The sequence below is a fragment of the Ovis aries genome, chromosome 7 (genome assembly GCF_016772045.2).
Source record: "Ovis aries strain OAR_USU_Benz2616 breed Rambouillet chromosome 7, ARS-UI_Ramb_v3.0, whole genome shotgun sequence".
NCBI classification, from domain to species: domain Eukaryota; kingdom Metazoa; phylum Chordata; class Mammalia; order Artiodactyla; family Bovidae; genus Ovis; species Ovis aries.
In genome coordinates this window covers 44,377,450-45,428,789 of record NC_056060.1, presented here as the reverse complement: position 1 = coordinate 45,428,789, position 1,051,340 = coordinate 44,377,450, and the positions used below count along the sequence as shown (strand labels likewise).

The window sequence follows — 1,051,340 nt, the reverse complement described above, 5'->3', positions numbered from 1 at the left end:
TGTGTGCCCCATGAGAGGAACTGACAGAAACCTTGAACTGATCTGAAGGTCACAAAAAGGAACCTGAACTGGAGTTCAGAACTGCCAGGTGATTGGGGAGTTTGGGCTTTGCTTGGTTCTGCCTTTCAGAAAAAGTCTTTGAGTAAGAACGCTCAAGCCAATTCAGCTGAACAAACAGCTCTTGTTTAAGTTGCTGGCATCGGGCCAGGTGCAGGCCAGGTGATCAGTGCCAGCAGGAACCTGGGGTTGTAGGCACCTTTCAGTCAGGTGTTGTGAGCCCCCCAGGCCGCCGGCAGAGTACTTACATGGTTCAGTGATGAGCCCTGTGCTCTTTATCCCAGAAAGCCCCTTAGGGCTTCTCATCGGTTCTCCTTGCTTGCGTTCTAGGTGTGGTGTTAGTGAGTTTACAGACAACCAAAGTGTATTCCATATTTCTCAAAATGTTACGACCAAAATTCAGCCAGGAGAGTGAACCCTACCACACACGTGTTCCCAAAGCCACAACCTCACGCGGGAGCCAGGCAGCAGGGTGATGTGGTGAGCGAGCCTTCTTCCTCCATGGGTGTGAACCCCCATATCTCCCCCAGCGCTGAGATTCTGGACACTGGCTGGGCCCCCAGGGACACGGCTCTCTGCTCCCAGCACAGGCTATCCATATGTTTCAGCACTCAGACCCCTGGAAGAAGCAGCCCTCTGCTGACCAAGGTGATGGCCGTCTCTCAGAGCCTTGAGGGGAGCCCAAGGAACTGGGGGATATTCACTTCAGGCTCAGAGGCAGTAGAATTCAGAAACCCAGAGGTCCTGAGAGCTTGTCAGCAACTCGAGTCCCACCTCAGCACAGCCTCCTCCAAGTGCTGGCCTCAGGATGGCCTCTGGCGGAGAAGGCATCTTCCCCCACAGAGTCCCCAGGCGCCATGTTTAAATGTCCCTGAGATGACTGCTCCATCCTTCTGAGCGCCTGCTCAGACTGTTACGTTCATGGGCATTAGGAACAGGCATGTGACAGAACGTCTGTGCACTGAAGAAACAAACACTACAAAGAGAGAGAGTTCTCTATAAAGAGGTTTGGCTTTGCCTTCCTTAGATCCCCCGCTCCCACCCCCATAGGCGTCCCTGAGTCGTGTGAGCAGCTCCTGATTCCACAAAGCATGCAGCTGGGTCTCCCTTGGCTACCTTCTTTCCAAGCTGAAAAATCTGCAAGAAAGTGGGATAGCCGAGTTCTGCCCCAGGTTGTAATGTCTTTATTGATCTGGTCGCATAAATTTTTTTTTTTTAATTCACCAGAAATAAACTTGTAAAGGACTGAACGCGTGTGAAAGTCTCATGGGAATGGGAGGAACATGGAAGAGAGGAAGAGACTGTGTCTTTATCATGTGAGAGAGACTCCCCTTTGAGCACTAGCTCTGTAATCACCAACCTGTGTTAGAGGAGGGGAGAGAGAGACTGAGTGTGTGTGTGTGTGAGAGAGAGAGAGAGAGACCGAGGCAAAGCCACAGGGAACCACTGAATCCCACACAGCATTGTTGACTCTGGAGGAAATTCCAACAAGAACTAGACCCTAAGTAGAAGATGCTATTGTCTTCCTCTTAAAGAAGCAGGGTCCCAGACAAGGCGTTCAGGCCGCGGGACCACACACATCCCCTGATGCGAAGGTTGCGCAGCTAGATGTACCGTGCAGATGTTCTGTGAACCTGACTGGGAGCCTGACCCCGGAAGGACCATGTTACCTTCAGCAGCCGAGGCAGAAAGGCAGCCTCCAGAGACTGTGACCCCTCCTTCCTGTAGAGAGTGGGCACGCAGGTTGTTTGGCCAGAGTCCTCGTTTGGGGGAGCCAGACTTGGCGAAACCGTGCGGCATTTCTAGTCTCTGAAAGGGCGATGTCAAAGAATCACCATAGCGACAGAGAGAGTGTCACCACTATGTCTGACAACTAGGAGGCTTTTTCCTCTTAAAATGGTGATTTAGACTCACTAAGCCCATTAGTCATGTTTTTCTATCTTTGACTTAAAAATGGGGGTGGGACTGACTATCAGAGACAGGAAGGTGGGAAGTCTGAGATGTGTGGTTCAAGAGTGGGGGGGGAGGGCTGATGTTTGTGGGGTGTCCTGGATGGACCACACTGGACATGCAGCCCCCTCAGCCCTGACCAACAATGGGGAAGGTGCTGTGGCCGTTTTTCAGAGGGACAGACAACTCAGCAAAGCTGGGCAGTGGCAGGCATGAGACTGGAAGCTGTCTGTGGGAATTCAGACCCTCTGCAGCTAAATCAGGCTGATTACAATCGAAGATTATCGAAAATTACTCACTGCCCCATCACCTACTATGTGCAGCACACTGGGGCCCCTGTCTTATTCCTGGAGAAGGTCACAGTCCAGGGAGGACAAACCTGAGGCCAGGCCAGGGGACAAAGAGGGCAGAACCTTGAATAGGAACAGCCTTTGTGCAGAGGGCATTTGGCCTGACTCCTGATGAATCGGAGTTCCTCGGGCAGAGAAGCTGGGGGAGAAGGTGAAGGCAGCATTCTAGGCAATGGGAAGGGCACATGCAAAGACCTGGACTCATGAGGAGTTGGTTGCTTAGGGGGCAAGTAAGGGTTCAGTGTGGTCAGGGCTAGGGGCAAGCAGCACGGAGAGAGAGGCAGCCAGGAGCCCAAGGAGGGCCTTGCTCAGGCCAGAGCACTTGGGATGGTTAGCTGATGAATCGCTCTGCAGGCGCGTCAGAAGAGAGATTGTCTTCACAATCCCAAGTGTGGGGATGACCTGACCGTGGTCAGCAAGTCGGGAGTAAGTGAGTCCCAAGCTGCTGGGCCAGAGATGTTCAGAGCAAGGAAAGAGGATGGGAGCCGAGCCACCAAGCCTCTCAGGGAGCTCCCATAGCAGGAAGGACCAATGCCAGGAGTCGGGACAGGCTTTGCTTAGAGGCGAGAGGGAGTTTTGTCTCTAGATGGCCTGCACTGAACTACTGTACCAGGAGGTACTTGTGCCCAGGCATGGGCCTTTATTACCCCTTGAGTCCCCACCACAACACGTAAAGCATGACCCATGTTATTGTTTACTTCCCAGGCAGGAATACTGGAGTGGGTTACCATTTCCTTTCCCAGGGGATCCCAACCCAGGGATCGAACCTGTCTCCTACATTGCCAGATGGGTTCTGTAGCACTGGGGCACCTGGGAAACCCAAAGCATAGGAGTTGTTTCATCCTTATTGTATAGATAAGGGTGTTCTTGCCTGAAAAATCCCTTGGACAGAGAAGCCTGGCAGGCTACAGTCCATGGGGTCACAAAGAGTCAGACGCGACTGAGCACACACACAGACATAGATAAGACTGAGGCCCAGAGAGGTTAGGTAACTTGCCTAAGGCCACACAGCCAACAGAACTGGGATCTCCCAACTAGCTGTTAAGATCACACAGCTAGTCAGTGGCCAAGCAGAAGCTGAAACTCCAGTTTGTTTCCAAAGCTCATTTTTAGCTAAGAGTTGTTGGAGAAGCTATCTGAGCCTGGCAGATTGGATGGAAATTAGGCAGAGAGAAAGAGAAGGACCTTGGAGCAGAGAGAGCCACATGTCATGTGGTAGAGCCTAGGACATCCAAGAGGGGCTGCTGGGCAGGTAGGGTGGAGCTCGCAGGGACAGTAGGGACCACAGGAGTCTGTGGTGAGTCTGCGTCTGTATGAGGGTAACTGAATGGGCACCTGGCTAAGGAGCTTTTCTTTTTTAATGTACAGGTTACCACAAGCCTGGCTTGGCTCTACTCTTGCCTTGTGTCTCAAAAATCCTGTTTGAGGGTCTTTTTCTCTCAGATCACAATTCTCTCCTGAGTCTAAACCACCAGTGCTCAAGAGTAACCCTGTGGTTCAGAGCAATTCAACCATGTTTTTGTTTGAGCACTCTCCACCCTGAGCAGGGCAGGATTCTAGCAAGTTTGCTCCTTGAATATCCCAAAGCAAGAAGCCATCAGTGCCTGGAGGCAGAAGTGCCCAGTGGGTCTGACAACTTGTGTGTGGGGGGTGGCGTATGGGGTAGAGGATGGGTACAGGCCTCAACCACAGGCCTGGGTATAGGCCATCATTAGGAGCTTCCTGTCTGCTTGGGCCTCTCTCTCCAGAGACTCTAGAACTTACTTTTCAGAAAGAGAATCCTGGTCAGTAAAGGCCAGAACTGAATGTTGAAGTTCTTTCTGGGTTCTCTGAGAGGCGGGCCATGTTGTAATTGTGGCAGCCCAGGGTGAGAAGGCTCCTGAGCCAGGCCCCTAGTCCTGTGGTCCTAGCACCCCGATACTGTCGGGGCATTCAAGGAGAAGCAGGAAGGAAGAGGCAGACCGGACTCCATGGGCGTGAGGGAAGATGAAAATGGAAAGAGACTAAAAGGCACGGTTGTACCCTTCAAAGATCTTAAACCTTCCTGAAGAATGCAGCCTCCTGCAAGGGAAGTGAGAATAGTGCAAGTTGCCTTCTGTTGGGCTGAGGGCTGGGAGGGTGCGGGGCATCAGGGCACGAGCAGCAATGCGGGCTAGGGAGGAGGCCAGCAGAGGAGGCCCACAGTTGATGGAAAACAGGTGGGCTGGGGCTAGCTGCCAGGAGCAGGGAGGACATTGGGGGCCTAGGCCTGCAGGCAGGAAGGAGCAGGTGGAGAGAGAGTACCGCAGAGAGGCCGGGAGCTGGGGAGATGATTCGGGGCAGAGGTGTGCTCTGTGAAATCAGAGCTTCATCCGAAAGGAAGGAGAAGACAGAGAAGCAGAGGAGAGATGCAGCAAAGCCTTCAGGCTGGCTGCACTCTGCCTCAGGGCCACAATCTTCATGCTCGCCCTTTGTCTGCCAGCTCACCGTGAGCTCACCTGATGCGTGGGATGTTTGGGCACCATGGAGCCCATTCTCGGTTTGCATCCTAGAGGGCCCCCTGTCTGCAGATTAGATGGCTCCTCCCAAAGCCCTCCTGCCACTGGGGCTGTTCTGGCTTCGAGGGAGGAAAGCCCTCAGCACCCAAGATTGTGTCTTCTTTGTTAGGTGTCATGGCAGGTTGTGACCACTGGGGGCAGTGTGGTTCCATGGGACACTAATAGAGCATTCCTGTTTTCCTTAAGGAAAACAAGAGGACATTTTGTGGGCGAATAAATGTAAGAATCATTGTATTAAATTTATTTTTTTTTTCATTTTTTTTTAAATTTTTTTTTTTTTAGTTTTTTATTTTTTAAATTTTAAAATCTTTAATTCTTATGTATTAAATTTAGACAGATGAATGTCTTAATTCTCTCTTGGGGCCTGTAAGAAATGCATATATTGGGCTGGCCAAAAAGTTCGTTCAGAAAACCTCAAAAACTTTTTGACCAACCAGTACATGGGCTACCTCCAAAAGGACCATTTGACACATGATTTTGCCCCAGGTTGGCTTTTTTTTTTTTTGGCCTTGAAGCACTTTTTATTCTAGTATATTTTGAGAGACAGGTGCTCTAAGATCATGCCTTGGGAAACCCTGTCCTAAAATCCCAGTGGAATTACTGTTTTGTGCCCCTGCCCCCTTAGCACACGTGGCTGGTGCTCTGTCTAGTGTTACTAGGTAATATTTCGTCTGTGCAGCAGCCTCATCTAGGTCACAGGCAGGGATCATATCTTGTCACATGTAGCTTTTCCAGCACCTAAAACTGAGCTGTGGATACATGAGAAATTCAATGAAGATTGATTGCCCAGGTGATCATTAGACCGCAGTTTGCAACCAGTGTTTATGACCTGGGGATCAGCTGTCTTGGACTCCAGCTTGGATTTGAACTTGAATAGGAAAAAAAAAAAAAAAAAATCCAGTCACCATACACCACAGCTGTTCCTTCCCTTCCCACACCCTGATGGGGCCCCACCATGCCACAGGGCAACACTTTTGCTAAAATAATTCCTCAGAAAATTGCTTTCCGGGGATTCCCTTCCTAAGACAGCTGCAAGGAAGCACAACTTGATCCTATATATCCTGAAACCTCCTGGTAACACCATTGTTCAGAAAAATCCAGAAGATGGGCTCTAGTCAGTAGGGGGTTGTTAATAAAATATTGAAAACACCTCAGATGCTGTGAGCTGATGGCTGTAAAATGGTGCTCATGGCCCAAATCCCAGTGGAATGTGGAGGCCATCTGGAAAAAAGGGAAAGGCTGAGCTGGAGGTTTCTTTAATAAACCCAGAGTTTCCCCTTGCAGCTGATGGGCACCTGAAATTTGACTCTCCAACCCCTCTTCCTTCCTTTCTCCTGCCTCATAAGGCAGCGTGGTGAGGTGAAAAGAACGCACATGGGGATGCTTTGGACTTAAGAGAGACGTGACTTTCAGCAAGTCACTTCCTTCCAAGCCTGTGGGGATATGGACTGAACACTGCACTTCACCTCCCAACATCTGCTTATCCTGCGGAGCCGCAGCAGTAATTTGGGAGAGTTGACCGGCAAGTCTACAGCTGGCCTGATTAGTCCAAGCGTTGGGGAAAACACTGGCTGAAACTGCCCACCCTGGCCAGGCGTAATGAGTTATCTCATATGCATGAGTTATGTCACATCGGGAAGTCTTGGTGAGGAATGCATAACTACCAAGCTACCACCAACGGGAAGAATACAGGAAAGGTCAAAAGGAGAAAGAAGACTCCAGCCTATTTGTCCTGCCAACCTCCCAGAAGCCTTCTCATTGGAATCCATCTTGGCTGAGCGATGCGCCAGCCACTAGGAAGAACCCTGAGTCATAGTAACTGGCCAGAGACAAGCCGGAAACTAACCCCATTACCATAAAACTCAAGGGCCATGTGGCAGAGACGTTCTCCTGGGTTCCCTTACCCTGCTGCTCTCCACCCAGGCACCCCTTCCCAATAAAGCCTCTTACTTTGTCAGCACATGTGTCTCTTTGGACAGTTCATTTTTGAGTGTTAGATGAGAGCCCACTCTCAGACCCCGGAAGGGCTCTCCCTTCTTACAACACGACAGCACCATTCCTCCCAATGGTGATTGGTTCTCTGATGAACTAAAACCTGATTTGGCCAAGGAACTGGGAAGAAGTGTCTGCTGGGGCATCAGCCTCCCTACCCCGCATCAGTGTTGGATCAAGAAGCCTCTTCTGACCACAAGTAAAACCAGCCTCGGGATGGAGCCTTCACCAAGGATGGCAAAGATAATCAAAGAATCTGAGTATCTGGTGACATTGTTGATCAACATGTCTAACTAATTCTTTCATACATCCCAGTCCCTAACCACATACATTCCTGCCATATTTAAGCCAGCCTGAGTTGCCAACACAGTGTAATCGATCCCAGGCAGCAGTCACGTGGGGAAAGGCCAGCAAGCATCTGGTCACAGAGCAGGCATTCAATAAGTTTTCTTTTTGCCTCATGCCTACATAAATGCAATCTTGAGAATGTGTCCCAAGAAAATCCCATCTCTTCCATTTTCAAGCATTAAATCAGGTACTCTCCTGTGAGCCTAATATGGCGCTAGACTCATGGTAGGTCTTCAGTAAATATTTGAAAGACTCTTAACCTGGGACTCACCTCTAAACGGTGATGTTGGCCATGCCTGGACTCCAGCTTATGGCTGGCTCAGTGAGAATGGGAAGTAATAATGGATGTGCATGTGAAGAGCAGAGGTCTCAGTCCCATTTCTCGACTCTGGGATGAGCACCAGGAGCACAGGTCCTCCACTTCCTCCACCCCCAGTCTCCATGCCTGCTCTCAGACATCTGCCACTGGTAAGGTGGTGCCGTCTGTGGCCGATCACCTACAAAGCAAACCATCTGAGGAATGTCTGGTATGCAGGGTTATGTGGTATGGCGTGGGTTTGTTTTTTCTGTTCATCATTTGGCAAGGGAATCCTGAACTATTTTGTCTGGAAGCACAAGCATAGAGCTGAGGACCCCAGGGGAGTGGAAATTAGAGGGAGGGAGCGAGACAGTTCGGCCTCTATTCCTGCACCTGGGACTGCGTGGTGCCATCGTCTACCTGGTGGTGTTTGCTCAGGCTCTGGCTTTTTCCTCTGGTCCCCCAGTGGAAGTCAAGTTGAAATACAGAAGCAGGAGTAGCAGCAGGAGAAAGAAGCTTCCTTGGGAAGGAAAGTTATAGGGAGAATAAGACAGGCAGGAGGCTGAGCTGTTTATAACACAGATTCAGTGTCTGGCTCCTGGGCTTTGTGTAGGGGACAGAATATGGCCTGGGAGTCATGGGATTTGGGTTCTGGCTCTACCTGAATGCTCCTGGAAACATTGACTTCTTGGAACAGCTTTGTTTTCAAAACAAACCTTCCCCAAGGTTTTCTGCCTTCTCGGTAGGTGAATACACCCAGAGAGAAGACTCTTCCAACGCCCAGCGTGACCACTGCATCTTGGTAGATCTGATATTGGAGGTCTCTACTTGTATCCATGAATGAGGGTGTCAAAATACAATTGTAAAATAAAAGCTAAAAAGCATGAATCTTATATAAATATAGAGTCAACATACATCAAGGATTTATTGAACTCATTCATGAAGGAACCAGCAGAATGGCAAGTTTCATTCAAAAAGAAAATTATTAATCATTGCTGGAATAAAGTATGTGGGCTATTATTGTTAAATTAATTATTTTATAAGGCAGTGAAACTATAACCATTGGTTTGTAATCTATTCTTCTGGACAAAATCATGGCGCCTCTGTAAGACAAGAATTAGCTATCAGTGCTGTCAGTCTCCTACGATTTCACATCCGTTTGAAGTAATCCAGTGCTTCAGTCAACTGGTAAATAGAAGGTCAAAACAAAGGAATATATCCCTAGAAAACTCAATAAGCCTCTAGTGTGTCTCCATGCAGTTTTTGTTTTTCCTAACTCCCAAGTTTTGGATACTTGAGCTGATGACCACCGCCCCCCACCCCCAAGGCTGTTGTAACCTAGAAGAGCATGATAATTCACATTAGAAGACTACCAGGTTCAAACCGTGGCCCACCACTTGGTGTACATATTCACCTCTATACTCCCTGAGCCATAGTTCCATCATCTTTTTCAAGTTAGGGTAACAGTACCCTCTCTTCCATCTCACAGAATTTTTGCGAGGATCAAATGAGTGAATAAATTGCTCTGGCTTTTGATTTATGGTGGACCAGCCACTGGGCTCAGCCCCAGCACGTGAAGCCTTTGATAAAAAGCAGGCTACACTGCAAAGCCCTTAACTCTCTGGGATGCTCTGGCAAACTCTGGTGCATCCAAACGACTGGACACCACCTTCATGCCGAGCTAGGAGAACAAGGATTGCAAGAGCCTTTGAAGGCCTTAGTCATATAAGGGTCAGAACCGCTGTGAAGGCTGCTTGTGACAGTGAAGCTTTGGAGGGACACCTCATCGAGGGTCATCTCCTCAGCCATCCCAGCGTGAGCTCACAAGCAGGCGTCTGTCACTGTCTTAACCAGGGGCTGGCAAGCTTCTACCAGGGGGCCAGATGGTGGATATTTAGGCTTGGCAGGCCACACATAGTCTCTGTTGTTGCATCGCCTTTGTTTTTATTTTTGTCTTTTCAAAACGTAAAGGCCATTTTTGGGCTCCCCGACTGCATAAAAGTAAACAGCAAGCTGAATTTGGCCCACAGTCTACAATTTGCCAACCCAGGTGTGACTAGCTTCAGAGGCAAGCAAACTGCCCCCGAATCCTGTTTTCTTCATTTTGCAACCATGTGAGTTTAGGCAAGCTTCCCTATCTCCCTGAGCCTGAATGTCCTTGTTAAAATTTTTTTGCAAAATACTGGCTGCTCATCTACTATCTTGCCAGGCACAAGTGTTTATGAGGCTGAAATACAATGAAAAAGTCCCAGCATGTCCAAGGAATGTGGCAGGAGGCTTCTGCTACTGCCTAAACCTGGCAGTGGTTTGGACTCCCCTGAGCCAAGGAGGGTCACAAAAGGGGAATTTGGTTCCATGATGATGGCCTGGAATCAGCAGGGCTACGTGACAACACCCCGAGGACTCAGATTCAGTTTGTCCGAGGTGGGTTCTGAGCATCAGTATTTTTTTAAAGGCTTCCTTGTTGAGTCTGACCTGCAGCCAAGGATGAGAACTCTGCCCTGCAGGAGTCACCCACTCACCGGTACACAGACGTCTGCTCCAGGTGGGCTGAAAGCTGTTGTCCACGCAAACAGCATGGTGCCTCTGCTGGCCTCATTCCCATCCACATCCAGCTAAGCCTGGTGTCCTTCAAAGCAAAGCCTTGCCCCAGTCCACTGTGGGCCAACTCCAGCTCCGGGTATCAGCTCAGAAGACTGTTTCATGTCAAAATCGATAACAAGTGTTTTACTGAGAGCACAGAAATGGCAACAGTAGTGGTGGCCAGATCGCCTGCTGTGACCGCCTCAGGGAAGAAAGCTGGCCTTTCAGGGCAAAGCCTAATGCAGGCCTGTTGTCTGACATGTAGACTAGCCCCCCTCTCCAAGCCCTGATCACAGACTCAGAGACTGAGGCTCAGAGAGGTCACCTAGCTGGCTCAAGGCCACTGAGCTAAGCAACAGTTTTGATAAAGAGAAACGTGCAATGAACCTCCAATAAGAAGATTCCTCCTGTGAATTACACTCCTGTGGTCTTATTGAAACACTTCCCTTTATGGCATTTTCTTTGTGACCGTGAGATCAAAACATTTATGCTGAGAATATCCAAGGGGCATTTTTTTTTTTTTTTTTTAATCTCAAAGGCTTATGGTTAACTCTATTTAAGAAGCAAATTCCTCCTCCCTTTATGGGAATTCAGACCCTGGGCAGTTCTGAGCAGGAACCGCTGTCCAAGTTGTCATGAATTTGCTTTTATGTGATAAATACATTCCTGAAGACTGGATAAGTAAAATTACTACTTCATAATTTAAAGGGAATTCCTGTGCATGTTTTGGAGTTTTGTTCATTTTGTTTTAGAAATAGGAGAATCCTTCTGCAAGGAGAATCATTTACCTTTATTTGGTTTGCAAATCTGGATTTTAGCATATTGGGTTTTGTTCATTATTTCTGTAATTTTGACTGTTTCTTTACTGACAGTTCTTCAGTTCTCACAGATGGAGTCTGTGCTTTTTGAATACCAACTCTTTAGTTCCTAAATGGAAGCAGTAAATGTTTCTTCAGAACCCTTGTGCCAGCCGTTGCTGGGCCAGATCACATCCACTGCCTCATTACCACTCAATAATTCTGCAGCATGAGTTGTATTGGCTCCGTTTGATAGATAAAGATGCTGAGGTGCAATATCTTTATCTGCTAAAGGGTAGAAATGGCATTCCGACCCAGTTCCGTCTGATTCCAGGGCAAGTGGCCTTTTCAAATCAAGAAGCCCACGGTTTTTCTCATCATTGAAAAACCAAAACAAAGAAACTCCATCCTCCGTGCCTGCATCCCCTCTGTGTGAACACACTGAACTCTGGCTGTGTAGCTAGGAAACTGGAGTGCTGGGAAGTGGAATGGGGTCAGGGGACCTGTCTTCGTATCCTGGCTCTTGGGTCCATGTGTAACTCACCTCCCCTCAGTAAATCTCAGCCTTCCAAGTGATCAGAGGTGGGAAAGGGGGTGCAGTTGGGCTAGATTGGCAGTTTTCTTTTAAAAAATTTTTTTTTAATTTGGCTGTGCCAGGTCTTAGCTGTAGATCTTCATTTTTCTTTGTGGGCATGTGGGATCTTTAACTGGCATGTGGGATCTGACTCCCTGACCAAGGATCGAACCCAAGCCCCCTCCGTTGGAACACAGAGTTTTAGTCACTGAACCACCAGGGAAATCCCTAGATTAGTGGTTTTCACACTAAATTTTCTTGGAGCCCAGGGTTTTCAGAAGGTTCCCAGGAGCCTCTCCTGCAGGAATGTGGGAAGGGGACACTGAAAATCAGGACCCTGTACCTGCTTCGATGGAGCTGCTTTTATCTGCTTTTGTGTTGGGTTTCCATGTGTATTTCCACTTGGAAAAGGGGTCTGGTGCTTTAAGAACTCACACACGAAGGCTATCTCCAGGTCCCTTCTAGCCCCATCCCCCCATTAATGTGTGAATATTAACACCAGGCACTGTGTCCTCTGCTAGGGAGCAGAGGACCCTGCCCTCTGAGAGCAGGTGGGGCAGGGGAGAGGCTCCCTGGCCACGTGAGCACTCCTCTGTCCAGGGGAGAAGCCCTCTGTGCCCACACTCTCCTGCGGAGGCTGCGGGGCCCAGTGAAAGAGCAGCTGTGGGCCAGGAGTCAGGAGACCTGACTCGTGACAGCTCTATGCCCTCCTCTGTGTCATCTTGGGCAGGTTGTGAAAACCCCTCTGAGCTTTCGTTCTCTCGAGTCACAGGCTTCTTTTGAGAGTAAAATAAGAGGGTGGACATGGATCTTGACACAAACGATGTTAGTATCATTGTATTAATGAAAGGAAAATCAAGGCAGGAGGATCCACGTGAAGCCAGCAGACCCCAAGCTCCAGCTGTGCGTCTGTGGGTAAAGCATCCTTGCATATGGTAGGAGCCACGCTGGCAGGTCCTGGTATTGAAATACTGCCTTTTAAGTGTTTAGTGTCCCTTCCTCCTAAATAGCTTACGTGGCGTGAATTGTAATGCCTGGGACAGACTTCCGTCACCTTAGGCCTCCTATAGCCCATTATAGCAAGCATTTGGGGAGTGGCAACAAAGTGCTTAAAAACCAGGCTGTCTGTTCAGGTCCTGCTCTGTGGCTTAATATTCCTTGTGCTTTGGTTTTCCCACTTAGAAGAGAGAACTAGAAATGGGAACTGCATCAGAGAATTATGGTGAGAATTAAATGCTCTACGACATAAAGGCCTAGAAAGGCTTTAGTTTGTATTAACCATCATGATACTATCTGTATACTTGTCTGTCTTTGGCACCTAGTGTAGTACAAGCAAGAGCTCAAAAATAGTGCAATGAATAACAGCTTATGTTTTTGTCATTTCTGTTGAAAGAACCTTATGCATATTAACTTATGGAATCTTCATATAGCTCTATTATGTATTACTTACTGTTCCCATTTTCTGGATGAGGACACAAAGGCACATAGAACTTAGTTATCTGACCCAAGGATACACAGCCACAAAGTGACAGAGCCAGTATCTGGGCGCAGGCAGTCGTAACTTGGCAGTTTTTACTCTTCTCTCCTCCCCCACTAATGTTTATTTGTCAGAGTATTCACCCAGTTATACATGAATATATTTTCAAGTTAAAAAATGTGGAACTATGAAGAGGCATGATAATCAAAAATCAACTTAAGTGTGATCACCCAGAAATGAACACCTGGTTGACTTCATGTGCTGTGTCTGAGTTTATGTCTGTGCAGAGTACTTTCATATTGAGATCATGACACCATCACACTTTATCATGAGCCTGTTATGAGTGGAATTATGTTCCCCCAAATTCATATGTTGAAGTCTCAACACCCACCCCCGGTACTTCAGAATATGACCTTATTTGGAAATGGAGTCTTTATAGAATGAGTCAAGTTACAGTGAGGTCATGAGGGTGGTCCCTAATCCAACATGACTGGTGTTACTGTAAAAAGAGGGAATGTGGCCACAGGGACACATAGAGGGAAGACAGCCACCTACAAGCCAAGGAAGGAGACCCGGAACAGATGCTTCCCTCCCCGCCCTCAGTAGGGACCAACTCTACTGAACCTTGGTCTTGAAATTCTAGCCTCCAGAACTGTGAGACAGTATACTTCTGCTCGAAGCCCCTTAGTCTGCGCCGCTTTGTTCAGCAGCCCAAGCAGCCTACAGCAGCAGTCTTGTGATCTCTGCTCAGCCCTGTTTTTTATTGGAGTATAATTGCTTTACAATGTGGTAATTTCTGCTGCACAACAAAGTGAATCAGTTGCATGGATACATACATCCCCTCCCACTGGAGCCTCCCCCCACCCCTCCATCAGTCCCCTCTAGGTCATCACGGAGCACAGAGCTGAGCTCCATGTGCTGTGAAGCTGCTTCCCGCTAGTTACCCGTTTTACACGTGGTAGCGTGTATATGTGGAGAAGGAAATGGCAACCCACTCCAGTGTTCTTGCCTGGAGAATCACAGGGACGGCAGAGCCTGGTGGGCTGCCATCTATGGAATCACACAGAGTCGGACACGACTGAAGCGCCTTGGCAGCAGCAGCAGCAGCAGTGTGTGTATGTCAGTCCTGCTCTCCCGGTCTGTCTCACCCTCCTCTTCCCCTGCTGTGTCTACATGTCCATTCTCTACATTTGCAACCTGCCCTGCCTCTGAGCGTATGCCCTGAGAAAACTGTCATGCAGAAAAGATACATATACCCCAATGTTCACTGCAACGCTGTTTACAATAGCCAGGACATGGAAGCAACCCAGAACGCCAGTGACGGATGAATGAATAAAGAGGATGCGATACATATATACATGGAATACTACTCAGCCATGAAAGGAACGAAACGGAGTCATCTGTAGTGATGTGGATAGACCTAGATTCTGCCACACAAAGTGAAGTGAGTCCGCTTACCTCTTGCGACTTATCTCCAACCCCAGTTCCTTCCCCCTCACCTCCGATCCCATCCACAGGTCAACAGTGTCTTTCCCCCCTTCCCTGATGGAGTCCTCACTCTGGCCCAGCTCATGGATGAACAGCCAGAGCCACTCCTATTGCACAGCCTTTCCTACGGGGTGCAAATCAGTGCAGGTTCCCTTTAATCTTTTAAATGGATCCAAATCATCTTTAATTAGTGCCATGTTCTGCTCTGGGTAATGGGACCAGAAAGCCTTTTGAAACCCTAAGGGAGTGTCTCACTGTGGACTGTTTGGTCCCCACTAAGGCCTCAACTTTCCTGAGAAAAGGTCAAGATTGTGAAGAAGCAGATGGGGAAGTTGTCCCCAGCTGGGTATCATGAGGAAGAAGGGCTGTCCGCAAGCTATTGTCAGTGTTTAAAAAAAAAAAAAAAAAGCCTATCAGACACCAAAGTCTTTATTCTTAACAGAGCTGGATGGAGTACCAGGCCAGCTGTCCAGGTCACCAGTCCGTGAAGGTAGCAGAACACCAGCCAACCAACTCAGAAAGATGGTGCCACTTAATGCCTGTCTCCAAGTATAGCACCCTATTTAGCTGGTTAAAGGTAAGTGAAGGATGGGACTTCCTTGACTGTTCAGTGGCTGGGCCTCCGTGCTTCCAGTGCAGGGAACCTAGGTTCGATCCATGGTCAGGGAACTAGATCCCACATGTTGCAACGAAGATCCCACAATCCCCAACTAAGACCTGGGCAGTCAAATAAAGAAATACTTAGGGGGGAAAAAGAGACAAGTGGGAGTGACAGCATTTTCTAGAGGAAATGAGGGTGAAAAGTCCCTCTGTGGAGCCTCTAGGCTGCCTCCACAAGAGACCTTCACTGAGCACTCTTGGGAGGCAGGGGATGGGACCAGCAGCCCTAAGCCTGGACAGTAACAGGGCCCTGCAGGGCCAGGGTCAAGCAGCTGGACGCATGAAAACTAGTGATGCTTGCTCTGTGCTGATCACTGGAAAGTTGCTATCCAAGTTTGAAATCCTTTTAGATGCCTCCCAGGGGGTAATTAGCCTGGAACATTACAAAGACAAAAAAAGAAAATGATGAAATTCAATTGAGTGAAAAACGAAAGAAAACTTTTTAAACCCCACAAATAGATGTTGTGACTACAAGTATGTTAATACCTCTGTCCTGGCTGAGCGTGAGAGAGTCAAGATACCCAGTCACAAATGACCAAAAACTGGGTAAGGAAAGACGTTTTCTAATAAGTTAAAGTGTATTATATCTAGAGCAGATAGACATAAGAGAGAGGTATAATGTTTTATTAAAAAACATTGTATCTCTCTATTCATACTCGATATTGTTTTGGAGAAGGGTTAGCAAGAGGGCTTACCAGATGTCGCTAGTGGTAATGCAGGAGACACAAGAAACTCGGTTCAATCACTGGGTCAGGGAAGATCCCCTGGAGATGGAAATGGTGCCCCACTCCAGTATTCTTGCCTGGAAAATTCTATGGGCAGAGGAGTCTGACAGGCTACAGTCCATGGGGGCCGCAATGATTGGACATGACTGAGCACATGAGCAAGAGTACGCAAAATCTACATTTTAGTTGAAACTGAAAGGCTAAGTGTTAAACATTCAACATCAGTTGAATATCACGATTATAGAATAACTTTGAGAATACAAGAATAAGCCTGAAAATTTACTTTTAGATTTTAATTATTTTATAATTTTATTAAGGGAAATGTTATTTTAGTTATTAAAATTTCAAACCCTTAAACTTTGATCTGATGCTACAAGGGAAAAAAGAAAAAAACACAGCAATATCAGTTTTCAGATTGCTCCTGTGGTTACTGTGCTGCACATTCCTATTGCTAAGTAGGTGTCACACTTAGCTGGTACATATAATATCTCTATGCGTACCTCTCAGCTAGTATCTCTAGCTGGTACACATAATATACCTTTTGACACAAGACAGTATAATGTAGGAAAACATTTTTCAATAAACTATTTTTGTTTTTTTGGCTTTTGATTATATATTTTATAACAGAATCATTAAGAGTGATGAGAACTCAGCCGAAGGAGAGTTTTTTAATCAATCATTTTGTTAAAAAACTTGATTAATGTAAAAATGTTAGAAAGGCTTTCTAGAGAATTCACTTACACTGGACCTTGAATTAATCAATGTTACATGCTTTCTAAAACTTGACATAACTTGTTTTTAACACCAGTTAGGGCTCAATCCCCCATAAGTTTTGGTGCTTCTGATTTTATGATTTTTCTTAACTGTTGTGGGCAGAAAAATGACCCCTCAAAGATTTGTTGTTCTTTGGTCACTAAATTGTGTCTGACTCCGCAACCCCAGGGACTGTAGCATGCGGACCCTCCCTGTACCTCCCCACCTCCCAGAGTTTGCCCAAGTTCATGTCACTTGAGCTGGTAATGCCATCCAAACCATCTCAGCCACTGACCCCCAAAGATGCTTATATTCTAAGATTCAAAACCTGTCAGTATATTACATTACATGGCAAAAGACACTTTTAATGTGTGATTAGGTTAAAATCTTGAGATGGGGTGATTATCCTGGATTATCCTGGATTAAAGACCCCATAAGAGGGAAGCACAGGAGTCAGAGTTAGAGAAGGAGATGGGAGGACAAAAGCAGAAGTTGAAGTGATGTGATGACTGAGTTTAATGACGGGGAAGGGGCCTTGAGCCAAGGAATGTGGGCTGCCTCTGGAAGATGGACAAGGCAAAGATCAAATTCTCCCCAAAGCCTCTGTAAGAATATAGCCCTGCCAACACCTTGAAGTTAGCTCAGTAAAACCTACTTTTCAGTCTGACCTCCAGAATGGTATGATTATAGATTTATGTCATTTTAGGCAACTGAATTTGTGGTTGACTTTTTACAGCAGCAATAGGAAACTTTGGGAAATCTTTTTTTTTTTATTCCTTGTGCTTCCATTTGTAAAAATGGTTAGCAGTCTATAGCAACTGCTTTGACAATTAAAAACTTTAGCATTTATAATTCAAAACTATAACAAATGACCTTTTCAAGCTTTTTTTGGAAATCTGTTTTAAAGTGTGATGAGTGAGATAAAAATGTATTTTTGAAAACCTCATTTTTCTCAAACACTTCATTGTTTCATATTCTTTATATCAGTTCAGTTCAGTTGCTCAGTCATGTCCGACTCTTTGCAACCCCATGGACTCCAGCACGCCAGGCTTCCCTGTCCATCACCAACTCCCAGAGCTTACTCAAACTCATGTCCATTGAGTCAGTGATGCCATCCAACCATCTCATCCTTTGTCGTCTCCTTCTCCTCCCACCTTCAATCTTTCCCAGCATCAGGGTCTTTTCAAATGGGTCAGTTCTTCACATCAGGTGGCCAAAGTATTGGAGTTTCAGCTTCAGCATCAGTCCCTCCAATGAATGTTCAGGACTGATTTCCTTTAGGATGGACTGGTTGGATCTCCTTGCCATCCAAGGGACTCAAGAGTTTTCTCCAACACCACAGTTCAAAAGCATCAGTTCTTCAGAGCTCAGCTTTCTTTATAGTCCAACTCTCACATCCATACATGATTCCAGGAAAAACCATAGCTTTGCCTAGATGGACCTTTGTCAGCAAAATAATGTCCCTGCTTTTTAATATGCTGTCTAGGTTGTTCATAGCTTTTCTTCCAAGGAGCAAGTGTCTTTTAATTTCATGGCTAAGGTCACCATCTATAGTGATTTTAGAGCCCCAAAAAATAGTCTGTCGCTGTTTCCATTGTTTGCGCATCTATTTCCCGTGAAGTGATGGGACCAGATGCCACAATCTTAGTTTTCTGAATGTTGAGTTTTAAGCCAACTTTTTGACTATCCTCTTTCACTTTTATCAAGAGGCTCTTTAGTTCTTTGCTTTCTGCCAGAAGGGTGGTGTCATCTGCATATCTGAGTTTCTTGATATTTCTCCCGGCAATCTTGATTCCAGCTTGGGCTTCATCCAGCCTGGCATTTCGCATGATGTACTCTGCATAGAAGTTAAATAAACAGGGTGACAGTATACAGCCTTTACATACTCCTTTCCCTATTTGGAACCAGTCTGTTGTTCCTTGTGCAGTTCCAACTGTTGCTTCTTGACCTCCATACAGATTTCTCAGAAGGCAAGTCAGGTGGTCTGGTATTCCCACCTCTTTCAGAATTTTCCACAGTTTATTGTGATCCACATAGTCAAAGGCTTTGGCATAGTCAATAAAGCAGAAGTAGATGTTTTTCTGGACCTTTCTTACTGTTCTCGATGATCCAGAGTATGTTGCCAATTTGATTTCTAGTTCCTCTGCCTATTCTAAATCCAGCTTGAACATCTGGAAGTTCATGGTTCATGTACGTTGAAGCCTGGCTTGGAGAGTTTCTAGCATTATTTTGTTAGCGTGAGAGATGAGTGCAATTATGCGGTAATTTGAGCATTCTTGGCATTTCCTTTCTTTGGGATTGGAATGAAAACTGACCTTTTCCAGTCCTGTGGCCACTGCTGAGTTTTCCAAATTAGCTGGCATATTGAGTGCAGCACTCTCACAGCATCATCTTTTGGGATTTGAAATAGGTCAACTGGAATTTCATCACCTCCACTACCTTTGTTTGTAATGATGCTTCCTAAGGCCCACTTGACTTCACATTCCAGGATGTCTGGCTCTAAATAAGTGATCATACCATCGTGATTATCTGGGTCATAAAGATCTTTTTGTGTAATTCTTTTGTGTATTCTTGCCACCTCTTCTTAATATCTTCTGCTTCTGTTAGGTCCACACCATTTCTGTCCTTTATTGAGCCCATCTTTGCATGAAATGTTCCCTTGGTATCTCTAATTTTCTTGAAGAGATCTTTAGTCTTTCCCATTCTGTTGTTTTCTTCTATTTCTTTTCACTGACCACTGAGGAAGTCTTTCTTATCTCTCCTTTCTATTCTTTGGAACTCTACATTCAAATGGGTATATTTTTTCTTTTCTCCTTTGCCTTTAGCTTCTCTTCTTTTCTCAGATATTTGTAAGGTCTCCTCACACAACCATTTTGCCTTTTTGCATTTCTTTTTCTTGGGGATGGTCTTGATCACTGCCTCCTCTACAATGTCACAAACGTCTGTCCATAGTTCTTCAGGCCCTCTGTCTGTCAGATCTAATCCCTTGAATCTATTTGTCACTTCCACTGTATAATTGTAAGGGATTTGATTTAGGTCATTCCTGAATGGTCTAGTGATTTTCCCTACTTTCTTCAATTTAAGTCTGAACTTTGCAATAAGGAGTTCATGATCTGAGCCACAGTCAGCTCCTGGTCTTGTTTTTGCTGACTGTATAGAGCTTCTCCATCTTTGGCTGCAGAGAAAATAATCTGATTTCGGTGTTGACCGTCTGATGATGTCCATGTGTAGAATCTTCTCTATGTGTTTGCTATGACCAGTGCCTTCTCTTGGCAAAACTCTGTTAGCCTTTGACCTGCTTTGTTTTGTGCTCTGGAAGGAAGATATGGAAGCAAGGAGACCTGAGTTTGGCAGAGCAGAAGGACGTGTGCGCATGTCCTCCTGTGAGAACTCTGAAATTACAACTTGCTGCTGAACAGCCATCAACAGAAGAATGTTGGATCCCACCGAAAAGATACCCCATGTCCAAGGACAATGGAGAAGCCCCAGAAAGATGGTAGGAGGGCAAAATAGCATTTGGAATCAAACCCAATACCCTCCAGAGATGCTTGGAGGGCTCAAACATACCTTGTGCACACCAGGACCCAGAGACCCCACAGAGACTGAGCCCGAACTGTGTTTGAGTGTCTCCTGTGGAGGTACAGGTCAGCAGTGGCCTGCTGCAGGGGCAGGGGCTGGGGGGAACAGACCTGGGTATGGCATGAGCCCTCTTGGAGGAGGTCACCGTTAACCCCACCATAGAGCCACCAGAACTTACACAAGACTGGGGAGACAGACTCTTGGAGGGCACAAACAAAACTGCATACCAAGACCCAGGAGAAAGGAGCAGTGACCCCACACAAGACTGACCCAGACTTGCCCATGAGTGTCCAGGAGTCTCTGGCAGAGGCGTGGATTGGTGGTGGCCTGCTGCAGGGTCAAGAGTACTGAGTGTAGCAGTGCCTGCATGGGACCTTTTGAAGGAGGTCACCATTATCTTCATTACCTCCATCATAGTTTGGCCTCAGGTCAAACAACAGGGAGGAAACCCAGCCCCATCCATCAACAAAAATTGGATTAAAGATTTCCTGAACATAGCCCCGCCCATCAGAACAAGACCCAGTTTCCCCCTCAGTCAGTCTCACCCATCAGGAAGCTTCCATAAACCTCTCATCCTTATCCATCAAAGGGCAGACAGAATGAAAACCACAATCACAGAAAACTAACAAAACTGATTACATGGACCACAGCCTTGTCTAACTCAATGCCTTGTCTAACTCAATGAAACTATGAGCCATGCCATGTAGGGCCACCCAAGATGAACTGCTCATGGTGGAGAGTTCTGACAAAATGTGGCCCACTGGAGAAGGGAATGGCAAACCACTTCAGTATTCTTGCCTTGAGAGCCCCATGAACAGTATGAAAAGGCAAAGAGATACGACACTGAAAGATGAACGTCCCAGGTTGTTAGGTGCCCAATATGCTACTGGAGATCAGTGGAGAAATAACTCCAGAAAGAATGAAGAGACAGAGCCAAAGCGAAAACAACACCCAACTGTGGATATGACTGGTGTTAGAAGTAAAGTCCGATGCTGTAAAGAGCAATATTGCATAGAACCTGGATTGTTAGGTCCATGAATCAAGGCAAATTGGAAGTGATCAAACAGGAGATGGCAAGAGTGAACATCAACAGTTTAGGAATCAGTGAACTAAAATGGACTGGAATGGATGAATTTAACTCAAATGACCATTATATCTCCTACTGTGGGCAAGAATCCCTTAGAGGAAATGGAGTAGCCATCATAGTCAACAAAAGAGTCCAAAATGCAGTACTTGGATGCAATCTCAAAAGCGACAGAATGATCTCTGTTCGTTTCCAAGACAAACTGTTCAATATCACAGTAATCCAAGTCTATGCCTTGACGAGCAATGCTGAAGAAGCTGAAGTTGAACGGTTCTGTGAAGACCTACAAGACCTTCTAGAGCTAACACCCAAAGAAGATGTCCTTTTCTTTATAGGGGACTGGAATGCAAAAGTAGGAAGTCAAGAGACACTGGAGTAACAGGCAAATTTGGCCTTGGAGTACAAAATGAAGCAGGTCAAAGGCTAACAGAATTTTGCCAAGTGAACACACTGGTCATAGCAAACACTCTTTATATACTTTATTTAATTTCTGGATTAAGAATGATTCATCATGCATGCTTAGATGATTTCACATTTCATTTGCACCTCCTGAAATTTTAAGGTGGGTGGCAAAGCTGACACTCTGCTTCTAATTAATCTCAGAAGGCATGAAGAATTTCTAAACAGAATATTTTTTGGAAGAAAAAAAATCAAGTATACATCTAGAATACTTATCTGAGTTTGAGAGGAAATACTCACATGTACATCTTTCTGAATGGTTGTTCATACTACCAACATTGTTTTGCCAATTCACTACTGCCAATTGACTGCCAATTGACAGCCATTTGACAGTCAGGAGGGGCTTCCCTGATAGCTCAGTGGTAAAGAATCTGCTTGCCAGGGCAGGAGACTTGGGTTCGATTCCTGGGTAGAGAAGATCACCTGGAGAGAAGGAAATGGCAACCCACTCCAGTATTCTTGCCTGGAGAATTCCATGAACAGAGGAGCCTGACTGGCTGCAATTCATGGGGTCACAAAGATTCAGACACAACTCAGTAACTGAACACAAGCCATCATGAGGGATATTGTTTGCTGATTCCCTGACCTTCTAAGCAGTCACCCAAATCACAGGGACATGAAGCCTGGAAACAAGACTTCCCAGACTCCCTGGCTAGCTCTGTCCGAGACTGGCATCTGGAGGGGATACAGGAAATAAGGAGAGGCTGATGTCTCAGAGGCAGTGCAGACAGGCACATAAGCAGCTCCATCTGTGGGGTTTTGCATGTGATTGGGGGCAGCTCCTTGAGAATCACCCACTTAGGTGCTCCAGGATTCTGAAACCTCAGAATGGTCTGACCACTTCCTTATGGTCTTTGAACTTCCAGATTTGAAAGCGGCCCTTCTGACTTCTCCTCTCACTGCTGTCCCAAGGTTGTGAATGCCTCTAATTCCCTGCATTAACCTCCTCCTATTGAAAATACCTAGAACGGCTTATGTTATTTTGACTAAAACCCAACTGATACCATCACATACACAGTCACAAAATCACTGATCACACTCAAGTTCAGCGATGATGAAGAATCTTGAAGAAGACTTTGGACTATTTGAACTTCCAAAGTCTGAAGACCAAGCAAAGCAGATTTTGGCTGAATATCAAGGCCATGTCCACATCTCCAGGAGTCCCTGTTACTGTCCAGCCATAGGAAACCCACAGGTCTTAGCCTGACTTTCACCTTCAGTGACACCGCTTAGTCTTCTTAAACTTTCCAAACTGTTTTTACCAGGATGAAATCAACAGTGAGGTCATGCTGCAAGCCAGACGGGCATTTACATAAACCGCTTTAAGCAACAGGAGGAAATAAGCAATGACCAACACATCAGGCTGAATACTTAGAATCTTCCCACATGTGAAGGTACAAGTTGGGACTGGAACAGTAACAATAAAATGCATCCTTGATGGTGCAAACGATGGAACCAAATGAACGAAAGAGTGGAGACGTGGGTGAGGAGGACAGCCCAGAGACAAGAAAATCTCTGCACCCATTGTTGTACCAGGTCTGCAGTTCTCAAGGTGTTTGGTCTCTGGACCCCTTTACACTTTTAAAAATTATCAGTGACCTCAGAGAGTTTCTGTTGATGTGTATTATATCTATTGACATGTACTATTCTATAAATTAAAACTGAGAACAATTAAAAGCAAGAATACCCAGCACAGGGACTTCCCTGGAGACCCAGTGGTTAAGTCTGCACTTCTAATGCAGGGTGCACGGGTTTGATCCCTGGTAGAGGAACTAAGATCCCACATGCCACATGTAGAGACCAAAAAAAAAAAAAGAATACCCAGCGCACATTCCATTACCTGACAAAGTCAGTACTCTTTGGAAAACCCCACTGTACCCTCAAGGAAATGAGAGTGAAAAGGGCAAAAACCATCTTAATATTTTCAGAAAAATAGTTTTGACCCCACGTCCCTGAGAGGATCTTGGGAACTTTCTGAGGCCCCCACCTACATTTTGAGAACTTCTGAGCTAGGTTGTTATTTTTAGCCTAGCTCATTTAATTCTCCTGACACCTTGAAAGGGTTATAGTCCCTATTCCCATTTTACAGATAAGGAAAGTGAGGATGAGGAAGGTCTAATATCTTGCCCTGGGTAACACAGCTACTGAACAGCAGCCAGGTTTCTACCCTGCTCTCTCTGCCTCCAGGGCCTGCATCTGAAGAGAAGACCGCTGGCAAGTCCCAGCCCAGGAGGGACATGGCTGGAGAGGCTTCAGGCTGTAATGAGGAACCCCCACAGTGGGACAAAGGGGCCTTCCCATCAAGAAGCTGACTGGCCATGAAGAGGGGCCAGAGTGTCCAAGTTCAACTGGATTCCATGAACACACAAAATGTGCACCCACGTATGGTCTGGAAGAGGAGGCAGTGGAGTGGGGGAAGCAGTGGAGGGGAGACTTGGCTGCCGGTCCAGGCTCTGCCATTCGCCTACAGTGAGTGCTTGGGCAAGGCTCTCCCAGAGGGGCCAGGCTAGAGGAGGCTCAGGCAGCCCACCCTGGCACTCACTCCCCTGCTCTGAGCTCTTAGCCCTGCATCCAAATGGGAACCTCAGGGTGGCTCAGTGAGCTGGGGTGGAAGAAAAGTCTGCACAGCCTGAGAGGAAAACAGCTTGATTCTCACAACCTACATGGGTGCAAGATCAGCCCAGGAAATCTGGGGCTTTTTCCAGGACCATAATAGGTGATTTCGCTCTGAAGCCTGACAGTGGGAGTATTGGTTGAAATCCACCCAGAGTGAGTTTTCTATTAGAACAGCATTCCAGAGCTACCGCTGGCCTTCCGCTGGGGAGCTCTGGTTCCAATCTCAGAGATGTCAAACAATTTTAAAGTCACAGGGGCTCAGTTCTACCCAGCCGGGCAGCAACAGTGGAGGGCATGTGCTCAATGGCATTCCCACAGCAGGCGCTCAAGGCAGGTCCACCTCAGCCCCTCACCATCTCCCACCCCAAGCTCTGATCCGCCGCCTGCTCCTGCTCCTGCTTCTGCTTCCCAGCTCCAAGCTGAGCTAGAGGAAGAGCTGGTCCTGAAAGTGGGGTCGCCCATACTACCTACACTTTTGAGTGTGTGGGGTGTGTGTCCACAGCCTCAGGCACACTCCCTATTCACACACCTGGCTTCCAGGCACACTGTCCCTTATCACAGGCCCCAGCAAGTCCCCTGTGGCCCACGTCCCTTCCAGCTGGGCATTCTCTGCATGCCACCTCTCTGTCAGGCATGGCCACACTCAGCAGTCAGCAGTAACACTAAAAATAGCTCACATTGTGCAGCTCTGTGCACCTCACACTTCAGTGCACCTGCCCCGTCTCTCGGGAGCCTCACAAAACCCTTAGGAGGTTTCAGATTTCCCTCCCTGAGAGGTGAGGAAGCTGAGGGTTGGTGGGGTAAATGGGAGAGTCTGAGGAGTCCAGGGAGAGTGGCCCTCAGTCCTAGGTTTCTCTCTCTCTCTCTCTCTCTCTCTCTCTCTCTCTCTCAGCTGTGGGTTCTGTCTGCTGTGTGGAGGTTGGAGCAAAGTGGGGTGCAGGAGAGGCTCAGGGCAGCGGAGCCCATGGGTGAGGGTGGGGGTAGCTGATCTCTGATAGCCCATCAGCCATGAGTCCTCGTAGAATCATTCTTTGATGATAGAAGCATACAAGCTTCAGGACTTCCTTCCCTGGTGAGCCAGTAGTTAAGACTTTGCCTTCCAAAGCAGGGGTCGTGGGTTCCATCACTGGTTGGGGAGCTAAGATCCCTCATGCCGCCAGTCCAAAAGCCCAAAACATGAAAAAACAGAAGCAATGTTGTAGCAAATTTAGTAGACTTTAGAAATGATCCACAGTAAAAGTCTTCTTTAAAAAAGAAACATACAAGTTATCAGCCAAGGAACTTGTTAGACCTTAATTCTCTCTCCAAAGAACGCCGCTCCTCCCCCGACCCATCACCTTCTGCCTCCTGATTTCTGAGCATGAGGCGCCTTCCCTGGAATCTCTGGAGTGTCAGGGGACAAGTCTAGCCTTTGAAAACCCCTTGTGTTGTGATCATGGCTACTTAGTAATACGCCCTTTGAGAAGGGACCCCGTCTTATCTTGCAGCCATGACATGATAGCCCCTGTCTACCTTCCCTGAGGTCTGGTCACAATGAGAAAGACAGCTAACTCAGGGGACCCACAGGGAATGCTTTCCCAGGTAAAGCCACTTCTGGAAAACAGCTTTTTGCCCGGACCAGAGATGGGAGAACTTTGGGGTGGCCTTGCCAGGTGCAGGCAACCAATGACCTTTGGGGACCTGTTCAATTCTACAGCTATGGGGGACAGCCCAGGACCATCCTAAACTTTGCACTGAACGTCCCTTCAGCTGTTGCTGGGCAAACAAGGCCCAGAGCAGGCTGCAGCAACAGGCCAGGTAGTCACCTGTGGTCAGAGAGCCTCAGGAGTAGGGCCCCAGGGGTGATACAGCTACTGCCACCTCTGACCTTTCATTCAGAGGGATCCGCATGCAGGTAAAGGAGGTTTGCCTGAGGCCTGGCTCCGGACATTGGTCTCAAAGTTAAGTTTAAATTGTCGGAAAAGACCTGATACGTGAGTGTTATGGAATGGCTCAGAGGACCCTTGAACCAATAACACCATCAGTCCCAGAGGGCTTTCCCCAGCAGGTGTGGGATTCTGAGGCCAATGGTGGTATGGAAGTGTGCTCACCTGGCCACTCAAGGCTTTTCACCTCTAGTATACTGTTTCACTCCAGGCAGCTGCTTCCTGGGTCCAGAGGCTCCAGAGCTCCTGTGGTGAGTCTCCAGCTGGAGGTAGAGCTGGTGAGGGTTCCAACCTTCCAGGTGCAGGCCACGCCTTGCAGCTCACCTGCTAGGAAATGTCTCTGAGAATCTAAGCAAAGCTGTCTCCCAAGGAAAGCACACAACTGTGTTCTCTGAAAACTAACCTTCTCCTTCTAAATTGTGGCCTCTTTGTAGAACTGAGGTCCTCAGCCCTGGCTTGCTCATGGGAAGGTGAGAAGAAGAGCAGATTTGGCCCTTCAGTCTGGGTCATTTTGGTGCTGGGTCATCAGCTATAGTGTAAACTGCTTCCTGGATCGTCATCATCACACTGATGGCCCACAGCCCTGAGGGACACATAGGCAGGTGGGTAAACAAACAGCTGCAAAAGAATGTGATTTGTCCCTCACAGGAGGTGAAGACCAGGTGCTGGGAGAGTGGAGGCGGTCATGACTAATGCCCGTGGGAGCAAAGAGGCTCTGAGGGCCGTCACCTTGGTCTGCTGCCCGATCAGGAAGCTGACTGCGCGTCCAGGTGAGGCCTGGAGGGAGGGCTGAATGTGAACAGTGAATTCACTGTTCACCTGGAGCCAACAGACTCCACCATGCGGTGACCCCTACGAAGGCTCCCTGGGTGGCAGCCTGGCCTTGACCTCCTTCTGAGAGAGGATCCTTAGAACTGGCTTCCGATGAAGGGGTGGAGTGACCCAGGGTCACTGAGGGCAGGTGACAGAGATTCATGAGCTGACTCAGAGCACAGAAGTCTGTAGGGAGCCTGTATCAGCAGGAAATCCAGAGAATCCAGGCTTCAGTAGATGGGAACCAAGTGAGGCAGGGTGGCAGCCAGCAGGGCAAGGCCATGTCCAGCAAACAGCTACCATTTCCAAGAGTAATTTCTCACCATCTCTGCATCTTTCCTCCAGGGGTCTGAGTCCCAAATTGTACAGACTTGGATCCCATTTCCACCTTCTTACTGCTAGCAGGCTGAGAGCAGGACTCTCTGGTTCCTGGTATCAGAGGAAGGAGGCCTAGAGGCCCCAAGGGACAGGCATCAGACATTCTTTGGGTGTCCTTTTCTTGGCTGGAGAGGTACTTCCTGTTGGGGATGGGCAGCCCGTTCATGAAGTCTTTTATCCCTGCCCCCATGCTATGGAAAAGTTTAGGAATACCCTTGGGGACCAGGGTGAGGGGAGGGAAGAGGTGAATTTCCGTTTCTGCCTTTTCCAGTGTGACTAATTCATTTATCTTTATGGCTTCTTGAGAAAGTATCTTTTATTATCTGTAGGCGTGGAGATTCCACTACGTCCTGTGTGGGATGGGATAGGGGAATCAAACAGAGCAGAATGAGGACATCTCTGTAAGGGAATTTTACTAATCATAATGTATTAAATGTACTGTATGTTAGACATTGAATTAAGTACATATTTTATGCAGCAGGGAGAAAACTTTATTTAAAAAGCTTGCTATAAACTATTTGCAATAGCCTCAAACTGGAAACTACCCAAACGGCCACCAATATTGCGTGTGTGCTCAGTCGTGTCCAACTCTTTGTAACCCTGTGGACTGTAACCCACCAGGCTCCTCTGTCCGTGCAGTTTTCCAGGCAAGAATACTGGAGCCGGTTGCCATTTCTTACTTCAGGGGCTCTTCCCAACCCAGAGATCGAACCCATGTCTCTTGTGTCTCTTGCACTGACAGGCGGATTCTGTGCCACCTGGAAAGCCCAGCATTAGAATACATGAATTAATTTGGAGGCTCTTCATATACTGGAATGCCACGCAGCAGCGTCTCATGGTGTGGCCTGCCCCTGTGGGTCCCTGATGTCCTTTCAGGAAATCTACAAGGTCAGATTATTTTCACAATAATTCTAAGATATTATTTGCCTTCTCCTCTCTATTAACATTTGTATTGATGGTGCACAAGCAATGGCTATTAAAGTTTGAGTGACTGAACATAAATTTCACTGTACTTGTTGCTCTTCGTATTCTTCATTAAAAAAAAATTTTATTTGCCTGTGCTGGGTCTTAGTTGCAGCGCGTGGGGTCTTCTATCTTCACTGTAGCACGTAGGTTCTAGTTCCCTGACCAGGGATTGAACCCAGGCTCCCTTCATCAGAAGCATGGAGTCTTAACCACTGTACCACCTTTTATTCTTCATTGTCATACCACAAAAAAAGAATTGGCAGTTTCATTAAGATGATGTCTTAATAAAACAGTAAAACTTATTAATTTTATTAAACCTCAGTTCTTGGGCATGTCTGTAATATCTTGTGTGATAAAATAGGAAGCACACATAGGGAGGCACAGTGGACGCCGTGACACCAGCGTTTGTGTGGTTGAATCCTGGGCTGAACTAGCCACTTCCTCATACTGATTCTTGGTCCGCATGAACAGAAGACTCTTGGACCAGGCATGGAATTGCTGGACCGTAGAGGATACGTGTGTTCAACTTCATGTTGTTGTTGCTCGGTCTCACTAAGTCATGCTGGACTCTTCGTGACGCCATAGACTGCAGCTCCCCGAGCTTCCCTGTCCTTACCATCTCCCCAAATTTCCTCAAACTCATGTCCATTCCCTGGTGGCTCAGATGGTAAAGAACCTCCCTACAATGCAGGTGACCCAGGTTCAATCCCTGGGTAGAGAGGATCCTCTGGAAAGGGCACAGCAATCCACGCCAGTATTCTTGCATGGAGAACTCCATGGACAAAGGAGCCTTGCAGGCCGCCGTCCATGGAGTTGCAAAGAGTCAGAAATGACAAAGCAACTTTCACTCATGTTCACTGAGTCGGCGGTGCCATCTGATGATCTCATCCTCGGTTGTCCTCTTCTCCACCTGCTTTCAATCTTTCCCAGCATCACGGTCATTTCCAATGAGTTGGCTCTTCACATCAGATGGCCAAAGTATTGAGAAGACCAAACTGTCTTTCAAAGTAGTTATACTAAATTACAAGACTGCATAGAAGATCTTGTGAATTCACTTTCTCTCCAGCACTTGAATATTTTCAGACTTTTACACATTTTACCCCAAAAAATGATTATAAAATGGCATCTCATTGTAATCTCTATTTGTGTTTTCCTAATTATTAATGAGATTGGATGTGTTAGTTGGCAATATATTTTGCCTGCCACTGCTCCCTTTGAATCAGCCCAGTCAGCCAATGTCACAAAAAACATGACCATGTGTGGTTATCAGACTTAGTTATTAGCATGTTCAGTGTATTATAAGATGCCTTCAATTATAAAATGCATCATCAGTGTGATGTAGATTAAAAAAAAAGAAATGTCACATCATATTATAATTTAAAATTCATCTAAAATTTGTAATGAATAATGGTATACGTTTATTTATATATACAATTACATGCCATTTTCTACTTTAATGTAGCCATTAACAATCTACTCTAAATTTTCTCTGCATTTAAAGTCTGAGGACACTTCCCATTTGAGGCAAATACTGCCAAAGATATGTAGAGTTACAGAGCCTGCACCCGTGGACTTGACCTCCTGAGTGTACTTAGTAAAGACAGCTAACATGTCAGGTTTTCCACATATTTCCTGTTTGGTTAAACTCATGGTTTCATTTTCTCCATAACTGAATTGCCTATCACTGGAAATCTGAAAGTCAGCCAGGCACTTTTGACAAATGGATGTGTCGTGTCTAGTGATAATCTTCCACAAGGCACGGATTAGCCCCAGCAGCTTCTCACAGCTCTCACTTCCATGATCTGCTTGGAGAGACTGGCTGAGTTTGCACAGCTCTGTGATGACAACCATGTCATGAGCCACTCCTCTATTTGCTGCGAGCAAATTTTGGTTGACATCAATTAAAAGACTCAAGCCACTCTCAGAAATGTTCAAAAGTGGAAAAGTGTACATCTTATATTTCTTCTATTTATTAATTAAAATTTAAATATACACTTTCATGTGTATGGGCTTCCCAGGTGGCGCTAGTGGTAAGAACCCACCTGCCAATGCAGGAGACGTAAGAGATGCAGGTTCAATTCCTGGGTTGGGAAGATCCCCTGAAGGAGGGCATGGCAACCCACTCCAGTATTCTTTCCTGGAGAATCCCATGGACAGAGGAGCCTGGCGGGCTACATCCACAGGGTCACAAAGAGTCGGACATGATTGAAGAGACTTAGCACACATGCACGCTGTATGTGAATATAGGTTTTAGTACATATATGTATGTGTGTGTGTGTGTGTGTGTGTGTGTGTGTAGCCAACCTTTACTGAGCATCTCCTAGGCAATAAATTCCATTTCAGGGACTCTCCATTCATTATGTGAAGTAAATAATTTTATGAGGTAGGTAATATTTTCCTTGTTCTAAAGAAAACTGAGCTTCAAAGAGGCAAGATAACTTGACCATGACTCATAAGTGGCAGAATCGGTCTTCAAATCTGGCTCTACCTGGCTTCAAAGCCCTTAAACTTCCTATCATGCCGTTAAGGGCACAGATGTCAAAGATGATGAGTCTCTTTTTAAGGTAGTGCTGGGTAAGGTCTCAGACAAATCATTGTCTAGTCTTGCCTGCTATGTGTCTAAGGGTGAATGCCTCTGCTTACCAACAGGTTACTGGCAGGGACAATGAGAGATTTACTAGAGAGTTGAGCTATGTTAAAAATAACAACAAAGTATTTATTCCTAATCCCGTTAAGCTCCCTTGAGCTGTGTGCAAGCTGATCAGAGGAGGGCATGTTAACTGGCCGCTGTACAGGTGGGTCTAAGGTTGCTGTCATAATCTCTTGCATTTTCCCACCTCAGCCTGGGTTCGGTGTCACTTGTTCTAGTGCTGCTTGATGCCAAACCCCAACTTTTCTTGCTATGATGAACAGTCATAAAGCCAATGAACTAGTTGTCAACAAAGAGGCTCAGGCTGGGCCCTAGAAATGCACTTTTTTTTTTTTTAGATATCTGCTTATTTGACTGAGCCAGGTCTTAGTTGCAGCATACGGGATCTTTTTAGCTGTGGCGTGTGAACACTTAGTTGCAGCATGTGGGATCTAGTTCCCTGATCAGGGATTGAACCCAGGCCGTCTACGTTGGGAGTGGGAGTCTTAGCCCTTGGGCCACCGGGGAAGTCCCTAGAAATGCACTTCTTTTCATTTGGGATGTCCTAGTACTGAGCGAGGAGCTCTAGATGGGGGTTGACACGTGGTATCGGATCTCGAGGATTTGTTCGGTCTCTGATTTACACACAGGCTGGTTTGAAGCTCCTACAGGTCTGAAGAGATCTGAGGTGGGGGGTGGGAGGGGGGCTATTCCCTACCATTTCTCAGGATGAGCCTAATTTATCTCGGGCAAATAAAACCTTGTTTGGATTTTTTCCGACCTTCCGAGAGGAGTGTATGCCTTCACCTCCCTCATATGTCTGGTTTTATCTGGCCATTCACAACCTTTTCACTGCCAAAAACCCCTTTTATAATTTTCTCCCCATGAGCCTCATCTTCAGAAGGACTTTTGTCCACAAGCTACAGGTTGGGATTTTTAACTCTCTATGAATTACATATGACCAGCAGAAAAAGAAAATTCCAGCCAAAAGCAAAAGAATGTGAGATTTTACTCATATAAAACATAATTTTTCTTAGGACTTTTTTTTGAAATATGGAAATAACTCCATAGTCCTAATCACTACCTTTTTTAGATAAATCCCCAGGGCTCTAATGACTCAGATTTAAGATCACTGGTCTAGTTTACTTGATACAGTTCTTTTAATTTTGTGATTGACTTCGCAGAAGAATCACTTTCACCCATTGCTTGACCTTTGAGTCAAACCAATCCACATATCAATGAGATTCTGTATTTCTTTATTTCAGAGATGCCCCAACATTTTAAAAATTGAGGTATAATTTACATACAATGAAATTTGCACTTTTTATTATACCGTTCTATGAGTTTTGACAAATGCATATATTGATATAACCACCATCACAATCAAGACAGAACAATTATATTACCCCCCAAACTTCCCTCATATCACTATTTGTAGTCATCCTTTCTTTCTACTTTTAGCCTCTGGCAATCACTAATCTATTCTTTGTCCCTAAATGTCTCCCTTTCGCTGAATGTCATATAAATAGAATCACATAAATTGCTGACTTTTGTGTCTAGCTTCCCTGGTGGCTCAGATGGTAAAGAATATGCCTGTGATGCGGGAGACCTGGGTTTGATCCCTGGGTCGGGAAGATCCCCTGGAGAAGGGAATGGCAAGCCACTCTAGTATTCCTACCTGGAGAATACCATGGACAGAGGAGCCAGGTGGGCTACAGTCCATGGGGTCGCAAAGACTCAGATTCAACTTAGTGTCTAACACTTTCACTTTTCTTTCACTTAGTAAAATGTATCTGAGATTTATCTGCGTTATTGTATATATCTGTGCTTGGTTTTCCTTTTTTTATTGCTGAATAGTATTTCATTGCATGGATATACTGCATTTTGCTTATTCATTTACCCGTTGATGGACATTTGAGTTCCACATTTGGTGATTTTGAATAAAATCACTGTAAATATTTGTGTACAGACTGTCATGTGAAAATGTTTCTATTTCTCTTGGATACATACCTAGACATAGAGTTGCTAGGTCATTTGATAAGTGCTTATTAACTTTGTAAGCTAAGAGATTGCTTTTCAAAGTGGCTATACCATTTTGCATTTCCACCATTACAATATATGAGAATTGTAGTTGCTCTCCACCTCAACAGGACATGATATTATCAAATTTTTTTTTTTTTACTTTAGTTGGTCTAATAGGTATATAGTGGTTTTTATTTGAAGTTCTTTAGTATAATGCTCGGAGAAGGCAATGGCACCACACTCCAGTACTCTTGCCTGGAAAATCCCATGGACAGAGGAGCCTTGTAGGCTGCAGTCCATGGGGTTGCTAAGAGGCAGACGTGACTAAGCGACTTCACTTTCACTTTTCACTTTCATGCACTGGAGAAGGAAATGGCAACTCACTCCAGTGTTCTTGCTTGGAGAATCCCACGGATGGGGGAGCCTGGTGGGCTGCCATCTATGGGGTCGCACAGAGTCAGACAAGACTGAAGCGACTTAGCAGCAGCAGCAGCAGTAATAATGCTGGGAGAAGGCAATGGCAACCCACTCCAGTGCTCTTGCCTGGAGAATCCCATGGACGGAGGAGCCTGGTAGGCTGCAGTCTATGGAGTCGCTAGGAGTCGGACAGGACTGAGCGACTTCACTTTCACTTTCATGCATTGGAGAAGGAAATGGCAACCCACTCCAGTATTCTTGCCTGGAGAATCCCAAGGATGGCGGAGCCTGGTGGGCTGCCATCTATGGGGTCGCATAGAGTCGGACACGACTGAAGCGACTTAGCAGCAGCAGCAGTAATAATGCTGGTTATATTTACATATGCTCATTTGCCATCTATATGTTCTTTGGTAAGTTGCCTATTTAAATATTTTGCCCATTTTTTTAAGTTGGGTTGTTTGTTTTCTTGTTCAATTTTGAGAGTTCATTATGCACTATGAACATAATAAGCCCTTTGTCAGATGCATTTTGCAATAATATTTTCCTAGTCTGTGGCTTTTTTCATTTTCTTAGTGGTTTTTGCAGAGCAGATTTTTTTTATTGTGACAAAGTCTGATTTATTCATTTCTTTTATAGATTGTGCTTTGAGTGTCATATCTAAGAAATTTTTGTCTAACCCAGTGTCAGAAACATTTTTCTCCTATGTTTTCTTCTAGGAGTTTTGTAGTTTTAGGTTTTGCATTTATGTCTATGGTGCATTTTGAGTTAGTTTTTGAATAGGTTATGGGATGCGGATCAAGGGTCAAGGTTCTTTTTTTTTTTTTTTACTATGAATATCCAGTTGTTCCAATACAATTTGTTGGAAAAAAACCCGTTCTTTTTCCATTGAATTGTTTTTGTACTTTTGTAAAATATCAGCTGACCATGTAAATATGTGGACCTATCTCTGGGCCCCTTTCTTCGTTCACCAATACCCTAGGTCTTGATTATTCTAGTTCCATGGTATGTATTGAAATAAGATAATATAAACCTTCCAGCTCCTTTTTTTTTTCAGAGTTGTTTTGACTGTTCTAAGTCCCTTGTTTTTCCATATAAATCTTAGCATCAATTTGTTACAGAAAGTCTGCTGAGATTTTGATTTGGATTATACTCAGTCAATCTGGGGAAAATTGATATCTTAATATGTAGCCCTCTAATCTGCTTAACTTGTTTAGATTCCTTTGGTTTCTTTAATGGTGACTTTTAGATTTCAATATATAGGTCCTACACATATTTTGTAAAATTTAAACCCAAGTATTTCATGGCTTTTTTCTGCTGTAAATAATATTGCTTTAATTTTTTTTTTTAATTTATTCATTCATTCTTGGCTGTGTTGGGTCTTCTTTGCTGCACAGACTTCTCCGCAGTTGCGGCGAGCAGGGCCTGCTCTCTAGTTGCGGAGCTCGGGTTTCTCATTGTGGTGGCTTCTCTTTGTTGCAGAGCATGGGCTCTAAGGGGCGCAGGCTTCAGTAGAAGCAGTGCATGGGCTCAGTAGTTGTGGTTCCTGGACTCTAGAGCACAGGCTTAGTAATTGTGGTGCACAGGCTTAATTGCTCCATGGCATGTGGAATTCTCCTGGACCAGGGAATGAACCCATTTCTCCTGCACTGGCAGGTGGTTCTTTACCACTGAGCCACCAGGCAAGCCCTGGTATTGCTTTTTAAACTGAAATTTTCAGTTGCTCATTGCTAGGATTTAGAGATATAATTGGTTCTTGTCATTGACCTTGGGTTCTCCAATCTTGCTAAATTTATTAGTTTAAATAGCATTTGTTAAGAGTCCTTGGATTTTCTGTGTAGACACACCATCTGCCCATCAAGACAATTTTATATTTAACTTATATGCAGAGTACATCATGAGAAACACTGGGCTGGAGGAAGCACAAACTGGATCAAGACTGCCAGGAGAAATACCAAAAATCTCAGATATGCAGATGACACTACCCTTATGGCAGAAAGTGAAGAGGAACTAAAAAGCCTCTTTTTGAAAGTGAAAGAAGGGAGTGAAAAACTTGGCTTAAACCTCAACATTCAGAAAACTAAGATCATGGCATCTGGTTCCATCACTTCATGGCAAATAGATGGGGAAACAATGAAAACAATGTCAGACTTTATTTTTGGGGGCTCCAAAATCACTGCAGATGGTGATTGCAGCCATAAAATTATAAGATGCTTACTCCTTGGAAGGAAAGTTATGACCAGCCTAGACAGCATATTAAAAAGCAGAGACATTACTTTGCCAACAAAGGTCCATCTGGTCAAGGCTATGGTTTTTCCAGTGGTCATGTATGGATGTGAGAGTTGGACTAAACGCTGAGCACCAAAGAACTGATGCTTTTGAACTGTGCTATTGGACAAGACTCTTGAGAGTCCCCTGGACTGCAAGGAGATCCAACCAGTCCATCCTAAAGGAGATCAGTCCTGGGGGTGCATTGGAAGGACTGATGTTGGAGCTGAAACTCCAATACTTTGGCCACCTGATGCGAAGAGCTGATCCATTTGAAAAGACCCTGATGCTGGGAAAAATTGAGGGCAGGAGGAGAAGGGGACAACAGAGGATGAGATGGCTGGATGGCATCACCAACTCAATGGACATGAGTTTGGATAAACTCCAGGAGTTGGTGATGGAAAGGGAGGCCTGGCGTGCTGTGGTCCATGGGGTCGCAAGGAGTCAGACACAACTGAGCGACTGAACTAAACTGATATTTCCTTTTGCAGTCTATGTGTCTTATTTCTTCTTCCAGCTTTATAATGTTGACTAGAATCTCTAATACAGTATTGTATTGACCTTTATATGATAGGCACTTTGCTTTGAAGAGAGGTTTTGTCATCCCCACAAGATGATGGTAGAATTACTATATTCTCCTAAGGAACCAGTATTGTGGCCTGGAGAATTCCACGGACTGTATAGTCCATGGGGTCGCAAAGAGTCAGACACGACTGAGCAACTTTCACTTCACTTCACTTCATACTGCTTATGATCTAAATCACTTTCAGCAGATCCCAGTACTGTCTACGCACAAGAGGCCTTTGCGGAGTTGTTAAAAACTATGACTCCCTGAGTCCCCCTCTCCCATTCCCCGCACCCTTCACCTCCACCACACACACACCAAAGACCAATTAAATCAGAATCTCTGGGCCTGGGACCTGGGCCTGCGTGCTTCTTAAAAAACTACTCGGTTGACACTGAGCTACAGTCAGGACTGAAAACACTGGGCCGGCTACTCCTAAAGAGAGGGGTCCTCCTGCCCTTATAGGGACCGGAGGTGACTGGCCCTCAGATCTGGGAGCAGTGGGTGATGAATGCTTAGCAGGAAGCAACTGCTCTGTCTGCTTTGGGCCTCGGAGGCTCCGAGCTATAAAAGGCAAAGCTTTCTCCTTCATTTATTAAATGCTAGTAAATCCAACGAGTGTGTCATGGTATTCTAGCATCAACTTATCACATATGTTTGTGCTGGCTTACAGTTGAAACCTTGATGGAAAACAGGTGGGACTCCTCAAAGCTGCTGTTAAGGACTTAATGGGTTACAAAAGGATGCTAATGAAAATGTTTGATGAGAAGAATGTTGCCATTTCAGAGGAAATAAGGGGTTGGGGGAGGGGAACTCTCATTCCTCAGAGACATTCAGCCTGCTGGGTATCTTTCAAAGCAGAAAGCCAAGTTCCTTGCATCTCTGTGGGAGGCACCAGTATTCCTGAAATGTGCTCCCTGGAGTAGCCGTCATTACAAAGAAATGAATCCTTCTCTCTACCATGGCAGATTGAGTCTATGGTTACGTTATTGGCAGGATAAAATAATTGCACTTTTAGACCAATTATTACTAAAGCTTTAGGAAACACTTTAGAAGTTTTGCCACACTAGATATGATATCCAATCTGGGCAACCTTACCTTGTTTGAAATGACCTGGACCAGATTGTTGTTATTATAAGGTTACTTTTCCCCGCAATGAGGATACAAACATCATGGAAAGTTTAGAAAGTGCAGAATAGTAGACAACTTAAGGCTGAAGAGGTGTTGCTAGAACTCTCGTACGTGGGCTGTGTGCTCAGTTGCTCAGTCGTGTCTGACTCTCTCAGGCGAGAATGCTGGAGTGGATTGCCGTTTCCTACTCCAGGGCACCTTCCTGCCCCAGTCGAATCCACGTTTCCTGCCGCTCCTGCACTGGCAGGGGGATTCTTTACCACGGGGCCTTCCCTAGTGGCTCAGACGGTAAAGAATCTGCCTGAAATACAGGAGACCCAGGTTTGATTGTTGGGTCAGGAAGATCTCCTAGAGAAAGGAATGGCAACCCACTACAGCATTCTTGCCTGGAGAATCCCATGAACAGAGGAGCCTGGTGGGTCACTGTACCACCTGGGAAGCCCCCAGAGCTCTCACATACATCACTTTATTTAATCCTCACCAGAACCCTCAGGGAGGAGGAGCATTTTCAGATGAGAATACTGAGGCTCCTAGAATTCACTCAGAGCTGTCACCTGGAGGCAAGTAGCCTGGCCCCATAGCGCATTCTCATCCCACTCAACTATTCTCACAGCTATAGTGCATCTTGGAATCTTCTCTTTCAAACTTTCTTATTTTTAAGCAAGCATTTTTATTTTTAATCTAATGTTTGGGTTCCACACTTTTGAACACATGAAATTCCAGTTTTGCTTCCAGCTTTTCTTTTTCACATAACTTTATCATAAAAATGGTTTCTCAGCTTGTTTTTTAGCCTCTTCTCATTCATTTGGCACATGGCACACTATTCCAATAAGAGGCTTTGAGGGGAGCTCTTCCCGCATAGCGGGTTTGTCTTGGCAAACCTTCATGTGGGTGAAGCTTGGTTTAAAGAGCATGGCGCTCTCATGGAGAGGAATTGGGTGCTGTGGGGCGAACGATCCAAAAGGACGTCAAGAATTGGTTTTTCCCACCACTTAGGCCAATTATAGCTCAACTCTTTTTTAGCAAACCATTATCCTGATTGCCTGTAAGAAGGGAAAGTTCCCCCCCTGCCACTTTAATATTTATGTATTTGGCTGCTCTGGGTCTTCGTTGAAGCATGTGGGATCTAGTTCCCTGACCAGGGATTGAAGGCACTCTGCATTAGGAGTAAGGAGACTTAGCCACCAGGACTAAGGAGTGAAGACCACCAGGGGAGTCCCAAGAAGGAAAAGTTTTTAGAAATAAGGATTTTTTTAAGAGACAGCATGACATGAGAAATAGAAAAGTATGGTCTTCCCACAGTTGTATGTAAACACAGAAAGAGGGAGCGAGGGTCTGTGCTGGCTTCTTGGAGAGAGTGCCTTGCAGAATCTCCATCCTGGCTCTGCAGGTCGAGTAGGCTAGCGAAGACTGTGGAAAGCAGAGGAAATCAGCAAGACAGATTGTAACAGGCCTCAGAGAAACAAAGGCAGGTGGTGGAGAAGAGAGGCCTGGATTTCTGGCCCAAAAGATGAAAGAGGAGAACCCATTTGTCTTAGAATGCTATGCAGTTAGGAAGGTAAACCCCCAGTCCAAGATGGTAGAAGTTGGCAAATCTCTGTTTATAACCTCTGTTTCAGGTTAAGGAGACAAATCCTACTTCTACATTTTGCTGGCTAAGGTCTTGCCTTGGCTTTCTTTCTTCCACAATGGATTCATTGACCCACACTGAAGCCGGTGGGTGGGTGGGTGTGGACCATAAACATGGACATTCCCACGACTGAGTAAACATTTCTGTGTGCAGACTAGGATTCCTCTGCTTCCTTTCAACATACGGGTTTGGGTAATTAACTACCAGGGCTTCCGGTGGGTGATTAGCCCCAGGCCTCCACCAAATGTCCTGGGTTTTCTCCCTTTCATTTTTTGACCCTGTGCATTTTGGCTGGAGTATACAAGAAGGAGAAATCTGAACTGTTTTCTCCAGCTCACAAAGCCCCGATTACTACAAGGGAGAATTGAAAACAAACCACTCTTGGACTCTGAGCAGAAGTGGCAGCAATATCTCTGCTTAGAAACCTGCAGGTGAAGGATGGAGAGAGGGTCTGTTTCTCATTAGAGTTCTTGGCAAACGTTTTGAGGCGCATCTGGAAAAGAAGGGTGAGGGACTGTCGGTGAGGTTTGTTTAATGAGCCCCTTTCTCCCATCACTCGTCTGCTGGCTTTTCCCTCTCAAGGTCATCTGGGACCAGATTTCCCAATCCCTCTGCATCCCCCTCATGTGTCTGTACATTATCTGGGAATATTGCATTTAAAGTGGAGAATCCAAATAAGGAAAACCCATTCCACTCATATTTTTTCTAAATGTCAGTTGAAATTCTTCCACAGACAACCTCACTTTCACAGATGCAGTGAATTTCAAGGGCAATTGTCAATAATAAGAATCTCTTATATTTATTCATGTAGAATCCTTTTTCTGGGTGGTATCTTAGCCAGTGCTTTCATCTGAGCATCACAACATTTGCTTGAGGTAGCAGATCTTCATTTTACAGAAGGGATAAAAAACAAACCAACAAAACCCAAACAAAATGAAAAGCCCCTGAGGCCCAGAAAGGTTAGGTGATTCACACAAAGTTTCAGTCAGTGAAAGCTAGAGGTGGGATTATGAATCCCATGCCAACCCACCACAGTGTGTTGTGGGTCAGATCACACATTATCCCTCCTTGGAGCCACCTCTTCCAAACCCTCACCATGCTTCTTTCCTGAGTGTTTTAGGTCTAAGCTTAAATGCCACTTCCTCCAGGAAGCCCTCTCTGATCCCACCTCACCCTCAGGTTAAGATAGGTCTCCCTGTTAGCACCCTGTGTATTTTTTTCTTTATGACACTACAAATTTTAATCATAATGTGTGATTATTTGCTTAATATTTTTAGCACCAGCGAGACTATAAACCCCTTGTGGACAGGAACTGTGTCCAGTCTTATTCATCATTGTAGATGACCAAGACACCACTCAGCGCAGTGCCTAGGATATAATAGCCACCGCCACCACCTGCCACACACAGCTTGTGAAATACATGAACAAATGAATGAAAAACTCCCCACACAATGAAGAAGGCTGAACCCAGTCCACCCTCCTAACTTCCTTGATGAATCAGCCAGTAAGGAATTTTCCAAAGAAATTTCTGGAGATTTTCAGTGACACTGTGTGAAATATTGAGATTTAGAAAAGGAGGGAGATAACCCCTTCTAGCTCCAAATAGCTTCATTTTTATTAATAATATAATGCTATAATATACTATGATATAATATTAATTAATAATATAATATATACTATTTACTGTGTATTGACTTTTGCCTGACAGTTGTCACATGATTTTATTCTCATAGTAACCTTATGAGTGGAGTATTTTTATTATCTTTTGCAATTATATTTTGCTAAATATTGAGAAAATTCTGAAAAGGTTAGAGGCTGAAAGACTCTGAATAATGCAAGGGTTAGTTCTGTTTGTTATCAGCCTGGAGAGTGTAGAGGACAAATAGATCAAGGTGCCTGCAGAAGTTAGCACTTGCCCATGGGTTCTACCTGGCTCCCTGTGCCAGCTGCGTGCTCTAGGGGACCGTTTGCACTTCCCCAGGTGGGTGCCTGAGGACGTGATTCAGTCTAAGTAATGGATTCCATCTCCCTGGCCTTAACTTCAAGTCCTGCAGCCTGAGAGAGCTCCAGCGCTTAGCTGGCCAGCAGCAAAGAGAGGTGGGGGCACACATCAACACATCATCTGCTTCATGTGGGGAAACAGAGGCTAGAGAATGGGGAGGACTGGTCTGGAGGTGGCAGAGCTGGAACCAGAATCCAGGATGCCAGACTCTTGGTCTGCTCTCTCCACTGGCACTCAGTCCATCAGAGGTGTGCTCAGCACTGTGCAGTCCATAGTGGATTCCCAAAGAGAAACAAAACCTTCCCTCTTACGGTTCTTGTGAGAATTACATCACGTGACAGTTGTCAGGCATAAGTTAATACACAGTAAATAGTATATGAAAGTGAAAGTCACTCAGTTGTGTCTCACTCTTTGGAAACCCATGGACTATACAGTCCATGGAATTCTCCAGGAAGGAATACTGGAGTGGGTGGCCGATCCCTTCTCCAAGGGATCTTCCCAACCCAGGGATCGAACCCAGGTCTCCTGCATTGCAAGCAGAATGTTTACCAGCTAAGCCACAAGGGAAGCCCAAATAGTATATATTATTATTAATAAAAGTGAAGCTATTTGGAGCTAGAAGGAATTATCTCTGGGGGTAGTGAGTCTCCAGTCAGCAATGGTGTTCAAACACTTGCTCAAAAGTATAAAGGGGGGTAGATTATAGAACTAGGTGACAATTTTGGACTTTCTAAGACTGATGCCAAATTAATTTTCAAGACTTGAACTGGTCCTTTAAAAAAAAATTATTTCTTTATCTGGCTGCACTGAGTCTTAGTTGTAGCATGTGGGGTCTAGCTCCCTGACCAGGGATCAAACCAGGGCCCCCTGCATTAACAGTGTGGAGTGTTAACCACTGGACCACAGGAAAGTCTCTGAGATGGTCCTTGAGAAGGGCTAGGTGTTGCCAAAGTGGGAAGAGGGGAAGGATGGCCTTCATGAAGAAGGGAACAGCATGAGGTGAAGCTCCAAGATGTCCCAGAGCTGAAGGCTCTGTTCTGACCCCAAAACTCCATCCCACTGGAATTTTGAGGGCTTCTGGTGGAGGGCTTCTTTATCTAAGCTTTCCAAGGTGTGCCTAAGGTTTGCCATAACTCTAGGGTCTTCCATTTATGTGTATCCAAGTTTCATGAACTACTGAGGGAAGGGGAATTTGTGACACATTTTCTGCATTAATATCAATGGGTTTAAATCATGATGGTTCAATCCTGCTCATCATGGCCGTTTTCCAAAGGGCCTCACTGATTTTCTTATGATCTGCTTATGAATTCAACTAAAACGACCTTCCTCCCATTGAAATAAACTGAGGTCATTTAGCTCCTTGTCAAGCTTCTGCACAAACCTCCACATGGGGCAGTGCTACTGGAGACAGAGCTGATACAGGGAAGGCATCTCACCAGGAACAGTTTGCTCTTACCTTCTCGACTTTATAACTTTTAAAAAAAGTAAACATCATGAAAGGCTGCTGCCACATTGAGTCACCCAGGATCTAATGATCTACAACTTTTATCAGCAACGTTGACAGGAAGGATAAAAGCTCTGGATTTCCACAAAATGGGAACTTCTGGATTCCTGCCCAGGAGACCCAAGAGAAGGTACTCTGGACACTCTGCTCAGAGAGGCTGAACAGTGATGATTACCCAATGTGCAAAGTAGCACTTAAAAAAACCTGACCCCCTCTGTAGGACTGCTTGAAAAACTAATTGGAAACAACCTCAGATATTTTATACTCTGTCATTTCGGTTACAACTGGCTGCTTTGTCTATGGTTCAGACAGAGTTGGCAGCTGGGAGGGGGATGAGGGAGTGGGAAGTCAGCTCCTGGAGGCCCTGACAGAATCCTTTTCAGACGATCATCCCCCGAGTTTATCTCCTGGGCTGCAAAGGAGGGTGGAATTTGGGAACCCTCCCTCCCTGCCTTCCTTGATGCCTGAGGGACCCCCAGTAGGGAGAGAGAAAACATACGCTCCCTGTGGCATCATGAGCCTTTCCAATCAGTGGTTTTAGTGATGGTTCTCTGCTGTGCTGGGCTTGGACTTTTGAAGCCATGGATAGAAGAAGTCAGTTCTTCTGCTGTTCCACAGGGAAGCCAGACAGAAGTCCGTTACCTCTTTGCTGCCCATTTCTGGCCTGCAGATGGCTGCCTTCTCCCTGGATCCTCATGCAGCAGAGAGAAGCTCTGGTCCCTTCCTCTTCTTATAAGGGCACTAATCTCACCACGGGGACCCCACCCTCATCTTCTCATCAAGAACTAATTACCTTCCCAAAGTCCCATCTCCAAACACCATCTCACTGGGGGTTAGGACTTCAATATGTGAATTTGGGGAGTGGGGGACACCTTCAGTCCAGAGCATTTAGGAGTTCTTCTTGGGAAGAACCAGGCAATTATCTGCTCTTGGGTAAGTGAAGGCAGTAGTTCTAAGTTCCCTAAAGGAAATCAACCCTGAATATTCATTGGAAGGACTGATACTGAAGCTGAAGCTCCAATACTTTGACCACCTGATGCCAAGAGCTGACTCATTGCAAAAGGCCCTGGTGCTGGAAAAGACTGAAAGCAGGAGGAGAAGGGGACAACAGAGGATGAGGTGGCTAGATGGCATCACCGACTCAATGGACATGAATTTGAGCAAACTCTGGGAGATAGTGAAGGACAGGGAAGCCTGGCATGCTGCAGTCCATGGGGTCCCAAAGAGTAGGACACAGCTAGCAACTGAACAGCAACATGTCCTCAGTGTGCTCAGGTTCCCAGGGATTCAAACCTGGTCCTGCCAAAGAGGCACAGATAAAAGCAAGTCTAAGTGGAGTCTGTTACCTTCCGTACAGCTGGGCTTGCTTGGCAAGGAAGGTCAGGGACCTTCATCACCTTCTTTCCTGTTACAGCTTAAATTATATACCCAAGCAAAAGTCAACCCTGAATAATGACCATCTTTTGTTTTTTTCAAAATGAGAGATTAAACAAACAACAACAAAAAACTTTGGGAAGGGAACACAACTTGCATGTATTAAGTTTTAGGAATGTCAGCAGAAAAGTCAAATACAGCTAATGATATTTACTTTATTATTTACAACAAACTTACAAATCACATGATATAAAATCACAGAGAAAGATTACCTTTTTTCCCCCTCTTTTGCATTTCATGGAATGGATTTGTTCCAACTTCTCTTTACTATCTCTGTCTCTCTCACTGGAGCTGCTTCTTGAGTCCTCTCCCACAGTCTTCTTTAATTCCTAAAGCTTTGAAATCCAGCACTTTGTGAATCTGTGTTTCTTGTTGTTATCGGAAATTTATACCAAGCCACAAGTACCCACTGGCATATTTGTAAGACAAATTTTCTAAGTTTCTTTTGTGAGTATATGTATGATTTCTGTAACATAACTAGTTTTAGTATCGTTTTGATCAGTGATCTTTAAAAGGTTGTTTGCAGTGATATCCAGTGCTTCCCTGGTGGCTCAGCAGTAAAGGAATCTGCCTGCAGTGCAGGGGACACAGGAGACATGGATTCGATCCCTGGGTTGGGAAGATCCCCTGGAGAAGGAAAGGGCAACCCACTCCAGTATTCTTGCCTAGAGAATCCCATGGACAGAGGAGCCTGGCGGGGCACAGTCCAGGGGATTGCAAGAGTCAAACACGACCTAGTGACCAAACCATCACCACCAGTGCTCACATTTGTGAACGTCTTGCCCCAGCAATAATGAGTACATTTATATTCATTTCTTTGCTTCCTCCAAAATCTGTCGAGTGATCTCCTTACCAACCTAAAAATAACATCGATTGAGTTTCTTTGAGGATTTTGCACATTCTCCAAATAGTGTTCTTATTCAAAACTCCAGTTATTATGAGAACACCCTGTAATTAAGAGCTTGTCTAAGACCACTCCCTCTTTTCTGAAGGATAATTTTAGGGAGGAGATACATCAACAAGACTTTTTGGAAACACGGTACTCTCTAATTATTTAAGTCCTTGTTTCTTTCTGAGAGGAGGACTGATGCTGGAGCTCCCTGGGTGCTGTTAAGGTCCTTCAGAGGGCAGCTCCATCAGGCAGTCTGGCTTCTTGAGTGACACACATCCTCTCACGGTTGGATTCAGGCTGTGGGCCACTCGGTGGCTGAAGAACGTGTTTATATTTAATAAAGGCAGAGAAGTCCAACCCCGGCCAGAGAATTTCCCTTCCTGCAATATTATGGACTATGCAAAACTGTACAAAATTTAATTTCTGAAGCTCTGGGCACAGAGATATCTCTGTCTTGGTGTGCCATAGTTGTAAGATTCTGTCACCAATTCCAATGTGGTTTCTCCCCCCACACCAAGCTGTTCTCCAACACCAGCTGGGTGTCCTGCAACTCAAATCTCACACTGTCTGCCTGGAGATAACATCAGACTCCCCTTGTTAAGGTCTTAGTCCTACAAGACTATTCCCACCCCCCACCATCACTTCATGTGACAGTTGCAAGCCTAGGTTCTCTCCTGTGCTTCTAACCAACATATTAAACACTACGAATTCCAGTGACCCTATCCTTGGTCCAATTAATTTGCTAGAGCAGCTCACAGAACTCAAGAACTCAAGAGAAACATTTAGCTTTCTAGATCATGTCTGTGTGCTTAGTCACTCAGTTCAGTTCAGTTGCTCACTCATGTCCAACTCTGCGACCCCATGGACTGCAGCACACCAGGTCTCCCTGTTCATCACCAACTCCTTGAGTTTACTCAAACTCATATCCACTGAATTGGTGATGCCATCCAACCATCTCATCATGTGTTGTCCCCTTCTCCTTCTGCCTGCAATCTTTGCAAGCATCAGGGTCTCTTCAAATGAGTCAGTTCACATCAGATGGCCAAAGTACTGGAGTTTCAGTTTCAACATCAGTCCTTCCAATGAATATTCAGAACTGATTTCCTTTAGGATTGCCTGGTTGGATCTCCTTGCAGTCCAAGGGACTCTCAAGAATCTTCTCTAACACCTCGTCAACTCTAAACCCTATGGACTGTAGCCCACCAGGCTCCTCTGTCCATGGGATTACCCAGGCAAGAATGCTGCAGTGGGTTGCCATTTCCTCCTCCAAGAGATCTTCCTGACCCAAGGATTGAACCCACATCTCCTGCATTGGCAGGCAGAATCTTTACCACTGAGCCACCTGAGAACAGGTTACCAGTTTATTATAAGAGGATATACTTCAGGAACAACCAGGTGAAAGAGGAGCATAGGCTAGGGTATATGGGAAGGGGCTTAGAGTGTCCATGCCCTCCCCAAGCTTGCCACTCTTCCACTTTTGGATTTTTATAGACGCTTCTTTACATGGACACAATAGATTGAATTACTGGCCCTTAGTGACTGAACTCAGTCTTCAGCTGCTCTCCCCTCCCCAAAGAGGGCTGAAAGTTGTCTCTAATCACCCGTTGATTCCTCTGGTGACCAGTCCCCATCCTGGGGTGACCTATGTGCTTCCACAAAGTCACCTCATTCATACAACAAAAGACACTTGTATTGCTTTCATTACAGGAAATGCCAAGGGTCCTAGGAGCTCCATGCCAGGAAGAGGGATGTTGATAAATACATACTTATTAAAGAAGAACTAAAGAGCCTCTTGATAAAAGTGAAAGAGGAGAGTAAAAAAGCTGGCTTAAGACTCAACATTCAAAAAACTAAGATCATGGCATCTGGTCCCATCACTTCATGGCAAATAGATGGGGAGACAATGGAAATAGTGACACTTTATTTTCTTGGGCTCCAAAATCACTGCAGATGGTTATTGCAGCCATGAAATTAAAAGACACTTGCTCCTTGGAAGAAAAGTTATGAACAACTTAGCATATTAAAAAGCAGAGACATTACTTTGCCAACAAAGGTCCATCTAGTAAAGGCTATGGTTTTTCCAGTGGTCATGTATGGATGTGAGAGTTGGGCTGTAAAGAAAGCTGAGCACCGAAGAACTGATGCTTTTGAACTGTGGTGTTGGAGAAGACTCTTGAGAGACCCTTAGACTACAAGGAGATCCAACCCATCCATCCTAAAGGAGATCAGTCCTGAATATTCATTGGAAGGACTGATGCTGAAGCTGAACCTCCAATACTTTGGCCACCTGATGCAATGAAGAACTGACTCACTTGAAAAGACCCTGATGCTGGGAAAGTTTGAAGGCAAGAGAAGGGGATGACAGAGGATGCGATGGTTGGATGGCATCACTGACTCGATGGACATGAGTTTGAGTTGGTATTGGTGATGGACAGGGAAGCCTGGCGGGCTGCAGTCCATAGGGTTGCAAAGAGTCAGACACGACTAAGTGACTGAACTGAACTGAATACTTACTATAAATCATACGTTGCTTATGAAATTTTTACTTAATCCTTTAAAGAAAAGATCTTTTAATTGCAAGGTCATTGATAGACTAGAAATGGAAAAATTGAGGCTCAGAGAGGTGAAGTAACTTGTCTAAATTCACACAGCCAAAAAGTTATGGAGCCAGAACTCAAACTCTGATTGATTTGATTCCACAGCCATTTCTCTTCAACCATACGCTCGCCTGCCTTCTGTGGTGTTGGGTGTGAGTTGACGCTAACCCATGTTTAGCTGAATTTCAGTGTCATCCCTTATTTCAACCTCATGCATGCACACTAAGTCATTTCAGTTGTGTCTGACTCTGTGAAGCCCTATGGACTGCAGCCTATCAGGCTTCTCTGTCCAGGGATCCTCCAGGCAAGAATACTAGAGTGTTTTGCCATGTCCTCCTCCAGGAAATCTTCCCGACCTGGGGATCAAACCCGTGTCTCTTGTGTCTCCTGCTTTGGCAGGTAGATTCTTTACCACTAGTACCACCTAGGAAGCATCTCAACCTCATTTGTCCTCAAATGGAGTGTAGTTCTTCCACAAAGAAGGACAACCATGAGACCAAGCTACTGGACACCAAGCTACTAGATGGCATCTGTATGGCTTGATGTCATGTCCAAACAGGAGTATCCTAGAGAGACCCTGAAAATCACAGAAGCCAAAAGATTTCATAACCTTTATTAAGGAAGGAGTTTTGTTTTTGTTTTTTGTTTTGGTCCCAACAGTTTCTCTACCTACTCCCCAAAGAGTGTGCAATACTAAGTAAATCGAGTAATTACTGTCTGAGTCAGGGACTACTGTGATTGAGAAATTAACCATGTCTGTTTTTCTTCTACAGGCTCACTGGAAAAGAATGTGAGCTATTTTCCCCTTTTCCTCTCCAGAGGCCTCTGCGTTTTGGAGGGCTAGGTTTCTCTTGCCCCAGGGAAGAGTTAGAGGCCTTTCTTAGATTTTCTAAGGGTTTGGAGTCTTAACACTACTTGTTAGAGATGGAGAGGGTTGGGAGGGGGCCTAGGGCCCAGAATTCATTAAGGGCTGGCAGGACCCTTCAGTGCTGGGCCTCCACCAGGCACTCTGGAGTTGGCAGGGCCTTGGAGGGAGTGAACAAGAGGGGAAGGGATGCCCAGGACCTAACACTTGCGCTATGGCCTTGGATTTGGAGAGGATGCTGTGGGCAGCAGCAGCAGCAGCCTCCAAGTGGTCTGCTGGAGCTTGGACAAGAGGCCACTCAGTAGTGACCACCACAGACCAGTGCCCTTCTCCATGTTTCTGGAGTCCTGAAGGCCTCAGAGTTCTATGTGGAGGGAGAGTGAGGGGCCCTGGCAAGTAGCTGGGAATTTTCTGCTGTCCCAGTAGATGGAGGTCTAAGTATGATTCAATTTGATTTAGAAAATTCGTGAAATGTGTCATGGAACACATTCCTAAGTGTCGTGAAACAATTTATACCAGTTATGCTAATAATGACCAAATCCTGAAGGGAATTTTTATAACATATTTGGTAAAAACAGGTCTATTTTTTTTTTAATCCTTTGGAAATGGTTGATCAATAACTGACAGGATATAACTATTCCAAGCCTTTCTTCTGGTAAAAATATCCTCTCTCCTTGTAATTTAAATTCCAAATTACCTCCAGATGAGGCTTTAAAAATACCCTGTGATTAAATGCACACCAAATGGAGTTTCTGTGGGAACCTTTGCTGACTCAGAGGGATGACCTGTGAGTTTTTTTTTTAAAGGCTCAAGGTCTGGACTGGGCTAAAACTGAGACTTGGGGCTTGAGGAACCCATGACTCAGCCTTGGGGCCCCGGGCTCTGGACACTAGCCCAGAGCTGAACATTCAACTGAAAGGCTTTTGGAGGAGAGCACTGGGAATCTCTCTGGAATTGCATGACCCTTTCTCACCCACCCTTATTAGACCACAGAGTCAGAGCTGGAGAGGGGGGACCGCTGGGCCTGGGGGTTGGGAGAGAGCCAGTGTATCTGTGCGTCTTTGTGTCTGCCCGCAAGCGTGTGTGTGTGTGTGTGTGTGTGTGTGTGTGTGTGTGTGTGTGTGTGTGTGTGTGTGTGTGTGTGTGTGTGTGTGCATGTAGCTGCCAGGCTCCAGAACATCCCCTGGAGAAGGAAGGAACCAACTCCAGCCTTGGCAGAGAGCGGTGGTCAGGAATGCACTTGATTCTAGGTTTCCTAAGAGAAGGTGGCTCATAGCACAGGTGGCCAAACTTCTTGGACCAGAAGCCCACTGGGGTCTCGCCAACCACCTGCTGCCCAGCACACATGGCTGTGACCTGTGTTGTGGACAAGGAACAGAATCTTCTTTTTGGCTGGGAGCAGGGTGGAGGGTGTGTGGAGAGCCGGCCAGCACCCTGGGCAAGAGGATAGGGAAACTGAGGCAGAGAGGGAAAAAGCGCTCAGAACAGGATAGTGTCCACCCCCTTCCGTTCCACACACACACACACACACACACACACACTGCCCCTTTCTCTCCTATTCCAGATCCTGCTGTGGAACCACTGTCTCAGGCATACCTTTGTTTTCAAGCTCTACTTTAGTTAGACACTCAGCTGGGCACATCCTGCTTGGGATCTCCTTGAATGTGCTTGCTGACCGTAACCTATGTTTTGTTATCCCTGTTTTACAGATGAAGAAACTGATTCCCAGAGAGGGGGAATGGGTTGGGTCAAGAGAACAGGCTGGTGAGTGTCAGAGCTGAGGCAGGAGCCATGTGTACTGAAAGCAGTCTTATCTGACAGTCCTCTACTTGTGGAGGGCCCTCAAACATTTAAAGGTACACACACATGAACACACCCACCTCCTAGGATCCCTTTATGAAAGCCCATAGCCCAGGAAACAAGGGATTCCATTTCATGGTAATCTCTATGATATAGACAAAACAGCAACAAAACTGTAGGCCTAGTGAAAGCTAGCCATTCTTTTACATCCCTCTCCTATTTCTGAGGATGAAAAAGAGTCTTAATTAGCATAGCATCAAGAGCATGAGTTTTGGAAGGCTTCCCAGGTGGCTCAGTGGTAAAGATTCCGCCTGCCAACGCAGAGACACAAGTCGGATCCCTAGGTCAGAACATCCCCTGGAGAAGGAAGGAACCGACTCCAGTATTCTTGCCTAGAGAATCCCGTGGACAGAGGAGCCTGGCAGCTACAGTCCATGGGGTTGCAAAGAGTCCAACACAGCTGAGTGACTAAACAACAACAACAAATGAGCTTTGGAATCAGCCTGTGATTTCAATTTCCATTTATTAGCTCTGTGACCCTAGATGAGTCACTCAGCCTCTGTAAGCGTCAACATCTTCCTCTGAAAAATGGGAAGACAGTATTTACCTTATTGGCTGTTGTGTGGGTTAAATCAGACCATACCCATGGAGGAACAACATTTGATGCCCAGTAATCAATCAGTAATTGGAAGCTGTAATTATTCTCAATAATCACGTTGGTAGCAACAAAAACAGCCAACGCATCTGGATGATCACAAAAAGCAAGGTGAGCTTGGTCCTCTCAACAGAGGATATGACACTGTGTTGTCAAGAGTCTGGAGGAGTGCCAAAACCAGGGAGAAAGAGGTGAGCAACCTGCTGACTGTTCTGCTCCCCGGAAGCGGGAGGGGACAGACGTCAGGGCCGCTTAACCTCGAGGTGGAAAGTCCTGATTGATCCTGATGGGTGTCTCTAACCTCCGCCTCTTCTGTTCTCAGAGTTTTAGTGGTGTACACTAAGTGCTGGACATTGACAAAGATTAGACGAGTGTGACCCAAACTAAGGGCTGGAGGCCAGTACTGGGAAGCAAAAAAAGGAAGTCAGGCAGCCTGGCACCAGCTGCAGAGCGTGTCTGCTCTGTGTCCCCATCACCTGTCAGCTGGGAACTCTGCACGTCATCAGTACAGCTGAGTATGACCAGCCCAGAGTCAGAACCTGTTACAGACCAGCCATGGCTTCTGCCAACACCAGTGTGTCCCAGAGGAAGCCCTTTCTAATGGTTGCATTGTCTTGATTAATGAAATAAAAGATTCTTTAACATTGTAAAGAAGTATGTTAAAACAATGAAGAAAAAGTGTGAAAGTAGAGTGATGTGGATTTTTTAGGATATATATATTATATACGTGTGTGTGTGTGTGTGTGTGTGTGTGTGTGTGTGTGTGTGTTAGTGGCTCAGTCATGTCCAATTCTTTGCGACCCCATGGACTATAACCCATCAGTCTCCCCTGTCCATGGAATTCTCCAGGCAAGAATACTGAAATACTGGAATGGGTTGCCATTCCCTTCCCCAGAGGATCCTCCTGACCCGGGGATTGAACCTGGGTCTCCCACATTGCAGGCAGATTCTTTACCATCTGAGCCACCAGGGAAGCCCTGGATGTATTATATACATATATATGTATACAATTTTTATTATGGAAGTTTTCAAACAGACACAAAAGTAGTACACAATACCTAGTGGTGAACCCCTAGGTACTCATGAGCAGCCTTCAACAACTGGAGTAGTATGTGAGTGGGAATTTCAATGAAAGCCACGTGGCTTTTAACACTTAAAAGTGACCCCATGGTGCAAATATGTTAAATCTCCTGATATCCAAGTACCCAGAATTACTCCCCATTCCACAACTGCCTTGAACACCTATCGAATGAAGTAAGAAAGAGATCAGATAATTAATTTGCCCCAAGTCATACAGGAAGCTGGACTAGTGCCAGAAACAGAAGGTGCCCCATCCAAGCGAAGAAGATAATCATCATAGCAGAACAAAAGCGAATGTTTATTGAGCACTTACTATGTGCCAGCCTCTCTCCCGGCTGCTCTACCTGTATTAGTTCACTGAATTCTCATGCCAGGCCTGTAACAGGAATCTTATCTTCATCCCTGTTTTACAAATGAGGAAATTCAACACGAAGGATTTAAGCCACTTGCCCAAATTTACACAGTTATTTAGAAGCAGAGCAAGGGTTTAGACTGAAGCTTCCTGACTCCAGTGCCTACTTTCTTCTTCTTTTCAAATGTTTATTTATTTATTTGGCTGGGTCTTCATTACTCACATAGGATCTTTAGTTACAGCTCTCAAACTCTTGGGCTTCCCAGGTAGCGAAGTACCTGCCAATGCAGGAGACGCAAGAGATGTGGGTTCTATTCGTGAGTCAGGAAGATCCCCTGGAGTAGGAAATGACAATCCACTCCAGTATCCTTGCCTGCAAAATTCCATGGACAGGGGAGCCTTGCGGGCTACAGCCCATGGGGTTGCAAAAAGTAGGACTGAGCGTACACTTGAACTTTCAGTTGCGGCATGCAGCGTCTAGTTCCTTGACCAGGGATTGAGCTCAGACTCCCTTGCTTTGGGAGCTTGGAGTCTTTGCCGCTGGACCACTAGGACAGTCCCCAGAGCTGCCTTCTCAGCTACACAGACAAAACCTGACACTGGCAAAATGATTCTGCTGGGAAAGATGAGGATGGGGAGGAGAATCGCTTGTGTGAAACAGGCACTGGGCTGCATTTTCCTGTGACATTCTCAAAGCCCTGGCCACAAAGCCTGTGGCCCTCAGTGGGAAAGAAGGTCAGCATTCCTCCTAAATGAGGAGCCGTCATGGTTTCCTCAGTACCAGGCCTTGGGTGGAGTTCCTGTTTTGCAAAAAATAAATGTGTGTAAAAAATATTCATAGCAAAAAGTCAGGGAAAATATCCACCAAGTATTACCAAGTGCTGGTCCTCACCACAGTGGGATAGGATCAGGGGTTAGTAGGGATTTTTCTTTTCTTTTTTAAATTTAAAAAAAATTTTTTTTTTTTGGCTACACTTAACAAACTGTGACTTAGTTCCCTGACCAGGAATTGAACCCATGCCCTCTGCATTGGAAAGTTGGAGTCTTAACCACTGGACTGCCAGGGAAATCCCTTCTTTTCTTTTTGTTCATCTCAATATTCTATTTTTTCTAAATGAATATGAATTATTTGTGTTACAGAGAATAAAGGAAGAGAAGAGGAAAATATAAAAGAAGGAAAGAGGATACTCACCAGTGGACTTCTGCTCTGTGAGGCTGGGATAGGGCAGGGCAGCTGGTGGAGGAGTTGGGCACATCGGGCAATGAGAGATTGGGGGAGGGGCAGGGATGCCAGGCGCCGTCTCGGGTTAGGGCCCGACTGGATTTAAAGGTCATGGCTCATGGGGCTCCCACCCTGTCCTCACAGGACCTGCTGGCCCTCAGAGGCCACAGCAAGTCAGTGCGTGTAAAAATACGCCTGGCTGCGCAGCTCTAGTTTCTGGAGGGGCCTGGAGCGCTGGGAAGTGGCCATGTGCTGACCCCTCCACGGCCACACTCATTTGGCAGGAACTCCAGGGCCAAGGCTGTTTGTTCTCAAACGCTGCATCTTTGGGATTAAAAATAACCCTCCCCTTGGCTTGGCCTGGCTGTGCTCTCCCTGCCCTTGGGGGCAGAGATGGGTGAATAATCCCAGATTGGGCGTTTTCAGCCTAGACAGAACTTCTACCCACCGTGGTCCCTGCCCAGCAAGTTACCTTCCATCATGAGCCCTTGATTAAAAACAGGGGGAGGGCAGGGAAGGAATTTGCAGCATCTACCAGGTAGGCAATTTACAAAGCCTCACTGGTATAGCCATGCTGATGCCACTAAAATAGCAACAAAGTGCTTGTAAGAGAAAGTGCCAAACCCTTTATCAGCTGTTTATTTATCACCTGTTAGGCACCATGTACATGGGAGTTCTGTGGCAGCATGCGGTAGGTTTGAGGGTGCCACAAGGCATAGCTTGCCTCCAAATATCTATGCCAGTTAAAGATTCTACCATATAGGACTTCTCTGATGGGCCAGTGGCTAAGACGCTGAGCTTCCAATGCAGGAGGCCTGGGTTCAATCCCTGGTTAGGGAACTAGATCCCTCATGCTGCAACTGAAACCAAAGATAGTGCATTCCACAACAAAGACCCAATAAATAAATAAGTACCTTTTTTAAAATTCCACTATCAGAATCATTCCTTTCAAACTAAAAAGCTGTGCTCCCAAGTGAAAGTCGCTCAGTTGTATCTGTTTGTGACCCCATGGTCTGTAACCCACCAGGCTCCTCCATCCATGGGATTCTCCAGGCAAGGATAACGGAGTGGGTTGCCATTTCCTTCTCTAGGGGACCTTCCTGACCCAGGGATCAAACATATGTCTCCTGCATTGCAAGCAGATTCTTTACTGTCTGAGCCACCAGGGAAGCCCCGAGCCCTCAAAGCATCTGTTAAAATATGCAAAGTGTTGTTGCTGGGGATTAAATGTAAGATTTTCTTAGGTTGATAAGGATCATTTCAATTTAGAATCTTATACATACAGGGGCTCATTTCTGTTCTGAGCCTCAGTCCCGGGGCCAAGGATTCACAGGTGGGCGCCATTTGTCTCCTTTACAGAAGAGAAGAGCCTTAGCAAGAGGAAGGCAGTGAAGGGGGCGCGGCTGTGATGGGAACCCATTGTTCCTCCATCATGGCCAATCAATGACCCGGATAATCTGTTTAGTTCCTCAACACCCTGAGGAGACTGACCTTCAGGAGAGAACCCAGCTCTGGAAGTAAAGGGGAAGGGGGGCTGAGAGGCAAAGCCACACCTCACGCCTTCACAACTTGACCTTCAACCATCCCGCTTCACAAGAGGAAGGGTGTTGGAGCTACCCACCCGACAAACGGAATAAAATACCACCGCACTTGTTTTGTGCTGCTGCCTGGAGAACCGTGTTGAGAAACACTGTACGACAGATTATGGGTGTCTGCCGCAGACACCAGATTAAAGCACGGTGAGATGTGTGTTTCAAGCGTTTGCCATCCCTGCCCCAACACCCCCTGGAACCCCACAGTTAGGACAATGATGGGAGTGGTCCTGCATGGAAAGGATGGAGAGAGGTACAGACCACAGCATCAGACACTTCCTTGCCTTAATATCAAGACAACTGCTGGCAGCCAGATGCAGCTTCTAATGATGGAGAACCTGATACAGTCAACTCTCCCAGAAAATGAAGTCACGGTGTTCATCAGATGCCCACTTAGTGGCCAGTGAGATAACTGGGGAAGGCTTTATCCAAGAACACAGTCTGGAGGCTGCAGTCACGCCCCTCTTTGGGCACTGATGTCTTCCTGAGAGTCAGTGTGGAGAAGCCACAGGTAAAGGAAGTGGGTAGAGAGTATGCCAGATGTGTAAGCCCAAGGAGTCCTGTGGGGCCACTGAAAGGGCTCTATGTGCTCTTGAGTGGTGGCTTTCGTGGCTGAACAAGGAAAAAGAATAACTTATAGGTGAATAGGACAGCTCCCAGAGTGCCCAGAACTTGGGGTTCTCCAAGAACCCCAAGAACCAGGGGGCTGAGTAGCAGAGAGACTGAGCTAGCAGTCGCCTCCCCTACGTATAAATATCCGTCTTGCTGAGCACCCCTGATTTCCCGCCCTCCTTCCCCAGTTCCGCCTGCTGGGTCTCAAGATTTCTTTGCTTCTCTTGCTCTGCTAGAATACCTCACTCAGGCTTATTACAAACTTGCCTTTCTCAAGCCTCCAAACTCAGGACTTCATGCCCTTAATTTAAGGATCTCAGCTCCTTTTTTATTATAAAGACAAAACTGAATCTCCACTTTTTTTTTTGTAAAGGCAAAGCCTTCCTCTTCGCCTCTAGGTATATCTCTCCCTTCCTGTCCTCCATCCTGTTCCTACTCTGAAAGGCTTATCCCCACTTTGCCAAGGAAGTCCCCCCCACCATCTTTCATCCCATCTACCTGCTGTTCCCTCCTCCAGTATTTTCCAGCTCTTTCTCTGTGGGGACACCTGCTTTGAAGAGCTTCATGGACCGGCTGAGACACTGCCTTGCACCTGGGGTGTTTGGAGCCACCTGTCAGCCCCTCCCTTCCCTCCATTGCCAAATACAGCATGTCTCTGGCTGGGTGGGTTGGTTGACTAACTGATTGATTGCTACCAAAGCTGCCTCCGCCTCCCTGCCCCCAACTGCCCTTCCTCTGCCTTTGGGCCCCAACACAAAGGGTTTCTTATCACCGAGCCCTGGGCTTTGGCCAATCCTGGAGTGTTCCCTCCAGCCCACAGATCACTCACCAGCCTTTTCCTTGTGTTTCCCATGCCCCGCTTGACCTCGGGCACCCAGGTGTTCCCTGAATTCTGAACATGACTCACCTCAGAAACAACAGCTCCCTGCTAAGGGATCTCAACTTGTCACAAAGCCTGTTTCCTGCATCAGACAATGACAGTAATACCTGCCTCATGGTGTTATAGAAACAAATAGGATAAAAAGTGCACAGTACTTAGCATTAGTGCTGGAGGACATTAAGCGCCTAATAGATAATAGTTATGATTGATTACCTTAAAGAGCTAACACATCCTCTGTTACGGACAATTCAGTACCGTGTTACTTAGACTGTTTATTGTGTACTCCATTTTTTAGTAAGTTTCCCCCTTTTTTTTAAACATATACTAACACAGTGCAAAGGTACTCTCTTAAATACTTTACAATTTTTAATTATTTTAACCCTCATGGCAATACAATGAGGTAGCCCTTACTGTAGTTTTAACAGAAGAGAAATTTAGATCTGGAGGGATTAAGTAATTAATCGGAGATCACAGGGTTGGTAAGTGGCACAGCCAGGAATTGAACCCAGGCTGTCTGACTCCAGAACTCTGCTTAACAGTATACACAGCTGCCTGTTATGTTGAGCTTAATTTAAGACAACTGCTCATGCTAGAGCTCTGAAATAACACAAGACAGTCCCCATATTGATTTCATTAAGGTCCAAACACTGCATCTTGTTTTCTCATTTAAAAAGCACTTAGGGAATATTCAGTATGTGCTGGCAATATGACGTGCTGAGGCCCAACGGTGAGCAAGACAGGCATGGCCTGAGCTCTTATGCTGCTCCCAGACCTAACAACAGCTGATTGCACCTGGTACACAGTAGGCGCTCCGAGGACTGGAGTGGGCCGGGTCTCTGTGGAAAAGCCTGTCATCCCTTCCCCCAGAGGGGTTATAGCCAGAACACAGGGTTCCCTAGAGGGCACTGCTCAGTAGTGCTACCATGAGGACTCTTTTATGCAAGAAAGGGGATTTGAAAAGTAGTTTTGGGGGGTGGTGTTCAGGGAATTCTGGAGGGTTTTAGAGGTGAAAGTATCACTCATATTTTACTGGACAGGCCCTACAGCAGGACTACGACCAAGTCCCCTGAATCCAGTACACTGGTGACCCCAGCCAACTGCTGAGCCCTAGGGCAACTTCTTGGGATTCACTGGACCTCCCCCTTTTGGGTTCCTACCAGCCAGCCCAGGGCTGGCCCCTCTCTCTCCATGCCTTTCCACAGGGCATCCACTTCCCGAACCCAAACTCTCACAGCCAGGGATGAGACAATGTCTGGTGGAAGAAACAGCGGGCTTCAGGCTTGGAGTAGTTTGAGATGTTGTTGAGTATCTATCTTTTCACGTGCCTGTTGGCCATTCTGTCTCCTTTGAAAATATCTCCTTTCAGATCTTCTGTACAATTTTTATTTTTATTTTTTTGACGGGGGGAGTTGATATTGAATTGTGGGAGTTCTTGGTATATTTTATATATTAGCCCCTTATTCTACATATTATTTGCAAATTTCTTCTCTCATTCAATAGGCAGCCTCTTCATTTTGTTGATAGTTTCCTTTGCTGTGCAAAAGCTATTTAGCTCGATGTAGTCTTATTTGTTTATTTTTGCTTTTGTTTCCCTTGCCTAGGGATACAGAGCCAAGTATTATATATATATGTATATACATATATTGCTGAGACCAAGGTCAAAGAATGTACTGCCTATGTTTTCTTCTAGAAGTTTTATGGTTTCAGGTCTTACGTTTTAAGTCTTTAATCCATTTAAAATTTAATTTTGTATATGGAGTGAGAAAGTCCAGTTTGATTCTTCTACATGTAACTGTACAGTTTTCCCAGCACCACTTATTGAGGGTGTGTTAGTCACTAAGTTGTGTCCGACTCTTTGTGATTCCGTGGACTGTAGCCCACCAAGCTCCTCTGTTCATGAAATTCTCCAGGCAGGAATACTGGAGTGGATTGCCATTCCTGTCTCCAGGGGATCTTCCCGACCCAGGGATTGGACCCAGATCTCGAACCCAGATCTCCTGCATTTCAGGCAGACTTTTTACCATCTGAGTCATAAGGAAGCCACCACTTATTGAAGAGACTGTCTTTCCCCCATTGTATATTCTTGCCTCCTTTGTCATAGATTAATTGCACATATAAACATGGGTTCATTTCTGAGCTCTCTTATCCTATTAGGTTTCTAGTCAAAGTCAAAGTGAAGTCGATCAGTCGTGTCTGACTCTTTCGCAACCCCATGGACTGCAGGCTTCCAGGCTCCTCCATCCATGGGATTTTCCAGGCAAGAGTACTGGAGTGGGGTGCCATTTCCTTCTCCAGGGGATCTTCCCGACTCAGGGATTGAACCTGGGTCTCCCACATTGCAGGCAGACATTTTATCCTCTTTACTGTCCTACAGGATAATAAACCCATAATCTTGGGGATAATCTATTCCACTGGCAAGAAATCTACAAGTTAGCATGCAACTCCCAGTGTCTGCAATCTGATCAAATGGTAAATAGTTAAATCAAACACAGGTGTGTCCTCTGGAGCATTGAATGATCTTTGGGCAGTACTGTTAAAGAAAACCCATGTGTGGCTTTGAAAGGATGTACTGTACTCTCATTTGCCTATTTCCAAGTTCAAATTATTTTTCAACAGTAGCATGCATCTCTATCTGAGATTGTCTTTTGTATTTATTTGCTCATTTCCAGCCTCAACCTTTTGTATAGTTCTTCAAGAATGAAGATAGTGATTGCAGCCTTGAAATTAAAGGATTCTTGTTCCTTCAAAGAAAAGCTATGACCAAAATGCTGCTGCTACTGCTGCTAAGTCACTTCAGTCGTGTCCGACTCTGTGTGACCCCATAGACGGCAGCCCACCAGGCTCAAAAAGTTGAGACATTACTTTGCCAACAAAGGTCATCTAATCAAAGCTAAGGTTTTCCCAGTAGTCGTGTATGGATATGAGAGTTGGACTATAAAGAAAGCTGAGCACCAAAGAATTGATGCTTTTGAACTGTGGTGTTGGAGAAGACTCTTGAGAGTCCCTTGGACTGCAGGGAGATACAACCAGTCCATCCTAAAGGAAATCAGTCCTCAATATTCACTGGAAGGACTGATGCTGAAGCTGAAACTCCAATACTTTGGCCACCTGATGTGAAGAACTGACTCATTTGAAAAGACTGATGCTGGAAAAGATTGAAGGAAGGATGAGAAGGGGATGACAGAGGGTGAAATGGTTGGATGGCATCACCGACTCAATGGACATGAGTTTGGAGCTCCGGCAGTTGGTGATGGACAAGGAGGCCTGGTGTGCTGCAGTCCGTGGGGTTGCAAAGAGTCAGACACAACTGAATGACTGAACTGAACTGAGCGTCAACCTATTAGAGTAAAAGCTCCATGTAGGCATAGACTCTCATAAATCTTTTTGACCACTGTGTCCCCAAATTCTATTTCAGTTCCAGGTGCCAAGTAGGTATTTAATAACTATTTGTCAAATAAAGAAAATAAGACATTTATGTAAAAAGTTATGATTGGAGACAGAAAGTATAAGAGGTTATGAGGGGCTGGGGAGAAGGGGAAGTGCTGGGTTATTTAATGAACCAGTTTCAATCTGAGATGATGAAAAGATTCTAGAGATGGATAGTGGCAGTGGTTGCACAACAATGTAAATGCACTTAATGGCACTGAACGAAACACTTAAAAATGGTTAAAATCATAAATTTTATGTTATGCATGCTGCTGCTGTTGCTGCTTAGTTGCTTCAACCATGTCTGACTCTGTGTGATTCTATGGATCTCAGCCTGCCAGGTTCCCCTGTCCATGGGATTCTCTAGGCAAGGGTAACAAGAGTGGGCTGCCTTGCCCTCCTCCAGGGAATCTTCCTGATCCAGGGACTGAACCCTGGTCTCCTGCATTGCAGGCAGATTCTTTCCTGCTGAACCACCAGGGAAGCCCTGTGTTATGCATGCTGCTGCTGCTAAGTTGCTTCAGTTGTGTCCGACTCTGTGCGACCCCATAGACGGCAGCCCACCAGGCTCCGCCTTCCCTGGAATTCTCCAGACAAGAACACTGGAGTGGGTTGCCATTTCCTTCTCCAATGCATGAAAGTGAAAAGTGAAAGTGAAGTCGCTTAGTAAGTGTCCAGCTCTTCGTGACCCCATGGACTGCAGCCTACAGGCTCCTCCACCCGTGAGATTTTCCAGGCAAGAGTACTGGAGTGGGCTGCCATTGCTTTCTCTGTGTGTTACGCATACTTTACCACAAAAAAAATGATATGATTACAATAGCAGCCTCTTGTCTAAGGCTTGTTCTAAGCACTTTGTATATCTTAAGTAGTGTACTTGCCATGACTTTATGCAGTGGGCATTTTCAGTGTTCTCAGATTAAAACTAAAGGAATGAAGTAGAGAGAAAGTAACTCACCCAGAGTCACACATCTATCTAGTCAATGACAGAGCTGAGATTTGGGGCCAGGCAGACTGTGTTCCTATCTAGGGGTGCATTTATGGTACAGGTTGTCCATATTGTGTGAGTTTCCAAGAAGGAATAATCTACCTGCTCTGGAGAAGTCAAGGAAGGCTTCCTGGAAGAGTTGGAATGTTAAATAGACACCCAGTCCCTCTGGTGTGGTTTCTGTACTTGACTCACTTCGGACACCAACTCACTGATGCCCACCCCCCATTTTTGAGCCTAGTAAAAGAATTGTGTGTGCTGTTGGAGTGGGGATGGGGAGGAGGGAATGGAGCGAGAGTAGGGGGAGGGTGGGGTCAGCAGGGGCCAGGATGCAGGCATAGCCTGCTGCTCCTCCCCTTGGCCTCTGTTTTTGGGGTAACGAGCCAACCTCACTGATCTGGAATGGCCAGCATCTATAAAGAAAGAGAATTTTGGTGGCTGCTCCTGTGCCTAAAATGTAGCCATCACTTCCAACTCCTCCGTAGCCCTTTAATGAGAGTGCCCCATAGGCTGCTGGGCCCCTGTGGGCAGGGTTCAGGTGCAGGGCTTAAAGACTTCATTAGCAGACAGTGCCCCGCACCTGTCCAGCCCAGGAGCACCATTTAACGCTTCAAGGGCCTGAGCGAGAAACACCGACCTGAGCCCCTGAGAGTGGATTTTTCTTCTCCTTTCTGACCCAAGACAGAGGGGCGATTTCACAGCAGATGGCTCCACACTGGAGTGCTCAGCATCATACTCTGCTCCTGAAGCAGCTGGATGGCACAGATGCCCGGGAGTTTTGGTCAGACAGGCCCAGCCCACGGAGAAATTCTGGGCCCTGAGCACACATTTTAGAGCAAAGGAGAGGCGCATGGGAGGATGGCCTTCCTCGCAGGGTAGATGGTGTTTCTGTGCAGGCAGAGGGAGGGCTTTCTGAAGCGGCTCCAGTCCTAAGGTGTATGGGGTTCCTCCACAGCCTGCCCTACCTGCAGGGCTGCAACCCGTCCCTCACTGGGCCCCTTGACTCACAATGATTTACTGTGGGTCTAGAAAGGCGTCCTCCTGCCAAGCAGACAAAGCTTCTCCAGGGATGGAGGGAGACGATTTCAGAGCTCCCGCAGCAAGCTTTTAAGGGACGGTGTTGACCACAAGGTTTCCCCAAGGCAGTTGGTAAAATGAAACATTTGTGGGTCAAATCTTATTTCCTGTTCTCTGACACAGTGGCTCTTTCTTTCAAATATAAATACTGAAACTGGCGGAGACAAAAGTTACTGTCTGCTTAAAAGGAAGCAAATCTGCTTTGGGAGCTTCTGAAAATCGGACAACAGCAACAAGACAGCACCTCCACTCAGCACTGGCTGGGCATGTCCCAGCCTGTATGGCCCTAATCCTCACAGAGGCTGGGGGCACACCCGCCTGCCTTACAGATGCAGGCACAGGGGCTGGTGCAGGCTAGCACAGGTTGTGGAGGAGGTGGTGGGTGGCCGAGCCTGGGATGTCGAGAGGATTTACAACCATTACAGCTCAGTCTCCACATTTATTTCTCGCTTTCCCTCCTCTGAAAAATTTCCTCAGTTTAGCAGGTAAGAAACTGAGTCACAGTGTCAATATTCTTATTGGCTTCTTGTGTGTGTATTAGTTGCTCATGTCTGACTCTTTGCGACCCCATGGACCGTAGACTGTCAGGCTCCTCTGTCCATGGGATTCTCCAGGCAAGAATACTGGAGAGGGTTGCCATGTTCTCCTCCAGTGGATCTTCAGGACCCGAGGATCGAGCCTGCATCTCTTACGTCTCCTGTCTTGGCAGGAGGGGTTCTTTGTTGTTCCTGTTGTTTTACTATTAACGCCATCTGGGAAGCCCCTGTTGGCTTCTTGGGAACAGAAGACAAATCTAAGTCTTCTTTGTTCTCTTTTCTTTAAGAACAAAGGAGAAATGGCTCTTTGCTCTGCCTGCCCCAGCCTCCCACCCCCACCAAGGGGCCTGCTGGTCACTCCAGTGGCTGGATTGCCAATAAAATCCCCAGGAAGTACCTGTGCGTGGCTGAGCTTTGTGGGTGTGGGGTGATTCTCCTCTAACCACTGGAAATCCCAAAGAGGTGGGGGGCAGGGGAGGGAGAAGTTTCCAAAACTGGCCTCCAAGACCCTGGGAGGGATCCTGGCTGAGCCCCTTGGAGCTGACAGAGCCAGCATGGGTCCGATGCTTAAGAGAGGTGGCAGGTCAGCCCTCAGAGCTGGAGAGGTAATCCTGAGGAGAAGTCAGCAGGCAGGGCACCCAGCTCTGCTCTGGACGCAAGAGCAAGTCTTGTGGATGCTTCATGTTACCTGGGGAGCTCACCCTGGGAACTACCTGCAACCAAGAGGCCCAGGACACAGCTGCCTGTGGGGTACTGTGATTTCTAACCGCTCAGCTTCATGCTGGGTGAAGCTGGGCAGATCCATCGGAGTCTTACCCTCAGGGAATCAGGGTTCCGGTTGCAGACCTGTGTCTCTCCCTCACCACAGTCTGCTGGGTACGAACAATACAGTCCATGCTGGAGCTCACAGTCCCTGTGGCCCCATACTCTGTGCAAAGAGGTTCCTGGGCACACATTCCTCCTCCTCCTCGGTTCCCCCTTAGCTCCAGGGTTCCCTCAGCTCTTGGAGCCCTAGTGGCAGAACTCAGTTTCTGTCATAGAACAAAAAGCAAACCCAGAGGAGGAAGAGGCTGTGGACTCCTGGGGCCAGGGGCACGTATGTTCCGCAAGCCAAGGCTCTGAGGTCAGAGGCAAGCAGGACCAGTTCAGAAGGGCCTCACCTTAGGTTTAATGCTTTGTCATCACTGTCCTGAAATCCTTAGTAATTTTATCTTTCAATTTATGTTTTGCAAATGAAGTCTGAAGGATAGTGGGAAATGCATGTAAACTGAGATGTGTGAGCACAGGAGACCCCAGCAATACGTATCAGCCACTTGGAGCTGTTTCACATGCACAAGGCTCTCAAGGTGCTCCGTGAATGCAGAATTCCAGGGGACCCACGGTGCGTGGGAATCCAGTGAGACCCAACATCAGCACAAGGTAAGGGTTAGGCCTATGACACTGAAAACTGCAAGAGGCTCCACTTTCCAATCAAATCCAAACTTGCTTTCAAGGCAAAAAGAAGGCATTGCTATTGCAAGAAGCAGGAACATCTAAGGAAGTCAACTCTATCCTTTCTTACTCATGTTACTTCTCTGGATTCGCCAACCACTCGTGCAGATGACTTGATGACTCCACATACAAGTTAAATGCTCTTATGTGCATTTAAAACTGGCATTGCACAATTTAATGGCCAGCAAAATTAATAGTAATAATTAAAAATTTTAATTTAATGACATTAAGTAGAAATAAAAAAACACCAATACTCTAGAGAGTGACACTGGAAGGAAGGAAAAAGTTTTAAGTTCCTAGAACGGTATCTCCCCCCACCCCACCCTGCTTTTTGAATAAAGAGTTGCCTGTTTTTTGCCTTGCACAAGGCTTTGCAGTTTGTGTAGCTGCCTCTGCAGCCAGTGTTGGGGTCAGGATCCTGCTTGGCATTCGGGCAGCCTTGGGTAATTCTCTTTACCAGTTGGGAGTCACAGTTTCCCATCTGGAAAATGGCGGCAATATTTCACAGTTGTTGAGGATTAAGATACGTCATAAGGCAGCTAAGCCTTGGGGACTGCTTAGGAGTTGCTGTGCTAAGCACCTTACTGTGTGATCTCATTTGTTCCTCACAACAATGCCATCAGTGGGTGATACTGCCCATACTTTGGATTCCTCTGATATTTTGGCTCCAGCAGCCATTCATGCCATCTCCTGGTCCTGCAACCAGCTCTGACCTGAGAACACTTTCTGTCCCTCTCTGTCCTTTGGTTTTAACACTTTGCCATCACTGTCCTAAAATCCTTAGTAATTTTATCTTTCATGTTTTGCAAATGAAGTCTGAAGGGCAGCGGAAAATGCACGTAGACAGAGATGTGGGGGCACAGGAGACCCCAGCAATATATATCAGCCACTTGGAGCTATTTCACATGCACAAGGCAGTTTGGCCAGGTTGTCTCACCTCCTTTCTTAGCCATAGGTTGGCCAGGTGATCCTGAAAGGTCATTCGGGTTCTGTCCCCCAGAATTGGTCCTTTTCCTTTTTAAAAAATATTTATTTATTTGGCTGTGTCCGGTCTTGGTTGCAGCACTCGGGAACTTGGCTGCAGCACGTGGGCACAGTAGTTGCGGTGCTCAGGCTTAGCTGTCCCATGTCCCGCGGTATCCTAGTTTCCTGACCAGGGATCAAATCCATGTCCCCTGCATTGCAAGGCGAATTCCTAACCACTGGACCACAAGGGAAGTATCCCTCAGGATTGGGATGCTTGAGAGGGCTTGATTCATCCCCAATGGGGAGCACAACCTGGGCTGGTGTCTGGCTTCCAGGATCCCCGGAGTCACTCTGGGGCTGGATGTGTCCAAGCCCCCCTATCTGCAGCTGTCCCCCTCCTCTGTGAGTTACCTGCACCTTCAGTCCCCCTTTGTTTAAGTGAACCAGAGTCTGTTTCTGATGCCCATGACAGAAGTGCCCACTACCCCTCCTGTTTTCAGGTGAGGAAACCAGGCCCAGAGAGGTAAAGTAGTTTGCTCAATGCCCCGCAGCAAGTGAGTAGCAGAGCCAGCATTTGAACCCAGGTAATCTCAGGAGGCGTGACCCTTACCCTCTTTTGCCCCTAGTGTAAGTTACCTGGTGTAGTGCATGTGTGCTCAGACACTCAATCACGTGCAACTCTTTGAGACCCCATGGACTGTAGCCTGCCAGGCTCCTCTGTCCATGGGATTCTCCAGGCAAGAATACTGGAGTGGGTTCCCATACCCTCCTCCAGGGGATCTTCTTAACCCAGGGATCGAACCCACATCTCCAGCATTGGCAGGCGAATTCTTTATCACTGAGCTACCTAGGAAGCCAAAGCCATCTGGTACAGTACAACTCAATAAATGTTAGCCCCCTTCTTTTGGATTTCTGCCCGCCCACAGCATCCTTACTGCTGTTCGGGGCTGGCTGTGCTCAGCAGGCTCCACCTCTGGCACCCGCATATCACAGAGCCTCACCCTGTGTCACAGAAGAGGCAGAAAGTGAGTGAGCCAGGAGACTCCAGGCCTGCACTCAGTGTGGGAAGCTTACCCAGCCTACAGCCCAGAAGGCCTTGGCTGAACTGTTTCTAAGTTAAATGTTGGAGGCTCAGGCCTTTCTGTAGGACACCAGGCACCCTGGAAGGAGGCAGAGGCCCCCACCCTCACCCACCCCAGGCTGATCCTGTGGCTCTTAGGGCTCCAATAGGCAGTCAGACCCTGCGTGTCTCAGGAGAGTCAGTCCTGTGCCTACCTTGGATGGTAGATCCTGTCACCTGTTCTCCAGGCTTGCCTGGCTGAATGCAAGTATCCCTTTCCATCCCAGCCAGACTAGACTGACTTCTGGGCTGACTGGCCTCACCTTATTCCTGCAGAGGAAGCCTGATGGTTTGTCTATAACTTGGAGAAAACTCGCGCATCTGCCCTCTCCGCGGGCCCGCACGTTTTTTTGACTGCCTCCACTTTACAAGTGCAGGGCTACATTCTTTCCAGAGACACAGCTTTGTGGGTTCCATTTTCTCTACCAAGGAAAACTAATGGCTTGGGAAAAGTGAACCTAAGAAGGGCCATGTGATATCAACATATAGACAGTGAGATCGTCCTGAAATGATATGATTTTTCTTATTGTTAAATGTCATGTGTGTGCTTATTCAAGGAAGCCTTCTATTGCTTTATTTGGTCCTAATACATATCCCATGGCCAAAGGAGCCAGTGATAGTCTCAGTGGGAGATGAGGCCACTGAGATGCAGAGACAGGGGAGTTTGGAACCCAGCAAGATCTAAGGAAACCCCAGCTCTTTGCTGCACCTCCTGGGCCCTGCCTCAGGGTCTGCAGCTTGGCACCAGGCCCCTCCCACGTGGCTCAAAAAGAACCCGTGGGCCACGCACTTCCATAATTTGCATGTGCTGACGGCTGTGAATGAGACCCTTCTGTCTATAGGCCCCTCCCAGGCACTCTTTTGGGCCAACTTGAAAGCAGCCATAGCACTTGGAAAGCAAACCTTGGGAACAAATGAAGATCTAAATCATTGTTTAGATCTTGGTTTTCCCAGTTATCAGACCACAACTAAAATAAGGCTGTATTGAGACTTCCTATGGGCTTCCCAGGTGCCTGGTAAAGAATCTGCTGGCCAAGCAGAAGACATGGGTTCGATCCCTCATCTGGGACGAGCCCCTGGAGAAGGAAATGGCAACCCACTCCAGTATTCTTGCCTGGGAAATCCCATGGATAGAGGAGCCTGGTGGGCGATAGTCTGTGGGGTCACATAAGAGTCAGACACAACTTAACAACTAATCAACAACAACAATTGAGACTTCCCTAGTGCTCCAGTGGTTAAGATTCCATGCTTCCAATGAAGAGGGAGTGGGTTCAATCCCTGGTCAGGGAACTAAGATCCCCCATGCCTCATGGTGTGGCCAAAAAGGAAAAAAGGCTTGGGGTGGGGGGTGCATGGAAATAATGCAGCATTTGTTTAAAAAAAAAGCCCAACCAATTATTCCAGATCAGAATACAGGGGCTGAGTCCAGATGCTCGTTTGGGATTTCAAGGCCCTGGTGTCCTTGGGAAGAGCCCTGTGATGAAGAAGCTGGAGGATGGGCTCCAGGAGAGCAGGCCCCTGGCTGTCGCTTTCTTCCATAGTGAGAGCAGTGCCTGGCACGTGGGAGGTGCCCAGAGAGTGTTTACAGGGTGAGTGAGTGACCTCCACTAGTTCTCAGCATGGTTAAGAAGCTGTCCAGGCGGTAGAGAAGGGATCTGAACTGGGGGCTCCTCTGGTCCTTCTGGGAGAGCACGCTGAGCTGGGGTGCCTTACAGGCAGAGAAGCGAGGCTCAGCCTTGCTAAAGGGAATGCAAGTAACAGAGCTACTAATGAACAAAGCTGGAACTCAAACCCAGGTCTCAGTGACCTCAATTGAGTTCTCTTTCTCCCACTGAAACACCCATGACTGACTCTGTGAGGCCCTGAAAGCTTCATGTGTTGAGAGCACTGGGCCCTCTTTTACTGCAAGGTTGCACGTGGTGCTAACTGTGCCACCTGAAGTGGCCCCAGTGCCACACCCCAGCTACAAGCAGAGGAGCAGAAACCAGAGGTTCGCAGTTTTGGAAAGGAGTGAGGATAAGTGTGTGTGTGTTTATATATCACCTGGATTCCCAAGGCAGATGGAAGTGAAATGTCTGTTAGTTCATTAACTCATAAATATACAGCCCACAAGTGCATACAGAGGACTTAAAATTCAATCATTTTGAAAATAGAAATCATATAATATTCATCTTTATAGTCTCAGTGGCTAGCACATGAATCTCAGAATTCCTAGCACATGGTAGTTTCTTAGTATACATGAATTGGATGAATTGATTAGGCTTTTCACATGTCTCATGTTGATTAGAATTAGGGCTCATAAGAAAGAGTAGTCCAACATTGACTTACAGCAAAATAACAATAATTCTATTGCACTTTTAGCTTTCACAGTACCTTGGGGTGTTGTATATGATTTATTTTGACCTCAAGGGATAGGCAGATATCAAATGTGTGTTAATAGACCAAAAAATATATATATATATAATAAAGCTAAAGCAGATAGATGATCTGGCCAAGAAACTCAGAGCTTTTAGTAGTAAGAAGAAGATCCAAAACTAGACCCTGGCCTCATCACTCCTTTCAGCATTACCCCCCAACCCTGCCACAGCCTCCCAGAAAGATAGACTTCACATAGAGAAGCGTTAGACCCTAGGGGCATTTCTTTCTTCCTTTTTTTAATCCAGAAGTAGATTGGGAACTTCCCTGGTGATCCAGTGGTTGACACTTCATCTTTCGTTGCAGGGGATGCAGGTTCAATCCCTGGTCGGAAAGTTAGGATCCCACACGCCTGCCTGCCGAAAAACCAAAACATAAAAAACAGAAGCAATATGGCAACAAATTCAATCAAGACTTTTAAAATGGTCCATACAAAAAAAAAAAATCTTTTTTTTTTTAAAAAAAGAGCAGTTTGTCGCATGTGCACAGGCTGTTCTGCGGTGCTGAGAACCCCTGCTTCTTCTCAAAGGTGTTTCTAGCAGAAAGTGGCTCATAGACTTCAGGGGGCATGTGGCAAGGTAGGAAGACCTGCAGCTGTTAATCCGTTGCCCTGTGAGAATGTGAACTGGTGACTCTAGAGGATGGGGTAAGCACAGTCAGCTATCAGTTTACCCCCTGCCCCCGGTGGCTAATGTTACAGGGCAACTTCGATTTGCTCTCCGTCCTGTGATGGACTGGCCCCCACCACTTTCAGGTATGTGTGAGCCATGCACTCGGCATTTGGTGTTAAATATCTTTCTAAAATAAGCTTGCTCAGATTTTATGTGCAAAGCAGCTGGGATGGGCAGGCCAGCCCAGCCACGTTCTCAGCACAAAGGCTTCTGCTCAATGGTATGAAACCCATTCCCAGACATAAAAGCCCCCCATCCATCACACCTCCCTGAAGAGGAGAAATTCCCAGCTTGAACATTTCCGACTGACAAGGTTTTGTCCCAGGTTACTCCTCCCTCCCCCTCGTCCCTTGCCTCACTGCCTACCATAGAAAGCACAGGTTCCAATCATTATAAGGCTTCTATTAAATGACCTCATTTTCCTGTGAGTCTGCCAAGTCTTGTGCATGTCAAAGAATTATGGAGCCAAGAATCATTCCAGTCATTATGATACACTGTCAAAAAGTAGGGATTTTTGCCAAAGAAAAAGAGGAGGAGGGTGCAGAAAGAAGGTCTAGAGGAGGTATTGGTGGAATCAGTATTGACGTTTATCTCCCCATGCTGTACACACACACACACACACACACACACACACACACACACCCACACACACACACACACACACCCAGAAACCATGGCCCTCTCACTTATGTTTCTAGATCCCTTTGTGCGTATTTCAGTCACAGCACTTATCCAAGGGCTACTGCATGGTCCAGCCTTGGCACACACCATCCCCAGGTCTGGCAGTCTAGGAACTGGAAATGGGATTGTGCAGTCAACAACCTACACAGCTGTAACTACAGCCTGGCTCACCTTCTCTGTCCTGTCACCTGTTATTCTGTTCTGACCCAGCCCCTCAGACCCCTACCTTGGCCAGGCCTGGGCCACTGAGTACATAGGCTGTACAGTATGTCTTACATTTTGGAGGTCCACAGTGTGTCACGCAGCACTTCTATGCAGTAGGTGCTCCTCACATCTGCCTCTCTATCTTCTACAACCAAGGCTTTTGCCTGCATGTCCTCTGGGTTTTACTCTGATAATCCAGGGACTGACCTGGCAGACTTTGCAACCGAAGGCTGTCTCCTGCTTGAAAGAAGCTGAGTCCTTCTTTTAAGCCAGAATTTGAGCCAGACGTGTTTCTCCTCAACACACAAATCCTGGTTTCCTGTCTCCTCCATTGTCCATTTGTCTGGCCTTCTCCGTAAATAATGCTTAGATGCTGAAGTCCAGTGGAGGGAAATGGCTGGGGAGATGTAAGAACCCTCTGGGAGACCACGAGCATAATCGAGAGGCTGCCAGGTCTTATTCCAGATTCCGGTGCACGTGCTGATTTCCCTGGGGAAGACCCACAGAATAAGTGAAGAGGGTTGAGACAGCACGGAAAGAGGAAATCCACACACATGATGTTGCTTGTTTTTTAAAGGCAACATTGACCTTAATATTAAGTACTGAAATACATGCATGTATAATTTGGTGTTAAATTGCATGGTTCAAAGATAGGAAACTATCATCCCCAGTTTACGAATGAGAAGAACTGAGGCTCAGAACAATGCAGAGTCTTGCCCAAGAGCACAGAGCCACTAGGTAAGGAAGCAAGAGATTAACCCCAGATCTGCTTACTCAAGAGTCCAAAGCTCCTCCCATCCTGTAGTTCCCCACCTGTGCCCTCCCTCAGGACACCTGAGGAGGACCAGGGCCCATGGAGGACTGCCAGCTGCCTCAGCACTGGGTCTGGGGGGAGCAGGGTTGATGATCAGGGGCTCAGAGTAGGGGGCAAGAGACCAATGCATCTTTCCGAAAAGATAGCACCCACCCCCTGCCCCACCCCTCTTGCAGAGAATCTTTGCACCCATTGACTCTTTAGGCTAATGGATAGGAAACAGCTGATTGAACTGAAGGGAGAGGGAGGCAGGATTCTTCACAAAGAGAGAGAACAGGATGATGGAGGTTGAGAGGCAGAAACACATCTCCTGGACCCAAGATGAGAAGACCCATACCTGGGAGTCCTCCGGGGAGTTTGTCAGGGTCCCACCTTACCCGGAACCTGGCCCCTCCTTTCCCTCAGCCTGGCTCTGGCTGCCCAGGGGCTCAAATGCACTCTTTCACTCTCCAGGGTCTATCCCCAGCCTCCTGCCCCCTGTCCTCCAAGAGACATGGAGCAGGAGGGGCCATGATGGGATCCCGGGATTCCAGGGCCAGACCCCACTGCCCCCACCCCCAGAAGCTCCCTAGAGCCTCTGGTTTCCCATCACTCAAGAGATGTTCAGCATCCCACCCTCTTTCCCTACTACTACCCCTGGCCCCTGCCCTTTCCAGACATTGATGGCCAAAGCCTGCCCTTCATTGTCTGAAGTGATTTGTTCCTTTTGTTATCTTTACCATCATGGTCTTTATAGTGTTATTTACTGTTATCGCTAAGACCCAGTATAGTCAGAAAACAGGTTTTATTTCTCTTCAGATGCCCAGTGTCTTCAAGTTGAATGACTCCTTAGAGGTCATCAGGCCCTTCATTCTCAGCAGGGGAAACTGAGCCCAGAGGAGTGGGTGGCTTTCCAAGGGCAGCATGTTCATAACAGTTCAGGACCTGCCATGGGAAATCGTCAGGGATAATTTCTGTAAAATGAGAACATGTCCATAAATTACGTAGCAGCTCTGTTCCTGTGTCCGACTTCTCTGTGGGGTCAGGAGTCACGGGGCAGTTGGTTGAAAGCATTCACCCTTGACGTTGGACAGAGCTGGATTCAGCTCCCACCAGCTGTATCTCTTATAGGCTGTAGGCAGCCCCACCACTAACACTTGCAGGAGCCGTGCAAGAGCAGAAATGAAGGCTGCCATGCTGTATGGCTCAATATTAGAGAGTTATATATATATGTGTGTGTGTGTGATATATATATATTTATATTTATATTCATATATAAAACAAACAAATGTGTATAATAAATGTGTTTTACATGTATATATATATATAAAACACATGGTTAAATGTGAGTTCTATACCTTGATAAACATACCTTTGTAAGAATCTGGAAGGCCAGCTTTGATTCAAAATTCCCAGCCTCCTTGAACTTCAGCTCTGATGCTATGAGAATACCCAGGCTCCAGCCTCCTCCCCTATCAGTGTCTGTCCCATCCTTCTCTCCCCACTTTGTCCCCAACCCTGACTGTCCTACATCACAAGAAATCTCACATGGACGGGTGCAGACACCAGCTCACCCCTGCCAACAGTACCCCCTTGGTCCCCGCTGAGGCCTGGGAATACACATTAATATCTCAGCACCCCTTCAGGGTTGTGGGCTCAGGGAAGAAATCTCTGTGGGCCTTGAAAGAAGGCTTAGGGGTCCTCTGACAGAGGATTCCTGGGTTGCAGGTACTTGGAGCAGCATCTAGACGACGGGTGCACAGGCTCTGGGAAATCCCCTGCCCCTGGGTCTCTTGATCTCATGGAGAGCAATTTGGCCAAAGACCTCTACAGCCCACTTGCTCAGCGGGAAGGGGACTGGCTGTGCGATTTTAGACAAGTGTTAATTTTCTTGACTGCAAAAGTAGGAATAATACACCTTCATTGTCAGAGGTGCTTTGGGGATCAAATGAAATAGTTTACATAAAAATAAACTATTCATATGTGTTAGTATACTGTATTGGTGTTTTTCTTTCTGGCTTACTTCACTCTGTATAATAGGCTCCAGTTTCATCCACCTCATTAGAACTGATTCAAATCTATTCTTTTTAATGGCTGAGTAATACTCCATTGTGTATACTAACGCATATATATGGAATTTAGAAAGATGGTAACGATAACCCTGTATGTGAGACAGCAAAGAGACACAGATGTATAGAACAGTCTTTTGGACTCTGTGGGAGAGGGAGAGGGTGGGATGATTTGGGAGAATGGCATTGAAACATGTATAATATCATATGAGAAACAAATCGCCAGTCTGGGTTTGATGCAGGATACAGGATGCTTGGGGCTGGTACACTGGGATGACCCAGAGGGATGGTATGGGGAGGGAGGAGGGAGGAGGGTTCAGGATGGGGAACACGTGTACACCCGTGGCGGATTCATGTCAATGTATGGCAAAACCAATACAATATTGTAAAGTAATTAGCCTCCAATTAAAATAAATAAATTTAAATTAAAAAAATAAAAAATAGACTCTTTAGTTTATAAATAGGTGCTCAATAAGCTTTCATTTTCTTCTCTACCTCTAATGTTCCTAGTTTTCCCCTCGTCTCCTCTTCCTTTCTCTGCACTCCCCATCCCACATCCCCTTTCCTGTCTCTCTCAAGCCCAGGCGGGACGGGGCTGGGCTCACCTGCCGACAGTGGCCTGAGAAGGGGTCACTCCTCCCATCCTGACTGTAGGACAGCTGTGATTCCCCTTTTCGAGTTCTTTCCCCGTTTAGAAAAATGTTCTTGGGTTTTTCTGATTGGAATGAAGGGGACTCACCGTGGTTTACAGGGTGGGTGAGAACGCTCACACTATCCTCTGGCTTGCTAATGAGAAGTTTGAAAGACTCCTTTGGGTCCTGACCAAAAGCCCTTGGCTTTTCCTTGGCGGAACTGTGATTTCCCATGAGATGTCCAAACAGGCCATGAGCATAACTCAGAGAGGTCTCTTTGTCGTTCTCTCTGGCTTTGAACTGCACAAAAGACACCTCCTTCGTGTTGCCTCAGCAGAAATGCTCGTCTGGGTAACGTGCTCTACGTCTGCCGGGGCCTACGGTCTGTCGAGGGATTCAAGACACTGTCAAGTCAGATCTCTTTTCAAAGCTCTTCTTTCCTCTAAAAAACCCTTTCAAGAAACAGCTTACCATCTCATCTTAGTTTCTTAGGGCTTAAGCCTGTCTTTATGAATGTTGCTCTGCATAAACGGGGAAGCTGAACCTTAATTCCTAGTAACCAGAGTCTGTGCCAGTGGTCAGACCCTGTGTCAGCCACCACCCCAGGGCTCCCCTTGAGTCTTCAAGGTGAGGGTGTCTCAGAGAGATACAGGTGTCTTTGGTGTTACTGGAACTTTTCAAATGCTGCTTCTCCCACTGCACTGCCTCCAGGTCCTGAGGAATAAAGCTTAACGTCCAGCCCCTCAGACTTGTCTGTTCTTCAGTTTGACATTGTTTAGGATCAGGGCAAGAGATCCAGGGTTTCTCTGACTCTGGAGGGGGGGGCCAGAACATTAATAAAACACTTAGGTTTCTTTCCTATATGAAATGTTTTCTGTGAGTTGGATTAAAGCATGTTTTCCTCCAACTTTTACCCAATTCTATCCTTCATCTTGTTTTCCCATCTGGAAAGGCACTTGCCTTTGAGCTGTAGGTGATAAATGCAATTCACAGTCATCCCTATCTTGATTTCATTCATTTGGCAAATAGACATTGAGTACCTATTCTGTTTGAGACAGTATTAGATATTGCGAGGGAGGCAAAGATTTATGAACCATGAGTTCTGCTCTCAAGTTTTTAAACCAGTTTTGGTTTGGTTATTCTTTCTATTGAGGTGTTTTGTATTTTTTTGCATATATGTCTGAGTCAGTGACTCCGGGAGCAGAATCATGCCTATGCAGTTCTTTGTATATTTGGATAAGAAAATATATATATAACAGATACTGTACACCTGCCCCAAGTATCCAGCACCAAGGAGAAAAAGAAAAGTTCAAGTCATGAGCTGCTCCCCAATGATCCAAATAAGCAGAGAAGACAGTTATTCAGTAATATGAGACTGATGCCCAGATCTAAACAAATTCCGAATTTTATAATTAGGTGATTTTCAAACTATGATAACCAAAATTTAAATTTGACAATTATAGTGTTTACTAAATACATACCTGAAGACTCAGCAATTCCAGTCTTAAATATGTATCCACCAGCAATGTGTACATATAGTCATCAAAGCCACCTAAAAGGACTTTAATTTCAGCATTCTTTGTAATAGGTGTGTACTGACAACTACTTAAGTGCTTTTGGTATTTGATAAAAAGAATAAATTGTGGCATAATCAAATAGTGGGATGTGTGTGTTAGTTGCTCAGTCCTGTCCAACTCTTTGTGATCCCATGGACTATGTAGTCTGCCAGGCATCTCTGTCCATGAAATTCTCCAGGCAAGAATACTGGAGTGGGTTGCCATTTCCTTTTCCAGGGAATCTTTCCAACCAAGGGATATAAACTGGATCTCCCGCATTGCAGGCAGATTTCTTACCACCTGAGCCACCAGGGAAGACCTTAATGGGATACTGTACAGCAATGAGACTGAACAGTCTTATCAGTCAGTTCAGTTCAGTCGCTCAGTCATGTCCGACTCTTTGCGACCCCATGAACTGCAGCACGCCAGGCCTCCCTGTCCATCACCAACTCCCAGAGTTCACTCAGACTCGCATCCATCAACTCAGTGATGCCATCCAGCCATCTCATCCTCTGTCGTCCCCTTCTCCTCCTGCCCCCAATCCCTCCCAGCATCAGAGTCTTTTCCAATGAGTCAACCCTTTGCATCAGGTGGCCAAAGTACTGGAGTTTCAGCTTTAGCATCATTCCTTCCAAAGAAATCCCAGGGCTGATCTCCTTCAGAATGGACTGGTTGGATCTCCTTGCAGTCCAAGGGACTCTCAAGAGTCTTCTCCAACACCACAGTTCAAAAGCATCAATTCTTATATGAATATGCAGAAATATGGATGAAATGTTTGGCTAAAAAATGGTTAGCTAAAGCAAACAGAATCAAAAAAATATTTATCTTTCCATTTCTAGAAAATAAAAAAACAGGCAAAAGTATTCCATGTGCTTAAATATAAGAATAATAATCGATTCGTAGGGAAAGTGAGCGGAAAGGGGCGGGGGCAGTGACTTCTGGGGCTGAGTGCTCTCTTTCTTGGTCTGCGTGCTAGTTATGCTGGTGTGTTCGGTTTCTGATCCTTTATTTGTTCACTTTTCTGCCTACATATTATACTTCATTAAAATGTTTCAAAGATGCACCAGTTTAAAATTAGTTAGAAGTCTAAATCACAAGGCAAGAAGCCTGAGTCTTAAGACATGATTCTGATATTTGAGCATATCCTTGGGCAAATCTTTCCATGCGAGCTTCGCACTCTTCATCAGTGAAACGGAGGTAAGGCTTTCTTCATATCCTCCCCCACCTGGATGTTTTATTCTTGCTTTTTCTTAAAATGATTTGTTCTCTTTATATTTTAAAAAAATGTTAATTTATTTGGCTGCATTGAGTCTTAATTCTGGCACATGGGATCTTCATGGCATCTTATGGGACCTTTTGTTGAGGCACATGGACTCTCTGCTTGAAGCACCCAGGCTCAGTAGTTGTTGCACACAGGTTCTCTACCTCTGGTGGGCAGGCTCAATAGTTACAACATGTGGGCTTAGTTGCTCCATGGTATATGGGATCTTAGTTCCCCAGCCACGTTTCAAACCTGCATCTCCTGCATTGCAAGGCAGATTCTTAACCACTGGACCACCAGGGCAGTCCCTGGATGTTTTATTCCATGTGGAGAAACCTGACTTCTGTGTGTTACTTCACTGTATGTTTAGGAGCCTGCTCTTGGTTAAAATTCATTTCATGAAATCTGGCTTTTTCATTGTAGACCCTGAGTTGTCTTTGAATCATGCCTTCTTTTCACTGTGTTTATTCTTTTCAGCTCCTCAGTCTCACAGACCAGTTCCTTAATCTGAATGTCTTAATTTGTGATGCTATTGCATTTGGCCTCAAAAAAATGTGAAATGAACTATAGCACCCGACTGAGAATATGGAATCTTATTTGTTATGGTCTGGAACAATCCACCTGACTGCTAAATGCAGAGCCAGTGAGAGGAAATACTGCAAACACCCCTCTTGCCACTCAAGTTCAGTTCTGAGTCTAAGAAATTATGGCTTATTAGAGGCTGGCTCTGGCCTCCTCCCACTTGCCCTGGTCTTGCAGCATTGCCTGACCAGGGAGGGGCTGTCCAGCTCCTGTCCCAAGTCCATCCCCAGCATCAGCAGCCCTGATCCCGATGTTCCTGACCCGTACCTTTCCATGTCTATCTGTTCTTCCCCAACAGGCCCAACAGAAAGCACATGGTAACCTCCTTAACCTACGACGTCCACTTTCAAGGGGGCTTCTTAGGTGTATGAGAACTTTATAACAGAGTGGCTCCATTTCTTCATTCCTGGCCTTTCTGCCAGTGTCACATGCTTTACAAACTCTGCACCACCTTGTTTTACTTCTTATTGAGGTACAATTAGTACACGGCATTATGTAAGCCTCAGGTGTGCAACGTTATACTTTGATGTCTGTATATTCTATTAGGTGATCACCACCAAAGGTCTAGTTCTCATCCATCACCATGCAACTGACCCTCTTCACCCATTTCACCCACCTCAATCCCCTTCTCCCCTGGTGACCACCAGTCTATTCTCTGTATCTATGAGTTAGTTTTTGTTTTGTCTGTTTGTATTGTATTTTTTTTAGATTCCACAAATGAATGTAAGCATATATTGTTACTGTTTTTGCCCCAAACAGTCAAAAGTCATTTAAGTTGTCTCGGATTGTAAAGAATCTGCCTGCAATGCAGGAGACTGGGGTTCAGCCCCTGGGTCAGCAAGATGTCCTAGAGAAGGAAATGACAACCCACTCCAATATTCTTGCCTGGAAAATCCCATGGTGGATTGGAGGAGACCGGCAGGCTACAGTCCATGGGATTGCGAAGAGCTGGACATGACTGAGTGACTAACACACCTAATAATTTTTAAAATCTTACTATTTAGCCATGAAGTTAACATCTCTGGTGCTGTTCATTCCTTTACTGAGATCCCTGTTTCCATCTTGTGTCGTTTTCCTTCAGACCAGAGAAGTTCCTTTAGCATTGCTTATATTGCAGTTCTGCTGTTGATGGATTCTTTCAGCTTCGTATGTCTTAAAAGGTTTTTATTTCACATACGGTCTTGGAAAATATTTTTGCTAGATATAGAATTATAGATGACAAGTTGTATTTTTAAAAACTTCATTCCTTAAAAGATTCCTTTTCTCACATTATTTCCAAAGAAAAATAACTGCTGACCTTCTTATCTTTGTTCTTCTGTACATAATCCATCTTATTTTTCTGGTTGCTTTTAAGAGTTTCTCTTTATTGTTGGTTTTGAGCAATTTAACTGTGCAATGCCTTGATGTAGCTTTATTCATGTTTCTTGTGCTTGGAGTTTGTCACACTTCTCGGACATGTGAGTTTATAGTTTTCATCAAATTTGGAACATTTTTGGCCATTATTTCTTCAAGTAACTTTTTGTTTCCCAACTTTCTCCCATTCTCCCTCGGAGACTTCTTTTACATGTATGTTTGAAGTTCTCTCATGGTTCAATGGTGCTCTGTTCATTTATTTCCCACTCTTTTTTCTTTCTATTGGATAGTTTTGGATCATTTTTATTGCATTGAATCATTCACTAGTCTTCAGGCTCACTATTCTGTGTAATCTCCCGTTAATCTAATCTCAGACATGATTTTCATCTCTAGAAGTTTGATTTGAGTATTTTTTATATCTTCCATGTTACCTTCGAACATGTTCAGTCTTTTCATTTGTTTCTTGAATATATATAGAATAGAATTATAGTAACTGTTTTAATGTCCTTTTAAACTAACTTTATCATCTGTATCAGTTCTGGGTCATTTTTTTAAAGTGTTTTTGTCCTCCCTTTATTTTTCTATTGAAGTATAGTTGCTGGATGGTATTATTTAAGATACAAGTATACAATACAGTGACTCACAATTTTTAAAGGATGGGTCAGTTTGGGTTGATTGATTTATTGCCTCAGTGTGGATCTTATTTTCCCACTTCTTTGCATGCCTGACAATTTTTCATTTGATGCCAGACATTTTGGGGCACTGGATATTTTTGAATTCTTATAAATATTCTTGAGCTTTGTTCTGAGACATGGTTCAGTTAGTTGGAAACATCTTGATGCTTTTGGGTTTTGCTTTTATGACTTGTTAGGTGGATCTAGAGGACTCCACCTGAGGTTAATTATTCCCCACTGCTGAGGCAAAAGCTTCCTGTGTATTCTACCATTGCCCTCTGGAATTATGAGTTTTTCCATCTGGCTTGTGGGAACAAGCACTATTTTCAGTTCTGTGTGACCTCTGAGGATTGTTTCTCTTAATCCTTTAGGGTGGTTCTTTTTCCGGCTTTGGGCAATTTCTTCATGTGAATGTACTCTTCAGTACTCAGTTGGCTGCTCTGAGGCTCTCTGGAATTTTCTCTGTAGCTTTCACCTCTCTGGTACTTGGCCCTGTGAAACCTACTCACTTTGGCTTCTCCAAACTCCCAGTTCCATCTCCTCAATTCAGGGAGAGCACCAAGGATCCACCTGGGTCCCCTCTCTCCATGCTACAACCTGTAAATTCTACTGGGGGTAATTGTAGGCTTCCCTTAGTTGTTTCCCAGCTCTCCAAGATCCCTGGCCTTCATTGCTTGTTGTCCAATGTCTTAAAAACCATTTTATCCAGTTTTTAGCTATTTCAAGTAGGTAGGTATATTCAGTTCCTACTACTTTATATCAGCTAGGACAGAAAGCATAGGTACACCCAGTTTACTGGATGATGCGTATGACATCAAACACTCTTCTATCATGTTATAGTATTTACAAGCCTAGTATCTCCTAAGATTTTTTTTTGAAATAATTTAAAAATTATGCTGTTGCTGCTAAGTCACTTCAGTCACGTCTGATTCTGTGCGACCCTGTAGATGGCAGCCCACCAGGCTCCCCTGTCCCTGGGATTCTCCAGGCAAGAACACTGGAGTTGGTTATGAAAATGTTGCATATAGAGAGTTTTGATACATACTTTACCCAGCTTACCCTAATGGTACTATTTTTATTGGTATTTTTGTAATGAATTACTTTTAAAAAGTAATGAATGCTAATGGTAAAAAAAAATCTGTCTGTAAAGAAAAAATATTTAAAACATGTTATATTTTATATATGAGAATATAAATAACACAATAACCATATATCAGAGTATTCTTTTCATGTTTCTATATATTGGGGGAGGAGAACAGTGTTCTTTTTATATTTCTACCACAACAAATAGAGGAGGGAACCCATATCTCCCTTCCCTTGGAGAGGGTTGGAAGGAACTCATTCTTCTCTTTTCTCTCTCTACATTCAGTCACTCTTCTCAAGTGGGCAGAAGTAGCTCTTCTAGTGAGGCCCAGCATCAGGCTCTGTTTGGCTAGTGGGCAGAGTTAAAATGCTAAAGGCCAACTCCTGAGTGTGGGCTCGCTTGATCTCTCCTTAGCTTCCTTTCTCCCTGTGGTAAACTCATCCAGGGCGAGGCCCAGTGCCTCCCTCTTTTATTCTCTCTCTCTCTCTTTTTTTTTTCCTGCAGTAACCATGCAAGTGAGACAAGCCAGTAGTCCATGATGCCAGTAGGGGAACTGAACTCAGATAATTGGGTGGGCCTACTCATTCCTACAGACAAGTCCTTAAGTCTGTATCCAGGGGAAGAAGGAGGCTCTACTTTGGCATCAACTCCAAGTCCTGTTCTCCTGTACGCTGGTATTGGTTATTGGTGGTTCCCTTGTTAGTAATAACGCTATTATTTTGATACCATTTTGTCCAATGGTTTCCTTTTGGCCAGAATCTTAAAGAAAGAGGGGGACATGGTAAAATCTGTATACCCAACCTCACACCCAAAACCCCAGAAATTTACAGCATCATTTTTAACAGCAATAATGTAGAACTACTTTGTAGTTACATCCACAGTGAATTCCTTCAGTTCCCTACTGTTGTGCATTTTGCTTGTTTTTAATTTCTCACTATTATAAACAATGTTGTGATTATAATAATTGTATATACTGATGTTTTCATAGGCATCTATTTTTTTAATTTATTCTTTTCATGTAGATAAGCTTCTGCCAGCTGAATAATAGTGCCTACATCTAATCTTGAAATCTCACAGATAGATTCTCCTTAGTCCTGGATAAACAATCCAAAGAGTCTACTAAATTATGTTTTTGTAGAAAGATCATTTTAGATGTCAAAAGAGCAGAGAATAAGCAATGAATTGATTTTTACTCTATATAAAAATATACCATTTTAAATAAGACTTAAACATATAGAATTGATGGCAAATAAAAAGAAATACAGGTATCCCAGGTGGCTCAGTGGTAAAGAATCTGCCTGCCAAGTAGGAGACTCAAGTTTGATCCCTGGATGGGGAAGATCCCCTGGAGAAGGAAATGGCAACACACTCTAGTATTCTTGCCTGGGAAATCCAATGGACAGAGGAGCCTGACGGGCTATGGTCTTTGGGGTTGCAAAGGGTCGGACATGACTTAGAGACTAAACAACAACAGCAGAAAGAAATACAAACTCTTTAGCTCAGTGTGATGTTTTATGATAACTGTCGATTCTTCTCCTTTACCACAATATTTAATATAAGTTTTTCCTCAAGTCTAAGCAGAGATGAAGCTTCTAATTTACCTTTTATTAGCACACAAAAAAAACTTTTCTCAAGATAGTCTAATTTTTTCTTTGCTGCACTGACACGTGGGATCTTAGCTCCCTGACCAGGTATCAAGCCCGTGCCCTCTTCAAAAGAAGCACAGAGTCTTTTTTTTTTTTTTTTTTAATTTGATGTAGGCTTACACATGCCCCATTTTAAAATTTTTATTTTTTTCTTTTCTTTTTATTAATTTTTTATTGAAGGATAATTGCTTTACAGAATTTTGCTGTTTTCTGTCAAACCTCAGCATGAATCAGCATAAGTATACATATATCCCTTCCCTTTTGAAACTCCCTTCCATCTCCCTTCCCATCCCATCCCTCTAGGTTGATACAGAAACCACTTCCCCACTCCCCTGCCCCGTTTGAGTTTCCTGAGCTATACAGCAAATTCCCATTGGCTATCTGTTTTACATAAGGTAATGTAAGTTTCCATGTTACTCTTTCCGTACATCTCACCCTCTCCTCCCCCCGTGTCCGTAAGTCTATTCTCTATGTCTGTTTCTCCATTGTTGTCCTGTAAATAAATTCTTCAGTACCATTTTTCTAGATTCCATATGTATGTGTTAGAATACGGTATTTATCTTCCTTTCTGACTCACTTCACTCTGTATAATAGGCTCTAGGTTCATCCACCTCATTAGAACTGACTCAAATGCATTCCTTTTAATGGCTGAGTAATTCCATTGTGTATATGTACCACAACTTCTTTATCCATTCATTTGTCGATGGACATCTAGGTTGCTTCATGTTCTAGCTATTGTAAATAGTGCTGTAAAATTTTATTATTTTTTATTGAAATATATTTGACATATAACATTGTGTAAGTTTAAAGTGTACAACCCAATGATTTAATATATTCACATATTGCAATATGATTGCTACTATATCATTGGTTGGCCTACCCCTATTGCCAAATGCATGAAAACAAAAAATAACATGGTGGTTACCAGGGCCTAAAGGGTGCAGGAACAGATTTTTTTAAGAGTATTACAACCAATAGATAAAAACGTCCTAGAGGTCTAATGCACAGTGTAATGATTATAGACAACAATAATGGATACATGTATATGTATGGCTGAGTCACTTGACTATGTATCTCAAAGTATCAAAACATTGTTAACTGCTGTATTCTAAAATCAAGTAAAAAATAAATATAACCATCAAATTTACTAAGGGAATAAATCTGAATTATTCCTACCATGCCCATGTTCTAGATGTGTATAAAAACACCTGGCAGCTTCTAGCCAGCCAAAACTAGAGCAGTTTTCAAGCTTCTGTTGCTGATTTGTGTAATAAACACCATATCTTAAGTTTTCTCATTAGAATTTAGTTCAGCTTAAAAGTTTAGAACATTTAAGCCAGTTTAAAACCAGTAACTCCTTTTTAATATATTTTGTAGCTTCACTTCACTATCCTGAAAACAAATTCATAGATTATATATATTGTTGGTGTTGTTATTTGTCACTAAGTAGTGTCTGGCATTTTGCAACCCCATAGACAGTAGTAGCCCACCAGGCTCCTCTGTCCATGGGATCTCCCAGGCAAGAATACTGGAGTGGGTTGCTCTTACCTTCTCCAGGGGATCTTCCCAACCCAGGGATCAAACCCACATTTCCTGCTGGCAGGCAAATTCTTTTTTTTTTTAATTAATTAATTTGTTTATTTTAATTGGAGGCTAATTACTTTATTGTGTTTTTTGCTATACATTGACATGAATCAGCCATGGGTATACATATGTCCCCCATCCCAAACCCCCCTCCCACCTCCCCCGCACTCTGGGTTGTCCCAGTGCACCGGCTGTGAGCGCCCTGTTTCATACATCGAACTTGGGCGGCTGCTGCTCTATTTCACATATGGTGATATGCCCTGGATGTTCTTTGAAAGGAATGATGCTAAAGCTGAAACTCCAGTACTTTGGCCACCTCATGTGAAGAGTTGACTCATTGGAAAAGACTCTGATGCTGGGAGGGATTGGGGGCAGGAGGAGAAGGGGACAACAGAGGATGAGATGGCTGGATGGCATCACTGACTCGATGGACATGAGTTTGGGTGAACTCCGGGAGTTGGTGTTGGACAGGGAGGCCTGGCGTGCTGCGATTCATGGGGTCGCAAAGAGTCGGACACGACTGAGCGACTGAACTGAATATACATATTTCAATGCTGTTTTCTCAAATCATCCCACCCTTGCCTTCTCCCACAGAGTCCAAAAGTCTGTTACTTATATCTGTGTCTCTTTTGCTGTCTCCTATATAGGGTCATCATTACCATCATTCTAAATTCCATATATATGAGTTAGTACACCGTATAAGTGTTTTTCTTTCTGACTTACTTCACTCTGTATAACAGGCTCCAGTTTCATCCACCTCATTAGAACTGATTCAAATGTGTTCTTTTTAATAGCTGAGTAACATTCCATTGTGTATATGTACCACAACTTTCTTACCCATTCGTCTGCTGGAAGCAGAGTCTTAACAACTGGACCATCAGGGAAGTCCCCAAGATAATCTTATTTTTAATGTGTGAAAATTGAGGATGTTAGGGAAGGTTGCCAGCCTATTTCATTTCTCTGCAATGGCTTTGCCTCTGTATCTGTCTCCCTAGGACTTGTCTAAGATGGGCTATACTTATCTTTACAGACTCCAGGCCTCTGTCTTTCCTCTCCTTGAAGCAGTCAATAGTGAGGCCATGTCCCATCCCCCCGCCCCTGCCCCTCCCCACCGGGCCTGGCACTGAACCTGACACTGGGCAGGCTCTTGAAAATGATTATCCAGGCTCTTACGGTGAACACTGCTCCCAGCCGTGGGCTAACACCTGGAGACTGTGCTCTCCCAGCAAAGACTGTACTCCATTAACTAGATCCTGAGCATCATCTGGCTTTGTTCCCATGAGAAGCATGGGCTTGAGTTCAAAGGCCACTCTACAGGCACAGTGTGAGCACCGTGTCATTTTTGTTTGACTAAGAGAGAGCCTTGAGGCACTATTTCAGGGGAGGGCTGTTATGGGAAACAAACTCCCAAGTTGACTATTTTGAGGCAGTGTGTGATTAGTCTCTCAGTTGTGTCTGATTCTTTGTGACCCCATGGACTGTGGCCCACCAGGCTCCTCTGTCCATGGGATTCTCCAGGCAAGAAAACTGGAGTGGGTTGCTATGCCCTCCTCCAGGAGATATTTCTGACCCAGGGATTGAACCCAGGTCTCCTGCATTGCAGGATTCTTTACCATCTGAGCCACCAGGGAAGCCCATTTTGAGATACCTGAAACTATAGATTCCCATGACAGGGGCTATTTCTTTAGAGCTGAGTTGTTTAAAGAAATTGGGTAGGGTCCAAAAGGTCATTCCGGGGGTCCTTCCATTCTGTCCATGCCTGAGCCAAGGGTCGCTGCTGGTCTGGTCCGTGCAAGGGAAGTAGCCATAGAGCTAACCTCGCCACAAAGGCCAGAAGTCCACAATTCCACTACGGTGACATAGGAAAGGACACAGAAAGGTCAGTAATGCAGAGACAAGATAAAAAGAGGTCATAGAGGCTAAGGGCCTAGGATCCTGGGGGCACTCAAGAAAAGGAGCTGTTTTCTTTGTAAGATGATAGGAAAGAACAACCTTTCGGAGCCAACTAACCTCTCTCCACCTCCTCCACTGTCTTCTCTTCCTCTGCCCTCCCTTAAGTGTTCTTTCTGTCTCTAAGTTTCTTCCCTGGGTGATCCCTTTGACATTTCTGCAAAGACCTCAACATCCCCCATCTTGAATCCGCCTTAGGTCTGTCCCTCAGCCTGTAACCTCTATGCCCTGGACTTATCATCACCAGAGTCATGGTTTGGTCCAGCTCTCCTCCATAAGCCAAATGACTCCAAGATCTTTCCGTCTATTACCAACATGCTTCTCAGACCAGCTCCTCTCCTCACCCCATTGTCCCTCCTTCCCTTGTTGCAGCCTCCTCCTGCCTCCCTAGGCTGTTGAGGTCTCCTCCAGCCTGGTCTGAATTTAGTCTCGTTCTTCACTGAACTGGACACCACAGTGTCGTCATGATTACTCATAAAATCCCAGGTCTGACAATACCCTCCATGGCTTCCAAATCTGCTGTGGGTAAAGCCCAAATATTTATATATTCACATATAAAGATTTTTTTTAGATTCTTTTCTATTATATGTTATTACAATGTACTGAATATAATTCCCTGTGCTATACAGTAGATGCTTGTAGGTTATCTGTTTTATATATAGTAGTATGTATCTTTTAATCCCAAACTTCTAATTTATCCCTCCCCTACCCCTTTCCGCTTTGCTAACCATAAGTTTGTTTTCTATTATCAGTAAGTCTATTTATGTTTTGTAAATAAGTTTGTTTATATCATTTTTTAAGATTCTGCTATGAATGATTCATATGATATTTATCCTTCTCTGTCTGAATTACTTATTATGGTAATTTCTAGGTTCATCCATGTTACTGCAAATGTCATTAATTTTTATGACTGAATAATATTCTTATATATCACATCTTCCTCATCTATCCATCTGTCAACAAACGTTTAGTTTGTTGATTGTCTGGGCTTTTGTAAATAGCGCTACTGTGAACACTGGGGTACATGTATCTTTTTGAATTCAAGTTTTCACCTTTTCTTATATATATATATTGACCAGGAACCAGATCGCTGGATCTTATGGTAACTTAGTTTTTTAAGGAACCTCCATACTGTACTCTATAGTGGCTGCACCAATTTATATTCCCACCAACAGTGTAGGAAAGTTCTCTTTTCTCTATCGTCTCTAGCATTTATTATTTATAGGTTTTTTTGATGATGGCCATTCTGATATGAGGTGATACCTCATTGTAGTTTTGATTTGCATTTCTCTAATAATTGCAATGTTGAGCATCTTTTCATGTGCCTGTTGGGCCATCTGTATATCTTCTTTAGAGAAATGTTTATTTAGGTCTTATGCCCATTTTTGATTTTTTTTTATATTGAGTTGTATGAGCTGTTTGTGTAAATATATATATCAGTTCAGCTCAGTTCAGTTGCTCAGTTATGTCTGACTCTTTGCAACCCCATTGACTCGCAGCACGCCAGGCCTCCCTGTCTATCATCAACTCCCGGAGTTCACTCAGATTCACGTCCATCGAGTCAGTGATGCCATCCAGCCATCTCATCCTCTGTCGTCCCCTTCTCCTCCTGCCCCCAATCCCTCCTAGCATCAGAGTCTTTTCCAATGAGTCAACTCTTTGTATGAGGTGGCCAAAGTACTGGAGTTTCAGCTTTAGCATCATTCCTTCCAAAGAACACCCAGGGCTGATCTCCTTTAGAATAGACTGGTTGGATCTCCTTGCAGTCCAAGGGACTCTCAAGAGTCTTCTCCAACACCATAGTTCAAAAGCATCAATTCTCCGGTGCTCAGCTTTCTTCACAGTCCAATTCTCACATCCATACATGACCAATGGAAAACCATAGCCTTGACTAGATGGACCTTTGTTGGCAAAGTAATATCTCTGCTTTTGGATATGCTATCTAGGTTGGTCATAACTTTTCTTCCAAGGAGTAAGCATCTTTTAATTTCATGGCTGCAGTCACCATCTGCAATAATTTTGGATATTTATATGTGTGTGTGTGTATATATATATGTGTGTGTGTGTGTGTGTGTGTGTGTATGTATATATTAGAGTTTACAGGACAGGATATCTTTTATTAAATTTTCACATAAAAAGAAAAAAGTACACAGGGCATTAATTATAAGTTAGACCACAGTTGGGCTTCCCTGGTGGGTCAGATGGTGAAGAATCTGCCTGCAGTGCAGGAGACCCAGGTTCGATCCCTGGGTTGGGAAGATTCCCTGGAGAACGGAATGGCAACCCACTCCAGTATTCTTGCCTGGAGAATTCCATGGACAGAGGAGCCTGGCAAGCCCCAGTCCATGGCATTGCAAAGAGCTGGATATGACTGAGAATGCTAGTTCTTTCTCTATAGGATCTTCCCAACCTGGGGATTGAACCATGGTCTCCTATATTGCAGGCAGATTCTTTACTGACTGAGACACCAGTAGACTTTCAAATCAGTCTTGCAGTCTATCTGCTCTCTCCTTTGATGTTTAATTAATTTTTCTTCCATGGTTTCTCAAAGTTTCTACCATAGTTTAACTATTTTATGCTTCTTTAAATTTTCAAATCCATAATTAAACACATAAGAGTTCAGAATGCATAAAATTCTTTGATTAACTAAATATAGAGTTGAGAATACCCAAATTTCACACACTTTTATGTACTGTTCAAAAAAACATTACATGGAGTGGGAATTCTAAGTTTAGATTTGAGAAGGTTAATGATATAAATGATCAGAAATGTATATGATTCTCATACAGCTGCATACTTGCCTGTCACCTCTCAGTATCAATATTTATATAAGCTAACAAACCTGCTTCTTACAAGATTGCTGAATATTTTCCATATTTTGGCAAGAGTGCTCAATTAAGAAAGAATGTGCTGAGATGTGCTTAAGAAAAAGGACAAAGTGTTTCATGTAGCCCCATTACAGCATACGCCCATTGTGTTATAGTGGTGAGGGGCTCAGCGTGTATCCCACGACTCAAGGACTGCTTGGGCATTAGCCTGGGCGCCATAAATGCCACTGGGGCTATGGAGAGGTTTGGTGCTCACGCTTTTGTCAGCCTAGCATGCTGTCTCTAACATGCTAGCAAGGCACGTGTCTTTAAAAAGGACAGTTACTCTTCTTGATATAACTTCAAAAGTTGGGAGTCTTTCCCAAAACATCTGTGTCTCCCTTTATAGTGCAGTCAACCCAGAATTTGTATTGTAAGCATTGACATTCCCCAGCCTGTTCCAGGGCTTCCCATGAGAAATCTGGCAACGTGATACCTCCTTTCCTTGGTCCTAAAACTCCTGCCGTCTATGGGATTCTCCAGGCAAGAATACTGGAATGGGTTGCCATTTCCTTCTCCAGGGGATCTTCCCGACCCAGGGATCAAACCCACGTCTCCCGCATTGCAGGCAGACGCTTTAACCTCTGAGCCACCAGGGAAGCCCCAAAACTCTTGAGTTCCATCCTCAAGGAAACTCCTTTAGGACCAGAATCTTGAGACTGCTAGTCAATTCCACCATATCTGTGCCTTCCTGAACAACCTGCACCAGTCTAATCTGGAAAGATGGTCTGACTTTCTTCTCTGGACACTACCCCTGGGGCCCCCACAACACCTGCCCATGGTGGGCACTCAAGGCATGCTTGTTGAGTGAATGTGTGAGCACCAAGTGTGTACCCCTAGACCATTCCATACGTGAGCCCCAGCGTCCCTGACCTTTGTGACTCAAGCACTGTGGGTTAACTTGACTCAGGCTTTGCTAGCAATCACATTCCAAGCCTATGGCAGCAGGAAGGCAGAAATGCAGGTTTTCTGCTTGAATCACTAGACCACAGTTTTCCTGTGAAACAAAAGACTGTCTGATTCCCTGACCTCTTTCCTCCTATTCCTCCATCTGCTGGGACCCATGTCGGGGAGGCAAACTGCTATCATCTACCAGGCAGCTGGGTTCAGTGGCTTGATGTCAGGTCATAAGCAGAGAACCATACGTTGTAAACAAACCCAGGGCTGTTGGCATTGTTTTAAGTTTCTCCAGGGACCTCACTAGACAGGGGCTGGCTCCAGGCAGGCACATTTCCCTGACAGTCCTCACCACAGACCATCCACTGAGGATGTTGAAGGCCTTAAATCACGAGCCATCCAGCTGAGCTGTAATTTCTCTCCACAAGTTGTCTCACATTCTGTGATGTGTTGAGAGCTGGCAGCCAACTGGCTGTGTCCACTCTCTCTGGTTCACTGTGGTCACAGTGCCCATGTGGAGGGGAGGGTTGCTGCTTGAGTCTTTTTCTGTCATTCCTGGGCAGAAGGGTAAGTTAGGCTGTAAAATCAGATGCCATTTCACGAGCTCAGGCTTTGCTTCAAAGAGTGGCAGGTTACTGTTCACTCCCTGAACAATCATTGAGGGCTTCCTCCAGTGCTCAGCAAGGCTAGATGGACAACTGGACATGATTCCTGCTCTCCTGTGTCTTATATGGTAATGGGTCAACTGTGCAATGAGCAATTGTAATCTGGTGATAAAGGCTGTAATAGAAGAAATGTAGAGTAGAATGCGCTCTACTTTTCCCTCCTCTTTCATTGGGAGACGCACATATAGAAAAGTCTGTGTGTGTGTGTGTTTGTGCTAAGTTGTGTCTGACTAAGCGCTTCAGTTGCGTCCGACTCTTTGCGACCCCGTGGACCATAAGCCCCGCCCCCCAGGCGCCTCTGTCCATGGGGTTCTCCAGACAAGAATACTGGAGTGGGTTGCCATGCCCTCCTCCAGAGGATCTTCCAGGCCCAGGGATCGAACCTGCATCTCTTACATCTCCTGCACTGGCAAATGGGTTCCTTTTTTACCACTAGCGCCATCTATACCATATATACAAACTAAGAAATAATTACAGCCTACCAGAATCCTCCGTCCATGGGATTTTCCAAGCAAGAGTACTGGAGTGGGTTGCCATTTCCTTCTCCAGGGTATCTTCCAGACCCAGGGATCGAACCCAGGTCTCCCGCATCGTAGGCAGACGCTTTACCATCTGAGCCACCAGGGAAGTCCAAGAAATAATTGCAAATGGACACCAAAGAGACCATGACTCAGGTCTAGATTGAGACTATCTGTCTGCTCCTCGCTGATCAAAAGCAAATCCCACTCCCCTAATCCCCCTGAATAACCACTTTCCTGACTTTTGAAGTAATCTTTTTTTTTTTTTTGTCTTTTTTTGGCCTTTCATTTTGTTTTACCCTCTATGAGTGCCTCATTAAGGAATATAGTTTAATTTGGCCTGTTTTGGGAATGGAATCATCCTCTACATATTCCTTAGTGTCTGGCTTCTTTCACTCAAACTTGTGCTTGTGAGATTCATTCATTTTGTTTTGTAGAGTTATGTTCTGTTCATTTTAATTGCTGTATAGTATTCCATCATGTAAATAGACTACAATGTATCTGTTCAACTATTGATGGACATTTGTGTTACTTCCAGTTTTTGCCTATCACCAACACTCCTGGGTCATGTGATATGTATATGTTCAGTTTTAGTAGCTATTGCCAGATGTGCACAGTGGGTAATTCCATCCTTAGCATTTGCGAGTTCCTATTTCTCTGCATCCCCTTCTACACTTAACAATGTCTGAGTTTTTGCTCATCTGTTGGGTATAAAATGGTATTTCACTGAGATTTCATTTCACACATCCCTGACTACTAAGTAGATTGGAGAATTTTTTTTCACCTATATCTAGGCTACTTTTATTTTTTCTCTGAACATGTCTATGGTACATTTTGCCCATCTTTCTATTGGGTTGTTTTGGGCTTTATTTTTATTTATTTATCTGTTTTTGATTTTGGCTGCACTGGGTCTTTGTTGCTGTGTGCAGGCTTTCTATACTTGCAGTGCAAGGGCTTCTCATCGCAGAGGCTTTTCTTACTGCAGAACATGGTTCCAAGACACATGGGCTCAGTAGTTGCTGCTCAGATCTCAATATTTGCAGTGCATGGGCTTAGTTGCCTGGCAGCATGTGGAATCTTCTCAGGCCAGGGATTGAACCCACGTCCCCCACATTAGCAGGTGGACTCTTAACCACTGGACCACCAGGAAAGTTTTGTTTTTCTGTTTCTTGATGATGCATAGTTATTTTTATATTCTAGAGGCTAATTCTTTGGTGACTATATATGTTGCACGTCTTTTCTTGCATTCTTATCTTCTTTATAAAAGGTGTCATTTTATGAAGAAGTTTCTAACTTTAGTGTGACCATATTTATTCATCTTTTCCTTTATGGCTTCTGCATCTTCTTTCTTGGCTAAGAAAGTCTTTTCCACCTTGAGGTCATTAACACATTCTATATTGTCTTCTAAACATTTAATAGCTTTTCATTTTTTAACTTTTAATTTTGAAATAATTATAAACTCACAGGGAGTTGCAAAAATAATGAATAGATGTGACATCTTGTATACCTGTAGTACAATGTAAAAACCCAGAAACTTTGGCTAGATGACAGACCTTATTCCGTCTTCACCAGTTTTCACATATACTCTGTGTGTGTGTGTGTGTGTGTGTGTGTGTGTGTGTGTGTGTGTGTGTGTGTGTGTATGGTTTTTACATAATCTGGTCCCATGTATAGATTTGCATTTCATTGTTTAGTGTTTAACCCACTTGGAATTGCTTTTATGTGTGGTGTGATGTAGGTATTCAGTGTCCCTCCAGTTCCCAGGGATCATTTATCAAGAATGTTTTAGCATCACTTATTGAATAGTCCATCCTTTCCCCACTTATATGCAATACTGTTTTGTAATAATTCGGGTTTCTGTATGTTTATGTCTGTTTCTGATCTCTCTGTTCTACTCCAGTGATTTACTTATCCATTCCTGCTCTAGCACCACACAATCTTAATTATTTTATATTAAGCTAATTAATCCCCAAGACTTTGTTCTTCAAGAGTGTCTTAGCTAATCTTGGGTTTGTTCTTTTCAATATGAATTTTAGAAGTCTTTTCAAGTTTCACAAATGATCTTGTTAGGGCTTTTCTTGGAACTACATTAAACTATGTTGTGAATAATCAATATCTTTACAATGATGAATCTTTTTATCCAAGAACATGATTTAGTTCTTAATTCAGCTTAATTTTTTTAACGTCTTTCAGGAAAGTGTTGCAATTTTCTCCATAAAGAGCTTCCATATGTCTGGTTAATTTCATATACTTTGCATATTTTGTTTATATTATAAATCTATTTCAATTATATTTTCAAACATTGTTGGTGATGTGTTGAAGTATAACAGAATTTTGCATATTGACCTTCAATACATCAGCTTTGCTATAAAATCTCATTAATTCTAATAATTTATTTATAAATTCTTTTTTCAAGAATGTAATTATGCAATCTTCTATAGTGGCCTTGGATCAGGTTAATTCATTTTCTCCCCTTCCTAGTTTATTTGCTCATCATTTCTCCTTCCTCAATCTTCCTTCCCATATTATTTTTTCTTAAATTATCTCCTTTAAAGATTCCTGACCAAAATGTCTGTTTTTTCAAACTGTCTTTTTAAAATCTCTCGTGATTTGTGCTTATCTGAAAATTTTTTTGCTCTTGTTCTTAAAAGAAAAATGTAATGGTATAAAATTCTATATCTCAACTTTATTGAAGTATAATTTATATCTCATAAAATTTATCCATTCTAAGTGTACAATTCAATAGTTTTGTGACTTTATTGAGTTGTATAATGTAATATAACCACTACCATAATACAGTTTTAGAACTTTCATATCATCCCAATAAGATCTCTTATACTCACTCATAGTTAATTTCTTCTCTTTCTCCCAGACAACCGTTAGTCTACTTTCTGTCTCTAAAACTTTACCCTTTCTGGGCTTTCCATATCCATGGAATTATGCAACATGAGCCTTTTGTGTCTGGCTTCTTTCACTCAGCATTCCACTTTGTCTTTCACTGTATGAACATAGCTCATGTGGTTTATCCATTCACTAATTGCTTGTTTCCATTTTGTGATTAATGATGCTATGAACATTATGCAAGTCTTTATGTGGACATATGTTTTCATTCCTCTTGGGTATTATATCTAAGGGTGGAATTGTTGGGTCATATGGCAAATTTATGTTTAAGTTTTAAGAAACTGTGAAATATTTTTCCAAAGCAGCTTCCTACCAATAGTAATACTTGAGGATTTTGATTTCCCCACATTCTTGTCAATATTTTCTGCTGTCTGTTTCTGATTGTAGCCATTGTAATGGGTGTCAGACTACTTCATTGTAGTTTTAACTTGCATTTCCCTAATGACATTAATACTTAGCATCTTCTCATCACATATTAACCACTTGCTTATCTTCTTCAGTGAACTGTCCAATTAAATATTTTGCCCATTTTAATTGAGTGTTTATCTTCTTCTTATTGAGTTGTTAAGAGTTCTTTCTTTATTCTGAACACAAGTCTGTTATAAAATGAGTGTTTCTGTCCCCCCAGAATTCATATATTGAAATCTTAACCCCCAGTGTGATAGTATTAGAAGGTGGGCCTTTGGGAAGTCATGAGGGTGGGGTCCTCATGTATGGGATCAGTGGCCTTGTAAGGAGACCCCAGGTGCTTCCCAGGTGGCTCAGTGGTAAAGAATCCACCTTCCAAGCAGGGGACACAGGTTTGATCCCTGGGTCGGGAAGATCCCCTGGAAAGGAAATGGTAACCCACTCCAGTATTCCTGCCTGGGAAATCCCGTGGACAGAGGAGAAAGGTAGGCTACAGTCCAAGGGGTTGCCAAGAATCAGACACAACTAACTGGCTAAACAACAGAGAGACCCCAGAGAGCTCCTTAACTCCCCCTCTGCCTTGTGAGGATACAAGGAAGTAGCTGTCACTAGCACCTAACCACGCTGTCACCCAAAGCTTGGACTTCAGTCTCCAGAACTGCAAGAAATACCTCTCACTTGTTTATCAGTCACCCAGTCTGTGGTACTTTGTTATAGCAGCTTGAATGAACTAAGACAAAGTCTTTTCTCAGATATGTTATTTGCATATATTTTTTTTCTCAGTCTCTGTCTTGTGAACATTTATGCCTCGGTTCTTTATCTATGGAATTCTTTGTGGCCTAAATAGAAGTTGCATTGCTCCAGAGATGAACTGGGCTCCCCAGGTAGCTCAAACAGTAACGAATCTGCCTGCAATTCAGGAGACCTGGGTTTGACCCCTAGGTTGGGAAGATTTCATGGAGAAGGGCATGGCAACCCACTCCAGTATTCTTGCCTGGAAAATTCCATGGACAGAGGAGCCTGGTGGGCTATAGTCCATGGGTTACAAACAGTCAGACATGACTGAGCAACTAACACACAGAGAGATGAATTGGGTTTGCTTCTGCCAGTCACCTGGGGGATTTGCATGATCCAAGCAAACTCCCTCGACCCCCTGTTACTTTCCAGAAAATAGGAAAGTCAGGAGGGGGAAGGGTGGTACATGCTTCTTCACTTTCAGGGCAGGTGAGTAAGTTGCATATTCCCTCCCACTTGGGATCCCAGAACTTAGTCATACAATCATATCCAGCCATGAGGTAGGCTGGGAAATGCAGCTTTTAGCTCGGAGGCTAATGTGCCCAGCTAAAAATCCTATGCAAAATGGCAATGCACGCTCTAGTAAATAACAGAACTCACATTCATACTCAGGTCTGTGTCATTCCAAAGCCATGCCCTTGCACTTATGCTATGCTGCCTTCCTGGGAAGAGGCCAACAGGAAATCTTGCTTGAATAGTGTCCTGAGAAGCCTCATGCTGCCTCTCGCCCCCTACCCCAGCCAATGAGTGTCAGAGGCAGGGTTTGGACAAGGATCTACTCGAAGGGTCCCCTTCTTGCTCCGCCACTCTACCCTCCGGACCCTTCCTGAAAGAGGCATTTTCATGGTCGTCTGGATGGCCTTGTCCTCATTCTGTGTTTTTCTTGGGATCCAGTAGCTACCCTCCCAAATGCCGTTCCTCCTTCTCTTGCCAGAGAGCTAACTTTGCTCTGCGGCCCAGGATTCAGAGTTTTTTTAATCTGTTCTGTGGCCTGGAGTCTCCCTGCCAGGGACGATACTTGGAGGACAAAGCTCCTGATGGAATGCCCACTGCAGTGGCCAGTCAGGAAATGCCACTGGACTCAAGGCCGCACACAGAGGCATCTATTTCAGCTGGGAGGGCACCTGAATGTGAAAATTGTTGTTTTTCTTTCCTTTGAGGACTTTTATAGGAGCTTGAGAACCAACAAAGTGAGAGGAATGGGTGATAGTCTCAAAGGCAGATTTCTCCAATGGGCTGAGCTCTTATTGGGCATCTGTGAATGTCTGGGTCATGCCACTTCACTCACTGTCTTGGCTTCACTCTGTTGGCTCTGCTTTAGGGATGGTTCAGTTCAGTTTAGTCCAGTCGCTCAGTCGTGTCCGATTCTTTGCCACCCCGTGGATTGCAGCATGCCAGGCTTCCCTGTCCATCACCAACTCCTTCCTAGAGCTTGCTCAAACTCATATCTATTGAGTCGGTGATGCCATCCAACCATTTCATCCTCTGTCATCCCCTTCTCCTCCTGCCTTCAACCTTTCCCAGCATCAGGGTCTTTTCCAGTGAGTCAGTTCTTCAAATCAGGTGGCCAAAATATTGAAGTTTCAGCTTCAGTATCAATCCTTCCAACGAATATTCAGGACTGATTTCCTTTAGGATTGACTGGTTTGATCTCCTTGCAGTCCAAGGGATGATTACTGTCTCCCTAATCAGAGAGGGCCAACTGAGTGCTGAGCAAAAAGTTAGAGAGGTTTCCTTCCTTTGGGATAGAGGCCCTGGAGAAAATGAAATGCTTGGAGCTGCTTAAAATGATGAGGAAGGGACTTTGCCGGCAGTACAGTGATAAAGACTCTGCACTGTGAATGCAGGGGACACAGATCCAAACCCTGGTTTAAGAGCTAGGATCCCACATGCTGTGCAGTACAGCCAAAAATAAATTAATTAATTAAATTTAAAAACCTTCCCAGGGAGTTGGTGGTCCAGTGGCTAGGACTCCGACCTCCCAATGCAGAGGGCCCAGATTCAATCCCTGGTTGCAACCAAGAGTTCACATGCCACAATGAAGATCAAGGATACCATGTGCTGTGACTAAGACCTGGCACAGCTAAATAAACAAATAAAATATTTTTTCAATAAATAAAATGGTGAGGAAGTCACTCTGCATCTGTACAAAAGAAGCATTCACACTCTTACTTCCCACCTTCATTAGGTTATGTGCTTCTTCCTAAAGTCAGAGGTCATGATGCAGTTGCCTTATCTTAGAGCATCTCTAAAATGTAAGATTATTCATCATTTACCAGCACACTAAAATCCATCCTCTGAGCCAGAAGACAGCACTGGGGATGATGCTAATGGGATGGAGTGGCAGGAACACAGAAAAGTTAGAGGGCACTGTTTCTTTGGACAAATATTATTTGGGCACCTACCATGTGACAGGCGCTAGTCCAGGCATCATGACTAAAACAACTGCTTCCCTCCAGGGAAATAGAGAGTAATGCCAACACAGAACTACAGCAAAATGTGCTAACACTCTTCTAAAAGACCAAACCTCCTATGGTGGCTTCCCAGGTGGCCCACTGGTAAAGAGTCCACCTGCCAGTGAAGGAGATGCAGGAGACTCAGGTGAGATCCCTGGGTCAGGAAGATCCCCTGGAGAGGGAAATGGCAGCCCACTCCAGTATTCTTGCCTGGGAAATCCCATGGACAGAGGAGCCTGGTGGGCTAGAGTCCATGGGGTCGCAAAGAGTTGGACATAACTGAGTACACACACACACACACACACACACACACACACACACACACACACACACGCACGCACGCACACACACGCACAGAGGTCAGAACAGACCCCTCCCATTGGAGGTGTCTGAACAAGGGTTGAAGGCAAGAAGACAGAGCATCCCAGAATCAGGCACCAGTTTATAAAAGGCAAGAGGATGTTACAGTTCACAGCATGGGGAAGGCTTCCAAGTGCTGTAGCGGGATTAAGTGCACAGTGCTGGAGGATGTGGAGACAGGGAGACACGAATGGAAAACTGTGCTCTGGGGTCTCTGTGGCCCCTCTACACGCATACATGGCCTTTCTCTGCTCTCCTCTTGCCCTGAAGGCTGACCTCTAGGAGCTCCCAATCTGCTGCCTTCCTGCTGGGTTTAGCCAATAGGAGGTAGCAGATGAAGATGGAGGACAGGGAGCAAGGCTGGGATGTTAGTACCCACCGTCCACCAACTCCCTCTGTGCCAGCTCATCTGGCCCTACACTGCAGGTTCCAGCACCACTGCTCTTCCCCTCTGTCCTTTAGGCTTAAAGGTGTGACCAGATTCTGTCTGATGGGAGGCCTGGGATGATGCACCATTGGGTCCCTTCACTTAACCAGCCCCTCTCTAAACAGTGCTTCCATTAAACTCTCTTGAGTTGACCTCTCCAAGTGGGCATCTGTTTCTGCCAGGACCCTGGCTGTTATTGGAAGTTTGGATGAAAACGTAAAGGACAGCCATGCCAAGGAACAACCACTGCTTTTTGTTTTGTTTTTTGTTTAGTATGACAGAGGCATACTATTCCTTTGAACTCCCATGAATTATATACTGAAATAAACCAGACACAAAAGATCATGTGCTTGTGCTATGCTGTGTTCAGTCGCTTCAGACTCTGCGACCCCATGGACCGTGGCCTTCTGTTCATGGGATTTCCCAGGCAAGAATACTAGAATGGGTTGCCATATGCTCCTCCAGGGGACCTTCCCCACCTAGGGACCGAATGTGGGTCTCCTGTGTCTCCTGCATTGCAGGAAGATTTTTTACTGCTGAGCCACTGGGGAAGCCCACCAAAGACCATATTTGCTTAATTCCATCTCTACGAAATGTCCAAAAGAGGTGACTTTGTAGAGGCAAAAAAAAACAGATTAGCTGTCGCCTGGGGCTGAGGTGTAAACAAGAAGGGACTACAAACTTGCACAAGCAGTCTTTTCAGGGTGATAGGTTTTAGTGATGTCGTACAATTCTGTACTATATTAAAAAGCACTGAACTATATACATAAAACAGATAGATTTTATGCTATATAAATTGATCCTCAATAAAGCTGTTATGATTATAAACCAAATATATCAATAGTATGTGAAGTTTGGAAAATAGAAGAAAAAAATCACCAATAAGCCCACCACCCTAACACAACTATTGTATTTTTTATATTCCATTCCAGTTCTATATTATCTGTGTTTGACAATTATGGAAATAATGGCATTAACTGGCATTTATTGCATGCTTACCATAGCCTGGGTTCTAGGTTAAGCACATAGCATACATTATTTCATTCAATTCTTATAACACATTATAAGGAAGTTACTATTTTTTTCAGAATAGTTGATTTTCAATGTTGTGTTAGTTTCAAATGTGTAGCAAAGTGATTCATATATATGTGTGTGTGTATATTTATATGTATGTGTATATGCATCTGTTTCAGATTATTTTCTCCTACAAGTTATTACAAAATAATGAACAATAGTTCATTGTTGGTTGTCTATTTTATATATAGTAGTGGTATATGTTAATCTCAAACTCCTAATTGATCCCTCCCCCTACTTTCTCCTTTGTCACCATAAGTTTGTTTTCTATGTCTGTGGATTTACTTCTGTTTTGTAAGTAATTTCATTAGTATCATTTGTTTATATTCTACTTGTAAGTGATATCATATGTCTGTCTTTTTCTGTCTGGCTTACTTCTCTAGTATGATAATCTCTCAGTTCATCCATGTTTTTGCATATGGCATTATTTCATTCTTTTAATGGCTGGGTAATATTCCATTGTATATATGCACCACATCTTTGTCCATTCATCTGTCAATTAGATTGATTTCAGTCTTGGCTCTTGTAATGATAAACAGTGCTGCTATTGAACATATCTTTTCAAATTATAGTTTCTCAGGGAAATTACTATTACTACCCACATTTTGTTAATAAGAAAACTGAAGCGCAGAGAGGGTCACTGAGTTGCAACGTAAATGTCATTTTCCACCTTGCCATAGTGTTGATTCTTTCAATGTCTGCAAAATCATTCATTGGGTTGGTATTAATGCATAATGTTTAACTCATCCCTCTTCTGTAACATATATAGTGTTTCCTTTAAAAATGTTCTGATAAACAGCTTCATTAGAAATAGCCTTATCTATATTTAACATCATCTTCTTAGTATGTTTTCTAGAAGCGGGATCAAAGGGAACAAGGCCATCTTTAAACGTCTTGAAGTGAAATCAATTTCCAAATGGTTGGAGTTAACAGTCCTACCTGGCAACTTTGTCCTAGCCTTACCAGCACTAATAATCTAAGATTTTTATGTTCTGCTTAATTTAATGGTTTATTTGTTCTTATTTTAATTTTCATGCATGCATGTAACTACTGGAAAGTTGGAATTTTTACCATACCAGTTGAATGTCTTCTTTTACAAGAAGACATTTGTTGATAGGTGTCTTGCTGGCTTTCTTATCTGTTAACCCTTCATGTTTTATCTTAGCTGGAAATGTTTCCCATCACCTCTTTCTTTATTTCACAAACTGCTTTTACCTATTTTTACACGTGCTTAGTCCCTCAGTGCTGTCTGACTCTTTGCCACCCTATGGACTATAGCCAATGGGATTCTCCAGGCAAGAATTCTGGAGTGGGTAGCCATTCCCTTCTCCATGGGATCTTCCTCACCCAGGGATTGAACCCAGGTCTCTTACATAGAAGGTAGGCTCTTTACCTTCTGAGCCACCAGTGAAACCAATTATTCTTTCCCTTTGTGAGTTTATCCATGGCTTTTAGACTTTCAGAGACATTTCTCTCCAGGGCTTTGATAACATTCTGTTACATTTTCTCCTGATTTTTCTGTAGAAAAAAAATTTGTTTTACATTTAAGAAAAACTCTGTTTATTTTTGAGTATAGTTTGAGATGTGAGCCTAAATATTTTTTCCCAAACCATTACTTAGCTTTTCTAATGCCAAACATTAGTTCCCTTATCATATATTATGTTCTTCTAAGAGAGTCCTTTGTGCTCCAGAGACGTACCATCTTAGTAATTGTCGGTTGGCAATATGCTTTTGCATTCAGTTCGTCTGAAATGTCTCACCTGTTCATCCAAGTGAGGTCAGGTCATCCCACTTGCAGGGCAGCTGGATAAACAGCAGGAAACACGGGTCTGCTCAATGCAGAGCATGTGGGAGCAAAACGGTTGCTACAGGCTTAGGGAAGCCTGCTGTCACCTTCGGGGTGACTGAGACCCCAAGGATGAGGGTGAACAGGAAACCTGATCCTGAGATGCTCAAAACCAACAGGGCCAGGAGAGTCTTCCCAGACAATCTCACATAATCCCTTCGGTTTACAGAGAAGAAAACAGGTGAAGACATACAATGTCTTTTGCCCAAATCTACAATGGCAGTCGGCAGCAGAGCTGGTACTAGACCTAGGCCGCTTGCCGGTTGATCTGGGGCTCTTGAATGTTCCCCAGGAAAGAAAAGTCACAAGGGGCAGAGGTACCCTTGTGGGCTACAGCACCAGGGAAGACTCAGTAATCGTGGCGACGGCTTATGTATGAGTGCCACGTCACTAAATCCTTTCACTCCTGCTCCCTGCAGCTGTCCTCACCTCAGCCACTTCCAGCTAGCCCTAAGGAAAGTCTCTTAGTCAAGCTCTCCTCAAATGACTGGCCAGGTCATCCAGCCCCCACCCTCTGTCTTGAATATGCCAACTGATGCTCCCAACTAGGAGTTCCTCTCTTACACGTCTCCTTAATTCTGCTCCCACCGAATGTTTACCAAGAATCAATTATTTTTGTTCCCCAATCTATTTATGACACTTATACTTACCACTGTAATTATTTGATTTAATCAAAAGGAATATAAACCAAAAGAGAGGAGTGGAACAAAAGATAACTATTGCTATTTTATGACAAACACATTACTTTAGAAAAACTTGACAAAGGTGAACCACTAAAAAATCTTTCAAACAAAGTATGGATGAGATAACTAAAAAACAGAGGGAGCTTTCCCTGTAGCTCAGACAGTAAAGAATCCACCTGCAATGCAGGAGACCTGAGTTCAATCCCTGGGTCAGGAAGGTCCTCTGGAGAAGGGAATGGCACCCACTCTAGTATTCTTGCCTGGAGAATCCCACAGACAGGGGAGCCTGGTTGGCTACAGTCCATGGAGTCACAGAGAGTCATAAATGACTGAGCAGCTAACATTACTGCTACTTGTTAAATCTAGGATTCTGCATTTAAATTGTTTTGTGACTTAATTTCTCTCTATAAAAACAGAAATTATGAGTGTGGCTTGTACAAGACAAAGAGGATTATCATTAGGGGGCTTTTTTTTTTTAAAGAAAAGACCCTGGATTCACATCAAAATAAGATTATATATGTCCTATTTTACAGCTTGATTAATCAACCAACTACAAGTCCTAATCACAAGGAAAAGAGGACTTCCATTTGCTATTATTAATATAAAATCATCTGTATTTCTGAGTTGTCTGGGCTCTGAGCACCACACAGTCAGATTCTGAGAAAGAGGCATGTGGATGTGACCCTGGGTGCAATCCTCAGAAGGCACTGGGTCCAGATTCCAGCTACACCCTAACCACTGGTGCTTGCTGGTGCTCAGTCATTCAGTCACGTCTGACTCTTTGCCACCCCACGGACTGCAGCATGCCAGGCTTCCCTGTCCTTCACCATTTCCCAGAGTTTGCTCAAGTTATATCCGTTGAGTTGGTGATGCTATCTAACCATCTCATCCTCTTCTGCCCCTTTCTCCTTTTGCCTTCAGTCTCTCCCAACAACAGGGTCTTTCCCAATGAGTTGGTTCTTCACATCGGGTGGCCAAAGTATTGACACTTCAGCCTCAGGATCAGTCCTTGGGCAAATCATTGATGGTGTTTGGACTCAGTTTTCTCACCTACTTAACAGTATCTGTGTCTTGGAATTATTATCTAGATGAAAGGATGTTGATCAGCACCCAGCCTAGTGCTGTGGCATTGCATGCCTAGTTGATCAGTTGTATCCAACTCTTTGCAACCCTTTGGATTGTAGCCCACCAGGCTCCTCTGTCCATGGGATTTTTCAGGCAAGAATACTGGAGTGGGTTGCCATTTCCCTTCTCCAGGGGATCTTCCCAGCCTGTGTTTCCATGGGATTGAGCCCATGTCCCTGGAGTCTCCTGCATTGGCAGGTGGATTCTGTACCTGCTGAACCATCAGAGAAGCCCCAGCAAGGTGCCAGACCCACTTTTAAATGTGAGCTTCCTGTGCTGACTCTAAATGGAAGAAGTGGGGATGAATGAGCCTTGGTGTGTGAACTGGATGTGGATGAGCAGAAAGGTGGATTGGCACTCCTCTTCACTGGCAAATCCCAATTTACAGAATGAGATGGCCTTAGGAGAAGGGCACCTGTGAAGTGATTCTGTGAGGTACACACATTCATACCCTGCACCCCAGGGCCAAGACAAGGGGCTCCTGGGAACAGAATGTGCGGGACCATCCTGGAGCCAAGAGCAAGGGGAGTGTGAGAGCCTGGGCAAGTTGGGAGCAGATAGACTGACTGACTGGGAGGAGTCCATTTTGGGGTGGGGTGGGGGTCATACCACCTTGCAGGTGTGGCCAGCAGTGTCTCGGGGTAGGGGGGAGCATCCTGAGTTCTGAGACTCATAAGCTGTTTTCCCTGGTAGTCACCGCCCTGTGACTTCCCCAGCTGCCGAACCAAGAGCTGAGGAGCACCCGACCTTACTGCTAGAAGAAGCTCCACTCTGCATCTCTCTGTCTCTCTCTGAGTCTCTGCTTCTCTTCTCCCCTTCCATATCTGTGGCTGAGTCAGATGGAACAGTCCTCCCATCTCAATGGTTGGCAGTTTGGGCCTTCCCAGTTTGCCTGTCCCCAGCCCACAAGATGCAGAAAGAGCTGCTGCTAGCATGAGTTATTTTGGTCAGCTGAGTCACCACACCAGAAAACAAGATATGACCCTGCCTGTGTCCGATGTGAGAAGCTGGAGCTGGCAAGGACCTCCAGAGAACTGAAAGCCTTAACTGAGACATCATGCATTTGGCCCTAGGGCCCAGCGTCTAATGGGGAACCATCCCTCTGCCCTGGGGATGAGGACCCTGGAACCAGGGGTGCCCATCCATCGCAGCCCCTCTGCAGCCTCTGGACTTGACAATGGCCCTACTGCTCCCTGATGCCCCCTGACTTGTATTATGGTTAACGGTACCTGGGACTTGCCTCTCCACCCATTAGACCCTGTGCTCTCTCAGGTGAGGGACTGCACCTGTTTACAGCCTCTGGGACATACCCCAGTGACTGGGACATAGCAGTGTTCAGTAAGCGTTCACTACCTTCTCTTTACTGTTCCTCCACAGCACGACATCTGAGTGTCTGCTCCTCTACCTTGAATCATCTCTTCTTTGAAGGACTTCTCATTTCCTTTCTGTTGCCAAGTCTAAACCAGGATCCAGACTGCAGCTGCCCCTCCCTGTCCCTACCTGTTCTGCCTGACCCCCTTGGATTGCTGCTCCCTCGAGCCTCCTCCAGCACCTACTGCCTTATATCTGCCTCCCTTCACTCTCCTGCATCTCCTGGAATCACAGGCAGAAGTGGTCTGCACGTGGGCACAGGCATCATCTTCTGGGAAATCCCAAGAGTCTTCAATCCCCCCAGAAGTTATGGGGATGGAATAAGGAGGCTTAGAAGGATTTGGGATAAGCAGCCATTTAGCAAGACTGGCCTGGCTGTGTGCTCTCCTCTGTCTCTTTTGTAAGGTTCCCTTTAGGGGTGGAGAACCACGACAGAGGCCCCAGGGTGATGGCACATCAGTGTGTGCACACGTGGGTACCTTCCCTGTGAGAAGGTTCGAGCACCAGGAGTACTGGCCGCCATCAGACCAGCCACTTGTTCGACTTGTCAATTTTTTTACATTCTAAATCTTTTAAAGCAGAAATCACTTTAGCTTGGCTGGAATGGAAACTCAAGATAGAGTGAATCATCCTGGTCTCATCTAAAATAGATAACAAGGCTAAGTTTGGTGAGAGGTGTAGTAGCCACAGCTGCTTGAAATGATACCCGCTTGTAAATAAATCACCGGCTGGCAGCCTCACCTTGGAATATTTATAAGGAAATAGACCTGGGAAGGAAAAGCTGTAAGTCTAGGCTGCAAAGATGCTTGGAAGAGGGAGTTTATAGTGTGTCCAGAAAGTGTGATTCTTGGTTGCCTATGGGGAGACAGGGGAGAAAAGAAGGAAAACAACATGTGGGAAGGGAACAATGTGTGACCTTTTATTTCAGTTTCAACTGTGCCCTGTTCTCGTGTGTCTGTCTTTTTTAAAAATGGGAGTATATAGTTGATTTACAATGCTGTGTTAGATATCAGGTATATAGCAAAGTGATTCAGTTATATACATTGTATATAATTATATATACAAGAAATAACCTGAAATGAGTATATATATTTGTATGTAAAATATATGGGGCTTCCAAGGTGGCACAGGGTCAAGTCCACCTGCTAATGCAGGAGATGCAAGGCATACGGGTCTAATCCCTGGGTCGGGAAGATCGCCTGGAGAAGGAAACGGCAACCAGTTCCAGTATTCTTGCCTGAAAAACCCTATGGACAGAGGAGCCTGGTGGGTTACAGTCCAGGGGGTCATACAGAGTTGGACACCTCCAAGAGGCTGAGCACTATATAAAAAATATATATAATACATAATATATAAATATAATGATAATTATATATAATAAAATATATATTATTTTCAGATTATTTTCTGTTATAGGTTATTACAGAATGCTGAGTTGCCTGTGCTGTACAGGAGGCGCTTGTTGCTCATCTATTTTATGTATAATAGTGTGTATCTGTTAATCCCAAGCTCCTCATTTATCCCTCCCCTCCGTGTGTGTCTTTCTCACCACAGGAGAGGGGAGCTCACAGGGAAAGTCTGCACCCCTTCTTTCCTAAACTCTGAGCACTGGCCGGGCAGCCCAGGGCAGAATACTCTCGTGTCTCAGGGGAGTCCCTGAGTTTGCTCCCAAATTATGCCAAAGCCCTGTCTATGCCAGGGGCCACAGGGACACCAGCCTGTCCCCTCTGCTCTGGTTCTAATGTGATGAAGCACTTTAGGTGTAAGAAGATCTGCTGCTGAGAAGAGATACAGCAGGGCCTGGGGCGTATCATGTAGACTGATCACGGTGCAGAGCCAGACGCTGCAAGGGGACCCCCAAATCCAGTGAGCGTGGCATAACCTTAGGCAGCTGCCACCTCTAAGTCTCTTCCCTACCCCACCCCTCCCACCACTCAGCTTGTCCCATCCCATCCGTTAAATTCCTCCAGGGACATTGCAGAACTGCAACTCCTACCCCAGGAAAGCCTCAGAGAACCCCAGGAAAGGAACCTCAAGGAACCCTAGTGGAAGGACACCAGCAAGAAGCAGGGAGCGCTAAGCTGTGTGGCTTGGGCAATTGGTTTAGGCCTCGCTGAGTTCTCAGCAGCAACAGCTGATTCAACACCCATCCCTGTACTACTTCCTTGATCTACAGGCACCACTGCTGTACGTAATGGGATGAGAAGATGCAAGGGGCAAGGACCTGTGCCTCCCAGGAATCAGAGACGTGCGAGCAAGCTGACCACTGTAACACGAGTCACAGTACAATCGAGGAAGCTGCTAGACAGTAGACAGTCAGGGAAGGCTGGGGGCTGCGTAGCGGAGCACATCAGCCAGTCCAAGGGAGGGACTGAGACAGGAGGGAGCAGCTGAGCTGAGAGCGCATGAGGAGTGAGCCCAGCCAAAGGGGAGGGGTCTTCCAAGCAAAAGGAGCAGCAAAGCCCCAGGGTGGGAAACATCACAGTACCTGGAGGGAAATGAGAGCGTTTTGGCGTTGCTGATAGAAGTGGCCAGAAGTGAGTCCAGATCTGTAGTCAGGACCAAAACATAAAGGACCGTGAACCTCAAACTAATCCAATAGATGGCCTTTTTATTTATTTTTCTTAATATTCACTTATTTATTTGGCTGTACCGAGTCTTAGTTGAGGCACACGGGACAGATTTCTTAAGTCCTTTCAGAGGCATAAGCAGGGTCTTCATAACAAAGTGAACCACTCAAGTGGCCCACAAAGGCAGAGATGGAAAAGTGAGCATGAGGGCATGATCTCTTCTGTTCATCAATGGCCTTCAATCACTATTTAGCATTTATGTTAAGAACTGGGCTGCTTCGCCTGCAAATGTTCTTGAAACCCTTATCACCTGCGAAGCAAAATGCTCAGGTGCCAAGAGGGGCACAGGCTAGGCCCCTGCTCACCTGTACAGAATCTTTGTGTGAAATAAAAGTCATCTCCTCCTCTGGGCTGACACAGGCTGTTGCCAGGCAGCACAGCTTGGTGAGCAATGCTCAGCCCACATCCTCTCCCACAACCCTCTCCCTTCACCCATCCCCTCACTTCCAAGCTGGATGTTCTTGTGCAGAGTCCCACCTGCGCAAATGTATACAGCAGCGCTGGAGACAGAGATGAATATGGCAGAGTCTTCAACCCCCAGAAGCCCCAAAACTGGTTGGCGAGCACCCACATATAACCAGGCAACTAACAAAAGCAGCCTCTGAGAAATGGTAAAACAGAAACGCTAATGGTGGTGGGGTCCTACAGGCAGGAAAAGTTCACCCTGATGGGGAAATCCAGGAAGACTTCCTGAGAAGATAGAATTTGAGGCAAACTTTGAAATGTCGGCAGATAGGGGAGTGGAGAAAGGAGGCATAGGATGTCGAGGTGTCTTCTTGGGAGGAGTAGATTGTTATGGCTGGAGGAAAGGGGAGCCGGGGGATGGAGGGAGACACTGGGGAAGATATTGTCGGAGCTAAGAATGAAGGTCAAAATTGTGGAGAGCACTGAGTGACTTAGTGAGGAATGTACACTTGGAGAGAGCCCGAGAAGGCTGGGGAAGTGAGCACTGGAAGACCCCGCCCCAGCAAATGCTTTAGCCCCAAACTGACACTCACATCGCTAAGGCTCACATCCCATTGGTAAGAACTAGTCAAATAGCTTCATCTAATTTTTTTTTCCCTTTTTAAAAAATTGAAGTATAGTTAATTTATAGTTAATGTTGTGTTAATTTCTGATATATAGCAAAATGATCAGTTATCTATATGCATACATTCTTTTTAAATTTTCTTTTCCATTATGGTTTATCACAGGGTAGTGACTGGTTCTCTGTGCTACACGGTAGGGCCTTGGTGGTTGTCCATTCCATATGTAATAGCCTACATCTGCTATTCCAACCTTCCTCTCTCTCTCTCCCCTAACTCCCTCCCCCTTGGCAACCACGTGTCTCTTAGCCCCATCTAACTTCAGAGGACAGCAGTGGACGGTGACCCTGCTGGGCCATGGGCTAGAAGGAGAGAGCAGTTGGGTATAGGTGAGCGCTAGAAATCTCTACCAACCATTTCTTGCTCTGCTCCGTCTGCCCCTTAGCCCTTATCATCGTCTGACATACTGCGTGTTTGCTCACTGACATATTTTCGTCCTGCTCCCCCGCCCCCACCCCTGCCGCTGAAGAGTGTGAGCTCTCTGGTGGGAGACCATTTGCTGCCCTTGCTGTATTGTTCATGGCCGTATTCACTGTACCTAGACCAGAGGCCGGCAGACAGTAAGAACTTGATACATTTGATGAATGAGTCACTAATAAAATGAATAAATGAAGGCCTGGATGGTGACGGAAGGGCCGGCAGTGGGCGAGGGGAGTGGTGTGAGAGGCCTGTGAAAAGTAAGAAGTGGTAATACCACAAAAGGCATTATAAGACAGGTAAAGGAGCTTTTGCTTTATCCCATGGAGTGTAGAGAACCCCAGGCAGGGGTCTTACAAGGGGAGGGATGTTCTGGAAGATCACTGTGGACGCAGGTTGGAGGATGGCTTGGGATGGGGTCACATAGGAGGCAAGGAGACCAGCTGGGAGACAACGGGTGGTGGTTTAGACGGTGGGCTTCCTGAAGGAGGAGAAACAAGGCTTGATGAGGGAAAGCATGTGGGGTTTGAGAGGGGAGAGGATGGCTTTAAAGGGTTTGGCTGGAGTTACCAGAAGTAGAGTCCCTTTGTCATGCTTACCCAGGAGGATTGAGGGGTGGAACAGACCTGGGGGGAGGTGGTAACAAGGACTTTGCTTGAGAACTTTGACCCAGTCCATACACCGGGTCTTGTTAAATGACAGGCAACTCAACGCTTAGAGGATATATTTCCTCACCACTGAAATTTTGCCCACAGTTTCCTGTGGTTGACAGAAGAGAGAATGTCCCCTCACTCTCTGTCAACCACTCCTAGCTCTGACCTCACAGAAGAAATCAGAAAGAGAACCTGAGAATATGGGCCCTTCTTCTCGCATCTTGCTGAGAGCTCACTCCTGCCCTGAGGACACAGACCCACTCCTGAGCCCCCAGTTGGGTGTCAAGGTCTCGGGGCAGAGGGGAGCTGTCAGCTGGCGCCTAGTGGGTCAGGATGGGTGGGTCAACAGCCTCCAGGTGGGGCCGCCATTTAGTTAAAGGCGGGCAGGGCCGCCAGCTCTCGTTTGCAAGGTGACTTCCTGGTGACATGCCGTGCCATGGCAGCAGCCTCTCCCCACTCCCTGGGCTCTGATCCCCGGTCTTGGCCACAGTTCCCCTGTCAGTCGTGTTTTGGGCTTGGCCCAGTGCCTTGTGCTTGCTGACTTCCCTCCCACATGCCAGTCTTTTCCAAAGTTGTCCAGGATTGAAAATGATCCCCCAACCCCCCACCACCATGCCATCACTCAGGTCACAGGACAGAAGCCCCCAGGCCCTCTCTTTCAGCTTGAGGGAAAGAAGTAAGCTTATTTAATCCAGGCTGTAGGAAATCCTCCCTGGCCAGCTTTGGAAACAATGTACTGGGAACCGGCACAGAACCTGATTGTTGAGCTATAGCCTGACTCCAGTGGTGTCTAGGCTGGTCATTTGCTGTGTAGTTAGCTGCTCTCTTGCTCCCAACTGCTCTGCAGGGAGGTGATTGAATATCGTCTCATGCATTAACCATGCACAGGAGGGGGCTGCCAGAGCTCTGTTACCTGCCTGCCCACCTGCAGCCCCCATGCCTTTGTCACAGGCCATCTGGACTGACACCTTGATTGATTATGAGGGTTCCATCCTGGATGGAGCAGCCACAACCTTACCTGGTGGGAGGCGGAGGGCAGTGTTGTAGCCAGGCCATCTGTCTGTGCTGAGTATCCCCTCCTGCAGACCCGGGCACCTCTCACTGACATTTTCATCACAGCTCTTGTTTTGCAGGCGCCTCTCTCCTGCTAGGACAGCATCTGCCAACCCACCATCTGCTTCACATCCTACAGAAGGGGCTTTGGCAAAAAGAGTCCAAATTCAGCAGTTTCGATAAACCCCAGAGAAGATCATCCCTGTGCCATTTCCAAGAAGTACCCACACCAACTTGTGAATTATAGAACCCAGCCACAAAATAAAGGGTTGGTAGTTTGCAGAGAAATTTGCACAACCAGGAGAGAGAAAGCTGCCAATGACGAATGCCTCCTCTTTCCAAATACTGGTGGGTAAAGAAGTGGCCAGCCACTGCATTCAAAGCCTTTAGAGGAAGAAAAAAATAAAACGAGTTTGATTTGAGATTGCAGTGCAGAGCACTGTAGCCGTTAAGTTCTGCAGGAAGTGGGAGAAAAGGGAGGCAACTATTTGTTGATTCCTGGCACCTCTGGGTCAGATGTTGTGTGGGTGACTTCGTGGACTTACCTCACTGTGTCTCTGCCACAGCGTTCTGAGGCAGAGAGGTGACATAGTGTGCCTACCATCTCACAGCTCACAGGGCAAGGCGGTGATTCAAGCCAAGCTGCCTGGTGCTGAAGTTCACCCTCTCTCTGCTGGACCACGTGTTCTCCCCAGCACGTTCCAGGAAAGTGGGAAACCAAAACAGTCTTAACTCATAGTAAAGCAAGATCAAAATAAGAAACTTGAGAGCAAGTGTCACCGAATAAAATTAGTTTGAATAATCTACACTTAATTAAGGGTCCCATGAGGCACCCACCCAGAGGGAACAGTTGTTGTTCAGTTGATCAGTCATGTCCAACTCTTTTCAGCCCTTTGAACTGCAACACACCAAGCTTCCCTGTCCTTCACCATCTCCCAGAGCTTGCTCAAACTTAAGTCCATTGAGTCAGAGATGCCATCCAACCATCTCATCCTCTGTTGCCCCCTTCTCCTGCTGCCTTCTATCTTTCCCAGCATCAGGGTCTCTTCCAGTGAGGTGGCTCTTCATATCAGGTGGCCAAAGTATTGGAGTTTCAGTTTTAGCATCAGTCCTTCCAAAGAACACCCAGGACTGATCTCCTTTAGAATGGACTGGTTGGATCTCCTTGCAGTCCAAGGGACTCTCAAGAGTCTTCTCCAACACCACAGTTCAAAAGCATCAATTCTTCAGCGTTCAGCTTTCTTCACAGTCCAACTCTCACATCCATACATGACCACTGGAAAAACCATAGCCTTGACTAGACGGACCTTTGTTGGCAAGGTAATATCTCTGCTTTTCAATATGCTACCTAGGTTGGTCATAACTTTCCTTCCAAGAACAGTAACTGTGCCTAAATACACATTGTGTTGAATAAACACATTTACCTCAAGCACAACAGTTACTGTTATTGAACACTTCTACAGTGGGCTTCCCTAGTGGCTCAGCAGTAAAAATCTGCCTGCAATGCAGGAGACGTGGATTTGATCCCCGAGTCAGGAAGATCCCCTGGAGAAGGAAATGGAAACCCACTCCAGTATTCTTGCCTGGAGAATCCTATGGACAGAGAAGCCTGGTGTGCTACAGTCCATTGGGTCACAAAGAGTCCAACACAACTGAGCAACTAACTCACACACGCAATCCTACAACAGCCTTTGTTCCTGAGGGGAAATGGGCAGGCTCTAAGAGACATGCCACGATGATGCCTGAAAACACTCCTGAGCTTTATTCCCTTGGTGACAGGTCTGGGCTGTACATGAAGCACGCAGGAGTATTCAGAACGCCTTCCTTGTTCATCCACGTGTCTCCTCCTTTGGCAAGTCCAGATATCACTCTTAGCCTTCAGGTACCATCTGCTGTTCTCTGAATGTGTTGGCTCTGGGAATCCCTGTACTCCTCCCCTCCTGGCCCCTCACCAGCTGAGTTGCCTGCCTTCCGCCACTGTGTTGCATAAAATGCCCAGTGTGGCTTCAGAATTGCTTTCAGAGCAGCTGTATGTCTGCTAGTCTGCTTGGGCTGCTGTAACAAAGCATCACAGATTGGGTAGTTTAGGAACAATGGAAGTTTATTTCTCCCAGTTCTGGAGGCTGAAGCATAAGATCAGAGTACAGGCATGGCTGGATTCTGGTGAGGACCCTCTTTTCATAGTATCCTCACAGGGCAGAAAGAGGGCAAGAGAGTTCTCTGGGTCTCCTTATTTATTTGCTCTTGGCTGCGCTGGGTCTCGGTGCTTTTTCGCGGGCTTCCCCTAGTTCTGGTGCACAGGGCCTGCTCCCTGCTTGCGGTGCACGGGCTTCTCGCTGCAGTGGCGTCTCCGGCTGCGCAGCACAGGTTCTGGGCATGTGGGCCTCAGTGGTTGTGGCACACAGGCTCAGTAGCTGCAGCTCACAGGCTGTAGAACACAGGCTTAGTAGTAGTGGCCCAGGGGCTTCCTTGGTCCACAGCATGAGAAACCTTCCCAGACCAAGCATGGATTAAACCCCTATCCCCTACATTGGCAGGTAGATTCTCATCCACTGCACCACCAGGGAAGTCCTGTGGGTCTTGTATAAGGGCACTAATCCTATTCATAAGGGCTCCCTCATCACCTAATCACTTCCCAGAGGCCTCACTTCCTACTTATACTGAGGGTTAGGATTTCAAAGGGGCGTCCCTGGAGGCTCAGACAGTAAAACATCTGCCTGCAATGCAGGAGACCTGGGTTTGATCCTTGGGTTCAATCCCTGGCTTGGAAAGATCTCCTGGAGAAGGAAATGGCAACCTGCTCCAGTAGTCTTGCCTGGAGAATTTCATGGACAGAGAAGCCCAGTGGGCATAGTCCATGGAGTTATAAAGAGTCAGACACAACTGAGCAAAAATGAGAGAGAGAGAGAACAGAACTTCAAAAGAGGAATTTTGGAGGGACACAAACATTCAGTTCATTGCTGGTATTAACCATACTTGTAATTTCTCAAACCAGTAGAATTGAAAGTAAGGGTTTAAAACACTCTGGGCACAAGGTCCCCCAAACCATTTTCTGCTTGCCCTTCCTACATCCAAATTTTTGTAAGGAGGCCTGGGAGCCTTGGAGTTGAATGCTCAGGCCATGAGGGGTCAGCAACATTGTCAGCTAGAACGTGCTGTGACACTGAAAAGGTCCTTTATCTGCACTCTCCAGCATGATGGCCGCTAGCCACACGTAGCTACTGGGCACTGAAAATTGTCGCTAGTGTGACTGAGGAACCATATTTTTATTTAATTTTAATGAATTGAATTTTGAAAGGAATTTCCTGGTGATCCAGTGGTTGAGAACCTGCTTTGCAATGCAGAAGACGTGAGTTTGATCTCTGGTGAGGGAACTAAGATCCCACATGCCACAGGGCAACTGAGCCTGCCCACAACTAAAGAACCTAAGTGCCACAACTAAAAAAGCCCACACATCACAGCAAAGAAACTGTGTGCCACAATGAAGACCCAGCACAGCCAAAAAAAGGAAAAAAGAAAAGAAATTTGAAATGCAAAGAGCTACATGTGACTAGTGGCTCCCAAACTGAATCGTACAAGAGAGGAAACCTAGGAGTTTGGAAAATTGTCTACAGGGCATCAACCTTGATTAGGCACCATTTTCGGAGGTTGCTAAGAAACTCTGAGCATCTGAGGCACCAAAGGAAAATTCTAAAGGAAGGAGGATGGCTGAGGAGGGTATGAAGGTAGACTCATCGGTTCAAATTTGTCCAGAAACAGCCCTGTTCATTCAGCACCTGGATTGTGACCAGGTAGATGTGGCTCTAGGGTGTGTGACTGACCTCCAAGCTTTGCACAAGCTCTGGGAGGCACAGTGCTGTGTACTTCACACTGACTCTTCTTTGATATTAGGCCCATTCTGTCCAGGCTATGGATACCATAAGCCAGGAGAGCTGCTGCTCCAGCCATTATTCCCGTTGACCCCTGTATGTACTTCCTGGAGCGTACCCACTCTGTGATCTCAACCTTGTTTCTTTTTTCCCTGGCTTCCCTGGTGGCTTAGAGGGTAAAGTGTCTGCCTGCAATGTGGGAGACCTGGGTTTGATCCCTGGGTCAGGAAGATCCCCTGGAGAAGGAAATGGCAACCCACTCCAGTACTCTTGCCTGGAAAATCCCATGGACGGAGGAGCCTGGTTCGGCTACAGTCCATGGGGTTGAAAAGAGTCGGACACGACAGAGCGACTTCACTTTTCCTTTCCCTTCCTTCTGTAAAAAAGCTTTGAGGTCACAAAATGGAATTTATTTGCAGGCCCTAAGTTTTGCCCTGTGGGTTCTCTTATCCTAGCAACTGCCTCTCTCAATTAATGTATCTGTCACCTTTGCCTGAGGCTTACAGTTGCAATTCTAGAGGTCACTTTCTGTTTTCTTCTTAGCCCCATACAGGGTGTTATCTGCAGAGCATCTTAGAAATCAGTGTGTCCAGATCCCTTGTTGTATATGAAAGGACAGATGCTCAGAGAGTGGAGAGATTCATTCCAGTCCTTCCCATGAACTGATGGAAGAGGGGCGATTAGAAACTGTACATAACATACCCAGGGCCTCCCTAACTAGGGACCGCTCAGCCTTCCTGCCTAGGATTTGTTGTTCAGTCGCTCAGTCTCGTCCGACTCTTTGCAACCCGATGGATGGTAGCCCTCCAGGCTCTTCTGTCCATGGGACTTTTCAGCCAAGAATAGCAGTATGTAAAGGTCAATCCCAGACTTCTAATATATCCTCCCCTCCCTCACTTACTTTCGCATCAAAGATTTTATCTTTGAAAGCTGTGTATATGTACATAGAAAAGGAGAACTAGAAATATATACACAAAACTGTTCGCTACAGTGATCTCAAGTCAACTTTCTTATGTTTTTCTCCATCTCTCAAGCTTGCCACAATAAACATGCACTAATATAAAGTAACAATCAGAGTAAACCACTGATACCCCATCTCAGGATCTTAGAAAGCATTTTTACTCAATAGCTATTTATTGAGCGCCTGTTATTCCTACTTACACTGCTGTGTGATTCTGATCAATGTTTATATGATATAATGACAAGGCACAAGTCTGAAATGTAGTCTGTAGCAAAGAGAAATTATAGACTATTCGGTACAGTTTTAAGTTTGAATTTAATTTTTCCAATTCTCTGAAAATTGCTCATCTACATAAGAGATGCCCTATAACTGTCCATCAGCTCCTGGTTTAGCATTGCAAACTCCTGCTCCCCTCAGGTCTTGGCAAAAGGGTGGACAGAGCTAGGACCTCCTGGCTCCCACTGGTTCTCAAAGACCACAGCCTGTCTGCCTGCCATGAGTGATTTTTATTTCGACAGTCTTCCTCCCTTTTTTTGCACTGTTTTTTGCGCTTTTTTGCACTGTTTTTTGTGCTGTTTTTGCTGCTTTCTTTCCCTCAATTAACAGTCAAGTTAATTGAGATTAATGGCTGGCTATTTAATAAGGATTAGTAACTTGCCAAAACCCCCTTGGGTTTGGAACCCAGCTCAGAGCAGCAGAGATGGTTGGATGGCATCACCAACTCTGTGGACACGAGTTTGAGCAAGCTCCGGGAGTTGCTGATGGACAGGGAAGCCTGGCATGCTGCAGTCCATGGGGTCACAAAGAGGTGGACATGACCGAGTGACTGAACTGACTAACTCAGAGAAGCAGAAGTGGCCCTCAGGCAATCTGGAGACGTGGTAGCCAAGCCGAGTCTCAGCTCTCGGGCCGCCCTTCTCCCTCCTCCCTGCTCAGGCCTCTGGAGGCAGTAGGATGCTGAGGGGTAGGTGGGGAAGGAAAAGCTGCCGGATTAGCCTGAGCTTCAGTGCTGCTCTCTGAGCGCCGAAGCCCTACAGCTCCTGCCCACACCAGCTCCTGCCAGCACCTTCTGCTGAGCAAGATGCAACCCTGCCCCAGATCCAGCAGCTCCGTCCCCAGCTCAGGAGTGTGCCCCAGGGGCCTGGGCTCCTAATGAACACTAAGGAGCCTCCCAGTTCTGACTGTTTCTGGGTCTCATGATCTCAATTCTGGCTCTCTCTTAGAAACCCAAGGGGGAATTTTGTTTGTTTGTTTTATTGTTTGTTTTTATTTTATTTATAGTTGATTTACAGTGTTGTGTTAGTTTCTGGTGTAGAACAAAGTGATTCAGGTCTATATGTAATATACACGTATATACCTGTCTGCTCAGCCATGTCCAACTCTTTGTTAGACACCTTGGACTATTGCCTGCCATATTCCTCTGTCCATGAAATTTTCCAGGCAAGAATATTGAAGTGAGTTGCCATGCCTTCCTCCAGGGGATCAATCCAACCCAGGGATCGAACCCATGTCTCTTGTGTCTCCTACATGGGCAGGCAAGATTCTTTACCACTGCACCACCTGGGAAGCCATAGATAGATAGACAGAGGTATCTATATATGCATTCTTTTCCAGATTTTTTCCCATTATAGTTTATTACGGGATATTGACTATAGTTCCCTGTGCATAAATAGGACCTTGCTGTTTATCTATTTTATATATGGTAGCATATATCTGCTAATCCCAAACTCCTAATTTATCTCTCCACTGTCCCTTTCCCCTTTGGCAGTTTTGTTTTCTGTGTCTGTGAGTTTGTTTCTGTTTTGTAAATAAGTTCATCAGTATCATTTTTTAGACCACATATAAGTGATATCACAACATCTGTCTTTGTTACTTCACTTAGCATGTTAATCTCTAGGTCCATCCATGTTGCTGCAAATGGCATTATTTTATCCATTTTTATGACTACGCATTGGAAGAGGGTGTTTGCTATAATCAGTGCATTCTATTGGCAAAACTCTATTAGCTTTTGCCCTGCTTCATTCTGTACTCCAAGGCCAAATTTCCCTGTTACTCCAGGTGCTTCCTGACTTCCTGCTTTTGCATTCCAGTCCCCTATAATGAAAAGAACATCTTTTGGGGGTATTAATTCTAAAAGGTCTTGTAGGTCTTCATAGAACCGTTCAACTTCAGCTTCTTCAGCATTACTGGTCAGGGCATAGACTTGGATTACCGTGATATTGAATGGTTTGCCTTGGAAATGAACAGAGATCATTCTCTGGCTTTTGAGATTGCATCCAAGTACTGCATTTCAGACTCTTGTTGACCATGATGGCTACTCCATTTCTTCTACGGGGTTCCTGCCCACAGTAGTGGATAAAATGGTCATCTGAGTTAAAGTCACCAATTCCAGTTTATTTTAGTTCGCTGATTCCTAGAATGTCGACATTCACTCTTGCCATCTCCTGTTTGACCACTTCCAATTTGCCTTGATTCATGGACCTAACATTCCAGGTTCCTATGCAATATTGCTCTTTACGGCATTAGACCTTGCTTCTATCGCCTGTCACATCCACACCCGGGCGTTGTTTTTGCTTTGGCCCCATCCCTTCATTCTTTCTTATTTCTCCACTAATCTCCAGTAGCATATTGGGCACCTACTGACCTGGGGAGTTCATCTTTCACTGTCCTATCTTTTTGCCTTTTCATACTGTTCATGGACATCCCCAGATGGCCAACACCAAAATCAGATTGATTATATTCCTTGAAACCAAAGATAGAGATGCTTTATACAGTCAGCAAAAACAAGACCAGGAGCTGACTGTGGCTCAGATCATGAACTCCTTATTGCCAAATTCAGACTTGAAGAAAGTGGGGAAAACCACTAAACCATTCAGGTATGACCTAAAACAAATCCCTTATGATTATACAGTGGAAGTGACAAATAGATTTAAGGGACTAGATCTGATAGACAGAATGCTGATGAACTATGGGCAGAGGTTCTTGACATTGTACAGGAGACAGGGATCAAGACCATCCCCCAGGAAAAAGAAATGCAAAAAGGCAAAATGGCTGTCTGAGGAGGCCTTACAAATAGCTGTGAAAAGAGAAGCTAAAAGCAAAGGAGAAAAGGAAAGATATACCCATCTGAATGCAGAGTTCCAAAGAATAGCGAGGAGAGATAAGAAAGCCTTTCTCAGTGAACAGTGCAAAGAAATAGAGGAAAACAATAGAATAGGAAAGACTAGAGATCTCTTCAAGAAAATCAGAGATACGAAGGGAACATTTCAGGCAAAGATGGGCTCAATAAAGGACAGAAATGGTATGGACCTAACAGAAGCAGAAGATATTAAGAAGAGGTGGCAAGAATACACAGAAGAACTGTACAAAAAAGATCTTCATGAGCCAGTTAATCACGATGGTGTGATCACTCACCTAGAGCCAGACATCCTGGAATGTGAAGTCAAGTGGGCCTTAGAAAGCATCACTATGAACAAAGCTAGTGGAGGTGATGGAATTCCTATTGAGCTATTTCAAATCCTGAAAGATGATGCTGTGAAAGTGCTGCACTCAATATGCCAGCAAATTTGGAAAACTCAGCAGTGGCCACAGGACTGGAAAAGGTCAGTTTTCATTCCAATTCCAAAGAAAGGCAATGCCAAAGAATGCTCAAACTACCACACAATTGCACTCATCTCACACGCTAGTAAAGTAATGCTCAAAATTCTTCAAGCCAGGCTTCAGCAATACGTGAACCATGAACTTCCAGATGTTCAAGCTCGTTTTAGAAAAGGCAGAGGAACCAGAGATCAAACTGCCAACATCCACTGGATCACCAGAAAAGCAAGAGAGTTCCAGAAAAACATCTATTTCTGCTTTATTGACTATGCCAAAGCCTTTGACTGTGTGGATCACAATAAACTGTAGAAATTTTTGAAAGAGATGGGAATACCAGACCACCTGATGTGCCTCTTGAGAAACCTGTATGCAGGTCAGGAAGCAACAGTTATAACTGGCCATGGAACAACAGACTGGTTCCAAATAGGAAAAGAAGTACGTCAAGGTTGTATATTGTCACCCTGCTTATTTAACTTATATTCAGAGTACATCATGAGAAACATTGGGCTGGAGGAAGCACAAGCTGGAATCAAGATTGCTAGGAGAAATATCAATAACCTCAGATATGGAGATGACACCATCCTTATGGCAGAAAGTGAAGAGGAACTAAAGAGCCTCTTGATGAAAGTGAAAGAGGAGAGTGAAAAGTTGGCTTAAAACTCAACATTCAGAAAACAAAGATCATGGCATCTGGTCCCATCACTTCATGGGAAATAGATGGGGAAACAGTGGAAACAGTGTCAGACTTTATTTTGAGGGGCTCCAAAATCACTGCAGATGGTGATTGCAGCCATGAAATTAAAAGACGCTTACTCCTTGGAAGGAAAGTTATGACCAACCTAGATAGCATATTGAAAAGCAGAGACATTACTTTGCCAACAAATTTCCATCTAATCAAGGCTGGGGTTTTTCTAGTAGTCATGTATGGATGTGAGTGTTGGACTATAAAGAAAGCTGAGTGTCAAAGAATTGATGCTTTTGAACTGTGGTGTTGGAGAAGACTCTTGAGAGTCCCTTGGACTACAAGGAGATCCAACCAGTCCATCCTAAAGGAGATCAGTCCTGGGTGTTCATTGGGAGGACTGATGTTGAAGCTGAAACTCCAATACTTTGACCACCTGATGCAAAGAGCTGACTCATTTGAAAAGACCCTGATGCTGGGAAAGATTGAGGGCAGGAGGAGAAGGGGACGACAGAGGATCAGATGGTTGGATAGCATCAGCAACTCAATGGACATAAGTTTGTGTGGGCTCCAGGAGTTGGTGTTGTACAGGGAGGCTGGCGTGCTGCAGCTCATGGGGTCGCAAAGAGTTGAACACAACTGAGAGACTGAACTGAACTGAATATTCTGTGTGTGTGTGTATTTGTATAAAAATATATATACCACACAATCTTTATACATTCATCTGTTGCTAAACACTTACATGCTTCCATGTCTTGGCTATTGTAAATACTGCTGCTATGAACACTGAGGTGCATGTGTCTTTTCAAATTATAGTTTTCTCCAGATATATGCTCATTAGTGGGATTGCTAGTTCATATGGCAACTCTATTTTGTTTTTTGAGAAACCCCCATACTGTTCTTCATAGTGGCTACACCAGTTTACATTCCCACCAACAGCATAACTAGGTTCTCTTCTTCACACCCTCTCCAGCATTTGTTATTTATAGACTTGAGATGGCCATTCTGACTGACGTGAGGTGATATCTCATTGCGTTGGGTTGGCCAAAAAATTCATTTGGGTTTTTCTGTAAGATGTTATGGAAAAATTTGCAGGCAGTTTTGATTTGACTATCAACCAATAGTTTTGATTTGCATTTCTCTAATAATTAGCAATGTTGAATATCTTTTCATGTGCCTACTGGGCCATCTGTATGTCTTTGGAGGAATGTCTATTTAGGTCTTCTGCCCATCTTTTTGATTGGGTTGTTTGTTCATTTCATATTGAGCTATATGAGCTGTTTGTAGATTTTGGAAATCAATCCTTCGTCAGTCACATCATTTACAAAAATTTTCTCCCGTCCGCAGTTAGTCTTTTTGTTTTATTTATGGTTTCATTTGCTATGAAAAACCTTGTAAGTTTAATTTGCTCCCATTTGTTTATTTTTGCTTTTATTTCTTTTGCCTTGGGTGATGACCCAAGAAAACATTGCTATGGATTATGTCAGAGAATATTTTACCTATGTTTTCATCTAGAAGTTTTAAGGCGCCGTGTTGTATATTTAAGTCTCTAAGCCACTTTGAGTTTATTTTTGTGGATGGTGTGAGGGAATGTTCTAACTTCACTGATTTACATGCATCAGACCAGCTTTGGGGGAGAGTTTTTTCAAAATGCTGATGCCCCAGTCATACCCCAGGGGTTTGGATTTAATTGGTCTGGCAACTGGGGGACCATTTTGGTAAAAATTCCCCAAGTGAGTCTGCCAGGGAGATCAAGGAGTATTTGTAAGCAGAGTGGCATGAAAGAAACAAACTGAACCACAGCCACTGATAAACCAGTGACGCCGAGGGGTTTATCAGACTGAGGAGAAACAGGGTGATCAGAGCAGGAGAGGAGGTACACCAGAGGCAGCTGCCCCTCCCCGCTTTTGGCAGCTGCAGAAGGACTCTGGTTGTTTCTTCTCATCTTCAGCAGAAAAAGAATCAATGGCATGGATGTTTCTGTCTGTTACTGTCTGGACTGATCCCCTTGGCTCACTCAGCAGAGGCCTCACAGAGGTGGGGCCCTTGTCTCCTGTAAACTGCAGCTAGCCTGCATGCTTTGATGAAGGGAAGGCTGCTCCAGCCGCCACCTGCCTCCCCTCCCGAGATGGACCAGCTCTGTCCCCTCCCTTCCCACTATCACTCAGCCTGCAGGTCTGACCAGGACATAGGAGCCAGACTCCAGGGGGTACCTGGGCCTGCTGGCCAGCTGATAAATCTAGTGTTACAAGACCAGCCACTCCCCTCCCTCCTTCCAAACATCAAAGGCGTCACGAGAATTAATTGTGTGGCTCTGGGGCAGAGACCTTTGGAAAGAGGTGGGAGGCTGTGCCTGTCCGGTTGAGCGGGCATTGAGTGGACCAAGAAAGCTAGATTGATTGTTGGTGGGAGGCGCCAAGAACCATTCATCCTGAGGGGAAAAGAGGAGTGAAAAGAGAGGAAGGAGAGGCATGTTCCCTGAGAGGTTGGGGGTGTTTCGAGATGGGATGATGAGAGGTCTTGGAGCGTCCACTCTATTCTCATGAGGGGTGTGAGATGTGTGTGTCCACCGTTCTAAACAGTTGGTTATGCTTTTTGGATATACAGTCCCTTTAGATGCTTTTCAGAGCTTCCCTGGTGGCTCAGATGGTAAAGAACCTGCCTGCCCTGCAGGAGACTGGAGTTTGATCCCTGCGTCAGGAAGGTCCCCTGGAGAAGGAAATGGCTACCCCCTCCAGTATTCTTGCCTAGAAAATTCTATGGACAGAGGAGCCTGGCGGGCTACTGTCTGTGGGGTGGCAAAGAGTTGGACACTACTGAGCAACTAACACTTTCACTTAGATGTTTTTCAAGAGAAAACAGAAACAATTTAAATTGCTTTTCCTTTATGTTTGGATGTAGGACCAGGGTTACTTCTGAGCACAACACCTCATGAATGAAAGCCAAAGCTTAAATCAAGAGTCGCGAGTTTATCGTGGGACACCGGTGTCTACCAGGTGCAGACGAGGATTGAATTCACAATGCAGCCAATTCCCAGTAGTACAATGTCTGGCAGAAAATAGGCAGGTCCTCGCTAAATGCTGGATCCCACTACGTCCTCCCACCTCAATCCTTCCCTAAGCTGCTCTCCAAGAACCATGTGTTAGCCTAACTGCATGACAGAGGCTGTCTCTTTAAGGGGTGACTGGAGGTTTTGTGGGCTCCCAGGAAACGGCCTAAGGACGGTTGTGACCTGGTTGTGTCTGTGTGTTGGGGAGGGTGGGGAGGCAAATTGCAGGGTGAGGCTTACAAGCAGTTTACTCTGGGTACCAATACTCCCTGGCAAGGTCAGTCCTGGATGGCTTCTTCTGAGGTGTGGTCACCCAGGTGACCTCTGGAGCAGCCATCCGTCGGTCCACACCCTGGCCTGGCCCCAGTTCACTCTGGCTCTTCTTTCAGGCTGGGCTCTGGCTAGGCCTGCAGGGTTGGGGCTGTGGGAGGAAGTGGTGAGTTGCCATTGGACACTCCACGATCAGGGTCTGTAATTTGGCCTGGAGAGAGTGGCCGTCCAGATGCAGGCAATTTTGACTTTGATGTGAGCAGAATTACAAGGAATCATAAAGAGAGCCCATGATTTGGGCTGAAACCCTGCCAACGCAATCTGGTCCTGGCTTTGAGTCTTTCTGAAAAGAAATGCTTGAGAAGTCAAAATCCTTAATACCAACTGGCAGCAGCCAGTGGGACTGACCCCACTGAGCTCCCCAGGCCCATCCTTCACCCCCACCCCACCCAAGCCCTAGCACCCATATTAGCCACCCTCAGCTCCTCCCCCTGGCTAGGCTCCTCCCCCTGGCTAGGCTCCTCCCCCTCCTAGCTTTGTCACAGGATGCCTGTTCTGCCCGCAATCACTCCTCCCATCAGTCACCATTTACCTGGCCTGGTACTTCTCCAGGGAAGACCCCCTGACCTCCACCCTCCGGAAGAGTCTGCAGGCCCCACTGTCCTTGCTCACAGCCTTCCACCCCTTCATTACACTCGGCACCTGTTTGGTGACATCGCCATGGTTGATTACTAACCCCCTTCTCCCCTGTTAGACTGAATGTTCCATAAAGACAGAGACCACAGCTGTGTTCAGCCTTGTGTTTGAGAGATGGTCCTGGGCACCTTTGTTAAACAGATGAATAAAAATGAGCTGCTTTGTCAATGGGACGTTTTGTGTTACATAAAGGGTGTGCCACACAGTCCACAGACAGGGGAACCCCAAAGCTTGTATAATTTGAGAGCCCCTTTGAAGAAAAATAAAGTTGACAAAAACATAGCATGGGCAGGCTCACAAAAACATGTACAGAGGCCATACCCAGGACTTGTCCGTTAGGAGCCCTACAGCTTCAGTCTCACTAACTTCCTCGTAAATCCACCCCTACTCCTGACCCCCCCACACCCCACAAGTGGGAATGGCCAGAGTGAGTTCCAGAACAGTTTGGGGTGCAAAATGCAGGCCTCCCTCCTCAGTGAACCCTCTCCCCTCCCCTTGCCTCTTTCTCTCCTGAGCCTCAGCCCTGTTGGTTAATTTGGGTCCTGAAAGGTTAGAGATGCTGGGGTGAAGGACAAAGACACCAAGAGGGTCATTTTAGGGGACCCTCCATGCTCCTCACAACCTCATCTACGTGAAGTCACTGCTGTCTTGAATCCTTTTAATAGGAGCAGTGGTCTTCTGTCCAGGCCCTTGTGGGTATCTCAGTGTTAATCAAAGACTGAATAACAACCCTGTAGAGTGCTCTCTCCTCTCCTGTGCTTTGCACTCCACATCCTAGCCACCTGGGCCCCTCTGAACCTGCAGCTCTGTTTTCTCTATCTGGGGAGATGGCTGCTCTGTGCATGTCCTCCCCACAATGTGGCCTGGAAGCTCTTCTGACAGTGAGCTGGGACTCACTTCTCTCTGGGAATCGCTGTCCCAAGCTGATGTTACCTAACCAGACTTGGTAAAGTCAATCTGTTGTGGTGAAGTAGAGTGCAGCGTTTATTGCAGGCCCCAAGCAAGGAGTCCAGGGCAGCTAGTCTTAAAAGACCCAGACTCCCTGAAGGCTTTCAGAGAAAGGTTTATAGAGACAGGGGCCAGGGAGGGAGGTTGTGGGGTATGTGATCAGCTAGTGGACATTCTTCCGACTGGTTGGTGTTGAGGTAATCAAGGGTCAACAGCATCAACCTTCTGATTCCAACTAGTCTGGGGTTTCCGTGCTTGTGGTCAGCCTCTAGTTAACTTCTTCCATCTGGCGAGGGTTTCACTCTGCAAAATAGCTCAGGATATTATCTATAGTCCTTGAGGAAGAACTAAAGATCCTTGACTTTGTTTAATGGCTAAAGTATCATTATTTTGTCTTGCTTGACTGTTTTCCTTGTTTTCCTCATTTTCTCGCTTCTCTGATTAAATTTATTCTTTGACTAAAGTTTTCCTACAGACACAAGGCAAGTGAAGGACATGGCTGGGGGTCTATTCTGGGAAGGCATTATTATAGGGTCCTGCTCACTTACACTATCTGTTGTCTAGTATCTGAAGACCACTGTTTTCTATAGTTTCATCTGGCTGTTTTCATTTGTTTGTTTAGAGTGAGAGAATAAATTTAGTTCCTATTGCTCTTTTGGCCAGTGATGAAACTCCACTTCATCCAGCTCCAGGAATCTGTGTGCCAAATACAAGCATAAAGAACTGGAGTTTATATGTCAGTCATTCTGGGCAGTCAAAACAATGTTTCACAAAAAAAGTGACTAGTTCATCTTGCAACTCAAATAGTGGCACAGCTGTTTGTCCTGGAGACAATGACCAGTGGACTTGGGTACACAGCAGCATACATCCCATTTCATCACTTGGGATATTAAAAATTAAAAAAAAAAAACTGCTCAAGAGCTGAGATGTAATTAATAGTTTTACTGCTTCATCAAAGATGTTTCTAACTATAACTGGCATTTTCTCCCTTCGTTCCTTTCTCGTTAATCCCAAACTCCCCATTTATCGCCGCTCCTTTCCCTTTGGTGATCAGTAAGACTGATTTCTACGTCTGTATGGCATTTTCTTTCTGCTTTTCCTTTTCTTTCTGGTAAAGATGACGGCTGATTCACGCCCAGGGCCCACCTTCACACCCACCTCTGCCTTTGCACCAGCAGTGCAAGGGTCATGCAGCCATGGGATGGCCATGAGAATTGTCTGGGCCTCTCAAACCCTGTGGAGGAGTCTCCCAAGCACCCCTCCAGAGTGTGCACTTGTGGGCCTGGGACTCCCTGGAGACGCCACCTTGCTATGGATGTGTTACAGCTTTCCTAATCTCTTTCTCATTTTCAAAAATGAGCTTCCCCCCAGGGTGAGCTTGGGGGTATTTCTGTCTTTCCTGCTCTCTTTTCTGCCTCTGGAGCCAGGATTCGGGGCCCCAAGTCAGTTGTCAGCACCCCAGAGCAGAAAGACCCCAGCAACTGCTCACGATCTCAGCTCATTCCAGCTGAGTAGGTTGTTGGGATACCGATGTCACTGACACTTCTTCTTTCCCCTAAGATTTGTTTGTTTATATGCTTTATTTTTGACTGTGGTGGTGGTCATTGCTGCACATGGGCTTTCTCCAGTTGCGGAGAGTGGGGGCTACTCTGCTGCGGTGCTCGTACTTCTCATGGCGGTGGCTCTCTTATTGCAGAGCACAGCCTGGAGGACACGCAGACTTCAGTAGTTGGGCTCATGGGCTCAGTAGTTGTGACACATGAGTGTAGTTGCTCCAAAGCATGTGGGATCTTCCTGGGCCAGGGACAGAACCAGTGTCACCTGAATTGGCAGATCCTTTACCACTGAGCCACCAGGGAGATCCCCATCAACCCTTCTTGATTCCTTATTCTGTGCTAAGAAATTGCAAACATTACTTCACACACTCTGGAGTTTTCTTGACTAGTTGCAGGCTGAGCCCATCACTCTCTACTGAGGCTGGTTCCATTCCTGGGAAAACAACCCAGAAATCACCCCTTTCTTTTGTGCTGTGCTTGACAGATGTGATAGAGTGGGGGGTTTTTTCGTATTTTTTAAATTACAAATCAATTCATTCTAGAAAGTAGCAAATGCATTTATTTTCTTCTCTGCATTTTAATTTCCTTTCTGAATTTGTTTGATAGCAAGGAAAATAATAAAATAAAAATTTGTTAAGTGTGTTCTCAGAGCTCATAACTGTATGCGCCACTCTTCTTGAGGAAAGAATAATCATATGCTACCTTTTACATGAATCAGACCTTTGTTGGAATGGACCCATGTATATCAGTTCCGTTCAATTCAGTTGCTCAGTCATGTCCAACTCTTTGTGACCCCGTGAACTGCAGCACGCCAGGCCTCCCTGTCAATCACCAACTCCTGGAGCTTACTTAAACTCATGTCCATCGAGTCAGTGATGCCATCCAAAATCTCATGCTCTGTTGTCACCTTCTCCTCCTGCCTTCAATCTTTCCCAGGATCAGGGTCTTTTTCAGTGGGTCAGTTCTTCACATCAGGTGGCCAAAGTATTGGAGTTTCAGCTTCAGCATCAGTACTTCCAATGAATATTTAGGACAGATTTCCTTTAGGATGGACTGGTTGGATCTCCTTACAGTCCAAGGGACTCTCAAGAGTCTTCTCCAACACCACAGTTCAAAAGCATCAGTTCTTCAGTGCTCAGCTTTCTTTATAGTCCAACTTTCACATCCATACATGACTACTGGAAAAACCATACCCTTGACTAGATGGACCTTTGTTGGAAAGTAATGTCTCTGCTTTTTAATAAGCTGTCTAGGTTGTTCATAACTTTTCTCCAAGGAGCAAGTGTCTTTTAATTTCATGGCTGCAATCACCATCTGCAGTGATTTTGGAGCCCAAAAAAATAAAGTCTGTCACTGTTTCTACTGTTTCCCCATCTATTTGCCATGAAGTGATGGGACCAGACGCCATGATCTTAATTTTCTGAATGTTGAGTTTTAAGCCAACTTTTTCACTCTCCTCTTTCACTTTCATACAGAGGCTCTTTAGTTCTTTTTCACTTTCTACCAAAAGGGTGGTGTTACCTGCATATCTGAGGTTATTGATATTTCTCCTGGCAATCTTGATTCCAGCTTGGGCTTCATCCAGTCGAGCATTTCTCATGATGTACTCTGAATATAAGTTAAATAAGCAGGGTGATAATATACAGCCTTGACATACTCCTTTCCCAAACATACTCCTTTGTTTGGAACCAGTCTGTTCCATGTCCAGTTCTAACTGTTGCTTCTTGACCTACATAGAGGTTTCTCAGGAGGCAGGTCAGGTGATCTGGTATTCCCATCTCTTTCAGAATTTTCCAGTTTGTTGTGATCCACACAGTCAAAGGCTTTGGCATAGTCAATAAAGCAGAAGTAGATGTTTTTCTGGAACTCTCTTGCTTTTTCAATGATCCAGCAGATGTTGGCAATTTGATCTCTGGTTCCTCTGCCTTTTCTAAATCCAGCTTGAACATCTGGACGTTCACGGTTCACATATTGCTGAAGCCTGGCTTGGAGAATTTTGAGCATTACTTGCTAGCGTGTGAGATGAATGCAATTGTGCAATAGTTTGAGCATTCTTTGGCATTGCCTTTCTTTGGGATTGGAATGAAAACTGACCTTTTCCAGGCCTGTGGCCACTGCTAAGTTTGCTGACATATTGAGTGCAGCACTTTCACAGCATCATCTTTTAGGATTTGAAATAGCTCAACTGGAATTCTGTCATCTCCATTAGCTTTGTTTGTAGTGATGCTTTCTAAGGCCAACTTGACTTCACATTCCAGGATGTCTGGCTCTAAGTAAGTGATCACACCATCATGATTATCTGGCATCTTTTTTGTACAGTTCTTCTGTGTATTCTTGCCACCTCTTCTTAATATCGTCTGCTTCTGTTAGGTCCATACCATTTCTGTCCTTTATTGAGCCCATCTTTGCATGAAATGTTCCCTTGGTATCTCTAATTTTCTTGAAGAGATCTCTAGTCTTTCCCATTCTATTGTTTTCCTCTATTTCTTTGCATTGATCACTGAGGAAGGCTTTCTTATCTCTCCTTGCTATTCTTTAAAACTCTGCATTCAGATGCTTATACCTTTCCTTTTCTCGTTTGCCTTTTGCTTCTCTTTTTTCCATAGTTGTTTGTAAGGCCTCTTCAAATAACCATTTTGCCTTTTTGCATTTCTTTTTCTTGGGGATAGTCTTGATCACTGCCTCCTGTGCAATGTTACATACCTCCATCCATAGTTCTTCAGGCACTCTGTCTATCAGATCTAATCCCTTGAATTGATTTGTCACTTCCGCTGTATAATCGTAAGGAATTTGATTTAGGTCATACCTGAATGGTCTAGTGGTTTTCCCTACCTTAATTGCAAAATTATTTAATATTCACACTGTCCTAAAAAATATTTGTCAACAGTTTACAGATGAGGAAACTAAGGCTCAGATAATGCCTCTGGCCCATGTCATACAGCTTAGTAGAGGCAGAGGCAAGATTTGCACCCAAATCTCTCTGACTTCAAAGCTGGTTCTCAGATGTTCCCTAAGAACCCCACTGTGTACAAGACAACTTGTCAAGTGCTGCGGAGACCAGGAAAGGGACTGGTGTCAGGCCCTGCCCAGAAACAGCTTGCTGTTGTTTAGTTGCCAAGTCATCTCTGACTCCTTGCAACCCTGTGGACTGCAGCATGCCAGGCTTCCTTGTCTTTCTCTGTTTCCTGGAATTGGCTCAGACTCATGTCCATTGTGTTGATGATGCCATCCAACCATCTCCAGGGTCAGAAAACAAGATATACAGAAACCCAGAGTTTGGAGAAGCCTTGTCTCTAGGGGGCCTGGAAGGTTTCTTGGAGGAGATAAACTTGACCCTCTGCAGGCCAGTGGGTCCTGCTGGGGTCAGTCTGTGGATTGAGGGCTGGCAGGAATGCCCAGAGCAGGAAACCACGCAGCATCCTGAACCCACGCTGATTTTAGGCTGGCCAGAACTGGACGGGAGCCAGTAGTGAGCTCATTTCCCCAGGTCAACTCGGAGCTGTGGGGAGAGGACATGGCCAGGGCTTGGGATTTAGGCTCAGCTCCCTCGTCTGGTTTTGCAATAGCTGATTAATTCACCTGCTTCTCCAGCCCTCCCCAGAGGCTTCCTCCAGCTCTCCCATCACCCTAATCTCCTGCTGAAGAACGCACCCTTCCAGCATGGCTGCTGAGAACCTGGGTTGAGGACATGTGGCCCTGGCCCTGTGATCCCTTCCCGAGCCTGGGGACTGAGAAGTAAAGTAAAAAGGAACTCCACCAACATCCCCTGCAGGACAAGTCGGAAGTGTTTTATCTCCCAAGTCCTTGGGAAGCGCCTCACTAGTGGCCACCATCCCTTTATTATTATTGTCATTACTGTTGTCTGTCTTTAACAGTCTTCCAACCTTTCTTGAATGGCCTTCTTCCCCTTTCCTTGACTCCATTCCTATCCATATTTCTCTGTAGCATCTATCTCTCCCTCCTGGCTTCCCCACTATCCCAGACTTTTAAAATATACCTTCCCTTGTCTCATTCCACCAGTGCCTGGGAAATCCCTGGGAGTCAAAAGGGATCTTCTCTAACAGGCGGTTGGTCTTGGTGTGTGTGTTAATCCACTAAATGAGCCCATGCTGACATGTGAGTAAGGTGGGTGGTTCCACGCATGGCCTCTCACACACAATATAGGAAGACACAGACCTTACTCCAATCTGTGTTTATTGAGCAACTATTTAGTGCAAGGCACCATGATGAACTTTGTCAATATCTCCCAAAGCCAAGAGGGTTATTTCAGAAAGTACTGGAAACGGCATTTCCTGAACTTAGTTCTCATGTCTTTCTGTCTGTCTGTCCTTGCTGTGTGTGAAACAAGACAGGCATTGCTGAGCTGTGGCCTTGGGACTCTCCCTTCCAACATCAGTCACAGTGCAGAGGAGAAGGGTAAAGAATGTCCCCCACCCAAGCTAGAGCTGCTGGGGATTATAGAAAGCTCCACTAGAGGCCCAGCCAACAGGGATCCAAATGAGAGTCTGAACTGTGCTTTAGATAATAGACAACTGAAAGTAGGGTCATGAGCCCACTCTCTTCTCAATCCCATGGGTCTCCCTGGAAGGCCACATGTTTCAGAGCAGTCTGGGGTCTGGAGAGAGAGAGGTCTGAGTAATCATGCCGGTGTAGTGAGAGATCCTTCTTATCCACCAGTGTGACTTAGCCCTGCGCCATGGTGAACTTCCCTTTTTGTTTCCATGAACTCTGCAGCAGGGCTGGGTTTCCTGTCCTGGAGAGGGACCATCCACCAGCTTGCTCTGCTCCCTCTGCTCTTTCTCCTTCGAAATTCCTGGGAAGAGGCCTAGAGCAGAAGTGAAATTGATGCAGAGAGGCACCACGATGTGGTTGGAGCCCAGAAACTCACTGTTGTGGGCACAAGGCTCCTCGGGAGCTTAGCAGTCAGCACTCCTGCTTGTGTTTTCCAGAAGCTCTGGGATGGAGTCCCCTCCTAACATCAGCCAGAAGGGCCCTGAGGCAAGCTTTCTGCTAACTTGCAGAATCAAGAGGTTTCTTTTCTCCCTGCAACTCTTTTCCTTTTTTCAAAGGAAACCTTAACCACAGTGGAAAAGATTTCTAATTTTTTCCTAATTAGGTAAATAACATATATTCTATATTATAATTTTTTAATTGAAGACCACAAAAAAGTCAAAGAAAATAAAAACCACCTGAGTTCTCGCCACACTGAGCTGTCACCACTGACAATTTAGTAGCCATCATTTCATTCATCGTCATGTACAGACACACACATACCTTAACATGAAAGGGATGTCACACATGATGCTTAATCACAGACATTTTGACGATGTGTTTTTGCTTAGGTTTAGTTTAGTTTGGTCTGTTCTGGACTTGATGGACTTGGTTGGGTTTAGTTGAGTTTAGTCCAGTCTGTGTAGTTTGGTATGGTGTGGCTTGCTTTGGTTTCACTGGTTTGATTTGGTTTAGTTGGATTTTGTTTGGTCTGGTTTGGTGTGTTCTGTTTGATCAATTTTAGTTGGATTTAATTTGATTTGGTCTGATCTGGTCTGTCTTGATTTGGCCTGGTTTGGTCTACTCTCTTCTGATCACATCTGATCTGGTCTCATCTGGTTCAATTTGGTTTGGTCTGGTTGAGCTTACCTCCCCAGTTTTTCCTCCTTGACATGTATCCTCAAGTATCTTTCTTCATGTTCATTCAAACATGAGGGGGTTGGAAACATAGTTTATTTCACAGAAACTGAGACTTTGCTGTATACATGTCTCCACACCTTGCCTCTCTTTTCCCTGATGTATCCTGGAAATCCCTCTGAGTCAGTAAGTATCGATCCAGCGCATTCCCTTTAATGACTGCCCAGTATTCCATGGTATGTGTGGACCCTGGGCACTCAGGTTTTGTCCACCAAGAGACTGTAGCCCGATCTCCCGTGTTTGGCCACTACACATGTGTTTCTCTCGATGCCATCGTGTTACACCCACCTTCAAGGACTATTCACGTAACTGTGCCACCCTGCAATGTTGGCTGCCATTATTATTATCCTGTGACTAGTCTTCCATTCTGATACTTTTGTTCCTGTGGAAAGCACACCCAGCAGTGAGATTGCTGGATAAGAAGATCTGTGTATTTTTACTTGTAATCAGTTCAGTTCAGTCCAGTCACTCAGTCGTGTCCGACTCTTTGCGACCCCATGAATCGCAGCACGCCAGGCCTCCCCTGTTCATCACCAACTCCCAGAGTTCACTCAGACTCACGTCCATCGAGTCAGTGATGCCATCCAGCCATCTCATCCTCTGTCGTCCCCTTTTCCTGCTGCCCCCAATCCCTCCCAGCATCAGAGTCTTTTCCAGTGAGTCAACTCTTCGCATGAGGTGGCCAAAGTACTGGAGTTCCAGCTTTAGCATCATTCCTTCCAAAGAAATCCCAGGGCTGATCTCCTTCAGAATGGACTGGTTGGATCTCCTTGCAGTCCAAGGGACTCTCAGGAGTCTTCTCCAACACCACAGTTCACAAGCATCAATTCTTCAGTGCTCAGCCTTCTTCACAGTCCAACTCTCACGTCCATATGTGACCACAGGGAAAAACAGCCTTGACTAGATGGACCTTAGTCGGCAAAGTAATGTCTCTGCTTTTGACTATGCTATCTAGGTTGGTCATAACTTTTTTTCCAAGGAGTAAGCGTCTTTTAATTTCATGGCTGCAGTCACCATCTGTAGTGATTTTGGAGCCCCAAAAAATAAAGTCTGACACTGTTTCCCCTGTTTCCCCATCTATTTGCCATGAAGTGATGGGACCAGATGCCATGATCTCCATTTTCTGAATGTTGGAGCTTTAAGCCAACTTTTTCGCTCTCCTCTTTCACTTTCATCAAGAGGCTTTTTAGTTCCTCTTCACTTTCTGCCATAAGGGTGGTGTCATCTGCATATCTGAGGTTATTGATATTTCTCCCAGCAATCTTGATTCCAGCTTGTGTTTCTTCCAGTCCAGCATTTCTCATGATGTACTCTGCGTATAAGTCAAATAAGCAGGGTGACAATATACAGCCTTGACGTCCTGCCATATTGCTTCTCTCTCCTCCAAAAAAAAGTTGATGACTTACATTTCCATTTACATTGGCAGTATATGAGCAGAAATTCCCACTATCTCCCAGTTCTAGTCATCAGCAATATCTGATTGTTACTTTTTTCTGGTTGGGGGGATTGCTGTGTGGGGTCTTCCCTGTGGTGCACAGACTCTAGAGAGCATGAGCTCAGGAGTCCCCTGGTATGTGGGATCTTAGTTCCCCAACCAGGGATCGAACCCATGTCCCCTGCATTGGAATGGGGATTCTTAACCACTGGACCACCAGGGTAGTCCCTTTATTTTGCAGGGTAGTTACTTTATTTTGCATTTTCTACATTGGTAATGAGTCAGTGAGGCTGAGCATCTTTTCATTTGTTTATCAATCAATTTGGATTTGCCCTGTAATTTTTCTATTGAGCTACTCATCCTTTTTGTTTAATAAGAATTTTCTGTTATAAATTTTCATCCTTTATCTGTCATATAAGCTGTGCATCTGTTCCCTCACCCCAACTTTAACATTTTCTTTTTCATCTTGTGTATGGTATCATACATTTATTTCAAATTTAATATTGTGATTTCATGTAGTAATTCATCTATTTTTTCATTTATAGCTTTCAGGTTTATTGCCTTAGATTAAAAGGTATTGCTATTCCATAGACTATACATATATTTTCCTAGATTTCAATATTTTTGTTTTATTTTTACATTTAAGCTTTTAATTGATCTAGAATTTATTTGTAAATACAGTGTAAGAGAAGACTAGAATCCAACTTTATTTTCTTTCATATGGATGGCCAATGATGCTATCATCATTTATTAAAGAAATATTCAGGGACTTCCTTGGTGGTCCAGTGGTTAAGAATCCGCCTGCCAATGTAGGGGACACAGGTTCAATCCCTGGTCCAGGAAGATGCCACAAGCCATGGAACAACTAAGCTTGTGCGCCACAACTACTGAGCCCGTGCTCTAGCGCCTGCATCACAACTGCTGAAGCCCACGTGCCTAGCACCTGTGCTCTGCGAAAACAGAAGTCACCACAAGGAGAAATCCACGTACCACAACAAAGAATAGCCCCCGCTGGCTGCAGTCAACTAGAGAAAGCTGAGGCAGCAACGAAAACCCAGTGCAGCCATAAAAAAAAACCAAAACAAATAATTTTATATAAAGTATATAAATTATATAATTTGTATAATAAATAATAATTTATAAAATTTATAAAAATTTTATTATAATTTATTCTAATAATTTTATTATAAAATTTATATTCATTATTATTACTTTAAATAATTTATAATTTTAATAATTAAATTTATTATAATAAATTTATTTATAAATTTATAAAATTTATGATTAATAATTTATAAATATAGATTATAGTTATATAATTTCTATAAATTTATATAATTTATAATAAATAAATAATTTTCTCAAAAAACAAAAAAGAAATATTCACTTGCAACTGAAATAAAATCTCACCCTTGTCACATATTGGGTTGGCCAAAAGTTCATTTGGGTTTGCTCATAATATCCTGCAGAAAATCCGAACAAACTTTTTGGCCAACCCAATATTGCAGTCGCATGCATTGCGACCATTCTGGTGCTTTCTCTTCTGTTTCAGTGTTCTGTCCCTCTGTTTTTGTGCCAGGACTATTCTGACTCTGATTGCAGAGGCTTTGTGGTATGTTTTAATATCTTGTAAAGCCCTCTAGCCTTATTTTCCAGAAGACATGCAAGCCATTGAGATGCCGATTAAAACTGTACTGCCTTCTAATTATATTTTCTATCCAAGAATGTGGATGTGCTTCCATCTGTTCAGCTCTTTAAGACTTTAAATTTTCTCCCTATAATTCCTGTACCTGTTTTCTCAAATTGATTCCTAAGTTTATTATAACCGTGATGCTGTTATGAATGAGTTATTTTTTATTTCTTCCTACGGCTAGTCTACTATTAGTTTAGAAATAAAAACTCTATACTTTAACATATTTATCCCAGTACCAAGTGTCAAATTTCCTTATTAGTTCTGAGCAGGGGAGGAGTTAGTTTGGGGTTTGTTGTTTGTTTGTTTGTTTGTCTTTACCAACTCTAGAATACTGAGGTTTTCTAGATGTAACTATACCATCAACAAAATGGGCAATTTTATCTCTTTTTTCCCCAAAAATTTTCTACAAATTATTTCACTTTCCTGTCTTTCTGTACACATTAAAACTTCCAGAACAATATTTAACAATAATGGGGACAGTGTTCCTGATTTAAATGGAAATGTCTTAACAAATCACTATTTGTAGCATTTGTTGTCTTTTGATATTTAATTATATTAACTATAGTTAATGTATTAGTAGTTCCTTCTATTTTTCTTAGGATTTCTATTGGGAAAGGCTGCTGAATTTTACTGAATGCCTTGTCACCCTCCATTGATCTGATCACATTTTCTTCCTTTAATTTGTTGATGAATATAGAAGTCTAAATAAAACATTAGCATTAAATCAAAAGAATAATACATTTTGACCCAAGGATTTATCCCCAATATGTAAGGATATATTGGCATCTCTTTTCACAAATTAGATTACTTAGATTTTGGTTTGTACTTTTCAGGTTTCACATAGAAGCTGACAGTGTCGACCTATGCAAGTTTTTCATCTCATCGCATCTATTTATACGCTACCATTTCTTCTGGGTTTTCAAGTCTGTTGCTGTAGTCACACCTGCGTCTGCCTGCAGTTGTTCTGATCCCTTCTGCAGGCATGCTCACACTTCCCTTCCTCTGGGCTGGTCGTCTGTAATTCTGCTTTCATTTTCTTTACCCCTTCGTCATATTTTTTTTCTTCTGTTTTCATTGGGCTTTTTGAAAATAGAAGTAATGTTTACCACTAGAATCTGGCCATTTAAAATCTTGCACATGTGTTTTTACTAACTGAAGCCATGTGGCCGCTGTCCCATCTTGACCCACCTTGATTGACACAGTTCCTTGGGGGTCCTGACTCTTGCACCTGAAGAGGTGACACCCACACTGTGACAGAAGAGGCCTTATGAAACTGTGAGCCTTTTCGAGATGAGAACTCTGGCTCCTGACTCCTGGCAGAGGCCTGGGCACTGCTGGCTCTTCAGGAATGCTGAGAAGAAGGATGCAGGGAAAGTTGAATGAGTCCCTAGAGTGGTTCTAAAGAATGGGAAAAGAGATGTCTCAATCACACTTTTGCTTTTTCCTTATGACAAAGGCAATATATACTCACTGAAAAGAATTAAAAATATGGAAATCAAAAGGAACATTTAACTCACCCAACAGGGACTTCCCTGGCAGTCCAGTAGTTAAGACTCCACACTTCCAATGCAGGGGATGTGGGTTCGATCCCTGGTCTGGGAATTAAGATCCCACATGCCTCATGGCATCACCAAAAAAAAAAATTAAAAACAAACCAAAAACCACCCAATATCCCCTGACCCAGAGATTAAATGTTACTAATACTCCTACTGAGAGGGGGCTCATGGCAGCACAGCCTCAGCATCAGAAGAGAAGCTCCATTATCCATTCTGGTGGGATCTCAGGCAAGCAAGTCCACCTCTTGATCCTCGCTTTCCTCATCTAAAACAGAGACAACACTTCACCACATAGGTTTGTTATAGGATCAACTGAAATAATATTTATAAAGCACTTGACACATAGTAAGAACTCAAGGGACAGATATTATTTATAACATTCTTTATATGTCCGTTCAGTCTTTTCCTCTGTGCAAATCTATGACATTATATAGACACATACACATATGTAGTAAAAATGGAAGCTGGGCCCCAGGATGTTTCTAGAATAAGCAGTGAATGCTCTTGTTTCTCCCCAGCACATGGAAACAGAGCTGGCTCTCTTTTCTGCCCCTCACTCCGTGCACAGCAAGCATGCTTCTCCTTGGCAGTCAGACTGGAGCCTGCCTCCCACTTCAAGGTGTGAGCTCCTCCTAAACTCACCTGGGGTCTATTAGTGGACAGGATCAAAGGAAACCCAGTCTATGTTTTTTCATTCAATGTGCCCCATGTGTTCTACATCTTACTCTAGAGCAGTGATACTTGTCAGAATGAAGCAGCATTCACCATTTGCGAATCACAGGATATAAATAATTTAAATGCACTCCAAAGATATTGTTTTAAACTAGGCTGCCCAGACAGGCTGGACAAAGGGAAGTTGAGCAAGTTATCGCGTCCTATTTAATCCTGCAACAATCTGGGAAGGATTTCAGAGTGCCTCTCTAACCTAATATTTATAAAATTCTCTTTCCTAAATGTATAGTTATTTCAACATTTGGTATGTTTCTGTGTGTACAATAACCGTTCAGCTCTGCATCCAGTTTTCGTTACCTAGAGTTAGACATGGAGTGGATACTTTCAGTGCTCACTGAATGAATGAATGAATGGGTTAAGTGAACTCCTGCCCAAGCTGGGAAATAAAAGAGAACTAAATCCAGAACTAAAATCCAGATCTCATGACCTCTGATCCCAAATCTTATACCTTTCTATCTTTTCATCAGGATAATTTATATCTTACAGCAAACCCAAACAGCCATTTTCAGTCCTATTCATCCTCCATTCATTCATTTAGCAAATAGTCACTGGGCACCTACTGTGTGCCAGGTTCTTCCTCTAATAATTACACACATGGAAGTATGAGTGGTGACCTTGGCCATTGCTGTTATTGAAGAGTCTAAGTGGTCCAACCCATGCTATCCAGAGGAGGACCTAGTCCCCTTTACACCCTGCTCTAGCCCAGCCTGAAGGAGAGTCAGGATTGGGAGGTGGGGATAGGAGGGAGAAATAGTGTTCCAAGGGTGCCCTGATCCCTTCTTTGGGTGCAGCATCTCAGGTTCCCAAGTCCTTCCAGCCACACTCAGCTCCCCCTGGTCCCAGCTATTGCACTTCACCCACGATGCCATGCCTCAGGCTGTAGACCTCTTCTTCCCCCTTTCAGGATCTAAGTCCACCTGCACCCTGGTCATTGGTCACTGGTCACCCATGGCATGTGAGGCCTCTCTCCTCACATGCTTCAACTTTTTACACTTTCTACGTCATGTTCTGAATTATTCAGTGTGCATCTTATCTCCGCTACTAGATTATCAGTTCCTTGGGCTCAGGATCCATGTCAAATTTATCTTCACATCTTCAGCTGTACCTGGCATGATGCCTTACGGTGAATATTGCTTTGTTGAATAAATAAGTGGATGAATGTGTAATGGAAGGAGAAAATGTCATATGATGAGAGAGAGGTTAGAGAAAACAGGATTACTTGCTTAGTGTAAGTAATGAACTAGAATTTGGGGGGACAGAGGAGAGAAAAGAGGAAGGGAGGAAAGTCTATGTACATGGCAGAAACCCAAGTAAATAGAAATGGCCACAGGACTTTTCAAGAGCAGAAGAACTTGATATTTGAATCTGGGGTTTATAGGATATGATGGAGCCATCTCTCACCATATCCTCAATCTTCAGTGGCACGTGCTGCACTGATAGAAACCTTGAATGAGTCTATGGGAAATCAAAGAAGTGGAGCAGTGTTGCACATCTGGAATGAAGGCAGAGGGTGTGTGTGTGTGTGATAAGTCGCTTCAGTCGTGTCTGACTCTTTGCGACTCCATGGACTGTAGCCTGCCAGGCTCCTCTGTTCATGGGATTCTCCAGGCAAGAATACTGGAGTGGGTTGCCATTAACTTCTCCAGAGGATCTTCCTGACCCAGGGATCGAACTCACGTCTCTTGTGTCTCCTGCATTGGCAGGCAGGTTCTTTACCACTAGTGTGACCTGAGAAGGCAGAGAGGATAGATGTGAGAAATCCACAGAACTAATTCAGTAGAAGCTGACACTCAGAGCCCAAGGTAATGGTGAAAAGCCCAACCTCCTTCCCCGCCAGAGTCCACAGAAAATTTAGAAGGGAGAGGGAGGGTCCCATCACACATGGATTGAGGTTAAGGTTATTTCATTTGAATCTTAAAAGGCCAGGATACTTGATACCTGGCATATGAATGAATGAATGAAAAATTAATTATGGCTAAAATGTTAATGGGCTATATATAGAAGCTTAGTGCATGTTCCTTTCCTCCCAACCGCCCCCCCCCAAATCATTTCCAATGGCCATCATTGTCTTGTGGAGTGGCTTTCAGGGTCTATGTGAGAGATGCTTTTGAGCTGAGACAATTATTTGGGAGTTCTTTAAGTTTATGAACACTGATTCCAAGGACCCTTTTAACTCTATCTTGCCAGATAAGTCGCTGTCCCAGTGAAATCAAAGGTGAGTGGCTAGAAGTACCTGACCATTGTTATATGCTGCCAGCTGACCTGGTAGGCACAGAAGGAAGCTAGGCATTAAAATGTTGTTGCTCAGTCACTCAGTTGTGTCCAACTCCTTGCCATCCCATGGACTGCAGCACACCAGGCTTCCCTATCCTTCACCAACTCCCAGAGTTTGCTCAGACTCATGTCCATTGAGTCAGTGATGCCATCCATCTATCTCATCCTCTGTCATCCCCTTCTCCTGCCTTCAATCTTTCCCAGCATCAGGGTCTTTTCCAATAAGTTGGCTCTTTGCAACAGATGGCCAAAATATTGTAGCTTCAGCATCAGTCCTTCTAATGAATATTCAAGGTTGATTTCCTTTAGGATTGACTGGCTGGATCTCCTTACAGTCCAGGGGACTCTCAAGAGTCTTCTCCAACACCACAGTTCAAAAGCATCAATTCTTCAGCGCTCAGCCTTTTTTATTGTCCAGCTTTCACATCCATACATGACTTCTAGAAAAATCATAGCTTTGACTCTACAGACCTTTGTTGGCAAAGTAATATATCTGTTTCTTAATACGTTGTCTAGGTTTGTCATTGATTTTCTTCCAAGGAACAAGTGTCTTTTAATTTCATGGCTGTAGTCACCATCTGCAGTGATTTTGGAGCCCAAGAAAATACAGTCTGTTACTGTTTCCATTGTTTCCCCATCTATTTGCCATGAAGTGATGGGACCAGATGTCATGATATTCATTTTTTTGAATGTTGAGTTTTAAGCCAGCTTTTTCACTCTCCTCTTTCACCTCCATCAAGAGGCTCTTTAGTTCTTCTCCACTTTCTGCCATTAGAGTGGTGTTATCTGCAAATCTGAGGTTACTGACATTTCTCCTGACCATCTTGATTCTAGCTTGTGCTTCATCCAGCCTGGCATTTTGCATGATGTACTCTGCATATAAGTTAAATAGCAGGGTGACAATATACAGCCTTGATGTACTCCTTTCCCAGTTTGGAACTAGTCTGTTGTTCCATGTCTGGTTCTAATTGTTGCTCCTTGACATACATACAGGTTTCACCAGAGGCAGGTAAGGTGGTCTGGTATTCCCATCTCTTTAAGAATTTTCCACAGTTCATTGTGATCCGCAGTCAAATGTTTTAGTGTAGTTAATGAGACAGTAGATGTTTTTCTGAAATTCTCTCTTTTTCTATGATCCAACGGATATTGCCAGTTTGATCTCTGGTTCCTCTGCCTTTTCTAAATCTAATTTGTACATCTGGAAATCCTTGGTTCACATACTGTTGAAGCCTGGCTTGAAGGATTTTGAGTATAACCTCTTACTAGTTTGCCAAATGAGTGCAATTATCCAGTAGTTTGAACATTCTTTGACATTGCCCTTCTTTGGGATTGGAATGAAAACTAACATTTTCCAGTCCTGTGGCCACTGCTGAGTTTTCCAAATTTGCTGGAATATTGAATGCAGCACTTTAACAGCATCATCTTTTAGGATTTGAAATAGCTCAGCTGGAATTCCATCACCTCCACTAGCATTCAAATGACCTTGTTTCAAATTCCAGTTCATGAGTTAATGTGAATCCAAGCAAACCACATAATATCTTTGAGTTTCTGTTTTCAGACCTGTCAAACGGTGGAAATGTCACTGTCTCTGCCAAAAACACAGTGTTGTTGAGGTATAAACTAGGAAGATCTCTGGGAAGCCCAAAGGGCTGTTTCTGCTATGGGCACAAATCATATTTTACTTCATGTTAAACATAGTCCTTTAGTTTCCTTGAGCAGTCTTGATTCAGTTCTACCCTCACTTCCAGACAGAGTAGGGAAATGTGTGGAGGTTGTAGAAATGGATATCCAGGCAACTGGCTTCTAGAAGTGATGACAGAGAACAAAGAAGGTCACAAGGTGGAAATCTGAAAAAACAACAACTCTGAGAACAGAACACACTGAGCTATTTATAGGGCTATAAAGCTTCATCACCTCATAAAACTGAATAATCCCCTCAAAGTATCTATGGGGAGGTGGAAAACAACAGAGTAATTCTGGCCAAGTAGTGATGGCTCAAGTCAATGACTAGGCCCCTCCTTGGTGCTCAAGCACACACCAGACAATGGCTTGTGTTCAGGGGGCTGGCCTCACAGCAAGAAAAATAGGCTGGACTGTGTTGCTCCATGTTTACTAAGGAAGGTGCCATTGAAGCGTACTTTAGAAAGAGGTTCATTAAAATGGGACCAAGGGGGAGTGGGAAAGTCGTGTAGACATGGATTCAAACTGAGCTCCAGAACTTCCCTGTGGTTAAGAATCCTCCTGCCAATGCAGAGGACACAGGTTCGATCCCTGGTACAGGAAGATTCCACATGCCATAGGACAACTAAGCCCATGTACCTCCATTACTGAGCCTATTTGCTGCAATTACTGAAGCCCATACATCCTGGAGCCCATGCTCTGCAGTAAGAAAAGCCACCACAATGAGAAGTCTGAGCCCTCAACTTGCCACAACTAGAGAAAGCCCATGCACAGCAGCAAAGACCCAGTGTGGCCATAAAATAAATGAATAAATAATAACTTTTTAATATAACTATATAAAGAGCAACAAAATCCCCAGGTCCGTCCTAACCAGGCTACCGATGTGTACAAGTAACACCTCTGAGCCTCAGTTTGATCATAGACACAATGGGAATACTAACAGCCTTCTCACAGAATTGTTGAGGGCCTTAAATGACATAACAAACTGCAGCCAGCGCACAAGTTACCCTTAAAAGGGTAGGTTTCAGTGATCAAGGAGATTTATGGATCCGAAGCTTGGACCCCTGCCAAAAGACTGCGTAAATTACGCATTGCATCATTATTGTCAGTAGCATTGCTGCTCCTGCTCCCACTACTGCTAGTACTAAGCTCATTGTTACTCCATTCCCATGAAGAGACTAAGGAGCTGCTATCGATCATGTGACATCCGCTGGATCATTGAAAAAGCAAGAGAGTTCCAGAAAAACATAGATTTCTGCTGTATTGACTATGCCAAAGCCTTTGACTGTGTGGATCACAAGAAACTGTGGAAAATTCTTAAAGAGATGGGAATAGTAGACCACCTGACCTGCCTCTTGAGAAACCTAATGCAGGTCAGGAAGCAACAGTTAGAACTGGACATGGAACAACAGACTGGTTCCAAATAGGAAAAGGAGTATGTCAAGGCTGTATATCGTCACCCTGCTTATTTAACATATATGCAGAGTATATCATGAGAAACGCTGGGCTGGAGGAAGCACAAGCTGGAATCAAGATTCCCAGGAGAAATATCAATAACCTCAGATATGCAGAAGACACCACCCTTATGGTAGAAAGTGAAGAGGAACTAAAGAGCCTCTTGATGAAAGTGAAAGAGGAGAGTGAAAAGTTGGCTTAAAGCTCAACATTCAGAAAACGAAGATCATGGCATCCAGTCCCATCACTTCATGGGAAATAGATGGGGAGACAGTGGAAACAGTGTCAGACGTTATTTTGGGGGGCTCCCAAATCACTGCAGATGGTGATTGCAGCCATGAAATTAAAAGACGCTTACTCCTTGGAAGGAAAGTTATGACCAACCTAGATAGCATATTGAAAAGCAGAGATATTACTTTGTCAACAAAGGTCCGTCTAGTCAAGGCTATGGTTTTTCCAGTAGTCATGTATGGATGTGAGTGTTGGACTGTGAAGAAAGCTGAGTGCCAAAGAATTGATGCTTTTGAACTGTGCTATTGGAGAAGACTCTTGAGAGTCCCTTGGACTGCAAGGAGATCCAACCAGTCCATCCTAAAGGAGATCAGTCTTGGGTGTTCATTGGAAGGGCTGATGTTGAAGCTGAAACTCCAGTACTTTGGCCACCTCATGCGAAGAGTTGACTCATTGGAAAAGTCCCTGATGCTGGGAGGGATTGGGGGCAGGAGGGGAAGGGGACAACAGAGGATGAGATGGCTGGATGGCACCATCGACTTGATGGACATGAGTTTGGGTAGGCTCCTGGAGTTGGTGATGGACAGGGAGGCCTGGAGTGCTACAGCTCATGGGGTCACAAAGAGTCGGACACAACTGAGCAACTGAACTGAACTGATTGATCATATGGGCAGAAAAGCATTTATCTTCAAGGCTGAAATGAGCCCTCAGTTCACAGACCACTTCCTCAATGAAAGACTGCTTTCTCATCACTGGCCTCTCTCAAGCAGATGGACCCGCCCTGCTCTGTGCTCCCCAGGCACTGTCCATATGTCTATTAGGCAGGCTTTCCTATCTTCTTGGATATGGTTTCTAATAATAGGTAAGAGCAATCCATTGCATTTGGGTTGCCTGGGTTCAAACCTCTGTGTATATTTGGCCAAGATGTTTTACTTCTCTGCTGCTGCTGCTGCTGCTGCGTCGCTTCAGTCGTGTCCGACTCTGTGCGACCCCATAGATGGCAGCCCAGCAGGCTCCCCCGTCCCTGGGATTCTCCAGGCAATAACATTGGAGTGGGTTGCCATTTCCTTCTCTATGCCTCATTTTCCAAATCTGTAAATATGTGTGTCTGTGTGTGTGCATGTGCTCACACATGTGCTCACTAAGTGTTGTCCGACTCTTTACAACTCCATGGACTGTAGCCCACCAGGCTCCTCTGTCCATGGGATTTTCCAGGCAAGAATACTAGAGTGGGTTGCCATTCCCTTCACCAGGGGCTCTTCCCAACCCAGGGAGTGAACCCATGTCTCTTGTGTCTTCTGATTGACAGGTGGATTCCTTATCACTAGCTCCACCTGGGAAATCTATAGAGCATTGTAAATTACCTACCTCATAGAGGTAGTATGAGGATGAGATGAGTTCTTACATGTAAGTTTCTTGGAACAGTGCTTGGGGACAGAGTAAGTGTCACCAAATGTTAGCAGTTATGATTTGTATACAATATGTATATATTTGAATGTGTGAAATAAATAAACAGCACCTCGTACAATGGATACTGGGTGTTACAGGGTTGAAAGTAGACGGGCTGGGAGAAGCTCTATTTCAGTGAATTGCTGGGCAGTTTTGCTAGAAGGTCTGTGACCTTTCTTTCCTAGTCAATAGGTTTTTGGAGGTGGGGAGAGGGTTGTGAAGCAGAAGACACTGAAGTCCTTTCTTGATTTTACGAGACTCCCTGTCTTGTGACAGCACAGGATTGGAATTCAGAGGCTCTGAGACCCTCGCCTGAGGCATTTAGGAGAGGAATTCCATCTGCTGTCCTATCCTGTGTAAATAAGCAACGTGGCAGGGACTAGTCCCTTTTCTCTATAGGAAGCCACTTGTTCCTCTATTTTGTTTTTGCCCTCTTAAGCCTTTATAGGATAATAAATCACTAAAACGGTACATGACTTCAAAAAGCTAAAGTTGCATTTTTTTTCCCCATTCAGCTCAGATTTTTGGGCTTCCCTGGTGGCTCAGATGGTTAAGAACCTGCCTGCTAATGCAGGAGACATGAGACACAGTTTCCATACCTGGGTCGAGAAGATCTCCTGAAGAAGGACATGGCAACCCACTTTGCTATTCTTGCCTGGAGATTCCCATGGGCAGAGGAGCCGGGTGGGTTATAGTCCACGGGGTTGCAAAGAGCTGGACATGGCTGAGCAACTGAGCGCACATGCAGCAGATCCTCACATCCATAGGAACTTGCCGCTCCCCGGAGACTTGGAAATGTCCCCAGGAATCCTCCCCCATCAAAGCTGGAGGCCTCAGAGCTCCAGCCCCCTAGGTAATTCCCATCCCCCTCTACTTAGGCACATCTTCCCTGGTGGCTCAGAGGTTAAAGCATCTGCCCCCAATGCGGGAGACCCGTGTTCGATCCCTGGGTCAGGAAGATCCCCTGGAGAAGGAAATGGTAACCCACTCCAGTATTCTTGCCTGGCGAATCCCATGGACGGAGAAGCCTGGTAGGTCGCAAAGAGTCGGACACGACTGAGCGACTTCACTTAAAAGGGTGAGGCTCTAAATGGCCTTCTAAGAGTGGAAGAAACAGGAGTTAGAGATTTAGAGTGAGAAAATTCTGGCAGTAAGAAATAACTTATAATATCATATATGAAACGAATCGCCAGTCCAGGTTCGATGCAGGATATAGGATGCTTGGGGCTGGTGCACTGGGATGACCCAGAGGGATGGTACGAGGAGAGAGGTGGGAGGGAGGTTCAGGATGGGGAACACGTGTACACCCATGGCGGATTCATGTTGATGTATGGCAAAACCAATACAACATTGTAAAGTAATTAGCCTCTGATTAAAATACATAAATTTTTATTTAAAAGAAAAGAAATTGCTTAAATTCTCTGAGCACTCATGCCTACATCTGTGAAAGGGGGAACCAGCTCTTCTTGCCTTCTTGCTGCTTCCTAGGACTGTTGTGTGGATTAAGTGGTAGTTGGTCATAAAGCGTTTAGCACATGGAAGAGAGAACCAGTATGTGGAGCTGTCTTTGGCTACATAGGCATATATGGTCCCTGGAAAGACCCTTATCCTCAATTAGGAATCCTTTCATGCTGATCCCAGCCCATGAATGCATCCTGGAATTTGTGCACATCATTCAAGTTCTCCACCTCAGTTTCTTCTCTGCTAGCATGAAGAAAAAATAATTTTCCAGCTTACTTCCCAAATTTGCAAGAAGGTAAAAAATAAAGCTTACGCACTCTGAAAGTTCTCCAAAAACGTGAAAACTATTTAGCTTCTTTTTCCTGAAGTATCACAACCAGGGACCTCCATGGTGATCCAGTGGTTGAGAACCTGCCTTTGCATGCAGGGGACATGGGTTTGATCCCTGGTCGGGAAACTCAGCTTCCCACATGCAGAGAAGCAACTAAGCTCAGGTGTTGTAACTACTGAGTCTGTGTACTCTAGAGCCCTCGAGCCGCAACTAGAGAAAGTCTACTCACCACAACGACAACCCAACACAGCCAAAATAAAATAGATAAAGCATCAAGACCAGAATTTATTTGAATTAAGCCTGATTTGCACTGTGGCCTTTCGGAAACCAAAGTAGATCACCTCTCACAGAGGAGACTAACTTATCAGAGGCACATTCAGAGAAAAGCCTTGTGCGGCTTTAATTCTCCCTACAGTGTCCATGACTGATGTCAGAGCCTTTATGGAGAGAAGATTTTGACAGAGCAGAAGGAAGGAGTGAACACAGGAGCCTCTGTGGGGTCGAAATATGCTCCACAGAGGGGTACCTGAGACCACTACAAACACACTTTGCCAGACTCATCCGCAGCCTTTAGGCTGGTCTGGACACACAGTTGTTCTAATTCTTGCGTTATGTTGTCCTCTCTCAGGACCAGCTGCCTCCATCATTTCTAAATGGAGAGGCAAGAAGAGCTGGTTATAATAAAGTATCTCGTTTCGGAAACAAGTGTTCTTGTACAGATACTGCAGCAACAGGCTGCCTAGTGTCCCCAGTCTACCCAAAGCCAGGACAAGTGTTCCTGCCAATCTCCAGCCATCCATCTCTCCAGCAGACCCACAAATCATCACGGCAGTTAAAGGGCTGCTGGTGGCCTCAGTGGTATGAACTAGATCCTCACTGTCGCCCGTGAAAGCTCATGGCTCCCCGCATCCCACAGCAGCAACTCTTCCTCTTGTCATCAGACCCAGGTGATGAGCTCAAAGAATGCCCCAGAGCAAGCCAGGAATGTCTTTGTCTGGCTTGGCAAGTGGTTTCCCCGCCCTACACTGGCCAGGACGTGGGGGTAGAAAATTATTTTTGTTTCCTTCTGGAAATGACCACAGTGACAAGGGCCAGGCACAAATCCTTTAATTGCCCTGAGGGATATTTGCCTCCCTTCAAAGGACAGTAGCAGATTTGGTCAAGCTAATTTGGAAAACCAAAGTGTCTCCCAGCTGCCACATTCTACCCCTGGGCCACAGACTGAAACCAGGACGGTCTATTGGATAAGAGTGCATCTCACTTGAGTTTCTTCACTAGGTTTTCAGACATCTTCCAGCTTCTACTGTTACCAGACCAAACTTGAGTTCACTTGCCTACTGAGCAGTTTGTGGTGAAGGAAAGTACAGTGTTTATTGTAGGCACCAAGCAGGGAGTCCAGAATGGCTACTGCTTAAAGGGCTGGAGCTCCCTGAAGGCTTTCAGGGAAAGCTTTATAAAGACAGGGTGAGAGAGAGGGGTTGTGGAGTGTGCGATCAGCTCATGGACATTCTTCTGATTGGTTGGTGGTGAGGTAATCAGGAATCAGCATCATCAATCTTCTGGTTCCAACCCGTCTGGAGTCTACGTGCTTGTGGTCAGAGTCTAATTAATTTCTTCTACTGGGTAGGGGGTTTTAGCCTCTACAAAACAGCTCAAAGGACACAGCTCAGAATATTATCTCTAGTCTTTGAAGAAGAACTAAAGGTCCTTGACTTTGTTTAATGGCTAAACTATTTTTATTTCTGTCTTGCTTGACTGTTTTCCTTTCTTTCTGCATTTTTCAACTTCTCCAATTAAATGCACTCTTAGGAACCTGGGGAAGCCTAGGAGGCTGCGGTTTTTCTACAGATAAGAGGCAGGCAGAGGACTTGGGTGGGGAGGCTGTTCTGGGAAGGCTACATAGGGTCCTGCTTGGTTACACTGCCACCATGACTGCTGGTGACTGACTTTCCAGCCCGTGTTCCATTTACTCAACCAGGCGGTGATGTCCATCTGAGCTGCAGTGTGCCAGGTGCTGTGCTCCCAGAGAGGAGAGGACTCTATGGGGGGAACCCACTCTCAAACCCTCCAGTCTCACTTCCTGGGTCATGAGGAGGTGGGAGGGGGGAAAGGGAGAAGGCCTACGGTCATAGTGGCCCCAGAAGAATGCTTCAACTCCCATGTGAAATGCTTTCCCTCAGTGACCCTTTGCAGAAGCAGGACAGGTTGAAACCTCCTAAAGAGTGTCTACTAAATTCTAAGGGTACAGTGAGGGGTGGGGAGGAGGAATGGAACTATGATTTATTCAGCTGCTAGTTGCTAACAAATATTTCACGAGCCAGTATTATGTGCCAGGTGGTGTGTTGGCAATGGGGAAACAGGTGGGAGAGAGCTGTCCTCTGACTTCAGGAGATTTGATAAGCTCAGGCGCAGAATTCGTGGTCTGCTGGCTCCCAGGAGCAGCACTCCCACCCCCACCCCACCCCTTCCTTCCTTCCACCACCAGTCATTTTATTAAAAAATGAAAGTCTAATGTAATTTGTTCCCCCATGTCAGTTAGGAGGACCTAAACTCCCACAGGCTAAAAGTTCACACTAACAGACAGGATTAATTAGTAGTTGTCATGGAAATGGAATGCCATTAATTATACAATTTGAAACTGTTCAAGTCCACTTCCACCAAAATTACATCCTGAAACTATGGCATCAGAAAGCCTCCACACACCTTTGAGTCATATCTGAGTCATGTACAACACTTAGGCATTAACTATTATCTGCAAAACAGTCCATGTTGCCCACTTTTGTGGTGCAGCGGCATAGGAGAGGTGATGCTCCACACACACAAGAATGTCTGAGCATCTGGCCCATTATTCAAATCTAACACAATCAGTACATCCGTTGTGAAATGCTGTTGCCTCCACACTGTCTGGCGGATGAAACCTCCCATGAGCCCCATAAAATGTGCAAGGTGCCTGCTTTAGTCATTTATTGTTGCAAGACAAATCACCCGCAAAATGCAGCCGCTTGAAACAGCAATAATCATTCCACATTTCTCGCAGTTTCTGTGGGTCAGGAATTTTGGAACGGCTCAGCTGGAAGCTCGAGTTCAGAGTCTTTCCTGAAGTTGCAGCCCAGTGTCAGCTGGACTTCGGGGCTGCACCCAAAGGTTAACCGGGGCCAGAGAACCCTCATCCAAAGTGGCTCATTCCTGTGACTGGTGAGTTGATGCTGGCCCTGCAGCCTTTTTCCCTCCATGTGGGCCTTTCTGTGGGATATCCTGAGTGTCCTTGAGATACAGCACCTGACTTCATCCAGAGCAGGCAGGAGAAGAGAGCAGGGCTGAAGCGCCAGTGCTTTTTAGGGCCTGTTCTTGGCCCTAGTTGCCATTTTACAATATATATTAGTCACACAGGCATCCCTGACTCAGTGCGGGGAGGACTCATACAAAGGCTTGAATATCAGGAGGTGTAGATCACTGGGGGCCATGATGGAAGCTGGCTACCACCTGTGCTCATCATTGCAAATGCTTCCTCTGCTCTCTCACACAGTCAGGGCCAGGATATTCCCATCAAATCTCTGCATATTTGAGTGAAGCTATGTATAAACTGACACGTTTTAGAGAATTCTGTATGAACAAGATAGACAGTACCAAAACTCCATCTGTTTTTGGACATTCAGAGTCTCTTGATGCCACTATCTACAGACAATCACTGTTACCATTTCAGCATTTGTCCTTCCAACTCTTTTCCATGTCCTTTCCGCTGCTGCTTCTCCTGTGTACAGGTGTGCTAAGTCGTTTCAGTCATGCCCAACTCTTTGCGACCCTATGGACTGTAGCCCACCAGGCTCCTCAGTCCATGGGATTCTCCAGGCAAGAATAGTGGAGTAGGTTGCCATGTCCTCTTCCAGAGGATCTTCCCAACCCAGGGGTCAAACCCAGGTCTCCTGCAGCTCCTGCATTGGCAAGTGGGTTCTTTACTACTAACTCCACTGGAGTATTTAAAGTTACTTATGTCTGTCTCATCTTAACAAAACCTTTTCTTATCCTCTGAAGCTGCCCCTTCAGCTGTTAACCTTATCTCTTTTATCACCTTCACAGCCCAGCTTCTTAAACAGCTTGGCTAAACTTCTCACCTCCTGATTGCTCTTCACAGTACTTGATCAGTCCCCACTATTCCATGGGAATTGTCCCTTCCACAGTTACCCATGACCATCTTTTTGCTAAATCCAGTGGACCCTGGTAAGCCCCTTTCTTTTCTGACCTCTTAGCACCATGTGATGCTGTTAACCAAATATCTCCCTTCCTGGGTTTTACGTTTACTTCTCTGGCAGCTGCCTATCAGTCTCCATTCTGGGCTCCTATTCTTCTATCCATCTATTAAATGTTGGGGTTCCTCAAGCCTCTTAGACTACTCCTCACTCTACACGTATTGCCAAGGCAACCCCATCCATTTCCACACCTTCATTTACCAGGTATAGCCAGTGCTTTTTAAATCTATGTTTCTAGCTCAGATGTCTCTCCTCAGCTTCAGACCCATATATCCAACTGTGTGATGAATATCTTTGGTGAGGTCTCAAGCTCACCTGGAAGAAACCGGATTTATCATTTCCACCAGCTCCTCCAGTGTCCTCCCATCAGTAAATAGTACCTTTATCCACTCAGTTATCCAAGTCAAAAATGCAGTCCTTACTTATCCCTGACACCACCCTCTCTGTCTCTCAAATTCATCAGTCACCATGTCCTGGGGATTCTACCTCCAATATATCTCTGAAATCCATTCTATTTTCTCCAGCCCTTACTGTCAAGCTCTCAGCAGCTCTTAACTAGTCTCCCTGTCTCCAATCTTGCCCCATCATTGACTTTACCACTCTTCTATCATGGAATGTTTAGGTTTCTTGTACATGATTATACTTAAAAAAATTTTTTTTTTGGTTACCAGAGCTCTTTATTCGGAGAAGGCGATGGCACCCCACTCCAGTACTCTTGCCTAGAGAATCTCATGGACGAAGAAGCCTGGTAGGCTGCAGTCCATGGGGTCGCTAAGAGTCGGACACAACTGAGCGACTTCCCTTTCACTTTTCACTTTCATGCATTGGAGAAGGAAATGGCAACCCACTCCAGTGTTCTTGCCTGGAGAATCCCAGGGATGGGGGAGCCTGGTGGGCTGCCATCTATGGGGTCACACAGAGTTGGACACGACTGAAGTGACTTAGCAGCAGAGCTCTTTATTATAGATTGGGTTTTGATTTCATGATGTTAACCTATTTGACTTTAGTGTATGCTTTACAAATAAAGAATCAGGAATAAGCATCTGATCCCCTTCTATCCAGACCAAAATCTATCTCCAAAGTCCTGTGTGGTCTAGATTCCAGGGGAATGGATTTCAGTGTGTTCCCATGAGTGGACACACCATTCCTCCTGACAAAGCCCTCTGTAACTCAGGCTGACTGCATCCAGCCAGCCATGTTCCCAGTCACACTTTCTTTCATTCTCTTATGCTTCTGATTGTTCCTCCATCAAGTATTTGGGCTTCCCCAGTAGCTCAGTGGTAAAGAATCTTCTTGCAGAGCAGGAGCCGCAGAAGACTCAAGTTCAATCCTTGGGTCAGGAAGATGCCCTGGAGAAGGGCATGGAAACCCACTGCAGTATTCTTGCTTGGAGAATCCCATGGATGAGGAGCCTGGCGGGCTACAGTCCATAGGGTCGCAAAGAGTCGGACACAACTGAAATGACTTAGCAGGCAGGACACACACATAAGGCACTATGCTAATTAACATCTTCACTGTGAAAGAAAGTGAAAGTGAAGTCGCTCAGCCGTTGGTCTCTACCCTCAAGGCATGCTCTACTCCATCTCCAAACTGCATCTGATCTTTTGATTCTGGACCTTTGCCTACCACCACCCCACTGCCTGAAATGTCATCCTTCATCCCTTTCCCAATTGCCAAGTCTTTCCATCCTTTGATGTAAGCCTACATTTACTGACCATCCTAGTCCACAATGATCCCCATATCTTTCCATTTTAAAACATCGTGAAGTATTTACTTACCTGGCTGTGCTGGGTCTTCATTGCTGTACAGCCTTTCTCTGATCGTGGGGAGGGGGGACTGCTCTCTGGTTGTGGTGCCTGGGCTTCTCTAGTGGCAGAGCATGGGCTCTAGGTTCGTGAGGTTCAGTAGTTGCAGCAAGGAGGTGCAGTAGTTGCATTTCAGGGCTTAGTTGCTCCATGGCCTGTGGAATCTTCCTGGACCAGGGATCAAACCCTTGTCCCCCACATTGGCGAGCAGATTCTTAACCACTGGACTACCAAGGAAGTCTGCTGTGTCTTTCTTATCTCTTCTGTTTCAAAATGTAATCAGCCTATCTTATATTCTATTTTCTTATTTCTCATGCCTGTAGTTCTAACTGTAGCTCTATCAATACTGTCTCCCCATCTGGACTTAAACCCCTGGAGATTCAGGATCATATACATTTTTTTTTTCCATTCTAGGGAATTACTTATTAATAGCTGGTTAATTAACTAGTCCATGATTTTACTGCTCTGGTCCTCGAGGTCCTCATATCTAGGACTAGATAATAATTCCAACATTATAGGGCAGTTGTGAGAATTAAATGTGGTAACAGATGGAAAGGGGTATCATATTGTACCTGGTACATAGAAAGTGCCCAATAAATGGTAGTTCTCATCCCTCTAATGTCTAATCCTGGGCTGAAAACACAGTAACTCAAAGTACTTATTTTTAAACCAAATTAATGAATGAGGAAATGAATGGCAAAAGGCTGAAGGAATGAAACAGTGCATTCTGAACACACCAGAGTGGCCGGTTAGAGAATGAGAGGGACTTTTCTTGGCTGCCGTGGGAACTCGTTCTGCCAGAGGGGAAACTGTAGATAGATTTCCTGCTTGGCTCCAAGATCATGAAATGTTGATTAATGGGAAATCAAGTTTGATTTTTGCTGCAGCCAGCTAATTCTTGCAAGTTTGACTGAATTTGTGATCTGTCAGAATTCCCAGAAGAAAGAAGTAGGCACATGTTTCTTATAAGCTGAAAAATTCTTGTGTAAATTAATTTTCACTGGCATAGATCTGGCTCCAGGCACTTGTAAGAAATGAGAATATGTTGGTTTCGGAGCCCAGGCTATAAATATTTATCCCCTCACTGTCACTGGTGTTTGTAGAAACTCCTTTTTCACTAATGGTCATTCCATTTGTTTTGAGAAAGACATAAAACTGTCCAAAAAGTACTGAAGGTCAAGATGTAAGAGGCCTTTGGGGAGGGAGACACTAAGAGGATGGGGTGTCATCTCCAGATGCCAACCATTTGGTTTTTAGCTTCATACTTTGAGTGCATGGTACTCATTTTGTGTTCTTTGCGGAGGGAATGTGGTCAGCTGCAGTCATCAGTGGCAATTAATCCCTGTCTTCCTATCTTCACCCGGGGACTGACAGAGGTGACAAGGGTCTCTCCAGGTTTCCCCTGATCCCCCTTTTCTTTCCCCATTCACCTCTCCTTTCCATTTCTAACAGACTCACCATCACCCTACTCCACGTCATCCCGACTATACGAAATGTTCTCGAAGAAGGGAGATCACCATTAGGGACTGTAGCCTTGGAACACTGACCTTCCATAAACGCATGAACAAATTGGAGAAAGGCATTTTATGTGGGGACAAAATGGCAAATCTGAGAGACATCACAGATCCTCTCCTTCAGAGACTTCTCACCAGGGTCCATGGAAATTCTAAGGGATTTGTGGATAGAATTCAGTGAGTCCATGCATTTGGATGGAAAGTTTCAATCTTTATTTTCATTACTCACTGAAATTCAGCATTTTCCTAAATTATGAATAAAGATAACACCCCACAATAGTGCTGCCATCTGTTAATTTTTCACCAAAGAAATTGTACTCATTTTTTTATATCTCAATATAAATATTGTAAAAATCTCACAACAATCATTTCTTTCATTTTCTTTCTTTCTTTCTTTCTTTTAATTGCTTCAAAATTACAGTACAATGATAACATTATAAGTAAAACTTACCTGCCACCAGATCTTATTTGTTACATTAGTAAAGAACCATATCTATTATTATATCAAGTATTTATTCTTTTTTCAATTATATTGAAAGCTATATCAACATAACTTCTTTCTTTTGTAATTCTTGGTATTTTGTCTCGTGCATTTAAAAACATTCTTCTGAGAGGGGAATCCATAGGTTTCATTAGACTGCCAAAGGGGCTACAGCACGGAAGAGGTTAAGAACTCAGATCTAATCCCTGGAAGCACAGAATCTATCTCACACCATATTCAGGGATCTCTGAGAAAGATAGTGAAGACATATCAAGTTTCGGGGGAAAGACTACTGTGATTGATTAGGAATGTCTGTCAGGGGCACGCTATGAAAAAAGTGGTAGAATGGAATTGTATACTTTCTAATCTAGACCAGTGATGTGAATACGACTTTCTACAACGATGGAAATGTTCTATCTGCACTGTCCAATATGGTGGCCACTGGCCTCTCATGGCTTTTGAACACGTGAAATGTGGCTAGTATAACTGAAATTGTGAATTTTTAATTCTATTTAATTTTAAATTAACTTACATTTAAAGTGGCTAGTGCACTGGACAGCAGAGCTCTGAACTAATCCCACTGCCACCTCCCACCATGCCCTGCCCCCTCTCATGGAGGAGGACCTGGGCCCAGAAAGTGATTTCTTTGCCAAAGGTCATTGGATCCATTGGTGACAAACCCAGAGATCTCTCTACCTCTCAGTTTGGAGTTTTCTCACAAGCAGCATTTCTAAACTGTCATTTAACAGAATGCTTGTTCCCTTAACAACACCCAGGTGTGTTGAGAGAAGAGATTATTGAAAGAAGAAATTATTATTATTATTATATTAGAATTATTATTGAGAGAAGAAATTATTGAAAGTTATATGAATCTTCTTAGTAAAACCAGGTGAGGCACTACCTCTTCGTTGCAATGAAGTCTGATATAATGGTTTCGTTTTTATTTATGTCAGTTCGAAGGGCAAGAGGTGGCAATAGAAATTATTTGGTTTTTCAGTCTGCTGACTTGCTTTGAGAAAAGGTTCACAGATATTCTCGATAAAAGGAAATTGTCTGCTGTTTTGCAATCTCCAAACAGTTCAGAAACCTGATCTAAACCAGACCATTTCTGAAGGTGATTCACGCCCCAGAGCAGGTCCCCATCTTCATTCAGAGTTGAAGAACACTGACTGTTTGGTGCCCACTCTGTTTGCCAGAGGGGCCTGTGTTGATGAAGAATGGGTGGCAGAAAGTCCTGGCCTAAGGAGGAATGGACTCTGATGAGGTCGTGGGGAGGGAATGCCTTCCAAAGCAGAGGTGGGATCCTGGATCGGCCAGGAGTGTGGTCTGGGAAGCATAGCCCGAGGACACAGAAGCAGGAATCACACACATCAGAGACCTTGGGGGGTGTCAAAAAGATGCTTCTCAATTTCACCTCCTGCAAGCTCAAGCCTCAGGAAGAAATCAGAAAACCAACCAACCAAACAAAAAACAATGGCCTTTTCTCCTGTCCTGGCTAAGAGAGGACTTAACCTTGAGTTAACTTTGCCAATCTGACCACAGCTAAGGCCTGCCACAATTCAAAACATTCATAGACAGCAAAACTGGCCAAGACACTGACTACAGTGTCTTCTAAAGTTTCAGGGGTATATAAACAGTTTTCAGAGATTTCTTACTGTGAACCAGCAGGCCCTCCCTCAAGACATGCTGAATCAGAACTTTTTTTTTTTTAATCTGATTCGGAATTTTTGAGGCTGTGTCCTGGGTAGCTAGGTTTTAAAGAAAGCTCCCAGCTGATTTCAATGTACCACTAGGTTTTAGGACTGCTGGCCTAAGGGATGCCATCTATACCCTTAATCCTGGCATCCAAGGCCTCTTGGAGCTGGCTCGACTCTATACAGGTGGAGCATCATAATTAGAAACACACACATTGTATAGTAATTGTCAATTTAAAAAACACACAACCTAAAAGTTGAGAGTTTTATTTTATTCAGGGGACTATAGCCTGGGAATCAGCTTCTTGAATAGCACTGAAGAACTGTTCCAAAGAGATAAAGGAGGAGTCAAGATGTACAGGAGTTTTTGCTGGAAAAAAAAAAAAAAGTCAAGCATCAAAAGATTGCTTATGACAAAAACAGATATCTCAGGTTAATGATTTTAGTGCTTTTCTATGTATGGGAAGATACAAGAGTCTGGACTCCCTGAAATTATTCCTTTGATACACATCTTCACAATCTTGGACCAAGATCTTGATTTCTTTGTCCTGAATTCCCCTCAGGGTGCACCACTGGGGATGGTTGCAGTGGTTGATGGTGGACAACCTTCCTTGCTCACTGGAATGGCAAGCAACATTTTTGTCTAACAGCAGCTTTATTGGTTGCTTGCCAGGTGCCAGGTATCAGACTAAGAGGTTTAAATGAATCACCATTTAATTGCACATTGGCTGTGTTCTTACTGTTTTACAGATAATAAAATTGAGATTTAGAAGGGTTAAGTAATTTGCCCAGGAACATACAGTCAGGCAGTGTAGAAGTAGAATTCAAAACGAGGTCTGTCAAATTCTAAAGTCCATGCATTTGACCTTGGGTGACCAACGATCCCAGTTTGTTTGCCCGAGACTGAAAGTCTCCATAACATCTAGAACATAATGCAAGTTCTGTGCTAAAACCAGGATGATCCTGGGCACGTTGAGACAAGTTGGTCACCCTGTCTCCACTTGGAGATTTCTGCCTGAGATTGAAGTTCAGTTCCACCACTTGTGACTGTACAATATTAAGGAAGCCTGCCCACCTGCCAGTCTCCCAGTTTCCTCATCTGAAAACAGGAAATCTCACATCTGTCCCAGAAGGTGGCTGTGAGCACTATGAGATAGTGCCTGTAACAACATCCGCTGAAGGAAAGGTGAGGCTTCCCACAGGCCTACCTGGTGGAGTCCTGCTTTGTGTTTGTTTTCTTTTCCTTTTTAAAAATATATCTTATTTTCAGTTCAGTTCAGTCGCTCAGTCGTGTCCGACTCTGCAACACTGTGGGCTGCGGCACGCCAGGCCTCCCTGTCCATCACCAACTCCCGGAGCTTGCTCAAACTCGTGTCCAATGAGTCGGTGATGCCATCCAACCATCTCATCCTCTATTGTCCCCTTCTCCTCCCGCCTTCAATCTTTTCCCAGCATCAGGGTCTTTTCTAATGAGTCGGTTCTTCACATCACGTGGCCAAAGTACTGGAGTTTCAGCTTTAGCATCAGTCCTTCCAATGAATATTCAGGACTGATTTCCTTTAGGATTGGCTGGTTGAATCTTCTTGCAATCCAAGGGACTCTCAAGAGTCTTCTCTAACACCACAGTTCAAAAGCATCAATTCTTCAGAGCTCACCTTTCTTTATAGTCCAACTCTCACATACATACCTGACTACTGGAAAAACCATAGCTTTGACTAGGTGGACCTTTGTTGGCAAAGTAATGTCTCTGTTTCTTAATATGTTGTCTAGGTTGGTCATAGCTTTTCTTCCAAGAAGCAAGCATCTTTTAATTTCATGTCTGCAGTCACCATCTGCAGTGATTTTGGAGCCCAAGAAAATAAAGTCTGTCACTGTTTCCATTGTTTCCCCATCTGTTTGCCATGAAGTGATGGGACCAGATGCTGTGATCTTAGTTTTTTGAATGTTGAGTCTTAAGCCAGCTTTTTCACTCTCCTCTTTCACTTTCATCAAGAGGCTCTTTAGTTCTTCTTTGCTTTCTGCCATAAGGGTGGTGTCATCTGCATATCTGAAGTTATTGATATTTCTCCCAGCAATCTTGATTCCAGCTTGTGCTTCATCCAGCCCGGCATTTCACATGATATACTCTGCATATAAGTTAAATAAGCAGAGTGACAATATACAGTATTGACATAGTCCTTTCTCAATTTGAAACCAGTTTGTTGTTCCATGTCTAGTTCTAACTGCTGTTTCTTGACCTGCATACAGATTTCTCAGGAGGCAAGTAAGGTGGTCTGGTATTCCTATCACTTTCAGAATTTTCCACAGTTTGTTGTGAACCACACAGTCAAAGGCTTTGGCCTAGTCAATAAAGCTGAAGTAGATGTTTTTCTGGAACTCTCTTGCTTTTTCGATGATCCAGCAGATGTTGGCAGTTTGATCTCTGGTTCCTCTGCCTTTAATTACTTTACAGTATTGTGATTGTTTTTGCCATACAGCAACATGAATTGGTCGTAGATATACACACGTCTCCTCCCTCCTGTACCCTCCTCCCACTTCCCTCCCCTACCCATCCCTCTAGCTCATCAGAGAGCACCGACTTTGGGTTTCCTGCATCATCTCCTCAAATAATTCTTCTCCATTACCTCTCTTCTCATCTTCTGGAATTCCTATCCTATTGGATATATATTAGCGTCTCTTAGTTAAGCCTACATGTCTCAAACATTCTCTTTCCCTCTGGGGGAGTTCCTCGGTGCTCTCTTTTCTTTTTTTTTTTCATTTAATTTCTTTAAAAAACATTTTTTTGATGTATAGTTTACAGTGTTGTGTTATTTTCTGCTGTACAGCAAAGTGAATCTATATCCAACTAAACTTGACATTGATTATTGTGTTTATCAGTAACTATATTTTCAATAATAGAATTTGCAGTGTTTTTTCTTTATACCCATCTTTCTCTTGCCTCCTATCTGCCTGCTTTTTGTTTTACAAATGTCTTGGGTTTTCAAGTTTCTTTCCCTTTGTGTCCCTTTTGAAACACTTCTGCTTGGTGACCCTCTTTTCTAACATCCCTTTGCCTCCTAGTTTGGAATTGAGGTTTGCAAATGGCTCTGAACTGGAGTTAGCTGTGTTTCACTGTGCATTTTTCCTCCATCTCTGGTCACCCCCTCTCCCTCTCGCTGTCATGTTGCCTCCGCCCTGACCCAGGGGTCCCAGTTCACAGTCTAATATTGGTGTTTCTGGGTTTTCTCTGGGGGTGCTGGCATTGCCCAGGTCCTGGTTACCCGGCCAGGCCCTCTTCCTCTGCCTCCCTTGGCCCACAGCTTCGGGGAGGCAGTACCCTCACAGTGACGCTACTTCCCTTCAGCCTCCTTTCGCAGGTATGGGGGCCCTCCCTGGTCACACACAGGGGGCCTGGCTTTGTCCCTACCTGACGCAGGGTGCTTTTACTCCCTATTTGTCACAAGGAGCGGGAATGGCCTCTTTCCCCCTCCCGCTCCCAGCCCCAGAGTTCCGTGCCCCAGCTCATTTATCCCAACTCACAGGTTTGTGTCCTGTGCTTTTTTTTCCCTCTAATTGAAACATAGTTGATTTACAATGTTGTGCTGGTTTTAAGTGTACAGCAAAGTGATTCAGTTATATATAAAGTGTTAGTCACTCAGTCATGTCTGACTCTTGGTAACCCCATGGACTGTAGCCCACCAGGCTCCTCTGTACATGGAATTTTCCAGGCAAGAATACTGGAGTGGGTTGCCATTCCCTTCTCCAGGGGATCTTCCCAACCCAGAAATGCAACCCTGGACTCCTGCACTGTAGGCAGATTCTTTACCATCTGAGCCACCAGGGAAGCCACATATATTCTTTTCCAGATTCTTAAAGGTTATCACAAGAATATGGGATGTAGTTCCCTGTGGCTATACAGTAGGCCCTTGCTGTTTACCTGTTTTATACGTAGTTGTACATATATGTGTGTCCTGGGCTGTTCACTGAATAATGGGATGGTAAATGTTCCTGTGAATTGTGGGGTTTTCCCTTATATCTAGAGTCCCTTGGACTGCAAGGAGATCCAACCCATCCATCCTAAAGGAGATCAGTCCTGGGTATTCATGGTGAAGGACTGATATTGAAGCTGAAACTCCAATACTTTGGCCACCTGATGCGAAGAGCTGACTCATTTGAAAAGACCCTGATGCTGGGAAAGATTGAGGGCAGGGGGAGAAGGGGACAACAGAGGATGAGATGGTTGGATGGCATCACTGACTCGATGGGCATGGGTTTGGGTGGACCCAGGAAGTTGGTGATGGACAGGGAGGCCTGGCGTGCTGTGATTCATGGGGTTGCAAAGAGTCAGACACACACGACTGAGCGACTGGACTGAACTGAACTTATATCTAGGCTTTCTTTCCTCAGCATTTGAAAACAGAATTCTGAAAGGGTTGTCCTACAAAGCCATTTTGACTTAGACATTTTCCTGAAATTGTATTTCAAAAGAAAATTAAAACCAAGGAAGATACAAATCATGTTTCCTCCAGCGTTTTCTAGCCCAGAGCAACCGTGAGAAAGAAAGGGGAAGCCTCATACCGATGATAGCGCCTTTATCTGACTTTTCCCAGACCAAAGTCACACTGCCAAGAACCCTGTGCTGGGACCTCATCTTAGAATCTATGTTAACTCAGTGCTAATTATTGAGCTCCTCATCTCTCCCTGTTAGACTGAGTGCCCCCTCCTCCAGTTGTAAAAATTGTGATTCTCTAACCAAAGGACAGTCCCATGACCAGCGTTCCATGACCCTGAAGCTGTGTCCCGAGTGTTCCCTTCTTACCTACCCCCACCTCAAATGACTGCCTGGCCACCAAATGACTGCCCGGCCACCACCTCCAGGGCTGCTGTTTCAGAAATTACAGCCTTTAACCAAGTTTGTTTGGGGTCACAGAGGGAATTATTGCTCAAATACTACCCATGCTTTTCATTTTCCTCCTTCCTTTCCCTCTCAGCCAAATCTGAACTCCTAACTAGCGTTTCAGAAAGCTCCAGTTGGGGGTAGGTGGCGGGGGTAAGGAGAAATAAGGGTGACTAGACAGAAATAAGGGAGACATCACAGCCAGCAGAGGTTAAGGAACGTGATCGCCCACCCTGCCTTATCCAAGGCAGGACTTGAATGCAGACCCATCTGCTTCCACAGCCCTACTTCAGCACCACATACCACTCCCTAGGCAGATGGAGGGTGGTCCTCTGAGCAGTTGCCATAGTAACAAAGGTCTCTATAATCTCTCTCCATCCCTGTGCATGGCTTTTGGAGCAATTCTTCAGTCAGAGAGCCCAGATGCCCATGGGTACTTACAGCAACTCCAGAGCACCCACCCCAGGTTTAAGGACAACTTTTCCACAAACATCCCACTAAATCTTGCCAGTTGGAACCTTATTGAAATCCCAAGGTGCAATTTTTGCAGATCAAGTCAGGATCTCTTTCTCCACTCACCATCACTTATTACAACTCTCAAGGCAGTGTTATAACCTCAAAGCAAAGCACCTCTGCCAAGAAAAACATCTTTCTGTTGTTTTCTTGACTTTGTAATTCCTAGTTTAGGGCAAAACTGTGAAGCTGGCAGATTTCATCCCAACCACCCCTGCTCTGCTCTGCACCCTTCCCTCTCTCCAGAGGCCCTGGTCACCCTCACCCCAGCCCTCCTTCCCACTCCCTCCTCACTCAAAGCAGCTCACACCGGAGGGGCAGAGACTGGAATGGCAGCAAAAAGGACCTTTTCCCCAGGGGATTTCCATACTGAGGAGTGTGCAGTCTTTAAGCATACACCTATGTTCACACGTGTGCACACACACACACAGGTTTGTTGTTTTATGATTAGATCATGAACACATGTCCATCACAGCGAATTTGAAAGGTTAAAAAAAATATGAAGAAGAAAGTCAAAACCCATGATCCAACCACCCAGTCAAACCTCCATTAACTCTTTGATATATTTCCTTCCAGTTCTTTGTCTTAATATATATGTGTATATGCATGCATGGATGTATCATACATGTGTATGATACACATACATTCTAGGGTCTGGTTCAAGGTTATCTTGTTTCATTGCTGTGCCTGCCAATTCTTCCCTAATACCACAGTGCTTACATTATCATAAGGTTCTTCCCTGATAGCTCAGTTGGTAAAGAATCCACCTGCAATGCAGGAGACCCCAGTTCAATTTCTGGATCAGGAAGATCCACTGGAGAAGGGATAGGCTACCCACTCCAGTATTCTTTTGGAGAAGGCAACGGCACCCCACTCCAGTACTCTTGCCTGGAAAATCCCATGGATGGAGGAGCCTGATAGGCTACAGTCCATGGTGTCGCTAAGAGTCGGACACGACTGAGCGACTTCACTTTCACTTTTCACTTTCATGCATTGGAGGAGGAAATGGCAACCCACTCCAGTGTTCTTGCCTGGAGAATCCCAGGGATGGGGGATCCTGGTGGGATGCCGTCTATGGGGCTGCACAGAGTCAGACACGACTGAAGCGACTTAGCAGCAGCAGCAGCAGCCACTATTCTTGGACTTCTCTGGTAGCTCAGCTGGTAAAGAATCCACTGGAGACCTGGGTCCAATCCCTGGATTGGGAAGATCTCCTGGAGAAGAGAAAGGCTACCCACTCCAAATTCTGGCCTGGAGAATTCCATGGAATATTCCATGGGGTCACAAAGAGTCGGACACGACTGAGCAAATTACACTCACTAAATTATTGTTATTCTATAAGAGACTTTAATCCTTGATGGCTTGAATTCTCCATCATCACTTTTATTTCAACCTTTAAAAAATTATTCTCAGGACTTCCCTGGCAGTCCAGTGATTAAGACTCTGCTTCCAATGCAAAGGGTACAAGTTCAGTTCTTGGACAGGAAACTAATCCACATGCCACGCAGTGTAGCCAAAAGATGCTTTTTTAAAATAGATTTTAAAAATTATTCTCAACCCTTTTTCTTGATAAGTTTTAGATTCATTGTGATAAACAAATAAGCCATAATTTCTTGTATTGCAAGTTTATTGCACTTATAAATTGATTGGGTAAAATCGGCATTTTTACAATATTCAGATTTTCTATCCATAAATATTGTATTTAGTCAGATCTTTTTTAATATCTTTCAATAAAGTGAAAAGGTTTTCTTCAGATGGGTCCTACATGTTCTTTTTGAGGTTTATTTTTTTTAACATTTTAAATTTTTTATTGGAAATTGGCATCTTTTTTCTCTACATGCTCCTAATTTGTATTGATTTGGAAATTTTATCCTACATCTCTTACTCTCTGAATGATTCTAATGCTTTATCAGTTGATTCCCTCTTTTTCCTAGGAAGACAACTATACCATCTGCAAATAATGATAATTTTATCTTCTCCTTCATATGTATAATTTTGTTTTGTGAATCATTGTATAGCTTAAAGAACCTTGTTAAATAATATCAGGAAAATCAATAATCTTTCTTCATTTACTATGGATTATTTCTATCCCATTAAGGCACTATTTTTCTAATCTGGGTCTTTAGTCTTTTAAATAAAGATGGGATATAGAAATTTCTCAGATATATGTTCATTACCTATTGAGATTATCATATTTTAAAAATTTACCTCTTAATATTAGGAATTACCTTTAATTTCTAATATTGAATATCTTTATATATCTAGAATCATAGCACTACTTTTTCCTGGAGAAATTTTTGAATTGAATTTGATTCATTGATGTTCTGTCTAGAATTTTTATAGCTGCCTTTGTACAAGTGAGCTTAGCTTATAACAGCATGTCCCAAAATCTGTTCTGTGGAACACTATTGCTATGAATTGTGCTACAGAAAAGGGAAGAGACAAGAAGTTCTGTGCTAGAACTAATTTGGAAAATATTACATATGCCTCTTGGAGATTCACAAGGTAGAGTCCCAGTTTAGAGATTCTGAGACAAGCTGGAATTTAAAAAGAAAAAAGAGGGAAACTTGGGTTTAAACATGTATAACCCAGTATTTCCCAAACTGACTGACCATAAGAGTCCCTATTTGACATAATTCCTATTTTTAAAAAAATACTTCCTTATTTATTTATTTTTATTCATTTATTTGGCTGTGCTGGGTCTTAGTTGTGGCTTGCAGTATCTTCAGTTGCGGCCTGCAAAGTCTTAGTTGCAGCCTGTGGGATCTAGTTCCCTGACCAGGAATTGAACCTGGGTCCTCTGCATTGGGAGCACAGAGTCTTAGACACTGGACCACCAGGGAAGTCCCCATAATTCCTATTAACATCTTATAGAGCTCATGTCTGAGGAATGCACTTTGGAACTGTCTTTGTCAGTGTTGACACTGGTTTTGCTGGAAAGCCTATTGCATCAAAAGTTCTCATCAAAGGCTTATAATCAATTAAACTCTGTTGCTGCTACCCTACACAATAAGATACTTATTGTTTCTTCCAGTTAAAGCTGATGCCTTTCAGTTTCATGATTCTGAGATACTGATTTCACTGCATCCCTTTGGGATCTCAAGGATGCAGAAAACTGTGAACCTTCAGATGGATCCAGTTCAGGGTTGTCTTTTGTTAACTTTTCCACCATGCTTAACTGGCTCTTCTTCAATCTTCTCATAAGTTCTTGGAGATTCATAGCCTTGGCCCTCCACCAATGATGTCTTCCTTCCAAAGCAGCCAGACTGTTCAGGAGACCTTATGTGGAGAAGTCACCTTCTCCTCCATCCCTTGCCTGCATCCTAAAGCCATCTGCCCCCACTCACCATCCCCTTTGCTCTCTCTTCTCCCAACTCCAAAATCCCACTTTTTCTATAAATCCCAACAGTTACTCAAGCCTGAGAAACACATAATCTTAGTTGCTAAAAATTTCCCAGAAGCAAAACCCTTCTAGGAATTGTGCAAGATTGATTAATTCACCGTATGGCCTCTGCCCTTCAGGAGCTCCAATTTTCTTGCCGGAAATGAAAAATACATCATTGCAGTGAATCTTTTGCCCAGAGCCTGGCAGAGGAAGAGCTCAAGAGGCACTAACTAACATCAATGCTGAATACAGAGTGATATGTGCCTTATAGAGTTCTGTGTACAGTGTGTGGTTAATATTCTGAAGAATTCACAGAACAGTGATATTTGAAAAGGTTTGTAAAGGATGAATAGCTCATTTGTCAGAGCAAGGGGGCAGTGAAAGAATTTGCATTTGAATCAGGCTTTCCCAAGCTCTTTCCTATACCAACCCCACTCAATATTCACAACACAGTGAGGTTAACTTCACTGTTGCTAAACCCATTTTTCTATTGAGGAAGTTAAGGATCATTTGCAGCAATGAGCTTCCCCAACTCAAAAGATTTCAGGAAAACAGAGTTTGAGGAAAACTCTGATACCAAACAGCCATTCTTTTTTTTTTCCCAACATTTATTTGGCTTTGTCAGATATTGATACAGCGTGCATGATCTTTGTTGTGACGTGTGGAATCTTTCCTTGCATTGCCCGGGCTTTTCTAGTTGTGGCATGAGGGCTCTGGAGCATGAGGGCTCAGCAGTTGTGGCACTTGGGCTTAGTTGCCTCACAGTATGGAGGATCTTAGTTCCCAACCAGGGATCAAACCTGAATCCCCTGCATTGGAGGTCGGATTCTTAACGACTGGACCACCAGGAAAACCCCCTAAAAAGCTGTTCCTAAAGAGATGCTGAGGTCCCAAGAAAACAAGGCAGGTGTGGTCCCTACCTCACAGAGCTCATAGGCTAGATTCACAGAACTTTAGGGATGCAAATTCTCCCATGTAGAGGGATTTTTAAAAAACAAGCTGCTTTTTCCCACAGACTGAAGCTGGGCCCACATTTAGCCTAGGAGTAAATGATCCAGCAGCCTGCATGTGAGGCCTACAAACACCCTCAGGGTGGTGGGGCAGGGCCAGCCCTGGCTTACAGCTGAACCCCCTGGGGAACCATAAAGACTACTGATGCTAGGTCTGTCCCAGACCACTGAAGTCAGAGTCTTCCCAGGGCTTTGGTGGGAAGAGGCTGTCTAGGGTACATGTCCCACTTCATTCTGATGTGCAGCCAGAGTTGTAAGCCAGTGTTCTGCTGGAAAGATCGGGGCAGTATAGGGACACAGCTGTGAAGTTCTCACTCTGCTTCTTCACTTCTTCTTCCCCCGCTTCCTTCCTATATCCCTGCAGCTCTCTTCTCCAGGTCCCCTTCGGAGCGCCCACATCTGCTCCATCCCAGATGCCTAACACAGGGGCTGAGGTGTACTCCTGGCTTCACCACCACCAAGGGCTTCCCTCTCAGATCTAAAGATACATTTTGAAGGGGCCTCCTCAGGGAGGGCTGAATGGTCATAGTGGTGACTGATAAGGCACAGAGACAGCCGAGGTGCCATGAGGAGTCTATTCAATTTATTCTGTTTAGTCACATCCCAGAGGCAGCTGTCTGCTGCATTGAATTATAGGATGGGGCCTGGTGTACAACGGTAGGCCAGGTCTCACTGGTGAGACCATCTTCCCTCTCCCCACCCCTGCCCCAGAGATCTCAGGGGAGCTAGGAGAGACTTATATCCTGCTTCTTGCCCATGACCAGAGTAGCCCCAGGTACACGGCCCAAAAGAGGGAGCCAACCCTGCTGGGAGCTCATTCCTCCTCCACATCCTCTCCATCTCTCACCTCCACTCAGGCATTCTCTCAACAACCCAGAGAAGGAGCAGAGGGCCCGCAGTCTCTGCCCAGACAATGGAGTTGTGGGCTTTCATGGAGCTGACATTGCCCTGTCCCAATCTCAATATTTTCCTAAGTCGGATGTGATTCCCTCCAGCTAGCAGCAGCTGGAACACATTCTAGAATTCATCTGGATTCACCAGGGAACATGAGAGGAGGTGGGCAGGAATACTGTCCTAAGGTCCAGAGCAGTGAAGTCCAGTTAACCTGATGCCACCGACCAAGCCTGTGAGAGTGAGGTGTCATGGCAACAGAAGCCAGCTTTAGCCTGACATCCTATTGGTTATCTGATTTACATATTTTCATAAATGATTTATTGCACTAGTTCCCTGTGGCCTTAAATCAATGGTGTAATAGGAAAGGGACCCATAGCTGGGTCTGTGGCTGCAGAGCGTTAGATGGTAGACTCCCATACATCAGTTGGATGGAGGTCGGTCTCCATGCTAAAGTCTGCCTATTGAACCTCCTTGGCTTGGTTTCCTCAAATGCAGAACCGAAAGAGCACTGCTGGCTCCAGAGCTTCTCCCTGCGGATGCTGTAAAAGTGAACAAGTTATTGATGTTGGGACCTGGCAGTCTCTGAGTGAAAAGGCTAATAAATCAAACATTCCATTAGGTCTGCTTCCAATTTCTCTTTTCCATGAATGTTTGCTCACTGTCTGCAGCATGTAGCAGCATGCCTCTGCTCTAATAATGCTAATCTTCTGTGTGTCATAGGTTAAGAGTATAAACTCCGGGCACAGACTGCTTAGATTTTAATCCTGGCTCTCTGCTTTCCAGCTGAGTGACCCTGGGTAACTTACTTCACTTCTCTGTGCCTCAATTTCCTCATCTGTTAAGTGAAGGTAATAACAGTGCCTGCCTCACAGGGTTGTTAAAGAGAACAAATGAATTAATACATGTAAATGGCTTAAAAGTGTGCCAAGCCCCTAAGTGCTCAATAAGTGTTCACTATGTAGATGATTAATACATAGCACTTTCACATAATGAGCTCACAGAAGTTTATTTACCTGTTTGGCAGCTAAACTCTAACAAAGTGGTTTTTCTGACTTGTCTGACAGTTATTTTAAGAAAAAAAAAAAATGCCCAAGGTACTTGTGAAAAATAGAAAAACAGAGGTTCCTGGCCACTGCCCTGAGGATTCCAATTCAGTAGATCCAGAATGGCCCAGGAGATTCTAATGAAGGGTTTAGGGTGTCAGCTGCTCTAATGGGGCTAAGAGGCAAAACTTGGCCTTTTCTGGGCTTTCCCAAATTCACTCTGCCAGTTAATCTGAAATGCCAGGGAGGGGAAGGCTGTTTGACTTTGGGAAAGCTCACATTGTCTTCCCCATCCCATTTCAGCAAGACAGCCTTCCTAGAAGAGATGGAGCAGTTTCCAGAACTGGAACAAAGGGAGAGACCGGGGCTCACAGACAGACAGGAAGATGATGAGTTGAGGACTGGGGACCCAAGAGAGCAAGTGGCCATGGGCAGCCTAGAGGCACCCACATCTGGTACTTCTTTGAGAACTGCACACGTGGCATCTGGCCAGTCTCTTCAGGTGTCTGCCCTTCCCTATTCCCAGAATAAAGTCCAAAGGTCCCCATAAAATACAGCCCCATTTTTACAGAAATTTGGACCCCCTTCTTGAATCAGCTGTTCACTGATTGAACCACGTCTCCTGAGCATTCACCAGGCATTGGGATGACAAAATTTTGTCTCTGACCAAGCGCTTCTCTCTGAGTGTGATACAGACCTTTCTCTTTGGAGAAGCTTGGTGTTCATGGATAGGACACATGAAAAACTCTTAGCAATGCCAAAGGACAAGTGTGTGCTAGTGGTCTGCCACCGCTATGATGAGAGCTCTGAGGAGAGAGGAAATCTGGGGGAGTGTTGCAGTCTTGGAAGGCTTCTCAGGAGTTGAGACAGGTCTTGAAGGATAAAGCGCATTCAGACTGCTGGAGTAAGAAAAACTATGCTAATTTTTTTTAATTAGTCAGAGGAAAGATACCAAGGTGTAAAAGGGCATAGATGTGGCTGGAATGCAGAGGCTGAGCGTGGGGTTGGGAAAGTAGGTTGGTCTGACTCCCAAAGATCCCTGGATTCCATGCAAGGCATCCCTCCCTCCCCAGGGAGAGCTGCAAGGATGAGAAAGTCCCGGGATGGCGTCTGTCCCTGGTGAGGTCCTTCACTCCCATGGAAAATGCATCCCCTCACTCATCCAGCAGCAGGAAACGGTGCTCCCTGTAGCCAAGCTTCCTCAGGGACTTGCTTTACCCACGATCAAATTCTGGCTTAGTCTCTGCCTGCTGCTACATCAGGCGCCGGTGTTACCCGCTAGCCAAGTCCCTTCTGGTGAAGGAGGCGGGGCTTCATGGTCATTTTATAACTTCCTGATGTGTCTTTGGAACAAGCTGGGACCAATCTGTGCCCTCGGACCTCTGTGAAGAAAAGGGTGTAGTTGAAGCTGTTACCCCACAGTGTTCTGGGCAGGTGGTGGTGGGGAGAGGGTCTCTAGAATGGGCCTTGCTTCCCCCTTCACATCCCCCTCTCACCTGTCATGATGCTATAAATTCCCACCATCTGAGTCACATTTACAGTCCTGTAGAAGTGGTAAGGCTGTGTCCCCTTTGGTTGATTAGTCACAGATGTTTACTGATGCTCTTTCCATGCTTCTCTGGCTTTGCACCTGTCACCTCTGTTTAGACAACTGCCACGTTTGCCCGATGATCAGGCCTCTTAACTGTGTCCGGTATTTCTGATTGCCAGCAGGACACTCGTGGCTGAGAATGGTATAACTCTGTCGTTAAGGACAAGGGTTCTGGAGTCTGACTGTCTGAGTTTGGAACTCAGTTCTGCCTCCTCCATGTCTTTAATGTTTCTTTGCCTCAATTCCTTTATCTGTAAAATGGGAATAGGAACATACCTACCTCTTTGGGCTGTGGGGAAAAGAAAATGAGCTCATATACATCAGTCTCTCCAACAGTGCCTGCAACACAGTAAGCCCACAATAAAAGTTAGCCATAAGTATGGTCTCCTTTCAGAAGTCCTGCTCTCAGTTCTTCCCAGGTGGCTCAGTGGTAAGGAATCTGCCTGCCAGTGCAGGAGACTTGAGTTTGATCCCTGGGTCAGGAAGATCCCTTGGAGAAGGGACTGGCGATTGTTGCCTGGAGAATGCTATGGACAGAGGAGCCTGGCGGGCTACAGTCCATGGGTTCAGAAAGAGTTGGACACAACTCAGCAAGTAAATGATAGAAGTCCTGCCCTCGCTTCAAATTCCTATGTCAAAATGGAGACCCGAGTTCTTAGTTCTCACCTGGTCCCCCAATTTAAAAGCTCTGGAGGCTCTTATTTAACAGGCAAGGAATTGAAGCCCAGGGCGATGAAGTGAGTTGGTCAAGGACACACAGCAAACCAAAAGCAAAGTGGGGCTCAGGACTCTTGCCCACTTCCCACGAGCCTCCTCCTACCAGTTTGGCAACCCCACCAGAAGCTTTGGACACCTACAGAGAGCCCTTGAAGAACAATCTAGACTCAGTACCAAAATCACCTGGACCATTTATTGAAAATGCAGATTCCTGGGGTCCCCCGATGCAGAATCTAATAGGATTCTGACCCAGTAAGTCTTGGCTGGGGCCCCATATTAGCATTTTAAAAAGCACACTTGCTCTCCTTCCCCCACCTTGGCAATACTGATTCAGGTGGTTTGCACTTTGAAAATGCCTCTCAAAAGCCAATCTTCGTCATGTGCCTCCACTGGAGATGAAATCCCAGGCAGAGCCCAGTAAGGCCCCGTGGCCAGCCCTGGGCTGCCCTCTCGGGAACCACCCGCTCCAGTGCTGTTGCTGGACATGCCTGTTGTCCCTCAGTGGTATTACAGGAATTTGGTCACATTCTTTCACACTCTCATCTTGAAAAGGCACTGCCAGTCCTTCAGACAAAGATGCACCTGTACCCCTGCAAAATCAGTGGGACATTCAACACCAAGATTATCATTCCACTGGGCATTGTATACTGCAATGGGAAGGCTGGGAGCCGGGGGGATTGTGGGTAATCTGATTCATAGCTCCTACCTCCTCCATGGGTGACCTCATCGAAAGCTTACTGCATGCAGTACTGCCTCAGAAGCTTCTGTCCCAACGTTCCTACAACACTGACTTCATGGCCCTTCTTCCTAGAGAGAGGAAATAAGTATTTGAAGAAAGAACAAATACTCAAAGACCAGTGTTTACAGATAGTGGGAAGAAGGACAGTTCTTTGTGTCTGTTTATTATTAAGGGGCTCTGGCTGTGGACAGCTATCCACTAGGAAAAGAGAAAGTGTTAGACACCCAGTCATGTCTGACTCTTTGCAACCCTATGGACTATACCCTGCTGGGCTCCTCTGTCCATAGCATTCGCCAGGCGAGAATACTGAAGTTAGTTGCCATTCCCTTCTCCAGGGGATCTTCCCAACCCAGGCATTGAACCCAGGTCTCCCACATTGCAGATTCTTTACCATTTGAGCCACCAGGGAAGCCCTGGAAAAGAGAGAACTTTCCCAAACCGAGGAAGTGGTCAACTCTGAGATATTGTTTAAAAATATATATTGACAGGAGTAATTCAGCTTTTGGAAGATTTCATTTTGGAGGGTTTTAAGAGCTCTGCTCACATCTCAGCTTTTGACTTTCTCTTGCTTAGAACTTGTACCCAGGCCTGTGTTTATTTATTTCCATTTCTGAATTATCACTGGGACACCGATAACGAGGTCTGCTGATCAGAATACAACTGTGAGGACTGAGAAAGACCGTGATAATCGCCCTTCAGCAAGAGGTTAGCCTTTGCCAGCAGTGTTGCCTGCAGGGGGATGTGCATAGCCTTCAGGGTCACCCAGAATGGGTTCCAGTCCCGGATCTGCTGGTCTCTGGCTGTGGGGCCTTGGATGAGTGACTTAATTCTCTGAGTCTCCATTTTCCTGTGTGCAAAATGGGGATACTCATATTGAGCTTAGAGGAGTTCTGTGCTGATCAAAGTACATAGTAAATGTCTAACATGGTGCCCATCAGAAGACGGTTGATATATAGCTGTTCTCTGTTTTCTTCTTGGTAACACAAAGATGAAAAGTGATTGTGCCATTGTTCAGTTAAGGAGTGAAAGAATCACTTTGAAGCTAGGAAAAAAGGAAAATATATTTAATCTATCCAGTAGACAGCAACAAAGCAAAAAAGGAAAAAGACACAAGTAACTAGAAAACAAAAAGTGATAGAGGTTAGTTAACTATATCAGAAATAACAACAAATACAAACAGATTAAACTTATCTGCTAAAGGACACATTTTCAGTTTGGATTTGCTTTTTTTTTCATTCACTCATTCAAGAAATAATTATCATGTTTCAGGCACTGGAATCTAGCTAAAGCTATTCACAAAATATACATATGAAGAAAGTTGAAAGCAAAAGGTTAGGAAAAATATACCAAGTAAATATTAACTAAAAGAAAGTTGATTTAGCAATATTAATTTGAAACAAAATAGACCTGAAGACAGAAACTTGGCAATAAAGAAGGTCTTGATAAAGGGAACTGCTGCTGAGTCGCTTCAGTCGTGTCCGACTCTGTGCAACCCCATAGACGGCAGCCCACCAGGCTCCCCTGTCCCTGGGATTCTCCAGGCAAGAACACTGGAGTGGGTTGCCATTTCCTTCTCCAATGCATGAAAGTGAAAAGTGAAAGTGAAGTTGCTCAGACATGTCTGACTCTTAGCGACCCCATGGACTGCAGCCCACCAAGCTCCTCCATCCATGGGATTTTCCAGGCAAGAGTACTGGAGTGGGGTGCAATTGCCTTCTCTGATAAAGGGAACAGTTCACCCCAAAAGTATAACTATCCTGAACCTATACTCATCTTGTAACATAGACTCAAAATACATAAAGCAAAAACTGACATTATAAGGAAATATTGACAATCCACACCATAGTGATGGATGTTAATCGCCTATCTCAGAAAGGATCCAAACAAAAATATTAGAAAGGCTGTAGAAGATTTGAACTGTGGGTCAAATTTATGACCCTTGCATCTCATAAGTAAGGAATAAATAGCTTTTAAAATAAAACTTACAGAAATTAATCATGTACCCTAGGCCATAAAAGAAATATCAAACGGCACTGAAGAATTGATAATATATGGGCCACATACTCTGTGCAGTGCAATAAAGTTATGTCAGAAACCAAAACATTTCTACACAAAGCCCAGGTGTTAAGAAAACTTCTAAACAGATTTCTAAATAATTAATGAGTCAAATAAAGAATAATCATGGAAATTTTTAAATTATTTTATAACTGAATGACAAAAAGGTAATATATAGCAAAGAGCCACATAAATTACTACCCCACAAACATCTCTGTAGCACAGGGATATACCAAGAGAATGGGGCTCTGATGCAGTTGGAAGCCTTGAAAGCTCAAGTAGATAGAGTTACAGTAGTGCTGGATGAGATTATTCCTCAAATACCTCTTGTTTAAAAAATTGAACTACAATTGATTTACAATATCATGTTAGTTTCAAGTGTACAGGACAGGGATTCAGTTATACATACATATGTATCTCCCTTCTTTTTCAGATTCTTTTCCCTTATAGGTTATTACAAAATACTGAGTATAGTTCCCTGTGCTATACAGTAGGTACCTGTTGGTTATCTATTTTTTTCTTTTTATTTGTTTATTTTTGATTGAACAATAATTGCTTGACAGTATTGTGTTGTTTTCTACCAAACATTAACCTGAATCAGCCATAGGTTTAACCATGTCCCCTCTCATTTGAATATCCTTCCCACCTCTCTCCCCATCCAACCCCTCTAGGTTGTTTCCAAGCCCCAGGTTGAGTTCCTGAGTCATAGAGCAAATTCTCATTGGCTACCTATTTTACAAATGGTAATGTATTGGAAAAAGTCAGTTTTCATTCCAATCCCAAAGAAAGGCAATGCCAAAGAATACTCAAACTACCACACAATTGCACTCATCTCACACGCTAGGAAAGTAATACTTAAAATTCTCCAAGCCAGGCTTCAGCAATACGTGAACTATGAACTTCCAGATGTTCAAGCTGGTTTTAGAAAAGGCAGAGGAACCAAAAAGCAAATTGGCAACATCTGCCGGATCATAAAAAAAGCAAGAAAGTTTCAGAAAAACATCTATTTCTGCTTTATTGACTATGCCAAAGCCTTTGACTGTGTGGATCACAATAAACTGGAAAATTCTGAAAGAGATGGGAATACCAGACCACCTAACCTGCCTCTTGAGAAATCTGTATGCAGGTCAGGAAGCAACAGTTAGAACTGGACATGAACTACAGACTGGTTCAAATAGGAAAAGGAGTACGTCAAGGCTGTATATTGTCACCCTGCTTATTTAACTTATATGCAGAGTACATCATGGGAAACTCTGGGCTGGAGGAAGCACAAGCTGGAATCAAGATTGCCGGGAGAAATATCAATAACCTCAGAGATGCAGATGACCCCACCCTTATGGCAGAAAGTGAAGAAGAACTAAGGAGCCTCTTGATGAAAGTGAAAGAGAGTGAAAAAGTTGGCTTAAAGCTCAACATTCAGAAAACGAAGATCATAGCATCTGGTCCCAACACTTCATGGCAAATAGATGGGGAAACAGTGGAAACAGTGGCTGACTTGATATTTTTGGGCTCCAAAATCACTGCAGATGGTGATTGCAGCCATGAAATTAAAAGACACTTACTCCTTGGAAGGAAAGTTATGACCAACCTAGACAGCATATTAAAAAGCAGAGACATTACTTTGTCCACAAAGCTCTGTCTAGTCAAGGCTATGGTTTTTCCAGTAGTCCTGTATGGATGTAAGAGTTGGACCATAAAGAAAGCTGAGCACAGAAGAATTGATGCTTTTGGAGTGTGGTATTGGAGAAGACTCTTGAGAGTCCCTTGGACTGCAAGGAGATCCAACCGGTCCATCCTAAAGGAGATCAGTCCTGGGTATTCATTGGAAGGACTGATGTTGAAGCTGAAACTGCAATACTTTGGCCACCTGATGCGAAGAGCTGACTCATTTGAAAAGACCCTGATGCTGGGAAAGATTGAGGGCAGGAAGAGAAGGGGACAATAGAGGATGAGATGGTTGGATGGCATTACTGACTCAGTGGACATGGGTTTGGGTAGACTCCAACAGTTAGTGATGGACAGGGAGGCCTGGCATGCTGCGGTTCATGGGGTCTCAAAGAGTCGGACATGACTGAGCGAATGAACTGAACTGAATGTATGTTTCCATGTCACTCTCTCCATACCTCCCACCCTCTCCTGATTATCTATTTTATATACAGCTGTGTATCCATGTTACTCTCATATGCCTTTGATTTCTTCCTACTTTTATTTAACTCTGTTGCCTCTGTCTGAAATGCCTTCTTCCCCTGCATAGCCTACATCTGCCTCCCCACCCTGACCTTCATCTTGTTAACTTCTTTTCATATTTTAAGAACCAGTTCAATTGTCATTGATTCAGCTTACCCTTGGCTCCTTCAGCATCTCTTTTCTAGAGCACTTTTTGATCACAAGTAATTATTTGTGTACATGTTTCTCCTTTACAACAGCTATAAACTCTACAGAGTAGAGGCTACATCCTAGTCTTCTTCACTACCTAGAGCCACACACAGTCAGCACTCAGAAAGTTTTTGTTGAAGTACCACTGGGGTTTTCATCTCCACCCTTATGTCTTTAATTACCTGGAACATTCAGACTGTGGCCTACCTACCATGGCTGGAAGGAAGCCCCCCAACTCTGGTTTCCGGAGGTGTGCCACGGAAACTCAAACCATTTCCATGCCAGAGAGAGCCAGGGAGCCACATACTCACCAGGTCATGGCCCCCACTGAAACCACAGCTATGATGCAAGGAGGCCACTTTAAATCAGAGCCCAGGATTTCATTGCACAATCTACCCTCTGGTAATTGCAAATTTGGACTTTGAGCCCAAATCCTGCCTAGAAAATTGGCATTTACCTGCTTTTACAGAAAGAAGTAAGATTTCACTCTAGGCAAGAAAAACCTCATTACAGACTGCATTTACCTTCCTGGAGTCATTTGCCTGATATGAACTGAATCCTAAAATGCAAATTCTTTCCTGGGGCATGAGGATGGCAGCTTGATGTTGCAACATTGCTCCAAACAATTTGAAAGCAATTCTGTTATTATTATTATCATCATCATCATGATCATTATTTCAACCTAGCAATTAGGTTGATATGATTAAGTCAGCATTTTAAGCAAATTGTTATGGCATGAAGGAGAGACAGAAAGTGTGTGTGTGGTGGGGGGGAGGGTGGTGGTTGTAGCTGTCATGATCATTTCTATTCTGTTTTAGGGGTTAAATATTTAACCACAACTATGTGCTACAGGCTGAAACCTGATGCATGAGAGGGAGCCAGGGAGAAAGAGGGGCTCCTCACCATAGTTCTTATTAATATTAAGGTAATCAACATGACTACCTTCTTAATAAACTACATGTAAGCTGGTCTTTGAGGCCATAAGAGATCACGTACATACACGTCAGCATCTCAGCACCTCCCATGGATGCTGGCTCTCTCCAGGCTGAGCGTTTTGGCAGCCTGTAGAAGGCTAAGATGAACTTGACTTAATGAAGCAAGTGAAAGCAGCACTTGCGGTTTATATCCCCCAAAAGCCACTGCTTGACTCATTACCACCCCCAGTTACCCAACACTTCAAGAGACCTGTAAAACAGGGGAGAGGGTGAACTGCTTTAGATCCCTTCCATGAAGTCAGGGCAGCAGCTTTGAAAAAGTTGGAGTGAGTCAGACCTGCATATGAGTTCAAACTGTGTGACCTTGCACAGGTTACTTAACCTCTCTGAATCTGTCTTCTCATCACAAAATAGGGGCTATAATCCTCTCCCTTAGGGTGGTTATGAAGGTTAAAAGAGATAAAATTGGTATCACATTTACTGTATGCATTATAGGCACTCAGTAAAGAGGAGCTCCTCGGTTGTTATGGTCGTTCTGTTCTCATTAGTTCACACCTGTTCTCATCTCAACACCTGTTTTCTGCTCCCACTTGCCTAACTCAGTGCCTGCCTCGGGGCCCCCCTGGTACTTGTTGGCCTTTCAGAAACTTGACGGCCAAAGAGACTGTCTGAAGACATCCAGGAGGAGGCACCCCACCCCTGGGGAATCTCTCCACTCTCTCCCCTGGCCCTGGGAAGTAACTTGAGATGTCAGCTGGGCATTGCTCTTAGAGTTCAATGTGTTTACAAGTACTGCCAGGGCCATGGTGTGCAGGTTGCAATGGGACATATGGGGATTGGGTTCGGGGTCTCCCTTCCCTGGGGACTCCCTGTTGATCTGTAGTGGGAGGCATTCACACAACTTACCCCTGCACCCTCACACACACACACTCAAACATACACTCACACACATCCACACTCACACACACACATTCACATTCACATACTTACATACCATGTTATGCCTCATTTTCTCTTTGGAGACTTCAGTTTGGACTAAATGGCAATATCTCTGTTCACAGAGTGGAAATAGAAGATACATAAATATTTTATCAGTGGTTTAATCCCCCCTTCTTAAGCTTTCTTTTTAAAACTTGGAGATTATATTTTTTTTAAGTAGAAAATCAAGGGGAAAATATCTATAGTCCCACTCTCTAAACACCTTTGCTAACATTCAGCAACATCTCTTACAAGTCTTTTATGCATATTTTATTTTACATAGTAATGATTATCTTATGCATTTAATATCTAATTGTGTATGTCTTCGTTCTTTCACTCAATTTATAGAGTAAGCATCATTTTAATAGTTGCATACTGTTCCATAAAGGATACACCACAAATTATTTGTCCCAATCATTGGAACCTTAGATCAATGTCTAAATGGTTGCTATTATAAATGGAGTTATGAAATCAAATTTTTACTTCTTTGGGAATTGTTATATCTCAGGAATTATTTTTTAGAAATATAAAGTTAAATGTTATAAGGCTCATAATATATATCTCCAGACTGATTTCCAAAAGAGTAACATCAGTGTATGAACCCCCAAACTTTTACTCTTGATCTTTACTGATATGACCCTCCAGGAAAAAACCTGGCATCCTTGGAGGGTGCGTCAGTTGGGCAGCAGGACATGGTACCACCACTAAGTTCATCATCACTCACCAAACGGTGACTCCCATACCACTGAATACAGAAGAAGGCATTAGGGTGAAAAAAAAGCAAACTGTTTAAAGTATTAGAAAAACTATGAGGCACACAAAATCCCCGTTTCCATAAGTATTATTGTTTAGGAGTTGGCTATAGTATGTATTTAAGTTTTATAAAAAAATGTTGGCTCAAAGAACTGTGCTGTGCTCAGATGTGTCCAACTCTTTGCAACCCCATGGACCACAGCCCACCTTTCCTCCTACTCTGTCCATGGGATTCTCCAGAACATGGGTTGCCATTTCCTTCTCCAGGGGATCTTCCCAACCCAGGGATGGAACCCACGTCTGGATTCTTTACCACTGAGCCACCAGGGAAACCCCCAAAAAGAACTACTGTGTAATAAACGTTTAGACCACGCACTATTATGATAAAAGCTATAAACATGCAGCAGGAATGTCTATCCTGGTCAAATAGGCAGGGCCCGCTATGCCCTTAGAAGGAATTAGGGACAAGGTAGGAAAAGTGAGCGAAGAAAATGGCTTTCCACACACAGAGGCCCACATGCTAATGAAAACGTAGAGACCCTTGGAGGGTTGGGGGTGAGGTCCATCAGACATTGCTACCTGGGTAGGAGGGAGGGACCTAAGTAAGTGAAGGGGCCAGAGCAGACCCTGGGGTCCTAGACACCACCATGGGGCTTGGGAGCACAGGGAGAAAAGAAAAGATGAGAACGGCAACTCAGAGGGAAGTTCCATAAATTAATTTGCCAGTTTCATAATGTCACCTTGAACACAAGTGTCATCCAAGTAAAGCCAGAGCTGAGTCCTGTTTCCCTGCTGCTAAAGAGCATGAGATTCGGATCAGTCAGACCTGTGGGCAGATTCTGGGTCTGCCACGCCATAGCTGTGCACGTGCCCAGGTTTGTAACTTATGTGGGGATGGTAGTGCTCCAAGTTTCACTGCACCGCTGGGAGGAAGAGAAATGACGGATGTGCCTAGCTCGGTGCCTTGCACAAAGACAGACCCCAATAGGGGCCAGTAGGAAGAATGGGGAAGGGAATGGGAGGGAGAGGGGGGTAGAAGGGCCAAGTCGTGACAGTAGAGAAAAGAAGAGGGGAATGTGATCTGGTGTGGAGTGGTAGTCATGCTGCTTGTTGGTAATTCGTCCCACCAATAATTCTTGGTTCTTCTCCACAGAGCTCAGAGGACATCCTGCCTCACCCAGTCTTTTGCAGGGGAGTCTCAGCCAAGGAGAGGTGCCCGACTAGGGAATCCCACATACCCACCAACTTCCAAAGAGCTGAAACTGGTAAGAACTACTGAAACCCTATAATACAACTCTAGCAGGTTAAATAGCACCCCCCCAAAACTCATGCCCACGATGAACCTCAGAATGTCACCTTATTTGGAAATGAGGTCTTCGCAATGTAAGTGATTAAAACTCAAGATGAGATCGTACTGGATTTGGATGGACCCCAAATCCAATGGCTGGTGTCCTTAGAAGAAGGAGAGAGGACACACAGAGGCAAGAAGGCTAAGTGCAGACAGATGCAGTGATTGGAGTGATGCTCCCATGAGCCAAGAAACAGCAGGGGTCACCAGGAGTCAGAAGAACAAGGAAGGATCCTCCAGAGAAACTTAAGAGGGAGCATGACCCTACTGACAACTTTTTTCTTTTTAATCAGCATGCTGATTAACTGAAAGTCTATCTTGTTTTATTTAGATCTTTAAGTATTTCACAATTGACTTTAGCTGTGTCAGCAGTAATTCAGAAGTATAACTGATTAACTGTCCAAAATTGATGGGTAAGAGTCTAGTTTTAACAACATATTATGCATGGCAAATCTGACTGGTAAGGAACCAGCTCAGATGTTCTGCCGACAACTTGACTTGGGACTTCTGGCCTCTCAAACTGTGAGAGAATAAATTCCTATTGATAAGCCACTCCGTTTGTGGTCCTTTGTTGCTGCAGCCTCAGAAAACTAATCCACCAAGCATCTGTTTACAGAGGAAGAAACCAAGACCATCACTGTCCACCTGCAGAAAGGCAGTAGCTAAACAGCACTAGAACCCAGCCCTCCACCCCCATCCAGGGCTCTCCCTTAGGGAATTCCCTAAGTCTTTGTCATACAGCTTCACACCTAGGTTTGGGCCAGAAAAAGGCCCATTTTGACAGGGTCACCTACCCATGTGTGTGTGTCCTCCCCAGAGAACACACAGTGAGTGGAACCCACTTTTCCCGATAATGACTTACTGCTCAATCCTGGGTGAGAGCTCTGACTGCTGAGTTTGCCTGTAGGTGTCATGAGAGAGGAAATACCAGCAAGCCCCTTCCCTACTGAAACCAATAGGCAAGAGGTTAATCCCCAGAGACCTCAGTGACTGCCACGCAACAGGTGCTTCATAAAAAAAAAAGAAAAAATCAAATAACATGTGATAAGTACCAGAACTTCCCTGGAGGTCCAGTGACTCCTCTGTCAGTGCAGATAAGTACATGTTGCATCAGGGAGTGTTGTTGGATTAATATGCCCAGGTATCCCTTTAACAAGGAACAGAGTTTTCTGCTCCATTTGCGAGGCACCTACTAGGTGCCAGGTGCTGTGCTCAGTTTCTCCCTCAGGCCCTGCAGGAAGTAGGTTGGACACTCACGTCAGGTTAATTTGAGGAGAGTTGAAGAACGGGGCTGTTTACAAAGCAGGACTATTTATGGACACAAGGACTTCCCTGGTGGTCTGGTGGTTAAAACTTTGCCTTCCAATGCAGGGGGCACAGGTTCAATCCCTGGTAGGGGAACTAAGGTCCCGGTGTATGCCGTGGTGTATAACCATGCCTGCCATTGTGTATAACCAAAAAAATATTTTTCTGAAGTGTGGGCAGAATATGGTGGCGAATGCAGCACCCCAGGAGGGGTGATGTAGAGCGTTGCTACTGGAGACTGAAGGGCTAAGAGGTGGGAGCGGGGAGCTGTGAGGACAGGAGCTGTGACATAGGGTTGCGGGCCCTGCCTGCGGATGGCACAGCCTCCTTGTCCTGTACAGAATCCCGGTGGCGGGGAGGAGTGGAGGTGGGTAAAGGGAAGCACACCTGTCCTCTCGGGGTCAGCTGGCTTGTAATTATATCAGTTAATTTTCACAATAACCCTGTGACGGAGGTGCTATTGCTCACTAGCCTGTTTCAGAGACTGGAAAATAAAGTGGAAAAAAAGAAACCATTTCTGGTCATTAATGGGCCAGGATTTGAGCCCAAATCTCTCTGATTCCACAGACTACAAGAGTTCTTCTGTTCTCATGCATTAGGACATAATTTGCCATGAAGTTAACACCAGATAAATGCAGTACATGTGAGTAACTGCAAGAACACAGATGATAAAGGGCCATAAAACAATAAGGAAGTAGCAAAACTTTAGTATTTATTACATTTTGTTTTCAATAAAATGTGTTCATTATAAGTTTATATAATTTCCTCTTTAATCATGGCAATATTTAACTACTGACTTGCAAATTCCAGAAAACTTATCAGTCACCTTTCACAAGCTGGTATGGGCTGTCTCCAGCACCCGCTGTACAGCTAAATTTCTCTTCTGTGGCTTAAACAGTACTATCTCTCCAAAATTAATTACTGTTTAGGGGAGAAGAGTATATTCAGGATTTCATGGTGCTATTAGATCATAGTACCCACATGCATGCAGCTCACACTGTTGGGAATGTTAAGAAGAAATCCAAAGGGAAGACTCCATGTCCTCTGGTGACCATTCACGACAGTATGTGGAACTTTTCCCTCCTTGGTCCCTGCTGGGCCCCAGAATTTGAGGGAGAGCCCAGAGAGGAAAGGATAGAGAAAGCTGAGCAAACAGCTGAATGGGTAATCCTTTAGAATGAATGTCCCAAGGCCAGAGTGTCAGGAGGGGCTGGAAAGGATGAGCCAGAGAGTTAGAAACTTCTAGTGGCAAGGGGAAGAGGTTTCCAAAGGAGCCGGGTGGAGATGGAATGACCTGGACCCTTGCTGAAGTGTGGGAGAAGCTCAGGGTTCAGTGAACCAGGCTGAGTGTAAGAGAAGGTCATTGGGACCTCTGCTTTGGACTTTAAGTGCCTTTCCTTTAAAACTCAGGAGCAAATCCAAATGAATAAGAAATAGACTAAATCCTCAGAACCTGACTGGTCAAGCAGATGAAGGTCACCGAACTCATTTTCAAAACTGATGAGCCTTCATCATTGTGTACAGTATGGCACTACAGTCTTCAACGAGGCAGACGCTTTTCCAGGTGAGTATAATTTAAACATCCTCCCAACAGGATATTCCAAATCATGACCTTGAAGTCCTTCAGGACACTGCCCACATGCACCATGGTGACTTCAGCTTCTGCTTTTATTGATGCATAGTTGATTTACAATGTTAATTTCAGCTGGACAGCAAAGGGACTCCATTAGGCATATGCGTGCATTCTTCTTTATTTTCTTTTCCATTATGGTTTATTTGAGACTTTGACTTGAGAAAGATCAAGCCAGTTCTGTTGCCATTGTCACACTTTTGGACAAGTCCTTTAGCAATGGATTCTAAAACACACACACACATATATTTCCCTCCACCTTCTCAGAATTCCATTGTCAAATATCTTCATTTATAGCAAGGGCCCTGAAATCATCTCACCTCTCCTGAGGCTCACTCACTCTCATCTGCCTGTTAATGGTAACATATCCATTAAACATAAAATGTCCAAATCAAATAAGCACTCTTTTTCTTTATCCTTAAAATCTTTCTGCTTTATTGACTATGCCAAAGCCTTTGACTGTGTGGATCACAATAAACTGTGGAAAATTCTGAAAGAGATGGGAATACCAGACCACCTAACCTGCCTCTTGAGAAATCTGTATGCAAGTCAGGGAGCAACAGTTAGAACTGGACATGGAACAACAGACTGGTTCCAAATAAGAAAAGGAGTACGTCAGGGCTGTGTATTGTCACCCTGCTTCTTTAACTTATATGCAGAGTACATCATGAGAAATGCTGGACTGGAAGAAGCATCAGCTGGAATCAAGATTGCCGGGAGAAATATCAATAACCTCAGATATGCAGATGACAGCACCCTTATGGCAGAAAATGAACAGGAACTCAAAAGCCTCTTGATGAAAGTGAAAGAGGAGAGTGAAAAAGTTGGCTTAAAGCTCAACATTTAGAAAATGAAGATCATGGCATCCGGTCCCATCACTTCATGGGAAATAGATGGGAAACAGTGGAAACAGTCTCAGACTTTATTTTGGGGGGGCTCCAAAATCACTGCAGATGGTGATTGCAGCCATGAAATTAAAAGACGCTTACTCCTTGGAAGAAAAGTTATGACCAACCTAGATAGGATATTCAAAAGCAGAGACATTACTTTGCCAACTAAGGTCCATCTAGTCAAGGCTATGGTTTTTCCAGTGGTCATGTATGGATGTGAGAGTTGGACTGTGAAGAAGGCTGAGCGCCGAAGAATTGATGCTTTTGAACTGTGGTGTTGGAGAAGACTCTTGAGAGTCCCTTGGACTGCAAGGAGATCCAACCAGTCCATTCTGAAGGAGATCAGCCCTGGGATTTCTTTGGAAGGAATGATGCTAAAGCTGAAACTCCAGTACTTTGGCCACCTGATGCGAAGAGTTGACTCATTGGAAAAGACCCTGATGCTGGGAGGGATTGGGGGCAGGAGGAGAAGGGGACGACCGAGGATGAGATGGCTGGATGGCATCACGGACTCAATGGACGTGAGTCTGAGTGAACTCCGGGAGTTGGTGATGGACAGGGAGGCCTGGCGTGCTGTGATTCATGGGGTCACAAAGAGTCGGACACGACTGAGCGACTGAACTGAACTGAACTGAACAAGTAATACATGCTAAATAATGAAACGTTTAAAAATTGGAGGGACTTGAACAGAATAAAAATTATGTTATTGTGAAAAAAAAAAAGATTAAGGGAAGGAGTAGAAGGGAGCAACAATGGATAAAATGGTTGTATGGCATCACCGACTCAGTGGACATGAATCGGAGCCAACTCCGGGAGATAGTGAAGGATAGGGAAGCCTGGTGTGCTGCAGTCCAGGGGTTGCAAAGAGCCAGACACGACTTGGTGACTGAACAACAACAATGTATAATTGAGTCACCTTGCTGCACAGAAGAAATTAACACACACGGTAAATCACCTACACTTCAGTAAATTTAAATAAAGAAAGAAAGTACAGAGTCCATTGCATGTACAAGAATAGCCAGGGGAAAGAGACAAGTGTGATTTTATGAAACTTTTGTTTCAGTTACGTATGGATGGATCTGTAAGGTACTGTACAACATTGTAAAATAAATTTACAAATAGGAAATAGGACTTTTCTTCTCCTACGTTATAACTCCAAAGTGGCCACAACTTCTTCAATAGTTCAGTTCAGTCACTCAGTTGTGTCTGACTCTTTGTGGCCCCATGGACTGCAGCACGCCAGACTTCCCTGTCCATCACCAACTACTTCCCTATCCCTCACCAACTACAGGAGCCAACTCAAACTCATGTTCATTGAGTCAGTGATGCCATCCAACCATCTCATCCTCTGCCATCCCCTTCTCTCCCTGCCTTCAATCTTTCCCAGCACCCAGGGTCTTTGCTTCAGTAGAGAACTCAACTTATGCCTTGTTCAGTCTGACATGGCTATTTTAGGAAGCCCAATATAATGGGGTGACAAAAGAGTGCTCATCTACTTGCTGGCCTCAGAGGAGAGGGACCCATAGTCTCTCAAATACCCAGTAACTCAGGGTTCCAGGAGGCAGATATGCAGATACTAGAGGAGGCCCTGAGAGGACAAGGGGATAACCCAACCTTCTGATCACCCCTGTAGTTTCAATGATGCCACCTTCTGAAAGGAGGGTGGGGGGCCACAGCTGGCTGGAATCCCTGACTCCACCTAGTCCACAACAACAGCATGGTGATTTCACTTGCCTGCTTCCTCCCCTAGATCCTGTACTCTTTGAAGGGAAGAGAAGTTGCCGTCCGAGCACAGGATCTGGAGAGCAAAAGGTGATCAACAGATGTTTGGGGGTCTGAATGAGACCCCAGCAGGAGCTTCTTCAGTCTTCCCAGGAGAAGAAAGCTCTGAGCAGCAAATGAGCAAGTGAGAGACGCTGGCCCAGGAGCACCCAATAAGATGCATAGCCAATAGACAAGTGTTATGTTTGGCTTCAGATGAACTCAAAGCACTGGGAGAAGATGAAAGAGAGAATGGACCCTGGCCTTCAAGAAGTTTCCCCAGGTGAGGAGCTAGGCACACCTGAGATGATCAGACACGTCTGGACCTGAGGTGAGTTCACGGGTGAGTTCCGCTGTGAGCCTGGGTGACTCATCTGAGATCTTGGCAGCAGGATGGGGATCCCGTCCAGGTTTCTTGCTCCTCAGCCAATGCTGGCAGCACCCCTTCTCCCAGGGCCAGGCAGCAGTGATGGGGAGGGCTGGAAGGCTCCACTTCCAGTGGAGGAGACTTCAGACATGCGGGGCTGTCCGAGGTTTTCCAGGCACACTGGAGATGTCTGGTGGGAGAGAAAGGAGAAAAGAGGAGAGGGGGCAGCCCTGAAGGTGGGAAACACAAGTTAAGCCTGGAAAAATGCATCAAGGAATGGATGGTGCTGGGGGTTAGGTGGGAGGGGAGTGTGGGACCAAGTTGAAAAGGCTAGGTGGTCCAGAGCCTGAAGTACTAAGAATCTGGCACAAAAGAAACAAGTGAATTTCTTCATGCATGTTGGGGTGGAGATAGTTAACATTTATTTCTGTCATTATTTATTTAATGTATATGAATCAAAACCAAAATGTAAGCCTCATGGGGTGGGTTTGGGAGGACTGTGCCTGGTTTTGCTCACCAGAGTGCCCCTTCTACCTGGAGAAATGTCAGGCATGGAGCAAGCACTAAGCAAGTGTTCACAAATGAATGATCAGAAATGTTGGGTTTGTATAGTTGGTGTTAGATTCCAAGGGATTCCCAGGAAGCAGGGGGGTACAGCCAGGAGGCTCCAAGCCTTGTAGCTCGTCTTCTTTCAGTCTTCAGCATGCAGCAGGCCACCTAAAGCTGCAGTTCCCTAACAACAAAAAAAAGTAAGTTTGGGAACCAGTGGAGCAGGTGTCCTCCAAGGCCCTCAGGGCTCTGTCATTCTGGCACAGCCTCATGGTATCACCCAGGGGGCTGTGGGTGATGGGCCAGGCCCTAGTTCTCTAGATCAATTTGTCTCCACCACTGGTTGTACGCTTGCCCACTTTGGAGGGCACCTTTCTCTAAGCTGAGGGCCTGATCATGAAATGGGGCCTTTCCTTGCCCATTGCCTGAGGCCCCAGGAAAATGACACATCAGAAAGCCCACCCCAGTCTCCGTTCTGTCCCCGCAGGCCTGGTGTGCTCACCTCCCTCCAGCTGGCAGATGCCCTGAACGGACAGAGGATCATTCCAAGCCCTGCCAGCTCCCTCTAGCTCCCCAGATTTTCCAGACCTAGACTCAGAGCAGCCCAGTCAGTTGAAAAGAAAAAGAAAGAAAAAATATATATGTATGTATATATGTATCTCCTCCCTCCACACCCAGACTCCTCACAGTTGAGCTGGGTAAGTGCCAACAAAAATAGCATGATGTCATCCCCTGACTGATCCTGTTAATCCCTTTCCTGCTGAATATTGAGTCTTGGTTTTTATTTAAAAGCGATTTTATTGTCAGAGGCTGGTTAAAAGCTTCTGAGAGATGTGTGGGGGAAATGGGTGGTGTCTTTGATGTGCAGAGACGGGCAGGGCCCTCGGCCCCAGAGCCCTGACAAGGAAAGAAATGGGGTTTGCAGAAGGCCAGGAAGCTGGAGGAATTCTGTTTCAGACGGTATGCCTTACCAATGGCATCGGGTTTTGCATTCCATGGCCGGTGCACCTCTGCAAGACACCCTCTGAGAGAATTTCTCAGCCACTATGGGGCCTGTAAGGAACACCATGGGCCCACTCTCTCTAGACCTCCACCTTTCCTGCCCCCACCATCACTAGGGAACATTCTCCCCTCTGTTGGGGTGCTCTTCCTCCACTCACACACTTGTCACCAAGTGTCCAAATCCCAACCTATTCTAGAAGAGCTGGCTTTGAGAGGTGAGGTGGCATTGGGGCCAGGAAACTTGGGTTTGAGGCTCAGCTTTAGACAAATCTGGAAGAGGCACTTCACCTCTTTCAGCCTTAGTACATCATACATAAGACAGAATAGAAATTCCTGCCCTCCTACCTGCCCTACAGAGTAGTGACCACCCAGATCAGATGTCCAAAGGAAATTATATGTTTTCAGAAGCTCTACAAACACAAGAGCCCTGCACTGAAGCCAAATGTTATTGCAAGAAAGGTGTAGGGCAAAGGAGGCCAACAGGAGCAAGGGAGTTGGAGGTGTGTTCAAGGGAGTGAGTCCAGTGAAGGAACATGGAACCTGAGACAGAAAGGGAAGTGAAGCCACTGATGGGTAGTGGGGAAGAACTGGTCCCTGTAGGCCTGGGTGCATGATGAGGTCAAAGAATTGTTGCAGGGGACCTTAAGGAAGTAAGCTGGAAGGACAAACAATGACAACTAGAGTGAGATACTAGAATTTGGAATTTGGGGAGTTATGTCCTTTTGGTTCAGAGAAGGCAATGGCACCCCACTCCAGTACTCTTGCCTGGAAAATCCCATGGATGGAGGAGCCTGGTGGGCTGCAGTCCATGGGGTTGCAAAGAGTCGGACATGACTGAGCAACTTCCCTTTCACTTTTCACTTTCATGCGTTGGAGAAGGAAATGGCAACCCACTCCAGTGTTCTTGCCTGGAGAATTCCAGGGAGGGGGGAGCCTGGTGGGCTGCCTTCTATGGGGTCACACAGAGTCGGACATGACTGAAGTGACTTAGCAGCTGCAGCCCTTTTGGTTATGGGAAAGGAATGGGTAGCTGAGGTAAGAAAGTGTTCATGGCAATGAGGTTGAGATTGGGATCTTGGAAAAGTTACCCTCATGGAGGATGAAGGGCCTAGGAATCAGGAAGAAGCTGAGGTGGAAAGAACCACAGGAGCCAAGATGGTCAGGGAGCAAATGGTTGACCAGAAGCCCAGGGAAGCATCAGGCATGGGAAGTGGAGTGAATGGTGTGAGTGTGAAGGAGCCGAGGTTTTTATCAGATGAAAGGGAGTGTAAGTGTGGCTTAAGGGAGCCAGGAGGACTGCAGACTAATCCTCTGACCCTGAGAATGGTATGTGAGAAGAGCAACCCCCACCCAAGAAGAGGCAGGGAGTAAGGAGTGTCCAAAGAAAAGGCCAAAGTTACAGAGGAGCTTACTGTCAGGGAGAGGTGGAGATAAAGGGATAGGAAAGCAGGGCAAGCCAACAAGCAAATGAACGGAGCAGTGTGGGGATGGAGTCTGGGAGCCCAAGGATACCTGAAGAGACTGTGGTTCCTGGCTAAGCATGAGGAGAATGGGTTTGCTAGGATGGATGTCTTCCCCATGGTCTCCAGTAGAGGGGTGAGGCTTGCAGCTGAAGCCTTTGTACAATGGCTTGGCCACAGATTGGGTCTGGGCAGGCAGGGCTCAAGCCGGCAGTCATCTGAGGGCTGCTTCCAGGGACCTCAAGCTGTAGATGGTGGGTCTTCAGACAGCTGTTCCCACAGAGCTGGTGTGGAGGAAGGGTGGCCCCACAGGTGGGAGGGGTGGTCAGATCAGGGACCAGATGATGTCTGAGGCCCAATCCATCTCTGCACCCTGTGATCATATATTTCACAGTTGTCCCAAGGACTGGCCCCAGCTCTCAGCGTGAGACTGTTCTGGGTGCTTAGTTCCTGGTTTCAGCTGTCACAGGTTTGCAATTGCCTGGAACCAGATGCTGAGAAAGGAAACAGACACACATCCCCAGTCTACCCCAGAGACCTGAGTGCAACTGCCCAAAGCCAGTCCCAGAGGGAATCAAGAGTCTGAACCAGTGGGGGAGGAGGAGGGTACAGAAGCCCCTTTTTCTCAGGGCTCAGAGCAGATTGTAGAATCAAAGATCTTAAAGCCAGAGGTGATGTTGCTATCTCTGCTGCTAATTATGTAAGCAGACATTTACTGAGCACCTTCTATGTGGTGGGGTTAGTACATGGCACAGCTTTTATTCCCCACATCAATCTTAGGAGGGAGATAGTTCTTATCCTCACATTTACAGATGAGGAAATGGAAGTCCACAGAAATGAAGGAACTGGCCAAGTGGCAGGGATTGGGCCCCTATGCCACACTGACCCAAGCTCAAAACCCTTTCCTATCTGTGGTTAAGAAAGCTAGAGGTCCACCAGGGGATGTGACTTGTTCAAGGACACACAGGAGGCCAGGGCAGAGCCAACACTGATGCCCAGGTCCTAACTGCCAACACCCAGTCCTCTCCAGCCCACCACATGGAGACCAGTAAGAGCCTTCATCTCTTTCTTTATATACAGGACACTTTCTACCACCCGTGAGCACTCTTATTTGAAGTGAGATGTGTGGTATCCAGCCTCCAAAAGGGCCCACATGACTCTTGCCTCTAGGTATTCACCCAGTGTGTGGTCCCTCCTTGCCTACACAAGAGGATAGGATAGGTAGCTAAGAGGATGTTACAGAAATGATGGTGTGCTTTCTCTTGGGAAAGGCAGTACCACGATGTAGCAACTCAAGCAAACTTCGGAGAGACCCACATGGGGTGGGACTGAAACCACCTCTGAACAACCAGCGCTGGCTCAGCAGCCAGGATCAACAAGGGGAAACACCACAGACCAGCTTTCCCACTCAAAGAAGGGACTGGAGAAATCAGAGTTCCTACTGGAGCTGAGCATCTCAGAATGTGCCTTTCCATTGAGTCTCTCTCTAGTAGCCTCGAGGCTACATCAGGCTGGGGACTCAGGTCCTGAATGACCTGAGACCACAGTGCAAGGACCACAACAAGGCCTGAAGTAACAGGCCCACCTTGGGTGCTCTAGGCTCTCAGGGCAGCCCACAAAGAGTTCCATTTGCAAAGCACTGCTGATGAAACTGGGGGCACCTTTCAGTCATGCTGTGGACTAGTTCCTAGAAGACTTATAACAAGTCTTTATTGGAAGAGTCTATTCAATTCCACAGGTAGGATCAGCTTTGAGAAATCTAAAGAGCAGTTATTATTGAGAGACTGGGAAGTTCAAGTTCCAAAGACCTCTCATCAGATAGGAGGAAATTTGCATATTCCCTGAAAGGGATTTACTTAAGGAGGAAGCACAGCATGTGTCCATCGTTGCCACCATCATCATATAAGAGCAGCTTCGTTTGTTCCAGCAGAGTCCATATAGAGCACAAAAGCCAGAGATGAGTCTTGACGGCCTGTGGTGTGTTCCAGATGTGTCCACACAGGGAGGGGGCTGGGAAGTGCCCGGAGGCCAGAGTGAGAGAGATGCTTTCCTCGCTGCCTGCTGTGTAACAACTGTCACGTCTGCATGGTGGCGGTCGTAGTGTGTGAGTCAGACGTGTCCGACTATTTGTGACCCCGTGAACTGTAGTCCACCAGACTCCTCTGTCCATTGGATTTTCCAGGCAAGAATACTGGAGTGGATTGCCATTTCCTACTCCAGGGAATCTTCCCAACCCAGGTATCAGACCCACATCTCTGGTCTGGTGGATTCTTTACCATTGCACCACCTGGAAACCATTATCATTTACTATATAAGGGCAGTTATTAAGCATCTACTAAGTGTCAGGTACTATGCTATATGCTAACCCTCAGATCAATCTTGCAAGCTAAATGTTGCTTTCTTAATTTTATGGGTGAAGGAATGCACGTTCAGAGAAGTTAAATAACTTGTTGAAAGTTAACTTGTTGCATTAAAATGGCACAGTTGGGATTCAGATCTAGATTTGTCTGACTCTGGGGCCTATGTTCTACTCTGTCAACTGTTACTATAATAACATTAGAGATGCAGTGGCTTTGACACCAAATGAGCTTCCTCTGAGTGCAGCTCCTGGAGTTGTAGGGCCAGCCAGGATTCCTGGTTGTAAACCAGAAACTGAGGAGCTAACTTAAATATCAAAGGGTTTTGGGAGAGACATCGGGCAAATCAAAGACTGACAAACTGAAGAAGCAGGCAAGAACCCCCCCCTACCAAGACTCACGATATTCACCTGGGAAGGTATTCAGATGCTGGGAAGCCAAGACAGAATGAGAAACATTTACTGCAGCCTCTCAGGAATGGCAGAGCCTCAAGGATAGAATCCCAATAATAAAAACTTTTGGTCAAATATACCTAAAAACCATAGCCATTGGTTCAGTTCAGTTCAGTCACTCAGTCGTGTCCAACTCTTTGCGACCCCATGAATCACAGCACACCAGGCCTCCCTGTCCATCACCAACTCCCGGAGTTCACTCAACCTTATGTCCATCGAGTCGGTGATGCCATCCAGCCATCTCGTCCTCTGTCGTCCCCTTCTCCTCTTGCCCCCAATCCCTCCCAGCATCAGAGTCTTTTCCAATGAGTCAACTCTTCACATGAGGTGTCCAAAGTACTGGAGTTTCAGCTTTAGCATCATTCCTTCCAAAGAAATCCCAGGGCTGATCTCCTTCAGAATGGACTGGTTGGATCTCCTTGCAGTCCAAGGGACTCTCAAGAGTCTTCTCCAACACCACAGTTCAAAAGCATCAATTCTTCGGCGCTCAGCCTTCTTCACAGTCCAACTCTCACATCCATACATGACCACTGGAAAAACCATAACCTTGACTAGACGGACCTTAGTCGGCAAAGTAATGTCTCTGCTTTTGAATATGCTATCTAGGTTGGACATAACTCCTTCCAAGGAGTAAGCGTCTTTTAATTTCATGGCTGCAATCACCATCTGTAGTGATTTTGGAGCCCAGAAAATAAAGTCTGAGACGGTTTCCACTGTTTCCCCTTCTATTTCCCATGAAGTGATGGGACCAGATGCCATGATCTTCATTTTCTGAATGTTGAGCTTTAAGCCAACTTTTTCACTCTCCTCTTTCACTTTCATCAAGAGGCTTTTTAGCTCCTCTTCACTTTCTGCCATAGGGTGGTGTCATCTGCATATCTGAGGTTATTGATATTTCTCCCGGCAATCTTGATTCCAGCTTATGCTTCTTCCAGCCCAGCATTTCTTATGATGTACTCTGCATATAAGTTAAAGAAGCAGGGTGACAATATACAGCCCTGACGTACTCTTTTACCTATTTGGAACACCTAGCCTTATTGCCCTCAATATTGAGGGCCTGGAAAAACAAGTCACCCATACAGACTTGAAGTGATAAGAGTCTGTTCCATTACTCCTCCTCACAACCACCAAACTTAAGTGGGCAAGATTTTGTAGTTTCCTGATGGCTCAGCTGTAAAGAATTTGCCTGCAATGCAGGAGACCTAGGGTGAGTCCCCAGGTTGGAAAGATCCCCTGGAGGAGGAAATGACAACCCATCCAGTAGTCTTGCCTGAAAAATCCCACGGGCAGAGGAGCCTGGTGAGCTACAGTCCAAAAGGGTCACAAAGAGTCAGATGCAACTGGGCATGCACACACCCAACATGCTGTTGGTGTGACACTAATCTCAGGACTCACTCATTCTACCTAGCCTTCAAGATTGCCTCAGTGATCCTTATCTCCTGGTATTCTTGCTCTTTGTATGGTCCCTTTCACATTGAGTCAGGGCTGGCCTAGGTTAACAATAGAATGCAATGGATATGCCGATACGTGACATCCAGAGCCGGGTCATAGAAGCATTACCGCTCCTTCCTTAGTCTTCTTGATATGTAGTCTTCTTCTTGTAGGATGTAGCTGTGGAGAAAGCCAGTCGCCATATTGTGAGGACGCTCAAGCAGCCTCGTGGAGACAATGATGTGGAGGGGAACCAGCTTTCCACCCATGTGAGTGAGCCACTGAGTCTGGGATTAATTTGCTGTACAGCAATAACTGGAGCTAAGGAGCTAAGGGGAGGGAATATGTGTGAAAGCTAACCACTGGAGCAGTGTCTGGCACACAGTTCTTCCTGGGGCTGGAAGGGGCTTTCCAGCAGGTGTGGCCATTTCCCCAGTAACATACCCAACAGACGCTCAGACTGCCAGGACACCTGGAGGTCCCTTACGTAATCTTCACGTGTAGTTTTGTTTGCAAGAGAGGCTAAATATCTTGGCCTCCTGAAGGAAGGGTAAGACGATGGTGGAGCCCCGTGTAAGGCAGTTTGTGAACAGCCTCCCCTTTATGGGATGTGTCCTTCTGGCCCTCTGAGCCTGTCTGGCCACAGACCTTCCCGTAAGGTGTTTTTCCTTTATCAAAACCTAGGATTAGAACACTGCAGCCCATGAATAGCTCCCCTGTTTTTGTAAGTAAAGCTGTATGAGAACTCAGCCATGCTCGTTCATTTGTGTATTGTCTAATGCTGTTTATGTGCTGCAAGAGCAGAACTACAGAGATATCAGGGCTTGCATGGTGCCTCAGTGATTAAGAATCTTCCCACCAATGCAGGAGACGTGGGAGACGCAGGTTTTGTTTCCTGGGTTGGGAAGATCCCCTGGAAAAGGAAATGGCAATTCACTCCAGTATTCTTGCCTGGGAAATCTTATGGACAGAGGAGTCTGGTGGGATATAGTCCATGGGGTCACAAAGAGTCAGACTCTACTGAGCAACTAAACAAGAGATATTGTGTATGCCCTGCAAGGCCTAAAATACCATCAGGCCTTCTAAGGGAGAGTTTGCTGACTCCTGGTAAAATGGTCAAAGCATTGCTGGCTAGCATAGCTGAGAGCCAAAGAGGCAGCCTGAGTTGTCTGTTCCCTTGTTCCCAGCTCTGCAGAGGACAAATGGCTCTCCTCTCTCTCTCCCTCTCCTCTCTCTCTTTCATGATGAAGGACTTTCCAATAGGATGGACAATAGAAATGTCAAGTGGAATCCCACCAATCCTGACACATGAGCCCAAGAGATATCTACCCTCCTGCATTCATTATCTCTTCCTATGTAGCAGACTACCCCAAAACTTGGTGCCTTAAAACAATGAATAGTTCTTATCTCTCACGGTTTCTGTGGGTTGGGAATCTAAGGAGTTGCTTAGGTTGGTGGTTCAGGTTTGGGTCTTTGATGACGTCAAGATGTTGGCTGGGCAGGTGAATTCTTTACCACTGTGCCACCTGGGAAGCCCCACACCTATATTAGTGGTTCTCAATCCAGGGTCACTGTGACCTCCAGGGGACATCTGGTATTGTCTGCAGACTTGTTGGTTGTCACTGCTGGGTCGGGAGAGAAGTACCATTGGGAATACTAATGACCTTTGATGTACTGGGGCCAGAGATGTGTTAAACATCTGACAATGCACAGGACAGCCCCCTACAACAGAGAATTACCTGGCCCAAAATGTTAACATGGCTGAGGTTGGGAACCCCTGATCTATATGATCACACTTTATATTCAGTTTTGTAGTCACACTTAGTAATGGATCACGGACATTTTCTCATGTCAAAATGTATTTTACCTCATCTCTTTGTATTGTTCATTCAATGATAAATTTTTAAATGAGAAATGGAAAAAAAAAAAAAAAGATGTTGGCTGGGGCTGCAGTCACCTAAAGCCTTGACGGAAGCTGAAGATCTGATACCAAGGTGGCTCTATCACCTGGATGCCAAGTCTTTGTTGCGAGTTGACAGGTGGCTTCTCTCCCACCCCAGTAGGAATTCTCTTTCATCCCCTCTCTTCTTTAAGCTGAGCAAGTTGTTCCATGGTGTTTTTGCCTTTTCTAAAAGCTGCCCCAGAGCCTGGGGTATTCATGAGAAGTGATCTGCAAACCTCATCTCAGGTTGCTGGAAGAATTACACTCTCATACTAGTCTGGGCAAAAGGCAGCCCTTCCTCCACCTCCTCCCCCAAATCCTGGCAGCTGGGCGAGGGTGGCACCTAAGCTGGCTGTGCAAGGCCTGCAGAGAGATGGGCAACTGCAAGTCCAGGGAGTCATCCTACATGGAAAGCAAGCCCCCTTACTCTGAGACTCCCTCCTCGATCACCCCAGTCAACTGTCCGGGCCTCTCCCTTGCCCTCCAAAACAGTAATGTGACAATATTTATTACATTAACAGCTGGAGAACAGCCATATCTTTTCCCAACCAGAGTATAAGCTGTGGAATGAAGAGCCTTCTGACCCTCTTCCTGTCCTCTGCATGCCCGGCCCCGCGCCCGGAGATGAATCAGAGGTTACAAATGTTTGTCAAGTGACTGCTCCACTGACGGTATAACACACGGGCTGCAGACCCTGCCTCCCAAGGCCTAAAATAGCAGATATTGTGGTCAATAGGGCAGTGGAAAGCAGGGTGCCTCTCAGGGCCCATGCCAGTAATTGAGAGTCAGCTGACAGGTAGGAACACCCCAGCCCACTACAGCCCCATGTGTTTCTCCAGGCTGTAAGCAGGACCTGTCCTGGAGTCCACCCCAGAGACGGAGGCAAGCCTGGCAATCTGTTGGTCTGCAGGCTGGGGCTGCTTCCCCTGAGATTCCAGGCCTTCTGGAGCGAGGTTTCAAGTTACACCTCCCTCCCCAACTCCCCAGCCTTTGAAGGGAGCTGCTTCAGGACAGGGCCGTCACCACCACCCCATTAGTGCAGGAAATATTTGCCAGAGAGCGTCACCCTCCAGGAGGAGAATGACAACTGAAGCTCTACGCTTCATGTGTCCCAGGACTCTTTTAGCTTTGATGGGTTCCTTAATCCTTCCTCTCTCCCAGTCAGCTCAGACACCTGCAGGCCTTCCACACACTGCATCCTGTTTAAGTTTAGAAAGTGACCTAATAATTATGCCTCCCGGCAATAGCCTTGCAAGTCCCCTGGTGTACACAGCCTGGTGTGTCTACATGGCAACGCTGAGGCAACACAAGGAGACGGTTCCGCATAGGTAAATAATAGAATAACCGCAACGCTGAAAGCGAAAGTGAAAGTGAAGTCACTCAGTCGTGTCCAACTGTTTGTGACCCCGTGGACTGTAGCCTACCAAGCTCCTCTGTCCATGGGATTCTCCAGGCAAGAATACTGGAGTGGGTTGCCAGAACACTGTGCTAAATATTTCATACATACCACCATAAGTAAGCCTCAGGACAACCAGGAAAGGTGGGAATGTCACTATCCCCATTTTCAGATGCATACATGGAGGCTTAGGGGTGTTGAGACACTTCCAGAGTCACCCACCTGGGAAGTGGTGCCCCCAGGATTCACATTCAGGGGCATCTGGCTCCAAAGCACAAGCTCTCACTACTCACGGGCCTCTCCTGCCTGCCTGCCTGTGCTCCAGCTATCACTCTGCTACAGGCAGGGACACTTAAGACACCTACTTGACTCCCAAGTTTTCAACCCAGCCAGGATTAACATATTTTTAAAATTATAGGGAGTTCCCTGGTGATCCAGTGGTTAAGACTTCACCTCCCAATGCAGAGGGTACAGGTTCGATCACTGGTTGGGGAGCTCAGATCCCACATGCCTTGCAGTCAAAACACCAAAACATAAAATGGAAGCAAATACTGTAACAAATTCAATAAATACTTTTAAATGGTTCATATCAAAAAATCTTTTAAAATATTTCAATAAAATTATATAAGATGTTATTTGTAATAATTATAAATATGTATAGAGTCGTCAAACAATGGTGATTCATTTTGTATTTAAAGGAGGAAGAGAGTTTCAGGAAAAACTGCACAAAGGAACCTAAAAAAATAGAACCTTCTTTCCCTATGGTTCAGTTTCTTTTCTGTCTTGAACGTGTAATCTTTAGCCATCATCCATCCCCATTGGCATCTCTTGGCTAAGACATCCATCAACTTGGCAAGACCCAGGCAAAAGGGGCTCCCTCTCTGAGTCCTTGCTTTACCAGGTCTCATTTGCAAAGTTATTGGGTGTATTAAAGAACATGAATGTGCTTCTGTCACTAGGGATCCAGAGTTCAGCATTGGCACCACACAGCCATTAATCCTAAACATACATTCTCATGAGTAACACCACTCGGGCCCAGGAAAACACTTCACACCTCTTGTCCTGTGTTTGTCAATCAAAAAGAAACTGTGTCCACAAGTCAGGAAGCTTTGTGGCTGTGAGGCCACAAATCTTGGAGATGAACGCCCTTCGGAGCATAGGCGGGATGTGAGCAGCGGATACACTTAAGTAAGAGTCAAGGCTACTGCTGCTGCTAAGTCACTTCAGTCGTCTCCAACTCTGTGTGACCCCATAGACGGCAGCCCACCAGGCTCCCCCGTCCCTGGGATTCTCCAGGCAAGAACACTGGAGTGGGTTGTCATTTCCTTCTCCAATGCATGAAAGTGAAAAGTGAAAGTGAAGTCACTCAGTTGTGTCCGACTCCGTGCGACCCCATAGATGGCAGCCCACCAGGCTCCTCCATCCATGGGATTTTCCAGGCAAGAGTACTGGAATGGGGTGCCATTGCCTTCTCCTAGAGTCAAGGCTAAGACATTATATTCTTGCTCTTAGATGTGAATGTAACAGATTCATACAGAGTGAAGTTGCCCCTCCTTGTCTCGCTGATCGTCTGTTTCTTCTTTCTCTCCATGTTCCAGTGGGTGGTCCCAGAGGCACTCAAGAATTAACACATACACAAATTTTGAATCACTATGTTATACACTTGAAACTATTATAATATGTCAATTGTACCTCAGTTTTAAAAATCAATGCTGTATCCACAACAGTTACACAGGGGCTATTTTGTGATAATAAACAAGTAAATTATGATAATACTTTTGTTTATTGGCAGGCCCAGCCATAACATACCAGAGGCATCAGACTAATTCTTTATATTGACCACAGACAGACATTGAAAGCTAGAATCATGTTACCTACTTATGTTTCCACCTGTACATCTTATTTCAGGCATCATAGTTTTATTTTTATATTCATAAAAACATTTTTAAACATTCAATTGCATTTTCAAGAGATTAAGTAGCAACTCCACCTTAGTTTTAAGGTAAAATTTTACCTTAATGTTGATTTTCAAAGTTGATATGAATTGATTATCATTTATATTTTATATTTCATTTCAACAGATTATTTTGCCCATTTATTTGCATAAATATTCAGTCACATAAAACATTGGATGGGTTCACATCCCACTCCAGCCACAGTCACTTTTCTCCCCACGACTTGAGCTGGAAAACAGTGGGTTGTCCAAGTGTGGAGCCCTTACCATCAGCACCTGATTCAGCAGGAAGCATGTAAAAGGCTCTCTGAATGGGGCTGGAGGGGCCTCTCTTACAAACTGTTCCAGCTGCCACTATGTATGCTGTTCACTTCCTCAGTTTGTCTTGCTTTAACCTTGGCCTTCCGACTGTCCCTTGGTACCTAACTATTCATCCAGCTTGCAGATTGCCTTGATCGTCAGTGTGAGCACTGTCCTCCTGAACCAAGTCTTTGTCAGCTTGGCTTTGATCATCATCATCGCCCCCTCCTTCCCAGCAAGTATCCCTCACATCCATTGGCCTAGTGTGATACAGTTCACTAGTACAAATATTGGGTTGGCCAAAAAGTAAGATGTTATGCAAAAAGCTAAATGAACTTTTTGGCCAACTCAGTATATGCAGTAAAACTGCTCTTGTCCCCTCAAGAATGCATACAGAATGGTCTCCTTCATCACTCATTTCATATATAAACCATTTGGACAGACCACCCTGACCCTGGCCTCACTAGGCCCCCTCTCAAGTAACTCATGAATCATTAAGACTAGAAAGGAGATTGAGCAGTTCATCACACTTTTGACAATTGGGGAAACTAAGGCACATGGGGAGGAAATGACTTGCTTGTGATCACACAACAAGAACACTGGAACAAGAGCCAGCTCTCCAGACTCCCAGCCCAGCATCCCTTCCCTTGCTCCACACCACCTAGTTAAGTAATGGTGCATTCCTGCAGCACCCCACCCTGTCATCTCTCCATGACATCCTAAAGAACAGTTATTGTGAACTGTGGGCCAGAAATTTGACACTGAGTGTGCCAAGGCAAAGCAAGAGAGGCTATTTCATCAATGACAAAATGGCACTCTTCAAAATTGAGTTGCAGGGCTTCTGCTGCCCTGAGAGTCTGCATGCCTTTCTGGAGACTAAACATTTTCACAGTTCCTTTGGCCCAGGGGTTATTTTCTTGTTGGAAAAAATTGGAAAATCCTCCTTACAGATGGTGAGAAAAATAACTTCAGCTGGACTAGTCCAGAGACAAAGGTTCTTCTGAAACTGAAGGAGGATAGAGTAGCCAGGGGACGCAAATATTTACTTTATACAAATACTGAATGTTTCTTCTGGGTTTCTTTTTATCTGGTGATGTCTAAGAACTCCTAACTGGCTTATTAGAGAGACGCTGGGTCGCATGCGTCATGGGAGGAGCTGGACAGTCATGAGCCTGCAGAAGAAGGACAAGGTCACTGGGGTCCCCTGTCTGGCTATGGTTTTTAGGAACACAGCCCACAGACCCTGGATGGAGAATGGAATATTTCTTCGGGGGGGAACATCCACCCACCCAGATGAGCCCCTCCCTAGAGATGGAATTATCGAAAGTCTGAGGCCCTATTTTTATTACTTATCTTCAAAAATGTATTTCTTCCTAATGAATTAATACTTTGGACACTGAAATTTCTCTTGTTACAATTCATTTCTTGATATCAGGCTAATTTATGTGCATTTCATTGATTTCAGAGTGGATTCTTTTTTTTTTTTTTTTTTGGTTGCACTGGGTCTTTGTTACTACATGTAGGCTTTTCCTAGTTATGGCCAGTAGGGGCTTGTCTTGTTGCAGAGCACGGGCTTTAGGCACACAGACTTCAGTAGCTGTGAAGTACCGCATCCATCCCTGGGGTCGCACAGAGTTGGACACGACTGAAGCGACTTAGCAGTCGCAGCAGCAGCAGTTGTCCGTACCAGCTGTAGCACGTGAGCTTTGTTGTCCTGCGGCACGTGGAATCTTCCCAGACCAGGGACTGAACATGTGACTCCTGCATTGGCAGGCAGATTGGTATCCACTGTACCATCAGGGGAGTCCATAGTCGATTCATTTTTATCTGAATATTCTCAATTATTTAGCTAAAGAAAAATGAGTTTCTTTAAGGAAAAATCCTAAGTTAGTATCTGTGTTTAAAATATTCCACCCAGGAGACAAACCTGAAAAAAAAAAAGTAACTGTTGGAAACACGGAAACTGCCAGCAGCTTCAGGTGTCGCGGAAGAGAGATTTCTCCTGTGAGATTAAAGAAATCAGCTGGCCATAACATCTATCCTGAGAACCCACTGATGTTTTCACAGATGCTTACAGCTGCGTTATCATAAGTGACTGTAAATATTGCCTAACAGCAGGTTACCATCTTCTGGAATGGTTACAGTTTGTTACATGAAGTCGCAGATAAATGGTTCTTACTTGCCAAAGTGTTTGGAATTGCCCTGGAAAGGCCAGTACAAGTAACGAGCCTTAAGTGTCACTAGCTTCACAATGAATCTGCCCTGTAAACCATAAAAGGCAGTTGGCTCAGATTCCCAAGGGTCATTTCACCTATACTTCAAAAAACCTACCTTAGAGGCAATGAGATGGAAATAGCCTGGTGAACTGGGGTTACAGCGTGATCCTGGGGTATGACTAGACCAGAGGAGAAAGAGCATCAGATTCAAACTGTGTGACTCTGGGTGATGTCTTACATACCAGAAATAAAAGGGTATTAGTAACACTGCATATTAATATTGATACTTCTATAAACATGGTTAATAATGCTAGTCTGATTCACTGCACAGAGGTGATAATCAGATTGTAAAAGATTTAGAAAAGTACTCTATAAACCACAAAGTACTTTGTGAAAGATATATATATATATAAATACTTCACTCAATCATGCATTCCTTCAATGTTTATTGAGTACTTACTATGTGCTAGGCACTGTTCCAATATTAGAGATAAAACATTAAACAAATATTATCTTCATAATAGATAAAACTGATTTTCTTCCTGACCTCTAAGCTGAAGTGTTCTTTGGTGTGGTGGTCAGTCTCCAAGGTGGTCCCCATTGACCCTCAACTCTATTATCTGTGGCCTTATGTTGCCCCCACCACATTGAATCTGACCTATGTGACCAATTGAATATGGTAGAAGTGACATCTGCAGCTCCCAAGGTTAAGTCATAAAAGACATTGCTGCTCCATCCTTGGTCTCTTGGATTACTTGCTCTGGAGAAAGCCAGCCGCCATGTCATGGGAACACTTATGAAGCTACATAGAGGTCTATGGGGAGAAATATGGTGTTCTCAGCACTCAGCACCAAATTGTATGCATTATATTGGAAATAAACCCTTCAGCACCAGATGAACCTTTAGATAATTGCAATCCGTCCAACATCTTAACTACAACCTCATGAGAAGTCCTGAGTCATAGTTGCCAACTAAACCACTTCTTAATACTTGACCCACAGAACCTGTGAGAGACATTCAGTTCAGTTCAGTCACTCAGTTGTGTCTGACTCTTTGTGACCCCATGAATTGCAGCACACCAGGCCTCCCTGTCCATCACCAACTCCCGGAGTTTACCCAAACTCATGCTCATTGAGTCAGTGATGCCATCTAACCATCTCATCCTCTGTTGTCCCCTTCTCCTCCTGCCCTCAATCTTTCCCAGCATCAGGGTCTTTTCAAATGAGTCAGCTCTTCGCATCAGGTGGCCAAAGTATTGCAGTTTCAGCTTCAACATCAGTCCTTCCAATGAACACCCAGGACCCATCTCCTTTAGGATGGACTGGTTGGATCTCCTTGCAGTCCAAGGGACTCTCAAGAGTCTTCTCCAACACCACACTCCAAAAGCATCAATTCTTCTGCACTCAGCTTTCTTTATAGTCCAACTCTCTCATCCATACAGGACTACTAGAAAAACCATAGCCTTGACTAGACAGAGCTTTGTGGACAAAGTAATGTCTCTGCTTTTTAATATGCTGTCTAGGTTGGTCATAACTTTCCTTCCAATGAGTAAGCGTCCTTTAATTTCATGGCTGCAATCACCATCTGCAGTGATTTTGGAGCCCCAAAAATGAAGTCAGGCACTGTTTCCCCATCTATTTGCCATGAAGCAATGGGACCACATGCCATGATCTTAGTTTTCTGAATGTTGAGCTTTAAGCCAACTCTTTCACTCTCCTCTTTCACTTTCATCAAGAGGCTCTTCTTCACTTTCTGCCATAAGGGTGGTGTCATCTGCATATCTGAGGTTATTGCTATTTTTTCTGGCAATCTTGATTCCAGCTTGTGCTTCCTCCAGCCCAGCGTTTCTCATGATGTACTCTGCATATAAGTTAAATAAGCAGGGTGAAAATAGGTGAAACAGCCTTGACGTACTCCTTTTCCTATTTGAAACCAGTCTGGTATTCTCATCTCTTTCAGAATTTTCCACAGTTTATTGTGATCCACAAAGTCTAAGGCTTTGGCATAGTCAATAAAGCAGAAATAGATGTTATTCTGGAACTCTCTTGCTTTTTCAATGATCCAGCAGATGTTGGCAATTTGATCTCTGGTTCCTCTGCCTTTTCTAAAACCAGCTTGAACATCTGGAAGTTCACGGTTCACGTATTGCTGAAGCCTGGCTTAGAGAATTTTGAGCATTACTTTACTAGCATGTGAGATGAGTGCAGTTGTGTGGTAGATTGAGCATTCTTTGGCATTACCTTTCTTTAGGATTGGAATGAAAACTGACCTTTTCCAGTCCTGTGCCCTCTGATGAGTTTTCCAAATTTGCTGACATATTGAGTGCAGCACTTTCACAGCATCATCTTTTATGATTTGAAATAGCTCAACTAGAATTCCATCACCTCCGCTAGCTTTGTTCGTAGTGATGCTTGGTAAGGCCCACTTGACTTCACATTCCAGGATGTCTGGCTCTAGATTGGTGATCACACCATCGTGATTATCTGGGTCATGAAGATCCTTTTCGTATAGTTCTTCTGTGTATTCTTGCCGCCTCTTCTTAATATCTTCTGCTTCTGTTAGGTCCATACTATTTCTATCCTTTATTGAGCCCATCTTTGCGAGAAATGTTCCCTTGGTACATTTTTATACTAATGTACCATTTATGCTAATAATGAGAGACATTATTTTTCTCTTATTTTAAGCCACTAGATGTTGAGGTAATTTGTTATATAGCAACAGATAACCAACAGTCTTGGTCAAATAATTCTCCCATAAGGGTAAATGAACAAGGCCACATTTGGCTTCATATCACTACAAGCTGATGTTTATTGCCTCTCATTTGTCATTTGGCTGGGCGACATTGCTCCCATAGCACCAACCACATAAAACAGCTCAGTCAGTTCAGTTGCTCAGTCGTGTCCGACTCTTTGCGACCCCATGGACTGCAGCACGCCAGGCCTCCCTGTCCATCACCAGCTCTTGGAGTTGACTCAGACTCATGTTTATTGAATTGGTGATGCCATCCTTCCATCTCACCCTCTGTCATCCCCTTCTCCTCCTGCCTTCAATCTTTCCCAACATCAGGGTTTTACCATGTAGATGGTGCTTCATAAATAAGTGCTTGCTGGCTATTGGGTTAATGATTTTAAAATCACTGAGCACTACAGTGACTTAGAGGGCAGGAAACAAGTCACACAAGGTTGGCCAAGACACAAGAGACCCACCAAAGCAAGTCAGGTGGTGGAGAATGGTCTCAGCAATAGGTGATCTAGAAGTCCAGAGGGATGGGCTGGCCTACAGGAGGTTTGGAGATAACCAGTGAACATTCTCCTGGCTAGCCAGGCAGATCCAGGCTAGGTCTGTATGGGAGGGAGGGAAGTATTAGGTATAATATGGAGAGAAGGTAGGTACTGGGTCTCAAAGGCAAGACTTCAGACTAAGAGAAGGCTGTAATGTGAAGCATGAGGAGCAAGATAAAGAAACTCAGTCTCAGAAGCTTAGGGAATCAGTGGTGAATGAGTCAGAAGCCCAGATATCGAGCTCAAGCCAGCTTGAGCAAAGCTATAGACCAGCTGCCAGACTGATTCAGCACACGTCTATAGGGCTGCAGCTCTAGGTCCTGCCATTCCCCCATCTGAGATATTGCTTGACCCAGGAGCCCAAAACAGAGTACAGCGTGCAGCAGAGACAGTTAAAGAGGCTCCCTGTCTGGTGAAGTAGAAAGAGGAATGGGCAGAAATCAGATCCATCTGTGAGTTGGGAGAGGGATCCAGCTGGTATAAAGTGTTAAATCTCTTTCCTCAAAGTAGAGAGACATAAACCAAACCATGAGCTGAAATGTTTGCTGATTTCAAGTTGCGAGCCTCCATTGGAACTAGTTTTTCATTATTGTTGCTGGTCGGTGGCCAAGTAGACTCGTGGTTTCTTTGTGCTTCCTTCTCCCTGGCCACTTGGGGATCGAGGGTCAACTAGATAGATGGATTCAAGCAGTCTAGAGAATAGAGTCTAGGCAGCAGGATGGTTAAGAAAAGCAGAGAAGCATGCAGATGACTTCCACAGATTCTCAAGGGACTCAGGGGTGACTGTTTAAGATCAACACTCTCCTCTGGAGAGTGAACCAACCACCAGGTGTCAAGGGCACTCTACCACATGACTGCCTTCACAGAATGTCCTGACTCTTCAGCCCAGTCTCTCCTCCTAATCACACCCTCACCTATCTGCTCTCTCTCCTCTGTCACCTCAGCTACCTTTTGGATTTGGCACCCTTTACAGCCCCCTTCAGGAAGCAACAGTTAGAACTGGACATGGAACAACAGACTGGTTCCAAATAGGAAAAGGAGTACGTCAAGGCTGTATATTGTCACCCTGCTTATTTAACTTTTTTGCAGAGTACATCACGAGAAACGCTGGGCTGGAAGAAGCACAAGCTGGAATCAAGATTGCTGGGAGGAATACCAATAACCTCAGATATGCAGATGACACCACCCTATGGCAGAAAGCGAAGAGCAACTTAAAAGCCTCTTGATGAAAGTGAAAGAGGAGAGTGAAAAAGTTGGCTTAAAGCTCAACATTCAGAAAACGAAGATCATGGCATCTGGTCCCATCACTTCATGGGAAATAGATGGGGAAATAGTGGAAACAATGACAGACTTTGTTTTTTTGGGCTCCAAAATCACTACAGATGGTGATTGCAGCCATGAAATTAAAAGACGCTTACTCCTTGGAAGGAAAGTTATGACTAACCTAGACAGCATATTAAAAAGCAGAGATATTGCTTTTCCAACAAAGGTCCGTCTAGTCAAGGCTCTGGTTTTTCCAGTGGTCATGTATGGATATGAGAGTTGGATTGTGAGGAAAGCTGAGCACCGAAGAATTGATGCTTTTGAACTGTGGTATTGGAGAAGACTCTTGAGAGTCCCTTGGACTGCAAGGAGGTCCAACCAGTCCATCCTAAAGGAGATCAGTCCTGTGTGTTCATTGGAAGGACTGATGCTAAAGCTGAAACTCAGTACTTTGGCCACCTCATGCAAAGAGTTGACCCACTGGAAAAGACCCTGATGCTGGGAGGGATTGGGGGCAGGAGAAGGGGACAACAGAGGATGAGATGGCTGGATGGCATCACCAACTTGATGGATGTGAGTCTGAGTGAACTCTGGGAGTTGGCGATGCGACTGAGTGACTGAACTGAACTGAACTGAATGGCCCCCTTGATTTGTTTGTTTGTTTTAATTGGGGTATATTTGCTTTACAATGTTGTGTTAGTTTCTGCTGTATAGTGAGGTAAATCAGCTATGTGTACACATATATTCCCTCCCTCTTGGACACCCCTCCCCGCATCCCATCCATCTAGGTTCTCACAGAGCACTGAGCTAAGCCCCCCATGCTGTGCTGTAGGTTCCCACTAACTATTTTACATGTGACAGTGCACGTACATTAATCCCAATTCTCCCGATTCATCTCACTGCCTCTTGTTTTGTTTTGTTTTTTTAATCTTCCCGCCAACTATGATTCTTCATCCTCAACCTAGCAAAGCATCCTTGAGCTGCTGCCATAAGTAATGCCCTTCCCTGCTCACCCAGCAGTTGGACCTTCTTAGCCGGGCACCCATCCCACAGTTAGAGTGTTCACGATTCTAACCTCAACGTTTTCTAGTTCCTAAGTCTGAGTTTACCTAGATTTGCCATGAGGGGGGCCTTTTATACATCCTTCCATGCCAAAATCCAAGGGAAGCTGTTTCTGCTTAACCATACCATCACAGTTTTTTTTTCCCCCTCTTGTGGCCTGTCGACAATGGACAATGTCTCCCAAACAGATAACAATGAAACATCACACCATATTGTGAGTCTCCAATGAGGAGTCAAGAAACTTCACTGGCAAGAGGACTTAGCCCAACAGCTCTGAGGATAATCAAATAGAAACAAAATACAGAGTAACCAAAATAAAGTCCTCATTTCCCAAAACATCTTTGCCTTCTATAGCTTGATCCTCTAACCACAAAAAGGATAATACAATGTGAAATGACACACTCCCATCCAAATTCCTTTTTCCCCACTCTAGAGACTGCTCGTGGTTTTGTAACATCTCTTACTTTTTCAAATTTATAAAATTTTCCGGGTATTCTTTCCAAAACTAAATTCCTCCCCCCACCCAAATCACCCAGATGCTATGTAGATTTGTCCTGAGTTCTTCATGTAAACCTCTGCCCTTTCTACTCTTCCTGGGAGTTTTTCTACAGCAGTTTCTCTAACGACATTCACCAGTGTGAACTGAACCAGCACAAGTCATTGTGCCTTCCTTGAGCTGTAAGAATTGTTATTACTGGAAGTGTTTCTGAACTAAATCAAATTGAGCTCTGGTTCCTCACAATCCAAATTCAGTGTAAAATCCAATTTTAGTCATTTTTTGGTAGTTCCTCTGCTTTCTCCTTGGGGCTTTCATGACCCATAAGCAAATCCTTTAGTTGTGGTCCCTCATGGTCGCTGTTGAGGTCCCTGGTCCAAGCTTGTGGAGTCCCTTTAAAGGTGAGCTGCTCCACAAACATATCCATGACCTCCATGCCACACTCAGGCATGAGACAGAAACCAAAGTTGTGTAAGTATGGTGTTTGCACCTAGGTCCTTAAGTGTCCAAGCAGCCATCCCACCCTGGGTCCTGCCACCCTCAGGAATGAAGGTCTCCCATCATCCCTCCAATCCAAACCCTAAGCCCCTGACCTCTTCTCCTCTAGGACAACCAAGACTTCCTCTTAACCAGATCTTGTAAAACATCCCAGATTCTGGCTCCTGGAATCACACACACACACACAATGAAGCAGTTTGTTATCCACCCTCCACCCCATTCTCATCCTCCAGGGGAAGATGTGCAGGGCTCAACAAAAGGCAGCTCACTGGCTGCTCTATCCAGTGAGGCTCAAGAGAGAAGTAACTCTCTCTTCTGCTGAGGAGCCCACAGTATCACAAAGACGACTCTCATTTGTCATAACTTGATCATTCATTTGCAATCACCTTTCCATGTTCTTGATTCTAAAATAATCTACACCTTTAGAGCAGAAGGCCCATGGAATAGAACTCACAGGTCAAGGGCTCAGTGAAGCTTGGTTGGCGAGTATTGAAGAATGATGTGAAACTTGCCTTGCTTCTTGCAGCTTGGGCACAGTACAGTTTGAGGGAATAAGCTAAGACTTCCAAAACTATACTAAACATTTGTCTGTTTGGTTTGTTGAAATGATTTGTTGCATGTTTGTTTGGCATCGTCAAAGATGGACATGGGCTGGGGGAAGGAGAGGGTGTGAAGAATTGAGAGAGTAGCACTGAAACATTGTTATTGTTGTTCAGTTGAGTCTGATTCTTTGTAACCCCATGGACTGCAGCACGCCAGGCTTCCCTGTCCTTCACCATCTCCCGGAGTTTGTGCAAACTCATGTCCACTGAGTCGGTGATGCCATCCAACCATCTCATCCTCTGTCATCCTCTTTTCCTCCTGCCCTCAGTCTTTTCCAGCATCAGAGTCTTTTCCAATGAGTTGGCTCTTCACATCCAATGGCCAAAGTATTGGAGCTTCAGCTTCAGCATCAATCCTTCCAATGAATATTCAGGGTTAATTTTCTTTAGGATTGACTGGTTCAATCTCCTTGCTGTCCAAGGGACTCTCAAAAGTCTTCTCCAGCACCACAGTTTGAAAGCATCAAAACATATAGTATTGAAATATATACATTACCATATGTAAAATTAGATAGCCATTGGATATTTGCTGTGTGATGCAGGGAGCTCAAACTCAGTCCTCTGTGACAACCTAGAGGGGTGGGAGGTGGGAGGGAAGTTCATGAGGGAGGGGACATACATATACCTCTGGCTGATTCATGTTGATATAAGGTAGAAACCAACACAATATTGTAAAGCAATTATCCTCTAATTAAAATAAATTTAAATTGATAAAAAGAAATAGATGATGTGGCCCTGACTCCTGAAGACTTTTATTCTCTAGGTGAAAAGGTATTCACCCATGAGAAAAGGCCAGTAATAGTATACAATAACAGTGAAAGTAATATCCCAAGACACATTGGTACATCTCACTGGATTCCTGCAGCAATCCTGAGTGATAGGTATTCTGAGCTCCCATTTTGTAGATGAGGAAACTGAGGCTCAGAGAACAGCTGGTGTCCCCCCATAAGCTATGCGTCTGAAAGTGGAAACCTACACGGAACCAGAGGAGACCATGCTCAGCTGTAACCCCTCCCTAGCTTGGTCCCTACCCTCCCTGATCTGCAAATTTCCCAACCTACACCCACAATCTTTCCATGTCTTAAAGGGCAACTGACTCTGTAACAGTCTATAAAAGTTTTATTGTTTCTGCTTTTAGAAAGTCGCTGAATCTCCCCAGCACTTTGTAAATAACATGGCGTCCCGACCCTGTCCCTAACCATAGGCCCCCAGGGAAGCCAAGGAAGCTCAGTCAGGGGATTCTGAGGACACAGGCTCTACCTATGGGTTCTCGACCCACCACCCCGTCTGTCCCAGCTTGCCAAGGTGGCAGGTACCGTGGCCCAGGTGAGAGGCATCCTGGCTTTCCAATCTCATTCCACACTCTGCCCACCAGTCTCCCCAGTACATCAAAAGTTGTTCCTTGTCCAGTCGCTACTGTCCAATCCAGCTCTTGGCAACCCTGTGAACTGCAGCACTCCAGGCTTCCCTGTCCTTCACCATCTCCCGGAGTTTGCTCAGACTCGTAGCCATTGAGTCAGTGACGCCATCAAGAGACTTCCCACTGTTTCCTGGATACTCCTCTTCTCTGGGCTTTGGCTCATGTAGAGGCCTCCTGGAGTGTTCTTCCTCCAGTTATGCTTGTCCAGCACTGCCCGCCTACTTTTAAGCACTAGGTCTAAAAATCGCCTTCTCTTTCAATCCTTCCTCAATTTCTTCCATCTGTATATGAGCTCACCAGTCTCTGTAATGCCACAGAATTTCACCTGGATCATCAAAAGGCATTCTTCTCCATATGCTTCTTATTACTGTTGTTTGAGAATTTGCCCTGGGGGATAGGAGTGTTCTGAGTCTGTGTCCAGCCTCCACCACTTATGACTTGTGCAAAATTGGGAAACTGAGCCACAAGCAGCTCATCTACAAAATGAGGTTTCTTGAGGATGAAGTGAGATAATAAGGAGGAAAGCATTTACAAATGATAATGGTCTTTAGTTGTGTTACACTGTCTGCCTCAGTTTGCACATCGAAAAAAATGAGGAGTAATGGCATCTCCCTCTTGGATTTGCAGCAAGGATTAAATGAATTCATGTATGTAAAGGACACTTAGCACATCCCTGCCTCTGGCTCTGCCCCACACACGTGATATGAGCAGAGTTGGGACCATACGTCCAGCTTTATGCTCTTTACTCTGACCATGAATTAGGCAGGACTCAGGGTGCTGCTGTGAACCCTCCTGCATGTGGGTGACTTCTGACATCTGGGCAGGAATTCCAATGATCTGCAATAACAATTATCATCATAAACAGTTGGTGGCCCCTGCCTCCAGGAAATTAGTTTTGGGGGCCAGGTCTGTGCTGTGATGGGACACCCTCCTCAGGGGAGAGACTGCAGAGCACGTGTCTATAAAACCAGAGTTGATTCTCAGAGCCAGATGAAAGGACTGAAGCTGGATGCTGTGCCAGAGTCAGAAATGCCCCTCAAATGGCAGTTTGGGGAGCACTGGTTTACATTTATCAATTAACTCAATTGTCACAACAGCCTGATGAAATGGGTGCTATTATTTACTCTCATTTTTCAGGTGAAGAAACTGAGGCAGAGAGGTTCAGTGGCTTGCCTAATGTCACACAGCTAATAATCAGGTTGGGTTAATTCCAAAGTCTATGTTTTTCAAATAGTACTTTCCAACTCCCTGAAAAATATGCAAGTAGAAGTGTGTACCCTCGATTCTGATGTGTGAAATATAAGACAAGACATGTCCTCTTTTCATTCATCAATGGTTTATACTAATGACATAGCTGGTAGCAAGACAAGTACGCTTGTTTGTTTTGAGGAATAAATAGGATTCCCTGATCATTTTCCTATGTGTAACTGTTGTAGGGGGAGGAACAGACATGATGGTTCTGTTATGACACTTAATCCTCCTAAAATTTTATGAGGTGGATATTCTACAGTTTGCAGAAGGAGAAACTGAGGCTAAGAGAAATTAAAGGGCCATCATCCCTACTCAGATTGTTACCCTGGTTGATGCCAAACACCAGAAAGGCATTTTTATCCCCAAACAAGGCAGTCTGTCTCCTGGCATTGACGTCTAAGATGGGACCCATTCAGCTATTGGGTTCAACAAGAAGGCTCATATGTTGCCTGGCTTTGCCCTGGATCAGGTGTGCTCAGGGAGTGGGTTGTGACACTTGGGGCTTCTGTTTATCTCCAACAATTCCAGGGTTCCCAGGCCCACCAACTCAGCAAGTACCAAAAAGAGTCACGTTGAACCCACAGTGGGTTCCCTGTAATGGAGGAGCCCGGAGAGCAAGCACCAGCATTTGTGCCCTGGACGAAACAACAGATGTCTGGGAAGTTGGCCTCCCCAGAGGACAGAAGGAAGTGAGTTATGGCTCCTCCACTGAACATACACCTGGGAGAAACACATCCTTTGCAGCCAGATGGCTGCTTAGACAGTGAAGTGGATGGAGAGTGAGCAGAGATAAAAACAGGCTAGCTGTTTTCTCTTAGCTGGGACGATACTAGCTGACTTTCCTATTGCTATTAGTAACCTATAAATACAAGTTATTGTACCTGTACTTTTTCTTTCATTTCATTTATTTTTTAGCATTTATTTTGGTTCACTGGGTCTTTAGTCCCACTGCTGCATGTGGGTTTTCTCTGGTTGTGGTGAGCGGGGGCCACTCTCTAGTTGCAGTTCAAGGCCTTCTCATTGCAGCGCCCTCTCTTGTTGTGAAGCATGGGCTCTAAGGCACGTGGGCTCAGTAGTTGTGGCACGTGGGCTTAGCTACCCCGTGGCATATGGACTTTTCCCATACCAGAGAGTGAACCCATGTCCCCTGCATTAGCAGGTGGATTCCCAGCATGGACCACCAGGGAAACCCAGCAACTGTACTTTTTTTAAATACAACCGTGTAACATTTGTTCACTCAATAAATGTGTGTTGTGGGTCTACTGTCCTTAAGTATTGGGAAAGGTGATACAGCCTAGTGGTTAAGAAGGTGAACTCTGGTGTCTGTGAGAATTGGGTTCAAGTCCTAGCCTTGTTCAACCTAGTCTAGTGAGAGTCTGCTGCTATTATTACCTAGGACTCAGTGCAAGTCCTAAGCTGGGTACTGGGGAAGAAGGAGAGTAGTACTCAAGGAGTGTTCCTGCTGGGAGAGGCATTAAGACAAGTGCACAAATAGCCTGTGATTGTGAAATAAGAAACATGCAGAATATGGCAAGGAACCTAACAGATTATTCAGAGTTATAAGCCCTGTCCCTTTCAAAAGTGTTCATTTGGGAGGTCTCATATTCACATATAAAGCATTGTTGCTGGTGGTTGAAGGAGTCTCTGAACATTTATTGATTTCTAATTATTATAAAATTAAAACATGTTCATTTTTGAAACTTTGAAAAGTACAGAAAGTATTTCAGAAATGTCTCATAATTCCATCATCTAAGAAATATACAGCAAACATATCTTGCCATATACCCTTTTATTTGTAATTTTTCCACAAATATTTTTGAGCTCCATACTAGGAACTTCTATTCCCTTAGACTTGGTAGCACATTCTTCAGAATTTACCTCATGAGGCAAATCTTTATCCTTTGAAGGTAGGTTGGCATTCTGGAACAGCCTTAAGTTGCCAGGAAGCAGAAATTTGGTTAGTGATTGAACTGAAGCCATGCTGCTTTCGGTCCAAACACAGATGGTAAAGTTATGAAACTAATTTTATGAAGTGGCTTGTAAAATAGCACTAACGATCGTTCCAGTCAGTAGCTTGAAACTTGAGTTTGCCACAATAGTGGCTTAGCAATAAAAGATCTCATGGAAGGCCAGAATGCTGGGCTGGACCACTTTATTTTTTATTTTATTTTATTTTTTTTGGCCATGCTGTACAGCCTGCAGGATCTTAGTTCCCTGCCCAGGGATCAAAACCATGTTCCCAGCAGTGGAAGCTCAGAGTCCTATCCACTGGACCTCCAGGCAATTCTCCATCTTTTAACTGATTTTTAAATTTGCGTCTGGTTTTTGGCTGCTCTTGGTCTTCATTGCTGCGTGGGCTTTTCTCTGGAGTTGCAGCGTGTGGGGATGCTCTCCAGTTGCACTGCTCTGGCTCCTCATCTCAGTGGCCTCTCCTGTTGTGGAACATGGGCTCTAGGGTACAGCAGGCTTCCGCAGTTGCAGTTTCCCAGCCCTAGAGGAGGACTCAGTGGTTGTGGTACACAGGCTTAGTTGTTCTGCAGCATGTAAGTTCTTCCCAGACTAGGGATCAAACCTGTGTCTACTGCATTGGCCAGTAGAGTCTTTACCATTGAGCCACCAGAGAAGCCCCTTAACTGGTTTCTCATTGCTATGTGGCGTTAGCCTGTATACATGCCAAAGTGGATTTTCCGTCCTCTAAGAGACTTGGGCTATGATAAGACTTCTAGAATTTTTTGTGATACATTCAGGAATATATTTTAAAGCAACAGTAAGAAAAATGAGAAACTGTTAATACTTTAATTGTATAATTCATTAAAATATTCATTTATGCAAAATAAATCTTAAAGATATGGCTGCACTCCTTTTTAATCACCATATCCAATCCTAGACTCCCTCCCCAGAGGAAATGAATTCAATTATCAGATAGATGTGCAAATTTCCAAAACTGCTTATGTTTGTGTGTATACATTTGTATCATACATATATACTGTATATATCAAACATATTTTTTACTAAATTGTACATGGTATGTGTGATTCACTGCTTACATTTTTCACTCAACTAAATGAAAAATGATCACTTTAAAGAGGCAAACTCATTTAAATATTTAAGTTCCGGTTCACTTCTTTTTGAAATAAGTTCTTAACTTTATGACCAGGCATTTGGGAGAATTAAGAATAGCCAGAGAAATCAGCAGAGACACAGAACTTCCACTCTGGACTAGCCCTAGAATTGTTATTCAGTCGCTCAGTCATGTCTGACTCTTTGAGACCCCAAGGACTGCAGCACTCTAGGTCTCCCTGTCCTTCACTATCTCCCTGAGTTTGCTCAGATCCACGTCCATTGAGTCAGTGATGCCATCCAACCAGTTCATCCTCTGCCATCCCCTTCTCCTCCTACCCTCAACCTTTCCCACCATCAGGGTCTTTTCCAATGAGTCGGCGCTTCGCATCTGGTGGCCAAAGTATTGGAGCTTCAGCATCAGTCCTTCCAATGAATATTCAGGGTTCATTTCCTTTAGGATTGGCTGTTTCAATTTCCTTGCTGCCCTAGAATTGACCAACTCATTACTGTATGTCTGACAGTGGCACAAAGGCATGCGGTGCATAGCATGGGCTGAGATCAAACTCCAAGATTAGAGACATCCAAACCATTCCCATTGTCTTCTATGATCCATGCTGCACTATCCTCCATATATGAACCAGGCATCTGAAGAACCTATTTCTATTTCCAGTTTGTCTCATCTTTAGGAGATAATGAATCCAGTGAGTAATATCTGCTATGAGAAAAAAATGATACCCCTGTTATCAACCCTGTCAGGCTGATCTAGAACATTAGCTAGGGTTTGTCTCTCATCTCCACATATTTTCATAGATATCAAAAGAGGATTTTGCTTCAGGGAAATGTGTGCAGACATTCTCCTGTTGCTTCCATCTGGCATGAGCAGTAGAGAGAAAGATTGAAGTTGGGAGCCAAGAATAAACTCATCAAAACGACATCAGCTGGCATCGAGGTAGAAGGATCTAGTGGTTTTCTCCAACCTTCTCCCAAGGCAGATGTCACACATACCAACCAGAATCTGTAGAAGCCCCACAGTTTGGGGAGGAACAAGAAGAGGAAGAGAGCGGGTAATGCACTGTCTCCCACAAGAAAGGCCTCCCTTGGGTGGTATTTTAGGACATTAGCTCAGGCTGCCTTGTCCTCAGTCATCTCACTGGCATTTAAGCAGCCCCTTGGGTTACAGATCATGGCAGGTGCTGGGAAGTAAAGAAGGCCATGCTAAAAATACCCAGCTTCTTCTGGAACTCAGCCGGCAGCCAGAGCTCCGTCCTCCAGTGCCAGGACTTCAGAAAAAGAACAGAGAGTTTCCTTCGCCTCATGCAGTAAGAAAGGTCTGGCTCCTTCCTCCGCTGAAGTTACTGAGGTGGAAATGGTCCTCTGGAGAAAACATACTGAAAGAAGCACTTCTACTGAGAAAGAGCAATTTCTACTAAGTCATGACAACAGTCTCTCTTAAGGAGAAGCCAGGGTCCCGGTAGAAAGCACTTGGAGAGAAGGATTTTGTTAGTCAGGCAAGAAAGGGTATTTACAAAAACAAGGAAGTCTATTGCCTATTTTCAGAACCCTAGGCCACCAAACTAAATCATCTCAGCTGAAGATGAAGCTGTTGGCAGTAGTGGGCATAGGCCCACAGATAAAATTTTAGAAACCCCAATTTCAAACTAACCTAATGCAGCGACTCTCCTGGAACCCGGATGGTTGGGAGCCAGACCTCAGCTCGAGCAGGAGGCACCAGGGTTGTCCACATCCATGGCGTTTTTGCATCAGGTCTCACAGTCTGCAGAGTAAGCGTGGAGCTCTGCTCACCACTTGGGAGGCTGCAAAGGTCACTTTCACATATGTTCCTGTTAAGGACATCAGTAGAAACTTGAGAACCAAGTACAAAAATATAAAAATGAATAGGTGGCATCCAGTATGAAGGAATGTAGGAATTGCTGGGAAGCAATGATTAAAACCATGCCAAAGCCTCGATGTGGCCCCTGAAGCTGGCTCAGGTCTCTAGATGGTGAAGCCTGTAGATGCTTTCATTTCTGCCCGGGCTCTGGTTTGGGGAAGCACTCAGTGCTGTCCTGACCACATATTTTGTCTTCATTTTTCCTCAAACACACTGCCTGGATGGACTGGTAGCTCATCCTTTTGCTAACCCAAAGGTTTAAAAGAAGGAGGTATAGGTTTTTAACAGTTACCTCAAACTCTCCTTTAAAGCTACTGGGAACAAAATGATTGTACTTGTCCTGTCTTCATAAAGATGTTCTTCTTGTCCCATCTTGGGCCATAAACACAAGAGTAGGCAAGAAGGTTGGTTGCCTTGGCCCAACCATACTTGCTCACCAAGTTCTCCTATCACTGGGAAATGAGGGTGCCTTTAGAAGCCTAGGCTGCAGTCCTGAGCTGGGCCATGCAGGGTGAGCCTTCAGTCCCAGCCTTGTTACTATTACCTTTTAACCATGTTCATATGGTGGCACTAGTTGTAAAGAATCTGCCTACCAATACAGGAGATATAAGAGATACGGGTTGGATCCCTGGGTCAGGAAGATCCCCTGGAGGAGAAAATGGCAACCTACTCCAGTATTCTTGCCTGGAAAATCCCATGGACAGAGGAGCCTGGCCGGCTATAGTCCATGGGGTCACGAGAGAGTCGGTCATGACTGAGTGTCTGAGCACCACCATGATATGTAGACAAGACCTCTGGTGGCCCCTTCTCCTCTCCTCTTCACCTTATAATGTGTTGCTTTTAAATATAAAATCAAGTATTAATATAAAAACAGTTGGGAATGGTTAATGAAAAAAGTGCCATTTCTGGGAACTGGGGCATTCCCATTCTTATTCCTGCACAACTACCTCCCAGGTGGGTGATGTGGAGTCCTCACTGCCTTTGGTTTTCTAATCTATAGAGAGGAGAATAGCGCTCATCCTGATGCTGACATAAGAAGTTGTGAGGAAGAGACAACAAGCTTTTTAGGTGCCCTCTAAATCTCACATCCATAGGGAATCTTGTTGCTTTTTCTTTCCTTTCTCTTTTGACTGGGTCTTTACTGCAGTGTGCAGGGGCCTCTCTAAGTTGCAGCACAAAGGCTTTCATGCCCCGGCTTCTCTTGTTGCTCAGCATAGGCTCAGCAGTAGCAGCACATGAGCTTCTCTAGTTGGGCTCAGTTTCCCCAAGGCACGTGGGATCTTAGTTCCCCATCCAGGGATCAAACCTGCATCCCTGCATTGGAAAGCAAATTCTTAACCACTGGACCACCAGGGATGTTCCAATATTGACATTCTTGAGACAGCTCAATTTCACGAGTCAGCATAAATCTACACATAGTTGCTGCTATTGAAAGAGAATTAAGATATAAGACAGGAAAACTCATGGTCTTTTTTTTTTTTTTTTTTTGTACTGGGAGAACCATTTTGCCCATACAAACCCTCCAGATAGCAAGAGTATTCAGGGAGCTCGCCACAGAATCAGGACCAGCAGTGTGTCACTGAACAATGAAGGAGGATGTCCGCGATGTCCTAAAGACCTTTCTCAGAGCTCCAAACCCTCCTCCCTAGAAATAGGGCATATTTTCCTTGGGTTCTTGAGGATACTATCACAAACCTGCAAGAAAGAAAATGTTCTTGTGTATGAGAAGAACACGCTGTATCTTGTTCCGTGGGACATGACATGCTGGCATTCCAAAACCCAGTGCAAGAAGCCATTGTCTATCAGCTTAATTACAGATTCTTCACTTTCCCTTAATTGCGTGAGTCAGCACTGTGGACTCTGGGGGAGTCACAGCAACACAGGTAGAGAGGCATTGCTGTTAAATAGTGTGGGACTATTAGGTAATAAGGTTTTTGTTTTGTTTTTACAAAACAAACAGACCTTTTTAAACAAACAGACCTTGATGTACATATTCAAGTGAGTGTTCCTTTTAAAGGCGTCACATTAGTAAGCTACGCTAATGTTGACTCACTTTTCTAATCAAATATTGGGAAACATAGTCTGGTAGGTATGAGGGCTCTTATGGAGGGAAGGGACAGTGTACTTAAAATGAAAGATCTCCTAGAAAACCTGTGATATGGTGACTTTCCCAGTGGTGCATTGGAAGTCACACATCCACTGGAGGGGGCATGTGTTCAATCCCTGGTCAGGAAACTAAGATTCCACATGCCGCCTTGGGGGAGTGCCTCCCCTGTAAAAAAAGTATTTTAAAAATCTGCAATATGTTCCTCACAGCTATCGGCGGCGGGGGCCAGACAGCTTTTGGGACAACAGCAATATAGTTGAAAAACATATCAAGTGACCTCCCCCACACCTCATCCCATCCCCCCACCAAAAAAGGGTTTTACCCTGTAACATACACAGATGCTTTTCCTGGAGGAAAAGATCCATCTCTTACCCACCTCCCTTGATCCTATAAACTCTAGTTAAGTGCCATGCACACAAAAGGGGCTCAGTAAATATCTGTGGGACATTTGTCCTATCCTATCAAAACACTCATATCCATTCTTCAGGCAATATAACATAGAATCTCTATTTTGAATGGAATTAAGTCTTTTGAGCCTAGTTTTCTTGTGGTTCCTTCCCAGAAACTGTTTCTCCTATTTGTATGGTTAGTAGCCAAGAAAACAGTCATTCAACAAACATTTATGGAGAGATGACTGAATACCAAGCACTAGAGAAATCTTCTGGAAATTCCAAGGATGTTCTTGGTGTTCACACAGAACCTCTGGACCAAGGATCCTGTGCGGGGTTCCACACCACCATGATCTGGTCAGTTTTTTAACTTTCAAGGAACATTGACTCTCTCATGTAACCTCAGGAAGGAAAGGGTATAATTATAAGGACCCCCGGAACAGAGATTTGATCATTGTTTCCCCATCTTTTTTTCCTAATGGTGTTTCTGTTTACCATGATATGTCTACCTCATTCTCCTTCTCTACAACCAACTTCGCTGCTTCTTCATACCTTAAATGATACATGGCCTGTCATGATATGTTAGCCAGGAGAAGCTAGTAATGCTTCAGTAACAAACAGCCCCCAGTTCTCAATGGCCTAAAACAGCAGAGGTTTACATCTTGCTTATGCTACATGTCCACCAAGGGTTGGTTCTGGAGAGAGGGGAACTCTGCTTACCACAGCCACTTGCAAATCCAGACTACAAAACAGCAACAACTTTGAGAAAGAACACAGTGAGTCATACTAACTCATAGTATCTACCATAAGCTAGTTCTGTTCACATTTCCTTGGCCAAGGCAAGTCAAATGACCACACTTAATTGGGTGAGGATGTGCAATCCTACCAAGACCTGATTGGGAAGAAAGCCCAAATATCTGTAAACAGCCTTAATCACCCTCTTACAAGGGATCTCCAGCCCAAGATCATAACCCCTTTTTGTTTCAGCTGCTTCAGCTATGGATTCATATTTTCCATGCTCCTTAGTTCAAACTATAGTCAAAGAGAAGCCCAGAGGCACAGTCCATCTCTGCCTGACAGGCCACAACACTAGGTCCCTGGCTAGTCTATGGATCTGTCCTTAAGTCACAGCCACGCAGGTGGGGAATAGAAATATACTGTATATCCCATGGCTGTCTAGCTTGCCCCTCTTTTTCTCTTTTTGGCTGGGGATTGAACCCATCCCGCCTACAATGAGAGTATGGAGTCTTAACCACTGGACCACCAGGGAAGTCCCCAGCCCACACCTTGATGCTATCCAAAGACCAGGAGATCTGACCAATATAGAAGAAAGTCTTTGTTTAAGTGAAAATATTTTGCCTGGTCCTAACCCTTGAAGGGTAGTGGATGGAGCAGTCCCTGAAGTTGGGTTGAACCTGGTTGATTGTCAGGCTATTCATGGGGCAGAATCTCACCAGTGGTGAAATGGAAATGACTGAGGCCAGGGACCTGTTATGTTAACCCATCAGTCTAGGGATTAGTGATATGGTACCAAGGAATTTTTTAAATTGGCTTTGTGCAGCTCGCATACTGGACACCATAGTCTTTGACTTCTAGAGGCAGGGAGGGGAAGAAAAAATGAATGGTTTAAACTTAAAGAATCAGGCCTGAATATCTGAGTCCCTAAATTCAAGCCCCTTCGCCATACACCCCTCCTATCTACCTTTCCAGTCTCACCTCCCAGTTCATCCCCAAGTAAACCTACTGTCCAACCACCATCAAATATTCTCTTTCTACCCTTGGCTCATACAATACCCTCCTCTCTATCTAATTGCTATCCTTCCTCTAAAATCAGTTTAAAAACCACCACTTTTCAGAATAGTTTTTATCTGTCTGTCAGAATAGTTTTATCTGTCTGTCTCTGATCTGGTCATTTCTACTTCTTTCTCCACTGTTCATGCTGAACACCTGGAAGACATGGATGTATCTTACTTAATTGGGGATCCTGGAGCCTAGTGCCTGCCTTGTATACAACAGGTGCTCACCAGTGGTGTGTTTGAATAGATGGTCTATAACACTAGTTCACTTAAGGAAACTTTAGCATGTTTCTCTATGTTTGGCACAGCAGAGAAAATTCACAATACATGGTCCCTCCAGGAGTTTCTCTAGTTCAGTTGCCTCATTTTATAAATGAGAAAACTGAGGCCGAGAGACAAGAGATGACTTGCCCTCTGCCACCCGAGCAGCCACAATTTACTGAGTACTTTGCTATGTGCTAGACAAAACGCTTTTCATTCTTTATCTCATTTTCATTCTTGTAACAACCCTAAGAGGGAAGAATTTGTATACCTACCTTACAGAACAGAAAACTGAAGCTTAAAGAGATTATAATGTGGTTAAGGCCATCTTGCAAGGAGGTAGCCAGGCCAAGTTTGGATTCCAGGGTCTAACTCTGGGGTCCCTACGCATAAACCTTATGCTGAGCTCCAAGCTGGGAAGTCAGCTCCCTGGGGTCCACACATCTGTATATGACCCAGAGGCCTTGAACTCTGTCAGTGTTCCAGTGGCTGGGTTCACATGTGGCGATTAAAGGGTCCTGGTGAATTTCTATACCATGCAGTGCCTGTGCACACAAATCTAGTGTTCTCACCATTAGGTCAGGGTATATTTTTTCCCCCCTCCTGGGCAGTTGGGTCAGTGGAAGAAACCTGATAAAATCCTGGGAGGAACTTGATCATTCTCTGAAGGACTTACAAGATGTTTGACCTGCCTGATCTGCTCAGATACCGTCCAGGGAATATTCAGTATCCATGTAGGACAGGTTGTGAATTATTCTGTGGGGACTGTTAACAAGACCCAACAAGACCCTCACCAGCTCTGCCTCAGCCAGTATCAAGCAGGGTTTGGGAACAGCCCTTTCTTCCCTTCCCATCGAAAGTCTGAAAAGAGCAGGCTTTTCCCCATGGGGACTGGGAGGAGTAAGAGTTATAGGAGGAAACCCTCCTACCTCTGAGCAAAGCTTGCTGTACAGAGCAGGGCCTGTTCCCTCCTCAGAGTTATAGCTGTGGATACAATGACTTGGCTGGGATAACATTTATCCCTGTGTTTTAGTAACCTAGTACCTGAGTGCCTAACATGGAAAGAGGCCAACTCGCTAAACTCAGTGCAAGGAAAATGATTAAAAGTTAGATCTGGTGGCATCATAGGGATCATCTACCCCTCATCCTCAGGTTTAAAGATGTAGCACAGAGGCCAACTGGCTTGTCAAGTTGTTAGAGCTTGTCAACTCGCTTGTCAGAGCTGCTGGTGAGAGAGACCAAAAAACTAAGTTGCCTGACTCTAAACTCAATAGCCTTTCCCGTTAAACTCGCAAGCTCCCACCCACACACCAACAAACACACCCCACCCTTTGGGGAAGTACCACACACAGGCACACACAGAACCGAGTCCTATGTCCCTCCTAAGGTATACAACTGTCTTTCCCCTGGGGGACAGAGAACCGCATAAGACAGATTTGCAGACGTTCTGGCCCGCACCAGCAGACATATACAGCACCCCAGGTCTCCCTCCAACTTGTTCTTTCTCTGCTCCAGTTGAGTTTCCAGAACATGAAAGCCAGCCCGTGCTGACACCCTGTAGGCAGGGCGGGCGCCGGGAGCGCATGGGCCTGGACACCATCGCGGTGGCTGCGGGGACCCCAGGTCCTGATGCTTAGCGAGCCGCTGGGTCTGGCGGCCCAGAAAGCGACGCGCATCCTCTACCTGCCCGGCTCGCTCCTCAGGCCTCCTGTGACTTAGGACGGCTCGGCTGGGGACCCTAGAGCCGGAGCGTGAACCCCGGGAGGAGGGGGCGCAGAGGGCGGAGGGAAGTACCCGGGCCCCCGGTCCGGGAGAGGCCCCAGTGCCCTCTCCCTGGCGTGCAGGTTTGGAAAACTGGAGGCCTCGCCCGGCGGCTGCCTCGGCTGGCTGCTCGGGTCCCCATATATAGTCATATCCACCGTCAACTGGGAGGCCGGCAGGCGGCAGCGAATGGGCGAGCAGCCCCCGCGGGAGCAGCGGGGAGGGCGCGGGGGGCGGAGGGAGGAGAAGGGGGAAAGGGGGCAGGAGAAAAAAGCTCTTCCAAAAAAGTATTGGCTGTCTTGAGGAATGCGGTCGCCCCCTTGGGAAAGTACATATCTGGGAGCAGCAGGCGGCTCGGCGCTCGCACTCCGGCTCCGCCGCTTCACCGCGCGCTCGCCTCCCTGCTCCCGCCGCAGCCCCAGGGCCCCTCGCCGCCGCCACCATGGACGCCATCAAGAAGAAGATGCAGATGCTCAAGCTCGACAAGGAGAACGCCTTGGATCGAGCGGAGCAGGCGGAGGCCGATAAGAAGGCAGCGGAGGACAGGAGCAAGCAGGTCTGCGCCTCCCAACCGTGCGCCCGGGGGTCGCCCGCGCCCCGCCCGCCCTGGGGCCCGGAGCCCCGGGACCCGGCCTAGCACCCCTTCCTGGCCCCTCACCCCGAGGACTCCGGGAGCCACCCCCACTCCAGGGCGCCTGAGAAGCGGGAGGGGAAGAGCAGGACTGGCTTATTCTAACTTTTTCTCTTACCTGGGGACGCTTATTTCCCTTCTCCGGTTGCCGGAGACCGTCAAGTCCCATCAAGTGCTAGAGGCACTTGGTTCTGAGGATCAGAAAACAATTTTGGATCTGGGGGTGGGGGAGAGGAGGAGGGTTGAAGGGAATCAAGTCCAGAAAGTGTTCGAAGTTCTTCTGGACTTTTGACCGGGGGAGATAAAACCTTCAACTGGGGGAGGGAGGAAGTCAGGGAGGGGGGAACGACAGTCACGGAGGTTTTTTTTTTTTGGTTAAAACAAAGATGGGACAGAAGAGAGTGTATGGCGGGCGCGGAATCGGGGGCCATCCATTTATTCTGCAACGCCAAGTTGTGGCCTTGAGCCCGCTGAGACCTCGGTAGGAGTGTCGTCCCCGGGAGCGGTGGGGGGTATGAAGTAGCCTCGGGACAAGAGGAGGTTACCTAGGGACCCTTGAACCCCAACTCGGTGGCGCCCCAAAGCTGAAGGGCCCCAGCCAACCCGGTGCCCGTGTTGTGTGTGTGTGTCTAACACCCGGTCCGTGCCGGCCGCCCGCGCCCGCCCGCCGCCGCCCCCCAGCTCGAGGAGGACATAGCGGCCAAGGAGAAGCTGCTGCGGGTGTCGGAGGACGAGCGGGACCGGGTGCTGGAGGAGCTGCACAAGGCAGAGGACAGCCTCCTGGCCGCCGACGAAACCGCCGCCAAGGTACCCCGGGCGCGCGCGGCGCGGCGCACGAATGGCTAACTCTGTCTCTCTCTCTCTCCCTCCCTGTCTTTCCCTTTCTCTCTCCCGCTGTCCCTGTCCTTCTGGCTCTGTGCACCCACAACCCTCCCTTGCGGGATCACGCTGCCTGCCGCACCCCCCACCCCGTCCCGTCCCCGTCCCCCACGGCCAACTCCCAGCTGGAAGATGAGCTGGTGTCGCTGCAAAAGAAACTCAAGGCCACCGAAGATGAACTGGACAAATACTCCGAGGCTCTCAAAGATGCCCAGGAGAAGCTGGAGCTGGCGGAGAAAAAGGCCACCGACGTAAGTGCACGCACACACTGCCCCCCTCACCTCCTGCCCTTGGGGCCTGCTCTGGGGGTCATCACAGGGGCCGGAAAACCATGGAGGAGGGTCACCTCCTCTCAGCTGGACACGTGCGCACAGCCTGCCATGGCCCAGAGCACTGGACGCTGCCCTCAACTGCTACTGCACAGTTCATTTTTATTTCATCCATTCCTCTCTCTTTTTTCTCCTTCTTTCTTCACCCCTGGGGTTGGAGGGGGTGGGGGTGGTGAGAATCTGGGAGAACACGGCAACTGAAATTGGACTCTGGAAGTGAACCCTTCCCTGTGGTGGCAGAAAACCTCTGAGGTGTCATCACCAAGGTTTGTGCAAATAGAATGCCTAGTTTTCTCCGTTTTCTTTTTGCCATCTCTGGTGGGTGGGAAGGCCTGGTTTTCAGTGACCAATCTAGTCAGGATTCAGAGGACCTGGCCTCTGTATTGAAAGAATGACATAGCGCGTGCTACTTATTCTGAGAAGGTTAAGCTTGATGGTGGGCCTCAGAAACCCTTGAGGCCTCCTTACCAGGGAAGTCTTAATCCAGCCCTTCAGATCTGCCTGGGAAGATGATACTTGCTTGAGTCTGCACTCTGAGGGCACTAGATCCAGAAAGTAAGCTGGGAGTTATATATAGCTCAGTGCTTTATATGGTATAGTGTGCTAGCTGCCCCTGGTTCCCCTGCTCGCCCCGCCCCGACCTGCCAGCCTCCGACAGCCACCACATAGTCTCGAGGATGATGCATACACCACAAAAGCTCTGCCAGTATTTTGTCCACTGCCCTCTGAAATCTCTTCTAGCTGAAGAGCTTGCCTCTTCTGCTGCATAAGTCAAGACAGGCATTAGATTTCCAAAGGAATGACTTCTTTTTCACACCATTCTGGAAGCTAATTAAGCCTAGAGGCCCAATTAGGCAAAAATTCCTAGGGAAGTGAGCAACAATTTCAAGAATGTATGAGCACCAGGGAAAGCTATGCCCAGAAAGTTGAACGACGAAGTGCAACGGCAGAATTTTTTTGTATGGGAGTAAAGTGTACATTGATGGAGGGTCTGGGTTTTGAAATCAGTAAAGGCTTTCTGTGATGTGAAAGGTGTGAAATGTAATCTCCAAGGGTGCTTTGTAAATGAGAGATCCAGACACAGGACATTTAGAATCTGACAAAAATAAAAAGTTTCAGTGAAGAGGAAGGTCCCTGGAGAGGAGGTTCAAGGAAGCACTGATTTAGCTAAAATATTTAAGTCACAAACTACCTGGCTTTAGAAAAAGAGCCAAAAAACACATATAACTCTGCACCAGTTTTGTATAATGTAGATCAGATGTCTGCTCCGTATATGGTTAAGTGGAGGATGCCTGTCTCCCCCAGATTCTCCAGCAGGACGTTTATTTAGCTTTTTCAAAAGAGCCGCTGATAGATCAAGGAGAGATATTCCTTATAAGGAAAAGAATGCAGAGAATTTGAAAATAGCCCAGTAAGACTGAAAGCAAGAGGAGAAAAAAGCTACTACAATTCTTAAGGGGGAAAAAATCATAATTATTGTGTAACTATGTGGTGCTATCATGTCTTTATTGAAAAATCTTGTTTAAGGGAGCTTTGGAATGAGATGAGGCAGAAGTAGCAAAGAGGGTATTTAAAGCTAGTTGGAGGGGGGAGTGGGTGGAGCCAGGAGGAGGGGGAGGTTTCTGAAACTGTTTTCCCCCTCCCACTGGAAAACTGTCTCTAATATGGTACACTTTTTTTTGAGGGGGGGGGTAGCATATTGATTATCTTCCCCTTTTAGGGTTGTTTGCAACCTGTAGGGATGTAGAAGACATTCGTGAAGAAATGCTTTATTTAGAGTGATTCCTAACTAGTAAAAATAGTCAAGACCTGAGGAGGAAGAGACAGATGTCACAAAGGGAAGGAGGAGGTAGGAGAGAGGTCAACTTCCTGAGGTTGAATCATGTTACCTTTGGGACTAGGGCATTGGATTGTCATTACTCACCAGTGTAAAAGATTTTTACATTTTTCTACTGCTAAAAACACTTTTCTACCAAATTTTCCACTGATTTTTTACCAAGCAATTTACAAATCCTATTCCAGAAATGGGCTCTTCCCAGCTTGAAAGGTTGTAGTTTGCACCGTCAAACCTCTGATGGCTTTGTTTTCTACTTTCTTGTGGTCTCTCCACCTAAGTGAGGCTGGAGGGGATCAAGGGCTCCATTTTCTTTGGCCTCAAACCCATCCCCCAGTAACTGTGATGTCTATGACATCTGCAATATGTGAGTCTTTATTCCCTGTAGGTCTTTTCTTCCTAAATCAGTGATTCTCAACCTTAACTAAACATGGATGGTTTAAAAACTTAAAATCCAGGCTGCCCCATAGGCCAATTAGAATCACTGGGATTGAGGTGATTCCAATGTGCAGCCAAGGCTGAGAACAACTGTCCTAAACTCTTTTGTATAATGACATCAGCATGAAAGTGAACTCACCTGAAACTGACTTTCCCAGGTGTTTGAAAAGCAAGACATTAAGTCACTAGTTGGCTGCTTGGAGCATGTGCACGTGTCCAGCATTTTCCAGGGCTCCTGAAGGTTCCCAGATGCCCCCTCTCCCACCCTCAAAGTTGGAGACCTACCGTCTGTACCCTTAGGGAAGCAGTTGTGACCACCCTCCTGACTAGACAAACTGTGGAAACAAAGCAAGAGGCTCCACCTACAGGATGCGAGGGCCCATGCTGGGACTTGTGAGTCTCAACAGAGACTGTGATAATGTCCTTAGCAAATGAATCAAGAAAGCAAGTTCAGTTGTTAAGGGCTTTCAAGGAGAAGGGGATTGTCAACTGTGTTTTCTTTCTCTTCATTATTCCCACACTTAAACACATTGGAACTGATTTGAAGGGCCTTCTGTGAGAAAGGTGAGGAAAGAAAGCCGTGAGACTTAGAAGACATTTAAAAGCATAGCCCAAGGGGAGTATGGACCGAGACTCTTTTCCAGAGATTGTGTCCACTTTGGTTTTCATCCAGCTGCAGCCAGACGCTCTCCTAGGGTTCTGTTGGCTTCCTTGGTGTGCTTTTTTTTTTACTTCTCGAAGGCTACATACTGTATTGTTGCATTTATATAACATTCTACCAATTATAAAATTATAGAGAAGAAAAATAGGAGACACCAGGGCTTATATAAGGGATGAGGCAGGGGATAAGTGAACATGACATCAAAAAGGCAATTTGAGGGATCCTTGGGGTAAAGAAAATGTTCAGTATCTTGTCTGTATTTATTGTTGTTGTGTAGTCACTAGGTTAGTGTCTGACTCTTGGCAGCCTCATGGACTGTAGCCTGCCAGGCTCCTCCGTCCATGGGATTTCTCAGGCAAAAAATACTGGAAGACGGTGCCATTTCCTTCTCCAGAGGATCTTCCTGATCCAGGGGTCGAACCCACTTGCGTTGGCAGTCACATTCTTTACCTTGGTGTGCTTTTAAAAGGCTTCTCAGTCCAGCCCAGAATTGTTCAGATTCCAGATTACAACCTTCCTACAATCAGAGAAGGTTGTAACTAGAGGGGACCCTTGAGACAATTGTTTTTATGGAAAAGAAAGTAAGTTCCAGAGAGGCTGGCAGGTCTGAGGTCCCACAGATGGTTATGGGCCATAGCCTGACCCTTAAGAAAGTGCTTATGTTTTGTTTTGTTTTTTTAAACAAAACTTTTTTATATTGGAATATAGCTGATTGACAGTATTGTGTGATAGTTTCAGATGAACAGGGAAGGGACTCAGCCAAATATATATGTATCTATCCTCCCCCAAACTCCTCTCCCCTCCAGGCTGCCACATAAGATTGAGTGGAGCTTCCTGTGCTGTCTGGTTATTCTCTCCTTGTTGGTTATCCATTTTAAATAGAGCAGAGTGTACATGTCCATCCCAATCTCCATAGCCACCCCTTCCCCTCAACCATAAGTTGATTCTCTAAGTCTGTGAGTCTTTCTGTTTTATAAGTTCATTTAAAGAGTTTCATACCGTATTTCTCCTCTAAGACAATGCCTGTTATTAACTAAAGCTATCACTGAGTTACCTACTTACCTTGTATTGTAAAAGCGCTTTGTATTATTTCATAATCCTCATGTACTACTTGGAGGCGGCAAATGGCAACCCACTCCAGTACTATTGCCTGGAGAAGCCCATGGGCGGAGGACCCTGGTGGGCTGCAGTCCATGGGGTCGCGAAGAGTCGGACACAACTGAGCGACTTCACTTTCACTTTTCACTTTCATACATTGGAGAAGGAAATGGCAACCCACTCCAGTGTTCTTGCCTGGAGAATCCCAGGGACGGAGGAGCCTGGTGGGCTGCCGTCTATGGGGTCGCACAGAGTTGGACACGACTGAAGCGACTTAGCAGCAGCAGCACGTACTACTATTAACCGCGCTTTTACAGATGAAGTCACGTTGTTTTCCAAGTCACACAGCCAGGAGAGAACCAAAAGCCAGATTGTAACCTAGCAAGACAGCATTTAGGAGGTTTAACCTCTGCAGTATGTTAGTGGTTTTCACGTCATGAGTTTGGAGGGGAGGAGAGTTGTTGGGTTAGGATCTGGATTTACAGTCCCTTTGGGGACACATTCAAGCCCCAAACCCCTCGCTCGGCTTCGCTCCCTCTTGGGCAGGGGAAATCTGGCAGTCCGGAGCGGGGCGCTCCCGCCGCCAGTAGGCGGCACCGTCGCCCCTTGCAGCCAAATCCGTTACTCCGGGTTCTCCGCGGCGCCAGGGCGGGGCGCTGGGAGTCGAAGTAACATCCTAGGCGCCGTGGGGCCCCCTCTCCTGCCCACCTGGTGCCCCCGCAACGCGCGCCGCGCCCTTCAGCCAGGCAGCCGCGAGCATGCGCGGTACCTCCCGCGGGTGGCGAATTCCCGGGGTCCGCGGCGCGCGACCCGCCCCGCCCGCTGGGTCCGCCCCCGGCGCTCGCGCACCCGCTTGCGGTTCGCCTGAGCTTCCCGGGAGGCCGAGACTTCCGGGCTGAGCCCGGGCCGCAGAGGGCGCCGCCGTCGCGCGCTGCGGCCTGGGCGGGGCGGGCGGTCGGCCGGAGTGCGGCAGCGGCAGCGGCAGCAGGAGCGCAGCAGCCCGCCTCTCCCACCGCAGCCCGCCCGCTTGCCGGCCCGCCGCCGCCCGGCGCGATGGCGGGGAGCAGCTCGCTGGAGGCGGTGCGGAGGAAGATTCGGAGCCTGCAGGAGCAGGCGGACGCCGCGGAGGAGCGCGCGGGCAGCCTGCAGCGCGAACTGGACTACGAGAGGAAGCTGAGGGAGACCGTAAGGGACCCACCCATCACCCACCACCAGAGGCGCCTTCTCCCCGATCGGCCCCCCGGCGCCCCGCAGGGCCTCCCGGAGCCCACCTTCTCTACCCCTCCCCCCGCCTCAGGAGGCACCTGGCGCACCTGGGCCCGCAGGTGTCGTCTGGGGAGGGGTCTTGCCCCTTCACCTCGGCCCTTTTTTATCTCGCTGGTCTACAGTCAAAAGAACCGAGGGGAAAGCAGGAGTGGTGTTGAGAAGGTTCTGGAAGCACCACTTTCCCAGAAGGGGCTCTGTGTGGGGTGTTTGCGTTCGACCCGGCGTCTCGGGTCCCCCGAGGCAAAGGGATGTGCCCTTTGCCCTCCTGGCATTATTTACCCAGAAGGTGGGGACAAAAGAGGTCCCTCCTTTTGGAAATCTGTCCTTTTGGGAAGGACGCTAACAGATCACGTCCGAGGCATTGCCAGGTTTTGAGGCCCGGGGATGCTCAACTCACCCATCTCTGTCTAGCCTTGGTTTCTTGAAAGCCTATTTCTCTGGGGTGGATGAGACACTGACAGCGCGTGTTTTGACTTAGTATGCGGCCCTTTGCCCTTCCCTTTCTTAACCAGCCCTCCTCCCAAGTTCTCCTGTACAGATAGATGTTCCTTTGTTACCGAGTCTTGAAAAAGTTGGCTAAATGGCTACGACTATTGGGTGTTTTCTCCCGTCGGCTTCCCCCTCCCCCACTTTGAGTGTAATACCTGGCTTCCTTCCTTTTTCCTAAGGCAAACGTATCCAGCAAACAGGAACAGGATTTCAGAGGTAGTTTAGGCGTTTGCTGTTTGGTCTTTGAGTGTGTGTGTTTTATATCAGGATACTCAAACACCTTGAGAATTTTAGGACAAGCGCTCATACACTGTTGTGCTTGTGATTGTCTGGGTGGGTGGGCGGGCGGACGTGGGCACGCGCGTGCGCGCGGCCTGTGCGCGCTCAGTCATGTCCAACTCTTTGGGACCCCATGGACTGTAGCCGGCAGTACTTAATAGAGGCCTTTAGAGAAGAAGTGTATGTAATGAGATGAGAAGTGTATGTAATGCTGTTATGGTTGGCTGTAGAAGCTATGGGACCTGTGTTGCATAAAATGCCTAGAAGCAAATGGATCCTCTTAAGAGGAAAGCCTAACTAGATGCAGTTTCAGATAAAATGGGGAGGAACCAGGAAATCAATAGGCAAGAAATCATTTTCTGTAGAGGACAAGACAGCAAAGGTCCCATGGCTGTTTCTGCATTTGGCCAGGCAATGAATGAATTCCAACTTCTTCTCTGACTCGCTGTTGTCCTTGAACCATTAAAACCAATAGAACAGGATGATGGATACGAACTTTTGACCCTGGCTGCGAATCGTCGAACTTCTCAGCCCCTCAGTTCCCGGACTGTACAATGTTGATAATGGTAGTACCTGCCTGTTGTGAGGATGAAAAGAGTGTGTGTAAAGAAGTTGCCATGGTGCTTAGCACACTAGTGCCTTGTGTCAGTTAGTATTAGAATGGCTTTGCACTCTGCACCGCTCATTATTCCTTTGCTTTCAGTTCTCCAGCTATCAAAGGGCTTTAAAAATGGGATGCTCATTTCACTACATCTTAAAACACCCCGTTTCAATGCTTCTAATCAATCATTCTTATTTCAACTTGAACAGAGAGAGGACATAGGCAGGCTGGAAGGAATGTTTGATGGGTCAAAGCAGTATTAGTGGTGGAAGTTGGTACAGCTCCCCTCCCCCCGCTAAGAAAGGGTATATGTGGTCTTGTACAGGAGAGCCTCTTATGGACTCCTGTCCTGGTGATTGATGTTAAATACAGAAGATAAATTTTATGAAGGGCACCTTGTGACTGTTACACTCACCTTCTCTTTTGGGCTTAGTTTTTATAACAGTACTCTTCCTGGACCAGTTGGCTAAAGGTAGTGCTTTCATTCTTTTCAAAGCTTTATGTTAAAAAGTAGTTTAAATAACTTCAATTTTTTAAGTGATTTTTGAAAATAGTCTGTCCAGAAGATGGGACAGATGGACACAGAGCTTTTTATGACAACAGCTTAAGGACTGGGTCAGACCACAGAAGAGAGAATTTCAGATTGAGAGGTGTTCCTAACTTACAAAACTGAAACTTGAAGATAGCTAATTTAAGGTGGTTTCTTGGTAGTTGTCAGACATAGCTGTGAGTTAAGCTAGCAGTCACAGTTTTTCTTGGCAGCAGAGATAAAAGTTTAGTGACAAAGTCATGAGCCCACTGCAAAAAAATATTTGGAGAGTTAGCTCTACATTCTCAAAGGTTCAGACAGCCTGTAGTTAGTTAATTGGCCCAGCACTTACCTTGGAAAAAGCAGTCATCCCTCTTTTTCTACTAGTTTGTTTTTCCCAAGGTGTGTGGGCCCTTCAAAATGTTGGAATGCAACTACTTTGCTTGATGTAATGGTTGACTCTAGGTCTTGTGACCCACTGGGGTTTTGTTTGTCTTTTGTCCTTATCAAAGGAAAAGAGGGAGCAAGAAGAAGCCAGTCCTCCTTTCTCCTTTCTGGATGGTACCCAGCAAACAAAGGGACTTACAGTTGCAACCTGTAGGTTCTTAATTGGTAACTTTATTAAATCATAGAAAAAACCAACTTACAAAAATCCCAGCCCTTTCCCTCTTTAGAATTGGTAAATATTTCTGAGACCAGGATTCTAAAAGTGTATTTTGTGTTCACATTGGCACCCCCAGGGTGGCAATAACAGGAGTGTACTCTCTGGCTTTCTGCTTTCATATATAGATGAGGCTATGGCACTACAGTGCCCTGTTCACATCTCTTCTCGATCATTGTACAAATATGCCTCATGAATTATAGGCTTTGGTGCGGATAGAGAGGTTGTTTTTATCTCTTATCCATGGGAGTGCCCCTTAATGTCATCTGTGGTTTTTTTTCCCCTTTCCTTACCATATAAGGGCAGAAGTTTAGCTTGGCTGTAGTGGCTTGGTCTTACACAGTAAAGGGTGAAACCTTCTCTGGAAAACTACAGTTTGCATGAAATAAAAAGACCTGACCTGTGATCATCCCATACTGCACTCCAGTTCAGGAGGACTTGGAAAATATATTCCAGAGGATTTGTTCTTAGAATACACTATTATTCTCCTACCATTATTTCTTCTTAACAGTGTTAACGAGACTACTTGTTTTTAAAGTAAAAACCATTGCTATTTTTAAATTGTCTCTAGGTATATTGACTGTAACATCTGGATTTTGTGAAAATCTAGGCCCTGTAAAAGTGTTCTTTCAGATCTGACTCGGAGAAATATTGTTGCTGTATTGTGCGGGCATGCCTTTGATGGCTTTGTAGCATCTTGTAGAGGTGCATAGGAATGGTGCACACCTGCCCTTATTTTCAGTATAGGTAGCTGGTACCTTGTGGAAGAGGGCTTGCCAGGTAGCTCAGTGGTGAAGACCACACCTGCCAACACGGGAGACAGAAGAGGCTTGGGTTTGATCTCTGGATCAAGAAGATCCCCCGGAGCAGGAAATGGCAACCCACTCCAGTATTCTTTCTTGGAGAATCCCATGGACGGAGGAGCCTGGCATGCTATAACCCATGGGGTCGCAAAGAATCAGACATGACTGAGCAGCTGAGCACACACCTTGTGGAAGGGGATGGGGCAAGGCACATACAGTTCTAAGGCACCTCACAAGTGCAGAGCACCTGGTGGTTGCTTAACAATTCTCCAGGAAGACAGTTGGTAGCCTTTACTAATATAGCAGTCTCTTTTCTGAGTAGCTCATAGCATGTTGAGACACAATAGCATTTTTGAAATAAAAGAAACTAACATCCTAAACAAAGACTTTGCCAGCAGTGTCAACACATGGGCTGTTGCTAGAAGGTAACCTAGGACACTGAGGGTGATTTTCATGCCTGGAAATAATTTGCGTCTGGGGTTGTGACCCTTCCCAAATGCCTTGTTGTTTATATCTGCTTTTTAAATAACAGATGGTCCAGTGGCTGTGATGTTTGTACTGAGGCAACAGCTAATGAAGTCTTAAGTAGACTTCCCAGGTATTGTGATGAAAACAACCTTAGAAAATACCTGAAGAAGCCTCAGAACTCAGAGAATACATACCAGAAATAAAAGCTAGTGAAGCTGAGAGATGTGAGCCTTTTGAACACGGCATAATCCAAAAAAATAAAAAAGAGTGCCCTTAATTGATGAAATTGAATGTATCTTCAGTTCTAGGGAGCCAAACTTAATTGTGATCAGACCAGTATTGTAAGGCCTGAGAAGCCTGTAAGAGTCCAGGTTTTTCCGTGGGGAAGCTTTTGTGGGGATACATACTTCCCAGATACTGCTTTCAAATCCAGGCTGTAACCTACAAGCACCTTTGCCCATCTTGCTGTGAAACCTTCCAGGGCAGCAGCCGTTGGCTTCTGGAGTTGAGAGCGAATGCTCTGTGTCCTTGTGTGAGCTGTTCCCCCCTGGTATTACTTGATGATGTTTTTGATTTTATACCACGCCTTTTTTCAAAAAGCATTGAGAGGACTTGCTCAGCAGATGATAATGAGTACAGTTCTCCTAGTCCTGGTTAGGTTTTGTCCTGAAGGCCTTTCTTTAAGTCAGGGGCTTGAATTGGGGGTGACTGTAGCGAACCTGCGGTGCTGATGTCAGAAGGTGGAAAGACCCCATAGGTGAAAACCAACAATTCTAGGGCTTCCCTGAGGCTCCAGGAGGCCTTGAAAAGTGAGGCAGGCGAGCCTGTACAGGAGGAGCAGGGAACTGGGATACTCGTCCTGTCTCCCACTGATGGCTGTGTAACCCAAGCATGCTTCAGTCCTCAGGGTCAGAGGTCCCTCCTTCCTATTTTCTCGACAAAGAGCTCCGTGAGTGGTTCCTGTAGACTTTGCCGGCGTCTTTGGGTGGGGTGGTGGGTGGTTGGTTTTTATAGTGCAGATTCCCACCTTCCTCTCTCGGCCTCTTGGATCAGAATCTCTAGGGATGGGGCCTGGAAATGTGTGCTTTTAATGTGTGTCTTCAGGTGAACTCAGCCAGCTAGTTGTGGTAGTTAGGGACCCTTCGAGCTAAACATCTGAGACCCCGTTTTTGTGGACCACTCACAGGTCTGCTCTCTGCATTGACCCAGTCCTGGCTCCTGGAACTGGTCTCCATTCCTAGCCGTTGTTTGGGTACCCTCTATGGGGCATGTTGACTGGTTTTCCTATAGGACACAATCCCTAATGTAGATTCTACAAAATGCTCCAGGGGAAAAGAAGTTCCATTTATAAAACCGCATCCAGAGCTAAAGAAAGAGCAGAGTGGAGGCCAGAAAGGCAAAGACTTGGATCAATGGGGGTTCCTCTCAGGGAGGGAGATCTTTTGCACAGAGGCAGGAATGAACATGGGGCGCTGTCTCCGACGCCCCAGGTACATGGGAGCCTGGGGACCCAGAGTGGCCTGTCACCTGAAAGATCCTTTCCCCAGAGCATAAACAGTCTCCTTTTTGTGAGTACAAAGTCCTTGAGGTCAGGGCCCAGATTGAAAACAGAGCTGGAAACTTCTAGTGTGGTGGCTACAGAAATTGTTTTGAAAATCTTGTTGACGTTTCTCTGGCCACAGCACCTATAACAAGCATATTTAATAAAGAGGGAAAAAATACTTTTGAGTACATGACCTAGACACTCTACTGATTTTTTTTCTTGGTGGTATTTTAGGGGGAGGGTTTGTTTTACTCTTCATTTTAGTTTTCAGCTTTCAGAGTTGCTTGCTTGTCCTCCCACCCCAGTTCATAAAAGGAATAGAATTTTCCTTCTATCTCAGGTCAACATGGCAAGCAGGCCAGCCATTTCAGCATCAAGCAGGTGGAGCTGGAGGGTATTCGATGGTATGCAAGGCTACTGGGTTCAATAAACTGGGCTTAATGCCAGATGATACAATATATGAGAATGATGATGTAAAAGAAGCCATAAGAAGGCTTCCTAAGAACCTTTATAATGACAGAGGGTTTTGCATTAAGAGAGCGCTGGACCTGAGCATGAGGCAGCAGATCCTGCCTGAAGAGCAGTGGACAAAATATGAGGCAGATAAATTCTACCTTGAACCATATCTAAAAGAGGTTATTCAGGAAAGAAAAGAGAGAGTAAAATGGGCAAAGAAATAATTTAGTAGTCTAAATCTGTGGATACAGCTGTTCTCAAGCATTTTTATGAAGTTGGTTAAACCTGAAATGTACAATGTAGAACTATTTGGGCTGTAAATGTATTGCTTTAAATAAATATTATAATTATTGTGGGGGGGGAGGGGGAAAGGAATAGAATTTTCCTGGAACTGGAAAATACAGAAATCTGACCTGACCCAAAGATACGCCCTTAATGTATACCTTCTTCCAGTTTTTGTGTTTTTTTTTTTTTTAAATACAGGGCTAAAAACTTTTAAAAGTTCCCGTACTTAAGAAATGTGTTATCCATATTACCCTCATTCCTCCCCCGCCCCAGCCCCCCAAAAAACACCAACATTCACTGGCCATTGAGACCTGGTGGGGCCCATTACACTCTGTGCATCTATAATGACTGACTTTGTGGGTGGATACAGTTGTAAAATGACCTTGGATTCATTTCACATTTCCCCCTACTCCCTGCCTCCATCAGCCAGTCGTTACTAAGTAGTTAATTTTTGACAAAATAAAAGTGTATTTGAATGTTTTTATAGAGTCCTTCACCGTGGTTGGAGATGCCCTAATCACCTCTCTTTCCCAGAGAGAACTTGGCTTTTAAAATTTTGCAAATCTAGATGAGCAGAGAGCAGAGTGTTCTCATGTTCCTTTAGTTCAAGGCTGTGATCGAAGACTCTCACTACTTGTGCATTTCAAGCCCACGTACCATGGGTCCAGAACTCAGAAAGCTGCTTTTGTTTAAGTTGTTTTTGCTTATTTTATTCAGTAGCCATTTAGTGAGCCCATACTCCGTATAGAGAATCATGATTCCTTGCACATAAGAAGGAATGTGAATAAGGAAGACAGCACTGTAGGTAGAGAGCCAGCATCGTCCCTAAGTGCAGGTCGTAATTTTTAGAAAACTCCCAAGTGTCCTGAAAATCCTGTCATTCCAGGATAAGCACACATTCAAAGTAGATGAGGAAATGCTACCAGATTAGCAAATTCCATCTTTCACTTTCATGCGTAATATTTAAACAGCCACCAATACAAGTGTATGTAATGGACCCAGCCAGTCTTGCAAGTGTCCTGAGGCTCACAGTAACAAATGCTTATAACTGTAGGTAAACATCACATCCCCCAAAAAGGAGCATATTTCAGAGATAGATACCAAGTAAAAACAGTATCTGTACTGCTTTTCTTCTAAGGAGCTTGAAACTCTTCTTGTAGCAACCCTGACTTGTGAGAAATGCCTGTAGGCTTAGGTCACAGACGCTTGGGAAATTTGTCTTGGCGCTATTCCAGTGTGACCTGTTATCCTCAAGAGTTGCTGAAGGGCACAGGGGCTTACTGGGTTTTGTTGTGTCTCTGTATGGTTTTATATTTTAGAACCACTGAACTTAAAAATCTTTTAGTTCCTAAAATATTTAATAAAGCCCCTTTGAGAATGTGATCAGAAGAAAGGAGAATTGAGACTCCTGAGTCAGAGTTCTCGCCGAGCTCCTCTCATCTTGTGTGACGGAGCCTGGGTCAGTCCTGTCGCCTCTATCCACACCTCAGCCCCCACAGTGTGAGGTGGCTGGGATGAAGCTCCCCTCTGACAGTCAGGTAAGCCAGCATGTTGAAATCTGTGGTAGAAAGGAACCAAATGAGAAAGTGTTGCTGACGGTCCCTCTGTCCCACGAGGATGATGTATGTGGATTTGCATATACCCCAAGGTAGACACCCACTGGATAAATCAATGGATGAACATATCCAACAACTCCAGAGTTGACCACGGCTTGTAGCAGACTTTAGGGTAGCTCACCACAAAGCCAGGCTTCCTTGTTGAACCAATGTTTCAGTCCAGCCCCTCTTGAAGGCACTACCCTCACATCCTCTCCAACGCTAAAACACCTCTCATTCTCTCTGCCCAGGCTGAAGCCGACGTAGCTTCTCTAAACAGACGCATCCAGCTGGTTGAGGAAGAGTTGGATCGTGCCCAGGAGCGTCTGGCAACAGCTCTGCAGAAGCTGGAGGAGGCCGAGAAGGCAGCAGATGAAAGTGAGAGGTGAGGCCTCCTCATCCAGCCCACCTGTTAGCACAACCTTTCCTCCTGATGGAACCAGAGGGCTCTCTGATCTTGGGTGTCTGAGGATTTCACAGTACCTTGGTGCCATTTCCTCACTTGATCCAGGTGTAACTACTGGTTTTATTTGTTAACACTAGTGGAACACTTTTGTTTTAAATCTCAAGGTTGCAAAGAAGAAAAAGACTCTGTTCCTGCCCTCCTAGAGCCCACCACCCAGCAAGGGAGATGGATGTATAAACGGGAGGTTCTAGGGGTGTGATTTGGTTCTTTCATTCCTGCTGACCATGGAGCAATTCTGCATTTTGTTTAAAAGATAACTTTATGTTAAAATACACCAAGAAGGCTTAGGCTGAGGTAAATAAATTATGGGCTGTCAGTTGTCAAATAGCCCAACAAATGAGTGAAAGAGAAAGCACAGATGAAACAGAAATATAATCCACAAAAGTAAGTTGTGTTGGACTTAGCAAAGCTGGTAAGACATGTGTGCACGAGTAAATACAGTCAGATCTTCATGTCCTCTGAGCCCACTCCCCCTGTAACCTGGCTCTCCCTGACTTATGACCCCAAGATCCAGCCATGTGGTGGTAAAGAAAGACCAGGGCCGTATCAGCCATCATGTTATTCCAGCAGGCATTTCTCTCATGCTCAGCTGCTCAGGTTAATGTACTCCTGTTGCTTGGAAGCACTCCAAGAAAGACTCCATAAGACTGGAGAGAGTTCTGTCCTTAGATGAGAAAGCAGGGTAGTCTCAGACGCTGGCAGTGCGTATCTGTGCTATGACCTGTCAGGTACATGCAGTTGATCATTTTGTCCCTTTCTCCATTTTTGAGGTATATTTCTGCTCCCTGCCACCATGGGAAAAGGGTGATTTCAGACTTTAGGATTAAAAAAGCTCGTTAGCTGAAGTTTTTCAGCTCATTATTCACCGTTGTATGTTGTCTCTTTTCTAACTAAGAGTTTTGGAGTTTTTAAAGATGACTTACCATCTCTTACGGTATACACATAACCAGTGGTTTTGTGGCTGGCTTCTTCCTTAAATACACTTGTTAGTGAACCTGAAAGGCAATTTGGGAACGTTGAACTTTATAGTAAAAAAATATTTTGGAAATCACTACTCCAGTCCCCTGATTTTACAAATGAGAAAACTAGGGTTCAGAGACAGGTGTGGCCTGCCTGAACTCTTAAAAAGAATATATGGCCGAGCCAGGATTCCAGTCTCCTGAGATATATTGTAGTCTTTACTTTCTAAAAATAGATTTAATGGGTTTAATAAGTTTGCCCCTTCAGTTCCTATTTGCAGCACCCAATATTCTTTGAAATACCAGACCAACCCAGCAGTGGCCAGCAGTAAAGTTCAGACCTTCAGAGTTGAAAAATTCAGGTTCTCTGAGCATTCCATCTTGCAATGGCAATGTAGTCTTTATTTTTTAATTGATTATCTTACTTAGATTTTGATAAATGAATCCCATTTTCACATAACTTTATATAAATGCAGCATATCATACATCAGTTAACAGTTTCCATAACTTAGGCCAGGCTGAAGGATCCACACATCCACATCAACACAGAAGATGGTGTTGGTCTTGGCTCTCAACCCCTCCACTGTAAAAGCATCATTATAGGCAAAACTCAGTTTCTTCTCCAAACTCGTCCCACATGAAACTGCCATTTTTATGGGTCTTATCGGAGAAGGCAGTGGTACCCTACTCCAGTACTCTTGCCTGGAAAAACTCATGAGCCTGGTGGGCTGCAGTCCCTGGGGTCGCAAAGAGTCGGAGACAACTGAGCGACTTCACTTTCACTTTTCAATTTCATGCATTGGAGAAGGAAATGGCAACCCACTCCAGTGTTCTTGCCTGGAGTATCCCAGGGACAGAGGAGCCTGGTGGGCTGCCGTCTATGGGGTCGCACAGAGTCAGACACAACTGAAGCGACTCAGCAGCAGCGGCAGCAGCATGGTCAGATAACCAGCAGTTTCATTTGGTTCAATCTAATAGTTACATTTGTGGCTAAAGGGGTAAGAACAGCTACTTTCTTTGTGGGAAGAAAGTACACAAAGGTAAATTTGCTTTTGTTCCAACCTTGGTCCATTTCCAGGCTGAGGCTTCCCACTGGAAAAGGGAAGAAGTCCCATTATTTATACAGCAAGTAAAGCATGTTGGTTTTTCTGATTCCACCCCTTCCAGATTCAAAAAATAAAAAGGACCATGCCATGGTGCCTTTCATTTAACATGAGCTGCCTGGACAGCGTCAGCAGCACCAAAAGTGTAAGCTTTCCTTCACAATAAACAGAGAGAGGGAAGTGGATGTCTTTTCCTGCCTTCGGCTCTGGAAAGTCTCACTTCGTGGCTTGGAAGGTGAAAGTAGCTGTTTCAGTCTGTCAGTCACGCTGAACCTCACAAACCATGGCTGTGCAATGGGAGTTCATGGAAGGCACCTCTAAATCTTGGCTTTTCCTGCCAATCTTCCTTTTCAGAGGCATGAAAGTCATTGAGAGCCGAGCCCAAAAGGATGAGGAGAAAATGGAGATTCAGGAGATCCAGCTGAAAGAGGCCAAGCACATTGCTGAGGATGCCGACCGCAAGTATGAAGAGGTCAGATCCTGGAGCTCAAGGCTTCATGGGTCTCCAGCCATGGCCCAGAAGCAGGGACTGGGGGAGCAATGAAACCATCTGCTTCCTTAGCAGAAATGGGTGTTTTTGAGAAGGAGATTTCCTTTGTCCCCAGAAGATGGTTCTTAATTTTGATCCTACTAGGTAGTCATTCGCACTGGGAAAGACCAGGGCTTCTGTTGTCCCCCACCCTCAAAGGCTAGGACAAAAGATCTTTGGCCAGACAGCAGGGAAGGTTGGGTCTCTTATGTTTTGTGAAAGGAGCCTCTCATTCTGTTACCATAGAAGCAGTTATCCCTAGTGAGATCCACCTGGTGCAACCCAGTTTAGGCAGGGCAGAGACGCAGACCACACATTTGCTCCCTGGATTCATGGGGGCACCTCTCAGTCTGTCCTCTCTCCTCACGATTCATAGGTGAATCACCTCCTGGTCGTGTCCCCATGAAAGCACCCTTCTGTGTTAAGAGCCCACATGACTCTTTATGGTTTTAGTTTTCCCTTTAGCTCTCCTGAAACACCACTGACTTCATCATCATCATCCTCTCCAGGTTACGCTATGCTCACTAATTTTGAAATGCTTCATAGGATCCCTTCTTCCTGGTCCTTTCTTTCTTTGACCCCCTTAATCATCTTACCAACTTCTAATGTTAGCTTTTCTTGCTATTTCTGTTTGCATTTTTAACCTCCTCCACCAAAAGGAAGTGGAGGTACAGAGCTCTAAATTGATGAAGTTCTTTTAGGGTTATTTTCAGTCTTGCCTTGCAGCTCCCACCTTTTCAGCATAAAAGGCATCGTGTCTCATCATCCTGCTATTTCAGAGACGGTGAATTTCATCTCCCCCTCCTTCCACAGTTGGTCTGGCTGCTGTGTAATTATACAGGCTTCACTTGGGTCAGACTTCAAATGTGCCTGCCTACTCATAGCTGACCATTCTGGATCTTTGTGAGCAGATGGCCTCCTCTCCATGGGCATTCCTGGTGGAGAGTTGCTTCCCCTCCAGTCCACAAGAGAGAGGATCATCTTGTTTGTAGGCGAGAACTCCCAGGGGCTAAGTCTAGCCCCTGACACACACACAGCATACTCAGAGCTTGGAAGCCCCATGGTGTGTGTGTTCTGTGTTTGTCCTGCTGCAGGTGGCCCGTAAGCTGGTCATCATTGAGAGTGACCTGGAGCGTGCAGAGGAGCGGGCTGAGCTCTCAGAAGGGTAAGCGGGCCTGGCGCCAGGAGGCCCTGTGTGGGGTGCTGCGGAGCAGTGACTAAACAGCATGGCCTTCTGGCAGCTGCACATTTACCCGTTTCAGCTCCGGGCTCCTCCTGTGCTCATTCGACATGGATGAGCCGCGAGTTTGGAACGTGGAGGACTTGTGTGGGGTGTCTGTGTATGAATGCGGTATCACTGCATGCCTTACCTGCACACTGATTTTGAGAATGGCCTTGTGCATTTCCTGTGTCCACTAACAGCCAAGTTCGACAGCTGGAAGAACAATTAAGAATAATGGATCAGACCTTGAAAGCATTAATGGCTGCAGAGGATAAGGTACTGATGGCTCATGTATGGGTTTTAGGTTTAACTGCAACCCAGGCATCTTTCAGCTTCCAATGCCTACTGGTCCGTTTTTATAACGACTGCACCTTCACTACACCCTCTGCTACCTTATATCTTGCTTTAAGTGCTTTCTTTGGGTCCTTTATACTCTTTTGTTTTTCCTTCATAAATGCTCTTTGGTGCAGCCAAAAAAGAAGCCAAATCATCACACTTTGAAGTTGTCGAATTTTGTCTCCCCACCTCTCTGCGCTGGAAGGAACGTCTGGCGCAGTGTCCATGGTGAAATTGGACATCTCAGCCCCTGATGGTTTGGCTTCTTTAAGGCAGCCCTTTGTTCTCTAGGACTCGGTTTTCATTTTTTTCCCGTCCCTCTCCTTTTTCTCTTCCTCCTTCCTCTGGCCTGTCTCCCACCCTTTCTACCTCTGATCGAAAACATTAGCAAATGTGCCGAGCTTGAAGAAGAGTTGAAAACTGTGACGAACAACTTGAAATCACTGGAGGCTCAGGCTGAGAAGGTAGGCCAGGAGCACCGTGTGGGGGAGAGGCATCGTTTAAGAGCTACTCAAGAGACACCCCCTTTTCCCTTCTGAGGCCCTGCCAGGCAGAGGAATAGTCCATTGGACACTTTAGCCAGAGGCCTCATTTTGAGGCGATTTCCTGATGGTTATTGATACCAGATTCTTTTTTTTTTTTTTTCAATGGAAAATCCATTTTGTGTTGAGTATGTGAGTCATCCATAACAATTTACTTTAAACAAAGTGCCAAATGGATAAGTGATCTTGTTCTTATCCCATGTAAAACAATAGGCAGGAAAACAGAGACCGCATTGTGGCATGCCATTTGATCCCAGAGGCTCCATTACCTCCTGAGAGATGCTCAACATCTGTTGGCTGGGCTGGCACTTTCTTTGTATTAGAAGACGCGAGTATAGGGTGAGCTGTGGCCTGACATCTGGAACGTTCTTTCTGATTACAGTACTCGCAGAAGGAAGACAAATACGAGGAAGAGATCAAGGTCCTTTCTGACAAGCTGAAGGAGGTAATATTAGGGGTGATTTGAACAAAGCCAACTGGATTGAGTTTGTCTCTGTGGAGCTGAGTGATTTTTCATTTTAATGTTACAATGATCCAGAAATATTCCAGGGTGGGCTTGGAGAGCCAGCCACCTCTCACCGTGGTGATTCACTGGTGTGTGGTTTCAGACCACTTTGTGGGTGCCAGGCTTGACTTTCATTTTCTGGTTTCCCTATCTTTGTAGCTATTGGCCACCTAAAACTTCCCAATTTTGATTGAAATAAATTGAATTATTGCAGGCTGAGACTCGGGCTGAGTTTGCAGAGAGGTCAGTAACTAAATTGGAGAAAAGCATTGATGACTTGGAAGGTAAGATCTTAAGTCTTGTTTCTAACTTAGTCCTTATGGCTGAATACTGACGTGGCAAAGTGACTTTCCAGTCATGGCATCCTCCTTGACACACTCCTTTGCTCTTGCACATTTTTCTGGTCTGCCCTTCAGAGTTCTGTGGCTCTTAAGCTCTCTGCTCGCCAGATGACCGCTAGCCACCGGACGGGGCCTGTCTTCTTTTTGTAACAGCAGATGCCAAGTGGCTCTACTGCACACTCTTAGAAGTGTGGCTGGTTTATTTTTTACTGTGAGTGAGGCGGTTGTAGGTGAGAATGACTGGTGTGTTTTCTGTCTTCAGTGATAACTTCTTATTGTCAGAATGGTAAGGATTTGGTTTTTAGGCACAACTTAATCTTTCCCCAAGTGTGAATTCAATGTAAGGGCTTGAGTTTATTTTTCTAAGTTACTAATCATCTTGGCATATGCTCTGTGCCCTGAAGGGGGGCTTGGAGGGTAACAGGGCATTATTGCACTTGGACATTATATGTAAGCATTTCTTCACTAAGATATTTAGGTTTTATTTTGGTAACACCCTCTCTGTCTCTCAGAAATTCCAAATGTTGAGCTCCGAGGCTGTGAAAAAAGAAAGAAAAAATATGTAAAATATATACATCAAAGGTGGAGAGGGCTAGAGGAGGAATTGGGGGTTGGTTCAGATGATAACCAAGCTGGTGGGAAAGAGAAAATGACACGTGGTGGCAAAACAGTCTGCAAAGTGCAGCAAGGTGTGACACCCTCATCACAGGAAAACTGCAGTATAGACGGCATAGTGACACTGTAAGAAGCGTGGCTCTCCTCATTCTCCAAGCCTCCTGGACCAGTGAAGGAAGCTTGAGTGGGAAGGCCACAAGGGATATTATGGATAGCACCAAGAAATCCATTTCCCACTGGTCAGGAAGTCAGTGGTTTGAAGGTGGAGCCAGATAAGGATTACAGACTGTAGTCACAAATTGTTCCTCCAAAACAATGCCCGTGGCTATTTTTTCCACTGTTTATAGTTGCAGGTGGCTGACTACTCCAGTGTAGTTAAATTATAGCTCTATAAAAGAAAAGCTGTCCTATTGCTCCTCCCCCAACCAGGAGATAGCCTTCCGTGGTTTTGTTTAGGGTTTTAACATGGTTTACTGGTATACCTACCATATTTGTTACGATTTTCATATTGAGTTTCTTGTTTTATTTTCTAATGGGTTTTGTTCTTTCTGTTTTTGTTTCAATTTTATTAAAAAACAAAACAAAACAAAACGCACGTCTCCTGCATTGGCCACCTGCTGCGGCATCACTTCCTTCATGCATTGCCCTTTTCTTGCTGCTGTGTCGGGATGGTGTCCCTGCCACCCTCATTCACCTTCCATCTCTTGATCACTCTCCATGTCCTTGCACCTCTGCCTTCCACTTCCTGGTCATAGACGAGCTGTACGCTCAGAAACTGAAGTACAAAGCCATCAGCGAGGAGCTGGACCACGCTCTCAACGACATGACTTCCATGTAAATGTTCAGCCACCCTGCCTGCTCACATCCGTGCCCTCATGCTAATATGATCAGTTCGCCACCACTCCCTCTTGTATCTCCAGAATCTCCACCTTTACACCTTTCTGCTCACTCTCTTTGCACAATCTAGGATAGTCATTGTTTGTTTGGGTTTTTTTCACATTCTACTAGTATACAGCCCAAGTAGATTGTCTATGCAAACCGTCCTCCTTTCAGAATCCATTCATTTCACATTGTCTCAGCTAGATCGTTCCCACCATGCAGTGAACTGGCGTATAAGTGACTTGGGCACTATACTTGTAGGAACGTAAACTAGGCTTAAGTAAAATCAATAGGCCATGCAGTGTGCAAGAATTGCCCAAGAAATAGCAAAAGTCAGTTTCCTGTGATTCAATTAAATATAATGTGAACATTTTTTCTAAAAAAATACAAATTTAAGGAACCCTACAACCTCAGATGACTGAGGCTCTGAGAGGAGGGAAATTGATCCAGAACAGCATAAAGGATGTTGCTGTAAAACATTACATCTTTGTTTTAAGAATTTTAGACAAAAATGAACCTTCTGCTGAGTAGCCAAGCCCTTTAATTTTCTGTTTATGTAAAAAGAATTAACATGCAAACACTACAACCTGTGTCAAAGAAATGGGACAGAAAGCATAGATTGTGTGCTCTTAAGCACATCATGTATTCTTTAGGAGGGGTTTAAGTTTCTGTTTATATAAAAAGTAATATACAAATACCACAACCTGTGTGAAAGAAATGGGGCAGAAAGCACAGATTGTGTGATATGAGTTTGAGGGTTAATGGCCCAGCTTTTACTACTGCTGGGCAGTAAGGGTGGAGTAAATAGTCTTAATCTCACGAGAACCTGGAGCATACACAACTAACTTTCATATTGCTAACCAAGCCTGAACGTTGAACCGGTTCTGCCCCCACTAAATTCTAACTTGGAGTGTTTCACAGAGGCTTCCTTTTAATCTCACAAGATGGCACTGAATTCCACATAAGCTGGAAATTTCGCTTTCCAGGCCCACCTGTCATTCCTTTACCCATGCAGAAAAATGGTAGCCTGAAGAGTGTTGGCATGTGCCTGCTGCCTTACACACGATAGAATCATCATGCCACCCCCGGAGACGTGACTGTTACCATGGAGACTGGAGAAAATTGCATCCTCTCTCCGCTCATTTATAAATGAGGGGGTCAGCAGATCATCTGTCTCTGATTGCTAAAATGTGGTGATTCTATGAGGAAAGCTTGCAGCATCACGGTTGGTTATGTACTCTGAAAGGTGGGCTAAGCTTAAAATCTGTTTCTGAGTTCCATTCACTGGTCTTACAATGGCCCCTCCCGCAGAAGAGGCTGGGGCTGGCCGCGGGCCCAGGCCCTGGTAGGCAAGGGTTCACATCCTGCCGCAGGTGTGCCTGGCAGCAGGATTTGCATGTCTGCTCCTCACCTGTGTTTCGAGCGCTGCTCTCATCTGTTTGTTTAGCTTCCCTGTTTTCTGTTGTGCCACTTTTTTTTTTTCTGTTTCTCCCACCTTTTCTTTTCATGCAGATAAGTTTCTTTGCTTCACTTCTCCCAAGACCCCTTCATCGAGCTGGATGTCCCACCTCTCTGAGCTCTGCAGTCTATCTGTTCTCCAGCTGACCCTGATTCTTTCTTTTCACATCCTGCCTTAGGGCCAGGTACACACTGTGCTTCCTGTTGTACAGAAGCTCCTCATTTCAGTGTAAAATAAACACTGTGTAAGCTGTTTCTGTTTGCTATTCTTTTTACTTCTTATTTATTGATATTTTAGTTTAAACGCTGAATAAAACCACAAATCTGCTTCACACACAGGAGGGTTAATTTTTGGCTGCTGCTTTGCTCTTTTTTCCCCTATTCTGAACATCATTCATTAATATCAACAGTCTCTAAAGCGGTAGTTCCTTGTGGAACTTTTTCAAAATACACATGCCTGCGTCCTTCTCTGGGGTTTTGGTTTGCAAAGGTTAGGGTTAGGTCCAGGCAGCAGTGTTTTTTAGGGATTGGGATTGTACTGGTGTATGAAACAGGTTGAGAACCTCCACACAGGAGATGTTGCTTGTTTAAGCCAGAAGGTCTGCCTTGAGCGGGCCCTTCGTGTGCAGTTGTTGAGTTTGGTATGTGGTGAGCCTGCTGTGTTGGTATTTAGATGGTCCTGCTTGAGAGTGGGTAGCTAACTAAGGAAAGGCTGCCAACCCACACTGCTAGAATATCTGAAAAGATGAAAAGGATGTGGATACAAAAACAATGTAAGTTGAGATCATTATTGATCATCCTTTTACAGTGCAAAGAAAAGTATATTCATTCCTCAGCCACCTTCATTTTGATCATGAAATGACATTCTTAGATTTTAGGAACATATGAGTATGTTCAAGTCAAGATTTATTTTTTTGCTCTTAAGCACATCATGTATTCTTAGGAGGGGTTATACTTATATAATCTTTGTGATAACTTTTTTTAATTTGTGAATATTTTTAAAGCATAGCTATTAAAGTTGGGTTTTTTTTTACCCCCTAAAAATAGTAGAAATTGTTCAGTTATGGTCTATTTTATCAGTTATATTTATAAATTAAAGAATAGCATTTAAATGATTTTTTTAAAACATCACAAAATTAGAACTTTAAAATGATGTGGAGTTTTCTCTCTTAATGCCCAACACTTCTCATCCTCAACAATCTGGCTATATTTCTCCTGTGTTTTAAATGTGGGTGATTGTTATCTATGTATAGTTTTTCTGAGCCTAAGTACTTATATATCCCTATGTTCAAATAAATTTCAGGAAACTGAAAATGTCAGTCACTCTACAAAGACTTCAGAATAGAGTAAAAGTACTCCTTTTAAGAGGGGTGTGAATTTAGTAGTGGTATAATAGACTTTTAAAAATTTATAATCTAGACAGTCTCTCTCCCTTGAGAGTGTCAGGACTTCCGTAATTTCTTTTCTTTTCCTAAGGCTGCTTAGGCCTGCTTTTGACTGATTTCCGCTTTGTTCTTTTAAAATTCAGAGTAATAAAAGTGGGCCCTTCTCTGAGTGGGCCCTTCTCCTGCCATAGAAAGAAATGACAAGTCTGAAAGTTGTGCTGAGCAGATGTTTAGTTAATTCTGGAGGCACATCAGTTTTTTGGGAACCATTCCAGAGACTCTTACACTTTCTCTAGGTATATTCTACAGGGGAAAATGGGAAACCAATGGACTGCAAAGGCAAATCTGGAATAGCCCAAGGACTTCCCTGGCAGTCAGTGCAGGGCGTCCAGGTTCAGTCCTTGGTCGGGAAACTAATATCACACATGCCACAGGGTTTAGCCAAATTTAAAAAAAAAAACAATCTGAAACAGCCCAAGAAGGTATGGGCACACAAGAGGATGACTAGCTAGTTGATTTTATCAGGAAATTGTTGGGGCCCAGGCTTCTAGCTCAGAGGATCATGCCATCATAGAGGCAGCTGCTGCAATAGGCTTGGTTGGACCAAACCCCAAAAGCGTTGCTTGGCAGTTGATGTCCCAGATATTGGGGAGGCAGAACAGGAGGGAAAAATATTTTCAAACATATAATCCTCCCAGGCCCCGCAAGCATACCAGTTCTGTGGTAGCCAGAGTAGAGCAGGTCCAAATGAGGCCGTGAGGATACTGTCATTTAAACTGCACTCACATCGACCCTCTGGGTTCTCTGGGGTTTCTGCAGAGTTCTTTCATCCCAGCTTGACTGTACGTTGGTTCAGGAAGCTAAGACATCTACATGCCCATGTGATGTCTCCCACGTGAGAGTGTGAATGTGCTGCTGCTAGTGGGGTTAAAATTTTGCAGCCCCCAAACATGCAGGACATCATGAAAGGTAGGGAGGATGTGGTCAGGAGATCAACTGGAAATGTTCTTGTTCTCAGTGAGCTGGCCGTCTTGTAGGAAGATAGATGAGTGAAGCAGGTCTGACCTAACAGATGGTGTCCATTTAGAGTCCATGAGGAATAGGGACAGTAATTCTGATTGGGAGCTGCCTGGAGAAGATGACATTTGACTGGAGTTTTGCCTATTTAGAACATTTGGATCAGCAAAGAAGACAAGGCGGAGATATTCCAAGCTAAAAAATACAATGAATATAAGGTATTCCTCATCTCCTACCATATGTGAAAGTGAAAGTGTTCGCTGGCTAGTTGTGTCCGACTCTTTGTGACCACGGATTCTAGCCTTCCCGGCTCCTCTGTCCATGGAATTCTCCAGGCAAGAACACTGCAGTGGGTTGCTATTTCCTACTCCAGGGGATCTTCCTTACCCAGGGATCAAACCCAGTTCTGCACTGCAGGCAGATTCTTCATACATGAGAGAACATTAAAATGAGGACTAATTGATTTCCCAGCAAACCTGGGAACTAGAAACTGAACATTTTTATTCTCCCCAGGTGTAGGATTGTCAGCTCTTCAGGATCATTGAGTTAGAGTTTGTGGGTTTAAGTTGTCACTGGCATGCAAGACAGTTCTGTAACCTCCAGCTTTCCATGATAAGGGCCAGGTTCTTGTCCTTGTTTGGGCATCCCCTGGTATCCCCATCAGATAAAAGGCTGACTAGCAGCTGCCTTCCTTGCCAAGTGAGAAGATTACATGCCCTTGTGCAAGATGAACTTCACACCAGTCTCCATGTGGACGTTTGGGATTTTATACATGTCCATTTAGCACCAGGGAATGCCATCCTTTCTAGAAAGTCAGCAGTTAAATCAGTTTTGAGTGGAGTAAGTGCTTATTCTTTTGCTGTTTGTGTAGAGTAACACACCTTATATCTAAGCTGGATGAGAGTTTATACTGTGTAACACAGTGACTGGGGTAGAGACATGGAGCTTATTAGTTCTGCATTTCCAAAACTGTTAATGCAGTGGTAGTGGCCCCTCTAGGGGCCACCTGAAAGGAAAGCCAGGCCTAGGAGTGGAGATGAAAGGGTTCCAGGGAGGGATGAGCAGAAACGGTAGGTCAAGGTTTTGCAGGAAGCTCTCTCAGTCACTGAGCCTTACAAGGAATGGATGGTGTACTAGGCTTACCTCCAGCCCTACCCCAGTTCCTGAGGCTGTTGCCAGAAGCTTCATTGGGCCCAGTTCACATGGTGGTTTTAGTGAGATGCATAAGGAACATGCCCCCTCTCTCCTCGGATCCCGCTGAGGAAGAGGATCCTTTTCCCCATCTTGTTTCCCTTTCCTCCTGCCAAGAAAGGAGTCCTGGCTCTTCCTTGGTCAGCCAGGCCTTCCCTGGGCACAGGACAGCTTCTCATGGGGTGCGGGGAACCTGCTCAGCAAGTGACCAGCACCTGAGGTATCTCTGTGTTCTGTTCACTCCTTCTCACCAACTCCAGCTAACCTCTCTTCCTTCTGCCTCTTCTCTTCTGCTAACCTGCTTGCTGACCTGTACAGATCAACTCTACCAGCAACTTGAGCAAAACCGCCGCCTAACTAACCAACTAAAGCTGGCCCTGAATGAGGATTAAACTTAAGTGGGGAAGAACCTGGGCTGAATTCTAGGAATGCAGCCCGTGTCAGGAAGTATAAGACTGTCATACCTTCAGATAGTAGGGTTGAAAATGATTGCTTTCTTCAGAATTCTGCAGAATTGAACATGAATCAGTTGAAAGGTTGGCCTTGCCTGCATTTTCCTCTTATATCTGGAATAATTAAGTTCTCTTTAATCCCCAAACAGCTTTTATGGTAAAATTACATCTGTGTCTATGGATCAGTGTTTATAATCAGTTCTACACTCATCTTTGCAATAGCAGGTCCTCTTGTTTGGACTGATGCATAATGAGAACCAAAAAAATGTTTTCTATTTCCTACAGAGAACTGAGTCTTGCTTAAAATTAGAAAGTCAAAGCAGAGGGGTGTGTATCAACATATATATATATATATATATATATATATTATATATAGGATGTGATATATATATAATATATATTCCTATTACATATTCATATTTCTAACTTCTAAGTATCTGGAATAGTGTTTGAAATATGATTAAATGTACCTATGCTTGGGCAAAATAGCTTTTGAAAACAGGAGTTCATGTCAGAAGTCCCCGATTGTCTGAAAGGTATGCTTTTATTTAGTCTTAACAGTGTTGTTGGAATCTGGTGAGACTGTCATGCTAATAATAAATAGAACACTGTGAGAATAATAAGAGAATGTCCTACTGGAGTGTGCATGAAACATGTTGGTTATCTTTTTTTTTAACGAGCAACAGAAATAAATCCTTGAAACGTTGTCAGAAGGTCTAGTTATGTCATCTTTGTTTTCTCTGAGATTGTGTTACAACACAGCTCTCGGGCCTTAGCTGCCTGTAACTCAGAAATGTCTGCTGCTGTTATAACTTGAGTGCTGCAAGCACCTCTCCCAGTTCCCACAGCGCATGAGCAGTGAACATCCACCAGCCCCACCTGCATTTTGCTCCCCGTGGATTGCTGGTGGAGATTCACCTGGCCGCTCTGTGAGAGCCTGCTGTGCCTGCAGTTTCTTCAGGTCCAAGACAGCTTCCCCTTCGTAGGTCCCTGTCTGGAAATGAGCCATGTCTTATGAGCATGCCTGGTCCTAATCATCTCATCCTGTGTTTGTGATTGATGTTTGCCTGCCTAAGTGTACAAACCACCGCTGTGTCCAAAGCTCAGCTATTCATGACTTAATTTTCTAATCCCACCACAGAGAAAGTGGCTCATGCCAAAGAAGAAAACCTTAGTATGCACCAGATGCTGGATCAGACTTTACTGGAGTTAAACAACATGTGAAAACCTCCTTAGCTGCGACCACATCCTTTCATGTTGTTTTTATTTTTTCGTTTCGTTTTGTTTTCAAACACCATGCTTACCATGAAACCCCTTAATGCATTTTTTATTTACTTTTACCACTGTCACAGAAACATCCACAAGATTACCAGCTAGATTGGGGGTGGGGAAGACACACACACACACACACACAGAGGCAAGCCCGTGTTCAAGGGGACAGTGATTTAAATGTGCCATTTCCCGAGTTGACATTGCCACACCGTAGAGAGTTTAGCAACACAGTATGCTTAGTCAGTCCAGGAATCCTTGAGGAAGCAGAAAGATTTCCACTCAAACTGCCAATGACCAGGAAGGGTAACGTTGGAAACACAATCAGGTGTGGATTGGTGCTACTTTAAACAAAAGGTCCCACTGTGGTCTCTCCTTAAATATTGTATGATTTACAAGTCTGTCCAACACTAATTTATTTTGTCATGAGTTTTACAATGAGGTGAGACTGTGGATCCTGTCTGCCAGAATTCACTAAAGCCGAAGCTTTGTAAGCCACCGTGCTCTTCTAATTGGCACATTTGCAGCTTGTTACAACCTGTGGGATAGCATGCAATGTGGATTTCCAGCATGTTCAAGTCAAAGATGTGGGCACCACATACAATTGTGAAGAAAACACATTGTCTTAAGAGTTACAACTGTATGAAACCTTGTACAATGATACGGAATAAATGCACATTGTAGGACATTTTCTAAACAGGGTGGTCCTGTCGTTTGTTTTTACTTTGTTAACTTCAGATCGCGTGATTGAGCTACCTTCCCTCACACATGTTTCTTAAAGCTTAGTAATATCTCAGTGTCTGGGAGGGAATGGGTTTCTTGTGTCATCCTCCCAGAAGCACTCAAAACAGGATCCCTTTAGTCTGTTAAAGTTACAGCAAGCAGCAAAGGGGCTTCCCCAGTAGCTCAGTAGTAAAGAATCTACCTGCCAGTTCAGGAGACATGGTTTTGATCCTTGGGTCAGAAAGATTCCCTGGAGGAGGAAATGGCAGCCTGGAAAATTCCACTGACAGAGGAGCCTGGCAGGCTGCAGAGTCATGAAGAGTCAGACACAACTGAACGACTAAGCTAAAACAAGTAGCAGAGGACCCTTCCCAAGTCCCAGCCTTTCTCCAGATTATGGGTTATATCTGCACATACACACATGTAGGCCTTTTGCTGTGGTTCTACCAGTTTGGAGAGTTTTCCTCAACTCTTATCTAAGTCTTTAGCAGTGGCAATCATACACATCAAAAAATTGCAAGTTAATGCACCAAATGTGTTGTCCCCCAGCAGTGTGGTTCTATTTAAAAGTAGAAGTGATTCTATTTTTAAAAACTCCCCTGGTGGTTCAATGGCTAAGACTCTGCGCTTCCAATGCAGGGGCCCTGGGTTTGATCCCTGGTTGGAAAACTAAGATCTCACATGCCATAACTAAGACTTGGCACAGCCAAAAAAATGAATATAACTTTTTTTTTTAAGTAGAAGTAAAGGATCTTGGTGATTTTCTGCTTTCTAACTCATGTTTGAGTTCTGAATTCCAGTACATCTTTTTATCGGACTTGGAAATTGAAAACATCACTGGCCAGTCTTGAAGATGTTAAGCAAAGAAAAACAGATTACACTGTTAATTGGCTAAACTTATACTACAGGAGAAAAAAGAGGACATTCTCATATAAAGCAAACACAGTAAAATGAAAACATTCACTTGGATGCACAGATGTTTTCACCGAAAAGGATCCAGTATCTCTCGCTGTTCTTCCACACTCTTCTCGGATATTCTCTGCAAAGACCCAAAGAGAAGCCTGGCATCTGAGTTACAGTTCCCACCTCTAAAAAGTTGTCCTTTTAGTGGATAAAAAAGATGTGGTGTATATATACAATGGAAATTTACTCAGCCATTAAAAAGAACGAAATAAGGCCATTTGCAGCAACATGGACAGACCCAGAGAGTGTCACACTGAGTGAAGTCAGTCAGAGAAGGAGAAATATCATGTGACATCCCTTATATGTGGAATCTAAAAAGAAATGATGCAAATGAACTTGCTTATAAAACAAACACTCTCAGACTTAGAAAACTGAGCTCGTGCTTGCCAGGGAAAGGGATAGATAGGACTTTGGGAAGGTCATGTACACACTGTTATGTTTAAAATAATCACCAACAGAAACCTATCGCATAGCACATGGAACTCTGCTCCAACGTTATATGCCAGCCTGGATGGCAGGGGGTTTGGGGAGAATGGATACATGTATATGTATGGCTGAGTCCATTCCCTGCTCACCTGAAACTGTCACATTGTTAATCAGCTCTATACCTCAGTACAAAATGTTTTTGATATTTAAATAAAAAGCTGTCCTTTTGCTCAAAGCAAATATGAACTCTCTGTGTCTCAGCCTTCTCGCATCTTTACCAGCCCTGGGCACTCCCCTGCCCACCCCCAGCTAGACAGAGATACCCCTGCCTCCACTCAAAAGCTTTCCTATGCCGGCATCTTTTCACCTGGGGAGCCAGATCTGACTTCACGTTTCCTAGCTGCCTAGCCTGTCAGGTCCCTAAATTGGATTCTTCATCTATGTAATGGGTACCTAGCACACGGGTTACTATCGTGGGACTGGAATGTGTGAGCCAGGTGATGAGTATGCATCACAGTACCTCAGGCGGACTCAATGACCACTCCTGCTGCTGCCCCTTGTGCCCAGAGACCACCACAGAGGACTGGCGGGTGCTGATACAACACTGACTGCCCGACGTGGCGATGGTAGCTATGAGGACTCTTAGATACCCTGGGCCACAACCTGTCGTGAGCGCCTTACAGCTGTTCTTTCAGCTTCACCTCAGCCCCATTCATTTCACTTACACAACAGGCTCAGGGGGGCTGAGCGAACCTGCTCTCGGGTCCAGAGCTCACGAGTAGTGTGGTCAGAAGTCAAATTCAGGCCTGTGCAACTCCAAAGCCCTGTTTGGGCTCTTCTTCCACTTGTTTCAGACGTTTTGCAGCAGAAGAAAAGCAGCTCCCGGACATGGATAGAGCTAGATAAGGAGGCAGGTACAGTTGTGGGGGGATGAGGCCAGAGGCTGAGTCAGCCTGCAGCTGCCCTGACCCCTGTGGGTGGTTTAGGGCCCAACTTCCTCCCGGGTTCCAGGGACCAGATGAAATCAGTGGATTACTGTGGCCTCATGCCAGTTCATAGAATTGTTACTAACTGATGATTCTGATACATAGAAAAGGAAGAACGCCCTGTCCCCATGGGGCACACATCTTAGGTCAGACCCAGCGTGAACTTCTCTGAACATGCTGCTCTGTGAGGTCAGGGGAGAGCAGTGACAGGTCTTCCGAGTGCCAACACCAAGGCTGGACGCTGATACAGTCACCATTTAGAAAACCATGTAGTGCAGACAAAGAATTCAAGGTCCGTACTCTGAATTCCATTGTCAGGACTTAGCGGGCCCAGATTTCAGAATGCACAGCCAGACATGTTGCCTTTTTCAGTGTAAAACAATGTGGAACTTCAGAGAAAGGTTACAAGGTAAGCATATAAGCATCTTCCAAAAATTGTGATGGGAATTCTATGATGTCTTATTAAGGAAAAAAGAAAAGCACTTTGTGGGTATATTCGGAAACTTTTGAGGCTGGCATTGAAGAAAACAGTACTTACTGCTCTTAGAGATATCATTAGCAGAAACAAAATCTAACTTTTGTGTATGTTATGTATCCTCCAGAGTTTAAAACCTTGGGCCTGATTTTTTTTTTCTCCAAGAAAAATTCTTTTTCACTTCAAAAAACTTCTTGAATTTATCTTAACCATTTTTTTTTAACCTTTTCAACACTATTTGTAAATGTGATTAAAAAAGAAAATGCCCTTAGATGTACATACCAAAAAGAATCCTCTGAATTTTCCAATCAAAACAAAATGCTGAGGTGTTCAGCGAGCCTTCATTTCAAAAATTGGAGATGGGTTTGGAAAAGAAATTGCTAGGAATGGCAGGCAATGCAAGAAGTGTTCCTTCCATTTTATACACGTTTTGACATTGAGGGTTTTCAGGGCTACATTCCTCTGACAGATGTCATAAATTTTGTGTCAAATGATGTATAAAGATATGTTAAGGGTTCACTAATGTGATTGCAACTTTTGCCAAATTCTTGACGAATAGGCATCGACCTAAAAGATAAGACTGGTTCCTGCTGCCTTTGAGCTTGCCTTCTGTCTGTTACCAAGGCCATGGAGAACAAAGAGGGGAGTCAAGGCCTTATCAGGGCCTGCCAAGGCTAATGCCATAACTGAAATGCTGATGCGGAGCCGGAAGGAGGCTTATCATCCTCAAGGCTAGAGAGCTCGGTGGCTTGCTCAAGGTCACCATCTGCTTGAGTTCAGCCCCAGTTCCCCTCCAGGCTAGGCAGCACAGGGTGGGGCTTGGAAACCAGAGACCTGCTTCAGGTCCTCCACCACTTACTGAGCGCCCCCTGGTTAATCTTAACCATTTGTGCAGCAGTTTCTCCAGCCTTAAAGATGGTTTGCCTATGCACTTCCTCACAAAACCAAGAACTAAACGAGGTGATGTGTGTGGACTCCCCACCCCTGCCCTGCCTCTGTCTCCAGTTCTTCTGGTCCTTGACCTAAGCCTTTTCTTCCCCTTGCATTGGGTCCTTGGGGAAACTGAAATAACTTTTTCCTTTTGAAATGAAAATCCTGAGCACCAATCTCCAGTAGACTGTGCATGGTTTGCAGTGGTACTTCCACATAAAAGGCATTCACAATATGGTTGTTGATTGACCCAGACACAAATGCTCAGGTAACAATTTCAGCATAATCACCTGTGCATAGAAGTTGAAGAATGTTTCAGAGTAGCAAGAGTCATATCATTTTTAAGCAAAATACTGGCTCTTGAAAATTTATGTTACTCCATTTCTTGAACTGCATTTGGATGTGTTGCTGAGTGAAAGGGAACAGAACGTCAGATCCTGATGGTTGGCCTTGCAGCAAATGTAAGTGAAGACAGATCAGCCCTCGTTCATTCTTAAGGGACTGCAGTAGATCCCCTTCTCCAGAGGAAAGCTAGTGACGAGAAAGGTGAAAAGCCCTTCTGTATGTGGCCCAGGAACACGCAGAACACTGTTCTATCTCCCAAGGGGCCAACTGGACATGCTGGGCCAGAAGCACAAAGGAGTGGGCTCGCCTGGATGGATGCTGCATAGGGATGGAGGTAAGAGGAGTACAGTTGATGATAGTGAGTCCTGACCTGCTATCAACTCAGGGTTTGAAATGCTGCCTTTCCAGTGGAACTCATTGCTTGGACTCATAAATGGAAAATTAAATTCCCCAGTAGATGCAATGGGATCCGATAGCCCTCTCTGTGGCCTTCTGATGAACCAGGTTTTGATGGGCTGGCCATATCCTGCTTTAGGACTTCCACCCACCAACCCTGTCCCAAGCCCACTTCCTCTGAAAAGCACGTTTCACAGTAAAACAGTTTGCCAGTTAAGTCTTTGAGTGATGCTGTGGTCACAGACAACATTATCCAAAGTGAGCACCATTGCCATCCCAAAAGGGTTTGGCATTGTTGCTGAAAGTCCAGCAATCAGCATATTAGAAGTGTGAACCAGCACCCAGGCAATAAGAGTTTTTCATTTTCATTTTTAAGGTAAGTGCTAGCTTCGTGGAGATGGCTGCTTATCTGTATCTCAGGACCCAGCTGGAAAGTGATTCATCAGTGGCTTACTTGAGCTTAATGACCACCATTTCCATCATGTGATTCCCTGCTCTGTTCTCACGAAGTACTCTCTTTTTCCAGGATACTCCAGGTCTGTCTGCCTTAGCACCTTCCCAAGAAATTAAAAAGGAATGTGGCGGGTAATTTGTCTAGAAATAGAGATGTAATCAGTGTAAAGACAATGTGACTCAGTGAAGTGTCTCTGGTCTCAAATCCTGGCAGAACTGTTCACATCTCTTCCATCCCTGATCCTCTGCTTGAAAACTCCTATCTGGACCTTCTCCTGTTTCTGGCTTGTGTTCTTTTCCCCTCCAGCTGTAGTTTTTCATTATAATCTCATTCTGCTCACTCTCAAACATAGAAAGGGTTTCTATATCGTCTTCTAGTGACGAGAGAGTATGTGGAGATTAAAATTGTAAGTAGGGATTTTCCTGGTAGTCCAGTGGTTAAGACTTTGCCTACCAGTGCAGGGTGCGTGGGTTGGATCCCTAGTCAGGGAGCCAAGATCCCACATGCCTCGTGGCCAAAAAACCAAAACATTAAACAGAAGCAATGTTGTAACAAATTCATTAGAAACTTTTTTTTAATGGTCCAAATCAAAAAGAAACATCCAAAAATACATCAGTAATTTGGCTTACAGGACTAAGAATTTCCATTTCCACTTAAAAAGCACTCCTGTTATTTTAGGGACTGTAGGTTGGAGGGAAAAGTATAGAATTTTTGGCCGCCAAGTCTATAATCTACAGGAGGCAATGCAGACATGTTAAGAAATAATAATAATAGGATATGATTGGCAAAATGAGAGTAAATTACACAGAAGTGCATGGAAAACAGGCAGTGCTCCCCCTTCCTGGAAGATTTTTAAGTACCTAAAACCAATGGGAAAGGCTTTTCTGGGCTTGCTGTATAATTTTCTTGAGTATTTCAGCCACAGTCATGCGCGACTCACCCTTACCTCTCAAACCTTGAAACAAGAGCTCTGTTACTTTAGGTCTGCTTTGATCTTACTGTTTACTCTCACCGCCAAGTTTTTTGCTCATTATTGTAGGTTTCTTTCATCGAACTTAATTTACAACTTTTCCCCTCTTACCCTGCCCTCATTTCTTGTTTTATGACATTGACTTTCCAAAAAACAAAAAAATTGGGATCTTACTATACTTTTGCTTTTCTCTTAGGGCATCTCCCAATCTTCAGAGCAAAGAGAAGCATATACCTAAATAAACATAGGCTCTTCGAGATTACAAAATCAGCTTTCTACTCCACGAGGGAGGTCTGCAGGGAGCCAGCCTTTGCTTCCCAGGAAAGCAGATGGATGAGCATCACCACGAACTCACTTAGTCCGTGGGAAGACTTCCCCCATGCTTTTCCCGAGGCCCTTAGAGAAGAGTCACCTGACCTGCTGGGGTTGCCAGACTTCAACTTTCTTAATGGGATAGGAGCCCTGGGGATCTCTAGGTAATCTTTCTTCCAGCCTTCCATGAAAGACAGAAAGTAATGTACATAGGCTTTCACTACTATTTTTTTTTAATTTATTTTTTGGATACAGCATGTGGGATCTTATTTCCTGACCAGGGGTCACATCCTCATCCCATTCATTAGAAGCACAGAGTCTTAACCCCTAGGCCACCAGGGAAGTCCCTGTACTGCTGTATCCATAGGAATTGCTTGGTAGTGGCAGCTCCCTTTCACTTTACTAGTTTGGATTCTGACCCAAGAAAGATAAAGTATTACTGATTAACATGGAATAATGAAATTTGGATGAAAAAGACTAACCAGGAGAATTAACTCCAGCTTGTATAACAGCAATAAATAGGTGTTACATATTTAAAGGAATATGTAAATTTCATGTAGCAATTTAGAAATTCAAATGAAAACCTATTTGCCATATTTGGATATAGGACTACAAGGTAAATAAGCCAAATGTACATCTAAAGTACAAGGCACCATATAATTGCAAACATTTCTCAGTTTATTTGTCACAAAAGATTATAAAAATAGAAAATCTATTAAAAAAAGGTCACTAGAAGTCTCACCATCACTTTAAAAAATTATTTTCCATGTGTTTTGCCTGTGTGTATACAGAAGACTTTCTATTTAAAACTTTGCATAAGCACCTTCCTATTTTGCTAACCTAGTCTTCAGGGTATCATTATATGAAATGGTCAATATGCCACAGTTTGTTATTCTCCTATTTTTGAACATTTGGATTCTTTCTGATTTTTTTGTTCTTGTAACTAGAACTGATATGAAATTCTTTGTAATTTGTATATTTTCTGACTCATAGGAAATGAAAACATACACTTTGGGGTGAAAAAAACTATTTATTTTAAGTGCAGGCATTCCCTAAATATAGTGTTAAACTGTTTAACTATCAGTATAAAGTGATTCCTGCTCCAGCCTGGACTGAACAATCCATTTGATTTCCAGCCTTTGGGTTCTTAAAACAAGACAGTTTCTCCAAGCTGGTTGAAATAGAGGGCTCTAAGAAATCCAGTTCCATGTTATCTCTGTTTCTGCCCCACCTCCTCCCACCAACATAAACACACAAACTTGAACTTTAACAGGTGCTTTCATGGCAGCCACTCTCCCCTGTAACCCACGTTTAGACCCAAAGCTGATAAAAGTGAATAATGGGTGTTTGCCAACAAAGATGTCCATCTAGTCAAAGTTATGGGTTTTCCAGTGGTCATGTATGGATGTGAGAGTTGGACCATAAAGAAAGCTGAGCGCCGAGGAATTGATGCTTTTGAACTGTGATGTTGGAGAAGATTCGAGAGAGTCCCTTGGACTGCAAGGAGATCCAGCCAGTCCATCCTAAAGGAAATCAGTCCTGAGTATTCATTGGTAGGACTGATGCTGAAGCTGAAACTCCAATACTTTGACCACCTGATGCGAAGAACTGACTCAGTGGAAAAGACCTTGAAGCTGGGACAGATTGAAGGCGGGAGGAGAAGGGGCCGACAGAGGATGAGATGGTTGGATGGCATCACCGACTCAATGGACATGAGTTTGAGTAAGCTCTAGGAGTTGGTGATGGACAGGGAAGCCTGGCGTGCTGCAGTCCATGGGGTCGCAAAGAGACACAACTGAGCGACTGAACTGAACTGTTGTGTAGTCTCCAAGGCACTGCTCAGGGTCACTCTTGCCTCCGTTTTTGGTAAGATCCTTAACTACTGGTAGTGAATGGTGATAGAGGGATGAAGCAGCAATAGAAGAAACTTAAACTGCACTATGACGGACACGGTCTAGGATAAAGGACAAAATCCCAGGCTTTGCCTGTTCTTGTTTAAGGACATTTTCCAAACAGGTTTGTCTTACATTCTGTGTTGTATCCCCGTGTGGTGAACAGATGAGAGGTGTTTATTGTAAGTTTTTTGCCCTGAGATTAACAGCGTGGAGAGTTTCCTGAAACAAGGGCTGAAATTGCCATTTCAGAACAAACCCGAATGAATGTATGCCTCAGAACATACGCCTCAGAGTCTGTTCCAGGGATGTTGCTGGGCTCCGCCCCTTCGCCTCCTCTCTCCCTCTTTGTGTGACAAAAATAAAAACATAACAACTACAAAAACAAAAAAAGCCAGACTTTGAAGTAAGACCAGATTTTTGAAGTCACTTTGCCACTTACTGGTTGTGTGACTTTGAGAAAGCTGGTTAATGTCTCTGTTGGCACGATGAGGGCGATAGTAATAGTACCTGCATCCAGGGCATGATGGAGATGCTACATGTAAAGTTTCAGTACAGTGTCTGACACAGCAAGCTCTCAGAGAGGGGGAGCTTCATTTTTTTGTGTTGTTATTTAAACACACCTGAGTCTTGTGTCTGCCGTCAGCCATTACAGCCACCCTCCCTGGCTTCAAGGAAAAGGCTGCCTCTTGTCTCATCCATACTCACCTAGGAGGCTGCTGTATGGTGCCGCCCTTGTTCTTTCAAGACTGGTGTTCATCAGGATGGTTCAGAGCCAGATAGCCCACTTGGATTTTCCCCCTGAAATCACAAGGAGATAAGGTTTCATTGCCCTGCAGAACTAAAATCCAGGGAATTTCCCAGCGGTCCAGTGGTTAACACTGCACTTTCACTACTAATGATGGCAGTTCAATCCCTGTTTGGGGAACTAAGATCCTGCAAGCTGCACATTGCGGCCAAAAAGCCCCTAAAATCCAAAACTGATGAACAATAAGGATAGCCCCTCTCCAGTGGGAGAGGCAGGGCTTAAGTAGACCCTGCAAGATGGAAAGGCCAACCATCACCAGCCCTCTGGGAGCCACCTCCCCCTTGCCATCCAGAAGACAGCATGCAGGTCCTGTGTCTCCACCAGGGCACGATGGGGGCTTCTCAGTGACACTATGCAAACCCAGCTCACCCGGCTATTGATCCTCTTCCCACACACCAGAAGGTTACCTAGGGTAACTTTTTATTCAGACAGTAACAAAGTCCTCTCCCTCCTGGTGGAGTCCTTGGCATCTGAGGTCCTGCTTCATGGTTTCCTCTGTTGAGATACGGCTCCTGCCTCTGTATCTCTAGCCTGGAAACAAGGGGTCGGGAGGAGGAAGCAGGCTCTTCTCAGTCAGAGCTCGTCCTGGAGGTACAGAGGCAGGAGCTGTGGCTTTTATCACGGAGTGTGGGGCAGGGTGCAGGGACCCAGCCAGCACCAGGAGCAAAAGCCAAGCACCTGCTCTGTGTGGGTCTGGTTGGCCAGGGTATCTGACACCAGGGGACATCTTTCCTTTCACACTCTATTGTCCCCTGGCTTCAATTACATTCTTGACTCAGAGCCCAGGAATGGGGAAAACAGGCACTCCAGAAATTCTTAGAGCAGTAACTCATTCTAAAGCTCACAGCCTCCCCGCCTCCCTAACCACACCTTGCACTGCTGGTCTCCAGGTAGAAGCTGTCACCACCACTTCCACATAGCTGGGCCAGGTCCCCTCGACCTCAGAACTGGTATTAAGGTGGGTCTTACAGGGGTGTGTACTGAGTGTATCAGCAAAAGCAGGGGATCCAGAAGAATTAGAAAACATGATAGAATTTAGGTTGTCATAGTTCTCCAAAAGAGCACTGATTAAATCACCATTGAAAAAAATCTAAATATCCTTATTTCCACTTATATTTTTTATTTTCACTTGACGTATAGTTGTTACAATGTTGTGATAGTTTCAGGTGTACAGCAAAGTGATTCAGTTATACATGCATTTTTTTTCGAGATTCTTTTCCTTTATAGGTTATTATACTGAGTATAGGACTTTCCTGGCAGTCTAGTGGTTAAGACTTTGCACATCAAATACAGGGGGCCTCGGTTCAATACCTGATTGGGGAACTAAGATCCTACATGCCACGTGCCCCCCCCCCAAAATGTTTAATTTTAAAAAATATTGAATATAGTTCCCTGTGGTATACAGTAGGTCCTTGTTAGTCCTCTCATTTTAATTTACAAACATGTGGAATCTTAAGCTGACTGCATATCTCATGGATGCCATGGCCTGCCGCCACGAAGAGTTGGGCCTGTCGGCAAGCTTCTCACTGTACACTTGCCTTTGACTCTCCTGAGCACCCCAACCCACCACCCCCAAACGCACATTCACATACACGCACACCCAGAGCCGTCATCACCCCCACCACTACTCTCACATGGGGCAAAGGCTGGCCGCAGTGATGTGTTAAGTTTCATGTGTTCTTGTGAATCAGCAACACATAGAACCTGGGTTCACTGTCTGGTTCTTCCCAGGTAGACACTGGATGATTTGAGGCAAGTTCTTTTGGCCTCTCTGATTTTGTTTCATCCTCTGTCTAAGCCTGTCCTTTAAGATAGCATTAAAGAATAAAAAATATATGACCAGAGTCTGGTGTGTAGTAGGCTATCAGTAAGTATTAGAGTTGTTGACACCTCTTCTCTACTCTCCTGGCCCATTCTAAAAGGAAGAAAGACCAGAGGTCTGTCTCTAAAAAAGAACCACCACTATCTCGTATTAGCTCAAGAATACGCTGGGCTGGAAGAAGCACAAGCTGGAATCAAGATTGCCGGGAGAAATATCAATAACCTCAGATATGCAGATGACACCACCCTTATGGCAGAAAGTGAGGAGGAACTTAAAAGCCTCTTGATGAAAGTGAAAGTGGAGAGTGAAAAAGTTGGCTTAAAGCTCGACATTCAGAAAACGAAGATCATGGCATCTGGTCCCATCACTTCATGGCAAATAGATGGGGAAACGGTGGAAACAGTGTCAGACTTTATTTTGGGGGGCTCCAAAATCACTGCAGATGGTGATTGCATTCAAATCACCATTGAAAAAAATCTAAATATCCTTATTTCCACTTATATTTTTTATTTTCACTTGAAGTATAGTTGATTTACAATGTTGTCATAGTCTCAGGTGTACAGCAAAGTGATTCAGTTATACATGCATTTTTTTTTTTTTTAGATTCTTTTCCTTTATAGGTTATTATACTGAGTATAGGACTTTCCTGGCAGTCTAGTGGTTAAGACTTTGCACATCCAATACAGGGGGATGTATTGGATCAATTAAAAGACAATTAAAAGACGCTTACTCCTTGGAAGAAAAGTTATGATCAACCTAGACAGCATATTGAAAGCAGAGACATTACTTTGCCGACTAAGGTCCGTCTCGTCAAGGCTACGGTTTTTCCTGTGGTCATGTATGGATGTGAGAGTTGGACTGTGAAGAAGGCTGAGTGCCAAAGAATTGATGCTTTTGAACTGTGGTATTGGAGAAGACTCTTGAGAGTCCCTTGGACTGCAAGGAGATCCAACCAGTCCATTCTGAAGGAGATCAGCCCTGGGATTTCTTTGGAAGGAATGATGCTGAAGCTGAAACTCCAGTACTTTGGCCACCTCATGCGAAGAGTTGATTCATTGGAAAAGACTGATGCTGGGAGGGATTGGGGGCAGGAGGAGAAGGGGACGACAGAGGATGAGATGGCTGGATGGCATCACAGACTCGATGGACATGAGTCTGAGTGAACTCTGGGAGTTGGTGATGGACAGGGAGGCCTGGTGTGCTGTGATTCATGGGGTCACAGAGAGTCAGACACGACTGAGCAACTGAACTGAACTGAGGTGAACTGAGAGGGGTACCTTTACGCTTTGAAGTAGCCTCTTGATTTGCCCACCTCCACTTTAAAAAGGTGCACCTCTGGAAAGAGGCTTGTTCAAAGGGTGGTGCTGGCATCATTTTATGAAATTAATACCTTTTTTTAAATTTTATTTTAGAATCAGCGATTAACAAAACACCAGGTGAGTATGTCTGAGGACTCCTCAGGGAGGGAGGCCCAAATGGGAAGGGCAGGGCCAGCCCTGAGCCTCCTTGAGTTTCAGCAAGTGGTGCATTTTTTTTCTGTATTTATAACATTTTATATAACTCATAAAAGATTGCTTGTATAAAACTCCACAAAGAGTTGCTAGAGCATACAGTTACCAAAAATGTCCCTGGTTTTTGCTACATTTAGTTTTCTAAGGGTGCACTCAAGTCAATGGTGAAATGCAGACATTATACAATGTTTCATTGTCTTTGGTAAAACTATTCTCATTATTTTGTCTCCTCACAGTATTAACTGTGGTATCAGGGTCTGCTATCACTAGGATGTCCGAAAACAGTGAGGCTGGATCTGTAAGAGGCAAGTATCCCTGAACAACATTGAGAGCCCCTTGGCCCCCTGGCCCCCACTTCTTTTTTCCTTTTTTTGACCCTACAGCATGTGGGACCTTAGTTCCCTGACCAGGTATCAAACCCATGCCCCCTGCAGTGGAACAAGTGGTGCATTTTCAGCAAAGCTGCTTTGCGAGGCCCTCTGTTGTGAACCTCAAGGGCTGCAGCAAGGGCCATGCCATGGTGGGAGCAGTGAGGGACCTTGTCAAAATGCGGATTCTGACTGTGGTCTGGGACAGGCCTGAGGGTCTGCATTTCTCACCAGCACCAGGTGATGCTGGTCCACGGACCACACTTGGAGTAGCAGGCTGTGAGGTGTGACTTCGACTGGAATGTCAGCATTACTCAGGGAGACTGTAGACAGTGGAAAGAAACAGAAACTAACTCATTCAGCCCAGGAGTCACAGTCCAGAAGGGAGCATGTGACGCCCACACCAGCCTAGTCTCTGGGGAATTAAGGCCATGGGAGAGTTCCGCAGGACTGGATACAGTGAGAAAGATGTAATTCCTCACCAGGGAGTTGGGGTGTCTTAGGTAACCCAAACCCAAAAATGCCAACTCCAGCCCTCCCAGGCTCACAGCAGGCTCTGCCAGTACAGCCAGGTGGAGCGCTAGGGTGCAAAATTCAAGCAGGTGCCCACTCTCCGGGTCATGCAAGCACACACACATGAAGACTTCCTTGGCTTTTGCATCCTGGAGCTCTCGCTTACCTCGCCCTAGTCCAGCCCTGCTAAGGCAGAGACCAGTCACTCTGTGGTTTCCCTCTTTGGTGTTCCAGATGGGACTGCCAGCTTGACACTTTTGTGCATTAAGAAAAGCAGATAACCAAATGGAAACGAGGAAGACCCAACCCAGGACCTGGAATGTAGTAATTCTTCTTCAGTTCACTCGCTGAAAGAGAATGTCTGACTCTCTCTGACCCCATGGACTGCAGCACTGCAGGCTTCCCTGTCCATCACCAATTCCTGGAGCTTGCTCAAACTCATGAAGTCAGTGATGCCATTCATCCATCTCATCCTCTGTCATCCCCTTATCCTGCCTTCAATCTTTCCCAGCATCAGGGTCTTTTCTTTGAGTCAGTTCTTCGCATCAGGTGGCCAAAGTATTGGAGCTTCTGCTTCAGCATGTCTTTCCAATGAATATTCAGGACTGATTTCCTTTAGGATTTATGGGTTGGACCTTCTTGCTGTCCAAGGGACTCTCAAGAGTCTTCAACACCACAGTTCAAAAGCATCAATTCTTTGGTACTCAACTTTCTTTATGGTCCAATTCTCACATCCATACATGACTACTGGAAAAGCCATAGCTTTGACTAGATGGCAACATAATGTCTCTGCTTTTTAATACTGTCTAGGTTTGTCATAGCTTTTCTTCAAGGAGCAAGCATCTTTTAATTTTTGGCCTAAGTCGCCATCTGCAGTGATTTTGGAGTCCAAAAAAGTCTGTCACTGTTTCCATTGTTTTCCCATCTATTTCCCATGAAGTGATGGGACCAGATGCCATGATTTTCGTTTTTTTAATATTGAGTTTTAAGCCAACTGTTTGCTTTGTTCTTTCACCTCCATCAAGAGGCTCTTTAGTTCCCCTTCACTTTCTGCCATAAGGGTGGTGTCATCTGCATATCTGAGGTTATTGATATTTCTCCCGGCAATCTTGATTCCAGCCTGTGCTTCCTCTAGCCCAGTGTTTCTCATGATGCATATAAGTTAAATAAGCAGGGTGACAATATACAGCCTTGATGTACTCCTTTCCCAATTTGGAACCAGTCTGTTGTTCCATGTCTGGTTCTAACTGTTGCTTCTTGACCTGCATACAGATTTCTCAGGAGGCAGGTAAGGTTGTCTGGTATTCCTATCTATTTAAGGATTTTCCACAGTTTGTTGTGATCCACACAGTCAAGGGCTTTAGCATAGTCAATGAAGGAGAAATAGGTGTTTTTCTGGAATTCTCTTGCTTTTTCTATGATCTGATGGATGTTGGCAATTTGATCTCTGGTTCTTCTGCCTTTACTAAATCCAGCTTGAACATATGGAGTGTCTCAGTTCATGTACTGTTGAAGCCTAGCTTGGAGGATTTTGAGCATTACTTTGCTAGCATGTGGATTGAGTGTAATTGTGCAGCAGTTTGAACATTTTTGGCATTGCCTTTCTTTGGGATTGGAACTAACCTTTTCCAGTCCTGTGGCCACTGCTGAGTTTTCCAAATTTGCTGGCATATAGAGTGAAGCACTTTCACAGCATCATATTTTAGGGTTTGAAATAGCTCAGCTGGAATTCCACCTCTACTAGCTTTGTTCATAGTGATGCTTCCTAAGGCCCACTTGACTTCGGGGCCAGGATGTCTGGCTCTAGGTGAGTGATCACACCCTCATGGTTATCTGGGTCATTAATATCTTTTTTGTACAGTTCTTCTGTGTATTCTTGCCACCTCTTAATATCTTCTGCTTCTGTTAGGTCCATATGGTTTCTGTCCTATACTATGCTCATCTTTGCATGAAATGTTCCCTTAGAATCTCTAATTTTCTTGAAGAGATCTCTAGTCTTTCCCTTCTATTGTTTTCCTCTATTTCTTTGCATTGATTACTTGTGAAGTTGCTCAGTTGTGTCCGATTCTTTGCAACCCCGTGGACTGTAGCCTACCAGGCTCCTCTGTCCATGGGATTCTCCAGGCAAGAGTACTAGAGTGGGTTGCCATTTCCTTCTCCAAGGGATCTTCCCGACCCAGGAATTGAACCTGGGTCTCCTGCATTCCAGGCAGACACTTTAACCTCTGAGCTACCAGGGAAGCCCATTGGTTACTTAGGAAGACTCTTTTTTATTCTCCTTGCTTTTCTTTGAAACTCTGCATTCAGGGATATATCTTTCTTTTTCTCCTCTGCCTTTAGCTTCTCTTCTTTTCTCAGCTATTTGTAAGGCCTCCTCAGACAACCATTTTACCTTTTTGTGCTCAGTAAATGTTTTGTTCAATGAATCATTGACTCTTGTCACTCAATGGAAAGGCCCTTTTATTATATAATTGCAGTTCTCTTCTACCAGAGAGCAGGGGCTGTTTTGCCTCATCTTTGCACTCTGTGTGTTCCTGGAATATAAATTCCTGGGGGTCAATAGAAGGCTGTTGATTTTGCCAGAAGCGAAATTCATTCCCCTTGTAGGTAAAGTCGGTAGTTTACCGACAAAAGAGGTGACCTTCTTCAAAATATTTCCCTTGCTCTTTCTGAATTTCCTGTGTTGATAATGTGTTCCTTTGGTGACAAAAGAGGGACCTTCTTCAAAATATTTCCCTTGCTCTTTCTGAATTTCCTGTGTTGATAATGTGTTCCTTTGACTTACCTTTTCTCTACGCACCTATCTTACTTTATTTTTATTCTTATTGTGGCTATTAATTTAATATGTCAAATTCCAGAACTTATCCTCTGTTAAAGGCATTTCAGCTATCGAGGAGGCAGGAAGGTGTGAGGGTTTTTTGTTTTGTTTTAATATTTATTTATTTTTATTTATTTGGCTGTGCCAGGTCTTAGTTGCAGTGTCTTTAGTTCCCCCACCAGGGACTGAACCCAAGCCCCATGCATTGGGAGCACAGAGTCTTAGCCACTGAACCATCAAGGAAGTCTCAGGAAGGTCTGGTTTTGTTTAGGGTGGGGATGGGCTTTCCAGGTGGCACAGTGGTAAAGAATCCACCTGCCAATGCAAGAGACAAAAGAGACATAGTTTTGACCCCTGGGTCAGGAAGATCCCCTGGAGTAGGAAATGGCAACCCACTACAGTATTCTTGCCTGGAACATTCCATGGACAGAAAAGCCTGGTGAGCTATGTAGTCCAGGGGGCTGCAAAGAGTAGGACACAACTGAGCATGCATTGCACGCATGAAGGGTGGGGTTACAGGGGTACCTTTACCAGCACAGGCGGCCCTGAGTGGTTCTGTTTTCCCTGAATGGAATTTTTTTTTAATTGAGGTATAGTTATTTACAGTGTTGTATTCGATTCTGCTGTACAGCAAAGTGATTCATTATACATACATATATATTTTTTCATATTATTTTCCATTGTGGCTTATTATAAGCTATTGAATGTAGTTCCTTGTGCTATACAGTAGGGCCTTGTTGTTTAGCTTATTTTATATATGGTAGTTTGTATATGCTAATCCCAAACTCCTAAACTCCACCCCACCCCCACCCCCGCCATTGTCTTAGTTGTTTTTTTTTTTTTTCCATCTTACTTTGAAATAGTAGGGCCATCGGGAAGGGAAAGGATTAAATCAACCAAAACCAAAACTTTGCCTTCATTACATTTTTGCCTCGGGAATTTTGATAAATTGGGCAAACAATCTCCTGTGGGCACTCTTCAAATCACAGCCTGTTTTTATACAGCCTGAGAGCTAAGAATGGCTTTTAAATTTTTAAAGGATTGAAAAAAGCTTGAAAGAAGAATAAAAGTTCATGACATATGAAAATTACGTAAAATTCAAACGTCAGCAGTTTTAAGTAAAGGTTTACTGGGACACAACCACGTTCATTAAGTTCTGTGATGTCTGTGACTGTTTCGTGCTACAGTGATGGAGCTGAGTGGCTGTGACAGAGACTTACAGGTCCACAAACTCTGAACTATTTACTATTTAGAAGTTTGTTGACTCCGTACTCTCAAAGGAGGCTGTTTCTACTCCTACACTTAATCCTATCAGCTTGTTCCAGTATTATTTTTTTTACAAAATATATAAATGTACAAATATATCTATATCACTAGATATAATGTAATTTTAGTGAGGAACCAACACTCATTTTAGAAGCTACATAGATTACCAGAAAGTTATGTGTAAGTAGAAATCTTATAAATAGACTCATGGTTTAAACTTTTTTTTTTAATTTAAAAATTTTAAATAATAATAATAATTTTTATTTGTTTGTTTTTGGCTGTGCTGGGTCCTTTTGGCTGCTTGACTTTTCTGCAGTTGCGGTGAGCAAGGGCTACTCTATAATTGTGGCTTCTCATTGTTGTGGCTTCTCTTGTTGCAGAGCACAGGCTCTGGGGAGCGCAGGCTTCAGCAGCTGCGGCACATGGGCTCCGTACTTGCAGCTCGTGAGCTCTAGAGCACAGGCTCAGTAGTTGTGGTGCATGGGCTTGGTTGCTCCACCACATGTGGGATCTTCCAGGGTTGGGGATGGAACCCTTATCTCCTGCATTGGCAGGCAGATTCTTTACCACTGAACCACCAAGGAAGCCTGGTTTAAGTGGGTTTTATACTTCTACTTTTTTTTTTTTTTAGTTTTTTATTTTTTAAATTTTAAAATCTTTAATTCTTACATGTGTTCCCAAACATGAACACCCCTCCCACCTCCCTCCCCATAACATCTCTCTGGGTCATCCCCATGCACCAGCCCCAAGCATGTTGTATCCTGCGTCAGACATAGACTGGGGATTCAATTCTTACATGATAGTATACATGTTAGAATGCCATTCTCCCAAATCATCCCACCCTCTCCCTCTCCCTCTGAGTCCAAAAGTCCGTTATACACATCTGTGTCTTTTTTCCTGTCTTGCATACAGGGTCGTCATTGCCATCTTCCTAAATTCCATATATATGTGTTAGTATACTGTATTGGTATTTTTCTTTCTGGCTTACTTCACTCTGTATAATCGGCTCCAGTTTCATCCATCTCATCAGAACTGATTCAAATGAATTCTTTTTAACAGCTGAGTAATACTCCATTGTGTATATGTACCACAGCTTTCTTATCCATTCATCTGCTGATGGACATCTAGGTTGTTTCCATGTCCTGGCTATTATAAACAGTGCTGCGATGAACATTGGGGTACATATGTCTCTTTCCATTCTGGTTTCCTTGGTGTGTATGCCCAGCAGTGGGATTGCTGGGTCATAAGGTAGTTCTATTTGCAATTTTTTAAGGAATCTCCACACTGTTCTCCATAGTGGCTGTACTAGTTTGCATTCCCACCAACAGTGTAGGAGGGTTCCCTTTTCTCCACACCCTCTCCAGCATTTATTGCTTGCAGATTTTTGGATCGCAGCCATTCTGACTGGTGTGAAGTGGTACCTCATTGTGGTTTTGATTTGCATTTCTCTAATAATGAGTGATGTTGAGCATCTTTTCATGTGTTTGTTAGCCATCCGTATGTCTTCTTTGGAGAAATGTCTATTTAGTTCTTTGGCCCATTTTTTGATTGGGTCGTTTATTTTTCTGGAGTTGAGCTGCATAAGTTGCTTGTATATTTTTGAGATTAGTTGTTTGTCAGTTGCTTCATTTGCTATTATTTTCTCCCATTCAGAAGGCCGTCTTTTCACCTTGCTTATATTTTCCTTTGTTGTGCAGAAGCTTTTAATTTTAATTAGATCCCATTTGTTTATTTTTGCTTTTATTTCCAGAATTCTGGGAGGTGGATCATAGAGGATCCTGCTGTGATTTATGTCTGAGAGTGTTTTGCCTATGTTCTCCTTTAGGAGTTTTATAGTTTCTGATCTTACATTTAGATCTTTAATCCATTTTGAGTTTATTTTTGTGTGGGGTGTTAGAAAGTGATCTAGTTTCATTCTTTTACAAGTGGTTGACCAGTTTTCCCAGCACCACTTGTTAAAGAGGTTGTCTTTACTCCATTGTATATTCTTGCCTCCTTTGTCAAAGATAAGGTGTCCATATGTGTGTGGATTTATCTCTGGGCTTTCTATTACTATAAATGGTTATTTAGGTGTAGAGAGAAGAAAATGGCCTGTATCCGAGTTTCCGTGTCAGGTTGATCTGATGCAGGCACTGGCTTACCGCTGAGGCACCTCCTCTTCATCGTGTCTTTTCGCTGCTCGTAATTCTTGGAGCTCAGGCCATCGGCACTGGTTGCACTCCTCTCAGCTCCCTAGAGACAGACTGCTTGAATTATGCTCCTACAGGAGAGGGACAATTTTTCTCGGGGTGGAGGAGAAAGTAATTTATTCCATGTACTGCCAACAGCATGCCTGAGTAATCACCTGTCTGCAATGAAATGGTTTCCGTAACTGCAAAGGGCAGGGTGGGCAGAAACAGGCAAGGATAGGAATTCCAGAATTGGTGTCCCTTGTCCCCTACCCCCCACCCCACCCTCCAGGTTAGCAGTAAGTATGAGGTTGTCATACTGGTCCCACATCCTCACACGGACTCTCTCCACAGACTTACGGTTTTGCAGCTGGTTGCCTGAAGGAATGTGAACTTGGGCTGAGTTGGTAGCAATGGGATTTTCAAGTGTGACATCACCTCCCAGTCGGGAAAGTTAATAAAGCCTGATCCCAGCCTGAAACCTGTGATTCGCCCAGGCTCTCGGGAATCCTATGTGTTCCTGGATTTGCCTCGGGGGTTTTGTTGAGTGTTGAGTCTTAAAGCTCTGTTTTCCCTTCTCATCTCAGTGTCCTATGAGAATTTGCAGGCCACTAGCAGCACAGGAGGCTTCTAGCCAGGCTCTGGATTGTTGGTGAGCAACTTGAAACCCAGCTCCACTTTCAGGGTTTGAACTGAGGGAAGTTAATAGAAGGCTCCAGGCTTTCACTCTGCCTTTTCCGGTGAATTTTTCCAGCTCCCATTTTTGTAGTGTCATGCTTCCCTGATGGCTCAGAGGGTGAAGAATCTGCTGGACATGCAGGAGACACAGGTTCAATCTTTGGGTCAGGAAGATCCCCTGGAGAAAGAAATGGCAACTCACTGCAGTATTCTTGCCTGGGAAATCCCATGGACGGAGGAGCCTGGCAGGCTACAGTCCATGGGGTCACAAAGGGTTGGACACGACTGAGTGACTGAGCATGCACACACTTTTAAACAAAGAATCCCCCATCTTTTCTTTGTGTAAAGAAATTTTGCCAATGCCTTCATTAGGTCACCTCATTAGAATCATAAAACCCAAGCAGTTACCACACTCATAACACTTCTGACACCACATGTGTGGATTCTTCACTACAACAAGCTGTTTGGCACCAGCCAAGTGGCCTACAATTCAGTTCAGTTCTGACACAGTCCACTTGGAGTTAGCATCAGATCTCGAAGGTTAAGCGCTCAGTGTCCCCAAAGGGAGAGGGTTTATGTATACATACGGCAGATTTATTATGTTATGCAGTAGATGCTAATGCAACATTGTAAAGCAACTCTTCTGCAATAAAAATTAATTAGTAAAAAAATTAAAATGCAAAAATAATGTTTTTAAAGACTCAGCTCCACAAGACTGCTCCCACTTCATGTGGTAGTCCCAAGTCCCAGGCTGTCACCTGTACTTCTGATTCCCCACTGGCTATACATCAGATTTCCTTTGACCCCTCTTTGGGTTAAAATATTTGCTAGGATGGCTCACAGAACTCAGGAAAATACTTTCTTTTGTTTACAGGTTTATTGGACACGATAAAGATTAAATGATTTAAATGATTAATTAAATGATTAAAGCCAGATGAAGAGATACAGAGAGTGAGGTCCAGAAGAGTCCTGAGTACAGAGTTCTGTGCCCATGGAGTGGCAACATGCCACTATCCCAGCATGTCAATGCTCACCCCAGAGCTCCCCAAAGCTGGTCCTACTAGGATTTTTATGGAGGCTTCACCATATAGGTATGTATGTGCTTGGTTGTGCCTGCTCTTTGCCATCTCATGGACTGTAGCCTGCCAGGCCCCTCTGTCCATGGGATTTTCCAGGCAAGAATACTGGAGTAGATTGTCATTTCCTCCTCCAAGCGATCTGCTCGACCCAGGGATCAAACCTGCATCTCTTGTGTCTCCTGCATTGGCAGGCAGATTCTTTCCCACTACTACCTGGGAAGCCAGGTTGATTATTAACTCCATTTTCAGCCCCAGAGAATGAGGGGTTGGGGCTGAAAGTTCCAAGCTTCTGATCATGGCTTGGTCTTTCTGGTGATGAACCTCATCGAGAATTTGACCACAGGTCACCTCATTAGAACAAATGACACTCCTATCACTTAGGAAATTAAAAGGTCTTGGAAGCTCTATGTTAGGAACTAGAGTCAAAGACTTAATTAAGTATTAGAACAGATTCCCCTAGGACCTCTATTTTTCAAGAGTTTTAGGAATTCTTTGTCAGGAATCAGGTATAGACATATATATGTATTTATTATTTCGCAAAGGGATACCTAACATTACAGATATGGAACTGAAGACCAAATTGTTGGAGCAAGTTGCCCGAGATTCTGCGGCTCAGGGGTAGCAGGGGTCACATTATAATTGCGGGCCCCTGAGCTCTTACCCAGATGACTTCCCAGCACACCACACTATCTTCCCTTGGCTAGTAGAGGTGGGTGGCAGACAGAACCATGAAGACAGATTATTAATGGATAGGATTAGGTCATTAAAGAAGAGTGAGAGGAACTACCCTATGCCGAAGGAGGAACCATCTTTTCTGCAGCTATCAATATTTATTTATACTGCAGAAAGTGCGAAAACACAGCTTTACTCTATTATCATGCTTGCCAACCCTAGGCTCCCACTGGGTCCTCGGACTTTGCACAGGTTCTCTTATTCAATACTTGCAATAACTGTATAAACAGGTAATGTTATCCCCATTTTAATTGAAAACAAAATTGAGGCTTAGAAAGCACGCAAAGTTGGCAAGTCCTAGAGCTGGGGTTGGAATATGGGGCTGACTGTATTGGAGTCAAATATATGACTGTATATGGAGCAAAGTTCAAGTTGTTTTTTACCCTTTTCTGCCACTTCTCTGCAAGAATGCCAATAAGCTTCAGGGAGGAGAGGAGAGGCCCAGTGGGAGTGGCTGGTTTGAGGATGGGCCAGGCAAGGCTCCAAGGCCTTCTAATGGATGGCCTGCCTGACCTTCAGGGAACCCTGGGTTGAGCTGTAACTGGAATGATAGTCCAAGAGAGGAGATGAACTTCCCCCCCAGATGAAGAAAGCTGAGCCCCTGCCCCCAGAGCATGGTCCATGGCCTTACAAGAGGATTGGGCTGCTGGCTCCAGTCCATGCTGACCCAGAAAACAGAACCAGCCTTGTAATTAGTTCCTCTGGTTTACCTGACATAAGTGATGGTTACTCATAGTTCAGGAGGTGCCAACTTTCCATTCCCCAACCAGCAGCACAACTTTAAATGGACTTTCACATGTAAAGTTCAGTGAGCAGACACCTGCCCACCAGGGCCACATTATAAATGCCATGGACCCTGGATACTCTTGCGTTTATGGGCTCCTTCCTTCTTAAAAAAATGATTAAAATTTATTTTATGTCTGTATTGGTATGAAGACAAATATTATTATATATTGAAACATTTCCTTCAACCTAAAAATTGTATGTTTGTTTTTCTTCTGATTTTAAAAGAGATTAAAGGACTTCCCTGGTGATCCAGTGGCTAAAACTCTGCACTCCCAATTCAGGTTCAGGTTCTGTTCGTGGTCAGGAAACTAGATCCTACATGCTACTAAACTAAAGATCTCAACAACTGAGACTCAGCAAAGCCAAATAAATAACTTTTTTTTTTTTAAAGAAATTAAACGTTTTCATGGGCCTCCTAAGTCTTGTGGGCCCCAGACACTGCACCTCCTGTGGTTAATAGAGAAGATGGACCTGCTGCCCACCCTGCCCCCTCTGCTCCATCCCATTTCCGTGGCCCTGTTTGCTCAAACACGCCGAGCATCTGTGTTTACTGAAGGAGATTCACAGTGCAGTGCATTTCTTTCATGAAGAAAGCCAAGTAATAAAAGACAGTCAAAAGGAAAGAAACCCTGAAAAAGCCCAGGACTAGGAGTGGAGAAGACAGGGTCTCAGCTGGGACTTGTCACTTGATTCCTCCTTCATTATCCTGTGAAGACAGGAGTATGTTGTTTCAGGGAACGTTAAAGGTCAGAGGAGACCATGAAGGGGAAACGAAGTTTCATTGAAACCAGAACTTGGACTGATCTAATTAGTTTCTTTTTTTTAATTAATTAATTTATTTGGCTGCACTAGGTCTTAGTTTCAACATGCAGGATTTTTGATCTTCATTGCTGCACATGGAATCTTTTTAGTTGTAGCATGCTAACTCTTTAGTTGCACCATGTGGGGTCTAGTTCCCTGAGCAAGGGTAGAACTGGGGTTCCCTGTGCTGGGAGCATGGAGTCTAAGCCACTGGACCACCAGGGAAGTCCCATGATCTTGTTAGTTTCTAATGGTGGAAAAGGCAAGCAGAAGCTCTGACCTGAGAGATGAGAAGTCCTCATCCAGAAAGTGGCCAGCAGGGGCTCCTGCCCAGGTGCTCTCCAGATATGAAGGCACCAGATAAATGCATTCAAAATGAAAGGAGACAGGAAATTCAATGAGCCTGGAGAGTGCAGGCCTTCCTGGCAGGTCTTCTCTTTCAGAGAGAAGCAGCCAGACAAGGGAAGGGGAGGGTGTGACCCTGGAGAGCCGCCCTGGGCAGGGTGGCCACAGGCAGATTGGAGGATGTGGGGTGAGGGATGGTGGAGGACGGGGTGAGAGGATAGTGCTGACCAGAGGGCAGAAAGCTGCGAGGTACGTGAGTGACCGCTGTCCTCGGCCCTCAGAACTTATCACATCTCCCCCTTTGTGGAAGATTCAGTGTGGTTGGATATTTTGTAGGAGACAACGAAGGAGCTGAGTTTGTGACCAGTTTCAATACCAGCTGAAGTGGAAACATGAGCAGATATGCAGGAGCAAGGAATCAGAAGATGCCAGAAGTGAAGTGAGGGACAGGCCATCTTGAGAAGGTCTTTTAGCAACAGGACCATCTGGCCAGCAGGCCTTGGGAAAACAGGGCCCCTGGCAGACCAGCTTTTTCAAAAACTTATGAAAACATGTGAGATGAGAAATAAGTTAATGGACCTAAAACACAGGAATAAAAGTATAAAATTGAAAGTAATACATTTTAATGAAACATCTATAAGATGTAATTATGTTGACTTCATTCATTTTTCAGTTTAGTATTAGTAAGTTCTTTATGTTTGAAAAGAAACCTACTATTTGATTTTCTCACTGTACGGAATTTCCTGTGTATGTATGATAATAGCTCAAAAGTCATAGCCAATCATATAGTCAGTGAATGACTAGTACCTAAATAATTTCAAAAGCAAAATTAAGAAAACCCTTTTTTTTTTTTTCACAGCAAAAATGTTATATTTAATGTGAAATGTGGGTATATACTGATGCGTTTGGTCTGATGTGGAATGTAGACTCCATAATTAAAAGGCTCAGGGCCTGTTATGGTCTGAAACCAGCCCTGTTCACAGGCCCTGGAACTGGGGTCTAGGCCAGGTTGAACCAGATCTCTGAGGAGTGAAATGGGGGCCTTAGCTGATGTCAGATAATAATTACATTGGGTGAACTAGAACCTTCACATTCAGAGTCCATCTGCACACAAGTGCTTTCAACCCTGAAGAGCTAGTCAGATGTGTAAGCTTCTATTTTTATCTTTTATATATAATATGTTATACATTTTTAATCATTTAAAAATTTTTTATATTGTATACAATTTTGAAAGGTTACTCTCCATTTACAGAATATTGGCTGTATTCACCATGTTGTACAAAACATGCATCCTTGTAGCCTTACACCCTATAGTTTGTACCTCTCACTCCCCAGTCCCTATAATGCCCCTCGTGCCACACTGGTGATCACTGGCTTCTTTGTATCTGTGAGTGTGCTGCTTTTCTGTCCTATTCATTAGTTTGTTACAGCTTTTAGATCCCACATATAGGTGATAGCACACAGTATTTGTCTTTCACTGTCTCACCCTTAGCATAATGCCCTCCGAATCATGCTGCAGATGGCAACATGTCATTCTTTTCTACCTGTGTGTATGTGTGCGTGTGTGTGTGTGTGTATACCACCGCTTCTTTATGCAGATGTATAAACTTTTAGATTGCATATATAAAGCTCTCTGGAAGGAATAAGCACCTTACAAGTGAACTGAACTGTTATGTTAAGTCTCCACTGCTGCTGCTGCTGCTAAGTCGCTTCAGTCGTGTCTGACTCTGTGCAACCCCATAGACAGTAGCCACCAGGCTCCCCCGTCCCTGGGATTCTCCAGGCAAAAACACTGGAATGGGTTGCCATTTCCTTCTCCAATGCATGAAAGTGAAAAGTGAAAGTGAAGTCTCTCAGTCATGTCAGACTCTTAGCGATCCCATGGACTGCAGCCCACCAGGGTCCTCCGTCCATGGGATTTTCCAGGCAAGAGTACTGGAATGGGGTGCCACTGCCTTCTCCTAAATTATTCCTGCTGCTGCTGCTGCTGCTAAGTCGCTTCAGTCGGGTCCGACTCAGTGCGACCCCATAGACGGCAGCCCATCAGGCTCCACTGTCCCTGAGTCTCCACTAGGGCTAATGTAACTCATGAAGGAGAAAGTGAGCCAGAATGAGCAGGTGATAAGTTACTACTTGGTTGGCGGCAGGGATCCTGCCCAGGTCAGGAGGTCCGGTGTGTTGCGAGGAGTTGCTGGGGGCCTGTGGCCTGGACTGGCTGGACTTAGCAGTGGTAGGTATCCTGACGGTCGCTGGAATCGACCGTCACCCTCCCCAGCACTCTAATACAGCACTCCATGCCATTTCCCCTGTTTTTTCCCCTTAATGATTTCACTGTGACACTTGAGGAAAGGGAGGAGGGAAAAAACAGTGCTCCCCGGACTTCTTTCTCCCCCCTCAATTTTGTTTTTGATCCTCCTCTGGGCTCATTTTGTGCCAGGCCCTTTTCTCGTCACCAGCTGTGTTCTCTCCCTGTCCCCACCCTCTCCAGCCAGGTGTCTTTGCCTGCAAATTTCCTTCATTGAGGTCACAAAAGTGGTCGTTAGATACCCCCTCAAAAGCCTTGCAGGCTGGGTGCAGAGCTGTGAGTGGTAGAGAGGGGAGAGGCCAGTTTGAGGGGCCCCAGGGGTAACTATGGGAGAACCCAGGCCCTCCCTGTCACCCCAGCACCAGGGGCTCTGCGCAGAGAGTCGGGCTGGCAGTAGCTGTGAGGAAACACTGGCTGCAAAGCCACTGCTGTTTGCTCTTCGTGGCAGGTGACCTGAGGAAGGCAGCTTAATCGGTCTGTGTGTCTCTCTATCATGGGCACCAGTGACCAGAAAAGCAGCAACCAGAGCAAAGCGGAGCAGTGGCCCCCTTCCCAGGGCTCCCTCCACCACACCAGGGTCACTTCAGATCCTGAGGTCTAACCATTTTCACAATAACGAACTGGTATTCTCTAGTACTTCCCTGCACCTTGTGATGCTGGGAACAAGGTGGGGCAGGTGTCAGAACAATGCCCATTTTACCGGTGAGGAAACATTTCAGGGGTGCGCTGACTACCCAGTGCTCTGGGACTAGTAATGCATAAGCCTATCAAGGTTGGAACCTTGTTCTTCTGGCTCCAAGCTCACTCACCGTGTGTGGGGCTTGGACCAAGAACCCACAGGAAGTACTGTCTCTCACTAAGCAGCCAATCAGCTGTGAGTATGTATTTGAAATAGGAATATGCACACAGTGAATACTTGTGATCCAGAACCAGAATTTCTGTCTCAGGCAACTCTCAAGTTTCTTAAAATGCTGACAGCAAAATAAAGCCATTACACCATGTAAAGAATTTTAGAAAGATCGTTTCTATTATAGCAAAATTCAGTTTATTCATTCATCCATGTTATTTATTCACTCAGAGTGTGTGTGTGTGTATCTCCAGTTCCAATAAAGCAATACTCCACCTCCAATAAAAGCAGGACAATTTGCCAAAAATCAGTGCCCCCCCAAACCCGATCTATGACATAATCAGTTCACTTGATCTGTCAATTTAATCACTTTGTCAACTGACTCATTTACTCATTTTACCAAATTTACTCATTGTAAGAGCTTGAACAGTAATGTTTTAATAATTAAAATACTGGCTATGCAGAAATAGTAGAAATTAACATTTTTTCCACATGAAACACTGATACTTTTCCAGGCAAAATTCCAACTTTTAACTATATGATAGAATTATTTTGGCTACTTCTGGTTTCTTTATGTGCTTTTGAATGTAAGTGTGTATATTTCAAAATGTAAAACATTTAAATATTTTTTCATCAACTTCTCAAAATGGATATAAGCCTTAACTTTTTAGAGGCAGTACAGGGAAATGGCTACACAGGAAGGCCTGGACCCAGAGCCAGCCACCCTGGGATGTCAGCCCAGCCCTGCCACTTTCTTAGGGTCATCTCACTCGTACATATGTGATGTGACCTCAGCCATGTTATGTACAAACACTATGAGGAAAAAAACACATCATGATGATAACAGGGTTATTTCCGGGTGGTAGGATCATGAGTAACTTTACTTGTTTTCCTCACAAATTTGTCAAGGAAAAAAATTAATCAATCGTCAAAGAAAGAAATAGAAAGTTTTATTTGAGCCGACCTGAGAACCATAGCCCAGGAAAGACAGTGGATACTCTGGGGAACTGCTCTGAAGAGGTAAGGGGAAAGGTCAGTAACGTACTTTTGACAAAGAGGTACATGCAACCAAGCACACATCTCAGGAGGAGACTGTTGCTAGTCACGAGGAACAGATGTCTTAGATGATGTTCGCAGTGCCTTCCTAAGTATGGGAAGGTGTAAGAATCCAGGCTATAAGAAAATTTTCCTTAAAATATCTAACTATCTGAAGGCCTTCTGCCAGGTTTCCCAGAGCACAGAGTGCCTCATTCCAGGTCTTCACCCGGAATCCCCTTCTCGGATATACCAAACTGCAGCACCTGATGATTTGATTCTTGTAGAACCGGATGGTGGGCAACGTTCTTTATCTTACAGTCCCTTCCCTTTCGGTCTTAATTTCAACGGAAGTTTCGGAGGCATATAGTGACCAATTTGTCTCACGGTGCTAGACATCCCAGGTCAGGCGAGTATTTCATTAATAGACCACTCAGTGTGCTATTACTGGGCCAGGCCCTGTGAACAGCAGCCCAAAGCCTGTAGACCATCTGTCTGTTATTGTTCAGTAAATGGTTCCCTCTTGTTGCTTCTTCCCATACCTAGAGTTGCACTATCACAATCTTTGATCTATATATATATGTGTGTATACATATACATATACACACATATCTCTATATATATAGGTATAGGAAACTTTATTTACTTATGGCTGTGCTGGGGTTTTGTTGCTCTGTGGGGCTCTCTCCAGTCGTGGTGAGCAGGGGCTACTCCAGTTGTGGTGCATGAGCTGCTCACTGAGGTGGCTTCTCTTGCTGTAGACAGGCTTCAGGGAGTGCAGGCTTTAGCAGCCGCACCGCTTGGACTCCGGTTGTGGTTTCTGGGCTCTAGCACAGGCTCAGCAGTTGTGGCCCACGGGCGTAGTTGCTCTGTGACGTGTGGGATCTTGACAGATCAGGGATCAAATCTGTGTCTCGTGCATTGGCATGCAGGTTCTTTACCACTGAACCCCCAGGGAAGCCCAATCCTTGATCTTGTTGAACTATATATTTGGCCAATCATTTCAGGTCACCTAATCATTAATTTTACCTGAGGCTCAATCACATATTTGATAATACAAGAAATAATAATCTTGTAAAATAGGCAAAATACAAGTAGCATTGATAAGATCATAGGTAAGTATTTAAACTGAGAAATTCCATTAGCTGGGGCTCAGTATCCCCCCAGGTTGTCTGACCAGTCTGTTCTGCTTTAAGGGATGATGTATTGACATTGTACATTAAATTCACCAAAGACGCCTGCACGTACAAGGTGAGTGGTGAGTTATTGTGACCCCTTACAGGATTGAGAAAGGAATGTTATCTTCTAAGGAGTTACAGGGCACCAGGAGAAAAATTGGCTTTCATGGTTGAGCAGGTATTTCTGCCCTTGGGAAGATCTGGTTAACACATAAGCAGAGGCACAATGTACCCTAGAGGGGAGGGAAGAGGCCAAAGAGCAGAGAAAAAGCTTTATGTTTAAATTTCTCTTGTCTTAAAATGTGAATTTTATTTCAGCACTTTTCCGTATGTTTTAAGATACCTTGTTAATGATTTTAAGTGTTCTTACATAAGAGGAACTATACTAGAGGGCTTCATATGTGTTGTTTTATTTTGTGCTCACAACAAACACACAAGATAGGCAATATTGTCACCATTCTACAGACAAAGAAATGGAGCCTCCAAAGCATTATTAAGTAACTTGCATGTGGTCTCACACCCCAGAGGAATCTGACTTCCTCATCTGACTTCAAAGTTCATGCTTGTGTTACTTCCTCTGGCTTAACCTTAGAGTCCTTCTCTGTTCAGTCTGTAGTATCTACATCTCAAAATACGGAGGGAGGATGGAGTGAGATGCTGATGTATGAAAGAGCCCCCTACAGTGACACAGCTCTCTACAAAGAACAGTACTAATGAGGAGCATGTGTTGCATCCACTGTGCTGTTCTGCTGCTGCTGAGTCGCTTCAGTCTTGTCCAACTCTGTGTGACCCCATAGATGGCAGCCCACTGGGCTCCGCCGTCCCTGGGATTCTCCAGGCAAGAACAGTGGAGTGGGTTGCCATTTCCTTCTCCAGTGCATGAAAGTGAAAAGTGAAAGGGAAGTAGCTCAGTCACGTCTGACTCTTTGCGACCCCATGGACTGCAGCCCACCAGGCTCCTTCGTCCATGGGATTTTCCAGGCAAGAGTACTGGGGTGAGGTGCCATCGCCTTCTCCGATGCTGTTCTAAGACTACGTATGTATCATCTCAGTTCGTTCAGTCATCTCAGTGACTGCAAGGCAGGTGGCCATTGTTAGCCCATTGTACAGAAAAGCAGATCAAGGAACAGAGAGGGTAATGAAGCTCACAGCATTGCACATGACATTAATGATCTCAGTGAGAGCCTTTCCTCTGTAAATGACTTGCGGGTCATCTTTCCCAGTCTCCCCTATGAGTTCTTCAGGGAGACACTGCAGAGAAAGGGCGGCACCCTTTCTCTACTAGACATCAAGACAGTCCCCGTGGCTCAGCTGGAGGCAGATGAGGGGTGGGAGGCAGGTCAGATATCGCAGGGCAGGTATTAGGATCTGCACCTTCAGTGCTGCTTATTGACCTTGCTTTCTAAGAACTGCAGGGGACAAACCCAGACTCCAAGGACACTGCTGCCACCTGCTGTTCACACATTCTTCATCCAGGGGCTTGTCCTCTACCTTCCTGCACCAGTGTCTCAAGATCTTCACCCCTGTCTTCTCCAGACCCCTTCTACAGCCTGGGTAAGAGAATTTCCACCTTTGCTCAGTTTCAGATGCAGGAAGTGTATGCCCTTAGCAGAAGTAGAAGGGCTCCAATAAGAGGATGCAGAGATTTTTTTGAGGCGTGCAACCCGGGGACAAGACCTTGCTTCTTTGAGTCTATGTCTTCACCTGCAAAACAAAGATGAGTATAATATCTGCTTCATGTGACTGCTTTTAAAATGAAGTAAGTTTTTGCCCTCTAAAATCTACCTTCTTACCAGAAAAAAAAAGTTAGATATGTAAAGGACAAGCCAGGGTAGGGAACAATTAAACATCCTGGGATGCCTAAAATCAACCTCTGCTTATGTTAATATTTTTAAAAATCAATTATTTCTTTTACTTAATAAAGCACTTCCCTTTATATTTTACTACTGATTTTGAATTTATTGAAATTATGCTTCAAGTCATTTCCTGTGCGTTTTATTATATGCACCAAAATACAAAATACTGAAAAGGGTATGTGATTTTTTATTTTTTAAGAGAAAAAGTTTTCATTGTTGAAACTGTCTTTTCCATCTGAGACTGTCAGAGTCATTTCCAAGATTCTGGTTCACAAGATTCACATCACTTCTTTCAGGCAAGGCATCTAGCAAATGGGCAGCGAAAAACTGAGAAAACTGGAGGGGGCTTTTTCCACTCAAGTTCCCTTGGGAACCGACACAAACAGCAAAGCTAAGAGGCCTGGCTCCTTCTCAGCAGCTAAAAACATCACACCAGATTCTATTTGCCTGAACATTTCTTCCAACTGTGTCTAGATGCTAGCAGTTGGATACCAATTAATTTTCATGTTGCCAATCTAATATTTTTTCTCAGATTATCTGGAATTTGTATTGCTGGTTTAATAGTTCAGCAAAACTGAAATTCTTGATGGGTGATTTCCAGCAAATATCTGTCAACGATTTCAGGTCTGTCCACTCCACTACACACTACAGGCCTAGCTGTGATGTGGATTCCAGGGGCAGGGCTGGCTACTCTCATCTTCTGAAAGGAAGTTTGGGTACCAATTATTTCTCTCACCTTCTTGGTGTGGGCAGAATACTAGGTGAAGATATTAATACTGTCTGCTGCCTGGATTGCTCCTGTGAGACACAAGTGTTTTGAGTACCTGGGAGAAGCATGTAATGCTCTGTTGGAGAGCCTGATGGCAAGGTGGTTAAGACAGAGTGTGGGACAGCGGAAGGGAGGTGACCTAGAACCTGCGCACCCAGGGCAAGGAGGCATCTTTGGGAGTGAGAAGAAGCTTATGAAGATGCAGCCTGGTGGAGACTCTGGGAGGAAGAACAAAGGTGGACCTGGACTTTGATCTTTGACCCTCAGTGATGAAGGAGACTGAGAAGAGAATACTTCCAACTGAGACTCGCAGCATAGAAATAAGAATAACCCTTAAGATGGTATTTAGGTACAGCTCTTAAGAAGCTGCTCAGTAACCCATACAATAGGTGGTAAAAACAGCAGGATTCCCAGTGGCTCTGTGGTTCATTCCCATGGAGCTCTGGGCCCTGCTGACCCACCCTCTGGTCCCTGAGTGCTTTGTAAGGACTTCCACCTTCTGTCTTTTCACTTGATGCCTGTGTGAGATAAAATTAATGGTTGCTGATTCTGGGTTGTATGTCCAGCCTCTAAATACCCTAACACATTTTCAGTGTCTGTGTGGGTACTGTGTTTAAACAGGATTGGGGCCAAGTAATCCATTTGAATTTTCAGGACTAGAGGAACAAAGAATAGAGATAGGGAATTCCCTAGCAATCCAGTGGTTCAGTTCATTTCAGTCGCTCAGTCGTGTCCAACTTTGTGACCACCTGGACTGCAGCACGCCAGGCCTCCCTGTTTATCACCAACTCATGGAGTTTACCCAAATTCACGTACACTGAGTCGGTGATGCCATCCAACTATCTCATCCTCTGTTGTCCCCTTCTCCTCCTGCCCTCAATCTTTCCCAGCATCAGGGCCTTTTCAAATGAGTCAGCTCTTCACATCAGGTGGCCAAAGTATTGGAGTTTCAACTTCAACATCAGTCCTTCCAGTGAATACCCAGGACTGATCTTTAGGATGGACTGGTTGGATCTCCTTGCAGTCCAAGGGACTCTCAAGAGTCTTCTCCAACACAATTCAAAAGCATCAATTATTCAGCACTCAGCTTTCTTCACAGTCCAACTCTCACACACCCATACATGACTACTGGAAAAACCATAGTCTTGACTAGACGGACCTTTGCAGGCAAAGTAATGTCTCTGCTTTTTAACATGCTTTCTAGGTTGGTCATAACTTTCCTTCCAAGGAGTAAGCGTCTTTTAATTTCATGGCTGCAATCACCATCTGCAGCGATTTTGGAACCCCCCAAAATAAAGTCAGCCACTGTTTCCACTGTTTCCCCATCTATTTGCAATGAAGTGTTGGGACCAGATGCCATGATCTTAGTTTTCTGAATGTTGAGCTTTAAGCCAAATTTTTCACTCTCCTCTTTTACTTTCATCGAGGCTCTTTAGTTCTTCTTCACTTTCTGCCATAAGGGTGGTATTGTCTGCATATCTGAGGTTATTGATATTTCTCCCGGCAAACTTGATTCCAGCTTGCGCTTCCTCCAGCCCAGCGTTTCCCATGATGTACTCTGCATATAAGTTAAATAAGCAGGGTGACAATATACAGCCTTGGCATAGTCCTTTCCTGATTTGGAACCAGTCTATTCCATGTGCAGTTCTAACTGTTGCTTCCTGACCTGCATACAGATTTCTCAAGAGGCAAGTCAGGTGGTCTGGTATTCCCATCTCTTTCAAAATTTTCCACAGTTTGTTGTGATCCACACAGTCAAAGGCTTTGGCATATTCAATAAGATGGAAATAGATGTTTTTCTGGAACTCTCTTGCTTTTTTGATGATCCAGTGAATGTTGGCAATTTGATCTCTGGTTACTCTGCCTTTTCTAAATCCAGCTTGAACATCTGGAAGTTCACGGTTCATGTATTGCTGAAGCCTGGCTTGGAAAATTTTGAGCATTACTTTACTAGTGTGTGAGATGAGTGCAATTATGCAGTAGTTTGAACAACAGACTGGTTCCAAATAGGAAAAGGAGTACGTCAAGGCTGTATATTGTCACCCTGCTTATTTAACTTTTATGCAGAGTACATCATGAGAAACGCTGGGCTGGAAGAAGCACAAGCTGGAATCAAGATTGCTGGGAGAAATATCAATAACCTCAGATACGCAGATGACACCACCTTCATGGCAGAAAGTGAGGAGGAACTAAAAGCCTCTTGATGAAAGTGAGAGAGGAGAGTGAAAAATTTAGCTTAAAGCTCAACATTCAGAAAACTAAGATCATGGCATCTGGTCCCATCACTTCACGGCAAATAGAAAGGGAAACAGTGGAAACAGTGACAGACTTTATTTTGGGGGGCTCCAAAATCACTGCAGATGGTGATTGCAGCCATGAAATTAAAAGACGCTTACTCCTTGGAAGGAAAGTTATGACCAACCTAGATAGCATATTGAAAAGCAGAGACATTACTTTGCCAACAAAGTTCCATCTAGTCAAGGCTATGGTTTTCCAGTGGTCGTGTATGGATGTGAAAGTTGGACTGTGAAGAAAGCTGAGTGCCGAAGAATTGATGCTTTTGAATTGTGGTGTTGGAGAAGACTCTTGAGAGTCCCTTGGACTGCAAGGAGATCCAACCAGTCCAGTCAAAGAATATCAGTCCTGGATGTTCATTGGAAGGACTGATGCTGAAGCTGAAACTCTAGTACTTTGGCCACCTCATGTGAAGAGTTGACTCATTGGAAAAGACCCTGATGCTGGGAGGGATTGGGGGCAGGAGGGAAAGGGGATGACAGAGAATGAGATGGCTGGATGGCATCACTGACTCGATGGACAAGAGTCTGGGTGAACTCCGGGGGTTGGTGATGGACAGAGAGGCCTGGCGCGCTGCGATTCATGGGGTCACAAAGAGTTGGACATGACTGAGCAACTGAACTGAACTGAACTGAACTTGACCATTCTTTGGCATTGCCTTTCTTTGGGATTGGAATGAAAACTGACCTTTTCCAGTCCTGTGGCCATTGATGAGTTTTCCAAATTTGCTGCCATATTGAGTGCAGCACTTTCACAGCATCATCTTTCAGGATTTGAAATAGCTCAACTGGAATTCCATCACCTCCACTAACTTTGTTCATAGTGATGCTTCCTAAGGCCCACTTGACTTTGCATTCCAGGATGTCTGGCTCTAGGTGAGTGATCACACCATCGTGATTATCTGAGTCATGAAGATCTTTTTTTACAGTTCTTCTGTGTATTCTTGCTACCTCTTCTTAACATCTTCTGCTTCTGCTAGGTCCATACCATTTCTGTCCTTTATTGAGCCCATCTTTGCATGAAATGTTCCCTTGGTATCTCTACTTTCTTGAAGAGATCTCTAGTCTTTCCCATTCTATTGTTTTCCTCTATTTCTTTGCACTGATCACTGAGGAAGGCTTTCTTATCTCTCCTTGCTATTCTTTGGAACTCTGCATTCAAATGGGCATATCTTTCCTTTTCTCCTTTGCTTTTCACTTCTCTTCTTCTCTAAGCTATTTGTAAGGCCTCCTTAGACAACCATTTTGCCTTTTTGCATTTCTTTTTCTTGAGGATGGTCTTGATCCCTGTCTCCTGTACAGTGTTACGAACCTCCATCCATAGTTCATCAGGTACTCTGTCTATCAGATCTAGTCCCTTAAATCCATTTCTCACATCCACTGTGTAGTCATAAGGGATTTTATTTAGGTCATACCTGAATGGTCTAGTGGTTTTCCCTACTTTCTTCAATTTAAATCTGAATTTGGCAATAAGGAGTTCATGATCTGAGCCACAGTCAGCTCCTAGTCTTGTTTTTGCTGACTGCATAGGGCTTCTCCATCTTTGGCTGCAAAGAATATAATCAATCTGATTTCAATGTCAGCCATCTGGTGATGTCCACGTGTAGAGTCTTATCTTGTGTTGTTGGAAGAGGGTGTTTGCTATAACCAGTGCCTTCTCTTGTCAGAACTCTATTAGCCTTTGCCCTACTTCATTCTGTACTCCAAGGCCAAGTTTGTCTGTTACTCCAGGTGTTTCTTGGCTTCCTACTTTTGCATTCCAGTTCCCTATAATGAAAAGGACATCATTTTGGATGTTAGTTCCAAAAGGTCTTGTAGGTCTTCATAGAACCGTTCAACTTCAGCTTCTTCAGTGTTACTGGTTAGACTTGGCATAGACTTGGGCATAGACTTGGATTACTGTGGTATTGAATGATTTGCCTTGGAAACAAACAGAGATCATTCTCTCATTTCTGAGATTGCATCCAAGTACTGCACTTTGGACTCTTTTGTTGACTGTGATGGAGTAGCCAACTCCATTTCTTCTAAGGGATTCCTGCCCACAGTAGTAGATATAATGGTCATCTGAGTTAAATTCACCCAATCCAATCCATCTTAGCTCACTGATTCCTAGAATGTTGATGTTTACTCTTGCCATCTCCTGTTTGACCACTTCTAATTTGCCTTGATTCATGGACCTAACATTCCAGGTTCCTATGCAATATTGCTCTTTACAGCATCGGACCTTGCTTCTATTATCAGTCACTTCAGCAACTGGGTGTTGCTTTTGCTTTGGCTCCATCCCTTCATTCTTTCTGGAGTTATTTCTCCACTGATCTCCTGTAGCATATTGGGCACCAACCGACTTGAGGAATTCATCTTTCAGTATCCTATCATTTCGCCTTTTCATACTGTTCATGGGGTTCTCAAGGCAAGAATACTGAAGTGGTTTGCCATTCCCTTCTCCAGTGGATCACATTTTGTCAGAACTCTCCACCATGACCTGTCTGTCTTGGGTGGCCCTACACAGCATGGCTTAGTTTCACTGAGTTACACAAGGCTGTGGTCCATGTGATCAGATTGGCTAGTTTTCTGTGATGGTGGTTTCAGTCTGTCTGCCCTCTGATGCCCTCTCTCAGCGCCTGCTGTCTTTCTGGAGTTTCTCTTACCTTGGACATGAGGTATCTCTTCACAGCTGCTCCTTACCTTGGATGTGGGATATCTTCTCACGGCCTTTGCTCCTGAGCTTGGACGTGGTGTATCTCCTCTCCGCCACTGCTCCTGACCTTGGACGTGGGGTATCTCCTCTCCACCACTGCTCCTGACCTTGGATACGGGGTATCTTCTCTCAGCCGCTTGCCGCTCTAGCGCTGCGCAGCCACCTCCCAGCACTTAGGACTCCACATTTCCACACCAGGGGGCCCGGGTTCAATCCTCAGTCAGGGAACGAGATCCCCACATGCCACCACTAAGAGTTCGCACGCTGCAGCTAAAGATCTGTCATGCCACAGCTAAAACCTGAATGTGTTAGTCACACAGTCGTGTCCAACTCTTTGAGACCCCACAGACTGCAGCCAGCCAGACTCCTCTATGGGATTTTCCAGACAAGAATACTGAAGTAGGTTGCCATTGCCTTCTCCAGGGAATCTTCCCCACACAGGAATTGAACCCAGGTCTTCTGCATTGTAGGCAGATTCTTTACCATGTGAGCTACCAGGGAAGCCCAGCCTAATTAATTAATTAATTATTAAAACAAAAGAAATTGGGAATTCCTTGGCAGTCTAGTGGTTAGAACTCCACAGTTTCGCTGCCGAGGGCCTGGGTTCAATCCCTGGTCAGGGAACTCTCAAGCTCTGTGGATAAAATAATAAATAAAAGAATATGTCCACCAATTCCACAGGATAATACCGAGATTCACTTGGGAGGTAAAAGTATGCAACTGTTTTTGCCAAATGAGGTTAAGAATATTTTGCTCTTTCATTCTCTCTCCACTTTCAAGAACTATCTTTTTAAGTTTGTTCTTGGGCCTGACTCTGGGGCCAAAGTTCCACCCTTCACTAGCAACAGATCTTAAATTATTTAATCTCTCACTTTTCCAAAATAAAGCAAATTTTCCATTCCACCAACCTTGCCATTTAATTGGCTTTTGAGGGGTCAGCAGCTGGACTGCACTTTCAGCTACACTCCCTCTCAGGATTGTGCTGAGGAAAATGAGCTCAAATGGGATAGCTTGGTAACAGAGAGATAAGCAACAGAGGCGGGAATTAACCTCTGGTCTGCCGGCTGACCAGATGGCACTAGTGGTAAAGAATCTGCCCGCCAATGCAGGAGACTTCAGAGACTAGGGTTCGATCCCTGTGCTGAGAAGATCCCCTGGAGGAGGGCGTGGCATCCCATGGACAGAGGAGCCTGATGGGCTACAGTCCATATGGTTGCAAAGAGTCAGACACGACTGAAGTGAGTTAGCACACACTGCTGGCTGAAGCCAAAGTGGACACCTTGAAGAGGACAAACTACAGGGCTTCCTTATGAGTTCTCACCCCTTCACCCCGTTCTGATGGTACAGAGCTCTGAAAAACTGCCCAGCTCATTGTAGAAAGTGACTCGGGTCCCTGACCATCTAAAATGTCCTAACTTTCCTTTCACAGGAGAGCCCTGCTGACGTGGCTACACTTTGAGCTTAGTGAAAGTATTTTAGTAAGGGCCTCTTAAGATTTTCTCAGTGAGCCCAGCTTCTAGCAACTTCTAACAACTTAATAAGAAAAGCCTCTTAGGACAAAACTAGAAGTTCTGATCTCTCCTGAGGGAAGCTAACCCTCTGACCTCTCACCGTGGAGGTCGCTGCTGGAGCCCATGGCTGCCGCTGAGATGAGTTCTTCAGGCCTACACTTGGGGTTGTTTTCCAACATCCTCTTTACTTCCTGTGTAAAATGGCTCTCTGGTCTAGTCTGAAGTCATGTCTGACTTTGAGACTCCGTGTACTTTAGCCCAATCTGTCCATGGGAGTTCCAGGCAAGAATACTGGAGTGGGTTGTCATTTCCTTCCCCAGGGAATGAAAAGCAGCCCTGTACTTTAGTGTTTCCCTTAAGATGGGAAGATTGGCCCAGTGAACACAGCCTAAGTCTCAGAATTTGAAGCACTTTCTCTGGGAATCCTTGAGGCATTTGTGTGGATAACCAACCCAAGGGCAGGAGAAACCCTGGAACAATTAAAGTCTGTTTGGATCAAGTTCCCTGGAGCCTGAGGGGAGCGAGGTGCCCCTCCCTCCTCTGTTCCTCAGGAAAGGAGACTGCAGAGAAAGGAGCAGTTGGGAAGGAATGCGCATACAAATCTTTGGTTCAAGATTTAGTGATTTCTCTAGACACGTTATATACACTTACTTCAGTCGCTCAGCTGTGTCCGACTCTTTGCGACCCCATAGACTGTAGCATGCCAGGCTTCCCTGTCCATCATGAACTCCTGGAGCTTGCTCAAACTCATGTCCATCGAGTCAGTGACGCCATCCAACCATCTCATCCTCTGTCGTCCCCTTTTCCTCCTGCCTTCAATCTTTCACAGCATCAGGGTCTTTTCCAGTGAGTCAGCTCTTCGCATCAGGTGGCCAAAGTATTGGAGCTTCGGCATCAGTCCTTCCAATGAATATTCAGGACTGATTTCCTTTAGGATTGACTGGTTTGGTCTCCTTGCTGTCGAAGGGACTTTTAAGACTAATTTGTGTCCCCCCAAATTCCTAAAAGTGTGTTAGTTGCTCAGTCATGTCTGACTCTTTGCAACCTCATGACTGTAGCCAGCCAGGCTCCTCTGTCCCTGGGATTTCCCGGGCAAGAATAGAGGCGTGGGTTGCCATTCCCTTCTACAAAGGATCTTCCCAACCCAGGAATCAAACCCTGCATTGCAGGCAGATTCTTTACCTTCTGAGCCACCAGGGAAGTCCCAAATTCCTAAAGTGAAGCTCTAATCACTAATACTTGGAGGTAGAACCCATTAGGAGATAATTAAGGTTACCTCAGATCATAAATGGAGAAGGCAATGGCACCCCACTCCAGTACTCTTGCCTGGAATATCCCATGGATGGAGGAGCCTGGTAGGCTGCAAACCATGGGGTCGCTAAGAGTTGGACACAACTGAGAGACTTCACTTTCACTTTTCACTTTCATGCATTGGAGAAGGAAATGGCAACTCACTCCAGTGTCCTTGCCTAGAGAATCCCAGGGACTGCGGAGCCTGGTAGGCTGCCATCTATGGGGTCGCACAGAGTCGGACACAACTAAAGCGACTTAGCAGCAGCAGCAGCAGCAGATCATAAAATCCCATGGACGGAGGAGCCTGGTAGGCTGCAGTCCATGGGGTCGCTAAAAGTCGGGCACGACTGAGCGACTTCACTTTCACTTTTCACTTTCATGCATTGGAGAAGGAAATGGCAACCCACTCCAGTGTCCTTGCCTGGAGAATCTCAGGGACGAGGGAGCCTGGTGGGTTGCCGTCTGTGGGGTTGCACAGAGTTGGAACGACTGAAGCGACTTAGCAGCAGCAGCAGCAGATCATAAGGGTCCAGTGCCCTGACACCATAAGATTAGTATCCTTTTAAGAGACACATGAGGTCCACTGTGTGCTCTTACCAAAAAGAAAGTCTCACCTGAACCCGACCTTGCTGGCACCATGATCTCAGACTTGCAACCTCCAAAACTGTGAGTAGATAAATATCTATTGTTTAAGTCACTCAATCTACAATATTTTGTCATGACAACCAGAGTTGACTAGATACAAAACAACGCTTGGGAGTAATATGCCCACCAGTTAGTCAGTATCTCCCAGTGACCCAAGCCTTGTTTATGTTAGTCTCACTAAATTTGTATCTGTATCAATTTAATCCTCACTCTCCAAGTAAGTGGGTAATAATTTTTTATGTTTTAACAACTGAAATTAGAACAATGAATTCTTTGTATTATAGAATCAAAAAGCAGTAAAGTCCACAGCTGGGTGGTCTTATATGGAGCACTTACCATATCTGGGCATTAATTTCTCCAATTTCTCCTACTTCACAGATTGCTTACGAAGATCTTAGCAGCTGCCCACAGTCCCTAATGAGGGGTGTAGGCATTGACTAAGCAGGTCAGAGCCAAGTCATTTTCCTGGAAGCAGGAATTAGCAGAGACCAGAAAGGAGAGTGTCAGAGAGGTGAGTATCCATGTTCTTAAACTACAAAAGGTTCCAATGCTAAGACAGGGAATAGGAGCTGGACTCAAACAGGAAACACAGGTGAATGCCTTGTTTCAGGGGCAAATGTGCTGGACAGGTAGACAGATAACAGAACAGAACTGCAGTGGCCATAGCTTGCCTTATAGGATCAGGTAAGGTACAAATGGAGTGAGTTGGGTGACTCACCTATTGTGTGGAAATAACTGAGAGCATTACCAAAGGCATGTGTTTGTTTACTAAAATCCCCAACTCCCACACGTCCACCCCCATGATTCGGAGTACAGGTTGAGAATCACAGATATTAATAATGAAGTAGCAGTTTGATGAAGGTCAGGGCTCAGATGTGCATAGATCTCAACTGTGAGACTTCAGAGCCTTAGATGTGCTTTGGATTGGATGTGATAGTTTTTGTTTGTTTTGGTTGGGTTTTTAAAATTTATTTTTGGCTGTGCTGGGCTTTTCTTCCTCCGTGTGGACTTTATCTAGTTGTGGTGCGTGGGCTTATCGCAGGGCTTCTCTTGTTGTGGATTGTGGGCTCCAGAGTGTGGGCTCAGTAGTGGTACAAGGGTTTAGTTGCCTAAGGCATATGGAATCATCCTGGACCAGGAATTGAACCCACGTCCCCTGTATTGGCAGGCAGATTCTTAACCACTGGACCACCAGGGAAGTCTTGGATGCAATAATTATTAAGTGCAAATTTGTTTTCATTATCCCTTCCCCTTTCGTAATGTATAATTGAATGTAATGGCGAAGTTTGGAGCTCACTGACCCTACTTCCCGTTTGGGAGCCTTCAGTGTTCATCCCAGGATACCAACTTCTCTCCCCACTGCCCCTCTGCTGAGCTCAGAGGTCTCAGATCTGTGACCCTTGGGTGAACAGAATCTGCCAGGATGTTCCATAAGGGCCCACTCACTTTAACAAGTGATTTTAATGAGAAACATCCAGGTGATGCCAGCAAGATACTTAGGACCAGAGACTCAAGTTTAAAGTCTTAGCATTTCTCTCCCAGTGAAGCAACCAAATTCCATGTTATAGAAAAGCGCATAAGGAAAAATATATCCATGAAGATTCTCATTAGACCAGAGAATCTGTTGTAAGTGAAAAGGGCAAGGATTCAGAGACCTGCCCAATAAAGACATCTAATCTGAAACAATGAGCCAGAGATTGCTCTGGACTCTGCTGCTTTTGCACCCCAGAGTTATTTGGTTTGAATGACTGCCAAATCCTCAAGTTCAAAAGGCAGTCACAAGTGGGGAAAGAGGCCAGCATTCTTGGGGTTGGATTCCCAGAATTCTCCCATTAATTGTAAGCCTCTCCTTCTAAGGTCAGCCCGCTCTGCTAGTGGTTTGGTTTTGGAGACAGCCCCTCCCTCTACTATGAAGACTGTGAGAGAGATTCTGATGGTAAAATCAGCAACCATATTGTCCACGCAAGGACCTGATCTTGGGTATGTCATTTTCTTCCAGAAGCCACCACCGTGGTCATGTCTCAGGTTCATAAGAATGGGCAGCTCTCTTACACTGAATGCGTCTGTTCTCATTAGGCCTGTCAGAATATACACAAGAGCGAGCATTTCATTGAAGTGTTTGATTGCAATTGAATGTAAACACACATTCAGTTAATAGGAATTTATGTCAGCCATTAAACTTGTTTTGTCTTTGAAGCCTTTCATTCTTTTGCCCTGCACGTTAAACATGCCCTAATGGGTTTTACCTCCAAATTACCACAAGACACTAGCCATTTCTTTTTTTTTTATTTTATTATTTATTTGACTGCATGAGATCTCAGTTATGGCATGTGGGATCTTTTCTTTCTAGTTTTGGCATGTGAACTTTTAGCTGCAGTCTGTGGAACCTAGTTCCCTGACCAGGGATTGAACCCAGACCCCCTGCATTGGGAGCGCAGAGTCTTAGCCACTGGACCACCAGGAGAATCCCATGGACCAGCCAATTCTGTTCTCCATTGCCATCACGCTGACCAGTCCCCTTCATGTCTCCTGTTACTGTGAGAGCCTCCTTACCACCCTCTCTGCTCCAGTTCTGCACTCCCCTCCCCAACAAAATCTGTTGGCCATGCTCTAACCCAAATCTGAGTGTGACAACACCCTCCCCTTGCTAAAAACCTTTTGCTCTTAGGCTAAAACCCAGAACTCTTCCCTGGTCTCTACCTGCCTCTGCCACCTCATCTTGACCCTTTTTCCATCCATCCCTCTCTGCCTGCAGCCACATTAACCTCACGGCTCCCCCCACCTTTCTCCTCCACTCGCCCACTGATCACAGTTCAAATGGCACTTCATCAGGAGTTTCCCATGAGACCCCCTATTTAGGACCGGTCTCTTTAAGTTTTCACTAACCATGTTTCTTTTCTTAAGAGTAATTACCTCCATTTTTTAAAGGAGTAATTACCTCCATTTTTAATTACACATTCATGAGTGTGATTATTTAATAAAGATTCATCTCCCTACTGGTCTCTAGGCTTTGTGAGACCAGGAGCACAACTGCTCACTATCATATCCCTGGGCCTTTACCCCAGTGCCTGGCAAATAAACAGATCCCCATGGGACGTTCTTTGGGTGAATTTCAGAGGTAGACACTGAGTGGAAAACAGACAACTATGAGTCAGAGTTGTTGTTTTAAAAGGTCAGTACTTTTGAAGGTAAGGTAAATTATTCTCAAAACTTCAAGACAAGGTTACTCACAAAAATGGACACTTAATGAATGAGGGACTTCCAATGGCTAAGACTCCACACTGCCAATGCAGGGGGCCCAGGTTCAATCCCTGGTCAAGGACCTAGATCCCAGATGCCACAACTAAGTGTTCATATGCTACAATGAAGTTCAAAGATCCTGTGTTGCAGCAACTAAGACCTGGCGTAGCCAAATAAATAAATAAATAATTTTTTAAAAATACCTGAAACACATAATAGATGAGATTATCTGTGCACAGAATCCAGGAGAGAGAAAAGTCCTAATAGCTTGTCAACACCGCAGAGGACTGCCTGGAGTATATGATCAAAAGTCAGGTGGTGCTGGTGGTAAAGAACTCGCCTGCCAATGCAGGAGACATAAGAGACGTGGCTTCAGTCTCTGGGTTGGTAAGATCCCCTGGAGGAGGGCATGGCAACCTACTCCAGTAGTCTTGCCTGGAGAATCCCATGGACAGAGGAACCTGATGAGCTACAGTCCATGGGGTCAGAAAGAGTAGGATACGAATGAAGCAACTTAGCATGCACGCATACAGAAAGAGGGAGAGGGAGAGCAGGGAGCACTAAGGTCCTGGGCTGACCCGGGTTAAACACAGTCTCTGGAGACCAGTTTGTAACATGGTCTGTCAGACCACGTTAACAGGCACAATTAATGGGGACCAAGGGTGAGACAGGTCAGGTCCCATCAAACAACCAGAAGAAATGATTTGTTAACACGCCATGTTGGGGAGTTGGGGTCCACCCAGATCTATAAGCAGAGAGTAGTAACTGACCAAAGGCATGTGGTCTGCGTGATGAAAGTGCACGGCATCAACAAGGAGAAAGGCCTGAGTACCAGAGGTTCCCACTCCCTGTTTGTTGCGTGGAGGACTGTTGCTCAGCTGGCTCATGTTTGACTGATAACTCTGACCATGGAGATCATCCACACCACAAGGCTCTAGTCTCAGCTTCCCCAAGCAGTCCCTGATCATAGACTAGACCTATATGGAGCCTTCCTGCCACAGTGGAGAGAAAAACAGACCTACTGTGGTTAGTTGAGTAATGACCAAACGACTGGTGGATTGGTGGAATATCACTGGTTGACCCCAAAAGATATTCACATCTTAACCCCTGGAACCTGTCTCTGGGTTACCTTATGTGGTAAAAGGAATTTTGCAGATGTGATTAGTAAGGATTTTGAGGTGGGGACATTGTGCTTCATTATCTAGATAAACCAGACATAATCCCAAGGGGGAGGCAGGAGCACAGGGTCAGAGAGAGATGGGGAGATGGCAGTGCTGATGGCTTTGAAGATAGATGAAAGGGCCAAAGAATGAAGGAAGGGTGTCTCTAGAAGCTGGAGAACTCAAAGAAGTATTCTCTTCCAGAGCTTCCAGACGGAGAAGGCAATGGCACCCAACTCCAGTACTCTTGCCTGGAAAATCCCGTGGACGGAGGAGCCTGGTAGGCCGCAGTCCATGGGGTCGCAAAGAGTCGGACACGACTGAGTGACTTCACTTTCACTTTTCACTTTCATGCATTGGAGAAGGAAATGGCAACTCACTCCAGTGTTCTTGCCTGGAGAATCCCAGGGACAGGGGAGCCTGGTGGGCTGCCGTCTATGGGGTCGCACAGAGTCGGACACGACTGAAGTGATTTAGCAGCAGCAGCAGCAGCAGAGCTTCCAGAAGAAACGCAGGCATGCCCACACCTTGATTTTAGACCAGTGAAACAAATTTCAGATTTTTAATTCCAGAACTGCAAGATAATACATCTGTAGGGGGTTTTGTTGTTGTTATTATTTTATTGAAACATAGTTGATTTACAATGTTGTTAGTTTCAGGTATACAACAAAGTGAGTTAGCTCTATACATCTTTTTTTCATATTCTTTCCTCATAGGTTATCACAAAATATTGATTATAGTTCCTTATGCTATATAGTAGGTCCTTGTTGGTTACCTATTTTTAAATTTTTTTAATGTATTTATTTGTCTGTATTGGGTCTTAATTGTGGCACTGGGGTCTTCGTTGCATCATTAAGTTGTGGGTTCTTTTGTTGTGACACACGGACTCTCTAGTTATGGATGTGAGCTTAGTTGCTCTGAGGCATGTGGGATCTTAGTTCCCCAAACAGGGGATCGAACTCACGTCCCCAGCATTGCATGGCGGTTTCTTAACCACTGAACCACACGGAAGTCCCCTTGGTTATCTATTTGATATGTAATAGTGTGGTGTGTATTTGTTAATCTCAACCTTCTAATTTATCCCTCCTCCCAGCCTCTTTTCTCCTTTGGTTACCATAAGTTTGTTTTCTGTGTCTATGGCTCTATTTCTGTTTTGAATGTATGTTCATTTTTATCTTATTCTTTTTTAGATTCCACATATAAGCTATGTCATATTATAGTCTTCTTTCTTTTTCTGGCTTACTTCACTTAGTCTGATAATCTCTAGGTCCCAGTGTGTGTTGCTTGAAGCCACTAAGCTTGCGGCAATTTATTACAGCAGGAGTAGGAAAGTAATACATGGTAATATGAGTATCTGGCCAACAGATTAGTTCCTCAATCATGCATAAGTCTCTGGAGAGTTTAACTGTTTTCCTTAAGTTCTCCTGGGTCTATGCCCCTGCTAGAGGCATAGACCCAGTTTCTGAATCTGCTGAGAACCAGTATGGCTGACCTCAACTTCCCTAAAGGCCCTTCCTTCCACCCTGGGATGCCCTGCCTCACCTGGCCTGAGGCACCTCTGGCTCTTCTTTGTAAAGACCATGCTGCCACTGATAGTTACTCATTTGTGTGGGCTGTCAGGTGAGCTCTGGGAACAAAGCACAGCCTATGGCATCAGAAAGGCCCAAGTTCAAACCCCTCTTCCAGGCCTGAGATGACATCTTCCTGATTTATACTGTGGTTGTATGGACTGAGAGAGGTGATGTATGTCCAACACCAAACACAGGGTCAGTGCCAGAGTAGGCATCCATTCAAGGTTACCCTTCTCTTCCCACATGTGCCAGCTCTACCATGAGTCTTTGTTGTCCTCAGCTTTTGTAATGTAGGTCTCTCCAGCTACCTTCTCTGCAGCTTTGCAAACCCAGTGAGAACCCTGTCTATTGCTAGCATTCCAACTACAGATCAATGCCCTCAGTGCCACCCTCCCAGTGACTTGATGTCTAGTTGGAGTTTCTCCAGCACTGTTACCTGAGACAAGGATTCCAGCAGTGGTGGTTTGTCTGGGAGATGGTCCCAGAAAATACCAGTGGAGGAAATGTATACTTGTCTTTTGATTTGTGCTGGGAAGAAACACCATTTCCCCAGCAAACCAAAGGCTGCTTTGTCTGGCATAGGCTTTCTATTATACTTTCAAATATCCTACAAAACTGCCTCCTTTTGGCAAGTTTCAAAGCCAAAATCTGCATATATTAAAGGTTTCTTAAGCCCAAGAAAAACTTTTCATCACCTCTAAAACCTTTACTTCTTCCCCCCATTCCATCACCTAAAGGTTACAGCCTCCCAGGGTTACTGTTATTGTTACCTGAGAATATTTTCAAATATCCAGATAATTGAGAACCCTAATGTAATAAGTCCGGATAATAGGAGGGTCACCATATGAAATGCAGGCTGATCATTGCCTGAGTAAAGTACAGAGGAGGCATTTCAGATGTGCTCAGCCCTGAAAAGCCAACACTGACACCCTGATGCTGTTCATCATTAAGTGATATGTATCAAATGCCTGCAAGATGTAAGGCACTGCGCTGGGTGCTGGGAGGCACTCAGAGAGGCTTGAGAAGGTTTTGGGCAAAAAAGAAGAACTTTCCTTCCCTAAAACAATTCTGAGTCTGTTCCAGCTTCCACTGTTAGAGTCTTTTTTTTTCCTGGCCTTATTCAGCATCCCCTTATACAATGAACCTCTCACTAGGAGGGACTGAAACCTCATATATCGTGTGGCTGAGAGGGGCCCTGAGGTCCTGCTGGTGTTTGGACAGAGACTCAGAGGGGAAGTAATTATTAGCTGGGAGTGACCCAACCCACAGGGGGTGCAACTAATCCTGAAATCTTTCTCCCCATTGTCTGCTTTCTTCACATTTTAAGCTGTTGCCAGACCTTTGTACTTGGGGGTAGGGGGAATTAATTAAGGGTTGGCCTCTGAGATGGCTTTCTAAAAGCACGTACAGGCAAAGTGGATTCCCCCAGCTGTACTCTTTCCACTTGGTAGCTGGCAAGCCCTGCTCCAGTGAGCCCAGCAGACCCTCTGCTGCCTAACCTCCTCTGAACACCGTTCTGTCTCAGTACTGTTTCTTCTCTGACCACTATATGAAAGTGAAAGACGCTGAGTCCTGTCTGACTCTTTGCCACCCCATGGACTATACAGTCCATGGAATTCTCTAGGCCAGAATACTGGAGTGGGTAGCCTTTTTCTTCTCCAGGGAATCTTCCTAACCCAGGGATTGAACCCAGGTCTCCCACATTGCAGGCGGATTCTTTACCAGCTGACCGCTATACCCAGATCCTATAGGAAAATCATTTTCAATGTTCATTCTTGAGCCCTTCCCCAAACCTCCTGAGTCAAAACTCATCCTTGGGGCTCCAGCCAAAGAAACCACACTTGTAAACAGGCTTTCCATGTGTTTCAGACCACACCAGAATCTGAGAACCACTCGCCTGGGGGCAGCAGCCCAGTGCGCTCAGTGTGGCTTAGAAGGCCAGCACCATCTGGCTGTGGCTACCCTCTGACCTTACCTCCATCAGCCAGGTTGAACTGCTCCCTGTTCTAGAAACAGATCTTGTCATATCAAACCTCTGAATTTTTGCTCACTCTATTTCCCCTGCCTTGTTTGCTTTTCTTTCACTGAAAGAGCAAATTCCTGTTCCTCTTCCAAAGCGCTCTTGAAATGTCCCTCAATCTCTGTCACTCCGTTTAACTCCTTCCCCCAGAAGACTCTCCTGCTCCCTCCTCCCGCCTCACAGCTATTGATATCTGCCTCTAGGACAGCGCTTTTCTTATTTTACACATATTTTTAATATTTATGTATATATCTGGCTGTGTCGGGTCTTAGTTGGGTACCTTTTGTTGTGGTACATGGATTATCTAGTTGTAGCACATGAGCCCCGGAGCACAGGGGCTTAGTAGTTGCTGTGTGCAGGCTTAGCTGCTTCTCAGCCTGTGGAATCTTAGTTCCTCGACCAGGGATCAGACCTGCATCCTCTACACTGCAAGGCAGATTCCTAAGCAGTGGACCACCAGGGAAATCCCACTTTTCTTCTTTTATTAATGAGCTCTAAGGCTGTAGAGCTGCAGGAAACACACCTTGCTCATTTGTGCATATTAGAAAGAGTCACCCCTTCTTTCAGAGCCAGACACAGGAGCACAGGCTGCATCTCCACTCCCTCACCCCTCCACAGACTCCCTTGTGCAGGACAGAGCCTGTCAACTGTGTACAGAGACTCTCCACCTGTCCTCTCTGCTAACGAAGAACTCCCGAAGGCCCTGGCACTTGTTCATGCTTGTACGTCCCCAGCGTAGATGTCTGGCCCTGTAATGACTCTCTGTGAAAGGTTTTATAAGCTGCAGTGAACTGAATGCAGCCTGTGAGCACAGTCAAGCTGATTGCCCACATGTCATCAAATGCTGTGAATTGCAGAAGGCCCTTGGAGCAGCAGAGGCTGGATGAGCTATGTCGTCTGTTCTGTTCTCCGTGGATTCTGGATATTTTAACATCTGCAACTAGAAATTGTTTAGAGCTGTGAGACTAAAACAGATGCCTAAAGCAGTCTGTTAGCTCATTCTTTATTTTGTGGCCCTGAAAAAAAAAAAGCCATATATATTTTGAATGAAAAGTGGAAGTGAAAGTTGCTTATTTGTGTCTGACTCTTTGCAACCCCATGGACTATATAGTCCATGGAATTCTCCAGGTCAGAATACTGGGGTGGGTAGCTGTTCCCTTCTCCAGGAAATCTTCCCAACCTAGGGATTGAACCCATGTCTCCCACGTTGTAGGCAGATTCGATTCTGTTATATTTTGAATAGTAGTCCTTTATCAGATATGTCTTATACAAGTATTTTCTCCCAGTCTGTGGTTGGTCTCCTTGTTCTCTTGCTACTGTCTTTCACCACACAGCTTTTAATTTTTAGGAAGTCCAGCATATCAATAAACTCTTTCATATTTAATCACATCATTGGCGTTGTTCCTAAAAAGGCATTGCCATACCCAAGGTCATCTAGGTTTTCTCCTATGTTTTCTTCTATAGGTTTATAGTTTTGCATTTAGATAATTTTGAGTTAATATTTGTAAAGAGTATAAGGCCTAAGTATGTACATATGTACGTGAATGTTCAGTTGTTACAGCACCGTTTATTGAAAAGACTCTTTACTCCATTGTACTGCCTTTTCTTTGTCAAAGTGCAGTTGACTATAATTATGTGGGTCTATTTCTGCAATCTTTATTCATTTAAACATTTTTATTTTATATTGGAATATAATTGATTTACAATGTTGTGTTAGTTTCAGGTGTACAGAAAAGTGATTCAGTTAGACATATACATATACTCAGTATCCTTTTTCAAATCCTTTTCCCATATAGGTTATTACAGAGTATAGAGTTCTCTGTGCTATACACTAGGTCCTTATTGGTTATCCATTTTTATATAATAGTGTGTATATGTTAATCCCAATCTCCTAATTTATTTCTCCTTTCCCCACCTTTCCTCTTTGGTAATCATAAGTTTATTTTTAAGTCTGTGAGTCTGTTTCTGTTTTGTAAGTAAGTCCATTTTTTTAAAAAGTTAATTGAAGTTAATTTCAATCACTTTTTAAAATTCTACATATAAGTGATATGATATGGCACTTTCTGTTTCTGACTTATTGTACTTTACTTAGTATAATTTCTAGGTCCATCCCTGTCATTGAAAATGGCATTTTTTCATCCTTTGTCATGTCTGAGCATAATATTGTACACATATACATTTTCTTTATTCATTCATCTGTTGATGGATATTTAGGTTGCTTTCCATGTCTTGGCTATTGTGAATATGCCTATAGTGAACACTGAGGTGCAGGTATCTTTTCAAATTATGGTTTTCTCCAAATACATTCCCAGGAGTGGAGTGGCATTGTTGGATCATATGACAGCTCTATTTTTCGTTTTTTAAAGGACCTCCATCCTGTTCTTCATAGTGGCTGTACCAGTTTATATTCCCACCAACAGTGTAGGAGGGTTCCTTTTTCCCCACAACCCTCCCTAGCATTTATTGCCTGTAGACCTTTTGATGATCATTCTGACTGGTGTGAGGTAATACATCATTATAGTTTTGATTTATATTTCTCTAATAATTAGAGATATTGAGCATCTTTGCGTGTGCTTTTTGGCCATCTGTATGTCTTTTTGTTTTGTTTTTGATATTGAACTTCATGAGCCATTTGTATATTTTGGAGATTCATTCCTTGTTGGTCACATTACTTGTAAATATTTTCTCCCATTCTGTGGGTTGTGTTTTTTGTTTTGTGTATGATTTCCTTTGCTGTGCAAAAGTTAAGTTTAACTAGGTTCAATTTGCTTATTTTTGTTTTTATTTTCATTATTATAGGAAATGGATCCAAAAAGATATTGCTGCAATTCATATCAGAGTCTTGCGCCCACATTCTTTCTTTGTGGTTTTTTTTTTTCTAATATTTATTTATTTGGCCATACCAGGTGTTTTTATTTATTTATTTTTAATTGAAGGATAATTGCTTTACAGTATTGTGTTGGTTTCTGACATACAGCAACATGAATCAGCCATAAGTATACATATGTCCCCTCCCTCTTGAACCTCCCTCTCGCCTCCCACGCCATCCCACCCCTCTAGGTTGCCACAGAGCCCCGGTTTGAGTTCCCTGAGTCACACAGCAACTTCCCCTTGGCTGTCTGTTTCACATATGGCAGTGTGTATGTTTCGATGCTGCTCTCTCCATTCGTCCCACCATCTCCTTCCTCCCGCTGACCCATGTTCACAAGTCTGTTCTGTATGTCTGCATCTCCATTGCTGCCCTGCAGATAGGTTCATCAGTACCATCTTTCTAGATTCCGCATGTATACATTAATATATGATATTTGTTTTTCTCTTTCTGACTCACCTAACTCTGTATGATAGGCTCTAAGTTCATCTACCTCATTAGAACTGAGTCAAATGCATTCCTCTTTATGGCTGAGTAATATTCCATTATATATACATGCCATAGCTCTGTGCCAGGTGCATGTGGAATCTTCCGTCTTCACTCCAGCATGCAGACTCAGTTGCAGGACGTGGAATCTAGTTCCCTGACCAGGATCAGACCTGGGGCCCTTTCACTGGGAGCACAGAATCTCAGCCACCAGAGAAGTCTTCTTCCCTCCTCTAAGAATTTTATAGTGTCCAGTTATACATTTAGGTCTTTAATCCATTTTAAGTTTATTTTTCTATATGATGTTAGAGAATTTTCTAGTTTCATTCTTTTACATTAGCTGTCCAGTTTACCTAACACTATTTTTCTGTTGTGTTTTCTTGCCTCCTTCATCATAGATTAATTGACCATAGGCACATGGGTTTATTTCTGGGCTTTCAATTCTGTTCCACTGATCTATAATATAAGAAGTATAAGATATAGACAGAAAAGTACACAGTGAATAAGTATACAAATTTTCACAAAGTGAGAAAACACTTATGAGACCTTGTTTTGGAAAAACGATTCCTGTTTCTTGAGGGTGGTATTTTGGGCAGAACAATTTTTTTGTGAACTGTCATAGATAAACACAGCTGGATGTTAGTTAAATTTGTGAAAACAGATTTATTCAGAAACTGACAGTAGAGGGAAAGCTGAGCACCAGTTCTGTTTGTGCAGAGGGAATGGAGGAGAAGGAAGGAGGCAGTGAGCAGCGAGCAAGGAAAAACTACAAAAAGCTGGACAAAGGCGTCAGTCCACATGAAAGCCATCTAGGTTTGCTAACTGGCTTATTGACTGAAGCTTATTAATTATTAATTGAAAGTTAGGCCCCTACCTTCCCACGGAGACTAAGAGACAGGGGCCCTATCATCGGGTGTTGCTGAAGCAAACAGTAAATGGTTCTGGCAGCCTTGGGTTTTTATCAGGCAGACACTTTAAGTTGCCCTTGAACTGTTAGAAACTGTTAGTATTAGTTCAAGACTTTATAGTCAAAATTGAGGCCTTGCATCAAGAAAAGAACTCAAGGATTTCTCTGGTGGTCCAGTAGCTAAGACTCCACATTCCCTATGCAGGAGGCTGGGTTCAATCCCTGGTGTTGGAACCAGATCCCACATGCCGCAGCTAAGAAAGAGTTCATGTGCCACAACTAAAGATAGTTAGTTCAGTCGCTCAGTCGTATCTGACTTTGAATCCCCATGAACTGCAGCACTCCAGGCTTCCCTGTCCATCACCAACTCCTGGAGCTTACTCAAACTAATGTCCATCAAATCAGTGATACCATTCAACCATCTCATCCTCTGTCATCCCCTTCTCCTTCTGCCTTCAATCTTTCCCAGCATCAGGGTCTTTTCTAATGAGTCAGTTCACATCAGGTGGCCAAAGGAGCTTCAGCTTCAGTATCAGTCCTTCCAGTGAATATTCAGGACTGATTTCCTTTAAGATGGACTGGTTGGATCTCCTTGCAGTTCAGGGGACTCTCAAGAGTCTTCTCCAACACTGCAGTTCAAAAGCATCAGTTCTTCACCACTCAGCTTTCTTTATGGTCCAACTCTCACATCCATACATAACTACTGGAAAAACTATAGCTTTGGCTAGATGGACTTTTGTCTGCAAAGTAATGTCTCTGCTTTGTAATAGGCAGTCTAGGTTTGTCATAGCTTTTCTTTCAAGGAGCAAGTGTCTTTTAATTTCTTGACTGCAGTCACCATCTGCAGTGATTTTGGAGCCCCCCAAAATAAAGTCTGTCACTATTTCCGTTATTTCCCCATCTATTTGCCGTGAAGCAATGAGACCAGATGCCATAATCTTCATTTTTTGAATGTTGAGTTTTAAGACAGCTAAAGATCAACTAAAGATCCCATATGCCAAAACAAAATTCAAAGATCCCACGTGTTGCAACTGAGACCCAGGGTAGCCAAATAAATAAAAAAGAAGGCACACAGCTGCTTTTAAAAGTAGTAAATAAATAAAGAAGAGGGCTCAGAGGAGGCTGGCTAGAGTTTGATCAAAGAGAGAATCTTTGTCAGTACAACTGTCCCACAGATTGAGGACTTTAAAAATCATCCCCACCACCACATTATGCAAAAGTAATTAGGTGCATTTCCAAATGCCCTATCCCACAAAAACCACACTGCTGCTGTTAAGTCGCTTCAGTCGTGTCCGATTCTGTGCAACCCCATAGACGGCAGCCCACCAGGCTTCCCCGTCCCTGGGATTCTCCAGGCAAGAACACTGGAGTGGGTTGCCATTTCCTTCTCCAATGCACAGAGTGAAGTGAAGTCACTCAGTCGTGTCCGACTCTTTGCGACCTCATGGACTGTAGCCTATCAGGCTCCTCCGTCCGTGGGGTTTTCCAGGCAAGAGTGCTGGAGTGGATTGCCATTTCCTTCTCCAGGGGATCTTCCCAACCAATGCACACTAGGTAACATCTAATATGCCTACCAGCTTTGAAATCCTATAGTAATGACACTGGCTATTTTGTCTCCATTTGAAGATAGAGATAAAGAAACAGGCTGAAAAGACAGTACACAGAGTGCTGGACAGGGGGTTGGAAGCTGTAGGAGGTTATGACCTTCCTCTGCAAATTTTCATAAGAATGCACACTCCCTTGCCTGAATGACTTTGCACAGATTCCCAGGAAGACCAGGCAAGGAAGTGGGCAGACTATGGAGTTAACCCTAATTAAAATTTTGATTATGCCATTTAACTTTATTTCCATGAGCCCCTAAGCTAAGCTTCTCCTGGCCTTGGTGAGCTTTGCAAAGCCAGTCTTCGGTGGTTCCTGCCCGAGGTATACAAGCAGCCATACCCTCTAGAGCCAGTTCTCCAAGGCTCTGCCAGCTGCCTGGCCCAGCGACTGGGAACCTGTGCCAACCATCATTCTCCAGTCTGTTCCCTTTCCCCACACCTGCTCCTGGCAGTGGGTGTGGGCCTGAAGGACTAGAAGGAAAGGAACCAGGAGATGAAAGAAAGCAAGCAGACAACTTGGTTAGAAAACAACAAACTGCACAACTGCTATTCAAGCCCTGCCAGGGCCTCCGTGCAAGAGGCACCCTGTTCAACTCCAGGAGAGAGGCATTAAAATGGACTTGGCAGGGGAAAAAGTACCTAACGCAACTGAATATTCCCTAGGAAACACACTACTTTTATAGCTAGGTAAGGCTTAGAAGGTTTTGGACCAAGAAAAGATGTCATTAAAGTTCCCTTATACCCAGTAGGAAAGGGATTTGGCTGAGCAAATTAGATAGCTAGGAAAGACAAATCCTTCTCTGTTTATACTTCGTTGGTTTGAGACCTCTCAAAGGACCATTTATAGTTGTTAACTACCTCCTGGTGGTGTAAGGAAAGCCCAGACCTTCAGGACCCAGAGGTCTGGCTACCATCTTGGCTGGGGAGAAAATGTGGTTCACTCTTGTGGAATTTTTCCCCCCAAGAAAAAAAATAGTTTTTCTCAATAGTTATCCACATGCCTAACCACAGGAGTCTGGACTTTCTCCTGTTGGTAAAGGGAGGTTTAAAGCATTTCACATGGGGGATAGATATGATTGAGTTTCAAAATATTCATCCTGGTTCCTAACACACCTTTTACTGTTTTAGAAAAATGTTTGTATTTTTTTCTTTTACTTCTAAATAAGCTTTTTTAGTTTGAGATAACTGTAGATTCACATGCAATTCTAAAAAATAAGACAGAAAGGTCCTATGTACTTCTTTCTCAATTTCCTCTTGGTAACAGTCTTGCAAAACTGTACTACATTAATCACAACCAGGATACTGACAATGCAGTGAAAAAATAGAAAAGCTCCTTCACTGCAAGGATCTCTCATGTTGCCCTTTTAAAGCAATATCTACTTCCCTCTCACTTCTACCCCCGCCTTAACCCTTGGCAAACTCTAATCCGTTCTCCATTTCTTTACTTTTGTCATTTCAAGGATGTTATATAAATGGAATCATACAGACCTATGCCTTGGGAAATTGCTGTTATCACTCTGCAAAATTCTCTGGAGATCCATCCAGATTGTTGCGTGTATCAATAGTTTGTTTCTTTTTTGGCTGAGTAGTAATCCATGGTATGGATGTACCCAAGGTTTTTTTGTTTGTATATATATATATATATATATTTAACTATTCACCCGTTTGAAGGACATTTGGACTATTATGAATACAGGTGGTATAAATATTCATGTACAGGCTTTTGTCTGAATATAAGTCATATTTCTCTGAGCTAAATGCTCAAAATTACAAATACTAGGTCATATGATAGTTGCATGTTTAGTTTTTTAAAATAACCTTGAATCCTTGGAATAAATCTCATTTGGTCATCGAGTCTATTTCCTTTTACATATTGCTGAATTTTATTTGATATGTTCTATTAGAAGTTTTTGTATCCATTTTCCTAAGGGATATTGTGCTATGATTTTTGTAGTACTTTTGTCTAGTTTTGCTATCAAGGTTGTTCAGTTCAGTCACTCAGTTGTGTCTGACTCTTTGTGACCCCATGAATCGCAGCACACCAGGCCTCACTGTCCATCACCAACTCCCGGAGTTCACTCAGACTCACGTCCATCGAGTCAGTGATGCCATCCAGCCATCTCATCCTCTGTCGTCCCCTTCTCCTCTTGCCCCCAATCTGTCCCAGCATCAGAGTCTTTTCCAATGAGTCAACTCTTCGCATGAGGTGGCCAAAGTACTGGAGTTTCAGCTTCAGCATCATTCCCTCCAAAGAAATCCCAGGGCTGATCTCCTTCAGAATGGACTGGTTGGCTCTCCTTGCAGTCCAAGGGACTCTCAAGAGTCTTCTCCAACACCACAGTTCACAAGCATCAATTCTTCGGTGCTCAGCCTTCTTCACAGTCCAACTCTCACATCCATACATGACCACAGGAAAAACCATAGCCTTGACTAGACGGACCTTTGTTGGCAAAGTAATGTCTCTGCTTTGAATATGCTATCTAGGTTGGTCATAACTTTACTTCCAAGGAGTACGCGTCTTTTAATTTCATGGCTGCAGTCACCATCTGCAGTGATTTTTAAGGAGTAGTTCTATAAATTTCCTTGTCAGCACAACTTTATCTCTATTCCAAAAATTTTGATATATTGTATTTCACTTTCATTCACTTGAATGTATTTTTTAAATTTTTCTTGAGGTTCGTCTTTGGCCTATATATTACTTAGAAGTAGAAAAATGTCAAAACAGAGGAAGTTAATATGAAATTCTAAACTGTCAAAGCAATTCCCTTGTATAAGACTTTCTCCATACAGGGTGTTGTTCCAGACGTTCAGAAGAATGGTGTGTATCTTGATTCCAAAGATAGATTTGCAGCTCCTGGCATGAAGGAATAGGTTGCCACCTCATGTAAGAGACATGCTTTGTGATGGTTGGTGCTGTAGTAAAGGATTATTTGATTAAAAGTTAACAGAAACCCATCAGACTAATTTTGGGAAAAAAGGAAAATGAAAGAAAGAATTGGAGAGATTATTGGAAATTTTAAAGGAATTCCTGTAGACATCCCCTCAAACATTGAGAGTCATGGTAAGCTGGAAGCTGAACCATCAAAACTAAAGCAGCTCCTATTCTCAGTTGTCTAACTAACAAAGAAACTCCTCTTTGCAGACAAGTTTTCTCTATTTCTCAGTACATGAGGGGAAAGGTAGCTATCTGGTCCTCCTGAATCTGCCAGCCCAACTATTCAAGAAAGACTGACCAGAATTTCTGTACCACAGTTACACAGTTCTGGCACAAAAAATCTGATCTGGCCTACCTTGTAAGGATTTGCCTGTCTTCCCATCATTTGTAACAAATACACAGGCACATGGACTTCTGTCTTCTGCTCAGTAAAAGTTTCTGAAGCAAGCTCTCTGAGAACAGGTTTTGTGAGAGAGTATAGGGATGGGATGAACATGAATGACAATGCTGACACAGTATGTGGGCCCTGCATCCACCAGTTGGATCATGAGGAGGTCCACTGGGAGGTGTGCATATTACCAGATCCAAATTGGTTAAGTCCCACCAACCACTGCCCTTTTCTCTGATAAACAAGAAACTCCATGATGCAGTAAGAAAAAACAGCCTGGAATTTCTTGCTAGAGACTTTGAAGATATGGGTCAGAAACTGTAGGACTTAAAGACTAAAATGGTGGGAACTTGGTAAAGGGTTGAGCACTCTTAGCAACTAGGACAGTGCATAGAACACAGCTGCTGCTGCTGCTGCTGCTGCTGCTAAGTCACTTCAGTCGTGTCCGACTCTGTGCGACCCCATAGACGGCAGCCTCCCAGGCTCCCCTGTCCCTGGGATTCTCCAGGCAAGAACACTGGAGTGGGTTGCCATTTCCTTCTCCAGTACATGAAAGTGAAAAGTGAAAGTGAAGTTGCTTAGTCGTGTCTGACTCTTCACGACCCCATGGACTGCAGCCCACCAGGCTCCTCCGTCCATGGGATTTTCTAGAGCAGTCTTCACTAAATGTGATTGAGTGAATGACAGACTCTTCATAACAACCTGAAAGAACATTGTCAAGAAGAGACTCATTCAGAAATGAGCTTCTAGTGAAATTTAAGTTTTTTAATTTCACAGAGTACATATAAATGTATTTTTTAACATGAGAACCTAACAGATAAAACTAATATCCTCTGTGACTACCACTTTGAATTACTGCCTCCTTTTCCGCTCTCCAAGAATAGTCACTGGTATAAGTTAGATGTATATACCTTGCTAATATTTCCACAAACATATGTACCCACCAGAAATATGTAATATTGTACAGGTTTAAAAAATATATGAATGGTATTAGTCTTACAAATTGCTCTTCAGTTTCCTTTTTTCATTCAAAAAAATTTTTTTTTATTTTTTCTTGTTGACCTCGAAAGAGACCTAGCTCATTCCTTTCAGTGAATACATAGGATACTTTGGTGCCAAGGTCCAGCCTCAGCAGAGTCCAGGGATATCCTCAGGATGGACGACGTCAGCGAATGAAGAAAGATAGATAAAGAGAAAGAAAGAGACACGGGGTGACCAAGCTTCTTCGGTGAGCGAGGCCCCTTTACTTTATTATTCTCGGTGCTTTTATACCGTTATACATACAGCAATGTGAAAAATGCAGAGTCAACTCAACATTCCATCAGTAATAACTTTTATCGATATCAGGTTCCTTCCTGCAAAAGTCTTATTTTCTGTACATCATCTTCTATTCCGGAGGCCTGTTGATATTCCATGACCTCCTTTTGATAAAAGTTGGTCAGCCAGAACACCAGAACAATGATTTTTCCTTAAAGTGTTTCTTCTTAAATTCTTAGCCTGTGTCACCCTTAAAGTACAGAGTTACATTTTTATGGAGCAAAGATTCAGCTGGTTACAGCAAAGAAAGAACTTATTAACTCAAAGTCTAATGTTGCTAATGCTAAGGCTATTACTTGTTTCTTCTACATCCAGGCTATATGCACTCCCAGGAACACAATGGATAAGGGATGTGAGAACTTGGCAGTAAGCATAGGCTCAACAATGTTGCAAGAGTCTGGATAAAGCTGCCAAGTAAGCTGGAATGCTAACAGAGGGTTTGAAACACTCCTTTCATGCCCAGGAGATTTATCAACTAGAGCCCTAAGTTAACTCTTTTGGTCAGGGACAGACCCCTGCTAATGTCAGAAGAGCTGGTGAAAGACATAAAATAATCAGACAGACAGATTCTGGTTCGGGGGTAGATGCTCGAGCAAGTTCAGGGGGTCCCTTGAGTCCTGATCTCGCCTTGCCCGTCAGGCCTCTTCCTCATGACCTTTGCCATGGGTGGGATTCTCCATGCTGGCTCCCAGCACGTTGGTATGTATGTGCCACAATTTGCCCACCTCCTTACTGAAGGATACCTAAGTTGTCTTCATTGTTTTGTTATCATCAAAAATGCTGCAATAAACAGCCTTATGTTGTTTCTATATGCACACACGTAGAAGAAGGCAAAAGAAAAAGTCACAATCTCCACTCTCCTTGTATCCACACACTTCGCAATGTGGTTTTGCAGCTCTTCCCAACAGATAAAAGTCCTTTTCTCCCCAACTTGAGTCTAGGATTACCTTGGACTTACATCAGCCAGTGGAAGGCATGTCAGTGTGCCAATTGCAAGCCTAGACCTCAAGAGGTCTTGAATGCTTCTACTTTCTATCTCTTGGAGCTTTGTCCAAGCACCAGGTGAATGCACAAACCCAGGCCAGCCTGTTGGTGAAAAAGAGACCACACGGAACAGAGTTGAGCTGTGTCAGCCTAGAGCATCCTACACTAGCCAGCCCCCAGCTATCTCAGCACCGGACTGAGCCAGAGGAAATCAGAACCTTCCTAGCTGAGTCCAGCCCCCGTTGCCAACCTGGAGACCTGTGAGCTAAGTAAATATTGCTCTAACAGTGAAAGTTATCTCATACAATGTGTACAGATATTTCTTTAGAGTAGATTTTTTTCAAACTTTAGCTTGTATCAGTATCAGCTGGTGGGATTTTAAACTCACTGATTTGCTGGGTACCACTCACCACTCTGATTTAGTAGATCTGAGTGGGACTTGAGCATTTGCATTTCTAACAAGTTCTTCGGCAATGCTAATAATGCTAGGGCCATACTTGGGAAGTCACTGCTCTAGAATATATAACCTAAAAATGGTGTTGCTGGGTCATGAATTATAAGCATGATTAATAGCTAATAGATACTCCCAAGCTACCATCCAAAGTGGATATATGCTCAGGGGGTCCCTGGTGGCTTAGTAGTAAAGAAGCTGCCTGCCATTGCAGGGGACTCGGGTTCAATCCCTGGTCCGGGAAGATTCCCACATACTGAGGGACAACTAAGTCTGTGCGCCACAGCTACTGAGCCCATGTGGCTCAACTACTGAAGCCCACACACTTAGAGCCCACGCTCCGCAACAAGAAAAGCCACTGCCAGGAGAAACCTGCACACTGCGACTGGAGAGTAGCCCCGCTTGCCGCACCTGAAGAGGGCCCACGTACAGCAGCGAAGACCCAGCACAGCCACAGGTAAATAATTTTTTAAAAAACACTTAAAAGAACCCAAAGTGTATCCTTATAGAAAATTTAAGGGGTAAAAGAAAAAGCCACTGAAACAAAACTTTTAAACCAGATAGTATGAGGAACAAATGTGAAAAATAAAGTATCAGTGTGAAGGAGGAAGTCAGTCAGTAGTTCTTGGGGTTGGATGGTGAAACAGGAAGCCGATTAACAGTAATTCTTATGACCAAAGCACAGACTATGAATGATGAGGCAAACCTGAAATGTTAAGCCAAGAAAATAAATACTATTTCATAATACTACTTATTAGAGTATATGCTAGAGCAGGACTAGAAGCTGCTCTAGAACAGTATTCCTTTTTCTAAGGAAGTGACAGCGGGGAGAGAGATAAGATCCTGAGTGGTCATTCTGCAGCCTCATCCCTCACCTCACTTTCCTTAGTTCTCCATGCCAGTTTCCATGGTTATCTTTCACTTCCTTTCATGAAACCTCCTCTCTCCCACCACAGGGCCTTTGCACTTACTGATTCCTGTGCATGGAACACTTCCTCTTTCTTTGTGCCCATATTCAACCAAGTTAATTTCTATTTAACTTTAACGTTTTAGATCTAACTTCACTTAATCGGGAAAGCCTAATCTCCCAGACTAGATGAAATTTCACCATTATAAACTCTCAACACACTGCATTTTTCCTACACGACACTTAACATAGTTGGGCTTTTACCTTTATTTTTGTGTTTATATGACTGGTGACTGCCTTACCCTCCAGCCTGTGAGTTTCAGGAGGGCTGAAACTGTGTCTCTTCTCATCACCATTGTAATGTCAATATCAACTTTGGCAAAGAGCAGATATCCATAAATATGTGTTGCATGAGTAAAATAGGGCTTGCAAAAAGCTTTTAGTGAACCTGAGGTCAAGAGTACAATGAGAGGCATTCAGAAGAGGGAAAAAAAGAGAAGGAAACAGAAGTATTATCTTCAGGATACCACACAGTAGTGGGTCACAGAATAGCAATGATGAGCTCCCGTTTGTTTGAACAACCATATCAAAAGAGTACTGGCTAGTGGACCTCTGATCCCCTGGAGAGAAGTTTCCATTGGTGTACTAGTGGATTCTAAGGTCGAGCCTTTTTCAGTATTTTTGAATTAGGAAGTTTGCCTATACCATCTTTGCAGATAACATGAGAGCCAAAAGGTTTATTTTGCCATAATTTAGATGAAAAATAATACCTAGAACTACAAAGTCAAAACCAATAAAGTAAAGGTCAATAAAGATACATATTAAATCAATCTTGCAAGTACCTGATTATGGAAGAGAAGCTGGATTTGACTACCTGGTTTATATAAAGACTTGATTGCTGACAACAAATTCATAGTGAACAAGTGCTGTGAGACAACTGATAAGAATGGTAACTGTCCAGAGAATGGGAGCTGATGGTCTCACTTTACTGGTAGATTTTTGAGTACTATATCCAGTTCTTAGACTCAGTTTGAGGCCTGGAAACCTTGAGATAGGAAGAGTAGCATCTGGAGACAATTAGCCTGCAAAAATAAACACTAGAGGAAAAACCAAAACTGCCCTTGGATAGAGATAGCTCACCAAATGTGTACCTCCAGCTCAGGAAGAGATACTCTTTCTAAAGCTCTCATGATTTTTTATTTTTTATGATTTCTGATAAGTTCTTTTTCATCTTATGTTCTTGTTTCACTTCTTATTTCATAATTCCTTGTTTGTTTGTGAATATTATAATTCATTTCTCTGAGAATTCTTTGAAAAAAACTTTTGTTTTCTATTAATCCATGTTTAACCAGTGAATGGCTTCTTTTCTTTCTTTTAAGTATTTTTACTTGGCTGTGTCAGGTCTCATTGCAGGATGCAGGATCTTTCCTTGTAGCACTCGGGCTTCTCTCTAGTTGTGGCATGTGGGCTCAGTAGTTGCAGTCAGTGGGTTTAGTTGCCCCACAGCATGTGGGATCTTAGTTCCCTGCTGCTGCTGCTAAGTCATGTCAGTCGTGTCCGACTCTGTGCAACCCCATAGACGGCAGCCCACCAGGCTCCTGTCCCTGGGATTCTCCAGGCAAGAACACTTGAGTGGGTTGCCATTTCCTTCTCCAGTGCATGAAGGTGAAAAGGGAAAGTGAAGTCGTTCAGTCATGTCTGACTCTTCACAACCCCATGGACTGCAGCCTACCAGGCTCCTCCGTCCATGGGATTTTCCAGGCAAGAGTACTGGAGTGGGGTGCCATTGCCTTCTCCTTAGTTCCCTGACTAGGGATCAAACCTGTGTCTCCTGCATTGGAAGGCAGATTCTTATCCACTGGGCCACCACAGAGGTCTTCCCTTTTTTCTCTTTTCCTGTAGATTATTTTAATGCTTTCATTTGCCTGAGCTGATTTCACTCCTTGATCACTGATTTTGGTGCCAGTCTTTCTTAAAAATATTTTCCTTATGTGTTTCAGAAATTTGGTTTGCAGGTTTACTTTTAGTGGAAAAATTTCCTTCTTCTTTTGCCATTCTCTCCTTTTCCTGTCATCCCACTCCTTTTCCATCTCTTGGTTTACTTTTCTTCTATTTGGTTTCTGGGGCTCCCAGTCCAGAGACAGCTGAAATATTGCAGCTCTAGGCTCCTGCCTCACAGTGATAGTAAAAATCCTGCCACCATGTCTGCCAGCTGCTTGATTAAGTTGCCTCCTGCTGCTGCTGCTGCTGCTAAGTTAGTCATGTCCGACTCTGTGCGACCCCGTAGACGGCAGCCCAACAGGCTCCCCTGTCCCTGGGATTCTCCAGGCAAGAATACTAGAGTGGGTTGCCATTTCCTTCTCCAATGCATGAAAGTGAAAAGTGAAAATGAAGTCGCTCAGTCGTGTCCAACTCTTAGCGACCCCATGCCCTTGATTTTCATGGAGAACATCTATTCTTCATTACATTCACAGAAGCCATACTTTGAGTGTCCTCTCCCTACTTCTAAAACAGTAGAAGTCTGTGAGGATCTTGGCTTTTGCTCTCTATATGGCTCTCTGCTTCTGATTCAAGGAGAGGTGACATATATATAGTATAGTTTTTAAAAGAATGATAAAATGAGAATTTATTGTAACCACTATTGGCTGTCTTTTACATTCTTTATACTTTTCTCTCACTGAGATGTGCTTGGAGTAGTGGGGTCCCCTCTAACAGGAACCTCCAATACCATGGTGCCAGAGTACACCCTGTCCACTCTAACAGCAGGTGGTACTCCAGGGTCCTCAGTGAGTTTCACTGCAAAAACTTTTGGGTCCTAGGATAACCTGGTCTCTTCAGGGTTGTAGGCTTTATAAACAGCCCATCACTGTATAATTATTTAGCTCAAGGATCTTCTTACTAGATACGGTTACCATTATTGCCTTTTCCTTAAAATTAAATAATAGCTCTAGATGTTTGGGGTTCCCTGATGGCTCAGATGGTGAAGAATCTCCCTGCAATGCAGGAGACCCAGGTTTGATCCCTGGGTCAGGAAGCTCCATGGAGAAGGAAATGGCAACCCACTCCAGTATTCTTACCTGGAGAATTCCATGGACAGAGGAGCCTAGAGGGCTGCAGTTCATGGGGTCGCAGAGTCGGACATGACTGAGCAACTAACACTTTCATTTTTTTAAGATGTTCACAACTTTTTCTCTTGACAATAGCTTGTCAAGTCTGTGAATTCTCTCTACAAATTCCACGTATAAGGAAAGACAGGCTCATTTTATACATTGTATATGCTGCCCCAGTGCTAAGGTTTACAAGCTTTCAGAAATCCTTGGGAAATATATAAATATATTTATTATTTAAATAATTTGATTTAATACATATTAAATATTTTTATTTTTAAAAATACTATGATATTTTAAATATACCATATGTAATATATAAAAGATAATTATATATCCCGAAGTAATGAATGCTTATCTTCAAAATTAACATCTCATTAACTGTTCAGTTAGGATTATACTCCTTTTACATTTTATGGTAACCTGAGGTTAGGTTTCTTATTTCACAAGAACCTCTGATCATCTACAGCTGTCAGAGATCATACCTAACTACAAATTACATGATACTTTTGGATTAGAAGTTTTAAGTGCAAATTTTATTCACAGAATTTTTAACAGCATTTTTTTTTAATATGAGGCCTAGATACAACAATATTGTTATATGTTTGATGTGGTGTGAAGCTAGACTTTCAGAAGTAAGAGATTTTAAAGAGCCTCAGAGAAATGGAAGAAGCTGAAATGAGACATAAAGAATAGACATGACAAGAGAGGAAAAGGGTCCTGGGGAAAGGAGCTGCCTACTGAGCTGCTGCTGTGTGCCAAGCGCTGTTGCAGGAGCTGAAGATCTAAAGTAAGTCAGCCTGGTAAGAAATCAGATTAGTTGAGTGAAACAAAGCCTTAAGTGTTACTGAAAGTTATGACCAACCTAGATAGCATATTCAAAAGCAGAGACATTACTTTGCCAACAAAGGTCCATCTAGTCAAGGCTATGGTTTTTCCAGTGGTCATGTATGGATGTGAGAGTTGGACTATGAAGAAGGCTGAGCGCTGAAGAATTGATGCTTTTGAACTGTGGTGTTAGAGAAGACTCTTGAGAGTCCCTTGGACTGCAAGGAGATCCAACCAGTCCATTCTGAAGGAGATCAGTCCTGGGTGTTCTTTGGAAGAACTGATGCTGAAGCTGAAACTCCAATACTTTGGCCACCTCATGCAAAGAGTTGACTCATTGGAAAAGACTGATGCTGGGAGGGATTGGGGGCAGGAGGAGAAGGGGACGACAGAGGATGAGATGGCTGGATGGCATCACTGACTCGATGGACATGAGTTTGGGTGAACTCCGGGAGTTGGTGATGGACAGGGAGGCCTGGTGTGCTGCAATTCATGGGGTCGCAAAGAGTGGGACACTACTGAGCGACTGAACTGAACTGAACTGAAGATGTGCACATTGGGGCTCCAGGTGTGGAGAGAGCTCCTAGGGACGGGGCCTACGAACGCTTCTCTGAAGAGGCGACACCGGATCTAAGAGGAGGCAGAAGGGGGGAAACGAGGGGAGGGAGAAAGATGAAGAAATATCAAGAAAGAGACAGGACAAAGTTAAAAAAGGAAAAGAGGAAGGACTCGATGCTATCGGCGCTCCGCCCATCGTGCCTTGACTGCTAGGGCCCGAGCGCAGTCACCGCCCCCCTCCCTTCCCCGCCCTCCCATCCCTTCCTAGAGCCTCAGCCACCAGCCCGGCCTGTGGGAGCTCTGAAGCTGCCTGCTCGCCAGAGACACCATGTACCGGCTCCTGTCAGCCGTGACGGCCAGGGCCGCGACCACCGGGGGCTGCGCCTGGGGCTGTGGGCGGCGTGCGGTTCATCAGCGCGCTGGGCTGCCGCCACTCGGCCCCGGGTGGGTCGGGGGCCTCGGGCTGGGGCTGGGGCTGGCACTTGGGGTTAAGCTGGCCGGCGGGCTGAGGGGCGCATCCCCCGCGCCACCTGCCGCGGCCCCCGACCCCGAGGCCCCGCCTCAGGCCGAGCTGCTGCAGGCGCAGGAACAGCCCCTCGCCCCGTGGTCTCCGCAGACCCTGGCGCCGCCGCACGCCAGACACTTCGCCAGAGCCATCGACAGTAGCCGCGACCTCCTGCACAGGATCAAGGTGGAGCGACCGGGGGTGTAGGCAGCCGGGAACCCGGCGCCCCACCCCCGGCGTCACCCCGGAGTAATGAGGCCCCTTGGTGGTTATCCTTCGGGGCGAGAGGACCCCATCCCGGGCGGCGGGATGCCGGCTGGTGGCGAAAAAGACTTCCCGTTTCCCGTTCTCCCGGCCATGGTCAGAAGCTGTTGGGAGGTTGCCCCAGTCGGGGCGGAGGTCAAGGTCCGCCTCGGGGACCGCCCCTTCCCCCTCAGGGTGCCCAGCAGGCACACCCCTCACCGTTAGCGCCCGGCCGGCCGGAGCGGAGGTGGGCGGGGCCCGGGGAGAGGGGGCGTGGTGGGGCGGGGCCGAGGGAAGCCCTCGAGGAAGGCGCAGGCGGATTTCGGACTGTCTTTGAGCTGTGCTCTTGAACTATGCTCTCCCCTTGGCTCTTAGGATGAGGTGGGCGCACCTGGCATCGTAGTTGGAGTCTCTGTAGATGGAAAAGAAGTCTGGTCAGAAGGTAGGCTCAGAATAGCTTTATTTATTGGCTTATTTTCTGCCAGTCGGTGAATAAAATCTTCCATGAAGTGGAATACATACTTCAGAGAAAAGTGTCTAACAGAATAAAGAATTGGACTTTATTCTGTGTTGGAATAGAATAGCAAGGCTTAAAATATGACTGATGAATAAAATGGAGTCTTAAAGATGGGTTGTTTCTACCCCCACTTTCTTAAAAGACTGAATTTATTGCTTTCAAAGTTGTGTATAAAACAGTCTGTTAACTGCACGTTTGTAGATAACCCTTATGATTAAATAAAACATCAGAATGTAGTGGTTTTCCTTTTTAATTCAGTCGATTTATGAGTCCTCTGTTGTGTAAAATGCACAGTACTAAGAACTGGGGATATACATGATTCCTTTTTGTCAACGAGTTTACAATCTACTTTCTTTGTTTTTGACTATACGGGGATGTCAGCTATATTTTCAGAAAAAGCTAGCAACTTGGGAAGATAGATTTCTAGTCATTCTGTGATACTTTTATCAAAGAATTTTGTAATTTGGTTTACTTTTCCATTGTGCACAAACTGGTCCAACTCATCACAGAAGGTTTTTAGAAACCCAGCTTTTAGGAAATGTTGTCTCAGACATCATTTAAAGGAAGGAGTACTTTTAGAAGTTGATAGGAGCAGTAAGGTTTTGAATTTAAAGAAAAAATGATTCTTTATCCAAGTTTAAGCATAGCCCAATCAACATTTATGAAAGATATTATAATAAAAATTATATAAATGTCAGCTCTGTAGGTGAGGGCTCTGTTTTTATGCAAGTATTTTTCTGCATAATCTACATTTACAGGTGAAAATAATTATACCTTTTCATTCTTTTCAGATCTAAGTTCTTTATATATCTTAGATTGCCACACTTTTATCCTACAGAAGATGAAACCAAACTTAAAATATTTTCTGGGCTTCCCTGATGGCTCAGAGATTAGAAGGAGCTTTATTTAAACTCGTTGTTGTTGTCAGTCGTGTCTGACTCTTTGCGACCCCATGAGTACATTAGTCTTCTTCTGACCTGCAGCTGAATTTAATTGATGATTAGCTTGATTGGTTTTCTGGGGCATCTTTTCACATTTGTTTTATTAGTCATTTTAAGGGATTTTGTATAAACTCCCTAAAAAATCAAGAATAAATATAATCTGAAGAACAATGATGTTTTCCTTAAAGAATGTAATTTATTTAAAATATGGAATAACCAAATTTTTTAGATAAGCTAAGCATCAGTAACTGAATCATAACATTACTGTTTTGCACAGGGTACAGTTTCAGTCTTGTTATAAGGTTAAATTGTTAGGCCTACTGTTGTCAGTATTGCTAAGACTCATCCCTTATGTGTTCAGTTTTGATTAATTATGCAAGTAGAATAGCTTTTTCTTTTGATAAGCACATAGATTGTTTTAAGATAGTATTATTTCAGTTTTTGAAGACTCCTTTGACCATGAGACCTATTATGACTTTTTGCTTTTTTCTCCCAAAGGTTTAGGTTATGCTGATGTTGAGAACCGTGTACCATGCAAGCCAGAGACAGTTATGAGAATTGCCAGTATCAGCAAAAGCCTCACCATGGTTGCTATTGCCAAACTGTGGGAAGCAGGGAAACTGGATCTTGATATTCCAGTACAACATTATGTTCCTGAATTCCCAGAAAAAGAATATGAAGGTGAAAAGGTAATGAAGTTCATAATTCGTTTTTCTAATGATGTCTAAGTGGTTTTTAAAAGGTTTCATAAGATTATTTTATTTGTTTTTAAATTTAATTAATGGATTAAAGTTTTATTTTATCCTGATAATAACTGAGTGGATATTTTTCTAAAATTTGAGGCTAAAGATGTGTACATGATAGCAGCAGCTTAAAATGGAAAATATTGCTGAAACATTATTCCAAGGCTACTGACTTTTTATTATGCAGTTTAATACCATAGTTGAATTTTTATTTTTACTTTTAGGTGTCTGTCACAACAAGATTATTGATTTCCCATTTAAGTGGAATTCGTCATTATGAAAAGGACATGAAAAAGGTGAAAGAAGAGAAAGCTTATAAAGCCTTAAAGATGATGAAAGGGATGATGGAATCTGACCAAGAAAAAGAGTTAAAAGAAAAAGGAGGCAAAAGTAATGAAAAGAATGACTTTGCTAAAGCTAAGATAGAGCAAGATAATGAAACCAAAGGCCGAAATTCAAAGCCTTGCAAGAAAAAGAATGATTTTGAACAAGGTGAATTATATTTGAAAGAAAAATTTGAAAATTCAATTGAATCTCTAAGATTATTTAAAAATGACCCTTTGTTCTTCAAACCTGGTGAGTGTTAATTTCTTCTTTTTACAAAATCATCATTATTGAATGATTAATTTTCAGAAACTCCAAAATGATACCATCCTGAGTGCATTCAATGTGGTTGATGATGGTATGGTTTTGTTAGATGCTTGCCTTTGTTGTCTATAGTTCTTAACAAAGCCTAGTATTCAGGAAGTTAGCTGTTTGCTTTAACTTCACTGGAGGCTACCTAGACATTTAATGAGTTCTCAGTATCAGGATATTCATGGAAAAAATAAGGAGTTGGAATAGCCCTCCAAATAAAATTTGGACCAAAGTTTGCATGATGAAGCACTGCTGATTTTTTGTATTTTGTTAGTATTTAATTAAATTGTTCAATTTGTTGTATGTGTTCATTTCTTAAAGAAATTAGCATACACCAGCTTAATTTTATTTCCCAAAAAGCTGCTCTATAAAAATAATTTTTTTGTGTGTTTTTTGGTATGATGCCTGCCAAAACCACTTTAAATTTATTGCAGGTTTATGTCCTTGTATTCCATTTTCATTTTAAAAGTGGTTTGTGGAAATTCCCTAGAGGTCCAGTGGTTAGGAATCTACCCTTCCATTGCAAGGGGCAAGGGGTTCAATCCCTGGTCAGGGCATGGTGAAGAAAACAAAAAACAAACAAAAAAACTAATAAATATATCGATCATTTTATTAACATTCTTGTGTTTGAGACATGAAATAAGCAGGGCCATTGCAAAGCTTACTAAGTTCGTTAATATATCATCCATGATCTTCACCTAAATGGTTAAGTAAAATATTCTAGTTTTTAAAATATGCCAGTTTTCAGTAGAAAAATATTTTGCATGTTTTTGAATAATAATGAAGCATTCTTTTTTTCCCCCCTTTGCAATGATGTCTCAAGGTAGTCAGTTTTTGTATTCAACTTTTGGCTATACCCTACTGGCAGCCATAGTAGAAAGAGCTTCAGGATATAAATATTTGGACTATATGCAGAAAATATTCCATGACTTGGATATGCTGACAACTGTGCAGGAGGAAAATGAGCCAGTGATTTACAATAGAGCAAGGTAAATGATTACCTTCTGGTATGTCTAGCTATATTGCATCTTCACACTATGTTATCAATTTAAAGTCACGCTTTGCTTGTCTCCATTCCATAATCAACTTGCCACATTTTGGGAGCTTTTCTTCATGTCTCTTTTTCCACCTATAATGTAAGTAAAATAAAATGTATTTTATTTTTCATATATATATTTATATATATATATGAAGTAGTCCAAGGTCCTTAGATAAAAGTTAGCAATAATAATTTAAGCACATGAATAATTAAACTAAAATTGTACCCATCATGGGTATCTATAATTTGATCTTCCATCATCTCTTATATTTTAGTTAGTGTTTTATTTACCTTTTATTATTTTTAATTATTTTTAAAATTTTGAAATTATCCTACACGTATAGAAAAGTTACACAAACTGGTACAAAGAATTTTCATATACTCTTCAACCAGATTCCCCACATTACTTACTTTAACATTTGCTTTATCTGTCTCTGTTATTTTTTCTCAGCCATTTGGAAATCAGTTGGCAATATGCTACCCCTTATACTTAAGTGGTACCCATAAGTACTTAAATATGTATTTTCTAAAAACTAACGGCATTCAGGAAATTAACATCAACATAATACTTATATCAAATCTACAGACATTATTCAGATTTTATTAGTTGCCCCAATAATGTCCTTTATAACACAAGGAAAAACATTTTTCTTTCTGGTGCAGGATCTAATCTAGGATCGCACGTTACATTTAGTCGTCAGGTCTCTCAGAAGTCACATGAGTCATTGTATTCCTTTAGTGGTGATAATAATTTGAAGTGGTATATACCAGTTTTCTCCCCTGTAAAACTTTGAAAATCATTTTATTGAAATAAGCTAAAATTTTGTCATAATTTTTACTAGTAATGTATAAAAAAGGCAGTGAAAGAAAATCTTGTGACTAAAGACTAATTCGAGTTTTACAGTTATGGTGTTTTTCATTTTACTCTTATTATTTGGTTGGTTAGAAAGGTAACAACGCATTTAACTATCAACTGTTACTTTTACCTTTTAAGTGTCCATTAGAGAACACACTTTACAAATGACTTAATGATACTTGACTAGATGAAATGGTAGATGTTTTTAGGTTTATCTCCCCATACTAGCTTTGCTCAGTTTACTGTTGTATTTAGTTAAATTACCATTTTAAAATTATCAGCTTATTTAAAAGGATCAAATATGCATTGCAAATCGGCGTGAAAGAGATTTTTTGAACCTAAAAGAAATTAGGTTAGCAGCAAGCAATGAATTATAATTTTTAAATGACCTGTAGGTTTTTTTGGTTGTTTTGTTCTGTTTTTTTTTTTTAATTGAAGTTGATTTACAGTGTTGTGCTAATTTCTGCTGTATAGCAAAGAGGCTCAGTTATACACATATACACATTCTTTATTTAATATTCTTTTATATTATGTTGTATCCCAGGAAATTGGATATATTTCTCTGTGCTGTATTAGTAGGACCTTGTTGTTTATCCGTTCTAAATGTAACAGTTTGCATCAACTAACCCCAGGCTCCCAGTTCATCCCTCTGCCTCCTCACCTCCCCTTTGGCAACCACAGCCTGTTCTCTATGTCTGTGAGTCTGTTTCTGATTTGTAGATAGGTTCATGTACGCAGTATTTTAGATTCCATATATAAGTGATATCATGTGGTATTTGTCTTTCTCTTCCTGACTTACTTAGTATGATAATCTCTAGTTACATTCATGTTGCTACAAATGACATTTATTTCTTTTTTTATGGCTGAGTATACATCGTGTGTGTGTGTGTGTGTATACACACCACATCTTTATTTATTCATCGATGGACATTTAGATTGTTTCCATGTCTTGGCTATTTCAAATAGTGCTTCTATGAACATAGGGGTGCATGTATCTTCTTGAATTACGGTTTTGTCCGAGTATATGCCAAAGAGTGGGATTACTGGATCATATGGCAATTCTATTTTTAATTTTTTGAGGAACCTCCTTACTCTTCTCCATAGCGGCTACACTAACTTATATTCCCACCAACAGTGTAGGAGGGTTCCCTTTCTCCATACCCTCTCCAGCATTTGTTGTTTGTAGACACTTTAATGATGGAAATGACCTTAGTTTTCAGACAATGCTTATTATGTCTAGGTCCACATTATATTCTACTGGAAACATAAAAAATAACACCTGAAGTTGTCAGTTGAATCTAGAAAAGATTCTCTAGTAGTGTTGGCATAGATGCATAACCTTATTTTGAGTTAAATCTAGGCATTTGATAACAAATACCTACTCTATTATATAAGGAAGAATCACTGAGCCTCTTTTCTCAACTGAAAATTAAGTCTCACGAATGTGCAGACTGCAAGTCAGCTGTTGTTTGTTGTTTTCTTAGTAAATAATGCACAAATACCGAAACATGGCGTGTGACAGTGAGTTAATTTCATCTTATCGCCCATTCTTTGAGGAAAGGCAGTGGGTTTCTGTTTCTACCGTTAAAGGTTTCCATCAGCTCTGGGTTTTTCTTTACATTTTGCTTGTGCCCAGTGGTGCTGAAGTAGTGAGTGATTCTTTTTAGGTAGATTAAATGGGCTGCAGAAATAAAGTAGGACACTAAAAGAAGAAGGAAATGTTGTTATAGAGGGAAATGTCTGTCCATTTTCTTTGTTTTTAGTTTACTTGATAGAATTTTTATTTGGGCCTCTAAAAGCTCAACTCTGATTCTTTTTTATTTTTGTAATAGTTATTTCAAAAGGGCTTAGAGGCACCAGCTTCGAGTAGAAGTACATGAAATAAAACAAATCTTCTCAAAGATGTATGTTTAAAAAAAAAAAACCTTAAAGTAAAACTTAGTAATTGCTTATGTTTCTGTTTGTTTTATGGTACAATTTTACAAGAAATAAAATTTTGAGCAAAAGTTTGCAGCTTTGTTATCTAGTCTACTGACCCCTTGGTATAATCATAAATATGTTTATATTATCTTGACCTAGGCTTTTTAGAGTTACTGTGCCCCAGAAGTAAATATTTATCATCTTTATCACTTCTCTGTGTGAATGTGTGTGTGTCTTTAAACTAGTGTCTCAGAGTCACCTGTTTGAGGTATTTTCCCAGAATCCCACTCCGCAATACTACCTACATTTCTTTGGCCAGAATTTTAGTGTCAGGCCGCATTCAGCTGTAAGGAATGCAGAGAAATCCGTTTTAGCTGGGTGCATTGTTGTCCTGAATAAAACTGGGGTTTCTTGAAGAATAGGAACATTGATTCTGTATATGCAAATAGATATATTTATTCTGTATTTCAGGTATACTCTGTATAAGCAAGTAAACTAAATAACCCTTTAAGCAAAAACCCACAGGGGAATGGAGTGAATGTTCTTGCCACTGAAGGACACTGTTGATAGGGGAATCCTTAGTCAATGCATTAGCTTATTATTAGACACCATTCTTATTTTCTCTGTGTTTGGCATAATACTTGCAACAAAGATCTCTTTCCTAATTGGATAAGACCAAAATCAAATAAAATGTTTTCTGAAGTGTTTGCTGTATTTTTACAGTATAAGTATGGTCTTTTCCTTCTCTTATTGTCTTTATTATTAATTATTTTTATTTTTTCAAGTATCTTCTAAAATTAAGCGTTGTTCCTTGTGAAGCTTTCTTTTATGCCTTTAGCCTATCTGGTAATAGGAATGCTAAATGTTAGAGTGAGATTGGTTTGTATAATATGCATGTTAAATTCTCTAGGTTTTTTAACTTCTTAAAGCAATAAAATACAAAGTGATACATAATTATTTGTAAAGGCATTTAGAAAGGAATTTAAAATTATTTTGCATTTATAAGCTTCTAGATGTAGATTTCTATAGTACTATAATGTGGTGCAGAAACTATAGAGATTCTTCAGGATGACTGTTTGTCATCTGGCATCATTCCATCAATTATTCAGTTAAAAAGATATTCCAGTAATTTAAGAACTTGTGTCCATAATTCCATTCTTTTAGTGCAGAAATCCCTTAAGAATTTGAAATAGTAAAGTTATTCAGTTGATCAAGATTATTTTCATGAGAAGTCATTAATTTGTCCTCTGTAAAAAGGAATCAAAAGAATAAAGCTTAGAATTTATTTTGAAAGAGGAGTCATCCTAATTTCCAGCCTTGATGTAAGTGCTTTGAAACACTTCATTAAAAGTTGTATAATGCAAAGCTGATTATTAACCAAAATAGGTTTGTAGGTCTCTCCCAGTTTACAAACTTCAAGATCACTCTAACAAATATATTTTTCATTGAGAAACCTATTTTTATTATTCTATCATGTAAGTTTTTTTGAAATTTGATTGCCTGGAAATACAAGTATAATCAGTGTTCAGGCAAAAAGTAACGAGGACCTTAAATACAAGAGTGGCTATAGGAATGAAAGGAAGGGAGAAAGATTAGACAGAAAGCTAGGGTTGAATGATGAGATTTGTCATTACTGAATGTGAGAGAGTTGAGGGCAAGAGAGGCAAGAAAGGTCTTAATGGAAAGGAGAAATATGAGAAGGTTCAGAAGAGATCACTTCTGGACACGTCCATCTTGCAAAATGAGAAGACAGTGTATCAGATCATTGGCTCATGGGGGACCATATTTAGATCCTCTGTAGACTTTTTTAATCTTCAGAGTATATACCTGTGGTCACTCCTGCTTCACCCAATATTATGACTTGGACTTTTGGGAGACATGTAAGAATCATGACAGAAGATAGAGGAGTCATTTTTCAAATTATGTGCCCACTATCCTTCCGAGTTATGAATTTCGAAGGGAGGGATGAGGCCCACTACTCATTCTGATAAACAACATTGTGAAACAAGTTTGAGACTCATTAATGCTAATAGAAAAACCAGTGATAAATTTGGAACAGGGATTGTGGTACAGCTGTAGTTTTGTAGTTAATTCCTATAGAAAAGAAGACCTGGGACCCTGGGACCCCTGGTGATGGGAGGGATCTGGGGAGTCATGGGACTGAGAGCTAGAAGAGAGAGCGCAGAGCAAAGTGGCCTGTGGGGAGTGTCAGTGATGTGGTGGGTCACAGAGCTACAGGGGAAGCTAGAATGAGGGGAATTAGAGGATCCTTGATAACACGCAAGAGAGCTGTTTAGTAGAGATGAGGGAACAGAAGCTATATTCTAAGGAACTAAATGAATGGAGAGGGTGAGTGCATGAAAACAGCAGGTGTGGACTGTTTCATGTAGTTTGGCAATATATGAGAGTTCCAGACATCCTGGAATGTGAAGTCAAGGGGGCCTTAGACAGCATCACTACCAGCAAAGCTAGTGGAGGTGATGGAATTCCAGTTGAGCTATTTCAAATCCTGAAAGATGATGCTGTGAAGGTGCTGCACTCAATATGCCAGCAAATTTGGAAAACTCAGCAATGGCCACAGGACTGGAAAAGGTCAGTTTTCATTCCAATCCCAAATAAAGGCAATGCCAAAGAATGCTCAAACTACTGCACAATTGCACTCATGTCACACACTTGCAAAGTAATGCTCAAAATTCTCCAAGCCAGGTTGCAGCAATACGTGAACCATGAACTTCCAGATGTTCAAGCTGGTTTTAGAAAAAGCAGAGGAACCAGAGATCAAATTGCCAACATCTGTTGGATCATCGAAAAAGCAAGAGAGTTCCAGAAAAACATCAATTTCTGCTTTATTGACTATGCCAAAGCCTCTAACTGTGTGGATCACAATAAACTGTGGAAAATTCTGAAAGAGATGGGAATACAGACCACCTGACCTGCCTCTTGAGAAATCTGTATGCAGGTCAGGAAGCAACAGTTAGAACTGGACATGGAACAATGGACTGGTCCCAAACAGGAAAAGGAGTACTTCAAGGCCCTGCTTATTTAACTTAGATTCAGAGTACATCATGAGAAACGCTGGGCTGGAGGAAGCACAAGCTGGAATCAAGATTGCCGAGAGAAATATCAATAACTTCAGATATGCAGATGACACCACCCTTATGGCAGAAAGTGAAGGAGAACTAAAAAGCCTCTTGATGAAAGTGAAGGAGGAGAGTGAGAAAGTTGGCTTAAAGCTCAGCATTCAGAAAACTATGGCATCTGGTCCCATCACTTCATGGGAAATAGATGGGGAAACAGTCTCAGACTTTATTTTTTGGGGCTCTAAAATCACTGCAGATGGTGATTGCAGCCATGAAAGTAAAAGACGCTTACTCCTTGGAAGGAAAGTTATGACCAAGCTAGACAGCATATTCAAAAGCAGAGACATTACTTTGCCAACAAAGGTCCGTCTAGTCAAGGCTATGGTTTTCCAGTGGTCATGAATGGATGTGACAGTTGGACTGTGAAGAAGGCTGAGCGCTGAAGAATTGATGCTTTTGAACTGTGGTGTTGGAGAAGACTCTTGAGAGTCCCTTGGACTGTAAGGAGATCCAAGCAGTCCATCCTAATGGAGATCAGTCCTGGGTGTTCATTGGAAGGACTGATGTTGAAGCTGAAACTCCAGTACTTTGGCCACCTTATGCGAAGAGTTGACTCATTGGAAAAGACCCTGATGCTGGGAGGGATTGGGGGCAGGAGGAGAAGGAGACGACAGAGGATGAGATGGCTGGATGGCATCACCGACTCGATGGACATGAATTTGGGTAGGCTCCAAGAGTTGGTGATGGACAGGGAGGCCTGGCGTGCTGCAATTCATGGGGTCGCAAAGAGTCCAGCACGACCGAGTGACTGAACTGAACTGAGAGTGAAAAGACTGGAAACTGGAAGCTGTAATGGGGATAAGAAAAAAAAAAAATGAGTGTGTGTGTGTGTGTGTGTGTGTGTGTGTTTTCCCTTAGCATCTAAAAAACTAGAGCACTTTGTGAACTAAGGTAAAGGCGTCAAAATTCCTATCATGGCAAGGAAAGCCTTTATGACGTGTACCCTGTCCCATGTCTACTCCTCTGGCATCACCTTTTGAAGCACTCTCTGCTTCAATCAAACTGAACTCTTTGCTCCCCAGCGGAGTGAGGAGCCATTTCAACAAGTCTTGCTCTCACTAGTGCTCAGGATTCCTCACATCCATCTTTCTAGTTATCCCATAACCTGTTACTCAAAGCAATATTGGCATCACTTGGGAGCTTGTTAGAACTGTAGGATTTGGGGCCCTCTCCAGACCTACTGAAGTGGAATCTGCATTTTAACAAAATCTCCAGGCGATTCATATGATGCTCTAAAATTTAAGAACTATCCAACAAGACTGTTTGCCCTTGAGAGCAGCCACGGTGTATGGTTTTTCTTTTCTCTCCAATGCCTTACAAGTAGTCTCCGTTACATACTTGGCCAACAAGTGATGCTTTCGTGTATTCAACATATTTCCCAGTACTCAGTGGATGTCCAGTACTGTTCTAGATGGGGGAAATATCAGTGGACTAGGTAGATAAGATTCCTGCCCTTATGAGACTTACATTCTGTGGAAATGTAAACTGAGAATCTCCTATATTGACATGAAGAAAATAGAACAGAGCAGTGGGATATACACTAAGAGGCTGTTAAGGGGAGCTCTATTTAAAATATATTGGTTTTAGGCCATGTCAGTTGAATTGAAACATGAATAATAAGGAAAGCTATGAAGGAAGACAAGATGTCGTAAGTGATGAGGTCCCAGAGGTAAGCAAGGGCTAAATTATATTGGACAGTGAGTATCAGTGCCATTAGACCCACTGCTCCTTACTTTAACAATATGTTTTAACACTTCCCTTATTATCTGAAATGAAAATAGGAAATCATATAACCTATATTCAATACTCTTAACTAAAATGTAAAAAAAAGAAATAAAAGGAATATTATATAATAGATAAATATGGTATATAATAGATGTCTCAATATGATAACATTTACTTACCACAACATGCAAAGATGTAACAAAGTCAACTGCAACTTAATATGTAAAATTATTTTAAATGTGACAAGTAAATGCAGGCCAGTAGAGGTTTATTGCACTTGGTGCCTCAACCCATGTCCTTAGTGGCTAACTCTGGCTAAAGTTGTAAGCAAAATACAGAATGGTCTTCAATTTTCACAAAGGCTGCATTCAAGAATTCATCTTAGAGTAAAAATGTGCCAAAAGTAGTTTGTATTTACATATAAAATGGAGGAGGTTCTAGGCTCAACTAGTTATAAACAGATTTTATTTTTGTTTACATGAACATCTGGTAGAATGGTTGATCTCACAGGATATAGGTATAGGAGAATGCACCATGGTGTGAGACTTTCCCATATACCACAGGACATTTAGGACCCTTAGGCCCCTACCCCCTAAGTCTCAGTCATAGCCCTCCAATAATTGTGACAGCTAAAAAAAATGCCTCTCACAATTTCCCTTGGGGAGTTAGTCCTGCCTGTACTGAAGGCCATTGACTGTGTCAGAGACTGTTGTGAGAAATTTGAGTTTTATTCTCATTACATTCATAACCATTGGAGGGCTTTTTATGGCTGGGAAAAGGAGGAGGCACAATCTCTGGCTTCTGCCTGTGGGCAAACTGCAGGAGGTACTACAGTCTAGGAAGTATAACTGCTGAAACAAGGTTGTAGAGGTGATAGGAGGCGGTCAAAGATGCAGGTAGTAGAATCACTCTTGAAAACAATAGGAAAATTTTTTAATAGATTGCATGATGATGTAAATGCGTTTTAAGATGAAGATGGGAGTTTCTAGCTCACTTTGGATGGTCTCAATCTTCTCAGTAAAACAAAGAATATAGTTATCTGCTGACTAAGCCTGAAGTAGGATAGGGGACTGAGGGTGAGATTGGGAATCCCAGCTAGGAAGAGTACACGAGGGAGTGGGGCTTCCCTGTTGACTCAGTGATAAAGAATCTGCCTGCCAATGCAAGAGACATGGCATCGATTCCTGGGTTGGGAAGATACCCTGGAGAAGGAAATGGCAACCCACTCCAGTATTCTTGCCTGGGAAATTTCATGGACAGAGGTGCCTGGTAGGCTGTAGCCCATGGAGTTGCAAAAAGTTGGACACAACTTAGTGACTACAACAACAACATATCAGGGAATACCCAGGAAAAGAAGAAAGGATTTGAGAACAACAGCAAAGACCCTTAGCAAGAGTATGAATTTATAGCAGTCAGCTTTGTTATATGAATTCCTGCAGCCTTTCTTGGTAGATATGGGATACTTAGGTTTATTCAGGATTGATGGATTGGTATAGTATAAGTTCAGAACAGTGGAACCGAAAAATGTGGTCTCACTAAAGACCACAACCAAAATGGTTCAAACGACTGATGATATAGTTCAGCCCAGAAGAGAAAATCAGAGGAAACCACTAGAAACTAAAAGACCTGGGAAAATTGAGAAGACTCAATGAGCATGGATGAAGGTTCCATTGAGGACAGAGAGCAGGTTCATTTGGAGAGCTAGAAGGATTGGAAGTCATAGTCATAGGAAGAAATTTCTGAGCTTGAGACCCTAGTGATAAAACATAAAAAAATGATGGTAAGATTCAGGTCTAACTGTGCTTATGAATAGCCAAGGATAGATGAAGATGAGAGTCATTACAGATGAGACTGTCAGCAAACTGAAAACCCATTTTATTATGAATCTTGAAAGGCAGGAGCCTCAAAAGTTATGTCCTTTATTTATTTATTTTGTGATTTCATTTTATGTACCTAATGTTTATGGTACCGTTTCCTCATATTAGAATGGAAACCTCATCAGGTTAGTCTCTTTTTTTTCTTAACACTTTATCCCAGCATCCAAACAGTGCCTGGCACATAGTACGTGATCCATCAATAACCAATCCATCAATAACCTAATTACAAATTAGGACGGAAGCAGAGAGGCAACAGATTGCCTAGATTTTAATCCAATTCTGCCACTTATAAACTATGTGACTTTGGACAAGTTATGTATATTCTTTGTGCCTTAGGAATTTTAATAGTACCTATCTCCTAACATTGTTACAGGAATAAGTTAGTTCGTATGTATATAGTTCTTAGAACAATACCTGGAACATAGTAAGAAGTTTATACATGTTTATTAATCAAATAAAATAAACATAGCTATTAAGGGTGAGAGTTGGGATTCAGGCTGAGATTTGCTAACTCCTGCTGCTTCCACTACACCCAAGTACCCCATCCCATCATTATACATAGTATTTCTATGTTATTTTTAACCAGGAGATGTAGTCTTCTTATAAATATTAACCTTATTCCTGAACATCCCAATGGTATGTTTTTAGTTATAAAATTTACATGTAGCACATGGTTCACTGAACCCAGGAACTGAAAATATCTACCAAACATTAGGTGTTTCTGCATATGCACAGGGCAAATATATATCATGTGTACTAATCAGTACATCTTTTAACAGTATTAAAACTTTCATACACTCATCATGGGCAAGCCTTGCAATAGAAAAAACAATCTGCTTTCTATACTTTACTCAGTAACTTGTGTTTCATTTTATTTGAATCATACTGAAAACTAGTGGTTACTTTCTGAGAAAATATATTCACTACAATGAAATACAATCCGTCTCATGTATGCATTTTTCTATTTATCTTCATGTATGAAGTCAATACTAGACTATCACACTTTTAATGACTATTCTTATTTCATTTTAGATTTTATGTTTACAATAAAAAGAAACGCCTTGTCAACACACCTTATGTGGATAACTCCTATAAATGGGCTGGTGGTGGATTTCTGTCTACAGTGGGTGATCTTCTGAAATTTGGGAATGCGATGCTGTATGGTTACCAAGTCGGGCTGTTTAAGAACTCAAATGAAAATCTTTTACCTGGATATCTTAAACCGGAAACAATGCTTATGATTTGGACACCAGTCCCTAACACAGAGATGTCTTGGGATAAAGAGGGTAAATATGCAATGGCATGGGGAGTGGTGGAAAAGAAGCAAACATATGGTTCTTGCAGGAAGCAGCGGCATTATGCCTCACACACTGGAGGCGCAGTGGGTGCCAGTAGTGTCCTGCTGGTCCTTCCTGAAGAACTGGATGCAGAAGCTCTAAATAACAAGGTCCCCCCAAGAGGAATAGTTGTTTCTATCATTTGTAATATGCAGTCTGTTGGCCTCAACAGCACTGCTTTAAAGATTGCTCTGGAATTTGATAAAGACAGATCAGACGTACCTTAACATCACAGGTGCAAAACAAGCTGTTACGGTTTTGTTTTTGTTTGTTGGTTTTTGTTTTGTTTTGAAACATTGAAGTCCCAAAATACATGCAATTTTAAAGAATAAATTTGTAATAGAGTATAATTGAATGCAGAGAATTATGTACCTCTAATTGCTTACTTTTGTAATTGTCTTTTATTGGAGGATGAGTTCTTTATACTCAGGGAAGTAACTATATTTTTACTTTTTGAAAAAAGTGTTAACTCTTGAAATAAAATATTCTGATAAAAATATACTTTCTGAATGTGTAATACAGAAGAAATTTCATAAACAGCAGACTCAAAATATTGTTCTTGTAATATGACAGCAGATGGTACTTCCCTTGTGGTCCAGTGGCTAAGATTCCATGCTCCCAGTGCAGGAGATCCAGGTTCAATCCCTGGTCAGGGAAATAGATCCCACATGCTGCAACTAAAGATCCTGCATGCCACAACCAAGACCTGCCACAACCAAATAAATATACATGTTTTAAAAAGAAAAAAATGACAGCAGAAACAAGATTGTGAGAAATGGTATATTAGTTCTCTATTGCAGCTTAAAAGAACACACATTTATTATCCCATGGTTTCTGAAGCTCAAGAATTCAGGAGTAGCTTGACTGGATGGATCTGGCACCAGAGTCTCTAATGAGGGTGCAGACAATATGTTGTAGTTATCTAAAGGCTTTTCTGGTCCCAGAGGAAATGTTTCCCAAATGCTCATTCACTCACAGTTTAAGATTTGTGAACTAAAGATGTTATTTGCTCCCCAGCCAGACACAGGTTGGTAGCTGCTTGATTAGTGTTCAGGGCCTAAGAATAGTTCTTGGCTCTTGGCTGTGTTCTCTAAACTCTTGGCTCTGCCCTCTGAATTACTTTTTTCATGAAAGGCAACATGTGTTTGCATCCAAGTGGCTTTCTCAGCCTGCTTTCATTTTTGGCCACACCAAGTCACATGTGGAATCTTAGCTCCTGACCAGGGATCCAACCCATGCCCCCCTGCAGAGGAAGCAGAGATTCTTAACTACTGGACCACCAGGGAAGTCCTACAACCTGCTTTCCTACTTGTACAAGTTTGAGGGTCCAAAGGCCTCTTTTATATTCTCCTTTCCATCTAACTTAACAGTTTTCCTCCCTTACAAATCTCACTGGGATTCATGCTAATAAACATATGCCAAATCTCTTCAAACTAGACCCCTCTCTAACTTGGGATTCTGCTAAGACAATTGGAGGAAACACTGTTAAGCTTCTATTAAGACTTAGTGTTAAAATAGCTCTCAAGATACCATCTTGCTTCTTTCCACAGTCATAAAGGATTTTATATATCATACCCTCAATTTCATCTTTAGACTGTTTTTTGTTTTGTTTTCTGGAAGTCCCCTAAATTTTATCTTTGCCTTGAAGCTATTTCTTAATTTTAGCATCTTTTGTCATTTGGAGAGTCTGGGAAATTTCTAAACCATCAGTTATTGATGCATTTTTTTGTTTAGTAGCCTTTCCTTTAGCTTGTCTCTCTCCAGCTTTGTAGTATGAGCAACAAGAAGAAGCCAAGAGTCAGTACTGGGTCTGGAAATCTCAGCTAGATTACTTAGTTCATTAGGCACATTTTCTACTTTCTGTGGTCTTGCAGGCAATAATGTTGCTAAACTTCCTGCTACTTCACAACAGTAATCCTCTTTCTTCCAATTTCCAGTAACATTTTCTTACTCTCCTTTAAGTCCACACCTGCAGCCTCCTCAGAGGCCATCATACTTCTAAACAGTTTCTTCAAGGCTCCTCAGGCATTCACTGACACTCTTTTCAAAATCCTTCCAACTTCTAATCACTGTTCTAAATTTACTCCCCCATTTTGGGTTTTTGTTATAGCTGCACTCTGCTTCCAGGTATCAAAATCTACAGTGTAAAAAAATAAGTATTTCAGATATAATTCACAATTCATATACCTTAAAAGTCAACCTTTAAAGTGTACAATTTAGTGTTTTTAGTATACTCACAAGATTGTGTGCCCATTCAATTCCAGAATGTCTTCACCCAAAAAAGGAATCTTAAACCCATTAACATTTGCTGTGCATTCCTCTCTACTCCCAGGCCCTGACAACCACCGATCCAATCTCTGTCTCTTTGGATTTACCTATTATGGGTATTTCGTATAAGTGGAATTATAATATGTGGTCTTCTGCGTCTGGCTTCTTTAATTGTAATGTGCATTAATTATCTATTGCTGCATAACAAACTACTATATCTCAAAAATTCTCTGTTTTGTAAGTTTGGGAGCATTTTAGCTGAGCAGTTCTAGCTCAGGGTCTCTCCTGTGGCTTCAGACAAGATGTCAGCAGGACTTTCAGTCACCTGAAGGCTAGAGTGAGACTAGAGGATCTAATTCCAAGATAGTTCAGCCATGTGGCTATCAGCAAGAAGCTTCTGTCACTTGCTAGCTTTTGGGAAGAGGTCTCAGTGGCTCACTACGTGGACTTCTCCATAGGTCTGCTTGACTGTCCTATGGCTTCCCTCAGATTGGGTGATTGAAGAGAGAAGGTAAAAGCCACAATGTCTTCTATAATCTAGCCTTGAAGGCCATACAGTAACAGTACTACCTATGCCAATTTCTCCTGATCACACAGACCAACCCTGATTCAGTGTGGGAGAGAGCTACACAAAGGCTGAATAAATACCAGAAGGTGAGGCTCATTGGTAGCCATCTTGGGAGACTGGCTGCATGGATGGCTTATTATAGTGTTGACATACAGGGAAATTTTGTTGTAACAGGCATAGATGATCAGTATTGGAGACTACACTGAATTTGGGGAAATTCAAAAAGCAATGGAAGTTTTTTTATTCTCAAATAAAAGAGGCCTGTTCTATAGTTCTGAACTCTCAGCCGTTTCTTCACTCTACTTTGATCCATAGAGGTAAGTAGATGGATATTTCTGAGAGGTCAAAATACAGACAGCAACTCCCTACAACAGATCCATTTCATCTCCTTATTTCTTTCTGGCTTCTGACTTCTAGGTCTTCTATTCATATTTGTCAAATTTTTCAACCCATACTTCTTTGATAAATAGAAAATGCCTTCCTTTAATGTTATTCTTTAAATTTTAAACATTAATTATTGTGACAAAAGGGAAATCAAATTAACAGCAATTTAAAAAAATATTTCTGATAAAAATATCATGTTTTGGGACTTCCTTGGTAGTCCAGTAGTTAAGAATCCACTTTTCAATGCAGGGGGTGTGACTTCAATCCCTTGTCTGGGAACTAAGATCACATATGCTGCACACTACAGACAAAAATTTTTTTTAATAATCATGTTTTCAGATTGATCATGTGATACCAATGTGAGCTTTGAACCTTAACACAGACCACAGAGCGAAATGCTTGGACCTGCCAAGGAGGTGACATTTACACAGGGAGAGGAGGAAAGCACATTGTCTGAGTGTTGGGGAGAAGTGCGATGTGACTGACTGTCCAAGGGAGCACAGCCACAAAGTGTGAAGATATCTGTGAAGTTGGTTAATGTGTACTGTGAACAGGGTACTTGGCTTTAGACTAGTTTTTCACTTTTTAGGATTCTTGTTAAGCTATGAGAAAGAGCTGGGGATTTCCTCAAAGTGAATCAATGTACAAACGTCAGGGGTTCACTGACCCCACATTAAGAATTCCTATTGACCATAATAACTTATTTTCTTACCTAATGCTCTGATAAATGCTAGAGAGAAATGTTAGAAATGCTTTGATAAATTTCCGCATCTCCCAAAGTGGTAATTGTGGTGTGGCTGATCCTTTCGGGAAAAGAACTCAGGAGAATTTGACACAAGTTGCTTGCATTTTTTTTTTTTTTCCTGAAATTTACAACTTGTCAAGGTGGTTATTGGCTACAAACAATTTGCTTTACCTTCCTGTGGTAGAATAAAAAATTTCAAAATTCTGCTCCAGATTTGATAGTTGAGGTCCTGGAAATATGTCTTTGTAGTTTTTATAGAAAAAATGTAAATCTTCATTTAGATGGGTTAGAGTTTATTATTGTATTTTATTAAGAAAGAAGTTACTTTTATAGAATAATAACCTCTCCTTGTAACCTTTAGGATTTTACAGATACATTTTCACAACTATAGGCATAAAGAATTATATTGTTATTTGCTATTGATTCAGGTTCAAATAGTCTTGAGTTCTATCCTTCAGTTCAGTTCAGTTGCTCAGTCGTGTCCGACTCTTTGCAACCCCATGAATCGCTACTTGATATTTTGTTTTGCTTTGGCTGTGCCATGAGGCTTTTGGATCTCAGTTCCCCAACCAGGGATTGAACCTGGGCCCTTGGCAGTGAGAGCACAGAGTCCTAACCACTGGACCACCAGGGAGTTCCCCTGATCTTTTATTTTTCTGGGGAAAGAAAATACTAGAAAGCATAAAAGTTTCACATTGCAAATACCCATGTAATCCCAATAACCAGAATTTAAAATGCTATCATTTAGTCAACTTTTCTTCATTTAAAAATAATAATGAGTAGAACTTAATAGATAAAACTGAAGACCCCTAGAACCATCACCCAAAGCCCCACTACTTTTGCCCTGCAGGGACCTGCTGTCAGTTGATATATATTCATCCACTCCCTTGTTTAATACTTTCACAGCCAAGTATATACATATATACTATGTGTATACTATGTATCAGTTCAGTTCAGTTCCCAGCACTCAGGGCCTCCCTATCCATCACCAACTCTCGGAATTCACTCAAACTTACATCCATCAAGTTGGTGATGCCATCCAGCCATCTCATCCTCTGTTGTCCCCTTCTCCTCCTGCCCCCAATCCCTCCCAGCATCAGTCTTTTCCAGTGAGTCAACTCTTCGCATGAGGTGGCCAAAGTACTGGAGTTTCAGCTTTAGCATCATTCCTTCCAAAGAAATCCCAGGGCTAATCTTCAGAATGGACTGGTTGGATCTCCTTGCAGTCCAAGGGACTCTCAAGAGTCTTCTCCAACACTACAGTTCAAAAGCATCAATTCTTCGGCACTCAGCCTTCTTCACAGTACAACTCTCACATCCATACATGACCACAGGAAAAACCATGGCCTTGACTAGACAGACCTTAGTCGGCAAAGTGATGTCTCTGCTTTTGAATATGCTATCTAGGTTGGTCATAACTTTCCTTCCAAGGAGTAAGAGTCTTTTAATTTCATGGCTGCAGTCACCATCTGCAGTGATTTTTAAGCCCCCCAAAATAAAGTCTGACACTGTTTCCCCATCTATTTCCCATGAAGTGATGGGACCAGATGCCATGATCTTAGTTTTCTGAATGTTGAGCTTTAAGCCAACTTTTTCACTCTCCACTTTCATTTTCATCAAGAGGCTTTTTAGTTCCTCTTCACTTTCTGCCATAAAGGTGGTGTCATCTGCATATCTGAGGTTATTGATATTTCTCCCGGCAATCTTGATTCCAGCTTGTGTTTCTTCCAGTCCCTCGTTTCTCATGATGTACTCTGCATATAAGTTAAATAAGCAGGGTGACAGTATACAGCCTTGACGTACTCCTTTTCCTATTTGAAACCAGTCTGTTGTTCCACGTCCAGTTCGAATTGTTGCTTTCTGACCTGCATACAGATTTCTCAAGAGGCAGGTCAGGTGGTCTGGTATTCCCATCTCTTTCAGAATTTTCCACAGTTTGTTGTGATCCACACAGTCAAAGGCTTTGGCATAGTCAATAAGGCAGAAATAGATGTTTTTCTGGAACTCTCTTGCTTTTTCCATGATCCAGCATGTGTATACTATTGTGCTATTTGTATAAATGTAACTAAAACATTTTCTACATTCCCTTTTTAAATTTAACATTTTTTGTGATCTGCTCCAATTGATAAATATAAATCCAGTTTAACTGCTATAAAGTATGATATTGTATGACTATATCACATTATATGGGCTTCCCTGGTGGCTCAGCAGTAAAGAATCTGCCTGCCAATGCAGGAGATGTAAGAGACACAGGTTTAATCCATGGTTCAGGAATATCCCTTGGAGAAAGAAATGGCAACCCACTCTAGTATTCTTGCTTGGGAAATCCCATGGACAGAGGAGCCTGGTGGGCTATAATCCATTAGGGTCGCAGAGTTGGACACAACTTAGTGACTAACAACAACAACATAATCACATTATACTCTCCATTTTTTAACAGATTTTTTTCTTTTACTATTATATACAGAGCTGTAAGGAACATCCCTTTCTTCGAGTTGAACCATATGAAATTGTTATTTTTCCAGATCAGAAGATGCTTGAATGTAGACAATTTAATGTAGCTGAACCTAATTCTGTTGTATGTATGCCAACACTGACTTTATTTTTTGACTGAGCAATGGATAGGAAATGATACCTGATTATTTTTACTTGCATTTACCTACTGTTAGTGAAGTTAAACCTATTTTCACGCATTCATTGGCCACCTGGATTTCCTCTAAATTTCCTACCTATGTTTGTGCCCATCCAGAATAGGGGAAATGAATAAAGCATTTCTTTAAAAATTGATTGTGGACATGTTCATGGAGTTGGAGAATGAATAGGCTTGATAAGTACTGGAGTTCTCCCAAAATGTAGTAAAATTTTTAATAGCCACAAATTCCTCCCATTCCATTTTGCATGCTCCTTTGCAATGTGATTTTGCCTCTCTTCTCAGCCAAAGGTGGTGTCTGTTTCTCCACTTCCTTGAACCTGGGCTGGCCTTGTGACTCGCTTTGACCTGTGGAATATTGCATAAGTTCCAGAGCTTAGGCTTCAAGAGGTCTTCAAACCTTCCATCTTTACCCTCTGAGAACTCTGCCTCCAAGACTGTCATGTAAGAAAACCAGACTAGCTTACCACATACCTCAGCTGACAGCCAGCACCAGACATGTGACTGAAGTCGTCTTGGACCTTCCAGTCCAGTTGAGCCTCCAGATGAAGGCAGCCACATGATGAGCCAAGGTAAGATCAACCCACAGAATCATGAAAAAGAATGTCGTCATTATTTTAAGCCACTAAATTTTGGGGTGGCTTGGTTTGCAGCAGTAGTTAACACAGCTATGCTCAAGTGTGGTAATGAGGTGGGTAAATAATTTGAAAGAAAAAATAGAACTTGAAAGTTCTTGATTTTGAATAGACAGGATCCTTTTTTCTTTAAAAGAATACTATTAGCAGAGTGCTCATTATGTGTCAGGCATTGTGCTAAGAACTTTATATATGTTAACTCATTTTATCTTCAAACAACCCCATTAAGTAGAAAGTATTATAGATATTTTGCCCAAAGTCACATAACAATTAACCATTAGAACTCATATCAAATCCAGGCTTGTCTGACTCAAAAGGCTGTTCTAAAATTATCTTGTCTTCCCGTTAAAAAAAAACTCTAAAATTTACAGGCCCAATAAAAGGACATTCGGTAGCATGCAACTTTATAGGTGAAATATTTAGTTTTAAAAAATTGTCATATAAATTGAATAAAAATATATTGGGATTTTAAATAGTAAATCTGGCTTCAAATAAAGAACATACACAACTTATTATTATGCAAATTAAAGACAAAAATGGCACAGTAGAGTCATACTTTTAAACACCACCTCTATATAAAATGTGAAATGAGAAAATGAAAAAGATACTCATGGACTTAAGAATACAACAACAGAACAGTGAGCAGGGCTGAAACTGGTGTCTCCTGAGCTCTGGGTGCAGATGGCAGTGGCAGCTCCAATATGTTCCTGTAGAATAATCAAAACTAACCTGCTTCCCTAAGAGAAATTCAAATTGAGAATTTTTCCTATGTTGTTCTCTTATCAAGAGAGAGACTCTTAAGAGTCTTAACCACTGGGGCACAGGGGAATTCCTAGTCTTCAAGCCATTTTGAGTTTATTTTTGTGTGTTCCAGCTTCATTGATTCACACACAGTTGTCCAGCTTTCACACCACCACTTGCTGAAGAGACTGTCATTTCTCCATTATATATTTTTGCCTCTTTTATCAAAGATTAATTGGCCATTGGTGTGGGTTTATTTCTGAGTGCCTTATTCTGTTTCATCGATCTATGTCTGTTTTTGTCCCAATACCATGCTGCTTTGATTATTGTAGTTTTGTAGTATTATCTAAAGGATGGGAGCAGTATACCTTCAACTTTGTTCTTTTTCCTCAGGGATTGCTTTGGCAATTCTCTGTCTTTTATGGTTCCATATAAATTTTAGGATTATTTTTTCCAATTCTGTGGAAAATGTCATCAGTTATTTTATAGGGCTTGCATTAAATCTGTAGATTGCTTTGGGTAGTATAGCCATTTTAACAATATTAGTTCTTCCAATTCAAAAGTAGGGGGTTTCTTTCCATTTCTTTAAATCATTTTCAGTTTTCTTTATCAATTTGTTATATAGCTCTCAGCATATAAGTCTTTCACCTGCTTGGTCACGATTATTCCTACATTTTTTAAAAAGTGATTTTTTTAAACTTTCCCTAATATTTCACTGTTCATGTAAAGAAATGCAATAGATTTCTGTATATTAATCTTGTATCTTGGTATACCTTGATGGCCTCATTTATCAGTTCTAATGGTTTCTGTGTGGCGTCTCTAGGGTTTTCTATATATAGCATTATGTCATCTGCATATTTTATCTCTTCCAACTTGATACATTTTATTTTTTTGTCTGATTGCTATGGTTGGGACTTCCAATATTATGTTGAATAGAAGTGGTAAGAGTGGGCGTCCTTATCTTATTCCAGACTTTAGTGGGAGGACTTTCAGCATTTCACCATTGAGTATTATGTTGGCTGTGGGTTCATCATAAATAGCTTTTATTATGTTGAGATATGTTCCCTCTATACCCACTTTAGTAAGTTTTTAATCATAAGTAGATTTTGAATCTTATCAGATGCTTTTTCTGCATCTATTGAGATGATGTAGTTTTTGTCTTTTCTTTTGTTGATGTGGTTTATCACATTGGTTGTGTATGTTGAACCATCTCTGTGACCCTAGGATGAATCCAACTTGATCATGGTACATGATCTTTTTTATGTGTTGTTGGATTCGATTTACTAATATTTTGTTGAGAATTTTTGCATCTACATTAATCAACAGTATTGACCTATGATCTTTTTTCGTACTGTCTTTGTTCTGATTTTGGTATCAGCGCAGTAGTGGCTTCACAGAATGATTTTAGGAATGTTCCCTCCTCTTAAATCCTTTGGAAGAGTTTGAGAAGGATTGGTTTAAGTTCTTTTCATGTTTGGTAGAATTCCTCAGTGAAGCCATCTGGTCCTGGACTGTTTTTTTGCAGGGAATTTTTATTATTATTACTATAGACAGAATCTCAATTTTCAAATCTGGATAGAATTTTTCAACTTTGTATTCTATGACAGGTAGAATAATGGCCCCTAAAATGTCCACATCCTTATCTCCAGAATATGTGAATGTTACCTTACATAGCAAAAGAAATTTTGCAGGTGTAATTAAATCAAGGATCCTGAAATAGGTAGATTATCCTGGATTATCCAGGTGAATGCAGTGTAATCACAAAGGTCTTTATAAGAGGAAGGTGGGAGGTTAGAGTCAGAGATGTGATGACAGAAGTAAAGGATGGAGTAATCTGGGGCCGGTAACCAACAAATACAGGTAGCCTCTAGAAACTGGAAAAGACCAGGAAACAGATCCTCCCTCTAAAGCCTCCAGAAGAAACATACACCTTGATCTTAGGTTCAAGAGATCCATTTTGGACTTCTGATCTCCAAAACTGTAAGATAATAAATTCATGTGTTTGTTTTTTTTAAGCCACCAAGTTTGTTGTAGTTTGTTACAGCATCAGTAGGAAACTATATTCCTACTATTTTTAACCAAAGTTCTAATATGAAAAATTTGTTATTGTTGTTTTAAAAAAAAGAGAGAGAGAATGAACCCTAGGAAGATAGTATCTTATTCTGGCTTCTTTCCACTTCTAAACTCATCAGTAATCTAGATATACAAATTAGAGTGTGTTAGTCACTCAAGTTGTGTCTGACTTTTTGCAACCCATAGACTGTAGCCTTCCAGGCTCCTTTGTCCATGGAATTCTCCAAGCAAGAATACTGGAGTGGGTTGCCATTCCCTTCTCCAGGGAATCTTCTCAACCCAGAGACTGAACCCAGGTATCCTGCATTGCAAATATATTCTCTACCATCTCTGAGCTACCAGGGAAGCCCACAAATTAGAGTAGCAATGATAAATAACCTTACAATCACCAAAGTGGCAAAAAAAAAAAAAAAAAAAGAGGGTTCCATTTATTTATGGAAGATGGGGAAGGGGGAAAATACTCTCATATATTGCTGATAAAAAGCAGTCTGACATCACTTGATTAAAAATATATTTGTCTTTCTAACCAGCAGTCTTACTCCTATAAATCTAACCCACAGAAATCAGTGCTATTATTAAGGAATACTTAAATATATTTATGGCATTGATTATAGTGGGAAAAAACTAGAAACAAATTGCCCACCAATAGGATAATACTGAATAAATTATGGTACTTCCACACCATGGACTGTTGTGCAGTCATTAAAAAGAATTAGAGAATGAAGTTGGATCCCTGCTTCCCTTTCCCATATGCAGAATTCATTCAAAGCAGATCAAACCTAAATGTAAGAATGAAGACTATAAATCTCTTAAAAGAAAACAGGCATGAATCTCTGTGACCTAGGAATAGGGAATAATTCCTTAGATATGGCACCAAAAGCACAAGAAACAAACAAAAATTAGATTAATTAGACTTCATATAAATTAAAAATGTTTGTGTTTCTAAGGACAAAAGATGAAGAGACAAGCTACAGAATGGGAGAAAATATTTGCAAACCATATATATAAGGGATTTGTATCTAAAATATGTAAGAACTCTTACAACTCAAAAATAAAAAGGCAACCCAGTTAACAATGGATGAAGGATCTGAATAGACATTTCTCCAAAGATATACAAATAGCCAATAAGGACATTTAAATATAGTCAACATCATTAGTCATCAAGGAAAGTGAAGTCGCTCAGTCGTGTCCGACTCTTTGCGACCCGTGGATTGTAGCCCACCAAGCTCCTCCGTCCATGGGATTCTCCAGGCAAGAATACTGGAGTGGGTTGCTATTTCCTTCTCCAGATCTTCCCAACCCAGGGATCGAACCCAGGTCTCCCACATTGCAGGCAGACGCTTTAACCTCTGCACCACGAGGGAAGCTTCTAGTCATCAAGGAAATGCACATTAAAATCCTAATGAGGTAACTCTTCACAAACACTGAGATGGCTATAATTAAAAAACAAACAAAAACAGACAAGGATGTAGAGAAATTGGAACCTTTGTGCTTTGTTGCTAGTAGGAATAAAAGGGTGCAGGCACTTTGGAAAACAGGCAATTCCTCAAAAAGCTAAACAATTACCATCCGATTTAGCAATTCTACTTCTAGGTATATATATCTGAGAGAATTTAAAATATGTCTACACAAAAACTTGTATACATAAATTCATAGCAGCATTATTCATAGCCAAAAAGTGAATAAAACATAAATGTCCATTGACTGATTAATGGGTAAACATGTATATTCTTACAACATAATATTATTCAGTCAAAAAGGGAATGAAGTACTGATACATGGATGAATGGCCATGATATATATTTATGTTAATGAAAGCCTGACACAAAAGGCCATGTATTCTATAATTCCATTTATATAAAATGTCCAGACAGCAAATCCAAGGAGATAGAAAATATATTAGCGGTTGCCAGGTTCTGGGAGGAGGAAGCAATGAGGAGTGAATGCTAATGAGTATGGAGTTTCTTTTTCTCATAATGAAAACTGCCTGAAATTATTAGATATTAGCAGTGGTTGAACAACATTGTGAATAAAAACCACTGAAATTTATATTGTAAAGTGTTGAGTTTTACGGTATACATTATATCTGAAACAAAACAAAAATTAAACTTTATCAGATGACTTACAGAGGCAACCAGATAAGAAACCATTTATCTGATCAGATCAGAAGCCAAGAATTTAATTTTTAGTTATTTTTACGTATTTTAGGTTTTTTTTCTAATTTATGGGATAGGTTAACCTCTCCTTACATTAAAAAACAAAGACGATGGTTAAGACTCTGCACTTCCATTGCAGGTGGCATGGCATTCCATCCCTGGTCAGGGAAACCAAGGTTCCACATGCCCTGTGGCAAGGCCAAAAAAAAATGAGGACAGTATAAATGATAGTATTGAAGAAAAACAGTAAATAATGTTTGGAAAACGTATTATTTAAGTTTGGAAAAGTCTAAATGTTCTCCTCTGAGCATTTTTCAAATCAAGTAATACTGTTTAATAATGAAATAAAACTTAATATACCATTCAGTTCCCAGTGCCAAATATCTCTTTAAATTAACTCTTAGATAGGTTCTTTAAAGTACCATACTTTCTTTTGATGCTATTTCCAAGAAAATTTGCAAGAATTTGCTTTTTGGAGAAGGTAATGGCACCCCACTCCAGTACTCTTGCCTGGAAAATCCCATGGACGGAGGAGCCTGGTGGGCTGCAGTCCATGGGGTCGCTAAGAGTTGGACACGACTGAGCAACTTCATTTTCACTTTTCACTTTCATGCATTGGAGAAGGAAATGGCAACCCACTCCAGTGTTCTTGCCTGGAGAATCCCAGGGACGGGGGAGCCTGGTAGGCTGCCGTCTATGGGGTCGCACAGAGTTGGATACTACTGAAGTGACTTAGCAGCAGCAGCTCCCTGTTTATCACAGGTTTTGCCAAAATTCCTAAACTGTGCAAGCTGAGGTGCCTTGGAGCAAACATTGACACCTGCCCTCTTTTGGAGACCACACAAACGTCGAGTTCCAGGTAATTATGATACATTTAGATAGCACATTTCCTTTGGTGATACATCTTTGTGAAGCTGGGTTTTGGGTCATTGCTGTAATAAAAATCTAATACTATGCAAAAATCAATGTGGAAAAAATGAAGATGGCAGTGTCCAATGTGATCCAAATTTTGAAAAATATTGAATACCCAGAAGGCACACTCATTTTATTAGCAGGTCATTTAAGAACGAAGCAAAAATTATCACTTTGGTTCTAATTTACATGTAGTTTTTTTACTTTAGTACAAACTGCTATAATCTAACTACTTAATAAATTTAACCATTAGCTATTTCTTTTGGCCAGGGGACTCCATGAAAAAAATTACTGCAACTAAAGAGGCTATATACCAAGAAAGTTTGGGAAGCCCTGAGTTATCTGCTTCTCATACAATACACCCCAAACTTTCCACAGTTCTTCAGTTCTCACGCAACATTCCTCTGATATAACAATCAGTATTGTTAATGGATCAGTCTCTCGGATTAGGGGTGTATGTATAGGAACACCTCGTGGTAGAAAGTACCTGGCTTAAAGATAAAAGGTAAACAGAAGCAGTTATCTTCCCAGTCTAACGGGAAGTCATATAAGGGCTAGAAAGGGAGAGATATACTCTACTTCCTAAGTCCCAAGGGTCACTTTATAAACCATAAAAATGACAATGAAACTACAGAGCCACTTAACATATTTTGCAGTCACCAGTGCTCACCTGTCTGGACCAGAGAACGTAGTACCATCTACTGCCCCCTGCCAGGACATCCTGGAAAAATCACAATACTCTTGATTCCTCCTCTCAAATTTTCTACCCCTGAAGAGCTTTCTATTAAGTAACTCAGATGCCAGGTACAGTTACTATACTAAATTATGCAGTATGTTATGGGCACATAAATCCAAGGCATTACATTGTGATTGTTACTGCATTAAATATGTACTTCTATACATGTTTCCATAGTTACAAAACCAAACTACATTTAGAATTAATAAATAATGAGCTTTCCATTTGTAAGCTTCCCTCGTGGCTCAGATGGTAAACAATCTGCCTGCAATGCCAGACACCTGGGTTTCATCCCTGGATTGGGAAAATCCCCTGGAGGAGGGCATGGCAAACCACTCTAGTATTCCTGCCTGGAGAATTGCCATGGACAGAGGAGCCTGGTGGGCTACAGTCCATGCGGTCAAAAAGAGTTGGACAAGACTGAGCAACTAAGCACAGCACAGCACAACCCCTTCAGAGTAATTTGAAAAATGACCTAAAATAAATATTGAGTTTCTATTCCTGAAGTGAGACACAAACTAATCAGAATATGCTTTTAAAAATGTTTAAACCAAACTCACATACACAGTATATATAAATGTATAGCATATTAACACATACTTTAAAAAAAGCAAAGAAGTAATTTGCCCATAATCAAAACTTTATTGAAAAACTGACACCAAAATAGGAGAGTGCTGCTGTATACCTTACAAAATTAAATGTAATTACATTATCTTGGTAGATTAACTGGAATTACTGAACTGATAAGGCTTTCTGCGATAGAACACAAATTTAAGAAGTTGTGTGGATCATTAGTGTTGCTTCCTTCTAAATGAACAGCCTGCAAAAGAATCACAAGAGCATATTAAACACAAGTCTGTTCTATCTCTGGTATAGAGTTTTAAGGATAAAAAGTACTTTTTACATAAAAACTTAGCTTTTAGAAATTTTAGATTAAATACTCATTAAGTCCTCTCAAATGTTATAATGAAATTCATTTAAGACCACGAGTTAAAACTTTAATGCAAGCTGTCAGAAGATGCAAACTTAATTTTTAAGAACTATTCTGAATTCTTTTCTCCATAAAATAATTTTTGTTAGAGTTCATCTCAGATCTTTTAGGAAAACTCTGGTACATATGTACCCTTTTAATCATGTCAGCATGTGGGCACAAATTCTAAGATCATGGCACGGTATGCAGGTTTTGGCAATCTTGCAAGTACATTTTTAAGCAGAATACTGCACTTAAATATTGTGCTGACTTCAAAGTTAGACCTCACCAGGTCATACTAACTAGATCTTGGATTTGTTACCAATTCACTTATAACTCTTCCAGTGAGAATAACATGGAATTTACCATGTTACCAAAAATGTCACAGGCCAATTTTAAATATCATTATTGAATTGTAAATCTCTAAGTACTACTATGGAAAATTATATACATATGTATTATTTCTTCTCACTGCAGAAAAGTGAAAGAATTAAAAATGCGACTGTCTTAATCATGAGTTGCTCATAGAAATCAAACCTCTAACATATTAAATATAGTTATCTGTTGCTTAGCTAGCAATGATAAAAACTATCTTAAATCATATGTACCAAATACATAGGAGACAAAATATTTACATGTATTTATTCTTTTACTCTATTCTGATTTATGTCTAATATTCCAAGTTAAGCAAATTGACTAAATATAATACAACAAAATTAGATGTTCTAAACTAAGACAAATAACAGATTATGGAATTCTTTGCAAGGTCAAGAGTACAAACTTATCTAATTTAAAAGGGCACTCTTTACTAAAAAGAGCACACAATGAAAGATAAAAATTATTTTGGTAATTATGCATCTATGATTTCTTTTAAACTGATTTTTGTAAAAAGACTCTAAAATCATAAAATCTCATCACTGGGTTAGAAAATGCCAAATGATTTACCTTCTGTGAGTCTGGCCTTTCCTCCTGTTGGCTGGCACAGCACTGTTGAACAGCCTACACAAAGCACTACTGTCTGAGCATGGCTGAAAACCGTGGTAATCTTGTAGCAACCTAAAAAAGGGCAGTGTTAGAAGTGAAAAGCAGAAGAAAACACAGCACCTGTTGAATGTATTTCTAGTAGAGACCTTGTAAAAGATTAGGAACTTCAGTGCTGTGCAAACCACATCGGTAACAAACTTTTCTAGTAGCCACGTTAAAAACAAGTGGTTTTTTTAAAGATGAAATTAATAATATAATCTATGGAAGTCTGTATTTCCAAAATAATATCACTGCAACGTGTAATCAAAGCCTTTTTTTCCCTATATCTTCAAAATCTGGTGTGTATTTCACACTTTAATGATACAGCATGAAACAAGAAAAAAAGATTCAGCCTAGTGACTACAGTTAATAATACCATACTGAATATTTGAAAGTTACTACTAAAAGAGTATATCTGAAAAGTTATCACAAGAAAAAATACTATAACTATGTATGGTGATGGGTATTAATTAGACTTACTGTGATCATTTCCCAGTATATACAAATATGGAATCATGACATCATACACTTGAAACTATAATGTTTTATGTCAGTTATACCTCAAGAAAAAAAAGAATGAAAAAGAATTTTTCCATTCTGACTAGCCACATGTCAAGTGCTCGCTAGCTACATATGCCTAATGGCCACCATACTGGATCCCACAGCTTTACAATGAAGAATCAATATACTTTTCATTGAACCATGAAAAAGAAAACTTACCATCTGAGCAAGCTTAAAGACTTAATAAGTTCTATGCCATGTCCCTTGTGGAAGTCCCATCTTCACAAACCCCTACCCAAATGTTTCTGAAGTGGTTTATTATGAAAATAACCCTATGACATTCCAATTCTGTAATCCCACTTCTACTCCAACAGAGGTTCCTAATATCTAAATGTACACAACAGACTATGAGCAGTCCTTATAGAAATTCTATAAGTAGTCCTTTAGAGAAATTTTCCTTAGGAAAGGAATTAAAATTTGAAATTTCACCTGGACATTTTACATCCATGAAGTAAGAATTTGGACTTTGAACCAGCCGTTTCTTTTTATGTTTCTTCTTTTCCTCGTCCAAGGAAGGATGCAGTAAATCTCTAGCTAACTGAATAAAAAAGAAAAAAAAAACCAGTATGAGTACTAGAATGACACCACAACTCTGGCAGATTTAACCATATGTAAAATATACATGCAAAAATAGGAATAACAGTCATACTCAGCACAGACAACACTTTAGTTTTTGTTTTTTAAGCCTGTTAACTTTCATCAACACTTTTTATAATGCTTGCGTTCTCTTAAGTCCCAGTTAAGGGGCTTTACAATGATCCGGAAACAGATGGTAAGGTTAACTCCGTTCTTCGTAACTAATAACAGTCGCCAGAGAAAATAAAACTGTGGTGCTAATGATCCTGACCCTGGTGGACCCGCTGAGAAAAGAAATTGCTGAGGTAGACCCGGAGAATGTCAACAGCGAGGTGATTTCTGCCCCCTGGGTTCAACGTCTGATCTGACAAGAACTCAAGTGGCTGACGCTTGACTGTCCCTGATAGAGTTAATTTGTATGGCAACTTCGAAGACAGTTTTTAAAAAGGAAACAAGCATAAAAATCGCTTCCGAGAGGAGGCAGAGGGGGGCAAGAGCCACAAAAATAAAGGAAAGCAAGAAGACAGAAACGATCATAGCCTCGCGGGTGACCACCGAAACCCAGGGGGGCTGAGTAAGGTACGCAGGGAGCAGTCCCCTGCCAACCAGCAACTCCCGACTGCAGCCCAGGGCGGCGCCGGGCTTCCAGTTCCACGCCCTGGCAGGGCCCGGCTCGCCGCGCCGCCCGGGCAAGTCCCAACAAGTCCGCCACGCGCGAAAGAGCCTTGCCATCCGAGGCGCCGAGCGGCGTTCAGGGGAGTCCCGGGGCCCAGCGGAGCCATGGATCAAGCCTGTCCTCGGGGCCCCTCGGGCGACAGAGAAGGCCGACACAAACGCGAAGCTCGAAAGTAAACAACTCACAGGCATGTTGATCCTTTCGCAAGCCCAGCCCGTGCAGATCTCTAAGGCTACAACCCCAGCGAGCAGCACGCGACGAAGCGCGCGGCGTCAACTTCCGGGATAGAGGAGGCTAGGAGGAGCGAAGCGGCGGGCTCGTCCACTCTAGGCGCACCTCTCGGTGGTAGGGGGCTGGCTCAGGCCGGGATCCACGAGTGCTGGGAGAGGGGAGGTGCTGAAGCGCGCGCCCATCCCACACCGCAAAGCCCAGGATTCTAACGCGCTCCAGGGCTAGGGCCCCCGGCCTCAGGTCTCTGCTCTGGGCCCAGGAGTGCTTAGGGTCGAGCTCAGGCTGCTCACTCTCGTCTGGGAAGCCGCCTCGGGCTTCGGGAGCGGACCAGGGTGGGCATGCTGGGTCCTGTCAGCGGTCCCGCCGGCAAGACACACTCCGCTCTCCGCCACTCAGCTGGCAGGCACATGGGCGATGCCTATGTTCTTTTATGTATTAAAAAACAGTATTATTAATTAAAACCATTAACACGTGCCAGCGAGGTTATGAAAGAGGCTCCTTTACTTGTGCATCCGGCTCCAAATTACTGGTTATTAAGTTCTTTGTGGGGTGTGGCTGTGCTTTGGGTTTGCTTGGCCTTGAAAAAGTTCTGAAGAAGCACCTATTTGCTGCTTAGTTTACTGTGTGGCTCCTTCCTGTCCTCCGTGGGTCGCACTTTCCAGAGTGGACAGCTCGGACTTGAAAAAACAGCGAGTGTCACCGATGACCAGACTTGAAATATTTTTCATGAAGAGCACCATCCTGGAGATTGAGCGAGTGTTGTCAAAAGCTAAAAAATACTTGATCAGAAAATTGTCCTAGGTAGACGTTCTCGATCAGCTTTTATTTCTCTTTGAAAACATGATGCACGTGTAATGTCTATTTTGGAAAATGGAGAAAAGCAAAAGAAATTTAAAATCACCATCCAGAGATAAATATTGTTGATATTTTGACCTATATCCTCCCATTTACTTTTCACTTGCATGTAGGTTTATTTTGGGGTTTGGTTTTACATAATTGGTATCATCTTGTGCATGTTCTTTTATGAGAAGACGAATCCCCATACACACAACTTACTGTATAGTGAACGTCATTCCATGTTACTATATATTCTCCTACGTTATGACTTTCAATGGGCACATAGCATTCATCCTGTGAATATATAGCCTGTGTCATCCATACACTAAGATAGACATTAGGGTTGGTTTTTAAATGCTTAATATTTAAAATATTAATGTTAAATAGTTTCAGACAGATTCGTATATGGAATAATACAGTTGTGTATGCAGAATCACGACCCCAAAGACTTCTTAATCCCCAGGACCTGCGCTTATATGGCAGGTGGAATTAAGTTTGCTAATTATCTGGCTTTAAGCTAGGAAAATTATCCTGGATTGTCTGGGTAGACCTAGTGTCATAACAAGGGCCCTAAACATGGAAGAGAAAGAGAGAGAGGTGTGGTGATGAAAGAAGAGTCTGAGAGATGCCAAGTTGTTGGCTTTGAAGATGGAGTAAGAGGGTGGTGAGTGGAGGATTGTAGGTACCTCTAGGAGCTGGAAAAGGACTCTCCCCTAAGCCTTCCCTAGAATCAGCTAAATATTTGCCTAAGTTTTGTTTTAATTCTTTTGTTGTAGCCTTTATCTGTAAGTTTTTAATTAACCTGGGACTTTGTATGGGGGGTGGGGTAGGTGGCTGCATCACGCAGCTTGCAGAATCGCAGTTAACCCCTGGTCAGGAATTGAACATGGAGCCCAGCAGTGAAAGCCTGGAATCCTAACCGCTAGACCACCGGGGCACTCCCTAACCTGGAATTTCTTTTGGCACTTGGTGTGTAGTGAGTCTCAGAACAGCGTCTAACGAGCAGGCCTAGTTATTGTCTCAGCTTCTTAAGCAATGCCCAGCACAGTGTCAAAACCCTTTCACTTCTGAGACACTGTAACAGTGTGAGAACTAAAACTCAAGGTCAAGAAGATCTAGACTCTGTGTATGACTCTGCCTGCTCGTCCAAAGCTCAGTTTCTCCTAACATGTCTCCAGGCCTTTGCACTGATGACAGATAAAGAGACACGTAGGCAGGTGCAAGGGTGCAGGATCCCTTGGCCTTGGCAGCCTACTCAGGGATCCTGCACAAGGAATTCCTGCCTGGCTTTCCAAAGGACTCTGAAGTACCAGCTGAAATTCTGTATGCTGCTTGAGAACTTTCCAGCTGTTCTCTCTAGCAAGGTCTGAGAAGGTGCTGCTGAACCCTCCATTCAGCATCCAGCCCCCTTCACCTTAGAAGTGTGAGGCCATTTCTAGCCGCTTCCTCCTTTCCAAACTTCAAAGGCTGGGAGAACCCACAGGTGTTCACCTTAAACCAAATCAGAACCCACTGATGCTAAATTTCAAGCTGGGCAAAATCGGTTCTAGACAGATCGGTTCCCCACTTTCACCTGGGCTGGAGTTCCTCAGGCTTATACTCTTCTTTTCCCAAAAAGACGATAAGAGGTTTAGTTTAGTCTCAGCTTTAAGAAATTCAGGGTGTGAGGTGGGGCCCTAATGTTAACTGTTGTTACTGCCTACGTATTTTTCTGAGAAGCTCAGGGAAATCCATATTGTCATCAAACTTTAAGTAAGACAGCGTTATTTTCTCTTCCTTCTTTTGTCCACCTGTGGGCAGGTTGCAAAGCTCATGTGGCTCATTCTCAACACATTCTTGAACGCAGCAGCGACTTCTGAAACCCACCTCTTTTCTGCACATCAGTTCTCCAACAGGGACATAAACACTGTCCCCAAAGCTCTGCTGTTGGGGATGTTTGACACTTCACGTAAGCTCCCAGCTCTAAGGGGTAAGAGTCTCAGATGCAAGCTCTGACATCATTTTCTTTATTTTTCATACCGATTTAATTTCTGACTGAGGCAGTGCCCCCATAGGGCTAGTACTATAGTGTGAAAGTGAGTATTAGTTGCTCAGTCGTGTCTGACTCTGCTACCCCAGGGACAATAAATAGTCTGCCAGGTTCCTCTGTCCATGGAATTCTCCAGGCAAGAATACTGAAGTAGGGTGCCATTTCCCTCTCCAATGGATCCTCCCAACCCAGGGATCAAACCTAGCTCTCCTGCATTGCAGGCAGATTCTTTATCATCGGAGCCATCAGGTTTATGTCCCCCATAAAGTTCATATGTTGAATCCTAATCCCTAATGTGATGGTATTGGAGGGTGGGGCCTTTGGGAAGTGATTAAGTCATTAGGATGGACCCTTCATGTTGGAATTGTTGTCAAACCTAAGATCATGTGCCCAACACAGCGAGGCCAAACAAACTGAAACGCTGGAGTTGGGAACAGAGAAAGGCATAATGCGCAGCCTAGGAAGGAGAACAGGCGGCTCCTGCTCAAAAGACCTGAACTCCCCAATGGGTTTCAGGGAAGTATTTTTAAAGGTGAGAGCGGGGAGTGACAGGGTATGTGAATCAAAGGATTGTAGTTACTGGTGAGGTAACAGGGTGTTGTCAACAGAGGTCAACATTATCAGTCCTCAGGCTTGGGGGCTAAGTCCTCATGGTCATCAGGTAGTTAACTTCTTCCATTTTGTGGGGGGTTTTAGTATCTAAATGCAGGAAACGTGCATCAGACACTGTTATCCAGGTACTTCAGCAGGGAACTAAAAAGTCTGTGACTGCTGTATGGCTGATTTACTATTTAAATTTTTAGCAATTCTCCTGGCCCAACTGCTATTTTTGTCACTACATATTCACATCCTTTCAATAGTTAATTCTCGAGCCAGGCTTTTGTGACTCAGGGGAGGCCTGGAGACTACAGCTTTTCTACAAACAAGAGGCAGGCAGGCCGAGGATATGGGGGAAGACGATATGGGGGATGTTCCAGGAAGGCCCCATAGGGCCCTGGTCCATTACAGAATTAGTACCACTAAAAAAGACGCCCCAGAGAGCTCCCTTACCACTTCTACCATGCAAGGACGCAGTGAGAAGAATGCCATCTGTAAACTGAGAAGCAGGCTCTCGCTAGACACGAAATCTGTTGATGCCTTGATCTTGGACTTTCCAGCCTCCAAAACTAGAAGAAATAAATGTGTTTAAGCTAGCCAGTCTAGAGTATTCATATTTTGTTATAGCCACCGAAACAGACTAAGATAGCAGGCCTAGCAGAACATTTCACCTCATTCTTTTCTTTGTTTCTTTCTCTTTTTTGGCACCCAGTGGCATGTAGTATCTTAGTTTCCTGACTAGGGATCAAACCTGTGCCCCCTGGAGTGGAAGCATGGAGTCTTAACCACTGCACCACCAGGGAAGTCCCAGTATTTTGTTAACAGCAGTCACACAGACTGAGATAGCTGGCCTGGCAGAACATTTCACCACACTCTTGGGGATTGTGCCAGGTTATCTGTAACATAGATATGTTGTTATCTGGGTCTCCATCCCTCACCCTGCTCTGTGCCCAGGAGGCTGACTTTGGGCTGTATCAGCTGACTTCTCTTGCCCTCTGATTTCTAGACCCCTTTTGAGTGAGTCATCTGTGATCTGCCAGGATCCCCTGCCGGGATATGCTCCCCTTTTAGTGTAGAAAGCTTTGCAGATGGGGACCATCTGGTTCTCAGTCATAAGTCTAAACAGGTCACTGCACAGCTGTCCACTGTCCCTGTCTGTGGAACCCTTCAGGTCCGACAGATTGTGCCTCCTCCTGTTCCATGTTTGAGATGGATGTGGGAATCTTAAGGGAGATGGCCTGGAGTCATGGCCACGCAGACCTCTGCCACTTTGTGGACCAGCAGCACTGGGGTCACCTAGGAACTTTTGAAAATGCAGACTCTCAGGTCCCATTCAGACCTACTGAGTCAGAATCTACCTTTTAACAAGATCCCCTGGTGATCTGTGTGTGTATCACAGGGTGAGGGGAGTCTTTCTACCTTCCCTGTGGGGCTGAGGGGAAGCCAGATTCCTACTACTCCAGGATAGTGAATCAAGCTTATTTCTCTAGATTGGAGCAGGGAAGCTCCCCACCTACTCTGTTTCTCCAAGATACTTTTGTTCATTCTAGCAAGTCTCACTCTCTCTTATCATGTCTAGGAACCCTTTAAATACTCAAACTTAATTGCACATTAGAATCACCAAAGGAGCATCCTCCTGCTGCTACTGCTGCTGCTCCTAAGTCACTTCAGTCGTGTCTGAGTCTGTGCGATCCCATAGACGGCAGCCTACCAGGCTCCCCGGTCCCTGGGATTCTCCAGGCAAGAACACTGGAGTGGGTTGCCATTTCCTTCTCCAAAGCATGAAAGTGAAAAGTGAACGTGAAGTCACTCAGTCGTGTCCGACTCTGCAACCCCATGGACTGCCCTGGTAGATGGCAGCCTACCAGGCTCCTCTGCCCATGGGATTTTCCAGGCAAGCGTACTGGAGTGGGGTGCCATTGCCTTCTCCAAGGAGCATCCTAGGTCAATTCAATTACAGTATTGGGTGTGGGACCCAGGTGGCAGTCTTAAAAATTCCCCAGGTGATTCCAAGAGGAGCTGGGTTTGAGAACCACTGCTTTAAGTTCTCTAAAGGGCTTCAAAATGTCGAAAGCAAAGCCCCAAAAGGACTCCAGGCTACTCTTGCTTAAAGGTAGAAAGAGGGAAAAATACAGAGAGAGAAACATCATTAGCTAATAATTCATAATACCCAGGCTCAGTAGCAAGGGGAGTTGTCTCAGCACTGTTTTATGGGTCTTAATGATCAGGTCTCTGGTCTACTCAGGGAAGAAAGGGAGCTCCTTGGAAACCAGGTGCTCTCTCAAACTTCATTGTCTTCCTACAACTCATAATAAAGAGGTTTTGTGAAGGTACTGAGGTCAGCATAAATTTATGCAAATATAATCATTCCCTTTTCTGAACTCATTGCCTACATTAGCCATTTCTCAATAACCACTGCCATCCTGCATGCTTTTTCTTTTTGCATTCTCATACTGCGAATTCATTTTCCTTATGTCTATATGTCTTTGTCTTCTCTTCCCTAAAAGCTCATAGGTGTCTCAAAAGTATTTGGTGTCATCTCCCCGACGCCTAGTATAGTGCTTATTAAGCACAGAACTGTATCCATTGAGTGACATACTCAACAGAACTGACCTGTGGTCATTCTTTGAGGACAGTTTCCCTCCCAGTTTATCTTGAGCCCTTTTCTTCTAGTCATAACTTTACTAGGTTCTTCTTTTTAAAATTTATTTTAAGTTCAAGCTCATCTTAAAAAAGTTTATTTTATTGAAGTACACTTGATTTATGCTGTTTTTACTCTATGGCATAGTGATTCAATTATACATATCTATCCATTATTTTTTGTATTTTTTATATTATGGCTTATCACAGAATATTAAATATAGCTCCCTGTGGCTGTAGTGTAGGAGCTAGATTCTTCTTCTTTTTTGAAAAAGTATTTATTAGGCTGCACCTGGTCTTGGTTGCAACATGCAGAATCTTTAGTTGCAACATGTGAACTCTTAGTTGCTGCATGTAGGATCTAGTTCCCTGACCAGGGATTGAACCCGTGCCCCCTGCTTTGGGAGCTCAGAGTCCTAGCCACTGGACCACCAGGGAAATCCCAGAACTGCTGCTGCTGCTAAGTCACTTCAGTCGTGTCCAACTCTGTGCAACCCCAGAGACGGCAGCCCACCAGGCTCCCGGGTCCCTGGGATTCTCCAGGCAAGAACACTGGATTAGGTTCTTCTTAAAGCATGCCTTTGGTCTTTCCTCTGCCTTGACTTTGTGTGATAAAAGCATCAAATATGAATTCCAGCTAAGCCTTCATTAACTTGTTTCTAAAATTGGGAAAATAATTGTGTCATTGTAGGGCTAATGAGATATTAGAGTGAGATCTGCCCCTGGAATGTGTGTAGAAGCAAAATAAATGGAAATCATTCTGATTTTCCATTAGATAAAAGCTGCTTAAAATACTAATAGGTCAAAGGGCTCAAAGTATTAGGAAGAATGGTGCTCTATTTATTCACATTAAAAAACTGATTGAACTATTTATGGAATGTCTGCTATATACAAAGCAGTGTTTCCTAGGAGCACAGAAACTTTTTAACTCTAAGCTGCTTAAACACTCAAAGTTGTTTCCCCATCTGTAAAATGAAAATATTTATACCTATTCAATTCAGTTGCTCAGTTGTGTCCGACTCTTTGCAACCCCATGAATCACAGCATGCCAGGCCTCCCTGTCCATCACCAACTCTCGGAGTTCACTCATACTCACGTCCATCGAGTCAGTGATGCCATCCAGCCATCTCATCCTCTGTTGTCCCCTTCTCCTCCTGCCCCCAATCCCTCCCAGCATCAGGGTCTTTTCCAATGAGTCAACTCTTAGGATGAGGTGGCCAAAGTATTGGAGTTTAAGCTTTAGCATCACTCCTTCCAAAAAACACCCAGGGCTGATCTCTTTAGAATGGACTGGTTGGATCTCCTTGCAGTCCAAGGGACTCTCAAGAGTCTTCTCCAACACCACAGTTCAAAAGCCCCAATTCTTCGGCACTCAGCTTTCTTCACAGTTCAACTCTCACATCCATACATGACCACTGGAAAAACCATAGCCTTGACTAGATGGACCTTTGTTGGCAAAGTAATATCTCTGCTCTTTAATATGCTATCTAGGTTGGTCATAACTTTCCTTCCAAGGAGTAAGCGTCTTTTAATTTCATGGCTGCAATCACCATCTGCAGTGATTTTGGAGCCCCCAAAAATAGTCTGACACTGTTTCCACTGTTTCCCCATCTATTTCCCATGAAGTGATAGGACCAGATGCCATGATCTTTGTTTTCTGAATGTTGAGCTTTAAGCCAACGTTTTTACTCTCCTCTTTCACTTTCATCAAGAGGCTTTTTAGTTCCTCTTCACTTTCTGCCACAAGGGTGGTGTCATCTGCATATCTGAGGTTATTGATATTTCTCCCAGAAATCTTGATTTCAGCTTGTGCTTCTTCCAGTCCAGCGTTTCTCATGATGTACTCTGCATATGAGTTAAATAAGCAGGGTAACAATATACAGCCTTGACGTACTTCTTTTCCTATTTGGAACCAGTCTGGTGTTCCATGTCCAGTTCTAACTGTTGCTTCCTGACCTGCATACAGGTTTCTCAAGAGGCAGGTCAGGTGGTCTGGTATTCCCATCTCTTTCAGAATTTTCCACAGTTTATTGTGATCCACACAGTCAAAGGCTTTGGCATAGTCAATAAAGCAGAAATAGATGTTATTCTGGAACTCTCCTGCTTTTTCGATAATCCAGCAGATGTTGGCAATTTGATCTCTGGTTCCTCTGCCTTTTCTAAAACCAGCTTGAACATCTGGAAGTTCATGGTTCACGTATTGCTGAAGCCTGGCTTGAGAATTTTGAGCATTACTTTGCAAGTGTGTGACATAAGTGCAATTATGTGGTAGTTTGGGCATTCTTTGGCATTGCCTTTCTTTGGAATTGGAATGAAAACTGACCTTTTCCAGTCCTGTGGCCACTGCTGAGTTTTCCAAATTTGCTGGCATATTGAGTGCAGCACTTCACAGCATCATCTTTCAGGATTCGAAATAGCTCAACTGGAATTCCATCACCTCCACAAGCTTTGTTCATAGCGATGCTTTCTAAGGCCCACTTGACTTCACATTCCAGGATGTCTGGCTCTAGGTGAGTGATCTCACCATCATGATTATCTTGGTCGTGAAGATCTTTTTTGTACAGTTCTTCTGTGTATTCTTGCCACCTCTTCCTAATATCGTCTGCTTCTGTTAGGTCCATACCATTTCTGTCCTTTATCACCCCCATCTTTACATGAAATGTTCCCTTGGTATCTCTAATTTTCTTGAAGAGATCTCTAGTCTTTCCCATTCTGTTGTTTTCCTCTATTTCTTTGCATTGATCACTGAGGAAGGCTTTATCTCTTCTTGCTATTCTTTGGAACTCTGCATTCAGATGCTTATAGCTTTCCTTTTCTCCTTTGCTTTTCGCTTCTCTTTTTTTCACAGCTATTTGTAAGGCCTCCCCAGACAGCCATTTTGCTTTTTGGCATTTCTTTTCCATGGGGATGGTCTTGATCCCTGTCTCTTGTATAATGTCATGAACCTCTGTCCATAGTTCATCAGACAGAATGTGGTCCACTGGAGAAGGGAATGGCAAACCACTTCAGTATTCTTGCCTTGAGAACTCCATGAACAGTATGAAAAGGCAAAATGATAGGATACTGAAAGAGGAACTCCCCAGGTTGGTAGGTGCCCAATATGCTAGTGGAGATCACTGGAGAAATAACTCCAGAAAGAATGAAGGGATGGAGCCAAAGCAAAAACAATACCCAGCTGTGGATGTGACTGATGATAGAAGCAAGGTCCAATGCTGTAAAGAGCAATATTGCATAGGAACCTGGAATGTCAGGTCCATGAATGAAGGCAAATTGGAAGTGGTCAAACAGGAGATGGCAAGAGTGAACATCGACATTCTAGGAATCAGCGAACTAAAATGGACTGGAATGGGTGAATTTAACTCAGATGACCATTGTATCTACTACTGTGGGCAGGAATCCCTTAGAAGAAATGGAGCAGCCATCATGGTCAACAAAAGAGTCCAAAATGCAGTACTTGGATGCAATCTCAAAAACGACAGAATGATCTCTGTTTGTTTTCAAGGCAAACCATTCAATATCACAGTAATCCAAGTCTATGCCCCAACCAGTAACGCTGAAACTGAAGTTGAATGATTCTACGAAGACCTACAAGACCTTTTAGAACTAACACCCAAAAAGATGTCCTTTTCATTACAGGGGACTGGAATGCAAAAGTAGGAAGTCAAGAAACACCTGGAGTAACAGGCAAATTTGGCCTTGGAATACGGAATGAAGCAGGACAAAATCTAATAGAGTTTTGCCAAGAGAACGCACTGGTCATAGCAAACAGCCTCTTCCAACAACACACGAGAAGACTCTACACATGGACATCACCAGATAGTCAACACCAAAATCAGATTGATTATATTCTTTGCAGCCAAAGATGGAGAAGCTCTATACAGTCAGCAAAACCAAGACTAGGAGCTGACTGTGGCTCAGATCATGAACTCCTTATTGCCAAATTCAGACTTAAATTGAAGAAAGTAGGGAAATCCACTAGACCATTCAGGTATGACCTAAATCAAATCCCTCATGATTATACAGTGGAAGTGAGAAATAGATTTAAGGGCCTAGATCTGATAGATAGAGTGCCTGATGATGTATACATATTAGATAAGCTTAATTGAAGATAAAATGAGACAGTGCTTATGAAGTACATAGTTTACTACACATGCTCAATAAATGCCAGCTGTAATTCCTAGAGCTTGTTGGTGATAAAGAAATCAGTAGTCTAGTGGTTAAGACTTTGCTTCCACTGAAGGGGAACAGGTTTGATCCCTGGTCAGGGAGCTAAGATTCCACAACCCTCATGGCATGGCCAAAAAAAAAAAAAAATCAGTTGACTATAGGAATCTTCAACTGATGGTGGTTTTCCTCATGACAATGTGTATAGGGCAAAGTTTTTACAATAGTTCTGCTTTAAAGGAGATTATGAATATGTTCCACGTGCAGAAAACACTTGCTGGAGTCTCACCTTTGAATCAAGGCTGAGAGATTGTTCTTTCAAAATCCAATAGGGGGCACAAGGAGCCACTTGTGCAGGACAAGCACTGGCCAATAGAGTGCTTTATCATTCCACGTTCAGGGGGCCTTCATTTGCACACGTCTTCCTAGTCTGTTACATGGCCACTCCATAAGTAGCTGACCATGTACACCATATACAGACCATGGTGATTATGGGTTTTCCTTAAAGAAAAAGAGATGTGGCCTAGAAGGCTGTTAAGAATGAGCCCAGTCTCCCTCAGATATTTCCCCCTAAATATTCTACTCATCTGAAACTACAATAAATTACTTAAATTCCAGATTGCCCTTATATGGAAGTTAACTACCATTATCTGTAAATATATTTCTTATAGAGACACATGGTCAAGAAATCTAGTAGAGGGTCTATTGTCATTATTAACGGTGCCAGCTCTGTCATCATGGGGTAGCATGGATGCTAAAGCAGTGGGCACTGGTCGATGAGCTGGAGGAGTAGGGGAAGATGATTTGCTCTGTTTGCTAATTTCTATAGCTGTTTCCACCATGGCCAGTTTCAAGTACTAAGACGAAGTCCCTTAACACAGAGTGGGGAAGAGATGAGCACAATATTCTAATTAGGTAATGCCAAAGTCTTATTTTATAAATATTTCCATCATCATTGGAAGTGCTTTAAAAAAAAATCCATATTGACGATTTGGGGCTTCCTTTTCTCTTTTCCTCTAATTAAAAAACAGAGTCGGAATGAGAAGTGGGAGGAAGAATGGACATGTGTATCAGCTTAGCCCAATGTCACGTAGGATTTTTTGGCAACACAATGGCATCACACTCTTGATTTACAAAAAATCATAGCTGATTAAAATCTAAGCCTTTTTAGCTGTTAATAGTTCTCATAGCCTTTATGATATAATTCCATTTTAAGAAATATAAGTTCAGTGAATATACTAAAAACCATTGAATTGTACCCTTTAAATCACTAGGTTGAGTGATTTGTAGATTCTATCTCAATAAACCTGTTAGAAATACAAGTTCGAGAAAGAAAGACATGTGTTTTAGTAAGCGTTGAATTTGATGGGGACTTCCCTGGTGGTACAGTGGTTAAAACTCCATGCTTCCACTGCAGGGGAAATGGGTTCGACCCCTGCTCGGGGAACTAAGATCCCACATGTTGTGCTGTGCATCTGAAAAGAAAAAAAATTGGTATTTTATTAAATAAGTACTAAATTTTAACAGATATATTACCTCATATAATACTTTCAACACCTTTGAGTCCTACAGGCATTAGAGAACTGGGGCAAGTGGAGGAGCTAGGATGTAAACTCAGGTCTGCCCAGGATGCCCATGTTCATGTGGCGGTCTCCGCATGCCACACCATCTCCCTATCCCCTGCTATGTGTGAGGCGTTGTGACTGGTGCCCAGTTGAAATCAGTGGAGGAGTGTGCCAGGCAGGCAGGTGTGCAGGACCACATGGTTCCTGAGAGTAGTAACAGGTGACATCATAATTGAGAGAGATTAATTAGAATCAATTGAAATTAGAAAGATCTAGAAGGTAGCAAAATGTAGGTGTCCTATACACGGAACAAATGTGATTATGGGCAGTGGTGAAAGTAGGCATGGGGGAGGAATAGTGTGAGTGACCCAGACTGGCGGTGTCAGTCAGACAGGACAAGCGGCAGTTTAGTGAGTTCCCAGCTTGGTCCGCATTTCAGGTGTGACACCTGGAGAAAATAGACGTAAACAAGTTAAGAGTCCTGATTTTGAAAAGGCCAGGGTCCTGGTCAGATTATGGAAGAGGGGCTAAAACCTGGGGAGCCAAGGACTCAGACTCTACAACAGGGAATTAGAACAAGGACTCAATACCAGATTGAAGGCAAAAGCCGAGAGGCCAGAACCAGGGCATCTGATCAGGACAAGTTACAGGATATCCTAATTATATCCTGAACTACCGAAACAGGGCTGCTTAAGGCCTTCAGCTAGAGACAGGATTTGACGCTGAATCTGGGGAAGGGCCAAAGCTACAGATGAATGTCCAGTGGCCCAGTGACGGGGACTTAGAGCTCCTTAGAAGAGGCCAGTGCCTATCCAGCTGCGCCTGCGCCTTCGTCTCCTGCAACATGTATGACCAATGACAGCTGTAGGTACATGTACCCCTTTAAAAATATTCAGGGTTAGACACAATTCTGGGCGTGCCATCTACGATGCCAGCTGCTTCCTACTACACAAGAAAGCATTTAAGGAAGTGACTAAGAGAGAACATTGTTTTGGAATAACTATGAATCTGTTCTATTCAGTTTTATCATCAGGAAAAATCACTTGTATGCATGTCTGATTCTGGCAGACCAGTGTGATGGGACCACCCCACCCCCCACAGGGGCATCCCCGTGTGGACCCTGCCTGTGCAACCAGAATGCCTGGCTTGGCCTCTCTTTCTGTGCCAGCTCACTTGCTTAGCCAAGGCTCCTTGGGTTTCACGTAACAGATACAGCTCAAGCTTGCCTGAGCTAAAATGGAGAGTGGGCTGGACATGGGCCAGGGCCGGAAGGGCAGCTGGGCCTCATGGGGGTCAGAACAAAGCCCTGAGAGGCCCCTGGGAATGTACACAGCTATTCTCTCACCCCCTCCCCTTTTCTTCCAGTGGCAACCTGGTTTCTCATCTCTACTTTTTTCTCCCTGACGCTGTTTTAGTCATCTTTCTCTACAGTCCAGTTTTTTCTGCCTCCCAGAGCACACAGTGAAAATGACCATGCCAGCCCCTAATTGTATGCTGTCCTAGATCTGGGGCCAGTGGCGACTGACCAGAAGGCCTGTGTCCCCATTCCAGATGTCCTACGGAGAGAGTCTGGCTGTCTCAGTTTGGGTCGGGAGTGTCTCCTCCAATCAGCTGTGGGCCCTTGGGGTGGTAGTGACTCCTGGGGCCTACCCCTGAGGGAGCAGATGGCACAGAAGCTCTTAAAACAGGAGACCCAGACTGAACGACGACCCCCTAAGGTGCCTACTCCCTCCAAACTGTTAAGACAGCCAGTGGCTCTAAGACCCCCTCCACCCATTCCAGCTGCCTCGCTGTAACTCTGCCTTCTCCCTGAAACGCTGAACGATACCTAAACATAGTTTGTTAACTGAAAAGACCTTCATCACGAGCTTCACCAAACTGATGATGAAGGTTTGCAAGTAAAACATTGTTTTCCATGTAGAATAATCTAGGAACTATACATTAAGGGGAAAAACCAATTTAAACTAAAGACCTACCAAGTACAGTGGAACTGAGCCTGTTTTACAAGGATCTACGTTGCCTAACAGTATATTTTTTACAGGCAACAGAATCACTTAGGTATATGTACAAGCAATTCATTTGCAAAGTGCCTTTTAAAACAGCCCTCATATTATATCTGAATGAAAAGTATCATATTTATACTTCTTTAGGTATCCAAAGAATAAAACCTGAAATCAGAGATTAGAAGCAGAAAACCTGCAGGTTCTAACATAAATGAATTTGTGCCTCAGATTGATAAGGTAGCATTAAGGGAACTGGAGCAGGTTTTTAAATCTGAAGGATTTAAAAGAAACTTTATTTGTCTGTATAGGGAAGCTCTTAGTTGCGGCACACAGAATCTTTGGTATTTTTTGTGGAGGCATGTCAACTCTTAGTTGTGGCATGTAGGATATAGTTTCCCAACCAGGAATTTAACATGGAGTCTTGGGAGCATGGAGTCTTAGCATTGAACATCCAGGGTGGTCCCTGAAGGCAATACTTTAAGTCTCAGAAAGCAACCAAGACTCCTTCCTTACAGTCTCCAATGATGATGATGATGGTATTATCCGAGCACTGATTTTGTGCCTGGCACTGTGCTAAGCATTTTACATAGATTATCTCATTTAATGTTTATAACATCTTTATGAGATGGATAGTATTATTTTCCACATTTTACAGATGAAGAAACTAAGACACCATGCTAGTCAAGTTCCCACGAATGGTAATTTGCAGAACCAAGATAGAAGCCCAAGTCTGGCTGAAGCTGAAGAACTTAACCAATATAAAATGTTTAGATCTTCAAGCAAGAAATTTTTTTTTTTAATTGAAAATGAAGTTCCCTAATGGACAGAAGGAATTCCTATCATTTTTTATTTCAGGAGGAGTTTTCATTTTCAATGCATCTAAGCAAGTTTGTTTCTTTTGCTTTTGATCAGAGTATATCATGAGAAATGCTGGGTTGGATGAAGCACAGGCTGGAATCAAGATTGCTGGGAGAAATATCAACAACCTCAGATATGATTATGGCAGAAAGCAAAGAACTAAAGAGCCTCTTGATGAAAGTGAAAGAGGAGAGTGAAAAAGTTGGCTTAAAACTCAACATTCAGAAAACTAAGATCATGGCATCTGGTCCCATCACTTCATGGCAAATAGATGGGGAAACAATGGAAACAGTGAGAGACTTTATTTTTGGGGGCTCCAAAATCACTCCAGATGGTGACTGCAGCCATGAAATTAAAAGATGCTTACTCCTTGGAAGAAAAGTTATGACCAACCTAGACAGCATATTCGGAGAAGGCAATGGCACCCCACTCCAGTACTCTTGCCTGGAAAATCCTATGGACGGAGGAGCCTGGAAGGCTGCAGTCCATGGGGTTGCTAAGAGTCAGATATGACTGAGCGACTTCACTCACTTTTCACTTTCATGCATTGGAGAAGGAAATAGCAACCCACTCCAGTGTTCTTGCCTGGAGAATCCCAGGGACGGGGGATCCTGGTGGGCTGCCGTCGATGGGGTCGCACAGAGTCAGACACGACTGAAGTGACTTAGCAGCAGCAGACAGCATATTAAAAAGCAGAGACATTACTTTGCCAACAAAGTTCTGTCTAGTCAAAGCTATGGTTTTTTCAGTAGTCATGTATGGATGTGAGAGTTGGACTATAAAGAAAGCTGAGCGCTGAAGAATTGATGCTTTTGAACTGTGGTGTTGGAGAAGATTCTTGAGAGTCCCTTGGACTGTAAGGATATCCAACAAGTCCATCCTAAAGGAAATCAGTCCTGACTATTCATTGGAAGGACTGATGTTGGAGCTGAAACTCCAATACTTTGGCCACTTGATGGGAAGAACTGACTAATTTGAAAAGACCCTGATGCTGGAAAAGAGTGTAGGTGGGAGGAGAAGGGGATGATAGGATGAGATGGTTGGATGGCATCACCGACTCAATGGACATGAGTCTGAGTAAACTCTGGGAGTTGGTGATGGAAGGGAGGCCTGGTGTGCTGCAGTCCATGGGGTCCCAAAGAGTCGGACACGACTGAGCGACTGAACTGAACTGAAGAAAGGCACTGATGTCGAGGGGAATGTAAAAATGTTTAAGGGTAAAAATGTTAAAAATGTCTTAGGGTTTTTAAGGAGCTCAAGGTCATCTAATATTGAGCAAGAGGATATACAAATAGTTATAATAGAACACTGAATATGAGGTGCTATCCCAGTAACATCTTTGCTCCAGGAAATGAAGGAAAGGAACAATCATCTCTAAGTATATAAAAGTTATGATTTGCTGCATATGAATGTTGTTAGCTGAATCATGTGAGGGATAGAAATCCCTTGTTAGCCAAAGTAATCAACTATTCTCAGGTGTGATTCTCAGCAGGACCACTATGATTTCTGGTTGATCATGTACCTGTGTCTTTAAGTGAACTGTGAGTTGTGACCCTTTGTAATAAGATATAAGACTAAAAGAAGGAATGGATCTTAGGTTTGATCCTTGTTGCCTGTTCTCAGTAAACAAACACTATCCCTAAAGAAAGCACCTCTACCATGAGCTGCCAGCCAGCAAAATCTGGGACAACAGGGAGAAGTGCAAAAAAAAAAAAAAAAAGCTCTCCCCTCAACACGAAACTTTCAGTCTCAAGATCTTTCCAAAACAGCCCCAGGAATAAATGAGTACACCTGTTCTTTGTCCTTTGATTGCAGAAACCAGTCCACCATCTGCAGCCAGCTGGATCCAGTGGGTCTTGGTGCCGCCTGCCATCAGAAATCTGAACTGTGCACTGATCGCTTGCTCTGTGCTCCACTGCCAAGACCAAACCCGCTTTTTGCTCAGGTAAGGCGAGCCCAGCTGTGCTTTTCTTCACCCCTGAAGTCAGCAGTGGTCTGTGAACAGGACTTAGAGGCTTAACTGTGGCAGTAGAAAGCAAGATGAACTCCAGACTCTGGTTAAAATAGTTCTAATGCTCCTTTTCATTTGTATACAACTTTGCATGACAAAAGCCATCACAATCACCATTAATTAAACCTACCACTCAGCTCCCTCTGAGCCATAGTCTGCTCATTTTACAGCTGACAAAACAGATAGTAAGGGATAGTTAGGGATTTGCTGAGGTGAAGTGGTGCTCACCCAAGGAACCTTGCCCCGGTTCCCTTTTTAGTTCATTCTTTTTTTTTTTTTTTTGGCCTGGAAGAGGCCTTCAGAGTACCCAGTTCTTAACTCCAAGCACCTAAGGACATCATCAGCTGGCAAGAGCTGCTTGGCAGCAGAATGATAGCCATTATGATTGGAGCACAGTGTGCAGCTTAAATTATTTGAAAACAGCCAACTCTTATTTTTCTGGCTCTCAGTGGATGTTAAACACATATGCACATAAAGTTTCTCCCGTCAGGCCAGAGAGCAGGCCACAACATGTGGGCAGTTGTAGCAATGCTGCGTTTGACATTTGACCTGGTGGAAAGCAGCCTGCTCGCTACCCACTCTTACCAGATTCTTTACATTAAAATTTCAAATGAATTCAGAAGTGAACCTATTCCAAGAGCAGGCCTAGTCCCATATTGGTGGGATGTGGGGAAGAGGAAAACTGGAGGCCCACATACCATATGTCTGGGTAAAAATTGTAGCTGGAGCTAACAAGCTAGTTAGCCTTGATAGGCCAGTTAACTTTCCCTATCTTGACAGACTTGTCTTTATAATGACCTGTAATATTAGTTTGACTGATGCAGAACTTCTCAGAGCTCCACATCAGAATGGTCTGGTTCCAGGAGAACAGTTCTGACTTAATGTCCTTCCCCACCCACAGGCCTGGCCCATATCAGGAAGGGCCTCATATACATTCAGTGATGATCCCAGCCCACATCTGTGCAAGTTCCTGCCACATCAGCACCCCCTCATGACAACCACCTTGGGCCTGTGGTACCACAATCAATGGCACAATCTACCCTTGAAAGGATAGATCAGGAAAAGAGGTTCATACTAATTGAAGAAGCAGGGACTTGGGTAGGGAATTCTGGGCCTAAAAGCAGGGCAGGGCTCTGAGTGAATAAATCACTTGGCCTATGGATTCCTTGCCTAGTGAAGAGGAGGGGCCAGAAGAGAACAAGAGGGGGCTCTCTAAAGAGTGGCCCCAGGGAGGGGACTCTCTAAAGAGTGGGCCCAGGGAGGGGGCTCTCTAAAGAGTGGGCTCAGGGTGGGCCCAGGGAGGGGGCTCTCTAAAGAGTGGGCCCAGGGAGGGGCCTCTTGCCATGATCTAAGAGCAAATGATATCTGGCCAAAGAATAAGTCATCCAGAAGTATGAGTTAATATTGGAGTCTATACAAATCTGGTTACCATAAATAATTTCATTTCAGCTGTAAGACCCAGAGGCATGAGCTGTTTCAAATGTTATGTGTGCCGCCTTCCACAAATAACTTAACTTACTCGGGGCAATAGGCATGGTCTTCAGTAGGTATAAGGGCCAGAAACCAAATGAATCAGCTCTGTAATTAAATATTTTACTAGAGAGGGTGAGCTCGAATAAAAATAACCAGATGTCTGAACTCTAGGTGGTGACACTAAGTAAGGTACCCCTGCTATTGCCACCCCAAAATGGACGAATTAGGAAGAAAAAGAGAAGCATGACTCCCTGGTGCCCTGGAAATGTGCTGCCATGCTCTTTGTGGAGGGGTCCTTAGGTCAGTCAAGGTTGCTAGGACCCTGGGACAAAACAGATCCCTCTGTCCACATCATTTTCCATAGCATCAGAGTCATAATCCCAGTCCTGGGGCTTGAGATGAAAAGAGGTTTACATCACAAGCTTTCTTATTAACTCATATCTCTATTTTGTTTCAATTAATGATTCACAACATTTAATTTTAAGGAAACTATATCCACATATAAAAAGTATTTTTATCACCAAATTCTGAAGGCAAGACTTCCCTGGTGGCACAGTGGATAAGAATCCACCTGCCAGTGCAGGGGACACAGGTTTGATCCCTGGTCCAGGAAGATTCCACAACTAAGCCCGTGCACCACAGTACTGAGCCTGTGAGTCGCAACTACTGAGCTCACATGCTGCACCTACTGAAGCCTGTGCACTCTCGGGCCTGCTGGCTGCAACTGCTGAGCCTGTGTGCTGCAGCTACTGAGGCTCACGTGCCTAGAGCCCATGCTCTACAACAAGAGAAGCCACCGCACTGAGAAGCATTGTGCAGCACCACAGTGAAGAGGCCCTGCTCACGGCAACTAGAGAAAACCTGTGCAAAGCAATAAAGACCCGGTCAGCCAAAAATAAATGATTAAATAAAATCATTAAAAAATTCTTAAGGCAAAAGATATAAATAAGGAAATGTATAAGATGTATATTTTGATGCTAATTTGTGGCTGCTGTTTATGTCAGTGCCAACAGCATTGAATTCTGGATTCTTTTGTTTTTTAAAGAATGAGATGTAAAAAAAATATATATATATATTTATTTGGTTGCATTAGGTCTTAGTTGCAGCATGTGGGATCTTTAATCTGATATTTGAAATCTTAGGTGTGGCATGTGGGGTCTGGTTCCCTGACCAGGGATCGAACCCGGGCTCCCTAAATTGGGAGCATGGAGTGTTAGCCACTGGACCACCAGGGAAGCCCCTGAATTCTAAAGTCTTGATTCAAAGGCTTTAGTCCAACCTTCTACAGTTTTGTTCCTAATCTATGAAGGATATATTTCCTTAATGATCTTTAGATCGTGTTTATATAAATTAATTATTATTATTATTTTGCTTTTAAAATGGAGATAAAAATACAGTCCAAATCAGAATAAAACAGTCAATTCACACCATCAGATAGTGGTCACATCTGCAGTGTGGACAGATAGGTTCTCTTCCTGCCCCCATAGACTTCTCCACCAAAGATCCTCTATCTGTTCACAGAGCCTCTTTCTGTAGAGCCAGGGATAGTCTGTGTGCCTATACTGACCCCATTTCTGGTTGTCACTTGATAACATGACCCAGCTACTTTGGTGTTGCCACCCACAAAACTGGCCTACTTCCTGAAAGTATGCCCTCTGCCTCCCCACCATAGTTTAAATTTCCATGCTATCTGATTCATCTTCCTTGCCCTTCCAGTTCAGGTGAATTATAGGTCCAAAGAAGGGGACTTGGTGCTGTCAATAAGAGTTTGCTGGAATGCTATAGTTCTGTCATCGAATGACAAGTATGAATCTCAGATGATGTTGATAGCTGCTGATAGTATCTGATGTCACTGATACAAGGAATGTAACTTCTCATTTATCCAGAATAGTTAGGGAACAGGTAGTTCTAATAAACTGCAATCTGCTTAACTATAGACTACCAGTTTTGAAAGAAAAATAAACTAATTTGGAAGGAACTATAATTGGCAGATCATAATTTTACCTGGCCTTGTAATTATTTATGTGTGCACTCCACCTCCCCTGCAAGGCCATTGAGTTCTTAAAGGATGATTTGTATCGGTTTCATCTTTATTCCCCTTATTGTACTTAGAGAGTTGCTTTATATATTATAGACGCTAAAAAATGTTTTTATTAAATGAATGAAAATACAGTTGATCCTTGAACAATGTGGGGAAAGGGTGCCTACCCCACATAGTCAAAAATCTGCATATAACTTTTCATTTCTCAAAACTTAACTGCTAATAGCCTACTATTGAATGGAAGCATTACCAATGACATAACAGTCCATTAACATATATTTTGTATGTTATATGTAGTGTATATAGTATATTCTTATAATGAAATAAGCTACAGAAAATTTTATTAGGAAAATCATAAGGAAGAAAAAACTTTTACAGTACTATACTGTATTTATTGATACTGTTTATTTGTTTACAAGATGAATCTTCGGTCAGTACCTGCATCCATGTTGTCTCACATGATACAAAACACTGTGGATGTCACACTTTTACCCAAAACCTTGGTTTACCACATGGTGGGTGTTGAGCCAAAAGACACAACCAAGCCAAAGATTGGAAAGAAGTATTTATTACTTGCAGCAAGTAAGGACAATGCTGGACATCTTTCCCAAAGAAGTGTCTCCCCAAACAGCAAAACTAGAGGTGTTTTAAGCCAAAGGTACATGCATGTGTATGTAGGAGCTTGAGCAGAGAAGAATTCAGTGCAGAATTGAGGCAGATGTCAAGAGAGTCCAAACTTTAGTTGATTGAAGTCACATGGGTCAGAAAAGGTCAACATCATTCCTTAGATTCAGGTTGATCTGGTAATTTAAGTGCTTCAGGCTCTTCTTTACCATTGAAATACAACTGGGAGTCTTTACAGCTGATTTTTTATCTTTGCTATTGTTATTTCTCTTGCCTGATGACAGTCATTTATTCCTGCATTCTTTTGTTCCCTTAAGATTATTAATTAGACCTGTCCAAGGACAATCACTGTGGCCAGGCTTAGATTACAAAATGACTTAGGCCAAAAGTGGCTTCTCTTTGTCAAGAAAGTCATGCCTAGTTTTCTTTCTCTGGGGACCTCCTACCCAATCTGCTTACAAAATCCCCCTTTAAGAAATTTCAGTCTTCAGTCTTGAGGGGTATGGGACTGAAGGTAAGACTTCTGTAATTGCTTCCTGCTGAGAATGGATGTTTCAGTTTCCTGAATTAGAGGAGTGAAATTCTCTTGTTGCTGGAGCTAGGTCAGTTTTGGGGTCCACCAAAGTAGTGTCTGAACCTTGCTTCAGTAGCATTATTCTAGCAGGTGTAGAAGACGCACAGTGGGAGAGACAATTAACAGCAACACCCAACATCATTAGCAGAGACTTGAGCCAGGAGCCCCCAAACCAAACCATTTTTCTCATGTTTTCACTAAACTGGGAAGGGAACCTTCAGAGAGGAAGTTTGACTTTTTCATGTGGATCATAAGGTGAGTCACATTAGAAAATTCATCAGGAATTAAAAACAGTGTTTGGTATATATTATAGCATTTGGGAGGCTTTTAACATATCAAGGGCCATTTTTTCATCACAGAAACTTCTGAGTTGATTAGACTGACAGCCTGATTACTGTTGTTAAGGCTTGCTGGGTAAATTTTGCTAAAGCCTCTATGAGAGTGATGTCTTCTATGTTTGATTTCTTTCTTTCTTTCTTTTGACTATGCCATGCATTTTGTGAGATCTTAGTTCCAGAGATTGAACCCCAGACCCAGTGCAGTGAAAGTTGAAAGTGTCGAGTCCTAAACACTGGACCACCAGGGAGTTTCCTTTAATGTTTGATTTTCTAAAAGTAGTCCTCTTCTTAATGGCCAAAGCAGATGTACAATGCATGTTCTATAGGCCACAAAACAGGCCACTCTGGTCAGTAAAGTTTAAGTTAAATCATGTATAAGCCAGCATGACTTACTCCCATACCTCAGTGAGAAGATTTTTGTCATTTCCCCTCTTGATCTCAAGTCTTCTAATGCACAAAAATACTTGTCCCTTGATGCCAGGGTGGTTGCAGTCTGTCCTGGGTCCATCATGTCCCTTGGTGCTAGGCCTCCTTTTTGTTAATATAGAAATATTTGCCTAGGTATCCACACTGGGGGAGAATTTATCAGGTTATCTGTAGAGAGGCTCAGAGATATGTTACTTGGGAAGCATTTTATAGATTACACATTTATCAGTTGTATCAAATTATAACACAGATATTGTATATGTGCTTTTAGCCCTAGACTTAAAGCAAGCAGAGATACCTGTCATGAGTAGTTATACTCTGTGACAACTTCACTAGATAATTTTCTTTTCCTCCTGAACATCCAGGGCAAATGTATGGCTAACACAATAACTTTCGATTTTGATAGGGCCTTAACATGGGGTGTTGGATCTTCATCTAAAAACAGATTGTCGTGGTAAGCTTTAGAAACAAACTTAAGAGTGTCCCTTTAACAATTCATTTAAACTTTATAATTATGTAACTTAACAATAAGTAGCTATCTGGCAGTTGAGTCTCAGACAGTAACTACAGACTTCAATTAACAAAACTAGATTTTAATATCCACGGAAACATTTTTTTCCTCTAAAGTTAACCTCACTTTTACCAAATGTAGCCAAATTAAGACCAATTTGTTTGCAGAATAAGTCTGATTGATTAATTACTTAGCCTCTTTTAAATTGGTTGGTTTGGAGCTTTTCATAAGGGATCCCAGATTGAAATGTTGAAAGATTTCTCAAAACGAGAAAAGCCATTCTGTGGGCCTGTCACAGATTTCACCTGCAACATCTACAGATTTGAGTGAATTCCACCATTTTCAAGGTCTCCAGAATACCTTGAGTTTCCTATATCCGTTAGGAGGTGGCCTTCCTTATTTACCTGATAAAGCTGTTGAAAGCTTAAAGGTTTCTAATTTTTGGAGGAATCAGGTGGAGAGAAAAGATAAACATTTCCGTTTTACTTCCAAAGGTGTAATTTACCAAATTGCTGTTAGTCATAATTAGCTTGAGAGGGAGTGTATCATTACGTCTGGAAAACACAGATTAAAGCCAGTATTATTTTAGACAAAAACCCTAAAAATTATAACTATATTCATCAGTTCACTCAGTAACTGATCCTTTTTGTTAATAGTTTTATGAAGCCATCAGGTTTTCATTCAGTTTAGTTTAGTTCAGTCACTCAGTCGTGTCCGACTCTCTGCGATCCCATGGACTGCAGAATGCCAGGCCTCCATGTCCATTGCTAACTCCCGAAGTTTACTCAAATTCATGTCCATTGAATCGGTGATGCCATCCAACCATTTTGTCGTCTGTTGTCCCCTTCTCCTCCCACCTACAATCTTTTTCAGCATCAGGGTCTTTTCAAATGAGTCAGTTCTTCCCATCAGGTGGCCAAAGTATTAGAGTTTCAGCTTCAGCATCAGTCCTTCCAATGAACACCCAGCACTGATCTCCTTTAGGATGGACTGGTTGGATCTCCTTGCAGTCCAAGGGACTCTCAAGAGTCTTCTCCAACACCACAGTTCAAAACCATCAATTCTTCAGTGCTCAGCTTTCTTTACAGTCCAATTCTCACATCCATACATGACCACAACATAGCCTTGACTAGAGGGACCTTTGTTGGCAAAGTAATGTCTCTGCTTTTTAATATGCTGTCTAAAACTAGGTAAAAAATTAAAGAATCCTAATGAAAACCTGTCAACCCAAACCTAGACAGGTTTTCATTAGGATTCTTTAATTTCTTACCTAGTTCAATGGTATGATCTGAAATTTATCAGAGACCTATACTTTTCAAAAATTTCTTCCTAAGAATTTTCTTGAAGATGAAGCACTTTTGCAAAACATCAAAGTATAACAATAACTGTCTATAAATGGCAAAGGACTTAAAAAGACATGATTCACACCTGATTGTAACTGACAAAGAATCTTGGTTACTGTTTTGACATACAACATTTTAAGATAGCAACTAAAATTATAACATAATCATACCAGGACATATCCATAGTTCAGAAATATATAATTTCTAGAATGTCTGTGTTAATAATATATTGATAATATTTATTCCTATGATATGGTAAAGAATCCACCTGCCAATGCAGGAGACACGGGAGACTCAAGCTCGATCCCTGGGTTGAAAAGATCCCCTGGAGGAGGATATGGCAATCCTCTCCAGTATTCTTCCCTGGAGAATCCCATGGACAGAGAAGCCTAGTGGGCTACAGTCCATAGGATCACAAAGAGTCAGAAATGACTGAGCAACTAAGCACATTCCCATAGTATAACCTCAGATGGCTTATCACTTATTTGACAGTGCTTCCCACGTAATTTAACATATCAGATTATCCTATTTAATATCTCTCTCTAAGATGCTTCAGGATTCCTCTGAAACATCACAGTTAGCAGGAGGTCAAAAGAACTTCAGTTAGAATTTAATATTTGGAGGACTTTCCCTGGAAGTCCAGTGGTTAAGGCTCTGCATTTCCACCTCAGGGGACACAGGTTTGATCCCTGGTTGGGGAACCAAGATGCTGAAAGCCCTGCAGCATGGACAAAAAGAATATGATATTTGGTGATTTTATAAAAATATCAAAAAGGTTTTAAGACACTTGGTCAAATAGGATCACAGGTCACTGTGAAGGAGTACTTATTCACTTAACTAAAATGACAAAAGACTTCAAAAGCAAATACAGACCACTTAAAGGCCATAGGAAGCATCACTAAAAACAAAGCTAGTGGAAGTGATGGAATTCCAGTTGAGCTATTTCAAATCCTAAAAGATGATGCTGTGAAAGTGCTGCATTCAATATGCCAGCAAAGTTGGAAAACTCAGCAGTGGCCACCAGACTGGAAAAAGTCAGTTTTCATTCCAATCCCAAAGAAAGGCAATGCCAAAGAATGCTCAAACTACTGCACAATTGCACTCATCTCACACACTTGCAAAGTAATGCTCAAAATTCTCCAAGCCAGGCTTCAGCAATATGTGAACCGTGAACTTCCAGATGTTCAAGCTGGATTTAGAAAAGGCAGAGGAACCAGAAATCAAATTGCCAACATCCGCTGGATCACGGAAAAAGCAAGAGAGTTCCAGAAAAACATCTATTTCTGCTTTATTGACTATGCCAAAGCCTCTGACTGTGTGGATCACAATACACTGTGGAAAATTCTGAAAGAGATGGGACTACCAGACCACCTGACCTGCCTCTTGAGAAATCTGTATGCAGGTCAGGAAGCAACAGTTAGAACTGGACATGGAACAATGGGCTGGTTCCAAATAGGAAAAGGAGTACGTCAAGGCTGTATATTGTTACCCTGCTTATTTAACTTCTATGCAGAGTACATCATGAGAAACGCTGGGCTGGATGAAGCACAAGCTGGAATCAAGATTGCTGGGGGAAATATCAATAACGTCAGATATGCAGATGACACCACCCTTATGGCAGAAAGTGAAGAGGAACTAAAAAGCCTCTTGATGAAAGTGAAAGAGGAGAGTGAAAAAGTTGGCTTAAAGCTCAACATTCAGAAAACGAAGATCATGGCATCTGGTCCCATCACTTCATGGGAAATAGATGGGGAAACAGGGGAAACAGTGTCAGACTTTATTTTGGGGGGCTCCAAAATCACTGCAGATGGTGACTGCAGCCATGAAATGAAAAGACACTTACTTCTTGGAACGAAAGTTATGACCAACCTAGACAGCATATTAAAAAGCAGAGACCTTACTATGTCCACAAAGGTCCATCTAGTCAAGGCTATGGTTTTTCCAGTGGCCGTGTATGGATGTGAAAGTTGGACTGTAAAGAAAGCTGAGTGCCAAAGAATTGATGCTTTTGAACTGTGGTGTTGGAGAAGACTGAGAGTCCCTTGGACTGCAAAGAGATCCAACGAGTCCATCCTAAAGGAGATCAGTGCTGGGTGTTCATTGGAAGGACTGATGCTGAAGCTGAAACTCCAATACTTTGGCCACCTGATGTGAAGAGCTGACTCATTGGAAAAGACTCTGATGCTGGGAAGGATTGAAGGAAGGAGGAGAAGGTGATGACAGAGGATTAGATGGTTGGATGGCATCACTAACTCAATGGACATGAGTTTGAGTAAACTCTGGGAGTCGGTGATGGACAGGGAGGCCTGGCGTGCTGCAGTCCATGGGGTCACAAAGAGTCAGACATGACTGAGCAACTGAACTGAAAGGCAAAGAACCTCACATAATCTGTTATCATAAGCGGAATTTCAGGGAAACTCTGTTCTTTTAATAGAGGGCACAATACTCCAGTCCTATACCAGTCTATAGAATCTGTTTACCTAATTAAATTTAAACCAGTCGAACCCAGTCCTGACCATGTACAAAGTTCTTTTCTCAGTGTTCCTTTTCCATAAACCTACAATTTTCTGTATTCATATTTTGTCCCTTATTTTGTTTTCCATTAAAAAAGAAAAAGCTTTAGGGCAAAACCACCTTTTTACAAAACATATTTACTTATTTATTTGGCTGCACCATGTCTGAGCTGCAGCACACAGGATCTCTGTTGCTGCGTCTGGTTTCTTTTTGGTTGTGGCATTTGGGCTCTCAGTTGTGTCATGCAGGATCTAGTTCCCTCACCAGGAACCAGACCTGAGCCTCTGCACTGGGGCCACAGAATCTTAGCCCCTGAACCACCAGGGAAATCCCTCCCTTTTTTTTTCTTTTAACAAAATGCATTTCCATTCCTCACACTTCTTTGACTGAAAACACACATCCTACTGTCCTGGCATACTGAACTGTCTTATTATCTTAGTAGCTTTAATTACATATATTATAATATTGACCCTTAAAAACCTTAATCTCCAGTGAAAACCAAGAAGCAAGCAATTATAAATTATCATACTAGTATTTCCCACTTGGAAACTTCTAAACACAATCCATAATCTCTAGAAACACATTTTCTCATAAGAAAATTTCTTTCACCAATGTGGTACAGAGTAGGTGTTTAATAAACCCAAGCAAGTATTTTCAGTTTCTCTCTGCCAGCAATTACTGTTCCAGTATTTATCCTATTTGAAATGACCTAGGTAGTCAATGAATTCTCATCATTTAACTTATTTTAGTTTCAAATGAAACTAAGGTTCATTTAACTTAATTTAGTTTTAAAGTTAAGCCAAACTTAAATTGGCTTCAATACCCGATATTGATATTATAGAAACTATTTCCTAGATCATGTGAACCTGAAATTCATTCTGGCCAGTTTCCTTCACATCTGTGAGAGTTTTTCTAAGTGCTTAATTTCCTTTAAGCCAATCACACAGAGCTCATCCACAAATTACTTTTGATAATACTGTCTAGAGGTAGATATATCATATCTATAATGAACATATATATACATTCATATAGACACAAAGATGTCATAGTTTTCTTCTTACGTTTAAAAAGCTTCCTTTTTTTCTTTCAGTCCCAGGAATTAAAAATGCTCTAGATAAAAGTTCCTCAGAGCCTGGGTAAAATATTTACATCTCAAAGAAACAAGTTCCTTATAAAAAGTTGGTTTTTTACTAACTGCATATGTATAGCCCAGTTTTAGGATATCAAAAGAGCCCTACGTTGGACATTTTTAGGACAATATTTCCTGGTATCTTTCCTCTTTGATGTTGCATTCCCTATTGAGGTTGTCAACTTTGAAAATCTGGCTCCAGTATCTAACAAAAGTTCAATTTGCTCTCCTGCTACTTCTAAAGTAACCCTGGACTTCTCAGGGGAGATCAGGATGGTGTTTTGTGGAATCAGGTGAGGAGTCCTCACGCCCCATTTCTTTTTTGGTTACCAGGAGCTGAAATGAAGAGGGTTAAGCTTGGGCCTTCCTTCTCCTGAGATGGGGCATTCCTTCTTCTGATGTCCTTCCCCTTTGCACGTGGGATCTTTTTCAGTTGCGGCATGCAGACTCTTAACTACAGCAAGTGGGATCTACTTTTGTGACCAGGGATCAAACCCAGGCCCCTTGCATTGGGAATGTGTAGTCTCAGCCACCTACCAGGGAAGTCCCAATATTAAAACAAAACAACATTTACCTGTGGTGATAGGCTGATGTGCAATTTTTCTAGTAACAAGAGAGAGACAGAGAAAGAGGAAGGGAAAGAGAGGCATACTATACAGTCCTGTAATTCTTTGGAAGCAAAATTATCAAATAGTAAGAAGGGACTTCCCTGGTGGTCCAATGGCTAGGACTCCATGCTACCAATGTAGGGAATCTGGGTTTGAGCCCTGGTCAGGGAGCTAGATCCCACCTGCTGCTACTAAAGACCCCGCACGCCTCAGTTAAATATCATTCACCTCATGTTTATGTAAGGATAGGCTGTTCTCTTCCAGTCTTGCACAGGATGTTCTACATATATATTTTTGGATACTTATTGAAAAAAAATCCACATGTAAGTGGACCCATGCAGTTCAAGCCCATGTTGTTCAAGGGTCAACTGTATAGAACACAGACTATAATTTACCAACATGACTTAATCCTGCTTTGATGACTCAGAAGACCCTCTGGGATCACACATTTCTTCAGGCTTGTTATTATGTGTATTTCCTCTGGAGATGTTTAATATGGGCCAAGTAACCGAAAGCAGTTCAGTAATGACTGGAAGACAGAACTTGATATCTACTGACTCATTCCAGTTCTAAGTCTGTGTGTATGTGTCTCAAAGTCAAATACAGAGGAGATCACATTTATTACTGCCTAAAAGAAGCATCACATCACAATGCAACTGTTTATGAAAACAGAAGGTTACAAATAAGGAGTGTTAACTAGCTTCTGTTCATCAACCTTAACCAGGACAAGGAAATGTTTAAAAAGTAGGACATCATTAGTACCATTAATATATTATTACCATTATTTTATTAAAGCCTAATCATCAGATTATAATTTACTAATTAACACATATTTATCATTATGTGCCTAGTATATGCCAAGCCCTGTGTTAGTTATTAGGGACACAATGCGAATATAATTAATGCCCTAGAGAAGTGTAAATAATTCATCTTTAAAACCATTTTATTGTACAGATCATTTTACAGAACTTTAGATGTCACTGTAATAAATTAGCCTGGGAGTGATGTGACAGGCTAACACATCCTATAACTCACTCAAAATATACAATAACAGAAAAGAAAGAATGTGAGAATGTTAGCTTAATTACTTGATATTTGCCTTCCCCCCCCCCCCCCCCCCCCCCGTACAAAACAGCATCCAGAATGTTCCTTTAAGGATCTAGCTTTTTGCACTTTCAGAATCCTGGGTGAATTTGCTCCTGTACCTAAGATGATTTTTATTTCAGTTCCTACAGTATCTGCCAGTCCCCCCCAGGACTTGAGGGTAAAGCAACAGCCCAAAGCAGGGAGGGAACAGCCATTGCAGTACCCCCGCCCTTGGCTGACCTTTCTGTGGGTGTGATGGTGACAGAGGAGGCATGAGAGAGCCCTGCCCTTGAGTCAGGAGAAACCCAGGAGGCAGGGCAGTGTTCTCAGTCCAGTGTGTCGGGCAGTCTGGTAATGGACACTGCTTCCTTTCTCTACAGCTTCCTGTAAACATGCTGATTTTCATCACTAAAACTAAGGGTTTTGATTATATCGGAGTTTCCAATTATATTCTGCAAAACATACAGGTCTCATAAGTTGTTGCTTAGTTGCTCAGTTGTGTCCAACTCTTTGCAACCCTATGGACTGCAGCCTGCCAGGCTCCTCTGTCTGTGGGATTTCCCAGGCAAGAATACTGGAAAGGGTAGCCATTTCCTTCTCCAGGGGATCTTTCTGACACAGTAATCAAACCCATATCTCCTGCATTGCAGGCAGATTCTTTACTGCTGAGCCACCAGGGAAGCCCATGGGTCCCATAAGACACTTCTTCAAAAAGTGGCCTAGAGCAGCACAACAGGGCAAGCTGCCCACCGCACCCAGTCACAGGGCGCATCGGCCTAGGGAAGGGTTCCGACAAGCTGTACCTTCCAGACAGCTGATAGCATTTCTCAAACAAGTTTGACCATGAAACGCTCTCTTCTAGTTTCACCTACTAACATCTGTTGATTCACTTAGTATTCTGAGGTATAAACTTTGGAAACATTAAACGGTCTCTTAAACACACTGATTTTATAGCAATTTAAAGCAGAAAATAGCCTTAGAAATCAGAGGTCCTATGAATTTAGGATCTCATAGCAAGTCAGTGGCCAAACGAGGTCCCTTTCATTTGCCAGTTTTTCACATTCTATATGCTAAAAACCGCGGTGAATGAAATTTTACTGTGAGAAGGATCAGAAAAAGGATCAGTCATTGAAATCGACAAGTAACCTGGAAGCTCCAGGGTTTGCAGTTTGGTTAAACTCTGTTGTTTGAAGTTACTCTTGATTAAGCAAAACCAATGGTGTACATCCATAGGCCAGTGGAGATACTACTGAGCAGACAATTGTCACAACTCAAAAAGCTAATGAGAACGGGAGAGGGAGAAGCAAGTGGCACTGAGTCCAAAGTCAAGGTAATTAGCTCCTGGGTGACCAAGAGTAAAAATTACCTTTTTTTGATATTGAGTTCAAGATCCTTGAATTTTTTTTTTTTCAAGTATTGAGTCATATATTCCTTTGGTGTCAGGACTAAGAAAAGAGAACTGATGTCTGCTATACTGACCTCAGCGTCCAGTGCTCTGGATAGCGTCTCCTTAATGCCGACTTTAAAAAGCTTCACACATCACTTCACAATGGTCTTTGACTCTACTTAAAAGGACAAAGATAATTTTAGGCTTCAATTTCTTTTCATGCCATTTGCTTGAAAAAGAGTCCTTTGAGTTGGTGGCTAAGTAAACAACAGTATTCTTGAAGCAATGACTTGGCTGTCCCACAGTCCCAGCTATAGTATAGCCTAACTCCAAAGTAATTAAAGAACCAAGTGATTTGCATTCTTTTTTCTACAGAACTACTCTTGAGTAGCAGATGGCAAACACAAATGTTTTGCTCTAGAGACATATGGAAACCTCTCTGTTCTGTAAAACCCTCAATGAATATTAAACGCCGAGTGATGCCATTCATTGCAGAAATAAAATGTTGTGATAATCCCCCAAACAGGCCTAATTAGGCCATATAGCTACTTGAGTTCCAGAAAGTAATAGGGGGGAAATTACTATGTAATTGGGATTTCATTAGCAGTTCTTCTTAATCTGAATATTCATCCTGGCCCGAAAGAATCACCTACCTAGCCTTATTTCTCAGCATTCTATTAGATTGTCACCATAATTTATAATTGTAAATCTTAAAAATGAGCCATCAAAGAGATCTGCTTGATTCCATATTAATTCTTCAGTTCTTCCTGAACACAAAGAGCAATGAATTTCAAGAGAGACAGGGTGTTTTATCATAGGTTTGGGAGTATTCATAGCTCCCTAACTAATTCCACTTATAAGCCCTTGCTGCTGTTAAATTAGGGTGGCAGGGAAAAGTCTGTGTAAGGTAATTCAGGAAATGATTATCAATATTAAGTAGGAATTTGAGGCAAGAATCTTATTGAATATGGCTCAAAATACAAAACAGAATTTCATTCTCTTCATCCTGCAGGTTGACAACCCAATAAATTGTTGGCAACCCAGTAACTTGTTGCCATCACAGAAAGGACTGAGACTCTGTGCTCCTTGGAAAGAGAGAAGTACTGATAACTGAGTCATAGGGTAGACTGAGCGCTCTTTAGAATAAGGAACTAGGTGTCTTGGGCTCCTTTCCCAACGCCACACCCTGCCTGGCCTTCAAGGGACCTGCTAGGCCTGTCGATAAATCTCAAATTCACTACAGTGTTTGGTTGGCCTTGGAGACCAAAGTCTGTAAACCAGAACCCCTAGGGCAGATCTTAGGACATCTGTTAGGAGCTTGGGTTCACGAGTCAAAGGATTTTATGGACAGAAAGGGATTCTCTACTCCAGCCTTTTTCATTTTACAAAGAGTAAATTGAGGCACAGAAGGGTCGTTGTCCTTGTTTAAGGTCATAGAACTTGTTAGTGGCAGAACTAGGAAAAGAACCCCGGCCATCTGATGCTTTGTCCAATTCTCCCTCCATTACAAACTCAGGACAGGCTTGTCAGGGTCTGACAGAGAATTTAGATAGTTCAAGGCTCCCAAAGTGCTCAGCCTTAGCTGGTTGCTGAAGTGGGATAGAAAGGGTAGCAGGTGTCTAAATGCTTATTAATTCTGACTTTAGACACCCATCCCCTCCTCACAGAAACACTGGTTCTTTCTTGCCTCTTTTTCCCAGTTCAACATCAATCCATCTGTTTAAGAGAATGACAAGTCAGAATTTTCTTAGATGCAGCCCCCTGACCTCTCCAGAAATTCCAATATAACCAAACATGATATAAATACCTATATGCATTGGACACTGAAACAAGTATTAGTTTTCATTGGTTGCTTCTACAGCCTTGTTGCCTCCTGTCTTCTCTAACAGAACCTTGTGATCTAGGGTAAGTTTGACCCCATACTTAGCTTGAATCACTTAAGCCAGTTGGCATACGCTATTCTCTTGGACCCTAGGATCAGTTCATAAAAGAGTAGTCAGTGCCCAAGGAACTGAATTCCAGGTTATTTGAACTCCTGAGAAAGAAGATTCTTTACCTTCTGCTCTCTTTGAATCAAGGAGTCCCAGGAGTTTCAGGAAAACATTTTGCAACAACATGGGGTTGGCCTGTTGAAAAAAGTGTTACTTTGAGGAAGCATTGCTAAGAAACCAAGAGAGAGAAACCAGGTACCAGACATGTCATCTGATCTACTGGATTACTCACCTGTCACTCATTGTAAGTCTGATTATTTTAGTACGTGATTAAGTAAATTTTTCAGTTTTGTTTTGCTTTTTAGGGGTTGTTTTTGGCTGCATCATGCAGCACACCGAACTTCCCCTACCAGGGATTAAACCTGGGCCTCCAACAGTGGAAGGGTGGCGTCTTAACCACTGGACTTCTGGGGGAAGTCCAAGTAAATATTTTTATTATTTAAGTCATTCAGTATTCTATTATTTACTGCCATGTGTATCTCAATATCTGTTATGATGCTGATTATGAGTTTCAGCACATCTTGACCTCACCATTAGATCAAAGTCCAGTTTAGAGTTGGTTCCAAAAGGCATTATTGAATCATTCATTTGAACAAGAAACTCTACCCAAAACACAGAGTACTTACTGTGTATGTACCTTACTTGATACAAAATACTACATAGGAATGCCTGCTGCTGCTGCTGCTAAGTTGCTTCAGTCGTGTCTGACTCTGTGCGACCCCATAGACGGCAGCCCACCAGGCTCCCCCAAAACTTTACTATTAGAAAAGAAACAATATAAGCTGTATTAGAATAGATTTCTTCCAATCCACCTTGCTGCTGCTGCTGCTAAGTCACTTCAGTTGTGTCCGACTGTGTGCGACTCCATAGACCGCAGCCCACCAGGCTCCACCGTCCATGGGATTTTCCAGGCAAGAGTACTGGAGTGGGGTGCCATTGCCTTCTCCGCAATCCACCTTACAGCGGAGTAAATTTCATGTAGTCATTTTTCAGTATTATCATGTCATTTTTATTTAACTTTTACATTCAGTGGTGATATGTAAAATATTTAACAATGTTTGGCATGAGCACTTGACCAATCAGATTGAATGTCTAAACAATCAGAATTAAAGCCAACCAATCAGAATGGACACCTGATCCATCAGAATAAATGAAGTGTGTGTCAACCAGATATCTGCCTCCCATTCATCACTGAACTTTTAACTTGTGGGATCTCCCTTCAATTACCTGGGAAACAAACTAAGGGCAGGGACCACATGAGAGATACCCTTGAATCCTCCAGGTAGGCCTCGCTGAGCTGGTTTCATAGTGTGAGCTTAATGACTATTTCTTTAAGTAGACATTATTCAACCAGTGATTGCTCAGGAAACATCAGTGGGTGGAAAGAGTACAGTGTGTCCCTCTCTGATGAAGATAATTATAGAATTATCCCACTGGATTATCACTAAACAAACAGAATGTTCTGAGATGACACACAGTGGATAAGAGAAATTGATACTTTTGAGGAGTTATCATTCAATGTGATCTTGACAACCTAGAGAAATAATATATAATCACACCTATTTTTAAATACAACAATAAATATTATTCTTACAGAATGAACAACACACAAATACAAGGTAGAGGACAATCAGAAAGGTATTGGTGAAGCTAAAAATACCTAGGGCTTAGTATAAACTGAAGGTGTCCCAGATGTTTTTAAAAAATACCTAGACTGGGGACTTTCTTTCCCAGTGGTCCAGTAATTAAGACTCCACGCTTCTACTTCAGGGGGTGCAGTTTCTATCTCTGGTCAGGGAACTAAGATCCCATATGCCACATAGCATGGCCCCCGCCAACAAAAACCTAGACGGCTGGCATGATAGTCGGATGTTCATTCATTCATTCAACAACTTAACTGAGTACCTACTATGTGTAAGGCATCATTCTAGGCATGCTGGGGACAAATGAAAAATAAGCAATGTCCCTTTCCTCAAAAGGCTCAACTTTAAGGGAGAAGACAAAGAAGTTCACAAACTGTTAGATAACAGAGAGAGAACTTATTCAATGGCTGAGTCATCAGTCAGTGAAAATAATCACCATGAAGGACATCTTTGTAGCCCACCGGGACAGCTGTGCTCAACTGGCAGAGGACCAGAATCCATGGGGGGCTGGACAGAAGCATCAGCAGGCTAAGTGCAGGCAGAGAACCAGAGGTTTCTTTGTCCCGAATTTTTCAGGACCATATAAGTACTTGGATTCTTGTAGGATACAATTAAGAGGAGGAAGAGTCCCAGTAATATTTGGTACCAGTTTTGCCAGTCCTTGAGAAGTAGGGATCTCAGCCAGGTTTAATTTCACTTAAGCAGTTAAGAAAGGTGACATTTCTTGCATTTAGGTGTCATGGAACAATTTTAAACTAGTTAAAGGATGCTTGAATTAATTTGAAAATTTCCCTAGAGAACACACAGATCCTCAAGAATGTGTTTGTAGATTCTTTTAAAAAATATTTGTTTATTAATTATTATTATTGGCTATACTGGGTCTTCGTTGCTATGTGGGCTTTCTCTAGTTGCAGAGAGCAGGGGCCACTCTCTAGTTGCCGTGTAGGAGCTTCTGACTATGGTGGCTTCTCTTGTGGAGGATGGGCTTCAGTAGTTGCTACACTTGGGCTTCATAGTTGTGGCACCAGGCTTAGTTGCCCTGTGGCATGTGGAATGTTCCCGACCAGGGACTGAACCCATGTCCCCTGCATTGGCAGGCATATTCCTAACCACTGGACATCAGGGAAGCCCCTGTTCATGGATTCTTGAGGGTTAAAGACCCCCAAGATGAATAAGCTAGCGTAAGAAGTGAAGAATGGCTCTTGGAATTGTGCAACGTGACAGTCCTGCTTGCCAGGAAAGCCAGGAAAGCCAGACCGAGGACAAAGGAAACAGAGGAGAGCAGCAACAAGAGAACAGAGGAAGATGGATATAGCTCTGGTCAACTAGCCTGAAACTCACAAAGACCTCCTATTGGAGAGACCTCCTTTCAGCATCATCACCCCACCTCATTAGAAAATCCACGAGGAAGAACTCAGTTTGACCCAGCCTGGCCATATGCCCATCTCTGTGGCTGAAGGAGTAGAGTACCATGATTCACAGCCACCAGTGGGGGAGGAGCAGCTTCTCAAAAGCAAGAAGGAAAAGAGTGCTGGCCTGACAAAAACCACAGAGGGTAAACTCCTTGGACAGCCAGATTTCTGTAAGTCAAGCTGCTGTGTAATATCAACCTTATCAAAAGTTTCAATAAACATTTACAGAATCAATTTGAAAGTGCTGGTCTGCCTAGTGTTCTGCAGTGACGTAGCATTTTACATTACTGGGCAACTGGCAAAAAAAACGTATTGATGTGGTTTTCTTAGAACATAGCAACGTGCCACTTGGAGAAAGAAAAGAAAGTGGCAGCCAGCAACCTGTCACCTGTGGAACCTTCAGCTCTATAAATACACTTCTTGTCCAGGCTTTTGAGCAAAGTGCCTTGATTCAATAGTAGTTGCTACCATCCAAATCTGATCTCTAAGTAACATGTTACTTATACAAAATATGAAAATTCATAATTCACAAAAGGAAAAAAATTGGATACTTGTTGAAGTAGTGTCATATATCAGAATGCTTGCATGGTGCAACAGTGGTGCATAGACTTACCAGCTAGAAAGTCCCAACATTATACACACTTGCTGATAGAGAAAAACCGAGGAAGTGAAAACAAGACAAAAAAATTAACAAAATTCCCCTAAGGAAACTTAGGGACTTTAAAATTCCTAACCCTAGCTTCTCTTATGAATTTAAGTTCTTTGCCACATCAGTGTGCTCTTATTCATACAGAGAGAGAATGCCAACAGTTGCATGCAGGTAGTGGAACTGAAAGTTACTTTAATCTACACATTTTATAAAAGAGGATTCCAGTGGTCTTAAAGATTTCCCTGTTCTTTTCCAGAATGAAGAGGAAGGTATAGAACTAAACTGTCCATATTTGTTCAGCACTGTGCTGTGCTATGCTGTGCTGTTGCTTCAGTCCTGTCTGGCTCTTTGTGACCCCATGGACTGTAGCTTGCCAGGCTCCTCTGTCCATGGGATTCTCCAGGCAAGAATACTGGAGTGGGTTGCCATGCCCTCCTCCAGGGCATCTTCCCAACCCATTGGTCAAACCTGTGTCTCTTATGTCTCCGGCATTAGCAGGTGGGTTCTTTACTACTAGTGCCACCTGGGAAGTCCTGTTCAGCCCCGGCTGAGGCCCAGTTCACAGGACTTGCCCAAGCACTCTGACTGGGGCAAGGAGGCTCAGCCTGTGCCAGAGGGCAGAATCTGTCCTCATTAGGGGATATAAACTGTGACTTTGACCTTCTTAGATCTGCTCCCATCAAGTGGACTCTAGACATTAGACATTAGATTAGCAACAACCCTCTGGCTATTGTATGATCAATAAGTGTGTCAATGACACATTTCATTGTATTTGTTTTTTCCACATAGAAGGTGAAAGTAGTTACTAGAGGCAATTGAATTTGCTCCTCTTTCTTAACTCACAAGATTAAGAATGTAATATCGTTGGCATTGAATATGAAGTCACAGGGCACTCAACATGTGTTTTAGAAAAACCTGCTGTCTTCTTCAACCAACTGTCCAAGTTTTCTCCTTAGTCTACTAAAGGCTGAGTGCACTGGTTCTCTTAATAACCTTTAACCTCCCAGAAAGGTGTTTCTTTGGAGCGAAGAACCACAGACAGTGGTTCTCAAATATTTTGGCCTCAGGATCCTTTTATCCTCTTAAAAATTACTGAAGCCTCTAAAGAGCTTTTGTTCATATTTGACATATTAGAAATTAGAAGATAAAAGAGATGAGAGGCAGAGACACTCCTAGTGGACAGAGCTTTCGGTCCCAGACCTCCTTGGCTATTCACTTGCCCTTGTGATTTACCGGAGTCATTAAATCCCCTTCACTGGCTGGGTCTCTGCCCCTAGCTGCTGAAAGAGGCCTTAACAATACATCCTTGAAACAATTAAATAATAGTCTAAGACAATAAATGACAGGTTGGGTATAACAGAATGTCTCCTCTATTTGTTATCCATTAAAATGAGAGCCTACGGAGGGCTGAAGAAGGTAACCATCAACACTAACATTGCTACATTGCCTTAAGGATTTCAAAATAGGTTCACATTCAGTATCTCACTTAATTTTCCTACCATCCTATGAAACACCTGTTTTATACCCATTCTACAGATGAGAAAACTGAGGTGCAGAAAGCCTATGTGCTGTTAAGCAGCTGAGCCAAGACAAAATCCAAATCTTACCCTCCAGATTCCCACCGTCAGTTCCTGCCTCGAATGAATGCTTGCAGTTTTATCAGGCACATGCCTGACGCACAAGCCTCACAGATTCCAATTCCCAGATTCTTTTTGTCCATCCTCCTGCAGGAAGAGGGGAGCGGTCTGCACAGTAGATCCTTTAAAATACCCACTGTATTTAGCTCTGCTCTGGAGGTTTGAAGCAGAGAATAGGAGTGGATTCAAGTGAGAAAGGCAATCATTCTTTTTGAGCTCGGTAACTGAGAGGTTGAGGGAGGGGAGGGGGCTTAGATGTAGTGCTGGACAGGAACTGGAGGAGAAGCAAGCTAAGGCACTCTGCAGATAATCCACAGGCAGCGCCACGGCAGCATGAAGGAATGTAAGCATCTCAGCTCCGGGGCGCGGTGGAAGAGATGCGGGAACTGCGGACTCAGCCTCCAAGGTCCTGCATTTGAAAGGCGCCCGCACACAAAGAAACGGGGAAGTTAAGTTCCGGTAGCGCAACACGCAGAGTTGAAAGCCCGGCCTCCCTGCTAGCTCTAGAGGAAACGCCTAACGCCGGGTCACCCAGTTTAGAGAGTATCCTCTTTTATCCTCTGGGGCCGCGGGGACAGCCTGCCCAAGGCACGCCCGAAGCGCCTTACAAGAACTACAAGTCCCATAAAGCACTGGGGCGCCGGCGGTGATTACGAAACCCCCGCGGATTGGCCACGCGGGGCGGGGAGCGCAGGCCTTCTCCGGGGAACGGGGCGGGGGAAAGGGCGGGGCGAGCGGCGGCTCTGCGGGCACGCCCCCTCACCCGCGGCCCCCTCCCCGCCTCTCTCCGCGGCTCTTCTGGCTCCCCGGTCAGAGGGCCGGAGCGAGAAGATGGCGAAGACGTATGATTATCTGTTCAAGCTGCTGCTGATCGGCGACTCTGGGGTGGGCAAGACCTGCCTGCTATTCCGCTTTTCCGAAGACGCCTTCAACACCACCTTCATCTCCACCATCGGTGAGGGAGGGGTTGCGGCCGGGGACTGGGAGTGAGAAATGGGGGGCGGGTGCGAGGGCGCCGGGAGAGAGCGGTGGGAGGACTTGGGAGCCTCAGGGAGGGGACCCCGGGGACAGCTGGGCGGCGAGGGCAGTGGGAGAGGGTGAAGGCGTGAGAGAGAGAGAGGCAGTGAGGACGTGGGGCTGAGAGGGTTGAAAGGAGGAACTTGGGGCAAAGGAAGAGGAGGAGGAAACAGAAGAACAAGGACTGGGGGTATTGGGGAAAGTGAGAGGGTTGGGGGTGTGACAGGGAGGGGGTCTTAGAGGGACAGAGTGGGGGAACACAGGAAAGCTCATAGAGAAAGAGAAGGGGATAGTGGGTGTGAAATGGATTAAAAGAGGAAGGAAATGGAAGGGGGAAACGAAGGGTTGCGGGGAGTGGGAATGGGAGGTCCGGGGAGTAAAAGGACAGAGGACACAAGGGACAAGGTAGAGGAGAACCTAGGAATCCGAAAGGAATTTGGAGGAAAGAGTGATTGAGAGTTGAGAGATGAGAGGGACACTGGCTGCAAGAAGTCTGGTCAGAGACACCATGAGGAAACTGTAGGAAAAGGTAGATGAGTTAAGGGGACCCAAGAACGAAATGCGGATACTTGGAAAAAGTAAAGGAGAGCTGGGTGTGAAATAGAAAGGAAAAGCAAAATATACAGTAAAGAGGTGGGGCAGAGAAGAGAGAAGATGGGAAAGGGAGAGAAAATGGAAAGTAGAACTTTCTCCAGTTACTGGAAGTATTGGTTACCATTTCTCTTTCTTTACTCCCTCTGGATCAAGTGCAGGAGAAAGAGCAAAAAGTGACTAATAATGAGATATTGTCTATGGAGCATTAAATTGTTCTGGGAGTGTTAATGGGCGTTGGGAGGGTTGGTGACTTTTGGAATGGTATGATCAGGAAAATATGGTTTACTATCTCCTGCAAAGCAGCACTTCTTAATTTTTAACATTATTAGCCTTGAAGGTTTAGTAATTCTCAGCTGGGAAGTTGATCTTACATCCGGCCTGCCTTTCTATGTATTTTCCTTTTAGTTTTAATTATTACTTGCTAAACGAATCAGAACATGCAGTGTACCCCCCAATTACTTTCAATTGATTCGGATTTTTCTGGTCTTGGTTGGGAGCTGTCCTTCCTACTTTTGGAGGACTCTGTGTTCAAGTAACAAAATCTCAGACTTAACCTAAACTGAAGAAGAGCAAATCAGAGCTGGTTTTAAGCTGCCTGTACAAGTGATCTTAACATCATAGCTGCAGTTAATTAAGCACCTTAAGAATCTTAGCTCTTGGTTGTCTGGGTGATGTTGTGGCTTCTCATAGCAGCTCACTTAAGCATCTTCCAAATGGTTCGTATAGCATATTTCACCATGAATTGCTGGGATTTTTAGGGGGGCTAGTACTATGGAAATGAGTTATGTTTTAAGGATAATTTATCACTTATAAAAGAAGAGTATCGGGGTATAGAGCGCTGTTCAGTGAAGCACTGGGAAAAGCTATGGTTTGTTTGTTCTGGCATTTTTCATATGGATTGAGTGGTCTGAAACCTCCTGGGTGTTATGATGTCTGGGCTTAGGGAAGTTTGAGTTGCAAGTTCTTGGCAGTCATTTGTGAGTGGGACTTTTTCTTTTCTGAGGAAGCAGATTTTAAATGTCATGTCTCAAGTGTATTCTTAAGAGATTTGATGGGAGCTGTTGTAGCCACCAAAAGGCGTTAATTTTTGATGCTGGTAATCATGTCAAAACCCCAAATCACCGTTTTTCATTGTTGAGTGCACACTGAAGTCCAGAAGGTAAAGGACAGTCAAACGGGTCGCCTTTTATCCATTCTCTGTGTGAGCCTCCCAGAAGTATTCTCCTGCATCGAAAGTGACTAAATCTCACTGAGGCTGTTTCTGTTAGGCTCCTTAAATGACTTTTGCTTGTTTGTAACAGTTTTATTAGTTTCCTCTTTTTTAGTCTTAATTTTTGTCCCACTTTGTCTGTGAGAGTGTCTGCTTCCTTTTACAATTGTAGCTTTGAAAAATTACTTTTTATTCTGAAGGAGTAAAATCTTTCTTGCATGAATTTTTTTTTTTTTAAATGATTGAAATTCTGTTTTGTGGAGGATTGCAGGAAAGTGAGCATCCTGAAAAAGTTTAGACCTGGAGGGAGGCGTTAAAGGGGGGTGAATCTCATGTATGATGTTGGCCTTTGCATTTTCTATGGAGTAGATGTGGTAAAAAGAGGCTCTGAGCTGTGTCTTCAGTTGACATGGAGGAGGGGAAATCCCATGCCTCTTTTTTAGCCCCAAGAGCTCTGACAGGAAGTGGTAGCCCAGAGCCTTCAAACAGCACAAAAAAATGTTACCTGCAACCTAATGCTTTGGAGTTTAAGTTAAGTTAGGAAAACAAGGTGAATGTTAACTTCATTCTAGTGAAATGTTCCACACTCATTGACCACAAACATAGGCTTGAAGTGTCTGCATCTCTAGCAGAAATATCCATGCCCCCAACCTTCACCCCCGTTTCCAGGCGGTCTGAAGGAAGCATTGGTGGTCCACCTCCTCCCAGTCACAATTATTTCTTGAGGCATCTCAGCATGGAAGTTTCCAGGGCTTCTCTGACTGGGTTTGGAAAGATTTGCCACGATTGCTGACAAAACTTGATAAGGTCTACGTCACAGGAAAGATCTATTTCTTAATACCTGGGGTTTGTGTGTGTGTGTGTGTTGTGTGTTTCAGGAGTTATATATATAAATATCTGTTTCTTCCCATGGAGTTACATTTACTGTCTTAATTTTGCTTTATTAAAATTTAGGTAGTTTTAGAAAAGGACATCTGCCACCTCTCGACCCTGATTTGATAGGGATTCTGTCTTCATGAAAGGAAGGAGACAGTCATTTTCATTACAGATGCAGTTGTCTCACAGATGGTTTCTTCTTTCATGTATGGAAGGTTCTGGTGTCTTCTCTGATATCCTGGCTCCCCTCATTTCCTTTCTGCTCTTGGGGGTGGTGGAGGGTATACTTCTTTCAACTGACTTGCTGGGAGTCTTCATGTATCGGTCAGATAATAGTTAACTATTGAGTAGAGATGTTTTATCCATTTGAAGTTATAGATTCAGTGCCTAGAACCAGCAACCAACTCTCATTCAATTCAGATGTTTAAGAACTGAAAAAGAAATTTTGATTGGCTCCTCAAGCCCCTTGCATAATCATTGTTGTTGTTCAGTTTCTAAGTCATGTCGGACTCTTTGTGACTCCATGGATTGCGTAATCATTATTAATGGTTAATTAAATGTATGTAAAATGTGTCATGAAGACAACTAAGAAACAGTAATGCAATCTCTCTGAGTTATATTTCCTATGGGATGTGGGTACATTTTAATATTGATACGAAGGCAGAGGGACATCTTGGAATGGCCTGTACTGAACCTGGTGCCGGGAGAACAGAGAAAACCCGGCCCTGTCTTCTAACAGGACAGTCTCAGCTTCTTCCCTTTACTGTCTCTCCCCTGCCCAGCCCCCCTCTTCCTGTTAGGGTATTTCCTGAGTGGTTATATTATTTAGTATAGTCATAGTTGAACAGCATAAAGAGCCTTAGAAATTATCTACATGATGATTGTGCCCCAGTTTTATAAATAAGAAAACCAAGCTTAGGTTGATGCTGTCAAGATCATGCAGCTGATCAGATGCTTGTAGAAGCATCTCTAGTGAAACCTCAAACCCAAGTCTGGATTGCTTCTCATAGTTGAGCTGCTGCTGTTTCTTATCAGCATGATCACCGCTGTAAATTCAAATTACCATCTTTTCCAGGGAGGAATTCAGTTTTGCACATTTGCTTATATGTGAGGAAGGTTAAAGTGTTCCCATTTGGATCAGTTGTATCTCTTCAGGGAAACAGTAAATGCTAACAGGACAACTCAGAGTCCTGTAGAAGTTTATATGGGCTAACTCGGCATGTTTTAACTGTCCTTTGCCCTTTCTTTCTATGTCTGTTGTTTCAGGTTAGGGAATCAAAGTGCATCCTGCCATTAAAATTCCTTCCATGTGCAAAGTAACTAATGACATTGTATTAATAGTGTGCTGGTAATTGCAGCCTAGTCCCATCAGAGCACATTTAGACAATTTACTCCCTGGCATTTTTTTCTTGGATACGCTTTCTCTATGTCTAGGGGTTGGTCGCCTATAGCCCACAGGCCAAATGTAGCCTCCTGCCTGTTTTTGTGCAGTCCACAAGCAAAGAATGGTTTTCACATTTTTAAAAGGTTATTAAAAACTAACACAAAAGAAGGAATATGAAGCAGACACCATATGTGTCCCACAAAGCTTAAAAATATTTACTAACTATTCTTTCACAGAAAGAGTTTGCCGACCCCAGCTTACAATTAAATAATGTTTTTGGTTGGTAGCAATTCAAAACTTTTGTCAAGACTTATTGACCGAAAAACAAACTTTGTCATATTTACATTTTTATCCAAGATGATATCAGCATTTGGCTGAGCATAATCCAGATATGTAGTACAAGTTGATTTTGATTTTCATCATTGTTTTGCTTGATTTCAACCTCTCAAACAAAAATATGCAAGGGCCAGGCAACTTCAGGGCTTCCCTGGTGGCTCAGACAGTAAAGAATCTGCCTGTAGTGTAGGAGATGCAGGTTCGATCCCTGGGTTGGGAAGATCCCCTGGAGAAGGGAATGGCCTCAGTCCAGTATTCTTGCCTGGAGAATTCCATGGGCAGAGGAAGGAGCCTGGCAGGCTTACAGTCCATGGGGTTGCAAAGAGTCAGACACAACTGAGTGAGGAACACTTTCAGGCAACTTCGAGTTGAACATTTTGTCCGTAAAACCTTAGTTTAACGTCATTGTGTTCTTTCAGAGTGTCAGTAGACTTCCCACCTTAGTGATAGCTTTGAAAATAACACTGTTTCAAGAGTGTAATACCTGATCATGAAGGGTTAAACTCGTCTCCTCAGTTATTGTTCTACTGAATGCAAAAAGCCATTCAACAAATTAAGGTAGGAAACTGAGTCTTGGACACAGACCTGGACATGTCTTAAGAATATGTGTACTTTAACAAAGAGCTTCGCCAGCTGTTCTGCATGGCAGCAAACCAGGGAGGAGGTTCTCTTGGCAACAGCACCAAAACTGTTTGGATCCTCTGAGAAATGCTGGAGGGAAATAGGTTTGGATATTGCCTAAGTGGAAAATGTCTGGTCTTTGAAGACAGGGAAAAATTTAGCAGTTGATATTTTAATGGAAGCTCATAACTGAATCTGAGAAAAAAACATGGAACCAGAACTAGGAGACCAGGGAGCTGCCAACACGGCCTAAGGCTGACTGGCTCTAGGTCAGGTCTGCCTGCCTGTACACAGGACGGTTCTGGAGATGAACTCTTGTGTGTGTTAGATTTGCTACATGGGAAAGATGTGCAGGAAAGAGTTTTCACAGTGCCGTGAGAAGAGGGTGGGAGTAGGGAATGGGGAACTAGATGTTAGATGGTAGCTATATAATACAGTATGCTATGCTATGGTCCATAGCTTCATATGGAGCTACTGAGATGTAAGTAGCCAGTGAAGTGGCTTGGTCAGTGTTTGGTGTTAGGAAGATTGCACAGTGAATTAAGAGCAATAGGTCTGGAGTCAAATTGGGGTTCATGTCGTGACATCTGCTATTCCTACTTCTGTCTTTAGTGAGCTGGTGCTCCTTCTTGGGCCTTAGTTCCTTCATCTATACTAGAGTATATTACTACTATGCAAACTTCTCAGGGATGTTTTGTGTTCCCTAGGGCAAGAATCAAATCTTACTCACTTTTTAAGTCTCCAAGGCCTCTATTAAACGACTGATCAACTGGATGGATGAATTATAAAGCACTGTGAGCCATACAGCATTGCTTGAATTTTAGTCATTATCTTTCATAGTATTCTAGATAATTAGATGATGTCAGAGATGAGATTAAAAGTGCTTAATTTGAATTCCTAACACTATTTCTCCCTCTATCAAATGCTGTCTTTCTATAATCAGTTTTAAAGGGATATTTTAGACTCTGAAAGATATATCACTTGTCTTTCAGTCTCCATAATAAGCTGTTTAACACCCTGCTTCCAACCCCCCACTAACATAAATACCAAATAGAAAATGAGTGAAATCACTGGGTTTGCTTTAGAAGAGCCATTTCAGCCTTGTCTCTGCCCATTAGCTGCAAACAATGCAACAGATGCCTGTTAACAGTTTCATGCCCAGTTTTAATTAGCAGATGGAGCTGTGTTTGTGTTTGTGTTCTGCCCAGCACTGGTTTGAGTGACAGCATAGTGAGTGGATTGGAACTGGGCTGGGCCTTTGGGTTGAATAAAGCCAAATGCTATTTTGAAAAAGATGAATATAAACATTTATTACATAGAACTGCTTGTGTATCTCAGTGGAACAGCTTCATGTCTAGAGGAAGACTAATGTTTGCAGTTATGTTTTCTGCTCTTACTATCCTTTAGTAATTACATAATGTGGAAAAATACTGTTTTTTGGCTTAAATGAAGGGTTTTGGGGAGTCTTGAAACTGTCACCAAGTGGCTTTCTCTGAAGATTGGTTTCAGTATTTCGGTATAGTAGGTTGAGGACTGTGCAGAGCTGGGGTGAAATGGGCTTCAGCCTGAATGCCAGTGCTGAGTTGGTAGCTGCCTCCTGGCATGCTGTGTTGTATAGAGTCCTCAGGTCCTGTCTGAGCTCAGCAAGACCGAGGACTGTGACAAATTCCTGATGTGAGTCGTGGGCAGGGGATGGAGAGAGTGGGTGGCAACATCCTCCACATGTACTGTCTGTTTCTGCCCCCTGCCCCCCCACCATGTTATAAAAGAAGCATTTCATTTATAGTTTTGCTCTGCCATGTATATTGATAGAGGATGTCACTGGGCACAGCCTGGCAAACTGTATCCTTGGAACTGATGAGTGTTTTCGGTTTTATTTTGTTTTTTTTCTGAAGTGAATAGGTAGTATTTGCTTTGCAATGTGTTGTGGCTAAATTTCAGTATTAAAATATTATCCGTTAGTGATTGCTGGATTTATTGTGTCTGGAGGTATGTCCTTCTCCTTTGTTCACTTTTAAATTCTGGATTCTTCTTATTTTGCATTGAATTATAAAGAACCTTAAAGGAAATAGATGCCTGATTGTCTTCAGAGGAAGAAATGTCTGTGCTATTTTTTTTAAGTTACTTAGTTACTCAGGACTTCCTTAGCGAAGCACATAGTGATGCAGACAACTCAGAAACAGTTCTTACAGCAGCCCTGTTCCTTGACTGTGACAAAGTATTTTCTTGCTGTCTTAATCTGTAGCATTCAGCATCAGTTTAATTACACACTCTGGTGTTTACCTGTTGCTGAACCTTTGGACATTTTCCACAGAGCTCTCATCTTCCTGGACCCAGAATTTTAATTCTTGGCTCCCGGGAGGAAGTGTGAAAGCTCTGCATGTCCCCGCGTTAGTCAGATTAGGCTTACTGTCACCACGACAGGCTGGGTGACAGTGCTGCTTGCAGTCCCATGATGGCATTGCAGGACTTCAAAGCACTTAGCTCAGTAAGGTATGGAATTCTACCTCATCATGGTAAAAACCAACCACAAAGTCTTAAGCAATATGTAGTGTTTCACTGCTTTCTGCTGGCAAAGTTAGGACTGGCATGCTTTCCCCACTCCACATTGCAGTTTTGCATATTTGGGGGGAGAACTGGGCTAGTTATTTTAATAACTTATAGATACTTTCCTGATGTATAAAATAGGACAGTCTCTAACATACATGATCAAGTTTTGACATGAAATACAGGGTGATCTACTTAAAAGTTGAATTATAAGAGTTCATTTCTGGGGGACTTCCATGGTAGTCCAGTGGCTAAGACTCTGCTGTCCCAGTGCAGGGGGCCAGGGTTGAATCCCTGGTCAGGGAACTAGGTCTCACATGCCGCAACTACGGGGTCACATGCCCCAACTAAAGATCCTGCATGGGGCAACTAACAAAACAACCAGTGCAACGAAACAAATAAATAAATATTTTTTAAAAAACGTTCATTTCTGGGAATTCCTGGTTGTCCAGTGGTTAGGACTCCATACTTCCACTGCAGGGGGCACAGGTTTGATCCCTGATTGGGGAACTGTTAATAAGATCCCAGCATGGCGCCCCCAAAAGGTTCATTTCTTGTGACCCTATGCAATATTTTCTTAGCTGGAATAGGTATTGCAAAATATTCTAATCTCATACAAAAATCTATTACAAAAAAAAAGTGTGTACATTGTGAGATGTCAGTGACTGACCCTGCTGTAATTTGTTTGTTGCTTATGAATTTGGATGGGATAGCTGTTTATGGTTTTCAACAAGGAATTTTTTATCTTAAGGTCTCTGAATAAAATCTTGAGATGGCATGGAAAACAGTTCTTTATTGACAGTTAACTATTCCATTTTTGAGATGATTCAGACCGCTTTCTCATTTCACTCTCCATTAACACGTCAACCCTATCAGGATTTGGGGAGAGGGGTCTGCATAGGGGAGAGAAGGATGATAACAGCATTCTACCCTCCTCCTATATCAGTTTCTTTGGCTACTTGTTCAGCCTCTTTTGCTTTTGTAAATTGGAGTAAATTGTTGGCTGAGAAGTGAGAAACTTCTGCCTAAAATATGGTGACTTTTGACTGCATTGCTTTCTTATAGTGTTTAAAACTAAATAATTAAAAAAATCATGATTTCCCCACTTCACATTGCAATTTTGTATATTTGGGGGGAGAACTTGGAGGTAGTTATTTTAATAATTCATAGATACTTTCCTGATGTGTAAAGTAGTAGGACAGTTTCTAACATACATGAAATATAAGGTGTTCTACTTAAAAGCTGAATTATAAGAGTTCATTTCTGGAGGACTTCCCTGGTGGTCCAGTGGCTAAGACTCTGCTCTCCCAGTGCAGGGGGCCAGGGTTCAATCCCTGGCCAGGGAGCTAGGTGCTTGTCTCAGTCATAACCCGTGATGAACAGATTAGGACTTTGTCCACAAGCAAAATCATTTGAGTAAGTGCATTTCTTTTGTCTACTTACTATTGTTTTGAAAAGTTCCAGTCTTATAGAAGCATTAAAATGTATGAAACAAGTAAAATAATTTCTTTTACATCCACAAAATTCCATAACAATAAAATGTAAAAACATATGTATATATATAAATTCAGAGGTGTGTCTCTGTCTTAGCTCTTCAGCCTTCAATTTGGATAAACACCATTATATTTTATTTTATGTTGGGATCTCATTAATACGATTTACCACATATACAGTGCTCTGAAAAACAGTGTTGCATGTTTCCAGTCAGTGGCGGTGCAGGTCCTTCCTAAGGACATTAGCCTGGGTCTGTTTTCTCATTGAGAAAGGAAAGTTCAGGCTTCAGGGGTCTTGAGAATCTCTCTGGCTGCAGCGTTCTGTGAGTCTATGAAATCAGGTAGTATCTGTAAAGAAAAAAGAATTTGTCCTTAGTTAATGATTGTAGGGAAGTTGGGTCAGGAAGATCCCCTGGAGAAGGAAATGGCAACCCACTCCAGTATTCTTGCCTAGAAAATGCCATGGATGGAGGAGCCTGGTGGGCTATAGTCCATGGGGTTTCAAAGAGTCGGACAGGACTGAGCGACTTCACTTTCTTTTCTTTTTGCAGGTGGACACTAGTGAGGTTTTTGTTTGTTTGTTTGTTTTGTTTGTTTGTTTTTGCCTTTGTGTTTATCTGTGAAAAGAAGCTGGGGTTGGGAACTGTAGTGACTTATTAGTAGGCTGCTAATGTCAGATACCGAGTCATTTTCACTAATTTTACTCGTTCAGTGAGCAGCATTTTTCAGTCCACAAAATAGTGAGAAGAGAAAGAATAGCAAGTGTCCAGGCAATTTGAACACAGTGATGAAAAGGGCTTCAAAGGGGTTAATGTAGGATGTCAGGAAAGAGTAGAGGAGAGGGAGAGGAGGGCATCTAGGAGAGAATGATGTGGAGGTTAAGATCAGAACCTCAGGAGGCTTTAGTTGGGTCGAATTTGGAGTGTCAGGAGGAGGGACTCTCGCCTGCAGATGTTGGGGAGACAACCCCTGAAGGAGCTACTCCTGAATAGATGGGCATGTGGCATTGGTCAACTTGAAGGGTAACCAGAGGGCAGGTTGTGAAGGGACTTTACACCTGTTCAGGAGTCTGGACTTTATCCTAAGAGCAGTAGGGAGTCATTGGGGATTTTCTACAGGGAGACCAGCGAGGAGATAAGCAGATGTCCTTGGTTGCCCCATCCCTTCTTTGGCCCTTTACCATTTACAGAGCACTTTCACTAACATCCCTGTTTAAACTCCTCAGTAATCATGTCCATGGACAGAGATTGTCTTCATGTTCTAGATGAGGAAGGTAAGGTTCTGAGAGAGTGATAGACTCTTGATCCATCAGCTAAGTAGGTAGAGGAGCCAAGACTTGAGCCTTGAACTCAGTTCTGAACCACAGTCTGTCCATAACAACCTGATCCTCTCAGAATGGGTCCTGAAATTTTCCATGGGACTCAGTGCTCTGGCACTTAGCCCGTAGTAGCGGTCACTTCCAGTGGTCTGTAAGAACTGCATAAACTGACCAGCAAACCCTTGAGAAGTGTGTTGAGTAGAGGGATGAAATCAGCCTCTCCCTGGACAAGGCCCAGTAACAGCTAATGCAAACACGCATCGTGTTGCCTGCTGGCCGTGGAAGGTCAGCAGACTCTGGTTTCGGATTGTCTCCTGGCTTCCCCACCCAGTCCCATAGGAAGCAATCAAATATATACACAGCAGAACCAGGGCAGGAGGAGACAGAGTTTAATTATGAATCCAAGTCTTTTGTGGAAAGGAAGCTAATTATATCGGAAATCTCAGCATTGCTTCTCCACATGGGGCCAATGGTTTGCTATACTTGTATGTTTGCCGTTGGTCTCAGTTAGACTGTAGAGTGCGAGGAACTGCTGCTTTAATTGTGAGCTTCCTTCCTTTGACAAATTAAATTTAAACTTTACATTAGCCTCTCCTTTCCTTTTTTTCCAGAGTGAAATTGGCTGTGCTCTGGGTTTTGTTTGTAAAGCTGTGTTTGGCAGTTTTCCTCCGATTCACGGTGACATTGTAGACCAGTCTAACACCTGATTTGTTTGCTGACCCTGGGTCTCTAGAACGCTGTTGTTGAGCCAGAAAGCAGAAAGGTCCAAGCAGCGAAGCTAGTTATACAAAGTCCATTTGCTAAAATGCTGAACTTGCCTCATTGGGGAGGGAGCCCCTGGATCCAAACTTAGCACTTGCATTCTTGCTTTAAAGCAGGGCTGGGGGCCTCCTAGAGGTGGGCCACCAGAATCTGAGAGGAAGAAGTGGTGACATGGCACTGTGGCAGTGGCATTCTTCATGTGACTTGGGGCAAGTTAGCAGCCAGCCTCCCAGGCTTCCTTTTTTCTCCATAAGCAAACAGGGAATGCTGTGCTAGACTCACTCTATAGTCCCTTCCAAAACTCTGATCCTAAGTGGTGATGGTGGACTCACTCACCACTTTTACTCACAAAATGGTAAAAACAGATGTGAAAACTGAAGATAACATTGTATAGGTAAACAAGAACTTGGACTTTTGAAACAGAGACTCAATTCAAATCCTGATTCTGCTAATTTTTGTTGAGAGCTTTGAGTGAATTATTTAACCATTTTCCTTATTGATAAAGGAAGAGTACTGCAAGAATTTTGTTGTTTTATTTCAAGAATGAAATGCATTATTGTGTGCATAATACCTTTGGCACATGGGAGACATGGAAAGGTATGCGTGTGTGACTGTGTGGGTGAACTCAATGTGAGTTCATTGAAGGTAGGTCCACACAGCTCTGAGAACCTTGGTGATCCGTGGGGGTTTCAATGTTACAACACTTGCTTTTAATTAATAAGAGCTAATATTTACTTGGCCACCTCATGCGAAGAGTTGACTCATTGGAAAAGACCCTGATGCTGGGAGGGACTGGGGGCAGGAGGAGAAGGGGACGACAGAGGATGAGATGGCTGGATGGCATCACTGACTTGATGGATATGGGTTTGAGTGAACTCCGAGAGTTGGTGATGGACAGGGAGGCCTGGCGTGCTGTGATTCATGGGTCTCAAAGAGTTGGACACTACTGAGCGACTGAACTGAACTGAATATTTACTGAGTATTTACTATATATCAGGTACAGTTTTAGGCATTTTACATGAATTAACATTTTTCATGGGTTGACCCATTTAATTCTCATAACAGCCTCTTGGGTACATTGTTATTTCCATTTTTCCAAATGAGATAATTGAGGCACAGATTTTAAAGAACATCTCAGGGTCACAGAACTCATAAGTGGTAGAACCAACTTGGATTTGAATCCAGGCCGTTTGGCTCCAGAGTCTGTGGTTTTAAGCCCTAAGCCTTTCTGCTCCATCGGTGACTCAGAAATATTAAAAAAGAAAACGATTAGCTACCCCTGGTGGCTCAGATAGTAAAGAATCTGCCTGCAGTGTGGGAGACCCAGGTTCGATCCCTAGGTTGGGAAGATCTCCTGGAGAAGGAAATGGCAACCCACTCCAATATTCTTGCCTGGAAAATCCCCGTGGACAGAGGAGCCTGGCGGGCTACAGTCTGTAGGGTTGCAAGAGTTGGGCACAGCTGAATGAGTAACGCACACAAGGAGTTGATGTGATGCAAGACGCATTGTGGGGCAGCTCCTTACCAGCTGGGTGACATCATCACATCCTTGAAACCTCCTTGGTCCCCGTCTCCTCTTCTGCAGAGAACTATCATGGAATGGTTTAATGGAATGAACTGGAAGGATGCATTTAACAGGGCTACACATGCAGCCAGGCTCAGTAAATGGTGAGGGTTTGGTTGTTCCCAGGTAACTTAAAAAGCACCTATTAGAATAAGTTACATAAAAAATATGAATGGGAACATTTTGGTTACTTAATGGGATGTGCTTTGAAGTTTAGGACTGTATGCGTTTAACTAAGTTCAAATGGGAACCGTTTCTTTAAACTCATTCCCAAAGTGAAGGTCCTTATGTCTCAGCTGGCATAAGGAGGTGTCCAAGACAGCCCTTGGCCTTGGGTGCAGGATGTTAATGTGGTGATATAAGGAGTGAGTTCTTCAGAGCCTTCTAGCTGCTGCAAACTCTCAGGCATATTGAATTCTTCCTTCTGGTGAAAATATAAATAAAATCAGGGTTGAATGCCCTGTCTAGGAAGGACAAATGTTTCAATTTAAATATTTGAGCTCAGTGTTCTCTGTTAGGGCCCTGAATTTTAAATGCAGTGAGTTTCTGAGTGAGGTCCTGAATTTTAACGAGTTTGTTTGCATACATGAATTTGAACAATACATTAAATCTTGAAACGCCATAGCTGATTTTAATGGAGTAAATTACCCAACTTGAAAGTTAGTTACTAGGCTTTTCTTTACCTAATAATCAAAAGTCATTAATCATATTTTCACAGTATCAATACATGCTAGTAGTTTCTTTTTAATCATTAAACTATCTCTGCAAGAGGATTAGGGAAATAAATGTGCCAGGGTGAGCGTATAGCATGATCTTCCTGCCTTTTAACCCGTTTCCTCCCACGTACTAAATGATTACCTGTACATGGTAGGAATAAAGCCAAAATTGGGTTTGGCTTTGTACAGTGCTTACTTAGACCAAGAAGGTGAGGTGAGATGCTCTCCTCTAGTATAAAAGTATTTTTAAGCATTTATATGTATGTGTGTGTCTACACACATGCACACATATACAAAGATAGTACAGGAGGTGACAGAGACCAGGTCACAAAGAGCCTCAAGGGCTGAGGTAAGGAGGAGAGCATTTTTTCTGACTGTAGTTGAAAGTACATATGCAGGGCCATGTGCAGGGAAATGATACACATAATTTATAATTTTTAAAGCTGCAGTGGTTTTAAGATTGAGTTCCGTCTTGGGCTTTAATGGCACTGAAAAACCACGCTGTGTAGCTTTCTGGTCCAGTCCATGCCCTAAAATCATGTTGTGTCCAGAAAAGTGTCGTGTTAAAAACGTTCCGTTAGCCCGTCTTGCCTCCTAATGAAGCATAAAAATTGTGAGGGTCAGCTCAGCTAATGTTCTGAGCACTCAAATGTGCCAAAATTGTGAGCACGCAGAAGCTTTCAGGACATCCCACCTGATGGTGACCTTCTGGAAGACAGGAACCATAGCTTGCCTCTTCAGAGCTCATTTGTCTGATGTTCAGGCATGTGGTATCTGTGGGATAAATGAAGTAACACCATATATTTCCTTCTGAGGAATGGATTTGAGGCTCCTGTAATAGTGAGATCTCATCCATTAGCACATACATGATCTTCAAAGGATATATAATTATCACCTGTTATTGCTTATGGTCTTTTTCTAGATATGAGAGTGATGAAATCAATCTGTTTCTCTTTTGCCTAGAGTATTTGCCTATAGTAATAAATGCCTGCTGACTTCACTTATGCCCGCTTGTAAATGCACAGTTTCTGGTGCGTGGAAGGCCCTGCTTAAATGTTTGTAGCCTGAATGTACAGTTGGTGGCCATTAACACTCTCTGACTCTTCATGTCTCAGTCAGATCGCAGCAAATGTCTCCTCTTTCCCCGTATTTTTCCAGCAAAGACCCTATGACTAACAAGAACTTTGCCAACATTCTTTCTTGCCAGAAATTTCCAGATAGTTTCATCTTCCCTTGTTTCCTTTTCCCTTCTCTCCAAGGAGCCGATGTTGACCTGTTGGTTGACCCTGTTTCTTTGCTTTTTTTCCTTTTGGCCACACTGCACAGCATGCGGGATCTTAGTTTCCCAACCAGTAACTGAACTGGTGGCCTATGCACTGGAAACACAGTCTTAACCCTTAACCACCAGGAAAGTCCCTGAAAGTGAAAGTGAAGTCACTCAGTCGTGTCCGACTCTTTGCAACCCCATGGACTGTAGCCTATCAGGTACCTCTGTCCATGGGATTTTCCAGGCAAGAGTGCTGGAGTGGATTGCCCTTTCCTTCTCCAGGGGATCTTCCCGACCCAGGAATCGAACCTGGGTCTCGCGCATTGCAGACAGACCCTTTACCATCTGAGCCACCAGGGAAGCCCCCAGGGAAGTCCCTGGTTGATGTTTTTGATGGAATACCTTTCCACTCTCCTGGGGCCAGGCTCTGGCAGTCATCTTCCTCTCATGACTTCTCTCTCCTCATTCTCTGGCTCTGCTGGCTCTTTCTGCTCTGCCATTAATCCTGTTGAAATCACCTCCATTTTGATAAAAAGATCCCTTAAATTCACTTCCTCACATCACCTTTCTTGTTGTTTAACTTCTTGAAAGAGAAGTCTTATCACTTGCGCTTTCCTACCATCTCCTCACTCATTAACCCTTGGAAATCCTGTCCTGCCTGCTTCAACACTGCACTCAGGGGGTCCTGTTCTCACTGAACAGGTCAGTGGCCTTTGCCCAATCCTCATTCCCCCCCCTGGCCTCTTAACAGCCGTTGGCACTGTTTATTACTTGCTTCTTGAAACTCTTCCTGCACCAACTTCCAGGAATTGTCTGCTCCAGTTCATTTCCTACTGTTCTAACTGCCTTCTGGTTCCATGGGTAGTCTCATTTTGCCTTTTAATTGAAGTCATTTTCCAAATACCTGCTCTCTATTTTTTTTTTTTCCCCCTTTTTCGGAGATTAGACATTCTAATGCAGTTTGTAATCACCCACCTGTGTGATTACGTGAGTGCAGGTCCCAGGTCTGCTGGTCTTCAGTGTATCTCTAGCACCTAGTATAGTGCCTGGCATATAGTGAGGGCTGCCGTCTATGGGGTCGCACAGAGTCGGACGCTACTGAAGCGACTTAGCAGCAGCAGCAGCAACAGACATCCACAAGTGATGAAGCAGGTAAGCTTGCCGCCTTTCAAGCCTTCCATGTTTGATTCTCCAGTGTCCTGTCTTGTGTCCCCAGCCTTTCCCAAACTCCTGCCCTTCACCCAACATGAATTAATTTCCTCTTCCTATCTAGCACCCTTCATGAATTTTCATGTATCTGTTAACACTACTGTCATATTTTTTCCATTTACCTAGGTTCAGAAATCTGGAAATCTCTTTTTCTTTTCCTCACATCCTGTATATAATTCGTGGCTAAATCCTTTCCATTCTTCTAGTACCCTGCTTTAGGCCCTCAACGCCTCTCACCTGAACTTTGCATTCTCCTCCTGGGTGGCCTGAGCACTCAGTCTCACTTGGACAGCAGCCCCCTCTACCCACTCCATTCCATCTCATATACACTCTGATCAATTAACTGTGGAACATAGCTCTGATTATACATCATGTTAAACCCTTATCCCTCCCCTGAAAAGTCTTACCTTTCACTTTGTTTAATTGACTCTATCTTCTTCAGTCTGCCATTCCAAACCCCTACCTTGTGGCTTCACCTTTATTTCCTTCATCTCCTTTTTGGAGTCCTAGACTCTTAACCCATGAACTCCTATTAAACAGTGGGCAGTGACTGAGTTTCCACCTGACCAGTGAGGTTACCAGCTACCCTTCCATGAGAGGGCTTCCCTGGTGGCTCAGACAGTAAAGAAACTGCCTGCAGTGTGGGAGACCTGGGTTCAGTCCCTGGGTTGGGAAGATTCCCCTGGAGAAAGAATGGCTACCCAATCCAGTATTCTTATCTGGAGAATTCCATGGATGGAGGAGCCTAGTGGGCTACAGTACATGGGATAGCTGAGTTAAACATGACTGAGTGACTAGCACTTCACTTTCATGAGAAGGAACGGCATTTTTAAGTTTCTGAGGTGAAGTGGTTCCTGCATTTTTGGAATGAAAATGCTCCTTTACTTATAAAACGATGGTACTAATAGATAGTCATTATTTATCTCATTATCCTTTGCAAAATTAAAAAAGAAATGCAATCAGCCAAATTCTGGCTATTTTGTTTCTCCAGGGGGGAGAAAAACCTTTCTAGCCAGTGTTCTACCCAAGCAAATTTTATGGAATACAGAGTTCCTAGCTTAGTATATTCTGTCTTTTAACTTCTTTCATTCTCACCACCACTACTCTTTCATCCTTTCTCCCTGTGTCCCCTCCTGCCCCTGCCCCTGGTCCCCCGCCCCCTCCCCCACCCCTACCCTGCTGCCGGAGATTTCACTAATTCACAAAATTCAAGAGTCTCAGAATCACTGCTCTATGAGAACAGATGGTTCCGTGACACCCCTCATTCTTTCTGCCTGTTGACATCCTGCCTTTCCTTCTTGAGTCCCCTCAGATGTTGCTTTCGTTCTGTTGTCAGAGCTTTGTGCACTGGAAGGTGCTTTCTCTTTCCTCAGTGGCACTTTATCCCCTGTAGTACTCTGGACTCCGGCGTGGCATTTCCCATGTTCTCCTTGTGTTGAAGGTAGAGCCAGCTTCCTTCTCTGCTTTCCCAGCTCCCCACCCCCAGGAAAACTGTCTTTGAGACAGAAGCTTGTTTTATCTTTGTGTTCTTTGCATTTGCCAGACGTTGTATTTGGCACATATTTGGAGCTTGGAAAAATTGTCCTTGAGCTGAAATTTCAGGGTGATACTGATGAAACGATCAAGTAAAGCTCATCTTTGGAGGTAGGGGACCTCTAAAGGCACTAGTTTAGAAGTTTTCTTCTGACAGTTCTGAAATGAGAATTACAGTGGCTTACTGAAATATGTTAGGAATGATGATCTGTTTATCTTTTAAAGATAAAACAATCTTAGACTGCAACCCCAGATAGCTCCGGGCGGGGCGGGGGTGGGGGAGGGTAAGGTCAGCTGTGGTTGAGGTGGTCAAGAAATTAAACATTTCATTTGGCCTTTTTCTGTGGAACTTCTTGGAACATTGATTTTGATTTCATTTTGACAGGAGGAGGCCCTGAAAAGTCTTCTTTCCCCCAGGTGATAAGACTGTACTTTCTTTGTCTCTGGCTCGCCCGTGAACATTGGCCTGATCTGGATAAGGAGGCTTTCTCTATATCTACAAAAAAGCTATCTCTGAACTAGATACAGGCCGGTCACTTTTATTTTTCTTTAAACAAAACAAAACAAAAAAAATTTTTTTTTAATGAACTCAGTTTTTCTTCCCACTTTTCCTGTGCCTGCCCTGTCCCACCAGATCTTCTGTTACTGAATTTGGATTATGGAAAGCAAGCCTGGCTGGGAGATAGGACAGGTAGTTTCACAACTGGGCCTCCTAGTATACACACCCAAGGCAACCTTCTGTGCAAAGTTCCACCCCCCCAACCCCCGCCTTTTTGGTCATGACATGTGGCATATGGGATATTAGTTCCCTGACCAAGGATTGAACCCATGCCCTCTACCATGGAAGCTCAACGTCTTAATCACTGGACCACCAGGAAAGTTCCCTCACCTTTGGGTTCTTGACCTCTTGTGATGGAGCAGTGTTTCAGCTTTTTCCACGGAAGCACTGACATCGTTTTGGACTTGGGGACACTGGTGGGTTTCTAACATGGGAGACCCTGAAAGGAGAAGGGAAAGGAAGCCACTGCCTCTTCTGGCTTGTCTCTTCTACTGAGAAAGAGATGGAGAGGGCAGTGGCTAGTGATGGCAGTGGTGGTGCCTACCTCTGTGGCTAGTTCTTGGCCTTCTTTTTCTAAACTGAAGGCTACTTTTGTGTTTTGAGTGACTGGTGGGTAAATAGAAGACAAGATACTGAATTGTCTCTTGAAGAGAAGGAAAGCTTAACATCATAAGCAGTGTGCTAGACAGTGCTGCTTGATGTGGTTCTAATTAGCTTTGAAGAGCCAAGACTTAACTCGTCCCAAGGAGCTTCTTCGTTTTTTTGCTGAAAGATAACCATTGCACAGTGACCCTTTGGAGTTCTTGCAACATCAGAAGATCAAAGCAGGAATAGAGTTTGGGGAGGGTTCTGTACTTTGAGACGTGTGTCTTATCAGCAAAGGCCAGGATAAAAGTGAATGATCATTTCCACCCTCATTGGCTTAAGTGTTTTACGTTAAAATCTCTTTTGGCTTTTCTGGCCTAACTTTTCTGACAGGGGAACAAATGATAGAATATTGTTGGTAGATCACAAGTAGAAAAATCACTGGGATTAGGGGGAAATGCTTCACAGATGTTCCTGAAACTACAGCCAAGTTGAATGGATTCTTGCCCCTTTACATGCTGGGAGCTTGGGAGATTACTATCTATTCTAACTGCTCTGCTCCAGGTTGTACTCACTCCCTGTATCTCTCAGGGACAGGCTTATTTAACCCTGTCATACTTCAATGATGAGGGCCATTTGACAGGACAGAATGTGTAAGGCTTTGGAGAGATTCTTAGTTTGAAATTTTCTTTCTATAAAGGATCTTGATACTGTATTTAGCAAATACTTCCTATAAATATAGCTTGTTAAAAGTAAAAGTGAGTACGGCAGAGTTCAAAATTAACTTCCGGTTAAATCCACTTATAGCTTTGGTGGACTTTTTGCCAGGCACCCACATTTTCCTTAGTCTCGCCACATAGCGACTGAGATAGCATCTCTTATCTATCAGATCTGAAGATGAAATACCCTGGTTGATTGTTCCCCATCACTTGGAGTCCTGTCTTCCTTGGACGGTGCATTGTGGTCCTGCCTTCTGAGTTGGCGTGGAAGCATCCTTGGTGCAGGGCATGCTGAGCTAGTTCCTAGCAAAAAACAGACAGCGACATGAACTCGACACCAGGTTGTTGAATTGGCCACTGTGTTTGTTTATCATTTTTACAGATAGTTTTTAAGGGAGGGATTTCACCAGCACGTTTGCTGTTTCAGTTCATGTTCAGCTGTGACTCATTCTACTCTTAACTCTGTTTTGCTTGGAAATTTCTTTGTGCTAGAAAATGTCACTTTCAACCAGGGGAGGGGAAATTCTGATTGGGGATCAGAATAGCCAAGATACTGTAGTGATAATCTGGCATCACCTTTGACTTGAGGAAAAAATACAGAACCCCTTACAAAGGAAAGTGTTGAAAAGGACACAGTGATTCTTATAAACAGGTGGGGGAAAGGAAAGTTACCTCTGAGCTTTACTGTGGGAAGGAGGTGGGGTGTGGATCAGGGAAATTACTATAGAATTTCTATACATGGCAGGGTAAGGGCCTCTGGACTTCCCCATGTGTTGCCCTATCCACTGAGACAGCTCTAGTGAATTGCCTCACGATTGGTGTATGAATAGAGAGAAAGACACTGAAACTCTCACACTTGATCCTGAAAGGCCCATCTTCATGTATAATCAGCCACAGATGTCTGTATGTGATTATATATTCCCATAGTGAGCAAATGATAAATGTAAATGAGAACCGTGATAAAATTTTGCCTCGCTTGCTTGCACATTTTCAGAATATAATTAAAAGCACATGCCACTGTCAGTAGTTAACTGTGAGGTTCATGTTAGGTTTTTATAAGATTCTGGCAGAAACAAAACATGTTTTAGTGTCAAAGTCTTCCCTCTTCCCTCTTTCCCTCCCTTCCTTCCTCCCTCCCTCCCTCCCTCCCTTCCCTTTGGAAACGAAAGGAAACCCTCTAGGTTCTGACTAATCTCTTTTCAAAACTAGGGATAATTCCAACCTCAACACAGATTAAATTAATTTTCGTTTCTCTAGTACCTGAAATTATACCTGAGTTATACTAGATAATTGCTTTCTAACATCTTTCTTCAAATAAAATTCAAAGAATAAATGTCTACGAGGCACTATTTCACTACCCCAAACAGGTGGATATGTGTGGAGGTGGGGTATGGGAAGAGAGACAGAGGTCAAGTTAGGGAGCAATCATAGCATGACTTCGGTCAGTGGATCGGTACATGGTGAATCTTTGTTCTCCACATAGTGCCACATGTCCAGAAAAGCCACGGTACTGCCTAAAGAATTTCTTGGTCATTTAGCCACTTGTACTTATGCTTAAAACTAATGTGTTCCTCTTTTAAATTCATTAGGCTGTGCATTATGCCCACAGATAAAGCAGCTTTCATTTTTAAAATGATGACAAAAGCTTAAGTTATTATAAGGACGTTAAAAAAAATGAGGAAACCAAACAGTCTTCCTCTGATTAAGGGGAATTCTTAACACAAATTCTCTTTCCAACCACATTTGTTTATGAGTATTGAAACTTAAAATGAGTAAATTGTCTTCCAAATAACATTCTGCATTTTCCATCTATTCCTCTCATATCCGCTCTCAGGAACAAAACAAACGTAGCTTCATTCTGTCCATCAGTTTTGTATAATGTAGACATTTTCAGTACTTAAAAATTCAAATTGGTTATTCCTTTCAAAGCCTTAACAGTTTGGGAGGTAAAGGGTCTGTTTAATGTAGTTATCCAAGAGCTTAATTCCAGTTTGGAAAAAAATTCCATGATGGTGTTGAATTCCTTGGAAATGGGCGTGCCCGGGTTCTAACACGTTCCAAAGCTTGTGCATTTGACAATGGACATGACCAGGGCGGGGATCTCCTGCCTCCAATTTCAGCAGCAGTTCATTTCTCTTTTCTTACATAACCGTCAAGATTCGAGTTTCATGCTTTTGAGAGTTCATTATTTTTCCCCCTCCTAACTTAAACGCTGCATACTTTTTTCTAAAGAAAAACATTTTCTATGAAATATATATATAGTATTTATTTTTCTTGTTTACTAAGGTCTTTAGAATTGAAGGAGGGTCTCTAGAGCACCATGTCCTCATACCTTCTACCTCATCAGCATAGAATCAGGTGTCTGTAGTCTCTACAGGATCCTGAGTTGCTTCCCCATTCCACATGGGCCCCATACCTACCGTTCCTGTTTGGGATCAAATGCCGTGGTAGTCCCAGACCACCAGCAGGGGCCCAGGGAGTTTGGAAGTTGAAGACTAATGTCTGCATAATTGAGTCCCAAGATCCTTCCTCTCTCAGACTCATCCCTCCTCCACTCTCTGATTTTGACCTCTGTCTTCTCTATTTGGACTTAGGTTTCCTCTTGTGTAAAATAGGGATAGTAGCCCTCATGAAGGCTTATGTTGAGACTAGTGGTAAGGTATATTAAGTACACAGCACAGAGCCTGGCACGAAGTGGGCTCTTGAGGAATGTCAGCTATTTTTATTAATGATAGCCTATCCCATTATAACTGTCAGCATCATTATATGTTGAAGGGGAAGGAGTCTCAGGAGAATATCTTGAGGGGTATTATTTAATAATGATTCCATTATACAGGGTGATCTAATCTGATGCTCATTTTGTTTGGCTGCACTTTGTTCTCTGGTACAATTTGTACTGTAGCCATTCTGGACTGATTTAAAGTGAAGTTTAAATCCTTGATTTTGCAGGCAATTATTCCCTCGTTTAAAAGATACAGTTCTATTTTATTAATTTGTAATAAGGTAAATTATCAAACCCTGTTGAATTCTTGTACCTTTTTTTGAAGACACTTTTTCTCATTTGCTTCTTGGCCTTGGGCCAGTGAATCAAAGCATCTCAGGTAATGAGGAAGCAGAAGCTCTGGCCTTGTCTTGCTCAAAAAATTGGGCGTGTTACCCAGGAAGCATTTCTGTCATTGGAATTCTCCTTTGTCTCCTTTAAGTCTTCTTCACCCTACTCCTCTCTGTTAACTTTACCCACAACACAAAAACATACATGTACACTTTTTAATGGCTTCTTAAATTTAACAAATATTTTAGTGCTTACAGTATGCTGGGCCCTGAAGTTGTCATTTTTTCCCTTTCTCTCTCTCTTGTTAAGAAGTGAAGCTGGAGTGGCTTTTCCTTATCAGCAAGGGAATTTTAGAAAAGAAAGAAATAGCATGTGACCTTTGGTTGACTTCCAGAAAGTTCTTTAAGCCAGTGTGTTTCATTGTGGATTGCAGCCCATTATTGGGTCATGGAGTCAGTTTAGTGTGTCCAGACCAATCTCTCTTTGTTTTTTTTCTTTGGACGAAGGGGAAGAGACTAGACCAGAACATAAGAATAGAAAATAAAATATATTGTTTGAAAAATATGCAAACAGCTCATACAACTCAACAAAAAAAAAAAAAAAACCATCCAACTGAAAAATGGGTAGAAGACCTAAATAGACACTCCTCCAGAGCAAATATGCAGGTGGCCATTAGACACATGCAAAGATAGTTCAACAGCTCTTCTTAGAGAAATGCAAATCAAAACTGTAATGAGCTATTACCTCACACCAGTCAGAATGGCCATCATCAAAAGTCTACAAGTAACAAGTGCTGGAGAGGATGTGGAGAAAAGGAAGCCCTCCTACATTGTTGGTGGGAATGTAAACTGGCGAAGCCACTATGGAGGAGTGTCTGGAGGTTCCTTAAAACACTAGAAGTAAAGCTATCATATGATCCAGCAATCCTACTCCTGGGTATGTGTGCAGAGAAAAACATGGTTCCAAAGGATACCTGCAACCCGTGTTCACTTACGTAGAATCTAAAATAGGCAAATCAACATGCCTACTAAACAAAACAGACTCACAGATAATAGAGAACAGAGTTGTGGTGCGGGGTAGGGGAGGAAAGGAATGGGAGTTTGAGATTAGCAGAGGCAAACTATTCTATATAGGATGGGATGGGAAAATGACAAGTTCCAGCTGTATAGCACAGCAAAGTATATTCAATAACACGTGACAAACCATAATGGAAAAGAATATATATGTATATGTATAACTAAGATTATGGGATCCGGTCCCATCACTCCATGGCTAATAGATGGGGAAAAAGTAGAAACAGTGGCAGATTTTATTTTCTTGGGCTCCAAAATAACTATGGACGATGACTGAACCCATGAAATTAAAAGATGCTTGCTCCTTGGAAAAAAAGCTATGACAAACTTAGCGTATTAAAAAACAGAGACATCACTTTGCCAACAAAGGTCCGTATAATCAAAGCTATGGTTTTTCCAGTAGTCCTGTATGGATGTGAGAGCTGGACCATAAAGAAGACTCTCAGCACATAAAAATTGATGCTTTCAAATTGTGGTGTTGGAGAAGACCCTTGAGAGTCCCTTGGACAGCAAGGAGGTCAAACCAGTCAATCCTAAAGGAAATCAACCGTGATTACTCATTGGAAGGACTGATGCTGAAGCTGTAATCCTTTGGCCTCCTGATGTGAAGAGCCCACTCATTGGAAAAGACCCTGTTGCTGGGAAAGACTGAGGGCAAGAGGAGAAGGGGGCGACAGAGGATGAGATGGTTGGATGGCATCATCAAATCAATGGACATGAGTCTGAGCAAATGCAGAAGATAGTGAAGGACAGGGAAGCCTGGTGTGCCACCACTGATGGGGTTGCAAAGAGTTGGACATGACTGAGCCACTGAACAACAACAGCAGCAACATGGAGACTGTATTTAATTCAATAAATTATGTTTATGTGTGTGAAAAAAACTAGACTTTTTAACTCTCAGGCTTTTGTTGATGGAAGGCTTCCATTGCTGGTTTGACTTGCCGTGTTTCTGTAAGGTAATAAACCTATTTTGGGTAATAAACCTATAGTCTGTCTCCTTTTTTTTTGTTTTTCTGCTTTTTCTCAAAGAGGGAAGAACAACCATTCTAGTTGTTAGAGCAATGGCAAAAGGTCCCACACAGCAGAGATGTCTACAACATATGGTTTTGTGGTTGTTGCCAAAGTTTTAAGAAAATTATGGTTTCTGAAGGAAGTAAAACTTCCCTATATGAAATATTCAGTTTCCACTCCTCCTCCCAGCCTGGGGTGTTATATTGGTTCTCCTAATATACCTACAGAATTTTTATCTCATTTCATGTATGTTTTTAAAACTCATCTAGATTCCTAAGCCTATCAGGTAACAGAACCTTATATTATAGGTAACAGAACTTTTAATTCAATTCTGTTTCTCTAGAAGAGACTGTATTACTGTCTTGTCTTCATTCTAAAAAGAAAAGACATCTGTTTTATGTATGCTGAGTACTGTGTTTTTGATTTGTTCTTTTCTCAATAATTTATTTTAGTGTTTGTGTGCCTCCCTCCCTCTCTCTCTTTTTTTCCCCTTCTTCCTTCCTCCCTCCCTCCCTCCCTTCCTTCCTTCCTTCCCTCCCTAAAATTATCCAAATATGTAGCTTAATTTGTTAGGCATTAAGATGCATTCCAGTAGGATCGGTTTGGAAATATGTCAACCTGATTGTTTTCAGAAGTAGAAGTGATTAATCAGTGTCAATAAGTAAGTATTGAGTGCCTATGATGTTCTTGGCAAACAGGAGGGAAGGTTACAAAGAGAATAGCTTGTAAAAGATGAAGCTTCACTTCCCTTCATCCCTTTGAACATGTACTGAGCACCTAGTTAATCAGCTGCATACTGTGCCAGATGCTCTGCCTAAATTGAATCGGGAAGGCAAAACCTATCATATGAAGCAACAAGAATAATTAAATGGTATTCTAAATTTGGTAGAAATTTAGGATCGAGAGTGAGCAGAGTTGACCCAGATATCTGAAGGACAGAGGAAGTGGAGTTACTGGGCTACTTAAGTCACTGTCAGGATTCCAAGGGGAAGGATAGAGAATGTTCCAGATGGCAGGGGACTCCTGGAAAGACAGGGAATATCAGAGGGCAACATGAGGGAAGCATTTCTGAGGGTATGTACTGCGGCACTGTGAAAAGTAGGGTTAGATTGCTATGAAAAGTAGGGTTAGATATATTAGGTGAGGCCATGTATTTTAAGGTGGGTAATTGTAGAGACTCAGAAGCTAAAAAGGCACTCCACATCCTGAGGTGCTTACCATCTACTCTGGGAGAAGGGATTATAAATAACTAACCAGAAAGTCCTGTGAGTACCACGATGGAGGCTGGTACCATGGTGGAGGTAGTATAAGCAAAAACCTTGGAGTCACCGTGTCAGTGGCTACCCTTGAGCTATATTGGTACTGCTCCAGCTTAGAGCTTGGCAGCGTCGCTGACTCAGTGACAGACTTCCTTTTGGAAGCCTAGCTCCTGACTTGCTAGCATATTTCACCCTTAAGTTCACCAGGTCTTCCTTTCCCAAACTGCCCCCAGTTGATTCTGAAGCTGCAAGACAGTAATAGCAAGGTGTGTACTGAGGTGTGTTCATTACTGAGATATTCCTGCAAGATAGTAATAGCCAGGTCTGTACATCTCCAGCTGGAGATCCTGAATGTGCTTCTCCTTCAGGGCCAGGGTGTGGTTGGGGTTCTGTCCAGGGACTTGCCCTCTGCCCCAGGCTCCCACATTAATGGTGGAGATGTTTTCTTTAAAGCAACTGTTGAAAATATTCACATATTTTACGTTTGAGTCTCCATTTATCTGACTTTTCTGTCTGCTTATTTATTTACCTGCTTGATGTTGTTTATGGAGGTTTCAGTCAGCTTTTGCTGATACACAGCCCCCAAATCTTAGTGGTTTACAACAGTAACACACATTTAATTCTTGCAGCTAAAGGTTGATCATATCCTTGGTCAGTTTTCTGTCAAATCCATTTCTTCTGACTCTTTTCCTGCCCAGGCTCCTGGATCAGCTGGCTTTAAACTGAGTTCAACCAGTTAGAGACATTGGAGGGAGATTGGAGGAGAAGAGAAGGGGAGAAACAAGGTATTTCTCCTCCCTTTTGGCCCCAGGTGGCTTCTTCAGCAGACTGTGTCTCTGGGGCTCCAGCTCCCATTGGACAGGGGCGCAGTGGTTCCACGCTTTTATCAGGTCTAGGCCTTCAGCTCCAGTAACTGTCTCCTTTTGTCTCTCTGGCTTGGGAGTGGTAATGGTTCCCTGCTGTTGTAGCAGAAAGGTTGACTTTTATCATACACTCTTTGCTGTACTTCGTTGCTTAGTCGTGTCTGACTCTTTGCGACCGCATGGACTGAGGCCGCCAGGGTCCTCTGTCTATGGGGATTCTCCAGGCAAAAATACTGGTGTGGGTTGCCATGCCCTCCTCCAGGGGATCTTCCCAACCCAGGGGTCGAACCCAGGTCTCCCGCATTGCAGGTGGGTCCTTTACTGTCTGAGCCACCAGGGAAGCCCCTCTTTGGTGCTCAGCAATTTCATGGCTTGTATAACCAATTCCCTGTATTAAATTCCTCCAGTGTAAATAAGTGGTTTCTCTTTCCTGATTAGATCTTAACTGATGCATTGTTTCAAAAAAGGAGTATTTCTTTTGTCTTTATCTTGTTGTTTTTTTTCTATAGTGCAGCCCAGAATTAGATATCAACCCATTTTATTATCCCACAAAATATCTCCTAATAAAGCAATGTAATGTGAAAAGAACACTAGGTTTGGAACCTAACTGAAGTCCCAGAACAGTCTATCAGCTGGTCATATTTTAATTTTTTGTGATCATTTGTAGTTATTTCCAACATAGTTTCTTTCTCATTATAAACTTAGAATTGGAAGATGCACCTACAGTTATAAAGTTGTATAAAGCAGTCATCTCATGTTGGAAGAAATTTATGTGCATTTAAAGAGTATTCTCTCAATGGCCAGGAAATACACTTGACCACTGATGATACCCTAGGTATCCTAGATTTTTTGGTTCTTCCTAGCTTTCCTTTGGAACCAAAAGCATGTTCCCTGGGGCAGCATGAGTTATCACAATTCCTGTCTTGCAGGCTGACCCGAGATGGATTTCCATCGTAAGAGCAAAAGTTGCCTCTTGCCCCTTCTCCTTGAACACCCCTTATTTTGGGCCTTGCCTGAGGAGAGAGGTTTGCTTTGATTCAAAACAGACTTGGTGTGTTGGAGTCTTTCCAGTTTGAAAGATTCCAAGATGATCAGATCTGTTTCATAATTAGTCTAGAATAAGAATTCTTTATGGAATGGCTATACCAAACATACTGAGAGGGCTCACAGAACTAACAGTATTCAGGTAGACCCAGAGTGGACCCATCCTCCTTTTGTGATCTAGACCTAGAGCTAGGTTCAGCTTTCAGTGCTCTTTCAGAAAGTGCTTCTTCCCAGATCCTTTGTAATCTGAATTCTTAGTGGATAGCCAAGTGAAGCGAGCTAGGCAGGCACAGATAACATCCCTCCTTTGCTCTTCCTAGCCTGTTGTCTTGGACAAGTTACTCCTTTGAGCCTCAGGTTCTCTGAGAGTGAAATGGGGGATAATAATGGCTATTTCTTGTGGTTATACCTGCAACATAGTAGGTACACAGTAAATGGTAGCTCCTTAATATCATTTCATCAGTAGCAGACAAAAGAGTTGAGTAAGATTCTACAGATGAGCTCCAGAGGGTATCTGAGCCTTTTAGTCTTTGCTCATATAACTTAAAAATGATAGTTTTCATTTGAATTTTTAATTTTAAATTAATTTTTTAATTGGAGTATAACTGATTTACAATGTTTGTGTTAGTTTCTAGCAAATATTGTTTTTGATATTACCATTCTTTGTAAATGTGATGTTTGCTCATTTTGATTTTTAGCTGGTCATCACAGCTCTTGGTCATCACAGCTCTTAGAGTTCAGAGAAACTATCACACTTGACCAAGACTTTCGCTTATATATTGGAGTGCTGGAGGGTAGAATGAGTCCTTTTTTTTTTTAAGACTGTTTTAAATCTTAAGCCAAATCGGTTTCTAAACAACAGTGAAAAATTGCTATTACCATTTTTGCCGTTTGTGATAGACAAATGCCACTTGTTTTCTCTGAGCCTTTGGGGAGATAATTATACACTTGCTTATGGAAAAGATAGAATTAAAGCAGGCAGTTTCATATCATAGGAAGTCATGTTTTCTGTTGGTTCATCATCTGCTGTTAGTTCATGCTTCTGAAGAACAAACCTTAGAGTATTATCTTTAACAAAAGATGTAAGTATGACATGGGATTTTCACATTATGAGATTTGGGGGCCTATTAGCCTGAGAGCTCCCTGAAGCCTGTAACTTTTCATCTTTGTATTCCTTAGCACATAGCATCTTGTCAGGCTCAGGACTTCGTGTCAGATGAATACTGAAATTTGTCTTTTCATTAGTAAACTGGATTTTCATTCATGTGACTTACATCTGCCTAAGCTCAGCTTCCTTGTATCTGTCGCATGTGGTTGAGCACTGTTTTAGCAGTGTCTTTTATGTAGACAAAATGAAGCAGTCTCAGTCAGTTTTCTGTTTTATAATTTGAGTCATGGATTATGCTCACAGACAGGCTGAGGAGCCAGTTGCAAAGTCAGAAAGAGGGCCATGTCTGCCACTTTTCTGTGCTCAATATATCAAATTTTTCAAACATGGACTGCAGCATTGAGGCCTGCAGAGGCTTATTTGAAGTTGATTCGGTATCCATTTTTTCTGAGTGCACAACTTTTTTCTGTCACTTTCAAAAATTCATTCGAAGAACACCAGTCCAATGGGTGTGATCTCTTCTGTTCCCAGAATGGCCAGTGACATTTTTCTTCACCCTCCTTGTTCTGCTGATAGACTATTTGGGGTTAAAAATACACAGTCATTGTGTATCACGTTTCTTAACTTCTTTGCATCACTGTTGTATGCATTTCCTGACCTAATGACTGCGCTGTCCAAACCGGGTGCACTGATACCATGACCACCAGATGTGGAAATCCTGCTCCGGGCTTGCCCGAGAACATCACTGAAATGACAGTGTGTCTATAAAACGATCACATGCCTGGAGAGTTCTGCTTTTGTTTTTCACTTTAGTAACTGAGGGTTACAGTTAGGGTGTTGCCAGTGTACTTTTTGGATCAGTCAGAAACTGGGTAGATGAGTTTTAACATTTTAAAATGCCACCTTTTCAATTGCAGAGGTCAAATTTTCAACTTGATGATCAGGTTTGTTTTACACAGTTTTTTCTCAGCTGTTTATATGTGGCAACACTTGGGCTGGATCCACCCCTCCACACCCAAGAACCTGAAATTATCTATCCTCTGTACCCCCGAGTTTACTTTTAAAATAATCTGTATATACCTGCTGTTTGTTTTTTTCTAAACCACATTGTAATATGGAACCTTGAATAGAAAGATGAGTTAAAAATACACAAAGCAAATTACTCATCAGGGCCACTCGTGCCCTTTGTGCCATGTGGGGATATCGTGAGCCTCGGCTAAGCAACTTTTCAAGTTCAGCGAGCTCCCTTTATTAAAGCTTGCACTGTTGCCCTCTTCTGTTTTACAGCTGATTGGATTAATTGAATAAGATTAATAAATTATAGTATGGCAAACTCAGAATTATCCTGTTAATTAAGGACAGGGATAGCAAGGAAAAATGCCTTTCCTCCTGGGTGTGTCCTGCCGATGCCCCCAGGATGCATCATGTGAAAGCAAGCCCACATTTCTTTATCCCTTTTTTTTGGTCTTCCCACACATTTTCTTGCAGGTAACAGCAAATGAACTGAATCTGAGGAATTAGAAAAGGGACACATTTGTCTAGGCTGTTTTGTAGATAATGGTTGCAGTCTTCAGTTCAAGACTCTTTTCAGGAGTGTATGAAATTGGTTATTTGGTGTGCCTTTTTACACTTTTCCCAGCGTGGAAACAGTATTATATTCAAGGGTAAGATTTTGTAGGAGCAGTCCGCCAAAGCTTCTTTTTTTTTTTTTTTTAAAGTATGTATTATTTGGCTGCACTGGGTCTTCATTGAGGTATGCAGGCTCCTTAATACTGGCATCTGGGATCTATTTTCCTGACCAGGGATTGAACCCAGGCCCCCTGCATTGGGAGTTCAGGGTCTTAGCCACTGGACCATCAGGGACATCCCCCCAAAAAACTTCTTTAATCCAGAATTTGAAGTTTAGTTTTAGTGACTACTATTTCATCTCTAGGATTTGTAACATTTTCTTCAAAATTGCTTAATGTAAAGAAATGCGGGAATATGTGAACATTTTAAGTTCATAAATTTGAAAATCACCTCACAGTAATGTACTTACCCTAACATTACTGCTTTACTGTTTTACATGTTGCTTCCCATATGTACATATGTTTTCTACATATTTACAAACATGATACCTTTTATATTTTGCTGCTTTTTATCAAATTAGAACATAAATACTTTCTAAGTTTCTGTGTATTCTTGATAATGATCAAGGATTGCTTTTAATAGACTGAAAATGCTCTTTCACGGTGAGAAAGAAGCAAAACTTTCAGTGACTTCTCCAGCATTGGAAATAGGGGAGGAGCTGTCGGTGGGGAGGCAGGGCTGGGGGCGGCAAGCGGATGCCCTTTTCAAGGAAGTGTCTGTCTGTAGCTGCCTAAGAGAGAATGTAACTCTTGGTCACTCACTCCTGGTGTTCTTCTGTGGGAAATAGTGTTCTGCTCCATTCTCAAGAAGACTTGAAAATGAGCTGTTTGCATTTTATATACCTGTTGGTTGGGGCAACTGCCTGATTGTGTGGTCAGTTATGTGAGACTCTTTCTGACCCTATGGACTTTAGACCACCAGGCTCCTCTGTCCATAGAATTGTCCAGCAAGAGTACTGGAGTGGGTTGCCATTTCCTTCTCCAGGGGATCTTCCCGACCCAGCGGTCGAACCCATATCTCCTCTGTCTCCTGCATTGGCATGTGGATTCTTTTACCACTGAGTCACTGGGAAGCCCAAACGGCCTAATAATTACTTGTTTAAAGAACATATTTGTAACTTTGCAACACTTGCCTGAGAAGGACAGGTGTTAACAGACATTCTGTGATCCTTAACATACTTCACTAGGATTTGGAAAGAGCTGTCTATTTTTGAACAAAATGGGTAGAAAGAAATTTCAGGTAAGTAATTCTCCTATCCAAGGTGGAGGACCAGTTGGAGGAAACTGTGGAGGTAGTTTCTTGCTCTAATGCCTGAGGCCTTAGTTATTGGCCATGGGGGTAGGGGACCTTGAATGGGGTTTTCCACTTTGAAGTTGGTTTTATAAAAACACGCTGATTCCCAGAAAGCTGGAAATCTACTCCCAATCCACCTTACATAACTTTCTGCACACACAGCCTAAAATCTCACTACTGGGGAGTCAGATTTTAAGGCAAAGAAAGTGGGTTTCTTTTAAAATACAGATAAACCTGAAAAGATCTATCTGTTAAATAGATTTTTTTTATCAGTTTTCAAAAACTATTTTATGTGGTGCTGGATGAATCTCCCAACCATTAAAGTATAGGATGACTTTAAATATATATGTATTTGGCTGCACTGGATCTTAGCTGCAGCACACGGGATCTCTAGTTGCAGCATGTGGGATCTAGTTCCCCCACCAGGAATCTAACCTGGCCCCCCTGCATTGAGAGCATGGAGTCTTAGCCACCAGACCATCAGGGAAGCCTCTAGGATGGCTTAAAAATGATCTCTTGTCAGTACTGTGTAGGTCTCCTCCCCACTGAACCCCTCCAAAACACAGGGCTTTAGAAGTAGAAAGAATGATTGAATGTGAATTCGCTATAGCCTATTTTTGTAACCCACTCATTTTATGCTTTGAATCTAGGTATTACTCATTCTTTGTGTATTTGAAGTTTAAAGTGGCAATTAGCCAGGGGACAGGGGAGAAAATAAAATATGACATGCTGCATCATTGGTCCAGACCACATCCATAAGTTAGAGAAGAGCTTGGATTTACCAACCAGTTGTAACATTGTTTTCTGTTTTAAAAATCAAACCAAGGAAGTAGTAGGCAACATAATCCTTTATCACCTTATAAAGTTACAAAAATGTCTCAAGTATTTAGAGGTGGTTGGCTATATATATATATATATATATATATATATATATATGAGATGTGCATAATAGGCAGGTGGAAGTATTTACTATATACATGAAAGTTACAGGGTGTTGTCAACTTTGAACTTTTGTATCATAGGGAAGTATGTTTATAAATCAGGCCGATAAAATCATCTGAAAAAGGTTTTCATTTTTGATTAGGAGAACTATATTCTGTTTGTGCCATTTGTGTGGATTTTTGTCTCATCCTTTTGCTTGCATATACCCCATCTGTTTTTTAATCCTACTCATTAGCAATAGCTTATTATAATTATCCATCTGCCACCCTGACTGCAGAGAGCTGTTAGTGCTGCTTTATTTTACTCTTCTTTTGTGGCATCTATGTTGGTTTTGATCAAGAAAAGGCGTTTTGCTAACTAGATTCAGAGCAGTGTGAGTTTGCAGCTATGTTTGTTTATTTTGTAATTTCTGATCACTTTCCTTTATCTAGAGAAAAATCAGTGGGAAAAGAGGATGGGAGGGGTGAGGTGGGTACTGCAGGAGATAGTATAAGACTTGAGATGATTGTTCTCTTCAGCCTCCAGTAATCTGGTATAGACCCTTACCTGTTCCCCGTTAAAAGCTGATTTATGTTAACTGGATGAAGAAATTTTTACATTTTGTACCAATATAAGCTGAAACCTTAAGAGATTTGGAAATTTTCCTGAAAATACTCAATAATAAAATTGTAGCTGGACTTCCCTAGTAGCGCAGTGGGTAAGAATCCTCCTGCCAATCCAGGGGACACAGGTTCATTCCCTGGTCTGAGAAGATTCCACATGCCACAGAATAACTAAAGCCATGTGCCACAACTACTGAGCCTCCGCTCTGGAGCCCACAAACCACAACTCTTGAGCCTGTGTGCTGCAACCACTGGAGCCCGTGGGCCCAGAGCCTTAGAGCCTGTGCTCCACAATAAGAGAAGCCTCTATGATGAGAAACCCACACCCCCACGTGCTGCAACTATTCCAGGCAAGAGTACTGGAGTGGGTTGCTATTGCCTTCTCCAATAGAAAAGCCCAGGCAGCAACAAAACCCAGTGCAGTAAAAAAAAAAAAAAAAAAGATTGTAGCTAAGGTTTATTTCAGCCCTAGTTGCTGACTAGTATAGTACATTATAACAATCTTTTTTTTTTTTTTTTGGTTTTCCTCTTTTAAGAACTCATTCTTTTCTCAAAAGGAAAATATACATTTTGTTTTTAGTTAGTTACACCATGTAATGTTGTTACTTAGTTGTTTTTTTTTTTTTTATAGCTTTTATTTACCTCCAAATGAATGGAAAATGTGATACATGTCAAAGCTTGGAAAAATTTAAAGGATCAGTTTTGCTACATTTTTGGTGCAACATCATTGGAATGTAGTTGTAATTTTTTCCAGTGGTAATTCCAGTGATTTGGCAATGTGGTTTTCCCATAGCATTAATATGTAGAATCTGAGATTTTTTATCTTCATCTTTTGAATAACCACAGTATTCCCTTCACCCTTAAATGAAGCAGACCTGACCCTGAGTTGTCAAAGTACCAAGAAATTCCCGGGTTGGGACTCTAGTGGATGCCGTTAGAAAGGTACACCATCAGAAACAATGGATAGAGCAGAGGAGATGCAACTGTTTTCATTGGGGAGCAGTTTGGTTTGGTTTTGGGGGTGATCATTAGTTAATAATGGGAAAAAGGAACTCTTAGAGGCATTCTAAACTTTTCTAACTACAAGGAATTCTGATTCGTAGGTTTTTTGTGAAAAGAGATTTTATTGAAGGGAAAACATCTGTTCATTGAAAGCCTTTAAAATCCACATTTTGACAACTTCAAGCACATTGCTATTTCCAGATTGAGTAACACAAAACACATTTCCTTTCGAAAGTGCACAGTTTGCAAAAGAGACTTGTGCATTCTTTGGCCATTCTCAAATGGTGAGTTGAATGCTGGATGATCACTGCTGGCTCCTTAATCAGATTTAAACATGCTCAGTCCTTCCTAGGTGCTTCTGCATACTTCATATGAGTTGTTTTAGCTGTGTTATTACATCTTGTTTGCCAGTTGTTTTTCTTTCTTGACGTTTTGGCTGTTCTAGCATTAAAAAACTTAAATTTGTAATTCAGTTATATTAGAATCCCAAAGACGGCGGAGCCTGGCAGGCTGCTGTCTGTGGGGTCGCACAGAGTCGGACACGACTGAAGCGACTTAGCAGCAGCAGCAGCAGTTATCGTTTGGTATTGTGGTGATTTATTATTCTGACTTTTCATTGCCCAAAGATATTTTAAAGGTTAATTGTATCTTTATATTTTAATCTATAAAGCCCTTTGAGATTCTCAAATACAGAGATCCCTTAAAACTATTCTTAAATGTTCTGTTTTTGTATCTGTCATGCATATATTTATGGCTTAAAGAAAAATAAGTAAATTCTTCCTAATAGCTAGAATTAGTTTACGAATTTGTCATCTTTTGTTGGTGTGATTAGATTTTATGGGTTCAGCTGTCTTATGAAGATTGCCAAGAATTGGATTTAATTCAGTAACAAGTAGGAAATTCCAAAACAGTATAAAGATGTGCAGTTTTTTCAGCAGGAAATGGTGATAAGTGTCAGTGTTGATTTCCACCATAAATGAGGTTTCATTTGCCACTTCTTATTCACCAAGTAGAAGAACCAAAGAAATCTGAAAACGTCTAGTCCGCCTTCTTTTTTAGTATATCAGGTGTTCTTTCCTCTAAGGGCAAAGTATGTTCACAGACCTCTTGTTAGTCCACCTTAAAAGAAAAAAATCCCCCTTTTCCAGTGTTGGATTTAACAAAACTTACATCTTTTGCTGCCAGTGATCATTTCAAACTGTTGTCACACTGTCTTCTAAATTTACTTTTAGTGTGTTTTTCGTCTTGAACTTTAGATTTTCTAATTTTCAAATAAGAAAACAGATAGTAAATTTGAGTACAAATGAATAAGACAAAAAATAGTTCTAAATATATGCAACAAGGTTGGCACTTGGTGGAAATATGGCTTTTATGAACTTATAGAACGTGCTTCTTAAAAAGAACAATACCTTGATCTCCTCTCTTTCAATCTAAGTAACATTCTTAACTTTATTTCTACCTTTACCCATTTTTTTCCTAAGTCCTTCCTTTATTTTGGAAAAAAAATATTTTAAAGCTTCAATCTATGACTCATATTTTTTCCTATTTCATTAATCTGTTCTTCTAATTAGAGCGTTAGCTAATTATCCTGAAATTAGCTGCTCTAAAATTTAATTATTCTCCATTTTATTATTCTCCACAGAAAAAGCACAAGCAAAATATGGTTGTCAAGGTTTCAAAACTGGCAGGATCTATCTACACTGTATCTTTATCATTAATAATAAAGCTCTTGAGTGAGGAAATGAATGTAACATTTCTTTAAAGTGAATTTCAATATTTGAGAAAATTTTTTTTTCTATTTCTGGAATATCTCTCTGAAATGTAAATAGACAAACCACACAACTCATATTCAGATCCCCTGGAATCATAGATGTTTGTTGTTCCCAAATGTACTTTTGAAACAAAGTACATTTTTTCTCTTTAATTATAAAAGTGCAGTGTTAAACTTCTGCTTCTTAAAGTCGGTCAAAGGGGATAGACGGTCCGTGTTTTTTCTCCCTCGGTGTGCACAGCACTGGGATAAGCCCAGCATTGAAAGCATGCATTGCTCTCATTCACTGAAAGGCTAAACATCCCAGAAATCTGTCTGTTTGTTTTTCATGGCTCCCTCGACTGCAGCCAAATTGGACTTTTAGAGGAACCTCAGTGGGAACCACTTATCTAAAGCCTCAGCTGAAGGAAGGTCCCTTCTGTTTCTCAACTCCTTATTTTTCTCGGCCAGGCAACAGACTTGCCTAAGTGACCTGACATAGAAGAGTTATGTGTGTTGTAAACTCCAGCAGCCACAGAGCAAAAATGCATCCAGTCACAGCTTAGGCCGAAGGTCAAGACAGTGCCCTGGGCCCAGAGAGTGAGTTCTGAAGGCCAGGAAAAGTCCTTTTGTACCGTTTCCCACACTCCAGCAAGGGTATCCTTTCGCCCATTCACAAGCCCAGCAACCACCCTGTTCTCTTGAAACAGAGAAGGTAGCGTTATTATATCTGTTGGCTGACTAATTTGACTTCAGTGAAAGAGAATTTTGTCGATCTGTCTTCTCTCCACGTTAAGTCGTATCTAACTCGCAGAATGAAAGGAGGCCCAAGACTGCTCATTCTGAGCTTCCTTTCCCTCTGAGGCTGTTAACTGTGGACTTGAGCCAAGGTCAGAGCGTCCATCCCTTTCTTTTGCTGGTCACGCCCTCCCTCAGCTGCCTCCAAGTCCACCACTGGTTTCTGAGAACTGTCTGCTTCATAAGCAGTGCCTTAGGCAAGTCCTTGGTCCATATCCCTGAGTAAAGCCTCACTGTAGCTTCTGCCAGCTTTTGCCCCTGTGGGTCACCCTGAACAGTGAAAACATCTTAGGTGCACTCCACCTTCTCCTTAGAGGTGCAGGGCAGAACCCCACCCCCACCCCACTCACCTCCCCTCTCCCCGGCAAAGCCTCTTCCCGGTCCAGTTAGAGATGGCAAATCAGGGCTCCTTTGTTCCTCTCCCACAGTGCCTCTCCCAGCAGTGGCCACTCGTGTGCTCCTCCCCTGTCCTTGGCCCAAATGGAAGCTCCTTCCTCTCCAGGCAGGGAGGAAGTGCCCTGAGCCCCCACTGGAGTCTGCGTGGGCAGCACAGCTTTCTTTTGGCTACATTGGGGCTTTGCTGCGGCACCTGGGCTCTTTGTTGCACTGCGAGGACTTCTCTGGTTGTGGCTCTGGGGCTTAGTTGCTCCGAGGCTTGTGGTATCTTAGTTCCCTGACCAGGAATTGAACCTGGGTCACCTGCATTGGAAGGTTCTTAACCAGGGACCGCTAGGGAAGTCCCTCCCCGCTCACTTTCTGATCTTGATCCAGTCTTGCTGTCACTCCATAACTTGTCACCAAGGGCTTAGTCATCTGATGCGAAGAACTGACTCCTTAGACAAGATCCTGATGCTGGGAAAGATTGAAGGCTGGAGGAGAATGGGACAATAGAGGATGCGATGGTTGGATGGCATCGCTGACTTGATGGACATGAGTTTGTGCAAGTTCTGGGAATTGGTGATGGACAGGGAAGCCTGGTGTGCTGCAGTCCATGGGGTTGCAGAGAGTCGGACACGACTGAGTGACTGAACTGAAAGGCTTAGTCTGTTGAACTGAGCACCAAGTCCCTCTTTGTATAGAACACGTTGGGGAAGGGGTGGTGCCAGCTTTTCCCGGGATTAAATCTTCTCAGGTGCCTTTCATCTCTAAAATTTGGTTTGATTTTTCTCCTTCCATGAATGAACGTATGCCTCCCTATGTCATTACCCCAGTAACTAATCGTTGCTTATTTAGGCACACAAAAGTATACCTAATATAAAACAGCTCCCCATCCATGTACTGCCACTCATGTTTAGAAATTTTGAGTTGAAGTAGAGCTGAAGTCCCCAGGAACCCCTCCCTGGTCTTCTGCTTCTCTCCAGAGAGAGCAAACAGCCATCCGGATTCTGTTGATAATCCTTCTTGTGCATTTTTAAAATGCTTGAATTACACATGGATAGATGTATTGATATAAATGATACCTTCTGTTGTTTTGGATATTACTGAAATTTTACAGAAGTGGTTGGATTGTGTGTGCGTGTTTGTGGTTGCTCTGTTCACTTGACTTTGTTTTGAGCTTCACTCATGTGGCTCTTGTTCACTGTTCCCTAGTATTTCCTTGTGTTCCAGGTGTTCTTGGCCTTGTATACCAGGGCATTTCCACTGTTGCTAGTACTTTGCTATGATCCTTAGAGAGGAAGCCTCTTCAGGGAAACATGGAATTCTTGTACGCACCTCTTTAGGAAGTCGTGATCTTTATTTATTTGTTTAAGTCCTGATCTTTAAATGTCAGAATTCAATTTTAAGCCCGTTCTGAATTGGCTCTTGTGAACTGCCAGTAAGTTGCCGCATCGCCTGGGCTGCAGGCTTCCTCGGCACAGAGGGAGGACTGGACTAAACCACCACTAGCTACTGCCCAGGCCTTGAATTCTCTGATTCCTTTCCTTCTTCCCTCCAGGCCTGCTTGTGTTGCATCATATGTATCAGCGATGAGCAACTATTTATCATGAGAATCAGTTCAGAAGAGATGAAAACCTATTAGTGTGAGTGTGTATGCATGTATTTAAATTCAGAATCAAAAATGGTTTTGAGTCCCTTCTAATGTTTTCTTACAGTGTTTCTTACAATTTAGATTTCCTGTTTTATTGACTAGATGAATATTAATGAGAAAACTGGCGCTTCTTTAAAGTCATCAAAAAATTAATGTCAGGGCATGTTCAAGCAAGGATGGAGTCTTCTCTTGAGCATTGATGTTGGCTGTGCTGCCGGCCGGGTAGGCTGCGTGCAGGCTGGTGGCTCATGGATTGCTCATGAGGTGGGATGACTCAGGATTGTCATTTTGAACATGATTTATTATATGCTGCCAAAAAATGATGCTTTCTAAAAGGCTATTGAAATACAGAGGGCTTTTTGACCCTAAATGTCATCTCTCCAGAAGCTATGTTTTTTGAGATTATGTAGTTCCTTTAAAAGGAAAAAAAAAGTTGCTCTCTTACTGCCAAGATGAGTTTTGGTTCTTGCTGCTGGCAGTAATGACCACCTCCTCCTCTGCAGTCTCTGCTCCTCTGGGGCCAGAGCATAAGCCAGGTCTTTGGAGCTATGGACTCGGGGACTCTCCTAGCAGTGAAGATCATGGTTTAGCCCAGAGAGGTTGTGGCAGCTACTTGGGCTGCTTGTTGTCCTTATTTTCCTTCATGTTTTCTTTCTTGTTCGTGGCTGAACAGTAGGAGAAATTATCTTCAGAGGAGTACTGTAGTTATCATGAAATTTAATAGCATTCGCACCAGGGTAGTAGTGATAGCTGTTAGGATTTATCTGTTTCATGTAGCTATGAATATTAAATTTTATTAAATAAACTTGCATTATTCTAACAGATATTATGACTGATTCAACAGCTTTCCCTTCTCTCCTATTTTTAGCAGCCCTGGAGATCAGGGGCAGTGACCCAGCTCCAGGGATGGGCCTGGATTCATCTAAATTTAGGGCTGGGTTTAGATTAATCCAATCTTGGTTTGCCCATGATTGGATAATAACTGCCCATGGCAGTGATTAGTTCAGGAGCTTAGCCTTGAAGCTCAGGCCCCCAGAACAGGCCATCCCCATGGTTATAAATCCAGAAATGAGCCATGAAAGGAAGGTCGTTGGAGGCTGTGGGGAAACATTTCTCACTTTTAAAAGAGAGGCACAGGAAGATCACCGCTTTTCTTTCCAGTTTTGCTGTTGTAGTCAGGAACTACTGTCGGTCAAAGGATGAAATTGATTCTCCCAAGAGGACAGAGCCAGAGGAGGTGCAGAGAAATGAACTGGAACTACTGGACTGAGCCGTCCCTGAACCCCCACTCACCACTGGACTTATCATATGAGTCAACAAATTACCTGAAGCCAGTTTGACTTGGGGTTTCTGTTATTTGCAACAGAAAGCATCCTCACTGATATAATTATATTATTATTCTTATGACTGGCTGTTCTTTTAATCCTGGAGTAGCCTCAGGAAGTTGCCTTTCCTTTAAAGCCACTGTTAATACACTATATGTTCCACTGATACTGTCAAAGCTAATGGTAATGTAGAGATCTTCATTTTCTTAGTGTCATAATTTCTTAGCATCCTTATTATTGTCGCTAGAGTATGCTAACAAAACTTTAAACTTCTGAGGTTTTCTTAGCTCTCTCCACACTTAGAACCTTTACTTAGTTGTGTGTGTATGGGCGCTACGTCGCTTCAGTCACGTCTGACTCTTTGCAACCGTATAGACTGTAGCCCACCAGGCTCCTCTGTCCATGGGATTCTCCAGCCAGGAGTACCAGAGTGGGTTTCCATGCCCTCCTCCAGGGGATCTTCCTGACCCAGGGATCAAGCCTGTGTCTCTTAATGGCTCCTGCACTGACAGGCAGATTCTTCACCACTGATGCCCCCGGGAAGCCCTACCTAATTATGTAGAGGTGTTTAACTTCTCATTTAGTACCTATGGTCTACATGTTTCTGTAGAGGGTGGAGCCCGTACTTGATGTGAGAACAATTCAGAGTAGTTTATTAAACCCAGTAACACAGTGCTGAGCTGCTGTGTAAAGGCCAGGCCTGGCGGTAGGGATGGTCATGGGCTGAGTGGAGACCAGAGGCGGGAAGGAGGGGCAGGAACACAGGGTAGAGTGGCATCTTCAGAGAAGGCTGCCAAGCGCAGTGGCCATGCACGTGCCGAGGGGAGGAGGTGCGGGCCCAGTGAGAGGAATAGAAGTTGGAGTTGGAGAGAGGCTGCGAGTGTGGCGGTGCTTCCGGTGGGAAAGGCTGGATTGCCAGGCCGAGGAAGTTGGATCCCTGGCTTCTTGAATAGGGAGGTGACATTTCCACAGGGCTTGTTGAAAGCTCTTCTCACAGTGGCATGCAGGAAAATTAGACCAGGGAGAAATGTTGGCATGGTGCCCTGGGAAGCTATTACCACAATCCATGAAGAAGGTGACAAGAGCTGCCAGATAATAACATCTGAGTGTGGAATATCTTACATCTATGTGAAATTTCAGAGTTCCTACAGCATTATCAAACATATTATCTAGTTTCTCTAATGAGACCCTCTCTGCCGTTTTTTATGGATGGGAACCAGGAGGTTCAGAGCAGGTAAGCAGCCTCCTAGAAGTTGTTGATGCCAGAACCCAACCTGCAGTCTAGGTCTTTGGACTTCCTGGGCCGCTACTTTCCAATTGTAATACACATCGGTATTTCCCATTTCTATGAAGTTCAAGTTGTGATAATTTGACTGCTCTAAAGCAGAGGTCCCCAAGCTCCAAGATGTAATGCCTGATCTGAGGAATAAAGAGCATGATAAATGTAATGCACTTGAATCATCTCGAAACCATCCCCCACCCGCCTGCCCCCATTCTGTGGAAAAATTGTCTTTCGTGAAATTGGTCCCTGGTGCCAAAAAGATTGGGGACCACTACTCTCACACTGTTTGTCTGCCAACTGGCTCCTGACAGCAGCATCAGCCAAAGCTAAATACCAGCATCAGCCAAAGCTAAATACCAGTTCACAACTCTTATAAAACATGAAAAGTTCTGAAAAGTAAACAGTTGGCTAAGTGTCACAGACAATAGTAGAACCTCCTCAAATAACAGAAAGGTAATCCTTCTAACAAATACAGGAAACAAAAGGCTAGGTCAGTAGAAAGCTTTCTTAATGTTTCACATGAATGGAGAGTAACTGAGATTTAGGGGAGCCTCAGAATGGTTTTGTTAAATGAAGGTAGAAAAGTTGCCCATGACTTCCAACTACAGGTAACAACAGCCTTGAAAGTCAAGGAGTTATATCTTAATAAAACAGAATAAAGAAAAGTATTCACATTTTGATAGACATCATCCTTTATTTTTTAAAATGTGAACAAACTATTTAAGATGGAATGTTGGATGACTTTAGTCTTCCAGTTAAGTAGGTTGTTTTCCGGAGTTACAGTAGGTATTTTGAAAGTCAGGAATTTTTCTTCTTTTTTTTTTACTGTGATTAAAAAAAAAAAAAACACATAAAATATAGTTAACCAACTTAACCCTTTTTTTCAGTGAGGGGTTCAGCAGTATTGTCTATTCACATTGTTGTGAAACAGATCTTTTTCATCTTGCAAATCTGAAACTTGATGCCCATGAAACAACTCTCCTTTCCCCCCTGCTCCCTTCAGCCTTTTGTTGTTTCTATAAATTTGAGAAATTATGAATTTTTAAAAAATGTTAGAAACATTTGTTGATTGCCTACCAGGTGTTGGGCGTTGTTCTTGATGCAAGGACCAAAAAGAGATGAAGGCTGGAGAGAATCCCTAGAGGGTCTTTGTTACACTGGGTTTGGAGAGATATAAAAAGATAAATCACAAAAATCAGTGTGTGTTAAGTCTTAAATGAATGATAATCACAGTGAATTCTGTGTGATGCTAACAAGAACATGCTGTGTTGCTCAGTTTTACTTCAGCGACTGCAGACCCTGCAGTACTGAGGTAACTTAGAGGAGGAATGTGGGTCAGATAACCTGGGCATGTTGGGTATGAGAGTGTATTTGTTAATATTACCTGGTTATTAGTGAGGGGACAGAATGAGAAGCTGTTCTGCTAGATTAGCTTGGGTGTGATTGCCACCTATTTCAAGATTCGCAAGCATACCTAGAAAGGTTCCCTGGGGGAAAGCTGCCACATAGAGAAGAACGGGCAAATCCACTTGGTTTATGCCTTTGCCTTATGTGAAGCTGGAGCTGGCAAGCAGCCTTTTTGGGTGTTCTCAGTGCTAATATGCAGAAATAATGTAGTAATGTAGCCCTTGAAGACTTTTATACCTCTAAATAGCTGCATTTGATGTTTAAGTCGCTTTAGAGCAGCAGTCCCCAACCTTTTTGGTATCAGGGACCAATTCTCTGGGAGAATTTTTCTACAGACCAGGGGTTGGGGAGATGGTTTCTGGATGATTCACGTGCATTTACATTTATTGTGCACTTTATTTCTAATCTAATGCTGCCACTGATCTGACAGGAGGTACTGGTCTATGGCCTGGAGGTTGGGGACCCCTGCTTTCAGAAAATGCATAGTTGACATGTTTTCTTGAAATGTCTTGGAAACCACTTTAAGGGGTTCTGTAGAGAATGTCATGGCTTCCCTGGTAGCTCACCTGGGAAAGAATCTGCCTGTAATGCAGGAGACCTCGGTTCGATTCCTGGGTTGGGAAGATCGCCTGGAGAGGGGATAGGCTACCCACTCCAGTAGTCATGGGCTTCCCTGGGGGCTCAGTCGGTAAAGAAACCTCCTGCAATATGGGAGACCTGGGTTCGATCCTTGGGTTGGGAAGATGCCCTGGAGGAAGACATGGCAACCCACTCCAGTATTCTTGCCTGGAGAAGACCCATGGACAGAGGAGCCTGGCGGGCTGCAGTCCATGGGGTTGCAGAGTCAGATGGGACTGAGCAACTAAGCACAGCACAGCACAGAGAATGTGAAGGAGTAGAAACGTCTGAAACAAAAGCTGAGTGGCCAGATGACGGGGATTTAGTAAAATGCAGCTGAGCTGTGTTCACTCACTGGTCCCTTCAGAAAGAGCAGCAGCCTGTTTGTGATAAATCATAGGGGATGCTGATATTTGTCAGGGACTTTGTGGTTCTTTGTATTTGAAATTGCTGAGTAGATTTTGAGCTACTGTAGTGAAGGGATAGGGATTCCCTAATAGTTCAGTTGGTAACAATCTGCCTGCAATGCAGAAGACCCCAGTTCAATCCCTAGGTCAGGAAAATCTGCTGGAGAAGGAAGGGCTAGGCTACCCACTCCAGTATTCTTGGGCTTCCCTTGTGACTCAGCTGGTAAAGAATCCACCTGCAATGTGGGAGACCTGGGTTTGATCACTGGGTTGGGAAGATCCCCTGGAGAAGGGAAAGGCTACCCACTCTGGTATTCTGGCCTGGGGAATTCCATGGACTGTATAGTCCGTGGGGTCACAAAGAGTTGGACACAACTGAGCAACTTTCACTTTCAGTGGGGGGATAAATAGGTGAGGGAAGAGTAAAGTGTTTGAATGCTGGAACGGCAAATGACTGTCACAGTGCTACCTGTGAGGCCTGTTGATGCCTTATTAACCTTGGCTTCCAGGTTAAAATCACCTGGGGAACATTTAAAATTAGCAGTGTGGGGACTTCCCTAGTGGTCCAGTAGGTAAGACTGCTCTCCCAATGCAGGGGGTCCAGGTTCGATTCCTGGTCAGGGAACTAGATCCAACATTGCATACCACAACTAAGATCCAGCACAGCCAAAATAAATAAATATTAAAGTAAAAATAAACATGGGTGTACCTGTAGCTGATTCTTGCTGATGTATGACAGAAAACCACAAAATTCTGTAAAGCAATTGTCCTGCAGTTAAAAAATTAAAAATAAAATAAAAAATAAAATTACTAATGTGCAGATCCCACCCTTGAACAGTTAAGTCAGAATCTCAAAGTTTGGAGAAAAGAGCAGGTCTAACCATTATTTTTATTAAGTTCTTCAGGTAATTCTAAAGTGCGGCCAGGTCTAAAAGCCCCTTTAGCTATTTACATTTATTAACGTGTATGTAAAATGCTTGCTAACTGTATAAAATAAATCTACAGACTTTCCTATTTCTGCCTTCAAATAGATGGGTTTTGTTTTGTTCATTCTTCCTTAGCCAGTTGCAGATTCTAAAGGAATAAATGGAAGGAGGAGGAAGAAAACAGAAAGAGGTCTCATGGCTTTGAGAAGGGGCATGAGGGTTGGGTAGGCAGCTTTGTTTATTGCATTTCAGGAAGTAGAAAATACGGCATGGTCTCAATCTATCTTTACGTAACTTTGAGGGAAGTGATCCATTTGTGTCGAAATAAGGAGGCATATAATACTTTGCATTTAACATGTGTGGGAATTCTTTGCAGAGTAATTAGCATTCCTTTCTTTAGCCTGTATTCAGGGGACACATACCGTTCACACCCTCTCTCTGTTCACATTTTCCAGTGCGTTGGAGAGCTTTTTTTCAATAGAAATCTTTGTCCTTTTCCCAATAAGACTTGAATTATATTTGAAGACATTGAGCATGTCTTTCTTTCTTTTTCTGGCAGGCATTGATTTTAAAATCAGAACGATAGAACTAGATGGAAAGAAAATTAAGCTTCAGATATGGTAAGTAAAAAAAAATATATATATATATCATTTCTACTTTAGTCAGGTACTGAAGCAGGAATGAGAAGGTGAATTGTGGTAAATTAGAGGTATCCTTGGGTAGCTAAAACATCTTTTCTTTATCAGAACCAAGGGGAGATGGGTAAGTATTCAAAGATGTCTCCACCAAGAGTGGGATAGTAAGGATGGTATCACTAACTCTCACTGCCAGGAGAGATCTGAGAACTCATTCTTCCAAAATGCTAATTTTAGAGGGGAGGAAACTAAATTCTAAAGTATGTCAGTGACTTTTTCCCTGCGGTTGTTGTAGCTGTGAAATCAGATAAGGCAAAGGAGTCAAGTGGTAAGAACCCCAAACAAAGTGCCAGTCTGGAGTCAGCCTCTATACTAAGAACTGGGAGCTCTTTGCTTCTCTTCTCAGGGCCTTCTTGTCCTCATTTGTAAATGGGTTTGTCAGACTGATGACATCTGAGTTCCCTTCCGGCTCTGATATTTCCTCATTTATTTGCCTATTTCTTCTCCTTCAGTTTAAAATGGGGAACCCTGCACTGGAGAATAGGGAGGAAAAAGGCAGGCCTCTCATCTCTCATGTAATATGCAAGGCAAAGGTCTCCTTATGATCAGTCAACTCCAAATGGTTTAATTCCTGAAGAATCTGTCAAACTACAATGAATAAATATGGTTCCTCCAGATTGCCTGGTTGAATATTTCTGGCTTGAACTCACACTCTTAGATTTTTTTTTTTTTGAACCTCCTATAAGCTGATCTAAGTTCTTTTAGTGTGAGGCCTTCCATGGAGCCACATAGGTTTGCAGCCTTAAGGAAGGGTTTTGATGATGTTTACTGACCTGATGTGTGACGACGACAGCAGGAAACGAAGCTTAGACGTTTAGAACATCATAGACTCAGAAGGAAGCAGGTCAAAATAGTCAAGTAATACATATACATCAGCTTTTTCCCTGGGCTGTTTTTCTCCTTTGAATTTCAGAACCAGGATAGAACTAGAGCATTATATTGAAATCCACCACTTTTCTTTTACAGGAAACTGGGACGTAGAGTGGTTAAGTCCATCTGAGGGCGTGTGTCTGGGTTAGTGATAGAACTGGGACAACTACCCCAGTATCCCAGAACCTTACATCAGCTTCACGTATTAACCCCATATAGAGGTTCCCACTATATTTCATTGCAAGACATTTTGAAGGTTACCACATGCTGCTCTTTTCATCTGTCGCTATGTAATAAGAAGTCAAGTATTGTAAAGGTTAAAAAAATTATTTTAAGGGAAAAGCAAAGAGAATGTCTGACTCTGTGCAGTACAGCAGGGTTCCCCAACCCCCAGGCCAGGGACCACTACCATGCCTAGTTAGGAACCAGGCCACACAGCAGGTGGCAAGGGTCAGGCAAGACAGTGGAGCTTCATCTGTATTCACAGCTACTCCCCATCAGTCACATTACTGCCTGAGCTCTGCCTTCTGTCAGATCAGTGGCAGCATTAGATTCTCATAGGAATGCAAACTTACTCGAGGTGCAAACTTTGTGAACTGTACATGCAAGGATCTAGGTTGTGGCACTCCTAATGAGAATCTAATGCCTGATGGTCTGATTCAACATTATGGCGAGTCATCTAATTATTTTGTTATGTATCACAATGCAATAATAATAGAAATAAAATGCCCAAGAAATGCAATGTGCTTGAGTCATCCTGAAACTGGTCCCTGGTGCCAAAAAGGCTGGGGACCATTGCTGTATAGTCTTGATCAGAACAATAAGGAACATTTCTAGGAGCCTGTGGGTGATCAGCTAATTAGAGCTCCATGGCACTATTTATCAGCACTCTTGGCAGCGAAATAGTCTACCTTCAGTCTTCATGACCTGCATTCAGAATGGTACGGTTTCTTCTCCATCCTCACTGCAAAGCTGGTTCTAAATCAAGTAGCATATTAGAATCAAAATATATTTAGTCTGCTTAAAGGTGTTTTGCCTTTGTTTTCCCCATTTGTTTGCTGGGTACTAAATAAGTGCCTGTGTTATCTAATCCTGATCAATGAGAAGATGGCAGGATAAGATAATGGTGGTGTGAGACCCAGCCCTGCACTAAACAGCCAAGGCCTTGGATACTTGATTCTCAATCAAGTGTATGAGCTGTTTGGGGTTCCCAGGTGGTGCTAGAGGTAAAGAACCCACCTGCCAGTGCAAAAGACCTAAGAGACACAGGTTTGATCCCTGAGTTGGGAAGATCCCCTGGAGGAGGGCATGGCAATCCACTCCAGTATTCTTGCCTAGAGAATCCCATGGACAGAGGAGCCTGGCGGGCTACAGTCAATGGGGTTGCAAAGTGTTGGACAGGACTGAATCGACTCAGCACTCAGATGAGCTGTTTAGTGGCAGAGCTGGGCCCACAGCCCACCTGAGCCTGTCTTCTCTTCTGGAGAAGATGGATGATGGTAAAACTACCACATTGGGCTGTGGTGGGCATCATTTGCACACCATCTGAAAGTATTTTGTAAGGTATACATAAATGGTAAGGTATTTATTAACATTTTAAGTTACCATATTTTCCTTGGGCCTTCATCTCACTTAAATTTGGTATACACATATTAGAGTTTTAGTGTATTTCCACAAATGCGTCCTTTTTAGAAGCAATCAAATTAAACAATTTAGTTTTGTCTTAGTAACACAGGGAGTGAAATTAGTTCTGGCAGGAAGTGGAAAATTTAGGAATATTGATTTTTCCCAGATACTAAGGAAATTTGACTTCCTTAATAAGAATTGCTTTGGTAAATGTAATTTGAAATGTCAACGTTTTTCAGAATGTATTTTAATGGTATATCATTAGCCAAAAAAGTAAGAATAAATGCAAGTTTATATAACTTGGAGGTGTTGTTCATATTTTGAAGTCTTGGTCGACAATTGCATGTTGAACTCCAGGGTCTCATTTAATCACGGGCTCTAGAGCTGAAAAAGTTCTTGAGGAGATCCATTTTAGCATGCTCTACGGAGCAGAATTTGCACAGTAGTAAGTCCAGCCTGCCTGCTTGCTTTGTACAGAAATCAGACTTTCCATCAAAAGAGCAAAATGCCCTAATGATTAGGCATTTATAGAAAAGGATTGAACTGCCTCTAGGAGTCCAAGAATTTACAACTCTTCTCTATTCTCTTCCTCTTCTGGTTGATGAACACACTGTGCCGGTCCGGGCTGTGCATTTTCTTGTTGCTGCTTTTGTCATCAGAGTCCAAGTTTTTCACCCAAGTGATTGTGAGCTCCTGACAGGCGCCCGTGGCCACAGCCGCCTCCAGCTCACAGATGCACAACAGGCTCTCTTTGTGTCTTGTCCTCCTTCTCCCTGAAACCACTGCATTTGTGAGCAGACCGCAATTACATCTTCCTGCAGCTCAGAGCCTCTCGTCATTGTTGTTGATGATTTTTCTAACCACTCTTTCCTTTGTTTCAAATCTTAGGGACACAGCCGGTCAGGAAAGATTTCGAACCATCACAACAGCCTACTATAGAGGAGCCATGGTGAGTGTGTTTTAGGGTTTTGTGGAAGTAAAACATGCATATTCATTCGTCAGGTTTGTAGGATTCAAGCTGGAGTCTAGTACATTGGAGAAAATAGATTTTCTGATGTGAAAACAAGGCATTTAAAGGGTTTTTTTAAAACTGCGTTTAGTAGCTGTGTCCTCAACCACTGGTCTTCATAATATTACTCATGTATTTGGAGATGCGTTAGAACTCTGCACATTCTGAGTGATCATATATTTTTGTGCTTTGGCCTTTTATTAATGCCGTTGCCAAATCTTAACAAACCACAAGCTCTGTGACCAAGTCTTCAGTTCTTGCACCTTCTCCCCCATTCACCCTGCCACCACCATGCTTTCTCTCTCACCAGATCTACAGCATCCACTCCTATTGGCTCACCTTTCTGGAGTCTCCTCCACCGGTCTTCTGCCAGCTGGCCAGGAAGTAGCCGAAAGATCTGTGACTATCTGAGGCTTAGCATCTGGTGAATCTTTGACTACCAAGTCTTTCTTTGCTACATACTTGCCTTATCCTTGTTATCATAACTTCGTCACTTGGCTATTTTCCATCCTAAGATGCTTCATCTACACAACCCGTTCTATTGTTGGCTCATGGTGGATTCTGTGTGGTGCTGTGAGTACAATGGTGAATAAGGCAGTGTAGAAGCTGAGCTCTGCTGAACCAAGCCTAGAACGCCAGACCCAGAGCAGGGCTTTATCTCTGGCTTTTGCCTAAGTCACGTATAACTTGGAGCTTTAAATTATGATGAAATCCTGTATGCTCAGAGAGAAGACTGCACAGTCGAGATCAGGTAGACCAACCTGGTAGACTCTGGGGTGCCAGCTGCCATCATACCTAGCTTGTTGTGTAAAAGACTGTTGGTGCTGAGAGTGGCTGGAGGTGGTGGAGCTGGAGGGGTGATGGCTGTCCCTTTGCTGCAGGCAGCTGTGATCTGAACCCACAGATCCCTCTGTTGTCATGCTGCTCTCCCCGCCTCCTTCACTGCCACTGACCCTCCATTGTTTGAGTGCCAGTAATATCCCCCCAACAGAGGTTGGGAATTCCTTTTGGGAATTCCTTTTTAAAGCTCTCCTACCTGGGAACTATATACAACTAAGCATTGCATATATATGTGTTCTCCACCCTATAATACTTCAAAGTTTAAAAGTCATTATTTTAAGAAGGGCAGTTGTCAACTGCTCTTTATTTTGCTTAGATTAGAATCCAAGGGAAGGGACTTACCTTGTCTGAAGAAGTTTGTTTGTTGTTTATTTTCCCCTAGAAAGGATTTTTAAGGGTAAATAAGAACATCTTAACAGGGATGATTTAGAATAGTTCATAAGTAATTTTGATTAGAGGCATCTTTTAAACACAGTTTTTTATTTTTGGGGAATAATATATCGACACCACTTACAAGCATGTTTTCACTAGACAGTGGGCAAGAACACTTAGAGCGTGGAGCAAATGTTTGTCTTGGATGTGTAGCTCTAGCTTATGGTACAAGGCAAGAGGTCATTGAAATATGTTCTTTGAGATTTGAAGATGGTCTGTCTTTTTCATTTATCTACTGCCTAGCCATTTTCACATTATTGCAAGTAATTAGATATCGTTGCTATTCTAAAATATATCATCCTTTCTATTTTGATTTTTTAAAATCTAGGGATTTTTTTGTCCCTTTTGCTTTGCTATGATGCCAGGGCCTTACACATAGTAGATGTTCAATAAATACTTGCTGAAGGAGTGAATCAGTGAAAATTTTCAGACCCAGAAACAATCTTAGACACATCCTCAGGAAACCCTGCTCTGCTTGAGTCTTGGATCCTGCATATCATCCATTTCAGTGGGATGTGGGGTCGTCATGTTCTCATTTCCACAACTGGTGGTTCTGGCAGGTTTAGTTGGGTTGCTCAGGTGCGCAGCATAGTGGCAAGCACACTACTGGTCCTGCCCCCATGACAGAGTCCTTTGACCTGTTTCATACTATTCAGCAACGTGTGTAGGCATAGCAGTAACCCTGATGGACAGTCAGGCTCTGAGGAGAAGAGGGACCATATGCAACATTTCTCAGTACTGTCTGGCTGTTGTTGTTAAAGGTCTGTATACTAAATACATAAAATTTTTAACTGGTGTACCTGAATTTGTATTTCCAACTGATTCATAATATCAATTAGCCTAAAACAGAGGAAGTAGTCAAAGGGTTTTTGCTACTGAAACCAGATATAAATTAGTAATAGCTGCCAATCCCTGAGTCCAAGCTGTGTCCTAGGTTCTAGGTTAGTTAGTTCAGTTCAGTTGAGTCGCTCAGTCGTGTCTGACTCTTTATGACTCCATGGACTGCAGCACACCAGACTTCCCTGTCCATCACCAGCTCCTGGAGCTTACTCAAACTGATGTCCATTGAGTCAGTGATGCCATCCAACTGTCTCATCCTCTGTCATTACTTTCTCCCACCTTCAGCCTTTCCTAGCATCTGGGTCTTCTCCAGTGAGTCAGTTCTTTGCATCAGGTGGCCAAAGTATTGGAGTTTTAGCTTTAGCATTGGTCCTTCCAGTGAATATTCAGGACTGATTTCCTTTAGGATAGACTGCTTGGATCTCCTTGCAGTCCAAGGGACTCTCAAGAGTCTTCTCCAACACCACAGTTCAGAAGCATCAGTTCTTCAGTGCTCAGCTTTCTTTATAGTCCAACTCTCACACCCATACATGACTACTGAAAAAACCATAGTTTTGACTAGACAAAATAATGTCTCTGCTTCTTAATATGCTGTCTAGGTTGGTCATAGCTTTTCTTACAAGAAGCAGACATCTTTTAATTTCATGGCTGCAGTCACCATCTGCAGTGATTTATAAAGTCTGTCACTGTTTCCACTGTTTCCCCATCTATTTGCCATGAAGTGATGGGGCCAGATGCCTTGATCTTAGTTTCTGACTGTTGAGCTTTAAGCCAACTTGTCTGTTATTCCATGTCCAGTTCTAACTGTTGCTTCTTGACCTGCATACAGATTTCTCAGGTGGCAGGTCAGGTGGTCTCTTATTCCCATCTCTTTCAGAATTTTCCACAGTTTGTTGTGATCCACACAGTTAGAGGCTTTGGTGTAGTCAATAGAGTAGAAGTAGATGTTTTTCTGGAACTTCCTTGCTTTTTCCATGATGTAATGGATGTTGGCAATTTGATCTCTGGTTCCTCTGCCTTTTCTAAATCCAGCTTGAACATCTGGAAGTTCATGGATGTTCAGATCCCTTATGATTATACAGTAGAAGTGACAAATAGATTCAAGAGATTAGATCTGATAGACAGAGTTCCTGATGAACTATGGACAGAGGTTCGTGACATTGTACAGGAGGCAGTGATCAAGACCATCTCCAAGGAAAAGAAATGCAAAAAGTCAAAATGGTTGTCTGAGGAGGCCTTACAAATAGCTTAGAGAAGAAGAGAAGCTAAAAGCAAAGGAAAAAAGGAAAGATATATCCATTTGAATGCAGAGTTCCGAAGAATAGCAAGGAGAGATAAGAAAGCGATCAGTGCAAAGAAATAGAGGAGAACAATAGAGTGGGAAAGACCAGAGATCTCTTCAAGAAAATTAGAGCTACCAAGGGAACATTTCATGCAAAGATGGGCTCAATAAAGGATAGAAATGGTACAGACCTAATAGAAGCAGAAGATATTAAGAAGAGGGGCAAGAATACTCAGAAGAACTAAAGAAAAAAGATCTTCATGACCCAGATAACCACGATGGTGTGGTCACTCACCTAGAATCAGACATCCTGGAATGTGAAGTCAAGTGGACCTTAGGAAGCATCACTACGAGCAAAGCTAGTGGAAGTGATGGAATTCCAGTTGAGCTATTTCAAATCCTAAAAGATTTGCTATGAAAGTGCTGCACTCAATATGCCAGCAAATTTGAAAAATTCAGCAGTGGCCACAGGACTGGAAAAGGTCAGTTTTCATTTCAATCCCCCAAAAAGGCAATGCCAAAGAATGTTCAAACTACCATACAATTATATTCATTTCACATGCTAGCAAAGCAGTGCTCAAAATTCTCCAAGCCAGGCTTCAACAGTATGTGAACCATGAACTTCCAGGTTCTAGGTAAAGTACTTTACAAATAATATGTCAGTTGATCCTCAAAAATCCAATCTGGGGGACTTCCTGGTAGTCCAGTGGTTAAGAATCTGCCTTACAGTGCAAGGAACGTGGGTTCAATCCCTGCTTGGGGAACTAAGCTCCCACATACCACAGAGCAACTGAACCTATGTGCGGTAACGATTGTGCCTGTGTGTATGTTCCAGAGCCCAGATGCCACAACTGGAGAAGTGTGCATGTCACGACGAAAGGTCCTGCATGCCACAATTAAGACCTGATGCAGCCAAATGAATAAAAACAAATACTACATATTTTTAAAGTAAATAAATAAATATTGTTTGTTTGTTTTTTTTTAAAAAGGGCAGTGTGAAAAATATTCTGTCCTCATTTCCCAAATGAGTAAATGCAGACTGAGAGGGACAAATTAATCTCTCCAGCATCTCCCAGGTAGCATGTGGTGAAGCCCAGCCTGAGTGTCTCTGACTCCAGAATCTGTGCTCTTAACCACTACACTGTGTTTACTTCCTGTGCCAACTACTCCAGAACTACTTGACAAACAGAAAGCAGTGAAGATCCAGGTTGTCTGTATAGCCCAAGAGGTAGTAGAGCTCTGAAGTGTTTTGTTTAATTTTAATTGTAGGCAGCTAAGCTGTTTGAATCAGTAATTATTCAGGTTGCATTTTTTTTAGGCTTTTAAAAATTGTAAAATATATGTAAGATAAAATTTAGCATTTAAGTGTATAGTTCTAAACTTTGAATTTTTAAATTAAATTTGCTTATTGTAAAATCTTCTTTACAGTGTAGTCAAAGTTAAACATTTCCTTTTGAGGCTAGGAGGAGGGAGGGTAAAGAAAAATGTTGTTTGCCATTTAGATTTAAAGAATATTTATTTTTCTGCTTGTGAAAAGCTTACATGTAATGTTGTTGTTCAGTCGTTAAGTCATGCCCCACTCTGCATGGACTCCAGCATGCCAGGCTTCTCTGTCTTTCAGAATCTCCTGGAAAGGGAAAGTGAAGTCATGTAGCCCACCAGGCTCCTCCATCCATGGAATTTTCTAGGCAAGAGTACTGGAGTGGGTTGCCATTTCCTTCTCCAGGGGATCTTCCCAGCCCAGCGATCGAACCCAGGTCTCCCACATTGCAAGCAGACGTTTTACCATCTGAGCCACCAGGGAATCCCTAGTGTCTCCTGGAGTTTGCTCACATTCATGTCCATTGAGTTGGTGATGCTGTCTAACCATTTCATCCTCTCCCTCTGTCTTCTCTGTTTGCCTTCAGTCTTTCCCAGCATCAGGGAGTTTCCCACTGAGTTGGCTCTTAGCATCAGGTGGCCAACGTGTTGGAGCTTCAGCTTCAGCATCAGTCCTTCCAATGTATACTCAGGGTTGATTTCCTTTAGAATTGACTAATTTGATCTCCTTGCAGTCCAAGGGACTCTGAAGAGTCTTCTCCAACACCACAGTTTGAAAGCATCAATTCTTCGGTTCTCGGCTTTCTTTATGGTCCATCTTTCACATCCATACATGACTACTAGAAAAACCATAACTTTGACTATACAGGTGTTTGTTGGCAGTGATGTTTCTGCTTTTTAGTACACTGTCTAGGTTTGTCATAGCCTTCCTTCCAAGGAGAAAGAGTGCTTTAATTTCGTGGCTGCAGTCACTGTTCACACTGATTTTGGAGCCCAAGAAAATAACATCTGTCACTGCTTCCACTTCTTCCTCTTCTGTTTGCCATGAATTGATGGGACCAGATGCCATGATCTTAGTTTTTTGAATGTTGAGTTTTAAGCCACCTCTTTTACTTTGCTGTTTCATCCTCATCAAGAGGCTGTTTAGTTCCTCTTCACTTTCTGCCACTAGAGTGGTATCATCTGTGTATTTGGAGTTGGTGATCCTTTTCTTGATTCCGTCTTGTGATTCATCCAGCTCGGCATTTCACGTAATGTATTCTGTATATAAGTTAAATAAACAGGGTGACAATATACAGCCTTGTTTTAGTCCTTTCCCATTTTGAACCAGTATGTTGTTCCATGTAAGCCTCTAACTGTTGCTTCTTGACCCACTTACAGATTTCTCAGGAGACAGGTAAGGTGATCTCCCATATCATTAAGAACTTTTTATGGTTCATTGTGATCACACAGTCAAAGGCTTTAACATAGTGAAGCAGAAGTAGATGTTTTTTCTGGAATTCCCTTGGTTTCTCTATGATCCAACGAATGTTGGCAATTTAATCTTTGGTTCCTCTACCTTTTCTAAACCTAGCTTGTGCATCTGAAAGTTCTTGGTTCATGCACTTCTGACGCCTAGCTTGAAAGATTTTGAGCATAATCTTACTAGCATGTGAAATGAGCGCAATTGTGCGGTCGTTTGAACATTCTTTGGCATTGCCCTTCTTTGGGATTGGAATGAAAACTGATGTTTTCCAGTCTTGTGGCCACTGCTGAATTTGAAAGCTTTAAAAATCCCAAGAAACCATCTTAAAACCCCACATGAGACATAGCTTCTTTTAACATTTTGCTATGTTTCCTGAATTCTTTCATCTATGTGTACATATTTGTTGTCTATGATTTATGTTTATTTATATTTATATTTTATTTTTATTTATAAAGTTGGAAACCAGACCCTGAAAGATTTTGCCTACTATTTAAGGAATTTTAATATAATTAAGAGTACAATGGAGAGATGCTAAAGGATTTTAAACAATGAGGTGATAACTCTGGTGCCCTTACGAAGAGTGGATTAGAGGAGGTTAAGAACGAAAGCAGGGAGACCTAAGTCACCCGGGTAAAGGCTAATTGATGAAAATGTGAATAAGGCCATGCATGTGGGGAATCGGATTGTGGAAATATTGAGAGTGTTGAGTCCATCGGACTTAGTGACTGATTGGTGGTGGAGGAAATTACTCCCAGGGGTCTGCTTGTGCAGGCTGGCAGGGTTGAGTGAGTGAGTAAAAGTTGCTCAGTCATGTCCAACTCTTTGCGACCCCACGAACTATACAGTTGGAGAAGGCAGTGGCACCCCACTCTAGTACTCTTGCCTGGAAAATCCCATGGACGTAGGAGCCTGATAGGCTGCAGTCCATGGGGTCGCTAAGAGTTGGACACAACTGAGCAACTTCACTTTCACTTTTCACTTTCATGCATTGGAGAAGGAAATGGCAACCCACTCCAGTGTTCTTGCCTGGAGAATCCCAGGGACAGGGGAGCCTGGTGGGCTGCCATCTGTGGGGTCACACAGAGTCAGACACGACTGAAGCAACTTAGCAGCAGCAACAGGAGTATACAGTTCATGGAGCTTTCCAGATCAGAATACTGGAGTGGGTAGCCTTTCCCTTCTCCAGGGGATATCTCAATCCAGGGATTGAATCCAGATCTCCCGCATTGCAGATGGATTCTTTACCAGCTGAGCCACAAGGGAATCCCTACAGGGTTGTATTGCACTTCTTCAAAATGAGAGTAGAGGGAGAAAGAGAAGATTTGGAGGGGACAAAGACAACTTTCTGTTTTGCTTAGTTGAGTTTTTGGTGACCAAATGGGCCATGTAGGAGCTGATGTCCAATCAGTGTTCTCCAGGGCACCCTGACCCCTATCTTTGTCTTCAGCTTTATCTTGTGCCCTTCTCCCATTGGATCCAGGCACTCTTTTTTTGTCTTGCTTTATAATGTTTATTCATTTATTTGAGTGTTCTGGATCTTAGTTGCAGCACACGAGATCTTCAGTCTTCCTGGCAGTCTCTGGAATCTTCAGTTGGTACATGTGGGATGTAGTTCCCTGGCCAGTGATCAAACCCCAGCCTCTTGCATTGGGAGCTCATCGTCTTAGCCATTGGACCACCAGTAAAGTCCCTCAAACCAGGGCACTCTTGCCATGCTGACCGTCTTTACTCAATCTAATAGGTTCTGGGCCTTTCTGGAGAGCAAGATAATTTATCCCATTTCTGTGATATTCCAGACACTGAGGGCTTCCCCTCTTCACCCCTCTTCACCCCAGCCTCTATCCCTGTGCCCAGTTCAAATCTTCTCAGTCCTCAGGCCTTGGCTTTAATGTCATTTTCTCAGAGAAACCCTCCATGAATCACCCTAGTCCCTCAACCAGATTAGATTAGCATTTTCACTCAGAACTCCTCAGCCTTCTTCATAGCAATTGCCTAAATTATAATTAATTATATAACTAGTGGTTCATTGTTTTCTTTGCCAACCATCCATAAGAAGGGACCTTGCCTGTCTTATTTACTACTGGTAGCATTTGTTCCACTATCAGGCACATAGTAGGTACTCACTAAATATTTGTTGGAATGGATAGATGGAGTTGGATCTAGCACTTAACACACAAGTGCAGTCTTGCGATACAGATTTTGAAATGGGTAGCATACAAGTGTCAGCTGGAACATTTAGAAGATTAACTGTTTAAAATACCAGACATGGGGTCTTCCAAAATATGATCGTGCCTTCATTAAACTGTGTAACAAATGCATTATATTTTGAGTGTCTGTGATTTACTTTTTTTAGATTAGTAACATTTGATCAGTTCATATAAAAAGAAATAAATCTAAAGTTGTGTGGTTACAATCTTAGAATAAGTGTAAGAAGCAAAAGGACTTCCCTGGTGGTCCAGTGATTAAGACTCCATGCTTCCAATGCAGGGGACTCAGGTTTAATCCCTGTTTGAGGAATTAAGGTCCCACATACAGTATGATGTGGCCATTTTAAGAATAAGAGGCAAAATAATTTCTGCTTAGAACAAATAAGTGCACCATAGAAGTGATCCCCTCTTACCTTCAGTGTTATCTCTATTTTAACGTAAATATCCTGCTAGCTTTAATTGGTACCAGTTCTCATACTATGAGGTCAGGTAGAAAGGGTATACCATAATCACTAACTCATTAAAGGTTAACAGTGAAAAAAATGTTAACATGTTATTTACATGGTGAGACAATGGAAGATTTTATTTATTTATTTTGTTTCTCTGTATTTTAAACATTTATTATAAATTCCTTTTATAAAGACAGAAAAAGGACAAACCCAGAGTTCCTGGAAGAGAAGAGTACATTGATAATGATATTCTTTGCTTTAAAATGTAGAAAGCACTAAAGAAAGATCTTTTTTTTCCTCTTTAGGGAATTATGCTGGTCTATGACATCACAAATGAAAAGTCCTTTGACAATATTAAAAATTGGATAAGAAACATTGAAGAGGTAGGTATGGGAAAGACAGTGGACACTGGAGAAGAATCCCGCTGGGTGCTTACAGAGGGCTCGCTTTTTCTGTCTCCCTGTCACATAGCTGAGCTGCGGGAAGTAGGGTGTGGGCAGGTTAGACACTTCGCTCTGAGGAGTGCCAGGGAGGGTAACATCTCTGGTACTGCCAGTCTGACTGCTCCGTTGGCCTAGGGAGTGCAGACAGAGGGGCAGGTTCACAGAAGTTTAAACTTGTCCCCGATCTTGAAAATAATGTAATCTAAAAAACCCCTGTTCTACGCATGAGAAGACTCAGGTCGGAAAGAGGTAACCTGCATGTGCTCTTAGAGCCTTTAAAAAGGAGTTGTTGCCATTCAGTCTCTGTGTCGTGTCCGACTCTTTGCGACCCTATGGATTGTCTGGTTCTCGGGTTCTGTCTGTTCCCTCATACTGTTTGACTGGCAGAAATACATCTTTATTCTGGTAACTCATTTTGCCCTTCTAACATTCTGTTCATCTTAGATATTTAAATTTTGATTTAATTCCACTGTGATTGGTATTGAGACCTTTTTTTAATGTCTCTGACATTTCAGATTCTGAAATAATTTCATACACATTTATATTAAACCATGTGAATTTATTGTTTAAGTAGTTCAAAATCCAAAATACCTTCCACATCGGCTCTCTTGGTACTGAGATTCTCTCCTTTCTATGACCCAGACTAACATTTAGGAGTTTTATTGTTGGATAACTATAGGTTTTATTTTTGTTTGTTCATGTACCAAAGAAGACCTAAGAATGACTGCAAGGCCTTTGGGGAAAAAGTTATGCTGTAACTTTCCCCTCCTCTCATTTAAAAAATTTTCCTCTGAATCAGGTTTTGTGTTGAGTAAGAGATTATTTGTTTTGCAATTAAATTTATGGATCTGCTTCTGACAGGTTAAGATTTGCCTATTGGACAGCTGTGTTTTTCTCATGTTGTTTCCTGATATACTGTTTTATCCCTGCAGCATGCCTCTTCAGATGTTGAAAGAATGATCCTGGGTAACAAATGTGATATGAATGACAAAAGACAAGTATCAAAAGAAAGAGGAGAGAAGGTAAATTTGAACTGAATAAATGAAGATTGGAGTCTACTCATATTAAGCATTCATTTTCATACTATTGTTTATTGATTTAAGTTTTTTAAGTATGTATATTTTAATCCATTAAAAAGCCAGCAGACAGTTGTAATCCATACTTGAATGGTATGAATTAGTATTCAAGCTCCAACTGCATACACTATGTAGTCATGACTCATTCCTCAAGAATTTGCTCTTTTCTGGGAGATACAATTTGGTCCTTTTTCAGATTCGCGCAGCTGAGAGTTCAGGCTGTTTGTTCCATATCTATGTGCAAATGCCCAGTTCTGAAGTTAAACCAAGTCCTTCTCTTTGAAAAAAAGTCAGAGGATAGGTAAAGTTTCAACAGTAATCATTTTTCAATTCATTATTTTTTTTTTCCCAAGAATATTTTACTACATATTAGTTTAGGTCATTATGAATAAACTCTTTGCAAACTCATTGAGCTGTAGATATTTATATTTATAACCTTTTCTCTTGTGTCCTACAAAACAAGAGTCTATTATACATATATATTCATTTTTATGACATTTTCCAAACTGACTTAAAGGCTTCAATTTTTTAAGTCTTAGAATTTTGCTTTAGCTTTTTTTTTTTTTTTTCCTTAGGGGTACAGGGAAAATGCATTTTGTTTTTTAATCTGACTATACACTTTTTTCCCCTGAAAACATTCACTTAATCTTGGTGTTGCAAATGAACTGGGAATTCTTTGGAAATAGATGGGAATGTAGAAGAATTCACAATTTGCCGCAATGAATAGAAACCCAAGCAATGAGATTTTAAGTTTTAGTATTTTAAGCTTTAGTTCTTTTATGCAGTTTAAGAAAATTTATTTTATTTATTAAAATAATATGTATTATCTTAAATATCCAATTTATTAAGAAAATAATGAAAACTTACAATAGTAATTGTTGGAGATTTGTAATTTGAAGTCAAATGTATCCCAAATTTATGATACAGGTGAGTGTCTAATATGTTTTCTAGTGATTAGAAAACTAAAGGTATAATAGAAAAAAAGAGAAATACTCAAGTTATGTCTTGAGTAGAAGTGCCATTTTAGTTACTAGATGATGGAATTGGATCTCTAAATTACAAACACGATAGAAGAAAGCAAAAGAATTTGAGGACCACAGGAGTTCTGAACTAAGTACTCTCCCTTTGGGACTTTGGAAAACCTAAAAAAATATAAATGCTCTATATGTTCAAGAAGCTTGCCCTGAATTTCAGTGTTCCTCTTTTGTCTTCCAGTTAGCAATTGACTATGGGATTAAATTCTTGGAGACGAGTGCAAAATCCAGTATGAATGTAGAAGAGGTGAGAAGGAAATGTTTGGTGACTTGTTATGTAGTAGCGTTCGTGTCTTGGTGCCTGTGTTCAACTCTCCGAGCCTTGATATTTCCTGACTTAGTAAATGCTTCCACTTCCATTTCATAAACTTTTGTGCTTCTGACTGTTATGAGGACCTTGGTTGCTAGATTTGTAGTACCTGTCTTTCACATGGCATATATTAGATCACTTCATTGAGAGTCACTGGACAGAAGATGGGAGTTCAGGTTCAGTTCAGTTTTGCCCTTTGTTTAGGAAGCTGGAAATCCTGCTGCTGTGGTCTCTGCTCATTCATCATTGTTCATGTCATCCTATACTAACTTGTAGCACAGAGTCTTAATTCCTTTCATGTCTGCACTCTCAAGAGACAATTCACCTGTTAGCTTAGTGATCAGATTCCCTTTGAATACATGCTTGAAGTCAATTAAGCATGATCCCTTTTAATACAGTGGCATTAAGTAGGTATAAGAAACTATTTATCAGAGAGTAGTTTTAATAAGTTTTCAGTAACTGTTAAAACCAAATTATCTAAAGTCTTCTAAGAAATAGATTTTCTTTAGAAGGGCAGAACTTTGATATTTTCTTTTTTAAAAACATTTTTTAAATTGATCATAAAAATAATACATGTATTATGTGTTAATACATGTCATTTACTTAACAGTAATACTGAGGGTTTCGTAAACATTGACTTTATCAAGCTAAGTCACTGTTCACCGTGACATCATGACTGCAAATTGAGACTTTAATGACTTGACTCGTGGTCACTGATCGGAACTTTTTCTTTCTTTTAAATAACTAATGGTCATTTTTTCAGGTTGGCTAGTGGGTGTTAGGAAACAGGAAACCTCTTCTGATTTATTTACTGGAGAATAGAAAAGCAGAAAAATGCTTCCTTTTGCTTGCAACAGAAGGATTTCCTTTCATGCAAAAGAGAGGAGCCTCTTCAGTCAGCTTTAATGGTGGAGACAGGAGAGAAACCTGCTCTGAGATGTGGTAGGACTGTGCCACAGAACGTTTTCTGTACCCTGACTTCAGTCTGCACTAGTCCTGTGCCCTGATCTCACCTGTGACTTAAAAGAGAATACTGAACTGTGAATTCCCTGACAGACCAATTGTTAGGACTTTGCACTTTTACTGCTGAGGGCCCAAGTTCAGTCCCTGGTCAGGGAACTAAGATATCCCACAAGGCACATGGCATGGCCAAAGAAAAAAGAGAGAGCACACTGCGCTCTATCTATGGAAATATTGACCTGGAGATTGCTCAGGCTGCTTATTCTAGTCAGGTGTTCCGTGGAGATTAGCAGTTTTCCCAGAGCTTTAACTTAACCTCAAAAACTGGGGTAGGATTACTTAGAAACTTTGACTCACAGGTGACCAGTGTGACAGTGAGACACTGACGGAGTGATGATAGTAGGTATCGTATTGCTTCTTTCTGACTGGTTTGGGAATAATAACCCTGCTGGACATGTTTGGGGACATGAGAATTGTTGGGAACAGACTGACATAGCAGTGGGTTTAGCGTGGAGACAACTGAAGAAGCCTTAAGAATCCTGGCTCTGTAGAAACAAAGTCAGGATGATAAGTTTTAAAACCATTTGGCTTAGAGTTGGGTCAAGACACACTAGGCATAAAATGCCACTGAGATTTTGTTCTGCTACCACTGGAACTTATTTCCATAGTGGGGAATTGAGTTGAGCGTAGAAACGCTTGGGATTTGGGGAGGTTGAGACACGAGAGGTTCTGTGTTTTCTGGGATAAGAGTGAAAGTCATTTGAAAGAGGAAGTTGGGAATAAAGGGTAGAAATTTTTATGAAAATAGCTTTCAGAGCTGTGAAAGTGAAATGAAAGTGTTAGTCACTCAGTTCTGTCTGAGTCTGCGACTCCATACACTGTAGCCTGTCCATGGAATTCTCCAGGCAAGAATACTTGAGTGGGTTGCCATTTCCTTCTCCAGGGGATTTTTCTGACTCAGGGATCAAACCTGGATCTCCTGCATTGCAGGCAGATTCTTTACTGTCTGAGCCACCAGGGAGAATTATTCTTTCAGTTTTTAAGCAGGTATTCATCATCTCCTACACCAGGAACTATGCCCCGACTTTGGGAACACACAAGTGCTGTAGACCCTCTGCCTCGCAACTCAACAAGTGTCATATTAGGAATTTGTGCCAGATGTTTGTGGGTTGTTTCCTTTTTTTAATATATTACTTATTGGGCTGCAGTGAGTCTAAGTTGCAATGGGATCTTCATTGCGTCATGCAGGTCTTTTGTTGCAGTGCACAGACTCTCTCTAGTTGTGGCTCATGGGCTCTAAAGCATGCAGGCTTCAGCAGTTGCAGCGCTCAGGGTTAGTTGCTCCGTGGCATGTGGGATCTTAGTTCCCCATCCAGGGAGCGAACCTGTGTCCCCTGCATTGCAGGGCAGATCTTAACCACTGGACCACCAGGGAAGCCCCAGTGCCAGATGTTATGTGCAAAAAATATTTGATGAATGACAGTTTGATTATATTGGAAAACCTTTATGATAAAATTGAAAAATAAGTAGTCATGTGTCTACTGATTGCAATTATGTTCTTTTTCTCAATTAAAAACGCTAAAGTAATATATTTTTATTTTATAATGAAATGAAATCTACATTTCTAATTTAAAAGATAAACATATAATAATGAAATCTTTCGCTTTACCTTTTAGGCATTTTTCACACTTGCACGAGATATAATGACAAAACTCAACAGGAAAATGGTTTGTATATAATATATAATTTTATTTTCCTTATGCTGTGTTTAAATTTGTTTTCTTATTTATGTTGCTTATTTAATTAAAGAAAAGGCATATATTCACATTAAATCATTTTTTCCCTGTCTTACCTTTTCACCCAGTTAAACTTTGATTCATTTCTGTTTTCTCCAATTTTTTTATTTCTGAACTGCAGCTGTTTCAGTTCTTTCCTCTGGCTCCATAAGTGGTCTTTGATCGAATTTTGTTCAGAATAATTAAAGTAATAATGGCACAAATTAAATATTTTACTCTCTCCCTGTGTCTGTATATAACTATGATTTTGAAGTTGGTGAAGTTTGCTTCAATTTGAAACAACTTCAGTGATGACTCATTAGGACAACCTGAAAAGTTTGGTTTACCCTGAATCTTGCGTGTAATTGTATACCTTATGTTACCAGCTCTTCTTGCCTCTAACAGGATTGCCTGTACCAGTATCTTAATATCATTTCCATCATTACCCTTGATACTTTACACTCTTGTGGTTATAATTTCGTTGGACTGGAAATAGGAACTTCCTAGCTAAAATGTTGTTAATATATTAGGTGCTCACCTTAAAATATTTTTCCCATTTTAACCCACCGTTTCCAAAGAAATAAAAAACATAAGAGCTTAGCTAGTTCCCTTCCTAATTAGACTACTGAGTACAAATTTATGAGCATGGTTAGATGTTTTTATTTTTTAGATAATTGGGCTCAAACCGTTAAACTTTTATCTCCTTGGTAACTTCATCTTCTGTTTTTCAGAACGACAGCAATTCATCAGGGGCAGGTGGACCAGTGAAAATAACAGAAAACCGATCAAAGAAGACCAGTTTCTTCCGTTGTTTGCTACTTTGATGAACTCTTTCTGAGAGACTGCAGCACACCTTGAGGACCCTCTCCTGCTTCTCTGAAAGCACAGGTCACCCAGCCTCAGAACCATCCCACCTGGCTGCTACTGAGAGCACCGCTGAACCTATACCTAGATTCTGCACACTGAGTGTGCAGTGGATTCCAGCCTTATGGCCCATCAGGATAGCAGGCTTCACTCTTCAAACGTGGAAGCCATGAAGTGGAGACATGCCGGACTTGACTTGTTTTTCCTCTTTTTATTGCGTGTTGCAGAAGCTGCTATCTTTTTCTTTTTCACTTTGCACATCAGTGTTAGCCTTTCATTGTTACAGCACAATCTGAGATTCTTATCTGCACACTTCTGACATGACGTTCTAGACAGATTTGCTTTTGGGAATGTTTTTTTAAAAAGAGTGGAACATTTAAAGCAGAAGTTAATATACTAAAATTTTAGGACATTTGGTCTGGCTCATACGGCCAAATGTTATTGCATTGATAGCATTTATTTAAGGGCTCTGGTTTTCTTAAATAAGAGTCATTAAATTTTGATAAAAGTTTACCTTAGAAATTCCTAAAAATGCCCATCGAAGGCTGCAGTTTATTTCTTCAGATTATTTAGTTTTTCTTCATTCCTGACCTTTTTGCCGGAGAGTCTGAGTAGCTGAATAAATCATTTTTTTCAATTGATTACTTCTGCCTAATCTATTGAAGCTGCATTTGGAAACCATCTTAATGTCACTTTTCTTGAGATTTGTATTCCCTCTTTTTTCCTACATTTGACCTGTTGTAATCGCTCACCTAAGACATATTTGAACACTGCTGTCTGCTTCTACGTATAAACTTCTTGAGCTGGAATTTTGCATAGGCAGAGAGCTAGTTTAGGGCTCTATTTCAGCATCTGATTGATGTTCTGTCATATCAGCGTAGGTCATGTGTCTTTCCCTAGATTTGCTTGTAGCTCGCTGGTTGAGTAGTAATGTCCAGTTCTTACCATAATCCCTGTCTGAAGAGTTAGATTCAGACTCAGTTCACAGAAAGCTTACCCACAGGGAGAGAGGTTAACTTGTGGATGTAATTTTATAGAGAGAGTTGTTGGTAATGGTGGAAATGGTTTTTTTTTAATTGGACTTTTATTATTATTAAGAGTAATTAGTCCTAGTGCATCCTCTAGGAAAAGTCTCACCTTTTCATTAGAGAAAATAAGAGCATGGTTTCAGTTTTACAACAGCTGTTATTGAATGTGTAGAACCCAGATCCATCTATTCAGGTTCACTGTTATAGAGCTTGGTCCAGCCATTTGGGCCAAAGCCAACCAAAAGCTTAGCTGCCTTTCTCATCATAACACTGGTACTGGTAATGCCTTTTGTAGATGAGTCCGTCACATAAGGAAAAAAAGAAAGTATTTAGTATTAACTTACATGCCAAATTCATTCTATTATTCCAGCCTTCAGTGTCATAAGATAGAGGGAGTAATAACAACGAGGTGATTAGGGAATAATAATTATACTTCCTGTTAAGCCAGTTTTGTTTCACAAAGGTTGCCATCATGCTTGATGGGTAAGGCTGGAAGATGAAAGTGGAAATGGATTGCTTGTTACTGCAGAGAATTCTGCTTCAAATTAAGATGTATCACTGGAATACTTGGACCAGTCAGTCTTCACTACTTGTTTGAAAACTTAGGCACAATTTAGTGGCAGGAAGTATATACCAGAGCTAGTTTTGATGGGTTCTCTAAACTTAATATTCACAAATTTTGGTCTCCTTGACTTTTTCTTTTGTACTTACTTATAGGCTTAAAAGCACCTATTGGTGTACCAGTAAAATCAGTAGTTCCTTGATCACAAGTGGACTGTAAGTTTACCATCTTAAAATTAGATATTGATATATTTCTGAAATGAAGAAAATAATTTCTTAGAAACATCTTGTATTCACTAATTATCAGAAAAAGATCCCAGCAGTTAAGCTTTCTGGATGGTAACAAGGTAATTTCTAAAAGGCAAGTGCTATGACACCACATATGAATGTAACCCTCTTAGTAATTTACCTCGGACTCTTTGGTGTCTTAACACTTTGGTTTATATCTCAGGGGTTGTCTGCAAACCAAAACTGACATATTCTGTGGTTAGCATTTTTTTATTTTTAACAGAATGCTTTGCTTTTGTTTGTTTTGTTTTTTCCTCTTCTCTTCTGTTGTTGCTTATGGGTTAATAACTAGTCTCCATGAACTTCCCTTTGAAAGAGCCTATAAAAGTTAGATGAGTCTAAAAGTGTTCTTTGAAGTAGCAGCAAACTGGGGGTATATACTCTGTTATATAGAAATAAATTGTCCTTGCTATTTTCTTACATTTAGCTTTGCTAAATTGTATATAATTTGAGCTAAGACCATAGGAAATTCACTTTCTGCATGGTAACACTGCCCCAATAAATATTCCACTTTGCTTAATAATGTACGTATAGTGCATTATTTTTTCTATTTGTAGATGAATTTAGTGACAGATAATTGTCTTTTCCCTGCTGAAACGGAAGAAATCTAGTTTTGTGTGAACATTTTTGTGGTTTTATGGGTCAGGATACATGAAGATTTTTTGCAGCAGTGTTAGTGGTTCAGTGGCTGCATTTTATTATCAGTGTGCTGATTTTTGACAATGATTGGGCTCGACCTTTTCAAATAAGAGTCTGAGGGTTATCAGACAATGCAAATGTGCTGTAACTAAGTAGCATGTAGATCAGTTAATTGTAAAATGTTTCCCTGGGAACTTACTTCAGCTACATTTTTCGTCAGACAGATGATGGGAAAATAATCCACCTGTGCATCAGTTAGGCGGTGCTGCAAGGTTTCTTACTCTTCACATGAACATTTTGTGCAGTCTTTGTTACAAATTTTCAGAAGACTATACTCTTTACTTTGAAGGACTCTTTTTTAATTATACCTCATTTAGCTAACTAGTATTCTAATACCTAGTAGAAAAACAGTGAGCCAGTCTTTTAAGTATCCAGCACAATTTAGACTCAATGTTTTGTTTTGAACTAAAGCATCATTGGAAAAGGTAGGAGGTAGTTTAGGATAGAGCATACATGTCTTACCCAATAGCTCAGAAAAAAAGTATTATCTTCCTGTCTCCATTAATAAATTTAGCTGTGCAATATAGATAAATGTTTGCAGAAATTTCTGAATAAGAGATTATAACTGCATTTTACAGGTTCTGAATGCTGAGAATCTGTATTAAGGCTTACTGAGTTTTTCTTGTGAGCAGTAAGTGATCCATGTAAGCAGACTTTCTTTCCTTGCTCATAACTTTGATTTCTTGATAAATTTAGTTCTTAATCTTGAAAGATGAGTTTCTAAGCTGAAAATTTTAAAACAGCATTTTGTTATGTTGGTTTACTTATCTCAGATTTTAAGCACTTGTTTCTCATGTCAGATTTTTTAGATTTTTTTCTTTTAACAGAAAGGACATTCCTTCTGCCTTCTTGTTACATCCAAAAGTGGGTGGGGGAATGCCTAAAAAACTCCTTGTCCGGTAGAGATGTAGATGGACAGGATATGCTAATAAAATTTCAAGTACTAGCACAGTTTTACAGTAGAAATGGTCTTTTTTCAGACTAATAAAATTAATGTCATGATCACTATGAAAAAATGTAAATGAAATTTGCAAAAATAGAAATTAGCAAGCAATTGTTTTAGGTATATTTTCAAATTTTACTTCATTTTTTAAAATGCTTGTGCCATATGCCATTGCATTTCTTATTGCCAAGAACTAATAGAACTTCTTGTTTCATTTCTTACCTTTTTTTAAAATGTGAATTTAATTATAATTCATTCCTTTGGCCTTACAGATGGGTCTTATTTTGTTTATTTGCAGCTGACACTGTTCCTTTAAAGCAAAGTACCTTAAAGTTTTTGACTAAAATCATGTCCCAAGTGGGAAATACCTGTTTTTTCCATAGAGTTGTCCTCCTGTCTGTGTTTCAGCATACTTTACCTTTGCGCCAACGGCTTAATGTGAAAAACCTGCAGATAAAGTGGACCTGTCATGTTGTTAATCTTGTTTAAGCCAACTCATTAACTGTGTACTGATAATGATGCTGTGTTTTGGGTTTTGTTTTGTTTTGTTTTTTTAAGGAAAAAGGATTTTATTCCAGATGAACTTTTTTTTACAATGTTCGTCTAAAATAAAAACTACATAATGAAAATACTCATGTCTCTCTGAAATGCACATTTGAAAAAATGTTTCTTCTAATTTGCCAGGTGTGTGTCACAAACCATGGTAGACCTGAGATATTTTAGCAAACTTTACATCTGACTTAGAATTCTTTTTTGTTATTGTTTTTTGGGAGAGGGAAATTTTATTTATATTTTGCAGCAGTTTTGATGATTTATAGTTGATTTACAATGTCATGTATTTTCTCTTTGTTCAGGCCTCCTTATCTTTTGCCTAGGTTTCTGTAACCTCTCCTAACCAGTCTTCTAGTCTCTAATTTTATTTTCCTCCTCTCCAGTTTCCACAGTGCTGAATGGTTTTTAAATCTGTCACTGCCACATTTAAACCATTTAGACTGGCAAAGTCCTTTGCTGTCTCCACCTCTCTCTCTCTTCAGCCTTTGATTTTGTCACACTTGAACTCACACATATCTTTTGAGCCTCATCAGTACTTGCATCTCCAAATATAACATGCTTTGTCATTCCTTTCTTTAGGCTGCTCCTTCCGCTGACTCCCCACCCCTTGCCTGACTGACTTCTTATCTTTCAATATTCAGTAAGGGTTTGGTGGGAAGACTTCAGCAACAACCCCATCCATGGTTAGGAACCCTCTCGTATGTCTGCCCAAAGTGTCACGGCACTGGATTGGAATCATCTGTTTACTTTCCTTCCCCACTAGACTCAGCTCTTGTAGGCTGGGGACTGAGTGTTTGGTTTTTGTATTCACAGTATCAGACAAAGGACCTGGCATATAGTAGGTGTTTAAGAAATGTTGGGGGAAAAATGAGTGAATTTCAGCAGTCATCAAAATCAACAGTCACTGAAGAAAGTTAAGTATAAATTAGGAGTTGTTTGGTTCTTTATTTACTTTTTAATTTGAAGAATGATTAAAAGTAAAGGGGGACTTCCCTGGTGGTCCAGTGGTTAAGAATCTTCCTTCCAATGCAGGGGACTCGGGTTCGATGCCTGGTCAGGAAACCAAGATCCCACATGCTCGCACAAGGGCCTTAACTACTAAGCCTGCACATGCCCCATGGGTGGCCCACATGCCCTAGAGCCCGGGTGCCACAACAGAAACCAAATATATATAATAATTTTTTTTTAAGTTGGAAGTAAATTCATCAGAGCCTCAATAAGTTTGGCAATATAAAGAGAAGCTTCATTACCTGGCCCTCATCTTTATTTTAGTCTTTGTTAAATATTTTTCACCATTTTAACCTTTACTAAATACAGAAGGATCTTCTTTTGATATGACAAATCACCCAGAATGCTGTTTATATATCAGTAAATTGAGTAAATCCTCTCTTCCCCTCTCTTCAATGTTTCCTATTCACAAAATTTAAGTTTTTTAATATTAGTTACAGGAATACATGAGTATACAAGTATGTATGAAACACATCAGTGGCCATATAAGCAAACAAAGGTTATTGTGGCCATCAAGCCACGAGCCACTGCATCTACCACTCCCCATCCCACCCCACACACACACACCCCGCAAAACAGCACCTAGAGGGGATTCAGGATGAAGAAAAGCAGGATGCTGACCCTAGATCTAGATAGGTAAGGTGCATACCTAAGAAACGATTTCAGTGAGCCCAGACTCTTGCATCTTCCCACCCGTAGAAAAGTGCTAAATTCATTAACATGAACAGTAATCTTTTTGATGTTCTGACTACCAGGTTCTTGCTTTTTCAAAAATTCCTATATATCTGGCTCCTTCCTTGCCTCTTTGGATCAGTAACTCAGAAATATCTGAGAGGCTGTCTTATGGGCTTAATGAATGAAGTCAGCTGAATGAAACAAAATTCTCAACTTTTAGGTTGTGCCTTTTTTTTTTCCAGTCAACACAAGTAAAAATTAATTTGTATATATATATATATATATATGTATCTTTGCAGAAACCATCATCCTTGATTTTTCCTTCTCCCTCACTCCATGGAGCTCATCAGTAACTAACTTTTGTTTTGCACAATTCCTAAATCTCTTTTGAGTTTGTCTGCTTTTCTCCAGACTCCTGCTGTTTCCCTGATTCATACCTGCAGATGCCAAGAACTTCTTATCTGGAATCCCATTTCCCATTATCTGCAAAGGATATCAGAGCCTGCCACTCCCTTGGATAAGCCTGGAACTTGAGGTGAACTCTAACCTGCTGGCCTTTTTTGCCTCTTTTCTCCACACTCCAAGGACATCCTGACCTACTTTCTGTCCTCAGAAATGCTCTGCTTTCTTTCACTTTGAAGCCTTTTCTCTTGTCTTTCTATGTCTCTCCTACTTCCTAGCTTTACTAACTCCAAAGCTGAATCCTGAATGAGTGGGTGTCATCTTCTTTAGCAATACCTCACAAATTTGGATTGGCTGTCCTGGAACAGGAGAGAAGAGGGCAGAGTACAACGTTTGAAAGAATGACGTAGCCCGAGGACATGACATAAACTGATCAGAACTAAATAGGTCCAAGATGGATGAAGAAACAAATACGTCCAAGATGGCAGATGGGTTGACTTCCACTAGACCTTGAGCCACAGCATTATGCTCATCGTAACACATCAGCAAGCTAAATGACACATCCAGCAGCACGGTGATAGTTCTGAGACCAACCATCAAAGGCCAAAAGGTGGGCGGTGGCCCAGTTCCTGGAAATCTCCACCCCTTCCCCCAAAATAGTTGGAATACTCCTCCCACTCAGCCTATGAAATTACCCAGCCCATAAAAAATAACCTTGCCATATTTCAGGGCCACTTTCACCTTCTGAGATGGCCAACACACTGTGGAGTATGTTTCTCCCTAAATAAATCCACTTTTTACTTCTCACTTTGTCTTTCACTTAATTCTTTCCACAATGGAACATCCAAAACCTGAGTTTCATTAAGTCCTGAAAACAAGTGTGTGATCTCAGTTAAAAGACCATGGGTTTTGACTGGGTTTGAGTCCAATCTGAGTTACATGGATTCACTTTCCCCTTTCTTATATGCTCATAATCCTTGTCCTTGCCTGTCTTGATAAAGAATCCACCTGCAATGCAGAAGACCCTGGTTTGATTCCTGAGTCAGTAAAATCTGCTAGAGAAGGGATGGGCTACCCACTCCAGTATTTTGGGGGCTTCCCTTGTGGCTCAGCTAGTAAAGAATCCGCCTGCAGTGCAGGAGACCTGGGTTTGATCCCTGGGCTGGGAAGATCCCCTGGAGAAGGGAAAGGCTGCCCATTCCAGTATTCTGGCCTGGAGACTGTATAGTCCCTGGGGTTGCAAAGAGTTGGACACAACTGAGCGACTTTTACTTGCTTCTCTGGTGTCTTCACTAGGCCGTAAGCTCAGTGAAGACAGGATGCACAGCTGTTTCATTGGTGTAACTCCCGTGCCTAGCATTGTGCCTGATACGTCATAGTCATGCGCCATGCATTTTGAATGAATAATGGTTGAGTATAATCTATCAGCACTATCAGAAAATAAAGCTCAAGTGAATTCATTAGCATATTATGAATTACTAGTAGGTATGTCCAAGCATTACTGGATAAATTGCTAAAATGTGATACTACTTTTTTACACTCCCACTCCTCCAGGTGCACACCCAGCAGTTTGTATTCTTATCCATAGCACGTGTCAGCCTCCTTCCCCCAGGTATCTTTTCGAGACTTAACTCCCAATATCACTTAGTATGTTTTCGAGTTTCTGGAGAAAGCTCATAGTAAATTCATAAAAACTTGAGAAGTCAATAGCACTGCTACTTAGCTTCTCAGTCCTCACTTGTAAACAGAATTGCTAAAGTCAGTGTAAAGTGCTTTTTATACAGCAATGCATTACATAAATGTAATTCAGAGAAAGCTTGAAATAAGTGTTTTTAGTGAATAACCATGAATGCTGAAGATTATCTTACTGGTGATTTTGATGGTTTGTTCTAGTTAATTTCTATTCCAACAGACGTATCAGTTAAAGATGTCCTAATATTGGGGGTGGGGGTAGGAGGGAGGTGTAAGAGGGAGGAGATACACATACACACACACACACATATACATATGGCTGATTCACGTTGTTGTATGGCAGAAGCCAATACAACATTGTAAAGCAATTATCCACCAATTAAAAATAAATTTTTAAAAGATATCTTCATATATAGGGGGGCAGATTCATTACATTTTACATTGGTGGTGGTTGTTTAGTTGCTAAGTCGTGTCCAACTCTTGCAACCCCATGGACTGTAGCCCGCCAGGCTCCTCTGTCCATGGGATTCTCCAGGCAAGAATACTGGAGTGGGTTGCCATTTATTTCATAATTAGAGCTGCTAAATACAATTGTCTCATATTTCTTTGTAAGGTCTAGGTATGTTTTTCAAAGAGTGGATAACTGATTGTTAAAACATCATTTCCCCAATGATGAAAACCTAATCTTACAGATTTTACATTGCCTCCCCTTTTTTTTTAACTAGACTTGAAGACTAAAATTGAACTGAGATATAGTCAAGATATCATAAGTACAAATTCCCCCAACTTATACCTCTCAAGGGCTTCCCTGGTGGCTCAGAGGTTAAAGTGTCTGCCTGCAATGTGGGAGACCTGGGTTTGATCCCTGAGTCGGGAAGAGCCTCTGGAGAGGGAAATGGCAACTCACTCCAGTATTCTTGCCTGGAGAATCCCATGGACGGAAGAGCCTGGTGGGCTACAGTCCACGGGGTTGCAAAGAGTTGGACACAACTGAGCGACTTCTCTTCACTATAGCTCTCTGTGTTGAGTTGCCTACTTCCAAAGTATTTGAGGCAGCTTTAATGGAGACACAGATCTTGGTTAAAATGGAGGTAATCAAATCAAAATAGGGGTAAAACCCAATGCTCATTGCAGCACTGTTTATAATAGCCAGGACATGGAAACAACCTAGATGTCCATCAGCAGATGAATGGATAAGAAAGCTGTGGTACATATACACAATGGAGTATTACTCAGCCGTTAAAAAGAATTCATTTGAATCAGTTCTGATGAGATGGATGAAACTGGAGCCGATTACACAGAGTGAAGTAAGCCAGAAAGAAAAACACCAATACAGTATACTAACACATATATATGGAATTTAGAAAGATGGCAATGACGACCCTGTATGCAAGACAGCAAAAAGACACAGATGTGTATAACGGACTTTTGGACTCAGAGGGAGAGGGAGAGGGTGGGATGATTTGGGAGAATGGCATTCTAACATGTATACTATCATGTAAGAATCGAATCACCAGTCTATGTCTGACGCAAGATACAGCATGCTTGAGGCTGGTGCATGGGGATGACCCAGAGAGATGTTATGGGGAGGGAGGTAGGAGGGGGGTTCATGTTTGGGAACGCATGTAAGAATTAAAGATTTTAAAATTAAAAAAAATAATAATAATAATAAAAGTTTTAAAAAAACCAAAACAAAACAAAATAGGGGTAAAAGAATAAGCCATATTCTGAAGTCATGGCAGTAATTGTAATTAAAACGAAGAATAGTTGCTATAATCGACTATTAGATTTAGCTCCAAGCTTCCTGGGAATTAAGATAAAGCCTGAATATGATAAGTTAGCTCTCAGGCTGAATATATGCGTATGTCAGGCAAAACAAAACTTTTTTCCTAGCCCTGAACTTAAAAAGTAAATTAGAGATATTGAAGAATGATAATGAAATAGTTTTGTGAAATTTGCAAGAAAAAATGTAGATAGCCATTTTGCTACATGAAAAACTGGGTTCACCTCTTGGTGGACGTCAATGCAATAAAACACAAGGAAGCCAAAGATCAGGAGAAGGAAGGATTTATTACTCGCAGCAAGTATGGAGAACACTGGGGATCTTTCTCAAAGCAATGTACAGACAGCAAAGATGGGGAAATTTCAAGGTAACTTGAAATTCATGAAGGGGCTTGAGCAGAGGGGAATTCAGCATAGAATTGAGACAAAGGTTGACAATAGTCCAAGCTTTAGTTGATTGAAGTCATGAAGGTCAGGAAAGGTCAAATGCATCATCCCTCAGGTTCCTCAGTTGATCTGGTGGCTGAGGTTTCAGGCAAATCTTTACCATTGAAACAGAACTGGGAGTCTTTATTGCTGATGTATTATCTTTACTATTGTTGCTTCTCTTGCCTGATAACAGTCCTGCATTCTTTTATTTCCTTAAGATTATTAATTACTGGGACATCCCTGGTGGTCCAGTGGCTAAGAGTGTGAACCAGGGGGCCCAGGTTCAGTAGCTGGCAAGGGAACTAGAGTCAACATGCCACAACTAAGACCCAACACAGCCAAATAAATAAAAATCAATATTTTAAAAAAGAAGATTATTAATTACTAAGACCTGTTCAAGGACAAGGATTGTGTCCAGGCTTAGATGACAAAATAGCTTAGGCCAAAAACGGCTTTTCTTATGTCAATAAAGCCATGCCTGCTTCTCTTTCTCAGGGGATCCTCTATTGTATCTGCTTACAATTTCTTGTATTAAAAGAAGCTTAATTTCACACCAAGGACATGAGAATGATATGCTTCTATGAAGGCATTTCTGCATGAAGCTGAAGTAATGTAATTACATTTGACAAATCTGATTCAGGATAGAACCAAAGGAATATATCTAATGGTGAATCACTTTATCAATTTCAACTATTGTCTCAACCTGAGTTTTAATAGATACTGGAAAAGACATTTCAAAATGAAGAAAAATCTGTGGAGTAAAAAGAAACTATATATGTCTATTTTAAATGGACAAAGATGACATTTTACCATAAAGAAATCAGCCGCAATACATCTTCATTCAGGTCCCAATTTTTGTCTTTTCAGTGTTGATTCCCAATAGCTTTATTCATGATAGATAAAGAATAAGTAGAAATGGCTAACATTTATATTGCACTTACCAAGCAGGCACAATCCTCAAAATAATGCATAATATGTTAAATATTATTATCCCCATTAAATGTGGCTAAGACAGTAAAGAATCTGCCTGCAATGCAGGAGGCCTGGGTTCAATCATAGGGTTGGGAAGATCCCCTGGAGAAGGGAATGGTAACCCCGTTCCAATATTCTTACCTAAAGAATTCCAGGGACAGAAGAGTCTGGCAGGCTCCATCCAGTCCATGGAGTCACAGAGTCAGACAAGACTGAGCGACTTAAGACCAGACTGTTAGACATGGAGATAAATCTTATTAGATGTGAATGATCAGGGAAATAAACCTTCTGGTTTTAATTTGTAAAACTCTCAGAAACTGTTCAATTAATGTAAAGCAGCAAATGTTTGTGAATTCCACTTTTAAAATTATTTCATTCATTGAATAGGTATTTAGTGAGCACCCTCTTCTGGTCTGAAGGCAAGAGTACTGGAGTGGGTAGCCATTCGCTTCTCTAGGGGAACTTCCAAACCTTGGGATACAACACAGGCCTCCTGAATTGCAGGCAGATTCTTTACCATCTGAGCCACTGCTGTTGTGCAAACAACAAAGAACAAAACAAAAACCCTGCCCTACAAAATTTTATGTATTAATGGGAGAGACAAACGAGTAAAAACTGAGCAGGGAGATGTTCCTGTTACTATGAATGCCTTCAAAACAATTTTGTAAAGACTTGGCAGGAGTGGAGTACAAATAAAACTAGCTCACCAAAACAACCCCGAGACGGGGCTTTTACAGTCTGAGAGTTATCACCTGGGTCGTCACAGCCACTCCAGCTAGTTTTGTACAGTCAACAAATGGCATAATGTCCTTTAAAAAAAAAGACTCCTTTGTTTAGAAATGGAATCCTGCCTATGTCCTGTGTGTTCTTCTTCAGTTGATCTGGAATCTTCCCCTGTCCTGGATACAAAGGGGGTTGGGGACCTCCACTCCTCTTAGGCACCTCACAGCTGGTGTCCTTGGCCAGCTTGATGTATACAGTTAGTGGCAGCAGGGGACTGAGTGCTTTGCTCCAATTCTAAAATCTCCAGCGATCTCTGCCTCTGGATCAGAAGCTACTACACCTTGAGACATGTTAGAACTGGACATGGAACAACAGACTGGTTCCAAATTGGGAGAGGAGTATGTCAAGGCTGTATGTTGTCACCCTACTTATTTAACTTATATGCAGTGTATATCATGGGAAATGCTGGGCTGGATGAAGCATAAGCTGGAATCAAAATTGCCGGGAGAAATATCAATAACCTCAGATATGCAGAAAACACCATCCTTATGGCAGAAAGCGAAGAGGAACTAAAGAGCCTCTTGATGGAAGTGAAAGAGGAGAGTGAAAAAGCTGGCTTAAAACTCAACATTCAGAAAACTAAGATCATGGCATCCGGTGCCATCACTTCATGGCAAAGAGATGGGGAAACAATAGAAGCAGTAAAAGACTATTTTCTTGTGCTCCAAAATCACTGCAAATGACTGCAGCCATGAAATTAAAAGATGCTTGCTCCTTAGAAAAAAAAGCTGTGAGGAACCTAGACAGCGCATTAAAAAGCAGAGACATTACTTTCCTGACAAAGGCCCACATAGTCAAAGCTATGGTTTTACCAGTAGTCATGTACGTATGTGAGAGTTGGACCATAAAGAAGACTGAGCACCAAAGAATTGATGCTTTCAAACTGTGTTATTGGAGAAGACTCTCGAGAGTCCCTTGGACTGTAAGGAGATCAAACTAGTCAACCCTAAAGGAAATCAATCCTGAATATTCATTGGAAGGACTGATGCTGAAGCTCCAATACTTTGGCCACCTGATGCGAAGAGCCAGCTCATCCTGATGCTGGGAAAGATTGAAGGCAAGAGGAGAAGGGACGACAGAGGATGAGATAGTTGGATGGCATCACCAACTCAATGGACAAGAATTTGAGCAAACTCCGGGAGATGGTGAAGGACAGGGAAGCCTGGTGCTGCAGTCCACGGGCTCGTAGAGTGGAGAAGGACTGAGCAAGCAACCAACAACAACGACTCCAGAGCGGAAGCCCGGTGAGGCCCGCCCCGCCGCGCCCCGCCCCGCCCCGCCGCGCCCCGCCCCGCCGCGCCCCGCCGCGCCCCGCCCCGCCGCGCCCCGCCGCGCCCCGCCCCGCCGCGCCCCTCCCTCCAGCCCCGCCCCGCTGCGTCCCGCCCTTCGCCGCGCAGCGCCCCGTGCCTCCGCCGCGGTCCGCCCACCGCCGCGGCCCGCCCATTGGCGCACCTCGCCCCGCCTCCACCACGCCCTCGCCCTCCGCGGCGCCCCGCTCTCGCCCCGCCTCCAGTCCCTGGTCCTGCCCCGCCCTCGTCCCGGTGCTCAGCTGGTTCGGCGCTCTGCGCCCCAGTGTCCAGGCCAGGCCCCCACCTCGGCAGGCTTCTGCGGTCGCCATGACGGCGGCCGTGTTCTTCGGCTGCGCCTTCATTGCCTTCGGGCCTGCGCTCGCCCTCTACATCTTCACCATCGTCACCGAGCCGTTACGCATCATCTTTCTCATCATTGGGTAAGGCGGTTGCGCCGGGAAACCTGGACCCGGGGCTCCCCTCCCCCGCCGGGGGTACCCGCGATCCCTGGCGCCCCACCAAACATCTCGATCACGTTGGGCTTTAGAGCGGAGAATGGTTGGCAGTGGGAGAGCTGAGACCCCTTCCGCTGGGACTTCTTGCCCTCCTCCGAGGGTCGGCGACCTCAGAGAGCGAGCTCACGTCGTGAAGGAGCTCACGCCGTGGGTCTCAGAAAACCCTGGCGCTTGGCTCGGTAGTCTTTGCCTAGGGTCCGTGGGTGGGCGTTCGTCATACATTAAAACTGTGTAAAGAATTGTGGATAACTTCAAATATGCATCTTTGATTTATTTGAAGAGAGCGCCCGTCAGATTCAAACAGGCATCTCTAATCCCAAGCTAGTTAAGAGCCCTTAAGCATCTGGGGATCAGGTGCTTTAAAACACACTCCTGCCCAATCCCTACCCGTGATCAACTGATCAAATGTCTAGGGGATGGGATTCGGACTACGCAATCTAAGAGACCCAGGTGACCCAGGTATGCGGCCAAAGGGTAAGAAGCCTGTGAAAACTCCGCATCACCTGTAGTGCATCTCTTTCCAGGAGCTTGGTCAATACTGAACTCCTGTGGCGAATGTGATCGTAATGCCAGTTTTCACCTGTCTGGCAGCTCTTACTGGAGCTTCCCCATGACCCTCTGTGCTGTTAAGTCTCAATTGGCATCAGGAGAAACGGCGAGGCCAGGCCAGTGAGTCCCACCTTTTCTGAACTTCTTCACCACTCACACTGTATTGAAAGTGCTGCATCACAAGAGTCATTTAAAAACCAATATAGAGGGACTTCACTGGTGGTCCAGTGGTTAAGAATCTGCCATTAAGTTCAGGGGACTCTGGTTCGATCCTGGTTGGGGAACCAAGATCCGACATGCCTGCTGCGGGGTAACCACACCTGCTGGCCACAACTAAGACCCTATGTGGCCAAGTAAAACAAAACAAAATACAATAGAGATTTGGGCAGAAAGTCTGTAAAGCTTGTTATAATCATTAAACTCCACAGGAATGTTGTAAAAACCAGACCTGGGAAACTGATCTAGATCAGAGCACAGGCTTTCAACATCTGGATTTTAAACAACTGTTCTGTTAATAGAGACATAGACATTTTCCTGGAAAAAATATTTACACATGAGTGGACAAAGCTTTAATTAGGAAGCTTAATTAGCAAATAACGAAATTTCCAGCCAGACAGTCCTTGGCAAATAGTCTTCAGATGTACTTACAAAAAGAAGGGTCACTGAAAAAAGTGATTTTTTAACGAAAAATTTCAAATTCCTCTTGGACTGCATGTTTGTTTCACCAGGGAAACTGCACATTGATTGAGAACAGTTGAACGTTTTCTGTCAGGAAATCTCTCTCTTCTCAAGCAGGGTTTTGTTTTTATTTTTATTTACTTATTTTATATGTAATTCTTTCAGCTGTAAGCAGCATCTCTTGGCTCTATACATTTTATTTATTTTTAACTTTTCACTTTGTTTTGGGCTGTAGCCAGTTACAATGTTGTGATAGATTAAGGTGAAGAGCAAAGGACTCAGCCATATGGATACATGTATCCATTCTCCCCCAAACCACACTGCTATATTTAAAACGAATAACCAGAACCTGCTGTGTATAGCACATGGAATCCTGCTCAGTGTTATGTGGCAACCTGTACATTTTATTATTATTATTATTTTTGCCATGTGATATGTGGGATCTTGTTCCCCAACCAAGAATCGAACCTGCTCTCCCTGCATTGGAAGCTCAGAGCCCTAACCACTGGATGACCAAGGAAGTCCCTTTTTTCTTTCCTGCCTTTAAATTGTTTTTCATCCTGTTCACTTATAACTTTTTTCCCTTCCAATTTTCAGAGCTTTCTTCTGGTTGGTGTCTCTGCTGTTTTCTTCCCTCATTTGGTTCACGACAGCAACCCTTATTGGTAACAAAGATGAACCAAGAGAGAAATATTTGCTGATTTTTGGAGTGTTAATCTCAGTCCTTATCCAAGAAATGTTCCGGTTTGCATATTATAAACTTTTAAAGTAAGTTAAGTGTTTGGTTTACTTTTTTCCCCCAGTGTTTTTTGAATTATTATGTAGTAATTTGAAACATTAATATGTTGTTGTATTTGAAGGTCCATGTTTTCCTACATAGTTCCAAGCCAGGGGATCATACATTTCTAGCCTGAAAATATTGAGTATTTTGAGTTGTGGGCCCTCATTCCTTCCTTCACTCGTTCAAAAAATATGTCTTGAGAATTTGCTTAATGCTGTGCACTGCTCTGGGTACTGGGGATACATCATGATTAAAAGACAGTCTCATGGTGGTACCTTATAGTGGAAAGAGACAACAAATGAATAAATAAGAAAATACATTGTATATTACAAGATAAGTGCCGTAGAGAAAAATAAAGGTAGAGAAAGTCATTGAAACAATAAGTACAAAAACTGTTCCAAATCAGAATTTTTATGTGCTTCTCTTTGACATCACCTAAAATAGATAATTCCTACGACAGTTATGCTTGCCATAATTTTGACTGTATTGGGGGAAACAGGTGTTCATTTTGTGATAATGTCATTTGATTTCATGTCTGTCATAGAAAAATACATTTTAAAAAAGTGGGCATGAGTTCCCTTTCTAGGCCAGAAAGTAGGTCATCTGTAGGATCCACGAGGAGCTCACGTGAAACCACTGTTTGAAAGCACAGCGTGAACTTGGAATAATATTTTCCTTCCGGCAGTAATGAGTTTGGCTTTGATTACGTAGTAATGCTTAGTTAGTAGAATGATAAATGTGCTGCTTTTTCATTTCTGCAAATGAGTTCATTAAAGCACTTTATGAATTGCAAGGGTGCAACCAAGACAAAAAGGACCTCAATAGCATCTCTTGTAATAGGCTTCTGATCCTTTATTCCTGCCAAAATGCCAAGGCTTCTGTATTTTTTATTGGATGCTTTTAATAACAGATACTGAAATTTTAATAATGAAGCAATTTAAACCACCAGTAGAAAACCAGGAAGCCATTGCTTAGAAACAAAAGTAGTATCTTAGAAAAGGTTTAACAATGAAAGTTCCATTAGTTCCTAGAGATATTAAAGAGCAACAGATAAAAATTAAAGATAACATTTCAGGTTCCATGGGAATTACAGTATCCTTAAGAGATGGACATTCAGCTATGGTTGAATATTTCTGGCTTGCAGCAGTTAACTGCCATTCCAAAATTTAATTTTTACTGTAGACTATGTTAAGGTAATAAAAATCTCCCCTCTTTTTCACCTCTACCATGCACAGGCAAGCAGTTTCTCACATGGTTGTCATCTTCTCTCTTTAAAGACTGTGCATTCCCCGTTTTCTCACCCGGCCCTCAGAAGACACGGGTGTGGTTTCCAAATCTTTTCCTGTCTCTGTTCTTTTCTGTCAGTGGACACACCCCTTTCTGGCAGTGCCTGGGGTTTACCTGTGCCGAGGACCCAGCACAGTGCCCTGCTGTGGTCAGAACGGTTCAGAAAGCAGGGCACCTCCCACCGTTGACAGGGCACTTTTCTCTTAACCCAGCTTCCGATTGCACTGGACCTTCTTACTCTAACGTCATCGTCATTGGCTCACATTGGGTTTGCGTTTTCTAATTTCAGTAGATTTTCACAGATCAGGTCCTGGCTTTAGTAATAACCCTTTAGGACCTGAGATTCTACCTCAGTTACCTGAATTGGCTAACTGAGTATCTGCTCTTCTTTACTGTTGTCTGTCTTCATGATTTCCACCTGAAAAGCAAAGCTTTATTGGCTCTAATCCAACATGAGTTGCCTTTTTGCGGGGAGGCGGGGGAGGGGCGGTGGCTATTGCTGTGCTGCTTGTGAGATCTTAGTTCCCTGACCAAGGATTGAACCTGCGCCCTGGCGATGAAAGTGCGGAGTTCTAACCACTGGACTGCCAGGAAGTTCCCCATGGGTTACCCTTTTTAATGAGGGCAGTGAGGGCATAGGACCACATATGGAAGGAAGTATTGCTGTCAGTCTGCAGGCTCTCAGGCCAGGAAATTCAGAGAAGCCTCCTTGGCCTTCTGGGGAAACCATATTTGGTCCTCCAAAAGGACCTTTGGAGATTTGCAGATAAATAATAGGACAGGTATGTATCAACAGGTGCCTTTGTTTGCCTCTACAAAATGGATCTGCAACAAACCTTTGGAATATGACAGATATTTTCCTAGCACATTTTTAAAATGTTGGATGTTATATCAGTTCAGTTCAGTTGCTCAGTCATGTCCGACTCTTTGCAACCCCATGAATCGCAGCACGCCAGGCCTCCCTGTCCATCACCAACTCCTGGAGTTCACTCAGATTCACGTCCATCGAGTCAGTGATGCCATCCAGCCATCTCATCCTCTGTCATCCCCTTCTCATCCTGCCCCCAATCCCTCCCAGCATCAGGGTCTTTTCCAATGAGTCAGCTCTTCACATGAGGTAGCCAAAGTACTGGAGCTTCAGCTTTAGCATCATTCCTTCCAAAGAAATCCCAGGGCTGATCTCCTTCAGAATGGACTGGTTGGATCTCCCTGCAGTCCAAGGGACTCTCAAGAGTCTTCTCCAGCACCACAGTTCAAAAGCATCAATTCTTCGGCGCTCAGCCTTCTTCACAGTCCAACTCTCACATCCATGCATGACCACTGAAAAAACCATAGCCTTGACTAGACAGACCTCAGTCGGCAAAGTAATGTCTCTGCTTTTCAATATGCTATCTAGGTTGATCATAGCTTTCCTTCCAAGGAGTAAGCGTCTTTTAATTTCATGGCTGCAGTCACCATCTGCAGTGATTTTGGAGCCCCCAAAAATAAAGTCTGACACTGTTTCCACTGGTTCCCCATCTATTTCCCATGAAGTGATGGGACCGAATGCCATGTTCTTCATTTTCTGAATGTTGAGCTTTAAGCCAACATTTTCACTCTCCTTTTCACTTTCATCAAGAGGCTTTTAGTTCCTCTTCACTTTCTGCCATAAGGGTGGTGTCATCTGCATATCTGAGGTTATTGATATTTCTCCCGGCAATCTTGATTCCAGCATGTGCTTCTTCCAGCCCAGCGTTTCTCATGATGTACTCTGCATAGAAGGATGTTATATAGTTACATGTTAAAACAAGTTTGAGAATTATGTACTTTAATCATGACTAACATGCTTCGATTCGTGGAGTCGCAAAGAGTCGGACACAACTAAGCGACTGAACTAAACATTTATATAGATATATTTAAGTTGCTCTCTTAGGCTTCACCAAATTAAATATAGGAACTTCAGTTTAAGCAATATTTTAACTATCTCCACTGCCAAGGTAGGTTTTGAACTTTTAAGTTTAAAATATTGCCTCAGTAAAATTTTTGCTACTTGAATTTGGTGCCAAGATTAAAATGTGGAGAGCTTACACCAGTTTTTTATATATATATATAGAATTGAATCAAAGTATTTATTGTTGTTTGTTGTTTAGTCACTTCAGTAGTGTCCAGCTCTTTTGTAGCCCCATGGACTGTAGCCTTCAAGGCTTCTCTGTCCATGGAATTCTCAAGGGAAGAATACTGGAGTGTGTTGCCATTTCCTTTTCCAGGGTATCAACCCAGGAATCAAACATGCATCTCCTGCATTGGCAGGCAGACTCTTTACCACTGAGAGCCACCAGGGAAGCCCATTTATCATTGTGAAAGTGAAAGTGAAGTCACTCAGTCGTGTCCGACTCCTTGTGACCCCGTGGACTGTAGGCTACCAGGCTCCTCCCTCCATGGGATTCTCCAGGCAAGAGTACTGGAGTGGGTTGCCATTTCCTTCTCCAGGGGGTCTTCCCAACCCAGGGATCGAACCTGGGTCTCCTGCATTCCAGGCAGACGCTTTAACCTCTGAGCCACCAGGGAAGCACCAATGTATTTCATGACTCAGGCCTTAGGAACAGTACTTCATCTTGAATGAATGAATTGTAACTTTCAGCCTAGCAAAGCATTGCACTGTGACAAATTGACATGTGGCCACAAATGAGTTTTTTCTATCTTAATTAGAAGGAAAAAAAAATCCTAGTTATGGTCCTGCATATTGCCTAAAATATACACTAGAATTTTTTCGGCTCAAAGTGAAGCTTTTGTAGTTTCAGTTGTCTGGTAATGCTGATACCATTAAGATTTGGTAATTTAAAAAATCACTTATAGAAGTAGTAAGATAATCATTGCTCCAACTTTTTAAAAGGCCTAAGTCTATTTTAAAAAATTCTAAAATAGTGTATTTACATGCATATTCTGTGGTACTTTCCCTCTCCTACACATACATGTGGAGTGAATCAGAGCAAACAAGAAAGCTGGTATGATTTATCATATGTTTTTCAAAGTTTATATTTCAAAAAATTGACCTTTTTCTGTTTTGTTCTTAGAAACAATAATAAATGCAAACAAAAAATGTCCATTTCAGTAAAATGGTGAAATTAAAATCACTGTCCCTTATGTCATAATTTGTGGGTTGTGTCCATCAAGAACTTGGAAGCTGATCATGGTGCCTTTTCCTTTTTCACTTCCTGATATTGGCTCTGAGAACTGTTGGTGCCCTAGGCCTTAAGTTTAGAGCTTTAATATATTTGCGATAGCTGTACTTTGTTATACTAAATATCAAAAATCTTTTATTCATTACTGAGCAATTTATATAAAACAGAAGTCCTCCAAAATTTATTGATTCTATTATACCATTATATCTGTTTGTTGATGGAGATTATTGCTATTATGTAGGTCTGTAAGCATTCATTAGCCTTTCAAAGCACTCCTGTGATAGGTGAGTTTATATAGGCTACTTGAGCATTTCAGGTGGTTATGATTCCAGAGAAAGAAGATCACAGTCACGTAAATTCTGGCTCATGTCCCTGGTACTAAATGATGCTTCCAAATGGAAGATATTAAAAAGCAGAGACATTACTTTGCCAGCTTTGCCAAAGGTCCGTCTGGTCAGGGCTATGGTTTTTCCAGTAGTTATGTATGGATGTGAGAGTTGGACTGTAAAGAAAGCTGAGCGCTGAAGAATTGATGCTTTTGAACTGTGGTGTTGGAGAGGACTCTGGAGAGTCCCATGGACTGCAAGGAGATCCAACCAGCCTATCCTAAAGGAGATCAGTCCTGGGTGTTCATTGAAAGGACTGATGTTGAAGCTGAAACTCCAATACTTTGGCCACCTGATGCAAAGAACTGACTCATTTGAAAAGAGCCTGCTGCTGGGAAAGATTGAAGGTGGGAGGAGAAGGGGACAACAGAGGATGAGATGGTTGGACGGCATCACTGACTCAATGGACATGAGTTTGAGTAAACTCCTGAAGTTGGTGATGGACAGGAAAGCCTGGCGTCCTGCAGTCCATGGGGTTGCAAAAAGTTGGACACAAATGAGAGACTGAACTGATACTGAAGCTTAGTCATGGTGGTGCTAGTTGTAAAGAATCACCTGCCATTACAGGAGAATAAGAGATGAGATTTCAGTCCTTGGGTGGGGCAACCCACTCCAGTATTCTTGCCTGGAGAATCCTGGATAGAGGAGCCTGGCAGGCTACAGTACATAGGGTCACACAGAGTTGGATATGACTGAAGTCACTTAACACACAAGTTTAGTCATAAATATTGCTTTTTTCCCCCTTATTAAACCCAATCCTGATGGCTTGTTATATTATTTTTTCCTATTCTTTGTGAATGTCAGATAAAAGGCAAAAGTTGGTTGGAAATTTTGGTTGATTTTAGTTAATTGAAGCTTTGTTGTGTTCATGTAAATGGATTTTAGATTTAGTGTATAATCTGCTCAAAAACCTCATTAAGTATCTGAATTTTAAGATACCTTATGTGTTTTTCTGAGATACTACTTTAAAAAAATTATATGTGTGTTTTTATTTTAGGAAAGCCAGTGAGGGTTTGAAGATTATAAACCCATATGAGAAAGCACCCTCTATGAGATTGCTGGCTTATGGTAAGTTAGAGCTGCATAGTGTTGTGAAGATAAAAAAAAATCAAACTTGACCTAAAAGCCATTTTTATCTTTTATAGCTTTGTGGGTTTCTAGTAGTATTTCGGAGAAGGCAGTGGCACCCCACTCCAGTGTTCTTGCCTGGAAAATCACATGGATGGAGGAGTCTTGTAGGCTGCAGTCCATGGAGTCGCTAAGAATCGGACACGACTGAGCGACTTCCCTTTCACTTTTCACTTTCATGCATTGGAGAAGGAAATGGCAACCCACTCCAGTGTTCTTGCCTGGAGAATCCCAGGAACGGGGGAGCCTGGTGGGCTGCCATCTATGGGGTCGCACAGAGTCGGACATGACTGAAGTGACTTAGCAGCAGCAGCAGCAGCAGTGGTATTTTACTACTGCATTGGCCTATTGGTGTATTTTTTTTTTTTTAATTTTTATAGCTTTCTAAAGCCCTTTTATATGGAGAAGGCAATGGTACCCCACTCCAGTACTCTCGACTGGAAAATCCCATGGACAGAGGAGCCTGGTGGGCTGCAGTCCATGAGATCACGAAGAGTCAGACATGACTAAGCAACTTCACTTTCACTTTTCACTTTCACGCATTGGAGAAGGAAATGGCAACCCACTCCAGTGTTCTTGCCTAGAGAATCCCAGGGATGGAGGAGCCTGGTGGGCTGCCATCTGTGGGGTCGCACAGAGTCGGACATGACTGAAGCAGCTTAGCAGCAGTAGCAGAGCCCTTTTATAAAGGAAAGTGATTTCAATTGACTCTTATCTGTGTGTCCATTAACTATTAACCAAATTTGACAGTTAGGTTTTTTTAACATGTATACACTCCAGTTAACAATTTCCAAGTGATGTTACTGTTACCCTCTCTGGGTTGATTTCATGAATTTGTACTGGAAAGACTCTTCATATTAAAACAGTTAATATGTTTTCATATTTTTCTTTCAGAATTATGGTTTAAAGGTTGGATCTAGGTTCCTAAATTGAGTCACCCAGCTTGACCGAGGGATCCCTTTTTACAATGCAATCACCCCTCAAGCTCAATTCCATCACAATTAATTCCGTAGACTCTGTTATCATGAATTAAAGTCAGAGCTTTAATATCATATCCTTCTGTCTCGCCTGTCACTTCAGAGCCCTCCTGGATCTCTTTCTGTCGTTTCTCAATTCTCTGCTACATTTCACTATCCATTCCCCCACGCCCCGACCCCCACCCCGGTTCATCATTTTGCCAAGCACTTGCCTTTTCTGAGCCAACTTTCCACGCTTCTCCAACTGCCTGTGCACCCTTTTTCCTTCAGCAAAATAGTGTTCCCTAGTCCTTGGGGGTTTGATTTGAAGAGAAATCATAGTGTGAATAAGGTTTAACAGTGTTTTCCTTCCTCTTTAGTTTCTGGCCTTGGCTTTGGAATCATGAGTGGCGTATTTTCCTTTGTAAATACCCTGTCTGACTCCTTGGGACCAGGCACGGTGGGCATTCATGGGGACCCTCCCCAGTTCTTCCTAAATTCAGGTATGTGTCTGGTTTGAATGTTCAGACATCTGGTCTATGGTCATCCTTAGTGGAATTCCCTGGCTTAGGAATTCCAGTGAATAGAAATTTATGTTGTACCTTCTAAAGGCAAGGTACTGTTAGACACTGAGATGAAAGAGACCTAGGAAAGTAAGAATTACAGTTAGGGTATTATTGAATTTTAGAGTGGATTTAGCTTGTATAAAATTCATTTTTCTGTTACTATACTAACAATTTTGCTGTATAGTTGATATATTGTAAGTGAGTTTTTATAGGCGACATGCTTTTTTGTTCTAACAGCATTATTTTTAAAATTTTATTTTTAATTGGAGGATAATTACTTTACAATATTGTGATGGTTTCTGCCATACTTCAGCATGAAACAGCCACCGGCATGCACATGTCCCCTCCCTCTTAATCCTCCTTCCCACCTCCCTCCCCACCCCACCCCACCCCGCTGTGTGGTCGCAGAGGGGTTTCCTGCATCTGCAGCTTGTCCCCGCTGGCTATTGTATGTATGGTGATGTGTGTTTCAGTACTGCTCTCGAGTCCTCCTGCCTGCTCCCTCCCTGACTGGCACCAAAAGTCTTATCTTTATATGTGCACCTCTTTTGCTGCCCTGCAAATAGAATCATCAGTATCATCTTTCTAGATTCCACAGATACGTGTTAATATACAATATTAGTCTTTCTGACTGACTTCCCTCTATTTAAGAGGCTCTAGGTTCGTCATCCTTATTAGAACTGACTCAAATGTGTTCCTTTTTATAGCTGAGTAATATTCCATTGTGTATCTGTACCACAACTTCTTAATCCTTTCACCTGTTGATGGACATCTAGATTGCTTCCATGTCCTAGCTATTGTAAATAGTGCTGCAAGGAACATTGGGGTACATGTGTCTCTTTCAATTATGGTTTCCCAGTAGTGGGATTTCTGGGTCGTATGGTAGTTTTATTCCTAGTTTTTAAAGGAATCTCCACACTGTTTGGAAAATCCCATGGATGGAGGAGCCTGGTAGGCTGCAGTCCATTGGGTCGCTGAGGGTCGGACATGACTGAGCGACTTCACTTTCACTTTTCACTTCCATGCATTGGAGAAGGAAATGGCAGCCCACTCCAGTGTTCTTGCCTGGAGAATCCCAGGGACGGGGGAGCCTGGTAGACTGCCGTCTATGGGGTCGCACAGAGTCGGACACGACTGAAGTGACTTAGCAGCCACACTATTCTCCATAGTGGCCATATCAGTTTGCATTCCCACCAACAGTGCAAAAAGTTCCCTTTTTTCCACACCCTCTCCAGCATTGTTTATAGACTTTTTGATGATGACTGTTCTGACTGGTGTGAGATGATACCTTACTGTGGTTTTGATTTGCATTTCTGTAATAACGAGCGATGTTGAGCATCTTTTCATGTGTTGATTAGCCATCTGCGTGTCTTCTTTGGAGAAATGCCTGTTTAGGTCTTCTGCCCAACTTTTTGATTGTGTTGTTTTTCTGGTATGAGTTGCATGAGCTGCTTGTATATTTTGAAGATTAACCTTTTGTCAGTGTTTCATTTGCTGTTATTTTCTCCTATCCTGAGGGTTTTCTTTTCACTTTGCTTGTAGTTTCCTTCCTTGTGCAAAAGCTTTTAATCAGGTCCCATTTGTTTCTTTCTGGTTTTGTTTCCATTACTCTAGGAGGTCAGTCATCGAGGATCTTGCTGTGATTTAGGTCAGCGTGTTCTGCCTGTGTTGTTTTTGTTTTTATTTATTGTCAGTGTAAGGACTAATCTTTATAGTTTGTCATCTTGGCCGCTTTGGGGCATGGAAAGTATAATTTAATCTTGAAATTGAGCGGAAGGAAGACAGTTCTTATTTAATGTGAGGTAATGGCACTTATCTAAAAAAATGTGTGTAGCATACCTAAAATTGTAACTGTAACAACCCATCTTCCTTGTTTCTTAAGAACTGGGACATCAGCAGGAACGTAAGAGTCCCTTGCTCCCCCCACCCCTCCCCCACAGGAAACTGTTGCCTGATTTTGTGTCCTTCAGTCCCCGGGTTAGCCAGGTCTGAAACTTAGGTTTTAACATATGCAGATGTTTTACTCTGAAGCTAAAACCTGGAAGTTTTACCTTCATGTGTGTATCTGAAAAAATATATTTAGTTTTCTTGTTTTTGAACATTTAAAAATAAACTGTACTGTATTCTTTAAAAAAAAATAGTTGAGTTCATCTTTATCCAAGTTCAGTTCAGTTCAGTCGCTCAGTCGTGTCCAACTCTTTGCAACCCCATGAATCGCAGCACGCCAGGCCTCCCTGTCCATCACCAACTTCCAGAGTTCACTCAGACTCATGTCCATCGAGTCAGTGATGCCATCCAGCCATCTCATCCTCTGTCATCCCCTTCTCCTCCTGCCCCCAATCCCTCCCAGCATCAGAGTCTTTTCCAATGAGTCAACTCTTGGCATCAGGTGGCCAAAGTACTGGAGTTTCAGCTTTAGCATCATTCCTTCCAAAGAAATCCCAGGACTGATCTCCTTCAGAATGGACTGGTTGGATCTCCTTGCAGTCCAAGGGACTCTCAAGAGTCTTCTCCAACACCACAGTTCAAACGCATCAATTCTTCGGCTCTCAGCTTTCTTCACCATCCAACTCTCACATCCATACATGACCACTGAAAAAACTATAGCCTTGACTAGACGGACCTTAGTCGGCAAAGTAATGTCTCTGCTTTTGAATATGCTATCTAGATTGGTCATAACTTTCCTTCCAAGGAGTAAGTGTCTTTTAATTTCATGGCTGCAGTCACCATCTGCAGTGATTTTGGGGCCCCCCAAAATAGTCTGACACTGTTTCCACTGTTTCCCCATCTATTTCCCATGAAGTGATGGGGCCAGATGCCATGATCTTCGTTTTCTGAATGTTGAGCTTTAAGCCAACATTTTCACTCTCCTCTTTCACTTTCATCAAGAGGCTTTTTAGTTCTTCTTCACTTTATCTGCCATAAGGGTGGTGTCATCTCCATATCTGAGGTTATTGATATTTCTCCCGGCAGTCTTGATTCCAGCTTGTGCTTCTTCCAGCCCAGCGTTTTTCATGATGTACTCTGCATAGAAGTTAAATAAGCAGGGTGACAATATACAGCCTTGACGTACTCCTTTTCCTATTTGGAACCAGTCTGTTGTTCCATGTCCAGTTCTAACTGTTGCTTCCTGACTGCATATAGGTTTCTCAAGAGGCAGGTCAGGTGGTCTGGTATTCCCATCTCTTTCAGAATTTTCCACAGTTTGTTGTGATCCACACAGTCAAAGATGCCTATAAAAAAACCAACATATTTCAAACTGCTTTTCATCTACCAGATGAATATTGTCCCCGTGATACAATGATCACATGTTTGAGAGTTGGTAGCGTACATAATTAATATAAAATCTCTCCTAAATTAAACAAGAATCTATCAAAAAATAGCTTTCTAAAACACCACTGTATTTTTTTATCTTCATAAGCTATATCATTGAAATAAGTGACCCCATGCACAGATTCTTTTAATCAAATCATCTTTAACATCTTTACAAAAGTAATTTGTCTTCAAGGAGCTTATCATTTTGTAGGGGGAATAAGGCCCCCCAAAAAAGTGATTAATCTTGTCCAGGCAGTTTGAAGTTATAAAAGATATAAGGTGAAAGTGTTGGTCGCTCAGTGGCACTGGACTCTTTGCGACCCCATGGACTGAGCCTGCCAGGCTTCTTTGTCCACAGAATTTCCCAGGCAAGAATACTGGAGTGGGTTGCCATTTCCTTCTCCAGGATAAGACGAGGTATAACCGAATTTTAAAAATTGGTGCAGTAAAAAGTTGAGAGATATCCTGCGTGTTACAGTGATCCTCCAACCCAGTGGACTCTTCGTTCATCATTTCGGTTTAGGCCTTGTTATCTCCTGTCTAGATTGCTACCATTAACCCCCACCTGGTTAGTCTTTCCCCAACACACTTTCTGTAGGTATCCACCCTTTATACTGTCCCCAAAGAAATCTTCCCTGTGTAAAACTAGGGCTTTTCAAGGCCTACAGGATAAAGTCAAGGCCCTTCACATCTGGCTACAAGTTAGAGGAAGAGAAAGTATGTTAGTGGATTGGGTCATACTGATTCAGTCGTGCCTCCAACAGAGCAAATTATCTTCCTTTGAAACATCCCATAACTAGAGTATTTCTGACAATTTTAAAAACTGATCATAATAAAGGGTGTTAGTATTTTTTTAGAACTGTAATATAAGTAGCTAAAATCTGTTAGCATCCAATATAAATTAATAAAACATATCCAGGAGGGGGTGCTACAGTTTTCTGTATTTTCCTAAATCAGTGTATTATACTGCTACATAAGCAGTTTTCTTTTTTGCTTCTCAAGTAGCAGTCTCCTAATGAAATTTATTTTTCTACCAGCTTCTATCACTAGATGGCGCTAATTCCCTTTAGAGAGCTAGGCTGTTTTCGCAAGATTGACTTAAAATGATTCTTTTAGAAGAAAGTGAAAAATGTGCAGCAATTTGGTGATAGTATTTGTGACTTCTGTAAATTCAAGAAAAAAAGTGTTATAATATCTTTAGAGGTGGCAAGAATACATAGAAGAACTGTACAAAAAAGATCTTCATGACCCAGATAATCATGATGGTGTGATCACTCACCTAGAGTCAGACATACTGGAATGTGAAGTCAAGTGGGCCTTAGGAAGCATCACTACGAGCAAAGCTAGTGGAGGTGATGGCATTCCAGTTGAGCTTTTTCAAATCCTAAAAGATGATGCTGTGAAAGTGCTCCACTCAATATGCCAGCAAATTTGGAAAACTCAGCAGTGGCCACAGGACTGGAAAAGGTCAGTTTTCATTCCAATCCCAAAGAAAGGCAATGCCAAAGAATGCTCAAACTACCGCACAATTGCACTCATCTCACACGCCAGTAAAGTGATGATTAAAATTCTCCAAGCCAGGCTTCAGCAATACATGAACCGTGGACTTCCAGATGTTCAAGCTGAAATGGCAGAGGAACCAGAGATCAAATTGCCAACATCCGCTGGATCATGGAAAAAGCAACAGAGTTCCAGAAAAACATCTATTTCTGCTTTTTGACTATGCCAAAGCCTTTGACTGTGTGGATCACAATAAACTGTGGAAAATTCTGAAAGAGATGGGAATACCAGACCACCTGACCTGCCTCTTGAGAAATCTGTATGCAGGTCAGGAAGCAACAGTTAGAACTGGACATGGAACAACAGCCTGGTTCCAAATAGGAAAAGGAGTATGTCAGGCTGTATATTGTCACCCTGCTTATTTAACTTTTATGCAGAGTACATCATGAGAAACACTGGGCTGGAAGAAGCACAAGGTGGAATCAAGACTGCCGGGAGAAATATCAATAACGTCAGATATGCAGATGACACCACCCTTATGGGAGAAAGTGAAGAGGAACTAAAAAGCCTCTTGATGAAAGAAAGAGGAGAGTGAAAAAGCTGGCTTAAAGCTCAACATTCAGAAAATGAAGATCATGGTATCCAGTCCGATCACTTCATGGCAAATAGGTGGGTAAATAGTGGAAACAGTGGCTGACTTTATTTTTCTGGGCTCCAAAATCACTGAAGATGGTGATTGCAGCCATGAAATTAGAAGATGCTTACTCCTTGGAAGAAAAGTTATGATCAACTTAGCATATTAAAAAGCAGAGACATTGCTTTGCCAATGAAGGTCTGTCTAATCAAGGCTATGGTTTTTCCAGTGGTCATGTATGGATGTGAGAGTTGGGCTGTGAAGAAAGTTGAGTGCAGAAGAATTGATGCTTTCGAAGTGTGGTGTTGGAGAAGACTCTTGAGAGTCCCTTGGACTGCAAGGAGATCCAACCAGTCCATTCTAAAGGAGATCAGTCCTGGGTGTTCATTGAAAGGACTGATGTTGAAGCTGAAACTCAAATACTTTTGCCACCTGATGCAAAGGGCTGACTCATTGGAAAAGACTCTGATGCTGGGAGGAACTGGGGGCACGAGGAGAAGGGGACCACAGAGAATGAGATGGCTGGATGGCATCACTGACTCAATGGACATGGGTTTGGGTGGACTCCGGGAGTTGGTGATGGACAGGGAAGCCTGGTGTGCTGCGGTTCATGGGGTCACAAAGAGTCAGACACAACTTAGTAACTGAACTGAACTGAATATCTTTAGCTAAGTTAGGATGGCAGGCTGAACATGCTATGAATGTGTACCTATAGAGTCAGGAATACCTGTTACTTTATCATGTGCTAGAGTTTATTGGTTATAACATCGTTCTTTTAAACTTTTAATTATACATTTAAGAAATTGCTTACTGCATTTAAAAATATAATCTCAAATTTGCTTATATTTGTCTTTATTGTGTATATTATTTGCTGCTGTTACCATGTGTTTAAGCATGAGATCATTTAAAATTTTTCATTTAGTTTCAGTTCAGTCATGTCCAACTCTTTGATACCCCATGGACTGCAGCACACCAGCCCTCCCTGTCCATTACCAACTCCTGGAGTTTACTCAAACTCATGTCCATTGAGTCAGAGATGCCATCCAACCATCTAATCCTCTGTTGTCCCCTCCTACTCCCGCCTTCAGTCTTTCCCAGCATCAGGGTATTTTCCAGTGAGTCAGTTCTTTGCATCAGGTGGCCGAAGTAATGGAGTTTCAGCTTTAGCATCAGTCTTTCCAATGATTATTCAGGACTGATTTCCTTTAGAATGGACTGGTTGGATCTCCTTGCAGTCCAAGGGACTCTCAAGAGTCTTCTCCAACACCACACTTCAAAAGCATCAATTCTTTGGAGCTCAACTTTCTTTATGGTCCAACTCTCACATCCATACATGACCACTGGGAAAACCATAGCCTTGATTAGACCTACCTTCATTGGCAAAGTAATGTTTCTGCTTTTCAATATGCTGTCTAGGTTGGTCATAACTTTTCTTCCAAGGAGTAAGCGTCTTTTAATTTCATGGCTGCAATCACCATCTACAGTGATTTTGGAGCCCCCCAAAATAAAGTCTGTCACTGTTTCCACTGTTTCCCCATCTATTTGCCATGAAGTGATGGGACCAGATGCCATGATCTTAGTTTTCTGAATGTCGAGCTTTAAGCCAACTTTTTCACTCTCCTCTTTATCTTTCATCAAGAGGCTCTTTACCGTACTCCATTACAAATGGCCAATAACCAGAATAAAAAGGAATATGAGATCTAATTAGTATATCTGTTAGTACAAGTTATACACTATATGATTCCTTTATGTACATAGGTTTTCATGTAGCAAGTAAGCATAGTTTATAAATTAAATGTATTATAAGTTCTTTTTGTTTGTAGTTGTGTAGCAGGCTAACATTAACTTTTATTAGAATCATTATCATTTCTTAGAAATTCTGTACAGAGGCAAGGTATGGGAACTGAGTCTTAAGTTCAAGTCATATCCTGGCTCATTAATTTAGTGTTTTAGGCAAGTCCATTTGATCATTTAATCTTTCATTCAATAAATAATTAAGTATTTTTATTCAAGACCCAGTCAGTGTCTATACTTTCCACTCTCAGTGGGGAATAAAGACACAACTGGTTATAACAAAGTGTGATAAATACTGTGATGAGGAAGAGCCATGAGCACACAGAACAGCTCTCACCCACTCATTGTATCAGCACTTCTCCTTTGTGATACTCACCATATTTGTAATTGATTAGTCAGCTGTTCAGTCATTTGTGTCTTTCACCCCAACTGGGTGCTCAGCCATAAAAGGGCAAAGACTTTCTGTCTTGTTGCCTGCAGTATCCTTAGCACTTTGTGGAGTTCTTTGTTTCTAGATGAACTCATAAATATTTTTTGAAAAAAAAAAGGAAAGGTAGGCATTGCTTATGGAGGAAGTGCTATCCGAGTAGAAAGTTAACGGATGAATAGTAGGTAGGCTGGCAGAGCAAGGTGGTTGTTGGGAAGGAATGTTCCAGGCAGAGGGAAGCAGTCTTCCTAGTAGTCCTGGAGGTAAGAAAGACATTGTTCACGGGCACAGAAGAACTGGACTTCCGCCCAACCCTCAATGTCCTCATGTTTCATCAGAGGCAAAAATAATACCTAGCTCTGGGTTATAAAGAATTAAATTAGAGAGTGTATATTTAAGTGCTTTATAAACTATGAAATGGCCTAAGTGTAGAGAATTTGGTTCTTGAAGCATAGCATTTAGAGAAAGGATAATTTCTCTGATTTATGTGGTATCTGGGTTCATCACTCTGAATCAGCTCCCTTATGATTTAGAAGAAAAATGTATTTATTACTCAGTAAGAATATTTGATGTTTTATTTTTAAAACTTCCCTAAGCCATTTCATTTACATTATATTTTCTTGGCAGTGCTCTTGTCTAGGTGAGATTTTCAACTTTTTAGCCACTAAACCTTTTATTTGGAGAGGTCGGTATGGGTCAGATTGCATGTGAAGTATCGTGTTCAGCTCTTTTTAATTTCTTTAACTATATTTGCTTATTTCTGGCTGTGCTGGGTCTCGTTGCTGAACATGGGCTTTCTCTCGTAGTGGCGAGTGGCGGCTACTCTCTAGTTGTGGTGTGTGAGCTTCTCATTGCAGTGGCTTCTCTTGTGCAGAGCACCAGCTTCAGTAGTTAGGGCTCAGTAGTGGTGGCACATGGCCTTATTTGCCCCACTCTGTGTGTGTAATATTTCCAGACCAGGGGTTGAACCTGTGTTTCCTGCATTGGCAGGCAGATTCTCAACCACTGGACCACCAGGGAAGTCCTTGTGTTCAGTTCTGAGCATTGTGATTTAATAGGAATACTGAAGCACTAAAGTTGGTATAGAAGAGCATCATTCGTATGGTGAAAAACCAAGAAGCTATATGATTGAAGGGCAGAGGAATATTGAGCTAAAGAAAAATGAAAGTAAGGGGAGTGTGGGAGATTCCATTTTTGTCCAAATTTGTCATTCTGCTGTAGTAGCATTACACATCCGCAGCCTTCCATTGCCTTGCGATGACTAGAATGTGCTTGCCTACCCCTGACTTTGACCTCAGTCCTGGGACACAAATTGGCCAAATGGTGAATGTAAATCACTAACTGGGTGTAAGTCAGTGACTTAAAAAGCACTTGCATGGTTGGTTCTGCCCTCTTCGGATCTGGTCATGGACCAGAGAACATGCCCTGTAGTTAATGCCTCCTTAGCCTGGACCACAGAATGAGCGTGTATAGAGCAGACCTGGGCCCAGCCTGAGTGACAAGCCAACCCAGCTGTACCAGCAACAGAGCTGTCCAGCTGAGCCCAGGCTAACTTGATCAGCCAAAGCACAGTTATCCTCTAGACCAGTGAGCAGGAGAGTTACTCTTTCTTGTTGAAACCCACTGAGTTTTTTTTTTATTCATTTCACTTTTTTCCCCCACAGTATTTTAAGTATAATCTCTATAATGTGTTTGTTTGTTAAATGTTTAGACTTTTAACTGAAAGCACTTTGTGTGCAAAACTATCTCTAATAACTACCAATTCCAAAGTGGTAGAGGAACTATTACATTGTTAATGATACAGAGAAAGTAATTGACCATAAAGCTTAATCTGCAATTCTTATCCTTCTCTGAACTTGTTAGAGTCTTAATTCTTATAATAAGTGATGCCAACCATCTCTGCTGGTGACATAAGGATACTTCATATATTGTCATTGGCTTTGTCACCAAAGATGTATTCTTTGTATTTCATTCTATGCTTTCTTTACATCAGTAGTGTAATAGTCTTTCCTTCAAGTTGCTCAAATAACTGAAAATGTTAAGGTTATACTTTGTAAATTTCCTCTCCCTGAGCCGTGGCCTGCGGTACATTATCAAGTGTGCAGAGCCCGGGTGGCCGTCTCTAGGCAGGCAGCAGGCAGTTCAGTGAATTGCGTCAGAGAGTGGCTGAAAGAATGCCACGGGCTGGGGCTCTTCCACATGTGTTCCAGGTAACCTTCTGAGACACTGACGTCTCCTTGCTCCCGTGGCTGGGTGAAGAGGCCCTGCTGACCCTTTTGCAGCTTAGGCAGCCTGAGGCCTCATGCTTCTCTCTCTCCAGGCCTTATATCATCTTTTATTTATCTGTTTGGCTGTGTCTGGTCTTAGTCGTGGCGTGTAGGATCTTCAGTCTTCTGTGCAGCATGCCAGGATCTTTAGTGGGCAGCATGTGGGATCTAGTTCCCTGACCAGGGATTGAACCTTGGCCCTTCGCATTGGGAATCTTAGCCCCTGGGCCACCAGAGAAGTCCGAGGCCTGTGTCATCCTCACATGTGAATTGGTCCTTATTTTCTTTATCTACTGCTGCCTTTAACATTTGGTGGTGGTTTTTATTTATATGGTGTGTGTGTTTAGTGTCTTTTTTTTTCAATGAATCTTACAGAGTTTTTTTTCATAGCCATGATGATTTGCATTGGGAAAAAGTAGTCTTTTTTTAAAATATCATTCAGCATAGTATCTTCCTTCATTTAGTTCTATAGGAATATTAATTTACCCATGACACCCAGTATTAATAATTCGCAAGGAGAAAAAAAAATCCTGTCTTCAGCTTGGTGAGCCTGGCCTTCCTCAGGAACCTCGGCTGATCCTCTGCAGCTCCATGGCTGGGCCCCTGGCATTTACTGACCTGCGCTGTGCTCACGTCTCACCAAGGCGTCTCATCAGCACTGGGACCGCTTCTACCAGTTCATCTTCTCCCTCTCCCCTGCTCTGCTAGGGAGAACCACCGTGTTCCCCTCGGGCTGGCTGCATGGCTCAGTTTCTGAGGGAATCGTTCACGTTGCAACACGTCTCATTGGTGTTATCTGAGGTTTTCCAACACTATTCCTGGAACAGGTTTTAGCTCAGTTTCCCCAAACCACTTTGCTTACATGCATAGATGTTTGGAAATCTTCATGGTTCTTTTAAGGGATTAATCAAGCTTGAGGTTTTTTTTAAGAGACGGAGCTATCAGATTTTACCATCTTTTTCATTCTCAAGTTCTTGGCCAAACATTTACTTGAAAATTTTCATTTACAAAGATCTTCTTGAATGTTTCTGTCTTGAGATTGAAGTGCCTTGTTTCAAATCGTAGGTTGTTTTTCCATTTCTCAGGGGACTTTCTCCTTACATTCACCAAAACGATGATTTACAATATCCTAGACCTACCAGCATTTCTGGAGGACAGAAGATAGAGGGACAGCATCTTCAGAGTGGGGTACCTCTGTGGTCTCCCTCATCTCAGCTGAAGCACTTCCATCCTTCCTGTTGCTCAGGCCCAAAAGCTTGGAGTAATCCTGATTCTTCTGCTTTTTCGTTAAGTCACATCTAATCCAACTGCAAATGTTACCTCTAACTTCCATTTAAATCTCCATCCAGGTTCTTAACGGGCTTGGTTTTGCTTTGAGAGCTGGTTTGGAGCAAGCATTTTAAGAAAAGATGAACCTGATGGTGGGTAAGATAAACCTGCAGCCATTCCAGGGCAGTATCAGATGTGGGAAGGTTCTAGTTAATTTTATGAAGTCAGTGAAGCAGTCATACAGAGTATTTTTTAAATTAGTTCATTTTTAATCAAAGGATAATTGCTTTACAACATGCAAAGTATTAATAAGAGAAGCCTGAGAGCCCACACACACTGAATTAGAAACTTGTACCCCAGGTTCCTATAAGCACTACCTTACACCCTATGTGCCCAGTGGCAGCTCTGGCCAGTGAGTTTGGTGTGGTTTCTTATGCAGCATTTTTGTGACAATAGTTGAGCTATAACAGGGCATTTCAGGTATTTTTAATGTACCACATATGGAAAAAAAGAGTTGACTTTTGGTTCTTCAAAGAGCCTTCCTAGGCGTCTTAATAAGCAGGAGCTGGTAAAAGGTTTCTCAGCCTTGTTACTGTTGGCCTTTGGAGTTCTTTGTTGGAGCGGGAGGTGGGGGCTGTCTTGTGTATTGTAGGATGTTCAACAGCATCCCTGGCTTCTATTTACTAGAAGCCAGAAGTACCCCACCTACAGTGTGGCAACCAAAAATGTCTACAGGCATTGACAGGTGACCTCTGGGGGCAAAATCACCCCACTTGAGAATCACCAAATTAGAAGGCCAGATTTGGGTTTGGTTTGAGAAGGGACTTTCCCATAGTGACTGTTGTGATGAAATAAGCTCCTAAACTGGGAGTAATTGGAAGTGGACCCTGTGTGGGATCTGCTTTTTCATTGCACAGGGGACTGGACCAGACAGCATTTAAGGGGCTTCCCAACGCTGACTCTCCACACTGATTGGAGGAGAGAATTTCATCATTTGCCACCATCTGCTCTGGGGCTTGTCAGCATAACATTGTTTCCTTGGCAGTCTGTTCAGCTCATGAATGTCCTTCAGGAGCATTTTCATAAATCTGAAATGATATTTCATAGTGTTATATTTGTTTATATTCAGATTGCTTTCAGGACATTTTCTTTTTGATCTGGTTGGTATTAAGGGCTAGTACTATGCCTATCTTATGGCTATATGAGATGGCATTAAAAATGTCTTATTTTAATGTGGGAGAATGTTACTTGGTTAGTAATAAATGTACATCTATATTACAATAAACTAGGTGACAGAATTCTGTTACAGTTTTTAAAGCAAAAATGTAAAGTTAAATCCTTATTATAGGAAAAGCATCTTCAAAAGCACTAGTTGCGTATGGCAGCCCACTCCAGTACTCTTGCCTGGAAAATCCCATGGACGAAGGAGCCTGGTAGGCTGCAGTCCATGGGGTCACTAAGAGTCGGGCACGACTGAGTGACTTCACTTTCACTTTTCACTTTCATGCGTTGGAGAAGGAAATGGCAACCCACTCCAGTGTTCTTGCCTGGAGAATCCCAGGGACGGGGGAGCCTGATGGGCTGCCGTCTATGAGGTCGCACAGAGTCAGACACGACTGAAGCGACTTAGCAGCAGCAGCAGCAGCAGTTGCGTTCTGGGGCCTGACTTGGGCTAGGTCACTGGAGATCTCTCCAGGATCTGGTGAGTTTCTGCAACCAGGAGGGAAAGAGGAGAGGCTGTCACTTTGCAGGACCCTGATGCCCCAGACCCTTCTGTTACTGGGGAAGAGAAATTAGGAGCCCTTTGGTAATCACATCTTGGCTCTGGGCAGCTGAGTTTGAGCCTTGGCTTTGGGAAGTCCTCCTCTGCCTGTTGTTGCCACCACCCAGCAGCAGCAGCCTGTGGCGTTCTCTAGCCTGGTTATAGACATTCTCTGAAGTTGGCAGGGGAAGCCAGGTAGCTGTTTCCATGCTGGCTGGACTCAGTATTAGAATCAATAGCTATATTAGGCTGTTGTCTGTAAGGACAGGAAAGTAGATACTGGGAATGCGGGAGAGAGGGACAAGCGTGAAAATGAAGATAGTTATGAGTTTGTGTGCTGGAACACTTAGGCTGTATTCAGCAAGGATTGATGAACCAAATAGTAAATGTAGCCTCTTAGAGATAACACTGAAACATTTTCTTTAGAAATAGGTTGGATTGAAACATTCTCTACCAAGAGAATGTGTAAAAGATTAATAGAAAAGGAAGTCCATTATCAAACTAGAAAGCTAAAAAAAAAAATAATAAAACTAGAAAGCTATAGTTTCACAAACAGATATGCAATACTTCTTAGCACTCTTCAGCTTTCTGATTGATGTTCCCAAATATTAGAAATTATGGAAGCTCTTTTTATTAATATGGATTATAAAAGCAGATAATTTTGATATTCTTATAGTTAACTTAGAAAAGTATTTTTTCTCTTTTAAAAAAATATTTTATTTAATGTGGCTGTACCAGGTCTTATTTGCAGCACTCAAGAGCTTCAGTCTTCATTGTGGCATCAGAACCTTTAGCGGTGGCATGTGGGATCTAGTTCCCTGATCAGGGATTGAACCTGGGGCCCCCTGCATTGGGAGCACATAGTCTTAGCCACTGGACCACCAGGAAAGTCTTGAATTTTTTTTTTAACTTTTAAGAGTATTAGAACAAAGCAATGGGAATTCCCTGGTGGTCCAGTGGTTAGTACTCTGAGCTTCCAATGCAGGGTTCCTGGATTGAGTCCCTAGTTGGGGAACTAAGATCCTGCATGCCATGTGGTAAGGCAAAAAAAAAAAAAAGCTAAATTTTAGAATTAGATTCATTAATTCATTGAAGGACTTTTAGAATTTTGTATCTTTAGGAACATGACAAAGATAGTACCTTAGTGATACTATTAACAAATCTTCATTTCTAATTGTAGTTAATTCCATTTACCAGAGAGAAGTATCAAAATAGTGTGTATATAGCTCTAGCTACGTGTATATGACAGAATCATTTTAGATATTCAGGTCTCAGTTTCTGTTAGACCTCTAATCAATTAGGAAAAACAAATCCCATAATCTAAGCAGCACTTTGTAACAGTAAAAGCTTATGACCATAGAAGCCACCTAATAACAGAAATTCAGTTCAGTTCAGTCGCTCAGTCGTGTCCGACTCTTTGCGACCCCATGGACTGCAGCACACCAGGCCTCTTTGTCCATCACCAGCTCCCAGAGTTTACTCAAACTCATGTCCATTGAGTCAGTGATGCCATCCAACCATCTCATCCTCTGTCATCCCCTTCTCTTCCTGCCTTCAGTCTTTCCCAGCATCAGGGTCTTTTCCAATGAGTCAGTTCTTCGCATCAGGTGGCCAAAGTATTGGAGTTTCAGCTTCAGCATCAGTCCTTCCAATGAATATTCAGGACTGATTTCCTTTAGGATGGACTGGTTGGATCTCCTTGCAGTCCAAGGGACTCTCAAGAGTCTTCTCCAACACCACAGTTCAAAAGCATCAATTCTTCGGCGCTCATCTTTCTTTATGGTCCAATTCTCACATCCATACATGACTACTGGAAAAACTATAGCTTTGACTAGATGGACCTTTGTTGGCAAAGTAATGTCTCTGCTTTTGAATATGCTGTCTAGGTTGGTCATAACTTTCCTTCCAAGGAGCAAGGATCTTTTACTTTCATGGCTGCAGTCACCATCTGCAGTGATTTTGGAGCCCCCCAACATAAAGTCTGCCATTGTTTCCACTGTTTCCCTGTCTGGCTCCAAAAATAAAGTCTGTCACTGTTTCTCCATCTATTTACCATGAAGTGATGGGACCAGATGCCGTGATCTTAGTTTTCTGAATGTTGAGCTTTAAGCCAACTTTTTCACTCTCCTTTCACTCTCATCAAGAGGCTCTTCAGTTCTTCTTTGCTTTCTGCCGTAAGGGTGGTGTCATCTGCATATCTGAGCTTATTGATATTTCTCCCAGCAATCTTGATTCCAGCTTGTGCTTCATCCAGTCCAGCATTTTTCATGAGGTACCCTGCATATAAGTTAAATAAGCACGGTAACAATATAAAACCTTGATGTACTCCTTTTCTGATTTGGAACTAGTGCTAGCTAAATAAATAAGCAGTCAAATAGGAATACACAGCGTTTTAATAAATCTCTGAGAGATCCCGTTTAGGTATTATGTTAATCAAATATAGTAAACTGAAAAGATGGGCTTCTTTTCTGAGAAGGAAGTTCCTTGGGACTGTGTTTTGTTCTCTGGGATAGCCCTATTGCCCGGCTATGTGCTTAGTCTGACTCTCTGCGACCCCATGGACTGTAGCCCTCCAGGCTCTTCTGTTCATGGAATTCTCCAAGCAGGAATACTGGAGTGGGTTGCCATTCCTTCCTCCAGCGGGTCTTCCCAACCCAGGGATCGAACCCAGGTCTCCTGCATTGCAGGCAGATTCTTTACCATCTGAGTCACCAGGGAAGCCTGGCCCATAGTGGGTGCTAATAAATCTTTGTATGGATTAATAAAAGAGGAGGGAAGAAAGTAAATGTAAGCATAATACTCCAGTGTCAGATGAAGAAGAAATCTACAGGAGTGAAGGAGTGCGTATTTAAAGGGCTCTGTTTATTTATTTATTTTTGGCTGTGCTGGGTCTTTGTGGCTGTGCTCGGGCTTTCTCTAGTTGCAGCGAGATTGGGGGCTGCTCTTCCTGTGGTGCTCAGGCCTCTCGTTCTGGTGGCCACTCTTGTTCTGGAGCACAGGCTTTAGAGTGCACAGACTTCAGTAGCTGCAGCGCATGACTTAGTTGCTCCACAGCATGTGGAATCTTCCACATGGGATCAAACCCATGTCCCCTGAGTTGGCAGGCAGGATCTTTACCATTGGACCACCAAGACAGTCTGAGAATACATTTTAAAACATAGTCAGGTACCCAGGAATCTTGGATATGTGTGATAATTGCTTGCTGCTTTGCTTCACTTTCCAACCTGTTAGTGCAACTCACTAAATTGAAGGTCCTGGCTTATATTCATCTTTGAATCTAGACACCATAGCACATAGTAATTGTCATTTATTGAAAAACGACGATTTGCAAAGCACTGTTCTTCCCTACACAACAGCCAGGGGCATTATTTGCATTTTGGAAATAAAGGACACAAGCTCAGAGGAGCTGGATCACGCGCCCAAACACTGCGGGGCCGGGATCCCAGCTGAGGGCTGTGCGGCTCTAGAGCCATAGGCATCGTCCCCGGCCAGACTCTCTAGGCACTCAGTAACTGTGTGTGGAGTGCAAAAACAGAGGAGGCATCAGGACGAAGTCATTAAGGGGATGGCAGTGAGCTAGGTGTTAAATAGAAGTAAGATTTGGGTGGGTTGAAAAGGGCAGGGTGGTGGCGAGGGGTAGAGGATTCAGGCGAAAGCGACAGTCAATTAAAAAAATGAGAACAGAGAGGCATAGACAGAGTATATGTAGGACTTCTGGTTTCCTACCAAGTAGGATGTGTTTGAAGATGAGTAGGGGCTAGCAGTTTTGGGTCTAGGTTGCAGAGGGCCTTGGATAAGATGCTTGGACTTTACTTTAGAGACAGAGTCAGTCCATCAGAGAGAATTTTTATCTGGAAAGAGCCTTGCATACAGAAATACCCACCCAGAATTTGGAAGAATGTTCAAGGCTATTGATTCCTTGAGAATGCTTGTCTGAAACAGAGTAATGCTCTTTTGGATGAGAATGAACTAAAAAGTCCATAAGTAAGAGCGTTTTCCAAGTATCTGAACTCTCAGACTTGACCCTAGGAGGATGAGTGGCTGGTTTCAATATTCATGGTCATGCATAGAGGAAAGAGCAAGTAGAGCTGTCAAATAAGATAATGCAGGAGGCTGCAAATAAGAAGAGTGTTTTGGAGTCTTAAGAATTGCAAGTTGGAAGACCCAGATTTGTAGTCCTACAAGAATGGGTAGTCTTGAAAGAAAGTTCCACGGAAGAAATAGAGTCGGGGCCTTATGAAGACAAAGGCTATGAGGTTGTTAAAAGTTTCGTGGTAAGAATTGTGATCAACATAACTCAGAAAATATTTGGCCTTAAGGAATCACATATTTTAGGGTAGTGGTCCATTAAGTGGGTAGACTCTCATGAGTTATTTTTAGGGTAAGTGTTTTAGAAGTGTCTTGAGTTTCTGGCAGGTTTATGACTTCATCAGGTAAAAATATCAGATTCCATCTCAGCTAAGCTATGCCTAAGTCACACTTCCTTAATGGCCTCCTGGCTCTATTTAGAGAGTTCTATTAGCAATACTGACTCCATTTTGATCTTCCTTTCACATAGCTGAACAGATGACACATTAGTGGTATCATTGCTTTCTCTTGACACTTGATTGACATGTAGGCTTTAGAAAAGCCTTAGAGTGTGAACATCTGTGTCTGTGAATCACAGTTTCTAGTCTGGTCTTTCCTGACATAAAATGAACTACTGGGTGTTTCCAGTTGTCTCAGCTCTATGCACTGTCACACAACCAGGCATCTATCTTCAGGGAAACTGCCCTTTCAAGGATCATCAGTGGGATTAGAATAAATCACTTTAGTTTAGTCTGCTATTGTTCCAGAGTTGTTGTTTTTTTTAAATCCCCCTTCTCCTATAAAGTATTTATCATTGTTCGCTGAAACGCTGTCACTAGATGTAACAGATTGCTTTCCTCCAACCTCAACAGTTATGTCTCTGTAATAATTTGCTTTTTGACTTCGTATAACTGAAATATGGGCGTTTTCTCACAATATGCTTTTCTCCCACTCAACATTATTTTCTTGAGACCATTATAGAACATGTAAGTATTCCATGGTGTGAATACACCACAGTTTATTCATTCTGGTAATGATGGACATTTTTTGTTATTACAAATGCTCAAAGGCTAGTGGTCTGTTGATTCAAAAACAAACTGCTGGGACTTCCCTGGTGGTCCAGTGGCTAAGAATCACTGCTTCTAATTCAGGGGGCCCAGGTTTTATTCCTGATCAAGGAATTAGATCCTTGCCACACTAAGACTCATTGCAGCCAAATAAGTAAGTTAAATTAAAAAAAAAACAGACTGATTGTTTCAGAATATTGCTTCAGAGTCAGCCCTCCATATCTTTGGGTTTTGCATTCAGATTTAACCAATGACGGATTAAAAATGTTCAGGAAAGGGAAATTCCGGAAAATTCCCCAAAGCAAAACTTGTATTTGCCTGACTTGGCAACTATTTACATAGAATTTACACTATGTTTACAACTGTTTTCATAACATTTGCATTACATTAGGTATTATAGGTAATCGAGAGATAATTTAAGGTAAACAGTGGGGGTGGAGGGTATGTTGTGCATGGGTTGTATGTACGTTAGTCACTGAGTCGTATCCAATTCTTTGTGACCTTATGGTTGTGGTCCACCAGGCTATTCTGTCCATGGGATTCTCCAGGCAAGAATACTGGAGTGGGTTGTCATGCCCTTCTCTAAGGGATCTTCTTGACCTACAGATTGAGCCTGGGTCTCTCGCATTACACGAGGATTTTTTACCATTTGAGCCACCAGGGAGGCCAGTATATAGGTTAGGTGTAAATATTATGCCATTTTATATAAGGGACTTGAGCATCTGCCAAGCTTGGTATCTGTGGGGGTTCCTGGACCTTATCCTCCGCAGATGCCAAGGGAGAATTACCAATAGTGTGAAGGAGAACAGTCAGACTTGACTTTTTGCCAGGATAGCGGGTGTTAATGGTGGAAATGAGAAATCTGTGTGCCTTTTCTCTCCCCACGTTGAAGCTTTCAGAGTATGCGGAACTTGCTTTCTCTCTTTTTTTGGCCATGCCTCATGGCTTGTGGAATTTTAGTTCTCCAACAAGGGATCCAACCCCATCCCTCGGCAGTGAGAACAGAGAGTCCTCACCACTAGATGGCCAAGTCCTCACCACTAGATGTTCCTGAAACTTGCTCATTTTAGTAAAAAATCTCCAGGATGTAGGACACACACATACGTGCATGCACACACACAGTGTTCCATAGAAAAACCTGTGTGTACTGATCGGATTCAGTTTCCATTGCTTAAGAAGAATCTTGGATGATTATTGCAATTTCTAATATTTTTATTCTCCCACTGGCCTTAAAAAAAGATCCAAGGAGCAATTCCACTTTAATGAGAAGACTTGTTTAAATCAAAGACACTTGTTTTAATTTAGAAAAGTTTCTTGGGGACCTCACTGGCTGTCCAGTGGTAAAGACTCCTTCTGAGCTTCCAGTGCAGGGGGCATGGATTCAATCCCTGGTCAGGGAACTAAGATCCCACACACCTTGCTGTGTGTGTGGCCAAAAAAAAAAAAAGTTTCTTGATTAGTGTAGAAGGCCAACTTGGAAAAGCTGATTATATATCAGAGTAATTTTATTTTGTTCCTAAGAGAAACTCCTGGAAAGCCAGATCCAGGTTGACTTTTTGTTTCACTGGTTCACATTCTAGGTGAGAAGCTCCTGCAGAGCTGGCCCCTGGTTCAGAAATGCTGCTTTCAGAATTACCGTTCAAGCAAATGTTGTGTCAGGGTCCTCCATCAGTTGTGGGTGAACCCTCACAGTAGTGCGGTGCACCCCAAGAGCCGGCATCCAGGGACGTGTTCAGTGGACTTTGGGGTCTGCTGACCTGCGACTGGGCACTAACGGTTGCCTGTCTTCCAGCTTTCATGACGCTGGTGATCACACTGCTGCACGTGTTCTGGGGCATCGTGTTTTTCGATGGCTGTGAGAAAAAGAAGTGGTACACCCTTCTTGTAGTTCTTCTCTCCCATCTGCTAGTGTCAGCCCTGGTGAGTATTGCTACTCTGCTCAAACTGGGTTTTGGAGCTTTAAGTCCACACATCTGAAGTGATAGATTCCACTCTAAGTGAAATACACTCTTGCGGCATAATGAGGAAATTCAGAAAAAGTCATTTAAAAGAATGAATGAATGATAGATATATCATCCAAGTCTTACTATAGAAAGATAACTATTAATTTGTTGGCTGATCTCATAAACTATTTCTTTTTGGTAGGTGTCTTTCTTTTAATTAAGTTAATCAAACCTGAAATAGTCTTGCATTATGCTTATGGAACACATTTTAAGCAATTTTTACATTATTATGGATCCTTTTAATATTTACATTTTAATAGCTTTTTATATAATTACATAAAATTATAGTTTGCTTAACTGATCGATCATTTGTTTTTCTACTTTTGATTATTAGAAAGCTGTTTTGAATTGAACATCATTGTATATGAAACTTTTTCAATACGTTGTTCAGATTCTAAGGAATGGAGTTATGAAGTCAAATGGAATATTTTTAAATATTTTAAGATGTTAAAGCCCTTGATGCAGATTGCTAAAATTCTCTCCAAAAGGGTTGTACTATTGTTACTCATTCTGATTAATATCAAGAGTGCCTGGGACTTCCCTGGCCGTCCAGTGGTGAAGACTCCAAGTTTCCAATGCAGGAGGCTCAGGTTTGATTCCTGGTAGGGAACTAAGAGCCCACCAACATGCCATATGGCCAAAAAAAAAGTGAAACCCCTTCCCAAAGAGTACCCATCTTAATCCCTCCTCACTGGTATTAAAATGCCAGTTTTCAAAAGAAAGTTGAAAAGGATACTTGACTAGGTGTATTTTTAAAGCACTGTTTAATGCTTTGGTCTAACTTTAATCATAACTTGTCATATACTTATATCAGAATGATCCCAGCCATTGCCTCGTCTAGACCTTCATCATTTCTCACCTAAAGTATTGAAAAGTTCTTTCTGATGGTGTGCTGCTTCATGTTTCTCTCCTCTCCATCCATTTAGAGTTCATGTCAAGTTTTCTTATACTGGACTCTGCTCTCTCACCCATCTAAAGAATAATCTTCTTGCCTTCCCTACCTAAAACATTTCAGTCATACTAAAGTTACCCTTAATATGATACTAAAGTTACCCTTAATATGATGGCAGCTGCTGCTGCTAAGTCACTTCAGTTGTGTCTGACTCTATGTGACCCCACAGATGGCAGCCCACCAGGCCCCTCCATCCCTGGGATTCTCTAGGCAAGAATACTGGAGTGGGTTGCCATTTCCTTCTTCAATGCATGCATGCATGCTAAGTCACCTCAGTTGTATCCGACTCTGTGTGACCCCATAGACGGCAGCCCACCAGGCTCCTCTGTCCATGGGATTCTCTAGGCAAGAATACTGGAGTGGGTTGCCATGTCCTTCTCCAATGACGGCAGCTGCTGCTGCTAAGTCACTTCAGTCATGTCCGACTCTGTGCGACCCCATAGACAGCAGCCCACCAGGCTCCTATGTCCCTGGGATTCTCCAGGCAAGAACAGTGGAGTGGATTGCCATTTCCTTCTCCAATGCATGAAAGTGAAAAGTGAAAGTGAAGTCACTCAGTTGTGTCCGACTCTTCACGACCCCATGTGCTGGCAGCCCACCAGGCTACTCCATCCATGGGATTTTCCAGGCAAGAGTACTGGAGTGGGTTGCCATTTCCTTCTCCAATGATGGCAATTATGTAAAGTCAAATCTTCATGGAAAAATAATTGGAGAGAGAATGCATTAAAGTATTAACAGTTTTCATCTCTGGATGGGTTCTTTTATTCTTTATGGTTTTCAGCACGTTCCAAAGTTTCTACTGTATATACTTTAATAATCAGAAAGGAAATTGCAAGAAAAAGCCAATGTCCTTCTTATGGATCCAGTCCACCATTCATTCATTCAACAAATAGTGAGTGCCTTCTGTGTTTCAGGCACTGTTCCAGGTGAGCAAAACAATTTACAGAAAAAAACCAAGACTCTGCCTTTACCATCTAGTGGAGAGAAAGGGACAATAAGCAACAGACATAATAAAACAAAATATGTTAGAAATTGATTGGTGCTGTGGGAAAAAAGGGAAAGCAGAGTGGGTTCAAAGGGTTCAAGGGACTTCCCTGGTGGTCTTCCCTGGTGGGAAGACTCTATACTCCCATTGTAGGGTACTTGGATTCGATTCCTGGTCAGAGAACTAGATCTCACATGATGCAACTAAGACCCACTACAGCCAAAGTAAATAATTTTAAAAAAAGATTCTAGATTGTAGGGGCTGGGGATATTGAATTTTCAAACTAGGTAGTTAAAAGTAGGCTTCATTGTGAAGGTGACATTCAAGCGAAGAAGTGAAGTTGGTGATGTAGCTGTCTGGAGAAGGAACATGACAGACTAAACAGCTAGTGGCAAAGTCCTAAGACTAAAGAGCATGCTTGGCATGTTTATGGAAGCGAGAGTGGCCAGAACCATGAGCCAGGGGAAGTTAGTAGGAGATACTGTCACGGATTTTAAATTGGAAATGGAAGTAGCGGTTGGAGATGAGAACCATATCTAGCTAATGCAAGGCTTGGGCTTTTACCCCTAGTGAAATGGATTCATTGTGGGGTGTTGAGTACAGGGACTTGATTTGAATCACGTTTTAAAAGACTCACTTTGACTGCTGTTTTCAGAGTAGACTGTAACAGGGGAAGAAATTAAATCATCAAGAGAAGGATGGGGACACCCTGGGTGAGATAGCAATGGAGACGATGAGAAATGTTCAGACTCAGGACATGTTTCTGATAGTAGAGCTAACAGCTGTTTCCTGACAGACTGGCTAAGGCAAGGGAGAGGAAGAGGAGCCAAGGACATCTTCAAAATTTTGAGCCTGGGCAACCCAAAGGATGGAGTTGCCATCAGCTGGGATGGAGAAGCTTGTGAGGGGAAAGCAGTAGACCTCTTTGGGCCTGGTACCTTGGAGGTGCCTCTTGGACATCCAAGTGGAGATGTCAGTTGGGTATTTGGATGAAAAAGTCTGGAGTTTGGGAGAGAAATCCAAGCTTTAAAAGGTCATTACAGGGAATGAATCTAAGCAGATGAGAGAAGAGGCCAGAGGACTAAGCCCTGGGGCATTCCAACCTTGAGGTTGGGGCAGGAGCAGAAGCCAGCCACGGAGACTGAGAAGGAGCAAGTTAGTGACGCAGGAAGAGAGCCAGGAGTCAGGTGTCCTGAAGCTAAGTGTATTAAGGAAGAGAGAGTGATGAGTTGTGGCAGAGGCCAGTGGAATAAAACTCAGACTTCTTTGTTTGACATAAGCCTCTTACTGAATCTTACTGGTGCTAAACTTACCTCTTGCTGCTCCGCATAGTTCATATCATACGCTCTATCTAAACTGACCAGTGTGGCTCGCAGGTCATTCATGCTGTTATATCTGCAGTGATGGGTCTCCCCCGTAACCTAGGTCAGTTTGGAAAACTGTTCATTTCGTGTGAGGCCTTCCTGGAAAAGGGGCACATTTCTGAAAGCACTATCCTAGCCCTTTTTTACAGCTGTGTTGTAACCCTTCTCCCTGGCCAGCATTATTTTAGTTGATACAGCTTTTACATCTACTTCTCCAATTAGGGTTTGATCATCAAGGATGGGATCTTATCTTGTCAATCTTTGTATCCTGAATCCCTGGCACATAGGAGATGGCCAGTAACTATTGTTGAATATTGAAGAGTTTGTATTATTCTCTCTGATGATTGAAAAGAACCCAGGAAATTTGAAAGATTACATACCAAAATGTTAACAATAGTTGTCTCTGAATGACAGATTTCAGAAAATGTGTAAGTTTTATGAATATAGCACATGTACAGTAAAGTATATAAATCAGAAGTGTACACCTTTTTTTTTTTTCCTAATCTTTGGGCTTCACTGAGCAGCATGTGGGATCTTATTTCCCCAACCATGGATCAAACCCACGCCCCCTGCATTGGAAGCGCAGAGTCTTAACCACTAGACCACCAAGGTCCAGTGTGTACATCTTGATGAATTTTCCCAGTGTGAACACACCAGTGTCACTCGAACCCAAATGAAAGCTAAAACATCTGCTCCCGTGACCTTCCTGGTGCTACTTCTCTGCTTCCCTGCCGCCACCCCTCCAAGGATAACCACGGTCCTGACTTCTGACTCGATAGCTTGCCCTGCCTTAAACAGAACAGTACAGTGTTTGCTCTTGTGTCTGACTCCTTTCACTCAGTCTTTGTTTGGGAAATTAATTTGTTTATAGCTATTGATTGCTGTTTCTTTGCAGAATAGTGTTCTACGGTATGACAATACCATAATTTATCCATTCCACCGCAGAGAGGCATTTATGCTGTCTCCAGGTTTTAACCATTGTGAGCAGTACTGCTTTGAACATTCTAGTGTATATCTCTGGTAAAAATGTGTGCACATTTCTTCTGGATATATAGCTGGGGTAGAATTCCTTGTCATGGTGTGTACATGTCAATTGTTCATACTACCCACTTTTTCAGAGAGGTTGTATCAACTTACACTCCACCTTTAATTTATGAGTTGTATTTTCTCCACCTCCTCACCAACACTTAGTATTGCATTCTCTTTATTGTTACCCGTATCTAGCACTGGGTGTGTAGTGGTATCCCATTTTGGTTTTCATTTTCATTTTCCTGATAGTGAATGAAGTTGAGCGTGTCTTCCTATGTTTATCAGCCATTTGGATAATTCTCTTGTAATGTGCCTGTTCACATCTTTTACCCATCATTCTACTGGGTCGTCTGTCTTTTTTTTTTTTTTTTTTTTTTTTTAGGTTCTTTTTTGGTATTCTCTAAAAGAGGCTTTTATTAGATATGCCTGCCTAGTCACTTCAGTCTTGTCCAACTCTTTGTGACCCCATGGACTGTAGCCCGCCAGGCTCCTCTGTCCATGGGATTCTCCAGGCAAAAATAGTGGAGTGGGTTGCCATTTCCTTCTCCATTATTAGATATATGTATTATAAATAACTTTTCCTACAGTGTGGTTTGTCTTTACATTCTCTTAATGTTGAATGTTGTGTAAAAATTAGCCTATCTGAATTTCAAGTTTTAAAATTTATTTTACTCACTTGTACATTTTAATTTTCTATGATAATCATGTATTGTTTCTGTAATTGTTTAAAAGAGATAATTTTATTAAAGAAACAAGCTAAAAAAGAGATGGAAAGTAGCTTAGCACCCTACAAAGTATGTTAAAAATCAGCAGATTTGAGGAATAGAATTATCCTTAAGAATCTGAAGGAGAACCTGAGGGGCTCAGTGCCTGCCATGCCCCAGATGCTTCCTGAGAAAAGCAGTCATTCTGCACAAGGTGCTGTCTGCAGAATCAGCCTGTGACCCTGGCCAGAGTGGGTAGGAAGGGGTTGGGGCTTTTGTGCAAGGGAATGTGCAGGCAGGGCGAGGGTGAGGATGCTGAGGTGCTGGGGAGCACTCCCCCTGAAACCTTGACCCAGTCAGAGTCTCTTCTTTCTTAAAAAGAATCCATTTCTCCACCTTATCCTGGTCGAGCAGAGAAAGTATTCCTTCTCCTGTCAAAGGCCAGCCCCTCTGTTTGGGCTCCAAACCCAATTCTTTGCACCCTTACTCCTGTCCTCCATCACCAGCCTTGCCCTCTCTTCACTGGCACATAGACATATCTAGGTTTGGGGCTCACTTTTGTTTTATTTGGCTGCGCCAGGTCTTTGTCGTAGCATGTGGAATCTAGTTCCCTGACCAGGGATCGAAGCCAGGCCCCCTGCTTTGGGGGTGCAGAGTCTTAGCCACTGGGAACCACCAGTAAAGTCCCTAGACATATCTTAGATAAAACTCTTCATTATTGCCGGTTCTCTTTCTAGCCACAACTTGTTTTCCTAGTCTGCATCACAGCAAATTGGTCATGTTCCTAGTGCATTCTGGCTTCTGTCCAACCACTCTTCTAAGACTGCATGTTTGAAGATCAAGAAGGGCCTAATCACTCCATATCTAAAGGATGCTGGTTGGTTGTTTTTTTTTTTTTTTAATCTCAGCAGCCTTTAGAAGGAGTTGGCCGCCCCCTCTTTGTAACATTTCCTCTTTTGCTTCTGCATCACGCTGTCCTGGTTCCCTCTCACCCCACTCCTTGCTCTTCTCAGATGCCTTGCTAACTCTTTTTCAGTATGAGTCAAGCCAGTAGGGTGGTGTTGGCGCTTTTACTTTGCTCCTGCAGTACTAAACAGCACAAATACTTTATAACTGTTCTCAGGACTGGAGCTTGACTTCGCTTTTCCCTTCTCTCTAGCTCTGTGGGTAATCGCATTCATAGCCGCGGCTTTAAGACCATTTGTGAACTGTGCTTCTGTCTTTCTCTTTCTAGCCCAGGCCTTTCCTCAGAGCCTCATACTCATAAACCTAACTGCTTACCTGACACCTGTGTTTTTTTGACCATGCATCACAGCATTTGGGATCTTAGTTCCCCAACCAGGGATTGAACCTGTGTTTCTGCATTGAAAGTATGGACTCGTAACCAATGGACCACCAGGGAAGTCCCCTGACACCTGCTCTTTGAAATCTCAGAGCCAGCCCACTCTTAGTATGTCCTCTTTGGACTTGGTTCCCACCCATCACTCCTAGCTTAGTCTTTCCCCAAGTGTTTTAAGCTCGGTCTTCCTTAAGTCTTGCCTAGCTCATTACTATCGCTATTTCCTTAAAGCCAGAACCATGGAAGTCACTCCTGGGCTCTGTTTCTCTCACATGCCGTCCGCCAGCAAGTCAAGTCCTGTCGCTTCCTGTCATCCATTCTCTCCATCTCTACCACCACCACCCTGGACTAAGTCACCACCCTACACTCTACTCAGTGAGGAGTCTTCTTAACTATTCTCCCTGCTTTCACCATAGCCTCCTTGAATCCATTCTCTGCAGTTTAAAAATCTAAAATTGTTCAGCTCCTTGACCTAACACCCTTCTGCACCCCTTCATTGTTCTGAGGGTAAAATTCACACTTAGCACCTACATGCCTGTCTGGCCCCTGCCTTCCTCTCCTATCTCCGTGCTTGCCCTCCATCCTTACACATCATTTATAGCGATTCTCAGATCCTCAGCTGCACCAAACTCTTTGCCCTGCTTGGGTTCCCTCCCTTGGTCTAAACCAGGCTGGCTCACCCCTCCTCTTGTAAGTCTCAGATTAAAACGCCTTCCTTGTCCACCTTGAGTAGATCACTTTGTTCTTAACCTTTGCTAGCACCGTCTCAGCTGTAGTTATTCTGTCCTAGCATTTATCACAATGTGTAAGTATTTATTTTTTTATTATTTATTACTGTGGCTGCACTGGGTCTTCATTGCAGTGTGCGGGCTCTCTAGTTGTGGCATGTAGGCTTAGTTGTCCCCTGGCATGTGAGATCTTAGTTCCCTGATCAGTGATCGAACCCATGTCCTCTGCATTAGAAGGCAGATTTTTAACCACTGGACCACCAAGGATGTCCCTGTGATTAGATATTTGTTTCTTCATTCATTGCCTGTCTCCCTTACTGCTATAAGCTCTGTTAGGATAGGCACTGGGGTCTTCACTAATACCTTGTGCCACCTCATCAGTGGTTTTTAAATGAACTTTTGGAACCCTCAGCAGTTGTGCAGCTGAAAAAGAGATGCTGTTCCCTCTTGTTCCCTTGATTACAGAGGGTGGCTCAGATGGTAAAGAAACCACCTGTAATGCAGGAGACCCAGGTTTGATCCCTGGGTTGGGAAGATCCCTGGAGAAAGGATGACAGTCCACTCCAGTATTGTTGTCTGGAAAATTCCATGGACAGAGGAGCCTGGCAGGCTGCAGTCCATGGGGTCACAAAGAGTCGGACACAGCTGAGCGACTAACACTTTCACTTTCAACACAGACTTGTCTTAACTTTCTTAATTCTCAGAGCCAGTTAACACAAAAAGATTATAAACTGGACCCTGGTTGTATAACATCTATCTTCTATTGGGTATTTCATTAGGTCTGGCTTCTGATTACCTTCTAGGGTTGCCCTTTGAATTCGGCAAAGCACAGGTTTATGGGCTAGTGTCTGTTGAACAGGTTAATTCCTGTGTGTCTGTGGGCCCATGACATACATCAGATGTTTGGTGAAACACACCTCCACTATTGAAAGTATTTAATATTTTCCATTATCTTAGGTTATTCCACATATTTAATAAGGTTGCTTTTCTTTCCCTCTGCAGACCTTAATCAGTCCTCACTATGGATTAAATCTGGTGTTGGCATATGTCATCATGGTGCTCATGGGCGTCTGGGCCTTCTTTGTTTCTGGAGGCAGCTGCCGAAGCCTGAAACTCTGCCTGCTCTGCCAAGATAAGGACTTCCTCCTCTTCAACCAGCGTGCCAGATAACCTCCGAGAACTAGCACTTCTCAAACAGTAAGCTGCCTCATTAGAGGAAGCACAACTGTGCCTTTTTCTAAACATCCCTTTTCCTGGTGGAATTTAGAAGAAACCGAACTATTTAGACACGATTTGACATTCACGCGACAGCTTTCTGAAAGGGATACATCTGTGGTGTGCAGCCTGTGCATGGTAGAACTTCCTGGGGAAGCAAAGAATACTGATCTCTGGGCTCCATCTCCAGATTTAATTGGTCTGGGCACGTGGTAATTCTTTTAAAGCTTCCTAGATGACACCGATGTGCAGCCAGGTTGAGAACCATCGCTGCCCAAATAGGAACTTCCTGAGAACACTGTAGGTGAATAAAAATCAGATGTTTTGCTGTCTCTTAACTCAGCCTGCACTGGGCAAGTATCTGCATATAAATCCTGGTTAGCCTGTGTCTTTTGAGTTCTGAAGTCACAGAAGGCTAAAGGGCTATCATCTCTATGAACTGTTTTCATGTACTTCACTGGTACCCTGTTTCATGAGAACATGGGAGGCCATGCTTCAAACTACAATAATACATTGCACTGACGCTATAATCATTTAGCCAAAGTAAGCTATTGACGAACAGACTGTATTTTTCTCTACTCTTTCCAATCTCGGTTTTGCTTTTTTGAAGCATTACATTGTTTTTGAGCATAGGTTCCATTTCTTTAACTAAAACCCAATTGTTTTCCAACTTCCTGGGAAGATGATATAAAACCAAGAATTTTTGTGCAACTTCTGTAAGTCCTGGGCTTAAGGCTCTTCATGGTCTCTGCCCCGGGGGCAGTGTTTACCAGCTGAGTGCTCACTGCTGGACTAGTTGACCTGAAGTCGGTTGTTCTATCTCTGAGCAGCTCTGCAGGTTGCCGAGTGATGTACCCTGGGACAGGCTTCACTGGAGCGGGCAGAAGTTTACTAAAAACAGGAGGAGAACAAGCCAGTAGAGCGGTGTTGACACTCGTAATTTGCTCCTGTGATATTAAGTAGCACATTCCCGCAAATAGTGTAGTGGAAAATTAGGAATATGTCTTAAATTTGGCAAATTCATGCTTTTAACATAGTCCATGTAATCTTTAGATCTTGTAAATGTCTCTGGATTTTGTTGGCAGATAGAGCATTCCCTTTATAGGCATATCTAAGATATTTGTTCAGCTTCTAAACGACTCTTTTTTGGTTTCCTCTGTAAAGAGAAATTGTGCCTTTACTAAGCTAGAAATTGTTCCCTGTTGATGACTTTTAGGGAGCTATTGGTATGAAATGGAAATTCCGTACACATTAAAATGAGAACCTCAGCGAATCCCATATGTGCAGTAGACTAGCCGAAAGAAATAGAAGCCGCAAATGAAAGGGTTTACCAGTGAGGTGATAGATGGCAGAATTTGACAAGAATTTAACAGATATGTTTAAAATGGAAATGCAGCCAGTGTTTTGGGTTAGTCACACATCATTCTAAGAACCAGAATCTTACATGTGAACTAGACCTTTATCAGTGAAATCCCCTCTCATGTTTAAGTTATTTGAATTTTTCAATCTGGGGATTCAGGAGCAGTAGGGTTTTTTTGGCAAAACTAGTAAGCAATTATAGTTATTCCCCTAAAGTTTATTTCAGCACTGACACCAGTGTTTTTGCTGGGGTTTGCAATTTCCCACCTTTATACAAGATATTTTTTAGACTAGGTGAGTTATAGAAGAGTCAAGGGCATAGAGACTGAACAGTGAAATCTGCTGTGCAGAATCGAAGGGAATTATATACCCACTGACCTGGGCTTCATTCCTATTGGAACATGGTGTTCTTTGATGAACAGGATATAAGAAAAAGATACAGTTGGTTATAACAGTAGATTTACAAATCTCTTGAATGGATAATCTGGTAAAATATTTGCTGATCTTTAAAGTGTAGAAATATCTGAGAATATTGATGTTAGTCATACTTGAGCTCTGAGGATATCTTCTGTGCATTAATAGTTCAATATTAAGAATCTAGGATATTGTAAAATTTCATTTATAAACGCATCTCAGGCAGGAAGAAAATTTTCTGTGATGGTGAGACGTCATTTTAATTCAGGAAATTATTTAGTAATTATTTAGTAATCCATGATTACCTATGAATAAAGGAACTTTGTAGCTCCTTATTTCTCTTGTGAGTGTTGCCATAGTCAGCTTAGGCACTGTTACTGCAAATAACCTTGCTTTGCCTGATGCCAAGGAAGCCCAGAGGGAGAGCAGTCTTCCTCTGTTGTGTATATATACTGGGGTGTGCTTTCTTTTTATCTTTTCTCTTTTTTTGCATTTGTTACCTCTAAGGAACTTTCTGAGCCCTAATAGTGTTTGGAGAGGAGGTGATAGTGGAAATCTTGTATGTTCTCCACACGGGGCTTTCTCAGTTTGGAGGAAGTGAGGCTGTAGTTAAAGTTGACCGTGGAATGTGAATGTTGTTGCAGCGCTTGACTCTGTTGCCGTGTGAATCATTGAGATCGATTATGGTTCTCTAATAAATTTTTGTTATTATTTTTTTAACTCATTTGAGTTAGTGGTTGTAGCCTGAGACGTTTTGTTACCCTTGATCGTGGCCTGTGTGACTGGCAATAGAATAGTAGCAGCCTCTTTGGAAGCTTCGTGAAAACATGGTTGAAAGGAATGCATGGTATCTGCAGATTGTATGGCTTTTGTTCCCAACGTTAGTATTCTTCTCAAGCACATTTCATTTTTTGCTAGGAGTGGCAGTTACGGGTATTCTTACTGCATGGAGTTGGTGCAGGACAAGCAGTCAGGACAGGAGTGTCTTCTCACCTGATCCTCTTCCCGCTGGCCTCACACTAGCCCTGAGACAAGGATTAATGGTCAGAGTGGACCTGAGGGCTCCAGAGAAGCCAGGATGGCAGCCTGCCTCAGGTGTCAGCAGCCGGCTCCCTCGGAAGAACTCCTTGAGAGTTTCAGCTTTTTGTTGACTTAGTTTTCCTAAGGCTCAACTATTCCCAACTCCAGGTAGACAGATGTCACAACGAAACAGTTTCAGAGTTCTTCTCTTAGAGCACTTTGTATATGATTGCAGTGTTTACATTTCTCATTTAATAAAAGACTTTGCTTCATCCCATTAAATTTTAGTGTTTAGAGGGCTGGGCACTGTCCCTGTGTACGATGTGTATCATTTTATATAAGTTATACTGTTATTTTATGTATACTTGCAGTATCAGACCTTACATTCAGTACACGATGCCATAGACTCTTTCCAGACCTGTATTTTCCAGTAAACAATAAAAAGACTGTCAGGACTTGTTTCTCGTGTTTCCTCTTCTTTGGAATAGTGTGTCCTTCAGTATCTGTTACTACAATTTTTGCCTCTTACAAAATTTGATTGTATGTTGTTTGTAACTGGTCAACTCTGAGATTCTTTCCAAAGAGAAATCTTTGTTTTCTGATTTAAAATTCAAAAGGCTGATTTCATTTGTGCAGAAGCAGTTTGGTGCAGGCAAATTCCTTGAGGTGTCATAAACCTAGTGGAGGAGAGTTCTTGAAGGCCCTGAACACCCTTGAAAAAGTCTCCTAAGTAATTGTGAGATAGTAAATTTATAAACCATCATGGAATCCTGGCTAAAGATGGCAGTTGGTTGACCAGGATAGTATAATTTAGTTTCTACCAGTGACCCTGAGCGGCCTGTAGAGTCATTTTTGTTTTTCCTTCCCTTGGTGTGGAGTCAGTGTGGCTAAAGGGCCGAGCTTGGCCTCCACCATCAGACAGGTTACACGGAGAGTTGTTAGGGCCTGAAACTTGATACCGTGTGATGCATCCTGATACTGGTTTAAAATGAGGCTGCTCCACGTTTATGTTAACTGTGTTATTCAGGGAAGTATCCTCAGGAACCAAGGATTCTGGCCTAACTTCCCTGGTGGTCCAGGGGTTAAGAATCTGCCTTCCAATGCAGAAGATGCAGGTTTGATCCCTGGTCGGGGAACTAAGATCCCACATGCCGTGGAGCAACTGAGTCTGCCTGCTGCAACTACTGAGCCTGAGCACCGCAAGTAGAGAAGCCCGTGTGCCGCCTGGAAGTGCCTGTGCCTCGCAACAAAGATCCCGAGCCCCATAAGGAAAGCTCCCACGTGCTGCAGCGAAGATCTCAAGTGCCGTAACTAACACCCGACGCAGCCAAATAAGTACATACGTAATTGAAAAAATAGTAACAAAACATGACTTGTAAGAGAAAAGGTAGGCTTTCCTCAGATGACAGCCCAGATTCAGGTACAGTTTCTCTGTTCCTTCTGCACTGGAATTGTGGCTCTAGTTTAATTATTATTTGTTTGATATTTAGTTGGAACAGGGATTTCCCTGTGACCAGCCTCAACACATAAGAAACCTTCAATGGAAAGAACTACGTATTTTACCTTTGCCTCACTGAAAATGCTGAGTGAAGGAACCACTCCAGGCTTATGGTCTCAGCCTCCGTAGAAGAACTGGGGATTTGACACATTCTGAGGGGATGACAGTAGATTATAAGCCCTGGCTTTAATATTCAATAATTAGTAGGTGGTACTTGTTGCCTAAGTGTGGGTCACTGTAAATCCTGCTTCTACCTAATAGTAAATCTATACGTATTTTCTGTGCTTGAGCAAAATCAGAGATGGAATCTAGTGTTTAATCAAGGCTCACCATGCACAGAACATTGTATCAGATACTTTATTGTGTGGGTGTGTGTAAGAGAGAGAGAGACTTTAAAAGGGTAGAAAAGAACAAGATGGTGAGGATCATTGTTTTTCGAGAATATATAAGGCAGCTACAAAATGCACTACAAATTAGGAAATGATATCGAATAGCTTGAATACATAAGATGATAGTTAAAGTTTTAGACATGAATAAGGGTACCTGGGTCATGGATGTATATCAGAGGAAAAAGTGGGACTGTGGGCTGAACTCTGGGTGCACTCCAATTGACAGGTAGAGGTGGGATGATGACTGAGGAAAGAAGGAAAACCAGGAGGGCCTGGTGGCCTGGGAGCTAGGGGGATGTATGTCAAATGCTGCTGAGCAGTGACTAACACGAGAATTCTGAATTCTAACTAACAGTAAGAATTGATCTTTGCATATGGAGAGATGAAATTTTCTGGTGACTTTGATAAAAGTAGTTTCAGTGTAGGGGTGAATACCTAAATGGAGTGGATTATAGAGCTTGGGAGATAAGGAAGTAGCCACAGCATGTAGAATACAGATAACCATATAATTATAATAGGGGAATTGGATGATAGCCCGAGAAGGATGTGGGAGCAGGAGAGGGCATTCTTCTGTTTTTTTTTTTTTTTTCCCTCTATGATATTGTACTGTAACAGCATGTTTGTAAGAAGATGGGGATGATTCAGTGGAAAGCGAAAAACTGATGTAGCAGAGGGGATAATTGCCAAAGTAGAGTCCCTGAGGAGAGAATGCAGTGGGACATTTTCAGCATTAAATGTTAGATCAGTTAAAATGTTTAAAGCAAGAACTTACACTTTTGCTTTAGAAACAGAGGGGGGACTTCCCTGCAGTCCAGTGGTTAAGTCTCTGCACTTCGAATGCAGGGAGTGTGGGTTTGATCGTTGGTCAGGGAACTAAGATCCCACATGCGAGAGGCCAGAAAGAGGTTTTAGAGACAGGGGAGCAAACTAAAGCTAAAATAAGCAGAAGAAAGGAATTCAGAAGAGAAGAGCATACAAGAATAGCGTAAGTCAGAAAGCAGAAAAAAGTGGAGAAATCAATGAAATGAAAATCTTTGAGAAAATCAATACAGTTGGTAAAACTGTGTCCAGATTGATAAGGAGAAAAGAGGATACAAAATATGAATATCGGTAATAAGTGAAAATATCACCACAGCATCTACATTATTAAATAAAAAGGGAATATTATGAAGAACATAAAGGCAATAAATTAAAATTTTAAATGAAGCAGACAAGTTATATTTTAATAAAGCTCACTCAAAGGACTTCCCTGGTGGCCCAGTGGTTGGGAATCCACCTTCCAGTACAGGGGGCTTGGGTTTGATCCCTGGTTGGGGAGCTAAGATCCTATGTGCCTTGGGCCATCTAAGCCTGCCTCCCACAACTACTGAGCCTGCATATTCTCGAGGCCATGCTCTGCAACTAGAGAAAGTCCTCAAGCCTCAAGGAAGAGCTTGTGCAGCCACAATTTAAAGAAAACAAATTTTTAATTAAATAAAAACTTAGTCAAGAAGGACTAGAAAATCTGGATATCCCCATATCTCTATAGACTGTGTTTTTTCTTGCCTCTTAATGTGCCTTGTAATTATTGATTGAAAGCTGGACATATGTATTGGGTAATAGTAACTGAAGTAAATAGGCCTTTAATATAAGTTTTGTGTCAGTCTGAGCAAGAGTTGGACTGTGTTTAATGTTTGCTGCAGTTCTGAGTACCAGAGGCTTCCGGTCCTTCCAGTGCCCTTGCTTTTGTCTCCCCTCTTGACTTTGGGCTTTCCCATGTGCTCCTTCTCAAAGAAAGTCCATGTCTTGCAGATCTTTGAACTGCAATGCACTGTTTTTGTATTGGAGCCCTGTTGGTTGACAGTAAGGTTGGTGTGGAAGAGGAGATGTCCTATAATCTTGAGACTAAATCTGTTTTTTGGTTGAGCCTACATCCCTTAACCTTCTCTAATGAAGGTGAGAAAAATACTGATTTTCACTTTTGGAATTTTATTACTCTAAGTGTGGGAGTGACAGCTTTCAAGCTCTTTATATACTGGAGCTAACCAGAAATTCCCTATGTGTATTAAAGACTCTGAATTTGTAGTTTACATAAATTCCTAAAAGGCTTCACTGAAGAATTCTACCAAAAAAGATATGTTATAAAGCTGTAGTTATAAAAACATTATAGTATTGGCATAAAACACATAAAACCATAGAACTTCTAGAAGAAAACAAAGGCAGTACTCTGGTATCAGTTTTAGTAATATTTTTTTGAATATGTCTCAAGGAAAACAAGCAAAAATAAATGGGACTACATCAAACTGAAAAGCTTTTTGCACAGCAGAAGAAACTATCATCAAAATGAAAAGGCCACTTACTGAATGTGAGAAGATATTTGCAATTAATATATCTGATAAAGGGTTAATAAAACAAAATATATAAGGAACTCATAAAACTCAACATTAAAAAAAAAGAAAACCCACAAACCAATTAAACAACCAGTTAAAGACATTTTTCCAGAGAAGACATTTAGTTGGCCAACAGGCACATGAAAAGGTGCTCCATATCACTAATCATCAGGGAAATGCAAATCAAAACTACACTGAGATATCACCTCACACCTGTCAGGTGGTATCATCAGAAAGGCTGCAAATAACGAGTGATGGCAAGGATGTAGTGAAAAGGCAAGCCTCTGGACTGTTGATGAGAATGTAAGTTGATTTAGTCACTATGGAAAACAGTATGGAGGTTCTTCAGAAAGTTAAAAATAGAACTGCTGTATGATCCAGCAGTTCCACCCGTTGGTATTTATCCAGAGAAAACAAAAACACTAATTAAAAAACGATACCACGCACCCTGTGTTCATTGCAGCGTTTATAATAGCCAAGATATGGGAGCAAGCCAAGTGTGCCTATCGACAGGCAAATGGGTAAAGAAGATGTGCTGTATATATTCATATGAGGTGAGAGTCGCTCAGTCATGTCTGACCCTGCACCCCATGGACTATACATATAGTCCATGGAATTCTCCAGGCCAGAATGTTGGAGAGGGTAGCCTTTCCCTTTTCCAGGGGACCCTCCCAACTAGGAATTGAACCCAGGTCTCCAGCATTGCAGGCGGATTCTTTACGAGCTGAGCCACAAGGGAAGCCCAGTATATTTCTGTGTGTGTGTGTGTGTAATATAAAATACCATGGAATATTACTCAGCCATAAAAAGAATGAAATCTTGCCATTTTCAACATGAGGGTATTAAACTTTGTGAAATGTCAGTAAGGAAAGACAAATACTGTATGATTTCACTTATATGTGAAATTTTAACAACAAACATAACAGAAACAGAGTTATAGATACAGAGAACTAAACAGGTGGTGACTAGAGGAAGGGGTGAGGAGAGAAAAGAAATTGGTGAGGGAGATTTAAGAGGTACAAGCTTCCAGTTGCAAAATAAATGAGTCATGGGAATGAAACGTACAGTGTGAGGAATATAGTCAATCACTGTAGTATCTTTGTATGGTGACACTTTGTAACCAGATTTATTGTGGTGATAATTTTGAATTATATAGAAATACCAAATCACTACATTATGTAACATAAGAACTATCATAGTGTTATAGGTCAGTTATACTTGATAATAAACAATAATAAACAAAAAATGGAAAAAGATCAGATATATGGTTATCAGAGGTGGGGAGTAGGGGAAGGGGGAAATTGAATAAAGCAGTCATAAACTACTATGACTTGCAGTTATAAGTTAAATAACTACTAGGGATATAATGTACAACATGATAAATATAATTAACATTGGTGATGGTGGTCGTTTAGTTGCTAAGTCATGTGTGACTCTTGTGATGTCAGGGACTGTAGCCTTCCAGGTTCCTCTGTCTATGGAGTTTTCCAGGCAAGAATTCTGGAGTGGGTTGCCATTCCCTTCTCCAATAATTACCATTCCTGTACGTTGTATGTGAAGGTTAAGAGAGCAAATCCTAAGAGTTCTCATCACACACAAATTTTTTTCAGTTTCTTCAATTTTGTATCTGTATGAGATAATAGATGTTCATTAAACATATTGTGATAATCATTTTCATAATGTATGTAAGTCACATCATTATACCATATACCTTATGTTTATACAATGCTGTATGTCAATCTCAATAAAATAAAGAACTGTTGAGGATAAGGTTGGAATAGCTTGTTGTCAGCGAACAAACCAGTACAATCCTTTTGGGTGGTAATTTAGCAAAATTTATAAAATAGTGATAAGATTTTGAGATGTGTTTTTAAATTGTTTAGTTAAGTTTATTGTCTTTTAAAAAAATTGTATTGGAAAATAATTGCTTTACAATACTGTGCTGGTTTCTGCCACACATCAATAAGAGTTAGCCACAGGTACACATATGTACCCCCCTCCTCGCACCTCCCTCGCATCCCCATCCCACCCCTATAGGTTGTCACAGAGCACCGCGCCGAGCTCCCTGTGTCGCACAGCAAATCCCCACTGGCTGGCTGTTTCCCATATGGTGGTGAGTTTCCATGCTGCTGTCTTCATTCGTCCTCGCTCTCCGTTCGTCCCACCCTCTCCTTCCCCGACCATGTTCACAGATCTGTTCTCTATGTCTGCATCTCCATTGCTGCCCTGCAAATAGGTTAATCGGTATCATCTTTCTAGAGTCCATGAGGTGTGCATTTTTTGAGCCAGCAATTCCTTTTCTAGAAATTGATCCTCCAGAAATAGATCCAGGTACATAAGCATCTTGTAATAGTCTTGTAACTGTAAAGAATTTGTAATGTCTGTCTGTCAATAGAGCTTTGCCTCCAATTGCAGAACACCTTTTAGCCATTTAAAAAGAATGAAGTTATTTGGAATATGCTAGAAAACAAAAAGTAAGATATAAAGCATTTTTCCATTCAGTATTTTAATATGCCAGACATTGTGCTAGATACCAAGAATACAATAGCTAAAGCAGGTGAGATCTATTTATTAAATATTTGAAAATGAATGTTTAACACACAAACATAAATTAATTGTGGAAAGATAAAATTAAATTTTTAGTGGAAATTTCCTGGTGGTCCAGTGCTTAGAGCTCTGCGCTCTCGCTCCCAAGAACATGAGTTCCATACCTGGCTGGGGAACTAAAATCCCACAAACCACATGGAATGGCAAAAAAAAAAAATGTTAGCTATGACTATTTCAAGAGTTAAGAATATGGGGGACTTTTTGGCTTTATACGTAATTAGGGGATTTCCCTGGAGGTTCAGTGGTTAAGACTTTACCTTCCAATGCAGGAGGCACAAGTTTGATCCCTGATCAAACTTAAGATCTCACGTGTCTTGGTATGCAGCCAGTTTTTTTTACTACATAATTAAATACTTATATTTTTAAAGAATGAGTAGATATTATTTACAGAATCAACCAAAACATAATCTAAGCACTTCTGTGATTTTTTTGTTGTTGTCCTTATTAGAAAGTATATATGGGGACTTTCCTATCAGTCCAGTGGATTAAGACTCCACACTTCCAATGCAGGGACGTGAGTTTGATCTCTAGTCAGGGAATTAAGATCCCCATGCCTTATGGCATGGCCAAAAAGATTTTTTAAAAATCAAATAAATAAAATTGAAAAAAAAAGGTATCAAAAAAAGAAAGTATATGATATTTTATGTATCATAAAATATATGATACAAAGCCTTTCATACTCTGATCCCAACTACTGTCCTGCCTCCCACCATTCCCTATCCTCTCTTCCCAGGCATTCTCAAACACATCCCTGAAACCTCTGCTTACTATGTACCAGGGACTCTCAAATCTCCACATTTTTTTTCTTGTTTTTAGCTCCAACCAGAAAACATGGTATTCTTCCTTCAAGGTCCTGCTCAAGTGTCACTCTTTGTGAAGTGTTTTCTGATTAGACTCAGAAAAACAAGTGACTTTTTCCACTGTGATTTCTTAACATCCATGTATATATATTTTAAATCCAGGAATAATGTACATACAGAAAAATGCACAGATCTTAGAAGTGTACAATTGGATGAGTCTTGAAAATGTGTCTGCCTGTCTAACCACCACCCCAGTGAAACTGTAGAGTGTTTACTGTTCCCCAAGTGGTCCCCCCCTTCCTTCCTAGAGGCAGTGGCTTCCACAGAAGCAATGGCTGTTTCCAACCTCTGTCACCATACATTAGTTTTACTTTTGAACTTCATATAAATGGAATAACACAAAGTGTACTCTTTTGTATCTGACTTCTTTCCTCAAGATAATTTCTTGAGATTCATGTTTTGGGGTATATCAGTAAGTTGTAACTTTTTGCTGAATGGTATTCCATCTTAGGGATATACCATTAGGGATATCTTGGTTTAGTCCTTTTGTCGATAAGACATGTAGCATCTTTCCACACAACTCTTTAATATATTATGGTTAATGGTTTCTGTCTGTCTCCTCAAATTAAGATTGTGATGTCAATTATCATTGAATACTGGTACTGTATCTAAGGAGAAGGCAGTGGCACCCTACTCCGGGACTTCTGCCTGGAAAATCCCATGCACGGAGGAGCCTGGTAGGCTGCAGTCCATGGGGTAGCTGAGGGTCGGACACAACTGAGCGACTTCACTTTAACTTTTCACTTTCATGCATCGGAGAAGGAAATGGCAACCCACTCCAGTGTTCTTGCCTGGAGAATCTGTATCTAAACCATGGTTGAATCACCATTACTTAATCTGTGTTAAAGCAGACAGTGGTTCCTCGTTAAATCTTTGCTACTGAATAAGGAAATATGAGAAAGATAGTCAGCTGGAAGTTACTTTGAGTGATAGAAGAGAGATAAAGGAAAATACTGTTTCCTTTTAACACTTCTGACAAACCTGTAGGTTTCTCCACACCAAGCAATTCTCTAGTTCTTGGTGGACACCAGCTGTGTTCTGCAATTTATTAACAACTCAGTTCTGACATTAGCTGATGATATTGCAGATGCCAAAGGCTGCGAGCTCAGTCCCACAAGCCTGCCCCTGCTTTAGACATCAGTTGCAAGTCCTAGGTTGTCACCTGTGTCTCTGACTATAAATTGCAAGTTTCCATGACTCCTCAGGTCTGATATTTTGCTCAAACAGCTCACAAAACTCAGGTAAACATTTACTTACATTTGCCAGTTTGTCATAAAGAATATTACGAGGGATACAGATGAACAGCCAGATAAAGAGGTCCATAGGTCAAGGTATGGAGAAAGGACGCAGAGCTTCCATGTCCTCTGTGGGTGCACCCCTATCCTAGCACCGCCCTTGGCAGCACTCTGAACTTCATTGTTTAGAGTTTTTATGGTCCCACTATGCAGGTAAGATTGATTAAATCATCCCCATTGGTGACTGAGCTCAGTTCCCAGCCACTCTCCCCTTCCGAGGGGTTAGGGTTGGGGCTGAAAGTTCCAGCCCTCCAGCCACATGGTTGTTTCCTCTGGCAACCAGCCCCCATCCTCCAAGCTTCATCACCTCATTTTTTTTTTAATTATTATTTAATTTTGACTGCACTGGGTCTTCATTGCTGCACTTGCGCTTTCTCTGGTTGCAGCAAGCAGAGGCTACTCTCTAATTGTGGGGCTCAAGTTTCTCATTGCGGGGGCTTCTTTTGTTGCAAGCACAGTCTTTAGGTCCGTGGGCTTCAGTGTTCATGGTGCACAGACTCAGTAGTTGTAGCACATGGGTTTAGTTGCCCCACAGCATGTGGACTGTTTCCAGATCAGGGATCGGACCCATGTCCCCTGCCTTAACAGGCAGATTCTTAACCACTGGACCACAAGGCAAGTCCTTCATCACCTCTTTAGCATCAGCTGAGGTATGGCTTAAAGGGGCTTCTTATAAATAACATTTAGCATCTCTGTGCCAGGAATTGAAGACAAAGACCATGTACTTATTTCTTATTGTATCACATAAGATTAATCCAGACTTTACCCAGTCGCTCAGAGGGAGTGATGAGCTCCTGACCACGTTTGTTCTACATGAAAAGGACGTAGCGTATTCAGGAAAACTTTTCCAATGGGTATGTGTCGCATGGGTGGGAAGCAGTGAAAGTAAGATGCATGGGACCTGTCGTTGGATGTCTAGGTAGCTTGGGACACTAGTTTCAGCAGATGAACTAACTGGTTATGTTACCTGCCTCACCAGAAGAGTCTTTGGTTGTTTCAGAGAAGCTGGCCAACTCTGTCACCGTTGCTATAGAGGTCTCAGTGTGCCCTTGAACTCGTAGGCCCTGTGTCTGTTGTCTTCATTGCAGGTAATTATAAGTTAATATTTGAAATGAGTGAGCTCAGGCAGAAAGAATGACTTTGACTTACAGTGTGGAGAGGTCACAGTGGCCATGTGAGTAGAGATCACACTCTCTCCTGGGCTCCCGCCAGCAGGACGAGTCCCAGAGATGTGCTCCAGCCTGGCCAGGCATCTCCTTCTCGATGCACCAGGGGGATAAGCTCTGAATGGCAATGCCAAGTTGGGGCAGGATGTTATTTGGCTCTATGGGGGTTTTCTTCTTCTTTTTTATGGCTTTATTGAGGTATAATCTATGTAAGATAAATTACACCTAGTCAAGGTATAAAATTTGAGCAGCCTTGACATATGTAGAGAAACCATCACCACCATCAAGATAGCATACATTTCCGTCATCTCAACAGTTTTTCATATCCCTTGTAATCCCTTCATCTCCCACATCATCCCCAATCAACCACGGATCTGGGGTTTCTGTGACTATAGTTTGCACTTTTTAGAATTGTATACAAATGGAATTTATATCTGTGTGTGTTTATGTGTTTATATGTGTGTGTATTTATTCCTTATCTCCAGTTCAGCTTTAGGAAAGGAGAAAGTTCAGTGAATATGTCCTTGGGAATTTTGGTTCACTGGACTAGAGGTGAGGGGAACATCCCCAGAGTTAAGCTGATTCCTTTGTCTGCTAGCAGTAGTGGTCAAACTTCAAACTTTTTCTGAGAAGATGCTGGAGTTTAAGGTTCCAAAGCAGATTGGAGGCAGGGGTTGCGGTTGACTTTCCAGAAATTGTTGTCACAAAGGCCTTTAGTGTCTTTATCGTGTGGGGTTTTACGAGGCTGTGGCATGACTGTGATAAGCATGGTAAATTCTGTTACATGAAGGCGTTTCCGTGTCGCTAGAGCTGTGGAGGGTGGACCTTGCACTGTCATTGAAGATCCTCCACTTGGGGAGTTTTGTGGCCATGACTCAGCCCAGAGCACCAGCCCTTATTCCGTTTTCCTTATAAGATCGGGGCAGGGCTTTCTCTTTCCCTGGGTTGTTGGATAAGGGCGTGAAGGTGCGCTGACACAGTCAAGAGTGTACCGGCGGGAGGCATTTCTGAGTCCCTGCTTGACTGCAGTCTCGATGCTATGCTGCCCTGCGATAATTTTTTTATGGTGAATAATTCTGTACCATGAAGCACTCTGACCCTTGTTTCTGTCCAGTCATTCTGTAGTGAAAGGGCACGGGTAGGGTGTGGGGACTCTCCTCCGTGGCGCTGTCCCGGCCTCACACCTTCCCCTATACCTTGCGACTGTTGAATCTGAGCCAGAGGATTGTGTCCAGCGTGGACGTGCATGGTGACGCCACAGGGACCCCACTGCCCAGGTGGCACTTCTGCTGCCTGGCAGGCGGCCCTGGAGGTATTGCTTTCTCTTGTAAGTGGGTCTCAAGCTTTTCCCCACGCCTTGAAGGAAGGTGACTCCCTCTCACGTGAGGGATAGGGCACAGCTAACAAGTCAAGAGACATGGGTTTCAGGCCTTCGCCCTCTTCAGGATGGCAGGTTCTGGAAGAGAGGAGACACCTTGTCCCATGAGGGAATGTTAGGACTCCAAGGAAATGGGGAGAGAGGTCCTGCACCTGGCCAGTGTCCTTCAGCGAGGTCCCTGGAAGTTAACCAGATGCCCTCGTGCCCATGGCCCAACCTTCCTCAAAGGCGAGGGTGCCCTAGGCCATGTCACTGTTGAGCACCTGGACCCCAGGGTGTGGCTGAGGGGCGTGGCCAGGGCAAGGAGGGCTGGGGACCCCAGAAGCGGAAGAGGTGCAAGGAGAAGGAGAGCCATGCCCAGCGTCTGCTGGCTTGCTTGCCTCAGCCTGATTTCCTGCCTGCCCTCTTTTCTTCTGTCCTCCCAGTCCACCTCCCTGGATTTCCCCATCCTGTGTCTCCTGTCCCCCATCTTCACCTTCCAGGGTTTTCTTCCAGGTTTATTTTATGTGACAGTCATCCAGGGCTAACCCTTCCAAAGCGTCTGTCAGAGGCGGCTAGGGTTCCATATCTGCACAGTGGCTGAACTGGCCAGTGGCCAGATGTGGCTCTGAGTGCTTGGAACGTGGCTATTGAAACTGAGAAGCTCCATTTATTTTAATAAATTTAAATTTTAAAGCTGATAATTGATTCAGTTACTTGGAACATTTTATGTTGAAGCAACTTGAGTATATGTATATGCTTTTTTTTGAGTTTTTAAAAATGTGGACCGTTTTTGAAATTTTTGTTGAATTTTGTTTCCATATTGCTTCTGTTTCATGTTTTTGGTATTTTGGCCACGAGGCATGTGGGATCTTAGCTCCCAGACCAGGGATTGAACCCACACTCCCTGCGTTGAAAGGCAAAATCTCAACCACTGAACCGCCAGGGAAGTCCCTAAACACAATTTTTTCAACTGTAAACTTTTATGAAATCTAAATATAGATCAGAAATCTTCAGTGACAATTTAGCATGTGAATGGAGATGAGCTGTAAGTATAAAAGACACACCAAATTTAAAAGATGTTAGGGAGAAATGAATGAAAATCGCTCACATCAAAATACATGTTGAAATGATAGTATTTTGAATCCACTGGTTTACATAAAATATATTATGAAAGTGTCACTGGTTTTTGTGGGAGGTTTTTTTTTTTTTTGGCGTGGCTACTAGAACTTTAAATTTTCACATATCACACTATATTTTATTGTATTTCTGTTGGACTCTGGGCCCTGAATTGTCCATTTAGCTGAATTTAGATGAGGAGGTAATGGGCAAGCTGAAGGAGGACTGAACCTCCTTACCATCCATGGCTCTCATCAACACACCTCTTTGAGCATCAGCCCAGATGCACCTTTCGTTCAGGGAATGGAGAGAAAGGCAATGGAGAGAAGGGAGATAATTTCTGTTGCTCATTTCTCGCTCCAGGAAGTGCTTCCTCCAACCTCCCCCATCCCTGCCTCCATCCCTGCAGGATGGGAGCAAGCCTAAGGAATGGGTCTTATGCAGGAGCTCTGTGCCTTGCTCCCCTCTGGCCTCATCCCTGCACATGGCTGTGACACCAGGAAGGTGTCAAGGGGGAGGAACCAAAGAATTCTTGTGTTCCAACTGAAGAGACCATCAGGGAGAGGTCAGCAGTGTTTCTGTTCCAAAGCTGGACTCACTGCTCTATCTCCTACTGGAGCAGAGTTATCCTTGAACAGTTTTCCTGTCTTGGTCCTAGGGCAACTGAAGTGAAAATCCAAAGCTTTTTTAATAACTCAAACAGGGATGGTGCCCACTTGTAACTTTTATAGAACTGCTTCCTTTAGCAAACCAGAATGTGAAATCTGGATTTAGACAAAAGATTATATGGAGGGGGACAGAAAAAAGAGTCCAGAATAAGGTAACAGTCAGGCAACCAAGAGATGCTACCAACCTGCTAGGTACAATACCTACTAAAGTAAAAAGAGACATGAGACCCATTCCCTGTATTCAGGTCACTTTGGTTAGGAATGACTCCTTTTTTTTTTTCAGTACTTTAAAAAATTTATCTGTTTGGCTGTGCCGGGTCTTAGTTGTTGGCACGCAGGATCTTTCATCTTCATTACGGCATGTGGGGTCTTTAGTGGTGGCATGTGAACTCTTAGTAATGCGGGATCTAGTTCCCCGACCAGGGATTGAACCCAGGCCCCTGCATCGGAGTGTGGAATCTTAGCCACTGGACCACCAGGGAAGTCCCATGGCTCCTTCTTTTATATTCTTCTGTTCAAATATGACTTATTTTTTAAGACTCAGCTCAGATACTGCCTTCTCCCTGAGCAGTCAGTCCCTGACTACTCTAGGCGTACAAGACCCTCTTAAGTGTGCCTGTGTGACCAGGGCTGCACGCATCGGAGGCCTGCGTCCTTGGTAAAATGCTTTAGGGCATCCGTATGTCTTCCTCTGGAGCTGGGGTCTATGACCTGGCTGCAAATGACATCATTATTCATTTTAACTTGTTCCCTACCACCATAGACAGGGAACTGCAAACTACTATTGCTTTGCCAATAGTAATAGTTTTAGCCTCACTTCCAAAAACTAGCCTGATCTGAAAAAAATTTTATTTATAATTTCTCATATTTGTATGTCTTCATCACAGTCATTCTTACAATAAAGTCATTCTTACAGAATTCCTAAATGGACCATCATCATGGTGGCCACCTCTGGGGTTTCCAAGGGCCAGTAGGAGGCCTTCAGGGAGCTGAGTGAAGGGGAGGAGACTTTAAGGTAGAATCGACAATGGGATCAATAGTCAATGCAGCAAAACCCTAGAATGTCTGTTAAGGAAACAGGTACAGGTTTTTACTGTCGTCATCATTTGACACTAACGAAACAGAGCAGAGGCACTGAAGATCTCCCACTACAGAGAGGCCCCAGCCGGGGCCTGGCTTTTTCACCTCCACCTGCCGTGTGCCCAGCACAGCACCGGGCCCTCCCAGGGTGAGTGGGAGGCAGAGTATCATCAGCACGGCCGCACCACTCTCCTGTAGAGGCAGCTGGCGTCAGGGAGGGAGTGAGAACCTGAGGGAAGGTTTCCCCATTGCAGGGCTGGGTCTTCAGGAGTCCCACGCGGATTAGCAAGGAGGGCGACAGTGTTGATTCTTGGCACCCTCTCCCTGGCTTTGTTTTATCTGAGCCAAGAGGTCCCAGAGCCCGGGCTGTGCTGAGCAGGGAGAAGCAGGAGACGTGTGGCTGTTTCCACCACCCCCGTAACTCTCCGTTTTTATCAGCAGTCATTGTGCTAGGTACAGTGACTTCTCTGTTCTCTCACAGAATGTGTCCAAAAAAAGCTGTAGAAAGCTCTTTGAAATACAGCCCCACAGCTCTGGGGTGGTTTATGTCAGCCTCTGATTGGCGGTTATGGGCTGAGGCCAAGAAAGCATCACTAATTCCCATTACTCGGTCCCGAGGGTCGTCCCTGCTGTCATTCGATCAGCATCAGGCCGGCATGCTAATGGCAAAGCCGGATGCCATGCCAGGCTCCAGGGCAGTCAGGCATCTCATGCAGACAGCAAATGTCTGAGTCCCCATCGAGTCCCCCGTAACTCTGCCTAGCATCGCTACTACAAGTTCTGACAGTAGACGAGAGATTTCCAGAGGGAGAGGGAGAGGGGAAAAGACATGCTAAAGAAACCTGTCACCTAGGCAGGGAGCTGCAAACTCCTGTTGCTTTGCTAACAGTAATGCTTTTAACCTCACTTCCAAAACCTCACTTGAGACGCACTAAACAGAATACCCCATGCTGTCACAAGGAGAGTGAGAACTAAAGGTTCTCTGAACTGCAAGGTTCCAGCCCGGAGAGGTTGGTGGGGGTCTCCTTCTCAGTCATGGAACAGACTGATATCCACAGGGCTCTTAGGTCGACAGGAAGAGAATGAAGGAGTTAAGTTGTCTCAGAAACTGTCTGTCACTTGGCAGGGAAGACCATGAAGGATCTTTGTTAACATTCCATTATTTCTGGTCCGTGAATACCATGATGCCAGCCCCTGCACAAGTAACTTCCCATTTTCATAGTCTGAAAATATATTGTAATTCAGCCATGACTTGACATCCTTCAAGTCAGAGAAGTAGGTAGGTCCCAATTCAAGGTTGACAGGAGGCTCACCACAAAGGCAGCAGAAATGAAATTTGGGCAAAAGAGACAAAGATCTTCGACCATTTTGCTTCTGTCCATTTCCTCTGTATACAAAAGCAGTGGAGGTCATCTCAGAATTCGCGTCTCCTCTAGGAGAGAGAGGCAATAACACATTTTCAAGGAACAGCCTAATTATTTATAAAATCTGTAGAGTACAAAACAGAATTATGCCCCTGACAGGAGGTTGTGTTGGGCTTAATATTCTGTCCTCCTCACACTTCACAGCTTGACATGCAACTTCTGATTCCAATATGATTTCTTTTCTTCTTTTTGAAATATTTATTTTTTAATTTATTTGTCTGTGTCAGGTCCTAGTTGGAGCACATGAGATCTTCATTGCATCATGCAGGATCTTTCCTTGTGTGGCAAGAAGACTCAGTAGTTGCAGCATGAAGGCTTCACTGGCCCGAGGCATGTGGGATCCTAGTTCCCTGAGCAGGGCTCAAACCCACGTTGCCTGCATTTCAAGGAGGACCGTAACCACTGAACCACCAAGAAAAGCCCTCCAATCTGATTTCAAAGTGAGAGTTTTCCAGATCTAATGTGTCTTCTCTCTCGCTAAGGTCTGTTTAGTTAGTGCATCTGATCTGAAGGACAAGCCTTGGAAAGTGGCTTACTATACTGCAAATAATATTTCTTGTTTTCTTTTTGTCTCTGACACCTTGATCCTTCCTGTTCCCTGGCTCCCCCCCAACCCTCAATTGTAAGGTCAGACTAAAGGTTTTGTCATAGCAGAAGGAAATTGAACAAGCCCTTCTCCGAGGAAAGAAATGGAGCCTCAAAAACAAAGCTTCAGCAGAGACCACAAACGTTCTTGTCTGTAGGCGTGGACAAGAAGCAGATTCCCAGACCCTTGAAGCCACACTCGCGTGAACCCCTGGATGAAAGCGTTTTCCAGCCAGTAACAGCCCCAGCAGGCAGTACAGTTTGTGCCCCCAGAATCCAGACCACTGGAAGGCCACGCACATGAAGCAGACAGCTTCGAGTTCCTGCCTCCTTGGCGAGTTCTTCCCATCCACACTCCCGCTGGGGGTGGTGGCATGACAGAAGGATGGTAGGGTCCCCCCAAGGGTCGAAGGTGTTTGTGGGTTGATCTCCAGAAAACCCTCAGGTATGTCAAGTGTCCAGGGAGCCACAGCAGTTGGCGTCCAAAGCCAAGTCCTCCCTTGGATGTGCCTGGGCGTGCCAGGGCCTCAGGCATGGGCCTCAATCTCCTGCTTGATGGCTGGTTTGTAGATGACTCCTTTGTTCTCACCTTTTTTGCTACTGGAGCAACAAGAACATACGAATTTTGTTAGTCAAAGAGGAAAGAATGAATCAGCTATGGAATGAGGCAAGTCAAACTCTTCTCTTGGAAACCTTTTTCAAGTTCCACTGGTCTTGGGAGGAAATGCCCCCCAATAGCCACTAACCAAAATGGAAACTGTTCATTTTTCAACTGTTCTCTTTCAACACCTGATGATACTAGACCTGTATTTTGATGAAGGTCTCATTACCATGCTGCTTCAGATCTCTGATTCCAGTAGGGCTGACAACCTTTTATGTTTTTTCATACCAGGAAAAATAGGTTATTTTAGGCAATAAGAACATGAGCAAAGGGCATCAATGTGAATGAGAAATCAAAATTTTCCTCAATTTTCTTTTTGGGTTTAGAGAAGAAAAACTGGATGAAAAGATCTTAGAAAGAAGCAGCCTTGGTGCTTGTGTTTAGGCACATGGGGCCGCCCCTCCAAAATCAAGAGGCTTGTCCAAGGTCTTAGCAGTGGGAGCCAGGCTGGCAGACACACCTCCAGCCCTGAGCACCGTGATCTGCCAGCATCAGCCGCTCACGCCAAGGCGTCGATCGGTGGTGTTTTGGAGGTGGCACTCCAAGGATAAGCTGGTATAGGTGGCACAGCTCCTCATTATGCACCCTGCCTTCCCAGACAGATCAATCCTCATGGACACAGAGCCACCCACTCCCATTTCAAACCCAAACCAGCTCACCTCTTTCTCCTTCTGAAAAGCCAAAGGGATACCGCCAGGACAATACAGATGCCAAGACCACAGGCCAGGGCCACAGAGAGGACGATGCCTGGGAAGGGGTAATGCACACACGTTACAACCCCTCCTTCCCTTCATCTCGTCCCTGTGTGTGCTGTCAGGTGACAGCTGCAGGGTCATCCACAGAAAGGTGTCACTTCCCCACCTCTGTTCCCAAGTTCTGGTCTCTGGCTGAGCAGGACTGGCTGGAGTACTCACAGGGGCCATTTGCAAATTGTAGTGACTATCCAGCAGGGGTTCTCAAACTTGTACCAGCATCATCTGAAGAACTTGTTTCAAATGTATACTCTTTTTGAGCCCAAGCTTCAGAGTCTGATTCAGTCTGGAATTTGGCCCAGGAATCTGCATTTTTACCAAACACCTCTAGCTTATGCTGATGTATTGATAAGTGGTCCATGAACCACACTTTGAGAAACCCTGGGCTACATAATACGAAATTACTCTATTTTGCGTTGCTGGATTCAAGGCCCATTGAGATGCCTCTTCATCAGCTTTGACCTCAAGTTCTATTGCACAGTCCTAAGCAGTCCCAAACAGCCAGGGCCCATTGCCAAGGTCAACTGGCTGGTCACCCAACCTTCATATATTGGCTTTGGCCTAGTTTTTAGGCACTGCTTTCCCACCCTGGCCAACAGAAGGTCTTGGATAGGCTCTTTGAATGTACACATGCTATAAAGTGATTAGGTCTTTCATTAGAGGAGCATTTGATTGGCAGCTCATCTTTGAATCAGAGAGCGACTTGAGGGTAAGACACACAGTGAGGAGGGGCCTAGCAGTCAGAGTGACAGCACAGAGAAGCAGAGAGGATGAGCTGGAAGTCTCAGAGGCCCAGATCACACCGAGAATCACAGCGATCACCCAGCTGCAACATGCACGGCCGGCCGGCCACATACCCGGACTCAGTCCTGTGCAGGGAAGGTCTGGCACTTTGGAGGGGAGAGGAAAATATTGGAAGTTAACTGAGGCAAACCATGGCAGATTTGACCAGTGTGTTGATTAACGCACTCCCTTTGGTTGGTTGGAGGTACGGGGCTAATGCAGCCCTTCTGGGGATGCTCCCTCTTGGCTCAGGTGAAGGGAATTGCCCACCCAGGGAACTCACACCATGAACCCTCCCCCCATGCTCCTTTATCATTGCAGTCTCTGTACTCAGGTAAGACTTCAGCTTTTCATCCAATGTGGCCAACTTGAAAGGTGAGCAAGGGTAAGAATCAGAGTCTATCTGGGTAGGCTCTTATCTGCTTCCCTGGCACCCACCTCTTGTCCTCAGCAAATAACTTTCTAGGTGCTGGCTGGCTCGGGCTGGCAGAGCTTGGTTAGAACCTGTTACCAGACTTCCACATCCATCCCCATCCAGTGTTATTGTGGTTTTGTTTTGTTTTCACTTTGGTTCCACTGACAAACTGGAGAAACCCATCCACCATACCAGCTTCCCTTCTCTGGTATGTGGAACCAGAGGACTGTGTCCTCTTCCATGAGTTATTGTTGGGGATGAATGGGGTGAGTTAGAGGTCTTCAGTGGGGCTGAAATTGTGCCCAGCGATCTAAGGAGAAGGCTTATAGTCAGCCTGCTAAGGACCTCCCCAGGGAGGGCCATGGGTGAATCCATTCTCACGGGTAATACAGAGGAGCCCAGTCACAAAGCCCCCAGGTTACCCCAGCTGCTTGCAGGCTCTCAGAACTACTCCTCCTCCCAGTCATACCCTCCATCTACAGAAAGTCTGCTTACACAGACCTGCTTATCCACTGCTTTTCTGATCTCAGTAGAAACTTCTAGCTTACATGTGTGCTTGGTGTGGGGGTGGGTATTCCAGTTCACACTGGAGGCTGGAGTTGTGCAGACGGTAGCCACCCAGCCAGACACTCCGGAGAGCCTGTGCCCTCAGAGCCTCCTGAGGTGACAGAGACCTGACCAAGTATGAGATGCCAGCAGAGGGCCAGGGACCGCCTCCCCCTGGGGCATCTGACACCCGAGGAACCAGACCTAAGACTGGAGAGTGAGGTCTTGCTCACCCCTTCTCCTGCCATCTGGCCCCTTCAAGTCTGGCTGATTCTCCTGGAGCTATAAGCCCCATCTTTCCCTACTATCTTGTTCCACAATCTCATACTGAGTCTGTAACCTCATTGGTCCAAGCCTGGGCTCTAGGAGCCCTTGGTCTGGCTTCCTGGGTGGCCCCAGGCTGTTGTAAGGATGACTGGAGCAGATATGGTTAGGAGCCATCCACAAAGAACAGGGTGGCCTGTTCTCTTGGCCCTTGCCAGCCACCACTGGCAGCCCGCAGCCTCTTGGGTGGCAAAGAACGTGGCTCCCCTGGCCTGATCCCTGCCCTGAACACAAGGACCAGTCTGTGGCTTGGGGAGACCCTCAGGACATGAGTCTCCCCCTGGGGAGGGCGTCAAGTGTTTATACAGCATATGCTCTGTTCTCTACATGGCCTGTGGCTTCTGCACACTATAATTTGGTGTTTTGCTTTGTTTAAGGTACCTATAAGTACCTCTGTTCTCTACATGGCCTGTGGCCTCTGCACACTATAATTTGGTGTTTTGCTTTGTTTAAGGTACCTAAAGGTAACCTAAGGTACCTAAGGTAACCTAAAGGATTTTGAATCGTACTAAAACCTAAGAGTTTGGATAGCTGGTCATCATGAAACTCTATGAAATGCTGAGGTTGCATTGAAACATCCTGGTGATCTTGCATCAGAGAGTTGGTCAGTGGGCTGTTTCATCATGGGTGATTAGATTCTATTGCCCCCATTTTGGTTTTGGTTGTATGATAAGCTCTGATCACTGATCCTATTGGGAGAATGGGATATTCCAGTTAATAAGATTACTGGAGCCATCATTGAGCCTAAATATGGATTACCAATTTTTAAATAACTGTTATATAGGCTAACACCAAAACACTACCAGGCATGAAATGACCTTCCTTGATTTTGGAGCACCTACAGAACCTTGAAGGTGTTTAGAGCATCAGTTGGAGAATATTCAGAAGTTTAGGTGTACCAGATAATAGAAATATCTAGGAGTGCTGCTCAGAAGAGAGTCCACTGTAAAAAGCTCTGTCTTCAGTTGTGGTACAGGCATCTCAAATTCTTAACATTATTGAGATCTGGTTACCTCATTTTTGCATAGTATCCAGCCCTGGGCCACAAGCCCTGCCTGATATTTTATTGGGGATATTTGACCTTCACTATCTTCTCTTCTTGGCGAAAGAAATGGCAACCCACTCCAGTATTCTTGCCTAGAGAATCCTGTGGACAGAGGAGCCTGGGGCTGCTGTCCATAGGGTCGCACAGAGTCGGACATGACTGAAGCAACTTAGCACGCATAGCACGCATGCAAACGTAACCGAGGCCTCCGGGATCTTAAAAACAACCACCACCGAAAAGAACCCCAACTGGTCGTGGGTTTTTTGTTTTTTTTTTTCAATCCTTTCTGATGAAATGCACTTTTGTTCTTTGTTCCTAAAACTCCAGATGCTTGTGGTACCAAACTAGTTCTTGCCATGTAAGATGGTTACTAGTAAGCCTGATCACTTGGTTAAGCTGTCCAAACTGGATGTTTCTAAAATTGTCACTTTCGCAGTCACCTCGAAGATCCTGAGAGCCAGGCAGGTCCCCAGACAGCTGAGAGCCCATCTCCAGGGCTGGAGGAGGTGCCCCCAGGCCATGGTCTTAGGGAGCAGAGCAAAGCCTCCAGAAGCAAGGCTCCAGGCGTGAGGCTTTTCTCAAGAGCACGTGACCCAGCTGGGTGGCTGTTCTGGAAGGACAGTCTGATTTTCCTGCGTCACTGAGCAGTGTCCTTAGCTGTTTTAGGCCCTATAAACAATAGCTTAATTTAATCCAGGGCTCTAAGGTGTGTTCCTTGCTTCTGGATGACGACTGGTTAGGGCCTAAGTTGCCTCTCCTCGGAAACAGTGAAACAAGACCAAGCAGGTGGAAGATGAGGAAATCCCCAGATTCCGGGATAGAGGCTTCAAAGCCAAGTGTTTGATGCAGCAAAAACAAAGCAGTTTGACTGAGCAAGTGAAGCATGTAAGCCACTTGGGAAGAGAAGTGGTGGCGAGGGCAGCACCTGGTAGAAATTCTGCCTGCCAGGAAGCCCAGGAATCCCAGGACAGGACGGTGATGTTGGATGCTCTCCCCTGCAGGTAAGACAGCACCAAGCCTCAGGGAGCCGGGCTCCTCTGTGGAACTGGATGCAGCATAAGGCTTAGGTCCCAGCAGAGGCAGAAGTCAGAGCATCTGATAACTGCAGGGCAAGCATGCATGCATGCCAAGTCGCTTCAGTAGTGTCTGATTCTTTGCAACCCTGTAGACTGTAGCCCGCCACAAGGAGAAGTCACAAAAGGCGCCAGGAGAACTGATGGGAGACTGGAAAACTAGCACCCAGTGAGAGAAGCCAAACCTGCAGTAATTCCCAAGAATGGGCATCAAAGATGGTGCAGGGAGGGGCAGAGACTCATTTGCAGATTGATTAAACAAAGAAATGGTTTCTGAATGGCGAATGAGACAGGGAGTTCCCACAGAAGAGCAGACAGGAAGAACAAGGCACACTGGTTGATGGCAATGGCCCACGAGAGCCACAGGATGAGAATGCAGTAAAGGGGCTCCTGAGCTGGGAGAAGGGTTGCACATAGTACAGACATGGGAGAGCCGCCTGCTCTCCACACAGGGCTCTGGTATGAGTCACGGCAAGCAGAGGTGGGACAGTACTACACACAGAAGGAATCACACAGATATGGAAGAACCCCAGTGCCACATGCCTCACTGGGGAAGGTTCAGACCCCCGAGATCGACATGCTGCTTGCCACAGGGTACAACTACCTGTTCTGGCTGGCTCAGGAGCTGCGTCTTCCACTGGTATCTTGCTGGACCGAGAGAGGCTGGTTAACTGCATGTGAGGTCTTCTGGAGCCTCAAGTGCACACTCAGAAAAGGCCAGCAGGAGGAACAAACACCTCCTGTATACAGCTCAAAGTTTCTGGAACAAGTCTAGTAATTTCTAGGTGTATTTGCAATTCTGCTTATTCAAACAGAATTTTGAATAAAAAGGAATACAGTCCTTTTCAGAGTATTAAAGTATGGGCTGTTGTGGTAGGTGACATGTTCTATAGTGATTACATATGTACACATTACATATGTCTTTAGCAGGCTCCAGTCTTATAAAAGAGGCAGGGAGCATTTGGGTTTAGCAGGGATTTGAGAGTTTAAATATATAAAATCCAGTTTCAGCTGGTAAATCCTTATTATCATGCTTAATATAAGTCATAGACTCAAGCAACTGAAATGCTGGTCCTCTCTTTGGAGGATGTTCTGTTAAGAAAAGTAAAAGAAGATGCCCTCTATAACCACAGAGCATAACATCTTAAAAGGATATATTTTACTGGAGTTTTTTCTTAATACAATGGAACCTATTAAATAACTTCTACAAATAAGTCTGCCCAAAGGATACCACCAGATTACACGAGGGACCTGGCTTTCTATGACCCATGTTAGGGTCTGAGGGCTTTGCCTTCCAGATTGCAGGAATGCCGGCCCAGAAGAGAGGGCCATGTTGCTCTGAGGGGCCTAAACCCTGGCACAGTGGGCATGGGTTACAATGCAGCACCAGGCGCTTCGTGCTCTCTGCCCCCTGTGGTGGGTCAGGCTGTCTGGGCCGCGGGATTGACTAGTACTGGGACCTCTCATCCCTGTCCGGTCAGAGGAGGACAGAAGGCCAGACAGCATCTGTCAGCAACTCCCTCCCAGGCCTCTGACACTTGACAGCTACCTTCTGATCTTTACGTGTTCCTCAACAAGCAGATTGATTTCAATGCTGTTGGCAAATTGACAGCAAAGCAAAATAAGACTTCCTAAAACTAAAACTTGACAGCCAGTCAGGCTTCTGTTCAAATGGTTCTGCGGAGAAGACACTGGCAGGGGAGGAGAAGGGAGCTGAGTCGGCTCCATCCTTTCAAACTTGCAATGAGCACCAGGCATAAAAAGCATGTAAGACGCCCATCGTCCCTGCTCTAGGGGCTTGTGGTCTATGGATAATGTAGATTTTTTTTTTGGTACATGATAATAGATAATTACTCTGTGTTATGCCAAGAACTGTAACAGAGTTATAGAGAGCTATAACTGTGTTCTGGCCACACAGAAGCAGGAAACTGTAGGTCATCCTCAGGGGAATGGGGAAGGATGGCAGGATATGATTAGAGTTGGGTCCTGACAGAGTTTTCCAGGTGGGAGAGGTGCAGGGCATCCCAGACTGAGGGACCCATGTGTGAAAAAGTCTGTAGCGTGCACACGTGAAGCACCTGCCGTGTTGCAGAAGACCCCACAGGGCAGTATGGGGGAGGCAAGGGAGACAGCCTGGAAGGCTCAGCTGATGCTGGACCATGAATGGTGGTCCCAGGTTTCTGCCTGACCCCTTTTCCTCCTGTCTGGGCCAGAGGCTTGTTGGAAGTGAAGAGAACATCCCTGGCGAGGTGTTCTCTTCTCCACCGTGGAAGAGAAACGTGGGGCCGATGTGGGGCATACTCAGCAACACATGGCGTGATGAACTGCATGAGGTGTGACTAGGACTCCATTTCTCAGCACATTCGATGCTTATTCCTGACTGTTCAGACTCTGTATGTGTGGAGGGGGATTCGTAGGTGGGAATTCTTCTGGTCTTTCATTTGGTTACTGGGAAGAATTGATAGTTTCTCATCTAATAGAGTTTATTTATAAATAGGAACCTTTAGAGACACAAGGTCGATAACCACAAAGCATACATTCTGGTCTCAAAAAATTAGATAATTAGCCATCTTAGCTTTCTAAGATTTTTTTTTCACTTTCTCTCTTTAAAACAGTTTATGAAATTACCCAGGTCCCTGAGGATCAAGCAGATTCTAACCATGCTACTCTACAGCTTGGCTGAGCATGAAAGCCCTACCCCCTCGACCGCCCGGCTGTCTTGTCTAAGGTTCGCCTCAGCTGGGCTGTGAGGTATGGGACATGCACTAGCTCAGCTCAAACCCACTAAAGACATGATTATAGAAACTTTTTGGCTCCCTCTTGTCCTTCGAGTTTCCCTTGCCCTGACACGTTGAGAACAGAGCCTGATAACATCAGTATTTGGGTTTAATCGGTCTGGCTTTACTACCCTGTGGGCCCAGTGTTGGTGTCCTCAGCTGGGAAGTTTCTCAGAACCAAGACTTGGGCCCCTGGGCTGTATAACTCTGCCTCGGCCATCTTCCTTCCTCACACTGGGCATCTGACTCCTGTGAGATCTGGATGCTCTCAGGATGGGTTTTCTCCAAAACCCTACCTTGAGGACATGAGTCTTGTCGCCCGGCCTCAGCTCAAGACTTCATTTGTGCCACCTGGAAGAGGCACTTTTTTTTAAGAGCTGAAAAACAATGCCCTGGCACGACTTTCCCTTCTCTCCAAAAAAGTGAGCATTTTAACCAAAGACAGGAAGAAACAACAAACATGAGAGAAAAAAATACAGCGAGAAGGCACGGAGCAGAATGAGGAGGGGATTCAGGCTGCTGCCTCAGAGGCATCTGGACCCCTGCTGGAGAGATCTGTTTGCTTCCTTGAAGGTGAATCGTTCTATCTTATCTCCATCTCTTAGCCTTGGACCTACCCAATTATACTCAAATTTTAAAGGAAGATGGGAAACAGGGTTAGAATAGAATGAAGACCAGGGCATGTGATATAAAACCCTAGAATTCTGTGATCTGAGTGGGGAAAAGTCTTGGGCCTGGGAAAGTCATTGTACAAATGCCTGGGGCAGTGGTTCTCAATCGGGGCAACTTTGCCCCTCCTCCCCAGAGACACTTGACAATGTCGAGAGACATTTTGGCTGTCACAGGTGGACATGCTGCTGGTATCTGATGGGTAGAGGTCAAGGATGCTGCCCAACATCCTACAGTGCATAGGAGAGCCGCCACAACAAGATTATCCAGCTCCGAAAGTCAATATTGACATACCAAGACTAAGAAACCCTACCCTACGGCTGTCAGAGACTCTCTACCTCTTAAGGACAGAAACCAAGTTCTGTGTTCCTTTTCCAGCATGGTTAAGGAAAAAGCAGGGTCCAGTTAAGTGATTCAGTCCCAGTTGTTCCAGTTTGGTTAAACCCTAGATTCCCCCCTCTCAAAGTCCATGTACTTTGTTTCTTAAAGGATTTTCTTAACATTACTTTTCTCCTGGCAGAAAACTCCAGAGTTTTCATTGTCCAACTGCATAATTCCTGTTAACTTTCAGAGAAGACCCTGAATTAAACCAGCCCTAATTATAGACATGTCCCAGTGAAAGAGCGTGCAGACAATTTGAGTCCAAATTACTCAAGGTTCCTGCTGACAAACAAGCTCACTCCATCAACCCGAAGGGCACGTTACAGTCTTTGACCTGCTCCACACTGGTGTGAGGAGGCTCTTGTGAAGGGCAGGTGCCCCTGGGAGGATGAGGTTTGGTTCTTCATTCTTTGGGGCTGACTCAGCCTTGCTTCTTGGGGAAGCTGCCCGAGTCTTTGGGACTTGAGAGGGAGGGGAGAATTCTAACCAAGTTTCTATAATCAGCCTCCAAATGAACAGGTTTGCCTTGGACAGCCATGGATTCTCACTCCAAGGAGCGAGCCCAGCCCCGCTTCTGGGAGCAATAGCTCCAGGTGAGCTATGCAGGACAGGTGGTGCAAAGCTGCATTTGGGCTGTGATCTCCAGTGTCCTAAGCTGGAGCCCGTCTGCTTCAAGGCCCCTCAAGCTCCCCCAGCCTGCCTGGGAAGGTCTACTGAAGCGCTCTGCCACCAGCCTGATCGCACTTCCCGCTCTACAGGCACCAGCTTAGACCTGAGCGGGTCTAAGAAGATGGCTAATTATCCCCATGTTCATTGTACACGTGGGGGTTACTTTTGGATGTCAAGTTTCTGCACGGTTTCTTCTGATCCTCTGTAACTGCCCTCACACACTGTCCCTGCAACGTAAAGTCAGGATGGGCAGTTGTTAGTATCCACTTAAAACATGTTAGCACGGAAAGGATGTTAGCTCACCTAGTCCAGCCTGTCACTTTATAGCTGAGGGAACCAAAGCCAAAGAAGGGACATTATTTTCCCACATCATACAGCCAGGAGGAAACAAGGTGTGACCTTGAACCTGAGTCTCCCAACTGGAGGTGGGGGTGGGGAGGATGTTCCTGTCACCCTATCCTCTGAGACTTGTAGCGACTTAGTGCAAAAGAACAGAACTGACTGTTATCCTTGAATCACAAGCAAAATTCTGCCTGACCTATGTTGGCAGAGTCCCTTATCTCTAGGAAGAGTTTTATTTTATTTAAGAATTGAAGTATTTCCGTGTAACCCTTGCCTACTACCCACTTCATTTAGAAGAATAGGAAAGGAGAATGTTGTAAAGTGGAACTTCCGTGGAGCGACCCCTCTCCTGACCACTCAAGAGTCTACAGTGAGAAAGGGAACTTGGAGGTTTGAAGAGCGTGGGCCTCTTTCCCCCTTCCCGGGGCCTCCAGCCATCTTCATGCAGATACAGAGCAAGTCAAGATGTTAAATGTCCATCTGGGGAGTTACGGTTACAGATTTAGAGGGAAGAACTGAGCTTCTGCAGCTCAGGAAGAAACCAAACTATTACGTCTCATTCAGTATAGATTCTTGGTGCCTGTACAAGCTTCAGGGAGATGAGCCAAAAGGCGGTCCTGAAGATGCTTTCTTGTCTAACGGGCCCTGCGACATTAGACCATGAGCTGCTTGTGCTCAGAACTGGGTTATGTCCATTTTCTAAAAGAAACTCTGGACCTTGGTGGTGCTAGTGCCATGAATCACCTGGCAAGGCTAAAGATGGGCCTTGATGCCAAGAATGCCTGTAAGAAGTTCAGTGTTTGATCTCATGCAAAGGGTCCTACTTGGGTATCTCTCTCTCCTCCGTCTGTGGGAGACACCTGGACTTAATGAGGATTCTGGCCCATGTGCCTGGAGTCCCTGGCTTGTGCTTCTCTTCAAAGGCTCAAGGAAGTCAAGGTCAGTGACGGGAGACCTCAGTAAACCCACACTCAGTAGCTCCTCACACACCTGGCTCCCATGGCAGCCAGAGTGCTCTTAACCCACCTCCTAAGGGCATGAGTGACAATGCCCAAGGGCAGGGCACCTGACTTCATACGGAACAGACATCGTGGCACCACACTGCCCACACACCACATCTCCTTACCTTGTTGGAAGGAGACATACACCAGCCTCTCGTCAAACTTCTGGACCTGCCGAAAGTTGTTGACCATCTCTCTGGGGGACGGGTCATCCATGTGCGTGCAGTACAGGTCTGTCTCCAACTTCATCAGCTGTAGGGAAAGAGCAGAAACACCTCCTGAAGGCAGAGTGATGCCCCCTTGCCTGACCTCAAGGGAAAGGACAGCCAGATCTCACCTCTGAGGCCTGGCGGGAGACCCCTGAGAAGGTGGTGGGAGAGCTGAAAGCTGCCCCCGCCCTGCAGGTGTCTGAATAATGGCCCATGTGTCTTCCCACTTCCCAGGGCCACCGGGAGGGTGTGTACTGTCAGCTCCTGATTGCATGTGAAATCTGCCCTGCAGGGAGCGAAACCTGGGGTGTCAAAAGGCTCCCCCGCCTCCCAAAGAGACTGCTTTCCTCTCCTGAGCCTCATTCAGAGCCCAGTCTAATTAGAGGGGCCTGGGGCTTAGTCTGATGGTCCCATCAAAAGGAACAGAAAAAGGCAGGCAAGAACCTCACAGGTCATCTGACTACTAGTTTCATGGTATTTTCATGCACACACATAGATTACATAACTGTTTCCAAGGCAGTTTCTGGGTTAAAACATTACTGCCTCCTCAGTCATTTCCTCTCTTGATTCATCATGACTTTATTCCTGTCTGCCTATTTGCTGTCATTTATTGAGGTTACTCAGGTAGTCCATAGTAAAAAGGGAGGAGCAGCAATGAGAGCTGTGCTGGGCTCATGAAGGCGGTGGGGCTGTGAGCCAGCAGGCAGACCCGCCTCCTGGGCAACGATGCTTCCTCCTGACGAATTTGAGCTGTGGAGCAGAGACACGAGCAGTGACTTGGAACTCAGCTCCACCTTGGGCCTTTGCTGTGTCACTCACCAGCTGGTGACCCCAAAGTCGCCTTGATTCTCTAACCCTCACTTTCATCACCTAAGAAATGAGAGGGTTAGAGATGATTGCTATGGATTCCATTCCCGTTTTGCACTAGCCTAAGCTTCTTGAGGGTTTCCCAGGTGGCCAGTGGTATAGAACCTGCCTACCAATGAAGGAGACATAAGCGACGTGGGCTTGATCCCTGTGTCAGGGGATCCCCTAGAGGAGGAAATGGCAACCCACTCCAGTATTCTTGTCTGGCGAATCCCGTGGACAGAGGAGCCTGGTTGGGCTACAGTCCATGAGGTCACAAAGAGTCAGATGTGACTCACGAGGCACACACTCGCATGAGCTTCTTGAAGGCAGAGACCCTCACTTCCTTATCGCTGCACTCCCCACCCTCTGGGTTTGTTAAACCATCTAACCTGATCCTGTCTATTCCACCCCAGGTAAGGAACCATGCGCTTTCCTGCCTGGGAGGTGGACACTCTCCACTGGGGGGACAGGTTAGGGAATACAGCTTAACAACTCATATTTAAAGAACTGTGGAGATAGAGCCATTCTCCCCACTTGACAGCTCTGCTTTTGAAGCTCAGCCTGTGATTTCCAAAGCACTTCCAGGTCCCCGTGGTATCTGGAGAGGTTTTGAATAGCTACCAATGAAACTCTGAGTGAGGTAGTCAGATCGTCGATTATGATACAGGCGGTGCAGGGTCTGAGGTACCACGTGGTCTACGACAAGGAAGAGCACGACAGTTACCTGCTCCTGGGAAATTTGCACAGGGTTCCGGAACACCGTCCAGAGCACAGTGGGGTAGCAGGGAGGTGTAGTCAGGGACCCCCTGTAGCGGTAGTACTCTTCAGGCCTTTCTGGCAGCAGCTCTTCTATGCTGAAACCCGGAATGAACACTTCTTGGTCTGGAGAGACATGTTGGGGTACAAAGTCACCTTCCTCCCCAAGGCAGAGGTACAGCTAAGCCTATGACAGCCTAGGAATGTGAACTAGCCCCATTCTGAGCCACCTGTTTCCAGGACCTGGTCACAGACAGTACCTGTCCCCTGCTTGCATTCTTTTTCAGGTCACCCAAGAGCAAATACGCTGTTTTCCAGCAGAGGGTGAGTAAGTAATAAGGACCCCTCACCTTTGTACTTTACAGCTTTAAGGTGATCGAAGATCTTGTCATATGCTGGATTGGAGGAGCCCACCTGCAACAGAGATGGGGCAAGTTGAACAGGGACAGAATTCAGTAGGCTGAGCGTGGCCTGACAGTTGTGAATGGAAGAGCTCTGCTGGGGGTGTATGATCACCACTGCTGAGATCCTCCCTGAAGGATACACTTGACTAGGACAGCCATGATGCTTCACCAGGCCATTAGGGGGTTGGTGTGATGGTCCTGCCCTCTTACATCTCAGGACATCCTGTTTCCAGCTCAAGGCACTAAGGGTTGATTATCCCAGGGCAAGAGTTATAACTTGTGCTCCTGATCGTCTGTGACCTTGAAGGCCACAAATCACATGTTCTCTAATCAGGACTTAAGGGAGCTTGAGTGCATGCCAGCCAAGTCAGGCAAGTAAGCACGTGCAGAAACGACATATGCGCTGTCTCACTGGGGGAAACAGTGCAAACGAATCAGGAGGTAGTCCCATTTTCTGGGATTCAGAAAAGAACTTATTCCAGAGCCCAGATGAAAGATGGAGCTTGGATACTGGGAACTGTATCAGGGGTTCAGGCATCTGGATGGGGCAGCAGTGAATGAGTCCCCTACCCCCACAGGTCTGTGTAACCAGGCAATTCCATGTTTGTACAGTAGGACTGGGGATTAGGACTGAGTTTTCCAGCATCACCTACGACATGCCCCTTTCTGCTGTCCAGCCACAGAAAGTGCTGCCTCTAGGCCAAGAGAGAAGGAACCCTATGGGAGAATACCCCCTGCTCTAGAGTCAAGACACAGCTGAAATGGGACAGGTGTGCGTGGAACCCAATGCTGAGTCTGACATCCTCCTGACTTTAAAGCTCACATAAAGTCCTTCTCAACATCTCTTACCTCTATGAGAACAGCTACGACCGCGAGGCCTTCTGGCTTGTCCTTGGCGACGCTGTCATTGGGGTACCGGTCCGAGTTGTAATAGACAATATGCAGCTGCAGTGGGAGAGATGAGACGAGCTGCTGTCCATCGGGGATAGCGACTCGTGGGAGCCTTTCACTTTTACAGGAGACTGGGATCCAAAAGGAGGGACCTCCGCCTCCAGCTAGATTAGGCCTCAGACCCTCACCTCGTGGCCACTCCAGCTTTCTCTTTTCCCTCAGCTCTCTAGACTACACACTCCACCAGGTCAGTCTGTCCATCTTGTTCCTCATTGTATGCCAGTGTCTAACTTAGTGCCTGAAACATAACCAGGTGCACAGCAGATCCTGAAACAAATGGGCTTTTTTACCAGCTGCGAAAACACCTGGATACTTTGGAGCACTTCTCTCATGTCATTTTTCCTACTTTTTCTGGAACCTGGGGCAAAATGGTCCCACGTGATTCGCCCAACCTCAGCCTGGCCACACTGTACTTGGAACTGAAGGCTGAGACAGTAAACCTCCAACTGTAAGTTCATTGCATCTGTAGCTAGAGCAGGACATGCGTTGACCTCTCAGGTGGAGACAGTCAGAGCATGGCTTTTATAAAGGTTTTATCAGTCATATTTGAAGAGACCAAGCAACAGAAATGTTACTCTATGAATGTAGACTCCAAAATACCACTTTAAACTCATTTTTTTTTTCCAAAAGTAGCAATTACTTGTCATGATGAAAGTGAAGAAAAGAGATGTTTTTGAGAAATTTTGGGGTTAAAAAATCTAGGTAAACTGTGATGAGTGATGCTGATAATGGGGGAGGTTATGCATGTTGCTGGGGGCAAAGAGTATATGGGAAATCTCTGTACTTCCTCTCCATTTTTCTAAATGCTCTAGAACCTAAAATGCTCTTAAAAAAGTTTAAAAAAAAAAAAAACAGTCTAGGAATCATCAAGACATTATTATGACAAGCTCTGAAAAGGTTTTCTGGTTTTTGTTTTTCTTTGATGTGGACCAGTTTTTAAGTCTTGAATTTGCTCCAGTTTTGCTTCTGTTGTTTTATGTTCTGGTTTTCTGGTCACAAGGCATGTGGGATTTTAGCTTCCCATCCAGGATGGAACCAACACCTCCAGCATTGGAAAGCGAAATCTTAACCCCTGGACCGCCAGGGAAGTCTCTGACAATGTTTAACCTGATTTTTAATCCTCAAGGTGGCATCAGCTGTCCTCAAAAAAACTGTGTTAGTAGATGATCTCTCTGTATATGATCTCATGTATTTTTGTTGATTCTTTGCCTCTTGAGACCATAAAACACTGAGATTTTATCTCTTTTCTTTTCTTCATTAATCTCTTTTTCCATCTTCAGTTCAGTTCAGTCACTCAGTCGTGTCCGACTCTTTGCGACCCCATGAACCGCAGCACACCAGGCCTCCCTGTCCATCACCAACTCCCGGGGTCCACCCAAACCCATGTCCATTGAGTCGATGATGCCATCCAACCATCTCATCCTCTGTCATCCCCTTCTCCTGCTGCCCTCAATCTTTCCCAGCATCAGAGTCCTTTCCAATGAGTCAGCTCTTCATATCAGGTGGCCAAAGTATTGGAGCTTCAGCTTCAACATCAGTCCTTCCAATGAACACCCAGGACTGATCTCCTTTAGGATGGACTGGTTGGATCTTCTTGCAGTCCATGGGACTCTCAAGAGTCTTCTCCAACACCACAGTTCAAAAGCATCAATTCTTCGGCATTCAGCTTTCTTCACAGTCCAACTCTCACATCCATACTTGACCACTGGAAAACCATAGCCTTGACTAGGTGGACCTTTGTTGGCAAAGTAGTGTCTCTGCTTTTTAATATGCTATCTAGGTTGGTCATAACTTTCCTTCCAAGGAGTAAGCATCTTTTCATTTCATGGCTGCAGTCACCATCTGCAGTGATTTTGGAGCCCAGAAAAATAAAGTCAGCCACTGTTTCCACTGATTCCCCATCTATTTCCCATAAGTGATGGGACCAGATGCCATGATCTTAGTTTTCTGGATGTTGAGCTTTAAGGCAACTTTTTCACTCTCCTCTTTCACTTTCATCAAGAGGCTCTTTAGTTCTTCTTCACTTTCTGCCATAGCGTGGTGTCATCTGCATATCTGAGGTTATTGATATTTCTCCCAGCAATCTTGATTCCAGCTTGTGCTTCCTCCAGCCCAGTGTTTCTCATGATGTACTCTGCATATAAGTTAAATAAGCAGGGTGACAATATACAGCCTTGACGTACTCCTTTTCCTATTTGGAACCAGTCTCTAGTTCATGTCCAGTTCTAACTGTTGCTTCCTGACCTGCATACAGATTTCTCAAGAGACAGGTCAGATTGGTATTTCTGTCTCTTTCAGAATTTTCCACAGTTTATTGTGATCCACACAGTCAAAGGCTTTGGCATAGTCAATAAAGCAGAAATAGATGTTTTTCTGGAACTCTTTTGCTTTTTCGATGATCCATCTTATGTGATTATAAATAGAATTCAAGCATATTTTAATAAATACAGCTCAATGTTCCCCACTTTTCAAGTGGCATTTTCTAATGGAAAAAATTAATCCCATTAGTTCTTCTTTTCATTGGTCCCCTATGAAGGATTTCTTATGGGCTCCTGCTTCCTCATCTTTACTCCCAAAAGATGTAGCCTCTGCACTGCCCCACACCATCCTGTCCTGGCACTGCTTTACGAAATGGTGCAGAGCTCTATGTGGCTACAACCCCAAAGGTCCCATATCCCTGTTTCTTTTTACTGCTGACCATTGAGCTTGTGTTCAGTTTTAGCACTTTTCTCACTTGTTCAGATGAAATCAAGAGGAGGTGAAGACTAATACAAACAGAAAGCGTTCCCCGAGGAGAGGATTGAGAGAGGCTTATCTTTTTTAATGTTACTTTTATTTTATGTATTTATTTAGCCACACTGCCCAGCATGAGGGACCATATTTCCTCAACCAGGGATTGAACCCACACCCCCTGCATTGGAAGCTCAGACTCTTAAACCACCAGGGAAGTTCCCACCAGAGTCTTCATATATAAACTCAATCCAGAAAAACTGTTACACTTTCAAGGGCCCTCCATAAAGAATTTTTTTGAACCCGACCTGGTGGCTAAGAGGTTGAAGCATCTGCCTCTAATGCGGGAGACCTGGGTTTGATCCCTGGGTCGGGAAGATCCCCTGGAGAAGGAAATAACAACCCACTCCAGTATTCTTGCCTGAGAATCCCATGGATGGCGGAGCCTGGTGGGCTACAGTCCATGGGGTCGCAAAGAGTCAGACACAACTGAGCGACTTCACTTCCATAAAGAATCTGCCATTTTAGGGTCACCTTCCCTGGTGGCTCAGGTGGTAAAGAATCTGCCTGCAATGTAGCAGACCTGGCTTCAATCCCTAGGTCAGGAAGATCCCCTAGAGAAGGGAATGGCAACCCACTCCATATTCTTGCCTGGAGAATCACATGGATAGAGGAAGGAGCCTGGTGAGTCACAAAGAGTGGGACATGACTGAGTGACTAACACTTTCACTTTCACTGATTTTTTTTTTCTGTATTATTGACATTAATGGTCCATCTTCACCATGCTCTTGGTCTCATGATGTGGCTTAATAGCAGAAAATACAGTGACTATTTTTAAGTGCCTAAATCCTCTCACCCTATACCCTAGCTCCTTTACTCCCCTTGGGAAAATAGAGGCTTCCTCATTGCAATTAGGCTGAAAGAAACAAAGTCCTGGAGGTTCAGAGAGGGATCTGGTCTGAAATACACAGCTCCAGTAGGGCCATCCTATTAGGCCAGAGTTACAGCCCCTCCACCTCTTATAACTCTAATTAGACTAAATAGCAGTTCAGCATTTAAGAACAGAGAATGCTTGTGTCAATATTTATCATGGGCTCCATTGGCTGATCAGTAGAATTTATCTCCTTGTATTTCTTACCCTGTAAACATTCAGAATCACACCCCCAAGTGCAATCCCAGTTGAGCTCTGAAATGGAGCCACTCAACCACCCCCCACCCCCACCCTCCACTGCAAGCTTGTAGTGCAGGAGCAAAGCTCTCGCTCCTCTTCCTATTTTCTTTGGTATTTGGGGGCAGCACCTCCAGGCAACATAGCACAGCACTGCGGTGATGTCCCAAGCTATCCTCAGTGAGTCTCTGCTTGCCATGATGCCCTGTGTGTTACAATGCCAGTCATCCCTTGATTTGTGGCTAGGTAGAAAAGAGTGACCCTGAACCCAGGTCCCCAAGCTCCAAGCACAGCCCATGCCCAGGGAAAGGAAAGATGGGGTGTAAACAGGAAAGACCCACATAAACAGCATGATGTGTGACGAAAGCTAAGAAGTTGGGGGAGCGTTTAGCCCAGTATGACTCGGCATGGGATGGGTCAGCCAGACACTTGGTGGGGTCTTAATCTGTGTGCACAGAAGGGTGATGTCTAGAAAAGGGGCACGTGTGTCCCCCATGCCACCGTGGGAGCCCTGCCTCTGGAGAAGCATCACCCAGTAAAGGACTTGGAGGCTAAGTCAGCAAGTTCAGGAAAGGAAGGGAAGCGGGCCTCCACAGATGAGCTGCAGCGTGGCTGGAGCGGCTCTGCCTCCCTGTGCTGTCGGCAGAGCTGGGGTGGGTGTGCAGAGCATGAAGGCCACCCCCGACCCCCACCCGCCATGCTCTGGTCTTGTCTGCACACCAGCCAAGTGGGAGAGTGCCAGACCACCCACCGCCAGGAATCCCCTGCCAGTTGGGCCACCCCACTCACCTCGGCGGCAAAGTGCTTCCCGCCGACAGTGTGCTCGGAGCCATGAGGGTCGTTCTTGTCGCCCCAGTGCAGGTGCAGCTGTGAGGCATTGTAGCGGGCCCCGAGGCCCCGGACCTGCATGTCCTTGGGCAGTTTCACCTTCACTGCAGGGAGAGGAGGGGCAGTCTTCAGAGCCCTGGCCAGCTGGATGCTGCCTGAGAGCAGGCTGGCATCACCTGCCCAGGGCCCAGACAGGGGCAGGGGGATGCAGCGAGGTGGGGACCAGAGAGGTGCAGCTCAGAAACCTGGGCTCTTTCTCTGAGAATGTCCCCCTTCCACAAAGCAATTCCAGTGGCGGCAGGCAGCACCTTCTTGGTTCCCCTTGGGAAATGATGGCAGGAACTAATTTAGCCACCAGATGGATGTTTGTTTATATATCTATGTATTACGCACTTGGCCATGAAGATGGAACCTACAGTGAACTATCTGCCAAGCTGAGAATTATATAACAACAACAATAACTGCTATTTATGAAGCTTCTCTCTATTCTGGATCTTAATATACAGAATCTCTAGTCTTTACAGTACCTGTCAATATGCCCATTTTCCAGATGAAACCTCAAGATTTTAAAATTCTTATCCATAGTCTCGTGACTCATATGTAGTCAAGCCAGGATTCAAACTCAGATTGGTCTGACTCCTGGGTGAGCGCCCCAGTGAACTGTGTGACCCTTTGAGTCATTCATGAGGACCCAGAATTCACTCTCATACCATATCAATAGGTCAAGGGGCTCAAGCCTTTCCCCACCCCACCCCCATCCCACCCCAAGAGATGTGCTGCTTCTAAGAGGTATTTTCCCAGCAGAACCACCTGAGCCCAGGGCCTGCAGCATCTCCTGCAGAGAGTGGCCCAAGGATCCCTCAAGGGCTCCTCTCTGCTCTCCTTCCTGGGTGCCTCATCAGAATGCTCCCCCCCCCCCAATCCCCACCCAGCAGACTCAAGAGGCCAGGGAGCCAGGGGAAGCCCAGCCACCACTGCAGGCCTCTGCGTCGCTCCCTCACCTGAGTGGCCATTGTTGGTGAGGACAAATTGCGGACTGGCAGACTGGTTGTACCCTTGGAAGGCCAGGGGCCCGAGGCTGGCGTTGTACCGCAGGATGTCATTGTGCAGGTCTATCGGGGACTGCAGCAGGCCCCCACAGGAAGGGTAGGTCTTGGACCAGCTCTTCTCCCCGTCAGGACCTGGAAGGGGAGGTTCAAGCCCGTGACTTAATCAGTTTTCCACTAGAGCTGTTTCCTCACCTTCTAATTCTGTGTGCAGTACAGTTATTCCTTTTCTATTCTTAATCCCCAGAGGTATGCTCTTCAGGGTCCAGGGACCCCAGCCTACAGAGTCAGGGCATGCAAACGTCTCCAGATGGTTTGCTTTTGAAGTAATGTGGGGAGAGAGGGGCCAGAGCAGTCCCATGGCAGGGACTCCACTTTATTCTGTAATTGTTCATATTTCAACCCGGTGCACATCCATTCCGCAAGAAGACCTCATGACTCTCAGCAATTTAGCATCTGTATATTGAGCACCTACTATGAGCAGGAGTTACTCTGGGTCTTGGGGCCACCCATGCTTGCATTCTAGTAGAGAATAATTTTTTTTTAATTTTTTGTGTTTTAGAAGCAAAGGAAATTAGATTTTTCTTATTATTTTTTTAAGTTCAGTTTAAAATCTCTGGCTCTCTTCCCTTTGGTACTTTTAAAAATTGATGTATTTGTTGTTGTCATTGTTCAGTCACAGTCGTGTCCAACTCCTTGCGACCCCATGGACTGTAGCCTGGCTTCCCTGTCCTTCACTGTCTCCCAAGTTTGCTAAAACTCATGTCCACTGAGTTGATGATGCCATCCAACTATCTTATCTTCTGTCACCCCCTTCTCCTCCTGCCTTCAATCTTTCCCAGAATCAGGGTCTTTTCCATTGAGTTGTCTCTTTGCCAACTCAGGTGGCCAAAGTATTGGAGCTTTAGCATCAGTCCTTCCAGTGAATATTCAGGGTTGATTTCCTTTAGGATCCACTGGTTTGATGTATAGTAATTGTACAATATTATATGTTACAGGTGTACAATATAGTGATTCACAATTTTTAAAGGTTATACTCCATTTAAAATTATTATACAGACTACAGTCCCTTTGTTGTACAATATCTTTGTAACTTGTCTTATACCTAATAGTTTGTACCCCTTACTCCCTTACCCTTCTTGCCCTGGTCCCCTCCCCTCTTCTAGCAGGGAAGAATTTATTTAATCCACTAGAATGTTCCACGTTGGAAAAATTGGTGTCTGACTGACTACAACTCCAGGTAGGTCTTTGAGGCTGGTAATCTAGACTATGATCTTCCTGATAGGAAACCCTTGAGGACATTGATTCTGAATACCCAGGTCTAGAGTAAGTAAAAACCCTGCAACCTGATAGGGAAACTTGAAAGATAGCAAGTAATCACAGAACTAAATGCAGTGTTTACACTGGGGAAAATAATGACAATATTACAAGCTAATTATTACCATCTAATTGACAAACTAGCAGTGAGGAGGAACAGACTTAACAAATAAACCCTCCAGGGCTCAGGCTTCTCGCTAACTACCAGGTAATAGTCCTTCCCCTGGAAATGAAAATAAACAATCCAGTCCCATGCAGATGAAATTTCTGACTCCCACAGGGAAAAGTCTTTCAAGAATGTCAGGCTGTGTTTAAAAGATTATCTCCCATGGTAATTAAATGGATTTTCAAGCTGAGGTTTCTCCAGAAAAGCGGATAACCGGCAGGTCATGGCTCGTTGGAGTGGAACAGTTGTGCCCTGTGGGCTCTCTAGGAGTTGGGAATCAAGGTTTGCCACCTGGAGTCCATTCATCAGTATTTCAGCACAAGGAAAGATGTACTGAGATGGAGTTGGGGGAAGGAGCACCACTTCTTCTGGGCACTCTTCCACAGACCACAGCGTTGTTTCAAGAGAGAGAGGGAGAGTGTGTGTGTGTGTGCGGGCGCGCGCTCGCTTCACAGAATCCCCGTCCCTGACTACCTTGTTCTCTAACTGGAGAGTAGGGAGAGTCAGAAGCGACACTTGATGCCCACGTTCATTTAAAATGCTATGAGCAGGGACTTCCCTAATGGTCCAGTGGCTAAGACTCCACACTTCCAATGCGGGAGCCCCAGGTTCAATCCCTGGTCAGGGTACTAGATCCCACATGCTGCAAGTAAGAGTTTTCCGCATGCGCCAACTAAAACAATCCTACATGCTGCAGCTGAGAATTCCAGTGCTGCAAGTAAAGATCCTGCGTTCCACAACCAAGACCAGGTGCAGCCAAACAAATATTTTAAATAAAGCTGTCAACCCCAGAACTCTATAACCAGTGAAAATAAGTATTATCAGATAAAACTAGAGAATTTGTGACCAGCAGAAATACTCTAAGAAATGTGAATGAAAGCTCTTTAGGCTTTAAGGGAAATTATCCCAGAAGAAACTTGGAGCTTCAGGAGGCACGAGAGAGCACTGGAAATAGTAAATAAATAGAGAAAAAAAAAATTTTTTTTTAGATGCTATGAGGAGTTGGCCCTGTGTCTGGACACACACAGGAGAATCCTCTAATTTTTCAGGCTGTCAACCTTCAGGTATCAGTTCAGTTCAGTTCAGTCGCTCAGTCGTGTCCGACTCTTTGCGACCCCATGAATCACAGCACCCCAGGCCTCCCTGTCCATCACCATCTCCCGGAGTTCACTCAGACTCACATCCATCGAGTCCGTGATGCCATCCAGCTGTCTCATCCTCGGTCGTCCCCTTCTCCTCCTGCCCCCAATCCCTCCCAGCATCAGAGTCTTTTCCAATGAGTCAACTCTTCCCAGGAGGTGGCCAAAGTACTGGGGTTTCAGCTTTAGCATCATTCCTTCCAAAGAAATCCCAGGGCTGATCTCCTTCAGAATGGACTGGTTGGATCTCCCTGCAGTCCAAGGGACTCTCAAGAGTCTTCTCCAACACCACAGTTCACAAGCATCAATTCTTCGGCGCTCAGCCTTCTTCACAGTCCAGCTCTCACAACCATACATGACTACTGGAAAAACCATAGCCTTGACTAGACGGACCTAGGTATACCTTTTCAGAAATGTTGGAACTTGAAGGGATTCCAGACTCTCTAGTTCAGCCTCTCACTGGACACCAGTTTTCTCAGCTCTCACATATCATAGTTTCTCCTGGACTGTGTTGTTTTTGTTTCCACAGCCTCAAAGCCCTGGACTCAAGGCAACTAAACTACTGCAAGATGGCAACGAGGGGAGAGGGAGGCTGGAGGCAGTCACTCCAGGAGCAGACCGGAGCAGAGCGGTTACTCAGCTGAGGGCAAAACTAAATTCCTTAGAGACCGCAGGGAACAGAGGGGAAGCCGTCAAGAGGTATCATGCAAACCCTGAGGGTCAGGAGGAGGTGCAGCTGCCAGGTGGCAAGCCTTCCGGAGCGAGGCCGCCAGCCGTTGCTCTGCTCACATCTGGGCCCGCGGCCAGGGTGGCAGAAGCTGCCAGCCAGGCCTGAAGGGAAGAAACTCAGGAAGTGAAGATGTGGCGAAGCTGTGCGTCCTGTAGCTAAAGGGAACTGAGTAAGAAGAACTGTCTTTTCCCAGAGCAGGGGCTCACCTGAAGGCTTCCTGAAAGAGAGGCCCAGGCCCTCCCATTTCATGTCTGTGAACCCACATCGTGACTGGGGGCACGTGCGTGACAGGCACTGAGGAATCACAATCCCCGAAGAATGAAAGCCCCCAGGGAACAGAGAGCTCAGAAAGCATTACCAGGAGGAATGTTTCTTTGGTCCTAAGTAATTTTCCTTGGAAGTTGGCTAAATTAGGTGTTTGGGAGCAGAAAAGACTAAGGATAGAAAAGGAAATGGAGAGACTTCCCCGGTTGGTCCCTCGTGGTCCAGTGGTTAAGACTCTGCCCTCCCAGTGCAGGGGGCCCGGGTTCGATCCTTGGTCAGAGAATTGGATCCCACATGTCACAGCTAAGACCCAGCACAGCCACCGGAATTTTAAAAAAAAAAAAAATGGCAACAGAGTTCATGGTTGAGAAAGAGAAATTCCTAGGAAAGAGAAGCAACTGTATTGGACCCAGAGAGTCCAAAGAACCAGATCCAGCTGCCCCCGCAACTCGCCCCCCAACCGCCACCCCTCCATGAGTGATCCCAAGCAGGTCACATTCCCTGCCTGAGTCTCCTTCGCCCTTTGTACCAATGGGAGGGGTGGACACTATGTTCTGGAAGATCCCTTCTGGCTCCCAAGCTCTGAGATTTACTAAGATTACTGGGGCTAAGCACCTTCACCTCTGTATCAGGCCAGTTGGAACGGGTTGGAAAGAGCTGCTCACGCCAAGGCAGCTCCTGGGCATGTGACGGGGTGCCTAGTGGGAGCCAGCTGTGGAAATGAGGGCACAGGGCACTGCCGTTCCCCAGGCTGGTCCAGTGCTGCTGGTCTCAGCTGCCAACCATGGGGTGAGCGTGGGGGTCGCTCATCCTGAGTGCCCATCACAGGCCCTTAGGGCAGCAGAGTCTAGAAAGCCTTTTCTTCTTCCCCTCATTAAGGTTGATGGTGATAGTGATGATGATATTAGTAGTTTTGGTCCTTACACCTCTACAACTCTGTGGGGTCCACAAGGCAAGAACTGCCCCGTTTTGTAGATGAAAAATTGAGATTAAGTGATTTGCCCAAAGTCAGACTTTGGCTTAGTAACAGAGGTACCTTGCCTGGATCACAGAACTTCTGTGAACTTCTGTTTCAGGGTTTATCTGGAAGATTTTGTCCAGGCCCATTTCCTCCCCCTCCCGTAATCTCCTTGAAGGCAAGGACCATGTCTCATTCATCCCTGCTTTGGCCGCAGTGCCTGGCACAAAGCAGGCCCTCACATGTTTACTGAGCTGGATTCTCCTGCTAATTTTGTGCAGGGAAGTAAGTGCCTATATTAATCCCCCTAGCTTCTCTCTCTTCCCCCATGTAATTTTTTTTTTTCCTATCAAAAAAGAAATGAAAAATGATGTCACTTGCTCAGGTTCAGAATTTATGCTCCTAGCTTTCTCGTGTACCTGCATGAAGTTTTGCTGTTTGGAGCCACTCACTGAAAAATAAATCCTATTGCTGGCCCCTGGCTTGGCATTTTATTGGAGTTCATAGGACCCTCTTCCAGCATGTGATGGCTCTGTCCCCTTCTTACACAGCTAAGGACATTGTCAGAGCAGCCTCCCGTCTCTTTGGCTTGTAGGTAACAGAGGTGCCAGGGTGAGGGGGTGCACCAAGGCACCCAGTGTCAGGCATGTCGGCAGCGGCTCCTTTCTGCCCCCAGCTGCTGTGTGGGCAACATGTGACTTGTTGCTCTAACACTGCCTTTTCGTCGGCAGCTACAGCCCTGGCGTCATCTTTCAGCTTGTTCTCAGCTGTCACACTCATGCCAATGGCTGTGCTACCAGAAAACCTCTCCCAGGACTGACTCTTCCAAAAGAAGCATTTCCAGCTACCATCAAAATGTGACTTTTCTCTTGAGTTGTGACTTTCCCTCTTGCATGGATTAGATTCCTCCCAAGATCATGATAAAAAGGAGATCATACGGATCTCTCTGTTTGTTTTCCCAACTAAAATCAAGGCATTATTTCTTTCCAGTTCATGAATTTTTCTGTTTGAGGCAAAACAGAAGCAGGCCAAATTTCTGTTTTGAATTGTAACAGGAGATTAACGTGGCACAGCTCAAAGCGCCTCTCATGCTGCCCAGCAAGGTGTTATTGAGGCCCAGAGTAAAGACGTGTGGTACCCCCAAGGACCAGGATGGTTTCAGGGAGAACACCAAATGCGTGAAACTGTAGAGAGAGAAGCAAAGTGAGCCCCACATCGCCTGGCTTTGACAGCTAACAATCCTTAGCCAATCTGCCTCCATCTCTACCGTACCCACGCTCCCCAGCTCTGGATGATTTTTGAAACAAACCTGAATATACTTCATCTGTGCACATTTCAGTATGTCTTTAAAATACAAGGGCTCTTAGAACAAAAGCATAATACCATTCCCTTGGGTTGCAAAGAGTTGGACACGACTGAGCGACTGAACTGAACTGAACTGAACTGAATCTTACTAAAACCAGTCAGAATTTTAAAAATTTCCAAGTATCTTGTATCCTTTTATTTGAAGTAGATGATCTTTATTTTTAATAACTGTAATTAAAACTCCTCATTCCTCTTCTCCTATCTTTAAAAAAGTTTCTTTTATGGAAGTGTAGTTGATTTACACGGTTAACAGCAAAGTGATTCATTATACATATACCCATTCTTTATGTTCTTTTCCATGATGGTTTATCCCTTGTTCCCTGTGCTATGCAGCAGGACCTTGTTGCTTTCATATCTTTTTTAACGGTTGTTTGTAAAATTCAGGATTCAGATAACATCCAGAGAGTACCGTTGGTTGATGTGTATGGCCTAGATCTCAATTTGATGGTGCTAAGCCTTGTCAGAGGACAAATGACCCCACTCTTCCAAAGCTCAGATGCTCAAAATCTCAGAGCCAGGCCAGTCTGGTCCATCCTTTGCCCTCAGGGGATGGGTCATGGAGTCCCAAGTTTCCATGACCACCACCACACCTACCATCCCAGGTTAGGCCCTCTCCCTGAATATATCACACTGTAAAGGATCCCTGCAGGGTCCCCACCCCAGCCTTTCCTGTTGGCTGCCAGGCTCCTTTCTTGTTGCAACTGGGTTTAACCAAGTGTAGCCCTGCGCCCATCCATCCACTCCATTTCTCCACAGCATGCCCTGCCTTGCTCCTATCCCCCAAAAAACAAAGGAGAACCATAGCCGTCTTTCACAGTTTTAGCCTGTCAAGGCCTTCATTAATTTTTTTCTTCTTTTTCTTTTTGGCTGTGCCACAGGGCATGTGGGATCTTAGTTCTAGGACCAGGGATTGAACCCACATCCCCTGCATTAGAAGGCAAAATCTTAACCTTTGGACCACCAGGGAAGTCCCTGTCAAGGCCTTCAAAAGCCCTCATACCTTCCCAAGGTCGACTGCCATAGTCAGGCCAGCTGCCCCATCCTCAGAACAACCTTCATAAATGTTCTTATGCTAAAAATCTGCTTTAAATGCCTCCTTTTCTCTCCACCTTTGCAAATCTTGTCCATCTTCAAAAACAAGCTCAAGTCCTGGACAAGCTACTCCAGCACTTTCTTGAATTGTCGTTTAACCATCTCCCCTGTGACTGTTATAAACCTGTTCCAGACTAGAATCCTGCCTTCAAGTTCCAAAGACCTTTGGAAGCCTAGAGGCCAATGTCACATCCCTCCCCTGTGTCTGAGACACAGTGGCATTTACTAGACACTTAATGAATAGCTTCTTAAGCTCATTTCAGAAATCTAGCCATAAAGGGATAGGAGAAGGGCATGTGTGTGTGTGGTTATAGGAAGATGAGGGTGACGAGAAGCATTTTTTTTTTTTAGTGGAGAGACTTCAGCACACTTCTAAGCAGAAGGAAAAGGAAGCAGATAAGGAAGGATGGTTCCAGAAGAAAGTCATGGAGTGTAGGCCTGAAAAGAAAGCAAGGGAGGGGAGGGCCTGGAGGCGGAGGTAGAAATTACCTCTGGGCTGAAGGAGGCATGCAGTAAGTGTTTGCTGAATAGATCAGACCAGTACACTGAAGACTTCCTGGAAAGGAAGCCCATAGACGGACAAACAGAGCCAGAAATCCTACAACTCACAAGTCTGCAGAGGCCATCAGGGAGAAGACTGACTGTGGGATGACAGGCAGTCTCAGAGTCTCACATTCTGAGATGCTCGCAGCCCAAGTACATCCATGAGCCTGAAAGAGTCAGTGTGTTTTTTAAAGTGAACTTGTTTTAAAATTTAGACAACATTTTCAAGCAGGTACAAGAGTAAAGAGCACAGGAGAATGGCCCCATGTGCCCATCTGTCTGTGACAGATTACGTGTTACCCATACCCCTGACCCCATCCATCTCCCTCGACTGGATTACTTTGAAGAAAACCTGTGGATGCTTATATACAACTAAAGGCAAGAACTCTCTAAAAATAACCTCATATCATCTTCACATCTAAAAACTGTTAACAGTGATTTCTTAATGTCATCAAATACCCAGTGCATGTCCGGTTGCCCGTTGTCTCATAATTTTTTCCCTATTTTTAAGTATAGTTGATATACAGTGCTTCAGGTGTCCAGCAAAGTGATTCAGTTTTATATATATAAGAATATTCTTTTTCAGATTATTTTCCATGATAGGTTGTTATAAGATATTGAATGTGCTAAAGTCATATGTATTTATGAAAGAGTTTGTTTGAATCACAGTCGAAATAAGGTCTGTGTATCATGACTGGTTAATATGTCCCATAGGTTTCTTTTTATCTACAGGTCCTCCTCTTATTTCTCTCCAACATGGGTGTATTTACTCATACTTATGTAGATATAGACTCACTACTGCCTTGGGCAAATAACAATCTACACAAATAAATGAAGGATAATTTTAATATTTTATAATGTTTGCAGACATGGTATAGGGGTAAGTAAAACACTTAATGGGGTTGAGTAATTTCTACATTTACTAAATATACTACATATGTGACAGCATATATTATAATAAAAAAGCACATATCGCTCCGTAGAAGACCAGAACCATGTAATTACTGGTACAGTTTGATTGCTGTTTCTTACTGATTATTCTTTCTCACTGACTGCATCCTATGTGCTTAAGAATAACAGAAAATTTAATGAAGATAAATATTGCCTGTAATTTGAACTATATCTGACAAGTCTGGACCAAAAATAAAATGCTTTCACTATTATTTTATTTTGATATTTGTCCTTTGGGGCCTTTCTAAGTCTGTCCCTCAGACCTACCTGACACCCCTGACATTGGTATGGTAACAAGGGTGTGGTGGTAGCCACACCCTTGGGATAGACCCTTCAGTGTCTGTGTGAACGCCTGGGCAGCTGGTCCTGACCACTGTCTCCGGGGCCTGTCTCTTTGGACTGACTACCAAAACACAGCCAGATCAAAACTTGCCCCCACAGATTAAACTGTAGTGACCAGGTCTTACACATTCTAGATGTTGACACACCTTTTTTGTTTTTTAAACGAACAGTCAAAATTTTAGTACAATAAAAGCTTTTGATCAGCCCACAAGGTTTGTTTTTTAAGATCTGATTGGTAAAAATACCCCTAGTCTAGGCATGTATATTTATTGAAAATGGTCATAGATTGTGTATCAAATTTGAATGCACACTTAACTAAATAGATACTTTCAGTTTAAGAATGAGTATTCCAAAGTCGAATAAAGGAGAAAATCACTAAATACCCTCCTTGGAGTGCTATTTAATTTTGAAGTTAATTCATTCATTTCTTCAACAAACATTCCCACTGTGGGCCAGGCATTGTATTTAGTATGGAAGATACAGTGGAGAACACGGCAGATCTGGTCTCTGTCCTCAAGGAACTTACATAATAGGGACTTCGCTGGTGGTCCAGTGGTTACAGATCTGCCTTCCGATACAGGGGGTGTAGGTTCAATCCCTTGTCGGGCAACCAAGATCACATATGCCATTCAGCAACCATGCCAATGCGCCTCAGCTACTGAGCCCATGCTCTGGAGACCGTGAGCCACAACAGAGACCCAACCCAACCAAAAATAAATAAATGTTCAAGAAAGAAGAAAAGACTGATAGTAAATTACAAATAAGCAAACCAATGTACATGAGTAAAATAATTCCAGTCTGCAATCAATGCTATGAAGGAAATAAGCAAGGGCTGATGGAGAAAAATGGAGGGACTAGAGTGGACCAAGTGGTACAGAAGAGGTGCCATTAAAGCTGAGACTTAAAGGATGGGACTGAATCCACGGTGAGTGAGACCAGGGGAATGGCATTCCAGAGGGCAGGCACAGAGCATTCAGAGGCCCTGCTGCAGCAGAGAGCTTGTATATTTTTTGTGTATGTGATATAAAGACTCAGAAAGAACCTAGGGTTCATCTGGCTTCCTCTTGGCTAGTCTGGGTGTTGGCTAGGCTGTGGGCTGAGTGGGTGTCATTCGGCACCTGCTCAGGTACACTCCTTTCAGGGAGTTGGGACCCACCTTTCTCCAGGGGTCACCCATCCTCTGTGGTCCTGTGGCTAGAGCCACAGAGAACACAGCTAAGCCACAGGACCCCATTCAGAAGAGAAGGCAGCCTTTGTATCCTCTCTAAACCCATCTAATGTCACACATTTTGGGACTTCCCTGGTGGTCTAAGACTCCATGCTCCCAGTGCAGGGGACCCGGGTTCAATCCCTGGTCAGGGAACTAGACCCCATGTGCCACAACTAAAGAGTGTGCATGCTGCAAGTAAAGACCTGGTACAAATAATAAATAATTTCAAAAATACTACACATTCTCAGGATGTTGTTAGGATGTAGAAGCCACATTAAAATTTTTTTTATTTTTTATTATTTATTTTTGGCTGCATTGGGTCTTTGTTGCTGTGCAGACTTTCTCTAGTGGCAGCGAGCGGGGACTACTGTCTAGTTAGGGTGCTCAGGCTTCTCACTGCAGTGCCTTCTCTCATTGTGAAGCACAGGCTCTGGGGCACAGGCTTCAGTAGCTGTGGCACACGGACTTAGTTGCTCCGAGGCATGTGGGATCTTCCTGGACAAGGGATCAAACCCATGTCCCCTGCATTGACAGGTGGATTCTTAACCACTGGACCATCAGGGAAATCCTAAAAATATGTCTAATATATATTTTATAGCTCCTGCAGTTCACTTCTGGAGTTGATTAAAAGATATATGGCTTCTCATAAAAGTCCAGGGAGCTGAACTGTTCAGTAGTATGGGGTTCCCACAGTATCTTCCCTGGCTGGATTCTTATCCCCGCTGAACAGAAAGCCACACTGTGCTCACTCTCTCTGTTTTCCTGCCAGTCAAGTGGAGAGGCATGGCCATAAAGCCCTATATCCTGCCCCAAAGGAAAGAAGGCTACTAGAGGGCTGGGTTAATGATTAACCGGTGATGTCTTTTGATTTTATTATAAACAGAGGTCAAGGAGCCGAACTGGTTGAAGCTTTTTCTTTGTTAATGTTAGAAGTGAAGCAGAGCAAGGGCAGAGCAAGGGCTGGAGGATCAGGATTACTTATTATTTACAAAGCTTAAAGCTGGACAGCCATAGCAGGCCCATTCTGCTTCCTTGGTTTTTATTGTAAATCAATAAGAAAGATTATTCTTATTTCAATAGAAATAAAGTTTTCTAAGGGTGCTCTAATCCATACTTTATATCAAACTTTTCCTTTTATTATTTCAATTTGGGGGGGTCACTTTGAGAGGGAAGGGACTGGGACAGGGTAAAGTCCCCCCAAGCCACTCTTTGGCAGCCTTTCTGGTTTAGCCGTGGCAGTGGGGCCAGTAGTGCAGGCTGGAGGGTGAACAAAGGTGAGCTGCAAGACCGGGGCCATCAACTCAGCTCTCTGCTAGCCCCGGGGAAGTCCTTCCCCCACACCTTGCCATATTTAGAGGGCCCCTGCCTCTCCAGTAATCCCTTTCCAGTATTGCTGGGGAAGAGGGGAGGTACGGGTATAGCTAGGAGGAGACTTTGCAGTCATTTACCCTTTGGCTTCCAAGCATTTGTCAGGTTCTCTCTGGAGGGAAGGCTTTTATAGGGAGGAGGGTGGGGTTTCCTAGCTGTCAAAGATAGATGGTGCCAGCTACTTGCTTTTGCTCCTGTCTCCAGCACCCTTTTAGGTTCTGTTGCCTTAGAGAGTGTTCAATATGGTGAAGCTCTGCCTACTTGTCGAGACTCCTCTGAACCTGCTCTCCACCCCCTCTTTATTGCAGCAATGCTGAGACACACCCAGCTGCATCTCATCTCCCTGAAACGGCCTCTCCCTGCCCCTCTCACTCCCCAAAGGCAGGACCAAGTGTCTCCCTGTCCTGGTGCTCCCATGGAGCCTTTACATTTATCTTTCCTAGAGGCACCTACTCTTAAACCAATCCCACTAGACCAGTGGTTCTCAAAGTACAGTCCCTGAACAAGCATCACCACCATCATCACCTAGGAATCTGTTAGAAACCTTGGGCCCCACCCCAGATGCCCTGACCCAGACACTCTGGGGGTGGTGCCCAGCATCTGTCACTGAATGAACCCAGTGGGTGATTCTGGTTCTCACTGACAGTTGGGAACCACCGTGCTGGGTTCTCAGCTCATCCCATTCATTCCTGTATCCCTGACTCTTCCCTCTGAGCCCACACATCAAAGTGGTTCTTGAATAAAAACCGATAAGAAGTTAGCCAAGTTGCTGAGGTGGTAATAGCTTAACCCCAGCAGGGAAACCTAGCCAGGCCCATCACCTCTCCATGCTCAGTACTTGTCATTCTCTTTGATCTTCTTTGACTGGTTCACAAAGGAATTTTGGTCACTGTAAATGTGCTAAGTCCCCAGTAGAGCCAGACATCCTGCCCTACCCTCCTAAAAAAGTATATTAAAAACATTATTTCTCCATGCTCAGGCAGGGACCATCTCTGACTAGTAAGAACTCCACACACCATCTTTTTAATGCATCGTTATATGTGTCATTATAGAAACATAATTATGGTGTTTAAAGTTGTTTTTATTCAGTGTTGAGCCATTAGGAACATAACTTCCTTTTCTAAATTTGTTTTCATGGCTCATTTCATGTCTTTCATCTTGCATGTGTGTGTGTGGTAAAATATACATAAAATTTACCGTTTTTAACCATTTTAAAGTGAATCCAGTGGTATTAATTACATTTACACTGTTGTGAAGTCATCATCACTAGCTCTTTCCAGAACTTTTTCCATCATCCCAAATGTATATTCCTGGTGGTACATGGCTGTGGAAAATAGTTTGGTGATTCCTTAAAAAGTTAAACACAATTATTATAATACCTAGCAATTCTGTTGTTATTTAGTCACTAAGTTATGTCCAACTCATTTGCGACTCCATGGACGGTAGCCTGCCAGGCTCCTCTGTTCATAGAATTTTATAAGCAATACTGGAGTGGATTGCTATTTCCTTCTCCAGGGGATCTTCCCAACCCAGGGATTGAACCCCTGTCTCCTGCAATGCAAGTGGATTCTTTACCATTGAGCCACTTGGGAAGCCAAGGTATGTAATGAAAGGAATTGAAAGCAGGAACTCAAACAGATACTTATAATGTTCATAGCAGAATTATTTGTAATAGCCAAAAGGTGGAAATAACCCAAGTGCCCATCAGAAAATGAAGGGGTAAATAAAATGTGGTATATACATACAATGGAATACTGTTCGATCATAAAAAGGCTCGTCTTGTTTTAATGTACAATTTCTTTCCCAAGAATCTAACTCACTAGATGGGTTAGATGTTTGAGGAGAGCTGAGGTAGGTTTCTATGCTTGCAAAGCATCTGTCCCAAAGCAAGCTTATGATAGATGCTCAGTAAACAGTCAGTGGTGAGGAAAACTCTTTATCTTACTTGCTCTAGATGCAGAAGAGTTGGTGTCAGATGTTGGTGTGTATCAGACTCCCTTGGAGGGTTTTGTTCAAATACAGATTTCGTACCAAAACACAGATGGCTAAAACACTCTCATAGTTTCTGATTCAGAAGGTTTTGGGTGCAGTCCCCAGATTTGTGTTTCTAACCGATTCCCAGATGATGCTGATGCTGCTGGTCTGGGGACCACACTTTGAGAAGCACTGGTCTAGTCTAACTCAGTATTTCTGAACTCTAACTGTGCACTGGAATCTCCAAGACCTTCTCAGTTTACTCCCAGCCCCAGCCTCCAAGGCCTGGTTTAATTGGTCTTGAGTGGAGTCTAGGTACAGGAGGCTTTAAAAAGCTTCTCAGGGGATTCTGCTCAGGTGTGCAGCCAAAGTTAAGAAACGCCGGTGGAAATCCCTCATTACTTCGATGGTGTTGGGTTTGGAGCCAGAGCTTTTTATTCTCCAGTGTCAAGGTAAGATTTTTTTTTTTTTTTTTTAATTTTGTATTGTGGTAAAACATAGCCAGGCTTCCCCGGTGGCGCTAGTGGTAAAGAACTCGCCTGCCAACGCAGAAGACCCAAGAAACGCGGGTTCAATCGCTGGGCTGGGAAGATCCCCTACAGTAGGAAATGGCAACCCACTCTAGTATTCTTGCCTGGAAAAACTCCATGGACAGAGGAGCCTGGCGGGCTACAGCCCACGGGGTTGAAAAGAGTTGGACCTGAGTGAGCACGCAGGCACTCACACATATAATGTGTATTTAACGTGAATGACATTTAGTATACTCACAGTGCTGCACAGCCATCACTACTGTTCAGTCCCAGGACATTTGCATCACCCCGAAGGAAACCGTATTCTCTAAGCAGTCTTTTCTCGTTTTCTCTCTGCCCCGCCCCCGCCCCCAGCGCTGGGCAACAACTAATCTCCGTTCTGTCCCTATGGATTTGCGTCTTCCGGTTGTCTGGCTTCTTCCACATACTATAATGTTTTCAAGGTTCCTTCATAATGTACTTCATCCCTTTGTATGGCTGAAGAATCTCCCATTGTACGAATAAATGAAGCTTGTTTCTCCTTTCATAGTGCTGCTCTTGACTGTAGTTTAAATATCTGACTCTGGTCAACTTGCTCCTGTCTACTATAAAATAATCCTTGACTGAAATAAAGCATTAGTGTTTCTGCTGTATGGGTTTTAGAACGTAAACTGTGAACAGAGCCTGCATGAAACAGAGGTGGGGGTATTGCAGCCTGGTATCCTGGAAGCAAGGGTCTGGGGGCCAGGGAGGCTGTTACTTGTAACTAGCTTCTGAATGAAGAGGAACACTTTGAACATTCATGATAATAAAGGTGTGTTCTATACAAGGTGATGAAGCAGTGTTCCCTGACACCAAAAGGAAGCTGATGGGAGAACAAATAATGTGAGCTGGGGCTGCCTTAATGACAGGCTCCTTCCCTGGCAGAGACGGTGGAAAATGTCTCAGGTACTTCTTCTGGCTGCCAAACAACTTGCGCTCCTCTCCCTCCCTCTCCCCATCCCATCACTTTTAACCTTTGTTAAAAGTGTGAGGCTGTGGGTGAGGAGGAGACTGGATTGGCGGTCAGACAGCTGGTCAGGGGCCACCCTGGATATCTATTGAAGGCGGCCCTGAACAAGCTATTAGTTGTGGGCTTCTGGTATCTGTTTACTAGATGAGGACCTCCCCTTTCCTCCTGCTCTGGCCCCTCGCTTCGTCTCTTATTTATTTACAGCTGCACTGGGTCTTTGTTGCTTCGCACAGCCATTTCTCTAGCCTTGGGCTTTTCTCTAGTTGTGGCGAGCGGGGGCCACTCTTTAGCTGCAGTGTGTGCCTTCCCACAGCAGTGGGTTTTCTTGTGGAGCACAGGCTCTAGGCCTGTGGGTTTCAGTAGCAGTGCATGGCTTAGCTTTGTAGCATCTTCCTTAGGGACTGAACACACATCCCCTGCATTGGCAGCTGGATTCTCTACCACTGAGCCACTTGGAAGTGCCCCCCCACCTCCTTTTTTTATGTTTATTTATTTATTTGGCTGCACCGGGTGTCAGTTGCAGCGCTCGGGATCGTTGATCTTCCTGGTAGCATGTAGCATTTTTAGTTGCAGTATGTGGGATCTGGTTCCCTGACCAGGGATTGAACCCAGGCCCCCTGCATTGGGAGCACAGAGTCTTAGCCACTGGCCCATCAGAGAAGTCCCCCTCACCGCCTCTTTGCAGCCAAGCATCAAATTAGAATTGTCTACACTGCTCAATTCTGCACCTCCACTCCCCGCTGAGATCTCACGGCCCCAGGACTCTGACTTCCACCTCCCACTGGATTCAAGTAGACTCTTCAGCCCTCATTCTTCTTGTAGCCCTTGGCCCCAGTGATCCCACTCATTTCTGAACCTCTCCTCTCTGGGTTTGGGGGATACTGTTTGTCTGAGCTGTCTTCCCATTCCTCCTGCCCCTTTGCAGCTCTCAGTAGCCACCTGCCCTTCAAGACAGCTGTCCCATGGTTTTTATCTTTGGCTCATTCTCACTCATTCACACTCCCCTGGGGTAATCCTGTCCCCCTCCCAGGGCTTCAGCACAACCTTTGCCCTGCCAGGGTTTCCTCCTGAGCTCCAGAGCCTGAAGGGACACCTCCATAAGATGTTCCATGGCCTCCTGAAATCAGACATGCCTGGAAGGGGAGGCAGACAGGCAGACAGACAATCTGAGAAATAACCAAACCTGCCATCTTTCCCTCTCTTGCCTTCCTCGCCCCAAAACCACCTCCACCTCCTTCGAGGTTCTCTGTCTCAGCTAATATTGCCACCCGCCCGCCAAAAGCCAGGAGTCACAGTCTCCTTCCTCTGGCCCCCATTGGCAGGCACAGGGAGGTGACAGTTTTCCTCTCTTAGCAGCCTTTTCTTTTTAGGACAATATTTTGTCTTTATTTTTAAACTTTTTTTAAAAATTGAAATATAGTTGATTTACAATGTTGTGTTCGATTCAGGTGCACAGCAAAGTGATTCAGTTACATATATGTGTGTGTGTACTCTCTCTCTCTCTATATATATATATATACACACACACACACACACACACATATATATTCCTTTTCAGATTCTTTTCTATTATAGGTTATTACAAGATATTGAATAGAGTTCCCCGTGCTATACAGTAGGTCCTTGTTATTTTATATATAGTAGTGTGTATCTGGAGAAGGCAATGGCAACCCACTCCACTACTCTTGTCTGGGAAATCCCACGGACAGAGGAGCCTGGTAGTCCGTGGAGTTGCAAAGAGTCGGACACGACTGAGCGACTTCACTTTCACTTTTCACTTTCATGCACTGAAGAATGAAATGGCAACCTGCTCCAGTGTTCTTGCCTGGAGAATCCCAGGGACAGAGGAGCCTGGTGGGCTGCCGTCTATGGGGTCGCACAGAGTCGGACACGACTGATGCGATTTAGCAGCAGCAGCAGCAGTATGTACGTGTTAATCCCAAACTCCTCTAATTCATACCTTCCTCTTTCCTCTTTGGTAACCATAGGTTTGTTTTCTATGTCTCTGAGTCTATTTCTGTTTTGTAAGTTCATTTGCATCACCTTTTTAGATCCCATATATGTATATAAATGATATCATATGATGTTTGTCTTTCTCTGACTTACTTCACTTAGTATGATAATCTCTAGGTCCATTTATGTTGCTGCAAATGACTTTATTTCATTCTTTTTATGGCTAATATTCCATTGTCTATATATGTATACATATGTATGTGTGTGGGCATATATATGTATATTATATATGTGTATTATATATGTATATATATACACACACACCAAGCACATCACTTCTGTACTCTTTGTGCCAAAATGGACAACCTGAATCTCATAAGAAACCTTCAGACAAACCCAAATGGAAGGACATTCTATATGATATCTGGTCTATATGCTTCAGAAATGTCAAGGGCATGAAAGTTCTAAAGAGGCCACAAGTAAATGCAAAGGATTATCCCAATTGATTCCCAATTCGGAAAAAATGCTGTCAAGGCCCATATTGAGTTTCTTTTAAACTTGGCCTTCATCTGCCCCCACTGGATATCCTATTCAGACGCATAGCTCCATATCTATAGGCCTCACTGGCCTTGTTTCTCCAGCCCTCCACTCCCCAAGCTAGATCCAGATCCAGACATCTCTTTGCTGAAAGTTCTTCAGTGGCTCCTTGAGCCTTCAGGCTTAATCCCAAGGTCTGGACTGCAGCCCAAATGCCCTGATGGTCTCCACCCCGCCACTGCAGCCTTTGCTTCTCCCACATTGCCGTGTGTCAAAAAAGTGGGGGTGGGGTTCTAAGACTTCACCCAGACTAAAAAGTTAGCCTGCCACAGTCTCACAGATGCTGGTGAGGACAGACTCCTGAGTCGAAGCACAGTTTAATACTCACAGGGACGGCAGAGTGACATTTGCACCTGTTTCCTAAGCTCAGATCCACAGGGTGATGTAATGAGGGCCTTGTGACACTTGCGCTTGCAAGCTGCTCAGGATGATGAGTGTCCCTCCCAGCTTAAGAAACCCCTGTATTTAGAGGCAGTTAGCAAGCCTGCTCAACTTTCGCCTCTGAAAGAGACAATATTTTCCTGGGCAGCAAACCGATCTGCTTTCTTCCCTGGGAGGAGACTGCCTCGAACTTACAGGATGATTTCCTACATAAACATCTTTGAAAAGATAGTCTGGAACAAAAGGTGTCAGAGTCTCTGCTCTCAGAGACTCCAGCACGCTGCCATCCCGTGTCTCTGACTGCACCCCACACTCTTGTCTGGTTTGGGAGCTCTGTTGCCTGAAGTGGAATGCCATCCTCATCCCATGTGTGTAAACTCGCAGGCAGGCTCCTTGTCCTGCTCATCCCTTTGTCTTTCAAGAATCAGCTCCTCAGGCGAGCCTGACAGCAACATCACCACCCACAAAATGCAGGAATTCTGCTCCACCTTTGTGTCCCCAGGGCCAGTGTACACTATCATAGGACTTAATCTGCTCCATTGTTGTGACCTGTTTACGTGTCTGCTCTCCCAGCTCTCAGTGCATGCAAGGCATGGCTGTGTCCTGCTTGTCTCTGATCCCCACTGACCAGCCCACAGAGGGAATCATTAAGGATCAGTAAAAGAATAAGTGAATCAGTGAAGAGCCTGTTATTTCACAGCCTCTGGCAGTTTCTTATTACTTGGGGGAGCAGATGTAAAATGGATGAAGCTGGAAAATCCAGCAGGGAGTTAATAAGCATTTTCTATGATCTGGGAGAGGGACCAGAAATCTGTCTTTGGGGAGACCCTCCCCGTGTTATGGGACAGGGCTTTTGGCCAAGCCCCCTCTTAGGAATCCAGGCTTGAGGCCAGTGTTGCTGTGAAAGCGCAGCCCCAGCTGTTACAGTCCCATTGCTGGTGCTTCAGGCCAAAATGCTAAGCCTTCTGTCTAGCCATCCAGTGATATAAATTGGATGCGTCTTTAACAGGTCTCTGCCCTTGCAAAGAACACTGTTTTTCTAAGGATTTAGCTATCCTGGACTGGAATGTCTGGTGCCTCACCTATGATGTTATTACAGACTAAGCCAGTGGTTCTCAGCAGAAGCGATTTTGTCCCCTCAGGATGTTTGGCGACATCTGGAGACATTTTTGGTGTCATCACAGGGGGAAATGCTGCTGGCATCCAGTGGGTACATGGGCAGGCCGGAGATGCTGCTAAACACCGTACGGTGCAGGAACAGCCCCCTGCAAAGAAACCTGCTGCCCCCAGTGCCAGCAGTGCAGAGCCTGGGAAGCTCTGGACTACTGTGATGGCCCTGCGTGGACCACACAGATCGCACATTGCAGAGGAGGTTTTTCTAAACAGAATGAAGCACTCTTGCTGTCAGTCATCCTGGGGCCTGGCCTGTGGAAAGAGGAAACACAGGAGTCCAGGCCAGAAGGGCAGGACTGGCGCCTACGACTGATGGTAGGCGATCCCAGGGTCAGGGATCGTGGTTGCCCCCGGGGAGCATCGATGACAGACACACCTGTTTTAGGTTTTCCTTCGAGGCTCTTTGTGTTACCCCAGGACCTCAGTCAAATTCTGTTAAACCCCAAGGCCTAGTGAGTTTTTTTCTTTTTAAGTGACCATTTAATGAGTACTTTCTACATGCCAGACATCATTCTGCATCAGAGGTAGGCTAACATTTCCTACAAAAGGCCAGATAGCAGATATTTTAGGCCTTGTGAGCTATATGGTTTCTGCTGCTACTGCACAACTCTGTTAAAAAAAAAAAAAAAAAAAAGCAGCCATGGAGAATATGCAAACAGGTGAATGGTGAGTGTAGCTGTGTTCCAAGAAAATTTTATTTACAAAACAAGTGGTGGACTGGATTTAGCCCACGGGCCATAGTCCACCAACCACTGTTCTACATGCTTAGCAAGCGTTAATTAAAGTGCATGACAAGCCTAGGACAGAGGCGGTATGTTCTTATTTAGCAGATGTGGTGACTGAGACCCAAACCAGTGCCAGTAACCAGCCAGGCTGCCACTGACCCTGACCCTCACATTCTCCCCTACAGTAGCCTTTGGAGGGTCCAGAGCCTGGGCAGTGGGTGGCGGTTATCAGGTGATGAGAGATGACCAGCAGATAAGGCCTGGCGATAGTCCAGAGCTAAAGGGGAGAAACAGCAGTGCGCAGGGATTTGTGACCTGGTCAACATTCCTGGGGGCATCTAGAAATTACAAAAAGAGGGGATCTGATAAAAGATGTGAGCTTTCTGCAGCTCCCCAGGGTGGAACCTGACCTAAGTGAAGGCTCATTGGCCCCTCAGTGTTGACCTTTTATGAGCCCATTCTTCACCTACCAGCTTTCACAAAGAGGAAGTCCCTTCTGATATCTAACCTACAGCACTCTTGCTGTTATTTAAAGCTGCTCCCTCAGTTTTCAAACTTGCCGTTTGATGGTGCGTTTCACACCTGAAGATCTTCATCCAGGCTACTTCTGTCTCTTTTCCAGTTCAGTTCAGTCACTTGGTCGTGTCCGACTCTTTGTGACCCCATGGACTGCAGCACGCCAGGCTTCCCTGTCCATCACCAACTCCCAGAGTTTACTCAGACTCATGTCCATTGAGTAGGTGATGCCATCCAACCATCTCATCCTCTGTCATCCCCTTCTCCTCCTGCCTTCAATCCTTCCCAGCATCAGGGTCTTTTCCAGTGAGTCAGTTCTTTGTATCAGATGGCCAAAGTATTGGAGTTTCAGCTTCAGCATCTGTCCTTCCAATGAATATTTAGGACTGATTTCCTTTAGGATGGACTGGTTGGATCTCCTTGCTGTCCAAGGGACTCTCAGTTCAAAAGCATCAGTTCTTTGCTGCTCAGCTTTCTTTATAGTCCACCTCTCACATCCATACATGCCTACTGGAAAAACCATAGCTTTGACTAGACGGACCTTCGTTGGCAAAGTCATGTCTCTGCTTTTCAATATGCTGTCTAGGTTGGTCATAACTTTTCTTCCAAGGAGCAAGTGTCTTTTAATTTCATGGCTGCAGTCACCATCTGCAGTGATTTTTGGAGCTCAAAAAATGTCTGTCAAAATCTCCCTTCCAGAGGGGTGTGAAATGCAGTAGGAAGGTCAAGGGCTTTGGAGCCATTGACCAAGCTGCCAATCACAGCCCCACCACCTACTGGTTGTGTGACCTTGAATATAACTCTTAGATTCCCTGAGCTTGCTTACAAAAGGAATGCAGTATCACCCACCAGGCAGGACCCCAGAGCTTTTGGGAGGAATAAATGTGGTAGCTTAAGATCAATGTCTGTTTGTGATGGACTCCCAAGACATGCTGGTTCCCAGGCCCTTCTGAATGGAATAGTCTCAAGTCTTTTTTTTTTTTTTTTACCTTAAGGGCTGTTTCCAACCTTTTAAAGCAAGTTCTCCCTTTCACCTCACCAGAAAACAAATCTAGGGCTCCCTGCATGTCTCCTCTTACTTCTAATGAGATATGTATGGAGATGTGGGCATTTCATTTCAGACCAGTTTCACCTCTGAAATCCTACCATCCCAGATCAAGTGCCACCTTCTCCCTGGTGCCTTCCCTGACACTCAGAGCCAAAAGCAATGAGAGAAACAAACCATTGTTTCCTCATTCACTCAACAAGTGTATCTCCAGCTTCTCTCCTGGACTGGGCTCTGTGCCTCTGCCTGAGCAGCCTGCGAGGGGGTGTCACTCCCCACACACTGTGCTGATGTCCTTCTAGATAACTCTCCTTGAGACAAGAAAGGGCTCCTTCTCACCCCGTATCCCTCAAACACTGCCTTGCTTCCAGCAGGTTCGTGCTCAAAGAGCACCTTGGAGGAAAACATTCTCCAGTGCTAACCTGGCACGTTAGCCTTAGCTGGAGAGTGGGTACTTGGTTGCTAACCCAAAAGGCACCTATGCTTATCAAGGCAATTAAGTGAAGGGACAACATTAAATTCCTGCAGTTCTCAATCTTTTCCCCACAAGGAGTTTTCTGACCAGGCATCTTTGCACACACAGTCTTCCCTACAGACCTTTTGTGCTCCGTTTTACTCAGTAATGGGGGCTTTCTGACTCCAGCCTTGCCGATGGCATTACACCAAGAGATTCATCAAGAGCTGGTTTGGGGGAGAATGGATACATGTATATGTAGGACTGGGTCCCTGAGTCCCTCCGCTGTTCACCTGAAACTGTCACACATTGTTAATTGGTTATACCCCAATACAAAATAAAAGGTTAAAAAAAGCCTAGAGGCTTGGGATGGGGCAATAGGAGAGAGGCTCAACAGGGAGGGGATATATGTATTCATACAGCTGACTCACTTTGCTGTGCAGCAGAAACTAACACAACATTGTAAAGCAGCTATCTCCAATTAAAAAAGAGAGAGAGAGCTGAAGGCTCTGGGGAAATTGCCAGAAAGAAGCACCCAGGGGCGAGGGGCAGGCTTTAAGATCTCACCCCAACACCTCTGTGAGCAATGAGATGTCAACGCACGTTCCGGTAGCTCAGCAACCAGCGGAGAGCCTCACTCCAGGTTCGGGTGCAGGAGATGGAGGTTGAGTGTGGGCTAAGGACACATCTGAGAATGTAGGATAGATGCACATGAGTGTGGATGTGTGCGTGCGCGCGCATGTGTAAATGCATGCTTACGCCTCTCTCCTGAGTCACCAGCACTAAGCGCGGGGCGGGGCGGGGCGGGGGAGCCAGCAGCTCTTCCTCATTCGGTGCCTGCCACCTTGCAGCGCGGCTGTGCTCACTCGATGTTCCTCACTGAGTGTGCTTTCTGCCCCACTCCACCCACCCTCTTTGACCTGCTCTTCTCCTTCTGGCGTCTATTCCCTGTTCTTCTTTCCAACACTCATCTCTCTAACTCCTTCAGCTGTCCATCCTACTCTGAAGAATCTGAAAACAGTCATTATGGCCCCTGGAAGACCCCTGACATTTCTCCCAGCTGTGTGCTGCCGACAGTAACAATGACTTGAGGATATAGATTTTTTTTTCCTAGCAACCACGTTGGTCTTTAATCTACATTTCCCATGAGTGTGTTACAAGGAACTGTATCAAATGTTTATTTATGTCAATGGGTCTTAAGTCTATTGTGTTTTCTTTAACCACTAAGCCTTTTACTGATACAGAGAAGAAAAGCAGGTTATTTTGGCACCATTTGTTTCTGGCAAGTCTGTATTATTTACTTGGTTTAAAAATCACTGCATTTCCTCAGTGACTTTTGCTCAGTGTTGTGATGTGCCGTGTAGAGTACACAATGCCTGGCATAAAATGAGCATCCACTAAATGTCTGGGAAAATACACGAGACTGAAATCAGGAGACGCAGATTCCAGTCTCTGCTCACTTTCTCATGCTTGGGCCAGTTGACGACGCTCAGGTTTTGTCGCCTCATCTGCAAATGATTGTGGGGCTTGGCTGCATCAGTGGTCCCCACTGGGGTCCCACCTGGGCAGCAATGGCAGTGGATGATGATTGGAATACATCATGCAGCCCAACAGAGATTAGCCCTCATCCACATCAGGCTGCTCCAGCCAACAACAACATTCAGTTCAGTTCAGTCGCTCAGTTGTGTCCGACTCTTTGCGACCCCATGAATTGCAGCACGCCAGGCCTCCCTGTCCATCACCGTCTCCCGGAATTCACTCACGTCCATCGAGTCCATGATGCCATCCAGCCATCTTGTCCTCTGTCATCGCCTTCTCCTCCTGCCCCCAATCTCTCCCAGCATCAGAGTCTTTTCCAGTGAGTCAACTCTTCGCATGAGGTGGCCAAAGTACTGGAGTTTCAGCTTTAGCATCATTCCTTCCAAAGAAATCCCAGGGCTGATCTCCTTCAGAATGGACTGGTTGGATCTCCTTGCAGTCCAAGGGACTCTCAAGAGTGTTCTCCAATACCACAGTTCAAAAGCATCAATTCTTTGGCCCTCAGCCTTCTTCACAGTCCAACTCTCACATCCATACATGACCACAGGAAAAACCATAGCCTTGACTAGATGGACCTTTGTTGGCAAAGTAATGTCTCTGCTTTTCAATATGCTATCTAGGTTGGTCATAACTTTCCTTCCAAGAAGTAAGCGTCTTTAGGTGTCTACATTTCGGGCTGAGTTATATCAGTAAGTCAGGAGCCCCATTGCCCCTCCCTTGGTTCAGACTCTTGTGTCCCTCTGTCCCCACTTCCTCCAGCGTTTCACCCTCAATTTACTCTCCATGCTATAGCCAGGATGATCCTTCTAAAATGCTTTTCTCAGTTTTCTACTTAAAATACTCCATCTGTCTCCTGCTATCTCCAGAGTGAGGTCCCAACTCCGGCCAGCTCATGAGCCCCTCACTCTCTAGTCCATCTCCCCAGCCCCTTTCCTCCTCTCTGAGATCCTTGTTGGTCCCCTGGACCTACCAGCCCAGTTGATCCCTTACACCCCAAAGCTTTTTTAACCTCTTCCCTTTGCCTGGCTAGCTCTTACATGTCTTCCAGGCCTCAGCTTGGACATCACCTCCTCCAGGAAGCCTTCTCTGATTCTTTCCTAAGACACTAGGCAAAGTCACTCTCTTCTGTGCTTCATCTCTCTGCATTGTACTGCTAAGTCACTTCAGTCATGTCCGACTTTGTGCGACTCCACAGACAGCAGCCCAAAAGTCTCCCCCGTCCCTGGGATTTTCTAGGCAAGAACACTGGAGTGGGTTGCCATTTCCTTCTCTAATGCATGAAAGTGAAAAGTGAAAACGAAGTCGTTCAGTCGTGTCCTACCCTCAGTGACCCCATGGACTGCAGCCCTCCAGGCTCCTCTGTCCATAGGATTTTCCAGGCAAGAGTACTGGAGTGGGGTGCCATTGCCTTCTCCGCTCTGCATTGTAAGGCCCTATCTAATTCACTGTCTCCTCCCAGACTCTCAGTCTTATTCACGCCTTATTCGTCATTTCCTCAGCATCTAGTCTAATACTTGGCATTTAATATTTATAAATGTTTGTGGAAAAAATATGAATCAGTTATCTTGGGCTAACTTAAAACTTTGACTGTTTTCAGATCTGTCTTTGATTAATAAAAAAATGGGAGGGACTTCCCGGTGGCCCAGTGGCTATGACTCCACACTCCTGTTGTAGGGGGTGTGGGTTCAGTCCCTGGTCAGGGAACTATTACTATATCCCACATGCTTTACCCAATTAAGAGGTCACATGCCACAGCTAAAGACCTGTTGCAGACAAATAAATATATGAACAAAAACTTTAGAAGACAATTGGGGAAAATTAATTATTTCATTTGTTAAACCTTTTAAATAATGGTGTCCATGGAGGAGGGCAGAATAAAAGAGTGATGAATGTGTGGGGCACCATTACTCTCTGGTCCTTTCTAGATAGTGATTCCAGAAATTTATTTGTATAACACTTTGGTTCAGGATCAGAAAAAATACCTGTGAACGAGAAGGGCATCATCAATGAAGAATCTTTAGATCTGCAGATCATAGGAGCATGGGCAGTTACTCAAGTTGGAATCACCAATTTGCCTCTGGGCTTCCTGGTGGCAAAAGCCAAAAGAGGAAACAGCCATTTGCGTGAGTGCCTCAGACTTGCTACAAAACTTCTTTGTTCCGCAACCTTCAGAGTCACCTTTCCTCCTTTTTCAACTTCTCATGCAGTTCCCAGAAGATGGGGTGCCAAGCAGGGGCCTCACTACAAAAGCCCAGGCCCCATTCACCAGTGTCACCATTCCCCGCTGTAAGCAAGTCTCACTGGTCGTAACCAGGGAGCCCTTTCTGAGCCAACTGTCCCAGAGATGGGGGCATCGTGACTGTTTTCCCTGAAACTAACCACAGGCATCCTTATGAGGTCTGAATGGGTCTCCTCCCATTCACTCAGAAGTCACACAGCTGATGTATGTCTCAAGTTAATGATTGCAAAATCATTTAAAAAGCTAAAATGAGCTAAATGAACTATTTTATTTGGAGTTATACTAGTCATGAGGCAACCTTTATGGACACAAGGAGGTGGCAGCCCGTACTTGTTCCTTCCTGGTTGGCAAAAATCAAATACTTGCCAGGTCATTGGAAAGCTTGTACCTTAAAGCAATACTTTTGTTAACTAAAAAAAAGAAAAGCCCACATAGGTATAGGAATTCCCTGGACTCTGTACACTCACCACCTTGGCCCGGTTCAATCCCTGGTCAAGGAACTAAGATCCCACAAGCCATGTGGTATGACCAAAAAAAAAAAAAAAAAAAGATAAGCACCTAACTTATTTTCCTTAAAAATATTTGTCATACTGATCTAATACCTCTTAGGTATATAAGTAAACTGTGGCTAGACTGAAAATTGGAAGAAGTTAGAGTTCAAAATCTAATATGATTTCGCATTATTCCTCTGTGCTATGCATACTAGCTGTTAGTTTTACATTTTCTTGCCCCCACTGTTTCACTATTTAATTGTGGAAATTAAATCATTTCTCCTTTCTCTCTGCTCTTAGCATCTAACAGGGAACTTCTCTGGTGAGTATTTGTGGAACAGCTATCACATTTCATTGCTTCTAGATGCCATGGATTATAAGATATATCCCACTTACAGAGATGCTATAATGTAAAAAAAAAAAAAAAGTTGCATCTGAGAATCACTACAATACAGTCTTTGTCCAGAGCAGGTGCGGGCTCTCTTTCCTGGCCATGTGGCGTGGCTGGCTGTGTTCTTGGGCGCCTCAGTAGTGCCTGTGCCCTTCACCCCCTCTGCCCCTGCAGCAGAGCAGGAGAGAGGGCCCTTGCTCCCTCTGAGGAGACTGTGGGAGCCTGCTGAGATGATCTTGGATCCATTCTCCATGAAAAACCAGACCTTCTCTGCCCAAGGCACCTTCACTCATCTGCTCTGAATTCAGCCCTTTTGCTTACAATCTTTTCTTTCTGATCTGGTTTACCCCAGGTGTTTGCTTCCCTCTCTCGTCATGCTGGGGATGGACTGCCAAGGGCTTTAACTGGCTGCTGGAGGGATGTGCCCTGCCCTCATCTGACTGCCTGGGGCTTGAGACCAGCATGCAGTAGAAAGGGCAAGTTTGAGCACAGCAAGAGGCCCCACAGAGCCCCTGGCAGGACCCCCTCCCAGGCAGCTCTCACCTCACAGTTCCAAGGCTTGTCTCTGCCCCAGGTGTGTGGGGGAACCTGCATGGGGCTGGGCTTAATGGAGCTCAGAATTCCCTGTAGCCCAGCACCAGATTTCTTCCCAGCTCTACTCCTAAACCCAAAATCAGAGCTCAGCCCAGAGGCTCAGAGGGGAGGAGTGCATTCTCTGGGCGGGGCAGCAAGGGATGCTCCAGTGATTTAACCTGCATGACTGAAGTGGCCACTGCTATGGAACTGGATATCTGTCCCGCAGATGCGAGGAAAGTGCCAGGGTAACTGGTCTGAAGGACAAGCTTGGGAAAAACTTTCTGGCATGTGAAGCCCATGGGACAAGAGCTTGGAACCCTTGGGGTTTTTTTGTTCAATCCCTATTTTTCTCACAAGGGAAACTCCTTTTATTTTTCAGAATATGGATGAACCTAGAGTATTCTTTCGAGGAGGCAATGGCAACCCACTCCAGTATTCTTGCCTGGAAAACCCCAAGGACGGAGGAGCCTGGTGGGCTGCAAGTTCATGGGGTTGCGAAGAGTTGGACACGACTGAGCAACTTCACTTTCACTTTCCACTTTCATGCATTAGAGAAGAAAATGGCAACCCACTCCAGTATTCTTGCCTGGAGAATCCCAGGGATGGGGAAGCCTGGTGGGCTGCTGTCTATGGGGTCAAACAACTGAAGCGACTTAGCAGCAGAAGCAGGAGCAGAGTATTCTTGCCTGGAGAATTCCATAGACACAGGAACCTGGCGAGCTACAGTCCATGGGTCACAAAAAGTCAGACACGACTGAGTGACTGACACTTCTTTTTTTTTTAAAGAAGGTAGTATGCTGAGACAAATAAGTCAGACAGGGAAGGACAAATGTGGTATGATTTTACTCATATGTGGAGTCTAAAAAATAAATAGCCATAGATACAGAGGACAAACAGGTGGTTGCCAGGGGGGAGGAAGGTAGGGAATGAAAAAGAAAAAAGGTAATTACGTGAGGTAGGGGACCCAGGTGGTGCAGTGGTAAAGAGTTTGCCTGCAATGCAGTGACCACGGAGACACGGGTCGATCCCCAAGTTGGGAAGATGCTCTGGAGGGAGAAATGGCAACCCACTCCAGTATTCTTGCCTGAGAAATCCCATGGACAGAGGAGCCTGGCGGGCTACAGTCTTTGGAGTTGCAGAGAGTTGGACACGACTGAGCTGAAACAATGCTTATGCTTATGTAAGCTGATGAGTGCTAATTAGGTTGATTGTGGTGACCAATTCACAACATATATGAAACTATCACATTGGACACCTTTAATATATACATACTTTTTGCCAATTACGCCTCAATAAAGCTGAAGAATGATCTAAGAAAATAGTACAAATTTAAAAGGGGTCCTCCTCACCCATAAAACCTCAGGCAATTCAGAAAAGCATGAAGAGGTAGATCCTTTGTAAGACCTACCTCTCACGTTTGTTTGGTCTTGTAGACTTGACAAGGCAGTTACCCACCGATTAGCTAATAGAATTCCACCATAACCCCATGACACGAAGGGAAAGAAGGCAATTGGCCCCACTGCGTGCACACTAGCACCAGGCACTGCAAGCCCATTTCTGTGCATTATCTTACTGCATCCTCACCACAACTCGGGGAGAACAGATTCTCAAACTCGAGGGTGCATCAGCATCACCTGGTGGACTTATTAAAGCAGAGGGCTGGGCCCAGCCCCAGAGTTTCTGATTTGGAAGTAAATCTGGTAGGGGCCGGAGAACTTGTGTTTCTAACAAAGTCATACATGGTGCTTTCTTTGCTGCTAAAGGACTGGAGGTGAAGCGTTTGTGGTTTTTCTCCCAGACTCTCCCCGTGAGTTTCACTTGCCGTTCGCAGTGTCTGGGAAGAGCATCTGGAGCCTCAGGGCATGCTGATGCTGCCCCATCCTGGTGCCACTGAGGCAGATGCTGTTAGGACTCCCATCCTGTAGTTGAGAAAACCACGGTCCAAGGGAGGTACTTTCCTAAGGCCATTCACCCAGAAAGTGGCTGAGCTGCAATCTCCAGGAGGTCTGCCTGGTTCTGGGCACTGTACACTTTCCTCCTCTTCCACGTGGTTTTCTGCCTCACCCGCCCCCTCGCCACCACCCCCCCCCCACCCTTCACGACACTACCCCTGCTTTTAGGAACAAATGCTAGCTTCCCTATCTTTTCACCCAGTTGGTGAGCCAGCTGTGGACACGAAAATGCAGGCACCCAGAACACACAGACCTCAATTCTGCAACTCAGGAAAGATGAGAAATGATGACGAACGGGTGGACCACAGCACATCCAGGCAAACCCTGGATGTCACAACTTCTACTAGAAGTAACTGGAACTATAGCACAGATTTAATGAATAAATCATAGCGGGTTGGATTGCTAAGCCTCAAGGGAAACCCCCAAGAAGCAGGCATAGCGATTCAGTTCTCTGGTATGAAAAACATGTTCTGGCCCTTCTGGTTCTCTCTCCCCTAAGAGTGCTTTGTGCCTCTTGTCATTCATCCTCAGGCTGGAAGTGGTAATGGGGGAGAAGGCACTGGGATTCTGTGAGTTGGCCAGGCTCTACCTTTGGTATAGATAAGAATTCTCCTTAATGAAATCAGCCTTTTAACTGCATGTGTTCCATAACTGCTGTTTTAAGTTCTCCCTTTGGCTCTAAGTGATAGTCTTTTTCTTTTTTTCATTTATTTTTAATTGGATTCCAATTGCTTTACAATGTTGTGTTGGTTTCTGCTGTACAACAACAAGAATCAGCTCCATGTATACATATATCCCCTCCCTCTTGAGACTCCCAAACCCCAACCCTCTAGGTCATCACAGAGCATGGGCTGAGCGCCTGCGTTACACAGCAGCTTCCTGCTGGCTATCTATTAGTCTGTTTTTTAAACTGCCTTTGATACATGGTATCTTTAACCACTACTAAAGAAGAGAAAGGAAAGAGTTCTTCCTAGCTTCCTTGCATGTGTCCCCTGTCTAGTTCTAGCTCAGGAAGAACATCCTAAATCCCAGGGATAGTTTGATTGTAGCAACCTAATATTCCAGCAGATTTGGGACAGAAGAGGGGTGGAGGTGGGAGCCTGAAGAACCAGTGAGGTTCACCCTGATGGAGGAGCCCTTCCAAATTCCCAAAGGAAATCCTTTAAGATAAAGCATCTGTTGTCTGCGAGAGAGGAGAGCAGCTTGAGGAATGCGGTGGCAGCGCCTGGTCATGGGAGTCCTGCCTTGGGCCAAGAATCTGGGCAGGAGGGCCTATGAGCCCGGTTCCCGGCACCCCCAGGCTAAGCTGCCATCTTTCCAGAGTCCCCACACCAGAATGGAGGGGCTGGCCTGGTGAATGCCCCTCAATTCCCTAACTTGGGGTGAAATGGGGCTTGCTCACCTGCCAGGATGGGGGCTTGACTTCCTCTTCCCCTTACATCCTATCTCCCATGATGTGCATACATGCTAAGTCACTCAGTTGTGTCTGACTCTTTGCAACCCCAGGGACTGTAGCCTGCCAGGCTCCTCTGTCCTTGGGATTCTCCAGGCAAGAATACTGGAGTGGGTTGCCATTTCCTCTTCCAGGGGATCTTCCCGACCCAGGGATTGAACCCATGTCTCTTACATCTCCTGCATTGGCAGGTGGGCTCTTTACCATGAGTGCCACCTGAGAAGCTGTGAAGGTTTGTCTTATTTCTCCCAAATAGCGAATAGTGGCATTTGTCTGTTTCTGAACTACTCATATTGGAGGACCATCAGAGCAGTGTCTGGCATCCTCAGGGATGGAGCCCCAGGTCTGTTCTCTGTTCACATGATGTGTTCTTGGCTCATTAGTTTCTGTACAGTCATTCCTTTCAGTTGCTCTGTTGTTTTGAACACACTGAGGGTTTTTTGGTTGTTTCTTGTGGGAGGGCTGAAAACTCTATCCGGGTAAGGATGATTCTCCCAGCCAGCTGGAATTTAACTCTTTTATTGACTATAATATACATACAGAAAAGTGCATGTATCATAAGTAAGCTTGATGGCTTTTCACACACTGAACACAGCACCCACACCAAGGAACTGAAGGTGACCAGTATCCACTTCTTCCAATCACCTCCACACCCAAGGGCACCCCTATTCTGCTTTCTAACAGCCCTTGAACAGGCTGGAGTCCAGCCTCCCCTCATGAGTCAGCCTGACTTGCAGTTGCCCTCCATTTCAGAGTTGGTGGCTCAGCAGGATCAAGTTGGGACTGACTGCGGGGGGCAGGGCACTGATTCAGCACATGCCAACACATACCCGATGCTGCTGCATCCCCCCAGGAGGGACACCTGGGGCAGGGTTGGCCCCATCCTGGCTGTCAGATGGTCCTCCTGTCTCCAGGAGGCCATCGAGGAGGTCAGTCCAGTGACTCAGTGTGGAGGGGGAAGGGGCTCAAATTCCCTTTCCATGTGCTTCTAGAAGTCCTACCATGTGTTCCTGGCAGCCAGAGGCCTGCAGAGCAGGATGACTCAGCGGCATCTACGTGCAAAGTAGCTGAGGTCTGCACCCTGGGAAAACCAGCACACGGCCTCGGGTTGGACTTGCCCCATTCGGTGCAGCCCGTGTTGTTTGGAAACCATTTCCCCCTGGCATCTATGCCAGGCTCTCTGTTTACCTGTGTGACTGTGAACATTGATGCCAGCTGCCAGCCTGGACCTGTTTGGCTCCTTAGCTATCCTCCATCCGGCCTCTTTCATGGGCCCTCACTGACCTGACTCCACATCACGTGTGTGCTCACTTCACTAATAAAAAGCCAGGTTTGCCTCTGTGCTCACCCTCATACATGTCTTGCATCCTTAGACTCTGACCTCTGCTTCCTCAGCAAGGAGCCACCCTAACTGTCTGGGGTAGGAGGGACAGAGGGCTGGCCAGCACAAGGGGTCAGGAAGAAATGCTTCTGGATTAGTCAATACGGCTGTACAGAGGCCCTCCCCAGGGAGCCCCATGTCATGCCTAAGTGGCAGTAAGATTTTCCTCCTCTACCTCTTGACATGGTGTCTCTCTGCTCTCCATGACTTCCTTGCTCCACTCTGTAGGCTGTCCTACAGAGGCAGGGAGCCCTGGAGAGGCATAACTGCTGTCTCCACTTACTGGGAAGCCAGGAGAAGAGCTGGGGCAGGTTTCCTCTGACTCAGGCTAGAGAGGTCTTGGGAATCATCTTCTCAGAGGTTCTCTAACAGATTGCCTAAGGATCACCTGAAATAGACACGTTTTTCAGGTTCCCTCCCTCCCAGAAATCTGCATATCTGGAAGGCATTCCAGGTGATTCTGATGCAGGTGACCCCAAGCCATAGCTTGAGGAACACTGATCAAACAACCCCTTCCCCAAGTCACAGGTGGGAAGAAAGCGAGACCCCGAGGGTTCACACCAGACCACAAGGAACGAGGTGCAGACCTCAAGTCCCTGCTTCTTTCCTTCTTTCCGTGCCTGCCCTGCTCCTGTCTCCTCCCACACGCCGGCGGGCGGAGGGGGGAGGTGGGCAGGGGGCGGGCTTATACCCAGACTCTGGGTTCCTCCTTAGACAGGGCTCTTGCCCCGCCCTGCCTTACCCTCTTACTGCCACCCCTTTAAACTGGACATTAAGACACAGAATGGTGTTTCTTCAAGGGCCAAATGTCTTCCTGCCTCTCTCCTATTTTTTCTCTTGCACCCCCTATCACCCTCTACTCTCCTTAAAACACAGATTACCCTCAACCCCATCCCTCCATCCATGAGACAAAGTGGGGAAAGCCTGGCCTCCTCCTCCATGCTCCCCTGTTTGACCCACCTTATCTTTCTGACCTTAGAGTCTATCCCTCCCCCCGTAACAATGTCTCTGAATGTCTTCCCTCAAATGCCATCTTGCTCTTTCTTGCCTCCACTCATGTGACACCATCATTAACTTGGCCGGTAGCACTTCCTTCTGGCCATACTGAATCCTCCCGATCCCCTACAGTCCACGTGAAAGCCCTCTTCCTCCAGGAAGCTTTTCTTAACCATCCAGTCCTAGCATTCTTCTTCTCTGAACCATCAGAGCACTGAACCGTTTACTTGTTATCTGCTTTTATTACCTATTATATTCTGCTTTGAATTGTGAGCTTTAAGTAATTCCCAGCTACAGACCACAGCCTACCAGCCTACGCTTCTAATTATCCACCCACTTAGCAATGTGCTTTGCACATAATAAGTAAGTAAGGGATGTTAGCAGTGATGGAGCCTTGCAATGCTAGAGGCCAGGAGACCTTGACCTGGAGGCAACTAACTGATTAGATCAGGGAATTTTCTAAGCCTCTTGGGCTAACAAACATCTAAAGGCTAGCTAGAAAATCCAAGTCAGATCTTTCTCTGGATTCTGCTTCCTCTGTTGTAATGGGCTTCCCTGCCTGTCACCACCCTTCCTGTGCCAATGTGGCCAGTTTCTCCCTCCCGCTCCCCACAGCAATCTCTCTTGCATATCCCTTGTCACTCAGTCCCAAACAAGACATTATTAATATCCCTGCACTTGCCAGTGGACCCTGGGGCTTGGCCCTCACCCCCCATTCCAGCTGATGACCAGTTCCCATTCACTGCACACGCATTAGCTGAGCCTATTTGAAGCTGCTTACCTCAAAACCCTTTTGCACACCCGTGACATCCGTGTCTCTCCATTTAAGACAACCATTCCTCTTTTACTGAGGATCGACCATCACTGCTTGGTCCCTTGCTTGCTTACAAACATGACAACAAGAAGTTAATGCTAAACACATTGGCAGCTTAAGTTCTGGGACCTGGGCCTAACTTTCAGAAAGGAGCCCTTTATTCTTTGTTTATTGTAGGATGAATGTCCTACAGAGGAGAAGGGCACTCTCCTGCTTAGGGCCCCTGCAGTCTGAAGGGAACCTGGGCATCCTCACCTGGGTGGTTTGCAGGAATCTGAAAACCTTAACACTGTGACTCGCAATTCAAATGCACAAAGCAGGCTCAGCTCCTCAGAGAAAGAGCTGTCTGTGACCCATGTGGAGCAAGTCTTTGGGGAGGACTTTGTGTCCTCCTTTAACAAGACCAGAACTGCTCTCCCTAACCCCCTAAATAATCTCCACAAAACAAGGAGTTTCTCATTAAATATAGCCATCTCTTCAAAAAAATAAAGATCGCTACTTACCTATATAGGTCCACTTGGATCCTGCAAAGAAGAAAACAAAGGAAGTAAGTGCAATTGAGCTTGAACAAGTTAGAGAAAATACGGCAGATTTTGCTATTATTATTTGGGGGATGGGGGCATGCCACACAGCTTGTGGGATTTTAGTTCCCCAACCAGGGATTGAATCCAGGCTCTCAGCAGTAAAAGCTCTGAATCCTAACCACTGGACCACCAGGGAATTCCCCAGATTTTACTTTTAAATGGGCAAGATTGAGAAGGAGGTAGATGCTGAGAACTTCAAACTTTTTCATTGTGGAGAAAGGGGACTAAACCCTTTTGCACTGTTGGTGGGTATGTAAATTGGTACAGCCACTATGGAAAAGAGTATTCAGGTTTCTCACAAAAATTAAAAACAGAACTACCATATGATCCAGAAATTCCACTCCTGGGTATTTATCCAGAGAAAACAAAAACTAATTAGGAAAGATATATGCACTCCCATGTTCATTGCAGCATTATTTACAACAGCCAAGATACGGAAAGAACCCAAGTGCTGCCCATCAATAGAGGAATGGATGAAAAAGATATAGGATATATATATATATACACACATATACACACCATGGAATATTACTCAGCCATGAAAAGAATAAAATATTGCCATTTATGACAACATGGTGAACCTAGAGGGTATTATATTAAGTGAAATAAGAGAAAGATAAATACTGTATGATTTCACTTATATGTGGAATCTAAAAAAAAATGAACAAACAAGACTAGCAGTTATAGATACAGAGAACAAACAGTTGGTTGTCACAGGAGAGGTGCATAAAGGAGAGGAAATAGGTAAGAGAGATTAAGAGGTATAAACTTCCAGTTACAAAATAAATGAGTCACCAATATTAAACGTACACTGTGAGGAATACAGTCAACTGTAGTATCTGTGGATGGTGACATATTTTAAATGTATAGGAAAAAATCACTAATCTATATTCAGGAAATAACATACTGTTGTAGGTCAATATACTTTAAAAACAAACTCACTCATAGAAAAGGAGATCAGATTAGTGGTTCCCAGAGGGAAGGGGCTGGGGCAGAGGGAACTGGATAAAGATGACCAAAAGGTTCTAACTTCTAGGAATAAGTCCTAGGAACGTGATGTATTAATACAACATGATAAATATAATCAAGACTGCTGTGTGTTACGTATGAAAGTTGTTAAGAGAATAAATCCCAAAGAGTTCTCATCACAAGGAAAAATTCTTTCTATATGATTTTGTACATGTATGAGATAATAGACGTTTGCTAAACTTATCGTGATAATCTCTTCATGAAATATATGCCACATTATTATACCACACACCTTAAATTCATCCAGTGCTTTAAGTCAGGTGTATCTCAATAAAACTGGAAGAAAAAAATTTAAAACATACAACCTTTCTCAGAGTCTGTGTTGGAAAAACTGCCTCTCAGAACACCTGTGCTTCCAGGGAAGGGGCACAAGGCAATGATTCTCTGCAGGGGTCCAGGGGTCAGGGAGGGGGCTTCTTTATCAGAAGGCTCCCGTATATCTTAGAAAAGCCACATTTCACTATCCAAATAGTTAATAAATTCACAAGGCTCAAAACTCAAGAGCCACCAAGAGGAACACAGTGAGAGCACTTCCTACCACCCAACCTCCCTGCTTCATTAGACTCAACCAGTTTCACAGTGTGACGTGTATACACGCATCTGTATTCTCTTCCCTTCTTTTTTTCACACAAATGCTGGCCTCTGGGAAATGCTGTTTTGCATCTTGCTTTTCCCCTACTTAACAACGCAGCCTAGAGAAGAGTTCCAGCCCATTCCAAAAGGAAAGTTTTTATTTGAGGAAGCTGCCCCATCATCACTGGAGTTAGAATTCCACAGGTGGCGGCAATGCGGAGGAGAGGTCCTGCCAGGAGTGTAATGAAAGTCACCTGTCACCTCCCACTCACACCCTTCACTCATAAACGTCCTTCATGCTAACAACTAAATATAGTTTTAGAAAGTCATTGCACAGATAACCAGCAGGGACCAATGGTGTAGCACAGGGAGCAATAGGCAGTGCTTTGTAATAACATAAAAGGATAAAGAATCTGAAAAAGAATATGTATGTATATGTGTATCTGAATTACTTTGTTGTACACCTGAAACTAACACAACATTGGAAATTAACTACACTCCAATTAAAAAAAAAAAAAAAGAGTCGTTGTGGAGCTATGCACACTTCCCTCTTTATCTCCAGGAAGAGCCTGAGACCCTGAATTGAGACGCGGGGTGTCTGTCTCAGGACACATTACAGGGAGGGGACTGTTCAACCCCTATGTTCCTGTCTCCCAACTTCACCAGGTGCTTCCAGGATTCTGGGCCCATCTGCAGGAGGAAGACTCATATCTCCTTTCTCTCGGGAATTGATTTGCAGTAAAACTTACCTGACCAGTCACCTGGTGCTCACTTCTCACAATTGGGCATTTCCTACTCAGGCCAATAGTGCTTTTGAAAAATATAAGATAATTTGGCTTGTTTTTCTATGTAAGCTGGTTAATCACCTATTTTTTTTAATTGCTTTTCTGTTTCATTTCTTTGTCTCAGTGTTTTTAATTTTCAAATTCAATTCTTTTGGTAATTTTTTCAAATTACACTTGCATGTGGTTTAAAGAGTCAGATGGTTCTATCCACATCAGGCTTTCAATGAAATATCAGTCCCCTAACACTCCTGAGTCACTTTCCTGTTCCTATGGCAACCACTTTGAATTCTTTTAACATAATTATTTTGGCATTATCTCCACAACTCTATAAAAATATACCTATGTTGAGCCTTCATGATTTGCTTAGGTTTAGGCATTATTTGTTGACAGCCCACTTTGGAAGAAAAGGACTAAGGGCTCTTTCACACACCCATCTCCTTGATTTCTAGATAAAGCAATGAGAGACCATAAGGCAAAGTGGATCAATTCCTATTAAGAAGCATTTCTCCACATTTCCCATCACTTCCCATGAACTTAGAGAATCTTTGAGCTAGAGGCAGTAGTCCAGACCCCTTAGAGTATTTGCTGCCTTTCCTCATCAAAAATGCCCATAAGCTTGAACACAAGAAACTTCATGTACAGTTAATTTCATAGGCGGTCCATAGAACTGTGTTGGTTTTTTGTTCTGTGTGTTTTTCCTTTTTCTTTATTTTACTGTAAACTTCTTTGCCACAAGCTTTTCTGCCACAAATTGTTATTGCATAATTAACTGGCAGTAAGACATTTCTGCCATGAAAGACCAAATAACTGGTTGACAGTTTTTGGTTTGGCAGTTGGATTTCTACTGCATTAGCATTCCAATGCATTAGCATTTCTTCTAGTTAGTGATGTTACTGATGGCTTTATCCAGCTGACCGATGATGATCGTTAGCACCAAGAATTGGGCTCTTACTTTGAAACACACTACACTGGAGGAAAAAGAGGCCGAGGGCCTCAAAGGTTGAGCCAGCATTTCCCACAACTTTGAAACATCTTTCAACAGATAGGTGACAAGATGCCAAGAATCCAGCACAGGGTAGAGGCTTTCACACTGCAACACAAAGCTCAGGTACAAACATGCACCCTTATACTTGGAAGCTGGTACTTCTCTTAAGGAAGGAAAAGGGCGATGCTGACCGAGAAGACGAATCAACCACAAACAAACCAAAAAAAGTATAAAATACCATGAACGAAAGACTTGGAAGGCAGATGCTTAGGTACAGCCCACAAGATAAAATCAGTTATTTGCACAGTATTACTATGAATCTACATACATTTTAAAATGTATTCAAATATTTTATATTTGTTAGAAAGCCTTTTAAATTTTTATTTATTTCTTATGTTTCATTGTGTCCTTTAAACTTTTTATTGGAGTAGATCTACAGTGTTAGTTTCAGGTATATGCAAGCTGAGCCAGTTATACATACACACACACACACACACACACACACACACATATATATCTCCAGTTTTTAAGATTCCTTTCCCATGTTATACACACACACACACACACACACACACACATGTATCTCCACTGTTTTTAAGATTCCTTTCCCATGTAGGTCCATTACAGAGTATTGAGTAGAGTTCCCTGTGCTTTACAAAAGTCCTTATTAATTATCTCTTAATGTATAGTAGTGTGTATATGTCAATCCCAATCTCCCAATTTATCCCTCCTCGCCTTCCCTCCCCCGCCATAATCATGTTTTCGTACACTTGACTCTATTTCTGTTCATTATGTCTTTTTTGATGTCCTGCTTTTACTTTTTATTATTTTATTTTCTGTAGCAAAATTGCCTTATGGGCCAGCTACACCTTGAAAATGCTTGTGGCAAAAATGTGTACCATGACAGTACCCGGGACCCCACAGAGCCCCTGAAACCTACTATGGTTTAGGTTTAGGGCTTAATAGTCCCTAAATTCACCTCCTCTGAATCAGCAGTTAGATGAAGACATTCAGAACTATGGCGAGCCCAAACTTCTATGTGACCCTCAAGTTTATTGCTAGCCTCTCATTGACACAATAATGAAAAGGGGGGGCGGGGAAGCATGGCTTGGGAACCAAGCTGCAGAAAACTTCAAAGCACCTTTCTGAACATTTTCCTTTGGCGTTCTGTTTGAGGGGTTTTTTTAAAATACAACCTTGGATTTCAGAGGCAGAGGAAGCCAGAGGATTGTCACTTAGCTGGCCAGAGCACTTGGAGGCCCAGGATGTAAAATCTCACAAGGAGCAGGGAATTTCATCTCAGTGCTTCCCTGGAGAGACACAGGCCACTCAGTGATCCTGGAGGCCACCAGGAAAAAACATCTGCAACCACTGAGCGGTCCTGCATTGGCCAGAAATTTTAATTGCACCTGCACCAAAATCAAACCATGGCCTTAATAGCCTGTATCTTCTGCTCCTTTCCCCGAAGACTGCTAAGCTGAGGTTTCCATATTGTTGCAGTGCTCATCCTCAGATGAGGCATCAGCACAATGCTCCGGTAAACTCAGTGTGATCGCGTGCCTCTGGGACTGTAAGGGCTCAAGGACACAGGCCTGGGGACATGTTCTTAAAAAGCAGCAGAGCAATCTTTCCTGCCCTCGTTTTGCTGAGCGACCCTGCTTGGACCTCAAGACTCCGTGCTTTGGGTATAAATGGCCGTGTCTGGAGGGGCTTGAAAGCTGGAGTCTGGAGAGGAAAGGCACCGTAAAATGAAGGGGAGGGTGATCTGGGTCAGGGAGTCTCACTGGATGGAGGTCAGTGCCCAGTTTGGTTAATTGTCTGCTAGAACTGAGGTCAAGAAAACTTTATAAAGGAAGGGTGCAAAAAAAAAAAAAAAAAGGAAGGATGCACCTTTGGTTTATTTGGAAATGGCCCCTCCTGGTTTCCCACCTCTCGCTTTAGGGGCAAAGATCTTCACAGAATTAAATTGCCCCTGACCCAGGCAGGCCAGGCAAAGGACCCTCCCTGTGGCTGCACCTCAGTAGCTTCCTGAGGGCGTCTGTTCTAAGAAGGTCGTCACTTCTTTCCTGAGCACTGGGAGGTCCAGGTGGATGCCTGTTAGAACCTGCAGCCCCAGCTTATCCTGGGCAGGGAGAATGTTCTGGCTGCTTTCGGAGGAAACAATGTTTACAAAGATTCAGGTCAGGGGTTCTGGGCCCTGCTTGCTCCCTGTCCTGGATGCTAGAACCTTCCCTGACTAACCAATGTCCGGGGAGCCCAAAGCTGCCCAGCTGTCCACACCAGGCTCAGGCAGAGCAGGTTCTGCAGAATTCATAGAAATGTTACCCCCACCCCCTGCCCCAGCAACTGAGAGTTCCCAGGTTATCTCTGGAAGATGCTTGACTTTTATTATGCCCTCTCCCTCTCTGACCCCGAGGTTTGCCAGTGCCAGTCACTGAGAATTCAGGTGCTCCAGGAAGATCCCCTGGAGGAGGGCATAGCAACCCACTCCAGTATTCTTGCCTGGAGAATTTTATGGACAGAGGAGCCTGGCGGGCTACAGTCCATGGAGTTGCAAAGAGCTGGACACGACTGAGTGACTTAGCATGCATGCAGGCAGAGGACAGACCACTTTCTCACCCACTGCCCAGCTTAACCCCCCTCCACACTTGTGTTAACACTGACTTGTGTTTACATCTCGGTGAGTTTTGCTCTGACTAAAAACCCAAGAAACCTGCCTGAGGAAGAACAGAATAAAAGCTGTGTTCTTAGAATCAAGGGGTAAGCAGGCTGGCTGCTCAGTGTACAGTGAAAGTAGTTTTTTATTCATTTATTTTTTTTTACTGAAAACTTTCCCCAGCCCAACTGGGAGAACGGAAAAGAGAGAAGGGCAAGGAGGAGGGGGAGAGGAGGGTCCAGAGGGTCGGAGAAGCACAGCGGGGAGAAGGAGCTGTCCCCAGAGTGAGGGGAGAAACAGGCTTTCAGAAGAGGGTCGGTAAAGGGCTTCTCCCTCGTCTTGGAGCTAAAAGGGAGATTTCAAGTCAGACTTTGGGTTACAGTGCGGCTTTCTTCAGAGGGGAATATATATTAAAGTCTGCCGTTTTAGAAACTAATTTCCACTTTTATAACTTCTTTCTCCCAACCACTTTCTCCCTCACCAGCATATCAAGCCAGCTAGTGGACTCAAACTGAATTAAGAGGACAAGGCTGCTGACAGCCAGGCTCCCTCTGCCTCCCTGCCATGCCCCCTGGGCACCATGCCCTTTGACGGGAGGGGGCTCCAGCTTTCACGCCTCTGAGCAGAACCAGCTTCTCACCACCACCACCCAGCCAGGGAATATGGACTGGCAGCCATTCTCGTCACTCTGGGCTCTTCTAGGAATGTTTCAGCCTAGCCTGGGTCTAGGAATGGTCGCCGGAGAAGGTAATAGCCACCCACTCCAGTACTCTTGCCTGGAAACTCCCATGGACAGAGGAGCCTAGTAGGCTGCCGTCTATGGGGTCGCACAGAGTTGGACGTTAGCAGCAGCAGCAGGAATGGTTGCACCTACAAATGTCCGTACAAACACTCGGGGCAAACTCTGTCAAGGGCACTAGGCACCATCTGTTACTCAGGAAGTTTCTGTAAGTCACCATCTGCTCCTCCAGAAAAGGGCTTGCCCAGCTGTGGAGACCCAGGCAGAAGCCCTCACCTTAGCTGCTGGCTGGCCACGGGCTTCCCTGATGGCTCAGAGGGTAAGGATCTGCCTACAATGCACGACACACAGGAGAGCCAGGTTTGATCCCCTCAAGGAGGGTATGGCAACCCACTCCAGTATTCTTGCCTTTAGAATTCCATGAACAGAGAAGCCTGGGGGGCTACAGTCCACGGGGTCCCAAAAAATGGGACACAACTGAGCAACTAACACTATAGTTGCTGGCTACAACTCGCCTCCCTGACCCAAGCCCCTCTACCATCTCCTGCTACTGGCTGGGCACCACCAGCCTCAGCCCTTCAGGGTCCAAAGCCCTAACTAACTACAGTCAGAAATAAGGTTATGCATGCTTGTCTGAGGGCACGTCGCGCACACACACGTACAACTTCAGAGTAGTAAAGCTCTTCTGGAGAAAAACAATGATTAGGATGAGATGCATCATCTCTTTGACTTGGAGGTAAAACTTAATGGTAAAGAGTCTCCTCCAAAGGAAAGCACCCACCACTGTGCGAACCCTCCCTGGTAGAGAGGCTGCTCAGGAACACCCCAGACACTATTCGGCTGCCTGCACGTGGATCGGGGCACAATATTTTACATCCTGGTTCTGTTTCTCCTCCTCGGGTTAGCAAATTCCCAAGCCACCTCTCCAGCGCTGCGAGTGGGTGTTGGAGGGTGTACTCCGAGAAGGCACAAACGGATTTTGATGCGAGGACAATGTCCGGCAAACCGCTTCCCGACTACCCCGCCCACCCTGCGAAACCAGAACGGATCCTCCATTCCAAAGGAAAATGAAGCATCCTTCGTAAAAACGTACTGTGGGAGACCCTGCAGGTCCTTCCCCGCTCCCCGCAAATGATTTTACTTTAACGAGCCGCGTGAGGACTCCTTCTGCCCAGGTGTGGCTGAGCGCTCGGGATTGTTCGGAAAGAAGAGGCAGAAGAAACTTTACCATTGAGCGGGGCTGGGCTGGAAGGCTGTTCCTTTAAGACCACGAGCAGGAGCACGGCCGCCGCGTGCAGGCTGCGGAGAGGCATCTTCGGGCGGCTCCCGGCGCGGGCGGAGAGCGCGGGCTGCGGGCGGCTGAGCTCCTCCTCGCCCTCTGGCTCGGGCGCTGGGGCTGGCGGGGCGCTCACCCGGACCTTGTGCGCGCAGCCGGGCGTCACGGCCAGCACCTCTGTTCTTTGGGCTCCTGGCTTCCCGAGGGCTGATTTTATGGAGCGACTCAGCCCCAAACAGATGATGTCATCGGGTGGGGGGGAGAACGCCCTGCCTAGGGGAGGTCTGGCGCCCCAGTTCCAAGGTGAGTTGTAACCCTGACTTCAGCCGCTCTCCGCGGGGCAGTGGCCCGGGCGCTCCTTGAGCCGGGGCTGGCGCGGAACCCAGTTCTCCGTGGAAGCCGCAGGCGGGCGGGGGAGAGATACGCCTGCCTGGACCCAGTGGGGAGGGGTGCGTCCAGGGACGCGCTTCAGTGGCCACGACCTTGGGCCGTCATTGCCTCAATGAGAAGCCCCCTAAGTACAATACCAGTCTGGGACAGAGACTCCTGTGCCCCCATCGTGTGCTTGCCTGGACTGGGCACACCTTACGGACTGGACGAGACACCTATGGATTAGGAAGGATGGGCTGCATTCAAATTCAGAATTTCTGTGGACTGTACAGTCAGTTCACAGAAAGGTCCTGAAAAGGTCTTACCTTTGAAATATAGATGCAAAGAAATTAACAGGTAAATAGCATGGGGTTGAGGGTGTGCTGTGAAATAGAAATAGATATGTAGGTAAAAAGAAGAAATGAACAGCTTGGCTAAGCAATTAGACTTTCACTTCAGAGCAGGTAAGTAGGCAAAGCTCTTAACTAGTTCATAATATCAATCTTTTTCTAGGAAGCTGGGGAGGAAGGAGGGGGTCTCTTTTCTGGGCACTTGGATGAAAGAAAGGGACTTGCATGATTTCTTGAGCTCCTACTTGATTTCCCAAGTGGCGCTAGTGGTAAAGAGCCCGCCTACCAGTGTGGGAGACATTAGAGATGCTGGTTCGATCCCTGGGTTGGAAAGATCCCCTGGAGGAGGGAATGGCAACCCACTCCTGTATTCTTGCCTGGAGAATCCCATGGACAGAGGAACCTGGCGGGCTCCTGTCCCAAGGGTCACAAAGAGTTGGATCTGACTGAAGCGACTTAGCATGCAGGTCACTCAGTGCAAGACTCTGTACCAGGCATTTTGCCTTTTGGCTCAGATTAATGTTGGTGTCGTTTTCAGTGCGTATTATCAGCCCCTGTTGCTCATTTTTGTCCACTTGCCTCGCATGTCTGTATTCTTTTAAATAAATAAATATATGTATATATATACAGTGTGTGTTAAAGTTAGTTGCTCACTTGTGTCTGACTCTTTGGGACCCCATGGACTGTAGCCTGCCAGGCTCCTCTGTTCATGGGATTCTCAGGCAGGAATACTAGCATGGGTTGCCATTTCCTTCTCCAGAAATCTTCCCTACTCAGGGATCAAATCCAGGTCTGCATCTAGTCACATGCTGATACTTGTTGTCTGATCCCCTTTGTATTTAGTCCATGTTCAGTCGTTAAGTCAAAGGTCTTACTAACTTACTGCCTCTGGCGTGCACTGAATTTTCCTGCTGCTGTGACTGCCACTTGCTGCTCCCACCACCAGTCTTGTTATTGGTGCTTCTGGCTTCCGTGGGTCCTCTGACTGTGTCTGGTCCCGGTGGTTTGGCTCTGTTTCCTTCCTGCTCAGTGACTCTGCCTATTCTCTTGGCTCCCTGCCGCCCACAGGCATTGTTCAAATCACATGGTCTGCTGAAGCGTGCCCACCCCCAGCCCTGGTACAGGACCCCTGGTTTTGTGACCTGAATCATCCTACACTCTTCTCTTGGCCACAGTTGCCTGACCAGCCCTCACCCCTCTGGTCTGTGCTGATCTCAGTCCAGGTGGGCTCTCAGGCTGGCCTCAATGACTGATGAAGCTGCTTGTCCGTGGTAGTTTTGGAACGACAGACCAGCTTTTCTGCTGAAGCCACAGGAAGCACATGCCACCCACATTTCAAGGGGTGCTACTGTTCTGTTCATATCTGCTCAGCCATTGTTTGGGTTAATAAAGGGCTATGAAGTCTTGTTGAGGAAGTTGTTACAAAGACAGTCTTGTTACAAGCACTTTCAAACCACCGTAGACTTAGGGATGACCTTTTCTGCTTATAGCTCTTGATCAAGAGCCACACCTCTAGGGTGGTGAGTGAGCGTTTCACTATCCTTCTTAAGACATTCGTGTCTCTGATTCGTCATCAAGGGCTTTACAAAATGAAGTGCACTAGAGAAACACCAGAGGTTGGGGAGGAGCTGCTGCAGGTTCAGAAATGCACACCATGGAAGTGAAATCACTCACCCCACATTTCACTACTAGTTCAAAGGAAGCTGGGTCGGGCACACACATTTTGTTACTCCCATTCCATTCTGTCTGGCTAAACAGTAAGTCCAGTTTCTTCTTGAGCATGCATCTCTAAGCATTCCCCAAGGATCCCCAGAGATGGAGAAGTTTAAAAAGGGGATGGATTTAACAGAATGTTGTGAACTGAGTTTGATGGAGAGAAAGGAGAGGGTTGGAACGTTTATTGCAGAGCTAGATCAAAGATCTGGTTAATTGGTAAAGAATAGATAGCAATTAAAAGAGGATTGAGAATATAAACAGAGACCCAATTGTTCTAAGTGCTTTGTTTTTTTCTTTCTAGTTTTATTGAGATATAATTGATACATAGCACTGTATAATTTTAAGGTATACAGCCTAATGATTTCAGTTACATCATGAAATGATTTCCACAATAAGTTTAGTGAACATCCATTGTCTGATATATGTACAAAACAAAAGAAAAAAAGGAAATTTTCTTTCCTTCTGATGAGAACTCTTACGACTTACCCTAACAACTTTCATATATAACATACAGCAGTGTTAGATTTGTCCCTTACATCCCTATTATTATAAAAATATAACAGGAGACTTGGAAAATACAGAACAAGGTTACATATAGTTCCACTATATATTACAATTATTTTTTTAGTAGATAAATTAAGATTTTTAGTTGGAGTTTCAACATCAAACTCTCAAAAATTAGTTGAATATACAGAGAAGTAGAAGGATATAGTAGACGTAAGAAGCACTACAAATCAATTCAGCATAACTTAGATTTATATGCGTGCATGCCAAGTCGCTTCAGTTGTGTCTGACTTTTTGCGACCCTCTGGTCTGTAGCCCGTCAACCTCCTCTGTCCATGCGATTCTCCAGGCAAGAATCCTGAAGTGGGTTGCCATGCCCTCCTCCAGGGGATCTTCCCAGCCCAGGAATCAAACTCCCATCTCTCATGTCTCCTGCATCAGCAGGCAGGTTCATTACCACTAGTGCCACCTGGGAAGCCCTAATTAGGCTTTTAACTGGAAATTTATACCTTTTGACTGCCTTCATCCAATTCCCCCGCCCCTCTACCTCCAATAACCAGAAATCTGACCTCTTTTTCTATGGGTTTGTTTGTTTGAAGTGTAATTGACCTACAAGAGTGGGGTGTTTTTTTTTTTTAATTTTTAGTCTTCTGCTATCACAGGGAGGGAAAGTAAACAGAAATGAATGAAATGATCAAACTTCTGAAACATTGAAGCTGAATATCAAGCCTCTCCCTCCCATACCTCAGCAAACAGCACAAACCTAGCCAGCTTTAGACCCCAACTCTGGGAACCCTCCCTGCTGGAGGCTTCCTGGGCCCTGGGCAACTGAACCTGTATGGATTTGCCTTGCCAGCAGCAGATGCGGCTGTTGTCAGTCGATAAATAGCCCATTACTCAATGGATTAGGCTAGAAAGTGCTACCTTAATCCATTAAGTATTAAGGTAATGCCCAGTGCTCAAGAGATAGCACCAGGCCAACAAATGACATGCCCAGATGGAAGGTTCCACGGAGCAGAGCTTCTCTCAAATCTCACTATGTGTGTATCAACAGGAGGGTGAGGCTGATGAGTCAAAGGGCAGAGGAGTGGAGGAAACGTATAGCAGATTTTCTGTCAAGAGTTCTGGACTGCAGTGTCTGCCCCACCACTTAATGGATGGCCTTGACAGTGGCCCAACTTCTCTGAACTTCAGTATCCTCATCTCCAAAGTACAGATTGTCATCTCGGCCCCAGGGTCATCGACAGTACTGATATATGGCTGAAATGAGATAAAGTGGGTGGCAACTTCATCCATTCATTCACCCTTTATGTGCCAGGCACTGTGCTAGGCATAGTCCTTGCTCAGAGAATGTGTAAACAGAAACCATGTCATAAATATTAATGTAATTATTGGGTTGGCTGACCCCAAACAAACGTTTTGGCCAACCCAAAAGGATGATAATAAGCTTGATGTATAATCAGAAGAAGAGTCCTACTCTGTCCTGGGGCTGTGAGGGACGACGTCATCTGTGTAAGGGTGAGATTCAGTGAGTTCCTAAAGCCTCTGAAATGCACAGCTAATGCCGGGCTCTTCTTTCTCAAAGCTGGTGCTGTCTGGCAGTATTTGCCCCTTACACAAGCTAACCATTGGCTTTTCAGGCATAAAGATTAGAGTGCAGAGATTTTTATTTCTTAAGGTGAGAATTCATTCTTCAGATAGTGTCAGTCAATGAGGAACGCCCCTTTGGATGGGGCAAAAGGCTGGTGGGAGGAGATCTAACATTTATTGAGTGCCTACTGTTTGCCAGACAGTTTATTCTTACATCAACCCATGGAGATTAGTGTTACGTTTGCTATATCATGGAAGAGACACATGAGGCTTGGAATAGGTTGCCTTGCATAGGTTCACAAGGTTTGAGTAACAGAGACTGAATTTTCAACCAGATAATTTTCTAGAAAGATTTAAGGCAAGAGGGCAGCAGAAGATAAGATGGTTGGATAGCATTGCCAACTCAATAGACTTGAGTTTGAGCAAACTCTAGGAGATAGTGAAGGACAGGGAAGCCTGGCGTGCTGTAGTCCATGGGGTCCCAGAGTCAGGTATGGCTTAGCAACTGAATGGCAACAACAATCTGTCTCCAAGGCCCAGGCAAGCATTTTCCATGGCTGCGGTAACAAATGCCTCAAATGAGGATGCTGTATTTCTGGGTCCCTCTGAGATGTGGATTCTAGATGCTGTGATTGTGTTTTGTTGATCTAGGGTACAATGAGCCACTTCTAGCAATCACATGATGCTCTGCCCAGGACCCGACTGTATCCTTCTCCCCAAGTACTGTGGGGAGGGATGCTGAGGGACCCTGCACTCTGATCACTGCATAGAGCGTCTGCCCAAATGGGATATGAGGAACCTGAGACCACAGAGCTTTGATTCAATAAGTTCTCTAGCAAAGGAGACTATGAGCCCAACCATGTAATTCTTTGTTATATTAATGAGCTCTGCTTTGACCAGGTAAAGGGAGTGTGGAGGGAAGGTGAGGTAGAGGAAAGGAAGAAAGGAAGGAAAAGGCTAAGAGAATGCTTGGCCTGGGCGTTGGCTGAGGGAACAAAAGCCAAGGTGTGCATGGACCCGTTGATCCCAGTACAAGTGTCCAGGCCTTTGAAAATGCAATCACTTTTGCCACTTTCTTCACATCTTTGTTTTCACTTTTGCAGCTGTGGCTTAGAGTCATAACCTCTGTATGAACCCTAGCTGCCACGCTCAGTTTCAGGCAGGATCAGGTGGAGGGCAATGTGACCCACAGAAAAGAAAGCCAGACTCTTGACTCTGCCAGGAACCAGCTCTGGGCCCTTAGCAAGTCTCTAGCCCAGTATGTGCCTTAGTTTTCTGACCTGTAAGTTGAAATAAGAATGTCTAAGCCCAGCCAAGTTGATGGATGTAGAATGAGACCACATATGGGAAAGTACGTTGGAAAACAAAAGCATCTGACATATATAAGATACTCCTGAGTGTGGACTTGAAACAAAAGGAAGTTGTCTTGATCTCAGCCTTGGTTCACTAACTTAAACTGAAATCTGGATTCCAACAAGGGGCCATAAGTTCTTACCCAGCCCCTGCCACCAATTACCATGGTAACTAGTGACTCTGGTCCAATTATTTGTCCATGGACTCCCAACTGCTGCTTCTGTCGAATAGGGAATAATGGCTTCTCACCAGGACTTTTTTTTCTTTTTTTTCTGCTGGGACTTTTATAAAGCACTCTGTGTGACTGATAAAAATGATGATAAATCAAAAGCCTATATAATAAGGAAGCTTGCATTTTAAGTGAAAATAAACCTTGGCGCAATATGTGTTATCTCTTTCCAGGGGAATTATTCTGAAAGCCATGGTTAGTTGACGCCAAGACTGCTTAGGAGATATCATTAGACTATAATAGCTTAAGGTTTCTCATACCCATCTCTCCTTTCACGTTGTCTGGTTAGACCCACTCTTCTCTAAGCTCAGAGGTTTGGTCCAGATCCTGTTCTTGCTCTCAGTCTGCAGCACTGTCCTCTCTCCTCTCTGTGTTTTAAACCAAAATGCAGTCACAGACCACATTCCAGCAAGCGCACAGATACCTCCATAAAGCAAACAGTCCTCGTATCAATTCTGACAACTTCACTGATGGTTAGGGAGACCAAATGGTGGAGGGGAAAGAACTTTGGCATCTCATGAACCTGGGCTTTGAGACTCAGCTCCACCACTCACTTCCTTTGTGAATTTGAGCAAGTCACTTAACCTCTCTGAGTCTCAGTCTTCTACTTTTTTAAAGATGAAGGCCATAGAATATATCCCAAAGAGCAGGAGGAAGGAATAAATATTATGAGCTAGGCATGTGGAGAACTTAGCTCAGTGGCTCATAATAAGCACTGTGTAGATATGTTAGTGGTTCTCTGCTGTAGAAAGGTCTTGACTGGCTGAAGGGGAAGACTATTTCATCCCATAGTTTCTAGTTTGGACAACCCTATCAGCTTCTCTGGTTTGAGCAATCACCCCAAATTCATGAACCCTAAGAAAGAATGAGTGATTTCCAAGTATCACTCCCTGCAGTTCTACACATTGGCCTCTCAAAGAATGTAGCTTTTGTCATAACAAGCCAGTCTTCCTGCTGAAGCAATGATGCCTCCTAACTCAGTAGACCTGAACCGCATGTCCACAGGAAATGCCCTATCACCAGACTCTTGGGGCTGGGGGGTATTCTTGAGTTCAGAGATGCCACATTCTATCAGCGTAAACTGGCAATTTCCTCTTGTTTGGATGCTCTACTTCTGTGCAATGGCAGGAATGTATGATCTGATCCCTCATTTCAGTTCCTTTCAAAGAAGACTGGCCAGCGCCCCCCAGACGCTTGCATTTCAGTTTGCACTCGTCTCCCTGGTTATGGGGTGCTGGAACACGTGGGGTGATCCTTCTGCCCCTCAGCCTTCTTATCTCAGTTGCAGTGCCTGATGAAGTCCTCAGGAGGCTGGAAGCCCGGTGCCCCTAGCACTGTCAGCTGCATGGCCTGGACAGACGAAGGCCAGTGAGCATCCTCACAGACCTCTCAGGTCGGGTCGCCTCTGTGGCCAGAGGTCAGCTCTGTCAAGGATCCAGCTTTCTGTCTAGCTCTGAGAAGAGGCGCAGGTGTATCTGGTGACCAGCAGGGCAGGCAGGCAGCCAGCGAATAAAAGATACTTCCTTGGGGAGCGGCTGCATAGCAAACCCACTGAGATGAGTTAAGAAGTCTTACCTATGGAGCTGTTAATAGCTTCGTTTTTAAAATTTTTATTTGATATTGGACTATTCTTGATTTATTGTGTTGGTCTCAGATGTACAGCAAAGTGGTTCAGTTATACATACACATACCCAGAGCTTGCTTCTTCATGCCCGTCTCCCTCCCCATCCTTGAAATAAGAGTTTGGAGCTCACTTTGTAGTGGAATAAATTATAACTAGATTAGTTATATCTACATCCTAGTTTTCTTTTTTAACACATATGCAAAACTTCTCTTTGATATTGCCTATCTATTTTCTCGACTTGCCACGGTTTCGTGGGTGGTAGAAATGAGGACAGGATACAGAGAGTCCTTAAAGGGTATTCAAAGAATCAGAAAATTAAAACTCAGGCATACTCTTCAACTTCTGTTTTCCCTGGGGGCATGGGAAGGGGAAATAGCTCCAATACCTCAGTCATTCTGCTTTTATCATAGAGATTGTAGCACTTAATTCCAATGAGGATTTGTAAAATTCTTTTTGCAAGGTTTAGGAAGGATACTATACTCCAAAATTATAAAGTGTATTGATACCTGTAACCATTGAGTTGGTTGGTGGTTTTTAGTGGAGGCATCAGACATGTCTGTGATAAGAAGGAACCCAGGGCTTATTCCTCCTCTGACAGAACAAACAAGTTGACGCAGGCCCAGTTCACAGGAAAGAAATCAGTTCAGAGATCTTGGGTAGGAGAAATCCCATCATAATAGGTCTCATATAACTAGCTGTCAGCAGGAGAAAAATGCCAAGAAGTGGGGAAGAGGGCAGAGAAAAGTTCTGGAAGAGTTCGAACTCGTAGCCGTTATCTGAACAAAGGGGGAGATGCAGGGAAGTGAAAGATGGTACCGAGGGCTTTCACCTGGGGGCTGAGCAACAGGGTTTGCTTGTGTTGACTCCACACAGAGAATCTGGTGCTGTACAAAGCATGCCAGCCAAGACTGGAAACAGAACTTCTTTTTTAAACTGAAGTACAATTTAGTTGCAATATTATATCAGTTTCAGGTGTATGACATGCTAATTCAGTGCTCCATTTAAAGTTGCTATAAAATACTGTATTCCCTGTGCTGTACAATATATCCTTGTAGCTTATTTACTTTATACCTATCTTGTCCCACTCCCTTCCCTTTAAAGTTCCCTGGAAACAGAACTTTAAAAAAAAATTTAAACATTTTATTTTCTACTGGGGTATAGCTGATTAACAATGTAGTTTCGGGTGAACAACAAAGGGACTGGGCCATACATATACATGTATCCATTCTCCCCCAAACTCCTCTCCCATTCAGGCTGCCACATGACACTGATCAGAGCCCTGGAAACAGAACTTTCAGCATTGAACTAGCACAGGGAAACATCTCAGCTAGGTGAGTTTTATATACAAAGCTATGTAGAAGGAGTTCATAAAGGAGAAGAATTCCCACTACTCAGTCCTACCCAACAATAATGTCATTCTTGTATCTTCCATTTTTATTCCTGTCCATGTCAACAAAAAATATTTACCGAGTTACTACCAAGTTAATACACTGTTTTTTGTGTGCTACTTTTTCGGGAAACTAACAGTGGGTCGTAAGGATTTTTCCACATTTCTGCATAGCCTTAAAAGTGTGTAACATCACAAACATCTTAAGTAGAGTTTCACTAAGTCATGAAGCCTGGCAAGGCTAGCAATTTGAAACAGGGAGTCAAGTTTCTTGAATGACTTTCAGGAAACTCCTTGGAGAGCAATAAGAATACAGTTTGAGCAAATCAGGTAAATATGACAGTGGGTAGATTGTCAGTAAGTAAGCAGCTTGATGTCTTTGGGGACAAGTTTGTGAATGCACACAGAGTGCTGGTCGGGTCGGGGGCAGTGAACCCTTAGGATGATCCAGGTTCACAGCTGAGGGCGGAAGTGGCCACATGCGTGATAATGAGTCTTCATTCTAACTTTATATGCTGAGCACTGTCTTATCACTAGTTCCTCTGAAGAAACGAAGCTTCTGGGCCTCAGAGCTCCTCAAAGAGCCCAAGTGCGTGCACCAAGTCATTTCAGTTTTGTCCAACTCTTTGCAACCCTGTGGACTATAGCCAGCCAGGCTCCTCTGTCCATGGGATTCTCCAGGCAAGAATACTGGAGTGGGTTGCCATGCCCTCCTCCAGGGGATCTTCCCGACCCAAGAATCAAAGCTGCCTCTCTTATATCTCCTACATTGGCAGGGGTTCCTGTGCCACCTGGGAATCCCCAAAGAGGCCAAGAGCCATGACTGAAAACAAAGATGTTCAGTAAAAAATGGATTGGGGAGTCTCAGCTGGACATCTACGAGGAGCATTTCATTTCTCTTCTTGCTTCCAGGTGGCTGTCAGCCATCCTTCTCATATTTACTCTGGCTCTGTCTTGCTCTCTCCTCTGTTTCATCTACTCCTTTCCCTTAGTCTTTCTCTATCTTTCAGTCTCAAGAATCAATGGGCAGCAGTCTTCCAGCTCCATAGAGTGAGTGCTTTCCCAGGGAAGCTGAGGCAGAGACCAAAGAGGAATGAACTCAGACCCCACAGAGGGATCCCCAGGGTAGTAGGAAATAAATTATAGTGTCCCAGGAAACAAGATAACAGTGGTGCTTGTTACACTACTGTATTATTTGGATTTTTTTAAATCAGCAATTCTGTTACACATTAAAACAGTCAAGTTAAATTTTTTTTTTTAAATTTAAAGGGGCAAGCATCTTGTTTTTCTAAGAGAAAGAAAAGAAGCAACAGACTTTCACAGGAGAAGAGGGTCTCAATGATGCCGCTGAAAGCAGCAATAAGATCACATGTGGCAAGTGCAGAGAAAAGATCCTGGGCAAGACAGAGTCCTCAGTGCTTCCGAGAAATCTGGTTCTGCACCCAGAGAGAGTGGACAGAAACTGGAGTGCGCAAAAGAACTTTGAGAGAAGTGGTGACTGATGGTAAGGAATGAGTCACTTCAAAACGTTAGCTGGGAGGACAGGGAGAGAGGGCAAGAGCAAAAGGAGCCCCGAGGGTTGGGGAACCTTGAGGCACCTGAGGAGAACAGGAGGGTGCCGAGTTCTGAGATCAAGAGAGAATGTTCCAGAGACAGGAGAGCTGGAGAGAAGGGACCAAGGGGAGTGAGGGAGAGCAGTAAAGGGGCACTGGGGAAAATCACTTTGGAGTTTTGAAAACGGTTATTATGGGAAACTACCAAATGTATATAACAGTAGAGGATGGTTGTAATGAGCCCCCAGGTAGCCATCACCCCAGTTCCAGCAATGATCAACTCATGATCCAGTTGGTTTCATACATTTCTGCACCAACTATCACCCTTCCCCAGGTTATTCTGACAAGATGAACCCGCGCCAGTATTCTTGCCTGGAAGATTCCCTGGCCAGAGGAACCTGGTGGGCTGTAGTCTATGGGGTTGCAGAGTCAGATGTGGCTGAGACACTAAGCATACACGCACGTTATTTAAGTGGTTGTCAAACTGGAGTGAGCAGTGGAATCCCCCGGGGGCCTTGTTAAAGCAGATTGCTGAGCCCCACCCCTGGAGTTTCTGACTCAGCAGGCCTGGGGTGAGGCTGAAAATTTGTATTTCCAGAAGTTTCCAGGTCATACCGATGCTGCAAATCCAGGGGAACCATTGTATTATATTATTTACATATCTCTCTTTTAAAAAGGACTTCCTTTGTAAAAATAATTTTTACATTTTGACAACTTTATTGAGATACACTTGATATACCGTAAACTGTACATATTTAAAGTGTCTTAATTTGAGAAGCTTTGACATATGTTTATATCCTTGAAATCATCATAATTAAGATAAAGAACACTTCTAGTGCCCCCAAAGACTTCTTGTGCCCCTTTCTAATTCCTCAGCCTGTAGTACTGATCACCCCACCGCCCAAGAGCCAGTGAGCTGCGTATGTCACTATAGATTATTCAGACTTTATAAGAATTTTGTCTATAGGGTCATAAAATATATATCTTTTATGTGTGGTGGCTTTTGTTTAGCATAATCTTCTTGAGATATATCTAATTCTATGAGCATTCATAGTTTCCCCCACCCCAGGACTCCCTCATTTAAAACATAATCATGGTGTTACTATCACTCACAAAAATCATTAATAATTTCTCAATATCACATTTTCCTCATTGTCTTCCTCTTTTTCACACATCAGTTGATATTGATACCCATCATTATTGTTAATCTTAAAATAGTCAAATCCCTCAATTTTTTCCTTGGCTTATAGTTGTATTTTTTAGGCTCCCCCCCCTTTTTTTTTAAAAGAATCCTTCCCCATTTTTGAGATCATAGATATATTCTCCCGTAAATATTTCTGCTTGTCTGTTTTGCAGGGTTGCCTTTCACATTCATATCTGTAGTGTCTCTGAAGTTTACCTTTGTTTATGGTGTTAGGAATTTTTCTCCATCAAGTGAACCAGTTTTCCCCGCACTATCTACTAAGCAGCCTATCCTGTCCCCCGTGGTTTGTGGTGTGTTCTTTTCCATACATCAGGTACACTCACATCCAAATGCATAAGCACGCACACATACGTCTCTGAACACTCTCTGGCCCTTGGTCTATTTGCATGGTTTTGCAGCAGTACTCTAGTGTCCTGGGCTCAGTTGTAAAGAATTTGCCTGCAATGCAGGAGATGCAGGGACTTGAGTTTGATCCCTGGGTCAGACACATCCCCTGGAGGAGGAATTAGCAACCCACTCCGGTATTCTTACCTGGGAAATCCCGTAGACAGAGGAGCCTGACGGGCTACAGTTCATGGCATCACAAAGAGTTGGACGCAACTGAGCACAAGCACAGAGACTACAGTGTTTTATTACGCGGCAGTGGAGCAGAGTGGGGCAAGTCCTTTCCCTTTATTCTTTTCTCAAAGTCAGCTCAATTGCAGACTTTGGTTTTATTTTTCCATGTATATTTTTGAATATGCTTTTTTTATTCCCTCAGAATATTTGCTGGAAGTGTGTTGAAATTGCCTTGAATTTCTAGATTAACTTTGGAAGCATTGATATCTTTACATGTTAAGGAGTCTTGCTCACCACCATGGCATACCTCTTTGTCTATTCAAGTCTTATATTATGAACTTTAATAATTTTACATTTCTCTCCAAAAATTTATTTTGAGCTTTTATGTTAATTTTAAGTGCTTTATATTGAAAAAAAATTATTTAATATTGGAGTATAGTTGATTTACAATGTTGTATTAATTTCAGGTGTACAGCAAAGTGATTTAGTCATTCATATATGAATTCTTTTTCGGATTCTTTCCCCATATAGGTTATTATAGAGTATCGAGTAGAGTTCCCTGTGCTACACAGTAGGTCCTTGTTAATTATTTTATATATGGAGATGTGTATATGTTAAGCCCAACCTTCTAATTTATCCTTCCCCCTACCTTTCCCCTTTTGTAATCATGATTTGGTTTTCTAAATTTATGAGTCTATTTTTGTTTATAAATAAGTTTATTTGTATCATTTTTTAAAATTGTGCATATAAGTGATATCATATGATATTTGTCGCTCTCTGACTTACTTCACTTAGTATGGTAATCTCTAGACCCATCCATGTTACTACAAATGGCACTATTGCATTCTTTTTTATGGCTGAGTAATATTCCACTGTGGGCTTCCTAGGTGGTTCAGTGGTAAAGAATCTGCCTGCCAATGCGGGAGACATAGGTTCATTTCCTGGGTCAGGAAGATCCCCTGGAGAAGGAAATGGGAACCCACTCCAGTATTCTTATCTGGGAAATCCCATGGATAGAGGAGCCTGGTGGGCAACAGTACATGGGGTTGCAGAAGAGTTGGACACTACTTAGAGACTAAACAAGAACAAAAGTCCATTGTCTTTGATGAGCATTTAGGTTGCTTGCATGTCTTGGCTGTTGTAAATAGTGCTGTAATGAACACCAGGGTCCGTGTACATTTTCAAAGTATGGTTTTCTCTGGATATATGGTTTTTCCCAAATATACTAATTTTTAGGTACTTAATAGCTTTGTTGCTCTTGCAAAAAGTGTCTTATTTTCTATTATATTTTCTGGTTGAATATTACTGACATAGAGGAATGCTGCTGATCTTTGTAAGGAGATCTTGTTCCTGATATCCTCACAGACAATAAGTAGTAGTTCTAAAAGTTTTTCTATTAACTCTGTGAGGTTTTCCATGTAAGTCATCCATGTAAAATAAGCATACCTTTGTCACTTCCTTTTAAATCCTTACACCTATTACTGCGTCTTCAGGTCACATCACACTGGTCAAGACTTTTAGTACTCTATTATGTTCTGGCAGCTCCAGTTCTTAGAGGGAACTTGGGCCTGTCCATACCTGTTATCTCCTTCCTGACCCTATGGGTTCAGTTCAGTTCAGTTGCACAATCATGTCCGACTCTTTGTGACCCCATGGACTGTAGCACACCAGGCTTCCCTGTCCTTTATCATCTCCCGGAGCTTGCTCAAACTTATGTCCATTGAGTCAGTGATGCCATCCAACCATCTCATCCTCTGTCATCCCCTTCTCCTCCTGCCTTCAATCTTTCCTAGCATCAGAGTCTTTTCTAATGAGTCAGTTCTTTGCATCAGGTGGCCAAAATGTTGGATTTTCAGCTTCAGCATCAGTCCTTCCAATGAATATTCAGGACTGATTTCCTTTAGGAGGGACTGGTTGGATCTCCTGGCAGTCCCAGGGACTCTCAAGAGTCTTCTTGAACACCACAGTTCAAAAGCATCCATTCTTTGGTGCTCAGCATTCTTTACGGTCTAACTCTCATATCCATACCTAACTACTGGAAAAACCATAGCTTTGACTAGACTGACCTTTGTTGAGAAAGTAATGTCTCTGCTTTTGAATATGCTGTCTAGATTGGTCATAGCTTTTCTCCCAAGGAGCAAGCACCTTTTAATTTCATGGCAGCAGTTACCATCTGCAGTGATTTTGGAGCCCCCCAAAATAAAGTCTGTCACTATTTCCATTGTTCCCCCATCTATTGGCAATGAAGTGATGGGACCAGATGCCATGATTTTCTTTTTTTGACTGTTTAGTTTTAAGCCAGCTTTTTAGCCACAAACTCCATCTTCTGCTGGTGCAGGACTAATGGTTCTGCTTTGTTTTGTCTTATAGTAGAGCTGGGATAGGCATGTAGTGGAGTTGGACTAGACAACAATCTGTCCATGAAAATATCGAGGGGGAAAAAAGATCCCAAGATGGAAACTTTCCCACCTGTGGCATCTTTCCTCCTCTTCTGTAAATTGCAGTCACAGACACACATAGCTTGGAACCCAACTATTTCTGTCCTTCTAGAGGTTTCTTACGATTATTACATTAGATGCTCAGATCCAACAACTGCCCCATTTCTGAGGCACTCCCAAAGCTGGGTTGAGGGAAATAGCCAGTAGCCTAAAGTGGATTGCCATTTTGTCAGAATCCAGAAGCCAGAGTAATATTTCTCAAATAACTATGATCATGAGAATGCTTTAATCGTAGGCCATTGAAGACCCTCATTGTAAGGTCTTTAACAAGAGCATTCAGAGGTCCTGACATGCTGGTCTTGCCTCCTTTTCCACTTACCACAACTTATCCCACACTTAAACCATCTGGCTGATTTCCTTTCCCTGAACATGTGTACTTTAAACCCAATCTGTTTATCATATGGTGACCATACATAGAGTACTCTTATCCTTTCTCCATGTTGAGCAATCCTACTCATTCATCAAGACTCAGAACAACTCGTCGTTCTTACGAAGTCTTCTCAAGTTCATCGCATGGGGGTGTATCATTTCTGCCCCGGTGCCCTCCATGGTGCTTCTCCGTCTGATGTGCCCTATAGTTTTTGTTCATTATCTAATGTTCCATTAGATGTGACCTCCAGAAGGACAAAGACTCTGTTTTGTTCTTCTCAATCTCTGTAGCAGTTCTTAATGCATAGCAGACGTTCCATAAATTTTTATTCATCAAATTAGATTCTAGAGGTTACAAATTACATGAAAAAGGAGTCATTTGTCAGGGTGAAGAAATGCTCTTGCCCAATCTTGGCGCCAGTAGGAGTGAATGTGAATTTGCAGAGGTGTCTTTCCCTTGAGTAACACTTAGCAACATGCAAATAGGAAGAAGCAACACTGTAAACTCCTAGTCATTCTCTATACTATCTGATAAATTGCCTGAGTGCTGTACTAACAAGTGTTCAACCTGTGCAGTGCTGAGCAGCTATTCAGAATGAAATGTACCTGTGAAGTCTAAAACACAGAGGGGCAGTTGTGGAAGTTAGCATGCAGACTGACATTTCTGGGTCTCTGTTCCTGAATACTGCTCCTACTTAACACCATGAGGTAGGTATCTTTACACACAGCCCTTGAAACGTACCTATTTACAGGTAAAGATTATGAGATAATTGGAAATTTACTTTGAAAATAGTATCTTTCCTTTCAATAGGAGTTTCCAATAAGTGGGAAAGATTAGTCATTTTATGGAGGAGACATGAAAAAGGTAAATGAAGAGACTGAAGTAAAATTAATGTTTATATTCCTCTTTTGAATAATATATAGCAGCTTCTGTGTGTTTATCCCTTTTGCACTCCTGGACAACGGGTAAAGAAAGCATTATTATTGTTTTAGTGAAAACTGAGATAAAGAGAAATTAAGTTGATTTTCTTCAGTAGACTGTTGGAGCAATGGCTGTCAGTTTGTTCACGCCTTCTTGGATCCACCCCATTGAATCACACCTTTCCCATTGACTCAGGCTTGGCCATGTAACTTGCTTTGGCTGATAAAACAAGAGCAAATATGTCCCAAGCAGAAAATTTTAAGTGCTCGCAGGGATTTCTGTGGTGGTCCAGTGGTTAAGAATCCACCTGCCAATTCAGGGGACACAGGTTCAATCTCTGGTCAAAGAACTGAGATACCACATGCTGTGGAGCAAGTAAGCCTGTGCGCCACAACTTCTGAACTGAGCCCAGTGCTGCAACTTCTGAAGCCCATGTGCCCCAGAGCCTATGCTCCATAACAAGAGAAGCCACTGCGATAAGTCTGCACACCACAGCAAAGAGTATGCCCCACTCGCCACAACTAGAGAAAGCCTGAGCACAGCAACAAAGACCCAGCACAGCCAGAAATAATTAACTCATTTAAAAAATTAACTGCTTACATATTGAAGCTTGCCTTCTCTTCCTGCTCTTTGGTATCCTGAGACCTTCATGGTGAGACCACCATGTGAAGCTGGAGGAGGAGAGATCACGTAGGGCAGAGATGTCATCCCAGCTGAGTCCCCCTTGGCCAGCCAGCCTGTCCATCTCCAGGGATGTGAGTAGACCAGACAGCTCCGGATGAGCCACCTTCAGACCTCAGAGATCCACCACACCAGCCTAGATCAGATTACTGTTCAAATGACTTATGGAATCATGAGAAATAATATGTTTGCTATTTTAAGCCAGTTAGGTTCCAGGTGGTTTGTGACACAGCAAAATTAAATGGTACATTTCACAAGAAAGCCTAACCAGATTAGATCTCGAAGTCTTAGTGTCTAGGTTCACATTCAATTGCTGCTACTCCTCTTCTAGTCAAAGGTCAAGTTGAGATATGCAGATCTCAAGAATATTATTTTGTATCTCAGGTATGATCAAGCCTCTTCTTGAATTTCTCAAGATCGAAGGCCATGCTTTGATTTTTCTCAGTACATTGCTTTAGTTGTAAAATGTGCTCAGTGAGGGGTATAACTTTTCTGAAAAGGAATGAAAGTTTAGTGTTTATGAGGCTGGATAAACCTCCGTGTGGTATGTTTAACTCTCAAAATGTATATGGGACACAGATATTTCTAGTTACAAAGATTTTAGACTAAGATTCTTTCCTAAGAGAGAAAACAGGAAGGGACCAAAAAGCAGGGACCCTTGTTTTGTTCCCAAGCCTAAACCAATATCTCGCAGAGCCTCCTGTCTGAACAACTTCAGGCATTCACATTGAGGTCTATGTGCACAGTATCCCCCACACCGGCTCCCCCTCTGCCCCCCGCCCCGAGTTGTGCAGTGCACAGCTTATATGGCTGTACATGAGACCGCTTCTTGGCACACAGTAAATGTTGAATGAATGAATGAGCAAGCAAGTGACTGAGCATGTGTGTGTGCATACATACCATGCTTGTGGCATTTAGGAGAGCTTTCACTGGAAAGGAAAACAAACCAAATTAGAATGAGTATCCCTCTTTAGTGGACTCCCAGAGCACAAACTGTTTTGCTTTTTGTGTGACAGAATTCGGAAAGAGCCAAATACATTGTATAGGTCAGATACAGATTCAAAGATAAAACTTTCACCAAATTTTGCAGGTCAAAAAAAATTAAAACTCATTTTGGTTAATGGCGACACCTAGTGGTGTATCAAAACTGTGGGTTTTCCTTGTAGTCAAGTATTTTATTTTACCAGTGAAGGTGAACAAGTCCTTAGGGTATTGGACCTCTGCTCCCTTCCCCTTCGCAGACTAGGGAGTTGAGGCCCCTAGGCCTCCCAGGTCAGCACAGGTAGGATGCTGTCCTGGAATTTAACGCCCCAGAGTCTGTTCCAGTGGTGCTATTGCCGAGACCTCAGAATAAATGCCAGTGAGTGGGCACTTCTGGTGGCACAAAGTTACTCACTGTCACTTAAGACTGTTCTCAACTGTCTACCTTTCCATCACCTCTTACTCTTTTTCCGTCTTCTTCCCCCGCTTCTGCTTGTCCTTTTATTCTCTTCCCTTCTCCTTCCCTTCTGGCAAGACCCATCGGCTTCTTTCTTCTTGTCCCTTGCCTTCCTTCTTTCCTCATCTGCTTTGACTTTCCCCTCCTTTACTTTCTCACCTCTTTTCATTCCCTTCTCTCTGTGTTCACTGATGCCTCCTAAGAATGGTGCACTGTCTGTGCTGGGGACCGCTAACCCATGTGGCTATATAAACTCAAATGAACAATCCAGTCCCTCGGTCACACGAGTCACCCTTCAAGTGCTCGGTAGCACCAGTGGCTGCCCTCTCAGATGTTGCAGAATGTGATCACGTCCACTGTTGCAGAAGATCCTCTAGGAAGGTCCTGGCCCAGTGTTTGGCTGACCTATGTCTCCAGTCTCTCATCTCTTTCCCTTCTTGGCCCCTCTTATGTAAGTGGTTCTTGAATAGTCTGTGTTCTGGTCCTCTCTCTCCCTCCCTGCTCACTCCACTTTATTTGGTGACTTTTGTTTTCTGTATATTGTTATATAAACTTGTCAAGGTGACCTTGCCAAGTAAAAAAATATATAATCATATTGGACAGTTCACTCAGGGCAGTGAATGATTCATAGCATCATGTTTTCCGTGCGTTGGGACACATCAAAATATTTTTAAACTCAACACATCAACACAGCATTTAAAACAATTATACCTCAGACCTCTTTTTCTTCTTTTTTTAATCCACAGGTTTCTACCTTTCTGTCTTAAGTATTTTTAAAAGTAAAAAAATACAACTTTCAATGCCTGAAAAAAATACACATTTTGTGTATAGAATGGCTTTGAAATAATACACAGGAAACTAGTTACAGATTGGCACTGGTTGGGATGGAATGAAATTTACTTCTTCTTGTATACCCTTTTATAGTATCTGAGTTTTTACCAGATTTTTATGTGTGTTCAAGACTTATTGAATTGAATTCTATATTACCTTTGAAATTAAAAATGCAATCTGAAAATGTCACATCAAGAGGATCAAACCAAAATGGCCCATGAACATGAGCTCTCAGAAAAGGTAGCTTTTGAATGAGCCTTCAGGGCTTTGGTGGTGATGGTCTCTTTAAAGAGATAATGTAGGGGGCGTAGGTCTGCATTAAAGTTAGATTTATATCCAGTGATAATTTGCCAAGAATCAGAATGCCCTGAAAAATTCCCCTCCTGACTGCTGATAGCGATTGGTATTAAAAAGAGAGCCTTCCTGGGGCTTCCTTGGTGGTCCATTGGTCAAGAATTCACCTTCCAGTACAGCGGGTGCGGGTTAGATACCTGGCTGGAGAGCTAAGATATGGATGCCTCATGCATGCAGGCTACGTCGCTTCGGTTGTGTCCAACTCTCTGCGACCCTATGGACTGTAGCCTGCTAGGCTCCTCTGTCCAGGGGATTCTCCAGGCAAGAATACTGGAGTGGGTTGTCATTTCCTCCTCCAGGGGATCTTCCCAACCCAGGGATGGAACTCATGTCTCCTGCATTGGCAGGTGGATTCTTTACCACTAGTGCCATCTGAGAAGCCCCAGATGTCTCGGGGCCAAACCCAAAACGTAGAAGCAATATTGTAACAAAATTCAATAAAAACTTTAAAAGCGGTCCACATTTAACAAAAAAAATCTTAAAAAAAAAAAAAAAGCCTTCCTTTTTCTTCCTGCCCATCATTGGGAGCCTAGCCCTTTGGTGCCCAACTCCAAAGGGATGGAAACCACTAACAGCCAACAAGCTTCCTTTCTGGCGTCTACTCATCCACTTCTTTTTCAATAAGACCTTGATGAATAAAATGAAAGTTAACGCTTTCTCTTCCTTTTCCTTGGCCCTCCTGGGCTAATAATCATGGTTACTTGATCTTCTTCGTATCACTGGATCTTCAAGGAAGAAAAGAAGGTGAAACCTGAGATCTGGCATGACTTCAAAACTGGTTTCAGCCTGAATGTACTTTGAAGCTTGGATTTCTGTGGCATTTACAGTAGAGACTTGGGGTTCTTTAAAAACAGGTTTGAGAATCTGGATAGAACTGTCATACCCATAAGATATGTGACAGCTGTGCTGCCACTTTGAGAAAAAGGGAAATTGAGACAGGGCACAGTAAATTTCGTGCGAGCTGGGATTCACAGTCAGTGTTCTTGACTTGCCCTAAGACCACACGGCATCCAGACCGTGTAATCATATGCCAGGCTGAACTGTAGCATCTCTGTGTGCATTCATCTAAATAAAGCACCACCCAGACCATGCCACCCAGGGAATTGGTTTGTGGTTCTCTCTGACTGTGGACTGCTATGGTGCCAGCCTGGCCTCGGGAGGAATCATGGTTCCTCTAAAAGAGCAAAGGTTTAAGCTCTGACTCTATGGGACATGCAGGAGTCAGTTTCCAGTGAAAGGCTCTCTGGTGCTCTATGTTGGGAATACAGATAGCAGCCCATTCCTTCAGCAGAGGACCAACAAGGTCCTTACTCCAAGGAACACTGGCCTTGGGAAATGGAAAGCTCAGTATTCTCAGTGCTACAAGGGTCCTTAAAGTGTTTCTAGTCTACTTTTGCATTTTAGAGAGAGGAAAACTGATGCCCCAAAAGGTCAGGAAGTTAAGTGAGCTTCCTAAGGTTACGTCAGGGGTTTATAGGGCTGGAGCTTCCCACCAGGCTCCCCAGCCAAGCTGGGGCTGCCTCTGCTTCGCCATTCCAGCAGCCCTGCAGACTCTTCCTCTAGTGTCATGGAAAGATACAAAGTTACCTTCACAGTGTGCACTCACTGATAGGAAGACCCATACATCACGGATTCAGTTCAGTTCAGTTCAGTCGCTCACTGGTGTCTGACTCTTTGCGACCCCATGAATTGCAGCACGCCAGGCCTCCCTGTCCATCACCAACTCCCGGAGTTCACTCAGACTCACGTCCATCAAGTCAGTGATGCCATCCAGCCATCTCATCCTCTGTCGTCCCCTTCTCCTCCTGCCCTCAATTCCTCCCAGCATCAGAGTCTTTTCCAATGAGTCAACTCTTTGTATGAGGTGGCCAAAGTACTGGAGCTTCAGCTTTAGCATCATTCCTTCCAAAGAAATCCCAGGGCTGATCTCCTTCAGAATGGACTGGTTGGATCTCCTTGCAGTCCAAGGGACTCAAGAGGCTTCTCCACCACCACAGTTCAAAAGCATCAATTCTTTGGCACTCAGCCTTCTTCACAGCCCAACTCTCACATCCATACATGACTACTGGAAAACCATAGCCTTGACTAGATGGACTTTAGTCGGCAAAGTAATGTCTCTGCTTTTCAATATGCTATCTAGGTTGGTCATAACTTTTCTTCCAAGGAGTAAGCGTCTTTCAATTTCATGGCTGCAATCACCATATGCAGTGATTTTGAAGCCCCAAAAAATAAAGTCTGACACTGTTTCCACTGTTTCCCCTGTTTCCCCGTCTATTTCCCATGAAGTGATGGGACCAGACACCATGATCTTCGTTCTCTGAATGTTGAGCTTTAAGCCAACTTTTTCACTCTCCTCTTTCACTTTCATCAAGAGGCTTTTTAGTTCCTCTTCACTTTCTGCCATAAGGGTGGTGTCATCTGCATATCTGAGGTTATTGATATTTCTCCTGGCAATCTTGATTCCAGCTTGTGTTTCTTCCAGTCCAGCGTTTCTCATGATGTACTCTGCATAGAAGTTAAATAAGCAGGGTGACAATATACAGCCTTGATGTACTCCTTTTCCTATTTGGAACCAGCCTGTTGTTCCATGTCCAGTTCTAACTGTTGCTTCCTGACCTGCATACAGATTTCTCAAGAGGCAGGTCAGGTGGTCTGGTATTCCCATCTCTTTCAGAATTTTCCACAGTTTATTGTGACCCACACAGTCAAAGGCTTTGGCATAGTCAATAAAGCAGAAATAGATGTTTTTCTGGAACTCTCTTGCTTTTTCCATGATCCAGCGGATGTTGGCAATTTGATCTCTGGTTCCTCTGCCTTTTCTTCTTTTTTTTTAATTTTGTTCACTTTATTTAAACTGGAGGCTTATTACTTTACAATATTGTAGTGGTTTTTGCCATACTTGACATGAATCCGCCACAGGTGTACATATGTTCGCCATCCTAAAGCCCCCTCCCACCTCCCTCCCCATCCCATCCATCTGGAGCATCCCAGTGCATCCTCTGCCTTTTCTAAAACCAGCCTGAACATTAGGAAGTTCACGGTTCACATATTGCTGAAGCCTGGCTTGGAGAATTTTGAGCATTACTTTACTAGGATGTGAGATGAGTGCAATTGTGCGGTAATTTGAGCATTCTTTGGCACTGCCTTTCTTTGGGATTGGAATGAAAACTGACCTTTTCCAGCCCTGTGGCCACTGCTGAATTTTCCAAGTTTGCTGGCATATTGAATGCAGCACTTTGACAGCATCATCTTTCAGGATTTGAAACAGCTCCACTGGAATTTCATCCCCTCCACTAGCTTTGTTCGTAGTGAAGGATTACTCAGTGTGTTTTCCCTCAGATTTTGAAGGTACACTGGTGCTAATACAATAGCTCCCAGCCACAGGTGGCTGCTGAGCTTTTGAAATGTGGGTAGCACAGATTAGCATGTGCTCTAACTGTGAAACGCACATCAGATTTTGAATACTTGGTGTGAAAAATTATGAACTGTTTCACTGATCATTTTTAAACTAAGTACATATTGAAATGATCATATTGTAGATGTATGAGGTTTGTTTTAGACATATGAGGTTAAATATGCTATTGAAAGTACCTTTTTCTTTTTACTTTTTAAAATGTGGCTACCGGAACAGTTATTTATTTTTGGTTGTTCTGGGTTGTCTTTGCCGCCTGGGCTTTTCTCTAGTTGCAGTGAGCAGGGGCTACTGTCTAGATGAGGAGTGCAATCCTCATTGCAGTGGCTTCTCTTGTTGCAGAGCAGGGCTCTAGGGTGTGTTGGGCCTCAATGGTTGCTGCTCCCAGGCTCTAGAGAACAGGCTCAATAGCTGAGGCACACAGGCTTAATTGCTTCACGGCATGTGGGATCTTGCTGATCAGGGATCAAACCCGTGTCTCCTGCATTGGCAGATGGAGTCTTTAAAACTGAGCCACCATGGAAGCCCCTGCCAGAACATTTAAAATGACATTTGGGCTCACATTACATTTCTCTTGGAGAACTCAGAGATATAGGACATAGAGCCTGCCTTTGCTTTGGATCTTAGACACTGCATTACAGCAGAATCATCTCATGTACACTAATTTACCACACTTACACTGGAAGGATGGAAAGAGGGAGAGACAGACATAGACAGATAGAGGGAAAGAGGTGAACGGAACAGTCACTGTGTGGGGGCCCTGAGTGGGTGTGAAATGGACGGAATGTTCCATTGTCCCCTCAGGTGTCCGAACCCCTGTTCTCTCATAGAGTGAGCACAGTTGGCCCACCATATCCACAGGTTCCACATCCAGGAATTCAACCAATCTTGGATTGAAAATATTTAGGAAAAAAAGTTCCAAAAAGCAAAACAGGAATCTGCTGTGTGCCACAACTGTTTACATAGCATTTACATTGTATCAGGTATTATAATTAATCTAGAGGTGATTTGAAGTATACGGGAGGATGGAGTAGGTTATATGGAAATACTTCCACACTTTATATAAGGGACCTGAGCATCTGTGGATTCCAGTGTCCACAAAAGGTCCTGGAACAAATGCCTCATGAATCCTGAGGGACAGCTGTATCTCCCCCCTCTATTATTATTTTTATTGTCTTACAAATACACGTCTCTGTTTTGATATCCAGGTAGAGATATCTAACCTCAGGATCCAAAAACAAGTCTAGAGTTTTTAGTATATTGAGCATATTTAACAGAAGTGAAGCTTAAAAGTATGTCATCAAGCTCAGTTTTGTGATTCATTAGAACACAGTTCAGCAAACTTTGGCTTGTGGGCCAGATTTGTCCAGCTGCCTTTAATTTTTACAGTCAGCCAGCCAAGAATGGTTTTTACATTTTTATTTATTTTACTAATTCTTGACTTGAAGTATTGTTGATTTACAGTGTTGTGTTTGTTAGTTTCTGCTGTACAGCAAAATGGGTCTGTTATAATGATTGTATCCTACTTTTCTAAGAATAGAGTCCAGTGGGTTACCACCTGAGCCAACACGGATAAACCTCAAAAACCTGACCCTGACGATAAGAAGCAAATTGGAGTTGCATATGGATGATTCTACATAAAATTGTAAAACCGCAGAGCTGTATATTAAATGTGGACATACATGGAAATGATAAACACCAGTTAGCAACAATGACTCCATCTGGAGGCAAAGGGGGGAGAATGCTATTGAGAAAGGGCTTTCATTTTATCTGTAATAATCTTGATATTTATTTTTTATCCTTTGTGTAGACTGGAAATATTTCATAATAAAAATGCTTTAACAACAAAAGAAGGTGCTTTTAAATGCATGCTTTTCACACAATGTTTAAGTAGTTGAAAGAAAGAAAGAAAAGAAAAGAAAGTGAAGTCACTCAGTCATGTCTGACTCTTTGCAACCCCAGGGACTCCACCAGGTTCTTCCATCCATGGAATTTTCTAGGCAAGAGTACTGGAGTGGGTTGCCATTTCCTTCTCCAGGGAATCTTCCTAACCCAGGGATCGAACCCTGATCTCCCACATTGCAGGGAGACACTTTACCGTCTGGGCCACCAGAGAATCCCAGATAGTTGAAGAGACAGCATATATTTTTTATGTATATTTGTTTCATTTGCCTAATAATAATTTTGCAAATTCTTAGACTATCTACTATTTACCCCTTTAAAAAGCCCATTTCTTTTTTCCCCCATGGGCTAGAGATAACTTTTTTATTATTTAAATTTTTTTACATTTTAATTGAAAAATAGCTGACATACAATATTATGATCATTTCAGGTATATAATATAGTGATTTGATATTTACATATATTATTAAATGATCACCACCACAAGTCTAGTAACCATCCCTATGCAAAGTTACTACAGTATTATTGACCATATTCCTTATGCCATATATTACATACCCATGGCTTATTTATCTTATAACTGGATATATATACCTCTTAATTCCTTTACCTATTTCACCCACCCCTCACCATCCCTCCCCTCTGGCAGCCACCTGTTTATTTTCTGTATTTATGAGTCTATTTTTGCTTCATTTTATTTGTTTTTTAGATTCTACATAATAAGTGATTTCATAGTGTTTGTCTTTCTCTGTCTGACATTTCACTTATAATACACTCTAAATCCATCCACTGTTGTTGCAGATGGCAAGAGTCCTTTTGTTTCAATAGCTGATAATTATACTGGAATAATTAATATTCCATTGTGTGTGATATACGTGTGTGTGTGTCACACACACACACAATATCTTGATCCATTCATCTATGGATTTACACTTAAATTGCTTCCATATCTTGGCTTTTGAAATAATACTGCAATGAATGTTGAGACTTCCCTGTAGCTCAGGTGGTAAAGAATCTGCCTGAAGTGCAGGAGACCTGGGCTCAATCCCTGGTCAGAAAGATCTTGTGGAGTAGGAAATGGCAATCCACTCCAGTATTCTTGCCCAGAGAATTCCAGGAGCCTGGTGTGCTACAGTCCATAGGGTCCCAAAGAGTTGGATGTGACTAAGCGACACACACACACACACACACATCTTTTCAAATTAGTGTTTTTGTCTTCTTTTCCAGAAGTGAAATTGCTGGGTCATGTAGCAGTTCTATTTTTAATTATTTGAGGACTCTTCATACTGTCTTCCATACTGGATGCACAAATTTACAATTCTACCAAGAGTGAGCAAGGGCTCCCTTGTCTGCACCCTCATCAGCATTTGTTATTTGTTGTTTTCTTGATGATAGCCATTCTGACAAGCGTGAGATGCTATCTCATTGTAGTTTTGATTTGCATTTGCCTGATGATTGATAAGTATAAATCCTGGAGTAACAGGCAAATGTGGTGTTAGAGTACAGAATGAAGCAGGGCAAAGGCTAATAGAATTTTGCCAAGAGAATGCACTGGTCATAGCAAACACCCTCTTCCAACAACACAAGAGAAGACTCTACACATGGACATCACCAGATGGTCAACACCAAAATCAGACTGATTATATTCTTTGCAGCCAAAGATGGAGAAGCTCTATACAGTCATCAAAAACAAGACCAGGAGCTGACTGTGGCTCAGATCATGAACTCCTTATTGCCAAATTCAGACTTAAATTGAAGAAAGTGGGAAAACCACTAGACCATTCAGGTACGACCTAGTCAAATCCCTTATGATTATACAGTGGAAATGAGAAATAGATTTAAGGGACTAGATCTGATAGTGTCTGAAGAACTATGGACGGAGGTTTGTGACATTGTACAGGAGGCAGTGATCAAGACCATATTCAAGAAAAAGAAATGCAAAAAGGCAAAATGGTTTTCTGAGGAGGCCTTACAAACAGCTCTGAAAAGAAGAGAAGCTAAAGGCAAAGGGGAAAAGGAAAGATATACCCATTTGAATGCAGCGTTCAAAAGAATAGCAAGGAGAGATAAGAAAGCCTTCCTCAGTGATCAACACATAGAAATAGAGGAAAACAATAGAATGGGAAAGACTAGAGATCTCATCAAAATTAGAGATACCAAGGGAACATTCATGCAAAGATGGGCTCAATAAAGGACAGAAATGGTCTGGACCTAACAGAAGCAGAAGATATTAAGAGGTGACAACAATATGCAGAAGAATGATATAGAAAAGATCTTCATAACCCAGATAACCACAATGGTGTGATCACTCACCTAGAGCCAGACATCCTGGAATTCGAAATCAAGTGGGCCTTAGGAAGCATCACTACAAATGAAGAGAGTGGAGGTGATGGAATTCCAGTTGAGCTATTTCAAATCCTAAAAGATGATGCTGTGAAAGTGCTGCACTCAATAGCAAATTTGGAAAACTCAGCAGTGGCCACAGGACTGGAAAATGTCAGTTTTCATTCCAATCCCAAAGAAAGGCAATGCCAAAGAACATTCAAATTATTGCACAATTGCACACATCTCACACACTAGCAAAGTAATGCTCAAAATTCTCCAGGCTTCAACAGTACATGAACCATGAACATCCAGATGTTCAAGCTGGTTTTAGAAAAGGCAGAGGAACGAGAGATCAAATTGCCAGCATCCGCTGGATCATCAAAAAAGTGGGAGAGTTCCAGAAAAACATCTGCTTTATTGACTGTGCCAAAGCCATTGACTGTGTTGATCACCGAAAACTGTGGAAAATTCAAGAAATGGGAATATCAGACCACCTGACCTGCCTCCTGAGAAATCTGTATGCAGGTCAAGAAGCAACAGTTAGAACTGGACTAGTTCCAAACTGGGAAAGGAGTACGTCAAGGCTGTACATTGTCATCCTGCTTATTTAACTTAGTGTTCTTGCCTGGAGAATCCCAGGGACGATGAAGCCTGGTGGGCTGCCGTCTATAGGGTTTTACAGAGTTGGACACGACTGAAGCGACTTAGCAGCAGCAGCAGCAGCAACAGGGTACCTCATGAGAAATGCTGCAATGGATGAAGCACAAGCTGGAATCAAGATTGCCGGGAGAAATATCAATTACCTCAGATACGCAGATGACACCACTCTTATGGCAGAAAACAAAGAACTAAAGAGCCTCTTGATGAAAGTGAAAGAGGAGAGTGAAAAAGTTGTCTTAAAGCTCAACATTCAGAAAGCTAAGATCATAGCATCTGGTCCCATCATTTCATGGCAAATAGATGGGGAAACAGTGGGAACAGTGACAGACTTTATTTTAGGGGGGGGGCTCCAAAATCACTGCAGATGGTGACTGCAGCCATGAAAGTAAAAGATGCTTGCTTCTTGGAAGAAAAGTTATGACCAACCTAGACAGCATATTAAAAAGCAGAGTCATTACTTTGCCAACAAAGGTCCATCTAGTCAAAGCTCTGGTTTTTCCAGTAGTCATGTATGGATGTGAGAGTTGGACTATAAAGAAAGCTGAGCACCAAAGAATTGATGCTTTTGAACTGTGATGTTGGAGAAGACAGACTCTTGAGAGTCCCTTGGACTGCAAGGAGATCCAACAAGACCATTCCTAAAGGAAATCAGTCCTGAATATTCATTGGAAAGACTGATGCTGAAGCTGAAACTCCAATACTTTGGCCACCTGATGCGAAGAGCTGACTCATTTGAAAAGGCCCTGATGCTGGAAAGATTGAGGGTGGTAGGAGAAGGGGATGACAGAGGATGAGATGGTTGGATGGCATCACTGATTCAATGGGCATGAGTTTGAGTAGGGTCTGGGAGTTGGTGATGGACAGGGAAGCCTGGTATGCTGTAGTCCATGGGGTCACAAAGAGTTGGACACGACTGAGTGACTGATCTGAACTGATTATTTATAATTTTGAGCATCTTTACATATGCCACTTGGCCATCTGTATGTCTTATTTGGACTGTCTATTCAGATCCTCTGCCCATTTTTTAAATTGCATTGTTTTTTTGATGTTGAGTTTTATGTGTTCTTAGTATAATTTGGATATTAACCCCTTATTGGATATATGATTTGTAAATATCTTCTCCCATTCAGTAGGCTGCCTTTTTGTTTGTTGATAGTTTCCTTTGCTGTGCAAAAGTTTTTTGTTTCATGAAATTCTATTTGTTTATTTTTGCTTTAGTTTCCCTTGCCTAAGGAGGCAGATCCAAAAAATATTACTAAGACCAATGTCAAAGAGTTTACTGCTTATGTTTTCTTCTAGTTTTATGGTTTCAGGTCTTACATTTAAGTCTTTCATCCATGTTGAATTTATTTTTGTGCATGCTATAAGAGAGTAGTCCAGTTTGATTCTTTTGTATGTAGCTGTCCAGTTTTCTTAACACCATTTATTAAAGAGCCTATATATTCCTCCTTGTATATCCTTGCCTCCTTTGTCATCGATTAATTGGCCATGTAAGTGTAGTTTCATTTCTGGGCTCGCTATTCTGTTCCATGGATCGGTGTTGCTTTATAGTATAGTTTGAGATCAGGGAGTATAGTATCTTCAGCTTTGCTCTTATTTTCCTAAAGGTCAGTTTGGCTATTCAGGGTCTTTTGTGTTTCCATACAAATTTTAGAATTATTTGTTTTAGTTCTATGAAAAACACCATTTGGTATTTTTATAGGGATTGCACTGAATCTGTAGATTTGCCTTGGGTAATATGATCATTTTAGCCTCTGATTCTTCCAATCTGTGAGCACACTGTATTTTTCCATTTGTTTGTGTTATCTTCAATTTCCATTATTAACGTCATATAGCTTTCCAAGTACAGGGGTTACCTCACTGGTTAGATTTATTTCTAGTTTTTTTTTAATGCAGTTGTATATGGGACTGTTTTCTTAATTTGTTTTTCTGATAGTTTGTTATTAGTGTATAGAAATGCAACAGACTTCTATATATTAATTTTGTATCCTATAATTTTACTGTATTTGTTTATTCTAATAGTTCTTTGTGCATCTTTAGGATTTTCCATAATGTAATGACATCTGCAAACAGTGACAGTTTTACTTCTTCCTTTCCAGTTAGATTCCTCTTATTTCTTTTTCTTTTCTGACTGCTGTGCCCAGGACTTCTAATACTATGCTGACTGAAAGTGGCAAAAGTGTTCACCCTTGTTCCTGACCTTAGAGAAATTTTTCAGCTTTTCCCCATTTAGTATGATGTTGGCTATGGATTTGTCATAATGGACTTTATTATGTTGAAATATGTTCCCTCCATATGCACTTTGTTGAAAGGTTTTTTAATATATATATACCACAAATGGATGTTGAATGAAAAGCCCATTTCTAATCTGTACCCTGAATATGGGGAACATCCAAAGGGAGTAATTTGCCTCTAAGGTCTAAGGAACTAGTTTTCCTTAAAACTCACATACTCGGATTTATACACACACACATACTCACTCTCTCTCACAGTTGACTTGAGGATGCCATGTTGTTCACTTATATATTGTTGTTTAACAAACCATCCCAAAAGCCAAGTGGCTTGAAACAAAATGATTTCTTATTTTTCGCACTATTGTGGACCTGCCGGATGGTGGTTCTGCTGGTATCACCTGGACTCATGCAAGGGAAAGGTCTCACCTGAGTTCATGAGCAGAAAGGTCCAGGATGCCCCCACTCATGTCTGGCAGGTGGTACTGGGTTCTCCTCCAGGTGGGCTTCCACCTTCCTGCAGGATGGCCTGGCTTCCTAAAGATAGTCTCAGTGCAGCAAGTGATGGAGGCAGAAGCTGCTAGTCCTCTTAGGCTCTGTGCCCCAAAACTCACAGGAGGCCAGTTCTGCCACCTGCTATTGGTCAAAACAAGTCACAAGTTCAGCCTAGATTCAAAGGGTAGGAAAATAGACTCCACTTCTTGATGAGAGGACCTGCAGAGAATCTGTAGCCAGATTTCATCCATCACACACATATATTAAAATATTCATTTAATAGTGCAATATACATAATGTACAGCAAACCTAGAAAACATAGCCTAAATTTCCTTAACTGGTCAAAAGAAAAAATATCTATCACTAAACTATTCTTCCACATGCAGAAGTTTTCACTCTTCAAACCTAGAGAATGTTCTATTCGTTATTGTCATTCAGTTACTAAGTCATGTCCAACTCTTTTCAACCCCATGGACTGCAGCATGCCAGGTTTCCCTGTCCTTTACTATCTCCCAGAATTTTCTCAGATTCATGCCCATTGAGTAAGTGATGCCATCTAACCATCTCATCCTCTGCCTCTGCCTTCTCTTCCTGCCTTCAATCTTTCCCAGAATCAGAGTGTTTACCAGTGAGTCAGCTCTTCACATCAGGTGGTCAAAGTACTGGTGCTTCAGCATCAGTCCTTCCAATGAATATTCAGAGTTAATTTCCTTTAGGATTGACTGGTTTGATCTCCTTGCTGTCCAAGGGACTCTCAGGAACATTTTCTAGCACCACAATTCAAAAGCATCAATTCTTCAGCCCTCAGCCTTCTTTATGGTCCAACTCTCACATCCATACATGACTACTGGAAAACCATAGCTTTGACTATATGAACTTCTGTTGGCAAAGTGATGTCTCTGCTTCTTAATATACTGTGTAGGTTTGTCATAATTTTCCTTCCAAGGAGCGAGCATCTCTTAATTTTACAATTGCAGTCACCATCCACAGTGACTTTGGAGACCAAGAAAACAAAATCTGTCACTGCTTCCACTTTTTCCCCTTCTATTTGTTCTTTTTTAATGCAAGAATGAAAGAGGTGAAATTGACTATCTTTGGAGGGAATGATGAAACACAGACCTGAAAACTGTCTCCAGCAGGGAACATCTGTTACCACTTAACGTATAACTGTGTAAGCCCCAGACAATTAAGAATGGGTGGGATTTTTGTAGTTTGGGACTTACTAAGTACCATCTATTTCTAAATCAATTTTTAGTTGATGTGGAGTATTATGTTTTAGGAAGATAATTTGAAGGGCACAAAATAAAACAAAGAGGATAGAAATGAGTACAACTTGAAGCAGCTGCAACAGGGGAGCAAGTAGAGGGGATCCTGCCTCTGCCTAAGTGAAGCTGGGTATTAACCAGACGTTGTTATTTGCATTAAGAGAAAATGTCAGCTTTGCACCACAAATGCATGGAAGAAAAAGAGGAAAGGGAACACAGAGTAGGAGAATATTAAATGCTAAAAAAGTGCAATTTGTATAAAAGCTTTACTTCCAAGAAAAAACTCCTATAATTTTGGAAGAAGCTGTTCTGGAACAACTGCTGTTTTATGCCCTAAAACCTAGCCTCAATATGGGAGACTGTAGTCAGATCAAGAAACGTGTCCTAAAGTGATTTATACACTCGGGCATCAGGAAAGTCACTGATAAGAGAGAATAAGTGATTTTCTTGAGCAGAAAATGACTGATGGACCCCAGTGATTCACAGAGTATGCAGCTGGGACTTCCTTGGTGGTCCGGTGGTTACGACTTCACCTTCCAAGGAGGTGCGGCTTCACACCTCCATTCCTTGGTCAGGGAGCTGAGATCCCACATGCCTCGGGGCAAAAAAAAAGAAACATAAGACAGAAGCAATATTGTAACAAATTCAATAAAGACTTTAAAAGTCTTCTAAAAAACAAAACAAAAAACAAAGAGCATAGAATAAAATCAAGGGCTCACTGAGAAAACCATAAGCCAGGTGAAAACAGTCTGATCTGAAGGCTGTGGGAGTTATCTGTACATGCAAGAACCTACCCACTCCCTCTTCACCACAGTCCTGGGAAAATGTTAACTGGCCTTCTAAAACATGAGAAATGGGAAAGAAAAACCCTGTGACTTAACCAACCTGGACAAACAGCCAAAATGGGGCTGTTCGTAATGCGTTGCAGGGCATTCTGGGTAGGGAAGATTAAGAGCCTGTGGCTGCTTTGGGTTCTTGGCCTAACTAGCTCTTTGACCTTGGGTGAGTCATATATTATCTCTGAACTTCAAGTTTTTATCTGTAAAATGGAGCCTAAGGACGTGTACACAGCATGCCTAGCAATCAGTAAAGCCTGGGTACTTAATAACTCCTCAGTAAATTCCTATTATCCCCTTTGGGAGAGTTAAGCTTCTGCTAGTTAGTCCCATTTCCTGTCTCCTGGCCGGTCCTAACATTGAAGCTCATATGAGACAGGCCTTGATTCAAACATAGCAGCTTCGGGACTCCCAAGGGGACTGGTGAATAGCTCTCCTTCTGGCCGGGATCCACCTGTCCCCAAGTGGCAAACCTCAGTATGGCTTCAGTTTTTAGACATCTTGCCTTAAGAGCCTCAGTAGATTTCTAAGTGCTGCCTGTGTTGCTGCATCTGTGTTTCACTCCAGATATAAAATGCTAACTTCCTTCCCAAGAAGCCTTTAAAAGGAATATAGATATTCATTCATCTGAGTGCTTTTTGCCAGGAGACAAGAGAGTGAAGGGAATAATCTGCTGAGTTTTATTTTGAAGCAAAGATAGTCTTTAGCAGTGGTTGAATTCTCTTAACATTTATTGAACATTTATTATGTGCTAGGCAGATACAAGTGCTCAGTTGAGACAAAATATAAAACACAGTCCCTGTCCTTGAAGAGTTTATGGTCCAAAACCAGTATATTATAATAATTACATTCAGGCCACAATGTAATAAGGATCACAAACCAAGTAGGGACAAGGTGAGTCAGGGATTGTGAAGGGAAGGTAGCATTTTTTTTGTAGATTTTTATTATATCAACAACATTCTGATAAAAATAGTACCCTAAGAAGTATTTTCCTTTCTCTGTGTTCCTTTGCACATCTTTATTCATATGTATATGTGATTTTAATAGTATCTTCACAGTACAGTTTTATGCTCTCATAAGCATTATGTGATAAGCATTTCCTTTTGCTAATAGTTTTCATCGTATTTTCCATCTGGTGGTGAAAGTAATTTCCTTTATAGGCCCCTGGTGTGGTATAGTTGGGCTGTTTCTCCCGTTTCTTTGCAGTTAGCAATTATGGTGTAAGTATGAAAGTGAAAGTTGCTCAGTCCTGTCCGACTCTTTGCAACCCCATGGACCAAACGGTCCATGGAATTCTCCAGGCCAGAATACTGGAGTGGGTAGTCTTTCCCTTCTCCAGGGGATATTCCCAACCCAGGGATCGAACTCAGGTCTCCCATATTGCAGGCGGATTCTTTTCCAGCTGAGCCGCAAGTAAGGGGTACCTTTATTATGCAGGTAGCTTTTTTATTTAGTATTGTTTTCTTTTTAATATTAATTAATAATTATTTGGCTCTACCAGGTTTTTGCAGCTGTGCGGGGTTTTCTCTAGTTGCGGCAATCAGAGGCTACTCTTCAGCTGTGGTGTGCAGGCTTCTCCTCGTGGTGGCTTCTCTTGGTGCCCAGCACAGGCTCTCGCGCATGTGGGCTTCAGTAGCTGCAGCACGTGGGCTCAGTATTTATGGTTCCTGGGCTCTAGAGCATAGACTCAGGAGTTGTGGTCCAGGGGCTTAGTTGTGCTGTAGCATGTGGGGTCTTTCCAGACCAGGGGCCAAACCCGTGTCTCCTGAACTGACAGGCAGATTCTTTACCACTGAGGCCCCAAGGCAGCCCAGTATCATTTTCTTTTGCTTAGCTCTGCAAAGTAGGATTGATGGGGGTCAACAGGCATCGAACATTTCTATTCCCCTTGAAATATATTCCTCCATTGTTCCCCCACAAAAGGTTGGACCCATTTATACCATCACCAACAATAGACTTACCCATTACATCAGAAGTGCATCAGCACTGGGTGATTTTTGTTTTTTGAGGTTTTTTTTCTTTGTAATCTGCTAACGTCATAGCCATGCCATGATGTCTTGTAATAAATTCTAATTTCCATTTCTCTGATAACTATGTTTCCCTATCCTTCCTGACTGTAACTCTTACATGACTTACCTGTTCAAATGAGATGAGCAGAGTTTCCACAGGCAGAGAGCTGGTGAGTGGGCACTTGGAGGAGGGCAAGCAACTTACTCAGGCAAAGATGTAGGAGAGAGCCACATATGAAGGGATACAGACTTTTTGTTTGTTTCTGTTTTTCAGACTTAAAATTTTTCATTTTGTGCTGGAGTATAGCTGATTAACAATGTTGCGGTAGTTTCCAATGAACAGGGAAGGGACTCAGCCATACATATACGTGTATCCATTCTCCCCCAAACCCCCTCCCATCCAGGCTGCCACATAACACTGAGCAGAGTTCCATGTGCTATTCGTTAGGTTCTTGTTGCTTATCCGTTTTGAATGTAGCTGTGTGTACATGACCATCCCAAACTCCCTAACTGTCCCTTCCCTCCAGCAACTGTAAGTTCATTTTCTAAGTCTGTGAGTCTCTTGGAACATAGACTTTCTGACCAGGGCTAGAGTGGACAAAAAAGAGAAGTAGCTAGGGATGAGGCCAGAAAGGAAAGTGGAGGCTAGCGTGTACAAAAGCTGGTTTTGAATCCTAGAGGATTTTTAGTTTAACTTGTTGCCTTATAGGAGTAAACAGCTGGGACAGCCTGTCTCTCTCCTTTAACTCTGATGAGTCCACGGGCACAGCAACCAGAACAGCCAGCTCCACGAGCCCCTCTTGCCAAACTCCTGCCCATCTCGCTTCTTTTCCAGCTGGGGCCTGCAGGTTCCCATGGCTCTGCACACCTGCCTCCCTCCCTCCACCATCAGTTCCACGCTCCTGGAGCCAGGGCCCCTCATCCTCAGGTGCCATCTGACTCTTAGTGTGTGGTGTGGTTCAGTCCACTTCCGACTGGTCCTCTATCCTGGTTCAGCTCAGGATCCTGTGCTGGACCCCCAGTTTGGCACATACCCCCTGCCCCTCCGCCCCACCTTGGCTCCCTCAGGGATGTTTTCTGTCTGTCTTCCAAGAGGGTTAAAAACCCCAGGATTGGAAGGGAGGTACTCACAGTCACAGCGTCTTTCCTCCTCTACCAGGAAAAAGCAAAGCAGCCTGCAATCGAACTATAGAGGAGACAGATGTTGTCCTTTGAGAAAACAGCTCGGCCTTGGGACCTGAGAACTGCAAAGTCCCAGGGGTGTGTTTCTGCCCCCACGGAGCTGATAGACAGGCCTTCTCAACAACCATATTTCTTCTGTCACATCCCCAGCCAGAATCCCATGTCCTGCTGAAAGAGGCAAAAGCTGACAAATAGCACTGGCCACTTTCCCAGGCTCAGTCTTGGTAACCACAGGAAAGCTTCCAGAAGGTGTGGAGAGGGCCCTGGATCAGGAACCCCAGACTGTGGGAGTGAGCACCGCCAGGCTAGGCTGGGGCTCTGGGGACCTGGAGGTGATGCATTGCAGCTACTGTGCAGCGAGTTTTGTGGAATCTTAGGTGACTGAGCTTCCAAGTATGAAAACCTCAGATGTCAAAATAAGGCTCCCTAAACAATTTCCTGGGAGAAGGCAATGGCACCCCACTCCAGTATTCTTGCCTGGCAAATCCTGTGGACGGAGGAGCCTGGTAGGCTGCAGTCCATGGGGTCGCTAAGAGTTGGACATGACTGAGCGACTTCACTTTCACTTTTCACTTTCATGCACTGGAGAAGGAAATGGCAACCCACTCCAGTGTTCTTGCCTGGAGAATCTCAGGGACGGGGCAGCCGTCTATGGGGCCGCACAGAGTCGGACACAACTGAAGCAACTTAGCAGCAGCAAACAATGTCCTGGGAGCACCTTCAACCCAAGTGTTACACTCCTGACTTTTTATAAGCTGGTCTTTTGATAGAAAGTTCTTGGTTCCACCACTTACAGCTGTGTACTTTGGGAAATTTCTTTTTCCCACTAAACCTCACTTTCCTTATCTGTGAAATAGGAATAATGAAACCAATGCAAGGTGTTCTGAGGATTAAATAAGATAATGTATATGAAATAATTAGTGCTTTAAGATGCTCCATAAATGGTGAAGTGAAGTGAAGTCGCTCAGTCGTGTCCGACTCTTTGTGACCCCATGGACTGTAGCCTACTGGGCTCCTCTGTCCATGGGATTTTCCAGGAAAGAGTACTGAAGTGGGTTGCCATTTCCTTCTCCAGAGGATCTTCCCGACCCAGGGCTCGAACCCAGGTCTCCTGCAGTGTAGGCAGATGCTTTACCATCTGAGCCACAAGGGAAGCCCCGTAAATGGTAGTGTAATCATTTGGGTTACTTTGGCCGGCTGCCTGACCTTGCACCTCTTCTGAGTGTATCAGCCTGAACACCCATGAGGTTGTTGAGCATCTGGCCCCATCCCTGAGAGGCACCATGTGTCCAGGACCATGTCCTCCAGCCAGATCTGCAGCCCAGAGCACCCTTTCAGAAATATGGGGCTCAAAACAGGTGTCTCCAGATGCCTACATGTGTTACAAGCATCTGTTCCTCCAGGGCAGACAGAGAAGTGACAGAACCCTGTATCCAGGGCACGAACCTCCCCATTAGCCAGGCCTTCATGGGAAAGACTGCACTCAGTGGTCCAGGGATGGGGGTTTCTCTGAAGGCATTGTAGCTTCCTCCCTTGTTAGAGGTCTTGCAGAGGCGAAACCCAGCAGCATCTGACAGGCGCTTAATGAGCACTGTCCTCTGTCCAGCCCCCAGAGCCAGCACGATCATCTCCAAACGTTCTCCCAAAGGGAATTTGGGGAATGCCAGGGTTCCATCCCTCGGTTCTCTGTGTAGTGAGCACCGCTCTATCTCTAAGTGAAGATGATGGGAAATCCTGCCTACCACACCCCTATGGAGATAGCAGAGTGCTACACAAGTGTAAGGGATGACAGCTGTGATTTCTGCCATGAGCCACATGCCCTGCACCCGCACCAGCCTTTGAAGTCTACCCTCACTTAGCATGGTTTGCTATTTTCGCAGATTTCATGGTCGTTGGCATGGGTTTTCAGTTCTTCCTTCCTTTCCAGACAAGACAGGTTAAATCTCACCCTCATTAAGCTAGATAGATGCCCCCAGCCAGGGTCTGGCGTAAGCCATGAGGATAAGACCATTCAGTTCTAAGCTTGTCCCCACACTCACCTGGTGCACAGCCATCAGGAATTCTGCCTGCTCTGAAAGGTAGAAAAACAATTGCTTTTGATCCCAAACTACAATTTGCTCTCATATTGTAGGTGAGCAATTATTAACTTGGCTTACTTGACATTTAAAAATGTCTTAGTGTCTATTTTTTATTAACTAGATCTGACCAGACATAGTAAGGGAAAAGGTAATGCTTTGAACATTATCTTAGGGACCAGCTGAAGGGAAATAGAACAATCATATCAGCATGCGCTAAGTGCTTACCTCCATGAAATATTGCCTGCATTCTCAGTTTATCCTCATGCTGATGTAGGGAACTATTTCCATTTTTTTTTTTAAACAAATGAATCTTAGTGATTAGAATAATTCATTTTTTCCCCTGACTTTTAACATGAAAAATAAATTAAGCTTTGCTGCTGCTGCTGCTGCTATTAAGTCGCTTCAGTCGTGTCTGACTCTGTACGACCTCATAGACGGTAGCCCACCAGGCTCCCCCGTCCCTGGGATTCTCCAGGCAAGAATACTGGAGTGGGTTGCCATTTCCTTCGCCAGTGCATGAAAGTGAAAAGTGAAAATGAAGTTGCTTGGTCATGTCCAACTCTTCACGACCCCATGGCCTGCAGCCCACCAGGCTCCTCCGTCCATGGGATTTTCCAGGCAAGAGTACTGGAGTGGGGTGCCATCACCTTAGGTCCAGGTTTATTAATGCAGCGACTTTGGGAGCACTTTTCTCCGTACATTGAGTTAGGAGTTCTACTAAATGTGTTGGTTTCATGATTCTTGTGCTTTCTGTGGATGTCTCCCATTCGTTCTTCTTGGGGCAGGCCCACGACTAACATTCACAGAGACCAAGGCAAGAACTTAAATGAGGGCTCCCTGGCCCACAGTTCATTCTGCTTCTCCCCACACCTTTGTCTCTATTCCTCATGACAGAGGGCCTTGCAGGCATGGGTACAGACAACCCTGTCCAGACTTCACTGGCATGCTCCCACTACAGCCCCCTTGGCCCCTGTAGGGCCCTCCTTTGGTAGGATGGATCTGTATAACAGTTCATTAAAGGCCCTAGAAATGGGGTCAGGTCATTTCAGCAGAGAGTTCCAGGGCCTTTGGGACCCAGACCCTGGATGTGGAAGGTCCTCCTTGCCCTTGGCTCCCCCTGGCTCCTTGATCTCACTCCAGGGAGAGGCCTCAGCCACAGGAAGGCCTGAGCAGATGGTCCTGAAAGCAGAAGGTGTGGGACAGGCACCTTGACCACCCTCATCTAGGGATAATACTGTCTTTGTGTTTAGTGCTGAATGACAGTACCAGCCCATGTCAACTGGGAAGCTGAGAAGCTCTGGCTGCCCTGGACCCAGAGGACCAATAAGCACATCTCTGGACCCAGTGATAGACCCCAAAGTGGAACTCAGAGGGACTGAACCCCCTCTTTACCTAAAAATTCTTTCTTTGTTGCTGAAACTTTGTTCTGTGTTTTGTTTTCAAAATTATTTCTTTTTCCAAATTAATTTATATATAATTTTGTTCATTTATTTTTGGCTGTGCTGGGTCTTTGTTGCTGCTTGGGTATTTCCTCTAGTTGCGGCAAGCAGGGGTTACTCTCTAGCTGTTGTGCACAGACTTCTCACTACCGTGCCTTCTCTCGTTGGGGAGCATGGGCTCTAGGGCCCCTGGGCTTCAGTAGTTGAGGCACATGGGCTCAGTGGTTGTGGCCCTCAGGCTCTAGAGCACAGGCTCAACAGTTGTGATGCAAGCTCAGTTGCTCCGCGGCATATGGGATCTTCCTGGATCAGGGATCCAACTTGTGTTTCCTGCATTGGCAGGCGGATTCTTTACCACTAAGCCACCAGGGAAACCTGTATCTTGCTTTTATATCCAACATGACTATCTCTATTTTAATTTGGAATGTTTAGCCTATTTTAATGTGTTGTGATTTTGGATATGGTTAGCTTTAATTCCACTGCCTTGCTGTTTTCTATTTTTACCATCTATTTTTGGGGTTCATTTTCCCATCTTATGCTGACTCTTTTTGGATTAATTGGATATATTTCATTATTTCATGTTATCTCCATTGTTGACTTATTAGCTGTAACTCTTTATTGTTCTACTTTAGTGGTTGCTTTAATTTATCATGGTTTATCTTCAAGAGATATTATGCCACTTCATGTAAAATATGAGACCCTTTTAATAGCTATTTCTATTTCTCCCCTCCCAGGCTTTGGTATTGTTGTCATACGTTTACTTCTACATAAGCAAATTGTTTTTATTTTGTCTTGCATAGTCAATTACCTTTTAAAGAGATTTAGATAAGAAAAGATCTTTAAATTACCTATCTAGGGAATTCCCTGGAGGTCCAGTGGTTAGGACTCAGCACTTCCACTGCAGAGGGCACAGATTTGATCCCTGGTCAGGGAACTACGATCCCACATGACATGAACAAAAAAACATTACCCATGCAATGTAATTTCTGACACTATTCCTTTACGTAGATCTAGATTCCCTCTGCTATCACTTTCCCTCTGCTTGTCAGACTCCCGATAACGTTCCTGATAGAATAAGTGGTGGTGGTGGTATAGTCGCTGTCGTGTCCAACTCTTATGACCCCATGGATGGTAGCTTGCCAGGCTCCTCTGTCCATGGATTCTCCAGGCAAGAGTACTGGAGTGGATTACCATTTCCTTCTCCAGGGGATCTTCCTGACCCAGGGATCGAACCCAGGTCTCCTGCATTGCAGGCAGACTCATTTTAATGACTAAGCTACAGGGGAAGCCCTGATAGAGTAAGTACTGGTGGTGAATTCTTTAGTTTTTATATATCAGAAAAAGTATTTCCTCTAACTCCCTTTTTTTCCTCTTATAATTCCTTAAAAAAAATTTTTTTTTGTTTTTTAGAGCAGTTTTAGGTTCACATCAAAACTGAGAGAAAGGTACAGAGATTTCCTATGTACTCCTTGCCCCCACAGATACATAGTGTCCCCCATTATCAACACCCCCAATGAAATGGTACATTTCTTGCAATTGGTAAACCTACACTGACACGTCATACTTACCCAAAGCCCACATTTTACCTTAGGTTTCACTCAGGGTGATGCACGTCGTATGAAGAAGTGAAGTGAAGTCGCTCAGTCGTGTCCAACTCTTTGCGACCCCATGGACTGAAGCCTACCAGACTCCTCAGTCCATGGGATTTTCCAGACAAGCGTGCTGGAGTGGGTTGCCATTTCCTTCTCCAGGGGATCTTCCTAACGCGGAATCGAACCTGGATCTCCCGCATTGTAGGCAGATGCTTTACTGTTTGAGCCACCAGGGAAGCCTGTTGTATAGTTTCAGACAAATGCATGATGATATGTGTCCACCATTATGGTGATTTAGTCTCTAGGTCATGTCCAGCTCTTGAGTCCCCATCGACTGTAGCCCGCTAGGCTTCTCTGTCCATTTCCCAGGTACAAATACTGAAGTGGGTTGCCATTTCCTTCTCCAGGGGATCTTCCTGACCCGAGGATCAAACCCGGATCTCCTACATTGCAGGCAGATTCTTTACTAACTGAGCCACTAGTCAAGGCCCGTCCACCATTATAGTATCATCAAAGTATTTTCACTATTCTCAAAACCCTCTGTACTCTGCTTATTGTCTCTTCGCCCCTTCCCCAACCTCTGACAGTCGCTGATCTCTTTACCATCTCTGTAGTTTTTCCTTTCCCAGAATGTCATGGTTGGAATCATATAGCACATAGCCTTTTCACACTGGCTTCATTCACTCAGTAATATTTTAACTTTTTGTGGCTCAATAGCTTATTTCTTTTTAGCGCTGAATAATAGAACATTGTCTACATGTACCACAGTTTATCCATTCATCTTTTGAAGGGCATCTTGACTGCTTCCAAGTTTTGACAGTTATGAATAAAGCTACTAAAACATGCACGAGGAAGATTTTGAGGACATAAGTTTTCAACTCCTTTGGGTAAATACCAAAGCGTATGACTGCGAGGTCATGTGGTAAGAGTATGTTTGGTTTTGTGAGAAACTGCCAAACTGTCTTCCAAGGTGGCTGTCCTATTTTACATTCCCACTTGAATGAGAGTTCCCGCTGTCCACATTCTCAACAACATTTGGTGTCATCAGCCTTCCAGATTTTGGCCATTCTAATAAGTGCATAGAGGTATCTCATTGTTTTAATTTACATTTTGCTGTTGACATGTAACGTGGAACAGTTTTTCGTATGCTTGTTTGCCATCTGTATAACTTCTTTGGTGAGGTATATGTTAAGGTCTTTGGCCCACTTTTTAATTGTTTATTTTCGTATTATTGAGTTTTCAGTGTTTTTCTGTATATTTTGGATAACAGCCCTTAACGAGTTGTGTCTTTTGGAAATATTTTTTCCGTGTTTGTGGCTTGTTGTCTTATTTTCTTGACCATCTTCATTTTTTAAAGATATTTTCATTGGGTATAGAAGTCTAGTTTGACTGTTTTTTCTTTCTTCTTAGTACTTTAAAGATGTCATTCTACTGTCTTCTAGCTTACTTTGTTTCTGACAAGAAATCTGTCATTTTTATTTCTGTTTCTCTTTTTATATGTATCTTTTTTCTCAGCTTCTTTTGAGTTTCTCTTTATCACTGGCTTTAAGCAATTTGATTATGGTATGTCTTAGTGATGCTTTCTTCATGTTTTGTGCTTGAGATTTATTGAGCTTCTTTCTATCTGTGGGTTTATAATTTTCACCAGATTTAGAACATTTTTGGCCATTCTTCCTCAAATGTTAATTTTGGCCCCCTGCCCCCTCCCCATTTCAGGGACTCCAATCTCTACATTACATGAGTATTAAAATTATCTCACAGTTCACTGATATCCCCATTTTTTAGTCTTTTTCTAAGTTTAATTTTGGGTTGTTTCTGTTGCTATTATCTTCATGTTCACTGTTCTTTTCTTCTGCAATGTAAAATCTATTAATGTTATCAAGTGCATTTTTCATCTTGGACATCACCATTTTTGTCCCTAAGAGTTCAATTTGGGTTTATTTTATATCTTTCATGTGTCTGTATATTACATTGAGTCTTTCCTCCATCTTCTTGAAATATGGAATATAGTCATAATAACTTAAAAATATCATTGTATATGAATTCTATCATCTGTATTCTTCAAGTCAGCTTTGATTTTTGATTGATTTTTCTCCTCATTCTGAATTGTATTTTTCTGCGTTTTTGCATGCCTGGTACTTTTTGTTGGGATGCCAAACACTGTGAATTTTACTTTGTTGGATGTTGAATATTTTTGTATCCATGTAAATATTCTTGAGCTTTGTTCTGGAATGCAGTTAAGTTACTTGGAAACAGTATTGTAGGAGAGCATGTCTCTTTGGCATGTGAACTGTTTTGAACAAAAACAATCAAGGCCCAAAAGACTCAGGAAGAAATTTTGACCCCTCCCTGAGCTCCCTAAAAACTTGTAGATAAAGGGTCTGTTTCTGGATTAGAGCTATCACCAGAGATCTCGGCAAAGATATGGGCTAGGAAGGTGGGGAAAATGCTAGGCAGGGCCTAAAAATCAGTGTTCCATTGTCTCTGCATGGCTTTTCCAAACAGTTGCTTTTTCATCTTCATGTCAGTTGCCTACTTCCCCTCTGCAGTCTCAAACCACTGCTCCCAACATCCTCTTTTGTCGTTAGCTGAAGATGGTATTTAAGGTGAGGGCTTAGGCTATTTTTGTGAATTACTCAGTTTTCCTGGGTCTCTCCCATATATCCATGTTGCTAAACTTTCATTTAATTTTTCTCCTCTTAATCTGTCTCATGTCAATTTAATTCTTAGACAAGCCAGAAGAACCTAGAAGAGTAGAGGAAAATTTCTTCCTCTCCAACAGTTTGTTAATTTCAGGTCTTATATTTCAATTTTATTAGGCCAGGTCAGAGTTGATTTAATTTACAGTTCATTTTCCCCCAAGGCAAGACCCTCCTTGGTGCTCTAATCAGTGCCTCCTGAATTGTGAGATTTTCTACTCTGGCTGTGGGGAGCAGGCATTGTTCTTGGCACTATGAGTGCTGAACCCTGTTCCCTCAAATCCTGTTGGGTGGCTCTTTCCTTGGTTTCAGCAAAAGTCTTCACCTGCCTGGGCTGGTCAATACTCAGATGAATACTCAGGAAGGGCCCTCCGCAGATCTTCAGAATTCTCCCTGAGCAGCTCTCTCCTCTGCTACTCTGCCCTGTGAACTGTAGATGCCAGGGCTGCCCTGCACCCCATCTTTGCTCACTCAACACAGGGAGACACCCAGGTTCTGCTTGGGTTCCCTGCCATATGTCACAGATGGAAAACTCTCTTCAGGCAATGAGCTAAGTAATTGTAGGGCTCACCTCATGTGTTCCCATCGTTTCTAATATTTATCCATCTTTTTCATTGTTTTGAATGGGAGGATAAATTCAATCTTTGTTACACCATCATGAATAGAAACAGAAGTTCTTTAACTGATGCTAGAAGTCCCTTTGCACTGATGGGAATGAACAGAAGACCTTCCCATATGGTGGTCCATGGCTATAAATCCTCAAAGCAAGTCTATCTGCTTGGGGACTCAAGTACAAACCCACCTGACTTGGGCAGGTTTTATAGACAAATGTTATAGCATCTTAAAACTGACAATCAAGCATTGTATCTAGAACAACAGAAAAGTTGACATTTAAAAGACAGACCTACTCCTATAAGACCACACTGGTCTTTATCTTTCCCCAAGAAAATAGTGAGGTGTAACCTGGAATTGACATTACTCCCAAAAGCCATCCGTGGTGAATCCCTAGACCTTTAGTAGTATAATATCCCACATTTGTAGTATCTTAATGGTTTAGCCCACAGGTTACTTCCTTCTGTAGGCCATCTCTTTTTACCCTGTTCTATTGGCAGTGGTCAAAAAGAATCATGGATCTTTTACTTTGATATTGGATAGCCCCCCAATCAGACTTATTCTCTAGAGCTTGATACTCAGTGTGAAGTCCATGGAGCAGCATCAGCACCTACAAGCTTACAAATACAGAATTTCAAGTCCCAATCTAGACTTACCAGATCAGAATCTATACTACAGCAAGATCCCCAGGGGATTTGTATGCACATTAAAGTTTGAGAAACTCTGCTCTAGAGGAAGGGCTCTGAGGATCTGTCTGTGATGAAGTTTCTGATACAAAACATTTTCAACATGAAGCTGTCTTCCCAGTATATTCTTATCCTCAATCTTAACTTCAGCTCCAGGGCCTTGGTCCAACCCCTGGTAAACTTGAAGATGTGTAACCCTGTTTTCCGAGAATTCAGCCTCCAGGTATTTATCTTAAAACTCCCACGGCGCATATGAAAGGAGACTGGTACAAAAAGGTCTAGTGCAGCATAGTGTACAGTAGCAGAAGATTGCAGGCAACTGGGGTGTCCGTTAATGGGAGAATGGATGTGTACACTGAGATACAGCCACTGTCTTAGTGTAAGACCCCCCATAACAGAGCTTGAGACAGGATACAAGTACAAGGAGTTTGTGTGGGAGGTGATCCCAGATGTGTGACAGAGGAACAGAGGTGTGCTCTTGTGGTGCACATGGGCACACTGCCCAGAGCTCCCTTTAGGAAGGCCTTGCTGCCCTGGTAAAGAATCTGCCTGCAATGCCGGAGACCTGAGTTTGAAGCCTGGGTCAGGAAGATTCCCTGGAGAAGGGCATGGCAACCCACTCCAGTATTCTTGCCTGGAGAATTCCATGGACAGAGGAGCCTGGCAGGCTACAGTCACAACGAGTCAGACACAACTGAGCGACTTTCACTTTCACTTGCAGCCCAGCAGCTGGGGCCGGGTCCTCCAGCCGTCATCTGCTTCAGTGTCTGCCTCAGCTATCTAAGCAGCCTCGCCCAAGGTCACATCCCCCTCAGGGCAGCCCACAGCCAGGGGACTGAGTGAGGCAGAGGTCTTGAGACCCAGCCCTTTGAGGCTTCCATGGGACATTCTGCAGGCCACCACTCCCTGCCTCCCAGGTCCCCCTGCAGGTTGGCCAAGGCTTCAAGGCCGACATTGCAGTTCTGTTTTTTGCTCTGCCTGATCCTGCTTCCTCCCCACTTCCTTTTGCAGGTGTTGATTCCTAATTAACACCTTATGCCCCAAGTTCTGGGTCAGCATCAGCTTCTGGAGAAGAAGGCCTAAGGCAATTACCAAGCCAGTCACCACTGTGGGCAGCCACCCAGATCTGAATCCTACCCAGAAATTCCCAGAAACAATGTAAAGGTCCCTGATGTGAGGTGATGGCAGCAGGGAGCCAGGCCTGGGGGCAGGGAAATGGGGATCATGGAGAAAATGGAGGTGGGTAAGACACCAACAGGGGTGCTCCATTCACACACAGGAATAGTTCAGTTCAGTTCAGTTGCTCAGTCGTGTCTGACTCTTTGCGATCCCATGAACTGCAGCACACCAGGCCTCCCTGTCCATCACAAACTCCTGGAGTTCACCCAAACTCATGTCCATTGGGTCGGTGATACCATCCAACCATCTCATCCTCTGTTGTCCCCTTCTCCTCCCACCCTCAATCTTTCCCAGCATCAGGGCCTTTTCCAATGAGTCAGCTCTTTGCATCAGGTGGCAAAAGTATTGGAGTTTCAGCTTCAGCATCAGTCCTTCCAATGGACACCCAGGACTGATCTCCTTTAGAATGGACTGATTGGATCTCCTTGCAGTCCAAGGGACTCTCAAGAGTCTTCTCCAACACCACAGTTCAAAAACATCAATTCTCCGGCCCTCAGCTTTCTTCACAGTCCAACTCTCACACCCATACATGACCACTGGAAAAACTAGAGCCTTGACTAGATAGACCTTTGTTGACAAAGTAATGTCTCTGCTTTTTAATATGCTGTCTAGGTTGGTCATAACTTTTCTTCCAAGGAGTAAGCATCTTTTAATTTCTTGGCTGCAGTCACCATCTGCAGTGATTTTTGAGCCCCCCAAAATAAAGTCTGCCACTGTTTCCACTGGTTTCCCATCTATATGTCATGAAGTGATGGGACTGGATGCCATGATCTTCGTTTTCTGAATGTTGAGCTTTAAGCCAACTTTTTTACTCTCCTCTTTCACTTTCATCAAGAGGCTCTTTAGTTCTTTTTTACTTTCTGCCATAAGGGTGCTGTCATCTGCATATCTGAGGTTATTGATATTTCTCCTGGCAATCTTGACTCCAGCTTGTGCTTCTTCCAGTCCAGCATTTCTCATGATGTACTCTGCATTTAAGTTAAATAAGCCGGGTGACAATATACAGCCTTGATGTACTCCTTTTCCTATTTGGAACCAGTCTGTTGTTCCACATCCAATTCTGTTACTTCCTGACCTGCATACAGGTTTCTCAAGAGGCAGATCAGGTGGTGTAGTATAACATCTCTTTCAGAATTTTCCACAGTTTATTGTGATCCACACAGTAAAGGCTTTGGCATAGTCAAAAAAGCAGAAATAGATGTTTTTTTGGAACTCTCTTGCTTTTTCAATGATCCAGCGGATGTTGGCAATTTGATCTCTTGTTCTTCTGCCTTTTCTAAAACCAGCTTGAACATCTGGAAGTTTATGGTTCACATATTGCTGAAGCTGGGCTTAGAGAATTTTGAGCGTTACTTTGCTAACGTATGAGATGAATGCAATTGTGCTGTAATTTGAGCATTCTTTGGCATTGCTTTTCTTTGGGATTGGAATAAAAACTGACCTTTTCCAGTCCTGTGGCCACTGCTGAGTTTTCCAAATTTACTGACATATTGAGTGCAGCACTTTCACAGCATCATCTTTTAGGATTTGCAATAGCTGAACTGGAATTCCATCACCTCCACTAGCCTTGTTTGTAGTGATGCTTCCTAAGGCCCACTTGACTTCTAATTCCAGGATGTCTGACTCTAGGTGAGTGATCACACCATCGTGAATATCTGGGTCATGAAGATCTTTTTGTACAGTTCTTCTGTGTATTCTTGCCACCTCTTCTTAACAGCAGCAAAAAATGAATAAACAATTTGTACCAATATGGGTAATTCTCATAAAAAGCATATTGAGCAAAACAAGCAAGTTGCAGAAATTTATAGACAAGTTTAAAACATGCAAAATGAGAGCAAATATTTTTGAGAGCTTTATATACATAGTGGAAGTTGAAAAATATGAACAGCAAATTCGGGAGAGTCATGATGCTGACAGGGTGGGACAGAGAGATGGGATTAGAAAGGTGTACACTGTACACCTATAAAGCTGTATTTTAAGTGTTTTGTTTTTATACTGGGTAGTAGGCAAACATATGGTTATTACGTTATTTTCTAAATTTTTCATATGTCTGAAAAATTTTCAAATTAAAAAATATTACTAACCATATTCAGATCTTACTAAAAGAATCCAAATGATCTGAAAGACAGACATAACAGCTATTGTGCAGGAAATGACTTGTTTTGCTTGGGTTATAATTAAAAATATATTAAGAATCTTTTTAAATTTAAAAACACATCCATGAAATGGGCACAAGATAATGTGATAGGAACTATTGGATAATACAAATACTTTCAACTTTATACCTGCTTTATTTCTTGAAATTGTTTTAATGTGAGCAAAATTGCTTAAAAATAAATAAAAGCACCTCTTCCCTAGCAGTTCAGCTCGTAAAGAATCCACCTGCAGTACAGGAAACCCCCAGGTCGAGCCCTGGGTCAGGGATATTCCCTGGAGAAGGGACAGGCTACCCTACTCCAGTATTCTTGGGCTTCCCTGGTGGCTCAGCTGGTAAAGAATCCACCTGCAATGCGGAAGACCTGGGTTTGATCGCTGGGTTGGGGAGATCTCCTGGAGAAGGGGAATGGCTAGTCACTCTAGTATTCTTGCCTTAAGAATTTCACGGACAGAAGAGCTTGGCAGGCCCCAGTCCATGGTGTCACAAAGAGTTGGAAATGACTGAGCAACTTTCACTTTCCTGATTCTATCAGCCTAACAGCGCTGTTTACATGTTCAGTAATTCTTTCCCAGGCTTTGCCCACACACATATATACTGTGCTTAGCTGTAATTACATTGCACATGTATTTGATGCTCTGCTATTTTCACTTAATCATACACAATAATATTTATAAATGTTTATCTGTTTCTGAATAAACTAGGTAATCATCATTGTAACGGCTGTGTAATGGCCATGTGTTGATGCACATGGGCCACAGGAGTTCCTTATTTTGGACTTTGATGTTGTTTCTAAATAGATATTGAAATAACTTCATGATAAATATACTTGTGGAAGCTTTTGTTTATGTTAAATATAACTTCAGCAGAATCCCAGGGGTGCAATTAGTAAGTCAGGGGGCATGACTGTCTGCATGGCCATTGCCACGTAACACATAGAGCTTTCCCTTTGACAATGGCTGTTTACTTAAAGCCCTGGGTCCTCCCAAATGCTTGGGAATCTTCATTTTAGAAATAATCTATTTGGGGCTTGTTTTTGTTTTACTGGGTTGTGGGGAGGCTAAAGAAGACAGCAGGGAGGAGATGAGCCAACCCTAGTTTGCCCAAAGAAATGTCTGTTTTCTCAGGGGCATGAAGAATTTAGGAGTCAGGCTGACCTCATTTCTAATCCTGACTGCCGGTAGTGAGGTGTGTGACCTTAGCAAAGTGGCTGGCCCTCTCTAAGACTCAGCTTCTTCTTCTCTGAACAGAGGTATCAGCTGACTCTCCCTCTCAGGGCTGCTCTAAGAATGAGGTGAGCAATGCACCTTGATGCTGGGTGTAGTCCGTGGCCCCATGGTGAGTGCTCTGTGGATGTGAGCTGATTCTGAGATCTGTAAAAATGCTCTACCCACACGCAGACTGAGCCTCAAGGGCAGAGCCCAGCTGTGCCGAGGCAAAGACTGAGAAAGCCACGCCCGCAGAGTTTGCAGTAACGGAGTAGAGTCCTGGATGAGGGTCTGATATTTTCAGTGGCTCTGATGCTGGTGAATTAAGTGATCAAAGTATTATCTGTTTTAGTCCCCAAATGAGAAGAAAGTGGTATGCCCTGAGCAACTATTACATCCCAGATGTTTCATGGGCATTTTGCCCCTCAGGCCTCCCAGCAGAATCTTCTAGGTGACCTGTGCTTGATCCTTCTTGCCCTGACCCACAAGCTGGGGAACTGCACTGACCTGTATGTAATGTTTCCTTGTGTGTAAAATGGGGTTGGCTGTCATGCCAGGAAGACACTATTTCTGTAAAGGGCCTGGCACATAGGCACCCAGGGGTAGCTTATCATCAGAAACTTGCCCCTGATCGCACAGCTGGAAAGTGACAGTGCCGGCACTGGGGCCAGGTCTCCTGCCTCCAAAGCCCACATTCTTTCCAGCACATCACGTTTTATCTCTTTGCAAACACTATTGTCTGTGTGATACAAAATACTTGAGAAATCCTCTTATGGTGATTCAAATCAGGGATTCTTCTGGGCTTCTTGTATTCTGTTCAGAGTGTTCTATAATCAGGAAACCTATGTCTCTAGTCACTTCTGAAAATTTCCTTTTTTATTGAAGAGTTTAAAAAGGATAGAGTCCACCACAACATTGTAAATCAATTATAGTCCAATTTAAAAAAAAAAAAAAGAAAAAAAAGAAGGGTGCAGTCTCCTAAATGTCAGAAAATATCCCTGAAATCAGAGCAGCCAGCCAAGAACAGCAAAGCAGTCACCTGGAACTCTCCCCGCCTTTTCCTGGATGGCAGCATTGCCTGGAATTGCGAGACACTCACAAGAGGGGAAGTATGTTCAGAGGAAAGGGAAACTCCGTTTTAGAGCCTTGGGGTGTTTGCTGCATCTTGTTGAGCCTGTCTGGCTGATCGATAAGGAAACTGAGGCCCAGTCAGTCACTTCGGTCATGACTGCTCTGTGCTTTCCTGTCTGAAATGAAATTACTAACCACCCTCGGTTTCTGGTAAACAGTGTTTAAGGTTTAGCATCAATATGAGCGATCATATATGAGAACATCTCTGGTTGTGCCGTTAAATTACCACCTTTCTAAAGTAATCGCTGCCTGAAATACATTGTGGCTGGAGCGGTCCATTGCACGTGAAATGACCGTGGGCTCCACAGGCGTGCAGGCGTCTGAATTAGGGGAAAGATGTTCCGCTTGTGAAGATGCAAGGACACTTCACGTATTTCATCTTTCTGGTGTGTGCATGCATGCTCAGTCGCTTTGACACGTCCAGTTCTTTGCAACTCCCTGGACTGTCGCTCACCAGGCTCCTCTATCCATGGAATTCTCCAGGCAAGAATACGGGAGAAGGTTGCCATTTCCTCCTTCAGGAAGTCTTCCCAACCCAGGGATCAAACCCGCGTCTCCTGAGTCTGCTGCATTGGCAGGCAGATTCTTTGCCACTGAGCCACGTGGGAAGCCCCATCTTTCTGATTACAAGACTCAGTACCGGTCAGATAACTCCTCTTTGTTGTGGTCCTCATGTGAGGGGTTTGATTCATCATACTAGGTTTTTTCAGCCTGCTAGACCAGAGTAGGTGTTGCTTAGTAGGGGAAGACCAGGCTTAAAGAACTGACTGCCCATAGCAGATACTATGCTTTCTTCTTAACCTCTGTCCTGTTCTCTAGAAGAATGCAGTAATATTTCCTGCATCCAGTCCTATGACTTTCAATACAGCCTACAAGCTGATGCCTCCCCATTTGAATCTCCAACCCGTTTCTCCCTTGAGCTCTAAGATTCATTTATACAACTGTCTACTGAACTTCTTTTTTTTTCTTCTACTGAACTTCTGCTCTTGAACATCCAATAACCAACAGACCCCAAACAGAATCCATTCCCTGTCCCTCCAAGCCTGCTTTCCACCCCCCATCTGCCTCTTTGTAAAACCATCTGTTTTCACCTGCCTGTTAAGGGCAAAGACCCAGGAGTGCCACCTTCTCTTCCTTCTCACTCCACACTTAATCCATCAGCTAGTTCTCCCAGCTTTCCCTGAAAAATATATCTAGAACCTGACCATTTCTCACCACATATACTATTTCCACCTTGTCCTGGCACCCTTTTTACCAGAACCTATGAATCCCTGTTTAGAGATGGGAATATCAGACCACCTAACCTGCCTCTTGAGAAACCTGTATGCAGGTCAGGAAGCAACAGTTAGAACTGGACATGGAACAACAGACTGGTTCCAAATAGGAAAAGGAGTACGTCAAGGCTGTATATCGTCACCCTGCTTATTTAACTTCTATGCAGAGTACATCATGAGAAACGCTGGACTGGAAGAAACACAAGCTGGAATCAAGATTGCCAGGAGAAATATCAAATAACCTCAGATATGCAGAAGACACTACCCTTATAGCAGAAAGTGAAGAGGAACTAAAAAGCCTCTTGATGGAAGCGAAAGAGGAGAGTGAAAAAGTTGGCTTAAAGCTCAACATTCAGAAAATGAAGATCATGGCATCTGGTCCCATCACTTCATGGGAAATAGATGGGAAACCAGTGGAAACAGTGTCAGACTTTATTTTGGGGGGCTCCAAAATCACTGCAGATAGTGACTGCAGCCATGAAATTGAAAGACGCTTACTCCTTGGAAGAAAAGTTATGACCAACCTAGATAGCATATTCAAAAGCAGAGACATTACTTTGCCAACAAAGGTCCGTCTAGTCAAGGCTATGGTTTTTCCAGTGGTCATGTATGGTTGTGAGAGTTGGACTGTGAAGAAGGCTGAGCACCGAAGAATTGATGTTTTTGAACTGTGGTGTTAGAGAAGACTCTTGAGAGTCCCTTGGACTGCAAGGAGATCCAACCAGTCCATTCTGAAGGAGATCAGCCCTGGGATTTCTTTTGGAAGGAATGATGCTGAAGCTGAAACTCCAGTACTTTGGCCACCTCATGGGAAGAGTTGACTCATTGGAAAAGACTCTGATGCTGGGAGGGATTGGGGGCAAGAGGAGAAGGGGACGACAGAGGATGAGATGGCTGGATGGCATCACTGACTCGATGGACATTGAGTCTGAGTGAACTCCAGGAGTTGGTGATGGACAGGGAGGCCTGGCATGCTGCGATTCATGGGGTCGCAAAGAGTCGGACACGACTGAGCGACTGAACTGAACTGATGAATCCTGTATCCAAATAATATTCTTAAATACATAAAATAAAGCACTGAGGATTACAAAGGAAATCAATCATATTGAAATGCAGTTATCAAAATATTTTAAAGAATAAACTTGATATGTGAATATATGTGCTTTATTATTACCACATGAAATGAAAAGAGCTGGTGACAAGTCTAATTACTATTATAATTCCAAGGTAGTGACGAATACAGACAACATTTCTAGACCTGCAGTAACTATATATAATGTGATAAGAAAACATCAGTAGTGTTGACAAAGTCACAGGCAATGCTCATATTATTGTGATTTGTTGCCTACATTGATAAATGAAGGGAAGGTTAAATTTAGTTGAAGGGTAATGAAAATAAAGATATATATATATTCTGTCACTGTTCCCACCCCAATCTCAGGGCATGAACTCTAAGTCCCAGATGAGAACATCTGACCGAGTCTACACTGCCAGTGTCACTGACTTGGAGATTTGTAGGAGCCTCTAGGCTCCAACCTGGGCCCCCTCTGTCCACTGCAGTCTACACAGCAGTCCCAGGGACCCCCCTCCCTGTGTGTCATATTAGATCACTGCACAGCTTCAAACACTTCAGCAACATCCTATCACAAAAAATAAAGCCCAAAGTCTTTGCCGCAGCTGGTAAGGCCCTATATGATCCAGGCCCTGTGTGATCAAGGCCCTGGCGACCTCTCTGTCCTCATTTCTACCACCCTCCCGCCATCACTCGCTTCACTCTGCTCTGCCCACAAGGTGCCCATCCAGTATGCTCCTCTCCCAAGTGCCTGTGTAGTCCTTTACTTTCTGGGGCCTCTGCTCAAACGTCACCTCCTCAGAGAAGCCTTCCATGATCTCTTCCCTACCCACCCCATCTAAGACTGCCCCTCCTCTCATCACCCGCTATCCTTGCTGTTGCTGCTGCTGCTAAGTCACTTAAGTCGTGTCCGACTAGACGGCAGCCCACTAGGCTCCTCCGTTCCTGGGATTCTCCAGGAAAGAACACTGGAGTGGGTTGCCATTTCCTTCTCCAATGCATGAAAGTGAAAAGTGAAAGTGAAGTCGCCCAGTCGTGTCGGGCTCTTCGCGACCCCATGGACTGCAGCCCACCAGGCTCCTCTGTTCATGGGATTTTCCAGGCAAGAGTACTGGAGTGGGATGCCATCGCCTTCTCCTTACTCCCTGCTTTATGTCCTTTAGAGCAGGGGTACAGGTCAGGAAGCGAGTGGTGGGCGAAGGCAAAACCATCCCCTACCCATATGTATGGAAAAAATGTCTTCCACAAAACCGGACCTTGGTGCCAAAAAGATTGGGGACCGCTGCCTTAGGGCAGGATTCCTCCCTGAAACGTTATATGTGTATCTGTTTCTTTCTTATCTGTCTTCCCCACTGGAATGTCAGGCCTTATTCACCCCTACTGGAGGAGAGCGATGTCTCCCTGTAGAGGGGACTCTAGGCAGAGTGAAGAGTCTAGACTCTTCAGCCATGAGCACTCCAGCAAGAGAGAGGGCAGTCAGGAATGCGTTTGGAGAAACTGGCACTTCACCCCCTGCCAGCTGAAGTTGTCCTCTGCTTCAGTGCCTTACTCCATGTGGTTGGTCCCCACATCACTCGTGTTGACATGGGACTCCCCATCTCAGAGCCTGCAGAGACCCCCAAGGAGAACAGGGTGCCAGGCTGGAGGAAGCGCTGCAGGTGCTGGACCCACCTCCTGGGAAGGCATTCCTGAATCTGCTGTCACAGCACAGCCCCTGGGTCTCTGCCCCACCCCAGACTGAGGGCTCGCTCCCACCCCTGCAGAGCTCCCCACAAGAGGCGGGTTGGGAAACACATTGCCAGAAGGGTACTAGCTCAGTCCATTTGGACTGCTGAACCGCAGCCCGGGTAGCTTCTACACAACAGAAATCTCTTTTTAATAATTTTTTTTTAGTGGAGGATAATTGCTTTACAACGTTGTGGTGGTCTCCGCCATACGTCGACAGGAATCGTCACAGTTACGTGTGTATCTCCTCCCTCCCCCACCTATTGCATCCCTGCAGGCAGTCACGCAGTGCCACGCTGGGCTCCCCGTGCCATACAGCAGCTTCCCACCAGCTGTCGGGTTTACACATGATAGTGTGTATACGTCGATGCCACTTTCTCAGTTTGTCCTGCCCTCTCCCTCCTCTGCTATGCCCACCAGTCCATTCTCTGCATCTCAACTTCTCTGTAAATAGGTTCACCAGCACTATTTTTCTAGATTTCACCTATATGTGTTGATAAACAATATCTGTTTTTCTGACTGACTTCACTCTGTATAACAGGCTCTAGGTTCATTCGCCTCATTAGAGCTGAGTCAAAGGCCTTCCTTTTTGTGACTGAGTAATATTCCATTGTGTATATGTACCACAGCTTCTTTTTCCATTCACCTGTCGATGAACGTCTAGATTCCTTCCATGTTCTGGCTGTTGTTAACAATGCTGCGGTGGACATTGGAGTACATATGTCTTTTTGAATTGTGGTTTTCTCAGACTATATGCCCAGTCATGGGATTTCTGGGTCATATGGTAGTTTGGAGCTTCCCCAGTGGCTCAGTGGTAAAGAGCCTGCCTGCAACGCAGGAGCTGCAGGAGACAAGGGTCTCCTGGGTTGGGAAGATCCCCTGGAGAAGGGCATGGCAACCCACTCCAGTGTTCTTGCCTGGAGAGTCCCCATGGATGGAGAAGCCTGGCAGGCTACAGTCCGTAGGGTTGCAAAGAGTCAGACGCAACTGAAGCAACTTAGCACTGCATGCATACATGCACATGGTAGGTTTATTCCTAGTTTGTTCAGGAATCTCCATACTGTTCTTCATAGTGGCTGTACCAATTTAAACTGCCGCTCACAGTGCGAGAGGATTCCCTTTCCTCCATAGCCTCTCCAGCATTTATTGCTTGTGGATTTTTTGGCCATTCTGATTAGTGTGAGGTGATATCTCATTGTAGCTTTGATTTGCATTTCTCTAATAAGGAGCGATGTTGAGCATCTTCTCATGTTTATTGGCCATGTGTATGTCTTCTTTGGAGAAACTGTCTGGAACAACAGAATCGTATTTCTCACCATTGTGGAGGCTGGAAATCCAAAATCAAGGTGCCAGCATGGTGGTGGTCTGGTGAGGGACCCCCTCCTAGTTCATGGCTGGGAGTTTCTTGCTGTGTCCATGCATGGAGAAAGGGGCAAGCAAGTTCTTTAGGTCTCTCTCTCTTTTTAAAAATGTTCATTCAGCTGTGTTGGTCTTGGTTGTCGCATACAGGGTCTTCATTGTGCCATGCGGGATCTTCCGTGGGGGCACAGGGACTCTAGTTGTGGCGGGTCCGGTAGTTGTAGCACTTAGTTGCCCTGTGGCATATGGGATCTAAGTTATCGGGCCAGGGATTAAACCCACATCTCCTGCATTGGAAGGCGGACTCCTGACCATTGGACCACCAGGGAAGTCCCTCTAGGTCTCTTTTATAACAGCAGGAACTCAACCGTGAGGGCTCTACCCTCATGACCTAATTACTTCCCAAAGGCCTCACCTCTTTATACCATCACCCTAGGTTCTGGGACCTAGCATGTGAACTTCAGGGAGACATAAACATTCAGACCTAAGCAGGTACGGCTACCCTTCATCTGCTGGTCAGCTGATTCTCCTATAACTGACTCTGCAGTGGGCTTTCAAGGCCTCCATTATGGTCTTGTCCTGGATCTGGGCTTTCTTTTCTCCTGCTCTGACTCACCTGATCTCTCAACTTAGATTTTGGTAGAACCCCAGCTACCTTCAGCTTCCTCCAACCATCATGCTGCCTGTGCCCCAGATCTCCCATGGAGCCGCCTTGAAGAGGCAGCCTCTCCCGTAATAGTCTCCGGCATCTTGCAGCAAATAAAGGCAATGATCTAGTTCAAGCCCCAGCCTGATTCACCAGGTTTGGTTCCCACTTGTGGAAATTTCCTTTGCAGGGGCTCTCAGGAACCCAAACTGGGTGGAGTGGTTGGGTGGGGCTGTCTCCTGGCTTTGTGGGAGCCATAAATCAGAATCTGGGGCAAAGTTGGGGGTCTTCCAACAGGGCTGGGCAGAGAGGCAGATACTAGGCCAAAGAGGCCTACCCCAGCTCAGGCCGCCTTCGCGTACAAAGGTAAGAGTACAGATCCATAAGCCTCTGTGTTTGAAGGTGATAAACCAAGCTAATAAAAAGTGAAATTTTAAAAAAAGTGAAATAAAATATGACCTGTCCTCCTACGTTGACAAATGTACCTTTGTAACAAGATGGAGTGCCAGGCTCAGATTCAGAATATTTATACTCCTCAAAGTCCTAAGTCCAAAAATGGTGGCCCAGCCCCTAACGCCCCAGCCTGTAGGCGCCCCTGCCCCATTTTCTTGTCACCCTTGGCTCTGTCTCACACCATGAGGGAGCCTTAGGGTGAATGCACCTCCACACATGAGAAACCCCACCCCCCGCCAACACGAGGGGCTCCCTTCAGCCCTCTCTTAGCCAGAGGGAAGCACAGCAGCTATACCATCTGAAAATTTTCAGTTAGGCTTGGAGACCCTTGGGCAGGGAACTGGGGGTCCCTGGTACCCTGAGAGTGGTCTTACAGGGAGGCACAGGCTGCCGGGGGCACGGCCACTTGGCCCAGTGGACTTCTCACCCCATGGAGAAGGGCAGGGCTGGAGGAGGACTAGGGCAAGCCCCATAAAGTGGAAGGCCGAAGGCGAGTGCCCTCTTCCCCTGGTCCCAGGGCAGTCTCACCCCGAGCCCACAGCTGAGTAAGTAGACCTGGGAGGGTCTTAGAAAATGGAGCTTAGAGAGCTAGCCCCGGGCAGGAAGAGGAATGTGAAAGTTTGCTTAGAGGGTGCTAGGGACAGAGCTGCTAAAGCTTCAGAGGCAAATTCAGCTCATTTCTGGCTGTTTCCAAAAACCTGCTCTTAAAAGATTTTGCCCTTATTGAGGATCTAAAAAAGAATTCCCTACAAATAGTTTCAGAATTCTAGTATTCTTGTTTCATCGAGTTTTGTTGCTTAATGGTTTCACCATTCATAAAATATTCTATCCTATCCATTTAAAAATCAGAGCAGGGTATTTAAAACTCTTCCAGTAAACTCAGGTAAGAACAATGAAGCTTGAATTGTTAATCTTTTTTTTTTTAACTGAAGTATAGTTGATTTACAATGTTTCAGGCGTATGTCAAAGTGATTCAGTTCTGCATGGATGCACATATTCTTTTTCATATTTTTCCCATTATGGTTTATTACAGGATATTGAATATAGTTCCCTGTGCTATACGGTAGGTCCTTGTTTATCTGTTTTATGTAGAGTAGCGTGTATCTGTTAATCCCAAGCTCCTAGTTTATCCCTCTCCCCTTCCCCTTTGGTAACCATAAGTTTGTTTTCTGTCTGTGAGTCTATTTCTGCACTGCTGTTAATCTTATTTTTAAATTATGACCAGTTCAAGGGAGAACTATCAAGGGAAATGGGAATAAAAAAGTAATTTTAAAAAAATAAGTGAAGTGGGATAAATACAGCAATAAACAGATGTATGCACAGACTATGAGAAAAAGACCACAAAAGACCTGTATACACAAATGAATATTCTTACACCGGTGACTTTTAACACACTGTTGCTAAAGATTTCAAAACCACGTAACATATTTATGACAAGAGGCACCAATAGCCATATCATCTCTTAGTTATAAGTATTGATACTTGCCCTGTGAGTTGTATGAGCTTATTGTGTAACGGGTTTCTCAACCCTTTTTAGAACTGTCTGGACATGATCCTGTAGCCCCAGATGGTGGAGGTGGCTCCTCTTATTTCATAGTCACGTAAAAGCATTGAGCAAGCGGTAGGAGTCAGGCACCTGAATCAGCAGGACTCTCCCCTAGAACGACCTTTCATCCACAGTAACTAATTTTTAGTAGGACGGTAACTAGTTTAAATGTAGTTCATTTATTTGGATATTTTTGGCTGCACTGGGTCTTCTTTGCTGCGCTCGGGCTTTCCCTACTTGGGGCGAGTGGGGGCTGCTCTCTAGCTGCTGTGCGCAGGCTTCTCTTTGCGGTGACTTCTCTGGTCACGGAGCATAGGTCCTAGGCGCAGGCTTCAGGCTCAGCGTTGCAGCACGTAAACTCAGTGGTTGTGGCACATGGACTGAGTTTCTCTGCAGCACATGGTATTTTCCCAGACCAGGGATCGGACCTGTCTTCTGCATTGCAAGGTGTACTCTTAACCACTGGGCCACCAGGGAAACCCTAAGACTGGAACCTTTTAACACATGAAATGGCGACCCACTTCAGTACTCTTGCCTGGAAAATCCCATGGACGGAGGAGCCTGGTAGGCTACAGTCCATGGGATCGCAAAGAGGTGGACACGACTGAGTGACATCACTCGTTCTGTTTCTAGTGGTCTGCACTATAGCCCTGTAGCTAAACTGAAGAAGAGAAAAGTGAAGCTGTTTGCTTGGGGTCTGAGAGCAAGTTAGTTACTGGCAGGGCCAGGACAGGAACCAGGGAGCTCCCAGGTCTCTGCCTCCTGGTGCTGTGGGCTCACTGCTTTGCCTGACACTCTCTCTCCACATTCCCCACCCTCCCCTACCTGTCATCAGTGGAGAAGAGCTCAGGGCATCCTTGCTCCTAATAGGCATGTGACTCAGGCGTGGGTGCCAGACAGTGAACAGGGAGGCATCATTCTGGGCTCTTTTGGTGAGGAAGTATGGGTGGAACCATGTGTACGTGGCAGGGGAGGACCCAGAGGCAGCTCTTCTGTTTCCAAGAAGCAGAGGTAAAAAATGGGTCCAATGATACTTTAAAATTAAACGCATGACATCCAGGTAGGCCAAATATGGAAACAAAATAATAGCCGTGCTTTAGGAAATCACCATCCTCACCATGTCTGAAGACACTGACCCAGATTAAAAGGGAAAGAGGGAGGGAAGGGGCACACCAAGGAGGCCAAGCTATGGCTCTGAGTCAGGATTGCCCCTGAGGAGAGGCGCCAGGCTACTGTTCTTAGCTGTGGCCAACCATGCCTGCTTGATGAGCCACAAGTAACTCAAGAGGTGGCCTCAAGAGTCAGAGCTGAATACGTACATGTTGGGTGGAAGAATGACAGCTGGATGGCCTGAAGGATCTAGAGCGAGACCAGAATGAAAGCATCAGTGCTTTGCATCTGTGTTTCTGCAGGCAGAGGGCTCTGGCTGCATTTGCTCATCTATATTTCTGGAATTGCTTTTCAGGTTGCGATATTGGATTCTGCTTTTAACCAATTTTTTTTTCAACTATATGTGTACAGTTTTATTCTTTTTTTTTTTTTTTTACTTTATTTTACTTTACTGTATTGGTTTTGCCATACATTGACATGAATCCACCACAGGTGTACAGGCGTTCCCAAACATGAACCCCCCTCCCACCTCCCTCCCCATAACATCTCTCTGGGTCATCCCCGTGCGCCAGCCCCAAGCATGCTGTATCCTGCATCGGACATAGACTGGTGATTCGATTCTTACATGATAGCATACATGTTTCAACAATTTTTTTTTAATTTGCATTTTTAAATTGGAGTGGGAATTTAATAAGATCAGCTGAAATCCAGTGAAGAAAGTCCCTCACTACAGCTGGATGGAGGAATTCAGCTGACCTTCTGAACTCTCCTACCTTAGGGCAACTCAGAAATAGCTCAGACTGTTCCCATGAGTCTTCTTCGGGGAAAATTTATCATCCCCCTGAAGTTACTTTTACAGAACAGCTGTCACCTGGCAGGTCATGTCTGCCTTGGCAGCTCTGGAAAGCTACAAACATTGGGGTGGGGAACCACTCAAAAGCTACGTTGAAACCTTTGCTTGATTTTATCTAGCCCTTGACAAGAATTTACAAAAACACTGACCTCTGATTTGAGTGTCATGAGCCCTTGTTTAGTTTTAAGGTATTTTTGCCCATACGGCAGAGAAAGAGCACTGGTTTGGGGGTAAGAAATCTGGGCTCCATTCCAGGTGAGATAGTTCATCCATTTGAATCTGAACTTCTTTACTCGTAAAATGATATGATTCTCTGCCTGTCCCAGCGTGTTTAGGAATCAAATGCAAATCAGATAACCCATCTGAGCATTCTCTTCAAATGTAAACTGCTAGTTATAAGAATATTTATTGAATGCTTTCTTGATGCCAGGCACTGTTCCGAGAGCTTTACATGAATCAGCTCATTTAATCTTTATAACCTCACTGTGAAGCGGAGGAGGGGCGAGGGAGGAACACTGTCATTATCCTCATTTCTTTTCCTTAAATTTGTATTCATTTGTTCATTTGGCTCTGCTGGTTCTCCGTTGCTGCTTGGGCTCTTCTCTGGTTGTGGAGAGTGGGGGCTGCTCTCTAGTTGCGTTGCTTGGACTTCTCATTGCAGTGGCTTCTCCTGTTGGGGAGCACGGGCTCTAGGGCTCCCGGGCTTCTGAATCTGCAGTGTGTGGGCTCAGCAGTTGCAGTTTCTGGACTCTCGAGCACAGGCTCAGTAGTGATGCACAGGCTTTCATAATCCGGCATGTGAAACCCCAGACCAGGGATTGAACCCGTGTCTCTTGCATTGGCAGGCAGAGTCTTTACCGCTGAGCCACCAAGGAAGCCCTGCCCTCATTTCTAGATAAGGGCTCAGCCAGCAATTGGAAGCCTTCAGATACTAGCCAAATAGTCGGGCTACAGAGCCTGCCCTGCACATACTACGCGTGTGCATATGAGCATCACTGCCATCACTGTTTGACTATAACTTGGTCAAGTCTGTTGGTGTAGGAGGGGATGCTGGGGTGATGTTAGCACTGACATTACCACCAAAGGTTGATTTCAAAGCCCATCATCATTGCTTGTATTTGTATTTGCTGAAACCATTTATAGAGATGTTTCTGTAGATTGATGGCCCATGAAGTTGTCACAGAAAAGGGAACTGAGGCCCAAAGAGGTGAAGAGCCTTAGACTACAATCACCTGGCCAGGAAACAGCATGGATAGGATTTGAACCAAGTCCCAGAACCCCTGCATTTGCCCTCACACCAGGCCACCTCTTCTTGTCTGTGCATCCCACTTTGATTCTGCACCCAGGCAGGCTGGACACTGAAACACTTTCCTCCTGTTGCTGGGGTGCTACGTGAGTACAGAGCAGTAGTTTGATGAGACAGGTATGGTGAGGCAAAGAGCTCATTTGGGAGCACAGGGCACTGTCTGGGAAAGGAAGACACAGACAGACAGGACTCTGTAGTAGGGCCAGGTAGTAAGAGCTGTGCAATGATGAGAGGCAGCACGGAACACCAGAGGCTAACCCTCCCTATTTTGCACGCTTCTTCAGGCCAGCCTCGTATTGAGAAGAGGTTTGAAATGGACATGTTTACCCCACTATGCCCCTGACTTGTGGCTCCTCTCCCCAAAGGAATGTGTTCCTGGTGCACACAGCACATGTGGTTCCTTAAGTAGGATCTGGTGAGCCTGGGCTCACATTGATATGTCTACACGTCCCATCTTCTCTGCTTTGGAAAGCTAGAAATGAACTTTTCTTTGAATGGGCAAGTCCTACCCACACAATTTAAAAATAAGAGTGGGCCCAAACAGCAAACTGGGATCCTAAACAGTGTTTTCCATCCTGGCCCCCAAATCCAGGGGGATGGTTTCCAAAAGCTCTTTCAGTTGCCTAAACACAGTGTCCACCTCAGGCCAACCAAAGATGTTGTTCATAATAGCCCCAGACAGGAGCCCGGGGCGGTTTGAGCAACTCAGGAGCTCAATTGAGTCACAGCTTTGACTTTTTTTTAGGTCAAGACTGTTCATTTAAATAAGGCACAAGAGAAGCTGGTGTTTTAAGCCATTGGAACAAGCTGAAAATAGCTCCCCACCCTCCCTTTCCTTCACTGTTCCATCTCTGACACCTGACACAGAAGTCACCAGGCCCTAGGCCAGAGCTCTATGATCCAACCTGTGGCAAAGGAAACACCCGCCAAGGAGGCTCTCCTGTTAGCTTTGGATCCACAAGTGAGGACAGGCCTTGGGCCCCTGGGCTATGTGTGGCCCACAGATCTCAAGCATCTCAGAGGTGAGAGATGGCATGTGTGGGGCTCTGATTACCTGCATGTGAGGGCACCAGCTGGCCAAACTGAATGCCATGCCATCAGCCAGGGGCTTGGAGGAGACCTGTGTTTGACCGAAGAGCAGAAGTAGCTGCCTTTTCTGGAGCTTATGCATAGACACATTGCTAAGGTGGAGTTGGAAAGAGCAGCTACCCTGAGCAGAGGAACAGATTGGAGATGGAGAGTGACTATACTCATAAACTGCACTAACTGTGGGCTCCATGGGGACAGCACCATGCTCACTACATTCACTGTCCTTCTCAACACTCGGTGCCTGGCCTGTAGTAGTAAATAGGAAATAAACTGTACCCAGTTTCTGAGTGGACTCAATCTCTCCTCTCTTAACTACGGAATCAGTGTGCTTTCTTGGAAATAGCAGAGATTTCGGACCTAGCTCTGTTGGGTACCTTTAGCCCACAGTTTCTTTATCTGTAAAATGGGTATAAGGCTCCCTTCCCTTTCTTCTAAGGTTACTGCATTGAATATGGGAAATGCTTTGAAAACTAAAGCATATTATACATGTTAGGGTTATAACTATTGTTGATGGTGGATCTCTTCCCCTGAGTTCTATTGTGCCTGGCTTAAAAAAAAAATGAGTGTATTATTTACTTTTGGCTGTGCTGGGTCTTCGCTGCTGAGCAGGCTTTTCTTCAGTTGCAGTCAGGCGTCTCATTGCAGTGGCTTCTCTTTTCGTGGAGCACGGGCTCTAGCGCACGGGGGCTCAGTAGTTGCGGCTCCTAGGCTCTAGAGCACAGGCTCAGCAGTTGTGGCTCTTGGGCTTAGTTGCTCCGCAGCTTGTGAGATCTTCCCAGATCAGGAATCAAGCCTGTGTCTCCAGCATTGGCAGGCAGATTCTTTACCATTGAGCCACCAGAGAAGCCCTGTGCCTGACTTTGAAAGCAGTCAGAACCTGAAAGTACATCAAATATGTGAATTCTTTCTTTCGATCATGAAAGATGGTGTCTTTAAAGATTTTTACACTTTCCGATTTCTGTTATGGTACTGAAACGTTAGGCTTCCCAGGTGACACAGTGGTAAAGAACCTGCCTGCCAAATGCAGGACATGCAAGAGATGTGGGTTTGATCCCTAGGTAGGGAAGATGCCCTGGAGTAGGAAATGGCAACCTGCTCCAGTATTCTTGCCTGGAAAATTTCACGGAGAGAGAAGCCTGGCGGGCTACAGTTCATGGGGTCGCGAAGAGTTGGACACCAATGAGTGACTGAGCACGCATGCCCACACACACTCACACTCACACTCACACACTCACACTCACACTCACACACTCACACTCACACTCACGTGCGCACACACACACACTGCAATGTTAGGGTAATGCTGAATCAACATCCACCAGAGGATCATTACCATCATAAGTTACTGTGAGCTGAGTATTCACATCTGAGCAGTTCAAAGTAAAGACCTGGAAATTCACCTTTCTTATGCACATTAAAATACACAGGATAAATTAGCATCTTTAAAAACAGACCTTTTTGAGTCCGTTTTCTTTCTAATGAAGGGTCTGACCAATCAGTGAATACGAACATTAGCTGCTAGTCAGTGGGAGGGCACCGGGCCAGGAGTTTAACCAACATGATTCATCCACGCCTTCCTCCAGTGCTGCGAGGTCAGTATTATTCCCATTTTACAGATAGCAGGAATACCCATGAGTCTGGTAATCTTGGAAACGTTATTTATTGTTTTGAGCTTCAGAGCCACTTTTTCAAGATCACCAACACCACCTGGATTTCTTTAGTAACAATGAGGAAGAGGCAGAGAGAGCAACCTTAGGACCACCCAATGGAATGACAGCAAGACACTTCTGTTTTGCTACAGGCTGTTTCTTCCTTTTCCACCTCGGATCTGTGTAACAGGGTGAAGCCGTCTGTAGACTACCATCTAGGACTATAAAGCATAGTTCTTGGTCTGACTGAACCTAAATCAAGTCAGAGCAGTGAAATGAACTTAGGTGTGCCCCACTGTCAGGGGTTAACTGGACCAACAAGGTGCTTAAGGGTGTGTGTTAATGTTAGTCCCTCAGTCGTGTCCAACTCTTTGCAACCCCATGGACTGTAGCTCGCCAGGCCCCTCTGTCCATGGAATTCCCCAGACAAGAATACTGGAGTGGGTAGCCTTTTCCTTCTCCAGGGAATTTTCCCGACCCAGGGATCGAACCTGAGTCTCCTGCATTACAGACGGATTCTTTAATGTCTGAGCCACCAGGGAAGCCTGTGCTTAAGGATAGTTTGGAGCAATCACGTAGAAGCTTAGCTATCCAGAACCCTGCTGTCCTTTCCAAAGGTTGCCTGGGAGACTCTACTAATTCCACCATGGGTTCATAACCTGCCACATTGGAACTAGAACCATCTGGGGAGATTTAACTACTGATGTGGTTGACCTCCTGAGGTTCTGATTGAATTATGCAGGCGGGGCCAGAGCGAGGGGGAGGTTTTCAAATCTCACCAGGTCTAACAAGCAGGGGTTGAGAATCACTGTTCCAAGCCTTTTGGGAGCTCTTCCTATAAAAATGCCTTCAAAGTCTATGACACTTCCCATGAATCTTGTCAACAAGATTCTTATTTTAAAGACAGACTGGATTTTTAAAAAAGAAATAGCTTTAGGTTGTTTAGAACTGAATCTGTGGAATAGGAGTGAAATATTGGTCTTTGTCCTCAAGAGGAGGAGAAACCTCAGAAACACACCTGGGATCCTCATGTGGCTCCCCAGGTGGTTTCAAAGGTTCGTTCACTGAGCACAAGCCGGGGCTCTGCTGGGGCCAAAGCTCTCCAGCAGATCAGAGCTGGTTCTCCAGGCGACTGGCGGCCAGGACCCAGGTCCTGAATTCTCCTGCCACTGGGACTTCCTACCATTGGCATCTATTCGAGGGGCTTTGGTAAATGCCCTGGCCCACTCCTGCCACATGGAGTTGTGCCCTTAAAATGTTCCTGGTTTCCAAGGCAAAGGTGCTCTCTCGTTCCTGCTTTCTGACCAGCATCTCCAGGCTGCACTGAAGCCCAAGCTGTGGCCTGGGGTTGAGGGTAAGTGATCTCCTGTCCCCTCCATCATGCCTGCCCACAGGTCCTGCCCACTTAGCCTCATCTCTCAATGAAGGGGATCCCGGAAGTAGGTTCTTGAAAAGCAATCAAAGTGTCAGACAAGAATGAAATTCTGGGGTAAACTGACAAGGGGAAAGAGATCGCCTGACTTAACTTCTCGTGATATTTTGTTCTGACCACTGATTTCACATTGGAACCTTAGTGGGCATCTAAATAGCTCTAGACCTCAGTTTCTGCAATTGTAAATAAAGGAGATTTAAATGAGTAATCTTTTTTTTTTTTTTCCATTTTGGCTTTGTTTTGTTCCTTTTTTCAAGTTGAAATGTAGTTGATTTATAATGTTGTGTTCGTTTCAGGTGTCCCCTGTGCTCTACAGTAGGTCCTTGTTTTTTATCTACGCTATACATGATAGTGTAGATCTGTTAATCCCAAACTCCTAATTTTTTCCTCCCCCTTCCCTTTTCCCTTTGGTAACCATAGTCTGCTTTCCATGTCTATGTCTGTGTCTGTTTGCTAAATAAGTCCATTTGTATCATTCTTTTAGATTCTATTTAGCAGTGATGTCACATGAAATTTGTCTCTGACTTCACTTAGAGTGATAATCTCTAGGTCCATCCATGTTGCTGCAAATGGCATTATTTAATTTTTATGGCTGAATAATATCCCATATATATGTATATATATACATATATTAGGTTTCTTCCATGTCTTGACTATTTAAATAGTGCTTCAGTGAACACTGGGATGCATATACTCTTTCAAACCATGTTTTTCTGCAGATAAATGCCCAGGAGTGGGACTGCTAGATCTTATAGTAGCTCTATTTTTAGTTTTTAAGGAACCTTCATACTGTTGTCCATAGTGGCTGCACCAATTTACATTGCCACCAACAGTGTAGGAGGGTTTTCTTTTCTCTACACCCTCCCCAGCCTTTGTTATTTGTAGACTTTAACAATGCCATTCTGACTGGTGTGAGGTGATAACTCATTATAGTTTTGATTTGCTTTTCTCTATTAGTAAGACATGTTGAACATGTTTTCATGTGCCTAGTGGCCATATGTTTGTCTTTGGAGAAATGTGTATTTAGGTCTTCTGCCCATTTTTGGATTGGGTTGTTTGTTTTACTGTGGGCTTCCGTGGTGGCTGAGACAGTGAAGAATCTGTGTGCAATGCAAGAGACCCAGGTTCGATCCCTGGGTCAGGAAGATACCCTGGAGATAGAAATGGAAACCACTCCAGTATTGTTTTATTGTTGAGTTGTATGAGCTGTTTGTATATTTTGGGAATTAAGCCCTTGTCAGGCGCATCGTTTAAGAACATCTTCTCCCAGTCCATAAGTTGTCTTTTCATTTTGTTTATGATTTCCTTTGCTATGCATGAGCTTTTAAGTTCAGTCAGGTCCCATTTGTTTATTTTCGCTTTTATTTCTTTTGCCTTCTGAGATTGATCTAGGAAAGTGTTGCTGCAATTTATGTCAGAGAATGTTTTGCCTATGTTCTCTTCTAGGAGTTTTATGGTGTCATGTCTTATATTTAAGTCTTTAAGCCATTTTGAGTTTGTTTCTGTGTATGGTATGAAAGAGTATTCTAACTTCGTTGATTTACATGCAGCTGTCCAGCTTTCCCAACACCACTTGCTAAAGAGACTGTCTTTTTTCCATTGTGTATTTTTGCCTCCTTTGTTGAAGATTAATTGACTGTGAGTGTGTGGGTTTATTTCTGGGCTCTCTATTCTGTTTAAATGGGTAATCTTTAGCATCCTTTTCAACATTAAAATTCTGTGAATGTAAGATTCTATGAGCCAGAATTTTTAAAACCAAGACTAGATTTTAAGATAAACTCCTTACAACTTTGGCCTCTGCTGACCAGGGGGGCCAGAAATGGACGGAAACAAAAGTAGAGTGTGCGAATAGAGCATGAAAGCCAGAGACGAGTCTCGATGGCCCTTGGTGTGTGTGTCCATACGATGAGCTTCCAGGGAAGGCTGGGAAGTACCCCGAGGGCAGAGTGAGAGGAGTGCTTCCCTCGCTGCCTGCTGTGTAATTATTGTCACGTCTGCATGGTGGCGGCCATAGAGGTAACAGGAGAGCTTTCTGAAAGGAGGGCAGGACTTCTACAAGTACAGTCTCTCAGCTTGATGGTTTTGTGAAGAGGTAAGGCTCGTTCATGAATTCTCACATCTCTATAAGCCAGAGGAGGTGGTAGAGCTGATAACTCGGGCCTCATGGAATAGTATAGTTTAATGTTGAGAGTGGCATCTGTCAGTCAGCCCTGGTTTCCAGTCTTGCTACTTACTAGCTGTGCAACTTTGGGCAACTTATTTCACCTCTCAGGGCCTTGGTTTTATTATTGGGGAATAAGTAGGGATAATGTCTACCCTGCAGGGTGTAGGGCCAGTGAGACACAACAGCGCACACTAAGCGCCAGGCACGTAGTAGGTGCTAAACGCACAGAGACTAAAAGTGCCACAACCTCCACGTTTTCTGTCACCTGGACAGTTCGAGAACTACCTTCACTATGTATCCCATGATTTACCCAGCTGGCCTCACTGCAGGCAAAACCAGGCATTTACCTGGGGAATGGAAAGATCTCCAGAAACCAAAGACATCTGCTCAAGGGAGAAGCGAGGAACCTTAATAACCAAGACTCTTGGATCTTGCTCTGGCTCTTTCCACCATCTTTTTGACAAAGCCATGGGACACTGCCCCCTGTCTTTGAGGGCAGAGGCACTCAATATAGTCATTCCAAAAAATACACTACAAGAACATAAACCCAAAGCTTCACTGTAATTCCCAAACACAAATTATTCAAATGTGGGCCAGGCTCCAGCCCAGCGTGGAAGGGCATGACTGGGGGGCACCCATGTGGTCTCCTAGAAGCCTCTGCCTGACAGCACAACATGTGGTCAAGATGACAAGTCTCTGGCTAACCCCAGATTACACGCATAATATGCTCATTATACGTATAAGTGTATTGTTGATGTTTTGAACAGGCAACTTCAACATCATTTCATGTATCACTATCATTAAGGAGAGTTTTTAAAAGTAAGAGCCTTTGTACTTGGGGAGGGTGGGGAGTAAATCAACACTGCTGAAAGCAGACCTTTTTAGCTTTCAAATGATGTCACTGAAGTTCAACTGAAATACACTCAGGAAAGAGGCAACCCCAGTGCATGGGTGCTAGTGTTTGAGCAGATCTGAAAGGCTTGAAAATGCCTTCCTCGCCACTTGCCCCAGACCCAGCATTGCCATCGTGAGCTACCCTTTTGGGTCATGGTCCCAGAGGAAGAGAAGGGACAGCAGAAGTTAGGTTTATTAGCTCACTTAATGTTGGAGTCACAGGGTAGCTTTAAAAATTAGTGATGCCTAGACTTACCACCGTAGAAGGCAATGGCAACCCACTCCAGTACTCTTGCCTGGAAACTCCCATGGACGGAGGAGCCTGGTAGGCTGCAGTCCATGGGGTCACGAAGAGTCAGACACAACTGAGCGACTTCACTTTCGCTTTTCACTTTCATGCATTGGAGAAGGAAATGGCAGCCCACTCCAGCGTTCTTGCCTGGAGAATCCCAGGGACGGGGGAGCCTGGTGGGCTGCCATCTATGGGGTCGCACAGAGTCAGACATGACTGAAGTGACTTAGCAGCAGCAGCAGCAGACTTACCACCTAAAGATTCCATTATAATTGGCCTCGGGTGCATCCTGGGAGCTGGGAGATTTTAAAAGTTCTCCACATTATTCTAATGTACAGCCATGATTGAGAATCACTCTCTCATGCCCTCTTGCCCCAGTGCTCAACCCTTACCCCTTCCACCTCCCATGCCAGCCCTGGTTAGTCTAGGAAACCCTGTGGCTCAGCAAACACCCAGAAACAAACTAAAAGGTAGGTATTGTTATCCCATTTTACAGATGAAGAAACTGAGACCCAGAGAGGCCAAGTGACTTTTCCCAAGGCCACACAAACAATTAATGGTAGATTGGATCTCTCTGGCTTCAAAGTGATTCCTATTTCTTCAAGCTGCCTTGTTAACTTGGGAACATTAACTCATGGAGCTATTAACACACCGAAGGATTTTGTTTATAGTAATAACAGCCCCTCACATCTTTATGGAGGTGTTAGGGCTTGCAAAGCACTTCCATTTTAGTTTATGATATTAAAGATGACTCCTGCATTTTAAGGATAATGAAACTGAGGCGCAAAATCACTAACTTGCTCGTGGACACACAGGTAGAGGAACCAGAGTTTGAATCCAAACCCTTTTCTTCTATTTCCAAAGAATGGAGTACATTGGAAAATGGTAGGAGTGGGGTGAATTTTGGGGGTATAAGGAAGGTTGGAAAATTTCAGAGCAGGACAAGCTCTCAAGTTCACCAAAGATGGGAACCCAGGAGGCAGCTAAAGAGGGTAGGAGGCCACAAAGAATGTTCCATCATTTCTGTGGTTGGGCCTCTCTCATCCAGCTCATCTCAGGGAATCAAGTGTGGTGAGTGAAAGATGTTAATGTTGGAGGCCCTGCCAAGTAGAGACAAGAAGGACAGGAGAAGGCTTTTGTCCCTGTAAAGCTGCCCCTATATGACCTGCCTTTCATTTGGTTTTCCTATTAATAAAATACATTCTCTACCAGACTCAGAACCCAAAATCTTGGTTTCTAAAAGCCATTCTCCTCTAAAAGGAACAAGCATTCCTTGGAAAAATGGCTGATTCCAGGACTAGGACAAGGAAATACCAGGTGAGGCTGGAACATCTTATGGGGCCAGAGAATAAGGGAGTTAGAGTCTTTTAATTCATAGAAAATACCCTAGTTAATTAAAAAAAAAAAAAAACACAGAAGCCACTGTGAAAATTTTATTATTGGAAAAACCAGGGACAGTTTGGGTATCAAATAATAAATGTAAAAGATTATAATATATCCTATTCAAAGAATCTATTAGCCCATACTGACACTTATAAATACAAACATATAGCAGATAAGTAATTATGGGATAGGAAATGGTATGTGAAAGGAGAGCTCATCATCACATCAGATAATAAGTGTAGAAGAAATGAGTAAGAAAATCACTATTTGAAACTATTATACTAATAGAGTGTTCGGGGGAAAAAAATCCTCAATGGATGCTAAAATTTAGTTCAGTTGTCACTCAGTCATCTCCAACTCTTTGTGACCCATGGACTACAGCATGCCAGGATTCCCTGTCCTTCACCATCTCCTAAAGCTCACTCAAACTCACTGCCATTGAGTCGGTGATGCCATCCAGCCATCTCATATTCTGTCGTCCCTTTCTCCTGCCCGCAGTCTTTCCCAGCATCAGGGTCTTTTCCAGTGAGTCAGTTCTTCGCATCAAGTGGCCAAAGTATTGGAGCTTCAGCATCAGTCCTTGCAATGACTGTTCAGGACTGATTTCCTTTAGGATTGACTGGTTTGACCTCCTTGCAATTCAATGCTAAATTTATTAGGTGAGAATTTATTGGGAAGCAAGATAGTTACACAGTCTTAAATCTTTTCCCAAATTATTTATTACTTGCAAAAAGGAAAGTGTTTCTCGTCAGTTGAGAGGTGTGAAAATACATCCTTAACCGAAAGATCAAAGTTAACATCACCAATAACGAGACAACCAACTCCCATGCCTCCTCTAGATACACCGCCAAGGGCACAGTGCTTCTGCCCCAGACTCATAAAGTGGGTCTAATCATGAGAACATTCAGACACATCCAAGCAGGGGAACATGTGACAGAACATCTGGCCCCATAAACTTAAAACATGTCAATGTCATGAAAAACACAAAAGTGTAAGGAACACTTCCAGACTAAAGTGGATCAAAGAGAATGAAAAGTACATAAGCCGTGTGATCTTGAATTGGATGCTGGATTGAAAAAAAAAAAACATGCTTTAAAGGATATTATTGGAATAATTTAAGTTTGATTAAAGAATGTGCATGACTGTATTGAGGTTGAATTTCCTACATTTGATTATTGTGATTATATAAAAGAATCTCCTCGTGCTTAAAAGTTACTTGTTGAAGTATTTAGGGTGAAAAGTTATGGTATCTGCAACTTACTCTCAAGTGGCTCAGAAGCAAAAAGGGAGATACTAGGTGAGGCTGGACTGTGTGTGTGTGTATGTATATATGCCTGTGTGTATGTATGCATGTGTGTGTGCTTTCAAATATCTGTAGAGGTAAAATGTTAACAGCCCGCGAATCGCATTGAAGGGTATACAGGCATTTGTTGTAATATCTTCACAACTCTTCTGTAGATTTGAATTTTTTTTAAATTTGATTTTTTTCAATCAAAAGTGAAAATAAAGGGGAGAAAGTATAGGTAGTTTTAGAAGAATAGTCAAACAATATTCAAGGTGAATTTGAACTGGGAACGATCAGCGAAAGTACTTTGATTCTGAAACTTGGCTACTGTTTCTAAGAGCATAAAATTTACTGAATTATTTGCCTGTGTCCCTGCAGAAGTGGGAAAATATTGTATGCCCAGGAAGCACGATACATGTCAGTAGTTGCTGGGTGAAGTTCTTCTCCCCCAAAAGTTTGTTTTTTTTTTTAATTGAAAATGAAAAGAAAGGAAAAGGGGGAAATGAAAATAAAAATAGTAAGCATTAGTCTATAGTCTTGGTAGGTTTGCTCAGACTTAACAATTATTTAGCAGGGCTTATAATTCAAGAGAAATGAAAATATATACTATGTTACTATATTAAAATAGCTACCCATAGAATGGATCTACTTTTAATTACTGGTTCTATAAATAAAACCCTACAGAAATTTTTGTTCTGGGATGTTGATGTGCACCCTGTTACTTTAAAAAACATGTTAGAAGTGGAAACTTTTAAAACATATAATTCATTGTAAGAGTCCTGATCATAATGGGACAATATACAGAAAAGTTAAACACATCCTGTGACGTTACTCTCCTACTTAAAGACTCTCAGAATGTCCTATTAAGCCAACAAAAGCCCATGCTCCTTACCTAGGCACTCCAGCCCTCACAGCTGGCTGCAACCCAGTTTCCAGAATCATCTCCCTCCCCCAGCCCCAGCCACTCCACAGTCTAGCCAGGCGGGCACTCCTGACTTTCTGGGACAGGCCCTGCCTTTCAGAGCAGACTCTGGCTAACATTCTTCCCCAATTGGGAAGCTCCTCCCCTCTCTTCAGCACATGACTTCCTTCTTCAAGTCCCAGCCCAGCCTCAGCCCTACCCCACTTTACCCCTGCCAAGGAGAGGTGCCCTGCCCCCTTCCTGCTGTAAACGTGTTAAGTCATGATAAGGAGGATCTTCCCTTTATTCCAGAATTGCCTCTGAGAGCCCACAGCTGGAAACTTCTTGCATTTTTAGAGCAACTCTACCTGTGGGTCCACCTAGCCCCTGTAAAACCTTTCTGAAAGGCAAAACATCTCTCCAGAAACTGAACCCCATTTCTCCCACCTGAATACCATCACTCCAAATCTCTGCAAGATGCAGAGATTTATGATGAATCTTTATGTAAAGTAAGATCATTTTTTGCCATCTCCCCTTTGTGAGGGGGCCATGTGAGGGGGCCATTTGATGGGTCCCATGCCTTAAAACCAACAGTGGGAGAACTAAGATAATGACCCCATGATAATCTTGTGTTGAGCTGCAAAGCTTTCTTGCCTGGTCAGAATTTGGAGAAAGGGGAGAGGGGGCTTGAGCCTTAGGATGAGATAAAGAGAAGGATTAAGGCCACCTCCTTTTTTATTATTGGAGGATAATTGCTTCCAATTATTTTTTTTTTATTGGAGGATAATTGCTTCCAATGTTGTGTTGGTTTCCACTGTACAGCGATGTGAAACAGCTGTAAGTATATATATGTCCAGGGCTTCCCTGATGGCTCAGTGGTAAAGAAACTGCCTGCCAATGCAGGTTCAATCCCTGGGCTGGGAAGATCCCCTAGAGGGAGAAATGGCAACCCACTCCAATATTCTTGCCTGGGAAATCCCATGGACATAGGAGCCTAGTGGGCTACAGTCTATGGGGTCACAAAAGAGTCCGACATGACTTAGCAACTCAGCAACAATGACGACAACATACATATGTCCCCTCCCTCTTAAGCCTCCCTCCCACGCCATCCCACCCCTCTAGGTTATCACAGAGCACCAAGCTCCCTGTGTAAGGCCACCTCCTTTAATCATAATTCTTGAAAATTACAGCTGAGCTGGGGGCCCTAACGCTTAAGGTTAAAGACACTGGGATAGCATGCTAGAGGTGGGGTGCTACCCATTAGGGATGGAATAAGGCAGCTGAAAAGGTGAGGTCAGATCCCTCATGGACCAGCCAATGTCAAAGGGGCTGCTAGAGTCCTGCCCCCACTGGGGCCTCTATCCACCCATTCAGAACCTCCTGACAATTGAGACAGCTCAGGGTGCCAGTCCCTGGGTCATCCCAGAGATCAGCAAACTAGAGCGACGAGGAGGAACCGCCACAGTCAGTCATGGGAGAGAACCTTTTCTTCTCAAGCCCAGAAGAGCAGGACCAGGAAGTGGAGGGGGCTGGGAAAGGGCACACCCCCGGGAATCAACAGAGGGTGCTGTGGAGCTGGGGGAGGGTGACGAGAGCCTGTGAGAGAGAAAATGTGAGTTTGCTACAAAATTGCACATTTGTAGATATTTACATTGAATAGTGGAAGAGACTCTGATGCTGAGGGGGACTGGGAGCAGGAGGAGAAGGGGGAAACAGAGGATGAGATGGCTGGATGGCATCACCGACTCGATGGACATGAGTTTGGCTGAACTCTGGGAGTTGATGGACAGGGAAGCCTGGCGTGCCGTGATTCATGGGGTCGCAAAGAGTCGGACACGACTGAGCGACTGAACTGAACTGAACTGAACATCAAATAGTTTAAAAGCAATTTAAAACCTATATGTATTTCCAAAGTATGCCCATGTATATTTTGGTTGGCTTTCTTATGAGAAAATGTTGAACATATAACTTCAATGCACAAATTGGTTTTTTTGATGGGCTCATCTGCTCCTAGTGAAGGTATCTAAATTTATTTTTTTAATTTATCAAGGTGTAGTTGGTACACAATATCATGTTAATTTCTGCTATACAGCAAAATGATTCAGATATATATCTGTACTCTTCATATTCCTTTTCATCACGGTTTATCACAGAATATTGAATATAGTTCTCCGTGCTATATGCTAGAAACTTGCTGTTTATCCATTGTGTATATACTAGTTTGTCTCTGCTAATCCTGAACTCCTAATTCACCCCTCCCCCACTCCTCTTCCCCTTGGTAACCACAAATCTATTCTCTGTCTGTGAGCCTGTTTCTGTTTTGTAGGTAAGTTTATTTGTGTCATATTTTAGATTCCACGTGTAAGTGAGATCATATGGTATTTGTCTTTTTCCTTCTGGCTTACTTCACTTAGTATGATAATCTTAGGTCTGTCCATTTTGCTGAAAATGGCATTATTTCATTCTTTTCATGGCTAAGTAGTATTCCGTTGTATATACGCACCACATCTTTACTCATTCATCTGTCAGTGGATATTCAGCTTGTTTCCATATCTTGGCGACTGTAAATAGTGCTGCTCTGAACATAGGGGTGAGTGTATTTCTTGAATCATGGTTTTGTCCACATGTATGTCCAGGAGTGGGGTTATGGGCTTCCTTGGTGGCACTAGTGGTAAAGAATCTGCCTGCCAATGCAGGAGACACAAGAGTTGCACAGTTGATCCCTGGGTAGAGAAGATCCCCTGGAGAAGGAAATGGCAACCCACTCCAATACTCTTGTCCATGGAAAATTCCATGGACAGAGAAGCCTGGTGGACTCCAGTCTATGGGGCCGCAAAGAGTCAGACACGGCTGAGTGAGCCCACAGTTTTTAAAGGAAACTCCATGTAGTTCTCCATAATGACTGCATCCATTTACATTCCCATTTACCAACAGTGTAGGAAGGTTCCCTTTTCTCCACACCCTCTTCAGCATTTGTTATTTGTAGGGTTTTCAATGATGGTCATTCTGACTGATTGAGGTGTTACCTCATTGTAGTTTTGATTTGCATTTTGACTTGCATTTCTGTAATAATTAGCGCACAAATTCTTTACCTATTAGATGCTCATGCATTTTTATAGGAACTTCTGTTTTATGACTGCTCATGAAACAGCTATATGCTGAACTGCAGTGGTATTAAAATTGTTACAGTTATTTCAAAGTTGCATTTACTTTATACAATGGGTTTTCTCCTGATGTCATAATACTTTAGATAATCTGAATTTCCCCTATTCATGTGTCTGTGTTGTCATATATTATTTAAACAATGTGTAAAATGCAACCCACTCCAATACTCTTGGCTGGAAAATCCCTTGGATGGAGGAGCCTGGCAGGCTGCAGTCCATGGGGTCGCCAAGAGTTGTACATGACTGAGCGACTTCCCTTTCACTTTTCACTTTCATGCATTGGAGAAGGAAATGGCAACTCACTCCAGTGTCTTGCCTGGAGAATCCCAGGGACTGGGGATCCTGATGGGCTGCCGTCTATGGGGTCGCACAGAGTTGGACACGACTGAAGTGACTTAGCAGCAGCAGCAGCAAAATGCTCACAACTTTGCTGTAAGTTTGAATTATGTAAAAATACAACATTACACCCAAAAAGTCATTATAAAGGCCATGGTAACTATCGTTAATGTTTGGAAATGGCTGATCATACATAGATCCCTATTATTAATGCATTTGAAATTATTTAACTATCAGATCACCTTTTCAAAACCTTAAATGAAAACGGACAGAGACACTTTGTTAATGGAAATGATAGTTGGTTCTATTTTTTTTAACAGCTTTATTGAGATATAATTCACATACTATATAATTCATCCATTTAAAGTATGTAGCTTAAGGCTTTCGGATATTAATTTTTTAAATTGCAGCAAAATATATATGTAACATAAAATTTGCCATTTTAAGTGTAGGATTTGGGGCATTACATTCATACTCCCTGTCATCACTCTATTTTTCTTAATAGAAAAAATTGATTTTTCAAGTTAAATGCCTTTAATTCTCAGCAGAGGGAATGAAATCTTTGTATTTTGATAGATATATAGTTTATGTGAAAGATGAGGAACAAATTAGAAGAGGCCTAAAGGAGAGGCAAATTTAAAAGCACTCAGCTCTCTTTCTCACTAGCCCTATGCCTTATGACTGTTTTTTAGAAAATCAATTATTCACAGTTTCTACTTAATATGAAAATACATACTTTGGAAATATTTCATTCCTCAAGAAAAAAATGTACTTTTTAAAGGAGAAAAATCCCTTTTACTGTAAGAAAAGTCAACTGTGTAAGCAGGTATGTCCATGTAGTAACATGCTGATACAGTATAAATTGATAAATTTTCACCTCCCGAGGAAAAAAAAGGTGGTCCACACCACACTGCATACACATACACATTCAGAAAGTGAAAGTCGCTCAGTCGTGTTAGACTCTTTGTGACCCCAGTGTCTGTACAGTCCATGGAATTCTCCAGGCCAGAGTACTGGAGTGGGTAGCCATTCCCTTCTCCAAGGGATCTTCCCAACCCGGGGACTGAACCCAGGTCTCCTGCATTGCAGGCAGATTCTTTACCAGCTGAGTCGCCAGGGAAGCCCATTTACACATTCAGAAGTAAAATACAAATGTAGTTGCATTTTTATAAAGGTCCTCAATATCTTAACCCAAAGAGACAGCTAAATAAGCAGTGGGAACCTGAGTTACAGTGGCAGACCAGAAGGAGGACATGGTTAACAAGGAAGCATGAGGCATAGACAACCTGGAACCTGAATCCAGATGCAGCTGGACTTGGGACCCTTTCTGGAGTCTACCAGCTCTGCAACCCTGGCAGGTCATCTGCCTCCTTAGGCTTCAGTATTCTCTTATTTATAAGAGGAAGTGTGTCAATGAAGATGCTTTCGGCTGCAGAAAACCCAGCTGGAAACAGCTGATACAATAAGGAGTCTTATTATAACATAATGAGAAGGGGGAGGGAGGGCAGGCAGGCTTGGCTTTATTGGCTCAGTGCTGTTGCCAAGGGCCCAGGTCCCATCCATCTTCGTGCTCTGCGGGTCTCTGCTCCACCTCCAGACTGCGTCCTCAGACACAACATAGTTCAGCAGGAAAAGAGCAGGACAGCAGCTCTGCGAAGAGCCAGGAAACCATACCTCCAAGTCCCTCAACAGCACTGCTCCAGCATTCCATCAGTTAGATTCATGTCAGGGAATTAATGTGGAGCTTAGCAAAGGAAGGGACCCTCCACAATCGTCTCCCGGAGCTGGGAGTGGGGCTGCCCTCTTCTGAGTCTCGGAAATGGCGGAGAGGAGCAGAGCAGCGTTGTAATCGTCACCAGCAAGAAGAGGCAGAGGGGGACCTACTGGAGTAACTGGTGAGTGGGCGTCCAACTGTGTCTGCTGCCTTTGGTTAAAAAATGACACCTCTAAAGTCTCAAGAGACAAAGATCAAGTGATATACATATAAACCATGTGTAATATTTAAGACATTGGACCCATGTTAATTACTAAAAAGACAAAGCGTTAAGTAAGCACATGAGAGAGTAATTTTTGCTCATCCATTTTCATGTGATAAATTAGATTATTAGCTGAGAACCAGAACTTTCCTTCCCCCCACCCCCACCCTTCTTCCTTCTTTCCTTCCTCTCTTCTTCCCTCCCTCTCTCACTTCCTTCCCATCTTCAACAGACAGTACCGGGAACTCTGCTAAGTAAGTGAAGTAAAGCAAGGTTCGTTAAGCTCACATCTCCTCATTGCTCCCAGTCTTCTGGGAAGAGTTTAGAATCTGTCTTATCACATAAGTGCTATAAGGTGGGAAAGAAAAAGCACCAGCAGGCACAGCGCCCAACTGAGCTTGAGTGGTAACGAGTGAGTGGGGTCGCCAGATCAAACACAGTGTGCTTACATTTGAACTTTTATTTTAAAACTTATTTCAGATTTAAATTTGAATATAGCATGGGACATATACTAAAACTTTGGCTCAGTAATCAAAAATTCAAATTTAACTGGACGTATTGAATTTTTGTTGTTATTAAATGTCATCTCTGTGAGTGGAGACATGTTAGAAGAATTGAACTATATCAAATTAAGGTGCTTTGACCAGTTTGAAAAACTTCGAGGATTGAGGGAGGGTGGACTAGGGAGATTGAATTGGGTTAACTTAAATAGAAAGGAATGGACTTCTTAATATTTAAAAAGAGTTTATTGGCATATAGTTGATTTACAATGTTGTGTTAATTTCTGCTGTACAATAAAGTGATTTAGTTATATATATATATACACACACACATATTCTTTTTCATTATGGTTTATCACAGGATATTCCCTGTGCTATATAGTAAGACCTTGTTTATCCATTAATAGTCTGCATCTGTTAATCCCAAACTCCCAACCCTTCCGTCCAGGACTCTCCTCTCCTTTGGCAACCACAACTGTGTTCTCTATGAGAAGGAAATGGAGCTTAATTGGTTGGGAGGGGAATAAAATATAGTGAAGTTGGCTGAGTTAAAAGTTGAATTGTAGGCCCAATTCTTTCCCTTAATGAACATGTATTGAGCTCCTGAAATGTGCCAGGCACTGGGTGACGTGCTGGGCACACATTATCTCCTCGCCCCTCCTTAGAGCAAGGACAAAGAGGAGCAAGCGAGGTGCTCAGGATGCGAAACTTAAGGAGATACTCATGCTCAGGGTCATGCAAGTATGTTCTCTTCCCAGCCCACGTCCCTTCAACAGCCCACAGGCCCATTTCACAGATGAGGAAACTGAGGCTTAGGATGGCTTAGCAGTACATTCTGATCCACTAAATGACTCAGCAGTGGAGTAGGGCTGCAAGGCCAGAAGGTCTGTGTCCATAACCTTCCTTTATATACTGCCTCTCTGACAGCGAGTGATAGAGTCAAGAAATTCACCAGCCTTCTTCCCGCCCACATCTCATGCCCATGACTTGATTTATGTGGAAAGGATTTCATATGACATTTTAACTTCAGGGTGAGCAAAACCTCTAGGATGGAGTGGCTAGAACTCACCAATGCAAGTAGGGTAGAGGGATCTATTCAAATCCTTGACCTTAGTATGGCAGTTTGCCACCCTGGCCATTCATAAGAATGCCTGGGAAACTTTAAAAGTCCTAGCTCACCTCAGGTCTCTAGGGGTGAGGCCCCAGCATCACTATTTTAAAATCTCCCCAACTTGAAACCTTCTAGGTTCTTGAACACCTAATTGATGAATTAAAGGACATATGCGTCAAACCAGAAGGGATGCTTTCTCCCTTCCCACCACATCCCGCCCCCCACACCCTGCACTCCTCCAAAGGCCTGAGAATTTTCAGGGGACAAATCAGGCCAAGAGATGTTGGGTGAAGGGAGCCTGGTTACCCGCTGAAACTGGCAACCTGCAGCCTTTCTGCTATCCTGTAAACAGCAGGGGCAAGAAGATAGCGTGATGGGTGTTTGGATCCCAAACACACTTGTTTTAGTGTCGGCAAGACTGTGACATTTTTCAATCCTCAGCTTGTGGGATGGTGCCAAAGAAAAGGGTGCGAATAGGATGAGCTCTGTTAGCTTGCACCTCTGAGGGTACCTTTTCTTGGGGTTCTCTAGCTTGCCTCCTTATCCCCAGAGCTTCTCAGGAGTTGCAGAGAATCCTCTGACATGTCATGATTGACGGGAGGGCATAGGACCCAGTTGCAGAGAGGAGCAGTCTTTCGTGTGCCAGGCTCAACCAGGGACTGTCCGAGTGGCCTTAACAGATTACTTAACCTGCCTGAGCCTCATTTTGTGTGTGTGTGTGTGAGAGAGACAGAGGACAGTTATTCTGCTCTGCCTTCCTCCTAGAATTGGTCTGAGTGGATTAAAGGAGTACTAGATGCAAGTTGTGTTTGGACAATACTAAAACACTTGATGCAACTCTTAATTTTTATGGTTCAAATTAGAATTTCATGTGTCAACTCTGGTCCCTCATGGAAAGCTGTAAATATGTCTGTGAGGACCTGAAAGTCTTTGTAAAAATCTTTGGTGTATTTCAGTAAAGAAACCCTGTATCCATTAGCAGTCACTTTCCATTCTCACTCCAAAGCCTTTTGAAGCCATTAATTTACTCTCTGCTTCTGTGGAATTGCCTGTTCTGGATATCTCATGTAAATGGAATTATACAGCATGTGGTCTTTGGTGACTGTCTTCTTTCACTTAGCATATGTTTTAAAGTATTCATTTCTTTGGTTTTGGCTGTGCTGGTTATTCGTTGCTGCCCTCGGGCTTTCTCTAGTTGCAGTCTGAGTGCTTCTCATTGCAGTGGCTGCTTTTGTTGCAGGGCACAGGCTCTAGGGTGCCTGGCTTTCAGCAGTTGTGGCCTTCAGTCTCAGCAGTTGTGGTGCATAGGCTTAGCTGCACAATGGCATGTGGAATCATCCCGGACCCGGGATTGAACCCATGTCCCCTGCATTAGCAGGCGGATTCTTAACCACTGGACCACCAGGGAATTCCAGCATACATTTTAAAGCTTCATCCCTGCTTAGCACTTAACACTACTTCACTCCTTTTTATTTCCACGTAACATGCCATTGTATGTATATAGCACTTAAAAAATTTTTTGTTGAAGTATATAGTTGCTGTACAATGTTAAGTTACAGGTGTGTAATATATGATTCACAATTTTTAAAGGTTATACTCCATTTATAGTTATTAAGAAATGTTGGCTATATTTCCCATGTTGTACAATATATCCTTGTAGCTTATTTTATATCTAACAGTTTGTGCCTCTTACTCCCCTAGCCCTCTCTTGCCCCTTCCCACTTCCCTCTCCTCACTGGTAACCACCGGTTTGCTCCCCACATCTGTAGCACATTTTGTTTATCCACTCACAGGTTGATGATGGATGTTTAAGTTGTTTGTACTTTTTGGTCATATGGATAGTGCCGTGAACAGTGGTTTACAAGTTTTGTGTGGACATAGGCAGTTGGGTTCATACCTTAGAAGGGGATTTGCTGAGTAACACTACATTTAACTTTTTGAGAAACTTCCTGGTTGTTTTCAAAGAATATTTTCACCATGTTCATACTGCATTAGACTTAAACAAGATCAGAATTTAGTTGAAGAAACCTGTACTATATACATATATATAATGCGTAAGTGTGTGAATCCATGCTCAGTCACTCAGTTGTGTCCAACTCTTTGCAACCCCGTGGACTATAGCCCGCCAGGTTCCTCTGTCCATGGGATTTCTCAGCCAAGAATACTAGAGTGGGTTGCCATTTCCTTCTCCAGGGGGTCTTCCCAACCCAGGGATCAAACCCATGTCTCTTGAGTCTCCTGCCTTGGCGGGCAGGTTCTTTACCACCCTACCACCAGGGAGCCATGAAAACTAAACACACAACAATAGACACCATTCCGTGAACTGTAGCCCAAAATACATCTGACTGTGTAGTTATGAGTAGACAAAAACCAAATTTGACCAAAACCCAGGAAAAACAGTTGTCTGAGAGCCTGTGACTTGATAACAGAGCCCAGGACCTTGAAGCCGTGGACCCAAGTCCCTACTTGCCCTAATTCACTGTGACCTTGGGCAAGCGTCTTCTTTCTGGCCTCAGTTTTCTCAATGCTAAAGTGAGAATTTGCATCTGAATGTGCTCTCGCTGCCTACAGCTCTGCGTTGGTCCTTGGCATTCCCAGGATGCTGTAGCACATGCTCAGGGAGGTCACATGCCTTTTCTGGGCCCCCAACGCCTCAGGGAATTGCTAGAATTACAAGCACACCCGAGGACCTTTGAGGAATGATGACAATAAGATGCCTTCCCAGTGCTCTGCTCAGTGCAGGCAGAGTCAAACACCACAGAGACAGAGGGTGGCCTGCCGCTGTGAACTGAATCACGTGGGCAGCCAGGTCCTGGTTACTGTGAAAGTGAGGACCGAGTTAGCCTGCTTAGGAAGAATAAGACAGTAGCAATGGCAACCACTGTGCCAGACTCCACATTTAAGCCTTGCTTTTGGAAAAGAGCATTTATTGCATATTCACTATAGAAGTAAAGTGTGCTCATTATAGAAAAAAGTAATGAGGAAAACAAAAAATCAAGTATAATACTACCATCCAAAAATAACCACAGTTTACAGTGTGATGTTGGTTCTTCATATTTGTAGTTATTAACTTGGTATTGTACTCTATATACAGTTTTTTTTCACTTATTCCATGTCATTAATGAGTCTTCACAAATTTGATTTTAATGATTACAGGCTTTTCCATTATATAGATACACTTGTTTATTTAATCATTTATTATTAGATATTTATAAGGGGAGGGGATCCCTGAGCTTTAACTCTAAAAATAAGTGATGTTCATCTTTGTTTTGGGAATCCCAAACACCCTGGCATTCAAAGCCCTTCACAATTTAACTCCAGTCTGTCTTTCCATCCTCGGCTGTCTCTCTCCAATATAAGGCAGATGTTTAGCTTTTGTGCTCAGATGGAGCTGTCCTGTTGTTAAAATTCTAAAATACTTCAGCAGGAGGTTAAATTTCTAGGAAGCACCTCTGGCTGCAGTCCTGAGCACCCCCACCTCAACATCCCACCTCCACCCCAGTCCCTCATTAGGAACCTCCCCTCAAATCAGACTACTGAGACTCACCTGATCAGTAATCATTAGGACTGTTAGGGCCTGGTCTTTACCTGTCTTAGCTCTGGGCTTTCACACCTTCTCCCTGTGACCCTTTGTTTACTCTGCTTCCTGTTTTCCTGGGAACAGTTCTCATTCCTCAAAATCTTGCCACTCCTTCAAAACCTAATTTAGATCCTACCTTGTCCTTGAAATTTTATCTAGCAACTCCAACTCAGTCTGATCTCTTGGTCCTATGAACTCCTACATCTTGGTTATATTTCAGTTATTGCTATCTTCAGAATACTGTTGACATAGCATTTGCAGTTTAATTTCTTAATCAACTCTTCCTACATGCCCCTCTTTACACGCGTGCTGCAGTCCATGGGGTCTCAAAGAGTCGGACACAACTGAGCGACTGAACTGACATGCTTCTCTTTCTCCCCAGGTACATCCTAAAGGCTGCTGAGACAGGAGCATCTTAAACTTTTTTTACTCTGTGGTAGAAACCATACTGGGCTTCACCAGTCTGCTGCTGCTTTCCTAACACACAGGCAAACAACTTGCTGTTAGGTTGGGACCATCTGAGTTCCAACCATGAAAGTATACACAGAAGGGATGTGGCTCTTAAAAGACCTCATTCAAGCCTACAACCCTCTCTTCTTTCAGTTAACAGGGGTGGCATAGATGGTGACCTCATAGAGGGAGATGGTCTGGGTCCTGAGTCACTGCATAAAGGACAAGAGGAAACTCACCAACATGCACTGGATGGTGAAGTGAGCCAGAACAAACCTTTTAGGTGACAAGTCACTTAGCCTGGGAGTTTGTCAGTGCAGTGTAGATTAACCCACAGACCCCCAACCTGGGTTTATATGGGCTAGAAAAGTTTTTAAAGGCACACGAATAAACAAACAGCATGCAACAGAGATATATGTAGCCCACAAAGCCTGAAATACTATCTAGTCCTTTACAGAAAATGTTTTGCAGATGCTTAGACTGATCTGTAACTCTAGCCTGCCTGCCCAGCTGCCGCACAGTGCAAGAGTCTGAACAGCGCATCCTTCAGCATTTGTTTAGTACCGGTGTCGTGTGCTTCCCTGCTTCCTTCATCACGGTGCCCTTTGTGGATGAACAAGGATGTGCCTACATACACGCAGATGTGCTCAGTGCTCGCTATCCTGGGAAGCAGAGCTCACATAAACACAGGAAAAGTGCACCAGATTCAGCTTATATACCCCATAGGTCCACGTGGCCCACCTGCCTTCCACATCCCAGGCCGCAGGCCTCACCCTGGTTCTCGGCCAGAGTAGTCCTGGCAGTAGCTTACACTGTCCTGAAGTCATAAAGCCAGCGATCAAATGGTGGAGGTGAAGAGGCAAGGCAAAATTGAATACAAACAGGCAAAGTTATGAGGCCTTGAACTTATGTTTTATACCCTTCGTGGCCCCTAAATGTTTTGATCCTTTGGGGAGCCTGTAGTTAACAGCAGTTACAGTGCTGCAGAAGTTTGGGGTAAACTTGATCTAAGTTTATTTTTTGCTGCACTGGCTCTTCATTGTGGTGCATGGGCTTTCTCTAGGCGAGTGGAGGGCTGTCTCTAGTTGTGGTGTGCAGGCTTCTCATTGCAGTGGCTTCCCTTGTCTCAGAGCACAGGCTCTAGAGCACAGGGGCTTCAGTAGTTGCAGCACGCAGGCTCAGTACTTGTGGTGCACGATCTTAGTCGCCCCGCGGCATGTGGGATCTTCCCAGAGCAGGGATTAAAAACATGTGTTCTGCACTGGCAAGTGGACCACCATGGAGGTCCTGGGATAAGCTTAAATCATAGCAGCATCTGCCCTAGTAAGAGATTATTGCCAAGGGGCCCCAAGAAGACAATATGGAATCAAGAAGATTCCAAGGAAGGAAGAGAGCAGGAGGAGGGGAGGGCAGATTTGAGAGCAGGACTAGCTAGGAAGCTTCTTGTGGCTCTTTCAAAAACAAGAAGAGAGGCCTGGGCTTGTCAGCTCAGTGTGAGGCTGGGTGAGGGCTGGGGGCAGCTACCCAGAGAGAGGTAAGAGCATCCTTGGCAGAAGCTGGGCACCACCTCTGAGCCAGGGCAGACTGCAGGGAGCTGGATGCCTGGTGTGAAGGCGCCCCCTAGAGGTCTGAGGCTGTTGGAGAGTGAAGGACACATGGGGCCTTTGAGAGCTGAGCTTGGCAGTGCCCACCAGCCTGCTCCATGAATGGAGTCTTTCTCTCGGCGTTTGTCAGAACTCAATGCCCTCTGTGCTGAGAGGAGGCCCAGTGGACTGGAAATAACCTCAGGCTTCCAGAAACATTTTATGGAAATATTCAGGAGCTTGAAAGACAGAACAGTCCCAAGAAAGACATTTGGAATTTTTAGAGAAGAAAATACAGATTATCTTTCTTACTTCAGGTTAAAAAATAATAATTTTTTTAACAAGGCAATAGATAAAAGCGAAAGGAAAAGATGAAAGAAAGATTGCAGTTGACTTCACTAAAACTAAGAACTTTTATTCACCAAAAAAAAAAAAATGGTACAGAGCATAAGACAAGCTGAGGGCTGGGAGAAAATAACACATTTAACTGTCAAAGAATTATCATCCAGCATCTATAAAGAGCTACTACGAATCAATAAGACGAGTAAACTTTTTTTTTAATGGGCAGAAGACATGAACAGGCACTTCAGAGATAAATACAAAAAGGACCATAAGGATGTGAAAAGTTGCTCAGCCTCCTTAGTAATAAGGGAAATGCAAGCTAAAACCAAACTGAGATACAATTCCACGGCTATTAGGTTAGCAGAAATTTGGAAGACAATATCAAGCAGCGGCAAGGATGTAGAACCGTGAGAATTCTCATACACTGTTCATGGGGATGTTAATTGGTTCAGCCACTGGGAACAGCTTGGCTTTATGTTACAAAATTAAAGATATACATACTTCTTAGGGTTATAGTATATGGCATAAGCAATACAGTCAATAATATTGCCAATACAGTCAATAACTTTGTATGGGAACAGATGATTACTAGACATTGTGGTGATCATTTCATAATGCATGCTAATGTCAAATCATTATGTAGTAACCGGAAACATAATATTGTACATCAACTGTATTTCAATTGAAAATTTTTCAATAAAAAAAAGACATACATTCCATACAACCTAGCACTTCTAGACCTATATAAACTTTTTCTTTGACAGTTTTTTAAGTTTAAATATAGTTGATTTACAATATTATGTTAGTTTCAGGTGAACAGCATGGTGATTCAGTTGTATATATATACATACACACACACACACTTATATATAGTCCTTTTCAGATTCTTTTTCCTTATAGAAAATTATAAAATATTGAGTATAGTTCCCTGTGCTAAATACAGTAGGTTCTTGTTAGTTACCTGTTTTATATATAGTAGTGTGATATGTATATATGTATATGTAGTGTATATGTATATGTAGTGTATATGTATATACCTTTTAATTTACCTATCCTCCCACCTCCATATTTCCCCTTCAGTAGCAGAAGTTCTCTGTGTTTGTGAGTCTCTATCTGTTTTGTAAATAAGTTATTTATGTCAGTGTTTTAGATTACACATATAAGTGATATCATATGACATTAGTTTTTCTCTGTCTGGTTTATTTCACTTAGTATCATAACGTCTAGCTGCAACATGTCTACCCATGTTGCTGCAAATGGCATTATCTCATTCGTTTCTATGGCTGAGTAGTATTTGATTGTATATATGCACCACAACTTCTTTACACATTCATCTGCTGATGGACATTGAGGTTGCTTTCATGTCTTGGCTATTATAAATAATGCTGCAGTGAGCACTGGGCTGCATGCGTCTTTCCAAATTATGGTTTTCTCTGGATACATGTGTAGGAGTGGGATAGCAGTATCATATGGTAGTTCTATTTTTAGCTTTTTAAGGAATCCCCATATTATTCTCCATAGTGGTGGTACCAATTTACATTCCTACAAACAGTAGAGGGTTCCTTTTTCTTTACATCTTCCCCAACATTTATTATTTGTATACCTACTGATGATGGTCATTCTGCCCATTGTGAGGTGATGTCTTATTGTAGGTTTGATTTGCATTTCTTTAATAATTAGTGATGTTGAGCCTCTTTCCATGTGCCTCTTGACCATCTGTATGTTTTCTTGAGAAATGTGTATGCAGATACTCTGCCCATTTTTGATTGGGTTGTTTGGGGTTTTTTTTTATGCTGAGCTGTATGAGCTATTTTTATATTTTGGAGATGAACCCCTTGTCTGTTGCATCATTTGCGAATATTCTCCCCCATTCCATAGGTTGTCTTTTGGTTTTGTTTATGGTTTCCTTTGCTGTGCAAAAGCTTTTAAGTTTAATTAGGTCCCACTTGTTTATTTTTGTTCTTGTTTCCATTACTCTAGGAGATGAATCCACAAAGATATTGCTGTGATTTATGTGAAAGAGTGTCCTGTTTATGTTTTCCTCTAGGAGTTTTATACTATCGAGTCTTACGTTTAGGTCTTTGATAAATTTTGAGTTTATTTCTGCATGGTATTGGAAATGTTCTAATTTCATTTTTTTATATGTAGCTGTCCAGTTTTCCCAGTACCACTTGTTAAAGAGTATCTTATCTCCATTGTATATTCTTGCTGCTTCTGTCATAGATTAATTGACCATAGGTGTGTGAATTTATTTCTGGGCTTCCTATCCTGTTCCATTGATCTATATTTCTGTTTTTAATGCTAGTACCATACTATTTTGATTATTATAGCTTTGTAGTATAGTCAGCTTCAACTCCATTCCTCCAACTCCATTTTTCTTTCTCAAGATTGCTTGGGTCTTAGGGGTCTTTGTGTTTCCGTACAAATTAAATATTTTTGTTGTCCTAGTTCTCTGGAAAATGCCACTAGTAATTTAATAGGACTTACATTGAATCTGTAGATTGCCTTGGGTAAGACAGTCATTTTAACAACATTGATTCTTCCAATCCAAGAATACAGTATATCTTTCCATTTGTTTGTGTTATCTGATTTCTTTCAGCAGCATTTTACAGTGGTCAGAGTACTGGGCTTTTGCCTCTTTAGGTAGATCTATTCCTATGTGTTTTATTCTTTTTGATGTGATGGTAAATGGAATTTATATAAACTCTTATACATATGAAGCAGGAGACATATACAAGTATTGTTTATAATATCCCCAAACTGGGAACAACCCAACTGTCTATTCACTGTGGGACAGATATATAAATTTTGGTTCATTCCCACAGTGGATTACTATACAGCAATGAAAATGAGTGAATTACAGCTGCATCTGTCCACGCAGGGAAATCACTGATGTGAGATAAAGTTATAGAAGAATAATTATAATATCACCTTTTTAAAAAGTTCAGAGGCATGAAAAACTAAATGATACTGCTAAGGGATAGTATATATGTGGTAAACCTATTTTTTAAAAGCAAAAGAAAGATGAACACAAATGAGGAAATGTATGTACAGTGAAGAGAATACATCAGGGTAGGACAAGTGGGAGCATCATCCTATGCAGTTTGTTTTATTATTCTTTAAATTGTACTTACATGTTATATGTACTCTTATATGAGTGAACTTTTCACCAAAACAAAAACAAAAACTCTTTTTTAAGAACAATACCTGGGTGTTTTAAAGGCCAATCAGACCATTATCAGAGTATCTTCTACATAGTAGAAAGTCATACTAGTTGGGCTAAAGATACAAGAAGATCAGGAGACAGTAAGTAGGAGACCTTCCCTGTGCCAGGCTTCACTGCAGAGGATCTCAACAAACATCAAATGCTGCCAATAAAATATAGCCAAGAACACACTAAGGGGCTGAAATTCTGAGTGACAATGAATTAGAACTTATTGATGTACCTAGTAGTCTCTCTTTTGCACAGGGTTTTCATAATTTATAAAACGCTCTGATAGAAGTTAACTCTGTCAGTTCCCATAATCCCCCTGAGAGGTAGCCAGAGAAGGTTATTTTTATGCCTATTGTAAAGAAAAAGACACAGAGGGGTGATGTGACTTGCCTGAGGTCATACAGCCAGGACTAGGTCTTAGAACTCTTGGTCAAGTGCTTCTTTTCCCTCAGCTGCTGCCTCTCTGTTCTGAGTGTGGTAGACAGAGATTCTACCACAAGGAGTTCCCAAGTCCTGTGCCGAATCCTCTCTTCCCCCACCACATATTTCCTGGAAACCAGTCAGCCTACCCTGGGCCCTGTCCTCTTGCACCCTCCCGCCAAGACTGCTCTCCTCTCTGGTCTCGAATTATACTCCCCTGTGTCCCAATCACTAGGGTTCTTCTACTCATCTCTAAGGAATTTTTCCAGACGCTTGTTTTCCTTATCTTCGCTACAGCCCCTCTACATGGATTTCTATATCCTGTCTATTACAGTTGACCCTCAGTATCTGCAGGGGATTGGTTCTAGAACCAGCCCCCACCCCCACAGAATACCAAAATCTGTGGATGCTCAAGTCTCATAGAAAATTGCAAAGCACAATCAGCTGTCTATATCAGTGGATGTGGGACCCGCCAGTACAGTGAGCTGACTACAGTACGTCACCAGTTTGCAGACACCTGTCTAGAGTAGAGCATCCATGGGATGGCACCCTGGGCAGACAAATGCTATACATGGCCCTGTAGGGTGCAGTGATTCTCAATGGGAAACACACGAGTAGTTTGTAAATGCTCCCATGTGATTCTGATAGGCCATTCCTTTCCTTAGTGAGGATCAGTGAGATAGTGACATCTTAGCTCTGGGAGCTGGTCGAGTTAGTAACCTAACCTCTCTGAGCCTCCATTTCTGAATCTCTTACTCCATAGTTGTTTTTAAGAAATTAAATGAGATAGTGCCTACTATAGGTATGTGTTAATCAAATGTCATTTCCCATCATCTAATCAGGCCAGAAAAAAAGCAGTGAGGTGTTAAACCAAACCTTACTGATATATTCAGAATCACTCACCCTCACACAGGTCCCATTTCTAACATTTGTCATCTTTCAGAAGAAGGACTTGTGCTTGGAAAAATATTTTAGCTACTGCTCAGAACCATGTATGGTGCAAGACTTTGACTTCCCAGAGAGGAAAGGCCCAGGGTTCTTGTAGGAAGCTATGTGGCAAAGGAGACCAACTCCCATCTCAGAAGGTGTTCCCAGAGCTGTGTTCCAGAGATCATCCAGGCTGGGAGGAGGCCACGCTGCATGAGGGGAGGGTAGCCCCAAGAAGGAGACAATCACAGGTTCATTCACATTCACAGTCAGGACACAGGAAAGATGCAAGGGGGGTTCAGTGCTGGGGGTCTAGTTTGCTGTGGGAATTTAAGTGAGTCACTTCTCTTCTTTGGGCCAGAGGTTTAAACCATGGACCCTTACAACACTCAAGGACACTCTATTTCTTCAGAGTCACTAGGAAACAAGTTAACTCTCCAGTCACATAATTTTCATTTGCATTATTGTAACTTAGGCTCATGTCCAGCTCTTTTTCATAAACAAGGGGAGCTTATGTCATTTCCATTATTGACTCCAGTACAGCCAAGGGTGTTACAGAATCACTTTTCTCACTTAATATTAATAGCTCTGGGCAGCAGAAGAGACTTGCACTTAAGATTCTGGAACAGCTGAGCTTTCTTAGGAAGATTCCAGAAGGAGTTATTAACCCAATTATTAAAGCACTAAGTGCCATTCTCACATCCTGGGCTGCACTGCTGCAATCCTCTATTGCTTTTCTCTCTTCTAAAAGAAGACATCAAACTAGGCACTCATTCAAAATTTTAATCACAATTCCAAGGCATTTCACACAAGCAGTTATAGTCACGCACAAAAAAGAACCTGCCTACTGGCATCAGAAAACTGCAGATTAAAGCAGATTTAGGACCTCATTTAAAAATGTTAATTGTCAAAATGTGTAAAAGCAACAATATGCCTGACGTTGCAGCAAAAGTAACTCATGGATATAATATTGGTGGCACTTAAGTTAGTAACAGCTCTCTGGGGAAGCAATATGGCAACACACAGGATGAACCATCTTCATGATCATTGAGAAGTAATGCAATAAAAATCTGCATGAAGAAGTTAACATCAGCAATATCTACTTTAGCTATATAAAAAAAAGGAAAACAATTATGAGTCTAAGCTTAGGGGTCTTCTTACATAGATTTTGATACAGCCACATGTTTGCCTCTTCTAGAGCGATAAGGATAATTATGAAGATTAAGTAGCAACATAGAGAAGTGTTTATTGTGAGTGAAATGTATCTAACTTCAGAATACCATACTTTATGATTATCAGTTCAGTTCAGTCACTCAGTCATGTCCGACTCTTTGTGACCCCATGGGCTGTAACACACCAGGCTTCCCTGTCCATCACCAACCCCTGCAGTTTACTCAAACTCATGTCCATTGAGTCAGTGATGCCATCTAATCATCTTATCCTCTGTCATCCCCTTCTCCTCCTGCTTTCAATCTTTCCCAGCATCAGGGTCTTTTCAAATGAGTCAGCTCTTCACATCAGGTGAGCAAAGTATTGGAGTTTCAGCTTCAGCATCAGTCCTTCCAATGAGTATTCAGGACTGATTTCCTTTAGGATGGACTGGTTGGATCTCCTTGCAGTCCAGGGGACTCTCAAGAGTCTTCTCCAACACTGCAATTCAAAAGCATCAATTCTTCGGCACTCAGCTTTCTTTATGGTCCAACTCTCACATCCATACCTGACTATTGGAAAAACCATAGCTTTGACTAGACAGACCTTTGTCGGCAAAGTAATGTCTGCTTTTAATATGCTGTCTAGGTTTGTCATAGCTTTTCTTCCAAGGAGCAAGTATCTATTTCATGGCTGCAGTCACCATCTGCAGTGATTTTGGAGACTAAGAAAATAAAGCCTGTCACTGTTTCCATTGTTTCCCCATCTATTTGCCATGAAGTGATGGGACTGGATTCCATGATCTTAGTTTTTTGAATGTTGGATTTTATTATTACAGCTCTGTAAAAATGTACACACAAGTGTACAAGAACTGGAAGGTGTTGAAATAAAAATAGCCACTGTGTTTAGAAGGTGAAATACTGTGTTTCAAATTTTTCTGCTTAGATGTAGTTTAGTCTTCAATTAAATAAATGGAAGGAAGTATATCAATTAAAAAAGAATCTTATTCCTAAACTTCCCCACTAGACAAGGAGACCAGGGACCCTGCCTGTCTTATTCAAGGCTGTTTATCAAAACATGTGTCTGGCAGTTGATAGGTGCTCTGTAAATATTTGTGGACTGATTGACCACTGCTGTCAGCCTCTCGAAACAAGGTTTAATAAATCACTGATGAACAACCTCCTGCTTTCCCAAAGAGCCCCTTCACAGTCTCCAAAAGCAAAAACAACTTCCTTTACAGGCAACTTTAAAAATCCTGCATCATCTCTCCCCCAGAGTTGCACTGGCAGAAGAAGGACATTATCTTAAAGCCACACCTCGAACACCAGGGCCACTTTAGGTGGAAGACTCCCCCCACTTACTTCAGCAGCTTGACCCTTGGGGCAAATCCTCAGAGGGACACAAGGGGGAGCAGTTTGATCCCCAGAGTCATCTGGACACTAACTCTTTACACCAGAAGGTGGCAATCTATGTGCTTCCTTAAGGTGCAGAACTGGCACTTTCCAGGGCAGGGCACTTTGATAGTTTATCATTCAGAGGACCGTGGTGGGAGTGTGACAAGGGTGACCAGGCCTCAGGCCAAGGTCAGGAACAGATGAAGGCCATCAGTGCCTGCTGTGCATGGTGCTGTGAGAGATGGCATCTTACACTTGGGTAAACCAAGGTCCAGACAGGCTGAGAGACTGCCAAGACCCCGGCCTCTAGTAGAGTAACATTGCCCAGATCTGAACCCAGCTCTCCTTACACCAGCGCTCACCCTCTTTCCAGTTCCCAAGCAAGAGTAGTCTGTGAAAAAGTGGGCAAGGGTGTTTCTAAACATTTGGTTAGGGACTCTCTGGATGGCTCAGTGGTAAAGAATCCACTTGCCAATGGAGGAAGCATGGTTTGGACCCCTGGTCCGGGAAGATCCCACATATCGCAGAGCAACTAAGCCTGTGTGCCACAATTAATGAGGCTGTGCTCTGGATCCCGGGAGCTGCAACTTCTGAGCCCACACGCCGCAACTACTGAAGTCTGCGCGCTCTAGAGCCCGCGCTCCGCAGCAAAAGAAGCCATCACAATGAGAAGCCCAAGCATTGCAAGGAAGAGTAGTCCCTGCTCACCACAATTAGAGAAAGCCTTCAGGGCACAGAAGACCCAGTGCAGCCAAAAAAAACATATGAAAAAACATTATACGTCTCTCATCTCCCCAAGTTTGCCCAAGTTCATGTCCTCTGCATCAGTGATGCCATCCAGCCATGTCACCCTCTGACACTCTCTTCTCCTTCTGCCTCCAGTCTTTCCCAGCATCGGGGACTTTTCCAGTAGGTTGGCTCTTTGCATCAGATGACCAAAATACCGGAGCTTCAGCTTCAGCATCAGTCCTCCAATGAATATTCAGGATTGATATCCCTCCCTTAAGATGGACTGGTTTGATCTCCTTGCTGTCCAAGGGACTTTCAGAGTCTTCTCCAGCACCACAGTTTGAAAGCATCAGTTCTTTGGCACTATTCCTTCTTTACAGCTCTTATAACCGTATGTGACCACTGGGAATACCATAACCTTGACTATATGGACCTTTGTCAGCACAGTAATGTCTCTGCTTTTCAACACAGTATCTAGGCTTGTCATAGTTTTCCTGCCAAGAAGCAATCGTCTTCTGATTTCATGGCTGCAGTCACCATCCGCAGTGATTTTGGAGCCCAAGAAGAGGAAATCTGTCACTACTTCCACTTTTTCCCCTTCTATTTGCCATTAAGTAATGAGAGGTACTGCCATGATATTAGTTTTTTTTTTTAATTTAGTTTTAAGGCGGCTCTTTCACTTTCCTCCTTCACCCTCATCAAGAAGCTGTTTAGTTCCTCTTCACTTTCTGCCATTAGAGTGGTATCATCCGCATATCTGAGGTTGTTGATGTTTCTCCTGCTTGTTTTGATTCCAGCTTGTAACTCATCCAGCCTGGCATTTCTCATGATGTGCTCAGCGTATAGGTTAAATAAACAGGGTGACAGCAGATAGCCTTGTTGTACTCTTCTCAGTCTTGAACCAATCATTTGTTCCATACAGGGTTCTAACTGTTGCTTCTTGACCTGCATACTGGTTTCTTAGAAGACAGGTGAGATGATCTGGTATTCCCATCTCTTAAAGAACTTTCCACAGTTTGTTATGATCCACACAAAGGCTTTAAGGTAGTCAATGAAAGAGCTGCTGCTGCTAAGTCACTTCAGTCATATCCGACTCTGTGCGACCCCATAGATGGCAGCCCACTAGGCTCTCCCGTCCCTGGCATTCTCCAGGCAAGAACACTGGAGTGGGTTGCCATTTCCTTCTCCAATGCATGAGAGTGAAAAGTGAAAGTGAAGTTGCTCAGTTGTGTCTGACTCTTAGCGACCCCATGGACTGCAGCCCACCAGGCTCCTCTACGCATGGGATTTTCCAGGCAAGAGTACTGGAGTGGGTTGCCATTGCCTTCTCTGCAATGAAACAGAGATAGATGTTTTTCTGGAATTCCCCAGTTTTCTCTATGATCCAGTGAATGTTGGCAATTTGATCTCTGGTTCCTCTTCCTTTTCTAAACCCAGCTTGGACACCTGGAAGTTGTTGGTTTGCACAGCGCTGAGGCCTAACTTTAGCAAGATTTTAAGCATGACCTTACTAGCATGGGAGGTGAGTGCAATTGTCCGATGGTTAACACATTCTTTAGTACTACCCCTCTTGGGAAATGGAATGAGGATTGACCTTTTCCAGTCCTGTGACCACTGCTGGATCTTCCAGATTTGCTGACATATTGAATGCAAAACCTGGATAGCATCATCCTTCAGGGTTCTGAGTAGTTCTACTGGAATTCTTTCTCATCTACTAGTTTTATTAACTGCAGTACTTCCTAAGGCCCACCTGACTTCACAATCCAGAATGTCTGGCTCTGGTTGACTGACCACACCACTGCAGTAATCCAGTTCATAAAGATTTTTTTTTTCAGTTCTTCCGTGTATTCTTTCCGTCTCATCTTGACCTCTTTAGCGTCTACTAGATCTCTACTGTTTCTGTCCTTTATTGTGCCCATCTTTGGGTAAAATATTCCCTTGATATTTCCAGTTTTCCTGAAGAGATCTCTAGTCTTTCCCTTTCTGTTGTTTTCTTCTAGTTTTATGCACTGTTCGTTGAAGAAGGCCTTCTTGTCTCTCCGTGCTGTTCTCTGGAACTCTGCATTTAGTTGGCTGTACCTTTCCCTTTCTCCCTTGCTTTTCACTTCTCTTCTTTCTTCAGTTCTTTGTAAGGCCTCCGCAGATGACCGCTTTGCCTTCTTGCATTTCCTTTTCTCTGGGATGGTTTTGTTTGCTGACTCCTGTACAATGTGACGGACCTCCATCCACAGTTCTTCAGGCACACTGCTAACTAGGTCTAATCCCGTGAATCTATTTGTTACCTTCACTGCATATTCATAGGGGGTTTGATTTAATTTGTTCCTGCCTGGCCTAGTGGTTTGCCCCGCTTTCTTTAGTTTAAGCCTGAATTTTGCTATAAGAAACTGATGATCTGAGCCATAGTCAGCTCCAGGTCTTGTTTTTGCTGACTCTTGTTTTATACCGCTCTTTTGTTGATTATGAGGGCTACTCCATTTCTTCTATGGGGTTCTTGCCCACAGTAGTAGATATAATGGTCATCTCAATTAAATTCGACCATTCCCATCCCTTTTAGTTCACTGATTCCTAAGATACCAATGTTTATTCTTGCCATCTCCTGGTTGACCACGGCCAGTTTACCTTGATGCATGGACCTAACATTCGAGGTTCCTACGCAGTGCTGTTCTTTGCAACATGGAATTTTCATCACCAGACATGTCCACAACTGAGCATCGTTTCTACTTTGGCCCAGCCCCTTCATTCTTTCTGGCTCTATTATTAGTTCTCCACTCTTCCCTAGTGGTGTACTAGACACCTTCCAACCTGAGAGACTCATCTTTCAATGTCATATCTTTTTGTCCTTTTTACAATTCATGAGGTTCTCATGTAAAGTATACTGAGGTGGTTTGGCATTCCCTCCTCCAGCAGATCATGTTTTGTCAGAACTCCCCACTATGCCCCGCCCATCTTGGATGGCCCTACGTGTGACTCATCACTTCACTGAGTTACACAAGCCCCTTCGCCATGACAAGGCAGTGATCCAAGGGGATGATGATGTCTAATGATCGTTAATTTCCATCAGTTATAGCTGTAAGGAGTAACCCACAAATAGGCTTTCATTTTTTGAAGTTTTATGAACAAATCTACAGTGTAATTTCTGCCAGCTTAAGTACTTTTTAAATAACTAAGTCAAATGACCAAACTGATCATACCATTTGACCTTGAAACACCACTTTGAGAAATGGGTTCCAAGGAAACAAAAATATGAGATATATATTTATAAATATACATTTTATGTATTGAGAAATATAAAAAATAAAGGTGCATATGCAGATGTTTAGAACTGAGCTTCATGTTGTAGTTAAAACTGGAAGCAGCCCAAATGCCTGGCCATGGGCCAACACTGGGAGGGTCGCGCTGTGATCACAACACTGACGCTGGGAATGGTCGTTGTGAAGGTTGGAGCTGATGCCGGCTCATCACAAGGGCACCATCATGCTAGCTATTAAAATACTGAAATAGCAAAAGCAATAGAAGCAGACATAAACAAGTGGGACTATATAAAACGAAAATGCTTCTGTGCAGCAAAGGAAACCATCAACAAAGTGAAAGGCAACCTACTGAATAGCAGAAAATATTTGCAAATCACATATCTGATAGAGGGTTAGTATCCAAAATATTTAAAGAACTCATACAGCTTAATGGCAAAAAGGCAAACCATCTGATTTAAAAATGGGCCTATCTGAAAAGACATTTTTCCAAAGAAGACATACAGATGACCAATAAAAGGATGTTCCACGTTCCACATCATCAGGGAAATGCAAATCAAAATCACAACGAGATCATGTCATACCTACTAGAATGGCTATTATTGGAAAGACAAGAAATAAGTCTCAGCAAGGATGTGGAAAAAAGGGAGCCCATATGCACTGTTGGTGGAAATTAAATTGGTGCAGCCTCTATGGAAAATAGTATGGTGGTTCCTCAAAAAATTAAAAATAGAACTTCCATATGATCCAACAATTTCACTTCTGGGTATATATCCAAAAAAATGAAAATACTAACTTGATATCTGCACCCCATGTTTATTGCACTAATGGTAGTCAGGACATGGAAATAAGACAAATATCCATTGATGGGTAAATGAATAAAGAAGATATATGATGTATATACATATATATGTGTGTGTGTGTGTGTATATGTGTATATCTCAAATATATAACAGAATGTTAGTCATAACAAATAACGAAATCTTGGAATTTAGACAACACCAGGACTTCCCTGGTGGCTCAGACGGTAAAGCATCTGTCTACAATGAGGGAGACCTGGGTTTGAGCCCTGGGTTGGGAAGATCCCCTGGAGAAGGAAATGGCAATCCACTCCAGTACTGTTGCCTGGAAAATCCCATGGACAGAGGAGCCTGGTACGCTACAGTCTATGGGGTTGCAAAGAGTCAGACATGACTGAGTGACTTCACTTCACTAGATAACACGGATGAACCTTGAAGACATTATGTGAAATCAGAGAGGGAGAGAGACAAATACCACATGATCTCGCATGTAGAATCTAAAAAACAATGAAACACCCAAGCTCATAGACACAGAGAAGAAGTTGGTAGTTATCAGCGGCAGGAGTTGGGGCAGGGTGGTGGTGGGGAATAAGCAAAATGAGTAAAGGGGGTCAAAAGGTACCAGCTTTCAGCTGTAAGTCACCAGGATGTGATATTCAGCATGGTGACTGTGGTTGATAAGACTATATTGCATTCTTGAAAGTTTCCAAGAGAGTAAATCTTAAAACTTCTTATCACAAGAAAAAAAAAATACTAGTAGCTAAGGGAACCTATGTTAACTAGACTTATTATGGTGATCATTTCACAGTGTATATAAATATTGAATCATTATATTGTACACCTGAAACTAACATTAATGGATTGATTAGACCTCAATAAAAATAAGCTTTAAAAAGTACTGAAGTAAGTAATTCCATATCGTTGGAAATAGTAGGGGCTGAGTGTGCCCCCGGATTCTCCCTGACCCCTCCACTAGGATCTTCCTGGATCTCCTATCCAGCAACTAAATGTGAATGCCTGGTCCAACAGGACTCTCCAGGATCCCACCCTGTGCTGTGGTCAGTACACATCCTAGAACCAGTTATTATTAATAAATATTTTTTAAACTCCCCTGGCTAAGATTCTGTACCTTTACAAAAAAGTTGCCTTATTTTGGAGTGAGACAAGAGATACAGGGATAAAGAGAGAGACAGTATATGACTTAGTAAGAAAAATGGAGTAGAACTTCATATAATGAATGCAGTAGACCCTCCCTATCTGTGGGTTCTGAATTCATTTTATTTAAGAGACTTGAGCATCCTCAGATTTTGATATCCACGGGCATCTTGGAACCAATAACCTCTGGATCACGAGGGAGGATTCTATGGGAATAGCAATGACACAAACTTATATCTGCATAACCAAGAGTCTATAAATATTCAGTAAATTAGGGAATAGAAGATTTGAAAATATTATCAGGTGCTCACTCAACATCCTTTCCCTCTCTTTGCTTCTTTTTTTTTTTTTAAGACTTTATGTGGGGCCATTTTTAAAGTCTTTCTCGAATGTATCAATACAATATTGTTTCTGTTTCATGTTTCAGTTTTTCGGACCCAAGGCATGTGGGGTCTTAGCTCCCCAACTAGGGATCAAACCCACACTCCCTGCCTTGGAAGGCAAACTCTTAACCACTGGACCACCAGGGAAGTCCAGTCCTCTTTGCTTCTTTAAAGCAAAGTCCTCTTTGTTTCTTTAAAGAAAACTATAATTTTTGTTCACTCTCTTCTTACTCTTCTGATAACAAAGTGGTTTGGGGAAGGCTGAGCCTGGAGGTGGTGCGGGTGGGTAGGGGTGCAATCTAGAATTCCTGAGCCCAGAGTGGCAGCTCGTTACTCTGGCCATATGGTGAATTGGTGTAGGCTAGTGACATAGTCTGGCCAGGGAGGTGGAAGGAAAGTTGGCTAGAAAAATTCTAGCAAGACTTTCTTTTCCCATCTAAAAAGAGACCATGACAGGAATATCCCCTTAATTTCCTTTGAGGATATCTTGCTCAAACATAAGGCAAACATCTTGCATCCCCAAAGGGAAAGCTAAAAGAATTTCAGAGAACACAAATCTTAGCCAGGACGTCTTTGAGCTGCTAAATTAATCAACCCTGGATCAGCTCTATTATTAGCCTTTGTGTTACTCTCTAAGCACTTCAGCTGGATTTGCTGGTATCTGCAGAGTCCCACTAGAATGTGTGCTGTTTGTTCACTACTGTATCTCTGAGATCTGTAACACTGCCTGGTACACAGCAGACTCACCAGAAATATTTGTTGAAGGGATAAAAGAATAAAACACATCCTCACTGATGTAGGAGGGTGTCCAGTTTTTCAATGGTCCTGGTGTTAGATTCGCTTGTTTTAAACATCCAGTCATCGTTGTTGACTGTCCATTGTCTCCAGTGCCTCAGTGTTTTGAAAAGTGACAGGCCTGGATTTGAATCTGGATCTGCTACTTACCAGTCAAGTGTCCTTAGGCAAATTATTCATCTTCACTGAGCACACCTGTAAAATGAGCACTGCTGCTGCTGCTGCTAAGTCGCTTCAGTTGTGTCTGACTCTGTGCGACCCCATAGACGGCAGCCCACCAGGCTCCCCCGTCCTTGGGATTCTCCAGGCAAGAACACTGCAGTGGGTTGCCATTTCCTTCGGCTGAGAGTCCCTTAACATTCCCAGGAATGGGACAAAGTGACATCATATACCTCCCAATATGACACCCTGAGATGAACCCAGCATCACCTTTGGGGTACCCCAGCCAAGACTGTACAGCATAAATCATCATGAGGAAACATCAGACGAACCTGAAATGAGGTACATTTTACAGAATACCTGGCCTAGATACTTCAAAAATGCCCATTGTTAGGAAAGACAAAAAAAGACCAGAGAAGTGTTATAGATTAAAGAATACTAAAGGGACATAGCAACTAAATGCAATGATGATCTGGGAATTTTCTTTGCTGTAAAGGGTTTTATAGGATAATCGTAAAGGATAATTTATAAAATCTGAATAAGGTCTGTATATTAGATAATAATTGGTATCAAAATTAATTTCCTAACTTTGATAATTAGTCTCTAATTATGTAAGAGAGTGTCCTTGGTTTTAGAAAACATACACATTGAAGGAATAGAGGAGTATAATGTCTGCAAATAACTCATAAGCTATTCAGAAAAAAATAATACAAACACATAGCAAGGAAGAGATCTAGAAGAAGGTTAAATAAAGCAAATGTAGGAAAACGTTAATATTTTCCTTCACCCGGGAATCCGGGTGAAAAATGTGCTAGAATTCTTTGTCCTATGCTTGCAACTTTGCTTTAAGTTTGAAACTATGTAAAAAAAATTTACAAAACTTTTAAAGCAATACTAGAGCCACGTCCTGAAGAATATTAGGAATTTGTGGTTGGAAAAGGAGACTTCTAGGCTGAGTGAAAACTTGGGAAAGTATTCAGGAAGATGCTTGGGTGCTGGCGGGACCATTTCATAGAAAGTTACATTTGAGCAGGTTTCAAAAAGAGGTGTCTGCATCCTCCAGGTGGACCACAGGAGGAAAGGCCTTCTAGTCAGCAGCCAGTGGTATGAAAGAGCAGGGCGCTGGCAGGCAGGAGTTAGACGTGGACGAGGCCTGGCTGTGAGCAATGAAGCTGGACGTTCAGGTTGGGGACAAATTGCAAAGTGTGAATACCCTGCTAAGACACTGGGACTTTTATTCTGTGAGCAGGGAGTGATGAAAAAATCCATGTTGGACGCAGTTAGGGAGGATAAATGGAGCAGAGGGGGATGGGAGCCAGGCCACAGACGAAAATTGTACGATGTTTGGGGGAGTGCAACAAGATGCCAAGGGCCCAATGGATAGCATTTTGGCCAGAACAAGAAGGATGAAGTATACATCCCCCCACCTCCAACCCATGGGGAAGCAGATGGGCTCACCAGTCTTGGTGCTCTGATTCCAGTTCCCTCTGCCTTGCAGAGGCCACAGGACACAGGACCTTCCAGCGTGGGCAAGCCTCAGCAGGCTTAGTGGGTGGGCCAGACACTGACACGGAGAGCTAGGGGTGGAGGACCACGAGCCGTGTCACGGTGGATGGCCTTTGCTAAACTAAAACACGCCACCTCCATTCCCGGTCCTGGCCGGAGCGGTCTCTTCCTGTCCCCTTAGTGTCTGCCTTCCCAGGATTGCGCTGTGCTGTCCACCTGGCTGCTGTGGCCAGTGCTGCCCTAGCCCCACCCCAGGAGGCTAAAGGCCCCACCACAAATGGTTCCTTTTATTGCACAACAGTAGGGCATTTTCAAATCAAATCGAGCCAGTCCATTTATTCACTATTCGACAAACATTTGCCTGGTGCTACTGTGTGCTTAAGAGACTTATCTGAGAGGAAAGGGGAAGTGGGTGGGGCAGGAACATGGCTGGGGAGTATTGTAGCAAGAGTGGTTTTTCTCCTCCACGTTTCGGTTTGCTATATCCAAATTAGATGCTTGTTTGTCATCAAATGTGAAAGGAATTGTTATCTTTTTAAAGTCATTCCTGGCTTAATGAGGGTGTAGCCAGGCGACAAGTGGCATCAAGGGGCATTCTGAACAGCTTATTAAACACTCATGGAGCCAGATGATCCCCACATGGCCTGGTGATTATCCTTAATGCATCTCCACTTTTTACTCATCCAGGGGCCTCTTCACAGTCAGGGTGGTTATGATAGTGATGACGAAGATGAGCAGTTGCTGTGTGTCAGGCACTCGGCTAAGTGCTTTTTGCACATTCTCGCCAACCTTAACCAGTTAATCCTGCAAGGCAGGTATTTTATGCTTGAGGAAATCAGGGTTCAGAAAGGTGGATGTGTTTGCCCAAGGCCACACAGCCACTTAGAAGCAGAGTCTGTGTCTGAGCTCAGGTCTCATGCCACCTCCTACCACTTAAAATGGGAAGGAAATTTCAGGTAAGTGAAGAAAAGCTTTCCCCAAGGCGATGGTTCTCAAAACTTGAGCAAGAATCAGCATTACCCAGAGGGTTTATTAGAATACAGACGGCTGGGTCTGTATATTGATGTGGGCTTCCCACATCAGTGGTAAAGACCTCACTTGCCAATGCAGATGTGGGTTTGATCCCTGAGTTGGGAAGATCCCCTGGAGAAGGAAATGGCTAACCACTCCAGTGTTCTTGCCTGGGAAATCCCATGGACAGAGGAGTCTGGTGGGCTACAGCCCATGAGGTTGCAAAGTTGGAGATGACTTAGCAATTAGACAACAGCAAATATATTGAAGTGTGTGAGGCGGGCACTGCTGATCAGCATTTCTGGCAAACCCAGGTGATGCTGAGGCCACCCTGGTCCAGGGACCACTCAGAACCACTGCCCTGTGGGAGAATAGTGAGTTGACTCTGGCTCACCCAACCCTGACCCTGCCATTCGGTTCAGTTGGGAATCTCTCAAATCTCCCCATTTCCTGGATCTGAAAAGGAAACTGAATCAGGTGCCTGCCCCCTTCTTCCCTCTGTCTTCTTGGGAGTCTGTGTGAGGCTGTAGGGGCACAGAGGGTCCCCGGCAGTCTCATCCATTCTCGGTCACTGCCCTCTCTTTCTCTCTGACCCCACAGTCATTCCCAGGTCTCCCCAGCTTTTGCTTACTTGTTGATTCTCTGTGGACTGACCCTGCCTTCATCTCTGTGCTCAGGTGTGAGTGTGAGCTTTGTCACCTTCAGCTCCCTCTCCTGATCTGTGGGGACACAGAGTTGTCTCTGTCGCCTGAGATCCTTGTTCCTCTGGGAAGATCCACTTTCTAGCAGTTTGATAACCTTCCCAAGTTATAGTTTAACATGGGAGTGTGTGTTTCAAAGGCTTGTAGGCTTTTGGACTAGGAAGAGACTTAGCTGGAAGGAGGAAAGGAAGGAAGTGAGCACTTTTTGAGAATCTGCCGTATGTCAGCACACAGCCAGGAGCTTAGTAGTATGTGTCACTGCGTTTACTCTTCACAGTAACCCTATGAATTCGGGCCTGTGTGTGTGTGTTTTATAATCTCCATGAACAGTGGAGAAAACAGAGATTCTAGGAAGTTATGATCAGACTGCTAGGAGCTGAGCCACAATGTGACCCCAGGTCTGTCCCTGCTCTCTCCACCACCGCTGACCCATCAGTTCACACCACTGATGTTCTCTCTAACTCAGAGATGAATTTACTGAGCTCGGCCCATACACGAGGCCCAAAGGCTGACCTTCTAAGACAAACTGGGGTCAGTCGTGCAGTGGTCAGTGCTAAGGAGCTGCCAGGCAGTGGTGGGAGGAGCTGGGGAGCAAGGCCATTGTCAAGTGCTGAGTGACCAGGGGAAAGGTGTCAGGACTCTGGAAGGTTGGCAGGAAGAGCTGCTGGGAGCAGGTGAAGGCAAACAGCACAGGGGTTTCCGAGGAGGAAGCTGCCACCAGCCGGGCCCTCAGCTTAGGCCCAGCTAATTGCTGTGCTGCTTTGAAGAGCCAGGTGCCAGCCTTCCTGGCCAGGTTGTGGGCTTGGGGAAAGGCAGCTTCGGCCTGGCGCATCTGTCAAGTGCCTACACTGTGCCCAGCGTTATGAGGTGTTGAGGCTACGCTTTAAAAAAAAAAAAATTTATTGTCATCAGAGAGCTAACAGTTCAAGGATAGGTGCAAGCGACTAACAAAATCCAGCCAGATAAATATGGTTTTTTGAGTAATTAATTAATCTGGCTGCACTGGGTCTTAGTTAGGGCATGCAGTCTTTTATTTGAGGCATGTGGGATCTAGTTCCCTGACGAGGGATCAAACCTGGGCCCCCTGCATTGGGAGAGTGGAGTCTTAGCCACTGGGCCACCAGGGATGTGCCTATATGATTTTTAATAGGGTGGCTTAGAACATGTGCATTTGACGTCCAGGGATCCTCCAAGGGGCACAGCCGTAGGGAGGCGAGGAGGGGCCCTCTCTTAATGGTCCTGCCCTTCCACACCCAGTGCTTCATGGATCCTTGGTGCACCCCATGGGGCACACAGAGGAGGGAGTCCTGCCTGCCCCTCGGTGGGTGGGTGAGGCTCCCCAGAAGTGTGGTAGCTAGTTGGACTTGGGGGAATAGATAGGAGTTCTTTATGCAGAAAAGAGGAAGAGGAGGTTACTGCACTGCATGTCTCGTACCTTGATTTCGGTGTTGTAAGCACTTTTAGCCTTAGCTGCCAGGAGCAGGGCGTGGGGTGGGCCTCTCAGCCTCTTCCATTCCAATCTGAAAAGCCCCTGCTCTTTGTGTATGCGTCTTCCTGTGACAGTTCCCTTCAGAAGAGTCAGAAGGTCTAAAGTGCTGGCATCTCAGGGTCTGGTGGGTGTGTTCTCAGTTGACGCAGGCTGTCTTGGGGACAAAAGTTAAGATCGATTTCCTTTTTTCCCTCTCTGCCATCCATTTTTCTTCGGCGGCTATCTTCCTAGAGTCCACCATGTAATGACTGTGGCAGACCAGGGACAAATGAGGGAGGAGCCATCAACCATGCCTGTCATCTGTCCTTGTTAAGTCACCGCAAGAAAATGTTAGCTGTGAGTCAATGAAAAGTCGAGCATGAAGCCAGAGGGGACTTTTAAATGTGTCTCTTAACAAGTGGCAAAGTGAAAAAGCAAGTTCTGGGCTGGAATTCAGCAGGGCGACTTCACCCTAGGTAGCTGGGACGAACAGGAGCTAGGAAGACACAGAGAAGGACTCTCAGAAGGATTTTAGACATCAGCTGGGCGGTGGTGGCGGGGGAGGGGAGAGCCTCAGGCTGCCAGTTGGTCATCCAGCCGAGCCAGCACTGAGAGGAGCTTTGGAATGAGGGACAACCAGTCCACCACCCCCAACAGCCCCTCTCTGGGGTCCTCCGTGTCTGAACGCTGCTGGAGGAAAGCTTAGTTCAGCGCCCATGGGGAGACCGCCTCTTTTGGTACAGTTCTGACTGAAGCAGGTGAAGAGTCTGGGCCTCCTGCTCTCAGCCACACCCAGACGAGGCCACGGCCAGGAGCCAGATGGTGATGACTCAGGCGAGGGAAGCCCCAGCAAAGTTACTGCAAACCAGTTATGCAACCTCCGACTGTGATCAACCTCCCAGCCCTCCTTCCTCACCCTCACCCAGCAGAGCGCAGGCGTACTCTGTGTGGGGGAGGAATGATACTGAAATTATAAACTGCACAGTGATTGAGATTTTAATAATCAGGTTGAACTGCAAGCCTGGACAACGTTAAGGGGACCCAGATAAGCTGCTGGCTCTGAGGCAATGGAGAGATCCCGGGCCCAGAAGGGCTAATGCAAGTATGGGAAGAAAGCTAGTTTCGTGTTGGCCCACATAAGGGTGATTATGAAAACAAACCCACCAGACTCTTGGGTTATTTTCTCTTTCGTCTTTTAATTGAGGTGAAATTCACATAACATGGGATTAAGTATTACAACTGTGTGCACTTCAGTGGCATCTAACATATTCCCTAGGTTGTGCAACCATCACCTTTAACAGGTTCCAAAGCACAAAGAATTTTCATCACTCCCTGGGTTGTTTTGTTTCTAATTGGCTGCAGTGGGTCTTTGTTGCTGCATTTGGGCTTTCTCTAGTTGCGGCAAGCAGGGGCTACTCTCTAGTTGTGGTGTGTGGACTTCTCACTGTGGTGGCTCCTCTCATTTTGAAGCACAGGCTTTAGGACATGCAGGCTCAGTAGCTGTGGTGCACCGGCTTAGTTGCCCCATGGTACACAGAATCTTCCTAGACCAGGGATCGAACCCACGTCCCCTGTATTGGCAGGTGGATTCTTTATCATTGAACAACCAGGGAAGTCCTTTGGAGTTGTTTTTATGCCCTTGTTATAGAAGTGATATTAAGGCTCAGGAAAGTGAAGTGAGTGATCCAAGTTCATCAAGTCTGGTAGAGACCAGACTTGAAGCCAATCCTCTAACTCCCCTGGAAGAAGGGAACCTTGTTCTCAGACTTTGGTAACAGCCTATGAACTGACTCCCTGTCTTCTCGTCTCCCCCGCCACCTGTAGTCTTACACATAATTAGTAGATTCATCTCTTACAGCCAGGTTTCCCATCTCAACCTCCCAATGGGTCCTCATTAGCATCAAAATAAAGTCTGAACTCCTTTATCCACTGTAACCTTTATGTTGATGCAATCACCAAGCAACTTGTTTCTCTCCAGTGTGTGGTTGGTCCATGGGAAATGCTCTTGCATCCTCACCTGGCAACCCTGGGACTAGAGGCCAGTCTAAGCACAGCCCCTCTCCTTTATCTTGTCCATCAACTGCCAACCACCTTGCCTTTGCCCTTTAGACTTCTTAGGCAAGATTTGACACCAACGCTGGCTCCAAAAACTGTAAGAAATATGTATCAGGTTCTCTGAGTGTTGTCCCTGGAGCCCCCCCACCCCCTCACTTAACTCAAGGGGAAGGACAGGAACCCCCCTATCTATTTACCTAATTATTACTAACTAAATTATTTTATAGTCAAATAGTGGATGCAATGCAGATAGATGCCAATGTATACATGTTAATTGAAAAGATATTCATGGTGTGTTGAGAGATGCCAAAAGGTAAAATCCTATATATAGTGTATAATTCTGTCTCAGAAAAATATATATAAATAGACCATATATATGTTTTGAACCCAGGCATATATTTGTATAAGAAAAAGGTCTGAAAAGATATACTCCAAAAGGTTAATGACAGTCCTCTCTAGGTGGTATAATACAGAGTGGCCTTAAATTTTGCTTTTGCTTAGTATTTGCTCAGTTTTTTTTTTCTATAAAAACATGGCCTGTAAGGAAGAGAATACCGAAGAGGAAAAGGGTTTCTGTGGTTCTTGGCTCACACTCCTCAACCTGGCTTATGTTACAGCTAATTGTGTGTATGCATCTGCTTTCCCTTCACCCTGGGGACATGGATGTCCTCCGTTCGGTTTGTCTTCTCCATGACAAGCTCAAGAGTTATGAGCTAGCTAATAAGTAGACTCAGGCCCTTCTGTCTCTAACCCCTCCTGAATGATCAGGTTGGTGTAGATCTCTGATCCCAGCCCCTCAGGCACCCTCCAGGAGGTTGCCCTCTGGATCCGTGCCAGTCCTGGGTTCCCGAAGTTTCCTCCCGGGCAGTGGTGCCAATGAGTAAAAGCCGTACACAGCTACCTTCCCTGTTTCCCACCTTCCCTAGGCCAAAGTCAGAGAGAAAAACAGCAAGTCTGTAGACCCGGAAACGCTCCTGCGCTTGTGGGTTTCTTCTCAATATTATTTCATTCCTGTAAGGTGATGTTCCATTGCCAGGGCAACCAGGAGGCGGCCCTGCACATAGCAGCCGCTGCCTCGACCTTAACTCTATTTTCTTCAACTCCCGCTGGCTTCTGAGCTCACTTCACATTTGTGGTCACAAGAATGTAAACATTCTTCAGTTCTGCTGGGATTTTTCCTTCATCTTGTTTTGTTTCCCTTCCTAAGGTCTGGCTGCCAGGTATAGTTTCTCCTGCAAAGTACTGGCTGAAGGCATTTTATTTTTACCAGCTAAACTTGGTATCTTTTACTCTTCCCATACTGTCTTGAGGCTCAGTCAAAATAGATGAGTATGTATTTTCCATGTATGAGCCAGAATGTCAGAACTGGACATATCCAGTTGGGAGAATGCTGGTTGGAACAGCTTTAACTGTTTGCTTTTCCCCCTTGCTTTATATTTTTCCCCTTGGTTTTCCTTTTCCAGCTCCATCATGGCACAAACACACGTTTCCAGACTACTTTGTAGGAGCAACTCTTTGTGACGCTGAAACCGGGCAGGACCCTGCGGGGCCCTCCTGGGAACAAAAGCCCCTCCATGTGCCCTGTTTCTTGCTTGTAGGAAAAGGCTTTAGTCTCCTAGGCCTTCCCTGAGCATCAAAGAGCAAACTCATGCATTTCCTAAGTAGGAAAGAGAGGGAATGCAGAAACAAACCAAAAAAGCTGTTGAAGAAGTAATGATAATAGCTCAGTAATAGAACCGAGTCCTGATTCCTCCTCAAGGGGTATACATCATCTGATACACATCTTTGATTTGTTCTGTAGGAACTAAGACATTCATCCCCCAACCCAGGTGGAAGGTGGCGACTACACACTGAGGAAAAGCACTTAGATCCCAGACCGGTTGGAACCACAAGGCTGATGATTGAAGACTCCTGAAATATCACCCTGTTACTTCCTCACCACCAACCAATCAGAAGAAGATCATGCACCCTACAGCCATCACCACAAACATTGCACTTAAAAAGCCTTCCCTAAGGGGACACATAGTTTTTGAGAAGCAGGAGCCTGCTTTGTCCTCCTTTGCCTGCCAAAGCAGTAAAGATATTCAAATATTTTACCAAAAACTCTGGGGGAGTGGGGAACCTTTACCTGAAAGCTATGGTGGAGTTTAGGTCTTTTGAGCATGCGACACCTGTTCTCTTCACTTGGTGCCTGGAATTAACAATGTACTTTCCTTCACCACAACCTAGTCTCGGTAAATTGGATTTGCCGCATGAGGGATGAGCAGACCCAAGTTGGGTTCTACAGCAGCACAGCCTATTTGGGGTAAGATGTGAGTGAATTCTGCCCCTCCTGGTGAGGCTCAGTGGTCTTATTCCAGAACTGAAGTTAGTTAGGTCCAAGCAAAAGAGTGTGAGCCGCTCTTGCTCAAAAGACCTAACTCCTCCATAGATTTCAGGGAAGGGTTTTCAAAGGCAAAATTTAGGGTGAGGGATGCAGGGTGTGTGACTTTTTCCTGATTGGTTGGTGATAAAGTAGCAGGGCAGTGTTTCAGGAATTTCCATCATGAGCCTTCTGGTTCCAACCAGTCTGGGGTCTATGTGATTATGTTCAGTGTATAGCAGTCAACATCCACGTGAGTTGGTGACTTGGTGGGGAGGGAGGGAGGAGTCTTAGTTCCTGCAGAACAGCTCAAAGATGCATATCAGATTACTCTGTGTATCCCTTGTAGAGGAGCTGGGACTAGACCTGGGACCAGGTCTAATAGTTTTATTGCTGAACTATTATCTTTACTTTCCTTGTTTAACTGCTATCCTTTGTTTCTGCATTCCCTCTCTTTCCTACTTAGTAACTGCCTGAGTCTGCTCTTTGGACCTCAGGGAAGGCCTAGGAGACAAAGCCTTTTCTACAAACAATAAAGGGGAGAACGAAGGGGCTGTTGTCCCCGGGAGTGTCCCACAGGGTTCTACTCAGTTTCAGTCCCCTCTTTTCATTGATACTGCTCAACCCCAAGGGGAACAGATGTGGGACAAGACAGGTACTAAGGTTCTGAATTGAGAAGTTAGCCATAAACTCAACAGAGGAACTCGATTTCAGGGGACTTCAGTGTGACAGGCAAGAGAACTAGACCCCTCAATAATAATAAAACTCACAGAGCCTCCAATTCCCTCTCTTGACTTAAAAACATCTGTGAATCAAACAGTTAAAGTATCTGTGAATCAAACTTCATTTCTGAAATTAATTCCCTAACGAAGTTGTTTTCTGAGGAGCCAAGTTTCAGCAGGCTAAACACACTAGCCTTGCCCAGCATCTGGCACTTAACTGTTGAAAGGAATTAAATCTAATTAAATAGAATCAAAGCAAATGGAATTGGCTGATGACTAACCAGCCTTTCAAATAAGGGCCACTGGCCCTTTAAATGCAACCCTGATGAAGCGTGTCTAAGAGGAGGCAAGCTCTGGGCTGGGGCCCCTTCCATAGTTTGTGGGGCGGGGATTCTCTTTGCTCTGTGAGTCCACTGTGGTCTCTCATAGTTGCTGCCTGTGGTGAGTAACTTGGCTTTGAATCAAGTCAAAAGTGAGAGTCTCTGGATATGAATTGGGCCTGGGTGTGAGTGTGAATGGAGGGGACTGAGGGAAAGAGGAAGGTGGGCTCCTCTAAAGTCAGTGAAGCAAACACTCTAACTATCAGAAACATCCCTGGAGGCTCTCAGTCAGTACAGAATTCACCTGCAGTGCAATGCAGGAGACCTGGGGTTCGATCCCTGGGTCAGGAAGATCCCCTGGAGAAGGAAATGGCAACCCGCTCCAGTACTCTTGCCTGGGAAATCCCATAGACAGAGAAGCCTGGTGGGCTACAGTCATGGGGTCACAAAGAATCAGACACAACTCAGCGACTAAATCAGGACCCACCTTCAGAAACATGAGATCATGAATGATATAAAATGAGCCGTGGAACTCATGTTCCAGCCCTCTCTGGACAGATCCCTGTCCTGATAGTAGCTGAGAATAGCCAGACCCAGAGAGGTGTAGACAGGCAACCTCGGGGTGTGACCTGACCCTGCACCTGGGGCTGGAAGGGAAGCGAAGGAGGAGAGTCAGTTACTGTGCTAGGTTATGCAATTAGTCCTCATGATGAATCTGAGACACAGACATCATTCCTATTTTATAGAAGGGTAAACTGAGGCCAGAAGGGTAAAGCAATACAATAGAAGGGATACCACCTTGAGAGACATACAGAACTGGGTTCTAGCATCTTGGGTGCCATCCCCTACCGCCTGCATGACTTTGGATAACTCCTCACCTGCCCTGCCCCTCAGGCTCCTCGTCTGTGAATAGGAGATATTAGCGTCCACCTCACAGAGTTGTCATGAGGATGAAACACAAAACGATGTGCAGAAACAAGACCCTGACACGCGGGAGGTAGGTTGCCCTTGAGTGTGGCTGCTCTTGCTCCTTGCCCAAAGCCAAGAAGCGGCAGGCTACCAGGTCACAGACTCAGGCCACCTGTCCCTTTGGGGGGTGACGTGGGGACTCTGCTTTAGGGCACGACCCCTGTGCCGTCTCCCTGGATCTCCCAGTGCCTGCCCAAGAAGCAGCAGCTAGAAGGATTCTCCTACACCTGGGGAGGGGACAGAGTGGGAGGGGTCCCCCCACACACACACACCCTTTCCCAACCCTGCCTACTTGCCCAGCTTTGTGACCCCGCCCTGTTAAACTCACCTTCAGGTGAGATATCCTTCGTGTCCGGAGAAGCCAGTTGCGTCCTGTGAGGATCACAGAAGCCCCAGCTCAGCCCTCGACCCCCTGACCAGTCTTGCCACTTCAGCCTCTGTGTTAGTACTCACCATTTCCCCACTGCTGGCCCAGACCCCACTCCATTTCTTGTGGAGGCAAAACGTTTGTGGCCTCCTCTGGGAAGCTTTCCATCACGCTGTTAGCGTTAGCTGCAAAAAAACAAAAACCTCTGCCTTGCGCTGCTCACCTGCTCTTGGCCCTCTCACAGCATCTGTCACCTTCTGCTCAGCATCTTGGTGGTTTGGGTGTGCCTTGTCCAGGGGTCTCGGCTCCGCTCTCCAGGAAGGGGGCCCCCCTTCTCCTTTTCCCTTCAGAGGTTTCTCTCCCGCCTCATCCTCTACCAAGGAGGCCCTGCCACTCCGAAAGGGCTCAGCAAGTTACCTCCAGTTTGCATGTGACCACCTGGATCAAGTGAGAAGGGAGGAGAAACCATTCGGTCTCCACTTTCTCAGATCCAGCTTTACCAACAATAGAGCTGATGCTTTTAGCCCTGGATCAGCTTCTCAGTTGGCTGAAACCCCACACGGGTGAGGAGTTTGACCTAAGGAGCAGAGTAGAAGCCCCTTGAAGGCAGAAACTGTTTCTTATTTTTAGTAAATAAATTATATAAATATTTAATATATATAAAAGACAAATGAAGAATATCTGTAAATTATAAACCACAATAATAAACATTGAGCCTTAGAACTAATCTGTGGGGGGGTGGGGGCAGAGATAAATTAGGAGTTTGGGATTAGCAGATACAAAATACTATATATAAAATAGATAAACAACAAAGTACTACTGTGTGTGCGTGTGTGAAGTCGCTCAGTCGTGTCTGACTCTTTGCGACCCTGTGGGCTGTAGCCTACCAGGCTCCTCCGTCCATGGGATTCTCCAGGCAAGAATACTAGAGTGGGCTGCTGTTTCCTTCTCCAGGGGATCTTCGCGACCCAGGGCTCAAACCCAGGTCTCCTGCATTGCAGGCAGACGCTTTAGCCTCTGCGCCACCAGGGAAGCCCACTACTGTATAGCACAAGGAACTATATATAATATTTTGTAATAAACTATAATGAAAATGAATTTTTAAAAAGAACAAATCCAATCAGCTTCCTCCCAGCTATCCACTTGCCTTCTCACAAAAGGTAGTCTAGCATTTTGAGCCTAACATTGGCCTCTCTTTTTTGTTTTCAGTTTTAGCAAATATGCATGCATTTCTGAGCTATGTATACTTTAATTTTCTTGATTTTTTTGGGGTAAGGTTCTATATAAATAATATCAAGCAAAATTTAATGTTTGGAGACTATGAGGTTTATCATTTCAAGCAGGATATGTACCTACCCTGCAACTCTTCAGTTCCATTCTTAGGTATGTACCCTAGGGCATTGACTCTCAAGCTTTTTGGATTCTTTTATCTTCCTAAAAAATATTGGAGATCCCATACCAAAGAACTTTTGTTTATATGGGTTACATTTATCATATTTACTATTTTAGAAATTGAAACATTTAAAAATATTACCTAATTTAAAAATAAGCTCAGTACATGTTTTTTTATTGAAATATGGTTGATTTACAATGTGTTAGTTTCTGCTGTACAGCAAAACAATTCAGTTATATATATATATATATACACATTATTTTTATATTATTTTCCATTAGGATTTATCATAGAATTTTGAATATAGCTCTCTGTGCTATGCAGGAGTTTGTTGTTTATCCATTCTAATAGCTTATAGTTGCCAGTCCCAACCTCCCAATCCATCCTTCCCCCAACCTACCCCTCCTTGGCAACCACAGGTCTGTTCTCTGTGTCTGTGAGTCTGTTTCTGTTCCGTACTTAGGTTTATTTGTGTCCTATTTTAGACTCCACATATGAAAAGTATATCCTATGGTATTTGTCTTCCTCTGACCAACTTCACTTAGTATGATAATCTCTAGGTGCGTCCATGTTGCTGCAAATGGCACCTTCTCATTCTTTCTTATGGCTGACTAGTACTCCATTGTATATATGCACCACGTCGCCTTTATCCACTCATCTGTTCATGGATATTAAGGTTGTCCCCATGTCTTGGTTATTATGAACAGTGCTGCTGCGAACATTGAGGTGCGTGCATCTTTTTGGCTTAGAGTTTTGTCTGGATATAGGCCCAGGAGTGGGATTGCTGAATTATATGGTAATTCTATTTTTAACTTTCTGAGGCGCCTCCTTACTATTTTCCACCGTGGCTGCACCAAATTACATTCCCACCAACAGTGTAGGAGAGTTCCCTTTACTCCACAACCTCTCCAGCATTTGTTATTTGTAGGGTTTCTAATGATGGCCGTTCTGACCAGTGTGAGGTGGTACCTCACTGTAGTTTTGATTTACATTTCTCTAATAATTAGCAATGTTGAGCATCTTTTCATGTGCCTATTGGTCATTTGTATTTCTTCTTTGGAGAAATGTCTATTTAGGTCTTTTGCCCATTCTTCGATTGAAACCCAGTACATGTTAACATATATTATGAAAAAGAATTATGTATACTTTATTTGTTTTTTTTTGTTTGTTTGTTGGTTGGCAATACTGTGTGGCATGTAGGATCTGAATTCCCTGACCAGAGGATGAACCTGTGCCCCCTGAGATGGAAGCATGGAGTTTTAACCACTGGCCAGGGAAGTCCCTATATATAATTTAAATTTTAAGGAGATGAGTAGCATTGTTTACATTTTGCAAATTTCTTTATTGACTAGCTTTAACAGAAGACTGCCTCATACGAATATATAATTGGAAACGGAAGGAGCATTTCAGTAGACTTTTTGGATAATTGTGTATTTATCACACAGACTCTGAAAAACTCATCAGTGTGTGCCTAACAGAATAAAAGGGAAAATTCTTATGAAAATAGTCTTGACCTCATGGACCCCCTAAAAGGGCTTCAGGGACTCCTATGGGTTCTTGGACCACACTTTGAGAACTGTTGCCTTTGTGAAACTTGTACATGTGCACCAGGAAGGATGTGCCAGGTTATTCATTACAGCATTAGTTGTAATAAAAAAACAACAACAACAACACTGGAAACAATCCAGACATTATCCATCAGCAAGAGAGTTAGTAAATGAATTATGGTTCATTCACACAATGGTCTATTTTATAGCAGGGAGAATAAGGCCTTTTTTCCTATTTTTTGTACGTGGGAAGTTCATGTATTAACAGAGTTCTTGCATTTTGACTGAGAAGCTCATTTGACTGGTATAGACCAGAGTGTTAAATGAGGCCATGTGCAAAACAGGGATATGAGAGATGGGCAAACAATGAACAAACCCAAAGACTGAACAAGAGGCAAAGCCAGAGTCACCTACCTCCCTGTTGTGACTTATGTCATGTTAAATTCTCAGGCTGAAACCTTTCTATTTTCTGAAGCACTTGACTTCAGCCTAATGATTAAAAGCTAACTTCCTGTTTTTAAATGATGTGTTCAGTTCAGTTCAGTTCAGTCGCTCAGTCGTGTCCGACTCTTTGTGACCCCATGAATTGCAGCACGCCAGGCTTCCCTGTCCGTCACCAACTCCCGGAGTTCACCCAAACCCACATCCATCGAGTCAGTGATGCCATCCAACGATCTCATCCTCTGCCGTCCTCTTCTCCTCCTGCCCCCAATCCCTCCCAGCATCAGAGTCTTTTCCAATGAGTCAACTCTTTGCATCAGGTGGCCAAAGTACTGGAGTTTCAGCTTTAGCATCATTCCTTGCAAAGAATACCCAGGACTGATCTCCTTCAGACCAGAATGGTTGGATCTCCTTGCAGTCCAAGGGACTCTCAAGAGTCTTCTCCAACACCACAGTTCAAAAGCATCAATTCTTCGGCAAACGTGTAGGTCATGGCAAAATAGTTTGCAAACAGTGGGAGTTAATAAACACAAACTCATGGAATTCAGCAAATTTAGAAAAGACCTTCCTTGTGGAAGTTTGAGAGTACAGGGCTAATACAAGTACATTCTGTATTTAAAAATGAGCCTTCTTGCTAGAATAGAAACATTTCAAAGTAAAATCTTCCCACACATCTGATCCTGTTAAAAGGGAAGGAGAAACAACTGAGAGCTTTATAGAGGCCACACAGCCCACGGAAACGATCCTCAACAGCACAAAATCCTAGAGGTTGCAAGGAAGTAGACCAGGATTCCTAGAATGGAATTGTTTCCCAAAGAACTCCCCAGTCCACCACCATGCCATCCCCAACACACATACACGCACACGCACACGCACACGCACACGCATGCACGGTCTCAGTAGTGTGTACTCTTTCAGATAAGTGGTGACATTACAGTGGCCAGAGACGACTGAACTTAGAAAGTGAAGCTCAAATACAGCATGTATCCTTTACTACACTTTCTAAGTTCATTCGTACAGGGACACCTCATGTTTTCAGAGGCCCTTAACCAGCGTACTTACTGGTCTTGAACATAGATTTTTCACATAGTAGTACTTTTTATTATATTTTTTTTAGATATCAAACATCAAATTTTTCCCACCAGATTTCCCCGTTTTGTAGCGTCCCTGTGTTGCCCACCAGTTTCTTCCCTAGCTTGGCTCCCAAGGAGCAGGCAGCCAGATATGGACCCACCAGGCTGTAGACTGGAGGTTTCTTCCCGGGTGAAACTTGTCCAAGGGAGAGGGCTTGAGAGATTGACAGCTGAAGGTTACCTAAATATACAAGTTGGTCTCTGCCTGGTTATCCTGCCTGAAGCCTTTTAATCAATAACCCTATTATCTCTCTCTCTCTCACGTGCACACACACACACACACATACACACACACACACACAGAGAGATTTTCCAACCAGTTTTCTCAGGCTTCACTCTTAAATAAGGCCAAAAATCATATAATTGAGGAAAAAGTCTCTAAAGGATAGCAGCTAAAACACACAAAACAATGAACTCTAAGAAAATAGAGACATACAGAAAAGAGGAGGAAAAAAGATATATTTTATGGTTAATCCTCAGGAAGAGAAAATAAGTATCCATGAAAAAAAGGACTATTTTTTTTTTTAAAGAAGCATTCGGAATACAATAAAAGCCCTTGGAATTAAAAATGTGATAACAGAGATGACAGCTCAGTAAAAGAATTGGAAGATAAAATTTAGGAACTCCCTAAGAAAACAAACAAAAAAACCTCTAATTTTTTTATTGAAATCTGGCATTTAAATGCATTTGCATTATCAATCAAAAAATATTCAAGAAGCCTTGGTTTAGAAAATCAGTTTTCAGTATTTCCTCCTCAATCAACATCTGGCTTCTCTGACGTGAAGGGACTAGACCCTACTTTTACTGTGTCTCAACTTCTAAGAGTTACTTGAAAGGTAGAGTTATTTACATGGATGAGACCCTAATATCAAATACTAGTTTCTGGCTAATAAGTAAAGTATTACTGGCTGAGAAATAGATAAGCCAATTTTAAAAGACCAGAAGTAGATTGTGAATGTGATACTTGATAAAATTGGCATTTCAACTCAAAGGAGAAAGGAAGGGCTATTCAATAAATGATATTGAGACAGTTAAGTAAAAAACATTTTCCATTTGGGAAAGCCATTTAAATTATATTGCCACCTCACTCCTTAATCCAAAATAAGTTCCGGATGAATAAAAAAAACTTAATGTAAAACATAAAATAATAATATAGGAAGGAAATTTAGGTGAATATGTTTATCATCTTAGAATGAAGGCCTAAGTATGCCATGAAATCCAAACACTGTAAAGGCAAATACTGATAAGTCTAAGTGCATAAAATTTTTAAATTTCTGTATAAGAATACCATATTTAAAAGGCAAAACAAAACAAAAGGTAAAACAAACTAATAAATAATTTCAACATGAATGATAGATGATTGGTTAGCTGTACAAAGTTGTTAGATAGATGAACAAAGAGCTCTCAGAAATTAATAAGGAGAAAAAACCACCCAAATGTATCAGTCAAGATCCAGTCAGAAAAACAGAAACCATGCCAGGTAATTCAAACAGGGAAAATTAATTCTTCTGGTTATATGAATATTGGAGGGTCAAAAGATAATTGGGTAATAGATTCATAATTCATACCATAGAGAGCTAATACTGTTAATTTTTAAAGAGCATCTACAAACCAAAAGGAAAAAGATGAACAGCTTCACATAAAAATGGGCAAAGTACATGAAAAGAAAATTCAAAGTTAAGAAAATAAGTGGGTCTCAACACATGAAAAGATGCTGAATCTCATTCATAAGAAAATAAATAAAAATTAAAATTGTCATGATAGAGTATGCTTCACTTACCATTTTGGAAAGCTCAAAAGCCATTAAAAAGAACAAGTACTGACTTAGAACCATCCAAAATAACTGAAGTGGAAAAAGCAAGCTGCAGAATGGTGTGACACTCTGTGTCCTAAAAAAAGGGAGAAAAAGAATGCATATTTACAGTATATATAAGCACATATATAACAATATGAACACTATGGAGAGATGCGCACATACAGACATACATATAGTAATAATCTCTGGAAGAGTAGAGAAGGAAGAGTGCCAGCTGTTGTTTTTGTCTTCAGGAAGGGGACCTGGAGAAAGGGGAACTTCCTTTTTACAGAATGCTCTTTATTTGCATTGTGGTAAAATACATAATATACAATTTAGCATTTTAAATATCTTAGAGTGTACAATTCAGCGACATTGTGCAGCCGTCACCACTTTCTAGCTACAGAACATTTCCGTCACCCAACAGGAGACCCCATACACATTCGCAGTCTCTTCCCATTGGCCCTTTCCCCCAGACCCTGGCAACTACTACCCTGCAGATAAGAGCATCTCTATAGATTTACCTCTTCAGGATATTTCATATAAATGGAATAAAATGACATGTGGCCTTTTGTATCTGGCTTCTTTCAGTTAGCGTAATGTTTCTTTCTTTCTTTTTTTTTTTTTTTGGTGTTTCTCTGTGTGTGTATGACTGATTTTATTTTTTTTTATTTTTATTTTTTAAATTAATTTTTTAAACTGTATTTTACTTTACAATACTGTATTGGTTTTGCCATACATTGACATGAATCCACCACGGGTGTACATGCATTCCCAAACATGAACACCCCTCCCACCTCCCTCCCCCTAACATCTCTCTGGGTCATCCCCATGCACCAGCCCCAAGCATGCTGTATCCTGCGTCGGACATAGACTGGCGATTCGATTCTTACATGATAGTATACATGTTACAATGCCATTCTCCCAAATCATCCCACCCTCTCCCTCTCCCTCTGAGTCCCAAAGTCCGTTATACACATCTGTGTCTTTTTTGCTGTCTTGCATACAGGGTCGTCATTGCCATCTTTCTAAATTCCATATATATGTGTTAGTATACTGTATTGGTGTTTTTCTTTCTGGCTTACTTCACTCTGTATAATCAGCTCCAGTTTCATCCATCTCATCAGAACTGATTCAAATGTATTCTTTTTAACAGCTGAGTAATACTCCATTATGTATATGTACCACAGCTTTCTTATCCATTCATCTGCTGATGGACATCTAGGTTGTTTCTAGCGTAATGTTTCAACATCCATCCAAATAGTAGCACATTTCAGGACTCTGTTCCTTTTTCTCGCTGAGTAATATTCCATTGTATGGATATATTAATACCCCATTTCATTAATCTAGTGTCAGCCAATGACATTTGGGTTGTTTACAATTTTTGGCTATCGTGAAAAGTGCTACTATGAATATCCACGTGTAAGTTTTTGTTTGAACGTCTGTTTTCAATTTTGGAGGATATAGACCAGGGAGTAGAATTTTTGGGTCATGTAATTACTGAAAACTCTGTAGTGACTTTTGAATGTTGTACCCCATTCATATATTTAATAATCAAAAGTTGACTACTATAGTAAAAATAACTAAGTAGAGACAAATATATTATTTTCTTATCACAATTTGGCAGCTCTGCAAAATCACCACTGGAAGAGTAAGTGGCCTCAAAAGACCTAAAAGAAACTGAGGAGTAGAAAGTAAAATATTGGGTTGACCAAAAAGTTCATTCAGGCTTGTCCATAAAATCTGATGGAAAAATCCAAATGATCTTTTTGGACAACCCAATAGAATCTAATTTTAAAATATGACTCAGAGAACCAGTAGGTCTTCAGTGTACAATTGCTCCCCATCATTAAATGTTCCAGCAGCATTGCCCTGGTGAGCGTGGGAAGGGCTGAGAGAATGTTTTCTAAATCCATTTTTTTAAAAGGTAAAGCAGTAATTAAAGTTGACTTGGACCGTGTGATTGTACTCTCAGTGGGAGCTCTGGCTCCGGCAACACCACCAGTGTCCTCTAGAGGGCAATCCCCAGAGACCCGAGTCCCTGGTATTGCTCTGTGCTGGTGACCAGGGAGTGTTCATCTTGCAGAGCTTTCACAATGGTTGGAGAGGGAACACTGACAAAGAGGTCAGCGCTTGAAGGACACTTGGAAAACATACTTCTCAAGCCCTTTATTTTTAAGCAAGCAAACTGAGGCCCAGAGTGCTTGCTGATGATCATACAGACTTGAAACACCAAGTCTCTGTTAAGTTGTAAAGTGTGGATAGCATGGCTTTCCAAGTCTCTTAGAGCTGAGTTCAGATCCCTTCTTCCTGCTTTGGTCTTCTCCCCACTCCCCCCAGTTCCCAAAGCTTAACTATGTAACCTAAGCCCAGTTACTTAACTTTTCTGAGCCTGTGTCATTACCTGTATGATGGGGATAATAATGTGAAGAAAGAAATGATGAAGGAAGGGAGAAATGATATCATGTACACATGTTGTTGTTATTTAGTGGCTAAGTCGTGTCCAGCTCCCTTGCCACCCCACGAACTGCAGCCCTCCAGGCTCCTCTGTCCATGGGATTTCCCAGGCGAGAATACCCGAGCAGGTTGCCATTTCCTCCTCTAGGGGATCTTCCTGACCCAGGGATCAAACCCAGTGTCTCCTATATTGGCAGGCAGATTCCTTACCACTTAGTCACCAGGGAAGCCCCATCGTGTATGCCGCTGCTGCTGCTGTAGTTGATCAGTTATGTCCCACTTTGCGACCCCATGGACTGTAGCCCACCAGCTTCCTCTGTCCATGGGGATTCTCCAGGCAAGAATACTGGAGTGGGTTGCCATGCCCTCCTCCAGGGATCTTCCCAACCCAGGGATTGAATCCAGGTCTCCCTCATTGCAGGCAGATTCCTTACTGTCTGAACCACCAGGGAAGCCTATGAATACTGAAGTGGGTAGCCTATCCCTTCTTCAGGGGATCTTCCCAACCCAGGAATTGAACCGCGGGTCTCCTGCATTGCTGGTAGATTCTTTACCAGCTGAGCTATGAGGGAAGCCCTCATATATGTATAGGACTTTGCTTATGCTTGGCTCAGAGGTTAAAACGTCTGCCTGGAATGCAGGAGACCTGAGTTCGATCCCTGGGTCGGGAAGATCCCCTGGAGAAGGAAATGGCAACCCACTCCAGTACTCTTGCCTGGAGAATCCCATGGACGGAGGAGCCTGGTAGGCTATAGTCCATGGGGTCGCAAGGAGTCGGACACGAATGAGCGACTTCACTTTCACTTTATGCTTAGTACATAGTAGGTTCTCAATAAATATCTGTATGTGAATAAACATGTCCCCCATCTAGCCCTCTAAAGGCACTAGTTCTGCTGCCCAAATAAATTTTTATTGATGACATTTTAGGCATTATCCTTATGGGCTTTCTCACATCTGGAAAGCTGACCCTGGGAGGAAAAGGAGAGTTTGGGGTGGTAGCACCACTCCTGTCAATGTGAAAAGCTCCTTTGTGAAGCCTGAGCAGCCCCAGTTACTGCCATGCTCTGCTGCCAACACTTGGAGGCCTGCACATCTGCCAGCCAGAGGCCCTGACAGTCTCTGCAGAAAAGTGACGTCCCCATTGAGGACAAGAGAGTCACATCCCCCGGCCTGGTTTCTGCCTCCTCTTCCCTGGCACTCTGACAGAAAGCCCGGTTTGGCCGTTCCAAGTAATGCTAATCAAAATGTTTTATGGGAGCTGTTGTTTATGTCTGGCTATAAATGATCATGCCTATCAGCAAACATCAGAATAATGTGATAAATTTTATTTGGTTGCATTATAAAATTCAGGTCATGTTTTCAGAGCCTTCATAATTTATATGGCACAAAAACATTTTTTAAATTAGGTAATAAGTTGTAATTCTCACAGATTTGTAGGGGGAGGGAGCAGGGTGGAGATGAGCTAAGTTTTTTTCATTATAAAAAAATGTTGCTGCATATACAAAATGGGGAAAATAGAAAAAAGAAAGTCTCCCATAATTCCATCATTCAACCACTTTTTGTGTTTTTCAGTAGATTTTAAAAACATTTTTAAAATGCACTTTTTACTGAGTTATAACCAAGCTAATACTTCTTTCCTTTGGCAGTGAGAGTGGAGTCCTAACCACTGGCCTACCAGGGAACTCCCCAGGCTAATATTTCTGATTCGAAAAAGTGGGCTTTCTCAGTGATAGCAGTGATATTCATTCATCAAACATTTCCCAAGTACCTACTATGTGCCCAGCGCTGGGGTACAAAGATTAATTAGACCTGGTCCTTACTAGGATAGTGTTCCTTCTCCTATGACAGCTTCTTCAGTTTGTTTACATATCTGCTGAAAGATGCCCTTCACTGGGGGGAAGCCCTCAAAAGAAGAGCACATTGATATATTAGAGGCAGAGTCGGGGATGTGTCTGGTGGAGGCAAGGAACAGTGAAGAGCCTGGCATGGTAAGAGAACTAGGAAGTGTTCAGCAAGTCCTTGACGCGTGAATGAATTATCCCAGCGTGCAGTGCAGACACTTTGGTTTAGTCCTTAGAGTTCCAAAGTAGTTCTCAAATTGTATCCTCTCTCTGTCTCCTTTCTTTCAGTTTTTTAAAAATGTTACCTGCATGGATGTTATCTCTTGAAATCTCTGGCCAGCTTTTAAAGATCTCATTCCTTTCATGGTCCTCCTCTAACCTCACTTTCCGTTTAACTGAGGAACTGTCCATGACTTTGAGTTTGAGTGACTCTCTCCTGGGTCACGTGCATGGGTCTCTGCATCCTTGATTTGATTTGCCCAGTGCATAGAACTATACCTGATTTAATTAAGTGATCAGTAAAAGAGTTCTTGAATGAGTGACTGTGTTTCCCTTTGTGGTTTCATCAATCCTTTTGACATCCCCCTTTAGGCTTCATTTACTCGTGCTTTTCTTGAATTCACAAGAGTTACTGTCCATTTTTCTCTCAGTCTGTTCCTTTCCCCACAAGAGGGGCCATGTACTACAAGCCTCATTTGGACTGAAATAGGATGGAGATCTTCTAAGGAAGGGAAGAGAGAATGCCTGCCTGCCTGCCACCCAGCACTCAAAACAGTGGGTTGATCAAGACCTAACTATCATGCCGTGGACCTTCCCCATCTCCACCCCAAGAGTCCTGCAGAGTGTGAATCTAGAAACCATTTACACAAGTTCCCCATGAGAATGAGAAACTTAAGAAGCCAGGCAAGGAGTAGGTTGGGGCTCTAATTTAAGATTAGAATACATAAGATTCACATGTTGTAGTCAAGTCCAGATTTATATTAAAAAATCCAGATTTATCCTTTTCAACCATGTGGTGATGCCTGCATCACACCACACCACACCCAAATGTCTTTATGGGGCTCTCACAGAGAAACAAGATAGAAACCCCGGAATGGGGAGGAGGAGACCTTGTTCTCTTTCTGGCTTGGCTTCTTTTTTTGTTAATTTTAATTTATTTTTCAGATTTCTTAAGGTATAATTAACAAATATGTAAGGTAGTTAAAGTGTCCCTGGTGGTGATTTGATAGTGTATACATTGTGAACTGGTTTGTCCTCTCCAGGTGCCAGTTTCCTTACAGGTAATAGGGTGACTGGCCTACATGATTTCCAGAAGTTCATTCAAGTGCCAAGGTCCTAACGGAAAGGTTGCTACATGGCAACGCTGGAATCTAGCGTCACCCCCACCCCTAGTCACACAACATTGCCCCATCGCAGGGAACTCGATTTTGAACAGGTTGCTGGTGCACAGAAGGAAGTAGCAGATCAGTTTATTCAGGGAACTCAGTGCCTGTGAAGAACTGATGGTCCCACCCAGTCTCAGGAGACTAAAATGTATCAAAGCCCCCTTTTAATAATGTGTACTGAGAACCACAGGTGCCACCACACAGAGGACCCTGCTCTGTTCCCACCACACCCCTCTCTGCCCCACACTGAGCCCTGGCCCCTTCATCTTTTCCAGGATGTCTCCTCCTGGAAACCAAGGTGCGATCAGGACGCTGCTTGGCAAGCATGCGAGTCTCCACAGCAGGCGGGGCTCCCTGGCCTTCTAGAGTCCGGCCCTCTGAGCCTCTGTTCCTCCACCCTTGCTGCCGGACACACACTGGTCAAGTTCCTTTGGAAATTCCCTTTCTTAGTGCTCCTAGCTGCCTCTCCTATCTCTGATTACTCAGGTTCCCGTTCAAGTCTGGCCGTGGCTTTGGGGAAGTTCTCTGGTAGATGCTAAATGAGATTGGAGGAGCTGATTTCCTGGAAAGTGTCTGACTAGATTAGTTGGGAAGGGTGTGGCCCATCTCCTAGGGTACCTAGGGCTGCCAGCTTTTGCCAACCCCGCCCCCACTCCTCAGAATTCTTTCAGTCTTTGCCATCCCCTCTGACTTTACAAGGAGGCCCAGGTTGTAAGGAGGTCAGTTTTGTCTTCCAGTGGGAATATTCTAGCAGCCTTCTCCCCAGATATCCATTCTAGGGGGTCCAAGGCAAAACTAAGAGCTTCAAAAGCATGTATCAGGTGAAGTTGGTGACCTGTGTTTATTAGGAACCTGCTTTATGAATGGCAAGAGTTACATGTTCTACCCACATTATCTCAACCTTTCTTTACCACTCTGTGGGACAGGCACTGTTATAACCCCCACTTTGCAGCTTTTGAACCTAAGAGTTTCAGAGAGAGTGTATTGCTTGTCTAAGATCACGGAGTTGTTCTGTTGTTGTTTTAACTGACTTTTGGCTGCACCACTCAGCATGTGGGCTCTTAGTTACCTGACCAGGGATCAAACCTGTAGCCCCTGCAGCAGAACACAGAATCTTAACCACTGGACAGCCAGGGAAATCCTCACACAGTTATTAACAGGTGGAGTTATTAACAGCTCCATCCATTGCCAAAGCCAAGGCTCTGTCCATCAGGTCACTGTCTTCCAGGACACAACATTTCTTGAGAACCTATTAAAGGTAAAACCCTGGGGCCAGTACTTTGATAAATATCCAGTTGAATGAGGGTGGGTAGCTCTTGCATTCTAGGCAGACAGTTTCTTACTGGGAGGTGGATTAAACATGAGGGATTCTATTCCAAAGCAGACTGAAATAAGTGCTGTCTGTAAGGACAAGCAGAGTCCCACAGGAACACAGATGAAGAAGGGAGATCAATCCATGCTGTATGTGAGACAGAGAGGGAGGGAGAGGGGAGGAAAGAAGAGAGGACGAGGAGAAGGAGGGAGAGAGAAAATATGAAAGAGATGGGTGCTGGACAGATTTTTTTCTCTTTTTTAAATGTTAGTAGTTTGCCACATTTGCTTAACCTATATGGGTGTGTGCATCTTTTTCCTTTTGGCTGCGCTGCACAATTTGTGGGATCTTACTTCCCCGATGAGGAATCAAACCTGGGCCCTCAGCAGTGAAGGCTCAGAGTTCTAACCACTGGACTGCCAGAGAATTCTGCAGAATTTTTCTAAAGGATTTTTCCAAAGATGGGCTTCCCTGGTGGCTCAGATGGTAAAGAATCTGCCTGCAGGGCAGAAGATCCAGGTTCCATTCCTGGGTCGGGAAGATCCCCTTGGGCAGGGTATGGCTACCCACTCCAGTGTTCTTGCCTGGCAAATACCATAGACAGAGGAGCCTGGCTGGCTACAGTCCATGGGGTTGCAGAGAGTCAGTTAACCCTTTCACTTACACAGTTTTCTAAAGATGGGCTTTGTGTTGTGCCTCGGGAGGTGGGAGGACTTTCACAGGCTGGAGTGAAAGAGGCAGAGGAGAGCTTGTGCAAGAAGCCAGGGTGAGAGCACTGAGGATCTGCCCAGCAGTCGGGCTTGTGTGGGGGTGTGGAGAGAAACAAGGCTGGCAGGTGGGTCAAGAGCCTTGAGGCCACGGAAGGCTCTAGGCTTGCTCCTGGGAGCAGTGGGCAGCTGCCGACAGCTTCCAGAAGAGCTCAGGCAGGAAGTGGTGGTGCAAGTTTGCAGTGAGAACTGGCAGCAGGAGGTGGGGATGTGGCCTTTGTGTGGTTCCTCCCTTCTTTGGCCAAGACCCACTGCAGGCTGGCCACTCAGCAGGGGACATTTAGAGGATGGGCTCCAGCTATGGAAGCTCCAAGTCTTAGCACAGGCTGAGGGTCAGGCCCCTTCAAGGCCTGTGGCTAGGGTTCAGAGAAGGGAGTGTCCTGATTTTGTGTTTTTCTGGCTGGATACCAGGGAGGTGTGGTCCAGTAGGAAACACTGAGGGTCCTGGGGTGGGAGGAGGTGGTGGGCATGGGCAGGGGAAATGGAAAGGAAATGTACTCTGAGACAGGAGAAAGAACAGTCTTTGCATCTCAGCCAAGGCACAGTAAGTGCCCCCTGCCTGTTACAGATTCAGGCTCTTTTCTCACTTTGAAAGTCTTGTTTAAGGAAATACAGATGAAGTTGTCTTTGAAGTGCTGTAAAACCTCAGTGAAACCGAGAACCCGATTGCCTGGGCATTCAATTCACATAATTGGTTTTTTGATTCAGTGATAAGAAAAAGAGGTAAATGACTATAACCAAGTTAATATCAGGATGTCAACAATAAAAATACCCGTTATGGACAACCACAGGCAGAATTGGTGATGCATGTGGAAGGTGAGCACCTAGGACCAGTTTAGGGGGTGTGGGGGAAGCAAGTCTGCCTCTGTGTGTGTGTGCGCGTGTTAAGTCACTTCAGTTGTGACTGTAGCCCACCAAGCTCCTCAGTCCATGGGATTCTCCAGGGAAAAATGCTGGAGTGGGTTGCCATGCCCTTCTCAGGAGATCTTCCTGACCCAGGGATCAAACGTGCGTCTTTTGTGTCTCCTTCATTGACAGGCAGGTTCTTACTGCTAGCACCCCCTGGGAAGCCCAAGCCTGCCCTCTGTAGTCATCTCTTTCTGCGTTGGAATCAGCTTGCGCATCCTACGCACACAGGAAAAGTCAAATAAGATGCGTGAAAAATCTCTTTTTCAACTTTGCTTTGCACAGACTCTGGCAAGCAAAGAGCACTCTGGCGTCCGGAGTTGCCCAGAGGACTCTTTGTTGCTGGACAAGTGCGTCACCTCTCTAGGACCAGTCTCCTCCTCTGTGAAACTTCTGGCCCTTCCAGTTCTCTAATCATTCTGCCCTAAGGGTTCTTAGGGTAGTTTTCCACGAAGTCTTGTTACCTCTGATCTCCATTTCCAGCCTGAAAGCACCAGCTGCTACACAGGGAACTGAGAAAGGCTGAACGGGCTCTAAGGCCCTTTCCTTACTTTTCCGTCATTGTTCTTTGGATGAAAAAAAAGGTGAAATATCTTTTTTTTTCTCCTGTTGTTGCCAATTTATAACTGGGTCAACCACAGCAGAGCTTTCTAGATGACAGAATTATTAAATATGCTTATAACCTTTCATGTGATTGCATAAATGCATAAATTATGGGTATTGGTGACTTCAAAAAATGGTTCTGACCATGATACATGGACCCCTGCTCTTTGTTTCCAAACATTAAGTATTTGGCTAAGGGAGGGATTTCCTTGGTGGTCCAGTGGCTAAGACTCTGTGCTCTCGATGCAGGGGTTCGACCCCTGGTCAGGGAACTAGATCCCCGTGCCACAACTGAAGATCCCACCTGCCACAACAAAGATTGAAAATCTCATGTGCTGCAACTAAGACACGGCACAGCCAGATAAATAAATAAATAAGTGACTATATATTTTTAAGTATTTGGCTAAGGGAGACAGAGCAGGGAAATCACCATTTTGCGAGCAGGTATTATTGTTCCCATTTCATAGATGGAGGCTCCAGAAAGGTCAGGGTGCTGGCTGAGGTCACACAGCAGGCCAGTGGTGGAAGCAGGACCCCAGCCTGAGCAGACCCAAAGCCCCACTTCTTTCCAGTGCACCAGGCACCTCATGGGAGGGTCTGGGACTATAAACACCGATGATCTGGCTATGTGAGAATTTCATTTTCTGGTTAGCTGGATACTCCAGATAGCTGAATTGTCAGATTAGATAAAGTTCAGGGCTTCCCTGGTGGCTCAGAGGTTAAGGCGCCTGCCTGGAATGCGGGAGACCTGGGTTTGATCCCTGGGTCGGGAAGATCCCCTGGAGAAGGAAATGGCAACCCACTCCAGTACTCTTGCCTGGAGAATCCCATGGACGGAGGAGCCTGGTGGGCTACAGTCCATGGGGTCACAAAGAGTCGTACACAGGACTTCACTTTTCAGATAGCTGAATTGTCAGATTAGATAAGGTTCAGACAGAGGTTCAGATTAGATTAGGCAGAGGTAGAGGTTCTCTAAGTCTAGGATTCTTTTCTCCACCCAAATCCTACTGCTTAAAGCATATGAGCCTCTCCCTCCCAGGGGTTTGTAGGCTCCCAGAGGACACAGTTCGGGGTCCAGTAATGATTACAGTGGGCGGGGCCGGGGGGGGGGGAGTCACATCTGCATACTAATCTCTCCTGTTTGGCTCTACCTAGGTGTGCGCTGTGGATTTCATTTCCATTTCTCAGATCACTAATGCAGGTGAACATCTTACAGACTGGTAGCGGTTCCTTTCTTTCCTCTGTCTTATCACTGCATCTCGGCACCCTTATACCTTCTCCCAAGACCTGGCAGAGTGCAACCCCTGACAGATTCCTGAATCCTGGGGACCCAGATTTCTCTATCATGGCAGTTCTCTGCTCCAGAGAGTCAGTAGCCCTTTACGTCTTTCTGTCTTCCTTGCTGACCTCACCTCCCAGGTTTCTACCTCCTTGCGCACTACTCTCCAGCCAGACTGGCAGTCTCAGACTCTCTCTGAGTCTCTGAATCTTTGCAGGTATAGTTCCCTCTGCCTGGGATGCTATGTCCCCCTCCCCCACCCTACCTGGTTAACGTCCGTGTATCATTCACAGCTCGGGTCATATGTTACTTCCTCCAGGAAGTCTTGCCTGATGCTTCCCCCACCCCCACCCACCCGCCTGGGTGGGTTGCCCCTTGTTTGTGGCTAGGCAACATCCTGTACTTCCCGTCATAGCACTTATCATGCTGGGTTGCAATTACCTCTTTGCTTGTCTGTTTCTCTTGCTCCTTTCCTTTGAGGATGGGACTTCGTGTGGTTTCAGTTTTGTATTCTGTGAGTCTTGAGCATCAGTGATATTTATTGAATGAATAATCTGTCCTGGGTTCCTTTTAAAAGGATAAAAAATCTACCCTTCTGGGCTATCAGTGCTTTCAGGCTACCATCCTCCATTTCCCACATCAACCCTCCTACTAGACGAGGAGTCAAGGAAATGGACATTCACTGAGGATCTACTATATACCAAGCACCAAGCCAGGCCCTTTAAGTATGAAGTCATTTTCACAATTTTAAGGCTTAAGACTCCATGTCTAGACAGCACTTTAAAATTCAGAGGATCTGATGTCCAGTCGGTCACTGAATAAGCAAGGAGAAAGCAGTGATATTATACTTTCCATCTTGATAGTGGCAAAGAGATGTCAACAGAGGAGGTCCCCACATAGCTCATAGCTCCAAGTCTTTGTACTTTTAGTGCCTGGCATGTGGCAGGAGTACAGACAATATTTGTTGAATAAATGAACAAATGGTTGAAGAGAAACAGAAAGGAGGAGCAGACTTTCTTTCTTCTGAAGCCTAGAAGACCCAACATTTCTTCCTGGACCTGACCTAATATATTTCCTCCACGTGTTCATAAGCAAAACTCCACACTGAAGTATTTTTGTCATGGGCAGCTGTCCACAGTGCCAGCCAGTGATTTCTGCTCAGTCTATTGAATAAAAATGACTACACCCAGCTATAAAGGAAGCTGAGAAATGTCTTTTCTGAACCTAGGAGGAAAAGAAAACAGATTTGGGGAACTTCCCTGGTGCGCCAGTGGCTAAGAATCCATCTGCCAATGCAGGGAACACGGCTTCGATTCCTGATCCAGGAGGCTTCCACATGCCCTGGGGCAACTAAGTCCGTGCACAACAGCTACTGAGCTTCTGCTCTAGAGCCTGAGAGCTGCAGCTACTGGACACCATGTGCTCTAGAACCTGTGCTCTGACCAAGAGAAGCAGCTGCCGCAAGGAGAAGCTCACAGACTGCAACCAGAGGGTAGCCCCCTCTCACCACAACTAGAGAAGGCCCTTGCACAATGAAGACACAGCTCAGCGAAATAAATAACTAATTTTAAAAAGAGTCAGTCTTAAAAAAAAAAAAAACAATTTAGGGTGAACAGTTAGCAGTCACTGCCGAAGGATACAAGGATGGGCTTACTTCTGCCAATGTCACTTGGTGGCCGTGAGCTATCACAGGATCAATGGATGTCCGCTCTAGAATGGCCCTTGGGGATCGTCAAGGGCCAGGGGGTTCAACTCCCTGATTTTACCAATGGGAGACTGGGGCCCAGAGAGAAGAGTGATTCCTTCACTTATTAGGGTTGTTTGCTGCTGGAGCCATTTGGTTTTGCATAGTTGGTCAGTGCTTTAGCTGCAAAGTGGGTCTTTAAACAAGAAAACCTCATCTCCTTCATAAAACTGCCTTGAAGTTCACATTTCAATGACAAAGAGGAAAAGCGTTAAAAGGAATACAAATTTAGATGTTGATTATACAATGATTATGATAATGGTGCTGAACATAAATTCTTTAGTTACTCAGAAGGCTTTTCTGTGTCCTGTGGTTCCTAAGAATTTTCTTCATTGTTAGGAACTTCAGCTACCCCCAGAAAATACTGCAAAATTATTTATCTGACAATGCGTGTGAGGGGTGAAAACCACTTTTGATGAAAGAGCAATTACGTATTGTGTGTACTTGTGCAATTATTTAAACCTTCTTTGAGCTTTAGGTCTTTCATTAGTAAAAAGGAAAGGATTATACCTGTATCTAAGATATTTGCTGTAGGGATTTAAGAAGAAGTGAAAATCACTTGATAGAATATCTGGCACCTTTCAGTGAACCCCTAGGGGAATATTACACACAATGATTGATATAATCACTCTTGAAAGGGGCACTTCCAACATTTAATCAATAATCTTTTTCTTATATCTTCAGTTGCTGAACTCGTTGCCCAGGATCCACAATCGAAAAGAAAAGCATCTGCTCCCAAGGGAGACTGAAACAGAAAACAGAAAACCCAACAGCACGTGCAGGCTGCGGGAATGGAGTGAGTGATGGTGTGAAGGGAAGGCTTAGTCTTGAGTGAATGGTGGAGGGCTTCTCTGAGGAGGCTATATGCTTCATGGGAGAGGAGTCAGCTGGCCAAGCAGAAGGGAAAGTGGGGGAGAAAAGCACATTTTCTAAAATGAGGGAGCTATTTTAGATATTGGGGCTTCTCTGGTGGCTCAGTGGTGAAGAATCTGCCTGCCGATGCAAGAGACTCAGGGAAGATCCCTGAGCGGGGCAGGGGGAGAGGGGGCGATCCCCTGGAGAAGAAAATGGCACCCCACTCCAGTATTCTTGCCTGGGAAATCCCACGGACAGAGGAGCCTGGAGGGCTACAGTCCATGGGATCGCAGAGTTGGACCTGACTTAGTGACTAAAAGAGAAGGGATGCGTGACTGTGACGGCAGTGAGTTTCCAGTTTTATCTTGCCACACATGGGGAGTCACTGAAGAATCTGGGGCAGGGAGATAATGCTGCTGCTGCTGCTGCTAAGTCGCTTCAGTCGTGTCCGACTCTGTGCGACCCCATAGACAGCAGCCCACCAGGCTCCGCCATCCTTGGGATTCTCCAGGCAAGAACACTGGAGTGGGTTGCCATTTCCTTCTCTAATGCATGAAAGTGAAAAGTGAAAGTGAAGTCACTGAGTCGTGTCCAACTCTCAGCGACCCCATGGACTGCAGCCTACCAGACTCCTCCATCCATGGGAGTTTCCAGGCAAGAGTACTGGAGTGGGGTGCCATTGCCTTCTCAGAGGGAGATAATAGAAAGGGGTAAATGAAAAGAACTGAGAGAATGACAGCCAGTGATGGCTAGCTGGCTGAAGCCCACACCCAGCCCCATCATTGATTTAATCATTCAAGAAATAGTTACTAAGGACCTGCCTGCCATGCATCAGGCTGAATTCCAGGAGCTGAAAATCAGGCATTGAACAGGCCTAGCAAGGTCTCTGTTCTCCTGGAGGAGACTGACAATAGATAAACAAGTAAACAAGCAAGGAAGTATCAGATAAGTGCCTCTTGTAAAATTAAACAAGCTGTTAAAAGTGTCCCTGAGCTTCTGCTCCTCACCCTGTTCCCCTCCTTCCGAATACCTGCCAAGCCTCCTCCTGAGTTATCTAAGGAGATTTTGCTCCTAGGAAAATCTCTAAGGTAAATCATTAACCTAGCTCTCTTGGTGTTTTCAATAAGACATCTTCCCCAGGGCCCGGTCAGCTTGTTATCCTTGCTTTGGGACCACCGATTCTGCCAGAAGCCTGGAGTCTAAAAGTTAGATGAGGATGGTCTTGACAACCTTGAGAAGGGTCCTGATCTTGGTTCCCTCGGCAATGTATATCCCCCTCCCCAGCTGCCCCCTTCCCGCTCCAGGCTCAGCCCCTTCTCCCCACCCCCCTTTATATAGATATCCCCTCTAAAAGAAATACATTTGATAATACGGTTGGAATTGTTCATTCCTCTCCTCTGAAAAATGCAGACTTTTAAAACTCGCCCGCCTCTGCGGGCAAGAGCCGTTCTCTCCTCCTATTCCTAACCCCTCCCCCGCGACCGCCCCTGAGGGGACTCCAGAGGCTGCGTGTTCTGGGCACCGGTGATGGAGGCTGGCTCAGCACCACCGGGCTCACCCTCCTGTAAGTCAGAGTTCCCCAGCGCCAGAGGGATGCAGGCCAAGAATCAAACAGTGAACATTGGAATAAATGCAGCTGCAGAAAGGAGGGACTAAAAAGGCAGATTCCCCAGTATAACCCGCGGTCTTCCCCCTTTTGACACATTTACTCACCACGAGGATTAAAAAAAAATTTTTTTAACAGTATGAAAACTTTCAGAGACACAGTAAAGTTTTAGGTAAACCAAGCAAACGTCCCAGGAGGGTCTTCTGATTTTGCCCAGCTTTTCTGAACTGCCTGATAGTCATAGTTACCCCTCTGTGATCCACAGTAGTCAGGGATAATTAAGTTAGGACCCCTGATTGAAGAGGTTTCTATTCTAGTTAAAGAGAGAAGACTAATAAAACTTTTCCTTTCCCCTCAGCCACCTCTCCCCTCTCCACCCCTCCAGTTTGCACCTTACAAGGTATAGTCACATTCTTGATACTGTTAAAATCATAAATTCAAAGCTGAAGGGAAGTTTAGAGATTAAGAGAGGTTAAGCAGGACAATTACTTGCCATATACTGGGCCACTTCCTAACCATCTGCCCATGGTAGACATTGCTAATCGATCACTCCTTCGTGATCTAACTCTGGCTTACTGGATACCCTCCATGTTCCACTCCTAGGAGTAGTACAGCAGGAAACCAGCCGGACTTGTTTGCTACCCTTATGGACTGTCAAGGGGAAGACAGACATTAAATAAACACACGTCTGAAGAGTGTTTTAAAAGGAGGAATATGGGGGCAGACAAGGGCATCGCACACCTGGAGGGAACCAGGATGTGGGGCAGGGTCAGGAAAGGCTCCCTTGAGGAAGTGATGTTTAAGCTGAGATCTAGATGACAAGGAAACTGAGTTTTCATGAAGGTGAAAAGGGAAACATTACATGCTAGAGGGAAGACCAGCATGAGCTCAGGGCATGTTTCAGGGTTAAATGAGGGGGCATGAATGATAAATGGGGGTAGGTGTCCAGAGGGAAATAGGGCTTGATCCAACTAGTGCTTGGATAAGAATCGGTTGATAGGAGGAGAGGCTTGGGACAGCCTGAGCTGAGGTCACATTTATTGTTTCTCCTCCCCCTTCTTAGGAATTATTCTCTCACCTGCTGCCATTTTTTAAAAAGCTATAATTTTAAAACATTTTTAATGTAAAAACTTTAAATTTAGTTGTTGGTTTAGCCACTATTATTCAAGCACCATTTGCAGCATTGGAAAACTATAAATTATTGACTACCTACTCTGGGATGGCAATTCTCATGACTTCTCACATCCTTCTTGTGAGATAAGTATTATCTTCCCAGTTTTACGGATGGAAAGAAAAGGGGGTCTTGGGAGGACTAGAGATACTTGCTAAAGTTGGTCATCAAGTAGGCGACTGAACTGGGGTCTGAGCGGCTACAATTTCCACAACTCTGTCACTGTCATAAAACCTCCAAATGGCTTGCTCTAAAGCAGTCAAGTAAAGCTTGGGAAGCAACCAAAGAGGGTTGGCGGAGGAGTTGGAAATATTAGGGGGATATGGGGTGGGGGAGGAGGGGGAAAGTGTCCGCAGAGATGCTGCAGGTGAGTGTACACCTAGGCAGAGGAGCACGAGGCAGAAGCAGAGTGGCGGCGGGTGGTGCGGGGGATGGCGAGTCGTGAGAGGTGACTGAGGGCATCCCTCGACTGCTCCAGGACTGCCTACCGGGAGGTGCCCCGCTCTAACCTCTTCCCGGCCCGGCCCGGCCCGGTTAATCATTTCCTGACCCTCCTTCCTCCTCTCTCCCAGCCCGCAGGATTGCCACATCAACCTCCCCTCTCCCCGCCTCCTGGCCTGTTGCTCCTTCGCCGGGTTTTACAAGGAGCCCCAACTTTGAGGCACTGTTTCTAACAGCCCGGGACGCCCTCAAGGCCGTTCCCCGGAGAGGTCGCGGGCTCGCTTGGGTGTAGCGCTTGCCCTAGCGGCCTCTTGAGGCTTGCCCCATGCTCTTTTTTGGACTGAGAGGTCAGAGAGGCGGGGATCCAATCCCGGAGCGGATTAACTAATTAAAGGCTCGGTTTCCCCAGCTGTAAAAAGGGAGGATGGTAACAGCAGCTGGCGGGGTGGTGAGCGATTGAAATGAGGTATTGTGTGTTAAGTGCCTGGCTAGGAGGCAGCAGTGGGTGTTTAACAAACGTTAGATCCCTTCCCTTTTTATCACCTGATCACCGGGACCGCCCGCTCAGCAAACCTAGGTTACAGCTATCTCGCTTAAATTTAAACTGGACGTTGAGATCTGAATGTCCGATCATATGCTCGAGGTAAGGCCAATAGTGATTCATAGTGACAGGGTTTGAATCCAGGTTCACGATCGCCCCCGCCATCTCGAACCTAAGTGGCTGGCTGAGGCCACATGTCTAGAACCTAGTCCAGAACCAGAACCCGGTCAGTATGGTACCTGCCGCAGGGAGCAGACCACTAAACCAGTACTGCTCTGGGACCCATGCAGCCCTCTGGGCCATCGGGGGCCAGGCCTTTAACCTCTCTGAGTCTGAGCCACAGTGTGTAAAATGGGGGCTCTCTGTCTGCCCATGTGGTTTTTATTTTCTTTTTCACACTTTCTTTCGTGACCAGATTTTCTACCCCGGTGTAGTCAGACCATCTCATTACGCAGGATCAGTTTTCTGACTGCGAGCGCTCGCCCAGGCCGGGGAAAAAGCAGCGGACCGGCCTGGTGTGCCCCGGCTTGGCGCCCCACCCTTCTCGGGGCCGGGGGAAGCCGCGGCTGCTCGGGGTAGAGGAGTTGGGAAAGCCACTTCCCAGCGCAGTCTGACTCTGGGTCATCCGCCTGCGAGCGCGCGGACCCCACCCAGCTGGGGCAGACGGGGGCGGGGCCGGGCCTGGAGGCGGGGCCTACCCAGGGGCGGGGCGGGGCCGGCCTGGGAAGACGGAAGCCCCCAACCTAGGGGTGGCGGCAGAACCCGGATTCCGGAGTACCACGTTTTCCGGAGCCGGACATCGGGAGACGGCGGGCGAGAAAACCCGGCGCCCGGAAGCTTTTGCTTTCTTTGACGCAAGGGCTCGGGACGCAGCCGCCGTCGGCCGAGCGCCCGGCGAGGAGCGACCCCAGACGGAGTCTTCGGAGTTCCTCCGCCCCCGCCTCGCCGGGTCCCGGAGCCTCAGTCCTTCTCGCAGCCCTCCTGGTGGCCATGGAGTGTCCGCACCTGAGCTCCAGCGTCTGCATCGCTCCGGACTCAGCCAAGTTCCCCAACGGCTCCCCGTCGTCCTGGTGCTGCAGCGGTGAGTGCGGCCCCAGGCGGCCCTGCAACGCACCCGAGGCCCCGGCTCCGCCGGGCCTGCCGTCTAGGGGCCGCGGGCGGCGGACGCGCGGACTCGGGAAGTGGTGCGGGCAAGCCGAGCCCGGTGGCTGGGGAGGGGTGAGCGGTGAGGCGTGCGGAGCGGCGGCGGGCGGAGCGGCGGCGGCGGCTCCTTTGTTTCCCGTGGCCCGACGGTCCGGCCGGCGAAGGAGAGGCCCGCGAGGGATGAGAGCCCGCGGGGGCCACGAGCGCGTGGGGGACGGCGGCGAGCCGGGACCCTGGCCTGCGGCTCGCGCCCCCGCGTCGCCCGGCAATGGCTGGGGGCTGTGCTGGCCCGTGTCGCCGGGTCGAGGGGCTGCGGGAAGTGGGTGTCCGGCCCCCACAAGGCGGCCGCACGTGTGGCGGGGCCCAAGTTGTGTCCCCTCCTCTACCGGACAGGAAAAGCTCCGCTCTTGGGGGCAGCTTTGTCTGGGCTGCTGAGCGCGCTGGGGCCCTTCGCTACCTGCTCCCGCCCCGCTTCCTTTCGCTTCCCCCTATGTTCCAGCGACCCGATCTACGCCCGGTGGGCGGGAGCCGCGACCCCGCGAGGTGCTCAGAACTCGGGAAGCCGAGGTCAGAGGCTTTCATCAACGCGGGAGGGGGAAGTTTGAAAACAGGCTGCGGGTTAAAAAAGCTCAGAAGGCTGATGGAGCAGCTGCTTTGGAGGGGCGGCTCGCGCTGCCTTTCAGGTCGTCTTGGTGGGTTGAAACTGCTTTGGGATTTCCGAGTCCATGTGCTGGAGGACAGTTATTAGGTTTATGTAATGCTTTTGCATTGCTTAAGCATCTTAACTCCTTCTGCCGGGCCTCTTGGAAGCCCCAGTGCCCTCTTATTGTCTGCTCTAGCGACTTAGGATCGCACCGGCCACACTGCTTTGATTACTTCCTGGTAGGGCCCTGGTGCAGCCGATAGAGTCTTTGTTTATTAGCTTTGAGATAATCGGTGGCAGCTTGGGTTGGAGTGTAGAATGTAAATTGTGCGTTTCAAAAATCTTAAGTTCATTTGAAGAAATAAAGAGAAGAGCAGAGCAGTGGTACGGTTTAGCTGTGTGACGTTTCTCATTATGGGCCGGAGCTAGGAAGATAGTTTAGAGAATGCCTTAACACTTTTGACAGGTTACTTCTTAAATGGTGATTATTATGTCCTTGAAGAAAATCACAGGCAACAGCCACAAAGAAAAATGTACCCTGGTATAAGGTGTCTAGATAACTGTGGCTTCCTTGAGCTCTGAGAGGTTTGATGCTTTGCTTGCCTTTGTAAAGTCAGATTGTCTTTTTCTGCACGAAGCCCATAAAGATTATAACCGGTTAATTGATTTTGCAGTGCGGTATTGCAGTTCTTTTATGAGGGTGCAGAAAACTTACCAACGAATGTTTCTTCTACAGTGAATGTTGAGTATGAAACAACAAAAAAGGTGTGTCAAATTGCTTTATTAGTTGATGTTGCATTCGCTCTAATTGTAGCTGTGGTGCTGCGATTGTGGTAAGTTATGTCTTTCTTTTTTTTTCCCAAGAGATTTGGGGGAAGAAATGACCAAAGTAAACACTAGTAAAAGCATACCTCATGAAGAATGATGAAATTACCTTCTCTGTGGATTACTTTCTACAGGGATACAAAGCAGACAGCTCCCTTATGGCTTTTTCTAGGTAGACTCCCATCAAATTTTAAAATGGCCTCATTGGGCACATGCATCTAGAAAAAGGAAAAGAGTTTATGCAAGTGACAGATATCTTGTTGTGAGTCAGCCTCGCCTTTGCAGTCAGGGCGTCCACTTGACTGTGGGAAAGAGGTGCAGAAGATTGAACATCTCTTGAGGAACTTAAGTTAAAATGGAACATAACTTAGAGGCTTGTGCTGATATGAAGAACAAACTAGCATGGCTAGCTCTAAGGGAGGGGCTATTTCTGTCCAAGGGCTAAGATGGCATCTTTGCATCTTGCAACAAAGTTTGTCTCTGACATTGCTTTGGGAGGGTGATTTGAGTCATGTGCTTTCATTTGTAGAACCAATAAAGCTAGTTTTGCAACTTTATGTGGATTTTTTCCTTCTGCTCAAGTTCTGTGAATTGAACCCACTTCATGCGGGCCTCCCACTAACCTATTGGCATCCATTTATTGATATAATCTCATATTTTTATATTGAGCTTGATCTTGTTCTTGCCTGCCTGTTCTTTCAGTGATTGAACGATTATTAACTATGAGTCTTTGGCTAATTCATCATCTTGGAGTGTTATGTATTCTGGTATTTATTCTCCAACACTCTCAAATGTCTTCTTTCCTTTTCTGTTCGGTAGGGCATGAAAAGAGTAGCCAGTGTGTGGAATAACGTGGTGACCGAGTGCTGAGTCTGATTGCGTTCTTTTTAGGGAGGGGAAAATCCCTGTTTTGGCACTGGGACAATAAAAGTAATGCCCTTGCCCTGTTTTCTTTGGGAGCTTGCAGTTACATCACAGTGAAACAGCCTCAAGGCAGCCAAGCGTATTGCAAAAGACCAACATCCTAGGCTCTTCTAGGTAGCAATGCATCCTTGGAAAGTAGTTCTGTTTCCTTTGAGCCTAAGTCTTATGGTATTTGTAAAAAAAAAAGGGGGGGGGGGGGGGTAATACTTCACATTTACTTCACAGGTTGTTAGGATGCACAAGGTAATTTTTGTGCAAACTTTGAGAGAGTCCAAACACTATTCAAGTAATAGGTGGTTTTATAGGTCAGAACATCTTTATAAAAAAGACTCTGAATACTTAAGTATCTAAAGCCCCTTAAATAGGGACTGGGACAGACTGGCTTTATGCTGAATTATGTTTTGCAAGGAGATCTATTACTCAACAAGATTAGGGGTTGTAAGAAGTAATTATACTTCGGAATTAACTTGAGCTTCTTATCTGTGGAAAGCCCTTGGTACATATTATTGTATATGTTATATAATTGTATACTGCAGCGGTTCTCAAACTTTTTGTTTTCAGGCCTCTTTTACCCTCTTAAAATTATTGAGAACCCAGAGAGCCTTTGTTTGTATGGCTTATAGCTATTGATATTTGTTGTACTGAAAATTATATTTATAAATAACATATATTTATTATATCCTTTACAATTAATAATAATAAATCCGTTACCTGTTAACAAATAGTAATTTACGTAAATTTTCAAAACAAAAATTTGGTGAGAAGATTGGCGTTATTTTAATTTTTGTAACTGTCTTTGTTGTTTGGCTTAATAGAAGACAGCTGGATTTTTACATCTGCCTTTGCCTTCGGTCTCCTGAGATATCACACATTGGGTAGCCTCTGGAAAACTCCGCTGCATGCTTGTGAGAGATTAAGGGTAGAGAATAAAAGTAACATCAGTATTATTTATGAAAATAGTTTGACCTCATGTACCCCTGAAGGGTTTTGGAAACCCTCAGGGGCTCAGGATCACACTCTGAGAACCCACTTGTATACAACAATACTAACAGTTAAGGACAGCTGCTCTTATCAAAATAGCTTTCAAATATTAAAGAATTCCTTAAGGTCTTAAAACTAGCTGCATTTATGTCTGAGTGGAGATTCACAGAATTTGTAATATATAAGCTGGGATGATGGAGTCCAGTAGTCAGTCCCTTGCTCTCAAAAAAGTTGCAGTCTAATCTAGTTGGGGAGAGACAGGAAGCTAACTGGTTAGAAGTTAAATCCATGTTGTGGCTTAAGGTAAGTGTTGAAAATAGTAATCTCCTAATAAGGTAAAAGTTGATTTATGTCTTAATTTTGCTAAATTGGTTCTCGTTTTTAAATGAAAATATTTTAAATAAAAACAAGGTCATTCTTTCAAGGTTTTTGTTAAGTGCACATACCAGATGTTATTTTCAGAAGGTGGAGACTTGGGCATTTCATTTGTGTATGTGTGTGTGGGTAAAAGGGTTGAACCAATGGCAAAATACTGGGGAGAAAACCCAGATTGGTTAAAAAGATGCTCTAAACACAACTGTTTTCATAACTAAGGTGAGCCAAAGACTTTAAGGGTTTGGGTTAAATAGCCAGTTAAATTGCAGATATTTTAATAGCATAGGCATGAAAAATTTTTCCCTGATTCTTTAAAGAGTTGAGAAATCTTCTTATAGTTTCTAGTACACACTTGCCCTCACATTACCTAAAAAAAGTAAGTGTAGATTAAGTAAATATTTTGCAGTTTGGTATGGTTATTGGAGATTAATCCTTTGTTGAAGATACATTTAGTTGGATAGAGTTCTGATTATTGATCCCATCTCAGTGGTAATAAACTTGTCATTTGTGATAAAGCTTGAGCTAAAAATGAGATATCACCTTGATGGGGTGATGGGTTATTTGGTACCAGATTTCTCTCACAACCTACATCTAAAGAAGTGTCTTGCATGCCCAGTAGACTAAATTTTCTAGATAGGATCAGTCATTTGTTCATTGTAAGGTCAAATGCATTTACTGCTCTCTAGTAGTAACCCTGTATGAAATTAAGTGCCTAGCATGTAATAAGACACTCAGTAAATATTTGCTTAATGAATGAAGGAACTTTCTTCCTTTTGATGGTGGCTGGATTGGCCTTAAAGTTGGTGTTTAAAATAAATGGAGAGCATAGTAAGTGAGCTTCTCCCCAGAATGTTTTCACCAGTCGCCACTCCTGGCTTTTAGTCTGTAAAGTAAAGTTTGACTGGATTGTGAGGAACTGACCATCTGCAGTCTTGTTACCATGATGAATTTGTAGTCTTTTGACATTCTGTGTGATGAATTTATTCTTTTGACATTCTGTGTTTATAGGTGGGCAGGTATGACATTTTAGTAGTAAATGTGGATGGGACAGTTAAAAATCAGTGGGCCTGTGATAGTTTTGAAGATTAATATTTAAATTTCATACACTTTTCGATAAGATCTGTAAGCTTAAGCCAAACTCAGTTGTCTTTCTAGTTTTTCTGGCAGTATCCCACCTGGAATCCCAGCCCCTAGAACTTTAAAGCAGCCTAAGCTTATTTCCAAAGTCTCTGAATAATTGGTAGTAGATGTGAAGAAGCTGGGATTTAGAATGTGCTCCATGTGTTCGTTTGAAGAGGCTGCAGTCTAGGGTCCGAGCCTAACGTTTTGCTGTTGTGAAGAAGTTTTGACACATGGATCCGAAGTTATTCTCCGAATAGTATTCTTAGTAGTATACAAAGAATATCCTTCATGGCCTAACAGCAGAAGAAAGGACGGGGTTGAGGGGTGAATTTGAACTGTTTGTTTCAGTTTCTTGTTATTCATTTATTCTCAAAATAGCTCATTCTCATCATTCTTTGCTTTTACAGCATTAGCCTTAGGCTCTTATAACATCCTACTTTTTCCACTTTGAAATTTAAGCGATTTCCTTCTTTACTGGAATATGACAGATTAATTTTGAATCCTTTAAACTTAATTTAGAAATAGTTAAGTTTTTCTAGTGTTTGTCGCTCAGTGAGCAGAACAGTGAGTAACTTGGTTTGTAGCTCGTTGAGTAAATTCCTGTTTTAAAATTTAATTGAGTCCCTCTTCCATCAGGGAGTAATTTACAAGGGCATTTCCCCTAACCTGTGTTGTTTTTTTCTTTTGCAGTTTCCCCCCACTTCTTGAGCTATAGTAGATATTTACTTTCTTTGAAAGAAAATAGTAGTGTCCAGACCGTGGGTTTTGTGTTCAACCTAAGCATCCAAGTGGACTTGGATAGTAGCTTATCAGTGTTTGAAGTGGGAACTATATATTGTTAATGTATTTTAGTGTTTTATGTTTATTCATAGCTCCTTTAAACACAAGAGCCACTGCATTCTAGGTGTTTTAGTAGAGCTTTCCTGGACAGATGGCTTAGAAGGAAGTACTTAGATTCTCAGCAGGGGCTGGTACTTTTTGGAGGGTTTATTTGTGATGAAACTTACCTTGATTGACAGCTTAGAATGCCGAGAATACCATTAGCAGCAGCAACAGCTTGTTCATCTTACCTAGAATTGTTTCGCCCCAAGACTTCTCAAGATGCCCTGTGATTTCTAATAGTCTATTTTGAGAATGTAGGGAGAAGGTATCTTTCACAATGAAAGGAAATTTACCTAAATATTGTTTATTCCAATTGTATCTTGAAATCTTTCTGGGTTGTTGAATGGTCTTTGGCTTAGAAGCTTGTAAACAGAGGTCATCTTTTAACTGCTGTGAGTCTGCAGATGTTAGTGTATATAGTAATTCCAGATGTTTTCTCATCTACTAGTTTTACTGAGTAGGAGGAGAACTGAGAACAACAGAAAGGGACTTCAAAGCAGTTGGCCAGCATTTAATCCTGACTAATTTAATTAACTACCCATCCTTGTAGTTTTTCCTGTTTCATAGATTGTGAAACTGAGACAAAGATTAACAGAGTTGCTCAAGATGCTTGGGGATATTAGAGATAGCCCAGAACTTAAATTCAAATACCATTCAAACCATACTTTTTGCTTGCCTTTTTAAAAGCAGGGTCTTTATTTTGTCATCTAGTCACTTACTGCTTGATAATTTAAAGGATTATAAGTGTTTGGAGACATACTTGAAGTAATTCCTCTGAAGATTTTTGATGTGAAAGTGTATTTTAAATTCTACATTTTGGAAATAATTTATTTTAAATTTCTATATTTAATTAGCTCTTCCTCCCTCTGTTTATTGATTAAAATGCCAGCAAGGTGGAATAAGGTTGTTAATACCATTGGAAGAACACTGTTTTTGAATGTCTAAATTTTGGTTCAGATTGAATTTTTTTGTAGGCTGAAATGAGCTTTACTTTAGTTCAGATATCATGAACCAGCCTTCTCACCATAGCTGTGGATAAGGATAAAATGCAGTGAGCTCTTTGTCATTTTATAAACATGGCCCCCTCCCATTTGTTCATTTTGTTTCTGCTGGAGAAGATTCTTCTTGGAGGTTGTTTGTTATGGGGTGGGGGAGGGAGAGAATTCTTAAGATAGAGAATTTTGCTTTTGCTGCTGGTAGCTCAGGGGTTATTTGAATCTTTGCTTTTAGGCAGTATCTTTTGTTGACTGCATTTCATTATATTTTAAGATTTTCCAATCATATTTCTTGTAGGAGTTACTTATAGTCTTTAGGCTGCAGTGCTTAAAACAAGATTTCCCTTCCCCACTCCCACCCCACCCCGCCCCACACACTTAAGACATACTGAAAAACAGGTATATGTTTGCTTTTTACAGATATATAATATACAGGTAAGCTTAAGAAGGCTACTTCAAATTTTGAAAACTTTTGTTGAAACTAAACTTGTGCATTGAAAAGTGAAATTTGTAGTTGTCTGAGTATTTGTGTTAGCTAAATGCTTCACCATTAATCACCACTAGCTCATTAAATTTTCTAAGACCCTTTTGAGGAGGGAAATGAGAGTTTATTTTGAATATGAACCAGCTTGTGTCTTTGAAAAGATATTATAACCGACTGGATTTTATCTAGAGACTTTGTACTCTGCTTTAGGATTGAATAACTATCAGCAGGCTGCTTTCCATTTTGAGTAGATGTTCTTTCCTGATATTTTTTCTTTGTTCTAGCTGGGTTTAAGGCAGCCTTTAGAAATCTACTTGCCTATTTATCCTTGACCTGTCCTGAAGACTCCTAATTTCGTGGACTGTTCTTGAACTATCTCATCACCAGGCAGAGCAGGCTGGTGATTAACTGTCATGTTCCCGCAGGTTTAATTTAACCAATTGTAAGATAGGACACTTGTTGATTTAACTTCTTTAAATCTTTGTTCTTACTGACCATGCTCAGGTTTTCCTTTTTAGATAATAGATCTCCTTTGTTTTGGTCAGAGTTTGTGAAGATCATGCTGAAATTTCTACGCAGCAAATTTTTTTTTTTTTTTTTTTTTGTGACAGAATGTTTCCCTGGGATAATGGATAGATAAATGTTGAAAAATATTCTAAGTTGTTGTTGTTGTTAAAGAACTTCTGTTTAACTTAATCTGGGGCTGACATTTATATTATTGATTGAGTGGTTTTTAAATTTTTGTGTCACACAGTAAAACTGAGATTAACTCTAGTTTCCGTCTGAATTATTTTGAATGTTAATTGTGAACTCTTTTGGCATTGGAGAAACTGTTTGCAACAACAGATTCAAGCTTCACCTTATGTGTATGCAGTAGCTGCCAGAGCTCAACATTCATACTGTGAGAATTTAATTCTAATTTAATTTAACTGCATCAGCTTCATTTCAGTTATTTCAAGTGTTTTGTTTGTGTGTAGTCTTTTTAGAACCTCATTTAAAAAATATTTTTTGAGACTTTTTTCCTTTGAATGATTAATATAGATTTTTGGGGAAATGTGGGTCAGATTTTTTAAAATGTACCTATTGGTTGTAAAAAAAAAAATTCCAACTCTTGCTTTGCATCAGATAATTTTAACAGCTAATGGAGTTTACAGGTGCCTATTTTCTGTAATACTGGATATCTAGCCCTTTAAGCAGAGTATAAGTATATGCCCAGTTTATGTTTTTTATTTCCATTTCTTCATAAATAGTCCCATTGATTTTTAAAAGGATAGTTCCCAGCACACCAGTAAATACAACTGTGGTAATTTCACCCCACCCCCCACCCCCAGATTTGTACTTAGTGCTAAGCTGTACTGTATAACCACAGAAAGCTAGAAAAAGGATTGTACAACATAGATATTAAACCTGCTCTCTGAGTAAAGTCTTTGATAATGAGGTCCCTTAACGTCTTAAATGCTTTGTTGATTTATGGGAGGGAGTGCTTCCTATAAAACACCTGTGTGCCTCTTTTCTTGTCTTGTATACACTTGCTTTTGTTTTGAAATAATAGTTGTGTGGTGTTTACATTTATGACTTGATTCATTTCTTTTGAAAATCCTTTTACTATTTAACTATGGATTTGCTTACTCAGGTTGTTGGCAAAGTGTGGAATTGCATCAGATCTTGCTATATTAAATAAATGGAAATATTGGATGCCAGAATTTTTCTTCAGCGATTCATGGCTTTTTTGTTCGTAGTCTGTATAATCAGCTTCATAGGGAGAGTTATTTTTGAAACAATATAAGCTCCTGATAATTTTTCTGTGGTTATTTGTATCTAGTCTTCCAAAGGCAGAAGTAGCCATTTTGACTCTGATTTAGTAATCTGCTTTGACTTGAGTAGTTTCAATCCTCCTCTCCACCACCCTTTCCTCTTATTTGTAGGTAGGGGCACAGTTCAGCATTTAGCTGAAGACTGTAGAACAGATAAAAGCATAATAGCTTCATAGGTGTCTTTTTTTTTTTTTTAACCAAAGTGGGTTTGAACAAGTCTGAGTCTGTGATAGAATGAATAATAAAAGATGTTTAGTACATTATAATTGAGCATATATAGTTTCACATACATTATTTTCATATGTTGTTTTCAATTGCTTTTGAGGACTGATTTCAGAAATGCATTTCAAAATAGAGTAAAATGCTTGAGCGAGTGAGGGGACCAGTCTTATGGATCAGAATTTGCCTCTGTGTAGGAAATCAGCAGGACCAGATGCCCTCTCTTCTGGCTCTGTAGGTATCTGGCTCTGTTAACATATAGATGATAAATTTCGGCCAGCTTTGAAATTACATTCTCTAGTAGAGGACACATACCATTAGCTCTGGAAATTAGCCTTGTGGTATACAGGGAGTTCAGCAGGTGCCTGGCCCCAAGTGATAAACAGCGTTTGTAATTTTTATTTTGTGTAATAGGTGATAGGCATTTTTTAAGATGAAAAAAAGTGGTTTAGGCAACTTCATGAATTGATATGATTGTTATATCAGTTTACCTTTTAAAGATTGGTGTTTTGGAAAAGTAGTACATTATACAGTTACGCCATACAGTATAGTATCAGAAGATTTAAAATAGAACAGCAGGTACCTTCCCTCCACCCTCAGTCCTGATGTCCACAGACAACCCCTTTCAGCTCTGTTAGCTTTCTCCCTCATGCTGACCCATACTTCTAAGTAATACATTGTTATTTTTCAATTTATCCATTTTAGGTAGCATCTCTTGACATCTTGTGTTGGTACGTGAGGACGTTAGCATTTCATTACCTGCCCCCTCTCCATTTCTCAGTATGACCAGACCACAAATTTTTATTAATATTGTGATTACTTTTTTTGTCTGGCATTTTATTTTTCCTTTAGTTAGTAATTGCTTTTTTTTTTAATTGCTTACTTTACTTTCTTTACATTTTCTCCCAAATGTAACATATACATTAGTCAAATATCTATGAATGTTATTTTCCAAGCATTTAAACACATAATTTCTTAGTAGTAGTATTCCTGAGGCTCTCCTCCCTAGAGTGCCCTCGCTTCCATCTGAGCTGACTGTTCTCTGAGCCGACTGGACAGTTTTTATCCTGTGATTCCCTCACTGTCCTCTTGTATTAGATCTCCCATTCCCTGGATCCCAGGTCTTTCTCTTCCTTGGTTTATTAGACCATTGTATATCATCTAGCTCGCTTCTCAGGGGAGCCACATTTTTGATCCCATCTAAGTCTGACACCTTTATTTTACCTTTGTACTTGACTGCTTGGTTGACTATAGACTGTTAGTTAGATTTTTTTTTTTTTTTTTTGATGACGTAGCACAGCTTGTGGGATCTTAGTTCCCCAGCTAGGGATCAAACCCACGCCCCTCGCATTGGAAGCACAGTCTTAACCTCTGGACGGCCAGGGAAGTCCCTCTCTTAGAATTTTAAAAGCAGTGTTCCTTTGTTTTTAGGCTTTCAGTGTTTTTTTTTTTTTTTTTTAAGAAATGTGATGCCTTTTTGATGACTGTTTCTTCATATATAGCCTTTTATTCTTTCTCCTGGAAGCTGTTAGGATATTCTTTTTATCCTTGGTGTTCCGGAATTTCAGAGTGATGTGTCTTGGCATGGCTTAGTTTTTCTTTTCTTGTGATGCGTTCTCAAGGGACTTTTCGATCTGTGCATTTGAGAGTACACTAATTTTCCCATACTTAAATCTCCTAGTTTGTACATTTTTCTTTGTACAACTCCTATTAATTGAATGTTGAGCACTGTGGGTAGAACCTGTGATTTTCTTATCATTTCTTTGCCTTTTGGTTGTAGTTCCTGAGATAGTTCCTTGTTTTTATTTTTCCTTCTACCCTTGTATTGAATTTTGACAATAATATTTCTTGCTTTTAAGCACTTCTCCTCCTTTTCCTGACCGTTGGTTTTTCATGCATCCTATTGCCGTTGTTGCGCAGTGTCTTCTCTAGTCACTCCTAGGTTTTAGAGTTTGTTCTGAGGCTTTTCTGTGCTGTCTGCCTTGTTTCTCTTGTCTCTGGGTTCCTCTTTTTCTTTTCAAAAGGATTCTTTCAAACTAGAGCTTTCCTTCGCAGGATCTTACTTTATCTATTTTTTCATGTAAGGGTGGGGCACTGAAAAGCTCTGTGAGGCTTGTATACATTGGGCTTCACCGTGAAGTTGGGGACAGGCCGCCTTCTTCATTGGAGGAAGACAGTCAAGACGTCCATGTGGATATTTATTTTTTCGCACCATTTTTTCAGCATTCCCTCTGGGAACTGAACACCCGGCCGCTGATGTCCTGACGTGAGAACGTCGGAAGTCCATGAGCTCATCGTTCCTGCGGCCCTTGGGCCCCTTGTTCTTAGTGCCACCTTGACCCTGCTGTCTGCTGTGCCCCAGGTCCCTAAGCCCAGAACTGCCTCCCGGCCGCACTCTTCTCTGCTGGCACTTGGGCTGCAGCTTTCTTAACACTGTGGAGACTGTTACTGCTCCTTCAGCTTCTTCCTGACTGCCAAAAGCATGCCGGAGTTCGCTTGTCTCACATGTTCTCTTTGGGAGTCACTATCGATTTAATTTTTTATTGTCATTTTAGTGAAATGGGGTGGAGAGGAGATAAGAGAGAAATTGGTATGCCATGGTTAATTTGGTGTTTATTTTTGTTTAATTAGTTAAAATTATTTGACCGTGCTGTGCAGCATGTGGGATCTTAGTTCCCTGGCCAGGGATGGAACCTGCGTCTCCTGCATTGGAAGCGTAGAGTCTTAACCACTGGACCACCAGGGAATCCCAATTAGTGTTTATTTTTAAATGAAATATTTTTAAATGCAGTTTTTAGGGTAAAAACATGCTTTGCCATATCAGAGATGGATTTTATTAGTAATCATCTAGAGAGTTAAATCACTAAAACTGAAATTTTGCAGTACTATTTTTGAGTAAAAGTTTAAACTCAGATTTACCTTCCTTGATAAGCAGAGCAAAATACTGCTGCTATTACCAGAGTCAGCAGAGAGAGTAGATAAGCCTCTAGGTTTGGCTCTGCTTGGGAAATTGGGAGCCAGAGTTTGGATGTATAAAAGAAACATGGTTGTAAGGTCATTTGGACTACTGCAGTTAATCTGTTATAATATTTTTACTGGATTAGTTTGTCATCCATTAATAAAGGGAAGTTATTGCCAGGTTTATAGTACTATTTGGCTCTGTACAATGGTAATTTAACCTTTTCCTTTGTGTTACAGTAATTTTCAAAAAGTATGTTTTTAATAGGAAGTAAAGAATAAAAATGTAAAAATCTCAAAACCTTTTTTATTTTGCTACACTTTCACACTTAAAGGAACATTATTAGAATAATACAAAGAACTGCCTTGTACTCTTTTTACCTATTCATGAGTTAACATTTTGCCACCTTGGTGTTAAATGTGTACCTTCTTTCTATATATTCCCCCCCACTCCCATCACTGAATAATTTGCAGACCTAATGTTCCTTCATCCATGAATGCTTTATCCCCCCTTGAAGAACAAGGACTTTCTTTTTACTAAGCATGGGATATTGGTTAAAATTAGGACATTTAATGACTGATATGGCAGCATTACTGAATGCACATTCCATTCTCAGATTTCTCCCATTGTCTCAATAATGTCTTCATATAATGTCCTTCACAGCTATTTCCCAGTTGTGTTGCCCCACCCATCTCCCCTACATCTCGCCCACGACCATGTGTTTCATTTTGTTGTGAACTCTTTTAGTCTCCTTCAGTCTCCAATGATTCCTTATCCTTTCTTTGTCTTTCACGTCTTGAGTATTTCTGTAGAGTGTACTTCCACTTTAGTTTTTTAGATTCAAGCCGTGCAAGGTTTTGATAGGAATACTGCAGAAGCAATGTGTCTTCTCAGGGCATTATATCGAGAGGCATAAGAAATTGGTTTGTCTCATTTTGGTAATATTTATTTTATTAAGGTGATATTTGCAAGGTTCTTTGTTGTAAAGTTACTTTTTTCCTTTTGTTATTAATAACTAATTAGTAGCAGATGCTTTGAAATTTTACATATAATTGTCTTATTCTTCATCAAACGTTAATCTAGTAATTTAGCATGCACTGATGATTCTTGATTGAAGCAGTTGTTACTAGGATGGTTGCAGAATGTTGATTTTTTAACTTATTTCTTCTAAGTATATATGGGGACGTGCTTTCCTTTCTCACTCACTTGTTTATTCATTTATTTTATTAACATGAACTCAGGTTTTCATTTTATTTCTTAACATCCTATTGCTGTTTATTCTGAAGATCAAGTTGTCCTAGATTTGGCTAGTGGAGACCTTCTTAGGCCATAATTTTGACATGTCCCTATTGTTCTTGGAGCCCTTACTTTCTGGCATGGCAAGGTGTTCCTGGCTCATCTTGTACTCAGCCTGCCCCCGTCTTGGAATCAGCTATTATTTCTCCAAGTAGCCATCATTCCTTTTAGTGGGGAATAATGTTTATAGCCTAAGATCTCTCAGCAAATAGGGATTAAGAAATATGACAGTGTGTATGTGTGTATATATATATGTTTGTTTGTATTTGTTTGTGTAACCATGAGTTCATTTTGATACCTTTAATTCCAGTTCAGCACTTTCTGCATTTGCAATGCCCTTTTCTAACAGTGAGAATCTGGTTCCCATTATGCTCAACACATGTACTTGTTTGCTGCGTGCTGTAGTCAGAGAAAGTAGCTCTAAACTGTGGACTCACACCATTGCAGGAACACTGCTTGTAACCAGGGCTTAATATTCTTAATGGTGTTTTTTTGTCTGTATACTCACAAAATATAAAGTATTATGTTAAAAAATTGTTACTCTTCCTTTCCCTTCCCTTTCCTTCCCTCTTTTAACACACTTATTTGACATACAGTCTGCTTCTTTTTTGTTTGATTTCCATTAAAAATTTTTTTCTGCCTTATCCTTGCTGATTTTATTTTACTTTTTTTGAGTATATAAAATGTGAGTATGGGCTTTCCTGGTAGCTCAGATAGTAAAGAATCTGCCTACCAATGCAGGAGACCCAGGTTCGATCCCTGGGCTGGGAAGATCTGGAGAAGGGAATGGCTACCCACTCCAGTACTCTTGCCTAGGAAATCCCATGGACAGGGGAGCCTGGCTGGCTACAGCCTATGGGATTGGAAAGAGTCAGGCACGACTGAATGACTCTCACACACACACAGTTCCAAAAGTTAAAACCGTACCAAGAAGTGTTACTACCTCACACTTCTCATTCCTATCTACCCTCTATAAACAGCCAATTATTTTGATCTATCCTTGTTTCTTTCTTGTTTAAAAAAAAGATTGCAGATACATGAGTGTTTTCTTTCTGTCACAAAAGGTAACAAACTAAGTATGCTCTTTTGGGATTTCTTTTATTTAATAGAATATTCTGAACATCATTCCATGTTTGCAGAAATTTTCCTTATTTTTAACCCATTCATGGTGCTCCATTTGTCGTGGTTCGCAGTGAATTCGAATGGTCTCCTCTCTTTGGGTATTTAGGTTGTTTCCAGTATTTTGCAATATCAGATAATGCTGCAGCTAAAAGCCTTGTACAAATATTTTTTTTTTTGTATTATGGGATATCTTCAGAGAAGATGGAAAGTTTTAACTTTTCAATTGTGTGAGCAGTATTGTGTAAGTGATCTTATAGTGCTTCAAATTATTTGTCTGCCTGCTCCTATCTTTACATCTGTGGTGACCTTACAACTGTATTCAAGGCTGTGGAAGTGAAGTACTTTATTGTAATTATATTTTTGTCTTGGAAACCTTGACATCAGAGCGCTAGAAGTGGCCTTGGAAACATTTTTAGCCTACATCCATGTTCATCTTAATCAGTTGACTTTTCCTTTCCTTTTACATACTCGTCAGTGCTATTTTACTGCCTGAGTGCTCAGATGCAGCTGTTCCTAGTAGTTTTCTCTTTTAATTTAATTTGTGTTAGATTCCTTCATGTCATACTGTTAACTGGTTGCTCCCTCAGGTTATAGGATGGTGGTAGGATAGGACGGTTATACTTAGGACAGAATAAGGATTTGGGCATCCATTTTCTCCAGTGGGTCTTAGCGCATTAGTGAGTAGGATAAACTCAGAGGAGCACTTTGGATTCCTAGATAATGCTGGTCCTCTCAGCTGGTTGATGACTTAAAAGCCTTTGTTCCAACAAGTGGGCATTGGAGTAGAAGGGGGACTTCTTCCTGCGTTACTAGAAAACCAGGTAAAAGACTGGGAAACATAGCTTTCCATCAGAAAGGCCATAAAAAGATTACCTATGTGTTGAGATAACAGTCCCCTCAGCCTAAGGGTGGCTGGGGCCTCCAAGCAGATTACTTCTGGCCCCCATGATGACTCTTCAATTTATGTATGTGCACCATACAGATGTTATCATTTTCCATGCATGTCCTGACATGAAAAAGGTTTGAAAAATTGGCTCGAGCACAGTCTGAAAATTAGCCTCTGAGGGCCAAAGACAGTGTCCCTTAAAGAGAACCAGGTCATCCTATTATCCTGGATAAAAAAGAATTGAATTATTTAGAGTAGAAGTTTAAACCTACTGTCTGTGAAAATAAGCTGATCACCTTATCTTTTTTAAAATATTTATTTACATTCATTTATTTGGCTGTGCCAAGTCACGGCATGTGGATCTAGTTACCCAACCAGGGATCGAACCAGAGCCCCTTTGTTGGGAGCATGGAGCCCTAGCCACTGGACCACCAGGGAAGTCCCTGATCACTATATCTTAAATCTGGTGTGATTTGAAGTCATTTCTATTTGCTTCTTTGTTAAAACAAAAGTTAGAAATTTAAAAAATGTTTTTGAAGACTTGCAACCCCACATATTGCATATTAGAATGACCAAGGTACAACGTATTTTGATTGGTTAGATTGGTGTACCATGATTTAATCTCTGTTCTGAATACGTCAGAGTTTAGTGTATCTCAGTATGGTTTTGACACCCAAGTTGCTTATGTACTTAAGTGTTTTATCTGAGTAGCATTTTATTCAGTTGTCTAAACCGCCTTGAAATGTGCTTCTAAAGTACATTTGCTTCTGAAGTATTTTACATTAACTGTGTAAAGTTTAATGATTCTGACATTAAGGTGTATATAGTCGTTATATCAATTTTGAGATCAGCTTATTAAAATAGAATATTTTATCTCATTCATTTGATGTTTTAAAAATAATTTAATTTCAAGTCAGATACCAGAGGAGTTTCTGAAGGATTTTTACTGACTTATTTATTTGGAATTTTTCTGTGGAAAGGAATTGTCAGCTCCCACCCTTTTCATGTGTGTAAACTACGGGGAAGACTTCTGAACAGTTAGCACTCATGCTGTATGTGGACATGTGTTAACTGCCTTGTGTAGAATGGCTGTCACAGAACTAACCCCAGATAGCTGCGGTTTTTTTTTTTTAATTTTAATATATTCTTAAGGGAAGGGAACTGAGAGTCACTGGGGCTGTTTGTTAGGCCCCTTGTGCCCTTCGTGCACTTCATCTCGTGAAACCCTTGCCATAGCCATCTGAGGCAGAGGTGGTCTTTGTCCTCTGTTACAGATGAGGAGGCAGGCTCTGAGACCAACTCCTTAAGGTCATAGAATAAAATAATGGGAGAGCTAGAAGGTGAACAGAAGACTTATGTGGGTTCTGGAGCCCATGCTTGCCTGTGACATGTTCCTTTTGAGTCTACAGAGTAATAGTCGCATTCCTGAGGGTAAGCAAGTGACTTTGGTACATTTTTGTATTAAAGCAGGAAGGAATTCTTTTGGTGGGGTTAAAGGTCAAAGCCAGGGGATCAAGGCCTCTGCCTAGTTCAACCAAAATGATGTGGAGCAGAGTCCTTCCCCTACTTCCTTCCACTGGGCTGACAGGGCAAGAGGAGGGTGGGACAAATGAGGAGATGAGGCTTGACATATCTACAGCACCATGTGTAAAGTCGGTGGTGGGAAGCTGCTGTTACGAGGCACAGGAGGCTCAGCTCGGGGCTCTGTGATGACCTAGGTGGGTGGGTTGGGGGGTGTGTGGGAGGGAGGGAGTATATATGTGTGTGTGTGTATATGTATGTATTCATATGGCTGATGCGCTCTTGTACAGCAAAAGCCAAGGTGACGTTGTAAAGCAGTTGTACTGAAAACAAACCCAAACCCCCAAAACGCATACACTTTGTGAGATCTTTAAGAGAAAAGTCAAAGTACTTCCTCAGAAGTCTTGGGAGTCTGGTTAGGATGTGGGCTCTCGACCCCAGCTACAAAGGCTGGGATCAGACATGCTGATGCGTGTGATGGGAATCAAATCAGGTTGGCTGGAATATGTCAGCACTCTTAGGGTGAAGAGAGAATTGGAAACAGAAATGGAGGAGGATATTCTCGACTCATAATTATTCAATTAGGTTTTCAAATCCAACCTTAAGTAAAATGTGAGGTTTCCCAGAATGTTTATTAGGGAACATAATCCAGAGAGGCAAAAGGAATGAAGGATAAGGCTCTGTAGCTGTTAATGAAGAGAAAAGGAATTCTTGCAAGTGCCAGTGATGTTTTCTTAAGAGTCTTCATCACGAATTTGGGGTTGCTATGGGAATAGCGGTTTTGAGATTTTTGAAGGTCGTTTTGTACTATGTGATATTCCGCCCAAGAATTAGGTTGTCTTATTATGCTGCACGTCTAGATTTAAAATATTGACAGGATACAGAGAGAGCCAGTCCTGAGGGATGCTGGCAGCTCAGTTGATGATGGCCCCCAGTGTTTTACCGTCACCACCTCTGTTGCAGAGGGTATCGTCTAGTCTTTGGATGGTTTTGATTCCTACGGGATAGAGCCTCTTGAAGGGTCTCATCCTCACCTCTACTAAATGGCAGTGTCACTCATTCCTATGAGTCGTTTGCGGGGGGGGGTGAATGGTGGATGCTGTCATCTTAGTAGCTTAAAACAATCATTTCATTTTGCTTATGATCTTGTAGGTCAGGCATTCAGGAAGAACCAGCTGGAGTTCCTTAAGCTGGAGCATCCACTTCCCTGGTGGCCTCTTAACTCACCTGTCACAAGCTTATGTGCGCCCTGTTTCTGCACCCCTGTCCCCAGCACACACTAAGGTGTCATCTTCTGCAAGGTCTCTCTGCGTTGTTTGGCTTTCTTATATTGTGTTTCTCACAGGGTGCTTAGGCTTCTTCCATGGTGGCCGGCCACCCCAAGAGCAAGCATTCCAAGCCATAAAAAGAGAAAACTGTCAATTCCTTACAACTGAGACCTGCGCACTGACACCCGGTCCCCCTGCCACATTCAGCTGGTCAGGGCACTGACAGAGCCGGCCCAGATTCAAGGCAAGAGGACATAGACCTGCCTCTCAGTGGGAGGAGCGTTCAAGAATTTGTGGTTATCTTTCATCTTTCATAGGGCCATTAAACAGAAGGGAAAGAATGGCTGTAAGAAATACTGAACCATGACCTTACCAGAAAGCAATTTGCTTATCTAATGATTCAGGAGAGATTAACTGATTGCCAGCCTTGAATAAGAATGGAACTGAGGAAGAGAGAGCTGCGAGACGGGGAAGGTGGAAAGGCGACCAAGATAAACTTCACTTCTTAACTGCTGCCGCTGCCTTGGCCCTGCACCCTCCGTCCCATCATCCTCTGTGAACCTGCTGCTCTGAGCACTTTGGATTGGGTGCTCAAGCTTGGTCTCCTCCTCCTCCAGCGTTGGCTTACTTCTTTAGCCCTGGGTACTGCTTGTTGCTTTATAGGGGAATTTTCCTGTTTCTTGGGAACCCGGTGCCCACTCTCAGAATGGGCAGCGGTATCAGGGTGGGAGTGAGAACACAGACAGTGATTTTGGCTGCTTTGGCACTTTGGCAGTTGCTTAGTGTAGCCGGATTTCTTCTTGTGCGGACTACCTTACAGCCCATTTCCTGCTTTATCCATGTGACTTTACCACTCACTCCTTACCGCAGTAATTTCAGAGAGTTCAAGTTGAAGATAGACTTCAGAAATTTTAGCATAGAATAGGCTTGTGAGTATATGGTTCAGAGAGCGTTTATGGTATAAAGATTATATGCCTTGCTCTCTGAGCGACTGAACAACAGCAACACATCTAAAAATATATCAGTCAGAGGGTAAACTGGGTTAGTCCTGGAGTCTGTTTCTACTCGTATATATACTGGAATATTTATAGAATTTTTTATGATATTTCTGCCCTATCCTTCGATTTCAAGAGGAGTAACTCTGCTGTTGATACTTTCATGGAGTATTTGTGTATGTGTGTGTATGTGTGTTTTGAGAAACAGCTGCAAATGTTTTTTCATTGGTGTGTTTTCAGACCCATAGAGTTGTAATTTGGGGTTTTGTTTTCACTTACCACCTATGCTTAATAATTTAGAATAAGTCTGTTTTATTAAGACAGCTTTATAATACCAGTATCTTTAAATTTAAGACATTTAAATTTAATTTTTGTTATAAAAGAAGTAATGCTTTATTACAAAATTCAGACAGCAGAGTTGAAAGTAGGGCTGTGTGGCTCCAGTCCCCCATCTCATTCTTTTTACATGACTGTTAACAGTTACTGTATATCCTTTGAGATGTCAAACAGTTTATATACAGGTATATAACACTTACAGGAACACATAGTATGGAATCTTTTTAAAGCAAAAATAACAACTTGCTGGGCTTCTGCTTCGCAGCAGTCCCTGCCTTCAAACATTGAATTTGAGTTCCAGTTCTGTCCCTTACTAATGTAGCAAGGTATGTAACTTCTCAGTCATATGCCACTGCTTCCTTATCTACCAAACAGGCTAAATCATAGTACACACCTCTTTGGACTATAGAGGATTAAATGAGGAATATCTATAAAGTGGCACAGTAAAGTGCAGTAGTGCTTGGCACATAGTATGTGCTAGGTGGATGTTAAATAGATAAAAATGAACTTGACTCTTTAAAACAAACGTAAGTTACAACTATTTTTTTCTGGGTTGCTAATTTTTTAGAGGGGTGCACTTAAAAAGCTCTGTGTGTTGGTGGTGGAGGGAGTGGTGATCTGAGTCTCACTGTTGGAGCAGCACTTTTGTCTCCAGTGGGTTTGAACAGTGATGCCGCAGCAGCGACTCTGCTGTTACTGACAGGCAGTGTGCTGGGAATGCTTGCCTCTCAGGCATTGTGGAGCAGGGAAAAAGGAAAAAAAAAACCTGAAGAGCGTTGATTTAGAAAATTATACTACATTAGCAATTAATCTTTTTGTTAAGCCTTTTAAGAAAATTAGGAGAGTGGAAGAATTTTATCTATAGGGAATGATAATATTTCATCTATTTTGGGCTTTATCTTCTTTGAATAATTTTACACTTACAGGGGACATGCTTATCACTCAGTCTTCATTTTACAGTGAAGAAACAGACCCAGCACAGTAGTGATGTTCTCAGTTCTTTAAGTAGTAATGGTAGGGCCAGGACTGGAACCCTGGTCATCCTCACGATTGTGAATTCTCGAGAAGCGTAAGAGCCTCTCTGCCGGTTGGAGCAACTGCTGCATGGTGGATGCACTATAAAGTGCCTGCCCGTCGGCGCTGTGTGCTTGGACTATTCTTGCGTGTAGAGACAGTGACTAAGTTGTGTCGTAGCATTTGTGCATGCTGTTTTATTAAAAAGTAGGATTCCAGGAGAATTGTTGATGGGGCTTGGATATCAAAAGTACTCTATCTTACTAGATTCTATGTAGTGGATACTAAGGATATTGAAAATCAGTGGGAAGAAATTTATATTCAGTGTGGATGCCATTTTGTCTTCTGACACAACCTAAAAGTATTTGTGTGTAAATAGGCCTCTTTGAGCTCAGAACTCCCTAGTTTTCTGCCTTTCTTTGTCTCTTGGTAAAGGAGCAGATCAGTCTTCCCTTCATAGGAACGTTGTTGTTGTTGAGTTGCTAAGTCATGTCTGAATCTTTTATGACCCCGTAGACTGTAGCCCACCATTCTCCTCTGTCCATGAGATTTCCCAGGCAAGAATACTGGAGTAGGTTGCCATTTCCTCCTCCAGGGGATCTTCCCAACCCAGGGATTGAACTCCTGTCTCCTGCATTGGCAGGTAGAGTCTTTACTGCTGAGCCACCAGGGAAGCCCCTTCATAGGAATAGTAGGGAGTAAAACCACTTTGGTTTGTAGATCACTTGGATGCCTTCCCACCACCAGTTGTCACTTCTGGATTTCCAGAGAGGTAAAGCTTTTGGGGGCTTTAGCAAGAATGCATGAATATGAGCATGTTTTAGAATCTGGGGCTCCTCTACCTCTCTTGCCTGCCCAGCCTGTGTCAAAGCTTCTACCTTGTGCAGAATGGCCCTAGCTCGGGAGAGGATCAAGAGTCTCTACCCCCTCTAAAGGGGTGTTTCTGCCAACTTACAGAGCTTGTGGCTGAGGGTGAGAACAGGGCAGGGTCCCGAGGCCACAGCAGCAGGAAGAGAATGAGGGGAACTAGACAGTGTCTGTCCCCCAGGCTGAGATGCCCAGGAGCTGAGAGAGGAGACCTCGGCTTGGGGCCGCAAGAGTCTTGGCAAATGGGACAGATTGCTGGAGGAGAGTAACTCTGAGGACATTTCATAACCTGGAAAGAAGACCTGACTGTGTTTATGAGATCCAGTGACCCTCCTGTGGCCATGTGTAACAGTGTGGGAAATACACTGCATGGCTTCCTTGCCCTGACATCACCTTGAAGTGTAATTAGGCCTAATAAAAAGGGCCTTTATGAGTTCTCAGTTATGGCTTATCATTCTGAACTTCTATAAGTTTCCATCCTTATCACCCACTTTCTCTTAAGTACCAGCATTTACCGTTTAAAAAATAAAAACCTTTGTTTAATGTTTTTATGTTTTGTTGAATAGTTTATAGCTTAGAAACATTTTTATTGACTATGTATGGTTTTATTTTATACACACACACACAATATAGTATTTCAGTTTTGTAATGGTTCTTATAGAGTTTTATAGAATAGCCTGCAAACCTCTAATGCAGTTTCCACAGGAAATGCGTTCATCCCACAGATAAATCTGAAACCCATCTGTCTGTAAACTGAGACTACCTTTTATAATAAGATTGTCCCCTTAAGATGATTAGAATGATTTTGATTATTTGTAGTAGTCTTTTACTCATGTTATGACCTGTTCTATTTGTAGCAATAATAGAGCATTTAAATTACAGCCAGCATTTTTTCTTCTATTTTATAATTTTCCTGGGTACATTAAAGGTTTCATAATTTGGATAAGGGATATTTAAACAGAGTGAATATTCACCAAAGCAGTGTAATAAATGGCTTCATAATAACCCTATTCCCTGTAGTTTCCTAGCCTTCAGATGTTCTTCCGTTGTGAAAGTATTACGCACTCAGAGAGTACTGTCCTTTAAATAGCCAAGACCAAATGTCCTATCACACATTAAATCTTAACTTTCTTATTGTAAATATTCGTGATAGAAGAAATTTGGTTTCTTAATTTAGAAAATGAGGTCTTTTTTATGAGATTTAGTAATAGACACACTCACTTGTTTCCAGTGTTTTGGAATGTCAAGGCTATTTTACTTCCTTTTATTCTCTCTCCTATCCCTGTCTTAAGCACCTATTTATTTATTTAACTGAGGTATAATTCATAAAACATAAGATTAACCTTAAAAAATTTTTTTAAAATTTATTTTTTGCCACGGTGTGCAGCTGTGGGATCTTAGTTCTCCAACCAGGAGAACTGTGCACTCAACAGTGAAGTGCCGAGTCAGCCTGTGGCCGCGGGGGGGGGGGGGGGGGTGCTCCTCCAAACCAACCGTCTGAAATGAGCAGCTAAACGCAGCGCATTCAGTACATCCACAGCGATCGTCCCCATCTTGTTCCAAGACATTTCATCACCCCCTACACGTGTTAGGCAGTTTCTTCCCTATTCTTCCTTCCCTCAGCCTAGCATATTTTCTGAAATTTAAAACTAAGGAATTAAAACTTTATGAGGTAACTGAGATTTTATAAGACAAGAGTACACTCTTCTAATTTAGTGGGCATCCCTGGTGGCTGAAGAATCTGCCTGCCAATGCAGGAGATGTGGGTTCAATCGCTGAGTTAGGAAGATCCCCTGGAGTAGGAAATGGCAACCCACTCCAGTATTCTTGCCTGGAAAATTGCATGGATAAAGGATCCTAGAAGGCTACAGTCCATGGGATTGCAAAAGAGTCAGATATAATTTAGTGACTGAGCATGCACGCATGTTCCAATTTAGTAACACGAAGAAATGCATTTACTATACTGAGTAGAAAAATTAGATCACAATATTGTATGTATTTTTTGTCCATGCATACACTTTACAACCATCAGGGTGGGGGGATGGGGGTGAACACTTGGTAGGGAACACAACAGTGATTTTGTTCTAGGTTTTCTTTTCCTCATTCAGAGGCAGGGCAAAAATAATCTTCCCATAGTTCAAAAAGCAAAACCGTCTAATGGTTAAAAACTTGGGGCCTGAGGACTTTCCTGCAGGTCCAGTGGTTACACTTTGCCTTCTAATGCAGCCAGTGTGGGTTCAGTCCCTGGTTGGGGAGCTAAGATCCTACATGCCTAGTGGCCACAACCCCCCAAAAAACACAAAACAGAAACATTGTAACAAATACAACAAAGACTTTTAAAATGCTCCACCTAAAACGAATCTTCACAGTCCAACTCTCACATCCATATGTGACCACATGAAAAACCATAGCCTTGACTAGACGGACCTTAGTTGGCAAAGTAATGTCTCTGCTTCTGAATATGCTCTCTAGGTTGGTCATAACTTTCCTTCCAAGGAGTAAGCGTCTTTTAATTTCATGGCTGCAATCACCATCTGCAGTGATTTTGGAGCCTTCCAAAATAGTCAGCCACTGTTTCCCCATCTATTTCCCATGAAGGGATGTGACCAGATGCCCTGATCTTCGTTTTCTGAATGTTGAGCTTTAAGGCAACTTTTCACTCTCCACTTTCACTTTCATCAAGAGGCTTTTTAGTTCCTCTTCACTTTCTGCCATAAGGGTGGTGTCATCTGCATATCTGAGGTTATTGATATTTCTCCCAGCAATCTTGATTCCAGCTTGTGTTTCTTCCAGTCCAGTGTTTCTCGTGATATATTCTGCATATAAGTTAAATAAGCAGGGTGACAATATACAGCCTTGACGTACTCCTTTTCCTATTTGGAACCAGTCTGTTGTTCCATGTCCAGTTCTAGAAGAAGGCTGAGTGCCGAAGAATTGATGCTTTTGAACTGTGGTGTTGGAGAAGACTCTTGAGAGTCCCTTGGACTGCAAGGAGATCAGCCCTGGGATTTCTTTTGGAAGGAATGATGCTAAAGCTGAAACTCCAGTATTTTGGCCACCTCATGCGAAGAGTTGACTCATTGGAAAAGACTCTGATGCTGGGAGGGATTAGGGGCAGGAGGAGAAGAGGACGACAGAGGATGAGATGGCTGGATGGCATCACTGACTCGATGGATGTGGGTTTGAGTGAACTCCGGGAGTTGGTAATGGACGGGGAGGCCTGGGGTGCTGTGATTCATGGGGTCGCAGAGTTGGACACGACTGAATGACTGAACTGAACTGAAAACGAATCTTAAAAAACAAAACAACTTACTATTATAATTACTTATTTCAGGATCATATTAAACTTTTTTTCCAGACTGAATACAATATTTCTTAGTCTTTACTAAAAGAAAAAGATTTGTGGAGGAATACAACTAGATAATATTTGTAGTTTTTTAGCCCTTCAAATTGTATCTCAGACCAGGATTATCTGTTTCAAGTAAACTGTGTTCTAATTTATTTTTCTTTTAAAAAATATACTTTATAGGTCTTTCTTTTCAAACTATATGACTGTCATGTTTTTATTGATATAAATCAGATGCCACAGGGGTGTGTACACATAAAAAGCCAATAGCCGAGACTGCCTCACAGTGGTCTTCCCATGTACCTGCGTAAAATAGCTGTTAGCAGTTTGGCCTTCTTCTTATTAGTCTTTGTCATGTGACTTATATGCATGTATAACAAACTGGGACCCAACTGAGTAAAAAACTAAAATGCCTTCAGGATGGCCCTTAGCAGTTGACATAATGCAATAAGGAAAGGTAAAGGTAAGGTAAAGCCCTTGGTTAACTGGAAGGGGACTTTTACCACTGACAGCTTTCTTACGGGCTTCCCAGCTGGTGTAAAGTTGAAGAATCCACTTGCCAATGCAGGAGACTCTAGTTCTATCCCTGGGTGGGGAAGATCCCCTGGAGTAGGAAGTGGCAACCCACTCCAGTATTCTTGCCTGGAAAATTCCACGGACAGAGAAGCCCGGTAGGGTACAGTCTATGGGCTGCAGTTGGACATTACTGAGCATGCGCGCACAAACTTCCTTAGGTGCAAATAGAACGCTGTGCTGGGCAGACAGGCAGAGTCTATTGCGCAGCGTATGATTGTGTTCCCCTATTCCTCCTTGCCCTCTCCTCCCCTCCTAAACAAATATAAAGTGAATGTATGGCAAAGGCTTATTTAACTCAGTAATGAGGGAACCAGTGGGATGGTAAAGCTGGTTCCAAGAGCGTTTGAGGGATTGAGTGAATGCAGACACCAAAGAATGAATGTTGAAGTAAATTGCTAGGTTAGATATAAAATCAATTAATGTCTTGCAGGGCAGTAAAACCATAGCCCTCGGAGTATGCTGGACAGCTATTATCTCTACCAAATAAAATCCTACAATTTTACCTGTAACTTCATGGAATTTGAGTCCTAATCAGTAGTAAACAGCAGGTCACACAATGGTATTATAATTAAATATCTTTGGGATATTCATTGTATCAATATAATGTGTTTCATTATACATTGAAAGGGCTTATAGTCACTTTATTTCCAGTGTTGGCTGATTTTTCTTAGCAATAAGAAAGGCTGATTGTAACATATTGATTAGGCAAGACCGATATAGTAGGGATCAGATCTTGGAAGAGTTTAGTATCTTGAACTAAGACACCTGAATTCGCCTCAACAAGTGTTTATTGAGCATATACTGTGTGCCAGGCGGTCGATTTATTATAATCCTGAGTGTTGGCTGTGCTGTCCCTCTCATGCCCCTAGGAGGCTGCCTAGTGGTTCTCAGGTAGTTGTCTCAGGGAGTCACCTGGGAAGTTACCTTCCTCAAACAGACATGCTCTTTGGTCCTTCTGTCCACACCTCAATGTAGATGTCTCTGCTTGGAGAACATGTGTATTTTGAAAAAGTTGTTCTCAGGTGATTCTTACATCCCTTCCCTTTTAAAATCACTGTTATGTTTATAGGGCTGAAAAAATTGAATAAGTACACAGCAAGCAAAATTGTAATCAATATTTTAAAAGTTTTCATACCCTGTTTGCCTACCTCATCCCTATAGTAAATACTCAAAGTAATTAATATCCTGATTATACCCTCAGCTAGAATTACATGCAGTTATAATTTTAGAATTATATTTAATGTAACAGGCATTAATTTGGGAAGAATTGGGCTTAGTCTTCCGAACTGTATCCTTAGGCTTTGCCTCTCACTAAATAAACTGAAAGAGCTGTCATTTATAGTACCTTATGATCTGTATGGTAAAGACATGTGATTCAAAGAATTAGACTTAGAAAATATTTTTAATGAGACAATAGATTGTCCTTAACTTGTCAGAGACTATGGCAGAAAGGACTAAGTAATGAAGGAGAAATGTGTTTAACTTGTGGTTAAACTGTTTGAGTTGAGTCAACAGTGACAGTGAGCAGCTGCTGTGGACATGCGTTCGGATTCCTTGCCGTGTAACTTTAATTAGGCAGCCATTTTGTGTAAATGCACTCACAAAGCGGGGATTTGTGATCTCCGTGCACCTAAGCAGCCATGGAATTTATAACTTAATCACAGGATGTGTTATTACAGATTAGGGGAGAAACTGGGAAATAACATGATACAATTGGTATATTGTGTATTTTTCTTTTTATTAGTGTGCCGGTCCAACAAAAGCCCCTGGGTCTGTCTGACTTGTTCAAGTGTCCACTGTGGAAGGTAGGTGACACGCTTATTGTTACTTAACTGCCCAGCTTGCTTGTTTTCAGTTTACCTTTGAGCTTTGGTCGGAGTTCCATCGATTTGGATTTATTTAGCACCATTGTTTAATCATGGTGTGTACATACTTCGCTGTAGGGCTTCCCTCTCCTGACAGAACCCCTTTGCTCAGCGGTGGAACTGAGGAAACGCTAGTGGCTGGGGTGGGGGCCCCTTTCTGTCGATACTCAGAAGAATGTGATGACCCGGACAGTCTTCTAGAAGATTTGATGGGCATGCAGCCAGTTTTGTCTCCCCTGTCACCTACCTCATCCCTGCCTCTACTGACCTTTGAATCAAATCCCAGATCCCATATCATTCCTCTGAAAACAAAACAGATAAAGGAATTCCCTTGACAATGGTCTCACTGTGAAGTTCATTATTAACGGTGTCTAAGACGTACCAAATATTTCACTGTTCCATTAGGACATTTTTGCTTTCTAGGGACTTAACACTCCCAAGCCTGGTTCAAGCCTAAGCTTTCCCTCCTAGTTCTTGGCTTCAAAATGATGTTACTTAAATATCAACTATTGTAGTAACTCTTTCTTCTAACACAAACTCAAATAAGTATCAGACTTGGTGTGCCGAGTAGTAGGCACTTTATTTCTATGGCTCTTTTAGCTTAGAAAATCTGCTTTGAATTTACTTCAGAAGTTAGTAGCTTAGCAGCAAGGGGATGGGAAATCATACTAAGTCCTACAGTCTGAAATTTATATTGTGTTTATGTGGGTGGCTTCCCCATTATTATTTGTAAACACTCAATGCATGAAGAGAGCATCTTCATTCAGTTAATGTTTGATTTTTCATATTTTCAGTCTGGAATTGAGTTTTTTTTTTTCCATGTACACGTAAGAGTGCTTTTGGAAAATGTTAACTGCATATCTTAATTGTGGTTGTTGTGGTTTTGAAATCTCTAGGATTTGGGGAACCTGAAAATACTTTGTACAGATAACATTTAAAAAAAAAAAAAAAAAGAAGAGAAGTAGAAGCACTTAAATTCTGCACTTGAAGAGACAGATTCCTCTCCTAGATTTTGAGAGGTGAGAATTATAATGCAATAAAATTTATGTAGTTCTGTCCTCCAGTTGCCTCCTAGTGCTCTACAACCAAAATCTGGAAGGTCATATGTCAACAAAAAGACCTGACAAACTCTCAAAAATTAGAGAGATTAAGGTTCTTAATAGCAAGCAACACTTAGTTCTCTAAGTAAGTATTAGAAGAATAAATGGAAAAATTTCTAGGCTCTGTAGGTAGTATGTTTCCAGTTGCAATCAATCTTAGGTTTAGAAATTTGACATAGTTTCAGAGAAATATGATCAAGTAGATTACATAGATAATGAGAGTACCTTGCATTTGAATCTTCATTTTATACAGTTGATTGGCTATTTTTCTTTTATCATATAATCCTGGGTGTTGACTGCCAAGAATTCTGATTTTTTTAGTAATTTAGATCTCTTGTCTATAGGGGAGTCTTAAATTGAATATTCTTTGAGCTAGGAAATATAGTTTATCGGTAGCATATTTGAGTTATATATCTTATTGGCCATTATGACACCGTACCATTTAAGTTATTTTTCCAGTTTTTGTATTGTTAAAAAATCTGTGATGCTGTATAATGACACTTTTCCTTTTTTAGACCAAACTATCTGGTTAAAATCTAAAACTGGATGAGGGAAATGTTTATTTTTATAGTAGTTTATACATGACTGTTAACTTCTGATATGTATTTGAATATTAGCCAAAACATTGCTAATCTTAATGTCCTCTTTAGTACACTTCTTACTTTATCACTGAAATTTATTATAGCAACCATGAAAACATCTAGTACATTTAGAGGCTCCAGTATGGTTAGTAAAGAACTGTATACTCTGTTCAGATGATCAGTTTTCAAAGACTTGAAAGTGGTAATGCCTTTATTATTGTTCCATATTGACTTTTATGGGATTCTGAGGGTACTCATAAATATTACTGTTGTTTTTCATGGCACAGTACAAAAACATGTAAGCATAGGCTATTGAGCTGATTAGATACTGAACCTATAGGGTTCCTTGGAAGTTATCTTTTAGTTAAATATTGGATGTTTTCTAATCTGTCCAGTGTGTTATCTTGAAGTATGTTTAATGTGATGACTTTCTAAGCAGTCACGTTATTGAGATTCTGAATGGATAGTAAGTAAGCATATAAAGGAAAATACAAGTAAAATAAAACTGACATTCATGCATGCATGCATGCCTTCTGAGCCATGGATTATAATAATAATCACCAGCAGCAGCAGCCCATAGGGTATAAGTACTATTATCTCAGTTTTATAGATGAGAAACAGAAGTAGAGAAGTGAAGTAACTCGCCCAAGTTTACCAGACCAGCATGTGACAAAGCCTACTTTTAAACCTAGGCTGTCTAATTTTTGAATTTATACTCTTAATTATTTATATTTTAAAATTCATTTTAGTCCACTTTTGTGAACAGAAGACCCTACACACAAGTCTTTACTATGTTTATTATAGTGGAAAAAAATGGGAGGAAGCATGATCACATTGACATTAGTAGTGCCTCTGATGCCTCTAGTTTTCCTCGGGTAGAGAGGCTGGGCTTGGTAGTTGATCCTCCCTCTGCTGTACTTAGTCGCTCAGTCGTGTCCGGCTCTTTGTAACCCCCATGGACTGTAGCCCACCAGGCTCCCCCTGTCCATGGGATTCTCCAGGAAAGAATACTGGAATGGGTTGCCATGCCCTCCTCTAGGGGATCTTCCCGACCCAGAAATCAAACCCAGGTCTCCCGCTTTGCAGGCAGATTGTTTACTGTCTGAGCCACCAGGGAAGCCCGTGATCCTCCCTGCTTACCAAAAACTATCCTACTTTCTCCAAGGTAAGTGTTGCTCCTGTACAATTAAGGAACCTTATGAGAATGTCACCTTAACTCTGAGCAGATTTTGTTACTACACAAGCAACAATTGTTTTGCCTCTTCTTAGTTTACAGTTAGTCCTTACCGTCTATAAACTGGCTGTTCGCTAGTAACTGGAAAGTTTTTGCTTTATGAAGGTCTTTAAGTAGTAGTCAGTTATGGCATTATATTGTACAGTGTTTAGGTGAAGGTATAGATGAAACTTTATTTAAATTTCATTTTGCTTTTTGTGATAAAATGATTTGTTAAATCTGAGTTGGAAAGTGTTAGAAAATTTTTATGACTATAGTCAACCTTTGATTATCTTTGTCCATGTAGTAAGAAATAACAGTTTATATAAGCTTGAGATGATTTGTGTTTTGTTAGGATTTCTTTTAAACAAGCCCTATTTCCATGTTAGTGGAGTGATTATTCAGGCATTCAAATAAAAGATCTGAAGCCATATTGATGAGAAAGAGATGGGAGATTATCCTGTTTCCATGTCTGACTCTCATGTTTTATATTAAGCAGAAACCCAAGCAGAGCTTGTGGCCCTGTGGACAGTGATTGAGTAATTCAGTTTACAAAGCTTGTCTTTGATAATAGCCTGAGTTGGGGGGCTAGCAGCCTGAGAAAAGCTTAAAAAAGGAAAAGGCTAGCAAAAGAATCAGCAAAGGAGTTGATAGGTGGTATTAAAACTGATTTAAATAGATAGCGCCTTTCCTTGCCTAGCCCAGTCTTCTGTATAATTAAAAGTTGATTGTATGTTTGCAAAAAAGGAGCATGTTTTAAGAACTCAGCTTAATGAATCACCAAGTGATGAATGCTCTTATAGGATTGAATGTACTTTATTAGGAATTCTTTCTCATTCTTATTTGATTACCATCTAATTTTATGATCATCTCCTGCTACTTTAACTTCCAAAGCAGTATTTAGATTAAAATATATTTTCATTTGATTTTTGGAAGGTATGTGAATGGCCATGCAAAAAAGCATTATGAAGATGCACAAATACCCTTAACCAACCATAAGAAATCAGAAAGGCAAGAAAAAGCACAGCACACGGTGTGTATGGATTGCAGTAGCTACAGTACATACTGGTAAGTATTAATATTTTCTGAAAATGATCTTCCTTTACTATGTGTGAACAAGTGTTTGCTTGTCTCCTGGCTCTTTCCCCTCCCCTAGTCTCTAAGCCAGTGGGGGCTGCCAGCACTGCCCTCTGGACCTGTGGGGATGCGCGGAGGGCTGGGGCTGTCAGGACTGCCTGTCCTTGATCATTCAGATGTAAGCTTGCATGGCGCTTCCCACTTCTTGGCTGCCTCTTCTTCCCATCCTACTGAGCTTTAGGGAAACGAAAGGTAACTGTTGTTGTTCATTATGATTTCTTTTCTTTTTCTTGTTTTGTTTTTAATTAAAGAATAACATGATAGAAATCCATGTTCCTACTGTTCCAGTTTACATCTTGTTACATAATCTTAAAATCTTCACTTCTTTGTTTAAAAAATTATTTTGACAGTCTCTCCTGTCTAAACACAGTTGACTCTCCTCCTCTTCTCTGTAGGTAAATGTTGAGAATTTAACGTGTAGTCTTTTAGGCTAATTCCTTTTAAAATTATGTTTTCTTTTTATGTATTTGGCTGCATTGGGCTTAGTTGCCCTGCAGTGTGTGGGATCTTGGTTCTCCAACCAGGGATTGAACCCGAGTCCCCAGCATAGGTAGGCAGATTCTTAACCACTGGACCGCCAGGGAAGTCCTCAGGCTAATTTTTTTTTTTTTTTTAAAGTATCACATCCTGTAAAAGGATATTGGAGGCCTTATTCTCTCTTTGTGATACACTATACATGTCTGTTTCATATAAATGACAATAAAGTGAGAATTTTTCTGACTACTTAGAAGAGGTTATTTAGGTTACAAGTGATATTTAACAGTCCACATCCATTTGGTATGCTCAGACAGTCAGTGTATTTTACAGTTTTACTTTGGTGTGAAGCAAATCTCTTACCTTGACTAGTAAATTGTGAATAAATCTTTATTGTTTTTAATCATTTTACTGAATTTGAAAGGTTTTGACATTGAAAGAAGCCCTTTGGTTTTTGTTTTTGCCATACAGCCCTTGAATGCTGTGTGGCAAAAACAATACATGAAGGCAATACTGGGCAGGAACGGGGATTTAAGGTCCAAATACTGCTTTTGATTCACACTTTCTCCTGAAGTTGTATGCTTTCTGTATCATTGGTTGACTATTGTATTGTAGAAAGGTATCCATCAAAAGGCAGGGAGAAAAGGTCCATGGCTTCCCAAGTTTACATTTTTACAAGTTTACGGTTATAATGCTGTGGCTGCTGAATAAACCGTATTAAGATTTAGTCCTCCAGATCGCTACTGTTTCAGTGATTCTTTGTGTGGACGATGTCCAGACCTGAGAGACAAGCTAGAAGCAGGCAAAAACATCAGTAAAAGTGAAAATCTTGTGAAGATTTTCTGAACCTAGTGCTCAGTTTATTGTTGTTTAATCTCATGAAACACTCCTTCCTACAAAAATTAAGCATTGGCCAAGGTGTTAATGTATTTTCATTAGATTTTCCCCCTTTCCCTCAGGACACTTACATACTAGAATGACACAACCATCTAACTGACAGAACTGTGTGTTTCTATAAAGTTGTGAGTATTTCTCCTTCAACGGCAGGAATTAAGATCATCCTTGAGGTATCTGGCTCTAAGTCGTCATTGTAGGTTGTGTCAATCTGTATGCACCAGATGTTGAGAACTTTCATTCTTCTTGACAGTTAGCAATGTTCATGAGATGCTTAATGGGAAAGTTTGGAAATACAGTTGAGTCTCTGTGTACAGTGGGTTTTGTTGCTATTAGTAAGATTATGAAGGAATAGTAACTCTTGAAGAAATTTAAAGAATTATCTTAGAATTTTCTTAATGGAGTAGAATTCCAGTTGTAGATCTCTTTAAAAATAATAGACTATGTACTTTAACATCTTTGTATACTGCATTTTGGAGGAATACCTTTATTAACTTGGACTGGACTTTAATTTGCTTTCATTTCGTCTAGGGTACTAAAGTACAAGTTATTTCATGACTGAATTGGAATTAAGTGGTAGATCTTGAACCTTGGGGAATATACACCATGGCAGGGGCTTCTTGGCCAACTGCCAGTCTTTTGTGTGAGGTTATACAGAGCTGCAAGTGTGTGGACACCCAGAGCTTCTGAAATGCAGGAAGGGAGCTGCAGCTGGTCACATAACCGTCTCATTTGTGGGTTTAGAACAAAATGCTAGGGAATCATCCTGCAGTTTTATACTGACAGCCTAAAAGGAATCTGTGATAGTGGTAAGCTGGTGGAGCTGTAGTTCAGCATTTCTCCCACACCTCTCAATGATTAAGAAACAAAAAAGGATTTCTTTTTTCTGTATGGGGTGTGTGTGTGTACGTGTGAGTATTTTCCAGTGCACCTTAGTAATTTTGCTTTAGTTTGTAGATTTTCCTTGTATATACGTTTCTTTTGGTTAGACTGATTGGTTTGCTTCAGAGATAAAATATTGGTGTATTAGGTTTAACCTATTTGATTATTAGTTATTATTTTGACTGTAGCTAATGTTAAGGCTCCTTTTCCATGTGCTTTGTCCTCTGAAGAAGTTGAAACCTGCTCTAAGGGCTGCAGTTCTTCTATCGTTTCTTTCCCTTTCCATGAGTCCCTGCCCTGTCCTGTTTTTGCATATCCTTTATGAACTTATTACTGAACTGTCTGCACGCCCCTCCCCCACCCCCAAGCTCCAATTGTAGCTGGATATAATCTCTCCTAAGTTCACAGTCCCTGGGATACTTGTAATTTCCTGCTGCATGTTAGTTATTTGTAAATGTCCTTGGGGACTTCAGGAACCGTTTGTCAGATCTGTGTATCGTCCGCAGTACTCAGTGTCTGGTGCTGAGTAGGCAGTAGATGTTAGAAAGATTTGACTTTTGTTAGCTATTTTCCAAAAGTGGTGAAGGTTATACCAAAATGATACTGCTGTACCCTCTCGATCCTCTTGGAGGACTGAGGAGCTGCAGAACACTTTTCCTGAAGAAGAGCCAAATCACAGCATATGTGAGCTATTCCACTGACTTCCTGAGAGGGACAGTCTTGCAGAGCAGGTCCTTTCGCTTCCTGTATAAACAGCACACCCAGAAGAAGCAGGCGTCAAGGAGGCAGAACAACATAAAGTGGGTCATGATCTCAAAAGAGGGAAGCCAGTACCAGAAGGGATCATTTTGGCTTGACACAAACCCACTCTTTCAGGAGACAAATGAAAATTTTAATAAAAATGAAAATCTCCAGATTTTCACTCAAGGGCAGGTGTTCAGATTTTTGTGTGTAGTGTTTCCTCTCCTCCCACTCCAGATTCTCTCCCATAGTCACTGCAGATGGAACTGTATGTGGTACATATTATTGTGTCAAAAAGAAGCAAAAATTAACTTTAGGAACTTTTATTTGACTTTTTTTCCTCTTGTATTTTAGATAGAATTCATTAAGAAACATTGTCAAATCTCCAGAATATACAAGCAGCTCCTGTAGCTCAATGTCAGAAAAACAAACAACCCAATCAAAAAATGGGCAGAAGACCCAAACAGACACCTCTCCAAAGAAGACATACAGATAGCCAACAAACACATGAAAAGATGCTCAACATCTCTCATAACCAGACATTTACAGTTAATAGATTTAAAATGTTGAACAAGTCATTGTTGGCATCTGACATAGTCTTGTCAGCTTATCAACAAAACTGAATTTCTGAGGATTCAGAAGTATGAAAGGAATAGTAAAACTAAATTACTGGAATTTTTCCTTCCTGGCAAAGTAATTAATGTTTTAAAGCACTGTTTCAAACAAAGAAATACTATGAAATGTGAGTCGATTCACTTGTCTAGAAAAAAAGACTTATATTTTAGATTTTAAACACCCATAACAAATAGCAGTTTTAATGAAAACTTATAAAAGTAAAGCTTTTATTTGTGGGCTTAAATGTATGCTGAATCATTTTCAAAGGCAGTTGTGATTAAAAAGATCTTTTGTTGACTATCCTTATAAACGTTTTGCACACAGATTTTCAGTGTTGTAAAGATTAGAGAACAGGAAGAATTTTGTTTATTTAAAAACAGTATTTTGAGGTTTTATTACAACCTAGATGTCCATCAGCAGATGAATGGATAAGAAAGCTGTGGTACATATACACAATGGAGTATTACTCAGCCGTTAAAAAGAATTCATTTGAATCAGTTCTGATGAGATGGATGAAACTGGAGCCGATTATACAGAGTGAAGTAAGCCAGAAAGAAAAACACAAATACAGTATACTAACACATATATATGGAATTTAGAAAGATGGCAATGACGACCCTGTATGCAAGACAGCAAAAAAGACACAGCTGTGTATAACGGACTTTTGGACTCAGAGGGAGAGGGTGGGATGATTTGGGAGAATGGCATTCTAACATGTATACTATCATGTAAGAATTGAATCGCCAGTCTATGTCTGATGCAGGATACAGCATGCTTGGGACTGGTGCATGGGGATGACCCAGAGAGATGTTATGGGGAGGGAGGTGGGAGGGGGGTTCATGTTTGGGAACACATGTAAGAATTAAAGATTTTAAAATTAAAAAAATAAAAAACTAAAAATAAATAAATAAATAAAAATTAAAAAAATAAAAAGAAAAAGAAACTTTAACTCATAGTCTGAAAACAAAAGGCTCTTAATAAGCTAGTACTTGTCTGCTTTTAACAAAGGGAATGGGTTTTCTCTGCAGGTATTCTAGTTTTCCAAAATTGGTTTAGTTGATGGCAGTACATTAGAATTGAATAAAAGAGAATTTAAAAATAAACTTGCTTTCTAAAGGAGTGCTTTGGATTTAACTTATTTTGGTTTGAAATAGATGAAGTCATTGGAATATCAGCTTTGCTTGGTTTGTGGTTTGCTCTCTGTAACTATATCTGTCATTATAATAAAGCTGGAGGTCAGAGTTTGCGCTAGACATCACATTATGGTATCTGTTACACAAGGGATGACACATAATTTAAAACTTAGTGATCGATTTGTCATTGCTCTTTCTTGAGGGGTCCTTTTTGCATAAAAGTTTTTATTTTCTTTGTATTAGTATTATACACAGCTTACTATATAATGATTGCTGTATAGCCAGTAGATTAAAGGACTTGTTTCTTTACTGTTGCTTAAAAACAAAAATCAGGTTCATTTGTATGATGACTTCCTCTTGTTTCACGAGAGTGAAGGTGGGTTTGGTCTGGGAGGTTTGTTAGTATTTCAAGAGTATGATGTGCAGCCTTGTGGCTTGGGTAGCTTCAATAGCACTGCCGACAGGAATGGAGAGAGCTGTAGGGTTTTAAAGCTGAGAAAGAGAGTTTTCTTTGTTTTGAGCCTGACATCTGTGTCATATAATATGGTAGCAGTTGAACAGTTAAAAGTGGCTGGTGGGACTGAGGAGCTGAATGTTCTGTTCACTGTAATGTTTAAATTGCAGCATGTATCAGGTAGCTGCTGTGTCGGATAGTGCAGCCTCAGACTATTAAAATTTAACGTTGAGTATACTAATGTTATGAAACTTTCAAAACCATAAGACAAAAATCTGATAGAAACTCCAGAAAGAGAATGTCAGTTGTGAATAAGGATAACTTAAAGCCAGTCTAACCCAGGAAGATGTGTCAAAAAGAAAAATATGTAATTACTGAGTCAGTTTCACAAGTCTGCCAACACATTCATTTTTAAAGGAAATCCCAGATTATTGTACCATTAGAAGCAAAGGTACATTTATAAATAAACAATTTCTGATTCTTAAAAACTAATAACATTGAAATAAAAGGAAACTATTAAAATAGGATGGTCCCCCCAAAAGAAAGCAAGCATCATATGCAAATTGATGAAATACTAAAGCTGTTTCCATTAAAATCAGAAACAAGACAGATACTTCCAGTCATTACTTACATCATCACCACTGTTATTAAACATTACTTTTGCAGTTCTAGTCATTGAAATAAGACAGAATAAGTAAATAATTGGTATAAATTTGGAAAAAAAGAACAAATTATTTCTGCTTTCAAATTGTTTAATGCCCAGAGAACTCAAGGAGACTTTAGTAGAAAACGAGTGGAACTAATAATTAATTTTGAAATGGTCAGTTCAGTTCAGTCACTCAGTTGTGTCCGACTCTTTGCGACCCCATGAACCGCAGCATGCCAGGCCTCCCTGTCCATCACCAACTCCCAGAGTCCATCCAAACCCATGTCCATTGAGTCGGTGATGCCATCCAACCACCTCATCCTCTGTCGTCCCCTTCTCCTCATGCCCTCAATTTTCCCAGCATCAGGGTCTTTTCAAATGAGTCAGCTCTTTGCATCAGGTGGCCAAAGGATTGGAGTTTCAGCTTCAACATTAGGCTTTCCAGTGAACACCCAGGACTGAGCTCCTTTGTGATACATGATAAATATACAAAAACTAACAGGTTTCTCTTTATTAGTTAAAAATGGAAATGATGAACAAAAAAGCATTCAACATAGGACAAAAATTACAAACTAAATCTAGGAATAAGTGTATTAATGAAAGACACCAAAGCAAAGCGATAGATCCTTTTTGAAGAAGATTTGGCATTACGAGCAGTTCCTTTCCCCCTTAAGGTTTTGCCTTCAAAAATTTTCCCTGGAGACAGGAACTGATGAACATGATAATCCTCGAATATAATGTGAACAACACCCCGAAAAATCAGAATAGCGGATATGTTGCTTTTATTCAACAAGTAAATATTCATTGAGAACTAACCAGCTCTATGTTAGGAGTCTAGTTGTTAGTGCAGTGGTCTCTAAAACAATATCCTGGAACATATGGGAAGAAAATATCAGAACTTCTGAAAAAATCATAGGCCAGCTGTCCGTGGACTAGATGGTTCTGTCATGAGCTACACAGAATGTCCTGAATCAGCTGCATGTGTGGTGGCCTCACCCTTGTTCACTTTTATTAGCCTTGTGCAGTATGCTGCTGTGTTTTTTGTCTGCTCAGTTACATGGATTTACTTTATGTTACCAAAAATCAACCCTCATCAAGTGGATAAACATTTGGACGGATTTTTACGAGGAAAAAAAATCCTTCAAGATGAAAACAGTAATGATAATAACACAAATACTGGTGAAAAAGGAAAAGGCAAGCTGATATACTACACTCCTACTTTGATCTCATCAAACACATTACAGAATAAAAATGTTGACTAAATAATGGAGAAGGCAATGGCACCCCACTCCAGTACTCTTGCCTGGAAAATCCCATGGATGGAGGAGCCTGGTGGGCTACAGTCCATGGGGTCGCTAAAAGTTGGACACAACTGAGCGACTTCACTTTCACTTTTCACTTTCATGCACTGGAGAAGGAAATGGCAACCCACTCCAGTGTTCTTGCCTGGAGAATCCCAAGGACAGGGGAGCCTGGTGGGCTGCCGTCTATGGGGTTGCACAGAGTCAGACACGACTGAAGTGACCTAAATAAAAACACAGACTAATCAGATTTGATTAGGACTTCCCCTGTGGCTCAGTGGTTAAGAATCTGCCTGCAATACAGGAGACTCGGGTTTCATCCCTGGGTTGGGACGATCCCCTGGAGAAGGAAATGGCAACCCACTCCAATATTCTTGCCTGGAGAATTCCATGGACAGAGGAGCCTTTCAGGCTACTGTCCATGAGGTCGCAAAGAGTCGGACACAGCTGAGAGACTAACACTTTTCCCCTTCACTTTCAATCAGATCTGATAAATCGGACAAAAAGTTTATGAGACTGGATGAGATACGAATTTATATCCATTATCATTAATGTCAAACCTCATCCTAGGTATAGATTGTACTTTGAGATACTGGTTTAACAAAAGTATTAAAGATATGAATAGCAAGACATTTTAAAATTTTCTTTTATCTCTAGCTCATTCTTCTAAAAATTTTTTATACTGTACATATATTAAGTTAGATTTCCTTACATTTCTAATTAGGACAGCCATGTGTAAGTGTGTTGTGGGTGGTGGATACTCAGTTTTGTGGCTAATTTTTAAATCTCATTAGAAGCCATTGCAAATAATTTGGAAGATTTTGCCTTAATGGACCTGTGTTTTGCCTTTATAATTAGAGGGGGCATGAGGTACAAGGTGAAAATAGGAAGGAAACAAGTGTTTCTAAAACTAGAATTTTTAAAAGGAGGTAAACCATATTAAATTTTAGGATGAGAAAATGATTGAGCCATGCTGCATGTTTTAATTTTTGGAGAATGGGGAAATAAAGTACAGATGGGGACGACCAAGTAAGGAATATTTTTTGCCATTAAACAGTGAATGGTGTTCCACATGGAAATGAGGGAGGGTAAGGGGGTTGTTGATGTGTGAAATGAAAGCTGAAATCTAAGCGTAAAGAAGGTAACACGAAGTGAAAAGGGAAGATTGCGAGGGAAAGATGAGAGAGAAGAAAATTTAGATAAAATCGACATTGCAGGACTATTAAATACTACAGCTTAATTCAGCTGCAGCTATTTATGGACTTGACTGTAATTGTACTTAGATAGGGCAGGGACAAATATTATATGAAAGGAAATAGCCAAAGTATAGGATAAACTATTAGTTGAGATGGAGGAGGAAAAAGGTGGGTTTGGGGGTTGGTTATAGAAATAAAAATAGAAAAGGATTAGGCATGATTTTAAATACTAGAAATTAGAAAAAAAATCTGAAAATGTATGCGTAAGAAATCAGTGTAATGAAGAAATTGGACAATTTTGTTATTCAATCATGTCCAACTCTTTGCGACCCCACGGACTACAGCATGCCAGGCCTCCCTGTCCATCACCAACTCCCAGGGTTTACTCAGACTCATGTCCATTGAGTCGGTGATGCCATCCAACCATCTCATCCTCTGTCATCCCCTTCCCCTCCCGCCTTCAATCTTTCCCAGCATCAGGGTCTTTTCCAGTGAGTGAGTTCTTCGCATCAGGTGGCCAGAGTTTTGGAGTTTCAGCTTCAGCATCAGTCCTTCCAATGAATATTCAGGACTGATTTCCTTTAGAATGGTCTTGTTGGATCTCCTTGCAGTCCAAGGGACTCTCAAGAATCTTCTCCAACACCACAGTTCAAAAGCATCATTTCTTCAGTGCTCAGCTTTCTTTATAGTCCAACTCTCACATCCATACTTGGCTACTGGAGAAATCATAGGTTTGACTAGACAGACCTTTGTTAGCAAAGTAATGTCTCTGCTTTTTAATATGCTGTCTAGGTTGGTCATAACTTTTCTTCCAAGCGTCTTTTAATTTCATGGCTGCAGTCACAGTTTCAGTGATTTTGGAGCCCCCAAAATAGTCTGTCACTGTTTCCATTGCTTCCCCATCTATTTGCCATGAAGTGATTTTTTTTTTTGCCTTTTTTTTGTATTAGAGTAGCAGAATTTGAAATTAGTTGTTATCCATTTTTTACCAAATTATTTAATAGTGTAAATAATTGGTATTTCTTATGAAAATTTACCTGCTACCTGGTGCAAGGTGGTAAAATTATTTGTATATCTTCTGCTTTGAACAACAGTATGTATATAATACCCTACTCTACATTTAATCAGTTTATTAACTATTGGTTTAAAATACTTTAAAACTAGCATTGTGTTTGGTTCAAGGAATTTGGGTTGAGACTAATTTTTACATAGCTGAGATGATAGTATACTTTGTCTCAATGTGTTATAAGTAGAGAAGGATAAGAATCCTCCTTCCTTGCGTTTTTATATCTCATTTTCTTATCTAACATTTCAACATGTTGTCTAATACGATTTCTTAAGTATTATTTTTTGTCTTTAGTGTCCAGCTTACTTCAATTTTCTTAAGCATTTCTTTCTTTTCAGTGAATACAGAAGTAAACATTCTCTGTATCAGACAGGTAGTCTAGTAGAGCTCCATCTTTACTTGAAGAATTGCCTGAAATCATGAAATGTAAACTTGCTTTAGTATTAATTCAATAGCCTAAAAGTTGGCTGTGTAATATAGATAGTTCCTGACTTCTGTTTGTTAGACACATGAAGTCCTATTTATATGAATGAAAAGATGCCAAAACCTGCACCTCAGCTCCAATTTCTCAGTAGAAAGAAGAAAAAGAGAACATCTTTTTATATTATTTCAGTTACGTTTTGGGACCCAGGTGTATTTTCACCTTAAGACATTTAGCCGTATTTTATAACAATATTTATTCAAAATGGGACATGCCTTCCAAGTTTCTGATGCCCAGTCTAGAAGCTCTGGAACACAGCCTACAAGTTATGTACCCCTTTGTACTTCTTATTCTGGTGTAATCTCCTTGGGAGGGAAAACCAAGAATGGTGGCTCATTTTTTTCAGGTGTTAGAGGCAAGCATAATTCTGACCTAATATCTTCAACATAATTGCAAAGCAGGAAGAGATTCTTAGAACTTGTTTACTTTAAATTCTTCTGTTTGTCTTGGGGCTTTTTAATACCAGTATTAATGAGAGAGTTTCTACTTTGGAAGCAGTGTCTCAGCTCAAGGCATCAGACAGCATTTAAATCCTTATTTATTTCCTACTTTTGTTGCTTATTTTCTTTTGACCTCTGGGCCAGGGAGGAAGAAGAAATCAACACAGAGGGAATGGGGCCAGCTAGAGAAGGGTGTGTTACAAGGCAGCCCTGGTTACACAATGGAAGGAAGCCGACATTTACTGGCTCTGTACCACATGCCGAACGCCCCTGGAAGTTTCGACCTGTGGAAGCAGGTGCTTTCCTTTCATCATTGTCATCAGATAATGCTTGTATAGTGTGATGAATTCAGACAGGATGAAAGTTAGAAGCCTAGAAATAAATGTCCTTCTTAGTGACTGTAAGAATTTCTGAAATCTACTCTTGGAAATAAGGACAATTGTGAAATCCTGAAATTTTTTAAGACGAAATTTAGCCAAAATCAATTGATTTCTTCTAGTTCATTGAAGTTATACTTCTTACCTCTTTATGACAATGGTAGTATTATAGAATAGTAGAGCAGCCAGTGTCTTAGATATTTTCTAGGGCAGCAGTCCTGTCCAAGAGAAATAATTCATCATGTATGTAATACAGAATTTTCTAGTAGCCACAGTAAAAAAGCAAAGACAAACAGGTAAATTCATTTAAATTGTATATTTTATTTAACCTGGTTATCCAAAATATTGGGTGGCCAGAAAGTTTGTTCTGGTTTTGTCATAAGGTGTTACTGACCCTCTAAGATCTTACGGAAAAACCTGAATGAACTTTTTGGCCAACCCAGTATTACCATGTCAACATGGTAATCCATGTAGAATTATTAGAGATAGTTTGTGTCTTTTTTTGAAATATGAAACCTTCAGAATCCAGTGTGATATTTTATACATATAGCACATTTCCATTCAGATGCTAACTTTTCATGAGAAATGCTTGATCTGTATTTAGTCAGAAGAGTTGCCATTGAAAATGTAGATTCCAAACACTATTAAAATTTTTTCCTATAAAGTACCCCTCCAAAACCCCCATTTTCTTTAATACTTGACATCTGTATTGACAGGACTGACATCTTTTTTTTTAGAATAATTGACTGAGGCAAAAGCATATCAGTTTCAAAACTGTATCTAAGTTAGGTAAATCCACTCACTCTTGTAACAACTCAGTATTATCAATATCAAATTCAAAGGGCCATTGTATAAACTGGAAATCAGCTCTAAATTTATTCATGTCAACAAAGCATTCTTTAATTTTTCTTGTAGCTATTAGAGCCAACTTACATAATGCTATTGCATTTTAAATCTCTTGCATATTTGTTCATGTTGAAATGTGTAAAACCATTATTAACTTATAGTATGAATATATTTAAATTTTAACATAAATTTTCATACCTGTCTAGCTATGTCAAAAACAAGCTTTTTCTCTCTTCTTGGATCTTTAAATTTAGCTCCTTCATGTGCACTGTGCTATAGGTAAAAAATGTTAAGTCATGGGGTGATGTTTTCTCTTATGTTGAATATTGGCAGGTGTTCCTTTTGATTCTAGAAAATCTTGAATTAGAGTTAACAGAACAGTAAACCTTTGTAAAATCTGCCATGACTCAAGCAGTGAATGTTGGCGAAGAGCATGTAGTCATTAAATTCATTATCTTCTGTCTCTTATAACAGTTCCACTGGTGATGAGTCAGAACATTTGTACATGTATACTGAACAGCTTTAGTAACTGCATCATTTTAATAACTGCACCCATGATACAGTCCATTTCAGAGCACAAATATTTTCAGTATGTTAACTTGAAGTGGATCAAATAAGGGAATTAATTCCAGTAAATCTGGGGTTTTGATCCCACATAACTGGTTCTTGTTTGTGTTGATAGAAAGTAGCTTTTTCCAATCTAACTGAAAGTGACAGATGTAAAAGATTGAAAAACATTTGCAACATGAGTTTGATTGCTTTTAAGGCAGGTCAGGAAGCAACAGTTAGAAGTAGACATGGAAAAACAGACTGGTTCTAAATAGGAAAAGGAGTATGTCAAGGCTGTATATTGTCACCCTGCTTATTTAACTTATATGCAGAGTACATCATGAGAAACGCTGGGCTGGAAGAAGCACAAGCTAGAATCAAGATTGCCGGGAGAAATACCAATAACCTCAGATATGCAGATGACATCACCCTTATGGCAGAAAGTGAAGAAGAACTAAAGAGCCTCTTGATGAAAGTGAAAGAGGAGAGTGAAAAAAGTTGGCTTAAAGCTCAACATTCAGAAAACAAAGATCATGGCATCTGGTCACATCCCTTTATGGGAAATAGATGGGGAAACAGTGGAAACAGTGTCAGACTTTATATTTTGGGGCTCCAGAATCACTGCAGATGGTGATTGCAGCCATGAAATTAAAAGAGGCTTACTCCATGGAAGGAGAGTTATGACCAACCTAGATAGCATAATTCAAAAGCAGAGACATTACTTTGCCAACAAAGATCCATCTACAAGGCTATGGTTTTTCCAGTGGTCATGTATGGATGTGAGAGTTGGACTGTGAAGAAAGCTGAGCACCAAAGAGTTGATGTTTTTGAACTGTGGTGTTGGAGAAGACTCTTGAGAGTCCCTTGGACTGCAAGGAGATCCAACCAGTCCATTCTAAAGGAGATCAGTCCTGGGTGTTCAATGGAAGGACTGATGCTAAAGCTGAAACTCCAATACTTTGGCCACCTCATGCGAAGAGTTGACTCATTGGAAAAGACTCTGATGCTGGGAGGGATTGAGGGCAGGAGGAGAAGGGGACAACAGAGGATGAGATGGCTGGATGGCATCACTGACTCGGTGGATATGAGTTTGAGTGAACTCCGGGAGTTGGTGATGGACAGAGGGGCCTGGCATGCTGTGATTCATGGGGTCGCAAAGAGTCGGACACAACTGAACTGAACTGAACTTGGTATAATTGCAAGTAGATGCTGCTGAGCTGCTAAGTCGCTTCAGTCGACTCTGTGTGACCCCATAGACGGCAGCCCACCAGGCTCCCCCGTCCCTGGGATTCTCCAGGCAAGAACACTGGAGTGGGTTGCCGTTGCCTTCTCCAGTGCATGAAAGTGAAAAGTGAAAGTGAAGTCGCTCAGTTGTGTCCAACTTTTAGCGACCCCATGGACTGCAGCCTACCAGGCTCCTCCGTCCATGGATTTTCCAGGCAAGAGTACAGAAATGGGGTGCCGTTGCCTTCTCCGGCAAGTAGATGAGGACATTTCAATTTGGAAGTCATTTGAGACAAAATACCCTAGGTATTCACTGGCCACTGTCTCTTGTAAAACTTATCTAAAGCTAAAAATAAAAGTATTTATAGTTTTCAAATGTTGAATCAGTTCTTGGTGAATCAACTGAAGATCTTTCACTTTTTGTAAAATATCCTTTATGATCTTTCTCTCAAATTTTAAAACATAATTCCCTTAACTGAAATACTAAATTAATGTTTCATCTCTCCATCTAAAAATGTTGTTTTTTCTTGAGCAAGAATTCAGGCTGTTTTGTAGCTTGCCAGAATTATAAGATCAAACCCCTAAAGTCAGTGAGAAATCATTTTGTTTCACATTTCATTCTGGATTCATTGTGACAGAGTTCACTGATTATATTTTGACTGTAGAGAGGCAGCTTCTTTTTATATTACTGTGCATTTGCTGAAAATGACTCAATATTGTCTATTATCTTAAAACTTTTTTATACTCAGCTTATTAATTTGGCTCTGCTGTGTTAAATCATAATTGCCATTCTTAGGAAAATTACACTCTATCTCATTGGCGCAGCTTGATTTGGAAGTTAAAATTTTTTTTTCATTTTTAGTTTTTGAGCCAGATAAAGTAATTTGATTGTATTATAATTAAAGTAAATATTTCAATTTAACTACAAATTACAGTTTATGTAGGTATCACTGTAACTTCTGCTTTCTGCATAAAATATTGAAATAAGCACTTTACAGTGCTTCATTAGTGCATAGAAAAGTAACAGAAAAATAGCTGTGCCACAATAGCACAGCTCTAGAGCCTAGAGCCACTTACTCACTTTAGTGATGAACACTCAAAGAGATGAAGTAAATAGACCCAGTTAAGGCAGATTAGTTCAGAATGGAGCAAGGCCATACATAAGTCTGTTTTGATATATGAAAATGTTCCTTTAACAAATGCTAAAGGCTGAATTCATGTTACCACCAAAAAGAAGTCCTTTAATATGAAAAAAGTTATTTCATATAATTTAAAGCAATTTGTTTCTTTAAACAAAGCAACCATTTGTGTATGTGTGTGTGTGTTTGTGAAAGTTAAGGGGTTCACTTTTCAATTAGACTAGCAGCATGTAAATATGTGAAAGGCCATCTAAATTTGCTCTTAGACTTCATTCCCCAGATGAACAGTAGCGTTGGAGCTGTTTTTGTTTTGAACACTGGGTAATTCTTTTAGCCAAAGTGCATGTATATGTTTATGCCAATCTAAAATGAGAATGTAAGCAGGCATTAGGGTAACAATGCAGTTTTATGCTCTAGCGCATGCCTGGGATTCACAGAGGAACCAAGTGCCCTAATCCCAGGTTTATAGAGTAGACCTTACCCTCTTAACATTTATGCTGAGAAGAAGCACAAATTTAATTGCTTTATGTGTTTGTTATAAAACCAATAAAGAATTATTTTCTTCCCATTGCTGATGGCTTCGATCAAAGAGAAACAGTCTGGGATGTGAATGGTAGCTTTTGCTATTAGTAGAAATGTTAAGGATTGACCATGGGAGCTTGGAGAATATTAGAGACTCTTGATTGGCAGCATTAGATAGTCAGATTTTGGGGGAGGGGCTTGTTAAATAATTACATGTGTAAATTGTGACTAAGAGACACAAGCTATGTTTTTTGTGTAATCTTTTTTTAAACAAATTACTTTCACCCATTCTCTTTACAATTTTTGAATAGCCTGGTTTCAGGTATGTAAGAAGTAGGTTTTGGATTGTGCTAGATTTGACCTAATTTTTGCTAATTGCTAGGCATTCAGAATTTTGCTCAGAAGAATGGCATTGTTATTGTCATTATTCTTTGGTAGTTTTAATCAGCGGTTTTGTACAAAGCTGCAGTTCAAAAGAATATTTTGGTACTAGCTTGGAAGTTGTTTCAGTTAAAATTGGCCATATTCCAGGAAAAAAAACAGAATGCTAATGTACAGGTTAGAGTTTATGATGTGTGATTCCTTATATTATTTGCTTATTGACTTGCTAAACACACACACATACAAAGAACATCTTAAACATCTTTCACCAAAGCGTTTGTTTCCTGCAAGACGTAGCCACTGTTTTATACTTTTGTTTTCTAACATTGCAGAATGAAAAGATTCATTCTTCTCAGTTTAGTTTATTTAAATTATGTGTAAAAGGGGCTTCCCTGGTGGCTCAAATGGTAAAGAATCTGGCTGCAATGTAGGAGACCCAGGTTCTATCCCTCGGTCAGGAAGATCCCCTAGAGAAGGGAATGGCAACCCACTCCAGTATTCTTGCCTGAAAAATTTCATGGACAGAGGAGCTTGGCTGGCATGTAAAATGTATAGCTTTTACTTTTTTATTCAGATATCCCTACAGGTTAATTATCTTTTTCCTGCTTTTTTCTTATATCTCTTCTCCCCGTTAATTTGAGTTGGGAGGGATCACATTAAAGCTTTAGGCTTCATGCTACATGAATAGAATTGGTGCTTTGTGTTTCGTTTTCCATGTATTATGCACCCCTAAAAGGAATATAACACATGTCGCAGCCTATTTCATTTTCAAAGAGGAATTGAAGAGCTTTTGAATAAAAATGTGAAAAGAAACTAGTGTTCACTGCCTACGTGGCTTTTTAAAAAGGCTCCTTAAAAACATTCCAGTGTGGATTCTACGTCCTCTTTGAACTCACCGCTGACTGTAACTGCCTGCATAGCCACGTGACCATCTTGGCAGCATGGTTTTAGTGATTTCATTACTGTGGTTTCCTCAAGCTCTTTACACACACTGATTAATATTTTCCTTGCAGTTATCGCTGTGATGATTTTGTGGTTAATGACACCAAGCTGGGACTGGTACAGAAAGTCAGAGAACACTTGCAGAACTTGGAGAAGTAAGTAATAGGCCTTGGGAAGGAAGGGGTGGAAAGGGCTTGAAGGGCCTTCCAGACTTTCTGAGCGGGGTTTTGTTGATGAGTTCCATAACCTCATCACACTCAGTGTTTTTAGTGTGATTGAAATGTGAGCAAAATAAACTTTGGAGTTAGGTCTATGAAAATTGTCAGTGATCATAACTCAGCATTTATTTCATGTAGTATTTGTTATAAACTGTATCCAGGGGCTCCAGAGCCTGTTTTTTAGTTACTACCCACCATCTTATAAGTTCCTCAGTTTATTTGCAAGAGGAGTTTTGCTAGTGCAAAGGAAGGGCAGAAAATGATCCAAAATCATTATAGGGTTACCTGAAATATTAGAAAATCCTTATCAAATGTATTAATGGGGTCTTCTTAGAAGCTCTGAAATTTATGAATAAATTTTAAGTGAAAATAGGTTTAATTATATTATTGTTTACTTTGCATCTATATGATAGCAGAAGATCCTAGTTTCTTTTTGTTGTTGTTGTTGTTAGGACCAGTATTTATCACTTGAAAGTATAGGAAGCTGTGAAATGCTTTGTCATCATAAAGAAATTAAACTACTGTGAATAGGGTTGTTTTTTTTTTTTTTTTTTTTTCTGAAGCCAAATAGGTTAGTCAGATACAATTCACTGGACCCAAAATCCAAGCAGTAAACAGAAGCCCCAGTGGCAGTGTCTTTGGCGCTACAATGGATGGAAGCATGGTCGTGGAATGATTGCTGACTCAGGTGAAACCTGTGTAAATCTCCCCATCATCAGGTGCCATCTAATTTATTTTGACAGTTGATGTATAAATGGCATTGTGAGAACATGCCAGAAGTGGGAGTCCCTTAGCAAACTTACATGTAAAGCCAGTAGGGTATTTTTAAATTGTGTGGTGATGGAGAATGACCTGAGTTCTCTAAGTTAAACACTGTCTAGCTTTGGTTAACCAAAGTCTCTCTGCATGTTTCTGACTAAATATAGATTATAAGCTGAAAGGGAGGAAATGATTTCCTTAAAATCTAAACTAATTAGAACGCTTTGGATTTAAGTACATTTTGGCTTGTCCTGTTGGAGCGCCTCACTTTTTCAAAGTACTTCCTCCCTTCTCTTAATCTGAACAGAGCAGCAGGGGCCCTGTCTAGGAGACACAGCTGTAGACACGCAGATCTAGACTGTTGAGTTTGGTCTGAAATTGTCACAATTAACTGTGAAGTAGGAGATTCCTGCAGTAGGTTTTGTAATATCACTCTCTGGTGTGATGATGTCCTTGTAAAGATCTTGGTAACCTGATTCTTTGTTATAGAAGGAGATAGCCACCAAATTATTTCTCCCTGCCACCTAGAGTTTTCTCTTAAGAAAAGACTATCATCTCAATGACAGATTCATCAGAACTAAGTCAGAGGGTGAACAGGACTTTGAAGAACCTGCATGCTTTTATATAAGCAGCTTTCTAATCTTTTATTTCCAGTGACCACTTCATTAGGTAAAAGGTGTCACAGACTGCCTTGTCTTCACTTCTCCTTGACCCCACTGAAAAATGTACCTTGCAACCTTTCTTCTGTGTTGAGAAACATTATCTAAGTGTATTTTGATGTTTCTCAAACATAGCCTTGAATCTGTGCTGGAAGATACAATGGAAGATCCATGACTGCATTTGAGTCTTACTGTCAACTGTCCAGCCTGTCTCTAGAGCAGCACTGTGCACCAGAAACCTTGTATAATCACCCTGTGTAGCCACTGGCCGTGTGTGCCTGAGGAGCGCTTGAAAATGAGCCAGCATGACGAGGAACCGGATTCTATGTTTTATTTAAGTTGAATTAATTTAAATTTACTAGCCACATGTAGTGAGCGGCTACCTTGTTAAATAGCATGGATCTAAAGGATTCTGCCATTTTGAGAATCACCAATGGTAAAATTTAATAACATATTTTAGAAAGCTAAAGGCTTATATTTGTATAGGTTGAATAAAAATTAGCTATTAGGCATTGTCACTGTGCTTATGACTCAGCTGCTTTCCTCACAGAATTTGTAAAGGAATAACTGACATTCTATTACATATGGGCTTCCCTTATGGCTCAGCTGGTGAAGAATCTGCCTGCGACCTGGGAGACCTGGGTTTGATCCCTGGGCTGGGAAGATCCCCTGGAGAAGGGAAAGGCCACCCACTGCAGTATTCTGGCCAGAGAATTCCACGGACTGTATAGTCCTCGGGGTCACAGAGAGTCTGACATGACTGAGCGACTTTCACTTTCAAGGCACTTTCTCTTTCATACTCGTTATGGGGTTGGTCAGTTCTTACCTTGTCATCAGTGTATGAGAGGCCCATACAGTTCTGAAGACATTTTTCCTAAGAATATTTTTAGATTTGGAAGCAGCTGACTGTCACTAGATCTACTGCTCTCAAGGCAGTTCATGTGGAAATTCTGGAAAGAAAAACAATCACATATTTTCTTTGGATTAACCTGATAATTTTGGAAGATGGAAAAGGGTTGGTAGACTTAAAAGTCTGTGTTGTTTAATAATAGTAACTTTTACTTCCTTTGGATTAGTTCCCTGATATATCATTTTAAAGTGACCCTTTGAAGATAGGAATTACTTTCTGATAAATTTCAAACAAGGTCTGTCTTTCATTGTGAAAAATTTAAATAATTTTAATTCAGAATTTATGTGCTGTTTAGGATCTGTTTTACAACATGCTTCGTAGCATAGCTGAATCAAAGGAGTTGGTAAATGTATTATCTAATGTATTTATCATTCCAGTCTCAGATTATGTGATCATCTGTTACAACATACAAACAAAAGAGATTACCTTTACCAAAATTAAGAAAGAAATAGAGTATTTGAGAGTTGATGTTAAATGTCAAAATAATCATGTCACACCAGGGTTTCCCTTTTTTATGTGGTGTGTGTATTCTCTCGTTTGGAGATTCACCATCGGTAGACAGAGTGGTGGAGGAGAGGGACCGTCTCAGAGACCACATCTACCTGGCCAGCTTCTCTGGGAAGTGCCCGGAGGTGGCAGATTCTAGTCCCACCCTGCTGGAGAGCAGTGGGGATGTCCAGGGGAAGTGGAGCTCCTCAGTACTTGAAGTCCTGGTGGGCCACAGCGGCCTCATGGGTCCCTCCCTGGCCTGGCTACTCAGTCAGCCAGGGCTGTGCCTTCAAAGCTTAGCACGGCCACCTTTGCTCTCTGTCCTGCTGGGTGGTGTGTGTGTAGGAATGTCTTTTTGATTGTCTGTCTGTTTGTGTTTTAATAGCTCAGCTTTCACAGCTGACAGGCATAGGAAAAGAAAACTTTTGGAAAACTCATCACTGAACAGCAAGTTACTAAAAGTAAATGTAAGTAATTAAAATTTATTCAACTACAAGAATTGGTTGAGGTCTAGTCACTGATTACAACTCTTAACATTAATGTGACCCCCTTATGAACTTTTGTAAACGTATGTCTTGTATTTGGGATATTTTACCAAGTGTTTGCCACTGGTACTAATGACTCTGGATGTGACTAAATACCCCGGCGAGTCTGTCAGTGCCTGCCCTCCATGAGGATTACCACCACGCTCCAGTACCTTAGCGAGCGTTTGTTCTTAAGGCCTCCTTGTGTACCTTGTTACCCTTTTGCATAGGGTCTCAGAGATCCTTGCTTCCTTCTGCAGATTCTGTGGGTCTGAAGTTATGGTAAGTTTGTTCCTTAGTTATATTTTTTCCACTTTGTAGTAGCTTTAGTAGTCTTATGAAGGTGTTAGGGCTTCCCAAGTGGCTCAGTGGTAAAGAATCCACCTGTTAGTACAGGACATTCAGGTTTGATTCCTGGGTCAGGAACATTCCCTGAAGAAGGAAATGGCAACCCACTCCAATATTCTTGCCTGGAGAATCCCATGGATAGAGAAGGCTGGCAGGCTACAGTCCATGGGTTCACAAAAGAGTCAGGCACGACTTAGTGACTAAATAAAAACAATAATAAAGGCATGAAGTCTTAAACTTATTTCTTTTAAGGACCTTCCTGGGTTTTACATCATGTACTCCATAGTACTTACTAAAGCTGATTTCCTATTAAGTTTCCATTTAGAACAGTCCTAGGATCAGAAACAGCCTTCTAAAAATATCCAGATACTTATACAGAGAGTAGAAAGAGAATTTGAAATATTCATTGGACTGAAAAGGATTGATTCCAACCTGGCCTGATGCTAGAGTTTCAAATACAGGCCTTTGCCCTTTGGTGTCTGAAGCAGCTGGCCTTCTCGGCATCACTGAAGGAGCCTCCCATTCCATCTTACAGGGCAGCACCACTGCCGTTTGCGCCACGGGCCTTCGGAATTTGGGGAACACGTGTTTCATGAACGCCATCCTGCAGTCGCTCAGGTAAAGTCACAGTCAGACCTCGGCTATCTAATGTCAGTTTCTGGTGGAATGGTAAAGAGCAGGGGCTGCACGTTCAGGTTCTGTCTCTGGCCCTGACTCTAGCCTGGTAACTCGGGGCAAGTTGCCTCAGTTCCCTGTGCCTTGGTTTTCTCATCAGTGAAATGGGGATAATAGTCTGCCTCATGGAGTAGCTGGGAAGATAGTGTATAATTTACATAAGTGCTTAGAGCAGTGCTTTGCAGTAAATAACTGTTAGCAGTTATTATTTAGTTCCTGTCACTTCTTAAATAGGCTTGACCGCAGGCCAGCAAACTTCTGAAAAAGGCCAGATTAAATAAATATTTTTAATCTTTGCATGCCACATCCAGGCCCTCTCACATATTTTCCTCCTCCCTTCAATACTTCCCTCCCTTTTAAACAACTCTTTAAAAATACAAAACTCACTTTAAAAATGGAAACGCTCACTGGCCCGGGGCCAGATTTGTCCTGCGGGCCATAGTTCGCAGACCCCTGGGCTGTAAGGAACTTGTACAGAGAACTCAGTTCAGTCATTAGTTGAGTCTTAAGTATGGTCATTAGATCAGATGTTTAGAGAATCCTCAACGTGTAGGATGAGCAGTGAAAAATAAAACGGGCAACAAGGCTGACCTAAGTTATCTAGAAGAGATTATTTAGAAAGTTGTGTACTTTCAGATTCTAATGTGGTGTCAAAGACCAGAATAAATTATCATCCCAGGGCCAGAAGCCACATGTGCTCTCTCCTTAAAGGGGCTGGCTCTCAGCTTTTCTTGCTGTAAGAAGAAATTCTAGTTGCTACTGAATTCTCCTTGTTACTCTGTATAGTGTATTCAAACAATATGGTTGCTCTCATAGTTTGCTTCTGCTGGAAGAAATTATTGAACACTTGGAAACAAACACCCTGAAAAGAAAGAAATGGTGATAATCTCTGAATGGGAAGGGGGATTGAGGATTTTGGGAACAGAGAGTTTGCTTTAAGGTCTTTCTTTATTTCTGCAAAGTCATTTACTTGTATTGTTTTCTGGGAACAAAAGAGGAATCTTAAGAAAACATGATGTAAGAGATTGCACTGAATACCACTTTAATGAGAAATTGACAGATCACATTTTCAAAATCCATATGTGGGTCTCATAGTACTTTCTTTACAGGTCCTAGGACCTTTAAAAAATAATTTTCTTTCCTTCCTTTTAAAATAGTAACATTGAGCAGTTTTGCTGTTATTTCAAAGAACTGCCTGCCGTGGAATTACGAAATGGGAAGACAGCAGGACGGCGAACGTACCACACCAGGAGCCAGGGGGACAGCAATGTGTGAGTCTCAGAATATGTGCAAACAGATACTCTTACTGATGCTTTCCATTGTGTTATGTGAGTAAATAGGCACGTACATTTAAAAGGAAGCTCTTAACAGCTGTGTTTCAGTATGTAGCTGGCGATCTTAATAACTGTCGAAATTCATTTACTTCTGTTTACCTAGCAGGCAGGATAAATTCAGCACTCTGCTTGTGGAGTCTGTGGATTGGGGCATTCTAAAATTGATGTCTGTGAATGAGCAGCATGAATGTCATTAGTCTTTGTGAATTAATTTGTGTGATAGGGTTAGGTAAACCTGTCTTGAATAATTAATTTGCAATTATCAAATTCATTGTGGGGCAGGCAATACAGTCAATTGTTAGTTGATGTGGGAGGAGGAAGTGACAAGTGATTATTGAGAACCAAAACAATATGTATTTAAATTCAAACCATGTTCTGTTGGGGTTCAGAAGTTGTATCATTTTATCATGGCTGAAATGAGGCTATAACAATGTAATGTTTTTCCTGTCTGCCCATCCCTGCTCCCGCACACCCCGTCCCCACACATTCTGAAAAGCCACACATAGTCTAGTACTTAACAGTCTGACACTGTTCCTCTGCCTGGCTGAGGGAGAATAGCGTAGACCGTGTTAGAATGGTTGCAGGGAGGAGTATGCACCGAAGCCAGGCATTGGCGCAGGGAGGGCATGACACCACGAGGAGTGCAGCTGTAAGAGTCTGCTTTGGCAGCAGCGTGCAGGATGAGCCAGCACATGCCTGCGTTCAAGGAGGCTTCACACTTTATAGTAACTGGTTAGAGGGAATAGCAGTGAAATGAAGAGGAAGAAATACACGTGCACAGAAGGGAAGAATTAGTAGTACTGGATGCATTAGTGTGATTTAGGGTTTAGTTACAAATTACAGAAACTGCCTCTGGCAGTTTTATGCAGAAAAGGAATTTATTGAAGGTCTTTAGTGAACTTACCATTACCAGATGGGTGGGAAATCAGGTCTAGAGTCCAGTCATCCATAAAGGTGTTCTTATTAGGACCACTGTCCATGCCCGGCCTAAGCTTTCCCACTGCCAGCACTGCTGGAGTTGGTGCTGGGTGGAAGCTTCTGTGATTGCTCTCCCATCTCCCCGCTAACTGCCCCCACGCTCCTGAAGATGCTCGCTGCCACCTGAAATGACTTGGCACTGTCATAGCTTCTTTTCTAATTCCTGCTTCAAATAGGCATACCAAGGCCATGTACCTGAATCCTGGCTGCAAGGAGGGAGTGGGGCGAGGGTTGAGGAGCAAGTATTTAGTGTTTTCAGCTTCCACAGCGGGAGGCAGCCTTTGACTCTCAGAAGACTCTTAAGATGGAGTTCCTCAAACATAGGATGAGGATTTAGGTACTAGGAAGTAAAAAACATAATCTTTATCTCAGGAACCTGTTGGATAACAGGGGTTGAGAAAGAAGGTGGCGAGATTCTCTGTGGCATCACCCAGGTTTCTATGAGGATGGTAGCTGTATTGACACACAGTCATTGCAGTTGAGGAGGTGTTTAAGGTTACCTTTGTGCATAGAAACCCGAAACTAACTGAGACTTAAACACCCCTGGTTTATTTTCTTCTGTAAAAGTTGGAGCTTGCCCACCTAGCTCCGTTCTTAGACTCACCGGGCTCACCTGATGCCCTGTCCACCATCCCTGGGCTCTCATCTACACTGTCCACAGTGCTGCTGGGGAACCACCGTTCAACCTCACTCTAGCTGGAAGGCAGAAAGGAGGAGTGAAGCAGGACCACTCTTTCTCTTTAAGGGGATTTGTTGGAAGTGGACACACTCAGAATTTTTTATTCCATGAACTCATGTGCCAAGAAAAAAGTGGAAGTTGTATTCCTGTGGGGGGAGTGAGTAGAGCCCGGGCAGCCGTAGGGAGAGTGCAGGGAGCAGGTTTAGGACACACTGGGTGAGAAGAGACAGAGGATGCCCAGTGGGAAGTTCCTGCTGGGACCTGGAGACACCTGGATAAAAGCAGTCATGCGAAAAATGTGGATTTCAGATTTGGATTTGAGAGTCACTAGGACAGAGGTGGGTTTTGAAGCTCTGCAATCAGATTAACTCTCTGCGGCAGAGATGAGCAGATAGTCCTAAACAAGTCTGAGAAGTGCTCCTAGTGAGGGGCAAGAAGGAGAGAGCCAGGAGGTGGACAAGAGATTCTGTTACCTGTTTTACATACTTTAAAATATGCATCAGTAAGTAATTTGGTTTGTAAGTTAATCCATTGCTTTATTTTACAAGTATGATGGCATACTCAGGAGTTCACCATATAATTAAAAAACTAGTTTTGTCAAGTAATTACCGCTTTTTGTATGGGTTTTTGAGATGCTGTTACTTAACTGTCAGATTTAGTTCAGAAGAGACCAAATGTTTTGTTTTCGTATTTGTGAATTTTAGACGGTTTGGCATTGTGTACTGAAACACTAGCCTCTCGCGAATGCCGCGGGGTCTCATCATCCCTTCCTCTCTTCCAGGTCTCTGGTGGAAGAGTTTAGGAAGACACTCTGTGCTTTATGGCAAGGTAGCCAGACTGCGTTTAGCCCAGAGTCCTTATTTTATGTTGTTTGGAAGATTATGCCCAATTTTAGGTAAGTAATATTTAATGAAGGATATTTAAAACATGAATATTTGTCCTTACATTGTTCCTGAAACAGTTTCCAACAAGTGGTATTCTCAGTAATGAAGACTGTTTTGTTTTCTAAGGAGAAAATAAGTTGGATATATCCTACTAGACAATGTGTTTAAATAATAGACCTTAGAAATGTCTTTAACAAAAAGCAGGGCATTTTGTTGTTATAAAAACAAAGACCTTATAAATAACTTATGTGCTCCAGAAAAACATACTGGACAAAATTTCCTTGATTCTTTTAAAATCTTATAAACAGTAATTATCATCATATACTGTCTTATTTCAGCTAAAAAAAATCCAAATGTAATCAGTAGAAAACCATGGTACTGTATTCCAGACTGTAGTTAAGTCCATAAGATTCATTTTTCAGACAGTAACAAATGAACAGATCATCTCCTTACATGGCTGCAGAGTCACTGAGTTTTCCATGTTGTTTATCTAGTCTCGCTTGAGAGGGAAGCGCCCTGCTGTCAGAAAAGCCCCTCTTCTCCTAGGCTCATCAGCCCTGTAGCGAGCAGCAGATTTGAAGCACTGCGGGTGTTTGACAACAGCCTTTGCCACCTTCTGCTGATTTTATCTTTCTGAAGCACATCATGGTTCTTACTAGTCATGATTCTGGCATCTAGTATATGCTCCTCTCCTTTTTTAAAGCCAGCATGGTGTAGTAAACCTTAGCAGTATATCTTTCTTGATTGTCTCAGACTGGTTCATATCTGTGGGTAGTGTGGAGAAGTGTCTGAAGGGTAATAGGACTGTAACTTGTTGCCTTCCTGAAGAGTGTGGCCTTGAGGATCAGATGTAATTGACTATTGCTAACCCTGGTCTTTGTTTTGAAGGATGTTTCTTTTATATTTCATGTTATTTAAATCTCCTCTCAGGAAGGAATATCTTGTAAGAATTTTAGAATTATCTGACTCTAAATAGGAAAGGTAGAAATGATTATTAAGTTATTGCTAATCACTGGTAGAAATTTCTATCAATCACCTAGTTAGACAATTTTATTTTCTTGGGCTCCAAAATCACTGCAGGTAGTGACTGCAGCCATGAAATTAAAAGATGCTTGTTGGAAGAAAAGCTATGACTAACCTAGATAGCATATTAAAAAGCAGAGACATTACTTTGCCAACAAAAGTCTGTCTAGTCAAAGCTATGGTTTTTCCAGTAGTCATGTATGGATGTGAGAGTTGGACCATAAAGAAAGCTGAGCACTGAAAAATTGATGCTTTTGAACTGTGCTGTTGAAGAAGACTCAGGAGCCCCTTGGACTGCAAGGAGATCCAACCAATCCATCCTAAAGGAAATAAGTCCCGAGTTCATTGAAGGACTGATGATGAAGCCGAAGCTCCAATACTTTGGCCACCTGATGTGAAGAACTGACTCATTGGAAAAAACCCTGATGATGGGAAAGATTGAAAGCAGGAGGAGAAGGGGACGACAGAGGATGAGGTGGTTAGATGGCATCACCGACTCAATGGACATGAGTTTGAGTAAGCTCCGGGAGTTGGTGATGGACAGAGAGGCCTGGTGTGCTGCAGTCCATGAGGTTGCAAAGAGTCAGACACGACTGAGCAACTGAACTGACCTAGTTAGACTCTTGATAGGGATTTAATCCTTGTGTTTTGTTACCAGATAAAAAGTGCTTCCATTTGTTGAATGTCTGTTATGTGCCAAGCACTTTGGGTATTTTATATCTGATCTTCAGTAAGAAACAACAGAATTCCCATCAAGGTAGGAAGCATTGCTGTTGTTCAGTCGCTAAGTCATGTCCAACTCTCTGCATCCCCATAGAGTGCAGCCAGGCCTCCCTGCCCTTCGCTATCTCCCATGAACTTTGCCCAAATTCATGTCCATTGAATCGGTAATGGACTTGATTCAATGGACTAGCCATGATTCAATGGACTAGCCATGATTCAATCAGCTATCCAACCATCTCATCCTTTGCCACTCTCTTCTCCTTTTTGCCTTCATTCTCTCCCAGCATCTGAGTCTTTTTCCAGTAAGTTGGCTGTTCGTATCAGGTGGCCAAAGTATTGAAGCTTCAGCATTAGTCCTTCCAGTGAGTACTCAGGGTTGATTTCCTTTAAGAATTACTGGTTTGATCTTCTTGCTGTTCAAAGGACTCTCAAGAGTCTTCTCCAACACCACGGTTCAAAAGCATCAATTCTTTAGCACTCAGCCTTCTTTATGGGCCGACTCTCACATCCATCCATGACTACTGGAAAAATCATAGCTTTGAGTATTTGGACCTTTGTCGGCAAAGTGATATCTTTGCTTTTTAATACTCTGTCTAGGTTTGTCATAGCTTTCTTTCCAGAGAGCAAGGGTGGTCTAATTTCATGGCTGCAGTTATTATCCACAGGAAGTGTTAGCTTCATTTTAAAGACGATGAAGCTTCCACAGAGGAGAGCAGTTCAGCGTTGTACATCTAGTAGGGTTAGGACTAGAATGAGAACCCAGGTCTTTATGGCGCTGGTCAGTGATAGATGTGTTCACAGTAAACTTGTAGTAGCTTGTCTGCATGCCCACGTGAGGCCCACCAGCTGTCTCAGCTCTTCGCTTGGACTGCATGGTGACTCAGTTCCCCCTTCATTTAATTCTGCTTTTCATCTAAATCTGCCCATTACCTCTACCAGTTTATTTATTCTAGCTGTGAGCATGAGTCAGTTTTTAGCTACTTAATTTTACACATTCTGTTATTCCTACCGATGAAAGAAAAGAACTGGAAAAGCTGACCATGTTGAGAAATTTGGATGGCGTTGCTGGACTGATTCCTGTAAAACATGGCCTCTTAGAGCTCGCTAATGACGGAGCAACTGAGCAGAGTAAGATGTCTCTGTGTTCTCAGCAGGGCTTTCTCTTTTTCTGTAATAATACAGATTGTTCCCCAGTTTCATGTTGTTGCTCAGTCACCAAGTCATGTCTTACTCTCTGTGACCTCAAGGATTGTAGCCCACCAGGCTCCTCTGTCCATGGGATTTTTCAGGCAAGACTACTGGAGTGGGTTTCTCAAAGAATCATTTTCTCTTGGTTAGACCTAGGTCTTCAGATTGTGTCATGGATAAAGTCATAGTGCAGGGTCACTGCCCAATGCCCCGGGGTAAGGCTGTGAGGTAGGATTCTCTTCTTATAACTGTTACTCCTGTCATGGGTATAGGGCTTCCCTGGTGGCTCAGTTGGTAAAGAATCCTCCTGCAGTGCAGGAGACCTGGGTTGGATCCCTCGGTCGGGAAGATCCCCTGGAGGAGGAAATGGCAACCCGCTCCAGGATGCTTACCTGGAAAATCCCATGGACAGAGAAGCTTGGCGGGCTGCAATCTATGGGGTGACAAAAGAGTCGAACATGACTTAGTGACTAAACCACCACTACCTATTATGTGTACAGGGTAATGTTCTTATAACATGCCAAAGTGGAAATGAACTGAGTCTTGAATTATGTTTTTATTGTAGTTATAATCCCAAAGTAAAATTTTTTTATAGTTTAGAAAGCCCATTTTCCTTGGTTAACAGATGTCAATATCCAGAGAGTTCGATCCCTTGAAAACAACTTTCATCTCATTGTATGTCTCCATCAGAGCTCATGGGCAACACATCACAGGTGTGTGGTCCTTGAGCAGTAATATTTTGAAAGAAATCTTTTCTGGGCAGTAGGTGTCAACAGTGGGCTTAAAATATTCAGTAAACAATGTTGTAAACAGGTGTGCTATATCCGGGCTTTGTGGCTCCATTTATAAAGCACAGGCAGAGTAGATGGAGCATTATTCTTAATGGCCTTAGGATTTTCAGAGCAGTAAATGAGCACTGGCTTCAACTTCAAGACTCCAGCTGCATTAGCCCCTAGCAAGAGAGTCACTCTGTCCTCTGAAGCCGGACCTTGACTTCTCCTCTCTAGCCGTGAAAGTCCGAGGTGACATCTTCTTCCAATATAAAGCTGTTCTGTCAACATTGAAAATCTGTTGGTTAATGTAGCCACCTTCATTATTGATCTTAGCAAGATCTGGGTATCTTGCTGCAGGTTCCAATCAGCAGTTGCCACTTCACCTTGCACATTTATGTTAGGGAGATGGATTCTTTCTTGAAACCTCACTTACCAACCTCTGCTAGCTTCAGGCTTTTCTCCTGCAGCTTCCTCACCTCTCTCAGCCTTCCTGGAATGGAGGAGAGTTATTAAGGCTTTGCTCTAAATTAGGCTTTGGCTGAAGGAAATGTTGTGGCTGGTTTGATCTTCTGTCCAGACTGATAAAACTTTCTCCGTGTTGGCAGTAGGATCTCACTTTTTAAATTAATGGTGTCTTCACTGGGGCAGCACTTTTAAGTTCCTTCAAGAACTTTTCCTTTGCTTTCACAACCTGTCTAACTGTTTGGCACAAGAGGCCTGGCTTTTGGCCTCTCTTGGCTTTTGATATATCTTCCTCACTAAGCTTAATCCTAGTCAAGGCTATGGTTTTTCCTGTGGTCATGTATGGATGTGAGAGTTGGACTGTGAAGAAGGCTGAGCGCCGAAGAATTGATGCTTTTGAACTGTGGTGTTGGAGAAGACTCTTGAGAGTCCCTTGGACTGCAAGGAGATCCAAGCAGTCCATTCTGAAGGAGATCAACCCTGGGATTTCTTTGGAGGGAATGATGCTGAAGCTGAAGCTCCAGTACTTTGGCCGCCTCATGCGAAGAGTTGGCTCACTGGAAAAGACTCTGATGCTGGGAGGGATTGGGGCCAGTAGGAGAAGGGGACGACTGAGGATGAGATGGCTGGATGGCATCATGGACTCGATGGACATGAATGAGTCTGAGTGAACTCCGGGAGTTGGTGATGAACAGGGAGGCCTGGTGTGCTGCCATTCATGGGGTCGCAAAGAGTCGGACACGACTGAGCAACTGAACTGAACTGAACTGAAGCTTAATCCTTTTAGCTTTTGATTTAAAATGAGAGACTTGTGACTCTTCCTGTCAGTTAAACACTTAAGAGGCCATTAAGGGTTGTTATTTGGCCTAATTTGAATATCATCGTGTCTCAGGGAATAGAGAGGCCGGAGGGAGGGAGAAAGACAGGACCAGCCTGTCGGTGGAGCAGTCAGAACACACGACATTTACTAAGTTTGCTGCCTTACATGGTTGTGGCACCCTAAAACAATGACCAGAGTAACATCAAAGATCATGGACCATTGATCACATTGACAAATGCAAAAATAATAACAGAAAGATTTAAAGTAGTACAGGAATTACCAAAATGTGATAGAGACACAGAGTGAACGGATGTTGGAAAATGGCCCCAACAGACTTGCTACAGACCTTTGTCTTGTAAAAACCACAGTACCTGCAAAGCACAGCAAAGCAAGGTGCAGTAAAACGAGGTACACCTGTATTAATTCTAATTAGGAATTTATCTATTGTATGGGTTTTTTGTGTGTTTATAAACAAAAACATTATTTTCATTTTTTAGTATTTTTGTCTCGAAGAAACTCAGCCTTGATTGACGCCTTACACTGGGTAGGAATAGCTAATTGTAACTGCTTTTGGTTTTGCAGATAATTTGGGCAAAATTGTAGTTTATTTTAAATATGAACAGAACCTAAAGCTCTCATGTGTCCTAGACATTTCAGAAGCAGCTTGTTGTAGAGTGATAAAATTTGGTTCTGTAGCGGCCTATCCTGTCCTGCGCTGGTCTTCGCCCTTTCACACGTAGTGCAGCGGTCCTTACCTAGCAGCGGACAGCCAGTAGTGCATAGGCCTGTGTCACAGCTGTGTATGTGGAGCCTTGCACGGGTGCGTGTGTGTGCCTGTATTATGTGGTGTCTGTTTCATTTGGAATACCTGCTTTTCACTTAAACAGGCACAGAGTAACGTTTTCTTCATTGGCACCTTTATTTGCCCTAAGATCTGAATACATATGGCTTGTCCCCCAGTGCCCTAACTCTGTGAAGAGACAGTTGCTCTATGTTCCTGTGTGTTGTGCCTCAGCAGCACCCCTCATTCAGAATGGAGGCCTTATGATCGTCTAGGCTTTTTATGTTTACAGTGTGCTCTCTAAGATGATTTGTCTTTATGATACAGATTTCCTACAGACATTAAAGAGAAAGAGGTAATCTTTATGTGAGGTCACAAACAAGTGAGGATAAGGAACAGTGGTGAAACTGGTGCTGCCATTCTTCAGATAAGTCAATGAGAGGCTTTGTTTAAATGTTTAGAAATGGAATTATAAATGTCTCTTAAGTCAGAATGAAAAAAAAAAAAAAGTCCTAGAAGAAACACAGACTTTTCCTTCTCTGGGTAAAGATCACAAATTGTAACAGATGCCTATAATTTACCCTTATGAAACAATGAGTGTTCCATGATCTCATATAGATCACCAAATGTATTTCTAATGGTAAAAGAAACAGTAGAAAATAGTGTATTTTGATATAAGGAAAGAGAATCATGGTGTGGTTGGAAATGGTCATTAATGTACACTAGGCAGGTTATTTTAAGGGGTGGATATGTGTTTGATGAAAATGCAAATTGACCTAACTGCAAGATAAAGGTTTTAATGATCCATTTTAGAAAATTATGATTAAATATTAGGTTATTTTGGCCAGAGAATAAAACTTTTTTATACAGGATAGAATTTCAGATATGACCTGAGATACTGATCTGATCTTTGAGTCATGAAAAAGATGTATATTGGAAGGGTTTAAAGTATCTCCTTAGATATATATAAAGGAACTACCAACTTTGAATAGTTTTACTTTTAACTTAAGTTTAACATTTTATTCATGAGTCTTAAATACTTGAACAACATATGTATTGCTATTTAGTTACTAAATAGTTTAGAAAAGGTTACAGTGAAATACTGACTTTCGATGTAAATTCCATTGATTAGGCAGATCATTTCCATAATTTATTTCCAGGAGAAATTGTAGGAAAAGGGGGAAAATCTGAAATTTTGTTTGTGGAACCACTGCCTAGAAGGGTGATGAAAATTTTGACTCCAGACCAGGTCAGAAAACTTGTCACTTAGGGCAGAGATTAAAGAGAACCTTCCATGCTGGTAAAAAATATAGGCAGAAGTCTTTCCTATCCATAATTTTATCAATGTACTTTAGACGTCACTGCTGACTTATCTACATAAACCTCTAACCCTTCTAGCTGTACCAGCTTAATTTTGTCAGATTTCATTACTCTGTACTTGTCATTGATATGTATTAGCATAAGAATCCCATAGAATTTCCTGACTGAATAGAGTATAAGAAATAACCCCAGAATATGTGGCTATACATATTCAAGTTTTAGGCTAGAGCATAATTGTGTATGTGTCAATGCATTTTGAAAATTTCATTTGTTTAAAAAAAAAATGTCCTTTGAATCAGAGATTAGGATGTAAGCATAGAATGTTAGACATCTTTAGCTCTTTAGATAAAATTTTTCTTCCTTTCAGCCAGTGTTTGAAAATTAGTATCTTTTAATCTGAAGATTTTATTTCTCAAAACAAACTTTAATAAAACTTTAGACCTAGTTTTCCGGTGCAAGTATGATGTGAAGTTTTAACATGTGAGCCTCTCCTAGAGAGGCTGTGTGGGAAATGAGGAGCTTCACAGTCCATCCAGGAGACAGGGTTTGGTCCCATCTCTGTTACTCTCCTGCTGTAGGACTTCAGACGGGTCACACAACCCCCTTTTTGCCTCTCAGTGTTCCCCTTAGGTGAGGTCAGTTGAGATCACTAAGTCTAATTAGCGCTACTAGTCTGTGTTTCCAAACTTATTTTTAAGAAGTGGAATTCTGTCTTGAAGGTAATTTTATGTGTAAGACAAGAAGGAAGTGAGGATGAGGGGTGAGGGAGCCTCCGTGTGTTCTGAGCGCAGCATTGCGGCCCTCCCATCACTTCACCCTCCAGCGTGTCTGGCCGGGGAGGCAGAGCCGCTCAGTGACTGTGTCTGTTTGCTTCAAGGGGTTATCAGCAGCAGGATGCCCATGAGTTCATGCGCTACCTGCTAGACCACCTGCACTTGGAACTCCAGGGTGGTTTCAACGGTATTTCCCGCTCGTCAATTCTGCAAGAGAATTCTACTCTGTCTGCAAGTAACAAATGTTGCATGTAAGATTTCATTTCTGTTTGTTCACTAATCATGAAGGCTTAAAATATTTTGAATGTGTATTTCCCTACAGCTTCATTTTGGACTTAACTTTTCCAAAAATAATTTTATATTTTTAACCTGTTCTTTAATCACACTGAGGCACTGATAACTTTTCTGAATTTGGGGTTTTTTTTGCCTCTCAGTATGAACAAAAGAACCTTTTGGGTTGCTTTCCCAAGTACTGATACTCCCAAATATACATTGAGATCAGAATGTTTATTTTGCTAAAGGAGACATAATCGACTTTTATTTCAGCTTGGATTTTGGTTATTTGTCTCCTTGTGTTCAAATTTTGGGAAAAACTTTATCTGTGCAGGAAAGGGACTTTATAAGATGAATTTCCCAAAGAACGAAAGAAAATAATATATAGGGTTGCTGTAGTATTATTGCCTGGCAGTTCATAAATCGGTAGTCTCATAGTTAATCTGATTGTATCAGAGAAGGGCAATTAATATGAATGGCCATACTTCTTAAAATGTTTGGTCCTTAAGGTCCTAGTAGCTATATTCAAGTTAGAAACGAGTATATAGAGGGGGAAGGAACTGTGATCTGGTAGAAATGTCCCTGCTGCTAGCATCAATTCAAACATAGTATTAAATAACAAATTCTGTTTTGTATTTTATGTGATGGTACTCATACACAGAGGATACTGAGCTGGACTCTAAGAAGGCGAGTCCTTGTGAAGTGAAGGGTATCACATTTTGTGATAGTCACAGGTTGTTCTTTTAGTAACTCCTGAGTTTTCAGTATTAATCCATATCTTTTAATGATATTTTAAATAATAGTAGATTTTAAATTTCATTAGGAGAAGGAAATGGCAACCCATTCTAGTGTTCTTGCCTGGAGAATCCCAGGGACAGTGGAGCCTGGTGGACTGCTGTCTATGGGGTCACACAGAGTCGGACACGACTGAAGTGACTTAGCAGCAGCAGTGAGTTAGGAACATAAAAGTGAAAGCTGCTCAGTCGTGCTCGACTCTTTGTGACCCTCTGGACTGTACAGTCCATGGAATTCTCCAGGCTAGAATACTGGAGTGGTTAGCTGTTCCCTTCTCAGATATTAAAAACTCAGGCTTCTTTATATTTCCTTAAATTCACTGGAGGATGCATTTCAGGTTCTAAGGATGAGACTTGGTAAAACTACAAAAAACAAAAACAACAACAACAACGGTCTCCTATATTTGTATTTATTCGTATAAATACATCAAACCCTACTGAAGGTGGGGGTGAGAATGGTAGAAATGAATAGCAGGTGGATTCTTTTTAATGTATAGAAAATCGTTAATGCAAGTATAAAGGATCCTCTCAGCATAACAGCCTGTCCAAGTAATATTTACACTTTTCTAATATTTACACTTTTCTTGGTGTGCAGTTATAATAAGTAGAATAGTGATTTTGAAATAATTTGTGAATCTCGTTTTAAAATAGCCAAGACTTGATTATTATCTTTTTTTCAGAGGAAGACATTGTGAAGGAAGAAGTACGTTGAGTTTAAATGTACTGCTTTTTAATAAAGCAGTTTCCATGTTAATTAAAGGCAGCCGAGTATGTGAATATCAGTATGAAAGGATCAGTCATAAACCCTTTATTTTCAGTATATTTTTTTGGGGGGTATATCCTTTGTAATGCTAAAGTCATGTATCTTATGAACAGCTTAAAAAGCTGCAGTGTATTTCTTTTACCAGTACAGAAGGAAGCCCTTTCAAAGAAAAGGAAGCAGAACTTTGAAAATAATAGGTTTGCTTGGGTAGCTTTTTTCTGTCTCATCATTGCAGTAGGTTTCATTTGGAGCAACTCAAAGTATGGTTCAGTGTGTTAGGAATAGTATTGACTGTAAGTGACAGAAACCACCTCAAATTACTGTTAGTAAAAAAAGAGCAATATACTGGCTCAGATAACTGCATAAATGCCCAAAAGTTCACATTTGTGTTCACTGTAGTGCTGTTAATGAAAGTACACAGTAAAATAACCTCAGTACCATAATAATTTAATTTCATTTATATTCTGATTTATCTTTATTTGTTCTGTTGACAGTTTTATGTGGGTTCCTGTGGTTGCAGTGAAACCTGGAGCCATTTGGGATTTTAAATATTTTTTACCAAAGTATATACCCATCAATACAGTATTGTTAAAAGAAGGAGCATAGTGTTCAGAGAAGGTGCTCAGGTCAAGCCAGCTGTGTGAACTCGGGCCAAGTTACTTAACCTCTGAAACTCAGCTTCCTTGTCTGTAAAATGGGGATAATCTTCTCTACCTCAGAGCTGTTGTGAGGATTAGTTTAGCCCATGGAAAGTATTTAGAATGGAGCCTGGCACCTAAGTACATAAGTGCTTGCTAATCATACTGTGACTGATATGCACCTTGTCAGCTGTTGCTCTCCAAACCGTGGCACGCCGCACACCTGTCACAGAGCGAGGTGCACATCCAAGATATACTTGGGGAAGAGAAGACAAGCAGAAGGCGGGTGCAGCCCTGATTATTCAGATCAAACAGGCTTACTCAGAGGGCTTTCTTTCTGGTAAGCACTTGTCTAAAAAGCATTGTACATATATTCTCGTTTCCTCCTCACCAGGCTTCTAAGGTAGACGGATTTATTCCTGTTTTACATTTGATGAAGCTGAGGCACACACAGGTTAAGTAACATTAGGACAGTTGGTGTCTTACTGTTCTTACAGAGCTGAACACATTTTTTCTCTACAAGGGAATTTTATTGTTTAAGTGTTTAATTGTGAAATCATATCTCTACCAGTGATGACTAAGTATATGTTAAATGTATTTACCTCATTTTCCCCAAATGTGAACATCTAAAAAAAATCTTAAACTATCTTTGATGAAGGTTGTTGTTCAAAGTAATGTAATTTAGAGAGATCTCCATATGATGAGAAATCTTGCAAAGGGTCTAATATACGGGGGTTTCCTGTTCCTGAGGGGTATATTTGAGGGAAAAGGGGTCCTCTTGCTCTGAGTACAAGTATGTATGTGATCTATTAGTAATGGCAAATGTTCAGTGTTAGTAACTTTTGTATTATAGAAAGTAGTGGGATTGGGAGAGGGGTCAGAGGAAGGCCAGTGGCTTAAACCTTTTATTTGGTATATATCTATACCAAAATCTATATTTGGTATATATCTATAGCTTTTAAGCTTTTGTGTTATTCTATAATTTAAATTATATATCCCCCAAAGGGAGTAGGGAGTGACCTAGAGGAGCTTTTGCATATATTTTAGTTTTTTACTGAGATATTTTACTATGTGATTTTCTTCAGAAATGGAGCATCTACGGTTGTCACGGCTATATTCGGAGGCATTCTCCAAAATGAAGTTAACTGTCTCATATGTGGGACAGAATCTAGAAAGTTTGATCCATTCCTAGGTAAGACATATTTGGCATGTGATGGTATGATACTGTATTAAAACAATAACTGCAGTGTTTCCTTTGAAAGCTAAGACAGTAAAGAGATAAATCCTTAAAAATACATCATTTTTGGAAATTTTTTTGTGTGTGGTTATATATTCCTTTAACAGTTCTGTTTTCCTATTTCCTTTTAAGACCTTTCATTAGATATTCCAAGTCAGTTCAGAAATAAGCGCTCTAAGAATCAAGAAAATGGACCAACTTGTTCATTACGAGGTAAAGATACTTTAATGTTCTGGCATTTCTTCCCCTACCCTGAAATAGCTGAATAATACATTTATAAGCTTCATCTTGTTGTTTTAATGAATTTGTGCTATAACTTAAGTCAAACCTGAATGTCTCTTCCTGTCCAAAACAATTGTTTAGCAAGAATACCTGCCAGAGCTATTGACCTGCTGTCAAGTGTAAAATATTTCTTACCTTTCTCTCTTTATTTTTGAACTTTTTATTTTGTACTGGCGTGTAGTCGATTGCTAATGTTGTGATAGTTTCAGGTGGACAGCAAAGGGCCTCAGCCATGCATACACGCATATGTATCCATTCTGCCCCAGACTCTTGTGTTCTTTTTAATAATTGTAAATCTATCACAAAACTTTCTTCTGATCTAATGAAATGGCTATTCCTGTAGTATCCAGAGGGAGAAAGAACCTCAGAAAAGCTTTATAAATTGTGGTGTCATTTACTCTTTTGTATGACTGATAATTTGAGAGCTCTCGATGATAACAACTGTTGGCTAAGCCTGAGGCCTTGCTTTTAATTGGAAAACTAAAATTCACATTTAAGAGATTTTTGAACAAATTTTTTCCTTCCTGAGTACTAACTACTTTAGTCAAGGCAAAAGACCTGTGCTTGATCAACCACTAAAATGACTAATTATTCTTTTCAGTCAGAGAAAGAAGAAACTAGGATAGGAAAAAAAAAAAAAAAGGATCTAGTGTGTGTCCTGCCCTTAAGGCCTCTACACTGAAGGCAGGTACAGAGTTTCTGCCCTGAAGGGCATGCACACCAAAAGTAACTCTCTTCTGTCCTTTAACCATTTTAAGTAATATTGTCATAATGATTTATATACATATTATGTAATCTTTTCTTACAGAACAGAAGAAGGTTCTGTTGGTCTAAAACCACACTGTCCAACATGCAACCACAGAGTCACATGTGCCTATTAAAATTCAATCGAAATTTAAAACTCAGGTGCTCAGTAGCCATATATGGCCAGTGGTCATCACAGATGCGGAACATTCCCACTATTGCAGAAAGTTCCATCATGGACAGTGCTGCTCTAGAGTCAGATTATTCAGCAAAATGTATATGAAGACACTTTGTAGATGGTTCTAGTTTGTTCTCCATCTATCTGAGAGTGTTGTCTGTCTTTTTTGAACAAGAGTATGGAATAAATTTAAGGAAGCCCCATTCATGCCACTTCCCCCTAAAATATGTGGCTACAGTATGTTTCTCTAAAACGGTTTCTGGCCTGTTTGAGATTAAGAAAATATCAGAGTTTACTTGATAGCAAATGTCAGATCATCTTCCCTGTATATTTACAGCATGGGAATTCAGGCTAACTTAAGCATGAAACAAACATTATTTGATCATTTAGAGAGGAAATCAATGAAAATTTTAAAGGAATTAGCCTTAAACTATATAATCTAAATTAGACTGGATTCATCTTAAAATTTCAATAGGAACACTAATGTTACTCCTCAGTGTATATATATATATATATATATATGGGTACATATTTGAATAATATTTCCTGTTTAACAGCACTGCTTTAGTCCAGGTGATTTTTGATTCCAAGACACAGAGACACTCATTTGTTGACGTTTCTGCCCTCCTCTTCCTCAGTGCTGATTCCTCCCACCTCTCCTAAACTGGTCACAGACTTGGCTCTTATTGCTTTCTGTAACATTTCAATTAATCTTATCCCAGAATGCTCTAATACTGAGAGATTTTTCTGTCTGGAGACCATCCAGGAGAGTATATGACACAGCGTACACAGGTGGTTATAAGCTGTACTTACTACAAACAAGAAAAGTGACAAGTTGCATTTGCCTCACATCCCAAATAGAATTTTTCTTGGCACAGACTCACTGAAATCTGATACAGATTGGTATTAGCATCAGGGGGCCCAGAAACATGTTTCCTGTATTCTCAACTGACTTTCCTTTGAATCCTCACACTTTTGATTTTTATTTTATTAAAAGAGCTTACTGTCAGCTTCAGAATTTCTAAACCATGCAGCATCTGTGAAATACAACAAAATGAGGTTTTCAAGTGATGCTGGTAATTTTCAAGAAGGTGTAACGGACCCAGAAGGCTAGAAAAATTTCAAGATGAAAAAGCACCTTATTTCAGAAACTTTCATAAGGTAACCGAATTGCACAATAGAGACACAGCAGCACACAGTGGCATTATCATTCATGAGGAACCATCAAGGACATCTGCCTGTGAGTCAGGGCTCAACTTCTGCTCAAGAATGAGAAAGAGGCAGGCGACAGGACGGCGGAGTAGGGCATGAGCTCACCTCCGCTCACAGAAACACCAGCATCGCAACTGATTGCTGAATAGCCATTGACAAAAAAAGACTCAAACCCACCAAAAACGATATTCTACACCCAAAGACAAAGAAGTCACAGTGAGATGGAAGGAACGCTTCTGTTTTATAATCAACTCCCATATCTGGTGGGAGGGTGACCCACAAACTGGAAAATAATATCACAGAGATTCTCCCCAAGAAGTGGGAGTTCTGAGCCCCACATCAGGCTCCCCAGCCTGGGGGTCTGGAATCAGGAGAAAGAGCCTCCAGAGCGTTTGGCTTTGAAACCCAGTCGGGCTTGACTGTAGGAGCACCACAGGAGTGGGGGGACAAGAGACTCCGCTCTTGCGGGTGCACACGTGGTTTCACATGCACTGGGGCCCAGGGCAGAGCACTGAGTCTGTAGGAGCATGGACTAGACCTACCTTTGGGTCTTAAGAGGGGTTCTGGGGAGGCGGCGGTCAGCTGTGGCTCACTGTAGGGGGAAGGACAGTGGTAGTGAACACCCCAGGGAAGGCTCATCATTGTGCACTCTCCCAGAGGCAGCCATTTTGGCACCTGGCTCCACCCAACAGTCACTATAAACACATCACTTGAGACAGCCCTGCCTATCAGTGGGCAAATACCAGTCCCTGGACCAAACTCACCCACCAGGGGGAAGGCACCAGAACCAAGGAGAATTATAGTCCTGCAGCTTGGAAAATAGAGGCCACAGATGCACAAAATTAGATACAATGAGATGGCAGAGAAATACATTCTAGTTGAAGGAATAAGATAAAACCCAAGAACAACTGACTAAGCGAAATGAAGACAGGCAATCTCCTTGAATAAAAATTCAGAGTAGTAATAGTAAAGAAGATCCAAGATCTCAGGACAGAATGGAGGCATAGACCGACGGGATACAATAAAGAGCTAGATGCTTTAAAAAACAGAGATGAACAGTAACTGAAATGAAAAATACAGTAGATGGAATCAGTAGTAGAATAAATGAGGCAGACGAAAAAGTGAGCTGGACACCAGATTGCTGGAAATCACTGCTTTGGAACAGAATTAAGAAATGTGGACAGTCCAAGAGACTTCTGGGACGGCATTAAATGTACCAGCATTTTCATTATAGGGGTCCCAGAAGGAGAAGAAAGGGCCTGAGAAAGTATTTGAAGAGATAATCGCCAAAAAATTCCCTAAGGAAAGGAAATGCACACTCAAGTCCAAGAAGTGCAGAGAGTCTCATACAGGATAAACCCAATGAGAAACACATTAAGACACATTAATCAAACTGACAAAAATTAAAGAGAAAATATTAAAAGGAACTAGGGAATTCCTGTCTGGTTATCAGCTGATTTTTTTAAAGCAGAAACTCTGCAGGCCAGAAGGGAGTGGCATGATATATTTAAAGTGATGAAAGGGAAAAACACACAACCAAGAATACTCTACCCAGAAAGGCTCTTGCTTAGCTTTGACAGAGAAATCAAAAGCTTTACAGACAAGAAAAAGCTAAAAGAACTCAGCACACCCAAATCATCTTTACAACAAGTAGGAAAGGAACTTTTCTAGACAGAAAAGTTAAGGCTATCACTGAAAATGAGAAAATTGCTAATGGGAAAGTTCACTGTTGTAAAGGCAACCAAGCAGTAAATTAGGAGATCAGTCACACACAAATGTCGAGGCCAGCAGTGGTGAGTAGAGTGCAAATACATCTGAAATTAAGAGACTGGCAACTTAGTCTTATATGTATATATGTATATAGACTGCCATATCAAAACCTCATGGTAATTGCAAGCCAAAAACCTATAAGATACACGCTCACAAAAAGAAAAAGTAACCCAAACCTAACACTAAAGATATTCATCAGATCACAAGGGAAGGGGGAAAAAAAAGACCTACAAAAACAAATCCAAAACAGTTAACAAAATGGCCTTAAGAACATATACATTGATAATTACCGTAAATGTAAACAGACCTTACAAGCAATTACCTTAAATGCTTCATTCAGAAGACACAGATTGGCTGAATGGATATAGAAACAAGACACACACACACACACATGCTGCCCTCAAGAGACCCACTTCAGATCTAAGGACACATACAAACTGAAAGGGGATGGAGAAAGGTATTCCATACAAGTGAAAATCAAAGCAAGCTGGAATAGCAGTACTCATAGCAGGCAAAATCGACTTTAAAATAAAAAATGTTATGAGAGACAAAAAAGGACAGTACAAAATAATCAAGATTAGTCCAAGAAGATATAACAGTTGTAAATATGCACCCAGCATAGCATTTGTCTTATACATTGAGGAACTCCTAACAGTCATAAAAGGAGAAATCGACAGTGACACAATAGTGGGGGATTTTAACACCCCTCTTACATCAATGGACAGATCCAGACAAAATCAATAAGGAAACACAGGCCTTAAATGACACATTAGACCAAATGGACACTGCATTACAAAACCTAGGGGACACAGGAAAAGCAATTTTAAGAAGGAAGTTTATAGTAAGACAATCTTACTTCAGGAAACAAGAAAACAGCCTAGTCTTAAAGCTAAAGCAACTAGAGAAAGGAAAACGAAACTCAAAATTAGTAGAAATCATAAAGATCGGAGCAGAAATAAGTGGAGACAGTGAAAACAATAGAAAGGATCAGTGAAACTAAAAGTTGGTTCTTGATTAACCTTTACCAGACACATTAAGGAAAAGAAGAGAGGGCTCAAATCAATACAGTTAGAAACGAAAAACTAAGCTACAGTGGACACCACAGAAATACAAGGATCATAAGAGACTACCATAAGCAGCTATATGCCAGTGAAATAGACAGCTTGGGAGAAACGGACATATTCTTAGAAACGTACAGCCTTTCAAGACTGAACCAGAAGAAATGCGAGCAGACCTGTCCTAAATACTAAAAGTGACACTGTGATTTAAAAACTTCCAATAAACAAAAGTCTAGGGTCAGATGGCTTCACAGGTGAATTCTATCAAACACTTGGAGAAGACTTAATATCTGTTCTTCTGAAACTATTACAAAATATTAAAGAGTAGGAACACTGCTAAACTCAATAGAAAAAGCCACAATCATCCTGATGCCAAAACCAGATAAAGATACCACAAAAAAGAAAAGTACAGGCCACTATCACTAATGAACACAGATGCAAAAATTCTCAACAAAATACTAGCAAACTGAACTCAGTAATACATTAAAAGGACCCCTAACCATGATCAAGTGGGATTTAGCCAGGGATACAAGGATTTTCCAGTATCTGCAAATCAGTGTGATATGCCGCATTAACACATTGAAGAATAAAAACCCTATGATCATCTCAATAGATTCAGAAAAAGCTTTTGATAAAATTTAACATTCATTTATGATTAAAAAAGCTCTCCAGAAAGTGGGCATAGAGGGAACCTATATCAACATAATAAAGGCTACGTACAACAAACCCACCGCTAACATTACACTCAACGGTGAAAAGCTGAAAGCATTGCCTCTAAGATCAGGAACAAGACAAGGATGTCCACTCTAACGACTTTTATTCAACATAGTTTTGGAAGTCTTAAGCCACAGCAATCAGAAGAAAAAAAAAGGTTCCAAAAGAAGTGTCTGTTTTGAGATGATATGATATAATACCATACATAGGATATCCTAAAGACATTACCAGAAAACCACTAGAGCTAATCAGTGAATCTGGTAAAGTTGTAAGATACAAAATTATGACACAGAAATTTCTGGGATTTCTATATACTAACAATGAAAGGTCAGAAAGAGAAATTAAGGAAATAGTCCCATGTACTGTCACTTCAAAAAGAACAAAATACCTAGGAATAAGCCTGCCCAAGAAGGCAAAAGATCTGTACTCAGAAAACTATAAGACACTGATGAAAGAAATCAAAGATGACACAGAGAGATACACCATGTTCTTGTATTATAAGAATCAATATAAAAACGACTCTACTACCCAAAGCAATGAACAAATTCAGTGCAATCCGTATCAAATAACCAATAGCATTTTTCACAGAACTAGAACAAAAAAAGTTTGTATGCAAACACAAAAGACTCCGGATAGCCAAAGCAGTCTTGAGAAGGGTAAAAAACAGAGCTGGAGGAAACAGGCTCCCTGACTTCAGACTGTACCTCAACTACAGTAATCAAAATAGTATGGTACTGGCACAAAAACAAATATAGATCAATTGGAACAAGATAGGAAGTCCAGGCAGACGTATGGTCGCTAATCAATGACAAAGGAGGCAAGCCTATACAGTGGAGAAAAGGCAGTCTCTTCAATAAGTGAGAAAACGACAGCTACATGTAAAAGAATGAAACTAGAACATTTTCTAACATTATACACAAACATAAAATGGATTAATGACCTAAATGTAGGATTAGATATTGTAAAACTCTGAAGAGGAAAACACAGAACACTCTCTGGCATAAACTGAAACAATATCTTTTTGGATCCACCTCCTACAATAATGAAAATAAAAACAAATAGGACCTAATTAAACGTAAAAGCTTTTGCATAGCAAAGGAAACCATAAACAAAACAAAAAAAACAACCCACAGAATGGGAGAAAATATTTGCAAATGAAGCCACCGACAAGGGACTAATCTCTAAAGTATGTAAACAGCTCATGTAGCTCAATAACAAAACACCAAACAACCCAATCAAAAACTTGGCCATAAATCTAAACAGACAGATGGCCAAAATGCACATGAAAATATGCTCAACATCACTATTAGAGAAATGCAGACCAAAACAGTGAAGAGGTATTACTTCATACCAGTCAGAACGGCCATCATCAAAAAGTCTACAAACAATAAATGCTAGAGAGAGGGTGTGGAGAAAAGGGATCCCTCTTACACTTTGGGGAGAATGTAAGTTGGCGCAGCCACTGTGGAGAACAGTATGGAGGTTCCTTAAACTGAAAATAGAACTACCATATGTATGACCTAGCAGTCCCACGCCGGGACACATATCCAGAGGAGACCATAGTCTGAAAACACACACGCACCCCAGTGTTCACTGCAGCACTGTTTACAATAGCCGAGACCTGGAAGCAGCCTAGATGCCCACTGCTGGAAGAGTGGGTAAAGAAGGTGTAGAATATATATACACAGTGGAATATCATTAAGCCATAAAAAAGAATGAAATAATGCCATTTGCAGGAACATGGACAGACCTAGAGATCATTATACTAGGTGATGTAAGTCAGATAGGTATCTGCCATGTGTCACTTACATGTGGAATAAAAAAAATACTAAATACGAAACAGAAGTAGAGTCAAATACATAGAAGACAAACTTATGCTTACTAAAGGAGAAAGAGAGAGGGATAAATGAGTTTTGGATTAACAGATACACACTATTATATATAAAATAGATGACCACCAAGGACCTACTGTGTAGCACACTATACTCAGTATTTTGTAATAACCTATAAGGGAAAAGAATCTGAAAAAAATATATATGTATGCATAACTGAATCACTTTGCTGTACACCTGAAACTAAGACAGTATTGTTAATCAGCTATACTTCAATAATAAATAAATAATAACCTTACTGTTAGCTTTAAAAAATATATGATAGGGTGTGGTTCTCTTTTTGTTTGCCGTTAATAACAATTAAGGGCACTATTTTTTCTTGGATGGTTCATAGTGTGATTAGTTTTAGTTGAGTGATACACATTTGTTTATTAAATGGGAATGGAAATGTGTAAAACTGTTGCTTTTACATGCTTAAAAGTCTACTTGGCTAGTAGTTTGCTTTTGTGCTTTTTGGATTTGTAATTGTTAACGTTGTTAGTCACGCTCAGTGGTGTCCAACTCTTTGCAACCCCATGGACTGTAGCCTGCCAGGCTCCTCTGTCCATGGAATTCTCCAGGCAGAATACTGGAGTGGGTTGCCAGGTTAGTTTCCATTTAAAAAGGAACAGTGATGGTGAGAAACATGACTGACATTTGAAATCATGTAATTGAAAGGGTGTATATTGTGAGAGGCTAACCAGTCCATTCTAAAGGAGATCAGTCCTGGGTGTTCTTTGGAAGGACTGATGCTAAAGCTGAAACTCCAATACTGTGGCCACCTCATGCGAAGAGTTGGCTCATTGGAAAAGACTCTGATGCTGGGAGGGATTGGGGGCAGGAGGAGAAGGGGATGGCAGAGGATGAGGTGGCTGGATGGTATCACTGACTCAATGGACGTGAGTTTAGGTGAACTCCAGGAATTGGTGGCTCTTTGGGTCGCAAAGAGTCGGACACGACTGAGCGACTGAACTGAACTGAACATAACCTCAGGTCTAAATTGTAGCAAAAATATCATCCAAAAGGAAAGAAAATGTAGTTTAATATTACTAATACCGTAAATCAAAGAATCCTAAATAAAATGTTAGCGAGTAGAATCCAGGACTGTCCTAAAACAATATATATAGAGATCAAGTAGGATTTAGTCCAATAATGCAAGACTGATTTAATATTAGAAAGTATAATTTATTGGGAGAAGAAAAATCAAAATGCCCAAATAGGTTTTGGTAAAATTCCAGATTACTGATTAAAAGCAGCAAAAGCCCTTTTATCATAGGAATAAACATGTTCTTAACCTGTTGAAGATTATCCATTGAAAGCTGTCAGTGATCATCCAGTTAACAGTGAAGCACTAATGACTTTGCATTACAGTCAGGAATCAGCCAGGAGAACTACTGCTGGGGGACAAGGCAGTAGATAAGGAAGAGAAATAAGAATAAGTAATGAAGAGGAAAGACTAAATTCTTACATACCTAGAACATTTCAAAAGAATCAGTTGGAAATTATGAAAGAATGTTTAACACTAGCTCTCTCTGAAATATAGGACTGGGCAGGAGACCCACTTTTTCTGGCACTCAACTTACAAAAATAAGCACAGGTATTAATTTGATAAATAAGTTCTTAATCTGGAGCCAAAAAGTTTAGTAAGATGGCCAAATAGAAAACAGGCAAAAAAAAAATTAACCTTCTTACGCATAGCAAAAGATCCTATTCACACTTGTATTGAAAACCTCTAAAGTACTTAAAGATAAATTTATTGAGAAATATGCAAGATGAAAAAATTGTAAAACTTTATAGATTGCCAGAAAAGGCCAGAATAAACAGCTGTGTCATATTCTTGGTTGGGAAGACCCAATATGGTAGAGATGTCAGTTTCCCCCCAAATTACTCCCAAAATTCTGATTAGTTCAGAATTTCTTCTACAAGCAGATATTCTTAAGAGGAACTAAAATGTTTTAAAACAAAAATAATGGAGCAGGACAGAGATAATATAAGTAGTGTCCTAGAGGCACTAATTTAACAGGTACAGGTTTAGAAAATATGTATATGGGAATTTACTATATGGCAAAGAAGACACTTCAAATTAGTGGAGAAAATAAAGAATTAGTCAATAAATTGTATAAGTGAAAATTTATTGGGAAACATTAATTTCATTTGTAATGTACATGTTTTCCCATTAACTTGAGGCTTCGAGATTTAGTGTGAAAAATAAAAAAGGACATCATAAGAAAACATCTTTATAATTGTAGGAGAGTGCTAAGTATATCACCAAGGCTAGAAATTAGTAAATTTAACTGTATAATGGTAAAAGATGCCATAAGCAAAGTGGAAAAGGAGTTAATAAACTTGAAACTAATATTTGTAACATATATATATAAATATATATATATATATATATATATATATATAAAGTACTTGGCAAATACATGAATAAGAAAGAAATGCAAGACTTTCCTGATGGTCCAGTAGTTAAAAATCTTCCCGCCAATACTTGGGACACAGGTTCGGTCCCTGGTCTGGGAAGACACCACATTCCATGGGGCAGCTAAGCCTGTGCACCACAGCTGCTAAGCCTGTACTCTGGAGCTCATACTCGGCAACAAGAGAAGCCACCACAATGAGGCCTTCGTGCCCCAACTAGACACAGCCCCAGTGCAGTCAAAAATACATCTCAAAAAAAAGAGAGAGAAATGCACATGGTCAGCTTAACATCTGGAAAAATACTAAGTCTCAATTATATTCAAGAAAGTATAAGGAAAGCAAAATTGGTCAAGATGATAAAGACAGATTACATGCAGTATTAGTGAAAGTTTCCTAACGAGGGAACTCATATATTGGTGTTAGGATCAACAGCTGATCATATAGCTTGATCCTACAGTTGTTGATCCTACAACTGACCAATAGCTAGGCCACAGAAAGAAAGCCACAAAATACTGTAGAGTCAAACACTATCTATGGAAGTATGTATACAGATTTATCCCATGAATTCTTCCATTTGTATAAGATTTTAAAAAATATGTGCACTGAAATTCTAGAGCAGCGTGCACCTGTTCACAGTGATTATCTTAGTGGATAGTGGGATTCAGAAAGAAATGGAACTATTTTTCATCTCTTTTATATATTTTTAGTTTATTGTATCACTTTCATATATTTACTTTGGGGGAGTAAAACAAAATGTGGATTATTTATGCACACTTCCAAATTAGTGCCCTGTTAGATTTATGTAGTACATAAAGTGATTCAGTAACTTTAACAAACTACTTTTATTTTCTGCTCTCTATAGGATAGTATTTAACAGGTCTTTTTTTAAACACTTCCTTTTTTACAAGTCTTATATTTAAATTTTTGGCTGTACCCTGCGGCATGTCGGATCTCGGTTTCTCAGCCAGGGATCAAACCTGTATCCCCTGCATTGGAAGGCAGAGTCTTAGCCATTGGACCACCAGGAAAGTCCCTTTAAAAACAGTTTCTATAATTCGTTAGACTGACACTTGGAAATATTATGCCCTGAAACCTTTAAGAATCTTAAGAGTTTCAGAAGCCACCATGGCATACACACACACACACACACACACACACACACACACACTTTTCCTCATGAAATGCAGTGAAGTACAAATGAAAAAGTTGGCCAGTTTCCTCAGATCCTTAGTAAAGGTAAGTAGAGAACAACAAAACTTGGCTGAGGTGTGAGTGCTGGATGCCTCATAGACTGGTCACTGATCATGTGACTCACATCTATATATGAGCTCTGTGGTGAAATTCACACTCAGCGCTGCTGCAAAATATTAAAATGGAGTACATTTTAGGGTCATTCAGACTTTTCATATAGTTAAGACATCAAAGCAATTGTCAGATCTGTGAATGTCAAGGAGATGTTTCAAACAAAGTCTTTGTATGTTTATTGTAAAATTGGGGGGAAATTCAAAAGAGCACAAAAAAGGAAAGCAAACTTCCCTTATAAGCCTATTTCCAGAAATACCATGGTTATGAATATTTTAATTTAGAATCTCATTTAAAAAACTTTATAAAAAGGAAGCAGTTGAAGCTTTAGAATGATTGTGAGTTGTCACTTTTTAACCCATAGACACCTTGATAAACAGACCTTAATTTTCCAGACGAGCTAAAGCAGCTTTCTAAAATTCATAGGAAGATGACTGGTAGTGGGAGTAGTTCTCTACAAACCTGGCGAGGATTTATAACGTCATTTATTGAAACTCCCTAGAGGCTGCCCCTGGCACAGCAGTCTACTGACCATCGTCTGGGTTTAGCTGCAGGTGTGGGCTGGGAGAGATTGGAGGCAGGAGGAGAAGGGGACAATAGAGGATGAGCTGGCTGGATGGCATCACTGACTCGATGGATGTGAGTCTGAGTGAACTCCGGGAGTTGGTGATGGACAGGGAGGCCTGGCATGCTGCGATTCATGGGGTTGCAAAGAGTCGGACATGACTGAGCAACTGAACTGAACTGTGGGCTTCCTGTGGCGGTTCCAGGGAGAGTTGAGAGAACACAGAGAGGGCTCCTAGAAGCAATTGGGTCACCCTTTTTAAAACTGAGTGTTGTACATGCTAGACTCAGCTTGTATTGAGTTGTCTAATGGGCATTTTATGTCTTCTGTTTCATTTCGGTATATTATGTATGGCCTCACTTGAAATGGAGGGAACTCTGTACTGTTTTGTGCATAAGTTGGCCGTGGGACCACTTCCTTGTTGGTTACCCCATAAGTTTAGTTTAAGCCTCTCAAAAATTCAAGAGGAATAAAAACACAAAGGAAGAAGATGTTCGAAAGTAAAAAGATGCTGGCAGAGGTTGAAATTATGTCAGGGAGAAGAGAAGGACCGGAAGGTTGCTGGAGGGAGGGGCTCTGTTTCAGAAAAGGAGCAGCTGATGCGGGGTGAGGCAAGGTGCAGAGGAGGCTCAGGGTGTGCGTGGGAAGCGGCTCAGCCTCCCAGTGGAGGGAGGGCTGCCCTGTGGCTGCAGAGGTGCCCACCAGTGTGGCAAGGAGGGAAAAACAAGAGGGCAGTCCAGAGGACCTATGCATTTTACATTTTGGTCTCAAAAATGCAAATGAGTTGCTGGGAAATACTGATACATTCTTTCACTAATCTCAACATTTAGAAGGGTATCAAAGTCCTGAAATTAGAGGTTCTAAATAATTATCATAAGACTTTTACAGTGCCTACCTACGAACTCACTAGTATCTCCCTCTGAACAACTGCATGCTTCCATACAGGAAAGTGGTTCAGTGCAGGTTAAATATAGGGGGAAAATGCTGCCCCACCATCAAGTTGTTTTCTTTCTCAGTGTTGCATGGCTGGGGAGACCTTGAGAAGGGTGTCTTGCTAGCAAGTCATAAAAGCACCTGGTTAATATGGGATAGAGAAGCTGAGTAACCTGGCATCTCAGAGTCATCATTCTTGCCTCCTCTCTTATTTGTTCATGAAAGTTTTAGGCAGATACTGATTTTAATTTTTTTTAAAGCTTTTTTTTTTTTAATGCTGGTAAAATATACATGAAACTTACCACGTTAATAATTTTTAGGTGTACAGTTCAGCAGCAGCCAGTAAACTCACAATATTTTGCAACCATCACCACTATTTCCAGAACTTTTAAAATCACCCCAAACAGAGAATGTACTAATTAAACAATAACTCCCCATTCCTCTCTCCCAAGCCCTGGTACCTCCGTTCTACTTTCCATGACTCGTACTGTGGTCCTTCTGTGACTGGTGTATTTCACTTGGCATGGTGTTTTCAAGGTTTATTGTTACTGTGGCACGTATCAGAACTGCCCTCCTTTTTAAGGCTAATACTCCATTGTACATATGTACGACATTTTGTTTATCCATTAATCTGTTGATGTAAACTTGGGTTGTTTTTACCTTTTGGCTATTATGAAAAATGTTGCTGAAAACATAAGTGTGCAAACATCTGTTTGAGTCCCTGCTTTCAGTTCTTCTGAGAATATACCTAGGAGTAGAACTGCTAGATCATATGGTAATTCTTTAATTTTTTGAGGTACTGTCAGACCCGCCAGCAATTGAGGACTCTAATTCTACATCTTCCAAGACAATAGAAATGAAAACAAAAATAAACAAATGGGACCCAGTCAAACTTACAAACTTCTGCCCAGCAAAATAAACCAGAAACAAAATGAAAAGACAGTCTACAGAATGGGAGAAAATATTTCCAAACAATGTGACTGACAAGGGATTAATCTCCAAAATATACAGACAGTTTATACAACTCAACAACAAAAGCAATTCAACAGAAAAATGGGCAGACAGTGTAAATAGACATTTCTCCAAAGAAGAAACACAAATGGCCAACAGGCCTATGGAAAGATACTCAACATCACTAATTATTAGAGAGGTGCAAATCAAAACTACAGTGAGGTACCACCTCACACTGGTCAGAATGGCTATCATTAGAAACCCTACGAATAACAAATGCTGGAGAGGGTATGGAGAAAAGGGAATAATCCTCCTATACTGTTGGGAATGTAAGTTGGTGTAGCCGCTATGGAAAATAGTATGGAGTATTCTCAGAAAACTAAAAATAGAATTGCTGTATGGTCCAGCAATCCCACTCATGGACCTATATTCAGACAAAACTCTAATCCAAAAAGATACATGCACCCCTATTCACAGCAGCACTGTTCACAATAGCCAAGATGTGGAAATAACCTAAATGGTCATTGAGAGATGAATGGATAAGATGTGGTACATAGACACAATGGAACACCACCCAGACATAAAAATGGATGAAATAATGCCATTTGCAGGGACATAGATGGATCATTTTAAGTGAAGTAAGCCAGAAAGAGAGAGACAAATGCTATATGGTATCACTCATGTGGAATCTAAAATATGACAGAAAGGAACCTACCTGTGAAATAGAAACAGCCTCACAGAGCACAGACCCGCCTGTGGCTGCCAAGGGGGAGAAAGCAGGGGCAAGGGTGGAGGGGGAAGTTGGGCTTCCCAGATGCAAAGCTATTGCATACAGAATGGGTAAACAGCAAGGCCCTAATGCATAGGACAGAGAACTGTATATTCAACATCCTATGACAAACCAAAATGCAAAAGTATTTTTAAAAAGAATATATATATATATATATAACTGAATCACTTTGTTATACAGCAGAAATTAATACAACATTGCAAATCAACTATACTTCAATTTAAAGGAAAACCGAATGCATGAGGGTGGGTTCCAACTCCAGGTGGTGACACAGGAAGATCCTGAGCTTACCTTCTTCCATGGATGCGCAAATTCCAGCTACGTATGGAACAATTTGCTTTGAAAAAACCCTAAAAACTAACAGACTCCTGCACATTGGGCAAGTAAGAAAGAAACCAGATTGTAGTGGGTAGGAAAGGCTGAGACATAATCTCACCATAACCCCTCACCCAGAGCTTCTTTGTAAGGAGGGAAGGGTTTGAAACCCACCCAGGCACTCCAACTTTTAAGGCCTGCACCTGCGAGGTAAGGCCTCAAAATATCTAGCTTTGAACACTAGCAGGGCTTGCATCCACCAGACCCAGGAGACGTGGAAGTGGCTCTTAAAGGGCTCATGCACAGGCTCTCAGGGCTCCACACTGAAGCAGTCATTTGAAAAGCACCAGGACTTGCCTCTGAGGCTTATCTGCTGATCTTAAAGCGTCAGCCTGAGAGGCAGGGGCCTGCTGGGGTTCCCTCTAGGGATGCAGGCTGGAGGGCACCACCTTCTTGCTCTTCTGCCTTGGTAGACCCTGCAGATGCCGTGTTTTTTGTGTGGTTTTTGCTTGGCGGGGTCGGGGGGGGGGCATCTTTATACTCTGTTTCTGTTGGGCTCCAGCCAGCAGGCACCATCTTGGGGCTGTCCCCTGCCACACTCCAGAGCACCAGCATCTCCTGGAGGGAACTTTTACACGTGTCAGCTCCCACCTAGGGATGCCCCTTGATCACCTGGCATGCATTCCTGGGCCCTGTGAGACTATTAACAGTGGAAAGACAGTTCTTGGCCAACTGCCATCCCCACAGCATTGCACAGAAACACAGACTGAAGTCCACCCAGTCTTGAGATTGCTTGTGCAGGAGCCTTGGCCTGAGGGGCAGGCCTCCAATCTGGCACAGTCCTAGGGGCCAGCAGAGTTGCTCTCATAGAATGGAGGCCAGTGGCCACAACCTTTGTGCTCACCTTTGGCCTTGCCCTAGGTCACCAGTATCTTCCAGCAAGAGGCTTACACCCTTGTCTGGCCCTCAGATTTTTGTAGCTGCTTTCAGGGGACACCTTTGTATCACCTGACTGGTGGCCAGCAGGGGTCATGCTCACAGGTCCCACAGGACTGTAAACAACCACCCCCTCTAGGCACAAGAAGCAACAGACTAGGAGCTCAGCCTTTCTTTGAAAGAGGCCTATTAGCACATCATCATAGCTGCAGCCTGAAGGGTAGGCTTTTAAGTAAACACACATCTAAGGCTCACCATAATCAATTCCAGAGAGTGTGGACGGTGAGTGAGGTCTTCTTTTGCCATGCTCCACAGCTCCAGTATCTCCTGGAGGGGAGCTTTCACACACATCTGCTGCTCCTGTTTTTGTGGCTGCAGCCTACGGGCTGCCTCTTGATTGCCTGTCTCCAGAGGCCCGGGGGAGGGGGCTTGGGTCCCTTGGTCACACAGGACTGTAACAGTGTAGGCCACCACCCCCAGGGCGCTGCGCAGATGGCCAGCCTCCCTATCTAGAGCTTTGGCCTGAGGCACAGGCTTCTGGTTTGACGTACATCTAGGGGCTTACAGAAGTCCTCTCAGGAAACAGAGGCCAGGGAGGCCATCTCATAGATCGTTGGTATCTTCTGGAAAAGAAGTTTATACTCTCGTCTGGACCCCAATTTTTTGGACTCTGGTGGGAGGGACACCTCCAGATCCCATAGGACTGTATATATTTGCATACTTTAAAATCTGCTGCCTGAGATTTTTCCCTTTGGGAAAATGACAGGCCTTGGCATACCTTCAACTCCTGAGAACTATTAACAATAAAATAGGCAGCTGTTTAGACAATCAGAAAGGTTTGAAAGACAGCCAACAGCTAGAGCATGGTTAAGCAGTAAGGTTCATCACCTACACAAAATCAACTCCTTCAAGACTGGGGAGTTGGCTCTTGTATTTAATACGCAGAGTCAAGCAAAAGGACTATGGTCCAAATGAAAGAACAAGACAAAGCCTCATTTAAAAAAAAAAAAAACCAACCTTAAATAAACGGATAAGTAATTGACCTGCTAGAGTTCAAAATAATTGTCATAAAGATACTCACCCGTCTCAGGGGAAGAATGGGTCAACAAACAGAACTTCAACAAAGAGATAGAAAATAAAAGTACCAAGTATTGAAGTCACAGAACATTTGTATTATAGAAGTGCCAGAAGGAGTAGAGAGAGGAAGGAGCAGAAAACTTAAATTTGAAGACATAATTGCTGAAAATGCCCCTAATCTGGGGAAGAAAAGTGACATCCAGATCCAGGGAGCCCAGGGATTTCCAGAAATACTGAACCCAAAGGAATTTACCAAGACACATTATACTTAAAATGTCAAAAGTTAAAAACAAGGAGAGAATCTTAATTTTTCAGCAGACACTTTGCAGGCCAGAAGGGAGTAACACGACATACTCAAAGCGCTGAAAGAAAAGAAATTCTATCAAGAATATTCTACCTGGCCTATTTATCACTCAGAATTGAAGGCAAGATAGAGTTTTCCAGACCGGCAAAAGCTAAAGGAGTTCACCACCACTAAGCTAACTTTATAAGAAGTGTTAAAGAAACTTCTTTAAGATGAAAATAAGGGGCACTAATTACAAAACATACAAAAGTGTAAATCTGTCAAAGGTAAATACATAGTAAAAGGAGTGGATTAATCACTTATAAAACTAGAATGAAGGTCAGACAGAAGTAGTAAAAATAACTGTAACTGCAATAGTTAAGGGAGGTACAGTATAAAAGGATGTGACTTAAATGTGGGCAGGAAGAAATTTAGAATGTGTTTTAACTTATTATCAACTTAAAATAGATTGTTATAAAGTTCTAACTCTTTCATATGTAAGCCTCCTGGTAACCACAAAGTAAAAACCTATAGTAAATACACAAAAGATGAGAAAGAAATTTAAGCATATCGCTAGAGAAAGTCGTCAAACCACAAAGGAAGAGAGCAAGAAAACAGAGGGGAACTATATAAAACAGCCAGAAAACAATTAAGAAAATAGTAATCGGCACATACCCATCAATAATTGTGGTTAATTATGTCAAAAATTAAATGTAAATGTACTAAGTTCTCCAGTCAAGAGACAGAGCAGCTGAATGGGTTAAAAAAACAAGACCCTTGTATATGCTATCTAGAAGAGACTCACTACAGATGATAAGGACTCAGAGTGAAAGTAGAAGGATAGAAAAATACATTCCATGCAAATGGAAAACAAAGGAAAGCTAGGGTAGGCATATCAGACGAAATGGATTTTAAAACAAAGACTGCAATAAGAGACAAAGACGGGTGATATGTAATGATAAAGGGGTCAACGCAACAAGAGGGTGTGACATTTGTAAATATTTAGGCACCCAACGCAGGAACACATAACTATATAACGCAACTATTAACAGACTTAAAGTGAGAAACAGCAATACAATAGATAGTGGGGACTTTAATGCCCCAATTACATCAGTGCATAGACCATCCAGACAAAGAATCCATAAGGAAACACTGGCTTTAGATGATACATTAGATCACATAAATGTAACAGACAGACATACAACATTCCATACAAAAGCAATAGAATACACATTCTTAAGGGCACAAGGAATATTCCCCAGGTCACATTTTTGGCCACAAGACAAGTTGTGGTTTGTTTTTTTTTGCACCACATCACACAGCTCGTGGGATCTTAGTTCTGGACCCGGGAACAAACCTGGGTCCTCAGAAGTGAAAGTGTGGCTTCCTAACCACTGGATCCCTAGGAAGTTCACCAAACAAGTCTTAATAAATTTAATGAGGCTGAATGCTATCAAACATCTTTCACACCCATGATGGTATGAAAATAGAAGTCAACTACAAGAAGAAAATTGGGAAAGTGACATATGTGGAGCTGAAAACCACTTGCTACTGAACAACTGGTGGTTCAGAGAAGAAGTCAGAAGAGAAGTCAAACAGGACTTTCAGAGAAATGGGAAAGGAAATACAGCACGCCAAGCTCACAGGGTGCAGCAAAGGCAGCTCTCAGAGGGGCTGTGCGTGCACGCTCAGCCGTGTCCGACTCCCGGTGACCCTGTGGACTGCAGCCTGTCAGGCTTCTCTGTCCATAGGATTTCCCAGGCAAGAGTACTGGCGTGGGTTGCTGTTCCCTTCGCTGGGGGATTTTCCCAAGCCAGGGATCAAACCCGTGTCTCCTGTGTCTCCTGCGCTGGCAGGCAGATTCTCTACCACTGCTCCATCTGAGAAGCTCATTACAGGGGAAGCTCAGAGCAATAAATGCCTACCCTCAAGAAACAAGAAAAAGTTTGAAAAACATAGCTTTATACCTCAAGGGACTAGAAAAAGAACAAAAAATGAAATCCAGAGTTACTAGAAGGAAGGAAATAACAAAGATCAGAGCAAAAATATATGAAATAGAGACAAAAAAGACAGTAGAAAAGATCATTAAAATTAAATGCTGATTCTTGGGAAAGATAAACTAAACTGCCAAACCTTTAGCTGTGATTTACCAAGCAAAAAAGACAGAGGACTGGGAATTCCCTGGCGGTCCAGTGGTTAGGGCTCTGTGCTTCTACTGTACGGGGCATGGGCTCACTATCTGGCTAGGGAAGATCCTGCACGCCATGGGGCACGGACAAGTAAATAAATGACTAAATGAAAGGCATATTAAAAACAATCTTAAAAAAGAGGACTCAAACAGATAAAAATCAGAAATGAAAGAGGAAACATTACAACCAATACCAGTAGCATCATTCACAGAACTAGAACAAATAATTCTAAGATTTGTGTGGAACCACAGACAACCCCAAATAGCCAAAGCACTCTTGAGAGAAAAGAAAAAGCTGGAAGTATTATATGCTCCCTGCCTTCAAATTATAATTCAAAGCTACGGTCATCAAAATAGTATAGCATTCACACAAAAACAGATGTACAGATCAAGGGAACAAAATAGAGAACCGAGAAGTAAATCATGTATACATGGGTCAGTTAATTTATGACAACAGAGACAAGAATGCACAATGGAGAAAGGATGGTCTCTTCCATAAAATGGTGTCTGGAGAACTGGACAGCCATATGTAAAAGAAGGAAATTGGACCATTAACTTAAACACCAATTAATTCAAAATGGATTAAAGAATTGAACATTAAGACCTGAATCCTAAAATCCCTGGAAGAAAACATATGCAGTCAGTTCCTTGACATCAGTCTTGGTGATGATTTTTTGGATCTGACTGCAAAATGAGAGGTAACAAAATGAAAAATAAGCAAGTGGGACCACATTAAAATAAAAAGCTTCTGTAAAGCAAAGGAAATCATCAACAAAATGAAAAGGCAACCTACTGAATTTGGATCATGTATCTGATAAGGAGTTAATATCTAAAATACATTTAAAAAATTTTGCACAACTCTATAGCAGGGAAAAACACACCTGATTATAGTCAACCCTTGAACAATGAGGGGGTTAGTTCATGTGTAATTTATAGTCAGCCTTTCATATACACAGTTCTGCTTTATGGGTTCAACCAGACACAGACTGTATAGTATTGTAGCTGCTAAGTCACTTCAGTTGTGTCCGACTCTGTGTGACCCCACAAATGGCAGCCCACCAGGCTCCGCTGTCCCTGGGATTGTCCAGGCAAGAACACTGGAGTGGGTTGCCATTTCCTTCTTCAATGCATGAAAGTGAAAAGTGAAAGTGAAGTTGCTCTGTCGTGTCCGACCCTCAGCGACCCCATGGACCGCAGCTTTCTAGGCTCCTCCGTCCGTGGGATTTTCCAGGCAAGAGTACTGGAGTGGGGGGCATTTGCTACTAAAAAGTATCTGCATATAAGTGGAGTCAGCTGTAAGAAATGAGCAGATCTGAATGGACATTTTCCCAAAGACAAACAGAGGGCCAACAGGTATATGAATAGATGCTCAACATCATTAATGATCAGGGAAATAAAAATCAAGACCACAAATCGAATACCACCTCACACCTATAAGAGTGGCAGTTATCAAGAAGACAGAAACTAACGTGTTGAGGAGGGTGTGGAGAAAGGGAGCCCTCACTCACTGTTTGTGGGATTGTAAACTGGTGTAGCCACTACAGAAAGCAGTATGGAGGCTCCTCAGAAAATTACAGACAGAACCACCATATGACCTAGCAGCTCCACTGCTGGGTATTTTTCCAAAGAAAACAAAAGCACTAATTTCAAAAGATACACACACCTTCATGTTCATTGCAGCAGCACTTAGAATAGCCAAGATGCAGCGTCCAGTGATGGATGAATGGGTAAAGAAACTGTGATAACACGCACACACTCTCTCATACTCACGTGCACAGTGGAATATAATTCAGTCATGAAAAAGAAATCTTGTCATTTGGGACAACATGGATGGGTCTTGAGGGTACTCTGCTACGTGAAGTAAGTCAGAGAAAAACAAATGCCATATGACCTCACTTCAGTTCAGTCGCTCAGTCGTGTCCGACTCTTTGAGACCCCATGAACTGCAGCACGCCAGGCCTCCCTGTCCATCACCAACTCCCGGAGTTCACTCAGACTCAACGTCCATCGAGTCAGTGATGCCATCCAGCCATCTCATCCTCTGTTGTCCCCTTCTCCTCCTGCCCCCAACCCCTCCCAGCATCAGAGGCTTTTCCAATGAGTCACAACCTCACTTAACGGAATTTAAAAAACAAAAATAAGTTCATATATAAGGATAACAGATTGGTAGATGCCGGGATCCAGGGCGTGGGGTCGGTAAAATGGGTAAAGGGAGTCAAAAAGTACGATTTTGCACTTGTAAGTCATGGGGATGTAATGAATAGCATGCTAACTACAGTTAATACTTTATTGCATATTTGGAAGTCACTAAGAATAAATCTTATAAGCTGTCATCAGAAGAAACAAATTTGTAACTTATGGTGACTAACTGTAACTAGATTTATTGTGATCATTTCACAATATATATAAATACTTGAAACTGATGTTATAGTTTTAAAAAGTATGCTTAAAAAAAAAAAAAACACATGGGTCCTCTGGACACATGTTGGTCTGTGTAGAATCTGGCCCATTCATAAATCCTGCTAGACTTTGCCCCACTAACTTCCCTGAAGGGGCTCTTCCTTATACTCTCTGTAATGCCAAGGTTGACTATGACCTGAAGACTCTTGAGTACAATGTTGCCTTTCCTTATATGCTGTTTGTGCTTGCGACCCAACCAACTTCTCAAACCAAGCATCATACTGTTTTAAAGATGTATAAAGGCGTTATATATGATCTATAAAGACAAGCCAAGAAATGACTGAACAAAAGTTGGGATAGTGAGTACTTCGGGGGTGGAGTGGGGGCGCTGATTGGGAAGAGGCACCTAGGAAGCTCTGAACAGGGCTGGCCACCCCCTCCACAACTCTAGGGGATGCCACTCACATAAACTCTGGCTCCCCGAGTACGAGATAGTGCCTATCCTTACCAGAGTGGTGGATACAAAGGCATGCATATTTTTCTCTAAAAAAATAGTATATTAATTCTCACAGAACAATGCATTCATTTTATATGGATTTCTGAATATATTACTGATTGTGCCAGGATTCGGCAAACTTTTTCTGTAAAGGGCCAAATGGTAATTATTTTAGGCTTTTCAACAAATAAAGCCTGTGTCACAGCTGCTCGGGTCTGCTGCTGTAGTGTAAAAACAGCCAGAGAGTGTATAAATGAGTAGGTGTGATTATATCCCAGGCTTTATTTACAGAATCAGGTGGCTGGGTTTGGCTTGGGGCCAAAGTTTACTAAACCCCAGATGATGCAGTTAAATCTTTGAAAGGAAAAAATATACCTATGGTCCATCTCACAGGATTTTGAGTAGAGTGTGAAACAAAGGATTCATTGGTGATATTGTAGGAAGGTCAGTGATGAAGCCTTTTGTAATCTATGTTTATTTTTGAATAAATTCTGACTGTGAAACATTTGATCTAAATTTGACTTTTTTATGAACTTGGGGTTCTGTCCTTTGTTATATAAGACCTTGAGAGAAAACTGCTGTTTGAACCTTGATTTCATTAGGGAACCACTTCTGTCAGAATTATTCAGATTACTTCTTTTACTAATAATAGTAAACCCAACTACAATAATATCATTTGTCATGAACTGATCATCACCAGACGTTAGACATGATGCCAGGCACATTATACATGTTACTTCTCTTCTTCACAACAGTTCTTCAATGTAGACTTTTTTGAGGGTCTCCATTTTGCGAGAGAAAAGCTGACTCTTCTAAGGTCACATAGCTAATAAAGCTGAGATCTGAACCCGAATTGTTCAATTTCAAAGTTCATAGTCTTTTTTTCCCTACAGTACACTTCCTCTGTAAAAGGCATCCTCATTTAATGCTGCCAAAATCAATTTTGTTTTAGATTGTCTTCGCAGTTTTACTGACTTAGAAGAACTTGATGAGACAGAGTTATATATGTGCCACAAGTGCAAGAAGAAGCAAAAGTCCACTAAGAAGTTTTGGATTCAAAAACTACCCAAGGCAAGTGTTGCATTTCAAGTTATAATGCAGTTTTGAGGGGGAAAATACTTATGATTGGTTGGAAGACAAATTATTTTTCTAACTTTATATTTATATAATCTGCATTGGTCTCTAGGGTTTTCAATAAAACTAAGCCCTTTATGAATTCATAAGTAAATATGTCCTGATCACTATTTACAGAGCGTGACGGGTGGGGTTTCCCCACCACACCACCAACATGCAGTTCTGTGACACCATGGGTGTCCTACATACAATTCAACTCCATTCTGACACTCTTTACTCAGAGAGAGCATCAGATTCCACGGGTAAAGGCACTCAGTCCCACAAGATCCCCTCTACATCAGAGGTCATCACAAGCCCAGGCTGTTACTTTGGGCTTAGGCTTCTGAAGGGACAACTGCAAACTGAGGGCTCCTACGACTCCTTGCTTGGACTTCAGACATCAGTCACGTGTCCCCATTGTCACTCCTCCTCGTGACCGACTAGGTAGAAATCAGAGGTCCCCATGACCCTCGTCCCTTCTTGGGTTCCATTAATTTGCTACAGCAGCTCACAGAACCCAGGAAACCTGTCTGCTCACCAGATTATCAATTCACGACAAAGGATGTTAAAGGATACAAATCAACAACCAGATGAAGAGATAGAAAGGGCAAAGTCCTAAACAAAGGAGTTTTTGTCCTCATGGAATTTGGGGCACGTGGAAGAGCTCTGGTTCCCCAACCTGGAAGCACTCCAAACCTTGTCCTTTGGGCTTCATTAGACAGACACGACTGATTAAATCACTGGCCACGGCTGATCGGTCGACCTCCAGTGCCTCTCCCCTCTTGGGGGTCAGGGAGGTAGGACTGAAAGTTTTAACTCAGTTTCTTGATTGGTTCTCTTGGCAACAAGCCCCCATACCTCACTAACATAACAAAAGATCCCTCTGTGTGGCTCTCTTCACTTGGGAAATTTCAAGGCTTTTAGGATCTTGTGTCAGGAAAGGAGACAAAACTAAACACATTATAAATCACAGTATCATAAAAAGGTATTCATGGAAGAAACCAATATCAAGATCAAAAGGAAAACTGATAGACTGCCTAAAATATTATCTAAGAGATATTAGTACCATCAAGTAGTTAATTTTGATTGAAAGGTAAATTAAGTGCTTGTTTATAGTTTTTGTCTTTATTTCTCATCCAGGTGCTATGCTTACATTTGAAAAGATTTCATTGGACAGCATATTTAAGAAACAAAGTTGATACATATGTAGAATTTCCCCTGCGAGGCCTAGACATGAAATGCTACTTACTAGAGGTAACGTAATTACGTTTGTTAGTAAAATTAAGTTTTCACGGAGAGAGGGTGGAGGTCATTGAGGTAGGGAGATGCTGATGTCATTGACCACTGCTCCTAACTCAGTCCTGGGATACCTTCTCCCCTGATCTGTAGCCCGAGAACAGTGGCCCAGAGAACTGCCTGTACGACCTTGCTGCTGTGGTGGTGCACCATGGCTCTGGGTGAGTATGCCAGCGGGCTCTCTTGGGGTTGGGAATAGGGCAGTAAAGACCTGCAGTTTTGTACCACTCTCAGTAACTCTCTCCCAGCTCCCTCTACAACAGATTGACATTCATTCACTAAAATGGACAAAAATAGACAAATTTAATTCAGATGATCATTATATCTATTACTGTGAGCAAGAACCCCTTAGAAGAAATGAAATAACCCTCACAGTCAACAAGAGTCCAAGATGCAGTACTTGGGTGCAATCTCAAAAATGACAGAATGATCTCGGTTTGTTTCCAAGGCAAACCATTCAAATCACAGTAATCCAAGTCTATGTCCCAACCACTAACACTGGAAAAGATGAAGTTGAACAGTTCTACGAAGACATATAAGACCTTCTAGAACTAATACCAAAAGAAGATGTCCTTTTCATCATGCAAAAGTAGAAAGTCAAGAGATACCAGGAGTAACAGTCAGATTTGGCTTTGGAGTACAACATGAACCAGAGCATGGCTTTGGAGTACAACATGAACCAGAGCAAAGGCTAACAGTTTTGTCAAGAGAACGCTCTGGTCATAGCAAACATCCTCTTCCAACAGCATAAGAGACAACTCTACGCATGGACATCACCAGATGGTCAGTCCTGAAATCAGATTGATTATATTCTTTGCAGCTGAAGATAGAGAAGCTCTAAATAGCAAAAACAAGACTGAGAGCTGACCGTGGCTCAGATCATGAGCTTCTTATTGCATAATTCAGACTTAAACTGAAGTAAATAGGGACAACTACTAGGCCATTCAGGTATGGCCTAAATCAAATCCCTTGCAGTGGAAGTGACAAATAGATTCAAGGGATTAGATCTGGACAGAGTGCCTGAAGAACTATCGTTGTACAGGAGGCAGTGATCAAAACCATCCCCAAGAAAAAGAAATGCAACAGGGCAAAATGGCTGTCTGAGGAGGTCTTACAGACAGCTGAGAAAAGAAGAGAGGCAAAGGCAAAGGAGAAAGAGAAAGATACACCTGTCTGAATGCAGAGTTCCAAAGAATAGCAAGGAGGGAGAAGAAGGCCGCCTTATGCGAGCAATGCAGAGAAATAGAGGAGAACAACAGAATGGGAAAGACTAGAGATCTCTTCAAGAAAATTAGAGCTACCAAGGGAACATTTCATGCAAAGATGGGCTCGATAAAGGACAGAAATGGTACGGACCTAACAGAAGCAGAAGATATTAAGAAGAGGTGGCAAGAATACACAGAAGAACTGTACAAAAATGGTATTAATGACCTGGACAATCACAATGGTGTGATCACTCACCCAGAGCCAGGCATCCTAGAGTGTGAAGTCAAGTGGGCCTTAGGAAGCATTACTAAGAACAAAGTTAGTGGAGATGATGGAATTCCAGCTGAGTTATTTCAAATCCTAAAAGATGATGCTCTGAAAGTGCTACACTCAGTATGGCAACAAATTTGGAAAACCCAGCAGTGGCCACAGGACTGCAAAAGGTCAGTTTTCATTACAGTCCCAAAGAAGGGCAATGCCAAAGAATGCTCAAACTACCGCACAATTGTGCTCATTTCACATGGTAGGATAATGCTCAAAACTCTTCAAGCTAAGCTTCAACAATACGTGAACCAAGACTATCCAGCTGTACAAGCTGGATTTGGAAAAGGCAGAGGAACCAAAGATCAAATTGACAGCATCCGTTGGATCATAGAGAAAGCAGGAGAGTTCCAGAAAAACATCTACTACTGCTTCATTGACTACATTAAAGCCTTTGACTGTGTGGATCACAACAAACTGTGGAAAATTCTTAAAGAGATGGGAATACTAGACCACCTTTCCTGTCTCCTGAGAAACCTGTATGCAGGTCAAGAAGCAACAGTTAGAACTGGACATGGAACAACTGACTGGTTCAAAATTGGGAGAGGAGTACGTCAAGGCTGGTATGTTGTCACCCTGTTTATTTAACTTGTATGCAGAGTCAGTTCAGTTCAGTCGCTCAGTCGTGTCTGACTCTTTGTGACCCCATGAATCGCAGCACGCCAGGCCTCCCTGCAAAATGCTGGGCTGGATAAAGCCCAGCCTGGAATCAAGATTGCCTGGAGAAATAACAACAACCTCAGATATGCAAATGATACCACCCTTGTGGCAGAAAGCGAAAAGGAACTAAAGAGCCTCTTGAAGGTGAAAGAGGAGAGTGAAAAACCTGGCTTAAAACTCAACATTCAGAAAACGAAGATCATGGCATCCGGTCCCATCACTTCATGGCAGATAGATGGGGAAAAAATGGAAACAGTGACAGACTTTATTTTCTTGGGCTCCAGAATCACTGTAGACGGTGACTGCAGCAATGAAATTTAAAGATGCTTGCTCCTTGGAAGAAAAGCCATGATCAACCTAGAGAGTGTATTAAAAAGCAGAGACGTCGCTTTGCCAACAAAGGTCTGTATAGTCAAAGCTATGGTTTTTCCAGTAGTCATGTACAGATGTGAAAGCTGGACCATAAACAAGGCTGAACAACAGAGAATTGATGCTTTTGAACTGTGGTGCTGGAGAAGACTCTTGGGAGTCCCTTGGACAGCAGGGAAATCAAAGCAGTCAATCCTAAAGGAAATAAACCCTGAATATTCACTGTAATGACTGATGCTGAAGCTGAAACTTCAGTTTCAGTACTTTGGCCACCTGATACAAAGAACTGACTCACTGGAAAAGACCCTGATGCTGGGGAAGACTGAGGGCAAGAGAAGAGGGCAACAGATATGAGATGGTTGGATGGCATCACTGACTTAATGGACATGAGTTTGAGCAAACTCCAGGAGATAGTGAAGGATAGGGAAGCCTGGCATGCTGCGGTTCATGGGGTTGCAAAGAGTTGGACACAACTGAGTGACTGGTAGAACTTTCCTTCAGTCTTGGTGGGAAAGCGTATTCCTGAGATACGTTGCAAAGCATGAAGAGAAGGCACACGAAAGCAAAATGGAGAAAGGTTCATTTGAGCCCAGCATTCACTAGTCTATTGTCCACAAAATCCTGAGTAGTCATTACTCCAAAAGACTGCTGATTTCCTTGGCCAATTGATATTTAAATGGAGGGAAACAGGTATTATTTAGAATAAACTTCATGTTCTCTACTTTAATGGTACATTTATTTTGTTATGTAACATTCTTGATTACTTTTTTCCCTTGAAAGCCTGTATTAGGGGTATATTCCTTCCTTTTTCTGGTCTGCTTGAGGATGTTTGTTTTAGCTTCAGAGCTGGCAAGCCACTATCCATGTTGAAAATCCTCTTCCCTCTGAACTTTGTACATATTGCTCTGTTGACCTCACCATTCATAGTTATAAATGATAAGTCCATTACACGTCTGATTCTCATTTGCTTGTTTTTTTCTTTGGACTTAAGAAATGACTTGAGAAGTATTTGTTTGGTAGTTGACAGAGTTACTCTTAGTCTGGTGTCTTCAGCTCATGAAATGTTTTAAGGGTTTTTCTAGCAGTTTGTGAAGGTCTTTGTTCTGTCTAAAGGCTTTCTCCTAACCAGGAGGACTGACTCTGGGGCTCCATGTGTGAGTTGGTGGGTCATGCTGAGAAAGAAAAGCCTTTGATGGTCAAAGTCGGAAAGAAAGTGCTTCCCTGGAGGCAGATTTCTGTCCTATGCTCAGGTTTCTTCTAAGACTGATGGGAAATCTGGTCCTAAGTTTTCCATGTTTCCATAGGCCCTGACCTCTGCTTGTTAAGCTCCTTTGATGTTTAGTTTCTGTTAATCCAGTGCCGTGTAAACACAGCTTTGTGTGCTCCAGAAAATCTTCAGCTTCTGGTCAGTCCATGGCACTCTTCCCTGTTTTCCGGTGTCACTATAGTCCTTGTCATTTCGATGGGTTTCAAGAAGATAAACATGTGAGCTTAATCAGCTGTCTTAAACTACAAATCTCTAGAATTTATTCCATACAGTACTTATTAAAATTTAGTGTCCTTCTAGTATTTTATATGGTTGCACAGATTCTTGTGTGACTTCCGTAGACTTTTTCTTTGATCATTTGACCTTTCTTTACAGGGTCGGTTCTGGACATTACACAGCATACGCAACTCACGAAGGCCGCTGGTTCCATTTCAATGACAGTACTGTAACACTGACTGATGAAGACACCGTGGTGAAGGCCAAGGCCTACATCCTTTTTTATGTGGAACGCCAGGCCAAAGCTGGATCGGACAAACTTTAATACCTCCTCCAAATCATTATTCGTCAACTATGCCGGACAGACGTTTCCAATTTTCCATAAATACTTGATCCAAGATTTAATTTCATTATGCACTTTTCAGTTTCCTGTTTTGGGTTTAGTTTTATTTTGTCAATGGTAGTGACTTATTGAACATGGGCACCAACTAATTTTTTTTGTTTTTAGTTCTACCAGAAAACCTCAGCAGATATTTTGATTTGCTGCTTTAGTTGTAATAATTCAGTTTTTATATGTAGTTTCAAGAACTTAGTTCTATTTGACTTTTTTATATTAATGTTCAGTTCTCACTTTGAGGCACATTTACGTCAATGCTTTGTTACTCTCATATGCTGAAAGCGAGAGATGTTCCCGACTGTGAAGAGCAATGTAACCACCTACTGCCTTCTCACAGATCCAAGGGAGATCAGGCTGGCTCTAAACCAAGTATCATGTGTGCACATAAATCTGTGGCTCACAAGAGTTCAGTGACTGCTCAGTAATCATTCTTTCTGCTTGTAAAAGAGAACAGGAAGGGCATCATTAAATAGACCAGGTGACTGCTGCTCTTGATCTCTCTCAAAGGTGCTGTTTATCAGCACTAACTAAATAAATCGGTTGATTCAGTTATACCTACATTGCAAATTCAAGAATTACTTTTTTTTTTTTTTGGTTTGGGGGCACTTTCATAGAGGAGATAGGGGTACTGAACGGTCCAAATAAGACCAAATACACTTAAAAGTGTTCCAAAAATTCTGTGACTCAGCTACATGTTATCCAAGCATTATTTATCCAGTGTGAAGAAACTGTAGTGTTGTTTGCCTTTTTGAGTCAGCACCTAATTCCCCCATTGGTTGTAGCACTGGGGTTAACTGCATGTCCACTCTAGTCCTGCTTCTTACTTAGCCACCAGAGGTTGAGATGCTACCTTCCAAAGTTGATTCCGACCATCACCTAAACTTCGGGAACACTGTGGAGTCCACAGGAGGAAACTAAAGTCTTTTAAGTTTTGACAACTCTTTAAAGCTCTCACTGGCCTATCCTCATAGCAGAGCAAATGAAAATAGCTTCACTTTGAATAAGTAGAGTTTTTCTTGTTTAGGTTAGCAGCCTTTTAAAATTGTTTTCAAGAAAAGTACGCACCAGCACTGCTGCTGCTAAGTCGCTTCAGTCGTGTCCGACTCTGTGCGACCCCATAGACGGCAGCCCACCAGGCTCCCCAATCCCTGGGATTCTCTAGGCAAGAACACTGGAGTGGGTAGGCACCAGCACTACTTAGCTTTAATTCAAATTGAAATCTGGAACCAGAATCCCATCTAATGAAGCTTCCTGTGCTTTCCAGAAGTGTTTTCAAGCCAGCCTGCTGGTCTTGGGGTGCTGTGCTTTCCAGAAGTGTTTCAGCCAGCCTGCTGGTCTTGGGGTGCTGGTGCACAGCGTACAAATTAGTGAGAGGAGGGAGCTCCGGCTGGGCCTGTGCAAGAGGAACACGCCCATTTTCATGCTCGCTGTTTGTTCCAGTCGGTATTTTCCTCCCATCCCAGTTCTCTACAAGTTCTTACGGGGGTGCAGAATGCAGTTTATGTTAAGCCAGCCAATCAGACTTTCTCATATTATTTTTTTCTGTTAAAAAAAATGGTCCAGATTTTAAGTGTATGGATGTAAAAGAAAGTTGAGTGGCACCCCCCCTAGCTTGGATATTTGAAGCTGCGGGAGCAGAGCTGCTCCATTCCCACTTTAATATTAGCTGGAAAAATCCCACATTTTCTCAGAGCAGAACACACCTGCTAAACTGTTTAAAATAACTAGGAGCAAATTATGTCTGAACATCTACTGTCCAATACAGTGGTCACTGGCCACGTATAGTTAAGTGTTGATTTTAATTAAAAATATATTGAAAACTCAGTTCTTCAGTCACACTGGTCATGGTTGAAGCTCTCAGCAGCCACTGGGCACAGGACCACCCAGGGCTGGACGGTCCACCTGTGTGCGGAGCTCTCTGACACTGCTGGGCTAGTTTCACTGCCGAGAAAAAAGCTTTGCCACCATGTAATCTTACAACTTAAAGAGAGCCCAGAAGATAAAACCAAGAGGAAAACATGTATTTAAAACAGTTTACAATGGTAAATTACATACTTCGAGCCACAACTTTTTGAACTGCAGAAATGACAGTCTCACATAATTTGATCTACTGTATCAGTACATTAATATCACGTCACTGAACTAGAAACGTGCATCTCCTCTGACCTCGCTCCTATGAATCCAGTCTCTTTTGCTTAGAAGATACACAGCTGTAACTTCTAACATTTGCACTTAGATCACTGCGTGGGCCTCAGTTACAATTCCAACAAGAAAGCCTCGAGCAGTGTTGATGGGGGAAAATGGCCTTTCTACCAAATGGAACTTACAACAGACTAGACTACTATGTTGGGGAAAGTGGTCCTCACACAGGCAACACTGTTGACCTAGGAGATGAAGACACCTCCTCTCTTGAATTTTGCAGTGTTTCTCTCTCCATTTTACTAGAGCAGACATGCCTGAAGGATACCATGAAGGTTCTTTGGAAAAGCGACTGGATCCATGTGAACTGTGCACTTGAACACCAGTGATGTAAATGTGCCTGTTTCTATTTTGAAAATCTAACTGTGCAGCCTTATCACGCCTACTTCGAAAGCTGACCTTCGTGCTCTTCAGGGCTGTTCCCTGGCGCCGTGTTGCCTCTAGCACGTGTGGCTTCCCACTCAGAGAGCAGTGTTGAGGCAGGGCCTCATGCTGAGGCACAGGGCTCCTCGGAACAAAGCTTCCTCAGAAGTCCTCCCACACAGGTGGGTGAAAGAAACAGTTTGTGGCAACACAAATCTCTCTCCATGGTGGAGAAAACCTTTGCTTATCCACTGTATTCTACTCAGTGTCTAGTGATGACAAATGTAATGGAATTAAACCAGTAAAGTGTATGGGCCCTGGTTAAGTGTTAAATGTGCATCTCACCTGTGGAACCTACTCAGCAGCTTGGTTTCTAGGGTTGGGGACATATTTATTTCTTAAAGCCAAACCTCTCCTTCATTGGTTTAGTGTGTGTACATACGTCTGTTTAGATATACTTATCCCACTTCCACCTCTGCCACCCCCTAAACTCTCACGTTCCCTTTGTAGCTGAAGTGGCCTCTTCTCGTGGGCCCTGGAGAAGCTCCTGAGCAGAGTCTGTTTCTGCAGCCAGGAACAGATAAGAGGGGACCAGAGCGTGGCCGCAGGAGGGTGCCCACAGTGCAGGAAGGAGTGGGAGTGGGTGGCGTCATGCTGTAGCCCAAGGTCTGTGCATCACCTCGCTGGGTGAGGACCTTCCCCCTCAGGTCTGACTGCGATGGACTGCAGACTTCCCTCTGCAAGTGTTGGTTGTGTGAGAGGTAATCATTTCCACTGAAGCCTAGTTTGTATGATGCTGAGAGGATTACTTGTGCAAGTGACTGATTTAAGTTGTAATCACAGCCCTTTTCTGCTTCACCTACCTGAACTGTTTCATGGAAAGTATCATTAAAGATCTGGTCTCTTCTCGGTTGACTATTATTTCCGAACCTCTTTCAGTGGAGCTAAGTTAAGTGATGATGTACTTGCTCAAGCTATGGGCCTTTGGAATGAGTCAACAGGTAGCAGGTTTCTATGAGCCTCTCATCACCGAGGGCTGCTGGTACACCTGGGCCCAGACAGAATGACCTGGAGGGGCAGGGTTGGCGGCAGCAGGTCATCCAGTGGCACAGTCAGGTCCCATGGGAGCTCACCCGCACTGCGTGACTTCGTCATGTCCTTCCTTGACGCTGATTTTATGAGAATGAGGTCTGCTTGCCTCCATCAGAGCCAGACTACCCTGAGGAACCAGGCTTGGGGCTCTGAGCAAAGGATCAAACAGGGAAACAAGTGCCACTGTTAAAGAGTCAATACCTGCTTTACAGTAAGCTCCTGTGAGAACCACCGTGTGTCCACACCCATTGTTTTTCTGTTACTCATTTGCCTGTTTCTATCAGTCTTCTAAAACTGAAGACAGAGACGCCTGAAGCCCAAATGGTTTTGTCTCCAGTTCCCAAATCACACGTTTCCTTTTGGCAGCCGTGCCGGTCAGAGGCTGTGGAGGAGCTGAGCTCCACGGGGCAGAAAGGGAGGAGCTTGGAGGAACAGCTGTCAGAACACCCGGCTGTGAGCCACAGCCCTCCCTGCAGGCAGGCATGCCTGTGGACCCACCCTGTATTCTGGGGTGCCTCCTACCACCCCACGTGAGGAGCAGCGAAGTGGCCCGGCTCTGCCCATATTTGCTGCTCAAGCAGAGCTGTTGAAGTGCAGCTTGGGAGACACAAGGAACCAAAATGACTCTCCCCTGTGGCTGGCATGCTTATACTACTATGCCTTTAAGAAGGTGAAAGAACCAACTACTTCCAGGGATCAGCCCTCTAAAAAGTACTGGTTTGGAAAGGATTCAGGAGGGAAATCCTAAAGGCTTTCCAGTAAACACCTGTGGTGTAGCAGTACCTTTTAAATAAGTTTAACTAGAGCCCAAAGAGGGATTCTGGCTAGTCAGCTGTCATTTGAACAATTAAAATGATTTGTGTGAAATATGAGCAGTTCCTAGTAACCCTTTCCTTGAGAAATACATCTTGCTTTTGGCTGTTTCTTGATGTATGTTGTTTTTAAGAAAAGCCACGCTTTCCATGTGACCTTGGCAGTGGTGGGGTAACCTGGGCACAGGGGACCGCTGCACCTGGCTCCTCAAAGCACGGGAGCGAGCCACAGTGGCTACTTTCACCCCTCGGCTGCATTCTGCTTTTACAGGCAAAGCTGCACCAGGTCCAACCAAGCCTCAGTTCCAGAAGAGGATCCTGGCACATGTGCTTCATCCACACAAGTGGAAACAGTATTCCCATTCCTTCCAATTCTCATTATGTGGGAAAAGGAACCAACAGTAACCACTGAGGTGGCCTCATCTAACAGAAACAATGGTTCTCATCTCACGACTGCAGCCCCCAAACCAAGCAGGACATAGGAGACACAGACATAGGAGTTCACAGGAGGGGAAATACGGTAGGGTCTGGTGAAGGACTGGGAGTGAAGCGGTACTAGAAAATGGGTCCACAGATTAAGAAATCTCAGTGTTGTGTTAGGAAGGGAGAACTCATGAATAAAACCTCCAGGCAATTTACCTAGCGGCTTAACTGCCGGGAACTAAACTACACACGTTCACAAGGAGGATGTGTGGCTGGCTTACAGGGCAAGAGTAGAATACTTCAACTTATAATTGCTTCAAGCAGTTTTGTATTGAGTTACTTCATCCATCCTGGCACTTGGGGAAATATAGATTAGATACAGCAGGACACATAACTGGAAAAATGAAAAGCCAAGTAAACAAGTTTAAAATGTGACACACACACAGAAGAACCTTGGAGAGCGAGAAGCTACTTAACACAAATCTCTTATGAAAAAGCTCAGGGTAAAAACAGAGCCAACTGGGAAATCCCTCTGCTTGGAGGGGGGCAGCAGGATTTGAAGGTAGCTCAGCCTAGGCTGGAAACCACTAAACAAACAAAAAACACAGAAAAGGAGCATCGACCACGGCTTCTGCTTACACCTCAGAGCATAAAACCATCACCTTTAGTTCTTCATAGACAGCAGGCTTCTTCACATTGAAAGTAGAGCCGAAGACTCATAATGATGCCCCAGGAAATAAAACCAGATACTATTTACAATTAGAGTCCCTCCCAGTGAGTAGAGACTGCAAGCCCGGACAAAGGTGGTCCAGCCAGCACCTCGAATGAAAATGCCTAAAGAGCTCTCTGCCTAACACCATTGTCAGCTAAAAGGAAAGAAATCCCCTTTAAGGAGGCTATTGAACTTAAATATGCTGCTTTTCTGCTGAAAACATAAGCCGAGCCACAGACTGCCGCACGTATGTCTGGGTCTGGGCTTCCCTCCTCCTTAGAGCGCCAGCACCAGTTGTTGGCCAAAAATAAACGCCATTCTTCAACCATATATGTCCACCAGCCCAGAGCTGGGGAGGAGCAGCTGGAGGTAGGTCAGGTCCCTGGGCTCCAGCCACACTCGGTGTGGCCACTGCGTACCATGCACATCACCCAGCTCAATCGGGAGTGCCTGCTGCACCTCTTCTCCTTCCTGGACAAGGACAGTAGGAAGAACCTTGCCAGGACCTGCCCCCAGCTCCAGGACGTGTTTGAGGACCCTGCACTCTGGTCCCTGCTGCACTTTCGTTCCCTCACAGAACTCAAGAAGGACAACTTCCTCCTGAGCCCGGCACTCAGGAGCCTCTCCATCTGCTGGCACTCCAGCCGCGTGCAGGTGTGCAGCATCGAGGACTGGCTCAAGAGCGCCCTCCAGAGGAACATCTGCAGCCGGCACGAGAGCCTAGTCAATGATTTCCTCCTCCAGGTGTGCGACAGGTAGGCCGCCTCCTGAGCAGCGCTGGCATCCAGAGCTCTGGGAGGCTCCTGGGGGTCTGGGAAGAGTAAATTACGAGACCAAGACGTCTCTGCTTCGGGGAGCCTCAGACTAGGCCCAAGGCAGACTCTCCAGGCCCACCCACTACGCAATCTCCACAGGATGGACAGAATTATGCGGGGGAAAGGGTGCCAGTCTTCCTCTTAGCCTCACAGGTCCTGGAGCTGCTTCCGCAGAGAGGAAGAACTAGGCTTCAGCCTCTCCTGTGCTTCTGGCATCTGTCCTCCCTGGCAGCCATTAAGGGCTGGGTGGGTCCAGCTGGGCCTTCATTTTCAGTGTCAGGCCCCAGGAAAAGGTTTCAAGATTCAGCAATCAGCTCACCCCCTTGACTTTGCTCCTGGCAAGCAAACCCCAAGACCTGTGAAGTGCAGCTGAAGGAGGGTTAGGCTGCTCGGCTCTGGGTTAGATGAACCAATCCAGGCTCCAGCAAGGGTGCAGACAATGGTTTCCTTATGAAAAACTTACTTATCTTCAAAAGTTACTGTGAGGATCAGTAAACTGAAGGGAAGAGTGCTTTAGCCTAAGTTCTCAAATGAGCAAACCAAAAAGTCTGACAGGTTGTGTGATTTGTGCCACAGTCTAGGATTACCAGATTTTAGCAAATAAAGATTCAAGAGGCCCAGATAAATTTGAACTTCAGAGAGAGAGAATAATTTTTGGCATAAGTATGTCCTAAATACATCCTATAATTTGACCTGTCGACCCCACAGTGGCAAGACTCCCTTCAGTGCCACAGCCTCCTGCCCAGAGCAGTCCATGAAAGAATAGTCTTCCTCAGCCAGGCTCTCTCTGAGCCTTTACCAGTCCTGACCTGCCTTTGAGGAAATGATCTCCTCGTTCACTAACAAACTAGGTTCAGTCTGCTTGTTGCCACCCAGGTTTAACAGCTGCTGTATTCCGGCAGCCTAACAAGGAACAGAAGCAAATAGTGTAGTGGCTCCTCCTTTCTTTATTTATTTTTTTAAGGCCATAGAAGAAAATTAGATGGATTTGGGGTTGGTCCCTAATGAGACCATGCCATTTTGATGGGTTTAACAAGACCCAGTAGACAGACAGGGAAGTGATACATGCAGGGCAAAAAGTCTGCCCTAAATTTCTTCCATTCTTGTAAGAGAAGCAGGTATAACCCCCAAACTAGAAAGGTGTGGACTATACTTGTCTGGGTACAGCAAGGGTCACGAGTGTCATAAAAAAGCAAAGGGCTTGGGGCTGAGTCCCCCAGTACTGCTACTGTCTGACCATGTGACCCCCAGCCCAAATATTTAAATTTAACTTCATTTCTTCCCCTGTGAAATGGGATAAACTGCCTTATCTCACAGGCTAATTTTGGATTAAATGACACAGTAGCACTGGCACACAGTAGGTACGGATACCTGTGCAGCAAACCTAGATCTGGCAATCACCTGGGGACAGCTGAGGATGGCTGGGCAAGGAGTCCATGGTTTCTTTTGCTGGCTTCTTCCTGCCTTGGGATTATTCTAAAGGTTCTCAAGAGGAAGGAATCATGTTAACAGCCTTGGGGCTTGAACGCCTACCTAAACCTCACCACCACGCTGAAGGTAACAGTTTCTCTCCCACTTGACAGATGAAGAGGTGGTGCAGCAAGGTTCAGGTATTTGTCCTGAGTCAGACAGCAAATAAGTCACAGGCAAATCACTTGAGCTCCCTGAGCCAGTTTCCTCATTCGAGAAACTGGGGGTGGAAGGCAGATATGAAGACTAAGGAAGATGTGCAAACTGGGAAAGATGGGGTGTTCTCGGTGTGTGGATGCAGCCATGTCCAGTCTACTTTAGTTCCTTCCTTCCTTCCTAAAGCAAAGGGAGCTGAGCTGGCTCGGTCAGGTGCAGCCCAGGGGCATTGAGGGAGGCTGATGGGGAAAGGGAAACCCTCTGTGGCCTGGCTCCAGCTTCCTCTGGCAATAGGAAGCCAAGACCTGCACCCATGAGACAGGTTCTTGACTGGAAGCAGTCTGGTCCTGCCTGCTCCCAGGAAACATGGCTTAGAAGCACCCACAGAAGGCCCTGCACAGGCTCCAGACAATTCTAATCTCATTTAGTTCTCAGGACAATCCCACTGGTGGGCATTAGTCTCTCCCAGCCAACCTCAAACATACATACCAGGTAAAGAGTGACAATCAAGGTCGCAGCACAAAGAAGCCACGTCCACCTTTGCTCAAGATCTTTTCCCCAAGCAGTTGCTGGTAAGGTTGGTGCAGAGGCATCCCCCTCTCCCCATGCTTTCTGGACAAGCTACCCGTGTCCCTGAGTGTACCCACAACAGGCCTGGGTCTAGCTACCTGTGGATCTTGACTTCTGGCAGGCTTGCGTCCCAGTGGAGTTGCAGTAATTGCCTCAGTCAACTGAGCTGAAACCAGGGCTCTAGAGCTCCGAACCAATACTCAGAAGGGGCCCCGATGGCCAAGAGTTGGAATGGGCCTGACTCTAAGACACTTCACGGGAAACTCTCTCTGTACTGTCCTGCCATGATCACCAGGGCCTCACTCATAGCCAAGTATGGTGAGGTGGAGTAGCAGAAGAGCAAGGGAAGTGGGTCCCAGTTCAGATCCCGGTCGTGTCACCGCGGGCAACTTCCCAAAGGGAAACTCGCTAGGTCCGATGAAAGTGAAGGTCGCTCAACCGGATCCAACTCTTTGAAACCCCATGGACCATACAGTCCATGGAATTCTCCGGGCCAGGATACTGGAGGTAGTCCTTCCCTTCTCCAGGGGATCTTCCCAACCCAGGGATCGAACCCAGATCTCCCGCATTGCAGGCGGATTCTTCACCAGCTAAGCCACAAGAGCTAGGCCCGGTACTCCTCTATAAGATGCGGTCTCCCAGAGTTGGCACTGGGACCAACCAGCCAGGGAGCTAGGGGTCGTGACCGGGGGGCGGCAGGCTAACCGCATCCTCCTCGGCCCGGGCCCGCGTTCTCTCCGCAGGTGCCCCAACCTGGCATCCGTCACGCTGTCTGGCTGCGGCCACGTCACCGACGACTGCCTGGCGCGTCTCCTGCGCTGCTGCCCGCGCCTGCGCGCGCTGCACCTGGAGAACTGCGCGCGCGTCACCAACCGCACGCTGACGGCCGTGGCGGCGCACGGGCGCGCGCTGCAGACGCTGCACGTGGACTTCTGCCGCAACGTGAGCGCGGCCGGCCTGAGGCGTCTGCGCGCCGCGTGTCCGCGCTTGACGCTGCGCGCCGAGCACAGCGCGGCCATGATCCCGGACCAGCTCCCGCGCGGCCCGCACGCGCCCGGCGCCGCCCTCCGCAAGTTGCTTTTGCGCTAGGCCCTCCGGGCTGCGGGCAGGACACCGGCCCCGGGTCTCCGAAGGAGCTACTTGTGTTGAACGCCAGCTCCTAGACAGCCGCCACATTCTCAGCCAAGACAGGGATACGAGCGCCTACCCCATATTACGATTTTATACATTGGCTGAGTGCGAGATTTGATGGCCGGATGCTTGGGAAACACTCGATTGTTTCTCGCTAAACACCAGCACACTTTTATGTTTACCTTGCGCCCCGGGTTCTCCACTTGGGCTCTATCCCATCCTTCGCAGCTGAGGCTGCAGCTGCGGGGAGGGGAAGAGGACGAGGGTGTCTTAAATCACCCCCGTGGGGAAGTGTGGCCACCCGGAGCTCCCCAGAGGTGTGTGAGGGGCAGCACTCTCCTCAACCCCTCCTTGCTGCGCCAGAGGGAGGAGGGGTAGAACCCTGGGCCTGAGAGAGTCGAACCTTTGCTCCGTGCCCACCCCCAACTCGCTTTGAGTGATCCTAGAAAATTCTTGTTGATGTGATTCTTTCATAAACTGCAGCTGTGCTTGTTTTCTACCGTTCGCCCATCCATCAGAAACGAAGAAAAACATCTGACAATCCCAAAGTAAAGACAAAAACAGAAGCAGCAGCCCTGGTTAAATCTTTGGTTAACGAAACCATTAAAAGCCAATGCCAAGTTAAATTTTTACCTGCTAGCTTTGAACGTTGGGCACATACCTTGAGTTCAATTTTATAGCTTTAGTCACTGCTGTCCCACCTTTAGCCACCAAAGTAGAGGCTTTCAGTCATCAGTCATCCTGCAGCCTCCTGGTTCCAGGTACAGTGGGAAAATTTGGGGTAAGGGGAGAAGGCAGGGAGAATGGTGAAGTGGTGGGCGATATAAACCCTGGCTACTCCCATCACCAGCTGAGATCAAGGCCTTTGACCCACCTGAGACCAGGTGTTTCTTCTTTGTGAAAGGGGCTGTTGATGCTTACTCACTGGTGTTGGGCTGCACCCCGTAGGCCTACAAGGCCTGCACTTGCTCAGCTTTAATTCTGAGAGAGCCCAGAGTCAGCAACAGAGACATCAATGGTTTAATGGTTAGAGGAAACTTACATGTCTGAAGCAAGATCCTGGAGTGACACCCCACCGTATGCAGCAGGCAGGACATTGTAGCATTGTAGCAGTCTTTGCTTGGGAGAGGGGAGGGGGGATGACCAGTTATAGGGGAATTGATGTCAGGTGGGCTCATTAGTTACCAAGGAAACCAATGGTGGGGCATGCCCCTCAGGGACCCTTTGATATGAACAATCATCAGCTGGGGCCTGGGGCAAGTATCTAGGAAGATAGGTCCTATACGTGTAGGGTTTAGGTGAAACAGGTACTAGTCAGGCAGGGGACTTAGAACAAGAGAAGAGCTATCTTGAGGGGCCTGACCAAACATATGGGTTCCTTATTCATTGCCCAGATATTGGGGAAACAGCAAGAAAAAAAAGACACTCTGTTTTCATGGATCTTATGTTCTAATGGGGGAAGAAACAGTGTACAAGCCAGTGTATAAGAAGGTAAGTACTGGGGGAGAGGGGAAAGTACAGCGTAAAAGATATTTGGGGACTGCTGACTAGGGCCAGGAAAGGAAAAGCAACTTAAAAGAGGTTGACGAATGTAAGCCCCCTTGAGAAGGAGGCATCTGAGAAATGAAGTGGAGGGGTGCAGCATCTGGAGGAAAATATTCCAGACAGAGGGAACAGCCGCCAGCACAAAGGGCCCAGATTAGGAGCATGGCTGGTATGTTGCGGCTAAACAGAGTGAGTGAGGTGAGGAGCCAAGGTGAGCAGAAGAGATGATCAGAAAAATAAGGGATAAAGGAGGCCTCAGTGGTTATTATGAGGATGAAACAAGAGCTGGAGATCCCCACACTCAGGCTATCCCCAAAAGGCACCAGGGCCCCAAGATGATGATGGTGAAGGCCCAGAGGTGCTGACTCTAGGCAGTCTGTGAGCAGGCAGACAGCATCCCACCTTGCCTAAACCCCTCCAGGGACTGCTGAAGGCCTCAGTTGCTGCCCCTGGGCCCCTGGTTGGACCAGCACTTAGCCCAGAAATAAAATCCCATTTCATCCCCCTGTAGGAAAAGCCAGCCTTGCAAAGTTACCAGCTTCAGTGGAATGGGAGGGCCCACTATTAGCCTATGATGATACACAGGCTTCCTCTGGGTGACTTTCTAGTTTACCCACCATTGCTCTGAACAGTGGAGAGAGGTTTTTAAAAGGAAACTAATTTTTCAGCCACTACTGAAAACAATGTTGAAAGCAAGCTCAGGCTTCCAGGGAGTTAAATGTTTGTTTAAAATGAAGCCACTTAAACCCCACGGATTTGCTTTCATCATCTCTGATAAGCCCCAGTTCCCATAGGTCTTCATTTGCCCTGAGTTGGTGGTTTAGTGTGGGGAACAACAGGATCCTGGTTTCTAGCACTCCTCTGACCAAGCACAGGTCTGTCCTCTCCACACCTCAGCGTTCTTACCTGTGTATTGAGATAGCAAGAAGATCTTGCTTTGCAAAGTTCTTTTAAGAATCATGGGACTGTTTGTAAAGCAAACAAAGGTTATTGTAAATTCAGTTGGAATGTCAGTAACCTGCACTCCCTTGAGGCTCCTTTTCCCACAGCTCTTTTATAATGAGCGTTCAGTTCCCTTTGATGCCTAGTAAACCCCCATGTACCAAGACTAGTGATCAGAGCACTGAAGCTGTGCTGACAGCTGTGTCCAGCATTGTTTCTAGGGCTCCAGTTAGGCCCTGCCCCCTGCAGGGGAGCTTTGGGTCCCTAAGCCCAGGCCCATCTGAGATGCTTCCAGAAGGCAGGCACTGACTCTCCAGCCTGCCTTCTAACAGTCACTGTTCACAGCAAAGGCAGTGGACAGAACACAGTGCCCTGCTTAGTCCAAACACAGCTTTCACAGTCTTTTCTGATTTGCATATTCCAGGGGGCACTGTATACTTAATTAACCCACCAACTCATTCATCTCACAATCATTTACTGGGTACTGGCCCTGGGCTGGGCTAGGCACTACTTCAAGGGAGTCAGCCTAGTCAGAAGATGTGCCGCTGGGGTTGGGCAGGAGTTTTGAGTTCTCTCCCAGCTCTGCCATCTGTAACTTCTGACAAGTTATGACTTCTCTGAACCTCCATTTCTCTATTTGTAAAATAGGACCAGGACACTTTCGGTGACACTGTGACAAGATTATATATAACTGTGTAGTGCCTGGAAGGGGGAGGGTAGGAAGAGGCAGCCTCACATCCATCGTGGGGTTATGCCTGGCAGAACCCACAAGGCCCAGGCACTGGGAAGCAGCAACACATGTTGAAAGACATGACCTTTAAGCCAGACCTGGGACTGACTCCAGTTCCTGTAAGGTTGGTATCAGCAGGCACAGCTCAGAAAAGACAGGAAGCCCAATGCATCTCCAGAGAGGGACGAGCTGGGGGAGATGGGAGCCTGACCAAGAGCCACCTGGAAATGGGCTTGGGGGTTATCTATGCCCTCAGAGCCTCCATTAGAACAGACCACAGACTTTGCCTAGGTCCTGAATGCTAACTCTTTTCACTCTGGCCCAGGCAGCCAAAGTGAAAGCTAACGGGCGGGTGCAGAACCTCAGCACCAGAGTGGAACAGTGACCCCTTAGTGGGAGGCTGATCCCAGTCACCACATCGTACTGGCTGACCCTCAGTGAAAACACAGACTGGGGCCACATGCTCTGAAGTCAGGGGCTCCTGACTGCTCCCTAGGAAGCAGAACCTGCTGGGGGGATGCTGCCTTCCAAAGCTTGTCTTAAGGGACACACTGGCCTGTTTCGGCACAGGCTAAGCATCTGCAGGGGACTGACGGTGCTCCCTCAACTCTACTAGCAGTGTGCTGACAGGAAGCCAGGACTCCCAGCTCTCATCTGTTAAGTACCTGTGGTCCAGCACTCTCCTTCTCCTGACCTTGAATTCCTGGTCTGTAAAGGCAGAGGCCATGTGACGCCTTAGTTCTAGCATTCCTTCAACTCTGGGATTCGATGCCCAAGACTTGGTTTTTGCTAAACCCGAGCTCACCAGATGTAGGTTTCATCTGGCTGGCAGTGCTGGGCAAAGGCCACAAAGCTGGGAGGCCCACAGAAAAGATGCATTTTGAAAAGGCCTCTGAGGAAATGTTAAAGGTTGGGGGTAAAAGTCTCTTGAGACCATCTAAGGGTGACAAAAACTGCAAGGATTTGTTAACTGAATAAATCCAGCAAGGAAAGAAAAAGACCTAAACCTCTATGGGGGTTAAAAGTGAACTATGGGGGGAAAAATAGTTGCACTAGGCTGATTTCAGGTCCTCAGATCAGGGACTCCTGGCTTCTCTCTCCTACAGCTTCCAAAAGTAGAGAGAATAAAGCAAAATGATAGGTTTCCAGCAAAGAAATGGCATCTGTTATAAAACCAAGGTGTCTCTGTAAGTTTCCTCACAGAGTTAGGGCTCCTGAGAAGCTATCCGTTAGGCCTGACAGGTGGGAGCTGGAAGCATGAGCATCAGCCTGCTGTGGGTGCCCTTTCCCCGAGTCCAGAGCAAACTGTGGCAGCAGAGCCCAGAGCCTCATGAAGCTCAAGGCCTCATTTTGATTTAAAGTAGTCTGAGACTACAGACATAGCCTTCAGCTTGCACACCCTCAGCCCAAGCTCAGCAAGAGGGAAGAACCACTACCAGGAACCAGCCCAGAGGGCCTGGAGAGAACCCTGTGGTGCAGTCCAGGACTTCCGCAGCACAGAGGCCTCTCTTCTCTGCAGTTCCTTGTTGACGTAGAGGCTGACAGTGCATTCCCACTCACTGAGTGGGTGCTGCAAGCACAAGGACCTTCACTGTTGCTTCTGACTGAGCTCTCAGGTCCAGTATTAAAGGCCCAGACCCTGGAAGCTATGGTCTCCTCCTGAGACACAATTCCAACTGAAGTCTCTTTTCCATAAAACTAAAATGTCATCATTCTAAATATTATTAGGCATACTCACTGGGAAATATCCATGCACCACATTATCTTGGCAAGCAAAACCACATTTTCCTTCCAATTTCTTTTTGCAAACACATGCCTTTTACCTACCTTGTGGAAAACAAGTAGTTGTAAAGCTCTCTGTCTGGCACCTCATTTGAGCAGGCTGTCAGCCTTGACCTTGTCCATGAAGTACACTGGAAGTATAGTGGGGCATGAATTCCTAATGGATGAAAGAGACAAGCCACCTGAAGGCTGTGCCTGCTCCCTGTCCCCACTCCCAGAGCCTTCACAGCTGCTCTCCAGATGGCCCTTTCTCCCAGAACCACATGCTCATTCTGACATGCCTGAGAAAATGAGCACATAGCCCAGAGCCTTCAAGGGCTGCGTTTGAGCCCCAGGGTGTAATCCTTTCCCTAGTCCCCAGTGCAACTCCCTACCATCATTCAAGGACATAAAAGCCACTCCTTAGTTCTCACGTTCATTCACACATTCACATGGTCACTCATTCACGTAAGTGCCCACCTGGCCACCTTCCAGAGTAGATGACATGTTATTGTAAACTGCCCTGCTCATTAATTTCATCACTGTTTCCATTGGTTCCTCAAAGGGCAGTATGGAGGTGGCAAGGGGGGCGGGGGGTGGTGTCAGAACTCAGTAGAGCTGTATCCTGTACCAGGTATCCTGGGCTGTTTAAGAAGGCTCCTACGAGTGTGTCGCACTTTAAACCAGCTCTGGAGGAGGCGGAAGCATGGTGCAAAAGTATGGGCCAAGTGGCTGACACAAGGGCCTGTGATGAGGGAACCCAGTGAGAGGCTGAGGATGACAGAACCAGTGAATAGAAGCTTTCACCTGGGGCTGCTATACCCATGTGGGCCTCTGCTCTGTCATTTCCAAGCAAAGTCCAGTGTGAAGGAATGCTTCTGATGGATCAAAAAGCTGTCAGAATGAAACTTGAAAGCTCACTCTCTCTTCATCAAAGCTCCAATAATAAAAGCAGCCCATACACTAATTCCTGAATCAGCTTTATTTCTCTGCATAAGGAACCCTGCACAGGCAATTCAAATTAAAACAAAATAAATATATGAATATTCATGTAAAACTGTCCTTTCTAATGAACAATTATACACAATGTACAATTCCATGTTCACTGGGCGGGTTTACAAAAATGTACCATTCCCAACTAAAAATGCACCAAAATGGTTCCATGCAAACTTATCAAAAGTGACCAAAAGTATGGAGGGAAAAACCTGACTGAGAGCACTTTGTCTTTTTTTTTTGTACAATCACAGAAAAATAAAAACATCTAATTTCTTTGTTATCTTTAGAGTAACTAAATGTGGCCACTGTTTATAACGTCGGTTTATGTTCCTAAAACATCTATGTAGTTACCATAAAAGTGTACCAACATTAAACTGGAAGTGAACATTACTGAGAAGAAAGAGGGGTGATGGCACCCTCGGCAGTCAGTAGTCAGTGTCGGAGCCCTCAGCGTTGTCCACGTTTCGTGAGAGCATGTAGTTGTCCATGTCGATCGATCGGCAGTTGTTGATGGCATAGCGCAGGCGCTCAGCCATGACCAGCTGGCTAGAGTAGGGGGGCAGTCTCAGCTGGAAGAAGCAGGTCTGTGAGGTAGGCAGACTGTCGTAAGGCTGTGGAGAGAGAGACCCAGAGCTGTGACTGCAGCATCAGGGTGTCGTGGCAGGGGCGGGTGGGGAGCAGTGCTGCTCATAACCACAGCCCCCAAGTCGGGAGAGCATTTCTCCCTGCCTGCAGGTGGGCTCCACAAACAGGACTGACTGCATGGCCACCTGGAGAGCAAGCCAAGGCTTGGCCATGGTAGAGAGAGTGCAGGCTCTGGTGTCCTGTGGCCATCTAGCTTTTGGTGAAGATGCTTCTTCCCTCTCCTCACTCTTCGAAGGCCCTCCCATGTGACATGAGAATGAGCCCTGACTGGTGGGGTTACTTGGGAGAACATGCTTCACGTGGTGCCTGCCACAGGGCAACAGAGTTCACTCCCTTTCACCAGAGGGTGCAGCCTTGAAGCTGCTATGGAGATGCACCAACAGAGCCAGTGAAATGGAAGGAACAGCTCTGAGGGAGTCACCACACTCCTCCTCCCCTCACTGTCCTCCTAGTGAGCCTTCTGCACCCTTTGCCTGCCATCCTACCACCGCTCTGATGAGGAGGAGCAGTTAATGAAATCCCAGCCCACCTCTTTAACTGATAGTGATACAGTTATTTAAAACAATAATTATGATGCTTAGTAGCAAGACAGAAAAGTGCTGGGGATAGATTATTAGGTGAATATAAATACAATTTATATGAAGTTCCAAACCTGTCATGCAAAAATGTTTATGCTTGAGGAATTACACAAAAGTGAAAATGGAAACCACTAGAGGGACAGGATTCCTGTCTCTCCCTGCAAACACTGTTCCGCCCTGCAAACACAACTATTTTCCAAACTATCTATAATGATAGTAATGATATACATGGTTTTTATAATTTTTTTAAAAAAGTTTCAAAAAAAGAACCTGCCCTCTCTTTCTCACTGAACTCCTGGAAACCAGCCCTCCTTTTCGGAACTCGACATCAGGTGAGTGCATTTCTAAGAAGTGGGAGATGGAAGGCCTAGAAGCTTAGCTGTGCCAGAGCCAATGACGAATGCATAAAAACCACAACCCACAAAGACAATAAGGGGAATGTCAACAGGTGGCTCTGATCTGGAAACTGGAGAAATGGTTTAAAAGTCACGAAGGAGAGACCAATAGTGGTCAGTTTCCTGAGGATAAAACTTTCCAGGCAGGGGTGTTTAGTGGATTAACTCCTGGGATGGCAGGGTAGCCCAGAACAGATATATAAGGCAAGGCTTTTTTCCAGAACTGAATAGAAGCAAACCATTTCCTCCTCTCTGAAGCAACAAAATAGATTCACAGCTTTTAGCTTCTGGCAAGTCACGTAGAAAATTCATGGGAAGGCTCTTTTCATAGCCTTTCCTGTGTAAGGCCTCTCCAGCAAGCCTAGCATAGGAGTGGAGCCCAGGCAGGCAGCCTCAGGAGAGGGCCAGCTTTGACTACAGCAACTTTCAAGGGGTAGTTACTGGAAAAACACCAGAAAGGCAGATACTGAAACTTGATGAAACTGGTAGGATAGGCCCTTGTAACGAGGTCCTATTTTCCTTGCTGTTTCTGGAATAAACACTATGGGCCCAGCTCAGAGGACTGCCCAGCTTTTAGGGGGTTGAGAAGGAGAAAGAGGGGACACAGACACCTCTAACTTAATGTTGGGCTTGAGGGATGTACTAAGTGTCCAGGAGATGGACATAAGGAGATCTAAGTCTGCCCTAAGGAATAGTTAGGAGGCATAGGAAAGCATCCAGGAGGGCTTCCTGGAGGAGATGACATTGGTATTGGGCTTAAAGGATGAATAAGTGCTTGACAGGCATACATGGAAAAGGAACAGGAAAAGAACTTTCTAAAAGCAGAACCAAGAGCCTACACAAAGGCATGGACATTTAAAACCAGTGTCCATGGGTGGTCTTGGAAGTTCTCTGGTGGCCTAGTGGTTAGGATCCTGGGCTTTCACTGTCATGGCCCCGGTTCAATCCCTGGTTAAAGAACTGACATCTCACAAGCCATGCGGTGTGGCCAATAACCACCCCCTCACCCCCCACCAAAACAACTAACCAGAAAACAGTGTGGTCTATCAGGAGAAAGGCAAGCAGCCATAATGGCCAGAAATAGTTAAGCATCAAGAAGTGATATTAGAAAGCAGGGCAGAGGCCAGACTGTGGAGGTGTTTAAGACCGCTAAGGTGGTCAAGGGGGCCCTGAACAGTATAAAAGGAGAAGAGTGATATGGTCAGATGGGTGCCTGAGAAAGAAAGTTGACTCTGGCAGCAGCATGCATTTAAGGCTCTAAGCCCTTTTATTCCTGAGCCATCTGTCAAGATGGCAGCTGGGCTGGTGCTCTGCAGCAGGGGCCTTTCACGAGGCTGCAGAGAAGCCACACTGCCTATTCCATTATGCACACCAGACATGTAGCCGCAGAGCATGTTACTGCTGCTCCCCATGTCGTCTCGTTCCTCCTGGAGCACGTGCACCAGTTAATGGTTAGTATCTTGGTGAAAACAAATAAACAAGACCATGTCCCAGTGCAGAAGTCACATGATGAAAAGGCACAGGAAATATGACGCAGAGGTAACAATGATGGCCCTTCTGCCAAGCTTAGCTTTCACTCAGGAAGACACTGAAAGATTCAGTGAAGGTTGTTGGTTGTGGTGTGTTTTCTACTTCCATGTAGGACTTTTTTTTTAACAATTGAAGTTATGAGATGTTTCTAAACAAGTTTTTCCTGCTTGATTAAAGAGAAAAAAAAATCTGGAAATTCCAAGCATTAATCCTGAATTGGCAGGCCTACTTGAAGCCCAACATGCAAGCAACTAGGAAGCAACAAAGGCAGACATTACCAGAAAGAAAAAATATCTTACTTACCCTATCAACCTTCATGATTTGAAATCTCTGAGAAATATCAGCAGTATTGGCTGGCAGTCGAGATCGTCCCGACACAAACCTCATGAAAAGCACACGCTCCTCGTTGGAGAACTCCTCCAGTGTGTGCCAGAACCATTGCACCAGCTGATGCTGCTCATCCACCTCCCGGTACCGTACCACTTTCTTCAAGACTTCTACGGAGATCTCGGGCATCCCACACACCATCTGCTCCAGCTGCTTTGCTGTGAGGAGGGACAACAGCGGCACAGGGACGATCCAGGACATTCCTTCTCGGACTGCAGCCACCTGCTCCCAGGAGAGGTTGTTCATTCAACATCTGTGTGCAGACTGGGCACCCATGGTGGACCCAATCGGGTCGGGCACCTCATGTTGCTTGTCTGCTCCCAGACCCTCTACTTGTCCCTCAGAACTGGCATGACTGCACACGGTCCAACCTTCTTCCCTCTGACCCTTTGTTAGAGTTTCTCCCTGCTTGTGGGATTCATACATTCCTTCCTGTCCCAGGTCAAGCCAATTCAGGGGCCCACCTTCCCAGCCCCACAAAACTCTAGCCCACAGGGGCCCTTCTAATGCCAACCCCACTCATTCACACTCCTAACCACACATGGCCACAGACTGTTAAAACTGCTCTGTGGGATACTTCATCTTCTCACTAGGGTAAGCAGCTTCTGGAGGATGTGTCTAGGGCTTCTACTGTCTTTGTAATTTATATTTTCTTTTGAAAACAGTTATATTCTTTTTGTAAAAATCATTTGTTCCGATTGTAAAAATAAAAAAGTTAGCAAAGAAGAAAGTAAAACTGAGAAGTCCTTTCATAGGAAGGCAGTAAAAAGGACAGAGAATTTAATCAGGAGATGGGTTCTGAATCCCAGCCCCACCACTTCTTTTAATTTTCTTATCTGAAAAAATAAGGCAAATAATTGCTGCTCACATGATTATGATAGGTATTTTAACCGAGTCTAATGATTGGGTAGTTAACTTTTGTTAGCACAGTGCAGAGAACAGATCAGTTGAGGAGTGCCGAAGGGGTTCGGTCAGAGGCTGCCTACATAGTCTGTTTGGCGAAACCACTCCAAGGTTATACAACAGAGCATACTCTACACACAGACCTACCACTGTTCCAGGTTTGTTTCATAAATAACTCCTCCACTCTTGGTCAGTTCAGAATCATCTGCCAGACCAGAGAACCTGAAGAGAAGCCACATCTTGGGGAAGGCCGTGGAGTTATGATTGTATAAGGCTGTCATGCCCAGGGCTAAGGAATGAATGGGCAATAAGGACAGTCTCTGCTGACAGAAAAGGGAATGCCCCGGCCAAAATGTGCCAAAAAACAAGCTGAGGTACATGGATGGCTGCTCGAGTGGGGAACAACTGGGACAGCTATAGGAAGAACACAGGGTTCTAAGAGACAAGGAGGAAGTGAAAGAGGAAGAAGGCCTTGTTATCAAGAAAGGAACAAAGCCAGGGCACAGCAGAGCACAGCTGCTGGAGAACAGGTCAATCTGGCCTTCATAGGAAAGGTCAGCACAAGAGCCTGGATACCACAGTTAAACCTGGTTTGTGATCATGGCTTTGCCTTGGGCACATTACTTCATTTCTCTGGACTCCATGCATTCATTTCTGAAATGGTGATAGTAATTTCTATCTCCCCATCGAGTAACTATGGGGAAAACTGCACATGTGGGGGGATGCTACCACATCTGGCATGTTGGAAGGGACCAGGGAATTTTGGTCAGTTATTCAGTCTATAAGGAGTTAAGCACTAGAGACAAATCCTAAGCCCTGACTGTGTAAACAACATTGCTGACAGGATCCACTTACTAAGCTAAGGGGTATAGTTTTCTGACTAGACTTGGCCTAAAGCCAGAGTCGAAGAAGGAACCAGGAGTGAAGAGTATAGAATATATATAATTCAACTTACTACACAGCCTCAGACCCTGCATCCAACTCTTGAGAAAAGCCCAACATCTTCTGCAAATAAGATATTACTGAATTGGCTATGAAGGACTATATAACCAAAATCACTGCTTTGGGACACAGCATTCATTTCTAAGGTCACTTATCATATTCCCATCATTAACTAAATGCTTACTAAGTATCAGCACAGAATAAGGATATATAAGTTAGATATAAAAAATACACTCTTTATTCAATGTCTCACACACTAATTGAGGAAAGAAGACCCAAACTTTGCAGCCTAATTCTTAGCCTACAACTCAGAAGTATGGATAGCTTGAGGGATTTCTAGGTGACAAGAAAGGTCTGCACAGACCTGGAGGAAAGAGGCCCTCATGGGATCACAAGGCCGGTCTTCAGGGACTCATTCACATGGACCCTGACTGAGCTGGAGCAGGACACTGGGCCGGGGGGCAGGAAGATGTGAAGACGAAGAAGACTGAGGAAGAGTGCGAGTGAGAAGGCAGGTTCTGAAGGCATGATGGGGGTTTGGCCTCCCAGCCAAACACTGGCCAATCCAGGGCTCACCCAAGGCTCTGAGTAGAGAGCAGACCCTGAGATATGGCCTGAAAAGTCTCTGAATAGGGACTGAAATATAGATACAGATTAACCAACACCGTGAACTCATACACCAAAATTCAGTAAAAACCAGACAGCTCCTATTTGGAGTCAAAAGCAAACCTCTCAAACCTCTCATGTGAACCTCTCAAAATGTTTCCTCTCACCTGTCGGTCCATTTCATGAAGTCGATATTCAATGGCCCTCTCCACATATTCTTTCCTATTAGAAAACGTGAGTGGGATACTATTTCCACCAGGGATTATAGGAACCATTTTGCCATCAGCGCTTTGGCCAACAAAAGAATCAAGAGGAATCATCTATGAATAGAAGAAAAAAGAATTTTTACTCCATGGTGGAAATGACCACAAAAAGTGTTACACACAAATAGAGCAGAACATCAACAACATCAGAAATCTTATGGATGAAGACAAGGCAACTGAGATAGCTGATTAGGCTACTTCAGGGGTTCCCAGCTTTTAGGAGCTACTGCCTAATGATCTGAGGTAGAGCTGATGTAATAATAATAGAAATAGAGTGCATAATAAATGTAATGGGTTTAAATCATCCCCAAATCACCCCTTGTCTATCCTCATCCATGGAAAAACTGTGTTCTATGAAATCAGTCCCTGGTGGGTACCAAAAAGGTCGGGAACTTCTTGGGCTACTTGATGAGCAGGGAGTGCTGACTCATCTGGTTTTCATTAAAAATGCAGCTGAATCTCTCCTGTCTCCAAACCAGGTTTGAGGAACTCTGGCTATCCCAGGCCTCCTGGGTTCTCTCTGTCCTTCACTCTAACAAGCAGAAAGAATGGATTAAGGGGAAGGAGCAGAAGCTGAGTGCTGGAGCTGACTCTGTTAGCAGCTATTTAAATTTCTAGGTTGAACTGCTAAGTGTAGCAATGGTTATATGGCATGGGTCAGCTGGACAGCAAGAGGAAGGCTACATCTGAGTTTTACACAGGAAAATTCTCATCAACACCAGCAGAAACATGGACCAGCCAGGATTTACCTCATGGAAGCTCTCCTCAGTAATCCCACTGTCTTCAATGTGAAGAATGCTGTTGAGAGTCTGCACGTAGAGCAGATCCACCTCTTCCAGGTCTTCCAGGGTGAGTGGGACACAGCAGAGCTGCTTCCACACCAGAGGGGCCAAGTGGAGGTCCAGAGGCTTCTTTGTGCGAATGGCAACCCCCATTAAGATTCCCAAGAACTTAAACTGCATTAAGTGTTCATCAAGGCAGGCAGAAGGATTAAAAAGGAACCTGCAGAATTAGAGGAAATACTTCAAACAAAGTTGTCCTCATTTCTATTAGAAACAAGTTATTAAACAGCTAAAGCATTAGTCTAGACCTGCGTTGTCCAATATGGCAGTCATCAGCCACATGCAGCTATTTAATTAAATAAAATTTAAAATTTAGTTCTTCAGCTCCTGTAACCACATTTCAGGTGTTCAATAGTGACATATGGCCTACTGCTATTGTTCTAGATGGCACAGGGACTATATTTTGAATTACTCTGAAGAACCATAAAAAGGGTGAGTGAATGCTCTATTAGTCCTTAAGCTACCTGCTCAAAGATGCCCTGTTTCCTAAAATCATTTATCATTTACAAGTCCACGAAGCAGGATCCAAAATTCAAAATTTGACAAACACAGGAACAATACATGATTACAAATACTAATTGCTGTGACTGGACAGCATTTCACAGGTTTTAATGGATTTAATTCATTGAGGGAAGGCCATGTGGGCCTTCAGAAAATAAAAGAAGTCCAGTTTCATTTCAAGTCTGCACCTCCTCTATTCCTCTATATTGTGATTCAGCTGGTCTCATCATAAATAACAAGTCATGATGTAAGTGCCTCGGTTTCCTATCTGTGAAAGGAGAACAGTAACAGTTCCTACTCCTTAGAGCTATAATGAAATTCAATGGGATAATACATGTAAAACACTTAGAACAGTGCCTAGCATATAGTAAATGTACACTGTTATTGCAGACATTCAGTAAAACTTGCCGACTGCCCTTACCTGTCCCTATTGTAACCCACTTCTGCGGTAGCATTGGGAGATGGTATAAGAAGGTCCACAATACCAGTTTCAAGTTCCTGTAGAAGAACGAACAATTGCTTTAGAAATGCAGTTAAATGTATCAAGAAAACGAACCAATTAACATTAAAGATCATGTCGAAAAGAGAATGCTGAGGAATTTATAATGCTATATGACAAACAGCAGTCTCTGTAATTATTTTCATGGCTGTAACTTAAAATGAATTTAGGAACTCCCCCATGGAGAAACTGTCCTGCAGTACACAGAATAAAGATGAAAAAGCCAATCCAGGGCCTGAGCTGAGGTATCTCTGAGCAGGGTATAGTGACATTCAAATAAACTTCATAAATGATAGCCAAGTATTATTTTAGATACAGATTTATCAGAAAAATCCTGATATGAGGCAAAGCTGGAAGGATCAGAGCTGATTTGGAAGTAAAACTGTGACTGCAGATCTTAAAATATAGACTTGTTCAAACTCTTAAGATTTGTTTTTCTAATTTCCTTGGAGCCTGGCTGTTCTTTGTTCTAAAAGCACCGAAATAAATGCAAGCACATGAGTGGTCCTGGATTTGTCTGTTACAGAAGTGTACATATGTGTCACTGCTGTTTCCTCTGTCTGTTATATAGAACAACAGATGGTAAGTCATTGGTAGATGGCCAAGCACTGGCACTAACTCAGAAACATATCTTCATGAACATATCTTCATTTCACAAACCCTTGCAATAATTCACATATACATTACTAATAGCATGGCTTTATGTAAGTATCACAAATGAATTCTTGCTTAGATTTATAAAAACATGCCACAGTCATCATTGGAAATAGTAAAATGCCTACCATCCGAGTGGACAACTCAGGAGGGGACACTGCATGAATATACCTGGCACATCTCTGTGATTGTGTCATCAAACACTCCTCCGGCGTCATCAGCACCTTCTCCAACTAGCTTAACCTTCCAGGCTCGGGAGGGCAGACGGAGGTCTGAGGCATTCAGTTTAACTACTTGTCTCGCTATTTGAACAAAGATAGGCTTACATTTCCGTCCTCTTTAAAAGAAAGAGAAAACAGAGCAAAATATAATGCTCCACAAATGTCACTTGAAGATATTCTCCCATCAGTGAAGGAACAGGCCAGCTTAACAACAGCCAAACACTGTGCTAGGCTCACTGTAATTACACTGGGTACTGACATAAAATACTATTACTATTCTACTCTACAAATGAGGAAGCTAAGGTTCACAGAGATTAGTCAGTCATAAGCCCATCTCAAAATATGCCAGTTAATGAAACATACATATATAATGTGCTAACCTGGTTGATATCCTCTTTACAGTAATTTGAGGTCCATAGTTTTTGCCTTGAACCATGGTTTTTCCTATAGAGCGCACCATTGGGAGGGTGTAGACTCTTGGGGCTAACAAAGGCCGAAGCTGTCCCTGCACAATGCCCCATGTTCCAGCATTATAATGAGACGTACTATTCTGTAACAGAAAGTAAGCTTAGCAGAAATGGTACAATCTGAGGCTTAAAAGAAGTAACATGTCACTTTTAGAAATGCACTTTAAAAGCATAAATCTGGGTATTAGTCCTTATTAGCAATTTATTCAAAATATTTTTCTGATAAAGTATGATTATTATTTTTAAAATACAGAAAAGGACATACACATAAGCACACAAATAAAATCATCCCTAATATTACCATATGGAGATGGCCCCATTAACACTTTCATCCACTTCCTTCCAGTTGCCTTCCTTTCCACATTTTTGAGATTACTATTTATATAAATTTTGTTTTTCTCACTTCAATTTATACCATAAACGTTTCTCTCACTAACTGTAAACAGGATGCTAACATTCTGTTAGTGCTGCACAGTATTCTGTTGCCAGGTTGATTATTTCCAACAATGATTTCTCATATCTCTCATACACCCATAACTGGGTTACCAAAAGGATTTTTCACTAATAGTTTTACAAACTAATATACATTTTGGCAGGCATGCCTACACATTAAACCAACAAACATAGCCAGCTTGCTTTCTTCCTAAATTACTAGACTGTTCTACAAAGACAATCAAATCGGCCAATTTACTTTATCTCCCCACTACCCCTCCACAGGGTATGTTCATTTGTAAGGACAGCAAGAAGCCTCCAAAGTTTCTCACACTCACTTATATAACCCCTTTGACTGAGGTATTAATACTTTCGTGTGCTTAAGTTTTGAAATCATGCACTACAGTTTGTAGAAAATACATGCTCAGCCATTCATACTTTCTTGAACTTTTGACAAACCAAAACACTGAAGGAAGACCGTTTTGTGTCCAACAGCATGATATCCTGTATCTGGATCATCCTTAATCCAGCAATAAAATGAGAACAGAATTGCTGCCTTTTCTAGATCTCCTGGGTGCTAAAAGCATTAGCCATGGAGGAAGTATCTTAAGGCTGAAGAAAAGGCCCAGGGACCTGGTGAGCACAGCACGGGCACCGCTTCCTAACCAGCGCGTTACCTGGTTGTTGGGGCTGAGGTTCAGCAGCCTCCAGGACGAGTACATGAGGTCAGAGAAATGGTAAAGCAGCCGGAGCCTGGCCCTCGCAGTGTGAATGCTCACCTCCCTCAGAGCCCCGTACTGGGGGGGCACTGTATCGGGCAGGCCCAGCTGCAGAGGCACCGACACACCTGCCCAGAACACAAATGCACACTTGTAAAGGAAAATGCACTGTTTTCATTTTTAGCATTTTGAAAATTTTCAAACACATACAGAAGTTGCAAGTATATGATGGAACACCCATTCCTACCACTTATAATTAATATTTTGCTATGTATACTTTATCACTTATTTATCAGTTCCTCTATCCATCAATTCATCTTAAATTTTTGATGTACTAGAGTTGGTTTGTAAAACATATTTTTTATTTATCATTATGGAAACTTACTTTTTTATCCTTTAATTTACTTTCCCATTTAACTATGGACTTAGTTTCTTCACACACACACACACACACACACACACACACACGCACCCAAAACAAAACAAAAAAGCCAAATTCGTTCTTTCACATTCAATAACATTTCATTCTTGACATCTTCATAATAACACAAGGTGTGGACCAGGACCAGAGAGGAAGTTCTGGAAAATGGAAATGGGCAACTCAGCAGAACCCCCTCCCACACTTACTAGCGCTCCGACAGAAAGTTAACATGACAGAATGAAAGATATGAGTACATCATTCATGGAGGTTTTATACTAAAGAATAAGCTCTGTAGAAGCAAAGACTGCAAGGACTGTGTCCATGGGTATCCTCTTACAGAAATGCACAAAACTCTAAGAATGAGATACTCAACTTATTCGAGTTTCCTGAAAATAAACATTTGTACAGCTCAGTTCTCAGAGGTATTTTCCTATTTGTTAAAGCTAACATGGACCCCCTCTGTCCACGGGGGTTGCAAAGAGTCACATGACTTAGCAACTAAACAAACATTTACTGAGTACTTCTATATGCCTGACACTGTTCTAAGAGCTTCATAAGAACTGATACATTTACTCCTGCAGTTCTTTATAATAGGTGCTATTATGCTTGTTTTACAGACAAGGAAACTGAATCTCAGGGTCATTCAGCTCCTAAGTGGAGGATTCAACCTGGGCAATGTGGTTTTTGAGTCTGAACCTTTAGCCACCACGCTGTCTAGTCTCTGTCCTGAAGTGGAAGGGAAACCCTGCTGGAAGCTAAAGAAGCTCCTGAGAACCTGAAATTGTCAGCGGCCTGGCAGCACTCCTCATTCTATTAGAACATTCTTGTTTGGAATCTACTTGGCAGGCCTACCTTGCTCTCTAAGAGTATCTAAGAGAAAATGATTGGTATGGGGAGTTTTCCCCAAGGACCTGTGGCTAAGAAGTAGGGGGCTTCAAAAAGGGATGAGAAAACAGCTCTCAGGCACAAGGTCACTTCAGGGACATTCTAGTGCTTCAGATACCAGAGAGGACTTGATGGTCTATGAAACAGGTAGCCCAAATATGAAGAAATGCATAGGATGATAAATATCATACTTAAGGCAATGGTTACACTTGTGGGGAATGATATGCATTTAATTTTCTTTATATGTTTTGTAGATCTATAAGGTTTCATAATAAATTAAAAGCAAAACACACAAAAGATAGAAGTATCCCATCACTGGAGCAAAATGGTAACAATTTTTTTTTTCTGCTATGCCACTGTATAGGCAACATCATGTTTCAAACCACTGACTAGGGTGGAGAATTTGACGAGTGGTCTCAGGGCTTTCCATCTTTATTAACAGCATGCCTTAGAAAGCTATAATTCATCACTTTTACATATAAAAAAATACTTCATTGCTGTTCTAAAATTATAAATTTGCTTGCCTAAGTAATATGTTTTCTTTTGGGGAGCAGAGAGGGACTGCTATGCAATGAAGTCTGTAGGAGAACGGCCTGCTTTGAAAGTATCTGCAGTGCTGTACCACAAAGAGTGCTTTGGTTGTGTGGGGGAAGGTCTGGTGGCTTCAGAATGGTGCCTGGATGCAGGGTGAAGCTGGCAAGCAGACAGCGCAGCTGGGGTCAAAGAGAGGTTGCGCAGCACAGCTATTTCCTCCCTCACCTGGTGCTCTCGGCGGGACAGGCGGCGCTGTCCATGCAGCACTGTGGCAGCGGCCAGCTGAGATCTGCCGTACATTTTTCCCTTGCAGAACTGTTACCAGGGTTGGTTCTCGAACATGGTTGGTATGACCTAAGCCAAGCTGGGAATAAATTACAAATACTCAGATATTCAATTAGAAAGAGGAAGAGAGGAAGCCAAGATGATAAAATTTTGTCTTGGAGGGTAGCAGACATAAATAAGTTACTATCTGTATCAACTAACAATATGAAAATAATGAAGTTAATTTTTATTTTCTCTATCAGAATGATCCTCATAGCTCATTACTGTCTCCTATAAATTAACCTGCAACAAGGCCATTCCAAATCTAGCAAAGGAGTCTCAATGACTGAAAAACATCTTTTCCACTTCTAGACAGGAAATAAATTCTTGGAAAGTTAAAAAAAAATACACTGAGGTTGGCTACAAAAAAAAAACAACAACAAAACATATATAACAGAACGATCCCTAGAGTTTTTACTGATTTCTTGATTTTTAACATAGATTGCCTGTGTAACAGTAAATAAACAATTATGAAAATACATACAGATAAAATTCTCATCTCCAGATCTCTGTTCTTAGGGCCTGACTAGGACACCCAGTGTTTTGGTGGCTGAGCACCTCAACATCATCAGGCAGAATAATGTCAAGGTCCACCAGGGACCTTCCAAAGGTATCCCCACATCAACTCTTCTCATTAAGACAATGTGCAACCAGAGTGATGACCAGCTTCCCCACCTGTTAATATAATGATGAGGAGACCACAGAGCCAAAATGAGGCTACTATAAACAATACTGGACCTTGAACTTGAGGGCTGCTGGTTCTAGAGGCAGCCATAAATAAAGCAGATTTACAGAGGAAGGGGATGTGGTTCTGTATGTGGAGCTGAAAGCCACTGTAGTAGCAAGCATCTCAGACCTCCTCCGTCAAAGTACGTCCCTCCTCCACATACAGGATAGGCTGAACACATCAACCTCTTGAGTCTTTTGTCAATCTCTTACAGGCTCGGTTTATTGCTCTGCATAATGGGAGTGACAAGACCTCCTGAGCAAACACAAATATACTTTGTACACTGTCATATCATAAAAGTATTGTTGTTTTATTTTTTCCATTTTTTCAGATCAACTGATGCTTCTAGTATGTAATCTCTCTTATTACTGTAGTGAAAATGATGATGATTAATGACGATAGTAGCAAATACTTATAAAATGCCATTTATTATGTGCCAGGCACTTCTCAGTGTGTACACACACACGTATGTTGAGTTAATCCCCTTAACTACATTTGCTGTATTGCCATATTTCTCTTTAAACAATGATACATTTATTAGGCCACAAGCAACAGAGAGATACACACAACTGGACTCCAAATAATCTGATGTAGAGCACAATGATGTGCTCGAGGCCTTGTGTAGATATTCTGAGTTTCTAGCTTATCTCTTTGCCAAATGAACTATTCTGTCAGATTTCTAGACATGAGAGAGCAGCAGTGAAGTAAATCTACCTGACCCTCTGAATTGCTCCCCCAGGCATACACATCTCCAGTTGATGCCAAAGCAAGTGTGTGTTCAGCTCCAACAGCCACATCTTCGATGACCACTCCAGCCAGGACAGGGATTTGCTGTGGTCGATTGTGATTGCGAGCACGCCCTTCTGGCAAACCTATCAAGCGATCTGAAAAAATAGCAAAAGGACATTTATGGATGGTACACCATAGTCCTTTTCCAATTTATAATGAGTCATTTAATGTCTATGGTGGTATGGCAATAACATATATGTATCTCACTGGGGCAAAAACTGGTTTTCTGGTAAGGTATACTGGATTCTGAATGGATAAAGTTTAAAACTGCTTCTTTGCAAAATGTCACAATCTCCTTATTCATAAAAATAAATGAAATTAAATTTAAAATGATTAGCTTACTTCAAACCAAGAGGTAACCTCTAGCATCCTCATACTTGAGAGGACTTGCACATGTTACAAAGGCTCTAAACTTTTTACAGCCTAACAAAACACATCATGCAACCTTTCTTGTTCTCAAATTTACAGCCAACTTCTCACCTTATCTTTGCCGCCAAACTTCTACAAAGTGCAGGCTAGTTCCTGTTGTTTCACATGCTGTTTGGCTTGGCCACCTTCTGCAGCCTAACTTCCATTCTCATCACTGCACTGAAACTACTCTCAAAAGCCATGAATAGCTCCTAACTGCCTACTGCAGCCCACGGAGCTCTACTTTACCTTGATAATGTGGCCTCAGCTCCTCCTCCCCCTCAGAGACTGTACTGTCCTGGCTCACCGGCTACCTCTCTCTCTCTCTCCACTCCTTTCAAAGCCAATTCTCCTGAGTCCTCTTCCTGTGCTTACATGCCCTTTACTCACATTCCAGAGTTTTATCCTCTTACTTTTCTATCCCATGTTCTCTCCCTGGGTTTCTTAGAGCCTATTTATATGGCTTTAACTACAACATTATCCATTAGGCAAACCAACATCTCTATAAGCAATCTCTCTGGAGTTTCAGACCTAAATCCCCAGTAACTTGCCAGACTTCTCCATACATGTAGCCTAGAGTACATGGCCCAAATTCAATACGACTAAAACTAAGCTCCTTGTCTCTTTCCCCCAAACCAACCCCTTGTCCTGTCAGTGGTGTCAACATTCTTCCAAGACTAGAAACTTCAATCACAGCTTACTTCTTCCTTTTCCTCACATCTGCCTGAAACACCCTTCAGTCACTACAACTTGCCAGGAAGTTCCACTTAAAAAAGTGAACACATTTCCAGGGAATCTCACTGTGGATGCCTGGATTTGGATTTACTTAAGATCTGAATCCTGAATGCCTGTGAATTCCTAAGACCTGAACCCCACAGTCCCTGCAAGGGCTGGGAAGTGAGGCAGGATCCAGAGGAGCTCTGGTGGTCAAGGCAGTGTTTGCGGCAGCAAGGCAAAAAGGCAGCAGAGATGAGGAAGGGAAGGCTTTGGCAGAATTCTTCTAGCAAGAATGAAGGCTCTGGTAGGAGGGGTGATCAATGAGCAGGAGAGTTTGTCCTAACAGCAAACATCATGAAAGAGGAGCTGAAAAGTAGCTGGGGAATGAGGGTCACTCATCACCCAGAATGAGAAGTGACTCAATTTAAGCATTTTCTATACAGCTGGAGGGCACATGTTTCTGTAATACATGTGTGCACAAAATAAGCAATATAATTAATGCCTGGAAAATGCCTTACCTTGACCAAAGGTATACACATGACCATCTTTGGTTAATGCAACAGAAAACTGAGTTCCACAAGCAACCTTTTTTATTCCAATTCCACAAAGGACATCAACTTTCTGCAAAGTAGAAGGGTAAGGCACATACTTTAAAAAGAAAAACACTCAAATTTGCCTACTGGTATGTATAAACTCAAGGACTGTCTTCCAGAAAAATATTAATAGTCACCCACCTGTTTCCAGTCAAATCCACACTCCTAAATGTTATTTTCTCATACTGCTCTGCAGACTACCTGAATTTGGGCAAGTTCTATAGGGGGTATGGGATGTTTGACTAAAATCCCCCAGCACCCCATGTGAAGTGGAAACACTGCTCTGCACAACAGAAACCAAAGAGAACTCTGCTGCTGTTTAAAGAACACTAAAAGACCAGGTAAAGCCACAGGCTGCTCTCAGTCAGATTGTTTTCTACTTTCAGAGGTAACAGTAACGCTTTATATGTTCTTCAGAGAGGACTTCCTTCCCTTCTGCACCTACTGCTGAATATTTACCAATCTAGCTATCAAGACGTCACAGACTATATATGATAGTGAAATCTGGAGTTGAATGTAAATTGAATACTTGTAAATCATGCTGTTTGTTAAACATATTAGAAAAATCCACATGAAGAGAATGTACAAGAGCTCTGAAGAGCTGAGAAACCTTCTATAATGTGCATAAAGACTCTAAATTATTGTTTATGCACTGGGTTTTCCTATTACTTTTGAAAAGGCACACACCTGTATAATTCAGTGGCAATAACAAGCTGAAATGGCAGCCACAAGCAGAGTTACAAAAGATTGTTCACACTTCCCTCCATAAGATATCCTGGAAATATATATATACTTATTTCTTCTCTATATGGGGGTTAGTTCTACACTATTCAGTCCATAACAGTGACAGAAGCTTGCCCTTGCAGAATTTTTATATCCAGTTTAGTAATTAATGACTTATTTAAAATAAGGTCTGCTGCTGCTGCTGCTGCTAAGTCGCTTCAGTCGTGTCCGACTCTGTGTGACCCCGTGGACTGTAGCCTACCAGGCTCCTCCATCCATGGGATTTTCCAGGCAAGAGTACTGGAGTGGGGTGCCATTGCCTTCTCCGAAAATAAGGTCTTAGAATGATGGAAATTTAAGAATAAGCAAAGGAAGCTTCTATATTTCATTATGAACTACCAAAAATGTTAGAAGTAAATCACTTCCAACTAAAAAGATGTACTGACATAGAAGAAAACCATGGTGTCTGCATCCCTAGATTAAAGACAATACTGACCTGAGGTGAAGATTTTGCAGTGGAATTTCCTAAACCTAGTTTTCCATAGTCCCCGTCTCCAAAAGCCCACACCATGGAGCCATCTGCTGACACTGCCAATGTGTGGTTTAAGCCACAAGCCACCTGGAGAAAGAACAAGGTGGTCAGTAAGGCAAATCACAATACCTAAAATACATACCCATTTCTGGGACCCTTTTTCTTCACTTCAGTCAAAAAGTTGGCTCTGTTTCCAGAAGATTTTTATTGGTTTCAGGGTTTTACATATGTTAACCAAATTTGTCATGAAGAAAATATTCTCAACATTCACAAACAAAAGACAACCTTCTTTTCTTCAAAGAAAAAGCTTTCAAATATCTATGGTTAACTCTGAATTAGACAGTACACAAGACAGGAAAAAAGTACATATGATTAAAAAATACTCATTCATACCAGAGACAGTCTAAGGAATAATAAAAGATAAAAGATAGTAAAAGATAATATTTTATCTCCTCTTTTCATTAAGAGAGAATCTCAACATGTATAGGTCATGGACAATTATTACTTAAGAGTAGCAGGTACCAATATGCTGCAATTCAGCCATCTGAACAGGACAGCCATCCTGTCCAGGATACCGAACAGGAGTTACTATATTATTTAAAGGTTTCATATCAAGTTGTATTATGAAGAGGAGTTTGAAATATTCACATCCTGAATTATGACTTTCATTTATTAACCAATTACCAATTAGGCCAAATAAAAGGTACATCAGGATAAGTACAACTGGTGATTCTAATCTTCCTGAAAGGACAGTATCTAAGTGCACGCAGAGGAAACAAGAAACTATGATCAGATAGAACATGTTATTGACTTATTCCATGCCTGTCCAATCTGATATCCCTCCAGTGCAGTCACTCTCTCCGGAAGTTTTTTGTTAGAGGTGTTGCCCAAACCCAGACGACCATAATCACCATTCCCAAAGGTAAACAGTTTGCCATCTGATGTTACCACTGCTGAGTGTTTGAAGCCACAAGACATCTACAAACAGAACCAATAAGAACAAAAATGTTAATAAGAGGGTATACTACGAAATCAGTCATTTGGGTTTTTAATACAGTAATAATCTTTAAAATAAACTTCACTGGCAACTCAGGATCTTCAAGTCCAGTATGTCCTGTCCACCCAAGTGACCCTCCTGCTTCTGCAAGTCTGATCTACTCATCATCTTCAGAAAAACCAAGATAAACAGCACACCTTAGAAGAACTGTTGCTGCTCTTCAGCTGCAGAGATGACCTAGACTATATGAGTTAATGAATGGGGAAATTTTTTGTAAACTCTAAAGAAAGTGAAGTCACTCAGTTGTGTCCGACTCTTTGCGACCCTGTGGACTGTAGCCCGCCAGGCTCCTCTGTCCATGGGATTCTCCAGGCAAGAATACTAGAGTGGGTTGCCATTTCCTTCTTCAGGGGATCTTCCCAACCCAGGGATCGAACCCGGGTCTCCTGCATTGCAGGCAGATGCTTTATCCTCTGAGCCACCAGGGAATCCCTGTAAACTCTAAGGTACTCTGCAATTTGACAACACTATTTTAGCTTGCTAATTGATTTTCCAGAAAAAAGTATACAAACTCAACCTTTGTAATAAGAATGACAGGTTGAAAGTAAAGATTTCCATTTAGTAGTAGATCAAGAACTGTGGCACAGGAGTTAAACCTCACCTTTTACAAAGACCTGAAGCACCCTGGCCTAGATCAACCAGTTGTCTAGAGGAAAAAGAGTCCATTCTAATACCAAAACCCACTTAAACCCCTGAGACACTCAAGAATGACTGTGAACCACCAAAAACATTGGATCTTTTATGATGGGGTAATATGTTTTTACTACTGTTTTTTCATTACCCAATCTTGAGAACTAAACCCAGTAAGTTTACATTCAAAGATAAACTTCTCCATATCCTGCCCAACCTGCACCACTTCTTCTCCTTGTAAGGCCTCGATCTGCCTGGGCCGTCGCTGCCTGTCGCTGTTCCCATGGCCGAGTTTGCCATAATCACCATCTCCCCAGCTAAAGACCTCACCACTCTCAGTCAGGGCCATTGAGTGCCCATCAGACCCACAGGAAGTCACCAGCTGGGTCACCACAAAGCCTGCAACAGAGCAGAAATGCAACAAAAGTCACTGGGTGGTAAAAGTTCCCTCTTTAGTTGAAACCACTACAAAGCAGTCTCATAGAATAAAAAAAAATACCACAACAGTACTACAGAAATAAAGAAGAATATCTTTAATTTTAAATCTAAATTGTAGCCATAAACTAGAAATTTGGGAGCAGTAACATAAAATGATGATGATGATAAGGAACAGAAGAAGGGTGATAGGAGCAATTCCAGTCACTAAGGACCATGTTCTAGTCACTCCTGTAAGTGCTTTACATGGATCGTTCATTTTCTATTTTCACACAGAGCCTATGAGGCAGATATTATCATCACCACTTGTACAACTAGGGAAACTGAGTCACAAAGAGGTCTAGTAGCTGATGCAAGGCACCAGAGGCAGGATGTAGTAGAACTGAACAGGAACCAAGCCCTCCCATCCCCAATGTTGTGCTCTTTACACTTAGATCTGAAGGAAGAGAACTTAGAGCTATTCAAGAATTCATTATGAACTTATGTTACTTAAACGCTTTTACTTAAAAAACTCCATTTGCTTTGTATATTGACTAGAGCCAGTAAAAGTTAACTTAAGAAACAAGCCAGAGGCCCCCTGCAGTGCTTTTTCCAGAGATATTTTTTCTCCAAGTTACAGAGTACTCTGGGAGATGCCCTTTCAAAGGCTTTGGTACATATACACATTTCTATGTAAATTTATGTTTATTGTTAATGAAGCACATGCCTGATTACTATTGCTATTGCATGTGTGCTCAGTTGCTCAGTGGTGTCTGACTCTTTGCAACCCCATGGACTGTAGCCCACCAGGCTCTTCTATCCATAGAATTTTCCAGGCAAGAATACTGGAGTGGGTTGCCGTTTCTTCCTTCAGGGCATCTTCCCAACTCAGGGATGGAACCCATGTCTCCTGTGTCTCCTGCATTGGCAGGTGGATTCTTTACTACTGAGCCACCTGGGAAGCCCTATTACTGCTAGTAATAGTTACCAAATTACAACTTTGCAATTTTAAAGAATTTGTTTACAATCTTCAGTGAGTATTAACCAGCAATTTATATCATTGAATTCTAGCAATGCTATGACAACTTGTAAAATAATACAACTTAAAATATGGAAAATTAAGGTTGTGCATGCCTAAACAAGAGCATAAATATAAGTGAAAACCCTACATGACTTTATTTAGCAAAGGTTTGGGTGAGTTGCAATGTAATAAACAAACATTCCTACGAACAGGCCACAGTTTCTGATCTGCTTTTAACTGAGGATAATTTTACCTTGTAAGGCTGAAATGACTGTCAGCACATGAAGGTCATCTGAATTTCCTTGTCCTAATCTGCCATAACTTCCTTCCCCACAAGCCAACACTGTGCCATTGGCCTGGATGACAAAGGTACAATTTTGACCGCATATGACCTAGTATCAAAACACAAAGTTACATGTATTATGTTCTATTACATAGCTTTAACATGCAAACATTTAAAATGATTCCATGCATACCTAGGATACCTTTATCAGTTCTTTCATCCTTTCACTAAAGTGGAAGAGTTGACATAATTATGGGATTCCTATAAGCCCTTGATGATTATAAAACTGCTTACTTAACTAAAAGATGTATGAGGCTCATCTGATGATTTAAGATAGTTTAGAAACATGTTATCTACAGAGCTTTCAGTCAGTTGTGCAGAGTTTAAGAAGAAAATAGATAAAAAGAAGAAAAAGGAAACAGTGATGGGAAAACAGTAAAGATTGGCTGGAGGCTACCAAGAAACATAAACTGGAGGGGATATCTGCAAAAAAAAAGTAGTGCATCTTGGGGCTTACTGAGGTAGAGAAGAACAGAAGTGAAAGCAGGAGTCTTAAGAAGAGTTTGGAGATTTAGTACCACAATTATTAGAAGAGAGGAGGGGTATCAATGAAATCTGGCTAAAGATACCAACAAGTTAATGACCCCAAAGAGAGAACTGATAATCAGCTATATCTTAACATCTATAAATATGTACTGGGCAGGCTTAAAGCATCATGATGTTACTTAATTATACTTGAAAACAAGAAAAATTTCAGAATATTAACAAAACTTAAGTCTTATAAAAACTCTATAAAACTTTTATTTAGAAGCTTTATATCATGACTTTGTTGGATTCCTCACAATAGATTATGCAGTGGACAAACTATCCCAAGTAAGCTACTGAACTTAAGGGAATCAGAACTGTCAGTTCTCCAATTCTTTACCCTCCTAGTTACCTGTTGGGCCTGTGAGAATGAGGGAGCTGCTGCAGGTACCATTACATTTCTTCCAGCTTCTGCCAGCTGTCCATGCCTGCCAGCACCCCACAAGTAGACATCACATTTACCTCCCAAGTGCCAGTCCTAGAAAACCACAAACAAATCAAAATATGATTTGTTAATTCATTCAAATAAGCATCTACTGGGTACTAAGTGTATAGAAGCTGCTATGGGGGACACCAGGGTATAAACACATAAGCATTTAGAACCAGAAGATTTACTAAGAACCACCATAAAGTTATTGTCCTCTTTACTGACCTCAGGTCTGGAAGTTGCCCAAGACATAATTTGTTCATCCATGCCATTAATCCATTTACTGTTATCCTGTAAGACAGGGCAAACATCAAGATCAACTTTGCTTAATCAATATTTATCTTTTTTTTTAAGAAGTCTTAAAAATGATCAAATTAATATTTTTTTTAAGAGAAAAGGAGAAGCCCAAGATCACATGTTCAGTTACAAGCAGGAAGAAGACCAAAATGCAGCCCTCCTTTTTCCCAGGCCATTTTTTGAAAAAATTTTTTGCAAAAGATTCATTTGTTCTTAACTAACAACTAAGTTTTCTTTCAAAAAAAAAAAAAAAGAATTTGGTAATATTATGAGAAATTAAGAGCAGTTTTACAATCATGCCAAACTTGATTTTTATGCATTGTTAGTATTTCCCTAAAATGGACTGGAATGGGTGAATTTAACTCAGATGACCATTATATCTAATACTGTAGGCAGGAATCCCTTAAAAGAAATGGAGTAGCCATCACAGTCAACAAAAGAGTCTGAAATGCAGTACTTGGATGCAATCTCAAAAACGACAGAGTGATCTCTGTTCGTCCAAGCCAAACCATTCAGTATCACGGTAATCCAAGCCTATGCCCCGACTAGCAACGCTGAAGAAGCTGAAGTTGAATGGTTCTATGAAGACCTACAAGACCTTTTAGAACTAACACCCAAAAAAGATGTCCTTTTCATTACAGGGGACTGGAGTGCAAAAGTAGGAAGTTAAGAAACACCTGGATAACAAGCAAATTTGGCCTTGGAGTACAGAATGAAGCAGGACAAAGGCTAATAGAATTTTGCCAAGAGAACGCACTGGTCATAGCAAACACCCTCTTCCAACAACACAAGAGAAGACTCTACACATGGACATCACCAGATGGCCAATACCAAAATCAGATTGATTATATTCTTTGCAGCCTAAGATGGAGAAGCTCTATACAGTCAGCAAAAACAAGACTGGGAACGGACTGTGGCTTAGATCATGAACTCATTGCTAAATTCAGACTTAAATTGAAGAAAGTAGGGAAAACCACTAGACCATTCAGGTATGACCTAATCAAATCCCTTATGATTATACAGTGGAAGTGAGGAATAGATTTAAGGTACGAGATCTGATAGAGTGCCTGATGAACTATGGACAGAGGTTCGTGACATTGTATAGGAAACAGGGGTCAAGACCAGCCCCAAGAAAAAGAAATGCAAAAAAGCAAAATGGCTGTCTGAGGAGGCCTTACAAGTAGCTGTGAAAAGAAGAGAAGCAAAAAGCCAAGGAGAAAAGGAAAGATATGCCCATTTGAATGTAGAGTTCCAAAGAATAGCAAGGACAGATAAGAAAGTCTTCCTCAGCGATCAATGCAAGGAAATAGAGGAAAACAACAGAATGGAAAAGACTAGAGATCTCTTCAAGAAAATCAGAGATACCAAGGGAACATTTCATGCAAAGATGGGCTTGATAAAGGACAGAAATGGTATGGACCTAACAGAAACAGAAGATAGTAAGAAGAGGTGGCAAGAATACACAGAATTGTACAAAAAAGATCTTCATGACCCAGATAATCACAATGGTGTGATCACTCACCTAGAGCCAGACATTCTGGAATGTGAAGTCAAGTGGGCCTTAGGAAGCATCACTACAAACAAAGCTAGTGGAGGTGATGGAATTCCAGTTGAGCTAGTTCAAATCCTGAAAGATGATGCTGTGAAAGTGCTGCACTCAATATGTCAGCAAATTTGGAAAACTACTGGAAAAGGTCAATTTTCATTCCAATGTCAAAGAGAGGCAATGCCAAAGAATGCTCAAACTACCGCACAACTGCACTCATTTCACATGTTAGTAAAGTAATGCTCCAAATTCTCCAAGCCAAGCTTCAGCAATATAAGAGCTGTGAACTTCCAGATGTTCAAGCTGGTTTTAGAAATGGCAGAGGAACCAGAGATCAAGTTGCCAACATCCGCTGGATCATCGAAAAGCAAGAGTTCCAGAAAAACATCTATTTCTGCTTTATTGACTATGCCAAAGCCTTTGACTGTGGATCACAATAAATTGTGGAAAATTCTTAAAGACATGGGAATACCAGACCACCTGACGTGCCTCCTGAGAAATCTGTATGCAGGTCAGGAAGCAACAGTTAGAACTGGACATGGAACAACAGACTGGTTCCAAATAGGAAAAGGAGTATGTCAAGGCTGTATATTGTCACCCTGCTTATTTAACTTCTATGCAGAGTACATCATGAGAAACGCTGGGCTGGAAGAAGCATAAGCTGGAATCAAGATTGCCGGGAGAAATATCAATCATCTCAGATATGCAGATGACCCCACCCTTATGGCAGAAAGTGAAGAGGAACTAAAGAGCCTCTTGATGAAAGTGAAAGAGGACAGTGAAAAAGTTAGCTTAAAGCTCAACATTCAGAAAACGAAGATCATGGCATCCAGTCCCATCACTTTTATGGGAAATAGATGGGGAAACAGTGGAAACAGTGGCTGGCTTTATTTTTCTGGGCTCTAAAATCACTGCAGATGGTGACTGCAGCCATAAAATTAAAAGATGCGTACTCCTTGGAAGGAAAGTTATGACCAACCTAGATAGCTTATTAAAAAGCAGAGACATTATTTTGTCAACAAAGGTCTGTCTAGTCAAGGCTATGGTTTTTCCAGTAGTCATGTATGGATGTGAGAGTTGGACTATAAAGAAAGCTGAGCACTGAAGAATTGATGCTTTTGAACTGTGGAGAAGTTCAAAGAAGACTCTTTGACAGTCTTGAGAGAGGACTCTTGAGAAGACTCTTGAGAGTCCCTTGGACTGCAAGAAGATCCAACTAGTCCACCCTAAAGGAGATCAGTCCTGGGTGTTCATTGGATGGACTGATGTTGAAGCTGTAACTCCAATACTCTGGCCACCTGATGTGAAGATCTGACTCATTGGAAAAGACCCTGATGGGGTAAAAGATTGAGGGCAGGAAGAGAAGGGGACGACAGAGGATAAGATGGTTGGATGGCATCACCGACTTGATGGACGTGAGTTTGGGTAAACTCTGGGAGTTGGTGATGGACAGGGAGGCCTGGCGTGCTGTGGTTCATGGGGTCGCAAAGACTTGCTTATGACTGAGCGACTGAACTGCACTGAGGTGATAAACACTTTTACTATCAACTATCACTAACACATTGGAGATTCAAAGCTAATCACTTCTGAGCACCCACAGGTACAAGGTCATTTGCAGGAGCCACCATCCCTGTGAACTCAAACAGTTGTGGGCAGGTCACTTCATCTTGCTAGGCTTCATTTTCCTCATCTACATATGACATACTTGAGAGAAATGAGCTCAGAAGAATACTTCCTGACTAAAATAATCTATATTTAGATTGTTCTTGTTGTTTAGTCACTTAGTCGTGTCCTACTCTTTGCGATCCCATGGACTGCAGCACGCCAGGCTTCCTTGTCCTTTACCATCTCCCGGAGTTTGCTCATTTTCTTCAATTCACATTTATAAATATATGAATATATTCAATAAATGAACCGATAAATTCATTTATCAATGAATAAATATTCAATAAATGAATATATTCAAATATGTGAATATATATTTGAATTTATGAACAACATACAATAATTTACATTGTATGTGTATTTATATATTCAAATGTTTGTTTATATAAATCTTAATTAGGTAAGGGGGTTGTTAGATCAACTGCTGGCCTGCACTATCTACCCAGGCATTTTATCTCTATCACAGTTTGGTATCTAGACACTCTCAAATACAATCACAAAGAAATGACAACTAAAATGCCTTCTCTATTAAACATTCTATTATTAATATTCTATTAAACATGTTTGAAGTGTTAAATAATTTAGAATCTATATGTGGAATAAATCTAAAAAGATGGCCAGGAAAAGATGCTAAAATATATTTACAAATATGTATGTATACTAACAAGATACCTAAGAACAAGAAAATGAGAAAATATGAGACGATGTTTTTGAAAACCAGCAAGTTTATACAAACTCCACAATTCTCATAATCAATCCCTGTCACCATAGAAACCTTTTATCAGACTGAATGTGACTATCCGAAAGTGAAATATTTTGAGTTTATCTAACGGTGCGCTTCTTGCTCTATTCAAGCCAGCAAATACTTCGTGTTGGTCTGCTATTTGTTAAACATCCATGTAACACAATCTCAGTTACATACAGTGGTAGCTCATACTACACTTACCATCAGGAGTACAAGCTCATCCTCTGGAACAGGCTCCAGATCGGGAACAGTGAAAGACTCTGGAAACTGTGCTCCATTGGTCAGGGCTTCAGCAGCTTTTATGGTGGTGGAGAAACACTCTAGCCAGGCCCACTCATTTGGATTCCAGGATGCAGGGTCAGGGAGGCAGTGCTGGTGGTGTGGGGGCACTGGCGGATTACACAGCAGCTGATCCAGATGAAGTCCCACCGCAAGGGAGGCCAGACACTGCATATAGGGGCTGTGAACAAGCTGGTCTCCACAAACCACATGAGGCTAAGAGAAAGGCAAGGATACGATGCTGAAGGGCCTCTGCCAAATATTATAAATTAGCCTACTGCATTCTGAAAGCCTGTAGTCATATTTTAACTTTACTGGTTCTTTTTTAAGCTTTTTACTTAGAAATAATTTTAGGCACATACAGAGTTACAGAGATTAGTGCAGCGAATTCCTATAAAACCCCAATCACCTATAAAACCCCAATCACCTCTAATGTTAACATCTTATATAACCATGGTACATTAATTAAAACTAAGAAATTAACATTGGTTACAATAATAATTAAACCATAGAACTTCATGGTGCTTCCCATTAATGTTCTTTCTCTGCTCCAAGATTCAATCCAAGACACTACACTGCATTTAGCATATTTTCATTACAGTTTTAGTTTTTTGTTGTTAGTTCACAATAGCAAAAAAAAGGGCAGAAAATTGAACCATGGAGACCTGCACCCTCTCACATTTCCTCCTTTACCAAAAGAACCCTGGTAGCCACCAAAGACAGTCTTCTTCCATGGTCCTCCCTAGATGTACTAGAGCAACTTTGTGAGTGACTGAGTGATTCAGAAGAGAAAACCTTGGCAAACCTCATTGAAATTAACTGGATATGGTAACAGCTGATCAGTATAGCACAGCAACAAACAAACAAAAAGGAAAAAACCCCAAAGAACTTTGCTTCAGAGCAGCATGCTGTGACTACTGAGGGCTGGAAGACAGGTTACACAGGATCATGACCTGGGCACCAAGTCCAAACTCCATATTTCCCATTCTAGTATTTAACGACCTTACTTATTTAGTTCAACCTTAGCTCTTCCACTAAACTTTCCACAAAGATTCACCTGATTAAACAGACAGGATATTCACTCTGATGCCCATATCCACTCCACCTCCCAACTTTGGGATAGCAAAGCTACACAAAAATAGATATTTGGGTTAGAAAAGGGAAGATAATGTACTCTGAAGTACAGGGGTTTCAAGAGGTTTTGAATGAACAAATAATCTGAAAAAGAATGACAGAAGCACTATACAAATCTGAGGGTTATTTAAAAATTTTACTCCCACTAAAATAAAGTAAAAGCAGGTTTAGGATTACTGAACAACAATTTTAGGCATTACTTTTTTTCATTTGCTTCTGCCCAAATAGCCCCACTTATTTTACTCCGATCTCATACTTTTAAGGGATAAATTCAAAGCTACAGTTCAAATTCCAAAGCACCAGTCATCTGTATATCTGCAAGAGTGACTGTAATCAATTACCTTTTCATATGCATACTGCTCCTGAAGCATCATGGGTAGCCGCTCCAGAAATGCTCTCATGCAGGGAGCCATGTTTAATCCTAGAATACCTTGTTGTTTCAGTGCTGTCCTACAGGTTGCTAAAACATGATTGGCAGCAATCCATTCTGCTGTACAATTCACGACCAAAACATCCTGATGAAAAAGAAACCATGTCACATGATATTTGTTTAAATAAAAGAGACAATTCCACCACCATTTATATATGAGAAATTCCTTCCAATAACTGCATTAAATACTTTTGCCTTTTAGACATTTTTTGCTATACTTTTAATGCCTAGAACTTCAAAATATCCTAAATTTTCTCTAGGAAAACAAGTGAATAAGAAATAAGTATAAAATTTGTGAACTACCTTGGATTAGCTGATTCTTCTTAAAGAGACATTAATTATTTGCTATTTCATAGGACTTCTAGGAAAATCATCCAGTATATTCTAACAGTCTGACATGATCAAAGGGATACTAGAGGAAGCAGTACTCTGCTGACTGACACACATCTACAGGAGAAGCAGCACTGCCCTATGGCCCTATGGTTTATTCTATGCAGTCCACTACTATCTATGGTCCGAGTCTACATTTTACATCTAGTAGGACTGTTCATGCATGTTTATAGCTCTATTTTAATATTACTTAGCCACATAAAATGTAAACCAAAGCAGGATATTGGCACTACCCATTAGGGGTATGAAAAGCAATATTGTAAGAGATAAAGTGAAAGTGAAGTCGCTCAGTTGTGTCCGACTCTTTGAGACCCCATGGGCTGTAAGAGATAATGCCATCACAAAATTATTTCACAGAAGAGGACTAGTATTTTTTACTAGAACATTAAATTTGAAAGCCAAGATCTATTCTGAATACTTGAGTGAAAGGTTTATGAGGTGGTCCTTCTTTTTAGGGAAAATTGTTTTAAGATAATTTAGTCCTATCTCAAAAATCATGGCAGAAAGTAAAAAGTTCTCTTTATAACTTCCAGTGGAAAGTCATTCAATAATTAAGCATTTCCCCCAAAGTATAGTGTATAGAAGAGTACTAGGTTCTAGTTTTCCTTCTGCCACTAGATAGCTGCATTATCTTGGGCAAGTAATAAGCCCTCTGGATATCAGTTTTCTTCTCTGTAAAGTGGGATTCTTGGACTACAATTTCAAAGATACCTTAGAGGTTAACAACTTATGATTTAATTATAAAATTACCTTTGATCTATTTGAGCAAGCAGCCACCCCAACATCTGGAATCCACACTGTGGTCTGAATAGCTCCAGAGCCAATCACAACAGTTTGCAAGACAGAGCCATCCTAAAATGAAATGCATTCACCAATACATACTCCTTAACTGGTTAGCCATTACTTACATTTTAAATTTATACTTAACATTCACAAAAACTTATTCTAAAACCTACATTTAGCTAAATTTGGCAATGTCCAACTGCATATTACTATCCAATTTTCTAGGGCCTTTTTTAAAGAACTTTAAAAATACATCACTAAGAAAAATTAAAGGGCAGAGAATTCTGAAAAGGGTTTCTTCAATATTCAAGATATTATTACACAAAATATTCCTAAGATTGGTTAACTTTTACTGTATATAAATTAATATAAAAACATTTCTGAAGATGAAAATAACATCTATACTCTTACCCTTAAAGACCAAATGTTCATAAGGCCACCTAATCCACCAGACACCAGGGCCAACCCATCAGAACTAAAGGCAACGGTCCGGACAGGGGTGATGTGTCCTCGCAATTGATAAACACACTTGGCTCCAACTGATTTCCTATATCCATCCTGCAATTAATTTTTATTTTTAACAAATATTGAAATTAAAACAATTTATAATTCATTCTTGGAAATTTTATATTTCAGTATAAAGTTGGGAAGAGGGAAGGACAACTTTCTCATAAGGGTTAGCCTGACAGAAAATAATAAGATACGAATCTGGTTCTCCTTCACTGATGCTATTTCATCTTTTTTCTGTTGTACTTGTAATCTAGTTCCCTACTCTTCAAACAGACTACATTTGTTTCAATTATCCCTCAGAAATAGGAAAAATTTTAACTTTTACCTTTTGCGGGGGGTGGGGGTGGTGGGGGGGGGGTGGGGGGTGGGGCACTGCCATGAAACATGTGGGATCTTAGTTCCCTGACCAAGGATCAAGCCCCATCGCCTGCAATGGAAGTGCAGAGTCATAACCACTGGACCACCAGGGAAGGCCACTTCTACTTTTTAATGAGTGTTTTAATTTTCAAATTTTGCTTTATATAATTTTCATTTTTCGCCTCTAACATTTGTGAATTGCACATGCTGGTGCTATACAGGTTCCTTTTTCTGTTATGGTTCTGTCTGTCACATGGTATTTAACCTCAACTTAATCTCATGTTTGCTCTGCAGGTTTTAGCAATGAGATAGCTAAGGCCTATCCAAAGGGCTACTTTTTAGCAGAGAGGGCAAATCAGATTTATCTCAAGTGCTCCTACCTCTGCTCCTGTGGTAGTTTCTTCCTAGTAGTGAAGGTGCCAAGTCCTAACCACTGGACCACCAGGAAATTTCCTGTCTAGTCTAATTTTTAACCTCTGTTTAACGTAAAGGAATGGTTCTATAGATGGAATTCTGGTTTCAGTAGGAGATACTTCAGATAGGAGTGCTCCTGTGGTGTTCCTACTTCACTGTACCAAAAACCTTTAACTTGGGACTCACCTATTGGTAGTGTCAATTATATACCATAAATGATCACCACTTGATATTTACTGAGTATCTCCCCTTAACAAGTAATTGTGGTATCTCTGACTTACAAAAAAAAAAATACTAATAAAGAAAGCTAATTCAAAAAGCACACAAAGTATGACAATTATTCACATTTCCCTAACTATTCTTGACATTTGAGATACCAATAGGAGGACTATTTGATAACATATACTATCTAAGGTTTCAGATAAAGTCTTGAAAAAACAGTAGAAAACTTACCTGGCAACTTGATTCCTGGTCCCACCATCCTTCTGAACTGGTCACACTGGTCTGTGTGGTATCTTGGGGAATACGCCAAACACATACTAAGCCACTCTGACAGCCACTTGAAAAATTTGATCACATAAAACCAAACCATGTCAATATGTATAAGTAAAAATATTTTCAAACAGCAATCAATTAAGACCTGACAGAACTACAATATATTTTAAAAATTTATTTGTGGTAGGTATGCTATAATTTCATAAGAAATACAAGTAGGACCCATGTTTTTACCAACATTACATGGGGTAAAGAAGATGGCATATCTTTGGATTGCACAGCTGAAGCTTCACATTGGAAAACTGTTCTTTATTTCTCTAAGGTGATCTTATGGTATTATACATTTTAAGAATAATAACTGGTAATAAACAGTTTAAAATTCTTGAGAAGCCACACTTAAAATGCAAGTAACAGCCTACACTAATATAAAGATTAAGACACACACACACACAAATTTATAACATACGTGGCCATCAGTAAATGCAACTTGGATCCTTTCCCTGGAAGGCTGCACCAAGCAATGCCATTTACAATAGATGGATGGCAGAGTGAATGTAGACAGCGCCAGCACCCTGAAATTGGTCCCCAGAGTTTCACATTTTCTTCTTTGGCACATGTCATAAGAATATGACCCGTTGGGTCCCACTTCATACTAATAAGAGTATCCTTAAAATGGTAGAGGGAGAAAAATATCATAGTAATGCTTGCTTTACAAACACTTAAAACTTAGTAATTTATGACCTATACTTCTATCACTTCCCTGGTGGCTCAGATGGTAAAGCGTCTGTCTGTTAATGTGGGAATCCCAGGTTTGATCCCTGGGTCAGGAAGATCCCCTGGAGAAGGAAATGGCAACCCACTCCAGTATTCTTGCCTGGAGAATTCCGTGGATTGAGGAGCCTAATAGGCTATAGTCCACGGGGTCACAAAGAGTCAGACACGACTGAGCAACTTCACTTCATTTCTTCATACTTCTATCACTCAAATATTTTGAAATGGACACTTTATGCAAATCAGATACTATTACATTATTTCCAACCACTAACTAACTCATCATTTATATATATATATTAAAATATATATATTTGCTGCAGTCAAAGCCCAATAAATGCTACTTGGATGAATGAATTATGAAATTCTAATTCAGAAGGAAAATGTTATCTTTCATTGCCATTATTAAAGCTATTTTTATTGACTACTGATTATCAAAATATGAAAAAGGAGAGGGTTTTTTTTTAAAAGAAGAATCTCTTACACTAAAAATAGCTAATACTATGAGAATCTGGGACATGTTTTATGTTTATACAGTTGTCTTCACTGGGTTCTTCTGATTTTTTTAAATTTATTTTTAATTGAAGGATAATTGCTTTACAATATTGTATTGGTTTCTACCAAACATCAACATGAATTGGCCATAAGTTTACCCATGGGCCCTCCCACTTGAACATCCCTCCCATCTCCCTTGCCATCCCACCCCTCTAGTTTGTTCCCCAGCCTCATTTGAGTTCCCTGAGTCATATTAGCAAATTCCCACTGGCTATCTATTTTACATATGGTAATGTACGTTTCCATGTTACTCTCTCTATACATCCCACCCTCTCCTTCCTCTCCCACCAGCTGTGTCGATAAGTCTATTCTCAATGTCTAGTGTCTCCACTACCGCTCAGCAAATAGGTTCATCAGTACCATCTTTCTAGATTTCATATATATGTGCTGCTGCTGCTAAGTTGCTTCAGTCATGTTCAACTCTGTGCGACCCCATAGACAGCAGCCCACCAGGCTCCCCCATCCCTGGGATTCTCCAGGCAAGAACACTGGAGCGGGTATATATCTGCTAGTACACAATACTTGTTTTTCTCTTTCTGACTTACTTCACTCTGTATAATAAGCTCTATTCTTCTGACTTTTTTTACCCTCCTTCACACGTTCCAACCACTGACTTCATGAATTTATGTTACTTAATTAGTGGCCCCATAAGCTTCTGACCTGGTAACTTCTGTTTAAGGTAACAGAATCATTCTTCATATATGGTATTTCTAGCATTACTGGGAGGTACTCTGACCAAGGTATCCTATTTCACTGTTTCGGTTTTATCTCTTAACTCAATGGCTTTCTTACACAGACTTCTCCATTTATATACATGGTCCAAAAACTTAGTATAACAACAGAATATTAAATCACAAGTGACTGAGGTAAAAAACATTTTTTGAGAAACTAGTATCAAGCAATACTACAGTATAAAATAAGAAAAAGTAATCATTTGGTAAAGATGCTTTACCTTATGTGCATCAATTAGAACAATGCCTCCTTTCTCAAGTGGTTCCTTTGTTCCCAATAACAATTTTCCATCAAAATATCCCACTGCAAATGGTCTGTCTTCACTGAACCAAGCAATGCAAGTTACAGACACTAACATGATAAAAACAAAATAAAAATTTAAAGAAGAAAATGAGAGACTTGTCATTGTCTCACTTTAAAAGAGATTTTGCAACAAATATATACCACTACAACTACCGGAAGTAGTTTACAAACATCTCTTTAATGCATTTAGACAAAATGTAGGCTTAGAGCAGGGATTTCATGCAACCCACTTTAAAGGTGTTATTTGTAAGTGACAAAGAGTATCTCATTTTTAATCTTTCATTCTTTTGAAACAAAAATTGAATTCCCTTGCTGATTTTAAGTCATTTTAGGCTCTTTCCTTTTGGACCACAATCTACCATGAAACTAACAAGTGAAATAATCCAACTCTTAGGTAAAAAATTACCTACCCTTTCTTTTGCTTAATATTGCCTATTCTGTGTGTTTGCATATTCTATCAAACATGTTATATTCTAACAATCTATATCCATATTTATTTTAGTATATGTAACACCAGAAGGCTACAAAAGAAGTAAAAAACAGTTTCTGTGGGAGTACAATGGGGACATGGGAGTTGAGTAAATGTGAGAAAGGCTTTGCATTGTATACCTTTTTATTTCCTTTTTTGCCATGCCATGTAGCATGTGGGATCTTAGTTCCCCGAACAGGGATCAAACCTGTGTCCCCTCCAGTGGAAGTAGAGTCCTAACCACTGGACTGCCAGGGAATTTCCTACTGTATCTTTTTAAACTAAAAATTTTGAACCATATGATGGTATTATCTATTTTAAAAATCTAAAAAAAAAAACCAAAAACCAAAAAACCTATTCTATTCTGTTAAAAGAGTACCACAGAAGCTGGGACTAGGATCTTTGAGATATCCTACTCCCCCAAATCATCTAATAGAACTGTTCAGTATGATGCCAAGCCATCCAAAATGAAGAGCGAGAAAATAAGTGAAAGGCTTCCTAGTATGACTCTCAAATCAGGAACATCCCTCCCCTCCTCCTCCTTTTTCATTTCCTTAATTTCACACATTAGTTAACAATTTCAACTCCATCAATGGTTATTATCTTTTTTCCTCTTGGACATTCTCAACTTTCTAGGGAGCCCTCGAGAACACTATAAGTGTTCAGACACTTACACAAAAGATAAATAGTAATTTAGGTCTTATTTTGGCAGTAATGTGTGGTAGGAGTTGATAGACAACTATCTTTCAACTTAGCAGCTAGATAAAATGAAATACCAACTGGGCAATTTAGAAAACAAAACCAAAAGTAATATTTACTCAGCATTTGCCAAAAGAGTATATCTATTTGATCAGAGGGAACACTCTCAACCAGATACAAGTCTAATCATTTACCATCCTTTCGATAGCAATGCTCCAATTCTCGACGGTGCATGGTGGATACATCAACAACTTCAATCAGTCCTAGAGATCCATCCATCCGTCCCACCAACAACAATTCTGGAGACTCTCCTGACCAGGCTGTAGATGGACCCTCTTCTGGCCAAGCCAGAGCAGATACCCAGTGAGGCTGAATATCTACTAACCCTTTTCCTCCTAGAGAAGGAAAAAATGTTAACTAGTTGTCACTTAATTCTTAAGAGTAATAACAAAAGCAAGTAGTATTTAACACGCTCAAGTTCAGTTCAGTTCAGTCACTCAGTTGTGTCCGACTCTTTGCGACCCCATGAATCGCAGCACGCCCAAAGCAGTTCCCAATTTCATAATAGCCTACTAATGAATAAGACTGCAAGGCTGGATCCCTCATTTATATACTACATTTGATTATCAAATCGAGTTTTTCTGAAACTATTAATAACAAAAAGAGATAGCTTTTATATGAGAAAGAATAAAGGAAAATAATCAGTAAACAAATATCACTTAATTTTCCTAATAATTACTGAAAACCAAATTAACATATGAAATTCATCTATAGTTAAGGCTAGCAATTTCTCAATTAAGCAAAAACAAACAAAAATACTGGTAAGCTGAAGATTACAATAATTTTTATTTTCCAGAGATATATTAAAAATCAACAAGAGTTTGTACCTGTGAAAGAGACAAAATTAACAGAAATATTTCAACTGATTCAAAAGAACACATAGCTGGAAATGTAGTGATTGCTACTTCTCTAATCCTAGACTGAATGCTCAATCGTATATAAAAGGAATTTTTAGTTTAAAATTACCAGGTTAATTGATACTCTCAGAAATGAAAGTCAGGAAACGAACACTCTTTCTTTAATTTAAATCATACTATGCATAGATTTGCACAGCTGGTAAACAGATTGTGAGATTCAAGGTGAAGAGAAGCCAATGTTTGAACTTAGAAGGTTAAGAGAAAGAGTTCCTTCAGTAGTTTACTAGTATTTATGTGACTCTTACCATTAACTTGCCAGATATTCACCATCTTTTCCAAAGCCCCAGCTAGGTATTTGCCACTGATACTCCAGGAAACAGGTGAGAAACTTGGATCACTGGGTGATCCTAGGCTTTCCTCAGCATCACCTTCCCTAGAATACAACAGATAAGTATGGAATTCTAACCCATCATCCAAAAGAAAACTAAATTCTGAATCTTAAAATAAGAGTTTTATATAGACGATAGTACTTAAAGAGAGACTCTTACATTTCAAAAGCTTGGCTAGTAGTATTTGACAATCACATAATTGCTAGTGTTTGTCATAATGTGAAAATTGTAGAATTACAACAGAGTATTACTTAGACAATTCATCATTTAATGTACTACATAATTTGTCAACAAAGATACTCTGATTCTGCATGGTTTATACATATGATTATTACTCAGGGCATTGGATTCTTGCTTGCCTAATAGCTAGGGAAGTTCTATATTTAGCTATAAAAATAGAAAAGATACTACACTGTGCTACAGAAGAAATATCATTACTCTTAATTCCTAAATAATCCTTGAAGAATGATGGAAAATAAGCCTACCGTTTTGTAGAATTGAACATGTTAGCAGAGTAGACCTTGATTTAATTCTAGTAAGTCCAGATATTGACAGTATTTTTATCTTCTAAGTTACTATTTAGTAGGACTTGGTGGTCCAGTGGTTGAGAGACCATCTGCCAATGCAGGGGACAGGGATTCGATTCCTGGTCTGGGAATATTCTACATGCTGAGAGGCAGCTAAGTTTGTGCAACGCAACTACTGAAGCCCCTGTGCCTAGAGCTTGTGCTCCGCAACGAGAGAAGTCACCACAATGAGAAGCTCGTGCACTGCAACTAGAGTGTACCCCCTACTCACCACAACTAGAGAAAGCCCACGCCCAGCAATGAAGACCCAGTGCAGCCAAAAATTGATTAATTAATTAAATATTATCTTGCAAAAAACAAAAAACAACACATTAGAAACTGTTCTGAAATAAAAAATTGTAAAAAACTTTAGTCACAATTTGATTATACTAACACAACCAAGATGAAGCATGTTTAGGATTCTCCTATTTTTAAATGTTACCCAAGGGAGCTAACATCAGTACTCACAATCTGTTGAACACACAGGTCTGTTGCAGTGAATACTGCTTCTTGGTGACATTCCACACCCGGATGGTGCCATCATTGCCACTTGTAGCCAACAGTCCTTTTTTATTACACCAAACACAAGTCATTACCTAGAAAAGATAAAAAGTCCAGCAATATGTGAGCAAGTTTTAACTCAAATGATTCTGCAATCTAAAAGAGTTCTATCAAATTAAGAATAAATCTACCATGAAACTGTAAAAGTGTCCATGTTATAAAATAATATGCATGGTCTAATTCTTTCTAATTGGCTTGTAAATAAACACCTATATGAGATATACCTTTAAAATACTATGCCCAAACTCATTTGAATTATCTTAGACTTGTTACAATCTTAACTAAACATGTTTGTTTAAAAAATGTTTTTTAATCCAATAAAATAGAAGTATTCAATATGCTCTATAAAACCAATTACAAGACTAAAAAATGATTTTTAAATTGGAAAAGTAGAGGTCAGTCTTCATTTCCTAAACTTCCGTTGTCACTGCTCAGGGGCCCAGTGGGTTAGACTAAAACAGTAGGGTCAATTTCTTCTCCTCTTGCATATGTAAGCTCTTATCTTTTGTGAGGTTATTCCTTTGGTTTTCTTCTCATTCCCCACCTGATGTTCCCATTTGTATCAGATTATATAGCATACAACATACACATGTAGAGAAAGGAGAGTCGGTAACTAGCAAATACTGATAATTTAGCATACACGTATGTGCGTAAGAGAGAGAGAGACAGAGAAAGAGAGACACACATATACACACCCCATGATCTAAACTTTAAGCTCCTGGAGAACAGCAGAAACTATTGTATCTTACATAAGGTGATCAACACACTTGGGGCTTAAAATACATACTCTGTTCTGATGCGCCTCCAACTTGATAAAGGAGCATTTTCTGAGATCTCCTCCCATATCAGCAAGCGTCTGTGGAGCAGTCTGGTTGTCGCGGTCATGTGCGGCAAGAGTGCGCACGAGCTGCTGAGCAGCCCACTGCCTGTGCTGCGAGGACAGCCTTGAGGAGAGGCAGCAGGCTGCCAGGGCATTAGCCAGCTCCAGAGGGCCTGCAGCAGAAGGGTCACAGGGAGGGTGGGCATACAATTGGGCAGTTAAACCTGCTTAGACAAAACAATGAAATGATGCCGGGTGAGAGCTGGTGCTGGTGAACAAACAAAAATGGGTTAACCCATCTTTTAAGAATTAGCATTTTTTTAAGCAATCATTTCACTAAGATATGCATACAAGTTATAAAGCACTTATCTCACATAAAATTCTACAATAAATACGATTCACTGCAAATATACATTTACATACATTAAGCAATGTATGTAAATGTCTTTGCTCTAAGGATGCACAGACTCAGAATACAGCAGACATCAATTTAAGGCCAGGGCAGAGTGAGCATGTCCTAAAAATTAAGAGTTTGGCTTCTGCTGCTCAAGTGATTGTAATAGCCAATCAAGGGACTGCCGTGATAGATTCAAAAGCCCATCTCTCTTGGCCAAATAGTGAAGAGAAGGGTACATAGTGTATTTAAGTAGTCCCTTCAACTATATTGTTTTAAGACAAAGAGAAAAATAGCACTACTTTATATAAGTTATATTATGGAAACCTACCGGAATTATTATCTATGGTGACTCAAACCATAATCGAATAAAATAATCTAATTAAAAAGACAAATTTGGTGTATTTTCTGGTATTTATTACCATGTACAATGAAAAAGTATCCAGGCACTTTTCTTATGATCTAACTTAACTATACATTGCTCAGGCTCTCAGTCATGTCCAACTCTTGGCAAACCGATGGACTGCAACACTGCTCAGGCTCTTAGTCGTGTCCAACTCTTGGCAAACCGATGGACTGCAGCACGCCAGGCTTCCCTGTCCTTCACCTCCCAGAGCTTGCTCAAACTCATGTCCATTGAGTCAGTGATGCCATCCAATCATCTCATCCTATGTCGTTCCTTCTCCTCCTGCCTTCAATCTTTCCCAGTATCAAGGTCTTTTCTAGTGAGTCAGCTCTTTGCATCAGGTGGCCAAAGTATTGGGTGTTTCAGCCTCAGCATCAGTCATTCCAATGAATATTCAGGACTCATATCCTTTACGATTGACTGGTTTGATCTCCTTGCTTTCCAAGGGACTCTCAAGAGTCTTCTCCAATGCCACAGTTCAAAAACATCAATTCTTCAGTGCTCAGCCTTCTTTATGGTCCAACTCTCACATCCACACATGACTAAAGAAAAAATCATAGCTTTGACTAGATGGACCTTTGTTGACAAAGTAACGTCTCTACTTTTTAACACGTTGTCTCGATTTGTCATAGCTTTTCTTCCAAGGAGAAAGTGTTTTTTAATTTCATGGCTGCAATCACCATCTACAGTGATTTTGGAGCCCAAGAAAATAAAGTCTCTCACTGTTTCCACTGTTTCCCCATCTATTTGCCATGAAGTGATGCGACCAGATGCCATGATCTTCATTTTTCGAATGTCGACCTTTAAGCCAGCTTTTTCACTCTCCTCTTTCACTTTCGTCAAGAGGCTCTTTAGTTCCTCTTTGCTTTCTTCCATAAGTGGTATCATCTGCATATATGAGGTTATTAATATTTCTCCCAGCAATCTTGATTCCGGCTTGTGCTTCATCCAGCCTGGCATTTCACATGATGTACTCTGCATATAAGTTAAATAAGCAGGGTGACAATATACAGCCTTGACGTACTCCTTTCCCAATTTGGAACCAGTCCATTGTTCCATGTCCAGTTCTAACTGTTGCTTCCTGATCTGCATACAGGTTTCTCAGGTGGCAGGTAAGGTGGTCTGGTATTCCCATCTCTTTCAGAATTTTCCACAGTTTACTGTGATCCACACAGTCAAAGGCTTTGGCATAGTCAATAAAGCAGATGTTTTTCTGGAACTCTCTTGCTTTTTTGATGATCCAACGAATGCTGGCAATTTGATCACTGGTTCCTCTGGCTTTTCTAAATATAGCTTGAACATCCGGAAATTCATAGTTCATGCACTGTTGAAACCTCACTTGGGGAATTTTGAGCATTACTTCGCTAGCGTGTGACATGAGTGCAACTGTGCTGTAGTCTGAATATTCTTTGGCATTGCCATTCTTTGGGATTGGAATGAAAACTGACCTTTTCCAGTTCTGAGGCCGCTGCTAAGTTTTCCAAATTTGCTGGCATATGAAGTGCACCACTTTCACAGCATCATCTCTTAGGATTTGAAATAGCTCAACTAGAATTCCATCACCTCCTTAGCTTTGTCACGGCGGTGCTTCCTAAGGCCCATTTGACTTCGAATTCCAGGATGTCTGGCTCTAGGTGAATGACCACACCATCAAGGTTATCTGCGTCATGAAGACCTTTTTTGTATAGTTCTTCTGTGTATTCTTGCCACATCTTTGTAGTATCTTCTGCTTCTGACAGGTCTATACCACTTCTGTCCTTTATTGTTCCCATCTTTGCGTGAAATGTTCCCTTAGTATCTCTAATTTTCTTGAAGAGATCTCTAGTCTTTCCAATTCTATTGTTTTCCTCTATTTCTTTGCGTTGATTACTGAGGAAGGCTTTCTTATCTCTCCTTGGTATTCGTTGGAACTCTGCATTCAGATGGGTATATCTTTCCTTTTCTGCTTTGTCTTTTGCTTCTCTTCTTTTCTCAGCTATTTGTAAGGCCTTCTCAGACAACCAGTATGCGCTTTGAACTTCTTTTTCTTGAGGATGGCTTTGATCACCGTCTCCTGTACAATGTCACGAACCTCCAATCACAGTTCTTCAGGCACTCTTTCTATCAGATCTAATTCCTTGAATCTGTCACTTCCACTGTATATGTTGTTATATAATTCATCACATATAACAATGCAGCAACATTTTTAAAAACATTGATTAAAAAACTATATATTTAAATCATATGAAACTTACCTTTCTTTTCCACTTCTGACTTATCATAATTAGGTCTCAGTTTGGCCCCTTTGTCTGCTAGTAATGCCACAAGGGCCTGAGTTACAACAAAATTTGGGGAGGTTACAAGCTTATTCTCTTCAGCAATTCCTCGCAGAAAGCTAGGTAGAAACTTTCGCTGAATTGGATCGTCAACTGTGGTCAGATTTACACCTGTTGCAGCAGAAATCAAGTTCTGCAGAGGCAATCAGAACAAATACATTTAATTTTTAATTTTGGAAAAGAAACTTTTTACTTCACAAGTTTCTTTAGGAATTGGTTGGCAATAAGCAATACAATAAGAAAAGCACTGAAAGCTCCCCTACCTGTGTGCATAACTGCACCAGGAGCTTTGCAGCACTAGGAGTGTTTGATGCTAGACATCCCACTGCTGTGCTCAGATAGGCCAGGCAGGAAATGGGCTTGTTGGCCTTGCTGTGCCCACCTCGTGAACGCTCTGAAGCACTTGCCATGGCAGAAGGACTTGTGGAGAGGCCCGCTCTCCCGGCTGCAGCCAAGCACATGAGTCGAACCAAAGTCCGAATATCGGTAAGCCCCAGAGATTCGAGACCAGCAGCCAGGCTGCAACTGGAACCACTGCCAGGAAAAGAACACACTTTAGATACATAAAGAAAATAACTTAAGTGACCATCTGGAGCCCCACATACAATCCATAGCACCAACAACCAAAATAAAAGGCAAGGTCCACTATCCTAGTCATACAAGTCCTACTGTACGTACGTTCGTACGTATGTATGTATGTATGTAAGAGATGTCCAAAAATAAAAACCTGGAAACTGTTACTGAAACTTTTGTTTTAATAAATATTTACATACACTTGAAGTATACCTGAATTATCAAAGTATAATTTAGAGGAATGTTCATAAACCATGAATTTTCACAAACTGAACAAACCTATGTAACCACCTTCCAGATCAAGAAACAGAATACTACCAACACCCCAGAAGACTACCTGGGCCCTTCTCAATCTCCAGGCCCTCAAAAATAACTACTATTCTGATGCTTAAGGCCATAAATCAGTTTTGCTTGTTTTTGAACTTCATATAGATAGGATAATAAAGTGTGTATTCTCTTATGTCTGGCTTCTTTTATTCAACATTATGCTTGTAAGATTCATCCATGCTGTTGCATTATTAGCAGCAGTTATTCACTTTCACCCACAGCAGCTGTGGGTTCAGTTCCAGGCCATGACAATAAAAAGAATATTGCAATTAAGAAGGCCAAATTTTTTTGGTTTTCCAGTGCATATGAAAGTCATGCTTACATTATATTGTAGTCTGTTAAGGGTACAACAGCATTATGCCTAAAAGAACAATGTATTAATACATAGCTCAATTTAAAAATACTTTAATGCTAAAAAATGTTAATCATCTAAGCCTTCAGTAATCTTTTCAGAACAGTAACATCAAAGATGTGATCAGTGGTTCACAGATCATCATAACAAATATGACAATAATGAAAAAGCTTGAAACAGTCCAAGAATTACCAAAATGTGACACAGAGACATGAAATGAGCAAATGTTATTAGAAAAATGGTGCCAACAAGACTTGTTCAACTCAGAGCTGCCACAAACCTTCAATTTGTTTAAAAAAAAAAAAACAAAAAACTAATATCTGTAAAGCACAATAGAGTGCAACAGAAAAAGATATGGCTGCCTATATAAATGAAATTTACCACAATTCACTTCTCTATACAGATGAGAGCATGGGGCTATTATGAACAGCACCGCCATTCTTTCCGACAAAAGAGTGAATGTTCTTTCCGACATCTTTGGGTACACATATGTGAGCACGTCTGTTGGATATATACCCAGAAGTGTTTTCCTGGGTCATGGGTACATTAATACTCACTTTCAGTTGGTACTATCTACGAGTTTTGCAGAGCAACTACCCTAAGTTATTTCTGTACCAGCAGGGTATGAGAGGTCTAGATGTTCCACATCCTCATGGTCACTTTTCTCCCCTCAGTCTCTTAAATTTTAGCCATTTTGATGGGTGTGTAGGTATATCCTACTTTCATTTCTCTGAAGAGTAATGGGGCTGAACATTTTTTTGTTCATGTTTATTGACCATTTCAAGATCCTTTATATTATTTTGTATTGTGTCCATTTTTCTTTTTGTGTCTTTTTCTTATTGGTTTGTAAGAATACTTTATATATTTTGTTGGTTATATGCATTGCTAAGATCATCTCCCATTCCAGGGCTTTTTTTTTTTTACTTTCTGACTTATACTTCCTATATGACTTTTGCTGAACCAAAGTTCTTTTTTAACGTAGTCCAATTTATCAATGTTTTTCTTTAAAGTGAATGCCTCTTGTGACTTGCTTAAGAAATCTCTGCTTGTTCCAAGATCAAGAATAAAATCTTCCTTATCTTACAGAAATGTTACTGATTTATGTTTACATTTAGACCAAAAAGTCACTTGAAAATACTGGCTTTATATAGTTTGAGGTTGGAGCCAAGACTCATTTTTTTGCTGAAGTGAATAAACTATCTGACGTAGCCCAATTTACTGAAAAGATTATCCTTTCCTCATTGCTCTGCAATGTAAGCACTGTCATAAATCAAATTATAAATCAAATGTTGATCTACACGTATGAGTCAGTTTTTGAAGTTCGTTTTCCATAGACCAAACTGTCTATATTCTTGAGTCAACATCATACAGTCTCATCTAAATTTTCAGTTTCTTTCAGGGTCCTTCGGTCTTCATTGATTACTGTTAAATATCCCTACTTAATCATTTCTTAAATGGATGTCTTTTAAGTATTCTTGGTTCTCTTCCCTTTTTTAACATTACACTCCACAGTATGAACACAGCAGGAACCTCCACAATATGCAGATTGACTTAGCTATACAGTTGGTAAACTCTGCAGAAAAACTCACTCAACCTTCTAGTTTTACCCTATACCAAATGGATCAATGGTCTTAGTTTCCCATTTCAGATAATAAAATGCTTGCAGTTTACTCAGTTATTATAATGGCAATATTTTCTGCCTAAAAAGACCCAAACATTAATTGAACGACTGACTGACTGAGTGAATGAATGAATAATAATGACTATTGTCTGATTTGTTTCATTCAACAGAAGTTATTCAAATTTCTAAAACTTTTATTTCTTCTTCCCAAACAATACCAGACTCCTGTCTGATATGTACAAGCAGTTAACTCAGCCTCTTTTGGCAGAAAATAACACTTACCTGACTGAGAGAAGAGAGAGAGCTCTCATGACCATGGTTCTGGCCAGAAGAACCTGAGCAGCAGCCGTCACTCTCCTTAGAGCGACCACCCGGTCATGGGGATTTGCTAAGGCAGCTGCCTGTTCACCCAGTGTTATTCTCCCAGAGGAACTCTTTTCTACAGAGCCATGGCAACCTGAAAAACGGAAGATTTTGCTCAGTTTTCAAGAAGGTAAGGAAAAAAATAGCCAAACTACTGAAAAATTTTCCCTAGGTAGCTAGGTTCTAGGCTACTAGGAAATAAAGCAAATCAATGTATTTTGCTCATCCATAAAACTTTGTTATATAGAAGATGGTTTGAGAGAAATAGATATTTCTAAGTCAATAATTTATTATAGGAAAAATATGATTCTTAAATTTTTTGGGTTTTATTTATTTTTGCTCATGTATCACTTCCACTGATATTAACAAATATAGAAAAAATATAGTTTTAAAAATATGCTTTGAGTACATATTCACCCAAATTAAAAAATACTACAAAATAGTTTTTGTTTCCAGGTTTCTCTTAACACATAGTTAAAAAAAAACTTTGTATTTTATAAATTTTTTATCACTTGAATATTTTATAGAAACAAAAGAATCAGAAGTTAACTTTACATAATACCTTCAAAACATTAAAACACCTGGCTAAAGATAGTTGATGAGACAGAAAATATTGAACTCATTATTATTAACCTCTACCTTATTATTTACTTTTCTAAGAAGCAAATTAATATAGACTCTATAAAATCCATGCCAATCAGCATTCCAAGTTTACCTATTTGCATCAGAGTCTCTTCCATACTGTTGGTTGCTGTTACCATTGCTACTGATGCTCCTAATGGATCACTGTCAGGGAACTGAACTGGTTCTGGTACAATGCGGCGGTCATTTAAACCAAGAGGGCCAGCAAGCAATTCAAACTCTTCTTCACCTGTTAGCTTTTCATCTTCATCAACATCCAACATGTCCCAGTCTTCTGGAATTTATAGAGAAAAAATGGATGGTATGTAAATATAAACACGACACAACCCTGCTGGCAATGGTTATTGTGAGACAGGTCTAAGATGCAGATGGACTGAAAGCCTAGTCAGTGCCTACAAAATAAAATATAGCACCATCTCCTGGTGACCCAACTAAACTGCACTCTGGAGGCACAGTGGGACTAAGGGAAACGGATGAGAGCAAATCCATTTAAACCAATAGCACATGTTACAGTTGATAATGGAGGTTTCAACTAATAACAAATACTGTTATGGGGCCAACAAAGAGTAATTGACCCTGTCCATGATCATTAGGAAATGACTTATTCCAAATAAATGAATGCTCCAGATAGACTGATGCTCACTTCTTTACTTTTTACTTTCCACAACTAGGATGAAAATTCAAAATGTATTAATACTTCATACTTTACTTACTTTGAAAAAATATACACACCACACAGAAATTAACATCCTGTGGGAAAATATTAGAAACCAGGTCTTTTTCCCTTGACTTGTAAAACTAGGGCTATTGCTATCATACTATCTTGAACTCTTGGGGGGAAGTTTAAGTTGACATGTACGTAAATACAGAGAAACATATGAAGGTTAAGTTTTAGTAACAGATGTTAAGTAGAAGGTATATACAAAAATACATGTGAAATAAAGAGGTTCTCAAAACAACTACCTTCATACACACTGTCCTGCTTGCCAATAAGATCTGGAGCTTGTCCTTTGTACCTGCACCAAACACAAAGAACATTGTGTTTTCATATAAAACAATTACTCCAAAGTGCAAATTATGTCATTAGGACATTTAAAAAGGTCATTAATAAAGCAACACAAAATTAAAAAGTATGCTTCATGTTATGGAAAGTGAAAGTGTTAGTTGCTCAGTCATGTCCGACTCTTTGCAACCTCATAGACTGTAGCCCGCCAGGCTCCTCTGTCCATGGGATTCTCCAGGCAAGAAAACTGGAGTGGGTTGCCATTTCCTCCTTCTCCTTACTCATTAGCTATCTTCCCAACTGAGAGATTGAAACCGGGTCTCCTGTGTCTCCTGCATTGGCAGGTGGGTTCTTTACCACTAGGAGCCACCTGGCAAGTCCCTTCATGTTATAGGCTAATGTAATAAAAACCACTGGTATGTAGATGTTTACAAAATCAGTGACTGTTTTACCAAATAACTGTGGAGGTTTCTTAGTGACCAACATAAATATTCCCCCCCCAATTTATTTATTTATTTTTGGTTGCACTGGGTCTTCGTTGCTGCATGTGGGCTTTCTCTAGTTGCAGTGAGTGGGGGCTACTCCTCATTGCAGTGCACAACCTTCTCACTGCAGTGGCTTCTCTTGTTGCAGAGCACAAGCCCTAGAGTGCTCAGGCTCTAGCAGTTGTGGCACATGAGCTTCAGCTGCTCTGCAGCATGTGGAATCTTCCTGAACTAGGGACTGAACCCATGTTCCCTGCATTGGCAAGTGGATTCTTAACCACTGGACCACTAGGGAAGTCCCCTACATAAATCTTTTAATCAAAGCCTATTCCAGAACACTTAAAGGGTTTTAATAGTTGACAGTAAGGGCAAAAACCTTACTCATTAGCTATTAATTGCTATTTAGGAATATAATGAAGTAATATTTTCATGGAAGCTTGTTTAATCTAAATAGTCTATATTTTTAATCAAGAAAAAAGATCTTAATCAAGATGTCAAAAATATGGTGAAAAACACCAAAGGAAAAAAAGGAACATAAGCCTCTTGAAGGTTAAAGCAAGGGTCCCACTCACAATTTGTTAACAAATTTAAGATTAATATAGTCAAACTCCAGTGAAGGACCTGAGACCATACCACTGTTCCCACACTATAGACTGCCACCTCTGGCAGGAACTTGAATTCTTCCACTTCCCTCATTCCTGTATCTAAATTCAGCAATCACAGGACTTTATTAAGAAAAAAAGTAAAGTGAAAGTGAAGTCACTCAGTCGTGTCTCACTCTGTGCGACCGCGTGGACTGTAGCCCACCAGGCTCCTCCACATCCATGGGATTCTCCAGGCAAGAGTACTGGAGTGGGTTGCCATTTCAGGTAATTCTTCACATGAAGAAAACTACAATCCCCATGTCTCAATGAGAGATACTTTTATATACTTCAGTCAGAGCATCTGGATATCTCTATACAATTTCAAGGTACCTTTCAGAACTTGTTGCCTTGGATTTGGTCTTCAGGGCTAAGTACTTTTCCCTGCAGCTGCCACATAGCAGGTAGTATGGATTTCCACTCCCACATTCACCACCGAACCAGCCATCCACATAGGAGCCGTTGCTGCGATAGCCCTGGCGGTTTGCGCTGCGCCCACAGCCTGGGTGATTTCTCTTCATGTGCTGATTGAAGTTGACGACACTGCATTCACACAGCTCACACACCACCACTTCTTCCCTGTCTTCAGACTCACAAACATGCTGCACAAAATGATTTCATATCACATGATTAGTCAAATTAACATATAATTAAGAAGAGGTAAATAGATCATTTAAACTAAACTACTTGTTTACATATGCTGGAATATTTGCAAGATGTTCATCAAAGCTATAACAAATCAAAATTCAGATCACAGTCTGAAGGTGTTCTTTCCCCTTCCTCACACTAAGTGACAATGAAAGTAACTGACTATACTACCGAGAAAAAAATTATTAATAAAAACAATCTGCCTCATCTCGATGATTTAAAATCCCTCCAATGAAAACTTTTATCTGATCATAACATGCATATCTATTTTCTGAATTTCTAAGAAGTCATTTAGATTAACTTATCTTATTAATATATGATCTTCCCTATAAAACTTACACTTGTGAACTTCTCAGTCTCCCTGCTACAAAAAGTGTAATGCTAAACAATGTAAACATACAAACCCACCATATACCCTGCCCTTTGATGGACGTATTTACAAGATCTAGGTGGCACTGGCTCCTAGAATGAGGCATTACAGTGATTAAATAGAACCTATGAAGGAGAAGAGCATGCATTCAACAGCAAGATAAGCACAGCAGCCATGTTAAATACCCAGCAGAGTTGATTGGGACCTGATGCTTATTTTGTAATCTATCTTTGATATTAGAATCAAATGATCACAATATGGCTCTATTCATCTAGTCTGGGGAGAGAAGCAATAAAATCGCACAGAGAAAGCAACAAGAGAGACTTTTTAGTAGTTTGTAGGTATCAAAGTAACCTCAAGTGTTAGAGCCCCAAACTTTAGGATGAGATGTCAGACTTTTTAGCGTGCTACAACTCTAGGCAAGGCTGTTATTAGTAAGCTGTATGAACAGGAGGGCAGGAAAATAAGTCAGAGCAGCCCCCGCTGCAGTCACACACACCCAGGTAGGCCAATCCAGTACCTCTGGGATCCACATTCCCAGAATATCATTGTCACTGGTCAGGTCTTGTCCAAACATAGCTTCCATCGCTTCATCATCAAGATCAATTTCCAATTCCTCATCTAAATTAAAGTCATACAACGCCCCTGGGTCTTGTTGCAAAGATATTCCTTCTCTCCGACTTTGATTCCTGTGGGCCTGCACAGAGCGGTATAACCCCGCTCAGAACAAAACAAGAAAGGCATTTTATTTGCACGTATAAAGTAATTCTGAATATTTTGCCAGTTCTTAACTGCCGTACAATGCAGGTAAGAGCCTATCTCAGCTGACTTACTGGACTCCAGATCATAAACATAAAACTTTACCTATCATATGTGCTTCTTCTTCTGTGAAATGGGGATAATAGCATTCATACTTTGCACAGTTGCTGATAGGTTTAAATAAGATAGTCCATGTAAAATATTTCATAAAGTTTGTTATACAGAACACTCAGTAAATGTGGGCTGTTATAATCCTTTCAGTTTTTTAAAATCAGTCCCTTTCACTATATATTAAATATACATCTTATATGTTCTAGGACAGTCTCAATGTCTCTGTTCCTATAAACTACTGAATCATTATTTATGTTTTAAGAATTCAAGGATTAAACTCTGCTTTGACAAAAAACATATTCTAGATTTTTAACTTACATTTCATATGCCAAAAACATAATCCTCAAAATATTTACTAATGTAATGAAAAAATACATTTTTGCTATCCAGGGCCTTACCTAGTAGTGAAGCCCTGACGTCCACAAAGCACATCAGAAAAACCAGTGCCTACTTGGCACAGAACTCTTTCTAGTTCCTTCTCATCTGTGATATCTTAAACATGTATCTTCACTTCTTAAATTAAGTTTCTTGAGGGTAGAGAGAGCATTTATGAAATTTCTCAATATCTACACGTGACTACTATAGCCTTCTGCATCCAGAGGGAACTTAAAAACAAATTTATGAATGTATGCTGTGATTTAAATCAAATAAAATTATATAAATGCATAGAAAGTAATATGCAAATAGTTGCTCTTTGAATGTGGAGGTACTGAACATTTAGTATTATTAATCCATATCTTCTTTAACGTTGCTTATATATTCACTTTAAAATATAAACAAACTATATAATACTTTCACCAAGAGAAAGATGTGAAACATATACTTACCTGCTCTTGCTAGCAATGTTCGAGCAGCCAAATCAAACTTGTGCCTTCTTGTTACTGCTGAGCGACCCCTAGCTGGCGGTCCACTTCCAGAAGCTGCATTCTCTGCATGATCCAGATTATCAGCACTAAAAGTGCAAGTTTGAAAGCAATGCACATTTTAAAAAATCATCATGAACAGAAAACACAGGTACTAACTTGCTTGCACTACGTTTTCCTCCAAGTATTACCAAGAACAATATGTTTATGATAAAATTTTGAAATATATCTTTTGTGGCTGGCAAAGTTCCTAAGTTATAAATGTCATATTGCTCTGAGCAGTAATGTTATCTGATTTTGAAATTATGCTTAATACAAGTTTAAATCATGAGATTATGCTTAATACAAGTTTAAATTCAAATGAGGTCAATAGCCTTAACTAAATCTTAAATGATTATATACTGAAAATCTGAAATGACTGGGAATCCTTGCCTTAGAGCAACAGATATTTCAAAATAAGTTATGGAAATATTCACTGAGCTTGTCAGAAAAAGCCTGCAGATTAATATAAGATATAAGCTCCAATATGACTTCATGAACTAAAATGAAATGAAGATTTAAAGTCATAAGAAGTGCTGAATGAGGAGCATTTTAGAAAGGATTACAGAATATTTTATTATATATTTTTTTATTGCATGATAATTATTTTACAATGTTATGTTGGTTTCTACATTTCTTTTTAGGCTAGGCATTATTACAGAATTTGTTTTGCAACTTTAAAAAAGGGTACATTGCATTGGATATTAAAAACTAAAGATGAGATGAAAATATAAACCTATATTAAGAGACACAAAGATTCCTACTGAATCCATTTCTATTGAATGCATTAAATCAATTATATAAAAATGAACATTCTAGTTATTTAAATATAATAAAATTATTTCATCAACATGTTTATTTCAGAATAAAAATTTTAGGTTTTAGTTTGTTCTTTTCAGCAACTTTATATTAAAATTATTTCCTTATTTTCATAAAAATAGCATTCAAGTAAAAATCTGTCATGTCATTTTCACCCTTCACAGAAACATAAACTTGTAACTGAAATGTCCATCTTTTCATATATCTCTACTTAACAACCTTATACATTAGAAGCACCTATGAAGGGACATAAGTGGGGGTCTTGAGGCACCATTTAAAACACATGGAATAGGAATATGGAAATCGGAATTTCACCTTTCACTAAAGCCTTCCTCCATTTCAGCAGCATCAGCTGATGGTATGTCTCCTGGTGATTGCAAATAACAGGGATCATTTGACTTCCCACCACTGCCTGCAACTGCTGCTCCGTGCCTTGAGTCAGCTGTGCTGCCTGACTGGGGCTCCTCCTCATCCTCATGCCCAGGGTGCTCTATCATCCACATGGCAAGGACGGTGATGTTCTGGGCATCAGCCTCGCCTCGAGCACCTGAACAGGTGAAAAAAAGGTCTAATATTGACTCTGGGCAAAATAATTATTCCTGCTATCAGTTTAAGAGTGTCTGCTATGACGCAACTGTAATCAGATCTGGTATTAAAAATCTTATCAAGCTTTATGGCCTCTTAAAAAACATATCGCCCTTAATAAAGATCATGTTTCTCATATCTGCATATATTGATACTTAAAAAATTACAGTACCTGTGGCTTCCATGGCTTTCGCAATCTGCCGGAGAGAGAACCCCATTTCTAACAAGGGTACTGCAATTGCTGGAGGAGGAGGAGAAGTTGAAAGTCTACTACTTGGGTCTGACAAGGCTGAAACAAACGAAAGAGAGGTAAGTCCTAAATATTACTATATACCAGGAGTAAAAAGTGTTCGTTTAGTGACTATAATTCCCAATTTCCTTAATATTGTCCAAATTTAATGAAATGTTAAAGAATTCACTAATTGAATGTGATTAAATATGATAGAGCTTCTTAAGGTTTTTCTTAAAGATAAACCAGCTATTATGAAATAAACCTGCTGAAAACAATGGTTAATTTTTTTTTAAGTTTCCTATTTGCAAAAAATTTTTAATTTTACAGAAATTTTAAAGAATAGTACAAAAAATTATTTTACCCCTGAACTACTGGAGAATAAGTAAAAGACATAATGTCCCATCTTCCCTGAATATACTAATACATCACTCCTACAAATAACAACATTCTCCTGCATAACCACAATGCAACTATCATAGTCAGGAAATTCACAATTATCATCTAATCCAGATTCTAGTTTCAAGGAAAGTCTTGATAATGTTTTTTACAGCAAAGGATCCAATCCAGGATAATCTTTACATTTAACTTTTCATGTCTTTTCAGCCTCCTTCAATCACTTTGATATTTAGAAGATTCCAGGCCAGTTACAGGGTATAAAGTCCCTCAATCTGGTGTCTGTTATTTCCTCATGATTAGATTCAGGTTGTGCTTTTTGGCAGGAGTATCACAGAACTGATGTTCCCTTCCTGCTGCATTCTATTAGATGGTCCATGATTTTGTTTTGTCTCATTACTGATGATAACTTTGATGACTTGAGTTAAGCTGGTATCTACCAGGTTTCTCCACTGTAAAGTTAACTCTTTCTTTTCCTTTGTAATTAGTAAGTATTTGTGGGGAAAAAACTATGAGAATATGTAAATATCTTATTCTTCATCAAAGTTTCAGCATTTATTATGTTGGGACTTCCCTGGTGGCTCAGACGGGAAAAGAATCCACCTGCAATGCTAGAGACCCAGGTTCGATCCCTGGGTCAGGAAGACCCCCGGAGAAGGGATTGACTACCCATTCCAGTATTCTTGCCTGGAGAATCCCATGGACAGAGGAGCCTGGTGGGCTCAGTCCATGGGGTTGCAGAGTTGGACGAGACTGAGTGACTAACATTTCCACTTTCGTTTATGTTTCAGTTCAGTTCAGCCGCTCAGTCGTGCCCGACTCTTTGCGACCCCATGAATCGCACCACGCCAGGCCTCCCTGTCCATCACCAACTCCCGGAGTTTACCCAACTCATGTCCATCAAGTCAGTGATGCCATCCAGCCATCTCATCCTCTGTTGTCCCCTTCTCCTCCTGCCCCCAATCGGTCCTAGCATCAGGGTCTTTTCAAATGAGTCAACTCTTCGTGTGAGGTGGCCAAAGTATTGGAGTTTCAGCTTTAGCATCAGTCCTTCCAATGAACACCCAGGACTGATCTCCTTTAGGATGGACTAGTTGGATCTCTCTGCAGTCCAAAGGACTCTCAAGAGTCTTCTCCAACACCACAGTTCAAAAGCATCAATTCTTCGGCACTCAGCTTTCTTCACAGTCCAACTCGTTTATGTTTACTGGCTGAATTAATTATCATTACGATAGCTGACAAATGATGGTATTTTATTTTATTTTTTAAGTTTTTTTTTTTTTAAATTTTAAAATCTTTAATTCTTAACATGCTTTCCCAAATATGAACCCCCCTCCCGCCTCCCTCCCCATAACATCTCTGTGGGTCATCCCCATGCACCAGTCCCAAGCATGCTGTATCCTGCGTCAGACATAGACTGGCGATTCAATTCTTACATGATAGTATACATGTTAGAATGCCATTCTCCCAAATCATCCCACCCTCTCCCTCTCCCTCTGAGTCCAAAAGTCCGTTATACACATCTGTGTCTTTTTTCCTGTCTTGCATACAGGGTCGTCATTGCCATCTTTCTAAATTCCATATATATGTGTTAGTATACTGTATTGGTGTTTTTCTTTCTGGCTTACTTCACTCTGTTGCCGGGGGCCAGCGTGAGGAATTCCGCCCATGGCAAAGGTCATGAGGAAGGAGGCTTGGCATACGCAAAGGCGTGATCAAGCCTCAGGAAACCCCCTGTTCCCGAGCATCTAACCCCAAAGCCAGAGTCTGTTTTATGCTCTCACCTACACCTCTGACTTTACGGGGGGCTCTCCCCCATAACCGTTTCTCTCTGAGAAGGAGTAAACGTGCAGCTCCAAGACAATAAAAACTCCTGGGCGTGACAAGAGTGTTTCAGCTTACGGACTCCTCTGAAGGTTATCTAGCCCACTTGTATAGGTTTGTCCGGCCACATGTGATTGCTTACAGCCTCCCAACCTGAGAGGCACGAGATGTTTTAGACTTATTAAAGGCGAATTCTTTTGGGGAGTTAGAAATTATTAGTATAATGGGTTGGTTAGGAATTATTTGGTGAAGGGTTCTTCATTTGTTGTGTCAATAATTGCTACTAATTCCCTGCTCTGGGTGGGACAAGGATGTCTCAGGTCAAACCTCTCTGCTGACAGACTAGCTTGTGTGACAGCATTATCCATACTCCTACCACATGATTGTTTACTACCTCTCAACCATAAACAGCACAGAGAGTTTTGGAGTATTTTGAGAGTCTTAATTAGCATAGGACTTTTTCTTGTTGTTGAGTCAATGATTGCCGCCAGGCCTCTATATCCTTAGGCACCTGGGAATATATTAATCAATGTATTTGGAATATAGCAAAGGAAATATAGTAGTTTTTGATGTTAGCAATACTAGACTTTTTGAGTTAATGGATTTTCTCTTTTGTAATAGATCACTATACTTTGTTATAAATCGCTGTGTCCTTGCTATGTAAAAATGTAACTTTATCATATCTTAAGACTAAACAGATCTTAAGGGGAGCATTGGTCAAAGGATTTTCATTTGTTAGGCTGATGTTTGCTGCTAAATCTCCATGTTCCCTACCCTTATAATGAATATAACTAACATATAGGAGAAATAAGTATTAACCTTTAAGATTAATCATGTTAACCTTGAGTTAAATAAATTCCTTTCTTGATTGTAGCTAAAAAACACCCTTGGAAGAAATAAGTTTTTGGTTATCAGAAAGAAAGGATCATAAAATGTCAGCAGGTCTCACTCATGGCCAGAAGATGATGTAATATCCCTAAGACCTTTTTTATACATTTATGTGAAGCACCTGATTTTGATAAAGGTCAGGACTGCTGACCCCCACGTGACTCTGTATTCATCCCTATGTGTAACAAAAGGTATATAAGCAAACCCAAAAATAAAGAAATAGGATCAGTTTCCGGAAAGACTGATTCCCCCATGTCGCTTCTCTCTTGCTCCCGGTTTTTCTGGCTGAATTCCCATCTGGAGCATGGATGCTATTCCACGTAATCCAAGTTATTCAGCCTCCTTTTCTCCACTAATCTTCCTACTACACTATCCATTTCTAATCTCTTTATATCTGTGATTAAATATGTATTTTTCCAAAGACGCCGACTCCATCCCCCCACCTTCAAATCACCCTGGATCCACCGGGGCTGGACCCCGGCACTCTGTATAATCAGCTCCAGTTTCATCCATCTCATCAGAACTGATTCAAATAAATTCTTTTTAACGGCTGAGTAATACTCCATTGTGTATATGTACCACAGCTTTCTTATCCATTCATCTGCTGATGGACATTTAGGTTGTTTCCATGTCCTGGCTATTATAAACAGTGCTGCGATGAACACTGGGGTATATGTGTCTCTTTCAATTCTGGTTTCCTCAGTGTGTATGCCCAGCAGTGGGATTGCTGGGTCATAGGGTAGTTCTATTTGCAATTTTTAAGGAATCTCCACACTGTTCTCCATAGTGGCTGTACTAGTTTGCATTCCCACCAACAGTGTAGGAGGGTTCCCTTTTCTCCACACCCTCTCCAGCATTTATTGCTTGCAGATTTTTGGATCACAGCCATTCTGACTGGTGTGAAGTGGTACCTCATTGTGGTTTTGATTTGCATTTCTCTGATAATGAGTGATGTTGAGCATCTTTTCATGTGTTTATTAGCCATCTGTATGTCTTCTTTGGAGAAATGTCTATTTAGTTCTTTGGCCCATTTTTTGATTGGGTCGTTTATTTTTCTGGAATTGAGCTGCAGGAGTTGCTTGCATTTTTTTGAGATTAGTTGTTTGTCAGTTGCTTCATTTGCTATTATTTTCTCCCATTCAGAAGGCTGTCTTTTCACCTTGCTTATATTTTCCTTTGTTGTGCAGAAGCTTTTAATTTTAATTAGATCCCATTTGTTTATTTTTGCTTTTATTTCCAGAATTCTGGGAGGTGGATCATAGAGGATCCTGCTGTGATTTATGTCTGAGAGTGTTTTGCCTATGTTCTCCTCTAGGAGTTTTATAGTTTCTGGTCTTACATTTAGATCTTTAATCCATTTTGAGTTTATTTTTGTGTGCGGTGTTAGAAAGTGATCTAGTTTCATTCTTTTACAAGTGGTTGACCAGTGTTCCCAGCACCACTTGTTAAAGAGATTGTCTTTACTCCATTGTATATTCTTGCATCCTTTGTCAAAGATAAGGTGTCCATATGTGTGTGGATTTATCTCTGGGCTTTCTATTTTGTTCCATTGATCTATATGTCTGTCTTTGTGCCAGTACCATACTGTTTTGATGACTGCGGCTTTGTAGTAGAGCCTGAAGTCCGGCAAGTTGATTCCTCCAGTTCCATTCTTCTTTCTCAAGATTGCTTTGGCAATTCGAGGTTTTTTGTATTTCCATACAAATCTTGAAATTATTTGTTCTAGTTCTGTGAAAAATACGGCTGGTAGCTTGATAGGGATTGCATTGAATTTGTAAATTGCTTTGGGTAGTATACTCATTTTCACTATATTGATCCTTCCGATCCATGAACATGGTATATTTCTCCATCTATTAGTGTCCCCTTTGATTTCTTTCATCAGTGTTTTATAGTTTTGTATATATGATGGTATTTTAAAGTCCATCAGCACTTTCAGATTCATCAGTTGGTATTCTACTCTAAAGCAAAGCTCCTCCTTTTTTTTTATATGGTTATAGATTCTTATTGTATTCACGAGTTATTATCTGTTAGTGTAACTACTGTTTTTCATGTCCCAAATCCCCCAGATTTGGCCAGTGGATGCCATTCCGTTCTAATTTATATGTTCTTCAGGCCTGTGCCCATCATTCTCTAAGTATTTCACCACTTTGTGGCAAAAGCCATTCTACACTCATCTCATACTCAGACCTGAAGTGCCACTTCTCTCAGAAGATCAAGGTTTCTTCTAATAGAGAATAGTATTTAGAAGATAGGATTCTGGCACTAGGTGTGTATACAGCTATTGAAGCATCACTGCTCCAAGGCTCTCTCAGTGGAGAGTTGCCAGCGGAGGCACTCTTCAACCTACATGACTCTGACATCTAGTGCCAGACTGTGAGGACAGTTCCTCACCCCACCTGGACTCAAAAAGCTCTATGCCAGGCCACTCCACACACAGAAGTTTTTTTCACCCAAATCTGGCTCTGACAACCCACTCTGGGCTACCATGCCACACACCTCCCTTACTCTGCTGGCATGAATGCCTACCTAGACTGGCCTCACTTAATGGCTTTCAAATTGGATTAGTAAGGAAGAAGGGAAGAAGGGAAGGAGGGAAGACTATCATTCTTATTTTTGCTTAGAAAAAAGTCATTACTGCTACAGTGGTGATAGCCCTGATGTATCTGTTGAAGTTCACATTCTTGCCATGAAAGAGTAACAAAGGCTAGATTTACCCTCACCTTAAGCAACTAAAAAAAAAAAAGACAAAAATTATCAAACAGTCTGCAGATGGTGATAGGCAATGTGGGATGGTAATCCCTGAAAGAAGGGAATCAAATGAGGCAAGGCGTAAAACTGCCTTAGCTTATGGCCTGGAAAAAATTTCCAAACCTGCAGTTCAGGGAAGGTTAATTCAAGCTAAACTTAGGGGTCTCTCTGAATGGTGGAGACAAAGTACAGATTCAAAGGTGGCTAGAATTAACAGGGTAGGATACCAGATACCAGGGTAGAATACTCTTTTCATCTGTATGAAAAGAAGAGAGCTACACAGAGAACTCGAGAAATGTGCAGAGGGTCCTCATCACCTCAAGCCTTCAGCTGATGCTAATACAACAGCTATCCAAAGCCAGGGAAAGAATCACCCAGAAGCAGCAGGCAGAACAATCCTTAGAGCTCACATAAGGTTGGGAAGCATCTGTGTTACAATAAGCCAGAATGAAAAAACTTTGTAATAAGGTATAAAGCACTGGATAGAATATTAAACAAACTGAAGGTTGTCCTGGTCCCACCTAACAAAGCTTAAAAGGAAGTCTTGAAAGAATCCAATTGTTTTCAAGTTACTTAAATGTATTCTAGAACAAAGTTAAAGTACAATCACAGAAGTACAAAATATCCAGCACTCAACTAGGTAAAATTCACAACATCTGGTATCCAATAAAAAGTAACCAAACATGCAAAGAATCAAGAAAGCACAACTCAAAATGAAGAGATAAATTAGTTACTAGAAACAGATCTATAAATGAGAGAACTGGTAAGTACAACAGATATTAAAACAGATACCATAAATACAGTTGACTCTCATTTGCAGATTCCATATCTGCCAATAATTTACTCATTAAAATTGACTTATAACTCCAAAATCAATACTCATGGCACTTTCACAGTCATTCACATGCACAGGGTGACCAAAAGATTCAGTCTCCTGATGCATTTATTTCCATCTAAGGTCAAACAAGGTGATGCTGTGTATTCTTGTTTCAGTTTTCAGACTATACCAAGTATCCTTTTCATATCATTTAGTGTAACTTTTTTTTTTTTGCATGTTTTGTGCTTTTTGTTGGTGATTTCATTGTTTAAAATAGCCTCCAAGTGCAATATTGAAATGCTGTCTAGTGTTCCTAAGTGCAAGAAGGCTACAAAGTGCCTTATGGAGAAAATATACGTTAAGGTTCACACAGGCATGACTTAATAGTGCTCCTGGCCATGAGTTCAATGCTAATGAATCAATAATACATTATATTAAATATGGTGTCTTTAAATTGAAACACACATAAAATAAGGTTGTATTTTGATCAGTTGACAGAGTTATCATCAGAAGCTCGGAAAAAACTAGCCCTGTATTTTCACCAGGAATAGTGGTTCCGTTTTTGCTAATTCTGTGTTCACAGAACATTACTGTTCTAATAATGAGAACTGTTATTCCATGTATTCCATAAGGTAGAGGAAAGACTGAGTATGTTAAACAGACATGGAAAATTGAAAAAAAAAAATACACAAGAAGTTCTAAAATATGAAGGAAAAGACACACTGAATTTCCTAAGACCTTTAGGTGCTTCCCTGGTGGCTCATACGGTAGAGAATCTGCCTGCAATGCAGCAGACCTGGGTCAGAAAGATACGCTGGAGAAGGAAATGGCTACCCACTCCAGGATTCTTGCCTGGAGAATTCCGTGGACAGAAGAGCCTGGTGGGCTACAGTCCACAGGGCTGCAAAGAGTCAACACGACTGAGCAACTAACAGTTAGTCACAATTTCTCTATAAAAACGCATAATTCAATCTACAGCTTCAAAACAGAGAAGACAGCTCAGTTTGATGAGGAAGATTCCCTTTAATTAAAAGCACTGTTTTACCAGAAAGAGACTCAGTTCAGTTCAGTCGCTCAGTCGTGTCCGACTCTTTGCGACCCCAAGAATTGCAGCACGCCAGGCCTCCCTGTCCATCACCATCTCCCGGAGTTCACTCAGACTCATGTCCATCGAGTCCGTGATGCCATCCAGCCATCTCATCCTCGGTCGTCCCCTTCCCCTCCTGCCCCCAATCCCTCCCAGCATCAGAGTCTTTTCTAATAAGTCAATTCTTCGCATGAGGTGGCCAAAGTACTGGAGCTTCAGCTTTACCATCATTCCTTCCAAAGAAATCCCAGGGTTGATCTCCATCAGAATGGACTGGTTGGATCTCCTTGCAGTCCAAGGGACTCTCAAGAGTCTTCTCCAATACCACAGTTCAAAAGCATCAATTCTTCGGCGCTCAGCCTTCTTCACAGTCCAACTCTCACATCCATACATGACCACAGGAAAAACCATAGCCTTGACTAGACGGACCATAGTCAGCAAAGTAATGTCTCTGCTTTTGAATATACTATCTAGGTTGGTCATAGCTTTTCTTCCAAGCAGTAAGCGTCTTTCAATTTCATGGCTGCAGTCACCATCTGCAGTGATTTTGGAGCCCCCCAAAATAAAGGCTGACACTGTTTCCACTGTTTCCCCATCTATTTCCCATGAAGTGATGGGACCGGATGCCATGATCAAGAGACTCAAAAACTTAGAAAATGAACTTAAAGTTGCCACCAAGAGGAAGGGACAAGTTACAGAGTTTGGGATGTCACATACACACTGCTATATTTAAAATGGATAACTAACTTGGAGAACAAGATGGCAGAGGAGTAGGTGGACGTGGACTACATCTCTCTCCACAGATACATCAGGAATGTACTTTCAGACATAGAAGAGCACGCAGAACACCAGCTGAAAACAGATGGGAGAACCTGACCAGCTGAAAAGAATATATAGAACCACGCAAAACTCAGTAGGTTGAAGAAACTAGGGGGGGAAAACAGGAGTGTTAGTAGGACTGGACCTGCCCTCAGCGGGTAGGAAAACTGAAGCAGGGGTCCCATCCCCACATTGGGGCAATTGTCTGAGTCAGAGAAGAAACATCTAAGGCTGAGAGTCAAACAGCTCATCTGTGGCAGCCTAAATGGAATGAGAATCAGACAGTCCTTGCCGCAGCCATACATAACCAGGATAGGGATGCAAGTCCCCTGGAAGGCATGCAGGCTGGGAGCTGGAGTTTAGGGATTGTGCACGAATGCCAGGGTGAAGGCTGCTATTGATTACGGAGAGATGGATCGAGGAGAGGTGAGGGAGGAGATTGTGGTGGGAATTGCCTGTGGAGCAAAGCTGGGCTGCCATGGAAGTAAGGCGATACTGCTGAGTCACATGTAGGGGATGAAGCCATCACCATAGCCTCTTCCCCCGCTCACGCCAGCACGGGCAGCTGAACAACAGAAAGGCTGACCCACTAAATGCCTGATGCACTGAAGTACAGAGTAGGACCCCACCCAGCATGGCCCTTTAAGTACCTGATGCACGGAACTACAGAGTAGGACCCCACCCAGCATGCCCCTTTAAGTGCCTGATGTGCTAATCTACAGAGTAGGACCTCAGTCAGAAAGAGAACTATCATATTCTGACACATATATAGGGAATCTAGAAAAATGGTACTGAAGAATTTGTTCACAGAGCAGCAGTGGAGAAACAGACATAGAGAATAGACTTATGGACATGGGGAGAAGGGAGGAGAGGGTGAGAAGTATGCCAAGAGTAACATGGAAACTTACATTACCATATGTAAAATAGAGAGCCAATGGGAATTTGCTGTGTGGCTCAGGAAACTCAAACAGGGGCTCCGTATCAACCTAGAGGGGTAGGAAGGGGAGGGAGATGGGAGAGGGGGGGTTCAAAAAGGGAGGGGACAAATGTATACTATGGCTGCTTCATGTTAACGTTTGTAGAAAACAACAAAATTCTGTAAAGCAATTATCCTTCAATAAAAAAATAAATTAAAAAAAAATAAGATAACCAAGAAGGATCTATTGTATAGTACATGGAACTCTGCTCAATGCTATACGGCAGCCTGGATGGGAGAAGGGTTTGGGGGAGAATGGATATATGTATATGTATGGCTGAGTCCCTTCACTGTTCACCTGAAACTACCACAACATTGTTAATCAGCTATACCCCAATACAAAACAAAAAGTTAAAAAAGTCACTGTTTCAGTGAAGACAAAACACAATGCCCACATAATCAAGTCCCATATGGAATGCCAAGGTCTGGGTGTCAAAGTGCATGACAGCACACGCACCTGTGCGGTTGGTTGGCCTTGCTGACTGGGAATCAGGAGAAGTTAAGCTTTGCCTTCTTCCTACTTCATCAGAAGGAGAGGTTGGTAACGATGATATTGGAGGAGTCTGTGCACGGCGTGTGGGAAGCACAGTGGTAGTTGGGTAACTAGAGAACATTTGCCTTTAAGGAAACAATAATGGTTAGTATAGAAATCCAATTAGAAAATAATATATACATAACAATCTCCTTATAGAAATATGCAACCTGGAAAAACGACACAAGTTGGCTACAGTTTAACTGGGGAGAGGGAGATTAGACTCTGCAGTTTTAAAAATCATTATCTCATAGGATGCTTTTACTATAAAAGTAGTAATACCTTTTCATTTGTTCAAGGAAAATGAAAGTGACATGACAAGTAGGGAGAATACAGAAATCAGCAAAATACATTTTAAAAAAATCTCTGCCTTCGTGGAGCTTTCCTTCAATTACAATACCAAGATGACAGGGGTATTTTGATAGGCATATTGTAGTTAGACAATAAAGACTTTTAAAGAGAGATAACTTACAGTTACTTCAGATATATACATTTACTAGCTAGCCATGAAAGTAGTCACATGGATTCAAAGTAATAGTCTACAGGTAAGTTATGGAAGCAAAAGATAAGTGCCTGGTCACACAACACAAATGAAAAACAGTATATGAATGTCAGCAGTGCAGAGGGGTAAAAGTACAGGAGAAGTAACCCCTCTCAGGCTAAGAAGGCAGACACTAGCTAAAGAATAAAGTCCAGGAAGATCCTCACTGACTGACTGCTCTTTAGATTTGCCGAACAGAACTAATGACAACTTTTTAAGCACCAAAAAAGCACTGTCAACCCAGTCAAGTAACTATGATATGATGAGGGCAGTTGTTCCCTGATTTTTCTCATGTTAAATGATGGTGAGCCAGGCGAGACAACTGCAACTCTACTAACACAGTCCCAGCCAATATGAGGTAAACGCAGACTAAAAGGAAAGAAGGAGCCACAGGTCTGGTGAATGCCTCTGGGGGCAAGGGAGCATTATTTTACCATTGAATTCCATGCCTATGGAGTTTATGGGCCACAAAGAGTTACAGTGCTACTGATCCTCTGTTGATGCCTTGAATTCTGTAATTGCCAGAAGGATTAAAACACATATTAAAATAGCCTATCACTCTTCTTTTCCTCCTTTCTCAAACAGAAGTTAACTCCTAGCACTGTGTTACTGAAGAGAGACTAACAGGTAGCAATGTGTAGGGACTGGCCACTGGTATAGCTACTAGGATTAGCACTCCTTCTGCCTAAAATGAGAACAATAATTCTTATTCTGTGAGCTGAAGCTCACTGCATCAGAATCAGGAGACTTAATTCAAACGCAAACTAGGCACCACACTGGACCTACTGAATGTGACTTGCTGGGAGATACAGCCCCAGAGCTTTAGAAAGCCTCCCAGATGGCTCTTGAGTACAACGAAGTTTAACCATCAATACAATAACAACCACTCTCCTACTCTCCTAAGATGTCAGTCTACACACTGGAAATAATGAGCTGTCAATTAAGGGAAGGGGGAAAAGAAATAAGAAAAAGGGAAAATAATCATTCTGCTTCCCTTAATTTCACTTAAGCCCTAGTTAAAAGGGGTCACAAAACAGTCTCTCTCCAAGGATTTTCATTTGGAAAAGATAAAAAAAAAAAAAAAAAAAAAAGGTTTTCATTTTGTCTAAACCTCTGGCAAACTGAAGCAAAAAAAGAAACAAACATTCTTGGGAATTTACGAGTCCACAAAATAGGTTTGGCTGAAGAAGCATCGTAAGACATGCTCTTTCATGTGAAGAACAGATTTGGTTGATCTTTTCAGAAAGAATAAAAGTACACTTAAAGAATTATGCTTAAAAGGAAAATATCTGAGAAAAGAAAATTATTTTCCTGGAGTTAAGCTCTTTCTTGAGACTCTAATATTCAAAACACAGTATATACTTTTAAAGGAAAAAAAAATTCAAAAACCTAGCCCCCCCCAAAAAAACAACCACATTATAAGGAGATAGAGTACTACAGTACCTGATTCTCAGTGGCACTGTTGATTAGATCTGGGACCACCACTAACTGGCTGTGAGACTTCAAGCAAGTTATTAAACTTCTGAGGGGGCATTTCCAACCTCAGTAAAATGAATTTGACTATATGACCCTAGGTTCCCTCTAGCTCTAGAATGCCTTGCCCTAGTTGGGCACATTCTTCATAAGAAAACAATCATGAGTTTAGAATCACAGGCATCAATACAGCAGATATTAAAGGTCAACTTCCCTACCTGAGAAGACTAAGGGGCATCACCCCTGGGGACTCAGATGCAGGCACTGTTTCTGTGTCAGTGACTGGAGTCGTGGCAGTTGTGGTGTCCTCCAGTGAGCTGCTCATAAAGGAAGTTGTACTTGAGGCTGATGGGCTGGTGGTAACTGGGGTCTGTGCCTGTTGGGCTTGGTCACTTTCTTCAGCTTGTTGATCAATCTCTATAAACCAAGGTTACAGTTAGACAGTAGTAGGATTTTTTTTTTTTAAGTGATAAGGAAATGGGAAACTTTTAATTTAGAAAGTTTCTAAGTATATTTCATAAGTATCAATTTCTGTGAAGGATTTACAGAAAAAAATGTTCTTCTATATACATCCTTATATTCACTATTGTGGGGATTTCCAGGTAGCTCAGTGGTAAAGAATCCACCTGTCAATGCAGGAGATGCAAGAGACCCAGGTTCGATCCCTGGGTCAGGAAGTGGCATCGCACTCCAGTATTCGTACCTGGAAAACTGCATGGACAGAGGAGCCTGACGGGCAATAGTCCATGGTGCCACAAAGAATCAGACACGACTGAACATACATTCATCATTGTCTAGTTATTACAGCCTCTTTGCTGACATTACTTTGCCGAAAAAGGTCTGTCTCGTCAAAGGTATGGCCAGTAGTCATGTAGGGATGTGAGAGTTGGACTATAAAGAAAGCTGAGCACCGAAAAATCGATGCTTTTGAACTGTGGTGTTGGAGAAGACTCTTGAGAGTCCTTTGGACTGCAAGGAGATCAAACCAGTTCATCCTAAAGGAAATCAGTCCTGAACAGTCATTGCAAGCACTGATGCTGAAGCTGAAGCTCCAATACTTTGGCCACCTGATGCAAAGAACTGACTCACTGGAAAAGATCCTGATGCTGGAAAAGACTGAAGGCAGGAGAAGGGGACAACAGAGGATGAGATGGTTGGATGGCATCACCGACTCAATGGACATGAGTTTGAGCAAGCTCCGGGAGTTGGTGATGGACAGGGAGGCCTGGCATGCTGCAGTCCATCGGGTCACAAAGAGTCAGACACAACTAAGCGATTGAACTGAACTGATTATAGCCTCTACAGACAATAATGTAACAAGCTCTTGTAATTACTCATTTCTTACTTGAGAGAAGGTACTCTTTCACTTATTCTTGCAAGATTTAACCAGAGGTTCTCTAAGGATCATTAAAACTGTTTCCTTAGCAGTTTGATTTTGATGTCTATCGTTAGTCTTCAAACAACAAAGAAGAAGATATGTAAATACCTCAAGAACAAAAACCTAGACAGAAACTCCCAAGTTCTAAAAAAGGACAATGCCTCACAAAATAAACTACTCTTAAGGGTTTGTTTTTTTTTCTCTCATGTTAAAATGTCAAAGCATTTGCAATTTTTTCTTATCTGGTAAGGGAACTTACAAATAAACATAAGATAGCAGCTGTTACAAATAGCTAGCTAATTCTATTTGGTTTGTGAAGTGACCAGCTACTTTTCATAATCATGATCTTAAGAACTCCTGTTTATAGCCACCATACACCTCTCTCTGCCTATTTACTATCTAAACTAAAGAAGCAAGAGGGGAATAAGGGAAAACGAAAAAGAAGAGGAAGTGGGAGGGAAGGAAGGGGAAAAAAAGGAAGCACCATGAAGGTAGGTGACTTTGTTTTGTTCACTGTTTACTCCCCAAAATCCAGAAGGGTACCTAGCACACTGTAGGTACTCAATAAATATTTACTGAATGAATTTCATTTTTATTCTCAGAATTCTTATTACCCCCAAAGGTGAGGATAAAAGATAAACAAGGATTTTTACACATAATATACAGCCTGTGAAAGTAGAACTTTTAGAAAGTCCTTTAAAATATCTCTGAAAGTTATCAGAATAATATATATATATAGAACCAGATCAATAAATACGTGAGTACCTTTTGTGGCATGAGTTAAATTTCAGTTTTACAAAATGTAATAATTATTAAGTTTCAATACTTCCATAAGTTAAAAATAAAAAAATAGGTATAGGCACACCTTGGAGATACTGCAGGTTTGGTTCCAGATCACTGCAATAAAGTGACTTTTTGATTTCCCAGTGCAGAAAAAATTATGTTTACACTATAATCTATTAGAGTGTGCAACAGCATTATGTTTAAAAAACAAAAACCAACGTACATACCTTAACTAAAAAATCCTTCACTGTTAAAAAATGCTAACCATCACCTAAGCCTTCAGCAAATCACAGTAGCAACACCAAACATCACTGATCACAGATCACCATAAGAAATACAATAACGATGAAAAAGTTTGAAATGCTGTGAAAATTAACAGAATGTGACAGAGACACAAAGCAAGCATATGCTGTTGGAAAATGGCACTGAAAGACTTGCCTAACCCAGAGTTGCCACAAATCTTCAATGTGTAAAAAATGCAGTATCTGCAAAGAGCAATAAAAAGAGGTATGCCTGTAGACAGATGGTTATTAATATAAAGAAGAAGAAAGGAACTGTCTGCCTTGCAAAGGAAAAAACACTGTGAAAACTATTCGGCCAAAAAAATTTATAAATCACTTACAGAATATACCACTTCTGACAATTATGAGTAACTTCAACAGCACAAAGCAAAAATTTTTTGAAAATCAGGTAACTTACCTTGCTTAATTTTGCCCCCAAATTGGTCTTCCAAAAGCCCATGGACCACTAATTTATAGATCATGGCTTGAGCTCGTTCCAGATCTGCTAATCCCAGTGCTCTCTTTATGGGTGACCGCATGACCGCTCGCTTCACCATGTGGCGCATCAAAAACTGAAGGGCTGCACGCATCTCCACGTCTTCATGAACAACTGGAGAGCTCGCACAGTCTGAGTTGTGGCCATTTTCAGCCAGAACTTTTGGTATCAGCAACAGTTCAGCATATTTACTACAGCCAAGAAGAGCACTGAGTGATTTCATAGCACCGAGGTAGAGATAGGACAGCTGGACTGCTCTGATTTCTGACTGGGCTATGTCATGGTTTTTGGACATGTGTTCGTGATTTTTTCTTTTTCCTTCCGTTATCTGATGTTGGGATTCCACACCTGGCACTGCTGAATCTAAAGAAAATGAAGCTATTTCGTTTTCTGATTTGGAGCTTGTGGTACCCTTAACATCATCAGATGTTAAGCCCGTTCGTGTATCTAAAGCAGATTCACTCTCAATTTTCTGTTCAATGTCCCCTTTCTCCTCAGATTCATGTCGGTGTTTCTTTTCGTGTCGCTTCGTGCTCTGTTTGCCCATGTCTTCATGAATGCCAGTCAGATATGTGAGGTCCAGCAACACAGAAGCTGTCAGGCCTCGAAATCGTGCCACGTCAAAAGGAAGTGGTTCACAGGGTTCCAGATTATACAACGGAGTATCACTAGGCGACCAAAAAGTTGGGAAGCTTTAATAAAGATCAGAATGACACAGGAAGAAGCAAGTGAGGGATAGACGAGAGGAAGGTATAGAAAATAATGTAGACAAAATAAGATGTATCAAAACAGAGAATAAACTACACAAACTAGAGAACTCATTACAAACAGAAAAATGAATCTATTATGAGAAAAATGGGGAGATGTGATGTTAAACGCAAAAGCAATGAGATGTTCCTGTGCCTTCAAATATGAATATTCATTATTATACGACCTAAGTCAGGGACTAGCAAAATTTCTATTAAGAGCCTAATAGTAAATATTTTAGGACTTGGAGGCCACATAGCCTCTGTTGCAACTTTTCAACCCTGACATCGTTGTGTGAAAGCAGTCACTGATATACCTGAAAGAAAGCTTGTGGCTATTTAAGCTTTAGCAATTATACAAAGTTTGGTGGCATACATTTGTTCTATTAACCTAAATTTTGGTTCCAGCTTAACCTACTCTTATTTTCTCTTTGGGTCATTTTTCTTATTAATATTTGTTTTAATTTAATCATTTTGCTTTATTGTTTACATCTTAGTAAGGCATCATAAATCCTTTCCAAAACAAGGCAAAGAATTAAAGAAAAGGTAGATACTTTCACAAGTAAAATTTTCATTGTTTTCTTAGCTTGGAGTCCATTAATTCCTGAAATTGTGTGTAAACTCACGTGTTTATATTTCAGCTGAGAGGGTCCATAGCTATCATTACATTACATAGCAGTACCACCTCCAAAAAATACTGAAGAAACATTGTTTTTGATATTGTCCCATGTCATATAAATAACGGAATCACTTTAAGCAGTATAATGAACAGTTACATAATATCATCAATAATCTGTGTTTTCAAATGATACAAGTATGTAGTCATTAGTTAAGTGAGTCCCCTTATTGATTGAAATATTTAACATACTTCCTTTTAAATATATGAAGTTTCTATTTCACACAAATTCTACCTGATTCCAAACACATCTAAGTGCTTTTAAGCACACAATTTGTGCCAAATAAATGTAATTTTCATACCTATCAAAAATGTTGCACACTGAAGGTATAGAAATATATGCTTTAAAAAAAAGCAAGAATATTTTAAAATAACAGATAATACAAAACCTAATTTTAGTCACTCAAATGTTACCATCCTACAATCAAAGCCTTCCTATATAAAATGGAACTAAGAGATCTGCTGTCTGGCTTTTTTTGTGTCCCAGTGTGTAATGGAAATGATTAAAAAGCAGGAAGTTAAATGAAAAATAGACAGAAGGATCCTATTTAATCTAAACTACTGAGCTTACCATTTTTTTTTTTTTTTTTTCACAAAACAAACTAAAAACTATATATTTTAAAAACTACTAGTATTCCAAGGAACACAAGTTTGGGAAATACCCCTTTAGGAAATCAATAGTACTCATACCCAGATGTACGAAAGATATTATTTTTAAAAGTTAATTGGCAGCTCACCTAAAATACATAATTACTCACTGTCCATAGGCAATAGCACATTTCACCAATAAATATTCATTTGCTAACAGTGTAACTCAACGAATCATACCTGATGGTAATTTCTGCTTCATCCCACTGGACTTTGGCAGACGTGCTGCCCTCTTTGACCACTCCCAGCAGCGTGGCATGGCGCCCAGTTTGCTTGTGAACACACCGACCTCCAACTCTAAGACCAGCATCAACTCCTCCTATCACTGCCAGCACAGGCCACACCTCTATGCAAAGGGTCCTCAGCTGCGGTTCTGACAGGTCAGCAAGGCCATGCCTACTGTGTTTACCCTTCTCTTCCTCTTTGTTTTCCTTTTCTTCTCTCATTTCATTTTCCTCTCGGCTTTGAACCGAGCGGCTTTTCTTTAGCTTCTGACCTGATTCTTTAATACATATCTTAATTTTGTGTAGCCTTTCTATCATTTTTTTGTTAATGCAGTAAGTCCAACGGTCTGTTCGATGAAGGATACGAATAAGCTGAATAGTGGCCTCTGCCAGCACTGCAGCTACTGGACTACAAATAGGATCCCCTGGAAGGAGGTCTCGTGGTGTGCCACGCATCTGCATATCACAAATTTTCACCTATAGAAAAGAGGGTGGCAAATGTGTGATTATTAATAGTTATCCTAAACTATTAATTCTATAAATCACAAAACTATAAATCCAGCACATGTAATCCAATGTGGAACTAGTATTTGGTCTCCTGATATATGTGTATTGTACTACTGGCCCTCAATAAGGAATGAGCAAGTTATTACAGCTTTACTAAAGTCAGTAGCAGTATGGTCCTAAGAAATAAGTTACCCTGTCATTTAAACCTTCTGCAGCCTGTGAGTAGGAGTGCTGTTGTGGTCACTCAAAAGATAGGTACAGACCAAGGTGTATGTGATTTAATTTGCTGTGCTGTGCTTATTCACTCAGGCATGTCCAACTCTTTGTGACCCCATGAACTGTAGCTCCTCTGTCCGTGGGGATTCTTCAGGCAAGAATACTGGAGTGGGTTGCCATGCCCTCCTTCAGAGGATCTTTCCAACCCAGGGATCGAACCCAGGTCTCCCACACTGCAGGCGGATTCTTTACCGTCTGAGCTATCAGGGAAGCCTTAGTCCCTACTCCAAAAGTCTTGACTTCACTCTAATCCTTAAGACTCCAGAATAATAATGAGTCCTGGGACCATCTTATATTGTTTCAGAGGTACAAAGATAAACTCACAAGATTATAAAATTGGTCACACATTTCAAATAAGACATAGAGGTTAAAAGAAGAGAAGACCTGGGTTCAAATCTTAACTCTGTGTAACCTTCAGAAATTATTTAATCTCTCTAAACCTCAGCTTTCTCATCTGAAAAAAAAATCTGACACTAATACCTGTATCTATCTCTTACTATATTAAAGATTAGACTATGCACATAAAATGCTTATCAGCACTTTGCTGTGTGCCAGACACACAGTAAATATTAAAAAAAATATTAACTATTATTAGTACTGTTTCTATCAGATTCTGAAGTCAGACAACGCTTCTGGGTAGAAGAAACTGATTGATATAAAAGCTACCTAAGGTTAAATTAATCCCTTCAAGCTTCACAGATGTTATGGAACAATAGGCCATCATTCTAACCAGAACATACTAAGAACCTGCTCTGAGCTGCAAGAATATCACCAGGAAAAGGGATAAAAAGGAGGTACTAGGGTACCTGTTTATTTCATTTCCAATTCAGTTTTGTTGGCCACCTGGTTCAAGAAGCAGTTCCACTATCTCATGAGTAGTTAGCTTGAAATTATACCTCCTTGAAAAATTTTTTAAATATATTTAAAAGGCCAGAATAAATTATACTTTCATGGTTAGAATTTACCAAATTTAGCATTTTCATCACAGATGTACGATATGTGAGACAGCTTGACATCTTCCTACTAAAAAATAACTAGAAATTCTAGAGACCAAACCTAGGCTATATTATATCCTCAACTAAAAGGATGGGGTAGAAAACAAATCAATCCTCACAGCGAGACCACAAAGAAGTTTCTCTCTGTGTGGGTTTTAGATTAGGAGGAAAAAAAGTTTTAGTGAGAGGATATCACTTTAATACTATTCTGAGGACTTAGGGTTCAAATTTACACCATCTACAGGGTCTGAAAACCCTCAGAGGAATGAATGAAAGGCAGCTTCCCCATTATAACTGAAACTTCCATTATTCACAGAATAGTATCTGACTACACTGAGGTTATTTTTAGATTCCTCTCTCATAGGCACAACTGCCAATGAACCAGATTATCCCTAAACTATTTCCTGTAATTCCTATAATCCCAGATATGTTTGAAAGTTGATTCACTATATTCGAATTATCAGAATATCAAAATAGTCCCTTAAAAAAGAGTAAAGGTAATTTTAAAAAATAATCTAACCTTCTTCTGGAAGAGTAAATTTACCTGAGAATGTACTTCTAATGGTAGAAATAGCTTCTTGTACCTATAAACTCTGTATGATGTTAACAAAAATATTAATAAAAAATAACAAATATTCTTCATGCTTAATTATGAAGGTCTGAGGTTTCATTACCTTTTCCCCTGGGTTGCTACTATAGAACATTACACATGGGTACAACTCCGCTGCATCCACATCTTCAAAAGCTAATTTGGGTTCCTATAGTGTGGCACAGGTGATGGGAAAAAAAGGAAACAAAAATATGTTTTAAAATTGATAATATCCAATACATATTAAGATTCAAAGCTCTTATGAGACACAGTAAGTTACTAGATTCAAATCTCAATTATCCTTACTAAGGAAATTCCACATATAATAAATGATCTTAATTTGTTCCTCTGTTACAACTGTCTTATTGGGATTTTACTATTGTCTTTTTCTTTTTTTTTTTTTTTTGGTGCTGATAAATATTATAAGAACCAAAAGGATTAGAGAAAAAGCAGAGAAGAGCAAATAATCTGTAAACTGAATAGCTAGCACTAACTGAGTCAAGGATAAGTAAAAAGAAAAACTCCATGACATAAATCACAGCAGGATCCTTTTTGGTCCAATTCCTAGATTAATGAAAATACAATAAACAAATGGGACCTAATTAAAAGTTTTTCCACAGTAAAGGAAACCATAAACACAAGACAAAAAGACAGCCCTCAGAAGGGGAGAAAATATTTGCAAATGAAGCAACTGACAAAGGATTAATCTCCAAAATATACAAACAGGGCATGCAGCTCAATATAAAAAATAAAAATAAAAAAATGGGCAGAAGCAATCTGGCATTCTGTGATGACCTGGAGGGATGGAATGGGGTGAGGAGAGGGAGGGGCTGTAAGTATAATTATGGCTCATTCACACTGTATGTCAGAAACCAACACAACAGTGTAAAAATTAAAAAAACAAAAAGGAGTTCAGGAGAAAAAAAATGGGCAGAAGATCTAAATAGGCATTTTTCCAAAGAAGACATACAGATAGCCAACAAATACATGAAAAGATGACCAACATCACTAACTATTAAAGAAACACAAATCAAAACTACAATGAGGTATCACCTCACACTGGTCAGAATGGCCATCATCAAAAATCTACAAACAACAAATCCTGGAACCTGAGGGATAGGATGGGGTGGGAGATGGGAGGCAGGTTCAAGAGGAAGGGGATGTATGTATATTTATGGCTGATTCATGTTGCTATCTGGCAAAAACCAACACAACATTGTAAAGCAATTATCCTCCAATTAAAAATAAGAAAACAGAATACATGAGAAAGCTGAGACCCTGGAAGAAAAAAAATGCTGGAGAGGGTATAGAGAAAAGAGAACCTCATACACTGCTAGTGTAAATATAAATTGATACAGCCACTATAGAGAAAAGTATGGAGGTTCCTTGAAAAACCAAACCTGGAACTACCATATGACCCAGCAATCCCACTATCAGGCATATACTCAGTGTTATGGGGGTTCCTCTATGGGTTACTTTCCTTCAAATTTATGACTTTGTTATTCTTTCTGCTTATCTTAAAAGTAAACATTTCAAACAAACAAAAAGACACATGAACCCCAATGTTCACTGCAGCACTATTTGCAATAGCCAGGACAAGGCAGTAACCTAAATGTTCATCAACAGGAGAATGGATAAAGAAGATGTGGTACATATGTATGAAATATTACTTGGCCATAAAAAAGCATGAAACAAGGTTATTTGCAGAGACATGGATGGACCGAGAGACTGTCATAAAGAATGAAGTCAGAAAGAGAAAAGTAGATATCACACATTAATGCATATATATGTAATCTAGAAAAGCGGTATAGATGCAAAGCAGAAATGGGAACACAGATGTAGAGAACAAACATATGGATACCAAGGAGGAAAGGGTAGAGGTGGGAAGAATTAGGAGGTTGGAATTGACATATTTACACCTCTGATAATATGTATAAAATAGATAACTAATTTAAAAAAGAAAACAAAACAAGCAATGCCTTCGAATAAGTTTCAGTACCTCTCCATTCTTCCCAAAGGAAATGGTCCTGGCTTCCATGTCTAACACACAGGTAATGAAATCTCCTTGAGTAAAGCTGGATAATGTCAGAGTCTGTTCTCCGTTGTGATAGAGGTTACCACTGTAGGCCCGATAGAGCCACATATCCGAGGTAGTACGGTGGTTAAAGTCGTGTACTGGCCAACGAGAAACTCCAACACACGTGCCTTCATTACCTCTGTTTTCCTTCACAATGTAAAACTAAAATCAAGTGGTAATGTTCACTAATATTCAAAAAAACTTTTTTATATACCATTAACCATATAAAGCAATACTGAGGAATACGTTTATAAAGAATGAATTAAACATTTATGAGAACGTAAGTTTATTTTTAGCTTAAGTGAAAAAACACAAAAATGAAACAATTTCATCATTTTTGAAAATTTTAAGGCAAATTTAATATTTACCATGTAGTACATGTAGAATAACCTTTGAATATAAGCCCTGAGTATTTATTTGAAATTAACAATTTTAACATATCTTAATTATGAAGTTGAGAAAGTACATCAAGTCCAGAAAATTTTTAATGAACAGCTTCAATTCTTTATATACAAAATTTCTAATTACTTTTATGTATACTTCTGTTCAGAAAAGAGTTAATACAGCACGCTTTTCATAAAAGAGTTAATATAGCAGGCTTTAGACTGCTCTCTTTAAAAAGGTGTGCTTATGACAGTGGCCCCTTAGCAAGTACCTGGTAACTAGACTGGTAAACAGTTTCCTACACTGTTACAAAACATTCCCTAAATGATTCAAGCAGCTTACCAGGACAAGAATGTAAACCACAAACAATGTGGTTTACAGTGAACATGAACTTTCCTTTTAGGAGTCTGGACTTTTAGCACATGCCAGGCAGAGGGTACCTTCATTACCAGTCTCCAGTAAAAATCTTGGGAACCAAGTCTCTAATGGGCTTCCCTAAAACATCACACACATGTTGCTGTATTTTCTTGGTGGGACAAGTGTGTGGTCCATGTGACCCTTCGTGGCATGGAGAAAACATAAGGAAGACTGAACACGTAGTCCTGTAGATGCTTCCCGTGTCTTTTCCTCTTATTATCTGGCTATATATCCTTACCACCTGTTATAGAAAACCCCAGTCATCATGAATACAATGATATACTAAGTCCTATGAGTCCTTCTAACAAATCTTTGAACATAGGGGTAATCTTCAGGATCTCCAACACAGTAGTGGCAACTTGAGCTTCACTAGAACAACTCTGTATCATTAAAATATAAGTACATATTTGGGAACAAGAGAGAACTGGGGAAAGAGAAAACTCTAATGCCTATGGGGTTACACTTTATGAAACAGCAGGTGAGTGGCTATCTACTGTGAGAGACAAAAGTTACCCATGGAATTCAAAAGTAATAGAGTCAACCACAGGAGAGTTGGCTCCCTGGCTGCTTTTGGCCCTGTTAGTTAAGTGAGGGGAAAAGAGCAGAAAAGTGTTGTTTTCCTCACTAGGTGGGAAGTGAAAGGGCCTAAACATTCCCAAACATGGGCTTTGGATGGGCCAAAGAATAAAAATAAGCTTGCAGTTGCTCTCTCCTCTAGGTGGCAAGAGAAAAAGTTCAAAAATCCCTGAGGTGAGTTTTGGGGAGACCAAAAATATTAGAAGTGTATGTTGCTCTTTCCTCCAAACAAGAAGAGATAAGGTATTTAAGTCAGTTTCCAGGGTGGAGCAAAGATTTATAAAGAAGGAAGGAAGGAATGGGAGGGAAGGGAAGGGATGGGAGGAAAGGAAGAGATGAGAGAAAGGTGTGTGTGGGGGGATAGGGGGGAGGTAGGGAGAGAGAGAGAAGAAAAGAAACTACTCCTGCAATTTTCTTTAGCCTAGAAGCTGCCACTACTATACTAGTACCCCAGTCCAACCAATTAACCTTGTAAGTCCTAAATTTATTGCTAGGGGTCTAAGTAAACTTGACATCTGAGAGGAAAGTAAATTTTACAAAACAGCTTCATTTCGTGGCTACTGCATCTGGATGTATAATAAAAGATAGTATAAAATCTTATATGGTGTAACTTCATAGACACTAAGACATCAAACTAGAAAGGGAAAGCTGCAGAGGAAAAATGTTAGTAGCACACAACTTCCCTGCTTTTTGTCCCTGGTGAGTAGATTGGAATTTAAATTCTTTGAGTAATGGAAACAAAACAAGCCTCTATAATGATTTTTTGTTATGATATTTGCCTATCAGAACCACGAGAACAAAGGCAAACAAAGACTGGCAATCTCCACATAGAAATATACATTGAGAGTTTTAAAAAACAGTTGTTAGTTGCCAATTAGTTCCTGTAAAATCAGATGTCTGACCCTTAGAGTCTGATGATTTTCTAGCCTGCAATGAATATTTTCGAGTAAGTAAATCAAATCTATACTTTAAGAAGGCAAAAAGACCTTAGTCACTTAGACTTTAAATGCAGCTGTCTGATCCTACAGCATTTAGGTTTTACTGCTACCCCCAAAAGTTGCTAGTTTCATTATAGAAGCCTCAATTCACAGCTTCCAATCGCTTGGAGCAGCCTCTAAGTTAAAACCTGATACTCTACTATGGGCTGTTTCAACTCAACACGAGCTGTGTTCAACTAAAAGTAGGTACCAGACCAACAAACAAAAATCAAATGTTGGAACTGTTGAAGATTTAGTTGGTGTAGCCATAAACTGAAAACATCATGGATTCTAGTTGGACTGTCCAAGATTCTTATATATGCCCCTGGGAGAGGGCTTGTTCTTTTGATAGTCATCTAACTTGAGCTGCTGATTGGCTTTCTATTTCTGACATAAAAACCGATTACATTCTTAACTTCTATTCTTCCTGAAACCTGAAAGCTAGAGGAGGGCATACTTCAGGGCACATGATCCCTCTTGTCCACTCTTATAACAGATGGACTCTTGACCTCTTCTTGTGGATGTCCTATTGCTACTGACTTTTTCTGTTCAGCTTTTTGAACTAGTCAGTTTCAACAACAGACTGATAGCTTGATTCTATGTCTGATACATAGGCCCTAGTAAGACAGATTATTAAATGAAGCTCTCCCCAGAAAAAGATGGATCTTTCCTAGGCTGCTCGCTGGATAAATGGTTAGGATAGAAGAGGCAGATGGTGTGAAAAACTATTTTTTAATTGGGATTTTGTCCTGACAATTCCTAACCTTTGTGGTTAGGAATAAAAATGTTTTTATTAAAAAAAATTTTTTTTGTATGTGTGTGAAAATTCTTTTGTCCCTATTGCTTCTAACCCTTCTGGACAAAAGGGCTAGATGAAGATAAAAAATGGTTTAAAAAAATGTGAAGTTAGAATTATTAAATGAGAAATACTGATTTTAGAATAAGGCAGGTGGGGAGGGAACCCAGGCCCCAGGAAGTGTGGAAGAATAGAGATGGCATAAATGATCATCATTTTTCACAACTGTTCCTCCTCCTGGGGGAGGGGAGAATGGGGGAAAACCATGCTATTGAGAAGGTGGTTTTGAGCACTTTAAATTCAAACTGGCTTCTGAGCCTCCCATTATACTTAACAGGCTATACGAAGCAGGGGATGACTCCAGGTCCTGGAATTTCCACAGAACACCTCCAGATGTCATCCATGCTCTTGAGGCAGATAAAACAATGTCACAGACAAACAGAACTATTTAACCAACTGGCTTTAGAGATAGTCCCTCTGAAACCAAGAACTCAACTAAATTATTTAAACCTCAATGAGAAAATAAGGTGGGAGGCCCCCTGATAGGAGATCACATCAGGGTCCTGTTAACTTGTTCTGCCTGACTACTGTACATCTTATAAACTCTTCATCTCCAAGGATACCACATGCAACCTCTAGAATTACATTTTTCTGTGTACATGCCCTATTCTGAGTCCTGGACTGGCCAGAGTTGTGCTGTGCTAAATTTATAGAAAAAGCCACATTACTTTTTAAGATAGATATTTTTGATTAATAAGATTTATTTTAACTGGCTAAGTCTAAGACCCCTGAAGTCAATACTACAGGCTGGTCTCACCCTGCTGTCTGAGGTCCTACCAGATAATAACATTAATTTTATTGTAAAAACACTGTGGCCAAGAGCCAAGGAGGTAGACTGTGCAATCAAAAGAAGTAACACAACAGGACTGCTATGCTTAGAAATGTCTGCTTACACTGTTGGTCCTTGGCTGGCACCTGGGGACTAGACTGATAAATACTTCACCACATTGATACACAGTTTCCCTAACTGATAAAGGTGGCTTCTTGTGCTTAGACTGTATGATAATATGGTTTATGCTAAAAAGCTACTTTCCCTCTAGGAATCTAAAATTTTAGTATATGCCAGGCAGAGTATGTGACTAGCATCCAGTAAAGATCTCGGCCACTCAGTCTCTAATGTGCTCTATTTTCATTGCTGGGGGCTTCACTGTGTGACTTCTCATGGAAGAGATGACCGTGATTTTTCAACTATACATTAAAAACATTTTTGAAAGAGTTACAAAAATAATACAGAGTTCTTGTATATCCTTCATTGAGCTTCCATTTATTAAAAATTACAGAATACTAGAACTTTTACATAAGATGATTTTTTTAATAGTCTTTCCATTTGAAAAAAATAATCTAGGAGGAAAAGACTAAAAGATAAAATGTCTTTAATAACTACTTAGAATTCTACGCACCTTCCACTGATAGCACCCAGAAGTTACTCCAGTTGACGCCAATCCATATCCTTTTCCTCCACTGCCATGAGTTAAAATCTGTCCATTTTCCACTATGCAACACTGAGCTTTCTCTGGGTCAAAGGATACTTCTTGTATAGGAAGATTCTCATCTTCTTCCTCCAACTCTCCCTGCTTCTACCAGAAAAGAAACTGAGTCAGTATTTTGAAGTAATTCAGATCTCAGTTAATAGATATTCTAAGACTCCTTGGTTTGATTCCACAAATATTTATTATTTACTATATACCAGTTACTGTGCAGATGATGGGAACACAAGCATAAATGTGGCATGGTCCCTGCCCACAAAGAGCTTATAGCTCAGTCAGGCAAAAGACAGACAAATAACACAATACTGCAGTGAGGGAATAAAAGAAGTTACATGACAGGTATAGCAGAAATATAAAAGTGTAAGTTTCTAACCATGCTTGGGAAGGATAAGGTAAGCATTCAAAAGAGGATGACTTCTGACTTCAATCCTGAATGATAAGAAGGCATTAAGCAGCTGATCAAAGAAAAAGAAATTTAAGGCAGTACTTTTGAATTGTGGTGTTGGAGAAGACTCTTGAGAGTCCCTTGGACTGCAAGGAGATCCAACCAGTCCATTCTGAAGGAGATCAACCCTGGGATTTCTTTGGAAGGAATGATGCTAAAGCTGAAACTCCAGTACTTTGGCCACCTCATGCGAAGAGTTGACTCATTGGAAAAGACTCTGATGCTGGGAGGGATTGGGGGCAGGAGGAGAAGGGGACGACCAAGGATGAGATGGCTGGATGGCATCACGGACTCGATGGACGTGAGTCTGAGTGAACTCCGGGAGATGGTGATGGACAGGGAGGCCTGGCGTGCTGCACTTCATGGGGTTGCAAACAGTCGGACACGACTGAGCGACTGAACTCACTGAGCAACTGAACTGAACTGAACAGCATGTGTCAAGGCAAAGAGCTGAAACAGAATTCACTGATCAGCATTCACTGATTTAACATAACTGCAAGCAGTATTGAAGATTTGGAGGATGAGACTGAAAAAGAAGAAGGAACTAGGAACAAAATCATAGAAGGCATTCTAAGTTTGATCTTTAGACAACAGAATTTCTACACAGAATGACTTATATAGAGGAACTCTGATCAGATCTATGTTTCATAAACATTGTTGTACCAGGAGTATACAGGATGAAAACAGAGAGAACAATCAGGAGTTTACTGCAAGAGTTCAGGTTAGAAACACTGACAACGTAAAAGTCCTTCATTTACCCAATGAGTATGTATTAAGCATCTACTGTGTACTAGACACTATACCAGGTCCTATATATTCAGCAATATACTGGATAGATTAGGTCTCTGTTCACACAGAGCTTATATTTTAGAAAGTGGAGACAGAAAAGAAACAAGAAAATATTAGGTGATAAATGCTATACTGAAATTAAAATAGGTGATGTTTGTGGCATTAAAGATTATGTGGCAACTGACTCTAGATTGCGGATTAGGAAAGGAATCTGAAGAAGTGATAATTAAGTCAAGACATGAATAATAAGTTGACTTCTGAGAAACATATCTGAGGGAAGTATTCTAAGTAGAAAGAAAGCCAGAGCAAAGCCCAAAGGAAGGAAGAAGCTCAGTGTGTTCAAAAAGCAGGAAGAAGGCAAGTTGTTCACAGTGTAGTAAGCAAAGAGGCGATAAAGGATGGAAAACCATTAACTGGAGGGTTTAAGCAGAGGATCAACATGTTCCAAGTTACCAAGGTAAAAGCTCACACTAGATCCTGTGTAGAGAATGAATTAACATGGGATACTGCATAATCCAGGCCAGACAAAAGAGTGGCTTGGAGTAGGGTGATGGCAGAGGAATGAGGTGGAAAAATTCAAGTTAAGTATTAACAGAGAAGTTAGCAGGACTTGGAGATTATATAGATAGAGAAAACGGGGTGTGTGTGATAGAGAGGAATCAAGGATGACTGCTTGGTTTTTTGGTTGAGTCACTTACTAGGAAATATGGGAAAGCCTGGGGGACAGACTATTAACAGAACTAAGGATGCTGCTAAGTATGAGATGCCTATTAGACTATCACTCAAGTGGCAAGGCAAGTAGAAGATGGGTATATAAGTCTGGAATTCAGAAAAAAATGTCAAAAATGGGACTAAAGATTTGGTGACCAATGGCAGATGGGTCTGAATAAGGTTTGATGCTAGAGGAAATGAAATGGAAGTAACGGCTGAAGAAAACAAAGGGTCTTAGGACCAAACCTTGGGATATTCCAGCAGTTAGATTAAATAGAAGTGAAAGTCAAAGTGGTAGTCACTCAGTCATGTCCAACTCTTTGCAAACCCACACACTGCAGCCCACCAGGCTCCTCTGCCAATGGAATTCTCCAGGAAAGAACACTGGAGTGGGTTGCCATTCCATTCTCCAGGAGATCTTCCCCACCCAGGGAGTGAACCCAGGTCTTCTACATTGCAGGCAGATTTTTTACCTGAATCTGCCTCAATGGGAATCTGCCTCAGACCAGGCTTTCCCTGGTCTGAGCCACCAGGGAAGCCCTAAAATAGAAGGTGTAGTACAAATAAAAAAGGATGAGAAGAAAAGGCCATTGTACTGGGATAGAAGGAAAACCAGAAAAAGCATGGAATCATGAAAACTAATAGAAAGACTAAGATAGCTAGATAGATGGATTCAAGCAAAAACGATTTAGGAGGTGAAATCAATGGGGTCTAGGGACCACATGGATGGGGATATTAGCAAAGTCTAGAATTCCCAGGAATTCAGGTTTGAGAAGCTAGTTGAATGTTAGTACCACCAATAAAAATGGGATGGGAGGAAAAGAAGAAAGGTTTGAAAGAAAGACACCTGGGCTATCTATCATTCAAGTTTGGAAGGCGATGAACGTAGTAAAAATGGTCATGATTATGACTGAGACTTCTAGAAAAGCTAAACACAGAACTCTGAGGATGGAGGCAAGTAGAAAGTCACACTAAAGAAGAGATGCCTCCAGAGGGAATCAAGGAATGGTAGAGGGAATCTAGAGCGAGTGATGGTTTGAAAACAATGGAAGGCTAGAGTTTACAGAGGTCAAGTAAGTTGTGAGCAAAAAGCCATACGCTATTACCAACACCACCTCTGTCATTATTTCAGTGCTTTGGTGGAAAAGAAATGATTGGGCTGAAGAGATGAGAAGGAAGGAAGTGACTTAAACATGTAAAAGATTACTCTTCCCAGAGGCTTAGCAATGATGTACGAAAGAATATAGAGAAAGGCTTCATTGATAAAAAATGCTATTTAGGAGAGTGGGAATAAGAGATGTTTACAAACTGAGGAGAAGGAAAGTCCTCCAGTGGAGAGGGAAGGTGAGTGCAGAGAGGAGAGTGAATAACTGATAGAAAAATGTCCATCAAAGGAGAAAGGATCCAGAGACAGGTGGCAAGATATATTCACTTGTGCTGTCTAAAAATACCTTTTTGGAAGAATCAGGTACCTGTAATTTTATTTCTTGTTCTTTTTCCTTTATCTGAATAGCATGTTTGGCCTGAGCAATGGGTGTCTCCCACATACAATCTGACAGGAGGGAAAACAGGCGTTCCACAACCTATGTATTGAAGGAAAAATGATAAAATCTGTAAAGAATTATTTAAACTATTTTTAGAAAAGAAAATCATAAGATTAAGCCACCTGTGAGATTTAATTATACCAATGTCTGACAGCTACTTTGTGTAGATGCAAGCTAAAATGTCATTTTTTAGAAAGATCACTAACCTACTACAGAGTGGGTTCAACTGCCCTGTTGCCTCGCTATATGGACCTCTGATGAGGCCATACAGCCTCACATCTTTCTCTCTCTAGATGCCCAAACGTAGTAAGAAATTCTATAAATTGTCCTTTCATTCTGACCTTGAAAATATTCACTATGCCACCACTTCTCACATCTCATAACTAATTTAATTTCTCTTTCTCTTTGCTTGGAGATGAAAAAATTTAAAAAACAATCTCAGAAGTGGAAGTCGTAGATGCTACTGAATAAATGACACATTTGCAACTGAAGAGACTATAAGTTTCAAATTTGGGTGAATCATGTTGCAGATGTAAAGAATATCTTCTAATAATTTTAAAAATAGAAACCTGGGCCATCTGATCATCTTCTACACCAGATTCACAAGCTGGCAGCACAGCCTCAAGGACATGAAGTGCAAGGAGCCTTGTTCTTAAGTTACCAACTAGAGGAATTCCTGGAGGGGGAAAAGAACATTGTCTTACTATAAATGTAACTTAAATTCAAAGTTTAAATAAACTTCTTGAAAAAAATCCTTGAAGCTGTTAAGTATTTAGGATGGAACGGACTTCACTTCAGCACATTATCACAAGAATTCTGGACTCATCCCATATCCATCCATGTATATGAATATTCATGTTCGCGTTTCAGTTTTTACGTATATATGTTTTTATGTATATATTATATGTATATATAATGTACTGTAATAAACACCTGTGCCAAGTACCATGCTATGCATTTCATATACATTAACAACTCTGTTGATCCTCACAAATCCTACATTATATCCTTATTTTACTGATGAGGAAACAGAGGCTCAGAGAAGTAACTTGAGCAAAGTCACATAGCTCAGTAGAGACAGAAGTAGAATTTTAAATGACCCATCTGTTAACCTCTAAAGCTCAGGCTTATCATACCCTTTAACTGCTTCTGACTGCATCTATGCCCTGACGGACCTACAGGGTTAATGGAGAGAAAGCAGTTTCTATTTTTCTAAAACAAAGACAGAGGCAGGATACCGATGCTCTTTTTTTCTATCTATTACTATTACTGGGTTGGCCAAAAAGCTCTTTCGGGTTTTTTCCACTGTCTTACAGAAAAATCCGAAACAACTCTTTTGGCCAACCCAATACAAACAATCAGTAGAAATAAATTAATATCTGATTCTTCTTCATGCTCTAAGAACTTACTCAATATTATCATAAGCCTTATTTTACTAAAGGAGAAAAAAAAGCTACTGTAAGCTATACTAGTGAAGAAAAACTGACAGGAAAATGACTATAAACTTACTATATATAAGGCAAAGAAGCATAGTTACAGGAAGAATCCTGACTTGAACTACTGATCTGCCAATAGTAGTAACTTATAAATGGCAGAGCTTTTAAGAAAATAAGATAAAGGTAAGGCCTCTTTTAAATAAAATACTATTTTATTTGCAGCACAGTTGATCAATTTTGGAAATTCTTTAAACACTTTTAACAACAAATCAATTTCTTGCCAGAATTTGCTACCACAATGACTGGGATAATTCTGTTGCAAGAACATTAACATTTAGTATGACTCCATTTTACTGTATTTTTGCAGTTAATAACTGCAGCTATTATGTTAATAATAAGCTGCCTGTATTCTTCTTGTTTATATATTAACCTTAAAACATATATAGAATCTGAATTTTTAATTGAATACATACAAAAAAGTAAAAAGAAACACTAATAAATGATATTAAAAACGTACACATATAAAATAACATGTATCACAGAAGACTATGTTACATTTTAGCACACTTAAGAAAGACTACTGCTGCTAAGTCGCTTCAGTCGTGTCCGACTCTGTGCGACCCCACAGACGACAGCCCACCAGGCTCTCCAGTCCCTGGAATTCTCCAGGCAAGAACACTGGAATGTGCTGCCATTTCCTTTTCCAATGCATGAAAGTGAAAAGTGAAAGTGAAGCGGCTCAGTCAGGTCCGACTTTTCACGACCCTATGGACTGCAGCCCACCAAGGCTTCTCCGTCCATGAGATTTTCTAGGCAAGAGTACTGGAATGGGGTGCCATTGCCTACGGATGATGAAAAAGTTCTAGAAATGGACAGCAGTGATGGTTGAGCAACTCTGTGAATGTACTCAATGTTACTGAATTGTACACTTAAGTGGTTAAAATGGTAAATTCTATTTTATGTACATTTATTTTAAAAACAATAAAAAGCAAGCAGATTAGGAAAAGACTGACAGTAATCTATGTAAGCAGACCAGAGTTTTAGGCTAAGAAGCAAGAATTAAGCTTATTTTACAGAACTCTCATAGATAGCACACAACTAGAAGTTAAATCAAAGGAACAGAGATCATATCATGATGAGAAAGAACAGACAAATTCAGATCTGCATTCTGATAATCCAACAATTTTTAAATCTGTGTTTAATTATCACAATAAATTGGATGTTCTCCACTTATTATTGTAATCTGAACAACTAGAGACGTTTCCAATATTAAATCTATGATCTTCTCCAGTGCTATCTTCTATTATTGATTCCTTTCCATTTTTACTCCTGAAATTAGTTCTCTTTCAATCAAATAAGTACTCACAAAACAGGAAAGAAAAGTCTTAAAATCAAGATCAAGTATCCAATGTTGTTAAAGTCTGGCATTATCTGAACAAAACACATGTGATATGCAAAATACTCCAAAATAAGACAAAGGTCACATACCTGAAGAACATTTCTGAGACGCTATATTTAAAAGCACCTCTGTCCACTTTGGGGAAGCCATTTTTGATTGAATTGCTTTTGAAGATACAACTCTGCGAAGAAAAACTAGGAAATCCCCCAGATGCAGTTCAGCTGCGTGCTGTTTCCTAAGAGCAGCTAAAGAATGAACAGACAGGTTTACATTATAACCAAAAGCAAACAGGAAACAGTTTTTTATCAAATAACTTACACTGAGAATGCAGTTAAGTACCACTTAATTCACAACCTAGGCTGTCAATTAGCTGCCTAGGGCCTGGGTTCAATTCCTGGTTGGGGAACTAATATCCTACAAGCCACGCTGCATGAACAAAAACAAATAAATGTTATGAACTGAAACATATTCTTAAAAACCAAAACAAAACTATGGCTGTGTGTGCATTAGACTAGTAAAAGAGCTGATGACTGTAATCACATGTTCAAAAAGTCCATGGTCCACTCACCACTTCCCCACTCCTCTGGCCCAATCAAATTAAGAATTACATCTCTAAAAAAGACTTAACTGTTTTTATATTCTACAAGACACAAATTTCTAGGCCTGGGTATGGTTTGCCTGAACTCTACATATAAGAAATCTTTCCACCAACCTGCTCTAAACAACCATCACAATTTTCCCAAGAGCATCAATACCTCTCGTCACCCCTCTAATAGTCTCCCTCCAAGACTGACGCTAAAGCTGAAGCTCCAATACTTTGGCCATCTGATGTGAAGAATGATTCACTGGAAAAGACCCTGATGCTGGGAAAAACTGAGGGCAGGAGGAGAAGAGGGTGGCACAGAATGAGAGGGTTGGATAGCATCACCAACTCAATGGACATAAGTCTGAGCAAACTGTGGGAGATAGTAAAGAACAGGGAAGCCAGGGTATGCTACAGTCCATGGAGTTGAAAATAGTTGGACACGACTTAGCAACTGAACAACAACAACCCTGTGCATTTTGAAGCCAAAGAACTTTCTGCTCTTCTTCTAATACATTGTGATCTCATATCATCCAACACCTTGGAGGTGTGACCCACTCAGAGCCAGGGCAGAGAAGTTTGCAAGTGGGGCAGATTCCCAGAATGTCAGTCTGTAAGGTGCATTAAAACATGGAAAACTGTAACAATTTGAAAGCAAGCATTTCTTTTTCAGGGAGATCCTGGCATATCAAATTAAGAAATACACAGATAAGTCACTTGTGATGGAGGGGAGACCAACTCCCAGCCAAAGGACAGGTCTGACTAGTCAGTAATCTATAATACCTTCATGGATAGCTTGTTAACTGGAGGGCTTTTGTTTTGCTGATGGGTGTGCAGGTTTATGATAAAACTAACCTGTTAGGGACAATCAGAGAAAAAGCTAAGAGTTCCTTTTCTACGTTTCCTTCTCACAGTACTCTAATCTTTACTTCTTCAGTCTTTGCTAATATGCAAACTTTTTAATAGTATTAATTTGAAGAATATAAAATTATTAGCCTGCCCTAGGTACCTACATCTCAGTCTAACCTTGTTCCTATGCATTTCTTCAAAATCCAGTTCAAAAGTTACCTCTTCCATGAAGCTTTCTCTCTTGGTAGAGACCCCTGGGAAAATCTCTTTTAGGAGGCCTCCATCCAACCCCACTCTCACTCCCAGCAAGTATTTTTTTTAATAAGACACTCAATTAATTAAAGTAATTAAAGCCTAGAGACCTTAACCATAAAGCTAGTTGATACAGCTTGATGATACAGTTTGTTTCCAGTATCAGTATTATGTTTGAAATGAAGAGTACACCTTACTTTTAGTTAAGTATTATAGGGAGTATGTGGAGTTATTAATACCTGGTCTATCTATCTGAATGCCTGGCCACTGCTGACTAGAATCAATCTCACTCCCAGGCACGCCCATAAACAGAAAAGGGACAACCTGAGGGGAATGGATGTGGACTCAGTGTGTTGTTACACCTGCTAAGATTCATCACAGTTTATTTTTTTACTTGATATGGAAGGATGCTGAGAAGTAACTCTTCTGCTTCTTCCATGCTGTCCATATGTGCAGTGCTCAACAGAGAATGGAGAGAAACTATTACCTTAACAACCCTGTATCCCCAGTTGGAGCTGAGGAAAAAGGGAGGTGGCATTAAAAGCCTGTTTTTATGTTATCATGCCTTGTGAGTCTCCTCACACTCTGTATATGCAACATGCTCTTTATAAAAAAGAACTAACTTGCCACAGATTCAGCCTCTGAAACCAAAATTAGCCCTCAATGAGACTCATACATCCTTCTAGATTCTGACCTAAGAGATTTAGCTATTTCTTCTGAGCTTATTGTATTACACTATAATTATTTGTTTAAATGTCTGCCTTCCTCATTATCCTAGAAAGTCCTAGAGGGCAGAGATAATGTTTTGTCATTTTTGTATCCCCAGCATGCTCCTTTATCCACCCACCTACCTACACACTATTAATATTATTTAAATACTACCTTATTTATTTAAATAGTATTCATTATACTATTCCAGTATTAACATTCATCAAGCTCTTATGTGCCAGATACTGCTTTAAATCCTTTACAAGTATTAAATTATTTAATCCTCATAATGGTCTTGAAAGACTGGATCTATTACCTTTGTTTTATCTATCTGTCTATCTGGTCCAGAAAGGATTTAACAGCTCCCAGAGCTTATTATGGTAATAAGACATTGGTAGTTACACAAAATTTTTTCAATAAATGATCAGTTTTAGACCTTTATTCCTTAATTATATAACTGACATATGCAGTAGTTCTCCTGTTAAGGGTTTACATTCTACTGAAATACAATGTTCACTTATTTTTTGTGGGGTTTTTTTGGCTGTGCTGTGCAACCTGTGGGATCTTAGTTCCCTGACCAGGGTTTGAATCAACATTCTCAGCAGTAAAAGCCAAGTCCTAACCACTGAATCATGAGGGAATTCCCACAATGTTGATTAATAGGTTTTTAAAGCTATAAGCAGATGACCATATAACAGCAACCAAAATTTATTACAGCTAAGTATAATGAAGAATCTTTTTTAGTGACTAGAGAACAAACAGCCTAGCAAGAAGTTCAGCTCTCCTAATCTAACCCAATTCCAAAATATTAAAAACCTTGATCCTGGAGGAACACTTAAACCAAGACTGCAACTCAAGAGATGAGCTGTCAGGATTAAATGCTACAAAAACATAATCTGGGGAAATCAGTCACTGAGAACCTCTAGGTTCTGGATACAATAGAGAGCTGGAATCTACACTTTGGCTGGTATAGTTACTACGTCAGGGTTAACTGACTGTTAAGAGAGGAAATTCAACCAGATGTACATCTACATCGTATATATTAGGAGAGAAATGAGGTTTCTAAATAAACAAATAAAAATCCTTTCATACCTCACAACAGAAAGAAATCTACATTCTAAAGATATTCACACAATGTGGACTCAAAAAATGCTTATAAATAATAACAGAAAAAAACGTTTATGATACCTCTGAAATCTCTCTTCTCAGTTTCTCCACTGGAGTCAATTTTTTTTCCTTCTTCATCCTCTTCTCCTTCTCCAAAAGAGGCCATAAGCAATACACCAGCCTGGGACAACAAATTCTTCAACTGACTACAGAGTAGATCCAACAAAGATTGAACTACCTTGGGGCTCAGTTTATCAGCATAGGTCCTATGTGAAATAATGGGAAAAAAATAAATGGAAATTATACAGAAGGATAGACATACTTAAATACATAAAGAAGATTAGGGGTAAAAGGAAATTAACTAAAATGTGAAAGACCAACCCCCACAAAGTTCTATCAAGACATCTACAATGCTCACCCTGTAGTGATGGCTAGAATCTGGAGCAACCTTGTACTAGCCACTTTTAAAGCTGTGCTAAGCTGGGAGACACCTGTTTTTGGCAACAACTGAAGAGGCTGTCCTAGCATGGTGTCTGTGCCACATAACTGTGACAATACATTTAGCAGACCAGTGGAAATTGCCAAAGAAACATCTACTGGCTGATAGTGAACACTCAGGGCAAAAACTGTAACCAAAAGGAGACGCTGTTGGGCTTCTAGAAAAAAAGAGAAAAAGACAATTGAGAATCTTCTTTGAAGTTAACAAAGTATTTACTAAAATAAATCATATTCCAAAACATAAATGGTAGTATGGAACACTATTAAACTTTCAAGTATATATTCTTTACAGATAAGCTGACATACTAAAGTTATTAAACACAGAACATTAGCTACCTACTACAACCCCAGGCGAAAATGCAACTTGCATCTTACATTTGCATGCGTAGTTACTCACCAATGTGGTGCTTGTTGGCTTGCAGGGCTCTCTCCAACGTAGCAGACAATTGTTGATAAATCTTATGCACAGCCACCTGGATTTCAATCTGAATATTTCTCTTAGCTGCTCTGATCCCATCCTAAATTACACATAAAGATTTACCTTTTCTATTAACAACAATAACACTTCCTACTTTCTTTTAAAGTTAATAAATTTTACTTTACAATATTGTATTGCTTTTGTCACACATTGACTTGAATCCGCAATGAGTGTACATGTGTTCCCCATCCTGAACCCCCTCCTACCTCCCTCCCCACCCCATCCCTCTGGGTCCTCCCAGTGCACCAGCCCCGAGCATCCTGTATCATGCATAGAACCTGGACTAGCAATTCATTTCACATATGATATTTTATATGTTTCAATGCCATTCTCCCGTATCATCCCTCCCTCACCCTCTCCCACAGAGTCCAAAAGACTGTTCTATACATCTGTGTATCTTTTGCTGTCTCGCATACAGGGTTATCGTTACCATCTTTCTAAATTCCATATATATGCGTTAGTATACTGTATTGGTGTTTTTCTTTCTGGCTTACTTCACTCTGTATAATAGGCTCCAGTTTCATCCACCTCATTAGAACTGATTCAAATGTATTCTTTTTAATGGCTGAGTAATACTCCATTGTGTATATGTACCACAGCTTTCTTATCCATTCGTTTGCTGATGGACATCTAGGTCACTTCCATGTCCTTGCTATTATAAACCGTGCTGTGATGAACATTGGGGTACACACATCTCTTTCAATTCTGGTTTCCTCAGTGTATATGCCCAGCAGTGGGATTGCTGGGTCATAAGGCGGTTCTATCTCCAGTTTTTTAAGGGATCTCCACACTGTTCTCCATAGCGGCTGTACTAGTATGCATTCCTACCAACAGTGTTAGAGGGTTCCCTTTTCTCCACACCCTCTCCAGCATTTATTGCTTGTAGACTTTTGGGTAGCAGCCATTCTGACTAGCGTGAAATGGTACCTCATTGTGGTTTTGATTTGCATTTCTCTGATAATAAATGAGTGATGTTGAGCATCTTTTCATATGTTTGTTAGCCATCTGTATGTCTTTGCAGATGACATGATCCTCTACATAGAAAACACTAAAGACTCTATCAGAAAATTACTAGAGCTAATCAATGAATATAGTAAAGTTGCAGGATATAAAATTAACACACAGAAATCCCTTGCATTCCTATACACTAACAATGAGAAAACAGAAAGAGAAATTAAGGAAACAATTTCATTCACCACTGCAATGAAAAGAATAAAATACTTAGGAATATATCCACCTAAAGAAACAAAAGACCTATATATAGAAAACTATAAAACACTGTGAAAAGAAATCAAAGAGAACACTAATACATGGAAAAATATACCGTGTTCATGGATCGGAAGAATCAATATAGTGAAAATGAGTATACTACCCAAAGCAATCTATAGATTCAATGCGATCCCTATCAAGTTACCAGCCGTATTTTTCCGAGAACTTGAACAAATAATTTCACAATTTGTATGGAAATACAAAAAGCCTCGAATAGCCAAAGCAATCTTAAGAAAGAAGAATGGAACTGGAGGAATTAACCTGCCTGATTTCAGGCTCTACTACAAAGCTACAGTCATCAAGACAGTATGGTACTGGCACAAAGACAGACATATAGATCAATGGAACAAAATAGAAAGCCCAGAGATAAATCCATGCACCTACGGACACCTTATCTTTGACAAAGGATGCAAGAATACACAATGGAGAAAAGACAATCTCTTTAACAAGTGGTGCTGGGAAAACTGGTCAACCACTTGTAAAAGAATGGAACTAGAACACTTTCTAACACCATACACAAAATAAACTCAAAATGGATTAAAGATCTAAATGTAAGATAAGAAACTATTAAACTCCTAGAGGAAAACATGGGCAAAACACTCTCCAACATAAATCACAGCAGGATCCTCTATGACCCACCTCCCAGAATATTGGAAATAAAAACAAAAATAAACCAATGGGACCTAATTAAAATTAAAGCTTCTGCACAACAAAGGAAACTATAAGCAAGGTGAAAAGACAGCCTTCAGAATGGGAGAAAATAATAGCAAATGAAGCAACAGACAAATAATTAATCTCAAAAATATACAAGCAACTCCTGCAGCTCAATTCCAGAAAAATAAAAGACCCAATCAAAAAGTGGGCCAAAGAACTAAATAAACACTTCCTACTTTTGAAAGCAATAGCATTTTATCCCTAGTCTATACTAGAGCCCTATGGTGGTTTTTAATCATTTCGTATATTTCAGTGTATAAAGGTTAAAACTTATTTTTCAATGCTTGAAAATTCTTGATTCTATATAATCTTTCTCTTTCCCACATAGCATTTCTCCTCTCTAAACATGGAAGACATGAAGAGAACACTTAAAAAAAACAGTTCAAACAACCAGAGAAACTAAATAAAATTGATCAAGTCTAAAATGTAAATTTTTGAAACCCATCCTCCCAAATACCAACCCTGTCCCAACTTAAATCTACCTCTATGCAATTTGGCTAAGGGATAATAAAACTGAGCCAGCAAAGAATGTAAAAGTACAACAGTACCATAGCTTACCTATTGGTTTATCTAATTGCAGCTACACTACTCTTCATTACTCAAGAAATGAAACCAATGATATCATTAAGTCATTTAGGTCTTTGTATTTTTAAACCTCAATTCTAAGCACCAAAAAGTTTAGCATTATTAAACTGCTGTAAAAATACAGGTAAGGTGTCATTCTCACAGGACAGCTCTGTCACCTACCTGATAGTGATGCAATCGGCCACTCTCTCCTTTGGCTCCTGCATGTCCAACAGTGCCTAAACCAAAACACCCTGCTAGAAACTGCAGCCTCACAGATGTGAGCAGAGTGGATGACTGGAAACCTGAGCTCAATCTGCTTCCTGTCAGAGAGATGCTACCTTTTTCTTCCATTCCAGACAATAGAACAAGTATCTGATGAAGTGCCTCTAAACGGAGCTTGCAAAAAGGTAAAATAAACATATTTTAGAATTCTTCACTGAACTGAGACACAAATAACTCTCTACGTCATAGACAATATATTTCTTAGTGTACAGAAAATTTTGATATTTCTTAGGAATCTGTTCTATTGACAGAAATAATTATTTTGCTATCATGACTTTAAAAACTAAAATATCTCTAAGGTCTCTGCGGCATACTTGAGTATAAAAGAAGTTACACAGTACAGTGGAAAAAGTAGTAAATCTGGATGTAGGAGACCTAGTTTAAAGGCCAGAGTATTCCAATTACTATGCAGTCTTGGGAAACTCACTTAATTTCCTGAGTCTCAGTTTCTTCATGTATAAAATGAGGCTATTAGTACTTTAGTCTACTCACAGAACTACTGTGATGCTCATGAGGAGATACATGTGAAGGTTTCAAAAGTGTCAGGGAGTAAGGATATTGCTTTCTTTTCTTATAATACTGTTATATAGAATGGATACTGTTTAGTTCAAGAATTAGAAGAAGTATTCCCAAAAGGTCTCAATGTGGTTCTCTTGAACTTTGGGCTCTATCTTTCCTAGGAGGACAAATATTCACCATAGCAGTCAACTGGCCTATTCCTTTTTTTTTTTTAAATAAACTTTTTATTTAGAAATAATTTTGTTATCTATAGAAGAGTTCCTATATACTTACCCCCAGTTTCTCCTACTGTTATTATCTTACATAATTATGGTACACTTATCAAAAACAAATTAACATTGGTACAACACTATTAACCAAACCACAGAATTTATTTGGATTTCACCAGTTTCCCCATAATGCCCCTTTTATGTTCCAGGATCCAATCCAGGATATTACACTGCATTTAGTTGTCTCCTTTAGTCTGTGACAGTTTCTGTCTTTGTTTTCCATGACCCTGATGCTTACAAAGGGCTGTTCCTATATTTTATAGTATGTCCCTCAATCTGTGTTTGCCTGATGTTTTCTCATATTTGGACTACAGATATGGATTTGGGGGAAGAATATTACAAAGTCTCCCTCTCATCATATTATTATCACTGTGCATGATATTAGCATAACCTATTAATTATGGTGATATTAATCTTGATCACTTGGTTAAGGTGATGTCTGCCAGGTTTCTGCAAAGTAAAATTACTCCCCCCCCACCCATTTTCATACTCTGTTAGCTCTAAGTCACTAAGTCCAGCTTACTCTTAAGAGGAGTAAAATTAAGCTCAACCTCCTGGCAGGGAGAGTATCAAAGAATTTGAGGACATGTTAAAATCACAATCATTAATAAATATTTTGAGGGAGATACTTAGGAGGCTTTGTTCACTAACTTTAGCATTCATCATTATTACCATGATATTCTAATCTAGCCCTTTTTAAACAGACAAATGTATAAAAAATGGAGACTCTAAGAGCAGATCTGTATAGTCACCCACCAATCTTATTATAGTTTCTAGGAGACAAGGAAACACTTAGTGATTAGAGTATCTTGTTCTAAAAGATAGCAATTAAAAATACACTATTGTTCACTGCAAAGAAAATATCAAGTTGCTCCAGTTAAGATAGCAACATCAAAAAGCTCAGATGAAGGAAAAAGGGAGGCAAGGAGTAGAAGAAAAGGAAAAATTTTTCCTATTAATTGTACATTCAGTGGTTCATAGTCCCTCACAAGGAATAAACATCAAAAACTTACTTCTGCCCTTAACTGTTGCTGCTCCATTGCAATGATGGAGGCCTGGGGACTTGTAGACATACTTTCCTCTGGCTCTTTAAAACCTGGGGCATTCCCCACATCTCCACTCACAAAGCTTACAACATTTTCAATCAAAGTGTGAACTCCCAAAGACTTGGTAAGATCAAAATCAGACTCAAAGGAATAAGAGGAACTGTACAACCAGTCTCTGTTATGTTTCAGGCGAGTCCACGAGTCACTCAGGGATTCCAACTGACTGTGTATAGGACCTATATACAAACAGAACAAACATGCGTCAGTGAGGACCAAGTAGAACAAACATTCTGAAACTAGATGAGGGCTGAGTGCTGCTGTCATACCAACTGGTGAGGAATGGATACTCATGTTTGAATACATGCATGCATTAAGTGAATCTGAGCAAAATGCTTTGCTAAAAAACAATAGACAAACAAAAACTAGAGCAATGTAAGAAAAGAAAGGGAAAGCCCTGTTTAATGTACCAGTGTCTCTGTAAGCGCTTTAGCAACACGCTGCCACAAGAAAAAGAAAGGCAGAAGCTGTTCTCAAAATGCTTAGCTTAAAAGGCTCTGCAGTATTAAACCAGACCATCATTTATGAACACAACAGAACTAGGCACTTAGGACACTGCTGGTAAGATCAACTAGCAATAGAACTTCATCTGATTTAACATTATCATTGCAAAGAGTGAATTAAGATTGCGCAAAGTGTCTACATATCCGCAATGAAATATTACCAAAAAAATGAATATAGAAGGGCAAGTAAACTTACACAAAAAGGAGACATAAACATCACCTTTGGGTTTCATTAATGTAAGAAACATGTTCACTGTGTTATATGCATATGTATTGCAGGCTGTGAAACTCCTTTATATAGAAGAAGCAAAGTTTCACAGATAAGAATATATAAGATTTACTATAAAATTATATCTACATAAAATTACCAAATGGTATAAAAATAGTGGCTAACACCATTAGTTTTGCCAAAGGGCATTCTATAGCTTAAAATCTTTATATTAGACAGCAAAAATGTCAGTATGTGATCACAACATTGTCCAAGTCATGTGCCAGCAGGGGCTTTAAATAAATATAACAATGTCTAAATTCTTACAAGCTTTGTCTTTTTTGGTTTAACTGATCTCAGGTACATGAGTTAGATTAATCATACTCTGGCTCATGATATACTCTCATCATTGGTCCATGCATGGCTTGCTTTTGTGTTTATATTTATAATAAATGTGAACACAAGAAACAGAAAAATTGGCAGAATTCTATCTGTTCCTCCCCACAACCCATCTCTCTCCTGTGTCCTGCCACCTAACGCTTTCATTATTGCTGTTAAATACTATTTTATATGTATTCCCAAGGCAAATAATGTTTAGTGTTAGTCGCCTGTGACCTTATAAAAAAGCACCATTTTATGTAATTTTTTTGTATATTATGTTTTCAGTATAATATTGCTAATACTCGTTCACATTATTCCATGTAGCCACAGTTCATTTCTTTGAGTGCTGTGGAATATCTTTCTGTGTGAACCCACCAAATTTTTCTATTAGGAATGAATTAGGAATGAGGTACCTAATAAAACATGTATTACAAAAATTACATTTGTTACATACTAGATGGAAAAGATTTGGGAAGAGGACTACTAATGCCCGCAGAGAAAATGAACTAACACAATATTGACTGTATAACTTATTTCTGATTTATTACAATGATGTCAGGAAAACCTTAGGACTTCAAAATAAGACACAGGAATTCACAACAGGCAGTTAATATTATAAAGCAGCTATGAAATAATTTATATGAATTCTACTAAAATAATTTAGAATGACAAAGAATATATGGTTTATCTGCCTTCCATATTTTAGCAAGAATTCTAAGATTAAAAAATGTTAGATTTTCAGTTCTATTGAAATAGAAATAACCAATCTGAAAATTTCCCCTAACTGTATAGCTGATTATTTTCACAAGTATAACAGAAAAGAGTAAAAATCCAAAGAAAAATGTCATGGATCCATAATGTATTTAATTAAAAATGATATTTAAAAAATAAAGCAGGGGAATGTGGAATGTGGAAGAAAAGAATCATTTTTCATTTTTGTAAGCATTCCAAAATCAGAATCTGGATTCAACCTTAACTTACAAATAATATTTTTTGGTTCTTAGCATTGAGCCTATTGGTTCAATAAAAAAATTTCAGAATAAAAAGTTCTTCTACCTTATAATACTTCTAATGGTTTTTCAAAATGAAAATAACATTTGCAAAGAGTTAATGTTAGAACCACATAAGTAAAAGCGACCTTAAAGATTATCTAGTCCAGTTTCATCACTTGAGGAAACACAGGCTCAAAGAAAATGATCTTCTAAATTAATAAAACTAATTCCTTAAGTTTATGGGAGGTGATCTTACAAATACTTGTTGTTAATCAACTCACAAAACATTGATCCATGGGAATTCCACTGCCTGCCTACACAAAGGTTCAATTGTGAAGAATCTACAGGAAGTGAATTATCTTAATATACTCCAAAATATCCTATGGAATAGGTAGCCAATCCCCAAATTAAGTCCTCTCTGCAATTTAAAGCAGGGATCAGCAAGCTTTATCTATAAAGAGTCAGTTAGTAAATATTTTAGATTTTGTGGATTATTCACGGTTCATCCAACTACTCAACTCTTCTGTTGTAATGTGAAAGGAGCCATAGATAATACATGAGTGTGGTTGTGTTCCAACAAAACTTTAAAACAAAGATAGCAATCCACATTTAGCCCATTATTCATAGTTTTCTGACCCCTAATTTAAAACATGCAACTTGTTAAGTGTATAGACCAAACAAAACTTTGTATGAACAAAAGAAAGAACAAGAAAGAGGCTACCTGAACGCATTAGGATAAATAAATAAATTTTTATAACCAAAATGTTTAGGCTGATATCAAAAATACTTTGAAACACAAAATCTCATAGTATGGAAATGAGAGATGAAAAACTATAATTGTTAAAAAAAATTATAATAACCTAATAACTAATTTGTCCTGTACTGTTTTGTCTGAATAAAGGAAATACTGTGTCTGAAAAGCATATCAAAAGCCTCTATAGAGTAACTGTGACTGACCCAATTCTTACTTAATATTAATTCAGAGTCTCCTACTATAAGAAGAAAATATGAAATCCAACAAGAAATTTGAGATTGTTTACTTGTCCTTGTAACTTTGGTTCTTATGTGGAATTTTCAAAATGAACATGGCAGAGCTGCAATACATACTTTATAAACCATAAAATATGTAGGCAAGCTAAAAGGGGAAAAAAATTAAACATGCCATCATGTACTTGCTTGAAGCTCTTCTTTTTTCTGGGGCTCAACTGGCCAAAAAGGAGTAAATACACTACCACAACAAGAATCAGAAGACAAAAGGAGAAATTTCATACAGGAGACAACATTCACATTTGTTCTTCTTTATACAATCTAATTTGAAATGCATAGATAAAATAGCATTTCACCCATACAAGTCATACCATGAAACACACATGTTGATAAATGTTTTTGATATTATTTAGCAATAAAACACTAACACTATATTTAAAGACCTGGGGCAGGGTGGTGAAATCAAACCATGATGCTCCTTAAATTTTTGCTTTGGTATCTCCATCATTTTTCACTGATTATATCAGCTTCAGCTTAAATACAAAAACTTATGTATCTGCAAAAAGGTACTGTCGTTCAGTAAAGAAGGTGCTCAGTTCTACACAACTACAGCAAATCTGTAGTTGTATTTATCAAAGTAACCAAATACTAACAAGTTTAACAGGTTTTGACAAGAATTTTGACAAGCTATTATGAGAATTAAATGGGTTAATATGCTTGAAGTGATTAGCACAATACCTGGCATATAGCAAACAGTTTTTATGTGTCTAATGAATACAAATTTGATATTACTTCTGAGGTGCTAAGCAGAAATATGGATCACCTGTCTCTTTTTAAAGTAATTTATGATTTTTTTTTAAATTTAGAATTTAGCTCTGATGAGCAAGTTGGCTGAGCTCAATTTATTTGCTCAGTTTACTCCTTCCTACCATATTCACTTTCTTGGACCAAGAGCTTGTACCAACTGTGAAACATTAACTGGAATGAGGGGAAAAGAAGCATTCATGGCTCAACAGCATGAATTCCAGTATCCCCAATGTCAAACACTGAAATTATAGGCACTAGGCCCTCTCAAGGAGTAGTCTTTGGAGACATATTATGGGCAGCTGAAATGTGTATACAACCATTAATTGTCATTAATCTATCCATTTAGTTTCAATAACAGATACAATTAAATACTGCTATCTCTAATTTCTCTTACTAAACTTTTAATAACTCAGGACTACTAGACTAATAAATGAAAAAGGAAAGTGAGAGAAAAAAGTTTACATTTTCTCCTCAAAATACTGGAAAAGGATAAATAAGCACATAGAAGAATTCTCACTTGGCTGGACATCTGCTTGTCCTTCATAGCTCAAGTCAGAATCAGAACACCTGAACTGCTCCAAAAATTTCTCAGACTTGGTAGGTTCATCTGCCCAATTGAAGATAGGCATGTTATAGCTTATGACATCTGGTCCACTTTGACAATAAATAAGGAAAAAACAGAGTGGTTTATTTTACCATCATTTAAGAACAAAACAAAACCCAACTGTGGTCAGAGGCTAGTCTCTAAATATACATGATTTTAAAAAATTCTTTTCAAAATAGAATGTTCCGAGTGTATTTTCAATGTTAATTTCTTTTAAAAAAAGAAAATTCATTATAATTAAATAAATAAAACTATTAAGTATACATTTTCATGGTTTAATCCACAAACACTATGATTCATGAGATTGAAAACTATTTTTGCTGCTCTTCCTAGAACAGTAACTCTTCCATTTTCTAGACACCTACTCCTAGGAACAAAGCTATCAGCAAAATTTTTGCCTGAGAACATTAAGATGTAATGATTACTAGAATAAATTGGTACCACATTAAGTGATATCATCATAATTAACATAATAACAAGTTTGCCTCCCTATTATAACCTCCTAAATGGGTAATTTAAACAAAATTTTCCCATGAGGTCCTATTTATTGGCCTGATTCCAATAAAGTAAAGTTTCAAGAAGTTGACAGGTCTTGGTACTACCTTGAACTTTTGGAAAAGTTGGTTTACCCATAAACTGAACTTGGATAATTAATTCATTTGTATCTACTTAGCTCTAAAACCACATGAAACCTACTTACAGGGCAACTGATTAAAATTATGAACAGGGAGCAAATCTAGGATAGTTAAAGTGTCATATTAATTTCTAAGTAATTTACACTTGAATTCTAGGTTATTCTTAATTCAAAGCTAAAAATATCACTTTTTGTTTTATTCCAAAGATTACTCTGCTACATGCTGACATATTATCATAAACTGAATTTCAAAATCCATATTTTCATAAGCATAATAAAGACCTGACAGAAAAGTAATTTTAGCCAATGGAATAACACTTATGAGTATATCAGTATAGTAGGAGCTCTTAATATGACAGGTTGGATCCCTTATGCTACTCAATGAGTTTGAAGCCGTCTTTTCATTAATATAACATAAAAATCAAAGCAACAACTTTCACCTGAGTTAACCAAAATTAGGAAGGTAAAAATGTTCCAAAAATTTAATTCCTAACTCAAGTGGTTAAAGAACATGATACTTCTGGCTAATTATGGCACATGAATTGCCAATTTTCAAAGAATTAGAAAACAATAAAATACACATTGCATATGACATTAAACAACACTAATTTCTTTGATATCACATATACTCTGTATTTTTGGAACCCAGCAGCTTTGATATGTTATACTACTAAAAGACTTTTCAATAAAGAAAGTACCAGATCTAGTCCTCATAACTCCTAATAGTTCAAAAACATCATTCTAAGTATAAATACCAACATTTCTTCTAAGTTACAAACACAAAAATGAAAAAACTGTGTGTGCATTTCTCAGTTTTCCCTTCTCACTTTTTCCCCCTGTAGGTAAACCTAACATCCTGCCAAGGAAGCTATCAAGAGACAGGGTCAATTCTGAAATATAAAAAATTTAATATCATAAGGAAAAAAGTTTTCCCACCAGCTCTTAGTAAATTACCATTAACAGCAACTTCTAACACTTCACATTTTCACAACCACAGAATAAATGGGTTTAATTACAAATGCAAATTAATAAAGAATAATACTTGGTGAGTTTTTAGTTACTTGGATTTATATTATCTAAAACTGTTCTTTCCATCTATTGGTACATATAAGCAAGAGTTAACTATATTATTCATTAAGATACAGCTTTTAACAAATAAATTTAACTCTTGATAACACTCTAAAATTGCTCCTCGTGGGAAAATTTCATTTTTAGAAATCACCTGTTTATTTCTTACATGTTTTATCTTGAGAGGTAAACAGGAAAAAAAATTAGAAACTCTCAGTTTAAAAGTGTATATATGTGTATGAAAGGTGAGTGAGGTAAAGAGCTCTTCCTGTAACACCATCTGAACTACAGCAACTATACCAGTGAGCTAAAGTATAGAAAATTATGTCCATAATTCCTCCACAATGTAAAGTACTGCTTCCAGAATCCACAAAATTTTTAAAAAGTCAAAACACGACAAACGAGAAACAGAATCGATTTTTAACTCCTACACATTCCCAGACTTTTAAGAGTATTATTTTCAAGAAAACGATCTCCCTCTTAACTTTTCTGACAAAATGTTTCTAATTTTTTTACAATGCTTCAATGACATTCAGATCTAAATACATCAGATATAAAAAGAGCTACTTAATTTAATCATATATTTAATACTTAATCCTTACCTCTCTTTCTATGAGATGATGCCAAATCCAAATCAACATTTCGTCTTCCACTCTGTTAAGTTAAAAATAAATAATAAAATTTAATTGTGAAAATAATTTCAAGATTAAGACTTAAGAGAGTACTAAAATTAAAAATAATCTATATAATTATAGCAATGTGCTACTTATTCACCAGTCAAGTCAGGCTAAGAAAAAAAGTTTCTAAAAACCCAGTGAAAACAGCTCAAGAAAGCTCAGGCACATGACTCTGAGAAACTAATACACAAAGTCAATGTCCACATTAATTAACAGTATAAAGTAGCAGAACTTTTTCTTTGTCATCACCATTTCCTCTTTGAAATCGTTATCTTTTATTTTCCAAACACAGTATGATCTCTTATTAATACCCTTAAGATGCCTAAAGCCCCTGTAGCAAAGTCTCATTTTCCAAAATTACTACTTGTTCTACCTTCACTTTCTATTGGTTCTAAAACTATTAGCCTTGGTTAGGTGTACAGAAGAAGCTGCTGCTGCTGCTAAGTCGCTTCAGTCGTGTCCAACTCTGTGCGACCTCACAGACGGCAGGTACAGAAGAAGAGAATCTTATAAATCCATACTAACAGAAGACTAAGACAGTCCTAAGCCTTCTAGTTATATTTTAAAACTTGTTAAAATAAAGAAATCTCAAATTGGTGAAACTTTAGTCAGCTTAATAAAACAGTGCAGGCTTTTAGGAAGAACGGAAGTATATTTCTGTGTGCGTGTGGTGAGGAGGCCCTAGTGACAACTATCTACTCTCTCTTATGTAAAGACAATCATATACTGGTTGTCTGTATAAACCCATAACTTAGATTTATGCACAGATATGACATTAGGATCTCAGCAATTTCAACTGTACTCTATCACATAATAAAAAAGTTGGTGGCAAAGAAGAAAGCCTGCAGAAGTGACAAAACAGATCTATTTAGGAAACGTTATTTGGAAAATCTTTTCCTGGTAACCCACATTTTGGATAAACACATTTTGTTTTACATACAGACACACACCAGAAATAAGCATGCTACCAGGCCATTTAGTGCTGGAAAAAACAACAAAGAGTTGTCATGATACCTGAAGATATTACCACATCATGCAATGTAACATTTTCATCAAACAGTACCTTAGCTATTAGGGATTATTGAAGAAATTTATCTCAGGACTAAGAACCAGAAATACCTCAGTTTTTCTCAAAAATAAAAACTGTTTATTTTTTGTTTTTATCTTTCAGTCATTGTGAATCATGCAAGTCATATTTTTCTTATTCAGTGGCCCATATCTAGGAGAACATTACAGGATACATGAGGAGGTATGCAAATCTTACTCAGTACTTTATTTTCCTCTCTCAGCTTCTTCTAGTCCTAATTCATTCTCTTATACTTTTATAAATAGTATTTACTTTTGTATGCTAAATCAATTTTTTTTGTGAAAGAAGGGGGTAGGGAAATGAGGGAGGTAGATTAGGAGAGTATAGTAAGAAATGATGGTAAGTATAACATCTGTCAATCAAACAGCTAAACTTAGGTTTAACTGTGTAACTGTTGACTTAGATTTCTCTGTTTACTAAAACAAGAGAAACAGATAATATATCACATAAAACTCTTTATAAAAGAAGATTAAAACACAAGTTTAGCACTAAGCTGGTTAACTTCAGTTATTTAAAGAAAGCATTTCATTCAGTAACAATTCAGGATAAAGAAGTACTACTAGATATTACAGATATGAATGATAATCCTAAATGAACTCAGACAGAAGGGTAACATATTTCAGCTGGAAAATCTCACACTGCCCCCACGGCTTGGTCCTCTTTGTCTATGTGAGGCTCAAAACTGAAGGCTCAGCCTAGGTCTCCTCATCAACAAGAGAATTTGCTCTCCCTAGTTCTTGACTTTTCCACTTTTTATGACACCATCTCTCTAAATATTCCATAATAAAAGATGATCAAGAGTCTATCTTTTTTAAAGGTATGTTTATTAATTTTTTTAAACTATAAAAACCAGACTTGGCAGTTAGACCTAAGTTCAACCCACCTCCATTTATTCGTCTTCCTATTATGTTTTGAAAACATAACTTTCAGCATTTTCAGTTTAAATTGTATTCCTAAACTTGCTTTTCACAACAACCCAGGAGGCAAGCATAACAGGCAGAGATATTCCCCATTTCAAAGATAAAAATGCTGGAGCTCAGAAAGCTAAAAGTATCAGGCCCCAGATCAAAATAAACAGTTTCATGATTAAATCAGATTTCATTGTTTATTTCCAAAAAGCATGCCACTTTAACTCTCATTTTTCACCTTTTCATATCAGTTGAAATGAATTATCAATTATTTACAACGTGTAAAGCACAATGTTGGAGATATGAGGGGCACTAAAAAAGGAACTCTAGAACTCTGAAGAGGTCTATTGGAAAGAAATACTAATAATATATAAGTAAATCCAACAACTAGAGAAAGTCCACAAGCAGCAACAGAGTTCCAGTGCAGATAAAAATTTAAAAATAAATAAAATTTTTTTAAAATTAAGTAAGTCCAACATGAGACAAATCATTAGTGGTTTATTAGAGGTACTAACAAACTGCCAGGGAAACAACAAAGTCACTGTTGAGTAATCTTAGGTAAACTTTTGGAAGAGGTGACATTTTAACCATTCCTTAGGAGAGAGGCAAGACTTCATCAACAAAGGAAAAGGACATTTATGGCAAACAATCACTGAGCAGAGGCTCAAAAGATATGTTTGGGGTCTGGCAGGTGGACTACTACGCTATGGCAAAATTGCAGATTATGAAAGGAAATGGGCTTCAAAAGCAGGCAGGTAACATTTTCCAGAATCTCTGATTTCTGGGCAGTCACTGAGTTTTTTGTTTTTTTGGTCTTTTTAATAAGAAGGTAGCATGAATAAGAAAGTAGCATGACCAGCAGGTGTTCTGCTGTTGAAGTGTGTTCTTGTTTTGGGTGTTTTTAAGAGCTCCAGCTCTGGCAGCAGTATCGAAGGAGAGGGACTGGAAAAGGCAGGGAGATCAGTTTGAAAACTACCCATTCAGGCAAAGGTAACAAGGGCCTAAATTAAAGAGCTGAAAGAACAAACAGGCACAGAAATTTTACCAAAATAGATCAAACATTCATTTTTTTAAAAAATATTTAATGACTATCTACTGTGTGCCAGGCACTACAGGTACTGGGGATATAGCCATGAAAAAAACAGCAAACATTTCTGTCCTCAGGGAACTTATATTCTAGTGTAGGCTAAGAAAAACTGATAAATACAGCAACTAAATAATGCTAGGTACTGGGCGGGGGGTGGTAGTGGGAGTGGGGGCGGGGGATGGGTATCAGCTTCCCTGATAGCTCAGTTGGTAAAGAATCCATCTGCAATGCAGGATCATTTCCTGGGTCAATTCCTGGGTTGGGAAGAGCCACTGGAGAATGGATAGGCTCCCCATTCCAGTATTCCTGAGCTTCCTTTGTGGCTCAGCTGGTAAAGAATCTGCCTGTAATGCAGAAAATGCAGGAGACCTGGCTATCAGCTTCCCTGATGGCTAGCTCAGTTGGTAAAGGATCCACCTGCAATGCCGGAGACCCTGGGTCAATCCCTGGTATGGGAAGATCCCCTGGAGAAGGGAAAGGCTACCCACTCCAGTATTCTGGCCTGGAGAATTCCATAGACTGTATAGTCCATGGGGTCGCAAAGAGTTGGACACAACTGAGTGACTTTCACTTTCACTGTGGGGGTGGAGTGGGAGGGACAGAGCAAGGCAAAGTGGACAATGAGTGAACATCTGGAAAGGAGGGCAAACTGGAGTTTCAAATAGAGTGGTCACGGTAGGCATCACCAAAAGAGTAACATCGGAACAAAGGCTTGAAATGAGGGGATCTGCCTGCAGACAACAGTATTACAATTAGAAAAAACAGCCATGTAAAGGTCCTATGGGGAAGCTGCGTGGTATGTTCATGGAAAAGCCAAGAGGTCAGTGTGGCAAGAAGGAGGGTCATCAAGGAGGAGAGGAGCAGCAGAGGAGACCAGAAAGGAGTGAGGCCAGGATATGTAGAATGGTATAGATCCCTATTAAGTCACTGGAAGTTCTGAAAATTGTCACAGTTAGGAGAATAAATAAAGAGACTGATCAACTTGGAAAATCAAAGGGACAGAAAGGAATTCTCAGCAGATGGTAAGAATGGGAATGTGAATCAGGACACAGAGATACTAATGGGACTGAAGAAGAAAAGGAGGAAGAACAAACAAAAACATACAATGAAACTTGCTTGAAGACACTGTTCAACCTTCCTAGAGGAGGAATCTTTCACACTTAGAAGTTTCTTTTAAACAATAGCTTCATATTTATGTAGCATTCCATACTTCTCAAAAACACTTTCACATCTATTTTCTCTGTTCACACACAAGAGGAATTTCAGAGCTAAAAATGGACTGTATCAATCAATCCAAAAACTACAGGCTAGAAACTATAAAACTCTTGAAGGAAAACACAGGCAGAACACTCTTTGACATAAAGCACAGCAAGAGCCTCTTTGACCCACCTCCCAGAGTAAATGGAAATAAAACAAAAATAAACAAATGGGACCTAATTAAACTTAAAAGCTTTTGCATAGCAAAGGAAACTATAAATAAGATGAAAAGACAATCTTCATAATAAGAGAAAATAACTGCAAACAAAGCAACTGACAAAGGATTGATCTCCAAAATATTCAAGCAGCTCATGCAGTTCAATATCAGAAAAGCAAATAACCCAATAAAAAACAGGGAGAAGATCTAAACAGACATTTCTCCAAAGGAGATATACAAATGGTCAACAAACACTTGAAAAGATGCTCAACATCGCTCCTTATTAAAGAAATGCCAACCAAAACTACAGTAAAGTATCACCTCACACTGGTCAGAATGGCCATCATCAAAAAATAAATGTTGGAGAGGATGTGGAGAAAATGGAACCCTAGTACTGCTGGTGGGAATGTAAACTGATACAGCCACTATGGAGAATAATATGGAGATTCGTTTAAAAACTAGGAATAAATCTACCATATGACCCAGCAAACCCGCTACTGGGCATATACCCTGAGAAAACCACAATTCAAAAAGACACATGTACCCCAGTGTTCACTGCAGCACTATTCACAATGGCGAGGACATGGAAGCAACCTAGATGTCCATTGACAGATGAATAGATAAAGATATGGTACATGTATACAGTGGAATATTACTCAGCCATAGAAAGGAACAAATTTGAGTCAGTTGAACTGAGGTGGATGAACCTACAGCCTGTTAGACAGAGTGAAGTAAATCAGATAGTGAAAAATAAATATCATATATTAATGCATATATATGGACCTAGAAAAATGGTACTGATGTACCTATTTGTAGGGCAGGAATAGAGATGCAGATCTAAAGAATGAACTTGTAGGCACAGCGGGGGAAAGAGGGGGTGGAATGAATTGAAAGAGCAGCATTGGAATATATACATCACCAAGTATAAAACAGATAGCTAGTGGCAAGTTACTATGTAACACAGGGAACTCAGCCTGTGTTTTGTGCTCTGTGAAGACCTAGAGGGATAGGATAGAAGGGTGGGGAGGGAAGGAAGCTCAAGAGAGAGGGGAAATATATATATATATATATATATATATATGTATGTATTTATGGCTAATTCACATTGTTGTAAGGCAGAAACCAACACAACATTGTTAAGCAATTATCCTCCGAAAAAATATAAGTTGAAAAAAAAAAGCTCTTCAGCAGTAGAATCAGGGTCAGTAGCCAAGTCTAAAACAGTAGCCAAGTCTAACACATTACCACGTACACAATAGGCACTACTATCCTCATATCACATAATGGGACACTAAGGCCCAGAGAGGTAAAGTAGCACATACAGATTCACATAAAAGGCAGAGGAACAGTCAAAATGAAAATCTAGCTATCAACTCCAAGCCCAAAGCTACTCAAATAGAAGCTATCAGACTGTTCTCATTCTATAATTTATTTAACCCATCACACTACAGCACACATTACTTCCTACTTCTTATATAGATCAGCATCTCATTTCTTTGATTTTTACCTTAAATGCCTGCAATCCAGATCCTGAGGCTTTTTTGATAGGTAACTGAGAGCTACTGAAAGATTTTAAGTAGAGGAGATAAAAACAGATTTGTATTTCAGGAATATTATTCTAGTGAAATGTTGAAGACGGGCATAAGACAAGAGAGAGGGAAACCAGTTTGAAGGTTTTGTACTAGGCCAGGCAGAAGAGAAGAAAAATTTGAGACACAACAGTGGCAGGAAGGCTGGACAGGACATATTAGAACGGTATCAGGAGTAAAATTTTCAAGGTCGGACTAATTGGACTGTGGGGAGTGAGGAGGACCAGGAATTAAGAAAAATTAGAGGCAAGGATGTGGAGAAGGCAATGGCAACCCACTCCAGTATTCTTGCCTGGAGAACCCCAGGGACGGGGAAGCCTGGTGGGCTGCAGTCTATGGGGTCGCACAGAGTCGGATACGACTGAAGCGACTTAGCAGCAGCAGCAGCAGCAGCAGCAGAGGCAAGCATGAACTTAGGTTTCCAGCCTGGGGAGTTAATACTAAGACAGTGGATGGGAAAGAACAGGTTTGGGAGAAAAACAAGTTTATTTTTGGATAGGTTAAGATTGTGGTCACCTGACATGTTCAGGTAGAATGTCCATCAGGGAGTGAGATACACGAACTTGGAGTTAAGGAAGAAGTCAGGGCTACAGAAAGTAATCTGAGAGTCACTAACATACAGGTGATAAATACCTATGCAATAAAGTTATCTCATTTCTCTTCAAAGTTCTTTTTAAAAAAAACTTTTTTGTCTAAAACAAATGTATATTACTTACTCTAACCAAAGTCTTATGTACTTATACAAAAATCCTTTACTGAATCTAGGTATACCTACCAGTGCGTAACCCTCTTCATCTGATTCAGGCTGAGACAAATCAGATTCACTCCTCGATTTGATCAGTCTATAATTTGGACTTGCGTGGACTAGCCGGCTCTCTGCAGTAAGACTTTCACTCCTGTCTCACATGCACAAAGAAAAGTTTTTCGATTTGGGACTGTTAGTGAACATAAAATTGAATGGAACTAGCAGCATAGAGATAAAACACACACACAGTAAGGAGTAATTATGACTGATGATGGAAAATCCTGGCTCTCAGTTAGGTCTAAGCACAAAGTCTTCTTAATCAATAATGGAGATATGCAAATATTTTCATATGTTTCTCAACTACTGTTGCTTATATGTATGAAAAACTGTGCTGTCTCATTTAATCAGAAATTCATACTCCAGGTTGAACTAGGATCACTCTATACATTAAATTCATCTGTCAATTTGTATTTCCTCCTCCATGTCTGTGTTAACTTCAGAATAAATCATTTCAATGCATACAGAAACAAAGGGAGAAGAAATGTTTTAAGTTTCTACTCAGTCCCACCTGGTCATAAGTCCACCCCCTTCAGAGGTACTTGTGGAAGGCTGTTGCAACTGTCCTTCTTCCCTTCGCTTCTGAAGCTCCTCAATCACAGGACTTACTCCTAATATTAACAGGGCACATCGATGGATCACGGAGTTGCAGGCAGCAGTGTACACATCCTGACCCTCAGGAAGGTCTGTGCTCACCCTTCGCTCTTGCTGAGCCTGAGGAGGTGGATCATCAGCTCGAGCCCCAGACCCTGCCCCACTGTTCATTCTATCTCGATCTCGGCTACGAGCTACTTCACGGGCTGAGAGGAAACACTGAAAGATTTCTGTAACATGCAACACAAAAACAAGGTCTTAACACATGGGGAGAGAAGAGCAAAGAAAATAACAATAAAAATAGTCAAAAAGTTTGGACCAAAAACTTACTGAAAGAGGGAAAATTATTTTTTAGACATTAAATACAGCATCTAAGTAAAAATTTTACCAAAAATATATGTATAATACTAAACTTATAAAAGTTACAATAGGAAATACTCATGCCTTTATAGAATTTAGATTTGGTTGATTCTATTTCTACTCTTATGAGTTTGATCAGTAGTTTGCAAATTGTGATTCCAGAAGAGCAGCATCAACATCATCCAGGCACTTGTTAGAAATTCTGTGCCTCGCTCAGACTGTCTAAACCAGAAGCTCTAGGCATGGAGCCAGCAATGTGTTTGAACAAGCCCTCCAGCTGATTTTGAAGGCCATTATAGTTTGAGAACCACTGGGTTAGATAAAAATAACTGCCCATTTCTGAAATGTTCACAACCTTGGTTTGAAAATTGTCAGATTACAAGAGAAAAAGACAAAGTTTAAGTTGCATTAATTAAAATGAAAAGCTCCTTTCCCCCTTCCAAAGTGCATATAATTCCTAACATCTACACGTTGTTGTATTTTGAACATATTAAATAAGCACAACCATTAAAGGTCTTTGCTGAAACAGAATTGGATTCTACTAAATGTCCATCTAACGCCAGCCCTCCCCAATTTACAAGTGTAAAAAGTCAATGGGTTTAACAAGGTTCTGATGCAGTGGTAGATATTTCACAAGAGGAAAAGAATATTTTGTTCAAATTTGAGTGAAGGTCGTATTTTTAACGGAGAAACCAGGCAAAAAAGTTAGTAAAATACTAGGGTCATCTATTAATATGCAAGTGGCGGTAGTGGTGGTTTAGTCACTAAGTAATGTCTGAGTCTTGCCACCTCAAGGACTGGAGCCTGTCAGACTCCTCTGTCCATGGGTTTTCCCAGGCAAGAGGTTTGCTATTTCCTTCTCCAAATACGGAAATACAAACTTTAAAACAGATCTGTATATTTCAAGGTATTATGATAATATGTTCATTATGCTATTGAAAGTCCCTTATTTCTAAGAAAAACAAACCAATGAACTAACTGTCCAGAGCTGGAAACCAGTTAAAGTAATTAAGAGAATTGTCACTGGAATTCTGGGCAGACTTGGTTCTAATTTCAGCTGCTACTACTTGTGGCCCTAGGCACATAATTTTCCCTCCTTAAACCTGAGTTTGTCCATCTTTAGAATAAGGTAATACTAGAAATCATCTGATAAGACTGAGAGGATTATGAATTAATCTATGCGAAGCATTTGACCCAAAGGCCAGCATATAACTGATGCTTAAAAATGGCATTTAGTTTAAAAATTATTATACTCTGGTTAACTATAATGCTTTATTATACAGTAATTGAAGGTTATATTTTGTTACTGTGCTTTTCCCCTTTAGTCTTTGCTTTCAGGAATTTCTAAACTAAACCTTCAGTTCAGTTTAGTTCAGTTCAGTCGCTCAGTCGTGTCCGACTTTGCGACCCCATGAATCGCAGCACGCCAGGCCTCCCTGTCCATCACCAACTCCTAGAGTTCACTCAAACTTATGTCCAACCTTAAGTTCATCCAAAAATGTTCTCTTAGCCTAGGTTTTAAAACTATAACTATCCTCTGGGAATTCCCCGGTGGTCCAGTGGTTAGGACTCAGCACCACTCTCACTGCCAGGACCCAGATTCAATCCCTGGCCACGTGGTAAGGCACCCCTCAAAACTATATTGTATATAATTATAATTATCTTCCTATTCTTCATATCTAAGTCCTTCTTCTCCATTTGGACCTTATATTTTTTCTTGTTTTAATAGACTTTGGCCTTGTTTTGAGCCATCTCAAAATCATTTTTAGAAATATGCAAAACATAAATAAACTGGTAACAAATTAAGTGTCAAACTGAAGAATATAGACATCTCAATACCAAATGCACAGATGGCCATAATGTTTTAGGCTACAAAACTGAATATATACTTTAACTTGACATAGCCAAATCACTCAAAAGATACTAACAAATATTTAAAAGTTTTGGGGTTTCTCTTTAAACATTTAAATGATTACATTTTAAAACTATCTGTAGCCTTATAATATAAAAGCATAAGAAATGTCATTCACCAGCCAATAAATAATATTCTCATGTAGTATTCTCAACCAATAATATTGTCTCATGCTTTCTACTGAAAACAGCAGTAAAGTCAGTGGGTGAAGTTTATAATTTAAAAAGTTCTGCATATGGTCTCTCTCTTCCTCACCACTTAGAAGTCAGTCAGGCAAATGGACAATTTGGTACCCCTAGAGAACATACTCTGAATCCTATTCAATCACTCATGGGCATCACTTCATGAATGAAACTCAGTGGAACAGGTACTATTTCCAAAAGCCTGCAAATAGAGTTTTTCAGCCCCAAACCCCCAATCCAATAGCTTGAATGGAACTAACACAGTTTTAAGAGATGAAACGTTAGCTAACCAGATCATCAAGAGAAAGTAGGATCCTTTTAGAAAAACTGTAAAGAAATGTTTGCCTCTCTCTTCTGCAGTCAGTTTCCCTACCAAAAAGAATGCGACAGTGTGTATCTGTAAAGCAAGAAGGGTGTACTCACTGCCAGCTGTCATCACTTCGTGTTCTCGTTCTTCTTCCTCATCCTCTGGCTCTGGATGTCCTTCTTCCCGATCTCGCTCAGCCTGTTCCTCCATTTCAGCTTCTTCATCAATGGTCCGGGTAAATGAATGCTCCTGAGGATCAACATCTGCGGAGTCTTGGTTTTCCGAGATCTTAAAGAAATAAAAAATAAAATAAAATAAAATAAAGGCTATGGGTTTTCAAAAAATAATAATAATAATAAAGAAAGAAAGTTATCTCAAAATAAAACAAAAGAATCAGAGCTACACTAAATATATATATTTTAATTTTGAAAAAATCATTAAAACCTTGATTTTTTATCATAGAAAACAAGTTAAGTCCATGTCTGATGTAGGGTGCAGCATGCTTGGGGCTGGTGCATGGGGATGACCCAGAAAGATGTTGTGGGGAGGGAGGTGGGAGGGGGGTTCATGTTTGGGAACGTATGTAAGAATTAAAGATTTTAAAATTAAAAAATAAATAAATAAATAAAGCCTAAAAAAAAAAAAGAAAACAAGTTAACAGCAATAACAACTTATGAATTTTACAACAAAAATACAAAAGATATACTGGATAAATCTGAAGAGATTAGAAAGAATGTATAGAGACATCTCACTAAGCTCTCTTCCTCAACATTTTGATTGTTCTGCTGTAAACTGCTAAATTAAAATGACCTGAGTATGACAATAAGCATAAAAGGTAATTAAAGAACATGAAATTTAATTCTATTCAGTCTCTCTCAAGTTGTATATGTTATTGCTACTCTGTATAAATGTTTAATAACTCTAATTTAAAACAAAACAGTGCTTTTTAACCTTGTATTGGTGAAAATATTTAAGTTATACTCTCTTAGCAAATTTCAGTTATATAAACATATTATTTTAAAATTATTTTCTCACTTGGCCCTTGAAGAAACCAAAAGCTATAAATCTGATAAGGACAATGTTATTCCCCATGGTGGTTATGATACCTAGTAGTCATCTAAAGAAAAGAGTCCTTATTACAGATGTGATTTGGGATACTGAGCAGTCAGTCAGACTCGCACAAAACATAAGTCATGTATCCTCACAATATGTTAACTTTCAAATGTGAGCTTCAACAAAATGGCTGATTAACACATTTCATGGGCTTTCAAGGTCACTCACAAATAATCAGATCCACAAATATTAAATCAGTGCATGCTAAAAGAATACTATAATACAAATGCAGAGATAAAGTTTGATTTTTAAAATCTAAGATCTATATAATGGATTGCAAAGCATCTTATGTATGAAGCTTCAAAAAAGTTTCAAAGAAATTTATATGTATAATTATAATATAATTATGTATCAGGCTATACTCATAATTATAGGATCATGTTATCAGAATTATCAAGCACTTCAAAAATCATTTCAATTTTGTTGTAAGAATTACTTCTAGAACATCCTTAATAGAAGTTTTTAATCTTTACCTCCAATGGTAGGCAACTCTAATCATTAGAAGGCTTTTTTCCTTACATTCATTCTTCACTCAGTTCTTACCCTTTGGTCCTACCTGTGTCCTCTGGAACAACAGGGAACATGTTTATTTCCTCTCCTACATGAAGCCCTTTAAGTATCTTTAAGGCAGCTAACATGAGACTCCCCTTTGTTTTCATTTTCTAATCTAAACATTTTTGACATTTTCCAGTTCTTGTATAAGATGATTTACCAATCTAAGGAAGTTTAATATCCCTCATAAGTTATGGCACCCTAAATCAAATAGGATAATTCAAATGTGGTCTGATCAATGTAAAATAAAGGAATAATATTTCATATGATTTGGACAATTCAATTTGTTATTACCTATATGGCCTAAGAATATATAAACTCTCTCAGGAGCCATATCACACTTGATAAATAAGTGGTTAAATAAATCTCAATTTTCTACTTATCCAATTTGTTTCACTAGAAAAAGAACTACTCAACATTTATTGAACATCTGCAATAACTAAGGCACATTTTTTTCCCCTTTCATAAACCAACATGAAGCTATCTCTTATAGCTTGCAGAAAAATAAGAGAAATTAACTGATTTCCAACTTTACCCATCTGTCTCTTGATGATGATCTGGTCTGAATAAGTTCAAGGTTCTTGCAAGCAAGTAAACGACTTCGAACTTTGTACACACAACGGTATACTTCTGATAAGCTTTTACCAGGTTGATATCTAAATAAAGAACCAAAATAGAAAAGTTAATTTCTAATATCATGAGAGCAAATATTTGTCTGAGGATAGTTTTAAGTTACTTGCCGGCTTTCTCCACATGCTTGACTGAGTAAATTTGTATGTTTCAGAAGAGCTGCAAGAACAAATCTAGACACAGTGTCCAAGAGTGACTCATTACTCAAAGTTGCACTGTCCCAATCTGAAAAATAAATGATACACTGACATTTCAGAAAAAAACAGTTTAGAGATTTTAATAGCTTTAGTAACCTAACACCTGAATTTTATTATTTTTCTAAGCAATTATTTAGCAAATGAACCTACTACATCCCACATACTGTGCCAGGAGTACAGTAGTAAATAAAACTAAGTCCTGGATCTCACAGAGCATATATTCCAGTTGGGGAGCATGTGTGTGCTTAGTCACTCAGTCGTGTCCAGTTCTTTGCGACACTATGAACTGTAGCCCATCAGGCTCCTCTGTCCATGGGGATCCTCCAGGCAAGAATACTGAAGTGGGCTGCCATGCCCTTCTCCAGGGGATTTTCCCAACCCAGGGATTGAAGCCAAGTCTCCTGCATTGTAGGAGTATTCTTTACTGTCTGAGCCACCAAGAAGCCAAGAAGGGCATAAGGAGACAGTAAATTAAAACATCAATATGACAGATAAGTGCTATGGAGAAAATTAAAGCATGGTAAACAGAACAGGGAATACTGTACTGGGTAACTTTACTATTTTTTATAGATTCGTTTGAGAAGGTCTCGGATATGGCTACAATCAAGCAGAGAGATCTAGACGACGTAGAGAAGAAGCCATACGGAAACAGCATCCTTTCAAAACAACTATGTCAACGCTCCGAGGTGAGTTAGAGGCGGCCAATGCAGTCAGAGCAAAATATGGGTGCACAAGAGTAGTAGGAGACATCAGAAAGCTGTCTGAGACCAGATCACATAGGGCATTGCACACCATTTCAAGTCCTCTTGGTTTTACTCTGAGGAAAATTGGAAGGATCATTAGAAAATTTTGAAGAGATATGAGATGATATGATCTATGTTTTAAAAGGCTCACTCTAACTGCTGAGTACAGAATTTACTATAGGAACAGCAACAGCAGAAGCAATTATTACAGTAATTCAGGTAAGAAATTATGGTGGCTCAGACCAAAGTAGTAGCAGTGGGGGTAGAAAGAAGAGGTCAGATTTCTTATGTATTTTGAAGAGAGAGTTGAAAAAATTTGTTGATGGATCAGATGTGAATGTAAGAGAAGTCAATGATGACTATAATATATTTAGAATGCAACTGGCTTTTACCAAGAGAAGAACAGCCCTTTGGGAGGATGGATATCTGTAATCAGGTGTCTGTTTCTGAATAGTACCTTTTAGTTATCCTAGTAGAGATATTGAGTAAACTAGTCAAGTGTGTATATATCTGGTATTTGAAGTTACTGAAGTATCAATAGACACTATGAGTACATGTAAATTTAGGTGGGTAAGAAATAAAACAGCATTTGGACAGAAATGAGTACATGCAATTGAAAACCCAAATCACAGCATTAGATGATGAGAACTAGTGAGCTGCTTTCTTTAATTCCATGTTAGCACACTGGTACTGTAAAAATGCAATACATTCAGTAGATTCCAAATGGGGATATGGGAGGTTTACTGTCTACTCCACTCCCAGAATGTCTGCTAGACTCTGTTAATTTGACAGATTTACCATGCTACTTAAAAACAAAACCAAGCAAAAACACCCTTGGAAAATATTAAGTCCAAAGTTATCTTCACTTGTTCTTAATTCCTTTTTAAAACTCCTATCTTAAAAGAAAAATTTTAAAGATTGACTTTCCAGTCCTTTCTGGATGCTTAGGTAAAAATTTAAGTTCAGACTTACCTATTTTACAGGTTAAAAAATGAATATAAACACATCAGATTTTAAGAAAATCTTACAGCTAGAGAATCTTAAAATAACAGTTTGTATTACATACAAAATTTTCCACATTAGGTTTTTGAGAGATCATCTGTTCCAAGGGATTGCTTGCTATTCTGAAAACTGCTATAACTTAAAACCAAACAAGATCTTATTTCAAGTAGGCTAATATTCAATTTAAAAGCAAACTAAAGTGACATCCTTTTCAGTGTCTCAAATTTAGCAGGGACCATCCTCCTTTGCAATGTTTAAAAGGTTCTTTTAAAATACCTTCATTAAAGTTACAGTCATTCCATACCAAGCTCTACAAAATGTTTCTACTATTCAGGTATAAAGTCTAGGCTATATACCTAGACTTTGTGTAGATATACGGTGTACTAGCAAATGAACAATGGAGAGATAGAGTTTTTATTCCTCTTATGTTTATATTGTTTTTTAAAGTGCTCACTGCAAAGTAACAAGTGACAACATGATATAAAAGAATACCTAACTGCACATTCCAAGAAAATGATGAAATTAGAGAATATCAGAAAATATAATTTAGAAAACAAGCTGTTTCTCCTCCACTAGCATACTTTTCTACCACTGGTGAAAGTCAACATAATAGAATGAGTAAATAATAAATGACAGACTGCATGAGATTCAAATTTCAAACATATCATCTCACTGATGTTTTAAAGATCTAAATGATACTTATCTCATTTTTATATATAAAGTATTATAAGAGGTGAACATGTATTTACTTTTACCATTTTTATCACAGAAGGAAGAAAATCCAAAGAAATAGGGAATTGCAGATCAAAGAAACAACAACATGGAGAAAGGTAACTAGGTACGTATTCTGAAAAATCCAAGACACTGCTAAAGGGGAAAAGCATGGTGGACTTCTCTGGCGGTCCAGTGGTAAAGGCTCCTTGCTTACAATGCAAGTGGCTCAGGTCTGATCCCTGGTTGGGGAACTAAGATCCCACATGCTATGTGGTACAGCCAAGAAAATTTAAAAAAAGAAAATATTTTTAAAGGGGAGGGGAAGCAAGGGAGCTGAAAGGAAGTCAGGTATATCCTTTAAAAACTTGTACATAAAACTATATTAATCAATTAATCAACAGAAACTGAAATACCACTATACACTTTCATTATACTTTACTGCTGTACTTAATAATATACCTCATTTCAAACTGGTATCTTCAACAGCACTCTAAAAGAGTAAAGTAGTTTACAGAAGAGGAAAATGACCAGACCCAGAGCTCAAGACATCTACATACACATCATTTCAGTTCTTGACCAGGGCTTGCAAAGGGAAGAGATTCATTAAACAAACTCTTATATTAGATCCATTTATACCACATGGAATCCTTCAGTGAAATGCTACCTCTGGATTTATTATTCTTTATAAAAACCTCAATTTTCCCACACTGGATTGTCTTCAGACAGGATATATGTACATAAAAATACACAGGGTAGTTTCCACAAAAAAGAATAAGAAACCTTTTAAAATGCTAATTGTAAAATTCCTTTTTCTATAAGAAAGTAATACTGCTATTCCTGTGATTTTCTATTTATATATATTACACATATATTAGTTGGTATTATGAGCTGTCTACATATTTATCCCCTTTATCCTCTTTACTTTACCTTTACTAATAGCATAATCCTGCATGCTGATCCAAAGGCTTCGAGCAGGCTCTTTTGAACAACCCAAGGCCAAGTCTACAAAGACAGCAATTTCAGGCCGCAATTTATAATCAAAAGGCTTCTGTTCCTCATTTCCCGAAAGAGCTACTTCTAATAGGCAACTCATACATTTATCTAAAAAAAAAAAAAAATTACACAAGTTATCAATTCCAAGCCTCATAAATTTTGGTGCTACAAATAAAATCTCACCATATTTACTTAATGAGTGTGAAATGATATATTTCAAACCATTTTAAGCAGATGCTATAGAGGTAGTCTTTTAATGCTTCTCAGTATGCCTTTCTTGGTGTGACTACATGTAACAACATTCCAAGGAGTTCTGGCATTTTGGTAGGCAGGGCCCTACATGTGCAGCACAGTCTTATGTGACAAAGAACTTTCTTGTTCAAAATGGGTTGATATTCTTACTGAGAAACATGGAATCACTGGGAAAGAGACTAGCCAAGTTTTTTTTCTTTTTGTAGACTTAAGAGAAAATAATCACTTAAGGATAATTTAAGGGAGATCAACCATATTGATACTTATATAAATAATTTCTCAACTGACATTTATATTTGTTCAGGTGGTTCCTAACTTTTCAATGAGACATTTGGCATTAAGAATTCATTTTCCATTTAAAAAACAAAACATTTCCCTAAATGATAGATTCCCAGGCTAACACTCAAAGTCAATTTAATTTAACCCATGATATAACTGAATTATCATTCATTTTTATAAAGACAAGATCCATTTCCTAATATAAAGACTTCCCTAGTGGCTCAGCGGTAAATAATCTGCCTGTGATGAAGGAGAGCTGGGTTTGATCCCTGGGTCAGGAAGATCCCCTGGGGAAGGGAATGGCAACCCATTCCAGTATTCTTGCCTGGAGAATTCCATTGACAGAGGAGCCTGGTGGGCTATAGTCTATGGGGTTGCAAAGAGTTGGACATGACTGAGTGATTAACATTGCTATATTTCCTAATATAACAAGTATTTAAACATAAAATGTAACATTTTAACAGTTATATAACTTTATAATTTAAAAACTGAAAAATAACATTAAAACTGAAATTGATTTTATTCATATCAAAAGCCAGATAAGTGAGTAAAGTAGACAGAAATATGAGGAGGGTAGAGATAATGATACTTTTGCCCTCAGGAAGACATTTGTGACTATCACAAAGCTAAACATTGATAGCATTGGAACCATATTTATGATGTTAATTGCCCCTTGGAAAAAAACATGACTTTACTTTTCTTTTATACAAATGTTCCTAAGTATCAATGGAATCACTTTCTGATTCATAAATGAAACAATGAATATATACTCCTAGCTGGAAAAGGAGGAAAGTCTTCAAAATCCCTCACTCCCACTCTCCAATCCCAAAGCAGAATCTCCACAATTTTTGTCTTGGTTTCTACTTTTTGTTTTTCCTCTTCAAATTCTCTTAGATTGAGATTTCTTTTAGATTTTGCTTCTTGGACATTCTCTGAGTCTCCTTCTCTTACCAGAGAAATAATAAATTTAAAATCTAACAAGACCATATAGGCTATCTAATCTAACTCATTTCAAGGATTAAAATTAGAGGCCAGAGAGATTGAAGGACCAATCGTAGATAAAACAACTACACCATCTGTTCAGGACCTGAACAAATCTTCATGTTCAGACAGTCTGAGAGCTAGCCTACTAGCAAAGTAGACAAATGGGAGATGAGGCAAGAAAGGAAACTCCAAAGGTACCATAAATGAGGAGGAAAAAAATAGTCATACAAGGTAGTATCAGCACGAAAGCAGGACAGGCTGGGAACAGAAGGGATTGGTCCTCACAACTGAAAGGTGTTTATGACCTGAGCCCTGGTAAGTCATGGTTATTAAACTGTCTCCGAAGCAGTTTCATAAGCTCCAAGCCCAAGAACACAAGTAAATCAAGCATTTACTCATTTTTATGAGTTAGACGATTTGCTTAAAATGAGTGATAAGTAATAACAGAGTAGAACCAGACCTGTACTTCTCTAATTCAGGGGGCACTTTTCACTATACAATGCCGCAGGATTTAACTTTTTCTGAGGGCTCCAAGTTACAGTCTCGGATCCCCTACCCTGCAAATGCTGCATTTGTTTTCTATCGGTTCTCTATTCAGCAAACCCATAATAAGAGAAATCTCAAAGGAGGTATAAACACAAATATATTTTACTCATAAATGCGGCAGAGAAGCACATTACCTAACTGAGGGGTGTCCATTTCTACACCATCACTAAAAAGTGGTGTTTTCATCCAATATGCAGTGTCCTGTTCCTCTGGAGACACAGGTGAACCCTGAAGCATGCCACCAAGACATCGCCCAATAAGAAGAGCAATTGTTCTTTCCAGATCCACAAGCCACACCCAGGACTGGGCTGGCTGAGGCAATGGCACGCCAGCAGGGTCGATCAGTTCTGGCCCTCCTGAAAACAAAATCATTAGTAATGTATCTGGTATTCAAGATTCTCAAACTTTTTCATTTCTATTTCTATTGCACTACAAGAAGATATTGAAGCAAAAAAATTTTATAATGAAAACAAAAACTGTAACACTTTCTGTATATATACTCTTTACCAAGCTAATTTAAAATATATTCAGATAAGTCTGTCATATAAAAATTGGCTTTGTAAAGTTACCAATTTTAAGATAAACACTGAAACAGCACATGGCAGAATTATCCCCCACTGATTCTATCCAGATCAAATTTCAACCTTAACACTGAGTAACTGAGGTAGCTTATCCCTCCAAAATCAAAACAAGAGTTGATCTAGGGGACTTCTCTGGTGGTCCAGTGGTTAAAATTCTGTGCTTCCCAAGCAGAGGGCCCAGGTTTGATCCCTGGTCAGAGTCCTAACAGAAAGAACTGATCTTGTAAAATGACACTTAGTATTACTTAATGCTTTTAAGGCCTGAATTCAGAAGCGCCCTGTACTAAGATCCAGATCCATGCTTTCTTTTTGTACATTTATTTTTTAAAGTTCACTTAAAAAATAAAACTAGTTAGCCATAAAGATAAGAATAGATATCAATGAAATAATAAACAAAAAACATAAGAGATCAATAAATTAAAATAACTGGTTATTTGAAAACACTAATAAAATGGATAAACCTCTAAGAAAAAATGATGGCATAAATTTTCAAATTAAAAATAAAAAAGAGGATAGAACCACAAACACACTAGAGACTTTTTAAAACCATGAGTGAATATTATGAACAACTTTGTACTGATAAATTTGAAAACCAACAAAATGACATTTTCTGAAAAAATATCAATGTCTGAAATGAATTTGAAAAGAAACAAAAAGCTGTAAGAGAACAACCACTAAAAAGGGAAAATTAATCACCAAAAATATATCTATTAAAAAACACTAGGGCCAGAGAGTTTCTACAGTCTTTCAAACCTTCAAGAAGAGATAACTTCTAAATTAGACAAATTTTAAAGAAAAGAGGGAAAAAAGAAAAATTCCAAATTGATGTTATGTGGTTAGTGTAACCTGTGGTAGTAAAAAATGACACAAAGGATAGCGTGAAAAAGGAAAATTACGGAAAAAATCAGTTATGAACACTGATGCAAAATCCAAAATAAAATGACACCTCACCGAAGAAAAATAGAGTAATAAGTCTTAGAACATTCTGAGATGCTTTAGAAAAACAAGAGTAAACCTGGAATGGCTCCATATAAAGTCTAATCAATATCCTGAAACAGCTGTAACCTTAACATTTGACTTCATCTAAATCCAGTTGACACAGAACAATGGGGTGTAAGATGGGCCCTCAAAGTATTCTGTTCAAAGTAGTCTTTCCAGGAGAAGAAACCAAAGTTTAAAGAAGCTATAAGTGACTTGCCCAAGTCACTTATACACCCAAGTTCAAACAGAGCCAATACTAAAATCTAAATCTTTTAATGCCTTAGTCCAGGATTCTTTCCATTAAACATGTGATTGCACTTAAACTTGAAAAGTTTTTAAGATTTCAGTAATGAAACTCCTTTGATAACCTTAGGATAGACTTCAATAGAAAAATACATTGCTATTTTCTAGACATAATATTTTAAGTTATCTTCAATGGAATAAAATAACCAGAATCTTATAAATTAAGAGTGAATTCACACATTATACCTAAAATCAAGATGCTATTTTCTGGGCTACCTTGGTGGTCCAGTGGTTAAGAATTCACCTTAAAATGCAGGAGACACTGGTTTGATCCCTGGTTCAGGAAGATCCCCTATTTGCACACCACAACTACTGAGCCTGTGCTCTGGAGCCCAGAGCCACCAGGGCCACAACTACTGAAGCCAGCATGCCATGGAGCCCACACTCCAAAGAGAAGACTAAACACCACAACTGGAAAGTACTCTCTGCAAATAGAGAAAGCCTGTGTGCAGCAACTAAGACCCGGTGTAGACAAAAAAAAAAATTTTTTTTTAATTTTAAATGCTATTTTCTGTAAAGTATCTAAAAGGAAAAACACAGAAAGATAGGTTCCCAATTTCTATCTTTTACAATCAATCAGTTACCTATGTATCAAGCCAAAATACGAAATACTGTACTGTCAAATAGAGATTTAAAACTAAAAATCTTTGCATTTAAGAAATAAAACTTAAATCAATCCATTGATTGTAAAATGTGTCATTATGCTGCCAACCAATTTATGAAACCAATGCTTTCCTATTATTTATTCTAAGATGAATCCAAATTAAGCCATGTCAAAATTTGAAAAAAGGCATGTCTTGAAATCAATGAAAAATACTATTCAAGTCTAATAATCAGATAAAGACTCAATTTGTGTCACTTTATATACAAGTAACTTTCTTAAATTTTCTCATCTCAGGTACCCACTTTACACTGTAAGCTCTTTGCCAGCAACTTTATCTTTTGACCACATTATACCCCAAAGTGTCAGATATGATTTGTCTGATGTGAGAAAAAGGAATAACTTTTCTCAAATGCATTATTTGCTCCTTTATTAACTGTACTTACCATGAAGAGGCCACTGTAACTCTTGGTCTTCCAAAAGAGCAGCAGCTGGCAGGAGTCTATTAAGGCAATCAAGAGGTGGCAACAAGTCGAGGAGGTAACTCAACAAAGGCCGAGCCACCGACACTGGGAGTAACAGGAGCGAGTTAACAATCTGGCAGAGCATACTGCCTGCAGCTGAGACGTATATCACATCTATGAAGGGTAAGAAATTTAACACGGATCAACTTTCAAACAAACTTAAAGAAAAAAACTAATAAATAAACCATTTTTGCCTAGAACTGGAGTACACTAATTCAATAACTCTTTGTTCAATTATTATATAACTCTCTGGTAGCTAGGTTGGGGTCAGTATTTATTTACTTTCTGAATGCATCACAACAGACACTATGGGAAAGCACACATATCCTTGTGCCAACAAATTCAAATGATTATAGCATCTTCACTTAAAATGTATTAAGAATTTCTCATTCACAGATTTATTCTCATTTTCAGATTCACTTAAGAAGTATTTATTGAAGACTTACAACTATATACCAGGCACTATTATAGGTGAAAGGTGTATGACTGTGAATAAAGAACTAAAAATGCCTGCCCTCACAGTGCTTACATGTTAGTGAGGAAAGTCTTTTATGTTTTTTAAACCAAATGTAATTTTTTAAATTAAAATAGTGTGCTCCAAAATCACTGAAGATGGTGATCGCAGCCATGAAATTAAAAGATGCTTACTCCTTGGAAGAAAAGTTATGACCAACCTAGACAGCTTATTAAAAAGCAGACACATTGCTTTGCTGACAAAGGTCCATCTAGTCAAAGCTATGGTTTTTCCAGTAGTCATGTATGGATGTGAGAGTTGGACTATAAAGAAAGCTGGGCACCAAGAATTGATGCTTTTGAACTGTGGTGCTGGAGAAGACTCTTGAGAATCCCCCTGGACTGCAAGGAGATCAAACCAGTCAATCCTGAATATTCACTGGAAGGACTGATGCTGAAGCTGAACCTCCAATACTTTGGCCACCTGATGCAAAGAACTGACTACAAAAGACCCTGATGCTGGGAAAGATTGAAGGCGGGAGGAGAAGGGGATGACAGAGGATGAGATGGGGTTGGATGGCATCTGCGACTCAATGGATGTGAGTTTGAGTAAGCTCTGAGAGTTGGTGATGGACAGGGAGGCCTGGGCTGCTGAAGTCCATGGGGTCACTAAGAGTCAGACACGACTGAGTAACTGAACTGAACTGAACCCTGTCATCTTAAAATGTAAATTGTGGGAGTGGGTCTGGTAAAATTTCTACAATCTTGAGACATTCTTTTGATTTATTGTAATAACCAATTGAAAAAGTATATAACTCCTTTGCTAAGGCTAGCGAGGGGGCACTTTCTGTCCCCCTTCTGATGCCTATGTCAGAAGCTTTCTCTGTCCCTTTTTATACTTTAATAAAACTCTGCTACACACACACACACACACACACACACACACACAGAAAGTATTTCAAGAAGGAAAGAGAATTGCAAATGCTAAAGAAAGGTAAAGAAATGGATGAAAATCTCACTTTATGCCATTTAATATTAACCTTTTTGAGTATATGTCATCTGATTCCTTTAAATTAGGCCTCTACACAACAATGGGCATCTTTTAAGATTAACCAGATCAATCACTGTTGCCATCACCCAAAACCCAGCTCAGGAGATTCAAAGTCATTCCTACTCCACTCAGAGGTTTCAGGCCCTCTTTGGCTTTGGAAAGGCTAAAAATTCCTGTTTTACAACCATTGATTAAATATGAAACCCAGTACCAAACACACCTCTTAATTTTTCTCCAACGCTGCCATTCCAAGGACTTTCTTTCAGCAAATTTGCAGAACGTGAATAAATATCTGTGGCATGAGGCAACAAGAGCTGAAGATGTTTATGAAGCAATGCCACACTGCTTGAGTTCTAAGGAAAAAAGTTTCTAAATTACTACATTGGAAGATTCAAGGTACAAAAATTTCATGGTTTACCCAAATATCTGAGTTTCAAGGTCCCTGAAAAATAACATAGAAAGCAGAGAATCACATACCTCACTAATGTTATTGATATGGCAAAATGCCAGCAGCTGTTTCTGCAGTGAACATAGCAGTTCATGAAGATGAGCGGGCTGACTGTTCTCTGAAGACGATGTTCCAAGTAGAAATTTATCACTGTTCTTTTCTAGCTCCCCAAATGCTTGATCCTAAAATGATACATAAATGAAGATTATATCTGAAGTGTTTGAAAGTGAAATTAATGTCCTACCATAAATAATTCTGATTTAAGAAACCACAGTCTCCTTTCATTATTAATCCTTACATCTTTGCTACTGCTATGTAGTCATTAGCTATAAGATGGTAACATTTATCATGCAATTTCAACTTGCTCTTCCATTAAAAAAAAAAAGCAATAATGTTTCACCACAAAATCTTTGAAAATGCAGAAAACAAGAAAAAGGAAAACAACAATACACAAAGACAAAACGTATCAACATTTTAATGCTACTGTTTCCCCAAACTCTTTTGTAAAGGTTTTATTTTCACACACTTGAATTTCTAACAACACAATTCTCAGAAATTAATTTTATTTCTGATTATAAAAGCAATAAGTGGACTACAGAAACATAACAACTAAATACAAAGTATGATTCTGAATTTGGGGGACGGGGAAGGGTGCCATAAAGGGCACTCAATTGTATAAATTTGAGCGTGGACTATATATTATACAATATATTATACAATAGTTCTGTGTCAATGTTAAATTTTCTGAATTCTATAACTGCCCTGTTGTTATATAAGAAAGAGAATGTCCTTAAGAAATGCATGCTTAAATGCTTAGGAATAGCCAGTATGATTTCTACAATTTACTTTCAAATAATGGATGGACGAAGGGCATATTTGGCTGAAGGGTAGGGGATGTTTCTTTGAACAATTCTTGTGATTCATGCATAAATTTTAAGTTATTTCAAGTTAAAAATATTTTAGAAAGAAATAGTGTAAAAAATTTAGAACATACTAAAACTGTATTTTTTTTAAAGGAAGTTTAAATCACCATTTAGCCAACCACTGTATCTAATATTTTTTCAGTATTTCTTTTCTGGTTTTGTGTCTTTTTTCATAAAATTACATATTCTATTTTTAGTCTCTTTTCTAACAGATCTATAAATATTTTTTGTATTTTCATAAACCATGTGTACATAAAATCTGAGACAAAATAGTCCACTGAGCATATATAGTTTAGATAACCATTCCCCAGTTTTTAGATATTTTAGTTGTTTCCAATTTCTATTTCTTATAAATAATAATATGATAAACACCCTTATGCATAAACTATGATCTTTGTTTATAATATGCAAGAGAAAGTCTCAATATTTTAAGGCCCTGACTATATAAGCACCATTTTAAGTGGGCATATAAGCACTGCTAGACCGAACATGTTCCTTTAAAATTCTTTTTATGTTGAACCTAATCCCTGATGCAGTGGTATCTGAGGGTGGGGCCTCTGAGAGGTGATTAAGTCATGAGGGCAGAGTGACCTTATAAAAGGGACCCCAGAGAGTTCCCTTGTGTGAAGACACAGCAAGAAGACAGCTGTCTATGAACCAAGAAACAGGAACCACCAATCTGCTGCCTCCTCAATCTTAGACTTTTTATCTCCATAACTGCGAGAAATAAATTGTGTTGTATATAAGCTGTCCACTCTGTGGTATTCTATTATAGCAGCACAAACAGACTAAGACAAGCGGTCTTATTCTAAAATCTTAGAGCAAGACAAACTGGTTTAAATTATATCAGAAAGAAACAGTAATTTACGATTTTCAGCCTAAAAGCAATTATTACAGTTAGTATTTTATTTCCATTTCCATATAATATATACATCTACTTCAGCCCTAATGGCATTAGAAAGGCAATATTTTAATAGAACTTTGGGGAAAAATTTCAGTCAATACCAAATGGATATACTTATAGCATTGTTCCCATTCCATCTGCAGCCAAACATCAGATCAAATTTATATTCTTAAATCTGAAAGAAAATAATTCTACAGGAACAACTGTCACTCTGACTTAATCAACAACCTTTTAAGTTGGGCAGAATACAACACTAAGTGAAAGTCACTCAGTTATATCCGGCTCTTTGTGACCCCATGGACTATACAGTCCATGGAAATTCTCCAGGCCAGAATACTGGAGTAGGTAGTGGCTCCCTTCTTCAGGGGCTCTTCCCAACCCAGGGATTGAACCTAGATCTCCTGCATTACAGGCAGATTCTTACCAGCTGAGCCACAGGGAAGCCCAAGAATACCGGAATGGGTAGTTTATCCCTTCTCCAGCGGATCTTCCAGACCAAGGAATTGAACCGGGGTCACCTGCATTGCAGGAGGATTCTTTACCAGCTGAGCTACTAGGGAAGACTTGTACCGAAAAAAGGAATATACAGACCTGACCCTGAAGAGTAGGAGACAATATCAAATGATACACAAACACTTTGAAGTTTAGTTACACAGTACACTTTGACTCTGAAAACTGATAAAAGGTATTAAGTTATAGTTACATGGTTAGAAATGGTTATTTCAGCAAGGCTTCCTAGAAGCCTTTCTGGGCTTCCCCGGTGGTTCAGAAGGTAAAGAATCCATCTGCAATGTAGGAGACCAGGTGTGATCCCTGGGTTGGGAAGATATCCTGGAGAAGGGAACAGCTACCAAGTCTAGTATTCTTGCCTGGATAATCCCATGGACAGAAGAGCCTGGCAGGTTGCAGTCCATGGGTTTGCGAAGAGTCAGACACAACTGAGTGACTAATATACTTCTCATGCAGTTATCATTACACGGTTAGAAAATGTTGTTTGAGCAAAGCCTTCCTAGAACAGTCAACTGTTAAAGAAGTCACAGACTGGCAGACAAGAAGAGAAGAGATAGCTGTGCTACACACAAGCTCAGGAGAGTGTGGTGTGTAAGCCAAATGATGAAGGGTCTAAAAAGTTTTGATTTAATAAAACAAGGTTATTTAATACAACAAGGTTATTCTAGCAGTAAGATGCTGAGAGGAGACCAGTGAAAGTGACAACAGTTAAAACACTGTTATTACCATTAGGTCATGATGGTATGGATTAGAACCCATAGAAATGGAAAGGAAAAAAGAGAAAAATCTAAGAAACACCAGAGAGCAAGAATTAAGGGCATTCTAATAAGAAAAAGCAATACTACTGTCCACTGTCTTTTCTCCTACTAACCAGCCTATTTTTAGTCAATATCAACCATACTGTTTAATTATAAGATCATATCTGGTAAGATTAATCCTTTCCTTATGATTCTTCTCTTACAAAATGTTGACTATTTTTATGTTTATTCTTACATATTAATATCAGAAAAAATTTGGTAAAATTCCAAAATAAATCTCTTTGGAATTCTCAACTATAAGTCACTTGGCACCCACAATATTTCAGAATATCTGACACATTTCCCCCCTTTTGGGAAGTGGAGTCTAGTTTTATTTATTTCATAAGTGTTTAAATGTCAAAATACTTTGACCTGAAATGATCCCTCAGTTCAGTTCAGTTGCTCAGTCGTGTCCGACTCTTTGCGACCCCATGAATCGCAGCATGCCAGGCCTCCCTGTCCATCACCAACTCCCGGAGTTCACTCAGACTCATGTTCATCGAGTCGGTGATGCCATCCAGCCATCTCATCCTCTGTCGTCCCCTTCTCCTCCTACCCTCAGTCCCTCTCAGCATCAAGGTCTTTTCCGATGAGCCATCTCTTCACATGAGGTAGCCAAAGTATTGGAGTTTCAGCTTTATCATCAGTCCTTCCAAAGAACACCCAGGACTGATCTCCTTTAGAATGGACTGGTTGGATTTCCTTGTAGTCCAAGGGACACACCCTTCAAAAAAAACCAACCCAAGTATTTTTTTCTTTTTTCTTTTTTTGGCCATGCTATGTGGAATGTGGGATCTTAATTCCTTGATCAGGGATCAAACCTGTGCCTCCTGCACTGGAAGTGCAGAGTCTTGACCACTGGACTGGACTGCCAGGGAAGCCCCCAACCCAAGTTTTCTTCTTCTTTTTTCTTTTACTACCAAAAAAAGGGCAACTTACCGTATAAAATCCTAAATTTCTCAAGAGAGTCTTCATCAAAATTTCAGCCAGATGGGTGTCTGGATGGCAGCTCTGAGTGCCATAAGGTTGATCTGACAGGTTTCCATAGCCAGTGCATACAGAAGAGAGGTCAGCAGCATCAGAAGGTGAGCTATACCCAAGTAAGGAGGCTACATGGGTATGATCTTGCAAACTTGTCAGAATAATATCCAGCTGCATTCTCTAAAGAAAAATATTCCCATGGATGAAATAGAACAAATAATTAGCTTAAAATGCACTAGAAAACTAAATTTTAAAAAAAAATCCCAGAAAAAAACAAAAACCTATAATGATGCTAACTAATGTGCTTTATATCGTAATAATAGATAGTAATCTTTTAGAAAATGTGTAGTTTTTTTAAAAAAGCTATCCCACTAATAGCATTTCAGAAACTGCAACTTAAAGTGTAGTATTACATCCTTACTACCTGAAACTCTAAGCTAAAATGGCACACTATACATAATAATTTTAGCGCTGTAAGTAGAAAGAAGAAATGTCAACAGATAAATTATAGTACACATTCTTCTACAAAATTACCAATGAAATTATCTATTCTAATGTTTAAAATAAATCACTTGAAATCTAAACTAATGCAAAATACTCACTGGAAAGCATCTGTGGCTATTATACTGACAGTAACACTTTTTTCCTCAAATCTGTAACTCTACAATTGATTGTTCTATTTGATTGAGCAAAACGTACTTATTTTAGCACATATATGATAATAAAAATGGAAATAAGCAGCATTTCTCATATCATCAAGTGCTTTTTCACAACAGTCATCTTCCTTTACTTTTTATATAAACTATTTCAAACAAGGTTCTGGGCACAGAACCAACAGTAGCTCATGCCCTTGATTTCAACCCCACACACTACAAATAAAGTTCTTTGGCTTGACGGTGTAAACAACATTGGAAAAATTAGACATAATTTTAATAATGAGCCCCAAATCACTTAAGTTATCACTTGCTTCACTTTCATTAGAAGCCTGGGAATTTTTCCAACACAAAGCATTAAATACTAGGATGTACCAGACTCATCAAGTGAAGTATTATTTCATGAACACTGGCAACTGATTAGTTTTATTTCCCTCTCAGTCTTTTTTAGATAACATAGTACTGGTTTACTTAGATATCAGACAAAGGCTCACCTGTCCTTTAGATAAGCTTTCCCATCTATCAGGTCCTTGGGGTAAAAGAGAATGAAGTAATTCCATACGTTCTCGTAATGGAGGTAACAGCATGGTTGCTCCCACTGACAGAGTTTCAATTACAACCTTATATTAAAAAAATAAAGTAGATTTATTTGGCTTGGTTCTTACATTTTTAATAGGAACACATAAAAAATAAATCCACAGACTACTAAGATCAAAGAGGTCTAAAGAACGTGGATCATAGAAGTCTAAAGAAGGTGGCATATGAATAAAAGAAAGCATGACAAATCCTTCTTTAGACGTCTTTAAGAAGACTAGAATTTTGGATTTGCCACTACTCAGCTAATCATTATGCAATAAATATTCAGTGTTGAGTCTAACAGTGTCGAGCCTGATAAAGCTCTTTGAAAAGTGCTGAGAATGTAGCAACAAACAAGACACATAAGCATATAGTCTAATAAGAAAAAGGGACTCTGAGTAAGCAACTTTAAGTGTGAAAAGAGTCACACAGAAAAAGTAAAATGAAGTGCAAACTTGAGTGAGCACCGATACATAAAGGCAATGAACACAGTCTATGGGCTCCCCAGGTGGGCGCTAGTGGTAAAGAACCTGCCTGCCAATGCAGCAAACATATAAGAGATGCAGGTGCAAGCCCTTGGTCTGGAAGACTCACTGGAGGAGGGCATGGCAACTGCTCCAGTATTCTTGCCTGGAGAACCCCTTGGACAGAGCAGCCTGGTGGGCTACAGTCCATAGGCTGGCACAGAACCGGACATGACTGAAGCAACTTAAGCACACTTGCATGGGCTCATTACGGACGGTCTCCCTGAGGATTAGGCATTTAGGTTAAAAACGGAGCAGGCCTTAGCCAAACAAATGTCTAGGTAGCAGGAACAGCTTAAAAAATAGCTCTATTAACTTAAGCCTCAAACTTCTCTGGGTCATAGCTTCTTTATCACTAAAATAATGGTGAATAAGAAAAAAAGAAACAATGATTAAGAAAAGAGCTCTTATAAATTAAAAACATAAGAAAATAAAACCTCAATAGCAGGGTTAGAAAATAAAAATTAAATTTCTCAAAAAGTAGAGGAGAGAAAAATGGAAAACAGGAAAGAAAACCTAAGGAAATTAAGATGAATGATCCAGGAGGTCTATTACCCAACAATGAGGTTCAAAGAGAGAGAGAAAGAACATAGAAAACAGTGAAGAGGAAATCATCACACACTTTAAGATAATTTACTAATACTGAAGGCTATGAGTTTCCAAATTAAGAGTCTATCCAAATATACGTGACAATGGATGAAACTGGACCCACAACAGTTCACATCATTTTAAAATGTGAGAACAGAGAAGCAGAACTTGTTATAGAATCCACAGAGGAAAAGATCTCCATAAAAGGATTAAAAATTTGAATAGCATAGATTTTCTGACTAACAATCTGAAAGCTAGAAGAATTTTTCTACAATTCTTATGGGAAAATCACTGTATCAGTTTTGCTTTTTTTAAAATTGACATATAATTCACATCATAAAATTTAACTTTTCAAAGTATTAAATTCAGTAGGTTTAGTTTATTCAGAGTTGTGTAACCATCACCACTATCAAATTTAGGACATTTTCATCACCCCCAAAAAAACCTTGCCCATGAACAGCCACTTCCCATCTCTTCCTCACCCAACACTTCTGACAACAAATTAACCTACCTTGTGTCTCAATGGATTTGCTTACTCTGCACATTTCATATAGTATGTGACCTTCTGTGACTCGTTTCTTTCATTTAGCATGGTTAGAAGATTCACCTATGCTGTAGCCTGTATAAGTACTTCATTCCCTTCTACAGCTGAATAACATTACATTGTATGGACATACATTTTGTTCATCCCTTCTCCAGCTGACAGACATTTGTTTGTTTCCACTTTTTGGCTATAATGAATAATACTGTTATGAACATTCATGTACAAGTTTTTAATAAATTCTCTTAGATATAGACGCAGGTGGAATTGCTACTTTATATGGTAACTGTACGTTTAACTATTAACAGAACTACCTGGTTTCCAAAGTGGATGTATCATTTTATATTCTCATTAGCATTATATGAAGGTTCCAATTTCTCTACATCTTCATCAATGCTCATTATTATCAGGTTTTTTTTTGTTGTTGTTGCTGCTGCCACCCTGGGTCTCTGTTGCTGTGTGCAGGCTTCTCATTGTGGTGGATCACCTTATTGGAGAGCACAGGCTTCAGCAGCTGCAGCTCGCAGGCTCTAGAGCACTGGCTCAGTAGCTGTGGTGCATGGGCATAGTAGCCCTGTGGCAAGTGGAATCTTCCTGGACCAGGTTTCAAACCCATATCCCCTGCAATGGCAGGCGGATTCTTAACCACTGAACCACCAGGGAAATCCTATTATCAGTCTTTTTTGATAACAACGATTCAGTGGGTATGAAGTAGTATCTCACTGTGATTTTAATTTGCATTTCCCTCATGCCTAATGATAAACATTTTTTTCATGTACATACTGGCCTTAGGTATTTCTTCTTTGAAGACATGTCTATTCAGATTTTTGACTCATTTTTTGATTGGGCTGTCTTTTTCCTGTTGAGTTGTAAGAATCTTTTATATATTCTGAAAACTAGAATCTTATGAGACACGACACATGATTTACAAATATCTCCCCCATTCTGTGAGTTTTATTTTCATTTTCTTGATATTGTCATTTTAAGCATAAATGTTCATTAATTTTTTAAAAAACAAAGACTACTAGCAGCATTTGGAAGTGCTCTTTCAAAGCTGTTGAGCAGGCACAAATTTCTTGTTTCAGATCAAGTGTTATGTCTTCAACTTAAGTGTACTCTTCTTTGGTCCTGATGGTTGTTGCAGAGTTTGTTCCTTGCCTGATCTGTACTTGAAGCAACAGTTTCCAGTGGTAAATAAAGTCTAATTTGTCACTCTTCATAACCAACAGCTCAGTATCCCCTCTCCAGCACCAGCATAAAAATAAATGTATTTTAATTTTTATGAAGTCTAATTTATCTTTTTTCTTGGCTGCTTGTGTTTGGGCATCATATCTAACAAACCATTGTTCAATTCAAGGTCATAAGATGACAGATGAGCAAAAATTTAATATATACAAATAGCAAAAGATTATTCAGCCTTAAAAAGGAAATTCTGACACATGCTACTTAACATGGATAAATCATGACAACATTATGCTAAGTGAAAAAGCCACTGACAAAAAGACAATGTATGATTCCACTTTTATGACATACAAGTGTCAAAATCATAGAGAAAGAAAGTAGAATAGTAGTTGCTAGTGGCTAAAGGGAGGGGGAGAATGGTATGTTATTGTTTAATGGGTACAGAATTTCAATTTGTAAGATGAAAAGAGAGAGATAAACAGTGGTGATGGTGGTACAACATTATAAATTTTTTTTTCTTATATGATAGTATACATGTTTCAATGCCATTCTCCCAAATCATGCCACCCTCTCCCTCTCCCTCACAATACCACTGAACTGTATACTTAAAAATGGTTAAGATGGCAAAGTTTATGTTATGTGCATTCTACCACAATAAAATTGGGTACTTGTGCTCAGAAATTCATCTTCTGGTGGAAAAGAGAAACACAGTTGTAAGCAGACAACCACAAAACAATGTGATGCGATGAGAACATACATGGAGAAATCAAACCTGGCAGCAGAGCAGGAAATGAAAGGTTTTTCAGAGGTGACATTTGACCTCTAGGATAGACAAGCTAACAAAAAGGACAAGTTAACAAAAAATTTACTCCCACCAGGCAAACAGAAGTAACAGAAAGAACATCCAATTGAAATTTACCAATACAAAGCTGAATTTACAAGCTACAATCTCAAGGAGAAATGTGGCTGAGACATAGATGTACAAATCTTATACTCGTACCTCTTGGATTTCATCTGGGACAGTTGAGTCCATCAGTCTGAAGAGCAAATTTCGAAGCGGACCTGCCTGTCTCCCAAGGATGCTAGTAGCTACCCCTCCCGCAAGTGCAAGAGCAAGGTGATTTGAAAGCAGCTTCAGGCACAATTTGAGGAAATTGTGATGTTCCCTGAAACCAAATAAACAGCTATAAACTTCTGGAATATAAAACAGCACGTGCTATCTACTTTGGGTAACACTTTTTTTCTCTTTAAAATTTTTTTCAAATTATGACGAACAGTAATTTTAAAAACATGCTTCATGAATTTATGGATAATTTTTCCTAAAGCTTATTATCAGTAAGTATGCATGTTGAGCTCTTTTTTTGATTATAAAATTTCATATAATTGAGGGAGAAACTGAGTAAGAAAGAACTCAAAATTCAAAATGAGTAATTAATAGATATGTGTGCACGTGTGCACATACACACAGACACATACAAACACACACATATATATATAACATACCTTGATGAAGGGAAAGGGAGTGGGGGAATCTCACTGTTTATTTTATCACAGTATCTCTCAAGAAATGAACGAAGGTGTGAGAAGGTACTCTCTTCAAGATCTACACAATAAGGTCGGTGCCAGGCAACAACTTGTCTAGAAGGAAGCATAAGAAAAGCATGAAATACCCTTAACGTGAAATTTTCACACACAATCAAAAATAAAAATTAAGGGTACTAAAGTTGAAACATATCAATAAGATATACAAAGACCTTTCTGATTATAAAGGTGATAAAAACCCTTCATTTTAGCGACTGAAGAAGACCAAGAATATGCCATTTCTAGAATTCTTCAAGAAGAAAATATGCAGCCACTATTTATTTTAGGAGGTCTGAATATTCATTCACCTAAGTCAAAGTGCTGAACCGCATGAATTACTACAGCCCTTTCTGGTTCTTAGGATCCATAAGATGTACAGTTCATATTAAGAATAATAGCCTGACTCTGTACAGTGATATCTTGAAATGTAGTGGGTAGGCCAAAAAGTTTGTTCAGGTTTTTCCATAGGATTTATGGAAAAGCCTGAAAGAACTTTTGGCCAACTCAATACTAAAAGAAAACCTGTTCAAAACTCTTGTGAGAATTTTCAAGATCTTGAAAATCATTTTCTACATATAAGGTGGAAAGCTGCAGATTTAACACTGACACTAAGTTATTTATATTCAACTTATAGTATTTTCAGCTTTTGTTTTAGAGGGTAATTATCTATAGATGTTTAAAATCGGTCAGAATGTTATAATAAACCACATCTGAACCAAAGGTTTAGAATACAAATACAATATATTGCAAATTATTAATTAGCCCATATACATCTGAACATAGCTGAAATAACTCTCAAATTTCTTAAAATTCAATCTTCAAATATTGGCTAAAAATACCTGATTATCTAAAAAGATATGATTATCATGTTAGGAAAAAGTTAAATTTCTGCAAAAAGTAACTTCGTTTATCTAAAGGTATGGTCACTGCTTAAAAAAACAATGACACAGATAAAGGGCGTAGAAACTAATTAACTATTCTTAAAAATCAATGACACCTAGTTCTGATTTTGATTATTTTAATTTAGTTTCCTCCTGATTAGTAGACACAATTTTTAAGATCAGTATCTGGAGAAAGAGAGAAGGAATTCAAAATGTTTAAAAGACATTTAAATTAAGATAGCATTTTAATGTACAATATAACTTCTTGCTTATGAAATACATCTAACCTCAACATTCAGATTGAAAGATATCTAGATGGCATGTCTATGACAGTAAAAAAGCCATTATCAGAAATATTCAGAAGAGTATTTGAATAAAAATAATTTAATAAAAATTAAAATTTTATTTTGAATAAAAATCATTATTGAATAATAACTGAACAATGTTCAAATATTTCTGCTTTTATTAGTGTTTTTGCTGTTAATAAAACACAGGAAATTTTAAACAGGGGCACACTTACCTGTCCCTAGGAAGAGCAGTCCATGCTAGACTATGTGATGTCCCAGCAGAGATCTGTTGAATAGCTATGCCATCTAAGCCACTTACTTTCTTTGGTTTAGTAATAGGACCTGTGGAGTTTCCTTGTCCACACTGCCCCATTGAGTTATTTCCCCAGGCATAAACTTCATTATCTGAAAACAAAACATAAAGAACAAAAGAAAACTCAAATTTAAATGTGAAACACTGTAATTCCCCAGTGGTCCAGTGATTGAAGAATCCACCTGCCAATGCAGAGGACACAGGTTCAATCCCTGGTCTGGGAAGACCCCACATGCCACAGCGCAACTAAGCCCATGCCCCACAACTACTAGGCCCACATGCCACAACTATTGAAGCCTACGCACCCTAGAACCCACAACTCGCACGCAACAAGAGAAGCCACCACAATGAGAAGCCCGCACACTGCAACAAAGATCCAGCACAGCCAAAAATAAGAGAAATAAATAAATATGAAACACTTATGAAAGGTACTATTTAACACTATCTCTTTAAAAACAAATGATCTTACCATGAGAAAGAGCCAAACAATGACTGTCTCCAATAGAAATATCAACTATTCTTGTGGCAGCCAGTTCTTCAATAAGCTTTGGTCTCAGTGCAGTAGCTTCTGATGAACCACAACCTAGACAAGCTCCACAGCCCCAAGCATAGACCTGAAACAAACAAAAATATACTATATGTTAGGGTTTCCTTGGTGGTTCAGTAGTAAACAATCCACCTGCCAATGCAGGAGACACAGATTCGATTATTGTCAGTCTATTACCGTAGCTTTCCCTTTATGCCAGAAAGTGAAGAGGAGCTGAAGAGCTTCTTGATGAAAGTGAAAGAGGAGAATGAAAAAGCTGGCTTAAAACTCAACATTCAAATAACTAAGATCATGGCATCCGGTTCCATCACTTCATGGCAAATAGATGGGGAAACAATGGAAACAGTGACAGACTATTTCTGAGGGCTCCAAAATCACTATAGATGGTGACTGCAGCCACGAAATTAAAAGACGCTTGCTCCTTGGAAGAAAAGTTATAACCAACCTAGACAGCTCATTAAAAAGCAGACATTCTGAATGTCTAGTCAAAGCTATGATTTTTCCAGCAGTCATGTATGCATGTGAGAGTTGGACTATAAAGAAACCTGAGCACCAAAGAATTAATACTTTTGAACGGTGGTGTTCGAGAAGATTCTTGAGAGTCCCTTGGACTGCGAGGAGATCCAACCAATCCATCCTAAAGGAAATCAGTCTTGCTATTCACTGGAAGGACTGATGCTAAAGCTGAAGCTCCAATAGTTTGGCCACCAGATGCAAAGAGCCATCTCATTAGAAAAGACCCTGATGCTGGGAAAGACTGAAGGCAAAAAGAGAAGGGGACGACAGAATGAGATGGTTGGATGGCATCACTGATTCAATGGACATGAGTTTGAGCAAGCTCCACGAGTTGGTGATGGACAGGGAAGCCTGGCATGCTGCAGGCTGCAGTCCATGGGGTCACAAAGAGTCAGACACGACTGAGAGACTGAACTGAACCAATCACCATAGCTGGACCCTTTCCGCCACCAATGAACAGAAGGAAGCTAAAACATGCACGGAGAAAATCAAAAGTTTAAAGGGATTACACAATTCTGACTATCTTCAGCCTGAGTAACCCTTTTCCAGAAACACCTAACCCTCTCAGATTATTTTCTATCTGGAAATATTCTCCTTGATCTCTCTTTTTATCACTTTCTTGCCTTCTTAGTTTATATCACTGATTCCAGCAGAGTACACCATGAGAAACACTGGGCTGGAAGAAGCACAAGCTGGAATCAAGATTGCTGGGAGAAATATCAATCACCTCAGATATGCAGATGACACCACCCTTATGGCAGAAAGTGAAGAGGAACTGAAAAGCCTCTTGATGAAAGTGAAAGAGGAGAGTGAAAAAGTTGGCTTAAAGCTCAACATTCAGAAAACGAAGATCATGGCATCTGGTCCCATCACTTCACGGGAAATAGATGGGGAAACAGTGGAAACAGTGTCAGACTTTATTTTTTGGGGCTCCAAAATCACTGCACATGGTGATTGCAGCCATGAAATTAAAAGACGCTTACTCACTGGAAGGAAAGTTATGACCAACCTAGATAGCATATTCAAAAGCAGAGACATTACTCTGCCAACAAAGGTCCGTCTAGTCAAGGGTATGCTTTTTCCAGCGGTCATGTATGGATGTAAGAGTTGGACTGTGAAGAAAGCTGAGCACCGAAGAATTGATGCTTTTGAAGTGTGGTGTTGGAGAAGACTCTTGAGAGTCCCTTGGACTGCAGGGAGATCCAACCAGTCCATTCTAAAGGAGATCAGTCCTGGGTGTTCTTTGGAAGGAATGATGCTAAAGCTGAAACTCCAGTACTTTGGCCACCTCATGTGAAGAGTTGACTCATTGGAAAAGACTCTGATGCTGGGAGGCATTGGGGGCAGGAGGAGAAGGGGACGACAGAGGATGAGATGGCTGGATGGCATCACTGACTTGATGGACGTGAGTCTGAGTGAACTCTGGGAGTTGGTGATGGACAGAGAGGTCTGGCGTGCTGCAGTTCATGGGGTCACAAAGAGTAGGACATGACTGAGTGACTGAACTGAACTGAACTGAACTGATGGGGTCTCACTTTCCCCCACTATTCATGAGTTCTAGGAAAAGGTTTAAAGGGTATTTAGTGCTAGAAGGCTTTTTAAGATTATCTTAATACAAAGAACATGGAGTTAACAGGAAGTCTATCTAGCTCACAAAGGTCAAGTCAGAAAACTTCGTTCCTTCTCAGATACTCAACTTCTTCAAACAAGAGAAAATATTTCCTTTCAGTAGATTAACTTCAAAATTTAAATACAATTATTACTTTTTAGTCACCTGGCCCTATGAAATACTCTCAACCTTTTATGCTCATCCCTTAGTCCTACCTGCCCTGTTGATGTCAAAGCAAGTGAAGACTGACTTCCAGCACAAACTTTACGAATGAACATTCCTTGTAAAGCTTCAATAACTTTAGGTTTATACACTCTGTTGGTATCACCATGGCCAAGTTTGCCTATAAAAACAAACACATTCAAGTTAAACAACTTATTTGTTTCAAAGAAACTTTACTCTTTTTCTAACTATTAATGTTGATAAACATCACTAACCTTTCCATGACTAACCTGACAGATTGTTCACATCTTAGAAAGCTCATCTGAGAAAACTGACAAACATCTTAGAAAACTTAAGAGTTTCTGATAGCAGAGGATATTAACAAATGAATGGTTTCATTACCAGAAAAAAAAAAAAAACTAAACAATAGATTTAATTTCAAGCAATGAAAACCAATTTAAGAGAGGTACAGAAAATTCATTTACTGTCTTTCCTCTTTAATGGTCATATTTCTAACTTCAAATTTGCTAATAAACAGGTCCTATACAAGAATGTGTGGTCTTCTCAGATGGCACTAGTGGTAAAGAACCCGCCTACCAAATCCAGAGATATAAGAGATGTAGGTTTGATTCCTGGGTCAGGAAGATTCCCCTGGAGGAGAGCACAGCAATCCCAATATTCTTGCCTGGAGAATCCCACGGACAGAGGAGACTGGGACAGAGGGCTACTGTCCATAGGGTCACAAAGAGTCAGAAAGGACTGAAGCGACTTAACACACACATTCAAGAATGTGTATACATACAATTATTTTTTATTTTTTAAAAAGATTCAATAATTCACCAATCAGAAAACTTGGCAAATCACCAGAAGGGGTAAAAAAAAAGGCGAAGAAACTCCCTAGAAGTAAATACAAACTAAATAACATTTTCACTACTGAAACTGTTTTTTAAATCATCTTAATTTTAATTGCCAGTACTGTTGAGGAATATAGGGAAGTGAGCATTCTCATATTGCTGGTGGGAGTGACTAAGAAACGTAGGAAAAGACTGTCATTCACTACTCTGTTTTTGATACTGAAAAAAACTGGAAACAGTCTAGATATTCAACAATAATAAATTGCTTTGTAAGTTTTGCTATAATCACATGAAAGAATACTTTGAGCCACTGAAAAGAAAAATATACAGCCATGTTTGTTGACACAGAAAGATATTCATGAGATACTATTAGACAAAAACCAACAGGTTGCAAGATAGTATCTATGGTATAGATAGGTCTGCTTTCTTTTTTAAAAACATCTATATAGAAATATATGCACATATTTATATAAGTGCATATGTATAACATTTAGATGTCTAGCTCCCAAAATTTTAACAATGTTTATGAGCAACATTTGTAGAAACAGTTCATTTTAATTTTTTCAATGTCAGAAAAAAACATTTGCTCATCTGTATTTGAGTTCTCTACAATAGGCTTGTACAACTGAAAAATAAAATTTTTTAAACTCAAGGAAAAAAAAAGGCCAAAGTTATCAATAAATATTTTTTTACATACCATTGTCTCCTCCTCCAAAAGACCATACAGTTCTCCCATCTTTAGATAAAGCAATAGTATGTGAACTGCCACAAGAAACTTCTCCTACATTGCTAATGTCTTTTACTAATGTTGGGATGTTACGGCTATTACTGTCACCATGACCTTGGATAAAACACACACAACAACAAAGAAATAATGTTAACTCTTTAAGTCATTACTTCACAGGTAGAATAAACGTTACAAGTTACTTACAGAATTGAGAAATTTTTAAAGTGCAATTAAATATGAAAAACTGAATCATTTCTAATATCTTTGCATCTAATCTTCTAGGCTGCTCCATTTATGAGTTACTCAGTTCCTTCAGGGAATCAGCAGAACATTCTATCATGGCTCCTCTCATAGCACATATCTATAGCTGTCTAGTATCATGTTAATGTTACTTGTTTTCACTACCTCTATATTACACATTTCAGGATCACTTCAGGATGGTATCTTTCTTATCCCTGAAATCCTATAATGCCTATAGTAAATACCTGCTAGATTTAATTACATCTTAAAAGCACCAGAATCTAGGTACTCTCTCTCTAAAATTATCTTTCTCTGAGCTTAAAACTAAAAAAATTAACAGTCTTTGGCCTATTAGTCTCACTGCTTCTCAATAACCATTCTATTTTTCTGTGAGAATAACTTCAATTATTAAAAAATCTTACCTAATCTTCCAAAATCTCCTTCACCCCATGTGTATAATTCACCATCCTCTGTGACAGCAGCACTATGTCTGTATCCAGCCGACACACAGACAACTACCTGCATTGCACACAAAGGGAATCTGATGAATACAAAGATGCTAAAATATTCTGTGCAGAGACTTCAGAGATACTGATATTCACGACTCATCCAGGAAGTTCCATGTACAGTTTAGAAGCTTTTGCTCCAGACAAGGGTGCCTAGCTAAAGGGTCAAAAAAGTGCTGAAATACAGCCAAAGCTCTGTTGGCCAAGCCACAAGCTCTGACTTCTACCAAGAAAGGACAACGTTTCTTAATTCTTACGAAGAGATTATAAAGGTTAGCAGCACCCTCTCAACCCTTGCCTCCCCGCCCCAAATACACCAATCTAATCACCTGCAACATTACTACATCACCAATCAACTCTTTACTCAAAGAGCTGGATGGGGCTGAACACTCATGACACAAAGAAAAAATTTTAAATAAAACATTTAAAATTTTAAATATAATCCAGTCCTGGTCAATCAAGAAAAATTCATTACATAAAAGGGCTAACTCTCAAAAACACACTGTTACCAATGAAAGAAGATCTAAGGAGTGTATAAGTTTTTATCAATTAAACTCCTAACAGTATCTCTTTACCCTCAAATAGCTACAGAGTTGCTAAGCAGAATCAGGGAAATAAGGGTACATGGCAGCACAATTTGGGGGATCACTTATACCTTTTAACAATGATCAAATTCACTAACTTCTGAAAAATAAACAGAAAAATATCTGTACTAATAACCACATTTTTTAATCTGCAAAAGTCAGAACTCACTTTAGAAAATCTAAGATTCAATTAAAAATACTGAGCACCCAATACATTTTAGATAATCTACTAAGAATTTCTGAAATTTTTACCTGTAAATTATTAATTCATTTTTGGGGACTTTTTCCTTCATGATATTCATACTAAGTTATTTTTAACTGGTAATGTTTCCACTGTAAAATGGAACATTAAAAGAATATAAGCAGGGAATTCCCTGGAGGTCCAGTGGTTAGGACTAAGCGCTTTCATGGTGGTGGCCTGGGTTCAATCACTGGGTTTAAAGTCATGAAACAGGGCCAAAAAATTTAAAACAATGGAGATTAAGAAAAAAAGGTACTAGAAAAACTAAAAACAATATAATTTTAAAGAGTATTTTCTGAAGTTTCTTAGAGTCCCATGTTCAACACTTTATCAAAAGATCCCTTGATGTTAACTGGAATGTTCTAAGGCTCACTGCTTTAAGGCTGATATCTTAAACATTTTTTAATAAAGTAAAATTCATTTGCTCCAGCAAATACCAGACCACCTGACTTGCCTCTTAAGAAACCTGTATGCAGGTCAGGAAGCAACAGTTCCTGGGCTGGAGGAAGCACAAGCTGGAATCAAGATTGCTGGGAGAAATATCAATAACCTCAGATATGCAGATGATACCACCATTATGGCAGAAAGTGAAGAGAAACTAAAGAGCCTCTTGATGAAAGTGAAAGAGAGTGAAAAAGTTGGCTTAAAGCTCAACATTCAGAAAACAAAGATCATGGCATCTGGTCCCATCACTTCATGGGAAATAGATGGGAAACAGTGGAAACAGTGTCAGACTTTATTTTGGGGGGCTCCAAAATCACTGCAGATGGTGACTGCAGCCATGAAATTAAAAGACGCTTACTCCTTGGAAGAAAAGTTATGACCAATCAAGACAGCATATTAAAAAGCAGAGACATTACTTTGCCAACGAAGGTCCGTCTAGTCAAGGCTATGGTTCTTCCAGCGGTCATGTATGGATTGAGAGCTGGACTATAAAGAAAGCTGAGCACCAAAGGATTGATGCTTTTGAACTGTGGTGTTGGAACAGACTCTTGAGAGTCCCTCGGGCTGCAAGGAGATCCAACCAGTCCATCCCAAAGAGGATCAGTCCTGGGTGTTCATTGGTAGGACTGATTTTGAAGCTGCAACTCCAATACTTTGGCCACCTCATGCGAAGAGCTGACTCATTTGAAAAGACCATGATGCTGGGAAAGATTAAGGGCAGGAGGAAAAGGGGACGACAGAGGATGAGATGGTTGGATGGCATCACCGACTGAATGGACACGGGTTTGGGTGGACTCCAGGAATTGGTGATGGACAGGGAGGCTTGGTGTGCTGTGGTTCATGGGGTCGCAAACAGTCGGACAAGGCTGAGTGACTCAACTAAACTCAACTGAAAATTCATTTGATGGCCAACCTTGTCAGACAAACTCCCATGAAAGTATCCCACTTTTAATTCTGGTATAAAATAAAATTTAAATTTTAAAGGTTTTTATAAAAGAAAATATTCATAGAGAAAATGCAATCTTAAAATGGAGGAACTTACAAATTGCATATAACTTTAAGTTAGGAAAATGACTTCATTTGTTTAAGGAAAGATAAAAGAGAAAAAGAGGAGTTCTAGATTCAATTTCTAATGGTGCTAATTATTTGTGTATGACCTTGGGCAACTTATTTAACCACTTTTAATGCCTCATTTAAGTTTTTTGTTAAAATGCCATTTACTACAAGAGAACCCTCTGATCTCATTATCTAGTACCACACCCCATCAAAGTTAGTATCTGTTACATTACTCAATTTTTTATTTACCATTATTTGAAATTACTTTCTATGTTTGCTTACTTATTTATTATCTCCAGCCCACAGATTAAAGATCCACGAGAGTAAGAATCTTGTCTCTTTTGTTCACTGTGCTGTGCTTAGTCACTCAGTCATGTCTGACTCTTTGCAATCCCATGGACTGTAGCCTGCCAAGTACCTCTGTCCACAGGGCTTCTTTAGGCAAGAACACCGGAGTGGGTTGCCATGCCCTCCTCCAGGGGATCTTCCCAACCCAGGGATCAAACCCAGATCCCCCACATTGCAGGCAGATTCTGTACCATCTGAGCCACCAGTGAAGCCCAAGAACACCTTCTCCAGAGGATCTTCCTAACACAGGAATTGTACCAGGGTCTCCTGCATTGCAGGCAGATTCTTTACCAGTTGAGCTACCAGGGAAGCCCCTTTTGTTCACTATTATATGTCAAATGCCTAAAACACTGCCTGGCACTTGGAAAAGAAAGTGAAGTTGCTCAGTTGTGTCTGACTCTTTGCGACCCCATGGACTGTAGCCCACCAGGCTCCTCCATCCATTGAATTTTCTAGGCAAGAGTACTGGAATGGATTGCCATCTTCTTCTCCAAGGGGTCTTCTCGGCCCAGGGATCAAACCCAGGTCTCCCACATTGTGGGCAGACGCTTTACCGTCTGAGCCACCAGGGAATCCCATGTAAGGTACTAGATAAATATTTATGAAATAGATGATTCTCAGTTTCCTTCTGTAAAATGAAAATAATAACTGCTTTAATAAGGCTGTTAGAAGAATTAAAATTTAAAACTATATGTGAAAGTGTGCTGTAAACCATCAAGCAGACATACAAAAGATAAGCCAAAGGGTTAGGAGGGGGGCTACCTCAGAATACACCAAAATCTGAAAGGTATTTTCTATTATAGCAATCATGAGTACCAGTGCAACTAATTATTTTTAAATCCAAAAAGAAGGCACATACCTTTCCCTGCAGAGGGCCCTGAATAAGCTTGGGATATTTCTGTGTTGAACTATTTCCATGTCCCAGTTTCCCATAATCACCATCTCCCCAGCTGAAGACTTCTCCTTCCGTAGTGAAAGCTAAAGTATGACCATCAGATCCTTTAGAAGATGAGACCTTTTTAATGGACCTGTGAGGCTCAAATGTTAACTTTTTTAAAGTAGACTGATTATTAGAGTCGCCAAGGCCTAGTCTTCCATAGCTGCCTTTACCACAAGCTCTAACAGAGCCATCTGTAGAAATGACAAAAGTGCAGTATTGTCCAGCTTCAATCTATAAACAAACAGAATCAGATATAAAATGCTTCTGTGAGAATCAAAGTATAATATTAAAGTTTATCTTACCAAAGAAGCTCAAAGGAAATCTTTTAAAGTAGAAATGCATCTCCACAGAGATTAAGAAGTAAACAGAAAAATTAAGAACATTATTAATGGCCTATTCATATTGACTTCATTGTTAACTCAAATTAATGTATTTTTATCTTTTCAGGTTATCTATCCAGTTTTGGTTCAACAAAACAACAAAGTAAATGTTTTAGCCTCCTCCAATATAACTGGTGAAGGGAAAGAAGTAAAATTTTCCTGTAATTCCTTAAGGTCCATTGTAAGAAGAACCATGTAATATTTATTCTAAATTCATTTGAGAAAAACATATATTTTAATAAAAATACAGAAAGTTCCAATTTGCCTAAAAGGTAGCTACAAAGGTAAAAAAAAATGATCACAATAAGAAAATGAAATGCAATATGGCAAAAGGAAAATTCTAATTTTTACCTAGTCTTATTTACTATTTGTGTTGAATATATGGTAAGTCTGTTGACATTCATAATTCTTTTTGAAACTCTTGATGCAAATTTGATTTTTTAAAACTTGGAAATACTGTTAGGAAAATGAGGGACTTAAAATATTTTTTCTATAAAAATGCAAAAACTGATGCAGTATAGTATAGAAACAATACAGATAAGAAAACAAGCAAGAACATTCACTCATAAAAACAAAACACCAAAAAATCCCACTCATAACATTATTTAAAGCAATCTCTGTCATCTACCAATTTGTAAAATATGCAGAGAACTCACAGTCTGAGCATCAGAGAAACTAGGAGCCAGTTTGGGTTGTAGTATTTTCTCCTGTGTGCCTTCTACCAACTGATGGCTGCTATTGCTCCCCCAAACATAAACCTCACAGGTTTCTGAAACAATGGGAGTATCACCAGTCTGAATGCTATCAGGGCTAGCACATGTTCTTGAATAATCAGAAGCCATTCTGCAAACCTATTAAAATAAGAAATATGCAATGAACACTTAAGACATTTTTAGTATAGATATTTTTATAAATATTCTCTGAAATTGTTGACTTTCTTTCTTCTAAAACTATCTCAACTGCTCAAATAACCTAAGAACAACACATCCAATCTTAAACACAGATGGCTAGATTATCTACTCCTACAGAAAAAAATCACTAAAGGATATTAACAAACATGGCAAAAATGGGGAGGAGAAGACACAATCAACTTTTATACCTAAATATTTTATTAACACATAAAACAGTACTATAGAAAAACAAGTAGAAAAACTGCACCTTTAATAATCCTATCACCTTAATATATGTTACCTTTTTTAATATATGTCCTTCCAGAGTTCTGCATATACATGCTTTTTAACAGTTATCACAGTGGATATACAAATGATGACACAAAGTGACCATACAGAATTTTCTTTGTCTACCTAGTCTTCATAATTGAACCAACAATACTTCATCTGATGTAAAAATCACAATTTACTTAAGCATTTTCCTTCAAAAGGACATTCAGATTCTTTCTACTTATTAGTTATATAAGCCATTTTTAAGAATATAGCTGCTGCTACATGTTTAATTACTTTCCTTAGTAGAGAAACTCAGAAATGGGACTATTATATGCAAAAAATGACAACAATCATATGATTCCTGAAACATACCATACCAAATTGCCTTTGTAACTGGTGTGATATTATGAATAAAATGAGAGCGTCCCTAAAAACAATAATGGCCCAGAGCAATTCAACACTCACACACGTATCTACACATATGTATACATGTATATATGTATAGATATATATATACACATAGGTATATATGTATATCTATGTGTATATATATCTATACATGTATAGATATGTGTAGATACATATGTGAGTGTTGAATTGCTCTGGGCCATTATATATATATACATATACATGTATATATCTATATGTATATTATCTATATAATCTATCTACATTATCTATATATATAATATATAATTGTATATACATTATCTACATTATCCATACATACATTATATATACACTGTATATATATTATATACAATGTATATATACATTATCTATATATGTACATCTATATGTATATATAAATATAGCTATATAAAAAATCATGGCTTATTTACCATTTGTGTTGAATATAATGGTAAAGTCTATTGCCATTCATAATGCTTTATAAAAATTCAGGCTTCTCCTCTCCCCTCCTCTCTCCTCAAAACCCTGCCAAAAGCATAGAACCAGGGTTGTCATCAGTTTCCCTAACCAATGAATAGGCCTATGTAAGAGTACCAGTCTCAATGCATTCATACCAGTAACTATTATGCTTTAAAATTTTTTTTAAAGTTCACTGGGGAAAAAGAGGTTGCATTCTTTTAACTTCACAGTTCCTTATTATCACCAGAACTAAAATTTTCCCAACTATTTGCTTACCACTAATTTGCATCCATTCATTTATTAGAGCTCAGTGGATTTTTTATTGACCTATATGAATCCTATACAATAAAGATATTATCTCTGACTACAGTAGTTTTCAATTTGTTGACTGCTTTTTAAAGCTTTTTATTTATTTATTTATTGGTTTTGTTTTTTTCTGAATCAAGCAAAAGAAAAGAGGAATCTTTAAAAGCCAATATATCACCAGACCATTAAATGGGAAGGTATAGAGTAATTTCAGTCAGAACCTTTAAATAGTACCCAAAAACAAGAGAATATGTGTGTCAAATAATTTTCAGTGAACACCAGGAGAGTTCTGAGAACACACAAAATGTGCATAAATAAAGGCTGTTAGTCCCTAATAAAAGATCTGAAATTCTGCTGCCAAAATAAGGATTATGGGCTCAAGTAAGTTAGAATTTATCTCAAGATCTATTACAGTAGTCTCCCTTTTCCCACAGTTTCACTTTTTTGTGGCTTCAGTTATTAGCAGTCAACTGTCATCTGAAAACATTAAATGGAAAATTCCAGAAATAAATAATTCATAAATGTTAAACTGCATACTGTTCTGAGTAACATCCCTCTGTCCAGCATAGCCACATTACATAAACTATTCACCCATTAGTCACTTAGTAGCCATCTGGTAATCTGCTCAACTGCCAGTATTTCGGTGCCTGTGTTCAAGTAATCCTTATTTTACTTAATAATGGCCCCAAAGTCCAAGAGGAGCTATGCTAGCAATTTGGATGTTCTCTTATTGTACCTAATTTATAAATTAAGTTTTAACATAGATATGTATATATAGGAAATAACATGGTATTTATGGGGTTTGGTACTATTTACAATTTCAGGCATCCATTGGGGGTCTTGGAATATATACTGAAGTGAAGTGACAGTCACTCAGTTGTATCCAATTCTTTGCGATCCCATGGACTGTAACCAGCCAGGCTTCTCTGTCCATGGAATTCTCCAGGCAAGAATACTGGGATGGGTTGCATTACCTTCTCCAGAGGATCTTCCTGACCTAGGGATCAAACCTGGGTCTCCCGCATTGCAGGCAGATTCCTCACCATCTGAGGCACAGGGGAGGCCCATTATATACTGGATGGATTACCATTCTATAATAGGGCTTAAAAAATCACAGCCCTCCTTCCCCGACCCCCACAAAAAAGAAAGAGGAGGAGAAGTTGAGGGGACAGGGAAGGAGAAGGGGAAGGGAAGGGGAGAGGGGAAGAGAGACAGAAGGAGAGCAAAGCGGGAAAGAGAGGAAGAAGTAGAGGGAATGGGGGAGGAAGTAAAAAAAAATTTATTCAAAAGACTTAGAAATGTTTTTTAAAAACAACTACAGGGTGGGAAGAATTCTAGGAAGATGACAATAGCAGCAGCAATGTAGTTTTCCAAACATGGAATCACTGCACAGAACAAGAAGAAGGCAAAACTCCAAACTCATGCTTAACATTCACAATAAAACTAGACAAACATAGTTCCAATAACTCCAAACTATGAGCAGGTGCAAACAAACCACTACCAAACACAGAATGTGCACAGTAATATATCTGTACAGGAGGAAGCCAGAGAATACCTGACAGATCGAAGAGGAAGAAAAAGGCCCAAAACAACCAACCCAGTACTCACCAGAAAGAACAGGGAGCCAATCTAAGCCGCTGCAACTGGGAAGAGCTTTGCCCTCTCTAAAAAGCAGGTAAGTACAAAGGATCCATGAGAAGTCTGCAAGAAGCTAGAGCAATCTAATTCGGTGACCTCTTGAAACTGACAAGCCAGTACTCCCTTCCAGAATACAGCCCTCATGCAAAGCAGAAACACTAGGAGTGGAATAAAAGTTTAGCAGAATGGGAACAACAGAGAGAAAAGAGAGAAGCTTAAGATAAAAGGTGGGGAGGGAAATATGCTGGAAACCATCTTACTTCTTTTTTTATAATATTACATAAAAATAATAGAGGAGGGGAGTCTTTGGATTTAGGAAAGCTACCTTGAATCTCATCCCGTTCTAAAAATTTAGGAAAATAAAACAAATTTTTCATAAAAATAAGCAACAGAAAAGTACAAAGGTCAAATTCCATATGAAGCTATTATTGGGGGGAGCGGGGGAGGGAAGAGACAGAATAACATCACTACTTTTAAATAAAAGCAAGCCAGAAGAGAACTGCCCACAAGACATATCAAACTGTAACCTATTTCAAAGCCAGCTAAAGGGATTGAGAAAATGAAACAAGACATCAAAGAAAAGCACAAATCTGAAATAGACTTGTTCAAGAATAAGGTGACAGACTCAAAAAAGAATTAGAAATAAAAGAAAAAACATCATTTTGGAAATGAGTAAACTATAGGGAATCTGAGAGGAAATAAATAGAAAAGATAATATCGTAAGAGCAACAAAAGATTAAAAGGATACAAGTTGTTTAGAAATAAAAAAGAAATGAAAATCATATAAAAAGTATTAAAGAAAACGTGAGAATTACTAGTTAGGCAAAGATCCAACAAATAAGCAACAGGAGTCCTAGAAGAGAACCAAATAAAAAAAGAGTAAAAATAGTACTAAAAACAATAATTTATGGAAACTTCCCTGAAATAAAAAAGATTTCAGACTACATATTGAAATCTTCACATCTCTAGAATATCAACCCTAAATGAATAACATCAAGATGTATTCTAGCAAAATTACCAATTTCTTACGAAGAGATCCTTTGGGCTTCTCAGCAAAACAAGCATGTGACTCATAAATATATGAAAGAAAATCAGATTATCTTCAGACCTCAGCAGCAAAGGTTTATGACAGAAAAAAATGGATAAGAAGTAGAAGGAAAGAAAATGTGAGCCAAAGATTTTATCTTCTCTCTTCTGGAAAGTGACTTTTAAGTATAAAAAGCATAGCAATTAACATGTAAGAACTAAGAGAATCTTTTCCATAATTCTTTACTGAGGATTCTACTAGAGAATAAGCTTCAGACAACTAAAAAGAATAGAGAGACACTAAGAGAAACTGGCAGTGAGCATTAAAGATGTAGTTATTTATAGAACTCATACTAAGTGAGAGTTATAACGCAGAGTTATGCATGCTCTGAGTATGTACGTACAATACAACTACAAGAAATGGGGAAATCATATGTAAAAAGCATTTGTTAGTAAACATATGATGGTAGTATTTGTCTTATTTGAGGATTACTCTATGTGCCATACTATGTGACCAAAATAAATAATTACAGGATATTCTAATTTTACATCCCTGTACCTTGAAAACTGATGTTCTTACTTTGAAAGAAAGGAGAGATGACTGTAATATAGAAAAAGGTAAGTAAAAATTCTATAGCCCAGAAATTGAAAGTGTCAACTAAAAAGGTATGCTATTAGCTTTAAATACTCGTACACATGTACACACACACAGACACACACACACACAAACAAGCTTCCTGGTTCTACTGTAAGAGCCTAGAAAAATAACACTGATACAGTAGTGATGAGCACACTGATTGTGATCCTAAAATACTATTTTCCACCAAAAGAAACCAAGGCTTATGGAGAAATAGCTAGCTAGCTGCAGATCCAGATCAAGAAATGTGTAAGATGAGTCCATCTTGAGTTCAGAACAATTTGATGGGTCAGTTAGCAAGGAAGCTATCAAAGATTACTGCTAAGTCGCTTCAGTCGTGTGCGACTCTGTGTGACCCCATAGACGGAAGCCCACCAGGCTCCCCCGTCCCCAGGATTCTCCAGGCAAGAATACTGGAGTGGGTTGCCATTTCCTTCTCCAATGCATGAAAGTGAAGAGTGAAAGTGAAGTTACTCAGTCATATCCGACTCTTAGCGACCCCATGGACCACAGCCCACCAGGCTCCTCTATCCATGGGATTTTCCAGGCAAGAGTACTGGAGTGGGGTGCCACTGCCTTCTCCTCAAAGATTATTAGGTCTATGTTAAAAGAACTTGGGAACCACCCGGAAGAGACTATTACCCTGAAAGACTGTTGGCCAAAGATAAGATAGTACCAGCTTCACTACAGATGATAATTCAGTCAAGTAAAACTTGAATAGGTTTAAATCTGAGTTTGTAATAGCATTTTCAAGTGAAATCAACTGGTCAAGCTTGAAGGATGACAGAAGACCAGTTCATTAAACTGAAAACTAGTAAATAAAAATTAGTGTTAAAAATTTTTTTGAATCAAACATTTATTCTGCTTTTCCTATTTGAACTGTCACAAGGTAACCAAACAGTCAATAAGGGAATCATCTCTTCATGAAAACATTCCAACTAACAACTGAAAGATGAAAGATATAATTAGAATAGTACCATTTTGCAACCAAGCACCAATGAATTAATAGATCTGATCATTAAGAATTCAGGGTTGCTAGTACTACAAAAAGACAGACAACCAGATGAAAGATCACAACACCATGTATGATCTTGCCAAAGAGATCAAACCTGGAACAGATCAAATCTCTAGATTCACCTGTCAAAATACAAGAAATACATAGGAACTGTATTATGAGTAATCAATTAACAAAATCCAGATGGTAGGAAATTCTACAACCTAAAAAGTCCAGGTCCCTGGACAAATACATTGAAGGAAAAGATAAACATATACATATGATTTTTTTTTAGCTAGACAAGACTGAACTATGGTGTCCAGGGATGCACACAACTATAAAGAAATGCAAGGAAGTGACTACTCTCAGGATAGTGGTTCTTTGGAGAAGGAGGAAAGGGATAATGACCAGGACATGAAAGGGTTTCTAGAGTTGCTGGTAAAGTTTTCTTTCTTTCCTGAGCACAGATTAAAAGGCTATTTGTTTTATAATAATTCCATTTAGGCACATGTTTGTGTTTCTTATCTGTTTTAATAATAAATTTTTAAATTAAAAAAACGCACCTTATACAAAGTCCAAAATGAATAAAAGGGTATGCATTGACAAATATGTCTCCCTCCCAGCCCTTATACGACACCCCAGCTCCACTTTCTAGAAGCAACCAATCATTGACACCACTTTCTTTTGCATCCTTTCCAGAGACAGAATTGGATTATTTTTAAGGGATAAACAGAAGCATTTTAAGACAAACTAACTTTTTGTTTTTCTTCTTTAATTTTTATTGGAGTATAGTTGATTTCCAATGTTGTGTTAGTTTCAGATGTACAGCAAAGTGAATCTGTGATACGTATACATCTATCTACTCCTTTTGGACTCTTTTCCCACACAGGCCACTACAGAGTTCCCTGAGCTATACAGTCAGTCTTCATAAGTTATTTATTTTATATCTAGTAGTGTGTATATGTCAATCACAATCTTCCAGTTTATTCCTTGACAAAGCAACTTTTAATGTATGATTATTTAAAGCCATGATTATTACATACCTCTTCAAAGAGACACAACGCTGCCTCATAGAGTGAGCACAAGCCATCAGATGTTCTGGTTGGTTCCCTCCACTGACTCCGATCAGCAGATGAACCCTATAATTAAGATATTGTGGAATACAGTTTGGTAAAGAGAGAGACATATATTAAAATCACTTAAACTGTCCACAAAACGTTTAAAGAACTGTTTATATAATTATGTGCTTTAAGATCAAATCCTAACATTACATCATGAAACCAACTTTTATGTATTGTAAAAGATGTGGCTATTGAGTGAAGCAGTAAATTAAGTACCAATCCCTCACTGATTATCTTATTAAACAGTGATCTGTTCTAAGGGTCACAGGTTTAACACAGAAACAGTCAAAGAGGCAGAATTTTGTCAATTACACACTCTTTGGGTGACCAATGTTTAATAAACGAAGTGAAGTGAAAGTCGCTCGGTCGAGTCTGACTCTTTGCGACCCCATGCACTGTAGCCCTTCATGCTCCTCTATCCATGGGATTTCCCAGGCAAGAATACTTGACTTCCCTGGGGCTGCCTTGTTCACTTGCTCCAAGAATAAAGCAGCATATAACCAACTTAACTGATGATCCTGACCAGAAGAGCAGTTAAGTCTGTTCCTCCTTAGTTTTGGCATAACAAAAGTCCCACAAGTCAGTTCATAGCTGAGGAATCACAGCTCCTCTCTGGGACTAACAGTCTAATGTAATTGTCCACTTGACTGTCCATTTATAGACAACTTACAGGCATCTCAAATAAACATATTCAAAACTAAACTCCCAATCTAACATTTCCCCCATTCACCCAAACCAGTTCCTCCTATGCAATTCCTCCACAAAAGGACCCAATGGTTATGACCAGAAATCATTCTTTTACTGAAAACTGATAAATCAGAGTGAACTTGACCTACACTGTTCCCTCAAATTCCTATATTCTTAAATCTTTACATCACAAATATCAAGTTCCTTCTCTGATTTAGCAATCCTATAATTGTAAAATTTTCATTGATGTCTTTATTTCAAAGGCTACTGTTTGTAAAAATACATTCTATATGATCACCTGGCAAACATACCATAGAAAAGTATATCCTCTACCGTAGAAGGGATTTGGGCCTACGTGCTCTGTAAGATCCCATCCAACTCCAGGACTATATGATTTTATCAATTCAACGTATTTTAATTAACATGATTCCTAGGTAATGAAAGAAATGATATTGGCTATTTAATTTACTGCTGGGTCATTAGGTGCTAAGCTACTGCTACCAAATCAATTTTTCCTCCTAATCCCTTAAGGTGGTACTTCTGGAATTTTAATGTAAACATGAATTATCCTGAAATTGTTAAAATGCAGATTCCAATTCAGTAAATATAGGTAGGGGCCTTAGATTCCGCATTTCTAACAAGCTTCCAGTGACACCAATGCTGCTGTCTGACGCTCACACTTCCAATAGTAAGGCTTTAGAGAGCCACTTGCAGGTCTCAGAGTTCTATCAGAAGCCGGCTGTTCAAAATTACCTAGTTCCTAGACACATAAGGTGTGGCTATACCAGAAAATACTATAAGGAACAGCCTCTCCAAATTCCATAATTAGCTGTGTGGAACCTCTGGGAAAAACAAAATTGTAATCTGTGACTCCACTCTTTAAAGGTCACCAAAAGCAGATGAGAAACAACAGCTTACTATACCTTCTTGGGAGCTGGTACCACGGCTATAATGATCGGTTTTCTTATGCCTGTTTACAGTATAAAGGAAAACACTGAAAACAGCATAAGGTTTTCAGTAACAGACCTATGTTTAAATCTATGCTTCATGACTTACGGGCAATGTGACTTAAGGATTAGTTTCCTTATCCTTAGACAGGAATAATGCCTCTTTTATTTAGGGGCTGTTGGTGATAACACCTGAAATTATGCATAAAACATCCGTAGCATAGTTCTTAATACATAGAAAGAACTCAAAACTGGAAGCAGTAATTGTCATTATTTTGTATGATGTACACAGAGAAAGAAGAGAAAACACAGGAAGTCTTTAATATATTTTTGCACCAAACCAATCTTTTTAAAAATTCTTCAAAATCTGTCTGCAGTGACTGTCGTTGATTTCTGTTCTCCCCTCAAAATCAGTATTAAGCATGAGACTAATCCCTCCCCAGTCAATTAGGATTAAAGACATCTCTAAAACCCATTTTGTATAGAATTCTTAATGTGTTTTGTAAATATACTACATAACAGAAAAAGAGGGCTACATCTAGGCATTTTTCATTTTGGGAAATAAAGCATGTTAAGTGTGTAACAATTCATACACTACTAACAGGAAGTTCAAAGGTCTAAAGATACAGGGAAAATGAAAATAACAAAAATATGTGGTTTTACAGGTCTTTATTGAATTACCTTTCTTTTACCTACCATCATAATACCTTTTCATTTTTTCCCCACCTGTCTTTTTATTAATAAGATAATCAGACAAGAACATTAAGACTTGATGGAGTACATTTCCTTATGTTCTTGCTATCTGGTTTTATTCTTCTTCCAATTGTTTCAGTGACTCCCCACTGCCTACAGAATTAAGCTCAAAACCCCACAGCATGGGATACATGGCCCCACCTAGCCTGTCAGCCTTAGCTCATCCCATTCCACCATGAACATCCAGAAGCCTGCTCTCCCACACCTTCATCACTCTGTGAACACTAAACCTCTCACCTGAAGACTTTTTCAGCTCCCTCACTCACAAACCTCATGTTTGCAAGCAAACTCTTAACTTTTCAGCTAAACTTAGGCACCCTTCATTTTCAGCCCCTTCCCCTCTAGCCTTCCTCCTATGTCCCATGACCTGTCCCTATGCAGACCTCTACTACAGTCCAGTACCATTAACATGAAATGTCTATGCAACTCTCTTTCCTTAAACTGTAAGCTAGATAAAGGCATGGATGCTACAAAGCTTATTCATCTTTTTAACCCAGAGCCTAGCAGTATCTGGCACACAGTAAATACCTAGTGGTATCAAAGGCCAAAGATGCCTTTATTGCTGTTTATATTTTTAGTTTATTTTTTTAGGATGTGGGGATATACAGTGACATTATTTCCCTACTCTTTATTTAAATATAAGTTAATGATTATCTTGCACACTTGCACTCAAATCTCTGAATTACTGCATGTGTGGGTAGTGGAGATTAAGTAAGAATCACACATGTAAATACAATTTAAGGATGAACTCTTTTTTTTTAAGGCCTTATACCAGTTTCCCGATGGCTCAGCAAGTAAAGAATTTGCCTGCAAAGCAAAAGACACAAGAGATGCTGGTTTGATCTCTGGGTAGGGAAGGTACCCTGGAAAAGGAAATGAGAATCCATTTCAGTATTCTTGCCTGAAAAATCCCATGGACAGAAGAAACTGGTGGGCTACAATCCAAAGGGTCGCAAAGAGTTGGACACAACTGAGTGACGAAGCATACCAGGTATTCAATTGATGGTTATGTTTCTCTCCCTCTAACTTCTATTAATAGCTTGGGGGTAAGTTTCATCCCAGCTGCTCATGAGGAGAGAATCTTAAGATAGTGAGAATCAGGTCAGGATGAGGTCCAGTATACCAGGAGAGGTTCTAGATACTTTATGAGTTCTCAACTAACAACAACTGATAATACTGTGAAGTGTAAGAAATATGAATTCTGGAGACCAAGAGCATCAGATCCTATCACTCACCGTGCAAGAAAGAATAATATATACAAAGTTCAAGTTAATAACCATCTCTTTTCCCTAAAATCTATCTGAAATTTAATTAAATTCAATCTGACATAGGCCTGTGGTGACTCCTGGAGGGCCAAAATAAATCATACAAACATACAAGATTCTTCCCCAGAATATACCCAGAATTCTGATGAAAGCTATCTGGGGTATCCTAGCCCCAACAGACTGAAGCGACTTAGCAGCAGCAGCAGCCCCAACAGAAAGTTATAACATAAGGGTATAGCCTAGGAGGGGAAGAAAAGAAAGTAGGTGTATACAACATTCTGTCCAGAAATGAAAGAAGTCAAGTGGAGAGAAAACTGGAAATCCAGCAATAAAATAAGTTTATTGTATTTTATATCTACTTTAAGGTAGGCCTTCATGGGGGAAAAAGTCAGTCTATTTCACATAAATAGTGTAAAAGCTCCCTATAGTAGTCAGAGAAAAACATGGGCTTTGCCAACAGAGTAGGGGTTGTAAGAACTGGTTAACACAGTGCCTGGCCCATCCGTGCTTAATTAGGAGTACATGCTATACTTTCAGTTCTTTTGACAAATAGGTGTGTAACTTTCGATAACGGCCACAGTTTCTTCAGCCTTAAGATAACAGTAAATAATATCTTCTTTGCAGATTAACAAGATAATTGAATGAGACACTGCTTATAAAAAGCACCTGGTAGGTAGCAGGCACTCAACGAGGGTTAGAGCTCTTCTTCCCTTATGCCAGGTACTGGGAAGCAGTAAGTAAAAATCCAAAAAAATGAATGGAATAGTATACTATACGTTAATTAAATGAATATTAAAGCTCATTACATAGGTAGTACGTATATTTAGTATGAAGATTTCTTAAGCTTATAGAGCCAATTTAAACTCACAACCAAATATGCATACAAACATTTCCACCGTGCTAAAAGACAACGAAGCTAAACAGATACAGAGAAAAGTAATTAACTTTCTTTGGGCATTCTCTTCCCACTAAGGAGCAATACTGCAGGATAAGGTTTAGAGGGTAAGGCGGGGAAAAGGCCTCTAACTCAGGGTATTTAGCATTTTGGTTAAAAAGGAAATACACTAGGGGTAATTACACAATCACATAAGTTGATTGTGTAATAATTAACATCTTTTCTTTATGACAAAGGCAATGGAAAATAAATGGGACTGTAAAATGAAGAATTAAGTAACTCCTCACAGAAATATTAACATGTGACCAAGAACAGATACATTATTTTAGGTCATCAAATGGCATCACATATTTGAAAATGGTGTAAATTTACAGAACATTACCAGAAAGTATTAAGAATTGCAAAATAAAATGAGAAACACAGATATGCAAGTACGTGTTTAAATATTCAATAAGAAACCACAAGAGGCCTAACTGCCTTTCACTGCTGTTACCTCAAATCTTTCTTACTCAGATAACCACATCTCTGGCTTTAGGTCTCTACTTTAGATAAAAAATCATAGGGCCTTTCCAACATTCCAGATTCGGAGCAAAGCACCACATGCTTTCCTGTCTACATTTTATTTAACATTAAGAAATTCAAATTTTCATAGATATAATCTAGAGTCTCCAAGTACTTACAATAAAATTATTTGTAAAAAAAATGACCCAATATTTACTATTCAGTTCACAAGCACAAAACATAAGCCAGGTGAAAATTTAAATGCCCTAGTTTAAAAGTAAATTCAACATAACTGTTTTTTATGAAACATTCCTGTCAATCCAAGAGCTCTTCACTTTTGGCAGGGGGTAAGACATGAAACTTACACACATTTTTTATAAACTAAATAAATTTGTTAAATGATATATGATATCTGGTGATAAAGGACACCAAAAAGGCTGATCAATATCACCCAACTGAAATTAAGTCAATTTATGAATGTTTTAATCTTTATATTCCAAATTTGTATTCTTATTTCAAACTTTTATTCTGTTTTCAAAAAGCACTAAGTTTCAATTTCAGAAATTCTTGAAATTGATCATATTGCACTGCATTTTACTGTTTATTCTTTAATATGGAATCCAAAGTTAGTTCTTTTATGATAATCAAGTAATTAAATTCATGAACAAGATATTCATTACAGATCTAGGACATTCAGTTCATCACTCCCCTCCATTCAGGTCTCTGCTCAAATGTCACAATTCAGAGACTTTCTTGACCACATTAACTAAAATACCACACCTATCCCCTCCCCAATCTCTGCTTGAGTCCATCATTTTGCATTCCCTTTCCCTCCCTTATTTTAATTCTTAGAACTTCACACTACCTGAAATTTATATGCATTGTCTGATTCCCCCACTAGGCTGAGATCCAAGAAACTACATTTTTCTCTGCTGTATCCCTAGGGCCTAGAATAATATTTAGCATATAGTAAATATTTAATAAAAATTGAGAAGCTTGAAATTAGCAATTTCTTTGTCAAAAGATCTCCATACTCACCAGCCAAGGCCCCTCATTTTACATTTGAGTTTGCTGAAACACAGCGAAGTTAGATGAATTTCTCAAGTTCATACAAGAAGCCATAAAGCTTAAACTACAATCCTGACTCCTGATTCAGAAATCTTAACATAATACCAACTAGTCTGTCCTTAAATTACATATTGACATCAACACATATAAAAGCTTCTTCACTCCAAGTATGTAAAATATTTAACTAACCTAACATCACCAGTAGAATTCTCAAATCGTTCACTGTTACCAACAATTCACTAAAAGCTGAGCTGACCTTTTCCAAAATTGTTAGGTAAGAATTTTAAAGCTGAGATTTATTATACATACCAAAGAACGCCTCATCTGCATTAATATAGTCATAAAGCAGTCAAAGCTGATCATTCCTTCTTGGCTTGACAGTAGTTTGCTTTTCTCCATGGAATTTACAACTGCTGAAGCCCCCAATGCCATTTCTATCCATTCAAGGAGATACCGCAAAGAACCTCGCTGAGCTGCTAAACCAAGCAGCAACTCAGAAGCCAATCTACGACCTAAAGTGTCTGCTCCAGAATTGGGAATAGTTACTCCTTTAAGAAAGGTTGTTACTTGTGATAAGCAATCCAAGCCCATAGGTGGAATCTTGCTTTCATTTGCTAAAGATAATGGTGGCAAAGAGCTCACAACTTCAATTGCAGTATGAATAACGTCATTGCAAAGACTGAGACCAGGTCCCGACACAGGCATCATCCAACTTTGTCTCAGAAGTGCAAATAATAAACTTAGACCAGTTCGAACACCCATTTCTATAAGTGCATCAGTGCTTGACCGAGGACGTTCACTAACAGAATGGACATCTGCTGAACCAGAGCTGCTCTCCGGAGAATGCTGCTGCTGTTTCACTTTGCCTTTGTCGTGGTATTTATTAGAAAGTGCATAGAAGACACGCTGGAGTACAAGCAATCGTTTTCGAAGTGCCCCAGCAAATGGGGAATCTGAACATACCATCTTTGCAAGTGCTAGCTGACTGCTAAGAAGAGCATCCAGATAGTGGTCCTGTTCATCGCTTGAAAGAGACTCACGTTCAAAGTCTGGCAGCTGTGGTCCTTTGAGGCACAAAACTTGTTGAGGCAAAGGTACTACTTCCTTATTGCTGACCAGTTTAGAATATAAAACAGCAACCCCCTCTCTTGTAGCAATAGATTCACTGTCCTCTGTAATCCAGGAGCTGTTGAGGTGTTCAAGCCATTTCAGTTTCACTGGTGGAACCATACTTGCCATATTGATTTACTCTTCAGCCATTAGTTCTATAAAGAGAGAAGAAAAAGCAATCAAAAACCTATGAAGATACTTCAGAAAATGTTTAACTTTCATCACATATTACAATTAGTAATCTCAAACTGATGACGCACAAAGTCTAGACTTTAGTTAACAGTTATGTACCAATGTTAGTATTTTAGCTTCAATAAATGTACCATGGTTATTTAAGATGGCAATATTAGGGAAGGGCATACAAGGGTGAAGGGCATACGAGAACTCTGCACTATCTCTGCAAATTTAATGTAAATCTAAAATTATTACAAAATAAAAGTTTAATTTTAAAAATCAGTGATTTATGTACCTTTTTCTCTTTGGATTATGGTCCCACTATCAGTATAATAGTGGGTTCTACATGAAGATGGATCCCAGATTTATATCTCCTGGCCTCTCCTCTAAATTCCAAACTTATAAATGTAATTGTCCACTTGACCTCTCCATATACAGACACTAATAGGCATTCAAATTAAACAAATTCAAAACTGAATTCCCAATCCAACATTTCTCCCACACCCACCCAAACCTATTCCTCTTGTGGAATTTCTCATTTCAATAAATGGCAACTCTATCCTTCCATGTCCTCTGGCTAAAAAAATTTGGAAGCCATCATTGATTGCTCCCTCTCTTATACTTATACTCCAAATTCAATTAGTCAACTCTACTCTCAAAATATCAGTTCAGTTCAGTCGCTCAGTCGTGTCCGACTCTTTGTGACTCCATGAATAGCAGTACGCCAGGCCTCCCTGTCCATCACCAACTCCTGGAGTTCACTCAGACTCACGTCCATCGAGTCAGTGATGCCATCCAGCCATCTCACCCTCGGTCGTCCCCTTCTCCTCCTGCCCCCAATCCCTCCCAGCATCAGAATCTTTTCCAATGAGTCAACTCTTCACATGAGGTGGCCAAAGTACTAGAGTTTCAGCTTTAGCATCATTCCTTCCAAAGAAATCCCTGGGTTGGTCTCCTTCAGAATGGACTGGTTGGATCTCCTTGCAGTCCAAGGGACTCTCAAGAGTCTTCTCCAATACCACAGTTCAAAAGCATCAATTCTTCGGCACTCAGCCTTCTTCACAGTCCAACTCTCACATCCATACATGACCACAGGAAAAACCATCCCCTTCACTAGACGGACCTTAGTCGGCAAAGTAATGTCTCTGCTTTTGAATATGCTCTCTAGGTTGATCATAACTTTTCTTCCAAGGAGTAAGCGTCTTTTAATTTCATGGCTGCAGTCACCATCTGCAGTGATTTTGGAGCCCCAAAAAATAAGGTCTGACACTGTTTCTACTGTTTCCCCATCTATTTCCCATGAAGTGATGGGACCGGATGCCATGACCTTCGTTTTCTGTATGTTGAGCTTTAAGCCAACTTTTTCACTCTCCTCTTTTACTTTCATCAAGAGGCTTTTCAGTTCCTCTTCACTTTCTGCCATAAGGGTGGTGTCATCTGCATATCTGAGGTTATTGAGATTTCTCCCGGCAATCTTGATTCCAGCTTGTGTTTCTTCCAGTCCAGCGTTTCTCATGATGTACTCTGCATGGAAGTTAAATAAGCAGGGTGACAATATACAGCCTTGACGTACTCCTTTTCCTGTTTGGAACGAGTCTGTTGTTCCATGTCCAGTTCTAACTGTTGCTTCCTGACCTGCATACAGGTTTCTCAAGAGGCAGGTCAGGTGGTCTGGTATTCCCATCTCTTTGAGAATTTCCACAGTGTATTGTGATCCACACAGTCAAAGGCTTTGGCATAGACAATAAAGCAGAAATAGATGTTTTTCTGGAACTCTCTTGCTTTTTCCATGATCCAGCGGATGTTGACAATTTGATCTCTGGTTCCTCTGCCTTTTCTAAAACCAGCTTGAACATCAGGGAGTTCATGGTTCACGTATTGCTGAAGCCTGGCTTGGAGAATTTGGAGCATTACTTTACTAGCATGTGAGATGAGTGTAATTGTGCGGTAGTTTGAGCATTCTTTGGCATTGCCTTTCTTTGGGATTGGAATGAAAACTGACCTTTTCCAGTCCTGTGGCCACTGCTGAGTTTTCCAAACTTGCTGGCATATTGAGTGCAGCACTTTCACAGCATCATCTTTCAGGATTCGAAATAGCTCAACTGGAATTCCATCACCTCCACTAGCTTGTTGGTAATGATGCTTTCTAAAGCCCACTTGACTTCACATTCCAAGATGTCTGGCTCTAGATTAGTGATCACATCATCATGATTATCTGGGTCAAAATATAAAAGAATCCAAATAGTTCTCACACTCTTCCATTGCTAAAACCCCAGTCTAAGCCATTATCTCTTGGATCACCAAAGAAGCCTTCTTACTGGTCTCCCTGACTGTACTGAGGAACCACAGTGACGCCAAAACAGCAAGAATGTTTTTTTATATATTTTGTTTACTGCTGTTCTAGCATACGGTAAGTGCTCAGTAAGTATTTGTTGACAAAAATCACTTAAAAACTAAGTTTGCTGGGATGAAATATTCACAAGACATATATCCTGCAAAGGACTATCATCCAAGACACAATTAAGGACTCCTACTGAGCGCCAAAGAATTGATGCTTTTGAACTGTGCTGTTGGAGAAGACTCTTGAGAGTCTCTTGGACTTCAAGGAGATCCAACCAGTCTATCCTAAAGGAGATCAGTCCTGGGTGTTCATTGAAAGGAATGATGCTAAAGCTGAAACTCCAGTCCTTTGGCCACCTCATACGAAGAGCTGACTCACTGGAAATGACCCTGATGCTGGGACCGATTAGGGGCAGGAGGAGAAGCGGACGACAGAGGATGAGATGGCTGGATGGCATCACCAACTCGATGGACATGAGTTTGAGTGAACTCCGGGAGTTGGTGATGGACAGGGAGGCCTGGCGTGGTGCAATTCATGGGGTCGCAAAGAGTCGGACACAACTGAGCTACTGAACTGAACTGAACAACTCATAATAAAAAGACAACCTAATTTTTAAAATCATCAAAAAGGATGTGAACAAAACTTCAAAGATGTGTGAATGGCCAAAATGCACAAGTGCTCAACATCATTATTCATCAGAAAGATGCCAATTAAAAATACAGAGCTATTAATACACACCCACAAGGATTAAAATTAATAAGACTGACAAGATCAAAGGTTAGCACAGATGCAGAGCAATGAGAACTCTTCCAAACCATTTGTGGAAATGTAAAATCTGAACAGCCACCTTAGAAAGACGTCTAGTAATTTCTTATAAAACTAATCATGAATGAGTGTGTGCTAAGTTGCTTTAGTCATATCTCTTTGCAACCCCATGGACTGTAGCCTACCAGGCTCCTCTGTCCATGGAATCCTCCAGGCAAGAATACTGGAGTGGGTTGCCATGCTCTCCTGCATGGGATCTTCTAACCCAGGGATCAAACCCGTGTCTCCTAAGTCTCCTGCATTGGGAGGCGGGTTGTTTACCATTAGCACCACCTGGGAAGCCTCCAAAACTAAACATGTATTAGTTTGTTGAGGACCCAACAATTTCTCTCCTACAAATTGACCCAAAAGAAAACACAACCATAATAAGATTCAATGCTAAATGACAGCTGCCTCTAGAAGGTGAGGGCATGAATAGACTGGGAAGGGCATGAGGTAACTTCCTAAGGTGATGGCAATATTGGATTACAAAGCTCTACACATTTGTAAAAACACAGTGAATATATATTTAAGATTTTACACTTCACTGCATGTAAATTTTACCTTAATAAATACAGAACTCCAATTGATATACATATATAAGCATAAATATATAATGGAGTTGATATATATATTATAAAAGCATATATTTGGAGGAAATACACTGATGTGAGTAATCTTGAAATACATCAAATAATAAGATGCATTGGTGGGTATGTGTAAACATAAGTATATGTGTATATATAAATATATATACACATATACACATACATATGGATAAGCTATATGATAAAACAAGTATAATGAAGTATTAATGGAAGAACCTCAGTGTTGAGTATATATGCCTATTCGTTTTTAAGTCTTTCAACTTTGCTGTATGTTTGAAAATTTTCATCATAAAACATTGCAGGGGAGTTAAGACTAACTCCTGCCTTTCAAACAAGTCCCCAGGACGGTAGTCATGACAGTTAGTGGTAGAGAAAGATCCTCATATACTGAAGGGCATTTTATTTTCAAGATATAGATAGATCTTAAAGAAAGAGCTCTAGTGACAGATAAGCCAGGCTAATTAAAAGGAGTTTCCTGTTTCTAAATACATCCTGTCAAATTCTAAATATAAAATCTAATGGTACTTCCCTTTTCAAGCTTATAATTACTATGCTTTATTTATCTTCACTAGATACTTGGAAAGTATGTACTTAGGAGAGGGAAAATAAAACCACAAGCCTCCTTCCACTTTATTCAGCAAAGTATTTACTTAAACATTGTGCAGAGGATATAAAAGTACCTTATTTACCTCCATCCCTGTGAGCCACAAGTAATTTTTCTCTTTTTAATTTTACTAGTTTGATTGCTATAAAGGACCATGTCGCTGCTCTAATTTGAATCTCCCTGATTACTAACATCTGAACATCGCATGTATATTTGTCATTTGGACATACTCTACTGGGAAATGCTTATTCGTGTCCTTCTAGTCACGTATTTTTCTACTGGGTTATTTTTCCTGTCAATTTGTAAAAAGTTTTTGTATTTTATCATTGTTTTCAACAGTGCAAATATTTCTTCTAAATCCATCTTTTACATACACACTCATCTTTCTTTTATAGCTCCTGCTTTCCATTCTTGGTTAAAGGAGCACCCCAACATCACCATGCTCTTACACATGACTTCTAGGTTATCCAGATATTCACCTGGATTTTCTTGAGGTATATTTTTATGTTTTTACACATGAGTCTTTATATGAATTTTATATTCATCTAGACGGAAATGGCAACCCACTCCAGTGTTCTTGCCTGGAGAATTTCAGGGACGAGGGAGCCTGGTGGGCTGCCGTCTATGGGGTCGCACAGAGTCGGACACGACTGAAGCAACTTAGCAGCAGCAGCAGCAGCAGCATTTTAATAAGCTCTGTATGGTGTGAAATTGGATTCCAATTTTATTGTTTCCATGTAGATGGCTAATTATGCCACTACCATTTATTAAGTAATCCAGGACATCCAAGACAGCTGAGGACAGTGGCAGTTACATAATTATCTCCCCAAATTGCTTCCCAAACACTAAGGAAAAATTAAATTCTACACAAAACTACACCTACAGCATAATTTGAAGATATATTATGACAAAATTGCAAATTAACTGTAACATAAAAGAAACAGCATCAATCCCAGTGCACATACTCTCACCTCAAACAGCCATAAGGCTTTGGGCAAGCAAAAGCAGACTAAGAAAATCTATAGAAGACGGAGAAGAGGAAGGATAGCGAAGGAACCTAAAGATGATCTGGAATGATGACAGAAAGATTAGATCCACATTAAATCTGAAAATACAGAACAAGTGTCCACAAACTACAAGAAAGAGATTTCAAAGTAGATTTAGAGGGCCAGGAATGATTTAAAGGAGCAGGTACAATTTTAATAGACAGGTATGATTTATGTGAGTAATCCTTGAAATGCAGAGAGGAGAAAAAAGACAAAAAAGAAGAGAGAAGAATTCTTTGGCAACTGGATGGTAAAAGGTGAAAGAAAAAAAGTGGAGTGAATAGGGTTCTGCAAGACAAAAGAGAACCATAAAACTGGAGATATAACAAAGCTTCCTCTCAAGCAAAAGAATCAAATGACATACACACACACCAAAAAAACTTCTTCAAAGTACTTGGACTTTGCTATATAGACAGAAGAGGGTTCTATTCAGCAATAGAGTTGCAGACATAGAGAACAGACTTGTGGTGTACACAGTGGGAGAAGGAGATGGTGGGATAAATTGAGAGTGGCACTGAGACATAAATATTACCCTATGTAAAAAATAGATAAGCTAGTGGGAAGTTGCTGTATAACACAGGGGGCTCAATCCTGTGCTCTGTGACAACCGAGAGTGGGATGGGGTGGAGGGTAGGAGGGAAGTACATATGTATACTTATGTATACATATGCATAAGAGGGAGGGGACATATGTATGCTTATGGCTAATTAATATTGTATGGCAGAGGCTAACACAACATTGCAAAGCAATTATTCTCTAATTAAAAATATAAAAAGAGGGTGCCATTAAATTAGGAATATAATTTTCTTGAAAGCCCAATACCGTAAAAATGAACAAGAAAAAAGACCACAAAGAAGTACTACAGAAAATCAGGAAAGTTCACAAACATCAACTAAGGGAAATCTTCCTGATAAAAAGAAAGCATAAAAAAATAAAAGTTAACAATTCAAACAAAACTAAACACATTTAAACATTTTGAGGATATAAAAAATCTTGATTCAGAAATTAGAAAAATAAAATCAGAAAAAAGACCACATAAATAAATAAAAGTATTTGAAAAGGTAAGGGACAGGGAGAGAAGAAGGCTGAGTGCTAAAGAACTGATGGTTTCAAACTGCAGTGCTGGAGAAGACTCTTGAGAGTCCCTTGGACAGCAAGGAGATCAAACCAGTCGATCCTAAAGGAAATCAACCCTGAATATTCATTGGAAGGACTGGTGCTGAAGCTCTAATACCTTGGCCACTTGATATGAGTGAGCTGACTCATTCGAAAAGACACTAAAGCTGGGAAAGGTTGAAGGCAGGAGGAGAAGGGGACAACAGAGGATTAGATCACTGGATGGTATCACCGACTCAATGAACATGAGTTTGACTGAACTCGGGGAGATGATGAAGGGCAGGGAAGCCTGGTGTGCTGCAGTTTATGGTGTCACAAAGAGTTGGACACAACTTAGCAACTGAACAACAAGAAGGAAATGGAAGAAAATGACAAAATTCTTGGAAATGAAGAATGAATTATAAAGTGTTCAAGGAAGAGCAGACACAAATAATAAGTTAGCAATGACAAGGACAACTAAGGGTGTGGGTGGGGGAAACAACAATGAGAATTAAAATCTTTCTCATCTCTCTCTCTCCCACACACACACACACACACACACACACAAATTACTGAAAGCAGTGGAAACAGAAGAGAAGCAAATATGGGCAAGTATTTGTACTACTGGACTACCTAAAAAAATTAAACAAACAAAAAAATCTGATTTTAAAGCTACCAGCCAAGAAAACTTGCCAGAAATAGAAAAATATCTGAATCAATACAATAAGGGCTCACAGATACCTAGGAAATTAACCAAGAAAAATCAACTCTAATACTTTGGCCTTGTAAAACTGAAAGATGTAGGTAAAATCCTCAAGACCTCCAGGCAAAAAGATCAAATTAAAACTTGAAAAGGCAAAAGAATTGGACTGGCATTGACATTTTTAAACCAATCAAATAAATAGCATTTCAACAGCTTTTATAAAGCAAAACTATGGGGGCTCCAAGGAAACAGAAACACAAATAATGGGAGACAAGAATATATCAATACCATTCCCTGTACAAGATGGATCAAGTGGACAAAATTATGTAAAGAAATAGAAAACCTAAACCAACAAAATAATTTAATATTTTTCCATTAACAGGATCTACTTCTGAATTCTCTATTTTGGTCTATTTGCCATTCTTACGCCAATGATTACAATGGCTTTATAAATGTTCTGATGGCATAAAGCATGTCCCTAACTGCTAAGATTATTGTATTCAATTACATGCTACCCCCATGGCTGATTCATATCAATGTATGGCAAAAACCACTACAATATTGTAATTAGCCTCCAACTAAAATAAATTTAATTAAAAAACAAAACAAAACATCACTCTAAAAAAAAAAAATTTACATGCTACCTTTCTCAACAGAGCACATTTTAATTTGAACTTCATTAAATACATATATTTTCATAAAATAGACATTTTCATGATAATTTGTCCACCCAAGAACATAACATGCCTTTCTATTTGATCCAATCTTATTTTACATTTTCTCCATATAGGTCCTATGCCTTTCTTGATAAAGTGTTTCTTAAGTATTTTTGCTAGTATGAATGGAATTTTCCAATTTTCTTTTCTGGATAATTACTGCTATCCAGCAATATTCTTATACTTTTCCAAATTATGCAAGGACAGAGATGAATCAAAGAAATCTAAAACATGTAACAAAGGGACAAAAAAATGAAGAAAGCAAAGAAGTAATAAAAGATAAAACAGAAAAAAGGTCTGTAATAAGACTAAGCATATCTGCTACACCACTATCAGCAAAACCCATCTATTTAAACCAAAGACACGGGACTTTTCAACATGGCGGAGGAGTAAGATGGAACGACCATGCTCCTCCCCAGAAACACATCAAATTTACATCTGCGTGTGAAACAACTCCTACAGAACGCTGGCAGCAGACTGCTGTCTTCCAAAAAGGCAAGCCAATCTCCTTAGAATGAGGCAGAGCAAAAAATAAAGATAAAAAAGAGTCAAAGGATTTTGGGACAGGGACCTGTACCCCAGGGACACAGTTGTGAAGGAGAAAAAGTCTCCACACTCTCGGGAACCCTCTCATGGGCGAGGGGAAGGGAGGAGCTTCAGAATATCAGAGGGGAGCACAGCAGCAAGTGCTTGGGAGGCAAAATGGAAATTCTTCACAGAGATCGATGTGAAACAGTACTTCCCAGTACGCCCACCGAAGTGAACGGGGGCCGGGTGCTGAGGTTCAGGCTTCAGGGGTGGGACCCAAGGGAGAGGACCAGGGTTGACTGCCACAAACATACACCGAGGGAGCTAATACAACACAACTGAGGGAGTCCAGGGAAAAGCCTCTGCCTCCCAGGGGCAAGAGATCATTGTCGCAGGGACCCTCTGACTCCATGAGCTTACAGATCACAGTAACCCGCCTTACTGAATGCCGCAAGTGGAATAAGTAGCGCTGTGAACCACACAACCCCAGGGGTAGATAGAGTTACTTCCCAGGTGGTGCAGTAGTAAAGAATCCAATGCGGCAGGCACAAGAGAGGCAGGTTCAGTCTCTGGGTGAAGATCACTACAGTAGGATATGGCAACCCACTCCAGTATTCTTGCCTGGAAATTCCATGGGCAGAGGAGCTTGACAGGGTACAGTCCATGGGGTCAGGAAGAGTCAGACATGACTGAACAACTGAGTGCACACATACCCACAGGTATATACGCCCAACCACCACCAAAGCTGGTATGAATGCCAAAGGCAGGACTAGACACAACTGCAATGTACGATCCCAGAGGGGGCAATCCAAGCCAACTGGTCACCACCAAAGCCAGGGCAAATGCCTGAGCCAGGGGACAAACTACTGTCCACTGCAGTCCAGACCGCAAAGATAGCATCTGCCACTAAGCTGTGAGAAAATACAGGTTACTTACTGCCCACACTATTGCAGGAACCTATACAGCTTAGCTCTGCGAAGGGACACATGACTCGGGGCCAATTCCCACAGGAGAGCACACAGAACCGCCTCAGACTGTAGCAACTCCCCACAGGCCTCGGCTGCAGAGATAAACCCACGCGCCCATGGGCACCTTATCTTTGACAAAGGAGGCAAGAATATACAGTGGAGAAAAGACAGCCTCTTCGATAAGTGGTGCTGGGAAACTGGACAGCTATGTGTAAAAGAATTGAACTAGAATAATTCCTACCACCATACACAAAAAAATAAACTCAAAATGGATTAAACACTTAAATGTAAGGCCACAAACTATAAAGCTCTTAAAGGAAAACACAGGCAGTACACTCTGTGACATAAATCACAGCAAGATCCTCTTTGATTCACCTCCTAGAATAATGGAAATAAAAACAAAAATAAACAAATGGAACCTAATTAAACAAAAGTTTTTCAGAGTAAAGGAAACAATAAACAAGATTAAAAGACAACCCTCAGGAGAAAATAACTGCAATAGAAACAACTGACAAAGAACCTCTAAAAAAAATATAAGCAGTTCATACAGCTCAAATGAGAAAAACAAACATTCCAATCAAAAAAGGGGCAGAAGATCTAACAGACATTTCTCCAAAGAAGACATACAGATGGCCAACAAACATGTGAAAAGATGCTCAAAATCGCCCATTATTAAAGAAATGCAAATCAAAACTACAATGAGGTATCACCTTACACCAGTCAGAATGGCCATCATCAAAAAATCTATAAACAATAAATGCTGGAGAGGATGTGGAAAAAAGGAACCCCTCCTACACTGTTGGTAGGAATGTAAACTGATGCACCCATTATGGACAACAGTATGGAAATTCTTCAAAAAACTAGAAATAAATCTACCATATGACCCAGCAATCCCTATTGGGCATATACCCTGAGAAAGCCACAATTCTAAAGGACACATGTATCCCAATGTTCATTGCAGCACTATTTACAACAGCCAAGAAATGGAAGCAACCTACATGTCCAGATGTCTACAGATGAATGGATAAAGATGTGGTACATAATACAGTGGAATACTACTCAGCCATAAAAAAGGAATTTGAGTCAGTTCCCATGAGCTGGATGAACCTAGAGCTGGTTATACAGAGTAAAGTAAGTCAAAGAGAAAAACAAATATTGCATGTTAATGCATACATACGGAATCTATGGAAATGGTGCTGGCGAACCTACCAGCAAGGCTAGAATGGAGATGCAGATGCAGAGAAGAGTCTTGTGGACACAGTGGGGGTAGGAGAGAGTGGGACAAATGGAGGAAGTAGCATTGACATATACACACTATCATGTGTAAAACACGTAGCTAGTGATAAGCTGCTATATAAGACAGGGAGCCCAGCCAACAGGCAATCTGTGATGACCTAGGGGAGTGGGGTTGGGGAGGGGAGGGGTAAGGAGGCTCAAGAGGGAAGGGATATATGTATGGCTGGTTCGCATTGTTGCACAGCAGAAACCAATACAACATTGTACAATTTTCCCCCAATTAAAAACTAAATTTAAAAAGTACTTTAAAAAGACAAAGACTGATACCAAAAAAAAAAATCTATATGCTATCTAAACAAAATACAGGCACATTATTTATAATCTGTTATAAATTAAGTATACATAACAATAAGATCTAACAAGTAAAACTTATTTAAAATATATATGCTATCCTGAAAGATGATGCTGTGAAAGTGCTGCACTCAATATGCCAGCAAGTTTGGAAAACTCAGCAGTGGCCACAGGACTGGAAAAGGTCAGTTTTCATTCCAATCCCAAAGAAAGACAATGCCAAAGAATGCTCAAACTACCGCACAATTACACTCATCTCACATGCTAGTAAAGTAATGCTCCAAATTCTCCAAGCCAGGCTTCAGCAATACGTGAACCATGAACTCCCTGATGTTCAAGCTGGTTTTAGAAAAGGCAGAGGAACCAGAGATCAAATTGTCAACATCCGCTGGATCATGGAAAAACAAGAGAGTTCCAGAAAAACATCTATTTCTGCTTTATTGACTATGCCAAAGCCTTTGACTGTGTGGATCACAATACACTGTGGAAATTCTCAAAGAGATGGGAATACCAGATCACCTGACCTGCCTCTTAAGAAACCTGTATGCAGGTCAGGAAGCAACAGTTAGAACTGGACATGGAACAACAGACTCGTTCCAAACAGGAAAAGGAGTACGTCAAGGCTGTATATTGTCACCCTGCTTATTTAACTTCCATGCAGAGTACATCATGAGAAACGCTGGACTGGAAGAAACACAAGCTGGAATCAAGATTGCCGGGAGAAATCTCAATAACCTCAGATATGCAGATGACACCACCCTTATGGCAGAAAGTGAAGAGGAACTGAAAAGCCTCTTGATGAAAGTAAAAGAGGAGAGTGAAAAAGTTGGCTTAAAGCTCAACATACAGAAAACGAAGGTCATGGCATCCGGTCCCATCACTTCATGGGAAATAGATGGGGAAACAGTAGAAACAGTGTCAGACCTTATTTTTTGGGGCTCCAAAATCACTGCAGATGGTGACTGCAGCCATGAAATTAAAAGACGCTTACTCCTTGGAAGAAAAGTTATGATCAACCTAGAGAGCATATTCAAAAGCAGAGACATTACTTTGCCGACTAAGGTCCGTCTAGTGAAGGGGATGGTTTTTCCTGTGGTCATGTATGGATGTGAGAGTTGGACTGTGAAGAAGGCTGAGTGCCGAATAATTGATGCTTTTGAACTGTGGTATTGGAGAAGACTCTTGAGAGTCCCTTGGACTGCAAGGAGATCCAACCAGTCCATTCTGAAGGAGATCAGCCCTGGGATTTCTTTGGAAGGAATGATGCTAAAGCTGAAACTCTAGTACTTTGGCCACCTCATGCAAAGAGTTGACTCATTGGAAAAGACTCTGATGCTGGGAGGGATTGGAGACAGGAGGAGAAGGGGATGACCGAGAATGAGATGGCTGGATGGCATCACCGACTCGATGGACGTGAGTCTGAGTGAACTCCGGGAGTTGGTGATGGACAGGGAGGCCTGGCGTGCTGCGATTTGTGGAGTCACAAAGAGTCAGACACGACTGAGCGACTGAACTGAACTGATGCTATCCATAAGAGAGAGATGTAAAACAGAACAATGTGGAAAGCTTAAAGATAAAATGTAAGGTAATAATTTAACAAGCAAATTCAACACCCTCCACCAAGAAAGTATTACCTACTTAATAGTAAGTAACAATTGGCACCAAAAGTTTCTTGGTAATAAACAGTATAATCACTATCAAGATACAACTGTTACAAACCTTTATATATGAGCACAGTAATGAAATACATGAAGTAGAAATGAAATACAGATCAGCAACCATAGTAACTGTCAGACTTAATTCCTTGACAAATACAACAGTATGTAAACCTCTGGTTATGAATCTACTGTCAGGTCATGAATCCCCATGAGAATGTGATGAAAGCTGAGGTCTATACCAAGAAAACTGAAAACATACATTCACAGGAAAACTTGTATAGAAAATTCACAACGTATTTACTCATAATAGTCAAAAAGTGGAAACTCAAGTGCCATCAACAGATGAAGGAGTAAATAAAATGTATTATCTATGCAATGTAATGGAATATTATCCAGCCATACAAAGGAATGAGGTAATGATATCTACTGCAACATGACTGAGCCTTGTTAACATTACGCTAAATGAAAGCTAGACATTAAAAAGTCACATATTGTATGATTCTTTTTACATGAGATGTCCAAGAACTGGAAAATGCACAGAGAGAAAAAGAAAGTCATTTCTTGCCAGAAGCTAGTGGGAGGAGAGAATAAGGAGAAACTGCGTAATGGGTAAGAAGTTTTACTATGGAGTAATGAAAATGTTTTGGAACTAGAGATGGTGGTAGCACAATGTGGTGAAGTACAGCTGAATTATTCACTTTAAAATGGTTAATTGTGTGTTATATGAATTACAAGTCAATAAACTATTGGGGAAAAATAAAACAAAACAGTATGTCAGGAAGTGCTTCCCCAAAATGAACTTAGGATACATTATCAAAAGAAGGCAGAAGGGCCCCTTATCAGGCACTGTTGACTAGCCATTATGCCACTGAATATCAGGGAGTAGATTCCTGGATCCATGTCACACTTACAAGTGGCACCAAACCCCAACCGGACCTGCATAACATCTGCCAACCTGAAAGGAAAGCTCAGACTCTGAAGGAGATGATGTCTGAAGCTGTCTGTCCATGGGACTCTCAAGGCAAGAATACTGGAGTGGGCTGCCATTCCCTTTTCCAGGGGATCTTCCCGACCCAGAGATCAAACCCAGTCTCCTGTATTGCAGGCAGATTCTTTACCATCTGAGCTACGAGGGAAGCCCCAATGAAAACTCAGTCTATCCAAAATTACAAAGATTTGTTGGTTCACCTTATAAGTAATTTCACAGAGGTTCCATATACTGCTGCCAGTTCAGACTGTTCCATGGGCCCATTTTAGAGTCAGAGTGCCAAGCCTGCCTAAACTTATTCCTTGCTTCAGTCTGACCCAGCCCTGGGAAGGGAAAACGAGATATTTTGAATATTTGCAAGGAAGGTCCTGTGGAGTTGCCAATCCAAGTCCAATCATTTATAAACTTATTAACATATCTATGTACCCAGATAACCTCTCAGTGTGTAACAACATAATATCTGAGCCTTGGTTGAGCAATGCTAACACCTCTATGTCAATAAATGAATCCACAGATACTAACACTTCTGCAGGTGTCTTAAGTACACCCCTAGTTACACCTTCTTACATGGAAATTTGGGGATTGACCTTTATCCTTAGGGATTCTGTTGCCTTGATACCTGAGAATACAAGGACAGGGTGCCCTTGCTGTATTCACTGTCCTATTCTCCCTACATAACCAAACAGAAGTCTCTCACTGGTTTGTCCCATAAAGCCTCTGTAATCACCTTAGACAAGAACCTCCAGGAGGCATAAATGATTCTGGCTTTGCCTCCATAAGGAGCACTTTCTTCCCACGGATCAGAGTGAGCACCAATGAACAAATAATCTGGAATCTCGCCCTGAAAGTAGAAGAGCTTGCTGACTTCACAACCAACAGCTTCCCTCAACAATGATTGCTTAACCCACTGTTCAAGTTTTAGATAACTGCTTGATTACTTTACATGCTGAGTAAGGAGGTATCTGTACAATAGCAAACATCCCTTGTGGCACTTGGATAAATGCCTCTGGGGAAGTGGAACAATTACATAAAATTTAAAAGCAAGCACATTGGTTAGAGCCAATTTCACCTAATAACCTGATTATCTTTTGATTTATTGAGCTGACTATCTTCAGGTCTGGGCTCCTGGTTTAGAACTACCTTGCAAACTGGGATTATTAAGGAAGGTGAAGGTGAAGTCACTCAGTCGTGTCCGACTCTTTGCGACCCGGTGGACTGTAGCCTACCAGGCTTCTCCGTCCATGGGATTCTCCAGGCAAGAATACTGGAGTGGGTTGCCATTTCCTTCTCCAGGGGATCTTCCCGACCCAGGGATCGAACCCGGGTCTCCCGCATTGGAGGCAGACGCTTTAACCTCTGAGCCACCAATGTTGTTTTTAATTCTTTTCTGTAGTGTGTCTCAAATACTGTGCTCTGGCACAAGTTATGTAAAGGAGGCAATGATTCAGAAGATGCTTGGAAGAAAGTTCCAATCTCCACTGATAGTAGTGGAGGTCAGTTATTGAGGGACTAGGTGCTTTGAAGACAAAGAAAACTACAGAATTTGAGAGAAGATGGAAGCTACTGGAACAATGAAATACTACAAATAATGCTAAGTACTTAAATTAAGAAGGATAACTGTAAACAAGACTAAAAGTGGTGGGTGGGTGGGTGTATGCTCAGTCATGTTCACTTTCTGTAACCCTATGGACAGTAGCCCTGCCAGGCTCCTCTGTCCATGGGATTCTCCAGGCAAGAATACTGGAGTGGGTTGCCATTTCCTCCTCCAGGGCATCTTCCTGACCCAAGAACTGAACCAGTGTCTCCTGCGTCTCCTGCACTGGCAAACAGACTCTTTACCACTGTGCCACTTGGTAAGCCCCACTAAAAATGCAGAGGTGCAAAAAGAAGTTAAATATCTTGTGAGCAGGTGTTAGGACCCAGTCTGGCTCAAGATGCTATAAAACCAAATGACAGGAAAACAAACCACATGATCATCTCAATAAATTCAGAAAAAGCATTTGATAAAATTCAACATCTCTTCATGGGAAAAACACCCAGCCATCTAAGAATAGAAGGAAACTATCTCAAAAAGGTAGGTAGGTAAAGGCCACATACGAAAACCCACTGTGAACATCATACTTCAATACTGAAAGCTTTTCCTCCAAGATCAGGAACAAAGCAAGAATGTTCACTTTTGCTACTTCTATTCAACACAGTCTTTGAAGTCCTAGTCAGAGTAATTAGGCAAGAAAAATAAATTAAAAGTATCCAAATTGGAAAGAAAGAAGCAAAATTATCTGTTACCAAATAATACCTTACACATGGAAAACCCTAGAGTCCACACACACAGTTAGAACTAACAAATGAATTCAGCAAAGCAGCAGGACACAAAGTCAATACACACAAAAATCAACTGCATTTCTATAACTAACCACAATCTGAAATTATGGAAATGATTCCATTTATAATAGCATCAAAAATAATAAAATACTGAGGAATTTAGTTAATCAAGGAATGAAACTATAAAACATTGCTTAAAAAAATTAAAGAGGACATAGACAGAAACACTTCAAATGTACATGGATTAGAAGACTTCATACTGTGAAGATGTCAATACTATGCAAAGTGATCTACAGATTTAATGCAACTCCTATCAAAGTCATAAGGACATTTTTTGGGCAAAAAAGGACAAACTGAATACTAAAATGCATACAGAATCTCAAGGGTCAAAACAATTTTGAGAAAGAACAAAGCCGGAAGACTTATACTTCTTGATTTTAAGTTCAGTTCAGTCATTCAGTCGTGTCCAACTCTTTGCAACCCCATGAATAGCAGCATGCCAGGCCTCCCTGTCCATCACCATCTCCCGGAGTTCACTCAGACTCAAGTCCATCGAGTCGGTGATGCCATCCAGCCATCTCATCCTCTGTCGTCCCCTTCTCCTCCTGCCCCCAATCCCTCCCAGCATCACAGTCTTTTCCAATGAGTCAACTCTTCGCATGAGGTGGCCAAAGTACTGGAGTTTCAGCTTCAGGATCATTCCTTCCAAAGAGATCCCAGGGCTGATCTCCTTCAGAATGGACTGGTTGGATCTCCTTGCAGTCCAAGGGACTCTCAAGGTCTTCTCCAACACCACAGTTCAAAAGCATCAATTCTTCAGTGCTCAGCTTTCTTCACAGTCCAACTCTCACATCCATACATGACTACTGGAAAAACCATAGCCTTGACTAGATGGACCTTTGTTGGCAAATTAATGTCTCTGCTTTTGAATATGCTATCTAGGTTGGTGATAACTTTTCTTCCAAGGAGTAAGCGTCTTTTAATTTCATGGCTGCAGTCACCATCTGCAGTGATTTTGGAGCCCCCAAAAATAAAGTCTGACACTGTTTTCATTGTTTCCCCATCTATTTCCCAAAGGCTGCTACAAAGGACAAAGAATAGAATAAAAGAGCCTCAAAGAGCTGAAAAAACAGACTAGAGATCAGAAATAAACCCTCATATATATGGTCAAATGATTTCTGACAAGGGTGCCAAGGCATTCAATGGGAAAAGGACAGTCTTTTCAACAAACAGTGCTCAGAAAATTGAACATCTACACGCAAAGAATGAAACTGAACCCTTATCTGACACCATATATAAAAATTAACTCAAATGGATCAAAGACCTATTTTAAGACCTACAACTCTTAGAAGAAAACAGAGGGCAAAAGCTTCAGGATGCTGCATTTAGCACTAAAGTCCTAGATATCACCCCCAAAGGCACAAGCAACAACAACAACAAAAAGACAAAGTTGACTTCATGAAAATTTTTAAATTTTGTTCATCAAAAGACAGTATCAATGGAGTAAGAAGGCAACCCACAGAACGGGAGAAAATATTTGCAAATCATGCATCTGGTAAGAGATTAAAAGCAAAGATATACAGAGATCTTCTTAAAAGCAGTAACAAAACAAAATAAACCAATCCCAATTCAAAACGGGGAAAGGACTTGAATAGATCTCTCTTCAAAGAAGATATACAAATGGCCAATAAGCAAATGAACAGGTCAATACCACTAATCATTAAAGTAAGGCAAATCAAAACTATTAATGCACTGAGCTACCACCTCACTGTGGAGAGGCTGGCGCCCTTGTGCACTGTTGGTGTGAGTGGGAAATAGTACTGTGCTTGTGCTCATGCTCAGTCTCTAAGTTGTGTCCTTTGCAACCCCATGGACTGTAGCCCACCAGGTTCCTCTGTCTATAGGATCTTCCAGATAATAATACTGGAGTCATATCGTTTAAAAGCGGATATTTAATTTCCAAATCCCTGGGGTTTTAAAAATATCTTTAATATTAATTTCTCATTTTCATATTCTTCTCTGCAATCACCCTCTGTGCTTTTTCAGTCTTGAACTCTACTAAAGCTTTCGATGGCTGTCAAAGATCTCTCTCGGTAAATGTCACATTGCACTTGAAAATCTGTGACTTATTTTCAAATATCTTTTGATATTGATTTCTAACGTAATTGCACAGTGATAAGAGAACAGACCCTGTACGATTTCAAAACTTCTAGACCATGAAATGTTTGCACCTTGTTTTATGTCCCTAGATATGCTGCAGTATCTCCTGGTGTAGAGTCTATGGGAACTTGAATAGAATTTGTATCCTGCTGTTATGTGAAAATTGTATACATCTTAATTATGTTGAATTGATTCACAGTGCTTTTCAGGTCCTACATCTTTCTAGTTTTATGCCTATTCATTTTATTAATTTTTGAGATTTGATATTAAAACTCCAACTAAAAATCTTAATCTACTGAAAAAATAATTGTAATATATAGTGGAACTATATGTAACTTTGTGCTGCATTTTCCAAGTCTCCTGTAAATGTGTTACATACTTTCATAATTTAAAAAATAAAAAAAAATATATAGCCATCTTTAAAAAAAGAAGAATATGGAGTGGGTTGCCATTTCCTCCTCCAAGGGATCTTCCCAACCCAGGGAGTGTCTCCTGCACTGGCAGGCGGATTCTTTGCCACTGAGCCACCTGCAAAACCCAGAAAACTGTATGGCGTTCCTCAAAAAATTACAAACAGAATTACCATATGATTCAGCAATTCCATTTCTGGGTTATACCCAAAAGAATTGAAAGCAGGGTCCAGAACAGATACTGTAAACACATGTTCATAGCAGCATTACTCACAAAAGCTAAAAGACAGAAGCAACCCAGTGCCCATCAACAGATGAATGGATAAACAAAACGTGGTATTATCCATACAATAGGATATTATTCAGCCTTAAAAAGGAAAGAAATTCTAACACATACTACAACATGAATGAACCTTAAGGATGTTATGCTAAGTGAAATAATCCAGTCACAAAATGACAAATACTGTATGATTCCATTCATATGATGTACTTAGGAGTATATTGTCAAAATCACAGAGACAGAAAACAGAATGGTGGTTGTCAGGGGCTTGGAGGAAGGGGGATAAACAGTTATTGCTTAATGGGAATAGTTTTCAGTTTTCACAAAATAAAAATAGCTATGGAGATGGACAATGATGAGAGTCATCATCATTATAAATATATTTAATACCACTGAACTGTACACTTAAAAGTGGTTAAGATGGTAAATTTGATGTTTTATACATAAATATACATATATATATAAATATATATATATAAACAAATACTTTTTTTTTTTTAAGTAGACGTTACATTGCATGGGGGAGGAGCAGAGGATGCTGTGAAACCAAGGCCCAGACCCGTGGCTCAGAAAAGTAAAAAGCCTGCTTCACTGTAATTAAGAGAACACAGAAACTGGTCATCATTGGCCTGGGAGTAGGATCTCAAGAGTAAGTAATGCAAAGAAGCAGGAGGTTCCAGGATGAACTGGCCACCCACAGAACCAGAATGTATCAACTCTAACTGCTAATGCAGTACTAAAGTCAACAAAGTTTGTTGAGTTGAACAAAACTCATTAAAGAAATACATTATGAATGCCCTACCCTTTCCACAACACCAATTAATTCATGCTACTTAGAGGCTGTTTTGTTTCTCTATTGTAGGCAATTTACCCTTTTCATCTTGGAATTTTCACATACCCTAGGGTGCATACTTTGGCACTTATGTATCATCCCCTAAAAGGCTCTCAAATCTATCCATGTATCTCCATTTTCACTGTCACAACCCTCACCCAAACTACAACTATCTCTCATCTGGACCACCAAAATAATCTCTTAACCCTTCTTTGCCTCCCTAGCCAGAGTAGTGCTTTAAAAAACAAACCTGACTGTCGCTCCTTTGCTTTAAAATCCTTTGGAATATGATATCTGGGATTTGTTTCAACATAATACAAGAGGCAAGGAAAGTGGACAGGAGCACGTGGTATGATATAAAAGAAGATACTTGATCTTTGTCCAGTTCAGGCACACAGCTCCTAAAACCTTTGGAATCACTAGAGTGGTAAGTATCTTTTGTAGGCTAACAGGATGACTGGTGGCTTGGGACCCCCAGATAGTTTCAGAATGGGGGCAGGTCCTCAGAAATCCAAGCCATAATTAGAGTTGGGATTTTCAGCCCCAAATCCCCACTTTCCAGGAGGGGAGAAGGGGTGGAGATTGACGTAAATCACCGATGGGCCAATGCTTTAATCAATGATGATGAAATAATGAAACCTCCATTAAAACCCCTAAAAGACCAGGTATGGAGAGCTTCCAGTATGTTCAAGGCAGGCCTGGAAGCTCTTCAGCCACACTTCCACCCCCTGTCCTCCACAAATACCTTGCCCAAATCATCTCTTCCATTTGGTTGTTCCTTAGTTGTATCATTTATAAGTCAGTAAATGCAAGAAAAGTGTTTTATTGAGTACTGTAAGCCATTCTAGCAAACTACCAAACCTGATGAGGAGGTACTGGGAACACCCAATTTACAGCCAGTTGCTAAGAAATAGCTGGCAAAGTATACTTGGGAGTATACTCTGGGATACAAAATAAACCTGGGACTTGCAACAGGCATCTGGGGCAAATGGGGACAGATCTGTGGGACTGAGCCGTTCATCTATGGGGTCTGTGTTAATTCCAAACAGTATCAGCACTGAGTTAAATTGGAGGACTAGAGTTACAGGCGGACCCCACTCCAGTACTCTTGCCTGGAAAATCCCATGGACGGAGGAGCCTGGTAGGCTGCAGTCCATGGGGTCGCGAAGAGTCGGACACGACTGAGCAACTTCACTTTCACTTTTCACTTTCATGCACTGGAGAAGGAAATGGCAACCCACTCCAGTGTTCTTGCCTGGAGAATCCCAGGGACGGGGAGCCTGGTGGGCTGCCGTCTACGGGGTTGCAGAGAGTCAGACATGACTGAAGCGACTTAGCAGCAGCAGCAGAGTTACAGGACTGGTTGGTGTGAGGAAAAAACCCACACATTTGGTGTCCAAAGTGTTACTGAATGAAAACATTGAAATAAAGTGGCCACAAACTGATAACTGTTGAAGACTAATGTTGGGAAATATTCTCTCCACTTCTGTATATGTTTAATATTTTTTTATAACAAGGAGCTAAAAGTCTCTTTTTTTTTAATTTTTGGCTGCACTATGTGGCACATGGGACACAGGGCTCCCACATGGATCCCCCGACCAGGTATCAAACTCTCAACCCCGGCAGTAGAAGCTCAGAGTCTTAACGACTGGACCACCAGGACAGTCCCAATAAAGTCTATTTTCAAAGTTAAAATTTTTTCAGAAGCTGAACTGACCTCTCGCCATCGCTCGCCCTTCTCTAGCCACACCAGAACTTTTAATTCCTAGAAGGCAGTGTGCTTCTTTCTACTGCAGAACCTTTATACATGCTCCCTCTATTAGATGCTCCCTATCATCCCCATCCCAGCCCCTCTCACCCAGTTACTGTCTAGTCACAAACTCTCAATTTTAACAGCCCAGTACCAGGCACTGGTACTCAATAACTATTAATATGAATTAAATGTCACTTCCACAGGGAAGTTGTCCCTGACTGTGCCAGGATAGGATCGAGTCCCTCTTTTACAATGCTCACACAACTACACAGCATGCTGCAGAGTCTGCAATTACATACTACTTATGTGACAATGTGTTCAGTGTCCTCTCGTGTTAGTCAATTAAGTCCATGAGGGCAAAAACTGTGTCAATTTTGCTTATATTCTTAATGTTCAGAAACAAAGGTAAAGCACATAAAGGGACCTCAATAAACATTTGCTTAAGCAGTCTGGGTCTGTGGTTCCTTATTTACATAGAATCTAATTTAAACCCAGGTATCACCTTACTCTTAACTGACATAAAGAGTTGATTCCAAGTATGGTGGTACCACAGGAGACGGACGCTGTGGATCCTGTCTTCCACCCACTTGTCTCCTCCTCTCACTGTGCATGCATTTCTGAAGGAGTTCTAGCTGCTCCCAAGGCTTTCACCTTCCTCTCATATGCTGAGTTAGTCTAAATGTCTCCCTCCTGAACTCCAGACTTGAACATCCACTGCTAACATGATATAACCACTCAGATCTTAAATCTTAAATTGAAAGAAGTTTTAAAAGAAGATCTCTTAAACTTTTCATGTTTAAAACTAAACTTGTTGGGAATTCTCTGGCAGTCTAATGGGCAGGACTCCACACTTTCACTACCAAGGGCCTCAGTTCAGGTTCAATACCTGGTTGTGGAACTAAGATTCCACAAGCCATGAGACACAACATAAATAAATACATACATAAATAAGTAAAACTGAAACTGTCATTCCGCACCACCCCTATGCCACACGCACAGCTACAAATGAATGTATGAAGCTCTGAATGTATGCATTTAGAGATTCACATAAGAAAGACCTCAATAAAGGTACTTAACAAGGGCAGGTCTGGAAATGCAAGAGGGACGGCCCCTTTTCAAAGTTCTGCAGTTGAAAATGAAGCGCATACTGTGATCTCACTCTCCCCACCCTGCCCCAAGTATGTCCCTTCTCCAGGACTTCATTAAGCTGACACTGATTTTGGCACTCTAACTCAATAAGCCACACAAATTATCAATGTTTAGCTGCACAAAAGTAAACAGTTGATAAAAAAGGAAAATGCTTTTCTTGTTATTATTCCTACTTAGAAAGTGAGTACACTTAGAAAATGAAAGGACTTGCTGAGTTTGCTGACAAACTGTTTTGCTACGTCAATAATGACAACTGGTCAAATAAACCAGGAAGCAGACATGCTCATTCAGCAAGTAAAGAACTATAGACAAAACTGAATCAAACTAATGGGTTTTTGCTTGTATTCAAGAACAACCAATTCACAATCCTGATGAACAAGCTAAATACTGGTAAAGGGGAAAAAAAAGCTGCTATTGCCTTGTTTTGTTTTGTTTTAATTTACAGTAATGATTTATACCACTAAAGGCCAATTGTTCTTTTTTCTATTCACGGTCCAATGCACAAATCCAAATTTAATTATATACACAAACTACTAAAGCCATCAATGAAAACTGTGGTTTTAAAAACTACCAAAAGACTGAAAAAGAAGCCAAACAGCACTACCTTTCTCTCTAAAACATAAATCAGTGAAGGAAGTTGATGGATTTGAGCACAGAAGTAGACTTAATCGTTCCTACAAATGAATTTCTCAAATTCTGTGGCTTTCTAACATTCTCTATGTGAACAGAGCAATAATAGCCACCACCATTCATTGAGTATTTTCTATTTGGCAGGCACTGTACTAAACCCTTTCCATCTATTATCTTATTTAATCTCAGAACTATATGAAATAGGTACTCTTATTATTCCCACTTGCAAGGAAAGGAAACTGGAGGTACAGTAAGGCTAAACAGTGACCCGATATCACACTGACAAATAAGTGATAGAGTAAGGATCCAAACCAGAGCAGTGTGACATCCACCCTCAACCACTAAATCATGCTGCTTATAACTATCATGACCATTTCACGTTCTGCATCACTTAATTTCTAAAAACTAAAAATCTCAGACTGTTTCAGTGAATCATTTGCCAATTCAGTTATTTATTTGTTGCTGTGATAAAGTCTGTTCCTCCTAGCCACTCTCTCAAGATCCTTAAATGATTTCATACCATATAAAAAAAATCAACTTAAATTGGCCCATAGACCTAAATGTAAGAGCTAAAAGTAAAAATCTCAAGGAAAAAAATCTTAGCAACCCTATATTAGGCAAAAATGTCTTAAATAGGACTAAAAAACTTGATACATTGAATTTCATCATAATTCAAAAACTTTTCTGTCCAAAAAGCACTGCTAAGAAAATGAAAAGGCCAGCCTCAAATTTAACCTATCTGCAAAACATATAGCCAACAAAAGACTAGTATCAAGAATATGTAAAAAGAACCCTTCCAACTTAGTAATAAGAAAACACAATTTTTTTAATGGACAAAATATGTGAACAGACATGTCACCAAAGAAATACAAATGGCCAAACAGGCATATAAGAGATGCTCAACATTAGTCATTAAAGAGATGCAAATTAAAACTACAATGAAATACTATTACAAACCCACAAAAATGGCTAACAGACAATACTAAGTATTTGTGAGGATGTAGAGCAACTAAAACTCTCATGAACTTCTACTGAGAATATAAAGTGGAAAACTGGTAGATAAAACTAAACATATACTCTATTTACTGTACATGCAGCAGTTCCACTCCATAGGTATTTGTCCAGAAAAAAGAAAACATATGACCACATAAAAATCTGTAAGTGAATGTTCATAGCAGCTTTATTCATAAGAGCTTAAAACTGGAAACTCAAATATCCATCAACTGATGAATGGATAAACAAATTAGTGTATCGATACAATGGCATGTCACTCAGTAATAAAAAGGAATGAACTACTGATGTAAGCAACAGTGCAAATGAATCACAAACGAATTACACTAAAGAAGCCAGACATAAAAGACTATATAACTATGCTTCCAGATATATATATACATATAGTCACTCAGTCGTGTCCAACTCTTTGCAACCCCATGGACTATACAGTCCATAGAATTCTCCAGGCCAGAATACTGGAGTGGGTAGCTTTTCCCTTCTCCAAAGGATCTTCCCAACCCAGGGATCAAACCCAGGTCTCAAGCACTGCAGGCAGATTCTTTACCAGCTGAGCCACAAGAGAAGCCCATATATATATATACATATATACATATACATATATATATATGTATATAAGTAATTCCAGAAGCAACACTATAATGATAGAAAGCAGATCACTGGTTGCCAGTGACTAGGGAATACAGAGAGTACATTAACTACTCACAAGGAGGTATGGTGGAAATTTCTGGGGATGATGAACATGGACTATATCATGATTCTGGTAGTAGTTTCATGACCATACATTGGTCAAAATTTGTCAAATTGTTCACTTAATGGTAAATTTTATTGTATGTTAATTATGCTTCATTGGTGTTGTTTAGTTGTTAAGTGGTGTCCAACTCTTTGACGACACCCACGGACTTTAGCCCACAAGGCTTCTCTGTCCATGGGATTTTTCAAGGCAAGAATACTGGATTGGGTTGCCATTTTCTTCTCCAGGGGATCTTCCCTACCCAGAGATTAAATCTGCACCTCCTGCATCAGCAGATTCTTTAACACTGAGCCACCTAGGAAGCCCTATTCATTAAAGCTGACCAAAAAAAAAAATATTTTAACCCAATAACTGGGAGATTTCTTGCCTCCTCTTATCTACTTAAAGCCCAAAGGTTCTGAGATGTCCTCTTTTTTTTTCCTCAATACTTTTGTTTCTTTTTACATCAACCATATATCTTCACTGCTAAAGGTGAACCCATCACTACACAGGTACCTCGCAAATCAACATCTCTGGACAGTATCTCTGCAGAGCACCAGTCCTGTTTCCAAAAGCCTCATAGACATCACCATGTCAATGCTGCCCACCCTCAATTCACCATTCCAAAATTAACTTCAATCTCTTCTAGCTTCTCTACCTCCTAATGCTCTTCTATCCTACGCTGTTACATCCTTACAAAACCACCTCCTCTGATAGCTCAACTCAAGTACCTTAAGTCAAAATCATAGAACAGTCTGACTCAGGCCTTTCCTTTATACCCCAGCCTCTTTTAACATTTCCACTGGCTCCACCCAGCTTCAGCTGTCATAACCTACCCTGGGAAACTGCAATGGGCTCCCAAAGAGTCTACCCACTTTAGTGCATTCTACCTACTTCTGTTAATGTTCTAAAAGCTCTGTTTTAACCAGTTATTTCATTACCTATCCATAAAGAAGTCAATGGCTCTCCATTTCCTATGCAACTGAAAATAAGACATTGTTGTGGGTTTAAGTCCATCCAGAGGGAGCCAAGTTTGCCTTTCAATTTCATCTTCCACAATTCCCCTAAGTACATCCTAATTCTAACAAACCAAACACTCTGACCTCGGTGCCTTTGTTCCCGCTATTTCCTGTAACTGATGGCCCTCACCTTTCTAATCTTCACCTGTCAAAATTCATATTTCTCCTTCAAAGGCCAATCTCAAAGGTCACCTTTTCTCCATGAAGCCCTTCATGTTTTAATCACTCTGCACTCACCAATATAGATTTGACCACTTCCTCCTCTAAACTCTAATAACACTTTCCATTACAAATCTTATAACATTTGTCGTACTCTGCCTGATTTATTGTTATTTCTGTACTTGTCTTCATCACCACTGCCCGTTCTACTCTACCACCAGGCAAGCTTTGCAAGGCTGGTTCTCTGTACTGATCCTTCTTTTGTCCCTTTAAGGTACTTGCATTCTATCTTTTTTTGCTACAATATCTCAGGAACTCTCTGCAGTAGATAAATTAATTCTGATCTAAGAAGTCTACAGAGAAATAAAAAATATATATTATATTGCCCATAGAGTCTATAAGGATAAATCAGATAACAGAGTGCCTTCTACCTTTTTTGTTACAAGTTGGAATTCTGCCTGAAGAGAGATTTTTCTTAAAATGATCCTCAAAATCCACTAAACCAAGTCTTCCTACAGGAATATTTTCAGTATAACATTCCTCTGCTTATAAATTAACAGTAATTTAAAATGGATCCTGGGCTATGCATTCTCTATTTGACCACAGTCTCCCAAACAAACAATTTCTACCTTTCTATACTGTTGTCTTTGTGCCCTTTAAGGCTTACCTTTTCATACTGTTCATGGAGTTCTCAAGGCAAAAATACTCAAGCGGTTTGCCATTTCCTTCTCCAGTGGACCACGCCTTGTCAGAACTCTCCACAATGACCAGTCCGTCTTGGGTGGCCCTATACGGCATGGCTCATGGTTTCATTGAGTTAGACAAGGCTGTGGTTCATATGATCAGTTTGAAGAAATAGAGGAAAACAATAGAATGGGAAAGACATAGAGATAACAAGGGAACATTTCATGCAAAGATGGGCACAATAAAGGACAGACATGGTACGGACTTAACAGAAGCAGAAGATATTAGGAACAGGTGGCAAGAATACACAGAAGAACCATAAAAAGATCTTCACGACCCAGATAATCACGATGGTGTGATCACTCATCGAGAGCCAGACATCTTGGAATGTGAAGTCAAGTGGGCCTTAGAAAGCATCACTACAAACAAAGCTAGTGGAGGTGATAGAATTCCAGTTGAGCTATTTCAAATCCTGAAAGATGATGCTGTGAAAGTGCTGCACTCAATATGCCAGCAAATTTGGAAAACTCAGCAGTGGCCACAGGATTGGAAAAGGTCAGTTTTCATTCCAATCCCAAAGAAAGGCAATGCCAAGGAATGTTCAAACTCCCACACAACTGCACTCATCTCACATTCTAGCAAAGTAATGTTCAAAATTCTCCAAGCAAGGCTTCAACAGTACATGAATTGTGAATCTTCAGATGCTGGCACCCTAGTGGCTCAGAGGTTAAAGCGTCTGCCTCCAACGCGGGAGACCTGGGTTCAATCCCTGGGTCGGGAAGATCCCCTGGAGAAGGAAATGGCAATCCACTCCAGTATTCTTGCCTGGAAATCCCATGGATGGAGAAGCCTAGTAGGTTACAATCTACAGGGTCGCGAAGAGTCGGACACGACTGAGCGACCTCACCTCACCTCACCAGATGTTCAAGTTGGATTTAGAAAAGGCAGAGGAACCAGAGATCAAATTGCCAATATCTGCTGGACCATCAAAAAAGCAAGAGAGTTCCAGAAAAACATCTACTTCTGCTTTATTGACTACGCCAAATCCTTTGACTATGTGGATCACAACAAATTGTGGAAAATTCTGAGAGCAATGGGAATACCAGACCAACTGACCTGCCTCCTAAGGAATCTGTATGCAGGTCAAGAAGCAACACTGACATGGAACCCGACATGGAACAACAGGCTGGTTCCAAATAGGGAAAGGAGTACATCAAGGCTATATATTGTCACCCTGCTTATTTAACTTATATGCAGAGTACATCATGCAAAATGCTAGGCTGGATGAAGCACAAGCTGGAATCAAGATTGCTGGGAGAAATATCAATAACCTCAGATATGCAGATGACACCACCCTATGGCAGAAAGCAAAGAACTAAAGAGCCTCTTGATGAAAGTGAAAGAAGAGAGTGAAAAAGCTGGCTTAAAACTCCACGTTCAGAAAACTAAGATCATGGCATCTGGTCCCATCATTCCATGGCAAATAGATGGGGAAACAATGGAAACAGACCTTATTTTCCTGGGCTCCAAAATCACTGCAGATAGTGACTACAGCCATGAAATCAAAAGACACTTTCTCTCTGGAAGAAAAGCTATGACCAACCTAGACAGCATACTAAAAAGCAGAAACATTACTTTGCTGACAAAGGTCCATCTAGTCAAAGCTATGGTTTTTCTAGTAGTCATGTATAGATGTGAGAGTTGGGACTATAAAGAAAGCTAAGCGCTGAAGAACTGATGCTTTTGAACTGTGGTGTTAGAAAAAGACTCTTAAGAATCCCCTGGACTGCAAGGAGATCCAACCAGTCAATCCTAAAGGAAATCAGTCCTGAATATTCATTGAAAGTGCTGATGCTGACGCTGAAGCTGCAATACTTTGGCTACCTGATGCAAAGAACTGACTCCCTGGAAAAGACCCTGATGCTGGTAATGACTGAAAGTAGGAGGAGAAGGGGACGACAGAGGATGAGGTGGTTGGATGACATCACCGACTTGATGGACGTAAGCTTGAGCAAGCTCTGGGAGTTGGTGATGAATAAGGAAGCCTGGCATGCTGCAGTCCATGGGGTCGCAAAGAGTCGGACATGACTGAGGAACTGAACTGAACTTAAGGCTTACTTTGAGGACTATACTGTCAAGCTCCCTAGTTTCCATTTGGGTCAGGCCAATGACAGGCACTAGAGAATGAAAAGAAAAAGAAACCGAGGTCCTTATTTCCCTGGCTTTCTCCCCACCTGGGAACCCTTCCCCAGTGGCCACAGGCCCTTGGCTTCCACTGCTCTCGCTCTCATCAGGCTTCAGTATTCCTCTTCCTGTCCCTGCTGGCTTAAAAGTACCAATGGCTTCTAGACACTGCAAGGCCTTGGGAACTTCACTATCCCTTGTTGCTTTCCTTAACTCTACCCAAATCTCTGTAACTAGTCCATTTGTTTGCTGCCAGGACCCTCAGTAATACAGCTCCCTAGGCTTAGAATTCCTCACTCTGCTTCCCAAGGCTCACAATGAACGGTTCACGCTAACTTATCAGACCTTAACTACCCATGTTCCTCAGCAGCCCTCTGTTTTGGTCAGGCAGGCATCCCTACCAATCCCTGCATGCATGCTGCATGCTAAGTTGCGTCAGTCTCTGTGTGTGACTCTGTGTGACCCTATGGAGAGCAGCCCACCAGGCTCCTCTGTCCACGGGATTCTCTAGACAAGAATACTGGAATGGTTTGCCATTTCCTCCTCCTACCAATCCCTACCATCACTCATCTGGGATGCACTCACTTCTACTCTGTACCCTTACTCATGTTGCTGCCTACCCCTCAAGAATGCCCACCCCTTCCTCTCTACGTAACAAGTCCTATACCTCCTTCAGTACAAATTCAGAACCTACATTCTCATCCACCAACCCCCAACCCCACCTCATTCCATTAAACCTGTTCTAATAACTTACTCACGACTATCTTTCTTATCTTGAAATTTCCATTTTTCTTACACAGAAGTACTCTAAAAACTGTGAAAGTAAATGTCAGGTATGGCACTATATGGTCTTTAATTGTTCACCACATATCTCCTAAAGGAAAGCAATCTGAACTACTTTAAGTTCCTTCTTTTACATTCCATCAAGAATATACACTAACATTAGAAATAGAGTCCTTTTTTTTCACAAGTGATATATAAAAATATGTTCTAGTACAAAAAGTTTGATAACTAGCTGTGAGCAAATTTACTACACTTTTAATTATTGTTTTCAATGTAACACGTTATAACAATGGATGCTATCAATCTTGGGGTTTTTAGAACATCAGTGCACTTCCTAATGAAAGAACCCTTGAGAACAAAATAATAAAATTATCAATCTGTCAAGTTCAACAATCTGTTATGCAAATAGATGCAATTATTCCAGAAATGCAAATAGTAACGTCAGCATATGCTGCTGCTGCTAAGTCACTTCAGTCGTGTCCGACTCTGTGTGACCCCATAGACAGCAGCCTATCAGGCTCCACTGTCCCTGGGATTCTCCAGGCAAGAACACTGGAGTTGGCTGCCATTTCCCTCTCCAGTGCATGCAAGTGAAGAGTGAAAGTGAAGTTGCTCAGGCATGTCTGACTCTTAGTGACCCCATGGACTACAGCCTAGCAGGCTCCTCCACCCATGGGATTTTTCAGGCAAGAGTACTGGGGTGGGTTGCCATCGAGCTCCTCATCATATGCTCTTTGTAGAGAAAAATCTCCTCCCTCTTCTTTAGAACCATCTATTTGCAAGTATTTAAAGCCTAAGTCATGGCAATCATAACATTTTTGGTAAATTTATCCTTACTAAACTTCCAATGATATATCCAACTTATATTTCAAGAACTCATTTTTATGAGGCTCCCTAAAATAAATAATGGAGAAATAGCAAACTCAGTGGTAAAGAATCTGCCCGCCAATGAAGCAGACTTGGGTTTGAGCTCTGGGTTGGGAAGATCCTTTGGAGAAGGAAATGGCAACCCCACTCCAGTATTCTTGCCTGGGAAATCCCATGGACAGACGAGCCTGGCAGGCTACAGTCCATGGGGTCACAGAGTCAGATACAACTTAGCTACTAAGCACACACACAGGAAGCAGGTACTATGGCTAGATCCTCACACAATCTCAGAATTGTTGTCGTGAAGTCACTCAGTCGTATCCGATTCTTTGCGATCCCATGGACTGTAGCCTACCAGGCTCTTCCCTCCATGGGATTCTCCAGGAAGAGTACTGGAGTGGGTTGCCATTTCCTTCTCCAGGGGATCTTCCCGACCCAGGGATCAAACCCGGGTCTCCTGCATTCCAGGCAGACGCTTTAACCTCTGAGCCACCAGGGATGCAAATATGATTCTGAGAAGAAAAAACAAAACTTAAGAGAGTATTAGAAGGAACTAATGGCATATCAAAAGAAACAGGGGATAGGCAAGGAGACATTACAATACCAAATACTAACTGGCTTCAAAGTAACAAAACTGCTGAGCCTGCACACACCTAGAGCTTGGGCTCCACAACAGAAGCCATCACAATGAGAAGCCTGTGCACCACAGTGAAGAGCAGACCCCACACGATGCAACTAGAGAAAGCCTGCACACAGCAAGGAAGACCCATGTTACAAAAAAAAAAAAAAGGTACAAATGCATCTTCACTAGGAAAATCTATTACACACAAAGCACAGTATGCCTACAGGACTCAGAACCCAGATGAGAAGGATGTGTAAGCAACTGGAATATAGTATGGTAACACTACATAACAAAAGTTACCCAGAAGGAGCTGTGGATAATACTGAGAAAGAAGAACAGAATGCTCAGGACACAAGAAATACCCCAAAAGTTAAGAGATGAGGGCCTAAAAGAAAACAGTTATAATGGATTGGGTTTGTGAGGAGATAAATTTTAAGGATATTTAGAAGGTATACTCAATAAGACTAGACTCAATCAACATCTGCATTATGCAATTTTAATTAAGAATAAGGTAATGCTTAAACTAAGAAATATCCTAGTCATCGCAGTCTTTTAGAGTAGCAGAAAAGAATAAAAGGTATAAAGAACAAAAAGAAGAAACAGTCTTAAGTCCACCAATAAGAAACTGGTTAAATAAATAATACACAGGACTTCCCTGGTGGTACCCTGGATAAGAATCCACCTGCCAATGCAAGGGACACGGATTCAATCCCTGGCTGGAGAAGAGTCCACATGCCAACTAAGCCCTTACACCACAACTGTGCCCATGCTCTAGAGCCCTCAAGCCACAACTACTGAGGCCATGTGCTGCAGCTGCTGAAGCCCGTGCAGCTACAGCCTGTGCTCCCCAGGAGAAGCCACCACAATGAGAAGCCCATGCACCGCAATGAGGAGCAGCCCTAACTCGCCACAACTGAAGCAAGCCCATGTGCAACACAGAGGATTTTCACATAATCCCAAAATACCACACTTCCTAGATTAATTATCAGTTACAAAGGGAGTAGGGGAATGCGCACTTCAGAGTAAAGTGATCTGGTAACAGCCTCCACTTTAATGATCAAATTTAGCATCACCTATAATGGAAAAAATGGCATTAGGTGCCTTGTGAGGTGACGCAAAAAGCATGTTATCACTTATATAACGATCACGAAATCCATACATAATCTTAAAGAAACAATCAGCAAATTCAGATTGTAGTATATTATGTAAGACAAATGGCCTAGATTAATTCTTCAATAAAGTTAATATCACTGAAAAAGAGGGGAGGGAGGCAGGGATTGTTCTAGACTAAAAGAGACTAAAGTGACAAAGAAACCAAAAGTAATATGTGAATATGACTGAACTGTGAATCAGAAAAAAAAAAGGTATAAAAGATAAGTGGAAGACAAAAATTTAAATACAGACACTGCATATTAGATAATGAATTCATGTTATTTTCCTTAGGTATGATAAGGGTACTGTGGTTACACTGGGAAATGTCCTTATTTTTAGGAGATGCACACCTGAAAAAAAAAAATTTTTTTTTTTAGGTTGAGGGGGTGAGGGAATATCTTAGTGACTACAACTTCTCTCACATAAAGCAAATTGTGTGGGGGGTGTGGGTGGGGGGTATGTTTAGAGAAAAGAAAAAAAGCACCCACAACAAAGTGTTACAATCTATGCAACTAAATGAAAAGCACATAGGAGTTTGTTGTACTATTCTTCAACTTTTCTATAGATTTAAAATTTTTTCAAAATAAGAGTTTGTGGAGGTGGGCAGAAATAGCTAAATCAAGCATAGCTGAGCTTCAGTAATAAAAATGAAGGCAGAAAAAAATTATCTTTTTTTTTTTAAAAGAAAAAGACAATCTTTTACAATAAGAATATACAGAGGAGTTAAATGATACATATGGTTTTTCTATATTAACCATGTCCTTCCTGGTGGAGCATAAGTAACAAACCCATTTACTCCTAGAGTATCTGTATTAATCAAATACCACTTTAAATTTTCCTGAAACACAGTTATTTGAATTATAATGATATCATCTTTGTAAACTCAGAATAATGAATCTTACTCAAAATGGACTAGGGCGGTCTCATAAACATAGACCCTAAGTTGCCTACCCTTCTTAGAAGGAAGATAAAAACCAGACAGCAAGATGACAGGTTTACTTAAGCTTGTGCTCTGTACAAAGTACACAGAAGGAAGCTAACAGGCAAGGAAGAACCGGTTCAACAAAAATGAGAAGGCAGATCTTTCCATCTCTTAAATCTTTAACCCACATCTTCATTGTTTTGAAACAGTTATTAATTTCTTATATTAGAAAACATCAAAGCTAATCTATTGTAACATGACTGGTGGTAAATTACAATAGAAAAAATCTAAATGGCAAAGTTAATTTGGAAATGAGCTTAACTATCTATGACTATGTTCCTTGAGAATTCACCTTTAAATAAAACAATGAAGTCACACTATGAAGACCTGACAAAGGAGAAATGGAAAGCTTTTCTTCCTTCCTTCATCTTGAATCCCACCTCCCTCCTGAAAATCTCTTACTAACAGAAAATAGCAAAATTTGAAAATAATTCCATCTCCATGAAAGTAATCAAGCTGTATATTTAGTTTACGTACACTTCTATGAAGATATATGATACTCTGATTGAAAGGTTTTAAACTTTTTAAAAAATAAAACATGTAGATGCAAGACTAACAAAACATATACAGGATCTATAGGCTAAAACTTGCAAGTCACAGATGAAAGAAATCAAAGGAGTTCTAAATAAATGAAGAGATACGCCATGTTCCTAGAGTGGAGGACTAAATATAAAAATGCCAGTTCTCCCTCCAAATGATCTAAAGATTTAGTACAATATCCATCAAAATCACAGCAAGATTTTTTGGCATCTATAGATGAACTTACTTTAAAATTTATATGGAAATGCAAAAGAACTAGCATGCCTAAAATCATAAGCTTTACTATCAATTTAAAACTAACAAGGAAATATTAAGAGATGTAAATACAATATAATCTAATCCTCAAAAAGAAAACATTTTGAAAATAAGATCATACCAAAAATCTGCTTGGGCAAAGAGATTAACAAAGCAAACTACTAGATGTAGTCATGAAAACAGAAAGTGAGAGTTGCTAAAGAACCAATTTCAAGTATAAAAAACCCTTCTACAACCCAACACAGTAGGCTCCTTTCCCCTCCCACCACTGCAACAGTATATTGATAATTAGAGATGGTTACATAACCCCCACACAACACACAAACTCACTAAAAAATCCCATATTTAGACTGTTTCAAAAAAACTTATACTTTGTTCTTTTTAATGTTTTCTTAAGAGTCTGTTACTTGTCTTTTAATCTAGTATAGTGTGAAAAGAGTTTTTTCCACATCAAACTACAAAACAATCAATGATCCCAAATTCTACAGAAAAAAAACACTAAAATAAAGCTTTATAGTACGTGCAGTAACCCCTCTTGACCTGCAAGAAATGTGTTCCAAGACTCCTAGTGGATACCTGAAACTATAGCCAGTACCAAATCCAAATATATTATGATTTCCCTATACATACACTGGGCTTCCTTGATAGCTCAGTTGGCAAAGAATCCACCTGCAATGCAGGAGACCCCAGTTCGATTCCTGGGCCAGGAAGATCTGCTGGAGAAGGGATAGGCTACCCACTCCAGTATTCTTGGGCTTCCCTTGTGCCTCAGTTGGTAAAGAATCTGCCCGCAATGTGGGAGATCTGGGTTTGATCCCTGAGTTGGAAAGATCCCCTGGAGAAGGGAAAGGCCACCCACTCCAGTATTCTGGCCTGGAGAATTAATTCCATGGACTGTACAGACCATGGACTTATACATTATACACTTTTACATTATATATACTTATACATTATATACATTATATATATGTATACATATATAATACATATATACATTATAAAGTTTAATGTATAAATTAGGATAGTAAGAGATTAACAATAATAAAATAGAATATAACAATATACTGTAAAACATTATATATAACAATATACCATAATAAAAGTTATGTGAATTATGGTCCTTCTCTCAAAACATCTTATGGTACAAATATAATGCCCTTCCCATCTTAACTAAGCACTTATCATGCAGTGTGGCCATAACTTAAGCAATTTGAGGTGCATCAGCAAAACTATTACAAATTTTCTATTTCCTTCCTCACAATTTCACAGGTAGAAGACTCATTCTTATCACAGAGTTTAGCAACCTCAGCATACGATTTTCTTTATGAAGTTGAGAACTTTCACTTTTCCCTTAAAGGAAGCACCTGACTGTTTCTTTGGCATATCCGAATTACCAGCATCACTACTTTTGTTGTATTTTAAGTAAAATAAGGGTTCCTTGAATTCAAGCACTGTACAAAGGGGTTCAGAACCACCAAAGATTTAATCAAGTTACTCAGAATGGCAAGCAATTTAAAAATTACGATTTCTGGAATTTTCCATTTAATATTTTCAGACCATGGTTGACAATGGTTAACTGAAACTATAGAAAGTGAAACCATGAATAAGGGGTGACTACCATACTCAGTGCCTCCTTAAATTACTCTAACCCCAAACAGGTTTTTTTATCTATTCACCCTGTTACTAACAGGTCAGCTATTAAACTATGTGTACTAGGGAAGGGACCGCACATCTCAGTTGCCCCAGGAGGCTATCATTTTATGCCTATTGTCCCTGCATGTACCTTTTTTACTAAGACCAATTGCCTATGAATATTCTCTTTTAAGAACACAACATGTTAGGTTATAAAGCAATATATATATATATATATATATATATATATAATTTTGAAACAATTCTCTGAGTATATAAAATCTAGGAAAAAATCTCAAGAACTATACATTAGAATTTAACAGTAGTTACTCTGTGTGGTGAGGTAGTTTTTACTTTTTTCTTTATTTTCCTCTATACCATCTAAAAATTACTGTTTCCAATTAACACATACTCTCTTTTACACTTAGGAGGGAGTTCCATTTGTCAAAATGCAGGTTTTCTTTCTGACCCAAGTCATCTCATTCCAAAAGCGTGCACTACTCTTACATGTTATTCATTATGAACTGAGGCAACGTGATTTAGTATACGAAATTTTAGCCTTTAGGATGTACCATATCTAAACTCAATAACCAGATTTGGACTCCCCTGGTGGTCTAGCAGTTAAGATTTTGTACTTCCAATGCAAGGGGCACAGGTTTGATCCCTGATCAAGGAAGTTCTGCATGCCATGTGGTATATGCCCCTGCCAAGGAAAAAAAAAATTCAAAACCCAGTTTTGTTGTAGAAAATATAGGACCTACCTGCCTTTCAGGATTATTTAGAGTATCAAACAAGAGTCTACGTGAATGTAGAATGAAGTACAAATGCAAAATGAAGTACACTTATGTGAGCTATGATTACTACTACAAGCACATGAACAAACTGTGGAACCTCAGATCTCATATGTAAAATGAAGGGGTCTTATAAAGTAAGCTCCAATTCCCTTCTACTTCTGAAATTCTGGTATAACAGTGTCCTCTTAACTCAGCATTCTACTTACATTCATCTAATCTATATCTTTGAGAGGTGTACCTTTATGGATAACAGTTTCCAGGTTTCCATGTTTTCTATCTTCACTGGGACACAGTCAGCTCTCCACATTCTTCTCTCAGACACTGACTGCCTGAAAGTCAAAGAAAATATGTATGGTCCTTCGAAGCAGAGTTTATATCCTCTCTTAATCTAACTTGTATTTCATGATCTCCATCTGCCACATCTTGCAGTGTAGAGCAGTGGCTATGCACAAGGACTCTGGAGCCAGGTGCCTAGGTTTAGATTCTGGTTCTGCTGTATCAACAACTCGGCAGTGTAACCTTGAACTATTTGCTTAATCTCTCTGTGCCTCAATTTCCTTATCTGTAAAACTGGGATAACAACAGTGCACCTACTGGGTAAGTTTGTTGTAAAGATTAACAAATAACAAATTATATATAAAGGACTGAAAACAGTGCCTAGCATGTAATGTTATATATGACTGAAGTCCCTTCCTAACACGGCTTCTCTAAAAGTATAATGCTTACAGGCTAAGATAAAACAAACAACATTTGCCTCTTTCTTTTATTCTCATTGGAAAAAATGTCTTATTTTTTTAATATTTATTTATTTATTTATAATTGGAGGATAATTGCTTTATAGTATCATTTCTGCCATATATCAACATGAATCACCCACAAATATACGTATATACCTTCCATCTTATTATTTGTCTATCAAAATTTCCCCACATCACTGTAGTGAAGTAACACATACTCATCATCATTAGACATTTTTCTTTATTGTCTGTTCAAACCCAATTCGTATTTCCCAAAATCTGTTTCCTCTGGAAAACTTGTTCCACTAGTTCTTCAGGATGCTATGGGGGAACAGGGGAAGGCCTCAGTTATCAAATAAATTTGGAAAATGTTGAGTTAATATTAAACAGGTTCCTTACTGTAGGTCTTTTACATGTTAACATGTACTATATCACGTATCAAGAGAGGAAAAAGTACAAACAGTACCTCAGTTTACTTGACCTCAAAACTTTTTGTCAAGGATCTACACTGGGAAGTGCTGCTGCTCTAGTTCTTTGATAACTTTTAATACAAAATATGCTATGTTACATTAACTCAAAATTTCTTAAATCTGATTCACACCAAAGCCTATTCTCAAATTCATGCCAAGAAATCAGACTCAAAAAAACTAATAACTGCTGCCTTGAACAAATTACTTTTGAAATTTCTGAAAATGAACACTGACTGCAAAAGAACAAACCCCAATGACCAGCTACACATGCTACGAGACAAGCTGTTATCTCATGATGGGATGCTCAGCTATTTACTGGCCAAATGTAAAACTCCAGTTATTTAAGATTCCCAAGTTTTTTCTGGATTTTCAATAATAAAGATCTGCACTCTTTCCTTTTTAAAAGAATCCAGCAGAGAACCTTGTCAAATCATCCCAGAACCTGATCAAATATAAATACAAGACCCAAAATGTACAATTTACACTATTGAAGGACTATTCTAAAAAACACCATCTTAAAAAAAAACAAAACATCTAATACATCAACAACAGAATTTCACTATTTTGCAGTCCCTAATGCATGATCATCAATAACTGCCAATATCACAAAAAGAGAACAAGACCTGATGGAACACAGATTTCTCCTATGAAGTACACCTACCAAGAGAAAAAAAAAAAACACCTCACAAATCTATCAATTTACTACAAGAAATTCAGGGGACAGAATGTGTTAAATGATATTTACAGTACAGAGATGCAATCAGCAAAATGAGGCTATGGGAAACTTCTCAGAAACCTGGTTTCTTAAATTAACAAAAAAAAAGGAAGGCGAGCCTAAAGATTAAAAGTGATTTAATATACAAGATAATTGTAAACTTATTTGGAATCCACTTCAAGCAAACTGTGTATGTATATAAAACAATCAGAAAAATATAAAACCTGACTACATGTTTGATGACATTAACACCTTTTTATAAATTTTTTAAGATAATGGTATTATGCTTACTTAATAAAAAGAGAAACTGACTATCTTTTGAAAGTCATATTGAAATACCTAAAATTTACAAATTAAATATGTCCAGGATATGGTTAAAAAAAGTCCAGAACTGGGAGTGTGTAGTGGTAGACAGAAATATAAAGAAAATAAGATTGTGTATAATAGTTCATGAAGGTTCAATGATAGGTACATGGGAGCGCTTTATACTTTTCTTTCTACTTTTAGTATATGTTTAAAAGATTTTGTAATAAAAATATTTTTTAAAATAAATACTATCTTGGAATTGAATTATCTACCTAGGACTGCAAATAGCCTCTATGTATTCCCATAAAAGATTAATGCACAGTCATGCATAAGTGAATTTAAGTTTACCATGAACAAATCACGTTTATAAAGTACGAAATCATTTGCAAGAATTTCACAAATACTCAATATGTTAAACTCTATGTAATTAATTCTTATTAACAAGCCTGTTAATAATATCCAGCCACTTTATGGCTTTCCATGAAAATAATTATCTAGTTATACTTTTTTAAAATTTTTATTTAAGTTGTAGACAGTATTGCAGAGTCATTGCTACTATTCTGTGGGCTTCTGGTACTTCTGGAATTTATGATCAGAAGACATATTGTATAAATGCTTCAGCTCACCAAGCTCCAAACAGGACTAGTTTTATCTTGTGTACAAGAACTCTTTCCTGCCTTCCTATAGTGAAATAAAGAGCCAAGCCAACAGATGGCAGACCAAGAGGGAGGGGGTGGTAACAAGGAGGCAATTACAAGATAGCACCACGGAAAAGGAGAATAACACTGAGAACTGAAAGATGCAACTTAAAAATACAGAACATTCAGCAATCATATAGATTTCTGAAAAACAATGTCACATTTTTTCAATCATCATTAAAGTGAAGTGATTCTGTAAATTTGCACCTGACTTTATTCCCTTACACAGCATATCTTTAAGATTTTTGAAAAATTCCTCTTAATATCTGACCAATTTAATCAGTGCAATTCAGAATAGTTTCAAAATGAACAGGAGGAACAGGTGACATACTAAATTTTTATCAGCATTTCCCTACTGTCACACATTACATGAGTCTTTTCAGAAGCTCTCAAAACATCCTTCTAGATTTCAAAGAACCAAAGTGCCCTACTCCTATGCTAATCTACAATATAAATAAAACAGCATCAATATTATTATAGCCTAACTGGAAAAGGTCTTAACGAAAAATATCAGTTTAAAAAAGATTACAACTGTGTTGCTACAAGAATTATATTTTTAATCTAAGCTGTATTTCTTCAAAATGTCTAGGCTTTAAGTATAACAAACACTAAGAACATACCAATTACAATAGGCCATCTTTGCCCAGATTCATCATGCCAAGTATATTCTGCCTCCAGATGAAGAACTTCTCAATCACTGATGTAAGAGATCAAGTCCATAACACCATACAACGCAGAAATCCACCACTTACACTCTGGCAGTTTTGCAAAGCAACAGCGATGTCCTTTACGAATAGAATCTCTATAAAAGAGGGTCTAGCAACTAGAGGTTATTCAAGGGCTTATTCCTTAGGCAAGCACCTTTCTCCTCTATGGAAACTTATCAAATGGCAAAATATCTATCCTGCCTATTCCACAGAGGTGTTACAAAGATAAAATGAGATGTTTCCCAAACTACTTGGGACAGTGAAAAGCTATACACAAATGTAAGGCATTATTATTTTACTACTTGTTTGCACTCCAGACAGTTTTCAGACTAAACTCGCTACTTAATATCATTGTTTCAAGGCCTACCAAGAAAAACTTATTTCAGGGTACAAAAATTTACTAACATTCACCTTTTTAAAATAGCGAAGTTCAATCCTTATTCCAACTGTTGTTCTCTTCTAACATCTATTACTTTCTTTGGCAGAAGAAAACTACTGATAGAAACACTTTAAGAAATCAAAGCAGGGCATCCTTAGTGGCTCAGTGGTAAAGAATTTGCCTGCCAACACAGAAGACACTGGTTCAATCCCTGATCCAGAAAGATCCCACATGCCAAGGAGCAACCAAGCCCGTGCACCGCAACTACTGAGCCAGTGCTCTAGAGCCTGGGAGCAGCAACTACTGAAGCCACGGCGCCCTAGAGCCAAGCTCCACAAGAAAAACACCACTATGAAAAGAGAGCTTCCCTCGTAGCTCAGTTGGCCTGCAATGCAGGAAAACAGAGTTCGGTATCTGGGTTGGAAACAGCAACTCACCCCAGTATTCTTGCCTGGAGAAGCCCATGGACAGAGGAGCCTGGTAAGCTGCAGTCGATGGGGCCGCAAGATTCAGCCATGACTGAGCAATTAAGCACACACATGAGAAGAGAAGCCCAAGCACCACAACTAGAGAGTGGCCCCAGCTCACCACAACTAGAAAAAAGCCCTCTCAGCAACAGACCCAGCAAGCCAAAATAAACAACTAAAATTATTTTTTAAAAGGTCAAATCAACACATGACCCTTAAAAGTCTGCCTCTACGTCAAAATGAGTTTCTGAACACCTGTGTACGACAGACCTGCTCAAATGGCATTATCTGGACGGGATTTTACATCAGACAAAATCATCACTGGATGGCTGTTCCCATGCCCTCCCCGACTCAGTTTCTGCCGACATTCGCCTTGTTTCTGAATTCAAATCCAGGCACCACCATTTACCAGCTACAAGATCTTGGGCAAGCACCTTTCTGTGTGTGCTTCAATCTCCTATCTACCAAATAAACAAGTTAAATTGGTGTAAATAATAAACAATTCAACCAGATTTAATATGATTTATACAACAGAGCAAAGTTCTTACAATAGTGCCTGGTGTACAATAAATAATAAGTGTTATCCAATATTAATTCTTTACATGCGCATCTGTCCATTATACCATACCACCTTCACTAAATTATATAAATCTCCCCATCATTCTTCATCATTCCTTCTTTTCAAAAGAATATGCAATTTTGAGAAGTCAGAAACTATGACTATACTACTGACAAAATTTAAATATACATCACTGAATGCTCAGATGTATAAGAAAGTTCAGTGATACCTTATATAAAAGATACTGGGCCCCCACATGCTTTTAAATTATATTAACACATAAATAATATAATATTCCTAGGTTATCCTAGATTTCTAACACTATCAGTTAGCAAGTTGCTTATTTGAATTATATCACACAAAACTTTCCATGAACACTTTTACTGTATAGTGACTAACAGGAAAGGTCTTTAAAAATGGCAAAATGTGGCCTCCCTGGTGGCTCAGTAGTAAAGAATCCACTTGCCAAAGCAGGAGACATGGGTTCTACCTCTGATCCGGGAAGACCCCACATGTCCGGCTTGAGCAACTAAGCCTGTGCACCACAGCTATTAAGCCTGTGCTCTAGAACCCGGGAACCACATCTACTGAGCCCATGTGCAGCAACTACTGAAGACTGAGCACCCCAGAGCCCATGCTCTGCAACAAGAAGCCACACAATGAGACGCTCATGTACTGCAACTAGAGAGTAGCCCCAGCTCACCGCATCTTGAGAAAAGCCAAAAATAAATACAGAAAATTTTTAAATGACAATATTTAAAAGGGTGTCTATAAATGCTACTCTATTAAGTTTAAAAAGAAAAAGCTCAGATAACACATTCCCTCCAAAATAAAGATCAACAGAAACTTTAAATCAAGAATTTAGAGTGAGGAAAAATTGTTTGCCAGAGTAAGAAGAAATATTATTATAACATTAACATCACTAACATTATAATTAGAGGACAACCAAAGAATGTTAAACACTGCAACAAACAGAAGAGCTACACTCCAAGCTTATTCTTTAAATGTTACTTAGCACATCCTTTGCATAAATATATAATCTTGATAGCAAGTTCTAAATCTTAACATTTCACATGTAAGTATTCAATGCAAAAAAAAATCACAGCATCATTTAACTGATTTAATAGTTCTCCTTTGGTTTAAAATCTTTAAAAGGTAGAATCACTTAATCTAATTTAGAGATAATTTTACTACACATACAATTTCCTAGAGTTGCATCTCTGGCTTACTGTGTGTCAGGGACTTTTCTAGGCACTGGAATGAACAGGATATAAAGTTCCTGCTCTCAGAGTTTACATTCTAGCGAGGAAGACAAGTAATAAACAAGTAGACAAATCATTACATTTCAGAAAGCATACCATAAAAAATAAAATAAAATAAAGCAAGAGAGACAAGGAGAAATTAGGGGCAAGGTGATCACTAGTTTGTATAGTGTGATCATTGGAGATCTCTCTAAAGAAGTAGACTCTCTGAACCCCTTTTTAAGCAGACATGAATGATGTGTGGGAGCAAGCAGTGCAGAGACCTGAAGGAAGAGCGATGCATGAACAAGCATTAAGCCCTGGGAATGCACCCAGCATGATCAAAGAATATAGGGAAGCTCAGTGCAGCAGAAATGGAAGGAACAGAGAGGCAGACAAGGGCTCCATCAAGGAGGACTTTATAGGCCACGGCTAGGAATCTAGATGTTATTTTAACTACAAAAGGAGGTCATTACAATGTATTAAACAGAGGAGTGGCCCATCTGATTAACAGTTAAAAAGACCATTCTAGCTATGAAACACAGAAGAGACTGTAGGAGATCAAGTGAGAAAACAGTTAAGACTATTGTAATTATCTACCCAGGAGATGATGGTGGTTTAGACCAGAGTAATAAGGTAGAGATGGTAACATCTGATCAGATTAGAAATATATTCAAAAGATAGAACTAGAAAGATTTGTTGATGATCTGATTATAGGGTATAAACAAAAGAGGCACAGTTGACACCAAGTTTTTTGGTCTGAGTGACAAGTTAATTGATCCTGCCAATTTACTAAGGGTACATTCAAAGAAAATGGTGAGGATAGGGATCACTTCTATGTTTGAGAAGCCTTTTAGACAGCCAAATGAGATGTGGAATAAATTGATGAACTATGACCCTGCACCTCAAGGAAGGGGTCTGGGCTGAAGATGTAAATGTGGAAGTCAATTAACACTTAGTTTTTAAAGTCACAGAAATGGATAAATATAGATGGAAAAACTCTTTTATTTAATCTTTACACAAGCCCTGTTGTTCAGTCACTATGTCGTGTTCAACTCTTTGTGACCCAAAGAACTGCAGAACGCCAGGCTTCTTCTGTCCTCCATTATCTCCCAGAGTTTGCTCAAATTCATGTCCACTGAGTCAGTGATGCTATCTAACCATCTAATCCTCTGCCATCCCTTTCTCCTTTTACCTTCAATCTTTCCTAGTAACAGGATCTTTTCCAATGAGTCGGCTCTTCTCACCCGGTAGCCAAAATATTGAGCTTCACATGAGCCCTATGAGGTAGCAACTATTGAACATTTTATAGATCAGGAAGCAGCCTAAGAGATTAAAACTTATCCAACAATACTCTGCTAATAAGTGGTAATAAGTCAGAAAAAAAAACCCACCTAATTAACTATTATATAATGACCATGACCTTCCTCAACTAGGTTCATAAAAACTAGGTTTTGAACCATAAAACTTGAAATGAATACTGAAGTAAACCTTTTCTCAGTTCTCCCACGGACAGTACATAACTAGTGACATTCTGGATGCACTGGAGAGAAGTTAATTCTTCACATACAATTAATGCTCAAATGTCCTAGAACATTAGAGATTAGTTCTCTCATGGAACCACAGTCGAGGAAAAACTATAGCATACTATTATTCTATTATTATTATTCTATTGTGCTTCCTTGGTGCCTCAGATGGTAAAGAATCTGCCTGCAATGAAGGAGACCAGAGCTCAATCCCTGGGTTGGGAAGATCCCTGGAGAAGGAAATGGCAACCCACTCCAGTATTCTTGGCTAGAGAATTCTATGGAGAGAGGAGCCTGACAGGCTACAGTCCATGGCAATGCAAAGAGTTGGGCATGACTGAGCGACTACCACACACACTACTAGTAGTAGCAATAGTAGAAATCACTTAAAATGAGAGAAAAAAATTGGTGAACAACATAAGTTACCATTCGGTGGTAAACTTTTCATGGCTTCTCTATGTAATCAGTAAAATAAAGTGTTATTTGAGGTTTTTATAGCACCAAAGGTGTTTTAAGACTACATCAGACCTCTACTAATTCTATCAGAACTCAGTATCTATCTTCCTGAGAACATGAGTTCATCAAAAACCACTAGAATGTAAGCTCCTCTAGTAAAAGAATCTTTTTTCATTAATCTGTTCCAAGCACCTGGAACAATGTCCTTTTGGGGAAAGAACCTAAATCCCCAGCCTCACTAGGCAAAACAAGTTTCCTTGTAAGATGGGGATGTTTTTCATGTTGTCTTGGTTACTGGCACCACTAAAATCTGACAGGATTATCCTAACCCAGAACTTCAGACTCTAGATTTCACCTTCCTTAAGACTGGCCTTCTTTCATATTGAAATAAAACAGGTTCCAGATAAAGCCATTACTGGTCAAATAACCAGCAAACCATAGTGTCAATAGGTCCGTATGTACTGTTCAAAATAATTAGCAGACAGTGTGAACCAATAATTAGTATCTCATACATACTCTAGAGGTAACAAAATTCTCCTCACAATTTCAGTTATCCTTTGTTAAACCCCACAAGTATTTCAGAGCAAGGTATTACGAATCAATGCAGCAACTCCATTAAATACAAAAGTCTCAAATGAGCAATCCTAGCTAGACCAGGAAACTGCATTCTAGTCAATTTCCCCTGCACAAAATAACCTGCATGTATCAGTAGAATATTAGTGGACAATATATTTCATTTTCAAGCTATAAGAATCTGCCAATGGGAGGCAATAAGTGCCCTTTCACAACAGATTCAGGTCACTGAGATAACTGCAGGGCACTTTTGAAAATCAGTTGTCTCTGACAAAAAAAAAAAATAGAAATCACAATGACATATTCTATTGGTTTAAGGCTGTGGTGAAAACAGGTGCTCTCATACATTACTGATAGGAATACAAATTAGTACAATCCTTCTGGAGAAAAATCTAGTAATATCTAGCAAAATTACATATGTACAGAACTTCTGACACAGCAATCCCATTTATAAAAATCTACCCTGAAGATATTAATGTATCTTTTATACTACAAAAATACATATACACAGGTCATGTACTATAAAATTGTTTACAAATGCAAAATATAAGCAGCAACCTAAATACTCAAAGAAGAATGACTGAATAACTGAGGACACGTCTACACAGGAGAGTACTATACAGCTACTAAAATAAAAAAAGAATGGAGAATATCTGAGAATCCCCTGGTGGTCCAGTGGTTAGGACTCAGCACTCTCACTGCTGGGGCCCCAAGTTCAATCCCTGCTCAGGGAATTAAAATCCCACAAGCCACATAGTGCAGTCAGAAAATAAATTTTTAAATTTTTAATTGAAAAAATAAGTGCAGAATATCAAAAAACTGGTCGCTTCAAAAGGATAAACTGTTGATTTCCAGGACACACTCTTACACTGAAAAAAGGTGCACAGAATATCTATACCATGCCATTCTTCATATAAGAAAGAAAGGAACTGGAAAACAGTTCGGCAGTTCCTCAAAAAGTTATCTTATGGACCAGTAATTCCACTCCCAAATATAAACCCAAAGGAACTGAAAACATATGTCCACATAAAAACTTGTATCTGAATGTCCATAATAGCTAAAAAAAATGAAAATCAAACGTCCAATAAGTGTGCAAGGATGAACAAAGTGCGATATAGTCATATAATGGAATATTATTCAGTCATAGGAAGGAATGAAGTACTGACACATCCTACAACATAGATGAACCTAAAAAGATCACATTAAGTGAAAGAAGCTCTGCACAAAAGTCCACTTATTATATAATTCCACATTTACATGAAATGTACAGAATAGACAAATTCATACAAACAGAAAGTAGATGAATGGTTACTAGCGGCTGGGGAAAAGGCAACAGGAAGTGACTACTAATGAATACAGGGTTTCGTTTCAGGGTAATGAAAATGTTCTAAATTAGGTAGTGGTAATGGCTGCAAAGCCTTATGAACAGACTGAAAAACAATGATTTTGTACACTTCAAAAAAGAAGGCTTTGTGTTGTGTGAATTGTACCTCAATTTAAAAACCTGTACGTAAGGGGAAAAAGAAATGTAAAACACACACACACACACACACACACACACAATCTGTTCATTCGTGCAAAAGAGACAATGGAAGGATAAACTAGAAACTAAAAAAACTGGTTACCTAAAGTCATGGAAAACGGGTGAGGGAAAAGGTGGGGAGAAGAAAATGGGAACAGGGCAGTAAGAGTAAGAAGTGACAATTTTCTAAGTATATTTTAGTAACAGTAAGGTCTCATATACCAAAATAAATAAAAATCAACCAGAACTGGGGAAACCCAAAATAGAATACAAAGAGTAAGAACCTAACTGCATTACAGATGAATAATATAACCACACTAAAGGAAATGAGGAAGAAAAGAATTAACCTAAGTAACTTTGAAAAACAGTATGCTGACTAGATACTAGAAAGTTAAAGACAAGAAAAAACTTGTATACAAATAGTGCACTCTAATTGGCAAATGTTCCTCAGAAGGGTGAGCAATTGGTCACTACTTGATGTGCATTCTAAAATTGAACAAATAAATTGGTATACAGTATTACAGATAATGAAAGCCAGGTTTCTCACCATTAGAAAAAAAAAGTTACAAATAAGAAAAGATTGGAATGAACCTTGTGGTGTTGGGACTGGAATAGAACATAAAACTATGAACTCAAATATGGTTTTAATATATAGACAAAGACAAATATAGAGATAAACATGTGTATATCTGGGTTTGCATGTGTGAGCAGGTTAGTATATACATATATTTCCTTGCTCTGTCCTCTGAGGGCCTAAGAGCAATGATACCCTAGTGAGCATACCCAGCATTCAGGTCTTGATTTAAATTCTGGTCTCCAATAAAAGGAGTTGATTTCAGGACAGATATAAGGAAAATTACAAGATGAGCACAGACTATAGCCTGTGGTGCCAGAGTATAAGGAAGTGCTAAAACAAGGGTGGAGGCCAACTGGAATGAGTTCCTAATGGCCAAAACTGGAAGAATCTGAGCAACAAAATAATGACACTATTGGATTAGAATCTTTAGAATATATATCCATGAAGTCACACTCATCAAAATAGATAAATTAACAAATGTGGAAAGAACATCTCTTTCAGGAATGAGGGAAGTACAAAATCACCGGCAGGAAAAATATCACAATAATAACTGCTGCAGACAATATACACCAATGGTTGCTAAAATCAGTGGGAGAAAACTTGAGGAGAAACAGTGTATCACCATAGTTTCAAACTATCTCCCCTAAGACTATGTATCAACTATAAAAAGAAGAAAAGTAACTTTACAGTGGAGAACACAGCAGAGTTCACCTTAAGCAATCAAGGTTAAAATATCACTAGCCCCACTCCAGTACTCTTGCCTGGAAAATCCCATGGACGGAGGAGCCTGGTGGGCTGCAGTCCATGGGGTCGCTAAGAGTCAGATATGACTGAGCGACTTCACTTTCACTTTTCACTTTCATGCACTGGAGAAGGAAATGGCAACTCACTCCATTATTCTTTGCCTGGAGAATCCCAGGGACAGGGGAGCCTGGTGGGCTGCCGTCTATGGGAGCACACAGAGTCGGACACGACTGAAGCGACTTAGCAGCAGCAGCAGCAATAAGACACATCAACACCATGTACCCTCTAATATCATGCACTGAGGACACATCCCCTCTGTAGTTTTCTTGCAAACATACAGAACCTCAATCTCATCATACAAAAAACATGACAAACCCAAAATGAGAAAAATTACACAAAATAATGGGCCAGTACTCATCAGAAGTGTCAAGGTCATGAAAGAAAAGGAAAAACAGAGGAACTGTCACAGATTTGAAAAGACAAGACCAGACGAGAAAGATGTAACAACTAAATGAAATGTGGGATCCTGGATTAGATCCTGGAAGAGGAAAAAAAAAAAATACACTGGGGAAAAAACAGGTGACATTCAAATAAAGTCTGTAGTTTAATTAATAATATCTCACCAATGCGAATTTCCTGGGTTTGATCATTGTTATGTAAGTCCTCAACAGTAGAGGATGCTATGTGAAGGAAATCTGGAGCCTTTTGTACTATTTTTGCAACATCTCTTTAAGTCTAACATTATTTCAAAATAAAGTTAAAAATAAATGTGATGTGTGATGTGTGTGTGTGTGTGTGTGTTCAGTCATGTCTGACTCTTTACAACCCCACTGACTACAGAGCTCACAGACTGTAGCCCACCAGGCTCCTCTGTCCATGGGATTTTCCAGGCAAGAATACTGGACTGGAGTGCCATTTCCTCCTCCAGGAGATCTTCCTGACCCAGGGATCAAATCCGTGTCTCCTTTGTCTCCTGCAATGGCAGGCAGGTTCTTTATCACTGAGCCACCTGGGAATCTCAAAAGCTAAAAATAAATAAAGTCCATCAATTGATCATTTTATGCAACTGTCATAATTCCTTGCTCAGGGATCTCATCTGGAATTTAACATTCCCACTAATTTAAAGGGTCCAGTAAGTGACAACAGAACAAACTAAAATCAAAAAATCAGATCTAGCATCTAAAAAGTAAATTACCTACTTTATGTTTTTTTATACCTTCTATATTTTTTAGTCAAAAAAAAAATCTGCTGCTGTTGCAACTTTACTAGCTTTGCAAACTCCTTTTAAAATGACCAATTTTTACATTTTTAGTATCATGATAATCTGCGGTGTGTACCCATAACAACACATTCGTCTGTTAAGTCAAAGTTTTATTTTCATAAAAAATTATCAATAGATTATAGTAAGTTTGTTACTTATTATTACACAGTTGTCCAACCACAAAATACAAGCTTTTCTTCACAAGTTAATTTGCTTTTATCCTAATACAAACTTCTCTCCATATCCTAAACCACAAAGTCATCAATTTTGTTCTTCTAAGTTCTGAAAATCTGTATTTTAAAAAATCAGCTGTTCAATGTATGTTGTCTTTTTAAAAAATTTTCAAATATTGAGTAATTTAGTCTTTTTCTAGGAAAAAAATGCTTGGGACATTACAATTCCATTGTATTTATTATTTGCATCCTCTACTAACCAAACCAGCCTAATCAAGTCTTCTGAAATTGCTCCAATCAAATAAGATTTTCATATGTCTGTATAACATTAACAAAGAAATTAAGTGACGTGTTCACATTTGCTTTCTCCTCTACACACCACCAGGATGGCTGCACTGGGAATGGAATACATGACCAGCAAATGAATGGCTAAGTGTCACATGCAAACAGCATGACTAGAAGTTTAAGAAGCAAAGTGATAAGAACCTTAGGGAAAGCAAAATTCACAAAAGTTCAGAATTATAAGACGCCTTAATAGGTCACTTAATCCATTCCAATGACAACCCCAAATAGATGACAATCTATCCTACTTTTAAAAGCGTCCAGTTTCAACATCCCTAGATGTCTTGTTCTGCCATATACAACCATCACGTGACTTGAGGGAATTATTACAAGACTATTCTTTGCTCCACCTAATGCTTTCTTTCCTCAAATAATATAACAATTCATTTTAACTCACTTCCAAGATTTACCAACGTGTACAGGTGCTCAATACACATATGTGTATGTACATACACATATGTACATACAGACACCTAGGACACTCAATTTTGCTTGAATAAACACTAACTAAAGTCTACATAGTCAAAGGCACATGTCCATCCCACTCCAATCACAAAAGCACTATGAAACATACAATGTCACCTAATGATTTTGGTCTAAAAATAACCAATGGAAACCAATGGAAATTTTATAAAACCTTATGGTAAATAGCTTTCTTCCCACCATGAATAATCAAAGTTTATTTGCTTTTCACAAACACTACTCCTTTACAGCACCGTCACCACAGGCAGAATTGTAAAAACACATGTGTACTAGATCAAGTTGGTAATAAATTTTGATGTTTCATTTTTCAAGAGCATTTAGCGAATAATCATTTTGGAAGAGGGCCCAATGAAAAGAGATAGTGATGATACAGTACAGTCAGTGCTAATGAAGAAATAGCCAGTTTTACTCAAGCAAGCCTAAAAGTGACTCAAATAAAACAGTTTTGCAAGTCCCAATCAAGGATGAGCCAAACACTATTTGAAAAAATTAAAAGTGTCTGTTAGGAAACAAATCTGAATGTTAAGCTTGACATGCTACCTCTGGAAATGGAATTACAAGGATAGGTTAGTTTGCTCAGATTTGGTATTCCCTGTTATTCTGAGTATCCTTATTTTCTACAGTATTACAGAAACCGTTTTTCAATTAAGGCAAAGTCCGTCCCTGTGTTTTACAGCTCTCTACGATGCATAGCATGTCTTTTACATAACCTACTGGGAGAGGTGGGAGGTGGCATCAGCTCTGGTCCTCCTCGTGTCTCCTATGAACCTGCCACCCATCACAAAAAAGGTTTCACCATGTTCTTTGATACAGCTCCTGTCATCATCCTCCTCATCTCACCCCAGAGACTTAACAATGCATCTCTTCTCCTCTCCCTGTAGCAGAAGCTTTATAAATTATAAGGCGGAAGATTCGGAGAAAGGTTTACCAGATGATGCGCCTTCCGCACCCAAAATACATAGAAAAGGGTTGAAAGGCACGTCGTCCCAACCTCCACCCCTCAAAAGGGAGAAGATAACGGTGGGCACCGGGGTCGCGGCTCTCCTCGGATCCCGAGAAAGAGTCGGGCCGCCACTCCACCCCACCCCACCGCCCACCCCGGTCCAAGCCCTGGCCGGGGGCGGGGCCCTCCTTAGCGGATAAAGGGGTGGGCAAGAAGGTCAGCGATGCGACCACCAAGGGCCGAGGGACAGGTAGCAAGCCGCTGGAGGGGCGGGTCCCTCCGCCCTCTGGGGCCGGCGGCTCGGCTTCTAACGCGGCTCTGCAGGCGCCTGGCCGGCAAGAGGCCTCAGGGGGCAGGGGGGCCGCACCGCGCCAGAGTTTCCTCAGGCCTCCGCCGGCCGCCCACCCGGGACCCCGGCGGCCCCTCTCGGAGGTGGCTCCCGAACGGCTCCGGCCGGCCATGCCGAGCCGGCGGGACGCACGCACAGGCGGCCAGGAGGGCAGAGAGGAGGCGTTACCATACGCGGCTCCAGAGCTGACGGGGGTGGGACAGGGCTCCGGCGACCCGCGGCAGCGGCTGCGGTGGCCGCGTCCTTTATTTTTGCTGCAGCAGCGGCGACTTGTCAAAGGGAAAGACGTAAGAGGCGGCGGCAGCGGCTGCAGGCGAGTCTCGCGGGATTTGGGCGGAACTCTCGCGCAGTTTGGAGCCCTCGCCCCGCCCACCAGGCCCAGCGCGGGAGGCGAGAGCGACTGGGGGAGGAGCGCACGGGCGAGGTTGCTGGAGGACGGCAAAAGGGACGGGGATTTAATGGATGGGGGTGGGGAGCCTAGCTTCTGGGAACACTCTGGCGCGGCGCAGCCCTCACCTTTCAGCTCTCGCGGAGTCTGCACTGCTCGGATTCCGCCTTTGAACACAGTTAGGGGCGTTTCATAAAGGGCGATGAGGAGTAAGGGGGATGCCAGCGCTCCCCCTTTTCCTCGTGGTGGGCGTGAAAGACCCCACCGCCCGGCCACCTGGTGCTGCGGGTGGAGGAACGCCGGGAAAAAACTGGCTGCAGGGGCTGGGCGGCCACACCCCTTTATCTTGGGCGCGCGCGACGCGCTCAGTGTGCTTTATCTCCCACGACAACCAGCTCGAGACTTCTGGCCTGTCAGGTTCAGTCACGTGAAAGCGTTTCACTTGACTGAGTTCTAGCTTATTATTCGTGTCTTTGCGGGGCAGGAATGCCAAAACCCCAGAGACGCTGGGGCCTAGGACGACTCTCTTATTTTTTTTTTTTCTCCTGATCAACACGGGTAAATTATGACCTTGATCTCGACCTCTACAATGAAGTCTTCTGAGTGAAGAGACCGTGATTGGCCTAGTCATCACTGTGCCCCCCAGCACCTAACACCTATCCAGGTGCTCATTAAATTGTCGAATGACTATACCTGGCCGCTTCTTCCTTCTGTACCTGTTCTTAACTCCCAGACTGCATTTTTAGTCATCATCCTGGTATCATTCGTTGGAAATTTTCTAACAAGCACCAGTGTGTATCACTGACTGAAATCATGGAGCCGATCTTTGCCCTCACAATCTAACGGGACATATGAGGAATGTACAACATACAGGCCATGTAGGTGTCAATAATGTAAAAAAAATTGTGGTATAGGCAGAAAAGGGAGTGCTTGCCCCATGGATATATGGGAAGCAGTTTAGCCCAAGAGTTACTTGACTGAAGTTATCTCACTGTCAGACATAGGTGAGAGGGAATTCTGGAGTCCCACTCACCAGGTATGTGACTTTGGACAAGTTGCTTGACCTCTCTGAACCTCAGAGGGCCTTTATCTGTTCATTCATAATGTTAGTTCTTATTATCACAGGGTGTCTGTAAAGAATAAAATATATATAAATCTCTTGACACATTAATTAGTAATTAAATGCTAATCCTTATGGTGTGTATAACTATTTAAGTTTCTACCTGAAACTTAAAAACTAGATGTGAGGGAGTGGGTATCCATGAAGTGATGTCATTGTTGCCAGTGCTTTATGATCTGGGTATTGTGTGTAAAGCTAAAACAAGGTTAACAAGCTCCCTTGCCAGCCTCATTTTAGCTTGATGATGTGCTTCAGCGCCACTCGAAGCATCCCATGACATTCCATTTTTCTTGGATTTGTAAAACTTCACTGGAACTCCACTTATTGTAAAGGCAAATTGAGACATTCCCTCCTTTCCCCTCTCCTTAGCTTCCCCCCTCAGGACAGTGTGGAAAGGAGAAAGGGATACAATTGACTCCAATTGCATACAATTATGAAATGCAAATAATATCAGCAAATAAGCCCTGAATTCCTTCCACCCCCACCTTCATCACTCCCCTCCTTTCCTGGCCACTCTTTAATACTCAAATCAACATCTGCCTGGGACTTTGCCGGTGATCCAGTGGCAGGGGGCCCAGGGTTCGATCCCTGGTCAAGGAACTAGAGTAAAAAATTTTCATGCCGAAACTAAAAGATCCCATATACCGCAGTGAAGATCGAAAATCCGATGTGCCACAACTAAGACGCAGTGCAGCCAAATAAATATTTTTTAGAAACAACGACAAAGAAAAATATCTACTGAAGTCTCATAATCAGCATCATACTCCAAATTCTACCAGTTGATTTTATTCAAATTTCCCCTGGAGAAAAACGTTGGAGATGAGGGGGTGGGGTCATGGGGAGTTGGTGGAAATAAAGGGAACTGAAAGCCAAGGCCTCATCTTTATAGGCTCCTGCCTGATCTTGGAGCTACATACTCTGACCACCACAACCAGCTACATCTTTTCTCGAAAACACATCATCCCCACCTCATACCGCATACTCCACAACCCTACAACTCAACCAGGAGGTCCCAGATAGAGGAAGTGGAAAATCAACAGAAAAATACATTTTTTTCATCTTTCATCTGCATATGGGGAATATGATACAAAGAGCTGACTCATTTGAAAAGACCCTGATGTTGAGAAAGATTGAAGGCAGGAGGAGAAGGGGACGACACAGGATGAGATGATGGCATCACCAACTCAATGGACATGAGTTTGGGTAAACTCCGGGAGTTGGTGATGGTTAAGGAGGCCTGGCGTGCTGTGATTCATGGGATTGCAAAGATTCGGAGACGACTGAGCTACTGAACTGAACTGAAATGAAATAAAAAATGGGGGTAAGTCACAGGTGAAAGGAACCAACAGAGGAGTGAAGGGTGGAGGCAGAACAGGGAGACAGTTGAAAGGATTTAGGGAGTAAAGTTTGTTTGGGGCTCCAAGCAGGAATCTACAGTCATGAGTCCTGGTGTTTCCTGAAATTGCAGCTAATCTGCCCTCAGTTTACACAGCCTTTCTAAATCTCCTCTAACATCTGTAAATAGGGCCGATAATGGATATCTTACCTGCCTTGGGGTCAAATAACACAGGAAAGTACTTGTAAGCCTAAAACTCTACAGATATGATGCATTATTTTCATTCATTCATTTAACAGATCTTTGTTGAATGCCTATCATAAATCAGGCACTTGTGCAAGACTCAGAATATACTAAGCTGAGCAAGCTTTAATACCTACCTTCAATGAGCTTATGGTGTAATGGGAGGGGGAAGGGAAGAAAATTTATTAGTATAATACAGTGTGAGGAGACTGCAAGTGACAAGGGTATGGGGGGAAGGATTGAGTGAGAGGAAGGACAGGGCTGAAACACATCCTGAAGAAGGTTTAGAAGGCTAGCACACATCATGAGGATCCAGCCCATTTTCTAAAGAGTGATTCATAAATCAACTCCAAAATAACTTCAAGAAATTGCTCTGTTGTGGGTTGTGAATTTTGCTTTGTTCTAATAAAACTCACATCTCCTAAACAATTAGAAAAGAGCCTTTGATGTGGAGTCATTGTATATACCCATTAGTTTTGAAGAAAGATGGAATTAATGGAGGGAAAAATCAGTGGTATCTTCATTAGAAACATTTTGTTCTTACAGCTTCTGTTTAAACACCAGAGAAGGAGAATGCATTCCCCTTCACATACTTGGTCTCCAGGAGTTTCCTTCAGTTAGTCTTTCTGATCCAGGTAATACTGCCTATCAGAGAAGCTTTTCCAAATGTGAAAACAATACCTTATTTGTATGTGTTTGTTTATATTCCACTTTGGTTTTTTTTACAAAAAGACTTTGAGATAGATATCAGCACTATCCTTAAGCATGTTCCAAGACAGTGTATATATTATTCAATTATTTCTCACATTTATTGGTGCCTGCTGTGTATGACTTCATGCTGAAACAATAGGCTGTACGAAGCAGGTCCATGCCATTTGGGTCCTGAAAAGCTAAGATGGAGATAAATGTCCATGAAAAGATGGCTAAATTACCAACCATGTGGATTCCATTCCCCTGTATTTTTTATCTGTGGAATGAGCAAAATTATAAAGTTAGACACCCAACTTCTGAAACTCATTTACCTTACCTTACCACTCCACAAGAGAAGCAAGATCCAAAGGAAGGGTGAGATATTTATTGTAACTTGATATTTATAGATATTAGATATCTATGTATGATAGACATTTTAGTAGGTCCTCTGGAATACATCATTCTTTAAACAGAGTATCATCGTTTGCAATTTTCTCTGGGTACTCGTAAAATTGGAAACTGACCAAACCCAAGGACTAATTAAAATTATTCTGAAAGACAAAGACTTGCATGGAACAAACAAAACCAGCCATCAATAAAAAGAAGTATGATTTGAGCTAAAAGATTGTGCAGAAAATGAATAGTCTCGAAAAGAGATTTCTAGACAGAACTTCACCCTGGAGCTGATAGCTAAATAGAAAAAGTTACATATTCTGATAATAATGTATTCTCAAGATACCAACCTCCAGGTCACAAAAGTTGCCTAGAATTTTTGTTAAGTGTATCTACATATGAGAATACACTCCGTGCCTATTTTCTCCCACTCGGTACATCTTTTCTCCCTAACGAATCATTGATCTGCCAAAGAGTGTCAAGGGAAGCAGGGATACTAAAAATAGGACCACAAGCTTGACAGGTAGTTCTTCTGGAAATGCAGTCCCTTGTCATTGAATACAAATTTCACAGTTCCCACTAGAAATTCACATTCTAAGTGAAATATCACCTATAGCAGGACCACCCATTATCTTACCAGTATTCATTGCCCTCATTAGTTCCTTAAGGCTGTAATTCAGTTACCATTTTTAGGTAAATGAGCTTATTTTTACAACAGCTTGTGAGTGTTGTTTCATCAAAACACAACTGCCCGAGGCAGACAGTTTTTCTCACTCAGCAGCAGAGAATGGAACATTCATCCTGAGGAAAGAAAATGAAGCTACAGGGGAAAGGGTGCCTCCAATTGAGAAGGGAAGAAGAAGTATATAGTGCTGCCCATACCAGACACTATGGTAACACAGTGGGAATAAGATGAACAAGGCATATCTTGGTTCTAGAAAGAAAGTAGTAGAGGAAGTATATACAAATAATTGTAACACAAGTTACTAATAGAAAGTTCTGAATACCATAAAAGAAAGTGACAGAAACTTGCTGCCTGAACTTGTTTGGCAAAGAAAAGGAGAAGAATTAGCTTAATGAATCCAAAAAGATGTCAACAGTCAAAATCAGGTGGTGGGGGACAGTAAACCAAGGCTTCGGGAAATTGTAGAACCAAGAACTTCAGCACCACCAGAATTCCCTTGCTGCATCTTTGCTTCCCTTGTTGCATTGGCTTCAGTTTCTTTCAAGACTGACTTTCTTTATATATCAGAAAACACAGCATCCCCAAGTTTTCCATCTTACTATTTCCACCATTAGAAAGGGACTATCATTCTTAATTCAAGTTTGAAATTAAGGAAAACGTGCTGACTGGCCAGGCTAGGATCAGTGCCCTTCCCTAGGACAATCCCAGGGGGCCAAGAGGAAGTTCAGGGTACAACATAGATATACATCTTAGTATTTGCTAATGGTTTGAGAAGTGGGAAATGTGTGTGGAAAAGCAGCTAAGTCTTGTAAAGCTGCGCTCTGGGAACTGGAAGGACTGAAGTTAGCATCTATACAAGGAGCAGATCAGGAGATCAGGAAGGGAGGAACTGTTTTGGCCCAAAATTATGGTGAACATTCATTCACTGGACTATCAGGCTAAAACAGGGTTGAAACTCTGGTCCTTGTTCCAATTGATTAGTGCTTTGTTATTTCAATCAAGATGTTGTAAAACAGAGTGGGTCTCTCACATTGACTTCGTACATTGCATGGTGAGATCTGGGATCCTTCTTCAGCCTTCTAGCTGGGTGACTTTAGGTGAATATCTTAACCAACCTGAGCCTGAATTTCTTCACTGAAAATAATAGTATAAGGACAGCTAACATATATGGAGGAAAGGCCCTGGTGGCTCAGCGGTAAAAAATCCAAGTGCCAATGCAGGAGATGTGGGT

General features: G+C 42.3%; 9 protein-coding genes, 1 long non-coding RNA gene and 5 other non-coding genes across 104 annotated transcripts; 7 read left to right on the top strand and 8 right to left on the bottom strand.

Moving 5' to 3' along the window:
• Positions 1-163,055: 163,055 nt before the first annotated feature.
• Positions 163,056-163,128, bottom strand: TRNAG-CCC (transfer RNA glycine (anticodon CCC)). Its single transcript has one exon. It is a non-coding gene; the product is annotated as a tRNA-Gly (tRNA).
• Positions 163,129-207,426: 44,298 nt separating this feature from the next.
• LOC132660183 (uncharacterized) lies at positions 207,427-221,175 on the bottom strand. Its single transcript, XR_009601486.1, has 2 exons — positions 221,012-221,175; positions 207,427-213,898 (listed from the first exon to the last, which is right to left on the bottom strand). It is a non-coding gene; the product is annotated as an uncharacterized LOC132660183 (long non-coding RNA).
• On the top strand, positions 220,626-250,073 carry TPM1 (tropomyosin 1). 25 transcript variants are annotated; one of them, XM_012180582.4, is made up of 10 exons: positions 220,626-220,818; positions 221,575-221,700; positions 221,898-222,023; positions 235,359-235,492; positions 237,990-238,107; positions 239,259-239,329; positions 240,111-240,186; positions 240,647-240,709; positions 240,984-241,053; positions 249,249-250,073. In XM_012180582.4, exons 1-10 carry the CDS (start codon positions 220,705-220,707, stop codon positions 249,329-249,331), a joined length of 981 nt encoding a protein of 326 aa, XP_012035972.1. In that variant the 5' UTR covers positions 220,626-220,704; the 3' UTR covers positions 249,332-250,073.
• A 15,365-nt stretch (positions 250,074-265,438) lies between these two features.
• On the bottom strand, positions 265,439-265,510 carry TRNAS-GGA (transfer RNA serine (anticodon GGA)). Its single transcript has one exon. It is a non-coding gene; the product is annotated as a tRNA-Ser (tRNA).
• Positions 265,511-315,969: 50,459 nt separating this feature from the next.
• Positions 315,970-331,683, top strand: LACTB (lactamase beta). Of its 3 annotated transcripts, none has more exons than XM_015096997.4 (6): positions 315,970-316,394; positions 316,827-316,893; positions 318,408-318,598; positions 318,877-319,228; positions 320,112-320,277; positions 330,878-331,683. In XM_015096997.4, exons 1-6 carry the CDS (start codon positions 316,032-316,034, stop codon positions 331,407-331,409), a joined length of 1,671 nt encoding a protein of 556 aa, XP_014952483.2. In that variant the 5' UTR covers positions 315,970-316,031; the 3' UTR covers positions 331,410-331,683. The 3 variants fall into 3 exon arrangements, with proteins under 3 accessions (XP_014952483.2, XP_042108298.1, XP_027827570.1); XM_027971769.3 differs by lacking the exon at positions 315,970-316,394 and adding an exon at positions 316,402-316,613; XM_042252364.2 differs by lacking the exon at positions 330,878-331,683 and having other exon boundaries at positions 320,116-320,277.
• Positions 331,684-335,708: 4,025 nt separating this feature from the next.
• On the bottom strand, positions 335,709-335,781 carry TRNAE-CUC (transfer RNA glutamic acid (anticodon CUC)). Its single transcript has one exon. It is a non-coding gene; the product is annotated as a tRNA-Glu (tRNA).
• Positions 335,782-345,669: 9,888 nt separating this feature from the next.
• Positions 345,670-349,137, bottom strand: RPS27L (ribosomal protein S27 like). The gene is made up of 4 exons (XM_004010547.4): positions 349,042-349,137; positions 348,034-348,142; positions 346,966-347,076; positions 345,670-345,870 (listed from the first exon to the last, which is right to left on the bottom strand). The coding sequence occupies exons 1-4, from the start codon at positions 349,045-349,047 to the stop codon at positions 345,842-345,844; spliced, it is 255 nt and encodes an 84-aa protein (XP_004010596.1). The 5' UTR covers positions 349,048-349,137; the 3' UTR covers positions 345,670-345,841.
• A 38,852-nt stretch (positions 349,138-387,989) lies between these two features.
• RAB8B (RAB8B, member RAS oncogene family) lies at positions 387,990-456,552 on the top strand. Its single transcript, XM_060419159.1, has 8 exons — positions 387,990-388,132; positions 433,467-433,527; positions 436,987-437,047; positions 446,248-446,325; positions 447,318-447,407; positions 448,677-448,742; positions 451,442-451,492; positions 452,272-456,552. The coding sequence occupies exons 1-8, from the start codon at positions 388,009-388,011 to the stop codon at positions 452,362-452,364; spliced, it is 624 nt and encodes a 207-aa protein (XP_060275142.1). The 5' UTR covers positions 387,990-388,008; the 3' UTR covers positions 452,365-456,552.
• A 9,177-nt stretch (positions 456,553-465,729) lies between these two features.
• On the top strand, positions 465,730-552,262 carry APH1B (aph-1 homolog B, gamma-secretase subunit). Of its 4 annotated transcripts, none has more exons than XM_060417837.1 (7): positions 465,730-465,947; positions 467,847-468,017; positions 473,862-473,932; positions 475,329-475,451; positions 495,410-495,537; positions 503,724-503,918; positions 507,836-552,262. In XM_060417837.1, the coding sequence occupies exons 1-6, from the start codon at positions 465,835-465,837 to the stop codon at positions 503,889-503,891; spliced, it is 774 nt and encodes a 257-aa protein (XP_060273820.1). In that variant the 5' UTR covers positions 465,730-465,834; the 3' UTR covers positions 503,892-503,918; positions 507,836-552,262. The 4 variants fall into 4 exon arrangements, with proteins under 4 accessions (XP_060273820.1, XP_012036779.1, XP_042108295.1 ...); XM_012181389.4 differs by lacking the exon at positions 507,836-552,262 and adding an exon at positions 506,628-507,184; XM_042252361.1 differs by lacking the exon at positions 507,836-552,262 and having other exon boundaries at positions 503,724-507,184.
• TRNAS-GGA (transfer RNA serine (anticodon GGA)) lies at positions 471,793-471,864 on the bottom strand. Its single transcript has one exon. It is a non-coding gene; the product is annotated as a tRNA-Ser (tRNA).
• CA12 (carbonic anhydrase 12) lies at positions 523,272-585,954 on the bottom strand. Of its 4 annotated transcripts, none has more exons than XM_027971767.3 (11): positions 585,721-585,954; positions 577,645-577,665; positions 543,481-543,660; positions 542,441-542,583; positions 537,652-537,747; positions 536,749-536,812; positions 536,367-536,524; positions 534,710-534,836; positions 525,417-525,449; positions 524,467-524,554; positions 523,272-523,746 (listed from the first exon to the last, which is right to left on the bottom strand). In XM_027971767.3, the coding sequence occupies exons 1-11, from the start codon at positions 585,803-585,805 to the stop codon at positions 523,674-523,676; spliced, it is 1,068 nt and encodes a 355-aa protein (XP_027827568.1). In that variant the 5' UTR covers positions 585,806-585,954; the 3' UTR covers positions 523,272-523,673. The 4 variants fall into 4 exon arrangements, with proteins under 4 accessions (XP_027827568.1, XP_014952479.1, XP_012036784.1 ...); XM_015096993.4 differs by having other exon boundaries at positions 523,272-523,743; XM_012181394.5 differs by lacking the exon at positions 525,417-525,449.
• USP3 (ubiquitin specific peptidase 3) lies at positions 585,830-822,557 on the top strand. Of its 16 annotated transcripts, XM_042252354.1 has the most exons (18): positions 585,830-586,071; positions 717,011-717,122; positions 749,278-749,338; positions 750,295-750,417; positions 752,166-752,244; positions 753,229-753,360; positions 769,804-769,887; positions 773,153-773,234; positions 774,175-774,257; positions 775,472-775,585; positions 778,087-778,200; positions 786,157-786,303; positions 789,606-789,712; positions 789,890-789,970; positions 813,196-813,314; positions 814,497-814,610; positions 814,746-814,813; positions 818,851-822,557. In XM_042252354.1, the coding sequence occupies exons 6-18, from the start codon at positions 753,332-753,334 to the stop codon at positions 819,014-819,016; spliced, it is 1,308 nt and encodes a 435-aa protein (XP_042108288.1). In that variant the 5' UTR covers positions 585,830-586,071; positions 717,011-717,122; positions 749,278-749,338; positions 750,295-750,417; positions 752,166-752,244; positions 753,229-753,331; the 3' UTR covers positions 819,017-822,557. The 16 variants fall into 16 exon arrangements, with proteins under 16 accessions (XP_042108288.1, XP_060273817.1, XP_042108287.1 ...); XM_060417834.1 differs by lacking the exon at positions 750,295-750,417; XM_042252353.1 differs by lacking the exons at positions 750,295-750,417; positions 752,166-752,244 and adding an exon at positions 596,160-596,394.
• A 2,529-nt stretch (positions 822,558-825,086) lies between these two features.
• Positions 825,087-835,085, top strand: FBXL22 (F-box and leucine rich repeat protein 22). Its single transcript, XM_015096995.4, has 2 exons — positions 825,087-825,444; positions 828,444-835,085. Exons 1-2 carry the CDS (start codon positions 825,110-825,112, stop codon positions 828,787-828,789), a joined length of 681 nt encoding a protein of 226 aa, XP_014952481.2. The 5' UTR covers positions 825,087-825,109; the 3' UTR covers positions 828,790-835,085.
• HERC1 (HECT and RLD domain containing E3 ubiquitin protein ligase family member 1) lies at positions 834,777-1,045,541 on the bottom strand. 43 transcript variants are annotated; one of them, XM_042252342.1, is made up of 79 exons: positions 1,045,423-1,045,541; positions 1,030,265-1,030,355; positions 992,453-993,408; positions 985,950-986,045; positions 978,929-979,123; positions 977,812-978,123; positions 974,196-974,292; positions 973,504-973,647; positions 972,006-972,133; positions 969,588-969,732; positions 969,039-969,210; positions 967,560-967,694; positions 967,057-967,222; positions 963,140-963,265; positions 961,951-962,172; positions 957,907-958,059; positions 957,650-957,782; positions 955,848-956,039; positions 953,070-953,291; positions 950,809-950,982; positions 947,336-947,450; positions 947,131-947,251; positions 945,047-945,218; positions 942,087-942,426; positions 941,549-941,669; positions 934,614-934,665; positions 927,738-928,006; positions 925,835-926,050; positions 923,024-923,144; positions 922,547-922,784; positions 922,210-922,394; positions 918,719-918,874; positions 916,364-916,470; positions 915,723-915,833; positions 912,219-912,395; positions 907,531-907,770; positions 905,617-905,700; positions 903,121-903,641; positions 900,793-901,562; positions 898,151-898,349; positions 895,844-896,004; positions 885,775-885,891; positions 885,333-885,564; positions 884,124-884,248; positions 882,926-883,146; positions 881,742-882,010; positions 880,243-880,295; positions 879,353-879,553; positions 878,557-878,731; positions 875,665-875,935; positions 875,321-875,534; positions 872,254-872,510; positions 871,374-871,501; positions 870,256-870,383; positions 869,228-869,428; positions 867,783-867,913; positions 865,971-866,170; positions 865,463-865,568; positions 864,140-864,286; positions 863,696-863,797; positions 862,467-862,640; positions 860,914-861,207; positions 856,685-856,750; positions 856,385-856,510; positions 855,418-855,556; positions 853,947-854,128; positions 852,865-853,020; positions 852,007-852,129; positions 850,713-850,815; positions 848,995-849,164; positions 847,455-847,593; positions 845,348-845,517; positions 844,152-844,321; positions 843,722-843,887; positions 842,819-842,895; positions 841,804-842,056; positions 840,959-841,111; positions 838,257-838,562; positions 834,777-835,416 (listed from the first exon to the last, which is right to left on the bottom strand). In XM_042252342.1, exons 3-79 carry the CDS (start codon positions 993,380-993,382, stop codon positions 835,231-835,233), a joined length of 14,649 nt encoding a protein of 4,882 aa, XP_042108276.1. In that variant the 5' UTR covers positions 993,383-993,408; positions 1,030,265-1,030,355; positions 1,045,423-1,045,541; the 3' UTR covers positions 834,777-835,230. The 43 variants fall into 43 exon arrangements, with proteins under 43 accessions (XP_042108276.1, XP_060273782.1, XP_060273794.1 ...); XM_060417799.1 differs by having other exon boundaries at positions 942,087-942,399; XM_060417811.1 differs by having other exon boundaries at positions 900,793-901,538; positions 942,087-942,399.
• Positions 1,039,521-1,039,594, top strand: TRNAE-CUC (transfer RNA glutamic acid (anticodon CUC)). The gene has a single exon. It is a non-coding gene; the product is annotated as a tRNA-Glu (tRNA).
• Positions 1,045,542-1,051,340: the final 5,799 nt, after the last annotated feature.

Coding starts and splice junctions, on each gene's coding strand:
- LACTB (XM_015096997.4), top strand. CDS start 316,032: ATGTACCGGCTCCTGTCAGCCGTGACGGCCAGGGCCGCGACCACCGGG. Junction 319,229..320,111: donor CCCTTTGTTCTTCAAACCTG/GTGAGTGTTAAT, acceptor TGATGTCTCAAG/GTAGTCAGTTTTTGTATTCA. Junction 320,278..330,877: donor GTGATTTACAATAGAGCAAG/GTAAATGATTAC, acceptor ATTTCATTTTAG/ATTTTATGTTTACAATAAAA.
- CA12 (XM_027971767.3), bottom strand. CDS start 585,805: ATGCCTCTCCGCAGCCTGCACGCGGCGGCCGTGCTCCTGCTCGTGGTC. Junction 543,661..577,644: donor ATCCAAGTGGACCTATATAG/GTAAGTAGCGAT, acceptor CTCCCCTTCCAG/GTCCTGACGGGGAGAAGAGC. Junction 534,837..536,366: donor TGCAAATTTCCCAGGAGCAG/GTAACTGTCGTG, acceptor CTTTCCCTACAG/CTGATGAAGTTGGAGACAGA.
- APH1B (XM_060417837.1), top strand. CDS start 465,835: ATGACGGCGGCCGTGTTCTTCGGCTGCGCCTTCATTGCCTTCGGGCCT. Junction 468,018..473,861: donor GCATATTATAAACTTTTAAA/GTAAGTTAAGTG, acceptor TTTTTATTTTAG/GAAAGCCAGTGAGGGTTTGA. Junction 473,933..475,328: donor TATGAGATTGCTGGCTTATG/GTAAGTTAGAGC, acceptor CTTCCTCTTTAG/TTTCTGGCCTTGGCTTTGGA.
- RPS27L (XM_004010547.4), bottom strand. Junction 347,077..348,033: donor CATGGATGTAAAATGTCCAG/GTGAAATTTCAA, acceptor GCCCTTTTTTAG/GTTGCTACAAGATTACCACG. Junction 345,871..346,965: donor AAAGGCCAGACTCACAGAAG/GTAAATCATTTG, acceptor ATTCTTTTGCAG/GCTGTTCATTTAGAAGGAAG.
- USP3 (XM_042252351.1), top strand. Junction 717,123..749,277: donor GTGCAGGCTGCGGGAATGGA/GTGAGTGATGGT, acceptor TCTTTTTATTAG/TGTGCCGGTCCAACAAAAGC. Junction 749,339..753,228: donor TCAAGTGTCCACTGTGGAAG/GTAGGTGACACG, acceptor GATTTTTGGAAG/GTATGTGAATGGCCATGCAA.
- FBXL22 (XM_015096995.4), top strand. CDS start 825,110: ATGCACATCACCCAGCTCAATCGGGAGTGCCTGCTGCACCTCTTCTCC. Junction 825,445..828,443: donor CTCCTCCAGGTGTGCGACAG/GTAGGCCGCCTC, acceptor TTCTCTCCGCAG/GTGCCCCAACCTGGCATCCG.
- TPM1 (XM_012180582.4), top strand. CDS start 220,705: ATGGACGCCATCAAGAAGAAGATGCAGATGCTCAAGCTCGACAAGGAG. Junction 220,819..221,574: donor CGGAGGACAGGAGCAAGCAG/GTCTGCGCCTCC, acceptor GCCGCCCCCCAG/CTCGAGGAGGACATAGCGGC. Junction 239,330..240,110: donor CGGGCTGAGCTCTCAGAAGG/GTAAGCGGGCCT, acceptor CGAAAACATTAG/CAAATGTGCCGAGCTTGAAG.
- RAB8B (XM_060419159.1), top strand. CDS start 388,009: ATGGCGAAGACGTATGATTATCTGTTCAAGCTGCTGCTGATCGGCGAC. Junction 433,528..436,986: donor AAAATTAAGCTTCAGATATG/GTAAGTAAAAAA, acceptor TTCAAATCTTAG/GGACACAGCCGGTCAGGAAA. Junction 446,326..447,317: donor GGATAAGAAACATTGAAGAG/GTAGGTATGGGA, acceptor TTATCCCTGCAG/CATGCCTCTTCAGATGTTGA.
- HERC1 (XM_060417792.1), bottom strand. CDS start 993,382: ATGGCAAGTATGGTTCCACCAGTGAAACTGAAATGGCTTGAACACCTC. Junction 953,292..955,847: donor GTTACAGTGGCCTCTTCATG/GTAAGTACAGTT, acceptor TTTTGTTTTCAG/GAGGGCCAGAACTGATCGAC. Junction 841,112..841,803: donor CTGAGGAGAGCTTCCATGAG/GTAAATCCTGGC, acceptor TTCTATTCATAG/ATGATTCCTCTTGATTCTTT.